The following is a 1,153,433-nucleotide window of genomic DNA, read 5'->3' on the forward strand; positions in this document are numbered from 1 at the left end:
TGTTGAATGAGGCTTGCTCCGGTGACCCAGGAGAAAACTCTACAAGGGACAGAAAAGTGAGCCACAATCCCGGTCAGGTGCCTGACACCACAGAGCCCCCAACTCCATGATTCTGTGACTATAAGTCACACAGACAATGTCCCAAGCTTTGGCATTCTGGCTAGACTTCACCCCCACAGTTACCCGACTATCGCCAGGTATGCTCCTCCCCACAGTTACCTGATAGCCCAGCCCACTATAAAAGGAGCTGCTTGGGCCCTCCTTGTTCTTTTCAAGCTTTCACCTTTCTTACTCTCCTCTTTAGACCTCCTTCTTTCTCTCCCCACCCCCACATAGCCACAGCCAGCCTCTCTCTCTCTCTCTCTCTCTCTCTCTCTCTCTCTCTCTCTCTCTCTCTCTCTCTCTCTCTCTCTTTCTCTCTCTCTCTCTAACTTCTCTCCTTCCCCCTGCCTTTCTACAATAAATCTCTAAAAACCATAGACTGACTCTGCTCATCAAGGCCTGCCATGCTTGAACGATGGGGATAGGCTTTCCCCTACAGAGCTGCGTCTGGAAGGCCTTCCTGTGCTCAAGCCACAGACCGGACCAAGGACTCCCGCTCTGATGGGAACCATCCAGCGCCCCTCTATCCCCCTGCCCATTCCTCCTTTTGGCCCCAGGGCTAACTGAGCCGCCCTGGGGTACTCATTCTGTTCTCCACCCTTCCGCAGTGTCCAGCAGTGTCTGGGATGCTCGCAGCTGAGAACCTGGTTCCTAGGACTGCCCCTTGTCCACCTCCACTGGCTGGGTCAGTAGCTTCCCACAGCCAGGCACCCGCCCGGGGCCGTGTGGAAAGCATGTGGCAGTCCTCCTGTGTCTGCCCGTCCAGAACACCAGAACTCTGGCAGGACGCATATTTTTTTCCCATTCCCTTTATTCCCCTGGAGCCCACTGCCCCGCAGTCATCCACCACTTCTGCCTCTCACATTTTTTTAGCCTTCTTTTTAAATAGCCTTAGGAGGATTTCATGGTGGCATCCCATTTAGTTCTACTCTGTGCTCCAATGTCATTTATATTCTTTACATAGTTCAATAGTGGGTCTGTGGGTTAATTACCACCTACTGCAAAAAGTTGTTTTTCCGATAAGAGTTGAACAATCCTCTAAGTCATTGGGAGTCATTTTATTGTTAAATTCCTTTAGCAGAATAATAAAAGGTATTTCTCAAACCCCATAACCTATTTAGTTTCAAATACTTGGTTACTTTTTCAGTATCAGGTATGGGTTGCATATTATGGAGTGTGCTTTAAGTCTAATTTTTTATTGGATATTTTGTTTATTTACATTTCAAATGTTATTTCCTTTCTCCGACCCCCCCTCCCGGAAACTCCCTATTCCATCCCCTCCCCCTGCTTCTATGAGGATGCTCTCCCATCCACCTACCCATTCCCACCTCACAGTCCTTGCATTCCCCTACACTGGGGCATCAAGCCTTCACAGGATCAAGGGCCTCTCCTCTATTTGGGACCCTGTGCTCTGTCCAATGGTTGGCAGGAAGCAGCGGTTGGTTATTTCCATAGCATTTGTGTCACAATTGCACCAATATATCATATAACTTGCAGTCATGTCTCTTTTGTAGGTCACAGAGTTTGTAGCTGGCTTATACTGACCCTTGCTTTCCTCTTCCTATAACAGACAGAATAACTTCTAGCCCCATCAAGCAATCAAGAAAACATTCCCCAAAGAATTCAACTCTTTGTTTTTTTTTTTTGTTTTGTTTTTTTTTTTTTTTTTTTTTTTTTTTTTTGCTGTTTATGGCTACAACCTGTATTTGTCAAAGAAAGATGTGACCCCTGTAGAAGTCCGGATTATTACACTCAATGTGGTTAGTTCCAGCCATGATGAACCAGTGGAAGCACATGTGAGAACATGTGTTTTCCCAAAGAGCCTGGTAATTTCCTTCTTAACAAGAAGTTAATCAGTTTTAAAATAATATTTTCTTCCATTTGCAAGGTAATTACTTCTTGATTCCCATAGTTACTTTCCTGGCTCTTTATAAAGAAATCATTAGAAGTATTCATGTTACAATAGCAATCTTCTTCCTCTTTAAAGTCTTGAGGTCTTTCTGTGTCATCATGGGCACATACTGTTGAAGCTATGACTTTGATTCAGCTAATTGCTTTTTTTTTTTTTTTTTGCACAGAGGTTTGATTGGTAGAATCTTGGAGGTACCGACTAATTTGGTCTGGCTGCTGTGTCTAAAAGCTGTTGAGCTTTTTGGAAGAAAGTGTGGCTCGCATTCATTTAGAAGCTTTCTGCCATCTCCTGTGTAGGCCAGTCTATTGATCTCATAAACCTTATAGATGTACTTCAAATTGTTTTACTTGTAGAAACCAATCTAAGAAGAGTTTAGCCCTTTAAAAAGCAGCTGCCGGGCATATAAAGGCTAGGAGTTCAATGCCTAAGAGTATTTGGGGCTAGCACAAAAAAATGAAGTTATTTTTCTTCAGATCAAAAAAGACTAAAGGGACAAAGACTCCAACACATTAATAAATGAGACATGACCCTTTCCACTGATCCCAGATATTAAAGTTGCCTTTCTAAAGTAAGAGTTTTATTTTTCAAGAGAGACAGGGTCATGTGAAAAAGGAAATGATCAGAAAATGAAAGGTGTTGTCACGTCACAATAGTTATAATTAATATATGCTGTCGGGAATGCTGTGAGAAATGTCAAAAAGATAAAAATAACACTTTAAATTAATATTATATTTTGTAACTTTTTATACTATATTTTATTTTCAAAAGAAAGAGAACACTTTGAAATAAATAGGTGTTTAATCTATAATTTTTAGCTTAGTCCAATTTAAATTGACTATTAGATGTAAAGATTTCAGAAAATAGATGGTTAATATAGTCTGATTTTGAACACATGAAAAAATAAGCTATTTATATCCAATAACTGGAAATATTATGTAAGAACATATTAAAATATACTTTAGTGTAAGAAATTAAAACATATACAAAATAGAATGATATAGCTACCCTTTGTTTCCATCACCTGGTTTTATTTATTTATTTGTAATATTTTACATTAGTCATTTATTATTATTATCATTCTCTCATTCTGAGTGTGTATCCATATGGGTGTGTATGTGTGTGAATGTAGCCAAGTTGTGGGTAACAGAATGGGGAATCATTCCCTATGGATGGAGTTACAGGCAGCTGTGAGCACCATAAGTGTGCTGGAAACTATACTATGGTCCTCTGCAAGAACATCAAGTGCTATTAACCACTGAATCTTCTACAATGGCCCATAATTATCTTCAACAGTTGAGTCTTTAGAGTCTTTCTTTAATGTCTTGCTTTGACAAAATAAACATTGACTTGAACGAAAGAGAAAAAAAAGACAAGAAGATTTTTCAGGAAAATCAAATTGGTAGATATTTTTTATAGAACTAGAAAACATATTGGTAACATGCTGCAGATTTATCAATATGTATAAAGATGTTCATGTTTAAGTGAAGAGCAACCATCAGGAAAGTGGCAACATTTCCCATAGTGTTCGAGTTTAATCTTTCTAATTTTTCATATTAAAGTGGTTTTGAATATCTCATACATGGAGTTATATCACTTGTACCATTCCACATCTGTATTTTATTTTTTAGTTATTTTATTTATTTACATTTCAAATGTGTCCCCCTTCCCGGTTTCCCTTCTGCAACCCCCATCCCATCCCCAACCTGTTTGTCTCTATGAGGGTGCTCCCCCAAGCCCCCATTCCTGCCTCACCACACTAGAGTCCCCTTATGCTGGGGTATCAAGCCTTCATAGGACCAAAGGCCTTCCCGCCCATTGATGCCAGATAAAGCACATATGCAGCTGGAGTCATAGGTCCCTCCATGTGCACTCCTTGTTTGGTGGTTTAGTCCCTGGGAGCTCTGGGGGTTCTGGTTGGTTGATATTGTTGTTCTTCCTATGGGGTTGCAATCCCCCTCAGCTCCTTCAGTCCTTCCCCTAACTCTTCCATTGAGGTCCCCGGGCTCAGTCTGATGATTGGCTCTCTGCATCAGTATTGGCCAAGTGCTGGCAGAAGCTCTCAAGGTACCAGGCTCCTGTCAACAAGCATCTCTTGACATCAACAATAGTGTCAGGGTGTTTGGTGTCTGCAGGTAGAATGGATCCCTAAGTGTGGTGGTCTCTGGATGGCCTTTCCATCAGTCTCTCCATTTTTTTTTTGTCTCTGCCTTTACTTTAAATAGGAATAATTATGGGTTAAAATTGTTAAATGAGTGGGTGTCCCCACTGTGGGCTGTGCCTATCAACTGGAGATAGTCTCTACAGGTTGTATCTCTCCTTTGCTGGGTATTTTGGCTAATGTCATCCCCCTTGGGTCCTGGAAACCTCTTGCTTCCCTTCTATCTGGACTTTCTAGTGGCTACACCCAGTTCTCCATCCCCCACTGCTATATATTTCTTTTCAATTTCCTGACCCCCTGTACTTCTTTGCTATCTCTTCCCATATCAACTTTGGTATTCTTAAACTCCTCTCAAGTTCATGACCTCCTTTTTAAGTTACCACTGTTCTATATATTCTGACATATAAATAAGTAACACTTATAGACGTGAGTCAGCTTATTGTTTGTGCTTAAGACTGACCACTTACATTTGGATAACCAATTCTGATTCTTCCTCTCTCAATAGCCATTGTGTACTTATAGTTCTACATCTATACATAGACCTAGAGAAATGTGCCACATTCATATTCACATATCAAATAGTGTCATCATTATGCACATTTTAAAGTAGCCATATTGTTGATATTTAATATATGCAACTTCCCAGTCATGTATGTCTACAAGAAACTATTTAGCAACAGTAATTATGGTTCTCTGGCTCTTGCGATCTTTATTTTTCCTCTTCTGTGATGTTTCCTCAGCTTTAGGTACAGGGGTTACATTATGCAAGTTTGAGTTGATACTGTAACCTTGGTTACTTATGCTCTTCATTATGACAGGTTGAGCATATTTAAAATACTTTCTATCTGTTACAAAAGAAGTTTCTTTGGTGAACCCTGAGAATAATACTTCTCTAAGAGTATAAGGACTAGTACTTACAAACAACAAGGAATTATCTTCATATAGGAAAATGGTAGTAGTAGATATTCCTTTGGAATCTATGATTCTCCCAGGCACAGTAATAGACTACATTATTTGGGAGTTTGTGTGATTGCCCTGAACTGGGATTTTTGTTAGTTAGTCTATGGCTCTTCAATGGGAAGTATTATTATCACCCCTTATCATATAACTTCATTAAAGTATGTTCATGTGCACACTTGCTAGCACACACACACACACCACAAACCCCCATATATATATATATATTTGTAAAATAAAGTTTCTCTATAACATCCTTATTTTTACTTATCTCTTCTTTCTTCCTCTCCCTTAATCAATTCACCTGAATTTAAAAAAAATTTTTTTACATTACATGAATGTTTACAACCACCATCTTTAGAATTTCATGCCGTTCATTCCCTAGAATCCCCTTTTCTTACAATGCAGTCAAACTAATTTATTCATCAAAAAGTATATAACATTGGAATTAAAGGCTAAACGCCATCATTAAATGCTCTGACTAATTTGCTACACCATGCAATCATTGTGTACTCCCAAGCTTCTGAATAGGTTGTCAGCTCCTATAAATTTGATTTGCTTAATACTGATTCTAGAGCATGGGTTCACAAATCAACAGCACCAAAATCAAGATGTCTTCATGAGCAGTGAATCTACCTTCAGCCCGTGACTGTGATGCTGAGGAGTTCAACATTCTGATGTTTACATTTTCATTTAGCCCTTGTAAAAATGCTAGGGACCTTGAAAGTATATCCTCTTACAGTGTGGCAGGATCCTGAAGTGTGTATTAATAGATGCTGTAGCTCAGGGTTAAGCTAAGAGGCCACATGATACACTCATCTCTGACAAATCAGAGATTGTGACACATACCAGACTTCATGTACTGACGTAAAAGCTCAACTGCATTGAACTACTGAACACTTAATGAATTTTGTGAAGCCATCCATAGGTGATCATCTAAACTACATGTAATTTGAAGGAACTGAAAGGTCTTCAACTCCACAGTGAATTAATATAATAAAGCAGAGCATTTGAGTCCATAAATGGGATAAGGTATCTGAATTCTAAACCAAGTACACAGATTACATATGAATGTAGAATGGTTTGGCCAATTGGAGAGTTGACAGGAAAAAGAAAGCTAGAGAAATCCAGAGGTCATGATTCTATTCTGCCTTTTATTCTCAGATCGCTGTAACAGGATAATGGCTTTGACATATTTTGCAACATCACATAACATTCAGTTTTCTCACTGTGATCCTAGCTTATTATTCAAATGTGAATGTTTCCAGGGTCCTGCCAGTCTATATTTTTCCCTTGAACCTTTTGCTATGGGGAGAGTAGGTGACTTTCTGATGTTGATAGCATAATGTCTTCCTGATGATTCCTTTATCATGCTTTTCATCTCTTTCCAGCCATAATACTTGTAATTAGTATCATATATTTTAGGCCACTTTTCAACTATCTAAAGGAAGCTCTTTTTTCTAGTCAGACTAGAACCATAGATTTTCACCCTTAATGAGGATCCATGATCCAGAGATGGATGGGTAATGCTGACCTCTAGAAATAAAATGGAAAGATGAGAGAGAGCACCATTTGATTATGGAGCTATCTGGAGAGGAATCTTGGTAGAATGGATGGAACACTGAGGAAGAAGTAATCTTTTGAGGAATGATAACATTTGAGCTACAAGGTGGTGGGTATTCACATTTTCCACCACATCTACCATGTTTTTGCTTCTTGGTTCTGAATAGGCATACTCAAGAAATGTTTAAGGGATGTAAGTTTCCTCCCACTGGCTCACAGGAAGGGTGTGGATCTAGCCTGTTCTTATAATGGAATGTATTCATCTCCCCCTCAATATCTAGCTCGAGACTCCAGGCTTACCATCATAGCAGCCTTACTAGTGAAACACCTAGGGTAGAGAAAAAAGTTGCGTGTCTATTATCAGCTTTCTTTTTTCATCAGGATAGTTTGCCTTCCACGGAAGGTAAAACCCACGCACAGATTCTGACCCACTTGCTATTCAAGGGACTGGGCTGTACCAAGATTTGATATAAGTTGGGTTTTGGTTCAGAGATGAGAATTGCTATGGTGACACAGAGATTTCAGAGTAATTAATGTAATAGCACTTTCTATATTTTTTTCCTGAAACACAGTTACATGTGATTTAAAGGTACATGTGATTAGAATTTCCTATTAATGAATAACAATTTATTTATAAACATTATTCTTTTTTTGTTATTGTTTGCTGTTCTGGTTCTGTTTGTTTTAAACCTATGGATTAGCACAATCTGGGCATCCATTCTATCACTAAAATTACTCCTCAGACCTCCTTTTACATTTTATTTTGAGATAGTCTTAACAGATGTGTAGGCTGGCCAGGAACTTGTGGTCTTCATAGGTCATCCTAATGAGCAGCTGGGATTACAAGCCAGCATTATGAGACCTGCAATGAAGCTATTTATCAACAGTGCTAACAGACTTAACTAGTCCTCATTCACAATTTAGATTTCCTAACCAGTATTTGCACAGAATTGTTAAGTAGATGCTCAACAGTTACTATAGAAGTTGCATTATACTTAATACAGTTTTTCTAGTATGAATTAATACTTTTTTGTGATGGATTTGTGTGTGCATGTTGCCATGAACCGATGATGCTACAGTAATACCCTCTAAATAGTTGAAAGATGTAAGGACCTGGATTTTCTACTCACAAGGAGTTCACTAGGCACACTGAAATGTGAAAGGAAAAGCCAAATAGTAAAAACCTACGTAAAGTTAAATGGCCTGAACTTAAATTTGTTTGAAGCTTCAGGAGAGAAGATATAAATTGCCAAGGAGGAACTTTAAAGATCAGACTGAGAAGCCCTCCATCTCTTTACAGCAGGCTTCATTTCATGCGTTTTTAGATTTAACCACAGTGTGTGTATTGAAGTGGCATCGTTGTTCCTAGGCTGTTTGTGCAATTCCACTCAGGCAAACTGGGTCAGGCAAGAAGACATGATTGAAATCACAAGTCTCTCTAGCCCTCTTTCAATTCTCACTCCACTCTATAGCCTTGTCTCTACCCTATCATTTAAGGCACAGACAGATACCACATTTTTGTGGCTCACATTTTTGTGCTTGGAAACTTGCTGCCTTTTCTAACCTCTGGTTTTCCTGTTGTCAGCCACAGTGAACAACAACAGTGGATATTTATTCAGACATTTGTCCCACTGCACATCCTACAATATTTTTTCTTTCTCCTATAACTTTCTTTATGTTGACAAAAAGTGGGTGGGTAAAATATATATGTTAGGGAAAAGAACCTCAATATCAAAATACTTACATTTTAAATAATTTTAAAGAGGTGTGTGTGTTTAGTATAGATTCATAAAGTGGATTGTGTCTAGAAAGTATAAAGTAGATTTCTCATAATTACAGTATGAGAATTTCCCACAGAATTTCAATATCAATATACATGCAGGAAAGGTTGAGATATTTTTATTTGAAGTTTATTAAAAATGTTAAATAATACAGACAGACGTGTTCCTGGAGACTAAGGTGACCTAGTACAACCTAAAATTTCATGTGTTCCAATAGCACCTTGGTGATGGTGTGAACAAATGAGACCTTTGCTAAAATGGTCAGGTCATTGTATGATCTGATTCCTTTGTGAGTAGTGGTGTGGCTTATAAAGGTCTTGATTGTGCCCCTTTCAGCTGTGGTTCACAAAGTACATCCACTTTCACTTTTTCATCCTCCTCTCCTTCATTTGAGACAAGGAATAAGTGCCATATCTTGTAAACTGCCCTTGGCATGCTGTGTAGTGAAGAGCCATCTTGAATTCTGCTCTTCCTATCTCCAAAGCTCTGGGAAAAAAGAGTGTACCATCAGGCTGGTGAGATGGCTCAGTGGGTAAGAGCACCCTACTGCTCTTCCGAAGGTCCGGAGTTCAAATCCCAGCAACCACATGGTGGCTCACAACCATCTGTAACAAGACCTGACACCCTCTTCTGGAGTGTTTGAAGACAGCTACAGTGTTACTTACATATAATAAATAAATAAATCTTAAAAAAAAAAAAAAGAGTGTACCATCACTCCTAGTTTATATGGTGTCAGGAATTGAACTCAAGTTTTTGTGCATGGTAGCCAAACAACCTAACAATTGAGTTGTTTCACTAACCCATGTTCCATTCCTTCTCCACTGGAGGACACATAAATGTGCTATCTATGAGGTTCTTTTCTTCAGGCACTGGATCTAGTAGTCACTCAGTCTAGATTTCTAGTCTTCAGAGCTATTAAAAAAAAAAGACCTGCCTATTTTTTTGTAAATCACCTGAAGCAAAGTACTGAGCTACAGCAACACTAAAAGACTCTGACAACTAATTTTGTTTGATTTAAGTTATTTTATATAAAGTCATTCCTACCAACTACACAGCACCTAATATTAGGAGGATGCATTGATTATTAGGTTAGTGGTTAAAATATCTGCAGGCTTGGGAAGTACACAGAACTCTGATTTTTTTTTTTCTCAACCTTATGCACACTGTAAGATATCAGTAAACTTTTAGAATACTTTGCCTTGTTTTTAAAAGAAACTATCCAGAAGTAGATGTTCTGATCCTCTGGCCCTTATAATATTTTCTCTCCTTCTTTCATGATGTTGCTGTTCCCTGAACCTTGAGTGTAGAAGTTGTGCTGTAAAGTCATTAATTGGGGGTAGGCACTGCATGGCCAGTTGATATCTGCATTTTGTCATGTGGCTTATTTTTAATGAATTTTGCTGCAAAAAAATCTTATTTGATGAAGGATGAGAGCTATACTTATCTGTTGACATGAGGATAAATATTTAGACTGCAGCTAGGAAAGAAAAGTGGTAGTAGTGTGTTCCATGATCTTGTTAACTAACTACAAGTAGTTGGCTAAATTTAGAGTGTTAGATGTGAATTCAAATAATTAGTACAATTTATTAAACATAAAAGAAGGTGCATCGTACAAAATTTAGTGGCACCTTACACAGTACTTATACTGCATTTCATAAACAAGTACCTGGTGACAAGTTTCATTCATCTGAAATTAGTTAAAGGGACAGATTAAAATGATTACCCATGAGATTAGATCCAAAGTGAAGAAGAGACAAGTTGTGAAAAACTACACTGACTTCAACTCCCCTTTCTTCTGTTTAACTTGGTTCTTGCTTTTTCCTTAGAAGGATTTGTGTAGATTTAAATGTAGTGAAGTAATGTTAGAAGAAAGGCAACATAGTATCTTATAGTCAAGCAAGAAGCTCTCATCACGAAATCACTCTGACGCATTGTAAATTGCCAGAAAACCATTATGCTTGGCCATTTATGATAATGGGACCTGAGCAGAAGAGGGAGGACTTTGGAAAACGTGTAGGAGGGTGGAACTTTGTGATTTTTAGAGAGTATCTGCTGAGATGACTTTGAGAAGGGACAGTGAAAAAGAATTTATGAAATTCCTGAATTTCTGATCACAGATTTCTACCTTGTAACACGAGAACAAATCTCTTGGGGTCACCCAAACCTTGAGCATCCCCAAGTAAGGAGTAATATTTGAAATTGAAAAGAAATACACTGCCAACAATCAGAAAACTCTAAATAATTATCAGGTACAATGAAAGCACATGATTGAACACAATGTACAGGACTCATATTTTCTCGTTTAATAACAATAAATAGTATCTCTCCACATCTCAGGACTTTTCGCTCATAGAGGGGGTTAAGTATTTTGAGCAGATAAATTCCATCAATTCCTTTATTTTCTCTTGTCTTTCCTTTGACAAATGACCTTTGGTTATTAAAGGTTGGGGATTTGACTGAAAAACTGGTTATACTTATTACTAGAGGTTAATAACATTTTAATAACCTAGATAACACAATTGGTTTTATGATGATGCAAAAATTACCTCTGATTATGCTTTTGTCTTATGTGCTTCTTATCTCTATGAGGAGATTGTGAAGAGGGAGGGTACAGTCATTAGGAGGGCTTGTTCCTACTCATTATCTTGTTTCCTAGATCATCTATATGTGTGGTATACACCCACCCAGCACACACACACACACACACACACACACACACACACACACATACATACAAATAAAAATAAATATTAGAAAATAATTTTATTAGAACTAAATAAGATAGTATCTTTGAAAGAGATCTGAGACAACTGAAAGTTTTCTCGTCTTCCTTTTTTCTTCTAGCAAAATATTATACCAGATTAACCTTAAGTTTTCACTGTGATGTCACTGTTTTGCAACACAAATATCTTGAGTGTCCAATACAGCCATCTTCAGATGATTTGAGTGTGGCTTCCCTTTACATTTAGGAAGAATCACATTGCCTTACTAACTTTGTCTATTCATGTTTTATTGACATTATTTCAGTTATATTGTAGCAGTCCTAGGTTCTTGGGACAAGTTTCCTATTATTCCCTGTACACCTTTCTCTGATTTTTCCACAGAGACGCTAACACCAAAAATGCTCAACTTAGAAGCACAAGCTTTATTTACATAACTTTTCTTGCCCACCCCACTGTGCACATCAGAATATCAGCATTGCTATGATATTTTTTTTCTTGGTCACAGTTCTACATTCAACTGGAGCATCAGTGTTCTATTACCTGCCTTTCTACATTCTCAGCTGTGCCCTATATTCATTTATCCTGTTATATATTTCATATACCTCATATTCAGTGATTCTTATATTTAATAAATATGTTGGGGTACCTCCTACTGCTATATAAAATACTACTGTGACCTTGGGGTAGTTTAAAATACTGTATTTCCCTCCTTAAATTTTTGAATGTTAGAAGTGTAAAGTGCATTTGAACAGGCTGACTTGTAAGTATTGGCAGACCATTTTGGTTCTGAAGTCTACAGTACAGTCTATTTCCTTACATTTTCTATTTCTCAGGTGTTCTGGGGGATGAATAAGAATGGCTCATAGAATTGACTGCTTAGAGAACAGCACAACCTGAAGGGACTTGGAGGTATGACTTTGTTGGGTAGGTATGGCTTTGTTGGAGGAAATGTGTCACTGGGGTGGGGTTTGCTTTTTTAAAAGCTCAAGCCAGGAGCTAGAGAAAGTATCCAAGGAGCTGAAGGGGTCTGCAACCCTATAGGTGGAACAACAATATGAACTAACCAGTACTCCCAGAGCTTGTGTCTCTAGCTGCATATGTAGCAGAAGATGGCCTAATCGGCCATCATTGGGAAGAGAGGCCCCTTGGTATTGCAAACTTTATATGTCCCAGTACAGGGGAATACCAGGGCCAAGAAGTGGGAGTGGGTGGGTAGGGGAGCAGGGGTGGGGAGTGGGAAAAGGTATAGGGGACTTTCCGGATAGCATTTGAAATGTAAATGAAGAAAATACCTAATAAAAAATGGAAAAAGGAAAAAAAAATAAATATCTGCTTTCCAGAATGAAATAATTAAAATATTTACCTTTTTTGGGGGGGAAAAAAACCACTCAAGTCAGGTCCAGTGTCTCTTTCTTCCTGCTGCCTGAAGACCCATTTATAGAACTCTCAAGCTGCTTATCCAATACCATGTCTGCCTGCCTGCCTGTCTCCTTGCTTCCTGCAATGCTTATAATTGCAGGAAAAACCTGCAAAACTGTAAACACTGCAGATTCAATCAACTGTTAACCCCATCGTAAACATATTTGAACATTTTGTTGTACTTTAGGAAGAGTAAAATGACATTAGGCAGACTTGGAATAGTCATACCCATTCCAATGATCCAATAGATCTGATTGCTTTTACAATGTTAGGTACACTGATTTAGTATAATTACTAGTTTGACTCAAATGATAAGATATGATACTGAATTATCATATTTATACAATCTTTATGTATATATTTGCTACGCTCTCTGGTCGAGTCAACTGGACAAGCTGAAAGGCTTAAAAGTCACTCATGAGGCAAAAGAGTTTCAAGGAAGCTCTCCTCCTGGAGTCTAGTGTTCTCTACCCATACATTAATTTTTCATTCCCGAGTTCCATTACCGCGCTAGTCTAAAGTATGGATCCACATGCTCTCTTTCAGTATTTTCCTATTATAAGTGCTCTGACATGGCTAAAGCCTTCTGCCAGTGTTCCAACAGTCCAAGGGCATCCTTGACCAATATCAAGGGTTTAGAATTCAGCAAGATTGTAAAAGCTAAGTCACTCCCTTAACACAGGAATTTACCATCACTTAAAAAGAAGGAAGTTTCAGACCAAAGGAGAAACCAGAATAGAAACTATAGTAGAGTTACACCCATACACGTATTTACAATGGCCTAAGGGAAAGGTGGACTATACAAGAGACTAAAATAGGAACTATGGCAAGGATGCGAAGCCCTTGACCCTGGCTTCTAAGATTAGTGAATTTTAGGTGGAGCCCTTGTTGATCCCAGCTGTTATCAATGTATTCTATCCTGGGTGGTTCCCGTTAGACCTTTTGTGTTTACATTCCTCTGTTTTATGTAAGATTCTGGTTACCTCAATTGTACCTTGCGAATATCTCACCCAACTTCCTTATTGTCCTCTGCATAAAAAGTCTGATACTCGAGTTGTAATATTACACTCAGATTCCACACAAACTCTCCTGTGTGTGTGTCTGTCTGTCATTCATCCACGCTTTGCCCACCCGCGTCGAAAGACCCCGTTCCACGCAGACACAGGGACCCAAAAGGACTGCGGCATATATTAGAATACCACTCAGCAAGTGTATAGAAACAGAACAACACAGTTATGTTGTGCTGACATCATTCTTTTGCGAGAAGACACAGGGCAATTAGCCACATAGTGATTTTTCTGGAACAGGGTGTTGGTAAATTAGTCTTAAGAGATGTACAAAAGTGAGTTTGCCAAGCAAAGAGAAGAAACGGGGAGCCTGTAGTAGATCCAGAACACAGGGACCAAGGTCAAAATTAATGGGAAGAACTTCAGAAGCACTACACTAGAGTAGAAGATAAGGCTCCACAGGAAGGGAGTGTCCATGCATGAGCTGCGTCACACAGAATTCAGAGAACAAGATAAAGTGGTTTCTGTTTGTTCGCTTGCTTGCTTTTTATTTCTTCTAACAGGCAAGTCAGATCACTTGATGTTTGAAACTTTGACGAAATAATGGTAAGTAATAGAAGAATGAAAGGGAGACCCAATGTGATCTAATTAGACAGGTTTTTATGAGCATGCTAGGAGAGTTTATTGCTAAAGTGAACAGTGAAATAATCACAGAAAGAGTAATCTGCTCCTTGCACTGGACTCATTCGCCTGTGGATTCTAACCTGGGTATAGTCACCCCACTGTAGGGTAACTTCATGGAAGGTTTCACTGAGAGGCTTCTACAGTATATTTTAGAAAAGCTTCTATGTGCTGCTAATATAATGTATACTCCTTGGCATATAGAATAGTCTATAGATATCCATTAAGTTTATTTGATGATTGATGCCACTAATTCTGATTTTTTTTTTTTTTGCTTATACTTTTTGTCCAGATTAAGATTACCTGTTTATTGGGAAAAATGGAGTATAGAAATCACCTACTATCAATGGACTGATGTTAATTTGTGTCTTCAATTCCAGTAATATACTTTTTATTAAATTGGGCACACCGGAGTTTGATCCATATTTGATTAGAATAGTCATGACTTCTTCCTTAACTGTTCCTTTGATTAGAATGAAGAGTCTTTTTAAATTTCTTCTGATTAGTTAGCTTTAGAAGATTGTGTAAGATAATAAAATAAAGAAACCCAGTCCCATTTGATTGGATATTGTGACAATCATTTCCCTATAAAGTGCTGCTTATTTTTCGATCTAAGATATATATTTTCTGTAAACAATAATAGATAGATTTTAGTTCTTAATCTATTCAACTAGTTTCTATCTTGAGGTTAGAAAACTGAAGGAATTAATATTTAAATATATTGAAAGGTGTGTATTGATTGCATCCATTGAATTACGTAAATTTCTGTGATTCTGTAATCAGAGCTCTCTTTTTCTATCTAGACTCATGTCTTCATTCATTCCTCCCTTCAGCCAGAAATACTACTTTTTGGATTTTCCTTAGTTTTGGTTCCTTAGCTACACTGTTTTTTTTTTGTTGTTGTTGTTTTTGTTTTTTCAGCTATTGATATCATGGAAAAGTTGTTTATCTCCTTCAAATGTTGCAGATAGTTTCATTGAGTACATTATCCTAGGTTGGCTATTGTGTTCTTTGGACCTTTGAATGCATTGCTCAGGGCTCTTCTGGCTTTCTAATTTCTATGAAGAAATCAGCTGTTATTTTGTTATTTTTTCCTTCATTTGTGACTTGTACTCTTTCTTTTTTCTCTTGCAGTTTCAGTATAGTCCTTTTTCTGTATACTTCATGTTCTGAGTATCATGTGCCAGGAGGAATTGATTTTCGCTTATATCTATGTGGTGTTCTGGGTGCTTCTTATAACTATATGTCTATGTTTTCCTTAGTTTGTGGAAGCTTCTATAATCATATTGAAGATGTGTTCTATGCCCTTGGTCTGGGATTATTCTCCTTTATTGTTACTATAATTCAAATGTTAATTCTTTTTCATGGTGCCCATATTTTCTGAATGTTCTTTTCCTATTATTATTTATTTTAATTAACGTTGCATATTCTTTGCTGCCAGATCTGGCATAGCTTTGGTAGGGACAGAATGACACTGTTCCTACCCCTGGGACAGGCTCAGCAGATGTGGGGCCCCCAATAGTGTTGATGGCTGCCATGTAAGTAAGATTTGTTTGTATAATAATGTATAGTTTTTTTTTTTTTTCCGAGACAGGGTTTCTCTGTATAACTCTAGCTATCCTGGAACTCACTTTGTAGACCAGGCTGGCCTCGAACTCAGAAATCCGCTTGCCTCTGCCTCCCGAGTGCTGGGACTAAAGGCGTGCGCCACCATGCCCGGCTATAGATTTTACATTTGTCCTTTAATGCTAATGTTAATGACTCCATGATAATCAGAGACTGCATGAGTCCCGAAGGTGAAGGTGTGGCTAATGTCTTGCAAAATGGTAAATCCTGGGAAGTTCAGGACAGCCATTAAGGCTGGGGAAGATAACTCTCAGAACACGGGCTCAAAAATAGTTAATTTCTCAACAACAAAAAAAAGATCCAATATGAATTATATGAGGGGCTTCATGAATCTAAAGGAACAAAGGCAGCTATACTATGAGCAAACTTATCAGAAAGACATTAAGGAAGGAGATAAAGAAATTTAGGGAGTGGTGGTCATAGGAGACCACTCCCAGCTAAGATTTTCCATTTGTGTGTTCAAGGTCAACCTAAGACTGACTCATTTAGGCTCTGGTGTCATAGAAATTGTAATTTAGGACCAGGTCCCACCCAGCTACTTTATTTTCTGTGCTTAACTGAAGCCAGCAGATCTCTTAATTCTTTTGCAATGTTAAGAGAAAATGTGTGCTTGTTGTCTCCTAAGAATTAAAGGGCTGGGATAATCAGGTACTGATTCATAAGATAATCAAAAGGAAACCTGAAGTAAAATACTGTGCTTATGATTTACAAGATATGAGCGATCCAGAGAAATTATTAGAATAGCAAGAACTGCTTGAAGAGCTGTCTGGAGCAGAACATCGTGAGAGAACTCTCTGGAGAGCTGTCTTGAGCAGAGCATGACTGCCAGCTTCACCTCACAGTTGGACTTTGAGTCATTGTGTTCACAGCTCCCTGACATCCCTTCATAAGAACCCCTGTCCAAGCTGAGGCTGGCCCCTGGCACTTCGTTTGTTATGTCTAGACTGTCTAATTTCAAGCCCTGCTTGTCTATCATTTGCTTGATTCATCTTTCAGTAATTTGCACTGAAAGAGTAGTAAACTCAGTGCTCCAAGGTATGCTAATCATAAAACAGATAGCAACATTCCTCCACCCACCCGCTTCCTGTGTTCAAAGAGTGTTAATTCAAAGAAAGTCACCCTGACCATTACCGGAACCTGCAATGCAAATGTGCTATTGTTAGGGGCTCTTAGAAACTGTCTTGAGAGTTAACAACAATTACTAGGTATTCCTTGTGACACCTGTGACTTTGTACTTCCTTGTGACTCTTAACTGGTATTTTTTTAACTGGTAATTTTTGGTATTTTCCAACAACGCCCTTCCCACCTCCTTGAGTTGTGGTTTTTTCCTTTAAATACCCCCTTACTCAGCTACTGGGGGCGCCACGGTCCTCTACCCCTGCGTGGTGTATGACCATGAGCCCGAGAGCGCTCTTGAATAAAAATCCTCTTGCAATTTGCAGCAAGACCGTTTCTTGTGCTTGATTTTGGGGTGTCGCCTCTCCTGAGTCAGAACATGGGGGAGTCCTCACGTTGTGGGTCTTTCAGTACTGTTGAGTTTTTCAATTACATTTTCAATTCAACATGAGACAAATATAATGTTTCAATCTTCTTATTAAATTCTGTTTCCAAATCCTGGATTGTCTTCATTAATTCTATCAGCCTTATAATTGTATTTTCTTGGGCATCTCTCAAGATATTCATTCTGTCTATGTTCTACATTTATTTCTCTTTAAGTTCACTAAAGCTGTTTATTTGTGTCTTCTTTAAACTTCTAGAAATTTTTGGTGAAGTTTATGACTTTTTAAAAAAGTTCTGCATCCTAGGGTTCATTGGAGAGCGTTTGTATGGTCTGATGGGTTTGGGGTGGGGAGTTACTGCTTTGATATTATTATGTGTACACATAATTTTATTCAATAATCATATACCACAGGTTGAGTACATGGACTGTACCAGTTAGTCCTCTATCTTTTAAGGACACAGCAAGTTGAAACTAAATACAAAATGCATAGGCAAGTTGATCCAAAAAGTCAGATTTTCCTTAGGCACAGTGAAGTTAGTAGACAGAAAGCTTGGCTGGTGTGCATGGTGCATTCCTGTCCTAGGACCCATCATGTAGATCTGAGGATTGGAAAGAAAGTGGAGGGGAGGTTCAGTTGGAATCACCTGGCTAGACTCTAGAGAAGAGTATATAAGATCTGGCTGTGAAGAGAGGCTTGATGTGGCCTGGGGGTTCTTTTCATCCATTAATATTCTTGTGATTACAGGGCTCTGCAACCTTGTGATCCAGAAAACAATCTTGAAATTGAGTGATAAGTAATATACTCATGGAAATAGAGGGCAAAATAGTGGTTATCAGAGCCAGGGAGAAATACATTAGGGTAGTGTGCAAAGGTGGTGTAAGGCTGAAAAGTTGCAAAGAAGGATAATGCTTTTGTCACAGCATCATAACTGTGGCAGGTAACAATTTAATTGTAAGTTTCAAAATGGCTAATAGAGGATTCTAATGTATAAATCCCTTTCTTAGTATAAAGGGATGATAAGTACTTGAATGTATTAATTACCCTTAAAATTAAATACTACATGAATGTATTGAAATGCCACAGTGTATAACTGGTATATATAAGTTTAATATAAAATCAAAATTTGTAAATATGAATACACTTCATCATTTGAAGCACCTTTCTCCTTTAATGGTTAATATTTTCAAATTGGCAGAATCAGGAATCATTTAGGAGACACACCTCAAGTTACACCGTGAAGAGACTAATTTGATTTCATTAGCAGCATTTATGAAAGATTACCAAGATTAGGTTAATTGTGATGTGTTGGGAGCCGCGCCCACATTCGCCGTTACAAGATGGCGCTGACAGCTGTGTTCTAAGTGGTAAACAAATAATCTGCGCATGTGCCGAGGGTGGTTCTTCACTCCATGTGCTCTGCCTTCCCCGTGACGTCAACTCGGCCGATGGGCTGCAGCCAATCAGGGAGTGACACGTCCTAGGCGAAGGAGAATTCTCTTTAATAGGGACGGGGTTTCGTTTTCTCTCTCTCTTGCTTCTCGCTCGCTCTTGCTTCTCGCTCTCTCTTGCTTCTTGCACTCTGGCTCCTGAAGATGTAAGCAATAAAGCTTTGCCGCAGAAGATTCTGGTTTGTTGCGTCTTTCCTGGCCGGTCGTGAGAACGCGTCTAATAACAATTGGTGCCGAAACCCGGGACGAGAAAAAACTCGGGACTGGCCCAAGGAAGATCCCTCATTCCAGAACCAGAACTGCGGGTCGCGGTAATAAAGGTTCCCGTAAAGCAGACTGTTAAGAAGGATTCAACTGTATGAATTCAGAACTTTTCAGCTGGGGAACGAGAGTACCAGTGAGTACAGCTTTACGAGGTAAGTCTGATCTTGAACTTTCTAAGGAAATTCAAGACAGTCTATCAGAAGTAAAGTGGAATATGTTTGGCCTTGAATTTTTTCTAATGTTAGAAGCCCTTTTGTTCCTTTTCACATGTTATCAAGTGGTTAAGGCAGGGCGGATTCTGGATGAAATTCAGGGCAAGCTATCAGAAGTAAAGTGGGGAGAGAGAGTAGGAGCAAAGAGAAAATATGGTACACAAAATAAGTATACAGGCCTTTCCAAGGGTCTTGAACCCGAGGAAAAGTTAAGGTTAGGTAGGAATACCTGGAGAGAGATTAGAAGAAAAAGAGGAAAAAGGGAAAAGAAGAAAGATCAATTAGCGGAGGTCTCTAGGAGATACTCGTCACTAGATGAGCTCAGGAAGCCAGCTCTTAGTAGTTCTGAAGCAGATGAAGAATTCTCCTCTGAGGAAACAGACTGGGAGGAAGAAGCAGCTCATTATGAGAAAAAAGGGTACCAGCCAGGTAAAGTGCTAGCTAATCAGTTAAGGAAGCCAAAAGCGGCTGGCGAAGGCCAGTTTGCTGATTGGCCTCAGGGCAGTCGGCTTCAAGGTCCGCCCTATGCGGAGTCCCCGCCCTGCGTAGTGCGTCAGCAATGCGCAGAGAGGCAATGCGCAGAGAGATGCGCAGAGAGGCAGTGCGCAGAGAGGCAGTGCGCAGACTCATTCATTCCCAGAGAGGAACAAAGGAAAATACAACAGGCATTTCCGGTCTTTGAAGGAGCCGAGGGTGGGCGTGTCCACGCTCCGGTAGAATACTTACAAATTAAAGAAATTGCCGAGTCGGTCCGTAAATACGGAACCAATGCTAATTTTACCTTGGTGCAGTTAGACAGGCTCGCCGGCATGGCACTAACTCCTGCCGACTGGCAAACGGTTGTAAAAGCCGCTCTCCCTAGTATGGGCAAATATATGGAATGGAGAGCTCTTTGGCATGAAACTGCACAAGCGCAGGCCCGAGCAAACGCAGCTGCTTTGACTCCAGAGCAGAGAGATTGGACTTTTGACTTGTTAACGGGTCAGGGAGCTTATTCTGCTGATCAGACAAACTACCATTGGGGAGCTTATGCCCAGATTTCTTCCACGGCTATTAGGGCCTGGAAGGCGCTCTCTCGAGCAGGTGAAACCACTGGTCAGTTAACAAAGATAATCCAGGGACCTCAGGAATCCTTCTCAGATTTTGTGGCCAGAATGACAGAGGCAGCAGAGCGTATTTTTGGAGAGTCAGAGCAAGCTGCGCCTCTGATAGAACAGCTAATCTATGAGCAAGCCACAAAGGAGTGCCGAGCAGCCATAGCCCCAAGAAAGAACAAAGGCTTACAAGACTGGCTCAGGGTCTGTCGAGAGCTTGGGGGACCTCTCACCAATGCAGGCTTAGCGGCCGCCATCCTTCAATCCCAAAACCGCTCCATGGGCAGAAATAATCAGAGGACATGTTTTAACTGCGGAAAGCCTGGGCATTTTAAGAAAGATTGCAGAGCTCCAGATAAACAGGGAGGGACTCTCACTCTTTGCTCTAAGTGTGGCAAGGGTTATCATAGAGCTGACCAGTGTCGCTCTGTGAGGGATATAAAGGGCAGAGTCCTTCCCCCACCTGATAGTCAATCAGCTTATGTGCCAAAAAACGGGTCATCGGGCCCTCGGTCCCAGGGCCCTCAAAGATATGGGAACCGGTTTGTCAGGACCCAGGAAGCAGTCAGAGAGGCGACCCAGGAAGACCCACAAGGGTGGACCTGCGTGCCGCCTCCGACTTCCTATTAATGCCTCAAATGAGTATTCAGCCGGTGCCGGTGGAGCCTATACCATCCTTGCCCCCGGGAACCATGGGCCTTATTCTCGGCCGGGGTTCACTCACCTTGCAGGGCTTAGTAGTCCACCCTGGAGTTATGGATTGTCAACATTCCCCTGAAATACAGGTCCTGTGCTCAAGCCCTAAAGGCGTTTTTTCTATTAGTAAAGGAGATAGGATAGCTCAGCTGCTGCTCCTCCCTGATAATACCAGGGAAAAATCTGCAGGACCTGAGATAAAGAAAATGGGCTCCTCAGGAAATGATTCTGCCTATTTGGTTGTATCTTTGAATGATAGACCTAAGCTCCGCCTTAAGATTAATGGAAAAGAGTTTGAAGGCATCCTTGATACCGGAGCAGATAAAAGTATAATTTCTACACATTGGTGGCCCAAAGCATGGCCCACCACAGAGTCATCTCATTCATTACAGGGCCTAGGATATCAATCATGTCCCACTATAAGCTCCATTGCCTTGACGTGGGAATCCTCTGAAGGGCAGCAAGGGAAATTCATACCTTATGTGCTCCCACTCCCGGTTAACCTCTGGGGAAGGGATATTATGCAGCATTTGGGCCTTATTTTGTCCAATGAAAACGCCCCATCGGGAGGGTATTCAACTAAAGCAAAAAATATCATGGCAAAGATGGGTTATAAAGAAGGAAAAGGGTTAGGACATCAAGAACAGGGAAGGATAGAGCCCATCTCACCTAATGGAAACCAAGACAGACAGGGTCTGGGTTTTCCTTAGCGGCCATTGGGGCAGCACGACCCATACCATGGAAAACAGGGGACCCAGTGTGGGTTCCTCAATGGCACCTATCCTCTGAAAAACTAGAAGCTGTGATTCAACTGGTAGAGGAACAATTAAAACTAGGCCATATTGAACCCTCTACCTCACCTTGGAATACTCCAATTTTTGTAATTAAGAAAAAGTCAGGAAAGTGGAGACTGCTCCATGACCTCAGAGCCATTAATGAGCAAATGAACTTATTTGGCCCAGTACAGAGAGGTCTCATGCTGGTTAATCAACTCATAGATCTTGTCCAGATACAACTAGATGTATTATGACAAATAACTCAGCAGGGATGTGAACAAAAGTTTCCGGGATTGTGTGTTATTTCCATTCAGTATGTTAAATTTACTAGGGCAGCTAAATTGTCAAAAAGTCTTTTTCAGTATATGTTACAGAATTGGATGGCTGAATTTGAACAGATCCTTCGGGAATTGAGACTTCAGGTCAACTCCACGCGCTTGGACCTGTCGCTGACCAAAGGATTACCCCATTGGATCTCCTCAGCATTTTCCTTCTTTAAAAAATTGGGTGGGATTAATATTATTTGGAGATACACTTTGCTGTGGATTAGTGTTGCTTCTTTGATTGGTCTGTAAGCTTAAGGCCCAAACTAGGAGAGACAAGGTGGTTATTGCCCAGGCGCTTGCAGGACTAGAACATGGAGCTCCCCCTGATATATGGTTATCTATGCTTAGGCAATAGGTCGCTGGCCACTCAGCTCTTACATCTCACGAGGCTAGACTCATTGCACGGGATAGAGTGAGTGTGCTTCAGCAGCCCGAGAGAGTTGCACGGCTAAGCACTGCAATGGAAAGGCTCTGCGGCATATATGAGCCTATTCTAGGGAGACATGTCATCTTTCATGAAGGTTCAGTGTCCTAGTTCCCTTCCCCCAGGCAAAACGACACGGGAGCAGGTCAGGGTTGCTCTGGGTAAAAGCCTGTGAGCCTAAGAGCTAATCCTGTACATGGCTCCTTTACCTACACACTGGGGATTTGACCTCTATCTCCACTCTCATTAATATGGGTGGCCTATTTGCTCTTATTAAAAGAAAAGGGGGAGATGTTGGGAGCCGCGCCCACATTCGCCGTTACAAGATGGCGCTGACAGCTGTGTTCTAAGTGGTAAACAAATAATCTGCGCATGTGCCGAGGGTGGTTCTTCACTCCATGTGCTCTGCCTTCCCCATGACGTCAACTCGGCCGATGGGCTGCAGCCAATCAGGGAGTGACACGTCCTAGGCGAAGGAGAATTCTCTTTAATAGGGACGGGGTTTCGTTTTCTCTCTCTCTTGCTTCTCGCTCGCTCTTGCTTCTCGCTCTCTCTTGCTTCTTGCACTCTGGCTCCTGAAGATGTAAGCAATAAAGCTTTGCCGCAGAAGATTCTGGTTTGTTGCGTCTTTCCTGGCCGGTCGTGAGAACGCGTCTAATAACAGTGATGTGAAGAGCCACCATTAAGGAGGGTGGCACCTCATGCTAAGCTTGGGGCCTGGGCTAGATTAGAAGATGAAGCAAGCTTTCCTGGCTCTCTGCAGGCATTTTATGACCAGCTACATCAGGCTCCTGACACTTGACTCTCTAACATGGATATGGTTGTAGTCTAAAACCATGAATGAAATAATCTTGGCTCACGTAATTTTTTGTAAGTAAGAAACAAAACGCAAGGAACATGAAAGACACGTGAATATAGTTCAATCATAAAATACAAGCAGTTCTCTCTACCAAAATCAAAAATCAAACAAAAAAAACCTACAGAATGTAAAAAAATCTAGAATAAAAATATGTGCAATACACATGACAAAAACCACTTACTTTATTTATTGACAGAGTGCCTCTAATTACTAAGAAGAGAAATATAAACAAATAGAAAATATATACAAAGTAAAGAAGTACAGCAAATATAAAAAAATAAATGCAAGGACTTATAACCACAAGAAAAGATGCAGGGCATCCATTTAAAATGCAAATTAATACAATAACTAAGTTCCATTTTTATTTTAAAGAAAAAGATAAAAATTGATTATCACATTATCAGCTTGAGAAAAGAGAAACAGGTTCTCTAAAATGTGGGAATGGAAATTGGAACAACGTTCTTGGAAGTTGACCAGAAAACAGTGTGATACCTGATTTCCCCCATTGATAAGTCAACCTGTAAGTGCACTGTCCTTCACTTGTAGAAACAAGATTAAATTCCATTTGTTGAAGTCCTTTTTTTTCTGCATTGATAATTACCATTTGGTTACAGTTTTATAACTCCTTATAGGGAAAAAGTCTATGAATATATTTTCTACTGGTTGAAAAACATCAGCTAGTTTATTACTTTAATGCTGTTGTCTTGGCTTACAATCTCCACACCTGAGCTCTCTCCTAGCCCTTGAACCAGTCTTGTTTGTTTTTTGTTGTTGTTATTGTTGTTGCTGTTGTTTGTTTATTTGTTTGTTTCAATAATCTTCCCCAAGTGTTCATCCCTTCATGATCTGATACCCTGCAATCCTGTTTGTTCTATAGGAAATTCTGAGTTGGTCATAATTTTTTTCTTAGTACCACGAGTGCATTTCTTCAATGTGTTCCCTCGAGATCTTACCTAGGGACCTAGTGATGTTGTTGCTCTACTTTTGTTGTCCTGACATCCTCATTGGATACTTTTTCCTCATAGTTGACCCTGAGCCCTGACAGTGGGTGCACCCTTTCTGTTCATAAACTGGCTTTCAGTTGAAAACATTTTCGCGTGATTTTTTCTTTTACTCTAGTTGCAATAGTTTATTAAAAATATAATACAAGTACAGAACAACTCTATGAAGTAAGTGTTTTGGTGCAACATAGCATGTTAAGAAGGAAATACTTTGAGGGTAGAGGAGACCCAGATTAACAAGGATTGTTTTACAGTACCTGCCTCATTTCAGTCATAACTCTTTTCCTTTTTGATGCACAGACACTTCTCTGGAGCTGATAAACCATCTTGGTTTTCTTTATAGTTTAGTGAGTAGTTTCTGCAAAGCAGATAATGCTGCGGCTTTGTTGTTGTTATTGTTATTGTTGCTGTTCTGTTTTGTATTTTGTTTAGTAACAGAATTATAAGGAAATTATAGCAAGATATTTTTACATTAAAAACACAAGAGTTGCCAATGCAAATATAACTATTATAAGTAACTTAACCGTTTGCTTTCTCTACTGTATTCTATGCAAACATGACTTCTTTATTGTATCCATAGTTCTTAACTTTAGGCTGAATCCAAATGGTCAACTTCTACAGTCACAAACTCTGTACATGTGACATTCTAATGCTCATTTGGTCTTTGCTCTCTGCTGGTCATTTTCTAGCCAGTGTCTCAGAAAATGCCCATGGAAATAACATTTATAAATTCCTTACTTTTGACAGGGGTCTCTTGAATGCTGTTGTATTTGCGATGTAAGTTTTTGGTTCAACCTAAAAACCCCCTTCTCATACCACATTTCCTCTTGGCATTTGCTATTTCAATTTCTCCCGGCTTAAAGCTTTACTTCTGAAGTCTGATGCTTCAATATCTAGTACTCTTGATGGAATAGTGTTTTTATTGATGGAGTTCTCTGCTTCCACTTAGGGTTTCTGTCTGAGGATTTAACCCCCATATATTTATTCTTTTTCTAGGTTTTTGTCACATGTTTCAATTCTGTTTCCTTTCTTCTCTTCTTCCTTTTCCTCCTTCCTTAATCCTCCATAACTTCCTTTCTCACTCCTTGCCTCACTTTCTTCTTTCCTTTCTATATTTTTGAACTTTTTCCTTTAAATCTTGTGTTTTGTTTATTCAGACAAACTCTACCACCATGAAAGGATTCTTTCCTTTAATTTAATCTGCATTGTATTTTTTTTTATTTTAGTTATGTTGAACAGCTCCTAAATATTCTGGTTTAAATTGAATTATATTCTTAGTAATTGTTAGTGTATTAAATTTCTATATATAAAAAACCACTGACTTTTGCAATGTGCTATTTGACATTTTGTAACCATTATCTGATATACAGAGATTTAAATTTTGACTTATTCTTCTTTACTGTTACAGATGAACATGTGTATTGTTTACTAATTTTTGACTCTACTTTAATAACAGGACGATATTTTTATGTATTTTAAAGTCTTTTATGGTAACGTTTCAAGTTTGGATTTTTCAATTCATCTAGGATTAAATTTTTTTATATGCAGTATGGCAGTGGTATTTTTCCACATATGGATAAATTTCTCTAAAGGGTTTCTTCATTGGCAGAACCTCTAGGACACACATAGAAAATTCTATCCTCCTCTGAGTTTGGCTTTGATGTCACTGCTAGACTCCATTTGTCACTCTCTCTTTGGACTATGCTGCTATATGAACAATGGCTGTAGAGGGTTTCCTGACATGGCAGATGAGATGCTGGTCATTGTTTTGTGGAGCTTGATGATCTTGGCTGTCCTTGAATTGTAACTATGTCATGTCTGTACAGGAGCAAGTTATTGCCATTGTCATTAGAATGGCATTAATTGCTGAGTATTCATTTTTCTCTTCTAAAACAGGGTGTTACTATGAAAATCAAAACCTCTTCTTGAGTGCTGGAATTACAGATGTGGGCAACTACACATTGGTTAAGGATCAATTTGAGAGTCAATTTAGTAACTATCTTTCTTACAAACTTGTTATAGAGATCCCCTACTAGAGAGGTCTCTCTCTCTCTCCCCCCACCCTCTTTCTCTCTCTTTGGTTCAGGTTTGAACTCAAGGCTTCCTTGCGTAGTATTTGCTCTATCACTTAACTACACTCTCAGCCTCTTCATTTTATATATTAAGCCATCCAATTTCCAGAATATGTTGAATTGGACTTTAGGAGGCTGAGGATCTCTGTGAGTTTCAGGCAAGCCAGGACAACAGATTAAGAAGCACAAAACATACACTGAATTAGTCGAAATCAACAGTTTAATTATTCCTGGTGATTAGTGTTAAAATTCATCCTATATTATCATCTATGATTTAATGCCAGCAGCATAGAAATCCCAAAGTAAAAATCCAATGAAGCATCCTAAGTCTCTTGTCATGGACAATTTTGATATAAAATAAGTTTGTAAATGAAAGTATGAATATGGTCATCTCTCTTGGCCTATGTGTGTAGACAGAAAGACAATTAGCTGGGGGCTACTCCCATGAGAACAGGTCCAATGTTTTGCTCAGTCATCCATCACTGATGAGTGCTCCGCATGTAGAACAGGACCTTGCAACAGTCTTCTAAGGAATGGGTTAGTGATAGGCATGTGATTAAAGAGACTCAGTCCTGAAAGTGAACAACTCAGTGTGATGCTCACAGCTTCCCTTGGAAGGGCGGTTTTTAATTGTATTTGAGTTCCTTTAGTTGTAGTCTTTGGGTCTAGTTAATATTGATATGTACATTTCTTATTTGCAAGGCATTATAATAACATTCATTGAAAATAGAAGAAGTGAGAGCATAAGCACATCAGAAAGTGTTGTGAGGGAGCTGAGCACGATTTCACTGTGAGTGTGACACAGAACTGGAAGCTACTCACTGATCAATTCACTGTGGGCCTTCATTTTTGCAGCAGCATTGCCTTGGCTGCTCCCCTCCAGGTCTTTGCTTTCAGCATGCTTCTCTTCTGCATAGTAGTTCTTTATTTTGGTTTGGTTTGGTTTGGTTTACTTGTGTGTGTGTGTGTGTGTGTGTGTGTGTGTGTGTGTGTGTGTGTATGGGTTTTTTTGTTTTGTTTTGTTTTGTTTTGTTTTGTTTTCTAATTGTGTATATAAAAGAAAGGTGACCTTTATCATGGTATTGGATTGTATTACTCTGAGATCTAAGTTCTAAATATCCTGAAAATTTGAAATGATCAAGTGTATTGTTTTGGCTATCAAGATCTGGTAGAATTTGATTAACAGCACAAATGTGAAAATTTTAAGGAGCATTATTAGTGAGTCTCTGTCTCAATTAAAGATGTTCTAAGTCTATTCCAATGGCACACCATTAGACATTATTAAATGGGCTCTTGAGAAAGTGGCAGTGGAAATGCTGGCCTGAGTATGCTATACCAAAGCATGTTAATGCACAACCATGGCATCCATACTGTTTAACACACTAGGGCTGTGAATGCATTTGAAGAACAGTGGGTAAAGTGGTAAAATGGTAAATGATTTAGTTGGGGTTTTTTGTTTGTTTGTTTGTTTTATTTTGTTTTGTCTTTTTTTTTTTTTGGTTTTGATTTCTGTGAGTGAGGATCTTTATTTTGAAGGAAGAATGATTCATGGAAGACTAGACATTCATTTTCTAATCTTTACAAATAAGTTTTTTTTTAATAGCCATCAGAATGAAAAAAAATCCTATATAAGTATAAGAACAAAATTCTAAAATATGGTCACTGGCTTAGAATTCCAGACTCATGGTGGGTGGCTAATGGCAAGAGTTCACAATTACAAGCTAGGACCAAAGCAGAGGAAAGGGGTCTGTCAGGAGTGAAGGTGAGGTGAAGTTTAACCTGGATGGATATACCATGTTCCTCAGTCTTAGAGTATGGGCCCAGATTTGGCCAAAATATTAGCCTGGGAAAAATTACCATCATACACCTTGATTGACAGACTTGTGCAGTACAATTTAATTAGTGATGTAGTTAAACCCAGAAGTACTATTCCACTATTTTGATACATACAAAGTAGAGAAAACAGACAATACTTTAATATACTAAATAGCAAAGAAAAATGATCTCAATACTTCTATATGCTTAAATTTATTCTAAGCTTGTTAATAATAGTATGGTAGTTGACCCCAAAACTGGACCTAGAATAGAGTACCATGCCCGTTGTCTAACATGTTAGGCATCATTTGCCGAAGAAATAGAGGAATATGGGCATTGCTTACTAAAGAAATGAGTGGCTTAGACCTGTCATTCTTGAGTGACATTCTCTGGCTTCTAACTTCTCTGAGAAAAGAGGAAGCCAATGTTTATTAACTCTAATTTTAAGATTAAGAGTCATAAAGAGTAAGTAGAGAAGTCATGGAAACAGAAGGTCTGTTTTTGAGGAGACATGTCATTTTGGAGAGGAAGGCTGCTCTTAAAATGAACTGCAGTGTTTTCAGGACAGATAGAAATGTTTTAGCCTGAAGATCATGAAGGCAGCTTTCCAGAACTAGGGCAGAAGGAAGTACTTAAAATAACACCATCTCTCTGGAATATGCTTCTTCTACATGAAAATTTATGCAATGTATTTAGGACTTTATGACACTCAGAGAAAAAAAAACATTTTGTTAAGTATAAGAAAATATAAAAATGTAGATAAAATGTAATCATATCCAATACATCAAATCCTATAATCATCACTTTTGTTTAGAAAGTAACACTCTTACATGTATATTACATATCCATAGCAACCTCCAGACAACGTCAGTGTTTTTCGATGACAATACGGAAATATTGAAAGTCAAGCCTCACCTTGGTGGAATTCTGTTCATTCTAGCTTGGGAATTTTACCCTTGTCTTTGTTTATATGGATGAAATACAAATGTCTCATGCATCTACAGTCTCAAGGTCCAATCTGAGTAGATAATAAAAAAATTACAAATATTTTTATCTTTATTTTTGCTTGTTTCTCCAAACATTTGGGGACATGTATCAAGGATTATGCTTTTAGGTGCTGGAGAGATGGCTCAGTGCTTAAGAGCACTATCTGCTCTTCCAGGGGACCTGGGTTCAAATCCCAGTACCCATATGGTAGCTCACAATTGTTTGTAACACTAGTTCCAGTGAATCTGACACCCTTACATAGATATACATGAAGGAAAATCACCCATGCACATAAAATTTTAAAAATATATGTTTAGTAGAAAGTTTATTATATCCTTCAAAAGTTTTAACCTATTCACTCTATGTAAGTCTTCTTTAGTCTTAATCTCAATAGATTTATGATTCATGTTTTCCTTTTCACAAACCACAACACATTATTTGGAAGCGTCACTCACTTAAAATTTAAAGACTTTTCTTCTTTTTTCTTATGTCCTGGTCTTTCTAGGATCTCTTTGTCTTTGCTTGTCTCTTTTCTTATCAGGCTAACTCCAAGAATTCAAACTCAACTATTCAATCTGTTTCTTTGAAATCACCAAGTACTAAGTAGATCATAAACATCCTGATTTAGAAGAAGTCAAAATGTTCCCTGCATCTGGGGATAACAGGATGATGTTGTTGAAAAAACAAAAAACAAAAACAAAAACAAAACATTCATTTTACAAAGTGTGTGTCAAACAGAGAGAAGATTTCCTGATCTTTAAAACAGTCAATACATCTTCGTAACCATGAAGGTATTTATTCACGATAACAAAGCCATTTTGAATGAGAGATGTGTGTGTCCAAACACAGGTGGAACAGACCCAACCTGATGAAAGTATGGCACATTCCCAGTGAGTTGCTGACCAATATGACTTTAGAGAAGGAATGATAAAAAACACTAATATTTTTTTTTAATTATACCACATGAGAACCATCAGAGCAAGAAATGCTATTTAGAGATGGTCTCTTTGTTTAAATTTCAGCTGCTGAGTTTTTGTACTTGGCAACTTACAAATTTCCTTAAGTCATCAATAGTTATTGATTTACATTAGAAAGCAAGAGCTTGGGCTTGCTGCTTTTCAGAGGATTAACTTCTGCCTAAGTTGTACATATTTAGAGGATATAAAGGTAGACATCTGAAAGGACCATCCTATGAATTCTATAACTTGTATACAGAGTATCATACCATACAGGATGTAATTGATGACTAGATAAAAATTAGATATGTGTCAATTGTGTGTTCATTTATAAAAATTGCCTCCTTCTAAAATAATTTTACCCAGTTGAAATTTTTTTTGGAGAAAAGGTATACTCTGTAGCACTAGCTGGCCATATAGACATAAGTTGGCCTTGAACTCGTAAAAATATGTCTTCCTTTGCATCTGAAGTACTGGAATGAAAGGTATATACCACCACCTTTGGTTCTGAAAAAAATTAAAGTCTCTCAGAATAGTAAAGTTATATTCTTTAGCACCATTAAAATCAGATGCCAAACTAATTACCATTTATTCCAAAAAATTACTTCGGTCTTTTCAGAGGAATATTGGGAGTTTTTTTTTTTTTTTTTTTTTTTTTATATAATACAAACTCAAATTAAACCCAGACCTTCCCAATAGATTTCCTTTATTGGCAATTAACACCTTATCCATTCTGTTTTATCTTTTAAGTGGCATTATCAGGAGTTATAAATTTTAAATCAAATGAAGATTTCTAAACATAATAACAAAAGGAGAAGGCACTTAAGCACCACAGGTGGATTTTCCAGTTTGTATTTTCTGTAGTGCTAAACAAATTGAATTGATTTCTGCCCTAAATAAAAATACAACTGAGTGCTAAAATAAGACCAATTCATAATTTATAGGATAATTTATAGGAATAAATCAAGGAAGCCCAATCTATCACATGAGTAGGGAGCTTAGAATTTTGATGAAAAGCTGAAGTTTGTGTTGTTGACATGTCAAGCAAAGGAGAAGCAGAAGGCTATTGGAGACATTTCATTACTATATTGACTAAAAGATGATGACAACTGCTCCAACAGTTAGCTTGGCAAGATAATTAAGTGAATGATAACAAATCTCAGCAGGAAGTGCCCATTAATTAGATTTGTTTTGGAGCAAGCATAACCAAATTATCAAATATTCACTCACATTAAAAAGTGATAGTCTATAACAACTAATCACTTGAAATAAAAGGACAGAAGTTTGAACCAATCACTAAGAAGTAAGCAAAATTACAAGACAACTGCCATAGTTATTGTGAACTTCCTAGGGATTCCATTCATTATTTGTTCTTGTGAAAATACTTAAAGGAGACGTGCCAAAGAAAAGATGCCATTGATCCCGAAACTCTGATGCCTGTAAAGCCAGCACCATCTGCCCAACTCTCTGTATCCTTTCTGGATGTTCATATGCATCCAGTACAACTGTACCAACAGACAAAATCACTGATGTTATAAGTATGGATATAAAAACTGAGTGCTGACATTCCACTTCTGTAACAGAATGACTGCTCTACACTGCATTTTGCCTACTTAGTATCATATGTAATTTTACATGGGATTTTTACATGGGAATTTAAAAAAAATGTATACATTGTATTCTTTTAATATGTGTCCAAAGGTGTGCATTAAAGTATGTTCTTAGATTGAAAATGAATGAAATAATTTCCTCTCTGAGCTCTCCAAATTGGGAACTTGTGATGTTCAAAAAATTATATTCAATATTTCATAAAAGTTAGTAATCAATTTTATTAAATATCTATAGTAAACTAAATTTGATCCACACTCAACATATCAATAACATTTAAAACCATTAAATCTGCCATTTGAACATCCCTAAGTTTATAGGAAAACATCAATAAGTCTTTGATAAATGTTGGCAAAATTATATAAAATCAAAGCAGCAAAAACTTATCTTGGCTTTTGATGTCATCATGGATTCTAAGAATCTCATCCTTGTTTGTTGCTATTTAATTTCAACCAAGACAATCTGAATTAATAAATAATGCTACAATATTTATTAAATTTAGTATTAGCTTTTCCCCAACAGGATATTATCTTCTAGATAAACACAATCCAAACATATTAGATAGAACCGAATCAAAATGCCAAATTTTTGCTTTCATTTAAAAATTATATTTCAGTTTGCAAACAGTTGTTAGTTCTGGTTGTACAAGACACAATTTTATGTTCAGGAAGCGAGTCTGGTAATGCAAACTAGACTAGCTACTCACAGTGACTCACAATACCTTTGCCACACCCCAAGAGGGCAGCCCTAAAAATCTGACTGTTTGTTTCCTTTCAGTAAACAATCAGGTTATGAATTATTTTCTTAAATATTTTTCTAAATTAATATGAAGCATGAATTGTGCTGTCAAAAAGTAGGTGTTAGTAAGATGTAGCAGGTTTTTATAGTAAGATAGAAACAGAGCAACCACTATAACCTAATAGAATGATTTTTCCAAGTAAAGTAATTGCTGTGTATGAAAGCACTCACTCACAGTACATTTTGCTGTCACCTTTATTTCTAGTTTTATTGTTTTCTTAATGTAGTAAAAGACAGTTTGGCATTAAACAGTCCTTCAGAGGCTACATAGTTCTTTTTGTTCACTGTCAGTGGCAACACATTCTCGTAAGTATGAGCTCGTCACTCATCAGTGGTGAGTAGACTACTCGGGATTTTGAAGACTTTGCTTATGAGAAAGAATTGTAGTTTTAAGTGGAACAGTACTTAAACGTATTGATGTTTAGTACTTTGGAAGCTATAATCAAATAAGTTTCTCACAGTAGATTTTTTTTAATGCTAGCTCAATATCTTTTTTAGCACTTTCCAATTCTCTTGAAGAATTTTTTTAAGTATATGATAGGCTAACCACTCCTATATTATAAGCAGATACCTTACTTCATGAGGTAATGTCCCTTCATTTCCACATTTCCAATAGACTTTTTCCCTGGTGAGCAACATCAGAACTTGTGTTTTTTTTTTTTTTTTTTAGTGAGAACAATGGTCACCATGTTTGTAAGATGTCTAGGGGAAGGAGTATTTAAAATTACCAAGGTAACATTTTCTATGAGTTCCAGGTTCTAAGGTAGTACTAAAGTTCCCAGAGTCTCCCTCCATGCAGAGTTCTGCAGTTGCCTATATGTCTTCCAAAATCGAACTGTTCTAAAAAAAAAAAAAAAAAAAAAAAAAAAAAGACTCCAACACAATCTTGTTTCTTTTGTTTTAGATTTCTTTCTTTTCTTTTCTTTTTGTAAAAACAAAATAAAAGACAAAACAGCAATAAACGTTTTAGCTCTTTAATGAGCAAAGATCATGTCTCTTAGCATTTGACTAATCGCCATTCTCCATATTATCTTTATTTCACCCAAGGACCACGGATGTGGTCGTGATACACAGCATCCTTCCCACCGAGTAGTATACAAGTGTTTGCTTTTGTATAATAAGCTTTCGATTCTTGAAAAAGGGTAGCTGGAAAGAAAGGTTTCTGTTACAGCAGTTAGTCAGAGAAAGTCCTTTGCATTATCTTACAAACTATCAAAATTGCTAGTCATCTGAAAAAAGGTAAAAAAAAATCACATAACTTTAGTCTAATAGAAATATAGTACAGATAAGAGAGAAACCATTGATCAGCATGTGCTCTTGAGGTCCATCTCATTGTTTTTTTTTTTAATATAAATGTACATCTGATTACATATACAAACATTTGGAAAGGTCTGTGATATACTGATATTACTGGTAAACAACAGGGGATTCAGAGATTCCTGTGGTCTTCGAGAATTCATTTGAAATTGCACATATGTGAAAGACAAACCCTCCAGCTGTTGACTCTCCTAGGTTCTGCACCTACATTGTTCCTCTACTGAGATCTCATGAGTAAATTCAAGAGACCCTCAGCGAGAAAGATGCAATGTGAAGAGGGACTATGCTTTCTATTGAATTCTTAGTAGTAAACATTTTGTCATGCAACATGAGTAAATCAATCGACTGAGAACTGTAATCAGAATGGTACTGTTGGGGCATCCTTACACCTTGCAAGACTGTTAACGAAAGGAGCAAACTTCAGAGTAACAAACCCACAGCAAATTATAGCTCTGCAGCTAACACATGTTCAATTAGAGTTGTATTTCTATAAATTACATATAAGGGAATGAAAAGAATATTAAACTTATAGAATTTTTTTTCTGGGATTCATATCAGTGAGTATTCACCACTATACCTCTAGTTTCTCCCAAGACTTTAATAACTATTCCCTCTATTATCAAAACTACTGCAAATTATTTTATAGTAATTACTTTTGCCCCTTATAATATCTTCTTTAGTTTCTGCCAATTGATGGAGGAAGCTCCTATTAAAAACTCCAATGGGATGAGAAGAATTTTAATTACGGCTTAACCAGCAGCACAGCCACCAAGCATATAAATTATCATGCACATCGTGCTAAAAATATCCAGTCTCCTTGATCCCCACGACTTAGTACTGACAGCACTTATGTGATAATGTTGTACCTGCCAGTCTTATGGCAACTTCTTTGTTTTACTGGCAATTTTCAGCATGAACTTCTGCTATGCCATTAACAGCATAGGTGTCCTGTGTACTTAAGCAAATATGGTCTACACAATTAAAGGGCTCCAAATGAAAACTGGCGAAATTATCTGACATTCCATTGGTGTGTCCCTTGTGCATATTCATAGTTGATTTTATTTTTGTTTTTGTTTTTGTTTTTTGTTTGTTTTTAAAGTATTCAGACACAGTACTTTCCTGTTTGGTGTTCCACATGCCTAACTCCGTTAAGTAACTTAAATCTTCAACAAATTAATTCTTGAAAGTGAATGAAAAAGTATCATTCAGAACAATTGCTTCACGCAATTGGAATTTGCTTTTTTTTTTAAAGTTGATTTGTGTGTATATCTATATACAATTCATTTTTCAAAACCCCCAAAGTTCTTGATATGTATATTCACATAATATTCCTCCTTATTTAAATAGTGAGAGTCTTCCGAGTTGAAAGCCAAGGAATCTTCCAATAATCTTTTACTGCACTCCATCAGAAAAAAAAATCAGTTTGTCTCTCTCATCTGGCTATACCCTGGTTGTTGAATGTGAATGGGGGTGTGGGTGGGGATGGGGCAGTGTATTATTCTGTCCTCCAGTAAATGTGTTGAATGTATGTAAGGGCTGAATCCCTGGTATAGTGTTGGGAATCATTGTGATGGTGTTAGGTGTCATTAGTGGAATATCATCAGGTGACCTCCTCATAGCTAGAGTATAATCTGGGGGACAGGCGGTCCGAAGAACCACCTCATGTGGATGGATGGACTCACACTCGTGATCCAAGTCAGTGTGCTTCATTTGGAGAGACATAATTTCCTCTTCTGGAGCATGGGTTAGGTCGTTGGTGGTCGTGCGCTGAGGGCTGCACCTCCGGTGGACATCATGTCTCCTCTTATCCTTCTTGTAGTACAGGGCTGCAAAAGCCAAGATGTTGAGAAACAGCAGAGAGGCCCCCACTGCGATAGTGACACTTAGCTCTGTGGAGTAGTCCCTCTGATCCACCGAGAAGGGGCTTGGTTGTTGCTTGGGATCATCCTGTTTGGCAGTGGGAAAGGCTGATGTGACTGGTGTGGAATTCTTCCTTGTAGGTCTGAGAGTGATGTCCGTGGATGGCACTTTAGTTGTTGTCGAGGTATACTGAGAAATGTCATTGAGATTATGCAGATGAGGTACCAGCTCCAGCCAGAGATTTACCTTATTGGCTCTGTAATGCTCTTTAACTCTCGGTTTTAATCCAATATGGAGATAAAGCTGGTCTTTCTGGGAATATCTGGTCCATGCTACTTCTTCAAAGCGGTTGGGTTTGGTATGGATGAATTTTGTGTCTTGAGGAACTGGTTGATTTGGGTCACTATGAAAAAGGGTGGGAAGACAAGCAAGAATCTGTGAGGAAACATATATTCTATTTATTCTTTTTCTTAGTCAAAATATTATGTGTAATGTCTAATTTGAGAGTTAAGGTGCCGGGCAGTGGTGGCATATGATTTTAATCCCAGCACTCGGGAGGCAGAGGCAGGCGGATTTCTGAGTTCAAGGCCAGCCTGGTCTACAGAGTGAGTTCCAGGACAGCCAGGGCTACACAGAGAAACTCTGTCTCTATAAAACAAAACAAAAACAAAACAAAACAAAACAAAACAAGAGTTAAGGTAAGAAAATATTGAATTAGGTTTTAACATTAACTTGCCTCTACTTAGAAATTTAAGTTAAAGGAAATCATGTCAGTGATAATATGAAGCTGGTTAGTTTCATATTCTGGATCCCTGTTCATTTAGAGAAGAACTAGCATTTACTCAAAATGCTTTTAATTTTTTGTTGTTGTTGTTGTTCAGAAAAAGGCTCAGCAGTGGATGTGTTTGCTGGCCAAGCCTGTCAGTATGAATTCAATCTCTAGAATCAATGTCAGAGTAGGAGGAAAGAATACACTCCACCAAAGTTGTCCTCAAACTTCTGCAAATACACACAGCGCATTTTTTCATAAACACATAAGCATGTGTGTGCACGTGCGCACGCACATACACACACCACATATACAGAACAACACATACATAAACACACTGATCATAGTAAAAAAAGTTATAAAAATTTAATATTCTCATAAGTTTCACTTTTCTCAGTAACAGTGCAACAAAATGGCATCAAAATGTTAATTGAGGACTTGGGACCAGCACCTGAAGAGATGTCCCTCAACACAGTGCTTACCTACCCTACATAGAAGTATCTGTGTGAAGCTTCTAGAATCTCAGATCCTTCTATGTACAGAAAGATCCATGGAATCCAAGATGAATGCTAAAACGCATACAGTATAAGGAACTGGAAAGTTCTAGGACACAATGTTTGTGATTGAAAACAGAGTTGTTATGGCCCATGCAGCTCAGAATCCAAAGTAAAATTGTCATGGAGCAGCACAATAGGAATACGAGTCAGTCTTAATAAACTTGAAAAAGGTAGAGCAGGTAACGTAACAACTGTTCCAAACAGTAAAAGACAGAATTTGTGTTTACTATGTGAGGTTAATATGCTACTGTGTTTTGATCTATTACTTTGGACTAGAATGACATAGTAATGGAGTATGTATTCAAGAATGTTCAAAGCACTGGTTCTATCCCCAATATCAGAGAACAAATAACAAACAAATAAACAAAAATACATTACACTATTTAAGAATATGTATATGTTATTCAAGAATACTTAAAGGGAGATTTGTTATTACAATTAGGGCAGAGTACTTTCCTGAGGTACTTACCCAGTTTTAGCAAAATTCGTCCAGTATGTCATTACTACTGCACTCAACATCACATCATTCTTGGAGAAATTGCAAGGAAATAACTCTGTAGGGCCAATCATGGGGATTCCCAACACATAGGGAACCTCATCCCCATGAGCTGCATCAGCCCAAGCTGGAACTTGATCTGTTTGGCAATGATGATAAAAGGCATAGAAGTATGTAGGTGAGCCAAAGTTCGAGTGAAGGTCTGCTGTGGCCACAGCAGGTGCTACCCATTGATGGTCCGTAAACAAAGCCAACAATGTCTTCCTTCTAGTTTCAGGATTATGGCGATCAGCCCAGTCAGTATACATGAATTTAATGGTTTCTCTCAAAACATCTTTGCCTTCAGGATATCCATATAAATTATCAACAAAATTAGAAACAGCAAAGTCGAAATCACTGGCTGATACACCATCATCACTATCTACTATATTTTCGACAAACTTCAACCCTTCCCCTTGGTTAACTCCCAACATTATATCATAGTTGAGGAACTCTCCTTGTTCCATCAGTATCTGAGGGTCATCTGGTATTACATCACCATCGATCACAGGTCCAAAGGCTATGTGGTATCGGGCTGGTTGAACATCTTGATCAACAAGTTCTTTGTAAGGCTTCTTCTGCAGGCATTCTACTAACTCTACTGTATCTGAAACATTGCAGCCAACTTTTGTGGCCAGAATTCTAGCGTATTTTGCAGGCTGGAAACTAACAGCCCAGCTGGAAAGGGCTGTTCCACTCTGAGCTATTGCTCGTTGAAAAAGTCCTATGGGAAAATCAATAGAGAGGTTCAGATGATTATTGAAGAGTATCGTGGTCCCAACTTAACATCTGATATTTTAGACATGTATATATAATCCAAAGTACAATTGAAAAAACAGATACATACTGTCTAAGAGAAGGGACATAAAGTCATCCCCAGGGTATAAAATACCAGAGAAGTTCGTCAAGCTCTTATAATGTAAGTGTAATTTGATTCGCAGTTCTAATTTTTTTGGTCTCAAAGATGCAGAAAGGAGAAGCGGTGAAGTTAGAAAGCATACATATTTAAAGGACTCAAATGTTTTATTTAATGAGTATTATACACGGTAATTAACATCATCAGGATGAAGTATATTCTCTCCTTTGCCCCTCAACTGACTCTATGTTGTCTATTTCTAATATTTCTTCAATTTGGCCAAATATCTCTCTTCAGTATAAATGATTGTGTAATGGTTGCTTTAACTTGATTTTATAAGAAAACATAGTTGTTTTGGCCTCATGCAGATACCAGGACTGGGAACTTGTCAATACCCTGGGGATGGCTTTGACATCACACAAAACAGAATATAACTTAAGACATACTGCTTTCATATTTCTATGGCAAATATTGTATGATGGATACTCATCTTTCTGAAGAAGACATAACTGAAGAAGTGTTTTCATTAAGTTAGAGGGAAAACATCATCAGGAAGACTGTGCAGGGAGTAATTAAACCATTACTACTGTTGAATGTGTCATGCTGTATCTTATCATAATGCATGACACATATCTGGGCCAGTGCCCTTGACTTGTCTCATTTAAGGGTTATAAATTACATCTCCATATATATGTTCAGTTTGATAACAGATGTATGCTTTTCAAATCTACAAATACATTGAATCACTAGAGTATTTTCTTATAATGGTCTTTTTAAAATATAGGTTATCAATTTTATTTAATAATTTATATGTATTATCCACTTCCAGATTTGGGTAAGTGCTCATTCATTTTAATAACATGTTCAATCATTTACATATTTTAAGGAGTTCAGAAGTCATATATGAATTGTTCCAGAGTTCTCTCCAAAAATGCATATGTATTTATATGTGTTAATAGTATGTTCTAGATAACTTTAGAAACACACAAAGGTCAAAAAATGCTGATATTTTGTATTGTTTCCTCAATAGACTTGGCTTTGATAGGACAAATTTTACCAAAGCTAACAGTAGACATTTTGACAATGTAACAGATGTAGGAACTGTCGATGTTAGAGCATAAGAATACTTTCCTAAAGAAAATATTTATTACTAAAATAAACCTGGTCATTTAAAAATAATTTCATTCCTATCTCAGGCACTGAATGACAGTAAGTATACCAAAAATAAAAAATAATAACACTTCATGTTAAATATCACCTGAAGCATGGTGACTGGAGATACTAGGAAGCCGTTCCTTTCCTCACTAGGGACGGGGGGGGGGGGGGTTGTTAAGTGTATGTGAGATGTTGGATGCTCTGTGAAGCTGCAAACCTGAGCAATGGAGTTCTTCATTGGGTTTCTAGTCTTTAAAATCCAGGTTTGTCTCAGGGGAGATGGAGAATTTTAGAAATTTTTCTGTGTTCTTCCAGACAACTCTTGAGAGAGGTTTCAAACTAGATCAAATTCAAGCCCACGTCTCTGGTCAGATACATATATGTTTCCTTAAAGTGTGTGATGGAGGATGGCACTCTCTACTGTTTGATGAACCATTTGCCACTGCTTACTGTCCTGTCAAGTGACGAACATGTGAAAAAACTGATTGTTTCTTTGATCTAGTGCTCTTACAATACAGGCTGATGCTGGCACGCTTGTCCAAATGACTCCAAGAGTTCTGTATAGGTTGCCAAAGCTAACTTAGCACTCATACTAAGATTGGGAGAATCTCATTAAATTAATTAAAAAACTTAATCATTTCAAAGTAAGCAGTTTTATTACAGACCTAAGTATCTACTTAATTTAAAATGTTTCATTTCTATCACGTTACTTCAAATCAGAATTTTCTACAGTTAAATGAGATGCTACGTAAGCCATGCCAATAAATTACATCTATATAAAAATATAATTTACTTACTAATGACTGAGTGTTCTCTTGGAATTCCAAACGTATCGTTGATAACTAAAAATGTATTAAGAGCACATAGTGTCTGCTATTGCAGAGGACAGAGCTCAGTTCCCAGCACCTTTTTTCAAATGACTTTCAAACACCTGTAGCTCTTTTTTCCAGAGATGATGATGACTCTAGCATCTACATAGTGTCATTTATATACACATGCCACCCCTTTACTCACATACATAGAGTTACGAACCACAAAAATAAATATTTTATTTCTGGAAGCTGAGATTCTCTAGGAATTCCACTTGACAGTGAATAACTTGTGTTACTCACACATACAATGACAATTAGGAGACAGAAAAATCACAGATTCTCTGTTGATGAATATTCTAATTTCTTCTTTGTTACATATAAGTAATAGAAAGTATTCACTCTGTGAAATTCTTCAGATAGCTCTCCAATTAATAATGGAATTGCAATCCTGTTCATAATGTAATTGTAATGAGTGACTGAATGTCTGATCACAATGATGACAAGCACTTTAGTCAAAGTACTTAAAGCCAGAAAATGGAAGTAAGAAAAATATTTTGTGTATCAAAGCAGGCTAGTGCTCTATACTGCCTTGCCAAGCCTTAGGAGAAACCAAACCAAACCAAAACAACAAACTTGAGCTGAAAAGAGAAAACCACAAAATCAAATGTCTTTTTCTTTGTAATCAAATGTTCTACTGGTGACCTCAATGCTTTGACAATTTTGGATCACGCATGCAAACTAATCAAAAGCTTCAAGTATCTATGTCCCTGTGTTTAAAAATATTTGATTTTGCCTACTGAATAAGCAGAAAGGACAGAGTGTTGAAAGTCTTTGATTTTTCCCTCAAATCAAGCCTTTGAAAACAGAAAATTACTACAACGCTCAGCTCATCATTCTGAAGTGGACTTGAAAATGCATCTTACCCAGCTCCATGGAAGACAGAGAGAAGAGTCTGACAGAAACTAAAACATGCACAGAAAGGCTAAAGAAACATCTCTAAACAGTTATCAAGCCCAACCTAACACTCAGTTGGAACAGAGAAGTATATACAGAGCATCACATAGTACTGATGGTGGTGGCATGCAGACACCAAAATTGTCAAAATTTGCAACCTGCATAATACCTTTGGTTGAATTGCTCCAACGGTTACCTTCAGAATAATGGGATAAAGTCAGCAGGTTGACACATGAACCCCCAGCGCCTGATCCAAACACAGTGATTCGCAAGGGGTCACCACCAAAGAACCCAATGTTCTCGCTGGTCCATCTTAGGGCCTGGATGAGGTCAAGGAGCCCGTAGTTTCCTTTGGCAGCCTGATCCCCTGTGCTCAAGAAGCCTGGAAGACAGAAGAAGAAAGATAACTTAGCATGATTACTGTAGTTAGTATGAGTTAATCATACATCAACTTTAAGGTTGTAAGAGGCTTGTCCTGACCATCATGACCACCAAGTGCTTTAGTGAAAGGTATTTCTATTTGGATGAAATCATTGATCTCAATAAGTATAGTGATTACTGAAACCTGAAAGAGAATGTTTATCTTTTCTAAATGCTTCCCAATTTATATAGAAAACAGATGAGCAAAGGGAAAGGTAATGGATGAAAGATCTCGGAACACCCATTTCCAGCGGCCACATTCCTTGATGGTAACAGGAAAGCACAGAGAGAAACTTATAAGAGTGTATATTTTGCCCCTTCTTAGAATTGGGAATGAAACACCCATGGAAGGAGTTACAGAGACAAAGTTTGGAGCTGAGATGAAAGTATGGACCATCTAGAGACTGCGATATTTGGGGATCCATCCCATAATCAGCTTCCAAACACTGACACCATTGCATACACTAGCAAGATTTTGCTGAAAGGACCCTGATATAGCTCTCTCTTGTGAGACTATGCCGGGGCCTAGCAAACACAGAAGTGGATGCTCACAGTCAGCTATTGGATGGATCACAGGGCCCCTAATGGAGGAGCTAGAGAAAGTATTCAAGGAGCTAAAGGGATCTGCAACCCTATAGGTGGAACAACAATATGAACTAATCAGTACCCCCCGGAGCTCGTGTCTCTAGTTGCATATGTATCCGAAGGTAGCCTAGTCGGCCATCAGTGGAAAGAGAGGCCCATTGGTCATGCAAACTTTATATGCCTCAGTACAGGGGAACGCCAGGGCCAAGAAGTGGGAGTGGGTGGGTGGGGGAGCGTGTGGGGGGACTTTTGGGATAGCATTGGAAATGTAAATGAAATAAATACCTAATAAAAAATAAAAATAAATTAAAAAAAGAGAAAAAAAGAGTGTATATTTTGTATACAATGATACATTAGTGTTCAAGTTGCTTGTGATCTAACCTGGTCAGGCTTCAGGTGAGAAGAGTTTTAGCAGTTTCATGAAATTCTAATGCAATTTCTAGCAGTCTGTCTACCTACACATGTTTAGCATGATGACCCACAGTTAAGGAATGATCATGATGGGGTGGTATCAAAACATGTTTTAGAAAACTTTGGCCAGTATATAAAAGCAAGGGCTTTGTCAGAGTTCAGACTCTGATCATTTCTGCAATGCTCACTGTTCTACAAATATCAGTGTATTTTGAAAATAAATACGACCAAGTTAGGGGAAAGGTCAAAAGGACCTTAACTGGCAGGATGCCAAAACTAAGTGTGGTGGACCCAGCTCTAATTGCAGAACTCTTAGTTTCAAGGCCAGTTTAATGTACAAAGGAAATTCCAGGACAACTGGTAGGAAATCCCATAGCAATAAGGTTTAAGTGGTTTTGTTTTTGTTGTTGTTGCTTTGGTTTTTTTTAATGTGTAATTTCTAGAAAGATTAAAAGGAAAAGTCAAGGAACTATTTTAGAACTGTAAAGACATAGGCCCCCATTTGGATAATATGGGAGGTTTTATAATTTGTTTTTTTATACACTGTAAGACAGAAAATGGAAATACTTCATAAAATACTGTATTTCTATAACCTGTTCATATACTTAAAATTTATCACTGAACCTGTAAACTATGGGACATATTTATGGTTTTGTTATATGTAAATTGATTAGTAATACTCAGAGACTCTCATCAAGTACATGGAAAAAAATTTTAAAATCCTGTTTTCTAAGTTAATGCAGGCCAAAAGACTCACTCCGATGAGTCAATATGTTAATCAAAAATTTGATTTGATTTTAAATGCACTTATATGTTCTATAAAAGCAGCTAGGAATTCAATTTTATTCATGAGAAACAAAGTATGAGATCAGTACGTACCAAGGAGTAAATAATTCTGTCATCAAAATTGAAATATGGATAAAAGACCTTTAAGAATTATATTGTATATAGGTGTTAATGCCAATACATAGATGACATAGGATGGATGTGGAAGTCAGGGCAACTTTTGGGGGGTTGGTTCTTCTTGCATTGTTGACAGAGTATGATCTGTGTATCTGGTGCTGTGCATCATATGCTCAAAAGTGTAGCCCATGTGATTGAAGCTGATGTTCCTGTTTCCACTGTCCAGCCCTCTGTTTGCCACTGTAGGAATCCTGGCATTGCAGATGCACTCCACAGCACTCCGCATTTTACAGGAATTGGTGGCATCACCCCCTTCCCCCCCCCCAAGCTTGCTCTGTTTATTAATGCAGTATTTAAACAGTTTTTAGATATAAAGTGTAATCTCAAGTTGGATGTAGTGTGTAGGAGGTTTCTGCTGATCAGCCTGCACTCAAAAACAAGGCAGGGTCATCAGTGTGAAACCAGGTCAGGCTATACAAAGAGCCACTGTAAAAACATGCAAGCTTTAATTCTCTCTTCCTCTCCCTCCCCCCTCCCCCTCCCCCTCCATCTTGTTTCAAACCTTGACTTTACTAAGACAATTCTTCCCAGATTTGCCCTAAGCCAACACAATTTATACAATTCTCCACTGAGATACCCTTCCCATGTGATTCTAGATTATGCGAAGTTGACAAAACTAACCATTGTACATGCATCCAAAGAAGATACAGTCATTGCAAATAAGCCTCTAATGTGTTATCATCATTAATCATCAAAGAAAGGAAAGCCTACAGTGAGATGTTACTTCATATATATGCTGACTCTGCTAAAAAGAAGAGAAAATATATTCTTTTGGCAAGTATGCCAATAATTTGAAGTCATTATATTGGTGAGAATAAAAAAATAGTTGGTCCATTATGGAAAAAAGTGTAGGTATGCCTAAAAATTTTATATAAAAAACACTGCATGATTTAATATTATCTCTTCTGGTCATATAATATAAAATAGAATACCAAATCAGGGAAAACTGTTACTTCCACAGAACTGTACACAATATTCAAGAGCTAATGTTTTCTGAATTACCAATAGATGCAGAAAATATGAACCATACAAATAAATATGGCAAAATTATTTGCCATTGTGCTTTCTTAAAGAGGAGAGTAATCTTGTCCTGCAACACTGATGGACTTCAAAAATATTATCTTTAATAGTAGGAACCAAAGAAAGTAGGAAGGTATTGACAAATGTCTAAGCGATGAGAACAGAGGAAATTTAGTATCTAGTAGATACAGAATTTCATGGGTATAAAATAAGATAAATTGGAAAAATTAAATCCCAGTCAACTTAATGCTAAGTGAACAAATATACCTTGAAGGGGTTATCATGATGGATTTTGATGTCTTTGAAACTTATAATAAAAATGACAGCTCTTTGTAGAGAAGTATACACCCAGAACATCATTTAACTACGATCAAGTATACCTAGCTTCCTTGCTGTTGCGTTCTCTTGGAAGTGATTTAATTTTTTTCTAAGAATATAACAAATGGCAGAGTAGCAGGACTATGATTTCTGAGTCTTTGTTCTTGGAAAACCATCTTGTGTGAAAATAGGGCACAAACATTAGTAAGCCTTGGATTTGCAATATAAACATCTTTTACAATTGAAGAAAAATGCATAGCTTTAATTTTAAATTACATAATATTCCATGCCCCAAAACCACAATAGCATCCGTGTGCAGGGTGGTAATCATTTGCAGAAAGCAGGCAACAGGTTGAAAGTAACCTTAAAACAATCCATAAATGTTGGAATCAACATGTGGATTTAAATTGATGGCATCTGCTAATGATTTGGAGCACTGTTCTGAGTCAATTGAGGTCAGTAAAATACTGTTTTCCCTTGTAAAGCTTTGGTAATAGTCTCTGTAAAAATATGTCCTTTATTCCTTCCACACGCTAAGGTTTCTAAGATGTTCAGTAAAAACAGAAAAATCCCCATCCCATTTTGAGTGGCAGGCACAGATTCAGAGAAATATTTAGGCATAAGGATCAGACATTCGCACAGGACACAGGCAACAGAAACAGATACATCAGACATACACAAGAGGAAGAATACAGACAGGCCAATAACTACAGACTCCAGGCACATGGAAGACAGAGTAGTTGAGTTCAGTCTTCATCAAACTAAAAGAGCTGAAGCTTCTGTCTTCATTCTGATATATTTTGTTACTTTTTAAATTTAATGTGTTTTAAGACATTGAAGCTTCCAGTTTGTACTACTATTATGTAGCAAACTGGAGCTGATATGATTGTAACTCCTCTTGACTTGCTGCTATATCAATAGATCAATATATCTTTCAGCCCTCATATGGGAAACTTCTATTTACAGTAGGTAGTGATAAATAAAAACAAATGACAATTCATCAAGATTTTGATGGGGTAAGAGACTCAGCCCTCAAAGGAACTATATATATATATATATATCACACACTACCTCTCAACGATTAGAGAAAACTGCAGAAGAGGAGAAAGAAAAGGGTATAAAGGTCAGAAGTGATAGATGACTACAAGAAAGTGTCTTCTGGATATAGCAAGAAGATGCATATATGGATTCACAGAGGTTGTAAGAGCAAGCACAAAACTGTGCAAGTCTAAATAAGAAGAAAGCTCAGCCTGCAGAGGAGAGTTGAACATGCAGACTTCAGTGCCACCTCTTGAGCTATGGGCAATTACTTGCTGCTGAGTGAGATCGAGGAAGTTTCCTCTTAGCAGTATACACCATGGTAAGGTGAGTACTCCCATTGAAGAACACATCTAAGAATATTTAACAGGATAAACTACTCATGATGGAGGATTTGGAGGACACAAAGTTGGGTGGATAGAGAAACTGAAAGATGGTTGGACCTGAAAGAGTTGGGGATTGGGGTCTAGTATAATCCAGTATGTTTGATACTCTAAAATAATCAAATAGACATGTTTTAAGTTAAATACTTTTCATGAAGAGAAGAGGAAAAAATTGATCCCAGATGTCCCAGAGTTTTTAAATGATTTCCTTGCTCCTTGACATTTTGAAAATGATTTCATGTAGTCCAGGCTTTTCTTGCATCCCTGGCCGTTGTCTTCTGCATCACACATTTATGCTTCTCCACTCAGTTTAAATGGTTTGTTGGTTAGTTGGCATGAGACTTCAACAGATTTCCCTTCTCCTAGTTCTTTCACATTCTGTGTGAAATTACATGTTATAATTGTTAAACTTGAACTGTTTGTTGTTCTGCATTAGTTTTATTGAACTTGTGTTTTTGAAGAAGATGTTTCTGAAAATAGCTGTTTCTTAGTTTAGAGTTTATCAGAAATGTCTTTGCAATGGGATTCAGATTATGATTTTTGTCAAAAGACCAGATAAATAATATGGTGTTATCTTAATAGTTCTTGATGTACTCATTGACTACTTGGTTATGATGGTAGCTTTCTGTTCCTCTACATCACCACTGTAATGTTTTCATACGTGGGAAATATGAATGAAATGTGGCAAGTCATACTATGCCTCGAACGTATATTCTTCATGCTGCATTCAGGAAAACTTCAGACATTTCACCTTCTTCTCAACATGTGTTAAATCTTGCTTTAAGGTTGATTTGTAATAGATTTTTATTATTTTTTTTATTTTCACCTCACCAACAGAGTGAGTTGACTGCTAAGTAATTGAGTATTAGAAAATTTAATCATATACGTTATAGGAGAGAATTAGTCATACACTTCTTTAATGCCTGGTGTACCTTTGAATTTAACTGGACTATTCTCTATTTATATTTAAAAGGATAACTGACACCCTCCCTATTATTACTCAGACACAATCAGATATAAATAAATATACAGCAGATAAACTGAAGTTTATATGTTTTATTTTCATCTAATACAGGTGTGGTATAATTATGATATATTTCTCCTTGGCTCATGCATTTGTCATTACTTTTTGCTTTTGGATTGTACTTGGTTTCCAGCTTTTTGACTCTATTTGGGATTGTTATAGAACCTCTAGGAAATGGAGCATCGCTGGAGTAAGTGGTCCATTAGGAACAGGCCTGAGGTTTATATCCTGGCTATATATACTTTCTGTCTGTTATCTGCTTCTTGACTACAGATGTGATATGACCAGCTACCTCAGGATCCTGTTGTCATGACTTTCCTGTTTTATAATCCTGCAAGTTGTGAGCCAAAATAAACTCTTCTCTATACTTCCTTCTTATGTAGGATAATTGTCCATTTTAATGGGTATATTAGACTCAAAGGTGAGAGCCAAGAATGGTGTGCGTATTCCACAACAAACATCACAAACCAATGTGTAAACAGGAAAGTGAATGCCAGATTATGAAAGCAATGCTATAATGCAAACAAAACCATCGAAATCCTCCACAATCAGGATCAGACGTGCTTATTTCACTTTCTTATTTTCCAAATTTTGAGTTATAAAGTTATTTTTGAAAAAACAAAAAGAACATCAAATAGTTCCAGTTAGTAGTTTCTAAAAGATGAGTGTGCAAGCCATGTAACAGGCCATATGTTCTGCATTCCAGTGCAGCCGCTGAGTGTAGACATAAAAGCACCCGAACAGGAACCTATACTGTCCTGAGGCAACTATTAATTATATATCCAGTGCCAGCAATACCAGCCATTAGCTTTGGGGAACCTTGCTTACCAATGCCAAAAAAATCTGTGATATCTCTGAATTCGTTATTAACAATAAATCAACCTTTAAATAAAAACTGGCCACATGTTTTTTGCTTTTGTATTGTAGTTAAGCTTAAGCAACACGGTGATGGTGGCCCTCGAGATGTGCTAGCGATGATTCCAGAAGCCCGTCATCTCTTCTGCTCTCAACAGGGAGAATCACCTGAGAGAAAGTCATCAATGTGTTTTCATATTAGGCTGAGATGAATTTCAAAAGTTCTAGTGGCCCTGTAATTCCGATAGTAGCTAATATGGATCTTCAGCTCAAAGGGCCACAGAATGTCATTCAGTAACAAAGGAACTATTGACACAAGTAGATAATCAGTTTAGAATATCTGAGTATCCCCCCCCCCCAGGATGCCTCACATTAAGCTCAGATTTATAATTGAAAATAAATCTTTCATGTGTGGGTGACAAACCTGAGGTCCTGTGCTGGGTGCAGTTTTCACTAAACATTATATTTTCCAGTTTGAAGTCACTGTCTTTTCAGCATATTTAACCTGCATGCCATCAGTGGATGTTTCTTGACAGTGATTAGCTATTCAAGAAAGATGAGAAACTAATCTCTCTATTAATATACATGAGGTGAGATGAGGAGGAATCTGAGTCTCAAAGGCACAGAGACTGATGTTGCAAGCCATGCAGCAAGGCACACTCCCCCAGATTCATTCACAGAATCAAACCCTAGAGAGGAAGTGTGACATTTGGCAAAGCTGCTACAAGAGACAGCGGCTGTGGGCTGAGATGACAATGTATCTCTCAGCATTTCAATGTACAGAGTTGGTGGGGTTTTTTTTCCCCAGAACAAAAAACACCCCATTCTGTTATTATGCCACTTAGCTAAGTTCATAAAGCACACATTTTATGTTTATTTTTTGTTTGTTATGAGGGCTGAAGATGAACAACAATGAAAAGAAAGTATTGATTTTTAACTTGCATTGTAACAAACAACTTCTCAGTCACTTTATGTCTCACAGAAACATAGTGTGCCAACCTTCTTTGAAATGTATGGAGAGCTGGGTAACAGCTGAAAGCCAATTAATATAATGAGGTTGATAGAATCTTCCTCTTTCTGTGCCTCTGTGTGTTTATCTGAGTATATGTGTATGTGGGCATGCATGTTGCATACACATGAAAGTGAAGGTTCTCACAGCTAAGTATGTATGTATGGAGGCCAAAGCAGGATATTTAGTCTTTCTCTATGGAATCCTGCCTTATTGCCTTGAGACAGGATTTTTCACTGAACTGGAGGTTCATTGATTCAGCTAGTCTGGCTAGACAAAGAGCTCTTGGGATCCTTCTGTCTCTCCCAATAAGCACTGTAATGTCATGCGTACAAAGCTGGGCTGGGCTTTTTACATAGGTACTGAGGATTTGAATCCAAGTCTTACTTACTGTGCCTTTTCCAAGATCCTAAACTGAGTCATATTTTCTTTCCATGGAGTCTGGTAAAGAGGCAAGATACAAAATCTAATTGAGAGCTGTCCCCGTGCCCTGGAAAGCTGTTTCCTTATTGTTTCTTCTTTTTTGGTGTTCTGAATCTCACTATACACTCAGGTTTTTTTTTTCTTGGAAGTTTATTGACCAATCAGTGGTGTGAGAAGTTCTAAAGGAATCTCAAGCATCTCTAGGAGTAGAGGGATTTCTTACCAAGTTCCAGGGTGACTGTGATCCATACAAGTCTTTAAAGCTACATGTCTTAATAATGAATATTGTGATGAACTCCTACAAAGTGTATTAGATCTGTCAGGACTTTTATTAATCAGTGTGACAATGTGACTTTAAAGGAACTGAAGGCTTAGGTTCAGAGAGGATCTATAAACTATCTATTTGAAAGGTTATAAATGGGAATTTTCTTATCCTATAGATGAGGTCTTAACAAGGGAGTGAACTAAGGATGTGGATGTCACTAGTCAGAACATTGATAGAGGACAAATGTGAAATAAGGTTGTGAGGATATGACAGGATCGTTGCACACAGGAACTCAGAGTGGCTGTGTTTCTATGCTCAGATCTGTACAAGAACAAGCCAGGCTAAATTCCACCAGGGATGGGGAAGGGACTTGTATGGTCCTATCCCTAGCCGAAGAACTACCAGCAATTAATGATAGCTAGGGAAGGGAGATTTTATTTTCTTTGGGAATCTGATTCCTGAAGAATCCAGGGCTCTGATGGATGGCACTATATATATACACATATACTCCTAACTAAGTCAGCTCAAAGAATTCTAAAAGAGGTATATGAAGCTGGAAGGAAAAATGGTGGGGAATACTGGAAGAGTTTTTTTGGGAAAGAGCAGGGCTAGATAAGATAAAAATAATGTATCATATGAAATTCTCAAGCAAGAAATTTATACATAATTTTTAAAAGAAATGTCACTCAGTTGTATATATGCAACCTCTTCCTTTTGCTTTCATGATGCGCTGTTTCTATGGTGTTTTTTGCTACAGTGGCAAGATGCTACACCTTCCCACTCAGCCTGTCTTTCAATCAACATTAACTTTTCTAGACAAGCAAAGATATTTTCCTGTGTAAAAAAAAATCACTAAAAATAAGAAACATACAAAGCTAATCTTATGTGCCTTTATTGACTTGAAGTGAAATATGTTGATTTTATCTACCAATTACCCTTCTAGTTTTCAAGAAAGAAAATATTTGAAAGTATGGACCAATAATATCCTACATTTAACTTTTAAGGTACTTTCTACATTGAAAAAACAATCCTTTATAAATTCATGCTTTATTATTCTTACTGCTTGAAAGATTTTTCCAGAACTGAAATATCTGTAGAGTTTAAGGCCGTTTCCCGTTTTCATTATTTCTAGAGAAGATAGAAAACATCTGGCAGGCTCTCCTGGCAGGATACTTAAGGCGTATTCTTTCTTACTCTCAGGCAAAATAATCTCATTCTTTTTTGTCTGCACTATGTGGAACTCTTTGAAACCCTTATATAAATGTATGAGTAAGTAACGGGAGTAGAATATTTGTTGATCAGAGCCAAATTACAGTAGGTTAATTTGCAATTTGTTTGAATAAGGTTAATTTAACAAAGGCAAGGGTATCCATTCTATAGAAAATGGATTGCTTCAAGGTTTTCCATGCCAAAAGAAATGTCATGGAGCCTGCTAAAAATTCTGACCAGGAAAAACAAACAAATAAACAAACCAACAAACAAATAACAACAGAGCTGGCTGAAGCACAACTGGCTACTGATGCCTGGTGGATCTATTGTGATTTATAAGCTTAAAACAGATGCTGTAACACAGACTGTACAGGGCATTGTGAAAGGAAGTATGCCTACTAGAGATGACTTCAAAAAAAATATTGTACTGTTTATGATGGGTTAGGGATATTTAACCAAGGAGTCTACACTAAGCCTTGGCCAAGGCTTAGATTTGTATGAATAGATTCACTTACGCCTATGTCTGTAGGTACTAAAAGAATGCCATCTACCTTTCCTTATGAAGGAAAAAATGATATCAATGCTGTTTTGGAGAATCTATACACATCTATTATTTCAATGAGCATGTTGTGAAGGAGTTTCACTTCTGAGTATCTTTGTGAATAGCCATTATAAATACTTTCCTTTTCTATTAGTTAGTTTTCTATTCAAATTAGAGTTTGGTTGAATTTTCTATGGCCAAAGTTGTATTCCAAAGCAGAGTAAAGTAGCCAACCCCAGGGGGAAAAAAAACTAATAATCAGAGCACACCTGGGGTTCTTTGCTAGGATGAGTTGGTACTGTAATGCTGTCAATGTTAACACAATCATCGTCAAAATAAAGACTTTTCTCTACTACAAAGAGTCTCGGTGTTTGATAACGTCAAAATCCTAGGCCAGAGCTCTCCAGAGTTCTTACCTGGACCATATTTTGTAACCTCCCCCCAGCCTGAAGCAGGCTGAGCCAGACCTTGACCTTGCTGCCACTGGGTGGAGCCTTCCTCCCTAGATCACTCTATTGTTCAGCCACAGCCTCTATTCCCCTTCAAGATACTGCTACCAGCTGGGAGGCCGCTGAGCTTTGGAGACTACACCCTATCCTGCACATCATCACCTGCAGCTGGTTCCAGGCTCCAAGGATGAATTGGCGGGAATGGGCCACCCCCCCCCCCCCACTTATAAGCGCATTTGACATTAAGCATTTTAGCTTTGATCAGGAAATTTGACTTAGCTCCACTTTTCTCTTGACCTCCTAGTTTCCCCTCTCTTTTCAGCCCCGGCTTGCCTCCCAGGTGTACCCCGTTTCTTGTGAGCCGAAGGCCGACTTCCAACAATTGTTCTTATATCATTAATGATCAGAAGTAAAAATCAACCAAACAAGAGAATTCTCCAGGTGCTCTGAGTCACAGCACTGAGTAAGCTACACTAATATCATCTCCTCCCCTGTCTTTTATCTGCTGCCTCTTTGATTTGGGCAGTGTGGGCTTGGCAACTTATTATTCTTGTTCTCTTCTTTTCTCCAGAACTCACTGTCTATTTCTAGGTATTATGCTGGAGTATATTTTCTTCTGTAATCTTAATTTGTTTACCAAGAAAACAATGAAACCTCTTAAATTTAATAAAGAGTTAAACAAGTTAATTTTCTGACACATTTTCCTAGGAAAATTTCACTAAGTGATCAGCTTCATTTGCACTTGGCCCATCAGAGTATTTTCCCTGGTAACACTGTAAAGAATTTAATTTGTGGAAAGTGTTATAATGTTCATGGGCTGACTGAATCACCAGTGAGGGTTTTCTTAGAACATTTCTTCAACTTAAGCAACCTATGAATATATTTTACTGCTCATTCATGAATAAACCCAGCTTACCTGTTTTTTGTTTTGTTTTGTTTGTTTTATTTTGTGATATTAATCTATTACACAGTAATTAAAATGCTGGTGGGCTGGGGAAGAGACTTAGTGAGTGAAGCACCTGCCATTAACTGTGAAGATCACAATTCTGATTGTCAGAATATGTAAAGCCAGTGCTGTATTCCATGTAACCCATATAAAGCACAGAACTGTAATCCTAGTGTCAGAAGCAAAGGGAGGCGGAGACAGGAGAAGTCCTGTAAGCTTGTGGGCCACATCACTGGTGTGTACAGGGTTGAACAAGACATATTGCTTCAAACAAGAGGAAGGTCAGTAAGACAAATGACATAGACATGTAACTCCCCCACACACATATGCATAATCACATAATACACATATATCACACATATACACTACACACATACATACACATACACTCATCACACACATCCATACAAAGTCATCACACCACACACATATACACGCATATATCCCACCACATACATAAATACTACACAATATACACTGTTACACAAAACACACACACATGCACACACACAAATGAATCCATAATTACAATGGTGAACAGCCAGAGGAAATTGAAACTAGAATCTATTGAGAAACTGATGCTATGCTAGGCACTGGCTAAGCGTTTAGTGCGTCATGTTTCATTCAGGCTAAATAACAGCCTTGATGAGCAGTAAGTATGTAGTGTCACCTAGGAAGTTAGTGACAAAGAGAAACTTAGGGCTTTGTCTTGACCAAAAAAAGAAGAAGAAAAAGATGTGACTTTACTAATGAAATGGCTTTATGCACAATATTTTTTAACAAAACACTGTATTACTGTAGCAACCTAGAGAATGTCTTTTTTTCCCTATGCATCTAAGTGTCTCTCTTCTGAGCACTTACAGTTTTTCTCTCTTAACAAATGCCCAGCTTGCATTCCGGATAATCTTCTCTTTTCTAGAGGTCACACACTGGAGCAAATGTGTGACCCAGCTGTGACAATGGAGCACAGCATCCTCCTCCTTACAACACAATGGAACAATCAGGGAAGAGAAAACTAAGCAGAGAAGGGAAGGGAAGGACATGTTCCCTGGTTTTAAACATTATTCTACTGAAAATTTGTCTTTCTTCAAAAGCAGTTCCAAACTAATGACCTGTGGTTTCTTCAGCTTTCCTTTAGGTAGAATAGGCCTCACTTTCCATACAGTAGATAAGTGGTTAAAGTACTCATTCAATTCTTCATTAATTTTAAAGGGACTATGATGTAGTTGATATGTGTTCTCATGTTAGAGAAGCCAACTGTCAATTAAAGCTCCTGGGGTAGCACTGTATAGTCTTATTTCAAAAAAGAGACACAATCCCTGAACATGCAACCTACAAAGAATAGGACTGGAACTTTGCTCTGAGTGTATCACTCTTCATATACTGTGTCTACGTTATATATTTGTGATGTTGTATGGGGTGAGGAGCACTGTCCCTTGATTACATTCAGAACACATCTATCCTACTTTTCATTTCAAATAAAATTGTATTGGAAACAAGAGCCAAGTGCTATCCAAGGCCCTGTGTTTAAAGGCATGGGAGAAAAATAACATGTTTAATTTTTTTCAAACTCCTGTTCTTAATGATGGTTTTTTAAATGTTTTACCATCCCTTGAAATCAGGACCCACCAAAAATAGTGGAAAAGAAAGGATACAGGAGACGTGGACTTGTTTAGAAAAGTTCTTTGGAAGAACTCACATCTGTGTTGTCTGGGAATTGGCAGTTCAGTTCACAGGTAAGCCACGGCAGCTCATCGATCCATTAGAAACAGCAGTGGTATGACCTAGCAAAGGGAGCCAGGCCTCAACCTCTGCTCAAGTCAGCAGGATGGACAAGGGCCAACAGAAATTCCAGGAGAAGTTCTCAGCCTCTCTCAAGGAAGTCAAGATCAGCTAAGACGAGAGAACCAGAAGCTTTGCACAGCTAGCTCTATAAGCAAGCCTAGCCCAACCTCCATAACTGTCCTATTTATACCATCCAAACATCACATGTCCTCCCCAGGTCTTGCCTGAGCTCATGCATCTGTCTCAGCTGACATCACTCTAAATCAGCCTCAGCTTAAGAGGCAAAAAGCTGAGGCCACCACCACAAGGTTTGTGGTGTGTTTCTCTCTATGGAGTCCTGACAAATGTGGCTCAACTACGAAATGTAAGGTGGGCCAATACACGTGTGTCATTAGCAAAGAATTCTTCATCACATGACCTTTTATGTTCTTTCATTAGCAGAACATCCTCTCACCTGTATCTGCTTCAGTGAAACGTTCCTTCATGAGTTGCCTTAGACTTTCATCTGCTTCCACTTCAAGAAAACACTGGTTCCTGTGTTTGCCCCAGCAAATCACCATCCAACCAACTTTCCAAAGAACTCTTAAGTTTCCACTTCAAATAGGGGCATTGGAGAAATTAAAAGACAATGTGGAAAATGCAGTTCTGTTTCAAGCTGACCACAGATGGACTGGTGATAGGCTATAAGGTGAGGGGAGGGCATACAATTTATAACAGGTGTTCTCCATAGCTATGAAATAAGACTAGGAATGTATTTCGTTTTAGATCTACCTCTAAAATAAAAATGGTTGTGGACTTAATTCCTAAATTCTCCTTAGGATACCTTTTACTTCTTAAGTAAACATTCTGAACATATGTAAGAGCATCACAAGTTTGTATACAGAAAACCAACAAAGTGGGTAGAAAGAAGCAGAAATTAAAAGGATAATAGTGTTGAATTATCATAAGTTTGTATATTATATTATATTGTATCTATTATATCATACCATATGATTCTGGCAACCCACACAGATTGGGCAGATAGGCTTTCAGTATTTCCTGTCACATGGTATATTCCTACTATACTTTGAAATGATAGTAAGTGCTCAAGAGATGTTTGGTGAATTGGCCATAATAGATGATTTTAGAATGTCTATAAACAGTTTTTCACTTACTCCCTGACTCTATTGCTTATGATACTATACAGTGACTGATAGAGAGGGAAAATAAATATACTTATATGGTATAGAAGCCTCTAGCATTAAATATCTGTGTATACAAATCTGTGGCAGCCAAAAATCACATGAATTAACCAGGGTTCATGTCTCATTATCCAAGGAGAAGCTTGTCTTTGTTGTCTACCCCCCACAGCTCCCTGTTTGGCTGATAATCTAGTTGACCTCCAATCGCAGATTCCGAGATAGATCCCAAGTCTAGCACTTACTGCACTGAAGTTGAGCTAATGGTGTGGTAACTTATTCAGTAGCTTATATATGTCAAATGAAAGTGTTAATCATGCCAATGCTGCTGACTTCTCAAGAGAAGACACAGGTTAAAAACATATATCATGGGATTGTTATTCAATAATATATTTTTGCTGTACATCACACTTGTGCAAAATTTCAAGCCAGTTTACAGACAAGGTTATTCAGTGTTCAGATGATGTAAGATGCTGAGGTAAAGTGAAACGTTAACTCGCACTGATGAACCTGAGGGTCTCTACTAGTTCACAGGCAAAGAGGTTTCCAGCTGAGAAGGCTGTGGGTTATTTCCAGACAGAGCTGTGATGAGAAGTGTTCTTGGTCTATCTAGCTCATCTCTGAGCCCAGTCTGCTAGATTAGTGACTGATGACTGCAGGGTGGCCTAGCTGACAGCTGACAGGCACTGAAGGACTATAGTTAACTCAGAGACAAGTTAAAAGATGGTGGAGTTCTGAGCAGGACTGATAGTATCATTTAGATGAAAAGTCAGAGGAAGAGATAGAGTGGGAACAAGCAAGGCCTGTCACCAGGTCCTCTGTTGGATCTGAGAGACTGAGTCTTATCTGAAAAAAGTGTGGGTGGTTTTTCTCTCTAGGATATTCAGAGATACCTCCTAGCAGATGGGCAGAGAAAACGTGTGCTCAATGGGAGCAAGCTCACTGAACATTATATCAAGAACTTTTTGAGTTTACTGGTGATATATATATATATATATATCACCAAGGCATAACACATACAGTTATTAATAAATAAGTGATGTGATTTTAACTGGAAATGGACACTTCAGTCTCTGAAGCTGGCCTCTAAGTAACACCTCCAAGCATAAAGCCATTCGAAGCCCTGTCTCGTTTTTCCCCCAATTTATGAATAATTCCCAGTAATTCCAAAAAAGGTAAAAATTCATCAGCCTTCAGATATGTAAATGTTTTGCTTATGCTCTTTCCTATGTTATTGATTCCTGAGGATTATTCTCTTTCATATGTCTATCCATGCTGGAAAATATGGAGGTGAAGATATATGGCCATATGCTTGTCAGTCATTTTCCTCAAGTAGGCTAGCTTGTCCCCTCTATTGTTTCTGGGCTGACCCTTAGTGTAGGCATCTGCTGCTTCTTTGTAGCTACTTTTAGTTCTGGTCTCTTACACACTAAAACAATATACAGTCTTTATAAAATATGTGCTAATTATACCTTCTGAGAATAGTAATGGCTCAATAAATGTTTTCTTACTTTGTGACAAATCATTTCCTTCACACCTTTTAATTACAGAAAAAAAGTTATCAAGAATATGTCTTAAGTCAGTGATCTATTAATATGTAGCTGATAATGTCTGTATGTCCTTTCAACAATTGTTTGAAGTGATTGGTGGTTTGCATAATATTGAGTTCACTCATGTCTTACTTTCTCTGGCCTGAACATGTCCAAGTAGTATGTAGCATATGAAGAGCAGCAGATCTGCAGAGAAATTCCTCTCAGAAATCGCAGGGGTGGTTGCTTTTTGAATTAAAAATCACAAAGGCTCTAAATGGCACTTTGGAAAAAAAAATGAGTGCCATTAATCTCCACGTCCCAAATGGAATCCGGGGAGATTAAGCCACTGCTGGCTACACATCTGTTACACCAAACAGCTGCATAAAATTGGTCTAGATTAACATGGAAATAGATTTTGTAGATGCTCGTTCAGCTCCAGAACATCCTTATGAAACACCTAGTCACACAGAGCCTCTCTAATTTTCTAGCAACAATTTAAATAAATACAAGATGTCAGACAATAGTCCCAGTTCAGGGAGAAAAGGGCTTCAATTTTACCCGAGTTAATTGAGGCTAGAAGCATTCCTGTGACATCCATGGTAATTTCACATTGGTGCACTTCAATTAAGGAATAATAAGAGTGCAAAGTAATTTATACTCATAGATTAGATGTCGTCTGTGAAAAATTACTGATTAACTCAAAGGCAGCCTCTGGAGTGCTCACCGAGCATTTTAATAGGGAATCCCTCTGTCACCTATCATCCTAATATCTGGTCAGAATCTAGCAACGATCTAAAATTACCTTGAAAAAAAACCCTCAACATTCTTATTTTACACATCCATTGCTTTTGTCTTTCAAAAATTGCTAAACTGCAATGTTTTGCAGCAATAATCAATTTTGGTCATCTGTTATTTTTAGTACTACTTTTATTATTGTGTATGGAATGTGTGTGTGTGTGTGTGTGTGTGTGTTTGTGCATGTCTATTTATGTGCATGGAATTTCCTGTCAGGAGACATGTGAGTGCCCAAGTGTGTTGAGGCCAGACATAGATATTGTTTTATCTCTATAGCTTTCCACATTGTTTTTAGAGACAGAGTCTCTCCTGAAACCTTAAGCTTGACAATTTGGCTACATTGCTTAGTCAGTAAGTGGGTTCACTGTCCAGGATCCTCCTGTACTTGCACTGGGATTATAAGCATTTCCCACAATACCTTGCCATTAGTTGGGTTCTGTGGAGTCAAGTCAAATCCTTATGCTTGCAAATTATAACCATCTCCCTTACCCCATCTTTAAAAATTAGTTTCCAATATTTTACTGACTAAACCATCTCCCTTATTGCAGTTTTAAAAATTCTTTACCAATATTTTTTCCTTTTCATTTCTATTCTTTCACTCAGCACTAAAATGTGTTTTCTTGATAGTGTAATAACTTATTTTGGATAATATTGTTATCCAAAAGTTCTGAATTTTATTTATAACCACAGTAAACATTTAACTTTTATCCATGAGAACAAATAGTTCTTTTAGTATATATAGATGAGATTTGTAATTACTGTTTTCTAAATTAAATAGTAATTCCTGGTAAATGATTAACATCATATGAAAACGCGGTGTGAGTAACCTTTCCCAGCTACACACTTGAGTACTCACTATGCATTCTTAAGTTATTACTGTCTTCAAGTATCTAAAACATTGCTAGGACACCTTAGGTTTAAAAAAAAAACTGAAATAGCTTTATTGAAGCTATTAGTCTTTGTCTTTTTGTTAGTTATTAGTTTCAGGAAAACAAAGTGGAGCATAAGGAATCCCATATTCTCTTATTGGAAGAAAACATGGCGTATTTCCAGTGAGTTTTCTCCCCTTGGAGACAGGAGAGCAAACTGTAATAAGTGAACTTGCTTCAGCCTCTTCCCCTGTCTGTACTGTAGCATCAGAGAGCTGGACCTAAAGAAGGTGTAAGATCTTAGTAAAACTATATGTCTTGCTTCTTACCAGTGCTATGGACTTTTGGCCAACTCTGTTACTTCTAGGGAACTCTGTTCTAGAAAAACAAGGCCTTTTGTAGATTGTATGTGTTGACTATGTGTTTCTAGCAGGTGCCATTTTATTTTTATGGGGCACTGTGAAAAGGGGATACCTGAGACATCTAAATTATTTTCTTTCTTCTTCACCAATACTACTTGGCATTAAATAATAAAGCATAGAGCTAGTCATCACATCATGCATTCTGAGACAGGCGCCATGAGGTAGGTACTTCATCTTGGTGACACAGTAATAGTGGATTTCCACAAAGTAAGAGGAAATCATGATGGTGAAAGGATCTTAGTGAGTACCTTGTTCAACTATAAATATGATCAACTTTCTTGGGTTTGGCTCTCAAAGGAAATATAAGGAAGGTATTAATAGAAGTTGAGTTAGAAAAAGAACCATAAAGGAAGACTTTAATTGTTTAACGAAAAAAAAAAAAAAAAAAAACAGAGGGTAGAATCCTAATAAGTTTAATGAGAGGTAAAAATCTCTAAACTTAAAGAGATTACAGTATGGTCGTTGGTCACTGTGAAACAGGCACAGTGTCAGATAACTCTCTTATACTGCTGACACCTTTAAATTCAATGCACCATTGTCACAGTAGCACAATCTCTACTTTACCCAATCACAACAAGCCTGAAAAGTCATGTTAAATAATTCCATGAGCAACAGATCTAGGAAGAAAGACATGTTTGTAAGGAAGAACTTAAACATGATCTCCTTCCCCATAGGAAGAAATGATCAAAACAATGAAAACTGATTTCTAAGTATATCTGTAAGTGAATACATTTTCATGTACTGGTAGCTTAGTCCTGTTTACATGCTCTATATTTATACAGACTGTGATGGAAAATGGTATTCAACTAAATCACTTCAACCTGTACCTGCTTTCTGCTTTCCCTGGAATGATCCAAAGAACACACACACACACACACACACACACACACACACACACACACATGCACACACACCAGTTTGAAATGGCAATGAAAATCAAAGTTTAATTGAAGTGATGACAGCAATCATAGCAAACTTGGATCACTTCACACAGTTGATTACAGGGATTCCATTTGCTGAACCAAATGAGTTCAAAGATTTACAAATATTGTTTCTTTCTGTCCTGCCTCTATGAGATCATTATATGATTATCCATTTGAAAATCATACAGCCTGAGTTTGAACATGGAAACTCTGACATTGATGTCTGTGCATAAATCACTGTGCTCTGTTGTCATGAGACATGAGATTAGGGGTTACTTCATAATGTAAAATGGCTACTGCCTACAGAAACACATCATGTGGGTAAAGATGTCCACATGGTGTGACTTCAGGTCTCTTTGAAAGATGTAGGATCAAAGGGCCATAGCTATGCTGATTCCGGTCTGTTTTATATACTAAGTACCAAGAAGACTTGAGAACAGAATTCAGTAAAGGAATAGAAACATTAAAGAGGAGTCAATGTGACATGGAGACTGGATTGAAAAGCAAACAACTCAACTAGAAAACTCAAAAGAAAATCGGTGCAAGGAGAATGAATCAAGCAGATGATAAAGCATCAAGACTCAAAGACAAAGTGGAAATCTATCCCCATAAGCAAGCCACGTGATAAATTTATAAACCCATAGGAAAGGGGCATACAGAGAATATAAAACAACAGGAAAAGACCAAACCTTCTAATTATAGGTGTAGATGAGGAAAAAGAATCCCACATACATGGTCAATGGCATAGGCCAGATTTTCAACAAGCTCAGAGAAGAAAACTCCCTCAAACATATGTAAGATATACATGTACATATACCACAAATACAAAGAACTTAAATAGATAAGACCAGGAAAAAATTTCCATGTCATAGAATAGTTAGAAAATTAAGTTGAAATAACAAAATTTATTGAAAGCTGAAAGGGAGAAAAGGCAAGTGACATGTAGAGTCACACTGGAATAATAGCTGGTTTTTCAAAGAAAACTTAGAAACCCTGAAGATCCTGGACCAATGTATTATTATTCCAAGTTATAAAAGACCATGATGGCAAGTCTAGACTAATATCCCCAGCAAAACTATCTGACTTAAATATGGGAGAAAGAAAAACTTTCCCTGACAAAAACAGCCTAAATCAATTATATCCAATAAACCAAACCAGCAAAGGCATACAGCAATGTCACTGCATACCGCAATGTCACTGGCTGAGGAGAGGAATGAGTATAGCAGAGAGACTATGACAATAAATAACATGCCATAATTATTAAAGTACATAATGCTACTGAGAGTACAAGCAGCATCGAAAATCAAAAAAATATGATGACCACAATTAATACACACATTTCAATAATGACTTTCAACAGCAATGGATTCATCTCTGTATCCAAAAGACACAGGCTGACTGAGTAGATCAGACAACAAAATCCATATATCTTTTGTCTTCAAAAAGCACATTTTAGCTTTAAAGATATAAGGATGGAGAAAATATTTCAATCAAATGGGACCAGAAAAAAGGTGACATAATTATCTTCATATCTGCACAAATTGACCTCAAACTAAAACTAGTTAGAAGAGATAAGGAGACATCTTTATCCCAATTGAGGAAATAGGTGACCAAGAGGATGTAACTCTCCTAATCATATACACACCAAATCTAAGGATCCAACTTCCTAAAAATTGTCGTACTGGATTTAAAGGTACAGATTCACATCAACATATTAATAGGAGCTAAATTTAATATTCTACTTTATTCAATAGATAAGCTATCTGAACAAAAATAAAGAAAATCTGAATTAATTAATGCCACACATCAAATGGAACTAATAGTTTCACAAGTAACTTAGAAATGATTTTTTTGTAGATAACTTTTAACTTCAGAACATAGGCAGTTCATGCTATCCACCTATGTCTATGACAAAATTTAGAAATTCCGGTCATATGTTCTCTGTGTCAGTTCGGTGTTGTATTGTTATTCAAACAAACTACCTTAGAGTAATAGTAACAAAGAATCCCTTATTTTACAAAAGTTGAGATTGAAAAAGGTCTATGAACAGTAGAAACAAAGTTTCTTACTTTACTAAAGCTTTTAAAACCTCAATATAGAAGGCAGAAAAAGTAGTGCATTTAATAGTGTATATTTTTACTATATTTTTAAAAAATTGATATTATAAACTACACAATTTCGCACATTATTTTGGAGCTAAAAGACTTAGAATACAGTAAATAAATTACATATTGCTTTATTCACACAGAACTTAAAGTAGGTTACTGAAAAGAACTATAGATATTTAAAGTTTAAAAACTTACATAAAGAAAGAACTATAAATTTATGTGTCCTAGCTGTAACGAAATGAGATAGAAATTAGCATGTAGTGCATACTAATTTTACATTGCTATTTGATGTGTAAATGGCTAGAATGGCAGTACCGGAGGCTACTCACCAGAGATGCCATATCTACTGTGTAAGTTTGATGACATCCTAAGTAATCCATCCCTGCTGCAATGCCCGTCAGCAAATCAATCCTTTGTCTTAAACAATGCTAAGTTCAATGTTTGTTTCCCACTCAAGAAATTAAAAATATGCAACTTCAAAATTATATCCTATAGACTTAGAATAGGAAAAGCAAGTCTTTCAAATTAATCCCCCAAAGAAGGAGCACTCTGGTTTGAGTCCCTCTTAAACCGAAGGAAACTTTGAGTGCACACCAGCACTGGTTATTCTTACAGTGTCTGGGGTTAGGATTCTGTGTTAAAAGTAAGGCTCAGAGCTGTGAAATCCAGGAATCACGAGCATAGAGATATGTGAGTTTGGAAGACAACTGCTGGGCAAAGATGAAAGGTCTATATGACTAGGAAAGATTTGGTGGGAGGAAAGGGCAAGAGACAAACCATGCAATTATATTTTAATTTAAAATGTCCTACCCTGTCACTTCTACCATTTCAATGCCCCAAGTCCTGACATACATATGCCTTGTACCATTTCCAATTAATGGCATCTTTTTCTTTAACTGTTACTATAAAATATGAATATAAATGCAAAAATGTAAAAACAAATCAGGAGTCTGTGTAATATAGTGTTTTTTTTTTCCCATTTACCCTTTTGGGTTTTTTTTTGTTTGTTTTTGTTTTTGTTTTGTTGTTGTTTGATATTTTCTTTATTCACATTTCAAATGTTATCTGGTTCCCACCCCCGGAATCCTCCCTATCTCATCCCCCTCCCTCTGCTTCCATGAGGGTTTCCCCGACCCACCCACCGACCCACTCCCTCCTCCCTGCCCTGGCATTCCCCTACAGTGGGGCATTGAGCCTTCCCAGGACCAAGGGCCTCTCCTTTTGTTGATGTCTGAAAAGGACATCCTCTGCTACATATGCAGTTGGAGCCATGGGACTCTCCATGTGTACTCTTTGGTTGATGGTTTACTTCTTGGGAGATCTGGGGGTGGGGAGTCCTGGCTGGTTTATATTGTCTTTCTTCCTACGGGTTGAAAACCCCTTCAGCTCCTTCAGTCCTTTTTCTAACTACTCCATTGGGGATCCCATGCTCAGTCCCATGGTTGGCTGCAAGCATCCACCTCTGTATTTGTCACGTTCTGGCAGAGGTTCTCGGGATACAGATATATCAGATTCCTGTCAGCAAGCACTTCTCCACACCCATAATAGTGTCTGCATTTAGTGACTGTATATGGGATAGATTCCTAGGTAGGGCAGTCTCTGGATGGCCTTTCCTTCAGTCTCTGATCCACACTTTGTCCCCATATTTTCTCCCATGAGTATTTTGTTCCCCCTTCTAAGAAGGACTGGAGCATCCACACTTTGGTCTTCCTTCCTCTTGAGCTTCATGTGGTCTGTGACTTGTATCCTGGGTATTCTGAGCTTTTGAGATAACATTCACTTATCTGTGAGTGCATATCATGTGTGTTCTTTTAGGATTGAGTTACCTCACTCAAGATGATATTTTCTAGTTATATCCATTTGCCTAAGAAAGAGTTAGACTCCAGAGAATCTAATAGCCCTATTAAAATGGGGTACAGAGCTAAACAAAGAATTTTTAACTGGGGAATATCAAATGGCTGAGAAGCACCTAAAAATGTTTAACATCCTTAGCCACCAGGGAAATGCAAATTAAAAACATCCCTGAGATTCCACCTCACACCAGTCAGAATGACTAAGATCAAAATCTCGGGTGTCAGCAGATGCTGGCAAGGATGTGTAGAAAGAGAAACACTCCTCAATTGCTGGTAAGATTCCAAGCTGGTACAACCACTCTGGAGATCAGTCTGGTAGTTCCTCAGAAAACTGGACATAGTATTACCTGACGACCCAGCAATACCACTCCTAGGCATATACCCAGAAGATTCTCCAACATGTAATAAGGACACATGTTCCACTATGTTCATAGCAGCCAATTTATAATAGCCAGAAGCTGGAAATGAATGTGGTTAAGTCTGCTTATATCATCAATTTAGCCATTACATCGAAGGTTACACAGAGAGGTATAAGACTATAGTCGGAGTTTTCACCAAACCAGCCATCTAACTGCATAGCATTATACAAACACAGAAAGCATCAGTTGAAGAGGGTTTTCCTACCAGAATGTCTTTGAAAGTTATAGAAAAGTGGACTGTGGCTGAGATGGCAGAGCATCAAGGGGCTCTCCTGAAATGTAAGCAATGGCAGAGTCAAATTGCTCTGACTGGTGATTTTGAACAGAAGTGGGCATTCTAGTGAAAAGAGTATCAGAAGACATCTTCTGGATATATGCCCAGAAGAGGTATTGCTGGATCCTCCAGTAGTACTATGTCCAATTTTCTAAGGAACCGCCAGACTTATTTCCAGAGTGGTTGTACAAGCCTGCAATCCCACCAACAATGGAGGAGTGTTCCTCTTTCTCCACATCCTCACCAGCATCTGCTGTCACATGCATTTTTGATCTTAGCCATTCTGACTGGTGTGAAGTGGAATCTCAGGGTTGTTTTGATTTGCATTTCCCTGATAATTAAGGATGTTGAACATTTCTTTCAGGTGCTTCTCTGCCATTTGGTATTCCTCAGGTGACAATTCTTTGTTCAATTCTGAGCCCCATTTTTTAATGGGGTTATTTGATTTTCTGGAGTCCACCCTCTTCATTTCTTTATATATATTGGATATTAGCCCCTATCTGATTTAGGATAGGTAAAGATCCTTTCCCAATCTGTTGGTGGTCTTTTTGTCTTATTGACAGTATCTTTTGCCTTGCAGAAACTTTGGAGATTTATGAGGTCCCATTTGTCAATTCTCGATCTTACAACACAAGCCATTGCTGTTCTATTCAGGAATTTTTCCCCTATGCCCATATCTTCGAGGCTTTTCCCCATTCTCTCCTCTATAAGTTTCAGTGTCTCTGGTTTTATGTGAAGTTCCTTGATCCACTTAGATTTGACCTTAGTACAAGGAGATAGGAATGGATCGATTCGTATTCTTCTACATGATAACAACCAGTTGTGCCAGCACCATTTGTTGAAAAGGCTGTCTTTCTTCCACTGGATGGTTTTAGCTCCCTTGTCGAAGATCAAGTGGCCATAGGTGTTTGGGTTCATTTCTGGGTCTTCAATTCTATTCCATTCGTCCACTTGTCTGTCACTATACCAGTACCATGCAGTTTTTATCACAATTGCTCTGTAGTAAAGCTTTAGGTCAGGTATGGTGATTCCAGCAGAGGTTATTTTATCCTTGAGAAGAGTTTTTGCTATCCTAGGTTTTTTGTTATTCCAGATGAATTTGCAGATTGCTCTTTCTAATTCGTTGAAGAATTAAGATGTACCAACTGGTATGAAGGACACATGCTCCACTATGTTCATAGCAGCCTTATTTATAATAGCCAGAAGCTGGAAAGAACCCAGATGCCTTTCAACAGAGGAATGGATACAGAAAATGTGGTACATTTACACAATGGAGTACTACTCAGCTATTAAAAAGAATGAATTTATGAAATTCCTAGGCAAATGGATGGACCTGGAGGGCATCATTCTGAGTGTGGTAACCCAATCACAAAGGAACTCACACAATATGTACTCACTGATAAGTGGCTATTAGACCAAAACTTAGGATACCCAAGATATAAGATACAATTTGCCAAATGCATGAAACTCTAGAAGAATGAAGACCAAAGTGTGGACACTGTGCCCCTTCTTAGAATTGGGAACAAAACACCCATGGAAGGAGTTACAGAGACAAAGTTTGGAGCTGTGACAAAAGGATGGACCATCTAGAGACTGCCATATCTAGGGATCCACCCCATAATCAGCTTCCAAACGCTGACACCATTGCATACACTAGCAAGATTTTGCTGAAAGGACCCAGATATAGCTGTCTCTTGTGAGACTATGCCGGGGCCTAGCAAACACATAAGTGGATGCTCACAGTCAGCTATTGGATGGATCACAGGGACCCCAATGGAGGAGCTAGAGAAAGTATCCAAGGAGCTAAAGAGATCTGCAACCCTGTAGGTGCAACAACATTATGAACTAACCAGTACCCTGGAGCTCTTGACTCTAGCTACATATGTATCAAAAGATGGCCTGGTCAGCCATCACTGGAAAGAGAGGCCCATTGGACACACAAACTTTATATGCCCCAGTACAGGGGAACGCCAGGGCCAAAAAAATGGGAATGGATTGGGAGGGAAGTGGGGGGAGGGTATGGGGGACTTTTGGGATAGCATTGGAAATGTAATTGAGGAAAATACGTAATAAATTAAAAAAAAAAAAGAGTATCAGAAGACAAGGTACAGCAAGAGAGATTCTCTCTTTGAACATAGAAAATGTCTAGCTGTTTGGATCAGTGAAAAGATTAATGATCATTATCCAATCACATGTCAATAATTTAGAGCATTCCACTGCTTCATAATAGCTTACTTCCTTATATTTCCATAGGCTTAAAAGGAATTTGTACTATTATAATAGCAATGTATGCTGCTATTAAAGAATTACAATAAAATATAACCATAGAGTTAAAATAATCACTACTTATAATGTCTACAGTTGATTACCTATTAAGTGCTATGTGAGTTTCTTACATGGTGTTCACAGGATGTAGAACAGTCGTTTGCCTTCTTTACATCCAATTTCTCCATGAACACTTTCCCACATTTTAAAAATCATTTTATCAAGCAGTATTGAAGAGCAGGTTCATATTTTGATTCATAAAAGTGTATAATTTTTTATTATTTCTCTGTGTTGAACATAAAATTAATAATATTTCACTAAAACAAACCTATTTCTACATGAATTATTTGTATATCTGAAGATTTTTAAATAATGAGACTACTCAATAAAATCATATGTGACTTTAAGGTAGATATATAGTACACATTTTCATCCACAAATATCTGTATTGCATTATATATAAATGAAATTTAATGTGGAATCTTTTCACTGTGTTGCTATGGGCACTGTGCATTGTACATTTTTAATTTCTGATAATTTTATAAAGGAAATTGATTATTCAGATTTCTATTACTCTGATTTCTTAGTAAAGCTGTATATTTTCTCATGTTGATTATGAATACATTTAGGCTTTCTTTATTAAAATTTCACCAAGAAAATCCAGATCCTCATTTATCTTTGCAAGTTGAGTGTTTTGCTTTTCTAATTTTATACTTGGACATCAAGTGCAGGATCCCCCAAGGCATGTCACAAGAAGTGACTGGCTAGCGTAGGGAGTGTCAGGTACATATTTGTAGAAGAGCCTCCCTTCACTGCCCCTTGTATGGACTATAAAGTCTCACTTCTCCATGTTTGCCATAAAATGTTTTTCCTCCAAAATAGTAGTGAAATGACAAAAATATTCATTGTGAAAGTTTAAAAGCTTTCCTGAGTATGGAACTAGCCAAATTGAACTAAGTATTTTGTGAGGTTTCTAATCACTGAAAGATTTCAGGATCAAGTGCATTCTGCTCAGACAGAAATGTATAGAATCTTTTTTGCTCAATGAAAATATCTTCCTCTACAAACAAAAGAAATCCTTTCAAAGGAGCATCACTGGGCACCAATGAATTGAGAATGTCTTGTATTTGCTTAATTTCTGTTTACTGCACATCTGCTTAATTTAATTAAATAATGTAATTATGTTTTATAATAACTAAAACTACTGATACTTGTCTTCCAGGTTGTACTGACTAGTTTGATGTGTCAACTTGACACAGGCTGGGGTTATCACAGAGAAAGGAGCTTCAGTTGAGGAAATGCCTCCATGAGATCCAGCTGTGGGGCATTTTCTCAATTAGTGATTAAGGGGGGAGGGCCCTTGTAGGTGGGACCATCTCTGGGCTGGTAGTCTTGGGTTCTATAAGAAAGCAGGCTGAGCAAGCCAGGGGAAGCAAGCCAGTAAGGAACGTCCCTCCATGGCTCTGTATCAGCTTCTGCTTCCTGACCTGCTTGAGTTCCAGTCCTGACTTCCTTGGTGATGAACAGCAGTATGGAAGTGTAAGCCGAATAAACCCTTTCCTCCTCAACTTACTTCTTTGTCATGATGTTTGTGCAGGAATAGAAACCCTGACTAAGACACAGGTGCTAACTCTTTTCTTTATTTATGTTTAGGATTCATTGACAGCAAACATGTTCCTAAACTATGGACATGAAGAGAGGCTTCAAGATCTCCAATCAAACCATTTTTAACATCTCAAATCTAAAACAACCATATTGTAAGAACTTATTAAGTTTAGGAATATATAATTTGAGATTGATATACATAGTATTGTTTGAAACTAGTTTGAGAAGAGAGAGGAAATTAGTCTGGATGCACCTTATGTGCTGAGCTAAATCTGAGGTAAATCTCAGTCTTAATTTCACAAGGAACCCAATATTTATTAAGTTAAAATAAAAACTCAACAAGTAGACTTTCAATTGAAATTGATTTCTATCTACATCAATCTGGTACTAAAACCAGAATTTTAGAATTGATTTAGAATTATTTTCCATATATTAGATTCTATTTTAAACAATCTAGGAAGGAATAGTATCTAACTTAATTTTAAGTCTGTGGTTAAAAGTATACTCACTACTGTTTATAACAAAGAAAGTAAAATATTGAGAGGCAACAACCTTGCTCAAAGTCAGACATATAGCTAAGAAATGGCAGATTTGGAAACCAAATCCAGGAAACCTGGGGCTCGTCCTTCTCTTAAATGACAGCACCACACTACCATTTAATGTGTATTAAACATGAGACAGACAGAATCATTGTTCAATTCCCTAGCAATAGAAATAGGTTACTATTTCTATAAGTTAACAGTCTCTAGTAAATTACCAACAAGTGATTTAAAATCTAAATATTTCAGTAATGTATTCATAAAATGAGTTTTTGTACACTTTTTAGTTTCCATAGAAAGCTGATGAATACCATGTCCTTGTCACTAAAGTTATATAGAAATGCTCATTTGGGGGCAGGATATACTCAAAGAACTCTGAAAATTAAGGGCATATTTCATGAGGTTTGAAATGAAAATATTTTTCATCTGCTATGAACAAAGGGAAAATGGAATTTTACTGGCAGGAATGTTTTAAGAAGAAGTTAAAATTGTACCCCAAACTGTCACTCAGTGATAAACCACGTCCATAACATTTTCTAAAAACTACATTATGCTCTTTTCTCCTTATATTCACAGTGCAGAAACACACAAGTGATTTGTTTTCTCAGTCCCGAACATCCCTTGGCTATCTTGGAAACCTGTGCCTTGAGGGATGAATTGATCTAAGCTAAGGAAAATACAATGACTGAAGTCAAAACTGAGCAAGAACTCTGTTATATGGAGCTGTTTTCTCTGGTTAGCAAAGCTGGTTCTCATGACATTGCAGGAAAACTCACTGGTTGATACTCTATACTTGTGGTCCCTTTCATGGCCACTCCATGGAAACAAGCATCAGATGACAAGGTTGTACATGTGTCACAGAAGTGTTCTTCCATCATCTCTTATCTTAATACATTTCTATGTAATCAACTGAGTTCTCATTGGAAGAACCCATTAAAGAACAATTTTGATACAAGGAAATAGAAAAGAGACATGGGACTCTTGAGCAAATAATTATTTCTCATCGTTAACCATACAAAATTTCCTAAATATGTGTAAAAATATATCTAGAATTACAAATATATAAGAAGTCATGTGTGGTATGTGTGTGTGTAAATCTGCAGTTATGAGTGTATGCTTAGCGTAAATGCAAAAATGAAGAAAGTTAACAGGTGCTAATGAAAGGAGAACTAGAATGGAAAGTAACAGAGGACAATTGCCATTAAGGTAGAAATGGGAAAAAGGAGGAGGGGGGCTTTAAGGAGGAGAGAGAGGTCAACATAGGAGAGAGAAGGAGGAGGAAACATATAACTAAGGATACTTTTAAAGCCTTAAGGGATCATACTGTTTTTTTATTATTTACCTAAAATTACATATAATGTGCAATATATATGCATATATAGTTTAAGCAAAGTTATTATTCATGTTGTATGGATAATACTCCCCCAAAAGTCATAGATCAGTGCTCCTCAACCTTCCTACTGCTTTGACCCTTTAACACCACCTCATGTTGTGGTGACAACCAACCATGAAATTATTTTAGCTCCTACTTCATAACTTTAGTTGTACTGTTATTAAATACACTGTAAATATCTGATAAATAGGATATCTGACATACAACCCTTATGAAAGGATCCCTCAGCCCCCAAAGGGGACATGACCCACGGGTTGAGAACCACTGCCATAGACTATCTAAAAACAACTCCATTGCTGGGCATGGGAAACATCCTTTGAAGTTCCTGGTGAGGGTAGTCCAACCTGATTCCACAAACAATGCAATCATCTATGGTTCTTTGTTTTTGGTGGCTGCACAGAGGTGAAAGTTAAGTTCTTATTGCTGAAGACACCATGTACTCTAGAGGCAGGACTCAGAAGATCTGAGTCACTTCTTCCTTGGGGATATCTTTCATACACTTGAAGGTGCTAAGCAAGTCACCAAGTGAGAAAAGCAACCAACAGTCCCATCCAGATATGACAGCTAAGAATGAAAATAATGGCGTGCTTTGCAAATTAACCTGAATGGTGCAAAGGTGGCATTCATATATTGGAGGTAACCAACTGCTTTTTAATTGACTTAGGCTTTCTCAACAGGAGAGAAATCATGAGTTGTACTAGAAGCCTAACTACCCAGTTATCCAAAGCCAATGATGCTATGGTTCTTAAAGGAGAGATTTTACATTTATATTTATATCCATACAATGGCCTAATTCTGTGTAGTTCAGGAAATTATTAATTTATTTCACTTGCTATCCTCTTTAGTAATTTCCTTTTGGGTTTTTTCACAATTTCTTTTTCATGTGATATGCAAGTGATAAAATAACTGAGTTAAGATTTCTTTATAAAACCATATAACTGAGGGTTTTTTTTAATAAGAACTGTATTCTCCTGTAAATACAATTGCCCTGATGAATTATGAAATAATGAAGAATGCAAAGAAAACAATTCTAGCAAGTGATGTAACCAGTATGTGATATAGCAAGCCTCAAGAAAACTTAAGGAATTAGAGAGACATTTGCTTGAACCTCTACTGTAAATCTAATGACTTCTCTGGACTTGCTTCACCTTTCATGCCTTGGGTTCTTTACCTGTAAAATGGAGTTCAACAGATTAGTTTACTACCCCTCATTTGGTAATATCTGCGATAATTCCACAGGAATTTGGATTAATATTATAGATTAGTTATACTTAAAACCACCTTAACTGTGCCCTTAACCAGCTGTGTAGGTTCAAAACAAAGCAAAAGCAACAGACAGGATTTGATTTCCCTCACATTATATTTGGGATTCTGAGGAGAATAAAATGTTGCTCTTTCCCATTGGTAAGCTTAAGGAAAGTTTATGCAATGGATCATTGTAAAGGATATCTTATAAGTCTTGTAACACTAGGCTTACAGTTCATTTTAACATTATAAGCACAAAATCTGAGAGTCTACTTGCTCTTACTTTTGTATACTAATAATAAATAACCAGGTTTTTAAACTCATCTGAAATAAGACACTCACTCCTTTGTAGCTGAGGCAAATGGTCCAATATCACCTGCAGAATGGAGTAATTCCCTGAACCGTCAATTTGTATAGGCTTACCAAAATTGGGCTTATCAAGAAAGGAAGATAATATCAACAGCGGAGCATTTTGGTGAGTTATTTTTTCCTTTTAGTATTGTTTTAAATTTAAGTGGATAGTTTATGGCTCTTTTCAAATAAGGAACAGATATATAGCACCTCTGTCTTACACGATGGTTAAAAAATACAGGTAACAATAAAATTCATTGTATCACAGCTCTTATAAAAGCTGAGCTTGAGAAAAAGGAGCCCAGCAACAACCTATACATTATCTTTTACAGCATCCCAGGCTTGTAGCAACATGGATATTCAGATACAAACCACCATTTAAGGTTGTCATATGGACTCTATTAATTAAAGCAGGACTAATAAATAAAAACCCTATAAAAAACCCCCAAACAATTCTGGAAAGGATGCCCTGGAATTAGTAGCTATGTAGCTTTACACACTAAGGTAGAGGAAGCACTTACATGTTTTGAAAGACAGAATGTCACATGCATCCTTAGACAACCAAGATGGTTGCTCATGGCTTATTTCATCTCCTTAAGTCATAGAATGTGCTTTTAATAACAAGCCATGAACTTCATTGAAAAGAATAACTGCTTTCTAGCTTCAGTGCCTTCTTTGCAAGAAAGTCAGCCCCAGACATCTGTCACTTAATCATTTCTTGAGTCGATTATTTTTAACCCAAAGCACCTTAGTGTCCATTAGTAAATGTGGACTTTTAAGCCACACAAAACATAACATTCAGTACAAAAAAGAAAACCCTGGAAGTATTCCATCTAAATGATTGCCAAAAAGCAATATTTTCTGCTCTTTTACTTGGTATCTTTTTGGTATTTCTGTTTGGCAACCTTTTTCTGGATATAACAATTTTTACACTGGGCAATGGTGGTACAAGCCTTTAATCCCAGCCCTTGGGAGGCAGAGGCAGGCAGATTTCCGAGTTCGAGGCCAGTCTGGTCTACAGAGTGAGTTCCAGGACAGCCAAGGCTACACAGAGAAACCCTGTCTCAAAAAAAAAAAAAAGTTTTATTGTTGTCACTCAACTTTAAAGATGCAAGCAAAAGAAAATCTCTGTCCACTCCCACACCAATGCTCAAGAACCCAAGGTTGCTTGTGTTGTTCATTGTAAACCCCAAGTTCTCTCTACCTTTCTCATGGACAGAAATGTTATGCTAGCATGATAATAAATGAGCAGTGGATACATTATCCACCTTAAAATATGCAGCCTGCATGCTGGCCAGACTACTGGCTGCTTATTGGATTATCTTGTCTCTTTACTTGCTTCTAAATCATAGGCTTTTAGGCCTGAGAATTCTTATATCAGACCCCTACCATGGTTTTCAAATCCTGGAAATCATCAAGAACTCATTTGTTAGATTTTTATTTTGTTTGTGTGTTGGCTTGTTTTCGTCTGTAGAAAGTGGATATTTTTCATTAAAATTTCACTCAAGATAAAACTTTCCACTTATGATTTTTTTCTTTAATATTGCACTAATGGTAAGCTCTTAAACTTCATGATGCAGCCTTTAACAACAAATGTCTATAGGTATCGATATACTTGAAATAGCTGTCTATTTTCTTTTCTAGAGAAGGTCAACGAGTAAGAGGAACAAGGGAAAGCCTATACTAACCCTAACTCTAACCCTATCCCTAACTCCATTCAAAAACATGAGTCATCCAGAAAGTTTAAAATTTCTGTTTGACATAAGTATTGACAAATTTCTTTTTTTTTCCCATTTTTTATTAGGTATTTAACTCATTTACATTTCCAATGCTATACCAAAAGTCCCCCATATCCACCCACCCCCACTCCCCTGCCCACCCACTCCCCCTTTTTGGCCCTGGAATTCCCCTGTACTGGGGCATATAAAGTTTGCAAGTCCAATGTGCCTCTCTTTCCAGTGATGGCCGACTAGGCCATCTTTTGATATATATGCAGCTAGAGTCAAGAGCTCCGGGGTACTGGTTAGCTCATAATGTTGTTCCACCTATAGGGTTGCAGATCCCTTTAGCTCCTTGGCTACTTTCTCTAGCTCCTCCATTGGGAGCCCTATGATCCATCCATTAGCTGACTGTGAGCATCCACTTCTGTGTTTGCTGGGCCCCGGCATAGTCTCACAAGAGACAGCTACATCTGCGTCCTTTCAATAAAATCTTGCTAGTGTATGCAATGGTGTCAGCGTTTGGATGCTGATTATGGGGTGGATCCCTGGCTATGGCAGTCTCTACATGGTCCATCCTTTCATCTCAGCTCCAAACTCCGTCTCTGTAACTCCTTCCATGGGTGTTTTGTACCCAAATCTAAGGAGGGGCATAGTGTCCACACTTCGGTCTTCATTCTCCTTGAGTTTCATGTGTTTAGCAAATTATATCTTATATCTTGGGTATCCTAGGTTTGGGGCTAATATCCACTTATCAGTGAATACATATTGTGTGAGTTTCTTTGTGAATGTGTTACCTCACTCAGGATGATGCCCTCCAGGTCCATCCATTTGGCTAGGAATTTCATAAATTCATTCTTTTTAATAGCTGAGTAGTACTCCATTGTGTAGATGTACCACATTTTCTGTATCCATTCCTCTGTTGAGGGGCATCTAGGTTCTTTCCAGCTTCTGGCTATTATAAATAAGGCTGCTATGAACATAGTGGAGCATGTGTCCTTCTTACCTGTTGGGGCATCTTCTGGATATATGCCCAGGAGAGGTATTGCTGGATCCTCCGGTAGTACTATGTCCAGTTTTCTGAGGAACCGCCAGACTGATTTCCAGAGTGGTTGTACAAGCCTGCACTCCCACCAACAATGGAGGAGTGTTCCTCTTTCTCCACATCCTCGCCAGCATCTGCTGTCACCTGAATTTTTGATCTTAGCCATTCTGACTGGTGTGAGGTGGAATCTCAGGGTTGTTTTGATTTGCATTTCCCTGATGATTAAGGATGTTGAACATTTTTTCAAGTGCTTCTCTGCCATTCGGTATTCCTCAGGTGAGAATTCTTTGTTCAGTTCTGAGCCCCATTTTTTAATGGGGTTATTTGATTTTCTGAAGTCCACCTTCTTGAGTTCTTTATATATGTTGGATATTAGTCCCCTATCTGATTTAGGATAGGTAAAGATCCTTTCCCAATCTGTTGGTGGTCTTTTTGTCTTATTGACGGTGTCTTTTGCCTTGCAGAAACTTTGGAGTTTCATTAGGTCCCATTTGTCAATTCTCGATCTTACAGCACAAGCCATTGCTGTTCTGTTCAGGAATTTTTCCCCTGTGCCCATATCTTCAAGGCTTTTCCCCACTTTCTCCTCTATAAGTTTCAGTGTCTCTGGTTTTATGTGAAGTTCCTTGATCCACTTAGATTTGACCTTAGTACAAGGAGATAAGTATGGATCGATTCGCATTCTTCTACACGATAACAACCAGTTGTGCCAGCACCAATTGTTGAAAATGCTGTCTTTCTTCCACTGGATGGTTTTAGCTCCCTTGTCGAAGATCAAGTGACCATAGGTGTGTGGGTTCATTTCTGGATCTTCAATTCTATTCCATTGGTCTACTTGTCTGTCTCTATACCAGTACCATGCAGTTTTTATCACAATTGCTCTGTAGTAAAGCTTTAGGTCTGGCATGGTGATTCCGCCAGAAGTTCTTTTATCCTTGAGAAGACTTTTTGCTATCCTAGGTTTTTTGTTATTCCAGACAAATTTGCAAATTGCTCCTTCCAATTCGTTGAAGAATTGAGTTGGAATTTTGATGGGGATTGCATTGAATCTGTAGATTGCTTTTGGCAAGATAGCCATTTTTACAATGTTGATCCTGCCAATCCATGAGCATGGGAGATCTTTCCATCTTCTGAGATCTTCTTTAATTTCTTTCTTCAGAGATTTGAAGTTTTTATCATACAGATCTTTCACCTCCTTAGTTAGAGTCACGCCAAGATATTTTATATTATTTGTGACTATTGAGAAGGGTGTTGTTTCCCTAATTTCTTTCTCAGCCTGTTTATTCTTTGTATAGAGAAAGGCCATTGACTTGTTTGAGTTTATTTTATATCCAGCTACTTCACTGAAGCTGTTTATCAGGTTTAGGAGTTCTCTGGTAGAATTTTTAGGGTCACTTATATATACTATCATATCATCTGCAAAAAGTGATATTTTGACTTGCTCTTTTCCAATTTGTATCCCCTTGATCTCCTTTTGTTGTCGAATTGCTCTGGCTAATACTTCAAGTACTATGTTGAAAAGGTAGGGAGAAAGTGGGCAGCCTTGTCTAGTCCCTGATTTTAGTGGGATTGCTTCCAGCTTCTCTCCATTTACTTTGATGTTGGCTACTGGTTTGCTGTAGATTGCTTTTATCATGTTTAGGTATGGGCCTTGAATTCCTGATCTTTCCAAAACTTTTATCATGAATGGGTGTTGGATCTTGTCAAATGCTTTTTCTGCATCTAACGAGATGATCATGTGGTTTTTGTCTTTGAGTTTGTTTATATAATGGATTACATTGATGGATTTTCGTATATTAAACCATCCCTGCATCCCTGGAATAAAACCTACTTGGTCAGGATGGATGATTGCTTTAATGTGTTCTTGGATTCGGTTAGCGAGAATTTTATTGAGGATTTTTGCATCGATATTCATAAGAGAAATTGGTCTGAAGTTCTCTATCTTTGTTGGATCTTTCTGTGGTTTAGGTATCAGAGTAATAGTGGCTTCATAAAATGAGTTGGGTAGAGTACCTTCTACTTCTATTTTGTGAAATAGTTTGTGCAGAATTGGAATTAGATCTTCTTTGAAGGTCTGATAGAACTCTGCACTAAACCCATCTGGTCCTGGGCTTTTTTTGATTGGGAGACTATTAATAACTGCTTCTATTTCTTTAGGTGATATGGGACTGTTTAGATGGTCAACTTGATCCTGATTCAACTTTGGTACCTGGTATCTGTCCAGAAATTTGTCCATTTCGTCCAGGTTTTCCAGTTTTGTTGAGTATAGCCTTTTGTAGAAGGATCTGATGGTGTTTTGGATTTCTTCAGGATCTGTTGTTATGTCTCCCTTTTCATTTCTGATTTTGTTAATTAGGATTTTGTCCCTGTGCCCTTTAGTGAGTCTAGCTAAGGGTTTATCTATCTTGTTGATTTTCTCAAAGAACCAACTCCTCGTTTGGTTAATTCTTTGAATAGTTCTTCTTGTTTCCACTTGGTTGATTTCACCCCTGAGTTTGATTATTTCCTGCCGTCTACTCCTCTTGGGTGAATTTGCTTCCTTTTTTTCTAGGGCTTTTAGATGTGTTGTCAAGCTGCTAGTATGTGCTGTCTCCCGTTTCTTCTTGGAGGCACTCAGCGCTATGAGTTTCCCTCTTAGAAATGCTTTCATTGTGTCCCATAGGTTTGGGTACGTTGTGGCTTCATTTTCATTAAACTCTAAAAAGTCTTTAATTTCTTTCTTTATTCCTTCCTTGACCAAGGTATCATTGAGAAGAGTGTTATTCAGTTTCCACGTGAATGTTGGCTTTCCATTATTTATGTTGTTATTGAAGATCAGTCTTAGGCCATGGTGGTCTGATAGGATACATGGGACAATTTCAATATTTTTGTATCTATTGAGGCCTGTTTTGTGACCAATTATATGGTCAATTTTGGAGAAGGTCCCGTGAGGTGCTGAGAAGAAGGTATATCCTTTTGTTTTAGGATAAAATGTTCTGTAGATATCTGTCAGGTCCATTTGTTTCATAACTTCTGTTAGTTTCACTGTGTCCCTGTTTAGTTTCTGTTTCCACGATCTGTCCTTTGAAGAAAGTGGTGTGTTGAAGTCTCCCACTATTATTGTGTGAGGTGCAATGTATGCTTTGAGCTTTACTAAAGTGTCTCTAATGAATGTGGCTGCCCTGGCATTTGGTGCGTAGACATTCAGAATTGAGAGTTCCTCTTGGAGGATTTTACCTTTGATGAGTATGAAGTGTCCCTCCTTGTCTTTTTTGATAACTTTGGGTTGGAAGTCGATTTTATCCGATATTAAAATGGCTACTCCAGCTTGTTTCTTCAGTCCATTTGCTTGGAAAATTGTTTTCCAGCCTTTCACTCTGAGGTAGTGTCTGTCTTTTTCCCTGAGATGGGTTTCCTGTAAGCAGCAGAATGTTGGGTCCTGTTTGTGCAGCCAGTCTGTTAGTCTATGTCTTTTTATTGGGGAATTGAGTCCATTGATATTAAGAGATATTAAGGAAAAGTAATTGTTGCTCCCTTTTATTTTTGTTGTTAGAGTTGGCATTCTGTTCTTGTGGCTGTCTTCTTTTTGGTTTGTTGAATGATTACTTTCTTGGTTGTTCTAGGGCGTGATTTCCGTCCTTGTATTGCTTCTTTTCTGTTATTATCCTTTGAAGGGCTGGATTCGTGGAAAGATATTGTGTGAACTTGGTTTTGTCGTGGAATACTTTGGTTTCTCCATCTATGGTAATTGAGAGTTTGGCCGGGTATAGTAGCCTGGGCTGGCATTTGTGTTCTCTTAGTGTCTGTATAACATCTGTCCAGGCTCTTCTGGCTTTCATAGTCTCTGGTGAAAAGTCTGGTGTAATTCTGATAGGCCTTCCTTTATATGTTACTTGACCTTTCTCCCTTACTGCTTTTAATATTCTATCTTTATTTAGTGCATTTGTTGTTCTGATTATTATGTGTCGGGAGGAATTTCTTTTCTGGTCCAGTCTATTTGGAGTTCTGTATGCTTCTTGTATGATCATGGGCATCTCTTTTTTTATGTTTGGGAAGTTTTCTTCTATTATTTTGTTGAAGATATTAGCTGGCCCTTTAAGTTGAAAATCTTCATTCTCATCAATTCCTATTATCCGTAGGTTTGGTCTTCTCATTGTGTCCTGGATTACCTGGATGTTTTGAGTTAGGATCCTTTTGCATTTTGTATTTTCTTTGACTGTTGTGTCGATGTTCTCTATGGAATCTTCTGCACCTGAGATTCTCTCTTCCATTTCTTGTATTCTGTTGCTGATGCTCGCATCTATGGTTCCAGATCTCTTTCCTAGGGTTTCTATCTCCAGCGTTGCCTCGCTTTGGGTTTTCTTTATTGTGTCTACTTCCCCTTTTAGTTCTAGTATGGTTTTGTTCATTTCCATCACCTGTTTGGCTGTGTTTTCCTGCTTTTCTTTAAGAGCCTGTAACTCTTTAGCAGTGCTCTCCTGTAAATCTTTAAGTGACTTATGAAAGTCCTTCTTGATGTCTTCTATCATCATCATGAGAAATGTTTTTAAATCTGGGTCTAGATTTTCGGTTGTGTTGGGGTGCCCAGGACTAGGTGGGGTGGGAGTGCTGCGTTCTGATGATGGTGAGTGGTCTTGATTTCTGTTAGTAGGATTCTTACGTTTGCCTTTCGCCATCTGGTAATCTCTGAATCTAGCTGTTTTAGTTGTCACTGTTAAGAGCTTGTTCTTCAGGTGACTCTGTTAGCCTCTATGAGCAGACCTGGAGGGTAGCACTCTCCTTAGTTTCAGTGGGCAGAGTATTCTCTGCAGGCAAGCTCTCTTCTTGCAAGGCAGGTACCCAGATATCTGGTGTTCGAACCAGACTCCTGGCAGAAGTTGTGTTCCACTCACTAGAGGTCTTAGGATCACGTGTGGAATCCTGTGTGGGCCCTTGCGGGTGTCAGGCGACTCAGCTGGCAAGGTAGCCGGGGCTCGAGTGGAGTGGAAGGGGTTTGTGCCCCAGATCAAGCCCGGGTAGCCTGCTTCCCTATGTACCGCAGTCTCAAGTTCCTCGCGATTGGATTGGGGTAGGCGCTGTGTTCCACTCACCAGAGGTCTTAGGGTCCCGTGGGGAGTCCCGTGTGGGCCCTTGCGGGTGTTGGGCAAGACTCTGCTGTCAAGGTAGCCCGGGGCTCGAGTCTCGAGTCTAGCGGAAGGGACTTGTGCCCCAGATCAGGCCCGGGTAGCCTGCTTCCCTATGTACCGCAGTCTCAAGTTCCGCGCGATTGGATTGGGGCAGGCACTGTGGTCCACTCACCAGAGGTCTTAGGGTCCCGTGGGGAGTCCCGTGTGGACCCTTGCGGGTGTTGGGCAAGACTCTGCTGGCAAGGTAGCCCGGGGCTCGAGTCTCGAGTCGAGCGGAAGGGGATTGACAAATTTCTTAATGTTGGCCCACAAGTTACCCTTGCATCAGTCCACGTTCTTCTCTTGTAATGAAATATGTTGGATTATATAACCATTGACATTGCTTATTAAAATACCTGGAGTGTCCAAAATTATCTTGTTGATGCTGCCGAGATGAAGAAGAAAGTCCTTACAGATAGTAAACGGCAGGGAAGCGAATACCAACTTCGCAAAGCAAGTTGTATTGTATACTAGAGTGTTTGCCTTTTCAGAATAATTTGTAATCTATCTATCAAGGCATCAACGTTTTTAAAATCTCCATCTTCTATATGGTCTGGTCATATTGGCTTAGGGTTCTACTTCTAAGATGGCAAGTAACTGTGGAGACATCTTATTTCACAACCATCTCTAAAATATTTAAAAATTTTGTATTATCTTTATTTATTTCAGTGTATAGTGTTTGACACTTGTATTAAAGCATGTATGAAGTTAAGAAAATAATTCTCAATGGTCAGTTTTCTCTTTCCATGCTGGTCCCTTGAAATGAATTAAGCTCTCTTGCAATTACCAGCAAATGTTGCCACCTGCTAAACCCACACTCCACCCCACTCTCACCACTAGAATTTATAATCCCCTGAACAGATCGGAGTGATAAATAAATATGATTAAAATATAAATGAGGACATATTGGAAATAAAGAATGCTTGAGACAAATTATTGACAAATAGAAGAATTAAGATTATTTTAATTATCAACTTATATACTTTGATGGACAACTGGAGTTAAAATTGGAAATTATCAGGAAATGAGATGCTTAAAACTTTGAGACTTTTCTCAAAGGAATATGAGAGATTATAGCCGAAATTAACGTTGAAGTTTTTGTACTAAAATTGTAACGAAGGAGCAATTTGGGAGTAATGGGTGTTTCAGGGGATATCAGTTACATCCGCTTTGGTACGTCTTGGAACACATGGCAATCTGAGATGCAAAAGTGACTTTCAGTCTGCAGCAGCAGCTAAAAATATTCAAGGACATTTATTTGTTAAAGATGTTTATATAACATTATACAGGCTGAACAAGTTGTACGTAGAAAATATATATGAAAAACGAGGCCATGACTCTGAAGTAGAACAGAGAAGGCTATATGAAGAGTTTGGAGGGAAGAAAAAAAGAGGGAGAAATATTGTAATTACAATCTCAAAACTTCAAAGATGTCTGTATAAGACATGCAAATCCAGTTGCCTGATAAGCATATTTCTGGGCCTAGGCTGTACATTTAGAAAATCAGAAAAGGAAGCTGTGCCAAATACATTTACTTGAGTGTGGATGGCCAGCAGCTGTTAGCTGAAGCAGGCGAGTAAGTTCAGGTAGGAGAAAGTAAGGAGGAAAGAAATTCCAGAGAATACAAATTGAGGCACCAGAGATAGCAAGCCAGGCTTCAAAAGCAAAGCAGCAGCTCAGAACAGCAAAATAATGAAGAAAATGTATTTTCAAGGAAATGCTTCAGGGTCTGACAATTCACTTCCATGCACTGGATGGTCAGATCATCCGAAGAAACAGGCCAGAGAAAGGCCTAGTAAGAAGAAGATGACACACTGATGCTTTTAATGGACTTAGTCAACACAGTGGGTTACAAATGCAGAGAAGGGAAGGATGGGTGACACTTGCTTCTGTGTACTGCTGCCCAGAATACAGAGAGTTGTTATAACAGTGCAAAGTGGTCCCCACACCTAACTTAGGGTCCCCCCTTTTTTTTAGCAAAAATTATGTACCCCAGGAGCAAATATTGGCTATGAAGAGGTATCTTAAAAATTTAGCAAATGCCATATATTTCAAAAATCTGCTGATTCTTCAGGCAGTTATTACATTTGCAAACAACATTTAAAATGTGCTGCTTGTGGAAGGCATTTGTCATGGATGGGGATCAAGTTTTAGTTTCCTAATTTTAAATTGTGTTGTAGACTTTATTTTACCTTATGTTTATTAGTCATTTTGCCTAGATGTATGTATGTATGTATGTATGTATTGCATGTGTGTGTATGTATGTATTGTATGTGTGCTTGGTAGCAGATCCCTTGGAACTAAAGCATGACTGAAGGCCACCTTGTGCGTCCGGTGAACCAGCTTCTCCACGAGAGCTGTAAACATTCTCACCCTCTGAGTTATCTCTACAGCCTCCAGTCTCTCAAACTTTGAATTGAGTTTTGTTTGTCTGTCTGTGTCAACTGTAACAAGATGAGTTTCACTTTAGAATTCTTTTGTTCGATTGCATGTTTTAGAAAACAAACTGCAGTGACTAATTATACAGTCTGTTTCTGATACAATTATGAAAGTGATTTGCTACATAAGTTAACATGTTAAAAAAATCAAGCTGAGTTTGTAATATGGATTCATAATCACTAATGAATACAATGAAAGACTCATAATTTAAATTGTTTTTATATTAAATTATCTCAAAACATTCAAAATTGGGACATAACTTAATTGAGTTTCTCACTGAAGCATATTATCTGATGCTTTCTCATTCATGTTTATAGAGAACCTCACAATGACAGATTATTTAGAAATATGATCTTTCTGAAAATAATTAATATAGAAAAAAGTTGAACTTCATTAAAGTTGGTGCTACACACACTGGTGGATTATTAAAGTGAGCAAACTTCAGATTCAGAGGGAATCAATTCATGATTCCTGAGACAAAGATGCCCGAGAGATGTGTGTAAGCTGAAGAACACCAAGGGTTACCACCAGAAGCCAGGAAAACCCAACATAGGTCAAGAAGATTGGTTCCATGTCTATCACAAGGATGTGACCCTACCAAAACCTGACTGTAGATGTCACCCTTCAGAATCTTGAAAATCACATGATTTTTTTTGTTTTAAGATCAATTTGTGGGAATTTGTTATCACTCCTGTCATACAAAATATGCACACTGTTTTCATAAAAAAGAACATGTGAATTTGCTATTATAAGGTTTAAGGTTTATTGCACCAGGAAGGTACCTGTCTCAAGGCCACTTAGAAGGATTCTGTTTTCATTGAAACTGGAACATAAGACTGACAGCAGTTTATACTCTTTGTCTAGACCCTGTATCCTGATGCCACCTGATGTTATGAGAATGATTCTATTGGAGAAATGGCCCTACTAACTTCTGCTATCAGTCAGTAGAGGCAGAAAAAGTGTGCATGGGTAGCTTCCTTGTCTAGAAAGCAGGGCAGTCACTTCTCCACCTTGCCTGGAAAAGGAAGCCTAAGTGCTAGCCACATCCTCTCATCATTCTAAAATGGCACTTACTTCAAAGCCACAAAAGCATCCTGGTGTCAAAGCCATAAAAACATTATACATCCCTTTCTGACATCTTTTCAAGGTGGGATGACAAAAAAAAATGGACTTCAGACATAAAAAAAAATGGAGTAATAAAGTTTAAGTAGTAGGTAATAATATTAATCTGCTGCGCTGTGGTACTGATTAAGAGATTGAACAACTCCCTGCAGTTCTAATTGGATTTCTCTGTGTTTTCTACAAACCCTGGGGGCCCAGTCCTGATAAATCCTTGTTTTTCTTGCCATTTGCTCTCTATGAATGACTCTCTGTAATGGACTTATCTGTAGAAACACACAAAAGCCTTGTGTTGCATAGAAGTGCTTCTGTGGTCCCCTTTGTAGCCTGTTGGTCTTTAGCTTTCAAAAGAAGTAGGTAGCAGTGTGTCACTGAGCTAATTTCTGTCTACATATTTCACAAACACAATAATAATATACAAGATCATAACACAGGCACTGGGAAAGCACTGCTCTCTGCAAAGTGGTACACTGGACAACTGCATCATGTTTTAACTAGGAAGATGGATCAATGCATCGTTATAGATGCTATCCGAGGTAATCAAATGTACAATGAAAGAATGCCACCGAATAGTTATATGCATCTCAGACAGACACGCTTGCAATCACACAGTCAGTTCACAACTTTTCAGAGATGTGTTTTTGATCACACTGTCAATTTACTACTTTTCAGAGAACACCGTCATGTCTGCTCTTTGTCATCACGGGTGCTTTTGTAAATGTATGGTGCACAGAAGGATCTAATCACTGGTTATGATTCCAGTTGCAGACAGGAAGAGAAGCAGCAAATCTGGTTTGTAGCTCAGAAGCACGGAAAAGTGGGTTTCACAGATGCAACTCACTGGAGACCTTGCTTCTGATTTAGATTCAGCAGTCTGCCTTGGCCCTTCTGTGCAGCTGTCTGGATGTATCAAAGACCTGGTAAAACTTGTATTTTCTCTTACTATGATTTCTACAGGATAGAGATTTTCACACCAAAATATGCTCACTCGATCCCAGGCAGAGACAAGTGACCAATGCTCTGTCTCAGCCTCTAAGAGTAAGGAATCTGTTCGGCTACTTCTGATGTGCTTTTCAAACTTGGGTGACACCATCATTCTATTTGCCAATGAAGTTATGCTACTTCAAGGTGTGCACCATTCTCAGTAAAGTTTTCTATTGACTTCATTCTTCTCCCATTCCCCTCACCCCTGCTTTCATCTATCTAATACCTGGTGCCTGCCTTCTATACTTATTGATATCTAGCAAAAAAAAAGGAACAAAGAAAGAAAGAAAGAAAGAAAGAAAGAGAGAGAGAGAGAGAGAGAAAGGAAGGAAGGAAGGAAGGAAGGAAGAAAGAAAGAAAGAAAGAAAGAAAGAAAGAGAAAAGAAACATTCATTGACCATACTCATTTTCTGTTTTTATTTTATTTCAGTTCCATGTCTCACTTAAACAAAATGTTCTATTCTCCTGCTCTGTGTCAGGTCTGATAGTGAATTCCAATAATTCACGTGAAAAACAACTTGATGTCTCATTTGTGCTCAAGATACAGCAATATGCATAGATGAGCTGAAGACATGGCTCTGCAGTTAACAGTGCTTACTACTCCTGTAGAGGACTCGAGTTCACTTCCTAGCACACACATTAGGATGATTACAACTGCCTGTAACTTTAGTTCCACAGAATCTAGTACCTCTATTGCCTACAATTGCCCAGACTCACACGCGCGCGCACACACACACACACACACACACACACACACACACACAAGGTATACAAAATAAATCTTAAAATATTAAATAAAAACTAAGGCATACACTATTCCTGTCTACAAAGACATGCTTTATGTTCAATGGTGGGTTCTATTCACTTATCCCTCACAGAAGTGGCTCTCCATATTTGGAAGGTTTCATGATCATGCAGGATTCTGTTGAAGTGTTAGGGTTCTGCACCCCATTCCAGACTTGTTGAACTTGCACCTTCAAGGTTAGGGTATATAAGCTTGCCTCAGCGAGCAACAACTGTGATTGGGTGGCAGTTGTTAGCAGGACATTACTGTGAAGAGCAGCATTGTATGGAGTGTTTTCTAATTATCATTTACAGGTGGTGATGGTAAGGATAGGGAAGACATGAAACTTTCCTTGCCATAGAGCAAAACAGGACAAACAGTGGAGACCCAAGTCTTTCAGTCTACAGGTTTCTCTTCTTGGTTAACGACCTTCAGACCTATCTCACAAATCCAATGTAGTGTTTCAGACCATCATATTAATTTAATCAATAGAAATGGTTGGTAATTTTGAACATATATGCCAGAATGTTTGAAAACCAAATTATATATATATATACATATGCATATAAATATATACATATAAATAACATCCAAATACATCTCAAGACCACATACATATATGTATATGGTCTTGAGATGTATTTGGATATTATTTTACTTATTTAAAGAAAGAATACAGTCACTAGCAAATAAGGGAGAGAATTATCTGGGCCAGAGTGAATCAGCAGCTGATCACAAACCAGGATTGTTCCATCAAAGTGAGTGCACTCTCCCAGTCTCAATAACACCCAGAGGCAACCCTCCCACACATCAGAGAACCCACGGAATATGGCCAGACAGTGCGTAATAAGACACTCTCAACTGGATAATAAAGCAGTGTGGGAAAATTGGATGATGTCAGAAATAAAAAAGGTAAATGCACATTGTAGTTAAGAAGGATGAAGCTTCTTATGAAAGATTGGTTGAATCTGGTAGCAGAAATTCAGGGATATGCCTCAGTGATGTTGTTCTCTTGTACCAGTTTGCAGATAGGTATCACTTTGTAGTACCACATTGGCTCTCATTGAATATTTTCCCAATGCTAATTATGCTTCATCAGAAAAGCCCTAGTATGGATCTTGCCATGGTAGTGAGAAGGTATCAAAGTAAAACAGGAGGTGTGACATCCACCTAGAACATAAAACAGATCTTAGTTTCTTTGCCATGCTGAGTCCTACAACCTGATGTCCACACAGGCCAAAATATGAGCCTGATGGCAGAAAGAGCCAAGCTGCAGTTACTGGGGCTGATACTTGTTCTCCTACCCACAGTTCTCATTCGCAAACATCCTTTTCTATTTCAGGAAGAGGCAGCTCTTTCTACCATTAGCGTAAATGTTACTGGGAGATGGAAAAAACCAACATGCACAATTTCAAAACCCTGTATTTCTCAGCACTTTGACAGAGAAATGGCTCACTGGATCTTTGCCACTAAACCTGTCAACCTGGGGTTTGATCAGCAGAACACAAATGTGATAAAAGGAGAGAATTAACTCACACAAGCTATTGTCTGACTTAAATACACATGTGCACACACTAAATCTATTAATAAATGTAAAATAAAAGAGTAAATGACGTGATCAATGTACAGAGTATGAACTGGCATATGCTGATGGAAAGGTTTATGACATATGACCTCATAGGTACTCTGTTAGAAACTTGCTAGGCCCAATTATTGATCATTTTCACTGAGTCTGTGAAAACTCCTTTTATTTTCATTGAAAATCCGTTTGCTGATGACATGATGTGTAGAGGGATGTGTTTGGGAGTCAATGGAAGTAATCTAGATTCTGGCCTTAGCTCTACAAAATACCCAAACACAAAACCTGGGAAGAACACAGTTTAACAGGAATTATTAAAAGACACAGTAGCGCAATTGAAAGTGAATTAGAAATCCAGTAAAATTGGATTTCGAATCTTTGTACTGCCAAAACCTTCCCCATTGGAGTTGTCAAGAATTTCCTCTGGGCTATAGTTTCCTCCTCTGAATATTATGATGATTTGACTATTTAAGAGGGAGTAAGCATAAAACCATTTGGCTCTGTGAGGTGAGCAGGCTTAGATAGGTTGAAGAAATGGAAAGAGGAAGGTTATGTGCAATGAAAAAAAGAGGAAAATTATCCCCCTCATCCCCGCCATAGAGCAAAGAAAAGTTGTGTGAACTGTTGCTTCCACTGTCCTCAAGCACACTGACTGGCCCCAGAACTGTGCTGTTAGATTTCTTTTGTTTTCTGTCATGCTTTAATGAGTTTGTGTTAGTGACTTTTTAAATGTGTCACTAAAGCTTGCGCCATCTATCACACTTACAAGGCATATGAAAGAGGTAATAATCACTCAAAACCTGTCTCACTGCCTGAAAATAATTTCTCACTACAAGATACTTTTCATCCTGGTAGATTAGGAAAGGGTGTCCCCAAAGTTTCAGATAAAGAGAAAAATACCACCTCTTAGCTCAGTAAGAGGTAGTTGATGCCATTTTATGTGGGTATTTCTGCCTTGAGGTTTATCCATAACTTTCTGGAAGGTCATATTCTTATTAGAGAGAAAGAAATTGAGAGAATTCTGAAATGCTCTCTGTTCAAACATTATCCCAAAAGGTTTTCAATTACTGTCCTGTACACACCATAGGCTCATATAAAAACAATTAAACGTAGCATAGATTGAGAAGCAATGTTCCCAAATCACCTGAATATAAATTAGAGGATAAGAGCTTTGACTTTATAAACTGGTAGAAAGTCAAGAGATAGTGACTATGAAATTATACATAATGATATGAGGTTCGATGGAAATACAACCAGCGAAAGAAATTTAGTCAATAACATGAGTGCAGGAATTCAGAAGTATTGACTTTAGTTTAAATCCTCTGTCAATTAATTCTGTGTCAGTTCTTAATTATTTAAATACTTAATATGAGTATCTGATTTTCTGTTACATTCTAGATTTTGTTCTGAGTAGCAATAATGGATTAAACCAATGTTACATTTTCCAAGTAAACTTTGGATACTTAGGAATGTAAGTTGATCTTGAAACTCTCAGTCCTCATCAAAGAAACATCTTTCTATGCTGGACATGGTGGTGCACGCCTTTAATCCTAGCACTTGGAGGCAGAGAGAGGCAACTTTCTGAGTTCGAGGCCAGCCTGGTCTACAGAGTGAGTTCCAGGACAGCCAGGGGAACACAGAGAAACCCTGTCTCAAAACATTTTTAAAAAAATGAAAGAAAGAAACATCTTTCTGCAGCAAACAAAGACTATTACAGAAAAGTACAACTAGCAACTAAGTGTGGGGTGCCCAGCCCCAGTTAGTCTATCTACAAAATACCCTCCTCATCCAAGGCTCCTGGAAAATCATAGAAAAGCAGGCTGAATCATTGTAAGATCCAGGACCCAGAATGCCTGCTATTGGAGAGATCATCTAGACAGGACAGGGAAATTCCACAAACAGAATCAACAATAACTATACAAGCCTGCAAAATGACATGATTGACATGTCAGTGAGGGTGGGAGACATTCCACAAGGTCTCTTCAACAGATGGCTACTGAGACAGGGTGAAGCAGTGCTTTTCCAGAGGTGAGTTCCTTGATAAGTTATCCAATCCTAAGAGGTGAGCTCTAAACAAATGGACTTATGAGCAATGCTGGTGGACTCAGTAGTAGATGTGTTTGTCTGAATATGTGTAACAGTGATACTAAAGAAAAGATCTGCTAAGGATTGGGGAACATGGGAGAAGCTGGGGGGCAGAAAATGATGGAAACAATATTGAGTATCATATATGAAATTCTTTAAAGAAGTGAAAACAACAAAAACAAAACAGAAGAAAAGAAAGAAAAACACCAAAAATTCCATGATGGTAGATGACTCCCTGCCATTATCCTAGATCACCTAGAAGAGTAATCACCAGGGCTCTGTCATTCAAGGGGTATGGTGGAGGAAGCATCATGATACATGTAGGCTTTAAGTCATGTTGCTGCTATTGAAGATGGAAGCAGGCATGTAAGTGAAGGACCACAGCTGCTCTTACAAGTAAGAATGCAAGCATGGGTGCTCCTCTCTACAGTCTCTTAGCACCTCTGCTGAATTCTTAAGTTCATTACAATGCAGTTATGAGAAAATGGTTTTGTATTAGTGTAATACACTGTATTTGCAGTAATCAATGGAAATCAATAAGCATCACTATCAGAAAAATCCTTCTGATCTGTGAAGAGGCTAAATTCTGTGACCTTTCGAGATCTTAGAAAATCTAATTGTGAAAAATATGTCAAGATTCTCCCTTTCTGTTCTCCCACACTGTTGTTAACACTAATTGTGTATTTTATTCTGATCTATGACACACTGAAGGTACACAGATCACCCCACCAGTACTTTCTACAAACCCACTATGTGCAAGCTTCCTCACCCTGACTCTGGTAGCATTGTTATTATAAAAAGTAGTACAGACAATTACTTGTATCCCATGTGTCTCTCTTACTGTGGGAAAAGAGAAATACACAGGAAATAGGTAAATAAATAAATAAATAAATAAATAAGATAAGATAAACTTAAATGATGATAGACTCAAAGGATTGTTTTTTTGTTTTTTTTGTTTTTTTTTTTTCTAGCAAAGAAGCATGCCAGGAACTAATAGAAGTGAGTTCCAGGACAAAACTGGAGGTGCATTGTTTGAGCTCAGGCGTAAGTGTATTTGGGGACAATAGAATGAAATGATCTGAGTGTAGAAAATTCCAGAAAAAGACACTAGAAAGTTTGCAAGAGAGAACTGCTATTGATCAATAGAGAAAGAGAAAGCCAGTATAGCCAAGTTATGGTGAACTGGATGAGATTAATGAACATTAGAGAAAAAATGAAGGAAAGAAGGAACCATAGGAGCAATTGATTATATACCAGTGTGGTAAATATCACTCTCTAGAGTAACAATATGTGTTATCAGTTATTTTCTCATTGCTATGATATAATAATATGACAAAAGCAATTTAATGGAGGAGGCTCTATACTGGCTTACAGTTCCAGAGGACTAATGCCATTCTGACATGGGAAACAAGGTAGAAGTTTGAAAGAGCAAGGTAGCAGGGGCAGGAAGCTGGCTGGTCTCAATGTAGCCACACTCAGAAAGCAGAGAATAGACAACAGAGAGACCAGGCTATGAAACCCCAAGGTCCATGCCCAGTGACACATGTTCTTCAGCCAGGCTCTACTTCCTAAAGGATCTGTGTTCTTCCCAAATACCAGTAGAATCTGGGGCCCAGGCATTAAAGCATGGGAGCTAAAGGAAGATATTTCACAATAAAAAAATTCACAGTTTATGTATGAATTAATATACTTCCTCTCTGACTTCACAACATTAATGAGTCTATCTGCATTAACTTTCTTGCTCATTTATGGTAAAGAAATCTTGAAAATGCAAGATGAGTGATTTTTTTTTTAAGCTGAAATTATCGAGACACAAGTTTTGTGATGCATAAAGCACAAAACTTTAATAAATAAATTTAATTTATCCAATGGTGTCAGCGTTTGGATGCTGATTATGGGGTGGATCCCTGGATATGGCAGTCTCTACCATTGCATACCCTAGCAAGATTTTATCGAAAGGATCCAGATGTAGCTATCTCTTGTGAGACTATGCTGGGGCCTAGCAAACACAGAAGTGGATGCTCACAGTCAGCTAATGGATGGATCACAGGGCTCCCAATGGAGGAGCTAGAGAAAGAACCCAAGGAGCTAAAGGGATCTGCAACCCTATAGGTGGAACAACATTATGAACTAACCAGTACCCCGGAGCTCTTGACTCTAGCTGCATATGTATCAAAAGATGGCCTAGTCGGCCATCACTGGAAAGAGAGGCCCATTGGACACGCAAACTTTGTATGCCCCAGTACAGGGGAACGCCAGGGCCAAAAAGGGGGAGTGGGTGGGTAGGGGAGTGGAGGTGGGTGGGTATGGGGGACTTTTGGTATAGCATTGGAAATGTAAATGAGCTAAATACCTAATAAAAAATGGAAAAAAAATAAAATAAAATAAAAAATAAATTTAATTTAATAATTTAATAAAACAATAATGAAAAACATGTGCGGTCAGAGGGGGAAGAGTAGGAAGATAAAATAGTCATCAGGAAAATAAGAAGTAGATTCATATTAGTACCTGCTTTTGTTGCACTCATTACTTTTGCCATATAAGAACACACAAACACACATGCACGCACAGGCACACATGAATGCTCAGTTTTAGTTCTGCTGTTGATTTCCTTTGGGATTTTGCTGATTAAATCAGGGATCTCTGTATTGTACTTACTGTCTGAGATCTTATGGCTGATAGATTATCATTCTTCATTTTACCTGCCATGACATTATCTTGCAGGAATGGTGCCCCTTTGAAGGCAGCGTATGAATAGACTGCCAGATTTATAAATGAAAGCTACTTAAGAACAGCTATTTGACAGTGATATGAGCAAGGGTTAAAGGACTTACAATGAAAACTTACACAGTATCTGATACCAGCCCTGGCTCTCTAAGGCAATGCTTGATCTGATTTATTTGAGTGTTTGAAATAGGCGTCATGTCAGCTAGAGCTACACGCTGAATCATTTACCCATGCCTATCTATGGATGCCAACTCTTTTATTCTTCTTGTCTAAATAGGCTCACCCTTTAGCTGTGATAGCAAGTCAGATCACCTTCCAACCTCTGCTCTTAGCTTCACCAATTTGCTGCACAACCGTGCAGAAAGAGTGCTATTTGACCTGATCTAATTCAACCATATCTCTTCTCCTTTCACAGACGCTATTTTGTTGGAAATGAGACTGCAAATTCATGCTGTTCCTTTTCTTTAGGTAGTCATTCCATCAACATAGATTTGAAATAACTAAAGCTTTCATGAACTGGATAGTAGGAGAGGAAATGATCCCCTTTGTATATCATTCATTCATGTCACCAAAGGTGTTCTTAGAGTCCTCTGTTCAGATACAATGATTTGCCATTTGCTAAAGCTTTGTTTTATAAGGTGTCAAGGGGGTTGAAAATATAGGCAGTTGTTCAAAGAGAGCAAAGAAAATATATGCAGTATTTGTATTATTTACCAATGGAAATTTGGCCAGCAGCTCTAGTTTGCATATATTTGAGTTAAGAAAAATCCATTTCTACATCTCTAACAAGAATATTAATTCAGTTTTACTGATGGCCTGAAATGTGAAAATTTCTATGCTTGCTGTCATGAGGGATTCCAAGAGTAGTAGAGAGTTTCATTAAGCTATATGACATACACAGAAATAAGAATGAAGACCTAGGAGACAGTATAAGCAAACATGTATTTGGACAATCACAAATTTAGGAGACAATAATGTTTTGGAATGGTTAATCATCATTGATAATCTGACTAGAGTAACCAATGAAGGAAACCTTTTGGCATGCCCATGAGGATGATTCTGGAGTGAGTGAGGAGTTTCCCATGTTGTCTGTGATGACACCACTCCACAGTCTGAGGGCCCAGATTGAATGACAGAAAAGTAATCAAGCAACTGTAAGAAGCCAACTCTAAGATGGCGTCGGTTTCCAGTGTGCCTTTGTGGATCTGGTGCCAACCCCTCCCGAGCGGGTGCATGTAAATTAGGTGCCGGCCGACTGACCAATCCCAGGAGCCCATGGAGCCTTCTCCTGTGCTGGGGTGCATATAAGCAGTCCTCCCTGGGTGCCCGGGGTCCCCGTAGCAGCATCAAGGAGTTCCTGCAATAAAGGCTGTTGAGAAGAATCCGGCCGTGTTGTGTCTTCCTTGCCGGCCGAGGTGGGCGCAACAAGCAACCATCTCTCTGCTTTCTGACTGTGGATTTAATGTGACCTTGTCACTTCATGCTTCTGTCACCATAGGTAGCTTTTCTCTAGCTGTTACACTTGCCCTAACATAGGAAACATCCAAACTATGAACAGAAATAAACCCTCACTCCCTAAAGTTGCTCTTATAGGTAGTGTGCCAAAGCACCAAGTAACCAACACAACTCATACATTGAAAATAAACAAGATAGAATAGGGAACAAAACACCCATGAAAGGAGTTACAGAGACAAAGTTTGGAGCTAAGATGAAATGATGGACTATCCAGAGACTGCCCCACCCGGGGATCCATCCCATTACCAGCAACCAAACCCAGACACTATTGCCTAACAAGATGCCATCAGCAAGGAGCTTGTCATACATGGCTTTTCCAAGAGTTGAAGAAAGGACTACAGACGTCCTCAGAAGTTCCATGTGTGGAACACTGATGTGTCTCAGAGGCTTGAAAGGAAGATCAGAAAGAGGGGATGGGGAGGCGCTCACTCCTCCTTTGCCTTGGAGCAACTTCTTAGTGGATTGCAGTTGTGCACATGCAAAGACTCTGAAGGAGAAAAGTGCCACCCAAGTCACATGGGTGATGTGACAGGATGTCTTTCAGTGGCAGTGGGAAGTGATGCACAGGCAGTATTTTCCAAGGGAGCCCAATGTTCCCTCTTTGATTTCACTCTCTGGAAGCTAAAAAGCCTTAATCTAGTATCTCATTTATCTCTTTCTATTGCAGATTCAAAGAAAATTTAAGTAGTAAAGTGGAAAAAAAATAAAACTCTCCACAGAACCCTCAATACACCTGTTTAAGAAAATTTCTGTGATTACTTTAACATCACACCTTTAATTTTCTTGAGTTGAAATCAAATCATAGATAAGGATTTTTTTTTTTTAATTTGAAAGGAGTGTCACTGTCACATCTGGAGGGCTTAACCAAACTCATTTAATTACTTTTTTGGATGCAAGAATTTTGAATACAAAAATCATCATGGCCTTTGCCATTGGGTACCACTACCAGTCACTGAGCAGGGAAGCTTTTCATATGCAGATATTTCAACTCTCAAAAGAATTTATTATTATTTAGATGGTTGTTTGTATTCTAATGAGAGAGAAAGGGTATGCATTTGGTTGGATAGGGAACTTGGGACAAGTCAGAGAAGGGAAAACCATAATCAAAATATGTACTACGAAAAACAAATAATATTAATTAAAAAGTCCCTAATAATAAGTCTTAAGGAATGTGTAGTCTAGGAAAACAAAACAATTAAAAATGAAAAACCATTTGTAAAGAAAAACAACAATGCGGGCAGTGGTGGCGCATGCCTTTAATCCCAGCACTTGGGAGACAGAGGCAGGTGGATTTCTGAGTTCGAGGCCAGTCTGGTCTACAAAGTGAATTCCAGGACAGCCAGGGCTATACAGAGAAACTCTGTCTCGAACCTCCACCCCCCCACCAAAAAAAAAGAAAAACAACAATAATGACAACAGCAACAAAACAAGATTGACTTGAGGATGTGTATTTTTTTTGTGTTTGTGTGTAAATAACTCTGTGTGTGTGTGTGTGTGTGTGTGTGTGTGTGTGTGTGTGTGTGTGTGTATGTGCATGTATGTGTGTGTGTGCACACGCTTGATCTTCTCTGTGTGTGTTCAGGTGATATATACATAGGTTTGTGAAATACATATATGCATGGAAGACAAAGAAAGATGGCTTAAGACAGAGAAAGATGGCTTCTTCTTCCCATTTCTGTCTGCCTTATTCTCTAAGGACAGTCTTTTGCAGGAACTAGAGCAAGGTTGGCTGCCAGCAACCACAAGCCATCATCCGGCTTCTGTCCCTAAAATTCAGGGGTATGCGGTGAACATGACTGTTTAGATGGGTAGATTTTTTTCTCAGGTCTTCAAACTTTTGAGGTAAACATTCTTCCCTACAAAGCAATTTCCATAGCATCTGGACACACTCTTGAAGGATCATTTCTCTAGAACATGTTGGAAAGGCGTATTTAAGTGAAGAAGCTAGGTATCCATGTTTTAGGATCAGAACCTAGGTGATACTGTATCTCTGATGTGATAATATGAAGATTCAGCCATCTACCTCAGTGACTTCTTTAGGGAAGCAAAAAACAAAACAAAACAAAACAAAAAATAAATAAAAAAAATAAAATAAAACAAAAACCAAAAAAAACACAGCAATTAGGAAGACAGCCTTACTTGAAGATTGTTTAGTTCATTGCTTTGCCATTGGAAAGATTCATTTATGCAAATTCATGAATTAATAAAATATAAAAATAACTACAAAAGAACCACAGATACACAGGTATTGTGACCATGAAAAGATAAATTCCCAAAGAGTTGAAAATGTTTCAAAGAGCCAGCATGAAATATTCAATTCAAGAATAAAATCACAGGTACTTAGATTTTTAAATGTTTAATGGAATTTAAATTTTCATTTTGAATTAAAATTACAAGATATATTGAGTTATGAAAGATGCACTGAGGTCCTAATAAGTAATGGGATTCTAAACATCTCTATTTCTTTTAAGGATTGTAATGTTTTAATATTTAGCTTTAACCTTGGGCTAATTGTATTCTGAGAAGCGAATATGACAGCATCGATGTTAAATCTTCAAGGGCTTTGTTTTGAATCTTTTAGTTTTCTTAAGAGGAAAATTCAGTGGGTTCATAAGGGTAAAATTACCACAATTATGTTTTATGTCACTTGAGTTATTTGTTGAGCATATAATTTGAGTATTTTGAATCATATCAAAATTGATTTTCAAAAAATACCACAATAGTTTGCTAACTGCTTTGTCTTAAGCACAATTGTGTAATTTCTGAATCTAGAGCCTTCATAATCCCACAATCACATGACTCTCTTTCTAGTTCCATTTCTGCCAATTCACTGCGGCTCTCATAGTTAAATCCTCCTCTAATAAACCCATGCAGACTAGGATCGGATATCTGAAAATAAGTAATCCTAAAGGATTTGCAGGTGGCATCTAATAAAAAGCCTGTTTGAAGTTTAGTTGCTGTGCATTTTAATGTTTTACCTGCCTAGAAACTCAAAAGGTGGAAAGTTGTGGCAGGGGATAGCCTAATCTTTCTAAGAGATAAAAGAGGAGCCATGGGAAAATGCAAGGGTTTTCATCCTTGAAGCTTTACTGGGGTGTTAGCCATGGAAACACCCAGCCTTCTGGAACTTACCACGCATACCTACAAATCTTGTTAATCAGATTACCATTTTGATTTTTCATGAGCTTACGCTATGAAAACTTGATTATTAAAAATATATAAATAAAATTAAAAAGGAAAGCTCTGTGACTAGTGAACAAATGGCAGCACGATCAGATGCACTCCAGAGCACAGGACCTAAGCAGCCATCAGCAGAGGCGTTTATCTTGTGCACTAATCCAGTGACTGCCCAGCTAGTCTGCTCGATCGAGACTTTTACATCAGTGGAACCACAATTAATCCGTGAGCTTGCTTAAGTAAATTTTTAGTCTATTTTAAATATGCAAAAAAAATCCTCTGGAAAGCAGCCTAGAGAGTTGTAGCATATTAGGATATATTCTAATTCATTGTTCATAAGGGTTACCAAAACTTGCTCTGCTTTTGAAATCATCACCTTAAGACTTGGCATGATTGTGAGTTACTTCTACTTTTAAAAATTCTCCACAACAATAAACTCTAATGTTCTTTTTAAGTGGAAATATTAAAGATCTACAGGAATAACCTGCATTTTACTAATCATCTCTCTCTAATTTGATTTTATTTGCCATAGGTAGTAGCCTACCTTTCATTAATATATAGCTATACACATTGTGTTTGAGACATTAATCCATTTGTAAAGCTATTAATATTAATACTTTGAGAAAAATGTTTTCAATTGTTTTAGAATACTGCCTTGAAAAGAAGTTCTATATTATCTGAATGAAATCACAATATGTGCTCAGAATATTTGTTTTGTGGGTCTCTATTGCTATGAAAATCTTTATTTTTTTTTCTCCCATAGAAATGATTAGGTGAAGTCTTTATTGACAAACTTACCATAGGTATATCATTCAAATCTAGAAACTCAATACACACTATCTTATGAAATAGCTGTGCATTCAAACAGATCCTGCTTCAAGATTGACAGTTCCTCTGCTCCTAGCCAATAGCCACTTGTAACAGTGTTCTGGTAGGTAATAAAGAAGAAGGATAGAACGATATTCATTGGTCTTTCTTCAATCATTTCATAACTGTGGAGTCTTGAGTACATTTTAGGTATCTTCCTTCAACTGCAAAAGCAGTATGGCTAAAAATGCAGCAGCAGTGCTTTGGGCAAGAGAAGAAAGTTCTGAGATAGAACACCCCAGGATGGCATGCTACCCCTTTCTCTTAGTGGAATACACCTGCCTAAAGATAGGAACAAATGTACAACCAACTAACCTGGAGGGGGAAATGCCTTTACTGCAAAGAAACAATGAATATACTTTTCAATTTTTGCCACCTTAAACCAAGCACTCCAAAACAACAACAACAAAAAAACAAAAACAAAAACAAAAACAAAAACAAAACAAAACAAAACAAAACAAAACAAAACAAAAAACAAAAAACACTTAAGTATCTGGCAGTAGAGTAGTTTCTCAGTCATAAATAGGATAACAATCTTTCAAGAGTGCAGGCAATGAAAATGTATTTTGTTTCTGTTATTACAAATCAGGGGACACATGTTATAGCATCTAGGAACTAAGATGATGAGGGGACATAGACCAAACTGTAAATATCATAGGAGATATCTTAGTTGAGTGATAAGTAAACAGTCACACAAAGCTTTCTCATCTCTCTCACAGGAATACCAGAATCTTATACTGCATCTCTGTTGCCATGGGAAATTGAACATCTAGAAAAATGCAAGCAGGATTTTGAGTCAAAGGCAAAAATGTAATAGTAGAAGATTCAGAGAACCCAGGTTGTTAATATACACATGCCATCACTACCAATAAAGAAAAACGGCAACTTAAAGAGAAAAGTCTAGGAGCTACTACATCTTCGACCTTTCAGGTAAAATGTTCAGAGCTTCACAACTGTTTTTTAGATATACCCCTTTTTAAATAAAAACACACCCTCATACTTAGGGATGAGGTAGGCAGGCTCTTCTCACCACCTGGTATAGGACTGGTAAACACAAAAGCCATTGTGCACCAAAACAGCTAATAACTGGATCACTTATACCCTGGGAACTTGCAAGATCATTAGCAGACTTTGCATTTAGAAATAGACATGGCTTTTAACAGAAAGGGAACAAGAGTGAAAGACCAGTTTTCCTGTACTTAGCCTAGTTGGTCAAGGGGTTTTTTGTTTTGTTGCTGGGCATTTTACCCTGAGTTCTTCAATAGAAAATATATCATAAAGGGCAGAAAAAGGCAGTAAAGTGATATAGAGATACTCATATCAAAGGTGAGAATAAAAAGGTTGAAAAATAGATAGGTGAGAAGAAAGGATGAAGTCATAGAAATGGAGCAGGAGGGTCTCTGATAGATTGAACTCAGCCTAGTCCACATAGTGAGTTCTAGGCTATCCAGGACTACATAGGGAGACTGTCTCAAAGTAAGAAAAAGAATAAAGCACAGATGGGGGAGGCAGAGGGAGACACAGAGAAATGAACGGTCAGGAATGAGAAGCAGAGAGAAAAATAAATGGAACTAAATTGAGGGAAAAGTAAACTGCTCATGGAAAAGAATTCTACTTTCAAATAAAATATCACCTACTGGCCAGGGCAAATTAGAAAAGCAGAGCCAGGGGAAAGTTAGAAGTGACTGCAGAGTTGCCCAGCCCCTGGGTTCACTACAAGGCTCCTCTAGAGAAGAATTACTTGATTCATGTCCTTGGTTGTATTGGGGAGCAAAAGGCAATCTTTTTGGTAAATGTGTAAACACAAATCTGCTTCAGTGTGACTCTCCTCTGTGTTGTGTTACCTCAGTAGAATGTGTCTGTGTAGAATGAACAAAGCCCTGGGTTCTATCTCCAGCCCAGGAGGAAGCAAAACAATGACAAAGCAACAGAGACACACCCTGACCATTGCCTTCCTTTTCCATTAAAACCCTAGACAAAACTTGAGGATTTCCTGTTCTCACCTCATTTATTTCTCCAGGATGAGCCTTTGTCCATTTAGATGTAACAATCCATTAGATCCCAGGCTGTAATGTGTAACCTTACTTTATTTAAAAGCAAAAGAAAACAGTAAGCCACCTGTCATGTCTGAAGGGGACAGATCAGATGCTGTAGTGTGAATGAACAACAGAAAGATAGAAGACCTGGAATCAGTCACAGAAGTGTCACTATTGGAAGGTAAGGGAAGACAAGAATAAACCAGACATGGGTTTCTTCCACCAGCATATACCGTCGGCTCAACTCAGTTCACTGCTTCTCTGGATCACAGGAGAAAGTTACCTGTGCCCAACAATTGATATGAGTGGAATATTTGCTCCTGTCAGCCAAAGGGAATCTATAGTAAAAGGATGACTAAGGTGTCTGTTTAGAGTCAAGGAAAATCAAGTTCCCTAGTTCCATAGCTGAGAAGGTGGGTGGAATGATGTTTTGATCTGAAGTGATGGGTGCCCTGATTAAAGCCTTATGGTTCATACTAGTTGAATCAGTCCTTTGTCCTCAACAATGTACTTTCAAATTCATGGATATACATCTTAGACCTTGGGTACCAATTATTAGCAGTCTCTACATTTTTTTTTGGTGAATAATAAGTACTTCAATATAGAAGCTGTGCATAAAATATTACTGTATTCTATGGATTCAGACACCCTCATGCCAGTAAGATCACAGTGTGTATTGGATATGTAAATAACAAGATAGTATGATGTGGCTGTTCTACATTGGTTTGTACACAACATAAACATTGGATATGTTTTGTGAGGATATTGACCTACTTGCGTTGAGAGGTTAGTATTAAAGCCTTAAACTTTGAGGAGTCAGCATGGGTCACTAGTGAGTACTGTTAACCACTCACTGACTATTAAGTGCTATGAGCTCTTGGGCACCCCCCAGTCCTTGCTCCGGCAACACCCATGCTTGTGTGTGCTTGTTTCGCAGCTGAGGAAAAAGAGACTGACCAAAGTGGAAAAAATGAATAAAAGCAGGAGCAGAGGGGTCAAGCTCAAACTTGTCATTAACTGTAAGCCTGTAGCTTCCTTGCTGTTCATAGCAAGATGCACAAAATGAGGCTCTGTGGGAAATTAGGCATGGATTCTCAACAGGTAGATGCCAGAAAATATCATTGGCAAGGAAAAATGACAGAGTATGGACTATGGGTAAATTCCTTCCTCGAATGGAGTTATTTCCCACTTGCAAAAGCTACTGTGTAAATCATAATACTTCTTTATGTTTTATATAATGATGTATATACATATATACCATATATAGATAAATATATGGATGAAATTAGGTGCTTGAGAAACTTCCAAATGATTCTTGCACATCAAGAGGCATTAATAAATGCCATTTAAACTTGAATTTATGTAGATGTAATATGGTAGAAGTTGTGATTTCTTAATAATAATAGCATATAATTCATTTAAAAGCCTGTGCTTGAGCAGTCTTCATCTCTAATTCTACCAACAAGACACACCCTATCTAATGGATGTGTTCACTTACTGATTAAGAAATATGCTCAGGGAAATTGTCATCTTAACAAGGATGCTTAAACCTTTTTATGTCTATGACATCTATTACACTACGTTCAGGATTTCTTTCTTAAGTTAGTCCATATCTCCTAGGATTAGAAAATACTGCTGTGTAGGAAAGTTAACACTGCTAACAAATCCATTCACAATCTTACCAACATTAGCAGCGCTAGTATCCATGATAGATTTTTGTGAGTCAAATGCTGTCATCGGTCCTTTCTGTTTTCTTGGCTTTACTCCTCACTAAACCTACAAAGCATGTACTAGGGTATTATAAACAGGGAAGACAGGTCTTACATCTCTTGTATTCTCTCAGTGTGCCAAGATTAAATTGACTCCTACAAAATTGCTACTTGAAGTGAGTATGAGAAAAATGCAGTTGGGACCTGGGTCAAATGCATCCGACATGTATTGCCACTGCTATTAACTGAGACTCCTGGGAAGAGAACTCTGAGCACATGGATACATAAAATTTGGTGAATGACAATTATTGTGAATATAAATGGTTAATAAGGCCTCTGGAGTCTCATCAACTGAAAGGAGAAATAAAAATTAAATCCAATTTTTGAAAATTTTCAAACTTGGACATTTAAATAATAATATTCCAGGTTCAGAATAGTTAGAAAATAAATATTTCAGCATTCTGCTAGGAGTGTAAAACTCATATATTTGTAAAGATAAAATGCATCTAGGGCTTTGCAAAATTTCACCTACCTTGCTTCAACAATCCCCTACTGAGTTATTTGTCTCAAGGAAATAAGCTGTGGAAAACATTTGTGTGTAACGATGCTCACTATATGTAATAATAATAATATGGAGCTACAGAGAGGAACTGAGCACACATCTCAGAAGAGTATCTGGGCTCAGATCCAAGCCTTTGCTCATTAGCTCCTTGGCTTTGGAAAAGTCCAACACGTTCCTTTTACCTTTCAGAAATGGGGTTTCAGGTACAGCACTCCATGGAGTATCCGGTACACAGTTTGTGCCCAACAATTATTACCTATATTATGTTATTCCCCAAATGCAGATATTCATGACTGGCCTAAATGTACAACAGTGTGAATGATCACATTCTACATGACCACCTATTTCATAGATCAAAGGCTAAGTACTAATTGTGTGTATAAATGATAATCAAATAAAAACAAATATACAGTACACACAAGGATTATCTCAAATTTCACAGCTGAGTGAGTAGTTACATGATTGAATATAACTGTGTATAGAAAAGAAAAAAATCAGTATATAAAGCTGGGCATTTAAAGGATTATGAATTTTTATATTTCTTTCAAAATTCCCACAATAAAAACTGTATAGAGTTTTCATAATTAGAAAACATTAAGATATTACTTTAAGCAGCTTTTGTCTTTTTCAAATATTTTTAAACTTTATTATAAAAATAACTTGTGATTAAATCAAAACATCACACACCAAATTTAACCAGACCCAAAGTTTATTTAATGCTGTGAACATCTACATAGCAGACTAGGCATTCAGAACAGAAGCTGTGCTGACTAGTTTAATGTCAATTTGACATAAGCCAGAATTGTCTGAATGGAGGGGACCTCAACTGAGAAAATACTTCCATAAAGTCTGACTGTAGGTAAAAATGAAGGCCCTGAGGGGGCAGGGAACCCCATAGGAGGACAAACAGGGTCGACAAACCTGGACTCCTGGGAGCTCTCAGAGACTCATTCACCACCAAAGAACATACACACAGGCTGGGAAGAGGTCTCAGGTACATATATAGCAGATGTGCAGCTCAGTCTCCACGTGGGTTCTACAACAACTGGAGTGAAGGCTCTCCCTAAAGCAATAGCCTGACTATAGTATCTGTTCCCCAACAGGGCTGCCTTGACTGGTGTCAGAGGGAGAGGATGGCCTAATCTGCTAATCTGGCAGAAACCTGATACACCAGGATAAGGGGGGTACTCAGGGGTGGGCCCACCTTCTCAGAGAAGAAGGAGAGGGAAAATGGGAGGAGGGAATCTGTGAGAGGTGACCAGGAGGAGGACAGCATTTGTAATGTAAATAAATAAATATAAATAGATAGGTACATAGGTGGGTAGGTAGATAGGTAGGTAGATAAATAGATGGATACATACATACATATATACGTTAATTCATACATACATTTATTCATACATACATACATACACAGATGCATAGTTAACACAGATACATAGATAAAGAAAAATGCCCTACAGACTTGCTTTTCCTACAGGGCTGTAGAAATGTCTCAGTGGTTTAAGACTAGTCTCACAACCAAAAATTGAGCAGCTTTTGTAATCACTGTTTTCATATGAATATACACATATTTATAATAATAGGAACTCTCTCTCTCATAGATACTTTGAGAGTTTTGACCATGTATTTCTTTATGCTTCTTAGTAGCAACCCCAGTTACATTTATGAAGAGGGTGTTAACCCCACTAGACAGAGAGTGGTGGCATTGGATTCCTGAACCCTCCTCTAGGTAAGGAAGGGTCTCTTTCCCTAGATTCCCCTTTTATTTATAGTTCAAATCTGTTTGCTTGTTTGCTTCTCTTGAGAAAAGAGTCTCATTGTATAGTCCTTGCTGTCCTGGGGTTAGTTATGCTAGATCAGGCTGGCCTCAAACCAACAGATCTGTCTGCCTCTGCCTCTCAAATGCTGGGATTAAAGGAGTGCACGACACATCCAGCTTTTACGTCCTGAACATAAATATAAATATTTGTAGTCATCATCCTAGCCTGGATCCTGGCCTGTGATCCTGACTTTACTGGGTGTTCTACTTCACTATACTGCTTGGCTGCTTTCAAACTTGGTTCTCTAAGCCGACTATATGATTCTGTGGCTTTCCAGGATTATTTCAATATATTTCCTTTTGTTTAGTGGAATCAGCTCTCTCCTAACTTATCAATAGTTACTCAACATGCATTACTCACTAGGAGGCAACTAACACATGGAATGCTAATGTTTATCCTTGTATTTTTCAACAATATGTTCTAGTAGTTTAAAATGAAGTAATCCATAGCTTATAGAGGTATAAAACCATAAATTAAAAAGGATATTTGTGATGTTTAAGCATCACTGTCAACCAGATTGGATTCAGAATCACATAGGATATTTGTGAAAAACACCTCTTGGTGTGTATTTGAGTACATTTCTAGAAAGGGTTAAATGAAGACCTTTTCTGAGAGCATCATGCTTGGGGGTGGGGAAACAGAGAATAAAAGGTAAGAATGACATTTGCCTCTCTGCCATGATGTAAGAAGCTATCCTCTGTTACATACTTCTGCTCACTACTGTGAAATTCCTTCTGCCCATAGACACAGAACCAAATAGCCATGGACTGAAGTCTGAAACTATGGATCCAAATTATTCTCTCTCCTCTTTTGTATATGGCATTTTGATTACAGAAACATGAAAGCAACTAATTCTAATGAGTTATCTTTGCTACCCATGCATCTTCAGTAGTAGGAAACAGTCAACCATGTTGCAAAATGACAGAATGAAATCTTCATTAAGGGGATTCCATGCCTACCTCTATCAATCAATATCTGGATAGTTTTGGAAAATTAGTACATGAACCACTGCAGTCATTCCTGTTCATAACACTGATATAAAGGCAGATAATCCCAACACATGTAGATCACATAGAATTGAACCCATACACATGAAGTTCTTGATCTGCTGCTCTATAGCATTTGTTATTAATGGACATTTGAAAATTGTACTAATTTATTTTTCATAGAGTCAAGTGGCCATGAGACTATAGGAAATCTAAAAATATTGTGAGGGTGATTTTCTGCTCTACAGTCACTGAGAATATTATTTTACAAGACTTGTTCTAAAAGAGCACTTCAAAATCTTAATCAGAGATTATTTTGTGATGACAGTTAAGATGATTAGTGACAGTAGACAGTTATAAGATTTTATGAGCGTATCCTTATTGTAATTGATGGTATTCCATTCCATGCACAGTGTATACAAAACGAATAAAGTGAAACCTGGGAACTTATTTGAAAGTGGATTACAAATTTAATTTACAGAAAAATAGAAATAGAATTCCAAATAAGTATAATTTCACATATTAAGAGTACTTGGAAATTTTGCCTATATTTTGGGAGCATTATGAAAATGATTTTTCATTAGAGGAACATTTATTTCACAGTAATAGTTACTAATTTATTAATTTCTATAAAGTTGGGTTCTGAGGGTAAAAGAAGACAAAGTTCTAGATTACAGAAAATTCAAGCACCATTTCCAGGTGCATGACCAGTTTTAATGAGCTAAACAATTTTCTTTAACTGAATGTATGAGGCCAAATGGAATGTTTTTAAAAGTCAAAGTTTTAAGTTTGGAGTCGCCAGTCTTTGTCTTATGGAACATAAAATCTGTCTAGAGAGCACCACAGGTCCACCTACAGAGTTAGTTCTGAGTCCATCTTGATGAAAACATCTTGACCTAGACTAGAATAGAGGAGATTGGTTAACCCTTTACAGCCAGAGACATGGTCAACCTGGAGTGAAGCCACTGAAATAGTGCATTTCCACTCCATTTTAGCATCTAATCAGTCTATGTTTGTAAAGCTAGACCTTGGTTCAATGAAGAATAATCAGATGCAAATTATTCCTTGAAGGTATATCATCAGTAGAGTTTAATCATCCACATGGAGTTTTAGAACAGAAAGACAGTGTGAAAGAAATTACTTAAAACTGGGACAATTCAGTAAAGAATACCTTAAAGTAAAAACAAAACAAAAATAATGTGTACTCAAGGACCTCTGGAGAAAAGACAGGTCTTTTTTAATAAGAGATAATTGGAAGCTACCACAGTCAGAATGATCCTGTTTAATGGTTCACTATCTATAAATTCTAAAAGGTTCCCAACACTTTTAAATATCAGTTTATCATGTTATTTGTTCCCTTATCCCAACTGTTATATGTCACATGCATGTTCATTTGTGAAAGCATCTGACATGGAATTTAAATCTCTGTCAAAACATGAACTCAAAAAAAAAAATGGACTCACTAAGTTGTCAACAGAAATCTCTTTTTCTATTTCATCACTAATACTTCTACTATTCTCCACATAACCTCAACACTATGGGGTTAAAATCAAAGATCTCATATGTATACATGTTTATAAAAAACTTGTAAATGAGCTAGCTTTGAGAAACATATACATAATCTTGGTATGTTTGAGTATGAGGCAGAAGTATTGGTAAATTCAAGTTGAGGCTGGACTACCCTGTGAGACATTGTCACAAAACCAACCAATAAACATATGCCAAAATTCATAATTGTAATGGAAAGAAAACACTGAACATGTATATTAATTATTTTGTTCTAGATTGATGTAAAATGTATATGGAAATATGACTTATTGTATTCCCATCTAGCCACCTATTCAACCTTCACACTTATGAGAGCTTCCTCTGGAGCTATAGGACAAAATAGACTCTTCCTTCCATAAATTGTTTTGGTCATGGTGTTTTGGTTCTAAGAGTAGTGTTGTTGTTGGAAGAAACTTGCCTATGTTGTTTTTATGGAGAAATATGGAAAACTATGAAAGTTCTGACAAGAAAAGTCACTGAAGTTGTAAGCAGAGCTTAACACTCTGTTCCAGTAGGAACCAAAAAAAAAAACAGTAGTACAGAGAGAGTGGAGCAGAATGTGAAGGACTGACTTATTTGGTTTCAGAAAGAATCAACTGGGCTCTAAACCATTTGTATGACACTGTAGCAGAGACTAGATGCCTACCATCCATGTCCTAAGGACTTACCTGAGATAAAATAAAAGGAATGGACTAAAGTCTTTTGTGGAGGAAATTTCAAAGTAGTATAAATTGAGTCTGTGGTATTATTATGATTTATGACTCTTAGACAGATCTACAAAATAACAAATTGAGCAAAAAGAAAAACAACATATACAGTTGGGAAGGAAAGGCAATAGGATGTTCACTGTTAGAAACCAGGCATGTACTGAAGGGGAGGCTGCAATTGTTACGATTAGAACCTAAAAAGCAAAGTGTATTCCACATTGTAAGGAAAAGGGCAAGACCTCACTTCTGGTATCAATTTCTGCCCTAAATTACTTCTCTGTTGCTGTAATAAAATACAGACTCTGACTACAAGCAATTTCTAGGGGAAACTATTTATTTCATCTTAGAATTTATTTCATCATCAAGGGAAGTCAAGGTACAAACTCAAGTCAATAGTTTGAACTATTAGCCATGGGAAAATGTTGCTTGCTGGTTTGTTCTCCTTAACAATGGATCATAACCTGTTTAAGTAATTCCCCCCTACTGCAGGGTGTGGTGGTGCACACCTTTAATCCCATCACTTGGGAGGCAGAGGCAGGCGGATATCTGAGTTTAAGACCAGCCTGGTCTACAGAGTGAGTTCCAGGACAGCCAGAGCTATACAGAAAAACCCTGTCTCAAAAAATGAAAAAAATTAAAAATTAAAAAAAAGAAATTTCCCCCACAAATTGCCCTTGGTGTTCTATCTCAAAAAACAAGGAAACAAAGAAGAATACCATGTATTCAAAACATCATATATCACACTTGATGCCAAACAGATATTCAACATTTTTTCAACTGTATTAATAGATATCTGTATTTGTATATTATGCATTTCACAACAAATTTAAACTGAGCAAATAGTCACTCAGTATCTCTCAAGTGTTATGCACTTTGAATTTAAAGCATACTGTGTGTGCCCTTGGTAGCATAATGAGAGAAATTGCCAATTAAAAGAATGTACTAGCAGCACATCACTACATTGACTTGGCTGAGACAGAAGAGGTAAAAATTCTCAACAAAAGCGCATAAAATAATTTTGTAACTAGGAGTTTTGTACTAACAAACCTCAGAAGAAAGGAATATAAAACATTCTGAGGGATAAAGAATAAAGCGATTTGGGAAGAGAAGGTTATTTGGGACAAATGATGGCCAGAGATAACTGAGACATAGAGGTCATATCATATGTTTCCAATTGACAAATAAGCAACGTTTATAGATTGGCCCACCATGGGTAGTATTTGAGTGCATGACTTTACCTCAGATCTGTGTAGACAAGACAAACCATGCACAAGGTAGATGGTAGTTAATCAGACAGGAACTCAACTGCTTATATTATTCATGTTTCTATGCAAGCCTTGTTCAGTGCTAAGCCCAGAGCAGACACTGAATAAATGGATATTGAATACATACATAATAAGTAAATGCATTTGCTCTTTTAACTTGTTGGAAGAAAAATGCACATATTACAATATTTGCACAGAATCTATGATTTCTACAGATCTATTTTCTCTTTAATTTTATTTTAGACAGAACACTAAAGGAATTAGTTGAATAAACAACGTTTGTTCGAAAGAGAGGATAAGAATCATGATTAGTAGATAAATTAATTTACCCTCAAATCACTTCCAAGTCAGTTTAAAGCCTAAGTATCCCATTTTTATTTTATTTAAATTTACATATGAGTGTGCATGTGAATATGTGCACACATATGTGTGTGAGTGCCCATAGAGGCCATAGAGACCAAAGAGGGTTTGGGATGTCCTGGAGCTGGAGTAGTGGGCACTGGTTACCTGGCCAACCTGCATGCTGAGAATTAAACGCCTTTCTACAAGCCCTTAGGTGGTTCCATTTTCTTTTTGTTTGTTCAAGGCTTCATATCTCCATTTCTCAAAAATATTCTATTACAAATGATCTCATGAACTTTTCACAAGTAATCAATAACTCTCCCATTTCTAATGCTATGCAAATTAAAATATGTATCTGCTCTGCACATTCTGCATCTTACAGTGTGAGTTCAGGAATCCATAAGTAATGACCTAGTGGCAGCCTCATCTTTATCAGTTTTGAGTGAGTCATACTGTGCTGACTACACTTATGTCAACTTGACACAAACTTAAGGTACATGAGAGGAGGAAGCCTCGATTAAGAAAATGCTACCAGCCTCAGGGAGGTGAGTAAGTGGGGTGGGTGGTTATATGGAAGAGCTTGGAGGGAGGAAAGGAAGTGGAGAAATTATGTTCTAATCCCCAAAATAAAAAAAAATAGAAAAAGAAAATAAGATGTTTCTATAAGGTAAGGATGTAGGTAAGCCTGTAGGGCATTTTCTTAATCAGTTCATTGATGGGGAAGTTACCAACACATTGTGGGTAGCAACATCTCTGGCTTGCTAGCCTTAAGTTCTGTAAGAAAGCAGAGGGAGCAAGCTATGAGAAGGCAAGCCTGTGAGCAGTACCCCTGTATGGCCTCTGCATCAGCTCCTATCTTCAGTTTTCGGCCCTGTTTGAATTTCTGTCCTGACTTCCTTCAATGATGAACAGGAATAAAGAAGTATAATCTGAATAAAACCTTTTTGCCACAATGTGCTTTTTGGTCATGCTTTTTCATTACAGCAATAGAAACCCTAGTTAAGACACATAATAGTATTTGTTCATTCAGTTTGCAGCCGTATACCAAACGGTATATATTAGAACTCCAACAAAACTCATTTGCAAGCTTACCAAGGGTTTTACTAGGAAAAAGGCTAGGAGAGTTGTAAGCACTTAGAATATTTTATGTAGAGGTGATCCTTTGAAATAAAACAACAACCATCAACTCTGAAAGCATACCTAAGCCCCAAAGTCTAGGATGAACTGAGTATTTTTAATGATCTAACCTTCTTTTTTGGTAGAATTGTAATTTTTCAGAGCAGACAACACCTGTCAAAACTTTCTTCATAGCTTCAACAACTTGGCCTGTTCAAACAAGTATGTGAACACGATCAAACAAAGTGTGATTTGTAGTTTCATTTTAGCAAGACACATACTTTTCACAGAATGACAGGTCATAGATTTGCAAGCCAGCCTCACTCTTTGATCTCTGTCAAGTGCAAAACTAGGGAGCAAAAATAGCTTTGCTCATTTGTCATTTGCTTATTAGTTGTATAATTTGACAAACAGCTTAAAGGGAAGCAGTTATACCAGTGCACTGCGTGCACATAAACAAATACGCACTGTATTTTAATTACTTTTCGCAAGCATAAGAGAACACTGTGGGCCAGGGTGATGGCTTAGTTAATAAAGTGCTTGCTAATAAAGTATGAAGAGCTGAGTTCAAGCCATTGAACCCATGTGAAAGAGGAAAGTGTGATATTCTCATCACTTGTAATGCCAGTGCTGAGAATTGGGAAAGAGATGGATAATTGGGACGCACTGCTGAGTCAGCTGAGACTACTTGGTGAGTTCTAAGTCCGTGGAAAACACTCACTAAAGAAATCATAGTGGATAGCTCCAGAGAAGATACATATGAGGTTGTCACTGGCCTCCGTGGGCACATGCACATACACAAATACAGATGCATATTCATATACAGAAAAAATAATGGTTATAATATTGATTACTGTTTCCTAGTAGCAAATGCCACTTTGAATGCATCTGTTATGGTGACCACAGAAGAAGTTTAATCATTTGAATAAGAAAATCTATTTAAAATTAACTTGTGGAGACCAGAAAGTAGATTTCTAAGGAAGTTTTGATTCATGAATAGGTCAAACCAATGTGGGAACCTTAGCTACCTTTCCTGATGCATGCCACTCATGCTGTGTGTGAAGGCTTATGGTAACCAAAACAAATATAATATATCCAGAGTGCATAAAAAGAGTTACCTATACATTTACATACATATTACTATTAATTGAAAGAAGAGGACATAGAATAACAGCCCAGATATTGGAGATCACTAGCCAAAAAAATTAATGTTTGCTCTTTGTAGAATACCTGTTTGCCAAGTCACCTTTTATTTTGTCTCCATGCAGTGTTCAATATGACATTTTCTAAACTAGGTGTATAAAACTGTTTGAACCAAGGAAGTAGATAGGAAACAGTAAAAAAAAAAAAAAAAAGAAAAAAGAAAAGAAAACAAGAGTAAAGAAGCTACAATGGAAAATTATTTAGGATATGTATCTATATATAATATGTAATATATAAAATTAAAATGTATAGACATGTGCAAAATAGCAATTATTTGTAAGTATACAGGAATATATATTTAAATGTATACATATACAAAAGTATATATTATTTGCTAAAATGATTTGTTTAATTTCGTATTGTCTTATTCTTTTCAGCATTCAGTGGACAAGGTAACTTGTATTTTATGCAGTTCTTGGTAGACTTTTCTTTTCTTTTTTAATTCTTTTTTATCACCCGCAAAAACCCCCTATCCATTCCCACTTACCCTGCTCACCAACCCACCCACTCCTGCTTCCTGGCCCTGGCATTCCCCTATACTGGGGCATAGAACCACAGGACTAAGGGCCTCTTCTCCCATTGATGACCAACTAGGCCATCCTCTGCTACATATGCAGCTGAAGCCATGAGTCCCACCATGTGTTTTCTTTGGTTGGTGGTTTAGTCCCAGGGAGCTCTGGAGGTACTGGCTAGTTCATATTGTTGTTCCTCCTATGGGGCTGCAAACGCCTTCAGCTCCTTGGGTACTTCAGTAGATGAAGTACAGGGTCCCCAAAGAAGGAGTGTCTTATTCTTTTTAATTTTAGGCACAGTCGTATTAAATTGCTCAGGCTGGCCTTGAAGCCCTCAGACTCCCAAGCAGCTGAAACCTTATGAATGCCAAACGAATAAAGGTTTGAAAAACAAAATTTTATCTTAATAACCCGATATACATCTGATTAAAGAATTTAGATATGGGGAGGTAGATTGATGTAAGAGCACTTGTCTAGATTGTAAGAGGTTCATCCTCAGCTCCCAGTACCACAAAACAACAGAGATAAAATGGGCAAGCCTCAACCTTAGAAAATCTTCTCTCCTGCCAGGTAAGTTTTAACTCTTATAAGTAACCACAATAAAGTTTACTGGTTTACCAAGTTGGAAAAAAAACAAAGCAAAGTCAGAACAAACAGTAGCCCACCACGTGTCCAATAGGTACATGAATAAACAGTCAACACTTCTAAGTATCATGGAATGTAAACCAAATCCATAGCGAGATAATAACCTCACTGCAATGACAGTGGTTGTGATCAAAAAGATGAAATGCTAGTGAAGACATGGAGACAAAGAACCCTATCCTCTGTTGTTAGGATTTTACATTAGCATAGCCATTATAGAAAATAGCATGGAGTGTAGAAAACAAACACACAAAAAACAACTAAAGCTAGCGTATGATCCAGCAATTCTGCTTTTGGATATGTAACCAGGAGAAATCACCTTAGTTTATTGAAGTGACATCTGCACCCTAAGTTTATTGCAGCATTATTCATAATAGCTAAAAAATGGAAATAACTGACCTGCTACCAGCTGATAAATGGACAAATAAAAAATGTGTATAATATTGTACTATGTAATACCGTTCATACATTAAAAAGGATGAAAAGCTGTTGTTTCTATGTAGTGAAGCTATTGTGCTAAGTTGAATTAGTGAGGCACATGCAAATTTTGTAGGACCTCTGTAGTGTGAATAATCTGAAGGCTTGATCTCAGAGATGTTAAAAGGATTGGAGAGGTGAGCAAAGGCTGTGGAGAAAGGGGAGGGAAAGATGGGGACTGTTGCATGATGGGTGTTTGCAGTTTTATAAGAGTAAGAGACTATTACACGTTGAAGTAGATTACAATTAAAGATGGAAACTTATCAAAGTTTTTGCCATGGAAAACTTATAAATGTGCAAATAAGCTAAATTATAAAAAAAGTTAAGCTTTGCCCTTATTTGAATCTTGAGGAACATATATGAGTTTCATAAAATGACCTGGTGTTTTCAAAATATGTGTAATTCTTAAGTGCCAGATGCAAATGTTTTATATTTTAATTGATTATTTGAGAATTTTTATACTAGGAACCTACCTTGCAACCCACCTCTATTAAAAAAAGATGTCCAATTTGTATTGCCCATATACTCACTAGCTCATGGTTAAGTTCCCAATGGCCAGCCTGTTAGAGGAAACTGAGTCCTTCCCCACCCACACTCCCACCAGAAGCCATCAATTTTGGAGAGCAGCACTGCAGTATCCATGTTTATTTGTTTGTTTGTTTTTTCCTCGACACAGGGTTTCTCTGTGTAGCCCTGGCTGTCCTGGATCTCACTTTGTAGTTCTCTTCGATGACTTTCTGTTGAGGCTGTTGCTTTTTGGGTTGGTGTGGTCAGGGTGAGGATAGAGATCACCACAGAAGTCTTCTTTGTTCCTCTTTCTCAACAGTGAGTCTACAGTCATCAATACCATGCCACAATCCAAGTTGACTTTAGTTTCATTTGAAGCAAGTTTTATAGGTATGCCTCAAAGGACAAACTTAGTTTTGTGAGTAGCTGGAAATCTGTATGTTTTTAGTCACTTCTCATAAAATAAAAATGAAGCATCGTTCACTATTTCTAATACTGAAAAATTTACAATGATATAGGTATTAATTGATGGGCAAATTCGTGCCCTTTATAAGTTATCTAAGACATAAATAGGTGGTATCGCTGCACTCAGTATATACCTTCCTTTTAAAAGTATGGGTGAAATGCTGTATTTTAAACCACAAGTACATATGAGTCTTATTCACTGCATTGCTTAAATACAACTCAATAAGATCAGAAGGATGCTTTCCAGGTTATCATATAACTTACACTATAAAACACATTGTAGCAGAGTGTGCAAATTCTGCACATTTTCCACCCTCCTGTCCCAAGAGGCATCATGTTCTCAACTACTGAATGCCCCTGATATTCCAGTCACCTCACTGTAAATTGGTTTCCCTCCCGGCCAAATAACTTGAAGACTTTTGGAAAACAATTGTAATATTAAAATTCAGGCAGGTGACCCAAAAAATGGCCCTAGTGGGCTGGCATGCAATTCCCCAGTTCATACTTTCCTTAGTCCCTCATTTGTTAAGTTTCACAACATCAATTTTTATACAGTTGCTGTTTTATCCTGGCCAAATGGTTCTTGAATTTTAATGAACTGTCTCCCTTTGACAAATGAGTTATTGTTTGATATATTACGTTAGGGACATGAAGAATAAACTACTTATGGATACTAGATATTTGGATAAAAGACATTTACATAATACTAGGCTATTAGTGTAATGAGATTTATTAGTTATAAAAATATAATGCACAGCAGATTTTGAAACATTCTGAAGAATGATGGGAATATACATAATTTAAGTCCTTGTATCTCAGATGAAATGGTATTTTCACATTAGATAACTCAACTGTTTTATCATGTTAAAGTGCTAGGGAAATTGTCATTGTTATGAAATGGTGATCTTTTTTGATTACCAATAGTCAACCAACTAATGTCATGCTGAAAGGCAACCGGTGTTCTTTAGCAATTGAAGATGTTGGGGATATGGAATTTATGACGCCCTCTGTTTTCACCCACCCCAACTTGGGAAATGTAGGGTTTTCCTCTTGAATGTGACAGGGTTGGATTAAGATTCTTTTTTGTTCGGTTCCTTCAATTCAGACTGGATATAAAAATAAGTTACCTGGGCAAAGTTAGAGTGAAGGAAAACATTTATCCCAACTCTTGCACTCTCCGAAGACTGAATCAAATGTTTAAATACCCACACTGTTGAAATATTATCATTGCATGCATAGCAATGAGTCACTCCACATCCTCAAGGGCCTTTCTAATCATTGTGAAAAGGGAACATAGTACTTGCTCTGACTTTAATGTTAATGACATGTATTTTATTTTATTCTAAATATAGCAAAAACTTACATACTCGAAATATAATAATCTCCTCCCACCAGAATATTTCATTACACTTTGTGTAATATAGTGATTAAAACTTCATACTTTCCTTTATGTATATTTGAACCCATTCCCTATCACATCACCTAGTACTGCTAAGAATCAAAGATTGCTTAAGGCTCAGTGTTCTCATTGGAGAATTGGAAAGCAGACCAGTATTTTCTCATGTTGTTTGGGAGATAAATGCTGCACTTTGGGAAATTTCAGCTCTGGAGTACAGGAAAACTTTCTACATAGTTTCAGTTGTTATTTTAGAGTGAGAAGGTAAAAAATGGACTGGGGGTGGTACAGCCAGATCTGGGTTCCAGTTATGGTCTTATTCTTTTCCTGAATTATGATTGATGACAGTTTGCTTTTCCTGCATAGCCTGGAATGGACAATAGGAACCAGAAATCAAGTAGCTGTGATGATTCCGTAAGTTCATGTGTGCATAATGATTACTGTCAGTGCTGGAACACTGCCAACAACCAATGATACATTTCCAATGCTGTGTTGACATTTCACTCTTATTAGTGATTATTTCATACCTACTTTTCCAAGCCTTCTGAGCAAACAGATTGTGGGTAGAAGCATGTCAAGGGGTGGGTGTGTTTGCCTTCTCTTGGGCTCCACAAGGAGGTATGAACGTTTTTACAGATTATAGCTCAACACACGCACACGCACACAGGCACATTCTGTTTTGGAATGAAGAAAGTCAAATAAGGTTCATGTTAACATCATCGAGCTCCCAGTACTATATTTTACTTTTCTCATTGTAGTGACCAAATGTTTGAACAAAGGCAATTTACGGGAGAAAGGGCTTATTATAGCTCACAGTCTGAAGGTAGGAATGTCACATTGGCAGGAGCATGAGGCAGCTCTTCACAATGAATCCACAGTGAGAAAGCAGAGAATGTTGAAGCAGAAATGGCTGTTCTTGCTTTGCTAGCCTTCTCCATTTTAGGCAGTCCAGGACCCTACTCCTGGAAATGGTGCCACCCAATATAAAGAGAAGTCAAGATGTTTCATCAGAGTCATTCACAGAGTCATGCCTCTAATTGAAATTATACCCTGCCCGTGGGACTGCAGGCTTATTTAAGTTGTTCAGAATCTTGTCAACTTGACAGTCCACACAATTCTCACCATACACAGTAAGCAAAATATAAATTCATGTCTATTCTAAACCACTGTGCTCTATGTAGCAATTGATGATTATGCATTTTTTTTTTGCTTTGCTTGTACTGACATGTATGTAGATCCCAGAATACACTGTCTCTCAGAGTACTTCGAATAAGGCTGTGCATGACAAATATTTTCAATAAATATCTTTCAGATGATGAAGTATAATTTAAATATCAACAGTCAAATAAACTTATTTTCTTATTGATCCTGGAGTTATCTGGGGAAAGGAGACTAAGATAAATATGGTCTCCAGACTAGGTATCTCTCAGGGGGAAACTAAACCCTAGACTCTCAGAAGTTGCAAGGGATGGTAAATAGAACCCAATCTTTGCAAACTATCAGAGATGATTAATTGCATATACTAGTCAGCATGGGATATCTGAAGCAGAGGCATTAGGCAAAACTCATTCAATTTGTTTTGATTAGTCTCTGGTGACATTTTTATACTTGCATACTGCTAACCACCTACCATAATGAAGTAAAGAAAACTCCATTCTACTGCTTTAAGAAAATGAAATATTAAATGAAAGGGATAAAAAAGCCCGAGGCTCAAACAGTTACAAGGAAAAGCACTGGAACGCTACAGAATGGGGGTGGGGGAGGTAAGGAACAGAGACAATGAAGCCATTATCTCACCCTAAGAAAAAGATATGTGAAATAAAGGTTTCTCATGCACAAGGTTTAAGTGTACACACAGTAGATGCTGTTGAATGTGTGTTTGTTGATAGTCACCCGGTCCTTTGTAAAATCTTTCCTTTGAGAATGTCATTTGTTCAAGGAAAACCAAAGTACATTTTCCTGATTGATTCTTTCATTTCTCTTATCATCATTTACTGGGTGCTTCTATTTCCTGATCTTGTGTTCAGAGGAACTGGTGGTATAGTGGAAACAAAAGTCCCTGTTCTTTCAGAGGGCATGGCCTACCTTGGGAAGAGTTAGATATAACTAAAGTAGTACACTATATGATACTCAGACAGATGCAGGATGACTAGAGAACATTAGCATTGGAAGCAGATTTGGGGTAATTCTAGGCAAGCACTAGTGAAGTGCCTTGAAAATGATGTCCATTATTCCATGCTATTTTCCTGTTAGTTTTTCAACACTTACCTTTCTGTCTTAGCTTCAGCTAAACTTGTGTTTCTGTTTCAGACATAATATGCACAGTTTGCTCTATTATTCCCCTGTTTACTTTGCCCTGTCTCCCCCAACATTTTCCCTCCAGTTTCATGTACATTTCAAAAAATTTATTTTTTCAAACCCATAGAATCCACTTACTGCTGCCACAGATCGGAGCATCTCACAGGACTCACCAGAGAAGCATCTTGTTGCAGCAGATGCTATTAACACAGAGATCACAAACTGCTCAATGTGCATAAAATAAGAAACTATGTAGGACTCAGGCCTAAATAGGTTATAGTACAGCCTTTCTTCCCAAGGACAGTGGACACTGCAAAAGAGGGGTAGTGAAGGCTCACAGCAAAATAATTTTCCAGATATGGCAAGGCAAATAACTCATAGGGACTGGGACTGTAAGCATGAGATCAAGTAAGACAACATCCTTAGAGGATGGGGGATATTAATGCCATGCCCAGCTCAGGAACTATTGAGAATTCATCACTAAGAGAGCAAGAGAGATCATCCATTTCACCAGAGATGGGACACCTCAGAAGCTTTCCGCTCTCCACAGATGGCCTTGTACATTATACTACAGTGACTTAATTTCAGCTCCTTAATATAAATCCTTATGAAATACTCAATGTTATCCACAAAATCTTTGGAGCTCTGCATTCTAAAAGGAATGTCTCCATCAAATTCTCCCCTCAGGACTCATAGGCCAATGGAGAAGAGGCATGGTCTATGGTCACCAAAATGGCCTCAGACAACAGTATAGCCAGGGTTGTGCTACCAACAAAGGTTATGACGGTATCATTGGCATGTGCTGCCACCACAGGCTATAATGGTGTATGTGGCATGTGATTTGGCAGAGAGCTGTGTTGATGTCCATGGTCCATGTTGCTATCAGAAGACAGATAGGTGGGTGTCCTGATGCTAAAGACAATGTGGATGTTCATGGTCCCTGTTATTACCAGAAGCCATGTAAAAGCCCAACATCTGTGCTCTGGATGACTGTCAAGAGCAAAAAATTTGCCTGTGTTGCAATATCAATGACTGATACACACTATTGATAAGGAGGAACATAGAATGCTTCTGTGACAGCCCATATCCTCACCATCCTAAAAAAGTAGCCTAAAAAAGAAGCCATCTATAAGAACTCTTAAAATTTGAGATAAGGATCAAAAAGGGTAGTTCTCCACAATTTATGGCTTCTGGTAGGGGTGTGGGTGAAAAAGGACTCAGTTTTCATTAGAGGGCTGACTACAGGGTGTTTGACCATGCTTCAAATGAAAATATTGACAACACAAATTGATTTTTTTCTTTTTCTGTTTTTTTTTCTTTCTTTTAGGGGGAGTAATAGAGAGGTCATAAGTGGGGTGAGCATGTGAGAGCTGAGAAAAGAGTATGGTGAGAAGAAATTTTCAATCAATCAATGTAACATTATGTTGGGGGGAGAAAAAGAAGAAGAAGAAGAAGAAGAAGAAGAAGAAGAAGAAGAAGAAGAAGAAGAAGAAGAAGAAGAAGAAGAAGAAGAAGAAGAAGCAGCAGCAGCAGCAGCTCAGTGCCCAATTGTGTCATCCAACCTAGTAGCCAATAGCCACATATCATCTTCTAAATTTGATCAACTAGATCAAATTAAAGTCTAGATCAAACATTAGCCGCACCTCAAGGTAGTGAAGCAGTCTTATATTTGACAATGCAGACATAATAGAGCCCTGGCATCATACAACATTCCCTTGCAGAATACAACTTTGGCATTCATGAAGAGTGAATGGCTAAAAACTGTTATGATGAACAGCATAACCATTAAGGTACATGGGTGATAGTCCATAGATGTATTGTGAAATGTGCAGTGAAGTTGATAATAGAGAAACTCTCATGTTTGGATCTCAACGGAGGGTACAGAGTGAGTTTAAATTGCTTAAAACAACATTTTGGGGATCAGGAGATAGCTGGATGGTTTTGAATGTTTTTTGCTCTTTAAAACTTGAGTTCAGTTACTAGCATCACTCTCATGTGACCTATAACTTCCTATACCACCAGTTCTAAGGAAACCAATGCCTTTTACTGTTCTGTTCAGACACCTGAATTCACATGAACATGCCCATACATATAAACATACATATTTTCAAACATACATGCACACAAACACACACAAACTCACACACACACACACACACACACACACACACATGCACATACACACATATATGTATATACATGCACACACACATATGCATATACATGCACACCTTGATACACAGGTATGTACACAAACAATCTTTAAAACTAAGCCAGCTCAGTTCATTCAAAGCTTTTGAATGCACACATGCTGCTGCAGGTTGCACATACTATAGTTGTGAAGGATTTCATTCAGCCCTTATTCTCATACAAGGGTTTGCCTCTGCCTCTGTTGCCTTCACTTTCTGAAGGGCCACATGCTTTTTGGAAAAGTTTCACACCAGATTTCATGGCACATCTATTTTAGGGTAGCTTTTGATTTCTCTCTTCTCAACCCTGGCACTGTGCCTAGCTCTAGGAATTTCCTACTTTAAATCCTTATAGCAACTTTCCCAGGAGTAATACACTACCATCTATAAATCTGTTCTGATACCAGTATTAGTCTTTTATTTTGACTACACAATAGGGTTCATGATGATGGGAAGGCCCTTTCTTTTTTTTTTTTTCTTTTATTTCTGTGTAAGGAGTATTCAACAAATAAGCAGGGCTTACTCATATCTGTTTAATATTACCTGTCATTTCATATGCAATCTTGCAATCACTCTGAAGTAGTGAAAACAATATGAAAAAGCCAAAGAACATAAAAAGCATTGTAATCTTGCAGGAATTTAATTCTATGTATTTAATTGCTATAGATGAATTATATGAAGTGATCTTAGGATTAATCCTATTTACTTTGACACTAGTATAACATGAATAAATTGCATCAATATTTCTATTTAAATTAATATTTAACTTCAGTCATTTTTACTTGGGGTGAGATACATTGAACAATTTTAATCATTTATTCTTTGCTAAATTATTTTTATATTAATTATGGGAAATTTCCATGTAGCAACAATTTAATTTAGTCACCAAAGGACAGGTAACCTTCTAAGAATTTCATCTGCTTGCTTATAATTTTACTCAATGCATTTGATTTCTCTGTTTCTTTTGGGTGATAGATTCCAAAATACTAACAATACTATTTTTGTTTACTACTATATTCATTTGCATGGTTTTTCCTTGGGTCATAAGGCATACTGTTCATATTCTAAATCATCTTTGATTTGCTTTCCTACACTCAGACTTGAGCCTCAAGTATAACTAAAAATTAATTCAGGCATTCCATCTAGAATCACAGTCATGCTATCTATAAGCAGGAGAAACATTTGCTGTTGTCAATATATATACTTTCATTTCTACATCTTAGACACACCTTCCAGGAACAAGGCAAGTTGTTAGGTGCTTGCCCAGGGTTATTCCTACACATTCCTGCCTTTTGTGCAATTTCAAATGAGCTGTAATTGCGTAGTTACTTCTAGCATGGTTTGAGTTTTAAACACTGTGTGTACACATGGCATTGCATCCTTAGAGAAACAGAACTTAGTAGGGAATGAGTGAATGCTTCCCTCCTGGTTCTATTTCTGTGAGCTCTTCTCTTCTCTCCTCTCCTCTGGTTTTACTGAACATCAAATTATCACGTTCTGGCCTTGTTGTCATGAGCTTTTTGTTTGTTTGCTTGCTTTGTTTGTTTATTACTTAACAAGCAAGGATACTTTATGGACAGCTAGGTAAGAAATTTTCCACATTCTAAGTTACAGAATGTTATTGAAGCATTGTCTACATTCCTTAGGGGTTAAGCTTGCTAAGGAAGACTCTTCCTTAGCAAGAGGCTTCAATGCATGTTGAGGAACTATGGAAATCAGTGGCAGATTTGGTGGTATCCATGAACTATGGCACTCAAAGGACACTGAAAACCTTTGCTTTGGTTTCATCCCAGGTAGGCCAGAAGGAGGAAGGGACACTTAAATATCTAGTGAATGATGTGTACATGTGACCTACAGGAAAATAAAAGAGATGTAGCTCAGGGAAGTGTCATAGCTCATGAAAAGCTGTTAGGCAGCCCATGATAAAGTGGTGTGCAAGACTTTCTGATGTGTTGGAGCTCAGAGAAAGTGAGGCTGGAGAGCCAGAAAGATACTTATGGCAGCAGTGTCGAACTTACAATGTAAAGAACACATGATGGCAAAAGTCGGTAAAGGTAATCCAGACTTAGTGGTCTATACCTGTAATATAGCACTTCAGAGGTTAAAACTAGTAGATTATAAGTTCAAGGCCAGTTTTGACTACGCAGTTGAGTTCAAGGTCACTCTATTCTACATGAGATCCTGTGTTAAATTCCATGACAACACCCTAAACCCACAAAAAGAATGGAAAAAGCACATTTTTTTCTTGGCCTAATTTTTCTAAACACACACTAAAGAATAAACGGCACAGAGGCGGGATCTAAGAGCAGGTTGAGACTGTCTGGTCATACCTGTCTAATAGGCATCCAGAAAGGCATTGGAGAGGAAATGGGAAGTGGGGTGAGTTTTAACTGTAATACAGCACAGACAAGCCTCTTATCCCACACTTCTCTCTGGACCCAGGGTCTTCTCATCCTACCCTCTACTACTTCTATGAAACCAGCCTGTCTTATAATCTTTTCTTCACTGTGAGACACACCATAAAGTTTATAGCATATTGTAATAAACATCTAAGTTTTAGCACAAAGCCATGGTACCTACATTATCTGAGACTATAGGAAATGAAGAATATCTGATCTCACTCTCAACTACTGATTCTGTTCATGTAATGTTCCCATGACTCATATACACCATGAACTTGAGGAAATGCTGAGCATCTTACGTTTAATCCCAGCCCTCAGAGGCAGGGGTAGGAGGATCTCTGTGAACTCAAGCCCAGGCTGATGCATAAAGAAGGTTCCAGGATAACCAGAACTACAAAGTAAGACCTTGTTTCATTAATAAATTAACAAATTAATTACTTAGAAAGAAAGACTTTTGTATCTTCTGGGTGTTTTGAGAGTCCCTGAGTGTGGTTTTCCTGACTACCCAGCAACCCATAACAAAGTTAAGAGCATGTAACCAGGCCGCAGGTACTTGATGGTTGATTTATTTTCCAAATAAATGATGTTACTTTAAGCAATTCAACCATTTCAATTTAATAGTCATTTATTGCAACTCGGAGACCAGTTAAGAGGTTATTGCAATATTGTCCAGGTGAAAAATGAAGTCCTTCCTATATTAAGGCAATGACAGTGCAGATTAAAAAGAGGCGGGAATAGAATTGAAGAAAAGATTTGAAGACAAGATTGCTGGCTCTGTGAGTTAAGGATATGAACGGTAAAGGGAGAGAGCATTAGTCCAGGATATACAACACACATACAGTCACCCATACCAACTGTATGGCCAGTGAAAGTTTGGCTGAAAATTCAAAATGTGTCCAGAGACATTCCTCCAAATGCTATTATTGTCTCTTCTCAGCCAGGACCTTCTACAAAGCAGACTCTCTTTCAGGTCTTTTGAGTTTTCTTGTCTTTGTCCCTGGGAGCCTAAAGGAAATAAACCATGGATAGTCTGCAATAAAGAGAGGCATGGGTAGTATGGCTCTGAAGAAGAGGATCTTAGCTCTATTGGAGATGGGTAGCCTTAGACAGTGCTTCAAGCCTTCAAGCCTTCAAGATTTAACAAGCCAGGCTTATTAGTATGGCAGTTTTGTGTATATGAATTAGTATGGGTAGTTTTGTGTTAACAAGGGCAGTCAGTATAGAAGTTGATCTCAGGCCACAATGAAGATTACAGTTAGAAACTCTGTGTGATGGTTAGAATTGCCACCTTAGCAGTATTTACCATCACCTAGGAAACAAGGCTCTGGGAATGCATGTGAGGGATTAGATTAGGCGAATTAAAGTGGGGAAAAGCTACTCTGAATATGGGTGGACTGCAGACTGTGGCCCTGAAATACATACAAAACTAAATGGTAGCAGAGCCTCCCATTCATATTATTCTGCTCCCTGACTTCAGATACAAAGTAGCCAGCAGCCTCATGCATCTACTCTCATGGTGCCCCCTTCAAGATGGACTATGAGTCCAAATAAAGATGTCTTTCCTATCACAAAGACTAAACACAGGACTGATGCAGACTAGGAGCATGAATACATGGAATTAATGAATTCCCTCTTGTTCCACAGGAGACATGGGAATTTTGTCATGCTAGAAATGTTTGAAATACTGTTTCAATCAAATAGGGATTGCTGGTCCATTTACACAGGAATTTCCATAAGAAACAGGATGAGTTGGCCACATAAGAACACATCAACTCAGTGTGTCTCTAAAACCACCCTGGTTACATAAGAATCTAATGAGGAGAGTAACTGATAGAAGCAAGATTTCTTGTATTATTTTTCTCACACTTACTAATTGATTTGGGTTTGGGAGTGAAGGAGAAAGCATGCCACAGCACACATGTGGAAGTCAGTGGACAACTTGTGGGAGCTGGTTTTTGCCTTCTACCCTGTGGTCCTGGGTGTCAGAGTCCAGAAATCAGCTTGGGCACAAATGTCATTATTTGCAAAGCCATGTAGCCAAGTTGGGAATTTTTACTTTTAAGAGTCGGTTGAAAATAAAAAAAAAGTTGTTCACTGGATCTGCTCCATATAAATGAGGCAATAGCAACTGGAAATGACCAGTAGGGAGAAATTGACAAGACAGTTGTCCATTCATTAGAGTCATCAGTAACCTGCAACATACTTCTGGAGTCCACATTGCCTTTTGATGCCATTATAAGATATTCCTCGGTGAAGAACTCAGAAAAGAAGTGCACATGTTTACATTTTCTTCATTAGTCAAATCCCTCAGCAAGATGCTTCTCACAGTAAATTGGACAACATACTATCTTCTATAGAACCGAGAAGGAAAGTGCTGAAGACACAGAGTTCCTTTACATCCCACAGCACAGCTTCCTTCTGAAAGGGAAGGGACTACTTCATGAAACATCACTGTCCTGGATGCTTTCACTCATCCCTGTAACATAGGCTAACAGACACTTTTAGTTTTTCACTGTGTTTAAGGTGTTTGTTATTGTTGTTGTTGTTGTTGTTGTTGCAGTTGTTGCTGTTGTTTTGGAGGGTTTTTGGGGTGTTGTTGGTTTTTGGTTTGTTTGTTTTGTTTTGGCATTTGTTTATTTATTTGTTTATTTATTTATTTATTTAATTTCTGTCCTTTGTAATGCTTCTGTGACTTCTCTGTCCTCTGACTAAACTAAAAAGAGCAGACAATTCTTTTTATATGGACATGGCAGCAGTAAACGTAAACACTTGACTGCTCCTTTATTAAAGAAAAGTAAATGGTCTCACTGCATCAATTTGGGATTATGCTGCTCTTATTCTGTCGCTGTTTCAGAAAGGCCGTTCATCTTAATCCACAGTACCACTGAGCAGAGACCAACCATTACTACTGGATGTGGTTCTATAGGAAGATGTCCCAGGCAAAAGGAATTCACCAGAATAGGACCTTGGGTAAACCTGTAATACCAGAGCCTAGGAAGAGACAGGCACAAACCTGGGGCCACACTGGATGCACTGGTGAGCTCAAAATTCAGTGAGAAACCCTGTCTCAATATCTAAGGTAGAGAGCAATTGAGGAAGTTATTAAGCATTGGCCTCTGGCTTCCAGATGCATGCAAAATGCACATCCCCCCTCTCTATTACACACACACACACACACACACACAGTAACTTCCTCATCCCTAAGCACAAATGCTCATCTGTCTCACAGAGTTTATTTCACTCTTGGTTTTGCCACAGCTTAAGCATTGTTGTTTTTATATAGGGAAAATATTAATTGTTAAATATTTATAAAACCAAGAATTCAAGTTTAGGTATATTTGTAACATCCTCAAATTTCTTTTGCAAATATCTCAAAAACAATATTAAAAGGTTACCAATTTCAGCATCAGAAACTAAAGAACTTTGCCTGGTGACCGACCTCAGCCACACCGTCCCCTGCCTGTGCACAGAGGTTTTACATTGGTCTGCTGCAATGCCACATGACAGCACATTTCTCCCACTGTGCCCACACCACTTTGTCCAAGTCAGTGAACTACAACTATCTTCTCATTGTTGGCTAATTCTTGTGTTCATAAATATTCTTAAAAGTACACATGGACCTTGGAATTCTGCTGTGCCTCCTACGTAAGGAATACAACAAGCTACCTTGCAATGTCGCCAAGAACACAATTTCATCATAACTCGGCTTTAACTTGCTAGTTCAAAATAGCAAACAACTCATTTTAAAGTGAAGGTGGTGTTTCTTATGTAATAATCTTGGCCCTACATTGATGGATATTTACGGAACCAAATGACAACATTTGGTTTATAACTATGATTATCACGATCCCTGCTGGCAATAACAACCTTCTGCCTTAAAAAATAATCTGAGAAATGAGGACATGTTAGTTACATTGAGTCAAATTCCATATCCTTGGCACCCTTCCCACGTCTACCACAGAATGCAGTCATGACCTTGGGAAAGCCACAGAGGTATGCTTTCTCTCATCACTTTAAAGATAATAACTTCTCCTTATTATCTCCTCCAGTGATAAGTGTGGAAATGAATAACCATGAAGAACTCATTGTACTTTCTGGAAGCCAGACACAGTCAGAATGCAGAGTGTTTATGAAATAAAGCACATTTTTAAGCTTGTACAAAGACAAAGTCCTCATAAAGTGTTTTGGATAAAGAAAACACAGAAAGCTCATAAATCATGTTTCAGTAATCATTTTTCTAAGGCCCTCCCGTGTCCTCCAGATCCTAAAGCTATTCGTCTGAATGAAAGGCCTGAGAAAATGTTATGTTCTTGAACTTAGCATTCTGCTGCGACTTCCCATGAAATACGTATCTTCTACTTTAAGCACTGGATTTACTGCTCCTAATGGGGGATTTGCATTTGTTCTAAGATTACAAATAACAATTATGCCAAAGCAATTACTCTTAACCTCCATTTGTAGCTCTCTTGCAGCAGGACATTTCATCTGTTCCATTTATTTTCATTCTCATTTGGCCTGGAGGTATTTCTAAATAAATCAATCACAGTAGATGTTGGAACGGCTCTATTGAATAACACCTAGGCTGACTAACAGACTGTGTGGAGAAGAGAGAACATTATATTTATAATGCAAAGGAAAAAGAAAGCATACGGTCTGGGGTCAGGTATCTGAGTAAATCAGGAGAAAAACACGTTTTTCTCTGAAATACCTAGGGGGTGGCCTCTGTCCTTCCACTCATTGTTACAGGTACAGAGATAGCATTTTAAACAGATAATACAAAAAAAGGCATTGTTTATTTTATAAAGGGCATATACTGCCCTTGAAAGAACCTAAGTCGAATTCTTGGTAAAATGCATTGTTTATCCTACAAAGGGCACATACTACCCTTGCAAAGAACCTAAGTTGAATTCTTGGTATTGCTATCCATGCCAGACACTTCACAACTTCAATTCCAGGAGGATCTTATACCTTCTTCTTCTTCTAGCCTCTATTGCCATTGTACTTATGTACACAGGGGTACATACATGCACACACACACACACACACACACACACACACACACACACAGGAGAGGGAGACAGAGACAGAGGGGGAAGAGGAGGGGGAGGGGGAGGAAGAAGACGAGAGAAGGGTAGAAAACATTAAACCACCAAACAGTTAGGGACCTGAGATGTCTCATATATTGGGAGAGCTTGGTGCTCTGTTCTTACAATGACTGCAGTTTGAATCTAGCACCCACATGGCAGCTCACATCTGCTGTAACATGGGTTTCAGAAGATCCAATGCTCTTTTCTGGCTTCCACTAGCACCAGGCATGCATACAGTCCACATGTGCACTTAGCCCAACACTTACAACACAGAGGCAGGCAGAGCTTTGTGAGTTCTAGGCCAGCCTAGTCTATAAAGTGGTTCCAGACCAGCCAGAGCAACATAGTTAAGCCTTGCCTCCCCAACAAATAACAACAATAAAGAAATACTTCTCCCACACTAAAAATCCCACCTTGCCTAAATCCATCAAACAAGTGAAGAACATCACTCATGGCTTGCCTATGGAATTGGGCACCATATCCTCATCCTAACATCCCATCATGAGCTGAATACATCTCTATAGAACTATAATCAAGGTTGTCCTCACATCCTGGCTAAAAACTAATTCTTCTTCAAGAACAAATGATATGGTTATTAATTATAGCTCTGCTCACAGTTCAGAATTCTGTCAGTGTCAAGACAATTCCATTTTTAAAGAAAATTCTAAAATAAAGACTAAAAGGAAATGGTCATATTTTGGTAAGTGAAATTTTCTTTTTTTAAAAATTTTTTAAATGTTTTGTTCATTTGTTTGTTTTTGTTTTTCAAGACAGGGCTTCTCTGTGTAGTTCTGGCTGTCCTGGAACTCACTCTGTAGACCAGGCTAGCCTCAAACTCAGAAATCCACCTACCTTTGCCTCCCAAGTGCTGGGATTAAAGGTGTGTACCACCATTGCCCAAAAATTTTCATTGAATATAAAATCTTACAATTTTCTGTGTATTGATACCTATTTACCAAGAAGCAGATTTTAGTTTGGCATCAAATTATTATCCTCTCACTATAAAACAGAATAGAATCAATTTTATATAGATTCTTAATATTGCATATTAAGATTTTTCCATGACAAAGATATTGACTTATAATTATCTATTCATATTTGTGAAATGATATATATTTAAACATGAACAGTAATGAAGCTTATGCACAAAGACCTTAAGCAGAAATCATTACTGATCAGAGCAATCACTACTCTGATAAGAATACTAATGCTCTTCAATAAATATAAAAATTGTACACTCTAATTTCTTACTTTCTGAAGTAGATCTCCTAGATTGGAAAAGTATATTTGAAATATAAAAAATTGGGAAAATAAAGCACAGGGAAAGAATATTTGCCCTAGATGGAACTGGAAACTTATTTCAAACCTTTCAGCATTATTTTATGGTTTACTTGTGTGTGTGTGTGTGTGTGCACATGAGCACACACATATCCATGTGGGCACACATGCCCCTCCATTCAAGTGTTCAGACCAGAGTTTGAATGGGGTGTTTTCTTTTGTTGCTAACCATGTTATATTTTTCTAACAGTATTTTATTGAAAGTGGATATCAGGAATACCTAGACTATATGTCCACTGAATTCTAGGGTCCTCCTGTCTGTGTCTCTTTTAATTGTGTATGGCCTCTTCTGTTTATCATTTGTTCATTTGTTTTGTCTTGTCTTGTTTTGATTGTGGGAGCCAGAGGTCTGAACTCTAGTGACTCATGTGAGTTTGCATTACAAGAACTTTCCAACCAAACTAACTTCTTCCTTTCTGCTGTCAATGATTATTTTAAATAGGAAATGATCTCATCTCAAAATTGTTTGACACAGAATTGCTCCTGTCTAAAGGAAATGCAGGGACAAAGAATGGAGCAGAGACTAAAGGGAAGACCATCTAGAGACTGCCCCATCTTGGGATCCATTCCTTGTGCAGGCACCAAACTGTTGATGCAGTGTTGTGCTTGCAAACAGGAGCCTAGCATGGCTGCCCTCTGCCAGCACCTGACTGAGAAAGATACAGATATATATATAGCCAACCATTAGGCTGAGCATGGGGACCCCCTATGGGAGAGTTTAGGGAAGGACTGAAGGAGCTGAAGGGGATTGCAACCCCATAGGGAGAAGAACAGTACCAGCTGACTAGCTCCTTTAGTGCTCCCACGGACTGAGCCACCAAGGAGCATAAATGGCTCGTCTGTGGCCCCCCTACACATGTAGCAGAGGACTGCCCTGTCTGTCCTCAGTGGGAAAGGATGTGCTTGGTCCTATGAAGGCTTTGTGCCTCAGAGAAGGGAGGTGCTAGAGGGGTGAGGAGGGAGTGGGTGAGTGGGTGGGAGAGCACCCTCTCAGAGGCAAAGGATAAGAGGATGGAGTGGGGGCTTGTGGAATGGGAATTAGGAAGGGGGACAACATTTGAAATGTTAAAAAAAAAAGAAAAACAAAACAAAACAAAACAAAAAACCAAAAAGAATGTACAAGCAGAAAACCATACCCTTAAACATTTATATGGCAAGCCCAGGCAGAAAGTAGTGACAGTATGTTTAATAATGATGTTTTATCTAATAACATATTGGTCAGATAATAATATAAAAAGAAAGAAAATGATCGGCTGAAGGAGACTGCGTACATGTCTAAAATTTCTGAAGTATTTACCAAGTTTTGAATACAGAAAATAAACAGAAATGTAATTTACATGTATCAGTATATTTCCATCTTATAAACGATAACTACATTTTGCAATAGATTAATGCATCATCAATGTTTAACTTACCATAGTATGAAATGCCTACTTTGAGCCTGACCAAACACATTGTTGTGTTCCATGCAAGCCCTACTCACATTAGAGCTCAGGCAGACCTATGGTCTGTCCTTCCTTTTAGAGCAAAGCATTCACATTCCTAGAATCTTTTTTTTTTCTGTTCATAAGTGATGTATAGTAACCATGTCTAAAATGCTTGAACATTAGTGTCTATACGGCTGCACGCACACACTTGAAAATGTGTGCTCTTAGTTTTTTAGGTCCAACGTGAACGATTTGACTGGACTGCTTTGTGGATAACAGTCGCTATCCAACAGTTGCTACTGATCCTTCAGGGTTCTTCACTGGAACACACAGTACATTTGTAAACTTTCTGGAAGAAGAGGACAGAGGGAGCATCTGTGGTCACCCCTTCCCAGAAGGAAACAAATGCCATGGAGAAGGGATGATCCCACCTGCATGAACACTGCTCTCTACAAACACAAATGCTGTCGTCCCTACACATCCTAGAGGAGTGGTTTTAATGTCACTGCCAAGTTATTTTATTATACCTATGTAAAAATAGAGTGAATCATTAGTAGCAGTACTGAGAAATCATTAGTAACATAAAGTTTAAACACTGAGGATATTTATTTAAAAATCCCAAATGTTGGTATAAGCCACAGGATTAGGGAGATTTTTATATGAACACTTTTTTTTCCTACAATTTGTATGACTGAATTTAATAAAGTTCCATCCCATGAGAATTTGGGCTAAAAAATGATATAATTATAGAGTCTAATATTTTAACTTGTCTTCCAAATAGTTTAGAAAAGCACCATATTAAAAATATTTGATTCTACTAACCAAACACATAGTTTGAAAATGAAATAATACATGAATATTAAGTACAAAATTCCTCTTTCCCAAGTGGCATAATCCTAGTGTGACAGGAGCTGACCACTCAGATGAAGTTCTATCTAAAGTCATCACAATGCTTTTAAATCAACCCTGTCATGATTACTGGATTCATTATTTCTATTGATATCATCCTGTGATTATTTTCCTCCTATGTGTGGGGCAAAAAAAATAGATTAAACCCCATGTCTAGCATTCTCTCCTCTAAGCACATGCTTTTCCCATTAACTCCCTGTGTATAATCATGGAGAGCTCAAACCATAGTGTTCTCTTATGGAAATCTTTGATTATGCTCTGAGTCTGATTGTTGTTGTTGTTTGTTGTTTGGGAAAATGTCCTATAGCTTTCACAAAAGAATTTTATTTTAATAATTTGCTACTGAAATTCTTTAAAACTTCCCAATTCCTCCACCACATGTCAGCTTTAAGGGTTAATAAGTATCATGAGATTCTAGAAATAGAAATTTATGGGTAAGTTTTAGTGCTATATCCATACCTCCAAATTACACAGTGGATAAAATGTCAGTAGAAAATTCCATGGAAGAGATATTTTTCAATGGACAAAACCTGTATTATTCAAAGTCTCAGAGCTCTAATTTAAAGTCTATATTAAGGATTATATCAGAACCCGTAACTTCACAGGTAAATAAATAAAGATTATATATCAACATATATTTTGGAAAACAGTAATAAAGTCATTGCATGGCCTGGGCTGATAAAACTGACAAGTCCAGGATATTCTTGCTCTCCTGAAATTCTAACTGAGATCAGAGACTGGACTGAGGAGAGGGTTCAAGGCTATTGGAGAAGTCATTTGAGGAAATAGAAATGGTCCTTTTTGGGTGTGATGGGATATTGCACATTTGGATCCCAAATTTGGTATGATTTATAGTGCTGGCATTTTGAGAGCTTGGAAACAAATGATTGTGAACTCATTTTACCCAAGGTTATTAGTAGTGTCAGAAGGGAATTAAAGGTTTTAACATTGAAATTTTCAGCCATGAGGACATTTAAGGCACACAATTAGTTATTAGACAATGTCAAGCAAATTAGTAGGCTCATGTTCAAGACAGTCTTTCTCTTGCCAGTGCCATAAAATGTGCCACTATTTATTTTAACAAGCAGAGCCTGTCATGGGAAATTGATGCATAGGATGCAAAACTGGGACAAGAGAAGTAACAGGCTCTCTCCTAAAACTCACTTTATTATTATACTATTTAATTTGAAGATAAACCAGATGGAATTCGGCAAATTAAAACACCCATTTCAATCTATCTAAGCCTATGCTTTACATACAATTCAATTAAACTGTTAGCTTTAGTGATGTAGACAGGTGAGAGCTTGAAAACCACCTGACTGATTTATCACTCTCTGAAATGTGATACTCCTGTACATTTTTAAGAATGTTTAAAGAAATGAGAACTGGACTTAGAGGTTCAGTCATTATTTTTATCTTACATATACTTTCATCAAATGTACTAAAATTCTACTGGACATCAGATTAAAGTGTAGCTGAAAAGACTCTTGTCTAGTTTCTCTTGATAGAGTTGCAAAGTTTCATGTCATGTATTACTTAGACGAATTTGAAAATGTTTATATTTTAGTTCAGTGATGATTCTGCTACCCAAACAGGATACATTGCAGGTGGTTAATTAAGCACTTGTGCTAGGAAAGCAAATGTCCACATTATAGACAAAAAAAAAACCATATACTACAATGTGAACATTTTCCTACACTTAAATTGCCCTGGATCACCTTTGTCAATGATAGGGCTGGAGGACCTGTGATACCCATAAGTGTGAATGATACTTTTTCAAAGAAAGAATTTCTATGAGCAAGAACATCCAGGTGCCCTGCCCTCATGTGTATGTAATTCAAGAAAGAATCAAAAGGTCTATGGAGTTTCCTTCCCACATATTCATTCTCAAATCATTCTTCCTTCTCACTTGGACTAAAACAATTTATGGCCAAGGCCTGTTAGGAGCACTTTCTCTCCTGTCAGTCTATGGACTAGTGTTGTAGTACACAAATCCACTCTGGAGTCAGGGCGACCTGTGATGGATCTCAGCAGTGAATCATCCCTGCACTTCCATGCCCTGGAAGGCACCATCCCAGAGACATAAAACAAAACACTGTGTGTGAATTGAATATTGCAGGAATAATTGCAGATAATCTCTGGATTATCTCTTAGAGATCTGATCAAGCAGTGTAGAGTGTAAAAATGGTAATGAACTCATTGGCCAAAAAGTAAAGGTATCACAGAAAGGGAATCGTGTAGTTAAGTTCTGAATCATTGATAAATACATTTTATGTCTTACAGATGCGATCTGAAGTTGCGGAGAGAGACCAGGTTTAGAAATGTCCATCTATGGTTGATGAAGTGTTTATAAGACTAGTTTTATTTCCTTAGTTAGTCACAGCAGGGTTCAAGCTGGTCACACACCGAGGTTGTACCTCTGAGACACGTGGTTAGAGACTGTGTAACATCCTAACCTTCATAAGGTTGATCCTCCCAGTTTTTTCTGGTAAATATCCTAGCTGAGTATGCATGGTACCCTTGTAGTTGGTAACAATCTTAATGCAGATGCTACATTAAGTAAGTAAGGACTTACTAAGAATCCCTACAGTTTACTGTCAACCTGCCTCTACTTATAGTGAAGACACATGGAACCTGTGAATGCATTGCTAACAAATGCTGCATAAAGTAAGCCTCTGCCCTGCACTTTAAATCTAGCCTGGTGACAGCAGATGTGCATCCATCTTTACCTTGAGGTTGAATGTCAATGAAATGTGATAATACACACACCCAGCCCTGGGTCAGACAGAAAACAATTGTAGAGCAATGCAATTGGCAGTCAGCTGAATAAAATGTAGCATTTTCATTTCCTTTGTCTTCATTTCATTTAATCAGATGACTCTTCATTGGATCAATAGTTATCATAGGTTCACAAGAGGTTAACTCATGGAAGGCTCACATAGTCACAAAGGTGGATGTGTCATGAAAATATTTAGAAATGTCTGATTTTCCAGTATGCACTCATGCTCAGAGTCTACAGATACTTTCTATTTGACAGCAATCCAATAACCTCTTCAGAAAATGCCAATGTTGAATTTAGAAGAGGGAATATAAAAACCTTGATTAAATTTAATCATACAATACAGAATTGGACATGATTTAGACTATAGCAGTTGGTATTCGAAAGCAGAACAAAGGATAATGGCTTTATTGATCATTTTCTTAATGAATGAAAAACTATGAAACAACTGTTGTTTGGATGAAACCAATTGTAATAGTGTCTGACTGGTGAGAATTTATATTGCTAAACTCACTGGATACCTACCTGTTTACTTTTAGATATACCACTTTGACAGATTTAGAAATGATACTGCCTGAGCAGCCTGCTATCCGAGTGGGACAGACGTCCCTCACCCCCAACCTTCATCAGACCTGTTAAGCCTGGGCCATACAGACAGGAGTATAGCATGGCTGTTCTCTGAGAGGCTCCATCTACTAGCTGAGTCATATAAATGCGAACACCAACCGACAAACAGTGTTGGGGTTTGGGGACTCTTATGAAAGAATAGAAGAAATGACTAGGGGCCCCTGACATGGGTAGGAACTCCATAGGAAGATCAACAAAATCAATTAACCTGGATACCTGTGGCCCTCAGAGACTGAATCACCAACCAAAGAATACACACAGGCTGAACCTATGCCTCCCTGCACATATATAGCAGATGTGCTGCTTGGTGTTCTTGTGGATCCCAAACAACTAAAGTGGGGGTTACCCCCAAAACTGTTACCTGTATGTGGAATATATTCTTATAGCTGAGATGTGTTGTCAGGCTTCAGTGAGAGAGGAAGCACCTAGCATCAAAGAGACTTGAAATGCTAGGGTTGGAGGATACCCAGGGGGCCTCCACCCTCTCAGAGAAGAAGGGGAGGGGGTGGGGGAAAGTACTGTGATAGGAGCTGACCTGGGCAGGGTGTGCGGACAGTGGGAGGGATATAAAGTGAATAAGTAAAAAAATAATATAATAAACAAACAAACAAATGATATTGTACTCTGGTGTAAGATTTATAAGGAATAAAGGATTCATTTTAGCCTAGTGAAGAAGAAAATAATCATAAGAGGAACTTGAATATTTGCATTTTTATTTGTGGGTGAGGAATAGCTATTATCCTACCTACACTGCTCGGAAACACAGGGATGGAGCATAAAGGGATATTATTCGGTGGGGTCAAACTATTGCTTGGTTAAGAATCTAAATTTTCCAAAATTACATTTACCTTTACTTACACATGCCCATATGAAAGGGCCAACTGTTAGTATTTGCTGAAATAAATGGAGGAGATTCCTGGTTTAAGAGATTTGGAGGAGGCAATGAAGCTCTTTGGACTCTAGGATTCCTGTTTTTGTGGAAGCAGACAGAATTCTGAGGCACATAAAGATAAAATTCATGGTTTAGGGTGAGTCACCTTTTTGTAGCAGCACATATAAAGCCACACATTCATTGACCACATAGCCGACACTTCATGCATAGAGTGTTGCCTTGGTTCCCTGCAGAAACTTTGTAGAGGCCTATACAGTCTTCATAAAACACTCTTCCTTTGGGAAATTCTGCAATTTGGGTGGAATCACTCCCTTTGAGTCTGGCTTTGAAGTGAATTGTTTCTGAAGACATCTTTCTACACTTATTAAGCTAAATATTAACAACACTGTTATCTGTTGCAGATTTGGACCTAATATCATAGTGCTTTATTTAGCAGAATAGAAAAGAGGGAAAACAATGGTTGCTGGAGACAGGTGTGATTTTATTTAGTAATGTAGCTACAGGCAACTTGCCTCTGCTCAGGTATGTAATTGCTTGCCCATGCTCATGCAATCAAACATAATTCAATGTAGTGGTACACTTCATTGGGCATTCACGTGCACACACATGGACACATACATACACAAACACACACAGAAAGACACACACACAAAGTGACAGACAGAGAGAGAAAAAGACAGAGACAAACATAGATACAGACACAAGGAGACAGAAAAGGCATAGGAAGAAGGGTTTCAGTGGGAGAGGATGGGTGATGAGAGATGAGAACCATGATAAGAGAGAAAATTACCAAAATTCACTATACTCATGTAAAGAAGTCCATAAAACAAACAAAAAAATACAAAATGTGAAGTTGTTTAAAATTTGCTCATATTTTCTTCATAAAACACGTGTGTTTGTGGCAGTAAAATATTCCAAAAACTAATACTGCATTTTTTTTGTTCTAAAAGACATCAATCTTAAATGCTGTCACACGATTTGATAATAACACTCTAGAGAACGCTGATGAGAATTTTCTCCTAAAGACTGATTAAAAGTGAGTGAAATACAACCTAAAACGTACCTCATGCAACACCTTCTATACTACAAAATATTTGTGTGAATATTCTCATTTGATGGACAGGCTCAGTAGAAGAAAGGGCATATATATTAATGCGGAGAACTACTTCATGTGCAGATGTTGAGCTAGGTAGGATGCTGTTGTGTCAGTTGCTGTCAGGAGAGAGTGAGCTCCATTGTGCTCTGCTTAGGGAATTAAACAATGGAAGAAACCACAGCAGCTGGCTGAAGCTAAGTACAGAAGTGAGGTGAGGCAGCTGGATCTCACTCAGGGTGGTGGCAGCAACGCCACGAACAGGTCCGATGGAAACAAACTCAAGGCGCAGGGAGATGCCTCCATTTTCAAACTGTCTGCTGCACTGGCATGAAGAGACAAATCTGATGTCCAGAACCAAACTAAAATAATTCCAGACACAGTAGCATATGCCTGGAGTCGCAGCACTAGAGAGGCATCATTGAGGCTGGCTAGCCAGCTCGGGTAGCCTAACTGGTGACCTGTGAGATCAGCAAGAGCGCTTGTCTCACAAAATAACACAAGAAAGTATGAGGAAGATGCCCAACATGACCCTCCACCCTTCATGTGCATTAGCACATGCACATATAGACAATGCCCACACATGTGCACATGTGCATACACTCAAGTATAAGTACAAAAGGAAAATTCAGATGTCTGCTTATGAGTCAGGTAGCCAGGACCATGTAAAGATGATGGTCACTTTTAAGATTATGATGTTACCATGACGACTGGTGGAAGATAACAGGAAGGAAAGATGATCACCAAGGAGAACTGTTTTGTGTGAATTAACAATACTTGTTCCATTCATCTGCTGCTGGGTGCTGATCTTAAAGGTGTATATTTCCTAGCACACTTAACCCTCGCAACCCCCTTTTGTAATAGATGTTCAAGTCAGAAGGTCTGGACCAAATTTGAATGCTAAGTTGTTCTGGAATGGGACATCTAGAGGACTAAATTAACCAAAGTCATGTCAACTTTGATGCTGCTACTATCTGTTCTATTGGTCTTGAGGAAGGAGATGGAGGTGAATATTGAGTAAGGAGGCAAAATGCTCGTCCACAGATTTCTGGGAGACTACATAACCCCAGAATATTTCTCAGTAAAATAAAGAGGAATACGAAGAATGAGACAGCAGCAATCCAGGAGAATCTGGAGCAAAGAAATTGACCAAATGAGAAAGGTGGCCCTTGGGGCGGTGGGCTATGCACAGATGGCCTGGTCCCAGGTCAAGCAAAGGTCTGGTGACCTGGTGGGTGGTGATTTCCACCTGCATAGGACAGAAGGTGCTTGGCCATGCCTCCTGGGCCACACCCACCCCTTGCAGCTTCAGCCTCCCACAGTCCTCCCTCCCCCAGAGATACGTGGTCATCAGTCACGTAGGAGTAGCACAAAGCCTTCCCACATGTAAATAAGATTTGACCAAAACTCTCAGATCAAACCAATGAGAAGCACCTGTTGCAAACCCTTACCCACCCCAAAACTGTATTTAAGAAACCTAAGAGCCATAACACTTGGGAAGAGGTTTGCTCTCCAGAAAATGCACCTGAAGCTCCACCACAGGCCACACTGGGTAGACGGCCTCTTATTAACCCAGCTGGACATGACTCAGTCCAGGGAGGCTTGGAGTTAGCCCAGTAACCTGGAAGGCATGGCAGAGATGGAGGTGGAGCCAACTGCAGCAGCAGAAGCAGTGGAGGTCACTTCCCCTTCCTGCCTGCACTCGCTTCCCTTCTCTGGAACTCTTGAACCAGGCTGGGCCAGAAATCTCCGTGGAAAGCCTGTGGTACAAAGGCCCACAGTCACTTTCAAGCTCTGATTTTTACATAAGAAACAGTCCAGTCAGGCTTGGCTTTGACATAGAAAATGATGTCACAACAACAGAGTGGTCACTTATGTCAAATAAACACATGGTTTGTCGTTACTGCGATTTGGTTGGTTGGTTTGGGTAGAATTTGAGAAAGAGGAGTCCTGATGTACTTCAGAGACAGGGATCTTCTAGACTGGAAGGTGGACAACTTTTTCACATACTGCTGAGGGGGAAAGGCAGAATACTAATGTGATATATTACCATTAGAAAAATCGCAAAGTTCTCTGCATAATTTATAACTTCTCTGTAAGTGTGAAAGTGTCTGAAACTACAAGTTACAAGAGACAAGTAAAGAGTTCTGTTTGAGAACAGCAGGCAAAAAAAAAAAAAAAAAAAAAAAAAAAAAAAGTGAATTTTGGGGTTTTGTGCCAGGCAAGGAGAAAATTATCCACACTAAAACTCAACAAGCATGCTGAATGTAGGTGAAATAGAAAAACCCCAGTCGAAATTGATTTCACATTGAGGACGACAAGAACTCAAGGAACAGTGCCCCTGTGGCTGTAATCTAAGAGAGTGTAACCAGTTTCCCTGGGGGCTGTCAAGGTGCTTGTTAAATACCACCAAAGGTTAGCAGTATAAGAGCAGTTAGAGAGCAGTGGTTATTGGATCATAGCTGGAAACCTCATTGGAATTTCACCGCATTGCATTGGGGGAGGGATGACACACTTTGATGACTCCTGTACAAATGAGCTGTGAGATCAGAGCCTCTGCTGAACTTGATGAACACATCAGCCCCATAGCCTGGGGCCCCCCTCTTGCTGCCTCTCTGCATATTTTTTCTACCTAGGTTCCTCTTCACAGATCTTTCTTTCCCTCCTCATCCCCTTAACAAAAGATTAAAAAAAATCCCTTTTTATTTCCTTTTCTGTCTCCCAAATATGTACTTTTCACATAGCTATTTATTCCTTGATTTTTATTAATCAGAAATGAAGTTGTTGCATTCAGTGACTGCACAGTCAACATCTTGATATTATACGTAGAGCTAGTGTGTGTGTGTGTGTGTGTGTGTGTGTGTGTGTGTGTTTCCCACTGAGTACACATGGAAGTCAAGGAAGAGTCTTCAGGGCATCCGCTCTTTCTACCTCATAAGCAGAGTATCTCTTGCTGTTTCTGTTGCTGGCCCTGCCCTTCCCAACCTGCAGAAGGAATGCTGGGACCACAGACGCATTTTACTGCATTTGGCTTTTGGATGTAGACTCTGGGTCACCAGGCTTATCGGGGTAGTGCTATTACCCACTGACCCATATATCAAGCTCTAGCGCTGAATGTCTAAAATGATCCCAGCAATTGAAAACTGACTGCAAATTTCAGTTTTCTGGTATTTGACCATTTTAGAGAACTGTTTGCAATTGACTGACAAATGGCAGTTTAAAACAGATCAAAATTTAATAGCAGGCACCTAGGTAAATAGATCATAGTAAAGTGAAGACTTTCATGAATATCTGTCTCCTGCCTGGCTTTCGGAGTGCCCTGAACTCAGACAAGTATGGACAAAGAACAAGTTCTTTCACTTAGACGGCAGTGTGCATTCTCCAGGGAGCAAGTGAGGAGATTTTACAGTAGGTGCTGTGCTATCCAGCAGGAAGATGAAGAGCAGATGGGCTGTTTCTGACTTGACCCAGTTGTTATTCAGGGAAAATCTTGTCTTTATTTTGCAGAGAGAAAATTTTTATATCTCTTCACATGCTCTCTGAAGACTTCAGACATATAATTTTAGACAAGAAACTAAAAATAAATGAGATTCCCTCCAATAGATATGAGGTGGCCTCTACTAACATAGAAAGTCTGGACAGTGCTGAACTCTGTGACTGTATGGTTTTGTGAGGTAACTGCTTCAGTATGTATATCTTGATCTGTCTGCCTTATCTATACCTACAGATCTTTGCCCTATAAAATAAATACACACACACACACACACACACACACACACACACACACACACAAATTGGCAGAGACAGAGAGAGACAGAAAGAGACAGAGACAGAGTCGGAGATAGAGACAGAGAAACAAAAGAAAATACAGAAAGCAGGAACACAGAGACACAAACATGTAATATAAAATATTTCAAAACAAAGTCTACTCTAAACTGTATTATTTTAGGTAATGTTTTAACATTTAAATGGGTACTTTCTTACTCAACATAGGAGAACGTCATCTGTGAAATTTTGTGGGTTCATATCTCAAAAATAAAAGCAGAAAAGATTATTTGTGGAGAGAAAGCATACTTACAAAGCAAGCACACAGCAAAGATAAGCTTGAGCCTCTGTCCGTCCTGATGCCACTTGGCCATCACACTTTGTCTGTAAAGATTACCCTCCCCACAGGGAACCCAGCAGAAGCCAGAGAGAGCATGGGACTATTGGGATGAACAATGTGCCTTCTACACCAAAGCAAAGAGCAGCTTTTGTAGGTATTATATTTGATTATTACTACAAAGACCAGTGAAGAACTGTGATGCAGCAAGGAGATGCTCTCAGAGGGGAAAAAAAAAATGAAGGAGGGGATCCAAGAAACTGTCTTGTAGATCTTGCTTGATGTTTCTTCTAGAATCTCATGTTAGTTAGGGTTCTATTGCTATGATAAAAACAAGATTTAACCACTTGGGGAGGGAAGTATTTATTTCACCTTATACTTGGAGGCAACAGCCCATTACTGCAGAAAATCAGAACAGGAACTCAAAGCAGGGAACTGAAAGTCTAAACCAAAGCAGAGGGCACCGAGGAGTGCTGCTTACTGGCTTGCTCCTCCTAACTTGCTCAGCTTGCTTTCCTCTACTATCCAGGACCACCATCCCAGGGATGGCACCATACTTAGTAGACTGGGCTCTACCAACACAATTTTAATTAAGAAAATGTCCCACAGGAACTCACAGAAGTCAGTCTAAAAGCAGCATTTTCCACTTGAGGTTTCCTCTCTCAAATGACTCTAGCTTGTGCCACATTAACAAAACCCTCACCAAGACACCTGGTTCAGCTTCCCTGTTCCCATTCTGTATCAGTTAACTTGCTTCTTCCTTATGCTTGGGAAGCGTTAGGGGGAAGTTATCATCAGGGCTAGGTATTTACAGGCAGTTAGGAGGATTCAGAATTCAAATAAAAGTTTCTTGAAGTATTCAGAATTAAGATATTTGTAACTATACTGCTGGAACCTCTCTAGCAACAAATATACATATATCTAATGAGCACGGGTATTAGTTATTTCATCTCATTTTAGCTTTTATGGGGTGAGAAAAAGGTTACAACAACAGCAACTGCCTGTGAGAAAGTTTCAAGCATGTTTAAACATGGAAATTCAAATATTTCTATTTATAATAGAGAAAATAGAATTAATACCAATTAAAAATATTATGTTAAGAGATATAAATTGAAATATATTAAGCTGAAGAATAAAACATATTATCATGATATATAGTCTTTTTCCTTAATGAATGTATTATGCATACTGTGAAAGGAAAAATGCTTTAAAGGTTTAATCACACTGTCATTTGTATCTTTTTTCTTGATTGGATAAACATGTTGTTAAGAAACATCTCTGGATATAAATTTTCCTAAAGTCTTATGTACAGCATTTTGGTCAAATCAGCTTTTCAGTAAAATACCCATGTTCTCTGCCACATATCATATATCCTCAGGTGAACCATTCACCAAGAGCTTGGGAAATAATTATGTTGATTTAATATGGAATAAATGTTCAGAATTCTTAGCTTGAAATGGTAGCACATGCTGCCCATTCCAGAACTTAGTGTATGGAGGCAGAAGAACCAGGACTTCAAGGTCAGATTTTACCACTTAGCTAGTTTGAAGCTACATGCTACGTGAAACCATGTCAATAGGAGAGAGAGAAAGAGAGAGACACAAAGAGAGAGAGACAGAGAGAGAGAAAGAAAGACAGAGAGAGACAGAGAGACAGAGAGACAGAGACAGACAGAGATGTCAGATGCATATAGACACAGAGAATACAGACATTTTTATTTATGTCAGAAATACATATATCTTAAATAAAACTGAATTTATGAGATATAAATCTCTATATGTTCTTTCAGTAAGATCTGTTGTATAATTAAGTTAGAGGCTAGAAAGACAGTTCAGGAGTAAAGAATACTTGCTTTTCTTTCAAGGGACCTGAATTCAGTTTCCAGCAACCATATCTGATAGCTCCTACGAGCTTTGTACCACCACTTTTCATGGCCAGTTAGTTAAGGCTGGGGTTTTTCTTTTCACACTCTGTATATTGTAATACTTAAAATATCAAAGGCATGCCTCAAGTTTAGTCTCCTCCCAATCCCTGTTACTACAGAAAGGTGCTGCTTTTAAAAGGCTGTAACTAAGTTACAAATTAAGATAAAGATACTTCTTAGGTGAGGCGAAGCATAGTTTCCCGGGGAAGGGGCTTGTAGAGGGATTTCTCTAAGGCCTGCTTTGATCTCAGAAAACATTGCAGACTTTCTTTACATTTAAAAAGGGAACACAAACTTCACCATCCTTATTTCTTTATTCATGTCAACACTCCTCTATTCACTTTCCATGCTCTTTCCTATTTTCATGGCAATTTATGCTGCATACAACTTATATAATATAAGGCAACTCTAGTTAGGGAGACAATTCTTTTGTATGAAAATGAGTGCTAAGCAGAAAAAAAAAAATCCATTGTGCCCTTAGTAGCTGTGTGAGTTGACATGTCATTGAACCTTCCAGAAAAAAAACCATGCCAGTATGATTTTCCCCATATCATCTAATGAAAAGTTCGAGAGCACATTTTAACTATGTATTGTTCACAAATGCTTCACCATCCCCTGACAAATGGTCTGTAGAAAATCTCTAAAACCTTCTCTCCCAGTACTACAGCTTAAAAGATTCATGCCATCAAATAGTGCACCTCAAAGGCTAATGTCTGCTCTCCAAATTTCAGATACTGTAGCCTAATAAAAATTTAAAAAGCGAGATCTCCTCCCCAGGGAGCAGCTGTCAAGACTTTCTTAAAAGAAAGAAACATAAACAGCCTCTACCTAGTCATCTCTGAGAACAGACAAAGCAAAGCGAAGGTTTAAGTATTTCTAAAAGAGAAAAAAAAATTCAAGTTGTGCTAGCTGAAGTTAAAATGATAGACTTTTAATCTCATAATACCTACGTATCCAAAATATTCCAAAGAACTACGGTGCATTTATGAAGGGAAAATTAAAATCTTTGGCATGCAATGTGTATATATAGTATGCATACGTATGTATGTATGTGCAATCATATAAGACAAGGCATGTGTGCACAAGCAGGTATAAGTACTCATAACCTCTTCTAGGCATGGGGCAGTTTCTCTTTAACCACTGTCTCCCTCACTGTTCTCTGAGGACTCTTGATTTATGATGTTCGTGGCTGCATTACATTAAGTCATGGCCGCCCTGGAGACAAAACATAGTTCATTTTAGCTCTACAGCATCGAGCATTCTCCTCGCCACACATTTCATCAACCATCTTTCATTTGTACTTTCTGGCCCAGCAAAATCCCTTTTAGTAATATCCCTTCAAAGGCCATGACCTGGGAAATCTTAGGAAGAAAAGACTGAGCTCCTTACCTTATGTCTGTCTGTGGACAAGGACTTTGTATTAAATTGCCAAGGTCACCACTTTCTTCCAAGGAAATGCAATCTCATTGTTGTCCATCACAGCTTCTTAAAGTGTAATTATACTATGACTTCATAATACAGGTTATTTTAAATCAATTTAGTATTGATTATTTTTTTATTAAAAAAATAAAAGAAAGCATCATCTCTCCAGTTTTGGAGAGCACTATCCTGTTCAGATGCCTTCTGCTGATGTGTGCTTAGAGAGAGGAAACACAGTCACTCACTCTGGTCTGGTCTTCCAGTAGTTGTTTCAGAGGTATATTCTGTTAGGATAACTCCGTAAAAACTGTTTTGTCCTTTCGCTGATCACATGTGAAATGAATCACAGGTGGTTTATTCTTGTGAATATTAAAACCATACAAATGAGAAAGCTGTCATTGCCATGAGTGGAATGGCCTCATCAGCCTTTATAAATCTGGGCCAATCTTTATTTTTTTTCCAAATTATTTTGATGATTTGACTGCATTTGAGCACAATAAGCTAGTAATACTATGCACATTTAAATGATTTTCAAAGTTAATATTTGAAAATTCAAATGTGATATATTATAAAACAATTTTAATTTAAAGTTTCAAGTTTCTGAAATTCAAGTTGTAACTTGCTTTTTAAAAAGAAATAGAAAACATACTAATATAGGCCTGGTAAAAAGGTCTCCTTGCTACACCCTCCATGCAAGTAGGAGTTGTGAGGACCTTGAATTTCCAGAACCACATAAATGTCAGGCAGGCATGGCGGGCACTGCACTTGGGGAGGCACCGACTGGAAATAGCTGGAGTGGTCTCATGAGTTACACTAGCCATGTTAGTAAACTTTGCGTCTAATTAACAAACTGTCTTGCTTTGTTTTCTTCTTACTACAATAAAGCAATTTAAGGAGGAATAATTTTATTTGCCTCATAATTTTAGGTTCTCTCCTGTCATGGTGGAGATCACAAAGTCTGGTGGCAGAAACTTAAAATAGCTGAAAGCAGAAAGAGAACCCATGCTATCCCAGGCTCACGTTCCTCCCCCCATCTTCTTCAATCCAACCTTGAACGGTGCTGCCCACATTCACTGTATGTCTTCCCACATCTTAACCCATCACATGTGTGCCTGCAGGACAATTGAAATTACCACTTAAGTGACTCAACACTGTATCAAATCCACAATCAAAACCAACAACTACAGACACCATGCTTCCATAAATTTCTTACAAAGTGATCAGGAGGATACCCTACGTTACCTTGTACCACCACAAATGGGTACACACACATACATGGACACCAAAAACACATACACATACAAAGTCATGTAACATGCTTTAGTCTGTTATCTTTATGACAGTTTTTAACTCAATTCAAAAAATGAAAAATTTACAAATGTTTCCTATTAAAACACTCTTAAAAAGTCAAAAGTAAATATGAATATTACCATTAGAGTTAATATGGAAAAGAGAAAAATGGTTCCTGAGACCTTAAGCAAGAGTTTACAATATTTCCAGTACTATCTACCCTCTATGTCATAAATTGATTTTATAAACTTAAAAGAAGTCATATTGCCTTGGACACAGACAATTTCACTCAAACACACTTTATTCTCATGAAGAATCTCAAGTTCATTAGGTATCATTCAGACTAAATTTATACATGATGTTGAATGCACAGATACAAACACACCCATATCATATTCTCTGCAAAGTTGTGTGAGAAGCTACACATAACAATTTTGAAATGAGAAATTATCTCGAAATTCTGTAAAGTTTTACTTAAGCAGTTTTACTTCTACTTCCTGCATTGATCAATTCAGAAATTCAGTGGATCACTTTTTCAGGTTGTCAGGACAGAGGTGTTTAAACAAGGTTCTGTTTCAGGCGTTCCTTCTCTAGCATTCATTTTCTTTCCTAACCACGTTATAAGACACTAAAAACTGTGAAATGAATGCTCATGATATGATTCTTCTCAACTAAGCTTTAGTTTATGTTTTATGGCTTTGAAATCGTCCTTCTGTCCACATGTACGTCTGAAGCTCTTTATGGAGGAGAGAACCTCTGACTTCTCTGAGAACTATGTATCCAGTCCCTACTACAGTTTGGTCTAAATCAACTGTGCAGCTCTCTGGGTCAGCTACCTTTGTAGTGCAAAGCCCACCAAGGACATCCATCAACATAACACAAAGAGGTACAAACATGTCTGCACTGCACAATGGATGTTACCTGAAGGCTCTATAAAGGATAACGAAGAAGCACTATTTTTAGAATTACGCAACTTAGCTAGTCTGTGCTTAGATCATACATAATTTATCTGGAAATCTAACTGTATTCGAACTTAGACATAGGGCAAATCAATAGTCCAGAGAAATGCAAACTGAGACTAGAGCAGAGAGGTTAAGAAAAGTTCTTATAATTGTGAGCATGGTCAGTAAGTTTGACACAAAAGTAGCCATGTCAAAACCCACAGAAGCAAGCAGGATGCAAGGAGGAAGAAGGGAAGTTTTTTTTAAATTGAAAAAACAGTCATATAATATGTTCTGAACATGGTTCCTCCTTCTCCAACTTCTCCCAAATCTTATTTACTACCCAACTCCAAAGTGTTCCCTTCTTTGTTTAGAAAAGAAACAACTTAAAAGAAATGTCTTCATCAAACCCATCCCACCAGGGCTCAGGGAGCCAAGCAGAAGAGGAGGTGGAAGGGGTGTAAGAGACAAAGGAGGGCTGGCAGCAAGGAAAGTATCTCCCAGACACAACAGCAGGATGCACCTATGAATACCCAGAAACACACATGGCCTCTGTGTGTTCCAGCCAGATAGGGCCCCTTCACAGAGAAGAGGGAGTGAACGTGAGCTTCCAGTCCTAATCAAGAAGCCATCTCCAATTGACACCACTTGCAAAGGAAAAATTAGGGTTTTCAACAGAGTCTCACCAGGTGTATTAACTATATTTAATTATAGGCTCCATGCCTAGCAGGAGGTGGCTAACACAAAATAAACTCAATGGTAATTTTCTAGAGGGTACAGTTTAAGAATAAAAGAAGAGTAAATCTCCTGATGGTTTTCAAGAGAACTATCTCATTAGTTATTTTTCTTATTGTAGTAGGAAAACAATTTTAAAATTTTTATCTGTTGTATATATGTGTAAGATATGCTTGGACGCACATGTTTGTATGTGTGCATTTGTGTGGACAGTCATGTGTGTAGATATGAATATGCTTCTGCCATGAAATATATATAAAAGTCCAAGGACAACACTGGCTGTCAGTGCTTACCTTTCCCCTGGCTTGAAACTAGGTCTCCTTGGCGTTTGTCCTTTGCATACTCCAGGCAAGCTAGCCTACAAACTTCAAGGGATAACCCTGCCTTCGTCCTCCTCCCATGTCACAGGAGAAGTGATAGATTGCAGATTCTTATGGTGCTGTGTTTGGCTTCTAATTGAGTTCTGAGCATCCAGACTCACACTTATATGACTAGGACTTTTAATCACTGAGATGTCTCCCCCAGGCTGGAATTGAAAGAGGTAAAAGCTTGTATAAATCAAAAATAAGTTAGAACTCAACTCCTTTCGCAGGAGTCGGGATTTCTTTTTAAAAATGTATTTCATATGTTATTATTACTGGGACAGCTCTGGGTGTGTCAGTCCTCTCCTTCAGCTTTGTGTAGACTCTGGAAATGAACACAGATTGTCAGGCTTCTTGTGCCGGGCCATATCACTGCAGCAGAACACAGAATTTCAAAGTGTTCATTTCTCTCATGTGACTGAGTGACGATGCTTCAGGGATTCTCTGTGAGAACTGCCATGTGTGTAGAAAGCAGAGAGACAGATACGTGAGCACTGGAGCTGCTTCTGGGTGGGTAAGAAGTAGCTAGGTTTCTAAGGCATTTTATGTGTACAACAGGACACCGTGCTACTGAGGCTGTTGTCCCCCATCCCAGTGGTGATATTTGAGACAAGTAGTCCATTGACATACTGATGAGCATTCCTGATCTCCTAATGATCTCAGCAGTTAAGTGCAGTGAGCTTTGGTTAGTACTTAGATGAGAGAGTACTGTATCCGTTACACAGCCATTGTATACAATGGCTAGTGTGCTAGATTAACTTTTGGCTTGAAAATTTATGTCAGCAAGAACTTAATCACTGATTAATCTGTACTTATGTCTCTATATGTACCAGCACTAGAACATATTCTTCCCTGTATTATATGCAAATATGTTTGTGTTTGTCCCCATGTATGCACAAGAATCCTCAGATCTGTGTGCCTTCACATGTTGAAACCATAGGTCAACGCTGAGTGTTTTTATCTATTACAAATTGCCTTAATTTTTGAGAGAAGCTCTTCTTCCTACTGAACCTGGAGCTCACCACGTTGGAAAGCTGGATGGCCAGCAAACCTCCAAGGTCCCCCTGTGTGCTGCTTCTCAGAGCTGATGTCACAGATGTGCATGCGCTGCCAAATCTTCCCTTTCATGTGAATGCTGAGAATCCAGATATGGGTCCCAATATCACATGGCAACTACTTTTCCAGTGGAGCCATACCTCCGACCTCTTGCCTCTTCTTTCTAAAGTGCACTTCTTGAATCACTGCTAGATCTTAGTCACATCCTTCCCATTAATACCCATCAGTGATTAAGGACCTTATTATTAATGTGGGGGTCATAGAGTGATGTTGTATGATTTACCCAGTACTGGTTCACTTAGCAACTCTGCCCCAGAAAGAGAACTGACCCTAAAATAGTGGTACTCAATGAAGGAAGTTTTATTTTGTAGGACACATTTGTCAATGTCCCAAGACATATTTGTTTATTGTATCTCAGATGTTGCGGAGGTCAGCAAAACTGTCAGATAACATCCAATCCACAAGACAGCTCTCAACAGCCCAGGAGAAACCACCGAATCGCCTAAGTGCTGAGATTGAGAGTCCATAGAAGACAGGTATTTGTTTCCAATCAACTTCACTGAAACTCATTAACCTCAATATAAAGCAGAGGTCAGGATTCATTTCACAAGTGTCACTGTGTAGTTATACTTAACAGAAAAACAGTGTTCACACTGAATTGTTGGTTTTGGATATTTTAAAGAAATCACTTTTTTTGATGATGTTTTCAAGTGAGTGTGTGGTCCATTTGATTAGGTTGGCTCTCTCTACAGAAATGACTACATATTGATTATTTTGACAATTTTTAAATATAGGGTATAAGAACACCAGGATGATGCTTATAAATGTTGTTCCTGAAATAGAAGATAAAGAAATAGAAACTATGCATTGACTGTCTGAAAAGTAATCTCTTTGGTGAAGAATCAGATCTTGAGAATGGTTACAGTAATAACGATGAATTAACGAACCATCTCTAAAAACATGCAATCTCTGTGTAATCGTCTTTCTGCCTGCATATGTGCAAAGGCTCTTAAATAAATGTAATATTATAATTTAATAGTCAACCTTAATAGTATCTCTATTTCTTATGACAATTTCTTTAGTTTCACTTTGCCTAATTAACCATTGTATGCTGTCTTAATTTTTATTTCTAAGTCACATCAAATTTTCTTAGAGATCGTTGACTTATTTTATTTGAAATTGTTTTTAGTTTGTTAAGATTTGTTCAGTGACTATATCATTTTTTACAGAGTACTGACAGGCTGAAAGATCATAAAATATAAACTTAACTGACCTTGCATGTGAAGATAACTTCAACTTGACATGAAAATCAATAAAAGCATGCTAAGCAATGCTAAACAAAGCAGAACAATTACAAAGTACAGGAACATAAAAGTAACCCAAGTATATCTGACTCCTCTTTGTGCAGCAGAGAATCATAAAGGGTCTAGGATAAAGTTGGCTACTGAGTTCTTAATGACTAGGAAAGTCAGAAGACAGAAATCCCAAAGGAGCAGAGTGAAGGAAGAGCAGAATTAACCAGCAGTAGCTAAATTCAGGTTGCACTCGGTGTTTGAGGTCAGCCATCACTGGCATCTTGTTTAACATTCCAGGCTAAGTCAGGAGCTGTGTGATTCAATTCTGATTAGTAAAATCCAGGAAATGTGGCGAGTGCTTTAATACCACTTAGAAAGGTTTGTCTCCTTCTTAAATGGAAAAATGATAAGCAAATGAGATCACACCTGATGAATGATATTATAGGAACTTTCTTGCTCTACTGCTAAGACTTTATTTCTCCATTGTATCCGTATACACACAAACAACCAGCAGAAAGGAAAAACATTTTACTGACAAGACAGTCACATGTAAATGGAGAATTAATATGCAACAAGTACAGAATCATGTTTAAGGAAGTAATTTTCTCACACAAGGTTCAAAATGCCAATATTCTATAGCTTGCCCTGTGTGTTTATATTAGCATGATGTGATTGTGCACGTTTGCAGCCATGTAGCATGAAAAATAATATTTTCTTTTGCCATTGCATCATCTACCCTTATACTGTGGAAAGACACATAGTAAGAGCTAGGTGAATATTTGCTAAAACTATGGAGGAATGAAATGACCCATTGTTATGAATGCTATACAGCTTTTGACCCCTTTCTCAACAATCCCTTAGCTTTATGGAAATTAAAGGTCTTTTTCTATTGTGTATGCACCAAACACATTTTGTGTATTTATGTGGAAATAAATTCAGCCATTGAAGTGCTAGTAAATTCAGTGATGATGCCTGGGTGGTAGTCATTTGTTAGGGAAAGTGAATTTAAAGGAACCTAGACAGGAGAGCTAGAAGGAGAGAACGCTATTAAGTACTGCAACGGTATGGTGCTGATTCATACATTGCCAAATGAGCAGATTCGACAATGTTGCAATTTATATTTATGTATGTGCCTGCAGTAATGGAGAAGGATCTACCATTTAGATCTGGGCTGTGGACTCCACCTCATCCATCTCTAAATTAGACTCCTGTAGGATTGCTCTGGACATCCTGTGCCTGCTACTCCACATAACCTAACATGCTGACACTGAAGAAAAACTAACACATCCAAAAATGACACATTTTCCTACCGCTTTTCTTTAAACAGTGCAAAACCTACAAAGAGGCAAACATCTATACTTCCAATCAAATGGGAGGATGGCTAATGCTTGTCGTTGGCGGAACTCAGAATTCCTTGTTCAGTATAGTGACTGGAAACCGTGTCATGTCACATTCTTCACTGAATGGCACACACATTCTTTTTTTGCACGCGCAGTCTTTAGTCAAAGCATGTTTTTTTGCTAACCGCACACCAGAATGCTGGTAATTGGGTCATGCAAATTTGTTCTGCAACTAAGAATAAGAGGAGGATTTAGAAGTTATTTTAGTGTAGCAGTACATTTATGTTTAAAGTACAATAATATACATGTCACTATCATGTATTATTCATATGCAGTGTTTGAAGTGGAGGCCTTTCCAAATATATTAAGAAACTCCGCTTCACAATAGCCCAATTACTTCTCACACCCTCCCTTTTCTGCTTTGAATAACTGTGAAGCCTTGGGTGGGTGATATCTCAGGTTCTCAACCAGCATCCCCTGGACCAGATCCAGCCAGTGATGCATTTTGTTTGGCCCACACAAAGTTTAATTTAAAAAAATGTATTTTTCAGAATTTGAAAATAGACAGCTAGTGCTAAAAAACAATCAAGATTTTCAGTCTTGGTTTTTTTGGGTTTTTTTTTTTTTTTTGTTTTTTTTTGTTTTTTGTTTTTTTCCTAGAAGAGTTAGCAACTATAGTGATAACTGGCTATAGCCAGACAGACCTGCAGGGGGCAAAGATGGTCCCTGATTACACCCAGTCCCCACCAAAACGACTCTGTTACAGAGGAATTCTAGGGACACCTAGGAATATTTACTGGTGCTACCCATGACATTCTGACACAAATCCCAGTTCAGCTTGATAACGTCGGTTTTAGCTGTAGTTGGCACAACTAAAGAGTAATGGCTGGATCAGGAGAAGATAGCTCTTAAAGATGAAAGGGAGGCTAATCTGAGCGGCTAGGTAGGTGCACTAGGTATCCTGTACATAGCCCACATTGATGCATAAGGTTCCAATCCAGTTTTAACTCACCACCCCATTTAAAGCAGAGTTTTCACAAACTGAAATGTTTTACTCTCATAGACTTGCTTTACAAAACATTTTAAAGGAAAAAATATGAAATCACTACATTAGGGATTATTTATAGTTGTAATTTGGGTTGAAATTCGCTATTCTATTTTATGTGCATGTGAATGAGTTTTACATAGTAAAAGTATTCGCTTATAACTATAAACTACTGGGTTTTTGCAGGTATTATAACACATACTATATTATATATATATACTAAATACCATACAAGAATCAATAATACTAATAAGCAGTTTACATGCAGTTATTAACGAGTATTAAAATTTTGCTGATTGGTTTGTTTAGTAGTCCCCTCTGCTTTAATGAATTAATGTTCAGTGAGCATACATTATGTTTTGTTTTCTTACACATGCACATAGTATGGTCAATATGTTCTGATCTGCCAGCATCAGGACTAGTATAACTTGAGATAATTATAAAGCAAAATAAAGGTTATTTGAATACAAGCAATATAGACAACTGATGCAAAAACATTGACAACTGCTGTTACGGTTTGTAAATTAACTAATATTCATGTTGCTGAGACAAAATGCCCGGCAAGAGCAGCTTCGGATCAGAAGGGTTTATTTGGGCTCACAGTCGAAGGTGCGGTCTCTCACTGTGGAGAAATGGCAGCAAGGAGAGGCGGCTGCTCACACTGAGTCCACAGTCATGAAGCCTTGGCGCTGGTTCTCAGCTTGCTTTCCCTTTTTTATCTAGACCAGGTTGCCAGCCTGTGAAATAGCACTGTCTGTGATCAACGGTAAGCCTTTCCACCTTCACTACCTTCATCTAGATAATCCCACTCACGCGAAGAGGTTTGTGTCACGTGTGATTCTAGATTCTGTCAATCTGGCAGTCGTATCAGCCACCGTAGTATTAAGCCTTAATGTCTGTCCGATGGTTACGTGTTGAAGGCTTGGCTTCCTGTGCTGTAGTGTTCATGCGTGGGACCCTTGGAGAAGACTGAATTGTGATGGCTCCTTTGCATACTCCTAAATGTAACTGGGGAGTGGTAGAAACTTTTTGAGGGGGGCCTTGCTGGAGGAAATAGAAGGTGCTTATCTTTAAAGCATATATTTTGTCCTCAGCCCCTTCCCTCGCCCCCCTTTGCTTCCTGGCTACCATGATAAGGGCAGGTTTTATTTGCCAGATGCCCTGAACCATGGATTCTGGGTTATGCACAGCCTAAATGCAATGCAATGAAACAACTGTAGACCGATATCTCTGATCCAGGTGCCAAAGTAAACCTTTCTTTCTCAACTTTATGTCCCTCATGGCTGAGTTCAACAACAAGGACATACCAGACAAGAGGATGAATCACATCTCCTTCAAAAGAGAGAAGAATTGCAACCAAAAGAGGCTGCACTTGAAAACAATATATATATATATATATATATATATATATTTTTTTTTTTTTTCTGAAAACTTTTCTATCAGACAGTGGGTAAAGCAATCAGTTTAAAAGAGCATGACGGATAAAAAGGAGATTACTTTCCATTCTGTTTTCTCAAACTCGGAAACCATGAAAATTCTGTAGTGTTGCTTTCCCAAGTCTATTTATAGAGATTAAATGTCATGATCATGCCAGGTTGCCTTTTAAAGGTTTACTTGATGATAATTGCATATCTGTTAGCTCTATAGTGTGATTTATTCTGAGAAAGTACATGTCAGAGTCATGATCCTTATCATTTCAGCATTGTGGGTTAAAAAAAGTGTGGGCAGGTGGTAGGTCAAAGGATAACAGAACGTAATCTACTAACAGTTCATTATATTCGGTTACATTCATACGTTAATGGTACATTTTGACTCTTCACCCTTCTAAAAGGATTCATTTAGTTTTTTTTCCTTTAATGCTGTATGTGTGTATTGTTTCGCTTTTGTCAACTTAATACAAATCTAAAAAAAACCCCAGCAAAATATCAATTGAGGAATCACCTCTATCACAATATCAGGAGACATATCAGTGCAGCCTTTTCTTGATTGCAAACCCACTTGTAAGAGCTGAGCTCACTGCAGGTGCCACCATCCTTAGGCAAGTGGGCCTAGTCTCTGCTTCACTTTCTGTTTCTTGCTCCTGCCTTGAGCTCTTGGGCTGGCTCCCCTTGATGACTGACTATAACCAGTAAATTCAAATGTGTATTATCCTCATCAAGTTTCTTTCAGTGAGAGTGGTTTATCATAGCAATAGAGACCAAACTAGAATAATATAGATATGGCTATGTGGAACATGTGCACACCAGTGCATGTACCTATGGATGCTAGTAGAGGAAACCAGATACATGTGGGATGCAAAGACAGGAAGTTATGATTCACCCAGACATGGTTGTTGGGGGCTGAACATGCTCTTCATCACTGGGCCATCTACATTTGTAGATGCATACATGTGTGAATATGTATATGTGTGTAAGCATAAATAGATGTAGTGTCTTTCTTCCTTTCTTTCTTCCTTTCTTCCCTGCTTGCTTGCTTGCTTTCTTTCTTTCTTTCTTTCTTTCTTTCTTTCTTTCTTTCTTTCTTCCTTTATTTCTTTCTTTTCTTCAAATTGTGTCAAGACAGGACTTTTCTATGTCCCCTAGCTGTCCTGGAACTTACTTTACAGACCAAGGTGTCTCTAATTCAGAGATCTACCTGCCTCTGCTTCATGAGCGATGAGATCCAAGGTATGCATCTCCATACTTGGCTCAAAGTGGTTTTCTTATTAAATTTGCTCAATGTTTAAGACAATTGTGTTATGTGTGTTATGTTGTTTCTTTTGTTACTCTTATAATATTTAATAAAATTCTGTGGATACTTTAAGAAGAATTGAATTTCAGATTTAACCATCCTTTTCATTTCATCATTTTTGTGAGGGCAAAAACATTTACTAAAAGGCATTGCAACTTTTCAAATCAAGAACAATGCCTCATCTTAGATGTCTAGGGCACTGTGGAGTCATCTCACAAAGGTCCTTTTACTGGAATACTGTCAAATCTGTTGGAAAATGGAGAAACCATGTCAGGGCTAAGACTGATGACTTACTTACAAAGTCCACATGCAGCGCCGGTTTCTATAATGTGTTTTGTACTGTTTTCTCTACTTTATCTTAAGCACCTTATTTCTTTCTATGGATACAAAGTATCCTAATGAGTCAGTTGTCGTTGCTTTAGTAGCCTTTGTCAGTAGTTACATTCAACCAGAACGAACTTTTTAATAAATTCTAAACTTAGGGGGAACAAACACATCAACGGCTGGAAGAACTGGTCATAGTTTCATAATATGCCTGTGATAAATAAGTATGATATTCTGAAGGACTTCATGCCTGTCCAATCTCAAGGTCATCTCAGAAAGCCAAGCCTCAGCAGATAAACCAGTTGTATTTTTGTGCAAACACACCTGGTGTTTCAGCTGGTGGGAACTTGGCTTGTGGACAGCCAAATTCCACTTCACACAGAAATATTATCTGAAGCACCAAAAGTAAACGAAGATTCATCAACACAGATGAACATCAGAAACAAAGGCCAACAAGCAGACTCTATAAGACCAGTTGAAGTAGTTGATAGTTGTATTGTTAAAACCAGTTAAAGTAGTGAAAAGCTATATGGTTAAAAACCATTTAATTCATGCAGTTTCTATGAAACATGGAAACTAAGTTGCATGTTTAGGAACAGATGCATGCTGGAAGATCACTGGGGAAACTAAGCAAATGATGAACACATAATTAAAAATTATGGCAGTGTCCAAAGAGGGTTAAGAGAGAAGGGCCCAGAGGACTCTATATGGTTTTGCTTCTTAAACTAGATTCATAGAATCTGTGTGTTTCAGTTGTGTGTATGTTTTATACACATGCTATAAACAAGATAAATGATAGTAGTAAGTCACACATTTTCGTGTGCTTCATGTTTAATTTATAAAACTAAAGCAAAGGGCTGGTCCTTGTGTTTTGGTCTTTGATTTCTTTTTGTGTAACTTTTGAACTAAAGTCCCATTATTCATTTTCTGCTGGCCATTTACTGCTCATCTTTCCCTGCTTCCCAACCAGTTTCATCAAGCTAGAATCTAATCCCCATTGGCCCGTACTCAGGACCAGAGTCTGCCTGCCTAGCAAACAATGGATCCTGAGTATATTTATTAGCTGGCTCAGTAAATCATATAAAATTTATCAACAAATTAGTATGAGGTGGTAGTATGATATAAACATATTTCTTTTAAGGGGTACAGCTTTGAGATATATTTTCTTGGGGTGATATTTTCAGAGAATTAATTGATTTTCTCATCAACCTTCTCTGTATGTGAACCATAGCTTCTCCTCATACAGCCAACCACTGACTTCTGAGGTTCCATTTCCTCACAGGAGGGAATTTGAGTTTTGAGAGTTACAGAGTCTTCTTCACATGACAGGATAAAACATTAGGAAGCACGCGCGTTCTCTCATCTACTGTTGTCACTGAATAGGAAAATTACTCATGCTTTCTGAAGGGTATAATCTTATCCCTGGAAACTGCCTGCAAAATAATTTGCTTGTATTAAAAGAATCACTTTTCCTTGTTAATTTCTTAATGAAAAACAGTGTAAAAACTATTACTTAAATGGCATGCAAAATCTGAGAGTACTTAATCTACAGGAAGGCTAGAAAAAAGAAATGAACTGAAACAACAATTATAAAACCAGCTAAGACACTATTAAACAACACTTCACAGCCATTTTTTGAAGTTTTGCTTTTACTCAAGTTTATCTCATTTTAATTACTTTAAGCAAAACAAATGATGAGGCTTGAGAGAAGAAATTAAAATAAGTTCTTAATATTACTCCCATATGTATATATGTATTTTACTTCCATATGTATATATGAGAGTAATATTAAGAATTTATTTTCATATATGTAATCACAAATCAATTAAAATTATTTAGCTTCTAAGTGAACAACTAGGGAGAAGAGAAAAAGTTAATTTGAAGGTTATTCCTTTCTTCGATTTATTTTTCAAATTTATTATTTTAATGAAATTGCTCATTTTAAGGGCCGGGGGTGGGGGTGGGGGGCCTGAACAACAGGTTATCAGCATTGATATCTGAGAAAAAGTGATAAGACTCTCAGTAATTTCCTGTCACAGGCAGCTGCAGAGCCACCCTGTGGGAAATGACCTTTTGCCAATAATGTAAATTTAATAACTTAATTTCTCTTTGTCTTATTTCTTCATCAATAAAATGGGTATAACAATTTATATTATATCTATAAGATGACATGAATTTTAGAAAGCAACAAAAATAATATCTATAAAATGCTTAGACATGAACCCAGGTTATAATATATTACCTAATACAATTTCCTTTTATTTGTCTAAAATATGAAGTTTTCTATAGTATTTATTTAAACTGTACTTGTGACAAATGATGACTGAGACAGGCAATGATAGGAGATGTTTGAACTCCCTGAGACACTACTGGGACACTGCATAAGCTCAGCATGGAATATACTGCTTAAGAGCACAATTTATTCACTAGTATGTACTATGTTGTCTATACACATACATGCTTCCTTCCACACAGCTGAGCAACCCCAGAATTCCTTACAACCCAGCACCTATCAAGCTGCATATACTCTCACTTCTGAACAACAACAACAACAACAACAACAAAAATGTTTTCCTTTCCCCACTAAAGTGAAATTTAAATAGTTGTATCCTCTAGTACATTGTTAGGGAAACCCACTATTTACCACCTTATACCTATGCATTATGGGAAGGGCTTTTGATGTAAGAAAAATAAATACGTGAACTAATATGTCAGTCAAAATAGAGAATTTAAGCTTTAGTAACCAAGTCCTCTTCCTTCTAAATCTCACGAGAAGAGTCCCTGAACCATGGGCAGGGACCTGTGGCCGGGCAGGGGACTGGGTGAGTACACTTTTCTTTGTGGTCCCTGGTCAATCTTGACAGTTGTCTCCTTCTATAATGTCCAACACTTCTTTGCTCTAAGTAAAGTTACCTTCCCACTTTTGTAAATCTGTTTAGGCTCTTATTTATTAGAGGTGAAACACCTGGGGAATGCCCGGCCTAGACCCTAATCACATGAACAAGACAATATTAGAAACATACACTAAAGCTTTTCTTTAAGCATTTAATATGTGTAGACAATTTAGAAATGCCCTTGACATATTAGCTCTAATGTGCATATAAAGGCATCTGTCAAAAAATCTTGTATTAATTAAGTACATCAATTAAAGTATGATAAAATTTCAGTTGTCAAAAATTACACAGGTCTTTAAACATGCTCAAAGTGCATAATGTATAGCAAGGTATCTTGTGGTTATCTCTAATTCTAATGGGAAACAAGTATTTATGAGAAGGAGAAGCAAGCCAGAGATGGGGAGACAGTTGTAGCAAATGCCTTATCTGAATGAGGACTCTTATCTCAAGTGAAAGCAGAACTCAAATTTCATCAATAAAACAAATTGTTTATGAGGAGGAAAAAGAGCTGATAAGCAGATATGAAAGGAAGACCTGTAGTGAGTTAGCATGCATGTGAAGAGTTAGGAAAATAAGGTTGGGACACCATTAGGATGTTCAAGGATCCATCACAGTAGCATCACTAAGTTATGCTCAGGATAGCAAAAACGTTTCAGCACTGGCAGGAAAGTCAAAGAGTCCAGCTGCTTTACAAGACATTTTGGCGGTTTATTACCAGACCAAAAGTGCTCTTGCAGCATGAGCTGCCAATCACATATCTGGTACATACCCGAGAAGATAGAGGCTTAGGTTAGTTCAATGCAGAAATTCTGCACACGTTTATTTACTTCACTTTATTCATAACTGGTGATACTTGGAGGCAATCAAGATGTCCTTCAGCCACTGAAAGGATGCTCCGGTACCTTCAGACAAGAGAGCCTTAGTTTGTTCTCAATAAAAAAGAACTATCAAACCATGAAAAGCAACGGAAGAAGGTTAAACGCTTTTTGCTAAGGGAAAGAATCTGCCCTGAAAATGCTACACTCAACGATTGCTGGAAAGTCGGACTAAAGACCAAAGCAAAACAGCCAGGGGAAAGCAGGGCTAAGTGGAAGGAGCAGACAAATGCAATGGATGCTTAGGGCACTGAAACTATCCTAGGTTGCACTGCCTTGGTAATTTGTATGAGTGTACATTTGCTGAAATCGATGGATTATGCACCAAAAGGAAACCCTAAGAATCCTTGGACTTCCGTGGAGAATGATGAGTCCGTGTCTGCCTCCTGGAAAAGTGAACCAATGGCAGGATGTAGGGCAAAGGCTGTAAGAAACTCACTTACTTTATGGTCCCTTTTATTAACAAAACTTCTCCAAAAACTTTGTTATTTCTTTTTCTTTTTTTCTTTTTTTTGAGACAGAGCCTCACTATGTGGCCCCAGCTGGCCCGGAACTGACTATATAGATGTGACTGGCCTCAAACTCACAGGGATCTCTTTGCTTCTTCCCACATGCTCTGAGTAAAGACCTGAGTCACTGTGTCTGTCTCATTATGGTATAAAGTTACTGGCAGTCAAGGACTGCTGAGAGTCAGGGACTAGTTTCTCCTGGGACAAACTCCCTGAAGTCAGCCCTAAACATATGTATATGTGAGCAATATCAAATAGACTTACAAGGGAGTAAGTGTATAATTAAATAATAAATATTTAATTTATTATTATAAACAATAAATAATCACACACACACCTGCACACACCAAAGATACACATACATTTAAAACATTTTCTAAAGTAAATGAAAATTCTTGGGAGCTTCAATTGTTTCTCAAAGTTTTGTGTACCATTAGGTAAATTTTACATTAGAAGACTTTGAAACTAAAAAAAAAATGAGACAGTAAATTGTAATTTGTCATTTACAATTTTTATCAATCTCATAAAATTGTGAGGGTGAAAGAAAATGTTTTATGGCCTATTATGGTTTTTTGCTGGTATATATCATTTTCTATTAGATAAAGCCATATATGAAACAACCCAAGAATTGCTATTCAAAGAGGTAGAAACTATGGCAGGGCCTGTCAAACTGTAGGCAATACACATAATTTGTGAAAAATAAATTAGTAAATATTTGAGAACAAAAATGAATTCATTTGGTAAATTGGCTGTTAGCCTGAACAACCTTTGCCAGAAATGAATTAAATGATAAAATGATGATTTTTGTCTCACAGTTTCAGGTGCTAAGTCCATGATCCCTTGACTTCAAAGTTTTGGAGACAATGGTAAAATAGAACCTTGTTTTAGTAAAACAAAACAAAATGAGCAAACAAACAAAACAATGAAAACCCAACTACTCGATGTATCTCACATTGGAAATAAGGAGTGGATGATCATAGGACCAGGAATAAGACATATCCTTGAAGACATGACCCCACTGATCCAGTCCTCCCTAATAGGCGTCACCTTGTAATGGCCCATTCAGTTCTGAATGTGTAACTGGCTGTATTTTTCAGTGAGTTTACCACCCTAGTTAGAAACTGATATTGAAACACCATTGACAGGGTTAGAGGAATAACAGAGCATAAGGGCTTTCATGTACTGTTCTTGCCAGGGTCTGGGGCACAACCACTGGTAACTCCAGTTCAGGCAGTAGGATGCCCTCTTGTGGCCTCAGTGGGTAGCTGCACTCATGTACATACATACTAGCACCTCTACACACCATTTAAGCAGAAGTGGATGCTCATAGTCATCTATAAGATGGAACACAGGGCCCCCAATAGAGAAGCTAGAGAAAGCACCCAAGGAGCTGAAGGGGTCTGCAACCCTATAGGTGGAACAACAATATGAACTAACCAGTACCCCGGAGCTCTTGACTCTAGCTGCATATGTATCAGAAGATGGCCTAGTCGGCCATCACTGGAAAGAGAGGCCCATTGGTCTTGCAAACTTTATATGTCCCAGTACAGGGGAATGCCAGGGCCAAGAAGCGGGAGTGGGTGGGTAGGGGAGCAGAGTGGAGGGAGGGTATAGGGAACTTTCAGGATAGCATTTGAAATTTGAAATGTATATAAAGAAAATATCTAATAAAAAATTGAAAAAAAATCTTGACACACCTGATGCTTTTTTAAAATTTTATTTTTTAGGTATTTTCTTCATTTAAATTTCCAATGCTATCCCTAAAGTTCCCCATACCCTCCCATCTGCCAGACCCCTTTAGCTCCTTGGGTACTTTCTCTAGCTCCTCCACTGGGGGCCCTGTGATCCATCCAATAGCTGACTGTGAGCATCCACTTCTGTGTTTGCTAGGCCCCAGCATAGCCTCAAAAGAGACAGCTAAATCAGGGTCCTTTCAGCAAAATCTTGCTAGTATATGCAATGGTGTCAGCGTTTGGAGGCTGATTATGGGGTGGATCCCTGGGTATGGCAGCCTTTAGATGGTCCATCCTTTCGTCTCACAATGGAGTACTACTCAGCTATTAAAAAGAATGAATTTATGAAATTCCTAGCCAAATGGATGGACCTGGGGGGCATCATCCTGAGTGAGGTAACCCAATTACAAAAGAACTCACATGATATGTACTCACTAATAAGTGGATATTAGCCCAGAAACTTAGAATACCCAAGATATAAGATACAATTTGCAAATCACATGGAACTCTAGAAGAACGAAGACCAAAGTGTGGACACTTTGCCCCTTCTTAGAATTGGGAACAAAACACCCATGGAAGGAGTTACAGAGACAAAGTTTGGACCTGATGCTTTTTTTAAATAACATTTCAACTTAAACTGAGAGTTTTATAAGAGTACTGCTTTTACATCATGTTCAACCGTCCCTCTGAGCTCTCCAACTACTTCCTGTTCAACCACCCCCACTCTAATACTCTTGCTTTCTCTCAAATCATGGCTCCTTCCCTAGTAATTATTCATTATTTATTTAATTGTACACTTTCTCCCTAATAAGTCCAATCACGTCTCCCTAGTGTTGCTGACTATGGAGCTCTGAGACTTGATATACCTACCACACTATTACCATTTTATAGCTTTTGAATGGCTAGTGGACAGTAAGCCCTGCAGTGAATCTCCTGCACTCTGCCACACAGTCTTCTCTCTTATCTGCTCTTATCATGTCATGAGTTAGTATATAATTAACCTTGGAATGGTTTGAATTATGTTGAAGAAAGTGCAGTAAGATGTCAATTACTGTAGTTTAAATGATATCTTTTTCATATAAAGTTCAACTTTTCTAATTTTAATAGTTATATTATCATCATTTTCAGTACAAGGAGGGCAGGGACTATATTTTATACATTCTCCTGACTCTTGAAAACTAAGAATTGCTGGACACTTAGAAGCCAGTTTTAGATGCTTGCAACTATATTCAATTGCCATGAGGGAACAGCTATTTTTGTTGAAGATAAAAATAATGCATGACCAGTTTGCAGCAATTTTCTTAGACCAAGACAATAAATGGTGAAGCAAAATATTAGAGCCCTGACTGTGAGGTCACTCTCTCAGAAGAGAATGAAGATCCATTCTGCTCTTTGAGAGAATGGGAGACAGTGATCAACAATCCCCAGTTATTTTCCTTTCCCAAACAGAGAAACTTTTCCCATCACTTAGAAGATAAACTAGACTCACATATCTCTGTGTGCATACACAAAACACACACACCCATCAACACACACAAATACACACAAAAGTCATACAAATGAGTGCGCACGCGCGCGCGCGCGCGCGCACACACACACACACACACACACACACACACACACATACACCTTAACTAAGACCAAAGCAGAAAACAATGCAAAGAATGAAGAGCACTGATGTGATAAATTGAGCAGTCTTTAAGCATTGGGACCAGTGGTCCAAGATCTTTAGTAGGATTTGAGACTAAAGGAGAATTCCCATGAAGACAGAGACGGAAATTCCTATACCACACAGTGCCTAAAACTTGACCGAGAGCTGAATTATAGACATTTATAGCAAAATTGAATGAATGAATGTATAGCTGTTTCTTTCCCTTTTGGGAGTGGTACCGCAGCCTCACAGTCCAACTGCAGATGTTAAATTTTGAAAATATTAAGATACATGAGTTTAGAATCAGTGTTTATGAGGAAAAACTGGAGAATGTTCTTAAGACTGACTCATTCCTACAGTTTCTGGATTGGATGTAATAAGCCCCACAAATATAGCATCTATGTGTCTTACTTTCTGCTCTGTATAGCAATGTGAAAATCCCTAATAGCTCAATGACATATATTTTTGAAGCATACAGACATCTGCGGTGTCCTCAGAGTGCAAACTGTTCAGTTACTAAGAATGGTTTCAGCCTTGTAGTTTTAAAATGATTTCCCAGTGAAGCAAAGGTCAAAGGCTTCCACATGTGTGCACCTCTTTAGACATAGCAGAATGGAAAGACAGCCAGGTTTCAGGAAGAAACGGAAGGGGTGGAGTTTTAAAATGTAAAGAATGGTTCTTTGCACATATCAGAACTTTCTGTGTTGCTGAGTTTTGACTTGTAATGATGCATTAATAATTCCCATTTCTGCATCTTCCCAGATCTAGGTCTGAATCTCAAAAATGGCTTTCCTATGAGCCACTCCACTAAAATAATTAGAAATTACTCGGTCAAAACAGTTCTAATTTCTAAAGTTTAAGCTCCATGCTTGGTGTTGCAGCTTGAATACAAGATCTTGCGAGCTGAGGATGAGATTTCCCAGCTGATGAGGCTACTCTAGGGGAAGGAGGAGGAGGAGGAAGAGGAGGAGGAGGAGGAGGAAGGAGGCTGCTAAGATCCCTGCCATAAAAAGGTTTCCTCATCCACAGTGATTGTTGTAAGCAGACCTAAATATTAATCACAGTGAGCACCACAATATTTAGCTCTGGACTCCGCACTGGTCATATTCAAACTTTGTGTCTGCTCTCACAGCTGAGAAGGCTGCTCATGGCAGCACATTTATCTAGGATGTGAAAGGCCTTGTTAGATCCTAACATTGAAACGAATGTGACTAGATTAGTATCTGCTCCACAAAGGTGCATATACTCATATCACACAAACTCATACACACAAACACACATAGACATTTACACACATTACACACTATACCACCCCACAATAACAACACATACCACCCCCCACACACACATAGACACTTATACACATTACACACTATACCACCCCACAATAACAACACATGCTACACCACACTTTACACACACATATCACATACTATATCATCCCATAATACCACTCCACCCCCCACACCATACACATATATACAATTCCATACACACAACACAACACAATTAATTTACCACACACTATATATCACGCACACATCAAACCCTACACCATAAACCACACAAATATACACTCACACTACACCACACACTAAACACATATCATATACCACACACATATACATGGTGTATCATTCACATACACAGACTTACACATCAAACATCACACCCCACACACATTAAACACACACACAAACCAAACTACACATACGTATCACAGACACCACACCACAAATGCACATCGACATACATAAAACATACTACACACACTAAATCATACACATCACATATATGCATCATACAACATACACACACACACACGCCATATACAAACAACACATACCACCATACCCACACCCACGCCCACACCCACATGATTCTTTAAAACATTCAGGCAGTTTTAGTTTCAGAGAAATAGTTGATGGAGCATGCATCTTTTCCTCTTCACTCTTGGATTTATTATGTGGAAGAAGACTCATATTCTCTACCTGCCATTAAGATCTACTAAGCTGAATTCTGTTATAGGATCCATTAGCTCATAATTTTATTTAAAAACAAGGAACAGTTTATTTAGTTTGCAGTAAATTCAGACATTTTCCTAATAAAATATTTTAAAATAAATATTCTTAGAAACACCATCTTTGCAAAGTCTCCTCGGGAATTTAGTTGGCTTAGGAAACCAAATGTCTGATTAAGATGTATTAGAAATCCTAAGAAACAATAATGCTAGGTGTGGGATGATCAAAATGATAGCTATTATAATAAAGGCATTAGGGAAATGGTTCTAATAATCTCAAATGTTTGGAAGAACATTAAATTGCCTTTTCTCTATCAGAAGTAGCTTCAATTATTTCTGCACAGGAAGCTGACTCCTTAGGAAGTGCTTCTCCCTCCATGGGAAGTACAGTGGGTGGGGCATGACCCTTGCTCTCATTGATGCCTTTGGACAAGTTGCTTTGCATGTGTGAAGATTGGAGGCCACATGGGTCTTCGAGTTGATTCAGCCGCTCCCTGTAGCTGCCCTGATCATGATGCATTTCACTGCTTTCCCATGAGTCAGTCTCCTCATCGTTTCTGGAGGATTGCCACAGTCAACACCATCCAGCCTAATGCCATTTATTTAGAGCTGCAGGGCTCTTTCGCAGTGATGTGGGCATCTTCAGATAAATCAAACCTCTTTTACTACTTTGCATACCTCCATCACTTATGTGCTGTCATATTGGATGTCCATTAGAGGGAAGGCTTCTCAGCCTTGAGATCGAATGAGGTCAGAGACTGGACAATATGTATTCATCAGACTTATGAGGGAACACAGGCACCCTCTTCAAGTTTTCAATTCCATTTAAACTGTGTACTTTGCCAGAACACATTTTATTTAATTAATTAATTTATTTATTTTTTAGCTAAACTACCCCATATGCATAAAAATACTGACCAGATCTCATGGATACAGCCATGTTGCTCTTCCATTTTCTTCCCATTTCACCTGAGGGTTTCGTTAAATACTGCTGAGTTCTGCAGCAGTAATTACTGATAGCCTGCTTCTCTGTTTACCAAACTGACTTCCACATTCACATTTTTCTAGAAGGATCCTTTCAATGCTCTTTTTGCTATGGTTACTTAGCCAAAGCCCCTGCTTCTGACCATGTGCCATCACTACCTTTTGGTCTTATAGTTACAATAATTCATAATTTATTCTCCTCAAGTATATTCAAGATAAAAACTGTGTAGGAGAAAGTCCCTGCCTAAGAACTTAGCAGCATATAATCTTATTAGCCAGATCTCCAAAGCTTGGTCTTGTAGTAGAGTTAATAACACAGTTAACCTTACTTCTTCAAGAGGTCCCTTCCAAAAGTGTCTCTGGAATTCTGATGTGAAAAACCACATCACTGGTTTCTGTCACAAGAGAAAATAAGTTTATCTCTCAATATCTGTGGAGAGTTTCGTAATAGACCTTTATGGATATAACATCTGCCAATAGCAAAGCCATTATGTGAAATATCATAATAGTTACATATAAACTATGCAAAGGGTTCTGCATACCTTTGAGTATTTCCATATTACCTATAATATAATATCTGGAGGAACAAAGTGAGTTCAGGACACACATGAGCAAACTTACTGAGACATTGTCTCAAATAAGTAAAGAGAGAAAGAAGGCTGGTGACTTGGCTCAGTGGAAGAGACCTCATTTAGACTCAGTTCTCAGTACCAACAAAAACAAACAGAACAAATGTAGAAGCAAAACAAAGAATAACAAAATAAAACAAAAAGCAATGGACTCTGGAAGGGAGGTTAAATGGTTGGAAAGCTAACATTCTAAAGGAATTTTTTTCAAGAGATTAACTGGAGGGGAGAAAGATTGATAGAGTCTGCAGATTAATAACCTGTGCAGATTTTAGCTGCCTACTGTCTATGGTTTTGCATCTCTCTCATTCACACATTTCCTACTGCTACTGGCCATAAGATTCCTTGGAAATAGTGAACACACAAGAATTCTGTGTCTTCATGGAAAGATCAAGGGAAAAGGCAAGCCTGATGCAAACAGGTCAAGATCAAAGATTACCAGGTAGGCACAAGCTGATGCTGTTAACCTATGGTTGCTTGAGAAGTGCGTGAGGTGACTGAAAATCTATGACACCCAGAAATTGCAGCACACTTAAGGACGCTTGATAATGGCATTCTCCCATAGCATCGGGGACAGGAGTCGAGTCTGGTAAATCCATGGCTAAAGAGTAGAGCAATCAGTTCATGTCCTTGGGTGACACCTTTTGCAAGTACTCCTGTGGCACTCCCACCCCAGAGGCTGACTGCACGTCTCTCCCAGTCTTAGCAGAACAGCCTTGTACCTGGGATGTATTCAATCACTCCTTGGATTGAATTTCCTTGTTGAGATCACATAAAATAATCTCATTACTAGATAAAGAAAGGAATCACTTTGCTGACACCCCAGGCAGTAGCTGAGTCTCCCCCTGAACATTGTTAAGCCCACTGTGACTGCTGGAGCACCTTGAACTCTGGGAAGTGCTTAGTAAATGTTTATTGATGATTAATCCAAAAGGTTCCTGAAGCTTTACAGGAGGTTATAAACAGACTGAAAAAAATCCATAAATCCCTCCAGACAAGGCCCGACTTACAAGAGTAGTTAAACTGTTTTGTCTGAAGCAGTTTTAAAAGAAAAGAGCCATGAAGAGGAAACTCTGGATACCCTGTCATTGTGATGGGAGTTGACCGATGCAGTCAGAATGCTGAGCAGGCTCGGAAAGAACCTGTCTGTTTGGGATTTACCTTCTCAGTTCTTTCTTTATCTCAGAAGCAATTTCAAGCAAGAAAACGGCTAGAAAAATAGTAAATACCAGAATACACAGTCATTCCTACTCAATTCAAGAAGAATTCGTGGTTCTCAGTTTGAGTTTCTAGTGCTGTGATGGAACACCAGGACCAACGCAACTGGAGGAGGAAAGGGTTTACCTGACTTCCACTTTTATATTGCTGTTCATCGTCAAAGAAGGTCAGGAAAGGACCTCAAGGAGCACAGGATCATGGAGACAGGAGCTGATGCAGAGGCCATGGAGGGATGCTGCTTGCTTGCTTGCTTGCTTGCTTGCTTGCTTCACATGACTCGGTCAGCCTGATTTCTTATAGAACCCAGAATCCCTTGCCCAGGGATGGCATCATCCACAAAGGACTGGCGTCTCCCCCATCAATCACTAATTAAGAAAATGCCCTCATCTGTAGCCTGACCTTATGGAAGGATTTTCTCACTTGAGGTTCCCTCCTCTCAAATGACTTTCTTTCACTTGTGTCAAACTAACATAAACCTATCAAGCACAGGTTCCCATTTTGAATGGGGTATTTGAAAAGAAATGATTTTTCCCTGTTAGCCTCGGTATTTAGGCAGTCATGGGGATGACAGTCTGTGAGCTCACTGATTCCTTATCTGATGTCAAATTGTCAGTGTGGAAACATACATACAAAGTTATATTTAGGAATATATATATATGGGATATATATGGGATATATATATATATATATATATATATATATATATATATGGGATACCTTGAAGATGGATTCAGAATTTCATTAATCCAGTTTCAGCTAGGTTCCAAGTAGAATACCCCAGCCAGAAAACTACATAGTTTCAATATAAACCCAGAACTTAGAGTATCTTCCATAAGATCAGGATACAAATCTTAAACATATATGTGTGTGTATTATTGTAATTATAATTGATGTAAAAAAAGAGGCCAGGCCACTACTGTGAAAAAACATAAGTGGATATATATGAGTTAGTTTAAAGGGAAGGGAGGAAAGACATGATATAATCATACTATAATCTCAAAAATAAAATAAAATAAATTAAAAAGAAGAAACTCAGTTGCTCCTGAAAACATGAAAAGGATTAACCCATCAGAGTGCATGGGGTTAACCCATCAGAGTACATGGGATTAACCCATCAGAGTACATGGGATTAACCCATCAGAGTACATGGGATTAACCCATCAGAGTACATGGGGTTAACCCATCAGAGTACATGGGGTTAACATGAGCATTAACTCCAGTGATTCTGAGTCATAACATCTTACAAGTGTCCCTTAAACCACATGTCAAGTAGAAAGACCAGGTGTTGCCTCTAAGATGGAAGGAATGGCTTCATTTCTCTAGTGCAACACATTTCCACACTTCTTCCCACAGTGGAGGCATGGAAGCTAAGGAAACAAACAGGAATTCCTTAGTCATTAAAGCACAGCTCATCTGAAAATAGGAACATGTGTCTGTGTCTTGGTTTCTCAAGTGGTTTTGTCAGCTTAAGCATCTGAAAACTTATTCTCCAGTTATATGATGTGAAATAGAAATAGATTTTTGGCTCATTTTCCTGAGTGTTAAAGGTACATAGGCTATTAGCTAAAGCATGTAGAGTTGCATAGAAAACTGAGGACCAACTCTCAATACATCTTCTAGACAGTCTTTGATATTTTACTGGATATTTTCCTGTGTCTACATAATTTAACATAAACATAACCATATTATAGCAGTGTTTCATGAACTGTCTTTATATGTTAGATGATTGCTAATGTCTCTAGGGGAAAAGGGCAGCCCTGTAATATTCTTCTGATGTCGGAGAGGAACAGGGGGTTGGATTCACCTTCAATATAGCTCATTTTAATTTTGCAAAATTTAAACTTTAGAGTACGTTCTCACTCATATTTTTCGTTTAACCTCTATCAAACAACCAGCAAGGCTGCTATACACTCATAACCATACACTCATTTATCCATTCTGCAGTACCATATATTACTTGGTCCACTTAGATTTCCCAGGTTCCTGGCTTCCAGGCCAGTAGAAATTGTTTCAGTGACTCAGAGAAACATTAGAATCATGCGAGGAAGCACACAAGGCAAGGATCCCATCCGAGAATGACACACATTGCTTTCTCCTGTTACATTATGTCTCTTCTCTGATGCTAATGGCACCAGGATTCTGCAGCCTGGCAATAGACTAACTTCTATGAAGGATAGTGGTCCTAAAATAGGTGAGAATCCAAGAAAGAACATTATCCTAACAGAAATTTACCTAAGGACATTACTTGAAACTTATGCTTACTAATGTGTTCAACAGATAGCAAAAACAGTGCACTTGATAAATTCACTTTGTTTACAGTCTGCATCTTATTTAATAATGCACACCAACAACTTCCTTTTTGTATGCCTTCACAAAGCTACTATTGTATACGATGGCATGGAAGTAACTCTATGTTCTGGGTTTAAATTGAAACTATGCAGTTTGCTGGCTAGGGTATCCTACTGGGAACCTATCTGAAGCTGGATTAATGAAATACTGAATCTGTCTTCAAGGTATCCCAAAGTTTGACTCAAACATCTTCTGTACCCATATTTGCCTTTGGTGACAGCGGTTAAACTGTCAGATTTCCCTAAAAGTTAAATGCAGATGGAGGTCAGGGCATGTTCAGCTCCTCTTGATACTACATGCAATGGAATAAATGAATGAGTGTGTGCATGTGTTTATGCATGGTGTGTGTGTTTGTGTGTGTGTGTGTGTGTGTGTGTGAGAGAGAGAGAGAGAGAGAGAGAGAGAGAGAGAGAGAGAGAATCTGTCTGTCTGTCTTTGTATCTGTGTGTGCATATTTGTGTTATATATTTGGTAAGCATTGAAACAGAATTAATATGAAGTAAACGTATTCCTTGATTCTAGTCAGTTAATTAAGTCAGGTACTTAGCATTCTGGTAACTGAAGTTCCAAAGCAAACAGTAGACAATGCAAGACACAGAACGTCCACACCTTCACAGTAGAGGATAGTAAAATCCCACTGTAAAACCAGATTAAATTGCAGTCAAAAAAGGCAAGACATCAGTGTTTGTATGACCCTTTTTTGCAGGTTTAGGTCACTCATCTCCCCAGTGGAACAGTAGTCTAAGCACACATTGTGTGTGTGTGTGTGTGTGTGTGTGTGTGTGTGTGTGTGTGTGTATACACATGTGTATATATATATATATATATATATATATATATATGTATGTATGTATGTATGTATTCAGACATACTCTAATAAAACCTGTCATCTAGGCAATGGAGATAAACATGGGCACACTGTGAGCTCCATTTTCTCTCCTGTTGTTCCCACCTGATTTCTTAGCCATGTTTGTTTTGATTTCCCAGGGCTGATGTATTTGGCAGGCAGATACTGTTTTCTAGTTCAGACAGAGGGAAAGACCCTCTGGATATGCTTTATGATATCTTTTCAGTGTACCTCAGACAGCACTGTAGAGAAAGAGCCCAGTTCTCAACAGTGTTCAGACAGGTGGCTCTTTTATGGAGGCCACTGAAATAGTTTGTCCCAAAATGGACAAGTTACAAGCAACATGCTGAGCAGGCAAAAGCACTGCACTGTGGGTTCTCTGAGGTCAGCTGTGTTGACTGAAAGTACAAAGAAGAGAGTCACATGCTTTGGAGCTGCTTTTTAAGCAGGGCAATGACTAATAGACATTCAATCAGAACTCTGGAGGAAGACTAGATGATCCGAGAGGCAGTTAGATGGGGTGAGAGCAGCCTTCCATAAGATTCTTTAAGGGCAAAGTGTGAGTATGAGCTAACTGTGTACTATAATCTACCTATCTTAGAATTTATTGTTGCTGGTGTCATTTTACCGGTTTTCATAAGAATCTGAAAATAAGGTTTATTATCATTTACAAATTCTTAGAAATTGAAATTTATTGCCTATTGGAAAGATGAACATAAAATGAATAGAAAGTGGCTGGTACCTAGGCCAGACTTTTTGCTGAAATGAATAAAATGCCAAATTAAAACTCTTAGTATTTTTAACAAAGTTTGTATTTTATTTCCTTATTAAACATTAGTAGGCTTGGTAGTAATGGTCTCTCAGCTAGTATTAATTAATTAATTCAAGAAATATAATGCAGAGAATTTTATAGAGGAGGTGAGAAGAAAATCTAGAAAAAAATAGCTATAGAAAGAAGGGGCTGTTCCTTAACAGGGGTTAAAATCTAGTTTATTAGAGCCTCCACCACCTCTACATCACCTATGATCACATAATCCACCCTTTTTTTCTTTCCTTAGTGATGTTTGTTTTGACAAGATCAAAGTTATGTAGCTCAAGCTGCCCTTGAACTCATGATCCCTAGTCCCTTGCCCCAGTCTTCCCACTGTCAAGTTTGCATGCTTAAGTCAACATGCCCAGCTCTTATTTCTTTTATTGACCTGTCACATACATACAAACAATTGTGTGTGAAAGTCCTGGAATACATGTCTAGTTTTCACATATTCTCTCAGGTTCTAGAGAGATATTTCAAACATAGTCAGTTTATCACAATAGAGTATGTGAAAGAGGAAATGGCAGCACAGAATTGTGGCTTGCTATCATAGTCAAATCTACTACAGATCTCACTGTGTGTCTTCTCTGGTGGTGTGGTCCTGACCCTGTCAAGTGGGATTTTCGCAGTCAAATATGGAGCATGTGACATATCAGAAAGGGAATGAGATTGTCATGTTTGGGAATGGTGAAACTATTGGTTTATCAAGAACACAGGAAAAGGGCAAGATAGCATCATTTCTAATCTCTGCCCTGACACATAAGGAAGTCCCAAGAGACCATGTCCAATAAAATTAGCTACTGTGGTAAAGACTTCCTGCAGAACAGAGGGATAGGGTCAAGTGCTTTCAAACTTATCATTGTCTTATAAAAAAGTAAAGCAAATATACACTTAGACTGTACAATTAGTAAGCTTTGAAAATGGCAGGACAGAAAATTTGAAAGTTTTTAAATGTCTGCATTATGTACTTTAACAAATTTTCACATACTTGGTATTGGCTAAACTACTTAGATAAGATAATTCACGAAAGAATTTTGACATACTCACTTTGATGAGTCATAATGATAAAAATATTATTAAGCTTAGCTTCTTTATAGGTACTATTTTTGCTTTTTGTGTCAAACATAACTGTTTGTTTGTTTATTTATTTTTTTCAAGACAGGGTTTCTCTGTATAGTCCTGGCTGTCCTGGAACTCACTCTGTAAACCAGGCTGGCCTCAAACTCAGAAATTCGCCTGCCTCTGCCTCCCAAGTGCTGGGATTAAAGGGGTGTGCCACCATGCCCGGCTCAAACATAACTTTTTATATCATCTTGTTCCCATAACATTTTTGGAAACCGTGTTAAGGAATACCTATTTAGCATTGTACTGGCTGGTTTTATGTGTCAACTTGACACAAGCTACAGTCATCAGAGAGAAAGGAGCCTTAATTGAGGAAGTGCCCATGAGATTCAGCTGTAAGGAATTTCTCAATAAGTTATTAATGGGGAAGGACCCAGCCTATTGTGGGTGGTACCATTTCTAGACTGGTGCTCATGGGTTTTATAAGAAAGAAGACTGACTGAGTAAGCTATGAGAAGCAAGCCGGTAAGCAGCACCCCTCCATGGCCTCTGCATCAGCTCCTACCTCCAGATCCCTGCCTGGTTTTTAGCTCCTGTCCTGTCTTCCATTGATGATGAACATCAAACTGTAAGTGTAAGCCAAATAAACTCTTTCCCCCTCCAATTTGTCTTTTGGTCTTGTTTTATCACAGCAATAGAAACCCTAACTAGGACAAGCATGTGTAGCACTTCCTCTCAATAGATGTGGCACACATGCAGTTTAAAGTAGGAGTCCCGAGGTTAGCATCCGGTGGGGGTGCACATGACATTTTGTAATTTTGGAAAGAAAACTTTGTAAGTCTTTAGAGACCAAGAAGTCTCCTCCTCATCAAGATCGAATTTATTTATTTTATTTTCATAAGCACTGTGTAAATACCATGGCTGGCGCTAGATTAAGAAGCATGTAAATGGCAGCCTAGAGAAATCCCAGCACTTCTCCTGAAGGGCTTCATGGTTTTCAGGGGTCTAGCTTTTCAGTGCGGCATTTGCACAGGGTTAGAGCCTCTAATTTTCTCATCACAGTCCCAAGGCAAAATTAAGACTATGTTGTATGCTGTAGGGCAAGTCCCAAACTACATTAGCAGTTGTGATAAGAACAATTAGCTCACGAAGAACATATTATCACTTATAGCATTTAAAGAATTAAGTCTAATAATACCTATTTAATATTATTTTCTGTATTGTGCTGGACAGAAAGGGATTCTTTTGTTAAAGAATATAATCCCCATCCACTAAGCACATGGTACATATGGTCATATTATTCTGCTTGACAATTAGGGACTTACTGATTTTTCATCTATCATTTGGAGAGTCTGTTTTCTTTCACAATATTCTGATGCCTATCCACAAGAAACTCAGAAATATAAGAGAGCAATGAGTTATATAAGAACAAAAAACTCTACTTCTGTGGCCTTGATCTTTGTAACATGCAAACAAATAAAAAACGAGAGAGAGAGAAAACAGAAGAATCTACGAGATCAATTCAGGGGAAGAAAAAGTCGTGAGGATATAAACAGCAAAGAAAAAATCCAGGGCTCTGTGCATAGCATGGTTCACGGGTGCAAACCCAGGATTGTCCCGCCCCCCTCATAAGGAGTGACTTTAACCCTTAGGCTCTCTTTAGTAACTGACCAATGGGCTTCCAGGATTTTCCCTATGACTATCTCCTATTTTATTCTAGGAGAACTGGGGTTACAGACACCTGCTTCAGTATCCATCTATCCACGGTTAGGTCATCAGGCTCTTATAGCAAGTCCCTTATCCAGGAAGCCTCCTTCTCACACCTTGGCTACATTACAATCAAAGTTTATGTTTCTCACTAGTTTTTTTCCTCAAGGATGCTCTGCAGCATTGAGTATAGCCAGATAGCAGTCTTTGCCCATTTCTAAAACCTCTTTCCTGGCCTCTTTACTGAGTAGGTCCTTCTACTGCTATATTGTCAGATCCTAATCAAACTTCAGTTGGATTTAAATTTCCTCTGAGAATTTGTGTTTGTACAGCTTGGCAGTTATTACAATTACACTTACTACTTAAAAGACATGTGTGTGCACAAGTACACACAGACACAGACACACAGAGAAAAAGATACAGAGAAAGACAGCGACAGAGGGGCAGAGGGACAGAGATTAATTTTTTTTCCTACTATTTATAAAGTATTTGATACTTGTAAAATATTATTTATAAAGTCTATTTATAAACAGGAAGCTGTTGGATATAGAGTCCTCTTATGACTAACCTTATTTAGCTCATAATGGTCCTGTCTCCAGGGACAGTAACTTAGAATTATAGTTTTAAATAGACACTCTTTACAAGTCCACAATGTTTGGTAATGGTGACATGATAGGACCTGAGCACGGGGTGAGGTGGTAGAGATTCTGAAGGACACAGGAGCTATTAGTAGAATGTTCTAGAAGATGAAGAGAACCATGGCTTCTTGCACTGAGACATAAGAAGTCAGTGCAGACTCCTGATTCTTCAACCAGTACTTTTCATAGGAAAGTTCTTGCAGCATATGTACACAGATTGCATCAGACAGGTCTTGTTCATATCTACCTGCACATGAGGCATGGAAGCAAAAGATTCAGTACAGCATTGTGAGCACATAGGTTAGAGCCATTCTAGGAGAAATCTACAGCTCAAAAAAAAATGCATGTTTAAGAATGCATAAAGAAGAAAAGGAGTATCTATGAATCCATGAAGTAAGAAAAAGATAAAACATGGAGAGAATGAGAAAGCTGTGGAGACATCTGCATTTAAACAGAGAATTTCCAAGGCAGGGCTATAGACATATAAAAGACAAAACGGAAAGAAAAATAAACAAAACAACCACAACAACAACATTTGGGGGAAAATCTTAGCTTCAATCAACTCTCAGGAAAAAAACTTTGACTCCTCCATAGACCTGATTATCAACTGCAATCCCCTAGTAACAGGACTTAATATTCTGCCTACTCAAGTGGCTATTTGCTTCTCTGTTTTAAACACTAGTTTTCATCTCCTCTCTCTTGGCTTTGGAGTTTACATCCCCAACCCTTCTAAGTTGAGTATATTCCAGACAGCCTCCTCTTAGGCAAATTTACATTAAACTAAGCAATGAACATTTCATTTGCCTTTTACCTAAAAGCACAGCTGGTGGCATTTGGTATTACCATTCTGGATGGTTCCGAATCACACCCAAATATCAGTGCATATTTCATATTTTTTCACCATCTGTGAGAACCTTCATGGGTTGGAAGTAAAGTATAGATGATTGACAGAGTGCTCACCTAAAATGTACTGGGGATCTGGCTTAGAGGGCACATTCTATTTAAAGAAATTAAGCAAGGATAAGATACACACACACACACACACACACACACACACACACAATCACACACTTTAGCACACTGGAACAAACTGTATTTGTACAGTTACTGTAAAATGTATTGAGTTACAACAGGCAAGGACAAAAAACCAAGCCTGTCTATTCTCTCTGATATTTACAAGCTATGAAAGTAACCAACTCCAGGAATAATTTTCCATGTTGGAGAACCCAGTGAAAATGATCTTTGCTTTGGAAGGTCCACCCCTAGTCCATGGCTTTGGGTTAAAGCACAATGTCATTGTCAGATCTGAAGGGCAAATTTGCCACATTATGGTCATGGGGATGGCACAAATTGCATTATGCCTCTCTCTCTCTCTGAAGAACCTATTATGAAATGAGAATTATTTTGAAAATGCCATCAGAAAGGTGGGGGAAAGGCTCCCCCCTCTGGGAAAAATATAATAAAGGACTAACGGATTCTGGGAGGTTTTCAGCTAGTCAAGGGTATAACCTGACTTTCAGTCAAAGAAAGAAAGGACACAGCAAGGTCCCCTTCTGTTTGCATGGCTCTTTTATTTTTATGCTGTGGTTAGAAAGTTTCTTGGAGAATATTCAATCTTTAAAATGGGTTACAACTTTAAGTGTGACAAAACTTTTCCCATAGGAAGGTTATCTCCTAAAAAGTAAAAAAATAATTACCTACAAATAGCATTAAACAAATTGCACAGTTCTTAGAGACACTGAGACTGGACAGAGTGAATGAGTTTCTCGGGAAACTTGTTTAATTGAATTTTGCTCTTTCCTATATTTCCTTAATTCTCCCATACATTTCAAGGCAGCATGCAGGCAGTCCCAGTTGAAAAATGGGACAGTTTCCCCCACACACATATGAAGTAGGGTAAAAGAATAGACGTAGGAGCGTGTGGGTGAAAATTTGAGGCAGAGATGTCTGCAGGTTGTAATCCAGGCAATGACAGGTGGGAAGAGTGAGCTCATTTTTATATGCTCATGTAGGATCAACCCTACAGAGTTAGAGGAATGAGGAACATATGTTCTATTATGTTCTAGTTTGTAAGTTTGTCCCTGTAAAATCCTTAATGTTACCCTAAATGATGGATTCTTTAATACATAAAAAGATAGCTCTCATTGTAAGATTATGGGGATTTGAGGATGAAAACAGTTGTTCGTGTTTGATGAACTGATGAAAACTCAGAGTTTAGGAACTGCATGTTTGCATATGTAGGGTGAACATTTTCATAGCTATACTAGATGGTTAGAAAGCAATATTTCTTTTCCTTTCCTTGTGCTGGTCTTCTACCTTAGAATTATTTTCTCTGGCCATTCGAAGCTCAAGCCCCAAATCAGTGACTGCATTAGCTAATTCCATACCCTTGCCAATTTGTCCAGAATACAAATGTGGAGCAGTGTAGCAGGGCTGCCCTGTGCTCTACACACAGCCCTCTCACGCAAAGCACAGGTCGCCCCATTGCTTGGCAATGTGTCTTCTCGGTGATCTCAAAATGAAACGGAGCTGCCAACAATGGCACTCTCAGGCAAATTCATTTCATTTAGGACTCGTGGACAGAGTGGGGGTCAAGTAGAGTTGAAAGTGTCAAGTGGCTCTCAGTCAGAACTCACAGCTTTTGTTCTTTCCAATGCTGTCACTAGTCACTGTGGCAATGCAGCAGAAATAATGAGCATGTGGGTATGGCCTGAACTCTTGATGTTTTACCAAATGTAGGTCACATGCAAGGCTGTTCAGTTGACTCTATAGGTATCATTCATGTTGGACTTGAAGTTCTCTGGCTCCAAGGTAATTCTCAGTGCATAAATTGGAGTGAATTGAAAGCTACAGAGCAGACTGTTAGTTTACTGAAAGCAGCAAAATAACAGTGCTTCTTATTATGTAGATTGGGATAAACTGAAAATCTCATGGAATTTTGGACGAAAAGTGCTAAGATTCAGGGATAGATTCCCACAAAGTTATAGATTGAAATGTCAGGGTCATGGTCAAATAGCTCTTATTTTGAATCTTAAATCTAATGGCTTTGTTTACAATATTTCAGTCTCCAAAGTTATCTATTCCAAATGTAAGATTCAAACTTTTGATGAGTTAAATTTTCTTATATAATCCAACCTCCACACTTCTTAAAGAGAGAAAAATATTTTACATAACAAGCACTACCATGTCATTTATTGCTTTAAATAATGTGTTTTCTACCGTTAGAAGATAAAGTGCAAACACTGTAGAAAGGTGAGCATGTCACAGAGAAGTCATTTTTAAAAAGTGAAGTGCAAATGTATCTTAGAATAATCAAGCATGTGGAGGCATTAAAGTGGCAGTTTGTTGAGCACTTGCTACGTGCAGTGTTCGCTGAGCACTTAATATGTTCTGTTTCTATCATTACAATCCTATTATCATCTCATAGAATCCATAAATAATCTCTTACTTAAGCACAATATTGTTGGCTCAGCTATTTCATTATAGTTGGGTGGAGTGGTCAGTATTATTTTAAGATTAATGGACACTAAAGTAAGCACTTCCATTAGTGGTTTTCAATCTATAAATAGTTACAGTTCAGGCATAAAACTACTACTGTTGTTATTGTCATCTTTGTTTGGTTTTTACCTTTATATTACATGTCAGTTTTCAAATAGTAAATAGTGATATTTCAGGCACAGAGCTACTATTTTTACAATCAAAATGTTTCGTCTCTATTCCCAACTTGATGGGACTAGGAATTACCATGCAGACAAATCTCTGCATATATTTGTAATAGATTATCTAGGTTACGTTAATTAAGGTGGGAAGACAGACTCCACCATGGGTGATCCTCTTCCAGGCTCCAATTCCAGACAGAAAGGAAAGAAGAAAGTGAGCTGTATAGCACTTCTCTGTGCTTCCTGAGTGAGGTCGAAATGAGACCACAGGCTTCACACTCCTACTACCATAATCTCTGCACCATGCAGGGCTGTACCCTCAAGCTGTTAGCCAGGAAAAACAAACAATGTTCCTTCCTGAGCCTGCTTTTATCACACCAATGAGAGACTACCTAACTAAGCTCCTGGGTTGCTTAAGACTAGTAGAAGGAAATGCTAGGGAAACTGAAGTTAATATACTTGTTTCCTTCAGAAACTCATACTTACCTCAGTGAACCAAGTAGCCAACAGGAAAATGATGCACATCTACACTATTTCACAAATTAATTGCTTTGGGTCAAATACCTCCTGATGTTCATTAGTATAGCATAGAGTACAGACTGGGATTTCTGATCTAGAAAATTCTAAAGAGAGTCCATGTCTAGTATTCCCATAATACTCACTGGCAAAAATATCCCATTAATATTACCCAGAATAAATGATAAGTAAATTATACCATAATTCTGCAGCCATTCTGGGAATAAACCCAGGATCCGAAGCGGCTTTACTCTTCTTAGTAGTAACAATCAAGAGATCACAGGACCATCACTGTAGCCCTTAAAATCAATAGATATATTACAGAACTTTCAAACATGTATATAAACTAAGACCATTAAGCTCATTTTATTTGGCTTGAGCACTTTTTTTTTTTTTAATGTAAGCGGGATTTGAAAATAAATCACAGTAAACCCAATACTCAGCGTAGTCTGAAGTAGGAAAATCATGAGGAAAACAGAGATGCTGCAAGGGAGACTGTCCATGACTTAATATTAAAGTAAAAAAAATAGCATGAAGAATATGTACTATCTTCAGATTCATTTATCATGAAAAGTTTACTCTTAGAAATGCATATAGAAAGTACAGTAGGCAAAGTTGCAGAGAATAGTATATGGTGGAATGCTTAGCACCAAACTACACACATATATAAAACCCTCCCCTCCCAAGGCTCAGGAATCCTTTCAGGAGTGGGAATAGAAAGGTGAATACAATGGAATGACACAGTAAACATGAGATGTAAGAGCCAGACACAGAAGATCACTATACAGAAATAGTGCTTTCCAGAAACAGAGAGCCAGTTACATTTACATATGACTCAAAGAAGTTGGGATAGCACATGTAAGTCCTATGCAAACTCAAGCCAGACAAAATCCTAGTATGGAGAATGGAGGTGGGCTTGAGACAGTGCTAAGAGGAAAGTACATAGCACTAAGTGCCCTGGTAAAGAAACTGGAAAGATCTTACACTAGCAAACAAACTCAAAGGAAAAAAAAATCGCATAATCATCTCCTTAGATGCAGAAAAAGCATTTGACAAAATACAACACCCCTTCGTGTTAAAAGTATTGGAGAGATTGGGAATTCAAGGCCCATACCTTAGCATAATAAAAGCAATTTACTGCAAACCAACAGCCAATATCAAATTAAATGGAGACATATTTGAAGCAATCCCATTGAAATCAGGGACAAGACAAAGATGCCCTCTCCTCCCATATCTATTCAACATAGTACTCAAAGCATTAGGTAGAACAATAAGACAACAAAAAGAGATCAAGGGGATACACATTGGTAAAGAAGAAATAAAGGTATCACTATTTGCAGATGATATGATAGTATACATAAGCTACCCCAAAAATTCTACCTGAGAACTTCTTCAACTGATAAACAACTTCAGCAAAGTGGCCAGATATAAAATGAACTCAAATAAATCACCTAAAGAAGTGTTCAAATTCCTTAGTGATCAGAGAAATCCAAATCAAAACGACCCTGAGATTCCATCCTACACCAATCAGAATGACTGAGATCAAACCTCAGGTGACAACACCTCAGTCCCACTTGGGAGAGAGAAGAGAGAGAGTGAGGGATCTGAGAGGGAAAGTGGATGGGTGGGAGTAGGAGGGAGAGGGGAACCTGATCTGGTATTGGGTGATGAAAAGAGACTGAAGCCCTGAGGGCCAGAGAAAGAATGGAAACAGGTGACCTCAGAAAATAGGAAGTAGGGGGGATCCTCCAGAATGCACCAGAGACCTGGGAGGTGAGAGACTTTCAGGAATCAAAGGGAGGGACCTTAGATGAAATGCCAGACGGTAGGGAGAGGGAACTTATATAACTCACCTCCAGCAGGAAGACAGGGCATCAAGTGCAGAATGGGGCTGCCATCCCACAGTCACTTCTCTGACCTGTAATTTTCCCTGTCTGAAAGAATTACAGTGATGGAGAGGAGCCTGAGGAAAGAAGGGTCAGTGACAGTTCTAAGGTGGGATCCAGCTCAAGGGGAGGCTCCAAGGCCTGACACTATTAGGGAGGCTATGGAATGCTTACAAAAATGGACCTATAATAACTGCTCTCTGAAAGACCCAACAAGCAACTGAAAGAGTCAGATGCAGATATTTGCACCCAACCAATGGACAGAAGCAGCTGATCCCTGTTGTTGAATTAGGGAAGGCTGAAAGAAGCTGAGGAGAAGGGTGATCCTGTAGGTAGACCAGCAGTCTCAATTAATCTGGACCCCAGAGATCTCTTAAACACTGGACCACCAAACAGGCAGCATACACCAGCTGATATGAGGCCCCCAACACACATACAGTAGAGGACTTCTGGGTCTGTGTTATTCAGAGATGATCCACCTAACCCTTAAGAGACCCAGGGAGTTTAGAGGTCAGGTGGGGTGGGGGGTTAGAGATGGAAACAGGAGAGTGGGGAGGAGGTATGGGATATGGAGCATTCAGAGGGTGGATGGGGAAAGATGAATGAAATATGGAGTGTAAAAATTAAATTAATTAAAAAAAACCCTATGCATTGTACATAATGCTATATCTTAATATAATTTATACAGCAGAAAAATTGTTCACAGCAGCAACACACAAATATATAATTAATACATTTGATGGCTACAGAGTTCAGTAGGCAATAATAATTTCTTCCAATTCACAAAACTTTTAGAAGTCATTACTGACAAAAACATTGCTATTTGCTACTTGGCTATTTTAATGAACCATAGATATGCTAGTGTGTATTAAAAACTAAAAGAAATCAACAAAACTATCCTTACATTTTTTTTTCTCTATGTCCTGTGTCCAGGCTCTGGGTGCAATAGCAGATACTGCATTTTAACAGCATTAAAATGGAGAATAACGAAAGAACATAGAACAATTTGCCACATCCTCAGGGGAATGTCAGACAGTTCTTACACAGGAATTTGTAATCTACATAATTCAGGAATGCCAAGAGAACATTCACACCACTGCTTTTAGTGGGAATAACAAAGCTATCAAGCCTTTACTTCAAATCCTACTTGTAAGGAACACGTTTGTTTCAGATGTCCCACAAATGCGAAGAATTCCCTAGGCCTTTTAGACTTCCAGGAAGACAAACAGTAGAAACCTCCTTCCTGTCCCTCAACTCAGTCCAGATATACATGCTGAGCAGCTAAGACACCCTGAAGAATGACTAGCCAAGGAATTAGTTTCTCTTCTGAAATGTTCTTTTCTCTACAAGTGAATAAATAGTTATTTAAAAAATTAAACCTGGGGTAATGGATATGTATATGGATATATAGGATTATAAAAGCATTACATGCATGAATGAAATTGTTAAATAATGAATTAAAAGTATTTTAAAAATTAAAACTTAGTAATGAAATATATTCTCTTCAAAAATATCTACATTAAGGCTAGAGGAGAGGTGGCTCAAAATTACAAGTGCCTAATGTTCTTCCAGAAGACTTAAATTCAAATCTTGGAGCCTATATTGGGAAACTTGCCACCTGTAATTCCATCTAAAGGGAGATTAGATGACTTTGACCTCTGTTCACACCTGTAGACTTGTGTACATAACCTCACTTTATAGACAAAAAACAGTTAAGTTTCATGTATCTATCTATCTATCTATCTATCTATCTATCCATCCATCCATCCATCCATCCATCCACCCACCCACCCACCCACCCACCCACCCACCCATTTATCTATCTATCTATCTATCTATCTATCTATCTATCTATCTATCTATCTATCTATCTATCTATCTATCTATGATCTATCTACCATCCATCTACCTGTCTATAATTTATCTCCCTATCTATTATCCACCGATACATCTATCTATATATCTAATTTAAAAATTTAACAGAGTTTGGAGATAACAGAGTTCTTAACTATAGCATAATTCAGTGTTTAAAAATTAGACAGTGGACTTTGGACCAGGAAGCTACAAGCAAATTGTGAATGTAAGCTATCTTCAGGATCTAGAAGCAAAGTAGGTGTGGCTGTCTGAACTAGCAAAAAGAGTAGACTACATCAAACAAGTGCTATAACACCAAGAAAGTTTTTAGGTTTGTAAGAAGAATTCAGAGGAAACGCTTATACTCATCCTCTTTTTAAATAACAAGAGTTCTAATAAATCACATATTTTGGTGTCAAACCCCAAACTGGTAAAATAAAGCTGGACATAAGTGAAGGCAAGGAGATGCTGCTCCAATCATAGAGAGCACACCTATCCTCTCCAGAGCTCTGCGGCTCAGTCCAAGACATGACTAAAACAAAACACATGGCACAAAGTGGAAATCACAGCACTCAGGAGGGGGAAGAACGAGGAGAAAGAATTCAAGATCACCATTGACCTCATAGGGATTTTCAGGCCATTCTAGGAAATTTGAAACCTCTCACAAACCAGTGAATTAATTAAATAACAGATAAAGAAAGATTAAAAATGAGCAAAAATTAATTTGTGACATGACCTTTATTAATAGAGAAAAATAGAAACTCACTATGAAGTCAATTTATTACCAGCGTATACGCTTTTATTCTCTTTGAAGACAGGTTAGCTAAGATCCTAAAGTAGAATATTGGAGTTGAATGTCTGTTCAAATTTTATATTAAATAAGGTGCAGAAATAATGTGCAATAAAAAGTAAAACAATCTATGAAATGAAAGCCATAGAACTTCAATGTAATCTTGGAGTAAATCATCAATTGACTCTTTTCATGGGTTTCATAACCTCCTACCTGCTGGTCCAAAGCAGGATACAATGTTGCTGTAGTTATAGGTGTTGGACTGCTCACCCCAAGACATCCACCATGTCCATTCCACAACAGCCTTAAGTAGCTATGTGCCCAATCATATGAAGCATTTGAGTAAACAGGATTAACTGTTGTTTGAAATTTTTACTCTTTCCTGTGAGTCAAATTTTAAAAAGGCATAGTGTGTTGAATATATGTGTGTGCATATACATATGAACACTGTCATACTTGTGTGTACAGACTGTGCACATGGAGAACATAGGTAAACAGTGAATGTTTTCCTCTAGCACTCTCCACCTTAGTTTTTGAGAAAGGGTCTGTCACTGAACCTGGAGTTCCCAGAGTGGTGACACTGGCTGGCCATCACATGAGTCCTGAAATTTTTTCCTCTTGCTCCCAAGCAGTAGAATTACAAGTGTGCACTGCCACATCCAGGTTTTTTACAGTGGTGCCATGTCACAAACTCACATTGTCGCTTATGCTTGCCTAACAAGAAATTTACACCCTCCCCACCCTACCCCCCAGCCACTAGGTTAGCTTTTTACCAAAGAGTGGCCAAAATCAAATAGCATTCAAATCTACAAATGACCATTAAAAGTTCAAAAGGAACAAAGTCCATGAAAATCTATTTAGTTGTGCTTATTCTATACATTGGTAGTCTATAAGAAGGACAAAGGACTATCTGCCAAACCCACTTTCAGCATTGTTATAAATATAAGATAAAATAATGTACGTGAAAAGGCTTTGAGACTTATACTAAATTGACATCTTATTGAATTATAAGATGTCAATGCCAGTATATACTGTCCCTTCGTGGAATAGAAATCATTTTATATACCTTATCTATTAATTCTTCTAAGAAGTGAAATAATAGGATAAATAGAAGTCATTTAGGGTTGAAATCAAATTTAACTGAAATATTGCTCATGCCCCTTCTATTTCACTTACAATCATCTAAGAATATTTGAATTCTCCATTTGCACTGAGTTAATACTAAAGTCCAAAGTCAGTGCAGAGTATAGTTCAGCAGGAGAACATGTATCTCGCTTGCACAAGGCTCTCTTTTGGACTCCAGCAAGAGAATTTCACAGCCCAAACTCACCAATTAAAAACAAAAAAGGGACTCTGTCATATGTGGACCTTTACAATACAACTAACCCATCCACGGGTAAAATTCCCCACCCCCACCTTTACAGGATATGTACAGACTACCTTGCTTATGTCACATAATGCCCTTGCTCTCTGGTACTCTCATGCAACCATCTCTCAATGAATGTAGAGCACCTGTTTGTTCCCCAGATGGAAGGCTCACTGGATAGAGTGATTGTCCCACAAACATGCTGACTGCAGTCTGTATCTCCAGAATGCAGGGAAATGCTGGAGAGTTATTTGCCTTAGAAAGCAGTGAGAGTACCCAGAGCAAGCTAGGTAGCTGGAGTAGACATACATATAAGCTCTGGGTTCAGCTGAGGGATTGTACCTCTATTAATATGATAGAAATTAATATGGGCAAACAAGGAAGACTCCCAACATCTGTCTCAGGACTCTACATACACACATATACATGTATATATGCACCCAGACACACACTCACATACACCCCACATGTGACAACACAAACACATATGCTCATGTACTAAAGACAAATGGGAAAAAGAGAAAATCATCACTATGAAATCAACAAAATTACAGTAATTACTACACATCTTTCAACAACATTGAATGTTAATGTCTCAAATTTTTATAAAAAAACCTCACTTATCACACATTAGATTTGAAAACACGTTCCATAGCCATGGTTATGTTGTCTACAAAAAATAGCTTTCAGTGAAAAGATGAAGGAGGGTATTTTAAGCCAATGGAACGAGGAAATAAGTGAGTTTCTATGTTCTGATACGTCAAATTTAATCTTAAATTGATCATACTGATCAAAACAACAATTCATTAAGAGAACATTATCATTTTAAACATATATGCATATGTATATATGTATATCTAATTTCATGACACAAGTCTTCTAATCATCGGAACTCTTTCTTTTTCTCTTTCTCTCTCTCTTTCTTCTTTCTTTCTTTCTTTCTTTCTTTCTTTCTTTCTTTCTTTCTTTCTTTCTTTCTATCTTTCTCTCTGTCTGTCTGTCTGTCTTTATTTCTCTTTATATTGTATAAAAGATGAATGTCCCAAGCTTCATTTCCCTCTATGAAGTCTCTAAGTGAATCCCACCATATCTTGTCATCTTCGCCCAGATCTAATATTTCTCTATGTATAATTATCTTGATGTAGATTTTAACATATTGTGTAAGTGCTTGTTCAGTAGACAAGGAAAACAATATCAAGAGGCAAAATTTGGAAGGGATCCTGCTGCTGTGGTTCATATGAGGTACCAGCCACATAAGTCACATAGTGCCTAAAAAACAATCTTATCTTCTTACTTAATTTTATAGCAATACTGACAAGTGAGGCTCATTCACTCTACTTCAGTCATGCAGTTATCTCATTCATTGCTCTCACTGGCAAAGCTCTGGGTGACTGAATCTCCATCCACGGTCACAGAACTATCTGTACAGAATTTGGCTAAGACTGCTGTGCTCACATTACTGTTTTGACTTTCAATATACAATTTTCAAGTGCCAAAAATAAAAGTTTAGTTATCTTTAGCAAAGATGAGCAACAATGACAGACCCATTGTGTCTACAACACGTGTCCATGAAGTTAACGTTCCTTTGTTAGCCAGTATGAGAAGCTACTCCGACTCAGACTTAGAGGCCAAGGTTTTAACACAGTCACTATTCTTCATTGGAAGTATAGCCTTAAGCCAATCACTCTGAGATTCAGTTTTTGATAGGAAAACTATGACGTGTACTGTTCTGTGGACCCGTTATGAGATGGAAAAGTTTGAAGAGTCAAAGATTCTTGAGTATAGGAGAGCCTAGTCTTTTGAGAAGAGACCTTGCTAGGAACAATCAAGCTTAGGTAGAAACAGACAGTAAGAAGGAAGATGTGTTACCTGTGCATAAATATCAGGAAGATAATTTTGAAAACCTCTTGTTAAGTTCAACTACATGCAAGTAGTATAGCTTTAATAAGGAATGGCTGATTATGGTGGTTTGAGTGAGAATAGACCTTATAGGCTTCTAGATTCAAATGCCTGGTTACCAGGGAATAGTAATATTTAAAAGGATTACAAAGTATGTCATTACTGTGGGCTTTGAGATTTTAAAGGTTCATGCCAAGCCCAGAGTCTCTCTCTTCCTCCTTTCTGCAGATCTGGATGTAGAACTCTTGACTTCTCCTCTAGCACCATGTCTACCTGTGTGATGGTATGCTTTCTATTATTATACTGACTCTGAAACTGTAAGCAAGCCCCAATGAAATATATTCTTATATAAGAGTTTCTGTGGTCATGTTGTCTTTTCAGAGCAATAAAACACTAGGACATAGATGTGACAATAATCTGTAGGTAAAATCCTGATGCTCTAAAGTTGTTATATAAGAGCTAAGAGGCCTAAAAGGAAAGAATATATTTTGTAGTTGTTGCTTTTGACAGACTACTTTTTGATTTGGTCTAGTTTAAACTTAAAGTCCCATTGAGTAAGAGATGTAAGGTAAACTGATAAATTATATATGTTATAATATTTAATGCACTCTGGGGAGTTTTAAAATTGTTTATATGTCATTTGAAAACTGGGAATTATAATGAGAGAAGAGATCATCTTTGCAACTTTAATCAACTTACTAGGAGCTTTAAGTTGATATCCATAGATTGATATTTTAATGAATAACATAAACTCCTCCCTTTAAATAGTACAACATATTTGTTCCTGAAAGTTGGGTTTCTAAGAACTTTGGAAGGTATACACTGCTAGCAAATATACCTTTGATGTTTAGAATTATGTCAAATCCTCACTGAAAATAATGAAATGAACACTAAAGTCCAGCATGCATAGCACACTTGTTTTGAGTATTTATTTTCTTCATCCTTTCTTCACGAATGCTTATTTATCATAAAATTTGAAATGACAACTTAGAAATATGACATGGCCATGTGAATATGGGGGTTTGTATATAGGTTTCTCTAACATTTTAGCACATGTATAACTGCTCCTGATTACCATAAAGTTTTGTGGTTTGAATCAATTAATAAAGAACAATTAGAGGCCAAATCCAAATAAATAAATTCATTTGCTCTCTCACTTCTACATACTAAGTGCCTGCTATGCCCTATCCACTGTTATTCATTAATCTTGGATTAATAAATAACAGCCATATCACAAAACTAAATCATATTTGCATTTTATTAAAACATATCCTTTAAAAGGTGATGGTATTGGCTCATAAATCAGGATTTCTAAATCAATTTGTTCTGTTCTACTGTTCAAATCCATTATTTCAAAGGAGACGTTAAAGTAATGAGTGACATTTTCAAATGACTTTTCAATACAACTGAAGATATAAAGTACATTCTGTGTCCAACCTTAGCAGTTAATCTGTGTCATGGATCTATTGAACGCTGAGGAGAATAGAGTGGTATTAGCAAATATCACCGAAATGGTGCTGACTCAAAATGAAGAGGCAAAAATTGAGTGATTTGATCACAGCAGTAACAATAATAATGGTGAATCTTATAATTATTTTAATGGTTATATTCATGATTCTCTAAATTCTGCCCTGTGAATTAGTTCTTATATTCACAATACTTTGAAACAGAATGAGGTTTTATTTTTATTATGTAGATATGGTGATAGGAAAACAGGACTGTATTTATTTCCTTCAATGTATATCTACCAGTGAATTTTTAATAATAATAAAAAAAAGAAACAGCAATCAGGCCTTCTATTCACATGTATCCAAAGACTTACTAATAACCTATATTTAACAGCTCATTTCTTACCACTACCCATACAATTACTATTCTGTATCTTTTGTGTTTGTTGATCCTTTGCTGGCGTGTGGGGGGTGGGGGGGGGAACTTGTGCACATTTATTAAAAGTAAATTTTATGACTTTAACTTAACAAAAATAGCACACCAAAAATTAGGCCTCTTATTTTTCTATTTATCACTTGCTCATTTAGAAAATTCATTGCTTCTATGCAGCTGAGCCTAACACACCTTTGTACTCATTTGTTGAGTTCACAATGGAGATAAAAGCCTGTGAAACAATCACTAACGTGAGAACAGAGAGAGATGAGAACACAAATAGATTCAGCAGCCAGTCGATCTTCATCAGCTGTAAGATATGGAGCTAGAGCTATTGTCTATCATCATGTATGTGACAGGACTTAAGGAAAAGGGCCTCTGTTTGCCTTGGGACTTTTGTAGCACAGAGCTTCCTGTAGTCCCCTCCCAGACAAACCAGTACCTTATCGCTGCATTACAGACTAGAAGTTGATGCTTTTCACTGGAACTGAATGGTGAGTGAGCAAAATGTAAAGTGTCATAGTCAAGGAAATTGCAGAATCTCAACTGTTGAAAACCATTTTAAAAAACAAATGTTAATTTGTTTATGGCTGTTCTCTGAGAACAGAGTTTAAGGTTGGGTGACAGATACCCAAGCATAGGTAAGAAGGACTGAGTGCACAGGGGACTGACAGTTGCTTCTGAAAGTGACATTTAAAAGTCACCAGTTACTGTACTCCAAAATACATAAAAGAATTCTTCGCAGGGCAAATTTCTTGTTCAGGATTTTAAATTTGTTGAAATGGCCTGCATTTTATCCTTAGTATTCCTGGATTAAAAGAAAATGTTCTAAGACTCTATGCTTATACTCAAGATGTATTGAAAACTTGAGGCATTTATCTAGATTCTTTAGGCAAGATCCATTATCTTAGGAAAATAACTCCTTGGGCAGGATCACACATTTTGACTCTCTACATCACTTTTATTCTTTACTCTTATTTTTACTTACTGCTCATGTTCTGGAATGTTTACTGGATAGTTATAATAGCTGGTCCTCTGCAGCTTAAGTTCTAAACACATAGAGCCACTAATGGTCAAGGATACCCAAGATATAAGATACAATTTCCTAAACACATGAAACTCAAGAAAAATGAAGACTGAAGTGTGGACACTATGCCCCTCCTTAGAAGTGGGAACAAAACACCCATGGAAGGAGTTACAGAGACAAAGTTTGGAGCTGAGATGAAAGGATGGACCATGTAGAGACTGCCATATCCAGGGATCCACCCCATAATCAGCATCCAAACGCTGACACCATTGCATACACTAGCAAGATTTTATTGAAAGGACCCAGATATAGCTGTCTCTTGTGAGACTATGCCGGGGCCTAGCAAACACAGAAGTGGATGCTCACAGTCAGCTAATGGATGGATCACAGGGCTCCCAATGGAGGAGCTAGAGAAAGTACCCAAGGAGCTAAAGGGATCTGCAACCCTATAGGTGGAACAACATTATGAACTAACCAGTACCCCAGAGCTCTTTACTCTAGCTGCTTATGTATCAAAAGATGGCCTAGTCGGCCATCACTGGAAAGAGAGGCCCATTGAACACGCAAACTTTATATGCCCCAGTACAGGGAAATGCCAGGGCCAAAAAGGGGGAGTGGGTGGATAGGGGAGTGGGGGTGGGTGGGTATGGGGGACTTTTGGTATAGCATTGGAAATGTAAATGAGCTAAATACCTAATAAAAATGGGAAAAAAAAAGAAAAAAAAAGAAATATATACTTTTTCTTAATGGTTTTTGTTGTTGTTTGTTTGATTTTCATTTTTGTTTTTCTGATTTTTATAGGGATTTATAGAAAGAGAAAAACAAGAAGTTGGGTGGGAAGGATCTGGGTAAAGTTGAGGGATGGAAAATAATATGATCAAAATATATTATACATTTTTAATTACAAGATTTATATACAGAACATGCATAGGTAGTTTCTATTTTGTTTCAGAAATAATATAGTATACTACGTATTTATACTGTGTTTATAGTATATTAACTTCTTGCTCAATCTAAAGATAACCTATAATATGGGAGAGATGCACATAGGTTTTGTAGAACAAAGGCACATATGGAGGAGGCCCAAGGAAGGCACCCTTGGGCTCCTGTAATAAATCCATATGGATAAAAAGAGATGTCTCCATATGCGGGGGCAGTCTTTGTGGTTAATATCATAGAGCAAATTGCTTAGGTAGTAGACATTAATTATTTATGATATATTTAAAATATTGCAGTTAGTTAATAAATAACACAATTATTTATTTTAATTGGCTCTAGGGTTTCTAGATACTAAATTCCAGCAACTATACTACTAATAACTAATCTTACCTGAAAGATATAGGTAAAAGTATGTAACTATCCATTTATAACAAATAGATTACAAATAAATTCCAGATATAGCAACAATGCAAGCAAGCAGAGAGAATCCTCTGATTAGTTCATGTGGAAGGTAGAGGAATGGAAAGGCGAGCCCAAATCTACAGGGAAATGTACTACAGCGCCCAGTAGAATCAGAGACTAAATAACTACAAATCAGGGAGATTTGTTCACTGAGAAGCCACAAAAGTGAGTATTTGTAGTTGCAAGCCATAAAAGGTCAAAAGAAGTACATGCTGCAAAGATACTCACTTCTAAACATGACAGACCAAGTTATGCCATGCTGAAAACCACACCGAGAAGGAAGGAAGCAAAGAAGTAAGGAGTGAAGTGAAGAAGGGAGGAAGGGTGGGAGGAGGAAAGGAAGGAAGGACAGACAGACAAACATAGAAATTCACATAGAAGTCAAAAAAGACAGCATTTTAGGCTTCTGTAGGGTTTGGTTTGGTTTGGTTTGGTTTGGTTTGGTTTAGTTTGGTTTGGTTTGGTTTGGTTTGGTTTTGTTTTGTTTTGTTTTTTAATATTTGTTATTCACAGGAGGCCCTGTTTAACTGACCAAGTCAGACACAGCTTTCGAATTTGTGTACAGGTTTGAAGTTTGCTTTAGATAGATATTCCACAGACACAATGCACAATGACTCCAAATTTACATTTCAAAGGATTTGTTTTTAGGGAGTAACATTAAAGGCAAGGCTGGGTGGGATCCTCAGATGTTTGAAATATCCACAAATCTATGCTCACCATAAAAATTCCAGTAATGTGCAGTCCATTACAGTCAATATTTTCCCTTCCCTGGATACAAATTCAATTGAGCCAAAATGTAGAAAACTGAAAGCTCATGTTTGGTATGTTAATTTCTTAATGGAGCCATAAGGTCAGATAGGAAGGAAAGATGCCATTATAGGGACAGAGATAGGATTTGTAGCTGAAATAAAATGTTTATAAACAGTATACAGATACATACAAAAGTACACAAGATTAAACAAGAGGGAGTTTCTGATAAATCAGACATAGAAAGCACAAACCCCCCTTCCCGCAAATTAAAACTGTCATCTGGTGGTGTATAATAGTGAATTTTCAAAGGTATTGCAGCTCAGTTCTGAAAGTAGAACATAAATAATGCCCAGCCAGCAGCATAAGTAATTAGTGAGAGAAAAACACATCTGGAAAACGAAGATGAGGGAGCTTACTATTTTTTAAAATTCCTCCAGAAAGAAATGTCATCACAAAATATGATAATGTCATTTTTAAAGTTATTAGAATGCGCTTATCTTTATAGATTACATAATTAATCCATTTTATTTCTTGCTTTGTAAATAAGCCAGATAATTCTACAGGCTAGATAAAAAGAAAAGGGAAAGCAATGAGAACAATTTACCACATTTATATGAAATATTCACCATGCAACGGTATGGGATTTAACATTGTTTGTGATTTTTTTTTACTTGAATTTGAAGGACATTTTGCCATAAATACTTCTAGTAAGTATGTTTACAAAAAAACAAACAAAGGTGCTCAGTATAAGAGGTGCTGCTTACATTGTGGTATGTGAGAAGTGCCAGCCTTGACATGTGGCAAGAATACCATTATTCCAGGGAAAGGCCTTATCACACCTAAGACACTGAATGCATTGAAAAACACCCCAGCGGAGGGCCAACTCTAGGGCTTCCCTGAGCCCTACTTCCCTTTGTCTCTTTTGACCCACCCATACTAGCTGATTTTTATCAAGAATCCTTATCTCCTTGTACAATGCTCAAGTCCAAGTGGATCACAGACCTCCATATAAAACCAGAGACACTGAAACTTAGAGAGGAGAAACTGGGGAAAATTGTCGAACATATGGGCACAGGGGAAAAATTCCTGAACAGAATACCAATGGCTTGTACTGTAAGATCAAGAATTGACCAATGGGACCTCATAAAATTGCAAGCTTCTGTAAGGCAAAGGACACTGACAGTAAGACAAAAAGGCGATCAACAGATTGGGAAAAGATCTTTACCAATCATAAATCTGATATAGAGGCAACATCGAATATACAAAGAACTCAAGAAGTTAGACTCTGGAGAAACAAGTAAACCTATTACAAAATGGGGTACAAAGCTAAACAAAGAATTCTCAACTGAGGAATACTGAATGGCTGAGAAGCACCTAAAAAAATGTTCAACGTCCTTATTCATCGGGGAAATGAAAATCAAAGCAACCCTGAGATTCCACCGCACCCCAGTCAGAATGGCTAAGAGCACAAACTCAGGTGACAGCAGATGCTTGCTAGGATATGGAGAAAGAGGAAAGCTCCTCCATTGCTGGTGGGATTGCAAGCTGGTACAACCACTCTGGAAATCATTTTGGCAGTTCCTCAAAAAACTGGACAGTACTATTGGAAGATCTAGCAATACCACTCCTGGGCATATACCCAGAAGATGCTCCAACATGTAATAAGGACACATGCTCCACTATGTTCATAGCAGCCATATTTGTAATAGTCAGAAGCTGGAAAGGACCCAGATGTCCTTCAACAGAGGAATGGATACAGAAAATGTGGTACATTTACACAATGGAATACTATGCAGCTATTAAAAACAATGAATTCATGAAATTCTTAGGCAAATGGATGGATCTGGAGGATGTCATCCTGAGTGAGGTAATCCAATCACAAAAGAACACACATGATATGCACTCACTGATAAGTGCATATTAGCCCAGAAACTGGAATATCCAAAATACAATTTGCAAAACACATGAAACTCAAGAAGAAGGAAGACCAAACTGGATACTTCCATCCTTCTTAGACGGGGGAACAAAATATGCATGGAAGAAGATACAGAGACAAGGTGTGGAACAGAGACTGAAGGAATGACCATCCATAGACTGCCACATCTGGGGATCCATTCCATATACAACCACCAAACCCAGACACTATTTTGGATGTCAACAAGAACTTGCTTGCAGGAGTCTGATATAGCTGTCTCCTGTGAGGCTCTGCCAGTGCCTGAAAAATACAGAAGTGGATGCTCACAGCCATTCATTGGATGGACCAGATTCCCTAATGAAGGAGCTAGAGAAAGGACCTAAGTTGCTGAAGGGATTAGCAGTCCCATCGGAGGAACAATAATATGAACTAACCAGTACCCCCCCAGAGCTCCCTGGGACTAAACCACCAACCAAAGAAAACACATGGTTGGACTCATGGCTCTAACTGCATATGTAGCAGAGGATGGCCTAGTCAGTCATCAATGGGAGGAGAGGCCCTTGGTCCTGTGAAGGTTCTATACCCCAGTATAGGGGAATGCCAGGGCCAGGAAGTGGAGTGCGTGGGTTGGTGAGCAGGGGGAAAGGAGAGAGCATAGGGAGTTTTCAGAGGGAAACCAGGAAAGGGGATAACATTTGAAATATAAATAACAAAAAAATCTAATAAAAAATGAAACAAAGAACTAAACACACACACACACACACACACACAGAGAGAGAATTCTGTCATCTCATTTATGCCATTTTAGTTAGAATTCCTTTTATCTTTGATAATTACTAAGCTTGCTCATTACTAAGAGAGACAACTTCATAGCACATTTCCTGAACTTTTGGTTCTTAAAAACAAAACAAAACAAAAAACCAAACCAAACAAACAGAAAAAAGCATAATTGTTTTTAACATGTGTGCCATGACACCTTCTGGAGTCAAATGACTTTTTCACAGGGTCATCTGTCACATATCCTTCATACCAGATATTTAAATTAGGATTTAAAACAGTAAAAACGTACAGTTATGAAGTAGCAATAAAAATAATTAGTCATTTAGGATCACCATAACATGAGGAACTGTACTAATGGGTCATAGTATTAGGATGTATTAGATGCACTCATTGCTGGCATCTGCATCACTATGCCTGTCTCAGGTTTCTGCCCTGCTTGAATTCCTGCCTTGGTTTCCCTAAACAGACTGTGACTTAGGATATTTAAGCTAAATAAGACCCCTCTTTCTAGGCCGTTTGAGAACCACACCTCTGTAGTAAACCGCAACCAATCAAAATGCAGTTATGGAATACAGTGCCATTGGATCACACTTACAAAGTACACTTGCACCTAAGGCACAGGGAACATTGCAGAAAGAGCAGAAAACTTCTCCAGTTCTGAGCCATAAAAACTGTCTTCTTCTGACTTTCCACATTGGAGGAGCTGGTTGTTAAGTTATCAGAGATGAACTGTATTACTCATGTACATATACATGTATACATATATGAATATATACAGATGTATGTGTGTACTTACATAAATGTATGTGTATATTTGTGTGTATATGTATATGCACATTTGTGTACATATATATATTATTTCTCTCTCTGTATGTGTGTGTGTGTATATATATATTATATCATCTTTCTGTATCATATATTGCAACTGCATATATAGCTATAATTACTAAAGAATGTTTCATTAAAATATGACATGTAGAAGTTTATTACTTTATTTCTTTTTCATAAAATGGAATAAAGAGACAATTTTCTGGTGGAGTGTTAGAACAGAAGGCTGGACAACATTGGTTTATTTATTTCTAGACACAGAGACAAAGAGCAGAGCAGATGGAAAAGCCCAGACAGAGCTTTTACAATGCTAGTGAGACTAAACTGACTTTCTGAGATGGTATAGTACACAAAGTACAATGTTAGTTTCATAGACACTCAAGCATATAGCAAATGGTTCCCTAACCTCAAAAATTAATAACACGGTTCATAAAGATCACACTAGCTCTGGATTTCAACAGAAGTTCAATTGTTTTCATCATTAGCCTAATTGAGATTTTGAATAAATAATTTATCTTTAATTTTTTTTGTTTTACATATCAGTAAAAGGAACTTTAGTGTTCCTACCACATGATGAAAAATGTGTTTGTATAAAGATATGTTCATGGGATTGGGTGAAAACACTGGTTCTCCATAAACAATGGTCACTGAATCACTTTCAGATTCTCAGGCATACCAGACAAAGGCAAATCCTACCACTTCCCTGAGTAATGCAGCCACGAGAGCCAAAATGAACTCAATGCTATTGGACGCTGTCACTATTTGCTCAATGGCTTCAAAACCAACACTGCATGTGCCAGCTATTTTTTGTGTTAACTTTACAGGAACACACACCAGTTATCTGAGATGAGAGAACATCAGTTGTGAAATAGCCTCCATAACACAGGGCCATAGGCAAGCTTCTATGGTATTTTCTTAATTTCTGAGTGAGGTGTGCCTGTGGAGAAGAGGTACCATTGTGGGTGGTATCACCTCTGGGTTTGTGGTACTGGACTCTGTAAGAAAGCAGACTGCACAGTCCATGTGGGACTAGCCAGTACTCAGCACTCATCCCTGGCATCTGCGTCACTATCGTCACTATGCTTGTCTCAAGTTCCTGCTCTGCTTGAATTCCTGCCTTGGTTTCCCTAAACGGACTGTAACTTAGGTATTTAAGTTAAATAAGACCCCTCTTTCTAGGTCATTTTGGTTATAATGTTTTATCACAGTAATAGTCACATGACTAAGATGCTGCTGCTAACATATTCTGCCATGGGTCCTTAAGCATTTTATTAGTATGTGGTAATAGTGAAGGTGATAAAAATATATTAGGTGAAAAATTTAAAAATGTGAACCCATTTAAAGAGTCGACAAGAGTTCTATATATCCAAGGAAAGAGTGAGCTTTCCATATAATGGTGATACTTATCTAGTTGAATATGATCTAACATTATCAAAATTATGTAGAAAACTTTTAATCCAGCTCTTAAAGCTAGAAAATTAGGCCAGCTCTGTCACTTCTGACACAGTGTACAGTCAGATCTTACCTCCCATCTCTTTTCTAGTCTGCCTCTGGCTCCCTTGTGCTTTGGCTCTTCCAAGGTAGGAGAAACACAATAAGTTTTTGTTTCTATTGTTGTGCAGTAGGCTTTGTCCTGAACTCAGTGACAACTAACATTTTTCCACTTTGCTGCCACATGAGAACACAATTCATAGTGCTTCTTCCTTTCTGTTCGTAAGAACGCCAGTCATAACTACCTGGCCAGGAGTCTGCATGGGCTTCTCACTAACTGAAGAATAGTTTCTTAACATTCAGCATGCCACATTACTCCCTATGGTCCTGCCAAAAAGGACTACTGACCCAACTCTAATGACTCACACACTTCAACGACCATGAGCATCTATCTATCTCTCTTTCACTTAAATAAAACTCCACTCATTTTCAAGGCTGCTCTCAAGTACCGAGTTCTTTTGCAAACCTCTTTATACCTGACTTACAGCAAAAGCAACCCTCATCCTCTGTGGCAAGAAGTCACTAACCAAAGGCTTATTATAATTCTCTTATTGTTTCAAAGATAATCCACTTTCACTTGTACCAACTTTGTCCTATATGTTAATTTTTGTGTAATATAATTAAAATATAATTATAATATATAATTATATATTATAGGGGTAAATATTTTCCAGGATGATGCTGGCCACTAGGCACATATGGAACTTTTGAGTATCAACAACTCATAGATCCATTTTGAGTAAGCAGATAGAAGAATTCACTTATCTGTATTGTGGTATAAGGATATTTCATAGCAATGTATTAGACAAATGTTTCTTCCAGGTAATTTGAGCAAGATAAATTTAGGAGAAATATTAGTACAACATTTATGAAGTTTTAAAATAGCACCCTAATAGTCCCTGAACTCAAAGACTCAAACCGTCCAACTCAGACCGAAGGACAAATAACAAAATAACTACAGAAGAAATGTGAAAATAACAAGGTCTTAAAGGAGAATGACTTTAAATATAAAAGAAGGAATTAGAAGCCAGCAGGAAAAGCCTAGTGAATGGGAAATTATATGAACTATGTAAGTGTAGAAAAGTAAGACGTCATCATTACTGTGTGTGATGGAACAATCTAAGTCTTTTAAGTTTCTTCCTTTACTCAAAGGCAAACTAATAAATACTATCAATGGCCCAGGAATAACATTCAGGATCCGTTGCATGAGCCATGTGCTGTTATTATTATTGACTAGTAGATACTATGGTGCGTGCTTTATACATGTAACAGAGAAAGAAACAGTTTAAAATATGTTCAAGAGTAAATAGTAAGGGTCCTGGAAACACAGCTCAGTGCTTCAGAATGCTTGTTGTCCAACTGTGATCCAATTAAGCCAGAGTTTGGATCCCCACAACCATGTAGCAAGCCAGGCATCTAGCTCATGCCTTGAGAAAGAAAGGAAGATCCCTCGGCTGCAGGCTTAGATTTTTTTCAGAACCTGCTTTAATAAGGATTACCAGACACTTCTACTCCACTTGTAACTCCCTGTCCAATGATATGGGATAAATGATGGTAAATAGGGTAAGGGGATGTGGAACTGTTTAAAAGTAGTCTTCGGGATGATTCCAATCACCAGCAAAACATCATGTGAGTCTGCATCACATGACACAGTCAGACGTTTCCATTTCACTGGTCCAGCTGCCTTCTAACTTAAATGGAACTATTCAGTTTATAAAGAATAGGCAGAGGGGTTAGTGGAGGAGAGCTGACTCTCATGGCCTCCAAATACCTGGATCTTTGTGCTTATGTGGATTACCCTCACACAGACACACACATAACTAAATAAGTCCTCAATAAAAAGTATTTTGGTGGAGAGACATATGGCATGACTCTTATAGGTATTAACCATGTTCTGTAGACTGCACTAAGCCAGTAGAACACTGCATCATGACCAAAGAGCTTTTACTCAAAGAAATAATTATGCTGCTTCATTAGAGTATGATGGTATGTTTAATACATTTAATAACGTCCCACTCAGCAGTAGAGTCCATTACCAATAAGGTACAATTCTCCCATAGATGTGTTTAAAATAAATCCTATCCCACATAGGAAAAGTTCAGATGGGAGACTTCCTGGCTTAGTCTTTTACACTAGAAAGAAGTTGACATTTGGAAAAGCAATACTGAGCCTTTATCTATAAAATTAACTGTCTAAAAATTAAAGACTTTTTTTTTTGAAATTCAAACAGCAATTATTACTCATTAGAATATTCCCTCTTCCCAGTCCAAATTTTTTGGGAGGAAATTGCTTTTTATCTCTAATCAGTTTTATGCTTAATCAAAAGCTTTCTTGAACCATTTCAATGACTATGACACACCAGAAACTTCTCTGTGAAAAAATGAAGCTGAAATGATCCTCAGGATGACTAATGTCTGATGCAAATAAACTCAAATGTCAAAACAATGCAGACGTTATAAGCCCAACTGTGAGCTGAGGAAGCGAGCAATTTACAGTGCTTCCCAGGCCTACATTTATTTTATAGCTGCCATATGAGATTTTATTTCTGGATGAAAGCTGCATTGATAAAGAGGTTTAATTGTCTGTCAGTACGCCTTATGGTGAAGTTGTTTCATTTACTCCAAGTCTGCATCTCATTACTGGCTCAATTCTTCAGGCTCCCCTCCATCGTAAGGCAGTGCTTAATTAGTGAAGCCAAGTGATGAAGGCACACCAGTCGTGGCTTTAGTTCCTCCTGCTTTCCTGATGAATCTAATAGACTATTGATTTCCCATCCTCAACCAGATCAGACAGCACTCAATCATGATATTAGTTGTCCATGAACTTCAATTCCCCACTTTCACGAGATGCCAGCACAATCACGGCCATCCAATCAAACCATCAACAGCGAGGTAGCTGTTGTAGATGTCTTCGAAAATGATGCCTAATGCTTTGGGGTATTTTTTTTTTCCTTCAAAAGAGATTCTATTCCTATCATCATTTTTCTTATTTAGCATATGAATAAAGCTTTCATTTCCTAACAACTATACTTGGAAAGAGTTGCTTGCATTTGAAAGGTTGATTGTGTTATCTGAAGACAAGCCATAATTTTACTCAAAACTAATTCTACCCTTTTTCCTCATCTGTAATATTTTGAAAATAATCCGACACTATAAACAGTTAGAACTTGTCAAAGCAAATAGATCCTTCTAATTTTAGCCAAAAGATCTTTATTAATTTCAACTGCGGTCTCAAGAGATGATTATTATATTAAAAAGTAAAGCAGAAAAATGAACAACTTACACCTTTCTGCTACGTACATGCCTGTGCAGATCCACACATACACATACACACGCACACACACACATAGAGACACAGATATACAGACACTCTCTCTCTCTCTCTCTCTCTCTCTCTCTCTCTCATAGCAAGAATTTGGGGCAATATGGAGACTCTAAGATGTTATTTCTTTTCACTGCATTTTAATTCATGAGGCTGTGCCTCAATAATGCTTTTATCATGAAAAAGAATGGCAGCCACATGTGTTTCTTTTCTCCAGAGAATGAGAAGATGAACTTTTACATATAATTTTAGAAAGTGAACATTCACTGTGCAACACAAATGCAATAGAAGGAATGTCTTCCCTTCTCATGGGCTTCTTCCTGCTGAATCCTTTTCCAGACACATTTTCTCTCTTGAGAGTTCCTGATCTTACCATAAGAAACCGTGGCAGTTTCTCCATCTCCCTGTGTTTCTTTATCAATCAGGACACTTATAGTAGATAAAATGCCTACATAAAATATTATCCTCCATTGAAGATACCTGATAGATTTTCATTCATTTCTCAGCCATTCATTCTAATCATGCATATGTTTGTTAATCATACATTATATAGGTCAATAATGTGAGAAATACCATACCAGGGACCAAGACAAAAAAAAAAAAAAAAAAAAAAAAAAAAAGGACAGACAGAGTCTTTGTATTTAAGAAGTGAGCTGAGCAATAAACAGAGTAGCCAATAAAGATAATTATAACACAGGCCATTAGTTAGGTAAAGTAACCACATGACTGAGGGATGATGAACTTAACCAGCTGCATGGCCATCAGTGCATCAGTGGGACATAATTCCAGCAATATGTGTTTTAACATAAGCAAACCAAAACCTAGCTTAATGTACATGGAGAAATATAACAAGGATAACCAGTCAGAAACAGCCAACCAACTTAAAGAAGGGCGATAAGACTTTGCATTAACCAATTACATTTTTGGTTTTGTTTTTGTTTTTTCAAGACAGGGTTTCTCTGTGTAGCCATGGCTGCCCTGGAACTCCCTCTGTAGACCAGGCTGGCCTCAAACTCAGAAATCTGCCTGCCTCTGTCTCCCAAGTGCTGGGATTAAAGGTGTGCGCCACCACCTGGCTCAATTAAATACTTTATTTCTCTTATTCCCTTGAATGTCATATCAGACTTTTTCTCTGGTGTGCTTCAGCTGGAACCTCAAATGTATGTGGCTTTTCACTGTCCAATACGTGTGGCACTTTAAATTTTTACTGTGTCTAAGACTATTAACTGAATCTACAAATGCACTAATTTCATATGTGATTGGATTAATGAATACAAACTAAAAAAGTTTGAAATCATAACACAGTCCTATAGCTGAATAAACTATAACCTATAGAATTCAGTAACATGGGTAGGTGAGATAGCTCAGGGTCAGGACTTGCATAGTAAAAAGAGAGAACCACTCCAGCAAGTTGTCTTCCAAGTTCTACTGACATACATACATAGTTTATCTCTAAAAAACTTAATAAAATGAAACAAAAATTATCCAACTTAAAGTTCACTGGTATCTATGCTTATGTCACAGACTTGTTAAAAAGTGGGAAACGGCTTCTAAAGAGACTGGCTGATTATCAAACAGGCATACCCCTGCTTTCTTCCTTGCTACCTAGAGGGATGCTACACAGAGCATTGAGAAATAGCGTATCCATGTGCTGTATTAGTCAAAAAAACTCAATGTGCTAGTTTGATAGAGAAAATTAATATCAACCAAATGGAATGCTTGGAAGTAGACAAGTTATAATTTTCCTTAGTATGTGAGAAAATATGTCATTTTGTCTAGAGTAAGGATTTCAGGTAGCAAATCATGACATTTTATGTGATTTCTAGGAATTAGGAAGAAAGAAATAAACTGTTATTTGGACCCAATCACAATATGTATAAAGATTTGGATCATTGGAGAAAAAAGTCCAAGGGGGGGGGAGGTGTGGGGAACAAATCCTATAGTTGAATACAGTGGAAACTAGGATTATAACGTTTGGGGGAAGTGGGATAAATTATAGCATTGATTAAGTAGAAAGAACCTGATCACACAGAGCCTTGTGGACCATGGTGAAGAGATTCAACCTTATTCAGATGATGTAAGGAAGAGAGTTATTATAGGACATTGAAAGATCCTGGCAGAATGTAAAAGGACACAGAAGCCCTGAAATTGGCAAGATAGACGTCAGTGTTAGCAGAACTAGCTTCACTGATTTAGAAAAATAGAGGTGCACAATGCTCTGGCCACTCCTTGAACCTGTGTGTCTGCCAATGTTCTGACCAGGTGTGTGCCCATTGCTGCACCTTCATTAGAATCTTTCCTTGTACCCCTCCCATATCCATTTCTTGAGAATAGACATTGTTTAGATCTGGAAATCCCCTACTCTCCCCCTTCTCCTTTCCCCCCTGAGGGCCTATAAAAACTGGGACCTCTTTCCCCTCGAGGTCAACTCCTCTACCCCTGCATGGGATATGAGTCGTCCCCAGAGCTCTGGCTTTCCCCAAATAAAGCCTCATGTGGTTTGCAACAAGCTCGGTCTGTCGTGAGTTCTTGGGTGTCCGCTATTGTCCTGAGGCCTGAGCGAGGGGCTCCTCTTGGAGTCTTTCAACATTAAATTTAGAAATATGAGATGAACCAACTCTTTACTGTTCAAAGATGCTAAAAGAAATGGGCCGGTTACAATGTGGACAACACAGGCAAGATTCCCTACCATCTCTAAGATTCCCTAGCCTCCCTAATGCACATTTACAACAGCATTGATTCCTTATTGTCTCTTAGACACAGAATATTCCTTACGCCTTGTCTTTCCACAAGTTGGAAGCTTCACTCCTGTGTGAAATCTTGCCCTGAGTTCACATCTCTCTATTATGTTGCAGATCAGACCTGTTCTTAATGTGTTTCTCTCTTTCCAACATCGGCTGCAAGATTAATTCTCCTGGTGCTCTTTCTTTTCAAACTATTTAATATTTTATATATATATATATATATATATATATATATATATATATATATATTCTTGTTTTTCTCTTTTTTATTATAGTCCTACATAAGAGTGATTAATAGCTAGCTGGCATAGTCATTGTGTTCAAAGGCTGTGATGAGAGCTCAGTCAATGAAATGCATATATTATTCCTCTAATTTTGGATTAGGTAGGTTCTGAAGTTCTGAGGTCAGAACACAGCCACATTATTTGCCAAAATATTACTAGAATAGTCTCTAGCTCTTTATTAATACTATTCTTTTCTGAACCTTCTTGAGTTTGCATTTCCTAGTCTGCATAGCTCTCAGCATTGCCTTCCAGGATCTCACTAGGATGGCCCATTAAGATCTGTTTATATGCTGGGTGTGGTGGCGAATGCCTTTAATCCCAGCACTCAGGAGGCAGAGGCAGGTGGATTTCTGAGTTCAAGGCCAGCGTGGTCTACAAAGTGAGTTCCAGGACAGCCAGGGCTACACAGAGAAACACTGTCTAGAAAAACCAGGGAAACAAACAAACAAACAAACAAACAAAACAAAACAAAACAAAAACAACCAAACAACAACAACAAAAAAGATCTGTTTACACATTCAAATGCTTTTCTTGACTAAGGTATTTGTGTATCACTTTGCCTTTACTTAACTTTTCTCTGCTTGGAACTTGCTCTGTACCAGGTTGACATTGAACTCGGGGATCTGCTTCCCTCTGTCTCCAACGATTAAAGGTGTGTACTACCATGCCCCGAGCTAAGCTTTTCAGGGCCACTATTCTTCAACAAAAGGCCTGTGTCTTCCAACCTCAAGATCTGGATGACAAGTGTGCCATCCATTTCTGGACTGTAGTTCATTCCAGATTAAAAATCCAAATGAAAACAGTTACCAGGTAATGTTGCCTATTATGATATAATTATTTCTTGTTCAATTGCAAATGCAAAAACAATAAGCTTAGCTAGGTAAGATCTTGCCCCAAAGTCACCACTCTCTTAATTGGTTTATCTCCTTGAACACAGTAGGGCCATTCTACTGCTCAGTGCCCTTTTATTATTTGAACTTTACATTTTGTGCTTTTCCTTTCAAAGCTTGCTTCTATTCATCAATTGGTTCCTCATATGAGTGAACTTTAGTAACCACACAACAGAATTTATACCATGCTGGTTTGAGACTGCCTTTATCAAAGCAATTAATCTTAATCTCTACTTTAGCCTCAGGACAATAGTGAAAAGCAGCCATATTCTTTACCAAAATATCATAAAAACAGTTTCTCAGCCACATATTAAAATTCTTCTTTAAATCCTCTAGACCCGGGTTTCTACAGTTCAGATTATCTTCAATAACAAAGTTTTCCATATTCCTACTAGGATAGCTCATTAAGCTACACTTGTAGCTTTCCACAGCTTTCCAAATCTGCATTCCTCTGAACAAAAGCATAGTCTGACCTGTCGTAGCAATACTCAACTCCTGGTAACAAATTCTGTCTTCGAGTTTTCCTTGCAGTGAAAAGACACCATGACCAAGGCACCTCTTATAAAGAACAACATTTAATTGGTGTTAGCTTACAGTTTCAGAGGTCCAGTCCATTATCATCATGGCAGGAAGCATCCAGGCAGGCATGGCACAGGAAAAGCTAAGAGTTCTACTTCTTGTTCCAAAGACAAACAGTAGGAGACTGGCTCCCATGTGGCTAGGAGGAGGGTCCCATAGCCCAGCACCGCAAGGACACAATTCTTCCAAAAGTGCCATACTTCCTACAAGTGCCAAGCATATTCAAACCACCACATTTACTTTAAAGATTGCTGTGATTAAAACATGATGACCAATTTAATGTGTAATACATATAGTTTATGGTTGCTATCTATGATGTTGGAGCAAAGGCAGAACAGCAAATGTCAGAGTAGTAGGTGAGAGATCATGTCTCCATACACAAGTATGAGGCCAAGAATGCATTGGGGATGACCGGACACTTGACACCTCCAAGTCAACCTTGATAGTACTCATCCTCCAAGAAGGCCGTACCTCTTAGATTCTTCCCAAATAATTCCACTATCAAGGAATTAGGTATCTACCACAATAATCTATCAAACTGACATTTGCCACAAGAAATCTGTACTTAGCAAAAAGATCAGAATTTCAGGCCTTCCATAAATCCTCAGAGCAAGAGAATTGACTTACTTCTGGTCACTATGCTTTGAGATCTGTGAATTTCAAAGAGATGGAAAAATAATGTTCTTCCCATGATAGCATGCTTTGTTCTAGCAATTTTTCAAACTGTTTTTTACCTCTGAAAATGTCTTTTATCTGTAAATGTCTGAATCTCTTTATCTTTCTCCTTTTCTTTTATTCTTCTCTCTCTGTCTCTCTGTGTCTATCTGTCTCTCTCTGTCTCTGTCTCTCTGTCTCTCTCTCTGTGTCTCTGTCTCTCTCCATCTTCCTTTAGATGGCTCTTGCTATATTTCTCAAGCCAAGAAGAACCCTAGGGACAGATAATACTCAAATCCTCTCACTTCAATTACCCACATATCCTATATATAACCCCTTCATTATTTATTTATTTATTTATTTATTTATTTATTTATTTATTTATTTATTTATTTATGGTACTGCTTTCCATGGCTAATCTGATGACACATATATACAATTTTAACACTTGATCTTAGCCAAAGGCCGAGAAGTGATACATACAATTTTAAAATAATTTCTGACATCTATTCTTGAGTTATAGTCACTGTCTGCAACTCCAAATTATGGAATTGTGATCTTTACTTGAAAATGCAGAATTCATAGCAGAATTTATAGTAACACACATTTCAAGGGAATCAGTGAAGAGGAATCTCTATAGAGACTTTGAAAGCAAAATGCCAACAGGAAGCTACCTTCCTCTCCTAACATATCTTACAGCTAAGCAGAGAAAACAAGCCTAAGTGATGGGATTCAGCATGTGATCTTCAGTATGTGAACATCTGTGTTCTAAGTTGCTCTCTGTTGCTTTGATATAATGATGGCCCAAATCTGCTTGGAAAGAAACAGTTAACTTTAGCTTATAGGCTAGTTATAGTTGATTTCTTGACAGTATTGGAACCGAGTCTTCCATAACTCCAGCTTGTATCCAACAAACATCACTTTTTGATTTATACATTTAGTTTTAAAATCTGTTTTGAGTTTTAATAGAAATGTCCAGTTTTAATAAAGTCATTTATCTTTGAAATGATTCATATCAGAATTTCACAGCAGGGAGACTGACTTACTGGATGCCTTCATTCAGGGGTACATTTTTTCATTTAATGAAATCTTATTTAAAAGTTAATAAAACTAACTTTCCCCCAAAATGCATAACAAGTTTCCAAAGAAATTTGTTTTCTACCACAATATGTATTTCTAAGATATTACCCATTGTTTGGCTTTCAGTTTAGTATACACACACTATAGCCTCAATTTTTTAAACTGGATGTATTGCCTCTTTACAGTTTTATATGTATGCTAGCTACTATGTTTATTAGATGGCACAGGAGTCTTTGTGGGAAGTGTTTGAAACTTAGACAAAACATCTTTCTAGATTTATACAAGGAAAACTTGAATTGAGGAGATTCTCAGGTGATTGGGTCATGAAATAGTCTGGTAAGCAGAGTTCACCTTAGGCAACTCCAAGGTTAGAGGTGTGGAACCCTAGATAAAATGAAAAAAAAAATCTGTGATTAACCTCAACTACTTCAAAATTTAATTAAAATCACTGATGGCTGCAATGCTTGATCAAATACAAATATAAGTATAAGTTTTGAATATACTTTCTACTAATAGAGTGGAAGATACCTGAGAACCATTGATAAAACCACTCTACCTTCTCCACAGCTTCAGTTACAACTGACTTTTACCACCAGTAGCTCCCGCCTAGACATCACTGTAGTGCCCCCTTAGTCCCACAATTAGGTTAATGTCATTGGACTCAATTGCACAATTTCCTATGTGCTTATATTTTTCTCAACATGCTCATTGTTCCAAACTATTTTAATTTTTATATATTTCAATTTTTTATTTGAGATTCTAATATGGTTACAATATTTCTTCTTTCATTTTCATCTCGTAAAAACCACCATAGACCTCTCCCCAACCTCTTTCAAATTTAGGACCTCATTTTCACTAATTGTTATTACATGCATTCCTAAATAGAACCTGCTTAATCCATATATTTTTTATTTATATATGTATGTTTTTAGGAATGGCTATTTGGCATTGGATAACAAATTCTTGTGTTATTCGCTAGGCTAGACCACCTCTTCCAACCTCAACTTTCCTAGAGTGATTATCTTTCTTTGTTTCCACATTGGCTTATCCATTGGTGTCAACCTAGTTAAGCTCATGTTCGGTAGTCATGTTAGTAAGACTTTATAGGTGTAGCTTCTGACATTAGCAGAAGACATAGTCTCACAGCGAACACCACCCCCCATTTTCTGGCTCTTATAATTTTCCTGTCCCTTCTCCTGCAATGTTCCCTGTGTCTTTTATGGCAGCAAATGATAAATTGTGTATATTTTATGCGTTGATGACATAATGTTCGCTTGTTTTGATGTGTTCATGATACAAAGTCTTTCTGCAAGTAATTTTTTTCAAATCATTTCAAATTTCAAGAGAAAAATTTAAATATCCTCATTTACATGAACCTTTGTAAGCCAAAGCTGTGTCATTCAAGGGCTCTCTGTGTCACTCTGGTTAGCAGATCCTTCCTGTGGAGAACTAGAGAAAGACAACATTCCAGACATATGTGATTTATGTATTTTCTCATGACTCAATTATTTTCTACACTTTCAAAAGTATTTGAAGAGTCAGATTTCCTGAATTTTTTAAGAAAATGTTTCTACTGGCGCTCCCTCTTTTTATTTTCATTAAGCACGTATTAGATTTCTCTGTCTCTCTCTCTCTGTCTCTCTCTGTCTCTGTCTCTTTCTCTCTGTCTCTCTGTCTGTCTGTCTGTCTGTCTGTCTGTCTGTCTCTGTCTCTCTGTCTGTCTCTCTCCACACACATACACACACACACACACACACACACACACACACACTAGATACATAGAACAGTCAAACTCTGATTGTGTACATAAGTACTAATTTTTGCTTTATTTTGGTCTGTATCTTTACAAAACTACAGAGACTATGCATTACAACATGTGAAATACAAATGAGGAGTTTAATAAGTACACAGGCACAAATGAAGGAAAAATATTTGGGAAGGCAAATCAAACTCTCAGTGGATACAGGCCTGATCTTGGCTAATCTTATTAAGAGCTTTACTGCAAGTCGCAGCAAATTAGCAACATTATGAAGGAGATTTGTATGCAAATTTCCCTTTTACTTTCTCTGGGAATGTGTTTGCCTTGGTCCAGCACTTATGGGGAAAGGCTTTGATTTTATCAGATGAATGCTAATGCCAGCTCACTGATAGAAACAGAAAGGATAGCCTGGGGGAATTGACTGAGGATTGCTTGAGGGAATAACAAATCCAGATTTAATGTTTAGAGCCCAGCAGGACTCACTGTAGGCAGTTACACTTGTGACTTACCAACACTAACCCCTGGCCAGGAATCCCCATCTCTTAGAAAGACTACTGTATTTGTGGTGATGAGATGTCCTCATCTCGTTTTAGAGTCTGCAACCATATCTTCTGATGTAGGATAGAAAAGCAGAGTAAATTATAGGGAGATGGGACCCTCCCCCGTGATTTTGGTTGAAGGAATTTGCCCCAAGCAATCAGAATTTCAACATTTGCTTAATTTCTATTTCCTTACTCAGCTGTAAATATGCAGTTTGATAGGAGTCTAGACAAAAATCTGCTTTACAGGGAAATGACATGTCCTAGCTTCTTTGTACTATTATAGTGGCATCGGGATTTGAAGCTCAAGAAGAAGGAAGAACAAAGTGTGGATGCTTCAGTCCTTAGAAGGGGAAACAAAATATTCATGGGAGGAAATGCAGAGACAAAGTGTGGAGCAGAGTTGAAGGAAAGGCTATCCAGAGACTGTCCCATCTGGGATTCCATCCCATATACAGTCACCAAACCCAGACACCATTGCAGATGTCAACAAGTGCTTGCAGTCAGGAGCCTGATAATAGCTGTCTCCTGAGATGCTCTACCAGAGCCTGACAAATACAGAGGCAGATGCTCACAGTCAACCATTGGACGGGCCACGGGATCCCCAATAAAGGAGTTAGAAAAAGGACTGGATAAGTTGAAGGGGTTTGCAACTCCATAGGAAGAACAACAATATTGACCAACCAGACCCCCTAGAGCTCCCAGGGACTAAACCATCAACCAAAGAATACACATGGAGGGCCCATGGCTCCAGCCATATATGTAGCAGAGGATGGCCTTATGGGGCATCAGTGGGAGGAGAAGCCCTTGGTCCTGTGAAGGTTTGATGCCCCTGTGAAGGGGAGTGCCAGGGCAGGGAAGTAGGAGTGGGAGGGTAAGTGGAGGAGCACCCTCATAGAAGCTGGGTGGGGGTGGGGGGAGGGGGATGGGATAGGGGTTTCTGGGAGGGGAAACTGGGAAAGGGAATAATGTTTGAAATGTACATAAATAAAATTTCCAATAAAAAAGAAAGTACTGATTAAATAAGCAATGAAATCATGAGTGTAAATTAACCATGCTTAATTTATTCTGAATTCCACATTTCTAGGGTTGCAATGGTACCTATATAACAATAAAGAATTTACTTCTAAATTAAAAAATAAAGACAGATATCCCATCCAAGGTAAGACTAGGGTGGCCTTTAACCCCATATATTGAGAAGAAGAAAAAGGAGATGAGGGACAGAGAGAGGGAGAGAGGGAGGGAGAGAGAGAGAGAGCTTTAGTCATCCTTGAACTTGAAACCTACCCAAATGGCTACTGTTAAGACCTTAAGTGTAATTCTCTCTTCTTGTAACACACTTGCCGATGTTCTCTGGCATAACCTCTCTTTTGCTTAGCACGTAAATTGAACCTCTGCTTTATACTAGCTCAGCCTGAATTTCTCTTCTGCATTGAAATGAAAGATCTAGGTTGTTTGTTTGTTTGTATGTTTTTTGTTTGTTTGTTTGTTTTTGAGACAGGGTTTCTCTGCATAGCGCTGACTGTCCTGGAACTCATTTTGTAGACCAGGCTAGCCTTGAACTCAGAAATCTGCCTGCCTCTGCCTCCCGAGTGCTGGGATTAAGGGTGTGCGCTACCATGCCCGGCTGAAAGATCTAGTTTGTTTTTTTCTTTTTCTTTTTCTTTTTTTTTTAATTAGGTATTTTCCTCGTTTACATTTTCAATGCTATCCCAAAGGTCCCCCATACCAACCCCCCCAATCCCCCTACCCACCCACTCCCCCTTTTTGGCCCTGGCGTTCCCCTGTACTGGGGCATATAAAGTTTGCAAGTCCAATGGGCCTCTCTTTGCAGTGATGGCCGACTAGGCCATCTTTTGATACATATGCAGCTAAAGACAAGAGTTCCCAGGTACTGGAAAGATCTAGTTTTAACTGAGTTGATTTCTCTGAAAGATTACAGGAAATCCTCAGGCTGTACACTACAGGGGGCAGTGTGGAGCTGTAGTTCTTTCTCTTACTGCCTCTGTGACACTCTTCATGTATGCCTAAAGGTATTCTTGCTCTGTATTTCAATGGGTTGGTTCAGTAGCTCTTCATAACTACTCTCCCTGAAAACCATAAAGAGATGTTTCCACTATCATGTTTCCATTTATAACTGGATACGCTGGCCCTAAATACTACATAGTCTTATTCAATATTCATATCAATTAAAATTATTTTGAATTAAACCATTGTGTACTTAAAAAGTTGAGTAACTACTAGAGTTATTTTTCTTTACACACACTTAATGGAAACAACTTGCATATATTAAACTAATGCATAAAAATCATCAGTTCTTTTGTATATCTAAATCCAACCAACTTGAAAAGCTCCCTTTTTAGGGACATGAATATTCCACTGACAATCCGTATAGATCAGAGATACATTGACTAAATGCCAAATTTTCAGTTTGCTATTTGATGTGTAGACGGTTCAGCTTTTCATATCCATTCATTAATTTTATCTGAAAGAATAAATATGAATGATATCTAAAGATGATTTGAGTTGTAAGCTGAGCTATACTTAAAATTTTGAATGACAGAAATGAAGTGATTAAGTATTTGAATTCCATTGACATGAATAAAAATTTCCCATCTGTGTATTAAGAAAACATTCATAAAATTGTATAATTATAGTCATTTATATGTAGCTAGCATCTCTCTACAGTGGCATTTATAACCATTGTCTCATTACTCCAAAAGTGTTCCATGTGTGGATAAATAGAATCCTTTCAACTATTCTGTTGTGCCAAAAGTCTGAAGTTACTGGTTTAAAACCACAGACACACACACACACACACACACACACACACACAAACATGATCTCCCTTTTCCCAATACACTTTGCTTATTTAATGAATCTTCATTTTTAGGTGTGAATTCAAGAAGAATATTGAATCAGTATCTTATATTTGAGGCCAATAGTGAAAATCTAAGAGTTTTTAGAACTACTGCCTCACTGTTTACAAATTCAATCACATTTAAAAATAAATTCTGGTAGATAGTTTTAATTAATAAAAATTTAAAAAATGAGACTATCTGTGGACAGTGTCTACTTTAATTGTGCCTCTTGAAAATTGTCACACCTAAATAAAGCATAAAAAACAGAAATTGAACAGAAACTTAGCCATTGTGACATTTATCTTAAGTTGCCATATTTAAAATATACTCAGTTTCAAGGCAACTTTCCACTTACTTTTGAATATATTGGCATTATTTTGGTGTCACTGAGGTTGGATTACCCTTGATAAAGCCAATGCTTGGAGAAATAAAGGTCATTAAAAATGTCCATGGGAAACCTCTGTTCCAAGCCAAGTTCTTGGACTTGATAATAAATGATAGATTCTGGCCCCATCCTGGGAGCTAGGCTTATCTTTTATGAAAAACAATGGACATATTTACTGCAAAAAATGAAAGAGACCTAGAATATAAACAACTCTTTTAAAATCAAAGCAAATTTGTTAATGATGTGTCATTGGTTTATCAAGTGATGTGAATGGGGTACATGAGCATGATGGTAGTAAGTTCCAAGGACTAATTCACCCTTCTCACCCACCTTACCTCCCTCTGTTCCTTTACTCCTTTCTCCTCTTCTCCTTTCCCATCCTTCTTTTCTCACTTTGTCCTCTTCTTTCAATCTTTGTTCCTTTCTTCCTTTGCTTTCCCTTTCCTTCCTTCCTTCCTTCCTTCCTTTCATTTTCAGTTTTACCTCAGTTCAGAGATTGAAACAAACACATGTTTGAGGCAAGTGCTCTACTATTATTGGGCTATATACATACTCCAAGAAGTAGCATTCTTAACAGTAGTTACTATGGGATTGTGGGATACCTCTTTTCCCTGCTCTCTTAATTTTTTTTAGTGTATAACTTAACTAAGACCAAGTATATAAAGAACTTCTGCCAATTTATTCCTTAAGGAGTGTTGTTTGTTAGCATAATCTGAATTTAACCATTCAAAAATTAATGTTTCTTTATTAAGGAAATAATGAGAGAGACCTTTGGGTTAAAAGGCAGTGTTAAATGCTGAGCAGACAATGACAGCATCCATGGTCTCGGCATTTAAGTTGTCTGTAGTTACTCAGGGACACATACAAACTCTTAGTCTGGTCCTTTAATGTCTGAAAGCATTTTTCTTAATTCTCATTTAAGTACTGACAACACAGAAAAAATAAAGGGAGCACTTCAAAGCTCCTGTCTGGAGACAATCGGAAATCAGAAGTTTGAGCATTCCAGGAGGAAAAGTGAGGAGAGAATGAAGCAATGAAAAGAAGAAAGAGAAAATATAGACTATTCCTGCCAGTTTGAGAAGAGATTTGATTATATTTTTTTATTGTTTCATAACTACCATATATAGGAGTTCATTATGAATACTGTACATTTTGAAACCTTTCATTTGTGATATTTGTTAAGGATGATGATTATTAGTAATTTTTAATTCATTTTAGGGTGCTAACTAAGGTAGCAGTTAGTTTTAGAGGCTTTCTTTTACTTGAAATTATTTTTTTATTTTCAAAATATCTACAAAACACTGGATCCAGACAGCAATGCTCGGGCTATGACTCAGAAGAGTGTAGTAAGTGCAGTGTCTGAGAAAACAAATGAGGGCCAGTCAAGCTATTCATGTCTCCATAAGGCTTCCGGGCCATGTGTCCGGAACATATGCATCCATGAGATAAATGATGTATCTACACTAGACCATGAGATAAGTGATGAATCCACACTAGACCATGTGCCTTGCTTACTTCATTTCCAAATACTATGAGGCTCCATTGTAATATATGAATCCTCCCAATCTCTCAGGAGAAGGCTGGAGAGGACTGGAGATTGCATTTAGTTACATAGAAGATTTTTTTTCTGGATTTTTGTGTGGACTTCTGAGATGAATGGGTAGGCAATTGGACATAGAAAGGATCTCTGTCAGTGGGTGAACATTGATAATGATCACTCTTGGGTTCAGAGTGTAGGCACATCTACAGATCTGAGAAGTCTGAATGTCCATGCAACCAGCATTGATAAGTACACTTTTATAGGTACAAGTTACTTTAATTTATCTAATTTATACCTAGTAGCTTAAGATAAAGAGTGTTCTGGTTTAGACTTGTGTGGCCATTTTATTTTAGATTACTTTGATCTTAACTTTATCTAAATCTAGAATTCTTGTGAAAATTCATATAAACTAGATGAAGACCTACCCCTGAAAAATGAAATCAAGCCATCATATCTATAGAAGCCACTTGATTTTCACTAACCATGCCATCCTAGAGAAATCTATACTAACAGTAAGTCACCATGATAGTCATACAAGTTTGATCTATCTGAACAAGTCATTTGATAAGTCTCAGAAAAGCTTATCTTTTTGACTCATTGCTTGCAAAATAAAGGAAGGCCTATAATTTTATATAGAGAAGTACTTCTGTACAAAATGACTTTCCTATGGTTATATATCACTTAACTGTATTTCAATCAGTTTTATATGATTACAGTGTGTAAATTACATTTGAAATTAAAGAAATTAGTCCATGTCTTATGGAAGACTTCTTTGGTGTCCCTGTGTGATATAGGTTAAAGGGGGATATCTTGGTCTATAAGGCACCCACTCCTTTCTGCATTAAGACTATCAAATCTATTCCCATACCAAATGTATATGTATATATTATGTGTGCACAATACATGTATATGTATACATATTATGATATTTTAATAATCAGGGTAATTTAACTTACATTATTTATTATAGTCATTAGTATGTGTAAAAATTATTCTGCTTTTTAAAAGAGTAGATTACCATCACTGTATACTCTTTAGTGAAGAGCAGTATATTTTAAAATATGTATATGAATACTTCCACATATATGTAAGTGCCACCAAAAGAATAGAGGAAAGTGACTCCCTCACCAGCTGTGCGAAATCTGATTTAGCATGCTTCATTCCCATTGCTAGTGACTTTCTGGAAAAGTAATCTACAAGATGTGTGAGGAGTGCCCTTAATTTGATTTTTATTGGCTACCTATCTGTGACTAAAATTAGATTGTTTATTCTTCTTGAACTAAATCCAACTGCAGGCCAATGTAATTTATTTTCACGAAGAACCTTTATAACTTATTTTTTGAAACTTCAACATATTCCAAATCTATTTGTTTGTTTTGTTGACTTCTTTATTTTGACTTTGTTAAGCAATCTTTAAAATGATTTTATGTCAACTTGATGACTGTGAAGAAATACCATGGAAAGATATGAAAGGGTTCATCTAATCCTAAATATCTCATTTTTCATCTACATATTTCCCCAAAGAAGGTGGCTAGAACACCCAATATAGTGTATGCAGGCTTGAGGAATTTGCTCTGGTTCTTCAGAAGTCAGGAAAGGAAGGCAGCATGTTGTATTGTCTGTGATTAGAGTAAACAGTGATGCTCCTTTTATTTTGACTAGGTCTGCTTCAAAAGTGAGGATCCAAAGCCTTCCAGTGAAAATATCAAGGAAATAATAAAAGGATACACACACTTGGTGACTGGCTCTTTCCCATGGTTTTCTTTCTCATGCTGAAATTTTGTGCTTAAAAAAATTAGTGATGCTGATCATTAAAACAATTTATTTTTCCTGGAAATGCAGAAAGAGAATATCTATGAAGGCTTACTAGAATATACCAAGGCACACCTGAAGAATACATATAGATACTAGTGTTTCTACTCTCAGGGGAGGCAGCAGAGAAGAGAAAGAACCTAGGATTTGTGGTTTTGTAATGATAATACTTGAATGATTTCTAAATTAGAGCTAAGATGTAGCATGAGTAGGTGGATATAATTTTTTAAGCAACACCATGAATGTGTCATCATTTTTCCCATTACAACTTGAGTTTCAATATACCCATATAAATACCAACTCATGTGGTAAGCCAAGACGTACTGGTCCTCAGCTGAAAGCATTTCAGTAGAAACTTGGAACATTAAATGAACCTCAACCTTAAAAGTTTCCAAGTTTATTAGAGGACACAAATATATAGATAAAAAATGAACAAAAACTCTGGTTCTATGGGGACCAGTGAAGAGTTAATATAGATTTTTCAGGCAACAGATATATGCATGTAAGGAAAGAATTTGTAGGATGTTTTTGGATGTGGAAATCTATTTGTATAAACATAGTGAGGTTGATGAAAAACCTCCATTTGCCACCCAAGACAAATTCTGGACTCAGAGGTAGATGAAGTCATCAGAACAGATGGGTAATATAGAATATGGAGCAGGTTTTGTAATGAGAACAGGGAACAGAGCTATTTAACAGAGAATTAGCTGATGACATGTGGAGCTTTGAAAACTGTAGAACAAGGAAGAATAACTATCACAATACAAAATTCTCTGAAATGGCTGGTCTTTGTTTTACTTCAGTGGAACAAAGGAATACCAAACAAAAGATCACTTGAGTTTTCAGAAGAGTCTTTAAAATGTATATACCTATACATACCACCTGTTGCTTCATTTATCTATCCAGGTTTTATTGATTACCATCTCTGTACTAGACACTCTGGAAGGAGATTAAAAGTGTAGACATAGCAGCCCAAGGTCTCATAGAGCTGGGTGTTCTGGAAGATTCAAGTAATTCATAACTAGATAAGCAAACAAGGGATTAAGATGTTGGATCAAAGTAAAGAAAGGGAAGGGTTGAGAGATGTAACTTGTACTTGGCAGGGACAGACTCCTGACAAAGGTGACACGTTACCTGAGTCTCAGATGATGAAATAGATTAGACACAAGAAGCTCACTTTAGGCAAAAAGATGAGCGGGCAGGAAGACAAGGGCACCCATAAGAACTTGTCGCCTTTAGGAATATAAGAATATGAAAATTTATAATACATCTCATGATGTGGTAAGCTGAGGTGAAAAGTAGTGAATAAAATCTTTATGTGTGACATAGTAAATATTAACTAAATTTACTTACTTGACTGGAAAGATTCTCTAAATGTCAGTTTCATATGAACTATCTGAAATAAATATATTAGAGGTATGAATAATTTAAATTGAAAGGCCAGATTAAGGCGAAGGACCATCGTGCCAACAAGCTCAGTCAGAGAATGGCTCAGCAAGCATTCCCTCCCACATGTCATTAACCTCTGGCTAGCATTATCTTTATTGATAGGTCTGGGCTATTATTAATCAGTTTACTTCACAGAGACAAACTTCTCTTCTAACTTGTTTTTTTAAAACACATCGAGATCTACCTGTTGTTTTGTTCTTCTTAGATAACATGCCAACTTTCATATCATAGCTTTTTAGTTGGGGCCTGTATTCTTTCTAAATCACGGTCTCTTCTAATAGGCTATGTTTGATCTTATTCTAAAAAGCATACTTCTGAAAGCATGTAGTGTTGTTGCTTATACTTATTTAGCCACACTAGATTCTCGAATTTGGTTAAATTTACTTCAGACACATATCTCACTCTATCCTTTCCCTTCTCTCCTACAACATTGTTTGCTGAAAGTCAGACACCATGTGGGCACAATGCCTTTCTAGATAATGAAAATAAATGGGGGACTATCTTCCTTTAGATCGCTGATGTGCCAGTCAAGGTTAAAGCTCTACTCTCAGAAGGAAGCTAAGCTTTTTCAAGAGCTTCTAGAGTGTGATTTATGCTGTGTGTTTGCTGGCTTTAGGTCGGGCCCTTGGGAGTGCCTAGGCCCAGAGAATAGCAATGAGCTCCTAGGCTGCCCCTCTCCACAGACCTGGTGGGAATCCAGTTCATCTTGATAATGGCTTAGAAAATACACAGGCTGAATGAACTAAAGACAGGTAGAAAGAGAAAACAGGGGACACATTTGAAGTTAAAGTCCATTGCCTGCATGAGAATTGGCAATCACCTACAACTTCTCAATGCCAATTAAGCTGTGCACTCATTTTGATTTTAGGAACACTGGGGAGGAATTAACTATATATCTTTACAAGGTTGCCTGTAGTGCCTTGCATGGAAATGCTCATGTGGCAACAGATGAGAGGCTGTAAAACCTTCCTTCCCTTCTGAAGTAAAGAAAAACTGAGGCAATATTGTGAAGATTACTATGTTTTGGGTGTCTTTAAAATGTGTTTTTAAAGACATTTTGAAGACAGGTATGACTTTGATGTTTTCCTCCTAAATTACAAGATGCAAACTGATAGTGCCACAATTCTGACTGGGCAGCGGATCTTGAAGTACTTAGGAAGAAGTACAGTACGAGCACATAGAGAGAAGAGAAGCTACTGGTAAACTCATGGCTCCCCGACTGCTTCTTATACATTTCATATGCACGAGTCGCTTGTTTAATAGAAACCCCCTCCATCCTGACTCTCTCTCTTTTCTTTTCTATTCTACTCTTTGTCATTTCATATGGTGAGAGAAAAACTAAGAGACAATTACCGAGCTACGGAAGAGTCTCAATAGAGTACTCTTTAGAGTAGAATCAAAGCATCAGTTCTTCTTTACCTGGGGGCTTGCCTCTTCTGGGGAGGCTTACACCAGCAGTGAGGTGATCTGCATGTACTTGGCAGAAAAGGCAAGGAACTATGCATTCTGTTTTGTTTTGTGTTGTGTTGTGTTGTGTTGTGTTGTGTTGTGTTTGTTTTTTCGAGAAAGGGTTTCTCTGTGTAGCCCTGGCTGTTCTGGAACTCACTTTGTAGACCAGGCTGGCCTCGAACTCAGAAATCTGCCTGCCTCTGCCTCCTGAGTGCTGGGATTAAAGACGAGCGCCACCACTTAATTACTGAGATGCACATGATCTTTAGAAAGATGCAGAAATCTATATTTCCCCGGGGGAGGGGGGAGATAAGGGGTTCAGCAAACAATGCTAAGGGCTAATTTTCCAGATCAAATACTGTAGTCCTGAAGTACCAACAACTCAACCAGAAGGCACAAGGAAATCCTCTACTCTATATTGATTCCATGGCTGTCAACAATATACAGTTTCATTTTTTTTTCTTTTTAAATGGTCATTGTTGGCTTTTTGTTTGTTTCTTTGTTTGTTTTCTCTTTTGTTTTAGGGGAAGTACTGAGAATTAGACCTAGGATCACCACATTTCTTCTGGTAAGTACTGTAAGATACAGCCTAGGTTCTTCTTAATGGCTTATTTTGAAAACCTGTAATTTGTTATCTCTAACACTCTGCTATGCATTTTATCTGATTTGAATCTGTTGACTCTGCACAAACATATAAAATCCATCTGAGACACTGGGCAACGGAATGCTATGGTTCTATTTCTTGATTTTGACAAAATTTTCAAGACTTCCTTTGAGTTGGTTCACTATCCAAACACTTTGAAACAAGATTTATACTTCATCATGACCTTTGACCAACTTCTAAAATGGAGGTGATAGTACCAACTTCATAGTGTTCTCAGAATTACATAAGCTAACTCACAGGTGATGAAAGCACAAAGTAAATCACCATTATTTTTTCATATTTCATCTTAAGAGATGTTCTACAATTATTTGACCATGCTGATCCAATAGTGATGTTTAAGGTAATATTGGTACAGAAGTATAAACCTCACTTAAATAGAAATATAAAGTTAGAGTAAGAAAAATAGGAGATACTACGGGGAGAGATGAAAAAGATTTGGTTAGCTTTTACACAGAGCTGGCCAATAGAGAAAGAACCTAAATCTCATTGTCCACTCTAATGAGAGACCGAGAATTTACCCTTTCCCAGGATTTTCAACGGTTACTTTTTCGGATTCAGTATTGATTAACTACATCAAATTTAAGTGTTATACAATTGATCACTTAGAAAGCTTCCATGATCGACAAGCTCAGGTGTACTTTCTAGTCACTGGAAGGATGTCACTCCATGTGAATAACAGGCTAATCTTCTGATACATGCATTTACCTTCAGAGTCACTTGAGAACAGTATCTACCTAAATTGAATCCCAGGTACCAGATATCATAAAAGTATGGGCAGCTTTGTTTCCTTCTTGGGGATCTCAGAAATTGAAACTAGGGTGGTACATCAGCTGAGATTCAGTGTATAGTGGTACAGCTTCACCAACCACAATACCATGCTGAATATCCACAAGAAAAGTAATAAGAACACAAGGAAGATCTAACAATGGTCCGTCCATTTATTTTGGATAAAAATGGTACACAGGTTGATATCTTCTAAAAGCTAAATAATAAATTCATACAACAGGTGAAATGTGAAGGCAAGCTCATTAAGTTGTTTGGAGTTTCCCATTTTAAACAACAGAAATGTATATTTTGAAAATCAGATAAAACTATAAGCCACTTAAAGGATCTTAAAAACAATCTTCAGTGGAGATGTTTTTCTATGACCATTAATGTACAAAGGAACCACACACTGATCAAAATGACCATTTTTGAAGATTGTAGTAGCAACACTCAACATTCAAGCCCAGCAATAAGTTCTCCGGATGGACTGGCAATCACTTACTATTTCATGTCACAAGTCTAACTCCATATTCAGTTCCTTCAGGCACAAGATCATCAGAATTCAAACACCAGCCCATCAGGTCAGCAGAACAGACAGGCAGAGAAACACACTACCTCCTGACTTCGGCAGTGTGCTTCTGTGTGTTAAAAGACAGGATCCTCCAGCTGTGTGTCAATGTCTCAATGCTACTTAGAGTTGTGGAACACCAGCAGGGGTGGGAGATACTGCTGAAGGCTAAACATTATCTGTCTAACTTGAGATTAAATAAAGATCTCCTGGATGCATCAAGATGAAGACTGAGTTTGCATTGCTATCCAACTCCCTAGTGATTCCTATGGCAACAGTTTAAGAACCAGGATTGGAGTAGGAAGCAGACACCCATGTTTCTTGGAAAACTCTTATAACACCCTAGGGAAAAACAACATGAATAACAACAAAATATTTGTTCTTTTATATTTCCCTATGTCTACAGTATGTTTCCTAAAATAAATACCTTTTAAATTTGGATCTTTCTCATCCTTAAGTTTTGCTGGTATGATCAATCATAGAGAAAATTTTCCAACTGTATTTCTTAATAAATAAGTGCTTTCTTTACAATTATTTTAATTAATTTAGGTTTTGAGAATGTCACAATGTATATGATCTGGTTACACTCATTCCTTTACCTTTTTTTTTTAATTTTAATCTTAAACCCAAGTCCAACTTTCTCTCCTCCTAATGGAAAGTCCCATCCTATTTTCATGTCTTTTATTTCAGTTTTGTCTTTGCTTCGTGAAACACTCGATTCAATCTGGGACATACTCCTGTACATGGATCTGCAGATATCTATCTACTGGAGCATGAATATCTTCCCAGTGGCTACTAAATGGCCATGAAAATGAAAGTGGGCACTAAAGATAATGCCTTCCTCTCCTGTCATTGGCTCCCCCTGAGATGGGCCACAGGGATAAGGAAGAGAGTGAGGAGGTAGACAAATAGGAGGACTGACTACTCAACGATGTCTTATGGGTATGACATGGTGACATGACAAAACACATTCAATCTCCTACATAGATTTTAAACAACTCTGACCTAACACTTTTTTCATTTTTTTATTAACTAGCATTCTTTTCTTGGAAGTATCATCATAGCATTTCTAGAGAAAGAAACAAAATGGACAATTCCTTCTTAATTTTTCTTTCATCCTTCCTTCCTTTTCTTTTCTTTCCCTCCCTCCCTCCCTCCCTCCCTCCTCCTCCTCCTCCTCCTTCCTCCCTCCTTTCCTTCCTTCCTTCCTTCCTTCCTTCCTTCCTTCCTTGCAGTTAAAATTTCAACACAGTGTGTCTTGATTCATAGAAATAGAATGTTTTCTAGTTTGCCTACATATAACCCAAGAGATTGCCTATATGATCATGTGCTCATATTTTTTTTTTAGAGTAGTGACTAACACTGAAGTAATGTCTGACATATGAGAAAAATTTCTCCATTCCTTGCCTAAAATTTGATGTTTTAAATTGAATCCTTGATTGTGAACAAATAATATCAGCTTTTTAAAAATAGAAAGCTCACCCTTTTATTGGGTGAACCTTTGGCTGGTAAATACATAGAGCATTAAAGAACACTGATACTCTATACACAGTGAATATAACATTCAACCTGGGGTGCTCACATATAATTTTTAATAAAGAGTCACTATTTACAGTTTCCAAGGCAAATATTGTAAGCTATCTGAATGCAAAATTATCTGAATTTGTTATAAAAATTCTGAACGTTTATTAGTGAATACCTATTTGAATTTAATTGAACAAAATGTATCTCATCTGACTCCATATGAATACTGCATACTCTTGTATCAATTATTGGTGATGATACTGTTCATAATGAGAAAAGGCTACTAAAAGAAGTTTGCATTCAAGTACACTAGCTACTTTATGATTTATCTTTATAAAATGGAGATCCATTTTGCTACAAAGTTTAAGAACACAACTGATTAAACAAAATGCTTACAGGTACTTGGGAATGTCTATGTGTGCATAAAATTGTGTGCTCTTTTAAACTTACAAATATCAGAGTGTAAAAATTTAAAATGCTCTTATCTGCAAATAACACCACAATTTTCTGAACTCTAAAATACACGTCTCAAATTAAAGAAGATGGTGTTTTTCTGATATTTGGTTCAGGTTCTAGCTGAGAGAAACAAAACAGTCATGAGCAACAGGCTCATGAAAGAACAACGCATAGTACTGGCGACATTTCTAGGGAAAATACTTTAAGCAAATGGCACACAGGAAAGGGCACATGTTTATTTATAGGGAAAATCTCTGCATCTTCTGATATGCACTGGAACAAGTGAACACTGATTATGTCCCCATCCTTGGAACTATATGCATTTAAATTAAAAATATAGAAAGTACAGTACACACAGAGGTGAGATCTATTGGCTATGTCAGGAATAGCAGCATTTTCATTTTTCCATTGTAATAGAAGTCATTGTGTGCACGCAGGATGGATTCGTGCTCTTTATTAATCTCAACAGTGAGAGCATTTGGGATTGTAAAGGCTATTGATTTTTATAAAGAGACCATAGTCCTTTTCTATCGTATCCTTAACTTCTATTTTAAAGTTGTCAAGAAATCAGACTTTTGGGCAAATAACACTTGCATTCAAAGCATCATTTAGAGTTTTTTGGAAGTATATGAATACCTGTTTGTAAGAAATTTTAAAGATTTTTTTGATTAATGTTTGCAATGCTTTTCTTTCCCCTTTATTGTGAAAATTTAATAAACAAATTCCCCTATAGTGCCAATAAATATTGCAATATAGGATCTGTAATGTGTCCTTCATCTAGATATCACGTCAAGGTCTTTCAGTCATCTGTCTTCTCTTCTTAATCTTTTATTTCCACTTGTCTTTGGATCATGCTACCTTCCCTTCTGGAGTGTCAGGACCTTCATGTCCCTGAAATGAATTGCCTACTCTTCTTCACATTAACCATTCATTTATGTTGTTATTGTCGATATAAAATGAATCTTGAAACATTTGGTTGCTTTCCTATTATTGTGTGGGTATTACTTAATATTATACCTTGACATTTGTGATGAATGCAATATATGTCGTTGCACAAAACCTATTAAGTATTTCTTCCTTTTATAATGGTATAAAAGTCTTTTCCCCAGCAGGAAAGTGTGCCATACAGCAGGATTACAAAAGAAAGGAGGAGAGTAAAAATTCTTCATAAATGAGTAGAGTCACTTCTTAATGCCCTTTCATATGGATGTAGGACTACATATATCATCCGTATTCCCAGTCATGCCTAAATATCAAAATTGACTTTACAGGCTCTGTTCTAATCTACTAGAAGGAAATGGACTCTTATATATCATTTAATAGTCTATTCAACTCTTTACTTTAAATATAGTAACACTTTCAGTATTTAGAGAAGTTTCAGAGTTCCTAGAGGAGAGACAGAAGTAAATTTTTGCATACAAATGACCACTAATTTACAGATGCCATTAAAACAGTTCAGTTTCCTTGTGAGTCTTTGTAGGCAAGTATGGTTTATATAGTTATTTATGCTAATTTAAAGTACTTTCCCAAGCATTATCATTATTGTGGTTCACCTTTGCACATTTTTTATTAGATATTTTCTTCATACATTCCAAATGCTATCCCAAAAGTCCCCTATAACCTCCCCCCGCCCTGCTCCCCTACCCACTCACTCCCACTTCTTGGCCCTTCCCCTGTACTGGGGCATATAAAATTTGTTAGACCAAGGGGTCTCTCTTCCCAATTATGGCAGACTAGGTCATCTTCTGCTACATATGCAGCTAAGAACATGAGCTCTGGGGGTACTGGTTAGGTCATATTGGATATCCTCCAGATACATCCATTTGCCTAAGAATTTCATAAACTCATTGTTTTAATAGCTGAGTAGTATTCCATTGTGTAAAAGTATCACATTTTCTGTATCCATTCCTCTTTTGAGGGGCATCTGGGTTATTTCCAGCTTCTGGCTATTATAAATAAGGCTGCTATGAACATAGTGGAGCATGTGTCCTTATTGCCAGTTGGAACATCTTCTGGGTATATGCCCAGGAAAGGTATTGCTGGATCTAGCGGTAGTACTATGTCCAATTTTCTGAGGAACCACCAGACTGATTTCCAGAGTGGTTGTACAAGCTTGCAATCCCACCAGCAATGGAGGTGTGTTCCTCTTTCTCCACATCCTCGCCAGCATCTGCTGTCACCTGAATTTTTGTTCTTAGTCATTCTGACTGGTGTGAGGTGGAATCTCAGGGTTGTTTGGATTTGCATTTCCCTGATGATTTTTTTTTTTACCAAGATCTATTAGGATCATTTACAGTCTCTAATGACTATTTTTTGCACATGTGACTTTTCTTCATGTTATAAATAATTAAGGTAAAAATTTAAAATCCGTTTATGATAACCAGATGATACAACACTGTCGCAGTTATAATGGAAAAGATCATTCTAATAATGCATTTCTTCCTACATGGTATGAGCTCAAATAACAGACAATAAAAACTTGGAAGGGATGAGCTTATCTTTCGTAGCTGAATTCAACCTGATAGTTCCCTCTTCCCTACCATTACATGGAGTCTTTCACTTTCAGTATAGTTTAGTAATAGTTGCAATAGTTGCAATTAGAATTTCACCCATAAAATTTACCTCTTCATCAATGTCGTGATTGTTTAGCTTGAGGTCTTTGTGGGTCTCCTAAGAGCAGCATTGGGGATATCTCTGACTCTTTTACAGGCTTCGGGAATCCCTTTCCTCACACTGGTTGCCTTGTTTAACCTTGACTAGTCTTACTGCATCTTTGTTAAATCACGTTGTTCTATCACTGCAGGGCCTGCTGGAGAAGGGGGATGTGGGGAGACTGGGGGAGGGGAGGGAGGGGAGGCTTCAGCTGGTATGTACTGCGGGGGGGGGGGGGAGAATAAAGAAAAATAAAACATAAATGAGCAACAATAAAAAATAGTTTAACTTCTGGAAGAAGACGCATCCTCTTTCTTCGTAAACAAGCCTCTCCCACTCTATAGTACTCTGGCATCTTAGACAAAATGTAGAGGATCTTCTCACTGTGTACCTAGGAGTCAGACACAGTGCAGGTAACATGTGAAAAGGGACTTCCCGAAAAGAATTTCACAGAGTGAGAACTGTAGTCATGCGTACTGAGTACCAGGGTGCAAGGTAATTCGAAGAAGGATGATGGCTAAGAGAGAAACCACTTAAAGGGAGGATGCTGGCTGAGAATCGATGAGAACTCTCATCTCCCCAGGTTGAATTTCAAAATAACATATTTATAAATAACTGCTAACAGATAATTCATGGAAAGCAATGCGATGCTTAGTAAATACAATTTTTCTTAATTTAAATAAGGAAATTTTTATTGCTTTGGTCTAAGAAACAAGTTCCTCTGGAAGCTCTTCAAATACACCACCAAGTGGAGAGTGTTCTTTTTTTTTTTAATGTATTTTCCTCAATGACATTTCCAATGCTATCCCAAAAGTCCCCCATACCCTCCCCCCTCCACTTCCCTACCCACCCATTCCCATTTTTTGGCCCTGGCGTTCCCCTGTACTGGGGCATATAAAGTTTACAAGTCCAATGGTCCTCTCTTTCCAGTGATGGCCGACTAGGCCATCTTTTGATACATATGCAGCTAGAATCAAGAGCTCCGGGGTACTGGTTAGTTCATAATGCTGTTGCACCCACAGGGTTGCAGATCTCTTTAGCTCCTTGGATACTTTCTCTAGCTCCGCCATTGGGGGCCCTGTGATCCATCCAATAGCTGACTGTGATCATCCACTTCTGTGTTTGCTAGGCCCCTGCCTAGTCTCATAAGAGACAGCTACATCTGGGTCCTTTCAGCAAAATCTTGCTAGTGTATGCAGTGGTGTCAGCGTTTGGAAGCTGATTATGGGGTGGATTCCTAGATAAGGCAGTCTCTAGATGGTCCATCCTTTTGTCTCAGCTCCAAACTTTGTCTCTGTAACTCCTTCCATGGGTGTTTTGTTCCCAATTCTAAGAAGGGGCACAGTATCCAAGTGCTCCTAAAGTCAGAGTGTTCCTAAGCAGCTGCTCCTCAAGGTGGCAACTCTTTCCCAGGCGTGCAGCTACTGCTAGAAGCAAAATGTAAACACTAATTTTTACATTTGTACTACCGATTTATTTGTGAAATTGACTCTCATTTTAAGCAAAATATATTTAATAATATCTTCATTTTTCTGTCGAGCACGGTTACTGTTTGTGGGCAAGCCTTAAAATTAAATGTGGAATCTTTACGGTTGACGACATTGTCTCAATTTTGATAGTAAAATGAAGCATGATTCGAAATTTCACTTTTAAGTATTTGTTGTTGTTGTTGTTATTGTTATTGCTTTTAGTTTTTGAAACAGGGTTTCTGTTGCTCTGGCTGTCCTGGAATAAAGATGTTCACCACCACTGCACAGCTTAAATTTTCTAACAAGACAATTCACAGTTTTCAAATATTTAGAATTAATCATGTCAAGTTATTAGGACTGAAGTTCACTGAAGTTTGTTGAAATAGTGTAAAACGTGAATCATGATTAAATTATAGGACAGTTGACTTTTACAACCTATAAAAACTGTAGTAAAGATTACAGGGAGTACTTGGGACATTAGTTTAGAAAAGCATATTCTCAAAATAAATTGAGCAAGTTGACATCTCTGTATCTTCAGGAGAAAATACTTTTCTTTATGCCAACTTTCTGATTATTGAAAATTGAGGGATATAACTATACTATCATCCTTAATTTTCATTGCTTTTTGCAATTTTGAAAAACAAAGTAAACAAAAAAGCATGCATGTTCAATCTATGTCAATCCCCCCCCCACTTGGAATTTGTCATATCTTCTCTGAGATTAAAAATGTGTATATAATAAGGGATTTTATATGAAAAATGTCGATTTAATTTCCATCTGCTAACTAATGAGTTTACTTTATTTCTCAAAAGCTACTGCTGAGCTAATTGACCATAACTGTATTTTAAGTGTCTGTACAATAACAGAAAAATGTATCAGAAACTCCAAAGGGAAGTTTCAAAAGAAAACCCAATGTAGAATTTTGCATTGGCACTCAATTATCTGAGATTGTTAAGGAAATCAGCGACTTCATGCAATTATATCTTCCCACCATCATCCCACACAAAAGTACTAAATTAAAAAAAAAAAACTAAAACTTGTGAAAAATGTTCTTACTTTCTGAAATAGAGAGTTCTAATTATAATAATGTTAATAATTCCACAAAGTCATCACCTTTTGTAACTACTGTGTTGAGAGCAATTAATCTCTCTGCAAAATGAATGGTCCTTGGGCTTTTCTTGTTTTCTCATAATACAGAGTTGGTCAGTGTCCCCACTACTTGGACTCCAACTTTTTGTCATTCCTCGAGTCAGAGACTGTTTCTAGTAGACACTGTTTCTTCAACTGTTTCCCATTGTTGTCCTTGATATGGAAGAGCCCTTTTAACAGGAGGTAGCTTTGGGGATACAAATAGGCTATCTGAGTGAGAATCTGAAACTACTTAAAAATTAATTACATGAACATCAACCCATGTCAATCCATAAACTTTCTGAGAGCTTCTTTGTAAGTATTCAAACTTAAAATCTACGTTCCTCACTGTGCACTAAACAGGCGAGTATTTGAAGTAAATGTTCTCAGCACGTGAAGTGTGACTGTGTACCATAAACTGAATTATATGCCTTATTGCTGGCTTCTGTTTTTATTTTGTTGTATTGTTTGGTGAGTTGTTCAGTTATTTATTTTTTATTGAGACATGTCCCCTCCTGTATCCCACTCAGAATGACACTGAAATAACTATTTTGAGTGGGCTTTCTTGCAAACCCTCTATTCCTATGGGATCACAGACATGTATACCACACTTGGCTAATCAGTTTCCACAAGCCACTTAGTATTTGGATATTCTCCATGAGTGCTAAGTTTTTTTGTGATATGTTTAATCATTATAACATATATTGCCTACATACAGGACACATTTTAATTGCATTACATAACTATCTGTTCTTCACTACAAATTAAGGCTACTGTTTCCAACTTTTGCATGAAGAATTTTACTTCAGAAAGTAGAGACAATTCAGTAACAGAAAGTGTCATTTACATTCAGTCTTATTACAAAATCTGTATTGGTTATTAATATGCTATATTATAAAACATCATATAAACATAAAAAGAACTAACAATAATTTAAATTATGATATACTACATATATATATGCATATCCTTTGTTGCCAGTGTTAATATACAAAATATATTTATTTTAGGTTTATGTTTAGTAAAGAATATTACAAATAGCAAATCCTACAAAAAGTGATCAGAAATTCTGAAACATATATATTATTAGTATTATATATGTGTTTTCTTTATTGTCATAGTTAGTGCTTTCAAACATTTTTATAGATTATGTACCCTCTGTGAAAACTTCATATGTGTATTTTTGTTTCTGTTACAATCTTACATTCTTTTATTTCCCTCCCATCCATGGTCTCCCCAAAGAATAGCCACTTTCTGGTTGTTTTTTTTCCATTCCTATTATTTTTAAGACTCACTGTTTTGTTATTTATTGTTGTAAATATTGTTTTTTGTTTTGTTTTAAGCTGCATTGTTTTATTTTATTTTTTTAAAGATGATTTTTATTAGGTATTTATTTCATTTACATTTCCAATGCTATCCCAAAAGTCCTCCACCAGCTCCCCCACCCATCCCCCTACCCACCCACTCCCACTTCTTGGCAATGGCATTCCCCTGTACTGAGGCAGATAAAGTTTGCACGACCAATGGGCCTCTCTTTCCACTGATGGTCTACTAGGCCATCTTCTGATACATATGCAGATAGAGTCACGAGCTCTGGGGGGTACTGAGTAGTTCATATAGTTGTTCCATCTATGGTGGAATCACCATGCCTGACCTAAAGCTGTACTACAGAGCAATTGTGATAAAAACTGCATGGTACTGGTATAGCGACAGACAAGTAGACCAATGGAATAGAATTGAAGACCCAGAAATGAACCCACACACCTATGGTCACTTGATCTTTGACAAGGGAGCTAAAACCATCCAGTGGAAAAAACACAGCATTTTCAACAAATGGTGCTGGCACAACTGGTGGTTATCATGTAGAAGAATGCGAATTGATCCATTTCTATCTCCTTGTACTAAGGTCTAATCTAAGTGGATTAAGGAACTCCACATAAAACCAGAGACACTGAAACTTATAGAGGAGAAAGCAGGGAAAAGCCTCGAAGATATGGGTACAGGAGAAAAATTCCTGAATAGAACAGCAATGGCTTGTGCTGTAAGATCAAGGATTGACAAATGGGACCTCATGAAACTGCAAAGCTTCTGCAAGGCAAAAGACACCATCAATAAGACAAAAAGGCCACCAACAGATTGAGAAAAGATATTTACCAATCCTAAATCAGATAGGGGACTAATATCCAATATATATAAAGAACTCAAGAAGGTGGACTCCAGAAAATCAAATAACCCCATTAAAAAATGGGGCTCAGAGCTAAACAAAGAATTCTCACCTGAGGAATACCGAATGGCTGAGAAGCACCTGAAAAAATGTTCAACATCCTTAATCATCACGGAAATGGAAATCAAAACAACCCTGAGATTCCATCTCACACTGTCAGAATGGCTAAGATCAAAAATTCAGGTGACAGCAGATGCTGGTAAGGATGTGGAGAAAGAGAAAGACTCCTCCATTGTTGGTGGGATTTCAAGCTTATGAAACCACACTGGAAATCAGTCTGGAGGTTCCTCAGAAAATTGGACATAGTACTATCAGAGGATACTGCAATACCTCTCCTGGGCATATATACAGAAGATGTTCCAACCAGTAAGAAGGACACATGCTCCACTATGTTCATAGCAGCCTTATTTATAATAGCCAGAAGCTGGAAAGAACCCAGATGCCCTTCAACAGAGGAATGGATACAGAAAATGTGGTACATTTACACAATAGAGTACTACTCAGCTATTAAAAAGAATGAATTTATGAAATTCCTAGGCAAATGGATGGACCAGGAGGACATCATCCTGAGTGAAGTAACCCAATCACAAAAGAACTCACACAATATGTACTCACTGATAAGTGGATATTAGCCCAGAAACTTAGAATAACAAGATATAAAATACAATTTGCTAAACACATGAAACTCAAGAAGATTGAAGACCAAAGTGTGGACACTTTGCGCTTTCTTAGAGTTGGGAACGAAACACCCATGGAAGGAGTTACTGAGACACAGTTTAGAGCTGAGACAAAAGGATGGACCATCTAGAGACTGCCATATCTGGGGATCGATCTCATAATCAGCCTCCAAACACTGACACCATTGCATACACTAACAAGACTTTGCTGAAAGGACCCAGATATAGCTGTCCCTTGTGAGACTATGCTGGGGCCTAGCAAACACAGAAGTGGATGCTCACAGTCAGCTATTGGATGCATCACAGGGCCCCCAATGGCGGAGCTAGAGAAAGTAACCAAGGAGCTAAAGGGATCTGCAACCCTATAGGTGGAACAAGCTGTGTTTGTTTTAAAGCAAAGCTGTGATCTTACTTGCTATATTTTATACTCACTTATGCTGTTCTCCATTTTATCTCCAATTCTTCCCCAATCTGAAACGCCCTGGTTTGACTCTTACTCTTCAGTGGATGGATAACACATTTCAAACAGCTTATACTTAAACTGCTTGCATTTGAACCAAAAGTGACAACAGTGAATGACAGTATAAACCATCATACCTGATATCTGTCATTGCTTTCTAAATTACTTCTTTAGTTTCTCTGAGACCAGGTCTCATCAGTACAAGTTTCCTGGAATCTGGAATTTAATGTGGTATCCAGGCTACTCTCCAACTAGTGCTAAAATTTCTTTGTTTCTCAGTGGTGGGATCCCAGTGTGTGCCAGAACACCTGGCTTTAATTATTGCTTGGTTTTGTCCTTGTGTGCATATGTGCCGGCATGCCATGGCAGGGATGTAAGGGTCGAACAATTTGTGAAAGTCTGTTTTCTTCTATGTTGGCTCAGTCAAACTTGGCCAAAAGTACCTTTTCTACTCTGTCATTTCCCTGCATGACTAACTCTTCTAAAATGAACTGTTCCCTAGTCCAATGATCTAAGTAAGATCATAGATGGTACACCAACATGCAGCCACGCACGGTGGTACATGTCTGCAATTCTAGCATGTGAGAGCCAGAGACAGCAATGCCCTAAATTCAAGGCTATCCTTACCTACATAGTGAGTTGGATGTCAGTCTGTACAGCATAGGACCCTTTTTCAACAAAAAGGAAACAAATCCAGTTTGTAAACATGCATTTCTAATGCAGATCCAAGATGATGGCTCAGCAGGTCAATGTACCTACCACCATGCCTAAAATAGGAGTTTTATTTCTGGATCCTACATAGTGGAAGGGGAGAAACAACTCCAGCAAACTGTCTTCTGACATCCATAAGAGAACTGTGTAATGAGAACACATATATCTATACGCAGTAAATAAATAAATAAATAAATAAATAAATAACTACATCAGAGAAAGAGAAGTCTTCTCCAAACTTTACATGGTAAGCAAGATTCCGAGAATGTACTTGGAATATAAACTTCCAGTAGAACTATGCATCTTGTTATGTCAGATGTGTGATACTTCAAATCGAAAGTGTTGTTTTTAATTAACCTCAGTCTTTTCACATACAGAAGCATGAGCAAAGATGTAGTTTTAACCACTAAATTTGTTCTTAAATTTTCAACTTTGAGTGCCACCTTGCCAGAAACATCGGTAATGTAAATATTCTTAAATTTGTTTAAAGATATTTTTGAATGTGTGCGCCACCACCTTCTTTGTTTGAAATGTTTTGTGATACAGAATGTGGATACGAAGAAATTGATCGTTCATGAGTGGAGTATCCTTATGTGTGGAATTTTGAGCTTTGTGTTGCTCACTGAGCAAAGCACTCAGGGAACTAGAATGACTAATGAGATGTGTTTAGGCAGCTCTCCATGTGATGACCCTCTCCCACTCACTGGATATTATTTTACAACATTGTTATATATAAAGCAATTAGAATAATTATCTGCCATGTGGATATTGATCGCCTCTTAAAAATCATCCAATTTCACCTATCCTCTAGTATACAGTAGGTTATTATAGAATGTGATTTTTAAATTATTTCAGAAATGTTTATTAATTTTTACTTTTTACATTTTTATTAAACTTATTTATTTTGTTCATATGCATGTGTGTCCGTGGCTGAGCCATGGTGTATATGGGGACATCAGAGAACAACCTGACATCATTGGCTCTCTTGTCCTCTATACCCACATGGGGATTGAACTCAGGTCATCAAGCTTGGAAGAAGGTGCCTTTATTGTCTGACTGTTCTCACCAGCCCATGAATCTTTGGTAGCATTGATATTTTTTTACCTCTGTGTCCAAAGGCTAGATACTATATAGAAATAAATGTTAATTGTTTGGTTTTGTTTCTGCAACCTTAAACTCCTATGGATCAACTGAATAAAAACTGTCATGTGTTCCTAGATGTTAATTGCACATGTAAGAGTTTTCCCCCTTCCTTCTGCTTTTGATCCCCTCTAGGCATCTATTTTTATGGTTTTAACTCTACATGGCTGTCTGTTCATTCTTAACAGTCAAACTGAGCAATGGAGATAAAGTTCCAATGTGTACCCCCCCCCATGGCCTGAAGGTTTTTATTTTTATTTTTGGCTTGTGTGCATCCTTTGCTATTACAGATAAAATTTTGCCTATCCTATTTTTTATAACCCTAGCGAGTAAAGTGCTTCCCTTCAGTAAGACAAGTTTAATTTAAAAATCAAGGAAGTGGAGCTATTTCACAGATTTCAATGTTTTAGTGGTGCATTAAATGCCTGTAAAATTAGTCCGGCTACCTAGGCTGACACATTTGGATCCTAATGGAGCCTCACGTTCTAAGTGGGATAATGCTCCATTTCCTCCTACAGTGATCATGTGTCTTCTCACTTTTAAAGTAGAAGTACCCATTTATATTTTCTAGAAAAAGAATTCTTCTAGAACAGAATATTGATGTACCTGCAAAATATATGTGTAAGAAACACAAAAGTTAGGTATGAGTAGCCACCAAAACAACTCCAAAAATCTCTATCCAGACTGAATCTGATCCCAGAGACTGCATTGTAGGAAGGAAGAACTTTCTACCATAAGTTGTCCTCTGGTGGCATGCATGTGAACTCCCACACAAACTCTTTGATCCACTCATGAGAAAGAGTCTCTCTCATGAGCTCATCTGCCCTGGCATGACCAGAGGTTACCCTTCAGCTTTTCCTGTCCACATTCTCTGACTTGTGTTTTTCCTGTGCCCTCTTCTGTGGTGGTCCTTGAATCTTAATGGTGGTCACTTAGATAGGCATGTCATTTTGGTTAGCTGCCTGAGCTCCAGTGAATAAGCTCCCATCCACATTTGTGCAATCAACTCTAATGAAACTCAGTGGGTTCCACCCAAAACTACATGAAAGTACACTGGGCCTTGTAGGAAACACATGTTTCAGAGGAGATAGAAGAGAAGAGAAGTAGAGGAGTTAAAATGACCCAAATTTATTGTATACATGTGTAAAACTGTCAAAAAATTAAAAATATAAAAAAATAGCCTATTACTCCCACCCAAGGAGACAAGTAAACTATTAGTAATAATTTCACAATATGTTGCATGTAAGTTATTTCTTAACTTGATTTACTGTTTGGATGTAGTATAGTGCCCTCTGAGACTTAATATGTACCATTATCATAACGAATTACAAGGATAGAATTAAGCTAAACATCAAGTTTAGAAATGGAACCTGAAAAGTGACAGAATCAGATAATGTCATCACAATGGAGACTCTATTATTGCATGCCTTATATTAGGAGAGATCAAGCGCGCTGTGCGCGTGCACACACACACAAACACACAAACACACACACACACACACACACACACACACACACACACACACACACACACACTCACCCCTGGGCTAGCCCAGTACTCTTCCTCTAGAAGTCAGCACAGATAAGACTTCTTAACCTTGGACCAGCACCACAAGGGAACATGAATTTCTTTTCTGAATATACAGTCTGACATTGCATTATAAGAAACGAAAAATAAATTTACACAGCTAGACATACAGGAACAAAAGAAATTTGATTTACATAAGGAGCACTGTCAGTATTTTCTAAGGGCCCTAAAAATCTCAACCATGTGAAGTCATTGTGAAAGGAAACAGATGGCACAGATAAAATATATCATCTTTTGCCTGTAGCCCAAGTGTATTCTCACCTAAGAAACTTTAAAACTATGTGTACACTTGTGTCTGTGTTTGTGCATGTGAGCCCATGTGCCCCTGACACAGTAAAATAAAAAGAGATTTCAAATATCTCCAGCTCTTTCAGGTAGATATGGTTATTTTAATTGAAGACATAGGGATGTCTTTATTTACATTGTTTAAAAAACATATAATTAAGGCTGGATTATAGTTTCAGAGGTTTATCCCATTATCATAATTATAGGAATCATGGCAGCATCCAAGTAGGCATGATGTTTGAGTAGATGAGGGTTGTATGTCTTGATGAGGAGACTTCCTCCACACATTGCAGAGCTTGTGTAGAGGACCTTGAAGCCCAATCACACAATGATACATTTCATCCAACAAGGCCACAGCTTCTCCAACAAGGTCACTCCTCCTAATAACACCACACCCTGGGCCAAGCATATTCAACCCCCCCCCCACACACACACACTGCTGCTACTTTATAGTCTCAGAAGGAAGTTCTTATTTTTTGTGCCTGAAATTTATATACATTGGACTATTCATGAAAATAGAGATAAGGTTGTCACAAAGCATTTGTTTAGAATGACAAAATAAAGCATGACAAATATTAAAATACCAGAGATTTAATTATCTGTCTTCTGAAGTCTCCTTAGTCATTTTTCCAGACATACTTAAAAGGCAATGAATGTGTCCATAGCTTCTATAATCCAAGAACACCATATATCATCCAGTAATTCAATAGCTTAAAGCACTCACAGGCATTAGGGGAAACAAAGATTTTTGATATTTCCTTTTAAGCATCATGTACATTGCCTTTGAGTTTTGATTACTCATATATACCTCAGTAACAATATTTTTTTTTCTGGTAATGAACGGTAGGACTGCCATTTTTAAAGCTACAACTACTACAAATAGATTTAGTGACACACATGTGAAATGGAGTATACACATGGAGATATTGTTATCCTAGAGAAAAGTCATTCTGAAATCTTGAGAAAAGTTTCATACAAAATATTAATGGAATTGGGTCATGAAATATGCTTTCATTTGCTATGAAGGGAATATAAGAAGCATTTCCATTTGTGACCAATGCTTGAGAGCACTGACTGCACAGCGGTTCATGATCGGGAACTTGAAGAGCAGGCGTCTTTAGAATCACGTGCTCCTGATGATGATAGTTGCTGCGTAAAAGACTGAACAGAGTGGTGCACAGAAGGTAACAGCTAATGCCGTTCTCCATATGTTTGCACAATAGCTAAGCCAGCAACAGAGATGATGTCTAATACTTAGAGATTAGCTGATGAATGCATTTTTTTAAATCTAGAATCATGATTTCTTAGATCATTTCTATCAAGAACCATGCTCATTTGGAAATGCATCACTTTTAAAATGGTAAAACATATTACTTTATAATCATTGGTATGATGTTAGACACTACATAGAAATAACTATGAAATATTATTTATAGACTAGCAATTCTAAACTGACTGAATTAAGTCACAAGGGCAGGCACATGTAAAATAACATACTCAAGCTTAATTTCATTCAAATTTGTAGAATCAAGTTACACCCACAATGATCCACCACAATGGAAGGCTGTATGGTTAATATGAAATTAGCTTCATCTGTGCATGAGTTGATACAAACCAATTTAATCAAGACAGTAATAGATTAAGTTCTACTGAAATTTATGTCTAGAGATTATTATTCACAAGAAACAATAGTCACTGTTTATCTTGGATTTTTTTTGTGTGTGTGGTTAAGTTAAATATGTGAAAGTGAATCTTATCACCTAGCAGGCTGTTATTGGGAACTGAAGAATGGGCCATAATATTATGTTGAAGTACCTGCCACATGTGACTCCATTAGGACCCTCGTTACAATGTGTAAGTTCCAGGGAAGTCGCCCTGACAGCTTGAGCAGTAGAAGCAAACTTTGATTCCTATGATAACATTTTAAATCTGGTCTGGAATTTAGTTTAGAGATCATTTAATCAATATTCTTTCAGATCCATGGCGGTGATTACCATTTAAACTCATTTACTATGTATTGATTCATTTTTACAATCAGCTGGTGTATGAGTTTTAGAGTTATTATGTCCAGATGTCGGAGAGATGTCTTAGTGGTTAAGAAGACAGTGTGTTGGGGCAGTGGTGGTGCACGCCTTTAATTCCAGCACTTGGGAGGCAGAGACAGGCGGATTTCTGAGTTCCAGACCAGCCTGGTCTAGAAAGTGAGTTCCAGGACAGCCATGGCTACACAGAGAAACCCTGTCTCGGAAAAAAAAAAAAAAAAAAAAGACAGTGTGGTTTTGTGGAAGACCCAAGTTTGGTATCCAGCATCTACACTGGGTGGGTTAAGAATGCCTATAATTCTAGCTCCAGGGAATTCAACACCATCTTCTTGCCCCCGAAGGCACCAGCACATGGGACTTATAAGTACTCACCTCAACACATACACAAATAAAAAAATGTTTAATCAAAAAAAATTATATCTTCATATTTATGATTAAAGCAACTTCTCTATAGATCCCTTAGAAAAATAAAGTTGTCAGGCTGCTATTGGCCTGATACCTGACCCCATACTACAGCCTGTGTGTATCCCTGGAGGTCTGAAGTAACCAACAACACAGGTGGGAATCTTGCCCAAATACCCATGCCAACTGGGACATCCAAGTCTGTTTGGACATACACAAAGCTTCCCCTCCCCTAGCTCCATTTTCCTTTTGGTCTGTATCCCCACCTGGGGCCAGTTCAGCAGACCAATAACCTCCCACAGCCTACAGCATGTCTGCCTCCTAGGAGGTCCATAGTAACTACGGGCATAGGAGGCCTGCTTTAACCAGACATAAGAGGCCTAACCTAACCTGAGATAGTACTACCTGCTTCCAAGGAGACCAGCTCTATCAAATGTCTCAGAACTCTACCTGCCTTCAAGGAGGCCAGCTCCAGTCCGAAACACCCAGGCCAGTTAACACCAGACATAAACAGATGACCAAAGGCAAACACAAGATTGTAAATGACAGAACCCAATGCAATTTGTAACCACCAGAACCCAATTCTCCTACCATTAGTAAGCCCTAGCTATCTGAACATGCCTCAAAAGCAAGATAATGACCGAAAATCCCAACTCATGAAGATGGTAGAGGCCAATAAGGAGGATATAAATCCCTTTAAAGAAATACAGGAAAACACAGGCAAAGGGTCCCAGCCCATGATAATACACCCAAAAAACCCCTCTCAATCACCACAGATGGAGAAACTAAGCTATTCCATGACAAATCCAAATTTAACAATATCTTTCTACTAATCTAGACTTACAGATGATACTGGAATGAAATATCCAAGCACAAGGATGGTAAGTACACCAAAGCAGGGGGGAAAAAAGAAATTAATTATCTTACTATAAACACCAGAACAGAGAATCACACACACATAATTTTACCTCCCCAAATAAATATAATAGGAAGTAACAATCATCTGTCTTTAATATCTCTCAATTCCCCAAATTAAAAAAAAAAAAACACAGACTAACAAACTCAATGCATGAACAAGATCCAGCATTTTGCTGCAAACAAGAAACACACATCAGTGACAAAGACAAGTACTACCTCAGATTAAAAGGCTGGAAAACAGTTCTCCAAGCAAATGGTCCCAAGAAACAAGCTGGAGGAGCCATTCTAATACCCATTAAAATAGACTTTCAGCCAAAAGTTATCAAACAAGATGGGTAAGGACAGTTCATATTCATCAAAGGAAAAATCCACCAAGAGGAATTCTCAATTCTGAAATCTATGCCTCAAATGCAAGGACACCCACATTTGGAAAAGGAACTTTACTAAATCTCTAAACACATATTGAATCTTTTACAATATGAGTGGGTGTCATGGTTATTTACTGCTGTGAATAGATACAATGACCACAGCAATTCTTGTAAGAACAACAATTAACTGAGGCAGGCTTACAGGTTCAGAGGTTCATTCTAGTATCATCAAGGCGGGAACATGGTCCATCCAGGATGTCATGGTGGAGGAGAAGCTGAGAGTTCTACATCTTCATCTGAAGGCTGTTAAGAGAATACTGGCTCCCAGGCAGCTAGCATGAGGGACTTAAAGCTCACATCCACAGTGACACACCAACTCCAACAAGGCCATACTTTGAACGAGGCTATACTTTCTAATATTGCCACTTCCTGGGCCAAACATATGCAAACCATCACATTCCGTTCTTACCAATGGACAGATCATTGATAGAGAAAATAATTGGAGATTCAGTGAATTCAACAGAATTTATGAACCAAATGGATTTACCATATATCCATAGAATATTTCACCCTAAAACAGAAGAATATACCTTCTTCTCAGCATCTCATGGAACTTTCTCCAAACTTAATCATATAAACAGACAGAAAACAAGCCTCAACAGATACAAAAGACTGAAATAATCCCATGCATTCTATTAGATTATAACAGACTAAGGCTAGACTTCAATTACAACAAAAACAACAAAAAGACCATATACTCATGGAAACCAAACAACTCTCTGCTCAATAATAAATTGATCAGGGAAGAAAGAAAGAAAGAAAGAAAGAAAGAAAGAAAGAAAGAAAGAAAGAAAGAAAGAAAGAAAGAAAGAAAGAAAGAAAGGAAGGAAGGAAGGAAGGAAGGGAAGGGAAGGGAAGGAAGGAAGGAAGAAAGAAAGAAAGAAGAAAGAAAGAAAGAAAGAAAGAAAGAAAGAAAGAAAGAAAGAAAGAAAGAAAAAAAGGAAAGAAGGAAGAAAGGAAGAAAGGAAGAAAGGAAGGAAGAAAGGAAGAAAGGAAGGAAGGAAGGAAGAAAAGAAGGAAGGAAGAAAAGAAGAAAGAAAGAAAGAAAGAAAGAAAGAAAGAAAGAAAGAAATCAAAGACTTTATAGAATTCAACAAAAATTAAGACACATCATACCCATACTTATGGGACACAATGAAAGTAATGTTAAAAGTAAAATTCATAACACCAAGTGCCTTCATAAAGAAGTTGGAGAGATCCCATACAAGCACTTAACAACATACATGAGAGCTCTAGAACAGAAAGAAGCAAACACACCCAAGAGGAGAAGAGGACAAGTCAAACTCAGGTCTAAAATCAACCAGTTAGAAACAAAGAGAAAATACAAAGAACCAAAAACAAAAAAACAAAAAAACAAAACAAAACAAAAAAAAACAAACCTAGAGCTGGTTTGAGGTGGGTTTAGCCTAATGCTTCTTGTGTTATTATGTTAATTTTGGTCCCCAAAACTGCTTACCAGAGTGTCTACATGTAAGACACCGAGGGGCGTTGCCCCAGTTGGTTCTTATTGGTAAATAAAGATTCCAGCAACCAATGTCCTGCAGGACAGATGTAGAACTTTTAGGATTTCTGGAAGGAAGGAGAAAGGGAGATCATGACTCTGAGGGAGAAGGATGAGATATAACAGCTGCAGGAAAGAAAGCAACCAGCCATGGAAGAATTTCAGAAAATGGCCCTATCGGCTGCTCCCCAATTGCAGACATGAAATTTTTATTTAGCAAGTTGACTCAGGAGAATTGGAGGGGAAATGTATGCTAGCAGCAGGAGGAGGATTAGAAATGCCCAGCAATTGAGCTAGTCAAGGAATATCAAAATTAGCTGGCATATGTGTGTCTTTCATTTGAGAACACAGAGAGCTCTTGGGCAAGTATTCAGTGCAACCCACTAGGAGCTCAGAGCAGGTTAACAGTGGTTCTTTTAGAAAAATCAACAAGATAAATAAACCCCTAGGGAAACTAACTAAAGGGCACAGAGATGGTATCCAAATTAACAAAATCAGAAAAGAAAAGGGAGACATAACAACAGAAACTGGGGAACTTTAATATATATATATATATCAGAACTTACTACAAAAGCCTATACTCTACAAAACTGGAAAATCTAGGTGAAATAGATGATTTTATAGACAAATACCATGTACCAAAGTTAAATCAAAATCAGGTAAACCATCTAAGCATTCCAATAACCCCTATGGAAATGGAAATAGTCATCAAAAACCTCCCAACTCCCCACCCCAAAGGCCCAGGACCAGATAGTTTTAGGGTAAAAATTGACCAGACCTTCAAGAGAGCTAATACCAATACTCCTCAAATTATTCCATTAAATAGAAACAGAAAGAACACTACCTAATTCATTCTATGAAGCCACAGTTACTCTGACTAAACAACACAAAGACCCAATGAAGAAAGAGAACTTCTGACCAATATTACTTATGAATATTGTTGCAAAAATACTCAGCATTCTCACAAACTGAATCCAAGAACACATCAAAACCATCATTCATCACAATCAAGTAGACTTCGTCTCAGAAGAGATGGTTTAATATATGAAAATTGATCAACATAATATACTATATAAACAAACTCAAGGTAAAAAGCTGCATGATCATCTCACTAGATGCTGAAAAAGCCTTAGACAAACACCACACCACTTCATGGTAAAAGTCGTGAAGAGATAAAAAATTCATGACACATACCTAAACACAATAAAAGCAATATATAACAAACCAAGAGCCAACCTCAAATTAAATGGAGAGAAATTAGATATAATCCCACTAAAATCCTGGACAAAATAAGGTTGCCCACTCTTTCCCTATTTATACAATATAGTGTACTTGAAGTTCTACCTAGACCACTTAGCCAACAAAAGGCGGTCAAGGGGATACAATTTGGAAAGGAAGAAGTCAAAGTATCACTATTTGAAAATGATATAATAATATACATAAGCAACCCCCCAAATTCCACCAGAGAACTCTTATAGCTGATAAACAGCTTCAGTTAAGTAACATGATATTAACTAAAAAAAAAAAAAAAAAAAAAGGTAGCATTTATTTATACAAATGATAAACAGGTTCAGAAAGAAATTAGGGAAACAACACCCTTTACAATAGCCACAAATATATAAAATATCTTGGTGTAACTCTTACCAAGCAAGTGAAAGACCTGTACAACAAATCCCTGAAAAAAGAAAATCGAAAAAAGCCGCAGAAGATGGAACAATCCACCATGCTCATGGATTGGTAGGATTAACATAGCAAAAATAGGCATCTTATCAAGAGCAATCTACAGATTCAATATAATCTCCATTAAAATGCCAACACAATTCTTCACAGACATAGAAAGAGCAATTCTCAACTTCATATGGAAAAACAAAAAGCTCAGAAGAGCCAAAACAATTCTCAACAATTAAAGAATCTTGAATAGCCAAGAAACAAAGAAACGTCCAAATTCCGTAGTCATCAGATAAATGCAAATCAAACGACCCTGAGATTCCATCTCACACCAACTAGAATAGTTAAGCTAAAAAGCTCAGGTACAGCATATGCTGGCAAGCGTGTGGAGAAAGAGACACACTCCTCCATTGTTGGCAAACTGGAAACCACTCTGGAAATCAATCTGGTGGTTCCTCAGAAAATTAGAAATCATTCTACCTGAAGAGCCATTCTTGGGCATATACCCAAAAGATGCCATCCCATACTACAAGAACACATCTTCACTGTTGTGGGAAATATTAAAAAAGGAACCCACAATCTCTTCGGCCCCGCAGGTCCATATTCGTGCTCTAGTACTGGTACTGGTGGGCTACAACACTATGTCCTGGTGGGGTCCAGCTCGGCGTGTTCTTACCTCTGAGGTACTCTCTCCCAGTTAGCGAGTTCATCTCGCTTTCACGCAACGACCCACATACCCCACGATCTGCCATCTCAACACCTAGTTACCCAGTAGAAACATGACTCTTAAAGCTTAATTATCCAATCAGATTTATATAACAATAAGATCACAATTTACAAGATGCCAATACAATAATTTCAGAGCCAATTAATAAAGATAAAGGTTTAACCCAATTATTCTAACTTTGTGAAAATTCCTAGCTACTTGTGGCTGTTTAAAACCATGTGGGATCAGGATCATCTTTCTGTTCATCTGTCCCCATGTTGGCTTCCCTCCATCTCTCTCTGGTTGCCTCTCTGTCTCTCCCTGTCCCTCAAACTCCTAGCTCTGCCTCCCTTTTCCTATCTGTTCACAGGCCTGTCACTGCCCCGAATGTGATTGGACAGAGAAAAACCTGGAACACTTCACCATGTTCATAGCAGCCTTATTTGTAATAGCCAGAAGCTGGAAACAACCCAGATGTCCCTCAACTAAAGAATGGATACATAAAAAGTTGTTAATTTATACAATAGAATACTATTAAGCTATTAAAAGAAAGACATCATGAATTTTGCAGGCAAACGGATGGGACTAGAAAATATCATCCTGATGCGGTATTTCAGACCCCAAAGGACATGCATAGTATATACTCACTGATAAGGATACAACGCACAGACCATAAGCAGTGTAACACACAGAGAGGCCCAAGTGAAGTTGCTTTAATCCCACTTAGAAAGAGGAAGGAGGCAATCAAGGGAGGCAGAGGTAGGGGGACCTGGCTGAGAAAGGGAAAAGGGGGAACAGGATCAGGTATGGGTAATGTGGGGAACAAGAGAGAAGTATTAAATATGCTCTTAAATGTTCCTGTTGATATTGTTTAGAATTGAAAGGGACTCACTCTGACAATTCTAAAGCTCTATTTTTAAAATATATCAAACATAGCATATATAGCAAATATAACAAATAATATTAAATACAATAATAAAATCTCCATCATTTGTGTATATACCCAAAAGTAGAATAAGATAATGTGACATATTGAAAGAACATACATCTATGTGCTCCTAATACAAAATGACTTTGTTTTCTATTTCCAGTCTCCTTCCATAAAGTTAAATTAAAATATTCTATGTACAGCCTTGACAATATATAACATTAAGAGAGCCATGAAATCTAAAAAAATAAATAAGTAAATAAACAACAGTTCATTGATTTACTACTCCCTTAAAAATATAATTAGATGGCTCCTAAGGAAGGATTCAGACAATAAAGCCATTTTCTACATTCAAGAAATTCTATTCAGGATGGAGAATATTCCACTGTTATTTTGATGTCAACAGTGTGGTTGTGCACACTGAGAGCATCAGTCAATTCCATGTCTTCAGGTAGAGTCATTCCCCCTGCAACCCCATCTAAACCCTGGTGATGTCTCACCCCATGGGTCCTGACTCACTCACATCCCCTGGGGTTGAAGCGATGTTCTTCCATCAACTCCGTGGTCTTGCTCTTCAGGGAGCTTCACATCCACCCTTTAACCTTTAATTTGTAAACAGCTAACATCTCTGTATTCTGTACCTACTTGTGTGATTGGTCTGATCCTACCCTGTACTGCAAAGCTGCAAATAGTTTGTACACCTGTGTGTGTGTGTGTGTGTGTGTGTGTGTGTGTGCATGTGTGTGTGCCCCAAAGGTCAGCATCAAGTGTCATTGAATATGATCTGTCTCCGTCCATTATTTTTGAAAACATGGACCTTCACTCGTTGTAACTTCTCTATTGAACAGACTGGGTGTGTCCAGAAGTTCCTAGGACCCACGTGTCTTCATTGCACACCCAGCTTTCCATGTTGATGCCTGGGATAGAATTCTGTATGAACTGCAGCACTTGTAGGAACCTCTCCAGGCCAGTCTGACTCATAGTGAGGTTGCTCAGTTTTCACCTGAACCCGCACCTGCTCCAGCCTTGATGAGACCTCCACTTCCTCAGATTTTTGACCATAAATAGTCATGTTCTAACTCCTGTGTCCACATTTTCCTGTCTTAAGTGTAATATCCTATTTCTCTTATTACACTCCCACTCCTGCTGAAGTTTCCCAGGTCCCTGTTGATCAGGTCCAAATTTCTTGGCATCACTTTGCAGCTACTAGAGAGCCAAATCTCCTCCTTTGTCTCTTCCTCAAGGACATAAAGTCTCTCTGAGAGTCCAGGAGACTTCCATCAATTTTAGGCAAACCAATGAATCCTCTGACTGTCAATTTTCTCTTTTCTAAGAAGGAAAAATGTTAAGCAACTAAACAAAATCAGGACTTATAAGAACAAATATATTTTTCTTTGTTTAGACTGGCTTTTAAAAGAGCCTCCACTGTCTTTGCTGTCCTCTTCCATTTAGCTGCTGTAATTATTATATTTCTCTTTAGTCACCCTGTACATCTCTACTCTTTTGCTTTGGATTTGTTTATAAGAGTGCCTTCCTCTTTTGCACAGGCTGCCTTGGAGCTCTCTGTGACTCCCAGCCTTGTTTTGGTAGTCAAGAAGACTTTCTAACTTCTTCATAAAAATATCCACCCACCCCATGTTACTCATATGAAGCCAGTCAGAGGATTTGTTCATTCATTTTTGTTCAGTGCTATCAGTAGAAGGGCAAAAATGTCCACGCTGGGCTAATAACAGTTCTTCCTTAGTAACTCACAGCAATCTTCCTGCCTTAGCTTCACACATATGGGGTTCATATACATAAAGTATAAAATGTTTCTCTCTCTCTCTCTCTCTCTCTCTCTCTGTGTGTGTGTGTGTGTGTGTGTGTGTGTGTGTGTGTATGTGTGTGTGTGTTGTGCCATACCTTATGACTTCATGCTGATCTTGTCCAGTTTATGACTCAACATCATACTAACAGCAATGACTGCTGGCTTATTAGTCATCTCACACCATCCGTGCCTTAGGTATTTATATGGGCTGAGTGAGTCATTTATTGCTAATCACACCTTTACAGAGTAAGTTCTGCCATTTCCACTTTATTGATCAGGATGCTGAGATGTTAAATCCTTCAATGTGTGTTACACAATTAGCATGTTTCAGAGCTGGAAATCAAATGTCGATGGTTCCAATCCCACTACACGGCCTTTCCAGAAATAACATCAAATTCAGGAATCAATTCTTTTCATGGTATGAGTCTCTCATACTGAGATGGGTTTCAAGCCCTATGTTGATATCTAGCCTAGAAGCTGCCCAGAGAGCTGAATGACCAATGGCATCTGCCTACTGCCATTGAGTGTTTGAATATTATAGTTTCATGTCCAAGTGCTCAAAGCTCTGCCTGTATTGTTTCTTTTCCTTCAACCTCATAGTGACCATTTCTGTTAAAAAACATAAAAAAAATACTGTTATAAAACAAGGCTTCTTTACAGAAGATTTTTTACACACACACACACACACACACACACAGAGAGAGAGAGAGAGAGAGAGAGAAAGAGAGAGAGAGAGAGAGAGAGAGAGAGAGAGAGAGATTCCAGTTCTCAAGTATTGTAATACTACAAGCTTGAAGCCTCATCAATCAAACTGTCTCCCAAACAACTCTTTTCTCCCCCTGCTAGATCATCTGTCTGGACACAGCATGCCCTTCTCACCAGTGTTTCTCATATGGCACGTGTTCTGTGTGCAGGGCTGTTTCAGATAACAGGGTAAGTTGCCCCAATAGTTGTCCATGTCATGCCCAAACTATGGAATCCAAGTCAGTTGAATCCTTACTATGCATTTAACTATTGCCATGGTTTTGGGTTTAGGTTCAGTATTTTCCTTTGTTATTGAGGGTGGAGTTATACACATGTGTAAGGCTACATGTGGCATGTGTACCTGTACATTGTACATGTGTGGTCATGCACATGCATGCCTGTAACACAGACTAATATCAAACATCTGTTTCTGTTTAGTTGTTGAGACAGGGTCTTTCTCTAAATCTAGAGCCCATTTATTTTTCTAGGCTACCTGTCCACTGAGCTGCAGGGATCTTCCTGTGTCTGTTCCCCATAGTGCCTTTGAAAGCCTGGGCTAAAGATACATGACCCGGATGGTGGTGCTTAAACTCAGATCCTCTCCTCATTCTTTTACAGCAGGCACTTCACCAACTGAACAATCGCCCTAATCTGATTCATTTTGCTCTACATAAGATAATGTGTACTGTTTGTCTCAAGCAGTGCCACGCTTCTTCCACACTAAAGACTCACAGTCATCTATAGGAGGGAACACAGGGCCCCCAATGGAGGAGCTAGTGAAAGTACCCAAGGAGCTGAAGGGGTCTGCAACCCTATAGGTGGAACAACAATATGAACTAACCAGTACCCCCAGAGCTCATGTCTCTAGCTGCATATGTAGCAGAAGATGGCCTAGGTGACCATCACTGGGAAGAGAGGCCCCTTGGTATTGCAAACTTTAGATGCCCCAGTACAGGGGAATGCCAGGGCCAAGAAGTGGGAGTGGGTGGGTAAGGGAGCAGGGCTGGGGGAGGGTATAGGGAACTTTCGAGATAGCATTTGAAATGTAAATAAAAGAAAATATCTTTAAAAAAAAAGAACCACACCCTGTGGTCTCCACGGAGGTTTAAGGACTCCTTGACATTAGGGGAGTGAGTGTACTGATCTGGAATGACTCATTTCTTTGAAACTCTGATGCCTGCCTTAATTCCACCCCCATAAATTAGCAGAGAATCACACCCACTATGTGCACAGTAACTTTTTTCTCAGTTATCCTCTCATCTAGGCATTAAATACATGCTTAGAACACCCCTCCCCATCACCCTACACAACTTAATGTGGAAGACATTTGCTATTCATATTTGCAGTTTAAAATGTTCACTAAAAAATTAAAAATCTACTTCATTATTTTAGATAAATACCATTGTAAATGTGTTACAGTGAGACAGAATGCAATTAAGATTTATTGATGTATAATTATGGCTCAGATCATTTCTATATAAAATTTAAATTATTCTCAGGTATATAGATAATTTTTAAATCCATAATATTTAAACACAAATTTTCAAACCTTGAATAGAAAGACAGCTTAAGATAAACATTTATGTGAAAAAAATTAATTTTTTTCTAATTCTGACATTTTCTTTCAGGTCCAAGTCAAATGAATATGTGGCTTAGAGCTTTCTCCTAGATGACTGTGTGCTGCTCACAGTGTCCGTACTTCATGTAGGACCCTGACCTTGATGACTCGCTCATCTTGAAGCTACATGGACCCTCCTGTGACCCAACAAAGCTTGTAGGTTTAAAAGATGGCCTAGTCGGCCATCACTGGAAAGAGAGGCCCATTGGACACGCAGACTTTGTGTGCCCCGGTACAGGGGAACGCCAGGGCCAAAGGGGGGGAGTGGGTGGGTAGGGGAGTGGGGGTGGGTGGGTAAGGGGGTCTTTTGGTATAGCATTGGAAATGTAAATGAGCTAAATACCTAATAAAAAATGGAAAAAAAAAACAATTAAAAAAAAAAAAAAAAAAAAAAGAAAGGCTTTCTCTCCTTCGCACTCTTGCTTGGAATGCCCATCAGGAGTTAATGCACAAAAGCCTGGTTAAAATGCAAATGAGTGTTCATTGCTAAAAGAAATGACTGACAGGGGAGGAAGAAACCCCCTCAAACCATTCCGGCATCCCAGTCAGCCTCGGGCCAGAATGCTGAGGGGGAAATCCCAAGCTTTTAAGTCAAAAACTTGGGTGTATTTTTTTTTTTTCCAGAACAAACACTTCTATGCCTTGTTCCCCCTGGATAATTCCCTGCTTAAGCACTTCTACTTTTATATCTAAATTTATATCCTTTTGAAGTTCTCCAAATTGTTTTCTTCAATAAAATGCACTTGATTACCCCATTTTCTAAAGGGTGTCTAAGTTTAGTGATCTGGAGGTCTCAGGCATCACATATAACAGATGACTTAAGCTAGAAAATGGAGCTGATCTGCACAGATTCCTAACAATCCTGCCAAGTGAAATTTCCTCTAGTAAAACACAGTGTGCCAGTCAAAGTAGAACAGACCTGGGAACAATTACTCGCACCAAGTCTGTTCAGAGCTGCCTACCTTAGCAGCAATTAAAACCTCATTCTAATGTTGTCCAGCCAATGGGAGGAAAGACACTGGCTTCTTGTGTGGACTTTCCAGCCACATTTCCAAAGAAATGATGTCATAAATCTCTTCTTTAATTTAAAACACAAGAAAATCAATTCTGGATATTGGATTTACAATTCTTGATCTACTGTTTCTAAATACAAAGAAAAAAAGTTGCCACATCTCACAATGCCTCTACCATCAGTGTCAGACACCTCTAAAGTAGATTGTGGTTTTAAATTCTCTTCACATTGTCTTTATTGTTTTATTTAAGGGGGAAGTGGGGAATTGGATAGGCAGATCTATCAAGCTGATTTCAGTTTCATACAAATGAGAAAAGGCAGGAGCTGCCATTTGTGACCATCTTAAACATAACCTTATTTTTGAATATATATATTGCTTATATTCCTCTGTGAACTTCCTTAACTATAGGAGTTATTTAAAGCAACTTCTCTGGGAAATAATTACAATGCATATTAAGCAAGGAACTGAGAAATACAAGACAGTAGAACGTAAGACACAGCTAATCAGAGATGCTCCCTGTGACTCCGGTTTCATCATGGAGAACTGCAGACTGAGGAAACCGCATTCTTTTAGGGAAACTGTTTAAAGAATCTCTTGCTGCCATGTGTCTCTTCTGTGGGACCCCAGCATAGACATTTAGTGGATTATTGGTTCTAACAGTCTGTGAATAGCTTATGATTTCCAACAAGATCCAGTCATTTATATGAAGTCCTATGGAACGCTTGCTTGCAGCAGAACTTTACATTACAGTGTAGAGAAGAGGTATATCATAGACATGTGATGTCAGCTCCAGCCTGTGTGGCATCAATAAGCCAATGCTTCATTTCATTTAGTGGAACTTCCCATTGATGCTCAAAGTTAGACATACATACATAATCACTGCTCCCAAGAACTCTGGAACCCAACACCAAGTTGTATTCAGATGGAATGAGTATATGAGTTGTACATAAAATGTATATCAGATGTAAAATAAAGTAAAGTAAAATAAAATAAAATAAAATAAAATTATAAAATAGAATAAATAAGACCACACAGCCAGCCTTGGAGTAGGATGACATTACTTATGAACATTTGAACGTACCTGAACAAATGTCAGATTCTCATGATGTAACTTCAGTTTTTACTTTGTTCCACAAGATTATTAATTCTTTTTGGATAAACTTCAACTTTTAAATTACTTAACCTTAATGAATTGTTCATTTGGTAAGCAAAGGAAAAAAAATGCAGAGAATCAATTGCTTCTGATCATTTTCGTTAGTAAAAATATAAATATTAAGTGTGGCAATCACTTCTCTAGTAGTGCAGTTGGCATTAAGTCTATGAAATCTGTCCCAGTGATCCTTTAATATGTAAAAAAAATAATAATTGGCATCTGAAAGTATAGGCTACTGGTAGAATACTTCTGTAGCATGTCTGAGGTCCTGGGTGCTATTCCTAACACCAGAATGAGAGAGTCTCTAAAAGAGTTGTTTTTGTTTTAATTTGAAAAGATGTCCCTATCACTTACCAGCTGCAGCACTTGGGAAAGCAGGTCCTGCACCTCACCTGGACAGCACAGTAGAATTTGCCCTGTTGGCAAAGGTGTGGATGAAGCTGCCAAGGACCTAAGAACAGGAGATCTGGCCTAGCTCCTTGCTGCCTGTGACATTGGGTGAGGTAGACATATAGCCAGGGAAGCTCTAGAGTGCTAGGGCTGATGGTGCAGATGCTGGAAAGCTGAAGGGCTGACCAACTTAGATACTGCCCAGGCTCAAATCCAGGTCTTAGAGTTGGCCCACCCCAAACGTAGCATGTGAAGGGCCAGCTCTGCAAATCTGAAGCTGCAGGACACCAATGGCACAGGGCAACAGTGGGATATCCAACAAGTCTCATGAGGACCCAGTATAGACAGTGTAGCCAGCGGCCTTGAGCCAGACCACGAACAAACAAGTCCTGTGGACAAAATGTATATAGTGTGTGACACACTCTGACATACTACAGCTTCCAAGACAAGATTTTTTTATGCTATGCTTTCTTTTGAGGTGAAGGTTACAAGAGCAGAGGGTGGATATGAAGGAGATGTGTGAGATTGGGGTGCACGGTGTGAAACTTAAGAAGAAACAATAAAATATTAGAAAATCTTGTATATAAAAACAACAGCATTGGGTATACCATGTAGCACATTTTCTAAAGTTTCTTTCCATTAGTTTTTGTGTCTAGTGTCATGAGGTTTTATCGTTTTGAACATATTCAGCTCCCACATTTTTCCCGTTTTTTTTCTCTGCCCTGTTGCCTACCCACTCTCTTTCTTTTCTTTCCTCAGAGCTGATTTAGTTCAATAATGATGCCCATTTGCTCTTGGGCATGGACCCTTGCAGAGGATTGTGGTCTATCTGGTAGCAGAGGCATCCTTAAAGATGAATGAGTCTCCCTCAACTGTCCATTCTTATCTATTGTCAGTAGCTTCTCGGCTAGGAAGGTGTTCTGTCCTCTTTCCTTTCCATGCTGGGGTTAAGAAGTATCTTGGTGTGAGACCAAGATTTCAGCGCTTTAAATAGTATTTATTCAAATGGGGATTTTGAGAAACAAAGTTTCAGTGCATTGTTTCACTCTATTTTTTGTAGTTTTATTTTTCCTCTGCTGAGGTGAATTAATTTGAACAACTTTTAATTCTTTGAATATGTTTATAGTAGCTGTCTCAATGTTCTCACATTGTAGAGTTTGAATAGGCAAAGGATGGCCTCTCAGGAAGATGTTTATTTTACTACAATGGAAATGCTTGTCAATACCATCACAACTGTTAGGTATACACGTATACACTATTTCTCTTGGTTGACATTTTGTAGCATACAAGAAATGTTCTAGGTGTCACACAATGAAAAAATGTCATTCTCCATCTCCATTTTTTTTACAATCTCCTGTTCATTGACATTTTGGGGCATGCAGGCACTGTCCCTTCTCAGGCATAACATATTTTATTTTATTTTTTTTCGTTTAAATTTGGAAATGATATGTTACTTGGAATGTGAATTATTTTGTTTGACATTTTTATTTAAAAATATACACTGATAGTAATTTCACATTTTATACGATCATTCATTTTGTGAAAGTGCTATTATGTCTACATTATTTTTAAGAATAATATAATAATGATGCTTCCAATCAGCCGACCATCTGTGGCCTCTTTGCAAAGATCTTGTAGAAGCAACATAACGATTTTTATTTCTTTCTATGTCTCTAGATCTTTCATCTTATCTTACTTTATTCTCTTTCCTGCTTTTCAATTTTTATTATTATACTTTATGATAGTCTGATTCATTTTGTCATCTTTACTGCCTTCTTTCATTTAGTATTGCAACCTATATTTACTTTTATTTCAGTTTATTTTTGTATGCATCTCTAATTGGTAAATTTATTTCTGTCATTTTCCAGTATTTATATCTGATTTTTATCAGAATATATCTGATTAGTTCTATATTTATATTATGTAATTTTGGATATCTTGTTGACTATTTTTTTTCTGGAAATTGTGAATGTAGAATTTGCATTTTTCATTTTCCTTAAGACACATTTTAGAGTGGTATCACATAGCACACTGACTATGAACAATGATAAAATGGCATTTATTTCTAAAAGTTTGGAATATGTTGCTTTCCACAAATAGTGATGAAGTTTTAATAAAATAAGTGCATCGACTCTGCTTTAAACCATTCATACTGGGCTGGAAATACAGAGCACGATTATGTTTACTATGTTTGATTTGTGTGTGTGTGTGCGTGTGTGTGCATGCACACGTGTGTGCACACACACATGTAGATGTAACTGTGGTCCCTGTAGGGGTCACAAAATTGGAGATAGATCCCCTGGAGATAGAGCTAAAATGTTGGTGAGCTGTCTGATATGGTAATATGGTAATTGGGAACAGAACTTGTATCCTCTAGAAGAGCAATGAGTGTTCGTAACTGCTGAGCCTTCACTCCAGCCTCCAGAGATGTAATTATTGACAAAATACTTGCCTCTAATACATGGGGCATTGGGTTCTATTCTAAATGTACATTCAAAAGAAAGCAAAAATACTAGAAAGCAAATGATATTTCAAAGACATATTTAAAATTTATGCTCTATAATATGAATTTCAATATGTATTTGTACTATACCTCATTTATCACATTATTTGGTTCTTCTCTATATAATTATTTTTTGTGAGGTTGATGTATTACAGCAATTCTCCTACTTGCCTGGTGTCTTAGCCACTTTTTCATTGCTGTGAAGAGACACCATGACCATGGCAACTCATGTGGAAGGCAACATTTATCTGTGGGCTTGTTACCAGTTTCAGAGGATTAGTTCTTCATCATCATGGCTGGGAGTGTGGCCGTACAAAGACAGACATGGCACTGGAGCAGTATCAGAGAGCCATACTTTCTAACCCACATTTGCCAGGGAGAGAGGCAGAGAAAAAAAAAACAATATATATATAAAACCCTAGCATTTGAAACCTCAAATTCTACCTCAGGGCCTCACCTCCTCTAACATGAACACACCTCCTAATCTTTCCAAATGGCTAACCAACTGGTGACTCAGATTGTAAGTATATTAGCCTATGGAGGCCATTTTTGTTTAAACCTCTGCACTCTACCATTGTAAGTCATTTCATTGAAATGGAAAAAAAGCTATACCTTTAAGAAGAGCTAGCTTGTCACAATTTGAAGAAATTTTGTGATAATCTAAACTTTCCATGTCTTTCTTAATTCATCCTGGGACATCTTGGAATCCACATTCTTGTATTACTTTGAAAACATCTTTTAGTTTTAAATCTTTTACAGGTGAATTTATTGTGGTGGATTGGCTAGAATGGCCTCAATAGACTCATGTGTTTGTATGCTTCACTCATGCAGAATGACACTATTAGGAGGTGTGACCTTGTTGAAGGAAATATGACACTGTGGGGGTGGGTATTGAAGTATTATATATGCTCAAGTTATACTCGGTGTTACACTTAATCTCCTACTGCCTGCAGATCAAGATGTAGAATTCTCAGGTCATTCTATATCACCATTCCTGCTGTGATGATAATGGACTAAATCTCTTTAAACTGTAAGCCTGTCCCAATGAAATGTTTTCCTTTATAAGAATTGCCATGATCATATAATCTCTTGACAGCAATAAAATCTTAAGTAAGACATTTATGTATGTCTGTGTTTATTTATTTTTATATTTGTTGAGTACATGTAGTCAGAAGAGGGAGTTAGGTCCCCTGGAACTGTAACTATAGACTGTAGTAAGCTGTCATGTGGGTGCTTGGGACACAGCTCAGGTCCTCGGTGAGAACAGCAAGTGCTCTTAACTACTGAGCCATCCCTCCATCTCTAAACTGGTAGTGGTTAATCCCCTTGCTTGCACTACCTGTCTTTGCCTTGTGACTTTTTTCATTGACCCAAGCTTGTTCAGGCCTCCTTTTCCTACTACTGTGAAGCCATTTCCTAGTTAGTAACAGAGACAGTTTCTCCATCGCAGGTTACTAAAAGCATCATGTAGAATTTTGTGGACTTCCTTGTTTGTCCCAGTTCTTATTTCTGTTGGTGCCTATGCCTGTCATCTGTGAAGATGTGTGTGCCTGTGTGCATGCAGTACGTGTACATGTTCATGTGCATGTGAAGGTGTTTGAGTATGTCTGCATATAAAGGCCAGATGACACTATCAGGTATCTTCCTCTATTGTTTAATATCTTATTATTTGAGAAATCATCTCTCCATGAACTAGGTACACACCTATTTTTATGTATGATGCTGAGAGCTCATGCCTGCTCTAGAAAATGCTCAAGAGGTTTCCCGTACCCAAAAATTCTAAGCACAGGAATTTTTCACAGTATGACATTTTGAGCACTGATACAATACCAGATGTGCGCATTGCACACAAACCTTGATATATACATAAAGTATTAAAATAATGCACAAATTAACCTTGTGTTTGTATTTTATGTGATAACCACAAAAGATTAAATTTTGTGTGAGAACTGTAATGTATTCCTCTGAATATGTATATATATATATATATATATATATATATATATATATATATATACATGTATTCAGCCAAAATCCTGATTTAATGTGACATTTTCTTTTACCTTTTTGATTTTTTTGTGAATTTCTTATCATATATCCCAATCCCACTCATCTGTTCCCTCCACAAAGAAAACAAAAAATACAAATGAACAAATAAATAATCTCACTGTGAAAGCTCTGATGTGCCATGATATGTCAAATAGTATACCCTTTACTTGTATACTCTTTACTATACAGCTTAACTTGTAAATGTTGATTGCTATGAGTCATTGGTCAGATTTGGCTTCCTAAATTATCAATACTGGATCCTCAATGGAACTCTTCTCAGATATCTTGCTGTTTCCCTGTGTCATGGAGATCCTGCAGCTCTGGATCCGTAGGACCAGCCCTGCAGGATATGCTCTGCAATTCATAGATTAGGTGCATGTTGGGTGTGCCAACTCAAAGCCTGAGTTGGGTGGAATCTGAGCTTGGGTAGAAACTGAGCCAGGCAGTTCACTAGATCTCCTGTACTTGAACCACCAGAGGGAGCTCTCCAGCACTGACCTCACTAGCTTACCCATGCAGCTGGCATGGGGCAGACCCAGCTTTCCAGCTCTCACACTCTTGGGGCTTCTCTCACATGTTCACATCACAAGAGCTCATTCTACCGTGCTGCCCCGGTGAAGTGTCGTGCCCACACTCCTGAGTTCTGTACTGATGATGGATGGAGCAGGCTTTGTTTAGCCATATGACATCAACATAGCCCCAGGCAGCAGCCCAGAGTGACCATATTACTGCTAGACAAGGTCCTTGACAAGAGTATGGCCAGGACCTCACTGCGACCTCAGGAGGCAGCACTTCTGACTCACATCAAGCTGCTTCTCACCTCCATCCACATCTCTTGGCCCTCTTCTCTTCATTGCACACACACCATTTTGTGTCTCTTTGTCTTCCTTCTCTCCACCACTTCATTGCTCATCTTAGTGGTACCCTAGCCTCTGGATGCTATGACATGCCTTAGTGACAGTCTATTCTTCTTTAGAACAAGTCTACTTCCTTTTTTAGCATCCAGGGAACATGTTATACTAGCCTAATGGAATAACTATGCTTTTAATTACTCTCAGGCAAATTTCAGAGACTTGACTTATGTCAACATGAGGTTTATAGCTAATTTACAGGATAGGCTACTGCACTCTGTATTCTAGTTTTTAACACATGACACAATGGCTGTTCTGGTGTTCCAATTACTAGGATCTCATTTTAAGATGCTATATCCAGGCAATATTCAGTGGTAATCCATCAACTTCTGAGATTTTATTTTTCTCTTGTAGAGCAATCATATCAGATTTTGCTTAGCTTAATGATTCTTTTTCGGTGAACTAGCTAGAAGATGCAAGCATTTTAAAGTTATTTCTATATCACACACTTTTAATTAATTTTGTCGGTAGCAATTTTAAGTATTTTAATTATCTAGACTTGTACCTATTGACCACTGAAGCGAATGCCAGACTTTTATAACCTTAATAGAATCAAAGCAACTACTTATGCAAAGTTTTTGTGTGGTAGTAATTTCATATTGCATGACAATTCTTCTCACACTGGCAACTGGGAAGGCAGAAATGCTTTATCCCTCTAGCTCTGTTCTTTTTTTGGCTAGACCATCCAGAGTGCATTTACCAATCTACTGGCTTTCCTCTGAGTGTAATGACTTTCCTTGTACTCTGTTAAAAATATATCCCCACAAATCAAGGAGGAGCAGATTCCAACTAAGTGGCTGAGAAGATTTACATTCTATTGCTAACCCAGTTATTAGTCTGCTGAAAACCCCATAGCATCCATATAATGAATCCCTCAACTTCCGCAGCCAGCACAATTTTTCTTCCCAATCTCATTGGCTCCCAGCTTTCTGCTTGACCTTTTACAATCTGCGTGCAGCAGAACTTCATTACAACCTTTTAATGATGCACAAATGGCACACAACACCAAGGTCACCGAAGACCCCGAGTGAAAGCTTTTCAAACACTACCCGACTAGATGAGACGGCGTTTACAAGGGACAATACTCTGATGGAGGAATCAGGCCTTAGGATTCCATACGTCTCCCAAGAGCTGATAACACAAAATATCGACAATGTGGTAAGCTGAATAACTACTTTCAGTGAGCCTTTTCTTAGAGGAAAAGAACCTGATTTCCCAGGCTATACATGTCTATGGGATTCTAAATGGCTCTTTCCATGTTCCGTCTCAGTGCTAGAAGGATAATAGTTTTTTTGAGTTCGACACAGACAGGTTTCATTATGTAACTCACAGTGCTGATGAAAACTCAAGAAGCCAACACTCATATATTTTTCTTTATCAGCTTGAGCCAGCAAAAGGCACCTCAGAGTCATTGTAACCCAAGTTACAATGTGAAAAGCACCAAATTACAGGCTGAGTCTCTCCATGATTGACTGACTGGACTTTGAAGAATCCAAAGGCATAGGAATTGGGAAAGTGAGTTTTAGGGCAGCTGGAGAGAAAGAAATAAGAAAGAAAGTAGGACTTGATTCTGATCAGCAATCTCCTTCACTAAAATGAGTATTTGCTTGGGAAAGGAAAGAGAAAAGATACACATTGGTTCCCTTTGCTCTAAATTCTATTCAAGGATAAAAAAGAGGACCAAAAGATCTTATTTTTTCTTTCTGCAGTATTAATCCCTTAAATGTTTCCTATTTTCTCTAATCTTGACACCGTTCTTCACATTAGCTTGAAAGGTTGAAGTCACGTAGCTTGAACTGTTGTACACATTAGCTCTAAGGAGGAACAAAATGACCATTGGAACATCCTTTGGTAATATTAACCAATCCAGTTCACTCATCTCCCCATCATCTCTAATCAGTCTATCGGTGTTTAAAATGTATGTTCACTACACAACTGCCTAAGCATGAGCTGAACAAGAATGGTGACAATAGATATGTTAAGATGAACAGTGGAAACCTCACAAGACCTCAACACTATACAAACAACTACAGAAATGCTGCGGGCAGGAGAAATCGTCTTCCCTGGGGAAGAGCACAATTGGCTTTCCAATACCAAATCATCATTCCTGAAACTATACATATACAAGCAATATGTACATACTGCACTCACACACACATATATCATTATGTACATACATATGTGTGTGTGTGTGTGTGTGTGTGTGTGTGTGTGTGTGTGTACATATATGAATGAAAAGAAAAGCCATGCAAAAGAGAGCAAAGAGAAGTATATAAGAGAATTTGGAGATTTGGAGGGAGTAAATGAGAGAAGCAAATGATATAATTATATTATAATCTTTAAAAAACATAAGATTTATTATCTCTATGCCATTTCTTATTGTAATATATGCACTATGTTGTGTCATATTAAAGCACAATGTTTTGAAATTGTATTGGATTTAAGTGTGTGTGTGTGTGTGTGTGTGTGTGTGTGTGTGTGATGCTTCAGGAGCCATCTATTCTGGTTTTTGTTTTGTTTGAGATAGTGTCTTTCCCTGGGATGTGGGGTTCTTAGTGTTAGCTAGTTGATTGGTCAATGAATCCAGAGGATCCTCCTGTTTCTGCCTTCTTAGTGCTGGAATCACAAGTTCATGCTACCTGGCATTCAGCTCTTAGTTACTGGAGACCAAGCTCATGTCCCCTCCCTTGTATGGGAAGCACTTTGTTGACTCAGCTATATCTCTAGTTCCATAGCTTTGGTTATTTATTTGCTTTGAAGTCTTGGAATTGAAGATTTATATAGAATACCGCCAATTCTATTACGACTGTCTTCAGCTAAATGGTTTCTGCTATGTCCTCCCTTCAACTCATTTTTGCCTCCACAAGGGAAAATACAGGAAATATGGCGCTTCAGAAATTGGCTCCACATCTAGGATACCCTTGGTCCCTAGCACACACAATAGAGTAAGGATGTTGGCCATGTTATCATTTTTCAATGATATCTTAAAACCTACCAGACATCAGAATTTAGTACAATTCCTTTCTTCCTATGGCTGTCAGTTCCTATCTGTTGGTAATTGCTCTTAATATGTGATAGAATTAGAAGAATTTGATATCATAGCCTCTTGCTCCAAGCTAAGCACTTCAAAGATCTCAGCCCAGTGTAATCGTGCTCATCAAATAGCATCTGAATTGGGTGAGACATTAAGAAGCACAGATGCCCCTTTTGCCAAAGAAATTCAACACAACACTGAGAAATTTCTATTGATTTGGAGAGTGTGTGGGTTTTTCCAAAGGCTTGGCAGGAAAGGCCACTTGGTTGGACTTATGATTTAGTAGAGTATACAACCGAGACCAGAGACGATGCACTTAATATCGTAGTCACAAATTTGATCAGTTAACGCCTTATTCCCTCAAGCCTTTCATTTATAGTGGCTTCACTCTTAAGCCATTCCATCCTGTTGGCATTAATGCATTGTTAAATGGAGTTCTGGTGACTATCTTTCCTGTGAAAAGTTGCCTTCGAGGCTATGGCAACCCTAGCTTTATTTCATGGTCTAAGCCAATTCCAGGGATGAAGTGATCTGTTTACTAGATTAACTAGCTGGGCTAGCTCAGGAAGAAATGCTTGATTGTACCATTTACTACGTCGGGCTCTCTGCCATCAGCCTCGGGGCCCTAGCAGTGGGACGGCTGGCAGCTTTGGTAGAGAGCACAGATGGAGAATAATTGAGGTGCCCAGTTAGTACCAGGCACGCTATGAAAGCTCAACAAAGTATTAAACACTAGCGGGATCGGTTTCTTTTCGGCCCCCATACAGCTGTTCGGCTCCCTCCGGAGCATAGTTGTAGGATGGATTACTGACACTCCATCCTCAAGCCTGCAGGGTTGAATTTAAAAGAACTGGTGTTTATTGTCAGAGTTCTCAGTATTTGCCCAAGGAGATACTGAACTTGGGACAATAGAAATTAAATATAGACAGAGATACTGACAAATTTACTGCCTTATATATTTATCTATAGAAATTTGCCTCCAAAGCCAACTAAACAGTACTGGGGTAGAGTACTCTAAAGGATATTTTGGGCGATTATATAATGAATGAATCTACATGAAGCTGCCCTTGCATATTAAGAAAAAGAATGCCACCTAATATTAATAATGATATTATCAAGATCATCATTTATTTAAATATATAATCAAAAGTTTATGATAACACCATCTAAGTGGTTTTTGATAGACACTGCAATCTAGCAAGTAGGAAACAAGATGAAAGGCGAGAATCCCTATATTTGTGTAACAATAGAGCATGCTCAATGTTTTCTTTCAAGCTCTCTGAAAGCTAAGTTCTCTGGCTGAAAGGGAAGTGTGTCCAATTCCTGCAGCTCCATCTTACTCATCTGAAGCAGGTACTCTCCAGGGTAAAAGCTTCACCTCGCCATAAAATCTCATTACCCGATGTGTCACAACAACGGAAAAACAAATGGAGTTAAACAAGTTAAGTTTTTGTCATTCCAAAAAGTCAAGTGTGAAAACAAGCACTGGCTCTTCAGCTAATTCCGCATGCACAGACTGCTCATGTATGAGCAACGCTATACGCGGCTCCACACTCATTCCCCTGACGGAGGAAGCTTAGAAAACAGCAGCGCACAGATTCGTACCTGTCTACTTAGCGCGTGCCATCTGTATTGTGACTGCATTTCCTGTCACTTCACAGCAAAGGCAAAATATCATCTGAGCTAAAACTCTCATGTCACTGGAAATCACAGCAAGTGCCCTGGAATAGTGCCAAGTCCACACCTTACGCACCTTCCAACTCCGTGTGTCTAGGAGGACTGTTCCTTGGCCTCTAAAACTACTTCTTTTTCACAGTGAAGAGTGCAGGATTCAGAAAATTCAATCATACATGTTTCAAGAGAAGCTAGCTTGTTGAACTTATTCTCACGAAACTCACTAGCTTTAAATCCCTGGACTACTACGTTTCCTTTTCTGAGGGAAAGGTCATCCCTTCTTGTGGAGTTTCAGGAGAGGCTGGAGGGTAGAGAGATAAAGGAGCATTGCTGAGTGAGTCAGATTAAGCAAAACTCAACCCTAGAGAATCATGAACCATGCAAGGGGAGCCATCAATAGCCACAAGAAACCTTATCCAGGCTCCTTTGCTTTTGGGCATTTGCGATAAAAAAAGAAAAAAAAATACCGGAGGAGGTTTCATTGGGGGGGGCACTCCTTGAAGGTTTGCATATACATGACAGTAGTCTTACCTTTCTGTCTGGCTACCAGAGCCTTGGAGCTGTACAGGGAGGGTGGCATTTCCCAGCTGATAGGCTCAGACTCACAAACAGTTCCTAGGTACTGCTTTCTTTTTCTGCTCAGTATGGCAGAAGCGTTCACACACATCTAATTACCCATAAGTTTTCTTCTCCTCTAACAAACACAGTATTCTGATGGATCCACAATTCTAAACTCTGTTGTGATAAAAATACTCGTGTTATGACTTACTTCTCTTCTCCCCTAATTAGAATTTAAGGCCAATTTAGAACCAATTAAGTTCTGGAGATTCCCCACACCTTGGTCTGCCATTAATAGGTCCTAAATTACAAGACTATCAGAAGTCTCAGAACATTCATTTACAGTCACAATACTTTCGGTATGAGTCGTCCTGAAATTACAGAAGGAAAACGAAATGATTGGATGTAATTAGGTAGGAGGAAAATAAGACCTAACTCAAAATGTCAATCAGCAAGTAATTAATCATAATGTAGGAAATGAAAATATATAGATATATACTGCTTAAAGTTATAATATGAAATTATAAAACTGTGTCCCTAAGGGAATTGAAGCAGCAAAGATGAATTAACATTCCTTTTAGTAATCTGATTGAGTTCCTGTTTACCCCAGCAAGTGACAAGGCTTCTCAATTTATTAAAATTGCCTGAAAAGAGGCTGGTTTTCTTAAGTTTGAAATACACTGCGTGAGCTATTTTCAAATGACATCTAGAAATTTAATGTTTTCTTTAAATAATTCATCGCAGAGAAAATAACAGAAATGGCCATTTATCTTTGAGGAGTACTATAAAAATCCCATTATATGTGTTGGGAGGAGAGATAACTCTATAGTTGTAATGTTGTATTAACCATGCCCCCAATGAGAGAATCAAAGTTCTACTATTGTGTAAGGACATTATGACCCTGAGCTAATACAAAATAATAAATGAGAATGCTTGCCAGAATGACTGGAGAACACAATAATTGTGATCTATAGAATTCCAGAAAGGGAAATATTATATTTTGTTTAAACAGAGACAATTGGCTATACCCTAATCCTAAGCATAATAAATAAAACAGTGTTTATCTTTATTGTGTACACGTACCTGACATTAAAATGTTGTTAATTTAAAGGCAGGAAAGATGGCTCAGTGGATTGCTTGTTGTGTGAGCATGGATACCTACCTGAGTTGCAGTCCTTGCTCTGCACACAGATAAAAGCCTTGTAGGGTCACATGTGCCTATAACTTCAATGCAGTTATATGAAGACAGACAGACCACTAACGGTCACTGGTCTGCCAGCCTAGATGAAATAATAAACATTAGGATCACTGGATCTCTATTGAGGGCAAAGGTTGGAAGCAGTGTAGGATGTGGCTGAGGTCTTCCTTTGAGCTTCAGATCTACAGTCATGTGCACAGATATTCAGATACAAGCTTGAACACACCCACATGGCCATACACACAGAAAATGATTAAATATTTTTAAAATAAATTAAGGAATTAGAAGTTAGTATGGCAGTAATGATTGACAACAATTCCTGAGTGCTTACACTCTGTTAGATATTGCTGAGTATGTATTAGATGTTAAGTCATTTAATTCTTACTCCAGGCCCTGTGATCGTTGCTATGGTTACTTGTTATTTTGTTCTCATCGCTATTTGAAGACGGCACTATTTCAAGAGCAGGCTTAAACTCAGTGCACTGTACTCAGTTATCATGTAGGACCTGTGGACTCAACACAGCAATGAATCTCTCCCCACACTCAATTCTCTAATGATTTCACACATCCTATACATTAAGTTCACAAGTTGCCCCCTCTAGACTTATCTCCAGCTTTATTGGCCACAGGCTCCATATGCTGTGCAATGCAAGCCACAGGTCCTTGATCTGACTCTAATCTAATGCTTTTCTGCTCCTTCTGTGTTCTCTGACCAGTTTCAATGGTACTTTCAGTGATACTCTGACCACTTCCCTTGACCAGAATGAATTCCTTCCTGTCCTGTAGACCTTCATTTACAAGGCCGTTGGTTCAGTTGATTGTATACTTAATTACTACCTAGATGTTAAATATCAACAAATACCACCAGGACATGAAAGGACAGGTGAGTTTTGCTTAAAAGTGATCCTTTTTATGAAAGTGGGCACACAGGCTCCTGTACGGGGGATGATTGTTGTAATGCATACTGATATGGCACCAGGTAATAAGAGAACCTCAATTGTGGTGTCAGAGGGTTTTCTAGAGGATGTGAAGCAAGTGGTTGACTCTCAACATCTAGACGGAACCGAGCAGGAGAAAAAGCCAGTATGGTAGAGAAGCCACAGATGGAATGGCAGAGCCTCTGCTTGGGTTGAAACTGAGCATTTTCGGACAGCATTGTTTGGAAGTGTGAACCTCTATCATGTAACCAAATTATCTTTAAGAGTAAGCTCACACACAAGAAAGGTTTAGAACCTTTTTTTGGCAATGTCACATAGCTGTTACATGGATCCATCAGTGATTTTCAAGGCCTTCGAATATGGTCTAGACCAGTTCTCACACTGTAAGGAGGCATGAGCAGCAGCACGTGAATGGATGTGTATCTCGTGGAGTCACAATGAAAAATGAAAGCAAAAGCAACTAGTCCCCAATAGCAGTTTAGGATAGCTGAGCCTTTGGTGGAGGAGTAGAGTTTGAAATTAGCACCATGTAGCCTACATGACAAATTTTCATAGAACTCACCTAAATCCTTTACTTAAAACTGCAAATTGTTGGGCTGCCACTGTTTTTATCTTATACAGCATTGTGCTTTCCACAACTGCCCAAGACTTCTCTACAAGATACTTTTGAGTCAAATTGTGCTACGTGTATTTTCTATCTCTATGGTTTGTATGGTATGTACATGTGCATGTGTGTACATGTGTATGCATGCATGCATGTTTGTGTGTGTGGTTTTGTGTGTATGTATATGTGCGTTTGTGTGTGTGTGTGTGTGTGTGTGTGTGTGTGTGTGTGTTTGTGTATGGGTGAATTGCTCCATAGCATGAGTTCAGTTTGACTTCACATAGCCACTGAGACTCTCTTGATGTATTAAAGCACACTTATTGTTTTGAAACACCAAGTGAGGGTTGCAATGCATAAGCTAATTTTCCATTTTTTTGACCATATCAGAGTTCCAAGCTAGGCATTAAGAAACAACTATGAGACACAAGCTCCGGGGGTACTGGGTAGTTCATATTGTTGTTCCTCTTATAGGGTTGCAGACCCCTTTAGCTCATTGGGTACTTTTTCTAGCTCCTTCATTGGAGGTCCTGTGTTCCATCCTATAGATGACTGTGAGCATCCAGTTTTGTATTTGCCAGGCACTGGCATAGCCTCTCAAGAGACAGCTATAACAGGGTCCTGTCAGCAAAATCTTGCCGGAATATGCAATAGTGTCTGGGTTTGGTGGTATCAATGGGAGGAGAGGCCCTTGGTCTTGCTAAGATCATATGCCCCAGTACAGGGGAATGCGAGGGCCAGGAAACTCGAGTGGGTGGGTAGCAGAGCAGGGTGGGGGGAGGGTATAGGGGACTTTCAGGATAGCATTGAAATGTAAATGAAGAAAATATCTAATAAAAAAGAAAAGAAAAAAAAAGAGAAGAGAAGAAAAGAAAAGAAAGGAAAGGAAAGGAAAGAAAAGAAAAGAAAAGAAAAGAAAAGAAAAGAAAAGAAAAGAAAAGAAAAGAAGAAGAAAAGAAAAAAGCAACAACTATGAGAAGAGAGAGAGTCTGCTTGTCTGGTTGCTCAGTACTCTGATTAGCTTACTTGATGACATCATAGCTATAACTCATACTTAAGCTCAATTTGAATGAATGCATTTTTTTTATAAAATCAAGAAATTTTTATTCATAAAAAATTTAGACAGCTGTAATTTTATAATCTTGTTCAGATTCTTATTAGATTTCAGAAAATCAGCAAAAATTAAGAAAGTTACCATGAGTTAGATTGTAATAATAGTACAAAGAGCATTTGTAAAAGAGCCAATCATATTTTCCTCTCTAGTAGCTAGACGTCCAATTATGAGCTGGAAAACTGAAATAAAGGAAGGAATGAGGATGAAATTGAAGACAAAAAGGTGAAAGGTTTGTTAATAGAGATAGGAGCTGCATAGGGGCTGCTTAGGGAGAAATAAGTAGTCAACAACAACAGAAAAGCAAGTGTCACACCTTTGTCACCAAGTGTAATCCTCTCTGTAGCTTTGGGATAATTCACATTCACAGTCTGGAGCATGTGTTTGCCTTTATCCATTTATGCCATTTTCATAACAGTCGAGATGAGTGAAGCCTAGCAGATTACTTCTGGTTTGTTGATGAATGTCAGGTGACTCATGAGGACTGAGGAGTGACCTCAAGTCTCAGGAACATAGTGAGGCTAAAACATGGCAGCTTGTTGTTTTTTTCTCTCAGCTTCTGGAGTTTCTTCTTCCAGGTGGCACTATCATCCTAGAATGATATCATTGCTCTGACAAAGAATGACTCCCTAAAACAGGAACGAAGATTCTCCATGTCCTATAAAAAGAGAAGCAAGTCGACGAATACGGCTGCATGTCCTAGCCCTCACTGGATAGCTAGAAATTACCTCGCTGTCAAACATTCTCTGCCACATCTACTTCACTAGAAGCATTTTGATAGAAAGAACACTGCTGCCATTTGCAAGAAGTGGTTGGCACTACTGATTAAGCCAAATTGAGCACCCTCTTACGAAGCTATTGACTGAGAATTTTGCTGTCAAATTTCCAGTACTGAAAATTCACACAGATCCCTCCCAGCCTTGACATCTCTGGGAAAAATGCTGACGTAGCAAATTTTGAGAGAAGTACCATGTGTCTCACTTTTGTCTTATTTAAGATCAATCAGATGATAAGGTAAATAAATGCCACAGTAAAATATTGTCCACAGGCTGCTATCACATAAATGTTGTTGGTTCCATTGATTTTATTGCCATAGTTAAATACATCTGTATATTACCCCCTTAGATGCCTTGAGATATATCCTACAGTAAGACATGGCTATTGACTGAAACATGTTCACGTTATAAAATGAGCAGATTACAGTCACCTTTGACTCATGTATTTTTAACTTTCAGTTATTTATTATCCCAAATTATATGTTTACAACATAGTTCTTGCTTAATTAAAATAATATCATGAATTGTCTCATCAGGTCTCAAATGGAGTCTTCAGATAAAAAGATTAACATTTTTGTTTTCTTGGAAAAGAATTCAAGTAGTACTGCATCCGAAACACAAAACCAAACTAAACAAAGACTAGAATGGCCTGAGCACGTCCAGTGTCAGCATCTCAGGGTGGTCCTCAAGCAACTGCCTCTACTAACCTCATGCCCTTGTGTTCTTCTCAAAGCAAGGGGACAACTCCATTTTCTGTTTACTGCTTGGTTCAGTTAGCAAACTAGTTCTTGAAAGAAGAAACCCCAGTGACAGAGAGCTGCAAGTAAACTAGGAAACCAACGTTTATTTGACTGAAGAGCTGCCTGGGAGTGTGTAAGCCAGAGTGAAGTTGAAACTGATTATGCTAGCAGAATAACTAAGTGCCCTGTGATGTTTTCCTGTCCCTGAAAGGCAGAGCATCAACTGCCAATAGCTGTTACTGTTACGAATACAGATCTGCTTCCCTTCTCACATTCTCTCATTGTGTCTGCATCAGACAAACAGAAATGAAGATGGAGTAAAAGAAAGAAGTTCTTTTGCCAGCCAGCTGTAGGCTTTGCATTTCTGGGCGGGTCAAGTTCAAGGTTTTAAAGGCTCAGAACTAATTCCACTATCTTTTGGAGGCTTCTCCACAAGTTAACCTTACCTGCTGCCAGGAAGCATCTCCTTTAATTAGTTTGATTTAATTAGTTTCCTCCACAGTCCTAAGTATCATAATCACCCTCTTTGTTAATTTGCTGGCACTTTCTGAGTTTGGGGGATGTGATGGGGTGGCCTGTGGCAAAGGGATATTATTTGAAATGTAAACAAATGAAATAATTAATAAAAAATAAGAAAAAATGTTCCCAGTAACATTCTTTAATCCTGGGAACGTTCTCCCCATCATGCACAGCTGAGTCCCATATAAGTAAGGTGGATACTACAAAAAAGACACAAAGCAAAGAGTAGATACTCAGCTAACCAACGTATAAATCTAAGACAGGAACTGCATCAGCAGTGAATCCAAGGAAGTGGCAATTCTCACTTGTAATCAAATTCTTCATCTAACCTGTCACTGGCTATGGAAATAGAACCTTTCTGAGGGACTCTTCACGCATCAGCCTTGTTTAGTGGCAGGTTACACCCTGGAATAGGAAAGAGCAAGTGGATGTCACTGAGTCTGTGTTTCTCCTGAGTCCCAGTGACTTTATCATACATGTTGAATGAAGTACTGGATGTATAACATCTGGAATGTTACTGCATAACGCAAATAGAAGCATAGCTGGGTGTGATGGTATATGTCTGTAGTCCCAGCATTCAAGATGCTGAGACAGGAAGATCATGGGTTTGAATTGGGATCAATATGGGTTATATAGTGAGATCAAATCTCAAAAAACAAAAACAAAAACAAAACAAGTGAAAATAAGATTAAATGAATGCAGAACTAGTGTGGTAGAATGACATTTGGGATATGTTAAACCACCTGCTTGATCTCACTCACGAAAGCAGGTGAAGGCATTCCACTGTGATGATTTGCTGCCTGTAGGATTCCAGTGAGCTGAGCACTGTTTCAATATCTCACCTGTCAGCTTCATTCTCTCTTACTTCTGTGTCTGGACTTATCTCACTCATCTGATAGGACAAACACCAGAGACACCATTATCCTTCATTAACTGTTCAAAATCCATTGTTCACCACTAGATTTCCATCCTATGATTCTAAGATCTCATTGAACATTAATGAATTTGCATTAACCTTAACTATATGGTTATCCCATAGGTAAAAATCTGATAGGATATCTGATAGGTCATTAAAGATATCCTAAGTAGAAAAGAGGCCACATTAATAGTCTGGCCAGGCTCTGATATTAAGAAAGGGAAGGCCTGAAAGACCAATCTAAGTAACTTCTAACTTGATCCTAGCTGGGTATAGTTCCCTGTGCTATAATCCCAGGTCTATGGAAGCTGAGGCAGAGAGAATGCCCCTAACATCGAGTTCAGGCTAGGATACATTGTGAGTTTGAAGCTACAGAGTGAGACTGTCTCAAGAATGTATAACTAACAAACAAAACCAACTCTTCTGTGCCCTAGGTCACAGCACCAGTTGTCAAATGGTGGCAGAGCCCATTCTATACTCAGTGATTTCATCATGCTTTATGAAAGACTTCTTCTAAGATAAATACCAGGTCAATCTAAGCCTTAACTCTGGACTCAAGGAAGCAGGAGGTATTTTCTGAAATCATGTCTCTCTGTTAGAATTCTTTCTTTGCATGGTTTACAATATGGATGCCAGCTAACAGCATGGTGGTAATCTGACAATGTCATTCTCATCATAGCCTATAACTGGCCCATTCTTCAGTTAGAGGGAGAGGGAAGGGCCAAGATGATTATATTCTAATCCTGATCAAAAGTCAGTTCTCGATAAGTGTAGTTCCTAGATAAAGTCACTAAATTTTAATGACATTAATTCTGCAATTATAGGGGCTGAATGGTGTATACATGTATCACAGGTGCTATTTCAATATAAAATATTATGTAACGCTTAAGCCTGGTACAACACACATTACTCAAACTCTCATTCTTTCTGTATGGAAAAATGCACAGCACTGCTGACCTAACATTTTGAAATATATAAGATTTTATCAATACCTACAGCCATCATGCTGTGAGTGTACTGCAAATCTTGTATTTCTATCCAAGCAAAACTTGATTTGCATTGTTCACCTTTGCCATGGTGTCCTCTCCAATGTTCTCCAGCTTCAGACTTGCTTTCAAAAATGATATGTTATTCTATAAAGCTGTATACATGTTGATTACTTGATTTAAAACTCAGATTGTACACCTACGTAATTAGCTGTTTTCATGCCTTTTTAAAAAAACCTAACAAATGACCTTAAATGTTAATTTAAAGCATTTTCTTATTACTCCTTGATATTGAATAGTGGAGTTAAAGTACATTTGCTCTTGAAAATTTTTACATACAGAAACCACATATTTATCATTCATTTAGCAGTCTTAACTCTGCAATAAATGCGTTCTTCTCTTTCATCTATTTCTCTTTGGCTCAGCATCCATTTGTCTGTGGCTTTCGGGGTCCACATGAAACACCCTATATGGATTGCTGAGCTTCTGTTCATCGAAATATCCTTGTTGGCTGAGCACATCCAACATTCCATATTTCTCTCTTATACATAATGAATGATTGTATTTGCATAGTCCATCTCCAAAGAATTAAAGCCCTTTAGATGACTTGAGGGAAATACTTGCAATCCATTCTGACAGCATGTCTGGGACAGATAGAAGGAAAGCACCATAAACCATTTTACTAAACAAGAAAGATGAGTCCAGGATAAGGAATCAGCCCAAGGGCTCACTGCCATTTCCTGTGAGTTATAAGCCAACATCTAGTGGTTGGCCAGGTCTTTGGCCTCTCCATCTTTGTTCCCTTCCACAGTGACTTCCCCACTCCCTGCCACCCACACTACTGATGTTCTCGCTAAAATAACTCCCACCTAACACCCTCTATGCTGCACTCCTCCATTTCTTGTCTTCTGTTAGTAGTCAGTGCATGGTGTATGAGGTGCTGTGCCAGCTTCCCAACATAATACACAGTAAATACATCCTTTCCCTGGACCATGCATTAAACAGTATAAACAGCCACTGACTACCTATTGTCTGCTCATCCCTCCAGTTCTTAGCTGTTCCTGAGGACTCAGGACCAAACTACTCTCATGTGCTTCATGGTCACTGGCTTCACCATGCTTGACCTCATTGTGACTTCATCCTAGGGGAATAATTTTAAGTTGTGTGCTTCTTCTCTTATATGTTAGCAGATAACCGTATTGAAAGCCATAGAATATTTTAGAGATTTTAATTTTCACCTGTAATAAGCCCACCAAATAATTTTAATATGCATTTAATATAAATTTATTTTTAATAACTAAAAATTTTAAAACTCTCCAATTCATTATAAAAAACTTCCTTTCTTTTCACTATGGGTCTCTGTAACATTTCTTGAATGAAATGATACAATACTATATATAATTAATAACATTCCTTGGCAGAAACTACCCACTAATATTTGACAAATGTACATTTCCTTTCATTGTCACCTGAATTCTTGACATTAAATAGAACAGTGTTGGGACATGTTGTTACAGTAGGGGCAGAACTATCTGGTAAAGTCTTTAGGAAACACAGATAAGATACCCTGCTTTCTCTCATTTTTATTAGTTCTTAGTACAGTGTATAAAACTCACTATGCTTTGATCATATTCATCTCCTCCCTCAACTCCCTCAAGAAGCTCCCACTTGCTACCCAACCAGCTCTGTGTTCTTTCTCTGTGTCTTTTAAAAACATCAATGTGATGTTAGATTCCCTTTCTGCATCAATCTTCCCTGAAGGCTGAGTCCTCTGGGGCATCACTAGCTGCCCTGAGACATCTGCTATCTCTGGGGGATCTCCACGATCTTGCCCCCTTTCCATGCACCTTTATCAGACATGTGGATCCGAAAGAATACAGGTTAAACTCCCTTCCTGCACCCATCCGTTTTGCCCACCAAGTCTCTGCGGCACCCCAAGTTACCCTGAATCTCAGCTATCCCTGTTGGGCCTCCATTACAGGTGCCCCTACCTTCATCAGACATGAGGCTCTGGAAGTATACAGGTTAGCATCCTTTCACACACCCATTTCCTGACTGCTGAGTTATCTGGGTCACTCCCAGCAGTCCTGAACAGCTGGACATCCTTTCTCCTGCTACCTCTCAGTCCAACTTAGTCAGACCTGCTGATTTGGAATTGTACAGCCCAAGGACACCCATCAAAGGCCTGCCATACCAGGGCCATCGTGGTTAGGCACCCTCCTAATACCTACTCCAACAGGAACATCCAGTGACTAAAGCCATCCCAATGGCTATAGGACCTTGGAAAAACACAAGCAACAAAAGCCAGGGCAACATGATACCTTCAGAGGACAGCTATCCTACTTCAGCAAGCCCTGGATAATTGAAAATGACCTTAAATCCATCTTTTAAGATGATAGAGGCCTTTAAAGAGAGAATGAATGAACACCTTTAAAAATGCAGAAAAATTCAATCAAATCAGGTAGAGGACTTTAAAGAGAAAACAAATAAATCTCTTAAAGAAATACAGGACAAACAACAGGTGAAGGAAGCAAATAAAACTATTCAAGACCTGAGAATGGAAATAGAAGCAATAAAGAAAACACAAACCGAGGGAATCCTGGAGATTAAAAACCTAGGAAAAGCAGCCTGGCAGTGGTGGCGCAAGCCTTTAATCCCAGCACTTAGGAGGCAGAGGCAGGCGGATTTCTGAGTTCAAGGCCAGCCTGGTCTACAGAGTGAGTTCCAGGACAGCCAGGGCTACACAGAGAAACCCTGTCTCAAAAAACAAAACAAAACAAAACAAAACAAAACAAAACAAAACAAACAAAACAAAGAGAACAGGAACAACAGACACAAGCATCACCAATGAAACACAGGAGATGGAAGAGAGAACCTCAGGTGTAAAAGATACAATAAATAGAAGAAATTGATTCATCACTCAAAGAAAATGTTAAATCTAAAAAAAAAAAAAAAAAAAACCCTTACACAAAACATCCAGGAAAAAAAAAATCCAGGTACCATAAAAAGACCTACACTAAGAATAGTAGGAATAGGAGAAGGTGAAGAGTTCCTGTTCCAGAGCCCAAAAAATATTTTCAACAAAATCATATAAATAAACATTCTCAATGTAGAGAAAGAGATGCTTATACATACATAAGATGCTTACAGAACACCAATTCTACTGGACCTGGAAACAAAATCTTCCCTCCACATAATAGTCAAAACACAAAATCTACAGAACAAAGAAAGAATATTAAATGTGGCAAGGGAAAAAGGCTGCTCAATGATACTCTAAAAGGTAGAAGGGCCTGGTCAGATATCTTGCAACTTCTGAAAAAACCACAGGAGCCAACGTAGACTACTATATCCAATAAAACTCTCAATCACCATAGATGGGGAAAATAAAATATTTCAAGAAAAGTGCAAACGTGTATTGAATGATATCTATTTACAAATTGAGCCTTTCAGAAAATACTATAAAGAAAGCTCCAAACCAGGGAGGATAGATACATCTAAGAAAACATAGGAAATAAGTAATTCCATACCAGCAAATACAAGGGAAGCGTGTGCCCGCACACACACACACACACACTCACACACACACACACACACACACACACACACACACACACACTAATGCTACCAACATCAAAATAACAGGAAATAATGATACCTGGTCATTAATATCTCTCAACATCAATGGACTCAATTTTCCAGTAAAAAGGCACAGACTAACTGAATGGATGCAAAACCAGGATCCATTGTTCTGTTACATACAAGAAACACATCTTAGCAATGTAGACATTAGCTCAGTGTAAAGAGTTGGAAAAAGTTTCCCAACTAAACAGACCCTAGAAGCAAGCTGGAGAAGCCATTCTAATATCTAATAAAATAGACTTTCAACCAAAATTAATCAAAGAGCCATTAATGGAAAAAAAAACACTCATTAATGAAAAAAAAATCTGAACATCTATGCCCCAAACACAAAGATACCCACTTTTTTTTTTTTTTTTTTTTTTAGACAGGGTTTCTCTGTGTAGCCCTGGCTGTCCTGGAACTCACTCTGTAGACCAGGCTGGCCTAGAACTCAGAAATCTGCCTGCCTCTGCCTCCCAAGTGCTGGGATTAAAGATGTGCGCTACCATGCCTGGCAGGATACCCATGTTTGTAAAAGAAACATTGCTCAAGCTGAAATCAAACATTGAACCACACACATTAAGTGGGAGACTTAACCATCCCACTCTTACCAGTTGGCAGGTCATCTAGACAAAAGGTAAACAGAGAAATAATGAATCTAACTGACATTAGGAATCAAATGGACCTAATAGACATCTACAAAACATTTCACCCAAACACAAAAGAAGAAAGTCTTCTTCTCAGCACCTCATGGATCCTTTTTCAAAATTTATCATACACTCAGGCATAAAGCAAGCCTGAGCAGATTCAAGAAAAAGTAAAAAAAGGTAAAAAGAAAAATTTAAATGAGAAATGTTCCTCATAGAAGTAATGCCTTATAACTTATCAAACCACCATGGATTAAAGCTGGACTTCAACAACAACAGAAACACCAGAAAACCTACACACTCATGGAAAGTATCTACCCAATAGTCTCTGAATAAGGGAAGAAGTACAGAAAAAATACTTTCTAGAATTCAATTAAAAATAAAGGCAGAACATACTCAAATTTATAATAAACAATGAAAGCAATGCTAAGAGGAAAGTTCATAACACTAAAGGCCTCCATAAAGAAATTAGAAATTTCTCATACCCAAATGTTAAGGGTCCCCCTGAACATTGTAAGGAAGAAAATCGAGCACATCAAAGAGGAGTAGAGGGCAAGAAATAATTAAAGTCAGAACTGAAATCAATCAATTAGAAACAAAGAAACAATGTAAAGAATCAACGAAACCAAGAAACGGTTCCTTGAGAAAATGAACAAGATAGGCAAAACCTTAGCCAAACTAACCAGGAGAGAGAGAGAGAGAGAGAGAGAGAGAGAGAGAGAGAGAGAGAGAGAGAGAAGCCAAACAAGCACAATCAGAAATGAAAGGGGAGACAAAACAACAGTGAATGAGAAAATTCAAAGAATCATCAGGTCTTACTTCAAAAGCCTGTATTCCACAAAATTGGAAAGTCTTGATCTTTGAGACAGATACCACTTACCAAAGTTAAATGAAGATTGGGTTAACCATTTAAATAGCCCTATAAGCCCTAAGGAAATCGAAACAGTCATTAAAAGTCCCTCAATCACACAAAAAAGCACAAGGCTAGATGGTTTTAGTGCAGAATTCTATCAGACCTTTGAAGAAGACCTAATACCAATACTCCTCCTCAAACTATTCCACAAAATGGATACAGAAGGAACACTGCCACAGTCACCATGATACCTAAACCACACATTCTCAAAAATGAAAGAGAATTTCAGCCTATTTCTTTTACAAACATTGATGCAAAAATACTGCATAAAATACTCACAAAGCAAATCCCGGAACACATCAAACACATCATCCAACATGATTAAGCAAGTTTCATCCCAGGGATGCAGAGATGGTTCAATATATAAAAATCTGTTAAGGTAATCCACCATATAAACAAATTAAAAGAAAAAAATCACATGATCATCTCACTAGATGCTGAAAAAGCCTTTGACAAAATCCAACACCCCTTCATGTTAAAAGTCTTGGAGAGATCGTGGATGCAAGATTCACAGCAGATGTGCAACTTGGTCTTCATCTGGGTCCTGATCAATGGGAGCAAGGACTATTCTGAAAGCTGCTGCTTGTCCAACCATTCCTCCAACTCTGCTCTGTTGCCTGGCCTTAATGGGAGAAGAAGCAACTAGCCCTGTAGAGCCTTTTCGTGCCAGGGTCGGGGGATACCAAAGGGGTGCCTCTACTCTCTCAGAGGAGAAAGGGAAGAGGATGGAGAAAGAGACAAAGAGACGGTAGGAGAGAGAGCCAGAAGGGGGAATAGCGGTTTGGATGTAAACTGAATTTAACAAAAAGATTATCTAGAATAAAACTTCAAAAAAAAAAAAAAAACAAAACAAAACAAAAGAAGAAAAAAACAAAACAAAACAATGCAGTTTGTGTTGCTCATAGGTGCCCGTGAATCCCACCCCTTGCTAAGAAAATATTGGCAAGCAAAAGCCACTGAGAGTCATTTGCACCCTCTGGGGAAGGACACATATCTAAGAACAAGAAAGCAGCCAAAATCCTTTTCTTTATACTATGGAAGCCCAAGTGTGTGTGTGTGTGTGTGTGTGTGTGTGTAGGATCCTGGGCTCATATGCAAGAGGTACCTAGCTAAGCACCCTGCACACATCACACTGAGGGGACTGTGCTCAGGAAACCAAGAGCCGTTCCGCACATTAAGCACAGCCCCCTCTCCTATACAACAATGCAGAGCTGCGGACAGTAAAACAAAGAAGTTTTTTTTTTTTTTTTTTTTTTTTTTTTTTAAATGTCGATTTGCTTGTATGGAGACAGCAGTGCCTGCTTTTAATAAAAGAGGGGAAATAAGTTGTTGCTCTCCTGCTTACTTTTCCATTATTATGTATAGAACAAGATCCTTGCATACAAAGTCCATTTGAGAAAGCGCTACTGTCACCTTTTTGTATATGGAAGCAATTTCAGGTTACTGCTAAATTACATTAAAGAAAATATAGTATGAAGCCGAAATTTTTCATATGCCTTCGCCTACTCTCAGGTGCAGTTCCCCTTACTGATATGGCTGCAGTAAATCTTACACACATCAAGATAGCACCTCTCTCTTCAGGTCATTGTGGAAAGGCTAAGAGTATAATGACCAAATATTTCCAAACAACAGTCATGTAGTTCTCGCCCTAGCAGAACTATAACATACAAAGCCTTCTCAGACTTCTTTAAACTGAGATAATCTGACTTGAAATCGCAGCTCGCCCTGAAATTATTCAGTGCTCTGAATGCCTGCCTTGTTCCCACTGATAAGGAAAGGGGAGTCTTAAAAGCCCAGCCTTCCACTCTTATTCCCAGTCACATTTGCAAGCAGATTTATTCAAATGTTGTCAGTCAATTGTAAAGGATAAAAGCATAAGTCACTAAAGACAGCAAGTTGCCACTTGAAAGAAGAGAAAGCTGAAATTCCAATGCTTTCAAGGTTGTTTGTAGGTCCCAATATTCCCATTCCGTACACGGTAAAAGCAATTTTAACTAAAACCTTTCGTCACATTGATTTTCATTGTAAGGGCAATAAAGTGCCCTGGTGGAGAGGGAGCAGTTTCCAGATTCAGACAGACCTAGGGTCAGGCTCTGTTTTAGTGACTCCTGAGCTGGGTAACCTTCACAGGCTTCCCTCATCACTTTCCTCATGCCACTGTGGACATCGTAAAAATACTCACCTAAGAGAATTGCTTTGGAAACAAATGAACGCATCTGTGCTAGGGCATTTAACACTGGAGCTTGGAACTTTGTAACTTACATACACAGAATTGTTATTCAACAGCAATAAATTACAAAATAACACAAAATGGGCTTCTTTGTCAAATGTGGATTTTATTTTTTGCCTCTTTAGATACAATACAATTAATGACTCTTTAATTTTTTCATTTCTTTCCCTTTATTTATGGGGTGATCTCCCACCGTGGAGCAGAGGCTCGCCTTCAAGTTTTATCCCCCGTCCCAGCCTTGATATGTGATGTTTTCTAGAAATTTTCTTACTATTTAGTCACCTGAATATTTTTATTTTTACTTTTGAGATTATAATAAAATTAAATTATTTCTCTCTTTGCTATCCAAAATTAGCCTATATACCCCGCATTGCTCTCCAAATTGATGGCTTCGTTTTTCACACGCATGCGCGCATGTGCGTGGCGTATGCGTGTCTGTGTGTGACGTGTGCTCTCTCACACACACACACACACACACACACACACACACTAAAGCATGCATACACACATACACAGGGACACACATACACACAAACACACACACACACACACACACTAAAGCATGCATACACACATACACACAAACACACACATGCACACACAGTCTTAGATTTTCAGGGATCATTGCTTAGCACTGAATTGGTGTACTCTTCCCAGGGGCAGACCACGGCTCCCAAGCCCTTCTTTCCCCAGCGACCATGCCCGGGCTGTGTAGGGTTGAGGCCTCCTGGAATTTCCTCACTTTGACCCTTGCATTGCTATATTTGTTCTGTTGAGTTTTAAGCACCACTGGAAATTCAAGACCATGGCACCACACCCAGCTTTTTTGCATAGGTGCTAGGGAATGAATTTCGATTAATGTGCTTTGGAAGTGAACATTTTAGTGTCTGAGCTAGTATCCTAGCCCCACCTTTGTTTTTAAATGCTAATGTATTTAAACCAATGGTTTCTCAATGTTCCTAATGCTGTGAGCCTTAATATAGTTCCTCGCGCTGTGTTAACTCCCAACAATAAAACCGTTTTGTAAATATCATAATGTAAATATCTGACATGCCACCCCCAAAGGGGTGAGGCTCACAGGTTGAGAACTGCTGATTTAAAAGATCTTTTCTTCAGTCCTTAAGAGAACTTGATTTGATCCACAGAACCCACTTGGAAGCTTAGAACTATCTGAACCTCTGGTCTCAGAGGATGCACTGCCCTCTTCTGGCCTACATGGGCACTGCATGTACATGAGGCCCAGAAGTGCAACGTGCACAAATGAAATAAAAACAAAGGTTAAAATTATTGTTTTAAAGTAAATTATAGTGAGAGGTGGGTCAATGCCTGGACTGTAAATAAATATAATAATAATAAACGTTACAAAACATGGACTGAAGGAACTAAACAAACAAAAAATGTAAATTATAATTTCCTTTCCTTTCCTTTACCTATAAATGAAATGAGGTATCCAAGACAAAGTTTTTCTTTACTGTCAGCTGTTTTATCCCTTGCTCCACCCAGAAAATTTCTCCCAGAATATTCTGGAACCACCCAGGTCTCTCACTCGATTTCTTAGAAGCAGACCTGTCTCCGTCCCTCAGCGCACACACAAAGGAACAAACCAGAAGTGGATTCCTGGCAGACACTAGCTTTCCTTAGCTCCTTCCTCCATCTCTGAGGAGAAATATGCAAAAAAGTGAAGATTAAAAAGGAAATTAGCATTCAAGGCGTAAAATTAGAGCCAATCTTGAGTGGTGGGTCACTATTGTCAAGCGCCATGACGAGTCACAGAATGACTGGACAAAGAAGAATGTCCGTGGATGGTGAGAACTTTCAATATTGATCTGAGAAGGAAACTTTATGAAAAGTCGCCAGGACATCAGAGAATTGGCCTCGTTTCTATTCTGGATTTATCAGTAGCTAAACCCGACAAGCTCTTCGGCTCTTGTGGAAGTTGAAGGACCTACTTGTTTTACTTCAGGTTTCTCCCATTTGCAGGCGGAAAATTGTTACCTTTCCACATTTCTTATCTCCCTAAATGCAGGCAGTCTCGGGCCTACAAAGGCACGCTGGACACAGATGATTGCAACAGGGAGCTGCCCCACCTTCTCCACAGGAGCCGGCCAGCACTGTACCCGGAAGCCACTCCATTTCTGCTTTCCATTTTCAGGTGTCCTCTGTGTGGAATGAGATCCGGTTGCTTTACAAACTCCCTAAGTCTTATCTTCCTTTCCTGATGCTTTTAAATGTCTCATCCTCTCAGTGGAGGGGAAACTACTGAAAAAGCTAAGAGAAAAGCTTTGAAGATACAAAAATCCAAGCAAGGAATGGCAGGCAGCCCTTTCCATTGATCCCTTTTACTTAATGGAAGAGACTTTATTATGGAGCTGAAAACAAAGTACCATGGACCTGGACGGATGCTTTCTCTGTAAATGACTCCTAAGGACATCTCTTATATTCTAATGCCTGAGGAGTCTCAGAATATGAGTATTTTATTTATTATGTATGTGTGTCTATGCATTTTTCCGCAGGTGTCATCATGTGCATATCTATGTGGATCAGTTCAACATCATCTCTATCCTATCACTCTCCACCTTATTCTTTGAAAAGGGTCTCTCACCGAAACTGGAGCTCATAGATTAGCTAGACTGTCTAACCAGCACTTTCCAGGGAACCTCTGATCTCTATTGCCACAGTATTTCCATAGCACAGTATCTACCTTACTAATGGATCTATCTCCCAAGCACTCCACGAAACTTCAACTGGATCAAGAGGTAGCTAATATTTTTATTCAGTAAACTTTTGATGTTCAAGTCTGTGGTAGGTCTTCAAGGGCTCCTCAGAGGGAAATGCCACAAGATCTTTTCCTCAAGAATTATGTATATGACACAATTCAGGAGCGAATCAAGACACAAAAGAACTATGCATTGCTGGATGCTTTGAGAAAAGAAGAATAAGAAGACAGGAAGACATTTCCTTGGGTCTTCAAACTTCCAATGATAGAGAACAGAGACTGTTTCATGGACTGTGTGTGGCTTCTTGGACATCCAGTTGGTAAGACATTTAGGGCTGCTATAGACCTATTACACATTTTTCCCAAAGATTTAACTTTCTGTTGCCACTGCTCACTATATTGGGAAAAGGAGTTTCCTTTTGTTAACAAATGACTAACTCAAGTTGTACTCATCATAGAAAAAGTTCCATGAGACCAGAAGATGCAGGAGCCCTCTGGATTCATGCCTTTCTTTTGAGTTAAAGATGTGGAGACGCTTGTCATTATATCTTTAGGATAAACTGCATGTAGAGCTTCTTTGTTTTCCTTTTTTGCACATGAATGTGTATGTTTTTGTATGTGTCTCACTATTTGCTGGGGTGAGAATGCATTCACATTTATAGGTATATCTCACGTGTGGAAGCCAGCATTTTACACTACGTGTTCTCAAAGCTTTTCCACCCCATCTGTTGAGGCAAGGACTCTCACATTAATCCAGACCTGATCAGTATAGCTAGTGTAGCAAGCCAGCTTGTTCCCGGGGTACAGTCTTTGCCTTCAGAACACACTAACATCACTATCAGGCTGCTACCCATCAGTTTCATGGTTTTGGGGCATTCAGACTCTGGTTCTCAGACATAAAATGCAAGCACATTACTGACAAGAATACAATATAGGCATCTATGTCCTAGTCACAAAACCAACAATATATGAATGTGATCCTTTGTTGATATGGTGAGTGAGCTATATGAATAGACTGAGTTGCACCAGTAGAGAGCTCTAACAGCTGGCTGACATACGGAGTTAAAAGATGCCTGCCCACTGGCTGCACGCAGAGCCGCAAGATCTGACAGGAAAGTGTTTTAGTTTTGAACCAACAGTAGGGTTTCTTGGCTTGATCACAGGTGCCAACTGAGATTTACAGATTTCAAAGCAAATCGGCTCTGTATTGTTAAGATTCACACTGGTGTCACATTCTTGCTCTTTTATTACCTTATTTTAGTTATTATTCTTCAGTCGGTTTCATGCCTCATAACATCTTTTGAGTAAAAAATGAAAGTTTTCCGTATTTGTAAATGTGTTTATGTCATAAAATTCACTCAATGTATTTTTATCGTCACTGGAGACATAAGTACCACACACTGGCTTTATTTACCCTTAGTGATGCTATTCAACACTCTTGTCCTGAGGCCATTAGACTACAGGACTCAGGGCAGCCATCTTCACTAGTCTGTCTCTCCAGACTGCCCATTGTGTTTTACTGAGGAAACTAGCATCCAACTTCAGTGTTGCAAACAACTGTGTTGATCTTCATTCTTGACTCTTTCCTCTCCTATGGCTACTGCATAGAAAGCCAAAGGAAGCAAGCCATGCAGATCTGTGTTGGAGATTAGCACAGCCTCCATTAATGTAGACATTGTGCAATCAAGTTTGTGCTTAGCTACAAACCTTTGCTAAGATCGAAGTCGCTTTGCTTTCTCCTCAATGTAACTGCTAGTGATAATTTATAAGCTGGCACTTTTCCAATGTTCATGATATGTGGTGTAAACAATGTTGCCAAGACTTTGAAACTTGCTCTGGGCTGGACAGGGGGTTCAGTGGTTAATAGTGCTTGCCGCTCTCATAGCAACCCACACGAAGAGGTTAAAAACTTGCTGTAATTTCAGCTCTAGGGTATTTCATGCCAATTTCTGGCCCCTCAGTGACTTGGAAATACATGTGTATTTTGTATGCATGCAGGTGTGTGCGTGTGCACACACACACACACACACACACACACTCCACAAAATTAAATAAAATAAATCTTTAAAAAAGAAATAGAGACTTGATCTGATGCACCATCATTAAGACGACTCCTAACAACTTTGTTGTTGTGCTCATAGATCAGCACATCTTTCAAGTATTATTGTTGGCAGTCAATACAGAAACATCTAACTGAGTCCATGTGCAGACAACTGTAGAGTGCCCAGCCCTAAGTCACACTCTCATATCTTACCACAAGGCTCAAGGATATGTTTAAAAGAGGCAACAGAGATTGTAAGCGCCAGAGAAGATGCACATCTGAACTCACAGTGAGTGTGACAGCACACAGTAGACTTGTGCAAGCAGAGACAGTCAAAAATCCTGACATTAGCAGTGGGATGTTGAATGCTTAATCCAACCACTGGCTGAGGAGATATTAGCAATCAATAGCTACTGGGAGAAAGGGAGGCACTTTTGTTTTAATTATGTGATAGACTGATCACAAACCAGAGCAAGACCTGATCCCAAGGTTAGTGGGGAACCAAACTCCAACCCTCTACAAGAGCAGCAAGAACTGTATTTCCCACTTTCTACTAAATAGCACGTTTCCAATTTTGTGAATGGATTACATCTAAGGTCCATAGTTCAGAGGTTCACCTAACCGTGAGTGAGGTCAGTAGCCTTAAATGCTCATGCTCAGAGCTGTGATAACAGATGTGTACTTGCTAGCATATGGCATCCTTAGGCTGTTTCATCAGTAATATCACCAGCCCCTTTCATTGTTAAATGGAATTGCAGATCATTGGCAACAAGACCCTGGATTCTAGCCAGCCTAGCAGCACAGAAGCCATGTTCCTGCCAACTCTACTCTGCAGGATGTGATGTTTGTGGTTGATAAATGGTAGCAGGAAACCAAGGCAGGAGTTACAATAAGAGGAGCAAACCTAAACTTGGCAAGCACATCAAATGTGCTAGGCATGTACCAAACCAAGCATCAGTTCATGTAGCCAGGTTATGAAACACTGGCAAACAATAAAAATTATCAAAAGCATTAAGTGATGAACCACATGCCACCATCATCATCCCTCCAAAGAACACAATTACAAGCCTCACATGACAAAAACCTGGTGTGCCGGGATCTTCTAACCATCTTCCTGGACCTCCTGCCTGCCTGGGCACAATCACAATGTAGGCTGTTTGGATAGGTCTCTATGACAATAACCAAGATAATGCAATATTAACCAGCACGATAGTGTATCAAGGAAGCTAATTTTACAGGTTTCAAATATAGATTTGCTTTATTATTTTAATTTTAGTATAATTTCTATAACAATGGCCAATGTATAATGCCAATATCATATATAATAATTGCCTTGTATTCAAATTTGGAATAAATGCTGCTCAAAAGTTGGTGTTTCATAAGCAATGTATAAGATAAGACAATTGAAAAAGTTTTAGGTGTTAGATACACAGCAGGTGCTTCATATAAAATATCCTTCTCAGCTCCTGACAATATTTGTTCTCAAGTTGTATTCTTCTGAAATTAAAATGGAACTCCATTTATTTTAGTTATAATAACACAGCAGATCTTTCCCTATCCTATAATTTACAACCCATTTTTTTATATTTAAATTGAATTTCATGCCCTTTAACAACTTACATAATCTATCATTTAACTGGTATATTAAGGCCATTTACAATGTGGTTACTTATATAACCAAACCAATAGCCATCTTTGTCTGCCTTTCCTTCTTCGTAATGCATTTTGGCATCTAAGTGTTAAATAAGTATTTTATGTGATTCTATTGTATCCTCTCTTGATCTATCAGTTATATATCCTCAAATTTATTGGTCACACTAAAATTAATAAAATGTATTTTGTTATTTTCCTATGCTTGGTTGTTTGACAGTTTTTTGAGAATTTCATACATGAGTACTAAATGCCCATCATCTCCTTTCAACATACACACACACTTTCCTCTTCCAGTCTCCATCTTTGTCCCTCTGTACACTCAGCAGAGTTCAGGTAGTATTGCACATATGCATATTTGTATTAGGGGTTGCCACCTGAGACTTGCATAAACTATCAGATATATAGTTAGTTAGTTAGTTAGTTAGTTAGTTAGTGTATAGTAGACTAATAACAGAGAATTGATTAGCCAATATTAAAGAATCTCAATATCCCAAGCACTCTTTCTCATTCTTTATGATCTTGCTTGTGATCACAGAACTTATCCATATGTTATAAAGGTATAATTGCCATTAGTGTTTTAAGCAGAAATCTTTTGAAAAATTAGGATTAGGAAACATAGTGGCTTCTCATTGTTTTCCTTGGCTTTCAATTATTTGCTTATTGTTTTGATTGGCAGAACTCTCTAATTATCAATTTCCAAAAGGCTGAAAAAGTTATTTCAATGTTTCTTAAAGAACACATATGTTATGTATAAATTCTGTCAGTTTAATCTTTCTGAGAATGTCCCTAATGATCTTTACCCTACAACAGAAAGTTAATTTTGCAGATATAAAAGTCTTGGTTGATGGCATGTTCTGCATTCCATTTTATTCTTTCAAATTTGAAGTCGTGTGAATAGGATAATTCTGTTTTCTCAGATAGTTTATTGGAGATATCTGTGAAACATACTAGATCCTTTATTTGTTATTCTTCAGCTTGTATCCAGAGGTTGCGTTCTTTCAATAATTCTTATAATTTGGGTGTGGTTTGGGGAACATCATATTTTCTTGTAGCTATGAATATACTATCAATCGATTTTCTGTTTTGTTTAGTTTTTAAAATTTCGTACTGAAATTTTGATTTCAGTTTTCTTCTTCTCTTTCTGTTGCAATTTCGACAGGAACATTCACCTCAGAAAGCCTGTGGAGCCTTACCTTTACAACAGTTACAGAGACTAAAAATTGATGAGAGGCTCCAAGGATTTTTGCCAACAATGGAACTCTATTATGCCTCTTGTTCTGCGATTGCTTAGATACTTTCAAAATATGGATATTCTTTCATTCTTTCTAGGGAGTCACAACTTGACTGACGGTATTGGGCACTATAAGCAAACTAATGTCAAGGGTATCTCTGGTCAACAAGGGAGCCATTCTTTAATCTTGATCATCAAGCAGCTTCATTCTGTTTTCAAGGAAGAAAAGTATCTAAGGAATTGAAACATGAGGAATCTAGTTTTTCATTTTGTTTTGTTTTGTTTTACCAAATTTCCCTTCTATAATCTCAAATTTCCCCTCATTTCCTGATACTTCAAAGTTAATAATTTACTAATTCCTCAGGGGATTCTGCACTGTAACTTGTGTCTATTCTTTTTTGTTGTTGTTGTTTGTCGTATGATTCAGGATCCTTGGTTACGCTTTCAGCTTCCATTATGTTATAGTTACTGTGTCTCTATCATTTGTCAATTATGAATTTTAATCCTTCTTTTAGAGGATGATGACAGATGATGAAGAGAAACAGATAAAGAAATGGAGAGGGAGAGAGAGAGAGAGAGAGAGAGAGAGAGAGAGAGAGAGAGAGAGAGAGAGATGAGAATATTCAATCTGATACCTTTACCAGAGGGTAATTCTTGAGATACCAATAAGCCACTGACTAATACAGAAAGTATAACAGAATCTCAGCTTGCAAAATTCCTATATACTTTCACATTAGACAAAATTACAGCACTGAAAATAGGAGGTGGACACAAAGCCCGCTGTCAAGCTTTGAGAATGATCACATATTTGGATGCTTGGTCCTCAGAAGGTGGACTCGTTCAGGAAGGATTATGAGGTGTGGGCATGCTGGAGGCAGTATGTCACTAGTATGACTTTTGAGGTTTCAAAAGTCCACATTAGTCCCACTTTTCTTTTTGTCTTCTACTTGCAAAAATTATGGTTTTGGTATTTTGTCAGAACAATTGAAAAGTACTCAGAATACCTGTAGTTAAGTAAAAAATCTGTTTGCAACTGATACCTGCTGAAAAAGAAAAAGAAAAAAAAACATTTCCTCTCATGGATGTCTCTGAGTTTATCTATCAAACTCCAGAGCAAGTCCCTAGCTCAGAAGTAGTTGACCAACACAAAATTAATTCCACTTTTTCTTTGCCTGTGCGCATTTTATCTGTTTTTCCCCCTTTGGTGGGGGTGTGTTCTTTTTGCTTTCTTTGTTTTATTTATGTATTTTTTTATTTACAAGGTTTTGTTTGGTTTAATTTTATCTATTTCATTTTATAGTTTTTTAGAGAGTGATAGAGAGACAGAGAAACATATTTAGAGAGAGACAGGGGTAAGAGAGAACGAGAGAGAGAGAGAGAGAGAGAGAGAGAGAGAGAGAGAGAGAGAGAACAGGCAAGTAGAATACTCTGGGAATATTTGGAGAAAGGGAAAGATATGATTAAAATATACTCAATGAAAGATACTTAAATTTAAAAAAAAATGTTTGAAGTCAGTCATGTTATACAAAAATTCAACCTGAACATCCTGCTCAAGGTCTTTTGGATGATGTACTAATTCTCATGCCCTCCTCATAGAATATATAAATATATGTAAAGATACTGGTTAAAAAGTTTGAATGAGATAATTCATGATTTAGCCAGTCCTATGAGAGTCCTGGTATGACTCTTCACTGATCAATGAGTGGGAGGCAAGCCAAGGCATGCATATGATCCTGAAACTTCAACATATAGTACAACATTCCAGTATTTTTATTTCCAGGATCTAAAGAGCTATGAAAAATTAAAGGTCCAATTTCATAGACGGGCTTACCTCAATATTAATTTAATTGCAGAAAAAAACTCAACCTGAAATTATGTTTCCATCCCTAGTGTGTATATGAATTTCTGGGGTAGAAATACTACTGCTTTTTTCTGCATTCATGCTGCTTACGTTTTTCAGATATATGTGTTAAATAACAGAAATTTCCCTAAACATTGAAAATTTGGAATTTTGCAATAAATTTGACCCCGAGAAAATTGTAGCCCTGTATACGTATTTATTGTCTCTCTGCTAAGCAGTATCTACTAAACTCTTTTTTTTTCTTGAGATAAAATTACTGGGAAGAGGTACAGAGCTCTAATTGAGAAATAGAATTAGTCATAGTAGAGTTAGTCATATAACTCTGCATATTCAAATCTACAGGAGTAAGTGTGAAGAAGATATCATGAGACTCTAGATGAAGCAGACATGTGAGAGTCCAAGAGAAGAAGGCATAGGGGCAGTTGGGGAAGCAAAAATTTGTACAGAGAAATTGCCAGGATGACAAAACAATCTAAATCAGGAATACAACTTATAATTATTTTTGTGAGTTGTACCATGTGAAAACTTAATACAGACCTAGTACTTTAAAAGCTTAAAGTGAATATATATTGGTGTTTTTCGAGACAGGCTTTCTCTGTATAGCCCTGGCTGTCCAGGAACTCACTTTGTAGACCAGGCTGGCCTTAAACTCAGAAATCCACCTGCCTCTGCCTCCCAAGTGCTGGGATTAAAGGCATGAGCCACCACTGCCCGACGTGAATATATTTTCTTTTCTTTCTTTTTTTTTTTTTCAGGCATTTTTTAAATTAGGTATTTTCTTCATTTACATTTCCAATTCTATACCAAAAGTTCCCCATACCCTGACCCCCACTCCCCTACCCACCCACTCCCACTTCTTGGCCCTGGCGTTCCCTTGTACTGAGGCAGATAAAGTTTGCAAGACCTATGGGCCTCTCTTTAAAATGATGGCCGACTAGGCCATCTTCTGATACATATGCAGCTAGAAACATGAGAATATACTTTCTAATCCTTCTTTTTCTTTTTAAAATCATCTTAAAATGGAAACTAATGAAACTTATTCAACCTTTATTGGACTTACAGCAATGGTCTTATTGAACACCTAGGGAAATCTATCTCTAACACTTCTGCCTAATACATATTTTTCAAATGAATCATAATCATAGACCATACCTGCAATCTGTAAATACTCACTATAAAAGGAAAAGGCATACGTTTTTGCAAAACAAAAGTTTGGGAACAGAAATCTTGTAGCTATGCTTCAAATTCTGTTGTTCTGTTAACCAGCCGTGTTATGGGGCAATTTGTCCTTCTTCTTTGAGCTCAAGTGCAAAGAGCTAAGCTAGACATCCTTAATGCCTCATATTGCAGAAGCATGATAAATACTCTCAGGCTCCCGTAAGCCAAACACAGTTCCCCTTTATTCTTTTTAGTTTTCAAAATTTGTTTATTCAGTGTGTGTGTGTGTGTGTGTGTGTGTGTGTGGTGGCATGTGTGTGTTTGTGTTTGTATATATGTAAATGCCTGTGTCCTTGTGTGTTAAGGCACCTATGGAAGTCAGAGAGTAATGTTGGAGAGTTGAGTTTTGCCTGTCACCCTATAGAAGTGGGGTCTTGCATTTTTGCTGCTGTCCTGAGTGATCCAGGGTTGTTTGCAGAGAATCTTCTGGTGGTTCTCCTTTGCCTCTCATCTCTCTGATAAATGATACATTTGTGCCTCTCAGTGCACCCACTGCTGCCTTTTACGTGGGTTCTGAGACTAAATGTGTATGCTCAGCTTTATAAGTTACATGATTTTACCCACCGAGCCTCTTTAGCCCTCCCGTCTGTTCCTGACTGACTCTTCCATCACCTTCACTCACCATATGTCCTGAGTTATACTTGTCAAACATGGAGCTCCATTGGCTGCTTATTTTTTCGTGATGACTGTGTATGTACTATAATTTTTATTCCAGCTGGAAATTTTATACTCACTATATATATAATTTAAGATTATTTATGTCTTTTTTCATATATATGAAAGAAATTTATATATAAACGTGTATATATTTTTAAATATTCCAATGTATAAAAATATTGTATATGTGTATTATACATACACACATCAGTTTTGATACAGAGTTTTTGACAAGATCCTTTTTACTTTTTCATCCACTTATCTATCTCAAACTATGTTTTAGTATCAAAGACATTCAGTGGAAAATAATGAGATGAGTCTTTGCCTTTTGGTATCAAACTAAGTAAAAATCATTGATTCAAAATGTGTCCTACCTACAAGATGTACAGGGACAAAGAGCAGATACTGAGAGAAAGGCCAGCTAAGGACTGCCCCAAATTGAGATCCACCCCATGGGCAAGAAACAATCCTTGACACTATTAATGATATTCCTTTATTCTTGTAGACAGGAACTCAGCATAACTCTCCTCTGAGAGGCTCCACCCAACAGCCAATGGAAAGAGATGCAGAGACTCACACCCAGACATTAGATGGAGCTGGAGGGGTCTTACAAAAGTTAGGAGAAAGCTTGAGGGGCTTGAAGAGGACAGGAACTCCACAGGAAGAGCAACAGAGTCAACTAACCTGGACCCTTGGAGGCTCCCAGAGACTAAATCACCAACCAGGGAGCAAGCACAGGCTAGACTGAGGCCCCCTGCACACATGTATCATTTGAACAGCTTGATTTTCTTGTGTGTCCCCCAACAACGGAGCAAGGGTTACCCCTAAGCCTGCCATCTGTCTGCCTATGTATCCAGTGTCTCTAAATTGATTACTCTCTCTTGTCTGATCTCAGCATATACCTAGTCCCACAGTGACTTCATGTTCTGGATGAGCAAGGTGAGACACAGAGAGGAGCTTCCCCTTAACAAAAGAGAAGAGGAAGGTAGAATGAGGGGACGTCCCATGTGAGGGAGTGCTGGAGGTAGAGGAAGGGCTGATATTTGGGTGTAATGTGAAAAAAATAAATTTAATTTAAAAAGAAAGAAATGCAAAGCCATGGGGGGAAATATATTGCTAATTTCAAGTTCTAATAAAATGTTCTGAAAGAATTGATTATACACATTTGTTTTAATTCTGGCTTATCAATAATATTCCTCAAAAATTTAAATGTTATCTCTTGTGGTTGTTTGTTGCTGTCATTTTGGTTGTCATTGGTTTGTTTTTACTTTTTCAGGTAGGATCCCATTGTGTGTCCTTTGCTGACCTGGAAATTTCTATGTAGTCTATGCTGGCTTTGAATTCACAGAGATCTTCCTATTTCAATCTCCAATTGCTAGGACTAAAAACATGAACCACAACACCCAACCCATGTTATTGTTTTTTATGTAAGAATTCACATAGCTATATTGTGCCATGTCACCCCTGTCGCGAGTTTGTGACTATGAATGCATTCCTAAGATGGGTATTGTGGTTCACAAGTGTCATTATTTACAAGAAGAAGGCTAAAGTAGGAGGACTGTTGCAAGTCTGAGGCTATCCTAAGCTACATAGTGAGATCTGGTGACCTGTGAACCGGGAAAGAGCAAGATCTTCTCTATAATTAATTAAGCATATCTTCATTGACAAACTTTTCTCCAGAGCAGCGAACCCAGACACATCCTTAACAATGAATGGCACATATGTACTCAGTTGTCCAGTGCAGACAATTCTTTCTAGTTCTTTAGTGCGGTTGATACAGGATGATCCCGTTGATACACTGTGATCCTGTTACTCTAAAATCTAAACATCACCTATGCTTGCATGCTTTAGCTTTCCATTCAGCCTTTTAATTTCACAGGTTTCTTTTTTTTTCTTTCTTTTTTGGAGTTCATGACATGAGTGCTACTGATAGCAAACTCTGGTCTGCTGGCATCTGCAAACTCCAAATGGCAGATAAATCTTCCATTCCACTTTCTTTTTCTTGTTATTTTTTTGTGGGAGTTTGTTCAATGTTATTTGTTACATATTTGTTAATTTTGATACACATATGTTGTATGATACTTTTCCATTCTCAGAGTTAGTAACTTCACTTGGGAAATTCAGGTTTCTTTTATAGTGCTTGTTGACTACATTCTTAAAGATGCATTTCTAACAAAGGGGGGGGGAAGGTAAGGGGAAGAAGAATTGGTATAAATATTTTGTAATCTCAAAAATAAAAGAAAAATTAAGAAAAAGAGGTCATGAATTTAAGAGGGAGAAGGAGGACAAGAAAGTCATTGGGAGTTGAGAGAGTACTGTGGCAATGGTGTCAATACATTACTCATGCATTACAGTCACACATGAAAAGACCACTTACACTGTTTTTCAGTTTTACTTTTAAATAATTCAGCATGGTTTTATACTTCATTAGAATGAAAAATATAATTACATGGAATGATCTGGGGAAAGCATTTCTAACTCCTAGTCCAGAGTAGCCACATACTAATAAGTATTATTATTGCTAGACTACTTAATTAGTGACAGAGCTTAAGAAAGAATAGTATGGGCTTGTGGAAAACGATAGATAAGAATTGAAGTTGAAAGATGGGGTTTTATTTGTTTAGCTCATACAATTAAGTGTTGATTAAACTGAATTTGTTTTTTGTTCTTTAAAAAATATTCTGAGTATGTAATGCCACAGGAAAGAAATTCCGTCAGTGCAGACCCAACCACCTACTGACAGATTGTTGACAGTGCCCTGATGATTTGATATAATTAATAAGTTGTACAAAGATCCAGAGTCATCAGCGTTTATGAAAGAGTGATCCTTTGTTTCACAGTAAGACTTTTCCTCAGCCTATGCAATGCTTCCAGATTTGACTCTACAATACTCAATAGCAATAAATCATGGCATATTAAACTTTTTATTTTAGTTTTCACAGAAATGTTCTTGGGAACGTTTGGGAAGAACAGTTCCTCTGGAGGATATGTATAAGTTTACTCTGAGTGGTTATAGACAGACTAGAAGCCTAAAATGTCCCAGGCTACTTTCTCATTCCCTGAAATAGAGTGGCTCTACTGAGCGCTCCTATACTTCTACAGTCTGTATTGCTCATGTCATTCCTTGGGCATAGTAAAATTTGCTGCATTCAATTCTTGATGATTTCTTGATAGTCATTATCTCCTACACATTTCTTATTGGCAGGAATCCTACAATTCTTGTTTTCTCTTCACCACCAAATCCCATAACATAAAACATTTTAGAGACTTATGCTTAAGCAGTGGCATATACCATGCAGTTTGCTGATGGACACCCCCGTGTTAAGTTCATAGGTGCTTTTTGAACTTCAGGAAGCCATGAGATACATGTTCTAGACATGGGTCTGTTGTTGGTTGGGATTCTTCCCATGCAATATTACTTTCTCTTCTCCAAACTATCACCCACCTGTTGCTACTTATACCCTGTGATGTTACAAGTGTGCTTCATTTCCTCGGCTTCGGCATATGATGGGGGATATGCAAGGAGTGGAGAGATGTGCTGAACAGTACCCTCCTGAAGTGATGCTGGCAGTCAGCTCTTCCCATTTTCCAGATCAGTCTGCCCTTCCCATAAAACCCACAGCTGCTGACTGCAGGTCCTGCCACTCCTGCCAGTTCTGCCTTTTCATCACACAGTCAGCATGACTTTTTTTGCTCAATCAAACTTACCCCAACTCAGATTGTTCCGTTGGAGTGGTCTAGCTGCTGCTGCTGCGATTTCCCAGCTATTAACACAGACATTACAGCTCTCTAACCACTCAAAGACTGCAGCAACACAGCCATCTTGGATGACAGCCACTTCAGGGAGATCTCGGACAGATGGCTGTTTGCAGAGGGCAGAGAAATTAACAGCAGTGCCTCTCCACCCAGTGATGATGTATTTCCACCTCAAAGGAAGGAACGGGCATTAATCCCTTTGAGAATTCATGATACTCATTTTATGTCATGCTATTCACATCTCATGGTTCATCCTTGCAAACAGCAAGAGGTGCCAGCAGATTTTGGAGCCCTGAGAAGAGGGTAATCTTATAAACATTTAAAAAAAAGAAAATCATTATCTAAGCTATGGGAAAAGTCTGAGTCTGCACAGAAATTATGTGAGAAAGCATCTTAATCCTGATGGACTCTTGGATTTTTTTTCCTTAGGCAAAATGGAGAGGATACATTTTACCTTGCAGGTTCATGGGAGAACTGAGGAGTGCTGTTTCTAGAGACATTGCATATTGCTGGTGCTCAAGGGATGTGATAGTTAACATTTGTTTCTAGATAATTTTGAACAAAATGTGAGAACTAATAATTTCTTAAAGCTTGCTAAAAGTATCTGCAATAACGTTTACACAGATGATTTGATCATGAAGGCCATGACTTAATGAATTGATTGACTGATCATATAATGGCATCCTTTAGGAAGTAGTTGAAGATGGAGATGGCGCCCACTTAAAGGAAGTGTGTCATTGGGACCATGTTCTCTGGGCTACATCTTGCTCAGACCCTATCTGTATTTTTCTCTCTTTGCTTCTTCACTCCCTTAAATCAGCTGCCATGCTCTTCCACTCCCTCCTGACAACAATTGACTGACACCTTGGAAACTGTGAGTCAAAGTAAATGCTTTCCTCTTTGATGTGGTTTAGGTCACAGCTACAAGCAAAATGATTAGCACAATGAGTAATCATGCACAGCAGACAACAGGCAGTGACAATAATAAGCTTCATCTCCTGCCTCCATGTTCTTGTCTTCTTTGTCCCTCAAAAAACCACTCTTTCACTAGTTTATAAACACTGACAATATTTTTAAACATTACTGAGATTTTTCTATTAAATAAAATCACATTTAAATATACTGACAATAAAAGCATACAAATACTAAGGTCCTTTTTTCGTTAACTGATTAAAAACTCCTACGATTATTGGTACTAACAGTACATCAAAATACTCTCACCGGCATGACGAGAACTTCCCCTAATGTACCTTTCCACATTCTTAATGATTTCAGAGGATAACAGCTAATGTGCAAATTCAGATGAGGATATGAAACTTTGTACTAAAGAAGTAAGAAATACTCTATATCAAATGAATATTCCTCCAGGAGATAAGATCTTGAACCATTATTTCCATAGTTGCTGGCTTGTTCTCCTTTGTTCCTTATCAACAGCAATACTCTGACTCCCAACCACAGGATAGACCCTTCATTGATTACATTTCTAGTTTCTCTAAGTCACTATTCTTACCTACAGGCTGGACCATTATTATGAAAGAAAAATCACTACCATTGGCTAAAGAGTAGACATAAATGCTGATATGAGCATTCTAAATTGTTTTTAAAAATCTCTGAATAGCATACTTTATTTGTAAAAATCTTAAGAATTTTATAATGTACACCCTCACGTGAGTTGGGACAACTCTCAGTGTTAGGTTAATCAGTTAGGTCTGATTCGTAACAGTAACTGAAAACTTTAAATTTTAATGATCATTAAAGGACATGCATGACTACCAATTTATTGTCAAGGAAGTTCAAAGGATGCCTTAATATTACGAAATTAACATACAAATTGTTTGTGTGCATATGCATGTTAAGATACCTTAAAATAATGTGTCTCATTAATAATTATCTCACTAATTTTTTAAAATGTGATTCCATCTTTATCAAATTAAGGTGTGTAAATTTATAGTTAATTTTTTTGCATGACTTACTACCAATTTTATATATCTTAAATCTGAGTTAATAAGGGATTATACATCAACTGATCTTAAAATGGTAAGTATATGAATATTTATATCTTTGGAAGAAAAAATGAAGTGATAGAAAAGGAAAATGAATACTAGGTGTGTTTTAATTAAGGAATTCCCAGGATATTATCTTATTCTGTCCAATATATGAAAATGTGTTAAAACTGCATACAACAATCTTATTATTCTAAATACTTCTTTTTCCTGAGGGATACTCATATATATATTTGCCTTGCAGTTTTGGTATTCTGAAGAATGTTTATGTTACAGCAACAACAAACATACACTGAATTTCAGCTGTGTTCCAGAGCAAACCACTCACACAAACTACATAAAGGAAAGGAGCTCCTTGCTTCCTGCTGAGAAGAGACCCAGGGGCTGTCTACATGCTGGCAGGAAGTGTTAAACATTAGAAAGAGATTTATTCTAAGTGGAAATTGGCTACACATACTTGAAGAAGCATAGAGAGATAATGGAGCATCCGAAATGTAGGAAGGTGGCACAGAAATTCACCATTACAGGCCATCTGCAGAACCCCAGGCACTTGCATCTGAAAGGGCACAATCCAGCCCCTCTCAGTCATGTATGACCTTCAACCTTGTCCCCATGCAGTGATCGCACTGCCTATTTATGTACATACACATGGGGTGGGCAATGTGAATGAAAACATCAACGATCTTCCATGGGAGACAGACAGTGTCCTTTCCAGAGACCTCCCAACTGAAAGCAAGAAAAAAACCATAACTACAATAGACCTGTGATGAACTTTAGAAAACACTTCTCTGTCTTGTCTTCTCTTTCATCTCTTCCTTTCCTATTCGAATCACTCTCTCCATATCTCTCCTTCTCCCTCCCACTCTCCCACCCTCATTTCCACCTCCACTTTTTATCATTTTCTCCATCTCCATATGCATCATCTCCATCTCTACCAATATCCATCTGCATCATCTCAGTCCCTATCTCTGGCCCCATCCTCACCCATCTCCATCTGCATCATGTCCATCTCCAACTCCATCCTTCTCCATATTCACCATGTCTATCCCTATCTCCTGAGTCTCCTTACTAAGTTCTCTTCTCAGAGATCTGCTCTATTAGCCACTTCCTGTGCCAGGACTGCATGCCAACCTGAAAGAAATGAGGAATTGCTTAGCTTCTCTGGTTTCCATTTACTTTTTCCAGGATTATTTTGTATGAGTACATTAAGTAAAAATATAGTTAGGATCCCAAAGCAGAGGTTTTGTTTTCTTGGGTTTTTTTTTCCCTTTGTGCATCCCCAAAAGAAATATTTCAAAATAAAAATAAACTGAAATAAAAACAGAGGTCGTCTATGAACATCACAGTTTCATTACAATAAAAGAGATGTTTTAAACCGGATAAAGGAAAATTTCATTAACACAAGAATGAAATTTCTTTGACTGTAATTTAGCCACATTTCTGAAAAATTGATTAAGCCTATTTATTTTTGTTTCACAGTCTATATTGATCATACAGCCCTTCCTCTTAACATCTAGCTGCCTTTGATGATAGATCTTGAATATCAACTTGTTAGCATTGTAGAACCAAAATTCAGGTGCATGTGAGAGGGCATTTCTGCATTAAATTAATTGAGATTGAAAGACACGTCTTGTTTGTGGGTATAACACCATTCCTTCGTCTGATGTCTTGGAGTGAATAAAAGAGAATATGAGCTGAGCATCAACATTCATCCCTCTCTGCCTCCTCTGACAATTCCTGGATGAAAAGTAGCCAGGTATCTCACACTCCTACCACTGTGACTTCTCACCATAATGGATGACACCCTTAAACTGTGAGAAGAAATAAACAATGGTTCCTCCTTACCTTAAGTCCCTATGGTCAGGTATGTTGTTGTGGTAAGAATACACATAATTAATGGTTTCTCTTATGAGGGGTACTAGCCTACCAGACAGCAAAAGACAGGTCTATCAAAGAGCAAAAGTCAGTAGGCAAAAGCAAGAGAGGAGTTATAAGCTTATAAAGGGGTGTACTCAGTATCACAAGAAGTCCATCAAAGAATGCTTTCTGGACTATCTATCTCCTCTCTGGATATGCAAATTTAACTTTTCTCCTTCATTTAAACCGACTCTATGATATAAAGCATAGATCCCACAACTAAAATCTTTGCTTTAGCTCAACCAGAGGACAGAAAATTATACTCAGATTTTAAATATTCATTTAAAAAGATACATATTAACTTCTGGGAATTGTTTCCTAATTGCATTTTGCCTATTCTTTTCACATATTCAAAAATACAATGAGCTCATCAAATTGAAAGCTTTTTTCAACCATTAGAGGGCATAATACAAACTGCATCAATGAAGCATATTCAGTCACTCAACAACAAGCCAAGCTTTCAAATTAGCATTTGCATTAGTAAATGACTTGGATATAATATAAAATTAATTCGTTACAAATTCATAATGGCTTTCTCAAAATGTTACTGTCATGTTTGTCTCTCTCTCTCTCTTTCTTTTTTTGAGAACATACTTAATTACATGATTTAAGGAGAATGGTACACCAAGACCTAGACATCAGTTCTTTTAAAATTAGGTAAAAATTACATTTGTAATGAGAAAGAAATGAACTTTAAAATAATACCAAAATCATGTATATAATTTTCAATTTCACAGAAAGCTGACACCAATTTCTATCAATCACTTGGTAACACTTTTGGCAGGAAAAACATTTGTCCTTCCAAGGCAATACAGTTTTGGCTCATTCAAAGCTTGCTATAAAAAACATTTGACCAAAAAAAGTCAGATATTATTCACTTCACTTTCTCAAGTGCCTACTACACATAGAATCAATAGTGAAGATAATTGCAAACTATAAAATTGCTAATTGAGACAAATTACTCATGATGACATGCCAATTAGGGTAAATAATAAGGTCACATAGATATGTGACCTAAAACATATTATTTAAGATATTTATTATTTTTAAAGAACATGTAAGAAAATATCTAATAAAAAATAAAATAAAATACAGTATGTTGCAGTTCAAAACTTCAGCAAGGGAAAGAACTGTATCTACAATTGCTATCAAGGCACGTTGTCAAAGTAGGTCATGCCACACTGCTGACCTCCTGATTATCAACTTGGGTTGCAGTGAGTTTCAAGTCACATCATTCAGTGGTTTCTAGAATGCTTGCCATTTTAGGACCACTACTCTAGCTATAATCATTTGCCCAAGCACCCGTCTATGCCCACAATTTAAACCAGAAATAAGGTTTGCCTGGTATTTTCTCATTATAAAAATCATGTCTTCCATTGTCATTATACAATAGCTGGTAATATGTAGTCTCTGTGAAAAACCCAAAGATGGAGAATAAAAACAAAATCACAGATAACCATGTCATCTACTGATACTAAGTGCTTCGAGTATTGCTGCTGCTTGACTATTTTGTCATGCATCTTAGTCATCGTACACACTGTAGCTCCTTCTTTGTCTTCCTCTCTGGCTGACTAGAACCTCTCTCAACAAGCCCTTGTCCTTCTTTCATGTCCTCTAGAGTGTAGTACACAGTTCTAATAAGACTTCCTCGCTTGAGCATGGGTGGGAGATTGTTTAGTACAGCAAGAGCAACGTAGTTAGGGTCACACCACTGAAGAAGTGGCACCACCTACCTCAATACTCTACTGCTAGCAACACTTGAATATAAGAAAGAGTTTTTACTTGCCACACAATACTGCATATAACATTTTATAATCTACTTATGTTACATACGTTGTGAACATATTTCACTATCTAAACTAATATATACTTTCTTATACTTTATAAGTTGGGGCTTTCAATGCATGATTAATTAGTGCTGGGGATTTTGGGGATGCTTGGAAAGGAATTTTCCCTATAAAATATTGTAATTATCCTATGAACATAGTCTTGTATACAATAAGGACCATTTCTCAATGTTTTTCACTTATGTTATGGACAACATATTAGGAGTTAAGGAGGAAGAACAAAAACATATAGTAAACTTTCTTAGTTTGATTCTGTTTATTAAGATGATATTAAGGTCAAAATAGGTATAGATCACACAACATAACTAATTAGCAGAAATATATTATGTTTTTTTCAAACACTATCTAGTCTGCAAATGAGATTGTAGTACCAACAGTATGTCTGAGCAAGTAAAGGTGCTTGCTGTCAAATCTAGGACCAGCACTTACACAGTAGAGGGAGAGAAAGAACTCCCCCAAGCTTCCCTTTCAACTCTATGCTCTTGATACAGAAAATATGCATGTATACACATACACACATGTGTACACACAAGTATAATTAAGTTATAATGTTAAAAGTAAAACAAAGCGAGGTTGCAGATGACAGTGAAAACATAAGGTCACAAATGAGCATCAGTGGGCTGCCTTACAGACTCTTAAATGAAGCCACTGCTGTCAAGGCCTCCAGAGGCAGCACTCATTATGCTTGAAGAATGCTTTCCTTGTGCACTGATGGATTATCACTCCTCAGAAGCCAGATACACCCTCCTCTAAGAAACACATTGTGTAAAAACCCAAGCTCTATCAAAGCCTGTCATTCTGCTAAAATATGAGTTCCTCTGAACTCAGTATAAAAAATAGGCAGACGGTTTGAGAAATAGTTTACTCTATAGGCCTTAGCAACTAAGAAACACAAGCTTGTACACACCTAAATTTCAATAAAAATACTCAAAGATAAGCCCAGATTTCTTTTGTTAAAATCATCAAAAATTTTGAAGAATGAATAGCTAATAGATAAGTCTCGAGCAGTTTACTACCATCACAAACTGATGATGTAAGTCCCAGTGTTCCATGGTACAGCAGGAGGGTTGAGACATTACTCGCATCTTTTGTAAGTGGCTGGAAGAAAAAAAGTTTGAACGCTCACAATGGGAAGAAATGATAAATGCTTCAAGAGAAGGAAATGTTAATTATCCCATTTTGATTATTGTCCATTGTGTACAGGTGTCTGATTATCACATACATCCATAAACACAACTGTGTGCTTATTATAAAGGAAAATAATGGAAAAAATGATCTGATCTTTTCATATGCTCCACAACATCATCCTTGAAAATACGAACAACTATGTTTGCAAAATCCTTTAACAATGAGCTTTGTAGAAGTTAATTGCCTATTGATTAGATTTTGTCTGATGTTTATAGAGTTTCTCTAGTGTTAACATAGGATTATATATTTTTGTCAAAAGCTAAATCTTTTCTATTAGCATATCCCTGCTTCTCACCCTTAAATCAACCATTCAGTTTTAGTATTCATTTACTCTACTTTCACTTTCCACTTTTATTTGTCCATCTTTCTGTCGGCAAGGGTCTTCAATAACACAGTAATAGCTATGTAGCAATCTCTGCTCCCTATGCCTATATTATTGGAAAGTGCTGTCATATCCGGTTTACACAGTGTTAGGAATCACCCTGAGACTGTATGTGCTAGGGAAACAGAAGTGCTTCCTTTACTTTTCTTCTTTTCTGTGTTTTTCCTTTCCAATCAAATCCAACAAGGAAAGAAAATGGCAGTAAGATGTGAAACCTTCTACTTATTTCTGTGAGAAACTCATTTTAGCTGCTATATGGCTTCAGCTATTTCCTCCTCTGTTGCCAAGGACTTTAATGAAGGTATTCTTTGTCGTTTTGAATACCGCAATTAATGGCTCAATTACAAGTCCCCATGGAGTGCTTTCCATTTCTTCTAGAAAGCTCCATATTTGCCATGCCCGATTCTGAGTGTTCCTTTGTAAGCTAAGAAATCCAATTCTCCATCATGGATGCTGACTGTAGCAGTGCTGATGTAGCTCACATTCGGTGTCTTATGGTCACTTGAATGGGACAGCTCTTTGGGGATTTAATTACTTTTACTGCAGAGATACTCAGGCAAGACTCCACAGGGAACTGCTCAGAAGACAGTCTAAATAATGGTTGCAGCACTACCATTGGCATTTACCCATAGGAACTGTCTGGCTTATGTTCATCCAGTTTCTAACACTTTATCAAAAGTTACAACCCAAAAGTTTCTTTCACCACCCCTCTGCCTCTCTCCTCTAGTAAATCAAAAACCCCAGGCTTCAAATGACTCTGAATTATCTTACAGAAAAAAAATGTTTAAACTCTGCTTAGAGCCTAATGGGACATAGTATAACAACCCAAGGGGATCTATTCTAATTCCTATGGTATTAGAGAAGCAACTGCTTCTAACAGGATTCGGTGCCATCTGCTGTTCTTTTCAGACTGTTTTTGTCTTACAGACACAGTTCTCTTTTCAAGATGCCACTAACAGACTTATTTTCACCCACCTTTCTTCTTCTTTCAAACATTTCTGTTCTGTTTTTTCTCTCTAATTCTTTGTTTCTTTCTTTGTTTTTGTTTCTTTTTTCTTTGTTCCTTTCCTTTCTTTTCCTTTCCTTTCCTTTCCTTTCCTTTCCTTTCCTTTCCTTTCCTTTCCTTTCCTTTCCTTTCCTTTCTTTCCTTTCCTCCTTCCTTCCTTCCTTTCTTTCTTTCTTTCTTTCTTTCTTTCTTTCTTTCTTTCTTTCTTTCTTTCTTTCTTTCTTTCTTTCTCTTTCTTTCTCTCTTTCTTTCTCTCTTTCTTTCTCTTTTCTTTTTTAAACACTCCCGGAATGACTTCAATGACTTCTCAGAGGTGTGTGCATTTGTGATACTTTACCTGATATTTACATAGGGGGAAATAAACAAAAGAAAATTATCAGAGAACTTTCAGACCTCTCTAATTTGTTGTTGCTGTTGCTGTTCTGGTGATCCTAAGAAAACCATCTAAGCCTTCTCTTACTCAGCTTTCTCACTTATAAGTGAAAGGAAAAACCAAGTCCTCTTAAAATCTACCGTTTCATTGTGTCTGTGATTAAATATTTAAGTCTTTTTATTCAAATTCTATAAACAAAACAACTTATATAAATTCATGTATTGAGCAAAGCCCTCTGCTTTATATATCTGGAGATGGGGATGTTGGAAAATAATTTTATTTGAATGTTATCTGTTTACTTTTCTGTCTTTGTCATAAAATACACCAACTAAAGTATTTTTAGTAAGGAAAGGTTTCTTTTTGTTCACAGTTCTGGGTACAGTCCATCATGGCAGAGGTCACAGTGGCAGCAATGTGAGGTCACATTATAGTGACCATCATGACATAGATAGAGACATGTTCTAGTATACAGCTTCTCTCCTTTCATTCAGTCTGAAACTCAAGACTATGGAATGGATTCATGAACAATTAAGATGTGCCATCCCACCTTAACCTAATCTAGATGACTGTCATAGGCGTTCCTATCTCTGATTCTCCCCCTCCCGCCCCAGGTAATTCTAGAACTTTTCAATTTGGTAATCAATATTAACCACCACAGGAAAGTTTCTTAGGATGAGGCTACAATGGCAGCAATAGTGTCTTTGTAGCAAGATATGACAGGAAACTGTTCTATCCTTCTAGGTAAACATTGTAAGCAGCATCCTTACTACAAGCCTGGAATGGGACCTTCACCAGAAACACAATTCTGTTATTCAAGCCATCCCAGAAGTGGCATTCTGCTTTGATGGTTTAAGCTACATGGTATATCATGTAACTTATCAGCACACTGGACAAAATTTAATGTGGGATTTATAAAATGGTAGTCACAATACTAAAGCAATGCCAAAGATATATTATCATAAACATTACAAAAATGAATATTTCAAAATTTATAAAGATAAAGCAAGAGTTGATATGACCTTGGGTATGTTCATTTGTGAAGGAGTGCATAGCTTTCTGTGCTTGAGGGGGGGTCCTATACAGACGTTTCCATTTATGAATAAATTTATAACTTTCTGTGCTGAAGGGCATTCTACTTGAGTGTGTGCATTTCGAAGATACAATCTGCAAAACACATGAAACTCAAGAAGAACGAAGGCCAAAGTGTGGACACTTTGCCCCTTCTTAGAATTGGGAACAAAACACCCATGGAAGGAGTTACAGAGACAAAGTTTGGAGTTGAGACGAAAGAATGGACCATCTAGAGACTGCCATATCTGGAGATCTATCCCATAATCAGCCTCCAAACGCTGACACCATTGCATACACTAACAAGATTTTGCTGAAAGGACCCTGATATAGCTGTCTCTTGGGAGGCTATGCCAGGGCCTGGCAAACACAGAAGTGGATGCTCACAGTCAGCTATTGGATGGATCGCAGGGCCCCCAATGGAGGAGCTAGAGAAAGTACACAAGGAGCTAAAGGGGTCTGCAACCCTATAGGTGGAACAACAATATGAACTAACCAGTACCCCGGAGTTCTTTTCTCTAGCTGCATATGTATCAAAAGATGGCCTAGTTGGCCATAATTGGAAAGAGAGGCTCATTGGCTTTGCAAACTTTATATGCCTCTCTGTACAGGGGAATGCCAGGGACAAGAAGTGGGAGTGGGTGTGTAGGGGAGTGGGGGACAATTGTAGGGGGTACTTTTGGGTAGCATTGTAAATGTAAATGAAGAAAATACCTAATTTTAAAAAAGACGAAGAAAAATGCATAGCTTTCTGTGTTGAGGAGTGTGGTATGTACTTGTGTCTATTTATGAATGAATACATAGCTGTCTGGCTGGAGGGGGGGGCTTTTTAATTCATGTGTTCATTTATGAATGAATGCATAGCTTTCTGTGCTGAGGGGATTTTCTGCATGGATATGTCCATTTATAAATGCATGGGTAGATTTCTATGATTTGGGGTGGGGCAGGTTCTAAGATGAATAGTTTCTTTTTTAGGTATGACATTATTTTCTGTTTGGTCTTGCATGTCCACTCTGATGAACTGAAGTGATCTGGCTTTCTCCACCTCTTCTTACAGAGTAATGCTCTGTTTTAAACCCATAGTTGGAATAAAAATGGGACCAACTGTTAAGCGCTTTATGGGGATGCTCACTAAATTTCCATAACAAGAACGAAAGCTAAGCCATTGCCTTCCTTTTACAGACAAGCAAAACGAAGACCAAAAAGATTCAATAACTTAATCTAGAATACAGTATTTCTAGCTAAGATTAAAATCGTACCTTGTTTGGGTATAAAGCCTCCACCTTTGGTTCTTAAGGCTTGAAAAGCAACTGAGATGGTCTCTTTCTCTGGAAAATAATAGTCTCATGAATGAAAAAAATAGAGACCATTGTACCTAAGTAAAACAATAATGCATATATTAATATATGGTCAGTGGAGGAATACAGTGAGGGCAGGTGATCATTTCTTCCAAAAGTTATTAATTCAAATGAAGTCTTGAAGTCTAGGTAGAGTGCCAATTTATGATAAAAGCGATAAAATGATAGGCAATTTTCAGATGTGGTTGAAGATCAAATAAAATCAGCAGAATAATCTGAAACAGAGTTGGGTGATAAATATAAAGATTAAGTGTTTCAAGTAGCCTACTATTACTATGAAATCACAAGAAAGAATCCTATTAGCACACAACAATATTGTTTACCTTTTTCTAAAATACTTGGAATATATCTGTCCATTTTTTTCTAAATTTCTTCAATTGGACTTATGCTGTTTCCAACTTTAAAAATGTCTGCTAATTGAGTCTTCATTTTTCAGGACTTGCAACATCATCTACCAGGTCTAATTGGCTTACATCTTTAGATGGTGCTTCATAGTACTCAGTGGGTTCTTTAGAAAATACCAGAGTTTTGTGGGTGTCCCATGCCTGGCCAGGGGCACAATACTCATGAACATATAAAAGAATTTGTTTTCCCCACTTTCTCCGGAAAATTCCTAAATAGAACAGCAATAGCCTGTCCTGTATATCAAGAATCAACAAATGGGACCTCATAAAATTGCAAAGCTTCTGTAGGGCAAAAGATTCTGTCAATAAGACAAAAGGGCCAACAAAAGATTGGGAAAGAATTTTTACCAATCCTAAATCTGATAGGGGACTAATATCCAATATATACAAAGAGCTGAAGAAGCTGAATTCCAGAAATTCAAATAAACCCATTTAAAAAATGGGCTACAGAACTAAACAAAGAATTCTCAACCAAGGAATACTGAAGGGCTGAGAAACACTTGAAAAAATGTTCAACATCCTTAATCATCAGGGAAATGCAAATCAAAACAACCCTGAGGTTCCACCTCACACCAGTCAGAATGGCTAGGATAAAAAATTCAGGTGACAGCAGATGCTGGCGAGGATGTGGAGAAAGAGGAACACTCCTCCATGGCTAGTGGGATTGCAGGCTTGTACAACCACTCTGGAAATCAGTCTGGTGGTTCCTCAGAAAACTGGACATAGTACTACTGGAGGATCCCACAATACCTCTCCTGGGCATATACCCAAAAGATGTTCCAACTGGTAATAAGGACACATGCTCTACTATGTTCATAGCAACCCTATTTATAATAGCCAGAAGCTGGAAAGGACCCAGATGTCCCTCAACAGAGGAATGGATACAGAAAATGTGGTACATTTACACAATGGAGTACTACTCATCTATTAAAAAGAATGAAATTATGAAATTCTTGGGCAAATGGATGTATCTGGAGGATATCATCCAGAGTGAGGTAACTCGATCACAAAAGAAGTAATTTGATATGCACTCACTGATAAGTGGATATTAGTCCAGAAACCTAGAATACTCAAGATACAACTTCCAAAACACAAGAAAATCAAGAAGGAAGACAAACTAGTGTATACTTCATTCCTCCCCAGAATAGGGAATAAAATATCCATGGAAGGAGTTTCAGAGACAAAGTTTAGAGCTAAGACAAAAGGATGGACCATCCAGATACTGCCCACCTGGGGGTCCATCCCATAATCAGCCACCAAACGCAGACAGACACTATTGTATACACCAGCAAGATTTCCCTGAAAGGACCCTGATATAGCTGTCTCCAGTGCCTGGCAAATATAGAAGTGGATGCTCACAGGCATCTATAGGATGGAACACAGGGCCCCCAATGTATGAGCTAGAGAAAGTACCCAAAAGCTGAAGGGGTCTACAACCCTATAGGTGGAACAACAATATGAACTAATCAATACCCCCCAGAACTAATTTCTCTAGCTGCATATGTAGCAGAAGATGGCCTAGTCTGCCATCATTAGGAAGAGAGGCCCCTTGGTCTAGCAAACTTTATATGCCCCAGTACAGGGGAAGCCAGGGCCAAAAAGTGGGAGTGAGTGGGTAGGGGAGCAGGGCAGTGGGGGGAGGGTAGAGGGGACTTTTGGGATAGCATTTGAAATGCAAATGAAGAAAATATCCAATAAAAAAAGAATATGTTTGACTTTAGTGAGAGCAGCAGAAGGAAAGAGGAAAAAAAAGATGAAGCTGTAAGAAAGCTATAATGGTGGGATAAATGGGTAGTGGGGAAGAAAGAAGGATAGATATTATCATATTTTGTTGTGCATATGCATGAAATTGTCAAAAATACAGAAAAGTATTCTGAAAACAATAAATCACCAGATTCAAGCTACCAATGCCAGAGACAGAGAGATGGTTCAGCAGTTAAGAGCACTGACTGCCCTTCAGGTGGATCTGGGTTCAATTCCCAGTATCCATATGACAGCTCACAACTTTCTGTGAGTCTATGATCTGACATCCTCACACAAACCTACACACAGGAAAAACACCAATGCACATAAAATAAATCACTTTAAAAAATACCAATAGAATGTTAAAGATTTGTCTGATATTCTCCCTGGCTTAAAAATATACTGAGGGACTATGCTTGGATTTTATTCATCAGCTTAAAATTTTAAGTTCTATTTAATCACAATGAACTTTAAAAATTGTTAGGTGACCTATCATTTATTTTGAAATAGATACCATTGTAAATTTTAGATGTTTTCGAAGATACCGTCTCACTCACTGGCTAATATAATTAATTGCCTATAAGTAACTAGAAAACACGTTAGCAGAGAATTTTATTTCATGGTTTCTGTTTTTAAATTTCTGCTAATTGCTTGGCTATCAGTCTTAATAGCAACTTTATTGTTCTGTTGAGAGCATGAACAGTTCTTTGCAAATGATACAGCATTGGCTTCATTCGAGTATTTTAGAATAAAATATTAGCAGGAAGCAGACTGACAGAATAAAATCTGCTCAAGAACACATAACATTCAAAGAGGGTATTATCTCATGAAAGAAAATATTCAGCTAGAACTGGACTTTCTCAAGAGGTAAGACATTGTGCGAAAGCTGAAGGAGCTATTGAAAGGCCTCAGATGTCATAGGCATCGCATTTTAAAGTTATTCTTACTTGTGAAATTCGTATCCACTAAGAATTTTTGCAGAAGCTGCTCTTTGTGTTTGGACTGACAGTTTCGATACTGGTTTTGCTCATCTGTCTGTCAATACTTGAGTAGCTTTTCCCCCTCTCCAGCTTATCCACTTTAGCTGCTCTAAGCTTTGTTCTCTTCTAGGAAACTTAACATCAGATCAAAAGTCCTCACAGGAAGGAATGGCTTGTGGATAACTCACATCCAAGTCTCAAATCTCTAGTATGTCCCTTTAAACTGATATCTACACTGTCAATTTTACTACAGAGAACTTTGTCTAGCATGGTAACAAGGCAGAGGGATCTTCTTGACTAGATCAATCAAAATTTGTAGTCCAGGATTGTCCAAATTTGTGACAGGAGAACCTATTACATCATCTACAAATGGGTTGATCCACATTCACAACTATTCTGGAATGCATGTAGCCTGTTGGCCACAGGTTAGACATGCCTGATACAGGTTATCTACCACTCAATTCAAGGCTAGGCTAGGACCAAAACTTGAACCCAACTTTGTTAATATAGAAATGGAGAGGATTAATTGGAAATATAAAAGATGTTTGCTTCAAAAAACTAAGGAATTGAGGTAAAGGTATTACAGGAATGTATAGAAGTCTTCCACTGAGAAGGTAAAAAAGAGGGTGTGTATGAGCAATATGTCTTCCTTACACATTGTTATTAAAGTACACATGATACTGGGCAGACTCTTTATGTGTTGCTGATGTTTCTGCCAGAAGCTGAGATTAAGGACACTTGTCTTTTGATAGGGAGGTGGTATTGCCTCTGAAGCTGAGGCCTAATAGGCAGGAAGTGGCTATAAAAGGTGAAGGCAGCTGCAGCTGCAGCTGCAGCTGGGTATCTGTGTCTTCTGTCCATCAGGGAATAAGAGTTTGTAAACACAATGCACTACTGCTATATGCTCAGCAGATGAAACACTCCACAGATGCACTCGTGCCTGTCCTTTGAGCTATCTGCATATTGCCCTCTTCACAGTTGAAAAATGAAAGTGTTTGGCAGGAATCTAGATGTCTTAGGAGCTGATAGCTTAAGATACAGAAAATTTGCACTCTCTATTTATCAGAGAGTGGACTTGTGTTTTCCTTTTCCCAGAAGGTGTGTACTGCAAACAGCACCTTGATTCAGGGTGGGAATTTGTATCCATTTACCCTTCCCTGTACTGGGATTTCGTCTGGTTCAAGCTTGTGAAGATCTTGTCTATGCTTCCACAGTCTCTATGAGCATGTGTGTGCATCAGGACTTTTGAGTTGAGAAGATGTTGTTACCTTGGAGTTGTACACCAAGGTTCTGGTTCTAACCATCTCTTGCTTCTTCTACACATATCCCTGAACCTCGAGGAGAATTATCTTTCATTAAAAAAAAATACTAACTTAGGGGATAGTGCTTCAAAGTCTCTGCCTCTGTTTCTGTCTCTGTCTCTCTCTGTGTGTCTCTCTCTCCCTTTCCCAGTGTGTGTGTGTGTGTGTGTGTGTGTGTGTCTGTCTGTCTGTCTGTTGTGTGCCTCCCTTTGTTATGATATTGAGTGGTATACTAATCTACAGGTATATAAATATGCCAATAAATGATGTTTTTCTGCTGTGTTCTTTTATCTGAATACTAGGTTTTCCCTAGGACCACGACCTGTCTGGTATGAAGTATCAGTGAGTACAAAATGTACACTCCAGATCAGGCCCTGACCAGGAATAGTTGGATGACACCAAATCACCTTCATGCTTTATATGTCCTTTTATTTTAGTTTCATAATTTTGTCTTGCAGGCTTTACTTTGTTTTGACTTTTGTTTTCTTACTTTTGCTTTTGAGGAAAGGACATGAAGCTGTGTGGGTTGAGAGGATATGGTAACATTTATAAGTCTTATTATCAAATAAGATACAGTATATCATAATATATATTATTTATATAATCTATCTATCTATCTATCTATCTATCTATCATCTATATTTCTAGAATAGACAAAGACAGAGAATTCTGCCAGATCACATGAGTAGACATACTTCTTGATAGAATTCGGACTCTTTTTTTTTTTTCTTTAAAATAAAGGGGGCGGGGAAGGTAGGAGGATCTTTAATACTTCACTTTATTCCTCCTGGACTTAAGTACAAACTGTCTGGAAATAACTCTTAAGTCATCTTTCCATGTTGTTGTTAAATTTACAAATATTCTATCTCTTGTCCTTTTTTGTGTGTGATGGCCAAAGGTGGTGGAAGAAATGAGAGCCACCCCCATCCACCCTAATTTAGCCAAAATATAAAGAAACCTATTTTCTTTTACCAAATTATGATTCCTAATTTCATAAGTATGCAAGAAAATTAGATGATGTTTATGAATATAAGCACTGGTAACCACCAGGTACCAAGAAACTGCACCGATATTTGTACTGCTATACGGCCTCACCTCAGAATACTCCTCTGTGTGGTTTGTCCTGTTGCATCAGAACAGAGGCTCCATGGAACTTCACAGGTTTACAAACATGTGCCCTAGTGAAAGGTCTGCATGCTCAAGATAAGCCAGCTTTATTTACATATAACCTCACCAAAAGTATGTTTTTCAGGATCATGGGAGATCTATCCCCTCTATGATTTTATGTTTGAGGGTTTTGCTTGTATGAACATGTACCACACGTATGCCTTTGACCACCGAAGACAGAAGATGATCAGGGAAGCGGTTATAACCACCTGTGAACTGCTGTGTAGGGGCTGGAAATTGAACGAAGGTCCCCCACAGAAAGAGCCCTTAACTACTAAACCCATCACCATATCCTACTCTCTCTGAATTTGGAGGGGAAATATTCATGTTACCACATAGCTATACCTCAGAAGTATTCCTCACAATAACCATAAGCAAATTCTACTTTAAAAAAAAAAAAACATGATTACCCAGTCTCTCTGGAGTATGGTAGAGTTAGGTAGCTTTTTAGAAGTTATCAGTCTAAAAGGTTATGGATGGACCCCTCCTTCAGAAAGAGATTCATGGAACAAAGGAGGTAGAAGTGTGATAATGACCCCCCCTTTGAGGATGCAAGTACAATGTAAATGAGGAGGAAAGCTTCATGAGTCCCTCCCCATACACTCTAAACAGCAGTGACTTGGTCAATAGAGTGGACAGATGAGAACTGAGGGAGGGCCACAGGGCTCTGGGCCCATCAAGCCAGGGCTCTTTCTGATATTTGTACTGGTTTCTTTTTTCCTTATTTTTTAATGTATTCTGTTAGATGAGTTTTACTCACAAGAAGAACTTGATTCCCTTTGTCCCTGATTAGAGATGGGATTTATTGAACTACCACGAAGATCGTAAGATAACTATTTAGGATGACTATTTAACTTTCTGATAATGAAGTTCTTGTCATTATCCTTCATTTAAGAATCAGCTCAACTAGGCCTGTTCATCAACATGACCAGGACAGTCGCATGCACATTGGGAAAGCTGTGTCCTATAGGGACTTCAGAAAATCTCTAAAGCCTTTATAAACAAATAGATAGCTAAGCACATACTTCCTTTTCTACTCCTACAGGAAAGTCCTATCCTGTACAAGAGTCTCCCTGGTCATTGTTCATTCTGATCCTGTAACAGTGTTTGAATTGCCACAGTTGTCCCTCTCGTCATTCACCGTAACGCTGTGAGAATGTTGTGTTCCTCAATAGCCTTTTTGGCCACTGCCCACTCACATGCCAATGCAGCAGTTTCCTCTGCAGGGATCTCAGTTCTTCCAGACCTCATCGTTGAGTGTACTGCATTTCACTCTGTAAGAAATTCTACCTTCCACACTACCCTGTATATGTCTCATGAGCATTCTGCAATGGAAATCACATGGAACAAAGAGCTGAGGGCAAATCCAGATGCCTGCTACTTTACTTTCATTTTCTAAACTTTGGCTATGTGTTGAAGTTGAATTCTTTCCTTCAAAGAGACAAGAACTGAGAATTTCAGCCCCGTTTCAAAGCTGTGTAAATATTTAATTTAGTAAGAGAGATAGACACATGTATACAGAAAGAATGAATCAATCTTAGACAGAGAATGTAAGAACTAAAGAACTGAACCCTATCCAGTGGGACAGGAATTTCTTTTCTATTCTATATACTATTATTTGGGCATTTGGACTGGTATTTGCTTGTGCTATGTCTAAGCACAGGTGGTGGGTAATACAAAGTGTAAGTACAGGGCTGTGTAAGCAAAGTTTCAAAGTAAGGAGTCACGGTTACATGGCCTATGGAAGATAAGAAAAGAAAGAACTTCCATGAGCCTTCTCATCTCACACTTGCCTGCCCCTTAGTCATCCCAGGTATTGAAGGGGCTCTCAAAAAGCACTGCAAATCAATACCCACTAAAATGTGGGATTTAAAAAATATATTAGGGGCTGGAGAGATGGTTCACTCTGTGAAATGATTGCCATGCAAGCATGAGGACCTGAATTAAGACTCTCACAAATGACATTAAAAAGTCCATTGCCACCGCATATACCTGAAATCCCAGGTGTGGGTGGTGAAAAATGGAAATAAGAGGCTTTGGGCTCACTGGCCAGATAGTTTAGTTAAATTGATATGCTTAAGGTCCAGTGACAGCCCTTGTCTGCAACAGAATAAAAATGTAGAGAGGAATAAAGACTGGAAGTGGGTTTGTAGCCCCCACATCCACGTATTCTCCTCTACACATACATGAACTTGTCCATATACCACATGTCCATATACCACATGTCCATATACCACATGTCCATATACCACATGTCAATGCAAAGAAGCATCTCTTAAATTTATAGTCAGCCCACAGATGTAGGGAACACCTAGTCCGCACCATAGAGGTGCATTTTGTTGTCTTTCATGAAATTAAAAACTGCTAGAAAGAGATTTTTTGTTGGTTTGATTTATTTCTCCCCGCCCCCAAATTTTGTTTGTTGATATAATATATGGATGAGCCAGTGTCTGCTGTGACCTGCATCTCAGTGAACATTCTTGAAGACTGAGATGAAACTTTACTGCCCAGTAGTTCTAAGAAAAATTAGTGAATAGCATCCATTGCATACATAAAGAGATGAGACTTTGAAAATGTAAAAGAGCTGCCCAGACCCACAGAATCAGCTCACAAATGATGAGTCTTTCAGAATACAACTCATTATTCCAGGTACATACATTTAAGCATTATATCAGTGTGCAACCCAAAGCATACAAGCACTACATTACTCAAAGCTGATCTTCAATCACAATCGGAATTTAGGTTATTTTGTTGTTTCTTATTCTGTTTTGTTTCCCAAAGCAAGTTTTAATTCTGTATTTATAGTTACAGTTCTGAATTAAAACCCTGACTATAATCATATTTTTTCTGGCTTTCTTTCAGTAACGTGGGACCATTTTACCTCCAGTCAGGCAAATTAAGCAATACAGCAAAGCAGGATGACCAGAAGGAGGGAAAAACAAGCAAACACTAAAGATAATTCATTACTCCAATAAATGTCAAGAAAGTGATTCTGTGGGACGTAAGTGAATATTGAAATGAATAGATGGGTGTCATTTAAAAAATATAAATATAAATGCTTTTGACTATAGAGTTAATAGAAGTGTGTTGTCACGGTGACTGGTAATTGATGGGAGTAGGTACCAGTACTTTGTCTGCCATGGAAGAAACAAAGCATCCAAGCAGACTTATTCACATGTAAATTGTATTTAATGGTTTCCTGTTAATGTGTTCTATTTCTAAAGATAGAGTCCAGCCAAATTATCAGAGAAGTGCTCTTAAGAAGTCCTATACTGCTATAAAATCAAGAACTAATTGAATCAAGCAAGAACTCCTTTTTTGACCTTGAAGGCTAAAACTTAGATTTTAGCTTTCCTTATCACCAAATAGAATAAAGACACAGTATTAATATTTAGCCTTTTTATATTTTATACAATAACCTCATGGCACAGAGTAAAATATTTCCATATAGAAAATAAAATAAATCATCAATATTCTCACCAACTTTTCTTCAGACAAAAGTGATTTTGATCAAATCCAATCTGAATTCAACAATTCAAGATTTTCACTTGCTATAAAACATTGAGAAAAGAGCAAACCATATGTTATGTCAAGTCTGTCATAACAAGGATGGTGAGTATATATTAGGCATGTGTGTATGTGTGTGTGTATATACACACATATATACATATATAACATATTTATATATTCCAATGAGAGAAGATGCAGCATGAGAAACAAGAAGAATTGTAAATTGATGGTAAAAGAGAATTATTCCAAAAATATGTCAATAAGTGCTAATTTAGCTGAAAGGAGTTTTGCATTTACATGTTATTATGTGGTAAACTCTAGCAGTCAAGACACAGTATTTTGGGTAAGTGGCATTGATATTAGTGATTAACATTTTGGAGGGACTATCCATCTGTGTAGCTAGAATGATCTTTAGGTGAACATAGCCTACATGCAATGGAAAAGTAGAAGGGACATTGAGCAGATCTACCCTCATTTCAAGAAAGCAAATGACTAATTTCATTCATGTCCCTTTAAACTTCCAAGTGAATCAGGCTAAAGCATAAAGAGATTTGTCTTCAGAGGAATTATGCTTTGAATAAAGCATTATTCTTAAGTCCTGTTTCCAAGCCATCCGCTGTGCTGTCATTCAACACTTCCCAGAATGCACAGAAAGTCTGACCTGAGTCAAAGGCCTGCAAGTCCCCCTTCTTGCCAAATGTGACTGATTCACTAACAGTGATGAGGATCTTTGTAGTCCCAACTTCCCTTGTTATCTCAGGCTTGCGTTCTTCTCCTCCCTAGGGCTGTGTCAGCCTTACTTTGGGGAACTATGGAAGCTTTTTAGCTACTCATGTGTACTGTTCACACAAGATGTGATCTTCCCAGTGAAAGCATCGCAAGTCCTCTTTCTGTCCCCACTGAAATCAATCAGTCCTACATTTCTTATTTCTATCACAGAACTCAGATTATGAATCTAATATTTTATATTTCACTTTTATTTAACCTTATACTTTGGATCATTGAGACCCTTATATTCTGGAGCTTAAGGGTGTTGGGAGGTTTTAACATTACCTACAAAGTTGTATACAAAATTCCCGAAAGCCCACACTGATGCTCCTGCCCCATAGATTTTTTCTCTCCTTTTTAATTAGATATTTTCTTCATTTACACTTCAAATGCTATCCCCAAAGTCCCTTATACACGCCCCTGGCCTGCTTCCCAACCCACCCACTCCTGCTTCCTGGCCCCAGCATTCCCCTATACTGGCGCATATGGTCTTCGCTGAGAGGCATCTGAAAAAATGTTCAACATCCTTAATCATCAGGGAAATGCAACTCGAAACAACCATGAGATTCTACCTTGCACCAGTCAGAATGGCTAAAATCAAAACTTCATGTGACAGCAGATGCTGGTGAGGATGCGGAGAAAGAGGAACACTCTCCATTGTTGGTGAGATTGCAAGCAAGTACAATCACTCTGGAAATCAGTCTCGTGGTTCCTCAGAAAATTGGGCATAGTACTACTGGAAGATCCAGCAATACCTCTCCTGGGCATATACTCAGAAGATGTTCCAACTGGTAAGAAGGACACATGCTCCACTATGTTCATAGCAGCCTTATTTATAATAGCCAGACGCTGGGAAAGAACCCAGATGCCCCTCAACAGAAGAATGGAAGCCCCATAGATTTAAGTCTCTATATGTCACAGTTATGTGGTTTCTCCAAGTCACATTTTTGCTACTGTAAAAATATACTATTTGCCTCCCAAAGGTTTAAAGAATAAAATAATGCATAGAAAAAATGTATTGCTGTTAGCCCTTTATTAAGAGATATTACATAAATGCTGTGATTCCATGATTAGCTCTTTATATGCTGAAATTTTATGTCCTGACATGATGGTGTCAAGAAGGAAGGTATTTGAGATGTGAGTAGAACACTTCATGATTAGCAGCCTTATTGGATCAGGAATCTGGGAGAGGGCTTGATTCCTGTCTCTGCTAAATGATGACACTCTGGTCCAGGAATCAGTCCTTTCACAGCTTTCAATCATCAGCAAAAATGTTTTGGTCTAAGAGCTCCAGAATCTAGAATTGTGAGAAGTAAAAGTTTATTTTTTAAATAATCCAGCATAGTGTTCCTTGTTATAGCAACCTGAGCTGACTTAGGCAATCATTCCTCTGTGTCACTCATAGTCAAACACAGAGGAGATGCTCAATCTTGTAAACTGAGTGACTAAATAAATTTAATGAAATTGGACCAACACAGAAGTAAGAGTGTAATGTGAGGATTTTCATTTCAAATAAAAAGGAGATAGTTCAGTAAGTAAAGTATTTGTTGTACGAACATGACAATCAGTGTTCAGTCTCTCTCATTCATATGGAAGCCTGTGGTGAATAATTGTAACCTCAGCTCTGAGAGACGAGGACAGGAGAATCTCAGGGCTCTGTGGCTGAACCAGTGAGCTTTAAGTTCTAAAAGAAAAGTAAAGAAAAGTGTGGGAACTAAAAGGGGTGTAAGGGAAGATGAGGGAGGGAGGATAGCCCATGTCCGACCAGAGTTCCTCCTATGATCTGGGCAGGCAGATGTGGGAGGGCTGCCAGACACTTTTCGCTCGGCCCCTGGTGGACACCTAAGCCACTGACCCCACTCAAAGAGGGGTGGACAAGGGGCAGCCCCAGACTGCCCCTTGGGAGAGAGGGTTGAGGGAGAGAGGTTCCCACCCAGGCTAGGGTAAGCGTAGGGGGTCTTGATGAACAAAGGCAGTCTATAGTTTTAGAGCTTTATTGTAGAAAGGCAGGGGGAAAGAGAGAAGGTAGAGAGAGAGAGAGAGAGAGAGAGAGAGAGAGAGAGAGAGAGAGAGAAGGAATGCTAGAGAGGAAGAGAGAGAGAGGAAGAGAGAGAGAGGAGAGGAGAAAAGAGAGAGGAGAGTAAGGGGAGTAAAAGATGTAAGAGCAAGAGAGTGAGGAGCAGCGGCCAAAAAGCCCCTCTTATGGTGTGCTGTTATGTTTACTGTTGCTAGGTAACTGGGGAGGAGTTTAGCCTGAAGGTCAGAAGCTTGGGACATTGTCTACATGACTAAAAGTCATGCTTCTCCTGTGGGGGCTGTGACAGTGGTAACTTCGACAGGAGCCTTGAGTTCAGAAGATATGAGGGAATTCCTTCCATCCCATGTAGTCGAATTATCACCACTGGGTTCCAGGGTTCCACACCTCAGCTGGAATGGAAACCAGACAGACTGTGCATAGCCCAGTGCCCCACAGTAAAGAAATATGATAGAATCTGACTGAGGAAGACACTCAATGTTGACCTCTGAGCTCTTCATGGATACACACATACACAAATGCACATGGGTGTACAATTATACACACACACACACACACACACACACAAGAGAGAGAGAGACAGAGAGAGAGAGAGAAAGAGAGAGAGAGAGAGAGAGAGAGAGAGAGAGAGAGAGAGAGAGAGAGAGAGAGAGAGATGCACATATGTGGGCCAGTGGACTATGAGAGGAAGCCTGGTAAGACTGAGCTAGGAATTGAAGCCCCGGAGGGACAATAGGAGCTTTGACTACTCTGGACTTCAGGCCCTTGTTATGAGCCATACCTTCCCATAGAGAGAATAGTGGCCATCAGTCACATAGGAGAAGCGCCCACAAGTCCTTTCTCATGTAGCAAAACTGTATATAAGATCCTATCCGGAAGCAATAAAAATGTGTGAGACGAACTCTGTTCTCTGAGAGCATCTGTCACAAGAGCTGTAACACTGTCTGGGAGGAGAATGCTCTCCTGAAGCTTTCACCACCAGAATATCAGAAGCTCCCCTGCACTGGCTAGCCAGCCCTCCCTGACCAGCTCAGCTGAGCTGTGCTAAGCCCAGACAGTGCATCCTCTCAGAACAACAGCTGGGCGGCAGCAGAGGCGACAGAGGCACTTCCTCAACCCTGCTCATGACCTTTTACCTTCCTTTGAACCCTCCCACTGGGCCAGGCCAGAGATATCTACACATATCCTCCAGTACACAGACCAACACGCACAGGCACACACACAGATGTACTCACAGGCACACCACAAAACAGACCAAGTTTAATAAAACCTGTTATTACATTCAAGGTTGAAATGACCATCAACATTATGAAACATTTGAAACATTTATTCTCTCTTTTCATAGGGGACTGTCTAGAAAACTGTTTCTTGGTTTTTGTTCTTCTCCTGTGTATCCTTGTAAGGCCATATGGCAAGACCTGTAGTTCAGAGTGAAGACCAGTATTTAAACACATGCCGGTCATGTTTTGCTCTAGAAGTGCACTTCTTGTAAAGACAAGCGGTCACAATGGCCTGAAGAGCTCAGCATGAAGTGCTCTGGAGCATGGTGGGCCCAAGGTAGTGAGGATGGGCAGGCAGGGAGAGGGTATGGAGAGAAAGGAGGGTGTGAGAGCACACAGAAGCTCAGGAGTCTTCTCCCCCTCTCTTAGGGGTCACTTGTTTTCTTCAGAGCAAGTAGTAAGTCCCCATTTGTGATAATGCCTAAGAGTGGGCAGAGCGCCATTATCACCTCTCTGACACGGGCTTTGAACTGTGCTGATATATGGCTAACCAAGAGTTTAGAAGTAGTGAAATATACCCTTTTGAGCAGAGTGATATATTTGCTTTTATATTTTGTTTTTGAGTCATGGCCTCACTCTGTAGCACAAATTAGCCTGAAATTCACTAATGAGCTGATATTGGCCTCAAACTCAGGACAACCACTATACCCCATAGTCCCAAGTGCTATGATTGCAGTTAGGAGCCACTAATCCAATTTCCAGAGAGAGAGCTCAGAGAGCTACTACAAGCCTCCATCATTTTGCTGTTCTTCCCCTGCACTGGCTAGCCAGCCCTCCCTGACCAGCTCAGCTGAGCTGTGCTAAGCCCAGACAGTGCATCCTCTCAGAACAACAGCTGGGCGGAAGCAGAGAATAATACAACCATATCTTGTAAGATATATTTCCTTCTATAAAATACAGATGTGTTTTTCCTCTGTGAAAATAAGTACTTCTTTGAGGGAAGAGTCAGGCAGTGTCCCTAAAATGTTCTTATGAGAAGACCTTCCGTGATGGAAGAGAATCACAATATCTGAGGTAAGAAAATGTCAGAATCTCACCTTTAATACAGTTGACTCGCATCCCCACAAGTGCATTATTTGAATTGAAGGGGCAGGTACATTATTACAAGTTCAAATTCTGCTTGTTCTACAGAGCAAGTTTCATGCCAACTAGGGCTGCATAGAGATACTCTGTTTAAAGAAACCCAAAATGAAGACACATGAAAGTGAAGGATATTAACTAAATGCACTGATTTTGATTAAAGCAAGGGACTCTAAGTGACAAAGAGTTACACAGCACCATAGCACACACAAGGTGACCTAAACAGAAAGTAACGCTTTTAAAAGTTCTAGAAGCCGTTTATTTCAAGATCAAGGCCCCGGAAGGCTTGTTTCCTTAAGGGGACTGGTTTTGGCTTGAGATTTTCATCTGCTTGCTGCATAAAGGTATCACCCAGATTTACATGCCTCACACATACAGAGATCTGTGTCTAGTGACCTGACCTCCTTTTCTCAAAGAATATATTCAGAATGAACTCAGACCCACGAAAGCAGCCTTATTTTAACTCAATTATTCCTTGAAAGGCCCTCACATTCTGTAGTGACCTTCTTGTGTGCTGGAGGTTAGACTTTTGCAGTGCCATCCATAATAAGGCAAATAGACGGAACCAAATAGTCACTTTTCACCTCTGAAAATCTGTGATTAGAAGAGGAACACGATTGTCAGTGTTTATGTGAGTGTAGGATTAGGAATGAAAACACTCCGATGTTGTAACAGCTACTAACTGAGGAGTGTCAGTGCAGATGGGAAGGTAGGATTAGAGGCAGGGGACAGTGTGATGGGTAAGGAAGGGCTCTTTTAGTGGGAAAGCATGAAGAACAATTACTTTCTACTAGATGGACATATCCAGATGGCCATAAAACCACAATCTTTCTGAAAGAAACAAACAAAACCAAAAAAAGAAGTTCAGAAAAATAGAAATAGAATTTTAAATGGAGCCAGAAAGTGAAGGGGGCAGGTTTACAATGAGCAACGAGTTTCTTATAACTTTTGATGGATCAGAGATGAGATTGGAAAGAGATGTGGCAAGTCAATGATTACTGTTACATTTACCACATCCTCAATGGGGAGGCAGGGGAAAACTTTGAACTAGCAGACCCAAGAGGCAGCATGGCTGCTTGTTGGCACAGCACAGCGAAGTATCTAAATGAAGCTTTAAATATATCACAAGACATAATAATGAAGTAATCTACAATGATTTTTTTGATAATCAATCAACTTAATAATTTAGTTTTAATGATGATGTGTGGGGTTAATTTTATCATAATTTCTAAGTTTCAAACATACTACAAATAAATGTTTTTTTTTTGAGACAATGTCTCAAACAACCTGTAGGTGAGTTCAAACTTGCTATGCAATTGAGCATGACTGAAATTCTGACTTTCTTCTGCAGTTTCTACTTCCTGAGTTCTGGGGTTACAGATATGTGCCAACACAGCTTTTTTATGCAGTGCTGGGGAATGAAGTAGAGGCTTTTGTATGCTGGGAAATCATTCTATCCCAAACAGGAGTACTTCTTCTTTTTTTTTTTTCCTATTGCAATATAATATAAGCATGAGGTTTGATATCATTCCTTCACCTAGGAATCAGTATATTTAACTGGCATTCTTTTGTATCTCTATAAAATGGTAGTTGTGAAATAAAAAATAAAAATGAAAAAAATCCATTAAGACTGAACAAGAATCCTACAAAAATGTGTGAATGAAGACAATGTATTTTGATGTGTGAGAAGTTTGGGACTAATTGGTCACAAGGAAATACCATTCAAAAAAGAGGATTCATCACACTGAAACACCCAGACAAAGTAAATACAATTTAATATTTAAGGGAACTTTAAGTATTAAATTTGACAAAAGTAGACTTGTTATATGAAATGCATTGAATAATTTATAGAAAGTCTGTAAATCCTGGGCCTACATCTATGTTCTATTTCTCCAGTATCATAATTTCCATAATTCCCTTAAGTTTAGACTTAGCAATCAGAATTATCTCATAAGTGAAAGAAGAAGTATTATACTTTCTTTCATACATTCAATAAAATAGTACATTTTTTTGTTATTTACTCGTGCTAGAAATAACACTGGAAATTATGATACTGGAGAGATAGAACATAGATGCAGGCCAAGGATTTATAGACTTTCTATGTACTAATATGTGAAAAGATAATGAGTAATATGATAATAATGGGCATACTTAACTAACTTTCCAATTAATGAGATCTTCAATGCATTCATACAAATTCCTGATATCCCAAATTTTCAATCAGGGATATAAAATTAAATAAAGGGAACTTTAAGTATTAAATTTGACAAAAGTAGACTTGTTATATGAAATGCATTGAATGATTTATAGGTGTCTATCACCTTTTCTAAAAGCAATAAAGAGATAATTTGTAAAACCAGAAGCTAATTAAATAAATTCAGAACAAAGCAATGCTAAAATTGAGATTTGACATCAATATTGTTTATAATATTGCTATTGTTTCTATAATAACTGTACCTGTTTGGACATCCTCTCCTCTCACCAGATGACATTTTACTCTAATTAAGCAACAAAAGTAAATGTATTGACTGAGTTGATTTCAGATGGAACATATCAGTGTAATTCTGCATGTTTTAAGATTTGATAATTTGTATTTTAAAGGTTAAGTAGAATTACTATTTTCCTGCTGTTTATTGAATTACAAGGTTCAGATTCAGAAAGTAGGAAAATGAGTAATGACCAAGTCGGTGTAAGTTTAAATAAGATGCTTCCAATCTCATACTCACATTAATCATATCAAGAGTATTTTGATTTTAGCAATAAAATCTCTTGATCTGAAGATTTGGGTAATCATTTAAATAAACAGAAAAAAACAAACAAAGAGTAAAAATGGCCCAAGGCCTGGTTGAAGCGCTAATAGGAGAATTGAAAGAATAAAGGTTTAAGTTTCTCTTGATAAATGCTACCTAACTAGTCTCAAAAAGCAACCAGTGCCGTTAATCTCAGGAAAAACCAATATAGAAGTATTTTTGATAGTTTGACTAAGTTATGTCTAAATAATCTCAGAATCAACATATCAACTCCTATGTTAATATGTATCTAGAGCATACAAATCAAAATACCAGTTCCAGATAATGAGAAAAGATCAATTCTCCAGGATCTGAAAATATTCTAACTACCATAGATGATATTTAAGGATGATACTACAAAGTAGATCCACACACAGCTGAGATAATTGCAAAATTTATGTGACTTATTTTACTTTGCCAAGAAAGGCTACTCCAGAATGAAGATTCTGACTCTGCAAAATATGACCATCAGCCCAGTGTGCTTATACTAGGCAAATCCCACTGAAGAGAGTGATTGGTCTCTGATCATATGCAATAAGTACTTCTGACGTTAGAATTTTTTATTGAAATTATTTTCTTGATATCTTCAATTGCAAGCTAACATCAGTTATGAGCATATAAACTTCAGAGAAGTATCTAATCATTTTTATTACAGATAAGATCGAAAAGCAGCCTCATTTGAGAGGGTATTTGTTCACCCATTTTTTAAAAAACAAAATATAATCTTAATATGTACAGGTTATAAATTAAAATCATTTTCCTTTTTTATTAGAAGGTATGTCTATAGTAAAAATGTTTAATATTTTACATTTAATCAGAATTTAAATTTGAAATAAAGGGTTTCACGAAACACTTGTTCACAAAAATCTGGACCCTGCAATTCAGAGAAGTGACTGTCAAATTCACACAGGAGCAGTGAATCAGTGAGACGAAATTGCTCATTTCTAAAAAGTTCTGAGGTGACAATCATGCTGTTTGGTCATAGACCACTCATTGAGTAGCCAAGGTGTGAACAAGTCTATTTAAACTGATACTGTTGATGACAAACTGAAGTTGATAACAAAGCAACTTCTCATAAATCAGTCAAGAGACATGTAAGAAGTTATTTTAAAACAGAAAAGAAACTTTGCCACATTTGTGGTCTTGCAGTTTCTTACTACTCTTGACACTTAAAAAAATAAAGTAATTTGGAATCTGTAGAAAAGGAGAGATTTACTCATTCCACTGCTCATGACAATGTGCCTGGATACCCTCTCTGGATGAGAGCTGACAAGGTTTCATCTCACTGATTCACTGCTCCTCAATCTCACCCTGTCTCAATTGTCTGTCTTCCTTTTGCTTTTATTCTATACTCATTTCTACAGGTCATTAAGGTCATAATGGTTAATGTCAACACTACTGGACTATGAATCATCCTGAATGCCTCTAAATACCTTTGAGGGCATCTCTAGATGGGTTTATCCAAAGATGCAAGATCTCTCTACATGTGTGTGGTGCCATTGCATGGGTTGCACACAATGGAAACTGAAGAAAGCAGGGCACCCGCATTCACTTACCACCACAGATTCCAGCTTCTCCTTCCTCCATTATTTCCCTTCAGGATAGACCATAGCATCTGAATTAGGAGCCACAACAAACCAGTCTTCCCTTAAGTTGTCTCATGTTAGGAATTTTGCCACAGCAATGAGGCGGAAAGTTAACCAATACAAGGGCTTTTATAGAACTCTCTAATTTCTTGTTAATTAAGATGCTAACCTATACAATAAGTTACACTTGACATGAACTGACTGTAAATAGAAAATGCTAAGAAAGGAATGACAGATTTCTTTCCTTTCCCAGTTCCTAACCAGTCTACTTGATTACATCTACTTCTTCCCTAAAATCCTTTCAGTGGGTGGTAAAAACAAAACAAAAAAAAACAAAACAAAAAAACACCAAAAAACAAAGAAACAATAACTTCTGTGTGAAAAGAACTTCACTGAAAATTCACTCTAAGCCTTACCAATTTGTTGCTTCCAGAGAATCAAATTTCAAAGGAAAATTTTGCATGCTGTCTCATGGATCAGTTATTTTATCCCTACCAGGGGTTCTCAAAATGTGGTAAAATTAGAATCACATAGAAAAATTTAAAAATTACTGATTTCTAAGAACGTTGAACACACATATCACTGAGTAATTAACGATCGGTTATCATTATATAAAAGTGACTCACTTATCATGAAACAATTTTGCACCTAAGATGGCTTCCATGCCCAAAATCAAGATTCTTATTCTGCGAGATATTGATTGAGAATTGACATTAAAAATAAAAACACAAGTCTGAATATATTTTCTTTGTAATAACTTATTTTGACTCAATATTATCCTACACTCACTTTTATAAGGTAATTGTATGTGTCACAGCATCTCTTCTACATAAATATTTCTGCATATGAGAAAACAACTCAATGGGTAAATTGCTTGCTATACAAGTCAGAGTTCGGATGCTCAGAACATGTAGTGCAAAAGCCTAACATATGATACAGTTATCTGTAATCCAGTTAGCTTACACTAGGAGATGGAAGGTGGAGACTGGGGAATTGCAGAAGCTGGGAAACAACAGCAAGTAAACCTGCCTGCCACAAGGAAAAGATGAAAATCAACAGGCAAGGTATTTCTCTGACCTCCACAAACGTGAAAGTGCCATGGCATGTGTGTTTCTATACTTACACACATGAATACACAGGTGTACATGCACAACTACATTACCCCATCACCTGAAATATCTCCACTGCAGCTTCATGGACAGTAATGCTGGATAGGGACTTTGTAGTAGAGATGAATACAATACTCTGGTATGTAAAGTCAACGGAACTGTATGTTTGGGTGGCTGATGCTTTAGCTGCAGTACAACACCCACAGAGTCTGGACTTCTAGCACGTCCAGGGTACCAAAGAGAACAAGGGAAAACTAATACGCAGTCACTCCCATACTCAGTGTATTGCTGCAATCTTGCCCATTTTTGAGCACAGCTGGCATGCCTACTCATGGACCATTCTGCCATAGGAGTCTGAAGGCAAGCTTTCCACTCCTCCTCTCCACTGCATGTGGAGATGCCTTGAAATCATTGAAGTCATGGCTCCTATTCTGCATACATCCTCAACTCAGTCCCTGCCTTTCCTTGGTCCTTGTGTCCTGTGTATGACATTTACACTAAGTAATTAAAGTATTTCCTTACTAAATTTTATGTTAGTTTCTTGAGTGAAATAGTAAGAGCTTTCTTTCTCCTTTTTTTGTGAGTGTGTAAGTGTGTGTGTGTGTGTGTGTGTGTGTGTGTGTGTGTGTGTGCATGTGACTATGTGTTCATGTAGAGGCCCAAGGTTAACATCCAGAATTCTCCTCTATCTTTCCTACTTCATTCTTTTGAGACTAAGTCTCTTGATCAAACCAAGTTGCATATACAGCTAATCTCCCTAGGCAGTTTGCTCCACAGTCCCCCTGTGTTAGCCTTAGGAAGCTGCATCCACAGTGAGGCCACATCCACCCAGAGTTGTGTGAGTTAAGAATGTGAACTCCTGTCCCCTGTTTGTCCAGCCAGTGCTTTAACCTCTGATTCACTTCCTCAGCCCCAGGGCTTTCTTAATTAACCTTGATCGAATAAATAGCATAGATTAATTGAAGCTCTCAATCTTTTGACTTCTTTCCAACATGTACCGTATTGAGGATGTGTAGAAATTCATTTTCTGGTTCCCTCTATTCACTTTTGACTTTTGTTTTAACAAGTGGAGGTAACTGCCTCCCAATGTCGTTTGTGACACTGCCTATACAGTTGAACTTGGTGATGTATGACAGTTACTTATTATTCCTTGGGAAAATAAATAGAACTGAATAGAGTCTCTGTTCTGAAAACCAAATTGATTTTGGGAAATCCACACTGCTATGGACTAGATGTTTGTGGTACAGAAATTTAAATAGTTAAAAAGTAACCAGGGAACATTTTTCTCTAAGATTATATTCTACCTTAAATAAAGGAGAATTGGAGGCTTGTGGCGCAAACATTAGAGATGAAAGGCGTTACAAAGTGTTTCCTAGAAAAAGCCAAGCCATGGGAAGATCACTGGCCACTTCCAAATTTTGAACTATAAAGGTCAGTATAAGGGGACAACATATGTAGAAAGAACACATACAATTCTATTTGGATTTTTCACCCTGATGAACTCCCAAAGATCTAACCACAGCCAAAGCAGGGGAAAAAATGTTGCAGTCTTCAAGTAACAACAGTAAGAGTTGAGAAATTCCCACATCGTTTAAAATGCATTTTCACTTCTCCTTTCGAAACTTTTTTTTTTTTTTTTTGTAATTTGAAATGCTTATTAACAAAGTGTGTTCATTCTTCAGCGTAGATTCCTTTCTGTGGAATCAGTTAGATGTCAATGGAAGCTACTTCTCTGAATAGTCTAGTGATCGCGCTGACTAATCAGCTTTCAGCAAAAATAAGGAGTAACTAGAAAGGACATTGATCTCCTTGTCTTTTAAATTGGCTCTGAAGGCAAAAGAAGAGGTAACTTTCCCACTGTTACAAGGAATTCAGAAGTGGAAGGAGAATGAAAATAACCTTCAACTCAAACTCACACAAAGGTTACATGCATTCTCTAATCACTTTTATTTTATTTTTCAAGTATGCCCTATAAAACGTCTACTCTGTGCCCTCTCTCTCTGTGCGTTTTTCCATTATTACAAGACAGACAGTTGCAATTACCTTTCTAGCTCTTTTTAGAATACTGACTCAGTGATTTCAAAGGTAGAATCATCTTGAACTCCTCTGATGTTATTTATGACAAAGTAATTCAAAAAATTTTGGTCCCAGCAGTTTAAAAACTGTTGGACAGATGTTAGAAGGGAAAAATCATTAATCTAAAAGCTTTCTTGAGAACTCCTTGAAACCCCTTTTGGTGAAGATTGTTCTCATGTTCCAGGATATCCACCAGTGAGTCCCACTGTTAGGCAAAGTCCCCTTTTCCAAGAGGAAACATGACCAGTAAATTTTAGCCAGAAGGAGCTTATTTATTCTGTGTGGTCATGAAGAGGCTATTTGAGAGGAGAAATTCAGAATTGCAAGATATTTGTGGAGGAGGTTCATGTTGCTAGGAAAGCCTGCTGTGAGCGTGGAGACAGTGGTTGAAACTTTGAGAATAGGGGCCATTTGTTGTAATAAAGACAACTAAGAACGTGGGCATTAAAGGCCAGCAGCTGAAGAAACATTTGGCACAGAACATTTACAAGTCTATGTAATGGGTAGTAATACATGCCAGGTCTCAGCACAGGCATGGAATGCGTGTAGACGTGATCTACATTCCTTTCGTCATCATTGAGAGTCCAGGAGCATTATAACATTGCAGAGGCTGACAAGTTTGAACGAACTGGGATCAGTATGACCATTGATCCTCACAGGAACTGCAACAGAGCAGGAAGGCAGGAACTCCTTGCCAAGAACAAACAGACTTTAAGTTTCATAATTACAAGTAAAAGAAAAAATGCATTTTCATTTCTTTTATTCTTTTTCCATATAAGCATAAATTTTTCTGCATTTTTCATGGAAATCCCCTGACTGTGACTTTTGAAATATTCATCTATAGTAGTATGAGGCAAAGTATATGTTATCATGCTTAATAATGCATACACATATGTGTATACATATTTACACACATATATATGTATATATATATACACACACATATGTGTGTGTGTGTGTGTGTGTGTGTGTGAGAACATACAATTACACCTGTGGGTGTATGTATTTATGTGTATAGGCACATTTGTATACCTACCTATGTAATTCCATGTTAAATTACTGAATAGTAAAAAAACAACTGAGTTACATTATTTTGGCCTCTGGACTAACTATATAGCCATCATATGTCTGCTGTCCTTCTTCTTTGAACATAAGCAAAATTAGTCAAAGGGTATTAACATATTGGGAACTTACAACCCCAATCTCCTGATTACAGTTTCAACGGCATTCTTAACATTTGACCTAACCATTGATGCTTTAATTATTTCATGCTCTGATCATCTCTGTTGCCTCTAGAGTAAGCAGAAAGAATTTTATGTCCAGAGTTAATCAGATATTCTGAACAAGGTCAGCTAGCACAAGACTAGTTCAGTGTATACATGCAACATCTTTTAAAAACCAGAAGTAGCAAAAAAGTAAAATAAATTGTTGACTTGCCTTGGCCACATACAAGTAAATGCTTGAAAAATTAATTGTCAGGATTATTAACATGCTCTTATGACATATTTAAATTATTTCTATAAAAATATTATATCTCTTGAATATGGAATTATAATTGTATATAGGTTGGCCATTATGAAAACATTAAACTATGTGTCTGTGACATCAAAAATAATGGAAATGCCTGTACGATCTACCTTTTCTATTTATTTTCACATTTTAACAAGAATCATGAGAATAATAAATGATAATGGGGATGCATTTATCCCCTGAAGACTGGAATGCCTCTTGTTCTAACTGTATCACACTACTATTAATTTTAATTGCATTTTTTGTAACCTACATAGATAAAATCAGGGTCCATTATAACAACAGTGGAAAGAACCCATACAATTTGTGTAAACAAAAATCTCTCTCAAGCTATTTTTCAACAGAGAAGTATAAATATTGCTGTATTACATGGCATAAATATCTATATTAAATATTTAGTTTCCTATATTGATAAAAACTATAGACTATGTGTATACATTTAATACTGTATCATTTTTCTGGGCCTGTAAAAAATGAAATACAATCAAAGTATAACATACCATACCATGAAAGAGTGTTAAAGCAACTCATTTACTGTTCAGCATAAAAAGTTACCATGCTTTGTATATTGGTACAAATTCAACATTGTGCTTAGAGGAGATAAGCCTATTTCACTGATAAAAATAATTCTTTCACGGGACATTTATGTTTGATTTTTATGGCAGTTAGACCATAAACATACAGTTTATTCTTGAGTCACATAAAAAGAAAAATAAAAGATCCAATGCATTTGTTAAATTGGAAATTTCCAAGGTAGAGTCCACAAGATTTTGTCACATACTCTCTCAACTACTGCCCTGAGGAGCCATGCTCAGTGGCTGCACCCTAAACAACAGGAAACAGCCTTTTTTTCCACTTGAGTCTTACTTTTTTTCAGTCATAGGCCAATTTATTGGATCATCACCAGATTAAAAAACAAAACAAAACATGTCAGAAGGTAGTTTATAAGATCAGAGTTCACATAAAATGATGGTCATAAGATTTTTGAACATTTTATATATAAATATGTGTATATGCCTGAGTAATAACAATACATTTATTTTACTATGATGTATGAGTGAACAGACCATGAATAAATGTGCGTGCCACTGTTCTGGTGAAACACTTACATTAACGACAGGAAATCAGCATATGGTAGAAGATAGTTCTCAAATGGTTCCTTTCACATAACTTCGGCCATGATCAACTGATCCTGGGATTTATCTAAAACAACTGACTGAATACATCTGTTGTTTAAGGTTTTCCAGGTACCTTTTCTGTGTCCTAAAGTCGAAGACCACTGTACTTGAGATTATCCCACACCCCAGGATGCTCACTAGGTTTATGAAAAAAAAAAAAAAAAGAAATATTCTTTGTCTGAGATTTTTACTTATTTTCTGTGCATGGATCTATACATGGGTCTGTACGGGGTGGGCACATAAGATCACCTAAAAGTGAGAATCAGAGGTAACTTGGAGATGTCAGCTCTCTCCTCCCATGACATGGCTCCCAGGAATTAAGCTAAAGTGATCAGACTTGGAAGCAGGTGTGTCTACCTGCTGAGCCTTCCCAGTGGGCATCCCTCCTTCTATTTTGAACATTTTTGTAGAACTGTGATTTCCCACATGGCTGCATTTGTCAGATGTGGCTATTTAAATTTAAATTAATTAGTTTAATGAAAGTATTCTCCATTTAAAATAACCACATACCAAGTATTTAAGAGACACGTGTGCCAAGTGTCATTATATTCAAGAGGAAAATATAGAACATTTCTTTTTTAAAGTGTTTTTATTAGATATTTTCTTCATTTACATTTCAAATGCTATCCCAAGAGTCCCCTATACCCTCCCCCTACCCTACTCCCCTACCCACTCACTCCCACTTCTTGACCCTGGCATTCCCTTGTACTGGGGCATATAAAGTTTGCAAGACCAAGGGGCCTCTCTTCCCAATGATGGCCTACTAGGCCATCTTCTGATACATATGCAGCTAGAGACACATGCTCTGGGGGGTACTGGTTAATTCATATTGTTGTTCTACCTATTGGGTTGTAGACCCCTTCAGCTCCTTGGGTACTTTCTCTAGCTCCTCCATTGGGGGCCCTGTGTTGCATCCTATAGATGACTGTGAGCATCCACTTCTCAGAAAGTGTCATTAGAAACCTCTGCTCTGGAGGTGACTGCAAAGCCAACCCAGTGGAAAGCAGGGCACTGGATAGCATGTAGTATATATATGTAATATATACAATAAGGAACTCTTGTTGAGTTGCATCAATTATTAAGAGATTAAACATTTCAAAAGATCAATACTTACCAAGGGAGATGGCTCTGATAATAATGTACTTGCTTGCAAGCACAAGCACTTGATTGTCAGCGTAAGAACCTATGCAACAAAGGCCAGGCAATATAACACAACTGCCCTGGAAATCCCAGTGCAAGTTGATAGAGACAGACAAATCCTTGGTGGTTTCTGGTCAGCCAGCCTAGCCTATTTGGCAAGCTTGCAGCCAGCGAGCGAGCATGCCTCAAAAACTAAGTTTTAAAATCGAAGGATGGGGAGATGCCACAGTAGGCAGTAACATTGTTTATACAGTATAAGAACCTGAGTTTATATCCTCGGGAATCACATAAAATGATGGGCCAAGGCAGCACTTGACTGCATTCTGGCACTCAGACAGATGCTTCCCTGGCTACAAGACTAAGGCAAAATATTGCCAAGTTCTAAGTTCAGTGTGATACTTTGTGTTAGGAAAGAACAAGGTGGATGATGCCTGAGATATGACATGTGAGATTTTCATCTGGCTTCTCCATGCACATGCATATGTATTTGCATGTACACAGATAAATACATAGGAATAAGAGAAGGTGGGATTCTGCAGAATCCCACAAGGATGAATCCTTGTTACCAAGTATGGGTCCCATTCAAGACCAAGGGTGACTTTACATAATAACAATATGGCAGGATCTTGGTTCTTACCAATGAACCACTCTTTGTTGTTCTTTTGTTTGTTTGTTTGTTTTGTTTTGTGTTTTGAGACAGGGTTTCTCTGTTTAGCCCTGGCTGTCCTGGCACTCACTTTGTAGACCAGGCTGGCCTTGAACTCAGAAATCTGCCTGCTTCTGTCTCCCGAGTGCAGGGATTAAAGGCATGCACCACCACCGCCTGGCCCAATGAACCACTCTTATGGGGAGTGCTGATAAAAGAGAAGTCTCTGTGTGTATAAAGGAACTCTTAGGTGAAAAATCTGCTTTAAAATGCTATTCATGGCTGGGTTTAGCACAAATCTATGAGTATAGATATGAGTATTCAGAACACAATTTGGTAAAATATTTCACAGAACACAAGTAATTCTTCCTTACGGTCGCTGAATTCTTCAGCAGTCCTTGACATAACCAGGAATGAGAAAGTCATCTCATTGGGCCATGTACACAGAAGGAAATGAATATAGGAGGGGGCTTTTTGTCTTCTAGTTGGAAAAGGAAGAAAATATGAGAGAGAGGCACTGGGCATGAAATCAACTAAAATCCATTATATAAACCTATGAAAAGTGCCAGTAAATTAATTTAAAAACCCAATTCAAATAAATATATGCTTAAAATATTTTTAAAAAGCAATTAGAATGCAGACTCAAAAGACCAAGTGTTCTATATTCTAATACCAACACCACTTTTAAAAGTAAAATTAATATATTTTATGAAGATAAAATATCTATGAATATTCATAACTACCAATGCACATTTCACCAAAACATCTGTGAGTTGTTTACGAATTCCGCCTCTAAACTATGACATTATCTCAAAAATGCACACATTGCTTGATCTGCTATTTACAAAGTGGAATGACAAATTGCCAATAGAGTAACTACATTTTAGGATACTAGCACTATCACACAATACTTAAAAGAGACTATGAGCTCATGAACATAAAACATTGAGGAAACAAAACCAAGTTAAAATTGAGGAAGTCATAAAAAATATGCCTACCTATTTCTAATAATCTTATACTGGCTACAGTGTGAGGATGTTTGGGTTCAATAAAATGTATTCTTTTTGTAATGATTCTGTTGATATTGTCTTGTTTTAACTGACACTACCCAAATAATATACAGTAATACAATAGTCAAGAAAGCTCCAGAAAGGTAAATAAAGAGTCTATGGAAAGTGTGGCTTGGCAGCTTTATCAATTGAATGTATCCTTCTGCTTTCTAAGAGTGCATCTGCATAAGCATCTTACAGGGCCCCCAATGGAGGAGCTAGAGAAAGTACCCAAGGAACTAAAGGGAACTGCAACCCTATAGGTGCAACAACAATATGAACTAACCAGTACCCTGGAGCTCTTGACTCTAGCTGCATATGTATCAAAAGATGGCCTAGTCAGCCATCACTGGAAAGAGAGGCCCTTTGGACTTGCAAACTTTATATGCCCCAGTACAGGGGAATGCGAGGGCCAAAAATTGGGAATGGGTGGGTAGGGGAGTGGGGTGGAGGGTATGGGGGACTTTTGGGATAGCATTGGAAATGTAAATGAGGAAAATACCTAATAAAAAATATTTTTTTTAAAAAAAAGGGTGCAGAATGTCTGCACTGTGGGTTACCTAATGAGAGGCTGTTGTGCCTCTGTTAACATTCACTTATCTTCCATCTTTATTCAGGGCAAATACCCATAGTGCCTTCTACTGACATACATTTATCCTGTTGTTTTATAGACCTAATTTGTCCACAGGTAAAATTGTAATCCAGATATATTCACAGGTAAATTAGTGGGCATGGGGTGTTATTCAAGGTGTGTTAGGGAATTGACTCTTATCAAGATTCTTTTCAAATGGTCCACTTCTTGTTCATATTCCTTTCCAATGGTGAGGGTACTATATGAAGATCTGGAGATACAAACCAAAACATTGAGGCAGAGGAAAGGGAAAAGGAGAAAAAAGAAATAGTATATGACATAGTTGAGGTCAATGTACTGGGTCTGGGGTTGCAAACTCTGGGGTCTCCTTTCAAATTTCCTTATCATTTGAGCCATTCTAAATGGAATATTTTGTTCAGCTTACCCAACCACATTGAATCACTAAAATGCATAAAACAGAAATGTGTAATGTCATTTTAATGTTGAAGAGACAAAGATAAGACTATATTTTGACTCAGTCTACAAGTATAATTAAAATGTGGTTGTTGAGACACCAAAGTATAAACCAAAAAGTCGAAAATTAAAACCTGAGTTTTCCATTCAAATGGTGTCTAGAAGTTGCCACTGGAGCAGCATATCTGAGGCTTTACGATCGTATTAAAATCACCTCAGAGGAAGAGACTTGGGTTGTCATGAGCAAAGGAAAGGTGATTGCTGCTGGGCAAGAAGAATCGATTTTATTCAGAGTATGTTTGACCATGTTCTAGTGGATGGCCCTCTGTGCATGCAGTCAATGGATTGTATAGAACGAAAGCAGAGGGTATGAGGTTAAGCAGAGTCGCTGCAGGATCCCCATAGGTTGGAGAGTGTTAAGAGACTGACTATGATCAAAATTTATAAGATGCATGCATGAAATTATCAAAGAATAGATTATAAAATGTAAATGAGTTGATAGATTACTGTGAGATGCTCCCTACCTCTCTATCCACCCAATATCTTGCTATTTTAATCTCTCTATCTCTTCAAAACACACACACACACAAACACACACACACACACACACACACACACACCCCTGAAATAAAAGCAAATCAAAAAACAACAAACAAACAAACAAAAAACAACCAGACAATAAGGAGGAAATAAATACAAAAGCAAATGAGCTCACAGAGAAACATGAGGTTTGTGCAGATTTAACTTGAAGATTCTTGAGAGGATTCACACATCTTTTACTACCTGAGGCAAGCTATCAATGCGTCCTGTTGTTTTTTGTTTGTTTGTGTGTTTGTTTATGCTGGCCAGCTAGTCCACAGCAAGGACCTGGTGCTGAAGTGTGGGTGAAACCCAGTGGCACGCCATTGGGAAAAGCTGCTTTTTTCATTTCCAAGTAGATAGATAGCAACTGCAAACAGCTGCTTGGAAGGGGTGCAGGGAACTTTTTGCCCACTTCTTGTCTGTGTGCATTATATTTTATGTACCTCAATCTCTCATACATTTAGAAATAATATAAGATATATACTCTGGTAACTACAGCTACATTAAAACAGTGGGTCCTTCATTAGTTATCTTTATCTTGCAACATACAAAATTGACTTTTCCACTATGTCCTTTATTGTCAAGTCACATGTCCAGAGTAGAAATTTAAATACTTTTTAAGATATAAAGCATGATTATGAAAATCCTTAGTTGTATTTGGCTATAAGGCCATAATCATAATTGACAATTTTCTTAGTTCGAAATGCAAGTTATAGTTAGAAAAAATGACTTCCTTTTTTGGAGAGAAAAAAATAAGCAGTGAGATTTAAGTCACTTTGTTAGTCCAACGGCATCACTGTAATAATAAGTAGCTATCAGGCAGCTCTGAATCTGCACACTGCCTTTTGCAGATCTTCCAGAGGTCAAGACACAGGTGCCTGTTAGACTGTGGAAATGAAGGATGGTATGATACATACCATAATATTCTACTAGGGCAAGCTGAGTTAACAGATACAGAAAAGAACTTTAAACTAAGGAATCAAAAATAAGACAAAAACGTTTGCCGTGGACCTTATTTTCACAGTTTTGGTTCAAGCTGTCATACTGGCAATGCCATGACTATCTTGTGCATTTGAGCTGGACTTTGTGCTAAGCAGAAACTGAATGTAGATGGTAAGGTCCTTTTCATGGCACTATATAAATGGTGATCTAATTTTCCCAATTGGGAACATTCACACTGTTGATTCCCTCAGCTTTGGAGTTCTTGATTCAATAATGGCATCAAAGCCAATTTAAGGTAACATCTGAACTAATTATTGACAAGAGCAATTCGACTCTCCTCTCTGTTGCGAGTGCCATTTTAAAGCTCTGACCTCTCCTCCTGAGGCTCAAGCAGTATAAATTACATTAGGCCTAGCCTCAAAGAACAGATGTAATGGTAAGAGTAATTTTGGGAAGATTCATTTCAATTTTCTATATTATCTGTTTTGAACATCCACTTTAAAAATCTACGCAAAATGTTGTTTGGCCAACCTTACAGGATCTTATAAAGTGTGCTTCAGAGTAATTTTCTTGCCTTTTATCTTTCCAAATATTTGTAATTTCTTCCAATCTTTGCTTATTACGGTTGAGGTAAAATATACTGGAGCAGTAAAAGAAGGGTCACCATAATGTTCTTCAAGGCTGTGCTGCAGGACTCGAGCTAAATCAGCTTTCAGCAGTCACAAGAACCAGAGGAAGACATCTGAGGGACACTGTACATTGACTGTCATACTCAGCAATGCTCAGACCTCTGCAAATCTGAAAGAAAAATTTGTCTGACAAATGGATAGGTGCCTATATAGCATTCAAAGACATCCTTCCACACTTAGACTTTAAAGAAGTTCACTGGAGCCATTTAAACCAAAGACCGGCAGTGCGCATGCGCCTCGTCCCGACGCGGTTTCTGGGCGCCAGGGTCTGCACCGAAACATGGCAGAGGTTGGGTCCAAGTCAGTGCTGTTCGTGTGTCTCGGTAACATTTGCTGGTCACCCATTGCAGAAGCAGTATTTAGAAAATTGGTAACTGATAAAAGGGTTTCAGGTAATTGGGCCATTGACAGCAGCGCCGTTTCCTGACCGGAACAAGGGCCGGCCCCCAGACCCAAGAGCTGTCAGCTGCCTAAGAAATCATGGCATAAGCACAGCCCATAAGGCAAGACAGATTACAAAAGAAGACTTTGCCACATTCGATTATATACTATGTATGGATGAAAGCAATCTGAGAGATCTCAATAGAAAAAGTAATCAAGTTAAAAACTGCAAAGCTACTTGGGAGCTATGATCCACAGAGGAAACTCATTATTGAAGATCCCTATTATGGCAATGACTCTGACTTCGAGGTGGTGTGCCAGCAAGCTGCTGCAAGGTCTTCCTGGAGAAGACTTACTAGCTGGCCCTAACCCCCACCATTGAGCAGCTCACTCATCAGTGCTGTGCCCAAGGGTGGTAGCAGTCCTTAGCCCCATACCCCACCTCTCTTTTCAGCTGACTTACTGTATATCTTTAAAATAATTGTAGGTGGGAATTAGGCATATGTTCAGAAGGATAAAAGCATTTGAGTCAGACAGTTTGAGGTGTGGCTAAGCATTCTTAGACTAACTAAACCTCTGACCTTGCGGTGATTACAAAACAGTGGAACAAGCAAATATGGAACAAAAAAACAAAAACAAAAACAAAAACCCAGTAAAGTAAGAGTGACCTAGAAGGTCCAGATCAGCCTCTGAGCTCGGCAAGCCTGGGTCGTCTGGTCTAAGTGGAGTGTGTGCATGACCCACACCCAGTGTGCTGTTTGCTTGCCGTGTACTCTCTACTCTAGGCTCTCGTTGTGACAATAGCTCCATTCACGGCAGCCTTCCAGTTAACACTGGCAGTTTAAGCTCAGACACACTGAGGGTGTTGAGGGATTTGAGAGAGGACACGCTGGATGTGCTGATGGGCCTGGGACTCCAGCAGGCCGTCCTGGGCTGGACAGTGACACCCTGTCTAAAAGGGGAACAAAAATAACAACGGATGGGAGCAGCAGATGGATAAAGTTACCATCTTCAGTCTTACTTGGTTTTTGTCTACTTTCCTGAGCTTTGTTCTTGTTTGAGCCACTTTGCTTTAAAAAAAAAGTAAGTGTGCTTAAATACTGGTATGTGTTTGTAAGTGTTCTCTCATCGGCAATTTACAAAGTTATAGGCAAGCATGAGTAATTTTTGTGTATTTTCAGAAAAGAGACCTCAAATTTATATGAATGTATGTCAGAAAGGAACATGAATTCAACTGGGAAGTTATCAAATACAACTGAGATACAAATCCAAAAAAAAAAAAAAAAAAAAAAAAAAAAACCAAAGACCACAGACTGAGAGCTCCAAAACTTATTGACTTGAATTTGTGAGAATAGGCCACACAACACAGTTCAGTGTATCTGAAAGACTGTTGTCTGTGAGAAGCTATGGTACCTGGCCTCTTATCAGCCACATCCATTCTCTATTTCCTCACATCACCTTACAGCTGAATCTTTGGTTTGACATCTAAACTTTGCCCTTTTTAGGACGGCACCAATGATACGATATTGGATTGGGGATCCACTCGAATCATACAAAATCACAGGTTAGGCCAATTAGTTCCCACTAATGTGGCCTCATTTCCAAAAAAGTTGCATTTGAAGTAACAGAAAGTATGGCTTATTAGCATGTGAATCTCAGGAAATAATGTTCTGCTTGCCTTAGAGCATCACAGTTTCTTTTTTAAATTCATGGCCTTGCCTAATGCCTGATTTTAGGGTCTTTATTAATTTTTTAGCGTAATTATTTGAGTACTTTTTATGTCGTTAAATAAAGGTAGAAAAGACAGTTTTTAATCTTTTCATTCTGCCTTTCTAATGCATATTATTTATAGACAAAAACAAAAGGCTCTTTGTTAAACTTCTGCCTGGTACAAGAATAAGTCCCTGACATCAGAAGTTTGCTCTTGAACCCCTACATCACTTCAGAGTGTCTAAGGCTAAAGATTTATCAAGGCACAGTAATTGCTTTAACAGCACGGAGTATGAGCTTAGCTAGGAGAGTTCTAAGCCTTGGTGGTGCTAATAGGGAGAGACATCAGTAAGGAAAATGTTAAGGATTAAACAGTCACTGACCTCTATTTCCTTAAATATTCCTCTGGGGATTGCAAGTTTCTAGAACGTATGCTGTAACTAGAAGATAGCTTTAGATTCATTTAGACCAGTGTTTCTCATGTTTAATATTGTCTTTATAGCTGTTTTCAGTTTGCGTTTTTAGCTGTGGTAGCTTGAATGAGAAATGACCTTGAGAGGCTCAGATTCAAATACTTGGTTCCCAGATGGCTGCAATTTTGGAGAAATTATGTCACTGGGGATTGGGTGTAAGAGTGTTCAGCCTTGGTTAGTTCCCAGCATGCTCACTCTTGCTCATGTTTATATTTGAAGATGTGCTCTCTCAGGTCCTGCTCTGGTGGCCTGATGCCATGCCTGGGTAAGACTAGGTATGGTACTGTCCTTCAACTACAAGAAAAAAATGAGGAAAAGCTAAGAATTCTTGTGAGAGATATTCTAAAGAGCTTATTATGAATAATAAAGAAAAAGTAGAAGTAGGTATTTTATTTTTCTAAATTTAAGAACATTTTATTGAAAATATGAAAAAAATGAAGCAATGCTTTAATGCACCATTGCACTTCATGCTGTGATACCATTATATGAAACTGAAATAAGTAAAAATATATAAAAAGACTATATGCTATCACTACATTATATCAGTTATCTCCATGAAGAGTTAATTTGATTTTTGAGTTTGTATAACAAAAATGTGCATCTTTTATTTTTGGTTGTGAGCCTAGCCAATGTTCACTATGTATAGATGCATGTCTATTAAATAGTTACATTATGAAAGTATATGTTAGCATGTGATAGAATATAACTATGCTACTTTGTTTCCATTAAAACTACAATTTGAGCAAACAAAATAAACATTGTATGTTATCATATTCAATATACAGTAGAAAATGTAGAACTTCACAGGCCTTTTGCTTGTCATTACTCCTGCCATTAGCTGCAGATGACTACCAATTCTCCTTTCATTTGTTTTGATGATCAATCCTTTTATAAGATGGATGCCTCAGTATGGGCTACATTACGTTGCCAAGCAACAAAGGAAAACGTGTTTGGCAACAAGGAATGTGGTGTATGACTCAAACTTTGGGTTCTGTTGGTTTTAAAGCAGGATACAATAAAAAATATAACTAGAAGAAAGAACTCTGATTATTGCTAAGGTACTTAAACGTTCCTGTATGTGTCAGCAATTCTCTCACTGAAACAGCAGCAATAGAAATGGAAAGTGGATTACTCCCGTCAGAACAACAAACAGCAGTCTGACTCAGAAATTGATTCAAGGGAGGTCCTGCTATGAATGTCAACTCCTTCCTAAGTTTGTTGAGAATGATTGGTAGTTCTCCACTTTACTGCATGAGCTGCCCTAGTACTGCCTTTGCAGCCTGTCATTTGTCTGCATGTTCTTAACTGCTATGGTAGAGTTAGAATAGGCTGGAATACTGGAACGCCATCCTTGTTCTTCCAAGGATAAAGCTTTCATTACATTATTTACTTATTTACTTATTGTGTGTGGAAGTTACAGGACAACTTTCAGGAGTAGGGTCTCTCTTTCAACCATAAGGATGAAATTCAGGATCAAATTCAGGTTGTAAATCTCTGCTGCAATGCCTTACACTCAGCCATTTCACTGGTCCACTATTAAAAGTAACATTTGCAGTTTCCATCAGAAAGTCATTATTTCTTTCTCCCTTAAATAAAAAAAAAACTAGCAACAATAGAATAATTGAATATTAAAAAGATACAATCAATTTACTACTTCTATTTTTAAACTGTTTATTTTATTTATATACATTTCAAATGTTGTTATCCTTCCTGGTCTCACCTATGCAAGCCCTCCATCCCATACCCCCTCATATTTGCCTCTCCCTCACCCAACCAGCCACTCCCATCTCACCTCTCTAGCATCCCCCTACACTGGGGCATCAAGCCTCCATAGGGTCAAGGGCTTCTCCTCCCACTGATGCCAGATAAGGCAGTCCCTGCTACATATGTAACTGGAGCCATTGACCCTCTTTGGCTGGTGGTTTAGTCCCCAGGAGCTCTGGGGAGTCTGGTTAGTTGATATTGTTGTTTTTCCTATGAGGTTTAGGGGGAGGAGAAAAAGGGGATGCAGGATCAGGTATGGAAAGAGACAGAAGTCCAGATGTTCAGGAAAGTGAGTAGAAATATGTAGCTGTAGGGACTGAGGAATAGGGGAACCACTCCAAAGTCCTATATGCCAGAGAAGCAAGAGGTTCCCAGGACCCAACAGGGACAGCAGCCGAAATACCCATCAGAGGGGAGACCACATCTAGTAGGTAGGCATGGCCACCAGTTGAGGATGTGGCCACCCACCCATTTCAAAAATTTTAGCCCAGAACTGTTCCTGTCTAAAGGAAAAGTAGGGACAAAGAAATGGAGAAGAGACTGAAATGATTCATAAGATAATGTCCCACCTTGATCCATCCCATCTGCAGACACCAAACCCTGACACTATTCCTGATGCCAAGAAATGCTTCCTGACAGGATCGTGGTATAGCTGTCCTCTGAGAGGTTCTCTCAGCACCTGAATAAGACAAATGCAGATACTCAGCCATCCACTGAACGAGATCCAGGACCCTAATGGAAGAGTTAGGAGGAGGATTGAAGGATCTGAAGGAGAATGCAACCTCATAGGAGTTTACTACTTTTATATCAATGTTATTTTTAAGTGTGTGTGTATGTGTGTGTGTGTGTTTCCATGTGTGTGTACATCAGTGCATGCACTATAAGATGCCTAGCATATCTGATTCCCTGCAGATGGAGTTGAAGGTAGTTGGGAGCTGCCTGACACAGGTGATGGTAACCAAACTTGGATTATCTTGCAAGAGCAATATGTGGTCTTAAACACAGAGATCTTTCTCTAGCCCCTATATTTCATTATTTCATATATTCCCTGCATATTTATCTTATCAACAGAATTATACTTTTTTTTTTCAACTTTAGAAACCAGTCCTCACCTCTGTCTTGGCATGTACACAAAGTCAAAGTTCATAAGCTCGGGTGATGAGACCAGAGCTGAGTGCAGGTCAAGAGGCTTCTAGACTTAGATATTTTACCTTACATTCAGGTTGCTATATGGAACAGCATTCAACAGCCTGGGATCTCAGGTTTCTGATTTGTATGTTAACATCCTCATGAGTTTGAGTTGAATATCAAAAGAGGTACTTTTTTCAAAATGTGAGAAAGGAGGTACCTAAAAGAGCATAGATACAGTAAAAAGTGGCAGCTATTAAAATCCCTTTATGCTAAGGATAAAGAAAGCAGCATGACAGTTGAGCACTGTTATGACATACCTACATGTACATGCAACATTCATTCGTCAAAGAGAAATGAATGCTTGTTACGTTGCTTTTCAAAATTGTGAAGTGCTATGCGAATGGATGATAGCACTGGAATATAATTATATGTAAGAAAATATGCTTGGCACTATGATGAGTAGAAATATAATGGGTTCTGCTATATAGATAAAAGTCACATTTGCACACACATATGAATATATTTAAGAGAATACTCCAAAACTATTAAAAGAGCAGCAAATCACAACATGTCCACAGAGATCCATGCAGGAAGCAGAGGCCATAATCACCAAATTCCAGTGGGAACCAGCTGAAACTCATGCATAAATTGAGATATTTGTATCAAGATAATATAGATGATGCAGTAGAAATTATGTGCAGTCAGTGACGTTTGTGAACAACAACCTTGATTTCTACCATTTTGAGCTAAAGCAAATTTATGTCTATTTGGTTAATATTCTTATTGAAGATTTTAGTATGCTATATTTTATTCCTACAGTGAAACTACCCATGTGCTAACAGCCCCAAAACTTCTTGAGCCTCTTAGATGATAAGTATTTATCTCTCATATAACTTAAAAAGTAAATTAATTTACCCTGACTTGGTTGGTTAGTTACATTAGCAAATAACTGGACTGTGTTAATCTTAGAGCTAATGTACTTTATGTTTAATCCTCACAAAATAATCACACAGTTGTTCTTTTCTCCAGATAATAAAATATAGAAGTTAAGATTATCAACAGAACAAATAGAGAACAGTGTTGGCTTTTGCATGTGTTCTGTGACCGAAGGGTCCAAAGTAAATCTTTCCTTTATATTTTACTCAATAAAACGTTTTACGAAGAACATTACACAATAAAACCTAAACTTTTTAATCAATTGAGAATATCTTGGCTAGAATACTATACCAATTAAATGATAATATGTTGATGCTCTACAAAAAGTGCTTAAGTTGGTAACATATAACTGATATCTTTGAAAATATAAATGAGCTAATCTAAGCATTCAACTATTGGGACATTATTGTTATTTACTGGAAATTACTCTATTCAAGAAAATTTAAATACTTGCCAATTTCTATACATTTACATATATCTTATATATGGAAAATATGCCCAGTGATGTAAAGATGAAATTATTCTGAAACACAGACATTATGACATTCAACAACTTTTATCAAAAGAATATGAAAATTTATATAAGTGTTTTTAGCTTTTGATCTAGAAATGACCATCATAGGTGTATATCTTAAGGGAAAAATTCTACATAGATAACTGTATTCCCAAAGATGTTCATTAACCACTGTTACCACTAAAATGAGAAAAGAAATGTAGAATTAAACTAAATGTCAAACAAAAGGTGAATGGCTGAGAAAGCTATCATTTATCCATTTAGTGATACTTTGTGAGAACACTAAAAGTGATAAAAAATGTATTGTAACATGGAATCCTTTTATGATATTATGAAATGAAATTATGCTGTGGATGGCCCTGGTGCTGCTTGCATTTTTATGTTAATTCTACTTTCCCAGGAGGGGTTGTCTGAAATGAGGAATGAGTCACATACTCAGGTGACTTCTTGTGAACATCCTTTAATGAATAAAGGAACCAATCACTGTGTGGGTAGGCAGGACTTCTAGGTTGGAGAAGGAAAGGGAGTAGGCAGGAGAGAGATAGGAGCTTTTGGACTCGGGGAAGGAGAGGACAAGATATAATTGCTACTGTCTCCCAATTTAGATGGCAAGTCTTGGTGGATTCACCACCAAAGGATTTAGATTTAATATGGCTTACAAGATTAGGGTTCTAGTTGATGTGCCCAGTGATTGAGTTACAATAGATTCGGAACTAACTTTGTATGGTGTCTTCCTTCCTGCAGCAGCTGAAATGGGTTCCAGAGAGAAAGGTATAGCATCAAAATGTGGGTTTGCTAGAAATCCAACACAAAAGGCCATAGAGGATTGAAGCATGGGGCTGGCATGGTAACGACCCACCAATGGGAACTTAGCAAACTGGGTGGAGGGATTTTGAAGCCATGAGTCAGAGAGTCTCCACTATCTGAAAACAGGCCATCCAAGGCCCACCAATGCCTGGCTGGCCAGCCCTCTGATGCCATACCAGCAATAGTGATTATTCTTTTTAATATTTCCTGCAACAAAACATTTTAAATACAAGTTTTATAGGTTAATTTTATAGGTTAATATTTCAAACCTATTCCTCTTTAGTTTGAATGTGTTCAAGATGTATAACTAGTTGGTATTAAATGTTGGTCTGAACAAGAGGCAACACTGTACTTTAAAATTTTACAACCTTTAGGTACCATGACACATAGCATAAGGTGGAATTATAGTAAACTTATGTTATTCGTCTGTTGAGAACCTGAAGACCTCTAGCTCAGGGGCTGATAGAGTAGTCAATAGCTAATCAAATGGAAAATGTGAGCCCACTCCTCTGAAAAAAATAAAGAAAAAAGAAAGGAAAAAAACCTTGCTCTCCAAAGCTGTTTTTGCTTATATTGCTTTCCTTAATGAACAAGCCCAATATGTAATCAGTTGTACACACTGTAACCAGAAATCTAGCTTCAATATTTGCTTACTACGAATTCACTGCAGATAAAGACAAGACAAATTTTAAGGAAGGTAGAGGGAAAGACACATTGTCTTTGATCACAACACAACTGTGACCTCATATGATGCAAATGCAAGTAGTATTTATTGTTAGTTGTTCCACTTCCCAGAACCAACAAATACTATTAATAGATTTTGTAGAGCAATAGTCATGACCTTTTCCATTTCACATTGTTACAAGTTTACCACTGTTGATATTTTCTTCCGTTGCCTTCATGAGTTTCCTCCTGTTTTTCTTTTCTGTCTGCTTCACCATGTCATTTACCAACTTGCATACTTCCTATCAAGCCACAAAATGTTGAACTAACCCTATGCTTGTTCCTCATTCTCTTTTGTTTCATTACCTGATACTTTCCCTCTAGGTGATCTCCTGCAGACTCATCTATTCAATTATGAAAGCATGACAGCAGATTCATAATCTGATTTCTTTAGGCTATGGCATTCTTCAGAGATCCAAATTTGCATAAACAGCTACCTACCTGCATATCCTCCTGAGGATCTCCAATTCTTCAGATTCAATGGGATCAAAATTGACTTGCAATCTCTCATTCTCCAGGAGTCTGGATGCAGTACATTGTTTCCTCTCTCAGGAGGCTCAGCCGGGACTACAAACCTGACAGTTGATCTCATTCATGACTTTGAAAAGTCATCTTCTTCTTTCCAAATGAAATGTAAAATTTTTACTTAACCTTTCAGTCAGTTCTCTTTGAATTAAGAAATCCCTTAATATGATCCAAGTTATCAGCTACTTGGTCAAACCAGAGAAGCTGCTTCATTCCTTTGCTGTGCTTACATTGTGACATGATTCAGATGTATTTCACTTGTATGTCCTTTCCATTATGAATTTCTTTCAAATTCACTTACTCCATCTGCTCTTAGGAAGATACAATACCCATCTTACACCCTCATTTGCTTAACCACTGCTCTGGTCTTGCATTATCTGGAAGAAATCTTACTCAGAGACTATTCTCCATGCTACTTTGCAAACTGAAGAATTCTAACCAAAGTTAACAGAGGGTAAATACTTTTCTACTGAAGCATTTGTCAGCATTGGCTACTTATTCTCTGTATGTGTGTGTGTGTGTGTGTGTGTGTGTGTGTGTGTGTGTGTGTGTGTGTATGTATATACATGAGGACACACACACTTTCATGTATATATTTTCTATTCCACTGGTCCAGAAACTTCCTAAAGGAAGTTATCTGATTACACGATGATATCTACAGAACTAGGTACATAGTAATCTTTCAAATATGTGTTATTTAAATGAAATAATAGTGAATGAATATATTTTATCTTACTTAAAAGTGCTTTCAACGCTGGATAAGACCATGGACACAAGCCAAGAAATTGGTACTCTATTAACTAAAATATGAAACTATTAAGAGGCTGAAAACTATCAATTAGGAAAGATGAAAAGGTTCTTATGTTTATCTGAGAAATGAATTTGTAACTATTGAATTCTGACATTACAAAACTCAGAGAGCATAAATAAATAGCTTATTGATGTATATCAAAATTTATTAAAATAAACCAATCTAAAAATCTGTAAAGAAAAGAAATAATGAAGAATATATTTGGAAATAATAAAATAAAGGCTAAACAATCAATAAAAGAGATAAATGAAATAAAAATTTGTTTCTTTGAAAAGATTAAACACATTGACAAAACCTCCATTAAATTAACCAAAAGTAACAGACGGTCCAAGTTTTTATAAGAAATGTAAAAAGAATATTACCACAGATACAGCTGAAATATAGAACATCATTAAGTAGTATTTTTAAAGTCTTACATTCAATAAAATGAAAAATCTACAATAAAAGAATAAATTTGGACAGAAGCAGCTGACCCCTGTTGTTGAATTAGGGAAGGCAGAAAGAAGCTGAAGAGAAGTGTGATTCTGTAGAAGGACCAACAGTCTTAATTAATCTGACCCCCCTCCCCCGATCTTTCAAGCACTGGACCACCAAACAGACACCAGCTGATATGAGGCCCCCAACACACATACAGAAGTCTTCCAGGTCTGTGTTCATTCAGAGATGATACACCTAATCCTCAAGAGACTGGAGGCCCCAGGAAGTTTAGACATCAGGAGCACTGGGAAATGGAGGCATCCATGTATGTGGAGAAGGGGTAGGGTAGGGAGAAGGTGTGGGATGTGGAGCAGTTGGAGGGTGAATGGGGAGGGGCAGGGAATGAAATATGGAGTATAAAAATGAATTGCAAATAAAATAAAATTAAAAAACAATAAATTTATAGATATGTACATACTAAAGTTAACCTCCAAAAGATAAACAATCTATAACCAGCAATGAGAAGTGAAAATGGTAAATAATGAGGTGTCTAAATAAAGTAATACCTAAGATTAGACATTTTTATTGCTGAAGTTTATTAGAGTTTTAAAGAAATACTATGAAAAAATTCTTCATACACTTGAAGGTAAGAAATACTTCCTAAATGTGAAGGAAGCCAGTGTCACCTTGATATGAAAAATAGATGAGGACAACCTGAAGGAAAAACTGTAAGCCAATATCCTTGGCTCACAATGATGGAAAAACATATTCAAAAATATTTGAAAGACAAATTCAAAACACATAAAAATATTCACATATTGTGATCATGTTGGCCTTGTCACATGGGTGCACGGAAAGCTTAAGATATGTAAATTAATAAATGTAATGCTAAACATAGATGGTATCAAAGACAAAACTTATATGACTGCTTCAAAGAACATATGGCATTAAAACCATCATTTTTCCATGTTTGCAAGTACTAAAGAATCAGAAGAACAAAATTTACATCCCAATGTAATAAAGGCTATGTATGTAAAAACCCGTAGAACAACTAATCTATAAAATCTGTACTTATTTTCTCTATAATCAGAACAACATTATCAACTCCAAACTGACTTTTGTGATACAAGATTTGAAATAATAAAAAGCAGTAGCAGCTAAGGAGGAAACCATCTGAGCCCTATTTGCATATATCATTCTCTGTTGAGAACATACAGACACACTACCAAAAGATTTTACAATAAATTAAATAAATTTAAAATAAATTATAAATATAGGAGGGTACAACATCAAAATAAAATCAGTAGAATTTAATAATGAGCCTGCCATAAAGGAAATAATGAGAACAATATAATTTGTAAATTATCTCAAAAAGAATGAAGATACCAAGGGCTAAAGCTGTCAAGAAGTGCCTCAGCCTCTAAAACCTACAAAATCTCAAAGTCAATGAAGTCAGCTCTACAAGATTTAAAGACTCCCTATCCATGGAACAGCATCATTAATATTTTATAAATGTACATACTATCAAGAAGAATCAAGTCCATATAACAATTCCAGTGTCCTTTTTCACTGAGCTTGACAACAAAATAACAGAATTCACAAAGAAACAAAATAATCCAGAGAAAAAGGCATAGTGTTGGAAGCATCTAAAATACTCGACTTCAAGAATGCTAAAGAGCCACAATAATAAACAGGTATGATATTGACACACAATCTGACAGGTAAATCAAGATAATAGAACACAGTACCCAGAAATAAATTCATGCAGTTATAGCCATCTGATTCCTTACCACATTATCAAAACACCCATTGGATAAATGAGGCTCTCTTTAAGAGATGGCGTTGGAATGTCTTGGTAGCCAGGTGTAGAAGACTGAAGTTAGAACTCTATATCTCACAGTACTTAAAGACCAATTCAAAATGAATCAAACACTTTAACATAAGACCTTAAAGTAAAAGTTCTACAGGAAAATGTAGGAAAGCACCTCAAGGTATGGCTATAGATAAGGATTTTCTGCATAGAATCCAAATATCTCATGAAGGATCAGTCAGGATTGATAAGTGGCATCACATAAAATGAAAAGGCTTCTACACTGCAAAAAAAAAAAAAAAAAAAAAAGAAAGAAAGAAAAGAAAAGAAAAAGAAAAACAACAATCACCCAAGTAAAGAGACAGCTAAATAAAAGCAAAGCTTTGTCTGCTAAGCATCCTGAAGGATGTTAGGAAGAAACAATGGCTCTGTCACCATGTGTGTCTCAACTGGAGCTGGAACTCTCTCTAAACCTGCAGACTGGCTGCAGGATCCCTTCCCCAACAGGACTGTCTTGTCTGGCCTCAGTGGAAAAGGATGCACCTAATGCTGCAGAGATTCAATGCACCAGGGTTGGGGTAGACTCAGGAAAAGGGGAAGCAGATGGTAGGAGGGTCTCTGTCAGAGGGGAGTAGAAGAGCTAGCTGCATTGGCCTGTAAATCAATCAATCAATCAATCAATCAATCAATCAAACAAACATTCAAATACCAGAGGAGTAAATAGTTCTATAAATATATGAACAAGTCAACTAAACACTTCAAAAGAAAAAAAATAAAACAAATGTTTAACAAATAGATACAAAAGGTCAAAAAATCTTTAGCCATTAGAAAAATATGAAGCAAAAAATTCATCGAGGTGAATGTAAATTTATCGAATCACTATAGAATTACAGAAGTCAAATTGAATAGGAATCTAATAATGATGATGATGATGATGATGATAATAGTGAGGAGGAGGAGACAAAGTCCTTTAAGCCAATAAGGCAAATAAATACATACACCATTTTTTTTTCTATCTGGGTTTAACATGCATTAGGATGGAGTGGAAAATCAACTATTTGTGTATTATAGTTGTATAAGGAAATATAACCTATTATTTTCAATGTTAGAATATTTACATTATCTCTATAACTTTTATTGCATCAATGTATTTCATCCAGTTAGGATTTTTGTTGTTGTTGTTAAGAATAACAACAACAACGACGACAACAACAAAATGAAGGAGAATTAGCTTGATTTATTACCATTAAACATATTCATAGACCAGTGCCTTTTTCAGCCATCATCATAGAAGCTTCCCCCTGCAGTAGATGGGGTAAAATATAGAGACACACAGTCAGACATTAGGCAGAGAGGAAGACCTTCATGTCTCCATCAGTTCTCTCCATTCAGAGCTCAGGGAACCTCACAGAAGAAGAGGCAAGGAGAGGGTAAGAGCAGGGGGTGATGAAGGACAGTAGGAAAAACAATACCCCCTAAATCACGTGAACCAAGCACATACAAACACAAAGAGACTGAAGCAGCATGCACTGGACCTACACAGGAGGCTATACCAGGTGATCAGCCTGTGAACTCTAGCTTTCAGTTTATTATTTGTTTCTATGACTCCTAAGTGTGGTAACAAGGGGGCCTCTGACTCTTGTGCCTTCTTCTGAGCTCTTTTCCTTCTGTTTGCTATGATAAACTTTAATGTGATCGTCTTGGTTTTTAATCTTATATTTTATTTTGTTAGTTTTTGTTGTTCTCTATTAGAAGTCTGTCCTTTTCTAATAAGAGGCCGGAAGGGATCAGATCTGGATAGGAGGGAAGGTGGGGAGAAACTGAGAGGAGCAGAGTAATGAGACACTGTCATCATGACATATTTTGTATGAGAGAAAACCTATTTTCAACAAAAGAAAGGGGAACCGCACTTCAAATAGTAAATGAATTGTGGGTTACTAATGTCCATTTTGAAACTTCCAATTCTCTCTAAGACACTGGGTTATGGATGAGTAAACAGATGAGGAAGGTAAGCAAACAGAACATGCCCACAGCTGCCTACATAGAGAACCAGTGAACCAAAGCACCTGCAGGAGGATGTCGGCAGCCCATAGACCAGAACCTGAAACTGCTATTATGACAAAGATGATTATTTACAGTGATTATTTAAGTGAGAGGGAAGGTGCCAAGAGTGGGAGGAGTTTGTAGAGAGAGCACGGAAGACTGGGTATGTGGTTCAGAGAAACAGTGATGTGCCACCCGAGCCTAGAGCTGTATCAAAGAAGAGCTCATGAGGAATGTGCAATTTTGGGGAGCCATTTTCCATGTGTGAAGCATCCATCACTCATCTGTTGACAGAGATAAAACTTACTCTTCCAATTTCAGAGACTGTTTTAGCATCAAATTCTTTAACTTTCCTTGAAAACCTCATTGGTGCTCTGTAACCATTATTATCCTTTGGTGTGCACACGACCAGCACACTCTCTGTCTCCTACTCCTGCTATGTTCTTTCTAGGCTGGTCTGTCTCTTTTATACACAGTCTTTTTCTCCAGCCACTTGCTCTTCACTGGCCAGCAAGGGACATGGCAGAAAACAATGGACAGAACATAGGGGAGAAGATTGGGACAAATGTCCAGTGAGAAGCCTCTTTTACCAAATGTCCAGGTGAACTTCACTCCCTAACTTCCTTAAAGCTCCATATGGGTGGAATATAAACTAGAATTTACTTAACCCTATGCGTCTAGGAAAAAGCAAAAAATCCATTTAAAGAGCAGAAGGCATAAAACACCCACTTTCAAGATGTGACTATTACCCACTTTGTGATGCTGTGATCATCTCAAATCTCAGTCCTGCAGATGAACCCATAGTCAAGCTGCTTTGCCTTCTAAAGAAGTGTACGGATGCATTAAATGTAATACTAAATGTTCTATGTGAAATTTGAGAGTAGGGTTATTGCCCCCTGGATCAAAAATCAAAAGTCAATGTTTGTAGCTATAATTCATGGTTTTACTTCCAGCTTAATTATCTGGAAATGAAAACAATGAGACAAAAGAATCAATCAAATACACACTTTCATTTGTGAAGACTAGGGCTGAGTACGGGAAATATGACAAAGCAGAACACTTCTAGCTTTCATCACACACAAGGGATTCTTCAAATTTATAAAACTTGGGAAGTAACAATTTCTCTGAATGCTCAAAAAGAACTCATTCCTTCCTTTAAATTTTGACCCTATTTTTAAATTATTTTCTTAATTTTTATATTAATATATTATATAATTTTGGCTTCCCTTTACTCTCAATTTCTAGTCTAAGTTAAGTAATTTAATTTTCCACTAGAGATCCATCTCAAAGGCTTACATTCTGTGATTCATTCAACAATATTTTATCAGTTAAAGTGAACATGTTTTAAAAAAAAATAACCAACAAGCCATGAAGATCCCTAAAATAAATATTTCTCAAGCAATGTCATAAAAACAGACTTGAAATCATCTTCTTTCCAAAATGCAATGATTATTCCATAATGCTAACATGGAGTTTAACAGAATGCAGTAAGTCCTTCATCAAATATCTTTCTTAAACTTTACAATTCTATCTTTCAGCCTCTCCTAATCCTAATCACACAATAAGACTTTTATTAGGTCTAATTGCTCTTTGATCAGACTTCTGATTATTTATCCTGCAGCTACATTGTAGATTTCAAGTTGTTCTTCACAGCTGTAATTACCATATGTTTTCATTAATCTAATTCTGTTAGCTGGCTGTTTACTGAGTCGTCTTAGTGTCTATCAATTATCCTGCTAGCCCATGCATCAAAGCAATTAGAATAGGGTTTAGTTCTCAAGGTGCAGTCATTAGGGTATTTTATTACACATTTACAGACGATTAGAGAGAGTAGCCAGAAAAGAACAAATAGAGAATTTTTTTCAGTAACACTAAGCAATGAACTGCTGGGAACTCATCTATGTGGTTAATACCATTATCAAAGTATCTGAGCCATAGAAAATATTATAAAGCTACTTGAAAGAATGAAGTTGTGTAGAATTAAGAAAATTCAACAAGGATCCGTGTAAATTGAATTTTCTTTTAGATGCACAGGAAACTAGATTTTTTTTAAAAAAAAGTGTAATGCAGAGAATGTCTTTTACCTGACAATTAGATTTGTTTGGGCTTTTGGGTAACATTTAAATTATTTTTTGAAATAAATAAGAATAAAACATATTCTTCCTCAAAAATTCGTTGACATATGTTTACTCAAAATTTATATAGACTCTGTCTCATCCTTTAGGCTTTTTTTGTGCAAGTTGTTCTTTTTCTTCACCTGTTTCTCTTTTCCATTTCTTCGATCAGTACTGAGCATGTAACTCATATTGTAACAAAGGAGGCAGAGTATATAGGACTCCTGAGTAGGGAGTCTCTTGTAAAGACCTAAACTAAGGAGTTTTTTTTCATTAACATTAATTATCATGAGGTCACAATGCACCACACATGAAAGTAATCAGAACTACTGGCTATTACACACTGTCTTAAAATGTTTTCCTTTTTCTCAATAGTTAATAACAGCCTGTGGGCAAGAGACGCATTGAGTCAGACAGACTTTCTAGTGACAGGATATGAACAGTATTATGTATCATCATTTAGCAGATGTAGAAACAGACAGAGAAAGGATAAATTATCAGCAAAAGACAATTAGCAATTGTGTTCTGTAATTTATAAACACACAGGTGTGCCTTTAAGCAACTCAGCTCTCATTCTGCCTCTGATTCCATGGCATGTGTAAGCAAGAGTCACCAGAAGGCTTTGTCCAAAGGCTGAGTTGATAGAGTCACTCTGAATTTCTAATTCAATGAGGTGAGTTGGGACATGAAGATACGTTTATCTAATGATTTGCCAGTGATGTTTACTGTGCCAGTGCCGGGTCCAGCTTTGAGAGCCATATCTCTTCTTTCGACTGTGCCGTCCCTGCCATTTCTTCCTCTACCCTAAATTTATTCCCACAGTTCCCTGCAACTCTCTTGAGAGAAGCTCATCCGTTTCCTTAGACACAGCTCTCAGCAAGCCAAAGTTCTCCCATGTTATCTTTGCTCTTCCACCTCTGTCTTTCAACCAAATTCTGTTATCGTTGTCATTCATTCTTAAACCTTCCTCTCTTCAGTTTGTCAGTCACATTCCAAGACTGCTTCTGAAAAGTTGTGTGTATATATATATATATCTCCCTTAGCATTTTATCAAAGGCATGGACACCCGTGTCCTATCACGTTCATATGGTGTGGAGTCCCTCTCCACCAGGACAGCCACTGTAGCCCCTGCTTCAGAACTGGGACTGTCACAGCTTTACATTCTGTCTTCTTTTCTCACTAGGACAGTGAAGACACACCTTGTTACTTGATTTGTCTTAACATGCTTTATTACTTATATTTTTGTTATATCCTTGAGTGACTCCCTCAAGGATATCTCAGACAATGGAGCATGCCCAATGAATTGTTCCTTTCCAACTGCTGTTTCCCCCAGAGCACTTTCCATCCTCTTGCTCTCTTGCATAATTTGAGCAAGAGTCAGAGTGACTCAATGACGGTCCAAATGGAGTCCAGAAATACTTCCCAAACATCTGAAGCCTGGACAATTCTGGGAAGGCACAGTCTTTCCAGGCTCAGAAAAAGGTGTGTATCTACTCTGAGGACTACCAGTGATTTCCTACTTGTTCAACCTTTTAGAGGCTTTACAGTCTCAACAACCCTGATTTCTCATAGGCAACCATAATTATGAATTACTGTCATTTTTGAACATACTTCTAGAGGGGTGCCCATGCTCTGACATATGTGCATTCACTGTGTGTGTGTGTGTGTGTGTGTGTGTGTGTGTGTGTGTGTGTGTGTGTGTGTAGGTCCGAAGACAACCTTATGAAATCCCTTTACTCCATTCAGGATTCAACTCAGACTGTCAGACTTACAATGTCACATGGCATATGTCTTCATTGGGTAATACATTTAACTAGCTTTATCTTTTTAATGTTATGACTATCCTTTCTAATGCTTTTCTCACTCAGTGGCTTCATTTTTTTAAAGGACTTTCCTCAAACATTAGAGTGTGCACCACATTTGTGACTTTTGATTTACTGTTGAATAGACCATTTCCCTCATTATTGTACATATTTGCTCATTCAAGAGAATAGGTTGTGTCTCACACCAACTGATCTGGATTTGCTTGCTTTCTGCTTGTCATGTCTAAAACACAGAACTCCCACACAAATCCTTCATCCTCTAACAACAGTCCATTTTCATGTACAGTTTATCCTACCACTTTCTATGATATCCAACCTTCAGTTCCCTTACTTAAGAAGTGGAAGTAGTTCTTCTTAGAGGGGGATCAAAATACCCATGGAAGGAGTTATCAGAGCAAAGAACGGAGAAGAGACTGAAGGCATGACCATTCAGAGACTGCCACACCTGGGGATCCATCCCATAAACAACCACCCAAACCAGACACTATTGCAGATGCCAACAAGAGCTTTCTGACAGGAGCCTGATATAGCTGTCTCCTGAGAGGCTGTGCCACTGCCTGCCTAATACAGAAGTGGATGCTCATAGTTATCCTTAGATAAAGTACTCCCAATGAAGGAGTTAGAGAAAGTACCCAAGGAGGTGAAGGGGTTTGAAGCCCATAGGGGGAACAACAATATGAACTAACCAGTAGCCCCAAATTTTCCTGGGATTAAACCACCACTCAAAGAAAACACATGGAGAGACTCATGTCTCTAGCTGCATATGTAGCTTAGGATAGCCTAGTCGACCATTAATGGGATGAGAGGCCCTTGGTCCTGGGAAGGTTCTATGCCACAGTATAGGGGAATACCTGGGCCAGGAAGCCAGAGTGGGTGTGTTGGGGAGCAAGGGGAGGCGGGAGAGGATAGGGGAGTTTTGGAAGGGAAACTAGGAAAGAGGATAACATTTGAAATGTTCATGGATACAGAAAATGTGGTACATTTACACAATGGAGTACTACTCAGCTATTAAAAGGAATGAATTTATGAAATTCCTAGGCAAATGGATGGACCTGGAGGGCATCATCCTGAGTGAGGTAACCCAATCACAAAGGAACTCGCACAATATGTACTCACTGATAAGTGGATATTAGCCCAGAAACTTAGGATACACAAGATATAAGATACAATTTGCTAAACGCATGAAACTCAAGAAGAACGAAGATCAAAGTGTGGACACTTTGCCCCTACCTAGAAATGGGAACAAAACACCCATGGAAGGAGCTACAGAGACAAAATTTGGAGCTGTGACAAAAGGATGGACCATCTAGTGATTGTCATATCCAGGGATCCATCCCATAATCAGCTTCCAAACGCTGACACCATTGCATACACTAGCAAGATTTTGCTGTAAGGACCCAGATATAGCTGTCTCTTGTGAGACTATGCTGGGGCCTAGTAAACACAGAAGTGGATGCTCACAGTCAGCTATTGGATGGGTCACACGGCCTCCAATGGAGGAGCTAGAGAAAGTACCCAAGGAGCTAAAGGGAACTGCAACCCTATATGTGGAACAACAATATGAACTAACCAGTACCCTGGAGCTCTTGTCTCTAGCTGTATATGTATCAGAAGATGGCCTAGTCAGCCATCACTGGAAAGAGAGTCCCTTTGGACTTGCAAACTTTGTATGCCCCAGTACAGGGGAACGCCAGGGCCAAAAAGGGGGAGTGGGTGGGTAGGGGATTGGGGGGGGGGTGGGTATGGGGGACTTTTGGGATAGCATTGGAAATGTAAACGAGGAAAATACCTAATAAAAAAAAGAAAGAAATGTTCATAAAGAAAATATATAATAAAAAAAAAAAGAAGTGGAAATAGAAGGCAGCAGTGACAAAAACAACATCCATTTATTGCTCAATAACGTACCAGACAAGTATTTTGTAGATAAAGACACTAAGGTTTAGAGGTTAAATAACTCAGCCAACACATAACTCTTAGTTGGCAAGCCTAGGATTGAAACGGAGTCTAGGCAGGTCTTCTTAGGCACTATGCTATATATACTGTGTACTCTAATAGCTCTGGGGCTTACCCTTGCTATAAATCCTAGAGTGTTAATTCACATCTTATCTGTTTGGATGGAATCCAGCTTCCTTCCCATTGATATCAAAACCCTTGATTATCCTGCTCCTGAATTCCTTCCCCCTTAATCTCCTCCTATTACTCATAAGCCATCTAGACACTGAGCACACTGAATTCCTGTCTTTGCTCTTACTGTCCTTAAAGTGCACCTTGTTAATCAGCCTGCCCTTCTCTTGATTAGCAATTAAGCAATCTTTGGGACCCAGGTGGCTATGTGGTCATCCTTTGTTGTCCCAAATACCATAGAGAATTTTTTCTCACATCCTTCCCTGAAAAGACCTCTTTCTCTAAACTCAGAGCACTTCACCTCATCCTCCACAAAGAAAATAGTTCTTTGTAGTTCTTTGTCAGCAATAAGACTGTGCAGATTATATCAGAGATGCTCTGTTAGCTACCATGCACTTATAGTGTGATTACATCAGGGCAATATCAATCTTGATTACTCTTATTATTTCTATTTCTATTATCCTTGAGTGACACCCATAAGGATTTCTGTGGGCTCCTTAGCTGGACACTTACAACAGCAGAACTCTCAGTGTGTGTCTTATGTCATTTCTCAAGGTAGTTCCCTATTTTTGTACTTATTTGCCCATTCAAGAAGATAAATTGGGTCTCTCACAAACTGACCTGAATCAACTTGATCTCTACTTCTAATACAAAGCATATCATGTCTAAAATTTAGAATATCCTCTATTCCCCAGTCAATTTTCCATACACAGTTTATCCTGTCATTACATGCAAGGTCAAAGGTAGAAGACTTGGTACACACTCTAATATTTGAGGAAAAGTCTAGTTTTAAAAAAAGAATGAAGCTCTTGAGTGAGAGAAGGGACCATAGAATGGCTATGAGAATGTGAAATCATAAAATTAAAAAGACAAGGTTAGTGAGATGCTTTAGCCAAGGAAGGTGTTTGACTCCTGACAATGTAAGTCGTATATAGAAGAAGTTAAAAATAGAAACTGTAACTGTCAGAAATATATTTACATACAGCTATTAAATATTGTAACATAAGAGGAAGCATACATTTTCCTTATACTGTGATGCATACGAAAATGAAGTAAAAATAAAACGTACAATAATACACATTAACACATTTAAATTAAAAATAATATGAAAATTTTCCTTCTAAAACTTTCCTATACACTTTTACTTAATCTAGCTGGTAATCGGTAATATATGAAATTACTTTAGCTGACTTTATACTATTAGAAAAGGTAAACTTATATTAAAATATATTCTGTAATGTGTCTCAATAATTTAGGGTTCAGTAAAGTATTCAGTAAATATTTTCTGCTTTAAAGGTATCTTTTTTATCTTTTGCAAATTTTAGGAGTATTTCCTAAGGGAAATATTTGTTTTAACCACTTTTCATAACTTCCAAATTAAGGCTGTAGAGCAAAACTGTTTGAAAGATAGATATAAAATTAAATAGAAGTATATATCTCAAGCAGTTATCAAGAGAAATTATGTTTAGTTATATCTAATTACCCATATGCTAATAAATACATAGCTTGTATAAAAAGTGGTGATAATTTAAAAGTTGTGTCACTGTTTAAAATATCCAGTCTGTATAAAAAAATGTATTCTATGTCAATAACTAAGCTATACCAGATATTTGGATTTGAACATTGTAGATACAGTATAAATTTCTCATTTAAAACCAAAACTAAAAAATTTTATGATATTTTCCAAAACTATAGAATTTGAATTCTCAAAATTTAAATATATACTTTGCATGAATTAAGGAAGAACAAAATTACAATTTTCAAGGAACAGAGCAATAGTTAAAACCCCTGCAAGTTACAGTGTCATATTTTAATTGTTTATTCCTTGAGACAGTTATGTTCACATCAAAGCTTATATGATCCTGAGGTCACTTGCTTAATAAGTGGAACATTACCTTGAATAATATGCACTCATCAAATTGGCTGGACCAGAAGGGTAGTGTCTCTCTCTCTCTCTCTCTCTCTCTCTCTCTCTCTCTCTCTCTCTCTCTCTCTCTCTCTCTCTTCCCCCAAACCTTTCCCATTTTTCAAAATAGAGTTTCTCTGTGTAGCCCTGGCTGTCCTGCAACATGCTTTGTAGACCAGGCTAGCCTTGAACTCAAGTATATGAGCTTGCCTCTGCCTCCTGGGGCTAGGACTAAAGGCATGTGCCACCACTCCAGACAGATATTGAGTTTCTAAAGAAGAATAGTGAGCATTTTATGAAGCAGCAATGAAGTGAATTTAGGTTTGCTAGACCTTGGCTTTTCGTCCTTGCTCCTGGGAGAAGTGTTCATGTTACTGACAAGTTCACAGAAGAAGACAGAGGTGATGGGAGGAAATGCATTTCAGAACAATTGAGGACTACAGAAGACCTTAAAAGCAAGGAGTACACATTTTAACTAACATGCTGAAGGACACAGAAATTCTTTAAACATTTCTGAGAAGTTGAATTACACAGTAACGCGAAACTGTAAAAGGAAGTTTGAACTACAGGGCAGCCCAGGGTACCACGGGAGTGAACAAAGCAACCTGTAAGAATGCCACAGACATTCTAACAAGAACTATTTTTAATGCAGACGTCATTTATGTTCAAATCAGTGCAATAAAGACCTTTGTGCACACAATTCAACAAGAAGAATTCTGTTACGCATCTCTGAGGCAAACGCATCTCTGAGGCACTTTGCCTCAGAGGATCCAAGGGTGTGCATTGCGCAGCCACAGAAAGGAGAGATGCACAAATTCTGATTACCTTGCAGCAGCAGGATTTGCTCATGCTATCAAGGTCCAGGAGGCAGAAGTTCTGCCACACTGCTCAAAGGCCTTAGAGTACTTCTTTTGCCTGCTGTGCTTACAATCACTCCATTTCAGCTGGTCTGTCAGCTACTTCCCACCCTGCTGTTATCCATCTTCCACACTGGTCCAGCCCAGTGACTTTGAATTTCAGTGAGCTTGACCCCCATGCTGATGTCCTAGAATCCTGATGTGGTTGACCTTGTCTTGCTCTGAGACTGTAAATATGACTTGTGGGCAAACTTGATGAAACAGGTCTAGACACTATGAAAGTGTCTTTTCTGTTGTTTGTTTTCCATTTCTTTTCTTCATTTTTTCTGTCTCCAACTGATTTCCTAAAATAATCTGAGCATCCCATCATTTTGTTCTAGAGTTTTCACTTAATAAACTTAAAAGCCTGGTTCATCTCTTACTGGCTCAAATACTTATCTTAAAAATAGACAAAATCGAACCAAGAGAGTAATGCCCTTTAAAATAGTTTTCTTGATGCCAACATTCATAGAATTTGTATTGTAGAATATACCCATTGATTTTTATTTGTTCTTTGTATGACTATTTAGTATAATGTTTCCTTTAGTAAAGTACAAATATCTCTTGTGCAGGAGATAGATGAATACCTCTGAGCATTTCCAGGAACTGTTTGGAACGTGAGAGAACAGAGCGGTCCTTTTAAACTATTCATATCGTCTATGCTCTTGTCAGGAATGGTCTTGATTATTGTGTGGAAGGACGACTACATAAACCATCATCAAACCATTTTGTTCTACCATAATTCCAGCTGCATCTTAGTTTCCTACATGGAAAAAGGGGTTTGTTAGTTTTCCATTAACTTTTGTACAGAATTCCAAAGATATATGACAACTCTTTGAATACAAGTATCAAAAATAGGAAATTATCATACAAAATAAAACTGCCCTGCATCTGCCTTACTGGGATTTTACGGTCCATTATGAAACTGAATCTCAAAGCTAAATGCATAGACCTTTCAGAGTTGTAATGAGTTAAGGTCACATGATTGAGGCTCCAGGTCACTCACAGGGAACCCGATATTGAGGGTGCTGTAGTTGCTTTGGCATTCCATCAGTCAGCCTTTGTGTCCTGTTAGATCGGAATGAGAAAAAGATCTTGGGCTTTCCCCTATTTCTTACTAGCTATGTGAGCCTATGTAAGTCTAACATCCTCCAGAAGATTGCCAGGCATTGCAAGTCCAAGTTGCAGAAGGTAGCACTATACGGTCCTTTCATTTCAAAATTTTACTAAAGTAACAATTTGCACCAGATAGTCTCTCCACATTTAGGAGACAGTAAACAGAAGTAGAAACTTCATGCTAATGTTTGGACTGTTATAAGCAGTTTCAAGTGGAAGCTTTGGAAAAAGCACCTGTCTGAAAAGATGAATTAAAAGAAGTAAACTTTCTGAAAAAAAATTGAGTAGTAAAAACCTTCCCTTTGGAAGGACCACACATTCTTGAAATGATCTCTTACAGCAAATGGCTCAGGTGGGGCTTCAGCAGTCCATAGGTTGCATAACCGACTCCTGACGGCATCTTCTGAAGCCCTGTTGTGATCATATCACCAGATTTCATGAGTCTAAGGAAAGACTACTGCTGTCCTCATTTCTATCTAAAAGTGTTTCTCTTAGTGGCCAGTGGTGTAAAAATTCATGGCTGGTCAAGGAACAGGGAGTAAGCAGTTGGTGCATGCTCAGCATCTAATGAGACACGAGGACCACTTCTCTAAGGCTCAGCAAATATGCAGAGTCAGTAGCAGATATAATGTAAGAGTCAAACAGTGGGGAAGAGGAGAGTAAGTTGACTTGTGTGTGGGATATGTCTATGCCCCTTACAGAGTCACAACACTTTTGCTGCTGCCTGTTTAGGTCCTGAATAAGAATGGCCCCTAAAGGATTCTGACACAGAAGAGCGAACAGCCCTATGAGCTCCAGGGACCTGATGGCAACTGAGGACTGCAAGAGGACAACTCCCTGTCTTTAGTGATCTCCAATGGACAGTCCCATACTTAGGGCTTTGATGATGGCTCTGGTCACCAAACTAAAGCAGTGCAAAAGGAGAAATAATGAAGCAGGATGGGGAGATGATGGGTGGAGGTAGGGGCTTGGAGAGGGCTTGGGAGAAAAACAAGGAGGAGCTAAGAGAAAGAGGGAGGAAAGGAGAGGGTGGTGGAGTGGGCGGGACTAGTATGTGTTGCATTTATGTGTAAAACTGTCAAAGACTACATTAATAATAAAGATGCATGCTATCTTTCTATTCCTACATCAACTCTTCCTAGACCTACTCTACTTCCTAGTCCACCTAGCTTCATGTTTTGATTTTGCTACTAGTACCCATCTGTGACACCCAAACATCATTACTGGATATTTGGCCTGGCAGGGACTGTCTTAGAAAAACAATCTCTCTCTCTCTCTCTCTCTCTCTCTCTCTCTCTCTCTCTCTCTCTCTCTCTCTCTCTCTCTTTCTCTCTCTCTCTCTCCCTCTCCCTCTCTCTCTCTCTCTCTCTCTCTCTCCATATATATTTTTTTCTAGAAATTCTTCAAACTACATTAATGACTGAGGTGGCAAGGTATATCCAATGGTGCAAGTATCATAAACATCATGAGAATAACCAGCCAACTTCTGATCAGATTTAAGTTCTATTCCTCAAGATAAAACTCTTATCTAGCACCACTATCTGTCTAAGAACCTTTGACTAAACAAGTCATAAGCCTTAAGGTACTATTAGTGTTTTACTAAGTGGACATAGTATTAAACATACTTCTACTGATTTATCATTGTACCCAAAGATTAATGCATCTCCTAGCATTCCTCAGAGGAGCTTCTATTTGCATGGTGATTAACACAGTGTCCCACAACAGGCCAACCTATAAAAAATAAGAGAAGGCAGAATAGAGCCTGTATACCACATTGCCTCTCTCCATGAGAATATAGTAGAAGAGACTAAAAGGATTTAAGAACCATAGACTATGGGTAACAATAAGAAAACAGTGTCTTCCAGTCACGACAGGGCAGCTACACCCATGAACCCAGAGAGGTGTGTCAGCATCCACAAGGCCTGTGAAAACCTTAGCCAGAAAAATACTGAGGGAGAGGTGTATACAAAGTCTGAACTCTAGCTGTAGAGCTACTGCTAAGTATTAGCTGCTAGGAGAGGGAGACTCACTTTTTTTTTTTTTCTACGACTTTAGTCCTTGGCAATCTCCTGTGGAAAGCCTTACATCCAATAATATTCGGGCAACACAGATTGGTATTAATAGAAAAAAATGAAAACCTGAAGTTAGGTAGATGAGGAAGGAGAGTCGATCAGGAATGAGTTTATATAAGTACACAAAGGTAGTAAACATTATTAAAACACGCATGAATTTTTTGAGGAAATTCATTTAATAAGGAAGAAAGCTACACTGGATTCTCTTGTCTTCTAGCTTCCCTAAGTTGCAGAGTTCTCTCTCCATAGACTATGTGTATGTGATTACAACTGCAATAATTCTTTACCTGTGGTCGGTCCTATCACGACTTACTCTCTGCACACCCTGGACTTCACAGTTCTCAGGCATTCCTTCATCTATCCATCCCCATCTACTCTTGAATACAGGAGAACACGGCTTCTCAAGCTTGGCATCAGGACCTGCTCACTAGAAATAGGCATGTTCATATCTATTGGCTGGCAAACCAATTAGAATCCCGCGTACCAGCATACTGCTTGACTCTCAGGTTCCAGTTTCTCCGAGCAAATCTCCTTTGGGATAGTTCTGGCAATAACACCCTCTTCCAGTTCCCCTACCAACTCTCATTATCATTGTTTCAAAATGTCAAGTGTTCCCTAAATTCTATCATTTCTACATTCATACACCTGGGTCAAAAGAAAACAGATTCTGAAAAATTGTTGCTCCTATTAAGCATAACTCCTATGATATAGAGCTGGTCATTTTATTTTCTTCCATGTTTTCATGTTTATTTCCACATTTTCCAAGGCACATGTAGACTATGACGTCAATGTAGAAATCCACCATATTCTTCCTAACATATTTCAAGATCTTTGACGCTCCTGCTCTCTAACTGCCAGTTTTACCCAATAGTTCAGCACTGTGGTGCCCAGGCTTTCCATAGTTAAACTCTTTTTAACTTCAGCTGCTTCAACTGTAGAATTGGAATGATAACTCTCTCACACAGTCATGGCAAGAGTGAGATTAGATAGTGCATTTAACAGGCCTAGAACACAGCAGGGGTATAATAAATGGTAGAATATTATTATTGTTGGAATTATTATTTTTATTACTGCTAAGATATGAGGTGCTATAAATTGCAACTGGACCATAACTACCACTAACTTTCTATGCTATGATAATAATAGCTGAGTATTGAACTTGATCTGATTTGCTAAATTAGCATTTTTAACTGCAACACAGCTGTAAAAGGAAAAGTTAATTCAACACAAGAGATCTAAGCCTAGCCTAGAATTGCACACAGACATGGTATACTGAACACCAACTTTAAAATGTTTAATTAGAATGCACCCTTAGGCTATTCCTATATCTTAAAAATGACTTTGTATTCACTGAATCAAATCCAGGAATATATCTGTTAGTTAATGGAACACAATCCTATATTCTAATAGGGTATTTCCTAGCTTAGTTCACAGTAAATTCAATATTCTTTCAGATCTTTAATCTTTTATATTAACTTCCATTTTAAATAATAAATGCCTATTTAGAAAATATTTGAGACACTGTACTTTGTTTTAAAATTCTTAACCAGATTCAAATAATAAAACATCCACATTGAAAGCTTAGGCTAAAATGTCAGCCCTTGGTAGTATTTTCACCAAGCACATATTCTGTGTGGCTAAGGCCAGCTTGAAAAGGATGTTTGACCTAAGACATGGTGCTATAAAAGAGAGGGTAAAGTTCTGTCTTCATGTGGTTCCCAATTTAAGATGGTGCAGAGTTATGAAGCATCTTGCCTGACCTCTCTCCACAATGACTTCTGAAATGCTTTTGAAGACAGAAAATAATAAAACTCTCACCAATACCCAGACTAAGGCTAATACACAAATTGCCTGACTATGGGAGGGAATTCTGCCAACTTTTGATGGAAGCAGATCAGGGAAAAAAAAAATATGCTCTGAACTTCACCTTGTTGTAAACCCTCTGCCTTGTGTTTGATTTTCAAAGTCCAAATTCATTTTTACAGCTCTCTTCTGAGTAAAACCTGTTCATGGAGTGAGAATAAAGAGTTGACTTCTAAAAACAGGCCTGAGTGATTTTCTGTCTCCTTTTTTTTTTGTACTGAGAGACAAACAGAAAGTTAAGGATCAGGAGGCAGAAAGGATGGCAGGAGGGGAATATGCAGGCCTGGCATGTGGTACTCTGGTGAGCCACATTAAGCACATAAGCAGCCATTAGGATCCTTAGTGACAGTGTGAGGCATAAATGGTTAATGAACCATTTCTGACTTAGCATAGTCTGTGTGATGATGTACTCCTAATTCATTGGCTTCAAGGGAGTAAAAGAGTCACTAGAAGCTTGCATCACCACCCCATCCATTCAACCTGGATCAACTTTCTACATCTCCAATAGGTACCATGACCAATTCTGATGGGCTTTACACCTTCTGCTTTGAGCATTTCAGTTTTTCTTTCTGCTTCTAGTAAACTATAGTTAATATATCTATATCTATCTATATGTTATTGGGTATAGCTATTGATAAAGGCACTATGTATTTTTAATGGCAATATTCAATAGTTTTGCATCTTTATTATCAATCATCTTCAGTAGTTTGCAAAAGCAAACTCTAAGAATATATATGAATATATTCCTAAAACATTTTACGTAATGTTTTCAAAGTCCTCATAAATCAACCCTGGGATGGATGATGAATTCAATTATATATTGTGGTTAGTAAAACTGGAAAAACTTTGGAAACCCAATGGTGCATGAGCATTCAATAAATGTTCTAAATAGTCATTATTTTTCACTTCTTCAATTATTTTTGTCACCATGTCCTCTATCCTTACTCAAAATCACTATGTCTAAAAGGAAAAAAAGCACCATGTGAGCCAGTAGATAGAGAATCTGTGACATAGACATGTGATATGATATACCTATCTATATGAACATATATTTTACATTCAACTATATAGGTGACAAAAGCAGAGCTTGCATAAGGAATGGCAAAGAATTATCAGGAAAGAAGTAGGTTAGCAGACTGGTTCACCCACATCAACCAAAATGCTATTTGTAAGATCAGACCTAAAGACTGTTGTAAGAAGATCAGAAATGAAAACTAAGTGAGAATGATGTCATCCAAATTCAGTGGAATAAGGGGGATCACAGTGGTGTGCACACACAACTGTAGAGACTAGGAGTGCTAATGTCTACTATAATTCCTCCTATTCGGGGGGCTGAAGCAGAATAACAGGTTGGAGGCTTAGCTGGAGTACTCTTTTAGACAATGGGTCCCTTTAATTTCTCCTGCCATAATATCTCCCTGCTTTCATGCATAAAGAAAATAGGTCCAAATTGAAAAGACAAAAGCAAGACAAGGTTTAGGCAATCAAGATATGTGTGTGTGTGTGTGTGTGTGTGTGTGTGTGTGTGTGTGTGTGTGTGTGTGTATGTAGCTGAGCCGGGGCAAGGAATGGGCATCTACCTCAGTGGTAGCCCACTTCACTGTCTGATGTGGAGCCCTGCATACAATTCTTAAGAATGCAGGAGAGAAAATCAGATCAAAAATTAAAACTGATCTCATATTTTGAAATTTGTTATTCTTAAGCACAAAAAGAAGAAATAAAGGAAAGAATCAAGGAACTCAAGAAAAGAAAGAAGACAACAAAACAGAACAAAGCAGAAGGACCACAGAAGTTGTCAATTAATTGATCAATCAGCCATAAACCAGGAGAGCACTGAAGGTGAGGTGACAGGACAGACAAACAAGCTTCATGCTTTTGTAACAGAAGGAGAAAAAAAAGGAAAGCACAAACAGAGCTTTATTCATGTATTGTGAGAAAAAAGATCCAACTGCTAAGAAAATATTTTTGATATAAAAATATGTGGAATAAAGCAAAACACTGAGTGTGACAATTTTCTGAAATTATGTGGCTGAAAAAAATTGGTGAGAATAGAATTAGGAAGACTTCAAATATCGATAACTACAGATGAAACTAGGAACTTAGGTAAAATGTTAAGATCAATGTGGCTTTAAAGTGGTTTCTTTGAAATTTTCAGTAATCAGTACTTCCTTGACATAAAAATTATACAGAGAAGTGAAGTAAGTGGAAGAGTTTTGGAACTATTACATGAATGCACTATAAATATGATGCCAATGCATTTCAGTGCAAGAAACATTTAAATAGTTATAAACTACCTAAACAAAGTGGCAACATTGTGTTCACTCTCAACTTGACCATATAAAGTTTATTTCAACAATTAAGGATGTTCTTTTGTTAAATTGCAATTTTTAATATGCATGTGCTTCTTCATATCATGACATAAAGAAAAAAATACTGTAAAGTAATATGAATATGTCCAAACATGTCCAATTGAGGAAATATAAAGCAAATATTTATTTCTTATTTCTGTTCTAACTTACCCTTTGAAAGCATGAGGCCCTGGTACACTTGTTTTGGCTTTTGCTTTTGTTTGTACTCTTGTTTGTTTTCCATTGAACAATGATGACTCAATTCCACAACACAGGCCCAGAGAAGGGAGGCAGAAGGACTGTGGGTTCATCCCCTCTTTTAAGGGCCTAGTTGGTGAAGGGGAAAGCCATAATACTGTATACTATTGCAGCAGAAAAGATCCATGCATATAATACATTTCAAAGATTGGTCTCCTGTCTAAAGACAATGGTCCAATTCTAAATAAAATAATTTTTATTCTCAGATAAATAACCAAGGCTCACAAATTAACAAACACAAAGTAATAACAAAATATAAACAGAAAGGGAACAATATATATTGACAAAAGTGATTTTAAGAAAAAATGTAATTATTTTACATGTTGGTATTTAATTCTAACATAGGAACACAGGCAGAACAGAAGAGCCTCTCAGAAATGCTCTTAGACTGTTGGTTTCTAAAATGTATTAAGCCCTCAAATTTATTTTTTGTGTAAAGATCTGGAGAGTTTGGGCATCTGTTTTGTAGACATATATTGATAAGATTTTCCATTTTGCATTTATGTAGAGAATGATAAATTAGTGTTGATTTGACCTAACCAACTCACCCAAACAAATAAATGTCACATTTGTTTTGCTCAGAAATATGTGGACTTTAAATGCTAAGAGATGTTAAATATGCCCCAAATAGTACATGGTTCTCATTAGATTGTGCCGCTTTCTCAACTGTTAGTTTCTCTGTAATTGTACAGTGTGTATGTTGTCATTGATAGCTTCTTACTACAATGCCTGAAGTTACCGTTTTATGGTGTGCACCATATTATTGACTCATTAAGAACATGCAGACTTGGAGGAAACTGTGTTCTCTCAAGCAAAGCAAAGCTACCATATGCTCCAATCAGTGCAAAAAAGTGATTTTCCAATCCCCATCTATGTCGTGTTGTCTATGTGGTATTTATTTTCTTTAGAATCATGAGCAGGAGGATTCATTTTAATGTTTTATGCCAATAGTTTGACCATGAATAAGATGACATTTGGCTCTATTAAGAAGGTTTAAAAAGACAACTTGTTGAATTGAATTTATATCTCCTGAAATATATACCATGACTTTAAGTGAGTCTCTAATGTTAGAAATATTCAAATGCATCATCAGGACTATATGTGACAGTGTCTCATGAAATAAAATTTAATTGTGTCTATGCAAAGAAGTTTTCAAGATAACAATAACTGTTGAAAGATACTCAAGGCAACTAGCTCATCAGTGGCTTATTAAGGAAGACATGGTAAAATGGTGGAAAAGAAATAGATGAAAATAATGATGAGAAAAGTTCCTATAACTTAAGACCTTGTGGACAGTGTAGAATATTAGAATTAGTTTGCATTCCATAGTTCTGGAAATCAAGCCCCGTTTTCTTTCCATAGTTGTGAAAATCAAACCCAGACAATAGCACTCTGAAATACTACATGGCTAACCCAAAGTGCTGTTATCTGCCTCCTTTAGTTAAACAATAGGTTTCTCTTGCTCCTTTTGGTGGAAAAAATGTAGTTTTGAAAAGTAGATTCTAGTTTTAATCTACTAACTCGTTTTGCCATGAAAGTTTTTGAATAATTTTCTATGTATATTTCTACTTAATTTCACGTCTTCTTAAATGAAGGGGTTGGGCAGACTATGGGTTGCACTAAAACTTTTCCTTCATCATATTTGAGTATTTTTTAATTTAATATTATCCAATATCTATGTAAGCTCTTTCAAAACTTATTTACTTAGTCTCGTGTTTAAACATGGATCTAGAAAAGCTGGGGACACAGAATGGGAATTAGATATGACTCTAGTTAAGATGCTCATATGCTACAGGATTTTTCAAAATTTACTGTGGTCTCACTGTGGAAGCCTGGGACCCAGGGTGAGAACTGAATCTGACTCAGGACTATTCTGCTCCCAACCTTGGTCAGAGAAGCTTATTCTTGCTGTGGACAGTAGTCGAGGCCAAAGACACATAACTAGACAAGGTACTCTGTAAAAACTGAATGCCTAGTTTCAAAGCATTCATCTTAATTAAACTCTCTACAAAATCTGGCATTGCTTAGGGAACAACACATGAAAGGAAATGGAAAGAATTTGAAGACTGGGAAATGGGAAACAGTATCGTGAAATAGTGCCTTCTGAACATGACATTGTTATAGCCTTTGTGAACTCACACTGGTGGTGGATACCAGCACAAGTCCTACTTAAGGTCAAGCTTGTTCAAATTCTATCATTGACAGGGAAGATGGTTTCCCTGTCAATGATAGAATCCTTTTAGTGAGGATCTATTGGTAGTTGATAGCTGTGGAGGGAAGAGAAAAAAGAAAGAATTCAAAAACGAAATAAAAATATGTGAAGCTGGGAGAAGACACATTAGAGCGATCCAGAGAGAGTGTGGAGAGGGGGATGAGTGTGGGTGGCCGTGATCTTGTCTCATTGTATATGTGCATACAATTTTCAAAGAAGTTTCAAAAGACCAAGTTGTGAATTGTTTATGAAAGATGGGGTTAAATAAAAATTCAAAACAAAACAAAAATGAATTCATTCTATTAGCAAAAAGAAAAAAAACCGACATGAATTCTTTTTTGCTAATAGATGGAATCAATTTATGATTCACATTTTCATATGACAGAGCATATTTATTATTCAGTGCTCTCAAGAGTGTCTAATTATATTCTGTATATAAATGATGTGTTCAGAATGAACTATTCAGACAAAAATAAATTGAATGATATGAGACATTTCCGAGGTATTTTGTTTTTAGAGCCGCTATAGAAGGGATAATTTAAAAACAATCCTAGAATAATTCCTAATGCATCTATATTTTAGTTGTATTACTCTATGTCACCTACTTTTCTCCAAAGCTTAAATGAGGCAATTATTCCCCATTTTTCCGTTCATGTCCCATACCCAAACCTATCTGTCAAGGTTGTGACTACACCTTGAAACCGTGTGATTTGGCAAGGAAGCTGGTTGGTTACATGAGGAGCTGAAATCAGATTTCTCCATAATAAAACATTCTCTGATAAGTTGTTTGTCATGGATTTGGTATATAAACACCAATTAGAAATGCTACAGATTTTACACAGTGCCATCATAATTTGCATTTTCTAGTAGAATGAGCACACTGCCTTTCCCCAGACATATTGGATTCACTTTGCAGTGAGCTTGGGTAAATTTGCTATGCTGCACACATATTCCTTAGTTATGTTTTCTTACAGGTTGGACACAGAACACTTTATGACAGTCTCAGTCAACTCGTGCCTGCAGGCCAATGTAAGGCCAGTGCTCACATTTGTATAGTCTGCAAGCTAAGGATGATTTCTTTTTTTTTTTTAATTTTATAATATATTTTTATTTTTTTATTTTTTTATTACATATTTTCCTCAATTACATTTCCAATGCTATCCCAAAAGTCCCCCATACCCTCCCCCCCACTTCCCTACCCACTCATTCCCATTTTTTTTTTTTTTTTTTTTTGGCCCTGGCGTTACCCTGTACTGGGGCATATACAGTTTGTATGTCCAATGGGCCTCTCTTTCCAGTGATGGCCCACTAGGCCATCTTTTGATACATATGCAGCTAGAGTCAAGAGCTCCGGGGTACTGGTTAGTTCATAATGTTGTTCCACCTATAGGGTTGCAGATCCCTTTAGCTCCTTCGGTACTTTCTCTAGCTCCTCCATTGGGAGCCCTGTGATCCATCCATTAGCTGACTGTGAGCATCCACTTCTGTGTTTGCTAGGGCACGGCATAGTCTCACAAGAGACAGCTACATCTGGGTCCTTTCAGCAAAATCTTGCTAGTGTATGCAATGGTGTCAGCGTTTGGATGCTGATTATGGGGTGGATCCCTGGATATGGCAGTCTCTACATGGTCCATCCTTTCGTCTCAGCTCCAAACTTTGTCTCTGTAACTCCTTCCATGGGTGTTTTGTTCCCACTTCTAAGGAGGGGCATAGTGTCCACACTTCAGTCTTCATTCTTCTTGAGTTTCATGTGTTTAGCAAATTGTATCTTATATCTTGGGAATCCTAGGTTTTAGGCTAATATCCACTTATCAGTGAGTACATATTGTGTGAGTTCCTTTGTGATTGTGTTACCTCACTCAGGATGATGCCCTCCAGGTCCATCCATTTGCCTAGGAATTTCATAAATTCATTCTTATTTTAAGTGATTAAACAGATCAAAAAGAAACCTATTTCATGAGTTGTGATAATTAAATGAAAACTGAGCTTTGATGATCACAATTAACCTTTTGTAGAACATTAACAGGTGAACCTAAACCCATGGCGACTTCTGCTCATGTGCTAGCATGGCAGAATTAAATAAAGTGTACAAGCAGTTCAAACATTCACTGTTTCTGGAAAAGCTTTCTGGTGCCTTTTCTATGATCCATAGATAAGCAAAGGGGATTTCACTGATCTTATATGTGATACGAAAAAGCTTCTAGAATCAATGAAAACTGTCATATTTGTAGGCGAGCCTACTAATCTTATATCTGAGCACACATACGTGACATTAAATTGGTAATCCAGGTGACATGACAAAATTGTATGAAGAAGCCTGGATTTGGTTTTGCTGTTTCCCCTTGTGTCTGAACTCCACCTTAATGGCCATGTGAATAATCGCACACACTACCTCGTCAGGCATCGTTTCTCTTACTGCCTCATAGTGGCCTCTTATACTGACAGAATGTGGAAGACAGAGCAAGATGATATACAAATCTGGAAGAGACATTTGGAATGGCTGTCATATGTAGGAAAATGCCAACTCCATTTCTACCAGGTTAAGTTAAGAAGTCAAAACTCAAATGTACCTTGCAAGGCAAATTTCTCATACTCTCTAACTAAAGTTTCTCTTGACAATGACTAAGCTTCTGTATATTTTAACAATAATAATGACAATAACATGTTACCTTTCTCGTAAGGCTCAGTGTAAAACAGTGTTAGTATTGGTGTAGATGATTAGTAAACAGTGCTTCGATGAACATGTTCTCTGCCAGAGGAGCTAATAAACAGGACCCATGACTGTTCCCAGATCAGACTTGATTCCTATTGCACAGCAGGAGGTTGATGAATAGACAAATCTCATCAATGCACATATACATTCCTTTCATTGTTTTTATCAAAAACTTGTAGAAATGTATAATTTTTGTATTTCACAGTATGTTTTGCAAATCATTTCTACTCATGCTATTTATGGTTATATTATGTTCCTCACGGCACCTCCTATTAGAAAGTGCCCCTTTTCTTTATAACGTGGCTTTAGGATGCCTTGGATAGTAATAGATGGAGTGAGCCTATATCATTATACAAATCCAAATGCTTCTGGTATAAAAATAAATTTAATAACAACTGGGAAATTCACACAAAATAAAAGGATATGAAATTCATGACTACTTTATTGCTAAACAGACTATGTCCCCTTCAGAAGGTCCACTATGTAACAAATAACTCTAATGTGTTAATTCTCTTATTACTTGAGAAAACAGCAGTGTATTCAAATACTTGTTTACTTACTCATTTATGTTTGAGACAGGCTCTTAGTATGTAGGCTTAGCTGGCTTGGCACTCATGGTATAGGCTAGGCTGTTCCTGAACTTGTATTGATTACCCCACCTCTGCTTCCTAAATTCTTGGATTACAGGTGTGTGCCACAACACTCATCTGCATTTTCTTCTTCTAAATTAGTGAATTTTGAATCATATATTTTTAAATAGTTAAAAGACAAAAGAATAAGATGAAAGTAGTTAATATGGTAGAACATTTGCCTAGCATGTCACAGGGCTTGATTCCCAGTGCAAAAAGAAGAGGAAAAGGAAAAACAGAAAAACAATAGATAATACTCTGAGGTTAAAGAAAAAGATGGACTCTTGGAAATGAACACCAATACAATTATACACATAGATGCGTGTTTCAAGGAAACACCACAAAACTATCACTTAATTCCAATCACTTACTTTGTAGATGAAATAACTACAGTGCAAACTATTGTAGTAACTGGGTTTCTTCAGTTTCAAGGGGTATGATATCAATTCATGTTATCATAAGTAAAAAAAAAAAGTTAACAAATAGGAAAAGGGGGAAATCTAGACAATGGCAAAATAAAGAACTTAATATTTCTTAGCATTTGAAAGCTATCACAAACTCACTCCTTTTTTCCATGTTTTATAATATTCTAAGATAGGATATTTCTTCTTGGGGCCATGCAGCTCCCAATACCTAACATTTCCCATCTTATTCACTCATGAAACTGCATTCCTTCATGGCATTAGCATGGAATCTGAAGCTCCACGGCCTGAATCCCGACTGTGTCCATGGCTAATGCTGTTGTCTAATGGGATGAGCTATTGGCAGGCATTGCTCTGTGCTCATATGTGCAGTCAGGAATGTAAACTGCCATGTCTGACACATGTAGAGTGCAGGAGTGAAGAAGACCCTGTTCTCAGTCCATCATAAAAATAGTATTATAACAAAAACATACTGCACCAGGTTCAAGGCTAAATGTCAACCTAATGTCTTGTTCCTCAAGAATTCTCCACTTTGATTTCTAAAGATCAGATCTCTCACAGCAATCTGATTTCACTATTCTCCTAAGTGTCTCATAGCAAGCACCAGGGGTTCACCTGTGTTGACTCCCCTACTTTGGGATTGTAAGTGTTTTTTATTGTGCCTGGCTTTTCACTGAGTCTAGGGATTGAACTCAGTGTGGTACACACTGTATAGACCAAGCCTTGTCCCTAGAACTAGCTGTATATTCATGTCAAAAAACATGTAATTTTTGTAAAGAAGACAAAAGAATGTTGGATAAAATTTGTAAAGAAACAAGTGTTGATGTATTTAGGAATGGTTCCATTTGTTCAGGAGAACCTAGAATTCATTCAAACTCTGTTCTACTAACTATTGATCAAAGCACTTGTTGAAATTAAAGAGAAATAATAACTCTGAATTTAGCCTATTTTTCCTGATATACTAAAGGGTGTTATCTCTATCTAAAGAGATCACGTGTCTCTAGCACAGATTTAAGTAAGGTACAAAGCCCTATAATTTTTCTGACTTCAAATGCTAACAGTCCCAAAACATCCCCTGAAGCAATTTCCAGATATAAACAGACATTTCTCCAGAAGCAGATGGATAGCTATGCATCAAATCAAAAGACAAAAATTCATGAGAAGCTATGAAAACAATTGATTTACAAATGCAGGGAAAATGGTTTCTGTTTCTGACACTTGTAACAAACCAATATGGTTAAACTCACTGTGACAGATACTTCCATAAATTAAAATTCACTTCATTTTCATGTTGGAATTACTACAACATCATGCTTCGTCTTTTGATACGATTTTATGCAGATAATTTCGGTTAATTTCAGACAGAATGCTTATACATTCCTGCATCTTTAAGCTTTTGTGTATGAACTGAAGATTAATTAAAATTCTATCATACCCAAAAACTGATGAAGTCTCAAGAGTACAACACAGGTGCCTCTTTTACCTCTAGGTATATAAATTGACATTTATAAAATTGGTTAATAGGAAAACATTTCTGAAAATATAAACAAACAGAAGCTGATAACCTGCAAATACCTCAGTTCACATGGGAAGTTTAATTTTTTTCAATCACATTAATCCTGTGCTTCTCTTTTTTCTGTCCTGCAGAATAAAAGGTTTTGTTCTTCTTAAATTCATTATTTCTGCATAGACAAAAAAAAAAAAAAGACTGATCGCTGTATCATGATTAGAAATAGGTTTTGCATGCACAAACCTATTTTCCTATTAATTTCCACTTACTGGCATAATTAAAAATGCTCTTTCAATAAACATTTATATCTGGTCTTGTTTGTAAGAGCAATCTGATACTCTGTCCTGTCATAGAGGCCTTTGTGTCTGCTGAGAAACTGCCAGGGGTTGCTTCTCCAAACACTTATTTAGATTTATTATTTTTATTTGATTTCTTGTTTATAAATAGCTACCTTTTACATAGATAACTTATATTTAAAATGGGGTGAATAAAAGTACTTATGTTATGAAGGCACCTTCTCAGTGTATAAAAACACAACTTAAAAATAAAGACTAAAGTTAGTACCTTCTAAAAAGTTTCCAAAAACATCTTTAAAATGTACTGTTTTAGGATCTCCATGAGAGCCCCCTGGGCCAACAAGTCAGAGAAATGCAACACAGTCCCTCTACTGAAAGCCTTGCATGGCTATAAGAAAAGCCAGTTGATACCCTGTATCCTCCATGAGGGGTCTTCACCAGGGGCATCCTTATAGATGCTAGGAAGTTTCCATTCCACTGGGCTCCCACACCATCCCTCCAAATGCCCCAGATCTCACTCTCCTTCAGCCCCTCCCCTCTCCTGATCACTCCTGCTCTTTTCCTTACCTGCCTCCAGTTCATCCACATAATCTATTCTATTTCTCCTTTCCAGGGGAACCATGTGTTCCCCCCAAGCCATCCACTTTAGCCCTACTTTTTACTTAACTCCTCTGGGTATATAGATTGTAGACTGTTTATCATTTATACCTTTTGGTATAAAATGGAGTAGGTACAGAGATCCACAGCAAGACTCTGTGCATGAGAGTCTAAAATGAAGGTCTCCATCAGGTATTTTCCCTGGGACCTCAGGGATGCCCCTAAGAAGAGAAGGATAGAGTGTAGATCTAGCGAGATGGGGAGGACCAGTAGGAGAATGTGACCCACTGAATCAACTAAGCAGGGCTTATATGGGCTCACAGCATGGGGCTGACACAGGGCTGCACCATTTCCTCATCCTACGTGTTATGGTCTTAGTTTGGTGGTTTTGTGGGTCTCTTAATAGTGGAGTGGGTGGTGTCTCTGATTCTTCTTCTTCCTCTTGGGCTCCTTTTCTGCTATTGCACTTGTTTTCAACCTGCTTAACACTATCAGCCATTAATGCAGTCCTCACATTGTAATGATGTCCAATCATAAAATGATTTTGTTGCTACTTCATAACTATAATTTTTGCTACTGTTATGAGCTGTAGTGTAAACATCTGATATTGCAGAATATCTGATATGTTGCCCACACTAGGGGTCATACAGACAGGTTGAGAGCCACTGTCCTATTGGCTTGCCTTATCCAGCCTCTAGATGAGGGCTCTTGCCTTGACCTATTGCATCTTGTTTCTTCCGGTTTTGTTGTTGTCCCTTAGAGGTCTGCTCTTTTATGAAAAGAAATGGAGAAGGAATAAATCTGTGGGAGAAGAGAGATGGGGGGAAGCTGGCAGGAGAAGAAGGCATTCATGTTTAACATAGGCACAGGTAGGAGCTACAGACTCAGAGCAGCAGATAGATAGTATAGAAATACTCATGCTTCTCTCTGAAGCTATCTGTTTAATTCTCTTTCTTCTGTTGCCATGGCCTTGATACCATTTCCTCTTTATAGGACACCTTCTTTCTGTATTATTCCCCATCACTTCCACTTTTACAGAGGTTCTGTCATTTATAATTTCCATTTCTGTATAGTTGCTTGCACATAATAGAATATCAGGCAACATATTTCTCAAAAATTGGCCTTTCTTTAGAGTTTCGGGTAAGCAGCATACCTGTTTTCTGGTCATTTCAAAGTGTGTGTGTTTAATTGGAAGACATTGCAGAATAACGTCTTGACAGAAGGCAGATTGGATGATTGTGCTTGTCTGTGATGTAACTATAAAAGCAGTAACTAATGCCTTGACCTTATGGTTTTTGTGTAGTTTCTTTGCTAGGTGACATATATTTCTTTCTCATCAATCCTCTCTTAATCTTTAGTTATACACTTTCCTTTTATAATTTAAAAACTATGCTTGAAAACTTTAAGTTCAAATCTCAGGATCAGCCAACTTGAATGATCAGATCAGGTGCTTGGAGAGAGGTTGCTTTGCCATTAGATGTCATCAAACAACTCTTGGTTGTCTCCTATGTCTCACAGAGACCTGTGTGTTGCTACTGTCTTTAAAAGACAGCCACACACTTCCAATCAAAGCCAAATACAGTATCATATGCAGGAAATAGAACAGAATTAACTATTTCCATTTTTAGTTGTTCCATTTTCTATAGCAATGAATATGAATGGGCAAAGTAAAGAAGGCATTGGTTCTTTGACTACCAGATGGGTTATTTTCTCTATTGGTTCAGAAGAATGCATATTTGTATTATTCTGTATCTTGTTTAATTAACATATTTTATTTATGTTCATACATAATAAGTAGTATGAAGATTGATTTTGATACAATATAATAATAGAATTTTGCCTTATATTAATACAAAAATATCTTAAATCTTCTCTTAAAAGATAAAATGGGTGTGTGTTAGATTTTTAAATGAATTGTGTTAATTTGAAGATATTTTGTTAAAGTTACTTTTGGTCCATAATGTCACCCACATGTGTAGAAGCATCTTCAGTTCACCTGATATAATTTTTGTCTCTGAGGCTTACTGCCTCCATCTGCTAATCTAGGCCTAGTCCTGGAAGCTTCTAGCCTCTTTATGATCTTATCTAGGCCTAAAATATTTTCAGTCTCTGAGACCTATTGTTGAATAAATTCATTCTTTCTAGTTCTTTCTGAAATCTGGCTAGCTGGTTCAACTCAGCTCTTCTGGCTTAAACTTCTCTCCAAGATGACTGATACAAACTGGATTCTCTCTCTCTCTCTCTCTCTCTCTCTCTCTCTCTCTCTCTCTCTCTCTCTCTCTCTCTCTCTGTCTCACTCTGTCTTTTTGTTTGATTTGACCTCATAGTAAAGTTAGAAACCTGTTCTGATCTTTTAGCTCCTTCTCATTCTGTGCACCATTATGTCTTCACCTGTGCCGAGTTTGTTTCTCTGCAACCTGTCTCTTTACAACTCTATTGGCAACACTGCCTCCCATGCCCCTCACCGCCACTCAAGTAGCTTCCCTTTTCTCTTGGGTGTTCTGCTCTATCAGTTTTCCCTCATTAATTTGACACCAGATCTTTCACTGAACCTATAGACAGGTTGGTGACCTCCAAGACCCAGGAAGCCTCCTTTCTGAACTCTTTCTCCACCCCAAGTACATGCAGCCTTACCAAGTCTTTTACATCGGCTTTGAAGATTTGAATGCTTATCTTAGTGTTTGCTCACTAAGTATTCTTATTGGCTGAATCATACACTCAGCCTTCTTACCATTATTTAATGCAGAAATATATGAACACTGTCAATCATTACCTGTATTAATTCTAACAACTTTCCAAACATGGACAACGTTTCTACTACTGACTATCCTGTAGCTTAGAAATTTCTAGCCCACACAACTTAGTTGAAACATGGTGGGAGACCAGGTCATCTGTCTCTAGAGAATTCCTCTTAAACACATGTTCAAGGTGCTAAGTCAGTTAAAAAGTTTCATTTTATAGGAAAGTGACAATTTAAGAATTTTATTCCACAAAAGTAAGGGTATGTATGTATATATATACACATACATAATCTATAAAGAAACTAACTAACTGTGTGTAGATACAAAAACATAAAGACGTGCACAACCTTATGCAAGCCTTGGACAAAACCTAAAGGAAAAGCAATAACATACTATGCATTAACAAGTGATTTCAGTTCACCAGGTAACCTTTTTTATTTTATTTATTTATTTATTTATTTATTTATTGGCTTTTCAAGACAGGATTTCTCTGTGGTGTAGCCATGGCTGTCCTAGAACTCACTCTGTAGATCAGGCTGGCCTCAAACTCAGAAATCTGTCTGCCTCTGCCTACCAAGTGCTAGGATTAAAGGAATGCACCACCACCGCCCAGCTACCAGGTAACTTTTTAATCATTTAATACGAGTTGAAGTATATGAATTAAATTATTAAGAACAGGAAATGTAAACATATCTTTTAAATAACAGAATTAAAAAAAGAAAAATATTAAATAGGATTTTCCCCGTTGTATCAAGGACAATCAGTGTACAGGTACGCATGGGTCCAAAAGCCAACCTCATCTCTAATGAAAGAGCAGCAGATAAGAATGCAGAAATATGAACTAAGCATCTGTGTGTGACACTAGGCAGAAACCATATTGTGTTTGACTCAAAGTGGTGGTGCTTAGGGTCACCCTGTCAGCTGGGAGATGCCTTCTTTAAGAAGCCCAGACTGCTTGCACAGGGTGACTGCAACCATCCTGGCCCCCTTTTCACAAATGCAACATAGAGGGTAGAGACTGACAGCTTGTTAAAAGCTAATTAGGATGAGTAGGACAGAGGCAAGCCTTGTGCAGGCAAGTAGGCACATTTTTGTCCTCAATTATGCTGAAGACTAAACTGCTTCTAAAAGCAAGTAGGAGAAAGAGTGCTTTTTATATACTGAACATCTCATGTTAATATTTGTTAAGAGTAGAAAATTTGCATTCAGAAAAAATAATGTATGTGTAAAATAAACAATGTTGCGCTGGCATTGAAAATATGTGCATATTTTTTACAGGGGAAAATGGCATTCCAGCTCATTAAATTATGTCAAGAATCATAGCTGAAACTCAACACAGACTGTCACCAAGCATCACACAAATAATATGGCATGGGTTGGCAGCTGAATACTACAGACTGTGCAAATAATGACAAGAAAAGCCTTTATTCCCGAACCACTTAGTGCAGATTCCAGCCAGCTCTGCACACTCTGGAGGCAAGAGCATTATGTACAGGGAAATTAGGTTTACACCCACATCAAGAAAATGCATTTGTTAGTAGAAGGTGTGGGAGGAAATGCCAGTCGCGGTACAGATGCAACCAAGGACACCAGGGAGCGCAGTTTCTGGTTCCTGTTCCCCACCTGTCCTCCAAAGGGAGCCCCAGACATGATGGAAAATACCTTCTTTTCTAAAAGTATTTCCAAAGGTTTGTGAAATCAAGCAGAAGAGGCATGGATTAGAGCCTTCTATCAGACTGTGTTATTGACTTTCAAATCAGGTCAAATGAGGCCCAGATTGGATGAAAGCAATCCAATCAAATTTCCATTTAATACCAGGTAAAGGGAGCTTAAGAACCTAAATTATTCAGAAAGTGGCCTCTGTCTCATTTCTCTACACCATCCAAGTTCGTCAGATATAAAGTTATCCAAAGTACTCCAGCTAGGGAGAACAAATAAAAATCTTTGATTAAAATAAAAACATTGCTTAAAGTTCGTCTCTTTATTATGAACCATTTATCCGCATAATCATTTCTGGACACTAACTCTACGTAACTCTTATGAATTGGCATAAACACATCTTCAAGGAGCTAATGGTTGAGCAAGGGCAAAAAGAAAGACATAAATATAAATCGTTCAAATACAGGTTTAAAATGAAGGGAGAAGATGTTACCCAATGTTAAATCGGTCACTAAAAACAGAGGAGGGTTCCACCTTTGCCAGCAGAATCTGATGCTGGAGACACTGACAGACTGAATCAGGAGTTCCCCTTTCCAGCTTAGCCTGCTACAGAGCCTCTATTCCGGATCATGGACGGACATGCTCAACTTCAGAGGCTGAGGAGTGTGAAGCCGATTCTCACAGCATCCCCACCATAGAGCCACGTTTCTATTCAGCAGCTGAGGTTACTACTGACTTCCTGGCAGCTGTATACAAACAGCTTCAGCCAGACGTCAAATGGCCATTCTCTGTGACATTGTGTTCCCCTCCATATGCTCATTCAGGATTCATTCGAAACTGAATCAATTTGGGAATATAATAAACTATGAAATGATATTTTAAATCTGCCCATTTCTAAAAAGGTAGTTTGATGTTTACCTCCTGGTTCCATTTTAACTCTCTGTGTATGGGGACAAAATTTCACTGGATATTGAAAATGAAGTTTCCAAACTACTAAACAATAAAATGTTTTTTTCTTTATTTTTCTTTGGTGCTTTCTCTAATGCTAGCTGGCACATGAGTGCATACGCCTGTCAAATATTCACTCATTATGTGCGTTCACTGTCACCTCACTTGGAAAACATAAGCAAACATATTTATTAGCAATGATGTGCGGAAGAGGCTGACTTGCCTCTGTTTTACCACTTAGTGAATAATTCTTTAGCAGCTGCAAAACATTAAATGTTAAGTAGAAATACAACTCCGCAGCTTTCAGTGGTGGTTCTTGAATAACAAAATGTCACAGCTTCACACTTGAGATGCGTTGTTGGGCTCCCGAAATGCTGCTCTCACGGTTATAAGCAAGAATTCCAGGAGCTGTGGAAACCAGCAGGAAGGAGCTCTGTCTATTTTTACAGTGGCATATGTCATCTTCCAAACCTAAGCACCTGAGTTCTTCTGATGCCTTCAGTCACAGGTTCATCGTCAAGTCTCAGGGACCCTGACATTGTGGGCAGAGTCACACAGTTACTGAAGTGGAGAAGAGCAAGCACAACAGGAAAAGGGAGAATACAAAACAAATGTGTGTGTGTGTGTGTGTGTGAGAGAGAGAGAGAGAGAGAGAGAGAGAGAGAGAGAGACAGAGACAGAGACAGAGAGAGACAGACAGAGAGAGACAGAGACAGAAAGAGAGAGAGAGAGAAAGAGAGAGAGAGAGAGAGAGAGAGAGAGAGAGAGAGAGAGAGAGAGAGAGAGCTCTGCGTCCTCAGTAAACTGGCTTAAGCACAGGCTTGTGCCAGTTCTAGATATTGAAAAACTGCTTCATTCAGAAAGCCAAGTCCTTTCCTGTAGAGCCCTTGTCACTACAAAGATTGTTTGGGGTGAGCAAGCTTTATAAATGTGCTCAACCTCCCTCATAAGACTCTAATAAGGAGGAACTCCACTAGGGAAAAAAGCAAGAGGACTTGATATGCTTTGTATTTCTTCTAGGACCACCATGACGCTACACTGTCATTTCAGAAAGACAATGAAAAAGAGTAACTACATTATCACTGAATTAGAATTGGAAAATTGAGTTAGGTGTAAATTAAGTCCAACTGCAAGAGGATATTTAAAGGGAAAAATGAAACACATGGAAAACAAGTTCGAGAATGTTCTCCAATGGGCAAAAAAACTTGAACTTCAATTCCTTCTTATGGAATGTGATGGTTTTTCCCTCCAAATCAAAACACCAACTAAGCCATAATACAATGGATAGTGTACATACATCACTTTGGTGCTGTTAAGTGGCCAAAATGGGAAGAGTCAAAAATACAAGTAATTCATTCAATACCAGTCCATTTTAATATCAATTTGCTTTATTTTGAAAGAAAATAAGACTATTAAAGACATATATGGGAATAACTTTTTTTTCAAATGTTTATTATTTATCACCTACTTACCTATCATTTTTCTATTCATCCACACATTCATCTCCAACTACTTATCTCAACAAATATTGAAATACTTTTGGGTTCCTGGTATATCTGAACACCCAGCATAATAATATGTTTTGATGTGCTTAATGTAGTGCACAGAAATGAAGTCATATGCAGTCAACCTCTTAAGCCATTTTTTTTTTTTTGGTTTGTTTTAGACTTCAAACCATTGGAGGGTCCAACAGGTTGATCTGAGCTGTCAGTCAAAACCATTTAGAGATTCCTAATTGTAATTAAGCATATCAACCCTAATGGCTGACTTCAATGAGACAAGGGGAGCCATCAATTTGATAAGACTCCGCTAAACAGGGTTTAAAATTAATTCATAATTTCTTTTATGTTTGTCATGTGTTCTGAAAATGAACTGCCATTCAATTTTTCATAAGCCAGGCCCAAGCAGAAGATTTAATTTCAGGCAGTGTTCTGGAAGGCCTGAATAGTTGAGGGAGTGCATTATGATTCCATACTGTGATCTTTGGATAATTGGAGCGGCAAGCACAGTGTCTGGCATGCAGACACTGACATCCGCTGCCAGTCAGCCACACACGCTTATAAAATTAGACAACTTCCACCTGTTTCTCCCTTATACTTAACTTCTGGGAGCTATCCCAAAGCTTATTTACTTCATTTAAAATGCTGAAGTTTTTAAATTCTTAAAAATGTTTCAGAATCGTGAAGTTTTAGAATGAGCGAGAATAAATGTAGATTATTAAGTAGTTCCTAGTCTCTGCCCACATAATAGGATTTAAGTTGGCATTTACCATCATCTCTAGCGAGATACAGTTGTCTGCCTTTGGTTCACCATCTTAATCTGCTCATGAGATTCATGTCACTACCAAATGACTCCTGGAGAGGTTATAATGTAACCTTATGAAATACAGAAATAATAAACAAATTATGGGCAGGGCCCAGAGTCTTTGAAGAGCTATCGTGCCCACCTGTTGAGGTCGTCTTCAATTGGTTAGGCTCCTTCTTCTTGGAGGAGAGACTGACAACTAACTTCATTCTGATGTTTAGTTTGCTCAGATTTGTAAAGAGAGGCATCACATATGCCCATTTATAGAAACACTGGCATATTTGAGGCAAATTTGAAGAAGAATCATTTCATGTTCCCTGACTGAATGAACTCTAGCTTCTCCAATTGAAAGCAGAAGTACTATGGCCTTTACGATAGGAAGCTTGGAGAAGCAAGTATCAGACTATGAGCAGCTTTAAAGACGGGTTTCAAATAAAGCACTTCTTTATATTCTGTTCCTACATAACTTTTTGATGCACTTTAACTTCTTATTAGCAAAACTGTTTTGTTTAACATGAAGTCATTACTTGTAAATTGAAGGTACTCTTAATTACTCTTGTAAAATCCTAAGCTCACTATCAGTCAGAGTTTTGTTTTGTTGTTTTAATGACAGAAATGGACTCTTAGTGGGGGTGCTACAAACAACAGAGATGAAAACAACAAATAGTAATATTCTAAATATAACTAGGAAAAGATATTTCATGACCATTCGGGTAAAAATGAATTTTCTATTAAAAGGTATTCCAATTGATTTTTACTTCTAATATCATTGCGCAAAATACAAGAAAGGCAAATATAAAACCCAATTTTGAAAACATTTTCCTGCCAGCTAGAACCCCCCATGTCTGTTCTGACAGTCTCAGCACACATGTATGATGGTCACAAAGGGAAACTTTCCATTTCCTCTCAGAAAGATCGTCCTGAGGCTTTTCATTGATTGCTTCCTGGGGCACGTATAATCTCCCTCCTGGTTCTCCTCTATCCAGGGAACTTGTTGTATGTAAACAACCACAGGTGATTAGCGATCAATGGATGATTTTAACCGGAGAGAGAAATGCAATGAGACAGAGCCCTGCATGGAGAGAGTGTTTAGATTTCATTCCCTAGAGATTTAAATAGACTCCTCTTTCCAATAGAAGGCTGAGCAACATGGAGAATCAATGTAACTCTGTGAGTCCATCACGTTTAAGCTTGGCTGCGCTGATCTGGTAGGTGAGCATTTCCACTTGAAATCTCTGTCTATGCTGCAGTCATTTTTATTCTGCTAGTGCATATTTTGTATTTTGCAGTATACTAATAACTAATTCCTACAAGCTCATATTGGGTAACTCTGATTCCTGAACTTAAACAAATTAGAAGAAATATAAAGAAACACTATAGACAAAGTTACTTAATTATCCAGATTAAGTATATGGTTGTCCTATGAAGAAATATCAGTATCAATGTTTAGTGAGCATCTTCTTAGAATCACAAACTTATAGACTATTTAGTAAGCTGCTACAGTCGTTTCCAATAAGATTATCATCCTAATTATCTGAACAACTTAGATACAAAACATTCTGGGGTTTTCCTTTAATTATTCTTAGATTTATGAGAGGTATATAACCTAGATTTTTAAAAGACTGCATCAATCTAAAAAGAAAAATATTATGTGTGTAACAATGTCACAAATAGTTCTACTTTTACAAACAGAACACATAAATCTAAGATATATGATAGATAGATAGATAGATAGATAGATAGATAGATAGATGAACAGATAGATGAAGGGATAGTAGGTAGATAGATATATGATAAAAATCATATGATACCTACATACTTATTCATCCATATGCTTCTAAACCCCTAAAATATCAATTTATATTGCTCCTTTCTAGGAGTCAGTCTTATAGTTCATCAAATAATGAGACATTATTTTTATTTCATGTTTAGGTGACACTTGTGCTAAATTTATGTTTAATATTTCATATTTATAGTATTGGGAGGAATTGTGCTGACCATGTAAGACTAAGAACTACTTATAGACTAGCAGAAAATAGCTGTGCTTTAGTTACGAGGTAGAATGTTTTCTTGGATTCCTCCTTTAATGTAGAAAGTATTAATTCCTGTCAAATAGTAGGTTAGGGTAACAAACATGTTTTCATCTGATCATCTGTTCCAAGCTGCCATTGTGTGCCTCAAACATTTTCCTATGAATCTCCTTGACATTGTTTTCAACATTGTACTAGCCAATTCTACTACAGTAGAAAAATATCCCCAAATTTACAGTTTAGGGCAAGTAGACATCTTCTGGTCATTATGTATGCCCACCATTGTGCTCCACAGCCCACCACAGAGCTCTATAGGCCACCACAGCACTCCACAGTCTACCAAAGCCAGCCATTGCTGTTTCACTCAACCTCTGAGGCTGATGCTCACAGGATGCTTGCACTCCACGGCTATACCTTGACTCTTAGGAACTGGATAGGGTTATGCTGACTCCTAAGTCAGTTCTTAGATTTTTCTGCTCTAAGGTGAAGTGTTTGCTCACCTTGAATCTGTTAAACAAGTCAAATGGCCACTTCTAACTTCAAGAGATGGAGTTTGATTCTACCAGAACTTGGAAAGCAGAGAACTAGACTTCTTTGAATAATACTGGGGACTACTTGACCATATGCAAGACAGATCCATCATGGTTGTTGACTTCTGTATTAGAAAGACTTTTTGGAGACAATCATCTTTGAAACATCTTTGTATCAAGTGTTTGGTGACTACAAGATGCTTCTATCTGAATGGATCAACCTCAAAATATTTGTTAAGTTTATAAAATGTTATTATGGTGAGGATGTATGTGTTTTTGTGTGTGTGTGCACATGCACATACACAGCAGCATGTATGTGTGGGTACCAGGACGATTATCAAAAGTCAGTTGTGTCTAGAGATGAAACGTATGTCATCAAGCATGCACGGCAACTGCTTTAACTGCTAAGCCATATAGACTGCCTTATTATCAGGACTGTCACTCACTTCCTATCAATCAATGAAGTATTATTTTAAACACTAGGAAGGGCTATATTATTGGAGTACATCTAAGAATATTACAAATTTTCAATACAAACAGTTCAGCTTCTCTTTTGTTGAAAATAGATTTTTTTCATGCAATGTTTCCTAATATAAATTCCTCCCAACTCAAAAATTTTAAATGTTAGCAGGACATCTAATACTAACCTTCTAAAATATATCCACTAACATATATCTTCTTTCATAACTGACCAGAACAACTACTTTTCTTTTTTTATTTATTTTTAAAATATTTAATTTTATGCTTGTTGAATTTTATATGGATACAAACTCAAGAGTTTAAAAGTGTATTATGTATATGCAGGAGCACAAAGAGGCCAAAAAAGTAATTGCACGTGGTTTTGAAAAGCCTGATGTAGATGCTGGGAATTAAACTTGGATCTTTTATAAGAGTTCTAAGTGTTCTTAACCACTAACCCATTTATCTCCAAGCTCTACTTCTTTCTTTTGCTTGATGTTTGTCTGCCTGCCTTAGCTCCTGCCTGCCTACCTACCTGCCTGTCTTCTTTTCTTCCTTGCTTCCTTGCTTTCTTCCTTCTTTCCTCGCCATCTCTCCCCATCTTTCTGTCCTTCTTTCCTTCCCTTCCTTCTGTCTTTTTTTCTATCCTCTCTCTCTCTTTTGATAGTAGATATTTGTCACACTCCCCAACCTTAGACTAACCCCATTTTGACAATATTGCAATATTTCACAAAGACCCAAACAAAGGCAGAAGGGATGATCTAATATCACTTGTCTGGTTATTAGTGGCTATTAGAGATTCATATCTAATAATTGCTTCCCAAGGAAAACAGGGTAGATAAGTCACATTTTATTTACTTTCTCCTACTTATTTTTCCTGTTTCTTTCTTTCCACTTTAATTAATTTTTTAAAAAATGTTAATAACTTAGGCATTTGTCTCACTGGCAAGAAGTTGCTTGTAATATAAAGGCTTGATCAAATTACACCTGCTATTCCTAGTATCATTTTCTTTCTTAGACACAAAGATAAATCATGACTCCTAAACATCACCATTATTGAAGTTAATAAAATGTATTGATTATATTCTCTGAGTCATATTATTTGTTTCACTTTTAAATATCAACAGCACACATTGATGTCTGAGGTATTTTAGAAACTCTATAATCCGTGGGGCAGTTTATAATTAAAAAGCAAACAGAACATGTATCCAAGATACAGCACCTAATCCAATTAAAGAAATGCATGCAGAGACAATGGAGCCGGCATTTCCTAAGTCTGGTCACACTTCTCACAATTAGTTTTGATATGTTGCTCACCAAATGGCCAGAAAGCTGCAGGATGCAACACAGGAAGCAGATGGGAATTAAAGAAAGTTATTGTCTAGTATTTGAAAATGTACATTGCATGTTGTTTCAGAATTTCATCAGTGTATTCCTATGTACATACATGCCCTTACATTCTCATGAGGATCTTTTATATGATTTAGCATGATTTGTTCCTGCAAAGAAGAAAATACTATTTCATCTTATGGTACATTTATAAACAATAGATATAAAATATCAATCTAAGATATAAAATTATTATGACAATTTAAAGCTCCTAGAGTCGGATAATGTACCCACTGTCTACTATTGCTGACAGACAAAGAGTGGTGTTTTCAGGATGAGACAGGAAGGAGGGCCTCCTGTGCAGGTGACAGTATTAGAACAGCATGCCTGAGCAAAGCAAGCCACATCTTCGGGAGAACAAAAAATAGTAGAATCAATATAGTAATTGTTGAAAGCTTACACAGTTATTCCATTTTTAAAGGTCTTTCCTTCAATCTTGTCTTAGGTTTTCAGCTGAGAGTTTCAATTTAGGAACTCGTGGAAATGTTGCAATAAAGTGCAAGAATCATGTCTGTGGGATCCTGTCTGCCATTGTAACCCTGTTCACACAGATGCTCCATAATGTTACTGCCCAGACACCACCCTCTCCACCCTTCTAATTCTAGGCTGCAGTAGAGAATTCTTATTGTATTAGTGAGGTTAAATGTTAAACTTAAGGTATAGCAAACAAACTGATGCAAACCAGAGAGCAAATTTGAAATAGGTGATACTTAGGAGGAATAGATGGTACAGCTGCCTATATGGCCATGCTTATAATAAGCAAGTGCCCTTAATTCGAAGTCAGATATAGAGATTGGATTTCTTAGCTGCAAATGCCATATAAATGTTTCAAACTAGGTAAAATAATTACTAAAACAGCAAATGATTTGTGGGATATTTTATGAGAAGTGTTCCATGGAATTATACGATGCATGTGATTTCAGCATTATAACACCCATGGGTGTACCCAGCACTGGAATATTATACAACAAGGTAAGAATACAATGCATTGGCTATTAGGAGGTGGAATAATATGTGCATGACTTGACTCATTGCCACATTCATACTTTACAACAAGCCCATATTGTATGCATAATCATTTCCATTCCATATATAAAACCAATACGACACAGGTATGTGAATAAAAGTTCATACTCTTTTGGGGAAAATATTTTTTCCTTTATAAAGTAAACTTTGAGAGTTTTCTTTCCAACAGTGGCTTATGACTAAAAACTACACTCAAGAAAATGACTCTTGTATTTATGTCTTTAGAAACCTTGACAGCTGAAGTCATCAGCCTTACTGGTAGCAGAGGATGCTGGGTCTTGGATAAGAGATGGAAAAAATAAATCAAAGGAAGTTCACATCTTGGAAAAAATAGACACAAAACTAAGTTTAAAGTCATTCTAAACTAAAATTATTGTCCAAGTCCTTTTCTTTCACCAAATCCTCCCATGTTACCCTCCTTGTTCTTTCAAATTTATGGCCTCATTTTTATTTGCTGTTGTTATACACACATTATTGTGTGTGTGTGTGTGTGTGTGTGTGTGTGTGTGTGTGTGTGTGTGTGTAACACAACCTGCTCCTTCTGCACAATGTTATTTCTATTATGCATTCAAGGCTGACTGTTTGGTATTAGATAAGCAAGAGGTGTTCTCTTCCCTGGGGAAGACGATGTCTCTCACTCTCATCATTCCTTAGTTGGCTGTAGTTCTATGTGTAGGGTTGAAGGAGACAGTGCTTCCCTCCATTATCCATTATTTAGGCAGTCATTCTGGTCAGATGATATGGGTTTACTCTAAGATTACTAGGCAACAAAGTCTCATAGCACTACACATGACCTCTGAATGTGACAATCTTTCTGTCCCCTTTTCCACAATGCTTCCTGAGTATCCAGTATGAGTGTAAGCTTTTTATCTTTCTCAAAGCCATGTTGTTGTATATTTTATATTGCTCAAAGGGAATGATACCTTTAGAGTCTTTAAATCTGTATGAGCATCTAATTTTCTCTGGCTATGACTCTGTATTATCTGATACAATTCTATTCATACTTCTGCCTTACAGACTTAAAATATTGATTATTTCATTAAAATTGATTGAATAGACTTAAAGATACATACAAGCTAAATGAAACAAACACTTAAATAAAGCAGTTAATTTTTCCAAATTCTGATTTCTGATTTTAATATTTTTTTCTGAATCATTTAAATAATAGATGCATGCTTCATTTGTGGTTCTGTTGCTGTGATGTATTCTGACACAAACAGCTTACAAGAGACAAGTTTCCTTTGTACATAAGTCCATCTTGGCAGGGAAATCAAGACGACTGAGCCTGAAGCAGTTGGTCACATTACACCCATAGTCAAGCACAGAGACTAATGAACACATGCTGGAACCTCTCAATTTTATACAGCCCCTTGGCAGTAATGGTTCCAATCACAGTTAACCAGGGTCTCCCCACATTAATTAATATAATCAAGATAATCCTCATATACCTTCCCTGAAGCTAACATTTATCCAGATGATCCTTCCCTGGTGTGCACAGAGGCCTGACTTCAAGATGATCTTAGATTCTTTCAAGTTAACAATTAGCACTAACCACTACAACATGTATGAACATGGCCATACAGGTACCCAGATGCTATGGGCATTTCATATTCTCATAACACATGGAATCAGCAACTAAGAACTTCAAGGCACCACAGTTGGCTAACTTAGTATGTAAACAATGTTATTGAATTTTCTGTTTCTATTGAGTTCAAGGAAACCAGCATCTATTGGCCTTATAAAACTACATTTTTATGTTGGACTATGTAAAAGAAAACTTGTAGATTAAGCTTTAACTATTGATTCTTGTTCTAAGATTTTACCTAAAAATTACAACTTTCATTTCCCAAATAATAGTTAAATCTATCTGGATTTTGAACTTCCTGATTTTGACAAGTTTCTGAAAGTCTACGAACCTCAGAAGATTCAACTACACACTAGTTTAAACAGCAAGATCATGGTAGCCTATGTTCACTGGAGAACTCATGTGGATTTGACAGTAAGAAATAAGGATCTGAGTTAAGGTAGTAGAAATAAAAAAGGAAAGATTGCAGGAATCTCAGGAGGAGAGAAATAAGCACAGAAATTCCAACCTATAGCTGGTCTAGAAGGCTTGGTTTCCTTGTGCACTTTGTGTGGGGCTTAGGAAAGATGTAGCCTTCTGAGTTATGAAGGGCATTCAGTATAATGCTATAATATCATTTCCAGGACATTTGCCTTGGGGAGTCTACACAGACATGCATAATATCTGTAGTCTTCAACAGGACACTAGATTATTTTTAAATCAACCATATCAGATTCTAATGTAGTCACCTGTGGGTATTAGGAACACAGCTTCATCCTACAATTGGTTTAGTCCTTAAGGAAGGAATCATTTTTTTTATTAAGACAAATCCTTGAAGAAGTTTTCTGTAGAAATACTTAGAAAATATTAATCAAATGAAAGTGATAAAGAATTAAAAAAACAAACAAACTAACTAACCTCAGTTCTGCAATGTACTATTTCAGTATCTAAAAGACAAAGAAAAGGACTGGGGAGACGATTCAGTAGAGTATGTGCCTTCTTCACAAGGATTAGGACTAAGTATAGGTCCCAAACACCCATGTAAAACTGGCTGTCGTGCTACCCATCTGTAATTCCAGCACGGGGGCAGGGAATGTGGCAGAGACAAGTGATTCCTGGAGCTCACTATCAGCCAGGGTCTCTAAACTGATGATTTCCAGGTTAAGTGAGAAACCATATTTCAAAATATAGGACAAAGAGAAGTCAAGGAAGATACCTAGCGTCACCTTTTTGCCTGGACATTCATACATGTGCACAGTCCAATAAACAAATACACAATATCCACAAGAACATGTACATCTTTCTCTGTGTGTCTCTCTCTGTCTCTCTCTCTCTGTCTCTCTGTCTCTGTCTCTTTCTCTGTCTATCTGTCTCTGTCTCTGTCAGTCTGTCTCTGTCTCTCTCTCTCTCTCTCTCTCTCTCTCTCTCACACACACACAAATCACAAAAATTTAAAGGGAAAATCTCGTTATGAGAAATAGATATATTATTCAAAATGATCTTAATGTTGAGAAAATAATAGAAAGGTGAGAAATCCATGAAAGGATAGTTACTAAAAATAACTCTTATTGCTGTTTAAAAAAATCTCCATTTTAGTTTTTTTATAATCTCAATAACACTTGTGACTGTCATGCAACCAAGACGTATATTTGCTTATAAGTGAAATGAAAATTTTAAACTGTTCATTTCTCTGTCTCTTCATAGAACATCAAAGAAAGAGTAATTTAGGTGTCAGGATATTGTTTGTTTGTTTTTTAATCTATGTGACACACAGTATAACCATTATAACTCTCATTTAAAATTTCTCAGAAAATACACACAATGTTTTTATGTTTGTTATGACAAAATGCTGGAAGAGGAGCAATTTACAGTAGTGCAAAAATGTTCTGGGGCTCATGTCAGAAGTACAAGCCACCATGGTGGGAGGGCATGGCAATCAGGATGTGTGGTTGCTAGTCTAATCACATCTGCAGTAGAGATACACACACACACACACACACACACAGAGAGAGAGAGAGAGAGAGAGAGAGAGAGAGAGACAGACAGACAGACAGACAGACAGACAGACAGACAGAGGCAGACAGAGAGACAGAGACAGAGAGACAGATACAGAGAGACAGAGACAGAGAGACAGAGACAGGCACAGGCACAGGCACAGGCACAGAGAGAGGATGCTGGTGCTGTGCTTGCTTTCTACCTATGATTCAGTCTGGGTCCCCAGGTGGGCATCATGCTGTTGATATTCAAAATGTGCCTCACTCCCTAGATATGTTATTTCGAAATATCCTCAATGAATTATCATGAATGACATCTCAGTGGTGATTCTAGTTCCAGTGTAGTTGACAAGGATCTTAGTTACTTTTCCTGTCATGGTGACAAAATATTCTGAGAGCAACATAAGTGAAAGAGTTCTCTCTGACTCATAGTCAACCTTCTATTTCTTCATCATGGAGAAGCCAAATGGCAGTATCTGGTGCATCTTCTTATACTACAGCTATGGTCAACAAGACGGGAACATGAACATAGGCAAATACTCAGCTGTTTTTCTCCATGTTATATAGCCTAGGATCCTGCCCACAGTTACAATGGGTTATCTCTTATCAATTAGCCTTTTCTAGACAGTCCCTTCCAGGCATGATTGGAGGCCAAGTAGTTCTCCACAGGGATGCCTGAGGCCCATTTCCTGGTGATTCTTGATATCGTCAATACATTGATAATTGAAACTGACCTTCACTATTAGTACCATGGGTAGTTTTAAAAATTGTTCATAGTTACATTGCTTGTACACAAGCTTTCCTCTTGCTGCTCTGATGAAGCCAGCATCGACTTTACAGAACTTCCTCAATACAGAGAATTATGGGATACAATATTCAGGACATTTCTATCCATTTCAGTATGTCAGATGTATTATGCAGATTTGTTTTAAAACCTCAATAAAATGTTGTTGTAGGAATCTATCAAACATAAAGTGAACGTCCCATTTAAGAGGCAGGTGAGATTACAAGTCAAGCATTGTGCTGGCAAGTTCATTGATGCTCCTCAGAATCAGGAAGACTACTCACTGTTCAATAGGACTCATCTCTAAATAGGGTAAGGTAAATAAACACTATAAGAAGGCTCCATTGATTTCCCTGATAGTTGCTATCATCTTCACATATATTTCTGAAAGAGAAAGCAGAAGAAGCCTGAGGGAATAGTAAGTGCCTCTAATATAGCTTCGTTTAGTGCTTCACATCCTTTCAAGCATTACTCCCTTACAGTCACCTATGACTCTGTTGTTCAGGAATTTTCCCTGTCCAGTTACATTAGGGCAGCAGGAGGCCCATGATTGGCCAGGGAAAGGGAGGCAGAGCTAAGAGTTGCAGTGACAGAAAGCATCTCAGGGAGAGGAAGGAGCAGGCCAACATGGAGGAGTCTGAACCTGATCCCATGTACCTTTAGATAGCCAGAGGTAGTTATGATATCACAAGGTTAGATTAACTGGGATAAAACTTTTATCATTATCAATTGATTCTGAAATTGTTGTATTGGAATCTTGTAAATTGAGAACGTATTGATACATACATAAATCTGATTGGTTAATTATAAGCTTCAAGAGCTTTGTTTCTACTAGGTTGATAGGTGGTATGACTGCTAACCATGGAGTGGACAGTCATTGCATTGGGCTGGCAGCAGCGATATGCCAAAGGACTTGCGATTTCTGGCCCAGAGCTGAGATCACCCACCTGGATCCATGTGGTCCTCTGGTTGCAGGCAGTAGCAAGGGAAGCCTGTCGGTCCCGCTTTTAATATTTCCCAAAACACTCTGTGGCAAGGTAAACAAATCCTTTGGTATCTTTGCATCACTCAAGACAAGACACCCTTTTGGTCTTTTATCTCTCTCTTACAGTATTCTCTAGAATCCCCTTGGATAATCAACGGACTTCCTCCACCTACTGGATTTCTAGTTTGATGGTAGGATGGGACCATTGTTAACAACAGCAATGGTATATGATTACTGGTGCATTTATTTACTTATAGATTTATTTATTCATTTTTCATCCCAATATCAGTTCCTCCTCTTCTCTCAGTGCCCCCTCACATAGATCCTCCCTGATTCCCCTCTCTGCCTTTCTCCTCTGGAGAAATTATAACCACCCCCTGGCACCTCAAGTCACTGCAGGACTTGATGCATCCTTTTCCACTGAGGCCAGACAATACAGCCCAGTTAGGGGAACAGATCTCTTTAATACAAGTATGATTTATCCAGATGGCTACCCTTTCCTCTGAGTTTTTTATTTGCTTTGTGTTCATCTCTGGCACCACAAACACCACCTTTACCATTCTGTCAGGTGCTACTGCTCAGGGGCTCACATTTCTTTCTCTAGGTCCTCCCTTATCTGTTCCTTCCTAATATTTCCCTGACCCCCTACAATCTTATCTGATACTGGTTTTTCTTAAGCCTTTCTTATTTAAGAGTCTTTAGGTTTCAATCCTGGGTCAAATGGTTGAAGTGGCTATTTAACATATTAAAGCAAATTAAACCTTTAGGTCCTCCCTGCAGCCCTCACCTCCTACCCACTACAGGGGTCCTCTGGATGACACATCCTGCACCCTACCCTAAGCTTCTCTAGCCTCATGGCTAGCCTTCCCTTCTCCCAGCTGTCTGTCCCTATATAATTCAACCATTTTGCTTACCTGGCCTTTTTGGTCTACTCTCTTTTGGATCTGCTGGCTGCTACACCCAGTTCACCTCTCTTCTCTCTACTTTCCTCTCCTCTCCTTCTTTCCCCATTTGACCCAGCTCAGGATCTTGTCTACACAGGACTCCCCATATGCCTCTGCCTCTAGGTATGCATTTCTATTTATCTACATGAAACTTTCTCCTACATCATACCTAAGAGCAGTTATGTTCTTCTATTTTAATTTCTTTTCTTTAATCAAGTATGTCCCATGATTTGGGAGAGTATTTTTAAACTTCCCACTGCCATTGACCATTTTTGGCAGGTTTTCTTTACATTTTTTCTTAAGTTTGTATTTCTTCCCAGTGGAATTCCTTCTTCATTTAAAGATTTTAAACCCTCTTAACTTTAGGTGGATATACCAAAAAAAGCTTTAGCATATGTTCCTACACTTTCATATGAGCAAGCGGGGATGCAGCAGCTCCCTGATCTGGAGAGTATCTGCCCTGATCTGGAGAGTATCTGCCCTGATCTGGAGAGTATCTGCCCTGATCTGGAGAGTATCTGCCCTGATCTGGAGAGTATCTGCCCTGATCTGGAGAGTATCTGCCCTGATCTGGAGAGTATCTGCCCTGATCTGGAGAGTATCTGCCCTGAGTCAGAGGTACCTGAGTCCTCATCTTCATGTTAGCCATACCTGGTGCTAGCATTTTGTCTAGGCTCTGACCTACAGTTGTCTGGCAATAGTCAGGTGTGCTTGACTCACTATAAAGGGACTGCTTGCCCCCTCTGCTCCCTCTTGCTTTTACCTTTTTGCTCTTGCTCTGTCCTTCCCCCCTTTCTCTCCATCCCCTTCCTTTCTCTACATGCTCCTGGCTGACCTCTATTTCTTCTCTTCTCTTCTCTTCTCTTCTCTTCTCTTCTCTTCTCTTCTCTTCTCTTCTCTTCTCTTCTCTTCTCTTCTCTTCTCTTCTCTCCTCTCCTCTCCTCTCCTCTCCTCTCCTCTCCTCTCCTCTCCTCTCCTCTCCTCTCTTCTCTCGCTCTCTCACTTTCTCTCTGTCTTTTTCTGTCTCTACTATCATCTCAAGACCCCTCCCCGTGCCCTAAATAAATTCTATACTGTACCATCATCATGAGGCTGGTCGCTCAGAGGGAAAGGATGCCTCAGGATGGGCCAGCTGAATAACCCCCTTCCCCATACCTGACTACACCTCCAACAAGACATATTTCTTCTTTCCTTATGTTTTTCTTTTTTAAACACAACATCAAGGCCTGCACACAGACAATCGGCTGGATAGTGTTAAAAAAATGCTATAATCTGTATACTCTTTCCTTGAAGAGTTTTAATGAAACTGTACCTACAGTCAAACTAACAGAAGCACGTGATGTCTGTAAACCCTTCCAGGCAGAGTCTCTTCTACGCCCCTAAGCACAGGTGTCTAGGAAATGTTCACAAACCCCTTCTTCTCTGCCTGCCTATACCATCTCAGTTCTGCTGAACAATGACCTCCCTTCATTCCTTCTCCAACATCTAATCTGTAGACACATCTTACAGCACGTGTGCTTATCTCATGAGTGTGTGTGTGTGTGGTTGTGTATGTGTGTGAATGTGTGTGCCCTATCTGTGTGAGTGTGGATCCATGTAGACAACTTTGCTTCCCACTTTGTTGGATACAATTCTTCCTGTTCACTGGTGCATACACTGAACCTGAGGATCAAGTTTTGTGAAGGTTCCCCCATCTCTACTTGCCATAGACCTTAGATGTGCTATAATCATGATGTTTGTAAGTGCTTTAGCTGGGTGTTAGGTAGTTACACTCAGTCCCTTCTTACTTGCGCAGTCAATACTTTATCCCTCTACTATCTCCCCACCCCATATCCCTTTTCATCAAACACAGATATATTTTGTAATGTAGGACTGGTCCATTTCCTGAGCACACAGTTTCACTGCCCTGTATTATTCTCAAATCTGTTATAACAATGTAAAATTTTCACACTTGTCTAGTTTAGTCATAAGAAAAATCATAAAAAATAATAACTTATTTTTTATAAATAAATATTTAAAATGGAGGTATAAAAAGGCATTTTTGAGGGGCTGGAGAGTAGCAGGATTTAGAGGTAGCTACAATCAAGATATGTTTACATATGAATTAGTCAAGAAAATAAATTAAAATATTTTAAAATACCCCAAATGCTAAGGTACTTTCAAGATGATAGAAATCAATTTATAATATCATCACTCTCATGTTTTTCAAGGCGGGAATGATACAAGCCCTTAAAACAACTGGATAAAAATATCTAAACAACTTAGTTAACCCTGACTATGTGTACCCATGGGTACACCCTTGTGTGATCATGTGCTCATAGTATCCCTAATATTGGTCACATGTGCCCATAGCTACACACTGACATAGACAAGAAAAGTAAGAAATCAGACAAAACCCAAAGAATAGAACCAGGGTTCCATGTGGCCTAGTTGAAATACCAGGGGCCATTTGACTTTTACTTTCTTGTCCTTGCTGCCATCCTGTCATTTTTTTTGTCATCCTAGATATCTGGCTCCATCCATTCTGCATCTTAAAATTCAGATAAGTTGGGTTCCCCCCACCAGACAACTTAGATGCTCCATACTTCTCTTCAAGCTCAGCTCGAGGACCCCTCCCAAACCCCTCCTCACTTGGATAATTACAATCATCTGACTAGGGGAGTCACACAATTTCTTCACACAGAAACCAACATTAGATGGCTAAAATACATGTTAAAATTTTGTCACATTTTCTCTTCCACAGTGTGTAGAGGATTCTTTGTTTATTCATGTAGGAGACAACTGTAAGCTTCTTCCATGATCTCTAACTCCCAAGGGTACCAGGCCTCCTATTATTTAAACCTATTTATACAAGTTTTGTTTTTGTTTTGGGTTTTTTTTGTTTTGTTTTGTTTTTGTTTTTTTGTTTTTGTTTGTTTGTTTGGGTTTTTTTTTTTTTTTTTTTTTTTTTTTTTTTTTTTTTTGCTTCTGCTTCCTCTACCTGAACTTATTGATATTCTATGAACATCCAGGGAGTATTCCTGTCATGGGACTTTTATAATTTCTATTCCTCTACCTGGATGAAAACTTATATATCCACAGAATTTGTTTCCTCACTGATTTTTTAAATTTTTTTATTAGATATTTTCTTTATTTACATTTCAAATGTTATCCTGAAAGTTTCCTATACCCTCTCCCTGCCCTACTCCCCTACCCACCCACTTCCACTTCTTGGCCTTGGCATTCCTCTGTACTAGGGCATATAAAGTTTGCAAGACCTAGGGGCCTCTCTTCCCAATGATGGCCGACTAGGCCATCTTCTGCTGCATATGCAGCTAGATACACAAGCTCTGGGGGTACTGGTTAGTTCATATTGCTGTTTCACCTATAGGGTTGCATACCCCTTCAGCTCCTTGGGTACCTTCTCTAGCTCCTCTACTGGGGGCCCTGTCTTCCATCCAATAGCTGAGTGTCCTCACTGATTTTAAGGTCCATCTTCAATGGTGCTTTCTTATTGAGATTTCCTTGGGCAATCTATCATGAAAATATTGAACTCATGCCCTCCCTCCATCCTGTGCCCTTGAATCTTCCATATTTCACACTTTTACTTCATTATTCTTCATGTATTATCCATTTCTTCCTGTAACCTACTTTAATTTCCGTGTAATTATGTTAGTTTTTTTGTTGACTTCACTTTATGGGTTTATGACTCCATGGAGGTGAGACATTTTGTTCTGTTTATCAATTTATCTTTAGGGCCTATAACTATGATTGTAGACCTGCTTCTCTATATTTGCATTGCATTCAGGAAATCACTTAAAAACAGAAACAAAAACAAAACAAAACAAAACAAAAATAAAACCCTCCTCTTTCTTTCTTTCTTTGATCATGTTAAGGAATTCATGTCTATTTGTATGTTCTCACACAGAATGTTTCAAGTGTTATCACTAATATTCATTGATTGAGAAGGTAACAAATGTAAAAATCTCAGTTGGAAGTAAGCAGTCACAGAGACATCAGGCTTTCTAAGCATATTGAAATTAGTACTAGAAACCTGTAACAGTAGATAATTTTGTGGTGTTTGTGATAGTCATTCTCAATTATCAGCTTGACCAGATTTAGTCACCTGAGAGGAAAGCATCTGGGCTTGCCTGTGGGGATTGCTTTCCTTAAGTTAGTTGAGGCAGCCATGATGGGTGGCATCATTGAATCGGATGGGATTCAAGACTGTGTGAAGTGAAGCAAGCAAGCCCTCAGCACTCTGACTGTGGATGAGGTGTGGTCAGTTGTCTCAAGCTTCTAAGGTTGTGACCTTCTTTCCAGGATGGATTCAGACCTCATACTGAGCACCAAAAGAAATGCAATCTCTCTTGAGCTGCTTTGGTTAGTGCGTTTTATCACAGCAGTTTAGGAAAAGAAACTATGACAGTCAGTCTTGTTCAGAAACTATTTCTAGCCACAGACATGAATTCCTTAGCATGCTTAAAAAAAGAAGGAAAGGGTGCTTTTTAATTCAGTGATTTCCTGAACGCTATGCAAATGTAGAAGTCATCTTGACTTCTCCAGTGGTCATCCCCAGGAAGCTATACTCCCTTACATCTTCTATGGGAATTTTCTCTGGGACAGTTATTTCCTGACTTATGATATTTTAAGACACTATTTACGCCTACCATATGAATATTGGACTTTGGAAAGACTGGAGTGATATGACAATTGGATTAACACTCCACTTGATTAATTCCTCGTTGGGGTATTGGAAGGCATTCTCTGGTCTAGTCCTTTTTCTTCTTTTTCTTCGATGACCTCATTCTTTCCTGCTTCCTTAGTGATGGGGAAATAGCTTCTCACCTCCTTGTATTGCATTACCTTAAGTACTTAAATTTTATTTTCAATGAAACCCTGCTTAATGAATATTTATGATCATGTCCCTGCAGTGTTCATTCAATGTGTAGCCGTCCCTTCACAGCAGGCTCCAGTGTTACATTTTGCTGTTTATTGCTAAAATGCTAGCCATACAAATCGATGTCACTTAGGAAATACAAAAATAACAGTCCCTACTAGAACATAGACATTTTGACCAGAGCTGCCACTGTGGATAGTGCTGGAAAATAATAAATAATAATAATAATTAGAATAATGGGCCCCACCTGGAGCAATATGAAATTTGCACATTTTGATCGATGGCATAGAAGTGTACCTCTCAGTGGGAAGAGGGCATCTAAACTAAAACAGTCATCATTCTCAAAGCATCAAGGGCAAATGTTTTGGGACGTAGTCTTTTCTTTTCACCAATGGTGCTACCTGCCACTTTAAGTATCTCTGGAGCAGGTCTAGGGAGAAGCACAATGGAGAAAGCTTACTGGATAGGCATATATTATGCTACAAAGATCTGTTTCTTTGTAAAAAAAAAAAAAGTAGACATTTTGAGTTGCTCTTTTTCTTCACTCTCTTTTCTTTATAAATGACAGTGATCATCTGTAAAATGTTCCACTCTAACTGTGGAATCAAAAGTCAGATCCCACTTATCCACTCAACACAAAGTAACTTCAATTAAACCCTTCAGTGGGTGGCCTGATTTATGATATTGTGTGGGCAATTCTGACAACCTGCCTTATTCTTTGAATCCCTTTAAGGTGAATATACAACTTAGCTGGTAATTTGCAGGAAAGAAAGAATATGCAAGAATGCAAAATAGATGACATCAGCCATATGGTGCCAAGGGTAAAGCTCTGCTGACAAGCAGGTAGTTGCTCATCTCGCAACTGCTCCTCTTTCTCTCTGTCATCTGATGCTCTCACGAGGCACTGAACTATGCCAGTCACACTTTGCTGATTCCCAAACAGAGAGCGCTTATGAAGATTTTGCACAGGAAACATATTGAATGAGAGATAGTTCTAGTTATCAGCTTGTTATAAGAATCCGGATACAATTTATAAACCCATATCTCCAGAAAATATAGCAGCTTTTAAGAATTGAACTGTATAAAAATAATTTTTTGAATTGGTCATTCCTTTTAAACATTCATTCTCTAAAAAGTTAACTATGGATCGTCTAATTTATAGGCACCTCTCAATTCTACTTCACAAACTGTAATTAAAAAAAAAAAAAAACAACTAAGAGAGCTGTTTCACTTTCCCTGTATAAAAAGATCTGTAACACTGAAAATCGACTCAGAGAAGGCCTTCTCCTCCCATGCTCACTTGGCTGGACCAAGATCCTTCAAACCCACCTGCCTGTGGGACAAATGTCAAGCTTTTTTCTTTCATTCTGGTCAGGCTAGTAATGATGCTGGAATGTCAAAAGGGAAGAAGAAGAGCCGGGGAACAAAGGTTCTGTTTTTCAGGTTTGCTAGGAATTGAGTGAGAAAGCATCCTTACGTTATTTGCAACATTAATCTACTGCTGGCAAAGCCGGAGATAACACAGAGCCACACTGAGGATGATCATGACAAGGTGTGAGCTGAAGCCAGCAGCATCCTTCTCAATGGGTTGTTAAAAAGCAGCTTTGACAGCCAGGCATCTTCCTTTTTCCTCACGTGATTAAAATTTCTCTTAAAGTCTTTCTAGGCGTTTTTTAAAATTAATAAATTACCTCATCTTTTAATATTTAGAAGTCTAGGATAGGGGCTTGGGAAATGCCTTAGCAGATAACAGCACTCGAAGCTCTTGCACAGGATCAGGGTTTGGTTCCTAGAACCTAAAGTTGCCTCAAAACTGCATGGGATTCTAGTTAAAGGGAATCAGTGCCCTTTTCTGGCCGCTGTGAGCACCTTTATATATGTTACACGCATATACACATAAAATTAAATAAATATGCATTGCTTAAGATCATATAGAGTTTACTAGCACAGTTGACAGTTCATACCAAATCAAACTTCCCCCCCTTCCTAACTCAGCCCTGGACTAGACCCAGAGATTTTGGATGGGGCTTCTTGCATCTCCCTGGGTCCTTCTTGTGGCTGTTCAATTGTTTTTATCCACAGAGCTTATGCTGCAGTTTTCCAAGTAGAGAGAAGTATAGAAGGGATAGAAAAATAGCAACATCATTTAAGAATTGGTCCATTTTAGGGCTAGGGGTGCGGTTGAGTAGTACAGTACTTGCCTAGTATGGTCAAGGTCCTGGGTTAAACTATAAACCATTTTTTTTTAAATGAATTGTCTTATTTTATTATTCCAGAGTCAGTATGATCACAGTTATCCTTTTTTGGGATGGCAACAAGGGCCATGTAAGCTGTGTAGAGCAGCTAGGAGAGTGTACATTATTGGTTGGTGCTGCGTTATTTTCAAGGTACTGGGAATGCTTTATTTGGAAGAAGAGGAAACCCAGGAGCTTAAATCTAAAATTTGACCAAGAGGATATGTGACCTCCTCAAAAAGGACCAAGGTGAGGTTGTGAGGCAACATGCCCAAGGGCAGGCCAGCCTGAGTACTCCTTACTCCTGCTGGTTTCACCATGAGATTTGGGGATTAAGATGAGATTTTAAGGGTTTGTACACTTCTCGACCAATCAGTTGTTCCAGGCAGGGTTTTTTCACAGTCATATTTGCCCAAAAGAATCAAATAAAAACTTAGAATTTCTGATATGGATATATTCCCCATGTTCCAAAGAATGCAGAAACAGTCAAGGATATCTATCTATCTATCTATCTATCTATCTATCTATCTGTCTGTCTGTCTGTCTGTCTGTCTGTCTGTCTGTCATCTATTTATCTATGGATGAGAGTTAGATAGAGATAGATGATATAGATATATCCATCCCAATGTGGGAATATAAAAGAGCATTACAAGATGTATGGTTGGTATGAGAAGTAAAAATTCTCTCATGATCAAGAAAACAACACTCAAGTTATAGATACTGAACTGCCATAAAGGTGACAGGGTGTAGAGCAATGTGGAGAACAACAGATGTGCACATGGAAAAGCAGGTGGGTTTGTCTACATCAGATTTCTTTCAGGATTAATGGGAACAATGAGTGGGGTCAGACTATTCAAATTCCAGTAAGCTATATTCATGTGAAATTCAATAGTCATTCAGAGTAGCAGGAGACACTTGCTCCTGTATTCAATAGCTGTTCCCAATTCAGAATGGGGCGATAATTTATAAATTATGTTTTTACTTTTGTGTTTAGAAAGAGCAGGTGACTAAACAAAACAGTATAATGTTGAGACCTAGAGTATAAGACAAATAGGAGCTGGTGCAGAAGGTAGTTTAACTTAACAATATCGTGCAGTGGCAGTTAATACAATTAGATTATGTGTCTCAGAAAGCATAGAGAAAGCCTTTATAATCACGAGTAGCAGGGGTAACCATATCGGTGCTACAGTTGGGTTTTTTCATAAGTAACATAAAAACTGAAAAAAAATCACCAGTTTTAATTAATATCATTTTATGTTTTACAGTTTTAAATATCTGGAATCACCTAGAAAGTTTTCAATTAAACTAGATGAAAATAAGATCTTTGGATTTTTCAGCAGACTCTGAGGTTAATGAAAATGACAGTAATAAAAATAAGTAACAGTTAAAAAAGTATTGAATAACACATAATTTCCAAGAAACCCGTGCATTCTAATAGAAGGGAGAGAAATCAGAACAAGGGAATGTGCAACATTTTATAAAAAGAAACTTTTAAATGCAGCATAGTGTGTCTTCTACTCTGTTGCTTCATAATTCAAGCTATACACATGAATTGTTTTAAAACTTCGCATTCCACCTATGGTATATTTTTAAGTAGTGTGAAAAGAGACACATCGTTAATTAATGTTGGTAGAACACATAAGATCATTTTATCAAGGAAAATAGCATTGTTCTCTCCAAGCCCACTGACATGTGGCCTCACCTACACTCTGGCAGAGAACTCTCCCTTCCTGAATTTTGTTCTACACCCCAAATCTCAGAAATGGCACACTCAGGAACTGTCCAAGACACAGTCGTCAAAAGATACCTAAGCAGGTAAAAGAAGCGCCGCCGCCTGGCAGAAACATTTGTCACTGCTCAATATAGACTCCACGTGGCTGTCTTTACAACTACTCCAAACGAGTGAATTCAAAGGCAACTCTAAGCTGCAGTGGTTGCTTATGGGGTAGCTGCTTTCTATGAAAGCAGGAGGACCCTATATTGGGACCCCAGTATCCATGCATTGAAATCAGGATGTTCACTGGGGCTTGCTTGCCAGCCATGCAGTCTAAAGAAGATGGCAAGCTCCAACCCCAGAGACAGAGACCATCTAAAAGTAAAGTAAGGTAGAGAGTGACTGGGAGAGAACTGACAGAGAGCTTTCACACTCATGAGCATGTCCACTGACACCCCCAAACAAACCAACAAATAAACAGAATAGAATATAGCAGCTCCAGTCACGAATTATCACTGTCACCCGATCCATTTTATGGGGCTGGTTTGCCAGACGTGAAATTATTACTATCTGAAAATATTGATGAGCTCTTTTTATATAAAAATATTTTAATGCAAACATTCATATCAAAATCCAACATCCTCAAAGAGCATCGATGACTTATGTTCGTTAACCATGTACAACTTCCTAAAATGTCACATTTTAATTAAGTACTTAGAATGGATTACACTATTAACATTTACAAAAAGGAATTTTCAAATATAGTAAACAGTGTCTTAACCAATATCCTTGTGTGCCTCTTCCACTTTCTCCCTCATCCAAAGACTAAAAATTTATTTCACTGCAGATTCCTGTGTATTTCTGTTCTAGTTAAAACAAAAAAATTAAGTGGCCAAAGGAAAGAAATTAAGTATCACAGACTTAATGTTTTTAAATCGATTCTGCATACTTATTCAATAAAATGTGTTTAATATGAACATGTATTATTTAATTACAGCAAAGTGATCAATCTTGGAGCAAGACAATTCCTCGGAAGCTTTCAGAGGTCAGTGGTTTTTAAACAATTTGCCCATGCAGATTCTGAAAGCGTATTTCTTTAAAGTATCTAGTTCTATATTCTTACTATGTGAAAGGTTATATCTGATATATTGATATTTGAAAAATTATTAATTACCACAAATACTTAGTCATAGTAAAGTAATTTTTAAAAACAATCTTGTGGTTTGAGTTAACAGATTCTAAAGATTTATATTAATTGAATATGCAGATACCCACAGAACAAAATAAATTATATCAATAGGCTTGTGTCACTAAAATATTTATACATTGAACTTTAATTTTTACTTCTTTCATGGTATTTTACACTAGGAAAACAAATATTTTTATTTAAAATATATTTACAAATTACCTCATAACTTTTGTCTATATATATGTATATATGAAATTAAGAGATTCCTAAGAATATGAAACTCTAAATGTTGCTATACATGCTTTATTAAGGTTTCAATCTAGTTTTTATAGATAAATTCTTCATCTAAAATTTAGTATATTTGATATTTCCTAAACATAAAAACAGAATTAAAAATAATGTATTGATGAGATACATATTTTTTTTTTGTCTTCAGTTTTTGTACTCATATGAACCTTTAATTTTGTAATAAAATACTCTTAAACAAGCTATATAGTTTCTATTTTTATACATATTAGGCTCCAGAAAATGAGTTCACATAACTACGGAAGAACATGCACTGTCACGTGGATATCACTTGATTCTTTGAGTTACATCCTCTTGTACCTAAGTCAGCAGAGAGACTGCTCATAAGTCACACATACCTGTCCCTCATGCCCCTCATCTGATACCTCAACTCATGTTGCCTTTAGATTTGAGGAAAACAAAGAACTAGACGTTAACTTCCTACTTATTAGTTGATTGCTTATTTTAGTTTACTTATTGGAATTATTTCCAAGAAGTCATGTGAACTGACAAATAGGTTTCTCAAATGCTTCTGAAAAAGGATGGCTGATCAATTTCTCACTGAGGAGTCTGGGCTATTCTGCTGAGGGCACCTGACCTAAGGGATGGTGTCATGTTGGCTGTTAAACCTAGTGTAGACTCCACAGGGGCTGAACCACATACTTTCTATTGTACAACCATAGCACTGAAGCCAGCACTACAAACTGAACCCTGTCAACAATGAAACCAGAAGACACTGCAAGGACTCATCATTGTTTGAAGCTTCTACCTTGGATTTATTTGCCAAGCCACCCATTAGCAGACCTGTTAGTTTGTTCTTGTAAATAGTAGATCTCACAATAGTAGGTCTCACAATTGTGATGTCTGGATCACCGGAATCTGATACAAATTAATAAGCCAGATTGACTACCAAGTTTATCTATTATCTAGAAATATGAACCAAAACACAATATAATTCATGCAGAATCATGAAGTTCTAAAAGTCATCAATGCAGAAGGGGAGCAATTAGGAAAAAAAGATGAGCAGCCAGTGGGGGAAGGAAGAGTAAGAGAGGAGAATGGGGAGGAGGGATAAGAAAGGAGAGTGGGAGAAGAGGAAAGGAGGAGTGTGGGAGGAAAGGTGACATGAGTTGTGTAGAACTTAAGCTTTGTGCCTTAAATCATTTGGAGGTTTCCCAAAAATTCTCTAATACATAATTCACTTCAGTTGTCTTTTGAGTAAATGTACATTTAGAAATTTATTTTTCTGTATTACATTCACAATGATTTTTTCTATTATCATTGTAATATAATTTGTCTCACTGTTACTTTTTATTTGAATGTCAATAGTTTATTAATGAAAACTGAATATATATATATATATATATATATATATATATATATATATATATATATATATATATATATTATAGATGTGGTTGCTGGTGGGAGTGGTCTCTCATACCTAGAGTTGGAAGACTGAGGCTGAAAGATTGAAGAAGCTATGTGGGCTACAAAGTGAGATATCATCTTAAGGAAATAAGTTATGATGATGATAATATATTTCAAAATGTAGTAGCCTAGATCAATGCATCTACTTTTTACAAAGATGATCTTTAAGAGTCAGTGGCTGGGAAGATCAATTAAAACCACCCAGATCCTCTGAAAGACACTACCCAATGGTCAGCCTTAATCAATACATGCAAGTAATATGCAGGCTGAACAGATTGGATTTATGTATGTAGGAACCTATATATGTGTATATAAATACACACACACACACACACACACACACACACACATATATATATATAATACACACATAGACATATATGTATATGTATACAACAACAGTTAATGTGTATATGCATGTATATATACATACATACACATAGCAACAGTTAAGAAAATGAACTTGAAGAAGGGTTTGGAGGAAAAAACAGGAGAAGAAAATGGCATAATTATAATCTTAACAAATAGAAAAGTAAAAATAAAGAAAATATTAAAGAAACTGTGTAAGACAGTCTGGCCCTGATATACCCAGTGGAATATTCAAAATGATCATTCTACATAGAAAATGAATGTCAGGTAATATATGCCTCTTGTGTGTAACTCTCTTGAGGGGCATCTGGGTTTGTTCAAGCTTCTGGCTATTATAAATAAGGCTGCTATGAACATAGTGGAGCATGTGTCCTTATTACAGGTTGGAACATCTTCTGGGTATATGCCCAGGAGTGGTATTACTGGATCTTCCAATAGTAATATGTCCCGTTTTCTGAGGAACCACCAAACTGATTTCCAGAGTGGTTGTACAAGCTTGCAGTCCCACCAGCAATGGAGGAGTGTTCCTCTTTCTCCACATCCTCTCCAGCATCTGCTGTCATCTGAATTTTTTATCTTAGCCATTCTGACTGGTGTGAGGTGGAATCTCAGGATTGTTTTGATTTGCATTTCCCTGATGATTAAGGATGTTGAACAGTTTTTTAGGTGCTTCTCAGCCATGCGGTATTCCTCAGTTGAGAATTCTTTATTTAGCTCTGTACCCAGTTTTTTTAGTAGGGTTATTTGTTTTTTTGAAGTCCAACTTCTTGAGTTCTTTATATATATTGACTATTAGCCCCATCTCACATATGTATATATGAATAATATATATTATATGATATACTATTGCATATATTATATAAAACAACAATATATATTATACCAACATAATTTTATATAAATATATTATATGTTATACCATTAAATATAATACAAAAGTATATATAATATTATAATATATATGTATATGTGTATTAATTTCCATCTGAAATCTAATACATTTCTGTGAATGTCATGTGAATTCAAAATGCTTTGGAGAATTTTTAGATTTAGTTCATTTAAATCCTCAAAATTTAAATATCTTACAAAGTAAGTTGGAAAACTAACTTAATGCAAATCAACAAATGATATTGAAACTTAAGTACATCTTCTGAATTCTAATTTACTTTTAAGTTGAAGTTTTTGAACTTAGAATTCAATGTTTGAAACTCCAAGCTTGTATAACTTTAAATATGTTCATATACATATCATATATCTGTAAGACATGGTAGCAAAGAACTCAAACTGTTTTATCATTTATTTATCTGTCTATCTATCATGTATGTATTTATATATGTGTATATCATATATGTATGTATATGTATGTATGTATGTATTTTTCTATGTAAATATACACATATATATTATATCCTTCTATATATGTGCATTATTTGATATGTAATACATTATACATAATTTATACTATATATAACAGAATATATCATATATTAACTAAGAGCTGGAGTACTATTTGCATGTGACTATCTAGTTATTTGTGGTAGTGTGGTCAGTGTTGGTATACAGGCCAGAGCACAACTTGCAGGAGTTCATTCTCATCTATTATGTATATCCCAGGACTCCAACTCAGAGTTTACCCACTGCCCATCCTGCCCACCCAGTTACTCTTTCTTAAAATGTGAATTATATTATTCTTTTTCAGAAATTCAATTTCATCCTCTTGGTAGAATTAATTTTTAAGCAATGGTTATGTCTTTCTCTTTCTGTAGTAACTGTTGTGCTAGAAATTAATTTGATTCTAGGAGTGTATATTAAAGTACCAAAGTCCCCAAGCATCCATACTGACACAGTATGAGGACTGTTTGGCTTCTACATTAGAGGGTCTGACACGACTGTGGGGAACCTGCCAATGCTGCCATCTCCTCTAGTCTGCTGACTTGTCTCGGGTGCTTCACCTTTGCTGCTGGCGCTCACCGAGGGCAGTGTTTCCCCAGGCCATGAGGCCAGCTGAGGTTATAGATAAAGGAGGATGCTCTTCTAAGTTCCAGCCTGGTCAAACCCAAGTGCTCTAATGAACGCGCACCCCCATCTCCTCGTTCTACACATTCTGGAACAATCTTCACTAGCATATGTGTTTCTATACTTACGGTAACTAAATTAACATTGAAAAGCCATTTCTTTGATATGCAGTAAGGATTAACTAGGCATCATATTGAATCCTTTCACCACATTCTTCCTGTAATTATAGCATTATCTCTAAGGAAGTTTTAAATATTATTATAAGGCTTCATTGCAGTTGTAAGCCATGTCCACATGTCTCCTTAAATAAGGCTTATTTATTTTTGTTCTTTAACGCCACACCAGCATTTAGGAGCTGAAGGCAGGAAGAGAAGAGGTTCTGGTTCATCTTTTTGCCTAGTATCATGCGACAAGTAGTCTTGTGACAAGTATCATGTGACAAGTAGTCTTTGGTACATATGATCCTGTCTCATATACCACAAGAATGCAATAACCTGTGTTTTAATATCGACCCTACACTGGAGACCACATTAACTGCATCAATAGTGGGTGACTAAAGGTAAGCAGATTCAAACACTTCAGAATCCTGTGACAGTAGTAAAAGCCAGCAGCTTTCACTGTGTGCTACACATTAACACTGCATCATTTATGTGATGCACTCCTCTGATATTACTCTCATCAGAAATCTAAATGAAAATGCAAGTTACTACTTAAGCTTAGAGATAAAAATGCTGAGAAAAGAAACACATACTTTAGATTGTTCCTATACAAGGAGCAAGATCTGTGTGGACCCTCTGCCAATGGCCACTATCCAGAGTCTGGTGCCTAGCTCTCACAGTACTGACTCCCTAGAAAGAGAGATTACAACACACAAGAAATCAGAGAAAGGCAGGAAAGTCTGGTATTTGTTTCAATTGTGAATATTAACCTGACAATAGATCTTCATAGCCCTGCAAACTACACAGCCTTAAAGGGAGCAGAATATAAGATGTGTGGTCTTGGCAGAAAGCAGTGGCTGTGGAAACTTCTATCGTGGAGTCACAGATAACAAGTAAGGCTGTCAAGCTGGTCCCTTTAAACTTGCAAGGTCTCTCTTATTCCCAGCAGGTTTACAATAGCTCACAGCACTTATTCACATGTTGAAATTAAGAAATCATGTGTTTTCTCTTGATTATAGTTAATATCAACAACCAGAAACAACTCCAGAGCTGCCTGATTAGTTAGAAGGAGGATACAATCTGTCTTCTTCCTTGAATGTTCTCAAAACAATGTTGAAAAGTTCGATTAGATGATTTTCAAGAGCAATGCTTTTCTTGGCTTCTGATATAGACTTCACTCCTCTGACCTGTCAAGTGTAAACAATGTTTTTATTGCAAATTTGTTTTACTCTGACATTCCTGTAGACAGTTACGTTGGAATATGAATGAATTGATGTGTCTTCCATATGCAAAGGTGCTAGTTACTCATGAAATGTAAGCCAGAAAATTTGAGTTTTTTCTGATAGAAAATCTATTTCCATTGATTTATTCACAGGCTGTTACAATATACCTCTTGAGATCAAAAGACAGCCTGAGGTTAAAAATGCAATCTGTTATCGTGCAATGGAATCCAATTAGTGTTATCCTGTGAAATTTGTATGCATGATCGTACTTTATTAATATGGTGCCCAAACCAGCTAATCTATTGGGTGACAGTCAAACCGAAAGGATGTGTATGTGTGTTTGTGTGTGTGTGTGTGTGTGTGTGTGTGTGAGAGAGAGAGAGAGAGAGAGAGAGAGAGAGAGAGAGAGAGAAAGAGAGAGAGAGAGACAGACAGACAGACAGACAGACAGAGACAGAGAGAGACAGAGACAGACAGAGACAGAGAGAGACAGAGAAAACTACCAAAGTTATTACCAATTACAGTAATAAGTTTTAGGCTACACAAGGACTGATGAGATGGCTCAGAATTCAGAGCACTGACTTCTCTTCCAGGAGAACAGGATTTACTTTCTATCATTCACTAGACTGCTAAAACCATCTGTAAGTCTAGTTTCAGGGAATGCAATGCTTTTTTTCTGCCTGTTGTGCTACAACATGCAAGTGGTGCAGACTTACATGCAGAGAAAACAACCACACACATAAAATAAAACAAACGTCAAGAAATTTAAAAGACAATGATTTTACGTCACTCACACTACATTCTGAAGCTGGCTCATCATATGATCAATAACCTCACACAAAGCATGGTAGCCATAGCTTCAAGACAAAACCAACATAATGGAAGCAGTTATCGACTTAGTGAACAGTGGTCGCTAGAAATGACCTAGCATTAGCGAGTGGAGCTGTGATGAGAGCATTCAAGTTATTACAGTCAACACAGCAGTTTATGAATACTATCTTCAGTAGTTTAGTGGGTGCTGACTCATGCTACTGGAGTCTCTCAATGTTTGTCTTTGCAGCCCTGTGCTGACCATTTTACATAGCACAACCCCCATTTCCTTAGACAAACACACTCAAACATGTTCCCTGCAAATTTTCTATTTTATACCTCGTGAAACAAGACAGTTTTTGTGGAATCTGAAGTCTGTTTCAGCATAGCCTAAATTCTTTCCGGAAGAGGCAAAGGGAATCCAGAGATTGTAGAGGAATGGAAGATTCCTTGGAATTCAAAAATTATTTCTGTAAGCATTCATGAAAGGGTTGATGTATATAGCTAAAACAGCCATCATAATTAAGCCACACATTTCAGATCAATGAGCTGTCCAAGAAAATTGTCTTTTGAGTTGCTCAGAGTGGCAGAACAAAAGCCTGTGGTACACAAGGTCCTAAATTCCATGTGATCTTTTAAGTTTTTAGGTGAAAACAGCAGCCACATTGGAGACTAGATACTATTTCTCTATTGTAACGTTGTATGTGAGTTTCTGACATAGTGTGCATTTCAGGCTGAAGGACAGGACCCTCATAATGAAAAAGACAGAATTTCTACTATGCTCTAAATGGTGCAACTTCAGTTTGGATTTTCAGTCCTTCTCTGTGTATGTATTTGCAGCAATGACAGAAATTTAACTGTCTCTCCAGTTAGAGAGAAATGTACATAAGAAGGAATGAAGTGTTTCCCTTTGGGTCTTGAGATCTCTGCCATACTGTGATCATTAAGTGAAATGTAGCTAGCCCTTGCCAACATAGATGTATAGTGGTTGTATCAAATTCTGTAGCTTTATTTTTAAAATTTGTAAGTTGCTTTAGCTTTTTCTGGCACAAAATTATGTATATACATATATAATATATGAAATATGTATAGTCATATTCTGAATCAGATATTTAAATGGTTGCATCACACTGAATTCTGTAAGTACATTTCATTTATAAGCATGAGTTTGCCAGCTCCTTTGTTTAGCTTTAATGTGTATATTATTCCAACGTAGGTTATAGATGTAGTTCTGAGAAGTGCCACACTGAGCACTCTGTTGGATGCATGGGTTCTATATGCCAGCATTCACCATACATGATTTATCAGGGTCCAATCTACATGCAGCACAGATTTTCTCGAGTCTCTTTTACAAATGTGGAAACAAGCAGTCCATAGATAGATAAATACTCCCCTAAAGGCACTCAGCAAGCCAATTGGCAGACTCAAGATGTGAAATTCATACATCTGACTCCCTAGCTCATTCTTTCCTGTACCACAGAACTGTATCTTTCTTGAATACTCTGTGAGATAAAATCCCAAGTGAGAACTGTTGAATCTCAGAGTATGAGTATCTCTGTGGCCCTTGTTACTTACCCATCAATGAAAACAACAGCAAAAAGGAAGCAACAACAAGAAATATAGGGAAAGCTATTATCTAACTTCCCTAAAGATATCTCCATCTTTATGATCCAAGGACGTATTGTCAGCTTCCGTCTGTTGTGTTTGTAAAAAATTATAGGCAAGACAATTTAGTGCAAGCTTAAGTTTCATCCAGTTAAATCTCTTGTGTTCTTAGGAAAAATGATAGAATAAAAAGCTGCACAAAATTTAGCAACTTGTAAATACATATGATGATGATAAAAGGTTTAAATATTTGTTCACTATCTCATCAGCAAGGATGGAATCCTTAGTAAATAGAGGAGCACATATTTAATCTGTGAATAAATAAAGGGCCTTTGTGTAACAAAAAATTGGAGGGATCTCTTTAGCCAGAATAAAAATAAACGTCAAGGAGACAAAGGGCTGCTTTCATAGCTTGAGATAGACTATTATTATTATGCCTTTTCAACAAGTATCAATGCGCCTTCTTCCTTTTCACGGGAAACAGTGCAACCTTTACTGAACTGACAGTCAGTTAGAGCCAGTCAACAGAAACTGCCTTGGGTCACATGACATGCATAGCCCTTGTTGCCATGGCAACTGCACTGTGATAAATTAGCCTGTCTACACTAAGCACTTGGTTTGCCTACATGCCCTATAAGGTGCCGTTTTGATAGTCTCCTTGACAGTTTTCAGCTAATCTCTCACTCAGCCTTTCATCAGCTTGCTAAAATTTACATATATTGAAGGGGAGAAAAAGAAAATTAATATTTTGATGCCTTAGATATGTATGTCAGTCTTTCTTGATGATTATCATATTTAAGGAGTAGTCTTACAATCTCATGAAGTTGGATCATTGTTTAGAGTACATTCTGTTTAAAAGTAATCTGATTCATTTCTCATTTTGGCTACTTATATAAAACCACTTAATAATTGAGACAAATTACTAGGTTTTGCAAAACTGGAGGAAAATGTTAACTATAAAAGCACTGGAGCTTGTAATAGCTTAAAAATTACTTTAAAAATACTATGTTTTATTGTGAGTTTCTTTATAAGTGAGATTATATCTGAAGATTGTTTCCTTTTAGAGGTATAGTTAATTTAAAATTCAGTTTTTCTAAGTAGTCATATATTCACATTTAATAAGACATATACACTGGCACATGGAATATAGTAAAACATTGTGGTTTCAGGCAATGTCCATAGAATGTTTATAGATAATTAATATTATCAATTTTATAAAGTACTGTCAAATTATAAAGATGTTTTCAAATTATTCTTTAAATTCTTAATGTCCCTCATTTGTTATCATACCCATTTTACAGATGAAGAATGTTATCTAAGATCAACAAAAAAAATTGTCAAATTGACAAAGGAACTAAAAATGATCCAAGTTAGAAACCTAATAGCTCACTATTGTAGGCAGTTCATTTATTGTTCATCATTGTAAAACTTATTTCCTTTCCCACAAATCAAGAACATAAATATCCACATAATATGTAGATTTCCTTGGATCATTATATATTACTTATCAAAATTGAGGAATTCTGTAATCTTAAGATGTTCAGTACAATATAGATGCTGAAGTTGTTGGTGATTTTGCATAAACAGAAAGAATCTTGAAAAGGCATGATTCTATGACTTGGGTCTTGAGTGTATCTTAGAAAGACAATGTGGTTGTGTTCAACCCCCAGTTTCAGTTTCTGGCACTATTGAGAGGGAAAGCTAGAAAGTGTAGGAGTTGGAGCATTGTGGAGGCACAAGTGGCACTGAAAACAACTCAAAATTGTGAGGATTCTAGTCCCTAATTCCAGATAAGGGCATATTGGCATTTGATAACGCTTTCATAAAAATATTCTCACTTGCCAGTGGAAAAAGTGACAGAGCCAATAGATTTTCTACTGAAATCTCTGGGTTCTTGACAAAAGCAAAAAACACACAAACAAACACACATAAACAAAAACATAAAACAAACATGAAACAAAAATACCCTTTCCTGTATAAGTTGACTTTTGTCAGAACTATGGAAAACAGACTTCTGCAGGTAATCAAACTATAAGTTACAGTATAGAACTATATAATTTGTTCTTCAATTTTAGCTTGTGTGGGATAAAAGGACATTCATTTTACTACAGAATAAAATGGCAGAAATATCAGAAGTTCACTTTTCAGACCTGTAATAATATGGCTACTAGAAAGGGCAGTGAAGATTGTTAACTAGTTACTATAATGGGCAGTGAAGATTATTAACTAGTTACTAGAATGGGCAGTGAAGACTGTTAACTAATTTACCCTTAGGGCAGAATGTATGTGTATTTCTTATCCATAGGTGTGACAGTTTTCTAGTACTTTTCTACTCAAGCATAGTTCATGACTATGCAACAAAACTAGCAGCACAAAGGGCATGGTGGAGTCCTAACCTATCTGTGATGAAACACAAACTGCATGTGAGCAAGATCCCAGTCCAGGTGACAAGTTGACCAGGTGATAAAGTGTGACAGCATTAGACTTCAGCCACTGTAACTTCTGTCAACTTCTAGAAGCAGAAAGAGAGCTACACAGTCCAGGATATATATATAGCCTGAGAAAAGCATGACACACTGTGTTCTACACAGCAGGTCCAGTTTCATGAAGAATATCCATAAAATGATGACGAGACATGCAGGATGAAGAGAGGAGTCTGGAAGGTCTACCTTGAGAATTCTATCTTTCAATATCAATATGGAAAAATCATACAAGGAAACAATGATGTTGATCAGTAACTATTAGTGGTCTCAAATAAACTGATTGCTTAATTATAAAGACCACACAAGACTTTGAGACAGGAAATTCTAGGACACCAAGGTCTTTAGTTGGCAACAGTTTCTCCCTCTCCCTCCCCCTCCCCCTCCCTCTCTCCTGAGTAAGGTCCTCAGCATGAGATACTTCTGCTTGAGACAGACCTCTGATTAGGGTCAGGACACAAAAGTCTCCATGTCCAATGTATCACTGAGGAGGGGAAGGCTCATAGCTTCTACTTTATTAGCCAAGTGCAGAGTTAAATTGAACTTTTCTCAGCTGTTCTTTTCTGAATGACAAATATCATTATCTTGGACATCTTTTTGTCTTAACTATGCTGCCTCTCCTCCCCATCCAAACCCTACTTGCTTTGACTCATTTACCAAGACTTCCTGACCTTGTCACTAGCTAAAATAGCAAAATATACCTGATAGTTATTTCACAAAGGTGGGTAATGCTAACCATGAGAGATGAGGAAGGAAGGCACATCTCTGACTCTTTTACTGGTGGAAGGAAGTGCTTTGTGAATGTGGAGGCAAACAATGACTCTTGAGGCTCTCTGAGTTTAGGTTACTTGTGGCTGGCCTGACTTACTATTACATTTTTCCTTTAGATAAATTAATAAACCCAAAAACAACCATTTAGTTTGCCAAAAATTCTCACTAAAATGGTTGTATAAACATTAAAAATTTGTTAGCAGAATTCAAAATGAAACAACATTTATTATTTTACAATCATACCATGTCAACAATCCAAATCATTTTCATTTCTCTCCTTTCCCTTCTGGTCACTTATAAGCAGTGCTTTTTTCACAAATATAATTTCTATGATGACATCAATACTAATGGCCCTTGGCTTTGCCAAGCCCATAAAGAGTCAATGATATCTCTAGTAATTGGCTTTTCCCTTGCTTAAGCATAAACAGGTGGTGTTATATTAGTGGGTGTAAAATGATGGGCAGAAATAATCACATTTCCTCTTATATATTCAAGCCATTTAAAATATAAAATGTAGTAAATTTCTCAGAGCTCTTCTTATATGCCTTTTTCCTATTCTTAATTTTTTTAAAAAAAATATGATTTCCTAAAAGTAAATTTAGGAGGTTTATAGAGGCAAACATTTTGTGTTGCTCTTTAAATCTATGATACAAATTATTTTCAAAGTACATTTCTTTTGCTCCATCACCAAGGGTCTGGGTGGATGGGGAGGTACATTGCAAATATATTTTGCATCCTGATACTCTAATGCACAGTTCTGATTGAGTGATCAATAAGTGAGCAAAGTAATCAAACCAGCTTTGGTAATAGAATTTAAATAGTTTTCCCATATTACTACATATATATGATTCCCTTTCATACAATGTTCTATATAACTTTCACTAAAATTCATCTCTCATTATTTTCTATAGAAGTCTTTCATTATCTTTGGTCTCTAGTAGGCCATCAGGTGAAAGCAAAAGTTAACACAAGGCTGACTTTCACAGTCTCTAGGACACTACCTAGTTTTGCTGTCACAGTGACCTCTCTAGGTGGATGAGGCAGAATATGAGTCAACTTGAAGATTAAAACTGAAGGAATGAGAAACCAGGTTTTTGTCCTTGACACTAAACTATAATCCCCTGAATGCTGTGGATACCAGGAATAAATTAAAGGAGTTGCCAATATTTTATGAGGTATATCAGAGCAGGGATAGAACAGCTTTCACAGCACTTTTGTCTCCATAACTAGGCCAGTGACCTTTACCCTAATACACCCTCTCAGAGAGGAGTGGACCACGTGCTTTCTGTGTCATTTCTTTCTAATGAAGCAGAACCTCGGGACTCTTGAGTTTTGCATCATTCCTGAATGCTGAGCTTGGCCAGAGGCAATAACATGGAGATATTTCATGGACCATTTCTACCTCTTCAGGTTTTAATGATGTCTATGCTCAGAAGACGGGCAAGACCTTCAACTCTTCCTAGGGGAGAAATGCCAGGAGCTGTAGGAGAAGATGGTTTACAATTTTCTTAGTATTTGAAGGTTTCAAAGACCTTTTCAAGCAGTTATTAATTAATCAAAGACATCCTTAGCAGGGTGGACATTCTTAATATTTAATAAAGAAGAACAAGAAAGAAATACTGTGTTGTATAAAAAGGAACATTTGAAATGGCCTTAAAAACGAATTACTGTTTGCCCCGTGGTAGAAATCACAAAACAGTTATAATTCGTCAAAATGTGTTCTTAAAAATTGTATGTTAGTTGGATGCATGGCAGCTGTGGAATGATTTGAATTTTAAGGAGCATAGATGATATCCCTTATTATCTCTATATCCAGTTATGAAGTATGTACACAGAAAGGATGGAAGCTTATCAACTATTAAATATCATAAACCACTTTATCAAATCCTTTTGGCATCTAAAGTAGCAGTGATGTACTTTCAATTTATTACTAAAGGATCTAACACCTGCTAATTGTCTCTAGGTTACTGACACTGAGAATGCTCTATTTTTTTCTACTATAATTTAAACACTTTGAGTTGACAGCTTCATCCTGATTGGACTGAAAGGCTAGGAGATGGTTTGGCAGGTCAAGGTGCTGACCAACAAATTAGAAGACCTGAGGTTCAATCTTGGCATAAAGGCATCCACACCCACCACATCCCTGCAAAACACACACACACACACACACACACACACACACACACACACTCATAAAAGAGAAATTAAATATTTTTTCAAGACTTTGGGAAAAAGCAACACCAATACCTTTACATAGATATTGTATTAGAGATCAAACTTTAGTAGAATATAAAACTTGGTGGGGCAACTGAATAGAGAAGAGAAGGGATACCTTAAAAGTTAGTTTAAAAGAACAACATGGTCTAGCACAAAGGGCACATAGACACTGAAGTAAGGCAGTGATGGATTCAAGTCGTGACTCTCTGCTAATGATCATGATGTCAAAGATATTACTTAACCTCTCTCCTTGTCAGTATCTTAGTCTGTTAAATGATTTGTACTAAGAAGCGAAGCACTAACTGTCATTTGCATTGGAAATAAAGGGACATGGCTGGTTAAGGTGACTCACCTCACTTACCTAGAAACCAACAATATTGGAATTGATGGCCCAGTGCTTGCTCTCATGCTATGAAGACGTTAATTCTATACTCTATTTATGGAGCAAAAGTTAATGTCCTGAGTAGACATCATGGAAAGAGTCCCCATGATCAACTGTAAAGACAACCAACCAGCTAATGAAGGTTATTATTTCACTGGGGATAAATGTCATCAAAATCCTACAGAGTCTATAAACTGGTGCTGCCATCAGTTCTGCTCCAAGGAAAGGTTACACCTGAGACACTGTTTGCCAGTTTCAGGCTCTACTATGGGCAAATAGAATAAAGTGCACATCTAGTTCACATCTTGTATTGTTCCCAGACATGTTTGTGTTATTTTGAAATACCTCACATGATGCATTTCTTACCATATCCATCAGCACTGACCAAGCGGGTAACACACCACGAGTATGCAAGTGGCTAATGCTAGGGTAGGGCCACAGGAGGATTTCATCATCTTCTGTTTTACAGATTCAGGCTAATGCCATAACAGGAGTGGGCAACATCAGGACCAAATGGCATTACTCTCTCAACTGCACCAGCACATTGTGCGTGGGTTCTCCTCAACACTGAACTTGAAGCAGGTGTTTCAAAATGAGGCAGGAAATGAATACAAAACTCTTCTTTTTTTCCCTCTACATTCTGACTAATTAGGCTGAAACTGCAAATTCAAATTGTTTGAATGAGAGATAAGAAGTAACTGAGGTGTCAGCATTGTCAGTCATCTCTGAAAAATTCATTGGAGTCAAAACTCTTTGTAACAGATTGAAACTGGCCTGAATCCTAATCCTTCCAGGAGGTTGCCACAGGCAGGGACCTGGCTTTGTAAGCACAGAGGAGACTGACTCCATTTGCATAGGCAAGTAGTCAGATCTTTCTTGTCAGAAGGATCTACAGTGACTCAAACTACATGAAACTCCAAAGTTCTGAGTGGGCCCTTCCTTCAGAAAGTCAACAAGACCAGCACTATCAGGGTCACCAGGGAAATGAGAAAGTTGGTCAGCATGATCCTGACCCTGTGAAGATCTGCACAGCATCTCCAGCTCCACATTCACTCCACAGTGAGAGTCATGGGGAGCATGCTCAGAGTTACCTTTAAGGGGCTCACTATGGTGCTGGGTTGTCAGGTATTTTCTGTCAAATTTCACCTCATGTTGGGTGACTATCAAGTAGAGCTATGAAGCAAATATATGTTTGTTGTAGATCAAGAAGTGGAGCATCCCAGAAGAAGAAATGAGAGTAGATAAAGAGTCCACAATCTTTTCAGCTGTCATGTCCAGGAAGAAAACATCAGTGGGAGTAGATGTCATTTATTTGTGCCTGTCTACATGAAATTAAATGGGAACAAATATTTCCACATTGAAAGAAAGTAGCAATAAGAGCTATCACACCATGAAGCCTGTGGTACAATGGGAAAGAGGAGGGAAAGGGTATCTAATATTGTTGGCAGAGAGAGTCTCTTCGTCTCTCTTTCTTTTCTCCATGTTGAAATAGCCATCCAATCACTATCAGTAGAGCAGAACCCAATGAAAAGAAAAAAGAGGCATGAAATGAGACATAAAAAACTGAGGGACATTTTTTTATGCCTCTCTCTAACTTTTATTTTTAAAAGGCCACGTAATGGTGAAATGACACATGGTGTATATAGATGTTCATAGGCCTTAGATTTTTGAAAAATAAAATTGACAGCCTGAAGTCAAATAAGTTGAATATATTACAAAGTTCTTAAAAGTTTAAATTGTACTGTTACATAGAATTCCCCCAAATTTCTCAGAAAAGTAAATCTCTACTTCTATACTTCAAAAATAATCTTTGTACCTACTTAGAAATAAAAAAAAAATTCTTAGTCTTCTGAGTTTGTGCTGTAGGAAAAAAAGGCTACAAGCAGTTTAAAGCCAACTTCTAGAGAGCAGGTAGGATCTGAAAGGATGTAAAGAAAGATCCCCTCACAAGCTCCCTGAAATATTTGACAGTATTTCAAGGAATTTGGTGGAGACTGACAGAGTCTCATTTGAGACTTTAAAATAGAAGACAAACTGTCCCAGCTTTCAGCAGTCGCTTCAGTTGTTCTAAGAGGCCCTCCATCACTCCTGGCCTGGAGGCATACCTCCCCACCTCCCTTCTACATCCCACATCCTAGATGACAGCACTGCCAGGAAGAAAGGCTCCCTCCCTTTTTAAGCTTCCTAATCAGGCAATGCCACTGACCCCTACAGCAAGCAAGCAGAAATCTACCAGCACATCTTCACTGGGTAAAGGATGCAAGACACTTCTGCCTATTGACCACTATGAATATGCACTGTGTATCAAATATTATAGAATATCAAAAGACAATGTCCAAATCTCTATAGTCCTAAAGTTCCTTCCCATGAGCACATGTGAAGCTTCTAGCTGTCTTTGCTGCTGTAAATTTGACTACTCTGCTGTTAAGTGCATTCAGTCAGTAGTCATGATCACCATTCACTGACCACACCCTTGCCTTCTGCTCAACCTAGCTTATGTTTTTGAGATCCTATCAGAATTATACCAAATTACTACAGATCTGAATTTTCTGACTGGTGTCTAGCTCTCCTGGAAGCCCAGTGGTAGTTTCCCTGACCCTACTATGAACTACTAGTAGAATAATAGCAGAACAACACCTTTCTTGGCTTGGTCACTTTGGGTCTTTAAGACATTTTTCTATACAAAATTTGTAGAGATCTTTGTAAGTATGGTGTACATAAAACAATCTACTGAACAGTAAAGACTAAGCAGGGTTATCAAAGACTGAGCCCAAAGCTCCCTACAGCTCCACCATAGCACTGATCATTCATGTCTGTTTCTGCTGCACCTCAATATCTTCTTTAAAGTACTAAGTCTCACTCCGTTTCTCTTCTCAACCATTGAACAGTCTGGCTTAGAGTCAGAAAACATGCCTTTGCTAAACTGATACTCTGATATCATCCTTTGACTTAATGATGTAGATTCCCAAAATGTATATAGTGTCACATAATTACATTTATGTCTTCTTTTGGCCCAGACACAATCCAAAATGCACTATCTCTGGCCTGTATTAAGGTTATGCCCGAGTAATATAAATGAGAAAGGTTAATTGTCTGTTGAAGGAACTTAAGGATCTAATATTAAAATATAATTGACAGAGGCTTGCCATCTTAAAAACTAGGTTAAGTTGTTCAAAATTCTTCTGTGGTAACAAACATAATCTTAAATTATGCCATCATGTGGAGAGCAAGTCTGTATTTAAGAACATTATGAGATGTCACTACAAAATTAGGTTGACCTGAAACTTTGACCTATCACATTTTTCTTTATCCTCAAATACATTCTCTCAAGAACAATCTTACAATCCCCAAGGCATCTGTTTCCACATCAACTCTGCAATGTTCCATAGAAGTGAAGACGCTGACTACCTATGCATGCATCGCTTCTTGTGAGAAAGAATCAAGTCAGCACAGGCTGAAGCAATGACAATGTGGACTTAGTCCTTCTTGGGTCTTATCCAAAAATATCAGGCCAATCCCAGGATTTAGAAAGGCGAGAAACTAACCAAGCTGAAAGAATTTAAGAGAATGGGATTAGGGAAAGCATGGAAATGAGAGTTTTTCTCGAAATAAAGTAAACGCTGTTTAATACCACCGAACCATTTTCGCCCAAGAAACATATTCTTCTTCCTTTGTGTGTAAGGAAGAATATTTTGTTGGCAGGCTGAGAACAAACTTATTATAATATATCACATATCAGGAGATCTGGTCATCAGTTTTATACCAGCTTGTCATTAAAATATTTTAAGTACAAAACATGAATTGTAGACAATCAAGACTTATCTAGAGTCCCGATATAAACTGTGTAATGTTCTGAGACAAATGGCTTCGATTCTGGCAACCGCAGTGTGTCCTTTCAATTCAGATGTCTTGAAGGGCAGTGCAGTGATTCTCAGAGCAAATCAATAGAATTCCACAGCATTTCAGCACCAATTTTCACACAAAAAGTTAAGCCCTCTGTGTAAATTCAGTTAATTTCCCAATAAAGTTTCTAAAATAAAATGATCAAATCAGAATATGTAGAACACTAGGAAAAGGGACATGAGTATTTCACAGTCCATTTGCACACAAGAGAATGGTTTGTGACTTATACAGAATTTGGAGATGAGGATAATATGTATCTAAGTTTTACATACAGAATACAAATACCGAACAAGCAAATTAAGAAATGCTTTTTTAGGAGACAATGAATAGTTAGGATTAAGTCCTAAATGAGACTACAAACAAGTTAAGCAAGATTCCATATTATTTGAATCTAATTCAAAATAGATACATGCCAAGATGTTGAAATAAAACATATTTTTAAAACCTCACAAAAATGTCCAGAGGGAAATATGTTCTTTCAAGCATTCTCTTTATATATATTTCTATACTTTTTAAGTTATGGATTTTAGAAAAATCTATGTGTTGACCACATAGAGCACATGTATATACTAGTAAGAGCACAGGCATGTGCTCTACTGGAGAGAGAGGAGAGAGAGAGAGAGAGAGAGAGAGAGAGAGAGAGAGAGAGAGAGAGATCAATTCTCATTGCATTAAATGAGTATTCTTTAAATTTGAGATTAAATTCTAATTCCTAAGAAAACTGTAGATTGGTGCTATTTCTTAAAAAAATTTCTCTACTGATCAGAGTTCAGAGTCAATATCTCACAATAAAACAAGGCTGTATTAGTTACTTGTTTGGTCCTTGAAAAAGACATTTCTTATTCACCAAGGTTTCACTGCAGCTAGCGGGGAAATGCTACCTACCTCTCTACTAGGTTCCTATATGGTTAAACTGCCAAGGGATTTACTGACAACTGTGCTGTTTCCAGATGTTCTAGGATTATCCTCCTGGTGAGAGTGGACACAGCCCACATAATAAATTGTTATTCACAGTTCCCATTCCAAGTTTTTCATCCTAGGAAATCCCCAAGTTAGGAAGTTGTACACATTATTCTTATTAAATTTTGTCTTTTTAGACCTAGGAAGTTAGACTCCCCTTCTCTCTCTGAGTCCTCATGATTAAGAATTCTGCATAGCATACTCATAGAACCTATGAAAAGACATGTAAAGAGCCACAGACAAACTTTGCATGCAGAGTTTGGAGAACCCTATCTAGGGGGAGGAAGGTTTGTAGGAGTCATCGAAGCCAAGGACACCTCAAGGAAACCCAACACCATCAATAAACTTTGACTCATAGGGACTTGCTGAGAATGAAAAGACCGCCAGGGAGCCTGCATGGGTCTAATATGGCCATATACATATTTGTATATGTATATGTATAATGTATATGTATGCATATATAGTTGTGTAGCTTGTTGTTTTCATGGCACACCTAAGGAGGGAATAGGAGCTATTTCTGACACTTTTTCCTGCTTTGGGGATCCTTGTCCTCCTACTAGGTTGCCTTGTTTAGCCATGACATGAGGGAAATTTCAATATTATTGCAACTTGATTTGCCATATTTGGTTGACATCCATGGGAAGCCTGCTTTTTTTCTGAAGGGAAACAGAGGAGCTGGGGAGGAGCAGGGGGTTGCAAGGGGAGGGAGGAGATTTGGGGAAAGATAGAGGAGGTGAGGAATGGAGAGAACGAGAGGAAACTGTGATCAGGATGTTGGAAAGAATAAATTAATAAAAAAGTAAATGTGAATACAAGAGAAACAGAGGTAGGATCACACCAAGTCGCATATAGTGATTCAAGGAAATAGGAAAGATTCATGGGAAAACATCATGAATTTTCATGATTAGTGTTTGGCTATATTTGTCAGATCTTCATCTGGGGATAATTATTTCCCCTTCTTGCTCATCTAGTATATCTCTATATAACTGGGGTTTGTGGTAAGTGTATTATCCCACCTCCGTCGTAATTCCATAGTATATCCAGAACTTTGGACAGGCCCTGCTCTGGTCATATAACCCTAGTCATCTGAGACATTTCATATTACAAGATGAATCATAGCACACAGGGTTGATAAAAGTTTGGTCTATTTAAAAGTATGCATTTGGCAAATTAATGTTTCTTAAGACTCAATGTAGAATAATGCACAGTACAATTGTGAGATCTCGTATTTTCCATGTCTCCAGTGTTAGTTTCTATCCTTTTTTGAATAGCTCCAAATATTTGCTCTTTTGTTCTTTGTGTGCTGGTGAAGTGCGGCACGAATAGCAGAATGTTCACCAGCTGCTTTGAGGATTTGACTGGAAATGAGGAAAAGGCAGTGGAGGATTGCAGCAGATACTCTGGTAGAAGCTTGGTTGAAGACCACTGTATTTAGTCATTCCCTGTTTAATTTTTCAACACTGACTCCTGTACACAGTTGATATCTTTGAGTAGTTCATCTTGAATTTGATCAAGTCAAAGATGTGGCGTTAAGTCATGAAGAACAAAAGCACCATGACTTTGTAGATGAATGACTAGGTCCTTAACGAAACAAACAGAAACTAAGTCAGGCTTAGGAGGCAGTGTCAATAGCAGGCAGTGTCCTCCCTAGGCAACTTCTCAGGTCTTCCCACAGCCTGAAAACTGCCACGGATAACCTGTGGAAGAGTTGGACAAGCTGTGGTCCCATTGAGTTTACTTATGAAAAGCTCAATTTGCCAAACTTCTAAAACATGCCAAACTACTCACCTGGGTTCATACAGCCATGTAAAATATTCCTAAAAAATTATCTAGGGACATATAAATCGGGTGCTAGGTATTATTATATATATAGGTATATATAATATATATATATATAATATATATATATAATATATATATATATATAATATATATATATGTATATGTATATTCTGTGGGGAATAATTTTCCACTTCGGTTTGGCATAGATAATCCAATTTAAATAGATAGCTCCAAAAAAAAATAATCAAAGCTTGAAAAAACTACTTAAAATCGAATTGCTTTTGATGCCAGGCAATGGTGGTGCACGCCTTTAATCCCAGCCTTGGGAGGCAGAGGCAGGCAGATTTCTGAGTTTGAGGCCAGCCTGTTGTACAGCGTGAGTTCCAGGACAGACAGGGCCACACAGAGAAACCCTGTCTCGAAACAACAAAAATAGAAAATAAATAAAATTGAATTGTTTTCAACCATAGTATTTCATAAGACAAAGATGTTTTAGGACTTATTTCCTTTCTTAATTATATTAATTTAGTGTGCTTATGTTAGTCATTCTCTCATCTTTGAAAATAACAGGTTGAAAAATATTAAATGTATATTTTTTAGTAATGATCAATAAAGAAACTGTTCAGATTCTATACTAAAGTTGCCAGAATTTCTATTATCTGAAAACTTGTATATATTATTTAAAGGTGTGCATCCCAAACTGCTAAAGATGTCTGTTCCATAATTAACAACCTGACTTCTAGTTTGAGAGAGGCAGGGCAAGAGCAGCTGAGGAAAGACAGAGGAATGAAACCACTGCTAAAGTTATTTTCATAAAATATTCATATATATATACATATACATATATGTATATATGTGTGTATATATGTGTATGTGTATGTGTATATGTATATATAAATATAACCTTATAATGATTTAATCTTCTTGGAAATAACACCTGATATGCCTTTGATTAAACCTGGCTTTTATTATGACTATTACTTTCAATGATCTATTTCAACTCTACCTGTGTGTGTGTCCCATAAGACAGTTTCCTTTTTCACTGAAAGTGCTATCTGCTTAAAGCCATTAGAGCAAGTTTGCTTTGGTGGAGTTTGCTTTACTCTTTGAGGCTGTTGATTCTGAATCAGAAGGTTCATTTATTATAATGAATGCTTGTGGTTAGTGCTTTGTCAAAGCAATACTCTACCCTACTACTAAGAAAGACCACATTTCACGGTGGCAGGTTTATTGCAGATTTGTTAGACACTAATTAACTATAAAACATACCCAAGTGTCTAAGGGGAACATTAGGAGTCAAAACAAGGTCCCTCCTATATTCACCAAAACTAGAACCAACTGCATTCTTCCAAGAGGAATATGTTCAAAACCAAGTATATTCTTTCAGGAAGAGTAAGTTTAGTCATTACTGGTATAATAATGACACAACATCCTTAAAGCAAGATGCAGACAAAAAGCTCTGCACTGGCTTTGCTGATTAGAGAGGCATACGTTCTCTCACTAGGACTCTTTGCAGTTAAGAATGTGATATCTCTATAGAAGAATAAAGGAGGAGGTATATGTTTGTATTTCTTGTAAGATGTATGAATTGGTTTCAGAATCCCACTGCCTTATACAAAAGAGAGAAATTGTTGATTTTTCTGTTGATACCTAGAAGACAAACTAACAATAAAAATTTCTTCTGGTTTAATTTCTTCAATATTTATATATTTCTGAAATAGAATAATCTAATCTAAATAATAAAAATATTACAAAACACTGAACTTTAATCCATATTTCAGAAAACCTATACATACATATTGTGAATTCAGCAAAATGTAGAATTGTTTCATGCTATGAAGATAACAGCTAGAAAAACATCCTTCCAAGTGTGTCTGTGAAAACAGATTCTTTCAGACACCATCTTTTACTAGCTATTTTAGTTTTCTACTCAATCATAGCAATTCAAATTACATTTTGAAATTCATTTTCTTTATGTGCGGCTTTTGATTTTTTTTCTGACCATTAACTTTTGCATTCCATCATGGGTTTTATAAATGCAAATCCAATTGATTGCAACAATTCATATGCCCTGAACAGGGTAAGAACTCCATTCTTTTCTATTAGCATTGATTTGTTAAAGGAGTGTTGTATGTTCATGGCCAGGCAAAAAACAATTCTGTGTGCTCACTTGCAGAACTATGACCCTCAAGTTCAGTTGACTTTAACGAACATGACTTCTATTTATGTTTCTTTTTCCTTCATTGCGTAGAAAAAAGAAAGCACTTTGTTTCCCGTTCAAAATACTACGTCAAAGGATCTTACCTAACCTGGATACAGTAAAACTGGCATGTAGATATCCAGTGAATAGGAGACACAAACTGATAAAATAAAATTTATTAGGATGAACTCTGCCAAAATGGCTTATTTATGGAAGCTCAACAACTCAGCCAATTGGCAGTAAGCTTATTTGTAGTTCAATTCCTGAAATTCTAGAATGCTAGAAACTTCTAAAAATCTCTTGAGAGTATGCGTGCAGGAGAACACCATATTTTCAAAAGTAGCAAAGGGCAATATGGAAGTAGTACTTATGAGGGAAGACACACAGTTCTCCTACCTCATATAAAGGAGGTGGTCATTTAGGAAGGCAGTGGGTGTTCATGATTTCATAGCAAAGGCATTTATTTAGGCAATGATATTGGCCAGAATTTCCCAGAAAGTAAAAAAAGAAAGTTAGAATTGATCTTGAAGAATTTGTAAATCATAGAGTAAAAAGCAAAACAAAGAAGAAAACAAAACCCAGTGAATTGGCCAAAACTGTGTAGAAATCTGAGTGTCACAATTCATGATGTTTAAGAGAGAAGTCAACAAATGTTAGAGGTAATTAATATAATCCTGGACAAAAGATAATTGCTTTTGAGAATGAAGATCTCTGGGAACCTTCAAAGTAGATCGAGTCAGAAATAAGAGTAACTTATGGTAAAGTGTTGATGGAATGCATTATTAATACACTTGAGAAAAGGTGTCACTTTGGAATTACTAATTGAAAGGCAACAAGTTCAATAACAGGAACTAGAAAGTTTAGCAAAGAAGGGAGGTTGTACTGAATGAAATATAGGCAACAACAATGACCTCTAGTTGAATGTGTGAGTTATGGGGTGAGGAAAAGGAAGGAGGAGGTGCTTCATAAGACAGATACTAAGAGCTGGAATTTTCAGGGCTCCATGACGTATCATTATGAAGCACAACAATGGCCATAGGGTAGGCATGAGGGCAGGAGAGAATGGAATAACGAATGAAATAAAATACCCTGAAGTCATGTCAGGGAACATATGAAAATACAGCATATTCCCAACTTTGCCTTAGATATTTATGTTTAATAATAGATGATGTTTACCTTAAAATAACAAATGACAAATTCTACTCTAAGTATGATAGAGGTTAATGTGAGATCTTACAGCATGATACCTCACAGTATAAGCAAACAAACTTTAAGTAAGTTGTTACACTGGTAATATTTCTGAGCCTTTAAGATATGCCAAAGCAAGATATTCAAGGACGTGATGTAGAAAAATCACTTCCAGAATCAGCATATCCCTGTCATGCATCAGGAACCTTCCTATTCCAGCCACTCAATAACAATTTGCATTTTATGTTAGACAAGGTGATCCCTCCTTAAATGGGCATGGCATTATCCTGTGCACTGTGAATATGTGAGCTTATGTGGCTAGAGAGAGTTTGTAAATGCAATATCCGGGCACAGCTCATGCAACCACTTGAGTTCTTAAAGGACTATGGTCAAAATGATGTGTGAGAAAAGAGCACAGAATCCATCTAGAGGAAACAATCTAGATGCTGGGAAGAGTCCTTAATCTAACACTGGGGAAACACTGATATGATCAACATTTCTCCAAAATGGTGAAACAGATTCCCTTCAGAATCTATAACTCAGTGCCACAGGCCAGCACAATGATGTCTCAGTCATAAGTTGGTAAGACCTGGGGTCAGAGTTTTCAGCACTTCATTCTGAGATAACAGATGTGTGCTATCTTAAGTTGTGAGATAGTGTTAAAATTCATGACAATAGAAAACTCATTCATTGTAAGATTCTGGAGCATCTACAGAAAGGTATATCTAAGAAATATAAAGGAGAGAAATGCCAGTTTTTTATCTATTTTGTTCTTATAGAGTTGAGTGTCTGAAGATCAAATATGGTTGGTGATTACTTAATGTGTCTCCTTTTTAATCTTGATTCATTGATTCTTCTGAGGCTGCCAGGTTTAGTTACCCAGTAGGATTAAGCTAGATGTGTAGTATCAATAAAGATGATCATGATTTTGAAAGTAGCAGCAATATTCAGGACTAAATACTTACCAAGTCCTTAGCAACTCTAACAAGGTATAAAAGAGAAAGCAACCAGGTTTCCCAAAGGACAAAAGGAAATAGGTGCAGAAATGTATTCTGGGATTTCAAATGGTGACAAAGAATTTAACATTTGGAAAGACTGATGGTGCATTTCAAAAAGATGTGAGGTCACAAAAGCATGAAGTTGTGAGAAGACTGGGATTGTCTCACATCCCCAAATGGCAGGTGATGTAGCAAGGGGTTCATGACATCAACGGGTAATAACTGGGTGGTCTACATCAAGCAAGAATGTCTGTGACATTAAAGAAGCACAGAGTTTGTAAACAATCTGCATGTTGCTGTAGAATTTTAAGCAGAGGGAAAAAAAACTCCATTTATGCTTCTTGAACATAATGAAGGACAAATGGAGGAAGGCTGAGCAGAGGTGAAGAAACAGGCTTCAAGCCCACACAGTAATAATTATGCAGAAATTAATTAAAGCCTTAGGCAACATGTTAGACATAAGGTAAAGATCGAAAGTAGTTAGAAAGAATGCATTGAATGGATGACCTTTTAGGTGAAGGATGGCAGAGGAAAAGGTCAGGGGTCATGACTAACAGTCTTGGTCATCTCCATCTTTACTTTGTGCTGAGCCTTAGTAGAGATGTAGAATTGAGGAAAGCAAAGTAACTACATTGGATTCTACCCTGTGACCACACAATAAAACCATGAGGAAAATGAGATTGCTTTAGTTATTACATTGGTGAAGTATGCTTCAACTGAAACTTCAAAAATCAAAGTAGTTTGTACCGCACTGAGTTAAACCCAAGCTTGAAATGACCATACAACTCACTTAACTCTAAAGATAGAGTTAAGTGATACTGTTCTGTCCATTGTTCTTCAAGCTTAAACTCAGGTTTCTGACTTGGTTGCTTGAGTAAGTAAGGCAACTCTAATTAGAGAATTCTAAAAAGAGAGATGAAACGCCAGAGGGTGAAGAGCTCTTTAATCTAGGCACCTATGGGGCATCTCAGCAGCCCAAAACTCTGGGTTTGGGGTCTGATTGTGAATGGTAGTAAATACTACCATTTTTGTTTATCACGCTGAGGCTAAAACTTTCTGTAACTAGGCAGCATACAAGAGAGAGGAAGCAGGCAAATCATGGCTATTATACCAATTAATTTCGGAGACTAAAGGGGTAAAAAATTCATCCCCCAATCTTCAAGATAATACACTATCGCAACCGACTGTAATTGTTGTTAAGAACAATCATCTTCCAGGGCACCCTCTACCCTAACTTTTGGGTTTCTGGTATATCTGTATGGTCCAGCCTTCTCCTTTGCTCTACCTATTACAGAGCATGTCCTCTTTTTTCTCATGCTTTCTGTATGAGCCATCACTGGAGTACACAGCTGTGCCGGAACTTTGTCTCTGTTTGTACATGGGAAATTAGATCTTTCAGTCTTTGGTTCATACCTGCCATTGACATCTGGTTTGATTTTCTCTGGTTCTGAGTGCAGGGTTGGTATTTACTGAACTAAGGAAAGTAACAAGCTCTGGAGACGCAGCTTTTCATGTGTAAACTAGAGTGACTGGTGCCTTACATTATTATTCCACCAGACCAAAGGGAATTGTAGATTTGGAATGTATAAAAGGGAATCTAAAATATTTTCTTCATGACAGCAAATCTAGAAAAGATATAGCACATCTGAGTAAGAATGTGCATAACCTGAAGCTTAAGATGTTTGGTTAGTTATCCTGAGTGGATACATGAAAATCTGCATTCAGTACCCAGCACTGTTGCCTTAATTCTAGCATTCGAGTAGTAGAGGCAAGAAGATTAGAAGCTCAGTGTAATCATCAACTACATAGTAAGTTTCAGGCTACTCTTGGCTACATGTGAAGCTGCAGAAAATAAAAACATCAGAAAACAGGGCAGCCAGGATGCTACAGGGAGCGACAGAGAGTTATAAAGGAATAGTTTTCAGAGAACTACCTTCTGTTCTAGCATCAGCCTGGGGTGCTTAGGGATCTCCAAGGGAACTCTTTAGCCAATAACTCAACCAAATGTAACTCAGTTTAATCACCAGAAGCCTGGCTGTCTAGAAAAGATGGCCAGTTCAGACCAGACTCTTTATCCCCAATTAGTAGATGTCCTCACCATGGTTGCCCACACAGATTCCAAGGGGTTTCTATTGCACTAGGTTTGCACATCCCAAATGTCCCTCAATTCCAGGTGTCTCGACTGATCCTCTCTCCCCAAGTCTATCCCCATTGCCCTTATTTCTATTTTCTACCACCCCCAGGTCATCTCCAGGATCTATTTCATATTTCCTTCCCAGGGAGATTCCTACTTCCTTGACTGCAAGATGTTCTGGGACATTAGCGAGACATAACTTATAGAAGAGGCCAAACCATTGTTTGGTTTAACTTATAGCCCATGGCATGAGAAGGGGTCCATGCCTTATACTGCAGGATGTATAAGAACAAGAGACTGGATAGCCTGGAGATCTATGGCAGAACCAAACACCACTGGCAAAAAATTAATCAAATTATTTCTAATCATATTCTGCTATACTAAGATCTGTGCCTTGTCTAGTCATCATCAGAGAGGCTTCCTATAATAGCTGGTACAGAGATTCACAGCCAGACATTATTCTGAGAGAGTCTAAATTGAAGATCTCCATCAGGTCCTTCAGAGTGGAGTTCAAGGAACTTGATGGAAGAGGGGATGGAAGACTGTAGGAGTCCAAGGGAATGAAGCACACCTTGAGAATATGGCCCACTGAGTTAACTAAGCAGGGCTCACTTAAGTTCATAGAGATGGAAACAGCAAGCCTGCAAGGGTCTGACCCAGGTATATATGTTATGGCTAATAGTTTGGTGGTTTTCTGGGACTCTTAAGAGAGGGAACAATTGTATCTCTGACTCTTTTTCCCACTCTTGAGACTCTTTTCTTCCTATCATGTCACTTTGTCCAGCCTCCATATGAGGGCTTTTGCCTTGTCTTCCTGTATCCTCTTTTGAACTGTTTTGTTCAAAAGTCTGGGGTGCCTGTTCTTTTCTGAGTGGAAATGGAAGGAGAGTGGATCTGGGGGAGAGGGAATATGGGAAGCTAAGAGTGAAGGGAAGGGAAACTGTGGTTGACATGTATTGTATGAGAGAAGAATGCATTTTCAATCAAGAAACTAAAAGAAAACGAAAAGAAACTAACACAGAAATACCAAAAGTAAAATAATAAAATACACTCAAATAGATACAACAAAGTTTCAAAGTTCTGACATTAAGCATACTTAGAGAAGTAAATGCTAGAAAGACAGGTGATGTCTTATCTGTGTGAAGTTTTCCCTCATAAACACAAGGTAGCCAAGAGTAAGAAAAAGCTAAGAAACTTGGGCCTTCACTTGGCTGCTAACACACCCTTCTGTAAATCACACCAGCAAAATGTGGGACACACTCCACATACACCATTCAGCTGCACACATTTGACTTTGAACCATGGGTCAGTTAAGGTAGCAGAGTAGAAAGTGCAGTTCTTCCAAGACTAGTTTTAGATACATTCTCAATAAATAAGGCAAACCTATGTTGCCAATTGAGCTTTTAGGGAGAAGCTCAGATTTACTACTCCATGCCTATGTAAAAGTCAGATGCACTATAGGAAGGGATAATCACAGCAGAAGAGAAAGTCTTATAGTTTGAGCTCTCAATTGAGATAAAGAACCAACTAAACCAAGCATCTTAGAACCTAAACACCTCTTTCTCTTGAACTCCATGGGGGGTAATTGGGAAAGAACCTGGCCCTTGAGTACCATCTCCGATGCCAGCCTTAATAGAGTATTTCAGATCTGGACTTTGACTTTGCTTTGAATGAAGTCACATTTATCTTTGCAAACTTGTTGTAAGCTTTTATATTTCAGCCCTTTGGATGAAAAGGACAAGAACCCAGCAATCTAACCCTGGGCCACCAGTAATGCAAAGATCATCTTCATCTACCGCATTATCAGTACAGTGATTCAGGTGAGGCCCCACTTTTAGAAGCATAATTACTGTGACCTTGTCTGCAGATGAGCTTTCTGTCGTTTAGGGCACTTTCTGGGCTAGTCATTCATCAAGTATTTATTCCTCACAGCAAGGTGTGAGGAATTGTGCTAGAAGCAATTTAGACTTTTCTGAATGATGGGCATTATTATGACTTGATGAGGACAGAGCTGCAGGGTGTATTTATGGGTGGTATAATTAGATTTCCTTTGAGTCACATGGTGAGCAAGACTCAGCCTTTCTAAATCTGAATAAACTTTGAGAAGACCAAGGAGGTTCCCATACAGCTGGTTATTCCGAGACTAGGGTTGGCAAATGACTCTGGACATGGCAGCAGTATTATGGTACAACCATGGTAAAAGGTTCATGGTTTTCTGTGGTAAGAAATGGATTTAAGAATTATAGAGAGAAAGACAAAGGTTAAAGTCAGCATATGGGGAGAGTAGTGTCCTGGAAACTGGCATAACATACGGGGAGAAGCAGAACTATTTTAGGATTATAATTCGACTAAATTAAATTCTCTAAAGAGATTTGAAAACCCTTGGCTTTATAAATATCAAAATGAAATTTTTGACTATGAAGATAACTTTAAATTTAACCCAAATACCACATCTCAAAGGATAGAGCCTCTGAAGAGATACTGTTACCAAAGCCACAATGCTTCCAACTGCGAACTTAAAGTAACTTTTGATTATTCAGGCAACTTCACAGAAGTAAGAATTCAAATAATGATAGGACGCAGTGCAGTTATATGTGATGCTACAATTGTCTTAGCAGTTGGTCCTGGATTCCTGCTATTCCTGCCAACCTTTAGAGAGTCTCTTTATAGAGTGTGGAGTATATAGCCTTGTATTTTCCTATTTCAGCAGAGGATTTATTCTGGACAGGGAATTGCCTTGGCTGGAAGAGGGGTGCATTCCTACAAAGAATAAAGACAGCAAGGTCAAGTTTCCTTGACTTCTACTATTCCATCCTCCAACCTATACTTCCTTTCGAGACAAATCCTCAGTGAAGAATCCATTGTTGAACTTCCTTCACGCTTTTTTCCCTCAAGATCACTTCACTGAACTCTAATTACAGGTTCAAACAACTCTTTCTTAATTTGTCATTGAAAATTGCCTCAGCACACAGATTCCAACAATATTTTAATAGGGTATTTTATTAGAGCAATGGATTCTATTTGCACCTGTGAGGGAGTGCTCAGGTTTTCCATTACAGGCCAGAGTTTGGATGGGTTTATAACGTGGAAGTAAACCTTTTCATCGGGTTGAAGTAGGGCAAAAAGGTTTTAGCTTTAAGAGTACTTTGTTATTTCATAATAATAAATCCATTTTCCCTCAAGATCAGAGTGCAATAACAATTTTCTTCCAATGCTATCTCCTTGTATTTCTCCAAGTTTATATAAATGACCACCTTTCACACATTTATATCTCAGAAAATCGTTTCCTTGGGGTCAGGGGAAAAGGTTCAAGAGTAAGGCAGTTGAACATTTTGTGCGTGATGCTAATGCAATATCTATAAAGGGCAGTGAGGCTCTACATGGGGAAGAATCTGTGTGGCCAAGGCATGGGCCCACTTTGAGCCAACAAGCCTTCTCACATACTCCATTGGCTACAAGGGGACTGGACAGGTAGGAGGAGTGATTCCTGCCAATCATCTCAAGAGAAACTGAAAACCAATGATGGGGAGGTCAGAGAAATGAACATCAGTACAAAGATCTGAACAGAAGAGCAATGGTCTCCTGAGAAATGGGGAAATGGGCACTTTAGGGAGGAAGTTCCCCACAAAGCTAATGCACTGGGTAGCTTGGATGCCTCCGGTTTCAGGTGCCTCTTCTATATCCCTCACATATACATGGGTAGCAGAAATGATATCTAACTCTACAGAAAAATCCTGCAATGCCTAAACAAACACATGAGTGCATGTGCACACATACACAGACACACACACACACACACACACACACACACACCCCTTCTTGTTTTTGGTGAAATCATTACCTATTTCTACAAGCTGTCATGTTTTTACCTATTAATTTGAAGAATTTAAATGTTTTCTCTTCTTTTTGAATCATTCATGATTAAAGTTGATGATGAGTTTTAAATTTGTCTGTCTGTCTGCCTGCTTGTCTACCTGTCTGTGTGCATGCAGGCACAAGCATCTCATGGCAATGGACACCTGACAGTAGGTTCTCTTGTTATCTCGTGGGACCTGGTGATGGATGTCAACCTCAGGTTTAGCAGCTAGCACTTTTACTTGCTGAGCTACCTCACAGGGCAGGTGATGGTGCTTTTGCAAGTAAGAGTGCATGCAACATATTTCCTTTGCAGGATGCGTGTTTTACTGAATTAAACAGCTTCTCACTCAGTACAAGTAGTCCTTACTGCTGCTGTAGCAGCCAAACAGCACTCTGTTGCTGCCAGGCCTTCTGTTTGCTGTGTTTCTTTATACATCCCGTGGACCACTGCCTTTCAAGTCTCCACCATTCTAGGTGCCTTCTTTAACATAAATTGGATCCCATTTTTAAAACATCACTTAACAACCAGAACAAAAGCTACTTTTACTTGTTGACAACCCAGAGAAATGAATTCTTGTCAAAGAAAACAGACTGCTTTAAAAACTACTTGTCATAACCAAATAGGTTGCAGAGCTTCAAAACGAAAGGTGTTAACCACTTGGGATGCCTTTCCGACCTCTAGTTTGCTCTCTTTGTCAAGGCCTCCAGTCCAGCATAGCAGTGGCAAGAAACTAACTTGGTGGCTACTGTTAAGCAGGACAGGTCAGATAGGCAAGATGCCTGCAAAAAACAGCTAATTCTATTTCCCTTCCTGCACTCTCTGACTCAGCAATGGTCTTGTCAGACTGCCGATAAGCAAGGCTCTGCCTGTGTATAAGAAGCTTGGGAAATTATGCTTATTATTGCTATGATCTCAAAAGGGAAAATTATTATTATTATTCCTTCCCATGGCCTACTTTCACACTGAACAATTATGACTTCAGATGAGAAATAACAGTTTCATGTCAAAATGCTCATACATTTATGGAAATACATAGCTGTCATTCAGCACAAAATTAGAAGCCTTCAATTTTCATCTCAAAATCATTCTTCATGCAAATACTGAATACAAACACCAAAATTGTATAGCTGGTTTGAAATGCAGCCTTCTATCCTGATAACAGAGAGTTTCCAGGCAGAGCAGTTAATTACCAGCTACAACATGACAACCCTGCCTTTGCACATGTCTTATAAACTGTGAACTGCCAATAGTTCATGTTCAAATGGCAAAGAGGTTAACAAAATGAAGACCTCCGAGTCTCAATTGTAATTGGGACATTTTGTCCCTGAAATACTCCTAAAACAATAATTTCTTCAGTAGTTAAAACAAAATCCATGTGAACACATAACTCAAGGGTGAATATTTTCCCTAGTGTATTTTTAAAATAAAAGGTTTTCAGTTAAAGGTATTTAGCACAGGAAAGCTTAGCAACGTGAGTTTGAGCCTTTGGACATACATAAAGGGAGGGAAGAGTCAACTCAAGCAGGTTACCGTATGACCTCCACACGTGTACTAAAGCCCATCCCCTTCTCCTGATGGACATAAATGCACACAAAATAATTATATGGAAATGTACTTTTAAAAAGTTTACAAGATTCATTTATTCATATTAATAACATATGATTTGAAATCAATTTTGGAATAACATATTTTTATTGTATAAATGCAATAATATAGGCCATCATTGAATCAAAAGATTAGCATATATTAAAATGAACACAAGATAAAACCATGATCACTGTTTTTAACTTACGGGGCTTTGGAAGCACACCAACATCTTATTGTGCTCTAGGTGATCTATGTTTGAATCACTTATGTTTAACTAGGAAATTCTGCTCTGCCCATAATTGAGAGGGAAAGGAGAGTACTTCAATTCACAGAGGAGTTCCTGTCTCCTTTCATGAGCAGGTACCATGCCCTTCTGTCATAGGCAACACGTCTTTCTTAATGATGTACCTTTATTATTTCAAGATTACATATAATTAGAAAATCAGCTAAAGGTGATTTAGAAAATTTCAACCAGTATAAACAGGTTACTAGGCAATGATTTCTATTTCAATTAATCTAGAAGTGGTCAGAATGTTTTTCTTTAATGCTGTGTCTTTGGTTAACTCTTTAGACAATGTCTTCCCAATAGAACAAGATTGGTTTTTTGTTTTGTTTGTTTGTTTCTTTTTTTTTTAAGCTGTTAAAATAACAGGAAAGTTTAGAGACATCCGTAGGAGCTGGTAATCTTTAGAAAGCAAAGATGTTTCACTAGTATATAAAAAGATCAATTGTATTTTGAAACTAACCGCAGAAAATTATTGTTGAAAGTACTGTATGTGGCAAAACAATTCCCTGATAAAAACATGGCAAATGGTCCAAGGTATTGAAGTGTTCTTTTAGAACTCTACGTATAGTTAGTGGAGGCTTCCTGTGAATCGGCTAAATACATCTTCAAAATGTAAATGAAACTCAAAATATAAATTAATATTTTTAAACTGCTAAAATTGTAAAATTTAAATTATATTTGATATCTAGGGAAAGAACTTACCAAATATTCTTTTTCCAAGGATTGTTTAAAATAGGGAGTTCATATTTTAGCCAGATTTCACCTTTTCACTTAAACATCTACTTATAATGGGTAAAAGAAGTCAAAGAAAAGAAACTAAGAAGACCAAGGAGGAGAACAGGGAGGAGGAGGAAGAGAAAGAGGAGGAGGAGGAGGAGGAAGAGGAAGAGAAGGAGGAGGAGAAGAAAAAGGAGAGAGAGAGAGAGAGAGAAGAAGGAAAGAAAGAAAGAAAGAAAGAAAGAAAGAAAGAAAGAAAGAAAGAAAGAAAGAAAGAAAGAAAGAAAGAAAGAAAGAAAGTTATTCTGAATTTTGAACAATTTGGACTTCTAGACCCAGTGTGATACAAGTCAGGAGCTACAACTTAAAAATGTATTTTAAGGAGATGACCTACTAAGCCTTCAGATGGAGAGTGCTAACTCTACTCTCAAATAGTGTCTCAGATTCCCAAAAGAAATAGAAACTAAAGATATCAGAGGTCAAGCAAGATACACACTATCTCAAAAGAAATGAATGTGGTACAAAGTGAATTAATTCCTTAATGACTGTGAGAAACAGAGTACCCAACTTTTACTTGCATACCACAAGATAAACATCTCAACTGATGGCAATGAAATATAGAGACATTGTGCTGCTGATGATGCAGTGTGAGATGCCGCCAATGAGAGGCATTTTTCAAAATCCATTTTTTAATTTGAACTCCATATGTAGTCTCATACAGTACACAACAAATCATTATGTAGAGTGATTGTGGATGCATGTGGTGAACTATTTTTATTGCCTTTTGTCGTCTCTGGTCATGCACATCTTATACCCCTATTGAGTCAGGAGACAGCTTCTTTAAAACCAAGAATTGCCTGAGCAAGGACAAGAGAATGATAGTTCTAAAAATGAAATATTCGTCAGGGACATTGATGTTTTCTACTAAAGCCTGGTTTACATTCATTACCAAAATGCATGTTCTAATTATTTTCCTCAAAGTACTCGAATTTATGTATGGCATAGATGCTCTTTATAACAAAAGAGCTATGGAAACCCGAACAAACTTACCCTTGTTAACTGAATAATCCACCTTTATAGGAGAAACAAACAAAATAAAACAAAACCAAAAACAGTTGCTAAACAAACTGACTAAAATATGTAATGCAGAGTATTTTATGTGTTGAAAAACTTTACTCTTTTTAATAATGCATTAACCTCTGCAGGATTTAGAAGTAGCACCCAAAGTAAACAAGAATAAAAACTAAAAAGAAATTATTGATCAACATTCAGAATGCAAACCATCTTTATTGTGCAAATATTAACTTTCATTTTAATTGTGCACATTCTCTTAAACAGTAATAGAGAGTATTTCTCATATTTTAAGTTGGGATTTTTCATTTATCAGTATATAGGTAATGACTTCCTGAGGTTCTTTGTGCATTGTGCTATTATGTAATTACATACGCATGAGATTCTGCATATAAGTAACATAATGATCTAAATATTTATCGAGGCAGTATAAATATGTCTGTTTTAGGGAGAGCTGATACAAATAATGTGTGATGTATTTTCTCATGTTTTGGACTTTTTATTAAAATGTAAAGGAAGTGCACCTGGCATAATTTCATCAAGGGCTTGCTTTCTAATGGGCATTTATAATTATTTTCAATTTTTTTCAATCAAAAGGCAGTTAATAATGAAAAGTTACCTTTACTTAGCTAGTATATATTTCAGGAGTAGACATAGGTTTTAACATCAATTCAATTACACTTTGTAACTGAAGAGAATTTGAATATTGTACTTTTTGTTAACAGAATTTTTCCCATTAATCTAACTTCATGTTATATCAGTTTCTGTCTGTATTTTTACTATTACTTTTCAGTATTTAAACATTCTTTAGGCTATAACATATCTTATTTTCCATTGCTTCATATGATGACAAATTCAATTTTCTACCTCTTGTTTTCTATTGAGCTTTGCTGTTTAGTACTGTAAAATATTCTTATGCTTAATTGATTAAATAGCAAAATTTAATGTTAACAACTAAATTTTGTTTCATTTAGATACTTATAAATTATCTACTTATTAAATACTATTCTCTTTGTGTGTAATTAATATTTTTGCTTTACCTTGTACTTACTGTATTATAAATCAATTTTATATAGCAATATTTATTTCTAGCCTATCTAGCTCACATTTGCTATTCTAAGTATTTTCATCTTACTGAATGTTTCCTGCCTTTCTGCGACACTTATGCCAGTAAACAATTCAAAGGCAATCCTTTCTGCTCCTCAGCCATCAATGTCACCAAGCACATGCATCCAAAGTTTGAGTTAAACAAAGTGCTCTGGATGAGCCACACAGACACAATGTGTGGGAAAACAACAGGACACAGCATGTGGTTTCTGTTCTAAACTGTGAATATCGCATTATAAAAACGCAAAAGGTGTCAGAAACAGGACTAGGGTTACAGCACAAGCTATCCTTACACACTTAGTGTTCATATTGGATTGATTTCCCCTGGAAGTAACATAGAGGTCTGGGGAAAGAGTGAGGCTCATTCAGCTGAGTTTTCCTTACTGTGGTTAGAGTGTTATTCACCATTATAAACATGTTGGCCAAGTAAACCAATGTGATAAAATTAATAGGAGGGTGCCTTAGGCATGGTTAAGTTACTGCTAAAAAAAAAAAAAAAAGTCTGTTTGTCCCTCTCTCTTCTCTCCATTGAGGCCACAACTATGTTCCTGCCAGAAGAAGGCATCCTTCTTTGAAGCCATTTTGGAATGGCCTCATTAGATTATGCATGTTTGATCTTTGAAGTTTCAGTTTCAGACTTCATTAGTCTTCTACTCTGTGGCATGTTCCTGGAGTTTTTTGTAGCCTATGTCAATGGTAGGTTATATTAATTGATCTGAATTTAACTCACTTAAAATGAAAAACATTATACTGACATAGACTGTAGGGAACCTCCATATGTGAACACAAAGGGAACTTCCACCTTCTATTGCAGGTTAATGTCACCTGCTCTCCAAGTCCATAGGTCATTATGAAGAATCAGAATCAACACTTTCAGTCACTCCCTGGCAACAGTGTATTATTAGACTACAGAAGAAATTATATTTATTCTTTTCTTGATGATCCCAAGAGCATATGTATAGCACATTGTGAACTACCCAAATTTTTATCTTGACTTATTAGAAGTAGCACCAATGAATAACTTTTTAGCACCAGGATAAGATTTTTTTTTAAAAAAAGCTGGTCCAAATATGGAAGTGAGAAGCAGGGAATATAGGGAAAAATTGCTAGTGATCCCTTCCATCTGAAATTTCTGTCTTACTATAAAATGTTTAAACATCCATGTGTAGTTTCAATCCCCCAGAGATTTCCTGTCAATTATCAGCACAGAACTCTCTCCAAAAAGCAATAGGAGTTAGTGAGGCATTGCCAGGCTGGGGCTAGGATTCTGAAGTGCCAGTGACACTGAGATGATTGCCTAGCTAATGATTCTACTGATTAAAAGAAAATGTTAATAAGAAATGTTAAGTTTTCTCCACCCTAAGTGCAAAGGGGAAACGGTACACTTTATTAGATGTTGTCATCTGAAGAAAAAGGCTCTCTTAAATATTTTTCCTCATTCTAAATCTTCAATGTGTTTGTGTCTCCATAACCTTTACTATAAGAAATTACTTTTTTCTAAGTGTAATAGATTTCTATTTTTCCTCTTTTTAGCCAAAATCAAGGAGAGAATTATTATGACAATATTATTATCTTTATTATAAATGTGAGCAATTGTAAGTCAATATACAAGGGATAAAAATTTAAGCTAGAATCAGGATGATAAAGTAGACATATATTTTAAAAATACATTCTGCACACTAACAATGTATACAATTTATGCTTATCAAAGAAAATCTAAGGAATTGAAATGATTATGCTTACACTTCAATTTTAAGACATTGAGGAGCCTGAGGGCCTGGCTCAGAGTTTGATCAGTTGCCTAACATTGGGAGCATATGGTCTCAAATTCACAAGACTGATTAAAAAATTACAAAATCAAGGTATAATCTATGGATTTTTTCAGTTATGTTCCCCTTAGTTACACATTCCTGATATTCAGTTTGTTAGCTATTTACATAAATTTATTATAATATTTTTAAAAAGACCTTCCTTAGAAGGAGAACAAAATACTCACAGGAGCAAATATGGAGATAACGTATAGAGCAGAGACTGTAGGAAAGGCCATCCAGAGACTGTACCACCTGGGGATTTATCCCATATACAGTTACCAAACCCAGACACTATTTCAGATGCCAAGAAGTGCTTGCTGAAAGGAGCCTGATATGGCTGTCTCCTGAGAGGCCATGCCAGAGCCTTACAAATACAGAGGCAGATGCTCACAGCCAATTGGTCTGAGCACAGGGTCTCCAGTAGAGGAGTTAGAGAAAGGTCTAAAGGAGTTGAAGGAGTTTGAAACCCTATAGGAAGAACAACAATATCAACCAACCAGACCCCCCAAAGCTCCCAGGGACTAAGCCATCAACCAAGGGGTACACATGGCTCCAGCTGCATATGTAGCAGAGGATGGCCTTGTCATGCATCAATGGAAGGAGAGGTCCTCGGTCCTATGAAGGCTCGATAGATACCCCAGTGTAGGGTAACTGAGGGAGGAGAGGTGGGAGTGGTTGGGTGGGTGGGGGAACAACCTCATAGAAGAAGGGGGAGGAAGAATGGGATAGGGAGTTTCCAGGAGTGGGGAAACTGAAAGAAGGGAAAGGGGATAACATTTGAAATGTAAATAAAGAAAATATCCTTGCCTCCCCCCAAAAAAGTAATATTTACATTAGAGTTACTGCTCAGCTGAGGCATGTGTGGGCATTCCTTTTGTCTTGGCCATCCTGATTGGTGTTTACAGGATTTTGTTTATTGACTTGCTTGTTTCTTGGCCCAGAACTGATCTTCCTATTTTGCATGTACTTAAAGTGGTATAAAGGTAGACTGGAAAAAAGGCTGGGGTCATGCTAATAAATAAATAAATAAATAAATAAATAAATAAATAAATAAAATTGTTGAGTTGTTAAATATACACTGATAAGTTTAAAAAAAATGAAAAAAATGATCCAGCTCAACAGGAGGCTCCAATGCCTGATACGATTACTGAAGCTATGGTGTGCTTACAGACTGGAGTCTAGCATGGCTGCCTTCCAAGAGGCCCCACAAGCAGCTGAGAGAGCCAGATGCGATACGTAAGTTGAGGACCCCAGTGGTTGAATTAGGGGAATGCTGGAAGAAGCTGAGGAGGGTGACCTTATAGGAAGACCAGCAGTCTCAACTAACCTGATCCCCGGAATCTCTGACACAGAGCCACCAACCAGGCAACATACAGTAGCTGGCACAAGGCCCCCTAACACATATACAGCAGAGGACTGCTTAGTCTGGCCTCAGTGAGAGAAGAAGAACCCAACCCTTGAGAGACTTAAGGCCCTAGGGAGGGTGGAGGTCTGGTGGTCTGGGGGTGGGGTAGGGACATCCTCTTGGAGACAGGGGAGGAGGAATGGGATGAGGAACTGTCAGAGAGCACACTGAGAGGGGGATAATGATGGGACTGTAATAAAAAGATTAAATAATAATAATAATGATAATAATAAGAAGAAGAAGAAAAAGAAGAAGAAGGAGGGGGAGGAGGAGGAGGAGGAGGAGGAAGAGGAGGAAGAGGAAGAGGAGGAAGAAGAAGAAGAAGAAGAAGAAGAAGAAGAAGAAGAAGAAGAAGAAGAAGAAGAAGAAGAAGAAGAAAGGAGAGTTAAAGAGTTGGTTCAACAGTTGCTTGCTTCTGTTGCAAAAGACCTGAATTCAGTGTCTAACACTCACAACAGGCAAATTAAAACGACATGTTACTCCAGTTCCTGGTACTAAGCAATCTCTCTCCTGGCCTTCATTAGTACCTGGTGCAGAGATTCACACAGAGATACTACATGTACATGAGATTAAAAACAAAACAATTTCTAAACTATGAGGAAAAATGCACATTCACATATAGGATATACCTAAAGCATAAAAAAATTTAAGTGAAAGCCAAAGTATTTATACGTCCTAATAATGTTTTATCTGTAAGTTAATAATCTGAGAAAAGTCATCAGAAGTCACTATATAAAAGTGAGCTTTTTGTCATAGTCATGTGGCTTCTAGGAGAACAATTGTCCATAAGATGCCAATTACAGATTCTGCAAACTACAGACTATGTGAAGACACTAGACAAAATCCCTAAGTATGACACTAGATTAAAAACTCCACATATGTAGAACACAGTGGAGAAACATGTGCTTTTGAAGATCATGAAAGAATCTTTGCTTTCTCAAAACATCATTGTGGTGGCCAGGATCTAGTCCAACACTGGTTAAATATTAATAAAACAAGACTGATATTAAACTAGTAGAAATTGATTTTAGAGTGAGCCAGAAGTTCACACTAACAGACCAAGAGTTTGAGCATCTTTGATAGCTCTACTCAATGATGTAAGGGAATCACATTCAACACTACGTTAAAGGTATACGTAAGATGAAGGATACAAACCCTCTCAACTAAGAATCCTTAGACAGAACATCTCAATACTTAAAGTTTCATTGCATAAGACTCACTGTAGACTACAGGTACAATGTACTTGGTGAACTTGGAGATAGCATATGGGAACTTATTTAATCTGAGAAAAATAAAACAAATACTGAAATACAGTTGTCTAAGTAGCTCAACACATTTCTGATGGGCTATCAATGGACATGAATTTATATGACAATGTTGTTAGGTAAGATGTACAAAAAGCTGCACGAATACTGACTTTGCAATTCCTTCCCCAAGAATTCAAACCGAGAAATAAAATGGTTGGAAGAAATGGATACTGTTTCACTCTCTGCTGTACTCATAAGCATGTAAAGTGTGGCACTGTGTCTGACATAATAACATGAATTTGAATATGTGCATATAATAAATATGAATGTAATAAACTTATAAATGATAGACTCTACATTTAGATGGGAGTTGACAGGAGGATACATAGACAAAAATTTTGGAAAAAAATTGTTCCAAGGAAAATTAAACCAAATGTACAAAACAACAACAACAACAAAAAACTTGGCTTCATGAAGTCCAGGAAATGTAGAACTAATTGTTGTTTCTAATAAAAGTGATAGAAGTGAGTTTTATGGTTAAAGCAAGACAATCATCATGATAGTCAAAGGAAAACCCTATTACAAACAATCTAACGTGTCTCACACTTTAACAGAATGCTTTGGGTCAAGTTTTTCGTTGGAGACTCAGCTCTATCCATGGTGGTATGTGACTGCAATCTTTGGCAGGAGCAAAAGAACTCAGGGGGAGTTGTAGCCATGGAGTGAGAGGGAGGGCAGTCTGGGCTGCATTTGACCTAGTCTTAAACAAACAAATAAAAAATTAAAAGCTAGAAAAAAAAAAGAGTCAAACCCCTGTGAACACCTGAGTAGTTTGACTAAACACAGAACACCTGCACAAGATCAAGCCTGACATAGGTTTTTCTCATAGTATTCATTTACAGAAAAGCCAAGCATCAGTCAGGGCAGGGCTCACAACATCTCATCCTAGCTGAGGACTTAATTGCCATTGATGACTGCTAGGGGAGGGAGACCATTTGTTAATTTTCTTCAGGGTTACAACTACTGCCAGAGTCCCAGTGGATGGCCATAGACACATGCATACACTGGCAGCAGTGAATGGATTCAGTGTTTAATAAAAGATTAGTGTTAGCAATTCTCACATTGTGAACATACAATAACTGTGAATGAATGCTTCAATTTGAAAACTGTAGATAAACCTGGAGAATGTTATCTCTAACTACTGAGTGGTTGCAAGTGTACTTTGGTAAGTTGTGAATAAAGTCAAAATAGCTTAACTGAAGTTCTCAAACCACATCACCAAATTCTTTATGACAATATGGTCCTCTCCAAAGAGAAAAGGTGAATTAAACACAATAAAATTTAATAATATGATAAACACCCAAAGTTCATAATGTTGGTAAGGTAACATGGTAAGGGGAAATGGGAGGAATTGAGAGGAGGGTGTAGCTTGTTGATTTAATCAAAGCACATTATTTGCATGTATGAAATTCTTAAACAAAACCTTTTTAAAGTTTTAATTTTTAATTAAAAAGGAGGCAAACATAAAGAGATAACTTCTAGTAAATAAAGATGAGCTCACTGATATAAGTAAAGGACCCAGAAGACAGGAGGAGTGATTCCCTGGATAACAACATCTTCAGTTTTTATTTCAAACTATCCACTGCCTTGATGTCGAATGATTTTTAGCAATCAAATTCTCAAAGGACAAACTTTTGATAAAATTCACGATAATAAAAAAATAGATATAGCCTGCTTCCAAGTGAATTCCCAAGGTGCTTAAATAAAATGTATTAATGGCATCAGTATGAAAACTCTATTTTCAGTAAGCCAGTAGGTGATCCTGAGATGTTTGAGTAGTGGCTAAGAACATATATTCTACAGCAAAGAGTGAGTCCCAGCCCATGGGGCTTAGGGAACTCTGTAGACGAAGAAGGGAAAGAGCATAAGGACCAGAGATGATGGAGCACACCAAAACAAAACAAAACAAAGCATTGCCCTCTAAGTCAACACGACTGAAGCTCATCAGCCACAGAGATCCACGCGGTGTGCGCGGGGCCTGCATTGGGTCTCGGTCAGGTCCTTGCTGTATGTATTATGGCTTTCAGTTTAGTGCTCTTACAGGATTCCTGACGATAAGAAGGAGTAGGTCTCTGAGTTGTCTGCAATCTCTTGGGACCTTTTCCATTTGTTTGACTTGTCCAACCCAGTGTGATGGTTCTGATTTCTCTTATTATATTTTATTTTCTATGCTTAGAAAACTATTTGCTTTCTAGTGAGAGACAGAAAGGGAGTGGATCCAGAATGGAAGGGAATGCGGAGAAACTGGGAGGACTAGAAGGAGTGGAAACCACATTCAGGATATATTATGTGAGAAAAATACCTACTTATTTTTAATTAATATCTATTTTTAATATAAGGAAAAATACGTATAGATTTAACATCATATATTAATGGTCCAGCACCACAACTAGCTGGCTGGGACCTCAGGACAAAGGCACTCATTCTCCTCCTAGGCTTTTGAATCTACAAAATGGCAATGCTATTTGGAAGTCCAAGACAAAAATTAAAAAGTATAAATTGGTAAAAATTTTATAATTAAATAAATACAAAACATTAAAAGAATACAAACCCAAAACCTCCCAGCACATGGTGCTATTTAAATGTCAGCCATTATCTTGCAGATATGTATATTTTTATCATTTGTATTCATTTCACATTTAATAGATGAGATATAAACTCTCCATCCAGTGTTCCTTTTTGTGAGCAGTTTCTAGAACCACTTATCAAACCTAAGATATTCAACAGTGCAGTGTTAGTAGGCACAGTAGAGAACTGAGTAAGGATTCTAGGAGCTAGTTTTTACTAAAGTAGGTTTCCTCTGGTCCAGTGCTTTGTCCTTGCACCATTTTGCCTTTAGTTTTCATTCTCTTTACCCTCCTCCAATTTCTGATACTTTTTCAGTTTCCTCTGCCTGCTATATCCTGGCCTGTTGAAAAAACAATGTCCATGTTTCATAGACTATCATGTGCTACAAGTCTGTTGTTGTTGTTGTTGTTGTTGTTGTTGTTGTGATGTGATTTCATTTGAGGTATCAGTCAGAAGGAAACCTGAGAAGTGATATTACCTCTCTATATAATACCAAAGAAGCTGCTGTGTTAATATATATTACTGGTCACATTAAATCATATCACTTGGTCAAAGCAGTGTTGACAGGATTAGACCCTTTCAGGTGATTTCCCTATGTGTAAATAAGAACTTAGGAAAGGAATTACTTTGAAATCATGTAAATGTTCTATTTACTGTTAAACTTTTCCTCACCTACTTCAGTGTGCTTCACTGATTAGAGCTGGGGGATTTACTATTTTGTATTAATGCAATAAACAATATACTGTCCGTGATATAACAGTAAAAATAAATACTGGACCCTTGTAACAATCACTGGAAATTAATATTCATATATATATATATATATATATATATATATATATATATATATCTTCCCTACTTGTGTCAAAATGTATTCATAGACATGTGTTTAGAGACATAATTAAATGTACTTTATGCTTATTTGTATATTCTACATTTACATTATATGGTTATTAAAAATGTAGCCATTAAAACTTTTGGTATGCCCCACTCCTTAAATAGCTTCCCTCTCCTAATAAAACATGAAGCTCGAGGCTTGTCTTCCACTCTTCTGACCCAGTCCTAGAAAAATAAAAGCAGTTTCCAAGATCTTGCTGTTTTGAAACTGTTTTAAATTTTTCTCACAGCAACGTAAATGAACAACGCCCCTTTAAAAACATCTCATCACTGAGAATTTCTCCTTCCTTAATGATTTGAATTACAAGGGGTTGATTTAATTTAGTGAAGGCAAGCAAACAAATCCCTGAACATTATTTTAATTAATTAGAATTAATGAATCCCTGCTAAATTTTTAAGATAAAATAAAACATAACAAAAATTTGAAACTATGATTATACCAATATTTAGTGGTTAAATTCATTCAGAGGTGAAAAAACACTTTTCTAAATCTAAATGAATTATAGCCTCTGCAAAATCATGGTCCAAATTACTACCACCTCAGTATTTATAGCCACTGCAAGAATTCTACACCCAACTTCTCCAGGAACTCCAAACAACTGTATAGTTCTTAGTATGTTCCTACACTCCAGAGGAAATCAAGTTGATATAACTTTTTTGGTTATCAGCATGGCTATCCTAAGAATTTTATCACCTTCATCAAGCACTATTTTCAGTTTTAAATATTTCCAAGGATTTTTCTTAAGAAGCTTTTAATGTATATGTTACACCTTTAAAACACTTCCTCAGCTGGAGCTGCAAGGACAACCTTGTAAGGCTTTCCCGAGTCTCTAACACAAAGATAGAAACATGTCACTAGATTAGATCGCATATTCATCTCAAGTACTAAACTCTCAGAACTTACATGAAGATGTCTCCCAGGGTCTTCATCCCCGGAATATGATAAAAAGAAACCATTTGAAAAAATTACTCTTTAAAATCATGATAGTGTTAGAAATGTTTTGACTAAGGGTTTAAAATTGGGATACATTCTCATTACAAAAAAAAAAAAATTAGGAGTTGTTTTTGTTTGAAAATTCTTTGAATAAATAGGATGACTTGGGAACATTAATTTTCAGTGGATAGTACAAGGCCCAGTGTTTATTTTTACTATTATACCACTGATATTGTATTAAGTTTTAGTGCTTGAATTTAATGACCTCTGCAAATCTGATGCTTGAAAAGTCTTTTTAGTAAGTAAAACAGAGCTGGGAGGATCACTCAGGATTTAAGCATGAGGACCTGAGTTTGAAAGGTATACATTATTCCATATTCAGTAGCCAGCTCTGTAATCCCAGTGTTTTTAAGATGAGACTGTAAGCAGAGAATCCTTGAAGGCCTTGGAAGCCAGCGTGCAGTATGCAGATGTACCTCTTCTTAAACAAGTTGGAAGGCAAGGACTGCCATTTGAAGTTGTCTGCTGGTCCCTGCATAGTCACGTACCATGTGTCCTTATTCACACATAGAAGGATGAGCGAGAATACACACACACACACACACACACTCACACACTCACACACATACTTACACATTCACACATGCACACACTTACACACCTCACAATTCACATACATACATTCTCTCTCTCACACACATTCACACACACTCTCACTCACATACACACACTTACACATACACACTCACACACATACTTACACATTCACACATGCACACACTTACACACCACACATTCACATGCATATGTTCTCTCTCACACCCACACTCACATATTCACACACACTCTCACCCACACACACACACATATACACACACACTCACACACTCACACACACACTCACACAATATGTTTCAAAAGAAAAAGAGCTATTTCCATTGTGTTCTTTTTATAAGTGAATAGAATATGACCGAAAGAAATTCACCAGGAAACATCAGTATCAAAGAATTAAGGGTCCAGACACAGGCCTTGCTTGATTATTGGAGTTGCCAGGGCAGGAAGAGCAAGCTGCCAAGTGTCATCATGTATAATGCTGGCAAAGGCCATGACTTCATCCATTTCTACACCCACCAAGGAAGAGACATCCTGTGATGGCAGCATTTGGCAGCCTTTTGTGCTGCTCTTTGCAGTGGCTGTGCACTGAATGGCAAGATCTGTCAGGACAGGAATGGAGAGTGTTGTCTGGGGGTGAGGGAGCAGAGGAAACAACTGAAGAAGCTGCCGACTAACTTTGCCGGTGCTCTACAGTTCTGACAGCCACCTTGCTTCTTAAAATTATAAGATTTCAAAAGTCACTATAACTAGTTATAGTTGCATACCCGCAGCACACATTCCTTGCATAATTGTTAGAAAACCAAACTTGTTCTAATGAACAGTGGGACTTCATTTTAGGCTTCTTGTTTTTAACCACTGGTTACGAACGCCTATGACCACTGTACCGGCTGGTTTTGTGTGTTAGCTTGGCACAAGCTTGAGTCATCAGAGAGGAAGGAACTTCAGTTGAGGAAATGTCACTATAAGAAAATGAAACCAGCTGTAAGAGGTATTTTCTATACTATGGAAAAAAATTCACTATTAACATTTTACTAGAAGAATAGGATTCTGAATTTTTGCACTTAAACTTGGATGAGGAAATCCTGTATGTTGTCTTGGGTAATTTTATGTCTGCTTGACACAAGCTAGGATCATCTGAAAGAAGGGAATCTCAATTGATGAAATATCTTCATAAGACATTTCCTTAATTAGTGTTTGTGGGAGAAGTCCAAGCCCATTGTGGGTGGTTCCATTCCTGGGCTGGTGATCCTGGGTTCTATAAGAAAGCAAGTTGAGCATGCCATGCAAACAAGCCAGTAAGCAGCATCCCTCTACAGCCTAGCATCAGCTCCTGCATCCAGGTTCCTGCCCTGTTTGAGTTCCTGTTCTGCCTTCCTCTATTAATGGACTATGATGTGAAAGTGTAAGCCAAATAAGGCCTCCCCAAGCTGTTTTTGGTCATTGTGTCTCATCACAGAAATAGTAATGCTAATTGTGACATCCATCTACATCAACTCTTAAGGGAATTTTGTATTTTCCTGTTTTCCTAGAGATGTCATTCTGAGAAGAGATGTAGAGAGTTCATCAGCCAGGCTAAGGGTGTCTATCCACACAATTCATTAAGAACACTGCTACTAGAGAAGGTCTGGCAGTGGTGACAAGCATGGGAAGAAAGTACTTTTGATTGTTTGGTGACAAGGTGCTCACTGTATAGGTATACCAGGGTCCAGTCTACTGGCTTATACAGCACAACAGACCGTCTTACAATTTTGGGCATTACAGAGTGAAACACACTGTCCCCAGGACTGGTCACATGTGAGCCTTGCCCCATAGTGTTTAACTGATATATTCGCCTGAAGACAGGCCATGACAAGGAAAACACAGGCCTTAGTAGATGACAAAACCCTTCTTACTGGAATAAGATACTATTCTGAAAGTTATTGCAAACTATATTAGTCATCACAGATTAAAACATTATACATGTTAATGATTTCAATAAAATTCTTGTATTTAAACCACAAAAATCATAGCATTTCTAATTATCCATGTTAGCATGTTAAGGTTAAATAACTTTAGTTAACTGGTTTTCAGTTGTGTTACTTTTCCTCTTCCACTACCTTGAATTCCACTTTAGAAAAGAATGTTCATTGTTTTAGAATGTTTACCACAGTACAGTCAAATCTATCCCTAAATTCTTAATCTTACTGCTTCGACTTCTGTAGATTTAGAATTATATGTGTGCAGCATCGGATCTAGTTAGTTGTTCTCTTTTTAGTTTTAAGCTATTTTATTTTCTTTCATTTTTGTTCTCTCTCTCTCTCTCTCTCTCTCTCTCTCTCTCTGTGTGTGTACATGTGTGTGTGTGAGTGTGAGTGTGTATGTGTGTGTATGTGTGTGTGTGTGTGTGTGTGTGAGTATGTGTGTGTGAGTGTGTGTGTGTGTGTGTGAGTGTGAGTGTGTATGTGTGTGTATGTGTGTGTGTGTGTGTGAGTATTGTGTGTGAGTGTGTGTGTGTGTGTGTGTACGTGTGTGCGTGTGAGTGTGAGTGTGTATGTGTGTGTATGTGTGTGTGTGTGTGTGTGTGTGAGTATGTGTGTGTGAATGTGTGTGTGTGTGTGTGAGTGTGAGTGTGTATGTGTGTGTATGTGTGTGTGTATGTGTGTGTGTGTGTGTGTATGTGTGTGTATGTCTGTGTGTGTGTGTGTGTGTGTGAGTGTGAGTGTGTATGTGTGTGTATGTGTGTGTATGTGTGTGTATGTGTGTGTATGTGTGTGTGTGTGTGTGTGTGTGTGAGTATGTGTGTGTGAGTGTGTGTGTGTGTGTGTGTGTGAGTGTGTGTGTGTGTGTGTGAGTGTGTATGTGTGTGTATGTGTGTGTGTGTGTGTGTGTGTGTGTGTGTGTGTGTGTGTGAGTATGTGTGTGTGAGTGTGTGTGTGTGTGTGTATAGGCACACATGTGCCATTGAGGACCTATGGATGTTTTGAGATGCTCTGAAGTGGATTTTCTCCTTCTCCCTTGTTGTATCAGGATTTCTCCTTGCTAGTCTTTGTCACTAGTCACTGTGATAGATAATCCAAGCTAATCATAGAGAAGCTACTTCGCCCTCACCCAGTCCCCACATCCCTTTAGGACCTTGGAATATACATATATGCTACTGCACTCACATTCAGCACTGTATGTGTGTTTTCGAGTTTGTACTAAGGTTGCTGGTCTTGCAAAGTAAGAAAATTTAACAATTTATTTATCTCTCTAGAACCCAAATTATTTTTATTTTATTTTAATACCATATTCAGAGCTTAAAAATGAATTATCTTAAAATGGCCTTGCATTTCTCATTATGTTATTCAGTTGTTTTATATGCTAACTTGTGTAGACTGAGATGTTATTGACACTTGACACTAAAGGCAATATGCTCACACCAGGTAATAAAGTTCAAAGAAAGATCTTTGGCTCCCTTTTACCCACTTTTTAAACATTCCTTCAATGTCTCCCATGTGATGGACAGACTGAAAAAAATCAAAGGTAGCCAAGACGAATGGGCTATGGACTGTGAGCATTAACCAGATTCAAATAAAATGGGGTGGGGGCTAAGGGAATTATTTCAAGAAATAAACTATAGAGACTTACTATGATTAAAAGATTTAAAATTCATTTCAAACTTTACATTTTGCTAAACCAAAAAGAAACTGACTTCAAATTGTTTGAGGCAAACTTCAAGACCTTAGTGGCTAAACACAAACTCTGAGGCTACTATAGCTCATGGTACACTGAAGAATCCCAGGAAATGAAGAGGTTGGCTAGCCACTGGGCACCACATGTGGAAGAGGCACGTGCAGACAGACATGTACCCTTTTCTCTCCTGCAGTTGCCTGGTACACCCCTTACCCACTTCTTAACTCCCAGATAAAGTTCTTTTCTTTCTTTTTTATCTCCCATGTGATATTTCTTCCCACCCTTATTTCAACTTTGCTATCTCTTTGTAATCTTTTTTTAATTTCCTTCCTAATTTTTATGGAGAATTTTAAGCGTAAAAACAACAGAAATGCAAATCTCCTTAAAACTAGAAAGATGTTGAAACCCTTTTAATGAATCCAGTGTGAAGCATTACCCTGACAACTGATGCGATGAAAAGGGTTGTCTATGAAGCCCTGTGTGATTCTACTCTTTTTCTGCTTCAGTTCAGAAAAGAATAGCCTGCGTCCTCTGTCTCAAAGTTCAACGGTTACCTGCACTGGAGGTAAACTAGAAGCCCCCTAATTCCCTACATATTCAACTTAGACTAAATAGATAACCAGTTAGCAAGGGTGGTATCAAATTATCCTCTGTCCTGGCCATTCAAAGACAAAAGACCAAAGAACAGGGTATGATATTTGTCACCCAGCTCATTCTGTGACAACTTCCTATCATCTTACTCACCCACCTGGACCATAGCTATCGACTATGGATCCTTCCACCATCATTTATTTGAGTTATAAATCAAAGGTGACGTTCAATAATTTATTTCTCATGATTCTTCTTTGTTTGAAAATGGAAGGAGTATGGATAATGCATATTTCATATTGTATTTGAATGTCACCCAAGTTTTCACATGCTAAACAACTTTCTAAATGGTCCTGAAGTATGAGGGCAATGGTCAGACAATTTCAATATTACCTCAAGCAACAGTGCAGCAACCATGGCCTTGGTCCCTCTGGACCTACAAGATGATGTAATAGAGGCTGTGCTGCAGAACCACAGTCTCCAACAAGGGGGAGCTTACATCCATAGTTCTAGATACCAATCTCTGTCTGTGTGTCACTCTTCACTTCTGGTTTGGGGGATCATATTTATTTTCAGTCACTAGGAGAACTATCCTGTCTTTGAAGAACTATCTTCAACTCAAATATTCTTTTCTCTCTCTCTCGTTTATTGATTACTTGGGAATCTCACATTATGCACCCCAATTGTACTTACCTCCCTTGCAGTCCTTGTGTCTGTCCTCCTCCCCCTTAAACTCCCTCAAAAGAAGAGAAATAAAGAAAATCCATTGTGTGTTACCTATATACTCACTGGAGCATAGTCAACCTTCCATTGGTCATCCCTACAAGGAAAGGCAAGTTTTTCTTCACCTGTCAGGAGAACCCAGAGACAGCAGGAAAGGGGCAGGGCCAGCTCAGCATGACCAAGGGATATCAACATGGCCCCAGTTGGTAGCCTGGACCATGGGCCCCAGCATGGCCGTTGGGGGACAACATGGCCCAAAGACACCAAGATAGCCCCTAGTTGTATCAGAAACCATCAGATTCACACGAATTTCAGGTTTCACTGTGGCCTGGGGCAGCAGCATGAACCATAGATATCAACATGGCCTCTGATGGCATCTTGCACTGCCATGGTCCTTGGGCAGGTCCAATCCAGAAAGTTAACCTTGGACTTCCATCATTGCCCAGAGTCAGGGTGATCCTGACTGGTGGTATATTGGGCAGTAGTAGGGGTTGGGCACAGAACAATTCTGTGTCTGCACAAGCTCCAGGTAGCTGCACACCAGCCTGTTGCTGCTATGCTCTGTTTTGCTATTTTCCCCTTCTATAGTGGTGCCTGCCACCTTCACTGCAGGTAGGTAGGATGGCCTCTGTAAGCCATTTTTGAAAAGAGACATTTTAGTTGGATTTCAATGAAAAGAACATGAGCTGAGCTGCTCTTGAGTGACAGGTAATTTGTAGAGTATGAGAGAGCCAAGATAGAAAGTTGAGTTCTTACATTCACATGTATTTCATCATTTTAAAATTTTAAAGTAGAAGCTAAATACACAAAATGAATCAAATTAAATCTAGAAACAAAATTCTGGCAAAATACAATCCTGCAATGGGCCCTTTAATTACTAATTTATTACAGATAAATTGCAATTGGCCCTTTAATTTCTAAGTCACTGTTCATTGGGATCAGAATCTGTGCTTAGACCAAAGACACATTCCCTTCTTTTGATAACCTGTCCCTCCCCACATATGGAGTTCTAATTTTCTTCCAGATTTTAGATTGACTGAGGAACATCATAAATAGTAAGAAATCAGCCATGTCTACAATAAAAGTATTTCTTTCAAATGAGTGAATAATTTATCCAAATTCACTGCTTCTGGTGGCTGGGATTCTTGATGCTGTCTGAAATTGTAATATGTCCTCTGCTAAGCATTTCATACCAATATAACAGAAAGACCAGCCAATGAGACAAGTAATGAGAAGCCTTGCTTGTGTTCTTACTTGTGATCTACTCATATATATCATGTATTTAAGTATGTCAATAAACATAACAATTCCAGCAAAAGTCAATAAGTACTGAAACATTCTCTTGGTCTTGTTCCTTCTATGTATCTCTTTTGAGGATTTCTTTACCCAAATCCAAGATCCTTCATTAAATATGTTGCATTAATAGCCAACTGCACATGTGACCTTTTATAAAATGTTTTCATCTATTTCCTGTTTAAAAATAGAAAAGATGACTGCTTATATGTTAATTCTAGGATTTCAAAAGAAAATTCATTCCAGGAAAATATGCATAACTCCATGTATTACAATTACACAACACTAAAGATCATTGTGTTCTTTGTACTTACTGATTTTGTAATATTTCACCTGCAGAGCTTATCATAACGGCATTGTTTATTTCTATGTTGAGTAAATACTTAAATTTTCTTTAAAAATTGGAAAGATTTACTTTTATTGTCTCTAAGTCTGATAGCAATCTCCATAGGGGAGAATGATCTGTCATCTAAACCACAAAGTTCAGACTTAACACCATTTGCCATTTATCTGCACTTTCAATTAATAATGGTAAATGATCTGCTGCTGTTGGATTAGCCTTCAACAACCTCTTTCTATGTTCTCCAAAAGTATGAAATATCACTTAGTAAAACTTTACTCAGAATATGGAAAGTGACATTTAAGATGAGAAGAGCTGGTGCTTTGTGCTCCTTGCGGATCTACTGATTTCTTGACATTCCATATAAGGATGCTTCCAAGCTGTGCTTTTCCTGAGTTTCTACCTGTTTTCTCTTCCTTGGCCCTCCCTCTTCCTGTTTGTCTCTCCTCCTTTCCATTCTGCTCAGCCTTCTTCTCTTTCTTTACCTCCACAGTCCAAGGACCTCAGAAAGAGAGAAGCAAGTAGAGGAGGAATAAATTGATAACAATAAAAAGAATAATAATTGAAAGTAGAATACCAATGTGGTTAATTTTTTTAATTGGGTATTTATTTCATTTACATTTTCAATGCTGTCCCCAAAGTCCCCCACACACTCCCCCCACCCACTCTCCCACCCACCCACTCCCACTTCTTGGCCCTGGCATTCCCCTGTACTGAGGCATATAAAGTTTGCATGAACAATGGGCCTCTCTTTACACTGATGGACGACTAGGCCATCTTCTGATTCGTATGCAGCTAGAGACACGAGCTCGGGGGAAGTGGGGTATTGGTTAGTTCATATTGTTGTTCCACCTATAGGATTGCAGATCCCTTTAGCTCCTTGGGTATTTTCTCTAACTCCTCCATTGGGGGCCCTGTGATCCATCCAATAGCTGACTGTGAGCATCCACTTCTGTGTTTGCTAGGCCCCGGCATAGCCTCACAAGAGACAGCTATATCTGGGTCCTTTCAGCAAAATCTTGCTAGTGTATGCAATGGTATCAGCGTTTGGAAGCTGATTATGGGATGGATCCCCGGATATGGCAGTCTCTAGATGGTCCATCCTTTTGTCTCAGCTCCAAACTTTGTCTCTGTAACTCCTTCCATGGGTGTTTTGTTCCCAATTCTAAGAAGGGGCAAAGTGTCCACACTTTGGTCTTCATTCTTCTTGAATTTCATGCATTTAGCAAATTTTATCTTATATCTTGGGTATTCTAAGTTTCTGGGCTAATATCCACTTATCAGTGAGTACATATTGTGTGAGTTCCTTTGTGATTGGGTTACCTCACTCAGGATGATGCCCTCCAGGTCCATCCATTTGCCTAGGAATTTCATAAATTCATTCTTTTTAATTGCTGAGTAGTACTCCATTGTGTAAATGTACCATATTTCCTGTATCCATTCCTCTTTTGAGGGGCATCTGGGTTCTTTCCAGCTTCTGGATATTATAAATAAGGCTTTTATGAACATAGGGGGGCATGTGTCCTTCTTACCCGTTGGAACATCTTCTGTATATATGCCCAGGAGAGATATAGCGGGATCCTCCAGTAGTAATATGTCCAATTTTCTGAGGAACCACCAGACTCATTTCCAGAGTGGTTGTACAAGCTTACAATCCCACCAACAATGGAAGAGCGTTCCTCTTTCTCCACATCCTGGCCAGCATGTGCTGTCACCTGAATTTTTGATCTTAGCCATTCTGACTGGTGTGAGGTGGAATCTCAGGGTTGTTTTGATTTGCATTTTCCTGATGATTAAGGATGTTGAACATTTTTTCAGGTGCTTCTCAGCCATTTGGTATTCCTCAGATGAGAATACTTTGTTTAGCTCTGAGCCCCATTTTTAATGGTGTTATTTGATTTTCTGGAGTCCACCTTCTTGAGTTCTTTATATATGTTGGATATTAGTCCCTTATCTGATTTAGGATAGGTAAAGATGCTTTCCCAACCTGTTGGTGGCCTTTTTGTCTTATTGACAGTGTCTTTTGCCTTGCAGAAGCTTTGCAATTTTATCAGGTCCCATTTGTGGATTCTCGATCTTACAGAACAAGCCATTGCTGTTCTATTCAGGAATGTTTCTCCAGTACGTATATCTTTGAGGCTTTTCCCTACTTTCTCCTCTATAAGTTTCAGTGTCTCTAGTTTTATGTGCAGTTCCTAATCCACTTAATTAGAATTGTCAATATGTCTCAGTGCTTAATGGCAAGGTTAAGCCTGAAACCTTAAACTTGATCCCTAGGACCTTCAAGATAACAGGAGACAAACTCCTACAAATTGTTTTTTGACCTCCACACGCATGCTCTAACACATATGAATATGTATGCACAAATAAAAAGTAAAGAGAATTTTAATTGGCTAGAGAAATTAATCCCAACGTACTGCTGATAACTTGCTAGCAGTGGAAAGACTTCATTCTGTAAATTATAACACAAACATAGAAGACTATATATTGTAATTTCAACTATCAATTGAAACTTTCAGCTATGGGGAGGATTCAAGATGGTGGTGGCCACTTGTACTCCTGGGAGTGCAGGGTAATCTGAGGAGTCAGAGACCACAAAGATGTGGAAGGGAAAGGCATCTACAGAGGATGAGTCTTTGGTATCCCTTGGACAACTAAAGAAGCAGGTCTTATGGGGAGTGATTTCAGGAAACTGAGCAAAAGAAAAAACGGTGAACAGGAGTGGAACAGAACTAGAGAAAGACCTGGAACAAGGCCCCAGTGATCAAAGAACTTGTTCTTGCAAAGTAGAGCTAGTTCTGGGAGGATAATGTATAGCATCTTAATGATCATGTAAGTCCTATCCCTGGACACACTGCCCAACTGTACAATTGCCCTGACTCTGAGCCACACCAAGGTATCTGAGATGAAGAATGTTTTGTTATTGTTGTATTTGTGTGTATGTGTGTGTGTGTGTGTGGTTTTTGTTTTGTTTTTATTTTGTTTTTGTCTTTCTTCTTCTTTCCTTCTTCCTCTTTCCTTCCTTTCTTCCTTCCTTCCTTCCTTCCTTCCTTCCTTCCTCCCTCCCTCCCTCCCTCCCTCTCCCTCTCTCCCTCTCCCTCTCTCTCTCTCTCTCTCTCTTTCTTTCTTTCTTTCTTTCTTTCTTTCTTTCTTTGGATTAAGCCTTCTCAAAAGTCTTCTGTTGTTCATAGTGCCACAGGAGGTCATGGTGATGTCCATGATCCCTGCTGCCAACAAATTCCATATTCATGTTTCCAATCCAATGCTGCAGCTACCAGAGCTGGCTGCTATTGGCAGGCAAGCTTCTCTTGCAGTGGTGCAGAGTACTCTACTCATGACTGAGAATGAGAGACATTGTATATTTCTGTGACAGTTCCCTCCTCCCAAGGAACAGTCCAGACAGGAAGCTGCTGTTGAACAGTTTCTCAACAATGGGAGAAAGTTGCTAAAGCTCTTCATAGTTGATGGCTTCTGGTGAGGGGGTGGGGAAGCACTCATTTTCTTTAAGGAGCTGTTCTCTGGGAGTATGACCATGTTCCAATGAAACTATGGGTGAGACAAATTGGACCTGGTGGGAGGTTTTGCTTTTTGACCTGGGTTGGGGGCAAGGAGGCTAGGAGATGCAGAAGTATTAGTTACTTTCCCTGTTTTTTTTCATACTCTTCCTTTAAATCCATGAGAAAAAGCATGCATTAATAAACTAATTTAATATTGCATATTCATGAAGTAATATAAACATGGCAATAAGACAGCAAAAATTATCCCAAAAATTTGGGATAAAATCATCACCATCATATAATTCCCACTTGCAAGAAAATGTATAAATCAGAATGTTTAATCAGAAAACATAAATGTATTAAAAAGCAGATTCCCATATAAGTATATGTTATAGATACTTTATCTGTGAAATCCCTTCTTCTCCAAAACCAACTATTCCATTATGTCCTATTGGTGTTCACTTTTGATATTGACTGAAACTTAGCTGAAAATATATAATCATCTATATAAAGTTCAGTTGTCAACAATTCAATTTCTGAAGTAGTTTTATTCATAACAGATTGCACTAAGATTACATAATAATTACATGGACAATTATTCATCAGGATGTCATTATATTTTTCAGCATTCACCTCCACATATTGAAAGAAAAGTATACCACCAAATAAATGATAGCAGAAACAGCTACTTGCTCTTTAAGTATTTACATTATTGTTTTCAGTACTTGTCTCCCAGAAACAGGAATTTTCAAGGTAATAGCTGCCTTTATCCTCTTTTGTGTGGTCCTCTAAAAAGGTATTCTCAAATCCAGCTACTCTCAAACTACAAAAGTTATGATGAATAGGCTTCAGGCACAGGAGGCATAAAAAAATGCAGATATGGGCATAAGAGTTTGGCTTGAGAAGACATTCAACTGTTCAGGTCTGTTGCTTTTGAATTAGATGCACGTAAAGTGAGTGTAGGCTACCCCCAAAAGTTTCAGACTCAAGGGTGGGGCTAACAGTAGAGACAGCTCTTGCATATTTTTAAAATGAAAATTACAAAGTAAGAGTCTTCTGTCTCTAAGCCTGATGTGTAGCCTACGTGACCTCCATAGAGTCATCAGTCTTTCCTGGCACACCTTATTCTTCAAATCCTTTTTGTGTATGTTACTCACTGAAAAGTATGCATAAGGTGTCATAGTTACATTCCAAGAAGTGGAAACCTGAATAGAGCATCACTAGGCCACAGGGATAGAAACCTAATGTCTCCTCTTTCAGTAGAGTGTCCTTGATCATGTGCCTCTGTGTTTTCCTTGTGTGAATTAGAAAGCATCTGAATGATTGTCATCGGCAGAGGGATAAATTGCACATGTGATACATGGGGATGCATTCCTGCTTTGCACGCAGCCCCCCAAAGCTTTGACTGGTGCCACTTATGTGCAAGACCTAAGCAAACTCCAAGAGCAGGCTGGGAGTGAGAAAATTGTTTCTAAAAACCTACCATTTAGTAATAGCTACATGATTACATAATGGAAGTCAATTTTAAAATAGAGAAAGATCAAATGTAAAGTTGGGTTCAAAATTAAGGAAACATTGAATCAAATGGGCTCAAAGACAAGAACACCAGGGATAAAAGTGAAGAGGCAAGCCAAGTAAGGTTAGTTCCTGCAATCCAAATTCTTGAAACCATTCTGAACTTTCACACAATACAGGGTGACATTCCTTCCTGATGAACATTGTACAAAATTCATAATCTAGTCCTAAAATTAGTATCTCTCACTCTATGATTCAGTTGAGTCTAGTCAGAAATAATTCTCACAACTTCCTCCGTTAGGCAGTGAGACTTCCACTGACCCCTCTGTGGCTCCCTGTCTCCAGAATAAAATTTCCCAGAATTTCATCTACAGATACTGCTGTTTCTCAGAAGCATTCTCTTGAGCTCTGTCAGGAGAACTACATGTGACTGTAGGGACGACTAAGAGACTGATATATCTCTATGCTGCACACAGGGCTCAGGGGTGTAACAAAATAAATCCATCTGAACCTTACATGGTGTGGTTACAAACTTTATGCTCAAACAATCTGATATTTAAGATAAATGAAAATTTAAGAGTGTTTGGGAAGCTGAATGTGAACATATTAGTCACTTAAAGCTGTTTTTATTAATTTACTGCAGTGTGCCAAGTACACTCAGGGCCCCAGAGTTAAATGAGTCCAATTATGGTCTCCCCCTCCTTTGATAACAGTCTTGATAAAAATTACTTTATGATAAATAAAGATTTTGTTTAAGGGTAAGAAATTTGTCATTCATGATTTAAACAGATGGAAAAAATAGATGATCAAATTCTAATTAAAATAATGACAGTAAATGATAATCTACTAAGCAAAGTGCCAATATCTACCATCTATTAACTGTCATATCCATGGGCCGGGATAATTCAGAGCTGTTACTTATATTTCACTTCTAAGTAGGGAAATAGGTTTATTTTTCTTGTCATATTATGCCTGTAAAACTAAGAGGCTTATTGTCATAATTCATCAATTATAGACTTAATTCTTACATTTAAAAATGTCACTTAATTATTATTGAATTGGCTATTTTATTTACAAAAATTAAAACATGCTAATATTTTCATTTTAATCATAAGCATTACACTAAAGTCTGGTTTAAATTTCCAATTGTCCTCTCACCAACATCATTCAATATTGGGCACTTCTGTATTAGAAGGCATGGTGGACCCTCCCTTCTGTATTCCCTTTATTGTATTTGCATGCACTTTTGTGTGGCAGTGTGCACGTATATGACACAGCACATTTGTGAAACTCAGAAGGAAAACTTTGAGGCATTATTTCTCTTTACATATGTTCCTGGGATCACACTCAGGTCACCAGGCTTTGGAAGAATAAGCTCCTACATGCAAGCTATCATGCTGGTGGCATGCAACGACTTTCCAAAGGTGAGCTTCCTGTGTTTGTAGGAAAAAAAAAAAAAAACAAAAAAAAAACAGCATCTTTCCTTTGGGGAAATGGAAAATGAAGGACTCCTGACTGCACACCAAGATCCTTCCTCCTTCAAATGTTCTGAATCCAACTCAGTGGTTCTGGATTCCAGACACCCTCACTATGTATAAAGCTAGTTCTACCAGCAGCATCACTGATTGGCACAGCCTGTCCGAAGAGGGGAGAAACAGTAATATCTGTAATCTTCTTTTAGCTTGAGTATGTACTCACTGATAAGTGGATAGTAGCCCAAAAGCTCAGAATACCCAGAATACAACTCACAGGCCATATGAAGCTTAACAAGGAGGAAGGCCAAAGTGTGGATGCTTCAATCCCACTTAGAAGGGGAACAAAATAATCATGAGATCCAGAGGGAGGAAGGAAGGAACCTACGTGGAAGAGGGGAGGAAGAGGGAAAAGGGGAGCAGGAGCAGGTATAGAAAGAGACAGGAGAGAAGTCCAGAGGACCAGGAGAATGTATAAAAATATGTAGCAGGTGTGGAGGGAGAGGGGAAACACTAGAAATTCCTAGATGTCAGGGATGCAAGAGGCTCCCAGGATCGAATAGGGATGACATTAGTCAAAATACCAAACAGCAGGGGAGATAGAACCTGCAGAGATCACCTCCAGTAGATAGATCTTTTTGGTCCCAAATCGAGGGATGGGGCCATCCACCCATCTTAAAATTTTTAACCCAGAATTATTCCTGTCTAAAGAAAATGCAGGTACAAAAATACGGTGCAGATTGAAGGAAAGGTCCTCCAGAGACCACCCCACCTTGGGATACATCCACAGACACTAAACCCCAACACTATTGCTGATGCAAGGAGGTGCTTGCAGACAGCTGGATGATATAGTTGTCCTCTGAGAGGCTAGGCCAGCACCTAACTAAGACAGATGCAGATACTCACAGACAACCATTGGATTGAGCCCAGGAACCCCAATGGAAGAGTTCAGGGAAGGACTGAAGGAGCTGAAGGGGATTGCATCCCCATAGGAAGAACAATATCAACTAACCAGACCACCCAGAGCTCTCAGAGACAAACATCTAACCAAAGAGTATCCATGAATAGGTCCATGGCTCACACTACATATGTAGCAGAGGAATGCATTATCTGGCATCAGTGAGAGGGGAGCCCTTTCTTCCTGTGGAGACTTGTTGCCCCAGTGAAGGAGGATGCTAGAACAGTGAGACAGGAATGGGTGTGTGGGTGGGTGGGGAAGCATCATCTTAGAGGCAAGGAGAGAGGGACATTTGAAATGCAAATATAAGGGGAAATGGAAAATTGTATTACACCATATGCATATTTTCTTTTTTATTACTCTGGCCATGATTTGAGAATCTTTTTGATTAAAGATAGTCAGGATGTGTTCATTGACACATTGGGTTGAATCATGGAAGTAAATGCCATCATACATCGTACACCTGTGCATGCTAAAGAATTTTGTTGTTGATGAACATACAGAAAACATTACCTTTTCTGATTACAGTTCTGAAACCCAAAACTAAGAACAGATTTCTGTGTTTGCTTTGCTGATATGAGCATTGATGGTGGAGAAAACTCGGGAATTTTATTTCTCATTTTGTAGAAATCCAGAGTAATTATAAAGCACAAAGAAAGGCAGGTACATGCTCTAGAAAAAACACATAAAATGATCACATGAGAGTGTTCTACAGTTGAGCCAAGAAAGCATCTGGAGTCAATTGTTTTTCTAGCCATTTATGTTTAAAAATGGCATTCTTGAGCAAATAAGGAACTAAGGAATGCCAAGAGAGGAGAGATACACTTCCCCAGAGGAGAACACAGCAATTGGCTCTCCAATACCAAATGACATCCCTAAAAACATGTATCCAAAGAATATTAATATAGACTGAGCATGCTGTAATTATAAATATGGTTGTATATATGTATATATTTATGAATTTATGTAATAACAACTAAAGATAAAAGAGGTCATAGATTTGAACAAAACCAAGAATGGTCATATGGAATGATTTGGAAGAAAAAAGGAAGGAGGAAAAAATGTAATTACATTGTAATCACAAAAAGTAAAATAAACTCATTGAAAAAATTGAAAATATAGAAAAAGTACAATCAAGTTTTATACATTTCTCCTATTCCTGTCTTTGACTGATTTTTAAATTCACTATTGAAATAATGTATTCTTACATGTTTACACAGGCTGTTTAGTAAAATAGGTTTCACTCATAAAGCAGGCACTATTTGCCGCCTATCACATTGACCAGTTGGTTTCCCACTACTAATTAATTTCACCAGTACTTACAGACTCTCTGAGTGGGGCTCACACGCACCTGGACTGCACATGAATTGGAGACGGGAGAAGGAGCCCTGCATGCAAACAGTGCACTCTCAAACATTGCAAGTTCAGGCTCAACTTTCTATTGACCTGAGCTCTCTGTACTTTTTTTCCTAGTAAAATATTGTAGAACCATAACAGTAGCAATAGAATCTTTGAAAACAATAAGAATGGGAAATTCCCAAAGAATTACTATTATCCTCTTTAAGGCTGTTTTTATGCACTGATTAATGCAACAGCATGTATGTATCCACTGGAGGGACTTCGGTGGGACTATAGTAGATATAGATGTATGATTTATTCATTTGCTTTCTTATAAATTTCACTGGTCTTTCCCTATCACTACATATAGATAGTGTGAATTGCTAGTCTGAACAGCTTATCTTTGCCTGAACTTTAAGCCATGATTATACTAAATATTTTCAACAATGTACAATGAGTATAAACATAAAACTCCAGAAACAACTCTCATATCCCATGGTTACAATGCCAAAATTTTTTATTTTCAATTGTCATTTGTAAATACATTCATTTTAGTTATTATTTGATAGATCATATTTCTGTAAATATATATTATAGTTACATATACATATATATGTTATATTAGTATATATTATATATATTATATAATATATATACACATATATATATTATATATATATATATAATTTACTACCAAAACAACAGTGAATAATGCAGAATATTTATATCTGAATAATGCAGAAACATATTTTTCTGACGCCATATCTAATTTGCTTTTTTGTTTTGTTTTACTGTTTTATTTTTAAATTTAGTGTGGTTGAAAAAAAACTTTTGTTTCTTATTTCATTAATTTTAATTGAATTTACTAAATTTGACCTTATAAGGATGAAAGATAAAAGAAAATTAAAAGCTCAACCTTCCTTTCTTTCAATTTCTTACACTTTCTTTACAGCCCAGTGTTGTTAACTGTGTAATTTTACAGACAGGTATTACACACTGAATCTTTGAAGTATATGAAATGCTCTCTGCCTTTTAAGACTGATTTTGCAGACTTAGAAAAGTATCAACCATGTGACTAAGAAGAAGCATAAGACAGTAAACATCTCACATGCCTTGCCTGCCAGTTTACATCCTCTACCTGAATATAGGCACCATAAAAGTCTGATTACCTCTAAAGGTCATTTGACCTGGCCACCATCATCAACTAATCTGAAGCCAAACCTGGGTATTCTCTGCCCACATTGTGTGCATGACTATCCCTGCAGCCTTGATCTCAACCCAAATGTGCCTGCTACACTGCATCACATGTGCCTAGCACCATAGCATAACAACCAATGAACCTGATGCTGCTTGGCTCACATTTGTGACAACCATGTGAATGACGCTCTGTTTAACTGAGGAGACAATGTTTTCTGGTGCTGTAAAACTTAATGAGGTATTTATTGAAATCAAACAGCTAAAGCTAGTCTCCATGATCATTCCTCAGCATGTAAATTTGAAATTGGTTTAGCTTTGGATTGTAGTTTATTAGAATTTTTAATGAAAAAATGATTTTTGACTTGCTGACTAGATTATCATAAAAACGTTCTTTAAATAAACTTTAACTGTAGATCAGGATGGAAATTTCAAAACTTTGGATATGGCCTTAAACACACTTGTATCATTTTATGTATTTATGCAAACTGATACTGTTAGCAGTGACAATTCTAAAATCATCACTATGTAAATTTTTCATCTTTAATAATGGAAAATTATATTAATGGTTTATATTGGTATAATTATATATGTCAAAGGACTATTTAAATGTATGTTCTCTATAAGTTGCTTATAGCAAATGCTTGACCAGTTTACATTTTTAAAATCTGTGTTCAACAGATTGTTTAATATTTGTGGGGCAAAAAGGGAGCTGTAAATGAAAGAAATTTCAGGAACATTGGTATAGACCACTGGTCTGGATTCTGCTGGAAGGGATCAATCAGTCTTAACCCAGAAGGATATTTCTAAAATGTCTCCTTTTGACAGATATATGCTAAAAACAAGTCATGTCTACAGGCAGTGTCCCTACCAATTTGTTAATTCAAAGGGGGCAGAGGCAGAAACTGTACATAGTCAATAAGGTCATGGTGAGTTGAAGTTACTGTAGTTTACTGCTTAAGGGATTATCATTGACATAGTAGGTGAACCTCTCAGGTCCTTTCTCCTCAAATTCTTCACAGGAGTCAATGTGGGCACTTGGCACCCCGGGGCGATGTTGTTGCTCTTTTAAGTACATTTTACCTGATCTCATCATACTGCACAGGTTTTCCACTGTAATGCTTTTATCCAGACCCTGATTTACTAACGTTAGAACTCACTTTGACCCTCAAGAATGATGTACGTAATCTTTGCTCAGTTATAACCATCCAAAAAAAGTAATCTGAATGAATATGTTGGTACTCTCTACTATAATTTTAAAATGTCAATATGTTTACGATTTGGTTTTGTTTTATATTTCAAGACAGGGACTCTTTGTATAGTCCTGGCTGTCCCTCAACTTACTCTGTAGACCTAGATGGCCTTCGATGCAGTAATCTGCCTGCTTCTGCCTCCAGAGTGCTTAACCCCAACTAAAGATATGCATTACCTAGCTTATAATTAGAATTTTTTTAAATATCCAAAGTTTTCACCAAACTTAAAAACATCAAAATATACTTTAAAAGTCAGCAATACATACATGCCTCTACATATATAGACCTAAAAAAAAAACAAATAAATTTTGACGATGAAATATGTGGCCTATATATAAACCATACTTTGGAACAATATAAGTTGTCAAACACTTGGTTGAAAAATGAGAAATGAGGTGACAGAATGGTTCAGTAAATAATGGGACTTGCTTGCCACTAGACTCCAGGGCCTGACTTTGATGAGCAGGACTCTCATGATGAAAGGAAAGACCTGACTCTTGAGATATCCTTGTCTTCCACACTGGTGCCACAGGATAAGTGCACATTTGTCCTTATGTACATGCTAATGTACACACACATACACATACACACATGCACGCATGCAAATCCCCATGTACCCATGACACACACATGATAAATAAAGTTATTTTAAAATAAAAAAAATTAAATAACAACTTAAGGGCTCTAGTACAAATTGTAAAATACAACACAGTGGATGAAAATAGTAATCAGAAAAACTTAAGATAAATATATCAATTAAAAATGGGGAACAAAAAATAAAATACACAGACTTAAAAAAAACATGGGAAGGAAATATGGCTGGAATAGCATTGAATTAAGTAAAGATTTGATAATCTGAGAAACTGAGCCAAAAGTTTAAGACTAGTCCCACTATTTCATGCCTAGTTGTATGTTGTATACATACTAAAGAAGACTTTCAGTATGAAGAGGCCAATAGCACCTGCTTCAACTCTCAATGTACATGTGAAAACTGAGGCCTTTCCAATGTTACAAGCAGCTGCTTTGTTTCACTGATTTTATATAAAAATCAGTAATTTAAAAGACTATTGTCAAAATGCCCCTTTAACGAACAGAGGTAGGAGAGGGAGCCCAGAAGACCCTGGGTGCTCCCTGTTCATGGAAACGTCAGGGCATTAAACGAATCAACACACTTTGGCGTGGTCACCATTGTATCTGTCCCAAAGGCCAAACTAAAACAAAGCACCAGAGTCCCACTTTAAAAAATAAGAGAATAAACATTTTTTAAATCATAAGTAGGTGTCAAGGTCAGACATAGTTTTTAGATTGTTAGTTATTAGGTCAATGCTTTAACCATGCCTCTAAATCGCTACTGGACTGCATAGAATTATTAAACCCCTTGATGGGGTTAATTTCTCATCTTTTCTTTTGTTTTTACTTCCTTTAAAGCATTTCAGGCTTTGGTGCTGTAAAAAATAATCCAGAGGAGTGAAATTTAATCATGCTAAAATAGTATTCCATATACATACGTTAGTGAGGAGTGGTGCAGCATTAATTCGTGTAATGACCTCCACTGATCTACAGCCATAGAAGCTTTGATTTTAGAGAAAAGTCATACAGACATTTCCAAACTAAGACATGATCCATGATTTCAATTAACCACTGACATTACTGGTGTCGTTTCCATGGTAGAGAAGACAAGAATAAATGACTTGAAGATCAATTTCTGAACAAAGTGTTTTTTGCAGGAGCGTGGGGGTAATGATAAATGCACAAGTACTTATATGAACCACACATGCAATTTAGTCCTAATAATGAATAAGGAGCTTGTATAAAACTCTCATCTGCCCACAGTACTTAAAGGTTTAAAAACTGATGTTCCAAATGAAATGATGACAAACAATATATGAGTTAGGAATTATCGGGGGACCATCTGCACAGAAGCCTTCTGGTATTAAAGTTGTGTGTTTACAGTGGGATAACCAAGGATGGAATCGTGACCCATTTTAATCAAGGGCTGATATGAGTAAGAGGGTTCAGAAATGGAGAACTTACCCAAATGGCAGTGCTTCCAGAAATAAATCAAATCCCAGCATTTTACCCAGACCCTGCAAAGTCTTGATTACTGCATTATAATTTTAAAACAGAAGGTAACTGCGTTTTTAGAACTTGGCAAAGGTGTCTGAAATTAAGCAGGGAATGAAAGACAAGTGTGCCCTTCTCTTTTGTGTGGCATGTACATGGAGAGAAAACACATAACTCAGTCAAAGGCAACGAAGTCTAAGCGAGTTCACTCCTCTTCATTCGTGCATCGTTTACAGCCTTGCAAATTACAGCACACTGAGAATTCAAAATAGGAAAGAAGAGACTGGAGACCTCTTTCAGGACTCTCTGTGCATGTGATGATGACAACGCTGAGGGAAGGAAGAATCAGGATAAATTCACATGTCAGGTAAAAACATACCCTGGGTAAAGAAGCATTCTAACATTGGCATATACTGAGATTTAAACAAAACTTCTTCACGGTCTTCTTTATTAGCTCTTGGTCACTGTTGATGAGTAGGTTCTTTTTAAAGAAATTTGTGCTTTGGTGAAAGAGTCAAGTTAATAGGAAATAAAAATATAATACTAATTTCATTAAGCTATTAATTATGGTCCAAAAATGGGCTTCATCAGCAACAATTCTTTATTTTATTACTTGTTTTTATGTGTGTGAAGCTGATGTCTGTAAATATGTCTGACTAACACATAGAATCAGTGCCTATGGAGGAAAGAAGAGGTCATTTTATTTCTTAGGAGTAGAGTTACAGATGGCTGTGAGCCATCACAAATAGGTAAATGGGAACTGAGACCAGATCCTTGGGAAGAACAGCCAGTGCTCCTAACCACTGAGCCATCTCTCCAGCTTCAACAGCCACCATTTAAAGCATTATTCTATGCTATTTTCTTGTCACATGATTGTAAAAGCACTTTGCATATATGAACACATACTCACAGACCAATTTCCAAAGCTTGTTTTAGCTGTTGTGTTTATTCTATGTCCAATGCATAGGATGGGGAGATGGCAGAAAAAAAACAAAACAAAACAAAACAAACAAACAAACAAACAAACAAACAAAAACCCCAGCAGTCAGATGAGCTGAAGGGATTGAAAGTTAATATGAGTTTTGAAAGAGAAAAACCAAAACAGTAGAGTTTTAGGATTGTATCAGGGTGGGCTTTAGGTTAAAAAGATTATACTAAGGAGAGGTATTTAGGGAATAGAGAAAATACCACAGTTTAGACTTTAGGATGTAGACACAGTGTGAGAGGCCCAGCAACTCAAGCATCAGAGGCTTGAAATCAGATGAAAAGGTCCTGGAGAGATGTCCTGGCAGTTGAGATGATTGTCTGCTCTTCCAACATTCCTGGATACAGTTGACAGCACACACAGGGCAGCTCAGAAAAATCTGAAACTCCAGTTCCAAAAGAGCTGCTGTTCTTTTCTTTTTTCAAATTTAGGTATTTTCGTTTTTTTTTTTTTTTTTTTTTTTTTTGTTTTTTTTTTTTTTTTTTTTACATTTCAAATATTATCCCCTTTTCTGGTTTCCCATCAAAAAACCCCCTATCTCCTCCCCCTTCCCCATTCTCTTCTATTCTTTTTAGATACCAGCCATACAGGAGTGAGTAGGTAAAAAGTTTTCACACATTAAATAAAAATTTAAAACTAAAAGAAAAGAAATAAGATAAACAGTAAATTTGTGTCCATATAACACGTTCTTTGCTTCTCTCATCTTAAGAACAAGTTCCTGGTTCCTCTTCAAGGACTTTATAATAATTTTTTTCATGGTTTTAAATGAAACTTGTTTTTCATTCTGAAGAGCATCACTTGAAGAATTCACGATCAGTTACGTTGATTTGTTAAAACCAACTTTATTTATTTCCAACTTGGACAAATATATTATACTCACAACAAACACTGCCCTGATGATTTCCCTGGACAGTTTCTCCTGGACACAAAGGAAATTTTTGATGACAGAACATAGGCTCCTGTGGCTCCACCTTGTACAGACTAACTTTGAGGTCTGTTAATCTGCAGTCAGATTTTACCTGACAGATGTCTACATGTCATTCTCCACTTGACCATTTGTTTTCAGCTTGAAATTTATAGAAAGAACTCAGACTTATTTAAAGGTCTACTATGCTGAGTTGAGAAAGAAATAATACTACCACAAACACAGGTTGTATAAAAGATTAAATGAGATAACTCCACCTAAGTCCACAGCACAGGATTAACATGCAGTTAAAAGTCTGGGGTTATTTCTCTAGTAATATTGTGCATAGGACTTCAATGACCTTACCATCTTCCAACATTAGTCCTTGAAGAGAAGTCTCTGCCACATTCAGAAAGTGGATTTTGAATTCTATCCATAGGAAAAACAGGATCAGTGTACATGACAAAGTGTCCCAATGGGGATGCAGCATAATCCTGATACACAGCACAGACACTTAGAATGCTGTTCTGCTGCCAGTGGCTTCAGAAATAGCTTCTTCATTTCTTTCTTAGGGCAAAAAATACGATCTGGTAAAGAAGATCCAGACACAGTGAAGATTCTGCAAAGCAATCTTATTTTATCATGTACAATCTGAGCAGGAAACCTGAAATAATGTGTATGAACCACAGTGTACAACCCAGCCAAGAGATGGTTTTAAATTACAAAAGGCATGGCATATCTCTAGTAAGTTAAAGTTGTGCTATTTCTCCTCAACTGGGATGGAGGGTTATACGTGAATACCTTGGAATCTCACTCAAAAAATCAGTTAAAAAACTGCTTGATATTCAAATCATGCACTTCGAGTAGCAGAAAGTGTGAAAGAGGGCTGGTCCATGACTCTTTGAAGAACAAAGAGTTCTTGGTTTGTAACTTTTATGATAGAATCCAAAATGTGGGTCCTGGAGGCTAGAAGAACATAGTGTGTTTCCATAGAGGCATCTGAGAGTCGAGTTTTATATTTGTGGGACTCGATGCAATGAAACATGTCTACTCAGAGCATCATCTGAAGAGATTAAAATTGAAACATTACTAGAGAGTTAATTTGCCAAAATAGCATCTAGTTACCATAAATATGAAATATTTGTTTGAGTGGTTTCAAATATCACCTTAATTTAGGTATACACATTTTGGTGATAGCATGTCCACACGCAGAGGAAACACACAAGCAGAGGAAAAACTCAGATAGCTATTATCACATAGAATCTTTTAAAAGATTCAATTTGAGTCAAAACATAATGAGGAAATAAGGATGAGGATTAAGATATAAGTTGTTAACATGACCACATTTATCAACATCAAAATTAACTCATGATGATCTCAAAAGAATTCATCTATATCCTGGTACACATCGGACTTTTTTTTAAAGAATCCAATGTTATCATGTGATATACCCACTATTCAGTCTTTCTAATAGTAGAAATATGTGAAACAGTGAAAGAATACATAGACTCTATGTGAATAGACTTTTACTTTTCAAACATTTTTTTAAATTCTAAACAAGGTGTTTATCACCTTTTGTTCTTTTATTTTATTAAGAAATGGCTGTGAGATGCTTAACTCTATGTTGAGAAAGTGAAGACACCACTACATTGATCTTGCTCAGTGTGTCCCTGTTTCAATGATGTAAGATCTTAGATTTTCAGTTGTGGTGGGAGCTTCTTTCAGATGGCTCTCTTCTTACTATTTTGTCAGTCCAGAATGCCACTTTTGTTTTGGCTGTTATTCTTTTATATATGAATGACTGTAAGCATTCATTAAAAATAATGCTTAAACACAAAATCTAAAGATTTCAGGTCCACATGTCAGCGAGAATATGTGATGCTTGCAGACCCTCACAGCTGAGTAAGGGGCAGAAAATAAGTTTCCTTGACACAGTCATAATCAGAATATCTGTATCTCACCCCTCCCTACAAGGTGCAGGGTCCCCTGAATAAGGCACTAAGAGGCAGATGTTGAGGGCAGACTAGTGAGAAACTGTGTCTTCACAACATAAGAGGAGTGTAGCACCCTTTAACACAATACCAGTTAAGTTTACCTGCCCAAGACTACAAGAAGAAAGATATAGCATGAAGAGTTGGTCCTTGCCAGCTTACACCTGGCTGAGAAGCTACCTATAACTGATGGCTTTTGGGAAAATGTAAGTTTCCTATAAATATGTGGCTACTTGTAGGTAGACCACACTGCAGTGGATGCCCTTTTACCCATGATTATATGGGCAGTACAGATTATAATTGATCGGTTACTAAAATAAGAGGGGTGTGTGCATGTGTGTGTGCATGTGTGTGTGAGTGTCCATGTGAGTGTGTGTGTGTGTGTGTGTGAGTGTGTGCGTGTGCATGTGTGCATGTGCGTGCATTTAGAAGGATAATGTGGATCTCAGACTACTTGGAGGGAACAATGGGAAGATACATAATATCAAAATACACTGTAAATATGTATGTATGTATATATGTATGTAAAATATTCTCAAATTATGAAATATTTTAAGTGATACTTTGGTTGTACTGAAAGAGGTGTTATACGCCATAGCCTGAGAAAGCTAAGAGCAGATCTGTATAGAATTAACACTTCTTTATAATTTTCATAGTAGTCTAAAAGGAAATTGCTTTCCCAGTAAAAGCCTAAAAGAATTAAAGCTTATAGCTGATATTCTGGAAGTTTACATTTTTATATACTCAGATAGTAGAGTGCTTATAAGGCATTTAATTTAGGTAGCACATATAATGATTACTTTAATTAAAATGAGTTCCTAAGTAGCTATAATTTTATAAAGTTATATTGAAGTACTTTGAAAGGAAAATAGGTATTTGAATTATAGACAAGATTTTTTCCATCAGTACACATTATTTTAAAAATGAACATAAAGTTCTATAGTAAAATTTTACAAAAATAAGCAAACTTCATTATCATGTTTATAAATTCTGTTGATGTTTTTACATTTCTTAAATGAGTCTATGTTTTATTACTAGCTTTCCCAGATGCTTTAAAGATATGATGACAATATCACTGAGGAGACCATATTAATTGAATATAAGACAGATAATGAGCCTCTTGTCACTCCTAAGGGCAGCCAGAGCCTTAGCTTTCCAGTCCCTGTTCTGTACTGTCAGGTGCTCTGAATGTCACTTCCTGTTCTTGCTTCAAAAAGGAAGATCTGGGTCACAGGGGTCATTGCCATGGCAGCCCTCATCCCATTGTGAGTAAGCCCTGGCCTGCATCTTGTAGGTACTGGAAGAAATTAGGACACATGATCAACAATTCATGTGGATTTCCCAGCTGATCTGATACTGGCCTAAAGCAGAACCCTCTTTTCCTAATTAGTAGCATCCTGGAGGCTGTGTTCTGTTTTGTTTTTGTTTTTGTTGTTATTTGTTTGTTTGTTTGTTTGTTTGTTTGTTTTAAATTCTTTTTAAAAAATAAATTCAATAGGAAAAGAAAGGAAGTAGGAATGGGGGAAAGGAAAGGAAAGAAAAAGAGAAAAGGAGAGGAGAAGATAGGAGAGGTAAGGGAAGAGGAGGGGAGGGGTGAGAATATGAGAGAGAGAGAGAGAGAGAGACAGAGAGAGAGAGACAGAGACACACAGAGAGAGAGAGAGAGAGAGACAGAGACAGAGACACAGAGAGAGAAACAAGTAATTTTGTGGTGTCACAGCCTTGAAATGTCAAGGCACAGGAGGTAAAGAGGAGGGAAACACAAGTTCAAGGTCATCCCTGGGTAAACAGTGAATTTGAGGCCAACTTGTCTTACTAAAGATCCTGTGTCACCACACACACACACACACACACACACACACACACACACACACACACACACACACACGCACACACGTTAGCTCAATAATTTTACTTAAAATCTCTAAAAATACTGGACAAGATGATGGACACCTATTCTTCCCACTTGTAGGCAGCTTATGTAGGAGGATACCAATATGCTGGTCAGCCTGAGCCCTGCCTCAAACAAGACCTCTTACAAATTAACCAAACAAACTCATCAACAGCGATACTTCCTAAAATTCTCACATCAAGTTCCTGTCATTAATAAATTTACTATCTCTGTTTCTGAACTTTAGCATTCTGAGAAGCACAAGCAAAATCTGAAGAAACCATGACGTTGACATACAGGAATAAAGGCACATATTGAATCAAAGTCCGAATACGTTCATATAAAAACCTATCTGTGTAATCATGTACAAGAAATTCTGTACTCATTTATTCAAACCATGTGTGAAATTCACCACTCATCTCAGCACAGTACAGAGAAGCTCCTTTCACACTGTTGCTGACATTTTGGAAACCTTATTAGCTGTATTTATTTTCATATTGTACCCAATGCTTGGCATTGATGCATACCATATCTCAGAAAAAAATAGACTGAACTTGGAAAAGAAAAGAATCCTCAAATACACGATTCCATACAGTGATCAACACTGCATGGATATAAGATCATACAATGCCTGGCTTTTCAGGGGTACTGGAGATGTTCTATAAGATTTTGAACAAAGGCTGGGTTGAAGCTGTGTGAAAAGGATTTCCTAACATGTGTGAGACATTGAGCCTTAAGTACCATAACCATAAAACCATAAAAATCAATAGTTAAATGAACAGAACTTTAAAAATTAAAAACGTCATGTTACTAAAATGTATTCTTGAAGAGTGGTAAAAACTACATATCTCTGTGTGTATAAGTACAGATGTTTATAGATGGATGTTAGGAATTATGCTGCTTCAGTAAGTTAGGGGTTGTGATTGCATCTCCTAGTAACATCTGAAGCTATGACCTGAAATTTTCACCAGCATGAACAACCAATGTGAGCTGAGCAAGGATGACACCAATAAACGTGTCAAATGGACAGAGAAAACATTACGAAGCATCTACTCCGCACAAAGAACTATAGATAATATAGGCAACTGAGTAGAGCTGGGAGCCAGGAGCAGCGGTCCTCCCCAGGAAGAGCACAGCAACTGGTGGTCTAGCATCAAACTGTCCACCCTGAAAGCACACATGCAAATAACATTAAATGGAACCAGATTATTCTTAGGATTGCATATATGTATGTACAACTACATATATGCATGAACAACTAATGGGAAAGGGAGACATGAGTTTGAAGGAGAGCATCACGGGATTATGGAAAACTTTAGAGGGAGGAACAGGAAGGGAGAAACATTGAAATTAAATTACAGTCTCAAAGATGCAAACCTGAGTTTTCTTTTGAAACCTTCAGAAGTACCAATAATAGAAACATTGCCTATGCATGAGGGAGAGATTTCTCTATATTTTATTCACAGTATGCTTCCTTTCTTCTTACAAGATCATCACCTTTCTCTGGATACCATCGTTTTGCACACTTTCACCCAGATTGCAAAGTCTGGGTTATGTTATGGCAAGAAGTGAATGCAATGGGTATGTGGTATCAGTGTAGGAGACATGAATATCAATGTTTATCTATTTAGTGCACTTCTCCGAAATGTGTGACCAATGCCACCTGGACATAGCAAATACTGAAGGTAGATTTCAAGAACACAAATAAAACCTCAAGAAAGCATCTCTATGTTCTATTAGCACCATTAAAGAAAAGAAGAGCTAACTTCAAAGCAAGGTAATATTAGCAATCAGAAAGTCCCAGATGCCAGGAAAGCAAGAGCATCCCAGGACCCCATGGAGATGACATTAGCTGTAATACCTCACAAAGGGGAGGGAGTTCCTGCCAAGAAAATATCCAGAGGTTAGGCATGGCCTACGGTTGAGATGGCCACCCTCCCATCTCCAAAATTTTAACCCAGAATTGCTCCTGTCTAAAGGAAATACAGGGACAAAGAGTGGAACAGAGATTGAAAGAAAGGCCATACACAGACTATTCCATTTGGGCACCCATTCCACATGCAGACACCAAACCCAGACACTATTGCTGATGCCAAGAAGTGCTTGTTTACAACAGCCTGGTATAGCTGTCTCCTGAGAGGCTCTGCCAGAGCCTAACCAATACAGGTGGAGATGCTCACAGCCAACCATTGGACCAAGCACAGGGACTCAAATGGAGGGGTTAAGGGAAGAACTAAAGGAGCTAAAGGGGCCTTATCTCATATCAGTGGTAAGGGAGGCCCTTTGTCCTACTAAGGCTTGATGTGGTGGTGAGGTAAGAGTGGGTAGGTGGGTGGGAGAGCACCCTCATAGAAGCAGGGTAAGGAGGATGAGATAGGGTGTCAGAGTTTGTGAATGTACTTTGGAAACTTGTTAGTTTTACAAAAACTGTAAGCTTATTATTAATAGGTGAATTATATGAGGCAGTTAATGAATAATATGCCAAAACAGTATAGAATATTGGGCTATTTAGGTATTAGAATGGTTTCTGTATGGAGCCATAACATGCACTGATTCTGAAAGTGATGATACTTTGAAGTCGGTATATTTTTATTCTTCTAAGCCCTTGGTTGGCAGCTCATATGTTTTATTCTACATATGACCACTTCTAATATCAATTTATATTCATAATTTTATCAGAGGGCTATTTTTCAAATTGTATAAGTTTAGGTCTTTGGAAACTGTCTTGTCCATTATGGTAACATGTGAATAGAGAAAATCTTATCAAAATTGCATGTTATTAAGTTGAAAACTATTTTTAGTGAGAATCTGAAAATGTAAGGAATAGAGCAGCAGTTTACCATTCTATTGGGTGATGTTAATGATTTTCACCCAAACACTGACATTGGTTAATAATGAGACTCTTCACACATTTGGTGAGATAGGTGAAAGAAGTTTGCTCCTCTCTCATTTAAGCCCTCAGTGAGCATCACTGAACACAACTTGAATTCTTAGCTTAGGTGTCTGCTATGCATCTTCAAGGTACCTCCATCTTTAGATGAAGTGAATAATGTTGTCCATTGAACACTCCTTACTCTGATTTTTACAAAGTTAACACTAGAGAGAGAAATAATAACATTTATAATACATTCAAATATCTACTTGTTTTGTAGATTGTGGTTTGAGGCAGATTCTCACAGCTCTGGAAGGACTCCAGGTATGCACTGAAACATGTATGAAGTGTGAAAACTCAGGAGTCATTGTTCTTTAAGATGATGCATTAATATTGTTAAAGTTCTCATCAGTAATATCTACTACACAAATAGATATCACTAGAATGATTTATATGAAGTTGAATTTGACTGAAGATTTTAAAATTTATTCCAATAACGAATTCTGAAAATAGCTAGGAAAAGCATAGTAACTACATGGGCAGTGTCATTGAGCCACTAGATATTAAACCGTATTGTAAAACCAAATTAACATATTCTAGAATGAGCAACATTGAAAGACACAGAGCAGAAATCAGAAAGGAGCATTGCATTTAATGAGTACCTCACAAGAATATTTAAATTCTTTAGGAAGTTTTTTGAGGGAATTTTTGTTTCAACAGAAGATGGGATGCTTGTCCATTCATTTGGAGGAAGTATCTCTGAGTGTCCCTTCTTATCACTTGTGTCTCTGACTCTATTCTTTTTCAATTACAGAAAGATAAGGCATCACTGATCTTCCTCAAGTTGCCTTGGCTTTCTGGGCTTTTTTGTATTTCCATATGCATTTTCTATGGAAAGAAAGTCGTGAGGATGTGTTGAATCTTTATTCACTTTGGGTGGGATGGCCATTTTCACAATATTATCGTACCACTTCATTATCATGGGAGGTCTTTATTTTTAGTGTCTCTCTAAACACATTTCCCAGAGATTTAAAGTTCTCATAGTACAGGTTTTGCACTTCTATGACATTTTTATTCCTTGATATCTTTTTACTTTCTTAAAGACTAGTGTGATAGAAGAATTTCTAGGATTCTTCCACAGTATGCTTGTTATTGGTATTTAGAAAGGTGACTGACTTTTCTCTATACATTGCTCATTGTGCCTCTTTGTTGAAAGTGATGATAATATTTAAAATTTTTGTTGTGATTTTTTTTGGAATCTCTTGTGTAATATGTAATATGAAGAAGGGTTGGCTTTTGCTTTTCTGATTTGTATCTACTGAATTTCCTTTTCGGAGTACTGTAGTTAGGGTGTCCTTCCGTCACTGTATTGAAAGATGGTGAGGTAATGGAGAGTCCTACCTCATTCTTGACTTTAATGTGACTGGTTAGAGCTTTCTATTTAGGATAATGTTGGCAATAGTGTTTGTCATATGTAGTATTAATCATATTGACATTTATTCCATCCTTTTCTATATTATGTAGGGTTATTTTCATGCAGACATGTTGAATTTTGTTATGAATTTGTTATGACAAATTTTTAAGATTTTTGTCAAAGATGTTTTTTGCATTTATTGTATTGATGTGAATTGTGTATTTCAGTCCATTCATGTGATTTTCTACTTTTATTTATTCATTCTCTATAATTTGTTTAATTTAGCATGAATTAGTGTTTAGCCTGAATTTATTTCTGTTGACCTGTGGAGGCTCAAAGAAGAATTTGACACCCTCCAATAGGAAGTACATATTCTACGGAGTACTATGTAGGTACTCGGGAATCAAATCCAAGCATGCTGGAAGAGCAGTCATTACCCTTGATCAACGGGATATCTCTCCAACCCCACAACTAATGACTTACTTATCTTTGAATTTTGTCAAATATTTTTATGTATTTATTGTATTGATGTGAATTTTGTATTTTAGATCATTTGTATACATATTTATACAAATAAAACCAATTGATATGGTAAATGATCTTTCTATACATGCCTATATTTGACTTTCAAGTATTTTATTGCATCTATGTTCATCTAGGATATTGGCCTACAGTTAATTATAATTAAACATTAACTATCCATACATCTTTATAGGCAAAGTCTACAGAGAAATTCCTACAAGTTTTGTATTAACATGTTTCTAACTACATGGTAAAGCAGATCTAATTATAGCCCAGAGGGGACATCACATATAATCTTACAAATGGATAGACCTTCTGCATTAGAGTCTCTCATAGTCACCCTGTAGAGTTATTTTATGACATAATGAATAAGTCATTACTAAAGAGAGATGCCTTAATTCTCAAAAATATGTACACATATATGTATAGAATACAGTTTCATAAAAATCATTCTTATTATGCATTAATGTAAGAATATCCATAAAATTACTTATAATTTTAAGTATAAAATTACTTACTTATAAAATAGCTGCTGATAGGAGGTGAGAATACTTTAGGACTTTTTGAAGCTTCGTTTTTCTGTAGTATTTAATTATTATTTCCATCATACTTTCATAAAAGCATTTATATGTGTAAGTAATGAGAGCAATTATATTAAGAGAAAACTTTTTTTTCAGACAAATACATTGTATTTTAGTGGCTGTCACTAGTACATTTAAACTCAAACACACTTGCTGAAAATTAATGACTCATACCTATGAACCTATTAAATGTTTGGTATTTTTACAAACACACTTGGAGAATTACAACAAAATAGAGGTCATGGTTTTACACATTAAGTGTGAATTCTAGACAGTTTAAATGATGTGCCAAGGTTCTTAGTTAAGGCTAGAGCAGGATATGGAATTTCTGAACTGATCTTTCACTTCATTACACTTTTCTAACCAGAGTTCTCACCACTGTCTCTTTGTCTTTAGACAGGGAAAAATAATTACCATTGGCTCAGGCGGTACTTACCATTGGCTCAAGCAGTAATTACGAATGACTTAAACAGTATTTTAGAACTGTTCAACCTAAATTAAAGAGACCTATTAATGCTAAAAATAGCATTTTTCATACCAACGATTTTAAAGAATAAGACTGAAGAACTCTGGGAATTAAGAGAATGATAGGGATGTCACTTTAGTATACTGTACAATTAACTGGGTTCCAGCGGCAGACATAAACACACACACACACACACACACACACACACACACACACACACACACACACAAAGTTAAGTTGAATTCTGAGTCAGGTATCAAGTAAAGAGGGACTCTCGGGCTTATGAGTTGCACAGACATAGTCAGACACTGCCATCTAATGCTTTGCCAACTTTGTAATCTTTAAGTTAGTTGTCATTTGCAGAGGCTTGGTTTCTCAGAATGTTGACTCCGAATTGATTTTATCAAACCTTTTGTTCTTTGATATCTTCATGTTTAGTAGAATCACATGCCCTAGTCAAAACCAAATGAATCCTACCAGGCATCGCACATTGAAGAAGAGCGATTCAGATAAAATAATGACTACCAACTTAACTGAAATGTTACAATATCTCCTGCAGAATATATGTTTATTCATTATACTCTAGTTCTCTCACATATAATGCAACAAAAGTTGAGATTTACTTATTGGAAATACATGAGATGTTTAACAACCTAAGGCATCAGGAAATATAAATTAAAGCTTCATTCCATCTCATCCTAGTGATAATGGTTATCATCAAGAAAATTAGAGACAAAGTGTGCAGCAGAGACTGAAGGAAAGGCATCCCAGAGACTGCCCCACTGCTCTACCAGTGCCTAACAAATACAAAAGTGGATGCTCTCAGCCAGCCATTGGACTGAGCACAGGATCTCCAATGGAGAAGTTAGAGAAAGGACCCAAGGAGATGAAGGGGTTTGCAGCCCCATAGGAGGAACAACAATATGAAGCAACCAGTACCCCCAGAGCTCCCTGGGACTAAACTACCAACCAAAGAGTACACATGGAGGGACTCATGGCTCCAGCTGCATATGTAGCAGAGGATGGCCTTGTGGGGCATCAGTGGAAGGAGAGGCCCTTGGTCCTGTGAAGGTTTCTATGTCCCAGAGTAGAGGAAAGCCAGGGCCAGGAAATGGAAGTGGGCGGGTTGGTGAGCAGGGGGAAGGGCTAGGGGATAGGAAGGGAAACCAGCAAAGGAGATGACATTTGAAATGTAAATAAAAGAAAATATCTAATAAAAATGTAATTTAAAAAAAAAGAGTGACTAGATGTCTCTAATATAGGTGACACAGAATAAAATGTGTTTTCATAAATCTGAAATTCAAAAAAATTAGCATTATAATACACAGGTGAGGTGGGAAAGAAAGATACTTTTACATTACTGATAAGCATGTAGTGTGGTGAGTTCACTAATCAGTTCAGAGGATCCTCAGATAACTTAAAGCAGAACTACCTTAGACCTCTGATATGCTTCTAGGTATATGCCTACAAGAGTCTATATCAGTATGTTACCGAGACACTTAATCATCTATATTTATGGCAGCAGTATTTATAATAACAAGAAAATAGAACTGAACTTTCCATCATCAAATGAATGTGTAAATATAATTAGGGATACATACACAGTGAGGTTTTATATTCATAATAATGAAACATGAAATAAATAAAGAACAGCATTCATAGAAAAATTGATAGAACCAAAAAAAAAATCCTAAGAAGCAAAATAAGGCAAATTTAAAGACAAATATAACATGGCTGTTCTCATCAATGCATCTGTATAAACAGGTATGTATCATATGAGGTCGAGTGGAAGGGTGGAAGGATCAAGAGACAGTAATAGGAAAAAGACAGATACCTCCTGTTTTCTATCTCCTATGAAACTTAAACTTAACTCTGCATCTATGCACATATATGATGTCCGTCTTTCTCCCTGCATGCCTATCTGTCCATTACTTAACCTATCATCTATCTCTCTATTAATTGACATGAAAGCAGATTGAAGACTATGTAGGACAAAACAGAGACCAGTGAAAGGGTTAAGGGAATATGAGAAGATTAGAAGTAAAGATAAGAAAGATACCACAATGTGTGCATTCTGAAATGCTACAATGCATGCAGATAAAAATTAATAACAAATAATGGACAACATCTTAATGAAATAAATGCTTGGGAGAAGAAACATTTCAAAATGTATTGTTTGAGACCTACTTTGAAGTACTTGATTCTGCATAATGGAACACCTTTGTCAAATTAAATTTCAAATATACCTTGTATGCTCAGCCTAAAAGTAGCTTTTTGTCATATTTCTAGTATATTTGATTTTAACTATAACAATCTCATGAAGTCAGGTATATAACTTTTCAACTGTAGTCTCATGTGAGTATTTAAAGTGTTTTGCATTCTGGGAACTGGAGATGATTATTCAGTTCCTAGTATCTACTCTGGTGATTCACAACCATTTCTCAGACTGGTTCTGGGGAACCTGTCACAATCCTCTTGACTTAGTAGGCAAATGCAAGGATCTGCAATACATACAGACAAGCACACACACACACACACACACACACACACACACACACACACACATAAATAATTTTTTAAAAAATATTTTGGATTCAAGATTATGTTGAGATTAGGTATTTTAAATTTAGTTTATTTAGACCAAGAAAATTTGATGATGATTTGGATATAATACCAATAATATATTTTCCATGTATAATACACTTTAGAAAGGCTATGGCAAAAGACACTGTCAATAAGACAGAAAGACCACCAACAGATTGGGAAAGGATCTTTACCTATCCTAAATCAGATAGGGGACTAATATCCAATATATATAAAGAAATCAAGAAGGTGGACTCCAGAAAATCAAATAACCCCATTAAAAAATGGGCCTCAGAGCTGAACAAAGAATTCTCACCTGAGGAATACTGAATGGCAGAGAAGCACCTGAAAAAATGTTCAACATCCTTAATCATCAGGGAAATGCAAATCAAAACAACCCTGAGATTCCACCTCACACCAGTCAGAATGGCTAAGATCAAAATTCAGGTGACAGTAGATGCTGGCCAGGATGTGGAGAAAGAGGAACGCTCCTCCATTGTTGGTGGGATTGCAAGCTTGTACAACCACTCTGGAAATCAGTCTGGTGGTTCCTCAGAAAATTGGACATAGTACTACTGGAGGATCCCGCAATACCTCTCCTGGGCATAGACCCAGAAGATGTTCCAACTTGTAATAAGGACACATGCTCCATTATGTTCATAGCAGCCTTATTTATAATAGCCAGAAGCTGGAAAGAACCCAGATGCCCCTTAAAAGAGGAATGGATACAGAAAATGTGGTACATTTACACAATGGAGTACTACTCAGCTATTAGAAAGAATGAATTTATGAAATTCCTAGGCAAATGGATGGACCTGGAGGACATCATCCTGAGTGAGGTAACCCAATCACAAAGGAACTCACACAATATGTACTCACTGATAAGTGGATATTAGCCCAGAAACTTAGGATACCCAAGATATAAGATACAATTTGCTAAATGCATGAAACTCAACAAGAACAAAGACCAAAGTGTGGACACTTTGCCCCTTCTTAGAATTGGGAACAAAACACCCATGGAAGGAGTTACAAAGTTTGGAGCTGTGACGAAAGGATGGACCATTTAGAGACTGCCATATCTGGGTATCCATTCCATAATCAGCTTCCAAACGCTGACACCATTGCATACACTATCAAGATTTTGCTGAAAGGACCCAGATATAGCTGTCTCTTGTGAGACTAAGCCAGCGCCTAGCAAACACGGAAGTGGATGCTCACAGTCAGCTATTGGATGGATCACAGGGCCCCTGAGGGAGGAGCTAGAGAAAGTATCCCAGGAGCTAGAGGGATCTGCAACCCTATAGGTGGAACAACATTATGAACTAACCAGTACCTCAGAGCATATGTACCAAAGATGGCCTAGTTGGCTATCACTGGAAAAAGAGGCCCATTGGACTTGCATACTTTATATGTCCCAGTACAGGGGAACGCCAGTGCCAAAAAGTGGGAGTGGGAGGGTAGGGGAGTTGGGGGGGGGAGGGTATTGGGGACTTTTGGGATAGCATTGGAAATGTAAATGAGGAAAATACCTAGTAAAAAATATTTAAAAAAATAAAGGCTATGGAGCCGGGCAGTGGTGGCACATGTCTTTAATCCCAGCACTTGGGAGGCAGAGGCAGGCGAATCTCTGATTTCAAGGCCAGCCTGGTTTTCAAAGTGAGTTCCAGGACGGCCAGGGTTATACAGAGAAACCCTGTCTAAAAAAAATAAAAAATAAAAAAAAAAATAAAAAAAAAAAAAAATAAAAAAAAAAAAAAAAGAAAGAAAGAAAGAAAGAAAGAAAGGCTATGTATCTTCAATTCATTCCTTATTGCTCTTATGTAACATGTGCAATGCCTAGAAAATTACTCTGCCATCCTTTATAAGTTTTGTTTTAAAATTAGAATATGTTATAGGTAATTAAAGTTAATTATTAATGTTGATAGATCCCATTTAATTTTATAACAGTGAAAAATAAAATAGTTCACATCTCATTAAAATCCAATAGAAGGTAAATCAGTTCATATAAAGATTAAATAAAAAATAGTTGAAAATAACAGAGCACTCAAATTGGCTTATGGTTGTTCCTACTTCAGAAACACAGAACAACACTAAAAAGGCCCAAGATACATTTAAAATGCTCACTTCCTTCTTTTAGAAGTTTGAAGATAAGGCACTAGGTTGGTATGTTTCAAAATGCTAGAAAAGAGTAGAATTTTTGACATTCACAACGAAATTATTGCATTTATAGTAGAAAGAAAAAGTAAGATAGTCTATATTATCAACTATCTTATGAGATAAATGGCATGAAAGTCTCGGGGCGTTAACACTAGCATGAAGCCCTACTGGAAGAGGGTGGAATACAGAAGGTTTAGATTTGAACTGGAACGAATCCATTCATATCCTCTATGGAAATACCTTCTTACTTGGCTTCTCCTGAGGCTCATTGTCCATAAGAGATTTCAAAACCTTCTTCATGGATTCAGCGCAGGCATTTGAGTTATTAATAGTTTATATTGATTTCATGCTTAGTGTGTGCCAAACACTCTTTTAGGATCCTTTCCCTTGTCTGTTAATTAAATTATCAAACTATATTAGCTACTGTAATTAAAACAATTTAACAGAAATAGAAATAGAGGTTAAGTAGCATTCACAGTTAGTAATTGGGAAATGTGTAGCCTGAACTCTGGTCATACCGCTTTGGAAGTCATTCATGGTCATTACCATAAGTTGTCTTGGAGAAAATGCCCAGAAGACAAACAACTCATCTGGGGGCAAACAGCTCTTAGATCGTTTCTGAGTTTGGGGGAGATTTACAAGCCCTATTTATTTATACATCTTACAGGTATGATTGTTTTGCTTGCCTGTATGTTATGCTCAACGTGTACATGCAGTGCCTGTAAGGACTAGACAGAGCATTGTGAGCTGCCCATGCAGGAGCTGACAACTGAACTTGTGTCCTCTGGAAGGGTAACATATGACAACCACCATTGAACCATTTCTCCAGATCCAAAACTGGAAAGTTTCTGCCAACAGCAAGCCTTAATTTATTCTTTTGAAAGATTTCAATCCATTGATTTGTTCTTGTATTCTCCCACTTTCCTTCAAATTATCAATGGATTTTTATTCAATTAAAAGATAATTAGTGCAGAGGATAAGATTTTCTGCTGTCTTCTCGTTAGTGTAAGAGAACTGAAATTACTGAAATTATGCTTAAGGGTAATGATTGCCAACGTTAAATTTATTATTATCTTTTTATAAGAGTCTCATAAAGCTAACTCTATAATTTAGAGTATTGATATGTTAGAATGAAAGCAGCTGAATTTCATCATCTAATAAATTTCACAGTACATATTTCTATTTATGGATGAGAACAGAAACTTTAAAGAAAACTTAGTAGAGTCCTGAAGCTTTCCTAAAGCTTCCTGATTCAATAAACGACATCTTTAAAGCTAAAAACTGTAATGTAGCACTGTCATAAATATTTATTTGGCGATTAGAGGACTGGAATTGATTAAAGTACTTGTTTTCTTCTTTTTAAAATTTGTATTTGAGAAATAATATTTTTTAAAAATCTTACCATCTTTAAGATGTGAGAAAAATTATCTGGGACATGTAAGTAATATATAAACAGCTGGCACACACACACACACACACACAAACACACACACACACACACACACACACACACACAAACACACACGCACACAAATTCATGCACACACATAGCCAGAGAGAAAGAGAGAGAGAGAGAGAGAATACAAAATAAAGCTATCACTTGTGAATGCAATCTCAATAACTTTTAAATAACCTTTTCATTGCACTACATTTTAAAAGCAAGAACATATTCAACTATTTTATTATACCAAGCAGTGGTCCTTTAAACACTTACTCAGATAAAAGTATACATGTAAATGATGCACCTTTATTCAACTTTTTTATTACAAAGCACCATGGGCAATTTAATTTTATCTTCTAGTGCATTTATAGATGCACTATAAACACTAGAAAATAAGGCAAGCATTGACCAGAAGGATTAAAAAATTCAATTATTAATACTTTAAGAAAATAAGTATTTACTAGAGTGACTTTTGGTTTAACTTAGACCCAAGGACAATATTTATCCACTATTTACTTAGTTCTTATAGGAAAATTTTTCATAAAGAAGGCAAAGTAATTCACTAATGAGAGTTCTATGACACATAGAAGACACAGGTATACACTAGTATAAAAACTGCAATCAACCCCCCACTCCACACACACACACACCAAATGATTTAGGTTTTATTTTTTATTAGATATTTTCTTCATATTGATTTCAAATTTCAAATGCTATCCCGAAAGGTGATGACAGGAGGCAAAGGCAAGGGAACCAAGCCTCATGCCTTTCTAACAGGCACTGGGAGTTGACAGCCTCTGAAGGAGGTAGAGATGGTTTTCTTCAGTGATATGGATAATGATCAGATGCCTGTGCTCTGGCACATGGTGCTCTATACCCATGAACACAGAAGGAGCACTGACTGGACACAGTACACTATAAAGAAGACAGGACATTGGGAAGGATGTGCAGTGTGGCTCAGGGGGAGCTGGATGAGGACAGCTGGGTGGCTATGCTCTAAATATTCTGTATCCATTCATGTACAGAATTACCAAAGAGCAATTAAAATGTTCTAAATGTGTGATGAACTTGAGCCTTATAACATTCTTCAGCTACATACAAAGAAGTCAGACCTTTCATCTATAAAGAAAAATGGAACAAGTGAAATACTTTCCCCCAATCTATTTTTCCCTCAAAATATCCACACTATTCTACCAGCAAACTTCACAACTAACGACAAGTCCATGCAAGCATTTTAACTTGCTCAGATTCCCAGGTTACATACAGAAATCCTGGTTCAGAGTTGGCCTGGAGTCACAGTGTAAGGAAGTGGAGATGGTGCAATCCTTGAAGCTTGCCCAGAGTTGGTCCTGTTGAAATGGCAAGCTACAGTCTCAAAGACAACCTATCTCCAAAATACATATATAAATAATTATGTAAATAAATAGATACATATGGAAAATTATTGGGGAATATAAATGACACCAACCTCTGACCTTTGTGACCAATGCACCACAGACACACACACACACACAAACACCCGCGCGCACACACACACAGGAGGAGTAGATTTCTTCTTCCTTCCTTCCTTCCTTCCTTCCTTCCTTCCTTCCTTCCTTCCTTCCTTCCTTCCTTCCTTCCTTCCTTCCTTCCCTCCCTCCCTCCCTCTTTCTCTCTCTTTCTTTCTTTCTTTCTTTCTTTCTTTCTTTCTTTCTTTCTTTCTTTCTTTCTTTCTTTCTTTCTTTCTTCTCCCTCCTTTCCTTTCCTTTCCTTTCCTTTCCTTTCCTTTCCTTTCCTTTCCTTTCCTTTCCTTTCCTTTCCTTTCCTTTCCTTTCCTTTCCTTTCCTTTCCTTTCCTTTCCTTTCCTTTCCTTTCCCTGCTCCCCTACCCACACACTCCCACTTCTTGGCCCTGGCATTCCCCTGTACTGGGGCATATAAAGTTTGCAAGACCAGGAGGTCTCTCTTCCCAATGATGGTTGACTGGTCCATCTTTTGCTACATATGCAGCTAGAGACACGAGCTCCAGGGGTACTGGTTAGTTCATATTGTTGTTCTACCTATAGGGTTTCAGACCCCTTTAGCTCCTTGGGTACTTTCTCTAGCTCCCCCTCTTTCTTTCTTCATTTTTTGAATGCCAAACCCAGGCCTTCATGCGTTCTATCCAAGCACTCTACCACAAAGCCATAACCTCACTACATAAAATCATAAAATATGGTTCTTTATAATATAATGTGGAATTGAGAGAAAGAAGACCTCTTCTTAATAAAAAAGCTCAATAATTTGAAGAATACTTAGATGAATATACAGACATGAGGAACTTAGCTCAGTAACAGAAACTCCTTTCATGGGAAGTGTCCCTCAAATCTCCATTGCTTGCTCATCATATTTTTATTCTCCTTCTCTAAGATTCCAAATACCAAGACATTTCACTCATTCATGCATTGCTTCAGTAATGTAAGCACAAGTATGATCTATCTATCTATGTATCTATCTATGTGTCTATCTATCTATCTATCTATCTATCTATCTATCTATCTATCTCTATCCCCCTCCCTCTCTTAAATAAATCAAGTTCATGGACATATTCTGAAACTGTATCAAAAATTATTACCCTTATTTTTTACAAAAATGAATTCTGCAGAAAAAAATAACTTTTCTAGACTTGATTATTTAATGAAATACTTCCATTAACCTATGAATTAGCTTCCTATATCCTAAAATCAAAATGAAAGTAGTTAAATTCTTTTTTTATCTGTAAAATATCCTATTATAAACTTTCAAAACTACATGCTTATTTAATGGATTTGAAACCGAGTACACTCTTCCTATCAGGAGCATACACTGGCTAGAACTCTGCTGTTTTGGCCTTGATGTGGTCTCTTTCCCTTCCCACTCACTTCACCCTGCACAGATGCTTGTCAGTGCGTTGAATAGAGACAAATTCCCTAGTTTGCATTGCCTACATTTCTAAGTTCACAGCAATCCAAATCAATTTATGCTGAAATGGGTAGAAAATTCTGTGTGGTGCATAGTGCTAATTAGTAGCTCACCAATGAAGATTCTAATTTACATGTTCTGTTAAAGCTCAAACCCAGAGAGTCTACACATTTCCTGTGTTTCTTTTGCTCAATTACTGAATATTAGTGAGTCTCATTAGAAGACAAAAGGCTGTTCAGAGTCCTTCAACGCCCTTATAATAGATGTTCTTTTAATGTTCAGAGTATCACATCAAAGCAAAAACTTGCTTATGTTTACTATCCTAGACAAGCTTTTTCATTTTCTATAATTACTACAGTAACTGCATTTAAACATAGATAAGCAAAATTATAAATTAATATGCATGTTACTCTGATTTCACTGTTTAATATATGTGATGAAATTTAGAAACATCCTTCTGACTTGGTGAATAATGTAACTATACAGTGAGCCAATGCGATGATGAATTAAGAATGAAAACTATATTCTTAATTTCCTCTCCATCATTTTTATGTTTAGTTTGGGAGAGAAGAAGAAAATTGTTTCTTCAACACACAATTTAAAAATTGTTCAGCCCATTGTGTAAATGCATAAGAGGGATTCATAACTTCCTAAAGAGATATTACCATCTATTTTGTAAATATATTTTAGATGATTTTCATAACACATTTTATATTGTTTTTCAGAAATGAATATTATGTTACCCTGTAGATCAATATGAAGATTTTAGATCAATTTAGCAAGTAATTATATATTCAAGTTCTGTTTTCCCATGTGTACACTATCATTTTCTTGATGGCCTTAGAAAAATAAAAAAAACAGAATTGTTCATTTTAACATGAAGTTATTTGAAATATGACTGTTCTAACTTTTGATTCTTCCAGTGAGATTGGGCTCCATTGTCTGAATGTTGGGAATTTATGACATATGGATAATGATGAGTTTCTGAAAACTTTTCTTTCTAGGAAAAAACTGATGGAAGTTGATTTCAAAAGGTCAGGAAGTTTTTAAATAAATTATAATGCTCCTTTAATGTGAAACAAACAGCAGTTTATGTATATGTTACCTATATAAGTTGTCAAATAAAATTTCATGGAATTGTAATTTATTTTTTCTATACATATTATTCAATCTATGTAAATACATTAACATTTAAATCTTTTTCTTTAAAAAGTAAATTGATATGCTTCCTAATTAGAATCACCACTTAACACTTCAGCCCAGATTTAAATCCTGACCATAGAAGCTTCTCTTGGGGTTAGAGAGATGGCTCTGTAGTTAAAAATGTATGCTACCATCCCCTGATGAGAAGTGTGATCCCCAGCTCACAAAAATTGTCCTCTGATCTCCATACATGTAGCATGCATTGTGTACACAGACACAAAATAAATAGAAATATGTGAAAATCATACAATAAAAGTCAAATTTAAAACTTCCTTGATAGTTTGTGAGCTGAGATATATTACTCTGTTATTAATGATTATTGGAAATGATTATTAATAATTTGATCATTAATCAAATTATTGGTGTTTCAAAACTGGTTCAGCGACCTGCAGCTGTATTGTCTCCTTGTGAAAAGCACATTCAAAACTGGTGATGTCACAAAACTCTGAGACCATCAGATGTCATCACGGTTGAGAATTACTCTCCTATAAGTGAGAGAGTTGTGGCCACTGAAAACATTCATGTTCCCATGGCAGTGAGGATGATCTACATAGATGTTACAGATTCATTCTAATTTAAGCTCACATTCATTTTTCCTAGAGATTATACATGCCTGGAAGTTTTGCCTCTGGCCTGCACTGAATAACTGGGCAGCCAATTTTGCAACATGATTTGGTACACAAAATGGGATTATTAATATTGACCTCATAAAAGTCATGTGGTTTTGTGAAGACTAGGTTAAACAACTCTGAAAATAGTTCATAAAGACCAATGGGATATGTAAGCATAGTAGTAGCCTTATGTTTTCCCTTCATCCTGTTCTTCTTTCTCTTCCTTCCTTCCTTCCTTCCTTCCTTCCTTCCTCCCTTCCTTCCTTCCTTCCTTCCTTCCTTCCTCCCTTCCTTCCTTCCTCCCTCCCTTCCCCCTCCCTCCCTCCCTCCCTCCCTCCCTCCCTCCCTCCTTCCTTCCTTCCTTCCTTCCTTCCTTTCTTCCTTCCTTCTTTCCTTCATTCCTTCCAGACTATCTAACTATATAGCCCAGAACAGTTTCAAGATTTCCTCAATATCCCAGGTACTGAATTTTTCATTTGTTAGCATTCAGAATTTCTGAAAATATTGGTTTTTCTCTGTGGGAAAATACAGCATTCTTAGTAGTTACTAATTTTAATTCAAAACTAAAACTGAATTGGCTTTTTATAATTCTTAGAGAAAACGTGGTTTGTGTGATTCTGTGTGTGTGTGTGTGTGTGTGTGTGTGTGTTTGTGAGAGAGAGAGAGACAGAGAGAGAGACAGAGACAGAGACAGAGACAGACAGAGACAGAAACAGAGACAAAGACAGAGAGAGAGACAAAGATAGAGAGACAGAGAGAGACGGGGGCAAAAAGACAATATAATGGTTTTGAATATATACATATACACACATATTACTGCTTTTCACTTGCAAGTATATTACTTTGGCTTAGATTATTCAAAATGAGGTATGTTTCATATAAGATGTTTCAAAGTAATTTTTGAAATTAAATTATTACACCAGGATAATATTTAATTTTTTATTTATTATTTTCTTATCATCTGCATGGCAATCCTAACCATAACTTCCCCTCCTTCCATTCCTTTAAGTTCTTATTTCTCCTCTCCTGAGAATCCACTCTTCAAAATACCCTCCCCACAACATCTCTACCCAGAAAAGAGCAGGCCTCCTAGGTAGATCAAGCAAGCATGCACAAGATACAATAAAACAAGGCACAAATCCTCACATCAAGGCTGGGCATAGCAAATAAATAGGAGTAAAAGAGTCCCCAAACCAGGCAAAAGAGTCAGAGACATGCCATTCCCACAGTTATAAGTCATCCACCAAAACATCAGGTCAACAATGATATATATGCAGAGGACATAGTGCAGACTCATATGGGATTTGAGATTGTTTCTCAGTCTGTTGAGTTCCCATGATTAGTTGAACTTCTGAGGGGTTCCCCTAGAAATTGAGCATTGTCATTTCATGGTCTGTAAAGAATTGTGTTGGAATTTTGTTAAGGTTTGCATTTAATCTGTAGATTTCTTTGGTAGTATAATGGCTATTACTGATTGTCAACGTGACTATATCTGGAATGAACTACAATCCATAATTGGATGGCACACTTGTGATCCAGATCTTGAGGCTTGAAGACACAAATTTCTGACCTGGATCTTGAAAGGAGATCTTCAGGCATATTGGCTATGAAAAGCTTAGGCCCAGGCAAGGTAGTACATGCCCTTAACCCCGGGTGACTGAGGAAAGAAGATCTGTGAGTTCAAGGTTAGCCTGGGACAAAGCAAATCCTAGATCCAGGCATGATGGTAGACACCTTTAATCTGGGCCATCCCTTCTGCTGGAGGCCTATATAAGGACATTGGAAGAAGGAAGATTCACTCTTCTTCAACTGCTTGCACTTTCATGCCAGGACCTCTATTGGAACCCACTTCTGTAGAAGACCTGCTTAAACAACTATGCTCATGGGACTGAGCAAATACTAGATTCTTGAATTTCTGAACCACAGCTATCCATTGTTGGGTTAGTTGGACTACATACTGTAAGTCATCACAATAAATTCCCTTAATATATAGAGACAATTCCATAAGTTCTGTGACTCTAGAGAACCCTGACTAATATAGGTAGGATAGCCATTTCCACTATGGTAATCCTATTGATTCATAATCATGGGAAATCTTTTCATGTTCTAATATCTTCTTCAATTATTTCTTCAGAGACACCAAGTTTTTGTCATACAAATCTTACACTTGTTTGGTCTGTGAGTATTTTGTTCAGTACTTTTGCATCCATGTTTATAATGTAAATTGGCCTATAATTTTCTTTCTTTGTTGAGTTTTTTAGTTGTTTGGGTATCAGAGAGACTATGGCATCATAATATGATTTGGCAGTTTTACTTCTGTTTCTATTTGTAGAGTAATTTGGGGTATTTTGGCATTAACTCTTCTTTGAAAGTCTACACCAGAAAACAATTTTAACAAATAAAAACGTATCCACTATACTCAATAATCTTTTAATGTTAACCTGCTCAGTCTCATAAATATTCCCCCTCCCACATCATGGAGTGTGATTAAATTTTTAAAACTCAAAAAAAATCAGTTTTTGCTTCTCTAAGAGTTGATCATTAACTATAATCCCTTTGTGAGTTCTCTAAATTTTTTGACAGTTTCTAGTACCTACATTTGGTACTAGAATCAAGGGGAGTGACATAGGTACAGTTGGTGACACAGTGTCAAGAAAGGACATTAGTCTCTCACCATTACCATTATTGAATTAGAGTACATAGAAGAATTTCTTGGATTTGTAAGACTAAAATTTCCCTAAATGATCTTTATTAAAATAAAGCGGAAAATTTGTCTGTTTCTTTACATAGTAAAAATAGGAAAGCTATTTCTTTCCCAAGTGAATGTTTAATGATATACTAATAAAAATATCTGTAACAGTTTACAACTAGGTGAGATTATTTTTAAAAGAGAAGAGCCCCTGCCCCCAAAAATAAACAATAGTAAGGTACAGAGAAATCGATACTCCACAAAAAAGACTGTATTATAAAATTAAGTTAAATAAGTTTGGAATGGGCATGTGACCCACATCTAACTGAAAGGATAGAGCACCCTGTGCACTTGAACATATTGTGTCTTTGAAATTACAGTATTTTCACTGTAGGAAACAAATGAGCTAATAAGTAAATGATAACCAACTCTCCTTTAAGAAACACTTGGCATTGAAATGAAGGTTGGTTCTGATTTCCCATATGCCACAGTTTCTCTTATTCCTAGTCACAAAATAAAATCCAGAACAATTATGTCTAGTTGCAAAAAAATTCAAAAAATTAAGACTCAGAAAAATTAATTACAAAGTAATTTGTAAAGCCATGTAATCTTGAACTGCTAAACCAAAATGTAGAAGTATTATTTTAAAAAACCACTGTAGTTTGAAATAAAATGTCTATCAGGTAAATTAAATTAATACAATGTAAAAATTGAAAGAAAATAATTCATGAATGTTTGTAGCATATATCATAGAGACAAATAACTTTTGAATATCATGTATTTTTATTTTTAATATTGATTAGATTCTCAAAAATAGACAAAAGGTATTATAAAGTAGGCCACAGATAAAAATCATGTTAAATTATATGCACAGCTATATTTTTATCCTTATAAATGGAAATAGCACTTCCTTTAGACAAACTATTGATGTGCATCTCAGTTAGAAATGTGCTCCAGGCAAGTTCATCATCTGCGAAATGTGGCTTCTTTCCTTTGTTTGTGTCTAACATCACATAATTCCACTGCTTTTGCTCACATGCTGGAGAGGTTGTTAAGTAACAATTGATAATTATCCAAGATTTCATTACCTGTTACTGCAGTGGAAATGATATTGGTCTATACATGCTAGACACAGTAGAAATACCTTTATTATGCTTCATTCGAGAAAAATCCACAGGATTTATTAGTTTTCAAAATTACTGTAAAGAAAGAAATAAGCAAAGCAACCGAGATTTTTTTCCTGGGGAGCCCTGGACCCCTTGTGGGAAAGAGGAACTCAGTAGCTCTCCTTTATTTTTGCTCATGTTTTATCAGTACATGAACTAGTATTAACATATGAACCATATTGAACATAATGATATATCACATCGGCTAAAATAACTTCTTATTTTTTAATAAATCAATAAAATGTAGTAACTAAGATAATAGCTTGACGGCTAGTGGCAGGATTTTATAGCTTGAAGAATCATAGCCTTTGAAGGGAGTGATTTATATGGGACAGTATGACTTTTAAATGGATGTAAACTCTGGCAAGTGTAAACTTGAATCCAGAAACTAAGTTTTACAGGATGAAAATGCAAGCGCATGCACAGCTAAAGAAAGGCCTAGTCTATTTGAAGAATAATGGTGTTACCAAGGATTTAAAATTGTGAGATTAGTTTTAAATAACATAAGATAGCTATAAAACTGAGAATACATGAGACTTTTATAAAAATCAAATAAATTAAATGTCCCACATCACAATATTTTTCTTTAATCGAACAAGTATACACCACTGAGTATGAGTTACCAATTTTATATTATATTATTTCAAATTGAATCAAGACACCTTTATCTTTCAGACACTGACAGTATCCAGTTTGAATGGCAGTGTTGGGTCTGAGCCTCCAGCTCAGTACCTCAGGGTCTGTGTGCCCAACTTTGCAGCTGCAGTGTTCATGTGGCACGGGAGGCAGGGTTACTGTCTGACTATGTCATCATGTCTTATAGTCTTGATTAAAACGCTTGTACTTTCATCCTGTATTTCTTCTTACTTTCTGCCCATTGTTATATTAATCAACATTTATATGCATTCAGTTTGTAATTAGTACTATTTGCATACAAGCTACAATTTATGCTAAATAAGACCAGAATGTTTTGATTTCTAGAAAATTATTTTATTTAAAAAAACTTCAAAAATCTCAAATAATTAAATAACATTAAAAATAGTGTGATGCATTTGTTAACTAGGCTTCAACAATATTTCCCACTTGTGTGGTGTCATCATATTTTAAAAAATAATGAAGCAACCATGTGTTTTAAGTAAATGCAGAGTGGCAATCTGTTTTGTTGAAAAGGACATAAAAATGGAGTCATATTTTCAAGAGCCCCATTTCGTAAATAACTTGCCTGCTGTGTGCTGCAGTGGATGCTGTAGGCTTATCAAGCCACTAAACTATTGTTTATTATAGATCCATTTTGTCATTTTGATGGAATGGATTCAGGAATGGCAATCTTCTGTCCTCTCTCTGCTTCGCTGGCTACATGACCTCCCTTGGCTAAGACGTTATCAAAATGTGAATGTCATTAATTTACAACAGCTCAGGAGCTGAGTAGGAATCCTATTATCTATGAATTAGAGAATTAGAAACCTACATGAATACAACTTGGGCTGTGTGAATAGATTACTGTGTAAGTATTTCTTTAACATATAGAAGTAAGTCCTACTAAACATAATAAATTCATGTAAAACATGGGTAAACTGATTAAAGTTAAACCTATGTTTTAATCACATTTTCTAGTGCCAGTAATTCTATCCCTGGCTGAAATTGAACAAATAGAAATTATAACAGTAATAAGCCACTCCGGAAAGCATTATGTGATCAATTAACTTCTTACCTTGAGAAAGAAAAAACACAACAGGTAAAAGTTTAAAATATTGTAGACATGACTATATATTCAAGGTCAAAATCCAGATAATGTGGATGAATGTTAAGGCTCTCTGAAACCTCACAGGCATTGTCTTAAATGACTACATTCCTATCAGCATTCTGGCCTGCCCAATATCTGCCCTGTCAAAGTGATTAGAACATACTAGAGCATACTTAGTGTCCAGCTCCGAACTCCTCCATACTCCTTCCACAAATCAGTTCAAACAACTTGTGAATCACCTGATAAGATAATCACAGTAACAAACTCCAATGTTAGTATCGATTTTCTGTCTTAATTAATTTTCTCATTTCTGTGACCACATACCTGAGATAAACAACTTAAAGGGTGCCAAAGGTACTTACACCCCATCGTGGTGAGGTAGCTATGGGGCAAGTAGCTCCAGTTGGCAGGGAAGGTAAGCAGCTTCCTGACGTCACAGCAGATAAGAAATCAGGAGCTTCTGTCAAAAGTCAGACATGGTATGAAATTCCAGAAATCAGCATTTCTGCTATGTTACTGTCTCCAGCGTGGCGGCTCTACTTTCAAATAGTTCCAGAATTTCCCATAAAAGGTCTACCATCTAGAAAACACATATTCAATCTCACGAGACTGTGAGGAACATTCCATCCAAGCCTCTACAGGTAGCTTCCACTGTTGTTACAAACTGTACATTAGGTTATAAAAAGAAATGTATTATACAAACTGACATAGAAACTCAAAGGAAGCCTGGCAGTGGTGGCACACACCTTTAAATACAAGCACTGGGTGGGCAGAGGTAGGCATATCTCTGAGTTCAAGGCCAGCTTGGTCTGCAGAGTAAGTTCCAAGACAGCCAGGGGTACACAGAAACCATGTCTCAAGAAACCAAAACAAGGAGTGGAAGGAGGAGGGGAGAAGAAGGAAGGAAGGAAGGAAGGAAGGAAGGAAGGAAGGAAGGAAGGAAGGAGAGAAAAAGTAGGAGGAGGAGAAGGAGAAGAAGAAGGAGGAGGAGGAGGAGGAGGAGGAGGAGGAGGAGGAGGAGCAGAAAGAAGAAGAAGGAGAAGGAAGAAGGAGAAGAAGAAGAAAAGAAAAAAGAAAAAGAAAAAGAAAGAGAAATGTGTGGTGTGAACAGTCAATTTACCAAAAGCTTCACTGCTCACTGTTGTATTGGCTAAGGAAATATAGAACAAGCTCCTTGTGGTGGGACACACATGGTAAAACAGCAGTTGCAGTACAGTGGTCAGGAAGAGGTAACCAAAAGAAAGAAACAGAGCAAGGGAGCAGGGGCAGACACTCCACAGGTGTTTAGCTTTCTGCTCTCAGCCTCCAACAATATCCTATTTAGTTATAAGTGAATCTACCGAACAGTCATGGCCATCGTACTCCAACCTCCCTTTAAATAGCTTGCTATGGACCATACCTTTAACACATAAGCCCTTTGGAGGAATACCACACCAACCAGAGACTTCCATGAGAACATATTCCATGAATAATTTTTATAACTACTGAAGGACACTAAATAACTTGGACAGCTCACAACAGTGCCCATTAATTGCTTTAAGAGAGATTGCTGAATTTGGAAATACACTTTCATTCTAGTATCTTAAAATTCTCATATGTATTTAAAAGTACCTGTAATTTTATCCGTATAATAAAGAACGTTGCAGGACTCACAATATGTAAAACAGCATGCAATTTCAGAATTAATGAAAGCGTAAATAAATGCCTACACCATGCGATAGTCAGAATGTACGTGGTTCCTACACTTTTAAATTATGTCATATGTATGTGTTATGTAAAGAATAGAATTCAAGCATAATATGATTAAAAACTCAAGATTAAATGTATACTTTAATTTTCTTTGTTTATGCAATGTAGATATTAATTTGTTTTAGTGTGTTTTGCCTTCTAATGTAACTGGGTTAATTGATGCCAGGATGGATGATAAAATATGTCTGAGTGTTTCTGTGACCTTGTCTCCGGAGGAGATCTGTAAGTGATCAGTAGAATGATGTTAAAGTTCTGCTCTCTGATTTTTGGACAACATTCTACAAAATTTTCTTCAGAAACATAAATATATTCTTAAAAATTATAATTACATAATTCCACCATTCCCCTTCTTTCTTCTAATCCTTCCCATGGTACTTGCTCCCTCTCAAATTCATGGCCTCTTTTATTTTTTCAGATAGTACCATTACAAACATTTACAAGCAAATACCTACAGAAATACAATATAAATAGATTGATTTTGTGGCTTCATTTATTAGTATGTATATTGTGCTGTCTCTGTCTATATAAGGCTACTTAATATAAGATTTTTGGGGAGTCGGGGGTTGAGACAGGGTTTCTCTGTGTAGACCTGTCTGTCCTGGAACTCACTCTGTAAGCCAGGCTGGCCTCGAACTCAGAAATATGCCTGCCTCTGCCTCCCAAGTGCTGGGATTAAATGAGTGCGGCACCACTGCTGGGCAGTATAAGGTATTTTCAAAACTGGGATAGAATAAATAGGCAAAACAGCAGCTCCAGCTAGGTGGTCCTTCGTTTGCGTCCTGAGCATCAGCTTTCTTGAGTCTTAGCTATGAGAGTCACACTGCACTATATCATCTGCTTCCATGGTAATTTATACCATACATGGTAGAAGGGAGATTTCTCAAATTTAATAAGCAGACTAAACATTTCCTATAATAGAATAGATCTCTCTGTCTCTGTCTCTGTCTCTGTCTCTCTCTGTCTCACACACACACACACACACACACGCACACACAGAGAGAGAGAGAGAGAAAGAGAGAGAGAGAGACTCAGAAAGAGAGAAAGGAAGAGAAGGAGGGAAAGAGAGAGGCAAATAGAGACAGAAACAGCACCATACATATATACTAACAAATGAAGTTACCAAATCAGTCTGCTTTAGGTTGTAGGCATGCACTATGTAGGTATGGTCTCTTTCTATGCCAGCCTACTTAACACAAAAAGGGGCTTCCTTAAATCTAAGGTTTGGAGGTTAAAAATCTATGAAGCTATCTCATTTGTGACAGAGAACACATTCCAGGAGTGCAGGCCAGAAGAAATGACTACCAGCTAGACAGGAAGCCAGAGGGCACTTCAGCACTCAATCTACAGGTCTTATGATATCACATGCTGCAAAGAACTAATTCAGAATTTAGTAAGGACTAAGGCAGCATTTCCAGCAGGCCCTGGGGAAACCCCACTGGATCACAACTCCTGGGATGCTACTACTCAGCACACAGTAACACTGCGTTTTCAGAACATGAAGGCATAGCAGGGAAAAGAGATACCATCTAGATATTAGCAACATTTTATTTAGCCTTAAATAACATTAATTTGGTAGAATTTTTTAATTAATATGTCTCGTGAGAGCTGCATTCAGAAAACTAGGATGTCTGTAACCTTTGCAATTGATCCTGTTTATTCCATCTGTTCTGTGACTCCAGACAAGCTCTGCCTGGCTCTACATTAAGACATATTTAAATACCAGAAATAAGCTTTAAGACTAGACTCCTTACTATTCTAAAAAAAAAAAAATGTGAGCACTCACTTGGGAAGCCTAAGAATTCTAGGGCAAGATATGAAAGATAAAAATGAATAGTGTGATAATTTTAAATTTCTGTTTCTGAGAACGAGTCCTCCAAGATCCTCTCCTCATTAGTGCAGAAGGGCATCCAGAGCTCCATATAAATAAGATCAGGTCAGACACAGACCAGCATCCAGCGAATTTGGCCAGGAACTCCTTGGGCTTTCTAGAACAGGGTATAAACATCAATTATTTTTCAATAATGCAAAACCTTATGTGTCAGACAAATAAACAGGAAGCTCCTACAAACCCACTTAGCTTATGTGTCCATTCTAAAATATGTGAATGAAATAAATATTCACTTTCTCACTATTTCCATAAAAAGAAGTGTTGGGGCTGGGTTGTTAAAAGGGAGGGTGAAGCTCTGCTCTTGTATGTCTATGGTCCTGGGTTAAATCCTAAAATTTCAAATGGTAATGAGGATTGGCAAGATGTATCCAAGGGTAAGGAAAAATGCTACAAAGCCTAACACTTGAATTTCTTCTCTGGAGACCACACTGCAGAACCAATTCCATTAAGTTGTCCTTTAGCACACACACACACACACACACACACACACACACACACACACGAAATAAGAATACACCTACAGAAATTGTATGATAGATAATAAACAGATAAAGTGAGATTATATTTGTTTACATACTTTAAAATAAAGACCTACAATGATAATAGCATTGTAAAATACTCCTAAACATAATAAATTTTGCCCGACAAGTTTTTTCAATTCCTTTCACTAGAGTCTCCTAGTTGAAGATATGTGAAAATATAACTTTATTTCTGTATGACATTAATGAAAACTGAGAAACATTTTTAAAGCTGGGATCTTAATCTCTGCACCATTTTATTTGTCCTGTGGATAACATACTTTTCTGTGTACCTTCTTATGCACACTTTTAAGATGCCGTAGGGATTATTTGGGCCCACTCCGCTTGTCAGATGGTCAGCTGTGGCTTTCATGCTCACCGAATTGATAGGTCACATAAATCCAAGCCTGTGGTCGGGAACATGAAATACGCAGACTGCAATTGTTACTCATAGCAATTGAGAAGGATTTCCTTGCACCATGGCATTAGAGTCATCAGTTCACGATTTGGAGCAATTAAACTGAAATCTTCCAATAAGGAATGACCACGCTTATATCAGTAATACTGGGGATGTGGTGCCCAGAGTGGCAAGAAAATCACAATATCTATCATTACATTTTATTAAAAATAAATTATATTTAAAAGTATATGTGGCACATTGAAACCTTGTCTGCATACGCAAACACAGAACATTACTTACTCTTCCCCATGTACCTTATCCACGATTTACAATGACTCTGAAGGCAGAGGGAACCTCTCAAAGTTGCCCATTAAGACCTGGCTCACTGTCTTTGTGGCAAGGCTTATTGCAGGGGATGTGAACATAGTTAAGTGGATTTACTGTCTATGTTTCCTAATTTATTAAAACTAGGACTCACAAAGGACAGGGAGCTTCAAAGGATTCCTGAAAATAAAGCACGGAATGAAGATTTCTTGACTACCAGAGTCACATAAAGATGGCAAAGCTGACAGTTTTTTTTTCTTTTCCTTTATGCTCTTGAGAATAAGCTTGTAGCCAACAATGTTACAAAGTATAAACCATGACAATTTAATCCTGTTTGACAAGCATTCAGCCCTCAGAATTATCATGAAGACCATTGTGCAGCTTTAAATATTCACTGATTAACAATGTGCTGCTCCTTAAGTGTGTTACTGCACCTTTGTGTTTTGTGAATCCCCCTTCCCAGCTACAACAGACATTACAACCAAGCATTAAATCTGATCCTGAGGCCCAGAAACCCATGGATGGATAAGTGGAATATGAATGTTTAAGAAACAGCAAGGGTTTTCTAACCCATATATTTGAAGACTTCTTTTAACTTTTGATATTAACATATAATTAATCACTTCTGTTTCCCCCTTCCAAGCTTTCCTGCACAATCCTTCTTACTCTCTTTCTAATTTCATGGTCTCGTTCATCATTAACTGTTACTACACACACACACACACACACACACACACACATATATATATATATAACCTGTTCAGTCTGGATACTATTACATGTATGTGTTTTTAGGGCTGATCATTTAGTATTAGATAAACAAAATAGTTAACCTCCCCTTTCTGGATTCTTTTCCATCACAACTGTGGGGAGCAACCTTTGGAGACAGTGTCTGGGAATGGGAAGAAGAAAGGAAAGGACTAGGTTTGACGTCAGCAGGACAGAGCTGATGGGAGAACATGCTAAGTATAGGTTGGAACTTTTCCTTTTTAAAAACCCTCCAGGCATGACAAAGTGTTTTCAGAATATAATTATTTTTTGTCATAATTGTTCTCTACCATTGAGATCCTCATGAGAAATTCTTTGGATACCCTGCTTAGCATATATTTGATTTCTCTGATGACTGGCTAGGTTTCAGTTTGGACTGTAAGGAGTAAGTGCAGGTGAGTAGAATGGCTCACTAGGTAAAGGTATTTAAGGTAATGCCACACCCACTCCAGTGAAGTCTGTGTGGCAAGTCCAAAAGCTTGGCCTCAGTCCTGAGGCAAAAAGTTTCATGGAAATTGATCTCCTGGAGCCTTGGCATCCCATAGCATGGATGTTCCAGATCTGTCCTTGCGATAGTCAGTGAAGGGTTTAAAGTGCTTTCCTTCAGTATTGTTTTATTATAACTGCCCCTAAAGAATGATTTGACAAATAGCTAAGTTAGATTAAACATTGTTTCCTGGCCTTCACCTGTGCCCTAGGAAGTCCTTGAGCCAACCCTGGGCTTGGAATTTTGTAAGAATTTTACTCATTCAGACAAAATGCCTCCAGTGTTGTTAGTTAAAAATCAGACATTGCAGTTTTCCAGATAAGAGCTAGAAAACTCAGGGCTAGTTCAAAATAGTAAACTTAGAATTCTCATTATAGACATGAATGACAACCTACATTATATAATAGTAGAAAGAAGGTGGGTTGTGGTTTAAGGAGGAACTAGAGTATTGTATTGTTCATGAAAAGGTTAGCAGAATGGAACTTCCCTGGGACATATTTACTAAGGGAGCCCTGGTAGTGGGTTTATCAATAGACTAGTATTGCAACTGGGCATATTAGCCCTTTCACCTGGCTCCTGTGAATAGCTGACTTTACATAGGGCTGATCTTATCTCAGTTGTAAACATTGCCTGGTTCCTGTCAGATTTTATGTATGCATTTTCTCTGTTTTGTGTAAAGAGCCATTATGCATCTTTAACATATACCTTGGCTGATATATCACATAACTTTCTTGTTTTTCTTCTGTATTATAAGTGTGATGCTTGGTTTGAGAAATTACACTCAGATTCAGCACTCTCTCTGGTGTTAGTGTCTGTTTGTCACTCTGCCAACTCCTTGCCCACCTGAGTACCAGGACCCTGATTCTCCCACAGGTTGAGGGACAAACTGAGTCCAGTCTGTGGCAAGGTAAACCTCAAGACCTTAGCCTTATGCCTGGGATCAGGTAAAGTAGCAATTCCTGACAATCGTCTGCCCTCTGGATGTCATATGTTCACACAGAGACATAAACACACACACACACACACACACACATACACACACACACACACACACACACATACACAGAGAGAGAGAGAGAGAGAGAGAGAGAGAGAGAGAGAGAGAGAAATAAATAAATAAATAATGAATGAATGTCTAAGCATTAAAGAAGAGAAAGACTTGCTGGTAGAATGCAAAGTGAAACTAATCAACTTTGGAAACGTTTTCAGAGCCTTTTCTCTCTTGCCCAGTGTCATTATTCACACTACCTTCCTCTTGTTGCTTGGACTTGCCGAAAACTATGACTAGTGGTTGCTATGAAAAAAGATGGTGACATTATGGAAAAGAAAGACTTATTTAATAAATTAATTTCCAAAATAAGAATATGGGTGAATTAGAGGGAAGTGTTACTGAGAAAATTTTTTTCTAATTTCATGTAATTTAGTACAAAATTTGAGCCTAGTCTGTGATCCTTCTAAATGTGTTCCTTCTGAAAAGGGTGCCATGATGAGCTGTGCACAGCCAACTAATTTAGTAAATATTAAGGATTAGTTTCTATACAACAAAAATCCAAACTATATTCTTAAAAGCAGAGTCTTTGAGCATAAGAGATATCATGGAACCATATTTCGTGGCAAAACTGTCAAATGAAACACATTTCTTTTGAAAAGAAACAACATGTCTTTCTGAAAGTTAGTTTTCATATGAAGTAAAAAAATGTAAAGAATTCTAGCATAACTAAATAATATAAAATTACTACAAAACTTTTTCCTGTCAGAAATAATTTCTGCTAATTATGATAATGTTACCACAAAGAATCCATTTAAGTGGCTTATGCTTATTTGAGTATGATGCATATTAACCAAGAATAATGAATTTTCTATATATGATGCCATTATCAGGCTCAAAAACAATAATCTAGAAGCTATGACACAAAAATTAATATGTCTTGGATGTGCTTCATCTTGGGGCTTTCCTCTGTGCTATAGAGAGGCAGAATTCACCTCAGGGACATTGCTTCATTTGGGCTTTAGTTTTGTTTTTTGTTTTGTTTTTGAAAATAAATCTATGGTTGTTATACCGCTTGCTGCTCAGAGAGACATGTGGGCAGGGGCACCTGCAGGAGAATCTGATCTGTGTAATCGGTAGCCTCACATCCCTATAGCAAAGTTCAAAATCTCTCACATCTGCTTCTCTCTGTGTCAGGAGCTGCATATCTGTAATTCAGTTTAAAACCAATGGGAAATCAAAAGGCAAAAAAGAACAGAAACACCATCCTCTGTTTGTGTTACACATGTCCTTAAAAACATAAATCTTACTCTGAAGTTGAAAAAAAGAATTAAACCCTGCAGCTTAGTATATCTCTAAAATTATTTTTGTGATATTTCACCTTTCTGACCTCAAGGATCAATATTTACCATGATCTTCAGGTTCCTTATTACCAGTGCTCCCATCACTATACATATGGAGCATGTATGTGAAGAAAACACACACACACACACACCTCATGGGGATGCAGAAATCACTAATGCTTTTTAATCACTTATATTGTTCATGCGTAAAACAGTTCTAGGATAGAGAACATTTGGATCTGGATATCCAGGTAGCTTTGTGGCTAATGGAACAAACTGTGGTTATGAGGAATATATGATGTGCTTTTTACATGTGGCTGCTTCTCTTTCCCACCAACCATTTCAGTGCAAGCCCTTGTTCTTTATGCCCTATGCACAAACCCGAGGGAAAGCACAGTGAATCCGATTACAGGTTTATTGAAGTCTCTTGGTAATACATGCAGAACACTCTTCCAGGTTTTGAGACTTTAGCAAACCTGATAAAATCTGGGGAATTATGTTTTAGTCTGAGTAGCATGATTTCTACCTCTGAAGCTATGAATACAACAATAACAGTATGAACAACAGATGACCTGAGCTATGGAAGCAGAAGCCAGCCGTCAAGAGACAACTTGATCAGAAGGGCCAATGGTAACTTGACCCCAGAAACAGAGAAGTTGAGAACACACAACAAGCAAGCATCTGCCTTAAGAAACAGCAGTCTTGAGTGAATGAAACTTCTTAAAATACCTTCAGAGGCTGTGATAAACCTTAAATGTTCTGGTTGACAATATGCTAAAAGGTTCCTCACCTGTCTGTGGCTGCTTTTCAGGAGGTGAGGCTTCATGGAAGGACATTAATATATGTCTAAGGACCCACATGGTGAAAGGAGAGAACAGATTCACCTCATACATCTTGTCCTCTCACCTGACCTGACAGGAACAGAGACATTCACACCTCTCCCCCCTCATACACACAAACAATACATATGGAAATATTCATAAATTTTAAAAATTAACCACATCTTCCTTAAACCTTGTTTTCATACACAGAAAAAAAACTTTAAAATGCTAGCATTATTGAAAGAGATTTTAAAACTTCCTTTTCTGTTGTAAATAGTTGCTTCTATGGTTATGGTGAGGGATGTGGCATTGAAGGTGATATCCATAATCCACCTGCTCCTTCTCTCTTTGATACTCAGGTTCTATGACACAAGCTTCTTTGCTTCTATTCTATTTTGTGTATGCTCATAAATGATGTTGGTTTGTCATTGGTGGGTTCAAGAAACCAAGAAGCATCACTGAAAGTGGCAAGATGATATGTCAATGTAAGCCTTTTTACTTTTTCAGTTGATTTGTCCAGGTGTTTTGTCATAGTAACAGAAAGATGACTGACATACAAGGCAACCTCTGCTAATAAGAATCCCTATATTTTTAATAGGCTTGACATTTTATGGAAAGCAGAGCCCTCTGCTTAGAGTACAGGGAACCCTGTGGAAAATGGGGAGGAAGAGACATACCTATGAGAGGTCAAGTAAACCAGGGCAAGGCAACTGAAGTGGCAATCACAGGTCCTTCTTGGTCTGTGGGAGTTCTTCTGCATATCTTTTGTTTTATTTTGTTTTGTTTTGTTTTGTTTTGTTTTGTTTTGTTTTGTTTTGAGACAGGGTTTCTCTCTATAGCCCTGGATTGTCCTGGAACTGACTTTGTAGACCAGGCTGGCCTCGAACTCAGAAATCTGCCTGCTTCTGCCTCCTGAGTGCTGGGATCTTATCTTTGTTGGCTTAGTGTTTTTGTAGGGCTCCTAACAATGGCAGTGGAGGGTCTCTGACTCCTTTTTCTGCTCTTGAGACCCTTTTCCTCTTGCTGAGTTGCCATGTCCAGCTTTGATATGAGCATTTGTCCTTGGTCTTACTAATTGTATTTTGTTATGCAGTATTTCCTGTTTATCACTTGGAGGCTTGTTTTTTTCTGAAGGAAAATGGGGGAGGAATGGATCTGGGGAAAAGAGAGAATAGGTAGGGTAGAGGGTTGAAAGGAATGGAGGAAGGGGAAGCCTCAGTCAGGATACATTGAAAAAAATTAAAAATTAAAAAATAAAATTAAAAAAAAGGAAAGAAAGTAGGGAAAACAAAACAAAAGAAAGCCATGGAATGGATGCCAGAAACTGTGTTAACCATTGAGAGGTTAAAAACTAGAAGAAACATTAAAACAAACAAACAAACAAACAAAAACATAACCCTGTTTTACTTTTCAGGTACTCTGCCTGGCTGTGATATGCAATAGAAATGCATGTGAGTTTGGAATCGGAGGATCTAGGGTCAGCTGGACAACACGAGTCTAGGAAGCACACTAGCAGGGCTCTGTCTTTTTAAAAAATGAACTGGGATGATTCTGAGTAAAAAAACAATGACAAGTGAGCCGTGCCCGAATGTTTGTGGGGTAGGTAGTGCAGGGGAAGACTTGGGCAGAAATGAAGAACAGCATGTGCCTGTAAATGAGATGCTGTGGAAGGGAGCGGGAAGGCTGCCAGGCACTCTGGTCAGAGTAGGCAGCGATGCAGAGGGCAGAAACACAATTTAAAAGCCTAACAAAGGCAGCATTGAGGAGCCAAGATCTGTGTGCTTGGAACAAGGGCAGGAGCAGTCTTGGATAAAGACTAATATCTTTTTATTAAGCAATAGTAGTTTCATTTATTATACTGCATTGCATAGGACAGACAAGGAAGCGAATTCGCCATCATCTTTATGAAATCTGACGATTCCTATCCTGTGCTGTAGGTTCAACATTCAGCCCACAGCTAATCACTCCACTGAGACTCCATCCCTCTGCATTTCATATTTCAGAAGGTAACGCTGCTCAATCAGCCTTGGGTACATTCTGCTGCTGTTGCTGGCAGCCTTTTGAATGTACTTTGTACTTTACCTACTTTTGGGGGGAAAATGCTTCCAACGCTTTAGCATTATTTAAAAATACTCGGGAATATTTGCCACTGTCTCTAAATCTTTACCCTTTTCAAGACATAAGAAAACCCCCAGCAACTCTTACTGCTAGAGTAACTTGCCCATACTGAATCTGTTTATCTCCATTTCAACTTCACAATTGGTTTCAGAAGTAAGTATATTTTGTAGCATTCCATTGTTTTGTTTTGTTTTGTTTTTTTAAGAAATACACTCTATAAAAATGACTGTCCCTGTTCCTTTCTTAGCAGGAACCAGATAAAGGATGGACTGATTTTCCATGTTGTTCACCAATTTTTAAAACTTATGTAGAGCACTTAGAGGTGTGTGGAGTTCCTGAGTGAGCGAATGGATGGATGAGCTAGGTGAGTGACTTCTGCCCTGCTGCTGAGTCTAAGATCTTGCTGGATAGTTCATTGTACAACCTGGGACTGACTGCTTTAATAAAAGCCATCAGTCTTAATAACTCATGAAACTCATAAACTACATACTTTACTTCCAGTCAGTATTTAACCAATTTTTGAGAATTAATAAAACATAATACATTGTTTTAAGAAAAATCAGAGCCATTCTGATGAAAAAGTTGCAAGATACGACTTAGAAGTCATCAATCTTTCATTTTACCAGGATCCTGAATAAAATTGATAATACCAAGTCCTGATGCCTTCAAAACTGTAATTATAATGATTCTACACAGTGTCATTTTATTTAATCTCATCATCGAAATGTTGACAAGTTTAATAACAAAAACAAAAAACAAAAACAAAACAAAACTCTGTTGCTGTATACAAGAGAGAGATTATAATCCCCAGAGGACACAGGGTTCAGCACAAATCAATGTGACTATGATTATAATCACTGTTGCTGTAGTTATTATCATAAGCTAGAAGTAAGCCTAAAATGACAAAACATGAAAATTCCACAGATGTCAGCCATGTTGAGTTGTAGAGATTCAATACACATCAACACAAAGAGAATGAGAGGATTCAGTTTTTGCAAGCCAGAGATGCATCCCTAGTGCCCCCTATCAGGGCCTTCTTCAGAGTCCGGTCTAGACATTCATCCTCAAGGCACTTGCCATTTCTCTAGACCCTATGGATAACTCAAAAATAACTGAATGAATTTGCTACCTAGTGAATATCATCTGCTGATATTTTTGTTATTTTAATCCCTCGCAGCCCCTAAAGCAAGAAATGTCAAGTTTACCCTCATGGAAATGTCGTGCAATACCCTCAATAATTAACAGAAACCTTTGCTGACCACTGTGCAGTTTACAGTGAGTAAATAAACAAAAACGACTGGAATTGGATCCAAACCATAAACAACCACCCAATACTGACACTATTGTGGATGCCAACAAGAGCTTACTGAAAGGACCCTGATATAGCTGACTCTTGTGAGGCTATGCCGGGGCCTAGCAAACACATAAGTGGATGCTCACAGTCAGCTATTTGATGGATCACAGGGCCCCCAATGGAGGAGCTAGAGAAAGTATCCAAGGAGCTAAAGGGGTTAGCAGCCCCATAGGAGGAACAACCAGTACCCCTAGAATATGAACTAACTAGTACCCCTAGAGTGCCCTAGGACTAAACTACCAATCAAAGAAAACACATGGTGGGACTCATGGCTCTAGCTGCATATGTAGCAGAAAATGGCCTAATTGCTCATCAGTGGGAGGAGAGGCCCTTGGTCCTCTGAAGGTTATATGCCCCAGTATAGGGGAATGCCAAGGCCAGGAAGTGGAAGTAGGTAGGTTGGTGAGCAGGGGGAGGAGTGAGAGGATAGGGGATTTAGGAAAGGGGATAACATTTGAAATGTAAATATAGAAATTATCTAATAAAAAACCTCAACACACACAAAAAGAATGTTCTTAGTATCTACATTAACTGACAGTATTATGTCACTTTTAAATAATAGTATATATGGGTAGCTGGCCATTTTTCCTAAGCTTCCTCAAATATATTAGAGTTTGTTTGCAGAATAAAAGTAACAAAAATGTAATTTCTTGTGCATATTATCAGTTACCTAGTATTTTGTTGTTGTTCTTATTTGTCTGTTTTAATGTTCCCCAAATAAACAATCTCCTCTAGGGTGTTCATCTGACTAATCAATCAAAAATTGATTACCACCTAACCTTTATTAAAACCTACTTGAAGAAACATATATATTATAAAAGAAATATATGGACCATCATAATTTTCTGTTGGTTTTAATTGCCTTTTTGGTTTCTGCTTTTATATGTAAAATTACCAAATTTCTTGGCTCACTGAATTTTGTTTGCACTCTGCTGAATGACACCATAGAAACCTGAACATTTATTGCTGTTTTTCATTTTATTGAAACTTGATGAAAGAACTATACATTGAAGATATTTGTACATTTTCTAGTAACATAATTTTCACTCAATTCTACTATGATTCTATGTTGCAAATAAACATAATGCAGCTCATATGATAAAGCATCTCTAGCATAAGGTGAGAAAAATCTTAGTGTTTTGTTTTGATTATTATGTATCATACCTTTTTATGAAAGCGGTGACTAAGATATCTAATGCCTTCGCATTTATAGTGCTTTTTGGCTAATAGGACATGCAGTTCCTTTCAAGTGTGTACACTTTCCAAACACAAGTTACAACTTACTTATGCTGTGTCTATTTGCCACAAACTACTTCAGTTTTTCAGGGTAAGAGCAGCATGGATAAATAATAAGTAAATAAAGAATGGTATTTTTAGTTAACGCAAGGTCTTGTACAAAAAGTATGAATCTATGAAGAAACTCTGAGCTGAAGAGCAGAGTAATTTCATTTTTGTGACCCAAGAACACACTTGCACATACAGTAGGAAATTAGAAGTGGATGAAATTGGGCATATAGTCGTACATTACTTTTACATATGTGAACATTTTTCTTACTATTGTTTTAGAGATTATTTGTAAATTGAGGCATATTGGTATGAATAATAAAAGGAAAGTAATTACACACAAAATAAAAACAAACACACAAAAATCAAACAAAGGAAGAATAAAATTGTGAAGTTTGAAAGTTGTGTGCTTTTCTTTCCTTTTCTTTTTTTTCTATTTTTGAGATTACAGAATACTTACAACATACACACCCAGCCCTGTCTCTTCCCTCTTTACCTCCAGAAACCCTCTTTGCTTTTGTTCAAACTATCAGCCTCTTTTTACACTAACAGTTGTAATACACAAATACATAAAAGTATTTTATAAATATACCACAGACTTCATGAGTCCCTTTGAACTGAATCTCCTAGAATTTAAATGCATATCCTACATGACTTGTCCTCATCAGCTCATCAGATACATTTTGTTTGAATTCTTTTAAAGTTCAAGTTTTTCTTTATGTTTATACTAGGCTTCTGACACAGAAATTAATTTAGACATAACAAAAGTATGTAAATTACTCTTCTCTACTGAATAACTCACCTTTCCATTAATCTAACTCTTTTTAATGACAACTCTGTGTCTACTTTTATGTCTTCATAAAAATGCATATTATTAAATTGAGTGGTCTCCGCGAAGATTGATCTCACTAAAGCAAAAGTTAGCTATGAGTCCTCACTTGTAGTTTTTTACCCTTACTATAGCATCAAGAATCTAGTTACACAAATCATCAAATCTTGTTAACCAAATTGAACAGAATAAAAGCATATAGTTTATTAATATTGGTTTGCAATAGGTTAAGAAAAAATGTTTTGAACCTTTTAACCTTTAGTCACCTTATAAACTAATTTTAGTTCTTTAGTATAAGTAGATAAAATAGTACTTCAATGTTTCCCCACAGACAGATTACATTAAATACATATTACAAAGTAGAGAGTTTAATTAGATCTTTTCCTCCAAATTTTTTGATTTTCAAAAAGGTTTAGGACTCATGAACCATGGAACCTTCATCCTTGAGAGCTAGCTTTTGTAGAGCTAGAAGCTCCATGCAAGCTACTGGACAAGAAAAGGAGTCATCAACCAATATGTCACCATCAAACTTACCAAATGCAAACTACAAGAATGATTGACTGAGAAAATATACTCATTGGCAATAGTGGCATGAATATCACCAAAGGAACCAACCACTTTGCCACTGAATTCAAATCCTGCTCCACAATATGAGCTCCACACCTGGCACCGTTATTTGTCCTATTACCTATATCTAGGTTGTCCATAAGCCATATCAGACAACATAGCAATATCAGGCTGCTAAATAGACACACTAACCATCTCAATAACTTATCACTAAACTGAAACTGAAAGATCAACAGATCTCTCAATGTTAGTCTAAGATATCCCTATGAGTGTTTGGTGGTACTAACAACTGGCCAGTGTTCAGTGAACAGAGTGCTCAATACTCAACATTAAAGGGAACATATATATTAAATAAAACCTCTCTAAATTTTGGATGTCATCACAAAAGAGTGAAGAACAAAGAATGTAAGTCAGCAGGCCGGTGAGTGACTAACTCTAAGGAATCATTATCTCCTAGAAATGGCAGCATAGCTACACATAGGACATTACAGAAGTCATGAGCAGAAATCCTTTACAAGCTTTTTAATTTAAATATTTACTTTATTTACATTTCAAATATTGTCCCCTTTCCTGGTTTCCCCTCCAAAAACCCCCTCCCTTCCCCCTCCCCTTGCTCACCACTCCTGCTCCCTGGCCCTGGCCTTCCCCTACACTGGGGCATAGAGCTTTCACAGGACCAAGGACCTCTCCTCCCATTGATGACCAACTAGGCCATCCTCTGTTACAAATGCAGCTGGAGCCATGAGTCCCTCCATGTGTACTCTTCCTTTACAAGTTTAACCATTCCAAATCCCAGCACAGGGAAGGAAGCTTATCACACTATCCCACCCCACAATATGGAGCTATTGACAAGTGTTAGCCTTAGTAAGACACAGTTTTCCCTAGTAGTGTAACCCTTGTTAGGTCAAGCACTCACCAGTGAAAAACCACACACCTAAGATCATTTATACAACAGATATTGATCTTGAAGCATTAAAAAAAAGTAAGAGAATGAGAAAAGATAGACAAAAATTATAAGGGTAGGGAACAGGGCTGAGTAGAGAAAATTAGAGGGCACATATTATGAAAAGTTCTTTGAATAAAAGTCTCAAAAATAAAAATAAACATCAAAAATTAAATGTATTATTGGCTAGAGTCAAGAATTTCACAATTCCCAGGTCTTTTCTAGTCAAAGTTAACAAATATTATATTTACCTACGTTAAACACATAGCATTAAATTTTTCATTTGTCTTTTTACACAGAAAGTAACAAATGTATTCAAAATTTAGAGTAGTTAAAACACATTGAAATATTAAATTCCCTTTTGTACTTTGTATTTTTATGAGATTTAAAAACATGTCTTTTGAATAGTTTCTATTTTCAAAAACATGAATTCATTACATTTTATAGAGTCAACAGTATATTTCCTCACAATTTAGAACTTTGCCCGTTAAAATACACATTTTCCCAGGTTTCAAACAAAATACTTTACGTAGATTATCTTCTCCTATAAGAAAATATAACCTAAACATTTCTCAAGCAGCCAAGTTTATATATATATATATATATATATATATATATACAAACTAATAATTATGATATTCTCATTTCTCAGATCTATGAAACAGTGTTTAAACACCAGATGCTGAATGAGGCAGAGACAAAGCTAGCTTCCATCAAAACTGGATGAGAACAGAACTATAAGCAGGATGAAGTTAAAGCCTGGATGTATAGAGTACTTTGCAGGGTCACTGGGGACTTTAAGGTGACACCAAGGCAGTGGATGGAGAAACAGAGACCTGCTTCCTCCATCTTGTGTACGTTTTCATCCTCCCTGGCAGTTATATCTCAGAGGGAAAGTTCATGAATGAGTTCTTGTGCTGTTCTGCTAAAGGATACCAAGTGAAGGTCTCAGTTCAGAATGTTATGCCGACCTCCTGAATATACTGACAAATTTCTCCATGCCATTCCTAACTGTATTGAACAAAATATTTCCCACACAACATGCTTTAAATCTATAATCTTGGTCAGCAGATAGTGGTATAAATTTTATTGCTAAAATATTTTTACTTCAGTACCAATCACTAAAACTCTAAAACAAATCAAGTATGGCAAAGTCAAAGAAGCAATTATTTCACCTTTTCCAAACAAACTGGTTGTCCTGCCAATCACCCCAGAGCAACGAGACTGTAATTAGCTAATTACTCACTGACTTCCCAAATTGATCCTCACAACAAAACACCAGAATCAAAACAGTGCAGAATCTTCCCTGATAGGAGACAAAATTTTATTTTATACCTAATATTCAGCATCTATCCCAAAGCCAACTTGACCAACATTCTTTTGGAACTCATGCCTAAGAATGCTTGGCTTGCCTTATCTTTAGATAAATATTCATCATGGAGACTTCCAATAGGTACAGTAGAGCCCTCACTGCCAGAGGTCAGCAGGATGAAGCTGATCTGTTTTAGTGTGACACTTTTGTGTAGTTGCTGTAACAAATGTGCTTATATCCCCCCCCCCTCTCTCTCTCTCTCAGATTATCTCATTTGAATACATTCACAACAATTTTGTTTTGAAAGAAACTGACCCAAATCCAACTATTCTAGAAATGATACTTTAAATATGCACTAGACCAGAGGTTCTCGACTTTTCAAAGGCTGCAATCCTTTATATAGTCTCTTATGTTGTGGTGACAGCCAACCATAAAACTACATTTGCTGCTACATCATAACTGTAATTTTCACACTGTAATGAATAATAATGTAAACACATATTTTCAATGGCCTTAGGGGATCCCTGTGAAGGGGTTATTCAACAGCCAAGGTCAGAGTCATAATTCCCAGGCAGAGAAGTGCTTCTTGAGACCATTTTACTAACAGATGTAGGTGCCTTCTCAAGAGTTTAATGAAAGTGAGGGTCTGAAATATGTTATATACATAAATATGCAATTAATAAATGATTTTTAAAAGGAAAAGTGTTTAATGAAAAGCAGTTTTTGGCTGACCATGATTCAAAGTAGCAAACTCAAGACTGAACCTCAGGACTAAGACAGAACAGAGCAAACTGAGATAGGTCTCTGTGGGAGTGCAGCTGGCTGTCAGATAGTCCATGTGGTTGAGTGAGTTCTTCATTTTTTTTACCTGCTTAATTTGTTGTGTTGAAACTTGACCGTATTGTGCTTTTAAAGGACAAGATGTGAGCATGCATATAGAATTTAAAACCAGGTCCACTGTGAAGTCCTTATTAGTTCTAAAGTCACCCATAAAGGGGGAAATAACATTTTAAAAAGTAAACAAAGAGGAATGGGTAAAGTTTCCATTAACTTAATCACAAAGCACATCATAGGAAATTATGCAGGGACCACAACTTTCTCTCAGAAAAGACAGCATATGGTGTGATTACAAACACCAGGTCCACACACAGCCTTTCTTTTAACTTTTCAGTGTACAAACATACCACTGCACAGTATTTTCAATTGGTGAAATCTGGAAGTAGATGGCAAGGATCACTATGAAGATGGCTGAATTATAGGAATACTATAGAATATAAATGCTATAAAATAGAAACATTGAAGTACTGAAAGCCTTCATATAAAAATGCCCTGTAAGGATAAAATAAGTGAGTTTGAAAATTAGGGGAAATTATGAACGCCTTTTCTTTATCTTCTAATTGGCAGTTTTCAGTGGTGAGAATTACATCCTAACTACATGAAATAATTCTACTTGAACAATGCATGACCAGGCGCACTGGTCAGCAAGATGCACCTGGACAGCAGGCTGCAGAAATATGGTCTACTTGTATTGATTAAGGATATCCATTACATTATCCACTCAACTCTATTACATCGTCAAAATATCTTCTGAATACTGAGAAAGTAACAAACTCTTACTCTCCCCATGACAAAAATTTATGTATGATGTTAAAAATGATATGAAATAGTATAAAATTCAAGATTAAATCAAGAGCATAACATCACTTAATCTAAAAAAAGATTTTGAGATTTGAAGTTATAATAAAAGTTTTAGAACAATTAAGATTAAAAAGTAAAATTTGTACGGAATATGTTGTATTTTAAACAAGTTACATTAAAATACTACAGATAATTTTGATTAAATACTATTTTCTATTTATCACTGAAAATATTCTGACCTCACATTGGTAGAACATCAGGTTATCTTATAAAACCTGACTAAAAACAGAAATTTTACTAAGAATAAAGTTTTCTCTACATTTCTCTTTAAAACTAAGGATCTCAATTTTAACTCGACCTTCCTTCTGAAAACACTGTGTATGACTGAGGTGAACTGTCACCTTAAAATATGGATATGTTCTTTTCTAAAATGAATCACTCAATAGCAATGTTCTCAGCGACATTATTCTTAATTATTTAAGGGGCCACAGGAAAAGATAAAAGAGAAGAAATGCATGAATGACAACAACAACAGTGACTTCCTCAAGTTAATCCATCCCGGGTTCTAGACAGAGGTTTAAACTTGCATCTAAGAGCACAGCACCACACAAGAGAAGAGCCGCAGTCAACATCTGTTCATGGACTTGGTTTCTGAAGGCCTTTGCCAGTAGCTGTCATACATCTGTACTGTCATCCACAAGGTACATCCCAAAAATCAAAACCATCAGTGATCAGTGCCTTCATTACCTTTCTGCTTCAAGATTAAAAATTTCCCAAGTTGCCATGACTCAGCAAGTGAACATTTAAAGAACTCATTGAAGCTTTCCAAAAGCCAGGTTCGGAAAAAGAACGTACCAGGATGCTTAGGAGAAAGCGAAGCCAAAGGAGCACATACTTTGCGATGAATGTGAAAGGAGTAGGAGATATCTTACCAAGTACCCCAAGCCGATAGTTGACTGTGATGACGATCACATTGCCATAGCTTGCCAAGACACTCCCATCATACAGATTTCCAGTACCTTCCATGTAAGAGCCGCCATGGATGTACACCATCACTGGTTTGGGACCCCCACTGTCCCGAATATCTGCAAAATAAATGGTTGGCAATTATAGTTATCCCCAACTACATGCATAATGAAACAGTGCATTTTTGCATTTTAAGAACAGGAGGGCATGATTTTAATATCTTTTAAATCGCTGTTTTTCTTAAAGTGTTTCTTAAGCAATTCCTAGTGGAATTATTTAAAAGGAAAGAACAACAGGCACCCATTGTTTTCTGTCTAAAGCTTAGTTTTCAAGAGATGGACATGCTATTCATGAACTATTAAGTAAGGATAATGATTCATTTCTATATGGAGTCATCTATCCCTCCTCTATTACTGTGGAGCTTTGTATCAAATACAACATGATTACATTAAGTCATTTGTGGTCCCATTTGTGAATATAATTATACCACTGTATTATTCATTTCAGTGTTTAATATTCCTGCTTAAGTACTGTCAGTATTTAGAAGTAGAAGTATGTGCACCTAAGCACTTGTGGTTGATACATGTATGAAATGTCGTGGAAATGATGCATCTAGAGAAGTCACAGCATTCACCCATCCAGCCCAAACTTGGTCTTTGGAAGAAAAAACAAAGTATATTTACACTACGTCCTATAGGTAATGGACTCCTCTCAGTCCTCCGTGCTATGGTTTTAATCATGTAGGTGTGCCATGATTAAGATAAGGTCAAGTATAGAATCACAAAATCTAGTGTCATCATTGTGATTGTCTCCCAGTCTCAGTTTCGGTATTTTGCTAAGATTCACTAACGGCGACTATGTGATTTTCAACAAGAATGTTGAAATAACAAAAACAAACAACATAAAGAAAAACAACCACCAAAGTGATTTTTTATCAGTTTTAAAACCATAATAATTTCTGCTGAAATGGCTAACCTGGATGTTGATTCAGTCACAAACCTTGACCATATCCTCATATGACTGTAAACAAAACAGTGCTGTTGGATATCAAGTTGTGTGCCTGTATGCTCATAAGTGTCTCTGTATCAAGCATATTACGTTTAATACTGGTTTGAAAGTGTTGTTTGACAATATAGTTTAATTTCTTTACTTTAGAATATTCTAGTCAAATCAAATTGTCCTACAATCTTTGATTCAGGACACTAGCTTCCACCGGAGGCTTAAGTTATAGATCACAGGGAGAATTGGGATGATTTAGAGACTGTTTCACCCTCCTCTTAGAAAGAAAACATCAATTTAAAAGCCCCATTTTATTTTACTGTGATAGAGTAACTTCTTTGAATGAAACTCACTTTTAGATAAAAAAGGACAGTTTCTCTTGTTCATTCAGACCTCCATGTTGAGAAAATGGCTCATGGCACAAGATAAAGACTCTGTCTGTCTGTCTGTCTGTCTTCCTTTCTTTTAAAGTAATCAATTTTCAGACAAGAGTTTATTTATTTATTTATTTTTAGTTTCTTTGACTTTATAATTGATTTTTAGTTTAGCATACAATTAATGGGCTTCGTTAAGATAACTTTATACACTAGCCATTAGGCTTCTTCTAGGTTGTCCCTGTACGAAAGATCAGTTTTAAATGACTCACTTCCTGTGTGTATATGTGCATTCTTGCCTCCCTCCTGTACATATGGACTTCACATGAATGTGCTAGATCAGAGTAAGAACATTTTTACATTGTGGTCATCTGCAAGGTGTAGTCATCACATTTATCTTATTCTGAAATTGACAAGCAAAGAAACTTAAAGGTACTATGGAGCAGGAGTTAAATACAGTTGTGAGTTGCCATGTGGGCACCATGAGTTGAGCCCAGTGCTCTAGAACAAGCAGTGCTCTTAACCACTGAGCCAACTCTCCAGCCCGTGTGTTCCCTCTTGCATGAAGATTCAGAGGTTTGCAGGGTTGTCAGATTTCAAAGGGAGAGTAATTCTTTTCCTGATTGTTAAACCACACACCTAAAATGCCTGCTTGTCACATAAAATTTTAGCTTCTTATTTTTCTTGTATGGCTGGCATTGAAGAAGCAATACTAAATTATTAAACTGAAATCATTAGCCCAACTGTTCGCAGCAGACACTGTACTCTGCTAATTGTATGCTTGGAGGTGGCACAGAGGGAGGCTGCTTCAGAATTCTCCTTTAATTAAAATTACATAGAATTACAAAGCACCAACTGTGAACAGTAATGAAGTCTTGGTAGAGCCATTCTGTTCACCTGGAAGACAATACAGGCACACATTGTGACTAGCCCTGCACCTTGCAGCAGACCCACCTGGGCAGTGTCACAAGTGCAAACATGTCAGCAGAAGCTAGGGCTTGTACCCAAGCAAGTCTCTTTCTTTTTCCTTGAAATGTATATCTGAAGAAATCACAGATATTAGGGGCAGTTCGAATTTCCAAATAAATTTTTCAAACTTTTCAGAGACTTTGGTCTTACCTAAGAATTATAATATTGAGCTGTTCTTTGCCATGAACGTTTTTTTTTTTTCCTTTTGAGTCATGCTGTAATTAAATAATATAATGTGTGTTGATTCCTAAAATTACTAAAATCAATTTAGTGTACGAAAACCTTTAGAATGTATTAGATTCTTCTATTATAACTAGAATTATTGGTTAGTGGTAAATATTTTATCTGAATGGTATATTTTTATTTGTTTCCACAATCCTTAAGTCTCTTCATTGTTAATAAAAACTAGTTAAAATTATAAGTATCCAATAATATTTGTTCATGTTCTTTAACAATCACATTTTGTCATTTTTTTCTATTTTATTATCAGCTCATGTATTAAATGTTCTTCAGCAGCTAATAATGAATATTTTAGAGTCACAATGTTTTTGAAACCTTCCTTGTTATTTAATTCCCTATATAATAGATAAAGTATATTAACTTTTTTTTTACATACAATTTTTGGCTTTATATAAATAGCTACTTCAGCCTTTATTAAAATGGGCAGTTCACAGGTTCTTAAAATACTAGCTTAGTTCCAGTAAAACTGTAAATTTTCACAAGCATATTCATAATTATGTCATTTTCTTTAAGTCTTGTTAAACACAGCAAGTTTGAGAGGAGAAGAATAATGAAGGACACCGTTGATTATTTTCTTCTAAAATGTTAATTAAAAACTCTAAGGATTTTTCAGACTAAATAAATAATAGATTTGGAATATGAGCTCTTACCCTTAGTAGGCATCCTATAACTAATATTTTAGACCAAGGTAGAAAGTGTCAATGAGCTAGACCATTTCATACGAAAGTTTGTGCATGACATCTAGGACCAAGCATCACAGCTCCTCTCAATGGTCCTTCTGAATAATTGCATGATTCCTTAAATATGTGCTTTGGTTTCTTTTTAAGAAGTCACAGGCTGGTTAATTGGCCATATTTTAGAAGTTTTGGAGATTTAATAGCTTTTAACATGTGAAGCATTGCCTTAATTAAATTTTTTGTCTGATATGTACAAAGAGAAGCTTGAAGACATGTCCATGCATTTTGCTCATGTTTCTGAGTGCCAATTGTCCTTCAGACCTGCTAGTGTGAAATAGAAGACTTGGCCTAATGTATTCTTGTTAGCATAGGCACAAAACAAACATGTAGTATGGTTACAAAAAAACTTGGAGGGAACTTGGGTCTGTATGGTGCTAATAAATTCCATCTAAATATTTAAATGCTAATATTGAGATTTTTTTGGCAAAATTAAATATATTTCTGTAATCTTCTAAATTTCTTGACTATATTGAGGGAAACCTGGAATACTATTTGAAAACATTTTAGGAGTTCAGATTAGCCTGTAAAACAGAGTTCTTTTGATTATTATAAATTGTAAGTTAAGAACGGTGTGACTTGTTTGGCCTGGAGATTGGTGCAGACAAGGAATTATAAGTAACCATCTCCACAGAGAAGTCTGTAATGCCGTAGTGAATAATGGACAAAGGATGCTGAATGTCAAAGGGAACACAGAACGCAGTGCCGGAGACACGGCTAGTGAATTAGGGCACAGGGAAGATGTGGAGAATTGCCAAATAACCTGACTTTCAGTGATGGAAAGAAGGACTGTAATTGCATCCTTTGCTCTGTGTCCAGTGATGCCAATTCAACATTTGCTACAAATTCAAACTAGATATTAGATCCTTTTGATTTGTATCACATCCACAAAATAGTTCCAAGAGCACTGAAGAGGGGACATTCAGAGTTTACTAATGTTTTCTTGATGAGATATCTGCATGTATCTTTCATGTTTCGGAAGTAATTGTGGAATGCAGCAGAGAGAAATAGGCTGCATTGAAACTGAGTGCTACAGCAGGAGACGGCCTTAGACATGTAAAAGCATGACTTGACTTGGTAGCTCTAGCAAAGTGGCTTCCTCTGTTGTAGTTGAGACCTTACATTTAAGCAGCTGTTTAGGATACACTTAATAATGAACTAAAAAGGTTAAAAGTGATTCAAAAATGCACTGTAAAATAGATGCAGGTGCTGCACAGATAAACTTTCAATACTCATAAGTACGTACTCCAAATATGTAAATATATGGGAGCTATAACACTCCATGGGAAAAAAATCATCTGATTAAATCAGCAACTAAAAAAAAAAATTTAAACTAGACTGATGATATTCTAGAATTATTACTATAGTATCCAATTTTGGACTTCACAACTATCCCTCAAAAGCAACCCTCTATACTAACAATGTGCAGTATATTGGCCTGTCAGAAAATTTTACATTTTATTGTAGCACAAACTGGGCACATCACCCATGTCCCAGATAGCCTAAAAGAATTCTTAATGTTTGACTCTAGTATAAGTTTATTCTTTAACTATTTAGCACTGGAAATTATGTGACTTAGCAGTGTCTTTTAATTATTTAATATTAATAGTAGTGATTAGCTTATGCATAATGATTATGTGTTTACTAGGATCCATGGTAAATGAATAAACAATCAAATAATCATAAATTACACTATAGTCACAGTTATTATTTTTTTCAAATTTTCATTAATTAATGCTTATTATTTTATTTCTACAACTCTCTTTGAAGTCAATTCTTTTTTTTTAAGTTATTTTTTTTTATTACGTATTTTCCTCAATTACATTTCCAATAGCCTCCAAACGATGACACCATGGCATACACTAGCAAGCCTTTGTTGCAAGGACCGTGATATAGCTGTCCCTTGTGAGACTAGGCCGGGGCCTAGCAAACACAGAAGTGGATGCTCACAGTCAACTATTGGATGGATCACAGGGCCCCCAATGGAGGAGCTAGAGAAAGTATCCAAGGAGTCACAATTATTTTTATTGACTTATTTATTCATGTGTGTTCGGTATATGTGTGCACTCACACAACTAGGGAATTTGAGGGAGTGAGACATCAGAGCTGGTATTACAGGTGTTGGTGAGGTGAGTACTGTGTTCTGAACTCTGGACCTCTTATAGAACAGTGTGTTGGTTTGAATAAGACTAAGCCCTTAGGACTATATATTTGCATGCTTCTTTCCTAGTTAATGAGCTTTCAGAGAAGAATTAGGGGGTGTGGCCTTGCTGTAGGAAGTGTGTAACTAGGGGTGGGCTTTAAAGTTCTAAAAACATAGGCTAGGCCCACTGTCTATCTCTCTGCCTGCTGCCTGGGGATCTGGATGGAGAACTCCAAAGACTTCTATAGTGCCCTGTCTGTCTTGTGCTGCCATGCTTCAAAACATGATGATAGTAGACTAAGCCTTTGAAACTGTAAGCAAACCTCCAATTAAATGTTTTCTTCTATAGATGTTACCTTGGTCATGGTGTCTTTTCTCAGCAATAGAGCACTAATATATACAATATGTATTCTTAGTTGCTGTGACATCTTTCCAGCCTATTAATAATTCTTAAGTGTTATAAAATGAAAAGTTGAAAATATAACACTTAAGTTTTCAGTATTTTGCCTCTACCATTTACGTTTCCATTGCAGAAGAGTTTGTTGAATTTGTATTAAAACATTAAAAAAATAAAAGGATGCAAATTGTGCATGAAAGTCATTTGGTCATAGATACTTTCAATGACTTGAGAGAATAACTCTGCTCATGTCGGGACAGATTACTTTATTTTGGAAAAATCAGTCCTACTTTCTTATAAATATCTTTCCGAGATTTATTTCTGAGAAATAAATATTTTTCTGAGGCTTGAGGAACAACAAAAAATTGTAGCTTATGTTAATCACCTCTGAAAAGTATATTTAGGATAACATTCAAATAATATATATATATATATTAACCATAAAATCCTGAATGAAAGGGAGATGGACTGAAGGAAGCAGTGCTTCTCCAGGAACTTAATTACATATCAGGTTGAAAGACAGGCTGAGAGAGCTAGTAAATACTTGGATTTTATAGTTAATCAGAAGTGTATGATATAAGATTATAGGATGGAGAAAACAATCCCATATCAATGAACTAGGGCATATTTTATTATACATGGATGTAATACTAAGGCAGTAACAAAATTTTATTTCATATTGTTAAATTATCTAAAAACTATACATATTTTAAAATGAAAATTGTGTCTGTAATCTTATTTGTTTAAATACCTATTACATTTACCAGAAAATGGTGTTTAAGATTTGTTTATTTTATTTCTTAACAATATGTGTCTGCATGTCTGTGTTTTTGTGTAAATGTGTGTCAGTTCAGGTACCAATGGTGTCCAGAAGAAAACATGGGGCACAGTGGACCTGAGTTATCTGGACATAGCTACTGGGACTGAGCTAGGGTCCTGTAAGAGGGCAGACAGTTGTCTTACCTCAGAACATGTCTAGCATCATAAACCAACAGATTACTAAGGGACCAGACCACTTATATGGATACACTATTTTTTATTAATTACCCTAATAGCTGGGGTGCCTTTGTTCTCTACGAACTATCATTTAACTGATGTGATACTTAAGCATATCAACACAAAGCAGGATTGAAAAGAAAATCTAAGTCGTATTGCTCAAGAAACACTTTGCATCAGCTTATTTCTCCTTTGATAGAGCATGGAGTATCTTTTGAAAAAGGAAGTAAAATGTAATAATGATACACAGTCAATTGGGCCGGAGTATTTACACAGATTAGAGCACATGCAATGGGTACAAGGACTACAAGGGGAAGGTTGTTAGTTCAAAGAATATGGACTGATTCATCAAAACATGGGATGAAACATATCAAAAGTCAGTTCAAGAAAACCAAAAGAGAAAAAAAAAAAGCCCCTCTTTTTAAAACATCTGAATGGTTGGCATCAAAATGTAAAATGTAACATTCACTTTAAAAATATTTTAAAATGCATATTTATGTGTAACAACAAGCAAGAAGACAAAACACATCCAAAACAGGAATTTAAAAAGAACTCTTCAAAAAAAGACAAGAAGTAAAAAAATCAGAAAGGGGTGGAAAAGTGATTGCGGCTCTGGTCATGCAAAGAGATTTGGTGGGAGAAAAAAATACCTTCATCTTCAGCACCGTCATTATCACCTAAATCATCTGTGTGTTTCTTTGTAAGGGGACCTAGGATTGAGAGTGGAGAAATGGAGGGAAAAAAAAAGACAATTCAAGAATAAACAAGACTGAGGGGGAAAAATAAACGTAAATACTAAAATTCCCAAGGATATTTCAAAAAAAATGTCAGGGAAGCGGTTTGTATCATGGTTGATTTTTTTTTTTCATTTTTAAGAAAAAAAATATTCCCTTCCCCAAAATCCAAAATAATCACATAGAGTTGGTTTCTGAACATTTTCAGTATTAAAAATACACCATGGTTTAGTCTTTTAATCAGAGGCCAAGGAATGTTTTGTTTTTTGTTTTTGTTTTTCTTTTTATTCTTTTCTTTCTTTTTTTGGTAAAAATACCCACTTCACATTAAAAAATGAACAATTTAATTAGTTAAATATACTTAATTTATTCAGCTCCTCTCTAAGTTTATGAAACTCATAAATACATAGCAGGTCAAACTATTCTTTAACTTGGACATGATAACAACCTTAAGAAAAAAAAAGTAGAAATGTTCTTTAAGTTGTTCTTTTTCTGCTTTTTACAAATTCTGTCTTTGTATGATCATTACCACTTTTATCTTACACATTTTTAATTTATACATTTAAAAAACCTGTGACTTTTTAAAATTACTTGTCATGGCACAAGTACTCCCCCGTGCGTTTTAATTTAAATGTTAGTTGTGGATTTAAGGCAATTGTCACATGCAGGAATGTATCAACAGATAATTTTTTCACTTGGCAGAGAAAAGGTACCATCAATAGAAGGCATGTTGAGCTATCAAAGTAGTTAAACAGTCAGGGCTAATACTTGAAAATCAACTTTATAAAACACTAGACTCATGCCATCGTGCAATTTCATGCTCACTGTATTTATTTATAATAGTATCATGTTTTAGAAGAAGAATTGCCTTAAAACATCATGGATGCTTAATATATGTTTTATTGTCTCTAATAGTGCTACTTTGCTTGCGTCAAAGAACATACTGAAGGGGAAGTTAAAGGCCACATGTAAGTAATTTTAAATGTCACAGAATTGACATACTCATCACACAAATGCAAGTCAAGCCCCACATTGCCTTACTGAAGTTCTATAAGCATTTCAATTGTATGACATTTCATAATCCTCATGCAAAAAGCAGTCACTACAAACACAGGACACTCTATTGAAAAGGACAGCCAATCACATAGCAATAACCAAAAAGAATTTTGTCATGCATAATGTAAGAGTCTTAGAAAGCACACTGTAAAGGAATGGACAGACACGTCTTGATTCCAACCATGTTAGGATTAACACAGCAAGCATTAACTGTAAGCACACATGACAGGGAAGGACTGGCAAACATTTGAGAAAGGTTTTACGCCTTTTCTTTTTTTTTTTTTTCCATTTTTTTATTAGGTATTTAACTCATTTACATTTCCAATGCTATACCAAAAGTCCCCCATATTCACCCACCCCCACTCCCCTGCCCACCCACTCCCCCTTTTTGGCCCTGGTGTTCCCCTGTACTGGGGCATATAGAGTTTGCAAGTCCAATGGGCCTCTCTTCCCAGTGATGGCCGACTAGGCCATCTTTTGATATATATGCAGCTAGAGTCAAGAGCTCCGGGGTACTGGTTAGTTCATAATGTTGTTCCACCTATAGGGTTGCAGATCCCTTTAGCTCCTTGGCTACTTTCTCTAGCTCCTCCATTGGAGCCCTATGAGCCATCCATTAGCTGACTGTGAGCATCCACTACTGTGTTTGCTAGGCCCCGGCATAGTCTCACAAGAGACAGCTACATCTGGGTCCTTTCAATAAAATCTTGCTAGTGTATTCAATGGTGTCAGCGTTTGGATGCTGATTATGGGTGGATCCCTGGATATGGCAGTCTCTACATGGTCCATCCTTTCATCTCAGCTCCAAACTTTGTCTCTGTAACTCCTTCCATGGGTGTTTTGTTCCCAAATCTAAGGAGGGGCATAGTGTCCACACTTCAGTCTTCATTCTTCTTGAGTTTCATGTGTTTAGCAAATTATATCTTATATCTTGGGTATCCTAGGTTTGGGGCTAATATCCACTTATCAGTGAATACATATTTTGTGAGTTCCTTTGTGAATGTGTTACCTCACTCAGGATGATGCCCTCCAGGTCCATCCATTTGGCTAGGAATTTCATAAATTCATTCTTTTTAATAGCTGAGTAGTACTCCATTGTGTAGTGTGTAGATGCGGTACATAGGGAAGCAGGCTACCCGGGCCTGATCTGGGGCACAAGTCCCTTCCGCTCGACTCGAGACTCGAGCCCCGGGCTACCTTGCCAGCAGAGTTTTACGCCTTTTCAACAAAACTTTTTCTATTTCTAATTTACAACTAAACCTATTGTAATATGGCTCAATGAATAGGAAACACCATACCAAAAACAAGTGGACAAAAATAATAAGGCAAAACATGTTTGCTTTTCTGGTCCAAAAACTACTGCTGCAAATATCAATCACTGGTAAAGGTCAAAACATTGAAAAGCTAAAAATTGGCGATATAAGGAAAGTACCTATTAGGTTTTGCAATTATGAGATCATGGTAACAAGGTCATTCAAAAATAAAGAAAAGAGACAGCAAAGCCAATTCAGTTATATGTTTTCATAAACACGCCTTAAAACATCATTCTGTTGATAAAAGCTAGATGAGTGGAATGGTTTATGTTAACTGTGTGCCAGTTGCAAGATCACAGACATCCATACTTAATAAGACCTCATTCAACTACAAGACGCACATAAGGTTATCTGATGGTTCCTAACTATGCTTACATATCTAATAAGAGTTCCTGAAAATATGAATATGTCTAACTTATAATTTTAAAATTAGAGAATTGGAATATTTGAAATATTTCTCATTTCAAAATATCCTCTAAAATACTACAATAATTTTATTACCTAAAGATCGAGATATTTTTCACATTCTTGTTTTCTAAGATCCTATAAAAGCGTGGCTTACTTATTAGTTAACAATCAATACAAGTTGAGAATTGTGCTATTAATTGATTGCAAATCTCTACTTGTTCATTTTCACTAAATGACTTGATTTTCTTAATTCTCAGGTTTTGGAGAAATCAGTAACATCAGCTCCTTATTTGCGGACTCATTAGTTTGATAACACTTTTAGGACATGTAAATCTTGTCACACTGAGGTTGTTCCTGCCCTCTTTCTCTAGTTCTGTGCTAAATCTCTTTTGGACATTTTGAATGGAAGCACATTGTGGTATGTAATGTCATTCCCATGGTCTGTATTGAAAGCAGTTCAGGTTCTCTTGCTACTGAGTTGATAATTTGATATGCTGCACATTCCTACAAAACTGTTTCCTCTTGAACATGTGAGACACAAGATTAAGAGTGTTGTTAAACAGGATCTCCAACACTGCACATGGTGCATAGTTTGCGTAGCTAAAGAGAGGTGACATGAAAAGTACCACAGAAGGAGAAGGAAGAGATGTCAGCCAAGAATGCTGAGCTGAACTTTTTGTGTAAGTTGCTGACTTTTCCGTTTCCTCCCTATAAAGTGTGTGCCTCTTAATAGAGGACACTGCTTACATACCTACCTACATATTGTAATCAATATGAAGTATTGTGAACAGATATAGATATTCAGTATCATAAATAAATGAAGGCATAAGAGGAAGATGAGCTCGAATTATATCAACTAAGTACTCATTTATTGATATATTAAATAATACAATTTTATTATAGTATTAAGTTGTTACTATAGTACAGTCTGTACATGTATTTTAGTCATCTGAGCATAATGGTGTTTTCTTATGCTCAATTTTTTTCATCTGATGTTCTTTTAAAGTTTTAGGAGGGTAACAAATAAGGACAAAAACTATCAGAATAAAGTAATTAGATTTTATTCAGATCTACGACTAAAGACACTGAGAACAACCTAAGAGGGATCAGAGTTGCCAAAGTAGAAATCAACATTGATTTCTTTGAGGTTTCAATAGAGTAAGCACAGCCTAGGATTCACTGAAGGAGATCTCCACATGACTTCCAGTATCCCTACACTACTACCCTCTAGTGACTCTGGCTCTTGTTTCCATATTCTAAAGTGTTAAAAGTGATATACTCAGTGATGTTTTGTGAACACAAAGATGCGATTATAAATGCCTACCTAGTATTTGTGCTCTTGTGACAAGCAGACTTTTCCTCTTCAGAGACCATGTATTACTCAAAGTCAAATATCCCGATTTTCCCAAGGGCAAAGCTTCTACCCTTTGGATATGATTCACTGTCAACATTCTAACCACAGCTTATGCTTCTTTTAAACAGCAAGTATGGCAACTTGAGTATCAGTGGTTTTAAATAGGTATCATAAAGCATCAACTATAAAGCCATGAGACCACTCCACTCTGTGTGTAGAAGTGATTTATCTTACCTTGAAACTCACGCATTCTCCTCTCCCAGAGGAATGCACACATAACTCTCATTAGAGTTAATAGGAAAGTGGACCTCATGTCATTTTGAAAGGGAGTAAGAGTAATTACTGTATTTTATATCTCTTATAGGCAATAAATAGATTCGGTGGGAAAGCAACAGTACTTAAGCAAGCTACAGTGAACACCCAACCATGAACTTCAAACTTATTTAATTTCAAGAGTTCTTTTTGTGATTTCCATAAATATAACTAAAGTCTTAGCCCTTACAAAGGGAGTGTAATATATTCTTACATTTTGGAATCTGACCGTGATGCCTTTTATTTTTTAAGGAGGAATAAAAATATCAGCATTTCTATATAGTTAACTGGAGAATAATTATGAGCTTTGAAATAATTACTATCCACCAATATTAATGCTGCTTTTTATCATTCTCTTTGATGAAGGGCTAATATACTTTAGTTCTCAAATACATTAGAACTGATTATAAATTCCCTCATTATAGTTTCAATTCAGCACAAATTAGCCAGACTTTATGTCACGTGTATTGACAAAGGCAAGTAGGCTGAGAGTATTATTAGCTCCTGACTTGGAAGGCTGGCCATGAGAAATGTGCCCCCACAGAGGGAAGGGACCCTGAAATTCTGAGAATTATTTAGAGTCCCATTCCCTGGTAGTCACAGGGTGATAAACAGAAGGCTAATGACCTTGCTGTTTTGCCTCACCCTCTTGACCTTGGAGCTTTTGATATAAACTGACTATAAAGAATGTTTGAGGTCATGCACACAGAATTGAAAGGTATTGCTACTGTTCTTCAGCCATGAGAAAAAAAGGTAATAAATAAAACCTCGATGAAGCTTGTGAAAACACTACATGTATTCCAGACAATGAACAATGCCAGAATTTAATCCATCCTGAGTAATGGTGGGAGTTATATTAGTCAACCTTTATACATTTATCAAACCGATGAACAGTAAAACAGTATGTTTAAGTATCATTCTAGGGAATACTACTGCAAGCCCTAATAATTGATATATCTATACTCATTAAATAAAAAGTTATCCTATGTCTCACGTAGTCTATTATTTACAAGCAGACATAAAGAAATTATGGTTAAAAAGTAGTTTTTTCCTGAAAAAATTTAAGGCCATCAAAAATTTTGGACAATTTCTTAAATATGAATTACACTGAAATATATACTATAAATCAGTGTAATGAGTTATTAAAAGCAACATTGAAATGATTTATAATCTCAGAAGAGTCCAAATGTGAGCAGATTTAGAGATGGGAACAGACATATGACTAATTTTTGGTGCCTTTAGGTAAACTGCCTGTTCAGGCTAGTAGCTCATATATGTATATTTGGAAAGCACCATACTCCACCTCCAAAAGGCAGTAGGCATGTTCTATGTTTATCTTTGTGTTGGAAGAAAACACCTACATTAACACAGAATATATTCCCCTCAACAGTTCTTCAGAGGTACAGAATAACTTACAATAGAGCAGTGAATATTTTGTTCCAAATCAGAAAAGGAAAAAAAAATTGACCTAGGATATTGACACATATTAATCTGTATTTATTAGAAAATCAACAATTTTTGTAAAAGTACCTGAATACAGTATTTTGAAAAGTTTCAAAAGAAGTTTCTATCTGGAATTAATAGATCAAGCAGACAAAATATACACATGCAAGCAAGCAAAGAGACTAAATGCCCTAACCCTTAACTGAGTACCACCAAGTTAGCATAATATTTTTCTTTAATATTGTATTTTCTTAGTTTTTAAGTGGAGTGTATTTGATTATTTTGATTACACAAAGAATATCAGAATAGTATTCCTTTTTCTTCTAGTTTGCTTCTTTGTCTTGTTTAAAATGCTAATACCTTGTGAAGTCCTAGTCACCCTTTCCCCGGTTTTCTAGATATCATCTACATGCATCAGATGTTTGTTAGGAACACAGGAAACACAAGATATGTCAGATGCATGAGATATCTCATTCATGATGCATTTAGGATGGTAGCAATCATTTGACTCTCTGACAAGGCTCCAGCATTCACTAGACCATCCATTCAACAAACATGTGTCATGCTATGTGCTCAGACATTACGGTGCACAAATGAGGCTCTATGGCTTCTCTCAAGAAAATATAATCTTGTAAGCAAAAGATCCATTAAATAAGTCATCAAACACATAATCAGAAAACATGTCAAACAATAATCTTAGCGTCATGAGAAGGTCTTTCTTCAGTGTGACCTGATAAGTCTGGAAGTTCTTCACTAAGTACATGTGAAGAGAAGAAGACACCGAGCTGGCAGACAGCTTGGGGATTGGTCAGGGGTTGGAAAGAAAATTTTACAGATAAAACTTAGCATGCAGAAAGACCCTAGAGTGACAGGAATCTCCTCAGCCCCCATGAGGTCGGAGTTGAGGGGGGTGTTGGGAGATGATGAGGGAGAACTCCATGAAGATCCACAAACCCAGCAGAACCTGAGCCTTAGTCTGAATTCTAAAAACAATGAGAACACATTTGCAGGCTTGAAACACATCCTGACAAACTCTGACCTACTTTAGTTTTATGCAGAAACATCAAAAAGAAACAAAATCATTTTAAGAGATGCAGCAGGAGATATTTTACAACGAGGTCTCCATTAAATTCTTTTGAGACAGAAATACCTTTCTTAGAATGAAACTGGATGACATTTCTGACTGTAAATGGTGGGAAAAAAATCACCAAAAACCAAATCACAGGTTCCAGCAATTCTAGGAGTTCCTAAGACTCAATAGATCTGGTTTATCCATGCATTTAAAGCTATTCCCTTTCCCTTCGAATTAACAACACAAGAGTTCAAATGTCCGAGATCTTACATCCTACGAAGGCAGACTATTCTAAGAGCTCCTTCGGCTGGGAAACCTTGGCCTCTCTGGCAGTACAGCACTGATACTTCTCATCTCTACGGTCAAAGCCAATTTGACCTCTCAACATAGCTCTCTTCTCAGAGCCTACTTATCATACAGAAGTATGCTCTGTTTGATATTATCAGACCATATCAAATTTCTAGGTGAAACCTAATTCCTGACACTCTCAGTCTTTAAACCTCTTCTGGGCCCACCATTGCTCTGTACCTACTTCTTGTTCTTGCCGACATCAAACTATAGACTGCCTCTTAATCTACCTTGTGTATCATCAGCTTTGAGAGTTGAAATAGTAATGATGAGAAACTCCAAACGAAAAAGAAAATAATTATTGTATATCAATACCAGCTAAACTGCACACCCAGTTCCTGCTAAGACTAAACTTGCAAGTACTTTTAACAAACAGAAATTTAAAAAAGCATTGTCTTTGATGAGAATCTTCTGTTTGATTTAAAATAGCTGTAGCATGACAGATGAATACTAAATATAGTATAACATCAGTTTTGATGCCTTAGAAATCCACAAGCAAAAACAAGGTATTTTATATTCTGAATGATAAAATTATTTAAATAATTTTAAATCCAGTGCAGATGAATAACCCTGAAAATGACAAATGACTGTCATTGTTTCTCTACCTGGCTTAACCTTTCAATAATTCTTTGTTGCTTTTGACCTAGGGTACACTGTCCAGCCTGGCTCATAGGATTCTCCTTACTAATTCCAGATTGGATCTTCCTCACATTGCTCTCCAAGATATATTTTTACTACTGTGAATATTGTCATTGTTGCTCAAAAGTCTCCGGATTCTCCCACCTTGTGTTTTATTCCAGATGCTTCAGTCTTTGAGTTTGAAATTATAATCAGCTCTCTTCAGAGAGAATGTGAGCTGTCTATAAAACTGGACACAGGGAACCTCCTCAGAAAAAAAACAAAGTGTGACTTTTTTTTTTTTTTTTTTTTTTTTACTTTGGTGGTGGAAAAAGAAAGAGGATTGCAGTTTCTTTTTTCCTTTTTTGCACCCAATTGCTATCTTGGGAATAAAAATGTGAGAGGCAATTCTGTACTATCTAGCAAGACTTATTTGAGGAAACATCTTCAATCTGTATAATTACTAAATTTCATCTGTATTAATGAGGTGAACATATTGAACCAGAACCATAAAAATCCTATTTTCTGGTATGGCTGATTATCTTAAGAGACACAAGAACGAAGGACAAGTTCTTAGACAGTAACTTTCTGAGGGGAGTGGGATACAACAGGAGTGTGCTAGACAGTGGCTACCTGAGTGTCTGCTCTCAACATGTGACAGCCTGCTCTTGGGTTATTACTCAAACAGGATAGTTTTGAGAAACCAATTCTTTGGGGGTCAGACTCCATCTTAGAGAACCTGACCTTATGTTGAATTCAGGTAAATTAATAGGCTGGTACCTAGAACAAGTTTCCAGTATACCCTGCTCCAAAACCCTGCATCTAACACCAGTTTCCAGTACACCCCGTCCCCAACAAAACCTGCACGTAGCACAAGTGTCCAGGTTATTCCCAAACAAATCTGCACCCCCTGCTTTCAAGCCTACACCTGATTCTTCACTTCCCAACAACCACAAATCAGGACGAAATCAAAAGATAAGCTTATGGTTTGCCTCCCAGTACTATCCAGGTATGTTAAAGGCCATAATGGCCCCCAAATCAGATGTGTATCAAGCTAGGTACTCCTTCCTGCCACTATAAATGCTTGCCTAAAACTATGCTCAGGGTTCCACCTAACTTCTGTGTCAAGGTTGGCAGGGAGTTCAAGCTCAAGCTTGAATAAAGAGACCCTAATACAATTACATCGGATCCTGCTAATTGGTGGTCTTTATGGGGTTCACAAATGTGTAAATAGCACCACAGTTTCACTGTCTTCATTCTGTGTTTTATTCTGTACAGTTTGATCCACTGGCCAAAAAGACTGGAACTGACTGGGGACATAATTCTGCATGCCTTTCTTTCTCATATGATTCAACAACCAGGAGGCACACAGTAATTAAAACTCCTGTAAACCCAGAGATCACAGATTCACAGATCTCAGAATGCTCAGATTCACAAGGTGGGAACAGTAGAAAGAAACCCTACAGAGAGGCTATTATATTGCCTTCCACTCATAGAAAGTTCCAATACAATAGTTCACTAACTTCACCTAGGACCCAAGAATATTTGACAATTATGGTAACTCCTTCCTCAGTCAAGTTGCAATAAAAGACAAGCAAAGGGAACAGTGTGAATGAATGGTGGATAACTGAAGTAACAAGGTACTCAGTGAACCATGCCACCAAATCCATCATAACTGCATTCAAGTATATAGTCTTCCAAAATCTTCAAGGCAATGCTTGATTCAAGTATGACTAAGGTTGATAATTAAAGTAAAAGGAAAATCTATCTAAGTAACTTTCAAAAATGGAAACAAATACAATTAAAATAAGACACTAAAATTTGAGATTCAAGAATTCAAAGCAAGTGAGTAGTACCAACTAAAACTAATAATTTTCTCAGTGATGCACATTATTTAATATGGTATTAAAGCTTAGAAAAATGAACAATTAGCTTCCTTAAGATGATAAGATTAGCAAGGTTAATAAGTAGCTGTAAGTGGCAATAACATAGTTGCACATTGTGTGGGGTGATATATTAGTACTAGCTATAATCATGAGAATCATCCTGAGGATTTGGACTCAGCTCATTTCATCGAACACACTAACATAATAAATGAATTAAAAAGTGAACATAGCATTGTATCACCATAGTGTTCTTATTTGTCTGCTAGAATTGATATTAAAATACTTTTGCTGAGAGCACCATTCACTTTGGTTACAGGAGACAAAGAAATCAGCATCAAACTAAAATGGAAGCTCTTTTCCTGCTAGCTGCCATTCATGATACCTGACGATGCTATGTTGGCTGCCTGGATTAAAAAAAAATAGCTATGGACTTTTGTGTAGTAGACTACATCTAGGCTGCTGGCAAGATATTCCTTCTAGAACCTTCCTAGCATTGCTACCTTTTAATACAGTTCCTCATTCTGTGGTAACTCTCAACAATAAAATTATTTTCATTGTTATCTCATAAGTATAATTTTGCTTTGGCTAGGAATTATACTATATGTATTTTTTTGGAGATGGATGTTTGCCAAAGAATCTGTGGCATACAGGTCAAAAAGCACTCTTCTAGGGCTATAGTGGCATAAACATTTGGGGAATAATCTTTTGGATGGATTTGATACCTGCCCCAGGGAAATGCCATTTTTCTAGTACAATAATGAAGTAGAAACCCTATATCTATAGAGGTCACAGGCAACCTACTATTATTCTTTAGCTTAATGAGCATGCTAAACTACTTTCTAAATGATTGTATAACCTGCAGACTAGTGTTGTTTTTAAGACAGAGATGTTCCTGTTTGTAGCTGGTGAAGGGTAATGAGGAGTTTTATATCTGATTCATGTGCTGAGAACAAATGATGGTTGTACGCTCAGCTGTAGTCATAATATGTGTACCAAAGTCACAGCCAGCCAGGGGAATACTATAGAAGGTTAAAAGCAGAGAAAAATATAAGACCTGGAGGATTGAGTGAAATGTTGTGAGAGTATCAGATAGCACTTGGTTTTAGCAATCATGAACAAAGAGCAGTTATGCCTGACTGGACAAGCCTTTCATAATGTTGGACCCTTCAAAGTTCCATCCTTGTCTGAGTGGCACCTGTGAAGACTCAGTCCTTTCTGAGGAAAGACTTGCCATTTCCACAGACTCAGCTGATTGGCAAAGCCTAATGGTTTCTTTTGGATCAAACTGCCATTGCTGATTCATAGGTAGAGTCTTTGCCAGTGGATAAATCCACTGCTGATTAACATGAGCTGAGCTCCTTCTATCCTGACAAGAAGATTGGAATCATTCCCCATGTGTTGAGGTTTTGTCTTTTACTGTCTATTGTAATTCTAGGTGCCAGTCCCCAAGACCTGCAGACTGCATTAAGCCCCTATGACTCTGCCCTCAAGTTTGGTAAGTAAAGATGCCAACAGCCAACAGCTGGGGAGAAGAGACATAGTGGGATTCAGGTTTTGTGGGCTTGGAGGGAGATGAGGACCACAAGAAGAGAGAGCATGGGAGAGGGAAGGAGAGTGGCCATGTGTCAAGAGTCAAGAGAGAACACTCCTCCGAGGGCTGCCCAAGAGGAGCTAAGGGCAGCCCAGATGAAACATAGTAAATAATAACTTGGGGTTATTGATAGGAAAATAGATTCTAACAGCATGGACTGTAGGCAGCTGCCTGGCTCTTGGGTATTTAAGGGTTACTGTAAATATAAATGCCGTGTGTGTATCTTTCATCTGGAAATTTAAATACCAAAAGCAGAGTTGAAAACCTGAGCTGGGATTTTTAAAATCTGCTATAATAACCAAGAGCTATTTCTAAGTAGGTTCACACTCCCCTTTGCCTTTCCACTACCCCTTGGTGGGTGGTGGGCTAATGGAAGTTTAAAGCATTGAAGAACCTGTCTTAACATAGGTTTTGAAAAATCTAAGCCTACAGGAACTACTGGAAACTAATAATTGCTGTGGCCATCTAGGGGAGGGATACATTCTCAATGAAATCATTTGCGAGTTGCCCAATCTCCATCTAGCAAATAGCCTCCCTCCCTCCCCATACTTCAGTAAGGAATCCTAATAAACGCAGTGTATTAAAAAAAAAAACCTGAAAATAGTATGGGTAGTATGGGAACTATTTATAAAAAGGTTCAAAAAGTGAAGCAGATGGATAAGAAAGGGTACCAAAGGTGCTATATATAAAATTTTAAAAATAGCAAAAAACAAAACAAACAAACAAAAAAACCCAAAAAACCTAAAGTAGTGTTTTCAAATAAATACCTATTAAGAAAACTAAGTTATATTAGTTAAATTTAAAACAATTGAAAGGAAAAGCTATTTTCTAGTTTCTTTATAAAAGGAACAATTTCAAATATATTCACTAGAGGGTTCTTGGTCATTTTACTATTCAAAATTTAGTTATTATGAATTTAAAATTTATCACCATAGGAGAAGATTAAAAATAACAATGGGTTTTTTTTTTAACAAAGTGTCAGGTGTGTTTTTGCATTAGATGAAATTTAAAAGCAAGATGGCATAGCTGTATTTTATTTCCACTGAAATAATACATATTAGAAATAGATGCCAGGTTTGGAATAACGTAGCAGTTCTGATGGTATAAGCAGTTAAAATGTAAAAATGAAAACATAGTGGAGGCCTATATATCTAATAAAATAAAAAAGAGATAGCTTTGCTAATTCTCTTCCTCAGTGAAAATATTTCTGTTCTAGCTATATTTGATCAATGCATGGCAGTTTTAAAGGGAATTCATCCTTAAAAATCTCTGCAGAAGTAATTGAATGAAGATGGTACTCTCCTTTGGGGTAGTCGGCTCACAAGCATCCTCTGAAGTGAAAACAGCCACTGAAAGCTAACCTTCCATCCTGTGTACAGTTTGTGTTTTGGAAACCCATGAGCAAAATTAAAGTATTTGATCTTCAAAATATAAACACACCATCTTAAAAGAGGCTTATCTCTCAAGTATTTAATGGCTGATGGATTACGAGAATCAATATAGGATAAGAGGCTCATGCTTTATCGATTTCTTCTTTTTCACACTTTCGTTCTTCCCTCGAAGCTACTAAAATGCTCCAAATCAAGCAGCTTTTGTAAGACAGTTCACAGTAACATTCATCAAAGATAACATATTTAATACTAATATTTGCCTGCTGACAGCCAAGACCACCTTTGAAGAAACATCTTTATCAATTGAATATTTTTTATTCATTTGTCTAGTGTATATATATATATATATATATATATATATATATATATATATATATATATACTCATATGTGAAAAGTATCTTTGAGGGTGTAAGGGTTTTTTCATATATAAAAAAAATCTGAGTTTTGAACTACTTCTCCTTTGTATAAAAATACATGTACTAATTATAGTGTTTTTGTTTTATGTGGAAAGCAATAAAGAGCTAAGTTAAAAGTTAAGACGTTAAATAGTCAATAAAATAGAGCCAAACATGTTTCTAACATTCACACATGAATCAATGTTTGTTAGCTTTAAGTCGACTTTAAAAAAAATAACAATGATGATCATCCTTTGGTGAGTTATTTAGATAAGCAACCCTCTCACAAGAGAGCAATCATGTAGTCTCCCAAATAAGAATTCCCCAATTCCCACCGCACAGGTACATAAACTTAAAAGAAAAAAAGTAAAAAACAAACAACAAAAAACCACTCAGTTTCTACCATATGCTAAAATAATATTATGATATTTGCATCTACTAGGCTATAATTTGTTCATAGAATATTACACATGAGGCTAGGTATTATTTTATGAATATAAACACTATGTTCATATATGTCTGAAAATACATGTTTATACATGAATACTGTGTGATTTCACTTCTCCCTTGAGAGCCAAACAAAGATAAATTTGCACAAGGAATGAATGATTTCACTAATAATTTGGTTGAAATTTGTTTCTGTAAACCAATTAGTTATGTAGACAAATTTTATAAGCAACGTAAATCAGTGGAAATTATCAACAAGAGTACAGAACTGAACCTAAGACAGATAAAACTATTTCAGCTTAAAATAAAAGGAAGGAAGTAAATTTATAAAAATTTTAAGGGAAATTTTTAATGTAGAAATAATCAAAGTTGGTTTACTTTCCCTAACCATGAATCTGTTTTATTTGAAGATACCCTGTGGAATTAATCACTGTACCAAATAAATAAAAATGAATTGAATTTTGTTATTCAGACAGTGGTTCCTCACTCCTAAGGAGACAGAAAAATTCCTGGAGATTTTTTTAAAGACATTCCTAACTCTCTTTTCCCAGAGATGGGTGGTACACAGCTTATATTTCAACAACACAATGACAAATGAGGTCTATGTACTACACTTAGATAAACTTGAGATGCAGATTCTTCTATTAATAAGATCTTGGCCTTTCCTACTTTAACTGTCACTGGAGACTGAGATGAAAATTTGCCTGTGTGTATGTAAAACTGATTCCATTGGACACTGCCCTTAGCATCTCTACCAGAAATGTGCCTGTAAACACACTGGACCCAATATCACCTTCTCTTTAAGAGGAAACTCCCAAAGAAAGGTTCATTTCTCAAGGCTTCTGATGACAAGAATTTAAATTATAACTAGATACACAGACATATATACAGATATACATACAGATACACACACCTATCACTTTCATGGTATGCAAATATATGTGTCACTAATATTGAATAGCTCTATTATTCTGGTTTTAGGTTTCAAAATCCATCCAAAGTTTGGAGTGCTGGTTAATAGCACTGGCTGTTATTGCAGAGGTCTTAAGTTCGATTTCCAGCACTCACATAATGGCTTATGATCATGTATAACTCCAATTCCAAGGTATACAGTGCTCTCTTTCTGGAGTCCTCATTAAATGGGCATGCATGTGTTATACTTACATTTAGAGGAAAAAATAGGCATATACATAAAATAAATAAACTTTAAAAATATCTATCAAGAAGTAAATTTACCCCCAAACATTTTTTCTCTGCATTATTTAAAATTATTTAATGCTGAAAATATTTTAGAATCACTAAGGTCTACCTAAAAGCAAGAATATTCACCTTCTGTAACTATTCACTTTCGAAAAAATAAAGGTTGGAATAACAATGATAATATATATATGAACAAATTAATCCAACTTGAAGCAATTTTGAGCTTTTATGGAAAATTAAGTAATAGAAACTAAAATGTGAAAAGCATTAAAAAGCATCCAAAAGAAATGAGAGAGATAGAGATGATTGATAGATAGATGATGATAGGTAGGTAGGCAGGTAGGCAGGTAGGCAGGTAGATAGATAGAGAGAGAGAGAGAGAGAGAGAGAGAGAGAGAGAGAGGAGAGATAGCTGATAGATGAGTACTTAGATTATAGATGATGATAGATAAATTGATGATGATGATGATGAAGTTAGATAGATAGATAGATAGATAGATAGATAGATAGGTAGACAGATAGACAGATGATAGATTATAGATAGATAGGTAGATGATAGATGAATAGATAGGCAGATAGATAGATAGATAGATAGATAGATAGATAGATAGATAGACAGACAGACAGATGATAGATTATAGATAGATAGGAAGATGATAGATGAATAGATAGGCAGATAGATAGATAGATAGATAGATAGATAGAGATAGATAGATAGATAGATAGATAGATAGATAGATAGATAGATAGATAGAGATAGGTTGCAATTGATTCCATAAATATTTAAGATAAAGGGAAGATGAAAACATAAGTATGGCCACCCTGATCCGTGGTTTAGGAACCTTGGAAATGGCCTCATACAAAAGTTTGAAACATAGTGACTTCTAAATTATCACTTACCCTGTCTTCATACTTTTCTCACCTACAACTCTCTCCTCATGTGCATATATGCTTGCCTACGTGTATGTGTGTGTGTGTGTGCCTGTGCGTGTGTGTGTGTGTGTGCATATGTGTATTTATCTCATTTACATACAAATCATAGAATGAATGTCCCAGTGTTCCCATCTCTGAGGTAGAAGGTAAGATGGACTGTCTCCTATTAACTACATCTTTTCAGTCTATAAGTACAAATACTTGCAGAAATAACCCTACCCTTTAATAATTCAAGGCAGAAATTTAGTGGTGGCATATATGACTAGATAGTCATAATTTTATGTATTCTAATGCATTGTGTCAAGACTCAGTTCTATACTTAGAATGCCTACTCTACATTTTAAAAGCCTTGTTTCCTCAAGTAAAACTGTCCTTATCATAGGATCTGAGTGAAAATACAAATCTCTAGTTCCTAGCCCAGTATGATACACAGTCAGTACTATGGATACACTGTGTACAAGTTGTGGTCAATAGTGTGGCTATGTAATCTGACCAGAGCACGTACCCATTAGCTAAAATTTTGTTAGACTTCAATTCCTCTAGTAACTGTGAATTATTTTAAAACTATTTTTATTTATTTTATGTGCACATATATCTTTCTTCATGATCTTATATGCATCTATGCATGCAGGAGCCAGCAGAGATAAGGAGGGAGTTCTAATCTCCTGGAATTGGAATTACAAGTATCTGTGTGCCAGATAAAGAAACTATCTAAAAAAAAAAAAAAAAAAAAAAAAAAACGCGTTCAAAAGAAATGAGAGATAGGTCCTGTGGGTGCAGGTTACTGAACCAGAGGCTCAGTAAAATCAGTAAGTTAATCATAATTAACTCTTAATTATGAAACCATCTCTATAACCCCAAAATAAGTATTTTTAAAGGAGTATTTTATTTAATGTTCGTACCTTTAAAAAAAATCAACTGGAAGAATATCACAGAATGAAGTTGAAGGAAATATTGCAGCAACAATATTACAGCAACATTTTGAATAGAAATACATTAGTTCATGTGTTCTCATGATTCCCATAAGCTAGGTTACTAATTTGACAACTCTAGCTAATGAGAAATCTTAGATCAATTAAAAATGACAGAGAATCTGGCTATGAAGAAAGAGTTGGAATCACATGAAGATGAAAGCTTGTAATGAATATCTCAAAATCTCATAAATGATATGTAAGTGTGTTATACTTCACTGACAACTTCACATGAGGACATTGAGGCCAGGTGATGGATTACTCTGAATACCCAAGTTACAGTCAGCAGTAGTAAATCTACATAAGTCCTCCATGTTCTGTTTAAAGCATAGCTTGTTTCTAAGGCACATGATGTCCAGATTGTAACTTAAATTAGTAACTAAAATTAGTTTAATGTGCAGCTCATTCACAAAATTTGAAAACCACAAACAATAAAATTCTCCCTACATTTGAAAATATACTACAATCTCATTCATCACAAGCTGCCTTGTTCCATGCTATTCTCAGTGCAAATTGAAGGAAAATTTTGTGTAGATGTAAACATGTATAGGTTATATGCATTTCATTTCTTTTTGCATTTTATATAAAGATACATTCTTCTACTCATTTTTTCAAAAACTTGGCTTTTCTTGGTATTATATCTGAAGTGGTTTTCTATATCATTATTGAAATAGCCATCCCTAATGCGTTGCTGCATGATGATCCTAGAGTACTTTTTAAAGAAATTAAATAATTGCAACATTTAGTTGAAAACTAGGATAAAGAAGCCTGTTAAAGATATCAGAGCATGGTGCTTAATAGTGACTTATGACCGCTGCAAATATGACAGGAACAAGAACCTCCTCTGAGACAAGCCCCCATATATGCCTGTGAGGGAGTTTCTAGGTTGGATTTAAGTCAGGTGAGACTCACTGTAAATGGGACAGTGGTATCTCGCGGGCTGGATCCTTCTGTGGTGCAAAAGGGAGAATGAGCTTAATACCACCATCCATCTTTCTATTTCCTCACCACAGACGCGACATGGCCAGGTACCTCAAGCTCCTGCTTTGAATACTCACTAAACCGTCTTCACCCTGTCAGACCGTACCGCTGAAATCTGGGGCAAGATCAGCATCTTTTTTTCCTAAAGTTGCTTCTGTCAGGAGTTTCATCCCAACACTGAGAAAGTACGAATACATGGGAAGCCGCCGAACTTTCTCCATACCAATTCTAAACCAGAGCAGGAACAACCAGGCAAGGAGAACCCCTCAAGTGTCTGAACACCAAATAAAAGATGCTTGCCTGCTTCAGCCAACTTTGTGCTCTCCCCGGGGCTCCCTGACATATGAAGTGAGCAGATAAAATGCTTTTAGTGTTTCTGTTATTCACTCTGAGGAACAAAACTCCATAAAATACAAATAATACTTATAAATAGGAGCTGTCATTGAGAAATTTAACTTTTTAAAGGTTAGTAGTGTTTCAACTTACATATACACACACAACTACATACACACACATTTTGTTTTGTTTTATGGTAACCAAGTAATATGACTAAACTGTAAGACAAAACAAACATCTCAAAGTCCTATACTTGTGCTAAAATTCAATTAGCAACAGCTTTTCCTACATTGCAGTTAATTTGCTCATCATGTTCCTCCCAGGAGTTAATGTTTTCATGCCCAGGAGCCTGTCAGGATTGTTTCCACAGCAAGTGGAAACATTTTTTTGTTCTCTTCTGCGTTTTCAGCTGTCTCTCTTTCCCAAATTGCCCCAGAGCAGCAAAATTAGATTTCCTGTCTGATTTGTCTGATTCCTCTGTAAGCTACAATACACATTAGATAAAGATAAATGAAAACAAGGGAATCCTTCCTGACAGTAAGATTGGTTTGGGGGACTCACAAGGCCATTTGTAATGAAAGTAACGAGAGAAGCAAAGACAGATAAATTCATCTACCACACTTTGCCTGTTTTCCCCCAGGATCTCAACCTCTCCTAAATTTCAGACCAACTGAAACTTAATGAAATAAAATCACCTTATGTTTCTTTCCCATGATTGAGTCATTGAATATTGTTTGGGTTTGAGCTCGTAGCTAATGATCCCACCAAATGCAGCTTGCTTAAGGGCACTTAGTACTTTTGAACACGTTGGACCATTGCTTCAGGAGGTGATCCAGGGACTCAGTACATCAGATGTGCAATGTATCCTTCATTTACATGTCTATCCTACAATCAGCACCCTCAGATCTTCAGAGTTGACTGCCCCTGTCTCATCTTGTCACTGTTGTTAGCAGTCTGCTGTTCCTAACCTGTTCTGCTCTTCTTCAGGGCACTCAGTGTACCCTGAGGTACAAAGTTCAACAACTACCTTTGATAACAAAGTGCCCTCAACTCCAAAAAGAATAAGCATGGTAATTAAATATTTTTCCAGGTGAGTTCCTACCACTAAACCAATAGCATGCTGTCCAGCAGCAAACATCAATTACGTAGATATGTATGCATCCTATGTTATATTATTTATCTTAAGGAAATAAGGCAAAGTAGGGAACAATACAATTTGTGTGTAGAAAAAAGTTAGTCATAGATTGTATTAGATAGATGTAAGCTTTTCCTAAAAGGATATCTCAGAGGTCATTTCCTGTAAAAACAAAACAAAACAAAACAAAACCAAAAACAAGTGCTGAATACAATATGAAGAAAAGGCTTGAGATTTATTGTTTGAATGCAGACTTAATAAAAATTATAATGTAGTGTGTGTGTGTGTGTGTGTGTGTGTGTGTGTGTGTTTGTGTGCATGTGCACATGTGTGTGGGCATGTGTGTGCACATGTGTGTGTGTAGTGGCATGTGCTTGTGCGTGTGTGTACGTGAGGCCAGAGCACAACCTTGGGCATCATTCACCTACTTGCTTTTCTGTTTAGGTCTGCTATCAGAACACCAGTTACAGTAGTTTGGCTGGCAATAAGCCCAGGAATCCTCCTGCCTCTGTCCTGCAGTGCTAAGACTACAAGTGTACATAAATCACTTCTAATATTTTTAATGTGAGTTCTAAGAATTGAACTCAGTTCCTTGGACTTGTGAAGCAAACATCTTGCTGAATGAGCAACTTTACCACAGTCTCCAAACCATGAGCCCATGTTGTTGAGAAGACTTAAAATATGTATTCTGAATATTTACATGCTGTTAAACACAGGGCAGAAAAACTAAATACTTAGGGAAACCTTTAAATGCCTGCTTCTTTTTGATCAATTCCTGCTCTTTGAAACTTTGACTCTACTGTGCTTAAATGTCTATTGATATTTATAGCAAATATTTAACTTCTTCAATTAAGTATCGTACTCGACTGAACCAAAACATTGTCGAGTTTGGCCTCATTAGTAAAATGACCCCTCATCTTCACCTTCTGATTGGGTTATAAAAACATATGTTCTTGTCTTAATTGTCAGGGTGTGTAACATTGAAGGTATACACAAAGTGTTGGTTTTCATGATATATCCTGTGAAACTTCAAATTCCTCAGCCACAGCATGATTTCAGATGTCTGATTTGATATTCACTGCTTGGATGTAACAGTTCAACTTCTGATTTATTTATAATCTCACTAAACATGGGCATATGCAGGCAAAACTCTCTTAATGGGTCATATGGAGTAAACATGTCTAAGTGATCATTGAATGGACAAACTGAGAACAGGATCCAGTGTAGGTTCATGCACTCTTTACCTGACATTTCTATGTGTGCCAAAGAGAGGCACTGCAGTATAAACTTAAATAAGGACTTTTCAAACATCTAATTATGTATTCCATGGACAGCTATCCAGTGGATGTATAGCATTTAATGCATGTCATTGCAAAAATCTGTGTATGTATTTCAATTCTATGACTCATAAACTTTATGAATATTGGATAATATTTCCCTTGGTGAAAAATAAATAGATGATAGATAGATAGATAGATAGATAGATAGATAGATAGATAGACCTGAAACAATAAACCTTATATAAGTTGTAAAATGCACATTCAATTTATGATCATTTGCAATGTAAACAAAAGTGCAGTAGATGTGAGAAAATCAACATAAACTTTCTCATCATTTTCTACACATTCTGGTACCTTTAAGGTATAGTATATCATGCATGGGTTCTACACAAAAGTTTGCCCTCAAAATCTTTTTTTGAAATATAATAAATTGATCCCCCCTCTCTCTATCTCTGTGTGTGTCTCTCTGTCTCTCTCTCTCTGTATATGTGTGTGTGTATGTTCATGTTCATGTGCACACATGTATGTTTGGTTATGTATATGTGGAGATGAGGAGTTCTTGTAAGGTGTCTTCTACATCTTCTTTCATATTTATTTTGAAAAAAAAAAAAAACTCTGATTGAACATGGAGCATCTTGGCTAACCTAGCTGGACAGTAGGTCCACAGCATCCTCTGTCTCCACTGCCAAGTGATGGAGTTGTACCCATGCTGGGGATTTGAACTCAGGTCTTCATAATTAAGTGGAAAGCACCTTTCTAATGAGCCATATCATCAGCACCAAAGTTCCTTATTAGTTCAAGCCATAGCTCTGGGCCCCTGGATGCTCTTTGCATTTGTTTTTCTTTTCTTTTCCTTTCCTTTCCTTTCCTTTCCTTTCCTTTCCTTTCCTTTCCTTTCCTTTCCTTTCCTTTCCTTTCCTTTCCTTTCCTTTCCTTTCCTTTCTTGATTTCTTTCTTGATTTCTTTCTTTCTTTCTTTCTTTCTTTCTTTCTTTCTTTCTTTCTTTCTTTCTTTTTTTTTTTTTGTCTATTTCTTCTAATAGCCTCAGGCATCCCATGGAGAAACATCATGGTAAATTCACCTAAGGTTACTCCTTGCTCCAATTTTGATAAACTGAAGTACTGAATAAACAGGTGTCAGGAGAATATAGGGAGAGTAACACCTGTCAAACCATCTGACTTGTATCAGAAGGATATCTCCTGTATAAAATCCGGACCCTGTGGATTCAACCAAATACCTGCTCATATAGAATAGTACTTATCATTTGGTAAGATGATAACAACGGTAAACTCTGATGCAGGCAAACATTTAACATATATTAAAATGAAACCAAAGAGCAACTGTGTTCAGCACACTATACTCACTAAGAAAAATCAAGTAATATTAACTAGAAGCATCATGGAAATGAAGGAGAGTGAATGTTGAACTAATATTTAACTAATCCTGAATGCAGACCTAAAAGTTGCCCAGCCTATCAAAACCCTGTTTCTACATTCAGTATATATTTCTATAGTCTTGAATATAGAACAAATAAATTGCAATGAACATTTATATGAGAAATACTTGTTTCTTAAAATATCAGATATGTTTAAAGAATACAGCATTAGAAGTTGTATCATCCTACTCATTTTAAGTATTTATTAAAACAGGGGCATAATATATGCTAATTAAATTGCATACATTTGTACCTACTTTTACTGCATTAGAAAATTTAACCACTATAAATTATGAGCTAAACTTAGAATACCAGTCTTTATCTTAATTAATTAACCATATTATTCTTCATAATGTAAACTCTTAAACTTAACTTTTTCTACATTTAAATAATATTAAGTGATTTAAGTTTTTTTCTTTTTTTGTGATTTAAGTTTCTTTTGGTAAAAATATCAGCTGTCATTTAAAATTGATTTTTGCCATTTGTTTTTTTATAGAATTAACCTTATTTTTTAATAATGGAACGGCTGGGGACAAAATTTACTTAGCAACTATTTATCTCTCTCAATATATGAATATATATGTAATATCTATACATAAATGTATACATGAGAACTATGGAGATTTAACTATCGCAAAATTAGCTAATAGAAGTTGTATCAATAGACTAGTGGCAATGATTCATTTTAAGGACATATGTTTTGCTATTCAGTATCATATGCTATATGCTTAGTGAAACAAAGGCAAATTGGATGATTTCCCTCTGCTCTTATCTCCTCCCAAGAACCACGTGCAACAAGAAGAAAACACTGGTGTATATAGGAGTTTTATGTCTATTCCCAACAAAATTGTTTAATGCAGTCTGGTAAATTGAAGTCTTTGCTTTTTTTTAATTATTTTTTCTTCATGTTTTCATCAGTTGTAATGATAGTAAAGAGGCTTAATTTATTTATAACTAAAAAAATAAATATTTGAGTTGTTCCTTGTTATTTTTCTTATATACACATGTATAGAATATATGCACTATGTAATATTTAATTCAGGACAACTGGCTATTAGTTTATTTCAACTCAAGCTACATTAATCTGAGCAGAAAAAAAATCTCAGTTGAGGAATTGCTCCGTTGGATTAGCCTATAGTTATGTATCTAGGGCATAATCTTGATTCATTTTTATTTCTAGATTCCATGTGAGTGAGATCATTTGGTATTGGCCTTTCTAGTCTTGACTTGTTTCAGCTAACATGGCAGTTCCAATTCTATTTTCTTCACAAATGACATGATTTCTTATTTCTATGGCAGCCTAATAACTAATCGTATACATTTATGATTCTAATTTGTCTTTTGGGCAGTCTATAGTTTTAATTCAAGTTAAAAGTTACCTGTGGTGGTTTGAATAAAAATGACCCTCATATGCCAATATGGAGTCATAGCATTTTTAGGAGGCATGTCCTTTTTGGAGGAAGTATACCACTAGGGAAGGTAGACTTTGAAGTTTAAAAGCTCAAGGCAGGCCTAGTGATATCTCGTCCTGCTGCCTGCAGATCCAGATGTAGAACTCTTTAGTAACTCCCCAGCACCATATTTGCCTGTGTGCCACCAGGGACTTAAACCTTTCAACTATAAGCCAGTCTTAATTAAATGCTCCCTTATAACCGTTAGGGTGGTCATGATGTCTCTTCACACCAATAAAAACCCTAAGATGGTATCTAAAACTAGAAAAATTACATTAAACCTACAAAACAAAATACTCTGTAAATGTTAGTATATAGTCATAGGAAATAAAGACAAAAAATGTGATTTGAAAGAAAAGAATACTAAAGAAGTGCAATATTATTTTCAAACACAATGTAACTCTAGCCCCCAAAATCAGAAATGTCATTTTAGAGTCAAAGCATGAATTTAATCATTTCCACTTAAACAAATGGTGTTAATTTTTCATAGAATTTCTTATGAATATATTGGAAAAGCCATGGTTCATATTTGATAACTACAGCAATGATTATCAGATGCAAATATGCTAGACATTTTGAAATGATACAGAAATTTGGGAATAATGTTTGAAAAATAATCACTGATGCAAGTCCTTCAGAAGCCCTCCTGTCCATGTCAGGGTATGGTATGCCACTCATTCATACTGATGAACTCACATAGGCCATGTGAGGCATGGACATTTACAGTATTGTTTTCTTATAATAAAAAATGTTTTGAGTTACAAAGATGGTTAAATGGGCAAACCACGCACATATGAAGTCCATAGTTCAAATCCCCCGAATCCACATAAAGATCAGCATGTTATCATACATCTGTAGTTCCATGTCAGTTATGTTAAGATGAGGGGTTAAAGCAGGAGACTCCCCAGATTCACCGAGCAGACAATGTGGTATACATACACAGTGATAAACAAAAGTAGAGTCGTTCTTAAACAACATAGAATGTTGCGACCAGCCCTACAGGCTGTTCTCTGATCTCTTCTCATGTACTATGCCAAGAATGTACACTCACACTCATGTACATGAATAAACACATACATACAGCAGATGTGTTAACGCATTACTAATTACACTCGAGAGTCAGCAGAAAAACAAAAACATGTAAATGCCCAATTCAACTTTGTCTCCATCCCTCTGTGAGACAGGAAGCAGTCATTGCTTTCACATCATAAATGAGGATGAGGAAATATGTGGAAAGAAGAAATAGTTTGCCAAAAACAGTAAGTGAAGAATAAGATATAATGTAATTATTGCTTTAAAGTTTTAAATTTTATTTATTCATATATGTATGTGTGTATGGGGGGTACATATGGGTACTTCCAGAGACCAGAGGAGGACATCAGATCCCTTAGAGCTTGAGTTAGGGGCAGTTTTGATGCACTAAGCCTAGGTGCTGGGTACCAAACTAAAGTTCTGTGCTGGAAAAGCATGCACTCGTAATAACTGAGTATCTCTCCGGCCCTGAAGTATTATAGATCTTGAGCTTTATTCACCATTGCAGCTTTACTAGTTATGTAGATAATTTATATGGAGTTCTTTTAGATTGAATTAATCAATATCCATCAGTGTACTCTGTGCTGCATGCTTATGTCTTGTGTGATAAGAAAATTACATTAATGAAGTCAAGGCTATATGTGTGATTCAAGTTTACTTCAATAGAAAAATGAACTATGAAGGATCTTCTGGTCCTATCCACATCCACCTAGCTAATTATTTTCATAATATCTATTTTCAATCAACCAGACAGGAACACGAGATCTCTCTCTTTTGATTCAGAAAAAATCTGTCTCACTGATAGAGAATTACTGCAACTTCATGCATTCTATTTTTATACATAAAATACACTGAGCCACTCAGGCCACTTCCTTGGGACTCTACTTTACATCAGCATGCAGGAAGCTATGAGGAGCTTCTTCTTAATCACAGGGATTTGTTCACTGTCTCGTGAAAGGCACTGAATGGGATTCTTGGGGCTGTTTCTGGGGCTGATCTCATGAAGCAAATGGACCTGTGTAACAAGTGGCCCGCGCAGCTACAGTTGGAAGCACCAATGCAAATGGATCATGTCTATGAACAGAAAGAGAAAAAAATCATTCCAACCCTCTACAAATAAGGTTACACATTATAAACAACAAAGGTATAATCTTGCAATCATAATTACAAAGACATGGTTTTTAAATATAAAATACACATTCAGATGTGCAGTTAATTTTCTCATTGTCTTTGATTTGAGGATTCCAGAAAAGCATCTGATAGAGATTACAAATAAGAAGAGACCAGAAAACATAAAAGTTTCTAGGCTAATAATTTCAGGAAGTAGAACTTGTTTTTAAAAATATGCCCAGATGGAACTGATAATCAAGGAAGACCTTGAGTGAAGAAAAACTCCCAGGACATTTCAGAAAGGTGAGAGGAAGATAATTTATAAAAAATGATACAGAGTGAATGAAAAAAGGGTAGAAAGTAAAATGGTGCAGAATGAAGCACCCAAGTAGGAAACCTGAACTGGATCTGTATAACCTGATGTTTCTCTATGTCTGTCTTAAAGGATTGGAATCATTTTTTCCTTTAACTTTCAACTAGAGTGGTCCTATCACGTGATTAGAGTCTCCTTTTCTAACTCCTTTACCTGGTGACTGTACATTGGTGAGATACTAGCATTTATTTAACCAATTGTTGTTTTTCTTTAATTTACATGCTGTGTTCACCTCATGCTTTATTATTAGTTTTAATAAATCTATGTCTCTCCTTACTTTTAATTACCTAGAAATTTTAGACTTTCAACAAGAGTAAGTTCTTGAGATTACACAATTGAGGTATTGCCAATGGAGAGGAAAGGGAGAGTGAGTCAGAACACTAGTGTATCAAGTGTTACTCAACAGAGCTAAACAGCCTTACTGTCAGGCACAGCTGGTACATTCTGAAGGATGAAGGTGGCATGAAAGAAGCTTGAAGTTGGAATTTCTGGTTTCTTTGGAGACCTGGATATGTTGTGTGATGTGTGATGTTTTTCTGGAAACTGTCTTATGAATGGGTATTTTGCTGAAGCAGACACATGTGAGGATGTTTTCTTGAGAACAGACAAGGGGTAGTTAATTATATGAATGGTTTTAAGGCTACATGATATAGATGGAATGTAAGCCTCAGTCATTGGAGTTATATTAACAGGGCTACGGGTCAACTTCTAATTAAACAAACTAAGTGGTTTCTCTCACCAGATATCTAGAAATTTTATGAAAAAATTACCAATCCAAGTCAGACACATCAAAGAACAGGGAAAAATGACAGGGACAATTGGGAATGAATTGAATAAAGAGTATTAACAAAAATACACAAGAGAACAAAATAAAAATGTAAAGAAAAACAAAAAAAAATTGACCTTGGAAGGAAGAAAGATTAGGCCAAACATGCATATTCTTTTTTTCTTTTTTTCTTTTTTTTTAATTTGAAGTGTTTTCTTTAATTGTTTATTCTGAAAATTCTTTGTTTCCATCTAAGTGTATGATTTCTTTTTTTTTCTTTTCCATTTTTTATTAGGTATTTAGCTCATTTACATTTCCAATGTTATATCAAAAGTCCCCCGTAGCCACCCACCCCCACTCCCCTACCCACCCACTCCCCCTTTTTGGCCCTGGAGTTCCCCTGTACTGGGGCATATAAAGTTTGCGTGTCCAATGGGCCTCTCTTTCCAGTGATGGCCAACTAGGCCATCTTTTGATACATATGCAGCTAGAGTCAAGAGCTCCGGCGTACTGGTTAGTTCATAATGTTGTTCCACCTATAGGGTTGCAGATCCCTTTAGCTCCTTGGGTACTTTCTCTAGCTCCTCCATTGGGAGGCCTGTGATCCATCCATTAGCTGACTGTGAGCATCCACTTCTGTGTTTGCTAGGCCCTGGCATAGTCTCACAAGAGACAGCTATATCAGGGTCCTTTCGATAAAATCTTGCTAGTGTATGCAATGGTGTCAGCGTTTGGATGCTGATTATGGGGTGGATCCCTGGATATGGCAGTCTCTACATGGTCCATCTCGGCAAACATGAATATTCTTAATGTAAAACTGAGTGCAGAGAATGCAAGCAGAACTATTTAAGAGAAGACTATCTCAGTAGTTACAGAGTTATCTACGTGTACTCATGGTCCGACCAGCAGCAGAAGCTATTATTATCTGGCCAAAGAAAAGTTTGCATTATACTTAAAAAACAAACAAAGAAAAAATACAACCTAAGGTGGCACACAATAGGAGGTTATATATTCTGTAAGTGTAGACCTTGTTCACTGTATCCATCTTTACTAATGGGTAGGCTTTGTTCAAGTCACGGATCTAGCTAATATCTCTCACTGACCTTCCAAAGAAGGAGAATGAGTATTAATGTTTGTCTATAATAACTTCTGTTTACAACCATCAAGTCATTATTTGATTTCAGTAAAATAAAAAATAAAACTACAGATGGTTTGCCAGGGTTCACATACTCTGTTGTTTTGATTGGGGAGGTCATTCTCTGCTTGTTTTCTGGGTGTAATCTTTCTATGCAAATCCATTTTAGCCATGAGACTGGGTTAGTGTGTTTGCTTACCTTCATGTACCATACAGACTTTATGAAATCCTCTCCCTCACGTATCTAACTCTGTGCCTGGTCATCAACCACCTTTGGTTTACTTCACAGCACTTATCAGCTTGCAAATTCCTTTTCTGTGGTTTTATGTGCAATTATCATTGCATTTTTAAATTCGTATTTACACATTTCCTCATTATAGTGTGATGGCAAAAACCTTTACATTTACTACTCTATCCCCGGTCTTGAAATAGTGTCTGCTACTAAATTTAATTATTAATTCTGTGTTTATGAATTACATGGTGAAATAACTTGAAATTTTTAACATACTTTATAATTAACAGCAACTAATTACAAACATATAGATTCAAATTTAGGATGAAGCAAGAAATTTTTAAAAAGAAGATATTAATATGAAAGTCTCTGATTTCAACGAGGCCAAGAACAAAACAATATGTCAGTTAGCTGTTACCCTCTGTAAAACTTGCAAAGATGCTGTTGTGATTTCAGCCCAATACTACACAGTCATAATGAACATGTGGAAGAGTTTATTTTGAGATGAATTTCTCTAGAGAAAGCTGTGTATTGAAGCATATCTGCCCAAGGGAAGGAGAAAATGACAAGTTCTCTTCATATCCATGTATTTGGGCTGCATGAAAAAGCTGACTAGGGGCTTGCTATGTGTGAGACTTGCTAAGAATTCTGGGCAGATGGAACAAGGCGATAAAAGAAAGGAGAGGCCATACAAGTAGCTGTACTGAAACTGGTAAAGGGGGAAGACAAATATATCCAGGGGTGAGACAAAAATTTTCTCTTCCAGAGCTTGACCCATATCTCAGGAAAAGTCTATTCAAATGGGGTTCTGACTGTAAATAGAGTTCTTTTCCATAAAACTGGCTGAGGTTCTTCAAATCAAAGGCTAGGATGATCAGAACCTGGGAGCTTAAGTAAAGTAAACCGCAATTGAAGGGGCTAGCCATCATGTAACAGAGCAGAGAATGTATTTCCTTGGTAGGTAAGAAGGATCAGCATCACCGAACAGTGTCCATGGGGAGAAAAGAGGTGGTTTTGGGTGCAGGATTCAGGGAGAAACAAGCTTTGAATGCAGAGAACCTTAAATGTGAACAACAATTGGTACTTTCATCATGAGAGTGGCCTGTGTATGTCTGTTAATGTTAAACTGTTGACATTGGTGTGACCTGCCAATGCAGTCGTTCAATGGACACAAAAGATTACACCAAATGGAAGTGTAGGTACAAAAAGGGTTTGACATCAGGGTGAAGAGGAAAGGTAGTTCCCTACAGAACAGGTAATTCCCATCGCTGATTCTATTCAAAATGAAGGAACTTTGTAACATACACACACATACAAGCACACACACACACACACACCCATCATAATCATCATCATCATCATCAAAAATAAAGGAAGAACTAAATGTACACATATTTAAAAAAAAGGATAGCCGGGTGTGGTGGCTCAGGCCTTTAATCCCAGCACTTGGGAGGCAGAGGCAGGCAGATTTCTGAGTTTGAGGCCAGCCTGGTCTACAAAATGAGTTCCAGGACAGTCAGGGATACACAGAGAAACACTGTCTCAAAAAAACAAAACAAAACAAAACAAAACAAAACAAACAAACAAAAAAAAAAAACAAAAAAAAAACCAAAAAAAAGGAAGAGACAACATTTTCAATATGTTAAGTAAATGTAAAAATTCACATGCAGTCCTTAAAAGAAGAGTGTCAAAGTGTAAGAATAACTTGAACAGTGTGTCTCATGTAGAGCAAATAAGTTCACACTTAAGAGAGAGCAATCCTTTGTTGCTTTTTGGGGAAAGACATACAAAAAGCAACCAAAAACAGCGAGATAAATGGGTCTACTAAGAAGTATGAATGTATTAGAAGTAGAACTATAAACTATAAAAATAATTTAAATATGTAAAAATATTTTATTTAATATAGATTTTAAAAGAACAGTGATTAACTTTGCTTAATTAATTTTTCATGTTTCATTTTAAATCTGAACACCTACTAAAATCTCACTATGAAATATAAAAAAAAAATCTGGACACTTGACTTTATTACATCCTTATAATGAAAAGCTCCCCTTCAAATAAAGACAATAATGTTCTATTTCCCAGTGTTTAAAGGTGAGAGTAGAGTCAGAGATTTGATTAACATCCACATCAAGGGAAATGGGAATGAGTCAATCACCTTTTAAATCTTTCACTTCTCCCTTTAAATAATTAAAAAGCACATTTATGTAACTAATAAAAACGTGTCATGGATTTTGTTCTCTTTATGATCAATAGTAATGATCAGTATATCCATCACAAAGGGTTATGGCATTTTTTCATTGAATTAAGTTAATCAGTCTGCAAGCTAATTACATTGTAGAAAATATAAAACACTTGGATCTAAGGGTGTATATTCATCTTTGATAATAAAATTATGTAGTGATTTATTTCCCCACACATCCCAGAAATATTTCATAATTCAACTCAACAATTCTGCCATTTAATATAATAACAAATAAAATAGGAGTATAACTATATCAATTAAGAAATATCATGTTAATACTGGTTATTTTTAAGACTAAAACGTTATGTATGGGGATGTGTATATCTCTATGTACATATGCATATATGAGTACAGAGACCTGCAGAGGCCAGAAAGGAGTCTGGATCTTCCTGGGACTCTCTGGAATTATGGGTGGTTTGAACTACCTGATACAGGTTCTTTAAATTGAATGTTGGTCTTCTACAAGAACATCAAGCACTCTTAACTACTGAGCCATCTCTCTACCCTCAATACCATGCTTTAATGACAGTGAGTTCTTTAAAGGTGACAAATTCCAGAATTCTTATGTAGGCTTTAAGGATTCCTATGGATGTGAGTACAGAAATGAAAAGAACAAAACAAAACAAGACAAACATTTTCATTATCAATGTTTACTGGCTCATTTAAAAATGTCTAAAACCCCATGAAACCTAGCGCAATTGGTAGTGTTCATTATTCTCTTAATGACTTTTTCATTGAAGGAGTATTCACTTAGCCCTGCCAGTTAAAATGAGTGAATTTATCATTGTTCTTTTTCTTCCTCTACACTTTTCTCAAATTATGCCATCCTTCAATGTTCTCAAATACGATAGGCATCACATCTGCAGCTCTGTTTTCTAGATTTGACTTCAAATGAGAGCATACTGTTGCAAAATTGGGGTGAGTCACTAAAATCATGGCCCTTACAATTGGTTTGATTTCTCAGAGTTCTTTAAAAGAAATAACCTACTAAGTTACATATGGGAATTATGTTCACATGCTCATGATTTCATTATGTTATGAGCAGAAAGACACGGAACCCATTGGAATCAGGGCAGGTAGAATAAAGTATTTGAATGCAGAAAGACTCTCCTCTGGGCTTGGCATGAAAGGCAGGTTTCTATGTGAGTTGGTAGGACAGGCTTCTTTGTAGAAATCTATTTGAGTTGCACCTTGAAGCCTCACAGGGATTTGAAATGAATAGCTGGTGAGAGAGCACTGCGGCTGGGGAGACATTGAACAAGCAACCACTACTAGGAAACTGAATGAACTCTGAGTTCAGCAGTGAAAGGCCATGTCCCTGACATTGGGGTTTTCATTCACAACATATATGTCGGAAGCTCAAGGGCTCCTCACTGCAAAATGATAAAGTGGCTGACTTTTCATTCTTCATCTTTTGACTATTTATTGTACATTAAATGAAACTAGCACATCTCATTGCTAATATGTATTTTATATATGCAAGTGTCATATTATCCAACACCGTTTTCTACCTAGACTGTGGAGTGCTTAAGAGGTAGCATGCCAACTTAACCCTGTGATAGCATGAGGCATTTGCCTTGTGTACTCAACTGTGGGACAGAACACAAGATATGCCTTTTGTCTAAAGGTGTCCTAGATCTCTTTCTTCTGTAATGTTTAGTCTTAATTGTCTACTTGACACAGCATAGCATGCTCCAACAAAGGTGTCTCAATGAGAGATTTTCTAGAGCAGGTTGTCCCTTGGGTGTGTCTGTGAGAAACTGTCTTGTTTATATTAACTGATTTGTAAAAACCCATCCACTATAGGGGACACCGTTACCTAGACAAGGGCTCCTGGACTGTGTAAGAGTGGAAAAGGGCAAATGAGCATCAGCTTGCATACGGAATTCATTTTTCTGCTCTTGATGGTGAGTGTATAAGAAATACCTACTTCAAGTTCGATATGTCTTGACTTCCCCACAATGATGGACAGCAACTTAGATATATGAGCTAAATAAACCTTTTCTCTCCTAAGCAGTTTTCTCATAGCAACAGGAAATGTGTGCCGCTTCTCTCTATTCAGGAATCCACTGTACTATAATGTTCCATTTTTCCAGTCCTCTAAAGGTAAGATCTAACTTCAAAAGCTGCTGTTTCTGAGTGGATGGCAAGGCACTTTCATTAATTGCCATCGTCTTGGAAATGTAGATTCCTTATGCATAAAAACAATATTAAAAACACGTCTTTGGGGGAAATTCTAATGTTTAGGTATTTTCAACAGCATAAGTTTAGGAAAGAAAATAAAAGAAGCTATCAGACTCTCAGATTGATAGGAACGTTATGTAAATCAGAATTAGTAAGACCCTCCTCTTTCATTTATACATTACCAAATGAGTGAAGAAAGGTGTTAAGTTGATGAATTTAAAGCCTATACTCTTATGTTTTCAATCAGTGTCTCTGTCTCTAGCTTGAGCTTCTATCTACTTTGGCCCTCTATTGTTTTTTGAATCATGTCCTGTGTCAACTGCCATAAATTCCTTAAACATTGACTAACCTCTCAAGAAGGTAAGCACATGAAGAGGCAAAATGATACATACATGTGTTTTACACACACACATGCAAGCATGCACATGCATGATTTTTCAGAAGAGTCATACTGAGAAGTACAAAAGATTTCCAAGCTGAGTTAAATGGTTACAAGGATTAGTGTGACTGCCAGAGATCACATGGCTCTTGTATTCGTCAGGAGACTGAGGTGTCAGAGAGGAGTTGTACTTCTGAACATCAAAGGAGAGTTACTGCACAGGTGTGAGGGAGCGGCAATATGCCTGTGGAGGCCATGAGGGAGAGGCAATATGCCTGTGGAGGCCATGGTATTAGTTTGGTCTTTCTTTGGAGGACACTGTGACTCATTGAAGAATTCCTGACATTTGTGCTTTATGGTAAGAACAAAATAATCTTATGATTTGTGAAAAAATCAGCCCAAGGGAATGAATACTCACTGCTAATGACCTTCAAACAGTGTCTCCTAACTAGATCTTCTGGGTCTTGATATTTTTCAAGGTACTGGAAACCCAACAAGATCAATGAACATGTCAGTTATGGTTTAGGTTCTGTTTTGATTTTGATGATAATTTAATACTAACAATAAACACATCAAGCTTATTTTCTGGTAATTGACTCCATGGTTGCATGGTTGTTTTTTGGGTTTTTTTGTTTTGTTTTGTTTTGTTTTGTTTTTTTGGTAAAATGCAAAGATAAAAATTAAATTAAAAATTCAAATTGAAAGATTATTGATTCAATTTTTCAGACACAGTCATTGTACCAATGAAAAGACAACCTTGAGACAATATTTTGCATATGCTGTATGTAAAGTAGAAGGTGGTAATCCCAGTACTTGAGTATTTTGTGAAGGATTGTGCTTAAGATGAAAATCTTATTAAAAGAGGAAAATCTACAGAGCATGTTAATATAATATTGATTTATTTAATGATCTCTTTATGCATAAATTGGTTTTGGCAGTTTTTGCCTTGGCTTCTATTGTACCATCTAAGAAACTGACAACTAATGAGTGAACATGTAATTCACTAGAAGAGAACTTCACAGAGAAAGTGTCTTTACTGACATAGTAGGAAATAGATCCTGTGTTTTCTAAATTTCAATTATATACTTTTATATTAGTATTAATTTATTAAATTTCAAATTTATTTGTGTAAGTCCAGTATTAGAAAGTCAAATTGTGTATTATATGTAATGATATGTAAAATATATAAATATGATAATATAATATAACTGTCAGGCTGGAGAGCTGACTTAGCCATTCAAATCCAGGTTCATAATCAAAAAAAGATATAATATTAATGTAACATTCAGATAAATTATCTCAGCATTGTCTGAGCATACCTAGTGAAAAAAATCAGGTAGAAAAAAATTATCGTGCAGTATCTAGAGATTGTTTCTAATTGATAACTGTATAATTTTGAAAGAAACAGAGAAACTAAATAATTATCTTTGTATGTATATAGGAAATTCTCAATAATTACTATCTAAATTACAACAAATAATATTCTATGATTAAAGCACTATGAAAATGAGTGCATTAAATCAAGAAATTGCATGAAAATTGAATTTTTAAAATGACTTGTATAGCATATTTTCCAAATTTTAAAGCTATTCCTTACTATTTTAATTATAAAATTAAAATATAATATACTTAGAATAAAAATTACAGTATGTTTTAGTGTGATTTCTACAAACTAAATTAGTTACCCTTGCTTTTTACAGGTCTACTTTTATGTTCTAAATAATAGGCTTCTCATGGGAAGATCAAAGCGGATAGATACATTTACAATACAGGTCTTGCATTTATGGCGCAGGGAGCATCATTGTTAGGTCTGGAGAAGAGTCTAAGTGAGAATGGCAGGAAGTTTGCTGTGAAACAGTTTCTCCTATAATGGCTGCATAAACGGGACCAGAACAATAGCAACAACAATGAGCGAATGAATTTGGAAGGTGGAAGTTTCCATGGGTGCCCACCACTAGACAAAATAACTACAGGCAACTAATGTCAAATGAGTCCCATTAGTGGCTTTCCAATGTAGACTGGCCATTCCCGAGTATACAACCACAACAGAAATGGACTTAGCAGGAGATCTTTATATGTTTATACACACATGCGCGCACATACACACACAAAATCAATTAACAGATTGTATTTATATTTGTGCATGCCATCAATCAATCAATCAAAGGAAAAGAAGTTGTCATTTTGGGAGTTCAGGGAGATGTAGAGGAGCTGGAGAGATGTAATCAGGTGCTGAGGAGAGGAAGGGAGTATAAAGTAACCCTGTTTCAATTAAAGCATTTATTTATCTAACCAATTAATGTTTAATGCTAAATAGGTTTTAATTGAAGCAGGAAAGTAACAATAAAACCTTAATTTTCACTGAAACATATTTCATAGAATATATATGTGTGTGTCTAAATATATTTTAAAAATGCACATAATCATAATAAATGAAAGAAGGATCCCGTCAGTTTGAAAGCAAAAAGGAGTGTTTAGAATGAAGCCAAGACATGGGGAGATGATATAACCACATTATAATCTCAAAAATAAAAGAAATAATCACAGACATACTTTTAAAAAGTAAGCAAAATGTACAATATAATTAATATGACAACAATTTAAAGTAATAATATATTTCTTATGGAAGAATCTGGAAGAGGCAGTGTGAGCAACGACCGGAGTAAAAATCTGAGTAAAAATTACTTTTTAATTTATCTGTAGTAAAAAATGGATATCGCTCTAAAATATAGTTTTATAACTTTCAAGATTCCATCAAAAAATTCCTACATAAGAAAAAAATCTAGGCAACTATCCATTTATGGTGTCTATCATTCACATATTTACCACACATACACACACAAAATCCCTCAGGTACTAACTCTATGTAAGCTGCATCTCATTCTTTTCCCATAACAGTACCAGCAAACATTGTCCTTCAGTATATGAAATCCCTCCAGACATAAAGCATCAGTTCAAGTAGGAAACCTACATTTGTGGAGCAGTGTTTGTTAGAACACAAATATTCATCACTGAGAAAGGTATGCCAGTCCCTTCTTTTGTTTTTCTGGGTTATTAATTTATTCCCACATTGTAATTGCACAGTAAACATTTAGCACTACTTAGAGTTGATGTTTTAAAACACCCACTAAAAATAAACTGTAATTACCATTTATTTTATTGTTACTAATCTAAAGCCTGGCATATAAATGAAGAAGATATTGTAATGGATACAGCAGAGACTATTGAAGAAAATAGCCACTGTATTATCTGGACACAATTTTTATCAAAAATAACTTTTTACACTAATTCATGAGTTAATAAATGATGATAGTCATTCTTCATCTTTTAATACAATTCTAGCCTACGTATAATGTGATAGAAGTCAGTTAGCATTACGTACATACACAAAACAAACTACACTTAGAAATTTTGATTTTGCTGAGGCTAGCTCTCTCAACATTACGAATCTTGAATATTTAACTTGTTATGGTAAGGATCACTAGAATCAGAGTTCATGATCATCTCTTCCAACTCCATGAATTAGCCTCTTTTGTTTGCATTCACAACAAATATGGAAAGAATAATATAATAGAGGTACTTTCTTGAATTATACATGGTGGGGAATGCAAGAAGCACTGCTCATTCCTTACACACAGTGTTTAATATTGCTTATTTATTACTGAGTATTACCACAAAAATGAGAAGTCTGGCAACACTGCTGTGTTACTACTGATAGAACGTGAAGGAAGAACAATTATACACAGCAGAGGAAAAGGTGAAATTTAATAGAAAGTTCATAAGTGCCTTGCTGTCTTCTCTGTATAGCAAGCTGACTGTTACTTAGAATCTGAAAGTATCTTCCTCATGTGGTGCTATCAAATAGTTGGTCATTCATGATGGAAACAAACAAGCAGAAGTTGTGATAAGCAGAAGATACCATAAAAGAGGTTCTTAAACCAAGTAAGGATGCCTGGGGATAAAATGATTGTTACTAACAGCTGATCAAATGCCACTGGTGCTGAAGGAGACTATATGCTCAAAGACACAGACAGGGCCATGGAAGGCATGACATGAAGAGATTTGTGAAGTTGTTTAAGTGGATGACTGTCTTTCCATGGTACCAATTGAACCTGTTAGGGGCTAAACAAAAGTTGTAGTAAAAAGGTGTCTTAGTTTCTTTTCTGTTGTTACGGTAACTTACCTGTCTGAGATAAACTTAAAGGAGACTGGGTATATTTGCTGTATCATTCTGGGTGAATATGGTCTCTTATGATGGGAAAGGCATGGCAGAAAAACCATTAAGCAGGTCAGCACACTGAAGAGAGAAATCAGGAATGGGGCCTGCTGCAAAAGCTCAAGGCCAAAAGGTAGTGACATACTTCTTTCAGCAAGGCTCCACCTCATATGCTTGCCAGCTGGTTTAAACATGTGAGTGTGTGGAGGGACATATGTCATGCAAACCACTCCGAAAGCATCCATCTACACAAAAAGAAGAGAAGGGATCCAAGACCATTTGGATCCTGCTATCACCATAGTAATTTTATTTAGTGTACTTTCATACAATTTCACCATCTCTTCATAAGATAATAAATTCTCTCACCTCATGGAGGAATCTTTTCAATGATATTCATACCAAGTCACTCACAAGGATTACCAAATGTGATTAAAAATATTGTGTGTAAAATATTTGAAGAAACCAGATTTATTGTAAGTCTTTTTAATTGTGAGAAAACAGTTTTAATAAGAGCTTGAAAATTCTCAGTTTCTGTGTTTAAATCCTGGGGGTCACAGGATAAATTGCATGTCTTTCATCTACAAGTTTTTTGGTAAGTGAAGCCTGGACATTCTGACCTATATACTTCTAATCTCATCAATGGACAAGGTACCTCAAGCTGGTGGTTACACCTCATCTAACCCAATGATGGTTGTATACATAAGACCAGAGGTAGACATGTTCATCTAGGTTAGGGTCACCATTTTGGCACTCATTCCTATAGTTGAAAAGATCATCTAAGGTTTCTCAGTAGCTACATCAAAGTATTGCATGTTAAAATATTAGAGAGATCAGTAATTCAAGGCTCATACTGAAACATAATAAAAGCAACTTACAGCAAACCAATAGCCAATATCAAATTAAATTGAGAAATACATGAAGCAATCCCACTAAAATTAGGGACAAGACAAGGATGTCCACTCTCCCCATATCTATTCAATATAGGAGTCAAAGTGCTAGCTAGAACAATAAGAGAACAAAAACAAATCAATGGGATACAAATTGGCAAAGAAGAAATAAAGGTATTTATTTGCACTATTTGCAGATAATATGATAGTATACATACCGACCCAAAAATTCTACCAGAGAACTTTTCCAACTGATAAACGACTTCAGCAAAGTGTCTGGATATAAAATTAACTCAAATAAATTAGTAGCCTTCCTTTATACAAATTATGCAGAGAAAGAAATTAGGGAAACAACTTCCTTTATACTAGCCATAAATAATATAAGAGATCTTGGGGTAACTCTAAACAAACAAGTGAAAGACCTGTATGACAATAACTTCAAGTCTTCCAAGAAAGAAAACAATGAAGATATCAGGAAATGGAGATATCTCCCATGCTCATGGATTGGCAGAATTAACATAGTAAGAATGGCCAACCTACCAAAGGCAATTTATAGATTCAATGTATTCAATACAAAATTCTTCAAAGACATGGAAAGAACAATTCTCAAAATTATCTGGGAAGGCAAAAAACTCAGAATAGCGAAAACAGTTCTTAACAATAAAAGAATGGCTGGGGGAATCACCATCCCTGACCTCAAGCTTTACAACAGAGCAATCGTGATAAAAACTGCATGGTATTGGTACAGAGACAGACACATTGATCATTGGAATTGAATTGAAGACCCCAAAATAAAACCACATATTTAGGGATACTTGGTCTTTGACAAAGATGCCAAAAATATACAATAGAAAAAAAAGAAAGCATCTTCAATAAAAGGTGCTCTCTATATGTACAAAAATGAAAATAGACCCACATTTGTAACCTTGCATAAAGCTCAAGTTCAAGTGCATCAAACACCTTAACATAAAACCAGATACCCTGAATCTAATAGAAGAGAAAGTGGGATAGAGCCTTGAACTCATTGCACAGGGGGAAATTTCATAAACAGAACTCCAATGGCTCACACTCTAGGAACAAGAATTGATAAATGGGACCTCATGAAACTGGGATGATTCTGTAAGGCAAAGGACATAGTGAATATGACAAATCAGCAGCCTACAGACTGGGAAAAATCTTCACAAACCCTATATCCAATAGAGGGATAATATCCAAAATATATAAAGAACTCAAGAAGCTAACCACCCAAAAGACAAGAAACACAATAAAAAAAAATAGGGTATAGAACAAAACCAAGAATTCACAACAGAGGAATTTCAAATGGCTGAGAAGCACCTAAAGAAATGTTCAAAGTCCTTAGTGATTAGGAAATACAAATCAAAAGGATCCTGAGGTTCCACCTCACACCTATCAGAATGGCTAAGATAGAAACCCCAAGTGACAACATATGTTGGCAAGGATGTGGAGAAGGAGGAACACTCCTCCATTTTTGGTGGGAATGCAAACTGGTACAATCACTCTGGAAATCAATCTGGAGATTCCTCAGAAAATTGGAAATAGATCTACCTGAAGACCCAGCAATACCACTCTTGCAAATATACCCAAAAGATGCCCTGCCATACCACAATAATACATGCTCCACTATGTTCATAGTGGCCTTGTTTGTGATAGCTAGAAGCTGGAAACAACCTAGATGTTCCATGACAGAAAAATGGATACAGAATATGTGGTTTATTTACACAATGTAATAGTACTCAGCTATTAAGAACGAGGACATCCTCAGTTTTGCAGGCAAATGGATGGAACTAAAAATATCATCCTGAGTGAGGTAACTCAGACCCAAAAGTACATGCATGGTATTTACTCACTAATAAGTGGATATTAGCCATTAAAAAAAGTGCAGAATACCCAAGGTACAATCCACAGAACTCAAAAAGGTCAACAAGCTGAAAGACCTAAGTGAGGACTTCTCAGTCCCACTTAGGAGGGAGAAGAAAGCAATCACAAGTGGGAAGGAGGAAGGGACCTGGGAAAGTAGACAAGAGGTGTGGGTAGGAGGAGAACATGATCTGGTATTGGGTGAGGGAAAAAGACTGAAGCCCTGGGGGTCAGCAGAAAGGAAACAGGCAACCTCAGTTGATAGGAGGCTAGGGGCACCCTCCAGAGTGCACCAAATATCTGGAAGGCAAGAGACTCTCAGGATTCAAAGGTAGGGACCTTAGAGGAAATGCCAGACAGTAGGGAGAGGGAACTTATAGAGCCCACCTCCAGCAGGAAGACAGGGCACCAAGTGAGGTAGGGGGTTGTCATCTCACAGTAAAAATTTTGACCTAAAATTGATCCTGTCTGAAAGAACTGGAATGGAAATGGAGAGAATCCCGAGGAAAAGAAGGTCCAGCAACAGGCCCAAAGTGGGATCCAGCTCAAGGGGAGGTTCCCAAGGCCTGGCACTATTACTATGGAGAGCTCACAAAAATGGATGTATCATGACTGCCCTCCGGAAGACCCAGCAAGCAGCTGAAAGAGTCAAATGCAGATATTTGCACCCAATGAATGGACAGAAGCTGCTGATCCCTGTTGTTGAATTAGAAAAAAAGCAGGAAGAAATTGAGGAGGACAGTGACCCTGTAAGAGGACCAGCAGTCTCAATTAACCTGGATCCCCAAGATCTTTCAAACAATGGACATTAAACTAAGCATCATATATTAGCTAAAATGAGGCCCCCCAAACACATACAGTAGAGGACTGCCGGGTCTGGGTTCAGTCAGAGAAGATGCACCTAACCTTCAAAGGACTAGAGGCCCTAGGAAGTTTAGAGGTCTGGTTGGGTGGGGGCTGGGTGGTGGGAATATCCTACTGGAGAGGAGATATAGGATGTGGAGCAGTCAGAGAGTGGACAGATGGGGGCAGGGAAATAAAATCTGGATTCAGGAAAAAAGAAAGAGAGGGGGGGGGAGGGAGGGAGGGAGGGAGGGAGGGAGGGAGGGAGGGAGGGAGGGAGGAAGGAAGGAAGGAAGGAAGGAAGGAAGGAAGGAAGGAAGGAAGGAAGGAAGGAAGGAAGGAAGGAAGAGCCAGGCGGTGGTAGAGCACACCTTTAATCCTAGCACTTGGGAGGCAGAGGCAGGCAGATTTTTGAGTTCAAGGCCAGCCTGGTCTACAGAGTGAGTTTCAGGATAGCCAAGGCTACACAGAGAAACCCTGTCTTGAACCCCCCCCCCCCTGAAAAAAAAGAAAGGAAAAGAAAGAAAGGAAGAAAGAAAGAGGAAGGAAGGAAGGAAGGAAGGAAGGAAGGAAGGAAGGAAGGAAGGAAGAAAGAAAGAAAGAAAGAAAGAAAGAAAGAAAGAAAGAAAGAAAGAAAGAAAGAAAGAAAGAAAGACTAAATGCCCTGTCCATCTCATATGTTCATCTTTTACATATTAAACTATGGTGCTGTAAGAAGCCCTTATTATTTTGCTCTTAAATTCTTCATATGTGAAAATATGAAAATTCTACCAACTCTTTCAAAGATTGATCATCTTAATAAAAATTTAATGGCAATGTGAGAATTTCATCATGCAACTTATTTATTAAACACAGTGAGGATTTTGTTATAATTATTTGGTCATAAGTGACTGCTATTGTATGAAGTAATGCATGAAAGCCTGAGATTGCTTTTTTTATATATATGATGTTTTATCTGGTTTAGCACTTTTTAAATTTTCTTTGATTCTGTTCTTCATGTGATAGTTCTTCCTGCTCTGTTTGTCTTCCTTTCGTCTTTCCTTCCTCAAATCACTTCATCACTCATATAATGAAGCACCAAACAAAAACCTGTCACTCTACTAACTCTGCTGCATATGCAAATTAGAGGAGGAAATTCAAAATTGCAAGAAAAGTTTGGATGTTTAGAAATAGTTCACAGCATAGTAAATAAAAATATTAATGCCTCATTAAACAAATTGTTTCTAACACAAAAGTTCAAGTCATGAATTATCATTGGGTTGTCAAAATTTTCAAAAAATTCTCACTCTCTTTTGACTATATTTCATAATTCTGTTGTATATTGTGTCCATAAAATATATCTGATAAGGAAATAGATTCCATAGGTGAATATATATAACGTCTCCTGTAAGCAGGAACAAAGAACAGAATGGGACCATCCTGTGTTGAGATAACAATTGTTCCAGTTAGGTTTCTATTGCTGTGTTGTCCGCATCATGACCAGAAAGCAACTTGGGGAGGAAAGATTTTATTTCTGCTTATAATTCCAAGGTCACACTCTATCACTGAGGGAAATCAGGGCAGGAACCTGGAGGCAGGACCTGAAGCAGGGACATGAAAGAATGTTCTTTACTGGCTTTCTCCTTATGGCTGGCTTAGCCTGCTCTGTTACATAATCAGTACTTTTTCAAATGTGTCACCACATACAGTGGGTTGTACCCTCCCACGTCACCATTAATAAGGTAAATGCTGAGCAGATTTGCCTATAGTCCATTAATAGGCATTTCCTCACTTAAGAGTTGGTCTTCACCAATAACTCTAACTTGTGTCAAATTGACAAACACAAGCCAGGACAAGAGCCATGAAACTGTCAGCTGTCACTCATTGCTGTCCTTCATAGTCTATAAGAAACAGGAACATTTTCTCAATTGGCGAGTGTTGTATGTGGAATGGGAAATATTTACCTATGTTCCCTTATTTTAAAAGCAAACCCTAGGTTATGGCGTTATTTGTGAATAGTGTGAAACATTTAGGAGGCAGAGCTCTGCTGGTATATATGGGTCACTAGGGAGTGAGACTGGAAGGTTGACAGCTCCTCACCGCTTTGAGCCTACTCTGCTCCCTGACCACTGCCTCCAGCTCCTGACGCTGTGCTTGTCTCAAGGATGGGTTGTTTCTCCTTCAACTGTAAGACCGATTAAGTCTGTCTGTCCTCCCCTCCTTCCCTCCCTCCATCCCTCCTTCTCTCCCTCTCTCCCTTCTTTATGTTCTTTGGCCGGATTCATTAATCAAAAGCCATAAGAATCATAACAATGAGTAAGTTTAACAGGAGAAATAGAATGAAATAAGCTACCAAGTTTTATTCACCACGTATAACCATTTAATGATCAGTAATTAAAGCAGGAGAATGGTTCTGTCTGCAGAAGCATAAAATCCATTCTCCCTGTTTCCTAAAGGCATATGTGAAATAGATAAAAGGGGATGACATTAGAGGTGATGCTTAAGTGCCAGGTAATTGACAGATGATACATTGATGATGAATCGATAATATTATGATACCTAGATCTCTCACATACATGGGGGGAGGAGAGGGGGAGGGGGAGGGAGAGGATAAATTTAATGAGACTTTTGTCTAGAACATCATTCAATAATTATTGAAATGGATATTCTATATGTTCAGAGTGTCTTCTTGATAAATGTGCCCTTTGCCCTGTTCATCCTCGTATGTTTCCTGACCAGTTTTAACCCTGTCACACAATTTATCTTCATATTGCAGAACTGGCATTAACGAATAAGCAGTCACTTTCAGTGTCTAAGTTACTCTCTTGGAGTGAGCTAAGCACTTAAAGAGATACATTAACTTCCAGGCCACTTGGGTACTATTCAGAGTAATGGTTTATAACAGTTAATAATGTATAACACAACAAGGGAATGCCTTAGGCAGGCTCATTGTGTAGTAAACATAATAAAACAGTTTCTTTTTAGTATCAATTGGAGGTACATCATTCCCCCACCACCACCATTAAGACCTGGTAAATGAAGAAAAATCCCACATCATTTCCATATTTTCCAAAGCTATTGCATATTTCATCTCATTGTGATTTTGAGTACTGAAGCACTAAGCCACACATTTCTTTTTATTTATTGTAATTTCTTAAAATAAAAACAATGGATTTGCTCTGTACCTTTAAAAAGGGGTCAGCTATTTGTAAACCACTGATAACAATGTGCCATTTATTTTGTTTAACAGCAGAGTTGTACTACATTATCAGAGAACACAAGTTTTCTGCAAGACGCTCACTAGAAACCAGGATTCTCAGAGACCCGACACTAACACTGCCCTTCTGTTGTTCTTCTACTCTTTCACAGTCATCTCTCTGCCTTTCCTCTCTAAGTTAAAAATCATCTAAAGCACCTGTACCTTTTTCCTGAAATGGAAATAAATAACCAGATTGAGCCATAGGAAGGTCTCAATATTACTGAATAGTACTAAACCTATTGCCAAGCTCTATGACTGTCACCCTCTGCTACCCAAGCTCTACGACTGTCACCCTCTGCTACCCAAGCTCTATGACTGTCACCCTCTGCTACCCAAGCTCTATGACTATTAGCCTGCTACCACTTCTAACTCTTAATTAGTTTTCTTTTTTTCCATGAACTAATAAATATTTGTCTCTGTTTGCTCATGGGTAGAGCTTGGGTGCTTAGCTGAGAACTCCGATGCTAGAGTGCAGATCGTTATCTATTTCAGTTGAAACTGTTAAATCAGAGCAGAAAATTTGGGGGAGTGAAAATCAGTCAAGGCAAACATACAGCAGCAGTCCAGAAATCTCTGCCTCACTTCAGAAAAATCTAGAGCCATCCAACTTGTATTCCTGCTGTAGGAAAGCAGGATCAGGTTTATTTCAATGTCAATGTTGATACGATGAACTCAGACTATTATTACGTCAGTAAAATGATTCAGCACGAGCACCCCAATAAACTAGCAAAATGTAAATGGTGGTTGTCTTCTATGGACCGTGCCAATGTACCTGGGTCTGAATCCCTGTCTTGTCTCCACCATAAGACTTTCCAGTGGCTCTTGGTAGTTGACACTGGCTCCCTCTGCCACAGACCTGGCGCGTTTTATGGAGCCAGTATGTCCTTTATGTTTCCAATCTTTGTCATCCTGGAAAACAGCTTCATTTTCTATTATTTGGAATACAAAATAAAGAGTCATTCCAGTGGTCTCTGAGCTTCTTTCCTAGAATAAGCAAATTAGTACCCAGCCTGTCTCTGTCATTTCATGCTAATTTGAGGAAACATTACAGCACAAAGGATAGAATGGAGTCAGCTCTCAGATTTTCTTAGTGGATGACACAAAAACAGCTGGAAATTAAGCAGGCTTTCTTCTTATTCTACCCAGTGCCAATGACAGGGGTTTCTGTATAGATTGTTACAGGCTCAAAGTAAGAACTCCATGATATTATATAACCCAGGGTAAACTTAGTAGTAGCTCTTTCTAATTAACTTACAAATCATGAACTGTGTGATTCCATCATTTTATTAATAGATATTTAAGTTCCTATGAGTGTCATCTGTGCTATAGTGTTATGCCAAAACATACACATAGAACACAGCAAATAGGAACAACATTCTAATAAACTGTCTTTTCTTTTTTGCCTAAAGGAAAAACAAGCAAACAAACACCCCACTGTGTCTTGACCAGAATCAACATCATTTTATATTTGTAAAGTTACATGAAACTGATAAAGTTTCTACAACTGGGGGCCCAGTAGTCACATAAAGATTCCTTAGTATATACATACACTGAGTAACTTTGTAAATTTACCAAATTGGTTAGGGAATTGTGGAGATTATAAAGATATGTTAGATATATTTTTTCTCCGTCAATAGTTAAACACTGAAACGTAGAAACTGTCTATCTATATATCTCTATCTCATCTATCTATCTATCTATCTATCTATCTATCTATCTATCTATCTAATTCAGGATAGGAGAGCATTATTTCAAGAATAAAACTAACAGGCCCAAATTGAGACTTATCACATAGGCAAGCACCAATCCCTGACACTATTAATAATATTCTGTTGTGTTTGCAGGTATAAACCTAGCATAACTGTCTTCTGAGAGACTCCACACAGCAGCCTATGGAAGGAGATGCAGAGACTCACAACCAAACATTAGATGGAGCCTGGGGAGTCTTGTGGAAGAGTTACTGGATGGATTGAGGGACCCAAAGAGGATAGAACCTCCACAGGAAGACCAACAGAGTCAAGTAATCTGGACATGATTAGGGCTTCCAGAGAATGAACCACTAAAGAGCAAGAACAGGGTGGATATATGTATCAGATGTAAAGCTTGGTCTTCATGTAGGGTTTGGAGTAAGGATTGTCCCTGATTCTGTTGACTGCCTGTGGACCTCATTCCCGTAACTGGGTTGCCTTGTTTGGCCTCAGTGGCAGAGGATGTACCTAGTTCTGCAGGGACTTGATGTTTCAGGGTGAAGTGATATCCAGGGAAGAAGGGGAGAATGTAGGGAGGAGTTGTTTGTGGGGGGACTTGGAGGAGAGGGGGTGCTGATATTGGTGTGTAAAGTGGATAAATAAGTAAATAATTTAATGGATAAAAGAAGAAAAGCCAAAATTTTAGGACCCTACAGCACAAAGAGATTGCACTTCCAGCCAGTAAGTAGTTTTTACATGAATGAAAAAATTTAAAACCAAGGGCAGAGAAGTGTATATTGCTCCATAGTTGATAATAATATATTATGGAATGTGATGGATCACTAAAGAGGTATCTTAAATTCATTTGTGAAGGCTAGTCTAATTTAGTAAATGGATGGCAAAACTGACTATGCACTCAAAGAAAATACATTGCATCTCTGTCTCACCCAATTTCAATTGATTAAGGATGTAATTATAAAACAATAAAACCTTAAAAGGCAATTTAGAGATTATATATATGACATAGATAATGAGAATGTGTCAAGAGCAACATAGGATTATAGAAGCTATGAAAAATTTTACTATATAAACATTTAAAATATGTAGAGAGAAAGCATATATTAAACAGTCAATAAATAAATAATAACTCAAGCAACTGATATTTGTAATATACTAAAAAGAAGTCTGATACCAAAATAGATGGCAGAAGGTCAAATGATAAGAACAGACAGTAGTGCAGGTCGAATAGCAATAGGTATATGAGAATACAATGAAAACCCCAAGGAGAAAGGAAAATAAAAGTAAAAATATTAATGAGATAAAACTTCTCCTGGAAAGCATTCAAGAGCACATGGTTCTTACAATTGCACCGTGAACAAGAAATGTCATAGATACACCATACTTATGATAAATGTATACAGAGAGGCATGTGTTTTTCAATAAAGGTCTATTAGGTAGCCTGCAAGTTATCTACACCAGGAAATATCAGTTCGTTTTACAAGGAGCTAAATCTCTATCAGGTGATGGGAAAGTATTTCTGGACAGCTGCGTAGATGACAGATTCCTTGTGTGTGTGTGGACTTGAGAATAGAACCCCTTCTTCAGACATGTGTAGCCAACCACCTACCACTGATTAGTATGCTATCTCAGCTTTGAAAAATTTTTTTCAAACTTGTGAAACTGTTTAAGATTACATGAATTTAAACAGGAAGGAAAAGTGCATGCTAGAAAAAATTGCTATCCTGGGTGTATAAGCAAACAAAGATAATAATAAATGTAAAAAATGCAAAAAGTTTCTAAAATGTGGGAGTTGAATATTATGTAAAGATCTGAATGCAAAACACATATTTCTTCCATAAATGCAGTGAAGCAAAGAGGCATCTCTATACCACGAGGGCTCCTGGACTGAGATACACAGAGAATATCTATAGATGTGTCACCCACTCCTTCCTTGCACACACTCAATGTTGTTGCCAGTTCAGTAGGCAGGGAAACCCAAATCCTTGTGTTAGAAAATTTTCATTGCTTCATTAATCTGGTTGCATTTAGTTGAGTACAGAAACTTTTTAGTCTCATACTCAATATAAATTAGAAATGGTCTTAAAGAATCATTAGAACGTACACAATTTAGGACCTTTTGGTTAGTACTGCTGTTTTTTTTTTTTAACTAAGTTTGGAATATTTTACAGAGAGTAGAGAAGGGAAGGGATATCTCTCAGTTACCTCCCTTATGCTATAAAGTACTATGGATGATATAGTCACAAGAAATCTGTAAAAAGAAACAAACTTGGCAGATGCCAATAGTGGTAATCTTTTAAATAAAATATTTTTATTTTTGACATAAAAGCTTTCAGAATAGTAATATTTGTTTTCCAAATAGATATGACTAAACACCATAAAACAATAAATTCTTATGAATACTCTATTAGTCATAGCTAAATAACATACTTTGGGACTTAAAATTATATATCTATGTCTCAAAGTTCAAGACTACAGAAAATATACATGAGGGTGCATGCTGACTCTGGCTGCTGTTGACGGACTGATTCCCTTACTTGCAGAGAGCCATTGTCTCAATAGGTCCCCATTTCCGTATTGGTAATTGCATGAGTATGCAGAGAGAAGGGGAGTCTCTATTTCCTAACTTTCATTCCATTATTATAAAGTGACCAATAGAAGCAGAGAAGGATTTCATGTGATACTCCCATGGTGGCGCACACCTTTATTCCCAGCACTCAGGAGGCAGAGGCAGGCGGATTTCTGAGTGTGAGGCCAGCCTGGTCTACAAACTGAGTTCCCAAGGCTATACAGAGATATAGCTGTCTCTTGTGAGACTATGCCGGGGCATAGCAAACAGAAGTGGATGTTCAGAGTCAGCTATTGGATGGATCACAGGGCCCCCAATGGAGGAGCTAGAGAAAGTATCCAAGGAGCTAAAAGGATCTGCAACCCTATAGGTGCAACAACATTATGAACTAACCAGTACCCCGGAGCTCTTGACTCTAGCTGCATATGTATCAAAAGATGGCCTAGTTGGCCATCACTGGAAAGAGAGGCCCATTGGACTTGCAAACTTTATATACCCCAGTACAGGGGAATGCCAGGGCCAAAAAGTGGGAGTGGGTGGGTAAGGGAATGGGGGGAGGATATAGGGGACTTTTGGGATAGAATTGGAAATGTAAATGAGGAAAATACCTAATAAAAATATTTTAAAAAAGGAAACAAAATCATTGACCACTTGCATAGCTTTCATTAGAATTCTTATTTTGCTATAACAATGTTTTTTCATATATTTCTATATTCTTAATGCTTTTTAATTTTTATTTCTTGATAATTGATAATTATCAGATTTTTGTCTGACATTATAATAATCCTTGAACATGTTATGTATGTCTTTATTAATTTTAATTAAATTACATTAATTCATCATTGAGTTTCAGTATGAATTTTTTTTCTAGATGTAGGCATGTAATTTTGTCATTACAAAAATTACACTCAACTTTTATTACACTCAACTCAGATTGGAAATGAACCTTTTCCCCAATAAGCATTGTCTTCTAATAATAACAAAGTTATTATACATTGATACATTACACATTTTATATACATTGCTCCTATTAAGTCATAATTTTAGGCCTTCTTGGCACACAAACACATGAATATGCATAACTGAGTTAATGATATTATTACTGATGACACATTGCACTCTAAACATAGTTTTAAACTTGTATATTGTTCTTTTTAAAGTAATTTTTTAGTTCCTAGTATTTTTTAGTTTCTCCACTAGGTTAATAATCTATGACTTGGCCTTTTCTTTAGTTTGGCAATGTATGTATTTGAAAAGAAAAAAAAAGGTCATGAGTTCATATTTGTTTATAAACAATGCAATTTTAAAAGTTTACACTTTGGTTTCTTTAATCATTTTAACATTTTCTATATCACTAAAATTCATTGTTGTAGAATGCTATCGCTTTTTCAATGTGCACAGTTATATTCTTTGTCAAACAACAGGTTGCTATGGGAACTTGGGTTTACATGTAGGGCCTCAATGCTATTGCACTGATAACTTAGTTTGAAGTCATGTCAGTACGATGCTGTCTTCATTACTATAACACAGTGGTACACTTGGAAATCTAGAAATGTGAGGCCTCCAAAAGGTTATTGTTTAGGATTGTTTATTGTACCCTGTGTTCTTTGTATTTCTATATGAAATGTAAGATTCCTTACCAGCTTGTGTGAAGAATTGTGTTGTGATTTTGATAGCGATTGCATTGAATATGTAGGTTGCTTTTGGTAGGGTGGCCATCTTCACAAGGTTAATCCTCTTAGTTGAAGAGTACACAAAGTCTTTCCATCTTCCGGTATCATCTTCAGTTTCTTTTCTCAGTGCTTAAGTTCTTCATTTATAAGTCCTTCACTTTCTTGATTCTATTTATTCCAAGATAATTAATCAATAACTTAATACGAATGGTGATATTAGTTTTCTTAATTTCTTTCCTGGTGTTTATATAAAGAACAACAAATTTTTGTCTGTAGAGTTTATATTCTGCTAATTTGCTGAATGTATTTGTCATCAGTGGGTGTTCTTTTGATGGGTTCCTTAAGGTCCTTTACATATATAATCATATCACTGGCAAATAAAGATGTTTGGGTTTCTTTATTTCCTACAATCTATCTCCTTTAGTTTTCTTACTTTTCTAGTGAGAAACTCAAGTATTATGTAGAACAAGAAAGAAGAGAGTAGTCATCTTTGTTTTGTTCCTGATTTTAGTGGAGGTATTTTTGGTTTTGCTCAATTTACAGTGATACTTGCTGTGGGATTTCTGTATATGACATTCATTATCTTGAAATGTGTCTCCTGTATCCCTAGTCTTTATTACTAATAATATGAATAGATGTTTGTCATTGCCTTTTCCTGCCTTTAATGAGATGATTATGTGGTTTCTCTCCTTTACTCTATTTGCATGGTAGATTATATTTATAGACCAATTTGTGCTGAACTATTCCTTCATTTTTGAGTTGAAGCTGAGTTGATCATGACAGATAATGCTTTTGATATGTCCTCTAATTTGCTTTGTTAGTATTTTATTGAGAAATTGGCTGTTGGTTCTTTAATTTTGACATTGGGGTAATACTGGTTTTGAAAAGTAAAGTTGGAAATGTTCTTCTCTTTTCTATTTTGTGGAATAGTTTGAGGAGTACTGGTGTTAGTTCTTATTGAAGATCAGGTAGAAACTTGTAATGAATCTATATGTACTGGGTTTTTATTTTATTTTATTTTTTAGTTGGGAGATTTTTAAATAACTGCTTTTATCATACTTGGTGTTATGAGTGCATTTAAAGTATTTACTTAGGCTTGACTTAACTTTCATAGGATAAACGTACACAGATACTACACCACACACCAACCCCCCCACAATGTATGTATATATATACATGTGTGTATATATACATATAATAAGCCTGCATATATATATCATAGTATGTGTCATATAAATATTATATATATATCTATAAATATATGTGTATATATATATATGTGTATATATATATGTGTATATATATATATATATATATATATATATATATATATGCACCATGGTACTGACATGACTTCAAACTAAGTGATCAGTGCAATAAAATGGAGACCCTATATGTAAATCAAGTTCCCATAGCAACCTGTTGTTTGACAAAAAACACAACAGTACACATTGGAGAAATGTTAGCATTCTATAACAATACATTTTAGTTATATAGAATTTAATTTTAATTTAAAATCTTATATAGATTTTAAAAATATGTTTTTAGATTTCATTGAATTTCCTCCGTGTCTGTTAAAAGTCTCATTTTCATTTGTATTTACATTAATTCGAATTGTCTCATTTATTTTTATCTGTTTGCCTAAATTATATCTTATTAATCTATTCAATATACCTACTTTTTGTTTCAGTGACTTAAATTTTTAGACAAGGTCTCTTTTTTATGCAACTTGGGCTGTATTGTAGACCAGGCTGCTCTTGAACTCACAGATATCTACAGTTCTCTGCCTCTAAAGTGCTAGGATTATAGACATTAGCAACCATGTCTGCCTGGCACTGATTGTTTATCTTTTCTAATTTTAGTAATGTTCTGGTCAAACCAGATAGTTACATTTAAGGAGAATGAAATTCAATCCTGCTCTCTTACATTGCACAAAACTAATTTTTCTGAATGTATCAATTTCTCAAACATAAGACTCTGATTGAGAAAATTTTAAGAAATATGCTTAAACTTGGTGGCACAGGAGAGCACTTTCTGAACAGTGTCAGAGTTTAGTCACTAGCAGTAAAAATTGACAAATAAGACCTCATAGAAGTGAAAAGTTTCTGTATAACAAAGACACCATCTCTTGAGTAAAGTCGCAGCCTACGTAATAGAGAAACTATTATCAGCTGTACATTTGATGGGTGATTAGTATCGAGAATACAATTTAAAAAAAAAACTAGAAACAGTACAATTAAAATTGGGGAATAGAATAAAGCAGCAGAAATTTCTCAAAGGCAAAATGCAAATGGCCAAGAAACACATTAAATGGTAAAAATGCTTTGACTTCAGGAAAATGCAAATAAGCCCAAATCTTGTTTGAGACTTAATATCTTTCAAAACAGAAGGTCTAAAGTAACAAAAACAAAAGATAGCATTCTTGTTGTTATAAGGGAAGAATGAAAGCACTAATTCACTGATGGTGGGAAATAAAACTAGTGCCATTAGGATAATCAATGCAAAGATTCCCCTAAAGCTGAAAATAAAAAAATTGATCTACTCTTCTCTCCAGCTATCCCAATCTCAAATATATAACTAAAGGGCTCCATATCCTATGATAGGAACACACGCTCACTCAAGTCCTTTGCTGCTTTATTCATGATAGCCAAAAATGGATCAGTATAGTTACTTGTCAACTTATGGATGAATATTGAAAATGTGATACACACACATTCACATGCATGCATGTGTACACACATACACACACACACACACACATATATATGGAGAGAGAGACAGAGACAGAGACAGAGAGACAGAGAGACAGAGAGACAGAGAGGAGAATGGAGTTATCCTGTAACAAAAGAACCATGCCCACATTAGATACCAAAGGCTAACTAAAAACCCAGTACTAGGAATGGCCTATTTCTCTGGAGTTGTTGGTCTGTGAAGTTCCATAGAACCTGAAGCTATGGAAGGTATTGCCATTGTTCTTAGATTTACAACAGAACTTAATATAGGACATTATTGATGAAGATACCACATATTTGACTCATAAAACATGATGCAATTAATCTTTAATCACTTCATTCATAGAATTGACAGTACAATGCAAGGTACTATAGGAGAAATCTAGTTATTGATCACGCCCTGCCATGAACATTGCAAGCTATAATAATTTCCAGCCTGGCAAGGCATGCACAGTGGTTGAATAGTGGCACAACTTCATGGAAGTAGCCAACCACTTCCTAAGCTGATTTAAGCTCGGCTCCAGAAGATGTAACCCATTCCTGGCAACATTATTGGGCTAAGAACCTGTGTCTTGACAAATCATAAGCCCTACTAGGCAACCTACTTCTATTATGTCACTAAATGGACATAGTATTAAACTGACTTATTATGACTCTATCACTATTCATGTCGATAATGGATTCCTCAACCCTCATCTGAGAAACTTCTACATGAAGACAATGGTGATTAAAACAGAGACTCACAGCTGGGCGTGGTGGTGCACACCTTTAATCCCTGCACTCAGGAGGCACAGGCAGGTAGATTTCTGAGTTTGAGGCCAGCCTGGTCTACAAACTGAGTTCCAGGACAGCCAGGGCTACACAGAGAAACCCTGTCTTGGAAAAAACAAAAAACAAACAAACAAACAAACAAACAAACAACAACAAAAAAAAACCAGAGACTCACAACTCCCAAGCCAAGAGGAATAAAAGCCTGCAAAATTCTCAGAGCTAAATGGAACCTAGGTATTAATAATCCCACACATACTCCCAGAGCTGTGGGATCACTGTGGAAGAGTTGGAAAATATAAGAGCCAAAAGTAGTGAATGGATAACTAACAGAAAATATTCTATCCATACCAAGGCAGCTGTACCTATCACCTCCCAGTATTTGTGACATATGTACAATCTTGTGCAAGTTCAGGTCAGACTAAATCCCAACATGAAAAGATGAGTTGGGTACAAAATTTTATACCTATCCATGGAGATGTTGGAGATTCTTAGCTTCTGGCAGAGTGAGAAGAAGGTTTTTGTTCATTTGTTTGTTTGTTTATTTGTTTTCTCAAGTAGTTTATCATTCTTCAGGGGTAAAGCACACATCAAATATTTGGCTAACATAAATTGTTCTTGAATAATTAAAATAATAGTACATGAAGTGTTGAATAGGGAAACAGCAGATAGATCTGGGCAGAGTTTAGGGAATGGAGCAAATGGGATTATGACATGATTGAAATTGTTAAACAACTAATAAAATGACTTAGAAAAAATTCAATTCTTTGGTTTTATACTATGAAGTTCTCTACATGCTTAATAGGTAATATTAGATATTATATGAAAACCTCAAAACACTAATATAACACTGTTAATACTTTCTTAAACAGTGTATTTCAAGGTATGCATTTAATGACTTGTTTAGAATATTAATGTAGCATTATCAAGCTATGTAACTACTTGTGTAGAATATTTTTTGAACAAAAGAAATTTAATTGCAAAAGCATCAAAATGTCATCCCTGGATTGCACTTCAAAGCTGTGTCCCTAGCACTTGGGAGACTAAGACTGGAATTTCAACTTAAGGCCTGGGACAGCCAGAGCAAGAAAATGAGTTCAGAGGTAGTTTAGTGTACAGACCATGCATGCCTCTGCCTTTGAAAATAAAATAAAATAAATAAATAAATAAATAAATAAATAACCTTCACATAGAAACACAGATAGCGATAATTCCTTAGTTTTTAATATAATAATCTTGCCAATTGAAGAATTGGACTGATTAAACAATATGCAACATCAGTTTTTAAGAAGGCAGCATTATCTAACCAGGTGTGGTGGCTCATGCCTTTAATCCCAGCACTTGGGAGGCAGAGGCAGGTGGATTTCTGAGTGTGAGGCCAGCCTGGTCTACAGAGTGAGTTCCAGGACAGCCAGGGCTACACAGAGAAGCCCTGTCTGTCTCCAGAAAAAAAAAATAGAAGGCGGCATTATAATGTAGGAATATGATAATAAAAATCTAACCAAGCAAGTGAAAGAACTGTACAACAGGAACTTCAAATCTCTGAAGAAAGAAATTGAAGAGAACCTCATAAGGTGGAAAGATCTTCCATGCTCATGGATCGTCAGGATTTATATAGTAAAAATGGCCATCTTGCCAAAAGCAATCTACAGATTCAATTCAATCCCCATCAAACTTTCAACTCAATTCCTCATAGAGGTAGAAAGAGCAATTCTCAAATTCATTTGGAATAACAAAAACCCAGAATAGGCAAAACTATTCTCAACAATAGAATAACTTCTAGGGTAATCACCATCCCTGACCTCAAGCTGTACTACAGAGCAATAGTGTTCAAAGCTGCATGGCATTGATACAGAGATAGGCAGGTATCAATGGATTATAATTGAAGACCCTGAAATGATCCCACACACCTATGGCCACTTGATCTTTGACAAAGAAGTTAAAAGCATCCAGTGGAAAAGAGACATCATTTTCAATGAATGGTGCTCGTTCAGCTGGTGGTCAACATGTGAAAGAATGAAAATTGATGCATTCTTATCTCCTTGTACAAAGCTCAAGTCCAAGTGGACCAAGAGCCTTCATATAAAACCAGATGCACTGAATCTAATAGAAGAGAAAGTGGAGAAAAGTCTCAAACACATGGGCATAGGAGAATATTTCCTGAACAGAACACCAATGGCTTAGGCTCTAAGATCAACAATCGACAAGTGGGACCTCATAAAATTGCAAAGCTTCTGAAAGGCTAAGGACACTGTCAATAAGACAAAACAGCAACCAACAGATTGGGAAAAAATCTTTACCAATCCTATATCTGATAGAGGGCTAAGATCCAATATATACAAAGAACTCAAGAAGTTAGACTCCTGAGTACCAAATAACCCTATTAAAAATGGTAAACAGAGCTAAACAGAATTTTTAACTGAAGAAACTCGAATGGCTGAGAAGCACTTAATCCCAGCACTTGGGAGGCAGAGGCACGCAGATATCTGAGTTTGAGGCCAGTCTGGTCTACAGAGTGAGTTCCAGGACAGCCAGAGCTATACAGAGAAATCCTGTCTTGAAAAACTGAAAGAAAGAAAGAAAGAAAGAAAGAAAGAAAGAAAGAAAGAAAGAAAGAAAGGAAGGAAGGAAGGAAGGAAGGAAGGAAGAAAGAAAGAAAGAAAGAAAGAAAGAAAGAAAGAAAGAAAGAAAGAAAGAAAGAAAGAAAGAAAGAGAGAGAAATGTTCAACATCTATAGTCATCAGGAAAACACAAATCAAAATAACCCTAAGATTCCACCTCACACCACTCAGAATGGCTAAGATAAAAAATTCAGGTGAGAGCAGATGTTGGAAAGGATGTGGAGAAAAAGGAACACTTTTACATTTCTGGTGGTATTGCAAGGTGGTACAACCACTCTGGAAATCAGTGGTTCCTCAGAAAACTGGGCATAATTTTACCTGAGGACCCAGCTATACCACTCCTTGACATATACCCAAAAGATGCTCCAACACGTGATAAGGACACATGTTCCACTATGTTCATAGCAGCCATATTTATGATAGCCTGAAGCTGGAAATAACCCAGATGTCCCTGAACAGAGGAATGGATACAGAAAATGTGGTACATTTACACAATGGAGTACTATTCAGCTATTAAAAACAATGACTTCATGAAATTTACAGGCAAATGGATAAAACTTGAAAATATCATCCTGAGTGAGGTAACTCAGTCACAAAAGAACACCCATGGTATATACTCACTGATTAGTGGATATTATCCCCAAAGTTTGGAATACCCAAGATTCAATTCACAGACCATATGAAGTCTAAAAAGACAGAAGAGCAAAATGTGGATGCTTCAGTGCTTCTTAGAAGGGAGAACAAAATACTCACAGGAGGAAATATGGAGGCAAAGTGTGTAGCAAAGACTGAAGGAAAAGCTATTCAGAAACCCACCTGGGGATCCATCACAAATACAAACACCAAACCCAGACACTATTGTGGATTCCAGGAATTGTTCACTTAAGGGAGCCTTATGTAGCTGTCTCCTGAGAAGCTCTGCCATAGCTTGACAAATACAGAGGTGAATGCTCACAGCCAAACAGTGGACTGAGCAGGTGGGGCGGGGGTGGGGTGGGGTCCTGATGGAGGAGTTGAAGAAGGGGCTGAAGGAGATAAGGGGAATTACACAGCCCAATGGAGGGAGCAACAGTGTCAACAGGCCAGACCCCCTGTTGCTCTGAGGGACTGAACCACCAACCAAAGAATACACACAAAGGGACCCATGACGCTTGCCACATATGTGGCAGAGGATGGCCTTGTTGGCCATCTGTAAGAGGAAAGGCCCTTGGGCCTGAGGGTGTTTGATGCCCCAGTATAGGGGAATGCCAGGGCAGGAAGAGAGGGAGTGGGTGGGTGGAGGAGCACCCTCATAGAGGCAAGAGGAGGGAAGATGTGATGGAGGTTTTCCAAAGGGGAGACCTGAAAAGAGGAAAACATTTGAAATGTAAAAGAAAAAAAAAATAGCCAATAAAAAAATAAATTCTACTAACCCACAAACTAAATTATGTAAATTAAAAAACAACAAAAGAAATCTATATGGAACACTGTTGATGTAGTTTTATTTGCTAAGTACCCCATGCATGTTTGCTGGATACAATCGACTGTGTTTCATTTCCAAGTGAGCACAGAGGAGATGTAGTATATGAATTCTTGCACTGCCTTGCACCTCTGCCCCTGTAAGTGGCTCTCCCAGCCTCAATTATCCCTTTGCATTTTCTCACTCAGACTAGCAGACCTGTTCAGTTAAGAGGGAACCTTGCCCTTCCCCGCTATGTCGGCTCCATTTATACTTTTCCCATTTGTCAATATGTCTGTACATACCTGGTACTGCATCCAAAACCAGCCGTGGTGTCTGTTTATTGTACTTGATAACTGTGATTGATTTCTTTAAAAATTATCTTAACACATCATCTACATAATCTGTCTGGAGAAATGGGAAATTCCTTTGAATTGTGCTTTGTGCCTCTATGTGAAAACAATAAACAGTGTTGTCTTAGTTGTGAATCTGCCAAAGGGTTCATGGCTTAGTGCCTTGTTTTATTTTTTTCTAAATTATTTGAGAAGAAAGATCATATTGTACTGCAATGAAGATTCCAGAGTAACTTACTTTCCCAGCCTTTGATTTGGTATTAAATGATGTACATATAGCAATAGTATTACATGAAAATGACACATATATTACAAATATGATTCATAGAGTATGACTTTGCTCTGCTTTTTATCAAATGGAATGAATTATACTATACACATCAACAAACCAGATCATGATATACTAGAGAGACATTTGATTTGCTGATTTTAAAAAGGTTTTCTAAAGCAAACACCATGCACCATCAGGAAACCTTTCCACAGCTGATGTCTCTAACTTTTCCCTTGAAAGGGTCCTCCAGCTGAGAAGTGTCATTCCTTTCACAGCTGAGTCTTTGTACAGAAAGAAGACTGCAAACCCTTATACTTATAATGGATCTCAGAGAATGGGGAGCAGTAATGGGAAGTGATAGATGCTCAAATTCATGTATAAACTTAGTGAAATGAATATGAGGACTTGAGCAATATTATAACTTATTCAAAATAATATAGAAATTTTGGCTTCCTCACAGTGACCATCACGCATGGTACAAAAGCAAAGAGTGAGGAGAAAGAATAATTTTAGTACAGGGCATGGAATTTTAAGAAATTTCAATATAATATGTCCTTAATCATGAGTAATATTGTTCAAGACTTGTTTGCTCACACTCATTGAACCTGTGCCATTATTATTATTCATTTCTTGCAAATACATTCATTTATTTATAAAATATTCATTGGGTGTTTTTATGGGTTAAGTACTAGACTAAGCACAAGACAAAGTTACATACGAATAAATCCTAAATATAATACTAAGGGGATAATCAAGGCAAAAATAAGGTAAGTGTATGGTATCATATCTTCGATGGTTACAATTCCATGTGGAAATAAGCAAGAGAGAAAGGAGGTTAGGAGCAGCGGTGGCTGGGGATAATGTTTTCACACAGCATACTCAGAAAGGTTTGCGTAAGATAGAGGTATTTTTTTTAAAAATGGAGGAAATTAAAAGAGTGAATCCTACAACTTGTAAGCAAAAATAGGAAGTATAAAAACATGACTATGCTGGAGTACTATGTGGGAACTTGGGAATAGCATAGTCAGAGAAGGCTGACTCACAAGGAATGGGCTCCACCAGACCCTGGAAGGATGCGTTAACAAGAGCTTTGGTCTCAGTTACTGCCTTTATCATTCATGTATTTATTTATGTATATCTGTGAGCTCAGGAATGCTTATGTGTTCACCATATGCTTGCAAGTTAGTGCAGAGACCAGAGGAAGCCATTTGATACCCTAGAACTGGAGTTAAAGTTACTTGTTAATAGTCATATAGGTACAGGAAATAGGAACCAGCTAGTCTGTTAGAACAGGAAATTTCTTAACTACTGAGCCATCTCTCCAGCCTTGGGCTTCCATATCAAAAATTTTACACTATTTTATGTGTGTAGGTTTTGTGCCTGAATATATGACTATTACATATGCCTGACACTTTGGAGACCAGAAGTGGACATCAGATCAGAATGGATATCAGAAATTACCTAAAGTTATAGGTTGTTATGAACCACTGTGTTGATGCTTTAGCATCAAAACCAGATCATCTGGAAGAAAGCGTTAGTGTTCTTCATAGCTGAGCCATCTGTTTACCTTTCAAAATTTGTTTTAATTAAGTTTAACTAGGTGCACTAGCTATCAATGCGTAACTATAAATTTTCACATGTATATATTGATATATTAACTGGCTTAACTGTCCTTTTCTCCTCTCATGTTGGTATTTCCTTTTTGTAAGACCTCTCCATTCTTCATTTTGAAGCTAGCATCTGCATAATTTCCTGAGTTTGAATTTGGGGTTACTTTTAACCAAAGAACAGAAGAACAAGAGGAATAAACACTTTAAATGTGTTAACTTGATAATAACTACTCAATATTCTGGTGGAAATCTAGAACATATAGGGAAGTAATCAAATCTGAAGAGAGCAAGAAATTTACATTTAACCATTAAAAGGACATGGATCCTACAGAAGACCAGGAGTCTAGGTAAAAGAAATAACACTTTAACATGTGAAATTTAAAGCTTGAAATTTATAATGGTCTTATATACAGTTTAGGTACATTTCTCATTGCAGTAACCAAATACCTGTCAAGAAGCAAGTTAGGGAAGAAAAGTATATTCTGACTTATAATTCAAGGATATCCCCATGTCATGGTAGGAAGTCATGTAGCATGTGAGGAAGCATGAAAGCAGCAGCAAGAAGCTGGCAGAGACTGCAATAGCAGATAGATCCCAACAATCTAGAAAGCAGACCGAATGGAGATGATACTGAAAGATGATGGGATGGGTGAGATTTCTTTCTTTCTGAAAAAGATTCCAGAGTTGGCAACTTGAGATGAAGGTGAGATAAGGTATCTCAATTAGAGCCATTGATGAGTTAGGATACTCACTTGAAATTTATTCAGCATGGACAACTCAGTATGGTTTGCTTTGGAGAAGGAGGAGCAAGGTAGACACCTAAAAGGTGAGATAAGGGATGAAAGAAGGGCCTGGCAGTGGTGGCACTTGCCAGTAATCCCAGCACTTGGGAGGCAGAGGCAGGAGGATTCCTGAGTTCGAAACCAGCCTGATTTACAGAGTGAGTTCCAGGACAGCCAGGGATACACAAGAAACCCTGTCCAGAAAGAGGGAGAGAGAGAGAGAGAGAGAGAGGGGGGGGAGGGGGGGGGGAGAGAGGAGAGAGAGAGGAGAAAGAGAGAGATGAGAGATGGGAGGGGGCAAAATATAGCAAAGACGCTGTCTAAAGCAGATAAGAAAATCAATGGCATGGATATAACAAAATATTAACTGGAACAATATTAACTGTATTGCAGGGTAGGATTGAAGAATATTAATTGTTGGGCCCTGAGGATAGGATGGAAAGGATTTTGGTGCTCAGACAAGAAGAGGGTTTAAAAACAAAATCTTGGATAGATTCCTAGTCATGAGAAATAAGGTTATCTATGTATAAATGAATGCTGCCTGGCATGGAGGTAAGGAAGAATGGAAGCAAACAGGCGAACAGACAACAGTGTCTGTGTTCCATATTAGAGGGATTCAAGTACAGAACAAGAATGCATCCTGATAAGAAGCCAGGAACCTCTTTCATACATCATCAATAATTTGAGTGGAGACATTTGATATTACTACAAGTCAGGAAATAGCTTACATTTGTGAATGAAAAATTTGAGCGTCAAAAATGTCTCAGCAATTAAGAGACTTACAGTAACGAGAACCAAATTCACAACCCAGCATCTGTATAGCAAACGCCATACTGCAGAAACACAAGGAGTTTCAGTCCTATGGGATTCAATGTCCTCTTCTGGTCTCTCCCAATACACAGGTGCTTAGACCTATACATGCATGTGTGCACATGCGCACACACAAACACACACACACACACACACACACACACACGAAAGAGAGAAACAGAGAGAGAGAGAGAGAGAGAGAGAGAGAGAGAAGGAAAGAGAGAGAGAGAAAGAGAGATAAAGAAAGAAACGTTAACAAAAGAAGACAGGGGCTCTGGTTATTGCTTCATTAGTAGACTGCTTATCTCAAATGCATGACTCCCTTGCTTCAGTCATTAGAAATCCATAAACTTCATATGGCAGCCAAAACTTAAAGCTCCAGAAGAGTACATACAGACACCTCGACAAAGAATCCCAAGTCATCCTTTGATACATCACCACTTTGAGACTAGTCTAGTTCACATGAAACAACATCCATGATCCATAAAGTCACTATTATCTTGAGACAATCACAATTCTGCATCTTCCCACTCTTTCATATCACTCAAGGCAAGATAGTGTTTTAATAAAATTGGCCTTCAAGTCATAACGAAATTCAAGGTATAACTCCATAAGTGAATGGCTGTATAAGCTATTTGTGTACTTGGGACAGTTCTTAAGCAAAGCTTTCAGTATATTACCTACAACAGTACTCAGTAACTGTTACTTTAGTTCATTCTTTGCTTGTTTTTTGTTTTTGTTTTGTTTTGTTTTGTTTTGTTTTTCAAGACAGGGTTTCTCTGTATAGCCCTGGCTATCCTGGAACTCACTCTGTAGACCAGGCTGGCCTCGAACTCAGAAATCCACCTGCCTCTGCCTCCCAAGTGCTGGGATTAAAGGCGTGCGCCACCACGCCTGGCTACTTCAGTTAATTCTTAAGTCCCTTTAAACTATAACATTTCATGACATGCATTGTCTTATCTATCTTAAAGATTTGGTAATCATTTCTTCCATATGAATAATAAAAGCAGACAGGTAGACAGGTTGTCCTGGCTGGAAAATTCCATTCTTTTGAATGTCTTGCTCTTGGCTTATCATAGCCTCACTCAGAGAAGTCTGAATTTAAGTTGAATTCTTGGATGCAGTAAACACACTTTTTAGCAGATATAATATTAATATTATTTTTATGCAAAGGTACAAAAAATTGTGTGTGTGTGTCAGTGTGTGTGTGTCTGTGTGTATGTCTGTGTGTGTGTGTGTGTGTGTGTGCGTGTGTCTGTGTGTGTGTGTCTGTGTGTGTGTGTGTGTGTGTGTGTGTGTGTCTGTGTGTTAGGTTAATTCAGTTCCTTAAGGTCCTCATGGCTATACATAAATTAGGAAATCAATAAAGATATCATTTGTTTTTATCATCATTTTGCAAATAAAATGGCAAATAAGCATGTCACTTGAAGGTGAGTCGTGAAGTTGTACTGTTGAGTGTTCAAAAGGCATGATACTCATACACAGATATAACTATTTTTATGCATTTCTCCTACTCAAGAGATCTTATTGTCATGAATTTAGAAATGAAACAGTATTATTCTATTTTGTGTCTAGAATTCAGTGTTTCAAGAAATGTACACATGCAAGACAGAATATCTGGGTTTCCATATGCCTCTGCAATGAGGTCTGGAACCATTCGACTTAATGTGCTTTTGCTACAACTGCTGTAGTTAGCTCTTTGAAAGCATTTCACTTTCTATAGACATGGGACGTCTGGTGAAATATCCCAGTGACCCCAAGGTTAAGATCATGTCTAAGGACTTTGTGGCTGCCCAGTTTTTCCCACCTATCATAACTCCATTGGAAGTTAAGCTGTTGGAAGATATATATTTGCATAAAGGGGTTATTCGCCACGCAATGAAGTAAATATAGGAAGTTGATTTATCTGCCCTTCTACAGCAATAAACCTCTTTTAAGCACTATTTCTGCAAAGTAAAACAGTAATTAGTGTCCAGTGACTCGCTTGAACACATAAAGTGCAATCCAAATTCTTAAGACATTAAAAATTGTTTTAATGTGTGTCTATTATTTGTATCAAACTCTGTGGCACTTCTTAGGAAATGGGAAATCCCATTCATCTTTAAATTAACATTCTATTAGGGTTTACTAAGTATGGAATTTAATATGTAAACCTCACTAGTAAAGAATGAGGCTTCTATCTTGGTTTAGAAAGCTCCACTATGCATAAATGACATAAGCTAGCTATACACTCTTACCACAGATGCCAAAAAATAGAGAAAGCAAGAGACTTTGTGCTAAGAGATAGAAAAAATTGTGTATTTCCCAATCAATTATAAGTATAAATTGAGGAAAATCAATTCACATTGTTTTAACAGTATCAAATTTACTTCAAAAATGTCCAAAGCTAAGAGCTACAAGGAATCTAGGGGAAGACTAAGTCTCCCTATTTAAAGAAAGTTGAAGGTAAAGAAAGACTGTGTTGGCATAGAGCAGATTAGGCCAAGGTAAATTACACATTCTTAAACTCTTCTGCAATGAAATGGCAGAAAGGAGTCAATTTAGGTCATTATATTATACATTTTGTATGATAGTTTTAGCTGGACATTGGAGATAAACTGCATCTCCAATATAGGATTAGGTTAGGAGCTGATTCTCTTCATCTAAAGAAGAATAAATAGAGAGGGACACAAATTTTACCAGAAATTCACACACATGCATACATACACACACACACACACACACACACACACACACACACACACACACACACTCAACACACTCTCATTTGAAGGTTTTGTTGTTATCTAGCTGTCCCGTTACAAAAGAAGTTAGTCCTGGGAGTACTTAGTAAAGGTAAAATAATTCTTTCTGCATCTGATTAAATACACAACAGCAAACAATCAAAAGTGTCTATAGTGATTAGGAACAATATTATTTAGAAATCAGACACCTGAACACACATGTAAATAGCATGTAATTGGGGGCAGGGGCAGTACTAGGTAGTAGTTTTAGCTAAAGAATCATCTATTAAATTTGCAATAAGGATTTCAAGGATTGTCTCATTTTGAAAGCTGAAATCTGTTTGGAAGTTCTTATCAATTAATGTAATAGTTGTATTTTGACTGACAACCAAATTTGTTACCTATATTGCTTAAAATTTGGAGCAAAGTATCAATTCCAAAGTTGGGCAAATTGCATATAAAGTGGAAAATATTCCAAATAGAAAATAAATATCTAGAAAGTATCATCCTGAAGTAACCCAGTCACAAAATAATACATATGGTATGCACTCACTGATAAGTGGATATTGGCCAAAAAGCTCAGAATACCCAAACTACAATTCACAGACCACATGAAGCTCCAGAAGAAGGAAGACCAAAATGTGGATGCTTCAGTCTTTCTTAGAAGAGGGAACATGGAGGCAAAGTGTGGAGCAGAGCCTGAACGAAAGGCCATCTAGAGACTGCCCCACCTGGAGATCCATCCCATATACAGACACCAAACCAGACACTATTGAGGATGCCAAGAAGTGCTTGATGCGAGGAGCCTGACATGGCTGTCTCCTGAGAGGCTCTGCCAGAGCCTGACAAATACAGAGTTGACATTCAACCATTGGATTGAGCATGGGGTCCCCAATGGAGAAGTTATAGAAAGGACTAAAAGAGCTGAGGGGTTTTGCAGCCCCATAGGAAGAACAGCAATATCAACTAACCAGACCTCCCCCCCCGTGCCCCCCCACAGAGTTCCCAGGGACTAAATCATTAACAAAGGGGAATGGGGAATGCCAGGGCAGGGAGATTGGGTGTTGGTGGATGGGTGGGGGAGCACCCTCCTAGAAGCTGGGGGGAGGGGGAAGTGATAGGAGATTTTTAAGGGAAAACTTGAAAGGGGATAATTTGAAATGTAAATAAATAAAATATCCAATAAGAAAGAAAATATATAACTAATTCAGTCAAATGATCTAATTTTACTGACAAGGCAAGAGCAACTGGCCCATGCAGAATCAAAATCACCTATTCAAGTGACCATTGACTAAACTATTTGATCATAAAGAAAAGTGACTCTAACTCTGAGAGGCTGCACATCATTTGACCATTTTACACTGTGACTTATGTTAGGTTTCAAAACTATAGGAGAATGGAACTTAGGTTAAAAAGAGGCAGAAAGTAAACCTTTTTCAGAAGTGGGTTATATTTTTATTCAATTATAGGATTCTGTACCTTACATTTGCACCTTCACTCTTAAGTCTTGGAATAACTAGAGCAAATTAGAGATAACAGTAAAATGCAGTTCAGTTAAGGATTTACAACACTCTTGGTTTACAGAAGAGAGAAATTCAACAGAAGAACACAGATGGAGAAGAACAGAAGAATGAAGTTAATAAAACATACTCAGGAGCATGGCCAAGAAGAGGCCACCACAGGCCCAATGAGGAATCAAAACAGGAAATAGAGCTCAAAGACCTGATGTATAAGCCAGAACCTTTCAGTATGTCCAAGAGTACATAGGCATTTGCTTGTATATAGTAGTATCGATCATGAGAAGATTCCCATACAGGCAAATAGGCATAAGCACACAGCAGTTGCACATATCTGCTATTATTATGCACACACACTCACTCATGCTATAAGCATTTCATCAGTTCTCATGTTTTACATCCATGGGTTCAATAGTGATATGAGTTCTCTATACCTTGAATCAAACAGTTGTAGGGGATTGTTCTGATGCTGTCTGCATTTATTTGAAAAAATGCTAATTTTTGTACCCCAAGAATTGGTTTCCTCAAGATGAGTAGATCTTCACATGTACTAGCTTTTGTTGTATAAACCTTGCCCCCACCCCAAGTTACTCCTGATTGCTTAATAAAGATCCCTATAGCCTGGCTGGACAGAAGACAGGGGAGAGGCTAAATTTCTAGGGCTTGGGGTCTCAGACAGAGACCATGAAGTAAATGCAGGAGGAAGAAGGAAACCACAGTGGGTTGGGTGGATCATGAATGCATGATCATGAGGGCTGGCTTGTTGGGTAGAAGCAGCCCAGAAAATTCATGGCCAGTGATATCTAGTAATTATTGACAGGGAGGAAGAAAAAAATAGCATAGTGGGTATTTATCTGCCCATTTCTAGTGTTTTAAGGCTTATTATAAATACAAATGGTTTGTGTCTTTTATCTAGGAATTATATGGTGTAGGAGGGGGAAATTCCCCAAAATAATAGTTACCACAACAGTAAATAGGATGCTTATTAGCCAAATCATCTTTTCTTCATTGCAACCAATATTCTTGAAGGACAAGCAACCATACTCCATATATTGCTTGATCTATGTGTGAAGTTTCAGTTATATTACTTGGACACATACCTTTTATATTTGCAGACAACTAGATGTCTACACAATAAATATTCAAAGTGGAAAGAAAAACAAACCCATGTTCAAGGAGTGTACACTTGAGAAGACGAATGCCTTTATAACTACACTGGTTGTTATATTAGTATTTATAGACAGGAGAAAACACATTACATTTATCCATTCACATTTCTCTACTTATCTGAGGAACAGGCAAATAACTGTGATCAGACGGAGATGGAAAAGCTCACCAGGTTCCTTTGCCTCACACCAATAGACAACTCTAGTCAAAGCCACACAGTTCTTTCAGCACCTTTTTCCTGGAAGCTGTCATGAAGCCTCATACATTGCTCTGTAATATATTTTCTCTTTGTAACTTTATCTGCCTTGTGCAGCCAAATGGAATAATCCCCACCAGGAGAAATCAGAAGAAAGTAACTTGAGTACATCCGAGGGTTAAACATTTTTCTCTTCTCTGCCCTTGAAATTTCCTACTAATTCCACCCTTGTAGATGATCTGAGTCTTTTTTGAACAGCAAAAGTAAAGCAATGAAGTTTTATTCACATCTTAACCATCAAAAAGTAATATGTACTTATGCTCTTAAATGTATGTTTTCAAAAGAAAGATGAGTTTGCTTTATAGTCTTCACATATCCCTGATGTTTGCACCTATCCTAAGAATAGTCGCAAAATGAACGGGAGTTAAGATTGTTTTGGAACAAAGAGTATATTATTTAGTTTTGTATATTCATTCTTAGTCAGCAGGTAAGAGGAAAAGGTATGTCATTGACTGAATGAGCATATAATGAAGATCCTTCTAACGATTTAAAAGAGATTGTGAAAACTTAAAAGATGTGTCCTTGTGTTTAGAAGAGAATGGCTTGCCAATGTATACTGCAAGGACAGAGTATTCTCACAGGGGCTCATTCATTTATCCAGACCAAATAATTTCTATGTTCACTAGGATTAAATTGCACTAGGCTCTATTTTTTTTATAGATAATCAATTAAGAGAGACAGCGATACAAAACAAAACCAAAACCAAAAACAAACAAAAAGACAAAACCAAAAACACAGTTCCCATTTCGTGGATGTTATTCATTAATCTTCTGGTGATAAAGAGTAAGACTAAGTAAATAATTTTGTAAGTACATGGATGCATCTCCATCTATAATGACTAAGTCAGGACATAAAAGAAGAGGAAATGACAAATTAGATTAGTCACAATTAGAAGAGTAAGGGACCAGCACACAGGAGACAGAGATGAGCAAGAATTTTGGGGCCTGGAACCCATAAGTGGAGGAGAGTGTATTACCATTAAGTCACAGATATTAGGGAACAAGGACCAACTCTATATGGGGGTGAAAAATACTATTTATAGTTTAAACTTATCTGAAGAGGGAAAACAGTTTTTCATGTGGGTTCCCATAGCTCAAGTTCAGTTTTTAATGAATAGGCATAAACCTTCTCTTGGTTAAAACTTACAAAATCAAGCTATCAGTCTTCAGAGAGAAATTCTTTTTAAACACCTTCATAATCCACTGTCTTATAGAGTCAACCATTCAGAAAGCATTCACCATCTAGCTAGTTCTGAGTAAACTCAGTGTCCTGAGCGCAAATCACAAATCTGCTCTTGGATAAGGGACTACATTTCAAGCCATTTTTAGTTTGCCCATCTGTGAAGTAAATGCATCTGATTTTAGTTTCATGGAAGTCTATTTGAACCAACAGTCCATGATTCTAATCAGTCTCTGTCAAAGATCAATAAATAAAGAGAAAACAGGCCCCTTTCTATCTGGACTAGCTGCTGTCTGGAACGAATGAGCTGAACCATCCTTAGTCAAGGCACACTGAACTGAGAAGCCTAGCCTAAGAATTCCCCTACACTACGGCCATGTGATTTGAGGCAAGACAGATCATCTAATCCAGAAGTGTTGATTTGATGTTCCCAGCTGTTCCCATCTGTATTCAAATAAGAATGGAAAGGAAAATATGTATTATCCCGGCTGCAGCTCAGGCACGATTTTTTTTGTCTGAACTTACATCTGTCTAAGATGAGAATGTGCATATATAAATCAGTCATCAAACCCGTGATAAAATAAAATAATTTATGCTTAATATTGAAAATGAGCCAATCAATTCCTTTAGCATATTGACAAATAGATAATCTAATTGGGCATAAATTAAGTATCTCTTACTTTTAATATTTGATGTTTGGCAGAGTATTGGAATGAGTACCTAGACATAAGAAATAGAAATGGGTGTCCCTTCAGCAGATGAGAAAGGCAATCTGCTTCTCACTTCCCATTTTTCTTTATCTAAGCTATAAGAAGTAAGGGACCCTGAAACAGAAAGCCTGGTAAAAGCTGACTTTTCAAGCCAGTACTCTGTGGACGTTGCACATTAGATGCTGATAACAGCCACTACACTTGGATACTTGTTTCCACATCCTGCCCATATGCAAGGCCCATATGCCCTAGTTAAGAACAAGCCATTAAGAAAATGTGCTTGCTGGGCCCCGGCATAGTCTCACAAGAGACAGCTACATCTGCGTCCTTTCAATAAAATCTTGCTAGTGTATGCAATGGTGTCAGCGTTTGGATGCTGATTATGGGGTGGATCCCTGGCTATGGCAGTCTCTACATGGTCCATCCTTTCATCTCAGCTCCAAACTCTGTCTCTGTAACTCCTTCCATGGGTGTTTTGTTCCCAAATCTAAGGAGGGGCATAGTGTCCACACTTCAGTCTTCATTCTCCTTGAGTTTCATGTGTTTAGCAAATTATATCTTATATCTTGGGTATCCTAGGTTTGGGGCTAATATCCACTTATCAGTGAATACATATTGTGTGAGTTTCTTTGTGAATGTGTTACCTCACTCAGGATGATGCCCTCCAGGTCCATCCATTTGGCTAGGAATTTCATAAATTCATTCTTTTTAATAGCTGAGTAGTACTCCATTGTGTAGATGTACCACATTTTCTGTATCCATTCCTCTGTTGAGGGGCATCTAGGTTCTTTCCAGCTTCTGGCTATTATAAATAAGGCTGCTATGAACATAGTGGAGCATGTGTCCTTCTTACCTGTTGGGGCATCTTCTGGATATATGCCCAGGAGAGGTATTGCTGGATCCTCCGGTAGTACTATGAGTGGATGCTCACAGTCAGCTAATGGATGGATCATAGGGCTCCCAATGGAGGAGCTAGAGAAAGTAGCCAAGGAGCTAAAGGGATCTGCAACCCTATAGGTGGAACAACATTATGAGCTAACCAGTACCCCGGAGCTCTTGACTCTAGCTGCATATATATCAAAAGATGGCCTAGTCGGCCATCACTGGAAAGAGAGGCCCATTGGACTTGCAAACTTTATATGCCCCAGTACAGGGGAATACCAGGGCCAAAAAGGGGGAGTGGGTGGGCAGGGGAGTGGGGGTGGGTGGATATGGGGGACTTTTGGTATAGCATTGGAAATGTAAATGAGTTAAATACCTAATAAAAAATGGAAAAAAAAAAAAAAAGAAAAGAAAAGAAAAGAAAATGTGCTAGTGATTCAACTGTAAATCCCAGCTTCAATTTAACACAAGGAAAGCCAGGTGGCCTGCTACCAATGCTGGGAACATCTGCAGCTGGCGACATGAACAAAGAGTGATTGATGTGAGTTTGCTGAAGGATAGAGAGATTTTTAATTGGTACATTAGTAGTGGACGGAGATAGATCAAGCCCATCGAAACAGAGCAAGGAAGAAGCCAAGAGATGAATCATGGTGACTTCAGCACACTCCCCATCCATTGTTTCTACAATGGATGGCATTTATAGAGAATAGTATATAAACGTGTTAAGTATATAATCAATGGAGGGCAAAATCCACACTGATTTCAGCTTTCCCATTGCTTTCTTCTTCTTCCAAGCAGAAGTCATTTGATTATGTTTCATCGAATTATGCTCTACATTAAGAAAACAATGCTAGGCTAACAATGTTGATCCCCATCAATTTTGACTCATTCCCTGAGAATATGACTTGGTAGTTATCATTTTCAAGAAGTCTTTTCAAAGCTTATTCAAAACATTGCTCAGCTTCTAATCCATGCTCTATCCTGTCTCTCCCTCATATCTGTGTAATTGTTTCCTCTTTTCAATCATCTCACCAATTTTGGTGCTTCCCTTGTGCAGATACAGCATCTACCTTTGATTGTTTCCATCTGGTCAATTGCCTAGGGATAGGAAAGTGTCTGCTTAAAAGGAAGAAAGAAGTGGGTAGAGGGGATGAATAAAGTAAGTGTTGTGTAGCAGTTTACAGTGAGATTACAACACTGCATCTTGGAAGGAAACATCTTAAAACCAGATGTTTACAAGAAATCAAAAGAATAAGGTGTTCCAAGGGTAGGTAAACATATTACAGTGGGGCTTCTTAAGAACAAAAGTAAACAACTCAAGTTAGCTTAAGAAAGTATCTGAAACTGACAAGATTCACTAGCCACTCCTACATCCTTCAAAGTCTATAAGCAGTAAAGATTGCTGACAGTGGTTCTCACACCAGTCAAACTGCTTGGAAGAAGCATAGACCAGCTTGAAGAAACAAATACCAGTTGAGCTGTCTGAGAAAGGCCCAGATCAACTGAATCACATGAGAAGAAACCTCTGCCACTCTGAGCTGCCTTCTGACAGCATTGTTCTCAAGTTCTCCACTTCTATGAATTGTCACTCTTCTGGGGTGGGCTTTGCTAAAGCTTGTGTATTTGAGTCATTTCTGCCTCTGAAGGAAACCCCCATACTCCTGCAAGTTAGCACGATAAAACTTATTGATCCACTAAGTTCAATTCTGGTGCCATCTATCCTTTAATCTTCTTTGGTTCTCTTACCAGAGACAAGTTACCATTTGTTTGCATCTCCCTAAAAAGAGTCTGTCACACAACAGGGAGGGAGGGAGGAAGAGAGAATAGGGGAGGACAAAGAAAGAATGAAAGAAAGACAAAAGAAAAGATGGGGTAAAAGTTGAAAAGAACAGCAGTTGGGAGGGGAGGATAAAGGAGATTGAAGCAAGGATGGGGAATGAAGGAGGAGAGAGGGAGATGAAGGGGAAGGGGGAGGAGGAGAAGAAAGAATGAGGAAGGAGAAGGGAGGAAAGAGGGGAAGGTAAGAAAAAAAATGTTTCCACACCTAATCACATACTTCTCGAGAAAGCCCACAGAAAGCATTGTTAAGGCCATTTTCTAGAATTCAAAGGAAAAAGCCATAATGAAGTTCCATAACTACCACAGGTGTGCACAGGTATAAACAATGATTAGTTTGGCTCTAAATCAAAGCATGCTTACATGCCTAACTCTCTCATGCCATTTCTCCACATCACAGAAGTTAGTCTGAGTTCTTAATTCATTCTTAAATAAAATCTGTTTCCGTAAAGGGACACCTGACAGGTGCCAATTCCCTTACCAAATTGTTTTAGTATGTGAAGTGTTAAAATTTTAATAAATGAAATCTAACTTTCTCTATTGGAATATTAAATGCTGTAACCAGCCATTTACATGAGAGTTCGCCATGAAGGAGAACAGAGCATCAACTTGTGGACCTCTTCCTCTGCTGATTCATCACATGGCATACTGAAAGGCCAACCTATTGCTCTTTCTATTATTCTACTTCTTTACGCCCAGCAGAAGAAAACAAAACAAAAATTGCCTTAGATATGGAAAACAAAACACTGGCAATACAAAATCCAAAGAACCAAGAAAAAAAAAACCTAGTAAATTAAAAAATCCCACAACAACAAACTTTATTTATCAAACTATGAAAGAAAAAAATGTGAACAAACACTATATTGACAGCATGAAGCACGCCCACAGAAGAATAGGAAAAACAAGTTGCAACTGCAAAAAGAAGGAAATCTGATATGGTAGAGTCAATGGTGTGTCTGTTCACTTAGCTGGGGAGCTCTCAGCCACTCCGACACTGTCCTTGCAGAGAACAGAATTTAAACGACAGTCTAGAACAAGCTTCTAAATAGGACATGACAGGTTAGGATGAGTATGATTTTAAATATTAATGCTACTATCAAATATTAATAATAAAACTGAATTAAATATAGAATATAGAGCTTAACTCTTTCCATATGGGTCCGAGCTTCTTGTGAGTCTTGAAATGTCAGCAGCATAAAGAACACTTGCATAGACACTTCCCAGTCGCTATCTGTCCACATGGCTGTGGTTAGAGCATATGGGGGATCCAGTTGCTCATTTTCTGGAATAGTGCAGCTGTGCAGTTACTGTTCTCACAAAGACCTTTCCAGGGAATCAACGATTGGCACAAATGCACTTAAATTAAAAATTTATATGGATAATTAATTCTATAGGCATAATAAACAAACTTTACCAAATTCACAGGGTGTATTTAATCAAATCAAAATGAAATCAATTCATTTCATGCTATTTTTATATCAGGGATGACCACTGGAAGTGTATTCCAACAAATTATATATATATATATATATATATATATATATATATATATATATGGAAAACATGAGTTACTTTCTTGACTACAATATTGTAACTTCTGCTGCCTTATAAAACAGCTAAGCACAAATCAAAATTACAGAAATAGATTCAAGAATTCTCAGAAGAATTTTTCATATTAATATCATATGTAAAATTTGAATTCTTAATTCTTAACTTTCATGAGCAGCCTAGAATGTGTTAAAAGGAAAAATATCTAAGGGTTGGGAACTTAGGATTTGCACCTTCATTATATCTATTTAAAGATATGTCTTCAACTCTGTGCCCCAGGGTAGATGAAGACCAGGACCAGGAAGCAGGAGTGGGTGGGTTGGTAAGCAGGGGGAGGGGGAGGGGAAAGAGGGTTTTCAGAGGGGAAACCAGGAAAGAGGATAACATTTGAAATGTAAGTAAAGAAAATATCTAATAAAAACTATATTATCATAAAAATGATATTTCCTCAGCTTTCTTACACTGTTTGTACACCTCTGAAATTAGGTATATGCCTTAAGATAACCATTCCAAAGTGTAAATAAGACATGCATACAGAATAAAGCATGAACCAGGTGCTTGAAAAGAATTTCTCTCAATGAAAAGAACAAGTGCTTTCAATGTGCTTATTACATTTAATCAAGTGGGATAAATAGATAAAATGCATATTTATAACCTAATAGAATGGGGTTAGACTTATGCATGAAAAAGAGCCTGAGTTCTTCTAGTCATTTTTGCTCTCCCTTCCCAGTGTCCTTGATGGTTGGATGAGTCTTTAGTTTCAAAATAAAACTGCCAGCAGAGCCTCATAAAAGGAAGACAGATATGCTGCACATTCCTAAGATTTAATATAGTTATCCTTGGAGAGAAGGAAGTAGAAAGGCTGTGGGAAATGGAGAGGGATGGATGAAACAAATCATATTCTGGAAAGGATGGAGAACCCAGCAGGATGAATTGCCATTGCTGTGAGTTAGCTGATATAAAAGCTGAACTATGTCTGGTCCTCTGGATTAGCTGTGCACCCAGAAGGAGTGGGAATGGCAAACCCTGGGCAGAGAAAAAAGATAAATGCATAGCTTCCATCAAGAGAGCATGCACTAGACTCAGTACTCTGATAAACCCCTTGTCTCAAACGATGATAGATACAGAGTGCAGTGCACTGATAATATAGAAGGTTAATGTGAAATATTTTTGCATATAGATCAATAATATCTTCTTGTAGAGGCTATGGGGTGGCTGATTGATATATTGACTCCAGAAATAGCTATTGATTGTGTGTCATGTGTCAGCCATTGTACAGGCTCCAGGACACTGCTGATGGTACTTACTATAAGTCAAGCATCAAGTTAATGTAGTTTTGTGGCATTGATTCTGAACATATTTAAGATGTAGTGCTAGGTACTGACACTTCCTTTAATTAGAATCTGGTTTATAAACTGCTGATTCAATCACACTGCTGTGTATTTAGTCATATTTGAGATTAATGGAGTATCTTTGTTGAGTCCTTATAAATCTGACAGGATGTTTTCTGGATGGCGACACGTGATTTGAAAGTTCAAAATTGGGTATTTGTAGGTATTAAAGTTTTTAAAGAATTGAGTTGGGTTCATTCTTGCTTTCTCATTCCATCTACTACAATTTGACTTTTCATTTATTTTAAGAAATAATTCTTAGCTTCTTTACTCTGAAGAAATTTAGGCTTTTCCATTTTCCCTTTACTTCTAAAGATCAGCCATTACCCAGGAATTGATCACGTACATGCATCTTGCTCTCCAAGCCCCACTGGAAGCCCCCATCTTCTTCAGTTTAGCTGTTGGGCTTGCCTCTGGAGACTTGGATGTCTATGTCCAGTTCCATATATCACTGTTTTTTCTCATTTATTTCTATCCTTGTTATTGTTTTCATTCTATGTCTATAATTCCTTTTATTTTTTCCCAAGTATTTATCAATGAGAAGTTGTGATAGGTACATGAAAGTACCTTTGAACAGATTATAAGTGTTACATTACCACATCCTGAATTAGCAGCAAAGATCTCCTGTGTACACCAGTGCCATGAATGTTTCCTGCTGAAAAGACACGTTTTTCTTTAACCCATTAGTTCATTTAAGAAAGTAATGCCTTATAATAATCTATTTTTCAAAAGAGCAAAGTCATAGCCCCTCAGCTCACCTAATGTGTGACTAAATTGTATATAATAGAAGACTATAAAAGCTGGATGCCAACTTCAGCATGTGTCCAGCACTTTCAGTTGCACGACTTCTGTCTCAACCTCCAGAAGCACGTATGCTCGTTTGACTTACCTGAGTCATGGTTTACATTTATAATTGTTTGGACTGATCTGGAATGATTAATTGGGCTTAGATATTAATATTCTTTCTTGGACTAGCAGTCCTGATCATTTTTATTCATATTCATTCTCCAGCTCCCTTCCCCTCTCTATGCAAACAGACAGAGAAACTTGGGAATAGTTTACAATTGCTTCATCCCTACTTACTTACTTTCAGCTCTCTGCTAGGGAACATGACATGGGTGCATCAGATTGTCAAGTTCTTGTCATTCAATTTAGCCAAAATGAAAGAACACCACACAGAGTTCTCGGATTTCCAAAGACACTGTCTAGCCCAACAAAGTTGAAATATGTCAACTCATTTTTGTTCTTCATACAGAGTTTATGTAATGAGGCTAGCTGATTGGACAAACAAGCTACTAGGAAGTAACACAATTTTTTTCCATAAAGCATAAAACTATTTTGACCAAACCTTCATATTCTGTCGTTTTTCCAAGTAGAATCATTTTTTTCCTGCTGCCCTGGCCATGGTGTGACATTTAATTATAGTTCTCTCAGAAACTTTCCCTGAGGTCTTTTACATCACAAGTACCCTTTCCAAGAGCACTCCAGTGGAGCTTTTCCTCATGACAGCAGCTCCCTATGGTCTAGCTTGCTATTAAGTCCTGAGTTAACAGAAGCAAGCATCTTTAGCTGAAAAGACAAACAGAGATCCATTCTGTTTTGTTGGAAAGGGTCTGCAAGTCCAGGTGTCACAACCCAGCCTTTTTTTAAGCAATCTTTCTTGGGGGCTAAAATCACTTTTGATACTAGCATTCACCATCTCATTGATCTGACAGCTAAAAGTAGCACATCTTCAATCAGAGCAAAGCAGAGCATCTGTAGGACCCGATGAAGCCGGACTAACCCTTTCACAGGGTCTTGCTTGTTCCTTATAGAACTTTGCAGTAGCATCGCTGAGATTTCTTCCATATGCTGTCTAGGCAAGCTAGCACAAAGACACTCCAGAGGCAAGGCCTATGCTAGGCCATGCTTGGTTCATGCTGCCCTGATCCCTGTCTCTTTCCACATTTGTTATAGAGTTTTTATGTTTCTGAATTTTCATCAATATTTTTCATTTCCAACACAGTCTGATAAGATCATGTCCAACCTCAAGGTCTACAAATACTTCTAGGATAGATTGATTTGTACATATTTCTACTTTCTTTCTCCATGAATAAAAGTATTTTTTTCCTCTTTGAAACTGCAACCGATTCCCTTACATGCCTTTTATAACAGGTATGTCAAGTTATCTTATTTTATAGTTTTTAGTCCCTTCATATTGAATTTTTGCTTCTTCTGTCATGAAAAATATCTTTCAAAACAGAAGTTGTAATAATGTCTGATTTTTGAGCAAGACCTAGAAAATGATATCCCTTTAAAGTTATATATTAATTATGTTGATAGATATAGAGAAATCTGTTTTATGCCTTGTTCTATATCTATGTCTTTTCTAAACTGAATTAGAATTAAAGATGACCTTCTGAATGGGGTAGTACAGATTACAATTATTTTCTTTAGGCTTTGATTTAGTGCTTGGAATAAACATGGTTTTCCTATTTTATGTTTTTAGCTCGGCCACTAACATCTACGTATGTAGGCAATACTAGACAGTTCTCATTCTTATCTGTGGAGGCTCCTCAGGAAGACGGGAGTCAATCTACCTTAAGATCCCTCTATACCATTCTTGGGCATATACCCAAAGGATGCTTAATGCTACCACAAAGACACTTGCTCATTCATGTTCATTGCTGCTTTATTCATAATAGTAAATGAAAGGAAACGGCTTAGATGTCACTCAGTAGCAAAATGGATCCAGAAAATATAGTGTATTTATACATTAGAGTTTTATGTGGTGGTTTAAAAAATAATGAAATAATGAAATTCACAAAATGGGAGTAGAAAAAAAAAATCCTAAGTCATGAATCCCAGACCCAGACAGACAAATTAATAAGTATTCGCTTATATGTAGTGTAGCCATTGAGTAAATGATAAACAAGTTACAATCCATAGAACCATGGAGGTTAAGTATAGAGTAGGGGGGCTGGAAGATATATCTCTCTAGGAAAGTAAAGTAAAATAGTTATGGATGTATGGGAGTGGGAAACAAGAGAATCAAGTAGAGAAAACAAAGGAGAGAGAGAAGAGGAAGGAAACACTGTGAGAAACAACTAAAAGTAAGGGCCATTTGAGGGGTAGTATTGAAAGCTAAAATAGTAGAAACTATTTTGGGAACAGATGGATAAATAATTATAGAATCCAATGTTTAAAGGCTAGTCAAAATGTTGCCATAAACCACAGGTCTAAAGAAAGATAGATGACTGGAACAAAATGGAAAAAGGAAGCAAATTCATGTGTATAAATGGTCACATTATAATGAAAGCTCAAAGATGTAATTAAGCAAAAGTAATCTTTTCAATAAATAGTATTGGCTCAACTATATAACTACTATAGATGAATAAAACTGGATCTTGTCTTCGTATAGGTATATTATTACCTAATGGACTCAGAAGATAGATTACTAGAAATAGAGTAAAGATATGCATGATTCCACTTACTTTGAATGTCCGGATCTGCTGTATTGAGTAGAGACAAAAATTAAATCACTGGTTTCCTAGAGTTTACACAGAGTATTTAGAAGAAATACATGAAATACATGGTGACTATCAGTTGCCACAGGATCTTTTGGGAGTAACAAATTTGTTCAAAAATTATAATCTGAGGGCCAATGAGATGGTTGAGTAGGTAAAGGTGACTAACACAAACCTGATCACCTTAGTTCTTTCCCGGAAATAGACTTGATGGCTTAAACTTGTGCAGGACCTGTGAACACATGCATGCACGCACACGCGTGCACACACACACACACATACACACACAGCACCTAACACAGACATAAACACATTCATACACACACATACACAGACACACATGCATATATACACCCATACACAAGCACTCACTCATACATACAAACATGGAAATATTTTTTAGTATTGTATTCTAACACAACTCTATAGTTGGCATATTGCATGCCAAGTAAATTTTATCTTAATAAAATTGTCTTTTTAAATGCAAAGTCCATAGTATAGTGCAGAAAGTATCGTCTTGTTTGAAATAAAACTCATCTGGTACAGTATTTCTCTAGGTAATGAAATATTTTTTCACTTTTATATAGTCTATTAATTCAAATCCATTCTGTTTAGTAACATCAAATAGCTGGAAGATTCTCTGTAATAATTAATACCTATTGTACAGTAAATGGAATGACATAATAAATAGGTCACCCAATTAATTGCCAGACTTTAACATTTCAGGTAAGTTTTAAAATTAACTATTACATCTTTCCTTTTCATTGTTAATAAGAGTGTTATACAATTATTTGCAGGTTTGATTTTTAATAATCTGAAATCTCAACAAATAAAAAGGATATACTCATAGAACATAAATGCGTTTTTATTTATTTTGTATTATATACTATAAATAGATTGCATTAAGGTCATAAACATTTTATATAGTATAATAACTTTAAACTATCTTTACATTCTGTGTAAATCCTTGAATCCCCAAGTACACATTCATTTCTGTAAATCTCCAAGTAAATACAGTGACTTTCATACTGTCTGTCTTTCTCAAAATAGAACATTGTGAAAAGCAACAATGGAAATATTCTTTTATTCAGAATTAAAAACAAAAGTTACAATGTTCAATCATGTCTTATAAATGATATCTACATTCCTTTCTTTCTTTTCTTTTCCTCTCCATTCTTTGACAAACACACCTGTCTGTAAATTATACCTCCTTGATTTTGTATCACTAGATCACACACACACACACACACACACACGATGGAGTGAAGAGTGAGAATGTGAAAGAAAGACAGAGGCAGAGAGATGAGATGGAGAGAGAGAGCGGGGGGAGGTGCAGAGAGAGAGGCAGAGAGAGAAGAGAGCATTAAAACCTTCCATATGCTGATCCAAGTTCAGTGATAATTCGAGGGACTGATAGGCAGAGGGCAGAGGACAGAGAACATTTTCTCCTCAAAGCACAGAAATCAATGAGCAATTTCAACACAATAGGAGAAGGAGGGAGAGAAAGGGAGGGCAGAAAGAATTTGTGGTAGGTAGAAAATGTCCTCACTTTCATATACTGCATTAAGTATCCCATAGAAAGCCTAAAAGGTATGAAGGTAAATCCATTTTGACTCTTTCTACACAATTCTGCTTTATTATATCTAACCTAGGGCATCGATTTCCTTCATTCTCTGCCTTTCTCCTAAGCATAAACTTTTCTGTGCCTTTATCTGCTTGGTGTCTGCCTCGGAAAGAAGTTTCTAAGAGCTACTATTCCAAAAACCAAACTCACCTGGAAGGAGAGTTTGTGGATAAAAAGTTTGAAAAATATATTTTTATAGCATGTTGATTATGACTCACAACACAGTATAGCAATTCAAAATGCCACCTGTAATTGGAAAAACAATATTTATGTAAAAAAGGTATTTTTAAAAGTCATGTGGCTGTCATCATTCCCCTGTCTTCCATGAGTCAACTTCAGCCCTGACAGTGACAGACCGAGCTGCATTGCCAATCTTTAATGTTATTTCAAGACCCTAGAGCCGAAAATTATTATACATCCTCCTGTGAAAAAAATGAATAACCAAAATAGCGAAAGCAAATTTCAGCCCCAAAGGGACTCTGCTCGTCCTAGAAACCTAATCTCTGTTCAGAAGTGTGACAGAAGTCCTGGCCTGGTGAGCAAGGGAAGATCCATCTGACAAGAAGCCTTCAATATAGCACATTAATAAAAACTTTACCGCATGCCATGCATTACATTTTAGTATTTCTCCCAAGCTAGCAAAACAGATCTTTCCCATTATATTTTGACGTAAGAAAGGACCACATGATTAGTATATTATGTCCCTGTGCTAGTTCAACTGGACACTCAATTGGTCAGCTTTCTGCTGGGAAATGAGAATCTGTCTGACATCTCAGAATCTGAACCTTAGGAAGAGTCCGCATGAAGGTAAGTTTCCAAAGAAGTCACTATTAGACTGTTATGACGGTAAGTACTGCCAATTTAACACATCTAGAATTATCTGAGAGCTGAGTCTTTGTGGTACCTGTGGGAGATTAGTCTGGACTGCACCGGTTGAGATGAGAAGGCCCATCAATTTATATAGCCCTGTTTCCTGCCTATGATCGTGGACTGGGTTAGTGGATAAAGGAAGCTGAGAAGTAAGAATTAGTCACTCTGCTTCTTGGTTGTGGATTTGGTGTGATCAGTTCCTTCACATTCCTGATCTCTTGATGCATCCGTCATGGTGGACCCTCCTCTGGAACTCTTTCAGTATTTTATCCAGAAAAGAAACCAAGAGTTAAAATGGTTAGGTTTAGGATTGGAGTTAGTTATTGTGTGGCTGTTGTTTTCAATAGTAGTAGGAGTCTGGAGGAACTGTCTTCTCTTCGCACATTCTCTCAAGACCAAGAACATGGCCATTTAGACATGCCAGCAAGTGCAGCAACTTTGGATAGACAAACCCATTCTTTTGTCTGAGCCCTAGTAAGTCTATAATGTAGAGCTTTAACTATAACTTAGAAATGCTGCAGTAAGCTGGATTATTATAAGGGAAAAGAGAATCTCCACAAACAGAGGTGTGATGTCATGCTAACCATACATACAAGCCATAGGATACAACTCCAGAGAGAGAACTGTTGTTTCAGAAAAATCTCCACTGACAAGACCAGTTGGACTGAGGAGTCTGAGTCAGAGCTCTTCAAAAGACCATTACAGTAACTGGTTGAAAGCATTAACTCTGGCAGAGGAATTCATGCTGAGGAAAAAGAAAAGAGACAAGATTTTTTGGGGGGCGGGAAATGTGATTTTCTCTGATTGTTTACTAAAATGAATTAACTATCTACCTAACTTGATTATCTGATGTAATTTACAGTGGATTTGAAAGAGTGTGCCTATTACTTTAGGAATATAAAGTAGTTATCATCCTAACTAAAGTCAGAAATAAAATTGTTTGAATAAATCATAGTTTAGGACCTCACAGTATCGTAATTCTAAAGCTATCAATATAGTAAAACCAAATGTTATTTACTGAAACCACCAATAAACAAATTCTCTAAAGAAATATAATCATTTGCTGCTTCTTGGTAACTTCTGTCAGAATTTCAGACACACACAGTATGTTTAGATTTAAATAATTTAAACATAGTAGCAAAATATATTTGATACGTTCATGGAAAGAAGTGATATTTAATGGCCAGGACATATAGCATTGTCTGCTGCTGAAAATAAACTCATCCACTTGAGTTATTATATCTAAACAGAAAATGCAAAATTTTCCATTGAATTTGGCCAAATGTGCATCATTTCTGTTGGAATTCAACACAGAAATAACATTGACCTTCAGAAGCTGCTGTATTTGGGGCACTTAAAAGAAACAACGCTCTATTAAGAAGCATGGACAAGAAATGATCCAGGCACAGCATAGTGAGCTGGGGGCCACAAATATGTATAGTGGATTCAAGATGACCTTAGGAATCTCCTTGAATCCTGCCCAGGTGAGCTTGTGGTTCAAACAACTCTTACTGCAGAACCTAATATAGAAATAACTTGTTCCCACTCCCACCTCCCAGGTGCTCAGTTTGGAAGGGAAATAAGTGGACCTTCTGCCCATCATCATATTGGCCAACAGCTGCTGCAGAGCAGCAAGCAATGTGAGAGAGAAGGCTCAGAGTTGAGCACAGGAAAAGAAATTGAGCTGCTGAGCTCAGTGAGCAATCCCAAAGTCCTTAATAATGTGTAATCCAAAACGTAATCAACTCTACAGGAGAAAAAAGTTAAAACATCATTTCTGAAGTGCTTGAAATTAAAAACAAAACAAAACAAAAAAATAAATAAAAACAAAAGAAACAAACCACCAAAAAAAACCTCCATTCTAAATGCACTTGAAACTCAAGCACCACCTGCTGGTCCAAACTGGATCTTCCCACTCACTACAGGATTCCAATTTTATTGGCATTCAAATCAGACTATTCATCCCTCATTCACTCATTTTTTTTAGGATTAAGGCAAGCGTGCAACTGACTTTTAAAAGCAGATAGCTTAGTTTTGCTAAACTATGTAGCTAGTTTTGTATCCCCAGCTCCATAATTAAACAAAAATGCACACTAGTAAAATAATAACAATATTTTATCATTGAAAAAATAAGGTATTAATGTGAGATACCCAATAACGCAGACATATACCTTTCTAACAGGTGTTTCTCCAGCACCAGGAATGCTCTCATTAATTACCATTGCAAGTGTTTTTGTTCATTTTATAATTCTTCAATGAGAATATTTAAAACTTGCAACATCTTAATAAAAAAAAAAAAAAGCTGTGAAATACTCTCACCACAGACTAAACAAACATCCACCAGCAAGAGACACTATTAGATGGTGTTTGTAAAAATGACTCACTGAGATTTAGCTAGTTAGCTTTCCGAGGACTGCAACAACCAATATTATATTCTTTGTGAATGTGCCTTAGAATTAGGTCACTGAATCAATTTTGCATTTGTTTTATAAACAAGGCACTTTCTGTCAGTTTCGTGGAAAACTACTGTAAAAATATAAATAACCATTTTCCATATTACTATCCAAATATGTAGCCAATTATTTCATTAATCAAAATGCTCACCCCACTCAGGGTCTATGTTAAATTTCTCCTATTTATCAAAGGCAACTGTGTGCTGCACTTACAGACATGGCCTCAAAGCTTAACTGGTACCAGCATCTTAGGGCTACAGTAACAGTGTATCCTAGGCAACCAAGTCATGGCTAAAGCACCGCAGTGTTTGTTTAAAACGTGATGTGCAAAGCAATCAGAAGAGCTTCAATTCTAGGGAAATTCTTTTTCAATGTAAGCCTGAAATTAGAGTGCTGCTATTCGCACCGTTATAATTAAGAATGCGTCACCATGTTCATTATTTTCAAGGGTTTGTAACTGAGCTGTAAAAAATTAGTCATAGTAATTAAAAGACAGAAAACATTGAGTTATGCTAAGATACATTACTGGGGCATTTAAAATCTCAGAAAAAAAGGAGTTTTAAGCAAGTTAAATGTTGTAATATATTTACTAGGCCAAAGCAATATCATAATATTACATTGATAAGTTGGAAACATAATTCTAACTGTTTTTATTCTTTTCTTGCAAAACTATAGTATCAGCTATTATAGAATCATGATTAATTTTCAATTACTTCATTTTGTCTGTACTTCAGTAACTTTAATCTCTTGATTAATCTGTTAGCAATGTGTTAATCTGAAAATTATGTACAGATACTGTTGCAGGCATGCTTTAGTGATGTAAGATTGGAGATCTGTGCTGTTTTGCGCTGCTCTTCTATATTTAAATATATATCCTATGTATAAATATATAAACACTAAATTGTAGACACAGGATCTTGATTTGGTACATTATTTACTTTTTATCTGCTACATTTCTTTCAGCACAAAAAATGGTAAGTTCCTTCACCCATTTTGCAAGATGGAAAAATAAAATAAAAATACAAAACCTTGCTCTTTGCATAGAAAAATAAGTACTGTTTGGGGCAGGAGAGGAAGTATGATGGACGTTCCCTGGAGTATCAGTGGCATCAACACGCAGAGTGGCACATCATAGCCTTGTCACAAATAAATATGCTTGTAGGTCCAGTAAGACCTGGGGGCCCAAGCCCATAGACCATACTACTTGCGCATGTCCAAAGAGAACCATCAGGCTGCACATTGACCAACTCATATCTGGAAACAGTGACAGTAAAATACAAAGTGATTCAGCATTGTTAACACTCTCTAAGTGTCACTGTAATGTTTTCAAATATGCAAACTTATTGGAAATTTCAATAATAAATAAAACATTTGAAGAAATTAATCTCCTTCTAAATCCAATAACAACCTAAACTATGCATAAAGCAATACCTATATCTTTTAGATAAAAGAATAAATTGTCATTGAGTTTGCAAATATTAGAATGGAAAATAAACATAGTCACAGGCTTTATGGAGATTACCTTATAAGAGAGATCGAAGAATAACACTAACCCCAAGGTAACTGGCAGTCATGGAATGCTCAGTAGACATTTAGCTTCTCTAATACCATTTCCTAGTTTACGTGTGTTTTCCTTCATAGTTAAAACCTCGTGAACTATTAAGTTTAATAATATATAGAATTATTAATCTTATTCTGATTTCCTTTTGATGTGTCAATCCTTTTAAAATATTGGGTTAAATTAATACTGTGTGATTGTGTATTTTATGTACATTTTAAAACACTGTTTCTAGTATTTTCTAAAATTTAGAATTAATATTATCTTTTACTCTTTAAAATTTATTTTACTTTTAATTCTATGTCTGTCTATTTGTCTGACACTCTGTCTGTGAAAGTTAGTACAGGAGCCATGGAGACCAGAAAAATTGGATTCCCCTAGAGTTAGAATCACAGGCATTTGTGGGTAGTAGACACAATGAACTACACGAGGGTCCTCTCCAAGAACACCAATTGCCCTTAACCACTGAGCCTTCTTTCCTGGCCTTCACTCTTTCTTATACTCAATGTGCTAAGCCTTAAAAACTGTGAGGCATGGTAGTTTAGATCAGAAATCATTGAAACTGTCTAGAAGTATTAGCCTATAAAGGTTATATTCACTCGTTTTCATCCTAGAATTTTCCACATGATAAAATTATCTCGATTCTGCTATGTGTGCTTAAGAATCTGCTGCTCTAACACGTGTTTAATTTGTTTTGGTCTCTTTCTCTCTTTCATTCTTTCTTTTGCTTTGTAGTTACAATCCTCTCTTATCATTATACACACACATATATATATACATACATATATATTATATATATATATATAAACATAAAATTCATTTGGAATTAATGTACATTTTTGTCACAGTTCAGAGACAGCACAGTAGGAAGCAGTTCTACTTTTCTGTCCAAAAAAAAGATTTTAAGTTTCAGTAATGAAATATGAAAAAAACAGATATAGAAATGCAAGGTGGCACTTGAAGAATTTATAGATTATAGAATATAGAATTTTATAGAATATAGAATAGAAAATTATATATAGAATATTGATAAGAAGTAAATATGTTCACTTTATTACACGTCATCTATGTATTGATTCAATAGCCTAGAATTTTGTACAATGTACTTTTGTGCATTCACCATTAGTGTACACAAAAATACCTAGCAAAAGTATGTCTAAGGTACTCTTTATTATTGGCAAAGTTCTTTATTAAAAATTATATATCTAGATAGATATAGATAGATATACACAGATAGATAGATAGATAGATAGATAGATAGATAGATAGATAGATAGATGCAACAACAATAAATTTAAAAAAAGCCATGTATTTGAAAAGGAGCAAGGGTGGGTATATCAGAGGGTTTGGAGGTAGGAAAGGGAATAGAAAAATGATGTAATTATATTATAATCCTAAAACTAAAATATTTTTAAGTGTTCATCCCTTTCCAGAATTCATCTTTCATAAACAGCAACAACTACAGAGTAACAGTTTGGATTCCACCAAAGGCATATTGTCAGTAAAGGATAATTTGAAATGCTTCAATACTTTGTTTGAGTTTTTTTTCACCAGAAATTGAAATGTAGAAGAATGTGTTTATATGAGACTACCTACGTGTCCTTGGGTAAAATAATTTGGGAGATTGTTAAATTTTTAATACATCAAACACAAGAGAATTAGGGAAGGCAAATATCAAATGAAGCTTTTGTTTCCATCTAAGGCTTGAGAGGATGAGATTCACAGGTTTGAGACCTCCAATCTATTACTCTTTCTGAATGCAACTGACTCTTGGAAAACTTCTGAAGCTTACAAAGCATGTTTTCTAGAGTACCTTATCATCTCATGGAATGACTGGGCCCAACACAGAAGACATCTATTAACATAACCATCCTATTCATGAATCCAATGATACTTCCCTCTACAACTCATTTGGAAATCTTTTGTAATCTGCAAACACTATAGCCCCTGCCACCACCACTGTTCACTGCTTTTCCAAGAACAAAACATGACAAAAATTCTTTCTTGAGAGCAACACAAAACAAACAACGTAACTCTGTTTCGTTTTTAAAGACATTTTCAACCAGGGTTCAGAGAAATAAAAGATTTTGTACATGGACTCTGATGGCTTCCTTGCATGCATGATGTAGAAGTTGATACCTATTATATGCACTGGGGGAAATCTATCGAGCATACTGCTGCTTTAATGGAGAAGAGGACAGGAAATGGACTGGATCACAGATCACAGAAAAATCTCAAAATTAGCCTTTGCCAAAATGAATTTCTATTGAAAGAAAATATTCATTTTCAGCTGCCTGGTGGGTGGTAAAAGGTAATCTGGGCTCTGTCAATATCAATTCTCAGAGATCAATTGGAGTGCTAGCAGGGCAGGAAACACTAGTGAAATTTAGACCACGTGGTAACAGGCAAAATTGGAGTGCTGTGTCCACAAAGACTTGTATTGGAAGATGTGTGTGATAAATGTTTCCCTACTTTTTAACAACTGCAAACTACATATTGGTCTTCAAAGAAAAAAAAAATTCTCCCCAGGGAAGTCAGTGTCACATATAACAGATTTCTAGGAATGGTCAATTAAGCTTGCACTTACCAATTGCCTGGTTTCATGCAATGGTTGTGGCAATCTGCTTCTCTGTGTGCAGGTAAGTCTGTCATGTCTGGTGCCTCCATACTCCTCTCTGCTCAAAGCATGGCTATGGGACTTCTGCTGGCAGAGAAGCCATCCATGTAAGATGAATTCTCATTTCTCTTCTCAGCTAATAGATACTACCTTGTGCTGAAAAGACATGTTCTTTCTTCCTGTCTCCCTTTTTTAAACCTTCCTTTGGAAAAAAATCCTGGTAAACTTTAGATAAATGGGATTTTTTTTCTTCAATTTTTTAAGTGAAAAATGGAATATGATTTCCTTCTAAGCAAGGAACATAACTTTTATTATTCCAACCCCCGCTTACTGGCTGTCATTAATTTTAAACTTTTGCTGCATTTTGCAGGTAATAAAAAGACAATAACACAGTCCTTTTGTACACACTGTGCCACTCTCATTTCTTGTTTTTTGTTTTTGTCTTTTGGTTTTTGTTTTTTAATCAAAGAGTTTACAATGGAAGGTAAACCTCTATGCTTTCTAAGATGAACAAAGCTACATACAAAGCAGATGCAGAAACATGCATTTTATTCTTTCACTAAGTACCCAAGAAACTCCTATAGACAATGTTGAGAAGGAGATAGATGGTCATACAACCAATCTGTTACTCTGCATCATCACAAACAGCCAGTGAGAACTCAGAGAATCCAAGTGTCAACAAAATGAGTGTGAGTAAGACACCTTACTGCTTCATGTCACCGAGTAGATCAGATTCAATTTCTAAGGTTTATTTCCATTATATTAAGGGCCCCATAAGAAGTGGGATGAGAAGAGACTGCCATCATGAATTTAAAATTGGGAGAATTGAGATCTATTGCCAACTAATTACTTGGTCCTATGAGAATAATGGAGACCTGCCTTCTCATTCTTCATCTGTGCTCTCATTTTCACAATAGTAAAGAGCAAAAATTCTAGCCATTCTAATCCATTAAAAGTTATATCTGAAGAAAAGTACTAAGATAAGAAATTATGAATTTGAGAGAATGTAGAATGGAAGAAGTTATTGTAGGCCAGAAGGCTGGAAATGACGTAAAGAGAACATTCTTGCATAAAAGTCAAAATAAAATATAAAATAAAAGGGGCAATATGGAAACAAAATATTTTTAAAAAGAAGAAATATTGGTGGATATCACAGAAGGTCACTCTGATATTCTATACTGTGTGGGATGCAATGACCTGATGTTAAATACGGACAGGATTTGCTTTTGACCAAGCACTTGGCCAAGATAATCCTGTTCCCTTGATACCGCTATGTCATGGGACTAAACTCAAATCTACTTTCCTACATTTTGTTTACTTAGCCCATTCTTCAGTTTGTTTTTCCTTTGGGTTTCTGTAAATTGAAATAATTAGCCTCATGGCTATACTAAGAGCAGCTTCGAACCCAGAGTAACTACTTAGTATAGACTATTATTAGTGTTCAGTTTGTTATAAATTATTTCATTTACTTTTTATTATACACTTTGTTGACAAAAATAAATTTGAAAGCAAACTGAAAAGAATTGTTGTTTGGAATTACAATTATATTGCTATTTAAAAGAAAGACTACAAATGAGTTTCTTTTAAGATATTGAAAAACACTCCCATTGGCCTCACTGTATTTTAGGATTCTAGACACAAAATACTACCTGCAGACTAGATCCATTTTACAAAATATTCAAAAGATTTTCACCAAAAATATCTTAATGGTCTGTGTGATGAAGCATGCCAACTGGGAAACATCTAGACACATTTGGGAAGATGGTCTCAATGAGGGATTGTCTAGATTGTGTTGCCATATGGTTGTCTATGGGGATTTTTCTAATGTGGAAAGACTGAGCCTGCAGTAGACAGCATTGTTCAGTAGCAACAGGGACTGAAGGATGTAGAAGTGAAGAATGCAAGCGGAACTCAAAGCAGAAAATAAGCATGCATGCATGCATTCACTGCCCTCTGCTCGGTATATATATATACCGAGAATCTGTTTACTTTAAATATATTTTCTCCTTTATAGAGTTATCGATGTGCTGATGAAAATTTAAAAGAAGAAAACTAAAATCAAAATATCATGTACATCTCTCTTACTTCTTATATAAGGCCTCCTGAACAAAGGATCCTATGATATACTGGAGAAAGGTTCCACTTCTCATATACAGGCTTTGATTAAAGTTTGACAAGTAATCTTTGGTTTTTTTGTAAGTTTCCATTGATTAATGTTTGTTTTAGCATCACATGATACATACATCTATATGAAATAACAGAAAAATAATTGACTTGGATCACTGATACATAGAAAATTAAACATCAAACACATTGTCATATATATTTTTAAAATAAGAATAAATGTTTAAAATTTGGACCTCCTACTTCAACACAAAGTAGGGTCATTACAGTAAGGACATTTAAGGTAAAATTCTTCATGGACTGATGTTCTGAGCTTCTATTCCCATCTACTTAGGAGGCTAAAACAGGAAAACTGTTCAAGGCCAGTGTAGGAAACTTTGTGAGACCCTGTTGTTTGGGTAAGTGTTAGGGTTAGGGTTGGGGTTGGGGTTGGGGTTGGGGTTGGGGTTGGGGTTGGGGTTAGGGTTAGGGTTAGGGTTAGGGTTCTCAGTGGTAAAATTCTGCATCACATTGTGTCAGAAACCTGTGTTTGATCCCTTGTACTCCTACCACCCTCAATGTTTAAATTAAACCTTTTTATAAAAGTTGAAAAAGTGATTAGGCTGAACAGGGAACAACCTACACTATTCACTAGCTTTTCCAGTCCAACTGTTCAAATCACTGTCATCATCCATCTTTTAATGAATTTATATCTATAGAATCATAAAAATGCATAATGAACACAACGGAACAGTCCTGAATTAGGCTTGGCTTTAAAGAAGGAAAGTGTTCAGCAGATCTGAAAGACATGAATGATGACTCTCCCAAGACATCTCCACGTCAGCCTCCTTCACCATGAAAGTAAGGGAAATGACATTGCAATAGTTGTTTCTCATTGCATGAGAGCCATTCACTGGTGTCCAGTGCTGTCTTATTTAATGGTCTCCTTTTTTAAATTTGTTATCAATTGCAGTCTTACCTACATATTGACATCTAATAATATCAAAATTTCAGGTATTTTGATGAAAATATTTGATATTTTAAAATGATTTTTTTAAACACGTCCACGTGATAGTACTTATTGTAGTAACAATCAAAGGAAGCCACACATCCAAGAGATGCTATAGGCAAGTGATGTACATATTGGCCTAACCAAAATATTACTTGACTGGATACAGCAGTGTATTACAGTTGAAGAGCACAATATGTCCTTGTATTTATTCATTTATTCTTATTTCTACCTTTTTTCTAAGCTGCATATACACCAGTAACATTGTCTTGAAAAATAAGATCCATATAAATTGTGAAATGGCTTTTTGGTTTATGGGGACATTTTCTTTTCTTTTTTTAAATATTATTGGTTATTTTATTTATTTACATTTTCTTTTCACTGTACTACTAGGCAATGGAAGGTAGAGTGAATTATTTATCCTGCAGGCTTTTACTTGTAAATATTAATTCATTGTTTAGGATATATATATATATATATATATATATATATATATATATATATATATATATATATTTCTAATTGTGAGTCATAGCCTAACAATTGAAAAAAGCATTTATCATCAATTATTCAGAGTAAGCTAGAGTCAGCTCCTTTCATTCCATATACCTTGCTTAAACTCTCATTTTAAGCGAATTGACACTCCTATTTTTAAATGATAATTGCCAAACCTCTATGTTTCCCATAAAAGGATTTAAACAACTTAATTTAAAAAAATAACTTTATCATTTTTACATACCTTTTCAATCATATTAAAGCCTGGGAAAAAGATCAGCGTAGTCATTTAGAACAGACTCCATCAACTTCTATTACCACTCATGCTCACTGTTATAATCCATCCACCTCAAGGATTGCTAACCATCGCACCCCTGTGTTGAGCTTACGTTACTTTTATGAAATGTTTCCTTGGTCATCTTTTTAAAATGCAGTTCAAGCCTGGGCTTCAGAGTAGATAAAAAGCCATTGGCTAAGGCTAGAGTTGATTTTTCAAAAGTAAGTGGCAATGGGTACTGGAAAGAAAATCAGATACTGCAAGTGAGTCCAGGTGCTGAGATCAAAGGTGCAGTCCCACTGATTAATGTGTCAAGATGAATGCTCTGAGGCAGACAATGCTCCACCCTACCCCCAACCATGCTTTCTGTGAATTTCAGTTGCTGTGTTATCTTCACAAAAATGTATAATAATTATTCACCCTACAATAGTAAGACATAAATGAGTATAAGAGAAAGGGAAACTGCCAATTAAAAGGCTAACTTATCAAAAACAAAATCTAATCTGTATTATATTTCACCCTGATTGCAGCTTTCTCTCTCAGACTTAAGGATACATTTGCCTCCCGGCAACACTGGAGCTCATTATAATCATCATTAAAATTACACTTTTCTCAAGCCAGCAGGAGCTGGGTGTCTTGCCCAAACTGTGCATTCAGCACTGGGAAAAAAAGAAGTACCAGGCCGTCCATCAACTGACCCCTTGGGATAAACCTGAATGGGCTCTGATGAGCTTCAAAGGGCGCAATCCAAAGGTCTTGATACAAGACCCTGCTGTCTCTTGCTGCCTGTATAAAAGTAGCTCTTAAGCTTCTCTAAAGAGCAGACTGGTGTTTAAATGCGTCACAGTTTTAGAGAACATGCATATGTGTGTAATATATATGATAGATATGCTCCAGCTTGAAATGGGGGACATGCTATATATAATATATATGTGTATATCATGCATAAGCCCTCAAATTCAAGTAAAATTTCTTATGTAACTCATCTTTCCAGAAAACCATGGTTTAATTAAAAAATTATAAATGTCCAAAACAATTAATTTTTTTAATCTCCTTTCTAAAAACACAAAAAATAACCAAACAAATAAATAAGCAAACAAACAAAAAACAACTTATCTCTGCTACTTCTTTTACACATTGCAGAGATAAGATCATGGTAGGCTTGATTGATTTTGTTGTGGGGAACTTCTCAATTGTATTTTTAATTGTTTTGTAAATAATTTGGATATGTAAATGTTTTTATTCCCTGGGCGTGTATAAAATCATCCAAAGGAATTGTTATGTAACCTTCTGCTATTGTGAATAGATGCTTTCTATTCAGCACAAGCTGAAATGCATTAATCACAATCTAAATAAAGAACCATCTTTTTTAAAGTTTAAACTTTTTCCTAGCATCACAACATAAAAACAGAATAAACAGAGGAATGGTTTGACCTCTCTTTTTCATTTCAATTATAAACCTCAGCAGTTTGTAGACAGGTTTATATAGATCCAGAAGTATTTTTATCTGCAAAGCCAGATTTACTTAAGTCGTTCAATTTATCTTAGCAAGGTAATGTGAGGAAGCATAATAAGAACTTGTACACACTGTTAAATACAGAGAAAATAATGAGGAAAGCATAGTCAAGTTTGCTTGTACTAAAAGGATTACAAAACCTTCCCCAAGATACACAAAAATAGCTATGGATCCCCCCCACCCCCTGCAACCTTTCTTTCTGTAATCATGGAAACTAAATACTCCCAAGCATTAAAGCTCTTTTGTAAGTGAGATAACTCACACAAATACAATTATTTCTTGCCTGTGTAGCAACGGAAACAGAAGGAGCACAATTATTTTGCTTATTATTCTTTTGGTATCAGAGTCAGACATGATAATAAATTTTAAGAGGAAATATCCCACACTATAAATATGGTACCCAGCATAAAAAGATGCTTACACATGGGCCATCCAGTATGAGCCTTTTATTTCTTATTGTACAAAACCAAATCACTGTTCCATGATTTGCAAACCAGAAATGGGTATGAAAAAATTCTAAGCAAATTCCTGCAATGTAGCATAAAGAAAGGAAGAAATTACAAGTGCTATGGGCCCCAACTGCATAGGACTATCTGCTTCTCTATACCCAGGCCCTCAGGCACCTTTGAAGAGCTACATCCAGATTTTTACTGGACTTCAGGAAGCCCTGCAAAATGTTTACCACCAATCAACCTTGTCCCCTTTGCCAGCTCTCCAGAAAGAAAAGGGAGCACAAACTTGGATCTCACCATGTTATTGTTCCGAGAATTCTCTGGTGCTCAGGATCTAAGCTCCTGTACTGTTCTTGGCTTACCTGGGAGTTCCCTCTGGCAGTTTTAAAGCACTATTCATAACAGAAATTAACTTGGAGTACTCAGTTATCTGGCTTTATAGACTACTTCTTTAACAAGCACTCAGTGAACATCCTATCACTGGGTAATGGAGAGGTTGCACAGTTGCTGTTAGAGATGCATACATGTATCACGTCTGAAACACTCTCAATTGAGCTTGCATTAGAACGTAAAGAATGTGAGGCTTCCAGTGGTTTCAATGAGCACTGCTATAACTAATCATTATAATCAATGTAAAGTTTTTATCTGAATCTAAGGACATTAAGGTGCTCAAAAGACATGACTTTCTAATATCGTAGATCCGAGTCTCAAGTCTATTTGTATTAATATTTGCATTCATTCTCTCATTTTCACAATTCATTCTCTCATTTTCACAATTCAGCATTGCCTTTATCTTTCTCCTTTATGAGTGTATCATTAAGCCTTCACTCATTTTTAAAGAAAAATATAAAGTATGTGAAGAATAAATTTTGAGAAATAGGTCATATATGGAATCAAGCATTGCTTCAGGAGTTCATGCTATCTGTGGGTGGATATGTAATACGCTTCATTAAAAATGAACTAAGTCATTTATTTAGGGGTAATGTGGAAACCTAGTGCAGAGGAAAATTCCTGAAATTTGTGAGTATGACTCTAGTGAGCACATCTAGTGATAGAGAATAGGGAGAATAGCCTGAACTAGCAATCTTCATTAATCTGACAAGGCTTCCCGTGGTGGGACTTGATCACAAAACCTTGGACCCCCCACCCTCCTTCCTGAAAGATATGCTGGAGCAATGGTGGCTGATAGGCTTCCTTCCACATCTGATGCAAATGCAGAGACCCACACTCAAACACTAAGTGGAGCTCAGGGACGTCTGAAGAAGAAGGGGTGAAGGATTGTAGATGATAGTGGCGTCAAGAAGACAGCCCACAGAATCAACTAAGCAGGAGTCCTAGGGCTCACAGAGACTGAAGCTGCAGTCACAGAGCCTTCATGGGTCTGTGCTAGATCCTCTGTTACAATCTGTGACTGTTTACCCTGGGGTGTTCGTGGCAGGAGAGGGGTTGTCTTTGACTCTATTTCCTGCTTTGGACCCTTTTCTTCCTACTGAGTTCCCTTGTCCAGCTTTGATATATGAGGGTTTGTGCCTGGTCTTACTGCAACTTATTATGCTGTACTGATATGACTGGAAAGCCTGTGTGATATCTTTGGTGAAGGCAAAGGAATGGACAGTGGACCTGAGGAAGAGGAGAGGGGGACAGGTTTGGGAGTAGAGGGGCAATTGGGAGAAATAGAGGTGGGGGGAGGCTGAGGACAGAATGAAATGAAAGAATAAATAAACAAACAAACAAACAAATAAATAGACTTTATACTTTAATTATGTATATAGCAGCTACTGCTAACAGTTAACATTTACTAAGTGTAGGTACAAGGTTGTATTCCCAAATACTTTGTACCTATTAGCCTACTTGATTCCCAGAACTTCTCAAAGTCAAGTAATTGTCCAAAGTCAATCGCATAGTAAGCCAGGTAGCTCTCCCTTCAGAGCTCAGGATTATTGATCTGTAAAAGTGGAAATTACTTATAGTTATTTTAAAATGGCAGTTATTAGTAGTCTAAGCACAAGATCTGAAACTTAAAGCTAACACTACATGTCTAGAGAGATGAATTTGTTGGGAAAACTGCCTATCACATAAGTGTGAGAACCTCAACTGAGATCCAGGGAAACCGTGTAAACACCTTTGATGGTAGCATGCATGTCTGTAATATCAGAGCTGTGGATGTGGAGTCAGGTCGCTTTCCTAGTGTTCATGGACCAGTCAGTAGAGTCTAGTTTATGAGTTCAGTGAGACATTTGTCTAGGAAAAAAAGACTTATTTTTAGTAGGTAGGAATTAAAAATAGTTCCAGTACTTTGCAAACAAACAAATACACAAACAAAAAAGAACTCTATGCATTTATTTTTATATGTTATTTTTGTGTTAGAGACTGTACACTCGAGGAGATCATGGTTTAACTTCTAAGATCTATTCTCCTCCTACGATTTGGTTCCAGGAATTGAATTCAAGGTTCTGGCTTTGGCAGTGAAGGCCTTTAATCACTGACCACATGAAATAAACTTAAAATACTATAATTTCTTAATTCTTTGAGAATTTCATGCATATTTTTTTCACATATTCATTCTCTTCAGTTCCTTCTCCCCATCACCATCCTCTTGTTCCTATCCCTTCCTAACCAACTTGAGAGTATGATTTTTCCCCCTTTTCCCCAATGGGTCCAGCTTGTATTGCACAGTTAGTCTTGGGCCTTGGGCATGCGCTGGAGTGTGTCTTGCCTACATGGTGGTTGGAGGACAATAGCATTATTTAAAACCATTTATCTGTGTTATGCTTCAGACTGAATGTCGAACACACACATACTCATTTTGTAAATTGTCTTTCTACCAAGAATCTTCACTTAAAGATCAATAGGGCAAATGTTTTACTAGATGACCTATTTTGCTATCCCCTCCACTCTAATCTGTTATAGTCTGAGTCCAACCCAGAAGTGATCAGACCTCACTCCTGACTTCATGCAAGCACAATGTCCTACTAGCATAGACGTTCCGCAAAGGGAAGACTCTCCAGCATTCATCTTTGTGGAGGTAGAGAATGCTACTGACAGAATCAGCACTGGGATTTACATGGTGTGGCACAGGCTTTCATCTCACTAGTGCTCTGAGATGAAGCAAAGGAGAAAATCACTGATGCAACACAATTATAAATCAGACTGCAACATCCTCAAATTCATAAATGGAAGTCTCTCATTAAGATGAGATATTTATCAAGGCAGTAGATCCTAACATATTTAACAGTTTGATAGCATATTTCATGATTTTAAATATTTGCCAGTGCCCCACAAACTGTTAGTACTCTTGGCCTCAATGTGAAACTGTAATGATCAAAATATAATTTCTTATATAATTGCTATTATAAATCCACTCTGACTATAAGGGGCTTTACCTGTCACTGTTAATTAAAGCTGTGTTTTGTCACCTGGGATGATCCATTGAGTATAGCAAAAGTCGTTAATTTTTGAACCAATAACAAATTACAAAATGTAATTGCAAGGGCTGTTTTATTTCCAAGGATAGGTGGTGAAATCGCCTTAATATTCAACAAAGGTGAGGTAATTTTTGAATGTTACCATATTCCTGTCTCACAGCCCATTGGGTTTAGTATTGGCAGCAAGCACACTGTAATTTTTCAGTTTCTTAATTAGATTTAGCCATTAATTTAACTATTCTATCATACAGGAACAGAGAGTGCCACCTTATTTGTTAGTTAATTTTTCTTTCTCCTTTTGCTAAATAATTTTTGATGGACACATATGGCTACACATTTGCTCCTGGAAGTTTGTTTTCTAGTTGCTTCTGACGCATGTGCATACACCTTGCTTTACCTTCTATTTGCACAAAAACTGAGCAATTTTTAGCTGTATTCATAATTTATATTAGTACAAAATGTATAAAGTAATTAAGAAGTATATTTCTTACTCTTTTTAGTGAATGCATTTTCTCATATGTTTTATTTATGTGTATAATGTATTTGCAAGTGCCCACAGAGGACAAAGTGGCTGAGGGACAGATCCCCTGGAGCTGAAGGTATACACATTTGTGTTTCAGAAATGCCAGTGGTACAATAGGACCATGGCGTGCTTCTGAATAGGTAGAAAGCTGTCTAACCACTGAGCACTCTTTCTTGATCCTATCTTTCTTACTCTTTCTTGCCAATCTGTGATGTCTTTCCTTTAGCAGGTGAACTAAACTGAGGCCTATCAATGATGATGAATATTCTCAGTCACACAATTATTATGTGGCAAATTCTTTGATTCTAAGCTCATGAATTTTCTAAAATATTTCTCAGTTGACTTTGTTGGTGGGTTATAGGAATATCAATTTGCAAACGCATACCACAGATTTAGTGTCTATCAAAAATTAATAAACGACAACAAGTCAGAAGATACCTGTGGATCATACATATGTTAGACACAGTTACCATAATTAAACAAATTCCTTTTGAATATTGAAACCAAAACCTGACCCCAAAGAGTCAGTGGATATATCATCATGAATACACACTACAGAAACTTTAAGCCAGACGTTCTCACAGGAAGGACTGCTAACAGTGAAGATTCGGGAAGGCTGAGGGAAACTGATACCTTCCTCTAACATAAATGAAGGTAAACAAATAGTTTTGGTTGTTGAAACCACATACCAAAGGCAAACTGAAGGGCCAGTGATATAGACTACAATAAAGGCCAAAGACATGAATTCACTGAGCCCACATGATGGACACTGAGCTCTAATTCCTCAAGGTGTCTTCTCACCTCAATACCCATGTTATGACCCACATGTGCCAGCACACAGTGGTTAATTAATTAATTAATTAATTAACTAACACGAAAAATTCAACATAGAATCTTGTGTGTATATATGAATGGGTTTATCAATATCTGTCTTAACTCAGCTACTACAAATATGTCAATAATTACAAATAAGACCTCTTGTCAACTTAAATCTGTCCCTGACTGACCTATATTTTCAATCTGTAATCTGAAGGTCGATGGTCATAGTTAACAGTTTGCTGATGACTGACAAATACAATGGCCACAGGTCAGATCACCCAGGAGCTATCAGAAAGAAGCAGACTAAAGACTAGGCAGGCAAATCAGAGTCCAACAACGTAAGTAAAATATAGCTAGGAAAACAGAAAATGCTAAATGTGGAACTAAAAACATCCTTATACTTGTAGGGGACAAGATAAGATAGAATTTCCTGCCCAAATACCTGGGAGCCACAGATCTATCTGAAAGAATCCACTCTACCAAGGAAATTAACAATATAAAGACACATGGAAAGGAATATGTGTTATCATTGTTCACATAATGGGGTAATTTCAAGAGTCCAAGTCTTAATGATATGAATTGTCTACATCACAGCAGACGTATTTCAGGTGTGCTACATACACACCTATTAACAAGTCCTCCTCATCCCGTTAAGTGAACAGAAAAATGATTGAGCAGTAAATGTAGCATATCTGCATAGAAGAGGCTAAAATACTTGCTTATAAAGTATACATTAGAGCAAACAAATCCTGAATGTTCTTTAGCACTTTTGGACAGTGTTTGTGGAGTCCAGACAGGTCTTGGCTATAAAATCTTCCTGTTGCAGCTTCCCAAGTGCTGAGACTAGAGCCATGAACATCCATAACTGGCTGGTATAATCTATTTAACAATAACATTGGCTGACAGCAAGAATTATGATAATCATTTTGTTTGTATATATTGTTTCATGATGTGAAGGTTAATTATAAGTTGTCATTTAATCATAACCTACTTGCTTAAGTCTCAATAATTTTAGGATGTATCATCTCAAATAATTGCAAATGCATTTATATTTTTTTCTCAGTTATAATTGATCTTCTAAAGACTACTGAGGTAGCCTTCATACAACGGATTCTATGAAGTCCATGTGCAACTTGGATGTAAAAGAAATGTTTTGTGGAAGAGGGCAAAAATGTTCCCAGTATCTCAATCAGCATGGAGAGGTTTGAAGAACCATGTCAATTTCATTTTAAAAAGTAGGACCAGTAGGCAAGGCTTTCTCTCTTTCTTCTTCGATTCATTTAAATTTTATATGTATGAACGTTCTCTCTGAAAGTATGTATGTTTATATGTACGTGTCCATTGCCCACGGAGGCCTGAAAATGTGGTTGAACATGTTAGAACTAAGCTACAAATGATTCTGAACCACCGTGTGGGTGTTGGAAAGTGAACCTGGGTCCTCCACAAAAGCAACAAGTGCTCTTAAGTGATGAGCCAACTATCTACCCCTAAGTAAGACTTTCCTAGTGAATATAATTATCCCTTCAGTTTTATGACAAAATTCCTATTATCTATCATAAAATTTTCAATCTGTTATCTTTTTCATAATTTATCTCTTCTCATAAAATGTTTTCTCAATTAATTTTGCAATAATATTTTAATAATATTTAAAAGTCCGTCATAAAATTTTAAAGTAGCAACAAGCTTTTGGATTATCTGGAAAGCACTGCCCCAAATGGGCTCTGCTCACTAAAGCAAAGATATTTTTCAATGTTCTTCTTGTCTAAAAGAAAGTATTTGATTGAAAAGACTGAAAATGAAAAGGAAACCCAGAAAATAAATGTCTTAGCAGGTTACATGCTTTGAAAACACATCACAATGGTCCATCTCTTCACATCAGAAGTGTTGCTCTCTCCAGCAATGCATTTTGCCACAGACCCTGTCACTTCTCGCCACATTTTTCAAACTCGGTTTCAAGCTTGCCACTACACGTAGGTCACATATTCATGCAGCTCCTCCTATTTCAGCTTAAAATACATTTTCAAAGAATCTTAACTAAAGGAAAAAAAAAACAAATTGTACATGCATATGTCTAAAGTGACCAGTGCTTTTCAGGTGGTTAGGGCTTGGTATCATAGAATAAGGGTTAACTCATGGGAGATTGAAAAGTAAAAATCCCAAGCTAGAGCAGGTAAGATGGCTACATGGGTAAAGTGCACACTTATCAAGCATAAGAACTTGAATTAAATTTCCAGCTCCAGAAAATAAAAGTCCTAGAGGAAGGGATATGGCTCTAGACCTAGGACTCCTCTGGCAGGAGATAAAAGATTTCCCATGATCCCAGAGTCCAGCTATCTAGGCCTAATCAACATTGCAAGCAGTTATGAACAACACAATAGGAACAACACTCAAAGTTACTGTCTGACCTCCACACGTGTGCTGTATGTGATGCATTGGCTCATAATCTCATATGAGTACACAGGGTGCTCTGGAGAAGAGGAAGAGGAGGAAGAAAAGATAAGAAAGAGATTGCACAGCATGATTTCTCACCTATGAAAATTGCCTAGATTGAATATACCCTGGTTGCTAATGACTATATAGCAACAGGAGAAACTGAAGAAGAGCTTCCTCATCTTTGGTCACTCAGTGATAGACATGAAAATACAGAGTAAAGGCAATGGGTTCAACTAACTGTTGTGGTGGTTGGAAAAGGCTTGGCCCATCAGAAGTGGCACTATTAGGAGCTGTGGCCTTGTTGGAATAGGCATGGCCTTGTTGGAGGAAGTATATTACTATATAAGCTGGCTTTGAGGACACTTGGTGCTCAATCTCCATCCATTGAGAAGAAAGCCTCCCCCTCCTTACCTTCAGAAGATAGTGTCCTACTGGTTGCCTTCGATTCAAATTCTAGAACCCATTCAGCATCTTGACTACCTGTGCACTGCTATGCTTCCTGCCACGATGATAATGAACTGAACCTCTGAAACTGTAAGCCAGCTCCAATTAAATATCTTTCTTTATAAGTGTTTCCTTGGTCATGGCATCTTTTCACATCAGTAGAAACCTTAAGACAAATATTCTTAACAAGAAGGGGCAGTGCCACAGTAGTGGGTACCAACCCATCAGAGGAGTTAACAAAAATGACTTCCATGCTGTCCAACTATTCTAAGATCAAAATGACATGATTTTTACCATCACTGAATGACTAACAGTGCTATGATTATGACAGCGCTATCCTGTCTCATGGCAGAGGTAAGTAAGCAAGAAGAATTATTAGTCACCAGACAATTCTACCATAACAGAGTTTTTCAATATATTACCCAAATCTTTAATGTTTTAGGCAACACTTCTGTCAGATCTCTCCAGTCAAGTCTGTGACTCATCATAAAAACTATCTCTTTCAGAAATAAAATGTTGATATTTTTGTTCTATTGCTATGAGACTTTCTCAAAATTGTTCTTATTTACTTCACTGAGCAGCAAGTAATTTACAGCTGACAATGAAAAACATAGACAATTCCATTTGAACAGATCCATACATACAAGACCATGGCTAGCAACCAGCACTAGTCATAACTTTTACATTGACTTTTGTGATGCCCAGGTACAAACTTCTGGTCAAACACTACCACTGACCTACCTCACTAGCTCCTGACCATATTTTAAAATAAGAAACTATAAAGTTGCTTTATACTTAGGGAAAATGTCAGATATCAAGGCATTGCCATCTGCCAGTCTTATATAGCATGCTCAAGACCCTAACTGGTCCTTATGTTTCTCAAAATAAGATCCTAAAAAATCACTCTGTGTATTTGCAAATAAGTGAAGCTCCCGTGTCTGGCACTGCGTGTAAATATTAAAGGAGGCGATAACACAATATGTGTGTGATTTAAGGGACAGTTCCACCCCAGTCTCTAATTGCTCTCAGGATCTGAATTGGCAAAACCATAAGACATCAACAAAAGACTTCATGTAGGTAGGCCTATAAAACCTAATTATTTCTCACAAAGCAGACCATTCCATTTAAAATAAAAGAAAGCCATGAGCAATAAAGACCATGCCATTAACAATTAGTCTTCTGCACACATGATTAGACTCAGAGAGATAAAGCAGCCTCGAAATTTAATGACGAATCCTGTATTTCTGGCAGGGTTCAATATTCTGTGCTAATTATCCTGAAAGACCTTGTGCTACTTAAAAGTACTTACACTGCAAAGTATAACAGGACCTCCATGGTTTCGTGGGTAGTACTTAACACTTAATTCTGAAATCAAAATATACTTGAATGTATGAATTCAAGAAGAATCTATAGGTTTTTGTTAGTTATCAAATCTGATTTTTAGGAGAAATTTTTAGCTCCTGCCAATCATAATACTTATTGACATTCTTAACTTTCAGCAAGGACAGTATTTAAAAATGAAAAACACCTTACTAAGGCAAACAGTCGTAATTTAAGGAGGAACTAACATATATCCAAAAGTTACGGAAAGAAAGAATTCTGATGTTACAAAAGAGAAGGGACATTTTTCTATATATTTTCCTAACATTTTTAGAAACAGTTTTTAAAACAATGATACAAAAGAGGGACAAATGAACATATTATAATTCAGACTAACAAACACTTGGACAGACTGTATGAAATTGAATAAACAGATCTCTGTGTAGCACAGACTTGCTTCCTCTCAAGGCTCTATATGAATCAGCGTATAGATGTCACTTTAGTTAATGTTAATGGAAGTCCTCTACATATGTCACAGATATACAAAGGACCAAACCTGTGTCATTGGTAGTGCCATATATATATATGAAATTCTCAAGTACCATAATGCCATAATGACTTTTTTTACATTAACAACTCCATATAGGTATCCTGTTTTTGCCTTTGAAAAGGGTGGGAAGGGAGATACTTACTTCATAAATGCCCACAGTCTTTGTTAAAGGCAACAGCATCGACTGGCACCCAAATGATGATGCTTCCAAGGAAAATCATTTTAATTTTATTTCTGACATGCAGAATGGAGAGAGAAGTAAGCACAGTCTAAAAACCACAGGGAAGCTGAAGAATCTTTTCTTTTTTTTCTTTTTTTTTTCTTTTAACTGCACAATACTTAGTGTCTCCATAGAAACTGATGGCATTGGGTGAAGTGTTATCAACAAACCAGAGCTTCTAAAATATACAGAAATGTTTCCCAAGACAGGAAAAGTCACACACACCCTCTGTAAAATGAAAAGGTGATGACTGAGCCATTGCGAAGTAAGAGCCACAGCTCAAAATTATATGATCTTTTAATAAAACTAAGTCCTTTTTAGTCATTATTCTATTCAAAGGTCATATGGGAAAAAATAACTCCAGGCATCTGGCAATAGATAGCTTTGAAGGATTATGCCATTTTGCAATTTATAATCAGGCTTATTTGTGTTTGTATTCCGAACAGGTTACCAAGGAGTCCAGCCTTCCTCGTGTGTTCACTGCTGATGGTCTGGTAATTAGCAGATCATGCAGACTCTTGATTGTAAGTGGCCCTCCCCTTGCCCTGTGCCTCCGGTCCCTTACTTGCTTTTACCCTACTCAGCAATCACGTGTTCTTCTTCAACTCTGACTTTTACAGTCAAGTGTTCTTACCAATATTCAGAAGTGGAATACTGGCAATTGAGGATGAATGATCTAAGAGTCTCTCGTAGCTCCAAACTTACCTTCCTTTTACCATAACTACCTGTGCCCTCTTTATTAAACTCATTATCTCTGAGTTCTCATTACCTAGAGGGAATATAGAACTTTAACATTAAAATACTCTCTAGCTCTTTCAGAAGAAATTGTGAAGAGGCTTAAGGCAGTGTCTAATTTAAGCCACAGGTTTCTGTTTGACTGATGAGAGAACTTCGGTTAAGAATTGCCTTTCCCTCTCCAATTAACAATTGCTACAATTGAGTGGATTCGGACATGTGTGATGTATTTCCATGTGGTTCAGAAATCTTGAAATCTAAAATCCATCTCATGGGAATAAATAGAACGGTCAAGATTACATTCTTTCAGAAGTCACCAGAGGAATCAATTGTTTGCTGTAAACAGATTGGAAAGGCTATATATTCTAGATTTAGCCCACTTATGACGTTTATATGTCTTTATTCTAGCTACCTTCTGGCAACTCCTCACATCCCTAGGTTTCTGGCACCACCTCTTTAGCTTCCATATCCATCAACACATAAATTTCCCCGATGGTGACCCTTTTTACCTCTATTTCTCAGGACCCTTGTGGTTATAGTGAGGTCATCAGTTTAATTCTCATACCAAGGAACATAACCTCAGTTGCTAGGTCCCTTTAACTGTGTAGGGATAGGGACCAGACATGCTTGTCTTGCCCATATTGTTGTGAACTTTCAACTCTGAGATTTCTGGTAGCATGCTAGGGAGGCACCTTAAGCTACAGCCTGAGACCTCCATGTACTTAGAATATAATATCTGTGTGGAATATATCAGGCTATATAATGAATATATGCCAGTAAACAGGAACTACTTCCAAACACAACTTAACACTTAGCACCCTTCTCTCTAGCTTCTAAATGAGTAGTTTGGGGTTTCATGTCTCAGTTTCACCTTTTATAAAAATTTATTTCATATTTATAGAGTGAACAGGATAGGAGTTAGACTGTTAGACAAAAAAAAATGCACATAGAGGTTTATTCCTAAAGAGAGTACATCTTTAAAATGTCCTTACTATGCAAAGTCTGAAAAAAATGACAGAATTCCTGCATTCAATAAAAGAAACTCATTATGGTATCATAAAGTACCAAGGCTATGATCCTTCTGAGCATCTTAATGATTGAGTTTGTTCAGCTCTTCCTGAAGACTATAAAGTATGAGTTGGTAACACAGGGTTCTGCAAGCATCTTTTCTCACCTTGAGAAAGTGGATGACCCAAGTATATATAAATAACAAAGGAGTCTTCTGGAAGGTGTAAATGTAATTAAACCAAACCAAACTGATATGGCTTTTTTGATTATTATCCAAATTATATTTTCCAAGAAATTGAATGTTATAAAATGTAAGGAAATATATCACCCCTGTAGTTATAATTAACATGAGAGCATTTACAGGAATTTCAGAAAATACACAATAAATATTAATTTTCTCGTTTTTCTCCTGGGAGTATGGGGTTTGTGCACTTGGACAATTTGATCCATTTCTCTGATTTACCAAATCGTCTATATTTACTCAGTTATTTCCCCAAAAAAGAATAAGTAACTACATGGGGTTCTATCTCTCTTTTGGCAAGAGCATTACTCTGTTCTGCTTGATGGTTGACAAGGTCTGCTTCTTCATAAATTCCTATGCGACTTGTCATTCACTATGTTACTACATGCAATCATTTTCTGTCACTAGCAAAATTATGTTTTCTGTTTCTCTTTCCATCTTCTTCACATCTAATAATAAAAGAAATTTCTTCCCCCATATCCACACTTCATCACTGGTACAGTAGAGCTCATTAATTGTGAGATAGTTCACTGTGCTTTTATTAGTCAATCCTCAAAGAAGTATCTATCGTTAATGTGTTTGTGTTTGCTTTTGCCTCAAAATTTAAGAACATAATGTATTCTACCATGTTATATGATCACTTTTCCACAGAGGACACCAAAACAGTAGTGTCACAGAGAGAGCACTTTATATACTATGTATATACTAAAATAGTATAGTGTATGGAGGAAGAATTCAGAAAGGCAAAGATTCAGTGGGAAAAAACGACTTGCTACATAAGTGTGTGGTTTCACAGTACCTTCTCCCTATATAAATGCCAAGTGTGTGCAACATTCTGCTTATAATGCCAACACTAATGTGGAAGAGTCAGAGGATCCCAAAGCTGGCACATACTATGCACACACGGCAGGGGTATTTAAACAAGACACTTAAAAAATATTCATTCTGTGGCTAAGTTTATGGACAGAGGAAGCTTTGTAATATTGTCAGCTTTAGGGAAACAATCTTCTGTGGATATCTGAGAAAGATTTAGGTTAGGCTAACCAAGGTAGAAAGATTCCCTTAAGTGTGGGGAATGATCTTAGAATGAATAAAATGAAATGAGATAACTGAGTACCAGCATTAATTATTGTCTACTTCCTGACAAGGATGCAGGATGACCAGCTCCTCAACCTTCTGGATTTTCCAACATGATGGACTATATGTCAAACTGTGAGCGAAGAGCAACCTTAGTTTCCTTAAGTGGCTGTTGCCAGTCATTTACCATAGCAACAAGAAAGGCTCCAAGCGCACTGGTGTTTATGTGCAGTACAAGAGCATCATGTTCATACAATCCCTGAGAACTCAGCAGAGCATTTCACTGCTGCCCTGGAAAGAAAGCAGACCATCTGGCTGCCCTCATGACACATTGGGATAAGAATATTAGGGTAGAAATTAAGGTCAGAACAAACCAAGAGAGAAAATTTGACAAGAGTAGACTAACATATTTAATGTCAAGAGGATTTTAGATTTGGCCTAAAGTTTATAGAGGTCCTCTTTAAACTATGTCAGTGACATTTAGCTTAGATTCCTTCATCCTATGTTCATGCTTTGTAAATGATCATGAAATTTGGGCTTGGAAATGAAAAACCCATAAGAAAGATGCAATATAGAAACAGTAAAATAGAAGCAAGATCTCTTAAAATTCCTTCATAATAGAAAATGACTGAAAGTATATTTCATATGTAGAAAACCAAAACCAACTTATAAAAATTAGTTTACATAATTGTGTCATTAAGATACAATATGCAGTATATAAATATAATTATGTACACATCATACATTTTAAAAATAAATTACACATTTGTTCATTTGAGCAAATATGTTTAGATTAATTGTTTTTAATTGTATGTGTGCATGTCTGTATGTGTGAGTGTAAGTGTGTGTGTGTGTGTGTGTGTGTGTGTGTGTGTGTGTGTCTGTGTATATGTGTCTCTCTGTGTGTGTATCTCTGTGTGTGTGTATCTACGGTTTTATATGGGTGTGTTTGAATCTATGTGTCTGTGTGTGAGTGTGAACATATGTGTATATGTGTGTATGTGAATGTGTGTAAGTATCTGTGAGTATATGTTTATGTGCATGTGTGTGTATGTGAGTCTGTATATGTTGTGTATGTATTGATATATGTGTATGAGTGAGTGTGCATGTGTTTGTGTGAGTGTATACTTGTAATTTTATGCGTGTCTGTGTGTGCATCTTTGTGTATGAGTGTATGTATGGGTCTGTGTATATATGTGTGTGAGTGTATATGTTTCAGAGTATATATGTGTGTGTGTGTGTATATAGAATGTGTGTGTGTGTGTGTGTGTGTGTGTGTGTGTGTGTGAACATACGAGTGCACATGCCCTCAGTAGCCAAAGAAATGGTGATAGACCCTCTAGAGCTGGAGTTATTGTCTTTTTGTTGTTGATCCATGGTCTCTACTCAAATGTGAAGATTCGGACCTAGGCCTTGCAAACTTTTAAGGAAAGTGACTATTGCTGAATAACCCTGCATGTAGGACACAAGACTGAAATGAATCTAGTCTCAAAGCCTCAATTCTCCTGTCTTCCTTTCCTAACATCACTGCTCTATGCAAGCTGCCAAGAAAGTGAGACAGATAGTTTCTATCCAGCAGTGATGCCTGTAAGCAACACACTGATCAGCATTCTGAGATATCCCTAAAGCTGAAATAGGGGCACTCATGTCTCAGCAGTAACCAAGAGCTGACTGGTTGGACTTAAGGCCCTCTTAATAGGAGAGAAACTATACTTGTTACAAGAAACTTAGCAACATTCCCAGAACTGGTGAGGTCAATGGATCTTAGAAAAGATCATATTAATGTCATTTTAAAGCCAACATAATTCTGAAATTTATCTTTATATATGCAGGAAAATGTTATTCTCACACTTCATCAAACAGAAAACCACAACTGAGCACAATTCAGAGATCAATGAATCATGAGAAACCTGCTTTTACCAGACATGTCTTCAACACAACTCTTGTACCTAAAACACAAGGAACATCATGGAAGAAAAGAAGACAAGAAAGACTGTAACTGCCATAGGGTTAAGAATTCTTCTTTGAGACCATGTCTCCTGTAAAGAGTTGCCAAAACGAAATCTGAACAATGAAAATATCAATAAACATGTTGATGTGAAAAAGGAAAAATCTTATGGTGTTCCACTCCTAGACAAAGAACTATAAGCAAAAAATAATTGCCAAAGAAGAAAACTTGGCCTTTTCAAAGTCAGAGTCCTCTAATGGGTTGTCTTGTACATATTGATCCGCTCTGAAATCATGCACATAAAATCAGGAAATGAACTAGACAGGTTGCATTGATATATTTATATATAGACACACATACAAATAAAATTTACATATACCAAAATCATTCATATATATTAATAATAATATATACTATACCACTAATATATATTTACATATAATATATAAATTTACATATTCTTTCAATGATCCTTGTCATACTTTGAAACATTAATATGCAGACTATTATCATTTTATTACAATTATAAATATATATACTTATAGAGTCATATATACATGAACCATATATACTTATATATTATATATAAATTATATAAGAATTTTTGCATATTTATATATGATAAGTATAAAAATTTTATTATATAGCATATATTTTAATCAAAGTAAAAAAGGCTATCAATCTAAGATGAGAATGAGGGGGGGCATGAGAAAAGAAAAAAAAAGAGTTATAGAATTATATCTTAATTAAAATATATTAAATAAAAACCATGTGGGGCTGGAGGAAATAGAAGTGCACTGGCTACTGTTCTAGAGATGCAAGGTTCAATTTCCAATACCAATATGGCCATCCATATCCATTTGTAACTGCAGTCTACAGGCATTTTGTGCACCTGGTTCACAGAAGCACAGTCAAAACACAAATCACATGAAATAAAAAGAAATGTTTTTAAAACTACAGGGAATTAGATTGTATAAGATTAAGTGAGGTCTCACAATATTGGAAAGAAAAGATAAAAGATTTTTCTTTATATGTACCATGGAGCCAATAATTTGTGTGTTTATGTAAAGAAGTGCATATGAAGCTAACATACAACATGAAGTATGAAGAGGGAAGGCTGATACAAGGGATGAGGGAGGACTACATACAGAAAATGGACATGAGTTATAAAGGGATAGGAATAGAGTTGATTTTGTAGTTGAAATTCTTCATGGATAGTTTTGTCCACTGTTTTGGTGGTAGATAAGTGTATAAAACTTACTTGCTACTGAAGGTGTAAAATTCAATGTGAAGCCTCTAATCTTCTTCTCTAAACACCTATTCTTTATTTATTTTATTATTATTATTACCTTTTAGCTTTTTTTTACAGTACAGTCATTAACCCCCTTCCATTTTGACCTCCAACAGTTCCTCATCCCATTCCTCCTCTCCAAAAGGATGCCCCTACCTCCCCACACCCCACACCCACCATGCCAGGCCTCTACATTGCCTGGGGGTCTCAAGTATCTCAAGGGTTAGTTGCATCTTCTCTCATCTTCTCTTACCTATTCTAACTATACAGAATTTATTGAATAATATAGATAGGTCTGGTTAATGTGCTGTTTTTACTTATTTGAAAATTTATTATTATTATTATTACTTTAAAATGATTATAAATAAAAGATATAAAATAGAAACATAAACTTGCTACAGATTAGAAACATTAGTACATTTTTTTTATTTTTCAAATAAATATAGTATTTTTAATATAAATCAGAGGAATTTTAGAGTTACGTTTAAATAAATCTTTAGTGGATAAGAAGATAAACCATTCATTTACTAAGATTAGTATATATTAAGTGGCAGAGGGAAATGTATAATCCTATAGAAAATGTTCATCATCTTCACATGACGAATCTATCAAAAGTTGTTATTCAAAGGTGGATAAGGTAGGTTTTGCCTTGAATTTCTTGGTCATGCACAATATAACAATGAAGACATTTTCCTGAGAGTTCTTTGGCAAAATTTAGAGGTACTGTCTAAAGATTTGTGATGTGAGAACTGGTTTTTCATTATTGAAAGCAAGCAGAGTACTTGTCTTTTGTTTTTAAGAACTTAAAACAGGTCTGGCATAATGAGACATGCTGTTAATCCCAACACTCAGGAGGCAAGTGCAAGAGAATCGCTCTGTGTTTAATGCCAACATGATCTACATGGAGAGCTCCATGCCAGTTAAGCCTACATCATGAAAACTTGTCTCAAACATAACTGAAAACAAAATTATCAAAAAAAGAATTTAAAATAAAATTTGTTTTCTGTTTACATAGTGTCCAATAATTCTCTAAATATAAAAACTAATTTCTTCTCAATGCACAGGGAAAAGAACACTAGTGCATTGAATACCAAGATATATCTCCTTATTTTTTAAACATATTAAGTTTAAGTGTGGACAAAATAATCAGAATTTCAGATATTCTTTCAGAAAGTCAAGAAACAAAACCTAGCAAAATGTTGCTCTTTATTGTCATATTTCTCCCATGTGTTCCACAAGGCATGATACAGAATGTATACATGCTAAGAACCTGATAGATGTGGACACTGGTAAATTCTGTTATTTCGAACCATTCTGATACAAGCAAGTGCGGCTTTGTGCATCAAAAGAATGCCTGCTCTCCCTGTCTTCGATGCTGCGGAAATCCATTAGGTGGTCACAGTTACTGAGTGGAGTCATCTGAAAGGTCTACTTCACATCAGTGAAGGAGCAGGAATTTGAAGGAAGGTCTGAACCAGCACTGGTCATGGCTGCACTTGAAAACAAAATAAACCTTGCATCTGACAATGTCGTTTTAAAATGTGATGCCTCTCTTTCTTGCAATTCCATTTCTTGGAGAAAATACCAACACTATTATCATCACCTGACATTTACTGAATGCCTCAGAGCTGTTTAATAACCTACAGAGTACCACAAATCAGCCATTTTGAGCAACAAAGCACTGACTCACCAGAGGATATATAATCCTAGTAAACTAAATTATGGAAACAGTTTTTAAGTGACTTTAAAAAGTATAAACCCATTTATCGATGTTTGTCTTATTTTAATAATTTCAAACTACTAGTAGCAATTCAGTTCACAAGGAAATACATTAATATGACACTAATAATTTGAAAATTAAATGTACTCTTTAAAGTTGAAAAATTGTATTGGCAAGCATAGAAAAAGGAGAGAGTGAGCATAAAAATATTACAGAATTTGAAGCTGTCTTCCTCTCATGATGCTCCTCTTTCTACAAACAATAGGAATTTTAAGTTACTGTCTGATTCTTATTAAAAACACTTTATAAAAGCAAACAAACAAAAAATCCCAAATAGCAGTTCACTTGCAGTCATTTCCATCCTTGTCATGAACTTTGATGGCAATGATGCTAATTTATGTTCCAGAATAAGGACCCAGCAAAGGAAGCACTGTCGTTCTATTTCTAGTCTATAGGTATAGGTACTGATCATTGGGGTGGGAAAATATACATATATTTTTAAGGACAGATATCCAAGAAGTAAGTAAACAATTGTTTAAAAAAAATGGAACCTTACTCAGCAATGCTCTAAACCCTGTGGAGGCAGTGGGCATGGGGGAATAAAGGGGGTGGGGGAGAACCCACATCCTTCCAGAGTTCCTGTGTTCTGGGCTGGCAGATGAGGAGGATAGCCGTGTGCTCTCCACTCAGTCCGGGTGGGTGTCTGGTGGTGGGAAGCCACGGACCCAGTCCACAGGGATGCGAAGGGGGTGGGGGGAGGTGAACAGGGGCAGTCCAAGGTCTCTGGGTCTCATGGAGGCCAGAGATAACAGGCTCTCAGTCTTGGGCATTCCAGACACCACTGGACACCACAGAAGAGCTGAGAACAAAGTGTGTGGGGGGGGGAGGAGGGGAGGGGGGAGGGAGGCGGGGGCAGCTTAGTCATCCCTGGGGCTGAAGAGAGGAGTGGGCAGGGGAAGAGGGGGCCCTGGGTAATCTTTGGTCCATTCCATGGCTGGAGTGCAGGAAGGCCTTCTGCTCTCTTCTTCTGTTAGGCATGGCTCTTTAGGGGAAAGAGTATTTCATCGTCCAAGCACCACAGGCCTTGATAGGCAGAATCAGTCTTTGGTTTTAGAGCTTTATTGTAGAAAGGCAGAGAGAAAGAAATGGTAGAAAAAGAGATGCTGGCCACGGCCACAGGGAGAGAGGGGACAAGGGAGGGGGAGAAGGAGAGCTAGAGATGAGAGTAAGAAAGATGAGAGCATAAGAGAGAGAGGAGGGGCCAAGCAGCCCCTTTTATAGTGGGCTGGGCTATCTAGTTGCATAGTAGCTATGGGAAGGAGCATACCTGGCTGTCCTCAGGTAACTGTGTGGGTGGGGTCTAGCTAGAATGCGAGGAGCTTGGGGCTTTGTCTGCATGGCTGATAGAGTTACGATGGAGTTGGGGCCTCTGTGGTGTCAGGCACCTGTCTCTGGGAATGTGGCTCACTGTTCCATCCCTTGTAGAGTTTTATACTGGGTCTTTGGAGCAAGCTTTGCTCAACCAAAACAGGCTGCCTTTCACAGTCCCACAAAACCCTTTGCTTCTAGGACAATGAATGTTTACTATGTTAACATGTGAATTTGAAGAGGTTAAAAATATGTAGATGAATACATGTGGATGAATATGTGATACCATAAATATTTAACATGTACAATCAAGTAAGTATGGCTTTGATTCATTTGTGTTTTAAGATGCCATGAAAATAAGCAGGACACTAATGGCAGCAGAATTACAGGAAAGCAGATTTCTCCTCATTAAAATCCTTGTCAGTTTATGAGTGTATCTGAAGTGCATTACTCTGGTCAGATGTTTAGTGCATAGTAGTATAAGAATACTTTATAAGTAAATATGTATGTTTAGAATGTAACTATGGAGATTTGCCTAGCTTACAAAAATTTCTACTTTCCACTCCATATAAGACAACATCTCCTTTTAAAAATAGTTTATTGTTTCTTTGAGAATTTCATGTGTTTTAATCATACTCATCCCTGTCTCCTAACTCTTCCCAAAATGATTCTAGCTTTTCTATCCACTCAGCATTATGTTTCTTTCTCTTTGTATATCAAGACCAATTTGTGCTGCCAAATATCATCGCATGTATGGCCTTCCAATCAAGCTTTGTCAGCTTATCAGAGCTACACATGTAGAGAAAACCTTCTTCCCTTTCCCAGTAACTAACAATTTCTCTTTGTGTTTCAGTTAGTGGTGAGACTTCCAATTAACATGCTGGGATTTTGTCTGGCTTGGATTTCCATAGGCCTTGTCTGGCTGTCATATGTAACATTTCACATGCATATTATGTGAGTTAATATGTACAACTTCCCTGGGCCCAGAGGGAGCTGTTTCCTGTAGTTATCCACATCTGGGTCTTACACTTTTCTTTCCTCAATAATCCCTGAAACTTGGAAAGAAAGGTGCTATCTGTATGTTCCCTTGAGGCATGGACATTCTGTGGTCTTTATTCTCAACACTTTAGCCTGTTATTTTTCTTTATGATAATCACCATCTACTGCAAATAGAAATTCTGTGATTAGAGTTGACAGATGTACTGAACTGTAGACTTAATGGTAAGTCGTTAGCAATCAGTTTAATACTATGAGCATTTATCAGAGTATAAATAGTAGGTTCTACCCTAGGGCCTCCAGCCATCTAGCCACGGGTTCTTGGTCTCATAACAGTTGTAAGGTATGGATTTTATCTTATGGAGCAGTTCTTAATTCCAATCAGAAAGTATGTTCCACTGTGGCATCAGTGGGCATGTCTAACTAGGGCAGCCATGAATAACACTTCACCAGCTCACGAAGTTCATAGCGGAGTATTAGTGGTGATCGCTTTGCTTCTCTAGTAGTGTGTATCGGACTTTCCAGCAGTGGGAAACTAGTAGAGATGAAGCTTCAAGGCGAGTGCCTGTTTGATTTTTTTCCATGTTCTATAGCTAAGGTGTGACATGTTTTCAGCAATGAGGTCTTACTACCAAGTTCAGGAGGACAACCAAGAACACTGGCAATAGCCTGTAAGATTTGGGCAGGGGTCTATGGGACCTCACTGGCCAATAATACATAGATGTACTAAACAAACAAATTTATGAGCTTTTTGTTGTGAATGTACTAGATTCGTTAATAATAGAGAGAAACAAAAGAAATAAGATATAGAAAGAAAAGAGCAGAGCAGTAAAGAGGAATGCTAAGCAGGGATTCTTGTCCCTCCCTCATGTCCAGGTTTCCTGCTTGCTTTTGTTTTACTTTTGATAGCTGCTGACCCTTTCCATGGACTGTGAGCATGTTTTTCAGGATAACTCGGTTCTTAGGTCACAGACAATGGTTTCAGAAGCGGACAGATCACCTAAAAATCTTCAACAGTGGAGAAACAGACGAAAAGATGAAATTGCACAGTTTCAACATAAGAAGTGGCGAGAATGGGGCTGAGTTCTACTTTCAGATGGGATTCATATAAAATTGGGAGAAATTCAGTAGATTACTAAAAGACAAAAGATCAAAAGACAACCAATGAAATATAAAACAATACCCACAACTCCACAAAACCTTTTGTCTTTGCATGTTAGTATAAATAACTTTGGGAAGTTCAAAAGTTGGAGTAAGAGGCCCAGATCTGCCAGTCACACTTTATCAGTGCTCTGGAATAATGAACAGCAGGTTACCAAGTGTGGGAATAAAAGATCCCAGCAGGTATGCTGTTCTTAAAGATGATTTTTATGTCAACTGGGAAACTAAACACCATTTTCTGCATGAACATGTATTTTTCTATTTATAAGATATTGATTAGTAAATCCTTTGAAGCTTGTGTACTGGATATATTGATAATATTGAGTTTTATGAAATATTTGAAATTATTAAATGACATCTTGAAAGTAATTTTGGGTCCCAAGGGTAGGTAATCCAAAATTTTCTATTATGAAATAGGGGCTCTTTTTTTTGTGCAATAAACTCTGTTGGGACATATAAAATATCTCATTTTAAAACCTAATTAAAATTTAACTTTATTACAAAGCCTAACATATATCATTAAAAAGTCAAAAGTGTCTGAGGATACATGAAGATAAATGTAGGAATTGTGAATGAAATGTGATGTGTCTGAGGTTTACAAATCTGTGTCCACTCTGCAGGGAAGAGATGCTGGTTGAATGAACTTACATTCTCCCCATTCAAAATTTGTTAATATTCATATTCGCTTCAGGGATGGCCCAATGCACCTGCATATGTGTGTCATGTCAAAATCACTGAGAGAAATGTATACATGTGGACTCAGGGATTGCACTGATATGCTGTGAGCCCCAGCTTTGCCTTCTAACCTTTAAGTTGACTGGTGCTGCAATCTGTATTTTCAATGGCACCTATGTTAAATGTGACATGTTTTCAGTCTGGCTATGAGAATCTGTGTACCAAAGCTTTTCCCCAGTACCCAACTGTCCACTTGGTAGATAGTTATAACTTTGTCCAATATCATTTATTCTGTACCACAAATCAATATTATAAAATGCATCCTATTGCTCCAACAAATTATTGATTTATTGCAAACCTCCAAGCTGCTTCTGTCATTATGCCTCCAAGGTATGGTCACATTATGTAAACCATACCACCTGCAAACTTTCAGTACCCATTTAATCCCAGGGATCTGTGATAATGTTCAATGTCACCCTGCCACGGACTAGAGTCACTTTGTAATAGAGTCTCAGTTGAGACATTATCTAGCACAGGTGGCTTGAGGGCATCTCAGTGGAGAATTATCTTAATTGTTAATTGTTACAGGAGTTATGTAGGTATAATGTTTTTGAGCATTGTGTAATGGTTATCCTTGTGTTATTAAAATTCTGGTTTCTCTGCTCTCATATCTTATTTCAATCCATTGAAATATAAGCATTATAATGCTTCCATCAAGAATCTTCTGTCTCAAGTTGGTTTAACAATTCTTACCATTAATTCTTTGCTATGTCCATAAATTCTGATCATCCAAAAGCTGGGCACATGAAAAAATAAGGTGGAACTTCCCCTAGCCGCAGGAAAGAGAGAGAAAGGAAGGCAATTTCAGATCTGCCGTGGGGGTGAAGAGGAAAGAGCTCTTGAGAGTTCATCAGAAGCCTGGAAAGCATTAATTGCAAATATCATTGGCATCCTGGCTCTAAGGTAGCCAGATTAGGTTAGGGGATTAAGATAAACTGCCCAGTACTAAAGTGATGCTTGAAATAAATCTTAGATTTTCTGTGTCATTAGTGAGTACTAAGTAGGATAAAGAAAGACAGCCACCATATTAATTTAATATATACATTGATATTAAAAATAACATTAACAAATTCTCAGGCTACCATGGCCAGTATCTTTTCATGGACTGAGTCCTTAACTATACAAAGATAAAGAAGGTTTGCTGAAAGCAGTCAAGCAGACACATGGTTACATCCATTTCTCTTTGCTCCTTACTATGAAGATTATATAATCAGCTGTCAGAAGTTTTGGCTGTTCCTGTGACTTCCTTCCACTAACAGAAGGTATCCAGGAATTGATACCCAAACAAAGCTCTCCCTCCCCTTAGTGGCTATTGGTCAGGAAGTTTTTATATCCACAGAAAGAAAACTATAAAAGGGGCTCATATATTTTCAGACACTTCAGCACTCTATATTAGATAGTGTTTGATTCACTACCTCCTCTCTTTTTATCTTTTGCTTCTATGCCCACAATGGATCATGGATTTAAACATAAAGAAGAAGAAAAATAATTGACAGCTCTTCAATCAAATTCAGAGAACAGAAAAAAAAAGCCCAAGTTTCAGTAGAAGTCCAACAAGTATTTGATTATATCAGGTATCTAGTAGCACTGTCCAAGTCACTGTCCACACTCCTTGAGTTTGGCTTCTCTTCTGCTTCTCAAGCTTTGTTTCTTCCTATTTCTTTCCCGGATTTGATTTCCAGCTCTCTTGTTTTGCAATACATTATACATCAAACATTCTCCTTAAAAACACCTTCTCTAGAGTAGAACATGTTTGCACACACATTTAATCCTAGCACTCAGAAGGTAGAAGCAAATGGATTTCCATGAGTTCTAGACCAGCCAGGGCTATGTATGAGACTGCTTAAAAATACCATCCTAGGAGAATCCATAAGTACCTCAGGGGACCAAAGCTAAAAGAAAACCAAACCAAAGCCAAAAAAGTGATCTTATTTAAATTTAATAAATCATCTGCTATCATTTGTTCCCAATACATCACTTGGCTTTTGGTTTTTTTTTTGTTTTGTTTTGTTTTGTTCTCAATTTTCTATCCCAAATATTACTTGGGCTTCTTTTCTTTAGACAATATAAAAGGAAAATATCTATGAATGTGATACTAATTTTATGAGATACACATTAAAATAAATTATATTTCTAAAAAACAGTCATAATTTTAGGCTGTTGTAGTGTCCAGTAAGGAATTCTCTAAATGGGTCAAGCTAATTTTTAGAACATATCAATTTTTAAGTAACTTATTGTTTCTAGCTTGGAGAAATTGGTAATGAGCTTGCTCTCACAACATCCATTATTATTAACTTTTTTTTTATTCAATCTACATGTCTATGCTACTACCAATCGAAGAAGCAAAAGGGACCTTCATTTTTCAGGGTTGGTAGGTAAAATTTACTTCAGTTCTTCGTTCAATTTGATGCTTAAAATATTTCCACATTCCAGAAATATATTAAAGACTGACTTCACAGATGGTATTTCAGTCATCCAAAATACTACCTCCAGTATCACAGGCTCCCGGCAATCCATCTCAGTCTGCTCTGGGATATCAAAATGACATAGTTTGTCATTTTTCCACAAAATTACCATATAAGATTACTCAGTCAGATTTGCATAATTAATTCTTATTCCAGCCCTCAGTGTACACTTGAAGAAATCATGTATCAAATCTCTCTAGGACTCATATATCAACCATGGAAAATGGCAAGGAGCTTTGATTTGAATGGTTTCAGCACTCGAGAGGATGTGCTGTTAGGTACCTGCTTCTGACACAATGTAGTACTTCCTCATTTCCATCAGGTTCTCCAAGCCATTTAACCCTGTACATAGAAATCATTTCCAGAAATGCATTCTGAGGATTAGAGTTAATACAGCTAAAGTCTTCTAAGTATCCTGCAAAAAAAGTTAGCTTTTAAGTATAAGGTATTATCATTTTAGTTGATATTAAATTCAAGGAGCTCATCTTTGCCTTCAGGGCTCTGTAGTTTCCTGTGCATTTCCAAATCTCAGCTATCAAACACATTTCTAAAATGCTCAATATAAATGTTAAAGTAGTATGGTTCCAAGGGTGTTCAACACCCACTGCAGACACTTGATAAATCCAATCATTCCTCTGAGTTGCAGAGAAATGTAGTTGAAAAGGCACATTTTGCATTTATATAGAATTTGTACTTTCAAAGACATAACTGATCACTTGCTTTATTCATAGTAATTATATGGAAGTTGGGGGGCCGTGGAGATAATTATCAGTTAATTTCCCTGCTGCAAATAGAGATCATTGATTTTTTTAATTGTGTAGAATTGGACTTTGCCATAAACAGAGGCGTGGTAACTACCAAATAAATATTTGCAGCTTATTCCTTTAATAGAAAGAAAGAGCAAGTTCATCAGCTAGTTGCAGAATCATTTCCTTCTTTAAATACTAATGAGCTTAACAAAACATTGATTCTAAATGAGAATTTTCTATCTCTAATCACTAAATATAACATGAATCAAAATGATAGCATGTTTTGATATAAGTAGTAAGACATTCAATTCTGCTTTCAAATTATTACATAAAAATATCTAATTATATAAAAACATCTAATATAAATCCATAATATCTAATATGTTATATGTACCTAACTACAATTATTTTTAATTCCATTCAAGAAAGTTTTGTTGCATTTGACAAGTTTGGTTTTCACATAATGAAATTTCATCTATAAATCAGGATATATATTATATTTTAATCACCACCCATAAATCAGTAATGTTCCTAGGCCAATTACAGTGGCTATCATCCAGAAATGGGTGAAGCAAAAGCTGGCAAACATAGATAAATAGGAACTATTATTTACAGTAGATTGGAATGTAAATTGGTGCAGTTACTATATGTAAGTCTACACAAATTTATACCAGAAAACACTAGAAAATATAGCTCTCATACAAGGAGATGTAATACTATGGGGCACATACCTTAAGTACTCTCTAGCCTACTACAGAGATACTTACCCATCTATGTTTATTGTTGTTATATTTAAAACAGTAATAAAATGGAATTGGTCTAGATATACAACAGTAAGTTAAGAAACAATGAAAATAGTGTAGTATCTAGACACAATGGGTTTTATTGTCAGAAAAATCTATGAAATTTGCAGGGAAATAGATGAAACTGGAAATTACATTTAAGTGGAAACTCTTAAAATCATTACTAGTGAATTCCATTTAGCTACAGGAAGCATTCTTTGTGGTTCCCTGCTGCTCATTTATAGTGCAGACCAGTTATACTCAGAACAAGTGTGCGCATAGAGCAGATCTATGTGAGGCAACATCATGGAGGTTGTTGTGCTAAAAGCCACAATTGTTGATTTCATAGATGACTTCAACAAGAGCCAGATGGAATATACAAAAACAAAACACACAAACTGCTTACAAAGACTGTTTCTCACATGGTTATCAACAAGGGACTCTAGACCATATTTTTTAAAACATCTTTAAGGAGCTGGTTAGCAATTAAAGGAGAATTAAAAGAGGCACACGTTTTGTAGCAAACAATAAAAGCTAAGGGTGTGGGAGAGACTGAAAGAGGGAAAAAGCACAGGCATTGATTAGATGTATCAGAAAAGCTTCAGTGATGGGGAGACATAAATTCAAGCTTCAAGAAATGGGCTAAAGAGCGATTGGGAGAAAAGGCAAAGAAGCTTCCAGATGGGAGAACAGCATGAGCAGAAGAAAAGAGTAGGAGTCTAGTCCCCAAATGTTATTTCAAGTTCCCCTTCTTACAAGCCAACAATGGCTCCCAATTATCCCTGCATATAATTAAGATTCCTAATCACAGGCTTCAAACCTTCCACTCCTCCATCCCTAGACACCCATCTAATACTTGAATCAGGCGTTTCAGCCTGATACACACTCCACAGACTTTTCATCAGCATTACACAATGTCCACAGCTTCCATAGCTTCTCCTAAGAAATGTTCCCCAAGGCACCACACCATGTTCAGCCTTTATTTCAGAAGATGGCTTAAACTGATCATTTCTTTCATAGGCTTCCTCCACTAACCTATCTCTGCTCTGAGCCCCATAGACAAACTTCAATTAGTCACATTTTTGTTTCCTGTGGTCTTAGAACTCAAATCTACACTTAAATTGTACTCAATACTGCTCTCAAGAAAGGCACAAACTATACCCTTCATTAACTAGATTAGATGAGGAGGCCCTTGAACCTTGAGCACAATCAAGGATGCTTGGCTCTCCTTATACACTTCATGTATGTATTCACCAATTGTTTGTTGGTAACACTGATCAAATATTTTAATTTTTTAGCCTACAGAATCTTTGCACTTCAGAGAATAAGCAAACAGTGATTCAGATAGTGTGTGAATACTCAGTGTAATATTATTCCAAAGGCTGACACTATTTGGAACTAAGCTACAATCCAATCAGACTTATGAGTGTCTACTTATGGAAAATTTCAGCAATGACTAGTGGTAAGAGGAGACAGGTTTGCAGAAGTACAAGGGATGAAGTATAATTCATGAATGTGGTCCAGATTGGTCCAGCTTTGTTATACTGGAGACCTAATAGGTATGACATGGATATTGCATGGAGAAAGTTTGTAGCTCATGGATAGATTATTTGGCCAGCTTACATAGGACTCTGGATTTAATCCTTAGACCACACTAAGCTAAAAACTAAAATGCTGCATAGTATTGAACACAAGTCTCTCTGACATCCATGCATCATAGAAAAGTTGTTTCACCCATGTTCAATGCCATCTGTAACACTCATAAGAATTCAGGAGTCAGGCCTGAGTTTCTGACTACTAGTAACTGAAAGATTAATCATTCTAAGAATCTGTTTCTCCCTCCAGACACAAACTGAAGATGGGATATATATACATATATATAAACTTTTACATTTAGTGTATTTTTTCATAACATTCCACTTTGTTTTGTTTGCATTCATGGTCATCCATCCTCTACAAGTAGAAAAGAGGTTCCACAGGATAGGAGAGCCTTCCTACCTTTGTTGCTATGGTTTCCCAAATACCTAGGTTACTGAGGATTTTTTTTTAATTATAAAATTGCTTCTCCTAATGTTTTTAAAAGTTGTTTTGGTCTACCAAATCTTCTTGATTGTTAAGGGGAGCCAGGAAGAATGGAAAAGTTAGAGTAACTTTTTCCTTTTAGATAGAAAATTCGTATAAGAAAATTGTAGTAAGATTCTTCATTTGATTCTGAAAATGTGTTTTTGCCTTACATGTGAGCACTGTAATCTAGGCCATCATCTTAATAAATACTAAGAATCCCCTTTTTACGTTCTCTTGGATAATGATAGCCAGACTTGGCAGTGCAAGAAGTTGAAACAGTGCAGTTAAATTCCACTCATTTCTTTCTGGGCTCAGTAACTACAGGGAAATGAGGAGATTGAAAAACCATCTAGTAACAAAAAATCCTGATGCTTTCCTCGAGCCTTTCCAAGATATAAAAACAGGTATCGGGGAAGCTGGAGGTTGAGGCTAAGGCAGCTTACCCTGAGCCAAACTACCATATAAACTACATTTATATAAACACAGCTCAATCTCATTCCTGTTTAAGCACAAAGAGAGGGATACTCTTGGGTTCTCACTCATGTTAGAAGAGGATCCTGCACGGTCAAGGTGTTGAATTGAGAATGTGCACACCTGTCTGACTTCAGTCTGCATGAGTAATGGAGATTTCATGGAAGGAGTTACAAGTAACTCAGAGTAGAAAGTAGAATCTGACTTTCATGAAACCCGAGCCTCCCAAGGTAGCCAGTCGGAGCTTCTCACTCCCATCCCTGTCCAAATTTCTAGGTACAGAGACCAAAAGGACAGCAGGACAATAAAGCAGAGAAAGTCAGTTTTCATTATAATGTAATGGAAAGCCATTCTCAAATATTTCCTGAAAAAACCTTCAAGACAGACAAGGACCTGGGAAAATAAGACACTAGGAAAATGAAACCGCCCAGGAGATGTTGAGGAATTCCCCTGAATGATGACTATAAGAGATATTTACTTTGATCATTTCACTAATTGTTGGATTCTTCAGTTTTCTATAAAGCCAGTTAGAGTTTGACCATGCAGTTTGCCTACCATATCTTTAATCACATAATGTCTGTCATATACTTAGTGTTCAATAAACATATTCTAATTTGATGACTGAAATAATTAAGGGCTGTCTCAGCAATTATGGTTCTTTAATTGCAATTTGGTGACTTGATTAAAAAGAAAACATGAATGACCTTTTAGTCTCCACTGCCCAACCACACAGAAGAAAGAAGAAAATATAATCTTGAGAAAGCAGCATAGTTCTGTAAGTTCACACTAAAAACTGAATTTATTCTTTACTTTGTATAAGTTTACTCTCATTTAAAAAAAAACTCTCTAGACAGAAAGCAAAATAAAGTGATTTTAGTCCTCCCAGAAGCCATTGACACATTCCAGTGTCACTATTTAAAGGAATAGCACAGTGACAATCATATTTAGTTAGTAGTTTACAAAAATATTAACATACACCAGCTATGTTGTTTCATTCATTGATTATAAAACACTCTGAGCAAGAGCATCTTAAGGAGAAAGCAGTTTACTTCATTTTATGTTTCCAAGGTGCATTCATCCTTGAGGGAAGTCAGGGCAGCGGTACAAGGCAGAACTAGAAGGTAGGACCATGCAATCTTAGCTCTCATGAAGTAACTTACTCTGGCAAGGAATTCAGCAGGAACCTAGAAAAAGACCATATCCTGGCTCCTCATTGACTTTCACAAAAGTTCATACATAACTAGCTTTCTATTACAAACCAGAAAAACCTAGCTAGGCATGCTAATTCCCACAATGGATTGGGCTCTCGAGTCTTGATTAATATCAATTAATACTCAAGAAAATCCCTCAAGGCTTGTCCACCAAAATCCTATTTAGGCAATTACTTAATTGAGGCTCTGCTGTTAGATTACTATGCCAAGTTGACAATTAAAACTAACTAGGAAAACCATGTCACTGTCACAGGAATTACAAGCAGGAAGAATGCATAATAACGTTTAATATGTCAAAGATGGTCTTTGAAAATGCAAGGCATGTAGCCAGAAGCATTTCCATGGTTCATTTTTATTGTGAACTTGTCAGAATCACACTTTGAGAGTCTCAGTGAGGAATTGTGTGTATCTTCTTGGCCTGTGGGCATGTCTGTGCAGAATTATCTTAATGATTATATCACTTGGTATAGAAAGACCTAGTAGACTTTGGGCAGCACAATTCTTGGGTTCAGACACTGGACTGTCAAGGATAGAAGGAAAGAGCTTAAAAGAGCTTAGTGAGCATTCATTTATTCTGTCTCTGTTCTTGATTGTAGATGTCACACTCTGTCAAGCTTCTGTCATTGTGACTTCCCTGCTGTTGTGGAATGTAGTCAACAACTGTGAACTGAAGTAAACCTATTGTCACCTAAACTTTTGTCAGGTTGTTTTATCAAAGTAACAGAAAGGAAACTAGGAAAATCAACTCCTTCAAATTTAAAATAATCTAGTTCTATGGTTAATCAAATACACGTTTTTCAGAGTGTCTATTATATCAGACATACTACATGTTAGAACATATTGGTATTCTAACAACTTTCTGATATGATTTTAGACTGTGTTATGAATTTGTATATATTAAAGTTTAATAATAATTTAAGAACCTGGTATACTAGAACAGTTAAAATAATTAAGATCAGACATTGTCATTTCTTCCTTCCTTCCTTCTTTCTTGTTTCTTTCTTTCCCGATTTCTTTATTTATTCTTTCTTTCCTTCTCTCTTTCTTCCTTTAGATTTCATTGTTTTTACATTATAATTTTGAAAGAATTGATTGCGCACAATTATGAATTCAAGGGAAAATCTTGTAGTACGAAAAATTATCCTACGATGCTAAAGAGGCTGCCTCCTGTGTATGAGTGCTTCTTCTGCAACAAGAATCCTGTCTCCATTAAAATCTAATCATAGCCACATGTACCCAGCTATAACCCCATCCTTGATGGACAGAGACAGGGAAAGTCCAGGAAGTTAAAGATCAAACAAGTTGTGCTTTCAATTTAATGAAAGATGCTATTTGAAAATAATTGATAAATGGTGATAGAAGATAACACTTATGCCCTGCTCTGATATCTACATGTGTGCACATGAGTAAGCACAAACACAAACAATACACATGCGCGCACGCACACACACACACACAGAGAGAGAGAGAGAGAGTTGTGTAGGTGCATCATACATATGTACACACACAAGGTGAGGCAAAAAGAATTATTTTTCTAGATTTCATAATTTTTCAAGCCATTATACGTTAAGTGATGGGGGAAACTACATAAAATTATTTAAGATAATGGCCTAATATTTTCGCATTATTTTAATGTAAGTATGAGTTATTTCAATACAATTGTACAACTTCATTCAGTCGATTGCCACACGTCAGGTGATTAATCACAGACATTCTGATATTTGAGAGCCTAGCTCTTCTATTTCTTGCATTTCAAGTATTCTGCCTCTGTAAATCTGTGAGGAAGCATATGCACAAGACTAAGCTATTTCATCCATCTCCTAGAGAAGCCAAAGCCATGCATTTACATAACAAAGTCAATTACTTTTCATTCAAAATCGCATATGTGGGTGGAGGAGCTTTACTAAGTTCATTTTCTTCAGAAGTAAACTGCAGTGTCTTAGTGAAAGGATTTACAGGGAGTATTATGTGGAGGACATGGTCTGAAGCAACAAGGAAGGTCCTGCAATCCAAAGCTAGGTTCAGAATCCGAGGCAGACCTGGATCTTTTTGGCTCTGTCTGAAGAAGCTTGCAGGCACGCAGTCTATTCTATTGTCCCTGCTTCCTGGTTTGAACATGCTCACAACATGCACAGTTCAAATTTTACATTGGTTTCCCAGTGCCACCTTACAGTATACAGGGCAGAAATGATTTCTTTCCTATATGTAAACAGGGGAGCCTGGGATAAGTAAAGATCTTCCTATCATTGCATTTTGGAAATAATTACAATTCAGAAAAACTAGTATCGTAGAAAAAGCAAAGAACCCACTCTGAGAAACTCAGTAGAAGGTACAGTTTAAGGGAATTGCAAAGAAATGACTATTTTCTACATTTCTATCCATTAGAATGTCTCAGAATTTATGATTTTGATATCTTCACTCTGATTTTAAGAGAAGTGCAATACAATGAAATTAAAGTTCCATTTGAAGTGAGAAATGAAAAGGAGAGAAAGTTAAAGAGACTTTTGCCCATTAAATTCGTGAGCAGTGCTTCTCAACTGTGGATCATAACTCCCTTTGGGGGTCACATATCACATATTCTGCATATCAGACATTTACATTATGACTCCCAAGAGGAACAAAATTATACTTATAAAGTAGTAAAAAAACTGTTTTATGGTTGAGGGTCACCACAACACGAGGAACTGGATTAAAGGGTCACAGCAATGGAAAGGATAAGATCCCTCACTGCTCTAGAGGTTATTTATCTTAGGCTGTGGGTGTGTATGTGTGTGTCTGTGTGTGTGTCTGTGTCTGTGTGTCTGTGTGTGTGTGTGTGTATCTGTGTGTGTGTGTGTATCTGTGTGTGTGTATGAGTGTGTGTGTGTATCTGTGTGTCTGTGTGTGTGTGTTTGTGTGTGTCTGTGTGTGTGTCTGTGTGTCTGTGTGTGTCTCTGTGTGTGTGTGTCTGTGTCTGTGTGTGTGTCTGTGTGTCTGTATGTGTGTGTGTGTGTGTGTCTGTGTGTGTGTCTGTGTGTGTGTGTGTCTGTGTGTGTGTGTCTGTGTGTCTCTGTGTGTGTGTATGTGTGTGTCTGTGTGTGTGTGTCTGTGTGTGTGTTCATTTGTTTTTGTTGCCAAATGATTTGTCTTTGCTTCCTCACAGAGTTCACCATTTAGTGAACTCTAAACCAATTCAAGGAGGAATGAACCCTTTCATGCTTCTACAGTTACCTCAACAGTCTCCTGAATTACGTTATGAAATTCAATGTGTAGTCTGACAAAAGGAACAAATTGCTGCCTTAGGATTTAGTTCAGTGTATTTGCTCATAACATTGTTTTGCATTTTGCAATAACCTGATAGTTGTGGGTCCAAACCAGAAGTGAGAATGCTCAAAGCTGTGAGAGACTACCCCTAGTTAAATCCCTATGGATGTACCTCATTAGTTCTGGGTTCAGCTCTCTCAACCAAGCATGAGAAGTTTTTTATTAATTTGTTTGTTTATTTATTGAGGTTTGTATATATATTCATGGAAGACAGATAAACCCCCACCTCTGTGTTTCTCTCTCTCTCTCTCTCTCTCTCTCTCTCTCTCTCTCTCTCTCTCTTTCTCTCTGTGTGTGTATGTGTGTGTGTGTGTGTGTGTGTGTGTGTGCACACCAGAAGACAATCTCAGATGCTGTTCCAAAGCAGCCATGCACCTCATTTAAAAATATTTTTAAAATTATGTATTTGTGTTTAATCTTGTGTGAGACCAAGTGTGTGCAGGAACCCAGGAATAAGAAGAGGAAATGGGATCACCTGGAGATAGAGTTATAAACTGAGTTTTCAGCTGCTCTGGAAACCAAATCTAGGATCTAGACAATAGCTGTGAGTGCTCCAAATTGCTGAGTCACCTCTCCACCCCACACCACTTCCTTGTTTCTATGAGGCAGGGTCTCTTACTGTACAAGATGCTACTAGGTCCTCAGGTCAGCAAGCCCCAATGATTCTTCCGTCTCTGCCTCTCTGTTGTGGGTTTCTAAGTGTGTGTCACCCTGGTGAGCTATTTTATACTCAACTCCTCACGCCTGCAAGGCAAGCTTATCACAGACTGAGCTATTTCTGCAGCAGTTTTAATTCTATTGTAATCATATCAGTATTTGAGATGGTAGAACAAACAGTAAATGCTCTACATGCATACATTAACCATTCCATCTGGTTTACTTTTATGATACACTACATCCAGAAAGCCACTACCCTGGCCAGTCACTCAAGACACTCGATCTGAATAATTTTAGAGCTGATTAATCATTTTTCCCGGATTTGTGGCACTACCTGAAACAGTTGTATTCTAAGCCTACCAACTACCAACAACTCATCCCCTTGAATCATTCTCTCAAGGCCACTTATGGTTGCTGGACCACAATTTTCACTTTTCCGGAGGCTTCATGACTCTGTGAGCATCCTTGTTCTGTGCTACAGTTGAAGGACAATAGTGATTGAGTGTTAAGGCCTCAGAAACTACTCAGCAGTATTGTTTGTGTGAGAATCTTGGGAGCATTTTTATAACAGTGATCTGGACACTTAAAGTTATTGATGTACTTATAACATGCTTAACATTTAATTTTCATAAGATATTAGTAATCTCAATTCGCACTGCTCATAAACCATGGCAATATGCCTTAGCCATACATTAAAAATTATTCAAATCTGTTCTCCCCATGTCCTCTGGGTTTTAAATGATTTTGCCTCATAACTTGTAATTACTAATAAACTTCATTTGTATCCATTGTTATACAGGGAGCAACTTACTGAAATTTATTTTCAACTGAACCCGCCACTTGGTTTTTGTGCCTCTCCTGAAAGTCACCCAAGCCATACATTAGTCAATGAGTTCCCCTGACTAAAGAGGAAGGCGGGAGGTGAGCTAATAATGAGGGCTAGCATCATGGTCACAATCATCTGGTACCATACTGGGAATACAGGATTGAAATGGTTTAATTAATTAAATTATACCAGTATGGAATGAGCCATTACTTAAAACATAAAAGAACTGAGTTAAAAACAATAACTTCCAAGCTATTCTACGTAGGTCAAGGTTTAGTTACATGTGAAAACTTCTGGAATTGTATTCATTGGTACACTGTATAAGTGTTGAAAGCACTTATGATTTTTAACTGCTTTGGTCAAGTAAAAAAAAAAAAAAAAACCAAAAAAAAAAATCCCCAAAACAAACAAAACAAATAAAACCAACTAAGTGAAGATACCTGTCTAATTAATTAAGATAATGTCAACTTTTACAATTTTTAAGCCTAAAATATTTCATGCAATTTCTCAAGATTCAATTTTAAAACAAGCAGGAAAAGCAGAGAGTAAATCATGTTAGTCAGCAACAGTTAGAATAGGATCTTACTTGAATGTCATCTGAACTTAAGATCTAGCTAGACCACTCCAGCATATCTACAAGTGAATTCTTAAACATCATAAAAATGTCATTCTTTGTCCTGGGTCTTCAAAGCACAGAGGTGTGGCAAGATAATGGCCTGTAAGTAAACTGGAGCAGTAAACATCTTTGTATCTATTAACCACATGTAATTCAGATTGACACTATTATAGAGATAAAAAAAAAAAAACACCCCATGTAAGTTCTGACTTTCAAAATCATCTTTGTCAATTGCACTCTATTTACATCCCAAGTTCAAAGTGAAAAAGTACTGTATGGATACAACAGACTTCTCAAAACATATTTTATTCCTGGAGAATTGTATGGAAACAAAGCATTAAAACATAAACCATCTTAATTGTACTAGAAAATATGCTATTCAAGACAGTACTACTACATCTGCCAGAGCCTACAATTCTTATGAAGGGTTACTAATTGGTCCAAATTATTTCCCATTTAGCAAGCTTGAATTTCAATACAGTGACTAGAGTAAGGTGTAACTGTTATACATATAACTAAATGATCATATCTTATATTTGTATACTGTGATAAAATAAATATAAGCCATTTTCTTGGAATCAGTTGAATCTTGAATTAGGTAACTACCCTCGCCCTCAGTGTCTTTAATCCAGGATGATGATGTGAAAAGTTGAAATATCAGGTGCATTTGGAAATATACAAAGCACAGAGTACAATAACTGAGATAGCGTCCCATCCTCACAGATTATCTTATACCTCTACATGAATGCCTTTCTCTGATTTGTACCCGCCAGGTGAGAAAAATTACATATGTGAGCAGGGGCTTGTGTTGTATGTGGGGGGTGCTACGGCTAGATAACAGCAGATGATTTGCCAATTTTAGGGATTAACTTGAAATTAATAAAATCAGTTTTTGATTACCATTAAAATAAAGCACAAGAAAAAGAAGATAGGTTATTCATTGCTGAGTCTGATATAAGATCTGGTCCTTGGTATACTTTCCACATCTCAGAACAGTTGCTCTTCCGTCAGTTGGGTATTCCTCAATTTGGAAGAAATTCAACACCCTCAATTGTAGGGGGTTTAGTGAGATCTAAGGAAATTGAGACTAGTTATCAGCTAAATAACAGCAGCAGCAGGGATCGTGATGTTTTCAACACACAGTACAGGAAGCAACATTATTGTGGAATAGGGAAACATAGGGAAAGGAGGACTTGAGTGTGGGATGTATTTCCTTCCAGGGAGTTCACAGGAGGATAAAAACTGATAGAAAAGCAAAGCAAAGCAAAGCAAAGCAAACCTCTGTATTTTAAAAGGAACAATATTTTGCTTATATGTCATGTATAAATACAAACCAGCTGCATATTAATACTATATGGGAATAAGCAACATGATATCTATTTCTGAAAAAAAAAATAGGCACAAAAGGCATGCCATGAGCAGAAAGCACTAAAATGAAAAAAGTAAAATGCAGCTTTAATCAGTATCACCTTTTGCAAGAGAAGTAGCATCATCTAAGATGAAAATTTAATAAAAATGTCTACATATTCTTTCATCCTGGAGTTCACTTCTTAACTTGTTTTGGTGGCTTTCTTCAACTAAGGTATTACTTAAGCTAATTTAACCTTTGGACTCTAAATATTTCACCTTCTATTATGCAATCCGTTGATATTTTAGGAACAAACTAAAACGTTTAGGTTCCTAGAGAATAAACCTATACCTTATAAATTCATGAGTGTTATTACTACAGTTGGGCAGATATAAACCTATTGGGGAATTATCTTAGTAAGAAATGTCAACTGGGTATTTTGGCTCATATCTGTAATTCTAGTCATTAAGAGGCTAAGGCAAGAGGATTGCCATGAGAGTCGAGGCCAGTTTGTGGCACATTTTGAGATGCAGACACAAAGAAAAAGTTACAAGGATATTTAAAATAAAAATAGTGATCATTTATCTTCATCATGGTAGGCCCTGGGGAAAGTAGTGCGTTAATACTCTTCTAATTCTTCCAAACTGCCATAAGTTAGGCATAGTAATATTTTCTTTATTTTGAAACTGAGAAAACAATCCAATAGGAGTTTAAATAAAATGCCACAGTGAATACCAGTAAATAGCATGTCCAGGTATAAACAAGAGGAAGCAGATGTCCAAACAGCTTTCTACTAAAATATATTAGGTACCATCAACTCTCTGCAATTTACGTGATTTTTCAGATCTAGAACCTTTTTACAAATATAATATTCAAGTGTTTTACAAACAAGGAAGCTGACTGAGGTTGTCAAATGAATTTCCAAAGCATCAAATTGAGAGCAATTACCAACATTTACCGAGTATTTATTAGCACCACGCTGAGCACGTCCCATGCATTTGAATTTGAGAATACAAATGTGACTAAGGCACTGTCTTTCAAATTCTCTTCAAATTCTTGATGTAGAAATCCAATGCAGGGAGCTAGACAACTTAACTAGTCATTTACCTAGATAGCTAGGAGCTACTGGCATCACAGTCTAAAAACAAAGGACTTAATAAGAGCACTAACAGGCTCCTTTCTCAGCCACTTTTCCAGAAAAAAAACAGGACAAGAAAGAAAACAAAGGCTTAGTTCTGGGAGGCAGAAAAGATACAGGAGCAAAACTCAAGCACACCAGCCAGGAAGGTTCGAGAAGCCAAGAACATATTCGTCATCCAGGACTCCTGAGGCCCAACTGTCACAAAAACACCTACTTACAATTACTGATAACAGCTTGAACCACAGAAATATATTATTTAGAGTGACAGCCGAGAAGCATTGGCTCCAATTCATCCTGTCCTTTAGAAAAGTGAGAAAGCTAAGACTCAATTATTATCCATCAAAACATCGATCTTCTTGTGTTACCTCCCCCTCATATCCACATGCTGACCATAAGCTTTCTTATTGCCTCTGGTTCTATTTTCTTGTTAAAAAAAATCATGTTCAGAACACAAAGCATCATCTAGCTCATGTCGCAAGAAAGAAAATACTGTTTCATTTGAAGAAACCCAACAAACACAAAAATTAATGATACATATTGTCTGTTCACATTGGTAGTCTAACAATCTTAAGTAAAGTTGGACACTAAAATTCCTACTGGTAAATTGGTAAGCTATGTATTCTTGAAATGGACAACGTTAATATAAAGCCTTGGGTATCAAGGTTTTGCTGTTGTTGTTGAATATAGCAAGGGGCAGAAGTAAAGCCCAATTCTGTTTATCATATAATAAATTGTAATTCCAAATGACCAGATTGCTAAAGTCAGAATGTGTGCATTTGTTTCCATTCTTTGTACAGAATGCTATTTGACACAATTTCTATACAAAGATCAAATGAATGTAGATATATTATTGGGTCAAATGATGTCCTGGACAAAGAATAAAAGCAGTGCATTATTCAGTCCTCGAAGCTACTGTATTTGCTCTGCTTGTCCTCTGTGACAGTGGTCTCACTGAATTGTCAGCAAATGTCCTTTCCTTCCACTACTTGCCATTAACTCATTTGAAATGTAAACGGGATTGTCATTCCTGTGTTGAAATTCTGCTCTTACACAAACACTGAGATGGCTGTGCTTGACACCTGGAGAATTAGAAATGGAAGTAAACTGCTTTTTAATAATTTAAAAAATTGTCACCTGTGTAACATTGTCATACAACCAATGGCTGACTGAATTTAAAACTGACCCAATAAGTTGCATGTCTACTTTTAATATCTGCTGCAACTTCACTACCCTTCTCTCTTGCTTTGTTCCCTTTCTCCTCCCATCCACTGTCCTCACCCTTTCTCTGAGCACTGCTTCGGAAGGCTGAGTCCTCGTGTGTGAGAAGGTTACAGATATGGAGCTCCATGCCCTATTGACTTTGGGAATTTTGGAATAGAATTGATTTTTTAACACCAAAGGCATATTTCTGGTAATCCTCCAAAATTATATCTCCCTTTTAAAATTAGTAGTTCAGTTGTATTCTGTTTCTGTGACACCACGTTCTGATGGAAAAACTTGCAGGTAGAACAGGGCTTTATTTCAGCTTACAGCTAGTGATCATGTATCCATCTGACCTGAAATGAGATACAAAGCAATCTACTGTCCCAGCACCATCTTAGCAACATCTAGAGACATTTCATGTCCCTAATTTAGTTATTTCAATAACTGTTATAAGTGGAATCACAGAGTGTAATCTTTGATGCATAGTTTTAACTTGGTGCAATTCATTTGAATTTTTCCAAGTTGTTGCTTGCATCAATAATTCATTCCTTTTTATCGCGAAGTAGTATGCTGTGATGCCATCTTCACAACTTCAAGGAACAGCTGGCTTTTACATTAGACAAGCTTCTATTCTACCCTAAGTAATGTGAGCTTGGGAAAAGTATTTAATCTTCTTTTCTCATGAAATGGTTTTTGGAAAGATTAAGTTTGATATTTGTAAAATACATAGTACAGGTTAAGGTGTCTACAGAGGTTAATATATGATTTTAAGCAACCATAAATGGATTGTTAAAACTCCTAGCTGAAAGGACATTCTTTTACTTGTGAAGGCTTTCCTCAATCTTCTGTGGCACTACTCATGGAAATTCTGCTGTGTAAGGACTGACTCATGCTTCCTGCTTCTTGTAATAAACTGCAGTGTTTATACAGACTACTTGAAGTTCCTAGATGTTTTACAATGATCAGTCATACAAATTAACTTGGTAGAACAAATGAAAGACACAAACCACAAAATGCATTTAAATTCTGACATTTTGAAAATCTGCTTTGAATAAAAAGGAAAAGAAAATTGTTTTCCTAATCCATATAGGATATTAATTAGTTTCCAAAAAATCTAAACACAAGATTCTTACCTACTTATTATCCTATCTATTTATTCTCTCTGCCTTTATAGTAAAGACGGAATTTCATATCTTATATTTGTCTATGCACATGTGCATGTTCATATAACAGAAGTTATTTGCACTTATATGAAGAGGCCAATGAACAAATCTGAGCACCACCCTCAGGAAGGCTGTTCATCTCCTTTGAAACATTTTTCATTTTAGTCTAAAGACCAATCGTGCAGTTAGCCTGGCTGGCCACTGGTGCCCATGGGCATTCCTATGTTCACCAACAGGTTAGGATTACAGCACTTTGTAATGTGTTCTATCTTGCCCTCATTTATAAATGGGGTCTGCAGAAGGAATGGAATCCTTACCTTTCCAAGACAAGTCTGTATCAATTAATCTATTTCCCCAGCTCCATAACCTGATATTATTAAAGATTAAGAAGCACCATTCAGTGATAGTATTTTGAAAAACAAAGGTATAACGCATACCCACAAACATACACCACACACACACACACACACAGATTTGAAAGTATAAAAATATCAGTAAAATTCCTAGTCAGCATAGAAATAATGATTTTACAATGTGAATTTATATACTTGAAAAAAACAAAATTTACTTAGCCTAAATAAACTGACTATAGAAAACATTAGTCTTCCATGCCAAGAAAAGTAGATCTCAAGAAACTAGCCCTCAAGCTACAGATTCCCCAGGCCAGAAAGTCTACCCTAGATTGGGTCATTTCTTCTCGGTTTATGAGCCTATATTCTAACATTCATGGACTTAAAATGTTCTTATGTCACTTAGAAAAATTAGCTTCTGGGAAGATCTTCCCACAAGAAATATTAAAAGTGATTATAATGATAAGTAGGTTTCAGTCTCTTTAACACTATTAACCTAATTATCTCCTCAGAGATGGCTTCCTATCCAGAATTGAAGAGTAATATGTTCATTATTTAAATGATGGTCCCTATTTCTTTTAAAAATTTTCCTACCTCTTTGAATCAAAAGTTCAAAACATGTACAATGTTTTTCTCTGTCTCCCAGTGTCTTAGTCAAGGTTTCTATTCTTGCACAAACATCATGACCAAGAAGCAAGTTGGGGAGGAAAGGGCTTATTTGGCTTACACTTCCACACTGCTGTTCATCACCAAGGAAGTCAGGACTAGAACTCAAGCAGGTCAGAAAGCAGGAGCTGATGCAGAGGCCATGGAGGGATGTTCTTTACTGGCTTGCCTCCCCTGGCTTGCTTCACCTGGCTTGCTCAGCGTGCTCTCTTATAGAACCCAAGACTACCAGCCCAGAGATGGTCCCACCCACAAGGGGCCTTTCCCCCTTGATCACTAATTGAGAAAATGCCTTACAGCTGGATCTCATGAAGGCATTTCCTCAGTTGAAGGTCCTTTCTCTGTGATAACTCCAGCTGTGTCAAGTTGACACAAAACTAGCCAGTACACCCAGTATGAAGCATAGCAATTCAGGACATGCATCTGCTAACTACAGATGCTGCCTCAAGTATTGGCTTCTTTGACTTCATTCTTGAAGATATGAGTTAAACTTCAAAGCCTCAGATCCTCCATTTATGCTGCTAATAAAGGATCTAGAAAGCTTGATGCTTAGGATTAAGCCAGGATTTAATCATTGTTGGTCAATGGCTAACAATGTTCTATTGCACAGCCAAATACCAGGAAAGTCCCTTTGCTCTTGACAGTTCTTATGCTTAGTTGTCTTTCACAGACATATATGGAAAGAAGTAGATAATTTTGCTAAATTTCCACCAAGAACAAAGCATATGGACCTCAGGACACTAATGATGATTAAAGCAAATGAGTAGTTAAAAAAAAAAAGGAGTCAACGATGTAAACAAAGTGCTCTTCAATGTACTTTCATAGACAGCCCATCGCTATGTTTACCTGCTTCTCTGACACTATTGAGAAACTTAGGCTCTTCCATGTTCCAGCTTATTTGTGTGTACAACAAAATATTCCCACTGAGCTCATCAGTTATTTTAGGAACTCAATGCAATAATATAGGTAAGATAGTGGCACCAGGCTTCATCCTTCCATTCATTCCTTCAAGATTTGTATTTTATTATCATTGAAAAACTCATGGTCAGCTGTAGGAACTCTATTTTTTTTTTAATCAGAGCAGGTCAATTCTCAAATAATAAAGCATTATATATCTTAAAGCCTTCTTTCTTAAGTAAATTCAATGTTCTGATACCACTTTTTACTTCAGCAAATGGGAAGTCACTGCATCTTTGAATGAGAGAATGTTTCTCACTATTTATGAGGAATTTCAGCTGGGATCAACCAAAACTAGTATGTAGTTGTTGGTACAGTGACAAAAAAAGTTTCCATAGTATGTTTATATTTTACTGTTTTCCCACCAATAAATTTCATCCAAATATCATTTTGATTATCCATAGATATGTATAGGTTTTGTAAATTATCTACTATGGAAAAGAGAGTTCATAGTGATAAAATACACTTTGCAATATGATCATGTAACTCATTGAAGTTCTCCATTTAACACTTAAAAGCATACAAACTTCATCATGGTCTAATTATCATATCTTTAATGTTTTTAAAAATACATATCAGACACGCCTAAACCTATGGAGCATTGGGCTATAAACAGACAGTCTAGTCTCCAGTCAAGTTGAAAGGTGAATTTCAGGATCCGGTAGTGATAATGCACCTACATGGGATGGAAGGAGTTCTCTCATGTCTCCTGGACTCAAGGCTTCTGTCAAAGTTACCGCCTTCACAGCTCCAACTGGAGAAGCATGGCTTTTAGTCACTTAGACAATGTCCCAAGCTTCTGACCTTCAGGCTAAACTCCTCCCCAGTTACCTAGCAATAGTAAAGATAACAGCACACCAAAGAGGGGCTGCTTGGTGAAACCTCACTCTCTTACTCCCCTTACACTCTTCTCTCCTCTCTCCTCTCCTTTTACTCTCTTCCTCTCTCTCCCTCTTACTTTCTAGCCTTTCTTCTCTCTCTCTCTCTCTCTCTCTCTCTCTCTCTCTCTCTCTCTCTCTCTCTCTCTCTCTCCTTTCCCCCTTTTCTCCTCTTGGCTATGGTCTCTCTCTCTCTCTCTCTCTCTCTCTCTCTCTATCTATCTATCTCTCTCTCTCCCTCCACCTTTTCTCTTTCCCCCTGTCTTTCTACAATAAACCTCTAAAACCATAGACTGCCTCTGTTCATCAAGGCCTGCTGTGCTTACTCTCACCTGCATGGGAACCTCTCACCCTATGCCCTCTCTACCATAACACCCGGGCTATAGGGTGTTGCTCCAGGCCCCCATTCGGGGGCTGTCCCTTGTCCACTCCTCCCCCCACGCTGAGTAGGGTCAGTGGCTTAGATGCCAACTTGGGCTGTGTGGAAAGCGTCTAGCTCTCCTCCCATGTCTACCTGCCCAGAGCATAGGAGGAACTCTGGTGGGATGTGGGCTATTCTCCCTTCACTCCTCTTCCCCTACACCCCTTTAGTTCCCACAGAAACCCTCTATTCTAAGAGAGTAATTGCTTGTTGATGAAAAAGGTTTAAGCTAGTATAAATCTACAGTGGTATTTTTCTAAGAGTTATCCTATTAAAACAGTGACCTGGCTAAGGTACTATTATTATTGATGTATTATTTCATCAATACGAAGTAATAGAAAAGCTGAAATAAGGATATTTCAATGCATTCTTCAACCTCAGGACCCAACTATGAAATTAAATATACAGGACAATGAGGTAAATAATTACGTTTGATTGACACGTAAGCCATAGAGAAGTATTTAACGGGGTAAAAAGACAAGAAGGAAGTCTATGCTTTCTTAAGTATGTCAGGATTCCCCCAAGTAATTTTTGTCTCTTTAACTATGTCAATGCCCCCAAGTTACCAATAAGACATAGAGGATCACAGATATTTAAAAGCATATCGAAAGCTTTTTTTTTTCCAGAGCTGAGGACTGAACCCAGGGCCTTGAGCTTGCTAAGCAAGCACTCTACAACTGAGCTAAATCCCCAACCCCATATCAAAAGCTTTTACGAATCACGAAGAATATTTATCTTCAATTATCCAAGAATTTCAGTGTGATTCAATATCAGAATAGACATAAATACTGGCATGTGGCAGATTCTAGAACATTAAGAATGATATTCATCTGCCATGGTAGTCACAATCTACTATCTCATGGATGGACTTAGAGGGCATTTAGAAAAATCCTCACACTCTTTTTGTAAGGAAAGTTCCACAGAAATGAAAAACAATATTCTGCTAAACCCTTAAAAATAAAGAAAGAATTCCTATCTTATTAGAACTGTGATAAACTCAAAGTCCTTAATTAACCTTAAGAATATTATCTAGGAGCTGGACAAATAGTCAGATTAAGTCTTTCTGCCAAGCTTAAGGACCTGAGTTCAGCACTGAAGCATCCACATAAGAAGCTGAACATGGCAGCAGGAGCCCATATTCTTAGCACTGGACAGGCAGAGTCAGGAGGATCTCTGGCTCACCAGTCAGTAGGTGAGTTTCAGGTGCCATGAGAAACCCTGTCTCAGAAAACAAGTAAATAGCAACAGAGGATGACATCTAAAGTTGACCTCTAGCCTCCAACAGACATTCGTACACAATTTGGTGCATGCACATGCAGGTATGTGCACACACACACACACACACACGTGGACACACACCTGCAAGGAAGCATTGGAAACTTGAACAACAAAAAGAAAAGAGACATTCTTGCTTCTGCTACAGATGGAAGGAGCCAGGCAGTTATTTCATGTCTCTGTCCTTTCTGGGGTCATTTCCAAAGTAAATGCAAAATAATCAAAGAATACCTTTGCTACTTCACAACAATTCATTACAGAAATAGTAATGGACATACCTGCAATAAGGAGAGAACTGCATAAAATGTATATGCTGATCTTCAACCCAGTCAGTGAATGTCAACACAAATTATCTCATTAAACATAAAATGCGGAAATACACCAGGAATCTACATATTGTTGTCTAATAACTGCTGCATTCTTAGGTATTATTTTAAGACAACGTGCATGCTTTCTTAACACCATAATTTTTCTTTGTACTTCTTTACTTACAATACAAGAATTTCTTAAATTCGGCCTTTAATTTATGGTTAGAACTTCTGACATTTTAAATATCAAAATTATTGAATAACATCGTTGCTTTATGCCAGAAGCTGAAAGCTGATGGGCTTCTTTCTCTATGACACCCTCAACAGTCCCACACTCCAGCAGTTACTAATTTTCCGACCCAGTACTTGAAGATGACATTTTGATAAATTTGTGAAAGGGTTTCTGGACTATTTATTAGTTTAATATATGAAAAGGAACACCTTAAGTAATGACATTTTGTTCCTAAAATATCTTCATACATTTTGTCTACTTTTAAAAATAGAGGTACTTAACAGAAATTGTGCAAAATCACCAATAATTCATAATTAGCCAATGGCTCAACTCTATGTCTAATTCCTTAGCAATTAAAAATATTTCCTTTTCAGTGTGAATTCTAAATTGCTTTTCCAGCAAGGCATATGCTTCAGTGCATTTGAATATATATTACCTGGTGCATTACAATCCCTCTCTAAATGAATGAGGCATATGCATCATACTTTCATCGTTACTCAAAGTTTAAACATGCCTAAAGAAGATTAATATCCACTCCAAACAACAAGCCATGGGCCACTGGCTGGAATAAAAATGGAATTAATGCAGTAGTATTCATGTGAGTCTGGGCTGTGATATCAGTCACTATATCATGGCACCACACTCATGTTCTGCTATTTCTATGTATTCAAAATTATGGTAAGTTTCTAAGGTGTATAGAAACTGAGTTCTAAGACTCTGAGTTTCCAGTTCTCATAAATAGGGTGACCTTTTACATACATATTCGTTTGTTACAGGAAAAAAGTTGAACTTAAGTCAGTTTTGAAAAAGATCCATAGTTATACCACCATAACAAAGCCGATAGTTACTTTCAGTATATTAACTTTTATGTCTAGATCTTCTGGCATACTCTTAATATTGTTTTAATCATGTCATAAGCAAGACTTTGTATTTTGATGTTAAGCTTTGTTTCACTAAATAGATTTAAGCTGTATTTTCCCAAAGTGCACAAAGCAGGGAATAGACATCTGGTAAAGCAACTCACACTTGCTCAATATTTGCATGGGAGAATGTCTGATTTATCAGGACCAAAAAGCAAAGACAGCTAGTCTTAATATGATATTTATTCCTAGAAATTAATTAAGAATTACTACAGTGCTGGGGAGTATTACATAGGACCAGCAAACACTGGGATCAGAAAAAAAAAAAAAAAAACAATGGTTAAAGGCTGACTTGTGTCTTCTAAATCCATATGGCAAAGTCCAAGCAACCCCAAAAATGAATTTATTTGGAAACAAGATTGTAGAAAATGTAATTGGTTAATTTAGGATTTATTGGAGTAGGAGTAGGGTAAGTTCCTAACCTTATAGACTATGAATCCTAATCAAAAGGAAGCATACCTCTGTGTGTGTGTGTCTCACCTCTCCTCTCCTCTCCTCTCCTCTCCTCTCCTCTCCTCTCCTCTCCTCTCCTCTCCTCTCCTCTCCTCTCCTCTCCTCTCCTTTCTCTTTATTTCCATCCCTCCTACCTCCCTTACACACACACACACACACACACACAGAGAGAGAGAGAGAGACACAGAGGGAGACATAATCTATAAGGGGCTACATAAAGGTGGAAGTTATGCTGTTCAAAGTCAAGGATATATCAGAAGCTGGAAAAATGTCTTGAATTAACCCACTCCTGCAATGCTCAGAGAGAGTGCAACCCTGGATAACTTATATAAGATTTATAGACCACCAGAATTGTGAACAATAAATCTGCATTGTTTTGGAAAACTTGTTTGTGGTGCTTTGTTACCACAGTCCCGCAAATCAAGTGCCAACAGTTGATAAGACGATGGTGCCGGCTGGTGAGATGGCTCAGTGGGTAAGAGCACCCGACTGCTCTTCTGAAGGTCCAGAGTTCAAATCCCAGCAACCACATGGTGGCTCACAATCATCCGTAACAAGATCTGACTCCCTCTTCTGGTGTGTCTGAAGACAGCTACAGTGTACTTACATATAATAATAATAATATATAATATAATAATAATAAATAAATAAATAAATAATAATAATAAATAAATAAATAAATCTAGCTGCATATATATCAAAAGATGGCCTAGTCGGCCATCACTGGAAAGAGAGGCCCATTGGACTTGCAAACTTTATATGCCCCAGTACAGGGGAACACCAGGGCCAAAAAGGGGGAGTGGGTGGGCAGGGGAGTGGGGGTGGGTGGATATGGGGGACTTTTGGTATAGCATTGGAAATGTAAATGAGTTAAATACCTAATAAAAAATGGAAAAAAAAAAAAAAGACGATGGTGCCATTACATATCCCAGAAGCTAAACTCCTTCCAGGAAGCCTAGCCATCCTTTTATTCTCTTCTGCCTTATCATTCCAATTGCCAGCATTTTGTTATTCCTTAAACTAAGTATGTAGCTTTTTTACTCTCATGCTTAAAAACCCTGCAATGATTTTTCAGAAACTCTGGGAAGTGAATTAGCCTTGTAACAGCAAAATACTTATTTTTCCATCTCTTAAAAGAGTTTTGAGTTCTAGTATGTAGTCTCAACAACATTGGCTTCTTAAATAAAACCTGAACAAGAACATCAACAATAAATAGAAAGGCAGAAACTCCATTAAAATTCAAAAGTAAATATATAAAAAGATTAGTCTTATATGCTAATATAGCAATTGTTTCTTCAATGAATATGATAACCTGCTATGGGCAACGTACACCATAGCCACATCTATTACATCCTCATGTAATTCTTAATACTGCACTCTCTCTTAAAGATCAAATGAAAAGGAGACAATGAGGTTATAAGTAATTTATGGGAGCAACCCTGAAGGGTGGCAGAACCAGGACTTCACAGGAGGCTGTTTTACTTGGGAATACACCTAACTGTCAGCCAAAACTGACATATCTGCAAATGCTTCCAAGCATGTGGATTTTCTTCTCTATCACAACCATAGGATGGCCTAGTCATTCATCAATGGGAGGAGAAGCCCTTGGTCCTGTGAAGGTTCTATGCCCTAGTATAGGGGAATGCCAGGGCCAGGAAGTGGAAGTGTGTGGGTTGGTGAGCAGGGGGAGAGAGGAGGGGATAGGGGATCTTCGGAGGGGAAACTAGAAAAGGAATTAACATTTGAAATGTAAATAAGGAAAATATCAAATAAAAAAGTAAAAAATACTTATCACATATATATCATAATATATAGAATATCATATATCACATGCCATATATCATATATATGTATGTATGTATGTATGTATGTGTGTATATATTTTTTTATACATGGTGACATTTGATTAAGGTTTGCAGTATTAGCAGAGTAACATATTACAGTGTGATCTTGTAACTAGAGTAATACTAACTTACCATCAGAAAAGAAGTGGTGGAGATTGCTGCAGGAATCTGTACTACTTATATCATGCATCTATAAACATGAACTTAGCTTTAAAATTGAAGAGTAAATGCTTGCTAGTTTACTAATTTGCCTGTAGAAATATATCTTATGAGAAGAGAAAGGCAAGTCTATAAGTGCTTATCAGTACATTTCTTAGTCAACGTTTTTAAAACTGAACTGGAAATAAGCAAAATTTCCAACAAATAAATCGTTTTTCATCTTCATAAAAATGCCCACTTCTGAAGCTAATTCCAGCCATTTAGACTTATTGACATTTGTGAATGTCTGCAGTCTGTCTTTGTGTTGAAAAGGAAGAATAAAATGCAGTCTACTTATTATTGTACATGTATGCATTTTTCACTTTGCATATTTTAAATGACAAAATCCCCAGTTTCTGAATATGTTAAAATGAATTGATCTTCACCACTATATAGGAAAAGAATGCTTTTTATGTGAGTCAGTATGTAAGCATTCTCCTTGTTGGTCTGTATTTTCAATAGTTCTGGTAGTTTAGTTAAGATGATGATCTTTTTAAAAGTTGGGTACCATAATGCTAAACTGTTATAAAACAAGCTTCTCACCTATATTGTCATTTAATTAGCATTCACTCAAATTAATTTTTTAAAAAAATTGTCACTGTGGCAGTGTTCACCCTTAGGACAGGAACAAATGTATGACACATACCAAAAAAAAACTGAGTTTTCATATTGAAAGACTCAAAGCATCATCAAGAGAACCCCTGTTCAGTTGATCTATCTGTCAATAACATATCTATGCAGAAGAACATATCCATAGTTCTGATTAGCACAGAAGTGCAGCATTCCCAATGATATGATTGGTCCTAAAAAATAATAAATGTTCCATACTTGCATGGACCAAGCACAGAGATTCCAACTGTCTGCTTAGTTAGCCTTTCTGTCCTAATAAAACAAATGCAAACTGTGACATACACATGGGACACAGAGTGTGACTTCATTCTTCAGTAAAAACAATACAGTGAATATCAATTGCATCTTTTAAAGGAAAAAAGAGGTATTTTTAAAGGAGATCTTTAGAACTGGAGTAACCCATCTCACAATCTCATTGTCAGAGATGGAAGCAGGACATGCCATTATAATAAACTTAGCTTTAGTTTGTGTGTATAAAAAAGAACACACGCATAAACATATGTTTACATGTATTTTGACAAGGCCGAGAGAGAACTCATCAGGGTTTCATGTTTGCACAGGTGTGTATGTGTACATTTCTGAATGCATATACATCTTTAACACTGTATCACTCACCAGAGTCTCTAGTATATGAAGATGCAGGAAAGCTTGCTATTCAGGAGTTCAAAGAGGCAAGCATATTACAGTGCAACTGCCAGCATTTCATGTTAATACCAGGATGGTGAGAAACTGATAACATGATTTCAAAGGTCTGAATAATTATGCCAATTGTCATATTACATAAACAATTTGTCAAATGGTTTTTCTTCCTGCTGGTTTCTCTTTCTTTGCTCTTCACACCCCCACATGGGCAAAATAGAAGTACTTTCATTGAGATACATGCATTCTTAATTTCTGAAGTTGCCATAGATAGATAACTCTTCTGAAGCATTCAACCAAAGGTTATTTTTTGGTACTGCCATTCAAGTAGACAGAAGTCAGAGACTGTTTACACATACTGCTATCTTCAATGTCAATGATGTAAAACTTGTCACTTCCGCATCAATATAACTATACATGTAAGGAATTTCAATCTTGAGAAGATCTAAATGCTGTGGCAGGTAAACTATTTTACCACTGTTGTTTGACAAATAAAGCTAGACACATTTCTTCTATGATTAGTATTGGAATCATTTTAAACAAATATTTATAATAAGCATCAACCATATGTCAATCAATATAAACAGAGAAGCAAAGAACTTGTCACCCTGGTACTGCTCATGTAGCAGTAGAGATTAAATGTGATCTGATAAGTGTTTAAAGAGAAACTTACAGGGCTGGCAGGTTGGCTCAGTGGCTTAAAGGCACTTGATGCCAAGCCTGAGAACCAGAGTTCAAGCCCTGGAACCTACATGGAAGATGAGAAGCAAATCCAACAAATTGTCCTCGGTCCTCCATATGTGTATTGTAGCATATTTGCACATGTACACACACATACAATGAATGAATCAATGAATAGATGGATAGATAGATGCATGAATGAATGAATGTCTTAAAACATTAGAGAAGAGAGAAAATAACTGAATAATTTTTGCCATGTGATATAATGAAAAGATAATTTATTTTACAGCCTTTCCAATTAGAATTTCACTCAGAATTCTTATATATATGAATCAGTGTCCTGAACCACAAATACACACTATTGAGTTCTACTTACTGCTGGGTGGTACTGCAGATTTATTTCTGAACATGTGTGGAAGAATCACAAGAATACTTTACATGTCATGGTCCTTGGAACCCAGAAACTATTTCCTCGGGACACGTCTTTTTTCCTTCTGAAACACTGATACAACCCAGTCTTAGCTCAGCCTCATTATGTAGTCAAGGAAAGTCTTGATCTTCTACCCTAGAAGCTTAAGTACTGAGATTACAGGTGTTTACCACTATTCTTTGCTTCATGTCCATTTCTTTTTTTTTTAATAAAGAAAAAAAATTAATTGGGACTATCTTACCGTTTCAGAGGTTTAGTTCATATCAACATAGTCAGAAACATGATAGCATGCAGGTAGACATGGTGCTGGAGCAGCCAAGAGTTCCACATGTTAATCTGAAGGCAGCTAGGAGGAGACCGGATTCCATTTAAGACCTCAAATCCCTGCCTTCACAGTGACTTACTTCCTGTTACAAGGCTATACCTCATCCAATAAGGCCATGCCTCCTAAGAGTGACACTCCCTATGGCCAATTATTCAAACACATGAATCTATGGGGGCCATGCCTATTATAACCACCACAGTTATATTTTTTAATTAGGTATTTTCTTCATTTATATTTCCCTATCCCAAAAGTTCCCCATAACCCCCCCCCCACCTCCCCTACCCACCCACTCCCACTTCTTGGCACTGACGTTCCCCTGTACTGGGGCATATAAAGTTTGCAAGACCAATAGGTTTCTCTTTCCAATGATGGCCGACTGGGCCATCTTCTGATACATATGCAGCTAGAGACATGAACTCTGGGGGGGGGGGGGGTACTGGTTAGTTCATATGTCCATTTCTTTTTAACACTTCCAATTTTGTCCTTGGTTCTTGGCTATAAAGTCATCTGTGTGTAATTCTTACTAAAGAATTTTCATATACAAGGGTTTTTATATTTCTAAAAAACAGACCCTAGTTTCATTTTGTTGTGCATTTCCAGAGGCTTCATTTCAGTAGAATACAAAGTGACTGAATGGATTCTGCTTTGCATGAACGTGGGCTTTCAGGGAACCACGTATGTTTTTCAAAAGTTCATTTTAGGTATAACTGCTAGAATAGTCCTTAAAATGTATGGATAAAGATTTTAAAGTAGTATCTCGCTCTTAAAAGGGGGTGTGAGTTTTTTGTTATTCAGAAAAAATACCATTCTTTTAGTTAAGATATGTACATAATCCAGTGGGGACCCAGTCCAATTGTTTCGTTTGTGGAGGAGTACATTTTTTAACAATTCATATTATTTTGGCACGGAGATAAATTACAGTCCTGAAAGGCCCAGAACAAATATAATCCCAGTATGCCTCACTTGAACACTCCTCCATCTTCCCAATGGTTTACTGAAGGGAAAAACACCCAAAAATACTTCTTTAACTCTTTCAAACAATTCACTCCCTTTCATCAGACTAGATTCCTTTGGGAAAAGTCTGTCCATGGTGGAAAAAAATAATAGGCCAATGATTGCAAACTAGTTATTTACCTGGAGATTACCTTTCAGGGCTCCCTGAATTCACCACTGTATATGTAGTCATTTTCTGTAGTCATTGACACTATGATTCATGCGAGTGCAGCAAAGATGGATGGCTTAGCATCACAGTATGTTGGAAACTGTTCCCAATTCCGCTATCAATATAGTTCTAGTCTTCTTTCATCCAACAGAATCCACAAGTTTCTGTAGCTTTCTGATTCATTTGTGGGTGGTTTTAATATCTTCTCTTGTTCAGCACAGCTCTTACACTCCCTTCCCAATGCTATTTATTATTTTGGCACCAATTTCTTTATATGAAAGTACATTCTTTTTTTATAACATATGAAATTGGTTTTTTCCATACATTTTTAAAAATAAAAAAAGTTCTTTAGAAGTTGTTTGCCCTACTTTTTTCATTTCAAGAGAACTCTATCTCAATATTTTTCTCTGTTTTAAAAAATTAAATTAGTTCAACCACTTTGGGTTAAAAAAAAAAACTGATCTGTGTAATTTTTAGTAAGTTAGTTAACAAACTCATACTTTCATCACAATCATCATTGATAGATCCTAGGTATAAATGCTTAGTGTTCACAAAAGATATCATTAAATATCTTCTAATGAGAAAATTAGGAAGTAAAGAAGATAAATACATGTCTAAGTTTCTACAACTCTCAAGTGATAAAATGAGAATACAAACCCATTACCAACTAATAGAGGTCATGCTCTTAATATTTAGTTCCTTGATCTTTTGAAACTATTCCATGGATATTGAAAGTAACTATGTACAAATATTACTTGATTCATAAAGCATTAAATATGATGATATAGTTTACATAGTCTTTACCTTAAATCAGTTCTGCTGTCAACAGGACACAGTCTAGAATCATCTGAAGAGTCTCAATTGGGAAATTTCTCAGACTTGATTGGCCTGTGGCATTATTTTGGAGGAATTATCTTGATTGTTAATTGATGTGAGAGAACCCAGCCCATTTTGGGCATGCCATCTATGGTAGTCCTGGTTGATCTAACAGAGGTGACAGCATAAATCACAATTAAGTCTGTATATTTCAGTATTCGATGCCTCAAACTCCTACCTTGGATTCTTAACTTCTATCAAAAATTGATTATGACCTACAAGTATATGCTGAAATGAGCCCCCTTTCTCTTGATTCTTTTGGTCATGAGGTTTATCAAACCAACAGAAAGCAAACTAAGACATTACCCCACATTTGGCACAAAATAAGCAAACTTGTTCTCTTCTTCTTGCTCCCTCTCTCTCCCTTCCTTCATTTTCTCCCTCCTCAGCTCTTATTGACACATAGAACAAAGTAGCTTATTGTTGAGAGTTCAGCTCTTTACATTGCAGTGTGTTAGCATTTCTTCTCCATATCTTCTGTTAGATATCAAAAGCCTTCCCCTATTTGTGATAGTCAAATACATTTCTGCATATTGGCAAATAGCTGAAATTGAGTTAAAGGATATTAGTTAAATCATAATCATCTTGTAATGGATAAGATAATTTCAATTCTCTGTGGAAAATCAAATATATTATATTATATGAAATCAATTAAGATAGAATGGAACATAGGAATAGATACTTCCAATCAGTAAATTCTGAATCAACCCTGACCTGCACAGTATACCCCAAGAGTGTTATGATATTTTACAAGTTAAGCACAGTTAGATGAGAAGACTTTAGCGTTTCATGGCTGAAGGACTCCTTAAGTTAATATCTTCTTTTATGAAACTAAGGCTGGAATTTTTTTAAAATCATACAATAAAAGAACTGTACCTGGAATCATACTTCCTTAGTCTCAGTCCATTCTGTTTTATGCAGTGAGTTTAAATTTTTATAACTATCCCCACAAGGATGAAATCAACAGTTAATGTTTTTCTTCCTCAGATACCATATTGTCCTTTGTCATGAGTTGTGTGTGAGTTTAAAGTCTTTAGTCATCAGCACAAATGGGAATGAAATCTTGTTATCTTTGAGTGGAAAATCAACATGATTAAAAATATTGCAATGAAAGTAAAATAATTAAAGAATTTACTAGGCGAAAGTACTCTTGTCATATGAGTTCTGCAGGCCAGCACCTCAGCAATCAACCCAGTGCAACTTAATTAATAAAAAGTAACTGCGATCTCATTAGCCAGAATCCTCAGTGCTACTTCTGGTACTGTTGCTTGTTCTGATATGCTCTAATAGCACATGCATGACATAAATAGAGTACTGTTTATGTTAAGTGTATTGGTAAACCTCTCTTTTAATCAATGGAATGGCATTCTAATGACTTTCACTAAGTAGCCAAAAATGTTGGATGATGCTATTTCCTTAATGACTCTAGACAATTTATAGTCACCAGTTGCCACTGAATTTAGAGATGCTTAAGACAAAGAACAGCCATTTCTTTAAAAGCACACTGAAAAATACTCAGAATTGAGGAAATGTAGTTTTAACAACATCAATGCCAACCATTTTATAAAAGAAATTTGTTTGTTCTATTAATGAAACCTGACTCCCTATTCTGCCACACATATTCACTAAGCATTCTGGGGTCTCCAAAGCATACACTTACTTTTAATTTTAAAAGCAAAGGCTGTCAACTTGGAAATTGAAGTAAAATGGTGTGTTGGGTGTCATGGTTGTCAACTTCATTTGATCCTGATCTGCTAAGAGACACAACTGTGGGCAGCTCTGCACTGTTATTTCTTAGGATGATTAATTAAGGTGGAAGAGACACTTTCCCAGAGTGGGCAATAGGCAACCTTATGACTACAGTCCCACATACTAGGAGGGCAAGTTTTCAGCCTTCCTCACTTTGCTTCCTGCTGGTGTGCATTCATTCTGATGCTGTATGTCTTCCATCCATCCTCCTTGACAATGGAACTCAGCTTTTCTTTTGTGTATGAGAGCCCTGACTCTAAGCATCATACTGAGACAACAGAGGCATCCTGCCTAGTAAACCAGCTACTAGGTTCTCAGCCCCTCCAGCAAGTAGACAACCTTGGTTTAACTACCCAGCCTAATCTTGTAAGACAGTTAAATCTCCTTTGTTAATTTATATTCAGCTGGTTTTATTTCTCTAGAAAACTCTATGGTAGACAGATATAGAGTTAAATCCAGTGATCTATGAAATAACTGAAATACTTGTTTCCTCTGACCTCAGTTTCTCCAACTAAGAAGACACATAATATCACTTGGGTGTCCTCTTAAAGAAAGATTAGAGTAAGTAAGCCTTTAGACAACTTAAAAATATATAGCATTCAAGAATCCTCAATTTAGACTGGAGAGATGGCTCAGTGGTTAAGGGCACTGACTGCTCTTCCAGAGGTCCTGAGTTCATTTCCGAGAAACAACATGGTGGCTCACAACCATCTGCAATGGGAGCTGATGCCCTCTTCTGGTGTGTCTGAAGACAGCTACAGTGTACTGATAAATAAAATAAATAAATCTTTTAAAAAATATATCCTCAAGTCACTTCCCCTATATGAATGCCAGACTAATGGTATTATTTGTTTCAATTCATTCACAAAATTGAGTTTCCCTGATTATATTTATCTAAATATTCCTTTAATAAACTCACATGCCATGCTACTGTAGTGAAAAACATGAGAATTGTCAAATGCACTGTTGTGATGTGTTTCGCTGGGTGACTCACTCATACCTTCCTATCATTTCCACACGATCTTTTCCTTCTTCATAAAAAATAAAAAACAAACAAACAAACAAAAACCCTTTTGCTTTACAGGTGAGGAGACTGGGGCAGTTCATTACCTTCCAGTTACCCAAAGGTTAAGTGATTGATTCCGCAATCAAAGAGAACTTCTTTCCAAAATATCAGAGTATCTCCAAGTTTAATGTGAGGAATTGAGGTTGGAGACACTCAGGGAAAATCTGAAAGCCTGTTTTCTCATCAGAGACTATCAGTTGGGGAGTTCATGTATTTTGCTTCACATTCCTCATTTTACATTAGATGAGAGATTCAAACATTTTCACAGTGTCTTGTGGATGAAGTAATACATGAAAGCAGACTTTGCCCTATGTAATTGTTTGGTTTTTACCTTTAGGTTATAAAGTTGGATTAGTATAATAAAATATGTTTCAAGAGCACTAAAAATGCCAGTCTCACATTAATTGACAATAATTCTTTTGATCTTTAATCATCCAGGAAATTTAACAGTTTTAATAACATTTTACAGGTTATAATGCTGTAAAGGTGTTCAGAAAGTTATAAAACAATATTGGAAAGTTGAAGAACAGAAAGTTGCCTATTCTTCAGATAGACTAAGTGCCCTCCAGAATATTTTTGGGGTGGGTTTTGAGTCTCAGGGAGAAAATAAAGGAAGGATAGTTTCGGTGTGGTATTCTGGTTTTCTTTGATTACCAGTTTTCCATTCCCAATAGAGATGATAGTTAAAACAAATGTGACATGACGTCAGGCAAAGTTAATGATTCACAGCATGGTGGGAGCATCTCTTCATCTTTTCTAGAATATGGGAAGATGAAGGTATCTGTAGCTGGGGACTGATAGTGAGGCACAATATACCTGCATCCTCTGTCTCTGTCAGGGAAGTTTCTCTAGAGCAGTGAAATTAATTCTCATTTTGCTACGGTTGTAGCACAAGTTCTCTGTTCTCAGAAGAGAATACCTGTACAAACCAGAGGAACACAGGATGCAGAGACACCTCTTCATCTACCAAGTTTTGTTATCAACTACGTAAATTCAGAACAAAACATGTATGAGTTTTAGGCATCAATCTTTTGCAAGATGGATGTAAATGTAACTCAAAATAAGAAAATCCAGCAAGAATGCAAATAATAAGCAGAGCTGTGATTGTTTTCAACTACACACAAAGAAGCCCAGATAATCAGAAGCTAATAAAAGGCTCGTGATATCTAAAGCCAGTCATTCTCTAACTTTGTGATTCAGGGTTCACGGCATTGCAATGTTGCTTTCCTGTAATAAACCTGATGTGCTATCTGGCAAAGGAGACCCTGTGGCCCAAGACTATTTTTTAAACTGCTGCCTTGGAACTTTCTAAGTGCTAAATGATTCTGGACATACTTACTTGCTTTTTAAATGTTTCCCACATGGTCAATATTTCTGGCATAGCCTATATACACTATCAGGTAGACTGTTAGTTCATACAGTGATTGTCAAGTTCCTGGGTACACATCTCCAATGGAGAAGAAGGATGACAATAACTGCCAGCTTGCTTTCTCAGAAGCATCAAATAAAGCTATGTAACAGATTCTTCATTATGATAGCTTTCATATATTATTGGATAGTTTTACCAATGTTGTAAAGATGAACTTTACAGTTATATATATATATATATATATATATATATATATATATATATATATATATCCCATATTGATGCAGGAATATATGTATAGAATAGAATATACATTAACAAGTATAAAACTCATATTTTTGGCATGACAGATCACTTAGGGATTCTACTAGAGACTTCTGTGTGTAGTATGAAAGCACAACCATGTATGTTTACCCTCCAGAGATTGCTAAAGACAGGCAGAATTAATGCAGGGTGATGCTTAGTTTTTTCCTGTCTGCATACCAGTGGTGCCATGCTATCATCAACATACCAGCTCTACAAGAGTCTGTATAAATAAGAGTGGTCACACAATCATTAGCAAAAACAAGGAGCTCTTTACTATCTCCAATTTAATGTCAGAGTATTCATCAGGTTTCAATGTGATTCGTAATAGAAGTTTCCTACTACATAATAAATCCAAGCTGTAGTTTTTAGATATCATTGTCCTGAATTCGATTTTGGGCTAAGACTGCTTTTCTGATTCTCAAGGAAACTGTCTGAATTTGAAATGGATTCCTCTCCTATAAAACAATTAATGGCATTATAAGCAGTCATCAATAAAAGAGCAATTTCGGCTCTTACAGCTTAATTATATGCTTGTTAGTAACAGACCCACAGAAAAGGAGAAGCATTCATGACTTGTGCCTGCAAAGGCTTAAAGCAATTCTTATTGTGAATGGTTAAATTATAAGGCATGTTGGATTTATGATTTTCAGGTAAATGGCCACAACATTTACTGATAATTTATCCTGTTCTTGCAGTGTGCCTGTCTTTAATGCACAAGGCAGGCCATTTTCCTTCCCTTCTCTATATGTATTGGCAAGAATGCTGAATCCTATTTTTTTAAAGCTACTTTAGCTAAAGGCTTTGATGAGTTGCTTTAAACTTAAAGTTTTACGTTTATTATCCTCATGACATAACCAGGGGTAGATCCATTGTCACATTTGCTGACTCTGTGTGAGTAAATACTAAAGTCACATAAATCACTGGACAGATCTTTCCACAAAAGTTCTCCATTACACATGACTCTCGCTCCTGGGAGCTTCATTTGTCTCATATGGTTGAGAAAAACAAAACAAAACAAAAAAAGTGTAGCTATGGAGATATTGGGGGTGCTATTTGGATATATTGGGATGATCCTTATTTTGGAAGCTTATGTCAAAATATATGCATTGTATTATAAAACACTTTACAATGAGAGTGCGAATTGAGTATTCAAATGTTTGAAAGGGAACCATTTTATATTATAAAATAATAACTTTGGATTAGAATGTCATAGTTATTATCCAGCATCCTTAAAGTGACAGCAAAGAGATTTTAAATGAGGCAAAACTCTCAGAATAACAAAAGGAGGAGAAGAAAGTCATGCCTCTGCTTTAGAAGTTAGAATGCAGACAGGCAAGAGCAAGGTGCTAAAAAAGTCAGATCCAGGGCTGGCAGGAGAAGGAGCCAGAAACAGTTCAGAATCTACGTAACTGTGAAGTCACAGGCACAGGAAGCACATGTGGCTGGGAGGATGATGGGTGGAGGACTGAAGGAAGCTCAATGCTTGAAGGTCTGGTTAAGCAAAAGGACCTGGAGATTCCATTAGCCCCGAATGTAAAGTTCTCAACTTAGACACCCAGAAAGCATAACTCAGGAGTTGTGTAGTATGAACACCCCATGCTCCTATGCTGAGCAGTATTTGTATTAGAACTAGATTATGATCACATATGATTTGATAATTACAAAATCTGTTTTGTATTTTTAAAAGCATGTCTAGGTATTTTGAAGAATGTAATATCACAATCCTTTCTAGTGAATAAAACAGTTTTTAAGGAAGGGAGACTGACAACATAATGTGTGTATCATATTTAAGAACCACCTAACCATGAGTTTTATTTTAACAAGCAAACGTATTTTAGAATATTCACTTTACTGAAATTGTGAATTTAAAATTGTGAAAACTTAAATGATGGGGCTTAAAGTCATTGAGCTCAAATTTCTTGCAGGTTGGACTCTAACATGAGACAGAGTTTTAGCCCCGGGTTCACAGTGTGATTAAATAGCCTGGAACATAGCAAAGAGACTGCTCTTTGATCCTTACATATAATGTTCTATAGCATTCATAATAATTCTCCAAGGATCTGCACTTAAAAAAATTCTATCCCAAATATTCTTGGGAAAAGGAAGATAAAATGCTAAAACTTGCTGTAACATTCAGGTGAATCTAAGGGACTAGTGAGGGAAGGATCCTGAAAAATACATCCTTAAAAGATAGTTTAACCACACCTATTTAAAGACAAATGATGTTTCCCCAATAGGGTCTATGATTTCTTTGGTTCTCAACCCAGTTTACAATTTTGGAAGTGAATTCCCTGGTTTTCAATAGGGAAGCAATTGGTTACCCCCTATAACGTTTTTGTCAAGGTTGCACTGGCCTGTACATCTTACCTAGAAAGTCATTATTGTATTTTATAAGGTTCATGGCTCCTCTCAACCTTGGTCTGCCTTATTATTACATTAGGTGGTAGTTAATACAGACTCGGTAATGGTCAAAATCCATAGACTATGTGACAGTGGAGAGCTCACTGTTAAATGAGGTGTCAATACCTTGCCTCTGCAGCTCAGACAACATCAACAATGAGGGAAAATGTAAATAGTGTGTGGCAGAGGTGTGCTACTAAAAGCCATCTTCTGGGCTTGACACAGCCACTGCACTCATGAACTCATGGAAGCTATGATCACTTAGGAAGGATTGGGTCTCTCAAGAAAGGGGAAGGGGATCTTGAAGCCCCACCCTTCACTGAGGCCCTATTGATAGTGAACTTCAGAGTGGAGGGAATACACATTCTTTAGTGGTGCAGTCACTGAGAAGTTACCCAACATTTGTTAGGAAACAACCCTCCCTCCTAAGCTCCTGTAAATATCACTAAATTAAACTCAGAGAAACATAGGCAAAACAGTCAGAAAAGCAGAGGGGACCCTCTTTGGAAGCAGAAAAGTTTCAATTGAAGGACAGGGAAATGAGAGAAGGATTTGGGGTTGTGTGTAAAGAACTCAGATTCATTTTATGGGGCAAGGCAAGAGGCATGTATGAATAACAAAATCATTCAGTATTCTAGTTGTCTAGTCTAATAGTCCAGAGCAGAACATGACTTGAACTAGCTTGGCCACATCCGCTGACACTCACCAGAAACAGAGAGACAAAATAGCCTAAAACAAAACAAAAACAAAACAAAAAAACAAAACAAACAAACGAACAAAAAAACACAAAACACAAAAAACGAGACATACGTTATTTTCTGAGCGACCTTAGCGAGATTGCACTTTCTCTTTATCAACTGTCGTCTGGAAGACGAGGAACATCATTGTGTCTTCCACAAAAGCTCCACAAGAGGACATTGTTCTTGAGTGGCACAACATCATAAACTAAATGTTTTCATAACACATGACAATGAAAAGAAAAATGTTATCAATATCAATTAAGTTTGGTTAATTCCTTTAATGTGCGCATACATTGACTTTAGTCACCAGGAATTTCAAAACTAAACTTTTTTTTTATACCAAGTTGTAGACAAATGTGTTTCCACCATGAAGTTCACTGACTACTCAGTCATATGCATGTGGATTTGAGCTATTTTATTTTAATTATCTTATTCTGCACGAATGTTCGGAAGCTATCTTAACATTATTTGAGAAACAGGCAGGGTATAAATTATAAATGTGTACCCTCTGAGAAATAGGAAGTAAACAATTTGATGCAAGAAAAGGAATTTAGCTTGAAGAAGGGAGCCAAAGGGTTGGCAGTGTTAGTTTTTATAAAAAAAAAAAAAGCATAATTCTTACAGGCACAGTTGGTAAGTACACCTGTCATATCTGCTTCCAAAAATATAGCTCAGAATGATAACATACTGAGAGAAAAACAAATCTCAGGAATGTGAAATTCATTTGTTATAAGCAGTTTTGCTTACACTTTCTCAAAAGACCCATCTGTACTCAAGTGTGTACATAACAGAATGGCTTGCTGCAGTACAGGAGGGTTCAGATATTTTTAGAATTTAGAACTTTCTACAGACCCAAACCCTTTTCAGAAGTACCTTCTATACTTGCCACCGAAATCCTATTGGCAGGGACCAGAAGCCACTCTGAGAGCATGCTGTTTGTGTAATAAGACATGCCTCACTGATACAGGTCATGGACTGGAACTCCCAAACAATAATATATACCCCTTCCAATTTAATTTTATTTAATTTGAAAAATTTTGTATAAAAAAGGCAGTGCCTTTCTGTATGCTTGGAGAATATTAGAGCATTTAATATTCTCAATGCCCTATAATATGAACAGATTTCCAACAAATGGAAGAGCCAGCATCTGTAGCTATAAAGTTGGACTATACAATTTGTCATCAGTGTAACTCTACAGACACCACAGTTTAAGTATGGAAAAGTTGGGCCTACAGCACAAGCATGAGGACCGTGTTTGGATTCCCAGGATCCACGTGAAACACATTTGCAACCAGCTCCTTCAGGGACAGGTAAACACGAGAAGATCGTGCAGCTTGCCACCCATGTGGCCTTGTCATGCTGTGAGTACCAGGTTCAGTGAGACACTATCCCAAAAGATAAGGGAGCCATGGAAGCTAATGCCAACATGAATTTCTCTTCTCCACATGCATGGAGTATATACTACAGTGTGTGAACATGTACGTGCACACACACACCTAAATAAATAAATAAATAAATAAATAAACAAACAAACAGATAGATAAATACAGGAAAAAGTCAACACATTCTCAGATAACAATGAACAATACCATCCATTCATTTCTTGTCTTCTGTACAAATCAGTCTATCTATCTATCTATCTATCTATCTATCTATCTATCTATCTATCTATCTATCTATCTTTATGTCTACATTAGCTATTTAAAATGCCTAATGAGTCTTCTAGCACCATTTATATATCTAAACATGCTTCTTTTCTGTAACAACAAAAGATAAAATGCTTCAAGGTATACAGTTTTTTTATGCTGAGATATCTCATCGATTTGATAATAGGTTTGGAGAGAGGAAGGAATGCAATTGAAAAATATTAAATGCCAAGAGGGATACAACAGACATAAAAATGGAGTAAAAATTTAGCCCTTCATACTTGAAGCTTTTTTATACTATTGTGTAACAATAAGAAACAGATGTATAGGATTTTTATTTCAAGAAAATAGAAAGGGATGGTGATTTAGCTCAGTGGTGCTTGCCTAGCAAACACAAGGCCCTGGGTTCAGACCTCAGCTCTGGGGAAAAAAAAAAGACAAAATAATAAAGAAAATAGAATAAAGGTAATACATTTTCTTAAGGCATGGCTCAGGACATTGCCAGTAACATAATATGTGTATATTAAGATTTTAGATGATACTAAAATCATCATTCTGTTGAAATTGGAAAGGCAGAAAGATAGAAAGTTCACAATGGCATATTCATGCATTCTAAGAAGTTAAATTAACCATACGCTTGAACTTGTTCTTCACTAAGTTATGATACATCAAAGCATCAATGACCATTAATATTGCAAGCTTTTTCATGAGTCTCTACCTGACCTTAGAGTGTTGTAGGGATGATTCAGCAGTTCAATTTATCAGGATTGGGTACCATGCTTGGGCCTGGGGAAGCTACTTCTAAGTGTCTAAGCTCAATGGAGCATCACTAGTTGGTAATGGCTGATAACCAAACCATCATCACTAAGCAGAAAGTTCTTGGTCTCAGCCCACAGGGCTCATTCTTGAGCTGGCTGTGCTTCTGTGTGGAGGTTATCTGAATCTCAAGAGCTTTCAAAAGTTCTGGAACCTACTTGTGAGGCTTCAGAAATCGGCATTTTCTTCTTTTGTGAGTAGTAGCATCATTTACTGGGAAAGCTGTTTTTCTCCAAAATAGATTTTTGAAATCTTTGTAAAGCATCAGGAGTCTAGAACCTGTCCTGGATGCTTTGTCACACAATGTCATCACTCCTATGTCCCAAGAGACATGTAAATCACCACTTTCAGTACAGATCAAGGGAAAGAAAGCTAGATGCTATCTCTCAAAGAAGGGGGTAACAAAGAATTTGCAGCTATCTCTTAGTGACTATGAAAATATGTAAACTGTCATGGTGTTTATAAAAATGCCACTTTCACTTTCTTCAGCTAAATAAGGTTGATGCTAAAGTTATAAATGATAACTAAAATGATCACTAGAAAGTAATAACAATGGAGATACCCACCATTACACATAGAAAAACATTCTAGGCAAATAGAGCCATGACCCTTTTCTACAGAACAGCATCGAGGAACAGAAACAACCCCAAGAATATATGGAAATATAGTTGCCTGGCAAAAGCACTGTCATGAAAAAGTGCACATGGGCTACTTCCATAAATAACATGTCTCAGAACAATAAATTATTTGTAATATATATATATATATATATGTTTAAGATAAAACGATAGGCTGTGTAAACAGTGGAAGGACTCCTTTATAAGTAGGGATATTTTTCTTAATCTCAACTAAATATCTAGAAAAATAAAACATTAATAAGTTCAACTTCAACAAAATATCTCCAATGTTCTAAAATAAAACACAGGCAAAGCAGAATGCAAGTACAAATGAAGAGCTAACACAACACTTGTAATCTATGTCAAAAAATATCAGCCTCTCTGGGATAGAAATATGTCTTTAAAAATCCAACAGAGATAAAGATGAATCATCAGAGAAACTGTATCAATGGTCAAACATATCATCAAACACTTAACTTCAATAAAACAGTGATTTCAATTTAACCTCCCATGTGCCAAATCTACCAAAAGTTGTCAAATTTTATTCATTCTGACATTGTTTTCAAATGCAAAATAATGGCAAGCACTCATCAGAAAATATCTGTCATAGGTAATTGAACTGGAAAAAATAATTATTGAAAAGAAATAATTCAAGCAAGACGGTGGTGGCACATGACTTTAATCTCGGCACTCCAGAAGCAGAGGCAGACAAATCTCTGAGGTTGAGGTCAGCCAGGTCTGCAGAAAATGTTCAGCCAGGGCTACACATAGAAACCCAGATAGATAGATAGATAGATAGATAGATAGATAGATAGATAGATAGACAGACAGATAGAATGATAGACAGATGATAGATAATACTTAGCTGAGGAGATGGCTCAGTAACTAAAGAACTTGCTTGCTGCACAGGCAAGGAAACCTGAGTTTGAGTCCTCTGCACTTACATGAAACGCCTGCCTGGTGTGCTAGTGTTTTTGGTAATCATCTGCTCAGAAGATGGAGCCTGGGGACCCTTAGGACAAAATGGCTAATAAGACTACCTGAATCAGCATGCTCTAGTTTCAGCAAAGAAATTTTCTCCAGTATATACACTGATAAGAGGTCCATGAAGACACTAGATATCAACCTCAGAACTCTACACTCATGGACAAACGCATGTTTGTACACTACACATGTGAATACACATATACACTTGTACACACAGAGAATTGTATGCAGCTATCTTTATATACAGAATACACCTTCTCCCATCCTGAATGTTCTTTAAATTCCATCCTAGAATTTGTTGCCTATATGTGTTTATAAAAACTCCCAAGGTAATAAACAGGGGGAATTTCTTTAAAAGTGTTCTCTTTCACTAACTTACCATAGCAGTTAGCATCCTGAAATCTATTTTTCACATGCTGGGTCTGACTTGTTTAGTCTAATTTTGTTCTTTGGATCTTTTAGGCCATTGATGTAATCAGTCACTGTTATTCTATTTGGCCAGGGGGGAAAAATGAACTTACAAATTAAAAATAGTATGTCAACAAAACTCAAGTAGAAGATATAACTAAGAAATTGCCAACGTATTCAAGATAAGATTCATGAAAGGTTGTGGCAAATACTTTTGGCTTTGTAGGCTGTAAATCTCTCCTGCAACACCTGACTTCGTCATGGTATCTGGGAGAGACCAACAGACACCCAAAACCAATTGAGTGTGTTATGAGACAAAATATACACTACTAAGGAACACTTTAGGCATAACCTATAAGGCCATTTACCTTCCTGATCCTGATGGAGCCATGTCTAACAAGGACCAAATCCAGCATCAATATCTTGTATACAAAATCTCAAATCCTCATCCTTAGTTTATGTTTGAGAAAGAAAAACACAGAATGAGCCAGAAGCTACACCAGATGTACTCAAAGATAAATGGAAGCAGAAGAACACACAGGAGTTGAATGGACAAACTCCCAGTAGCCATTTTTAGGAATTCTATTTAAAAAAATGGAGTAATAATATTAATTTATCAAAACAATGTTGAATGACATAAAAAAGAAGCTCAGGAAAATAATATTCCATTTTCTATGTAATTATGTATTCACACCAGGATTACTAAGCATGTTGAAAAGAAGTATTCAACCATCCTAAAATATCTACACCCACACTCATATATCACTTGTTTTATTGGTGATGAGAAACAGAAAAACAATATTGTTTTGGTTATGAGATGTGATGAATGTGAATCTAAGCAAGGATTCAGCTATATATTATGAGGATGCTATTAACATAGTAAATATGTCAGTATCAGGAAGCATTACCTAGTCCACTTGCTAGGACACATGAGCAATGCCTCACAGAAATGCTTTCAGTGTGTTCAACCTAATCAAACAATGAGAAAACGCAATTCAAAATTTGGGTGTTTTGTGCCATACTGAGTGTGAACCACTGAATATACAGTATCATGAAAAACATAATAAAAATAAAAATAAAAAGTTAAAATAAGAATCAGTTACATTTAATCATATTAAATACATTGTCCATTGACTATAATTGGTTTCTGGAAAGCATACTGAAACACTAAATTAAAAAGAAATTATTGAGACCAAGTGATTTATGTTTATGTAGATTATATTAGATTTTTTATTGAATTCACATATTTTCTTAAATATAATAAATTTATGATATAACTTATTATTCCTAACTGGAGTGAACTGTAGTCTATTATTGCTTTACCTGTCCTCATTTCTACAATGTAGATTTAAAATAGTTCAAAGTTATAAATAGATAAATATTCATAGATTATGAAATTTCTTTCAAATTGATTATTATTCTTCACAAAAGTAGTAAAAACAATCTTAATGATTATATGGAAGCACAAAAATAAAACCCACTGTGCATGGGTAGCCACTCAGTTCTAAAGGCAAAACCAATGCTGGAACTATCACCAAACCTGACTTCAACTTACCATACACAGCCATAGCAACAAAACCATCATGATACTAGCACAAAAACGGACATGACAATCAATGAAACCTAACAGAGAATTCATTCTAAACTCACACAGCTACAGCCACCTAATTTAACAAAGATGCCAAAATTACACACTGGAGGGAAAATAGCCTCCTTAGTAAAGGTGCTGAGAAACTGGTTAGCCACATATAGAAGAATGAAATTAGACCCTGACCCCTGACACTGCCCCAAAATCATCTACAAACAGATCAAAGACTTTACTGTAAGATGTGAGCATCTAAAAATGTTTAAGGAAAATACTTGAAGGTATAAGCACAGGCAAGAACTTTCTGAATAGGACTCCAGTTGAGCAAGAAATAATACCAACAATTCATAACTACACTTTATGGAATTGAAAAGGTTCTGTTCAACAAAGAAATCAGTTCAATCCTGTGATGACCAACTGACATCCCTAAAAAATAGTATAAAACTATTGCAAGCTGCCATCTGACAGAGTAGTATTTTGTACATTATAAAAATCTCAGAAACCAAACAAAAAGAAAACAACCCAATCAACAAACAAGCTAATAGAAGTAAACAATAGTGCTCAATGTGCAGTAAGTACAAGCAGCAACGAACACTGAACAAAGACAAAACTTCAACCGCCATCAGAGAAACTCAAATTCAAGTTACATGGATGACTTTTAAAATCCCCTGTCAGGATGGCAGTCATTACAAATTGCTCTCTTACTCTCACCATCCCTTAGTTGCCTGTAGCTCTTTGTCTGGGGTTGGGGCCCCACAAGATTTCCCCTTTCACATCACGAAGTTTATTGGTGTCATAATCATTATCCAATACCAAGGTGTCAGCCCTGAGATCATAAACATACAAGTAGCTTTGACAGACTGAGTAAGTTGTATTTGTAAAGCAAGTGAGAGATAGAAAGACAGAGACAGAGACAGAGATGGAGAGAGAGACTGAGAGAGACAGAGAGATAAAGACAAAGAAAGACAAAGACCTAGAGAGAGAAAGAGAGAGATGGAGAGAGAGGGAGAAAGAGAGAGAGACAGAGAGAGACAGAGACAGAGATATGGAGAGAATGATACAGAGAGAAAAATTTAATAATAGAAGCCATGACAATTTGAGAGAAAGTAACACAAAAGGTGAAGGGTCTAAAGGAAGCGAAATGCTATAATTGTATTTTAATTTCAGAAAATTTTAATATAAGAGATAACAAGTAATACAAATGCTGGCAAAGATAGAGCAAAATGAACCCCTTATTCACTACTTGTGAGACTATAAACTAATCAAGCCACTACAGAACTCAGTATTGAGGTTGCTAAATAGAAATAGATTCATCACTCAAACAAGAATAACACTTTTGAGAGTTTACCTAAAGGAATTTAGGTCAATTTATGACAGAGATATTTGCATGTTAAATAATACTATTCCCAATTGCTAAATTATAAAACTAAACTTGAACTGCAACATCAGATGAATAGATAAGGAAAAGTAGTTTATATATATAAAGTATAAGGGTTTTTTTTTTCAACCATACAAAAGAATGAAGTCATGTTATCTGCAGGAAAGTATATTAAGTGGGAAATAATCAGAGAAAACATATGAAGTCAGACTTGAGAAAAATAATGTCATAAGGTTTTTTCTTATTTGTGTTCCTTAGATTTTATTCATGTACATGAAATTTTATATGTGTCCATGATATTAAGTATCCTTGCCTAGGAACAAGGATAAATGGTGATATGAGAGTATGAGAATTAATATGTTCAACAAATGATAAATACAATCTGAAAAATTTCTTAGATAGAAATTTCACATTTTATATATATAAACAAGAAAATATTAGCAAGTGTAGAGCTTTCTTCAAAAATATAAAGCATCTGCTTGGTGTGGTGGTATATGACTTTCTTAAACTAGGAATAAATGTGTGTGTGTGTGTGTGTGTATAAGTATAAGCTTATATATGTATACTTTTTTAGTTTAAAATATTGAAAGCTGAATTTATGGATAAGTGTAAACCTTCCATATAAAATATAAGCTGTCTCCCTAAATAAATGAACAGATGAAAACAGGCTTCCATCAGTGGGCTGTAAGCTCTTATCTTCTCAAATATAATCCCATTAAATAAATTGACTAAAAGACAATTTCTGGATAATTTGTAAATCATTTTTATGTGTATATTATGTGGTATACAGAACACCATTTTGTGTTCTTTGGAAACAAACGATAAAGCATTAACATTTAGATGATTATAGAATTTGTAGTGTGTTTTCACGCATGAATGAGGATATTAGCACAACTAAAGGCCAAATATAGGATGAATGAAGAGAAACAGAAAGAGAGGAAGAAGACCAGAGGGTAAGAAAAACAGACAGGAGAGGGGAGACTGAAAGAAATGAGAAGGAGGACAAATAGAGAAGAATGGAAGAAACAGTATGAGCAAGAGAAAGGAAAAGGCAATGGACACATTGATGGTAGACATCACACCCTGTGCACAGCTACCCAAGACAAGCTCTTTCCATAACCAACCTGTTTATCCAGAGCCTGGCCTTTGAACTTTGGATTAATTTAGCTCCATGCCAGGCATCAACCTGTTCCTTCTCTCAAATCATCCAGTGGCTCAAGATACCCACACTGTGAGGAGAAAAAAAATTGCCCAAAGCAAAGTGAAACAAAAAGTCTTCAAAAGTAGGACTGAGTGATTTCTTGTGTTGGCCAACTAGATCTGCATTGATATTCTTCATAACTGATCTAGTAAAACTGGTTTTCCAAAGTTAGATCCAGTTTTCCCTAACTGAATAGCATGACAATCCTCCAAAGCTAGCCATGTCTGGAGGGCCCACACAGTCATTCCACATGCCCGAAGGCTAGTCTTCCTACCCTGCTATCCATTAACAAAACCAAGATCTATTCCTTTAATCCAATTCTTCAATCTAAATTTCATTTTTTTTTTGCAAATTTCATATCATATAATATATTTAATCCCATTTTTTCCAACTCTTTCTAGACCCACCTCCAAAGACCCATTCTAGCAGTATATATTGTTTTCTATTTAATAGCCTATCAATTCCATTGTGCACTTTGCATCAACTTTTGGTTACAGGGACTGTCAAATAGAGAGTGGTAAGTCTACCAGGAGACACACACTTAGAGATAACTGATTCCCCTCCCCTGAATGCTGTCAGCTGTTCATAGCTACTAAGTTGGGGGTAGAGGCTCATGAATCCCTTCCCACTGCTTCTTAGAATGTCCCTGACTGATGGTTGCTTCCATTCATATTTAGAGCAAAAAATTAATCATGGCAAAATACAATTCTAAGGGAGTAATTATCAGACATCAGAGGGAGAAGGTCAGCACTATTCTTCTCAACCCTCAATTATCCTTTCTATATTCTCATTTGGCACCACTCCCATCCTTGCCCTAAATAATAGCAACACTCCTTGAAATTTTTCCATTATTATTTTATATGTTCATAAGCATCCCACTTTTATTCAACAAAATTAAATTCTAAAATTAGTATTTAACATGAACAATATATACTTGGCAACATAAATGTATATGGTAGAATGTAAATGTTTTATTACAGTAAACATGGAGATTAGACTATTTCTCTTGGTTTTCATTTGTTGAGTTTATAGTATTATTATCAGTATACTTGGAGAGTGTATGTAACAATCCTTTCAGCGAGGCAGCAATTCCCTGTGCTACAGACTCTCATCTTGACCTTGGAACAATTAACACTTACAATGAGCACATGAAAATTCAACATGAAAATGTGGCCTCCTCTGAAGTTATTCTGAATATTTCTCATGAGGATCTTACAGGAACAGAATATCATACATCTCTGAGATGTGAAAACCATGTTTCAATGAAGTATATTTCCCTCTTGAGGATTGGCGTTCTGATAAAAATAATCCATGATATGAAAAGAATCTTAAAGTTAACTTTTTTGAACTTCTTATCAAATTAACCATGAATTCTTTTGCAGAGATTATTATCTTCATTTCACAAAAGAGAAATATAAATCTCAGAGCAATTAGGAAGCCTTATGTACTGTGTGGGTGATAGAAAGGACCTGTTGAAATATAAAAGATAATAAAGACCTATTATCTTCACTTATATTTTAAAATCTACCAGGTGTATTTCTTTTAAATAATTCTTATGCACTTCCAACTTCATTTCTGTATTGTGCAATGTGTTTGTGTAATAAAACCTTTCCAATTTAAGGTTAAAACCAACATCTCTTGACTGAAGTTAAGTGAACCATCGACTCGTTTTACACCTACTTCATTTCACAGCTACAATTATATTTTCTCAGCCTAGAAAATCAAAACAGAGCTATGGGCAAGCTTTGTCACCTCTCTGACTGTAAAAGTAATAATCTAAAAAACACAGTCTCTTATCTATTCACTGATTAAAATAAACAGTATTTGTCAAAAAGAAGTGGCAGAAGGCCAAAGTTTTATATTGGGTGAAAAAAGAATCGTGTCACAAGTTTTCAACCCAATGGGATGTTTAGAAGGCAGATGTTGCTTCTGTCATATGGACCTCACTTGCAGTGAGTGACTTAACACAAAGCCTCACATCTTTCTTCCCCAAATGTTACAAGGTAAAGAACTAAATACCTCTGGCAATTTTTATCTAGGTCTGAAAGTTCAAATTTGTAACAAATACATAGAGAATCACAAATATCCCCTTACATTTATTTCATAGGTGTTTTCTGTTGTGTTTGATGAATCAGGAAATAAAGGAAACCATCATTATAGTTCTTCAGAGTAGTCAGGATGGCATATGGAGTGTCTCCACTGTCATCTCAACCAGAACTCAGTTTTATGCTTTAAGATATCAGACAAATTTTTATATATTGCAGAACAACTAAGGCTATATGAATCATATCTTGGCTATTTTCATGCCTTAGAACATATTCCCTTATATGATGACTTTCTGATTCCTTTTGTCTTCCAATAGTAACTTTACAGAACTGTCAAAGCTTACCCATAGAGGAATGGTAGCAACAATAATGCAAAGTGTGGGCTATTCGATTTGAACATTATTTAAATAAAGTCACGGAGCTTTGGACCCACCATCTTCTTTGTAGGTGAAAATAGCAGGACAGTTAAAATAGAAAGTGTGTCTGGATGGCCTTTAGTCAGTCTCTGCTCCACACTTTGTCTCCGTATTTCCTTCTATGAGTATCGTGTTCCCCCTTCTGAGAAGGACTGAAGCATCTAGAGACTGCCCCACCTGGGGATCCAACCCATATACAGTCACCAAACATAGGCACTATTGCAGATGCCAAGAAGTGCTTGCTGACAGGAGCCTAATATAGCTGTCTGCTGAGAAGCTCTGCCTGAGCCTGACAAATACAGAGGCAGATGTTCACAGCCAATCATTAGACTGAGCACAGAATTCCCAATGGAGGAGTTAGAGAAAGGACTGAAGGAGCTGAAGGGGTTTGCAACCCCACAGGAAGAACAACAATATCAACCAGCCAGAGCTCCCAGGGACTAAACCACCAACCAAAGAATACACATGGAGGGACCCATGGCTCCAGCTGCATATGTAGCAGAGGATGTCCTTGTCTGGCATCAGTATGAGGAAAAGCTCTTGGTCCTGTGAAGGCTCTATGTCCCAATGTAGGGGAATGCTAGGGCGGGAAGGTAGAAGTAGGTGGGTGGATGCCAGAACACCCTCATAGAACAGGAAAAGGGCAGATGGGATGGGGGTTTCCAGAGGGGAAACCGGGAAAGGGGATGACAGTTGAAATGTAAATAAATAAAATACCCAATATAAATAAATAAATAAATAAATAAATAAATTCAAAAAATACATATACATACACACACACACACACATCTGATCCTTTGTAAGCAGCAAATAGATGTTTTCTACTGTAGTTGTCTTATTTCCTTCATAACTGTCTGTGCAGTAAGGTCATGAATTATGTTTACTGTATTTGTAAACCACAAAAATCAAGCTAATGTATAATGTAAGCCTATAGTAGTGAATTTTTGTGCAAAATAAAACCGTTCACATAAAAAAAAGAATAAACTGTGGCTGACATTATTCTCAGTACTTTATATTGTATGTCCATTCAAAGATGAAAAACCCACTGGCTAGGTAAAGGTGCCTGATCACTCTGCTAGTAAGAATTCTCAAAGCAGTCTTAATTCTTTCCCTTGACTTTCAAATTTGTAATCAAAAGGGTCCTTATACAGCTAGGGTTTTTCTTTCTTTCTTCTTTTTTTTTTTAATGAGAATAAAGAATGTCATAGATCACCCCATGACTTGCCGTTCACCTAGGACAACACTTTTTTAGTGACTTTTTTTTTCTCGATTTTTATTAGATATTTTCTTCATTTACATTTCAAATGTTATCCCAAAAGTCTCCTATACCTTCCCCCCTGCCCTGCTCCCCTACCCACCCATTCCCACTTCTTGGCCCTGGCACTCCCCTGTACTGGGGCATATAAAGTTTGCAAGACCAAGGGGCCTCTCTTCCTAGTGATGGCCAACTAGGCCATCTTCTGCTACATATGCAACTAGAGACATGAGCTCTGGGATAATCAGCCACCACATGCAGACACTATGGCATATGCCAGCATGATTTTGCTGAAAGGACCCTGATATAGCTGTCTCTTGTGAGGCTAGGCCAGGGCCAGGCAAATACAGAAGTGGATGCTCACAGTGATCTTTTGGATGGAACACAGGGCCCCAATGGAGGAGCTAGAGAAAGTACCCAAGGAGCTGAAGGGGTCTGCAGTCCTATAGGTGGAACAACAATATGATCTAGTGACTTTTCTTAAAGGCCATTAAACAAATAGAAAGAGACAAAACATCTGAATGTATTTCTGTTTTCACTGTGAACATCCAAGTCACCAAAAAAAGACTGGATTGGTGCAGGGTTTTGACAGCTCTCAGAAGACACAGGGTTTCACTCTTTACACTGCTTGATCTCTTCTAATTTTTGCAGTGAATCTAAGACTTTGATACTATCTGTTACATTTTATGTTCCGTTTCCCAATTATATGAGTTCTAGAAAAATGTAGATGACATTGTAGCATTGATACACAACTCTACTTTCCATGTTTAACAATGGGTCAAGTTGGTATTAAGTAAGACTTAACAATCAACCATTTTTTCATCTAGCAATATGCTGATGTTCTAATCCATGAACCTAATCCTCTTGATATGGCAATTTTGAGTTATAGAACAACACACAGCTGTGTCAATCTGAAGGTCAAAAAGTATGATATAGTATAGAGTAAGGGAGGGCATGATATGCTCTGGTTAATAGAACAGAACAGAAATAAAAAAATTAAAAGCTAAATGGGGGTGAAAGAAATGTCCCCAACAAGCACTGGGGACATAGCTTGCTTCAGGACCTCATTTCCTAAGCCTGTGCAATAGTCATGACTTCCTTGAATGAACAGAACCATTTACCACTTTGTTGGATGCACAGTTAAAAAGTAGTTTGCAGAGTGTACAATTTCCCTGTTCCATTCCTTTCTCTTTGGCACTAGTAGAAATTCTCACAGGAAATGAGCAAAGGGCAGAGTTCTGGGCAGGAACGAAGTAGAGGAATCACAGATGTAAGTGACATTATAGAATTTCCTCCTTGATCCACACTACATCTTATTAAATAACAAACCAAGGCTAAACTCTGTAAAAACAGTTCTGCTTCCTTTTCTTCCTATCTTTCACTTTTTCCTAAAGGGAAAGAAGTCAGAGTAAACAGTTAAATCTTTTTAAAGCTGTAAACAAAATTCCTGTCACTTTTATCGGCATGGTGAATCTCTGCACCTTGCCCTGCCATTCTGCACTGTAGGAATGCAAGCCAAGACCCTGCCAAGAGTGAAGGAACATAGGTTTCCTCCATATCTTCTTTTTTAACTGACTCCTCTTTAAAAAGAGTCAGCGGAAATGTGTGTTTCATTTTTACTGAACATAGACTTGCACTTTTAAAAAATACTTTTTAAATTAAGTCATCATAGACATATTCTCTAGTCAGTATGAAGAAAGAAAGATTTTCATTCATGTATACTCTGACATTTAATTAATAGTAATCAAAGTAAAGTATTATATCAGAGATAAATCCATTCTATTCACCAAAGGAAAAATTAAAGTTTTTGTTCCTTGAGTGACTTTTGATCCATTTATTTTTTTAGAGAGTGTCATTGGGAAACAGCCTTCTTCAAAAACATTGCATGTACTCCCATTACATATACATGATAGATATGTGTGATGGTTTTCCTATTTGTACAAAGAGAAAGGATGAGTTTTTATTCAAAACACAATCAAAGAATAATGGTTATTTAAGAATTCCTGGCCCACTTGCCTCTTCGGCCATTATAGTTCATTTCATATTTATTTGAGAACCAATGAGAATCAAGACAGCAAATGGGAGCTTCTTTGTCCTTATCTGCAGAAGCAGGTTAATTCCAGAGATAGCTTCATAGAATGAATTACTTAATAGCTCTGAGCCACATGAATAAAATAAAGCAGAACTCTTAACATCTTTCTTGCACAGCACTAGAGGGAGTGAATAGAATTTGAATAAGTGAAGTAGAAACATACAATAACCTGTACACATTTTTGTTGTTTTCATGTCCTCACATAACTAGTAGTGTCTTTAGGCAAAATAAATGTTCCTAGGCCTAGAAAAATAAGATAGAATTTTATTAACTCTTTTGCATTTAAGGTTGTTGTATTTTTGAAATCCAAACATTAACTTATTCTCATTACAAAGATAAATCCTTATGTTATATAGGTAACAAAATGTGCTGATGCCATCTATAAGTCTTCCGAGAAGTGCTAATTGCTACCCCTAATACTCTTCTTCTACTATGTGTTCCTCTCTCCCACCCTGGTCTAGCTCTCTCCATTTTATATCTACACCATCATAGGAATAAAATATCTTATTGCTCTTTTCAAGTGAATATTTCATATATGCTACTAAAAGAGCTACACTGAAGCTTAATGCTCATACTAATAGCATCAACTGAATCATGAATACACTCATAAAGAAACAATTAGAAATTCCTTTCCAAGATGAGAATGGTCAGCTGAATGATAGTCCTGTTTTTTTTTTTTTTTTCATTCTGAGAAAATTTATTGGAAATAGTGGCATTTACATTTTTTATTAGGTATTTTCCTCGTTTACATTTTCAATGCTATCCCAAAGGACCCCCAAACCCACCCGCCCAATCCCCTACCCACCCACTGCCCCTGTTTGGCCCTGGTGTTCCCCTGTACTGGGGCATATAAAGTTTGCAAGTCCAATGGGCCTCTCTTTGCAGTGATGACCGACTACGCCATCTTTTGATACATATGCAGCTAAAGACAAGAGCTCCCGGGTACTGGTTAGTTCATATTGTTGTTCCACCTGTAGGGTTGCAGTTCCCTTTAGCTCCTTGGGTAATTTCTCTAGCTCCTCCATAAGGGGCCGTGTGACCCATCCAATAGCTGACTGTGATTATCCACTTCTGTGTTTGCTAGGCCCCGGCATAGTCTCACAAGAGAGAGCTATATCTGGGTCCTTTCAGCAAAATCTTGCTAGTGTATGCAATGGTGTCAGCATTTGGAAGCTGATTATGGGATGGATCCCTGCATATGGCAATCACTAGATGGTCCATCCTTTCGTCACAGCTCCAAATTTTGTCTCTGTATCTCCTTCTATGGGTGTTTTGTTCCCATTTCTAAGAAAGGGTAGAGTGTCCACACTTTGGTCTTCGTTCTTCTTGAATTTCATGCGTTTGGCAAGTTGTATCTTATATCTTGGGTATCCTAAGTTTCTGGGCTAATATCCACTTATCAGTGAGTACATATTGTGCGAGTTCCTTTGTGATTGGGTTACTTCACTCAGGATGATACCCTCCAGGTCCATCCATTTGGCTAGGAATTTCATAAATTCATTTTTTTTAATAGCTGAGTAGTATTCCATTGTGTAAATGTACCACATTTTCTGTATCCATTCCTCTGTTGAGGGGCATCTGGGTTCTTTCCAGCTTCTGGCTATTATAAATAAGGCTGCTATGAACATAGTGGAGCATGTGTTCTTCTTACCGGTTGGGACATCTTCTGGATATATGCCCAGGAGAGGTATTGCGGGATCCTCCGGTAGTACTATGTCCAATTTTCTGAGGAACCGCCAGACGGATTTCCAGAGTGGTTGTACAAGCCTGCAATCCCACCAACAATGGAGGAGTGTTCCTCTTTCTCCACATCCTCGCCAGCATCTGCTGTCACCTGAATTTTTGATCTTAGCCATTCTGACTGGAGTGAAGTAGAATCTCAGTGTTGTTTTGATTTGCATTTCCCTGATGATTAAGGATGTTGAACATTTTTTCAGGTGCTTCTCTGCCATTCGGTATTCCTCAGGTGAGAATTCTTTGTTCAGCTCTGAGCCCCATTTTTTAATGGGGTTATTTGATTTTCTGGAGTCCACCTTCTTGAGTTCTTTATATATATTGGATATTAGTCCCCTATCCGATTTGGGATAGGTAAAGATCCTTTCCCAATCTGTTGGTGGCCTTTTTGTCTTATTGAAGGTGTCTTTTGCTTTGCAGAAGCTTTGAAATTTTATGAGGTCCCATTTATCGATTCTTGATCTTACAGCACAAGCCATTGCTGTTCTATTCAGGAATTTTTCCCCTGTACCCATATCTTCAAGGCTTTTCCCTACTTTCTCCTTTATAAGTTTCAGTGTCTCTGGTTTTATGTGGAGTTCCTTAATCCACTTAGATTTGACCTTAGTACAAGGAGATAGAAATGGATCAATTCACATTCTTCTACATGATAACTGCCAGTTGTGCCAGCACCATTTGTTGAAAATGCTGTCTTTTTTCCACTGGATGGTTTTAGCTCCCTTGTCAAAGATCAAGTGACCATAGGTGTGTGGATTCATCTCTGGGTCTTCAATTCTGTTCCATTGGTCTACTTGTCTGTCACTATACCAGTACCATGCAGTTTTGATCACAATTGCTCTGTAGTACAGTTTTAGGTCCGGCATGGTGATTCCACCAGAGGTTCCTTTATCCTTGAGAAGAGTTTTTGCTATCCTCGGTTTTTTTGTTATTCCAGATGAATCTGCCAATTGCCCTTTCTAATTCGTTGAAGAATTGAGTGGAATTTTGATGGGGATTGCATTGAATCTGTAGATTGCTTTTGGCAAGATGGCCATTTTTACAATGTTGATCCTGCCAATCCATGAGCATGGGAGATCTTTCCATCTTCTGAGATCTTCTTTAATTTCTTTCTTTAGAGACTTGAAGTTCTTATCATACAGATCTTTCACTTCCTTAGTTAGAGTCACGCCAAGGTATTTTATATTATTTGTGACTATTGAGAAGGGTGTTGTTTCCCTAATTTCTTTCTCAGCCTGTTTATTCTTTGTATAGAGAAAGGCCATTGACTTGTTTGAGTTTATTTTATATCCAGCTACTTCACCGAAGCTGTTTATCAGGCTTAGGAGTTCTCTGATGGAATTTTTAGGGTCACTTATATATACTATCATATCATCTGCAAAAAGTGATATTTTGACTTCTTCCTTTCCAATTTGTATCCCCTTGATCTCCTTTTGTTGTCTAATTGCTCTGGCTAGGACTTCAAGTGCAATGTTGAATAGGTATAGTCCTGTTTTCTTAACACATGCATTTAATAGGTCAGGTTCCTAAGGTGTCAGTGAGTTATGTGTGAAAAGCTCACTATTCACTGTTAAGTGAAAGAAAACAAATTTCCCAGGTCTTATCTACTATGCCACTTCATTTTTAAAAATTGTGAAGTACACAATTATGTATTTAAGTGAAACTTTTCTGAAATATATATAGTGGCAGTGCTTGGATTATAGTGATATGTGTACACATGTATATGTAATTATGAATGTAGTTATAGTGATTATGATTTGCGATGGGACTGAGGAAACATTTTATCTCTTTTATGAAGATACAATGGGCGTGTTTTAGGGTTTTTTATTTTGAATACATGTTTCATGTGTGCTTTCAATCAGTTTGCGGTTTTGAAATCACCAGAGACTTTTCAGTTTTTTATCTTCTTATGAACAAAGAACACGCATTTCTTTAGTATTATGGAAACTTTAACAGTTGTGTTGTTAATTAAGAATTGGATTTAGGCAAGGTTGCCTTTCTTGGCTTGAGTAGATTGTTTTTATTCTAATAGAAAATACTTACCCAGGTTGTCAATTATCATATCATCTCAGAATTCTATTAAAATGGATAACAAAACAATGACCCGTGGTCTTGTGAATATAAGCTTATGTAAGTGGATTACTCATAAGAGGTTTAACAAGCTATGGGGATCAGCAGAGGAAATCCAATCCAGTTCATTCTCATTGCCCAGAAATACTGTTCTGCTACATGAGAATTAGAAGCTAAGAAACATCAGGATGTTCAGACTGGTGTTACAAGTCCAACCTTCCTGATTGTCTTCACTAGGCATCAGTGGGAGTGGACACACTTAGTCCTGCTGTGACTTGATTTCCTAAAGCAGGCTAGTACCCAAGAGGCACTTCCCCCTCTCTGAGGAGAAGGGGAGAAGGTAATGGGGGGAAGATCTTTAAGGGTGGAACTAGGATGAGATGGGCCAGAGCTGCAATCAGGATGCAAGCTGAATAAATAACACAAGAAAGAAGGAAAGAGAGAAAGAAAGAAAGAGAGAGACAGAGAGAGACAGAGAGAGAGAGGGCGGGAGGGAGGGAGGGAGGGAGGGAGAGAGGGAGAGGGGGAGGGAGGAAGGAAGGAAAGGAAGGAGAGAGTGAGAAGAAAGAATTGTCATCTCACAGACACCATTTCTCCAAATACCTCTTTATACAAGTGGAAAACACCCTCCTTGACCAGGGAGGCATCTGTGTGGCCATTTTTTAACACCGTGGTAAGAAGTCTGAATAAATACCTCTCAGGGTGTCTGTGTACCTGAGCCCAGCTATCAACTTCCTCTTTGTAAGAATCCTTCTTTTTCCTTTCAGACAAAGACACTCAGCTTGGTAGTGAATGGCACTGGAAACACAGCTAGATGTGCCCAAGAGCATGCAGTGGCACACACTGCCCACTTGTTGGCCCATTTCTAAAAGATAGTTGAAATATTAAGAGGGATAGTGAGTCAAAGCCAGAGAGTCTCTAGGAGCCAAATATGGAGGAGCTTCTGTGAAGAGCAAGTGGATGCTGCCACAGCAGGATGCATAATGACAATGCTGCAAGATAGCCAAGAACCAGACTCTTGACGTCAACTCTGGAACATCATTAGGAAGACAAAAGAGGGTCCAACAATAGTCAGCTAATGCGAGTTCTTGGCTTATAACCATGCAAATCCTAACCATCTTAAATAAAGCAAAAGCTGAAAACCCTCATATGCTTTATACAGCTCCGTCATCTGCTCTTTCTCAATTTATCAGATTCCCGCCCTCCCTACCTCAATATCTCTTCTACACAAAGAATTTCTAATGGTTTCTAAAGTGAAAACTGTTGTGAGAGCAAGTTACAAATATCTGTCCACTGAAATAGCTTTCTTGATGAGATTGTCCTACTCTCAGAAAACTCTACATGGATCTCATCCACCTCTTCTTTAGAAATTTTTACAAAAAATTGTACTTACAGGATGGCCTTCCCTAAAAACTTGTCTGTTTCTAGTGAATTCGTAATGGTGAAGACCAGCAATTTCTCTTATGAAAGAAAGAGTATACACTCAAGCCTTATGGTACTCAAGCCTCTTTAAAGTCTGAGCATCTCACTGTAAACAACTGTCTCATGATTGATTAATTGATCGATTGATCGAATCCTCTAGACTTCCCCTCAACATAAAGGCAAGGCCTGCAGAACTAATATCAACTCAAATCCATTCCATTGTGCTGGACTTAGCTCATTCTTACTCTTTGAGCGTGTATATATTGACACTGGATTCCCTGCAGATAAAATAAATCTGCAGTGATTTTGGGCATCTTCTGCATAAAATTGGATGTACCATTTTTATCATAAGAAATTCTTCATAGTTTTCCTGAAAGTTTCATAACTACTTTCCCCATATTCTGGGATGAAGATTAAAACATAACTGGCTGCACAGCCATCTCGAAGAACCATCAGAAAGACTGTGATGCTCACAGCATCCTTCAGGCCATTTCTATGGGTTCTGCCTGTGGTTTTCTTTTTCCCATCTCCTGTAGGAAGGCACTTCATTCCCTACAATCTGGAACTCTCAAGATAGACTCTGCAGATGTATTGGAAAACAGACTTCCATGTTGTCAGCAAATCACAAAGATTGAAGGCTGTCTCCCAACTCTGCGAGATTTGATGTTACAGCAGCATTTCCGTTATAAACACTGCTTTCCAAGAGGTTATTACCCAGCTGTAAAATGTCTGATTCAGGATCAAATTTGGAAGTGTTAGAAAGAAGTAAAACACAAAACTCCTTTATGAATGAAGCAAAGTACACTGAAAATCACAAATCATATGGAATAATTTTTGAACTTTTTATGTCACAATTTTAGTTTTTATAAATAATACAAGAAAATTAGTCTCAAGAATTTATGGGATTGAAACTCATTTACACCTATGATGAATCTATTTTAGAAAATAACTTCAAGGTAACAACAATATGATTCCAGAATAAATTATATAGCATTCAAATAAATTTTGTTCTTATAACTGTGATTATAGATTATTATAAATATCTAAATTTACCAAGTTGTTGAAGAATGTTTCACTTTAAAAATAACGCTGGGGAGAAAACCTGCATGCACAAACTACAACGATGGAAATGTGAAATGATTATCTGAGTACTCTTCCTCCCTTTCTTCCCTCCCTCCTTCCTTCCTTCCTGCTTGCCTGCCTGCCTGCCTTAGTCCCTTCCTTCCTCCCTCCTTCCCTAGCTCCCTCCCTCCCTTCCTTGTTCAACCCTCTTTCCTCCCTCTCTTTCTTCCTTCCTTCCCTCTGTCCTTCCTTCATTACTTTCTTCCTTCTTTTCTTCCTTGTTTCCTTGCCTCCTATCTTTCTTCCTTCCCTACTTGATTTCATCCTTACTTCCTCCCTCTCTCCCTTCCTTCTTTCCTCCTTTCTTTTCTCCTTCCTTCTTCCCTTTCTTTCTTCTCTCATTCCCTCTTTTTCTCACACAAGTAAATACATTTACTCACATTTCTTGCCTTTCTTTCGCCTCTAATAATACATACATTTATACTAATACACACTGATGTATTTATTTCAGGTAACAATGCATTTTTGTTGTTAAGGAATAAACAGAAAGTTAAAACTCAGGGAAAGAATGAGGGAAATTTTGAGGTACTAGTGTTCTCTAACACTTAAGTAAAGACTGGAAAATTGACTCTACACTTAGAAAGGAAGGGTAAAGAGAGATGTGAACGCTATCCCTGAAGACAAAGCCTTCATGTGTCTCACACTATGAAAACCCTATTTTGCTTGCTTAGCAAAACACTCCATACTTGAGGGTCATTAACAGGTAATGGATAATGGAAGTGACCTAAATAAAAAAAGTTTAAAGTACCAACCTTCAGATTACAACCATATCTCTGTCATTTGATTCTAAAACTAGCTGTATAGCATCTCACAACAACAAAAAAGAAATCACCAAGAAAGCTGGAGAGACAGACAGCCCTTGCTGCTCTTCTGAAGGATCCAAGTGTAGTTCCTCATACCCACACTGGGTGGCTCACAACCACCTACAGCTGGAACCCCTATGCCCTCATCTAGCCTCTTCAGGCACTTGTCTTCCTTTCTGTCTTTGTTCTGGAGAAGACCACATACTTTAGAGTTCCCACTAGGGATCTCTGAACACCCCCATCTACCCCAGCTTCCATCATGCATTTCTAGGACCCCAATACCTTATGCTCACAATTCTGAATTTTCAGTTCTCCAAGAGGACTATTCCAATCCCAGGAACTAATACATGTATATAACACTACTTGGGGTAGAAAATCAAAGATGTTTCTCACTTAAGAGAAAATTTAAGTGTGGTAAATAAAACCAATAGAACTCTACATTGAAGAAGCATGTTAAGGACGTAACTATTAGCTAACACTAGAACCTAAAAAGAAATACCATGGCAGAAGTGATACAGCAGACTAACATGGACATTTAGAAATATGGTAGCATTAAAAAAGAATGATGTTACAAACAAGTTTTAAAGAGGTAGGGTTAATCTAATTGTAAAAGGCCAGTAAGATTTGCCTGGAAGAACAATATCAGGCCACATGATTTCCAAGGCTCTGCAGAGCACTACCATGCTCTCGTCTGTTAAGAAAGCATTTAAATTCCTGTATTGTTTGTCATTCCTGAGCTATGTTCTTACTATTTTGATATATCCTTTTGTTTCTGTGTTCATTATGATCCTATAGCAGACTTACTGCAAAAGTAAAGAAAATCAGATAAGAGTGAGACTGTTTTAGTCAGGTGGTTTAGGCAATCACATTTATTATTTAATTCAATAAATGCCCAGATGCTGGGGAGGGAAGTGGTTTAGCCCACAAAATTCTTGCCTTGTTATGCTGACTTCTACTCCCGAGTTACACATTAAAACAAAGTCATAGTGATATGCACCTGCTATCCAACTGCTGGGGAAGCTGAGAGAGAGAATCCATAGGGCTCATTATCAAATCAGCTTAGCTTTCTTGGTGAGTTCAAGGCTAGTTAGAGACTCCTGACTGCCTCACAAAAAAATAGATAATAGAGATCAATATATGGATAGACTGATAGATAGATAGATAGATAGATAGATAGATAGATAGATAGATAGATAAAAGTAGATGGCATCTGAAGGACAATAATTCTGTGCCCCCTCTCACACACACCCACACACATACAAGCAGTTATAAATACCACCTCTCACACACACCCACACACATACAAGCAGTTATAAACACCTACATCTGTGAATCTTCATTCAAAATGGATTAATTTTTTTTCTTTCCATTTTTTATTAGGTATTTAGCTCATTTACATTTCCAATGCTATACCAAAAGTCCCCCATACCCACCCACCCCCACTCCCCTACCCGCCCACTCCCCCTTTTTGGCCCTGGCGTTCCCCTGTTCTGGAGCATATAAAGTTTGTGTGTCCAATGGGCCTCTCTTTCCAGTGATGGCCGACTAGGCCATCTTTTGATACATATGCAGCTAGAGTCAAGAGCTCCGGGGTACTGGTTAGTTCATAATGTTGATCCACCTATAGGGTTGCAGATCCCTTTAGCTCCTTGGGTACTTTCTCTAGCTCCTCGATTGGGAGCCCTGTGATCCATCCATTAGCTGACTGTGGGCATCCACTTCTGTGTTTGCTATGCCCCGGCATAGTCTCACAAGAGACAGCTACATCTGGGTCCTTTCGATAAAATCTTGCTAGTGTATGCAATGGTGTCAGCGTTTGGATGCTGATTATGGGGTGGATCCCTGGATAAGGCAGTCTCTACATGGTCCATCCTTTCATCTCAGCTCCAAACTTTGTCTCTGTAACTCCTTCCAAGGGTGTTTTGTTCCCACTTCTAAGGAGGGGCATAGTGTCCATACTTCAGTCTTCATTTTTCTTGAGTTTCATGTGTTTAGGAAATTGTATCTTATATCTTGGGTATCCTAGGTTTTGGGCTAATATCCACTTATCAATGAGTACATATTGTGTGAGTTCCTTTGTGAATGTGTTACCTCACTCAGGATGATGCCCTCCAGGTCCATCCATTTGGCTAGGAATTTCATAAATTCATTCTTTTTAATAGCTGAGTAGTACTCCATTGTGTAGATGTACCACATTTTCTGTATCCATTCATCTGTTGAGGGGCATCTGGGTTCTTTCCAGCTTCTGGCTATTATAAATAAGGCTGCTATGAACATAGTGGAGCATGTGTCCTTCTTACCAGTTGGGGCATCTTCTGGATATATGCCCAGGAGAGGTATTGCTGGATCTTCCGGTAGTACTATGTCCAATTTTCTGAGGAACCGCCAGACGGATTTCCAGAGTGGTTGTACAAGCCTGCAATCCCACCAACAATGGAGGAGTGTTCCTCTTTCTCCACATCCTCGCCAGCATCTGCTGTCACCTGAATTTTTGATCTTAGACATTCTGACTGGTGTGAGGTGGAATCTCAGGGTTGTTTTGATTTGCATTTCCCTGATGATTAAGGATATTGAACATTTTTTCAGGTGCTTCTCTGCCATTCCTTATTCCTCAGGTGAGAATTCTTTGTTCAGTTCTGAGCCCCATTTTTTAATGGGGTTGTTTGATTTTCTGAAGTCCACCTTCTTGAGTTCTTTATATATGTTGGATATTAGTCCCCTATCTGATTTAGGATAGGTAAAGATCCTTTCCCAATCTGTTGGTGGTCTCTTTGTCTTATTGACGGTGTCTTTTGCCTTGCAGAAACTTTGGAGTTTCATTAGGTCCCATTTGTCAATTCTCGATCTTACAGCACAAGCCATTGCTGTTCTGTTCAGGAATTTTTCCCCTGTGCCCATATCTTCAAGGCTTTTCCCCACTTTCTCCTCTATAAGTTTCAGTGTCTCTGGTTTTATGTGAAGTTCTTTGATCCATTTAGATTTGACCTTAGTACAAGGAGATAAGTATGGATCGATTCGCATTCTTCTACATGATAACAACCAGTTGTGCCAGCACCATTTGTTGAAAATAACCTAGGATAGCAAAAACTCTTCTCAAGGATAAAAGAACCTCTGGTGGAATCACCATGCCTGATCTAAAGCTTTACTGCAGAGCAATTGTGGTAAAAACTGCATGGTACTGGTATAGAGACAGACAAGTAGACCAATGGAATAGAATTGAAGACCCAGAAATGAACCCACACACCTATGGTCACTTGATCTTCGACAAGGGAGCTAAAACCATCCAGTGGAACAAAATGGATTAATTAATTAATTAACTATAAGTTCACTATATATGATGTCTTGGAATCCTTTTCTTGGTTGTTGATGTAGAAAGATTATCTTTCTAAGTAGCTTATCTTTGCACTTACATTAGACAGCTTTGCCTTTGTTCCCCCTCCCCAGCGCGTCATGTAAGTACCCAGGAAATACACTTTCTTCTAGAGATAAGCAGGTTTGCTTTGATTATAAATTAGAAAATAATTTATAACTCTTGGCTATTGTGGTCTTCACATGTTTCAAGTGACCTGAATTTTAGTATGCAAAGTTTAAAGTTTCCTATGAATGTTCAAAAAGTTATTTCATTTTGAATGTATTTTCATTAAAATGCTATGTCCCATACTGACTGGAATGAGCATTGAGTTCTTCAGTGTTTCAGCACAACCAAATCTCCTTTTCTTAAAGCAATAAAAAAGCAATATTAAAGAAGCTATCAAGAAGCTGGATATAAGGTGCATAATTATGAAAATAGGATTCAAAGGAAATTTTTAACAGAGAGTTTGATATATGATTTCCTTTAAGCCTCCTTTCTAGAGGTTGCAAAATAACAAATAGCTATTCATGATTTGCTAGTTATTTTATAACATTTTATTAAAGATATTTTCTTAAAAACTAAATAATTATTTTCCATTTAATAATTACTAAAGTCTCCAAATACATCATTTTAACTTCAAAACTGTTAATTTAAAGATAACTGCTGTAGATGGTTTTGCCATTCTTAAAAGTCTAAATTACAGGAATTAAATGGCCTAATTAGTGTCAGATTAATTTCAGTTTGGGAACAAGGGGCATTAACAAGAAAATGAGATCCTCTTGTCTGTAAGTCTTTGACAATAAAGAAATCAACAGTATATTCTATAACTTGGGGGTTTCCTGTCATATTGTGGTTAAAGTCAGGTATGCTGTTTCCTCATTGTAAGTAAACTGAAAAGTATTACAATTAATTAATCTCTTAAAATTATGTGTACATTTTATGGGCATCTGTAAAGCATAGAAAGTTCATTGGTCTCATTGAGATAAGCAATTAAAATACTATATTCAGCTTCTTTGCATAAAATTTAAAAGTGACGACAGACCACAAAAGTTTACTTTATAAAAGAGCTAAAAATCTACCTTGAAGCATCTCTAATATCTTCTCAGTTTTGCAGTAGCTAGCAGCTTTGTATTACACACACGCGCACACACAAACACACATAATTACTAGTGTGTAGCATCCTCTAACTCACATTCCTATGCAAATTTACAAGAAAATCTTCATATTTATTCGGTTACAAGGCCAATGGCATGGCCTTGCATACTTCAAATATTTAATGGTCATGGTTAAATGGTATAAGTTGGAGTCATTTTACATGCATTAGAAGCAGGAAAATGTCAGTAACAAAGAATAAAACAAGGCTCTTTTGGCCACTCTTCCTCTCCCAGCTAAGTGATCTCACCCTAAGGTTAATGGCAAATGACATTTTCATGCCTTCATATAGGAACAGAAAACAACCTCTACCAAGGAAAGCACAATAAAGTCATGCTTGAAGTGAGGAGGAATTCAAACCCTTTCCTGCGACATCAGGTCTTCCTGTAGCTTGTTCACCAAGCCAGGCCCCACTCTCTACAGACACCATGGACTTTCTGGAGCCTAATTGCCAGCAATGAGAGAAAAGCAGAGCTATCCTCCCAGAAAGAGAAGCCACTAGATAAGAGGCAAATGCAGGCGAAGCACAGTGGGATCAGGCAAAACAGACACCCAGTGAGGCACCGTGGAAGACCACAGACATCTTCAAATGGTGCTTGGGTATTCAAGGAATGGATTCCTTTTCAGAACAGCAATAAGTTAAAAGTAAAATTTTCTTCTACATGCAATATACAGTCAGGTGCTAGAATAATATACAGCATGAGTGCTCAGAAGTGTGGTATGGAAAATAAATAGTAGCTACCCCCCTGAAGATTAGAAAAAGCTAAAGATGCTAATTAACAAGTCAAAAGTTAAAGAATGATAGCCTCAAATGTAATACAGATCATTGCAAGGTCTCAAAGAGACATGCATAAAAAAAATCCAAAGACAACAACAACAACAACAACAAAACAAAGTAAACAAACAAAAAACCATAACACCTGGGTGAAAGTAAAAGAATTTGGCCTCTAAGGATTATAAGATTGAAAATTGCAATTTAAATGTTGCTATATAATATGTTCAATTTAAAAAGCATGGCAGAGTCTTCAAAAAATTAAAAATAGAAGGACCATATGATCCAGCAATTCCATATGTACGTGCATATACTGAGTAAACGGAGCCACTATTGCACAGAGATAGCTGCACAGTCCTCTTCATCTCCTACCCACCCACAGCCAAGATAGGGACCAACCTCATTTCCCAGGGATGGATGACTAGATAAAGCAAAGAAAGAGTAAGAGGAAGGGAGGAAGAGAGGATAGAGACAGACAATGACAACGGAAAGAAGGAAGGAGAGAAGGAGAGGAGGAAAAGGAAGAAAAAAAGAGACAGAGACAGAGACAGACAGAGAGAGACAGAGAGAGACACAGAGACACAGAGAGAGTGAGAGGGAGGAAGAGAAAGAGAATTTGAAATTATAAAGCTTTTGTAAGAAGTAGGAATCCCTGTCGCCCTGTCAACTATAGCAACTTGGATGAATACAGATGATGTGTACTTTGTAAGAAAAGCCAAACCCAGAAAGATAAATATTCTGAGACTTCACTTATATGGCAGGGTTTTAGATGTCAGTCTTCCAGAAGCAGCAAGAGGAATGTGGTTGCTAAGGAATGGGGGATGGAGAAAATTACTCTAAAATGACTGAAGCGTATACATTTTCAGTGATCTTAAATGAACAGATTTCCAATTGCTAATGACTAGCCACATGGCTTCAGTTAATACTGCACTGTGCAGTTGAATTCTGGGGAGACGATAGTGCTGAGATCATTTTTACCTCTCTCATACGTATCCAAACTAAAGGAGGTGGTGATATTAATCTGTTTTACAGTGGTGGTCACTCTGAAATGTATAAAGATATCAGAACATCACCCCATGAAGCCAGGTAGGGTGGCTCATGCCTCTAATCCCAGTATTCAAGAGGATGGAGCAGATTTCTTTCCTGTTGCAAGCCAAGCCAGGCTAAATAGTGAGTTTCAAGATGTCCTAAACTAAGACCCTCCCCCCTCCCCCAACACACACACACACATATCTCTGAAAGCATGGTGCTTATGTTAAGCATAATGATTGATTGTTCATTTGTTAACCCAATCACTGAAGTTCAAAAAGAAAAGGGGAAAAAAAGAAAAGAAAAGAAAAGAGAAGAGAAGAGAAGAGAAGAGAAGAGAAGAGAAGAGAAGAAAAGAAAAGAAAAGAAAAGAAAAGAAAAGAAAAGAAAATTGACCATAGCAGATCAGAATAAAGCAAAAAAAAAAAAAAAAAAAAAAAAAAAAAGCAAGGACAAGGACATATGCTTTCTCATGAGCAGCCTTATGAAGACATCTGTTTCCTGGTCAGTGAGTTTGGAAAGATCCCAAGAGAAACACACCTTTCTCTCTGTTTGAAGTGTGTTGACAATAGTTTTCAGAAAAAAAGACTTGGATACGAATCATCCAGAAAGCTCCAGGAAATCACTCATTATAATGATCATATAAAATGATCAATTTAAAATCTCACCAAATAAAAGCTGTGGCAAGTCTGTAAGAATTGAAAACATCTCAGGGCTGAAGAAATGGATCTGTATGTAAAAGCACTTGTCTCATATGAATTCTCACTTTAGTTGGGATACTCATAAAGTCAGACATAACAGTATCTATAACCCCAAGGCTCCAGACAGAGTGGAGGCAGAGACAGGAAAATCCCAGGAAAATAAGGGCTTCTAAGCCTGCTTCAAGTAGTGGCAAAGTAAAGAACCTATTTCACTGAAACTGGAAGGTGTATGCCAACACCTGGGCTTGTCCTCTAATCTCTGTACACTCTGTATAACACTCATTATAATCCTTCATGCACACTCACAAAAGTATTTTCAAGTGGTGAAATTATTTTCAAGGATAACTAGCATTGAAATACATCATTTTGTGGCCCCCTCTAATACAAATATGTGGAAGAAATAAATCATAGTAGCCTATACAACAAATGATTAAAAGCAGAATAAACCATTTATAAATACTTAATAGGATATATATATATATATATATATATATATATATATATCTGTTTTTTTGTTTCTAGGTCTACAAATATTAGTTTTTGGCTGTGTTTTCTAAATTATAGCAATTTGTTTTGGGGACATATTTTAATTTTCATCCTAGCATATATCAATAAAATTAATTGATGGTAGCTTAGCGAGAAAATGCCAGTTAAGTGACAGGTTACTGTATTAGTACTAGCTGACACAAGGCAATTCTTGGACTACAAAATGTTATTGGCCATCACTGATCTGCAAGTTATGAACAGAGATGGTACTGCATAGCTGAGTGCATCGTGAGTTTGTAATAGAAATACAGTTACTAAAGCCATTTCTCGGGTAGGAAGAAATATCAATCATACTAAATTTCAAAGATATTTCTATTACCTTCGTGTTAAAGTAAATACAAGGCCTAAGAGTAAGTTTATTTCAATTTGGTCCTGAACTCCACAAGTCAGAAATAAATAAATAAATAAATAAATAAATAAATAAATAAATAAATAAATGATTTCCATTGCTAGACTCCCAGGAACTGACTTGATTACTCTAAGCATCTAGGCAGATTCTGGTATGTTGTTCCAACCGAATGACTAGTCTTCAGCCATTAGGCAGATTCTGGTATGCTGTTCCAACCGAATGACTAGTCTTCAGCCATTCCACTGCTTGATTGGTCACTTTACCCTGCTTTTTCGGTAACTCTCAAATGAGCTAGTCCAACCATAGCTCATAACACACGTTTGCAAACAGTTCAATGACTTGAAATTTGAAACACACATACTTTGCTGTCCTCATGTGTGTGTGTGTGTGTGTGTGTGTGTGTGTGTGTGAGAGAGAGAGAGAGAGAGAGAGAGAGAGAGAGAGAGAGAGGATGAGATAGCATCTTCCTCAGTGCGCAAAACTGAATGCGACTACCTATGTACAGTGTACTTTCCCCAAACTCATGGCACCCAGGGATTTGCTCTGACAGTGCAGTTGAATAAACAAACTTTGATTTTTTAAAAAACGATAATAGTAAATGTGGGTAGACAGAGGAACATAAATATATGCATATCAGAATACAACACACATCTGCTGGACTCTAGAAAGCCTGTGTAAAAAACTTCCCAAAGTCACAGCAAATCATTCCTTTCCCCTATATCTCCACTCCAGTTCCTCAGCTCCCATTTCCTGCAAAATGCAAGAGCAGCGCAGGAAACAGACAACAGGATATGGGATACTCTGCTTTCTTCCTGCCTCCTGCAGACTACTGCTTAAGCATGGTAGAGTACACCCAGAAACTGTGGCTTAGCTCTTCACAGATCCTGGGGAAGGGTCAGCAGGCAGAGGCAAGAGTGGGGCACAGGCTCCCTCCTACACCTCTCTGACCTAGCAGGGGAAGGTTCGGTAGAATGCATGGCAGTTGTGTGATGTTCAAGCTAACGTGCCCTTCTCAAAAGTTGTTTATAGACTGTCTGAAGCCCGCAGAACCAATATAGATGTAAAGAGAATGAATAAAATATAAGAGTGGGTTATAAACCACATCATCCTCCTATTTAAAAAGAAGCAATAAGGAGGCAGAAAGACGACTATGAGCTATAAATTAGTCTAGCAAATACTAACATTGATTCCTAATGCACTCTACATTTTATTAGGATAAAGCCCATTAATTAAAAGAGCTTCTGCCATCCTCACCACATGCTGTAGCTGTCGTGCATTCGTGGTTTTAAAACCCTTCACAGTATGGCTAACTAGTTTAATTTTTTCTCTGCCAGATCAGACAAAGAAATCCCAATATTATGCCATGTCTAATTTATTTAACTGAGTATTCAAAGTCTAGCTAGTATAAATTTTAAAAGGTTTCCATAGTACATCATAGAATGTAGAAGCTAGCATCTGCAAAAGTTTTACTATTTTTGAAAGGCAGGAAACAGGAAGAGAAGCATGACAAGAAAACATTGAAGATGGCCGTTAAACTGTAGAAACCAATGAAACAGACTCATGCTACATTAAATCTATGCATGAACTACAGACTTTAAAAACCATCCCTCTTTTGAATTCTTGGCAGCTCAGTGAACCTGGTGAAAAACAAACAAACAAACAAACAAACAAACAAACAATGAGACAGACGCTGACCTCGCTAGTCACTGCAATTCCTTTATTCCTCTTAGAACATGAAATGGTGAGATCTGGAAAGTGCCCTGGAATTCACATGCCCTGAGCTATCCTTTGGCACAAATGACAATCAAGATCCAGAGAGGTAAAATGACTGAATCAAAGTCACTCAGCAACTCCCAACAGAGCCAGGTAAGAGAGCCTGAGAGCCACAGGTCTTCCTGTAGATAGTCTATCCATCCACAGGAGCCATAGCACCTTTCCCTCAAATGGACAATGTTTACATCAAACCTCAGGTTCCCCAGGTGGACCAATCATTTCCTAAAGTTAATAATGCTTTTATTGTCAGCCCTTTGGTGCTTTTTGGATGATCAATGGAACAAAAAAATGTACCAGACCAGCACATCCTAGGGCATAGGGCATAGACTGAGAGGAAGAAACACCACGTGATCTTCTGCAGGAGTGAGGTAGACCAACAGCAAGCTGTGTATTAGTGCTTTCCAAAACAATTGAGGCCTCCTTCTTCATTCAGCTGAGGTTCCCTGGGACTCACACTCCCTGGGGTAGGAAATGCATTTAGAAGCTCTATTAACTCTTTCAGCATAATTAGTGCACTGAAGAAGTCAATTGTTCAACGATCTGGAAGGCAGTGTGCAGCTTCCCTAAGGCCTGCATCTGTTATAGGGCAGGAAATATGGTAACTTGTCGTGTTTACTAATTGGGTCAGTTAGTAACTTTCTTTTTTCTCTTTTTTTTTTCAGAAGTAAAGCAATAAATAATTATCCTAGTTGAATCATATTATGCAAATTGAAGGCATCTTTTCACCGTTGATACTTCCAGGATATTTCTCAATAAATCTGCAGTCCCCAAATGCTGTAACCCTCCCGTGACACTACACTGTGCTAAATCAACCAATTATATTAACAGTCTTATGCCATCAACATGGTCACCTAACACATGTAAACTTAAATTCATCTCCCTACAATTTTTGAAGTGATTTCAGCTCTTTGCTTTTCCCTTTATTGACTGAGAAATCTTCGTCTACTTCCAAAATGCCAGCAGCAAAGTGAGCAACCTATTGTTCTAGCTTTCTCAGCTGTTTCCACTAGCACTTTCAACAGCACACTGTTCCATTTACCGTGTTCCCTACTTGCCATTTTTCTTCCACAAATATACAGATTTTATGATTTCAAGGAGTTTTCCAAGTCCCACTTGTACTTTTCCAGCAAGAGGTATACTGTGATTGCTTTCAAACTCTTGGAGTCCATTCTACTTCCGCACAAATAAACACCACTGATGAAAATCGTTAAGTAACTGGAAAAACAGGCAGAGTTGTACAATTGGCTTTGCACATGTTCTTCAATCGTGGCTTGTCGCTGAGAATTATGCTCACAGAGCTCAAGGCAGAGGGTGGCCTTTGTAGGAAGCAGTATTATGCAGCCTGTTCATTTATCCTCAGGAAATCTAGAGATTCGCAGCTCCGCAAGGACAGGAAAAGAGAAAGACTACTACAGAAGCTGCATCGTTTATTCTTTTTTTTTTTTTTTTTTTTCCATTTTTTATTAGGTATTTAGCTCATTTACATTTCCAATGCTATACCAAAAGTCCCCCTTACCCACCCACCCCCACTCCCCTACCCACCCACTCCCCCCCTTTGGCCCTGGCGTTCCCCTGTACCGGGGCACACAAAGTCTGCGTGTCCAATGGGCCTCTCTTTCCAGTGATGGCCGACTAGGCCATCTTTTGATACATATGCAGCTAGAGTCAAGAGCTCAGGGGTACTGGTTAGTTCATAATGTTGTTCCACCTATAGGGTTGAAGATCCCTTTAGCTCCTTGGGTACTTTCTCTAGCTCCTCCATTGGGAGCCCTGTGATCCATCCATTAGCTGACTGTGAGCATCCACTTCTGTGTTTGCTAGGCCCCGGCATAGTCTCACAAGAGACAGCTACATCTGGGTCCTTTCAGTAAAATCTTGCTAGTGTATGCAATGGTGTCAGCATTTGGAAGCTGATTATGGGGTGGATCCCTGGATATGGCAGTCTCTACATGGTCCATCCTTTCATCTCAGCTCCATACTTTGTTTCTGTAACTCCTTCCATGGGTGTTTTGTTCCCACTTCTAAGGAGGGGCATAGTGTCCACACTTCAGTCTTCATTTTTCTTGAGTTTCATGTGTTTAGGAAATTGTATCTTATATCGTGGGTATCCTAGGTTTTGGGCTAGTATCCACTTATCAGTGAGTACATATTGTGTGAGTTCCTTTGTGATTGTGTTACCTCACTCAGGATGATGCTCTCCAGGTCCATCCATTTGGCTAGGAATTTCATAAATTCATTCTTTTTAATAGCTGAGTAGTACTCCATTGTGTAGATGTACCACATTTTCTGTATCCATTCCTCTGTTGAGGGGCATCTGGGTTCTTTCCAGTTTCTGGCTATTATAAATAAGGCTGCTATGAACATAGTGGAGCATGTGTCCTTCTTACCAGTTGGGGCTTCTTCTGGATATATGCCCAGGAGAGGTATTGCTGGATCCTCCGGTAGTACTATGTCCAATTTTCTGAGGAACCGCCAGACTGATTTCCAGAGTGGTTGTACAAGCCTGCAATCCCACCAACAATGGAGGAGTGTTCCTCTTTCTCCACATCCTCGCCAGCATCTGCTGTCACCTGAATTTTTGATCTTAGCCATTCTCACTGGTGTGAGGTGGAATCTCAGGGTTGTTTTGATTTGCATTTCCCTGATGATTAAGGATGTTGAACATTTTTTCAGGTGCTTCTCTGCCATTCGGTATTCCTCAGGTGAGAATTCTTTGTTCAGTTCTGAGCCCCATTTTTTAAGGGGGTTATTTGATTTTCTGAGGTCCACCTTCTTGAGTTCTTTATATATGTTGGATATTAGTCCCCTATCTGATTTAGGATAGGTAAAGATCCTTTCCCAGTCTGTTGGTGGTCTTTTTGTCTTATAGACAGTGTCTTTTGCCTTGCAGAAACTTTGGAGTTTCATTAGGTCCCATTTGTCAATTCTCGATCTTACAGCACAAGCCATTGCTGTTCTGTTCAGGAATTTTTCCCCTGTGCCCATATCTTCAAGGCTTTTCCCCACTTTCTCCTCTATAAGTTTCAGTGTCTCTGGTTTTATGTGAAGTTCCTTGATCCACTTAGATTTGACCTTAGTACAAGGAGATAAGTATGGATCGATTCGCATTCTTCTACATGATAACAACCAGTTGTGCCAGCACCAATTGTTGAAAATGCTGTCTTTCTTCCACTGGATGGTTTTGGCTCCCTTGTCGAAGATCAAGTGACCATAGGTGTGTGGGTTCATTTCTGGGTCTTCAATTCTATTCCATTGGTCCACTTGTCTGTCTCTATACCAGTACCATGCAGTTTTTATCACAATTGCTCTGTAGTAAAGCTTTAGGTCAGGCATGGTGATTCCACCAGAGGTTCTTTTATCCTTGAGAAGAGTTTTTGCTATCCTCGGTTTTTTGTTATTCCAGATGAATTTGCAAATTGCTCCTTCTAATTCGTTGAAGAATTGAGTTGGAATTTTAATGGGGATTGCATTGAATCTGTAGATTGCTTTTGGCAAGATAGCCATTTTTACAATGTTGGTCCTGCCAATCCATGAGCATGGGAGATCTTTCCATCTTCTGAGATCTTCTTTAATTTCTTTCTTCAGGGACTTGAAGTTTTTATCATACAGATCTTTCACTTCCTTCGTTAGAGTCACGCCGAGATATTTTATATTATTTGTGGCTATTGAGAAGGGTGTTGTTTCCCTAATTTCTTTCTCAGCCTGTTTATTCTTTGTGTAGAGAAAGGCCATTGACTTGTTTGAGTTAATTTTATATCCAGCTACTTCACCGAAGCTGTTTATCAGGTTTAGGAGTTCTCTGTTGGAATTTTTAGGGTCACTTATATATACTATCATATCATCTGCAAAAAGTGATATTTTGACTTCCTCTTTTCCAATTTGTATCCCCTTGATCTCCTTTTGTTGTGGAATTGCTCTGGCTAATACTTCAAGTACTATGTTGAAAAGGTAGGGAGAAAGTGGGCAGCCTTGTCTAGTCCCTGATTTTAGTGGGATTGCTTCCAGCTTCTCTCCATTTACTTTGATGTTGGCTACTGGTTTGCTGTAGATTGCTTTTATCATGTTTAGGTATTGGCCTTGAATTCCTGATCTTTCCAGAACTTTTATCATGAATGGGTGTTGGATCTTGTCAAATGCTTTTTCTGCATCTAACGAGATGATCATGTGGTTTTTGTCTTTGAGTTTGTTTATATAATGGATTACATTGATGGATTTTCGTATATTAAACCATCCCTGCATCCCTGGAATAAAACCTACTTGGTCAGGATGGATGATTGCTTTAATGTGTTCTTGGATTCGGTTAGCGAGAATTTTATTAAGAATTTTTGCATCGATGTTCATAAGAGAAATTGGTCTGAAGTTCTCTATCTTTGTTGGATCTTTCTGTGGTTTAGGTATCAGAGTAATAGTGGCTTCATAAAATGAGTTGGGTAGAATACCTTCTACTTCTATCTTGTGAAAAAGTTTGTGCAGAACTGGAGTTAGATCTTCTTTGAAGGTCTGATAGAACTCTGCACTAAACCCGTCTGGTCCTGGGCTTTTTTTGGCTGGGAGACTATTAATAACTGCTTCTATTTCTTTAGGGGATATGGGACTGTTTAGAAGGTCAACTTGATCCTGATTCAACTTTGGTACCTGGTATCTGTCCAGAAATTTGTCCATTTCGTCCAGGTTTTCCAGTTTTGTTGAGTATAGCCTTTTGTAGAAGGATCTGATGGTGTTTTGGATTTCTTCAGGATCTGTTGTTATGTCTCCCTTTTCATTTCTGATTTTGTTAATTAGGATTTTGTCCCTGTGCCCTTTAGTGAGTCTAGCTAAGGGTTTATCTATCTTGTTGATTTTCTCAAAGAACCAACTCCTCGTTTGGTTGATTCTTTGAATAGTTCTTCTTGTTTCCACTTGGTTGATTTCACCCCTGAGTTTGATTATTTCCTGCCGTCTACTCCTCTTGGGTGAATTTGCTTCCTTTTTTTCTAGAGCTTTTAGATGTGTTGTCAAGCTGCTAGTATGTGCTCTCTCCCGTTTTTTCTTGAAGGCACTCATAGCTATGAGTTTCCCTCTTAGAAATGCTTTCATTGTGTCCCAAAGGTTTGGGTACGTTGTGGCTTCATTTTCATTAAACTCTAAAAAGTCTTTAATTTCTTTCTTTATTCCTTCCTTGACCAAGGTATCATTGAGAAGAGTGTTGTTCAGTTTCCATGTGAATGTTGGCTTTCTGTTATTTATTTTGTTATTGAAGATCAGCCTTAGTGCATGGTGATCTGATAGGATACATGGGACAATTTCAATATTTTTGAATCTGTTGAGGCCTGATTTGTGACCTATTATGTGGTCAATTTTGGAGAAGGTACCATGAGGTGCTGAGAAGAAGGTATATCCTTTTGTTTTAGGATAAAATGTTCTGTAGATATCTGTCAGATCCATTTGTTTCATCACTTCTGTTAGTTTCAGTGTGTCCCTGTTTAGTTTCTGTTTCCATGATCTGTCCATTGGTGAAAGTGGTGTGTTGAAGTCTCCCACTATTATTGTGTGAGGCGCAATGTGTGCTTTGAGCTTTACTAAAGTTTCTTTAGTGAATGTGGCTGCTCTTGTATTTGGAGCATAGATATTCAGAATTGAGAGTTCCTCTTGGAGGATTTTACCTTTGATGAGAATGAAGTGTCCCTCCTTGTCTTTTTTGATGACTTTGGGTTGGAAGTCAATCTTATCAGATATTAGGATGGCCACTCCTGCTTGTTTCTTCATACCATTTGCTTGGAAAATTGTTTTCCAGCCTTTCATTCTGAGGTAGTGTCTATCTTTTTCTCTGAGATGAGTTTCCTGTAAGCAGCAAAATGTTGGGTCTTGTTTGTGTAGCCAGTTTGTTAGTCTATGTCTTTTTATTGGCGAGTTGAGACCATTGATGTTAAGAGATATTAAGGAAAAGTAATTGTTGCTTCCTGTTATTTTAGTTGTTAAAGGTGGCATTCTGTTCTTGTGGCTGTCTTCTTTTAGGTTTGTTGAGGGATTACCTTCTTGTTTTTTCTAGGGCGTTGTTCCCGTTCTTGTATTGGTTTTTTTCTGTTATTATCCTTTGAAGGGCTGGATTCGTGGAGAGATAATGCGTGAATTTGGTTTTGTCGTGGAATACTTTGGTTTCTCCCTCTATGATAATTGAGAGTTTGGCTGGGTATAGTAGCCTGGGCTGCAGTTTGTGTTCTCTTAGTGTCTGTATAACATCTGTCCAGGCTCTTCTGGCTTTCATAGTCTCTGGTGAAAAATCTGGTGTAATTCTGATAGGCTTGCCTTTATATGTTACTTGACCTTTTTCCCTTACTGCTTTTAGTATTCTATCTTTATTTAGTGCATTTAATGTTCTGATTATTATGTGTCGGGAGGAATTTCTTTTCTGGTCCAGTCTATTTGGAGTTCTGTAGGCTTCTTGTATGTTCATATGCATCTCATTCTTTAGATTTGGGAAGTTTTCTTCAATAATTTTGTTGAAGATGTTTGCTGGACCTTTGAGTTGAAAATCTTCATTCTCATCCACTCCTATTATCCGTACGTTTGGTCTTCTTATTGTGTCCTGGATTTCCTGGATATTTTGAGTTAGGATCTTTTTGCATTTTCCATTTTCTTTGATTGTTGTGCCGATGTTCTCTATGGAATCTTCTGCACCTGAGATTCTCTCTTCCATCTCTTGTATTCTGTTGCTGATGCTCAAATCTATGGTTCCAGATTTCTTTCCTAGGGTTTCTATCTCTAGTGTTGCCTCGCTTTGAGTTTTCTTTATTGTGTCTACTTCCCTTTTTAGGTCTAGTATGGTTTTGTTCATTTCCATCACCTGTTTGTATGTTTTTTCCTCTTTTTCTGTAAGGACTTCTACCTGTTTGATTGTGTTTTCCTGTTTTTCTTTAAGGACTTGTAACTCTTTAGCAGTGTTCTCCTGTATTTCTTTAAGTGATTTATTAAAGTCCTTCTTGATGTCCTCTACCATCATCATGAGATATGCTTTTAAATCTAGGTCTAGGTTCTCAGGTGTGTTGGGGTTCCCTGGACTGGGCGAAGTGGGTGTGCTGGGTTCTGGTGATGGTGAGTGGTCTTGGTTCCTGTTAGTAAGATTCCTCCGTTTACCTTTCGCCATCTGGTAATCTCTGGAGTTAGTAGTTATAGTTGACTCTGTTTAGAGATTGTTCTTCTGGTGATTCTGTTACCGTCTATCAGCAGACCTGGGAGACAGATTCTCTCCTCTGAGTTTCAGTGCTCAGAGCACTCTCTGCTGGCAAGCTCTCTTACAGGGAAGGTGCGCAGATATCTTGTATTTGGACCTCCTCCTGGCCGAAGAAGAAGGCCCAAAACAGGACCTTTCTCAGACAGTGTGTTGCTTTGGCAGTTCCCAGGTGGTACAGACTCTCACCTAAGCAGACTAAATTCCTAAGTTCCTTGGAGTCCCGGGACCAAGATGGCGACCGCTGCTGCTGTGGCTTAGGCCGCCTCCCCAGCCGGGTGGGCACCTGTCCTCCGGTCCGGAAGGTGGCCGGCTGTCCCCGGCCCACACAGGGTGCTGCCTCAGCCCCTCTGTGCTTCTGCCTGTTCCAGAGGCTGTCAGGTTCTCTGGCGCACCCTCTCACCTGTTCAGACTAATTTCCTAAGTTCGGCGGGTCCCGGACCAAGATGGCGACCGCTGCTGCTGTGGCTTAGGCCGCCTCCCCAGCCGGGCGGGCACCTGTCCTCCGGTCCGGAAGGTGGCCGGCTGTCCCCGGCCCACACAGGGTGCTGCCTCAGTGCCTCTGTGCTTCCGCCTGTTCCAGAAGCTGTCAGGTTCTCTGGCGCACCCTCTCACCTGTTCAGACTAATTTCCTAAGTTCGGCGGGTCCCGGACCAAGATGGCGACCGCTGCTGCTGTGGCTTAGGCCGCCTCCCCAGCCGGGCGGGCACCTGTCCTCCGGTCCGGAAGGTGGCCGGCTGTCCCCGGCCCACACAGGGTGCTGCCTCAGCCCCTCTGTGCTTCTGCCTGTTCCAGAGGCTGTCAGGTTCTCTGGCGCACCCTCTCACCTGTTCAGACTAATTTCCTAAGTTCGGCGGGTCTCGGACCAAGATGGCGACCGCTGCTGCTGTGTCGCATCGTTTATTCTTAACCTTCCTTGGTAAAAACAAACATGGAATCTCCCACAGCCTCTTTTGCGTTGTGTAGATTAATATTTTATTCAAAAACACAATACAAAAATAAGTACCTTTCCTTATACCGTCACATTAGACTGGCAAATTCATTTACACAATCAATTTTGCTAAAAGTTTTATAAACTCACCAGCCCCTGGCCTAGACTGGGAAAGTGAACCAACCTGAAGCGTCCCTTTCCTCCCAGCCATTTAGACTCCAACCTGTCAGCGATGTGGCCAGCGCTCCTTGCTCACCAACTGCTCCCCAGATCCTTGCCTTCTGGAAAATACCTCTCACCTGTCATAGTTTCGTTTTCATTCTCTGTAATTTTACACAGAAACCACGGGATCACCATGTCCTACCCAGTCTCCTTTCCTGTAGTCCACACTCCACCCTTCTCATTTCTTGCCATCTTCTGCTGACAGACAGCCCTTGCATATCTTCTTTCACAAGACCCATCAGTTCATCCTTAACTGCACTGACAGCTCATCTTCAAATTCAACACATTTGCTGTTTGAGCACAACCTCTATTTCACCACCACTCTATGTTTCCCATTATCTTTTGAACTTCAGAGCCTATATTCACGGGACTGATGTCCTTCATCATCTCTTGTCTTAAAGTCTACCTTCCTTCAAAGTTTATCCAAGTATTATTCCTTTGAGAAAAGTCTATGTCTACCCCTAAGCTATTCAGCTCTGAAATCGTTAGGAAGCTATGTAATGACTGTCTCTCATCAGTGACCTCCCTAACTGTACAATGGAGATATTTGATGATTTTATGCTGACTTTATAGCAGATTCTAAAGGGCTGCCGGCAGCCTTTGCCTGTGCTTCAATCCCACTCTTCTGGTCAAGCAGCATCTATGGCTTAGCTCCAGCAAGCAGCCTGCAAGCACAGTCAGTGTTTCCAAAAGGTGCATGCTAAATTCAACCAGTGTATTTTACTATGAGTTGCTTGTCTTCTGAAAAATTTATTTTTGTCTACTCATTAATGCAAATCTGAATAAATTAAACACCTACCAATTCCTTTTAATAATTTGTATTTCAATATTTGGTCTTAGTTTCTTTCAAATTCACCATTGTGACTTGTTGACTATGTACACTTTTTTCCTCCTTTTCAAACTTGTCCAAGCAAGAATATGTTACAACCTTGGCTTCCTCTGACTTATCAGCCTCCTCCATTTTGTTTCTCTGTGATACAAGTCCCGCTTGGACTCCATTATTTTACTGTTGCTAGAGGAAATACCCTAAGCTACACAGTCATTCCTGCAAAGCCTAGACTGAAATCATTCAGTGACTTTCTATCACATGAATATCACAGAAAGGTTAGATGTTGACTAGACTTGCAAGGACCCACCTTACCCCTTCACTGGTCACATGCTCTTCTCAGTGGAACAGAGGGCTCCCCTTTACCCCTAGCTACTGGTCTCTCAGAAGACGAACCTCTTCTTCTTCTTCCTTCATAGCCCATTTCCAGCATGATTACTGGGACAAAGTATATTCTCATCAGCTCCTGTCCCAGGCACAGCTGCCACTCTATCCCTGGGGCAGCATACAAGCACATATAAACTTTACTTACTTCCCCTCTCAGCACTGTAACATTTATTACACTTAGTGGCTACAGGCAGTCAGTGAAGCTAAACTTCCTGGCTTTGAGCCCTGGCTACTTTGTTTTCCAGCTGTTGAGTTATCTGTGCTTTGCATCTCTCCACCATAAGGAGCAGTGAGAACCCTAACTATCTCAAAGAATCCTTGGGAGAATGATACAAGCTGCTATACAGCCTGTAAAACAATGCCTAAATTATTATCTTTTTTTAAACTTGATTAATTCTCACATAAGGGCAGATGCCTCCTCTTGCTATGTGTATCCAGTACTTAGGAACAGACACTCAATAGCTGTTCAAAATAAATGAGGAATAGAATAAGATTAAAATGAGAGCAAACCTTTTACTTTCCCCAAGTTTTGTAGCATCAGTAGTGTTTCCCTCTGCTGAATGCCTGCAAATGCTGATATACTCCTTCTAGCTAAGGGAACAGGCACAGTGCTGTGCTTGTAAGACAATAACATTAAAACTTTTAGCCACAGCAGCATAATCGCTTGTGTTTCTAGTCCTGTGGTTCCCTTCTCATCTAACAAGAACAATGAATGAAACGCCAGCAGTCAAAACTGGAAAGGTAACCCACTGCATAACTGCTAGGGTCAATGCAAAATAAAAACAAGGAATCCCTTGTTAAAGCTAATAGGAATTTCAAGACGATGACGACTGTGGACTCTTAAGATACTATTCTGCACTTAGGAGCTACATTGATTTCACAGATTCTTGGTCCGTGAAGCTAACCATATGGGAAATGTAACACCTTGTTCTCTGAGAGTTTTGCAATGTATTTCCAGACACACCTGTAGGCCATTCCATGGTGAAGTTTGTTTTGACTCCATAGTGAGACCCCTGAGGTCAACAAAGTCTGTACTGTGCCCCACAAGCCACAAGTGTCCAGGATTCCTTTTTAAACGTTAAACCCACTGGCGTATCCACTTTTCTCAGGGACCTAAGCTGATTACTATTTAGCAAATCCTGAATCACCCATGATCCCCAATCTCTGCCTAAAGTAGCCTGCCTACAATAGAGTCTCGCTGTCTATGTGCTCCTATTGATTAAGTGAAACCTGCTTGTGAGAAAACTTGTTACTAATTATCTAAGAGGAAAAAAACCAAATAACACACTCTGGAGACATCTACAAAGGAATGATGAGTAGATCAACAGAAGGCTGAGTGCAAATGACCGGCATCCACCAGCATCCACCACAGGCCTTCACATGAGCTAGAACATGCTGTGTCCAAAGTCCCTTCTCAGATACCAAGATGGTTTTGCAAAAAAAAAAAAAAAAAAAGGCACTTTCCACCAAGCCCGAGACCAGAATCTAGTCCTGATAACACTTGTACTGGAAGGACATAACTAAGTCCCATCTATGGTCCTCTGATATCTACAAGCTGGCCATAGCACCTACACACACATATTCACACATGCACATGCAAACACACAGGCACACACTCATGCACATGCATGTGTACATACATAAACCCACCTACACACACACTCACATAGACACACACAAATTTATGCATGTGAGTGGGTACACAGACAAACCCTCACACACACACACACACACTTATGAACATGCACATGCTGTGAACTATTAAGTGGCTATTCTGCATTTAGGAACCACATTGATTATACAGATACTTGGCCCATGAAGCTGGCCTTATGAGGAATGTAACACCTTGTTCTCTAACAACTCTGCAATGTATTTTCAGACACACCTGTAGGCCATTACATGATATATATATATACACACATATATATATATATATATATATGCATCAAGAAACTATATATATATAGTCTCTTGATGTATTGAGCTGAACTCTTTGATCATCTGGAAGCATACTCCGCCCCCTGCCTGGGTGGCACTCTACACTAAAATGGTCTGGTAAAATGGCAGCCAGATCTGTCATAGTATTAGATAGCAGGAAAAAGAGAAAGGAAAAAATAATACTTAAGAGTAAGGGTCTACTGGTCAGGTAATGAACACTGGAACTCGGTGAGAGGAATGAAAATTAAAATAGCAGGTCAGAAAAGAAAGTGAAATGTCTAGCCCAGTACAGGAAGATCAGTATGGCTGCACCGATTAAACAAATGTATTGTTGGCATCCTGTATTAAAATATAAATTCAGAACAGTAGCAATAGACTGACTCTCACATACAAGGCAGAGAGCCAAGAGCCTCTGCTGTTGGCAGCCACTAGGCCCCAAGGGCCTCCAGAGAGGAGGCCAGGTTCTATCTGTCAGACACTGAGCCACTGAACACTGTTATTTCTTAGTTAAGGACCCTGGAGTTGGCTTTGAAATCTCCTTCATTTGGGAAGCACTGTACCATAAACAAACATTGATTGCAAAGAAGAAAGCACCAAGATTCACTGTTATCTAGAGAGGGATAATGGTGTGTGTGTGTGTGTGTGTGTGTGTGTGTGTGTGTGTGTGTGTGTGTGTGTGTATGGCTCAAACAAATGCAGATGCTGGAAAAGTCTAACAAACTACATTGTTTTCAGTGAACACTTGATAAATCCCTCCTTAGTGCTGGGAGTATGAGAGTGAGTGGGAGAAATGGTCCTCTGAGGCAAACAGTATAAACAGAGTAAAATGTCACAAAGGTGATAAGCAAGAGATGAAAAAGAAGTGTGAACCAAGAGAACAAGGTTTTGTTCAAATAGTGATCAGCAAAAGCTGCTTTGACAAGGCATAAAAGTTTGACAGACTGCGGAAGGCACCAAAAGAGGTAAAAATCATGGGCTTTGGTGCAAAGGATGTGCAAATGCCCTCAGGTAGAAACTGGTTTGGCTTTATCAGAAGACAAGCAAGGTAAAAACATATATAGAAGGGAAAATCCATGGCATGAGACTGCAAAGATACACAGCAATCAGTCTACCACATCGTAGAGACCTGGCACCAGGTGGCTCTGATATTAGTTTTTTCTTTTCATCCCACTCACTACCTGCTCCCGGTCACCCACTTCCCCACCCCACCTCCCAGCAATTCTTCCCCCATCCCCCTCTTCTACTCTGGATGGATTGGAGCCCCTGGATTTCCCCCACCCTGGCACTTCAAGTCTCTGCAAAGCTAGGTGCTTTCTCTCCCACTGACAAGGCAGGCCACCTAGAATAACATATCCCACATACAGGCAACAGCTTTTGGGATAGCCCTTGCTCCGCTGGCTCAGGACCTTTATGAAGACCAAGCACACATCTGCTACATATGTGTGGGGAAGACTAGGCCTAGCCCCTGTATGCTCTTTGGTTGGTGGTTCAGTCTCTGAGAGCCTCAAGGGTCTAGGTTAATTGACACTGTTGGTCTTTCTGTGGAATTACTATCCCTTTCAGGGTCTGTATCCTGGTGTCTCTGATATTTTAAAAGCATCAAGGAATCCTCAAAGGAATTAAGGCAAAAAATTACGATAGATTTCATAGTTTAAATTAATCTCTCTCTGGATTCTCTGTGGAGGAGTCTGCATGTACTGCTATTGTTTTTAAATTAGCAAGGAAATAGAGTAAGGCTATGTGTCTGTCAACAATTGAGCAGATAATGAAAGCTTGGTATGTATATACAATGGGATTATTCCGATATAATAAATACAATTTTCAAGAAGTGGATGGAACTGGAAAATATTATATTAAATAAGGTCGCCCAGAATCTGAAGGACAAGCCTATCATCCTTTTTATGTGGGGGTCTTAGATTCTAATTCATATACATAGATGCATTTAGTTGGGAAGGAATGTATGTAAAGACCAGGAAAGGAGGAAATGGCCCATGAGAGGAGGAATAAAGAGGCTTAAATGGTCAAGGGTGCAAGCATACTAGAGCCATGTGACATGAGAGGGGAAGAGAAACCCTGGAGATGGAAGTGTTTCCATGGAGATGTGAAGCAGAGATGAGGAGAAAGTCAAGCGAAACTGAGTTTACAAAGGTGCTATGAGGAAATCTGCTAATTAAAAATTTAATTTTAAGATATCTATTCATACTTGAGGAAAGAGAAATAGTTTAAAATAGATAAAAGTATAATGTGGGCATGTGATGGGCTTTAAGAGAAGTAATGATGGAGGTTTTAGTTAAGGTGAAGGAATAGAGAAGAAAGGACAGATGATAGCATGTGTGAGAGTCATCAGATATCCGGAGGGTTAGAGCATGCACACACAGTTTGCGTCCGCACCCAGAGAGGCCCCTCATGAACTGAGGTTTGATCACTGCAGCCTTAAAGTGTACAAACAGCTCTTTTGTTTTTTGGTTTGGTTTGGGTTTTTGTTTGTTTGTTCTGTTTTGTTTTTCTTCGAAGACTGTCTCCACGGATACCTACTAGCCTTTTCACACACATAAAGGACCAAGTTGTCAGTCCTGTGGCATTTTTGTCCTGGGTGATTTTGTGTTGAAATACTCAGTGGTAATGTCTTACAAATGTGAGGGCCTGAGTTGGATCCCCAGAACCCAACCTATGGGGTAAGTTCAAGGTCAAGAGACAGCCTAAATATAAATGAATGGTATCTAATAAAGGGTATCTGAGATTTACCTCTGGCCTCATCACACACATAAGCACACAGACATACGTGCCCATCGATGTATACACACACACACACACTCACTCACACACACACACACACACACACACACACACACACACACACACACACACACACACGTGTCCATTGATGTACACACACACACACACACACACACACATTACTTTCTTCATGAGCCTATGATGGTCTCTTACCTCCCTCCCCAGCCCTCTTACCTCATTTGCTCTCTTTGTGCTTCTTTCCTGAGATAGAGAACCCTCTTGTGGGTAGCTGTTGAAAGCCCTTTTAACTAGTGTCTTTGGGGTCTACCCAAAGCCTCCCCATATGTGAAAAGGAACTGGAGAGCAACAGCTGTTCCTTGATGTCTGGAAGCCACAGGCTACAGTCAGAAAAGCAGCAGCTGTAGCATCAGTAGCCAAAGCGCTCAGAGCTTTACAGAAAGGGCCACAGGTATGGGAGAGGCTGTTCTAAAAATGGATGGATTTAAAGTTTTAAACCTCTGCCTTCTGGCAGAGGAAGTAAGGCAGGCTCAGGAAGGCAGGCTTGATATAATTACAGTTTTGTTTCCGCCTGATGTGTTTTAGTCTGGTGTGCATATTTTGTGTTCTGTCCACATTTAAAGATTTAATTAAATGTTTTGTTATAGGGAACACAGCGCCGAATATCAGCATCATTACTTTTTATTTTTTCATTCTTCAGAAAAGCTGCTTCCCCTCATTTGGTTATTTTAATACATATCAGAATAACTATACTTGAAAATACTGACATGAGAATCAACACATTCTCTAAGGTCCTTGCAATGCATGCTGCAAGAGGACAAAAATACTCCCTGTCCCCTTGGCAATAAACCAAAGTTCTCTAATGACTTTCAAAATCTCCAGTGAAGAGCAATCCATAACTTCAGCACTTTGGTCAGTGGGGCACCTTAGCCAGTAGAGGATCTGGCTAAGAGAGAGGATGGGGAGAAGGAAGTTAGAGAATTCAAGATCACCATATATTGTTTGATGACTGTCAAAATCTCCAATACATCTTACTACAGATACTTGCTCATCCATGTTCATCTATTTGGTCTATTCAGAGTAGCCAGAATTGAAAACAGTAAAGATGCCCATCAACTGATGAATGGTTGATGAAACCATAATACACACAATGGGATATTATTCAGCAGTTAAGAAAAGTGAAATTCTCTGGTAAATGGACACAGCTCTGTGCAATCATCCTCAGAGAGGTAACTCAGACCAGAAAATATAAATAGTGCTGGTTTTCTTTTATTTGTGGATTATAATTTTACACTTCCGATATGTGTATCTCAATCCAAATAACTGCAGAGGTCAGGTAGTTAGCAAGGAGACCGAGAGGAAAAGGGGAATCTTTCAAAGAAGATGAGCTAGAATATAGTGCTAAAAAGAAATAAAGGAGAAACTAAAGATCAGAGAATTAAATAGAGAAGGGGATGGGAGAGAAGTATAAAGGAGAGAAGATGAGGAGGGACAGTGAACACTAAATGCCTTCTGAAAAACCATGTGGGAACATCTCACTGTAACAGCTTCTTAAAATATATACGTATATGGAAAGCATATAAACTGAATCACCATAGGATGGGTGAGGAACTGCCCTAACTGGAAGTCTTATGCAAGCAGGAATAAGCTACCTCTTGGTGAGTCATTGGCCAACCAGGTCCCATAGAACCGTCCCACACACCAACCGCAGGCTATATTGCCAAGGCTATCAGTTACCGTCCACAACTTGATGATAAGGACCTATGGCTGAAGACTCTACTATATCAAAGGAGATAGAGAAACTGAGCCAGTGCCCACCTACAAGTTTAGCCCTACTGACGTAGTCTCCATAGCCCTGGAAGATGCTCTGATCTTTACTACATGAAAGAGAGAAGAAATTATCAATGTCATCCAGCTACACACCCTGTTACCTATAACAACAACATGCCCACAGATGTATTGGTAGAGAAGTAGCACAAATGTTATGGAGGTAACTGACAACTCTCTTATTGGGTTGAGGGATGAGATGGAACCCAGAGGTGGGCAAGAACCTGAGAATAGATAAAGCATAAACCTAGGGGAAAGCCTGCCACTATTACTCTGGTAAAGGAAAATGTCAATGATTCCTGGTGGCATGTCACTCTACCGGTAAATCACTGCATCCTCATCAGAAAAGCTTCTTCCACAGAAACCCACAAATTAACAGAGTGAGAAACTTGGGAGCACTCAGTCCTACTCGGGGTGTCTTTATCAAATCCCTCTACCCAAGTTTTATGGATCTATGCAGAAAAGGCTGTAGAATGAGTGTAAGAGATGGAAGTGATAGGTGGCTCAAAGAAAACAACAGCATCCAGACGCAAGAACACAGCAAGACAGTGACTGACTGCACAAGACCTGCCCAAGTTCCAACCACATGAAACACTGGCACTGAGAAGGGGAAGTGGACACAACATCATCTCGCTTGCCAAGATGTTATTTGCAATATACCTACTGAAAAGGGAAATCCAGTGTTTTCCAATGGAGAGAGTCTGGGCAGAGTTGGAGGAAGGGAAAAAATATGATCAAAATAAATTGTAGGAAAAAATTAAATTCAAAAGTAAAATAAAAAATCTCCAATGAATGATAACCTAAGTCCACAGTAAATTGTCTATAATGTCTCTTTTTTCTTTTCCTCTCAAAATGTTGTTTACTAAAGTGAAGGATGGCCAGAAATCTCTGCAAAATAAAAGCAAGATAAAAATCTCATCCCTGTATTTTCAGATGTAGTTAAATAGTATTATACTAAAAAAATCAGAATCCAAATTTAGTTATTTTAGTTTTCATTGAACAAAGTCAATTTCCTAAATAAATGACTTACAAACTTTTTAAGTCACAAAATCTACTTTGATGTCCTATGAAAACAGAAGAAAAGATAATGTGCCATTTTAGAAAAGCATCTATTCAACACTAAGGCATGTTTGCTGAAATCCTGACACTTTCAGAGTATGGTTGAATGTGAATGTGTTTGATGGTGGCAACTTGGGATATACCAAGAAAGGAGTTGACTGTCACAGGGCTGAAGAGGAACGGATCAGAAGTCTCAGGTTCTATAGAGTTTGTTAATTAAGGTGTCAACCAATGCATCTTCTCAAGGGAAGATTAGATCTGTGCCTGAGATCTGTAAACCTGACCTTCACCTTGGAGAGGCATGGAGGTACTGAGAGGAATTTAGCTCTAAGAGAGTTTATAACTTGCTTTTGGTGTGGCTCTTTGCTGACATTCCCCACAAAGTTACTCTGCCAGAGCACTGTAAAAGAGTATCCCTAAAGACTTGAGAAAGTAGCATGGGGACTCTTCCATAAGAGAAGGAAGGAGAACCTGTCTTCAGCATTGTCCCGAGTAGGACACCTGACAATTCCCTTTTGACACATCTATTAGGAGAGCTCTGTAAGGCTGCTACTTCATTACCAGGTTGGAGTGCAGCCAATTATGGTCACTGTTGGTTAATCTGAATTTATCTTAGGAAAGCTACAATGATTGTTGCAGTGATATATCTGCTGCTATTTCTCTATACTGTTGTTTCAATCTGATTTTTGTGACATTCTACATGCTTTAATGAAGATGATTGCCTGCCTTTAGTTAGTTTTCTAGTTTTCTCCAGCACTATCAGTACTTGACCTGCTAGGTGAGTAACATTAGAGTAATCAAAGAACTAACTCTTAAAAATTACTTTAAAAGAACTTTTTTCAATTTTTCAACTGTGATGAATGAAGCAGAATTCAAAATTAATATCATTACATTTTTACATTGTAGAAATTAAATTTTGTTAAAAATATGTTAGCACATAAGCAACTATCTGAGTAAAATATTGACAATTCAAGAAATAAAATGGAAACCAGAAACACTTTGACACACAAAATCAAATACTTAATTATTTAAAAGCATAGGGAGTACTGCATGGTACCATGATTAAAAAAAAAAAAAGATAGCTTAAAACAAATTTTAAAACCTTAAGTTTTAATTTCCACAAGAACTTCTTTCCTATGCCCACAGTCATGTGACTTTACAGAAGTCATTTAATATGAATCACATTTTTCTTCACCTATATAGTACTCATAGTGATTGTACAATTTTAAATCAATCCAGTGGTGGGGGCATAGGAGAAGTTGGAATGTGAAGAAATAGGACTGGATATGATGTAAATATTTTACTTATGTATGAAATATGCCAAAATATTAAAAACCAGAATTTAGGTCATCTAGAAACTCAGACCACAACTTTTGTGTGCTGGATTGTCAAAATGAGCAGATTAAATTCTTAACATAGGTACTTCCAAAAATAATCTCTCTGAAAACAAGGTAATGACAGATGTGATTTGTCAAGATGAGTTCATGAGCTTAATATCCAGTCCAGTGTGACCAATGCTACTATTGAGAAAGAACAATTTCAGCATAAGAGATGGATCTTCAGCAGTTAAGAGCACTTGCTGAGCTTGAAGAGAAGCCAGGATCAGTTCTCAGCACACAGTCATCTATAATTTTAGTTCCAGGAATCTCGTGCCCTCTTCTGGCCACTTTAGGCACCAGGGACAAATATGGCACACATATCAACATGAAAGCAAATACTCATGTAACACAAACAGATATTAATAAAAAGAATGTGAACATAGACATAGTTACAAAGATAACACTGTGAAGAGATAAGGAGGGAAGGGAATATACATTTCAAAGACATATCTCAAAAGATCTTAGAAGATACTCACTCTTCTGGCATACTAATTTCATCCAAAACTATGAGACAAAAACAAACAAATAAACAAACAAAAAACAAAAACAAAAACTTTTTTTTCAAGCCATGCAGGTTATGGCCCTCAATTAGTTCAAGGAGACAAAGAAATGCAGTGGTGGGTTATACAAGTGTAATAGAAGTGTAAATAAGATGAAACCATCTCAGATTCGGATGGACCTTAAACCTACTGCTGGGAAACTTCATATAAAGATCACATGAAAAGAGCAGAAGGTCTTAAGGCAGCAGAATAGAGACTGAACTGATGCCTCCGCATGGGACAGGATACTGAAGACAACTGTTGGCCTCCAGAATTGCAAAGAAGCAGGAATCTGCCTTTATGGCATCTGCTGGAAGCAACTTTGCTGACTTCTTCCTTGATCTTAGGTCTGCCATCTTCAGATCAGTGATCTCAGTTTTTGCAGCAGATATAAGCAGATATAAGTTCAGGGAGAGCTACATAAAGAAGTGTGTGCACTGGTGCAGGGTCATGTGAAAATAATTGCTGCACAGAGATACCATCATGCATGACCTAAAAGAGATGGTCTCAAAGAAGTTGAAAATACAATAATGTTTCCCATTATTGGGAGAAAGTAGCGAGAGAGAAATCATGAGAGACTGACAAAGGGAACCAAGTTACAGGTAAAGACAGACAAGAAGCACTGTGTGTTGCCCAATATGGTGACTCCTGGCAATGATTACATCCTATCTATTTTAAAAAGATAGAGGAAAAGCATAGGAGTGTTTACAACATAAGTGATTAATATTTGATTATACATACATACACACACCATACATATATATGCATGCCTTTCTTTGAATATACATGTCATAACAAAGTGAATCTTCTCCTTAATATCTACAACTTTTATGTTTTATGTATCAATTAAAAATAAATTAACCAAAGAGTTACCAAGATGGCTTAGTTGGTAATATACCTGGCATTTTAGTATGAATACATTTGCTTGATTCCCAGAAACCATGCAAAATAGGCATGCCTGATAGCACTCACAATACCACTGCTGGGGACATGAATACAGGAGTATTCATGTAGCTCATTAGATAATCAGCATAGTGTAAATGCTGGCCAATGAGAGATGCTGTCTCAAAACATATGATGGGAGGATGAAAAACAGCACTGAACGTCACTGATGACCTCAACCTACATGCATACCTAGACACACACACACATGGGCACATATGGACATGCACACATGTGTTCATATAGACCTTAAAGTAAAATTTAAATTTAAATTAAATGATTTTAAAACTCTGTTTTAAAAACTCAGCTTTTGTGATCACATGGCTGCTACCGGCTTCAGTAGCTCACTGGAGCCTCTCAAAACTTTGTCACAGTCAATTACTCTCTGAGACGTGCTAATGGAACTCTATTCATCGCTGATGAATTTTTAGCTATTGCAGTGTTCTGAAGGACGAACAATTGTTATTTTCAATTGTGTGTCAACTGTGAACCCAATAGATAGCTTCAACCTTATGGACAAGGAAAGGAAAGGAAAGGAAAGGAAAGGAAAGGAAAGGAAAGGAAAGGAAAGGAAAGGAAAGGAAAGGAAAGGAAAGGAAAGGAAAGGAAAGGAAAGGAAAGGAAAGGGAAAAGAAAGGAATGAAGCCAGGTGTGGCAGCGCACGCCTTTAATCCCTGCACTCAAGAGGCAGAGGCAGGTGGATTTCTGAGTTCGAGGCCAGCCTGGTCTACAGAGTGAGTTCCAGGACAGCCAGGGCTACACAGAGAAACCCTGTCCCCAAAAACAGAAAACAAACAAACAAACAAACAAACAAAAAACCCAAAAAAAAAAAAAAACAAAACAAAAAAAACAAAAACAAAAAAACCCCAAAAACCAAAAAACAAAAAACAAAAAAAAAGGAAAGGCATGAGTGTGAGAAAGGTATCTATATGGATGAGAGTAGAATGACAGGGGTAGGGGGAATTAAAAGAGGGTCAGAGTGGGCACACACATAAAATGAACTGTAAACATGCATAAAATTGTCAAAAAACCAAATTCAACACCTAGAATTAAAAAGAAGGTAAGATAAAAGGAAGGGGGGGGGAGAGGGGAAGAATGGTTGATTTTCATTAAATCTCTAACAGTGAATGGATCAGAGGTTGTAATTAATTATTTTCACACAGGGTAGTTTTATAGTAGCAAACTGGCCACCAATATTATTTTCTATTTGATGCATAATTCCTAAAGCAAACGACTATTGCTGCTGTCATCAGCCTGTTTCTGTTGCTCTGAGTCCCTTCATTTTGAAGCTATCACCTCAAAGGAAACTTGGCTAGTTGGCTATGAAAACATGATGAACCTCTGGCCAAGATTTCGGGCTCTTCTGTTCTCCATTGGGATAAAAAAATGTCACAGCATTGTGGTAATATTGAATGTATAAATAAGGCTAAAAGTCAACACTGTAGGACCATCTTGCCTATGTTAATTCCCTCTGCTTTTCCTATGCCATCATGCATCAAATAGAATAGAGAAACCCCAGAAGAGCATCAATCCCACCACCACTGTTACCCATGCACTCACATCATGTCTCTCCCCTTTACCATGTTATCTTAAGTGAAAATAGACATTCTTTTAGTGCAACCTTTCCAATGACGATGCTAAATGCCCCTTTTCACAGATTCATTGATAGTACTCCAGAAAGTCTACAATATTCCCTGTACATTTACATTATTTGTTTATCTACTATATCCAAGTAATTCTTTGTTTCATCAATCTTCACCTAGTTACATAACCGACTCTGCTTTCACAACTCCTTAAAACAACCATGTATGCTCCAGCCCTCATGACCGCCTCCCACTCTCATAGTTTGGTACTCACTGTAAGATAGCACCACTCCACTCTGTGGAGCTGAGGTGGACATGTGTGTATTGTCTTACATTTTTTAGCTTAGCCAGCAACAACAACAGAATCTTGATTTGCTTCTTCCTATGTTCTGTCGCTTCAATGCTTCCCCTATGTCATGTGTTAAAGGCTTCTTTCTCATCAGCCTTTGGTACTGTTGGTAAACACTAAACACTTCAGGAGGTGCGGTGTGGTGGAAAGAAGGGCCTAGTCATGAAAGAAACACACGCATTGTTTCCCAAACACCTGCCCTGTGCAGGTTTTCTCTATAAAACTCCTCAATAATGTACCACTTCACCACAGACCAAAGGCAATGAGGCCAAGCAATGATGGATCAAAACCAGGAGCCAAAATAAAACTTTCCCTTAAAGTGAATATGTGATAATGTGTTACAGGAATGCAACGTTGATTAACACAACTCTCAGACAACAAGTATTTTTGACTGTCTCCTTTAAGTTGGAATGCTTCTGTAAATCAGACACTGGAGTCGTTGTCTCTCTACATTTATTGGCTTCCTTTACCATGTTTAATATAGGAATTCTAAAAATCTCAGCATATACCACATTTATAGCCATGGTCCATGCTGTTGGCTCAGAACACTGGTTCCTTAATGTTTATCTGTGGATGAGTAATGACAACTCTAATTTATGATGGGCAAAACCAAACAGCATCTTCCTACTATGCTAAGGTCCAGACAATTCTATATTTCCCCCTTTCCATCTTAGTTGATGGAATTTAGAATATTCTACTGTGTAAGGTCAGGATTTGGTCACAAAATATAAGAAATTTACCAATAAATATGATCTTCAGCACATAAAGAAACTACAATTTCCATTGTTGCCCTCCTGTTCTGAGTAGGTAGCTTTCAGTTCTTGGTACACAGTAGTTTCTTTTGTCCTCTCTACATCTGTATACTCTCTTACCATCCTCTCTCAATGTGTCAACTATTCTGTCTTTTACAATTAAGTCCAACCTGCTTGAACCTCAATGCTTTTCTCCATTAATTCTCCCTCATATGAGCACTCTGAACTCTTCAGGAAATGCACAAGACAGATCCCTGGCTTTAGGTTAAACAAAAACAATCTTGAGGATCCTTTGACAAAGTTGTCTTCATCCTACACATCCACAGGGCTTCTCCCCTTAACTCCTATTAAATTAAATTAAAATTTTCCATTACCTGAGTCTAAGGAAGAAATTGTTTTCCTGTGGACTAATGATATCACTGAACTTAGAACAATAATTCCTACACAGTTTGCAATCAATACACATTTGTTAAATGAATGAAGGATTTAGAAATATGGATCCAGAAGGCATATGATTCTGGAATATAACTCTTGCTAAAATCCTAAAATGTGAAAGGTGATAGCAGTTGATTCAGCCCTTATGTTAAACAATCAATCAAATAAAACTTAAATTTGCTAGAAATTTCCTTGGTTGCCTTATATATGATCTCAAGTAAACACTGCAAACATAGAAGTCAGATATTTTTGAAAACAGGAACATGCTTAAGCCGTAAGGAATGACAACAGAGTCATCTATAAGGATATCCATGTAATGAAAAGGAGGAGAAATGAAGTGAATACACAAAATATCACAACCAGAAAAATAAATCTGTATTCATCTCCAGAGAGCTATGGAAATAACACTCAAGTTCCAGAAGAATGCAGGACTCCTTAGCCACAGAATCAGAAGGCAATCAACTTGTTTGCAGATTCTAATCTTCTGTTCCTTCTTTATGTATTTACTGCCTGATATTTGATCACCTCATTGCTAGCAAGTCTCACAAGACAGAAACCTAGAAACACAGGGAAACTGAAATGAGTTAAAACTACCTCTGCGTAGCTTCCTAGAAGAATGTGCTGGGTGTTGGCCTTGGCAGAAAAAAAAAAATCCTGCACAGGATTGAATAAGATTGAATAATATTAAACTCTGTGAGAGAGCAAACAAAACTCAAAAGTATTAAATAGATGAAAGAGTATTACTGGATAAGAGGGAGATTGATGGGAACGGGAGAGAACTGGGAAAGGGAAATGAGAGAGACCAGAGTATGTAGCAGTACAAGTGTGAAGAGGATAAAAGACCAAAGTTAACAAAAACTCTAGGAAAAATACAGCAACAATAAAGGCAACAAAAAATTTATTAGAATGGACAGTGGACATGCTTTTGTAAATGAGTTGTTTCTACTAGCTTGATCAAATTCCAGTTCTATAAGGTCTGAAATTGTGAAAAATATTGTGAGTAGAGAGAATTTAATTTTTTGATATGTTTGCATATGCAAGAAAGAAAAACATAAAAGAGATGGAGGGGAAGGGAAGGGAACGGAGATGAAAGCGGATGATCAGCTCTGGAGATCAAGACTGACTAAATTCATTGGCTAATGAGGTCAGGAGATGGCTCTGTCTCGCCAGGAAGGATTACAGACACATGTCACCATCCTGGCTTGTCACCATCCTGTGCTTTGAGTCTGAATCCAGACCCTTGTGCTTGCATCACTTTACTGACTAAGCCGTGTTTCCCGCATGGGGTGATTTAATATAACCTATTTAATAAATGCTATGGGCAAGAACTATGGTATAATTTTCTCATAACGTTGTTGTAATGATTAAATGGCTAAACTGTGAAAACACCTGATCCACTCCACATGCAAAACTCCATCTTCTATGTCACTAGTGTGTTCAAGTGTTCTGCATTAGCATCTAATTTTAATAACTCATTTTCTTTTCATTTTTTTAAAATTGACAGAACTCTGAAGGCAATGTCTAGAATGTCTAGAAAGCAATTAACATATAGTTAAAATTATCCTGGGACATATAGAAAGATACATTAAAATGTGTAACAGAGACTTGTTTTAAAACAAAGGCAGCCCTTTGATGCTATTCTTTAAATGTGTTTTCTAACTTCAAATGCAGAGGAGAGTGTTGCAAAAGGTATTTTAAAAATATAACATGACATCTCCTGGAGGGAGAAATTTTTCTTCCTTTTGTACAGATCAAAGAAAAGAAAATGCGTTGTTCTTTGCAAAGTCATTTGGATGTAAGCTCTCTGAGAAGAGAATGCTTTGTCTGCCTCATTTATTACTAACTCACTTGATTACTACATCTTTATAATTGTCAATTAAAAAATAGTTCTGAGTGAATAAAATATGCCCAGATGATAGTGGGATTGGCACAGTATCCAGGCCTATGTGCCTCTGCAAGTGACGCTATACATTTAAAAGAAAAGAGGTAAATACTGGCAAGACAAAAACTAGCAATTGGACCAAGTATAACACAACTGTTACTCAGTTTCTGAGCCATTGTTGAAGATCCTCTACAGCACTGCTCAAAAAACTCATAGTCTATATGTAGGATATATTGAATGCATTCATAAATAGTTAAGAAATTACCAATGATTTCTTAAAACAGAATGATATTTTCTTCTCTTTCTCCCTTATCATTTTTTTCTGTAGTTTCTTGGTGCAGGGTACATATAACACAAGCTAGCCTCCAGTTTATTGTATAGCCACAGATGTATTTGAAACCTATATCCTCCTGCTCTGCCTCTATCTCCCAAGTGCCAGGATGCCAGGTGTGCACTTGTCAACCCGTGCACTTTTATAAGTTTCTTAAATTGACTAAAATAAACCTTTTATTGTAAAAACTAAATACAAAACTAAAAGTTTAGGAAAACTCATTGCTTCATTAAGAGTCAAATATAAATGTTTAGTTTGTATTTTTATAACATCCTAGTTGTATAGAATATTACACTTAAATTATTAGTTATTCAGACTTAGGGTAATAAATCATCAACTAAAAAGGAGCAGGTCTTCTTTAATTATAAGATATGTTCAGTTCTTAAACAAAAGGATTGCTAAATAGTGCCTAATTAGCACTGCGTAATAGCAGCACACAGGCAGTGGGCATCTGTAGACATTGTCCCAATCTAATTATAAATTAGCTCAAAGGTTGCCAAAGTAAACAGGCCAGCCTACACAACTCTTTGCCAACTCTCGTATAGGCATGTAGAACCAGCAAACCAAAGAACAGAGAAAAAGAATTTACTACTAAGTCTATTTTTCTCTATGAAGTCCTATGAGAAGAAAGGGCATTTTCTTGCTTACTATCTCACCTTTTGGAGCCCTGATCTTTCTTTTCTTAATCACACTTATTTTTATGCATTATGCTCTATTTATGCATTCTTCAACAGTATCTTCATTTATGACTTTGTGAATCAACAGCTTTGTGATAGGAGGCGAAAGTCACTTAGCTAATTACATGTGCTTGATAAGCCGCATAATAATAACCTCTGCGGCATTGTACATTAGTTGAAGGCGTGTAAACCACTGCTGTTATTCTCATTTGAAAATTAAAAGAAGAACTTTGGTGATTTAAAAGCACTCTGCTTCCTCCACATATCTTCTTAAGCATACTATGCATTTGACCCAAACTATGCCCTTAAGTTTTGTTTTGTTTTGTTTTGTTTTAAGCCAAACTCTATGTCACCCAAGCAACTTAAAGAAAATACTTCTGATGGAAGGTTGATAATTTTGTAACCTAAGTATCTTCCCTACAATACAATCTCATAAATCAGAACCATTTAGTCACTCCCTTCCCCACAAAGATGCCATAATGAAGTCTGACCCATGCATAGAGAGATGGGATATACAACACTGGAATACTAATATGACTTTTGTAGGAAGATTGAAATTTCTATCAAGTTATGAATAAGGTCAAAATAACACTTAGAAGATTTACTGCTGGAGAAAATCACACACTCCTATGAGTGATTTCCTGACTGTTATATAAAAACAGAGTGTGGACATGCTGCATTTCAATGCGAGCCTGCAGCTGTCAGTGTCTACATTTGCTCAATCTGGCTAGAGGATGATTTGAAGGTTGATTTAATTGTAGCCTCTGAATCATGTTCTTCCCCATGTTTTAAATTGTTTAACATAAATATATAAATGTTAAAGACGTTTGGAGACTGTAAATATTTCACATAAAGAACAAAATATCTCATTTTCTTCTAGAAGAGTAACTAAAAATAAAAACGACTCTTGGGGGGGAAATATCACCATGACCTAGTAATAGTAAATGCCCTGTAGCTGTAGCTGGTTCACCCTTACGCTCGGGAAGTCCACAAGGTATACAGGAGGAGCTCAGAATACGCCAACAGAAAACAAAGGTTTTGACTGAACTGACTATTTTGAAGAAGGTCGCACACCTCTACATGTTCAGGAAGAGTACAGAAACCAAGTCTGACCACCTATATATAAAGGCAGTCCTGTTTGGGTTCCTTAGGCAGCATAAGAGTGAGGTATCTTTTCCTTTATGGGCAAAGTCTTGGCAAAAGCCACATTCATGGGGCCACTGCCCATACGAGAACACAGGTTCCAGCAAGGAGCTTCCCCAGCAATATCTGCTCAGCTTGGGCTGGCTCCTCTGGCCCACCATTCACCTAACACTCACTCCCCAGCATCAGCAAGGCATCCTTTGGGAGAGTATCGCTCTTCCTCTGTAAACTTATACATGGTTTTCATTTTCACTTTCATACATACCTCCTTTTCTACATATTTTCTTGCCGGGTTTTCTGGCACATTCCTTGGATATTCTTTTTACTGAAAAATGAATAGAAGACTAGAAAATAACATGGCGCTCTATCACAGACCGCCGGAACATGCAACACCACTATCTAACTTAGTACACTCCTGCTTTTACTGAGTGCCAAAGAGCCCCAATTCGTTGAGCCTGCACATGCAATGAGGGAACGTTGATGCATCTTCTCAGGAGTCATTTGGTAGGAAATGGAAATTAGGAGCCCATTTCTACCTAAATATACGTGCTGTGGAAGAAAGAAAATGAGTAGGCACAGTGAAAAAATAAGAACAGATACACTGACACACAAAAACAAAAAGAAGCAGCATGCAAGCATGTAAAATATGTCTACATGCCAACAGGAAAAGCCATGCATACTACCAGTACATGTGAATTAATATTGTTAGAACTTAGAATAGAAAATAAATACACATCTCCCTGTGTTCCTGCAATGAACTCACCATCTTCAGTTGGGACATAGATGTTTAAGTATAGACAGTCTTCACTCTGGTCTTGGACGTATGATGAAACCACATCCAAGTTATTAGTGAACCACACAGGAAGCATAACTTCAGGCAATCTGCCATCAATGATATTCTGGGGACATACAGGAGCAAACTGAGTGGCGTTCCGGATGTCAGACCAGGGAGATGGTGGTTCTGGAGGCTGGAAACGATGTTCTCCTGTTGGTGGAGCGGCATATGGAACCCCAAGAAACTGAATGACAGGACCCAAAATTTCATTATTGAGTTCTTTCTTAATTCCCCTAATCTTGCCAAAGTTAGTAGTAACCAATGGGTCTACATCATCCAACTTTTGAGAGAGTACGTGAAAAGTCTGTAGCAAACATCCCAACAAGCAGAGAGTCAATGGGGCACCGGATCCCCTGTGGACCACACATGCCATCATAGCTCTCCAAACATAATTTGGCCACATGCATCTGGGAAGTGCCATGGTCCCACATTAGTTGTCTATTTGTCTGGTACAGCAAGGCAAGTATATTTGTATCCACTGGAGAAAGATGGAATGGTGGTAGAATGCAGCTCCAGTTTCTCAAATATGAGCTTGTGAAGGAATGCTCAAAGCACTCTTCATGCAGTAAGTAGCTCCCATTGATTTCACACAGACAGATGCCGCATCTTCAATCATCACTATTCATCAGGACATCTCCTATTGACCATTCTGTTTCCCATAGTAGCAATGTGGTAAGAGTGGCCATTGATGTAGATTTCTCTTGTATAAATCAAATCCAGGTAGCAGTGGGTCTATATCCTAGAGAGAACAAAATTAAAATAGATCATTAGTAAGAACAAGTTAACAGACATAAGTGATAACCAGATGTTTTTACAAAGAATAGAAACACATTAAGAGTGGCGAGAGTCAGGTAAATTGAACACCACCAAGAGAAAGTCATGGCTTGAAGAAAAACTACAGGTAGAATAGTAATTTTAAGTTACTGAGCAACTCCCCGGCTGACCCTGCATATACTAATGTAGAAACAGGCTTTGTCAAATACACAAGTTTTGAAGCATTGTATGCTACAGTGTCTTTTCAAGACTGAAGGTTATATGTGAACATTTTTTCTTTATTGATAATTTAATAATTTCAAGAAACTAGAAAATCGGTCAACAAACCTACTCAGAATCAGGATCCCATAGGCAGACCCCACAGAATCCTATGTTGAAAATTGTCAGTATATGAATAGAAGATCAAGTTGGTAGAATGCTTGCATGTATTGAAAAATAAATAAAAGTAAGAACTCATAACCATATTTATAAATAATACAGAACAAGTGTATTTATATCCTGCCTCCATGTGAGTTCAGGTTCCTTGACATTTCTCAAATTTTACAGGATATATCATTTACAGAAAGTTACTTTAAACTTAATGTCAAGAATTTAGCACGGAAAGTGCCATGAAACACCACGTGTAGAAGAGAAAGAAATTGCCACCTTTTTTATAGGCCAAAGATATTTTCCCATCTAACCATAAGATTCAGCTCACGATGAATTTTACAATGTGTAAATAAATTTTTGAGTCGAAGTCAATATGTTTTAAATTACAAATTTTGTTCTCTCTGTCTGTGGGAGATCAAAGGAAGAATACAAAAGAAGCAGGGTGATTTAAAAGAACAATCACATCTAATTGTGACATCTTGCATATTAACACTCATCAAACATCCCATGCTGTTTATTCAGTGCAATTGAAAATGCATCCAAACAAGCTGCAAGGCTCAGTGCAATGCAATGCAATCCGATCCGCAGGCTCATCTTGCACCCACTGTCAGAGCACACAGCTCAGCAAACTTGTGTTTTCTTGCTCAAGCCTCCTTTTAAAGTGCTTACTTTGGAAATAAGAGTGTTGATTTGTATTAGAGATGCTTCTGTCCTGTCATAGTAGAGGAATATCCCGAGGAAGGGCTGCTCTGGCAGGGATACTGCCCGACTTTGTGTTCTGTTAAAGGAGACTGTGGATCTATTTAGGGCAGTAGGAGATTTGTTTGTGAGACCGATGCTTCTTCACTTCTCAACAATCCACCACGGAGAAAAGAAGAAGATAAATGTCTTTCTTCAAGGGTATTCCATTCTGTGCTAATTCCCTCACTTTAACTGTGAAAGCACATTAAGAAACAAAACGTAAGCTTAGACCCTTCCTCCACATGCCCCAGACTCCTGCATTGACAGAAGATTCAGCAACAGAAGCTCGTGTCTGTAAAGAATGTATTATGGCACTGTGTGCACTGACTCATGTCTGTAAAGACTGTATTTTGCCCATATTTGCTTTGAATCATGGGGGTCGGGGGGAGCACAGTGGGTCTGAGTCTGGGTTTGCCTTTTGGGGGTTAAAAGTTACTATTCTGACACATAAAGGAGAAACCCCGCGGGAGGCCTGGAATGGCTTAGTTAACTATTTTCCTCAGCATCATTTTCAATTACAGCGATTTCCAGACATTCTCCTCAGTCAGATTGGTATCTCATTAATAGTCTAAGATAGTTGTTTGGTTATTAACAAAATAACGCTCCCCTTTGCACTTACAAGCTTTTACCTTCCTTAATTGTGTTAAGATAAAACTGACTCCTGGTTTTCAGTGATATGCTGCTTTCATAGAATATTGGAAGAATCAGAAATCTGCATAGCATAGAGAATTTTCTAATTTTCCTCAGTTTTGTTCTGGTAATTCCCAAAAAATCCCATGTTGCATGTGTGCAATTATAAAGAAATATAGTATTGATCTAAAGTTATTTTCTAGACATAAGTATTCTAATAATCTTTTAGGTCAGGTAATGTTAAAAAAAAAAAACAAACAAACCTGGTGTGTCTTAGTGATATCTTTGAAAGTAATATGCTTTTAAAATGTGCACAATTTGAACTATTTTCCATTATTAATGTTTCTTAAGTAGATGTCAAGCTCAAAGGCTTAATACATTTACATTTTATTCAGTACAATCCTAAACACAAGGGCTCAACTCACAGGCAATCGAGGTTCCAAAGGTTGAATAGGTTGGCCAGCATCTCTGCTTATCAATAGAAGAGCCAGAGTTCATGGTCATCTCACCTCCTGACCATTTCTTCTGTACTATTTTCAATGTATAATTATTTATGGAAACTCATTGTGAAACTATAGAGTTGGCACAGTAGGTAAAGTGTATGCCATGCAAATATTAGGACCTAAGTTTAGAGACCCAGTACTCTCACCACTTTTAGAGTGGGGTGAGCTATAACTCTAAGGGTGGAAAAGCAGAGACCAAAGAGTTCCTGCGGCTCATTGGCTAGCTGGCTATACTAACAGATTGATCTTAGCTTCAGTGAGAGATTCAGTCTCAAAAATAAAGCAGAGGAAAATGGAGGAAGATAACCAGCCTCCAGTCTCCATATACGCATGCATATACATATGCACATACACAACAACACACATGTGCGCATGCAAATAAAATTCTACACAATCCCATAGTATTTGAACTTGAATTAAACGATTTTGGTATTGTATAGCCTTTTAAAATACGGGGTCAAGTGAATACTCTAACAACTTTACAGAAACAAATTTTATTTGGTTTAACTTATTCTTATTGGAAATCCAGTTTGTTTTGTGTAGCCTTCTTTATTTAATCAATTTTACTTTACATTAAATACAGTGATAGCCTTGATTATACAAAATTGTGGTGATCATTTTATGAAAATATCTCTTATATGCAGAGAGACTGGAACTTTTTATGTACCTCACAACCAAGCTGCTGATGCACCTTGAGGTCAGTTTGCCTGATATCCTGCAGAGAATTCAGCCTGTTTGTTTAACCTGCCTTTAAGAGAACAATGGAACAACTTTTATTCTCTAAGCTAATGGGCACCTTTAATCTTGAGTTATGCATTCTTTTGTGCTCTTGATTCAAGGAGCAATGTATGTGCGTGTCTGGTGTCTGAGTGTGTGTGTGCATGTGTGTGCGCGTGTTACAGTGATTCTTTTTTTTTTTTTTTTTTTTTCTGAGACAGAGTTTCTCTGTATAGTCCTGGCTGTTCTGGAACTTACTCTGTAGACCAGGCTGGCCTGGAACTCAGAAATCCACCTGCCTCTGCCTCCCAAGGGCTAGGATTAAAGGTGTGCACCACCACTGCCCGGTGTTACAGTGATTCTTTGGTGAGAATAATAAATAGGTTGTTAAAAGTCTTATGCAACAAATATTTGCCACAGAAGATGGAAACTGACTTCAATATTGTTTCCTGATTGGTCAATTTGCTGTAACTCCCTGTAAACTGTTAAGATCTCCTATAAAGTATCCCTTATTCATTTCCCTGTGTGATTATTTTCTGTGCTGTTCATAATTCCAAAGCAAAGCTCTTTATTAGGGACAAGACAACCTCAGGTAATAGAAACATGTCAGATACACAATACAAATAGGCTATAGACAAGCCAGACACCACAAACAACAGACAAATAGAAGACCTAAAGGAAAAGGTGGAGAACTTAAACTTGTATTTGCTTTTCATGGACTTAATCCACAGAGAAGTCTTAAATTTTCTTTCCTAAATGCAACACCAACACAATGTGGTGCCTCTGAGGTTGTCTTCAATATGTTTACTGACACACACACAATCGTGTTGAAATAAAAATGTGTGTGTATGATGACATGATTTCATATTGTGGCAATCTATGCAAAGTGTCCCCATAGGCTCTGTAATCAGACACTTGGTTAGGATACTTGCTGTGTCAGGGATGATATGGAGATGTGGCCTTCTTAGAGTAAGTGTGTAGCTGAGGGTGAGCTGTGGGGGTTTATAGCCTCACACAACTTCTCGTTCAAGCTCTCTGTTTTAGAAGATGCAATATCTCAGCTTGTTGCGTGGTCTGCTTGCTGCTGTGTCTCTCCTGCCATAATGGATTCACCTCTAAATCTGTAAGTCTTAAATAAACTTTTTTGTTACTTGCTTCTGATCATAACATTTTATCACAGCAACAAAAAGTAACTAATGTGCTTATCATCAACAATAAGAAACCATTCAAATTAATGAAAGACCAAATGTCAACAAAAGGATATCAATGAATAACAAAGTAGTCAGAAATTGAAATTCTATATAACCATGAAAATAAAAGATCTAAAGTATCAGTGTAGACAGTTATTACAGTTTTTTAAATTAAATTTCAAATGAATAGGAAAAGTAAACAGTTATGCAAAAGAGTTAAAATTAAAAGCAACACTATTATTAACAAATGTCTAAACACATGGTAACAGATGCATTGTCAACACTAAATAATAGGGAGAATGAATGGAATTGATTTTAGTAATTAATTAATTGAAACCTAAAATGGATAGCCCATGGTGAGACTTCAAAAGGCCAATAATTAATACAGTACATTTGACAAATTCTAAGTATCTAATAGTGTTGGCTAATGCTCCTATGTATGGAAAGTTCATGATGAATTCTCTGTATTTTCTTATATGTTTATTTTCAGCACTTTTGAATAAATTGAATGAGATAATTGAATAAAAATATCTATGAGTCTATGACCAACATATAATATATATATATATATATACACATGTGAAAATGTCCTGATGTAGCAAATTATCCAATACAGCAAATGTATGCCATGAGCATTTAAAAACAAAATGGTTCTTAGATTAGACAAGTCCCAAATTACCAGGAGATTAGTCTATCAGTCCAAGAGAGACTATGTTTCTGCAATTCACTGCTAGGTAGTCCTTGGTCATAATGTTTTCTATTATTTCTTCCCCTAAACTGAAGAATGGATGGTCTCAATAAGACAATGTAACAATAATAAATAGTATACAAGAAAGCATCCTAAATAGCAATACATGTCACCTTCATTTGTTCACTAAAAGAGCTGGTTTCTCTACTGCATTGTTTCTTGATAGCCCAGGTTAAAAAACAAACTAAATTTATGTAAGACAGTAGAGAATAACAATATCCATATAATATTTCATCCACTCAATAAATATTTATTAAGAACTTACAATATACAAGCTGTTGTGCTCAATATTACAGAAAATTTAAGAAATATCTGATTGTTTCTCAGCAGACCATGATATTATCATGAATTAGGTCCCATTTAAGAAAAGTTCTGATGCAGGTTCTTATGGGATAGATGGGCAGAGAGATGGCTCACTGGGGGAAGGGTCTTGCTACTGATCTTGATCACCTAATCCCAGGGACATTAGAAGACTTGAACTGACTTCCATAAGTTGTTCTGTAACATCCACATGCACATAATAAATAAGTAATAATATGTAAGTGACATGATATGGTATCAGTGGATATATGACAGATGGGGAAAGCAATCCAGCATGCACAGACCTTATATGGTCTCCTGTCTGTTTGAATAGCAGAATATATTTATAATCTACCGTGCCTTTCTAAAGTCTTCTTTTATTTGTTTAAGTATGCAACCAAAGTTTCCTCTACTGATATTTCAATCCAAGTAATAATTTAATTAATTTAACACTAAATATTTCAGTCAATGATCAAATCTACCTACATGGCAGGCAGATATCTGTGTGACCAGCTCACTGAGACTGAAACACAGCATCAGTAGACTTTGGCTTCATGTTTTCCAATGGTGGTGGCCAAAACCCAAGGATACCGGACATGAGCCTATGGTGGAGGAACACTGAAGCCCTAGCATAAGCATCTGCATAATACATTTCCTCTTCTTTCTTTGTGTTCTGTGCTCTTTGCCTGTAGTAGAGGTATTCAGTGAGCACAGCCAAGTCCTTTTCTCACCAAATATTTAAAGAAACTAGAGGGCAACTATTCCCCATAGTAAAGAAAAAAAGCAGCATCAATGCCATGGTCTAAAAGTTGTTTGACATGAATAGAAGAGACAGGTCTGCCTCTAGTTAGTGGCCTGTGAAACCTCATGATCTCAAGACACTGAGACGGAGCCATCAAGCATGAGTATAAGATGACCCAGGGTGGAGAACATGTTCCAGGGAAATTAATAATAATTCTTCGTGGATGCCGTGGGGCTCATGATCCTTGAGCACAGCTCGGATTCTCAGGAAGGTGAACTTGGAACGCTGAGAGCTCACTCTTACACCCAAAACTGCACATAGGAACTAGTAGAAGGAGGGATTGATTGGTGTTCCCTTACTTCCTACTGGGGCTATTCTCATGGAATGCCCCAATAAACTTAATGCACATCATCTTCTCTCTCAAAGTTTCGATTGTCCCCACACACAGAAAACCTGACATGGGGAAAAAGGGTGAAATATCCTTCCTGTGAGGACATGACACTTTCATGTGTCCAGAACTCAGAGGATGAACATTTAGCTGTGGTTGGCAAGGCAAGCTGAAGCTAACTCATGTAAGCCCTTCACTTAGACACTAAACTGTTTAAATTTTATTTAGATTTCATCAACAAGTGATGGAACCCATTATATTATAATTCCTGCCAGGGGAGGTATATTATCAACGTTACAGAAATGTAAACTAGCAGGCTTGTGAAGCAGGGATGGCCAAAGAAAGTCATCCAGGTCCCACATCAAGACAATTATACATGAAAAGGAAAGGGAATGTTTTTGTTATAGAAAACTAGAAGAAAATTAAAGTAAGCTTCACCACTATATATTTGACTTAAGGCCAGTATCTCCATAAGGTCACTGAAGCATACACCACTGAGTTGTCCTTTGCAAGGTACAGGTGTTAGTAATATTCCACTATAGTCACTTTGTGACTATTGTTCATTGTCAGTGTAGGCTAATGCATCAAGATCTCAAGAAATACCAAGCCAGACATAATAACAAATGAGAAAATGTTAAAGATATCAGTTACATAACTTCATAAGGGATTTATATCCATTCCATCCATCCCATTAGCTGTGCTGTATTCCCTAAGAAGCCATGAATATTAAATATTAAATAATAATAAAAACTGCTGCCATCATAGATATGTAAGCATTTTAAAACATACTGGGTTTGTCTTCCTTCTGTGGGTAATTCTAGTTGTGTGTGTTCTCAGACTGGTGATATACACACTTATGGGGAGGCAAATGTATATATTTTATATGTTTGAGGGTTTGCTTTCCCTAGATATAAATTGAATCAGCACAAAGTTGCGACAACCACAACCTTGAGTAGATAGATTGGAAGAAAAAAGGAACAAGTTTTTTCCTTTCATACTGAGTGTGAACTCTCAGCAGAAGGCCATTCAGAATTGAGTAAACTGATGCTGAGCCTGAATATAGTGGTAGATCACCAAACAACTTCTGAACCTCCTTCAATGCATATATGTATCCACACCAGTTAGTCCTCATACCAGACACATAAGTTAAGTATCCTTATTTGAAATGACAAAAAAAAAAAAAAAAAACACCAACAACAAAAACAACAACAAAAACCCGAAGCTTTAATTAGCTAGATATCATGTTGAAGGCCAAAATGCAAGGAAATCCAGATTGAAGGCACAAGCACAGGACTGCCCAACCCCAACATATGTCTAAATGGGTTTGATACAGAGCACTCAGCTGTGCACCCCAGTGAGACCAATTCAGTGCAGCCATATGCTCACTGCGGCTCAGCATTTGAGTGTGGAGCACATGAGACACCAACAGGAAGGAGACAGAAAAAGCTGGGGACCGGCATGCTGGGGTTAATTAATAGGCATAATCTTGAGCAGCTCCAAACAGTGTGTTATTGGAACCTTATCCAGAAGCAATTTATAGCCAGTGGCAAAAGTAGATGATGAAGTAAGGCCTGTAGCCTCGGGAGCTGAGCTGAGGATGCTAGAGTTATAAGGAGCGACGATGACAAGGAAGGGTAATTCTAGTGTGGATATTACCTGTATCTGATGGTGGAAGGAAACAATACCACAGGCCTTTAAGGGGAAAAATAAGGAGTGTATAAGAACCCAAAGTTTAAAGAAGGAATTTTCTGAGATGTGACTATCAAACCTTAAGACACTCATTGCATACAAGTCTGAGGATTGCTAAGCCAATGCTGTGGCCATTCAAATGTCAGATGGGGAGGGTGTTACACTCCTCTAAGCACAGCTTTGGGGGAAGGAAGTAGGGGCTTCAGGAACTCAAAGTCACTCTTGAGTACATAGTGAGTCTTAGGATAGCCTGTTCTACTTTAGATCTTGAAGGTGGGCGTGGCAGTGATGTGATCGCAAGTGTGTTTTCCATTGACTACCTAAAGTATGAATCTTAATTTATTATCTCATTTAATTCACCTGTGCACTGTGAGGTAGCGATCATTTCTATACCTTTGTAATACATTGTTAAATACAAGTCAGAAGCAAAGCCTCTGGAACCCTTGCCAAGGAGACAAGAGCGAACCTGAAGCCTCAGAAGGAGACATGGTGGAAAGGTTAATGGACTCACTCGCTCTCTCCTAGTTTCACTCAGTGCTTCCTTCCAGGGGGAGGAGCAGGCTGGCAGACTTCACTAATGGTGTTGGGTGGTCTTCCTTCTCCTTTCTCTGCAGAGAAGCACAAAGGGTTCTCTTTGTTCATTTTCTCTTGGGCTATCTCTACTATCTGCCTTTCCAGTGATATAAAAAAAAATGAAGAAAATCAGATGTTGGGAAAGACGAAGAAAAAGTTGACGATATCCTGAAAACCAACCAACAAGGTATCTTAAGGTCTGACAACTAATTCTACCTAACTACACACTTAAGTTTATACCATGTAGGAAGACTTCTCTCAGAGACCAACGAGAGGAAGGCAGTTTAGAGCAGGAGGAATGGGAAGGGACTTTGGGTCATGTCTATCTTCCCTGGAGACTCTTCTCCCTGGCAATGTTTGCCTGGAGGAGCCCTAGCTAAAAGTCCCCAAGGCCTGCTGGCAGGTCAGTTCTTTCTTCCTTGATTTTTCTAGTCATAAAAAGAACTCTTTCTCTCCAGCTGTCCAAGTATTTATCATCCTCCTGGAGCTGATCCTATTGTACCTGTTCTCTCTCTCTCTCTCTCTCTCTCTCTCTCTCTCTCTCTCACACACACACACACACACACACACACACACACACACACACACACACAATCTAAGAACAGTCTCCTCAGTTTGTCTTCAGCATTACATTCAGTGAACACCAAGTACAGAGGCAAAGGAATTCAGGAATGCTGTGCTCATAGAGGCTGGAGTATAATAGGAAATAGAATGAGAATTCTGGAGTTTTGGTTTCTTTAAAAAAAAAAAAAAAACCACAGAAATGTTATAACAATATGTTTTCCTTTTAATCCCAGGTGTGAGGATACGACGGAGCTGCTTGGATTTGCCTCATGCTCTACCAGAGGTATAGCTTTGCCAGCTGCAGATAGTTTCTACAACTGTGTGATGTATGAAATTGTGGGAAATTTTTAGAAGGAATATAAATGCCTAAGCCTCATAGGTGGGTTGTTTTTGGTCATTCAAGATGGTTGGCTGTGATTGGCTAGCGGTCATGCTCAAAAAAGAAAAACTAGGTTCAAGGGTCTCCCTCCCTCCCTCCCTCCCTCCCTCCCTCCCTCCCTCCATCCCTCCCTTTCTTCCTCCCTCCCTCTTTCACTCTACCTTTCTTCTATTTTTCTTTCTCTCTTTTCTGGTGATAGGGGTGAGACAGGGAGAAGGGGATAAAGTTTAGGAAAACAAGAACCTACAAAGTACCAAAGACCAGCTACAGGAAAAGGTAAACCATGTGTGCATCTGTTACTCAGATTACTCTTTAGTCATCAGTGATCACTAGATATTTGAGAGTCTGGAGAGGGATGCAGGACGTGAACTTTGAAGGATGACTAGGAAGTGGCAGTTTAAGGTTAAGGGGTAGACTGTGTATGAGAGAAGCAACTGGACCTGCAAATGCCATGGAGACTGAGGCTTCCCAAAGCAACCAGCAGAATAATAAAATGTGTGTTTCAGGCTGCAAAAGAGAAGGGTTAAGAACTTAAGAATTTGTAGGCAACTATAGGTGTTAAAGTAATATATATATTATATATATAAAGAAACATAATTTAAAATAGGTCATGAATTTGAAAGACTAATTAGGGGTGTGTGGGAGGATATGGTGGGAGGAAAAGGAAGGGGTAAATAGTGTAATTATATAGTGATCTCAAAACAAACAATTAAAAAATTTTGTGTTGAGTAAAATAAAAATGGTCAAATCATTAAAAACAGCATGGTGATAAATCTAGCCTTAGTCGTTGAGAATAGAAGTTATGCCTTTTGCATTTTCAGATTTTAATAACCAGACATGATTGTATAGGACTTCACAAAGTCCCTCCTGAGTGAAGCACCCTGACTTCTATCATGTTCCATTCTCAAACACCATCCTTCTTTTTGTGTGTGGGTTTGGAATACCCCATTTTTCTAAAGTCTTTAGCTTATAGAGCTTCAAGCAAGAGGTGGTAAAATAGACAGAACTATGTTAAAGTTCAGTGAACGTGCCTTTTTATTCAACAGAGGTGCATATAGACTGCCATGGAAATGATGAGTTACTATTCAGTAAGATGAGGATTTGAGGAAGCCATGGAAGATTTTCTGACAACCGGAAGGGAAGGAGATAGAAGTAGCATCTTCTTATAGTTTTTTTTTTTCTTTATTATATAGCTGGACACTTCTAGGAAAAAAAAAATGCCTTTCACCTGTTTGCTGAAGTTGGAGTGCATCTTAGTCCTCCAGTCATGCTTTTCTATGGGGATGGAGAAAAGCACTTATCATTAAGTGTGCAAAGGGAAGTTTTCCTTTCTATTTATTTTGAGTGTACTATGATGTAGCATCTCAAAATATTCATTTTAAAATCTAGAATCTATTTAGGGATGCTGTCTTCAAAATGAACAGGAAGGTGAGTGAGGTGAAGGAGCAGGCAGAGATGAGACCGAGGGTTCTTAAAAAGTCAGGGGCAACAGATTTGATGCATATGTAAAATACTGCAGGACATGGTTTTCAAACCAATGGGTGACCCTGTGATCTCCCTGAAGAAAATGAATAACCACTCAGGAGCTCAGAGGAGACAGCCAGGTAGAGCTGATTGCTTCCCTTGATATTAAATTGATGCTCTTGTCTGAGCGGGCCAACCATAGGTCACAAGTCATAGCTTGTAGAAGCAACTTAATTATGCTTTCCAGTATCTTATAGAGAAACGGGCACAGCCAAAGTACTGTGGCATTTCCCATCCTCTATAGAAGCTTATTTTTGTTTCAAGTGAGTAGAGTGCCTGGGAAAAATGGGAAATCGCCCTTCCTGGTGCCTTGTTTAATTAACATTCCTTTAAAGAACCCCTCACTGCTAGAGAAGGACCACCACTTTGGCTGAGGAGATGTAAGGCTAAGTTGCTGGAGTGGCTCTGTGCCAGCGATGTCAATCTTGACCTCTCTGGAATGATTAGTACAGAGAATGTACTTAAGCATCTGTGCCCCTACCGGCCCCATCTTCTGCTGGAATTGGCAAACACTTAGTGACTATTGTTTACGGAGCAACCATCTGTGGAGTGCCAGTGAGACTCCTGACTACTTTTATACAAGGCACCAAACACCAACAATGGCTGCCTGTACCTCCCGACCTTATGCAGAATTTGAACTGTGACTCAGATGATAAAACTATTACATGAGCAATCTTCGTGTGCAGACATGTTTTCTTCTGTATTACAATGTCTTCTGATCATCTTACAAACACGAGATTTTAAAAAGCACTCTGTTCATGGACCATTTGTGTAGCACATTGAAAAAAATCAGATACCAGTAATAATTTAATATACACATTGACATAATGAATTATCATGTACTTTCAATAAATTATAAGAATGGAAATAATTCTATGGTTTTAGTAATTCTTAATTAATCCCTAAAAATAAACCAAACTTAATGTGAGTATCACTAAAACTTTTAGGATTTTCAAGTTATTATTTTGGAGGATATACTACATTACTTTAAAATTTCTGTAACATCAAATAACAACTGATTTCATGGTTTAAACAAAACAAAACAAAACAAAAACAAAGACAAAAGTAAAAAGACCGAGTATCAGCTAAGTAGGGCACACCCATCCATGCTGAAATATTGGCTATACTGATCAGTCCAAGCGGAGGAAAGCAATTGTCTCCAGTGCTGTGCCCACCAATGAACCCACCCAGCTCCAAGGGATGCTTCTAATCCAATGGTGAAACAGATGGCCCTGTTAAAACTAAATGGGTCATAAAACAAAAACAAAAGCCATGAGCCTGGGAAAGCAGTTGGTAAGCATGGGGCTTATTGATAGAGATGAAGAGGAGATGAGAAGGTGGGAGGGCAGAGAGGACTTCAAATACGTTATGATCATGTATGAAGTTGTCAAAACAGCAGAATTAGTGTGTTTTAAAGGACTCCCTTTTAATTACTCTTAATTAGAAATAGCTTACCACCAAAAGTATTAACTAAACCAATGTCATTGACAAACTCCCTGGCCTGTTCAAAAATGAAACTTAGGAAAAAAAATATGTTTTATAACCCACCAAAAAAACAACTCTAACATAGAATGGGACAGCTAGTGAGTGAAATGACTCATCAATGGAAATATAGTGAAGCTAGAATTATGTTAATTATCTATTGGACTATATCCAGTCCTTTTAGTAGGCCTGTCAAGGTGGTCTTCTTGGCCTCTAACAGAGGAAAGAGATGACAAACAGCTTATAAAATAAACTAGTAAATAAAATCACAATATGTCATATGTATATATGCATGAAATTATTTTAAACACTAAATATTTTATTTTATAAATAACCTATAGTTAGTTGACAGCTCTACGTGCTGGGGAAAAGCCCAAACCTTTGCCATTGTGAAGGTTGTGGACACTGATATTATGGGGTCACTTGAATATGTAAAGGGGTTTCATCCAGGGATGTTATTATTAAAGACTAGAGCTCTAAATTGTAGAGAGCTTTGGCATCCTCAGAACATATGCATTAGGACACTTGGCACAATTGAAGAAGTCAAGAAACTGGTGATGTTTTTACCCATAAGAAAAGGATAGATAACATTGTCACTTGTGTGTAAAGTTTTGGACAGCTACGTAATACAGATTTAAATCAAAAATGACAGATCCACTGACTCAAAACATAATTGCTGCTGAAGTGAACCTGTATGCCTTTCAGGTTAACTATTGAGTGGCTTAAGCATTGCTTTCAGGTGCAGAGAGCGTGACAAGCTGTTGGTCAATGTTATAAGCAGGAAGCAGTATTTATTGCTCAGGGTTCTCTGGGGATGATTTGTTTTCCAAAGGGGAATTTTTAGGCTACTGATGACTACAACTTGACTTGTATTAAGTAGATATTCCCTAAATGAATTGCAAGCATAGTGAATGTTCTATAAGTTAGAATAAAATAATTAACCATGATTTTGTCAAAGAAAATTTAATTTACCTTTAAGTTGTGAATGAACAGTGGAAAGAAAGGAAGAAAGAAAGAAAGGAAGGAAGGAAAGAAGGAAGGAAGGAAGGAAGGAAGGAAGGAGAAGAAAGGAGGGAGGGAGAAAGAAAGGAAGGAAGGAAGGAAGGAAGGAAGGAAGGAAGGAAGGAAGGGAGGGAGGGAGGGAGGGACGGAGGGAGGGAGGGAGGGAGGGAGGGAGGGAGGGAGGGAGGGAGGGAGAAAAGAAAGAGAAAGAAAGAAACAAAGAAACAAAGAAAGAGAGAAAGAGAGAAAGAAAGAGGAAAATAAAATATAACTGCTCCCAGGTATGGGGGAAGAGATTTATTCTACAATATGTAGGAGAACATAGAGGCAGGACCTCTAGGAGAGTCGAGAGTTGACAGGACCAGCTGGAGCTGGACTATGTCAGGAAAGGGAGAATGAGGGGTGAGGCAGTCAGGATGCCCAAAGATACAAAAAAGCAGGGGCACGCAAAATAGTTGAATTATATATTGGGAAGAACAGCCAGCCCATTTCCCTGGCCTGGGGAGTTCAGGGTAGGGGTAAGGCATACCAGCCAGGAGACCCCTGTACCAAGTAGGGATTGTAGGGAAAACCTGGTGGCCAGGTCCACTTTGATAGGTTAAACAGACACCTCAGCCATTTGTCCAAGGTTAGAACCTAACAATTTATATGCTGAATAGTTTTTCCTGAAAGTCTAAAAATACATTAAGTATATAAAAAAACAAAAATGTATTGTTAATGTTACATACAATTGATGATACACATTAATATGAAAGAGGAATCATTGTAGCATTAAAGTGTTTTCAAAAGTAGCTAATGAGAAACACTCATGTCTTTGCTTTTAGACTGTATATGTTCTTCAGCTAAGAGAAAATATAAGAAAACTACATTTAGAGACATACTTGATTAATATTCTATATATGCCACAACTTTTGGTTCCTGGCCGTACATCTACTATCACCACCAAATAAATATAGATAAATAAAAAAATAATATATAGGTATAGATAAAATATAAATAAACTAAAAATGATGAGCCTATTTGTTTTCTAAACCATGCGATAAATAAATGAATTATGTAAACAAATTGATAGATGTGCAGTTTGTTGTGCACACTACCCATAGCACCACCAAAAGGAAGGCAGGAATCTGAATCTAGTGGTTGTCATCTGCATCATTAGAGAAGTGTAGTCCAGATAAAAAAACAAGAACAGAAACAAAACAAACAGCATCCCATTGCCTTTCAGAAAGGAATTAGTAACAAAACAAAACAAACAAAGAATATAAAAGCACTAAGAAAAACACTGAGTCTATTTATGTGGGCCAACTCTTCAGCATGGGGCCTGCCCTGGGGTGTGCTTGATTTGGGAGGTGTATGGAAAGAGGATTAAGTATGGTCAAAATATATAATAGAAAAAATTAAAGCTCATAAACTTTTTAAAAGCCATATAGGAGGATGAGGAGGACGAGGAGGGGGAGGACAAGGAGGATGAAGAGGAGGAGAAGAGGGGGAGGGGGAGGAGGGGGAGGAGAGGGGAGGGGTAGGATGAGGGGGAGGAGAAGGAGGGGGAGGGGGAAGAGGAGGGGGAAGGGAGAAGGAGGATTAGTATTAATTACTAGCTAATGTTGCCATACAAACCAAGAAAAAGTAAAATCAATTTTTTAAAAAACAATATATATTTCACAAGTTGCATAAAAGCTTCAGAATTCCAAGCTAACTCCTACCATGACAACTGCATTTCGGTAGTCCAGTCTCAGCCTGAAACTTTATTTGCTGTGATGTATCACTGTGATTGTTTATTTTACATCTCTAACACTAACTTAACTTGTATTTGTTCCCAAATGAATTTCCTGCTTAACTTGTTTCTCATAATTAAACTTTCTTTATCAGGTCCTAGAATGTGTGTTATTAGAACTCATTGTACACATTCACACTTGACTGCCATGTTTGGCTGCACGTCCATACACTGAAGTGCTTCATGGCTATACATAGGGAGAAAATTAAATAATAAATACGGAGAGTTGAACGTTTTATGAGTGTCAGAATGAGAGAGTGCCTGCAAGGCCCGTAAGGTTTCACACAAAAGAGGCATTACAGCTGAATCTCACATGCTGACACATCCCTCAACTATAAACTCTGCAGTAATGGCAGCAGTAAAGTGTCCTTCCATTGAGTAGAATTTCTCTCTTACATGCAATGGGAATAGGCACAGAAGAGATTATATTGACTGCTATAAAAAGAATTCAAATAAAACTCCCCAAAGTTTAATGTCTAATAATTTCAAATGCCTGGAGTGATTTATTGGTTTCCTCTGACTTCAGTTAAGCTTACACTTGGCAGTTTTCACCCCAACAGATATGCTACCAAAAGGGAACATAAGTTTAGATTTTCTTTACCTTTCTTTCTTTTGCAACACACTTTCATCTCCGCTAGACTAAGTACACTTAAAACAATGTCATGCTATTCAAGAAACCTTCCTGGAAACAGCTGGGAATCTCTGGGCCGTAAGGACTGGCTACTTCCAAGATATTACAAGTTATCTTTTAATAACAATAAATAATAAAAAGAATGTTCTACCTTTGTTGAGGGTATTCATTAATTCCACCTTTATTTTTCTGGACCTTGCACATTTTGAAGATTAAACATTGAAACTTCAAATTCATGTAGCAGTAGGCTTTTTATTGCAGGTCCCAATACAGCAAAGGAGAGAGGTTTTGTACAACAGATAATGTATGTTGAATTTCAATCATGCAGAAAAGTAAACTCTCCCTTTTAGTGTACTTCCACTTAATGCAGGTCGAATTTCATCTTTTAAAAAAAATGGGGGTTCACACTGAATGTGGTTAATCATATCAAAACCATGAGAGCCACAGCCACTATATTAGTAATGTCTGGAATTTAGGCCAGTTAGACCATATAGAAGATAGCAATACCCAGGGGAATGCAGTATCAATATCGCACACCAGTAGCTTTGGGGAATCCAATACCTATGTCTTTCACTTACATTAAGAGTGGAACTTGCCATTTTTCACCTTAATTGTGAACTTTTAACCTCCTTTTCCAAATTACACATTTGTGAAACTCTAACATAAAATAAAAGAAGCCAATCGAGGACACCGTGTGCCTTTGAGAAATCATTACCATATGTGTGGTGGAGAAAATAGAACAAAATGTACTGAACTTATCAAGTGCACCCTGTAGTGACTTGCCAGACCTATAAGTGGTCCTCTGTTTGTCAACCTGTGCTGAGCTTGTATCCATTAGCTGGGTGTGACTATAAATTTGGAAGTGTTCTCTATGAGCTACGTCCTTTGCTATTGGCTGTCAGCATGGACTTACCTCACACAAGGCTTATCAGAACTTTGTGTAGAGATTTACTATAGACACGTCATCAGCCCTCCAAGTAGATTATACAAAGAGAAGGTCAAAGCTGCCCCTTTTCTTTTTCACCATCCAAAAAGAACATAATGAAGCCTTGGAAAATATCAGCTACTCTTGACAGAAAAGTATTTCCAAGCTACTGCAGAGGTATGTCAACTCACTCACCTTTGTCATCAGTCTGAGACTCTCAGTCACCACAAGCACCATTGCTTTAATGATTTTGGGATATGCAAGTTAATCTTTAAAAGGACCCCCATCTTATATTTTGGATTTCTAATCGCCTTTATGTCAATAATTGTATTCTCAATCGCCTAAAGAGAGAAATATAACCCACCTATCACTCGACATGCTTTATTGATTTTGTATTATCAGTAAATATTATTTGTATGATCATTTGGATGTTTGCTATTCCTAGACTCTGTGGCTAGGAGCAGTGGCTGGAATGTACCACACACAGAACGTCCATTCTTTGCCTTCCAAAGCACACAAACCACGTGACAGAGAAGCATGGAAAAGAGGCAGGGCCAGCTTCACAAATATCTGGGGGAAACGAATGAGCTTGTAGAAATTCTTCCTTGGAATCTATCACTCTACAAAGGGTTAACCCAAGCCCACAGAAACAAGAAGCAGACAAGTTCCCACTTTAAAAATTCCTGGGACACAAAAGTTTTCAACTTGGCAATTGCATCTTTAAAATACAAATTTCATATACTAGCTGCAGAATTCAGTTTTTAAAACACATGGGCAAATCCGGGGGGGGGGGGGGCGGAGTTTGGTAAGGTTCCTCTCATGATAGCCAGAGTGCTATCTGAAGTATTTGAAGTTTGTCCAAGAAAGGATGGGAGGGGAGGAGCTCAGAGGACATTGAAGAGTTGTCTCTGGTGAGTCCAGACTTGCAGGAGAGTCTTTAATGTTAAAAGTAAAGGTGTCTGCACACATTTCACAAGGTATCCACACAAATCCTGGGGAAATGTCTAATGCTTCCTTTAGGAGACTAAAATAATACCAGATGCCACATTTTACATCACGACAATTGCCTTTCTTCATTTTATTCCAGTGCATTTGAGCAGTTGCTATTTTATAAGCGAATGCTCAGCCTTAAACAGAAAGGGCCAACTTAAAGAGCCTGAAATGTCAAGGGATGTGAGGGAGCTTCCTGAATCTAAGCATCTATAGACACTTCCATACAATTCTTAAATACTTATATATTATTATGTAAATATAATTGTGCTGGAGCTATGTGGATTTCAAACTTCAATGAGAAGAATGTCCTTTTCAGATTCCAAAACAACTTTTACTTCCCTAAGTCAATTAATATTCACGCATTTGAAAGATTAATTTTAATTACCGCTGGTACAATCGATTTCCTTCTGTGAGCACAGAGGAGTTTTTTTGTTTTTTTTTTTTTCCTCAGAGCTACAAAATTTCTTTAACTGAAAGAAAAAAAAATATTTTAACCTAAATTCAGTTGCAAGAAAATCGCTAGAAACGCAAGCACTCACAGCTCCCTGGGAAAGAGAAACTAGGAGTCAGGAGCAGAGGGAAGCAAGCTAAAATCCTAAAGGTGGCTCGATGCCCGATGCCCGGTGCACTCAGCCTGGGCCCTGGGCGGAAATACTGCAAAGAAGCTCATCTAACTCAAGAAAGTTAAGACTGACTGTATTATGCAAAGTCCTAAAAGGCAGTCACAAGATAACCTGAGTGGCAGAATCCTACTTCTTTCTCCAGGACCAGATGCAGCGACTGTAACCCTTTAGTGCCCGACCGAAAGAAGGAGGTGGTGGGGAAAGGCAGAAAGAAACAGAGGGTGGGAACATCGGAGCTTATGAAAAAGGCCATCCTCTTGCTGACTGCATCCCCAGCATTCCCCCAAGAAGCTTAGACAGCCTGGGAAACTGGGCCGAGGCAGCATAATGAAGACCGGAGCTCTCCCCCAACCCCCCAAGCAGGATTTTCTAAAGCACTGGCTGCCTCCTCTCCTTAAAGTATCTCTAAGAGAAAAATCTCCTGGTCCAAGAGGGATCTCCTTACTGAGAGATTTTTTTTTCCCCCCAAGGCAAAGTTGAGAGGCAGAAGGCTGCTTGGCTTCCCCACTGACGCCACAAAACCCAGGTTTTGAAGCTCGGTGCGAGCGGAGAGGTCGCGATGCCTGGGAGATGCGCGAGGTGGGCTTCCAGCCTGCTCGCCCCATTTCTCCGGCGCCGCGTCTGCAACCCCTTCCGCACAGTGATACCCAAACCCGCAGCCCTCTCCCGAGGAAAGAGGCACAAACTTACCCTCAGGAAGACACGTCCACCGAGGGAGCCCCCTCATCTTCCCCCAGTCCTCTTTCCATTATTCAAGGAGACAGTTTTACCAACACTTCCCGTCAAATTCAAGCCGAAACGGTCAAAGTATTTACCAGTTTGCAGATGCTTTCTTTTCAACCTCTGGAACTGGGTAATTCTTGTTTCAGAATTCAAGATGCTTCCTTTATTTATTTATTTTTTTTTTCTTTAAGCAGCCGCAACCCCAGATCCACCTCCCCCTCCCTCGTTATTCACCCACGGACACTTCCTAAACGTGTGGATTGATGCTTTTTTTCTCTCCAGATGCTGCCAGGATCCAGAATCCTGGAGAACCAAAGCCGCATCCGTGTAATTCCTACCATCAGGCAAGAAATACAAACGATCAAACAACGTTACTTCTTTGAGCTGCGATCAGATAATCCTACTAATCCAATAGATTTATCTCGATTGGAAATTGACCTCAAAGATGAATCCCCAGTGCTCGCGTCCAGTAGAACGATTCCGTAGCCCTATCCGGGTTACCGAAGGGCTGTGGTTTCTTTCTTTCCTTTCCTTTTCTTCTTTCCTTCCTGCCTTTTTTAATTTTTTAAAAATCTTTTTGGATTCTGGGTGCACTGCTCGCAAAAGAAAAAAAAGAAAGAAAGAAAAGAAAAAAATGCCGAGGACCCTGGTTTTCCCCTAATACAGGTTTCTACTCCAAATCGGTGCAGAATGAAAAATGATACAAAGGTACCCCTAGTGGCTCGCGGCGATATTGCAGGGAATTCACTTTTTTCCTCCATCCCCTCTTCACCTTTTCCACCCCCTTCTTGGTCCCCTGGCATCTAGGAATAACTTGCTGTTATAGTAACCAGGGTGCTGAACTCCAATCACTACGAGTAAAATGAAGCTGTCTACTAAACAGGTAGGATGGGTTTTGCCTTTTACTGGAAAACTGAAGGTCTTTTCGACATTTAAAGTTTTTCCCCAATAACATTTAGTAGCTAATATGTCAACTTAGGGAAGCACTATGATTTCAAGGAAATATATTTGTTTCCTAAACACCCATAGTTAGCAGTTAGCATGCACATGCGCTCACACACACACACACACACACACACACACACACAATTCTGTTCTTTTGAAATGTATTGTTTCAGAAAACCATTTAACCTTTTGTTTCCTTTGAATAAATATAATAAAGGATTATCTAGATAATATTTTATCATTTGGAATTTTAAAATATCTTCAATTAAATCTACTTTTTATCTGTGTGTATATGCATGCAGAAAGTTGCATGTGCAAGCACATATGCCAGGACCTATGTATGGAAGTCAGAGTATAACTTTCAGGAGTCTCTTCAGCTCCCTCTATTTAATGGACCCTGGGGACCTAAATCACACCTTCAGTTTGATGTCAAGCATTTTTACCCACTGAGCTATCTTGCCAGCTCTCATTTTGGAATGAGATTTATTTGGAATATATGTGTATGTTTATCATTTTACTCATAGATGTTCATGCACCTATGCACATGCTCCCTGTGTGTGCAGATGCCTAAGGAGGGCAGAAGTCATGCCCTAGAGCAAGAGAGATAGGCCTTTGAAAGCCATCCAGCAAGCATACTAAAATTTGGGTTATCTATAAAAGCAGTAAGCACCCTCATTGTGAAGCCATTTCTCCAACCCATTATCTTGGATTTTTTTATGTCTGCTCAGAAAAGCAGGCACAACGTCTGAGTGCAGAGAAAGGGCAACACCTGACCATCATGACCCAGGTTTCCTGGATGCTTTCTTGAAACCTTTAGAGTTCAGCGGCCTCTGCATCAGCACCAGGAGTTCTGAGAGATTCCAAAGAAAGGAATCAATGCTGTGAATTTCAGGCCTCTTTGGCAAAGCAGTATTCCGCATAGTCTCACAAACAGTGTCTATCAATAAGCCAGCAATCTTTTTAAAATGAAGATTCTAGGTCTTTAGGACTGAGATTCTCCAATTTTAACAAGCCCTCTGAGAACACTTTGATTATCAAGGGCCTGGTAAAATACAGAAGTTGGATTCTCTTTCATGCTGATGGGTTCTGTAGCTGCAAAAACTAGAAAATTTTTCTTAACTGACTAAATAATTAAGCCTTTAAGTGTGTGAACTGTTAAAGAGTCAGGAGACATTTCTTCTACCACTAGTTTTGCTGTTAATTGGCTATGTGACTTTGAGCAGTAACTTTGCCTATGGTTAATTTATCTATTAAAATTCAAAATAAATCAACAAATGCATATGTTCCTAGATGGAAGATTCAATATCATAAATTAATCTATAATACAAATAAAATTATTATTAAATATCACTACACTTTATTCACAGAACTTGAAAAGTTGGGTCTGAAATATGTATGCAAAAGCAAATGATAAAAAAAAAACTGCTTAAAAGAGTAAAAATTAAAACCAGAGGAGCAAAATTCATGGAGTTCCTATTTGAACTATTAAGTAAGTTTTAATCCAGAATGGCTGCAGTTAAGGTTTAGTCATAGAAACTAGTTCAAAAGAATAGATAAGAAATCCCAGAAATCTTTGCATACATTTATGAAAACTGGATAAATACCAGGTGCTATTAGAAAATAATAAAAGCATATGAATTATTCAGACACAGCCTCATACATATGAAAAAAATAGATTTCTAACTTCTTATCTTACCTGAATTTCTATTTAAGATAGCATAAAGGACAAAAAAATGAACCAGAAGGTAGTTATATATTTCTCATCAGCGTATTTTAAACAATAAAGTAAAACATACCAGGTAGACAAAAATTCTCTTGACCAAGAAGTCACACGGGCCAATAAGCATTTGAGACCTCTGGCCTTCAGAGAAATTTACAGCATGATGCTAAGATCACACTTCATAGTCATGAAATTGACTAAAATCACAAATCTAGTGGTGCCTGCATGATGAAGATGTGAAGAAGCTGTGGGAAATAGAATGGGTGAAGGTTCAGAGGGTTTAGAATATACCTTAAAAATTCGCTGGATAAACTCACAGCCTACAAAATTATCTTCCCATTCTTAGACATAGTCATTGCAGGATGGCTTAAAAAAACCTAAAGTCTAACTACTTCTGAGTTGATAGAATATTAACATGCTATAATAGAAATATAACAGAGATAAATGAAAGTCTCTTAGGTACTTGCCATGGATAAATCTCAAAAATATTACATAGACAATAATATTGACTATTGCCTAAGATGTCTGATGGATAGTAATTACTAAATCTATATATTAAATATAATGATACTAGAGTGATGAGTTATTGGTTAGCATCATTTGCTGTTCCTTCAGTGAAATTGGGTTCAATTCTCAGAACTCACATGACAGCTCACACACATCAGTCATTTCAGAGATCTGGTGCCTTCTTTTTGGACTCCATTGGCAATAGTCACCCATATAGAGTACATACATACATGCAGATAAACACTCAAACTCATACACATAAGAAATAAATATAAGTGAATCTTGAAAGTATGTGAAAATGGTATGTCTACTAATTTGGGGAACAGAAGTATGTAGCCCCAGTTTATTACTTGAGTAATAGAATAAGCAAAATTCAGTGCCAAGATTTCCTCTGGGAAGGATTGAGTTAATGAATTTTCACCAGCATCCTGAATATCATCACCTGAATCCATAGTACTTTATTTCCCATGCTGTATCTTGAACTACTCTTTCATATAAACTAATTCTATACCTGAAATATTTCATTAATATAAAATACTTCGACTAGATGCTTTCTGTGAACCCTTATAGAATTATATATTTTTTAATTATAAGTTAAAGCTTTCAGAGGGAAATAGCTTAATGACTTTTGAGTTCAAGTTAAGAGAAACATTTTTATTTAGTGAAAAAAAATACGGGCATAAAACATAAGTCAATGCAGATATTTTAAACATGTAAAAACTCAGATTTTTTTTAATGAAAAATAAATTCTTTCATACAATTCTTCTAAATACATCCTAACCACATTTTCCCCTCCCTCCACTCCTCTGAGACATCCCCGACCTGTCCTCTACCCCAGGTCCACTCCCGCTACACTGCTTCCTCTTCAGAAAAGAGAAGAAACAACAAGCGTAGGATATAGAAAGACAAGATGAAAGTCCTTATATATCCAGGCTCCACAAGGCATCCAAATATGAGGCAAAAGAATCAGAGATACGCCCGCGCCCGTTGTTCAAACTCCCACAAAGCCACCATGCTAACAGCTTTAATACTTACAAATACCCAGCAGGTCCGTGCTTACTGCTTGAGTCTGTGAGCTCCTATGAGAACTGCTTAGCTGTTTCAGTGGGTCATGTTCTCCTTAGGTCTTCCATCCCTCTGATTCCTATAACCTCTCCTCTCCCACTTCCAGGGCTCCCTGATCTCCAAGGAGAGGGATATGATAGATACCTTCAATTTAGACCTACCTACCCCTTTCCCCCCACCCCCCGAAAATGTCTGGCTGTGGTTCTTTCTCCTCGGCTCTAATCTACTGACAGAGGAACCAGAGGAAGTCTATTTGATAATGACTAGACGAGATACTAATCTGTGAATGTAGAAAAGTATCATTAGGAATCATTTTATTTATTTATTTATTTTAATTAATTTATTTTATTTGGTCAGTTCTGTTTGGTTCTATCCTAGGTCTCTGGACTATCCAATCTCCAGTTTCTGACCATCCCCCAGGCAGAACTGAGCATGGATTCCTTCTGCTGGTGTGAGCCTCAAGTTAAAACATTGGTTGACTCCTCCCACAAGTTCTGTGCCACCATTGTCCCAGCACATCATGCAGGCAGGACAGATTGTAGGATGGTGGCTGGGTTGGTGTTCAGGTTTCTCTTTCTGTAGCTCGCAGAGTACCTTGTGCCAGAGATTAGAATGCATGAATAAAAGTCTGATGAAGGCACCAGCTCAATCTCTCTGTGCTCAATGAGCTGTATGGATGCTGTTATTGACAATGGGGCCCTGCCATCCGTTTTCAGAGAACGACCTTCTGTCCTAGCATCAGCCTGGGTTGTTTAGACGTCTCCATAGAACTTCCTCAAGGAACAACTCAACAGAATGTAACCCAGTCCCACCACTGGAAGCCTTGCTGGCTACAAAAATATGGCCAGTTAAGACTCCTTATCTTTTGTTACTAGGAGTACTGAAAAGAATCACTTTATAGATTTATAGATTCAAAAAAAAAATCCACTGCACTGTTTCCACATTGTGCCCCCACCACCCACCCAAATGGCCCTGTCTCTTCCTGGACTCTCTCTCCCCATCGTCTACACACTGATCCCTTCTGCTCCCACCCCTACCAACTCCTAGTCCACGTGACGAATCTATTCTATTTCCCCTTCCTAGGGAAATCCATACACCCTCTGAGCTCTCATTTTCTCCTAACCTCTCTGAGTCTATGGATTGTAGCTTGATTATCATTAACTTAACTTATTAAAATATCCACTTATAAAGGAATATACACCATATTTGTATTTCTGGGTCTGGGCTACCTCACTCCGGATGACTTTCTAGTTGTATGCATTTACCTGCAAACTTCATGATGTCATATTTTTTAAACAACAAAGTAATACTTCACTGTGAGAATGTGCTACATTTTCCGAATCCATTAATCAGGTGAGGGAAATCGTGTCTGGTATCAGTTTCTAGCTATTATGAGTAAAGCCATAATGAGCATTGTTGAGTAAATGTCCTTGCAGTAATTTGGAGCGTCCTATGGTTACATGCCCAAGAGTAGTAGTATAGCAGGGTCTTAACATAGACTGATTCCAAGTTTTCTGATGGACCCCAATATTGATTTTTATAGTGGATGTACAAGTTTGCACTCACACCAGCAATGAAGGATTTCCCTTGCTTCACTTCCTCACCAGCATGAGCTGTCATTTATATCATTGACCTTAGCCATTCTGACAGGTGTAAGATCAAATCTCAAAGTAGTTTTTATTTGCATTTTCCTCATAGCTAGGGATGTTGAACATTTCTTTAAGTGTTTTTGGCCATTTGCTATATCTCTGATGAGAATTTTGTGTTTAGATCTGTACCCAATTTTAAAATTTAGATTATTTCTTTTTATTATTATTGCATTTCTTGAGATATTTATGTTAGATGTCTATCAGATGTGGATTGATGAAAATCGTTTCCCATTCTGTAGGCTGCCTCTTTGTCCTATTGACAGTGTTCTTGCCTTACAGAAGATTTTCAGTTTCATGATGTCCCATTTATTAATCGTTGATCTTAGTGTCTGTATCATAGTTGCTCTGTTCAGAAACTTGTCTTTTGTGCCACTGTGTTCAAGGAAGTCCCTCACTTTCGCTTCTATCAGGTTCAGTGTATATAGTTTTATGTTCAGGTCTTTGCTCCAAAGTACTTGAGTGTTGTACAGGGTATAAATATGGATTTATTTTGTTCTTCTCTGAGGGATGCAGTTTGATGCACCGTTTGTTTAAAATGCTTTCTTTCTTCCAGTGCATATTTCTGCCTTTTTACATCAAAACTCAGGCATTCATAGGAGTGTGAATCTATGCCTGGGTCTCCAGGTCAACTCCACTGTCCAAGCTGTCTGTTTTTCTGCTACTACCATACAGTTTTTGTTACTGTGGCTCTAGAGTATAGCTGGAAATCAGGGATGATGATAATTCCAACAAAGAACTCAGAATTTTATAAATTCTCTCTATGGAGAAATTTTTCCAGTCACAGAGTTTTACATTTCTAGGAAGTAGAAATCGATTCCGAGTGATTTGTTTCTACAGTGAATAATAGAATTTTTAGATATCAAGCAAAATTCACCATCAAAATCAGGTAAAAACGTGGTTAAAATGGAGAAGCAGATTAACACATAATGAGAACATTCTATCATTTTTCTTTGATTGCATAAACACTATTAAGGCCTCTAGAATGGTGGGAGGGATGATCAATGAGTCATGCTGTGTCTCACCACTTAAGGAGAAACTACCAAAGCCAGAGAAGCCACAAGCAAAACTACAAAAGCCAGAGAAACCACAAGCAAAACTACAACACAAAATTTGCTACCAGAACATTTCAAATCTATATGTGAATTCAAACAGAATATTTCTCCATATGACAAAAAAGAAATGAAAATTTCATTTCAAAGTCACTTGGCATTATATGCACCCACCCAAAGAGAAGACACTAAATATTAGGCAGCATTTATAAAGCTAGTTTTTCAGGTATGACAAGCAGTGTGTGATGCATACCCTCTACTTGGGCTGGGCTGGAGAAAGATGTTTTAGTTAATTGGGAAGCAATCAACTTCCACCATTCAGACTTTCTTGGAAATAACTAAAGCATTTTTGGGATGATTAAACAGTGAATGAGGTGACAATTTAATAGTAACAGAACAGGCAGGGACGAGAAAGGACATGCAATGTTTATAAAATCTGAAGAGGCTGACATATTATTTGAGCAACAGCTTATCAAAACCTTCTTGCATTTTGGAAGTAACCCTAATAACATCCCAAGAGCAGTCACTATGAAAAGGCTGACACCACAAATCCTAAGTAGGACTTGACCACTGAATTCTTGGATGTCAATAGATAGTTGAACTATTTTTAGCAACATTATGTTATCCATGCCAAACAAGTGTTAGATATTGGTACTGAACTGAAGGCTTAGTCTGTGACAGAAAATGAGAGACAGGAAAAGTGAGAGGATGTTGCAGAGCACAGAAAAGAAGGCCAACAAAGGAAAGTGCACATGACTGCAGGTCTCTAAGAAGCAGACAGAATTGCACGTGATTTAGTATCCATTATGAAACAAATGTTTAGTGAATGAGTGAGTTCATAGATCAAACAAGGATGCCAATTGCTATATAAAAATAATTAATATCTGCATTAGATGGATTGCTAATCTTTTCAGAAAGGGAAAGTAATAAAGGAGAAGAGCAAAGAATAAGGATGGTTTCCAGTGGGGAAGACAAGCCAAGATGAGCCAACCTGAGTGCTGTGGCCACCCAAACTGTACTATACCACTATAATGTCAGCCATGGGAAAGCCTGGGATAAGATGACCCATTCAACTTTCATTTCTGCACCTAACAAAAAAGTCATTGTCAATCTATTAGTGCCAAATGGTTCGTGTGAGGAAATGAATAGCAAGGTGTTACTGAAAAAGAGATGGCATCATTCTACTGTTGTTTTTAATATGAAGGAGCTATGCTGAAAAGAATCAAAATGGGTGTTTTTGCAAATTAGTATAAATGTCATTTATTTTTGAAAAATTCCATACAATATAATTTAACCCTATCCTTCCCCCCCCTCCAAGTCCTGAGAGATCCTTAATAACTTTTGATCAGGTCAGATGGCTTAAGCTCTAACTACTACCAAAAGTTTTTAGGATTGTGTTCTCACTGTAAGAAAGGAAAATAGCATCTACATGGAAAAACCAGTTTCTGAAGTCACCTAGAGGAGAAACATTCCACTGCCTCTCTTTAAAATTCCTCTATTGTCTACTACTACTACTATGTATTTGAGACTTGAATCTAAAGGAGTGGTGTTCTGGAATTATAAGAGGTATAAAATAAAAATCAGTGCAACATTGCAACTGCAGCAGACATGGTTGCTTACAACCCAGCTCCTTCTGCTGGTAGCTGTGCTCAGCACATGATCCTGCTTAATTAGAAAAGACTACTTTAAACACTTGACTGATGTGGAATATTTAAGGTAAGCTCTAAGAGAACACACCTGCTTAGATGCTAAATATACCAGATGCATCTTTAAGGTTCACCATTGAAGACAGCTAATGCAAACCAAGGCATCATGATGAAATCTAGATATTTTAGGATAAGATCACTACATCAAGGATGTTTAAGAGGGCAAGGTGTGTGTGTACGTGTGTGTGTGTGTGTGTGTGTGTGTGTGTGTGTGTGTGTGTGTGTGTTAGTGTTTTTGTTATTGTTATTGTTGTTGTTACTGCTGTTTTCTGAGGCAGTGTCTCATCCTGTAGCCTGGATGCTTGATGCAAATGCAGAGAAGTGATCCAGTATGAACTTTCCTGTCCTGGATGAAAAATATTTTTAAAGTACTCTGAAGTTGGGAAAAGCTGGAAATCTATCTGGATCTTTCTAAACAAGTTTAATAATCTTTTTGACTAATTTGAAAATGCTACAAATATTGGTGCCATTGTGATACTAATTAAAGGTCTATTATGTTGACCTTTGAAAGATTTATAATTTAAATATTTATAATTTAAATATTTATAATTTATACTAGTATTATGTGATAAACCTTACCTTCAGACATATAGAGATATTCATCTTTAAAGATTTTAGCTGATAATAACTAAAATTAATGTTATATCTTTGTGGGGAAATTCATTGTTTTTAATGTTTGTTTTTATATACTATTCATGAAATAGAATATTTACACTGAATCTTAGATCATGACCTGTAATTATATGTGCATACAAGTGTGTGTCTGTTCACATGTAGAAAAACATGCATGAGGATCTAAGAGTATAGTCCCAGGATTCAATCTTCAGTAATGCCATCTACCTTATTTTGAGACAGGGTCTATCACTGACCTTGAATTCTCCAAGTAGAGTTTGCTAGATAATGACCCCCAGGTTGCAAGCATGCTCTCTCTCTCCCTTTCGCCCTCCCCCCTCTCCCCCTCTCCCCCTCTCCTCCTCTTCCTCTCTGTCTCTCTCTGCATTCTGAGTAAATAAAAATACCTTACCCACTGAGCCATCTCTTCTGCCTAATTGTGATATACTTCTTCATACCATGAAAGAACTAAATCATTGTTTCAAAATCTAGAATAAGTTAAATTATAGAAAACCATCTTAAGTATAATCTTTGAATAACATCCAACCAAATATCACCCATTAGGGTGTTCATAAAATATTAATAAATTTATATTTCCAATATTAGCAAAAATCTTTAAATTTTGACCTATGAGCAAGTCCTGTGAGAATTAATTTCTGTATTAAGCTGGTAATAAACATCAAGGTCCATCTAAGATGAATACTTTCTCTCACAGACAAGGAATGCGTAGTCTTCCTCTTCTGCATAGAATTCTATGTTAATTAAAAACAACACTAAAAAGATCCCCATTCTTATTCGATGTGCGATTTAATAAGCATCATCTACCTGTCTTGAAATATTTAGTTCTGCAATTTCCAAATATATGTAACAGAAGTCTATAAAGGGCAGCTAATGAGCAGATTTCCACTTCTGAATTCTGTTATCTTTGAATCTCTGCCTCTCTTCAAATATACAATTACTAGTTAAGTAATAATTACTTAATTATTTGCAACAGATTACAGAATATCAGACATGTTTCCAAGAAATAGATTTTTAAAAACCTTTTCAATTTGAGCTTAATGTCAGCCTTTTGCCTATATATGAATAAAATGGTATCTAACACCTGGGAAATAAATAAAATAATGTCATGAAATAGAATTGCAAAACCATATGACATTCAATGCAGACAAAGCTCAGCCTCTGAACTGTCCACGCTAAAGTTTTTGCTCTTTAGATGAAATAGTCTGAGTGTTGTTGATCGTTTTTCTGCAAACATTTCCAAAGCCTCCTATAGGGCCCCTCAAGCTAAGAAACTGTGTTTTTATATTGAAGCTGTCGTCTGAGCTCCATATTTCTGAATTGTGCTTAAAGGAATGGACAAAGCAAAGAAGAAAACAGTACATTTTTAAAGTATTTGCTTATGTGTATTATGCAAAAAAGTCATTTCAACAGAGTTCGAGGATTTCTTATAAATTAGCAATGTTGACAGAATACTAAAATAGATAATTACTTGTTACTAAGAAGTTTCTTTGCTATGTGATGGTGTGAAAGAACCACTCCTGGCTTGTTGCTCTTTCACACTCTACTTCTTTATCACTCCTACGTCTAGAGACCACAAGAAGACAGCTCAGAGTAGCAACTCATCCACCCAAAGCCCACACAAGTCATTAAACACTCACAGTATGTTTCAATGGCAGCTCAATGATGAGGAGCTCTGGGGTGCTTCTGTATACTCCACAGATTTCCATTTACCACACAGGGAAAGGTAAGGACAGAAATGGATGAACAAAGGTCAGCATAAAGTCGGTGGCATCAATAAATGAGTTTTTGTGCCACGCTGCTTGAGACTTTTGTCTTTTTCGTTGTCTCTTGCTAGTAATGAGCTAGTTTAATTGTTATTAACGTATTTGACATAACTAAACTTTAAATCATGAACAACAAACAAATATAAACATGAGTAACATGAAAGCACCCATGCACCACAGGGAGTGTCTAGATTTGAATCTCTTGGTGAATGTCACTCTGCACAGCAAAGAATTTTGTGGATCTGATTTAATGAGGGGTCTTAAGACTAGAAGAAGCAACTCAATTTTCTGACTGAGTCCAGTGTAATCACAGATGTGTATTAGAGGAACATAGACAGATCAGAGCTAGGATGAATAATGGAATCAACAGAAAGACAGAAACTTCCATATGCCTCCTGTTCCTCGAGGTGATCCAGAAAGAGGGCACAGTCAATGCAGAGAGGCACTTTCTGACAATCTGAAGATTCTTTGAAAGGAACATACCTTGAGCAGCCTGTTACAGGCTTCTGTTTCCCAAACTGTAAGAGAATAGATCTGCCTTGTTTAAGTCATTACATTTGTAGCCATTTTGTTTTCCACCAAGAACAAGAAACTAATGTACTTAATTGAAATATTTAAATTATTGGGGAAATACAGGGCTGGAAAATTGCAAGGTGCTTAAAAATACTGATTTTTTTTTTTTTTTTTTTTTTTTAGAGGACCTGGGCACCATTCTCAGAAACTTCTTGGAGACACACAATCATCTGTCTGTAACTCCAGTTTCAAGAGATCTGATACCTTCCACTGGCACCAGCCACACTAGTACTACAAAGACATACATTCAGTCAAAATACCCATAAACCAACATGATGTGGATGGCCCTGATGTTAATTCTGCTTTCCCAGGATGGGTTGTCTGCGGAAGGAATGAGTAACTTACTCAGGTGCCTTCTTGTGAACCTTCCCCTAATGAATAAAGGAACCAATCACTGGGCGAGTAGGCGGGACTTCCAGGTTGGAGAAGGGAAGAGAGTAGGCAAGAGAGAGATAGGAGCTTTTGGACCAGGAGAAGGAGAGGCCAAGTTGTAGCTGCTAGTATCTCCTGGTTTCCTCCAGAGGATTTAGAATTAATATGGCTTACAAGATTAGGATGCTAGTTGTTGCTCCCAGCGATTGAATTACAATTGATTCTGAACTAAGTTTGTGTGGAGTTTTCCTTCACACTGTAGCTAGACTGGGTTCAAGAGAGAAAGTTATGGCGGCCAAGTGTGAGTTTGCCAGAGTGCACCACAAAAGGCCATGAGAGTTTTGAAGCATGAGGCTGGCATGGTAGCAAGCTGGGTGGAGAAATTTTGGAGCTCTGAGTCAGAGAGTCTCCACGAGATAAGAACATGCTGACCATTGTCTGCCAGTGCCTGGCGGGCCAGCCCACTGCCGCCATGCCGCAATAACGTGGATTCCTTTTTAATATTTCCAGCAACAAAAACATACTTTGTTCTTGGTATAATCAATACTTCCCACAAAAGTATCATGTGTGCCTCAGACTTAACTGTAATTTTTCCAGAACAATAGATGTGTGTGTGTGTGTGTGTGTGTGTATGATAATAAAAACAAAAAGTCAAATAAATTGTAATGATATATTTCATTTTCCCAAATATATCTATTTTTAACTTGTTATCAGAGTCAAACAATATTAATATTTTGAAACATTTGCCATAATATCTTCAATATATAATACATAAAATTCTATGATATCTTAATTGGGACTAATTCCATTTTAAGAAGTAAAATAGTCACATAGAGCAAGGACTTACTGGATAGTGTAGCTTGAATGGTAAGAAACAAGTTAAACGATTTTATACATTATTGCACAGGTATTGGAATACAGAGTAAAAACAATAAAGGGCATCTAGAGAAATCAGAATAACTGCACTGGCAATTCTCTGATAACTTGGTCTTTGAAATTATGTTCTTAAAGAAATAGCCAGAGAAGTAAAATACAAAGCACATAAGATAACCATTACTTAGAGACACTGAATTGGCTGATGTTTGTAAAAGATGCTGATGAAAATAAGATTTTCGCTGATATTTTCTGAACAAAAAAGATAGTCAAGTAGCCAAGGATAGAGTAAAAATAACATTGCCTGGGGCCAACTAGAGAATATGAACAAATGACCAAGAGAAAAGGAAAACTATTAAACTCTACTGTGCAGTTTCTCCAAGAGAAGAGTGATGTTGGAGCCAGAAATGAACAGGGCTGCAAGAAAATGATGATAAAGCCGGAAGGGGATTTAAATTAGTTTCGAGATTCCAGGTCTAAGTCTGTTAACCTAATTTAGTCCACTAAAAAGACTTGGAGATGGGTTCTGGGAACTAATATCAATTATCTGTAAGGTACTGTGGGAAAAAGTCCTGGATATTCATGCTGGCTCTGGCTTTCACACAGGATTCTAGAGTCTGAAGTTTACTCATCTTGACATTAACCGAGCTTCTGGAACTGCTTCTCACAGGTGTTCAGAGTAAATAGCAAGTCCGGAAAAACACTGTGCGGAATCTGGGAGTGGGAGATCAAAGACTGCATCTGCATCCTTTCCCACACTGTACAAACCCTTTGTAAAAAGCCGCTTGCTCACTCGCTCGCTCCCACTTTTCCTGTGCAGAGAGCTGATGCGGATAGATGGCTGCACAGCACACCCAGGCCTTGTGTTGTGAACACAAGTCTCCTGTTGGGGCCAGTGAACGCCCTTTGCATCCTCTCCTATTTCCATTTTTGAGGGACTAAAGTTTCTGAAGGAATTTAGTTTAAGAGTGAGTACTTCAATTAAGCTAAAGAGCTAATAACATAAACAAGAGACACTGGCAAGAACTGTCCTAGATTCCAGAATTCATGCAAGATTGTTTGAACCACCGTCTGTTTTAGAAAATGTTATTTTCTGTGACCCTTCTCATTTGACTCAGAGTACAGCTTCTCTCAAGTTCCCTCAAGAGCTAGTTTATCCCTGTTCTCAACGGCAGTCGAACGATCAGCATCTCCTAACACTTAGCTTAATCTGCGATACAAATTGGCTTAATTAAGCAACCACATTTTGTTATAAAAATATTTCTTATGATAATCTTTAATCAAATTACAAGAATCTTGCATTATGGAGTACATCTAATAAAAGCTTCAAATTAACGAAATTTAAAATAATTAAACCTCAATCTTAATTTCAGCTAATACATTTCAAATGAGTTTTTATGTTATCATATTGAAATTGTTTTGTCTTCTTTGACTCCTAATACTGGCACATTAGAATACGTCTGTCCCTTCTCTTTACCAATACATCAAAAAATAAAGCAGGAAGCAAATGAAATGGACACGAGCGATACTAAAAACAACATAGAAACTAATGAGTTTCAAGGATAATCTGTCCCGCTTTTGTCCTTAATCCTTGTCCTTCTGTCCTCCTATGCTTCACTGTTTCTATCTATATTTGATATTATTATACTATATGTTATTATGCACCAAGTAGGCTAAATTTAATGATCTGAGACCACATTATCTATTGAAAAGCCTCACATATTTACATAAACATTTGCCCTGTCAACTGTCCTGAAAAGACAGAAACACTAATGAAAACAAAAATAACGTCAATTCTTTTGTTAAGTGCACACCTTATACTAACATATTTAACTTATCGGTGTTACTATTCATGCATATTTGCATATTTAAGTTATAACATGTAAAAATCAAGCATGAAAAGTATATAATTTTTCCAACTTGTTAAGTCAGAAGACTGAACCTGACTGATAATATTCCTTGACTTGATGCCATTAAGTGCAGATCAATCTGAGTGAATTTAGTCCCAGCCACCTGCACCACGAATGATGGAGAAGCTGTATCTATGATTATGGGTGCTAGTGGAATGGCTGCAAGGTCAGGAGTTGAGAAAATCAAAATGGACAGTTCTAGTGACTGCAAAACAAAGATCACCACCTACTGGTGCCAATGCCTTTTTGAAAAATATAAAGAACATCAGGGCATTGGTTAGCTCTAACCATCCCACATCTCGTAGGGCCTGTGTAATTTTCTCTACAAACAAAAGAAAGTGGGAGGTCCTTTTGTAGAGACAAACAGCTATTCTGCCCATTGACGAATCTGCCTGCACAAGAGGAGCACAAATAGTGAGCAGGTCTCTTAGAAGTGGCAAAATTCTCTTGAGATGAATTAGCCTATAAATGAATCCACCAAGACTACTGAGGGAAGACACTTAGTTTCCAATAGCAGAGGTTTTCATTTCATTACCTGGGAATGAGGCTGGAAATCATACAGAGGACCAACATACAGAGGGTAGATGGGTAGGTACATCCTGGGTATGTGTTTTGTAGAACAAGGCAACAAAGGAGGCTCACTAAGGTAAGGGAAGCAATCACACAAGCTCTGACAACATGATTCTGTACACAGAATTGACAGTGACTAGGAATTGTGAGCACAGACTTGTGCTGGTGCCTGTCTATGTGTCATTCCAGCCTGCTTTCTGGGCTTGCCACTTTCCACATATGAGTCTCTCCAATCTAGCTCCTTCACTGATAGCAAAATGACTTTTAATAATAAAAATCTGGTTAAATCTTGTTTTTGTTTATTTCTGGAAATGGTGATCCAACTAAAATCAGAATTTCTGCAGTTAGGACCAGGTTACCAGTATGCTCCAAAGATACCCAAATAATTCTTATCTATATCTGAATAAAGAACACAATCATGGAAGATGTAATATGGACTCTGTTAGATGGTAAAAGTGGTTCTTGAAAATGGGTATGGCATCAGAGAGAAAATAAATAGATTTTTATCTCATTGACTCAGGTGACAATCAGATTATGTCTTCTGAGTGTTCATATCTCAGAGAAAGAGCACATTCTCTTTTTGTCCAGTATGGAAATGATTATGATATCCAAGGACTGTTCTTTTTTTCTTTCATTTCCATTTCCCACCTTATCTTAACTTAAAAATATCTCTTAAGTGATTACATGTCATTGAGAATAATCTGCATTAGCAAGAGAAAGAGTATTTTCATAAACCTTCTATTAAAATACCACCATGGTGGTATGGGCCTATAATATCAGCTATTCAAGAAGCCAATCCAGAAAGATTTCACATTCAGTGCCAGACTATGCAACTTAGTAAGATCATACCTCAAATTCAAAAGTAAAGGACCAGCAGGAAATACAGTTCTGTGTACACATTTAGCATGTGTGAGGCCCTGGATTCAATCCACGTGCCACAAAATGAAAAGAATAAAATAACAGTACTAACAATGCAACTGGTCTTCTAGACAAGTTCTCTAGTGTTTCATTGAACAGTGGCAGTCTATCGAATCCAACACCTTTCTCCAGACCAGTTAAAAATTCAAGGGAAATGCTTGTGTTCAGGCTGCCACCAGATCTAGAAAATGACCAATAATGCTCAATTTTAAATATGCCAGACCAATTTTGACAAACCTGGAGAAAAGTGTCCATTATAGAGACTTTTGTTTCATTTGGGAATTGGGAAATTTGAGTTAAGAAGTAGGTTAGGCTCTCTGGCTTGCCCCTCCCTCTCCCCCTCCCCCTCCTCCTCTCCTCCCTCCCCCTCCACTCTCTCCTCCTTCTCCCTCCCCCTCCCTCTACCTCTCTTGACCTTGTCTGCTCTCTTGCCTTCACCCTCTCTGAACCCCTCTCTCCATGTGTTCTTGGCCAGCATTGTCACTTCTTTCTCTCCTCTCTTTCTGCCTTTGTATCTTCCTTATAAACAACAATTAACTTATAAAATCTTTTATAAAGCTCACAGGGAACTTCATCATATTTAATTTTACTTCACTGCTTTTTTAACATTTAATTTTATACATTGTTTAATTATTTTAGTTCAGTTTAAGAAAAACAAATTTTTAAGGCGAGAAGGGCAAAAAAACCATTTGTCTCCTTTTATAACTGTAAAACTGACTAATGGGGAAATACACCTTGTAATAACATGAGGATCTGTGACCTATAGAAATCAGACCTCAGATACTCTGACCACTCTCTGTTAGAGCAATTTGTTTTCTTTAAATTGGTATGAGATACATGGAAGCCCTAGGTAACTTAATTTTGTAACTTTTAAAATATTATGATGGTTAAGTTTTTTTTTTAAGCAACCCCATGAAACTGTAGCAGACAATTTGGATAATTGAAGAACTACTTACTAAATATGGAGAAATCAGGGCACAAGAATTTTGTCTACATAGCTTCTCTGTCCCCAACAGTTGCATCGTAGCACTCTCTGGACTATTGTTTAAGAACCACGCACTCTTTGAACAAAGAAATAAATCAATGATTTGATCCATCTTAAGCAGTCATAAGCTCTCAGATTTTACCATCCTTTTTTTCTCCATACTTAATCTACTCTTTCTACCTATCGTGTTACCTAGATCTTGTGGCTGCCATAGCCTCAGGTCTTACCCTTTCAGAGGTCACTATTTCCCCTTCCCAGGTCCGTTTCCTGCTTCCAGAGCTTCCCTACCCACAAGAATCTGTATGGAACCCTGGATCTTTTCGATGCCCTTTCCTAAGGATTTACCCTTTGCACAGTTGTCAATCTGTCGAGTAAGCTTCCTTCTTGGGTATTTTCCTTCCCAGCTACCCAGCTTTCAGTTGCCTGCAGTTTTACCAAATCATACCTTACTATGTGATGACTCCTGTGGTACCATATACTGTCCTCCTACACTCACTAGTGTTCCTTGGTCAGACCAGGTGAGGGATGAGTTAATTAGCCTTTATGCTATAGTTTGTCACACAGAGGTACTACTAGAGGCCCTTTAAGGGGAAAGCTTCACATATGTTTTCTACCTTTTTGAACATGCTTATTAGTCTCAGTGAATACTGAAGGAATGCAAGAATGACTGAATAAATGCTACTTACAAGTGTTGTTTTATTGTGTAAATATAGCACAAAGTAGTATACCTGCAGGGAAATGGGTGTCCGCTGGACCTCCTGCATCTATTAACATGATGTCTGCCACACTCGGAAGCACCTAATGCTTGGTTCTAAAGACATTTGTTGTCAAGAGGACAATGTCATTCAATGTATCAACATTAATCTGCCATTTATAACACAATTTATTTTCACAAGTTTCAACAGAAAACAAGAATTAGTGAACAATTTGGGAAAAAAACTCACAATAACGTCTTTAAAAGAGTAGATAAATAAAGAGGAAAATTTTTACCCTGCTTTGGAGACAAAAATGTAAAGAAAAAGGATGAAATCAAAATTTACTTTATTGTATTTAAGGTGACTAAGAAACTACTATTTTAAAAAGTAAACAGAGGTTTTCTCAAAAACAGATTTGTAGAAGAATGGAGTTCATTATAGAATTTGAATACTGAAACAAAAATGATTCATAGAAACCTGAGTAACCAAGTCCACACAGCCCATGAACACCAATTACTCCATAAAATGAAGAACTAGCAAATAATAAATTAGAGAGACATGTATATGAAGTAATAGTTCTAGGCTTTTCCTTAGCTTCTTCTGTTGTTTTTAAGAAGAACAATGTAATACTTTATGTTATTACATATATGTTTATATATAAATAGTATAATGAACCCTGTGGTAGGTTATCAAATCCCTAGAGGTCTGCTGTAAACACGTGTAGATATGAGCAACATTAAATAGACTCATTAGTTTATACCTATGGACATACATATACACCTACACATGCACATACACATACATATAAATATCCATTATATAATTAAAGAAGTAAAAATAAGTACATAGGTGATAAATATGCTAACCAACTTGAGTTTCTCATTCTATAATGTATACTTATTTGAAAGTTCCCTATAAATGTATACAATTCTATATGAATTAAAAACAATGTAATAAGACAAGTGTTGAGATCATCCATGTACTATCTCATTTATCCGTAGAGATTTGATGCTCAAGAACAGATTTGATGCTCAAGAACAGATTCTGCTCTTAACACCGAGTCCCCTCTTCTCCTAGATATTACTTTGCTGAGCCCCACTCAACAACTTACTATTTCTCTACAATTTTTTCCAAGGAGATATTTAAAGAGGGAAATCCATATATATATATATATAATAAGATATACCTTTTAGTAATTTATAGTGGTAAACTTGAGAATAATGAAAATATTCAGTTGACATAAGACTATTTTAATGAAAAGTGTACAAGCTTAAGATTTGAAAACTAAGACAACTTTCTATATTCTCTACCCATATCTAAAGTTTTCTAAATTAGTTACTTTTATCCATTTCTGATTAATTACAAAATAGATGCCTCTAAAAATAAAGGTTCCTGAGCTCTTGAATCTACCGTCCTCAGTTCATCTTACAGAAGGTGATCATCTTCAATTTTTCCATAGACATATAAACAATTTTCTGAATTTGTTTATGGTATTATTCAGATCTTAAACTTCTGAAGTTAAAGCATAAAGGAAAATCGATGTTGTAAGATGAGTAGGTGTTCCTCATTTTAATTAAGAAATTTAACAGGATAAGCAAGCTTTCCTAGGGGAATGGAAATGGGTTCATTTCCAACCCTTTGTTCTGTATTATTGTCATTCCATGATATCATGTTATATGAGAAGCATCCATTACAAATTAAACTAATAAAGGATAAATTTATTTTGTATGTCTTCAAAATACAATAAAATTTTAATTCTTTGCATTTAATTTCTTCCTCCCATTATTCCTCAACAAAAATTGAAAACACTTTATGTATATGTCAATCTAGTCTGTGCTAGCAGTAAAGAGATATTGAAGTACATTGCATATGTCATAGGATGTGTAAAGGATTTGCAGCCTAGGAGGGACAATACACACAAAAGTCTAAATTGATGTGATAGCTTCTACGACAAAAATGTTGATGTCTTGCGGACAGGGATGCCATACTAACTCACATAATTAAACAGTCTGTCCAATGCTGTTGAACTTAAGGTTCATAAAGTTCAAAAACAATGAGGAACAATTAAAGATTAAGAGATAAGTTAGACTCAGCAACTTGGTCTTCATCCCAAAGACTTTCTCCATCAACACAAAGATGCGTGAAATCTGTGGATCATTTAACCCATTTACTCAAATGATGGTTGATGGATACCTTCAAGCTCTATTCAGAGTTATTTGAAATTCTAAAGAAGTAGTATGAAATAGCCATCTGATATCAGACTACGAATTAATAACAGGCTTCCATCATCCCATTATAGCTTACTCATTAAAGGACAATTTTTTAAATATATAATCCCTCCAATTCTATTATAGTTCTCTAATAATTTCTGTTTGCTATAGAGTTTGAATAGCAGGGAGATACTGAGGGATTAAATCTGTATTCACAATTAGTGGGGAAATTGGTTTAATTCACTGAATTCTTATATGCTTATAACAGCTTTAATTAGTATTATTTTCTCTCATTCAAAGGGAATGCTCCTCAATGCCTACATCTATGGTCTTAGCAGAATCCTCATTGTAGCATCTGCTTCATCACCATTCCAATTAATTCTGCTCAATTTGAAACTGTCAGGACTGTCAGAACACGTCAAGCACCTCGGTGGTAGTATAAATTAGTTCATTTTTCAATGGGAATGCCTCTACCCAGGAGTTTGAAGACCAAGGTCTGAATTTACTCTGTGATAAAGGCATCTTACTTTTTTTTTTTTTTTTTTTTTTAGCAAAATACTAAACTCGTGTTCCTTGGTAAACTGCCTGTACATCAATTTTATCTTTAAATCTTTGCCATAAGTTCATCATAATTATGCAAAGCAAGCATTTAGAAGCCACACTTTTTTGTTTGTTTGTTTTGTAGTGTTGTTGCTAAGAGTGGGTCTCAGAGACTTGGACATGGAAGGCAAGTGCTGCTTGGTAGCTCCTTGAATGTCCTGCAGCCCTTTCTCATTTTTCATAAAAGATAACAAATGAAACTGTAGCAGTTGCATCCTTTGGCCGGATTATGTCATTATATCTATGTCATTTTGCTGCTTGGCTCCATTGCCCCTGTACTTCTGTTCTGTATATGCCCTCCCTTCTCTGGTTCCCAAGTGCACCATTGCCAAATATTTGTTTTCGCCTCCACATTAATTTCCTCGCCATTTGCTTTGTTTGGTCAACTTGCTGGATCTGGAACTCACCGTGGCTGATTCTCAGAAGGTCAGAGGATTCAGGAAAAGATGTGCTGGCTCCCAGCCCATCAGGGCCCCGTTATCCAGCTGTCTTCTGTGACTTTACCCTGAACCCATTGTCTCTCATTTTCCCCCAACCAATTATACTTTTTTTGTGGCAGGATGTTAACCTCTAACCCCAATTCTTTCTGCTAAACCCTTGGCCTAACTTCTAGACTGAGTAAAAAGGAACATTTGCTTATTAGTATTTTCTTAGTGTCTAATAAATTGAAATAGGAAAGTTTATTTATATAGCCCTGGTTATGTAAAGTTGCTATGTAGAAATATCTGACCTAGACATTACAGAGATTCTCCTGCCTTTACTTTCAGACTGCTGGGATCAGGTGTGTTTCCTGCCTGTCAATGAATGACTAGGATAGTCACTTGAGTGAAGGACATATTTTTCTGTGAGTATGAGCTATGAGCTCCCCACTCTCATCATGGACTATCAACAATCAGCAGAGAAAGAAGAAAATAAAAATAAAAAAACCTGTTCAACCTTAGTTATATTTCTTTAAACTGTAGTAGCAACTTTTAAATCTATGTCACTTATAAAAATGTTTCCATCCATATTTATATCTAAAAGATGTCTAACATCACATATAAATCCTGGTTCCCATGGTCCACCAGGTTATCAGAGGGATGGAGGTTGAACAGTCTTGGCAGACAGTCACCTCCTTGTGAGTTCAGAAGAATTGAGAAAGGAGAAGCTGCATGACACAATCAGAATATATGCTAACATTTTCTCACTCAATGACATTCAGACCTTAAGATGACCATGGGAGGAGAGTGATGCTTCATGATTAAGAGAACAGGAAATATGGAGAAACACTGATTTCATTTTTTAATAATTAGTAATTAATTCTTACATATTTAAATAGTCTGACATATTTAAATTTTCTGATATATATTTAATTATATTTAAATAATATTCTGATATATTTACATTTTCTAAACAGAGAAGCGTGGTTGTAGCAAATGCCTTTCTACCGCAACAATGCATATGATTGGAAATCATCATTCTTTGCCACTGATCCTGTACGCCATGTCTCCTCTAATTATGCTTGCGAACAAAAGAGAGACAAAGACAGAGAGAAGTGGAGTTCAATGAGCTGGAAAGGGAAATGGTGCTTCTAAGTAAAAATCACAGTAAGGACAGCAGCCCTGTGGCAGGTACTACCTGGGATGGTACAGCATTCACAGATCAAGAGAGGAGGGTAGGCATGAGAGAGCAGGATAGCACCATGCACAAAATATCTTTGTTTGCCATTGTAAGGACCTCAACTATTACCATGGGGAACTCTTTGCAGGGTTTTAAGCATATAGAAGAATAGAAGAATAAATTTTATTTTGTTGAAACTTGGCTTAAGGACCAATATCTAAAACATATAGAGATTTTTTTAAAAAAATTGAATATCACAAAAAACCAATGACTCAATTAAAATTGTGATACAGATCTAAGTAGAACTCTCAATAAAGAAATCTCAAATGATTGAGCAACACTTAAAGAAATGTCAACATCCTAGTCACTGGGGAAATAAACCTACTTTGAGAGATTTAGCTTCTACCTGTCAGGAAGGGCAATATCAATAAAACAAATGACAACTCATTCTGGTGAGGATATGTAAAAGGGAAACGCTCACTCACTGCTGATGGTGTCAGGCTTATATTTCCACTATGGAAATAAATGTACCAGTTCCTCCAGAAGATGGGAATTAATTTACCTCAAGACCTGGCTCTACTACTCCTGGGCATATTCCCCAATCCTACCACAACTATTCTTAACCATGTTCATTGTTGCTCTATTCAAAGAGCCAGAAATTGGAAACAACTTAGATGCCCCTTAACAGAAGAATGCATAAAGAAAATGTGTATTTAAACAATGGAATATTAAAAAAAATAACATCATAAAATTTGCAGGTAAATGGAAGTAACTAGAAACAAAAACAAACAAAAAGAAATCATCCTGACTAAGGTATCCTAGATGGAGAAAAACAAACAAAATATGTCTCTTGTATGTGATTATTAGCTTTTAAGTCAATGATAACCAGGCTATAATACATAGAACCACAAAGATTAGGTATAGAGTAATGAGTTGGGTGGCTGTGAGGGAAGGGGGTAGGTAGAGCTCTCTGGGAAAGAGAAATAGAATGCATAATTTGGATGGATGGTTGGAGGAGATAGCTAAAACTTAAGGGCCTTTTGAGGTGTAGTATAAAAATCTAATATAGTAGAATTTTCATAAAATATTTGCATATATAAATATTTAAATGAAACAATCAAATAATGGGGAGACAGATTTACAACTGGACATCTCTTGTTACCAAATGAAACTTTCAATATCAGAATTAGGTTACGTCTAATCGAGTTGTTGGCCTACAGGGACCCTCACACAACTCAGACTTTTGACAAGGACCAATGTGCAAATGTAAGACAGGATTGAAGGAGTTTTTTTCCCTAAGATGAGGGTGCTAAAAAAGAAACGACTGACTTCAAATCCATTGATCCTATAAAAGATCATTCTCATATATGCTAAGATGCTGATAAAAAGTCAAGAGAAAACAGATAAAATTAGATCAATCAATTGTAGATCTACAGAACTGCTGGAATTGTTCAGTGAGATAACATTTTCACTTCCGATCTGTGCATCAACCAATCCTTCATCTACTTCTCTTTGTAGTGGATACATTTAATTTTTTCTTTGGGTTTTAGGCAGATTTATTGCTATTTAATCCTCTCAACTTTTCTAACATATATGTGTCAATTCCAAGTTTCTCCTGGATGATTTGTCAGGAGGATTAGATAGCTGAGAAAATGATCATTGATCTTTATCAACCAGAAAGTTTATTCACATAAAAAACTAGGTTAATCAGTAAATGATGATCCTGATGGTATATCAAACATATACCACCTGTTAAGGAGATCCTACAACAGTGAACTTTATAAACTCTGTGAATAACAAGGTACTGTGTAGAAAAAGTAATTGTTGCCTTTCAAGGTTGAATTAATCCCACATCCAGCATTCTCCATGGCACACAAGCACACTCAAGTCCTACCTCTACACATTATTTGTGACTGAGTCAGCTGTACCTGCCTTTCCTTACTTAAACATCCCTATCAATAGTTCTCCTTTCCTACTAAGGATTATGCTACAACTTGGAATACATTTAGAGGGTAATAAAGGGGAAAAATCCAGAAACCCACTTATTGTGTTGTGTCATGCTCTAATTTCTCCAGCACTTTGTCATACACTTAAAAGAAAATAAAATCATACCATTTTAACATTCTTTCTTTAATTCTCCATAACTTTGGTAGATAATATTCTGTTCAGTAATATGGATGCTTTATTCTACCAAATAGTAAATACTTTATATATAGAGAGAATATCCTTGGAAATTCTTATATTCTTTACAGCATCATATTTAATGCTGTTTCTATTGGCTATTGTAAAATTTAAAACTCCTCTTGATTAGAAGAGTAACAAACATATATTTCTTTGGAAAAGTCTTACTTTCCAGAAAAAGGTATTCACCTAGCATTTATATTTATTAATATACAATAGTTTGTACTAGAAGGAAACACTTGTCTTGTGCTATTTGAGTATTGTGATCTATATTGAGAACAGGCTAGACTTATTTTTGATATAAGATTTAAAAAGAAAGGAAAATCAAACTGGCAAATATATTCTTCATCATCCTTTGAAGAGGACATTGCTTTAAGACACTATAAAGTAGTATTCTTTATTTTACTTCAATCTCAAAAAAGGATTTCTTAGAAGTGACTATAAATACATTTAAGATTCTATAAATGCAATATAGTTATTCTTGAGCCATTTCACTACTTGCAATTTCTGTCCACTTTTACACACTGAGTGCATTCAAGTCACTAAAGCTTGCTGCAAATTTTACAAGTCTCTGCAATTTTAATTTAATCCAAACGTAAAACGCCTACAGAAAACTGCCACTAACCTAAATTTAATGAGCATTTAAAGGTACAATAGTTTTTAATGAAACCAACTTTTTGTTAATTACTTTGAATCTACATGAGTAGTTAATCGATTAAGCCTCTATAGTTTCATTTGTGTTCTTCAGCGATTTATCCCTGGACCCCTTCTCTCCTCCTCCTTTTTCCTTCTCCCTCTTCACTTTCCCATTTCTCTCCCAGACTTCTTTTAAACTTATTGCTAATTTTTCTTATTTTGAGTCTGCATTTCTATCCTTAGAAATGTAATAATACTCAGATTTACCTGGATGGCCCCAAGGAAACAGTATCTTCTGTATGCAACAGAGATGATGAACTCACAGAGACTGTGACCCAATGCAAAAGACGGGCTTAATACAGGCAGGGTCCCAGCACTGTGAAGGGAAAGTAGGCACAAAGTTCCACTCAGAACCAAGAACTTGAAACGTATATCTGCTGGAGGAGGGAAGATGAGTGGCTTGTGACACTGACTATAGCATCCACACTCTAGGGCAGGACTTATACTTGATTACTTGTTGGAGTGATTACTTGTTGGAGTGAATGTCCAATACAAAAAGAAAAAACAAAACAAAACAAAACAAACAAACAAAAAAAACTCCATGCTCTTTGCCTACTTTGTTTGTTTGTTTTTTGTTGTTGTTGTTTTAGTTTTGGTTCGATTTGGTTTTGAGAGAGAAAAAGAAAAGATTTGGAGGGTAAGGAGAGGGGAATGTCTGGGAAAAATTGAAGGTAGGAGAGAATATGATCAAAATATGTTGTCTTACAAATTTTAAAAACTAAAACTTAAAAAATAAATAGCCTAGATAAAATGATGTGATCACTGAAATTAAATAGGAATCAATGTTGTTTTCATTAGTAACTCTTGTGTTCATGAAATCATATGGGCTGTCATAGTATTCAGTGCAGTTAATGAAGCAAAGTAGTGAGTAAACAGCCTCAATGAGACAAACTATAGGAAAATGCCAGCTCTTAGCTGATCCCGGCGTATAGTCTTGTATAATATGAGTTCAGTGTTTATTCTGGGTGTGGATACAGAAAAAGACACTGATCAAGCACAGGTAGTTCTTGGGTGGGTCTGAAAAAGAGCCACATATTAACAGAGAAGATATGGTCAACACTTCCTGGTTTTATTTTCCTTCCTTTACTTTATTGTTTTTTCTTTTCTTTTCAAAAGGCAGCAAAGGAAAATAAGCTAGGATTTGAGATTAATAACAAGGTGCTTGCATGGTATAGTAAAATCATTTCAGATATGTGAGAATGCAAAAAATGTGATCATATTCAAAGAAAATGCATCCAATTGAATGCATTTTCCACAAGTGATCCAAGTTATTCTCACCAACAGCAGCTGTTGTAACCCTATAAAAATATAAGGAGAAATGGATAAAAGATTGTAGAGATGAAGCATGCTGAAATAGAAATAGAAACAACAACAAAACGAAAGACATTTAAAACTTTGTTCACTAGTTGCACTATAAGGAATACCCTGCAAAGGAGTCAGTAATTTGGAGAGAGATTAACAGATATTGTCTGGAATGAAGCAATGTATATGATTGTGACTGATAGATGATATATAAGTAGGAAGTTAGGTAGGTAGATGGATGGAGGGATGGATGAATGGATGGATGGGTGAACAGACAGATTAGAGACAGACAGACAGACAGACAGACAGACAGACAGACAGAAAAATGGTAAATAAGTTGTATATAGAGAGATAATAATAGAGACACAGATAGCTTTATGATCCTTAGGTGATAGATACATATCATATGTAATATAAATATAAATAGATAATGGATGTTTGATAGTGAATAGTAGATAGGTGTTATGTGATAGATAGCAGAGATGACTAGACAGATGTTAGATCAATAAATTAGGATATGATAGACAAATGATAGGAGAGATATAGATAGGTAATATATAGCTGATATATAGGTATAAATAAATGATATGCAGATATATAGATATTTTATTGATACATGATAGCTAAATAAGTGGGAGGAGAGCGGGAAAAGCCTGCCCTGCGGGATGATGGCATGGAAGCACCTTGAGGCAAAAGGAGAGGCTACACAGAGGGGAGTCTAGAAACAAGTGAGGAAATGAACAAATCTTTTCTAACTTAATGAAATGTATTCACTTGAAGAAGGCCGACAATGCCCAAAGCACATCATTATTAAGTGTAGAATAGTTGAAGTGGTGAAAAGCAATGATAAGTGAAGGAAAAGTGGCGATTCCATTAGAAAAATAACAAAGGAATCCCAGGTACCACTCTAACAGAAGTAATGCAGCCAAATGACAGTCAAGCTGTAGCTCTTGGTGTTAGTAAGGGATAATGCAACACCTGTTAGCCTGGAACATCATAATCTCGGCCAAACTATTTTAACTTTTGAAAAACTAAGTCATGTTGATATGAGTGTCAAAGTAATTTGATAGTGGTAAGCATAAGCCACTGAGTGACAAAATCCTTGACACAGTTCTGGTGACAGAAATTGAGAGCGACAGTATCTGAATGAGCTAAACCACCATTGACTAAAGATATCACAGCAACGTCTCAAGTGGTTTGTTGCATAAATGGGAGATATGGTACAACATTAAAATAAGGTGGTCTGGAATTATATATGACATGAAGAAGTATTGATCGACAATAGAATAAGATGGTTTAGGAACTCGTATTGTAGTTTCTTCAGCAAGACCTAAGCACATAGATAAGTACCTCTGAGAGGCCGACCAAGGATAAAAAGTGGGAACCTAAGCTATGTGACACTCCTTTGAAGGCTGCAGAGGAAAGATAAGCAGAAGAGTAAAATTCACACAGGGTAAACAGGAAACATATCCAACACAATCTTATAAATATTCCTATTAAATGTAAGTGGACTAAATAATTCAAAGACTAGATTACAAAATGATCTAAAAAATTAGGTGAAGCATGTGATGTGTGCCACAGATCTCTTCAATAGAAATATATACATGTAAAAAAAAAAGATGGAAGCACATAAGCAATGAAACGGTGACCAAAGGGGGTTGGTGTAGGTCTGATAATACCTGAAGGATAGAATTCAGGACAAAAGGTTAAAATTAAAAATAACACTTCATAAAAATAGAATAAGATACAAGCGCAAATGGTTTACCTAATAAAATGAACATCATCTCTGGCATTCAGTCATGGATGCAGAATTTACAGCATTCTCAATAATTGATAGAATAAGGACAAACCAAACAAACACAATGTCTAACAAAAATTAAACAGACCTGTTAAATGCATGGATATTTAAAAATACTCTAGTAAAACTATAGGTATAGGAAATTATTACCATTTTCCAATATAAAAATAATTTCTAGTTGCATTCTAAGCATTGGTCCTTACATCTAGAAATAAGTATAGCTCTCAACCCTCATCAAAGAAGCTTCATACAGAAAAAGGCAATGACAGAGACTCACAACTCATCAAAATGCAGAGACCAAGTGGCTGTGGAGTTCCCAGCCCAAATTAGTACATCTACAATACAGCCCTTCTTCTAAGGCTCAGAGAACATCATAATGGAGAGGGAAAGACATTAATAGCTAAAGAACAAGAGTGCCAACTGAGAGACTGTCCTTGAACCATGACAAGAAATTTACATCTAGGAAACCTTGAAAATATGGCTGCCTAAACAAAACCTGCTCATTGACCAAAGCAGTTGGCATGCCAACATGGAGGTTGTAGTTTTACAAGGCTCCACCCCAGATGAAGTACTGGTGGACAATCAATGGCTCCTGAGAGAAAGGGGCACTGTTCTCTAAGCATGAGCCCTCTGTTAGGATATCCAATCCCAAGTGCTCAACCTTAAACACATGCCCATATGAGCAAGATGAAATATGCTCAAATTGGTTCTCTCTCTCTCTCTCTCTCACTCTCTCTCTCCCTCTCTCTCCCTCTCCCTCCATGTGTGTGTGTGTGTGTGTGTGTGTGTGTGTGTGTGTGTGTGTGTGTGTAAAATAATACCATATATAATAGTAAGTCATAAACTTAAAACCAAGTGGAGGGACACAAGGGAAGTTGCAGGAGAAGAGGGAGTGGTGGAAATAATATAAATGTAGTTAGTACTCATCAATATAGTACTTATTAATGAAATCCTCAAAATAATAAAAAATTAAATAAAATTAAAACCATAGGTACAGATGGAATATTACCAAGAAGCAAAACAAGTTTCAAAATACTAAAGTCATAAAAAAAAACTTTTTTGATTAAAAAGAACTAAGAAGTCAAAATCAAAAGTATCACTTAAACTCCACATATTAGAAATTTAAACTATTCTCCAAAAGCTTGCTGTTCAAATAAGAAATCATGGCATAATATCAGAAGTAGTTTTAATGAAGTAGTAATGAAAGAGTAAAATATGAAAATGTATTAGATTCTTTTAAAACTGGACTTCAACAGAAACTCCTAGCTGTTGATCAATGACTTAGCAAAACAAGAGGAAATCGAGAGAAACACACCACATTCAAAGAAAGAGAGCAAAAAATCCAGAGAAGCACACAACCCTTGTGCTCTTTGTAAGGAACACAAGGGAAGAGGAGGCAAGACAACAGGCAAGAAGGAGTTAGCAATTCCGGGAGTAGAGCAGAAAGGAACGATAAACTGCCAGGCAGTAAAGGAAAGACACGATCGTTAAAAATAAATGTAAACAGATAGAGAGAAAAAATTGTTTGCCAAATAAGTAAAGTAATAATTATTCTGCAGACGGAAACACCACAGCTTATTGCAGCTAACAAATATATCCATCTGCACACGGGAAATATCTAATTAATAAAGATTATCTGATTAAATATATGGAGCTTAAGTTTTAGAAATAATTTTATTATAAACAGTTGGATAATGGAATTATAGAAGTAGCTCAATTGATAGAGAAGAATAGTTTCAGAGACATATGTATTTTGGATTTTAAAAATATATCTCAGCAAAGAAATGATAGCAAGTGATTCAATTAGTTTAAAATCATATTTAAATACATATATGCATATACACACACATGTATGTATATAAAATTATTTGAAGAGATAATTAATTGAAGAAGACATATTTAATTAGTACACGAAATATATGTTCAATGTTTCCAATTACTAATTACACTTACACTGGGATCCCACTCTTTACGCTATATGGGACCTAAAACCAAAAGAACAAAAAAATACCAAATATCGACCAGAATATATAGTAATGGCCCCTCTTAAGCTTTGCTTCGGGATATATTGTTTGATTACCTAAAAGCAAAAGCAGTTTTAAAAGCTTTTATATAATTACAGATACCCCAAGAAGGGGAGAATTACAATCCTTGGCACTGAAAAAGACAAATTAAAATTTCACTTAAGCTTTATTCCTAGAAATCAAAAAAAAAAAAAAAAACTAAAAAGTTAACTGTCCACCACTAAGGAAACTTATGCATTGTGAAATACTTATTAAATACTTATGAAATGCTTATCAATGGAAAGGAATCACCTGTCAATAAACACAACTGGGTAAACCTTTCAGACACAAAAAACCAAGTGCAATTCAATAGTAGGAAGTTCAAGAAAAAGCAAGACTCAGTTAAGTGCAAAATAAATCAGAATGGATTCCTGGGTTGCATAGGTAACAGAGATCCACTGATTCTGGACGGTGTAACCAGAACTCTGTGCAGATGGATACTGGAAATTCCCCAACCTAGAAATGATGGAAGTGGGGGATAGTGCACCACATGGCGTTCCCATGTGCTGGACCCTACAATAGTCATTGTGATTTAATATGAAAACACAGTATCCCTATGCATACCAAGAAATCTAGCAACATTGTATGCACCTACAACCCCATTGCCTCAAAGCAGAGATAGGAGGGTCTGGAAATTCAATGTCTCTCTTAAGTAGAAGAATCACCCTGAGCTACAGGAAACTGTCTCCAAAAGAACAATACACACTCATTCTCATGTGCACACATACACACAAACGCACACACATGCACACACACACACATGCCCCAGAAACAGGAAAAGACACTCATGAGAAGATTGTATCTACTCCTTGAATTGCTCTTCATTTTCATCATATGGACCAAAGAGTAGCTCATTAAACTGTTTAGAGTCATTATCTGACTGAGGCTTCAGCATAGTTATTGACAACAAGTTGATAATATTTTATTTCAAAATAAAGTTATCTGCCATTGCTCTTAGGACAGCCATTAAATCAATCACTATTACAAAGATAATACAAAGTGAGTTTTAAAAATTCTAACAAAGGTTGGCTCTGGGATCATCTCAATCTACTCACCCTGAATGTGCTCAGCACCTTTCTTTCTTATGCTGTAGGAACCTCATTCCAAGGGCAATACAGTCTCTTTGTCATTTCTGAGGAAAAAAATAAATGATAAAAAAAAAATCAGTGCCAGCAGAGGGCTCAACGACTGTATTCTTAAATCCAAAGGAAAGAACTCAGAACACCTCCTTGCACTGGTTTGGTTAAACATATAATTTGTCTCTTAAATCCACACAGGATATGGAGATCATTACTCTTAGTGGTTAACCACAAGCTCTGCATATGCCCATCAGACAATTCTGTATCCCTTGGAAAAGAGACCCAACTAGTCACAGGAATTTGTTACTCAAAGTGGTTACCATTCAAGGGCCTTTCTCTAAGCAATGACAGTTCAAACATCATCTTTTTAAAAAAGCTTCCAAAATGGCCCCGAGAGATAAGTGGGTAGCCTGGTTTGTGGAAGAGAAAGAATTGGGTAAAGTTTATGAGGAAATGCTGAACACTTATATATGCTCAAGTGGCTGTCCATAACAATTTTCTTTCCTTATAAATTTCATGTGTCACACTGATTCTGGTCCTACACAAAGCCAACTTACTTTCTCATTAAGTGGACAACCCTTTAAGTATTTTAACTTATCTTTGTCATTGCTTGAAATCTATGTAAACAATCTAAATTTCTTTTCACATATATCTTCACTCTTTCTTCTTCTCTAGAGTTATCTCAGTGGAGAAGCTAAGTGTTGTGGTCCTGTTCCTTTTGAATTTCTATGTGCAAAGAAAATTAGCCAAGCATTGAAAACCTGGAGACCTATGGATTCCCTAAAGCAGAAACAAATCTTTGATCTAATCTAAGGCTTTCTAAACTTGATGTGCACTGGATTGCCTGGAAAAGTTTGTAAAAGGCAGCACCTGGCTCATTAGTTCTGTAGCAGTGACTGAAAGTCTGCATTTGTGACTCTCCTTGTGACTGGCCCCAGGGTCACATTTCCACGAATACACTGCCAGTGGATTTACTAACACATAACACTTAAGTTACAAACACAGTAATATTTCTAGACACCATTGTTTATATAAAAACCTATAAATAAGGTAAAACATTCATGTGCAAGTATGAAAAATGACGCTATTAATGTCCTTTGTAGAAAATCTTAGAGATGTTTGCAGAAGCTCATTACTAATAGGCATTATCAAACACATAGGTGCTTCATGCTAGAAAAATTACTCTCCTCAGTTATTTTGATTTATTTAGAAACCGATCATTTTTCAAAACCTCTGCTATAATTAAAGCTACCATAACTTCTTTTGACCTCTTACCTATTAATTAGAAATTGGATTTCCATAAGCTGACTTTCTCTCCTCCCTAGTGGCAAGCTTTCACTATTCCCATCAAAAAGACCTTTGCATATTTCTATGCTGGTGAAAATGAATCCCTTCTCAGGGGATTGAGCACACACTGCAGAAAGGGTTTCCTGTTCAGTTTCTGACATCTACAGTGAGTCCATTTTAACACACAAGAAGCAGTTTTCTCTTCACCGAGGAAAGGGCCTACCATTATTTAACAGTTGTCATCTCGTTGCTACCTCCCGAGAGTATTCTCCATCTGTGGACATATACCATGCATTGTATTTAATTCTCTACTGCTTACTAATAGATACCTTGGAAGAGTTATTTAAGAACAGCAATGAAATGAGAATAAACAATAATGTTATATGCAAATTCTGCTATTGTTCACATAGAATTATAAAAAATTGGAGTATAGTTACTGTCATGATATAGGTGTCAATGGAAGTTCATGAATGTTCTGCAGTTAGGGGCTATGTTTAAGGCTATGTGGAGGTCTGTAGACTTTAGTATCAAGATCATAGTTGTAAACATGCCTGTCTTTAAGAATAGTTTCACAGAGTAAATTTGCAATTACTGGATTCTAGAAAAATAAAATGTAGTAATAGGTTAAAGAACAGAGACATGGGATGTGTCTATAACCCCAATATATAGTATGATAGCTGCAGCAAACAATTTGTACTTTTTAAGAATATTGTATTTTACATTGACTGTATATTACGGAAAGTTTGGGTGTTTCTATTGCACAATCAAAAAAATTGAAGTCAATTAAAGAAAGAAGATTTCCTGTCAAGATACAAAGGGTTCTTCTTTAAATTGTATTTAATATATTTTTTAAAGGCTTTTATCACCCTATATCCAGAATAAATGTAAGACACAGAAGGACCTTTTTTGTAATGTGGTGCATACCCAACCCTTTTCAGATCAGAGAGGCCATTGAAAGAAATTTCTCTCAAGTGCAATATTTTTAAAAACACAAAGCAATCATAACAGATTTCAAGATATTTAAGGCTCACATATTAACCAGATGGCAAAGAGCTTAGGAACACGAATCCACAATCCAGACCCCAGCAACGCAGAAAGTCTCTGAATCTAATGTAAGCTAGTGGTATTGGGGCCCAACTTGGGTGATTATTTTCCCAACTTTTTGTCTCTCCTTGTTTTTATTTGAGGAAGAGGAAGCTTTTCCTTAAACTCTGAAAATTACATAATTTATCAACATCACCCCTTTGATCTCAGCAGAAAAACTCTCCCTTCTCATTTTTACATTTTTTTTCCTGCATCAGCTCTGACTTAAAACCTGAGAATGTTTAATTGAGGGTCAGATAGCAAGGAGTAAGGAAAGGAGGAAGAAACTTTGCAGACAAGATGGTAACAAGAACCAGGGAGAAATCTGATTAGAGTTATAAAATATTTAAGACGAGGAAACACAAAATGCCTTTCACATAAGAAGAAAGTATGGAATGACAATTTAAATGAAAATGATCCATTCTGTGACACACCAACAAGTGAGTAAACACTGTGTCAGAAGCTGTCAGTGTCCAAGATGCTCTGGGGTAATATTCAAACTTATTTACTCTTGAAGTCACTCGTCTATAGTAATGTCAGTAGTGCTGACTCCACTAAGTAGATGGTCAATGATCTCCAGCAGACATGGCATTTCCCAGCATTCCTTCTCACCTTTTCAGCTCTTAGGTTCCTGTGACCTCTATTTCTAGATGTTCTCGAACCTTCTTGAGGGTGGAGTAGAAGTCCCATTTGGGGCAAAGCGCCTGAGTCACTTATTCTAAGCACTTTACCACATGGGTCACTGCACTTAAGCACTGCAAAATGATAAAATAAAAAAAAAATAAAATAAAATAAAATAATTTTTTTTCTGATCCAGGTTGAGAGTTGAAGGGATACATAGGGCATGGATATGACTATAAAGCACTTTTTCATGTGTTAGATTTTCTGAGAATGAAGAAAAATATTTTTAAAATTCACTGCAGGTTACAAATGTGGTTCATAAGCCATACTAACCTTAGTAAGTGATGAGGTTCCAGTAATTTTAAATCATATGCTTAACACCAAAAGGACACATGATGGCTCCTGGCAAGTTTTGTGGTACTTGGATATATTAGAGGGAGTGTGATATAAACATCTAACATGTCTTAAAAATTAAATCTTTAATTTCTCTCTGCAAAAAGCAATGGAAAGTTTAATAAGATTGGAGGACTCTTCCTTGATGCCATGCATGTCTGCTGGAACACACTAAAGCACACCTTCTCATGGTCTATAGCTGATTTTTGTTCCAAATAGCTGCATTGATTTAAAACAATTTCCCCATTTTACCTATCAACGTACAGTTTGCTTCCCCAGTTCACGTGGAAAAATTCAACAAGATTACTAAAGAAAAATTACAACAAACCTCAGTACTGGCAACTGAGAGAAGTTCAGTTGAGACAATAAAAGTCTTATCTGTCCTGAACGAGCAACGGGATTAGTGGCACCTCTCCATCCTTCTCAGCCTAACTCGGGTGATGTAGACCTTCACGATCTCCCATCACTTTCTGCGTTTTGAAAACTACCATCTACCAGAGAACTTTGGAATCATCATTGAAATGGAAGATACAGGTTATGTCACCAGTCATGTCCCAGTGGGAAAGGCGAGCTTTTAGGAGAGACTCAGTGACTCCCATCTATAAAAGCTTGAGTAAGTCTGATGACTTGCAGGCAGGGGAAATCCACAATCCTGCACAGGGGGCGGATTGCCCTCCAAGTCCTAAGCATTTGTGTCATCAGACAACTAACTCCAGTGTAGAAATACAGGTGATTCCTTCCACTAGTAGTTTATGTGTGTAAAGAATTGGCTAAAACCGTTAGGCCACAGACTTTACATGATTTAGCCTCCCTTTTATAAATAAGTTAATCTAATAAAAGAGGGGAAGTATTATTTTCACTGAAAGAAGAGATGAATTTTAGCATAAAATGAGAGGTTACTTTATTTTATTGGCATAGCAGTATTGGCCAATAAACAGGAAAAACTTCTGTACACCAGCAGTGGATGCATGCTAAACTCTATTTACAAGGTGAAATATGTATACAGTCATTTTGATAATCAACATTTGAACTGTTTTCTTCTGTTTTTTTTTTCCTGAAGAATATTTATAAGTCTTAAGTGTGTTGTGGTAATAATGCCCAGCAAACAGTCTTCCATTTACTTGGACATTAGATAAAAATGAGTGAAGGGGAAATTTCAAAACTCATTTTTAAAACATAGCTTATCTGGATTTGCCCTCTAGTTCCACGAAAGGGGAAGAGTTACAGATGATTTCAGTCCATAATGATAGCAAATATATTTGCAGTTTCACTCATAAAATGTGCTGCCTTTCATGTCCAAGAAAGTCAGAGTTAGTGGTTTAAAAATGTGCCCAGTGCAAAAGCATGGCTTTAGATTAAGTCTTTGTAAGACCAGAAAGGTAGCGGGAAGGACAAGAGGTAGGTATGTATGTTATACTTGTCAGTGAGTCACGAAAATCAGTGTCTTTCAAATTGTATGTCCAGTTCTCTGCATGTGGATGGGTTGTGAACAGTTATTTTTTTAACATAGCATAATGAAAGAGGAGCATTCAATATACTAAAGGGCACTATACACGGTCAAACTAGCCTTGAATAACATCTCTGTTGCATATCATATGCTAAAACACACATGCACACGTGTGCAAACCCCTAAATGCACACGCACGCACACACACACACACACACACACACACACACATACACCTCTGCATGCCTGTATATCTAAGATCATGATATAAAATTCATGTGTTTCTTCCATGAGCCTTGGTTCAAAAGTACAAAACCTGTTTCACTAATATCACTAACAAATTCTAGTCTTTGTCTTCAAACTAAAAGAAGATACCATGTGTTCTCTTGGAACAACATTATGAACTAACCAGTACCCCGGAGCTCTTGACTCTAGCTGCATATGTATCAAAAGATGGCCTAGTCGGTCATCACTGGAAAGAGAGGCCCATTGGACATGCAAACTTTATATGCCCCAGTACAGGGGAACGCCAGGGCCAAAAAGGGGGAGTGGGTGGGTAGGGGAGTGGGGGTGGGTGGGTATGGGGGACTTTTGGTATAGCATTGGAAATGTAAATGAGCTAAATACCTAATAAAAAATGGGAAAAAAAAGAAGTTTGTCTTAAAACTCATCAATTCCCTTTCTTCTTATTGGTGGATTGTATCATTCCTATGAACACCAGAGAATGTCTCATTAAACAGCTATGCCTAGAAAGAAAAGTTTAGGAGCTAGCTTTGTGTAGCATGCCTAGTTAGTTCCCAAGCAGCTTCCAGTTAACTCTAGCTTTCTCATATTTTCTCTTTCACTTAGTATGTGTACATGTGTGTGTGGGTTTGTACAAATTGTAGGCACACATATATAGTTGCAGAAGTGTAAGCACATGTCTCTGGATGACTATGGCTTGGCATCCAGTCTTCAAGAACTCTTGAACTCATCCTTTGAGACAGGAGCTAGAGCTGAAGATGGGCCTCACTGATAAGTTCCAAGGCTCACACAATCATGTCCCATCCCCCACTGTGAAGTCATAGATGTGCATGGGTGCTGGGAATCCAACCTCAGGTCCTCGTGCCCTCAAGCATGCTCTTCAGCAGTGGAGGCACTCTCTTTTCCTTTACTTTTATTATATTACACCATGCAACTCTTCAAAAGGTTAGCTAATTGGTAAAAGGAATTGCAGAGTTTTATTACTCCTGTTTCTTTCTAGTTTATATAGTCAGATGTTTTCAACAGGTCAGTTTTACAAAGCAGGGGAGATTTACAATATCTACTTAAAAGTCAGTAAATTAAGGGACCAGAGAGATAACTCTACATTTCAGACTGAGCCCAGGGACCCCAATGGAAGAGCTAGGAGAAGGACTGAAGGAACTGAAGGAGATTGCAACCCCATAGGAAGAACAATATCAACACCACCTGACCACCCAGAGCTCCTAGAGACTAAACTACCAACAAAAAAGTACACATGAAGGGACCCACGACTCCAGATATATATGTAGCAGAGGATGGCCTTATCTGACATCAATGGGATGGGATTGGTTCTTAGTCCTATGGAGGTTTGATGCCCCAGCATAGGCAGATGCTAGAGCGGTGAGGCAGGAGTGGGTGAGTGGGTGAAGGGGCACCTTCATAGAGGAGGAAGGAGACGGGGGATGGGATTGGGGGTTTGTGGAGGAGTAACTAGGAAGGAAGCTATCGCTTGAAATTTAAACACATAAAACTATTAATTTCAAAAAGAAAGAAAGTAAATATCTTATTTGCAGAGAAACTGATTTTGGACCCAGCTTTATGTTGTTCATTTCATAACTGCCTATAAACACCAGCTTATGCCTCTAGCTTTTATACACAGCTGCACTCAAATGCACAAACACATGCAATTTTAGAAATAATAATAATAATAATAACAATATACCTGAAAATCAGTAAGCACACTTGTCCAGGCTAGTAAGCAGTAGCTGTATATTAAGTATGGAGACGAAAAGAGTTTGATTTTGATGCACTTAGATTTGAGGAAAGAAAGAAGATAGGAGGTCAGTGAGTTTTATGAGTCCTTCAATGTTGGAAAAAACGGAATATTAACAAAGAAAGTGAAAATCTTACTGTGGAAGAAAATGATTGGAAAGAGGGAAGGGGGCAGATAGACATTCCTGGGGAATAATGTTCAGAGGGAAATGTTCAGGGTTTGTTTAAGAGAGAAATCAGATGGAGCCAGACTTTCATTTTGGCCTGTGTGATAGGACTCAAGCTCCTTCCTGTTAGTCTGGAGCTGTAGTGAGACCACCGTCACTTCATATAGACCCCGAGAGAGCACTAGCAACTTGCAATTGCTTATCGTCTCAGAAATTGTCAAACACAAATCTACTGTCTGTAAGTACTTTATCCTCATCCCAAAGTCATAAAGAATACAATTCTCTAAAAGCTGACACATTCGCACTGCCTGCCAGGCAGAGTACTTATCTTTATTGGGAAGCTGAGGAAAAAATAGTGTGCAAACCCAACAAGGAAGCATCCGTGTGCTTCTCTGGAGATCAGGAGATCAGGGAGTATGGATCTTAATCTAAGATGGGACAAATGGATAATTCTTAGGCAATTGTGGATCAGAAGTTGTAACAGATTTTCCAACCAGGGAGACCTTTTGGGGAAACCCTGACTCAGAAGTGAGTTCATCTATCAAAGGTGGACTGACCCGCAAACATTCTTCCAGAGACAATCCAAAAACTATTTCTATTTTAAAAGACTGGTACCTGTGCAACTAATTAGGGTGAAGTACCTCTTTCACAGTTCAAGCCATAATTCTGTTGAGTAAATAAAAACTGCACAATAATGTGTATCAGAAAGAGGGGGGACCCAAATGGCATGTAAAGGTGGGCTGTGCTATAAAAGCATAGCATCTATGGTTGATTCAGGCTAAGATTCTCCAGGGTGAGATTAAGAGGAAATAAGAATTAGACCCAAAAGTATTTATATAATGGAAGCCATTCTGGGCTGATGTCTAGTAAATAAGTGTCTCACAGTAGTGAAGTTTCTCTAAATGTGTCTTAAAAATTCAGGGAAATTTTCTAAAGAGATAGTTTCCTCTAGTATATAAAGAGTTTACAGTAATATTTGTCTTTATTTTATACTTTAAGTTCTACACTTACTATACTGAGTAGGGCAGGGGTGGGCGTGTGTGGAATGAGGAAACCTGTGGAAGTCAGTTCCCGTTAACTCTGTGGATCCCAGAGATAGAGCTCAGATCATTAGGCTCGCAGGCGAAGCCCCTTTACCCATTGTGCCAACTCACTTCCTCTACTTTATACTTTTTAATTTGGTACTGTTTGCTCTCTTTGCATGTATTCTATTTTCTCGTTTCAAATAGCATTTACAAGGAAAAGGCACTGCTCATTAATTACAGACGTAAGATCTTTGTTGTTTTATTCTTCATTCAAGCTATAGAATATCTGTAGACACTCATCAACTTTAAGTGCAGAAGTAAAAGTTTGTATAAAGAAATGAGATTGGCCATTCTTTTAACACTTAGTTGTAACATGAAAAATGATGTACAGATTTAATGACACAATTCAACTGCTATAGCTTATCATACATTCAGCAGAGAGAAGAGATACAGCCGATCCTATAACCACTCCTTGAAGAAATTATGGATCTTAGAGATTTCATGGGACACAGTTTATCTGATTTTTCTTTTACTGTAATTCAGGCCATAAAATCTCAACTTTTATTCAAAATTAATCTATTACTCGATCTATCTTGGTTTATAGCTACCTCAGAAAAGGCTGGAGATAAAGTCAGTGCCCTCACGGTTTCTTCCTAAACCATCATCTCTCTTCAGAGCTTCATGGATGACATTACATTCTGAGCCTTCCACCTCCAGCACCCCTCTTTTCAGGTCTGGGTGCCTTCCCCCTCGTCCCCATCTTCTTCTTTTTGTTCCTTGACCATCTCCCTTTGATCCTACAGTTCCTTACTGAATGATGTCATAAGCTTTGCGCTTCTTTCCCTGCTTACATGCAGACAAGTTTCAAATCTATATATCAAGGACAAATATTTTTAAATACATTTCTCTTACAGCCTGCTGAATAGTTCTATTTAAATGATCCTTAGGTAAGTTTTTTTTTTTTCCAAATGGAACATTTTCCTCCTTGTAATCCCCCTTTTATCCAGTGACACAGAGACATACAACTTCATTTAGAATTGCTTCCTGTGTAACTTTCATTACCCATTATTTCAAATCAGTTACCAGATCACACCACATTTTTTGTCTCCATTGCCAATTTCTAATATCTCACAGAGATCAACGCATTCTTCTTAATAATCTTGCCTCAGTAGACTTACTATAAAGCAGTTTCCACACAGCAACCAGAGTTATTTCCCCATCCCACCCCCTCTTCTCTCTCTCGCGCACACACACACACACACACACACACACACACACACACACACACACTCATAACACACAGTGAAATATAATCATGGTGATCTCCCAATTGCATGAGGAAGATCATATGCCCCAGTACAGGGGAATGCCAGGGCCAAGAAGAGAGAGTTGGTGGCTTGGGAAGCAGGGCTGGGGGAGGTTATAGGGGACTTTCGGGACAGCATTTGAAATGTAAATGAAGAAAATATCTAATAAAAATGAAATAAAAATGAAGGAAATCGGTTAATTATAAGTTGGTATATTATTATCTCTTACTAACTTATTCTACATTAAATTATTCTATTATCTCACATTTTAAAATTTACAATTCAGACTGTCATTCTTACTCAATTATGCCATGTTTCTGTCTATATTTCAGAGTGTTTTATGGCTTTTCTAGATAAACATATTTTGTTCACTTAAATGCCTGGATTATATAGTTCCCTCCTCTGCTCTTCTCTCCATCCTCCTCTGCTCTTCTTCTCCCTCCTCCTCCTCTCCCACCTCCTCCTCTTCTGTTTTGCTCCTTTTACTCTAGCTGTGTGCTACATCCCGGAGTGAAACACCCAGCCCAGCATAGCCTCTGTCTCCTTCATATCTCAGTTAAGAGAATACATTTTGACCTTCACCCACTTATTAGCTGTTGATTTACCACCACCCATATATGTTCACATGGAAACTACACTTAATTCTGCCTACCTCAGCTTACACTTAATTGTGTCTAATCTTCCATGAAATTGTTTATACTCTCTAATGAGATTATCATAAATTTAGAGTTCTATCAATATTTCAATTTCATATATAAATGAGACTAATCAAGTGTTATGCTCAAAAATCATTGACGATTCTGTTCAAAAACTTAACAACCAATACCTGACTGTATCCAAGCTCTTCTGGTCATGACTGAGAAGGTGACATAAGGCTAGCAACCTTGCTTATTTTGCTAAGTCTTTCCACTCGGGAGACATAGCACAGTCATTGCAGATTTTTTGGACAGTTACTCCAAGGTTGTTTCACCCAATAGACATGCTCATCAGACACACCAGGAGTTTGTATGCAACTCCAAAAAGGCAGAACAGTGCTGGGATGAGTCATTATCTTGAAAATGCTAGAAGTTCTTAGTAGGTTGTGCCAGGGAAGCCCAGCTTCCAAATGACAGATTTCATTAGCAGCACATCCGTTGTGCTATCTTTGTGGAAAATTATTGAGTGCTGTGCTATTAGACAAAAGTAGAAAATCAGAACATATGTCACAAAATTAGCTGGGAGATATAAATGTGAGTTTTTTTTTCTAGGATAAGAGTTTGGGTTCAAAGATATATTTTTTGACATTTTAATAAGCAAGAAGAGTCTAGTACGTGATGTTGTCATGGGGCAGATTCAGATAGGCAATGTGTTCATCCAGGCAAAGAAGCAAAGGAGATAAAATCCTAGCAGTGAGCAGTGAGCATTACTCAGTGAAGCCTGCTATGCAACTTTGTGTGAACCACCAGATGAAGTCATGTCATGTCATCTGAATATGAATGGTAGAAAATTTAGGGGAAATATTCAGAATACATAAGTTACCTACTTGGATGAAAGTATACATTTTATTGTTACTAAAAATGTAACGGTTAGATGAAATGGGGACAGATCTGAATAGAACAATAATAAACACATAAAGTAACATTATATTTAAAAAAAATAGAAGATAATTGTTTATGAATAGTATAGGTTAGGGAATGAGTAGAAAAGAGGAGACTAAATGCAAGTCTCTCAAGAGAAAGCCTTATCCAGCAACACTCAACACTTGTACCATGATAAACAAGCCAAGCAAAATGGTTTCCTTCTCAAACGCCAAAGGACAGCTCACCCAAGGCATTTGTGGTCCTTGATAACAGATTTATTGTCATAATAAGAAAATGAATGTTAATTCTGTCCAGAATGATAGAACTTCCAGGGATTTTTTATTCTTGTCATTTTCTCTTTTTAAGATTTTGTTTTTCTAATTAATTCACAAATAAAAACATCACATAGACAGTTTAAGAAAGTCATTCAAACATCCCCCCCTCTCTCTCTCTCTGTGTGTGTGTGTGTGTGTGTGTGTGTGTATGTGTGTGTGTGTGTGTGTGTGTGTGTGTATGTGTGTGTGCAGACAGTCAAAATGTAAAACCTAAGTGGAACTCTGTAGTTTCAGAATGATGGTGCTAAGTCTACTGATGATCACTGAGGTATATAGTTTGAGCCAGTGAATTCCCTCATTTCTAATTATAAAAGTAATTAATAATTAACATTCTATGAGAACTATGCATGGGAGATGGAGGAAAACATAAGCAAGTGGAAGAATTAAAAATAAATTCCAATGCATATTATGAGAAAATTAAAATTAATAATTTATTAATAATTATTAATTTCTGCCTGCATAAAACAAGAGCATTTAATGTTAAGGAACAATAAATAGTCACTAAGATAAAAATAAAATTTAAGAAAATGTCCCCCAAAAGGCACAAATATACTAAAAAGATAAACTAAATGAGAAAAATATTTAATGCACTGGTTCAGCATGAAGATCCAATACCCAATTAACCACAAACAAAGAATGAGAGAAAAAGTGGGGAAAATATAGTGGAATTAGGCAAGTGATATTATTAACATGTATGAGTGCAGGAGAGGGAAATCAGTAGTAAATAGCAGCTGGGGTTTGTCTCCAAGCATACACATGGCTGTCCACAACCTTCTGTATCTCCAGTACCAGGGCAAGGGAAGTCCTCTGCTTATCTCCATGGGCACATATTCAGTGCACATATAGACAAGCAGGCACACACTCACATAAACAAACAAATATGCACATATGTATGCATATGTATATATGCATACACATATATGTGTAAAGGAAAGAGCCAATACAAATGAACAGTTACATGAAAGAGAATATTGTTTCTTTGCTTCCGTATTTCTTATTTTGAAAGAACAGATAAACCATTCAGCAAAATAATGAAAAAAATACTCCATGGTGAGTTACACCCTTCAGAAAATTAACAACTTCAGATATAAGGATAAGATCACAAAATTTTAAAGGAATATAAACAGGTTAACAATGAAGCAACTATAATCACATTTACTTCCAGTACACAGCACACATGAAAATAGTGCAAATCCCTTCCCAGTAATGGACTATATTGCAGAAAACCTTTCTATATAAAATGAAGCAGCCAGTCGAGTGTAGGGGCAGAAAAAAAGTTAAGGTTAGAAGATAAATCTTTGAAACCAAACAGAGCTGCATGCTTCTTCTGTTTTTTCTGCCCACTTAAATGTAATTAAACCACCAATCTCAGGCCCTCAGTAGGCATCCCGACCCCATCAAAGATTGTTGGCTAAGTCTTCCCTTCAAATGTCATTAAGCACAGACTGTATAGATTAGCTATTATCCTGCAAAAATAAGATGCATATTAACCCAAGATCCCCTTGCCCTCACTTGCTATATTCAAACTTTTATGCATTTAGATTTATATTTATCTAGGCAACGTCTTTTCCAAACAAAGTAAACAATGATTATTACAATGATGATGGAACTAGAGGTTGTTAGAACCTTCAATCAAACATAAGGATAATATTTCATCCCTTATAAATCTAATATCTCCTGTGCTTCTATAAGGAAAAAACACTTCAATGTCAATTTAGAAAGAACAGTGTGCTTTATCCCTCCACCAAATACCTTTCCCACAGACTCAATTTTGTTTGCCTCCTAAAGCAGTCTTGGGCATATTATGTCCCCAGTGCTTTACTGTATGTAGTCTTCCCTCCAGAGTCCCTCACTTCCTGCTCTCCATGGCTTACCACTGTGCTCATAGACTCATAATTCTTAGCCTTTTTTTGTTGTTTGTTTGTTTTTTTTGTTTTTTTCAAGACAGGGTTTCTCTGTATAGCTCTGGCTGTCCTGGAACACACTCTGTAGACCAGGCTAGCCTCAAATTCAGAAAACCACCTGCCTCTGCATCCCAAGTGCTGGAATTAAAGGCATGCGCCACCATGCCTGGCAGAACAAACCATTTAAAAACATGAATTCATCTTCAATTAGTTTCCTTTAAAAATAAGATAGTGGGAAAGAGGATTCAGTGCATGAAAGAAGGGAAAAGATGATGGTAGGAATTCACTAATTTTTTTAATATCACACAAGGGAATATGTACTGGCTGGTTTTGTGTGTCAATTTGACACAAGCTGGAGTTATCACAGAGAAAGGAGCTACAGTTGAGGAAATGCCTCCATGAGATCCAGCTGTAAGGCATTTTCTCAATTAGTGATCAAGGGGGAAGGGCCCCTTTTGGGTGTGACCATCCCTGGGCTGGTAGTCTTGGTTCTATAAGAGATCAGGCTGAGCAAGCCGGGGGAAGCAAGCCAGTAAAGAACATCCCTCCATGGCTTGTGCATCAGCTCCTGCTTCCTGACCTGCTTGAGTTCCAGTCCTGACTTCCTTCACTGGATGAACAGCGATGTGAAAATGTAAGCTGAATAAACCCTTTCCTCCACAACAGCTTCTTGGTCATGATATTTAGTCCAGGAATAGAAACCCTGACTAAGACAGGAATCAATGTGTAGTTTCAAACAACAGAATTATCAATACATTTTAAAATATGTACCAAAAGGGCTAGAACTAGAAAAAAAATTCCTTAGGAAATTCTCAAGGTTGGTATTGTTTAGTATAACTATCAATCCTCAGTCTTGTTCATCAGATATTCCCAGCTCTCTGACCCCTGGGATAGAGGCAAGAATGCCCTTTGTAGCCCTCTTTGAACTTGCTTTTATCTGTGTAACTAGTCACTGTCAAGAACATAGGATGGGAAGTGGCTTGTGTTATATCCATGTGAGCCTTTTTAAAAATTTGTGCTTTCTCTTTTTACAGCCACACACAAGGCACAGTATCTCATGGAGCAATTCATAATTAGGAGACAGAATACTCGCCATCTTTCCTCTGGCTTACTTCCCACAAGTCCCCAAAAGGTGCTAGTTTTGAGAAGGGCAGATCATAGGAAAAGGATAGCCAACTCAGGCTATTGAGCAAGCTTCTTTGCCATTGAGCAATGTGGTCTGGTAGATGGAGTGGTATTTGAAGCAGCAGTGGTAGAACAGTGTCCTGTTGTGAGATTTCAGTTGACCTTGTTCTGTGTTACAGTGCAGCTCCTTGGGATTTGGGGTCAAAGCCCTGCAACTCTCCAAAGAAAACCACTATCTCTTTGAAAAATCAATATTAACCTTTTCTTGGGCCCACAAAATATGATGCAAAGCAAGCTCCCTATTGGCTCTTATTTTTAAAGAACAAATCACGGAAATCAGTCCATCATTCTTCAGTGTTGTTATACCAGAGTAAAGCATCTGACAGTTGTAATAAGAATTACTATACTTCGCTAGTTGATACATTGTACTTGTTCCCAAATCTGCAATAGGGGGTCATGAATTTTTACATTAATTTTTTTACATTATTGATTGTGTGTTGTAGGCATGCCTTGACACATGTAGAGGTCATGCCTTCACTGTATGCTTTAAAGGGATAACACTCAGGCTTGAGAAAAAGCCTCTTTATCCATTCAACCCTCTCAGAAATCCAAATTTATATTTTAAAAGCAATCATACTCTGATGTTGGTGGTTCTCAGATGTATGCAAATCTGTTATTTTTCACAGAATAAAGGAAAGGAGTATGGAAGCTGGGTTGAGATAAAATAAAATCACAATTAAAACAGAATTAAACCTTGATTATTGAAGATTGCTAACCAACCATCTAAGAACTCATCTTTCCTTAAGCTCCTCTTTGAAAGTCACATCTGGTCACCTCTCAGAAATCAGCAGAGAGATGAATAGGCAGATGCATATCCTTCCAGATCCTAGTAGGCCAGGGGGGAACAGAGAGAAACCACTTCCCTATGTTAAATAGTTTCCTAAGGTCTCCCTTATGCAGAAGTTTACCTTATGTTTTCAAACAAAGGAAGGACTTCTCCTGATACTGCTTGGCCACAAGGCTTTGCTGCATTAAAGTTCTGAGACCAGGGCTAAGCTTTCAATTGGCATCTAACTCTGCCAACCCACGCAGTCATTTTCAGACCAAATAAGATAATCTGATAATAGCACATACATTCTCAATTCTGTCAAATCATGCTTGTGATTGTTTATATTATGTGTTCTATTCTAGAATATAGCACTCCATAACCACCGGACTATCTGGTTTTTATTTATTTTGACAACAGAAAACCAAAGGTATACCACAGTTACTGGATAAGCAATACTGAAATGTAAGCATGTCTCAAAACCATATGCAACTATATTGAGAGTCATTTCTCTCATACTCACCAAAAATAAGTGAGTCAATCGCTGGCTAACTTTTCACTGTTTTGACCATCTCATCCAAATTTGGGTGTCTGGTAAGGTTAGAAAACTAGCAACAAGTTGGCTTAGTTGGGTTTTAGTTCTTCTTTAACTTGCAGGTTGCTGACATTCAAATTAGGCCTAACCAGCGAATGTTGAAATGTACTGGGAAAGAAGATGGATGTTTGACTGAGAGTCAGGATACACACTGCCTACGTGATTTCTATTGTGCTGCTGATTTACAACCAAAAAAACTTACTATGTATTCTTAGTATAGTAGTAATTTGATGGATGATGCTATTCACTACTGTAAGAAGCATCCAGGTGTGTTAACAAATTTTCCTCATGTAGGTAGTATTCTCTACTAAAGGAATACTATGTTTCAGAACAATTTGTATGTCTACTGTACTATAGTGTGAAGATATTGCCATCAAATCTGAGGTCCTCTTCACTGCCTAAGAATATTTGAACTTTGTCGTTGTAAATAGCCATATTCTTTTTTTTTTTTACCTTCCCAAACTCTTTTTTTCCTTTTTTTATTAGATATTTTCTTTATTTACATTTCAAATGTTATCCCCTTTTCTACTTTTTCCTCTGAAAATCCCCTATCCCTTCCTCCCCCCCCTCCACCTGCTCCCCAACCTATCCACTCCCATTCCTGATCCCTGCATCCCCCTGTACTGGGGCATAGAACCTTCACAGGACCAAGGGCCTCTCCTCCCATTGATAACCGACTAGGCCATCCTCTGCTACATATATAGCTAGAGCCACAAGTTCTACCATGTGTTTTCTTTGATTGTTGGTATAGTTTCAAGGAGCTCTGGGGTTACTGCTTAGTTCATATTGATGTTCCTCCTATGGGGCTTCAGTCCCCTTCAGCTAGCTGGGTATTTCTCTGACTCCTTCATTGGGGATCTTGTGCTCCATCCAATGGATGACTGTGAGCATCTACTTCTGTATTTGCCAGGCACTGGCAGACCCTCACAGGAGACAGCTATTATGTTCTCAGTTTTGTTTGTTTGTATAATTGTTTTGACTGTGATTTTTCCCTTATGGCAATTTTGCACATTTTTACAAAGCCACCTCAAAGCATAGTTTAACTGTAAAGTATAATAATATAAATAACTAGAAAATATAATGTGAAAATCATCTATACAATATAGATAAGTCAGATCTTTAAAAAAAAAAAGCTCGTTTGTGGTATAATCAGTTAGAGGTTACCTCAAACCACATCCAACAGCCCATGACAGCCTGCCCCACAGCTGGGGAGAGATAAGTCACTCTGTACTTTAGTTCTTTTGTGAATAACAAGAGTTATTAATGAATAAAAACATTTTTTCTTAATATCATTTGAACTTATTCACATTTTAATTAAATTCTTGACTCTAGACATCATGATGAGTGTCCCAAATAAAGAGTTGTGGATTAGATTAACAGGGTGTGACAGTAGATATAGACAGAGATTCAGAACGCAACTCTTAAAAACAGGCCAGTTTATACTTTGAGTCATGGGTCTGCAGCCTTCTATTCATAAGTCTGTGGACACTTAAGGACTTAACTTCATATCTTCATCCATAAATAAGAAAACACTGGACTTGCATTTTGTGTCTTTCAGAGATTTTAGTTGATAAAAATAGATTAGCTAGTTTTAGCATGGATCTTGTTTTCCATCCATTTTATTTGATTCTATGAATGGTTTTTGTTGTTCTAAACCCCTAAAATTTTGAAAGTCATAGTCATGTTCATATAACCATAGTTTAATGGAACATAGAAATATATCATAATGAAAGTGTTACTGGAAAATGTTAGGAAAAGAGAGAAACAGATGGAGAGATGAACAATTTCAATATTGAGCACAGGAATAGGCAATGGAATCAATTCTAACTATGAAGATTAAGAACTCAAAGTCACATGGAGATTGAGTGAAGAGGATATACATGTTCAAAGTCAAACAAAGAGATAACAGCAAATAACTAATAAAAAAGCACTTTAACAAAGGAAAGAATAATGCTATCAGGACAGAAAGCTACATGACAGCTCTTTCATGGTAGCCAGGTTTGATGTGCAAACAATATGTATGAGATGTCAGTTAGACATGTGGCAATCTTACATGATAAGAATTACCCCACTTCTCAGGGCATAAGACAAGGTTAGTATGTTTAATAATCTCTTTAAAGTCATTAAAAAAACCCACTAGCATGGAAATGCTTTTTTCCTGACAGAATCCATCCTCTAGAGCCTACAGTACCTGACTACAATTGGTGCAATCACATTTGACTTAATAATTGCCCCTTAAGGAATCTTGCATGATGATATGGTCAAAAACACGGGTTCAGCACTGTCACCATGAATTTCTAATTTCATGACCATCCTCTGAGATAGTCATAGGTGAATTTGAGCAAATATAATAACAGGCTTCACTTTGCAGAAGCAGGTGACCTTAACACCAGCGGTATCTCAGGAACAAGGTAGTTGCCACGACACTCATAAGCACTGTGTTCTTCTGGTGATTACAGCTCCTAACAGTGCTAATTGCTATGCTAGTCTCTGCTAGATTAGAACCGCACCTCTGTAGTCAACAGAATAATACAAGAAAGAAGAGAAATAAATTATCTGTAGGTAGAGAGGATGACTCACAACTCTCAAATGTTTGCTTTCCTGTGGTGTAGAATACACATCCAAATGAACTGTAACAGTTATGTGTGGCTTGCTTAAACATAACTACAATTTAAACAAATAGAAAAATAATCCAAAGTAGTTATTCAGATAAAATCATATTATAAAATAATTCTTGTATTATATTATAAAATTATTGTATTGTGAAAATACTATACAAGTAGCATTTCTAGGGAGTGAACTATATATAAACAGGCAATAGAGGTCATTTGTATTAAAGGGAACAATTGGGAACTTTTTTTTCCTAGAAAATTTTCTAAGAGTCACCAGTGGCATTTGCAGTATCCTTCTGCTTTCCTGTATTCCTCTCATTTGTTTCTAGATTGCTACTCCTTGATACTGTTGCTATGCTGACCATGTGATTTATTCTGGCCAGTAATCCAGGAATGGAAATGTGAAATGAGATTTCCCCACACTTCAGTATCTTATAGTTAAGGCAAAATTGCCCAAATGCCTATTTCCAGGTAGACTCTAAAATGGTGTCGGCTTCATCGACTGAATTTTTTGGAGTAAAGGGATAGGGGCAAAATATTCAACACTCATCAGTATGAAACAGAAGGAAAACATAATCTTCCGTGGCTATCAATCTCTAGGATTGCAGCTATGACCATAGCATAATTTAGACAAACCATCATGGTCCATTAAAATTTTATGAAATTCCTAGGCAAATGGATGGACCTGGAGGGCATCATCCTGAATGAGGTAACCCAATCACAAAAGAACTCACACAATATGTACTCACTGATAAGTGGATATTAGCCCAGAAACTTAGAATACCCAAGATATAAGTTACAATTTGCTAAACATATAAAACTCAAGAAGAACGAAGACCAAAGTGCAGACACTTTGCCCCTTCTTAGAATTGGGAACAAAACACCCATGGAAGGAGTTACAGAGACAAAGTTTGGAGCTGAGACAAAAGGATGGACCATCTAGAGACTGCCATATCCAGGGATCCATCCCATAATCAGCCTCCAAACACTGACACCATTGCATACACTAGCAAGATTTTGCTGAAAGGACCCAGATATAGCTGTCTCTTGTAAGACTATGCCGGGGCCTAGCAAACACAGAAGTGGATGCCCACAGTCAGCTATTGGAAGGATCACAGGGCCCCCAATGGAGGAGCTAGAGAAAGTAACTAAGGAGCTAAAGGGATCTGCAACCCTATAGGTGGAACAACAATATGAACTACCCAGTACCCCTGGAGCTCATGTCTCTAGCTGCATATGTATCAGAAGATGGCCTAGTCGGCCATCAGTGGAAAGAGAGGCCCATTGGTCATGCAAACTTTTATCTGCCTCAGTACAGTGGAATGCCAGAGCCAAGAAGTGGGAGTGGGTGGGTGGGGGAGTGGGTAGGGGAGCAGGTGGGGGACTTTTGGGATAGCATTGGAAATGTAAATGAAATAAATACCTAATAAAAAATAAAATAAAAAAATAGTGTATGTCATATGTCATATGTACACATGTCATCTAAAATTGTATAACAACCATATTTCCAAACAGAAAAGGGAGGCCTATGGAAATATCTCAGTGAATAAAACACTTGTCAAGAAAGCATGAAGAACAGGGATTTTGTTCCATAGATCCACTTAAAGGCTGGACAAATATGTTAGTTACCTTTAATTCCTGAGCTCTGAAGGTCTGACAACCTGACTCATAAGAGTAGCCAAATTGGTGAGCTTTATCTAGGTTTGGTGAGAGTAAGACACCCTGCTTCAATTAATAAAGTGGAAACCATCAAAAAAGACACAGAAAGTCAACTTCGGACCTACAAATGCAGGCCCACACACTGTGCATATGCAATACCACATACACATGCAAACATCATACATGAGTTTATTTCCCCCCACACACACATACAAGAACAAGCACGTAGAAATAAAATGTTTCAAGTACTTAATAGTGATAGCTGGTTAATAATTTCTCTGTCAGATTATATATGAAATTTATTTTGATGAATAGACAATTCATATTATTCATTCAATCATTTTACTTAGAAATGCATGTATATTCAGTAAGAAAAGTGTCTGAGAATGAAGAAAACATTAGTAAATTCTGGCTTGATTCCATATGTAAATGGATTATGATAGCAATTATATCCTCTGAGCACTGAGAAAACATGAAACAAAAATAGCACGGAACATTATACATACAAATGTAGTTATACTTAATTTTAATTTTCCCCTCTCTAGAAACAGGCATGCATAAGACTGAGCTATATGGTGAAATATCCAAAGCTTAGATTCAAGAAACCAAACTGTAAAGAGTTCTCTTTGTTTATTTTAATTTAAAAGATATCTAAAAATCTAGTAATGTGTGACTACTCTTCTAGACTAGGATCTTCTAGCTAGTTAAAATGTAGCAGAAATGAAGACAGGGTTTTAATATTTCTGCAGTCATCCAGAGTGAAGATAAGATCAGAATAAAGAGCTTTGGGATTTAGTGAGAATGATTAGTAGTGACATTTGAAAATGGCGCTTTGGTGAGTTCACGAATTAAGGGACCAAATTAAAGGAAATTCAAAGCAAATCTAGTGAAGAGAAAATTGGACCAATGAGATAAGTGGAAGGGCATGGGGAAAGACAAGAAAAAAGGATTTCTGCAGGACAGAACTCCCGTTCAGTGGAGGGGTTAGGAGAATCAACAGAGGAAACATGCATTTGTGGATCTGTATTAAAGCCATTGAAGAAAAGGAGCTTTCACAAGGAGTAGGAAGGCAGACAGAGGCTGAGGACTTAGGGATCCAATGCCACGTCTGCATGCTTAAGGGAGGAACTCTGAATATCCAGCTGTGGCGAGGCTCTCAATCAAAGGTAAAAAATCTTTGAGCAGCTGAAAATTAGACACTTAAATAATTGGTTACTTTGACTTTCATTGAGGGAAAGAATGGAGTTCGTGAGTAGCTGGAATTTAGATGGAGTAAAGACAGAGAGAAGTTGCCTGATTATTTTTATAGAAATGGAAAATGAATACATTTTATAGGAAAATGCATCAAAATAAAGTCTGGAGTATAAATTAGAAACTGTCTTTATAAAAGAGGAAAACATATTATCAACAAGAAACACAGATCTTTGAAAATATTTATAATCTAAGTAAATGATAGAGTAAAAGTGAAATAAATATAAAGATAAGTCTAACGGTAATGTTGGATATATTTTCTGACTTAAACAAAACAAAGAAAAACAAAAAACAAAAACAAAAACGACAACAGAATATCCAAGGTTTGGCGTAGGATCAACATAGATTTATTTGAGGTGAACAGTTGGGTCAGTAATTGGACCAGTTGACTAATGCCTTGAGTAACCACTTAGTAATGTTTTTTTTCTGGTGACAGATGGACAGTGCTAGAGGTTCTCAATAGAAGGTTTTAATACAGATGATGTAAATTTATAAAGATTATATAAATTTATGAAGATGATGTAAATTTATAAAGATGATGTAAATTTATAAAGATGATGTAAATATGCATGGATAAATAGCTAAGTGACTAAACTTAGTTTTCCCCATGAAATTACCCTCACAAATAACTTCTGTGTGAGAGCTCAAGACCTACTGGTTTTTTTTCCATAAATGACTGTCTTCTTTTCTATTCATTCTCTGACTCACTTCTTTTAATATGCAGGATGATAGCACATTCAAATTAGCAGTGTGTCCGATCTTTTCCCTCTCTGAACGTGTAATACAAAACTGAGAGTGCTGGTACTCTCCTGGAATCCCATCTATTCACTGACCAAAGCAAGAGCAGTGTAAGTTCGACAGCCTCAATAACAAACTGTGACCATTTGCCATAACAGGAAGTAAAAAGTAAGCTGAGGGGTAGAGTTGAGTGGCAGCATGCTGGCCTAGCTCTCAGAAGATTCCATATCAAACCCAGTTCTCCAAAATAAATGAATAAACTAATATCCCATGTGGATGGATCAGAATGAGGGAGAGCCCCCAGGCATGGTGATGCAGAAAGGGCTTTGAAATCAAAGACACCTAGACTTTCATTAGTCTAACTCCAGGCTGTTTAACACCCATAATGCTTTGCTAATTTACAAAATAATCATGACACTCCCAGTGCCTCTGAGCCACAGTGAGAATCACAGATAAAAGACTATGAAGCACACAGTACATTTTGACACAGACGCAGACACTGTGAATTCCATTAAGATCTAGATCCAAATTCAGCTCTAATTGAGAAGCTTTGTGACTCAGTACTGAAGCCACAGTGGGTTCATCAACATACAGCTAAGGTGTGCTGTCGCACAGTGCACACAGCAGTTAAAAGACTGGTAAGCAGTAAGTGCTGTGAAGGGATTGCCTTTGCTTCTACCAATAGTACCTAAGTTTGAATCAATCTAGGAAGTTCTGGAAACTTTAGCGTTAAAGCCTGAAGGGTCAGAAAGCAGAGGCTTGATTCCTCAGAGACCCAGAATAGACCAAGTCACTGCTGGTTAAAAAATAAATAAATAAATATATATATATATATATATATATATATATATATATAACTTTTTGAGTTCTTTGTATATGCTGGATATTAGCCCTCTATCATATGTATGATTAGTAAAGAGCTGTTAGTTGCTGTTTTGTCTTATTGACAGTGTCCTTTGCCTTATAGAAGCTTTGCGATTTTATGAGTTCCCATTGGTCCATTCTTTATCTTACAGCACAAGCCATTGGTGTTCTGTTCAAGAAAATTTCCTCTGTGCCCATATGTTTGAGGCTCTTCCCCACTTTCTCCTCTATAAGTTTCAGTGTATCTGGTTTTACGTGGAGGTCCTTGATCCACCTCGATTTGAGCTTTGTACAAAGAGATAAGAATGGGTCTATTTGCATTCTTCTACATGCTGACTGCCAGTTGAACGAGCACCATTTGTTAAAAATGCTGTCTTTTTTCCACTGTATGGTTTTAGCTCCTCTGTCAAAGATCAAGTGACCATGGGTATGTGGGTTCATTTCAGGGTCTTTAATTCTATTCCATTGATCTTCCTGCCTGTCTCTACACCAATGCCATGCAGTTTTTATCACTATTGCTCTGTAATACAGCTTGAGGTCAGGGATGGTGATTCTCCTAGAAGTTCTTTTATTGTTCTGAATAGTTTTCACTATCGTTGGGTTTTGTTATTCCAAATGAATTTGCAAATTACTCTTTCTAACTCTTTGAAGAATTGAATTGGAATTTTGATGGGAACTGCATTGAATCTGTAGATTGTTTTTTGGCAAGATGGCCATTTTTTTACTATATCTATCCTACCAATCCATGGACATGGGAGATCTTTCTATCATCTGAGATCTTTTTTGGTTTCTTTCTTCAGAGACTTGAAGTTTTGTCATATAGATCTTTCATTTGCTTGGTTAGAGTCACACCAAGGTATATAATATTATTTGGGGATATTGTGAAGGGTGTCATTTCCTTAATTTCTTTCTCAGCCTGTTTATCCTTTGAGTAGAGGAAGGCTACTGATTTGTTTGAGTTAATTTTATATTTAGTCACTTTGCTGTTGTTTATCAGCTTTAGGAGTTCTCTGGTGGAATTTTTGGGGTCACTTAAGTATATAATCATATCATCTGCAAACAGTGATATTTTGACTTCTTCCTTTCCAATTTGTATCCCTTTGACTTCCTTTTGTTTTCTAATTGCCCTAGCTAGAACTTCAAATACTATGTTTAAAAGGTAGGGAGAGAGTGGGCAGTCTTGTCTAGTCCCTGATTTTAGTGGGATTGCTTCAAGTTTCTCTCCATTCAGTTCGATGTTGACTACTGGTTTTCTGTATACTGCTTTTTACTATGTTTAGGTATGGGCCTTGAATTCCTGGTTTTTCCAAGACTTTTAACATGAAGGGATGCTGTATTTTCTCAAATGCTTTTTCATCATCTAATGAAATGACCATGTGTTTTTTTTCTTTGAGTTTGTTTATATAGTTGATTATGTTGATGGATTTCCATTTATTGAACCATCCTTGAATCCTTGGGATGAAGCCTACTTGATCATGTTGATTGATCATTTTGATGTATCCCTGCATTTAGTTGACAAGAATTCTACTGAGTATTTTTGCATCAATGTTCATAAGGGAGATTGGTCTGAAGTTATCTTTCTTTGTTGGGTCTTTGTGTAGTTTTGGTATAAGTGTAATTGTGACTTCATAGAATGAATTGGGTAGTGTTCCTTCTGTTTCTATTTTATGGAACAATTTGAAGAGTATTGGTATTAGGTCTTCTTTAAAGGTCTGATAGAATTCTCTACTAAACCCATCTGGTTCTGGGATCCTGTAAAATACCTATCTTTCCCAGTTTGTATTTATGAAACAATATATAAGTAGAAAAAGATGGGTCACAAGAATTAGTTCCATTAAAGAAAAACAGTATGATCATATACGTAAGGAAGGAAAAATCCATTGCCCTTCTCAGAATAAGTGCAACTCTCATCTAACACTGACCACAGCTAATTCCATCTGAAAGAAGTTCAATGACATTCATATATCAACACAGACTTCTCATAAGTTGATAACAGATGAATTTTTTTTAAAATACAGACTAGGAAGAGAAAGATAAACTGCTAAGTAATGGAAGCAGTTCCATACCACAATTACACTGACAGAGATTTTTAAAAATTATAAAACTCAAAGAATTAAGAATTTAAATAGTTTGAGTAAATGGTATTTTCTTCTTGATTGGATTCAGGATATGGGGAAAGTGAAGGGTTGAGAATCACTACCAATGTCTCTGTTAGATCAGTGTGCTGTGTAACTGTCTCTGTCAGAGTAACATGGCATAGGAAAGTCTTGATAGAGAACCATGGCATGGCGTTATCTCTGTTGGAGCAATGAGGCATGTTAAGGTTTTGTTATAGCAGTTGTTACCACTGTGCCATACACTGAGACAGAAGCACAGAAGAACTAATCTTTGGATTCATCTTTCTATGTGTTGAGCCTGGTTGTCTCAAAGCAACCCCTGTATAACTGTCCAAGAAGTGCTCAGAGAAGCTGCTGTACAGTTCATAAAAGAAGATCTATGCAGAAGGTATAGAATTTTAAAAGTTAAAATTCAAACCATGGAAGATGGCATGATTGCTCTAGGAAGTTACACAGAGAAGAAGAAATTGAATGAAATGTCATGAAAGCATCTGTGATTTATGAAGAGAGAGAGGAGAAAATGTCAGAAACAGAAAAACAAAGAAAAATGTGTAGGTATCTTGATGTATTTGAAGGTCATATAAGATAAACACTAAAAATTAGTCCTCTTTATTATTACCAAGCAACTTTATCAAAAAATCCGTATGAATAGTATTGATATGTATATGGTTAGGAAGTAAGATTAATGGCAATCAGAAAAGAAGGAATGAGAGAAATCTTTTCAGAATGAGGGAGAAATAGATGCCAACAGTCATGAATAAACTTCTTTTACCCCAAGTAAAGGAGCTATAATTCTTTTTAATTTCTACCTTCTCTTCTCATTGCATTACCTAAGGACCAACATAACCTCATAGTGGATTAGTTAAGTCATTCAAACAACCAGCAACAAACCGGTACATATAGACCCCTCTTACATTAACATACTACATTCTATAAAGTATTAATAGAAATAGCTAAAAGATATTACTAGTGCACAAGAAAGCCACTGTTAGGGATAATTAGTTCAATACATTTACTGATTGCCAATGGCAGAATTGCTACTGAAAGGTATCTGAATGAAGTGAAGAAAAACTAAGTAAAAAGATAGTATGTATGTCCTTAGAAACATCTTAAATACGTAGGAAAGTCCTATGAGATCACTGATTTTGTATGCTCCATCATGGCAAAACCATTATAACTTAGTTTTCAGATCAGTTCTTTATAAATTTAAAACTGTTGAACAAAATTCAAAGCCAATTATGACAATACATCACTATAGTCACCTAAAAGTTAATAAATAGACCAAAAACATACACTGAAAAACAGAAAGCATCTTCAACAAATACTTCTAGGAAAACTGGATGCTCACTCATAGAAGAATGAAATTAGACTTGTGTCTTTCACCCTGTGAAAACAAAAAACAAAACAAAGCAATAACCAGGCAGCATACAGTAACTGATTCAAGGCTTCTGACACATACACAGCAGAGCATTGTCTGATCTGGCCCCAGTGAGAGAAGATACACCCAAGTCTGGAGAGACTTAAGGCTCCAGGGAGTGGGGAGACATGCTGGGGTCTGGGGGTGGGGAAGCGTGCCAGGGAGGGCACATCTCTTTGGACACAAAGATGGAGGAGGAGGGATGGGATGAGAAACTGTTGGAGGGCATAAGAGGAGACAAATAACAACTGGACTGTAAAAGTGATTAAAGATAATAATAATAATAATAATAATAATAATAATAATAATAATAATAATTCCAACTGGACCAAAGGCCTAAATGTGACCTCTGAAACTGTAAGGAAAATATAGTACCGTTAAAGACTTAGATATAGGGAAGAGCATTTTGGATAGGATTCCTTTTGCCAATGAAATGAGGAAGGAATTGACACGGGGAACCACAAAATTAAAAAGCTTCTGCACAACTAAAGAGACAATCAGCTCAGGGAAGAAACCCAGGGAATGCAGAAGAATCCTTGTGAGGTATACAGACAACAGAGAATAAACATCGGGATTATATCAGAAATGTACAAATACTAGAGTTGAGAATAGATATGACCCATCCAAGAATTAGTTTAAGAACTGAACAGAAAAAAAGTAAAAGAGGACATGAGGGTGGGGTAATAAAAAAAGGAAATAGGATAGAGGTTATTTAAAGAAGGAAATGGGAAAATGGGGGCCTACACTTACAGAGAGAGATAAACACAGGAAATGGGGGAAGGAAAGTTAAAAAAAATGGTGAGAATATCTGAAAACGCTGAAGGAATCATCTTATTTATTTACTGAACTGCTACATTACTAATTAGCATAACCCAAAGCTACATTATAATCATGTATACTTATATTCACAGATAAGTGCAGTTCTCACTCTTGTCAAAGAAACTTTTCTTTGTAACACACAGAGAGACCACTGTAGAAGTCTACAACTGGCTAAAATACATAGAACAAGAGATCACGTAGGGTCCAATGCCACATGATACATTGACAGCACAATTTCTGCACATAAATGTAAGGGATCATTGCTAGAGCTGTGGTAAAAAGATTGTAGGGGCCTGAGAAGTAAGAAGTTTTCTGTGTGGTTATATCTACAAATATCAGAGAAGCTATGCCCGTGGATCTCATCAGTGCTGCTGTCTAAACAAGACTAGAACAAGGAAATCAATAAACCTGCTAACATTGGAAGGGGAAAATGTCATGGATGTCAACCCTACATAAAGAATTGCAGACAACTAAGAAATACTGAGAGATTAAAAAAAATCTTCCCTGGGGAAGACCCCTAAAATTAGTTATCCAAGACTAAGCATCACTATACAGACTGAATATATATTTAGGCTTCTCTCTCTCTCTCTCTCTCTCTCTCTCTCTCTCTCTCTGTGTGTGTGTGTGTGTCTGTGTGTGTGTGTGTGTGTGTGTGTGTGTGTGTGTGTGTGTGTGTGTGTGGAAAGACATACAGACAAACAAGAAAGAGTCAAAGACAGAGACAGGTGGAGAGATACACATAAAGAATATATATATAAAACAACAATTAAAGAAAAGAGATCATGTATTTGAGAGACACCATGAGGATTACACAGGATGGTTTGGAAGACAGAAAAAAAAGGATGAAATGATTTCATTATAATTTTAGAAAATAAGAAAGCACTATAGTAAAGAAAACAAAATAGTAAATTCCTAACAGAAGTGAATCTCTTCTGCTTAGGTTGACATCTGAGAGAAAGAGCCACCAACACTCTAACGCATGATAAAATATTCAAAAATTTCTGCTAACATCATGACCAAGTTAAGGGAATTTCTTTCACACATTTTGAATACTGTGCTGCTCAACCTTGCTAATACAACAATGCAAGAAAAATCCACAAGTAAGCAAAATAGATATATTTCATTGTTTACAGATATTTTTAAATGTAGAAACTCTGAAAAGAGCAACAATACTCACAGAAGCCTATTCTGTATCATGCAGTAATTAATATATGAAAGAAAGTTAGTATAAGAGAGTCAATCTTGTTTTCATTTGACTCCATTTTTTGCTATTTATCAAATAATTAATTTTGATGGTAATTCCCATATGTGTATATAGTATATTCTGACTATTCTCTTCTTCAGCCTTCTCTTATTCCTCTCCCATACCTATCAAACCACCTCATTCCTACCAGTCCCTGTCCAAGATTCACACCTTTTGGATGGTTTTAATACATTTAGCTTAGCCAGGTCTGTATTTATGACCACACTGGAACTATAAATTACAATTTCAGTGCAGAAAAAAATACCCTTCATAACCAACTTAATATTAAATAGAATAACAAAAATTGAGTACTGACATCACTGTACATAACATTTACTATGAAGCTACGGGGGAAAGGAGGGTATGGTGCTGGTGCAATATAGACAAATGTGCATTCCTATGACATAGCAGAGAGTCTGGGAATCATTCCCCATAGACATGCTTAGCTGATGCTTTGAATGAGCAGTAAAGGCAGTAAGGTGTAAACATTCCTAGCAACCAATGGTTCTGGAAACATTGGACATCTACATTCAAAACACAAAAGATAAATCTTGACAAAGAGCATGTACTCTTCACAAAAACTATACACGTTGAACCATAGTTTTAAGTGTAAAATGGAAAACAATAAAACTCATAAAAGACAACGCTGGAGAGAATTCAGACATTTCTGGTATAGGAATGTATTGCCAAAGATCTGACCCATGCAAGGGAGGACAGTTAATGGTACCTTTATTAAAATTAACTTACACTAAGAAAGGCAATATCAAGAGTAAAGGATACGAGGCACAGCATGGAGAATGTAGTTTGGAAAAGACAGTTTGGAAAGTATTGTAATAAAAATATAAAAAGGACTTCCAATTTAATAACTATAAAAGGGTCAAGCCAATTAAAATTTAAGCCAATAATAAGAAATAATGAGAGTGGGAGAAGTTGTCTCCCCCAGGGACAAGCACACTAACTGGTTATGTAATGGTCAGCCATGAAAAAGTAACATTATATGAACACAGCTGGCTCTATTTAGGAATACTTCTGTGTGTTTGCATTACATACATTCACCTAACCGTGGTCAATAACAAAAGAAGACAGGAATTTGAAAGAGAGCAAGGAGGAGCATATGGGAATGGTTGGAGGGAAGAAAGAGAAGAAAAAAAATGTTTTGATTATATTTTAAACTCAAAAATTAATGAGCTACATGTACAAAGAGAACTTACCCCAAGAGATTTGTGGATAAGTGATACATACAAGGAAACTTGTCTAGCAGCCACATCATATGTCAGTTAGAAAAGCTGCTACTCTACACCTATGAGGATAGCTTAGGCTCAAAACCCCCAATGTAAATGAAGATGCGCATGTGGGACAAAAGAATTCATATTCACTGCTAATCAAACTGCAAAAGGTACTCCTGGGAAAACAGTATTACAGTTTGTCACAAAATAAAACACATTCTAATGTTGGGATGTCCATATAATATCAACCATCTTGGTAAACACACAAAGGGACAAAGTTTGTATTTGCATAAAGGTAAATGTATATATATATCAATTATATTCATTATTCATAACAGCCAAATATTGGAAGCAGCTAAGGCATTTGTAAGTAGATAAATAAGCAAATCAACACAGGCATATCTAACTATGGAGTATTTATTTAGCAAATAAGAATATCTGAGCTATCAAGGGATAAAAAGATAATGAAGAAACTAGAACACATATTCCTTTTTTGTTTTGTTTTTTATATTTTACTCTTTTTTATTAGATATTTTCTTTATTTACATTTCAAATGCTATTCCAAAAGTTCCCTATACCCTCCCCTGCCCTGCTCCCCTACCCACCCACTCCCACTTCTTGGCCCTGGCATTCACCTGTACTGGGGCATATAAAGTTTGCAAGACCTAGGGGCCTCTCTTCCCAATGATGGCCTAATAGGTCATCTTCTACTACATATGCAGCCAGAGGCACGAGCTCTGGGTGTACTGGTTAGTTCATATTGTTTTGAACACATATTTCTAAGTGAAAGACTCTCATAATGAATTGGTTCCACATGCTTCAATAGTAAGAATATAACATGCTTGCAAAGCAAAGCTATGGAAATAGTGGAGAGATCAGTGGTTGCTGATGCTTGGTTGGGAAATGTTCAATGGGCTGATGGTCTAAAGAAGCTTGAGACACTGGCTCTTTTGTCTGACATTATAAGGCTGGAGATAGAGAAGTACATAGCAGTTCATGCCCATAGAATGCATACTATCATGGACAATGATAATGGATTTTCCGAATGGTGATGTGCAGCCACAAGATCATCACTTGGAACAAATGCAATTCTGTAATTCAGAATGCCTACAGAGAAGTGGGGTGATTGTGGGGCTGGGATATATAGGAAGAAAGGACCTCCTGCATTTGAACCACTTTACAAGATAATCTGAAATTAGAATAACTTTACAAAGTAAATTTAATTTAATAGTAAAAAACTCAGGCAAAGTTGATTCTATACTTTTCTTTTCCCTTTTTTCTTTTATTTAGTGTGGGGAGGGAGGAGTACACATGCATGGGCACACAAACTCCTGCATACATGTACATTTGTGTTCCCCAGCAAGTGGTCAGAGGACAACTTCAGAAACCAGCTTGTTTCCTCTGCCTTGAGATGCGGGGACTTAGATCAGGCTGCAGAACTTATTTTATAAGTCTTTTACCCCCTGAGCCATGTTATGGCCCCAAGTTTCTTTCACTTTCTTTCTTAATTTTTAACTTTCTTTACTCCAGTGCTATAGCTGTTTCTACAGGGTGTTTTTCAGGTGTTTCTCCATGCTAGGTAGACAATGTACACCCTGGCTACATGACTAGCCGTTTGGCACATTATTCATTAGAAACAATCATTTTAAGAGATATCCTGAGAGTTCTCAAGATACTATGGTAAGCTCTGAAGGCAAATATTTCCACAAATCTCTTATAAACTAAGACAATAAACATAAAAATGCTGATACTAACTTACCTGAAGAATGTTAAACTTCTCTCTCTTTTTTTTTTTTTGAGAAAATGTAAAAGAGTACATTTCTCCATGCTGGAATTGACTTCTGGATGTAAAATAATTTACTCTGGGTAAAAGGAAAGTTCAGTGCTGCAAATGCGTGGTAATCCATCACATACCAAGAGGAAACAATGAAAATATTATACCCAATCCTGGGCTCTTTCCACATTAATTTCAAGACAGGACCCACAGCACACAATGCTACACATGATTTGTGAATGGAAAACTCCCCGTGCTCTCTCTACGGCCTTCTCATCTCCTGCCAGCCCAGTGAACAAGATGAGTTTCTTTTTATAACGACAGGGCATGGAGATAATTTATCAACTGGAGAGCACAAACAATCCTTTATTCAGCAGAATGACAAAAGGTTATTTAGCTTCTGGCATCTACTATCGCTCTTGCAAGATCCAGGCCCAAGAGCCAATATGATAATTAATAAATTTCCAACATCTGGGCAATAAAACAATATTTTATGAATGTTAAACAATGCCAGTGGCAAATGAAAACCTCCCCTTCTCATATTTATCTATCTGAGTCCTTCATTGCATAGACAAATTCCACCATGTTCTGGCTATAAAAATGGGGATAGCAATGACATCCCAGGAAGATATCACACAACTGTGGAAATCCATATTGCTAAGTGTCATTTAATCATATGGACAGTGATGACATTACCCACCAAAGCTAATGGAGACTAACTGTTGCCAAGAATGGAATATTAATCTAAATGGCAGGTGTGTGACATCAATCATTCTAGTGAATAAGGGAGATAACTCTAAAAAAAAGAACAGAAGTCTCAGTTTCTCCCATTGTCTACCATTTTAAATTTTCATAAGAAAAATAAAGTAGAATTTGTACAAATGATGTGGTTTGAGGATTGAGATAAGTGATAACATATATTATCACACTAAGATATTATCATACATATATAATACATATATATTCCACATATGTGTGTTTGTGTGTATACACATACTATATATACATATATATGTATATATATATGCCAAATTTATAGGTTTATATTTTGAATTCTTGTGTATCTCATATGAACTCATAGAAATAATTTGAGTGTAACAATATTTGGAGGTTATTCCTCTTTGCACAGTGATTATAAGACTGTAGAGTCCTCACTAGTGGGATAATGCTTTTGCAAAAGAAATCTCAGAAAAAGTATTTGTCACTAACCTTGTCTGAGATAACAGTGAGATAGAATCTAAGGAGGAATAGAAAGTGGGTTCCTATTAAACACCACATATACTAACAGTTTCACTATCAGAGCCTCTTCTTTGAGAAACATTTCCTCTATGTGAATCTTCCATCATTCGTAAGCCACAAGTTATAAGAGATTTTAATAACAGCATGAAATAAAATGGGACATGGAAAGACTTAAAGTATCAAATTTTAGAATCAAATTCAGCACTTATGTATTTGAAGCTTAAGTTGCAGTTCCTAATACATAATAGTCTATGAATATGCCTCTGGTTATGTGAGTTGGACCATACATACTCCTGGAATTGTTAAGAAGAAATAAATGTAGCCTGTGGTATTAAGAATATTTTATGAGACAGTGTAACCAGCATACACCATAAATCCTGCTTAGCATACACTGCAATTTATGAAGTAATCAATAGATGCAAATTGAAAACAACATATCTTGAAGTAAAAAGTGGTTGTATTTAATTGAATTAAAATAGATTAGCAAGAGAAAATGTGCTCACATGTGTGACATTGTTCTTTGCTGTTTAATTAATGTGTCTGGTGGAAAGCAACGTCTCTTCGCCTATTTTACCTGGCATCCACCATTAAGTATTTATAAACACAAATATATTTTTGTATACAATCTTTCTGAAATTATCAAATTTAAAGTCCCATTATGACAAATTTGTATCTTTAGCAGCGGTTGGGGAAGACATCAGATAATTCAACCAAGTGGTATTTCCCACTATGATGCCTGATTCATGAACACACTGAGAGATAAATTAGTTTTATGTGAGAAAATAAGAGAAACTTTCTTTTCCGTCCTGATATACAATTTGTAAATCATTTAACCTTCATTCATTAATAAGATGCTATATATATTTAGTTATAGTCTCTTGATTATATGACACTGTCAATAAAATATACTTAAATGAGTCTATGAACTGTACCCTATCCTATGAAAGCTCTTGGTTATGTGATAAAAATCCATAGACCACAGGAAGAATAATCATTTATTCATTTGATTTTCATTCAATATATTCAGATGAAATCATTTGAAACTAACAATATTTAGTCATCCCTCTCCCTACAAGAACACCAGCCTCTGGATTAGTCTAATATTTACCAAATACGCTCTATGATCAATTATCATTCTAGTTGCTAATAAAGACAGAAATAAGACTATGACCTAAGGTATACAAATGTTCCTAAGATGTGTGCTCTAACAAGATTCTAAACTCCCTGGTATTGAAGAAAAGATAAAATGCTGGAAGATGATTTAATTCCTATACTGCTCTGATGCTTTCTCTTCTAAATTGAACCATAGGTGTTAACATTATGTACTTTTTTTTTTTTTGAGACAGGGTTTCTCTGTGTAGCCCTGTCTGTCCTGGAACTCACTCTGTAGACCAGGCTGACCTCGAACTCAGATATCTGCCTGCCTCTACATCCCAAGTGCTAGGATTAAAGGCATGCACCACCACTGCCCGGATATATATATATATATATATATATATATATATATATATATATATGTACTAAAAGTTAATATTTTACTTAGATCATTATTTTCTGAGGTATAAATCAGGAAGAATTTACTCAGGTTGTATACTCACAAAACGACACCAGCTTTAGTATCCAAGCTAATGGACAAGCGAGTGCTATAGACTGACATTGTGACAAGTGAGTAAATCAAAATCTTTTCTCAGGTTGGTTTCTAAACTTGCCCTTGATCAAGTCTCCATATTAGATATTTGCCAAAAGTATTCGCTATAAACATATAATCATTAAGTCATTCATTGTCTGCTGCACTTGTCTCCAAAAACAAACAAAAGCTTTCAGAATTTTAGTAAGTCAGTTTTATCCAAAATGGCAGACATTGTATCAAGAACAGGCAATTATCAGTCAGTTATAACTCTAGAGGTCTCATCAGTGTGTAGAAATTTGAAACAAAATTTCTGTTAACAAGCTAGGTTGTTAACAGAATTATACACATTCTCTGGACTGAAAGCTATATTTATTTTAAGAGATTAATTCTAACTCATAAATGTCAAAGAATTATAAAAGAGATCTTCTACTTATAGCAACTCCTTCGCAGAAATGACTGTGTAATGGTCTCCAAAGTAGACAAATGTGATCTGAATGTTCCATGTATACCTTTCATCTATCATTACCTTTACATTGGGGTTTTATATCTATCATACTTGAGCCCAAAATGTCAGCCAACAGTAGCAGCCTATATTATTCACAGGTTGTTACCTGAATGCCAGGTCTTGCAATGACAATCTAACCACTGTCCTAAAGATCTGCTCAAGAAGTAGAAACAGGATTTATGTCACATGTTTATCACTGTCTTCTACACTGATGCTGTAGCTCAGTTTTGCCTGATGCATGTGCTTTGGGGTCCATGCCTCTTTCTTCTTAGGAAAGATTCTACTAGGCTTCTCATGTCCTTCATTGCTGCTTTGCCATAGAATTTAATTTTTTTTTTTATATTTGTCAAAGAATAAGTGTTTTTGAGTGAGCAACATTACTAAACATAAAGAAAGAAATCTTTCAGATAAAAGTACAAAAACAAAAAGCCCCATAACCTCTTTTATAGGAGGTTCACAGCTAAGTCCTAAGAACACTATGACAATAAAGAAAAGGTCTACTCCCCACACAGCTAACTTCGAAACTATTGAAGTCTACTGATGTTCCCACCCTGGATGTCAGGAGCTTACCTTGATAAATTGCTCCCTGTAAGAAGAACTAACACATTTATCCTAAGATAGAAAACGGTGCAAATTCCCTTTACTTATCTGCTTTGATATCATGAGTCATACATTGGGACACTGAAATTAAATATCTCCCATCATTATAAGCAAATTCATCCTCCTAAAATTAGCATGATGGGAAACATATCACTGTGATATGATTGAGAATTCTAGAGAAAAGTATACTCTACAATACTATTTAAAAATTCACAATATATATTAGAAAAACTCATATTGTTGGATGTGATTTCTTATGCTCTCATATGTTACTGAGAGTTTTAGTATAGTTCTTATCTATCTGTGATTTTTACACGTGTATCTAGATTTATTGTTAGACAAAAAATGTGCAAATATGTAACTAGAGCAATATAACTTATGTTAGATACAAAATTTGAAATAAAAACTTGACCAAAGTAGAAAAGATCAAATCCATAACAAAAATATAGACTGTATGGAGCAGCATCAAATGGAATGAAAATGTATCTTAATATCTCTCCTCAAAGTATCTAAATGTCAAAAATACTACAATTTATTTTATTCAAGCATATATTTCTTTATGTCATATTGAAAAATTTGCAAGGGAATTGTTCTACCAGTCAGAGGTGAATCGGTTATACTAAGATGTCTGGATAGTAGCTTGTTTAGTAGTAGAGGAGTAAATTTTATGAGAAAATAGTTGCTGAATTTCTTGTCCATACTCTTTGTTATTAATACTATCGAAGAAATTTTGGAACATATTCTAGAAATGTCATTTTTCTGGTGTATTTATGATGACTGATAAAGCTGGAAGGTCATCAACTTCCAAAGAGCATCCATGTGTTTGTGAACAGAGAAGACCCTTGATGGGAGTCAGCTGGGTGGGCACCAGAAGTAGGCGGAGTGATGAAGATGATGAGACAGAGCCACAGATGAGGATGAGCAGACAGTGCCAGGACAGAGCCATGCATGAGGGTGAGCACACAGTCCTGTGACAGGCAGAGCCACGCATGAGGATGGGCAGAACTTCCCAGGACAGACATAGCCATGAGAAGCTTCACTCATCACTTCATCCTTCACCACTGGATACCATCCTGATTCCTTCAAATTCATCTTATCCCTGTCAGTTTGCAAAATAGTATTACATGCTACTGGAGAACATATGCCTATAGAAACAAATGGAAGCCCTGGTGAGTTCTGTCTTAATAAAAATGGTAAGAATATAAAATATGGAATTCAAGCAACAGCAAATTTCTTTAGTTATCAGGGGACAGGGACACAGAGGCAAACCCCAAGCACAGATCTCCAAAGTGAAAACAGAGCTACAGACAGTTCCAGGAAAAGTGAGCATGTGTCTCCACTCAAAGCCACTGTATCTGCTTTTTCTCATTACACAGTTAGGTTTTCTCTTATGTATAGCCTGGAAAGCTTTGGTAAGTCTGAAAAATTATATCGGAAAGTAACCCTGGATTGCATTACCAACTTATAGTAGTTTCTGACATCTAAAATAATAAGAAGATAGACAAAGTCCCTAAACAAAATCACTCAAGACAGAAAAAAATCATAATTAGTACCATATCATTATTCATGATATGAGATGATTATGAAAGGAATATAATTCATTGATCATACAAGAAGTGCCAACCATAAAACTAAATACTTCCACCAAAAGTACAAGAAGAGGGAAAAAGGCCAAAGCAAAATAGAACTAAGGTTACAAATACTCTTTCAGTAGTGATGTGTGAGCCACTAAAAGTAGACAAAAGAGCACTAAAGTAGTTCTTCCGTATTGGAAAAAACACTAGCATTCCAGTTGTCCTGAAGACAGAATTTTACAACACACTAATTCTATCACTGCAGTTTATTAGTTACTGATATGTACCTCTCAATGTATATCTGCTTTTTCATTTAATCAATGAGGCAGCATGAAGTACCATTGACGCCCTCTTTTAGACCTGAGTAAACTGACCTATGGTGGAATAAATTACCTGCATTTTCAAATGGTGTGTTGAACAAAAGAGCAAGAAATCAAGTCTGGATACTCTGCTTCGATACCATTGTCTTCTTCAACCCATTTACTATCCTTTATTCAGAATGAATTCATTGTAGACCATAGACAGGAATACATAAGCAGAACATTTTTAGAAAGGCAAGGAAATATACACTGCTTTTAGAAATAATTACAGTAAGACAAAATGAAAGTATATGACAAATAATGATGACTACCTTTCAAAGAGTCGCCAGTTAGAACCACCAGCAGACACCACGTTACCCTGTTAGAACAGCTATGGTTTGAAAATTCCCAAAATAAGAAATGCTGCCAAGGATCCAGAGAAATGGGAATTCTTGAGCACTGTTAGTGAAAGTGAAAATTATTAAGTCATTAAAAAGAACAGTAAGAAGATTCATCAAAAGCCACATGGTACTGATAGCTCTGTATTTCCAAAGGAAATAAAATTATCACATAAAAAAACAACTTTACTTTCTCATAGCATGAGTCACTGTAGCCAAGCTAGAGAATTGACATACTCATTCAGTGATGGATGAAGGCCTTAAAGAAGAGGTGGGGAGCAACAGAGTCAACAGGCCAGACCCCCTGAAGTTCTCGGGGACTGTACCACCAACCAAAGAGTACACATGGAGGGACCCACGGATCCGGCCGCATTTGTGACAGACAATGACCTTGTTGGACATCAGTGGGAGAAGAGGCCTTTGGATCTGAGGGTTTTTGATGTCCCAGAGTAGGGGAATGCCAGGGTGGGAAGATGGGAGTGGGTAGGTGGGTGGGTGAGCACTGTCATAGAGACAGGGGGAGGGGAGATGGGATAAGGGGTTTCTGAAGGGAAGCCCTAGAAAGGGAAAAACAGTTGAAATGTAAATAAATAAAATACCCAATAAAAACGGGAAAAGAAAGAAAAAAAAAAGAAAAGGTGCTATGTACTCAAAACGGAATACTATATACATGTAGAAAAGACTAATATCCTGAGATTTAACACAGAGTGGGATTAGAAAGATGAACTCACTTTACCTAAACAAAATAAAGTAGAAATATGAAGGAAAATCTAATGCTTTCCTTCATATATGGCAACTAGGAATGTGCTCACAAAACAGAGAAGATATGAACACTTATCACCAAAGACTAGAGAGAAGGAAGAGAAGGAGAGATGGTGGGAATTGGGGATAAGTATATAAAAAAAGCATGAGGAATTATTATAAGTGATATGCACATAGTATATAAATGTACTAAAGCATCATATTGTTTTCAATTGTTTTTTAAACATTACTGTTAATTGAAAAGGTAAAAAATAAATATATTAATAATTAACTAAAGATCACTAAACTATTGAATACTTGCCTACATGTTTATAGCTAAATATTATGTTGGAAATATGAATATAGGCCATAGGCTTTTCTATATAGTATTTATAGGATTTCAATTGTCAGTTACTGAGGACTATTTGCAGCCATAAGAAGTGAAAACTCCTTCTATAAACAACAACTAAGGTCTGCTAAGAGAATATTACATGCATGCTTGCATTTATTTCTTATCTGGATGAATTCAGTTGTCCCTTGCCAACCACACAGAGATGCTCACACAACTCCTTGTCTCTCCGTATGCTAAGAATGATAAGAATGCTTTATCTGAAAACCCCTCCCATTGGGAAGCATAGATTCATGTGGTCCAGAATCGACTATGCCTGAGGTTAACTTTTTTCTCCTCATTAGAAGGTACGTGTTTATTCTCTATAGTAAATATTTTAAAACAATGCAAAAGAATTAGTTCTCTTCAAAACAATATGAAGATGCCCAGTGTTACTTCAGCACTTCAGTTTCAGCTTCATAAAAGAAGAATCTAATTCAGGAGAGCACAAGGTCAGAGGAAATACTTCACTGAGAGCACAAGAACTCCTGAGAACCAAAAGTTTGAGTTTGGTTATCAGACCATTTTTGTTAAGACCCTTATTTTGAAACTATAATCTTCCTTTTCTAGTTAGAGTTTCTATTGCTATGATGAAACACCATGACCAAGACCAACTTGGGAAAGAAAGATTTAATTCTGTTCCTACATTCATATCACTTCTTTTTTTTTTAAAGTGTTCTTTTTTTTTTAAATTAGGTATTTTCCTCGTTTACATTTTCAATGCTATCCCAAAGGTCCCCCATACCCACCCCCCCAATCCCCTACCCACCCACTCCCCCTTTTTGGCCCCGGCGTTCCCCTGTACTGGGGCATATAAAGTTTGCAAGTCCAATGGGCCTCTCTTTGCAGTGATGGCCGACTAGGCCATCTTTTGATGCATATGCAGCTAAAGACAAGAGCTCCCGGGTACTGGTTAGTTCATATTGTTGTTCCACCTATAGGGTTGCAGTTCCCTTTAGCTCCTTGGGTAATTTCTCTAGCTCCTCCATTGGGGGCCGTGTGACCCATCCAATAGCTGACTGTGATCATCCACTTCTGTGTTTGCTAGGCCCTGGCATAGTCTCACAAGAGAGCTATATCTGGGTCCTTTCAGCGAAATCTTGCTATTGTATGCAATGGTGTCAGCATTTGGAAGCTGATTATGGGATGGATTCCTGCATATGGCAATCACTAGATGGTCCATCCTTTTGTCACAGCTCCAAATTTTGTCTCTGTAACTTCTTCCATGGGTGTTTTGTTCCCATTTCTAAGAAAAGGTAAAGTGTCCACACTTTGGTCTTCGTTCTTCTTGAATTTTCATATCACTTCTTAATCCATCACTGAAGAGAGCAAGGACAGGAACTCAAACAGGGCAGGAGCCTGGAAGCAGGACCTATTGCAGAGGCCATGGAGGGACAGGGACGCTGCTTAATGGCTTTCTCCTAGAACACAGAGCCACCATCCCTAGTCTAGCACTACTGTGCATAGGCTGGGTCTTCTCCCATTAATCACTAATTAAGAAAATGACCTACAGGTTGCCAAGAGCCTGAACTTATGGAGGCATTTTCTTAATTAAAGATTGCTACTCTCAGATGACTTTACTTTGTGCCAAATTAGCATAAAACTATATACAGTATACTTCTTTTAAAAAATTTCCAGAGTACCAAACACAGTGCCTTAGTAGTTGACAAAACTAAGGAAATTTTTGTTTTTTTCTTTTATATCATTTTGTGATATAAACTAATTATCAACCTGGTCAAGAAGAGTTTTAATTCACTCAAAATGAACAAAATAATCTAAAATTCCAAAGAAACCAAACCACCTACTTGTCAATATTTTAAGACAACTGAATCTGTCATGAGGCTCTTCATGTGCCTGTTAGCAAAATAGTAAGATAATATCTTATGGAGTGAAATACCTATTGGACAGGTGACCTGTACCTATTGTAGAGGTGACCTGAAACCAACATTGTACAATATCAGCACTGTAAATGTATGTGAGATGCTCATGATTTCTATAAACAAAGACACACCCAAAGTAAGGAGAGAATAGCATGTTCCCGAAATCCATATTTTAGAGAAATACTACGTTCAAGCAAAACCTGAAAAATATTTTCCATGAAGTCTTTGAAAGGCCAGGGCCTGGCAAACACATAAGTGGATGCTCACAGTCAGCTATTGGATAGATCACAGGGCCCCCAATGGAGGAGCTAGAGAAAGTATCCAAGGAGCTAAAGAAATCTGCAGCCCTGTAGGTACAACAACATTATGAACTAACCAGTACCCCGGAGCTCTTGACTCTAGCTGCATATGTATCAAAAGATGGCCTAGTCGGCCATCAATAGAAAGAGAGGCCCATTGGACACGCAAACTTTATATGCCCCAGTACAGGGGAACGCCAGGGCCAAAAAGTGGGAATAGGTGGGTAGGGGAGTGGGGGGGGGGTAGGGTATGGGGGACTTTTGGGATAGCATTGGAAATGTAATTGGGGAAAATACGTAATAAAAAAATATTTTAAAAAAAGAAGCTGAACAATATAAGGACAAAAAAATTAACACGAGTTAAAAGTTTAATAGTTCATTCAAATTCACTTTGTTAAAATATTAAATATGTAGAATCTGACAATGAATTTTTCTCTAGGTTTACAATGGCAACCGTTGACTTAATATGCTGACATACGAGAGTTCTCATCTACAGTAAGCATATTTTCAAACGAGAGAAATATCCATGTGCAATGGCTGGAGAGACGTTTTAGCAGTGTAGAGAATGTTCTCATCTTGCAGAGGACCAAATGGGTTCTTCTTGGTATGCATGGGAGGGTGGGGATGCTATTGGTCAAGGTTATCTAAGGTAACCTCTAGGGCACATGCAGTCCTGTTTAAATACCCACAGGCACACACACACACACACACACACACACACACACACACACACACACACACACATTAAAATAAATCTTTAAAAATGAAAAAAAATCTCAAAACTCGAGATAGCAAACCTTATTTTGTAATAAAGGTATTGCTAACAAACTGATGATCAGGATTCAAAGTCAAATGTGAGTATTATACAAGCACAGGATATTTAGTATATTCACTAGTTTGTTGTTGTTAAGATACCTACTGTATGCTGATTGTTATAGAAATGCCATAAATAAGTTAAAATTGAAAATACCTCTTGCTGCATCAATCACTTAATGCACATACTTAAACTGTTTCTTGTTTAAACTATTTACATGAGTATGGTGATGTGCAACAGAAATACAGTTCCTTGAGAAGCATGCTATAACAGAAAAGAAAGATTCCAAATTTTCATTGAAATTATTTCATGCTTGTCTAAATTTCAACAATAGAGAAGAGATGACCAACAAGACTTTATAAGAGGATTTTGAATGATTAAGAAAGGAATGTGAGGAAGTAAAATCTCCATTGAGCTTTGAATAATATGCTGTTTCTTCTTAAGTGAAGTGGGAGGAGACAGGACAAAACAGATATAAACAACATCAAGAGAGGGGTTGAGAACATACAAGATCCTAAGAAATTCCAGAAAGAATCTGGGTGAGTATACACTAGAGATGGAAAGGTTACAGAGATTAGATTCTATACAGTATCCATGGTGACAACAAGCTCTTCATCAGTAGCATAAGAGACACCCCAACACAAGGCAAGGTTTTAAGTACTATACTGCAGAATAGAACTGTAATAAACAATGTTCACACTGTCTGCAATAGGAGGGCTATTGTTGGTTCAAGGAGCTCCCTTAGGATCTAGATATGCACTAACCAAAGAAAGATGTCAAAGCAACTTCAACTCGGATTATGAGACTAGAAAGTAGGCAGAAGAAACTTTCAGGAGGATTCATAAATAAAAAGGATGACAAGAGTTAGATAATGAATTTGTTTCTGTTTTATAACAGCAGTAGTTGAAGAGATCTGTCATTTACTGAGACACAGAAAAGAGAAGGTTCTGACACAGTAGTGTCAGTGGGTGAGTCAAAGGCTTAATAAGCTGGATCCTCATCAAGGGGAAACATCAAGCAGGCCCTAGGATTTCTATAGCTGTTGTTCAGAATGGTGACCCTTGACTCTCAACACTACAGAAGTTAGACTTGAGGAACTCTAACCTGGAAGACGTTCTTTAATATTAAAGAGACTTGGTGAAAGAAAGGTGAGAGAAAGAAAAGCAGGCAATAACGATGAAATGGTTCCAAGAGTTACAACAAAGAGGACTGTGTGTGACATCAAGTCCTGGGGCAAAGGACCTGGATGCAGAGCTCCTGTGTAGCCCTGCAGGATAGGCTGGAGAATGAACAGAGAGGGAAGATGTGCGTGCAAATTGTGTCTACAAAGACAGGTCTCTGTAAACAGTGCATGACACCTGGTCAGTGAGATGCTGAGAGTTTCAAGCACACTCAAACCACAGAGCAGCTACATCACAGAAAATCATATGGCCACTCTAGTTTTGCTCTTTTAAGGTGGCTTTTTTTTAAACTAGCAGTTGATGAAAAAGTAACTCAAGTAGAGATGATGCAAGAGAAATAAAAATGTTAGTCATTTCTGGGGATACCCAACCTCACCTATGAACTATATCAGCTTAAAGGTTTTAGAAGGTGTTCCATATATTTCCTCAGGGATTAAGCAAATGCTTAATGCATGTTGTATATCATGGACAGTGTGTTAGTCACACTCAGTAACTAGACGCAGCATTCCTCACCATCTCCAGGAAATACATTCCAGAGATGGGAGAAGATGTGGCCAGGGAAAACATAAAAACAAGCCAATTGCAGAGATCATTGATGCTTGCCTAGATCTACTGAAGGAAGGAAGTGGTGGCAACTGAATTGATGGTTTCTTATCATCAAGATTAATTGGCAGTTTGTGACACATGTGCCCTTACAGACCTCCTAATTACCACAACTCTGATGTTGCCATTGTTCTGCTTTGCAGCCAATAATTCCTGTGTGTTACTTCTTCTCTTCTGAACACAAAAGAAAGGAAGTGCTGTGAATGGAGGATAATGAGAAGAAAAGCACCTCGGCCAGGGTTCCCATCTAGACACTCTCCCAGAGTTCCTCATAAAAGATGCGAATACCAACAAGTATCAGATTTACAGTGCTAAGTCCCATAGCACCTGGGGAACAGTATTAAGTCATTCAGGATAATTAGAAACTGGTAAACTAACAAATTAATAAGTTATCCCCAGGTGGTCTCAAAAAGATAATATGGTTTCTGCAGAGTGACAAGAGCTCCCAGGGAAACCTGGAGGCGCTAGGGATGTTAGGTACCACAATGCCTTAGTGGTCTGAACCCATCAACAATCTTAAAATACAGGAAAACAAATGGTTTAATTCCCAAAGTAAAATATTTTACAAAAAACCCCACATATTTATAGAAATCGTTCTCGTGGACAACTTCATTTTTATAAATTATCAGATGACAAGAATAAGCCTCTGCACATTATCTCATGCTGTTTGGTGCTTGGCTGGAAGCCCAGAAGAGGGTCATGCCTTTATAATGATGAAAACGCAACTATAAAACATCCAAGGCTTTCGAAAGTGCTGCTAAGCACCCGGAAAATGAGGTTCCTGCACTGTGCTGTACACAGTAGGCACTCAGCAAACATTTGCTAATGAATTTATTTGCTGCTGTGTTGCTTAATTTTTATGCATTTACTCAATAGACCTTAACAATGACCCTAAGTATTCAAGTCACTGGACGTGAGGTTCAACACTTGTATGACACCACAGATTAGTCCTTTGATGCCTTTTCAGTTTCTGATTTGTAAAATAAGATTATGTGTGTGTGTGTGTGTGTGTGTGTGTGTGTGTGTGTGTGTATACATATGTATACACACACATATATATGTATATACACATATATACCATATACATATATAAATATAAAATAAGTATATATGATAATATATAAATTCAAACATACATCAGTACATATACACATCATGTTAAGGATGAGGAATAAATGAGATATTGGTGTGCCTCCATTAATTTCATAATATTTAATGATTATATATGTATGTGTATATATACATATATATATATAATATGTAATGGTTTTATGTGTGTGTGTGTGTGTGTGTGTGTGTGTGTGTGTGTGTGCGTGTGTATGGTTTTTTTTCAATATAGGGTTTCTCTGTGTAGCCCATGCTGTCTTGGAACTCACTCTGTAGACCAGGCTGACCTCAAGCTCAAGGATCTGTCTGCCTCTGCCTCCCGAGTGCTGGGATTAAATCATGTGCCATGACCACCTGGCTGTATATTTTTTCCAGAGAAAATGAGAGCTTTTATTACATAACAACTACATCTTCATTCAAAAACATATTAGGAAAATTATTTTTTAATTAATATAATCTGAGTCATGTCTTACTGCATCTTATAAGAAGATAACATTTCACTTAAAACCCAGAATATTTTGTCCCTGTGTATTTTTATATGTAATCATAAATTGTATTATAATTCGTATGTAATTAAGTTTAAGTTTTTTGTCATAATAAGCAAAAACTCAAACATCATTTGGTACCAAAGATTTGGAAGTATATTTAAGCTTCTATGACAACCCTGACCATACTTCTAAATATTTAAACATGGAAACCTCCACCCCCATTGTGAAGGTGTTGAGAACAGAAGGCTGCAAGGCCCAGATTATATCTTGCCAACATATGCTTTTATATACATCCAGTGTGAATCAGCAAAACATGACTGACACCAGACATGGGGGCGTATGAGTCAGCACATTATGGCTTATACCAGATGTCCAGGGAACCCCAAAGTAAATAGTCAAGTAATCTGTTATACAATTATTCTGGGTAGAGTACCACTTTTGTGCGATTCTGCATACTTATGGCCTTGAGGTCAAGGACTTTAGCCTGAGTCTGAGTTGGAGTTTTGTCAACCTGACTAATGTTGTTTGTCTACAGGCCTGTGTGCCAGCTTGTACTTGGGTGACTTCCTACAACTGTCTGCCTACTGATCTGTGTGTTGGTGAATAATTTATATTTTATCAGCTGGTGGGTCCTTATAGTTTCTAAGTCCCTAGACTTCCACTACCCTCCTTCTTTCCTGGCATAGGGATATGGACCTCACAGAAGGCCAGATGGGAAATGAGTATTGATAAAGGATAAGGTATGCGTTCTAATCAGACAACGCCATTTGCCATTTCTTTTTCCTAGTTTTCTGTATGAAGTACTTATATGTCAAAACAAACCAATTCTAAACTTGACGAAGAAAAGACAGTTTACATGAAGATGAATTGCACTTAATTGGGAAGTTTGAACACTATCTATAATCACACACATGCAAAGTTGAAACATTGTATCTGCATAAAGGAACCGTTAGCTAAAACTAAGTACACTAATTATGACAAAATAACTATGGCCAGAGCTCCACAGAGGTCCACATTGCATAAACCTAATGCCAACTTAATTGTGTCATTTAAGCGTTCACACATGAATGAAGGTATCACATTTCATTAAAATTATTCCTTTAAACTGGAACATGAATTTATATACTTTAAAGAGTTGGGAAAATAAGCTTCTCTCACCTTAAATATCTAGAAAAATTGCCAGGAACTAGAATTTAATATTTATAGACAAAAATCATAATAAGACCTGAATATTAAAAAATTAAATATCTACTCTTCATAATAGAACTTAATTGATATTAAAAGGAACAACTTCCCACATGAAAAGTCTACACATGCAAAAATATTTGTGGGTTAATTCATTACAGTGTATCCTATTATAAGGAATTGTAAATGTCTAGTAAACTCAAATCGAGATCATCACCTGCATTATTAAATCAATCATGATGAAGAGGTCATCGTGTGGAGGTCTGCTCCACATGAACTTAAGAGCTGTTCAGACTAGTACATCCTGCTTTACATTTACAGATCGTTGGGGGTCAAGATAAGATGCGTTCCTAGACAGGTTTCTCAGCTATACCTTGTTAGTTGATTGTTCACCTGACATGTAATGAGTTCAGCACAAATAAACTTTTAAAACATAAATATCCTATCTGTATTTATTATTCCCCAGATTTTATTCATTGAAAAAAATATAAACACAGAATTACCTGATCCGTAATATATTTCCCCATTCCTCAGAAACAGTTCAAACTATTCAAACCACTAACAAGAATGGTGAAATAGGTGGTAATTAATAATGACAGACACAGTTGCTAAAAAAAGAATTTGAAAACATAAAAATTACAAAAAAACAGTAATACCAAATTTAGAAAAAAACCATCATGTCTATATTACTGTCAATACATAAAACAAAATATAAAAAATTATAGTAAAATTAATAATAGAAAGAGTTATTGAAATTGTAGAATCTTTAGGTAAGAAAGCAGAATATTTTTTTCTATAGTAGATATTCTTTGTTTAGCTATTTGCCTATTTTTTCCAATTGATATAATACTTCACATTATAGGTTTTTTCATAGTCTTTGAAACTCCTGTTCAATTTTTAAAATATTTATAATGCTTTAATATACGCATATTCACCTCTTAGTAAAAGATTTTTTTTCTAATACAATATATTCTGAGTATAGCTTCAAGTCCCTCTATGACTCCCAGTCCCTCTCTATCTCTCATCCATAAGGTTCAATTCCTTTTCTGTTTCTCATTCAAATACACAAGGTTTCCAAGAGAAAACAAACAAACAAAACAAAATAGAATGTAACAAGACAAAACAAAAACCACCACATAAGGGTTGGACAAGGCAAACTAACAGAAAAGAGAGACCCGAGGGAATTCACAGGAGTCCTGCTTGTTCACACATTCAGGAGTACCCTAAAAATGCTAACTGGAAGCTATACTAGACACGTGGGGCAGACCTGTGCACACCCAGTGCTTGAAACTTCCATCTCTGTGAGCTCATATGACCTTCTCTCAGTTGACCCAGAGTGTCCTGTTTTCCTGGCATCCTCCACCTGCTCTGGCTCTTACTCTCTCTGCCTTTTCTTCCTCTGGGGTCCCTGAGCCCTGAGTGGAGGGATTTGATAGAGATCTCCTGTTTAGAGCTGGGTGCTCCTAGGTTTGGCTCTCTGTGGCTGTGTCTGTATTTGCTTTCTTATGCTGCAGGAAGAAGCTCTTACGATGTTTATTTGTCTTTTTAATAATATTTGCTAGTTCATTGTTAAGTAATTCTTGGTGATCACTGTGGAAGTCGGAGAGACAAGCTTCCAGCAGTTATGCTACTAATCATTTCGAAGTTTGAGACATCTTGTGAGAAAGAATCAAACAAATGGAGGCAAATAGGAACAAACGCAATCATGAAACTCCTATAAATCTTCACAGAGATTTTCTTCCTGTCTCCCATGTACAAGGCTATGGTAGAGAAGTATAAACCAGAAAACCTGGCTCATACCACTTATTCAGGATACTCCCTGAAAGTGAGAAGCAGAGGCAGTTGACTTACTGATACCATTTCATAAACCAAACGTTCTGAGGGGAAAATAAGAATACAGGTCAGGGCAGTGCTTAGTCACAAGTAGACAAACCCACAAGGTGTAATTAGGGTTGCACCTCTGTGAAAATAAAATCATTCAAGCAGATGAACCTACTTTATTTGACAAAGGGTTTAGGGAAACTTGCAGCCATCACCCTGTAAACAGGAATGAAAATGAACCTGACCTTGAAAGGAAACAAGTTGTTAGGTCACCTAACAGTGTGCCTATCTTCTAAACATCAATGAAGTTTATATTTCATATCCAAATATATCCAAGAGATATGGACATATATTTACTGTATTATTTCATATGCAGGTGTTTTTCTAGATGCCATAAGCTAAAATTATGTAGGTCTTAATCACTTGAAAGCAAACATTAAAAATAGGTTAGGTAAGGTACACCACTTACATGAGTTTTCAATGTAAACACTTGCCATTTATGAGTGAAATGTAGTAAAATATTAACTATTTTTAAAAAAACTTTTCCTTTTTTAATATTTATTAATTTATTTTATGTATATGAGTACACTGTAGCTGTCTCCAGACACACCAGAAGAGGGCATCAGATCTCATTACAGATGGTTGTGAGCCACCATGTGGTTGCTAGGACTTGAACTCAGGACCTCTGGAAGAGTAGTTGGTGCTCTTAACCCTGAGCCATTTCTCCAGCCCCAAAATATTAACTTTTAAATTGCCAACTGTTGTCATAAGTTGGCAACCAAGAATTTTTCAAATGAGAAGACTGATTTAGCGATACTTTTCTTGACTTCCAAATCAGCAATGGCTGTTCCATAATGTAAACATTTGTTATTTTGTTCATTCTGTGAATACATGCTAGGAAACTCATATGCATCTATAAATTTTGCCCTGAGAACACAGAAAAAGTATATGGCAGCTGGAGAGTTGACCTGTATGTATGTACCCATGCTTAAAGGAAGACCTAAGTAGGCTTTCTGCAGAAATGAGAACAAAACCCCTTATGTAGAGAAATGAATTGATAGTCACATAAAACCACATGTGTCTCTTTTCTATTTTTCTATTTTACTTATTCAATTTATATCTTGTTCATTGCCTGTCCCTCCCTGGTCGGTTCCTCCCACAATCCTTCTCCCATCTTCCTCTCCCCTTCTTCTCTGAGTGGGTTGGCCCCCAGGGGTAGCCTGGCACTTCAAGTCTAAGAGGCTAGACTCTCCCACTGAGGCCAAACAAGGCATGCCAGCTAGAAGATCATATCCCACATACAGGCAACAGCTTTTGGGATAGCCTCTGTTCCAATTGTTCAGGACCAACATGAAGACTAAGCTGTACATCTCCTACATATATGTGTTTCTAATGGGGAAATACTTAGTGAGCAAGTTTTCACCTATGCCACACATCCAGACTATTCTAGAAGTTTGGTACCCAAAATGTCGATGTTGAAGATGCAAAACCCGCACTGCTGCAGAAGGAGGCATGGGTGCAGAAGCCTGAATCATTCACTCTCTCGGGCTGGTTTTTGGCGAACATTCCAAGTATCCACAGGAAAGTTAGCAAAGACCCTTGAAATATTCACAACCCCTTTGGGGGAATGCATATAAGATATTTACATTATGATTCAGAACAGTATTAACATTACAGTCATGGAGTAGCAACAAAATAATTTTGTGGTTGTGGATCATCACAACATGAGGAATTGTATTAAAGGGTCACAACATTTGGAAGGTTGAGAACCACTGCTATAGAAGAACAATAGCAAACTGTTTACGACTATACCACTTACCATATCAAGAACACTATTGCAGAAAGATGCATTAAGCAAAAGCTGTAAGTAGGTAAAAAATCAAAAAGATATAAAGGTGAATCTAGAACTATGTTATGGATATAAGGCTTTAGCTTTTAATTTAATTTAAAAATTTAAAAGATAATGAGTAAAAAGAACTAAGTAAAATCAATAATATAAATCAGGAAATGTTAAAATGGTTATGCCTTTGTTAACAGAATAGTCAATGATATACAATTATAATATTAAGCAAATCACTATACATTAATTTTATTTAATAATTATAGAATGGTAAAAACTAAAACATTGAAAACAGAATATTTCAAGATACCTAGTACTACAAATTATCAATGCAAAACATAAATCCCAAGAAACATGGACAAGGAAATAACAGCATAGCGTCATGGGGGAAAATGCTGAATTATAAGTTGTTGTCCACGCACAGTTTAATGTGATTATCATTCATATGCACAACAGGATATTGGGGAATACATCAATTATACAGAAAGAACCCTGCAGAGAGTTTTGGTTCAGTTTGGTCAATGCAGTTTTGGTTTTCGTCAGGACTGGCTGGCCTTTCAAGGTCCTGTATCCTTACGCTTACCATCTCAGCGGGCCTGAGAGGCAGGGTTTAAGGTGTTCAGTACGAGCATTGCTTCTGCTCTGGAGCTGAGGGGTGTGGGCATGTTGATGACTGTGGGGTGACAGTGCATGCTGAGGCAGGCAGGAATCCTAGGGAGCTGTGCTCAAGTAGAGCATGGCGGTGGTTCTCTAGTATATTCCTTCGGGAAGTCTAGGTTTGCTATTACTCTAGCTGGGAATCTAAGTTCTGTGCCTTAGAGACAATTTGCACTTTCCAGAATTGTGCCTAGGACAATCATAAGATGTTTTCCCCTACCAAACAGCTATGCAAACAAAAACCAGTTCAAAAGTCACAACCATGCACTGGGTTGAGTAACAGTCAAGACAGCAGACATGTCTTCAAACGGTTTTCTATAGCTAAATCTTCGTAAATTGTCCTGTTTATCCTCTATGCAGTGCTCTGTGTTTGAAGCTTGCTGGTAGTGTTGCTTTGAGTTACAGTATAGCCTGCGTTTATCCTCTGTGCCAACTCTTGGCTAAAGAGCCAGCTTATTGTTAGCCTGAAGCTGGGAAGGATGAGGATGAAGTGGCGTGGCATTTCTGTTTTAAATAAACGTTTAAACTCTCTCTCTCAAAAAAAAAAAAAAAAAGAAATTTCAGGAATAATCTTATGGTGATCAGAAAATATGGAACTAAGAAAGTTTAAAAACTGGGAACTGCCTAATGGAATGCTACAGGCAGAGAAGAACACCTGTATTTGCAGACAGATTAGTAGAATGTGAGATTGGATTTTCAACATGCAGCTTAGCTGAGCAGACAGCTAGTATGACCAGGGTGAGCATGGCTCCAGTTTATTCCCTAGTACAAATGCTACTTTTACCTCTATATTATAACAATAATAATGAGGTTTTGTAATCTGAAGAAAGTTTTAACAGTATATTTATTATGGTACCATATAGCTGTTACTATATACTTGCGGAGGTCAGAAAGCAGCTATGAGGGTTAACTCTTTCTTTCCACCATGTGAGTTTTGAGAATAAATAACAGACCAACAAGTTTATCAGTGAGTGTCTCTACATGCTGAGCCATATCAACAACCCGGAGAATTGTTTAAATAACAAACTCTGAAAAGACCCTAAGTACAATATCAAATGTATATCTTGCATGGACAGTTGGGGCAACAAAGGTGATAGCATTTCAGAACTAATTGTCACACAGTTCCAAGTTTTGTGGAAGATAAAGATATATGTATTCAAAACACTTAGTAACCTGTACTCCGTGTATACAAAGAAAACCATAGCTAGGCATGCACAAAGTTACAGTTGTAAATTCAAATAGAGGAAAAGAATGCATTGATTGAGGAATAAAACAGTCCAAGTGACTACTGGGTGCTTCAGAAAGTGGGGATCAGATATGTGTGGTCTTCATTAAAACCACAATCAAAATCAGGGTCAGGGAACTCAGCTCCATCAGATATTGAAAAATAAAAAAGTAGAGGACTAGGGAGCTGAGCGATTGTGTCTCCTAGTAATGCCAGAAGTTTCACCCTTGAAGTTTCACCAACATGACTGCCTATAAATGAGCTAAAGAAAGACAATAACAATAGACAAGTCAAAGTAGATAGGATAAAGCCTGTGGTCTCCACCCTACAGAAAAAGCTACAGGCAACTCAGAAATACTGAGAGTGAAGTTCTTCTCCAGAGAAGAACACACCAATTAGCTATGCAATACCATATGGCCTGCCTTGACAACCTGGGCAGACAGTTGAAGGGAGGAAAGAGAAAGTGGTATAATCATATTATAATCTCAAATAAATAAAACAAAAATATTTTAAAATGTGTGAGTGCCATAAAGCAATGGGAACAAACTATAGTTCTGAAAAAGTAAGACAGTGTTAGCCCAGAATCCTATATTAAATGAATTTTCTTTTAAGAAGGTATTAATGAAACAATATCATTAGCTAATCTACAGTTTTACTTTTTAAAAAACTAAATAAAAGTTTTTCAAACTATAGTGATTTTCACCAAATAAAAATATGAAAACCAATTGATTGGAACTAAAATTGGGTTGGAACTAAAAATGTGTAGGTGACTTAAATGAAAGGCATTGTTTATACATTGTGGCTTCTCTAAAATGCAAATGATTTAAACAGAAATACATAATTGTATTGGAAGGTTTGTAGCATATGCAGATATAACACAGAGATGTTTATTATGGTTGAAGTTAAGTATTGATAAAGATGGAAAATGGATCTAAATAGACTCAAATATCTATAATGTTTTTATAATGATACACAAGTTGGAGCTCATCACAGTTTCCCTTTATCTGATCAAGAAGAGATCATGAGGGACTACGTGATATTAATGATCATGAGAGAAAAAGTATCGTTCTCTTCATTGGTGTGGCCAATTAATAGTTTCTCAAGATTCAATAAATAACCCCCAATCTATACAGCAACCATAATTAAGCATATATAGGTTTCATGCAAACACAAGAAATGTAGAAGTAGGGTGGGCATGGAGCTTGTTGGCAAGAAAGGTCTCAGTAGAAGAGAGGGGAATGAGAGAGGGGGTTGGGGTGAAATGATCAAATTCATTACATTCACTTATAAAATTGACAAGGAACAAAAAGTTAATAAAGCCAAAGCCCTCGAATCTAAGTGTCTACCGTAAGAAAATGGAATGGAAAGGGTTGAATCACAAGTATGAAAAAATAATAATAAATCACAAAAGTAAGAGCAAAAATTATTGAAAATAGAAGCATATATAAAAAGTTAATCGGGAGAAAAAAGTATATCTTTTAAAAAGTATATCAATAAAATTACTAAGAACTCAATCATTTGGGAATATGTAGTGTATTTACAAATAAGGTGTATCAGGAAGAAACACATGTCATCACTAAGGTGCCAACTGCACAGAATGGAGAATAAGAGACCAATACACCATACGACAGTACGGGTGCCAAGACAGAAAACACCATCCCCGGTAAAGACACATTCAAGCAAAGGACCCTTTAAAATAGGTGCTTTAAATTAGAATTAATAGAAAATATTCTAAATAAAAGAGTTCAAAACTATATGATTTTATGCAAGAATTCCCTTTGTTACAGATAATAAAAAGGAAGGCATTCCAACGACAAAAACAACTTCTAATTGTAGAAAAGAAAGAATCTTTACCATTTGTGGGATAAAATTTACTGTGCCACAAAAAGCCAAAATAAAACTTCACTATAATACAAATCTCAGGTTAATATCCTTTACTAATATTGGTAAAAAATCCTTAGAAAATATTACCTAATTGAAATCACCAATATCCAAAGCAAGGAAAGCTCACACAGGGAATGCAAGAATGGCTTAATAGTTGAAGTTAATCAGTGGATAATTTATCATATTAACAATGATGACTAGAAGGGGAAACCAGTATTCAACATATTATTTTCACAAAATATAAAATGGTTATAAAAAGAAAGCCTATGAAATAAAACAATAGAAAAAGTAATTTATACTACTATGCTCTTAACTCTGTCAAGCCAACAAGATAAACAAGTGTTAGTCAATACCTTGCTTTGTAAAAAGACAATAAACCCATAAGTTAGTAAGTCTCTTATATTGAAAAAATGAGCAAGGTATAATATGCTTGTGATTCTAACTACTTGGGGGGCTGGTAGCCAACTTGACACCATCCAGTGAATACAGTGGAACTGAATCTGAAAAATCAAAGAAAATATGTAGCTTATAATCTACTTAACTGTACAAATAAATAATGAATATTTTCCCCAGGTCCTAGAAAGAAACAAGCATATTTGTTTTGATCCTATGTTATTTTATGCAGGAATTCACAGTTAATGTGATAAAGTAAAAAAAAAAAATATAATCACATGGAGAGAAAAGGATGACAAAGGGTTGAGTTATTCATGATCATGCAAATCATCTAGATTAAGAAGCAGAAAAGGAATCTATGCAAAAGACAATGTCAATATCTCAAGACCCCGCCCCCCAAAAAAGTGCATTGTTGGTAGTAAATACAAATTAACTCTTCATGAACTCATGACAAACTCAGCAATACAATAAAAAAAAAAAATCCATAATGACAGCTTCACTTTGAGGAGTATAAAAAGGTAAACTTAATGGGAGACTTAAAAAAAATCTGTAAAAGCAACATTGAAATCTACAGAGTCACAGAAATAGACTCAAAAGGTCAAAGTATATACGGCAGGACACCTTGTCTATGAACTGGAAGACATTGGCTTTCTCAAATCAATCCTTAATGTAGGTACAACTGCAATAAAGACTCTGCATCTTTTCCTATAGAAATCGAGAAGGAGACTGTGAAATCTATTATCTATATACAAAGGGCATTAAACAGTTGGAACAGTTTGAAAAAAACCACTGAATGGCTTGTAGAGCTGATTTTAAGTCTTAGTGCAAAGACAATCATCAAAAGGTTATCCAACCAGCACAAATTCAAACATACAGATCAATGGAATGCAAAGGAGACTTTAGTGATAGATTGACACCTTTTCAGGGAATTGATTTTTAACAAAAGTGACAAGATAATTTGATAGGGAAACAGATGGCCACTGCAAGAAATGACATTAGAATAACTGTATATTCAAGGAGAAAATGCTGTCTGTGAGCTGTACCTCAGGAAATGCAGAAAAAAGTATACATGGCTCTAAGGTCAATGCATAAGATAAAACATGAACCCTACAAAATAAAACAAGATAAACCCTCGACTTTGCATAAAGTAAATCTTTCTAACATTGAACATCAAAAGGACAAAACTACCAAAAATATTGATAAATTTTACCTACTGAAAACCAAAATTCTATCTATCATGCACCAATGATCAAATGAAACTCTGGATTGAATCTCCAGAACAATAATGAACAAATAAATAAGTAAAAATATGGTTCTCAAAATCTGCTCTTTGAAATATACTTTTGGGTTAATAAGATATCTCAGAGCAAAGTGCTTACCTTGAAGGCTTGAAGACCTGAGTTCTAGTCTCAGAACTCTGCTTTGTTTTTATAATCTTAGTTATTTGGTTAAAACTATAATCCAGGAGACAGGCAGATAGGCAGTTCCCTGAGACCTACTTGGTGAGCCCCAATCCAGGGAGGGACTGTCTCAGAAACAAGGTAAAGTGTACTAGAAGAGTGAGTGATACCTTAATGTGCACAGGCTAGACACACATATTTAGGAATGTGTGTGTGTGTGTGTGTGTGTGTGTGTGTGTGTGTGTGTGTGTGTGTTGCATGTGTAACATATAACATGTGGCATGCACATACACATACACAAATAATTACAAAAGATAGGCCAAGAAGCATGAAGATGACATCAAGGAGGGAGGGATATACTGAGAGTTTAGAAAGAGAGGGAAGAAGTTTTTAAATTTAAAAGAAATACAATGAATGAAGATGCTACAGAAGATACCAAACTCAATGATTCCAATGGCATGAAAGTTCATAGATCCTAGGAAATTGAGGCAGAAAACCTAGCCATGATGTGATTTTCTCTGTATTAGTCACAAGACTAATTGGGAGACTAATTTGATATGTAGATGATCTCGGATGTTTATAAATTTCTCATTTTGTTGTTTGCGATATATGAGCTAATAAATTCAATGATTTAGGAAAATGTCCGAAACATTCTTGTAAAACAGAAGAAGGCTTTCCTGGTGTGGATAAGTATGTCCCAAATCCTACAGCTCATATAAAACAGTGGTGAAATAGCAAGTGAATGACTCCTCCCTAAAATCAATAGAAAATTATTGGTACATAACTATTTCAGGTTTCCTGGAGGCCTCTGCATTGCAGTAAGATGAAACAGAATATGGATAGACAAAGAAATAATAAAGATAGGCATATAATAAATGATAGAAAACAGATAAAAGGTAATAGCTAAATATATGCAATAGGTATTTAATAGGTTACATAGATATAAACAGATCAACAGATAGATAATAACGTTTGCAAGATTGAATAATTGATAAACATACAGATGATAGACATAGAGATGAGGATAAAGGAAAACATTGAACGTCTGCACAACTGAAAGATAAACAAAAAGCTTCCTAGGCTGATCTTAAAAAGCAACCTCAAAGGGAAAAATAATTGTCATACCTCCTTAAGTAAAATTTCTTACTTACTAAAGAAAACCATCACTGAAATGAATAGGAAGTTAGTGAGCTGCAGAGCTCAGAGTGTGAGAAACACTGCAGTTGTTGAAACTGGGAAGAGAGACACAGGAGCTTATTACAGATTTCTTCCAGCATTCCCTAATATGTAGAAATTATCATAAAATGATTAAAAGTACAAATATAATCTCCAAAGAAATGGCCTGGGTGTTTTTAATGAATCACTTATACTTCATGTGTTGAATATTTCTTATTTCTATTGATCCAGCTGATTGACTGTATATATTCTTCCACATCCCTGATGTCATTTTGATCTGAATTTTCCACTTTATGATAATATTTAGGCGCTCTGTGCCTCAATTTCATCTTAGTATTTTGTATTATATGATTAATATATCTTTATACTATGTGAGTAATAAAGTTACATGTTTTGTTGTTAACATAAAAGAGCTTATGCAATTTAAATGCTTGGAAATTTGCCTAGCTCATGGTAAACATTTTTAAAAAAAGCTTTAGCAACATTAAAAAAAAACCTCCACTATTACAATATTATTGCATATGTACACTAGCTCACACATATCACTCAGTCTAAATATATTTTCAACAGGCCAACATGAACAGTAGTTTGGGGATAGCTAATCTCAATTTCATTAGCTCTTGCAACTGATGAATGCAAAGTGCACTTTGTCATACAGTTTTTGTCTATTAGACACTGAAATGAAGCTGTTTTATATTCTTTGTACCAGAGAACATGTGCAAATGAATCTCTTCACCACTTAGGCCAAATATGGAACACATCCAGAAGGCAAAGACTGGTTCGTATCTCATAAACATGCCTGGACTGAATTCTCAGGCAAGTGACTGAGCAGCTGTGTGACCTGAGGCTGATATTCAATGTTGCTGAACTTCAGTTTCTTCATTTGGAAAATGAGGTTATAGCAACCCATGGGTGTGTATTTAGGAATAAAAGAAATTTACTATGTTTAAAACTTCAGTACTAAGTACAGCATGTAATATAAACTCTATAAGTAAAGTCCTATTTTTTTTTTACAGCTCAAGAAATATTTACTGTTCTAAAAGATGTCTCAAAAACTGCAGAATCAGCTTCAGGATAGGTTCTAGAAAAAGCTTTGTTCTAGGGGAACATCTAGTTAGATTCTTGTATGCCATGTCAGGCATGATACACACAACAAATACATTTTAAAAAATTGAAACAAGGCTTCATATATTCCAGGCAAGATGTGAATTCACTGTATGGCCAAGGATGGCCTTGAAAATCCCACATCCCTGCTTTCTTCTTTGGAGTGCTGAGGTGACAGTTCTGCATTCCCACACCTAGTTTCATATTTCAATTTTAAGCCTTAATCAAAGACTCTGGAATTATCAAGAAAAGATTAAAAGTAAAATATAATCACCAAAGAAATAATATAGGTATTTTCGATGAATCATTTGAGCTATTTGTGTTAAATATTTCTTACTTCTATTTTTCCAAAGAACTGGTTGCCTACATTCTTCCATATCATATCCTAGATAATATGATTTATAACATGTACTAATAAGTCAGAAAGCACTGTTTAATGAGTGGCTTACGTTCTTCCTTTTGTGTCACCCAATGCCTACTTCTCTCTTTCCCTCTTTATTCAGTGTACTTGCCTTTGCAGGCTACCTGATTTGGTGCTTTTATTTCAAATGTTTTCCTGCCAGCTATATTTCTTTTTATGTAATCATGTTGCCTTATTATAGCCAAATCTCTTTCTAATTTATTTAATTTTAGTACAGACATGAACAATGCATATGCATGCTTATTTTACAGTGCCTTAAAAATATCCAAATATGTCGGAAATCCTAAGGTAGCAAATGCTTCCATTTAAAACTTTCATCTTTATCTGCTTTCCAATTTTGCTTGATTGACCCATAAGAACTACATGTCTATCCACAATGCTGTGCATGGAACAATTACCATGCCTAGCACTCGAATCATAAGTGAATTATGCACCATATCTAAGCAGGTTAACATTAAATGCTTAGGCTCATTAAATGATTATGTGTGACAGCTCCCCCTTACACAGAGGTGTTGTTAGCAGATGCAGAGACCCATTCCTAACAGTTATAGAAGTTAACATTGCTTGACAGCCACCATATGACAGGCAGAGCATGAAACACTTCTCATGCATTTTGTCCTTAAATACTTCTATCAGATTCATGATGTGAATATTATCATCTCTACCACTTTATGAGGCTTTGGAAATTTTCATAAAGACAGAGATGTGAGCTAAAGCCTTTGCTTCTACGCTGACCCTTGTCATACCTCTCAGTGAAGAGAAACATCAGAGACTAACTGATTACTGAACAGGGCTACGGTGGCAAATAACTAAAGCAAATTCACTTGAGTAGAATAATCAGGGTCTGGTTACTGGTACTGCATACAACAATTTACCACGCATTTACTTTATATCTGGATTCTACAAGTGTTTCTACGGAGAGGACTCAACTGTGAGATATTCTAGAGTTACTGATATGAAAGTCAGAACTCAATAATGGGAGCAGACAAAACTGAAGAAAATGTCAATGCCTTGTGAGCACTATGAGCAGAAACAAAGGCCAGAAAGGGGGAAAAAAAGACTTAAGATGCAGGCAGAAAAGGAAGCCCGAGAAAGGATTAAGAGGGTTACAAAGCAAACCAGATACTTTAAAAAGTTCTGATGATGAAGTTGACATATTACTGAAATGAAATGTCTAAAGATTTAGCAAGAATACAAAAGTATGGAGAGAAAAACAAGGATAATTATTTGCATGTTCCAGAGGAGGAGCTCAAAAGAAAGGTAAAGAAATCACATATATTGTTCTGAGAGACAACATGGTTGTCCTGCTGAAAGGTCACACTCAACTCATCAGAAATATTTTCAGATATATAGAAGCAATAGTGTATCACATGTGCTTTCACAGAAAAAAAAAAGAATGACAATTGCATTCAATGAATAGAGAATTAAAGATGAAGTTTGAGAAAATCAGAAATCATGAACAGTGAAGAAATAGAAAATTATGTTGTACATAGGTGAAACGTCTTTGATGTGTAAAACACACACACACACACACACACACACACACACACACACACACACACACACACAAAGAATCCACTAACGTTTAGTTAGAACTGAGTTGAAACAAAAATCCTAAAACAAAACAGTTGTATATAAAATACTGACAAGCATAAAAATCTAACTCAAACCAGGTCCTTTGACTCACGTTGTCAGACCAGAAGATGTGACTATTGTTTAGTGTTGGTATTTTTTTAGCAAGAATAAAATTGTATTACTTATTCCAATATTAAAACATACACAAGATCTATAATGTACAAAGCAAAACAAAAAAATGCCATCAGTCAAGTAGAAAATTAAATATCAACATGAAGAAGTAAACCAAAAAGCAATATCTGTAAAACACATTTTAAGTTTACAAAAAGGTTCAAATGGGATCAGAAGCCACAAGAAATAAATGCTAAAATCACAAATTCAAAGACAGAAAGAAAATATTTAAAAGGGCAGATGTATGATGTTTGAGACAGAACTAGAATTTAATGGCAATCCTCTAGGAAAATAGGAACAAAAAAGAGAACTGGAACTGTGGCTCCAGCTCTGGAAGCTTCCGATGCAGCATTTCATGGCACAGGCAAGTACCGGAAGAGGTGAGCGAGAGTCAAAGGCATCAGCATTTGTCTGGCATCAGCGATATACTGTGCCTCACTCCCAGCACCAAGTAAAAACCATAGAAATCTTGGAATTAAATTAAGAAATTTCATTGGGTAATAAAACCTATACTTTACTAGGTAGATTTTATAATTTGCTTGTATTTTCCTAAGACTCTTGGTGTAAAAGAACTTAGTTCATAAGGAAAAAAAAAAAAAAAACCACACAAGAAGGAAGATGGAGTTTGAAAAATTTAACCCAGGATTCTCAGCATTCGAAACATTAAGCATGTAACAGAAAGATCAGGATCTGAACGACTTGGAGAAGGTAAACAATAGATAATTGTTAGATACAAAATTCCATATAGGGCAATTGGTGGATTAATTTTATTTCAAATACATGTAGATCCATGATCTAAATAAACAAAGAACACGTTGGGAACTACTAAAGATTTTGCATTAATTTCACCTTTCAAAAATAAATCTAAATAATAAGGTTATTCACAAAGGTGAAAATTTATATGTATAGCCTCAAATTATTCTTAAGTTAGATAAACTGTAAAAGAATTTAATAAAATTATGAAACGGTAGTGAGGAAAAAAAGGCGTGTCTTGTGGGCTACATCTAGAGCAACACTGAGAGGAGTGTTCATAAATTTAAATGTGTTTACCAGAAAATAAGACAGATTACAGTATAGAGATAATCATTACAATATCAAGGAAAGAAACACACACACACACACACACACACACACACACACACACACACACACAGAGAGAGAGAGAGAGAGAGAGAGAGAGAGAGAGAGAAAGAGAGAGAGAGAGAATAGTTTTAGCATATGGCTATATTCAATCACTCCTGGGACTACAAAGGTAGCCAATTCAACATGTCTCAGCATAGTTGCAAATTTGGTGACTATTTCTAATAGTTAAGATATAGAACCAACCTACATATTCAAGAACATAAGAGTAGATAGAAAAAATGTGATATATATGCACAATGGGATTGTGTTTTAGCAATAAAGAAAAATGAAGTTATTCCATTTGCAGAAAAATAGATGCAATTAGAGATAATGATATCAAGCGTATTTAGCCAGTCTCAGCAAGGCAAGTGCCATATGTCCTCATATTTGTGGTTTCTAGACTTTATACAAATACATAAAATTATGTATGGGCACATGACATAAAAGTCAAGTGGAAGGTTTTAGGAGAACGAGAGAAGCCAATAGAATAGAAGCCGAGTGGAATGGGAACAGAGCAGGTAGAAAGGCATGGGAGATATGCCCAACATGCTCTTGTATGAACATGTTAAAGTCAAGGGAAAAATAAAACTGGTTAAAATGATGAGTTCTATTTCTAACATGAAATTTTTCTAAAGCAATACTAACTTTAAATTGCTCATAGGAAGGAACATTTCTTTGAATATACATAAATGAAATAAATATTTCATTTCAATATACAGAATAAGTAAGTCAACATTTGACCACTTGAAAAGAAAGTGAGAAACACTAAAACTCGGCAACTGAAGAGACGTGCTTTATTCAGGAATAGGAGGCTGCAGGCCATAAGTGTGGGTGGGAAAATTGTGAAGAACAATTAGAAATACGCTCTTGCTTCGCTCCCACCTCTGCCTGCAGCTGAATGATGCTCTTCTCTGGAGCTGCATCGGCTCGTAGCTCCACTTCAGCTGTCTGCAGAAATAAATCAGTGTCGGACAGAGCCCTATCCATGTAGAGACACAAGAGAACAGAGAAGAAAACAAGCTTTAGAAATTCTTTTCTCCAGTTCTCTTTTTCCTCCAAACCCTTAAACTGATAATTACAAGCTAATGGACAGAGTGTCTCTGTGTGCTGTGAACTCTACTGCTTTCTAAGTTTAACCTGAGTGTACTTCACTTCTGAACAATTCTAACGTTTTGTAATGTACTAGGTGGCTTTATTTCTTCTTGAAATTACATTTGTTTTTATTTCTTTTATTTTTTAGGTCATAATATGATCGCGGCATTCTCTCCTTCCTTTCCCTCTCTTCTTGCTCTCCCACCTCTCCTTGCTCTAAATCCATGGCCTCCTTTTTCTTTAGTTGTTCTTGCAATCATGAACATTTTCTCTTGGAATTCAAATACAAACAAAACAGAAAGTATACACACACTTTAAAGTGCAAGAAGTGAAAAATATACCCAACAGGTAACAGAGTATAAAGATCTTGGAGAAATTACTAGTGTCACCGAAAGACTAGACAATACACAATAAAACAAGAACTTTCACAGTCTACCTGTGTGTTCTGCATATGTGGGAAGCAATGGAATGGACCTGCCTGTGAACAAGGATGCACTTACATCATTGCATCACAAAAAGCAAGTACATCTTTGATTTCTAATGGGCAAAAAAACCACAGCCACTGAATTGAAGAGTTGTGTGTAAAATTCAAACCTTAGTAGGTTTTACCAAAACTACTTGTTTGGTCTTGGGGAGATATTTGGGATATTTACTCTTTATTGTTCCTGTTGTTGTTGTTGTTGTTGTTGTACAAAACATTAAGACAGTCAATCCATAAAGGAAATAGTGAAAATTAAGAATCTTAAAATGCTTAACACATTACATATGTTTTAATACATTACTATAAATATAGCCAGTATTCATTTCCTTTCATGCATGTATTATGCATAAATCAAATCCAACTGCCCACATTCATTCGTACATCTCCCTGCTGGCAGTTCCCTTCCATTTGCGTGGTAGTTCTTCTTCTGCTCATTTTTGTTTGAGATTACACATAGAGAGAACATGCAACGCATATCTTGATAGCATGATTTCCTTCAGCTCCAACCATCTTTCTGAAAATGATAGAATTCCTTCTTTTTGACTGCATAATGCTCAACTCTTACTGCTGCATGTGTTAGAGTGACAATTGTTAGCTATCTGCTCAGACCTGTCACACCCAGGCTGATTCTCCCTAACAGCCCCAGTGAGGAAACATGGGCATGCGCGCGTATCTCCTGGATGCTGTACCACCTTCTGTGGTTACACACGCAGGAGTAAGAGAAGACTCTATAATAAACAGGTCTATGTTCGATTTTGTGAAGAAGCTTAGCCCATTTTTCCATATGGAAAAATGTACTCCCTGCCAATGTCTGAAAGTGAATCCGTTCTGGCTCTGGTCTTGATGCTTACCCTCACTCTTCACTTTTCCTCGATCGCTCTAACTGGGGTTCCAGGGAATTCCACTGTGGTTCTAATGTCAACTTCCCCAATTGCTTTGAGAAGTCTCCATTCAGATCATTTGCCCATTTATATTTGGATTAAATGTGGTTTTGTTGTTTCTTTTTTATCACACATCTACGGTTTTAGTTCTTCACATATTCCTGATTCTAACACTTCATCAGATAAATAGCTGGCACGTGGCTCCCAATGAAGCATGGTAGCTCTTTGTTCTGTCGATTGTTTCCTTCGTGACACTTTTTATATAATCCACAAGCAAAACTACAAAATCCTCCCAGAGTGAATGAACATGTTTAAGGCATATTACCCTTAAAAGTTAATCAAAATATTTATAGATAGGCCCTTCTACAAATCAATAAGAAAGGTATCCTAAATGGAGCATGGAAAGAAAACAAAAGACACAATTAAATTGAGATGCTCAACTCCAGTAGGATCATAAATGGTACAAACTGGGCTTGCAAGACAGTTCTGGGGGTAGAGGAGCCTTCTGCCATGCCCAGCAAGCTGAGTTCAGTTCCTGAGACCCGCAGTGGAAGAAGAAAACCAACTCTTACAAGTTGTCTTTTGACTTCCACATATATGCTATGACTCACACACATAACTTACTCACCAACACATTACAATTAAAATTGTAATTTTAAAAAAGATTCAGTGATAGAAAGTTGAAATTGGGGGAAGTGGAGAGAAAGAATTGAAGTGAATTATTTATTCTAATGTTAACTAGTCCCTGACAAACACTAGCAAGGAAAACTGAAGACAGACATCATCTCTTACTCCAGTCCATTTGTATCGCTTAAATGGAGTTAATAGGTTTTTAGAGGTTTCAGAAATAAATATGGGGGCCGGGGTTGCAGCTAGGTTTGCAGAGTGCTTCTTTATCAGGGACTGAGCACCCTAAGTTCCATCACTAGCATGGCATAAGCCTAGCATGGTGATGCAAGCCTTCAAACACAGGCCTCAGGAGGGAAGAGAACAGGAAGTTCGAGGTTATCCTTGGCTACATGGTAAGTACAAAGCCAGGCTGGGCTTCAGAAGGCTCTGTCTCAAAAGATTAAGTAATTGCTTTTTAAATATATTAAATATACATTCTCACATTTTAAAAGTAAAAGTAAATGAAAACTTTTAGTTATCATAATCTTTTGTCTTCAAATGTTTCATATTTTCTCATGTAGTAATGATTTCTCATTTACAAGTTGGGTGAATTTGTATGTTTCTAGTTCCTTTTGCTTGGGTAGATGAAAGAGGAATATCACTAAAGCCCAGGAATTCAGTCTGCATGGGTAGTGTAGAGAGATAAGAGTAAACATTTTAAGCTTTTAAAGAAATGAAATGTAGTCATTTAAATATAAGTGTATTTTGTTTTAAAAGTAAGTTACTATCACTTCATGTAAAATTATGGGACTTTTAATATTACTTGTAAATTTTTGTGTTAATCATAATATTCTACACAGTTTGTGACAATAGTGTTGAACAGTTTTGACTTTCTTGAAAGTTCTTTTAAGGTCAGAAAAGGGTGGCAAGCTAATTTCCCATTTCTGATGGGAAAGATGCATTTACCTTTATGCACTGATATGGAAGAAAGAATCTCTTTAAAGCTTTTTGCTATAACATTCTTACTAATTCTTTAATAATTTCTTACATATATACAGTATATTTTAACCATAGTCACCTCTCCTACCCAAACTTCTTAAAATTACATTTTGGAAGTATAGACAATGACTTTTCCAAGACATCAGGGAAATAATATCAGAAGGATGTATGCTCATTACCACCTTGATTTTCAGGAATGCCTATGTCATAGTGAAGAGTCCCTAACCCATGATCTTGACACAAATGCTGCAAGGCGGGACTTTCAAAGATGCACAGACTAAAGCAAGAAATAACTTGCTTCACTAAAAGCCAGGACACAGCTGATGTATTCAGGTGTCAATTCCGAAGCTTAAGCCTTCATTCACAAAAAGGATACCAAATCAAACTTTTCAAAAGCTTCCTCACTCATAATTCCTAGTAGCCTCAGATTACATCCACACACCAGTGATTAGAAATTATTGGACATTGCCTGTGGTTTTATAAACTAATCAAATTAATGATCTTATTGGGCTTCATGTTCTTCTTAACCTAACTCTGACTAGATTGCCTGTGTGGAGTTCAGATTCTGCACCTCAGTTCACCCAGCATATCCACGCAGCTGAAATTATATTCCTTCACCGATGCATCTAAAATAGCCTACAAGAGATATAGTCAGGAAGCAATATATCACATTCAAAATACCAGAGGAAGGATTCAGCCAAACTTAAAAGAAATTGCCATGTGATATTTGAGATACTTGAGAAACGTTCTTATAATTCACTTCAACTGGTACTATTTGTGAGTGTATTAGGGGCATAGAAATGTGGAGAGCTGGCATGGGAACACAAGTTAGAAGACATAGAACAGTGTGGAAATAGAATGTTTCTTGTTGTTTTTAAGCCTCATAATTCCAAGCATATTTTAAAGAGAAGTGTGAGAGTCTTCCTCAAATATGAAAGAAGGAGAAATTCAGAGGTATTGGGTTGAATCATTGATAAACCAGGAAGGCTCTGGAATCTACAGTGACAGCTGCAACTAAACACTAAGAAACATGTTTCCATACTTATAATTTAAAGAATAGCACACAAATGACCATTTTATCTGATTATACCAGTGAAATGTAATCAAATACCCCAAACTGGGAGATCGATGGCAATAGAGAGAAAAGTGGAAGGTATTTGAGGAGCAAATGTCTTACCAGGAAATTAATAAAAAGGAGATAAATAATAAAGAACTCCAGCAGTTCACAAAGGAAAAAAACTGACAAAGTGTTTCTTCTTGATAAGATCAAGTATTAAAACCACACAGCCATGAAATGTAACTTTTCACTTATCTAAGTGTCAAGACTGCTCAAATTAAAATGTTCATGCTAATTAATGTGTGATGAGATGGGTATTTTTACACTCTGTAGCGAACATAGACTGGTACGATAATATTCCTGGAAAGCAATTTGGAAGTATCCTTTAGAGAATCATAAAAACCCTTCACATGTTTTAAGTGAACAATTCAACATCTAAGTGTGCAGTTAATTTTTTCAAGGTTTGTAACAATGATCAACATATTACTATTTACATTAAAAATTACTGGGAGTCACAGAGTACCCTAGGACAACTTACTTTATTCAGATAAATTAATTTGAATATATTATACCAAAAATCAAATTTATTTGAGACTATGTAGAGCAACATAGTCTTAATTTAGTGTTAGATGGGAGAAGAAAAATATTAAAAAGTATGGAAATTTTAATTTAAATTTTATAAAATAAAAACTTAATATAGTGTCATAATAAAGATGGAAGAAAGTAGAGCCAAAATATGATCATTTTTTATCAATTCTAAAGTGTATTTTACGTGCAATATTTAGTATCTTTACAATCTTTTCCAAGACATGAATATTCAGAAAAGAAAGGCATGCTGTTGTGAAGTCGTAGGTCCACTTCTATGAACCTTTCTTAAGTTATTATATGGTATTACTAAATCCTACGAACTGTGGAAACTTAAAGTCCTGTGTAATAGCCACACAGCACACGTGCTATAGAGTAATTAGTCATAGTAAACCAGCACACGTGCTATAGAGTAATTAGTCATAGAAGCATACCATCATTGTGTGCATAAATTCTGGAATCATGACAAGTTGGTTTAAATGACAGGTTTCCATGCTTTAATTTATTTACATGTGTCTGTGTGTGTTAATTGTGTGAGTGTGTGTGTGTGTGTGTGTGTGAATGTGTGTGAACATGTGCATGTGTGTGAGGGTGTATGTGAATCTGTGTAAGTGTGTGGATGTGTGTGTGTGAATGTGTGTGTGTGAATGTGTGTGAACATGTGTGTGAGTGTGTATGTGAATCTGTGTAGGTGTGTGGATGTGTGTGTATGAGTGTGTGTGTGTGTGTGTGTATGTGTGTGTGTGAATGTGCACACAGGTGTAATGTCTGAATGTGTTCGTACAAACACATCCTTAACATGGAAAATTCAAAGAAGCTACATGTCCTACTGTATTACCTTCTTCCTGATTCTCTGGAGACTGGGTCTCTTAGAGAACTCTATCTAGGATAGTAGCCAGCAATTTTTCCACAGTCCTATAGTTATAGACACACAAGGTCATGCTTGAACTTTTAAATGGGTGCTCAGAATCTGAATGGGGTTCACCAGGCTTGTGCAGCAAGCTTTCTCTTTCGCTGACATCTCCCCAGTCCCTGCATTAATATTGTCATCCAAAATGCAAAAATACTGCAAGCACAATCATAAGAGTGCCCATCCATTTTTAAAGTATTTAGGGAATTAATATATGTGAAATATTCAGATTACAAATTTGTTACAATTTAAGGACAGGACAAGGGGAGGGAAATGGGAGGAAGAACTCTGTGAAGGGAGGACTAGGAGGGAGCAGGGAACAGTATTCAAAATGAATAAATAAACGAATGAAAAAAGAAAAAGACAAAAGAGATTTTTAAAAAACTTGCGTATTTTGCTCAGCAAACACTAATGATTTAATGGTAAATGATCCTATTTTACTTCTCTTAGGATAAACAAATCAAATAAGCAGTCATTGTGGATTTGTTTTAGGGAATGTGAAAGGATTGGAGTTGCTAAACTCAAGTCATATTTATTCCAGGAACATAGATACAAAGATAACTGATTAACTAGTTGAGAGGAATAATTAAAAAGCAAGAAATTTCACCTAACCTAATTATCTAGCCATTCCCCACTGATAAATTACAAATTTTACAACTTTTACTGCCCATTAAATCAGACTAAATCCTGTTGCTCTCCTTCAGTGTGGGCAATGATATAATAAGACAGAGAAAGCAGCTGCAGCTGTAAACATATAAAGTATCAATACAGACCCCATGATTGACAGCTTGGCCTCATGTCTCTCTTTCTGTTTGTTATTGGCTTAATCTAAATACGTAAGTATGCTGAATACCACTAACACGTCATGCTCTTTGCTAACGTGCTTGGTCCTAGGAAAGGAAATTTGGTTTATTGGGATTCTCTATTCAGCAAAAGGCATCAATTTAAAGTGGAAAAAAAAATTCCTCATATGCTTTCTGTAAAGCAAATCATGTCTTTACCTCCTACTGCATTTTGAAGTCATTTTTCTGATTCTGAGTCTCAAAATCATGTCATGGCATCATACTCACATGCATAACCTGCTGCAACCTTCAGGCTTATCCCAGGCCGTCTAAACCAATTCTGCACCATTCAACTATAATAAATGTTCTAAGTTTTACACAGTTATTTGTGTTCCTGGGTTTACTTCTTCTCCAGCATTCTTCAGTGATAGCTGAGGATCTTCAGTCTGAAGTCCCTACTTAAGTACCGATCTCTTTCATGTCAACAATTTAGAGTTCTATTTCATTCATGGAACTGGTATTCATCACATACCAAAACATAAAAATAACAAAGGTAAATATGAAGACGCTCATGCTTTGTTCTTTTAGACATAGATTATACCACTAATGCTTCTTTCACTATCCCAGATCTTCTGTCCAGTTCCCCAGCCCCATGGCCTGTGGATCTTACAGATTGTTGTTATGGGTCTCCATTCTCCTCCTGCCTGTGATGCTGCCACAGACAGACAGACAGACAGACAGACACACACACACACACACACACACAGCTGGAGAACGCTGTGAAGAGGACTTCTTTGGACTGGTACTGGAAGAGAAGAAGGGAATCTGGCCCTCTTACTGTAATTCGATCTCACATCTGTAGAGTTGTGCAGAGTCATATGGGCCCTCTACTTTGCAACTGAAGTTTCTACCATCTTTTGAGTCTAGTTCTAAAGATCTTGGCTCCATGCTTGAGCCATTCAATTATCAAAGTTAAAAAGGGAAACATTTTTCTTTTTCCTGCTTCTTGGATTTGGGTTCTAGAATCTACACTATATGTGAGCCTCATTATTCCCTCCACCCTACACAGCCCGAACTGTTTTACATTCTTCCTACCTTCCTCCTCCTCCTCCTCCTCTTCCTCCTCCTCCCCCCCCCCTTCCTCCTTCACTATTGCTCAAGGCTAGACAGACAGCCCCTGAATTCTGGATCTTACTTATTCCACCTCCATAGCAGTCAAATCATCCCATTCATTTGGACCTTCTTATCTGTCTCCAAATAAAGTTTTTCTGTGAAGTAGTTTACTGCTGCATGCAAGCACAGACATTTTGATTTGTCAGAAACAGAAACATCTAGCTTGTCCCCATCCTGTTCTAATCTTTTTCTCTATCTGCTCCTTTTACAAGAGTGTTAAAAGGAGAGTTTGAACTCATTTCTCCAGTTCCTCAGCTGGCTTCAGTTATAATTTTTCCATTGAAATGTCTCCTGCAGTAGTCAAACTGATAATTCAGCCTTTTCAAATGTAACATTGGCTTTCCATCTTTGCTTTACTTGGGCAATTTGGAGTTCCTCAAAACCTACTCATTCATTGGCCTCCACCTTCTACTTTCTTTGAGTTTGCCTCTTGCCCTAGTTCCTTCAGAGCCTGGCAAAAGCTTGCTCATATGCCTGTCTCTTTAATGTTATCAATACTTGGGGCTTCGTTACTAACCTATCTCACTTTTTATGTCTTTAGCTACCACCTAGAAGAAAATAAAACATGCTACATTGCTGTGTTTACATTAATCATGCTGACTCTTATTGCTTGTAAAAATGATGTCTACAACTTAATCTAGATTTCTTTCCTTAGATATATGTATAATATCAGCTGGTTGGTAAGTCTAACACCACTAAGATATTGTAGAGTATTCATAGTGAACAAAAGATAGCAGGAACTGGTCATTCTCTCCCACATTCTGCTCTTCCTTTTTTCCTTCCTTACCTCATACAATGTCATCACTGTCTTTTGAAAGGTTCCCATAACTCATAGACTTTTCAGTCCATCTCCAGGTCCTAGTTATGACTGAGGGTGTACCACCTACACTCAAATAAGTGTTTGGGGTTTTCTGATATATCAAAATGTATACATCTCCATCTTAGGTAAAGACTCATTCACCCACACTCCATGGCAATGGCAGAATGAGACTTCAGAGTGGTATCTTGTCACTTCACTGTAGCAGTAGGTAGAGTTTATATCCCATTCTCTGGGCACCTAGAGATTTTACACTTCTAGACCTTCTTTGCCCTGTAGTCTCCTCTGTATTGCCAAGCAAACCACTCATACCCAGTCCTCAAATTGCTCCAGATTCTTTTATGCCTCCATGCTTCTGGCCTTCCCGTTTGTTCTTTCTAGAAACCAGACTCTTAATGTTCAGCAGACTCACATACCATAAACATAATTTTCAAGTACTGTTTTCAAATGAATTTTGAGTAGACTTCTAAGTAGGCACATAGTTATCTGGCCTAATTGTTTATTTTCTAAAAGCTATTGACATGAAACCTACTCAAATCTACCTTTTGGGTAAATGTTAGTAACAAGAGAATGGTTTTTATATAACAGGTTACAATTTTCTTGACTGTTGCTGCTACCTTCCTAGAAGCTTTCTCTATCTCTAGCAGTAGAGCCATCTCCAGAACACAGAATTCCTGATCAGTCTGTGCTTTGCCAGTCACATAGACCTGACACCTTGCTTCTGAGCTGAATTATGTCTTCTGGCCACCCGGGTGTTAGTTGTCTTCTTGGCATTCTCCCTTGCTAACTCTGTAGCTTATCTCAGTATACTCTCAAGTAATCAATATTTATAAGACACTGGAGGCAGAGAACTACAGTCATAAAATACCATAATATCATGTCAACTCTACAAATTCCTTAGCGAAGAAAACGGTTCCCATCCTTCCTTTTACACCATTAGCATGACTAAACACATCTCTCCAAGTGTAGTGCCTGTCTCACTAATAACTATACCCAATTAACGGAGTTCCAGCAGCATGTAGAAACTGATTCTGATGAAAGCATTAAAGCATTTACATCTATTGAAAAACATCCTATAAATCTTGTTAAGAATACAATGCTTAATGAAATGATAAAGCACGCAGTTGGGAGTTGAGAGTAGTAATTGCTATGTGCTATGAAAATCTATCATTCAATAACTAATGTCACAAATAATTATTGAGCTCCTATCATGTATCAGTTATCATTAAGATCTGGGGACTCAAAGAGGGACAAGATGAAGTACTTGCTACTATGAAGGTTTATTTTAATAAGTAGTCAGACATGTAAGCAAAAATTAGCATATTATATAAGATATGTTACTTTTAGCAAGCTAATTTTAACTCCTACATTTAGTTGCTTATTTAGAAATAAAAGTAATAATGAGTAACACTACACTTTGTCATAAAATATAAGTGAGCTAATCAGTTGGATGCTGAATAATTATACAACAATACACATACAATATATGTATACACAGTGTACATATATAGATAGAAATGGACATCAGAGTAATCTTGCAAAAAGAAAGTGGCCCTTGGGTTTTTTAATTTTTTGTCACAAATAATTCTAAATATTTATTTAAATGCTACATTTTTCAGTGAGATGGATACTTGTGTGTGTGTGTGTGTGTGTGTGTGTGTGTGTGTGTATATATATATATATATATATATATATATATATATATATATATATATATATAACTTTAAGAATATGAACTGACTGGCTGTTTGTTTGGGCTGTTGCCAAACTGCATGAAATAACTGGCAATTTCCAATGTGCAAATTACAGTGTTATTTGTGGATTTAATTTTATTGTTTTCAAATATATTGAAGCAAAGTTGTGTGTGTTTTTTTTTGTTGTTGTTGTTGTGTGTTTCTTATACAGACATACAGAAACACACACAACTTAGCTTCTATATGTAATTTTTATAACCATACCTCAGACAAGTTAAGACTGCTAAATAGGAACAGGCCATATTTTTAAAAATAACAACTAATGGAAAAGGATAAGAAAAATTACACATAGTACTATAAAGCTCACCTGAGACCTGAGCTGGACCATCAGCATATTTCATGTCCAGTTGGCCCTGTGTCCCAAGCTAACAATGACACTTTCAACTGCTACTAGAAGACACTTCATAAGAGAAAGGCAACCCTGTGCCAAATTACTGCAGAGAGAGACATTCTTAACTTTCTGAGGTGGGAAATCTGCTGCCTCATTAAAGGGAGTGCTGTGGTATTAGCCTTCTGGCATCTCAGCAGCTGGAGAGCACACAGCAAGCTGGTCCTCCTGACCAGAGAAAGAGGCTGGGAAGCTGACTTTAGGATATTTCTTTTAAGAATATTTTCTTAGAAAATGAATACTAGAGGGATTGCAGGGGTGGATCCACATGGGAAGGGAGGTGGGGATAAATGGGGAGGAGTAAAAGGAGGGAAAATCGCAATCAGGATATATGAAAAAAGAAACGGTTTTCAATAGAAGGAAACAATAAGAATAGAGAAAGGATTGTTTCCTAGTGCCCCCCGAACATCTTCTTATTACTCAGTACTTCTATCCATAAACTGACAACAGGAGTTGAGGACAACCAAAGGTACACTGCGACCTATATGGAAGAGAGCCTGACTTATTGTCTGGAAGGCCCGGCACTGAAGGCTCACACACTACAGTGCAATATTCAGACATTTTTCTCTGCTGTTTAAAGTTCATACTTGGAGATTAAAGTAGAACTCTTGCTTTCAACGCAGACATTTATCTGCAAGTTGGCTGTTGAGTACTCATTTTACACTACAGGAACTCCATCCCCACATTTAACCCAATGCCCAAGGATCTAGCCAGAAAGAAAATTGTCTATTCTGTAAAGTGCTGCCTTGATGTTTTGGAGGAGGACAGTGGTATTTCAGATATAAAACTCACGATGATTTTCAAGACTCTATTATTCATAGTAACTTTCATGACATTTGCATTTTGTTGATTATCTTTACATGAAGGTTTTTTAAAAGCCAAACAAGCTTAGCGAGCAGCTCCACTGTTAGTTTATGAACACTAGCCCATCCAATAACTCTTCCATCACTTTCCCTTTTCAATATTTGTATCTATACCACAGATCTGGGCTGCTTACGACCTTTATCAAAAAGGCCTTTTTTTAAATTTTTAAATTTATTTTTATAGTGGGAAGCAATCAGTTGGAGAGATTCATAACTCGTTAGTCTGGTGGGAACAAGGTATGGATATGCAGTCCTAAAGGAAACCATCTATCTTGATCACACCACCACCAAGGCTCAAGGAAAGAGGAGGTGGAAAGGATATAGGGGCCAGAGGATTGGGAAGAAAATTATAAAACCTTGTTTTCTGGGCATGACATGATTATCACCATCATGAACAGCAACTCACAGCAACAATGATTGCCTGCAAAAAATCTACATAAAACCAAGCCAGCAAAATTCTAGCACACATGACTTCCAGATCCCACTCTTTACTGAAGTGCTAATGGCAGTAGATAGAAACAAAATATAAAGGAATTGTGCATTTTTACAGACATTATCACTGGTACACACATAAAAGAGAGGAAAATGGGAGGGTGGCATGTTGAAGGAATGTAGTGGAAGTTAAAGGGAAATGAGGTGCTGATGTGATCATACATCACTGTATACAGATAAGCAAGAAAACTTCAAGAATCAGGGAAAAGTTTTAAAGAAGTTTGATGTTTTCATTACATGGAAATTTTTCTTATACTTGAAAATAGGTTTTATACACGATAGACAGATTTAGTCTATCTTTTGAGAATTGAGTGCTAGTCTCTCAGATATTGTATTTCTTGTGAAATTTAGAAAGCAACACTCTTTAATTATTCATGATGTACAATCCATCAAACCAAGAGACTCCTAAAACTGCAAATGAAAACAACACTCTTATCTCACTTGCATCAAACACTGATAATTGGAAAAAAATGACTTACATGGTAGACACAACAATGCTTTCAAGGTTATGATTGAAGTAAGGTAGAGGTGATAAGAAAAAGAGATGCTAGGTCCACAGTAATTAAAATCTCCAAGTGCTAATGTCCTCATGACATCTTATGTGTCACAGCTCCAGGATGAAAATATTCTGTTGTTAGCAAAAGTAAAAGAGCAAAGTATAATTTCAGTCAAATATATTAAAGTAAGTATAGTCTAAATAACTCCAAGGAGGATTGTGTTATCAATTAATGACTGCTACTCAAGCCATAATACTGGATAGAGACAGAATTCCTCAAAGTTACATAATGTGAGCTTCTTAATGTATGTCCTAACTGCATATTTTGCTGTTGAAATATGTGCTCTTCTGAAGGGATGTGGCTTCTTATATGGCTCAAATGTGTTCACGTAAGGGAAGATGTAAGGAAATCAAACAAATCATTCCTGAAGATCATATCAATAAGGGGAACTAGAGAAGACGGGAAACTTTCTAAGTAAAGCAAACATCAAGAAAGAAAGAAGATGAAGGGGAGAAGGGAAAATACTCTCATGGGCACAGTAAGAAGCTGAGCATTTTCAAACTTCTTTTAGCTGAGTGTAACCAGCGTTCTCCCTCTGTGTTTGAAGATTGAAATGGCTGTGTCCTTCATATGGCATATAATTACTCTCTCTTCAAGAAAAGACAGCACGTCCCCAAAACTCTTTAATTCTACAATGTCCCTATGATCCCTCTAAGTGGATTTTTCCCATTGAGTTATGTATTAATCCCACCACTTCTACTTAAGAATCTCATTTGAATTTTTGGAATTTATTCCTCTTTCTCGGAATGTCAATACTGCTAAATTTTTGCAAACTTGCCTACTACAGCAACGTTTCGGTTCCTGATTGGTGAATAGTCATTTACTGTTTGGCTAGAAATTTCTCCAGCTCACAAGACTACCTATTACCACGTGTGTAAGCTAGAAGCACTATGTATGTTTCCTCATGGTACTGAGAAAAAAAGATCAAAAAAATTCCACGGGAGTTGTAAGGCCCACACAGAAGCGGAACACAAGCATTCTGCCTTTGTTTCAGTTGTGATTTGATTTTGAGGAAGACTTTCCCTCTATAGCCCCGGCTGTGCTGAAGCTCACATGTACTAAAGCTGGAAAGAATCGCAAGAAAACCTACTGTCTAAGCCTCCTAAATGCTGGAATTACAGGTGTGAGTCACAGTGTCCCACTAACAGTCAGCTCTTATGCTGTCTTGTATGTTGAAATTGGACACTCAGTATCTCAGGTGGTAATCATATTTGGATATAAGCTTAGGTGGTTTGAATAGGTATGGTCCCCATAGACACATGCATTTGAATGCTTGACCCATAGGGAGGGACACTACAAGGAGGCCTACCCTTGTTGAAGTAGGTGTGCCTCTGTTGGTGGAACTGTGTCACTGTGGGAGTGGGCTTTGAGGTCCCCTATGTTCAAGATACTCCCAGTGTAACATATAGTCTCCTTTTGCTGCATGTGGATATACAAGATATAGAGCTCTCGGCTCCCCCAACACCATGTCTTCCTTAATGCTGCCAGGCTTCCCACCACGACAATAATTGACTAAACATCTGAAACTGTAAGCCAGGGCCAAATTAAATGTTTTCCTTTATAACAGTTGCTAACGGTCATGTCGTTTCTTCACAAGGGTAAAACTCAAACTATGATAAAGCTATTTAGTGGTATAATTTGATAGCATGAGATTATATGAGCACAGAACAGGCCTCTAATCCAACCCAAGGTCTCTTTAGAAGCAAGAATGAACATGAAGGCAGAGATGAGGTTAACATATTTAAGATTACAGGCACCGTGAGCTGGTGAAACAAGTAGCAGATTCCTCCTCCCAATTCTCTGAAGAAGTTGCCAAGGTGGCACCATTATCTCAGACTTTTAGCTCCACCATCAATTCCTCTGTTTTAAACTCCCCATCCATGGAAATCTTATTATAACAGCACCATGAAACTCATACACCTAAGATTAAATTCTAAAGACCATAATTATCTGATTCTGAGCTATTATTGTGATGAATGTGAAAATTTAAACTAATTAGTGTTTATGTCTCTTTAAAAGTCTGCCTGGTTCAAAATACAACAGACAATTCCTAGAAAGTTCCTTCATTTGAGTTTATCTAATCCAGTAGTGCTATGTTGAAGTGTTCTGTCTTAGTTCAATCGATTTCTGGAAAAAAACAAAAAAAAACAAAAAACCACAGGCTTTTATTTTTTTGTATTGTATATTTTAAGAGGTCAACTTATTCTTTCAATTCATCTTTCTACTAGGGAAAAGGGAAGATTTATTTGGTTGTTACAGAGTGTATAAGAAATTGTGAGCAAAGAATTTCTCAGTGCCAATTTCATCTTCAATTTTATCAGTTGGAGATGTGTTCTGTAAACCACTCTGGGGGAAAAAAGGGTGTTTCCTATGCAATTACCAGCATCTCTCCTGATGATTGACTGGAGAGGTGAAGATTAATGAGCAAGGGTTTTCATCATTAAGGACCTATAACTTAGGCTGCAAAGGTGGACAACTTATGAAAGCAATTGCTTCTCAGGCATGAGGATCTAAGTTCAAAGATCCAGGCACTCATATAAGTGCCCAGGTGTGCCTTCATCTGAGCCTGCATCCCAGTACAGAGAGGCAGATACAGTATGGTTGCCGCAGGGACTGCAGAGATATGTATAAAGCCCCATATACACTTGACAATAATTATAATGATATAGAACTGACTATAGCAAAAACCATAGTTAACATTTTATCTTGTGCTTGCTATCTCCCACAGATCTTAGGCACTTTGGCTAACACATTTAATTCTATGGCAGTTACTAGCAAGCAGTTACTATTAACAAGTTTTATTGAGCAAACACAACTGAAAATATACTGCTCAAAATCACCTGGCTGACCAGGAACGGGTGCAGGATTAGACCAAAATGGTGTTCTCACAAGGTCACTGTACTGTGTCTGCCGCCTGTGATGAGACCAAGAAAGAAGGGTTAAAAGTGTGCATTTAAGAGGCACCACAGTGGATCAAGGGATAAAGACTTTGATAACAAGCTTGATGAGTTGAATCACAAGGATCAACATGATGGGAGGGGAGACCCAACTAAGGACTGTGAAAGTACCATATGAAAGCCTGTTTCTCTAAAAGATTCTTTAAATATATGCACATATAAAAGGGAGTTAAATGTAGTTACTCTATAAGGAAGGGGGCCATGCCTCCCTCAGACAGCAGAGGCTGCCAAATAAACAGCTCAGTGCCAGAGGTATGGATTACCTTTTTTTGAGTTGTTGATCAGTGAAATCCCACATCCCACTTTCAAACACTGTAGGCTATTAGCATTGTTCTTGGTTACCTTCCAGAGCATAATGGTAAGACACTATTCCTGAAGACATCACAAAACATGCTCATAGGACATGAAGAAATCAAGTTGGTAACTACCTGGGAGCTTTATCAATATTGGAATTTATTTTGCATGCTAAAAGAGGGAACAAAATTTTTCAAATGTCTTACCCAGTTGTGACCCCTGCATGCTACAATAATGAAACCTTATAAGATATGCTCACTGATGTCCCACAAGGCCATCCTCTACTAAATATGCAGATGGAGCCATGGGTTCATCCATGTGTACACTTTGGTTGGTGGTTTAGTCCCTGGGAGTTCGGGGGGGTGGGGGTATTGGTTGGTTCATATTGTTGTTCCTCCTATGGGGATGCAAGCTCCTTCAGCTCGTTCGGTCCTTTCTCTAGCTCCCCCATTGGGGACCTGTGCTCAGTCCAATGGTTCGCTGTGAGCATCCTGAGAAGGCTCAATGCCCCAGTATAGGGAAATTCCAGGACAGGGAAGCTGGAGTGGGTGGGTTGGTTAGCAGGGGGAGGGAAGATGTGATAGGGGGCTTTCGGGGGGTGGGGGGGGGAATCAGGAAAGGGCATAACATTTGAAATGTAAATAAAGAAAATATCTGATAAAAAATAAGATTTGCCCACTAGTGCAATAGTAGAATGAATATTAATGAGAATAACCAACCACTTCTGCTTGGATATAAAATATACTCTATAATGCATAACTCATTCTTGGTATGAATAAGTACACCAAGAACCTCTGATTGGCCAAGTCATAGGTCAGAGGGAAGGACCTATAATTCTGCTAAATGGACATGGTAATATACTGTGCCCTTATGGATTTTACTACAGAGAGTGGTAAGTGCCTCTGCCCTGATCAGAGAAGTTTCTTTGTACTGTCAGTGACCATTGTTCAGATGCACTACTGACCAATGTACAGAGAGAGAATAAGAGGTTTTATGTAGTACATCTATACCACACCCCTTTCTGCAAGGCTCAAATCGTTATGAAGGAGATCATGCTAGTAAAAATGAGGCACACAAGCACTTTGAAATAACATAGTTATTAATAGATCCATATAGTGACTGTTGTATTAGTCAGGGTTCTCTACAGGAGCAGAACTTTATAAATAGACAGACAGACAGACAGACAGACAGGTATAAAATATATTTAAATGATTTATATGTTTATGTGTGTTTGTGTGTGTGTGGTGTGTGTTTGTGTGTGTGTGTGTTTGTGTGTAATGTGTACGTGTGTGTGTGTGTGTGAGAGAGAGAGAGGGGGGGAGAGGGGGAGAGAGAGAGAGAGAGAGAGAGAGAGAGAGAGAGAGAGAGAGAGAGAGAGATTTCTTAGACTACATTGCAATGGATTACAGGCTGTGGTCCAGATAGCCCAACAATTGCTATCTACCAATGGAAGGACCAAGAATTCAGTAGTTGTTCAGTCTGTCTCAGTTGGTCTTCAGTATACACAAGAATTTGAAGGAGTAGGCTTTAATGCAAGTGAAAGATCTAGCAAGCAAAGAGAACAAGCCTCCTTCTACTTTGTCTTCTATATAGCCTGCCAGAAGAAGCTGTGGCCCAGATTGTTGGTGGATCTTCCTGTTGCGGATAGCCCTGGGGCTAATTATATTTGATGTTAATTCCCTTCTCCTGTGAGTGGCTGTGAAGGAGGAGCGAGTCAGCACTCAGTGATTTCCCGTAAACCTGCTTCCCACCTTAATTTGTAAAATAAAGGAGAGCTGATGATTGGGCAGATAAAAGGGAAGGTAGAGCAGAAGGTGGGAGAGAGAAGGGGAAAATGGAAGGAGAGGATGCAGAGGAGGAGGAAGAAGAAAAAGAAAAGCGGAGCAGAAGCACATGGCCTGGAGAAACCGCAAGTTCTAAGGGGTCTCATGGATGGAGAAGATGGTAGAGTAGCAGTAGATCTGCGCAGTCTAGACAAACAGCAGGTAATCATATTAACTGTGTTGTGTTTTCATTGCTGGGGCATATCTGGGTTGGAGAGATTTACCGTAACATTTTCCCACTTCAAAAGTTATGTATTAAATTTATATCTTCCTAAGTCAAAAGATCCAGATTAAAACTGGGTCTTCCTGTATTAAATGATTTAACCAGGAAAAGAAATCATTCACGGGTGTGCACAGTCATTTGGGTTTTATTTAATTCCAGATGTAGTCAAGTTGAAAACTAAGAATAGGCATTAGAGCCAGCTTCCCCTTAAAAAGGGGGACAACTTGGGGGAAAGGGGAACCTGATCTGGTATTGGGTGAGGGAAAAGGACTGAAGCCCTGAGAGCCAGCAGAAAGAATGGAAACAGGCAACATCAGGAAATAGAAGGTTGGGGGGATCCTCCAGAATGTACCAGAGACCTGGGAGGTAAGAGACGCTCAGGACTCAAAGGGAGGAATCTTAGATGTAATTCCCAACAGTAGGGAAAGGGAACTTATAGAGCTCACCTCCAGCAGGAAGACAGGGCATCAAGTGAGGGATGGGGTGGCCATGCCACAGTCACATCTCTGGCCCATAATTGTTCCTGTCTGAAAGAATTACAGGGTTAGAAATGGAGAGGAGCCTGAGGAAAAGAAAGGTCCAGCAACAGACCCAAAGTGTCAGGTTCCCAAGGCCTGACACTATTACTGAGGCTATGGAACACTCACAAAAATGGATCATGAATGCCCTCTGAAAGACCCAACAAGCAGCTGAAAGAATCAGATGCAGATATTTGCTCCCAACCAATGGACAGAAGCAGCTGACACCTGTTGTTGAATTAGGGAAGGCTGAAAGAAGCTGAGGAGAAGGACGATCCTGTAGGAGGACCAGCAGTCTCAATTAATCTGGACCCCTGAGATCTCTCAAACACTGGACTACCAAACAGACAGCATACACCAGCTGATAGGAGGCCCCCAACACACATACAGTAGAGGACTTCCAGGTCTGTGTTCTTTCCGAGATGATGCAACTAACCCTCAAGAGACTGGAGGCCCCAGGGAATTTAGAGGTCAGGTGGGGTGGGGGTGGGGGTGGGGGCATCCACGTGGAGACAGGGTGGGGTGGAAAGGAGGTATAGGATGTGGAACAGTTGGAGGGTGGATGGGGGTCAGGGAATGGAATGTTGAGTGTAAAAAAATAAATTAAAAATAAAAAAAAATAAAAAAAAAATAAAGGAGCTGAGGCTTACTTGAGAAAAGGAAGAACATGATATGTACTTGACATGTAGCTAATTCTCTAGTATTCATGAAGTCATGGTTATTGGACAAGAATCTACAGCTACTACCTTACTAATCTAGCAGAATTCCTAACAGCCAACTATAAACATTTGTCCTTATATACCCAGATAAGTGTAGTCCTCCCTCTATCATCATCAAGAAAGCTTCTCTTTGCAATAAGCATAGACAACTGCACAAAATCACAACCAATCCAAATGCACTGTTGTGAAGGCTAGTCTCAATGGACACATCTGCAAAATCCTCCTGGACTTAAGGCTTAAGGGCCATTGCAGAAGAAGTAGGAAGAAAGATTGTCAAAGCAAGAAGATTAAAGAGTTTGACTTGTGATGGTGTTTCCAGGTACAACAGAAGCTATGGCCATAAGTCTCACCCATATGACTCTCTAAACATGAGCTGAACAAGTACAGCACTAATGGACAGGCTAAAGTAGATTGGGAAAAGCCCAGAAAGCTTAAACACTACACAAAGAACTACAGGGAACTGAGGAAAGCTGGGAGCAAGAAGAGATGGCATTTTAAGTGTTAACTTCTGTAAGCTTTGTTGGCCTTTTTATTTGTTCTGAACAGTTGTTCTAACCTAATCAGAGGTCGTTAAAATGAGGTCAAACGAGATGATAAAGTTAACAATTCATAGGAGGGCACTCTGTCTAGACAAGGTAGACCCAGAAGGAATGAACACTTGGTTTTGAATCCTAGTCACAGGCCAGTCTCTCAACTCCACAAAAGAAACTGTGTTTTCCAACTGTTCACTGGATTTCTATTACATTGGAGTGGATCACACTCAGAGCATTTCATTTCCAGCTTGTTCAGTCATCCTATGAATTGAATTAAGTAAACTCAATTCATTAGAACTGTACTCTACTTTTTTAAAATGAAATTGGCAAAATCTTGATATCCTAAATAAGGAATTTTTGTCTATATTTATTTCAAAGATGCTGACAAAAGAACATAAAATATGAGACAATATTGACTATGAATATGTATTACAGCGCTGCTGAGGGAAGGATTATTCCACACAGGAGGACAATGCATGCTTGGTATTTTGGGCCTCAGAGAATCAGCCACATTAATTTATAAATATACATCATTCATTGAGATTGATTTAATGGCTTCAGCCACACAGAAAAAAGCAGAGGCTCAGAAAGTGTGTAATTGTATATATAACTAATGCTTTTGGCATTCCTAAGCTTAAACATCTAAAAGATGTTTTGTGTTTTGGGTCTTTTTTTTAGACCACAAACAGTTAATGTTCTATTTTAGGTCAACTATTTCAGAAGATTCCAAGAGATTCAATAATTATGCTAAGTTATAGAAAGATGACATGTTGTAAGAACATATAACCACATTAGTAAGCTACAGAAAAAATTCAAAAGCCAAAATTATACCAAAAAGTCATTTGTTTGTGCTATTTTCCCAATGACATAGCTGACATTTGTTGGACTACTAAAGGCCAGATGCTACCTCAGTTACTCAAAGGCAAGGATGAATAAAACCCAGCCTCTCATCTCAAGGCACTTTTAAACTAGCACCTAGTTAATTATAAAATCAGGAAGCAGTGTGGTAGTTTCCCAAGCAATAGAAGATGACACAATCAATACGAAAAAGACCATTGCAATCTGAACAGTGAACTTGCAACCTTTGTATCAAAATGAACCCAGATTGTCCTCGGTCTGCTCATGCTGACCTCAGTCAAATACCAAAGCCAGGGGCTCAAGCTCCAGCATCAACCGAAGAAGTTACTAAGGTGGCACACATCTCTTCTCCAGAACATCAGAAACACAGGCAGCAAGCAAGAAAGGTGAAGGTCACTGTCAGTTCCATAGCAAGTTGCAGGTCAACTGGTGATATATAAGACCTTGTCTCAAAATTAATAGTAATAATAATAATGATGATGATGATAATGATAATAATAATAGAAGCTATGCCCATAATGAATTCCTAAGCACATATTGAGGAAAGCCCATGAGGCCCCACCTTACACAAAGATTTACAAGCAAGTAAGAAATATTAAGAGTGGAAGAAATATTCTGCCCCTGGGAAAACCATATCAATCTTTGTCCAATATCAAATGATCATCCCTGAAAATATATACATGTAAGTAATAACTAATGTAAAAAGAGGCCATAAATATGAAATATGGGAAGGTTTAGATGGAGGAAAGAAAAGGGAGAAAGGAAGTAATTATAATATCAGAAAAATAAAATGATTTTAAAATATTATTCATGGTTTGCCAGCGATGGCAGAGATTGTCCATGGTCTCTACTAAACAGAAGTGAGCTCTGAATAAATAATAGTGTAATGAGAAATCATGGGACCAAGGGGCAGAAAGATTGAATATCTGGGTCCGAGGAGAAAAATCAGTGGATTAAGCATGTGTCAGTCAAGCATGAAGTTCAGAGTTGAGACCCGCAGCATTTATCTACATTTTCAGGCTTGTTGGGTGGTTGCCTGCAATCCCAGCATTCAAGAGGCAGAGCTCTGGGATTCCCCAAACAAGCTGTCTAGTGAAGGTAGCCCCAATCTGTAGTCTCTGTGTTTAGCAAGACACCCTATCTCAGTAAGTGGTAGTTGGTTTAAGACAACCAATGTCAGCTGCAGGACTTCGCATGGGACAGATATATGCATACACACACACACACACACACACACACACACACAGGTACATGCACACACACCAAAACAGGAAGAAGAGCAACAATAGCAGCAGGTTCGGTCTCTTGAAGCACACACTAAGCAGAATCCTTGTTTACATGGAAATGTGTAAGAAGTAAACTTTCATATATCAAGCCATGATTGTGACCTGCATAGAGATATTTGCCAAGTCCTTACTCCAGGACTCAAGAGTATTCTAAATGATTTGGGGCCCTCATCTCCTTTATCTCACTGATGTATGGTAATGGCTGAATCATTATGACGTGAAGAGCACTGTTTGAAAACCACAGGGAAGGCAGCAGTGTCGGGTGATGCCCAAACAGGACAGGCATTCTATAACTTGCCAGTAGACATATGCACTCTCAAAATATATCTGAAATCTAGGTTTGAACAACATGCATGAACCTTTCATTCATGGTGTTAATTGTTTGCAAAGCTAGCTGATGTGGTGCTTCATTCGAGTTCCAGGCTTTCCCAGTGAGAACTGCCTTGAAGTACACAGAAACACATGAAGCTGTTCTCTGCAGCACACAACAGTTATAAAGAGAAAACTGAACCTAATTCATTAATCATGTCCAGATTTTTTCAACAACTCTATTATATACATTTGCTCAACTAGTATGCAGCCATTAAAATTAGGTTATGTTAGTATATTTAAGGGTATGGGGGAATGCTAAGGTTAGTCACATGGAACATGATAAAAATATTTCAAGTTTTGAAATAAACAGACAGAAAATGGACAAAGAAGAGAGACAGAAGGGAGGAACCAGAAATGAGGAGAAAATAAAAGAGAAGGGAGAAGAGGAGGGAGGAGGGAAAGAGGGAGGGAGAGAAGGGAGGAGAGAGGAAGGAAGAAAGAGAAAAGCAGCCAGTGTAATAATAACTCTGTATCTCTAGATGACTGAGGTTAGAATGGATATTTTAACTTTTCTTTATATGTGTCCATTTTCAAAATGTTTAATGATAGTAACACATGCTTTTAAAAGTCAATATATATGCTATAAGAATAAAGAAGGCAATAAATATTCTAATTCAGTTTTGAAAGTTTATCATATAAAAACTTGTTGAGTTTTTGTAAATGCCAGTGCTTAAATCTGTAAGCTTTGTTTATTAGAAAAAATAGTTGCATGAAATGGCTTATCCTGTGGCATTACTTAGATAAGTGGGGTGTTGTTACTGACTTTCCAAGAGTTGTCTACAATCTGTGGGTTTATTTTTTAATTGTTTATAGTTTCTCAAATCTAAATTTGATATTATTTTTCATTTGCCATAATCTAAGTATGAAGTACAGTGATTAATTTGATAGGTTATGCCTAACCAAAGCCATTAAAACAATAAATACTTTAGTCATGAAAAATGAAAAATATTCTCCCATTTTCTAGGTTAAGAAAAGAGAAGGCAGAGGTATGTTACTAAAATGGAGCTATGAAGGCACCACTGGTCTGTGGTTTGGTTTACCCTACCCTGAAGGGCCTGCTTCTCCACATCTATCCCAGCTTTGCATCAGAAGTTATCTATATTACATCCCTTTCAAAAGAATGTCTCAAACCTGAGATCAGCCAGGTCCTTTTCTATTCATTAGTTTTCTTGTTGCTATGGCAAAATGTCTGACAAGGACAGTTTAAGCAAGGGTTTAGTGCAGCTCCCAGTCTTGAAGGCAGAGTCCACCACCTTCTCAGTGGTAAAGATATATCCTCAGAGAGTGGAGCAACTGTTTACCTGCCTCCCAATCAGAAAGCAGAGAGAGATGAATGGCTCCCATTGTTCTTTTTCTGTTTTTATGCAGTATCAGACTCCAGTCCAGGGCATGGTACCACTGACATTCTGGATGGGTCTTACCTCTTCAGTTTTATTCTCTGGGAACATCCCAACAGATTCTAAAACTAGTCAAGCTACAACACTTCACAAATAGCTGTATATATATATATATTTTTTTTTTCTGATAGTACTGCACCAGTCCATGATCAGAAATCGATCAAATAACGTTTTTTTTTAAATAGCAGATTATACAGGGTAGTGATCTATAGTTGAATGATTAATCAGCATATTACAAGCTCTTAAAGCAGTGCCTGTATACATTGCTTCTCCACAAATTTGTAGACATGCTTTAATAAATAGTCTAGAGACAAAACTGTTCTCAAGCTTCCTGGGCATTATCAAACCTTCCCTTTTCTGTCTTCTCTGCATGGTTTAACCTTTCTTCCTCAAAATATCCATTCCCTCACTGCATGTGCTATCAGACCCGGAATTCTCAAGTCATTCTTGTCCTCGTCTCTCATTCTAATCACAGGATTCACATGAACTTTAGCAGTCACATCTTGGGGCTTATTTCTTTGTGGTTTTCTTCTGAAAATGTATAGCTTCATCATTCATATCTAACCTAAAATATTCACTTCTATTAATCCAGGCTTGTTCTTCCCCTATGCTCAGAGATTCCTAACTGCCTACTTGACATTTACATTTTTTTAAAAAATGAAGCCTTTAGATCAAATTTAGCTAATATTTATGATCTCGGTTACAAATTCCCTTCCTCTGCGAGCTCCTGTGCTCTTGTATACTGGATGGGAGATTCTCCAAGCCAGCTGCCTGGCTGATCATCTACTGCATCTGTCCTAGCTCAAGATTTACAGGGTGCTACTGGATGAGTCAGTTGTCCTGCAAAGCTCCTTGCTCTGTGTTCTAAGGACCAAGTGAAATGAATTATTCATTTCAGGTTTTTCCCCCTCAGCTTTTGTCTTCAGCTTTGGCTCTGTCTACAAAAGCCAGCAACCTCTGTAACTCCTCATGGGTCACTAGTTGCAAAACCCAGCACCCTGCAAGCATGACAGCAGGCTAGTCAAGTGAACAAAGCTTAATTATGCACTGATAACTTTGAAAATCCTCACTCTCTGTTAAGAAATGACTAAGCACATTATCGGGAATGGAATAATGAACCATTTCCACACCAAGATAAGCATCTCCAGGTGGATTAGCAAAGAATTAGGTTTAGAAGGCTTATTTTAAGTGCAGTTGAATTAATTGTGTTTATTCCTTGAAATCTATTGATTTTTCAATCCAATATTATTCCTCTGTCTACAGTAGGTGATCCAGAAAGGAAAATGATTTGGGGACAAAAAGAAATATAGATACATTGTCCTAAATAGGCCGTCTTAAAACTAATCATCACCTTGAAAGCTTCTAGAACTACAGTTCACTGTGTCTGTTCAAAGACCACCTTATTAATTAACTCTTTGCTTGGATTATTGCTATAAATGTTATGAGGTGGTTCAATGAAAAATTTGAATTTATGGAAGCTGATTGTAAATGTTAGGAAATACCACAGATTTGGCATTAAGTAGTAGATGCCTCAATCACGCCACTGCTGGGAAGGCTTAAGAGATTCCTATATATCTTCATTAGTATCAGATCCCTTCTCTGTAAATTTGAGAGTGAGAAAGCTAATTTGTGGTTTACCAAACAAAATAGAGATAATGTATATAGCATGCTTATCTACTGTATGCCTTTAGCAAATGGAATATATTGTGATTATTTATTAAATTAAACAATGAGGCGAGAGATAGAAAGGAACAACATGCCTGTAGATGGCATTGCTTACTTCATTAGATCTTAAATGTTTTTCTCTGCTTATATTTCAGAAATTATTGAGGACTCTAGATTTTTCCTACATTTGAATAAAGCTATGCACACTTAACCATAATAAAAATGAACTTTTGAATTAATGCTATTCTATATTAATTCATCTTTCTATAATAATGAAAAGCCTGGGCATAATAATTTAAATGTTTATGTAGAACAATTATATTTTAAAGAACAAATGATTTGAGATGTGTTATTTTATACTTTTACAAGTATCCTTATGCCAAAATCAATATGAGACAGTTCAATTGTCATATTCTGCTTCTCTCTTCAATCCATTAACATATATTCTTCAGCTCAAAGTATTAGAAGAAAATATATCCACACTGAGATATACCGCTGAGAGAACATTATTAGGAGCCCTAAGTGATCTTCAAATCACACTTTGAAACCTCTTGCTTTAAATTAGCAAAGAAACCTTCTTGGAATAAGTCAGTTGTATGTAGATTAATAAAGATAGTGATGATATAACAAATATTACTTATCAGATAAGCTTCAACCAAATCTTCTAAGTACTAGTAACTTAATCTGTAGTTTAGGTTAAAATGTCAAATTTTACATACCAAATGCAAAATATGAGAACATGACAAAAAAAAAAAATAACAGATTTGTCTGTACAAAGGAGAGTTGAAATCAGAGTGAACCATAGATGTCCAAGTGGGGGATAGACATGGGTTGCAAAATATTCTGAAAAAAATTCTGGATAAGTATGTTTCAATTTGTGTTCTTTATTAATTTGTATTTGACATGGTTAGAATGAATAATGTTCTACTGATAGTTGTAAAAAGCTGATCCTTTTTAGTGAACGTAGAGATTTATTGCAGATAGTTAGAGCTACAGGTGCCCGAGTTTGTCAGCAGGGTTAGTTGCAGAGAGAGGATCTAACATATGGAAGAAGCCAGTTGGCAGAGAATAACTGGAAACCTTCCCCACCTGAGAGCCATGTAAAAAACAGGATGCACAAGAAAAGCCTAGTGATTTCAGGTGGGGGTGGAAGTGAAGATGGGTAGTGGATGGTAGTGGATACTACACAAATAATCTATAAAAATCACAACTCCCATGGCACAAGGCGTTTGAACTTTGGAGCTGGCCCAACCTTCTGAATCACTTCTGTTTTGGGAAATGCCATAGCCTTGTCCTTTTAAATTTAGATTTTAAACAGATTTTTATATACAAGTAAGTAATGTATTTATCTAGTGTCAGTCTTCCCTTCCAAATTCTATATCCTTTCCCAATTTCATGATCTTGTCTTTTATTAGTCCTTTTACATATATGTGTGGGTTTCCACATAATACATAGATATTGCATGTATGTACATATACTAATACAATATACATATTGTACATGTATATTCATTATATTTTATATGTATTGCATTTTTCTTTATAGCTGAGCAGATTCCATTGTGTACATATACCAAGTTTTCATTATCTATTTGTCATTTGAAGGACATTCCTGGCTACTGTGCATAGAGCAGCAATAACCACGGGTGAGCAAATATTTCTATAGTAGGAGATATAGTGCTTTGGCCATATGTCAAGAAGTGGCCTAGCTAGACGCTTCTTTATAGCAAAAGATACAATAAGTCCAATGAACAGGAAGCCCACATGGAAAGAAGCAATCTTTTCCAGATGTATACTTGATAGAGGATTAATATCCAGAATATATAGTATCAGAAACCAACTCTTTGTTCTCTGACATAAAAAAAAAAAAAAAAACAGAAATTGCCATGGTGTGCTTTGTGTCTTTAGGCGTTTTTAACATGAGGTCACCAGTCACTATCCTACTACTCTCTTTTTTTTTTTTCTATATCTTTTTTTTTAACAGCAATCATTAACACATAGTTTTGAATAACTCATTTCTCTACAGAAAAATAAAGACGTATTCTTTAAAGATGAAGACAAGACAGACAGCCTTCCTGTCATATGTGACATATGGCATAATCCAACATGACCAGGCTAAAAAGAATCCTCACTGAAGATTTGAAGGGATAAAAAACAGATGGCTGGGAGAAAGTTAGAAGAAAAAGACTTTGAGTGGAATAGTTTGGAACAAGATGAATAAGGTAAAATCTCAGAAGAAAATAAATCTACTTCCTTGAATTGTGTTGGTAATGTTGTTACCAATTTCTAGTACCATAAATCTAAGGAACACAAATTGGCAGCAATCATTTGAACCACTAAGAGAGTGAGTTAGCGATGTTCAGGGTGAGTGTCATGTTGGTGGCAAATTATGTGAATTGGAGACACATAGCCAATGAGGTGACAGAGGCAGAGAAGAGGATATCTTTGATGAAGTGAAGAACTTAAGAAAGTGAAAAAGAAGACCTTCAGTCCTAAAAGTTAAATTTTAATAAATATTCAAAACATATTAGCAACACTAATAAAGACATCAAAGACGAGAGGAAATGGTCAAAGCTAATAAGGAAAATTTTTTGTGAAGAGCAGTTTTGAGAGTGAACACAGTTAAGTCATTAAGAAAGGTAAAAAGATAAAAGAATTATTGGCACCTTGCTTGTTTCTAATGGTAACACAAATGTTTATTGAACATCTAATATGTGTATGGCCCTCTGTTCAGGACTCCAAAGTAATCCACCTGGAGATAATGTACACCTATTATTGAGCCAACAATTTGCTAATGGTTTGGAATGAGATAAGTAGAAATGAAAGAAAGTTAAGTAATTCAACTACTGGATCAAATTATAAAAATTATTTTGATATTCTGTTTAATTTCTCTTATAAATCACTTTCTGTCAATCTACCAAAATATTGGTTTGCAATTTTGCAAGCCAGTTAAAATATATTTAAATTATGAAATTTGAATTTAAAAATATTTTACTTTAATAAATTTTTAAAAATCTATTTTTAAATATAGAAAAATACTCCTTCATTCACAGTATAGAAGGCAAAACTTCATCACCTTAATTTAGTTTATTTCTCAAAGGTGTATCATGAAATAAGTTCTATTCTTGTGCCCACTATTTACAGATGAAGAATTGATCTACTTGGAGAAGACACAGTGAAGAAATGATAAGAAATCTAAAAGACATGAATTAGGACAACTTGGAAAACACATGACGAGGGAGCAAGAACAGGGCAACAGATTGTGATTCTTCACATTTTCAGTGATGGAGGAAAAAAGGCAAGGAACCAGGCACAGAGCCTTCCAAGTATGCTTGGTGTATGCTTGGATATTTGCACCATCAAAAAGGTTAGATGATAGTACCCACTGGCTGAGTTATTATTCAAGTCCTTTTAGTATGTTGAAGACATACAACATGTATTAGAGAAAAGAGAGTACTGAGTCAGATGATGTTTAAATTTGATGGAATTAATTAAGTTAGTAACTTAAGCTACATTTCTACAATGTGTGTAGGCCATACAAAATTCATAATGATGACTGATTGACAAACATACTCCAGAAATGAAAATACAAAGAAGAGGAACTGAGAGCTAGTGCGTCAAGTGACTTTCTTTCCCCAAGAACTGATAACCAAAGGCTAGCTAGGGTAGAAATGTCCCCTAGTGCTCACCCAAAGCATTCACAGAATGTGACACTATCACTATAACTCAGAGTTAAGGGTTCCAGCCATGCATACAAAGGTTGGTCTGTTGGACTGGTGTTGCTGAATCAGAAGACAGTCATATCCCACTGACATATACTGCACTTCCTAGTGCTCGGGAATGTCTATGGCAACTGGTATTTGTTTCTCACTAAGGCTTGTGTGAAGCATTGTGTGATGTCTGCAAAGTAGCCTAAGTCCCCATCAAACTAATACTTGAATTACTGTTGAAGCATAGACATCACTGTGGCTTGGGCCAGGGTTAAAGTGAATTACCTAGAGAGTTCTCACGAGTATGTCACAGTATTGCACTGGGATTCATGCATATGTTCAACATACTCTCTCTGAAAACTTCTTGTATTCACCTAAATATCATGTGTGGCAAATAGATTATAAGAAAGTTAAAACTTCATCCTTTTTGAGGCCCCACTTTTATTTGTGCAGAAGAAATAGAAATTTGGGAATGTAGAGAGCATAGCTAACTTCTAAATGAAAACAATTGCAAGGATTCCAAGTGACCAAAGACTCGGCCTACTGATAGATTCTACTCTTTTACCACAGGAGAGAGAATGAGGAGGTGGGAAGGTGGGAAGGGAAGAGGGAGAGGGGTGACGGATAGACACAAGAAGGGGGAGGGAGGGAGAGTGGGAAGGAAGGAGGGAGGAGAGATGGGGAGGAGAATAAGGGAAAAGGAGAAAAAGGGGAGAAAGATGAAGGGGCATGGAAAAAATAAAACATACACTCAATTCTAGATATCTCAGTAGTATTTGTATCAGAAAATAAAACATTGTTATAGTTCCATTGCAAGAGGGTCAGTAATAATGGGAGGAAAGGATGCTGGCATTGAAAAAGAAAAAAAAAATAATTTTCAATATTCCAGAGTTTCTTTTAAGGGATCTTTTAAATCAGTTTTTTTTTGTGTGTGTGTGTGTGTGTGTGTGTGTGTGTGTGTGTGTGTGTGTGTGTGTGTATCTGTGTGTGTGTCTGTGTGTCTGTGTGCCTGTATCTATGTGTCTATATGTCTGTGTATATGTCTGTGTACATCAGTCTGTATGAGTCTGTGTGTCTGCCATGTGGAAGTCAGATGACAACTTGAGGGACTTGGTTCACAACCTTCCATCATATTGGCTTTTGGGGATCCAACTTAGGTCATCTTGATAATAAGGACCTTTTATTCTTGAGTCATCTCATCAGCCTGACCATTCCAGAGCTTTTAAAGAAGTAATTTTATGTCTGATCTTCTTGGAATGATGTGAGTTCTCTTAAGGCCCACAGTTTTCTGGATGCCTTGCTGACTGTACTAGTTATAAACTTCTTTAACAATATTTATTTACTTAATATAACATTTCTTTTTCTTCACATACCTTCCTCTATTTGAGGAGTATTATTACCAGCAACCAATGGTACCCACAATACACTGTTATGGTTTCAACAGGTAGTTGTATCTCATGGAAATTCTTAAGTGGTTTATAAAAATGTATATCACAATATAATCAACTCTCATTATCACAGGGCTTAGCCTACATTAATAGATCTCTGAACATATGTTAATTAATAAACTGATTTAAAATGTCATTGTTAAGACTTGTATTTAAGAATTCTAACAGCAAAACAATTCTACATTGCCAACTTCATCTACATAAGATGTAAAAGTAAATGTTTCTCATAATATTTTTATTTTAAATAAGAGCTCAAAATATCCTAGTAACCCTGGATAACTTTAAAAACCAGTCTCTGATTCTAATTTCTGTTTCAAAATAAATATATGTATCCAGCACATTAAAAAGTATTATTACAGTATTGAATAGTATAGGATTACTCTCTCACAAAATCTATTCAAAGTGCTTTCTTTAAATGATTCTTATATAACCTATCATCATAATAAAAATTTATCATTTACATTTACCAATGACACAAATTGTTGTACTTTGCTTCCATAAGTGCAACCAGATGTTCATTTCCTGAAGGTTGTATCAGATATGATAAAGCAATGTGAACATGACCATCTTCCTTAATTTCCAATTTCAACAAGAAATTAAAATGTCTCATTGACTAGAATTCAACCATTTGCCAATCTCTCTGCTTACCAAAACAAACTCAGAAACTAGAAAATTAACAGGGATGATTAATCTAACAGATATTCCAGTGTGTGTGTTTGTGTGTGTGTGTGTGTGTGAGAGAGAGAGAGAGAGAGAGAGAAAGAGAGAGAGAGAGAGAGAGAGAGAGAGAGAGAGATTATTTCAGAGCCTGGGAGGACTTTAAGATTTAATTCTTAGCTAAGAAGAAACGTCAATGTGGCTAAGAACAGCAAAATACAAGAGCCATACTCTAAAAATGAACTCATCGACTGGTAAATGTTAGCCATCGGGCTGGGAGCTGAGCTGAGCAGCAGAGGTATAAGAGTAAACAAAGCATTTGCTAAAGAAAGCATGAACAGCACGTTCTAGAGGATGAACTACCCTCTAGAACAAACTACACTCTTCTTGATGGCAGAGTGGATACCTAGCCATTGAAGTTAATAATGATAGAACCTTGTGCTAGCCTCCCTTGCAGATAGGCAATCGGTTTGTCATGCATGGAAATAATGGCATTGTTTACATATGGACAATCAACTTAAGTAACATTTGTGGATACCTTCCTTAAAGGCATTTCTTCATTTAAAAAAAAATTGACATATTATACATGACCATTTGATTCTTAGAACTGTTGAAGCTATTTGTCAGCTATGAAAAAAAAGTCAACAGTTTCACAGAACACCACCACCGTTAAGTACCTGATTTAAACCCCCACAACAGTTCTGGTATGCAATTTTTGTTTGTTTGTCTATATGTGAATGTGTGTGCAATTTGTACTACTATTATTATTATCACTATTTATCATTATTTATTAGTATTAATTTTTGAACAAAGTCTTTCAATGGCTTGGAACTTCCAAAGTAGGCTAGCCTGGGTGACCAGCAAACCTGACTGCCTATCCAGAGTTAGGTTTACAAACATAGGCCAACATGCTGTGCTTTTATAAGATGGTCCTGTGGGTCAAACTCATGATTTGAGGCTGATACTACAAATGTTTTATATGCTGAGTTATCTCCCTATCCCTATGCAGCCTTCTTACAAGAAAAAAAAAATCAACCCTTGCTTCAACTTACTTTATCTGGGTACTTAGTTACTTAAGCACCAAACAAAAACAACAACAAAATACTTCAAGTAAATGTATTCATAAATACATAGAACCAATACATTAATAAGTACATGCACAACAACAACAAAAAAACCTTCCAATCAGAGTGTGGTGGTTTGAATAATAAAAGTATTTTATTGGCTCAGATTTTGAACATTTGGTGGAACCTTGCTGGACGAAGTATGTCTCTGGGGGGCAGCTTTTCAGAATTCATAGCCTCACTGCAACTTCAGCACAATTTCCACTTTGCTCTCTGTCTTAGGTTTGTGGTTGAAAATGTGATTTCTCTGCTTCCTGCTTCTGCCATGACTTCCCACCATGACCAACTCATCTCTCCAGGACTGACACTAAGCTACAATGAACTCTTCCTTCTATAAATCACTTTGGTCATGGTGTTTCATCCCAAGAACAAGAAACAAATTAATAAGCAGAGCAGGGAGATAATGAAGGGTTGAGAAAGTTGCTAAATTTGGAGTTTGGATGGACACTTTAGATATTTTTGGTTTGTTGTTGACTTTTTAAAGATTTATTTGTGTTTGTGTGGTGGTGATGTGCATGTACCTGTTTGTATGTCTGTGTGTCTGTCTCCATGTGTGTGTTTACATAAGAATCAGCTACTTGCAGAATTAGAGGCATCAGATTCTTCTGAAGTTAGAGTGACAGACAGCTGTCAGACACTTAAAATTATCTCTGGTACCTGAACTTGAGTCCTCTGCAACAGCAGGGTCCATTTTTAACCACTAATCTAGCTTGCCTGTCCCTTGCTAGAGCTTTTAAAACAGAAATTAAAAACACATTAAGGTGATGATTAGAAAGAACTAACACTGAGAAGCATACAGATTATACACGATAGATGGTGACTATACAGTCAGGATTCCTAAGATCATATACCCATCCACACAGAGGATGTGCTTCTATACATGATAGATGGTGACTATACAGGCAGGATTCCTAAGATCATATACCCACCCACACAGAGGATATGCTTCTATACATGATAGATGGTGACTATATAGGCAGGATTCCTAAGATCATATACCCATCCACAGAGAGGATGTGCTCCTTCCTTAAAGCACACTTGACACTCATGGTGAGAAATCTTCTAGATTCCCTTCTGTCTTACTCCCTGATGCTTTCTCACATTTGGTGTACTTCGCAACCTTCTGGAAGACTTGGAATTCGGGACAGTGTCAAGGGTCATTCCTTAACCCATCCCATTATTCTATTATTTAAAGTATGGAAAGTAGCTGCCCAGATGTGGACTTTAGACTTTGATTCATAGCTGAACTCTAACTCTCTCCAGACTTGAGTTGAAACACCTCACAGCCATCTCTGGACTGACACTTCTTTTCTACCTAGACCCCTTATCACCCTTCTCCACCCACACAGATGCAAGTTTCTTGGTTTGGGTGAATGTGAAAGGTGAAAGAAAGTAAAGTTTTAAACCAAAAACTAGAATTATCCTTGTTCTACTACTACTCCACAAATCCACCACAGCACGCAATCAGTAGGTCTCAAGGACCATGGTAACCCCTGTGCATCTGCTCTCTCTTAAGTAGACCCTTCAATTTCCTTATTCATTGTTTTCAAACCATGCTCATCTTTTTCATGTTTTGTGAACATATATTTTAATAAGTTCTAATCCTTAGAGCATCAGTTCTCAAACCATAGATCATGAACCCTCTGGGGTCAAACAACCCTTTACTGTGGGTCAAATATCAGACATCCTGAATACCATATATTTAAATTATTATTCATTTGTTATTATGCATAACAAAATTACAGTAGTTATAAAATATAAATGAAATAATATTATGGTATTTGGTCACCACAACATGAGGAGCTGTATTACATGGTCAGAGCATTAGGAAGTTTGAGAAGCACTGACCTAGAGTTATAGCTACAAAATAGTCCTACTGTGCATCACCTTTGCTTCAGTCATTGATCCATATTGTGTTCTCTTCCTAGCATAATGCCTCCAATCTCAGAATACCTTGACGTTTTAGCTTACATATAAGCTCAGAAAGTGTTGATGATGACCACAAGGATGAGGGCTGACTTGGGAGGGTACCAGAGAAAGAGAGAAACAGATTGAGATTTTAGTGAGACCATATTACAAAGACACATGGCAGAAAGAACAAGCTAGACACAGTAAAAACAGAACAAAGCAGAAAAGAAGAGGCCAGAAGACTAGAATAGAACATATTGCCAAGGTTAATATGAGGCCAAGCAGAGAAGGCAGAAGCCTGAGTGAACCATATTTAATCAGTGGGCTTGGAGAAAAGTTTGAAACATAACAACTGAGTTGAACACCAGGAAAAGTTCAAAAAGAGCTAGAAAGGGTTGAGACTCTGAGTTATCAATAACATCTGGTGAATAAAAGTTAACTTTTATAATCCAGTCTGAACAACTTTGGCTATTGCTTTTAGAATTTGAAGCATAGATAGACACATAGGTAGGTAGATAGAGATAGACAGAGAGAGATGGAAATATAGACACAGATGTACAACTTCTTAAAAGATATTTGAAACCTGGTCATTAAAATTTAATAAGTAGAAGGTATCCATTAAGATGGTTCTATGGCTAAAGGCATGTGCTTCCAAGCCCGAGTCTGATTATTGGGTTGAAGAACAGGACCAACTCCTGCAAATTTTTCTCTGACTTCCATGTATACACTGTGGCACACACATATATATAAAATATACAAAACTAAGTTAAAGATTAGATGTTATCTTAGAAATAGATTGTTCAGCTATAATTAGAATTAAAGTCACTTGTGGCAGGAATTATGATGGTTCTTCACCCAATAATTTAAAAATACATTTTCTTGAGCATTGTATTTCTTAAGTACATGATCAGGACACCAAAGAAAACACTTTACATAATAGTGGAGAGCTACAGAATATGATTTATATGAAACATAGCATAAATTATCAATTATAAAGTAATATAATTTCATAATGTAAATAAATCAACTATGCAAAAGCTACCTTGTCAAAATAGGAAGAAGGATCTAGAGTAAGGGCAGAATAAATGTATGCCAGAGTGCCATCAAATTACCTCGCTGGCTCATTTATTTTAAGCAGAAGTCTGAATTTTATCTTCCGTTTTATGGATATTAGTGCGGGTCCACACTGATGAGCTGTTGGCTCTTCTGCTGTTATGCAGACAGGTAGCTATACACCTATACAAACTACTTATCTAAGCACACAATATAATAGCAAATATAGAATCTATTACATGACCTTAAAAAATCAGACATTGGTCTATCAAAAAGGTATTCAGGAGAAAATTTTATAAATAAGGTTTTTAAATTTCTATTATTAACATTATATTCTAGCAATATTACAAAGATACTTTGGGAAGATTCTTGTTTAGTGTCTGTGGTATTTTTTAAGCTAATTTTGGCAGATCTTTCCAACTTAAAATTACATACAGATACCACCAAACAATGAACAGGAATTATGAGGAAGTGTTAATGCAATCACAAATAGCTTATCATTCACCAAAGTATGTCAAGTGGCCAGCGAAGTAAGTTACAGAATTATATGCTGTCAACGAATAAGTATGAGCAAAAGAAATAACCTATTTCAAAATTCCATTACCTCAGAAGAATTTACCTTTAGTTTTACAACACAACAGGTGGATACTTCATTCCTCCTTAGAATAGGGAACAAAATACCCATGAAAGGAGTTACAGAGACAAAGTTTGGAGCTAAGATGAAAGGATGGACTATCCAGAGACTACCCCACCTGAGGATCCATCCCATAATCAGCCACCAAACCCAGACACTATTGCATATGCCTCCAAGATTTTGATGAAGGGACCCTGGTATAGCTGTCTTGTATGAGGCTATGCCAGTGCCTGGCAAATACAGAAGTGGACGCTCACAGTCATCTATAAGATGGAACACAGGGCAACCAATGGAGAAGCTAGAGAAAGAACCCAAGGAGCTGAAGGGGTCTGCAACCCTATAGGTGGAACAACAATATGAACTAACCAGTACCCCCAGAGCTCATGTCTCTAGCTGCATATGTAGCAGAAGATGACCTAGTCGGCCATCAGTGGGAAGAGAGGCCCCTTGGTAATGCAAACTTTATATGCCCCAGCACAGGGGAATACCAGGTCCAAGAAGTGGGAGTGGGTGGGTAGGGGAACAGGGCAGGGGGAGGGTACAGGGAACTTTCAGGATAGCATTTGAAATGTATATAAAGAAAATATCTAATAAAAAATTTTTTAAAAAGGAAAGAAATTTTAGTATGAAATGTTGACAAGTCTGCTTGCATAGCAGTTTTTCTAAGATAGTACAGTAAAATTATTTCCAGAAATTTATTCTAACCTAGTAGTAATCTATTTAGCTCTTTTAGCTTCTATGGTAACAAAATTTATAAATTCCCAAGAAATAAAATAATTGTTATAATTTACAAATTAATATCGAAAGTCCAAAGGTAAAGGTAAGAGGTCTACTATGAGCACTCAAAGTAAGTAATGATGCTTGTGATGGTTTGAATATGCTTTGTCCAGGGTGTGGCAATATTAGGAGGTGTGGCCTTGTTAGAGTGAGTCTTGTCACTGTGAGTGGGTGGCAGGGCTTTGATACTCCTTAAGCTGCTTGAAGACAGTCTTCTCTTAGAAGCCTTCAGATCAAGATGTAGAACTCTCAGCTCCATGCCTGCCTAGACACTGCCATGTTCCTGCCTTGATGATAATGGACTGAATCTTAAAACTATAAGCCAGTCTCAATTAAAAAGAAAGAAAGAAAGAAAGAAAGAAAGAAAGAAAGAAGGAAGGAAGGAAGGAAGGAAGGAAGGAAGGAAGGAAGGAAGGAACAAAAGAAAGAAAGAAAGAAAGAAAGAAAGAAAGAAAGAAAGAAAGAAGGAAGGAAGGAAGGAAGGAAAGAAAGAAGAAAGGAAGAAAGAAAGAGAGAGAGAGAAAGAAAGAAAGAAAGAAAGAAAGAAAGAAAGAAAGAAAGAAAGAGAGAAAGAGAGAGAGAAAGAGAAAGAAAATAAAAGAAAAAAGGACTTTATAAGAATTGCCTTGGTCATGGTGTCTCTTCACAGCAATGGAAAACCTAAGACAGCTTTCGATTGGCAATCTATAAAAACTGTAGAACAAATGTTACTTTTAGTGTAAAAATTCTCAGTATTTACTTCTTTCTCACTCATTGCTAAGTAATTTGAAATTGAGGAAACAGGTTTTTGAAAGGCAATTTAGAGGCAATGGAAACAATAATGGTAAATTTGTACAAAATAATATTGGTGGTACTCATAAATAAGAGTCAAAAAGAGCTTTAATTTATTTTTGTTAACATATCAAACAAATTTGACAACAATTTAAATCTTATATTTTATTTTAAAACATTCAACCCAGATGGCAAGAGAATTCAGCAAGTAAAGGTGTCTGCTGACAAAGCAGACAACCTAAATTCAACTTCAGTGGGACTACATAGTGAGGAGAGAGAACCAATTCAAGTAATTTACCCTCTGATGTATATGTCATACACACATAGTACCCCCACATAAAATATATAAATAGATATAATGCAATAAAATATATTGTGAAGTGCTTCTTCTAGAAAGTTTAGTCATGCAAATTTTTATTAAAGATTTTATATATATACATGTATATATGTATGTGTATGTATATACATACATGCGATATAAAATAAGAATTGGGGAAAAGAAGCTTTGAATTTGAAGGGATATATGTGAACATTTAGAAAAAGAAAAAGGAAGAAAGAAATGTTTTAATTACAATCTCAAAAAATGTAAAAGGAATATGAACTGTCTTCAAGTTGTCTTGGCTTGAAGTAAACCATTTTTAATGATGATAAATTTAGTCAATAGTGGCATTGTCCAAGACACAGTTACCCAAACATGTGTATACACATACACACACACAAATATGTGTATATATGTGTGTATGTATATATATATATATATATATATACCTAAAAGATATTTTAACTAAGCTATATGATTATCTATTATCTATCAGGCAAACAATGCAAACTTCAAAACTTTATTGCCTCTCTTAACAGTTGGAGTTATTAGTATTATGAAATTCATGAATTTTAGATATTTGTTTCCCATAAGACTCTCACAACATCCTGAAAAACTTTGATTAATAACATTAATCAGATAAATTTTAAAATAATTTGTCTTAGTATGGTCTTGAAAATAATGTTTGTGGTTGCAGTACATCTCATGCTAAAACTTAATTCCTGAAAATTACAAGGAAATTGAAATGAAATCTAAGCCTTGAAACATAGATGCCCTGAGAACATTGGTACTATTAGTATGAAATTACAAATATGAGTCAGCCACAGTCTCATTTCTGAAAGAACAAAAAACAAAACAAAAAAACAAAACCCTGTGTGTGTGTTGCATGTTATTTGTGCTTGATCACAAGATGAATATGACCTACCTACTGTATTAAATAGTCTAAACCAAGTCAATGCTTTAAAGAAAGAATTGTTGGTTATTTTATTTATTTACATTTTTAATCCCCCTTCCAGGTTTCCCCTCCACAAACCCCCTATCCCCTCCCCTTCTGCCCTGCCTCTATGAGGGTGCTCTCCCCCATTCCCCCACTCCTGCCTCACTGGCCTAGCATTCACCTACTTTGGGCCATCAAGCCTTCACAGGACCAAGGGCATCTCCTCCCAAGAACTGGCAACAGAAATAACACTTGAAAGGTAAATAAATAAAATAGCCAATAAAAAAATTTTATAAGGAAGAATTGATGAGTATGTTCACAAGTCACTACTCGGCACCTTTTCACAGCAATTATAAATGCAGTGCTCTCCATACATCTGAAATCTCTTGTTTGTAGCATTAAAATTGTCAATAATTAGTAACTTTAAAGTCAAAAATAATATGAATGGTACAGTCAACGTAAATCATTACATGGGGAAGCTGAATAAGAAAATTGGCTTCTTAAATGTTGTCTGTAATTTTTCTTCAACCTACAGGGACACTTTCATCTCTAAAATTTAAAGCAATTCTACATATTTTTGCATAATTTGAGTGCAAATGCTTTGGTTTTAACATTAAAGAGCCTAATACACATTTCTACTTTCTATTTTAAAAGTTTATTATTTATTACAGAATATTAAAATTAGATTACTGAAGGATGATTCTAGAATTTGTTATAGGCTAGTGGGTTGTATGTATACTTCATACACATTATATTGCAGGTGAGTAGATAGTGTTTTTAAGAGAAGAGCAAACCTGGGCTCTTCCATACATGTGGAACAAGTGTGTGCTCTGTGTGGCCGCCATCCAACCACATGCAGTTCCCTAACAGCAGCATAAAGTACTCTCTCTTTCGCAAAGCAATGACTCTGTACAGTTTCGTATCTACTTCAGACCTCATTTACATTTATCCCATGAATTATATTTCACGAGTTCATGTGACAATTGCTAGTTTCCTTCCCTCCTTCCTTCCCATCTGAACCCACATAACAAATTTTAATATAATCTTAATACCCAACAATGAACTTTGGCATGTTGGGAAGTTAATTCATCAGGCTTTGAGCAAATGCTTTTTAAACAGGGGTCAAGAGAGAAATAAAAATATGCCACATATTCAGTGGAAGAAAGACTTCTCATTGTGTGCGTGGAGTTGGCTGCCTAGAGATTAAGCAGATTTTCACAGAGACAATTATTTACAAATACATCATGAATGTTCACTATTCTTATGCAAAATCTTAATATCCAAGAAGAGAACTTGACATGTGCCATTTTCCAATTACCACTGAGTAGAGACCTTAGAAGACTGACTCTCTCTTTTTGAAAAATGGGCTTTTCTTTTCCTGTAGAGACTTGATGCCCCAGGGAGGAGGGGAATCCTCTCAGAGGCAAAGGGGAAGGGGGACAGGGAGGGTGACAACACTTGGAAAGTAAATAAATAAAATAATAAATTTTAAAAAGAAAAAAAAAGAAGTGAGCTTTTAACAGTGTAACTTGCAAAGGTTCCAGATACTCAGTATATCCACAGAAGAAAGAATTCTAAAACTTTCACATAGATACTGTAATTTTGAGTTGTTTCTAGTGTATCCCACAGCTCCTATCCCGACACAGGAGAAAGAAAAAGAATGCTCTACACCCCAAAAGGCACTAATCCCTTTGTGATTCCTCTCTACTGAGAAATTTGAACACTTTCAAAGTGCCTTCCAAAGTTCCATCTTAAAAATACTAGTCATTTTTAATTCTTTACATTTTTATCTACACTTCGTCTGTGACTTTAATATTGCAACTCCAAGTTTAAAAATAAGGCTGCCAAGACAAGTGAGTGCTTTTCAAAGTGACTCACAATCCCGGAAGGGCATTAAGAGCATGGCACTTGTTAAAATAAGAGCACATTACATGGTGCTTAGGGAAGGATGTGTATGGATCCCTGATACAGAACAAGCACTGTAGCCCAGAAACTGGGGGAGAACTCAGAAGGAAGTCTCTGCTGATTCATTCATTCCTTCATTTCTGACCCCCTCTTTTTTTTCCCTTGTATATTTTTAGTGGGAAAGAGTAAAAGGACCGAATTATTCATTACCTTATTTAAACAGTATTCCACTCTTACCCAGGAAATTGACTTCATTCTATAGGAACATTAGTGCACAAAATATTTATGTATTCATGATATGAGGTCTTCTCCATTGTCAAATGAAAAGGGCTTTGATTTGAAAATACAGTGCAGAGGAAAAAAGGAAGCACCATTAAGATGAAATTTATTTTAAAATAACCATATGATCAAAGGCTTATTTTTATTTCCTCAAGATAAATATATATTCATACACACCTGCTCTAAACCCAAAACAAATGAATCCCTTGGGACACATTTTCCTTTATATTAAATCCACAATGTTAAAAACAAAGCCAAAATACTAAACTTCACAATCACTGGGGATTCAGGTATTTGGAAACTCAGTTTAAAGGGTAAGGTAAAGACTCAAACAGACTGTTAAATTTATACTTGATAAAAAAGCAGTGTTGGTGACAGTGAGATTATGATGCAAGTTTAAAAAGGCAGCTGAAGGCAGAGAAGGCAACTGCAGGAGGGCAAAGGTCACAAGCTGCCACCCAGCAACACAGGACCGCTAAGTTTTAGGAGATAGGGGTAAATAAGGTAAATAAGGTCACAGGTCACAGCAGAGGACAGCAGACAAGGAGTGTAGTGGAACAGGCATGGGAGATAGCAGCAATCATAGTTTCTGCAGTATTCACACATATTGGTCATCTGGACATAAGATTAAAAGGAAATCAAATAATAAGAAAATAAATCTGCGACGCTAAATTAAGACTTAAGATGAGGTATGGAGAACAGCCCAAGCCTAATGACTAAGTACAGTCCTGGGAGTGGTCTCTTGTACCAGGAGTCAACTGCAGGAGAAACAAGGCAGGGCTCATTGAAGTATGGTGGTCAATGTGTGCTCACCACCTTCAACTGTCTTCTACTAGAACACCTGAGAGGGGCCAGCCTTCCTGTGGCTCACGTCAGTAGGCTGCTCACTGTAGATGTAGGTGAATGAATCAGTTTATTCCACTGTAGGTTTGAACAGTTTCCTAGGCAAGTGTGCCAGGAACAGAGTGGCTGGCTGTGGTGATGGTGAGGGCAGAGGCAGGTTAGTATAGGGAACTCATAGTTCTTCTGTCAGTGTAGATACTTTCTTTTTTTTTTTATTAGGTATTTTCCTCGTTTACATTTTCAATGCTATCCCAAAGGTCCCTCATACCCACCCCCCCAATCCCCTACCCACCCACTCCCCCTTTTTGGCCCTGGCGTTCCCCTGTACTGGGGCATATAAAGTTTGCAAGTCCAATGGGCCTCTCTTTGCAGTGATGGACGAAGAGGCCATCTTTTGATACATATGCAGCTAAAGACAAGAGCTCCCGGGTACTGGTTAGTTCATATTGTTGTTCCACCTATAGGGTTGCAGTTCCCTTTAGCTCCTTGGGTAATTTCTCTAGCTCCTCCATTAGGGGCCGTGTGACCCATCCAATAGCTGACTGTGATCATCCACTTCTGTGTTTGCTAGGCCCCGGCATAGTCTCACAAGAGAGAGCTATATCTGGGTCCTTTCAGCGAAATCTTGCTAGTGTATGCAATGGTGTCAGCGTTTGGAAGCTGATTATGGGATGGATCCCTGCATATAGAAATCACTAGATGGTCCATCCTTTCTTCACAGCTCCAAATTTTGTCACTGTAACTCCTTCTATGGGTGTTTTGTTCCCATTTCTAAGAAAGGGTAAAGTGTCCACACTTTGGTCTTCGTTCTTCTTGAATTTCATGCGTTTGGCAAGTTGTATCTTATATCTTGGGTATCCTAAGTTTCTGGGCTAATATCCACTTATCAGTGAGTACATATTGTGCGAGTTCCTTTGTGATTGGGTTACTTCACTCAGGATGATACCCTCCAGGTCCATCCATTTGGCTAGGAATTTCATAAATTCATTTTTTTAATAGCTGAGTAGTATTCCATTGTGTAAATGTACCACATTTTCTGTATCCATTCCTCTGTTGAGGGGCATCTGGGTTCTTTCCAGCTTCTGGCTACTATAAATAAGGCTGCTATGAACATAGTGGAGCATGTGTTCTTCTTATCGGTTGGGACATCTTCTGGATATATGCCCAGGAGAGGTATTGCTGGATCCTCTGGTAGTACTATGTGCAATTTTCTGAGGAACCGCCAGACTGTTTCCAGAGTGGTTGTATAAGCTTGCAATCCCACCAACAATGGAGGAGTGTTCCCCTTTCTCCACATCCTCGCCAGCATCTGCTGTCACCTGAGTTTTTGATCTTTGCCATTCTAAATGGTGTGAGGTGGAATCTCAGGGTTGTTTTGATTTGCATTTCCCTGATGATTAAGGATATTGAACATTTTTTCAGGTGCTTCTCTGCCATTCGGTATTCCTCAGGTGAGAATTCTTTGTTCAGCTCTGAGCCCCATTTTTTAATGGGGTTATTTGATTTTCTGGAGTCCACCTTCTTGAGTTCTTTATATATATTGGATATTAGTCCCCTATCCAACTTAGGATAGGTAAAGATCCTTTCCCAATCTGTTGGTGGCCTTTTTGTCTTATTGACAGTGTCTTTTGCTTTACAGAAGCTTTGGAATTTTATGAGGTCCCATTTATCGATTCTTGATCTTACAGCACAAGCCATTGCTGTTCTATTCAGGGATTTTTCCCCTGTACCCATATCTTCGAGGCTTTTCCCTACTTTCTCCTCTATAAGTTTCAGTGTCTCTGGTTTTATGTGGAGTTCCTTAATCCACTTAGATTTGACCTTAGTACAAGGAGATAGAAATGGATCAATTCGCATTCTTCTACATGATAACCGCCAGTTGTGCCAGCACCATTTGTTGAAAATGCTGTCTTTTTTCCACAATGGAGACCTTAGGTTCTTGATGTTATTTTAATGTAAAAAAATAGAATTTGAGCAATCAAATGTTTTCTTCTTATTGCTATTATATGTCTCTGTCAGTTCTTCAGAAAATAGAGTCCAACTTAAGCCTTAATAATGACTTAGACCGCCCGGCCTGGGAGGGCTTTGCCTGAGCATAGGCTTGCAGACATCTTGATTCCGGGACTCCATCGAGAGTATTCTGCACAGGTGAGAGTGTGCACTACAGAAGCTAACAGCTTCTGTGACAGGCCAAAGCAACACAGCTTCTGGGACAGGTCCTGTTTTGTGCCTTCATCTTAGGCCAGGAGGGAGGTTCGAACGCCAGATATCTGTGCACCTTCCCTGTAAAAGGAGAGCTAGCCTGCAGAGAGTGCTCTAACCACTGAAATGCAGAGGAGAGAGCTAGTCTCACAGGTCTGCTGATAGAAGCTAACAGAATCATGAAGGAACAATCTCTAACCAGAGACAACTAAATCAATTAACTCCAGAGATTACCAGATGGCGAAAGGTAAATGTAAGAATCTTACTAACAGAAACCAAGACCATTCACCATCATCAGAACCCAGCACTCCCACCTCACCCAGTCTAGGGCACCTCAACACACCCGAAAAGCTAGACCCAGATTTAAAAGCATATCTCATGATGATGGTAGAGGACATCAAGAAGGACTTTAATAACTCACTCAAAGAAATACAGGAGAACACTGCTAAACAGGTAGAAGAACTTAAAGAGGAAGCACAAAAATCCCTTAATGAATTGCAGGAAAACACCACCAAACAGGTGGTAGAATTGAATAAAACCATCCAAGACTTAAAAAGGGAAGTAGACACAAAAGAAAACAAAAAGTGAGGCAACACAGGAGGTAGAAACCCTAAGAAAGAAATCTGGAACCATAGATGCATGCATCAGCAACAGAATACAAGAGATGGAAGAGAGAATCTCAGGTGCAGAAGATTCCATAGAGAACATCAGCACAACAATCAAAGAAAATGGAAAACGCAAAAAGATCCTAACTCAAAACATCCAGGAAATCCAGGACACAATGAGAATACCAAACCGATGGATAATAGGACTTGATGAGAATGAAGATTTTCAACGCAAAGGGCCAGCAAATATCTTCAACAAAATTATAGAAGAAAATTTCCCAAATATAATGAAAGACATGCCCATGAACATACAAGAAGCCTACAGAACTCAAAATAGACTGGACCAGAAAAGAAATTCCTCCCGACACATAATAATCAGAACAACAAATGCACTAAATAAGGATAAAATATTAAAAGCAGTAAGGGAAAAAGGTCAAGTAACATATAAAGGCAAGCCTATCAGAATTACACCAGACTTTTCACCAGAGACTATGAAAGCCAGAAGAGCCTGGACAGATGTTATACAGACACTAAGAGAACACAAATGCCAACCCAGGCTACTATACCCAGCCAAACTTTCAATTACCTTAGATGGAGAAACAAAAGTATTCCACGACAGAACTAAATACACACATTACTTTCCAGGAATCCCTCCCTTCAAAGGATAATAAGAGAAAAAAAAAATACAAGGACGGAAACCACGTCCTAGAAAAAGCAAGAAGGTAATCCCTCAACAAACCTAAAAGAAGACAGCCACAAAAACAGAATGCCAACTTTAACAACAAAAAAATAGGAAGCAACAATTACTTTTCCTTAATATCTCTTAATATCAATGGACTCACCTCCCCATAAAAAGACATATACTAACAGACTGGCTACACAAACAGTTCGCAACATTTTGCTGCTTACAGGAAACCCATCTCAGGGAAAAAGACAGACACTACCTCAGAAAAAAGGCTGGAAAAAAATTTCCAAGCAAATGGTCTGAAGAAACAAGCTGGAGTAGCCATTCTAATATCTAATAAAATCGACTTCCAACCCAAAGTCATCAAAAAAGACAAGGAGGGGCACTTCATACTCATCAAAGGTAAAATCTTCCAAGAGGAACTCTCAATTCTGAATATCTATGCTCCAAATACAAAGGCAGCCACATTCATTAAAGAAACTTTAGTAAAGCTCAAAGCACACATTGCACCTCACACAATAATAGTGGGAGACTTCAACACACCACTTTCACCAATGGACAGATCATGGAAACAGAAACTAAACAGGGACACAGTGAAACTAACAGAAGTGATGAAACAAATGGATCTAACAGATATGTACAGAACATTTTATCCTAAAACAAAAGGATATACCTTCTTCTCAGCACCTCATGGTACCTTCACCAAAACTGACTACATAATTGGTCACAAAACAAGCCTCAACAGATACAAAAATTTTGAAATTGTCCCATGCATCCTACCAGATCACAATGGACTAAGGCTGATCTTCAATAACACAATAAATGATAGAAAGCCAACATTCACATGGAAACTGAACAACACTCTTCTCAATGATACTTTGTTCAAGGAAGGAATAAAGAAAGAAATTAAGGCCTTTTTGGAGTTTAATGAAAATGAAGCCACAACATACCCAAACTTATGGGACACAATGAAAGCATTTCTAAGAGGAAAACTCATAGCTCTGAGTGCCTCCAAAAAGAAACTAGAGAGAGCACACAATAGCAGCTTGACAACACACCTAAAAGCTCTAGAACAAAAGGAAGCAAATTCACCCAAGAGAAGTAGACAGCAGGAAATAATCAAACTCAGGGGTGAATATAAACAAGTGGAAACAAGAAGAACTATTCAAAGTATCAACCAATCAAGGAGCTGGTTCTTTGAGAAAATCAACAAGATAGATAAACCCTTAGCCAGACTCACTAGAGGGCACAGGGAAAGCATCCTAATTAACAAAATCAGAAATGAAAATGGAGACATAACAACAGATCCTGAAGAAATCCAAAGCACCATCAGATCCTTCTACAAAAGGCTATAATCAACAAAATTGGAGAACCTGGATGAAATGGACAAATTTCTAGACAGATACCAGGGACAAAAATTAAATCAAGATCAGGTAAATGATCTAAACAGTCCTATATCCCCTTAAGAAATAGAAGCAGTCATTAATAGTCTCCCAACAAAAAAAGCGCAAGGACCAGGTGGATTTAGTGCAGAGTTCTATCAGACCCTCAAAGAAGATCTAATCCCAATTCTTCCCAAACTATTCCACAAAATAGAAACAGAAGGTAATGTACCCAACTCATCCTATGGAGCCACAATTACTCTGATACCTAAACCACAAAAAAAAAAAAAAAAAAAAAAAAAAAAAAAAAAAAAAACAAAGATAGAGAACTTCAGACCAATTTCCCTTATGAATATCGATGCAAAAATCCTCAATAAAGTTCTTGCTAACCGAATCCAAGAACACATCAAAACAATCATCCATCCTGATCAAGTAGGTTTCATCCCAGGGATGCAAGGATAGTTCAATATATGGAAATCCATCAAAGTAATCCAGTATATAAACAAACTCAAAGACAAAAACCACATGATCATCTCCTTAGATGTGGAGAAAGCATTTGACAAAATCCAACACCCATTCATGATAAAAGTCTTAGAAAGATCAGGAATTCAAGGCCCATACCTAAACATGATAAAAGCAATCTATAGCAAACCAGTAGCCAACATCAAAGTAAATGGTGAGAAGCTGGAAGCAATCCCACTAAAACCAGGGACTAGACAAGGCTGCCCACTTTCTATATACCTATTCAGCATTGTACTTGAAGTCCTAGCCAGAGCAATTCCACAACAAAAGGACATCAAGGGGATACAAATTGGAAAGGAAGTAGTCAAAATATCACTTTTTGCAGATGATATGATAGTATATATAAGTGACCCTAAAAATTCCACCAGGGAACTCCTAATCCTGATAAACAGCTTCAATGAACTAAAATTAACTCAAACAAGTCAATGGCCTTTCTGTACACAAAGAATAAACAGGCTGAGAAAAAAATTAGGAAAACAACAGCCTTCTCAATAGTCACAAATAATATAAAATACCTTGGCATGACTCTAACTAAGGAAGTGAAAGATCTGTATGATAAGAACTTCAAGTCTCTGAAGAGAGAAATTAAAGAAGATCTCAGAAGATGGAAAGATCTCCCATGCTCATGGATTTGCAGGATCAATATAGTAAAAATGGCTATCTCGCCAAAAGCAATCTACAGATTCAATGCAATCCCCATCAAAATTTCAACTCAATTCTTCAGTGAATTAGAAAGAGCAATCTGCAAATTCATCTGGAATAACAAAAAACCTAGGATAGCAAAAACTCTTCTCAAGGATAACAGAACCTCTGGTGGAATAACCATGCTCAACCTAAAGCTGTACTACAGAGCAATTGTGATAAAAACTGCATGGTACTGGCATAGGTACAGACAAGTAGACCAATGGAATAGAATTGAAGACCCAGAAATGAACCCACACACCTATGGTCACTTGATCTTTGACAAGGGAGCAAAAACCATCCAGTGGGGGAAAAAAGAAAAGAAAAAATGGTGCTGGCACAACTGGTGGTTATCATGTACAATTATGCGAATTGATCCATTCCTATCTCCTTGTACTAAGGTCAAATCTAAGTGGATTAAGGAACTCCACATAAAACCAGAGATACTGAAACTTATAGAGGAGAAAGTATGAAAAACCCTTGAAGATATGGGTACAGGGGAAAAATTCCTGAATAGAACAGCAATGGCTTGTGCTGTAAGATCGAGAATCGACAAATGGGACCACATAAAATTACAAAGCTTCTGCAAGGCAAAAGACACTGTCAATAAGACAAAAAGGCCACCAACAGATTGGGAAAGGATCTTTACCTATCCTAAATCAGATAGGGGACTAATATACAACATATATAAAGAACTCAAGAAGGTGGACTCCAGAAAATCAAATAAACCCATTAAAAATTGGGGCTCAGAGCTAAACAAAGAATTCTCACCTGATAAATACTGAATGGCTGAGAAGCACCTGAAAAAATGTTCAACATCCTTAATCATCAGGGAAATGCAAATCAAAACAACCGTGGGATTCCACCTCACACCATTTAGAATGGCTAAGATCAAAAATTCAGGTGACAGCAGATGCTGGCGAGGTTGTGGAGAAAGAGGAACACTCCTCCATTGTTGGTGGGATTGTAAGCTTGTACAACCACTCTGGAAGTCAGTCTGCTGGTTCCTCAAAAAATTGGTCATAGTACTACCGGAGAACCCCGAAATACCTCTCCTGGGCATATATCCAGAAGATGCCCCAACCAGTAAGAAGGACACATGCTCCACTATGTTCATAGCAGCCTTATTTATAATAGCCAGAAGCTGGAAAGAACCCAGATGCCCCTCAACAGAGGAATGGATACAGAAAATGTGATACATTTACACAATGGATTACTACTCAGTTATTAAAAAGAATGAATGTATGAAATTCCTAGGCAAATGGATGGACCTGGAGGGCATCATCTTCAGTGAAGTAACCCAATCACAAAAGAACTTGTAAATATGTACTTACTGATAAGTGGATATTAGCCCAGAAAATTAGAATACCCAAGATATAAGATACAATTTGCTAAACGCATGAAACTCAAGAAGAATGAAGACCAAAGTGTGGACACTTTGCCCCTCTTTAGAATTGGGAACAAAACACCCATGGAAGGAGTTACAGAGACAAAGTTTGTAGCTGAGACGAAAGGTTGGAGCATCTAGAGACTGCCATATCCTTGGATCCATTCCATAATCAGCTTCCAAAAGCTGACAGCATTGCATGTACTAGCAAGATTTTGCTGAAAGGACCCAGATATGGCTATCTTCTGTGAGACTATGCTGGGGCCTGGCAAACACACAAGTGGATGCTCACAATCAGCTATCAAATGGATCACAGTGTCCCCAATGGAGGAGCTAGAGAAAGTACATGGAGCTGAAAGGATCTGCAATCCTATAGGTGGAACAACAATATAACCTAACCAATACACCACCCCCACCCTGGAGCTTGTGTCTCTAGGTGCGTATGAATCAGAAGATGGCTTAGTTGGCCATCAGTGGAAAGAGAGGCCCAATGGTTGTCCAAACTTTATATGCCTCAGTACCAGGGAACTCCAGGGCCAAGAAGTGGGAGTGTGTGGGTAAGGGAGTGGGTGTGGGAGGATGTCTGGGACTTTTGGGATAGCATTGGAAATGTAAATGAAATAAATACCCAATTAAAAAAAAATAATGACTTAGAGTTCTGGGTAGGGAAAAGCAAAATAAAACTGGTCCTAAGTAAGAGAGGAAAGGATGAAGGAAGGTCTTCCTGCCCTGGGGACAAGAGAGAAAGTGTTAGAAGGCACAGGAAGAGGGGTAACATAGCCAAAGGGGCATCACTGGACCATTTAGGGCTGTAGTCATGGAAGAGCTCAGCTGAAATCACAGTCCAGACCAAGAAAGAATGGTAGAAAAGCCACATAAACTCTATCTCCTATGCTCTTCTATCATGTATTTTCATTGATTAGTCAGCTTTATAGAAAATTCAAGGGGATGCAGCTAACACATGCCCATCTTCCAGGTCACAGAAGATAAAAAAAAAATGGAAAACAAGAATGGAGACAAGAATCAGCTGACCTTGTAGACACATAGGTAAATTGTGTCCAGAAAGATGTTTCTCTGGCCACAAGTATAACACTATTCCCATCTAAAATATACACAGAACTCAACAGTGCTGTGCTTTCTTTCCCAAAGCCAAACAAAACGAGTGTCATTAAATAAGCAAACAGGGAGCAAACGCTGTATAGCTTCCTTCTGCTTGCTTCAAAATAGTCTGAAATTTTAATGTTGAAAATGGAAAGTTTATTCTATATACAGCACCTGTTCACATTCAGGACTTACCTTGTCTAGAAGAAAGCTTCATAAACAATAAAAAATGGATAAGTAACTGCAAAATAGAGGGTCTTTGCAATTCATTTTGGATCATGTGCTATGGTGTTATTTCATGGGAAAAACCTTCAGAGGACAGAAAGAGTTACACTAGGTTCCCTGTTTCTAAATATGTTTTCTTGGTTATCATATTCAAATGGCGACCATGAAAAGAAGATGTTCTGCCTTTAATCTTAAGCCATAATCATATCTTTCTTTTGTCTCAGCAAGTGCTAGTTCACTTGGGATTCCATAAGTTGATTTTAACTTAGATGTTCACACATGCTCTGCTAAGACAGATTGTGTGTTGCTTTTATTGTTACTTTCACAGCTGAGTTAGCTTGCTTCTGGGTGGACTTAAAAGGAGAGATCCTGTTTGGTGTGGGTGGTTCTATTTGACCCCAAAGCCATTATTACCTTCCTGTAATAACCATCTCTCATTAAAAATGCTGTTGTTCTTTCTTCTTGATTAACTACATTGTATAGACTTTTACTACATTTTTCTCTGAAAATGACTTTCTTTTATTGAGTTGATGATAAAATATCACAAAATAACGCTTCAGTGAACACAAGAGGTTTCCAGACTTATCTGTACTATTAAGAGAGGATCAAATTTTATAACATAAAAACATCATATATTTAAAGTGAAAATCACAGTCTGAAAGCATAGGGGAATTTTCAAAAGCGAAACAGGTTGCTGTTGCAGGTGATGGGGCTGAGAAGAGTGTCAGGGATACCATAAGTGCAGCTGAAGAGTCATGCAGTCGGGGAAACCACACTCTGTACTTCATGGAGAAATGAATTAAAGTTCTTCAACCAAACAAAATCAATGGAACAGAAGAGGCAAGCCCTGACTGGGGTGGACAGTCAGAAAACAGAACTGCTATTTTCCATGGGAGTCTTTGTTATCATTCCCCTAACACTTCAGTGGTTGAAAGGAAATCAAACTGTGAGGACTTACTGCCACTCCAGTGAGCCCTGGGGGACTTGGCACAAATTTGGAACCTGAGTGGCCTCGAGCCTCACAGCACTGGTCGTCAGAAGTGACAGAAATCAAAGGGACCAACGGGGGGAAGTAGAACATTAGTTACATGGAACTGAACACCAACAAATTTTCAACTGTGGGGTGAACGTCAAGCCACCTTTTCAGTTTTGCATTAGACCAAATGACGAAGTAATTTCTTCCAAGTGTGTGCCATACTTAGGATTTTTTTTTCAACAACTACAAGTATTTTGTAGCTATTCAGACAATTCTGAACCTGGACAATTCTTCTTACCTGGAAGAAAAGTTCTTAAACATTTACAATTGGATAAGTGGGTTCAAAATAGAGTGGTGTTGCAAGTCCTTTTAGACAATTTTATATGGTATCATTTTACTAAAAATCCTCTAAAAAGAATAAGGACATTCAAGGACTTCAGCTCCTGGTCCCTGAGTACTTGTGAAAATGGTAGCCTATTTTGAAAGTAGATTGTATGCAGGAGAGTTGTCTCCAACTGCACAATGTCCTTTCTGCTCTGAACTCTAGTATTTCCATGAAAAAAACAATTCATTGCACACTGACTGAATACTAGTAGAAACTTTTAAGTACACATTGTCTTTCGCTACATCAGCATTTTTTATTTGAGGTCCATGAATTGCAGTCACCCAAAGTATTTGATCAAAATGCACATGTCTAGCTTACACAGCTTGACAAATGCTCCAATAGTTGTTCTTGCTTCAAAAACATTGCTGTGACATGCTGTGGTATTCTCTAGAAAAAGACTATATTCCTAGGATGTCTGATGTGGATATCTAGGGTAGACTTTAAAAACAAAATGAAGCTCTGGGGAGACTACTTTGAATGATTCAACTAGATCAAAAAAAAAAAATAACACATCGACTCATATGAATCAGCCATAATAAATAATTTTAAATTAATAATTCACTACAATCTCCAACCTCCACTTTCTACTTAAGGATTTTTTCACTAAAAATAAGCACTGAAATTGTTAAAATTGTGTATACTCTCTGTAGGATAAAATTCTAAATCTAAAGATATATCATCTTTTTAAGGTTCTAATCTTTTAAATGACATTAGTCTTTAAATTTTCACAATTCATTAATTAGGAACAAATACTAATAGTTTAGTAACTTATTTAAACATCTCTTCCTACAAATACAAAATCTGCAAAATAAGCTATAAGGAATTTTTATCAACTTAATAAAACCTTTATTATGTGTCAAACTATACATAAACTAAAGTATGTAAAAGCTAATTCAATAGACATAAGAGAACAAAGTCATGAGTATGTGATCATAGTTACACTTCCTAAGTCAAACATAATTTAAGTTATAGTCAGTTGTTCAAGGGCCACTATCTGCATTCAATATACAAATAAAAACTTTCCTTGTATCAACAGTGAAGAGAAAATAGAATAAAATTTTAAAAATATGCACAGTGCCAAAAACAAATTTAAATAGCTACAAGTCTCAAAGTACTCCAAAGAAAAGTACAAATTTGACTGAAGGTCACAAAAGACCAGGAACTGTTCCTGTCTTCCTTCACTCTTCCTGAAAGAGGAAGTAAAAAAGACCAGTAAGACTGAGTTTAGTGTCCATAGTCATGGAGAGACTCTGAGTGTATGGGGACCACAGCAAGAAGGAGCTGAAGCTACTGAAGAAAGGTTCTCACAGGAAGGCATCCTTGTGGGGACTCAGGGAACTGAAGTTGAAATGGTATCCACACAGGGCAAGTACAGACATGGGGCAAAGATGAATGCTCCTCCAAGAGGAAAGCCCCTGGAGCCTGGAACCCAGGCAGGAAGAGCAGAATATCTAAAAGCACTGAAGGTCAGTTCCCCAGAGCAGCAAACTAAACAGAGAAGTCTGAAAAACAAAGAAAGCTGTGCTTTGCTCACAAGGGAGAAACTTTTAGATCTGAAGAGAGAAGCGCCTAGAATGAATTGTGTGCTACATAGTTTAAATTCGAGGTGTCACTATATGCTCTAGGTTTTAACGGGAAAACAGAGACGCAGGGGTGTTTGAATATACACTCTCCCAGTCTCCCCCACTAAAATAGACTAGAAAAAGAGATTCCCCAATTGTAGTAAAAACCACTGAGTCCATGATCTTGACTTGCTCTCATCACTAACCTGTAAAAGCAAAAAACTACTATTAGAAATAACATGGAGAAAATATGGGTGATGATCTTAGGAGTGGATGATCTTTTAGACACAATAATAGAAGCAAAATCTATGGAAGACATCATTGATGAGATGGATTTTAAAATCCCACCATAGAAGCAGGAGGCAAGCATGAAGTCCACCCTTAGATGAGGGGCTGCTGACAACTGAGGGAGGAGAACACAGTTTTAAAAGCGTACAGTTCCTGGAAGATTGAGAAGGCACCAGTGAAAGGATATGTAACAAGAGTACATGGCCAGCACAAAAATATTTCATTGGAAGGAAGGAAGGAAGGAAGGAAGGAAGGAAGGAAGGAAGGAAGGAAGGAAGGAAGGAAGGAAGGAAGGGAGGGAGGGAGGGAGGGAGGGAGGGAGGGAAGAAGGAAGGAAAGAAGGAAGGAAGGAAGGAAAGAAAATTTGGGAAGTTGGGAGTGTAGGGAAAGAGTATGAATTGGGAAGAGTTAGGAGAGGAATGGTAAAAATGATCAAATACATGGTATAAAATTCTCAAAGAATTACAAAAATATTTTTCATTAAAATAAGTCATAAATAGGAAAAAAACCTTTTGTCCTAAAATGGTACTGTCAGAAAAATGAAAATATATGGACTGGGAGAAAAAATTATGACACATGTCTGACCAAGACCTCTTATCCAAAATACATAAAAATAACTCAATAATTAGAAAACTAAAGTCCTAATCTAAATATGAGCAGAGGATTTATATATATGCAAGTATATAGGAAATATTCTATAAATAAGATACCACTAAGAAAATTCACTTCAAGTTAATAATACTTCAATTGGCCCATTAGAATATCCAAACCAGAATAGTAACAACACCAAATGTTGGAGAGGAGGTGGAACAGAAGGAAGTTTCAATCATTACAAGCTGGCACAGCCTCCTTGAAAGATGGTTTAGAAGGGAAGTTATCAAAAGAGTAGCCATATTCTTACTACAGGGCAGAGCAGTCACAGTCCTTGGGGTCATACAAAGGACCTGAAAATGCAGTGTGACATAGAAACCTGCTCATAGCTGATTACAGTGGCTTCATTCATAACCATTTCAGTTTGGAATCATCTGAAGTCTCTCAGTATTCAAGTGGATAACTATACCATGTTGACTATTACTCAATAACGAACATAAATGAACTATGAAGCAAGAGACAGACATGACTATATATATATATATATTTCCAATGAATATTTTAATGAAAAATACAAATATATTACAAAGTGAAGAAATTATATCTGAAATGACTACATTCTTTGTGAATCCAAATTTATGATAGTTTACAGCAGGTAAAACCATAGAGATGGACAGAAGTCAAAGAGTAGGAGGAATGAAAAAGTGAACCACAAAGAATCTGAGGTGCGGGGACAATATTATGAATGATACTGTAAGTGTTGACACATAAAAGTGTCATTCATTCTAGCATTGAAATCAATGACCCAAAGGTTAGCCATGGCCTGTGGGTGATAATGGGAGAATACATTAATCCTTTGAAACTAAAGTGTCACTGTACTGCAGGGTGCTGTAAAAGAGGAGGTTGCATACATGGATGGGCAGGGCATATATCAAAAATCTTTACCACCTGCTCAATTTTGCATTGACTACTGAATGGCTCTAAACATTAAATTGTATTTATATATTGAAAATGAAAAATATAGTTACTGTTTTAATAAGATTTCCACTATTCCTTACAAATAAAATAAATATCTATATACTAAAGTTGATAATAAAACTTATAACTAAACCCTGATCATGGACTTCATATTTGAAGCTAACTACTCTTTGTTTTTGGCAGAACTTCATTTTAATTTTGATGATTGTTTCATTAACCAGGGTGTGTGTGATGTTTCATCTTGAACTTCTCCAGAACATGCACCTTGTATGAGATGCTTTGATGGGAGGCTGTGCTGAACTTGTTACATCTGTTGGATGTCTCTTGATGAAGTTGCTATCCCCCAGTCTTCTTTCCTGTAAAGATCTTCTTTCTCCTGGTAATGAATTGTGTTACACTGTTTTGGAGCACATATGCAGAGATCATACCACCTCATGTTTAATTTATTGGCCATTTTTCTCATTATATATTCATTATATTCTATTTGATGGCATGAAGTTTGTTGCACACAGTCATTTTACTTTTCTGTGTTCCAGTTCGACCTTATTTGGCTGACAAGAATAGCATGTGTGGCCTTTGAACATGGCTGTGACATACTGGAGCATCCCCTTGCTTTATGGCACAGTAGGTTGTTCAGGTTCATCTTGTGATTTCCTTATTTTAACTCTTGAACCCTTATTTTAGCCATTTCTTCAAAAGGTCTTGTAATTTACATTTTTGACATATTATTTTGTGATCTCTTGGAAACCTTTTCTCAAGAAAAAATACACATATTGGCCATTGTTATCAGGAAAATAAGTCTAAAGTATATTTTAAAAATCAAGCAATAAGGCTTTAAGCTAGATCACACAAATAATACTTTCTAATACTTAAAAAGATAGTTGTATTGTATACATAGTATGTGAAATGCATACTTTACACACACACATATACATACATGCATATATGTATATATATTATATATTATATATAATTCTATAGGGAGTTAGACAAAAGAGTATGTGGGTTATGTGGATACTCAGAGGTATTTGTGAATGATGATAATAATTATTATTACTTTTTTCTACCTATCTGCTCAGATGTACATTTTTAGGCTATTAGTAAATGTATGCATATTTATATAATGACAACAAAATTACAAAATTTTTAATAAATTTAGTCTGAAAAGGATAAAGAGAAAGAAAATTTTCGTTTACCTTCAAAACAGTAATAGAACTCACTCGAGTATTCAGCAATGTGTTTTAAAGTCACAGAGTCTTTGCACTTGAACTACACCAATAACCATCTGTATTTTCAGAGTACGAGCATGATTTTCTCTCATCCCTTTCCCTGCCTATTATTTTCATCCAGTCTAGATGTTTACGTGTTTTAGAAAGATGTCCAGGTAAGCAATAATAACACTGTTTTGCATGTAGTCTTTACATGGCTTTTAGTAATCAAAGCCTCAGCATTTGAAATGGTCGAATTTAGCGTTGGCATCAAAGGCAACGCTTCTGAATTAACCAAAAGAAGGAATTGCTTAAATTATTTTTTAAAAAAAGACAAGAATGTAAAAGAAGTAAGCGTTAAGGAAAAATATAGATAATTAAATTCATAAAGAGTCAGCCACTCCTGTCTTTTCAATGTGCTGTCATAGATTCATTTCACATATTCAATATTAGAGAGCATAGTATCATTTGTGTGATCTAATTTAAGACCTTTTACTTTCATTCCTTCAATGCCATAATCTGAAGTTTGGGTTCTCACCTAAGAACACTAGAAGAAAACTAATGTAAAGAGGGTCCATGTATTCTACAGACACTGTCTTACCATGTAATCTCGTCCTGGGAGGGTGCATTTATTCCCAGGTGAGGAGAGAAGGGTAGCGGTGCATAGGTGAGTCCACAAAGTTTGTGGCTTTCTAAATCTGGGAGATGAAATGAGCGCCCATCCATGTCTTTACCCTCACAGAGACTTAACTCACTCCCCTGGCTTTGATATGCGTTTGTGCCACCCTCCCCCATGTACATATTCAAATTTGGACTTCTTTGGATTCTCAATTCCTTTGTCCAGTTGCTTAACACATATCTCTAACTACATTCCTAAAAGATCTGCACAAAGCTGCCACATCCGAAACTGAACTTCCAATATCCACCTAAGACTTGGTAAGTCCTCATCTTTCTCCTCAGATTTGATAAGAGCTTCATCCTTTCATTTTCTTAGGCAAAAGCCTCAGCACTACCCTGGAATCAGATATTCGTTCAGAATCCTTGTTCAACCCATCAGCAAATCCAACAGGCTCTGTTCTCAGCCTATTTCCAGGATCCGGTCACATGTTATTGTCTCTGCACCAGCATTCCAATAAGAGAAGATGGTCTTTCCCTTTGGTAGCCACAGCATGATTGTAATTGGCCTACTTGCCCAAAATCTTGTTTCCCTACATTTCATTACCAACACAACAGCCAGAATGATTTTTTTTTCTTAAAGACTTTGGTTTATCTAAATATAAATATGAGCTAAATGAAACCCTTGGCCTATGAATGGGCATTGCCTTCATTTGCCATTAGTGATGCGGGTATTCCCAACCACACTAGGCCCTTGTTCAGTGAGGGCTTTAGCACCAGCTGTTCCCTTCACATGATGAGTTCTTCCCTGACACAGGAGACTTAGTCTTTGACATTGACAGGGGCCCTCTCCAGTTCTTCCAGAGGCTGCATTGAAACTGTCTTCTCCTCCCAACACTTTCCATGTCTCCTTGCTTTATTATTTTCTCTTTTATTATAATTTCAAAAATATTTTTCAATTAGATTTGTTCTTTGACAATTCCATACATATCTATATGCATTCGGATCATACTCAATTCTTCCACTCTCTTTTATAACCCTCTCCTCATCTGTATATAATGAATACATATGTATGATGTGTGTATAGTGTATATATGCATTTTGTGTACAGTGTATGCATATGTAGTATGCTTGTAGTGTGTATATATATTAGATGTGTATGATGTTTGTATATGCAGTATGTGTATACAGTGTGTTTGTGCCCTATGAGTGGATGTAAACAGTGCACGTGTAGAGGTCACAGGACAAGCTTAAGTGTCAATCCTTGCCTTCTACCTTGCTTGAGAAGGGGCTTCAGGTCACGTACCTATGTGTGTCCTAGATTAGCTACACTGCAAACTCTCCAGGATTCTCCTGTTTCTGTCTCCAATTTCATCATAGGACCACAGGGCTTACAGATGTGCATTATCAAATTTAGCCTTATATGCATTCTGGGTATCCAAACTCAGGTTCCTATATTTGCACAGCAACTGATTTCCATACTGGGCAACCCAGTACTTATAATATTTAAAGACACTGCACAAATCATTTATTTGCTTGTTCACAATCCATCTTTTCTAAAGTAGAATGCAAATGTTGGGAGCAAAGGAATTTGCATATTCCACTCATCATTGTGACTAAAGCCTAGTACTCAGTCTAACAGAATAAATACTTCTAATGAAATTAACAAATTAATCTCACTTTAAAATATATATGATCTCTCTCAGGCACCATAACCCCTATGCCTCTGCTTTTGCAATGGACAAATTCTCCCTTCATTCACATACCTCTAGATTTATGGTTACAAATTCTAAAATTTTGTGTCTATTGACCTCTACATCAGTCTTTATAAGAACATGTTTATGACTCAAACAGCCTGAGCCATAACAAAAATACATTTGCTCCTTACTATATGTTTAAAGACACATTTTTATATGTGTATCTACATGGACATGCTAGATACATGAGTGCAGATGTGACCAGGAACCAGATGAAGTCACCAGATCCTATGGGGTGTAGTTAAAGGCAATTGTGATCCACCAAATGTGGGTGCCAGGAATCAAACCTGGATCCCTGAAAAAACTATTTTCTTTTGCTGTTTATTGTGATAAAGAGTATGACTTAAAAGAATTTGGGGAAGACAGGTTTATTTCAGCTTAGATTAGAGCTCTAACTCAGAATTCTTTTTGCCTCTCAGGTGTCCTGACTTCTATGCCACCCTTTCCTATAGGCCATGGGATTTTTAATTGATAGGTAATGTTTCCATACAATACAGAAGATATTCCCTCTACATTTGCTATTGCAGAGAAATTAACGTTGTGAGATCTGGTGACAAAGTGTAAGCTGCAAGAATGAAAGATTGAAAGCCGGGGAGTGGTGGCGCATGCCTTTAATCCCAGCACTTGGGAGGCAGAGACAGGTGGATTTCTGAGTTTGAGGCCAGCCTGGTTTACAGAGTGAGTTCCAGGACAGCCAGGGCTACACAGAGATACCCTGTCTCAAAAAAAAAACAAAAAACAAAAACAAAAACAAAAAAACAAACAAGCAAACAAAAGAATGAAAGATTGAGCCACTTCAAAATGTTCACATATTAGGACTGCTAGGACGTTAACACCGATTTTGTGAGAAAGCAAGTCAGTCTCTAAGAAAAAGTTGAAAGAAAAACAACAAAAATATATTTTCTCAAGTTCACTCCATCTCAATGAATTGAAAACCTACTAATGTAAGTGCCAGAAGCAAAAACTAATGTCCAAATTAGCTCATATATTATCTAAGACAATGAAATGTCTCAAACCAACTGCATTCAAGCTCATTTCTACCTGATTCTAAAATGCATTCACACAACACAGAAAGCACCTCTTCCTAGCTGCTCTAGGCCAACTGGACAGTTTTCAGAGCTGGGTCATTAGGTTGGTTTATTTGTTTCTTTGTTTGTTTGTTTTGTTTGAATATCTTACTTGAGCAAGAGCAAGAAGACATCCAAGTAGGGCCCAGCTTTTGATTCACTTGATACTGGAAACACCTGTGTAAATGCCACAAATCCTCTGTCTCATAAATTTCAGAGGATGCTGGAGATGGGTTGCAATAGCTTAGAGTACTATTAGAAGGGGAAACCTTGTTATAGGGCAAGGCAGGAAATGTGCTGGGAGCAGTAAAGCACCCAGTGTTAGGGAAGACTTAGAGAGAGAGAGAGAGGGAGAGAGGGAGGGAGGGAGAGAGAGAGAGAGAGAGAGAGAGAGAGAGAGAGAGAGAGAGAGAGAGAGAGAGAAAGAGAGAGGATGCTTGCAGCATCAGACAGATGACTGGTGCGATGGGAACAGGAGGAGGGCAAGCAGTAGTACCTCCTTCTTTTGTCAATAGATCTCAAAACTTTATTTTTTGTACAACAGCAGACTCTTTGTTGATATGTTTTTGTGAATTCCAGGAACTGAACCTGTTGTATCCCAAGCTTCAGAGCTATTTAAGTACCTGTGTTATGTCACTGAACTTCAAAGAAGCAAAGGGTAAGGCAGGCTATTGTTATTGCTCCAGATCTTCAGGAAGGAGTGGCAGAAGCAAGAGCTCGGGAGGACCAATAAAGGTTAAGGCAGTAACTATTGTATCCATTATGATTTGAAGAATTTGTTTGCAAGAATGTCACTATGTAAAAAGTTATAAGTAAAACCTGAACAACGGGTAGTAGATATTAGGTATTCAAAATACAAATAATATAGTACCTGTTCTTGATAAACATTATCTCTGTTAGTGATAAAAATAAAAGAAGAAATGAGATTAATATAAAATATCTTAGTAAAGAAGAAACAATAACAGGAGAGAGAAGAAAAGGAAAAATTCAAACACGCAATTAAGCAACAAACAAACAAAAAAACCATTGTTGCCATCCTTTATCACCATTTGTGATTTATGGATGCTATTGTTCTGATGTTAAACATGGTGGAGGAAAAGGAATGGGCAAAAGTGTGATCAGGATTCCCTAACTGTATTCAGGCAAACCTGTTGATATCCTCCTGGCAATTATGTGACATTAGAACGATGATTATGAAAGGCTGTAGACATTCATAAAACTAAATGAAAGGATGATAGATAGATAGATAGATAGATAGATAGATAGATAGATAGATAGATAGATGTTTGATAGATGATATATAGATAGATGATAGATATATAGATAGATACATAGATGATAGATAGATAGATAGATAGATAGATAGATAGATAGATAGATAGATAGATAGATGTTTGATAGATGATATATAGATAGATGATAAATATATAATAGATACATAGATGATAGATAGATAGATAGATAGATAGATAGATAGATAGATGATAAACAGACAAACAGACAAACAGACACACAGATAGATTATAGATAGATGATGAATAGATAATAGATTGATGACAGATGGCACATGACAGATGATTTTACTGTTATAACAGTAAAAATTTATTTATCCTAATACATATGCAAATTATGTCATTACCTTTTCTCAACTGAAAAACCGAATAAACATTGGTAAACCACACAGACTTCAGTCCTTTGAAATTTCAAAGACCATACTCGGTTGAACTGGCATGGTATGCAGAAACATGTGCTTGGCTTTGAGGTACCTGTGTGCACGGTTCATGGGTTTTAAGTAAAGCCACTGGTGTTAACTCAATAATCACACATGGCAACAGTTCCTGATTATTTTATCTCCACACTCCCATTTCATGTTGGGCTCTGCACCTAGCTCAGTGAACACATTTTACTTCATTGCCTGAGATGCCCAAGGTAAAATTGTCTGTACTTCCCCTTTTAAGTAAGGAAATTGAGGCCTCTAGAGGCAAATAAATGTCATAGAAGATGGCGAAGTCACACACTGGCCACACAGTCCATGTGGCTCCTCCACTTTCTGGCTGTTATTCTGCTATACTCAGCAGTGTCCTGTATTCTTACAGGGTGTGTGTGTGTGTGTGTGTGTGTGTGTGTATGTGTGTTTAGCCATGGATTAAATCCCCACCAACACAAGAACCAGGCTTGTTGGAGCATGCCTATAATCAAAGTAGCACTTTGGAGGTGGAGAAGGAGGATCAAAATTTTAGAGTCATCTGCTACATAGCAAGCTGAAGGTAATTCTGGGTACATGAGATTATAAATATGTATATATACCATGAAATGAAATATATGTTCAGACTTTGATTTGTTCCTTTCAACTACCTTATAAAACTTGAAAATGTATTGCTTTTTCCTATTCTTTTCCTTTTGAGACAGGGTTTCTCTGTGTAGCCCTGCCTGTCCTGGAATTCACTCTGTAGACCAGACCTCGAACTCAGAAATCTACCTGCCTCTGTGTCTCAAGTGCTGGGATTACAGATGTGCACCACCACGGCCTTGTTTTTTTTATAGGTAAAATGTATTGAGACTCTGGCCATTTAAGTGTCTCCAATAGTCACTGACACATGGTGAAGATGAAATTTATCTTTATCAACTCATAGCAAAGTGATCAGCCTCAAGTCCAGCACGCTATCCCTTACCTCGTGCTTTCCCTTCCCAATTTCTCTCAAAAACATCAATACTTGCCTTCATACTGCTAAACTCCTTGTTAAGGAATTAAAAATTGATGACGAGAGGAACACAATGCCTGTCAGTTACCTTAGATAATCCTTCCCTCTTTCCCCTGACAGCTCATTAGATTTAAATTATTTGAAAAGGGAGACTTTTGCTGAAAGCATTGCTTTAAGGCCCAGAATTAAGCCACATACCAGGGGTTACTGTAATTATTTGGGGGAATGTTAAATCCAAGCATTTGAAATCACCCTTTAGCTATGCATAGTTTGCAAAACCAACGTGGTTTTTAGTTCTTCATGTATTCTTTGTTTGACATGCATAAAAAGAAAAGCCAAGATTTCTGCTTTCCTCCAGTGTCCTCTTTGTTCTCACCCTGGTTTTGTTGGGAATTCTGGTTTGGAAGTATTGGAGTCAGGTTTCCATTAGTCTTGCAGGACAGAGCTATTCGGATGAGGACATCTCAGAACCTCCAACTACTCTGTGTGATGTAACGTTCATCTACATAATTACAGTAACTCAGCGGCATATGCTTTCAGCAAAACCCTCTTTTGTCAAGGGCAAAATAGGGAAATTTATACTTCCCTGCTAGATGGGAGCTGCTGTTTGGATCTAATGAGATGGCAGGGGGTAACTGATGCTTCTCAAGTCAGATCCTCATTCTTGCTATCATTTGTCTCTTTGGATAGGATGCCCCGTGGAGCCTTCTAACTCACTCTCTTCAGTTCCGAGGTTACTGTTCCTCAAATCTGACTTCAAGGTGAGATTTTTCTTCCAAATTAAATCAGTGTGCAGTTCATTTTATTTACAAGACATTTAGTGCTAAATATGAGGGGGAAACAAAGAGAGAAGATCAATATAACCAGGAGTTACAAAGCATTCAGAGGAGTTCTGGACTTTTGCTGTATTTGTTTGTTTATTTGCTATCAAAGGTAAAAAAGTAAGTGGTAACATGAAGCCTCCATGTACCCTCAGCTAAACAAATGCAGAGAGAATACCGAAGGTTTATAAAGAAAGTCACTGACCCCTGCAGTTCTTTGGTGTTGTTGGTCCCTGGGGATGGTCCCCTTTCTAGGACAGCTCAAATATTGCTGTCTAGTCACATCAGCACAGTGGCCTGGGTTCTCTGCTGCCACTTTTCAGATTTTAGAAGAAATGCAAATATGTAATATGTGCTTTCTCCCCCACAGTACCCCTTTCACATGAGCAACCAAGAGGTTGTAGACAGGGCTGCAAAGCAAGTTAAGGGTGGCCATTGTATGTCTCATCCATACAATCTTCCTCTCCAACTTCCCACTCTGTGTTTGTCTCCTGATCATCTCAAAAAGAAAGGAGGGCAGGGTTACCCCATTCAGAATGATTGCTTCTAGCTCCTTTTATCTTCCTCATTTTCTAAAAGTTGATTAAAATCCCATTGTGTAGATATATTATCGGCTTATCCATAGATGGTCTGGGCTGTTTTCATGTCCTGGCTCCTGTGACTAAAACACCAATGAACATAGATGATCCCGTATCTATGTACTAGGCTGCAGAAACTTTTGGGTATACTCCTTAGAGTGGCAAATCTATTTCTAGCTTTTTGATGAAACTCTACACTGATTTCCACAGTGGCTACACCAGTCTGTACTCACATGGAGGTGAATGTGTTACTCTTTCCTAACAGAACACCAGCATCGGTCAGTATTTGCTTGGGGATCTAGACATTCCGACTAGGGTAGAATGAAATCTCAAAGTTGTCTTAATTTACATTTCCCTGATTGCTAAGAATGTTGAATATCTACAAAAATATTTCTCAATGATTTGCATTTCAACTTCTGAGACATCTGATTAGTTCCATGCCCCATTTTTAAGAAAGCTATTTGTTTGTTGACTTTTAGAGTTTTTGTTTAGATTTGCTTTTGGGTTTTTTGTTTTGTTTTGTTTTTTGTTTGTTTGTTTTTTGGTATGTGTGTGGGGGTGTAGCTCATGAATTTTTTTTCCTATTCTGCACACTGCCTTTTCATTTGAATTATAGTGTTCTTTGCTGTGTGAATGAATTTTGCTTGTGAGGTCCTATATGTCAGATGATGACTTTAATGCCTGCACTGTGAGGCTCCTGTTCTGAAAGTCCTTTCCTGTGCCTCTAAGTTCAATCATATTCCTTACATTCTCGTCTATCAGATTCTAAATGAGGGAACCCACAACTAGAAATGCAAATGTTGCATTTTTGCTTATATGAGGACGTAAGCATAGAGTCTTTAGATGTGTTTTTTATGTATAGCACCCCCCCCCCAATCAAGAAAATTATAAGAGGCTACACTTGCCCTTCTTTCAAGGAAGGAAAGAAAGTTTGCAAAGATATAAGGTGAGGGAAGAGAAATAATGGTACTAGATGTGTTAAACAGGAAATGGGGTGGGAGAAAAGAGTAAGGGTAGAAATACAAGGAGTAAAAAAAATATAGGCCTTTTGGAAAAGTCACATTAAAAAACTACTACTGCAATAGCTTCTTAAAACATAAGCATATACAGTTATAAAAAGAATTTAATGTAGCTACCATAAGACAGGGCAACAATGGCCATGCTACACAGCATGGACGAGCAAAAAGCCCAATGACAAGTCTGAGCTATATTGTTTTGGGGTTCATGAGCAGTGGGATTCCCATAGACCCTTAAATATTACAGGTTTGTTTTGTTTGTTGTTTCTTTTTTTGTTGTTCTTGGTTATCTTCCAGAACTTCAACAACCTGTATTTGACTCGTAGAACACGGAGATTAAGCTGGTACTGACTGGAAAGTTCCAGCCTGACTGGTTAGTTTTCATAGAGCTGGAAAGTGCTCCGAGAAACCTAACCATCAGTCTCACTCAGCTACAACACTCACCTGCCTGGTAATGAATGCACACAGGTGCAGTAGTGGCAAGGAGACCGTGGGAGTAAGTAACCAACCACTTTGATTGTATTTAAGGCTCAGTACACTAGATAAAATCCATACCTAGAACTGATATTAGGGACAAAAGTGTGTGTTAAGATGGGCCATAGGCCCTAAGAGACAACATACTAAATTTACTTTCTTAAAGGAGAGCAATTTGCAAACTAACTTGGAATTTTTAAAAAAAAAAACAAGATAGTGAAAACTATTCAAAATAATAAAAGAACTTCTTGGGGAATCACCATCCCTGACTTCAAGCTATATAACAGAGCAATCATGATAAAAACTGCATTTATTGATACAGAGACAGTCCAGTAAATCAATGGAATAGAATTGAAGACCCAGAAATGAACCCACACACCTATGGTCACTTGATCTTTGACTAAGGAGCTAAAACCATCCAATGGAAAAAAGACAGAATTTTCAACAAATGGTGCTGGTTTGCAGGTGGTTAGCATAGAGAAGAATACAAATTGATCCATTCTTATCTCCTTGTACAAAGCACAAGTCCAAATGGATCAAGGACCTCCACATAAAACCAGATACACTGAAACTAGTAGAAGAGAAGGTGGGGAAGAGCCTCTAACACATGGGCACAGGGGAAAACTTCATGAACAGAACACAAATGACTTATGTTCTAAGGTTAAGAATGGACAAATGAAACCTCATGAAATTGTAAAGCTTCTGTAAGTCAAAGGACATTGTCAATAGAACAAAATGGCTACCAATAGGTTGGGAAAACATCTTTACCAATCCTACATCAGATAAAGGGCTAATATCCAATACATACAAAGAACTCAAGAAGTTACACTCCAGAGAGCCAATAACCCTATTTAAAAAGGGGGTACAAAACTAAACAAAGAATTCTCAACTGAGGAATATCCAATGTCTGAGACACACCTAAAGAAACATTCAACATCCTTAGTCGTCAGGGAAATGCAAATCAAAACAACCTTGCGATTCCACCTCACACCAGTCAGAATGGCTAAGATCAAAATCTCAGGTAACAGCAGAAGTGGTCAAGGATGTAGAGAATGAAGAACAGCCTTCCATTCTGGTGGGATTGCAAGCTGGTACAACCACTCTGGAAATCAGTCTGGTGAATCCTCAGAAAATTGGACATAGTATTACCTGCGGAGCCAGCTATACCACTCCTGGGCATATACCCAAAAGACTCTCCAACATAAAACAAGGGCACATGCTCCACTATGTTCATAGCAGCCTTATTTATAATAGGTAGAAGCTGGGAAGAACCCAGATGTCCCTCAACAGAGTACTGGATACAGAAAATGTAGTACATTTACACAATAGAGTAGTACCATGTTTCAATTATTAAAAACAATGACTTCATGAAATTCTTAGGCAAATGGATAGAACTAGAAAATATCCTCCTGAATGAGATAACCCAGTAACAAAAGAATACATTGTATGCACTCACTGATAAGTGGATATTAGTCCAAAAGCTCAGAATACCCAACATATAATTCACAGACCACATGAAGATCAAGAAGAAGGAAGACCAAAGTGTGGATGCTTCAGTCCTTCTTAGAAGGGGGAACAAAATACTCCCACGAGGAAATATAGAGACAAAGTGTGGAGCAGTGACTGAAAGAAAGGCCATCCAGAGACTGACCTACCTGAGGATCCATCCCATATACAGACACCAAACCCAGATACTATTGCAGATGCCAAGAAGTGCTTGCTCACAGGAGCCTAATATAGCTGTCTCCTGAGAAGCTCTGCCTGAGCCTGACAAATACAAAGACAGATGCTAGCAGCCAACTATTGGACTGAGAAACAAGATCCCCAATGGAGGAGTTAGCAAAAGGACGGAAGGAGCTGAAGGGGTTTGCAACCCCAAACCAACCAGACCCTCCCCCTCAGAGCTCCCAGAGACTATACCACCAATCAAGGAGTACTCATGGAACAGCCCATGACTTCAGCCTCATATCTAGCCTTATTGGACATCTATGAGAGGAGAGGCCTTTGGTCCTGTGAAAGCTTGATGCCCCATTATAGGGGAATGCTAGGGCAGAGAGGTGGGGGTGGGTGGGTGGGTGGGGTAGCACCCTCATAGAAGCATGGCAAGGGGGTATGGGGAAGGGAGTTTCTAGAGGGGAAACCAGGAAAGTAAATAACATTTGAAATGTAAATAAATAAAGTATCCACTAAAAAAGGGTATAGTATTAAACTGACTCCTAATGACTTCAGATATCTATAAATTAGTGCTTCTCTCAAATATTACTTGAGATGAGTCTTTCTTCAGCAGACGATGATTAACACAGAGACCTACAATTAATCAAGGTACAAAGAATAAGAGACTGGGGAGTACTTAACCCTAACTTGGACATTTCTAACAACTTTCTTGAACTAAAATTGCAGTGTTCATTTCAGAAGAGGGCAAAATATTGTCACACCAGAGACTGTAGATGGTTACAATAAAACGCTGTTTCTAGATGCAACATTTTCACATATGAACTCAGAACAGTTGTCACAGCATGTACAAAACTTGTTTAAACTCCAGCCACATTAAATTTCAGCATGAGATAAGTCATGACCCCGTATCCATTGCTAAAACACTATTGGTAGCTGATAGCTGCCAGAGGAGGAGGGTCAGCTTTCATTAAGTATGTGGTCCCCCATAGTAAACACACTCCAATGAATGCCCAAACATCCATAAATTTATATCCACTAATAATTAGCCTAGATGAGCCATTTACAAAATAAGGACCTCAAGCTGGGTGGGATTGAAATAGGAGGTGGACCTGGGAAGAGTTGTGGGAGGGGTAGATAGATCAAAATACAGAGTATGAAAGCTCAAATAACGAAAAAGAACTATGTATTCGAAATAAATTAAATAAGATGTACCTTTAAAGACTCCAAAAACACACAAACAAACAAACAACAAAAGAAACAAACAAACAAAAACAAAAACAACAACAAAAACCAGAACCAGAGAGTATGGAGATAGCACCATTCAAAGATGCCTTTTTTCGTATCAATTCACTTCCCAGGGAAAGGGGGCTTTGGAAATTGTCTGTTTATGAAGAAGGAAGCTTATACAATTTCTCTGTGGTCAAGACTCCCTACTTAATCTCCTCCCTCCAGTCAAAACCTTTTAAGACATCTGGGGCCCAATGTTTTCAGAGGTTGTGATAAATGCCCCCCTAGGTTCCTAAAAGGTAGAAAATTCCTCTGGGTCTATTCCTTAGTTATTTCCCCTTGTGCAGAATAAGTCTTATTTTTACAGTTGGGATAAAATTGACAATGGATGGATCAATGAATGGAAATAGATGGATGAATGGATGTAAGGGTAGAGATGGAGAGGGGCAGATGAATATACATATAACCTACAACAAAACATCAGTGGCCTGAGATTTCTTACAGCTTTAACATCTCAAAGACAGCGAGGCATTGGAACAAAGCTACTTTTTAATCTCCAGTTAGTTTTCCATCTACTTCCTCAAGCATAGATTATATGTGAGCATTGGGTGAGGGGTACATTTGCAGGAAGATAATGACTCTTGTAAGAGATTGAAAAGCAAGTCATGTTTGATCATTCCTTCTTCACCACAAGCCACAAATAGCCCCATACTTGCCTGAAGACCATAGCACGTAAAGAGACATATAAATGTGCTCTGTGTTATGCAGTGCAAGCATCACACAAACAAGTCAACACGTGACATGTGAAGAGACAGCAGAAACCTTGTGCCCTGGGATTGTATGTTCAGTTGGTGTTGTTATAAGTGGGGAAACGGGGAGTATTAGGAATGTGTATTTTGCTCAGAGAAAACCTATGATAATTCTGTTTACTTTATGTCTTTGTATTCTGGATGTGAAATGGTGAGAAAAGCTAAGGACTTCTATCCTGAGAAAGACATTTGGAGTCACCAGAGTGGTCCTTCTGTTTTGCTCTGTAAACCTTTCATTGTTACTGTTCTAGTAAAGATGTGTGTCTTCTTCTTTTGTTTGCTTGTTTGTTTTTGAGACAGTCTCTGTATGTAGCCCAGGGTGTCCCCTAACTTGCAAACCTTCAGACAAAGCTTCCCAATTGCTGAAATTAATCATAATGCCCGGATAATTTTTCTATTTTATCTCCCATGCTCCATGAACTGATTTTTAATTCCCTAGTGTAGAATTTGAAGCCAACTTAATCTGTTCTCTTTACAGAGCTTTTGGTTGTTTTAGTGTATAATAATTTCAGCAATGTAAACATGTGTACATATATGTATGGGTGGCAAATGCATTCTTGTGTGTTTATATGGATATATATTTGTAGGACACTCAAGTACTGACATGCACAGCTAAAGAGTTTTACTCTTCATCTTTATTTTTGGTCTCACCATTTACATTACAAAAACATCAAAATTGGCACAGGTTTCAAAAACACAAAGTTTCTGAAAGTGTTCTGCAAAGAGATGATACCTCTTGCTCCAACTACAATCTTATATTTTGTACTATCACTTACATTCTGGATTACAGCCAGGCACTTACCATTCACAAATATTACAACTGAGCAATGTGGAGTGGTAGCCATTGGTCCAGAAGTTAAAATTGTAGCAATTAGATTTTACATATCTATTTGTACTCCCTTCTTTCTCAGAAACAACAATCATTTTGGCATTTTGATCCTTTCTGTCAACTTTGCAGAGGCCTGAGACAAAGATATGTAAGTGGCTCCCTCTGGTGCTGCCTCTACAATTAGTATATTTATCCACAACCATCAAAACCAGAGAATCAGGGAAGAGAAAGGAGATTCTCTCTAAGCCTCTATCACTAGGAACATCTATGGAGATACAGCTCTACATGGAATAAAAGGAGGGTTAACATCTATTCAATTTTTTTTTAACTTGGGGGACAGATGAGGTTTCCTCTGAGCTGTTTTTTAGTTCATGTAAACCAAATTACTTCTAAGTTTTGAAAGCAGTTATTGTTACTAAACCCTGCAAGCTCCACCTCCTTGTTACAGTAATCACTAATGCCCCACAAAAGTACTTAACTTATTCTAATAGACCTCAATGCAGCCATCAGTCACTAGCCCAGTTGACCTGTGGACTATGTAGCAACAGTTCAGCGCAAATGTGGGGCTCATAAAACATCTGTTCCACAAAACAGAAGGCTCTGGAGTGGGCTCTACAAATGTCAGTGGTGGAAGGTTCTGACCATGTCTCCTCCCATGACTGGAATAAACAGCTCTCTCTTGCGACTACTCCTGCTAGGTAAACCCTACTTATAGCAGCCAGTGCTTGAAGCTTAAGGAGCATAAAGGAATAATCAGATGCCTTGGTCACTTGTCACAACCTCATGCCACACTAATGAGTCTAAAGCAGCCTTCGGTCTCTCCAGTGCTGATCTCCTTTTCGTTCCAACCAAGAGACAGCTCATCTTCCCTAGCTACCTCTCTAAAGCACAGCACTGCCTCTGCACCAGCCAGAATGTTAATGCATTATCACTCAGTACACTGAGAAAACAAGTGACCATATGTGGCCTTTGCCAGTGGAGCTGTAACTGTGAAGAACAATGGCTGTGAGTCAACAGCAGAATTAAACTACTCCCTCTTGTGAAGCTCTTCTGAATATTTTAAGTGTTGCCTTGAAAGTGTGGGATTATGTGCAAGCATAAACATTAGCTTAATGCAATTTTTTTTTGGTACAGAGAATGCCAGTTTGAAAACCAAAACTGAAATGCAAAAAAAAAAAAAAAAAAAAAAAAAAGACAGAAAAAGCTTAATTTTTCCAATGCATGATTAAACATTGAAGGGACATGCTTTATTTATAATAAAAGTTGATTTATAATTAAGAGATTCATGCATGTATAGAAAATGACGTGGCTTAATTTAAAGATCTTTACGAAGACGCCTATTAAACACTAACTCCCTAGCAAGTCTATGACTCAAATATTTTCACATTTTAATGCTCACAGAGTCTATTTTTTTTAAAGCTGTCAATTTCACCATTTCTAAATGCTTCATCTCTGTTTCTAGGCATAAGTGAAATAACAACAGCCATATCTTTCCATGCCTTAGGCAAGACAGGGTAGGGAAAGCACTAGATTTCTGAGAGTTCTGGAAAAATGGAAGAGAACAAGAGAAAGAGGAGGAGAAAATGGGGAGGAAGAAGAGAAAGAGAAGGAGGAGGCAGCGGAAGTGGAGGAGGAGAAAGAGGAAGAGGAGGAAGAGGAAGTGAAGCAGCAGCAGTAATTTCAGACAACATTGCACTCTGCTCTTCTTTTTGTTTTCTCCACTCCACTTTGTCCATCATATCTGACCTGGTACCTAGAGAGCAGATAATGAACTTACAACAAGAGACTCTTGAACCCAGGAGTTCAAGACCAGCCTGAGCAACAACATAATGTCAATTGATACGTGAGCAGAATATGATCCGGTTACACACGAAGAGGGCAATCATGCCAATGCGAACACTTGTGAATAAATTTTACATGCTAAGAAAGGTGCTACAACTCACAATTTCCTTTAGTTCCGCAGCAGCCCTGTGGGGTTGGTTACCGATTCTATTTCACAGGTAGAAAACATAGAGCCAAGAAAGTTGAGTACTACATAGACGCCTGCATTTTATTCCCCACCGGACAGCAATGCCGCCTACAGAGTTACACAGAGCAGCAGAGCGAAATTGTTTTCTCTCAGCCTTGCTCATTTTTTCAGTCTTATTCCTCATGCCCTGATTCCTCCACCGCCAGTCCTCCCCTGGGATTCTGCTTTGGACCCTGTCTAGGTTTGTAAAGTGATTCTTCTGGAAAGCACGGAACTTGGACTCGGGCTTGACATCCCTGCAAACGGCCTCTGTTGAAACTCACCTTCCCAACCAAGCATCTACCTATTCCATGCTTCTTAACTTATCGAGAGCCTGAGGAAGGGAATGTTGGTGCAAACTTTCTGCTGCTGCACTGTCTGCTGTTGAGGCTTGTGCTGAGGCTTTCCCAATAGTCCAAGGATACAAATAAGTATTTTGAATTAGGGTTCTTGTTCTAGGCAGAGAATAATGCCACATGTCAGAGGTCCTTCACCAGCTACAGGGATTGAGAAGTAAGGAAACAAGAGTAAGAAATAATGCCCATGACAAAATGCACAAAGCATAAACCAAAAGATAAATAAGGCTTTATTTCTCCCCATATGACCTGCACATTTCCAACCATCCTGCTCCTTCCTCGTCTATGAGAATAGGAATAATTTCCCTAAGTGCTTGTCACCCTTTTCACATGTGAGTGGTCACCTGGAACTTTCAATTAAATCAGATAAATAGCTGGATGGATTTACATTTATGAAGACACAGGCGTGTTGCTGCTTAGAAGCTTTGGAGCAGCAGGGGGAAGAAGAGATGTGTTGCTATCTTAAAGGCTCCCCCTCTCCCTACACCTCCCCTACATTTCCAGTGATTGCGCTGCTTACTCTCAGGAGCACCACCTCACTCTCTTCCCTTTCTCTGATGTGGATGACAGACCACGCCCACCAGTCACACTGCTCTAAGATATCTGCCCCACAGGTTCTTTGAGAAGACAAGAGAAGGCAAGAACATTGAAAATGAATATCTGAACTATTTAAGTATCACTGACTGGTAGTATTATAACAAATTACGTTCATGACAAATTATGTCCATGCTCACAGTCTTCTGACCGATTCCCTTCCTGGTCCCCAGGTACAGGTTATTCTGACTACCTGTCCCCAGAATGAGCCACTGTCTTCACAGAGTGGATTAATACAGAATCAAGAGGGATATGCTGATTTCATGTGCAATTTAGTAGGAACAGAAGTATGCCTGTCACTTGACATTGTGTTTCACAGATCTTTGCAAGGATTACATTTTCTAAAGAAATGGCAAATACCATCATTGGGCACTAAAAGGCAAATTTTCACCCAACAAAGCCTCTCTTTTTTTTTTAAGCAAATAGAACATAGAACATTTTGTTTATAAGCATCTTGCCATCAGAAGATAGGAGAGGATGAACTGAAGGATTCGGTTTGGCAGAGTACTGGAGGCAGGATTTCTCTCACGATTGCTAAGGGCAGAATAAGCGGCAGGAAAACCCAGGCAAAACTGCAGTGTGAGGAATTGTGTGTAAACTAGTTTGCTTTCTGTTGCTGTGAGAAAACACTGTCAAACACTGGCTTATAGAAGACAGGGTTTATTTAGCTTACAGGTTTGCTGTGCATCATCAAGGGAAGCCAAGATGGGAACTCAAGGCAAGGACCTGGAAGCAAGAAATGAAGCAGAGCCTGTGAAGGAAGGTGACTTTCTGTCTTGCTCCCCAAGATCATAATTGGCTACCTTTCTTAGATTATCCCAGTCCACCTGCCTCGGAATAGTACCACCATGGGTTGGGCTCTTCCACAGACATAGACACAGATTACAGATGCAGACAATACCTCATTTGAGATCCCTTCTTCCCAGTATGGGATTCCAAGTAGACTCTGAAGTCTACTGACACCTCCCGCCCTCTCCATCCCCATTTACTATTTCTATATATCCAATCTCCTTTAAGTAACATTTTTCCTAGACCTTCCTAAAAGCATAACTCCTAACTGCCCTCTTTTTCAGTTCTGAAAAGTATGCCAACACAACTAATTGTATGCATTATAGCAATTAAAAATGTAAAATATTTGGTGCTGGTGTCTCTTGCCTGCAAAATTGGTGTGAGAAATAATTATATACAGATCAATATCATTAAGTTCAACTCCACTGCTATACAAATTAACCAAATTATTGTTCTCTGGGCTAAAAGTTTGCAGCATATAAACTAAGAAAGTTTGCTTTAAAAATTGACACTTTTGGGCCACCTCTTATAACCAGGCAGAAACCCCACTGGAGTGATAGGGACACCAACCCACCCACAAAGTTTTTTGAGCCAAAATTCATTCTGTCTACAACAAATGCAGAGGCAGAGAATGGAGCAGAGACTAAGGGGATGGCCAACCAATAACTTGTCTAATTTGAGACCCATATCATGGGCGAACATCAATCCCTGATACTATTAATGATACTCTGCTATGCTTGCAGACAGGAGCCTAGCATAACTGTCCTCTGAGAGGATTCATCCATCAGCCAACTGAAACAGGGAGAGACCTACAGCCTCGCATTGCATGGAGCTTGAGGATTCTTATGGAAAAGCTGGGGGAAGAATTGAGGACCTCAAAGGGAATAGGACTCCACAGAAAGACCAACATCAACTAATCTAGACCCTTGGGGACTCTCAGAGACTGAACCGCCAACCAAAGAGCATATCCAGGCTGGACGTAGCCCTTCCTGCTGCCACACATATGTGGCAGAAGTGCAGCTAGGTTTTCATGTGGGTCCCCAAAGAACTGGAGCGGGAATATCCCTAAAGCTGTTGACTATTTGTGGAATAAGTTCCCTGACTGAGCTGCCTTGGGGGAAAGGAAGAGAAGGGGAGGGAAGATGAGGGGGAGGGACCATGTGAAGACAGGACCTGAAGGGTGCAGCAATTGGATTGTAAAGTGAATACATTTTTTAAAAAATAAACTCTTTTAGCCTTTTAGCTAAAAAAAAAAAAAAAAAAAAGCTGTTGGAAATTTACGATTTCAGAAAATAATTATTTATTATTATAATGATTTACAGAGTCCCTGAAGCCAAAATTGTGATTTGTGTTCTCAGTTATTAAAAAAAAAAGTGATTTGCTTTTTGAATTCAATCTTAAGACTGTGTTCAGTGTCTGAGATTATAAACTATTAAATAAAACTCTCCATCTTTAAACCGATTATCTTCAATAACCTCCATATGAAGAAATGGCCAAAGTAGAGCTTTAAGAGTGTTATAATTAATAATTCAGTGAAATCTTATTTTCAGCAATATTAAATCTATTCCTTATGCTCCCTAGGATTTTGATTGTACTAAAGGGTGCTATAGGAATACCTGGTCCAGGAAAAAAGGAAAAAGAATCTTCTTTATGCTCTGTAAATGAACTCACTCTCTCCACAAGACAAATGACAGGTCAGTACTCCCTCTGTTGTGACTGGGGCACTGGGAGAAGGAGAGTGGCTCCCGCCTAGAGAGCTTGTGATTCATCAGAAAGCAAGTGCTCAGCTTCTGGACCTCTTAAGAGCAGTGGCAATTTTCAAATATAATACAGAGAAGAAACATGGTTGTCTGTGGGATTGCACAGTAAGAACTGTCAAGATATGTCCGCAAATAGGAGCCTCTGACTGACGGAGCCAATGCCTCCTCTCCTTTCTACTCACATTTTAAAAAGCGTTGCAATGTGGTTGAGTAATGATAAAATTTTAAAAAGGGAAATTTCATTTTTTTACCTGCCAATTTTCTTCTGCTCCCTTTTACTGATTACTCCCTTTAAGGCAGAACATTTATATATAGTGATAGTTAATTTCTTTGTAACTTTTCTTTGTTCTTGATGGAAAATGAATTTTCTTCTCGCCTCTGCCCACCTTTGCATCCTAGATTTGGCTTTAAATTATTCACTGATCTTTCTAATTTGGTACGTCTGAAGAGAGATATATCTACATTCTAACTCTGCTTTATGGAACCTTCTGTGTTAGCTTAGAGTTGTTTTAAAAAAAACAAAGCAATACTGGGGCTGTAGATCAGTGGCAGAGCATCTGCCTAGCAGACACAAGGACATGGGTTCAATCCCCAGTAAAGAAAAGGGGGAGAAATAAAATGATATATGTATGTGTAGACCTAAAAAGGCTTGTCAATTTTAAAGGTATTATAAATAATAAACACTAAAGTTACACAGTACATATTATATATCTTAGCTGTACCAGTTTAAAGCAACATCTATCTACTATTATATGTATATAAGATACAAGTTTTAAATATAATACATTTTGTTATAAATAGGCTTTGTTTATTTCACTGTTCCAAAGAAATGACTTTTAGAGCCATAAAAAGTATTTATTTTTATAATTACATTTTTATATGCTTGGTTTTAAGAAACAAGGTTATTTACGGTTGGTGTTTTATGAATATTAGGTTAACCCTTCCTCTTCCTTCTCTCACCACCTCCCCTCCCACATCACCACATACACCTTTGAGTCCCCAATGTTCCCTCTTTTCCACAGACCACATGCACTCTATGATCCACCCCACTTCTGTAAGTTTCCCTCTCATGGTCCCCTTCTGTATTCTTGGGAGTGGCACTCACTTCCATACAAATACACGTAAAAAAATATAGGAACTAAGATCCATCCATAGGCATTTCAATCACTGCCAGCAAGGCTCAGGTATACCGAGAGCATATCATATAGCTATTATTGGACTCTGATTTCCACATATGGCTCGCCTGCTTCTGGGTCTAGTTTCTTACTTACTTTTCTTTTTGCTCACTAGAGAAAAACTTGCTCCATTTTCAGTATGTCGCAATGAGGAGTGAGTATGGTAAGAGATGCATTGCATTCTAATCGTCCTTCCTATGAGATTGCTTATAATCCCTTAACTAAATGTTTGGAGATTAATAGAAAAACGTGTAATTATCAGAATTGCGTTGTCATGTCTTAGAAATGAAGCTATATGAAGCAGTAAAGTTTCTCTTCTTCATTGGCTGCTAGTCTTTTTTATACCCTTCAGTGTGTTTGAAGCCAGGATGCACCATTTAGTTATTTATGTCCAGAGTAAGTTATGTAATAGCAGAGTGGTTCTAGCTGCCCTGAAGTATATATGTGAAAACTGTGGACAACCCTTCTCACATGGCCAGATCACCACCAATCCCAACATTTTAGGTCAATTCAGCCACGATATGAATCCTAGTTGCATTCTGAAAATCACCTACAATCCTACTTTAATAAGATCAACAAATCATCAGCTTCAGCTCTTTTAGAATGTATCGAGTGATCAGAATGAAATCCTGGGACAATCAGGTAGCCTTCTTTAAGAAATGGTAGATTGCAAACACAGACCCTATTGGATGGATAAATATATAAATGATGTCTAAGTCAAAATGACTTCAATGAGTGAGCTTCCAAATAGAATCAACCCTTCTGAATCCATAGTCTAATAGGTGTTTTAAATAGTAGTTTGCCTTTCACATATACAAGATTTATATACAAATATATTTAAATATATTTGTATATTTAAACTCATGTGTAGATAAGAGTTTAAATTTCTCTTTAGAGAAATGAAACTTTACAATTTTAGAGAAATACAATATTAAAATTTTAAGTGGGAGAAAAGCATTATAGAATTATTAAGTTAGGTAATTTCTCCTTTCTATGGTATTAAAAAAAAACATATCCTATAATGGACTCTTTAGTTTTAGTGAAATTTGCTCTATTAAATAGCATTAAATATTGTATGACCTAGGAGAAACTGCAGAAACTGGCCATACCTTAGGCTCATGCAATTAATCATAATTATCTTACCATGAGTTTGTTGGTCGGAGAGCAATTACACAGGTTGAGATGACAAAAGGCCAGGTAGATGCTTGGAAATCATACTCCAGTCCTCTGACATGCAGTATACAAGAGTGTCCACTAACATGTGGCTCTGTTTAAAACTCTATTTCACAATGCTGCTACTTTCAAACACACTTTCCATTAAAGCAAAGGGGGGAAGCATCTGTTCCCAATCCTAAACACAGATGGAGTGACTAATTATCATCTTACATTTGATTCATAACCAGTTCCCTTGGAGGCAGGGGGCTCAGTTCAGAGGTGACGGCTCTGGTGGAAACTGCTCTAGGCATGGAGCCCAGAAATAGAACATTTGCACCAGAGTTATGGCATGCTCTGAAAAATGTTGTAACACACTGAAGGTAAACTGAGGAGACAGCCAACATCCATAACAAAATCCACTTTAGAAGTGAGAGTAATACGAACTCCAACCTTCTCACCATTCATGGTTCTTGCACATTGTAGATTTGGTGAAAATTACTGGATAGCAATGAGGCTACTGATGTTCCCAATCTAGAAAACAAACTGTTAAAGTGTGTGTGTGTGTGTGTGTGTGTGTGTGTGTGTGTGTGTGTGTGTGATATAGAGCAAGGTATAAACTCAGTTTATTTGTACTTCCACGTATTCCATCTTAGTTTCCTATCTGTCTACAAATATAACATATATTCCTCTTAAAATAACTCAAATGCCATTGGAAACTCTCTCCTTCTCTTACCTCTCATATTCTAAACTTAGCAGCTATTGCACATAACTTTAAATAATTTCCAAACACATATACATCCAGGGGAAAAAATTAATGAGTGATACTTGGTAATACTCACATCTATATACGTATATTTACTACATTATTTCTCCTTTCCCTAAACAATTGAAAACAGACTACAAAAATTTCTCCAAACATTAAAGTCTTGACGCTAAGTTAAAGCTCAAAATTTTAGTTTTAATAATAAAACAGAGTGAAGTGGGTTGACTGGGAACACCGATTCCAGTGAAGCACAGACTTTCTCTGAGTTTTCTTGAAATGAGGTTAGAAGGAAAGAACAACATTTTTTTCATGTTTTTAAAGGGAAAGATGATGTTTGAGAGAAGCCCATGGGTATATGGTCTAAAAGTAGATCTTCCCATTTCATAGTTATGGAATATGAAATATTGGAATATGTGGAAGTACAAATAAATAAACTGAGTTTATACCTTGCTCTATATCACACACACACACACACACACATGCACACACACTTTAACAGTTTTTTTTCTAGATTGGGAACATCAGTATGAAGAGTGCAAGGCATTTCCTTTAAAGGTAAAACCTCTGTAACTCACCCTTGCTCCAGCAAACAATGCACTCATGCTTGTATATAAGACCGTAGTAGAACTCACTCACACGGTATAAAAAAAGGCATGAAAATGAGAGGCTAATGAGTGTGGGAAAGAGACACAAGAGGATAACAGAGTGTGTATGAGCACAATACATTGTAATCTCCATGAAATTATCTAGACATCATGTGCACAATCTCCATGAAATTATCCAGACATTCTGTGCTTTGGGAAAATTATTTCCTAAATTTTTCAAAAGTCTGTGGATATATAAAAATTTCCCTAAACTAGTTTTGAATATGTGTAAGTTTGAAATGATTAAGCCCAAAGATGTTCTACATAAACTTAAAAAAAAAACCCTAGATTTTTCATTTGGAGAGAACCGAAATAAATCCCATTCTTTAAAAGAGCAACTGGCCAAAGAATCAGTCATTTCTCAAACTATTTCTAAATCGGGTTGGTAAGGAACACAGGTGAGGGCATGTGACCTATTTGGCAAGGAAGACATGCTTTGATTTAATGACCTGATGTAGCTATCCCAGAGAAGTAAAATGTCCAGTTTACATGTGCAATGTACTGTAACTGAGTGTTCACCATTCTCCCATCCAAAACACATTTTTCAATTTTCCAAGATGTATTTAAAAACAAACAAACATGAAAACCTGTGCGACATCACAAGAAAATGGCATGCACTCTATTTCAGGAGCTTGAACTCTGACATGAACTTACCATAGTGCAATAGATCCAAAGATGGTTGGATTACATTTTGTGTATGTGCTGTTAATGTAAGCATTTGGATTCATGAGCGCCTAGAGAAGGTGATCAAGAGAGCTGCAGGAAGCCCTCCTTGCTAGCCTGTTTGCCAGCTCCTAGCCTCTCCTCTCAGTTAACATTGCTCTGATTTAAAGGTGATTACCTCACTGCTGCAGAAAAAGCCAACCCTCCTGTAACCCCAAGTGGGCATGACTGAGTCTTTATGAGAATGCAAAGTCCTACCTTGCATAAATTATAAGGTAGGAGTGGGGGCTTCTTTAGTTTTTCTGCATTGGCTGTAAGGGAACTTTTCTTCCTAGCATTAGGAAGCTTCACAAGAGAATGCCTGTTCCCTCCTGTTGATGTGTGGTTGTGTCAAGAGGGTTGACTGCTTCTGCAATAGCTACACTGGTCCCAGGATATGCAGTCAACTGACATGATTAAACTCCTATCATTAAATTGCTAAGTCAGCCAACCCTCACTCAGCTCACCTCCAGAATCATCGACTGACCCAGTGACAGTCTTATTTGTAAAGGCATTCACTGGGCCCTTCCTGCGATTTTATTTCTTTGTTTTCTTGAGCACTTGTAGCTGAACTTAAAGACTCACCACGCTATGTGTACAAAGTGCTCTACCATTGAACTACATCCCTAGTTCTTCACTTGGTTACTTTGGAACTCACAACTTCAGGCTACCTAAGAATCACCATACTTTACATCTCTACATTGAACAAAGCTTAACACAAATTAGCTTCTAATAAACTTATAGAGAAAAATTTAAATGAATAGAGAAAATATTGGACAAGTGGTTTGGCCATCCATAGCAATCCTGATATGTCTTTGTGCAGCAGGTTTATTACTTCTAAGTTAGCCTTTATTGCCATAATTAGATAAACAATTAAGAAGCATAGCTGTTACGTTTCGTTTCTGTTCATGCTAACATGTCTGTCCAGAGATCTATTAATTTTCTCAGTATCATCACCAACATGTGATAATTTGTAAAATGTAAGCACTGGAAAGCAATACTAAACCCAAGATGTACATTTTTATTTCCTTTATCCTTCTTAACATAATTGACCACATCCTCATTTGTAAATGCAATGTCTGAGGAGGAAAGGTAAGAAAATAAAGCTGCTCTGTCCTGTCCCCTTATTGCCTAACAATTGTCATGGTTAATTCATCAACATTTATCACGTGAAAACCATATGCCCTTGACTTTTCCACCTGTCTGAACTATTTAGATGACTTATATGTATTTATTTATTCTATAATTGCAGCAAGCATTACTAGGTTTCAATCTCATGTCCATTCCCCCCTCAAAGATTCTAATATTGTTCAGGATATCAAAAGTAACCAAACTATTTTTATACCAACATCAGATATCAAGGAGTTGCCACCAGACAAGAGTCTGATGTATATGAAAATGCAAGTTCATGGGGAAAAAAAATCACATTGCACATACGGCCCAAAAAGCAGGTGTGTGTGGTCCCATCCATCTCCGTGCTTCTCCTCCCCATCTTCCTTCTTTATTCCAGGCTCATAAAGGCTCATTTGTTACTTCAGAACAGGCCCTCACTAGCACCGACACACAAAGTGAAAGAGCGAGGAGGAAACAGATTCTCCCTTCCCACTCCAGAGCAATACTCCCAACTATGGTCACTTTTTTCACACAGGGATTCTTGGCAATGTCTGGAGGTACTTCTTGGGTACAGGACAGGTGCGTAGAGTAAAGGTCATGCATACTGCTAAACATTCACAATGTACAGAATCTTTCCCACAGAAAAGAAAAATAATTAACCAGCCCCAAATAACGGACAGCAATGTCAAGTTGGGGAGTTCTGATTTAAAGCGCTCCCTTTTCTTTGCCACCCTCACATTTTGGTGGACCAGAGATCATAAGCGAGATGGTAGGCCTGGAGTCAATCTTCTGATCATGACAACAAAGTACAAAGGTGATAGGAGAATCTTGTTTGCTTCAATGTTTTGTCAGTTGTCTGTCTTCTTGTTATATGACATTAAATAAACCTTACTTTCCTAATCCACTGCTAGACTAGTAATTACTTCATGGTGAAATCTAGTTATGAAGAATATGTGTTATCCATGTGTGGTCTACTTCATGTTCTGACATGGAGATAAGAATTCTAAATGCAATGATAAATCAGGTATGGATTCTGATCTGACCACCAGCAATTCACCATCCAATAAAAACACCAAATAATGGAATGTGAAAATAAGTGCTTGTGGAATCAGCAGCCTATCAGAGGGGGTAAAGGAAGAAAAAGGGTGAAAAGAAAGACAGCCATAGGAAGCTAAAATTCTGGGCAGTGGGTGTGAAGGGAGTTGGATCTACTAAGATATGTTAACACAAGCACATAATAAGAGTCATGGAACAGGACCAAAAGGTAAATTTTGGAGTAGCAGCAGACAAAGGAAGTTTCTATGGAAAGTTTGTGAAGTGTTGATTCTCATAAAATTTGGATGTTGGCAGGTAGGGCTACCCCAACCATTGGGCAATGTTGATATCCTCAAGACTGGTCTTAAGTCTTAGAAAGTGCAAGTCTTGTGACTCTCCTTATAAGTGATTGAAACATAACTAAGAGATTATAATTTAATAGACTGAAAATGGTCATCAAATGTCACATAAGGAAGACAGACCATGGCAAAATACATTAGATTCTATTGTCAATCTGCTGAAATTTCTGGTCTTACTGTTAATTCCAGCTGTGCTTTGCTTTATAAAAACTACCTTCACATAGGTAATTTATGAAGTAACTCTTCAGTAGGGGCAGGATCTTCTAGAGACATCCATGACTAAGCTTTTCTAAAAATGTTAAAAATTGATTTAACACTTGGAAACTCAGAGAAAGGTATACCAATTACATGAGATAGATAGATAGATAGATAGATAGATAGATAGATAGATTAAAAACCATCGACCCATAAAATGTCAATAACATCAAAGATAAAAATTTAAATAGCAAATCTTAAAATTTGTACCTGTGTTCTATAGTTTTAGCTACTTAATAATCCTAAGGTTTAATTTTATTTTTGAAAAGCTAAAGTAATAAGTTAAGGCAAGTTGACATAAGAGCAGGACTTATCCCAGAATAACTGCTTGAAAATGCTAAATGTGAAGTCAAATCTGAGAAACTAGGGTTGGAAGAGATGGCACTGTGTCTTTCAGGGGAGTCATCTGACTGACCCTGCCCAGAGTCAACTAGACTTCTAGGCAACCCTTCCCCCACCAGAAACAAGCAGAGAAGATCCTGGGCCTACCTTCCTGTGTAGCCCTGTTCCAATTGCAAACAATCCAAGCATTTTTATATGGCAATATGTTATCACTAAATAAAAATGGAAATTTTCACAAAATAAAACCACAGGAAAAAAAATTAAATTTGACAGACAGCAATTCTGAGGGTGGAGGTGAGGGGGAAGTCCCCAAAGAGGCTCTTCTTACTTCAAACCCTAGGATCTCTAGTGTTACTTCCTTCTGAAATATCCCCGTTCCTCCTTTAGCTAGAAGGATTGTAAAGACTACATGTAGAAGAGCAGGCTTACAGAAAACAGTTACTCCTTTTAATCACTCCGTGCCATCAGAAGGCCTGAGCAATGATTAACTTCCACATTCTCTGTGAATCACTCCATCACTAGGCAGTGCAAGGAGACTGAGATCCATTCTCTGCCAAGGGCACAGTAAACTTAATGGGGTTTTGCATTTTGCATTAGATATTCTAAATACACACATGGTCTTCGCTGCTCAACTCATTTCCAAAGAAAACTGGCACTCTCTTTAGGTTGTAATAGCTGACTACGCTCAGAAATTTTATAGATTTTGTACTCAAGCACACACACACACATACATACATACACACCTCCTCTAAATGCCATTTAAAAAATTATGATCATATTAATAGTCCAAGTATAATTAATTTTGAGAAATGTATCAAGACACTGTAATGTCAAATATAGCATGAAACTTCCAGTTACTTAAGCAAAATAGGCTACAGTAGTTTTAGTATAAAAAGAGGGAAATTGGGATGTCAACACTCTATTAAAACACACAGTGAAAGAGAGAGGGTTAACTATCTAAATTCACATTTCCCCAGCCCTATGTCTACCACTAAGGCCCTAGAAATGGAAGGAAAAAGAGAGAGAGAGAGAGAGAGAGAGAGAGAGAGAGAGAGAGAGAGAGAGAGAGAGAGAGAGAGAGAGAGAGAGAGAGAGAGAGAGAAAGAGAAAACAGTGGTACAGGCCAGAGCTCATTAGAATAATCACAAATGAATCAAATATGGGACATATTTCCCTCATTCCAATAACAGCCTAACTGCTTCCTCCGGAATAAATTATTCCTCGTTCAAAAACCTCATCCTAAATAATTTAAAATTTACTGCAGGTTGCTTTAATATTATGTCTACTCACAAGGCATTGTGCTGAGGCTGGCAGGAGTCAGTGGCGAACCGTTTAAACCTTGGGGTGGACTACCCTCTCTTCCCAGGAGAGTTTATTGCCCAACAATGCATAATCTATTAGTCGCTCCTCGCGGGGGATCCAGAAAGTGACATCTTGACTTGAACCAGCACGCAGATCGGAAAGCCACTTCAAAGGAAACCTTGTAGAGAAGAAGAGCAACTTTCTAATTCCTGTCAAACTAAGAGGCGGAACCAAGCCCAGAAGTAGCCTCAAGGCCTGGAGAGAGCAGAGCAGAGAGCCGACTCCACACTCCAGCCAAGGCTCAAGAAAGGCTTTGCTTCTGGAGGCGGCATTGTTCCTCCATCCGCTCAGCCTCCGCGTCTCCCCTCCGCGGACTCTCAGAATCACTGCCTTTCTCGGGTACCTCTCCGCCGACCTCCGGGATCTGGGTGCCTGGGTCCCAAGGCGCACCCAAGCAGGCTCACTGCAGAGGCTGGGGCGCCGCTCGGAAGACTAGGAGCCTCCGCACGAGTCCGCCCCGACCAGGGCAGCGCGCAGCGCACACTCAGTGTCTCACTCCTCTCGGCTTCCCTGGCTCCCACGGACTCGGTTGGCCTCTCACCACCCACTCGGGTTCGCCTTTCCTGCCTTGGCTTCCCACACCAGCTCCGCACCGCCGCCACAGCCGCGTCCCGACGCTCCGAACCCTAGCAGGCCGGGATGAAGGGATGCCAGGGTCAGGGATGCACCCGAAGGAGAAGAGAGGCTAAGGCGAGCCGGGGCAGGTGGGGAGTCGCGGGCTGCGGGAGAGGGCGTGTGCGAGCGAGCCCCCCGAGAAAGATGCATGTACTCGGCCACCCCGCTGGAAGAAGGACCGAGGGGGCAGGATGCAACGTGGAGAACGCCCACCGCGAGGGTGCGCAAAACCGGCGATTTGCAAAGTGCCAGGGCCAGACAGGCAGAGGGGGAGGAAGGAGGCTGGCTGAAGACCAGGAACAGAGAGAAGAGCCCACTTCTCCATCAAAAGGTCTGTTCGGTTAACGCATCCCCAGAGCAGGAGTTAATCGAGGACTGGATGCAGTGTAAAAGGTGGGTTTTAAAAAACTCGCTGGCCGCGTAGGTCTTCTTATGCTAGACTTAGCTCCCTCTCTCTCAACTCTGGGGATTTGCCCTCCCTGTGACACAACTGGAATTTACAGGAGCTGAAGCCCACTGTCCTCCTTGCTGTTTATCTGCATTTTGGAGATTCTATGAAACCTAGTATTGAAGAAACCACCCAGCTCATTAAAGTTCATTAATTTTTATTGTTTTTATTTTCATCAGAAGATAGTAGTGGAGACTTAACACCAAGATGTGTTTAAAACATTGATCTGATCGACATAGCATTTTGTTGTAGTTGTTGTTGTTGTTGTTTTTGTTACTGTTGTTGTATAAAGGACAAAATGTATTTTAAACCGCTAAAAGACAGAGGCAGGTACTGGGAAACTCAATCAAGTGGGGGAATACAAGACACATTTAAACTGTAATGGACTATCACATCTTTAACACAGTCACCCTCCCCAGCACCCGATCCCTCCTCCTGGGCCCCGGGGATTTTGGAAAAGGGTGGAGCAAGGTAGAGAACAGGGATGGGGTAGGGTTGGTGGAAAAGGTGAGGGCAGGTAGAAGCCAGCAGGAAGTTATCAGCAGTCCCTAGGACTGAGGTAAATGCCATGCCTAGTAGACTCAAGAGGCCCCCTTACCTTCTCTCTAAGCCCCCGTTGTACCTGCTCTGCAACCAGAAATACTTCTTGGTGCCTAGCGTTCAGCCTAAGGATGGCAGAACGTTAAACAGTTCTTCACTCTCCCTCCCCTTGTTCCAAACCAGGATCAAAAGAATGTGAATAATGGTCTCTGTGCTCATCAGCTCTGGAACATTTCGCTGTGTTGAGGAGAAGAAGATGAAAACCAAGCTTTGAGACGCACGTAAATGTATCATAAGCTACCCGACCGATATATAAACATATATAGGTTCTTTGCATGTAAATCCAAAAGAAGAGCACCCCAGAAGCCTCTGGAGGAGGGAGGGGGCTGGAGCAGCAAAACTTGGCAGAGCAAATGTATCCAAGGATTTCGTGCCAGAATTCCTGAGAAGCTTTGGAGGAAGAGGAAGAAAAAGAAAAATATGAAATTATCCCTAAACACACACTTGAAACTGGAGACGCCTAAAGGAGAGTAGAAACGGAGAAGATGAGGTTTTTCTGGGAACCACGGATCCGTCAGCCAAATGAGCAATCGCCACAGAAAATCCTAGGCGGAGCGGTAGCTCCAGATGGGTCCCCTGCTCGCGTCCCCGCCGCTGCCGCTGCTACCTGTAGACAGGCACACACACACACACACACACGCACACTCACGCGCGCACACACACATCAGCCTCTGCTGCGCGCGCTCTCTCCCTCTCTTGGCCATACGCTGGGAGCTGGAGTCTCAACACAACTAGATCTACCCTCCTGCCGGGCGGTCCTGCTCACCAGCTCCGGCTCACTACTCCTGACAGCCTTGTAGCACAGCATCACTTCCCCCAGGTCGGGGGGGGGGGGGGGAGCCTCCACAGCAGCCGCCTAGGTGCTGGTGGCGGCCCCCTCCCTTTACTAAGTTCCGCCTTCTCTGGTCCCTCCAACCCGCGGTAGCCCGAACACCCCGCAGCGCCCACGGCGCCAGCAACGTCCGAGGTTGCAGGAAGGGTGAAGGGCCCTGGGCGTCACTCGTGACGTCTTCTAAGCCTCTTGGAGCGGCAACTAAATGCGGGTTGGCAAGGTGGAGGTGGCGGTGGCGGTGGCGGTGGCGGGCCACCTGCAAGAAGCCTCCTGCAAGCTGAGTTTCTTGGTCCTTGGTGCCTTGGTGCTGTGTTTCAGGGGCCTGGGATTGGTGAGAGGGGAGACTGGACCTGGGGGAAACAGCATACCACTGAGTATCGCAGGATCTCACCCAGACCAGCAAACTCCCCTCAAATTCCCTTTAAGTAGGAGCAGGCTGGTCCCTGAACTGGTAGGAGCATTATAAATGTCTAGTACTATTAGTCTCTCCTCTCCAGCTGTGCCCACATTCTTAACTGCTGGAGAGTCAACGTTTAAAAATCCACCACAGTAATCATTATTGGCTTTTGTGACTTGTGAAGGGTGTGATGCCTAGCAGTGCACTCTTGCACCCAGTCACAACCTACTAGCCTCTGTGATCTCTTTGAAAGAGAAGAGAGAAGCTGAGACCCACTGAAATAATTGATGACCACCTGTAACAATCTTAACCAAAAGGAGAATGAGGAGTTGCTCTGAGAAACCAGAGACACACAAGCTACAGCTCTCTTTTCTATCTTGGGGTTCGTCTCATTCGTCTTAGTCTAAGTCTCTAAAATTCAGAGGAATGGGTTACCCCAAATAGCAACCCAATGAAGGCGATTGTCCTAACAGATTTAAGGTAATTGTTGCTATTTGTTAATTAATACTAACCAATAGGAACTGTGAGATTCTGTCACAGTCATGCTGGTTTTCAGAACAACCTTGATCATGACATATTTTCCCCACTTGGAAGGATCCTGAAGGCACTTTTCCATAGTTTTGCGACTTAGTACATCTTTTTTGTTTATTTGGTTTTGTTTTGGTTTTGGTTGTTTTCCTTTCAAGGAAGTAACCTATAGGTATGCCTAGGACAATAAGGCTTCACTCTGAATCAAGCCTGGGACACTTGGCTACTGCTCTTCCTTCTCTAGTCTTGCTAATTCAACTTGAAACCTTCAAAATTTCTATGCAGCTTTCCAGAAAGTTGAAAACAAGTAAGTGTTCTCATATCAGCAACACTATTTCATCGAATCTTTAACTTCCAGGAGATAGCACACTTAAAATATTATAATATGTAGGGCATATGGTACATACCTTTAATTTAATTGAATCAGTTCAGTCCTAGCATTCAAGAGGCAGAGGCAAGAGGACCTCTGAGTTCAAGGCCAGCCTGGCTAAAACTAATGAGGAAGAAGCCATTTTAAAAGAAACAAACAAAGGTAGCATCATGAGAGAGGCTATCATAGTAATTACAACATTAAGCTTTTAAACAAGAAGCAAAGACAATTCAGTAAAGATGCCACTTGTAACTTCCATAAGCTTCTGTGTAATCTGCTGTCTCCTCATCCCGTGGCCACCCTTTGCAGCTGTCCTGCTAAGCTCTAAACGTAGTAATTGAACATTGCTTATTTCCAATATTCTATATCAATAAGATGACATTACTTTTAGATAAGTCCTATTGTAGCTTTACATTATTCTTTGTGAGAACGAAATCTATACACTGAACATTATAATCTCATTTTCATGAGTTACTTAAAAGAAAAGCTCAAGAAGGTTAACAAAACAGACGTGCCAGACAGGCAACATTTGTCACCGTCTGTGTGTGCCATGAACCTGTGATGGATAAGGCTGTCTAGTTGGAGCTATAATCATTTTAGAGACAGGCTTCTGGGCACCCTGGTCAAGGACTATACTTGTTAGTTTTTTTCTTTTATTTTTACTGTGACTTTATCTGTCTATCTCTCTCTCCCTCCTCCTCCTTCCCCTGTGTGTGTTGGAGGGGTGTGTGTGTGAAAGAATGGGGTGTGGGAGGGTCCCTGGGGACATCAGAAGAAAGCATTGGATATCCTGGAGCTGGAATTACAAGTAGTTGTGAACTTTCTAAACGGAGGTTCTCTGGATGAAAAGCTAGTGCTTGTCTGAGAACTTGTCTTGGCTAGGGGTGGTAGAAGTCACTACTCCCTAGCTGGGGATTCTGGAAATAACTAAGCAAGTTCTGCATGCCTTCCCCTCTTTGCTTCCTAACTGGAGATGCACTAGGCCTAGTTCCCCCAAACTGCTGCCTTTGTGACTTTCTACCTCTGTGGACTGTATTCAGGGACTGTAAGCAAAAGTAAACCTCTTCTCGCTTATGCTACTTCTGCGACAGTATTTTGTCACAGCAACAAGAAATTAAGACACATTCATAAGAGCCGAACTTCTATTGATCAGTTTTTTTCCACATCCCCCACTATAGCTCTCAAGGAAATAAGCCCACCCATGTCATTTGGTGCCGAAGCCACTAACCTCACATTCCACTTCTGCAAAACTGGAATACTACTAGCACCTGCCTGGTGGTATTGCTGTGTTTATCATAACAATGCACATAAACTTGGAACACTAAGGATATGTGTTTTCAGGGGTTCTAATTTAGCATCGTTATGATGTCTTTTCTCTTTTGACTAAAATACCAATACACAGAAGGGCATTTGTTTTTCGTGTTGAAAATCAGTCATACTACTTGAGTGCAGTATGACTTCATGGACAAGTCAATAGTGATTTGAGCATGATTTCCTAGGCTATGCCTTCCTTTATTCTCTTCTCCTTTTCTTTTCTTTTCTTTTCTTTTCTTTCCCTTTCTTTTCTTCTTTTCTTTTCTTTTCTTTTTTTTCCTTCCTTTCTTTCTTTTTTATTTTGTGATAAGGCATTAAGTATCACACACTGGCCACCAACTCACTATGTAACCAAGAATGGTCTGGAATTTCTCACCCTTTATTCTCTGACTCCCCAGACATTACAGGTATGTGTCACCACAGTCATTACTGTTCTTTTACCGCTTAAGTTTAGCACGGAGAGACATATTGGACACAATTATAATCTAGAAAGTACTGATCATTAAAGGTCATGTGGCCTTCTGGGTTGTGAAGTTAATGGTGCTCAAATACAAAGTCTGTCATTAAGTCAGAGGCTGTCTGCAAGTCTCAGTAAAGTAAAAACCACACAAATTCTCTGTAAAATTTGCACAAACACATCTGCTCACTTGCAGATTTGGGAGGAAGTCTTGGAATAAAATAAATAAAAACACTGGTATTTTTTTTTTAATCATTGGCTCCAAAAGGCCTAGGTTTGAAAACTATGTATTTATTTATTTATTTACTAACTTATTTATTTATTTATGATAGAGTGAAGGCAGATGTCTCTAAAGAAGTATACATTCATCTTTATAAGTGTGTTTATGTTCATGTGTGTGTGTGTTCATATTGTCAGATAGCTGTGATAATAACATCTTTCCCAGAAATGAATGGTTAAAATATGGGGAAAAGAAAGGCTTGAGTGTATATTTGAGACACCTCAATGTGCTAGTGTGTGTTCTAGGTGTGTTTTCAATCTAGAATGTCACTAAGTGGGAAGATTTCAACCCCTCCCCAGTAATTACATATACAAAGAAAATTAAATAACATGTTCTCCTCAAGTGAAGAAAAAGCAATGGGTATTACTCATTCTTTGGAAAAGTCTTGAAGACTCACAGCAGGAAATTAATATTTTTCCCCTTCCCAAAGAGCTTAAGAAGAAAGAGTGTTAATAAAGTGTTACCCTGAGATGAAATTTTATTGCAGTGTTCATCATAAATTACATGCATTTTACTTAAAATGGGTTAAATATAAATAATATGCCAAGAAGGAGCTTATAGGGCAATGACAGCTCATATTTCTACTTTGAAGAAGTAAAAGACAAAGGTGATTAATCTGTTAAATTGTGACATTATAAAGGGAACCACCTGACCAGCTTCCTGGCAGCATCCTGTTAGGTGGGCAAAGGGTATAGATATTAGAAATGCTAGTAAGTCAGAGGGAAACGTCTAGAATTACTAGCCCAGTAGTGTAGAGTATCCATTTGGCCACAGTCCAGGTGGTTGGCACACAAACATTATTCTTCTGCCCGTATCATCTCTATATACAGCATATCTAAATCCATCCACCCTGTATCTGGCCCTAACCAAGTCAAATCCTCCTACAACTTACATTTCCTGGGATCCAAAACCCAATGTGTTTTCAGCCCAGCACATCTTTATTTAGCTTTCTTTCCACTGTAGATCTCCCAGTTTCTACTATTGCTAAGTTCATCGGTCTCCTAGGAAAATCCTAATGATTTCTTGGATTATCCCAGCTACTCTGCTTACCTACCGGTGTTGCCTACGACAATACAACAGCAAACATATCCCTCAGGCACAGATGATTTGTGTTTTCTCTTCGTGGCATTAATCTGCATATCCTGTGATGTACTTCCAGTCAATCTTGTGCATGATCATTAAATCTGTGATGATTTTCTAGTGGTGTTGCTTTAACTGGGGTCTTATGCATACCAATTGAACATTCTGCCACTTGGCATGCCTCCAGCCCAACTTCTAAGGTCTCTGTTTATCTAAATTTATTTTTAATATACCAAATATTCTCTGGCCATACACTTTATACTTCCCAATCTACTTCTATGCAGGCCTGTATTCTCCTCATGACAGATATAAGACACCCCCCTCACTCCTGTGAGTCTCTTTTCAGTTATCACATTTAAAGCAAGACATTGTTGACTTCATTATCACAAATGGGCTCTTCTCATTTTGTCTCTGATACTTTGTGTTTTGACTTAGACATACTTACCACAACCTGATTTTGTTTGTCTCTTTCTGTCATCAGAAGTCAAATTCAGTTAAGTCATAAGATTACTCTTAGGCTGATATGTTAGCTTCTAGGTGCTAACAACTAGACTGCTTTACAGTGATGTTCTGTAAAATGTAATTGAGGGGAAAAGGGAGGGAGGGAGGGAAGGAGGGAGGGAAGAAGAGAGGGAGGGAGAGGAACACAAATAAATGAGATGAATATCAATTTTAGGGACATGGTATTACAGACTGTCTCTATCTTAGGTAACAGTAGAACATAAAAACATACAAATCTGTTCAGATATTCTTTAAGCATCTTTTCTTTAATGCATATCTCACTTTAAATGCATTAAAACTATAATTACAGGACGTGTGCCTCACTTTTCTGAGATAATGTTTAGAATGAGCATATATTAGCTCTAAATGTACTTAGAAAAAATGAGATGATATTCTCAAAGATACTTTGCCACTTAAAAAACCAATGATACTTTATTATACAAGACTTAAATTCCACATTTTCTTCCCATTTTTCAGAGTTTTGCTATTTTAAATCATGCACTTAAGTGATGTTCTTTTCGTTCCATTCTAAAATTCTCTCCTTGGTAATTATATAAAATGTGAGGCTTATGGAAGCATTTATCAAACCCAAAATTGTGTTTATAATTACATATGTATGTATGTATGTATATGTGTGTATACATATACATATAGAGAGAGAGGGGAGAGAGAAAGAATTGCTGTGTATGAATGTGTGTGGTGGGACACTGGTAAATAATTAGATCCTATTTGATCATGTCACTCACATCTAAGTCCTAGAAGCATTATATTCATTACACCATATCAGTTGCATCTAAATTCTACATACAGGATCCAGTAGGTTTCTGGTAATCTAGTTAAGTGAGTTCTTAATCACCAACCTTTTGAGTTCCTCTGTAGTTAGTATTGTACCTACTGTAATATTAAAAGACATGCCCACTCCCCACTTAAAGGCTGGCAGACTTTGAAGGAGGATCATATCTAGAGTACATGATGCACAGTGCAAATATGTTTCTTAGAACATTCTAAGGAAAAGAGTGAAACACATGAAGACATTGCCTCACCAAAGAGTCAGATGTATTCTTAGTGACGAGTAGTTTATCTGAATCATGAGGAGGTGTGGAAAGAAATGTCAAAAATAAACATGTATGTAAAAAGAAAAAGGTAATGAGGAGACTTGCCTATCAAACAATGACATTTGGACCTGATCCTTCAGAAACTCAAGTTGTATAGTCACAATTGTATAGTGAATGCTAGCAATAAGAGAGGAAAACATCAAATCAAGGAAGTTAAATATGAAGTTATTGCAAAAATAAACAAAAGAATTATGAAGAAGTGTGAATTCTGTAGTGATGATAGCCATAATATAAATTAATGCCTTTCTCAAAATGTCCAGTAAGTTTATTTCCCTTTCACAATAAAATGCAGACTGCTTGAACAGCACCCATCTCTCTCTAGTGTAACTGACAATCTCAAACCTCAACCACAGTGAAGTCAAGGAAGCACACCCAAAGGCAAGTCATCTTCTCAGGTGATTGACCTGGGAGGTTCAAGGTTCCTAGTGCTGCGACTGTATTCAGAGTAATAACTAAACTCATCTCTGTGTTCCTTAGCTTGCCTCACCTGGATTTCCTGAAAAGGTCCCGCCTATGTGGATTAAGGCAAACCCAGAGCACCCTTGAGCACATATTCCCAGAGAAGACCACCTTAATACCTATAGAAAAAAGTTCTAAATGATCTTGCTTTCCTTACACATTCTTTTCTGAATGTGTAAGAATGGAAGTAATTTCATTTGTCAAGGCCAGGTCACATAATATATTTTAATACTCACAAATTTCTCATGTAGTGAAGGCCAACATAGGAAATTCCTATATGTGTCAGTGTAGTCACTAAAAGAAGAGAGACAAAATGATTTTCTAGGCTCCGTGAGAGTTATGTGGTGGCAACTCCCAATTTTCTTGCAGTCCATTTGATCTGAGGGAAAAAGATATTTAGGGATGCTGAAGATACACAAATTGTGGTGTCCTACCTTCAAATCTTTGTTCACTTGATTTGCACTTTGTTGCTAATATTATCTGGTGAAAAAGAACTCTATAAATAAACGTTTTGCCCATATCAGGTACCCAGTGAGTGTTCATTAAGGAGAATTCCTAAGCGGTTCAATAGATATCCAGGAGAGTCAAGGTTGAGTCATATTATTAAAGAGGCTTGAATTGGAAGGTTGAAAAAATACAATAACCCAATGCAACTCATTGAGTCATTTCTCCGAAGTGCAGTCATGAAAGTGCAAGGAAGATTAATTCGGAAAACAAAGAAGCAGCAGGAGTTGGGGGTGAAAGAGAGCAAGAGAAAGCAGAGGGGCTGAATCTGACCAAGTACATTACACACATGCATGAAAATGTAAGGGTGAACCATTATTTTGTACAATTAATATACGCTAATAAAATATTAAAGCAAGAGAATGTGGTCACATATAACCAAGACTTGATGAACACACAGTGAAAAGAATGCAAAGATGAGAATGGGAGGAAAGGAAGACAACAGTTCTTTAAAGGCTGTCTTCAGCTTGTTGAAAAGGAAGTGGTTGGAGCCTGGTGCCCACTGGCTTTAGAAGCACAGGTTAACGAATGACATAGCAGGTAAGCTGGATTCAAAGACTATATGAAACTTACCTATACACATATATCATTTGGTTCAACAAAAACACAGGCTGGGCTTTTAACTAAGATGGCAGCACCTTCAAAGTAGTGTTTTTAATGAGGAACTGAATTGTGCATGTTGAAGGAAGTATGGAGTGGGAGATATTCAAATCAGTGAGAGAGAAGCTAGGAAACCTAAAATGTTCGTCCAGAAGGGGTGAAGACAATGAGACTTATAAAATGAGTGGAATTTAACCTCAATTCTCTTAGGAAAAAATTACAGAGACTTAGAAACCAAAGGGCAATAAGATATGGTAGGAAACTGCTTTCCGTTACATGACAGGCTTAAATTTACAAGGGTGAAGGCTTAGTTCAGGGTGGATTTCCCTGTTTTTAATGAGTAACTGTATTTTAAGTATGCTCAATTATAATTTATGGAATACATTAAAGTAACAAACTACTTCCTCATACAATATCAAGTGCCTATTTCTTAATAATCTACTTCAGTTGAAAGTATAAAAGTGTTCTTCCAGTCATTTATATATAAATAGAGGTGTTAAGTGTCCCTTACAGTATTAAGAAATCAATATAAATATTTAATGCAAAGGAAACAAGAGATGATTCAAACATCTTGGGATTGAAGTTGGAGATAATTGCTCTCTATCTCTTGTTTCTTTCTAGTTTTCTCTGTTTCAGAGAAATGAGGATTCTATTTGATAGCTGAAGTAATAATTACAGTTGTTAAATGCCCAAGCCAAGTTACCGGTTCTTGCTTATCCCGCGCTGTCACACTGTGTCGGAATAGCTTGATGTTTGGGATATCATTATAAAAAGGCCCTCACTTCACCTCAACCCCGTGCTCTCATGAACAAAATCTCCAAGGAAGAGCCCTTAGATCATTAGACCAAGTTAGATCACTGACATTTTTGTTCACCGTGAGACTTTAAATATTTACTTTTGTGGTACAGAAATACCACAGGAAATGAGTATGGGCCGAAACACTTGCTCCATGGAGACGGAAAGTGATCTGATAGTGGCTCTGATAAGTAATGCACAGATAGAGCTGCTTCACGGGGGAGGGAGGGGGCCCGCATGTCATTGTCAGAGATAACTAAGAAATCCTGCAATGCATTGAAAAATTCAAATATGGTCCCGGAGAGAAGACTCAGCAGGCAATAGTACTGCCTGTTCTTTCAGAGGACCAGGGTTTTATTCCCAGCACCCAGATGGTGGCTGACAGATGTCTGTAAGTCCAGTTCCTGGTGATCCAATGCCCACTTCTGATCTCTGAAGATGCCAGGCACAGATGTGGTACACAGATAAATGTTCAGGAAAAACAGCATACACAAAAAACCAGACATATGTGCAGAAAACTACCATACACAAAATTAAGATGAAATTCAAAAATGGTCCTATCTATCTGGATATGTTCCCAATTAGATGCTGCATACAAGGATACAGGGGTGTAGGTCAGACAAAAGAATGCCACTGCCTTTATTAAAGCAGACACTCATTTCTCCTGAACTTCATGCCAGACTGAAACATCCTTTTACCCCACTAACCCCGTCTTCTTATCTTAGCTATGCCTCTGTCTTTCCTCCTGGAGCATTCTGTTTCTGGAAATGTCTTCTATCCTTTCCTCTATGAGCTGCATCCATTTTTTGGTAAGATTGGAGCAGTGTTCTGACTTCGGATCTTTTCTGGTCGTTTTACCATTATCTTGCTACAGGCAAGAGTATTTGAGTCAGGATAATCTTATGTGTGAATTTCTCATCTAGCACATTTCAAAATTGTTTGTTGTTTCATGTTTATTTCTCTAGCCCACATGGCACATGGGTTTGCAGAGGTAAATGTTTTAGAGTATGTTTTAAATGAATGAGCAGAAAGTGAATAAATGAAAACTGAATATGTTTTAAATGAATCAGTTACAAAGACATGAGCCATGCTCATGTGTGCACATACTATGCACTTCATGCTGAATGGATGAAGTGATTGATCAATGCTGAAAAGAGCAATTATATATGCACTTGCATATATGCCTGAGTACAGTTATTATATCAGTTATTAAATCTGCAGCAAAATATACCTTGATTGATAAGCACTGTAACAGATAAACTACATTGTCAACTTGCTGGGATTGAGCCATCATGATAACAACCTTCTGAGAATGTCTGTGAGGAAGCTTCTAGATTACATCAGTGGGGGTAGACAAACCCTCTTGCAACAGCACTGTCCATGGACGGGGTCCCTGGCCTGAACTCAAAGGAGAAAGCAAGCCGAGTACCCAAGCACCCGCAGTCATCTCTCTTCCTGACTGTGATTCAATGGGACCAGCTCCACAGGCACCAGCAGTCATGACTGCCACTCCAGGATGGACTGTACCCCTGTGCGAGGCATTAAAATAAAGCTTCCCTTCATTAACTTGCTCTCATTCTATATTGTTTCTGAAGCAGAAAGGAAAACAACTAAGAAGGCACATTTAAAATTCTTTAAATTCTCTCTTGCTTGCTCTCTCTCTCTCTCTCTCTCTCTCTCTCTCTCTCTCTCTCTCTCTCTGTGTGTGTGTGTGTGTGTGTGTGTGTGTGTAGTTTTTCATCATATCATAACTTCGGATGTACAAGACTAGTGATAAAGACCCTAGTGTAAATTGATGGTGACCATGAGAGTTGGTGAGTGCGTGCCAAATGATGTGAAAGTGGAGGTTCCTTTAGCCTAACTATAATCTTTTCCCCAGAAATAAAAACTAAATGCAAAGATAAATATCTATTCCATTTATTTTCCCATTTATTATTTATCCAAACACACATAGCAATAAAAATGCCAATAATAAATAATAGTCATTAAGAGCTTTCTGAGTATTAAGAAATCTTATTTATTAAACTTCCAATGATGAAATAGGTACAGTAGAGGTACTGTGTACTATCGTCACTTACAGATAACGAAACTAAGTTTTTTGCGGGTTACATTAATGCTGAATAATATTAAAAAATATAAGGAATCACAGGCTAACACATAGACATTATTCTGAATGTGTGTGTGCTATATAGTTACATATAATACACCACTCATAAATTTTATTAAAACTATACTTATTAATAACTATTCGTTTTGAGTAGTGATCTATATTGTATCCCTAAATGAAAGTGTGAAAACATAGTTGGTCTGGATGTCAGGCACAGTGGCAACACATTTTCTGCATACCAGCTATGATAGGTGAAAACATTTTCTTTTTAAGTGAGATGAAGCACCCCAAGGGTTATTATTAATTATATGTGTCAATTCAGCTGAGTGAGAAAGCGTTCTGATATTTGATTGAACATCATTAAGGACTTGTCTGTAAAGGCGTTAAAGTTTGAGGTCAATATTTGAATCTGTAGACTAAGTATAGAAAGTTGACACACAGCCCCTCCACCTACACAGTGTGGGAAAGCATCATCTGGTCCAGGTTTTTGGTGATATTAACTTAACAAACATGTGGAGCACCAGGACTTGAGAAAGAGAACAGTAATATTCAGAATCAAAGATATGAGAAGAATACATGTCTCTTGCCTGCAGGCCTCCAAGGGACGTCAGTGGGGAAAGTGATCATCAGGGTTGGAGAATGAGGCTCTTCTCTTACCACTGATACAGGCCTGAAAGGATGCCCATCATTCATCATTAAATCACAGAGCTCCATCTAGACCCTCAGTCTTATGGGGTGAAAAGCATTATCTACCAGAAGGGCACCTTTCTCCTTCCCACAGTGCAGCTGAAAATGAACCTGTGACAAGGGTGAAATAGAGACACTCCTTCTCTACACTCAAGAAATTCCCAGGTCTAAGTCTAAAGGACCCTTACTCTTCTCTTTGTTATCATATTCTATGCCCCCCTTTTTAATTAAGACTTCTTCGTGCATAAAGTGACTTCTTCCATTAAATTTGGTAATTTAAATCTGATATCAAAGAAAAATATTAGTATTTTCACATGACATTGATTTTATACTTCCAAAAATTCTCTTCCTTTTTGCCCAATTTTCACTGATGTTCTTTTTAAATTATTACTAATTTTATTGTCAATGACTTAATGTCCACATAATGTCGACCACCATACTTATCTAAGTACGTACGCACTTTCATGAGTATGAAAACAAAATATTCTAAATGATTTAAAATGTGTGCATCAGAATGTTTAAAAATAGAAGTAACTGAGCTATCACAGCTTTGACCATTCTCCAAAGATACCACTTTATCATTGGTATGATGACAGACCTACTCACCCCAGATTTCACTCTGGGCATCCCTCCAACATAATGGCCATCTCCCACTCGTGTTTTACCCCATGAGAAATAAATGAAAGCATCTGGGGCCTTCTCTTCTTGAACTGATACTTTGATGTCATTACTAAACGGGTTACAACATGTGAACTGATAGATTATTTAACAGCTATGTGAAACACAAGGTAAGAATTCAGTGTTGAGACATACTGCAAAGATCTGTAAATGAAGGCTATTTTTGCTCAATTTTGTCCAGTGTTAAGCAACTAAGATTACATGCTAGAACTTAAACACTCAGAGCTAAAGAAAGCTGCTTTGAAAGCCGGGCGTGGTGGCGCACGCCTTTAATCCCAGCACTCGGGAGGCAGAGGCAGGTGGATTTCTGTGTTCGAGGCCAGCCTGGTCTACAAAGTGAGTTCCAGGACAGCCAGGGCTATACAGAGAAACCCTGTCTTGGAAAAAACAACAACAACAACAAGAAAGAAAGAAAGAAAGAAAGAAAGAAAGAAAGAAAGAAAGAAAGAAAGAAAGAAAGAAAGAAAGAAAGAAAGAAAGAAAGGAAGGAAGGAAGAAAGAAAGAATGCTGCTTTGAAGAAACATCCAAATAAATACAAGCCAACCAGCAGCATAATTCACAAATATGCTGTGTAAGACAGCAACCTCAAAGACTCAGTGTAACAGTTCCCACATCTTTGCCTCTGTGTTACCAGATAAGAAAGCTAGTCTCTAACCATACACAATGTTTTAATGCATTTATTTGGCCAGCTTCTTTCTGTTTCTAAGATTACTATTTCTGTCATTCTATGTTCTATAAGATACTAGACTTTGATAATGCTTACCACAGATGATCTAAGTATTTCCCATTCCATGTCTCCTCCAATTTTTATATCAACCAAAACAAAGTTAGGACTCAGCTTCCCTGAATGTCTTTCCACTCCAGTCATGGGTATGCTAATGTTTGCTGCTAATGTTCTTTATTATGCAGCATAGGGCCAAACTATCTGAGCTCCCATTGCAGCTACCAGCAAAACCCACCTTGTTACTTGAATGCAAAATCTTTTCCCATTTCCTCAATGCCTCCCCCCTGAGACCCTGTCTCCATGAGCCTTTGGGTCACTTCCCTCTGTTTGAACAATCTGATAAGATGCCCCTTTCTTTGTATTACAACCCATAGGAGAAAAATTCTCATTTTGGTGGATAAACCATCAAAATTCTTAATAGTACTTACCATAATTTAAAATACTAGGATGATGATATTTTCTTAAATTACTGACAACTTTATAGTGTTTTATAGCATGTTTAATCCAAAGATACCCATTTCTACTTTTTCTCCTCAAATAATGAAACATCTATAACCAGCATTGAATAATGGCTCAGTGCCTGCACAAACCATAGCACATGCAGTAAGGAAGGAGCTGTGTAAAGGGACTCATCTGTAGAGAAGCATATGGGCTAGAGAGACGGTTCAGAGAGAAATGGCAACTGCCACCTGTTGGGAGCCGCCCCCACATTCGCCGTTACAAGATGGCGCTGACATCCTGTGTTCTAAGTGGTAAACAAATAATCTGCGCATGTGCCAAGGGTATCTTATGACTACTTGTGCTCTGCCTTCCCCGTGACGTCAACTCGGCCGATGGGCTGCAGCCAATCAAGGAGTGACACGTCCGAGGCGAAGGAGAATGCTCCTTAAGAGGGACGGGGTTTTCGTTTTCTCTCTCTCTTGCTTCGCTCTCTGGCTTCTCTCTCTTGCTTCGCTCTCTGGCTTCTCTCTCTTGCTTCTCTCTCTTGCTTCTCTCTCTTGCTTCTTGCTCTCTTTTCCTGAAGATGTAAGAATAAAGCTTTGCCGCAGAAGATTCTGGTCTGTGGTGTTCTTCCTGGCCGGTCGTGAGAACGCGTCGAATAACAATTGGTGCCGAATTCCGGGACGAGAAAAAACTCCGGACTGGCGCAGGAGGGATACTTCATTTCAGAACCAGAACTGCGGATCACGTTTATAAAGGTTCCCGTAACACAGACTGTTGAGAAGGATTCAACTGCCGAATTCAGAACTCATCAGCTGGGGAACGACGGTGATAAAGGTTCCCGTAAAGCAGACTGTTAAGAAGGATTCAACTGTATGAATTCAGAACTTTTCAGCTGGGGAACGAGAGTACCAGTGAGTATGTTTGGCCTTGAATTTTTTCTGGTGTTAGGAGCCCTTTTGTTCTTTTTCACATGCTATCAAGTGATTAAGATAGGGCTGAAAATTCTAGAGGAAATTCAGGACAATCTATCAGAAGTAAAGCGGGGAGAGAGAGTAGGAACAAAGAGGAAGTATGGTACACAAAATAAGTATACAGGCCTTTCCAAGGGTCTTGAACCCGAGGAAAAGTTAAGGTTAGGTAGGAATACCTGGAGAGAGATTAGAAGAAAAAGAGGAAAAAGGGAGAAGAAAAAAGATCGATTAGCGGAGGTCTCTAGGAGATACTCGTCACTAGATGAGCTCAGGAAGCCAGCTCTTAGTAGCTCTGAAGCAAGTGAAGAATCCTCCTCTGAGGAAACAGACTGGGAGGAAGAAGCAGCCCATTACCAGCCAGCTAATTGGTCAAGAAAAAAGCCAAAAGCGGCTGGCGAAAGTCAGCGTACTGTTCAACCTCCCGGCAGTCGGTTTCAAGGTCCGCCCTATGCGGAGCCCCCGCCCTGCGTAGTGCGTCAGCAGTGCGCAGAGGGGCAATGCGCAGAGAGGTGCGCAGAGAGGCAGTGCGCAGAGAGGTGCGCAGAGAGGCAGTGCGCAGAGAGGCAGTGCGCAGACTCATTCATTCCCCGAGAGGAACAAAAGAAAATACAACAGGCATTTCCAGTCTTTGAAGGAGCCGAGGGTGGGCGTGTCCACGCTCCGGTAGAATACGTACAGATTAAGGAAATTGCCGAGTCGGTTCGTAAATACGGAACCAATGCTAATTTTACCTTGGCGCAGTTAGACAGGCTCGCTGGTATGGCACTAACGCCTGCTGATTGGCAGACGGTTGTAAAAGCCGCTCTACCTAGTATGGGCAAATATATGGAATGGAAAGCGCTTTGGCACGAAGCTGCACAGGCGCAGGCCCGAGCAAACGCAGCTGCTTTGACTCCAGAGCAGAGAGATTGGACTTTTGACTTGTTAACGGGTCAGGGAGCTTATTCTGCTGATCAGACAAACTACCATTGGGGAGCTTATGCCCAGATTTCTTCCACGGCTATTAGGGCCTGGAAGGCGCTCTCTCGAGCAGGTGAAACCACTGGTCAGTTAACAAAGATAATCCAGGGACCTCAGGAATCTTTCTCAGATTTTGTGGCCAGAATGACAGAGGCAGCAGAGCGTATTTTTGGAGAGTCAGAGCAAGCTGCGCCTCTCATAGAACAGCTAATCTACGAGCAAGCCACAAAGGAGTGCCGAGCGGCCATAGCCCCAAGAAAGAACAAAGGCTTACAAGACTGGCTCAGGGTCTGTAGAGAGCTTGGGGGACCTCTCAGCAATGCAGGTTTAGCGGCTGCCATCCTTCAATCTCAGAACCGCTCCATGAGCAGAAATAATCAGAGGACATGTTTTAATTGCGGAAAGCCTGGGCATTTTAAGAAAGATTGCAGAGCTCCAGATAAACAGGGAGGGACTCTCACTCTTTGCTCTAAGTGTGGCAAGGGTTATCATAGAGCTGACCAGTGTCGCTCTGTGAGGGATATAAAGGGCAGAATTCTTCCCCCACCTGATAGTCAATCAACTGATGTGCCAAAAAACGGGTCATCGGGCCCTCGGTCCCAGGGCCCTCAAAGATATGGGAACCGGTTTGTCAGGACCCAGGAAGCAGCCAGAGAGGCGACCCAGGAAGACCCACAAGGGTGGACCTGCGTGCCGCCTCCGACTTCCTATTAATGCCTCAAATGAGTATTCAGCCGGTGCCGGTGGAGCCTATACCATCCTTGCCCCCGGGAACCATGGGCCTTATTCTCGGCCGAGGTTCACTCACCTTGCAGGGCTTAGTAGTCCACCCTGGAATTATGGATTGTCAACATTCCCCTGAAATACAGGTCCTGTGCTCAAGCCCTAAAGGCGTTTTTTCTATTAGTAAAGGAGATAGGATAGCTCAGCTGCTGCTCCTCCCTGATAATACCAGGGAGAAATCTGCAGGACCTGAGATAAAGAAAATGGGCTCCTCAGGAAATGATTCTGCCTATTTGGTTGTATCTTTAAATGATAGACCTAAGCTCCGCCTTAAGATTAATGGAAAAGAGTTTGAAGGCATCCTTGATACCGGAGCAGATAAAAGTATAATTTCTACACATTGGTGGCCCAAAGCATGGCCCACCACAGAGTCATCTCATTCATTACAGGGCCTAGGATATCAATCATGTCCCACTATAAGCTCCGTTGCCTTGACGTGGGAATCCTCTGAAGGGCAGCAAGGGAAATTCATACCTTATGTGCTCCCACTCCCGGTTAACCTCTGGGGAAGGGATATTATGCAGCATTTGGGCCTTATTTTGTCCAATGAAAACACCCCATCAGGAGGGTATTCAGCTAAAGCAAAAAATATCATGGCAAAGATGGGTTATAAAGAAGGAAAAGGGTTAGGACATCAAGAACAGGGAAGGATAGAGCCCATCTCACCTAATGGAAACCAAGACAGACAGGGTCTGGGTTTTCCTTAGCGGCCATTGGGGCAGCACGACCCATACCATGGAAAACAGGGGACCCAGTGTGGGTTCCTCAATGGCACCTATCCTCTGAAAAACTAGAAGCTGTGATTCAACTGGTAGAGGAACAATTAAAATTAGGCCATATTGAACCCTCTACCTCACCTTGGAATACTCCAATTTTTGTAATTAAGAAAAAGTCAGGAAAGTGGAGACTGCTCCATGACCTCAGAGCCATTAATGAGCAAATGAACTTATTTGGCCCAGTACAGAGGGGTCTCCCTGTACTTTCCGCCTTACCACGTGGCTGGAATTTAATCATTATAGATATTAAAGATTGTTTCTTTTCTATACCTTTGTGTCCAAGGGATAGGCCCAGATTTGCCTTTACCATCCCCTCTATTAATCACATGGAACCTGATAAGAGGTATCAATGGAAGGTCTTACCACAGGGAATGTCCAATAGTCCTACTATGTGTCAACTTTATGTACAAGAAGCTCTTTTGCCAGTGAGGAAACAATTCCCCTCTTTAATTTTGCTCCTTTACATGGATGACATCCTCCTGTGCCATAAAGACCTTACCATGCTACAAAAGGCATATCCTTTTCTACTTAAAACTTTAAGTCAGTGGGGTCTACAGATAGCCACAGAAAAGGTCCAAATTTCTGATACAGGACAATTCTTGGGCTCTGTGGTGTCCCCAGATAAGATTGTGCCCCAAAAGGTAGAGATAAGAAGAGATCACCTCCATACCTTAAATGATTTTCAAAAGCTGTTGGGAGATATTAATTGGCTCAGACCTTTTTTAAAGATTCCTTCCGCTGAGTTAAGGCCTTTGTTTAGTATTTTAGAAGGAGATCCTCATATCTCCTCCCCTAGGACTCTTACTCTAGCTGCTAACCAGGCCTTACAAAAGGTAGAAAAGGCCTTACAGAATGCACAATTACAACGTATTGAGGATTCGCAGCCTTTCAGTTTGTGTGTCTTTAAGACAGCACAATTGCCAACTGCAGTTTTGTGGCAGAATGGGCCATTGTTGTGGATCCATCCAAACGTATCCCCAGCTAAAATAATAGATTGGTATCCTGATGCAATTGCACAGCTTGCCCTTAAAGGCCTAAAAGCAGCAATCACCCACTTTGGGCAAAGTCCATATCTTTTAATTGTACCTTATACCGCTGCACAGGTTCAAACCTTGGCAGCCGCATCTAATGATTGGGCAGTTTTAGTTACCTCCTTTTCAGGAAAAATAGATAACCATTATCCAAAACATCCAATCTTACAGTTTGCCCAAAATCAATCTGTTGTGTTTCCACAAATAACAGTAAGAAACCCACTTAAAAATGGGATTGTGGTATATACTGATGGATCAAAAACTGGCATAGGTGCCTATGTGGCTAATGGTAAAGTGGTATCCAAACAATATAATGAAAATTCACCTCAAGTGGTAGAATGTTTAGTGGTCTTAGAAGTTTTAAAAACCTTTTTAGAACCCCTTAATATTGTGTCAGATTCCTGTTATGTGGTAAATGCAGTAAATCTTTTAGAAGTGGCTGGAGTGATTAAGCCTTCCAGTAGAGTTGCCAATATTTTTCAGCAGATACAATTAGTTTTGTTATCTAGAAGATCTCCTGTTTATATTACTCATGTTAGAGCCCATTCAGGCCTACCTGGCCCCATGGCTCTGGGAAATGATTTGGCAGATAAGGCCACTAAAGTGGTGGCTGCTGCCCTATCATCCCCGGTAGAGGCTGCAAGAAATTTTCATAATAATTTTCATGTGACGGCTGAAACATTACGCAGTCGTTTCTCCTTGACAAGAAAAGAAGCCCGTGACATTGTTACTCAATGTCAAAGCTGCTGTGAGTTCTTGCCAGTTCCTCATGTGGGAATTAACCCACGCGGTATTCGACCTCTACAGGTCTGGCAAATGGATGTTACACATGTTTCTTCCTTTGGAAAACTTCAATATCTCCATGTGTCTATTGACACATGTTCTGGCATCATGTTTGCTTCTCCGTTAACTGGAGAAAAAGCCTCACATGTGATTCAACATTGTCTTGAGGCATGGAGTGCTTGGGGGAAACCCAGACTCCTTAAGACTGATAATGGACCAGCTTACACGTCTCAAAAATTTCAACAGTTCTGCCGTCAGATGGACGTAACCCACCTGACTGGACTTCCATACAACCCTCAAGGACAGGGTATTGTTGAGCGTGCGCATCGCACCCTCAAAGCCTATCTTATAAAACAGAAGAGGGGAACTTTTGAGGAGACTGTACCCCGAGCACCAAGAGTGTCGGTGTCTTTGGCACTCTTTACACTCAATTTTTTAAATATTGATGCTCATGGCCATACTGCGGCTGAACGTCATTGTTCAGAGCCAGATAGGCCCAATGAGATGGTTAAATGGAAAAATGTCCTTGATAATAAATGGTATGGCCCGGATCCTATCTTGATAAGATCCAGGGGAGCTATCTGTGTTTTCCCACAGAATGAAGACAACCCATTTTGGGTACCAGAAAGACTCACCCGAAAAATCCAGACTGACCAAGGGAATACTAATGTCCCTCGTCTTGGTGATGTCCAGGGCGTCAATAATAAAGAGAGAGCAGCGTTGGGGGATAATGTCGACATTTCCACTCCCAATGACGGTGATGTATAATGCTCAAGTATTCTCCTGCTTTTTTACCACTAACTGGGAACTGGGTTTGGCCTTAATTCAGACAGCCTTGGCTCTGTCTGGACAGGTCCAGACGACTGACACCATTAACACTTTGTCAGCCTCAGTGACTACAGTCATAGATGAACAGGCCTCAGCTAATGTCAAGATACAGAGAGGTCTCATGCTGGTTAATCAACTCATAGATCTTGTCCAGATACAACTAGATGTATTATGACAAATAACTCAGCTGGGATGTGAACAAAAGTTTCCGGGATTGTGTGTTATTTCCATTCAGTATGTTAAATTTACTAGGACAGCTAATTTGTCAAAAAGTCTTTTTCAGTATATGTTACAGAATTGGATGGCTGAATTTGAACAGACCCTTCGAGGCTTGCCATCATTCAGGTCAACTCCACGCGCTTGGACCTGTCCCTGACCAAAGGATTACCCAATTGGATCTCCTCAGCATTTTCTTTCTTTAAAAAATGGGTGGGATTAATATTATTTGGAGATACACTTTGCTGTGGATTAGTGTTGCTTCTTTGATTGGTCTGTAAGCTTAAGGCCTAAACTAGGAGAGACAAGGTGGTTATTGCCCAGGCGCTTGCAGGACTAGAACATGGAGCTTCCCCTGATATATCTATGCTTAGGCAATAGGTCGCTGGCCACTCAGCTCTTATATCTCACGAGGCTAGTCTCATTGCACGAGATAGAGTGAGTGTGCTTCAGCAGCCCGAGAGAGTTGCAAGGCTAAGCACTGCAATGGAAAGGCTCTGCGGCATATATGAGCCTATTCTAGGGAGACATGTCATCTTTCATGAAGGTTCAGTGTCCTAGTTCCCTTCCCCCAGGCAAAACGACACGGGAGCAGGTCAGGGTTGCTCTGGGTAAAAGCCTGTAAGCCTAAGAGCTAATCCTGTACATGGCTCCTTTACCTACACACTGGGGATTTGACCTCTATCTCCACTCTCATTAATATGGGTGGCCTATTTGCTCTTATTAAAAGAAAAAGGGGGAGATGTTGGGAGCCGCCCCCACATTCGCCGTTACAAGATGGCGCTGACATCCTGTGTTCTAAGTGGTAAACAAATAATCTGCGCATGTGCCAAGGGTATCTTATGACTACTTGTGCTCTGCCTTCCCCGTGACGTCAACTCGGCCGATGGGCTGCAGCCAATCAAGGAGTGACACGTCCGAGGCGAAGGAGAATGCTCCTTAAGAGGGACGGGGTTTTTGTTTTCTCTCTCTCTTGCTTCGCTCTCTGGCTTCTCTCTCTTGCTTCGCTCTCTGGCTTCTCTCTCTTGCTTCTCTCTCTTGCTTCTCTCTCTTGCTTCTTGCTCTCTTTTCCTGAAGATGTAAGAATAAAGCTTTGCCGCAGAAGATTCTGGTCTGTGGTGTTCTTCCTGGCCGGTCGTGAGAACGCGTCGAATAACAGCCACCAAGCCTGAAAACCTGAACTTGATCCCCATAACCCACATAGCAGAAAGAGAAAAGCCTTGGGTTGTCCTCCAACCTCTAGGAATACACTCTAGCTAACCACCTATTAGTTGAACTTTTTGAAAGAAAGATATGAAAAAACAAAGGGTTATTTTAGAATAACAGAATGTGTGGTTTATTAAAATCACATGACCTGTTCAGAATTCTCAATCTAGGAATGTATATATGAAAATAAGCAAGAAATTTGGGGGAGGTGAACCAATTAGAACAAAGTCTAGTGACACAATGCCAAAATAAAGCTATTGACTTTGTATCCTACTGTAAGACATAATAAAACCCTAAGCCTGCCTGATGTGTGGCAACCCCTGTAATTCCCTCAAAGAGGCTGTAGTTGGCAGATCTCTGTGATCTAAGGCCAGCCTATGCTACAGAGTGAGTTCTGGAATAGTGTGATATGACTCAGCTGACTGAGTGCTTGCTTCCTATGCACAGAGGCCTGGAGCCATCCTCAGCTGGTCAGGAAACGGTGTGTAGTAGAACATGCCTCTAATCCCAGCCCTGGAGAACATATCAGGAGGGCCAGAAGTTCAAGTTCACGCTTGGGTGCACGGTGTGCTCTAGCTCAACCAGAGTTTCATTAGACTCTCTCTCAAAAATAACAATAACCCTTTTGTGTGTACATTCCTCTGCTCCTCTGGGAAGTCTTCACCAAGAAGCTGAGAGAAGCAGTGTCTCCGGTCCTTTGGATTCTCATCCTCTCGGCATCATCTAGTGCTGCCATCTGCTGACCCTTCCACATTTCACATGGCTTCTACTGAAAAGCTGAGATCCACTTATTCTTTTAGTTGTTTATTTATTTCTAAATCTGAGAAATTCATCCATGATGACTACACTGTATTCACATCAGGAAAGAGATTTCTCAGAGTTCCTGGGTCGAGCTCCTGTAGGTTCATTGTCCCTTGGGGACTTATCAGAGGCATTTCTGCTATGTGCGGCCAAGACAGGTCCATACTCTGGGATTTTAGGATCTCCCTCCTTTTAAAAGCCCTAAAACATGCCAGGCTCAGCCACTTACTTACTGGCTGTGAGCGACCTTTCTGCTCTGCATTTGCTTTAGTCGGTGACTTCTGACTCTTTGTACGCCTCAGTAACTCTTGCTCACTGGAAGAAGGCAGCTTGTTAAACTTTCTGGCTGTAAGAGAGCAGTTTGGTCCATTTCTAACCAGTGAAAGTTTAATGGAGCTTCTAAGCTAAGTCCTGTCTCACAAAGGCTCAAAGTACTCTGTGTGCACATAGACACACACACACACACACACACACACACACACACACACACACACGCACACACCACTCCAAGTTATATGACTGTAACATCCCTGTTTCTAACCTTAATCGGAGCTTTGCTGTTTCCACAAGCTTTTGGTACAATACAGGTCAAAAGGACTTATGCAAAGAAAAGACAAATACTGTGTATTAGAATCCTGAGTTCTAGAGACTTTAGGAAAGTAAAGCTATGCTTTCTATGTTGTTTAAATACCCAAAGAATGTTTTCCAAAACTCATATGGTGTGAACAACATTTTCTCATAGAAATTTTTTACCTTCTCAGTGAGTCCATGATAGACCTTTAAATTTTCTCCTAGAAAACAAATATTATAAAGTCAATCTTGACAAAATGATGATCTTGGTTTCAGTGAAGTTTGAAACTCACTGTGCATAGAAAGGCTGCAGTCGAAACTGCCTTGACTGGCCCTCAGCATTACCTGTAGAGCTTTGGAGAAAGAAACACATGTACTCCACCCTATCATTCACTGATTCAAACTCTCCTAAACTAAAACTTTCAAATGATTCTTCAAAAAAGGGATATCTGTATCAGCAATATAAATATTATCTTGATTATTAATAATATCTAGTATGAACTTAATATTTGCCGAGCAAATTCCAGGGTAGTATGCTATTGTATACTTCCAGTGACTCCATGAGATTGATCTGATTGTTAGCCAGTTGTGGTTGATTTTAGTTTTCAGCTAGCTTAGAGAATGTAAGGAAGCTGGTGAAGGCTGGATTAGAACCAGCTCTATCAGCTGAGCTGCCACTTCACATTTCTTCTGTGTCGTACCAGGAAAGGGCCTCCTTGTCAACATCTTTTTACAGATACTGTTTTAAATGTGCATACAGATTTTCTTCTTATCTTTATTTGGCATGTGTTTCAAGACGACAACAATAACATATTGCTCTTTTTTTTTTCTAGGGCATTTTTGCACAGAGTATTTGATAATGGTGTAAACATGCTATTATGTGATGGCTAAACTTGACACCAGAGACATGGTCCCCACTTGTATGAAGTCCTTTGATGATTGATTTTTCTTGACCAGTGTGTGAGTTACAGTTTTTCTCGTTGCCCCTCTTAGCATAGTTTGGTAAATTATATCTTACCAAGTATGCCATGCTGTTCTGACAGTATTGCCAGGCCTCATTCAGTATCTACATATAAGCCTTGAGTTATCAGGGTAGGATTTAAGCAGAAGTCAGCTTTGTCAGATACTTACAACAATGGGCGAGGACAATAGGAGTCAAGAATTTATACAAGGTTGCAGTATAAGGATTAAGCACAGGGCTCAATGCCAGTAATGAGAGGTCATGAAGAGTCAAATGGAAGATAACAAATTAGAGCAAGCCTGCAGCCCTTCCCAGCTAACCAAGCAATAGCCTTAAGCTGTAGTTACAGATCATGTGATCCCCCCTGCATTGGGTCAACGACAATTCTTGGTTTTGCTGTTGGTCTCTGATCACTTTAACACTGGGAACCTTTTTTTAAAAACCCTACATTCATCTACATTATTTGAGATCCTTCCTTTACAGACATTCTTCAATAGCTGGCCTTATTATAGTATCTTTCATTAAGATCCACATCCACCCTTCTTCCTTTTCTTTCATCCCCCCAACAGATGTAGGGAAATAAAAGGCCCTGGCTTTCTGCTCCCTCTTTCTGGTTCTCTTCATTTTTGTTCTTGGTTTACTGTTACTGAATGTGTGCTACCTTTCCTCATGCAGGCACAAAAATCTCATTTTATTTAGAGTTTACTCGCTCTACCTGTGAAAGAACCAGCTACTTAAATATAGGGCCTTTAACCCTCTTCCTGGCCACGTTGCTTTGCTCATTATATCAAGGGGCTACAGGAAACAAGCTTGTGTGGTAAGAGGGAGGTAGCGAAGATCAGGCTGTGTGTGTTTACTTTCTTAGTTGTCTTCAGATCTGGATGGAAGCCTGTGTTTTGGGGATGTCTGGTCTCTAGACAGCCAAGCTTTATTGCCATAAGCAAATTGTACACAGAGATTAACGCTAATAGCTACAACGGGAAATAACATTGCCTCTGCAATTAAGACAAAAGTTATATAAACAAAGAAGTGGAAGGCTTCTTCTTGGAATCAGCATTATTTTCAGAGGTGTATGGCACTGCCATTACTAGGACAAGTGCTGAGATGAAAAATTACTCAGGTTACTTTTGTCTGCACGTTCTATTTGCCATCATATGGGGGTATTTTATTTTGAGGATGGTAGGGATGAGATACACACTAACCTACAGCAGTCTTTTGTTTTGTTTCCACTTAATTTCCATTTAATTCACACCTTTATATTTCTGCTGTTTTCCCCAAGGCCAAGCTACACAGGTAGAAACAAGGCCTATAGGAGTAAGGTCTGTTGCTAAACATTTACTCTGCTTAAGTGTCTCCCTAAGACAGCAGCTGGTGTTTCTGTCAGTGATAATAACATCTATAAAAGCACCAGTGTTTTCCTTTATCAGCTTCCTCTAAAATTTCTTTAAGCACACACCAAAGAAGTTACATGTGTCAGCTGCCGAATCAGCTAACACAAATTCTGGCTTCTTAAATTTCTGGCCACTATACTAACAGCAGAAGCCTCCCTTTGCTCCCACTGAGTCGGAATAATATTGCCTGTGTCTGAGCAAACACAGAACCACAATGAGTTCTATGTGTGGCTGTGAAATGATTGTTGACCCTGACATAGAAAAATGACAGGAAAAGGGAATGCGGCCCTCTTTGATTTGTTCATGTGTGCCCAGAATTTAGTCATTTTTGCTGACTGAAGCTTGATCATCGGACCGGCTGCTGCAATTAAGAATGGTCAGTTTCTAGACTTCCTTGTTCGGCAGATACTCTCTAGGCTGAGCACTGAACCATGTCATTCAATCCCACAGTGCTACCTGCCTGCTCACTCACTTCCAACTGATTCTCTCCTAATCCTCACACATGCATATAGCATTGCATTTCTTCGCTTAGATGCCTTCCTCATTAGAGTCTAAGCTCCTTGGAGCAGGAGCTGAACTTACATGTGGTAGTGTCATTGATAAGGTTGGGACCACTAAGCATGTGCTGGAATAACACTTGAATGTTTTATTGGAACACAAGCCCCTTGCAGGAAAGCTTGATAGCAGTATATTGGTAGTGATAGTTCATAGGGCAATGCCTACTTCACACTATGCTACTTGAACATGATTAGATGAATCTTGAGGTTGTTGTGCTGAGTCTAGACAGAGATTCAAGAATTTCGGATTTATGGTATTCAGAGAATGAAGAGCTCATTAGCACAATAGACCACAAACACTCCATGAAACTGTTTTATCTTAATTTGTAAAGTAGGAACAGATGTCTATCATTTCATTTTCATAATTAGAAAGACATAAATAAAACTTCTTACAGACATTTTTGAAAAAAATTTCATTATTTTATTTGTTTCTATAATAACAAAAATGGTTTTTCTATGTCACTGATTTTCTACTTTAATGAAAATAAAGATTAATGAAAGGGCATTTTACAAGATTTACCTGAAGCAAATGTTGTAAGATTAAGAATGGAAACAAACTATGTGTTTATGTTTTGTTCAGAAGAAGGCCTCTCATCAAGTCAGGAGAGAATTTATATCTTTTTAAAAAAATTTTTATTAGGTATTTTCCTCATTTACATTTCAAATGCTATCCCAAAAGTCCTCCATACCCTCCCTTCCACTCCCCTACCCACCCACTCCCACTTCTTGGCCCTGGCGTTCCCCTGTACTAAGGCATATGAAGTTTGCACGACCAATGGGGTTCTCTTTCCATTGATGGCCAACTAGGCCATCTTCTGATCCAAATGCAGCTAGAGACACGAGCTTGGAGGGTGGGTTTGGTTTGTCCATATTTTTGTTCCACCTATAGGATTGCAGATCCCTTTAGCTCCTTGAATACTTTCTCTAGCTCCTCCATTGGGGGCAATGTGATCCATCCAATAGCTGACTGTGAGCATCCACTTCTATGTTTGCTAGGCCCCAGCATAGTCTCACAAAAGACAGCTATATCAGGGTCCTTTCAGCAAAATCTTGCTAGAGTATGCAATGGTGTCTGCGTTTGGAAGCTGATTATGGGATGGATTCCCAGATATGGCAGTCTCTAGATGGTCCATCCTTTTGTCTCAGCTCCAAACTTTGTCTCTGTAACTCCTTCCATGGGTGTTTTGTTCCCAATTCTAAGAAGGGGCAAAGTGTCCACACTTTGGTCTTCATTCTTCTTGAGTTTCATGTTCTTTGTATCTTGTATCTTGGGTATTTTAAGTTTCTGGGCTAAATATGCACTTATCAGTGAGTACATATTGTGTGAGTTCTTTTGTGATTCGGTTACCTCACTCAGGATGATGCCCTCCAGGTCCATCCATTTGCCTAGGATTTCATAAATTCATTCTTTTTAATGTCTTAGTAGTACTACATTTGTAAATGTACCACATTTTCTGTATCCATTCCTCTGTTGAGGGGAATCTGGATTCTTTCCAGCTTCTGGCTATTATAAATAAGGCTGATATGAACATAGTGGAGCATGTGTCCTTCTTACCAGTTGGAACATCTTCTGGATATATGCCCAGGAGAGGTATTGAAGGATCCTCCGGTAGTACTATGTCCAATTTTCTGAGGAACCGCCAGACTGATTTCCAGAGTTGTTGTACAACCTTGCAATCCCACCAGCAATGGAGGAGTGTTCCTCTTTCTCCACATCCTCACCAGCATCTGCTGTTACCTGAATTTTTGATCTTAGCCATCCTTACTGGTGTGAGATGGAATCTCAGGGCTGTTTTGATTTGCATTTCCCTGATGATTAAGGATGCTGAACATTTTTTCAGGTGCTTCTCAGCCATTCGGTATTCCTCAGGTGAGAATTCTTTGTTTAGCTCTGAGACACATTTTTTAATGGGGTTATTTGATTTTCTGGAGCCCACCTTCTTGAGTTCTTTATATATATTGGATATTAATCCCCTATCTGATTTAGGGTAGGAAAAGATCCTTTCCTAATCTGTTGGTGGCCTTTTTGTCTTATTGAGGGTGTCTTTTGCCTTGCAGAAGCTTTGCAATTTTATGAGGTCCCATTTGTCGATTCTTAATCTTACAGCACAAGCCATTGCTGTTCTATTCAGAAATTTTTCCCCTGTACCCATATCTTCGAGGGTTTTCCCTACTTTCTCCTCTATAAGTTTCAGTGTCTCTGGTTTTAGTGGAGTTCCTTGATCCACTTAGATTTGACCTTAGTACAAGGAGATAGGAATGGATCAATTCGAATTCTTCTGCATGATACTCACCAGTTGTACCAGCACCATTTGTTGAAAATGCTGTCTTTTTTCCACTGGATGGTTTTTGCTCCCTTGTTAAAGATCAAGTGACCATAGGTGTGTGGGTTCATTTCTGGGTCTTCAATTCTATTCCATTGGTCTACTTGTCTGTCGCTATACCAGTACCATGCAGTTTTTATCACAATCGCTCTGTAGTAAATCTTTAGGTCAGGCATGGTGATTCCACCAGAGGTTCTGTTATCATTGAGAAGAGTTTTTGCTATCCTAGATTTTTTTGTTATTCCAGATGAATTTTCAGATTGCCCTTTCTAATTCATTGAAGAATTGAGTTGGAATTTTGATGGGGATTGCATTGAATCTGTAGGTTGCTTTTGGCAAGATAGCCATTTTTACTATATTGATCCTACAAATCCATGAGCATGGGATCTTTCCATCTTCTGAGATCTTCTTTAATTTCTCTCTACTTCATTGAAGCTGTTTATCAGACTTAGGAGTTCTTGGGTGGAATTCTTAGGGTCACTTATATATACTATCATATCATCTGCAAAAAGTGATATTTTGACTTCTTCCTTTCCAATTTGTATCCCCTTGATCTCCTTTTGTTGTCGAATTGCTCTGGCTAGGACTTCAAGTACAATGTTGAATAGGTAGGGAGAAAGTGGGCAGCCTTGTCTAGTCCCCGATTTTAGTGGGATTGCTTCCAGCTTCTCACCATTTACTATGATGTTGGCTACTGGTTTTCAAAGAGAATTTATATCTTTACTTGCATGCTGTTCCTCACCACATTTATTAGGATCCTGGTAACTTCTACCTTCAAAAGCTTCCAGTTCAAGTTCTTCCTCCTATTGCAGAATTCGGGAGCATTTTCCAGCAAGTGGAGCCCTATTAATCTTCTTTTACACACCATCTGGTCAAGAACTGAAGCCACCTATGGTCAAGAGCTGAGTAGATCCAAAAATATCAGAGAGGCAGTATCCATCCAAGGGTCTGGGCAGACAGGAACAAATGACTGTTCAGGTATCATGTTTAAAACAGGCAAAGTTTCTACTCAAGTCTCTTCTTAGTCCATTTTGTACTTCTATACCAGAATACCTAAGACTAACTAATTGGAAAGAACTGGCCTTTGGTTCAACGTTTTGAGCCTGAGAAATCCAAGAGTGTCTGCTGAGGTTTGCGATGCTATATTCTCACAAGGAAACCAAAGAACTGCAAAAGAGAAAGAATGGGAGATAACTAAACCCCATTTTTAGCAAAGCCATGCTTGCAATAATGAATCCACCCTTGTGATGACTACACACTAATATATCCTTGAGACAGATCTTGTGACCTAACCAGCTCCTGTCTCTCTGCTCTGTTGCACTGAAATTCAAGTTTTCACTACATAAACTCTGATGAGCTAGTAGAAAGCTTTGCCTCGGTTGTGAAAGCAAGAACAGATACCTTGATCCAGATGTTATGTGTTTTTCATTTCACCTCATCCCTGGAATTGTTAAAGCACATGTAATACAGATATAAGATGATGAAATGAGACACAGGACCTCAGTGACTCTGAAGTGGTTGTCACTGGTGAATACAAAGAGCTCTAAGGTCAAATTTCAGTCTCAGATGAAGATGTAGAAATAGGTTTTGAGGTCTTGGACCTGCCTAGAAGAAACGCAAATCCAAAAGTGGTTACACTGATGTCTGGCCTAAATCCCAAGGCTACAAGTGACTACATGCAAAGAAGATGCATGAGATGTCTGAAAAATGTCTGAGAAGCTGCTCAGGACGCATGCATGAGAAGAGTAAAGGGAACAGCAAGCTTTGCAATGCATTCAAGTTTATAACTCTAAAACAACATCATACAAATATTTCTGAGATAAATCGAAATCACTGGTTATTGGCAAGCATATTTCATAATATAAAATATGGTCTAACCACCAAACAAATATATGATGCCCACCACTTAACTGTTGTTTGACAATCTTGTTTTGTAGTCTCCAGCAACACATTTACATTCTAATTTTTCTGCTCTGACACAGACCAAAGATGAATTTATAAACAGGGAAATATTGCATGTTCAAATTCCACAAGTCAAAAAATCTCAGGCTAAAGAACTCAGAAGCTCTATGAGTCTATTTTTAAACAGACATGTGTAAATGTTTGTATACAGCTTATTGACATATGAGTCTGGGCTTATTTGCTGTTAGCTGTTAACTGCTAATTGTAAGCACAGTAAACTTTATTGTTTCTGCCTGTATTAAATTCAGTGATTAAAAGTGTATCTTCCAATCTATGTCACCACTGTCCCAAGCTCAGAGGACTTTCTGCAAAAGGATGTAGAAAATTTGTCAAAGCCATAGGTTAGAGACGAAAGCGGTGAAATGGTGTCCTCTGGATGTCACACAGTCATTGAGCTCAGAACCTCATCGAAGCTGTGGTTACCTACACATGTCTATAGGATTATCATTTCAGTTTGCATGGGGGAGAAGCTCATGACATCTCACCCCTCAGTGACAGACTTTGGGCAATTGATAGGTTCTGCTCTGGGAAGGGCTGTCAGTTTCCCCAGTGGTGTGGCCACTGAAAAGTTCTCCGTGTTCCAGTAAATAACCATCCACTCACGCCCGTGACAGGAACCTTAACTAAACTCGGTGAGACAGAAAACTAGACTACACAGTAAGACGGAGGCTTGGAGGAAGTTGAAGGGCTTTGGTGAAAAGGAAAATGAGAGAGAGTAATGGGGAGTTGAAAATAACCAAAATTCAGTATGCTCATGTATGAAATTGCAAAAAATTAAAAAGTCCTAAAGTCCATCTAAAATTCAATCAATCATTGTATTCCACTACCGTGCCTACATTCACCAGTGCCTTACAGTGCATATGGAGTTATGTAAGCAGTACACTGCTTTCGTTGTTATTTTGTTTTGTTTTAATCTATGAAACATTGATAATCTTGTTCAAGTTACCACATCGTCTTTAGAAGTATTGAATATAGAATCAAATATAAAGTTTTGGGCAAGATTTAATATAAAATTCAAAGAAAGATAATATTAATATTATTAATTATGTCACTGACATGAGACCATGTTACTAACAACTGTTGACTGAATTCTGGGAATAAATGGCCAAATAAGGACATCCTTGATACACGTACAAAGAGATCCCTGGTTACAAACTCAATCTTTCATAACTGAGTGTTGCCAACATTTTGTGCCTTATCAGTGATGTGTGTGATACTAAAGATACTGAGAACATGATAGGCACATAGCCCATGCAGGCTATGTCCCTCAGCAGTTCCAATCTGGCCCAAAGACCTAGGGGTTTCCTGAAGGGCCTTTGGTGCTCAGTCAACAATGGAAGCCTCCATTGAAATGCTGGATCTGATATCAGTGAATGAATCCATTATCAACAATGGGGTAAATACAGAAGGTCAAGCTAACAACCTAAAAATACTCTTCTGCCATGTTACATTCTACTGAGCTGCTTTTAGAAGGTGTTGCCTGGCTTACATGTGAGGTGGGTCTTCCCACATTAATTAAGGCAATCATTCCAATGCTTCTTTCTATTGAGTCTCTTGCTCAGATGACTATAATTGGTGGCAAATTGACATTAAAATTAACCATCATATAAACCTAGCTCCTGAATACTGCATTGATATCTTTTTCTTCTTGACTATGAACTAAACCAGTAACTGATCCTGTTTTTCTGTAAATTTCTATTAAGAAAAAACTATGAGAAGAACTGACAATAGCCTGAGGTTATACCATTAAAAATCATTTATTTTGAGTGATACATGAAAATTTAGACAAACATTGAACACAGAGATTCTAACATTTTTATATTTGCGAATTATATGCGATAAGATAATAGGCAACCAGTATTTTAACTATATACACAATAACCAACAAATCAGCATTGTTCGCATTGAAGTCTATTTCCTTTCTGTTTGACAATATTCCCTCCACAAAGCTTTTACAGTTCCGACTTCCCTGTGTTGATGTCTATGGATTGAGGGCTTATCAGAAGAAAAATAAAATCGAAACTCAAGCACATTGACTTTCTATAATCAGCCAGTAAACAAAAGCATGCACTTTTCAGTAATCGCACTATAAAACCTTTGAGTTATTGTTTTCCACTGACATCACTCATGTAAGTAAATTTATAACCATCGTAAAGAAAATTAACAAAAAGTACCTTCATAATTTATGGTCTAATAGCTATTAAAATATGTCATAAAGGGGTTATGTACATGAGAATGTTGATACATGATTCTTCAAAAAGCATCGAGGCCAATACATTTTCAGAATGGAGCTATCAATTACCAATAAGGATATATTTCCTTTCATCACTCTACCTGCAAATAGATGGTTTAGACAACTGCTAAACATGAGGAAATTTGCCAAATAGGAAAAAAAAAACTGGGAAGTGGCAACCTTTGCATAAATGTCTTTATTTGACTTTAGACTGGGAAAGTAGCTGTAGTTGCTAAGGGAAAAATACATGAGACAGCACGTGGCTGGCTGTGTAACAAACCTCAACAATGCCAGCTATTCAAATAACAACTTTGAAAACATTAAAAAGCGACAAAAATGTTTTCCTCCTTTGAAAACCACCTAGACTACACTTTCCTCCTAACAGTGGTAGATGTGCTGCCAGCAGGAATGGAAGCTCTGCCTTCTCCTCTGCAGATGGGCTCTCAATTGATGTATCAAATATTTTGGGATACAAAGGAGAAGAGACTCAAAATTACCAGGGTGCTTTCTCTCCGAGTTACGGTTTCCTTCTACTTTGTTTTGTAGTCTGCCAAGCTTATCATACTCTTGGCAGATCCAAGGCAACCTTTCTTGAAATTGTCTCATGAACATGATTAATATTTCTAGAAGCCTCTGTTACCTGGCAATATAGATCAAGTGATTTTATTATTGCTCTTAAAAAATGAGAGGGACTGACATTTGGAGTGTGTGTGTGTGTGTGTGTGTGTATAAACAGGCAAAAACTTTTTCCCTATAATAAAAAAAGTAAAGATATTTAGAAAGTGTTGGAGGAGAATCCTGCGTTGTTGGAAGAGGCCAAGTTTTATAATCCACACATTGTCAGTGTTTCATTTGTTTGGCCCAGAGTCTTGAATGCATTTCTTTTTTGAAGAGACTTTATTTTCATTTTTAAGTATGTGCATACGTTCAAGAAGGGGCTCGTGCATATGAATGCCATGCCCAGAGAGTCAAGAAGAGGGCATCGGGTCACCCTGGAGCTGGAGCCACAATCAGTCTGCAGTGGCGTGCAGAGGAGAGAGAACTCAGTTGTCCACAAGAGCTGCATCTGCTCTTATCCACTGAACCGTCTCTCCGGATACTCAAATGCATTTCTGGAAAGGGGCAGGCATTACTTTGTGTCACTGATGACAATGCATGTTCTATATCGGTATGGCATTGCTTCTTTCTTTCCACATCTTCAACCTTGTCCTTAACATTTTCTCTCTGTAACACACCCCCAACTCCTTCACTATGTGATATACAAAAACAGTGATAAGCTAGAGTTTGCCTGTTAGTGTCGCTTGCTATTGTTGAATCAGTTCCACCAAAATATTTAAGCATTGCTATGCTGTCACCAAACTTTAGGTCTGCTTGGAACAGATGAATGGAAAGTCAATACACTAGTATATCGTATGTAGTATAGCTAAAAGAAAGGCAATTTACAATACAATTATTAATAGAGAGATATCAACCAACTTCATATTGGCATACAGGAGGATGACAGTTGAACTATTTCTAGGAAGATACCTGTGAAAAAGGCCAGGAAACACAGAGAATGTGTTTTTTAAATGTACATGCAACAGAAAAGATTGGTATAACTGCAGAGTCATGATCTTTCTGCATGACTTGAGCACTTAAAAGTGTGGACAGAGCAAAAGAAGACAGTATTAGAGTCATAATGAGCAAGGCTCTACAAGTTCCATGAAGAAGTTGGGCCTCAAACTTACAAGCCAGGAGAAGGCCTTCAGGTGAGCAAGTGTAAGTTGTTAAAAGACCTCTTTGCAACGTTGCATCAAGGAGACTGAATTAGGATAATTCAATATGTGAGGAAAGTCACTATGGAGGCACCAGAGGTAGTGATATATGGAAAAGAACTAAGTTTAAACAGCTAAATTCAAAAGAACGGAGGGTGAATTTCCATTTCTGAAAATCACTGGCTCCATGGATATCTACGAAGCTGAATTAGTCATATCTTGACTCATATCTACCCATAGGATCTTTCAGATGCTTGAAATATGAGAAGTACTTTAACAACACTTCTCTTAAATACAATTTTCATTATTGTTATTAGTTAACATTCCAGAGTGCAATAAGTTCAACAAAACCGTAGGCTTAAATATTGCTTACGGAGGCAAATAGAGATTTGCAAATTATCATTTTTCTTGCCCCCTTGATTGTGAGTCACAGAATCTCCTCTAGAATTTCATCCTGGTAATTCTAGACTCTTTTTCTGGGATAATACTTGGGGCTTCTGTGTCTTCCTGAGATTTGCTTCAAACGTGAAGACGTGGCAAATAAATTAGTAACTTTAAATACACTCCAGAATTTATAGAAAGATACTTTTCTTTGGTTGGCTTAGTAAGATACCTTTGATAGTACTAACTGAAGGTCTCAAGGGCACTCGAGAGGCTTCAGGGCTAAGGATGAAGCTTCTTTGTCTGGAATAAGATTAAAAATGGTTTTATCTGAGGGGTTAAAAGTGAGGAAATATGGGCAAATTATGAAAAGAGCTTAGGACAGATACAGGAAGTATCTACTGCATGGAGGAAGGGCAGGAAGAGCCCACAGACATATGGGGAAATGTTGTGTACTTTCTACTGTGGGCTAGTCAGAATCACAAGCATTTCCTTTTCCTGGTTCACAGGTTCCAGGGATGTCAGGAAGTTACGCCAGACATGCTACATAAGAATCAAGTCAATGGCCTTTCTGTACACAAAGGATAAACAGGCTGAGAAAGAAATTAGGGAAACAACACCCTTCTCAATAGTCACAAATAATATAAAATATCTCGGCATGACTCTAACTAAGGAAGTGAAAGATCTATATGATAAGAACTTCAAGTCTCTAAAGAAAGAAATTAAAGAAGATCTCAGAAGATGGAAAGATCTCCCATGCTCATGGATTGGCAGGATCAACATTGTAAAAATGGCTATCTTGCCAAAAGCAATCTACAGATTCAATGCAATCCCCATCAAAATTCCAACTCAATTCTTCAACGAATTAGAAAGGGCAATCGGCAGATTCATCTGGAATAACAAAAAACCTAGGATAGCAAAAACTCTTCTCAAGGATAAAAGAACCTCTGGTGGAATCACCATGCCAGACCTAAAACTGTACTACAGAGCAATTGTGATCAAAACTGCATGGTACTGGTATAGTGACAGACAAGTAGACCGATGGAACACAATTGAAGACCCAGAGATGAACCCACACACTTATGGTCACTTGATCTTTGACAAGGGAGCTAAAACCATCCAGTGGAAAAAAGACAGCATTTTCAACAAATGGTGCTGGCACAACTGGCAGTTATCATGTAGAAGAATGCGAATTGATCCATTTCTATCTCCTTGTACTAAGGTTAAATCTAAGTGAATTAAGGAACTCCACATAAAACCAGAGACACTGAAACTTATAGAGGAGAAAGTAGGGAAAAGCCTCGAAGATATGGGTACAGGGGAAAAATTCCTGAATAGAACAGCAATGGCTTGTGCTGTAAGATCTAGAATCGATAAATGGGACCTCATGAAACTGCAAAGCTTCTGCAAAGCAAAAGACACCGTCAATAAGACAAAAAGGCCACCAACAGATTGGGAAAGGATATTTACCTATCCCAAATCAGATAGGGGACTAATATCCAATATATATAAAGAACTCAAAGAGGTGGACTCCAGAAAATCAAATAACCCCATTAAAAAATGGGGCTCAGAGCTGAACAAAGAATTCTCACCTGAGGAATACCGAATGGCTGAGAAGCACCTGAAAAAATGTTCAACATCCTTAATCATCAGGGAAATGCAAATCAAAACAACCCTGAGATTCCACTTCACTCCAGTCAGAATGGCTAAGATCAAAAACTCAGGTGACAGCTGATGCTGGCGAAGATGTGGAGAAAGGGGAACACTTCTCCATTGTTGGTGGGATTGCAAGCTTGTACAACCACTCTGGAAATCAGTCTGGCGGTTCCTCAGAAAATTGGACATAGTACTACCGGAGGATCCAGCAATACCACTCCTGGGCATATATCCAGAAGATGTCCCAACCGGTAAGAAGGACACATGCTCCACTATGTTCGTAGCAGCCTTATTTATAATAGCCAGAAGCTGGAAAGAACCCAGATGCCCCTCAACAGAGGAATGGATACAGAAAATGTGGTACATTTACACAATGGAATACTACTCAGCTATTAAAAAAATGAATTCATGAAATTCCTAGGCAAATGGATGGACCTGGAGGGCATCATCCTGAGTGAGGTAACCCAATCACAAAGGAACTCACACAATATGTACTCACTGATAAGTGGATATTAGCCCAGAAACTTAGGATACCCAAGATATAAGATACAACTTGCCAAACACATGAAATTCAAGAAGGAAGACCAAAGTGTGGACACTTTACCCCTTCCTAGAAATGGGAACAAAACACCCATGGAAGGAGTTACAGAGACAAAATTTGGAGCTGTGACAAAAGGATGGACCATCTAGTGATTGCCATATGCAGGGATCCATCCCATAATCAGCTTCCAAACGCTGACACCATTGCACACACTAGCAAAATTTTGCTGAAAGGACCCAGATATAGCTCTCTCTTGTGAGACTATGCCAGGGCCTAGCAAACACAGAAGTGGATGATCACAGTCAGCTATTGGATGGATCACAAGGCCCCCAATGCAGGAACTAGAGATATTACCCAAGGAGCTAAAGGGAACTGCAACCGTATAGGTGGAACAACAATATGAACTAACCAGTACCCCGGAGCTCTTGTCTCTAGCTGCATATGCCATCAAAAGATGGCCTAGTCGGCCATCACTGCAAAGAGAGGCCCATTGGACTTGCCAACTTTAGATGCCCCAGTACAGAGGAATTCCAGGGCCAAAAAGGGGGAGTGGGTGGGTAGCGGATTGGGGGGGGTAGATATGGTGGACCTTTGGGATAGAATTGAAAATGTAAATGAAGAAAATACATAATAAAAAAAATTAAAAAAAAAACAGAGAAAACAGAAAAGAAAAAAAAAGAATACATAAAGGTCCTGCAAATATTTTCTCTTCATTCTAAGAAGGACTGAAGCACCCACACTTTGGTTTTCCTTCTACTTGAGCTTCATGTGGTCTCTGAATTGTATCTTGAGTATTTAGAGCTTTTGAACTAATATTCACTTATCAGTGAGTGCATACCATATATTTTATTTTGTGATTGGGTTACCTCAGTCAGGATGATATTCTCTAGTTCTATTCATTTGCCTAACAGTTTCACAAATTCATTGTTTTTAATAACTAAGTAGTACTCCATTGTGTAAATGTAACACATTTTCTATATCCATCCTTCTGTTGAAGGACATCTGGGTTCTTTCCAGCTTCTGGCTATTATAAGTTAGGGTGCTGTCTTTTTCCCTGGAAAGAGAGGCCCATTGGACACACAAACTTTATATGCCCCAGTACAGGGGAATGTCAGGGCCAAAAAATGGGAATGGGTGGGTAGGGAAGTAGGGGGGAGGGTATGGGGGACTTTTGGGATAGCATTCTAAATGTAATTGAGGAAAATACGTAATAATAAAAAATATTTAAAAAATAAATTAGGGTGCTATGAACAAAGCATGTGTCCTTATTACATGTGGGAGCATCTTCTTGGTATATGCCCAGGAGTTATATAGCTGGGTCTTCAGGTAGTACAATGTCCAGTTCTTGGAGGAACCACCAAACTGATTTACAGAGTGGTTGTACCAGCTTGCAATCCCACCAGCAATGGAAGAGTGTTCCTCTTTTTCCACATCCTCACCTGCATCTGCTGTCACCTGAGTTTTTTATTTTAGCCATTCTAACTTGTGTGAGGTGGAATATCAAGGCTGTTTTGATTTGCATTTCCCTGATGACTATGGTTGTTGAATATTTCTTTAGGTGCTTCTCGGCCATTCAATATTCCTCAGTTGGGAATCCTTTGTTTAGCTCTGTGCCCCATTTTTAATAGATTTATTTGATTCTTTGGAGTCTAACTTCTTGAGTTCTTTGTATATATTGGATATTAGCCCTCTATCGGATGTAGGACTGGTAAAGAGCAAAAAAGTGTAGAGCAGAGACTGAAAGGAAGGCCATCCAGAGACAGTCCCACCTGGGGATTCATCCCATATACAATTACAAAACCCAGACACTATTGTAAATGCCTAAAAGTTGATGCTGACAGGAGCTTTATATTACTGTCTCCTAAGAGACCCTGCCAGAGCCTTACAAATACAGAGGAGAATGTCTGTAGCCAACCATTGAACTAAGTGTGGGGTCCCTAATAGAGGAGTTAGATAAAGGACTGAAGGAGTTGAAGGAGTTTGCAACCCCATCAAAAGAACAATATCAACCAACCAGACCCACCAGACTCCCAGGGCCTAAGCCATCAACCAAGGCGTACACATGGCTCCAGATGTAGATGTAGCAGGTGATGGCCTTGTCAGGATCAATGGTAGGAAAGGTCCTTGTTCCTATGCAGGCTCGATAGATGACCCAGTGTAGGGAAATTGAGGGCTTGAAGGTGGGAGTGGATGAGTGGCTGGAGGAACACCCTCATAGAAGTGGAGGAAAGGAGGATGGGATAGGGAGTTTCTGGGGGCAGGGAGACTTGGAAAGGGGATATAACATTTGAAATGTAAATAAAGAAAATATCCAATAAAAAAGAAGAATACATAAAGGGTGGCAGATGATATTTGTTGTAGAAATTATTTAGGAGTCTGATTGTGCTAAAAAGGAGCTTTAGAAGCCAGAGACACGATGGTGATAATCATGAGTCTCTGAAGTATCCGAATGGATGGGTTTTCACTTGTGTAGACTGGAGAGACTGGGTCTCTTAAAGAAATAGGGCTGGGGTGATGGCTGAGACCACAAGTGTTTGTCATGCAACTGTGAGGGCCTGAGTTTAGATTCTCAGCACTCATGTGATAAACTTGACATGACATCACAATCTTAGTGATGAGGAGGTAGTCAGATCCCTGGGGCTTTCCAATCAGCCTACTGAGCTAAGTCTGTAAACCTCAGGTTCAGTTTTGAGACACTGTCTCAAAACATAAGCTGGAAGGTGATTAAGGAAGATACTCAATCGAAATATCTGGCCCCACAAATGACAAACGAAATCAAATATGCATATACACCTACAGACATGTATGCATGCATGCATGAATGTGTGCATGCTCATACATACATACATACATACATACATACATACATACACACAAACACACACACACAGAGATAGAGAGACAGAGACAGAGAGAGAAACAGAGAGAGAGAGAGAGAGAGAGAGAGAGAGAGAGAGAAGAATGCCTCTTAGCTCACATGGATCATCATGCACTATCAACAGGCCTTATTTTGGTAAACCAAGTATGTAAGGTAATGAGCTCTGAAATCTCTTGTTGAAGTTATTTAGTGATAACTGGTTAAAACAACTGAAATATGTGATTGTCTATCTTCAAGCTTTGCATATTATTCATAATGCATGATGTTACATTTCCAGACTAACTAGTAATTTCTTGTCAGCCAGTTCTTTTTTTCATGAAAATTATATTTCATCTCTTTTTGAAACAAAAATGCAAAAGTCAGGAAATATATACCATCTTGTCCATATGACTGCCTCAAAATTATAAGTATAAAGCAGTATTGATATGGCTTCTTGGAAGAACATATATTAGTTTATCTACTATATTGATGAAGCAGTGAAACACATAAAATATTAAAAGCTGATGTAACATACTGTTATAAAAAGCAGTAAGTTTCAAATCCCTTTCTTGCACACTAGACCAACAGGCTATCTTTCAGCATAAAGATGAGAACACTGGAATAAAACCCATACCACTGATGGTGTGTTTAGCACTAAGCAGCTCTGAGAACTTTAAACATCTCTAAATCTTTGTTTTCTTAATGGTAAAATGATGAGTTAAATGCAATTATCTTTAAATACCTTCATCTATAATGTAGGGGTTATGTATTTTTATTTATTATTTGATAATTTTATACATGAACACAATGTATTTGGATTATCAACCCCCCACATCCCTACTAACTACTCCCAGATCCTCACCCTACACCACCTTCTATCATTCCAAATTTATTCCAAATTCTTGTCATCTCCTTCCTCCTCCTCCTCCTCCTCCTCCTCCTCCTTCTCCTCCTCTTCCTCCTCCTCTGTTAGTGCCCCAAACACATGTAGGAGTAGGGCACCATCTACTGGAGCATGGATAATCTATCGTGATCCACACAGCTAAAGACAACAGACTGTCTTTTCCCTAGTGATGAACATTTTGAGGTTTTTTATGAGCTACAGTCTAATGGTCAGAAATGTATTGTGTACTTGCTCTGTCTTCTTTACAACAGTCAGATTTCTATCAGTATCACACATTTATAGAGATGTGGACGGTATTACTTATTAACTCATGTAATTCATTGATTATCAGTGTTTACTGATCTAGGTGCATTCCACGAAGCTTCTACTTTGGTATAATATTTTCAACATATCCTCAAGATAGACTTTCTAAACACTGTTTCTAAACATTTCTAATGCTAGGAGTCCTTAGTACAATTCCTCATGTTGTGGTGATTCCCAACCACAAAATTATTTTTGTTGCAACTTCATAGCAGTAATTTCAATACAAATATGTAAATATCTGATATGCAGACGGTCTTGGGCAACCCCTGTGAATAGGTCATTCAACTGCCAAGGTTTGAGAATCACTGCTCCAGCCCATCTCACAAGATACAGAATCTGTTGGTACTATTATGTGACCTCTATGTGCCTGTTTGTTGGCATGGAGATCTATAACAATCTGAGTTATTTGTTTTGACATTATCTGCAGACAATGATAAAGGGAAGCTACTATAAACACAATTAAAGTGCTTTCTCCTTTTCCCTCATCACATATTATACAAAGTGTCTCTTTCTTCTTTTGTACTGAAACTTATCTTCTACCCCATCAGTCAAACCGGTACTTGATGCCTACACACATACCACAAATTCCTCCTAGTAGATAAATAAAAAAGTATTTTGAAACAATAAACAGAAAATATGATTGCCTGATATTCATATGATAGGATGTGGTTTCATTCTCTCTCTACATAACAAGGGCTGTCAGAGCTGGAGTCATACTTTCTTATTGTCCTTTTTTAATGCAATTCATTGTAAGAAAACAGGTATCAGCCCTACACTGAAAAATACAAAAGAGTCCTTGAGACATAGACATTCTCCTTAAGGAAGATCTGAGTCGCACACACTATTACTCTGCATACATGGTACATTTTGAAATGTCAAGCTATCTTTTTTAAAATTGTTTTTTAGATCTTGTGCATAAAAATATATCAGCGGCTGTAACTAAATAAATATTTAGAGCTCAATGCTCTCTTTTATCCTCCATCTCTGACAGAGAAAGGCTGGAGTAGATGTATCATTGGAAAGAAGAGGCATGCCAAGGGAAAGAAGCAATCATTGCTGAGGAAGAAAGTGCACAGCTGCCAAAAGGAACAGGACGATTACCCCTCACACTAACCTTTCAGTTCTTTAGTGAATAATTTCCTCTTCAGTTTTTTCCCTCCTCCCCCCCTCCTCCTCCTCTTCCTCCTCCTCCTCCTCCTCCTCCTCCTCCTCCTCCTCCTCCTCCTCTTCCTCCTCCTCCTCTTCCTCCTCCTCTTCTGCCTCCTCATTTTCTTTTTCCTGGATTCCAACAGTGAAAAACTTGGGGTCATTATTACTGCGGTGTCACTCCACAAATCAATTGATGCCTATTGGTCAGTAAAGGACATGGAGATAAACTGCTCAGGAGACAGTTTCAGGCAACAGCATCTGATTTATCGCACATGAGCAACCACTTATATATAGACTATGGTTAACACATTGCCTTGTACTGAATAGCAAGCACTCATGCCACCAGGGTCTCCATGCAGAAGAAACACAATAAGAGACATGAACAATTCAGATTTGTCTGCAAGGCAGCTACTGGCTACTCACCAGGCTACTTCAACATTCAGTGTTCTAACTGCGGAAGCATGGTGTTCCAAACTTATTTAGAAGTGCAGTGTGTTAGCTAGCCAATAGGTCATGTTTACACCAACATTCTCTTACTCACAAGAGCAAATTTGCAAAATGGTTGATTTTGTCAGTCATTAATATCTTATAAAAGGAAAGGAGGTCAGATCATTCCGATTACTTGTGAGAATAGTTCTTGTAAGTAGTGAAGATAGGAAGCAGATTGGTTATTTTCTGTTTAGTTTATTAACTTCTTTAAATCTTTGGTCTGCCCTTTGTTGCACTATATCCCAGAAAATTGACTATCTTTGTTGGTATTAATCAGTTCCCTTGTCCAATAACTTTGTTTTAAATTCATACAAAAAGAAGAAATTGTAATTTTTTGGTTAAGATGATGATATATCATGTGCTTAATTCATCTTGAACAAAATACAATGCATTAGAAAATTATATACCATGGGTTTCAGCATAAGAACAGTGATATTTGTGTGAAAACTAACAAAACCCTTAACCCTCCAAGCTACTTTGTTACTGCTTTAGTAATCTCTGAGCCACAGAGCAGGGTCTGGGATCTGCTGAGGTGATGACCGTGGGAGGAATTTGTAAGAAAATGGCCTTGGGTGTGGAGTGGGTGTTAGCTTACAGAAAAGAGCAGTCACCAGGGCTAAGGGACATGACTACCAGACTGACATCCCACACAGAGTGGTGCCTCATCACTCATGAATCATTTAATAAAGTATTCACAGTGCTATGTTTTTCAAGAGTTAAATAAAACAAATATTAAATAAACGGTCTTTTGGTCTCATCAACAATGTTTAAAAGCAAAGACAGAATTATATCCTACTCATTTATCTTCCTTTCCATAGAGCCTAAAAGTAAGAACTTGGGAATATGTAAATACAAACTTGTATATATGTAAATAAAACTTGTATATGTAAATACAAGAATATTGACCCCAGCAGAGTGACTCATGCCTGTTGTGACAAAATCTGGGAGGCTCAGGTAGGAGGTTTGTAAAATCAAAAGGAACCTTGATAGGAAAGGGAAATCCTGACTTAGACAGAACAAAACAAAACACACAACAATAAAGTAATGGAGGATTACCCAGGATGCAGCAAAGTATTCTTCACACTAGTCAGGCATTCAAAAGAGGAAAACCACATGAGAAAGGAAGAATAATTAATAATAGAAACGGCCTTTATTTTAAAAAGCATGATGCTGTAGTTTAGGTACAAAAACTAAAATAAAACCTATTACGATTAAAGTTTATATTTTTCAGAATCTTGAAAACTTTTCAGAAAGTTGAACAGATTGCAGCAGATAAGGAATATATACTCATACATGTGCACACACACACATATATACACACACATTCATATCCCTTTAAACCTTGTTAAGGGTTTGGTTTCAGGCTCCAGGACAAGGGTCTGAAACACATATTTTACATATCAAAGCAGACCTGGCTTCCAGGTTCTCCCAGCCTCCCTCTGTCCTTACATGGAATACCCTGCCTGCAACCCTAAACTTTCCAGCCCAGGGGCTTCACCGCCCTTCCCCACAGAGGTTCTTCCCTATATAATCCAGAACTTAAGATCTTGCTCTCTCTCTACTTCTCCCTCTTCTCTACCTCTCTCTATGTGTGCACTTTTTTTCTTCCCTTTTTATCTCCCTTCCCATGATAACTACCCTGGCCCCTGTTGGGGATTGGTTCTAACACTCTGAATTAATCCAGTCCCCCAAATCAGAAATCTGTGCATCCACAAACTGAAGGTTCCAGTGTCAACTACCTGTGTCTCTTGATGAATCGTTAGATAGGAAACGGAGTAAAATGTAAAGTTTATGTAAGGTCTAAGGATATGAAAGTTTCTAAGTGCTTGAGAGTCTGGGAAGGTGTTATAAGGTTGGTAAATGTTAGGTAAATGCTAGGAAAGTAAGTTAAGGTACATGGGAGAAAGGAAAATGCTCACATTTCTTCTTCTCAATATGCTAAGGCTATAAACTAAAACAGATTCTTGTAAGTTTCAGGGAATTCACTCAAATCCACCTCCCACAGAAAAAAATAGACTCCAGAGAAGTTCTGTCAATCAACAGCCTTTCCCCACCTTGCCTGCCTATTCTTGAGGGTGGAATCTATTCCTCATTCCCTAGTCTTGGGACCCCCATCCCTCCAGCAACTACCAAGACCATGGGCCTGAAAGTTTCACCTATATACCTAAGAAAAATGTTTGTCTCCTAAAATCCTTAACTTTATCTTCTTCTGCCTCTCTCTCTCTCTCTCTCTCTCTCTCTCTCTCTGTCTGTCTGTCTGTCTGTCTGTCTGTGTGTATGCCAAGTCCAGATATTTCCTTAGAAGCTGCACACGGGACAGTTCCAAAGCAGTTAAGCCGTTACCATAGGTGCTCTGGTCTAGCCTCACAGACTGCTTCAACTGGGCCTTCACATTTCCACCTCCAGATGCTCCCACAACATGGACAGCAGAGAAACAAGCAGCTCTTCCCAGACTTGATCAACATTCCAGTTTTGCCCAGCCCCCATAACAATGCCCCCAATGCCGGCAGGATGTACAGACAAATTATTACATTGTCCCTTTCAACACAGAAGATTTCTTTGAAGAATAATATAAATGTTAACAATATAGACCAGCTGTATCTTATCCTTCCATGTTATAAATTCAAATGACACACCACTGCTTTAGAGAGATGCTCCAAGGCATTTTCTACCTGTGACTCTTTTACATCTGAGAAAATTCTAAGTGGCCCCAATTATATAACTGGGCAAGGAAAACATACCCGACAATAGACCAATGAATAAATAATAAAGAAATAAAAGAATTTATATTAAAATAATGCTTTGTTATGTGGGTGCGTAGAGATTTACCATGTATTAAGGATAACAGCAAGTTCATACTAATGAGATGATGTGCTGACTTTTACTTAAACAATTAAGTCTTTTAAAAATCATATCATGTTTTAAATCTCCATATATTGTCTACCTTGTGTTTTGAGCAAATTTCACCATCTTTGTTCTTCCACACTCTATTTTATGACCCCTGCACTTCCCACTTCCAGCTTTGTTCTACACAGTTTTATTTCTATTACCATTTAATATATAGAAGCATGATATTTATAAACTCTAGGAACAACTAAGAGAAAAGATACCAATTTGTAATTCTTTTGGGGACTGCCTTTTATGTTCAGTACAGGGAGTCAGGAGCATAGGAAAAGGTCTCTTTCTCTGATCTTTGGATGTATTATTGTTTTAAAAGATAACATACTTCCCCTTTCTTGCCAGTTCCTCAATACACTAAGTCACTGTGCTTTTATTTATGCCAGGATGAATATGTTAATGTATTCATTTGCATCATTTATGACATTCTTTCCAGAATGAGCAAAACATCTTTATGTTAGATTAAACACAGGTTACACTGCTCAATTGTAATCTTCAAGCACCTAGTTGTGCTGCATTGTAGCTGTACTGCTGGCCCTGACCTCTGGTATGCAAAGAATGAAAGAAAAGTTGTACAGATGCTGAGGAGTTTCAAAATGTGTTTGACTCAACTGACAAATATTTTAATAGTTCATTTAAAAGGAATGATTTTTCTTCATTAAAATGTGTTCGTTGCTGTGATGTGTTTTCTCCCTTTGTCACTGAAGCTTCACTTTGCCTCTCGTGACATCAGTGTAAGGATTTGACCTGAGTCAACAAAACATAGTTATAACATGTTTATGTGCATGCATTTTGAGCTGCTGTAACTATTTAGATTCTTATTTTATACCTTAAAAAAAAACCCTTTGATCCCAATATTTATCTTTTCATGTGTTTGAAAAGATACTTCCTGGTATGAAGGTAATAAGAGATATCAGCCTTCATGCTGTCATATTCTCCTCTCTCTTCTCCTTTCTCTCTCTTAGTATGTGTGCATATAAGAAGATACACACACACACACACACACACACACACACACACACACACGCATATGGCCTATGGGAGGCCACAATGCACTCAATACCCCATTAATGAATCTACAGCTGAGAGCAGAAGTACTATAATAGGCACTATTTGAAAAAAATATGCACAGCTGAGATGCAAGGCTCATTTGAAATACAGAGGCAAAATGGAGGCCATTGGTATCAGCACTACTGCAGAAACTACTGTGGTTCCCAGAATCTTGAGGACTGAGGCTTCAAATGCCCATTTGTACCTGAGAATTCCAATGGAAGGGGCATAATCCCACATCCCTCATCTACCTGAGAAGTGGCTGCTGTTGGGCTTCTTCAATAAAGAAGCTACTAAATTTTAAATATAAGCTTGTCCCAAGAATTCTTACTCAGCCAACTGAACCATGGCTTTACTTTGTAAACCACCTATGTCTCAAAAACTAGAGTCATTCCTATAGCAAGTTATTATACTCCAATCTGTGGCATCAAGTCATCACAGGGCACATGTAATCTGTCATAGTTCAACCATATCAATAGCAAGACCCTGCACAGATACAGGATGCCCAGATACCTTTCACCTTGTATACATTTGTGTGTTTGTTCTCTCAACCCTGCCTGCCTTTGATTAGCCAGTGCTTGCGTATTGTTAAGAGTTTGATGGCAGACATGCCTGTGCTTCTGGCACAAATGCAATCACTTACTAGATCCCAAAGCGTAGTTCCTCTACGGATGCCCATTTGTCAGCCTCTGCTCTGTGACCAACAGCAGCAGCCTCAAAATGTAGCTCGGTTCCTAAAGGAATTCCCTCAGCACAACTATTGGAGGAGAGAAAGAACCAGCAGCAAAATCACAAGAGCCACCTCTACCAAAGACTTTAGGAAACCGGTAATGGTCACAAGGTAGATTAACAAAGTATCCCGTCTATCTGTAACATTAATGTTTGCTGCCGGAACTATACAATCACTATAAACAACATCTGTGTTAACTCCAGAACTCCTGTACCCTCATTGACGCTAGAAAATTCCCTCATATTGCTCACATGGAAAGGTGTTTCTACTGAGAATATAACCCATAGAGTCTGAAAGAAGTGGCGTTTATACAAAATGTGTAAGTATTGATGTAAGGCAGTGAGAAACACAAAAGCCAAGGGGTACATACACCACCCAAAGAATAAGATAGTACTTTTTATTCAACCTTAAAAACATGGAAACATAAAAACTTCCTAACAAAGAACACAAAATACTGTCCTAAGGGAAATTCACAAACTTGGAGAAAACACAACACATTCCCAAGGTATTTGCAGTCATATATATGGATTATAGCTTGTCAGAGATCTATTGTATTTCAGATAAAAATTGGCCACATATACAAAGGAGATCCTGTAAGAGTATCACAGGGAGTGTTGTGAATTGGAAGGAGCGCTGACAGCCACTGCCCACCCTCTGAGAGGATGGCTTTATCCTTTGCACATGAGGTTACCTCCATCTCTGGACCCCTGCCCTTGCCCTGCCTCTGCAGGAGGTTTCGACAGGAAACTTGCAGGATGTCTTTAACACAGAGTAGTGGATTTTGATGAGACATGGAACAAGCTCCTAACTACAATCAGAGATATTGTTATGTTGGGATATGTGGAGAGAGCGAAATGGAACAACTGCTTCTCATATCTATGATGTATGTGTGGCTTATGGGGAACCACTTAGAGAAAAATGTTATGTAGAAAAAAATTTGTTTTGAAAAATCACATTCAGAAGGTACAAGAGAGTTTTGGATTCTGAAGAACAAGTGCTTGTTATGTACCATAGGTATTGGGAAGAACACAGCAAGGGCAATGGCTATATGGACTGTTTATATAGGTATCTCAATGCCTAGTTTGTTTTAAAAGAATTAATTGATAGAAGCTGATAGATATGGCTGTGGTGGAATAGATATAAATGAACCCGATATGAAAACAGGAGAGCTAGCATTGGTAATGTGGAGAAATGTAATTGTTGAATCTCTTCAAAGCATCCTTATCCTTATCTTGGCTGCAACAAGAAATTAAAAATGATCATGTGGAAAAGACGCAAACCAAAAAATAATCTGTGAAGTTGTTAACTCCTTTGTTCATGTTGAACAGTATAAGAAAAAAACTCCCTTAAACTTTTCCCAGGTAATCTTTGTGTCTCCCTTTCTGACTAAAACAGGATAATATTACAAGCAAGAAGCTTCAAATGTATTACAAGAGTCAAACTACCCACGGTATATGGTAAAAGGTTTTAGGTAGATTAAAAGATGAAGAAATAAGACATTGAAAATATTTGCATCCACATTCATATACTAAATGTGCCATGAGTGTCAGCAATGGGTGGTAGCAGACCACTGACAGTTCTCAGACTCAGAGGTCCATAACGTCATCTAGCTAGAGAAGAGTAGCATGCCAAATGCATATGCATTACTCCATGCTGTATCAACTGGTTTACCTCCTATGACTCGGAAGCCACAGAATCACATCCACAATGAGGGCCTTAGAGCCACCAGTAGCCATACTCAGGAACATATGCCAACACAATTATTTGTGGAATTATCAGTTTTGGCAGTACATGGTAAATTTCTTCAAGTTACCAACACTGTCCTGAATGGTGATCAGTGTTTTCTGAGTGCTTTTGATAAGGCTCTTACATCTGTTGTAAATTACCGAGAACTCAAGTCTGTTTGCACAACATCTGAATTGCTTGCTAAGTACAGTGACAACATGCTAAAGAAGTCGGCAAAGGGGAGAACAAACTCAGCAGCTTCATCACTGTTCTCTGATACACCAATGACAAAGATGCTTTGTAAAGAAGCCATGGTCAATAAATTAAAGCAAGCCTGTGGTTATGGATCTATCAGCAAGCTCCATCAGATGTGCACAGGCATGCGAGTCAGTGCTGATCTCAACAATAAGTTCAACAGTTTCATCAGAAACCAAGACACAGTGTTAGATTTGGGGATTCATTTCTAAATGTATGTCCCTCTGGCTGGTGCATGGCCTCTCACTCAGTCTCCTTCATCCATATTTGCGATGCCCCAAGAGTTAGTAAAGGGTGTACAGATGTTTGATTTGTTTTTCAGCCAGCATTTCAGTGGAAGGAAACTGACATTACTACATTATCTCCAGGCAGGTGAAGTTAAAATGAAGCATTTGGGGAAACTGTATGTAGCTATGGTTATGACCTTCCAAATGGCAGTTCTTCTTGCCTTCAGCAACTGTAAACCTGTCAGCTATAAAGAACTTTGGGACAGCACCCAGATGAATGGAAACGCTGACCAAAAGAACCAAATCATTACTTGATGTGAAAAATGATTAACCATGATTCAGAAAAGGAAAATACTGATGCAGAGCCTTCATTACCGTTAAATGTAAACTTCAGCAGTAAGAGAACAAAATTTAAAATTACTACATCAGTGCAGAAGGATACACCACAAGAACTGGAACAGACTAGACGGGCTGTAGGTGAAGAGCAGAAAATATATCTTCAAGCTACTATTCTTTGCATTGTGAAAGCATGCAAAGTGCTTCCTTGCAATTCCCTCATTCAAGAGGTAATCAGCCAGGATAGAGCCAGGTTCAGTCCCAGTAACAGCATGATGAAGAAGTGCATAAAATTCTGAGACACGGTACATTAAGCACAGCCAAGCATCAACAGATGAACATAGGACCTTGAATATGGCTAACATCACTTGAGCCCCTCTGGTGTGGTTGTGATGTCATTGCCATTCCCATTTGGTGAGCTCCTGTGGGAAAAAGTGAGCCTGTGCCTCTACACTTCGGTAGACTGGCAACCCTTGTTTGTCTACTGTTTACCACATCACCAGTGCTATGTCATGAGCGTCAGAGAAAATCCCTATGGATATTTCAAGCTCAGGCCATTATGATGTTTCTTAAAACTGTATTTAAAAATTAAGAGAAGTATTGCTGAAATGTGGAACTTGTTTTGTACCATGATTTCTCCCCAGCACATTTACAGTTTGTATGTTTGTGTGTGTGTGTGTGTGTGTGTGTGTGTGTGTGTGTGTTGTATCTTTTTTCTTGGTTCCTCCTCTGGAAACCCTCCATACCATCCACCCTTACCCTGCTTCTATGAGAGTGCTAACCCACCCACCCATCCACTCCTGCCTCACCACCCAAGCATTCCTCTACACTGGGCCATCATGCCTTCATAGGACCAAGGGCCTCCCTTCCCATTGATGACAGATAAGGCCCCTTCAGCTCCTTCAGTCTTTCCCCTAACTCCTCCATTAGGGTCGATGTACTCAGCCTGATAGTTGGCTGCAAGCATCCCCATCTGTATTGGTCAGGATCTGGCAGAGCCTCTCAGGAGACAGCTGTATCAGGTTCCTATAAGCAAGCACTTCTTGGCATCAGAAATAGTGCCTGGATTTGGTGTCTGCATGTGGGATGGATCCTCAGGTGGGGCACTCTCTGTATGGCCTTTCCTTTAGTCCCTGCTCCACTCTTTGTCCCTATATTTCCTTTAAACAAGAGCAATTCTGGGTTAAAATTTTGGATATGGGTGGTTGGCCCCATCCCTCAACCAGGGGGCAATGCCTAACCTCTAGATATGGTCTCCACAGGTTCTCCTTCCCCTTTGTAGGGTATTTCAGCTAATGTCATTCCTATGGGGTCCTGGGAGGCTTTTGATTTGCTGGCATCTGGGACTTTCTGGGTGATACCCCCAGTTACTCAAGCCCTATTGCTGCATACTTCTGTTCAATTTCCTGACTCTCTGTACAACTCCTCCATCTCCTCCCATATCTTATTCTTCCCCTCTTTCCCCACTTCTCTTCCTCCCAAGCTTCTCCCACCTCTACTTTCCCTGATAAAATAATCAGGAACAAAATAGTTCCCACTCCTAAGTAGGACTGAAGCATCCACGCTTTGGCCTTCCTTCCTCTTGAGCTTCATGTAGTCCATAAGTTGTATCGTGGGTATTCCACTCTCTTTGCCTAATATCCACTTATCAGTGAGTGCATAGGGAAATGCCCTCATTCTTGCTGATGCTTTGTAGTGTTTTCATTGTTTCTATTTGGTTGATTTCATCCCTGAGTTTGATTATTTCCTGCCATCTACCCCTCTTGGGTGTATTTGCTTCTTTTTATTCTAGAACTTTCAGGTGTGCTGTTAAGCTGCTAATGTATGATCTCTCCAGTTTCCTGATTGCTCTGGGAGGATCTCTCTTGGGTCAGGAATTTGTGCAGAAGTGGTGTCTCACCTGTGCTCTCAGGTGGGTCAGCATTCTTGGGAGAACAGTTCACTCCCTGGTTATGGAGAGCTGTGGCATAGGGTCAGCTCCAGGTACAAATGGAAACCAGAAGGATAGACTGATGGAGCATTGTCAGAAATGATTGCTCAAAACCAGGTAGGAGACAGAGGTCAATGTAGACATCTTGCCTAAGGATAGACCCTCTCACTTGATCCCAGGGTAATGCCACAATGTTAGTCAACTTTGGAACTCCATGTCTTCAGAAGGAAACACAGCACATTGGAGACTCTAGAGTGTTAGTGCTCCTCCATAAAAAGTCTGGATTAGAAAGTCTTTACCCAGCAGGCATTGTGGGTTCCCCAAACAGAGCTTCAAGGATCTAGCCCCTCCAACCAGCTGTCTTCCCAGATTATTATACTCTCGTGTGTTTTGTATCTTAAAGGACATAGAATAAAACTAAAATATTGTAATGTGATAGATAACCTAATAATTATTTCTACATGAAAATAAAATACATGATGTTGCTGCCTGTCAAATGAAACAAACAGCTCCTCATAGAAACAAAAGCTCTTCTCTCATAGTTTAAGAACTAGAAGAAACAGGAAAAGAAACCTAAGAAAATGTACAGTGAATGGTTTGGTTGAAATTTGTGGATACTATTAAACTTCCTCAAAAGTGTGAAACTATCACCTGTAACACAGAAAGGTTTTCAACACCACACTGGAAGGTTCATAATGCATTATCTGCTTAAGAGGAACCTCACATTGAGCAATGTGATACAAACCAAGCATTATACTGTAGACATATTTAGTAAAGTCACAAAAAGCACAGGTCTAGAATAGAGAAGTGCAACTACTAGATTTCAGCATCACTAAATCAATATTTACACTTCAGACAAACTTCAGAGAACTATGGCATTGACCCAGGTCTGGTTGACTTAAGAGGCATGTGACATAGGTATTTTAGGTCAGAATCCATAGCCCTTGGATCACAATGTGCCTTCCAGTTTCCTCAGGCAGCGAAGCATTCAGGCCACTTTGTGTTTCTCTTATGCTCCCCTGGTAATCAAGGAAACATAGAAGCTTAATAGGACAATTGGTTTTAGACTTTAATCTCATGTAACCTGTAAAGTTTGCAAATATCATTGTATCGTGCCAACTACAACTGTATTGATCCTGACAATTGCTATTATATTCTATTTCTGATAAAGGTATAAAAAATGTCTGATTGTTCTTAGTAAAATTGCCACAGCTTAAGTTTTGCTGTGGACCCTCCCACCTGTCTGGGTTCATATCTGGCAACCATATTAGGTGAGTTTGGTCTCTGGCAAGTAAGGGCAGACACAGCAAATGGCCTAAATTCTCAAAACAACAAAAGATGTCTGAAGTGGATTCAGGAACATGAAAGTGAATCTTAGAGCAAACTACCAGGAGCCTAAGGACTCATTTCAAAACAGTAAAGAATGGCATCTATCAGGAAGGCTTTACCATACTGAGTGTAACTGTGCTTCCTCAGAGCCTCTACTTCATAAAACATTGACTAAGAACATTTCCAGAAAGACATAGAAAAGAAAAACAATAAACAGATAATGCTAACACAATTAAGTAATAGATTAGATTAATTAATAGAATATTACAATCAATAAGATAGCAAAAAATAAATCTGGACAAGTATATCAACTATCTTGATTACACAGCATATAAATATAGCAAAGTAAACATTCTTTTCAAATGGAGACAGATAATTTAGCAAGATTAAGATACACCATATTTGCTACAGAAAAATTGTTGACATCCAGAGACTTCTCTAACAAAGATCAAAATAGCTTGCCAAGAGTATTTCATTCTTGCTTGCCTGCTTTTATCTCATTCTCCGATGAATTTCCTGTGGAGTTTTCCAGAGTTGCTATACTACATGATACTGTTACAAATTAAAGTATACATGAGAATCTGTATCTTGTTTTTGTTGAGGTCAGGAACTAGAGATGTTTTCAAAAATTTGATCACAACATTTTTTACTGTTATTTTTTTTTTTTTTTAGAAAAACTATAATTAGTCTCAATGAGCCCCTATGAGTCCAGGTTTGTGGATTCTGTGGCTTGGACCATTAAACTGTACTTACCCTGAGAACAACGGATATATACTGATCATTTTTAAAGATTTATTTTTATTTTAACTATATGTATGTGCATGTTTGCATGTCAGTATGTGTACAGGAGTGTAAGTACCTGCCACACCCACTCCAGTAGTTACTGTGTGACAAGCCCAAAAGCTTGGACACAGTCCAGAGGCGAAAAGTTCATGGAAACATCATATCCTGGAACCCTGGCATCCTATAAAATGAATGCTCCAAATCTGTCCTTGCTTTAGTCAGAGAACGGATCTGGGTGCTTTTCTTCAATATTGTTTTATTATAAGTGCCTCTAAGGATTGATTTTGACATATAGCTATGTTAGATTATCCTCCATCTGTGTTACAATATCCTAGGAAATTGTTGAGCCAACCTTGGGCTTTGATCTTTGTAAGAATGTTACTCATTCAGATGAAAATGCCTCCAGTGTTGATAGACAGTGAAAGAAATCAGGTATTACAATTTACTAGAATAGAGTTAGTAATCTCAGGGCTAGTCTACATAGTATACTTAGAAAAATGGATAGCTGATTCACTCCCATACACAGTAATTTACAATGGCCTAGGGGGAAGGTGGACTATATAATAGACTAGAATTGGAACTATGGCAAGGGTATGAAGCCCTTGCCCCTGGCTTCAAAGAATAAGTTGACCTTAGGTGGGGCTGTTTTTGATCCCAGTTGTTAACATTGATTTTTATCCTAGTTGGTTCCTGTTAGCTTTTATGTATGCATTCCTCTGTTTTGTTGTAAAAGTCATTTTGCATAGGGTAACTTCATTGTACCTTGGATGACCTTAATGCATCACTTAAATTCTTTGCTTTCTTCTGTAATATATAAGTCTGATGCTCACTTTGAGAAATTACATTCCCATACAGCATTCTCTCTGTGTCCGTGTTTGTTTGTCATCAGCCGACTCCTTGCCTACCTGATACTGAGACCCTGATTCCCCACGGGTGGAGGGACCAACTGAGTCCAGTCCATGGCAAGTGCCTATGGAGACCAACAGAGAAAGTCACTTCCTCAGTAGCTGGCATTATACGAAGCTGCCAATGTACATGTGTGCAGAGAGCTAAGTAGCTCTCCATAAGAACAGAAAGTTCTTTCAAATGCTGAGCCATCTCTCTAGCCCTCTTGTTTATCACTTTTTTTTCTTTGATATGCTACATTGCTGGGACTAGCACACAAAGCTTTGTACATGGTAAGCACTAACTCTACTATTAATGTATCCCTCAACACCAATCATCTTATCTTCTATAAGATTGAACTCCTATTTAACAAACAAGTTACATTCATGAGATGATTCACAACTGTTGCTTAATAAAAATGTCAGTGTATTGGTGCTGACTATTCAACACTACAAACACTATGTTAATTGTATAACTAGTTACATTTGTATTATTTGGTGGAACTAGTTCAGTATTTAATACAGACTATCCTTACTGTTTATACAACAATATAATTTTAATTATCTTTGGATTTAACACTCTTACAAAATGCCAACATATTTAGTATTGCCTAGATATTAATATTTTGTTATATGGCTACATCAGAATCTGTTCTGATCACAAATAGAAAGGACTGGGTAGGAGGAACCACAATATTTTCTGATAGGTTAATTTTGCATTATGCTTTTTACACCTACACATGTGCCTTTAATTGGAAGAGCTATAAATGCTGGAAACTGGAAACATATTAACAACAGGACTTTTACAAAGCTCTTGATTAGCTCCAGATAAAGACATTTTCAAAACCATGATAAAGATATTTGAGAAGGATATCTTATAAATTTGACAGGGTAAACATGGGTAAGAATTCAACTGGAGAATGGTAGAAAAAAAGGTGCCTAGTACTGATTATTATATAAGAAGTTATTTGCTAAGAATAAAGAAATGCACAGACTAAGTTATTTTAAGATGCACTAATGTATAGATGCAAAGATCATGGAACTATGTTGCTAAGTGTCCTCTATAGGGATAGCTAAATTGCAAGTGGACTTCTCTTGGATCTGGGTAGATTAAGGGCACTAAACTTTGGCATGTCTCTGGTTTTGAACTTCTAAGTAAAAGGATCTACCAGAGCCTGACAAATACAGAGGCAGATGCTTGCAGCCAAACCATTGGACTGAGCACAGGGTCTCTGATGTAGGAGTTGGAGAAGAGACTGGAGGAGCTGATGGGTTTTGCAGCCCTGTGCAGGGAGCTACAGTGTCAACTGGCCAAAGCCCTCCCCCCCCCTCCCGCCCCCGGAGCTCCTGAGGACTGGACCACCAACCGAAAAATACACATGGAGGCACATATGTGGCAGAGGATGGCTTTGGTGAACAGCAGTGGAAGAAGTGGCCCTTGGGCCTAAGGGGAATTCAATGCCCCAGTGTAGGGGAATGCCAGAGCCAGAAGCTGGGTGTGGGTGGATGGGTGTGAGAGCACCCTCATAGAGAAGGGGGTGGGGGATGAGATGGGAAGTTTTGTAGGGGAGATCTGGAAAGGGGATAACATTTGAAATATAAATGAAGAAAATATCCAATAAAAGTAAAAAAAGAAAAAAAAAAACAGTTTTATTGATAGCCTGAAAAGTTTAGATAAACTCGATGTACTACCCAGAGACCACAGGAGGCTGTAGTTAATGTTGAACTTACACATGAAGCCAGTGTAAAAGGTTCACTGTTTCCTATAATAAATAAAGAGAGATTCTTAGTTCATAGATTATAACATTCTCAAAATACAACTAACACCCTTTTCCATCTTTCTTTCTAAACAGTTTTCAAATTTGAGATCATGACTTAAGCATGCTAGCTTTGCTGAGGCTTGCAATCGATTTGCTACTTTGACTATATTATTTTCTTTTATGAAACCAAATATATTGTGTTAACTTAGGTCAAATATCAGTTGATATTTGTCTCAAACATTCAATTAAGTAAATTTTAGAAATAGCCTGACATTATGTGGGTGCAAGGAGTGTGTGTGTGTGTGTGTGTGTGTATGTGTGTGTGTGTGTGTGTGTGTGTGTGTGTTTAGTGTGTTAGAAAAAAATTAGATTGTAAAACCATAGTAAGAAGTAAAATAGAAGTACTTGAAGTAAAGTAAAAGAGAAGTACTTTATTTAAATTTAGTACTCTTTTAATAATGTATATAATGCTAATTTTAGTACGTAGTTTGGAAAGTTGAAGCTAACTAAGAATTGAGTCAGTCTTTTATTCCAGTACGAGATTTTTAGTATTTGATGAATACATGCCAGACACTGGTAAACAAAGACTCTCCGTACAAACATTCTAGTTTTCTCGTAGGTTGGTATATGAGATTCTTTCTGAAAAAAAAAATTGTAGACAGAAGCTATTTTCATGTAGAAGAAATTAGGCCCAATTATATTAATTTGTTTCTACCATAAGAAGAAACATTTTTATTAGCAACAAGGAGGCATGGTGAAGACAAAATTTCAACTTTAGTTAGAATTCTAAAACAAGAACTTAGATAAAAAGAGATGATTTGAATAATTGTTGGCTGGGTATAGATACATTATAAATGAGTGAAGTAGTTAAATCAAATAGACACAAGTCTATTACAAATATAAACAATATTGTTGGACAGTGCTGATTCCATTTTAAGCATATAGTGTTAAACACAGTTAAGAAGACAGCAGACTTGCCCATGGTTTAGACTGAAATCACAGAATGCAAAATCACAACTTTGACAAGTCCACTTTTACTTCTTCATACTCATTAGGTTAATGAACACATGGTGTTTCAAAGAAATTGGGGGAGAGGGGCATTAATTTCCAAAGATGTATATTTTTCCTTCTGTTTTTAATTTAACACAGATATGTATATGTATGTGTTTATGTATGTATATTTATATACACATACATATAAGCATACACACATATAGTCTTACTCCTATTCTATTGCTGTGAAGCGATGCCATGACCAACGTAACTCTATTATTAAAAGAAGGCATTTAATTGGGGCTTGCTTATAGTGTCAGAGACTTAGTCCATTGTCCTGGTGGAGAGCATGGTAGCACACAGACAGACATGGTACTGGGGAAGTAGATGAGATTTCTACTTCTAGATTCACAGGCAGCAGGAGAAGAGAAGGCTACTTGTCCTGGCTTGGGCTTCTGAAAACTTTAAAGCCTGCCTCCAGTGACACATTTCCTCTAATAAACCCACGCCTTCTAATCCTTTCAAATAGCACTACTCCCTGGTGACCAAAGATTCTAATTTATGAGCTTATGTGGGTAGACATTCTCATTCAACAAGATTCAGGCTTCACCTCCACAGCTTCATGTAATGGCCTCTCTGGGCCTCCATCCAGGGATACTCCTGATATATGTCTGGCCTCAGCAGCTATCCTTAGCTATGGAGAGAAGTTCTATAACACCTTTCTTGTATCCTTGAGTGCAAAGCCAGAACCACATGGCCAAAGCTGCCAAGTTCTTCTGCTTGCTGGGGTTGGAACATGGCCCCTTGTTGGCATACATTTCATCAGCTTTCTGTTTTCTACAGATTCCTCTACTGCTTAAGCTTCTTTTCAATTCCCTTTCACAAGTTGCAAGTTTACCTGGATGGGGCCTTGACCTGAGGTTACAATTTTCTTTATCCCATTTAGAATTAGCCTTTTCTTTAAAATCTTTATCTCCTTAAGTACTGAACTTAGCTCCATTACAATTCCTGGTGCTCCTTTTATCCTCAAATATTTTAATTTGCTCAGCTTGCTTCTTTTCGTTATAGATATGCTTAAAAGTAGCCAGCATTAAGTAACCATACAACAGTAACAAACCTGGGTTGTCTTGGAATCTTCTCTGTCAACTTCATTAATCCAAAACTAATCTATTTTGTCTCTAAAAGAATTTTTTGGACAAGAGAAGAAAGCAAAATATTTCCAAAATACCCTAAGAGCAGTTTCTAGGTCACTTAATACTCTTCTACTCTAAAACATTGAGCCAAACTATTATAATCGACATTGTTCTCAGCACCATTGTCTTAATGCTCCTACTATTATGGCCCATCCATCCCCACTAAAAGTGTTGAACTGCTTTTCTTTTTTTTTTTTTTTTTCCATTTTTTCTTAGGTATTTAACTCATTTACATTTCCAATGCTATACCAAAAGTCCCCCATATCCACCCACCCCCACTCCCCTGCCCACCCACTCCCCCTTTTTGGCCCTGGTATTCCCCTGTACTGGGGCATATAAAGTTTGCAAGTCCAATGGGCCTCTCTTTCCAGTGATGGCCGACTAGGCCATCTTTTGATATATATGCAGCTAGAGTCAAGAGCTCCGGGGTACTGGTTAGCTCATAATGTTGTTCCACCTATAGGGTTGCAGATCCCTTTAGCTCCTTGGCTACTTTCTCTAGCTCCTCCATTGGGAGCCCTATGATCCATCCATTAGCTGACTGTGAGCATCCACTTCTGTGTTTGCTGGGCCCCGTCATAGTCTCACAAGAGACAGCTACATCTGCGTCCTTTCAATAAAATCTTGCTAGTGTATGCAATGGTGTCAGCGTTTGGATGCTGATTATGGGGTGGATCCCTGGCTATGGCAGTCTCTACATGGTCCATCCTTTCATCTCAGCTCCAAACTCCGTCTCTGTAACTCCTTCCATGGGTGTTTTGTTCCCAAATCTAAGGAGGGGCATAGTGTCCACACTTCAGTCTTCATTCTCCTTGAGTTTCATGTGTTTAGCAAATTATATCTTATATCTTGGGTATCCTAGGTTTGGGGCTAATATCCACTTATCAGTGAATACATATTGTGTGAGTTTCTTTGTGAATGTGTTACCTCACTCAGGATGATGCCCTCCAGGTCCATCCATTTGGCTAGGAATTTCATAAATTCATTCTTTTTAATAGCTGAGTAGTACTCCATTGTGTAGATGTACCACATTTTCTGTATCCATTCCTCTGTTGAGGGGCATCTAGGTTCTTTCCAGCTTCTGGCTATTACAAATAAGGCTGCTATGAACATAGTGGAGCATGTGTCCTTCTTACCTGTTGGGGCATCTTCTGGATATATGCCCAGGAGAGGTATTGCTGGATCCTCCGGTAGTACTATGTCCAGTTTTCTGAGGAACCGCCAGACTGATTTCCAGAGTGGTTGTACAAGCCTGCACTCCCACCAACAATGGAGGAGTGTTCCTCTTTCTCCACATCCTCGCCAGCATCTGCTGTCACCTGAATTTTTGATCTTAGCCATTCTTACTGGTGTGAGGTGGAATCTCAGGGTTGTTTTGATTTGCATTTCCCTGATGATTAAGGATGTTGAACATTTTTTCAAGTGCTTCTCTGCCATTCGGTATTCCTCAGGTGAGAATTCTTTGTTCAGTTCTGAGCCCCATTTTTTAATGGGGTTATTTGATTTTCTGAAGTCCACCTTCTTGAGTTCTTTATATATGTTGGATATTAGTCCCCTATCTGATTTAGGATAGGTAAAGATCCTTTCCCAATCTGTTGGTGGTCTTTTTGTCTTATTGACAGTGTCTTTTGCCTTGCAGAAACTTTGGAGTTTCATTAGGTCCCATTTGTCGATTCTCGATCTTACAGCACAAGCCATTGCTGTTCTGTTCAGGAATTTTTCCCCTGTGCCCATATCTTCAAGGCTTTTCCCCACTTTCTCCTCTATAAGTTTCAGTGTCTCTGGTTTTATGTGAAGTTCCTTGATCCACTTAGATTTGACCTTAGTACAAGGAGATAAGTATGGATCGATTCGCATTCTTCTACACGATAACAACCAGTTGTGCCAGCACCAATTGTTGAAAATGCTGTCTTTCTTCCACTGGATGGTTTTAGCTCCCTTGTCGAAGATCAAGTGACCATAGGTGTGTGGGTTCATTTCTGGATCTTCAATTCTATTCCATTGGTCTACTTGTCTGTCTCTATACCAGTACCATGCAGTTTTTATTACAATTGCTCTGTAGTAAAGCTTTAGGTCTGGCATGGTGATTCCGCCAGAAGTTCTTTTATCCTTGAGAAGACTTTTTGCTATCCTAGGTTTTTTGTTATTCCAGACAAATTTGCAAATTGCTCCTTCCAATTCGTTGAAGAATTGAGTTGGAATTTTGATGGGGATTGCATTGAATCTGTAGATTGCTTTTGGCAAGATAGCCATTTTTACAATGTTGATCCTGCCAATCCATGAGCATGGGAGATCTTTCCATCTTCTGAGATCTTCTTTAATTTCTTTCTTCAGAGATTTGAAGTTTTTATCATACAGATCTTTCACCTCCTTAGTTAGAGTCACGCCAAGATATTTTATATTATTTGTGACTATTGAGAAGGGTGTTGTTTCCCTAATTTCTTTCTCAGCCTGTTTATTCTTTGTATAGAGAAAGGCCATTGACTTGTTTGAGTTTATTTTATATCCAGCTACTTCACCGAAGCTGTTTATCAGGTTTAGGAGTTCTCTGGTAGAATTTTTAGGGTCACTTATATATACTATCATATCATCTGCAAAAAGTGATATTTTGACTTCCTCTTTTCCAATTTGTATCCCCTTGATCTCCTTTTGTTGTCGAATTGCTCTGGCTAATACTTCAAGTACTATGTTGAAAAGGTAGGGAGAAAGTGGGCAGCCTTGTCTAGTCCCTGATTTTAGTGGGATTGCTTCCAGCTTCTCTCCATTTACTTTGATGTTGGCTACTGGTTTGCTGTAGATTGCTTTTATCATGTTTAGGTATGGGCCTTGAATTCCTGATCTTTCCAAAACTTTTATCATGAATGGGTGTTGGATCTTGTCAAATGCTTTTTCTGCATCTAACGAGATGATCATGTGGTTTTTGTCTTTGAGTTTGTTTATATAATGGATTACATTGATGGATTTTCGTATATTAAACCATCCCTGCATCCCTGGAATAAAACCTACTTGGTCAGGATGGATGATTGCTTTAATGTGTTCTTGGATTCGGTTAGCGAGAATTTTATTGAGGATTTTTGCATCGATATTCATAAGAGAAATTGGTCTGAAGTTCTCTATCTTTGTTGGATCTTTCTGTGGTTTAGGTATCAGAGTAATAGTGGCTTCATAAAATGAGTTGGGTAGAGTACCTTCTACTTCTATTTTGTGAAATAGTTTGTGCAGAATTGGAATTAGATCTTCTTTGAAGGTCTGATAGAACTCTGCACTAAACCCATCTGGTCCTGGGCTTTTTTTGGTTGGGAGACTATTAATAACTGCTTCTATTTCTTTAGGTGATATGGGACTGTTTAGATGGTCAACTTGATCCTGATTCAACTTTGGTACCTGGTATCTGTCCAGAAATTTGTCCATTTCGTCCAGGTTTTCCAGTTTTGTTGAGTATAGCCTTTTGTAGAAGGATCTGATGGTGTTTTGGATTTCTTCAGGATCTGTTGTTATGTCTCCCTTTTCATTTCTGATTTTGTTAATTAGGATTTTGTCCCTGTGCCCTTTAGTGAGTCTAGCTAAGGGTTTATCTATCTTGTTGATTTTCTCAAAGAACCAACTCCTCGTTTGGTTAATTCTTTGAATAGTTCTTCTTGTTTCCACTTGGTTGATTTCACCCCTGAGTTTGATTATTTCCTGCCGTCTACTCCTCTTGGGTGAATTTGCTTCCTTTTTTTCTAGGGCTTTTAGATGTGTTGTCAAGCTGCTAGTATGTGCTGTCTCCCGTTTCTTCTTGGAGGCACTCAGCGCTATGAGTTTCCCTCTTAGAAATGCTTTCATTGTGTCCCAAAGGTTTGGGTACGTTGTGGCTTCATTTTCATTAAACTCTAAAAAGTCTTTAATTTCTTTCTTTATTCCTTCCTTGACCAAGGTATCATTGAGAAGAGTGTTATTCAGTTTCCACGTGAATGTTGGCTTTCCATTATTTATGTTGTTATTGAAGATCAGTCTTAGGCCATGGTGGTCTGATAGGATACATGGGACAATTTCAATATTTTTGTATCTATTGAGGCCTGTTTTGTGACCAATTATATGGTCAATTTTGGAGAAGGTCCCGTGAGGTGCTGAGAAGAAGGTATATCCTTTTGTTTTAGGATAAAATGTTCTGTAGATATCTGTCAGGTCCATTTGTTTCATAACTTCTGTTAGTTTCACTGTGTCCCTGTTTAGTTTCTGTTTCCATGATCTGTCCTTTGAAGAAAGTGGTGTGTTGAAGTCTCCCACTATTATTGTGTGAGGTGCAATGTATGCTTTGAGCTTTACTAAAGTGTCTCTAATGAATGTGGCTGCCCTGGCATTTGGTGCGTAGATATTCAGAATTGAGAGTTCCTCTTGGAGGATTTTACCTTTGATGAGTATGAAGTGTCCCTCCTTGTCTTTTTTGATAACTTTGGGTTGGAAGTCGATTTTATCCGATATTAAAATGGCTACTCCAGCTTGTTTCTTCAGTCCATTTGCTTGGAAAATTGTTTTCCAGCCTTTCACTCTGAGGTAGTGTCTGTCTTTTTCCCTGAGATGGGTTTCCTGTAAGCAGCAGAATGTTGGGTCCTGTTTGTGTAGCCAGTCTGTTAGTCTATGTCTTTTTATTGGGGAATTGAGTCCATTGATATTAAGAGATATTAAGGAAAAGTAATTGTTGCTCCCTTTTATTTTTGTTGTTAGAGTTGGCATTCTGTTCTTGTGGCTGTCTTCTTTTTGGTTTGTTGAATGATTACTTTCTTGGTTGTTCTAGGGCGTGATTTCCGTCCTTGTATTGCTTCTTTTCTGTTATTATCCTTTGAAGGGCTGGATTCGTGGAAAGATATTGTGTGAACTTGGTTTTGTCGTGGAATACTTTGGTTTCTCCATCTATGGTAATTGAGAGTTTGGCCGGGTATAGTAGCCTGGGCTGGCATTTGTGTTCTCTTAGTGTCTGTATAACATCTGTCCAGGCTCTTCTGGCTTTCATAGTCTCTGGTGAAAAGTCTGGTGTAATTCTGATAGGCCTTCCTTTATATGTTACTTGACCTTTCTCCCTTACTGCTTTTAATATTCTATCTTTATTTAGTGCATTTGTTGTTCTGATTATTATGTGTCGGGAGGAATTTCTTTTCTGGTCCAGTCTATTTGGAGTTCTGTATGCTTCTTGTATGATCATGGGCATCTCTTTTTTTATGTTTGGGAAGTTTTCTTCTATTATTTTGTTGAAGATATTAGCTGGCCCTTTAAGTTGAAAATCTTCATTCTCATCAATTCCTATTATCCGTAGGTTTGGTCTTCTCATTGTGTCCTGGATTACCTGGATGTTTTGAGTTAGGATCCTTTTGCATTTTGTATTTTCTTTGACTGTTGTGTCGATGTTCTCTATGGAATCTTCTGCACCTGAGATTCTCTCTTCCATTTCTTGTATTCTGTTGCTGATGCTCGCATCTATGGTTCCAGATCTCTTTCCTAGGGTTTCTATCTCCAGCGTTGCCTCGCTTTGGGTTTTCTTTATTGTGTCTACTTCCCCTTTTAGTTCTAGTATGGTTTTGTTCATTTCCATCACCTGTTTGGCTGTGTTTTCCTGCTTTTCTTTAAGAGCCTGTAACTCTTTAGCAGTGCTCTCCTGTAAATCTTTAAGTGACTTATGAAAGTCCTTCTTGATGTCCTCTATCATCATCATGAGAAATGTTTTTAAATCTGGGTCTAGATTTTCGGTTGTGTTGGGGTGCCCAGGACTAGGTGGGGTGGGAGTGCTGCGTTCTGATGATGGTGAGTGGTCTTGATTTCTGTTAGTAGGATTCTTACGTTTGCCTTTCGCCATCTGGTAATCTCTGAAGCTAGCTGTTTTAGTTGTCACTGTTAAGAGCTTGTTCTTCAGGTGACTCTGTTAGCCTCTATGAGCAGACCTGGAGGGTAGCACTCTCCTTAGTTTCAGTGGGCAGAGTATTCTCTGCAGGCAAGCTCTCTTCTTGCAAGGCAGGTACCCAGATATCTGGTGTTCGAACCAGACTCCTGGCAGAAGTTTTGTTCCACTCACTAGAGGTCTTAGGATCACGTGTGGAATCCTGTGTGGGCCCTTGCGGGTGTCAGGCGACTCAGCTGGCAAGGTAGCCGGGGCTCGAGTGGAGTGGAAGGGGTTTGTGCCCCAGATCAAGCCCGGGTAGCCTGCTTCCCTATGTACCGCAGTCTCAAGTTCCGCGCGATTGGATTGGGGCAGGCACTGTGTTCCACTCACCAGAGGTCTTAGGGTCCCGTGGGGAGTCCCGTGTGGACCCTTGCGGGTGTTGGGCATGACTCTGCTGGCAAGGTAGCCCGGGGCTCGAGTCTCGAGTAGAGCGGAAGGGACTTGTGCCCCAGATCAGGCCCGGGTAGCCTGCTTCCCTATGTACCGCAGTCTCGAGTTCCGCGCGATTGGATTGGGGCAGGCACTGTGATCCACTCACCAGAGGTCTTAGGGTCCCGTGGGGAGTCCCGTGTGGACCCTTGCGGGTGTTGGGCAAGACTCTGCTGGCAAGGTAGCCCGGGGCTCGAGTCTCGAGTGTGAACTTCTTTTCTAATTCAAAGTCCATATCCTTCCAAGATCAGCATGGCCAGGCTACTCATAGCAATGCCCTGCTCAGTAGTACCTATTTCTGTCTTAGTTGGGGTTCTGTTACTATGAAGACACATCACCAAGGCAACCCGTATAATGGAAAGCATTTAACTGGGCTTGCTTACTCTTTCAGAGGCATAGTTCATGGTCATGGCAGGAAGCATATGGTACAGATGCACACATCATGCTGGAGAAGTTGCTAAGAGTTCCACATCTGGATTCAAATGCAGCAGGAAATGACAGAGTGCCTTGCCTGACTTGTGCTTCTGAAAACCTCAAAGCCCACCTCCAGTGACAAGCATCCTCCAACAAGGCCACACTTACCAATCCTTTCAAGTAGTGTCACCCAGCATTCAAATTCATGAGCCTATATGTGTATACTGATTTGAACAAGAATGGTGTGTGTGTGTGTGTGTGTGTGTGTGTGTGTGTGTGTGTGTATGTATGTACATATTCCAAAAAGTTCTGAGCATTTAAAAAGGTTTAATTTTACTTTTAATTATGTGTATACTTGAGTGTATTTGTGCAGATTACCTGAGTTACAAGCTGTCATTGGCTGCCCAATGTTGGTGCTAAAACTCTAACTCTGATCAACTTCAAAAGGAAAATGGGCTCTTAAATGTTTATCCATCTCTCCAGCCTGAGTTTCAACCATTTTATAGGAATGCAAACTTGTCTAAAGTTTCCTTGATTTAAAGTTACATAGGTAATAATCTCAAAATTTTAACAAGATTCTGAGACTCCTGAGGGAGTTTTCAGGTAGGCACATGAGGAAAATCTTCTCCTTATGAAGGGGAAAGTATGTTCTGCAGGGACTTTGAAACTTTTTGTGAAAAGTGCCTCTTTCTTGAATCTCAAATTACTAAGACCATGAATAGTGAATTAAACCAACAGTGATTTGTGTGTGTCTGCTCAGAAAATTGATGAGAGCTACTGTGAGTGTTACAAGTTTCCTACTGTAATCAATGGGTGTGGGGGTCCTCATGCTCTCTATATGATAAACAAAGAATCTTATTAGTCACACTCACAAATTTGACAGGGAGCATTTCTTGAAGAAAAGTGTCTTATTAGCACAGATATTTCTTATTGCTCCAGCCATCATGCAAGCTTAAAAAACTCAAACAGTATGCCATGTTCTATTCAACCTACTCCAGTAGTTTTAAAACTTCATTTTTTTTCCTTTAAGAATTCTACTACATAAAACAGAATAAAATGACGTTCATGCTGAGGAATAAGAAGAGTGCCTTAGGCCACTTCCATTCATCTTCCCTCTATTTCTTGTGCCATGATTGCCGAAATTCTAAAACACTTGAAATTTTCATGAATCACCCCAAGACAAAGTAGCAAGTTTAAGCAGATCCTAAGCACACTCATGATTTCTCGTGTTTTAGGAAGATATAGTTGTACCTACCACACTTCATAACGTCAGCTTTTGAGAAGTGATGACATTGTGGATACATCATATTAAGCATCACTTTTACATGGGTTATCTTGGTATTTTTTCTATTTAATCTTTTTTTGAGGATTATAATTTTGTATTGGAAATTCAGCATAGAATAACTCAAACACCATTTGCACCACATATTCCAATGCATTATTGTTCTGTGAGTACCTTAAACGGTTATCTCTGAATGTCCCATCTTTCTGCCTGTGTCAAAGACATAGAGCTTGATAGAAATTAATACCACTGAAATTTGCCTTGTCATAAGCTTCTACACTCAGTGCCAGGAAGAATATACCCATTACTTATGATTCCTGGCTCATAGAGTTAATATATAGCCTAGAAAATCACAAATTGAACTATAAACAACAACTGATACTCTAAGAATCCTTTATTGATGCTATCAGGGTTTATTATAAATACTTTATGTGGATTATCTCATTTTATTAGCATATATTTGTTATACAAAGTAATGAGATTCATTGTGGCATTTCCATTTTGGAGATAATGAACTTTTCTTACGTGTGTTACCTCCTCTGTTAGCATCCTCTCTCCCTTCTCTGCTACTCTTCCATATCACTAACACTTTTATTTCCATATAGTTTCCCCCTAAATCAAACATACAAGAAGACCTGTGGTATTTGTCTTTGAGATTTGGCATATTTCACTAGATGTAGTGATCTCTGTCGGTTTCTTCTCAAGTGACAAACTTTATATTCTTTTTAACCAAAAATAAATTCATTACCTACGCGTACCACATTTTATTTCCCATTCCTCCATTGATGGTCACATAGGCTGATTACAAATCTTTCCTGTTTTGGACAGTTCAGCATTAAGAAATGCAAACATCTATATGAGAAGGTGACACTGATTTTTTTTTTTTTTGAGCATGCACTCAGAAGTTGTAGGTGGGATTGTAGAGCTCTGTTTTTCTTCTCTTCTCTTCTCTTCTCTTCTCTTCTCTTCTCTTCTCTTCTCTTCTCTTCTCTTCTCTTCTCTTCTTTGCTTTCTTTTTGAGGAAACTCTATCCTGTTTTCAGTGGCCATGCTAATTTACATTCTCACCAACATATAGGATACCTTTACTCTCACCAGCACACTGGTGTTGATTGTTTTCTAGATAGCCTATTGCACTGATATTGAATCTTGATGTAGTTTTGATTTACATCTCAACAATACCTGAGACTATTAAATACTGTTCCGGGGACTCATTGGCCATTTGTATATCTTCATTGAAAGCTCTCTGCATGCTTCACTTGTCCATCTCTTAAGTGTGGTTTTGTTCTTTGGTTGCTTAGGTTTTGGGGTATTCATGTGTTCAGGATCTCCATCCCTGTCAGATGGAGAGTTGGCACAGCTCAGCTGCCCTTCTGTAGGAGTCTACTTGAGCTGCACTGTTAGTTGATTTCTTTACTGTGAGGAAGACGTTTACTTTATGCAACTTCAATTTTGAAAAATTTTTTTTTATTTCTTGAGGTACTAGAATCCTAGTAAAAGTTGTTACCAATGTCTATGTCTTGAAATATTGAAGTTTCTTACACTGAATAGGATTATTTCCATTACTTTCTTACACCTGTCAAGAGATATTATTTAATTCTTCTTCATGTGTCTACCCAGTTTTCCCAGCACGATCATTGGAAGAGGCTGTTCTCTTTAATAATGTGTGTTTTGGTATCGTGTCAAAACCGAGGAATATGTAGGTGTATACACTTACCTCTAGGTTCAATACTCTGTTCCCATTGTCTGTGTCTGACTTTTGCCCCTGTCGTGGTCCTGCACCCAGTTTGACATTTTGATGCAGATGCTTCCAGAATTGATTTTTGGTTTGCTCAGGATTATTTTATCTCTTTAGTGATTTTTATCTTTCCAGAGAATTTTAGGATTGCTTTTTCTACTTATGAGAGTAATGCCATTGATGTTTTGATGGAGATTACACTGAATATGCAGATCTCTTGTTTAAAAAGGAAATGCAGAGTCTCTAAAATCTTTGGTTCAGCTCATGAGCAGGTTTGAAAACCTACTATAAATGGTATTGTTTTCCACATTTTTGTAGTTTTATTATAATAACTCTTTTTTATATCTCTTAGTAGATGTATAGTTAGTATTTTTACTCCTAAATTGAATCATAAATTGAAGTTCAAGGGAAAGAAGAGAAAACCAAGTTGTTCATGTTATCCTGCTAAAATAATTAGTGGCACCTAAAGTTCTTTGTATGTGAGCAGATAGCCTCATACCACATTGTTCATTTTATTTAACATGTTTCCATGGTAACAGATATGCTGGTAAATGATGTTAATTATACACAGAGAGAAGTGCCATGGAAATTACAGTTGTTCAAAGAGGAATCACTGTAGCTCCCATCCCTTTTTCCCCCCTTTCCCTCTCTCTCTCTGTCTTATTCTAACTTTGTCCCTTCTGTGGTCCTTTTATGTCTTCTCTTTCCCTTTAGAGTTATGACTCTAGATTGGATACAGAAAATGTGGTTCATTTATATAGTGGAATACAATTCAGCTATTTAAAATGAGGGCATAATGAGGTTTGCAGGCAAATGAATGAAGCTAGAAAATGTCATCCTGAGTGAGGTAACTTAGACCCCAAAGGACATGAATGGTATGCATTCACTAATAATATCTAGGATATAATCCACAAAACTCAAGAAGGTTAACAAGCAGAAGGGAGGCAGAGGGAGGGAGAGACCTGAGTGAGAGGACTGGGAGGGGAAATGGCACATTATCAGGTACAGTGGGGGTGGGGGTGGGGTGCAGGAGAGAAACCTGAAAGGCCAGGAGAATGAGTGGAAATATGCAACCCCAGGGGTAGGGGATAGGGGAAGCCTCTAGAAAGTTCAGAGACCTAGGAGGTGAGAGACTCTCAGACTCAAAGGAGGAACCTTAAATGAAATGCCCAACAGTGGGGAGGGGGAACTCATAAAGTCCACCTGCAGTCCAGTCCAGACAGTACGTCAAGTGGAGGGATGGGGTTGCCATCCCACAGTCAAAACCTCTGACTCAGAGTTCTTCCTGTCTAAAAGAACTGCAGGGACAAATATGGAGACGAGATTGAGATACATCTCAAGTGGAGGCTCCAAGGCCTGACACTATTACTGATATTATGTGTTTACAGACAGGAGCCTAGCATTGTTGTGTGTAATAATTAAAAACAAATCCACACTATTGCCAGCTGCTCTCTGGCTGCGGTGGTCTCTCCTCCCCCGTGGCTATCTCCATGTGGAGGTCTGCTCAACTTCTGGAGGTTCGCTTGCTGCAGAACCCACTCACATTCTCATTCATCTGCTCATGTGACTAGCTATCACAAATCCCCGCACCCCAGTAAAATCAAAACTCTAGAGGTTTGTAATTTATCAGGCTGATTTATAACAGTAAATTCTCAACCCACGAAACACCTACATAACATACTCAGAGCCAATTGATATTGATACAAGCTGCCCACCTAGATCAGAAAAATTGCCCTATATTATTCTATTGCTCTTTTATGATATTCATAGCTGCCTGTGGCTATTTCAAGCCATGTGGATTCAGTTTGTCCTCTTCCTCCATCTTCTCTTCTCCCTCCTACTCTCTGTCCCCTGTCCTCTTTCTCTGAAACTCTTAGCCCTGCCTTCCTTTTTTATTGTCCAATCACAGACTCTAGCCTTGTATTTCTTTCACCTGCCCTCATCTGCATATAGACAGAAATTCACATTGCATGGCTGTCCTCTGAGAGGCCCAACAAGTAGATGACTGAGATAGATACAGATACTTACACCCAACCAATGGACTGAAGTCAGGGACCCCTGAGGTTAAATTAGGGAAAGGCTGGAAGAAGCTAAGGAGGAGGGTGACCCCATAGAAAGACCAGCAGTCTCAACTAACCTGGACCCTCGATATTTCAAAGACACTGAGCTACCAACCAGGCAGCATATACTAGATGGTCCGAGGGGCCAGAATACCTATGCAACAGAGTACTGCCTGGTTTGGCCTCAGTGGGAGAAGAGACACCTAACCCTCGAGAGACTTGAGGCCTGGGGGGTGGGAGGGGGATGGGATAAGAAACTGTGGGAGGGCAGACATTCCTGTTTCATCCACCTTTTGCGTTTTTGTTTTTTAAATCTTTATTTTTTTATTTTTTATTTTTTACAGTCCAGGTTTTATCCAACTCCCGATTACCATTTTTTAAACTATTCTTATTTTAATATGAAGGTTCCTTGTGAATTTTGTTAGATGTAACTAATTTTATACATTAATTTCCTGTTTCAGCCACCACTCTTTAAACTTTTCTTCCTTTAATATGAGAGCTCCATGTGAATTTTGTTAGATATAACTAATTTTATACATTAAAAATATGGAAGGCTTTAATTTTACTTAATAGAGAAAATGAGCAGCTTATCAAATTGCTTCCCAGCATTAACTAATGAATAAAAATATATAACTACATCATGTCAGATGACAAAAGAGTCTGATTCTAGCAACAGGAATTATAGCCAATAAAAATGCACTTAACAAAACTACGGCACTGGGCTGTGAGGTTATGAGATCCTGTACAGTGGAGATCATCATTAATTTAAGCGAGATGATAGGTTTTAAATGACCGCTGATGGCAGACGCTAGTGAGAGGGAGAAAAAGGAAAAAGCCAAGAGCGCTGGAATCCATGCTTCATGGAGGACACTGGGAAAACAATTCTATTTTAAATACTGAAGATGCAGCAACCAATTAGATAGATCTCAGAATATAAGCCTTATGTAGAGACATTGGGGAGGATCAAATGTGAATATAAATCCTTAATTAGAGCAGTGCAAAAATATAGCTTGATTTTGTAAGACAAACTGTCTAATTAATAAATGAACTAAAACATATAAAGAGCCTAAGATAGAATATGGCTACACTAAAACCCAGCTCAAATAAATGCATCAATTCCACTTTTAGAATCTTTTGTCAATATGGGTACTACTGTAGTGGATTTCAGTGGCTAAGAAAGCCAGATACTCTCCCCAAGAACTGGAGTTCAGTTCTCAGCACCTAAGTAAGACAGCTCATATCCTATCCACTTCTGGTCCAAGGGATTTGACCCACTCTTCTGATCTCTTTGGGCTCCTACACACATATGAATACACACACACACACACACACACACACACACACACCGCATGCGCACACACACACACACACACACACACACACAGACCGCATGCGCACACACACACACACACACACACACAGAGGACACAAAAATATATGAATATATACATACCACATACATACACATGACACACATACGCACATAGCCACATACTCCTCCTCACATACAACACACACATACCACCACCCATACACACAAACACACACTGAAAGTTAAAAAAATAAACAAGTAAAAGTTTTAAAATAACAAATAAAAGAAGTAAACAAAAAAGGAGCTAGTGTCCAACAAGTAAGAGATAGGGCTTAGCAAGAATTTGAAGCTATGTTGGCTCAAGCCCCACCTTTTTTTGGTAGCTGTGTGATTTGATTTAAACTGTACACAATCTACCAAAATAACATATGTGAACCTATTATTATATTCTAATAATTAATAATAAATTTAGTTGGTTGTAGTTCTATATACTTATAATGCTAGTATGTTCAATATACAGGCAAAAAAGATCAGGAGTTCAAGGCTATCCTTTGCAATACAAGGAATTTGGGATAGCCTTGACTACATTAGATCCTAATCTCAAAAAAGCAGAAGCAAGCAAACAAAACAGCTCTACATTTAAGTTAATTAATAAAAAAAACCATTGTAGTAAAAATGTTCCCTTAATAAAAATTGAGTTGCAAAGGAGAATGGGAGGGAGAATAGGGGAAGGATTGTAGAAGGGGTGGACCAGGAGGGGAGCAGTGAGCATGATGTAAAGTGAATAAATAAATAAATAATAACTATAACAACAAAAAAAAAAAAATAAAAATAAAAATTGAGTTGATGTTTTTTTCTGAGTAAAACTATTTTCTTTTTCAATAACTAAAAATGAACAATATTTAATTAACATATGCTTAGGAAAGGTGAAGCCAGTAGGAAAAGAATGAAAAACATATACAAATTTCTGACCATTAGGATGCATGAAGCTCAGTGATTTAATCTGTTACATTTCATGCATTTACATCAAGGAACTGTATCTTGACGTTTTAATCACATGAAAATGATTGCTAAATTTTTGTCATAGAATGCCCGGTCTGAGTGATTTTTGTATGTCAGTTTACTTTCTGCAAAAGGGCAAATTACCAAAGGCTTTGCTACCTCTCCTGTTAATGTGGCACTACCCATTCATTTCAATTTGCAATATGTCATTTACTATCAATTTTATTCATTCAATTTGTTTGCTACTGGAAGTCACCCAAAACATCAAATAAATTATTAGTGCTCTTATAGTTTTTGTCCTCAAACATTTAGATACATAAAGCAAAGAAAAGATGAAAACAATGGCTATATTTTGTTAAGTATTTTGGTAAGCAATGAATTAGAATCACTGAAATCTATCATTATATAAAACAAAAGCTCCAAATGGATGCTGTACTTACTAAAAGAGATGATCTAGTGATCTGACGTGTATGCTGTGTAAATATGACAATTAACAATGCACAGTGAGAGTGTGAGTATGGTTTATAAAAGCTCCATTCAGAAATACAAATTAAATCTTCACAAAAAAATAAATTGCTTCCCAAGCTTTTCATTGGAAGAAACATGATTTCATTCTTTTTGAAAATTATTTTATTTACTTGCATAGCAAATGTTGCCCCCTTGTCCCCACTCACAGAGTTCTTCCCCTATTCATCCTCCCCTTCGTCTCTGAGATTGTGCCCCCACCCGGGGTATCGCCCCACCCTGGGCCATCACATCTCTGCATGATTACTCACATCCTCTCACACTGATGACAGACAAGGAAGCCCTCTGCTATATATGTGCCAGTGGCCTCAGACTAGTGCGTAAACTCTTTTGTTGGTGGCTCAGTGTCTGGGAGTTCCCAGGGGTCCAGGTTAGTTGGTATTGTTGGTCTTCTGATGGGGTTACCATCTCCTTCAGTTCCTTCAATCCTTCTCCTAACTCTTCTCTAAGGGGACGCCAACCTCGGGGCAATGGAAGTATCTGCATCTGTCTCAGTCAACTGCTAGTAGAGCCTCTCAAAGGACTGCCATGCTAGGCTTCTGTCTGCAAGCAAAACAGCATCATTAATAGTGTCAGAGATTGGTACCGGGGAATGGTAAGCATTCCAAGCTGAGCCAGTCGCTGGTGAGCCATTCGTTCAGGCGTTGCTCCTTTTTTGTCTCTGCATCTTTTATGCAGGAGCATTTTGGGTCAAAAGTTCGGTAGGTGAGTTGATATCCCTCTACCTCTACTGGGGTCCTGTTTTAGCACTAGAGGTGGTCTTTACAGGTTCCATATCCCCACTGCAGGGCATTTTTAGCTAAGGTCCCCCACACTGAGTCCTGAAAGCCTCCCCTATCTTGCTTCTCTGGGACTTCATAGAAGTTTTCCCCCAACAGACTCTCCCCTGAAGCTGCATATGTCCATTCATTCCACTGCCCCTCTGTGCCTCTCTCCTGTCTGCCTCCACAACTAATCCTGTCCCCCTTTTCCCCTCACCCTCCCCTCTCCTACCCAGATCCCTCCCTCCCTCTGTCTCCTAAGATTATTTGGTTCCCCTTCAAAGTGGGATTTAAGCACCTTCACATGGGATTTTCATATTGTTTAACTTCTTAGGATATGTGGGGTATATCATGGGTATTCTGTTCTCTTTGGCTAATATCCACTTATCAGATTGTCCATACCATGAATGTCCTTTAGGTCTGAGTTACCACTTTCAAGATGATGTTTTCTAGTTCCAAGGATAGTGAAGATCGTTTCCCAATCTGTAGGCTGATGCTTTGTCCTATTGACAATGTCCTTTGCCTTACAGACACTTTTCAGTTTCAAGAAGTACCATTTAGCACTTCTTGATCTTAGAGCCTGAGACATTGGTATTCTATTCAATAATTTTTCTCCTGTTCCAATGTGTTCAATACTACTTCCCACTTATTCTTCTATTAGATTCAGTGTATCTGGTTTTATGTTGAGATCCTTGATCCAATTTGACATGAGTTTTGTGGAGGATGATTAATATGGATCAATTTGAATTCTTCTACATCCAGGCAGCCAGTAGGACCAGATGCTTTCTTTTTCCACTGTGCGGTTTTGACTTATTTGTCAGAAAACACGTGTCCGTTGGTATGAGTATATATGAGTTTATTTCTAGGTCTTTGATTCTATTCCATTGATCAGTCTGTTCCTATACAATAAATACTATGTACTTTTTATCACTATTGCACTGTAGTAGAGTCCGGGATGGTGATTCCTTGAGTTTTTTTTGTGCAGAATAGTTTTGGCTATCTTGGGTTTTTTGTTTTTCCATATGAATTTGAGAATTGCTCTTTACATGTCGGTAAAAACTGTGTTGGAATTTTGATGGGAATTGTATTGAATCTGTAGATTGCTTTTGGTAAGATGACTAATTTCACTATGTTAGTCTTATTTATTCATGAGCATAGAGGATCTTTTCATCTTCTCAGGACTTCTATTTCTTTCTTTAGGGACTTGAAGTTCTTGTCATACATATATTTTACTCACTTAGTTATAGTTACACCAAGATAGTTTTTATATTATTCATGACTATTGTGAAAGGTTTTGTTTCCCTTATTTCATTCTCAGCTTGTGTATTATTTGTATAAATGAAGGCTACTTACTTCTTTGAGCCAATTTTATATCCAGTGACTTTGCTGAAGTTGTTTATCAGCTGTAGGAGTTCTCTGGTATAATTTTTAGGGTCAGTTATAGATAACTATTATATCATTTGAAAATAGGAATACTTTGACTTCTTTCTTTCTAATTATATCCCTTTTATATCCTTTAGTTGTCTTATTGCTCTAGTTAAAACTTCAAGTATTATGTTAAATAGATACCATGAGTGGGAAGCCTTGTCTGGTGTCTGACTTTAGTGTAATTGTTTCAAGTTTCTCTCCATTTAATTTGATATTGGCTATTTGTTTGCTGAATGTTGCCTTTATTGTGTTTAGGTATATGCCTTGAATTCCTGATCACTCTAAGACTTTTAACCTGAAGGGGTGTTGGATTTTGTCAAAGGCATCTAATGAGATGATCACGTAATTTTTTTCTTTAGTTTTTTTATACAGTGAATTTTGTTGATGGATCTTTTAAAATATTGATTCATCCCTGTCCCTGGGATTACATCTACTTGATCACAGTGAATGATGGTTTGGGAGTGTTCTTCTATTCTGTGTGTGAGAATCTTATTTTTTTATGGCTATGTTCATAAACAAAATTGGTCTGAAGTTCTCGATCTTTGTGGGGTCTTTATGTGATTTAGGTATCAGGTTAACTGTGGCTTCATAGAATGATTTAGGTAGTGTTTCTTCTCTTTCCTTGTTGTGGAATAGTTTGAGGAGTATTGACATTAGCTTTTCTTTGAACATGTGGTAGAATTGTACACTAAAACCAGCTTGCCCCAGGCTTCTTTCAGTTGAGGGCTTTTAATGACAACTTCTATTTTTTTATGGGGTTTGGAACTGTGTATATAGTTTACTTGATTTACTTTACATGGTATCGGTCTAGACATCTATTTCATCTAGATTTTCATGTTCTGTTGAGTTTATACTTTTAAAGTAGCAACAGATGATTTTTTTTTTATTTACCTCAGTGTCTGTTATAGCTCCCTTTTCATTTCTGACTTTCTTAATTTGGATACTGTCTCTGAGTCTTTTAGGTAGTTTGGCTGAGGGATTGTCTATCTTATTGATTTTCTCAAAGAAACAACTCTTGGTTTTTTAATTCTTTGAATTTGACTATCTTCTGCAGTTTACACTTCTTGAATGTGTTTGCTTCTTTTTATTTTATAGATTCCCTGTGTGTTGTTAAGTTGCTAATATAGGATCTGTCCAATTTCTTTATGAAGGCACTTAATGCTATGAACTTCCCCCTGTACACTGTTTTCATTGTGTCCCATAAGTTTGGGTACATTGTGCCTTCATTCTCATTCTAGAAAGTCTTTAATTTTTCCCTATATTTCTTTTTTTTTAATTTCTTTCCTGAACAACTTTTCATTAAATAGAGAGTTGTTCAGTTTCCATGAGAATTGGACCTTCTGATATTTCTGATGTTGTTGAAATTCAACCTTGGTCCATGGTGATCTTATAGAATGCACAGGGTTATTTCAATATTCTTGTTTCTATTCTGGTTTCCTTTGTGTCCGATTGTATGGTCAATTTGGGGGAATGTTCCATAAGGTGAAGAAAAGAAGGTATATCCTCTTGTTTTGGTGTGAAGTGTTCTATAAATATCCATTAAATCCATTTGGTTCATAACTTCTGTTATTTTCATTTTGTCTCTGTTTAGTTTTTGTTTCAATGACCTGTATATAGGTAAGTATAAGATGTTCAAGTCTCTCAACATTATTGTGTAGGGTTCAATTTGTTTTCTGAGCTTTTATTAAGTTTCTTTTATGTATATGAGTTCCCTTACATTTGAGGTATAGATGTTCAGAACTACCACTTCCTCTTGGTGGATTTTTCTCTGGATGAGTATGAAGTATACTTCCCCAACACTTTTGATTACTTATGGTAGAAAGCCTATTTTATTGGATATTAGAATAGTGACTATAGATTGTTTCTAGGGACCATTTGATTAGAAAACTTTTTTTCCAAAACTTTCCTCTGAGGTAGTGTCTATCTTTGTTGCTGAGATGCGTTTCTTGTATGCAACAGAATGCTGGATCCTGTTTGCATATCTACTCTGCTAGACTGGATCTTTTTTATTGGGTAATTGAATCCATTGATATTGAGAGCTATTACTAACTAGTAATTGTTCATTCCTGTTATTTTGTTGATGGAGATGCCATTATGTGTATTTGATTTTTTCTTTTTTTTGTCTTCTTGGGTATTCCTAGTGTTGGAGATTTCCTTCTAGTTTCCTCTAGAGGGCTGGATTAGTAGAAAGATATTGTTTAAATATGGTATTGTCATGGGATATCTTGGTTTCTCAATCCATGATGATTGAGAGTTTTGCTGGGTATAGTAGTCTTGGGTTAACCTTTGTGGTCTCTTAGGTCTACAAGAGATCTGTCCAGGATCTTCTGGATTTTACACTCTCTGTTGAGAAATCTGGTGTAATTATGATAGGTCTGCCTTTATATGCTCCATGACCTATCTCTATTACAACTTTTAATTTCCTTATTTGTCCTGTGTATTTAATATTTTGATTATTATGTGGTAGGAGGATTTTCTTTTGTGGTCCAATCTATTTGGTGTACTGTGGGATTCTTGTACATTTATGGCCATCTCTTTCTTTAGGTTAGGGAAGTTTTCTTCTATGATTTTGTTGAAGATGTTTTCTAGCCCTTTAGACTGTGAATCTTCACCCTCTTCCTTCCTACTCTTCTTAGATTTGTTCTTTTTCATTTTGTCCTAAATTTCCTGGATGTTTGTGTGAGAAAGTTTTTACACTTGGCATTTTGTTTGACGGATGCATCAATCTCTTCTATGGTATCTTCTATGCCTGAGATTCTCTTTCATCTCTTGTATTCTGTTGGTGAATCTTGTGTCTATAGTTCCTGTTCTCTTTCCTATTCTTTCCTAGGGTTGCTTCCATTTGTAATTTCTTTATTTTTCCTATTTCCATTTTTAGGTCTTGAACTATTTTGCTCATTTCATTGTTTAACAAGTTTGACTGCATTTTCTTGTATTTAAGGGATTTGTTTACTCTTTAAGGACCTCTACCTATTTGTCTGTGTTTGCCTATATTTCTTTGAGAGAGTTATTTATATCTTCCTTAAAGACTTCTATAATCTTCATGAGATGGTATTTAAAGTCAGCATCTTGATCTTTGGGTGTGTTTGGTTATCTAGGACTTGCTATAGTAAGAGAGGTAGGTTCTGATGGTGCCATATTGCATTGTCTTTTGTGATTATGTTCTTGTGCTTACTTTTCAACATTTGCTTGTCTCTAGTATTAACTGGACTATGTATCTCAGATTAGAGCTGATCTCCAAGAAAGCATGTGGAGCCATGTTTCTAGGCTTAAAGAAATCCTCCTGGGAGAGAGGCAGGCAATGCTGTGTCCCTGGTTAGAGCAGGATTTCTATGCCCCTGGTTAGAGAAGGCCTCCTATGACCCTGATTAGAGCACTCTTCCTGGGAGATAAGACATGCGGGGTTATGGGTTAGGAAAGCAGGCATACCAATCTGCCATAGGTGCAGGTTGAGGTATGAACTGGAAGGGCAATGGAAATGGGTTCAATCTTGTTAACTGGTGATTAGAAATATATACTTTTGGAAATTGTCATTTACAGTAAATACAAGTAATATAAAATAAACTTGTGTTATATATTTCCTTACAACAAAACATTCACATTTGGGGTATATGGTCTTACATATATGTAATAAGGATACTTTGGAATACTATTTTAATGACACTTGATAGTATTTAATTTATTTTAATTATGTGAAAAGTAAATCATAGTTTTGAGCAGGCCTGACATACTAAAATAGATGTGTCTTTTTATTCCTTTTTTGAGACTATAATACAATTATAACATTTCTTCTACCGTTTCCTTTCTCTAAACTCTCCCATATACTCCTCTGCTCTCTTTCAAATCTATGGACTCTTTTTAATTAATTGTTGCTATATGCATGTATGTATCCACGTTTTACAGCAAAAGACTTTTCCTTCCTAGTTTACTGAATATTGGTTTATCTCTGAGTTTCTAATCTCTAAATATTACTGCAATTATTTTTAATAACATTTCCAACATCTCTTGTATATAGGATAATTTAATTTCAGCTACAAATTCAGTGTACAATCTAATATTTCCACTAGTGCATGTACCTTCAAGGTAAATGAAATAAAACTCTTCAGAGACATTATCCCCAGAAGATTATTACAACATTATTCACAAAGTCCAAGACATGTAAATAACCTTAGTGTCTATGAAGCAATAAATTAATAAAGAAAAAATGGTACCGATTAACAGTAGAATACTGCTAAATTATGAAAGAGAGAATCTTGTTGTGTATAACAACCTGAATAGAACTGAAGATCATTTCATGAGGTGATATAAAGTAGGAAAATGAAGATCAGCATAGTAAGTAGAAGAAAAGACAAGGAATACTGATCAAATTCTGACATGCTCTCTGCAGGGTAGTGATTATAAATGACAATACATACTAGAATTTGAAAAAAGAGAAGAAGAAGGATTTTGAAAGAATTTACCATAAAATGATCAATAGTTGAGGAAATAGTCATATTTTACCCATTATAAAATGTCACAATATATACATGTTTTAAAATATTGTATTTTACAACATTAACATATACAAGTCAAATGGTTTCATGTAGAAGCTATAACTCAATTTAAGAATAACAGTAAGTTAAGGTTTTAGAGATATGAATGATAACATGAAAAAGGATGAGAGAATAGAAAGCCTAGCACCACGTTCTGTGATCTCAATACTTTTTAAACTACTGTGGATTATTACAACAGTTTATTAGTTTTTAATGTAATGAATAACAAGAACATGCAATAACTAAAAATTACTGCTTAAAATCTATTGCAGTATTAACAAGTACATGGCACAGATGTTCAAAATTGGTAATAATAGTTTTAGCATTGCTCTAATAATTTGATCTGTTAAATACATATGAAGAACTATGAAATAGTTCTAAAAATATACTATGAGGAACTCAGCATATGTAGACTAGTGTTATACTGAGTATGCTTTATTTAATCAAATGAAAATAACAAAGAACCTTGATCCCCATCTATTTCCAAAGTAAAATCAATACCACCTTTATACATTTTCTATAATCCCTACAAATAATAACTACAAATAATCTACAAATAACAGCAGATTGATCAATAACTTAAACAGATTTTTTTAAATCAAAATCAAAATATATCCTTAGATTCTGTGAATGGTCGATTTTTGGTTCATGTATAAGCATGGTGGCATCAAGGTTACAACATGTTGAATACTTATCCTTAAAACTGTTGCATCTTCAACAAAATCCTCTGACTTTGGGACTAAAAATTTGTAACAATAGTTTGTTCTGTTAAATATATATGAAGAACTCAGCATATATAACTCAGTGTTGTCCTGAATACACTTTATTTAATCAAATGGAGAGCACCACGAGCCTATGGCTCAGCAGTTGAGATTAGTAAGTATTATCCCAAAAGATATAAGTTCAATTCTAGTACCCACATGGCAGTTCCCACACATTGGTAACTCAATTTCCAGTGCATCTGCTGCTATCTTCTAACCTCATACATCAGGCATGCAAACACTCAGATACATCAGATCATTTTATTAAACCCTTCTACTATTTCAATTATAAGCTTATTATCTTATTAGCAGTCAAAAGAAACTCTGAAGAACCATCAGAAAGAATTGTTCAAAGTATTACTTGTGAATGGGCTAAAAATTAGGCAAAGTATAAATGACTTTTAAAAATTAAATACTAAAAAATATACATGAGGCCTAGACAGAAAAACTTAAAGGATATTCCTAACCAAATGTAGTTAAATTGACATAAAACTTAGTAATGTGTTCAATATGCTCACAATTTTAGAGAGAAAATAGTATTTAAAGTTCATTCTGACATTCAAAATAAATGTTTCTTCTAAGATCGATTATTTATGATTTAATCACTGCCTTTATTGTAACTTATAGAGATTTCTTATCTGTGAGGCACAGATGAAAATATTATCCCTTTATAAAGAGTTATGAGGATTAAATGACTAGAACACTAGAACAAAGCTCTGTCCTTTCACTGTTGCCCCAAAGCAAGCCATTCTTTCTCTCCTCAAACCATTAAAAAAAAAAAAGTCTGCCACTTCTTTTGTCTGTCACCAGCCATAACTATGGCTAGAGACATTATATAAGTCATGGCATGTCATTCTTTTGTTTAAATATTCCGTGCTTCCTTCTTACTGGTTCAGTGAAAACAAGTCCATGTCATTATTCAAAGTGGCCATACTGGAGCCCTCTCTACTGCAATCTTGCATCATCCTTCTCTGCCCACAGAAATGGTGTTTCAACCCTGCTTTTTAATTTGTTCTCTCTGTACAGAAAGCTCTTTTCTAGATACATTCATGGCTTTCACTCTGTTCATGGAACTGACTACTTTGAAAGCTACTTCAATATAAACCAATATCCAGGGTTCTAATCGATCTCCAGCCTTTCTTGGTTTCCCAAATGGCTCTATTTTTCCAAATCACTTATTATTATTATTATTATTATTATTATTATTATTATTAATCTTCCTTATGTTAGATATCTCCTGGTTGAACCTTCAGAGACAACTCTTTTCCTATCTTTCTTTTTATCTGAAAGGATTTTGTGTGTTCACTACACAAAGGGGTTAAGAGTATTTATTCTCTAGCATCCAGTTAGGTTTGATAAATAGGTTACCGGCAGTGTAAATAAGGCAAAGAGAAGAATGCATTAGTAGTACTTATTCCCTAGGATCATCACAGGCTAGCTGACATGCTATTTTGCAAGGCTCCTTTCATTTACTGAGGGTCACATTTTAGGGGTGATGTCATCTCCATCACTCAATGTTCCAAGAACTTCTGTATTGACATTACCTGGGAGCTGATCAGATGAGCAGGCTCAGGCCCTAGTTCACCTTAGGGATTCAAATTCTATACTTTTACAGATAAATGAAGTTTATTTGGTTTGCAAGTGTATAAAGTACTAGAATTTCTATCTCTCTGTTACTCAATAATTATTCCCTCTTTATGTGCTAAGCTGAAATAATATTTGATGAAACCTACTTTGTTGCAATATCTTTTGTGCCTATTATAAAATTTGCCAATACCTTTATTAATTGTTCTTAATGATGCTTGATGTTTTGGGAAATGACAAAAGTCACACAATGATTAGGTTTGGGGAAAAATAGGCATTTATTGTGTACATTGAAGTTATATAACCTGTAAGAGTCCATATGTCTTTTTAACACGTGAGTCTCTGGAATGGAATGAATTTTGTCAGGCCTGTTAGCAAAAGCTTATACATCCTGAGCTGTCTTAACCACTCCAGCCTCCACATTTGTAAAACAGAAATGTTTATTGTTACATCCTCAACACAGTCTCTATATCTAAGTCTCAGGGAAAAGTGGGTTGAGTACCAGGACATCTGCTGTGAGGTAGTGTCTTCCAGTGACTGGGAAGCTGTATGCAAGCACCCTCAACAACATGGTTGCCTGGACAAGATCAGCATAATTACAGGACCAGTTGATATGCAGAGAAAACCCCACAGAGTCCCACCTGCTAGATGAAGAGCCATAAGTGGTGAATACCTCATGAGAGAGGGAGAATCATTCTCTTCCAGGGATGACATCCCACCTATGTTTTCAATTCCTAAGTGGTCAGCCTTGGAGATACATTCAGTAGAGTGAGTGCGTATGTGTGTGTATATGTGTGTGTGTGTGTATGTGTGTGTGTGTATACAAATAATGAAATAATAATTGAAAATTACAAGAGTTTGGGGAAAGGGGCACAAGAGGAATTGGAGTGGGCATAGATGAAAATGATATTGATGTGCTCATATATAATATTCTCAAAAATATTAAACAAGAAAAATAGACTATAAAATGAAGTTTTATAAAGTTTTTTAACATTAGACACAGTCTATCTTATACTACTAAAGTAGTTCTATCAGACTTAATTTTTAAAAGGAAACCTCAGGTGAGAAATCTTTGTTCAGTTCTGAGCCCCATTTTTTAATGGGGTTATTTGATTTTATGGAGTCTACTTTCTTGAGTTCTTTATATATATTGGATATTAGTCCCCTGTCCGATTTGGGATAGGTAAAGATCCTTTCCCAATCTGTTGGTGGTCTTTTTGTCTTATTGACAGTGTCTTTTGCCTTGCAGAAGCTTTGCAATTTTATGAGGTCCCATTTATCAATTCTCGATCTTACAGCACAAGCCATTGCTGTTCTATTCAGGAATTTTCCCCCTGTACCCATATCTTCGAGGCTTTTCCCTACTTTCTCCTCTATAAGTTTCAGTGTCTCTGGTTTTATGTGGAGTTCCTTAATCCACTTAGATTTGACCTTAGTACAAGGAGATAGTAATGGATCAATTCGAAATCTTCTACATGATAACAGCCAGTTGTGCCAGCACCATTTGTTGAAAATGCTGTCTTTTTTCCACTGAATGGTTTTTGCTCCCTTGTCAAAGATCAAGTGAGCATAGGTGTGTGGGTTCATCTCTGGGTCTTCAATTCTGTTCCATTGGTCTACTTGTCTGTCGCTATACCAGTACCATGCAGTTTTTATCACAATTGCTCTGTAGTACAGCTTTAGGTTGGGCATGATGATTCCACCAGAGGTTCTTTTATCCTTGAGAAGAATTTAGGAACTCTCACAATATGTACTCACTGATAAGTGGATATTAGTCCAGAAACTTAGGATACTTAAGATATAAGATACAATTGCTAAACACATTAAACTCAAGAGAACGAAGACCAAAGTGTGGACACTTTGCCCCTTCTTAGAATAGGAAAAAAAACACCCATGGAAGGAGTTACAGAGACAAAATTTGGAAGTGTGATGAAAGGATGGACCATCTAGTGATTGCCATATCCAGAGATCCATCCCATGATCAGCTTCCAAACGCTGACACCATTGCATACACTAGCAAGATTTTGCTGAAAGGACCCAGATATAGCTGTCTCTTGTGAGACTATGCCAGGGCCTAGCAAACACAGAAGTGGATGCTCACAGTCAGCTATTGAATGGACCACAGGGCCCCCAATGGAGGAACTAGAGAAAGCACCCAAGGAACTAAAGGGAACTGCAACCCTATAGGTGGAACAACAATATGAACTAAGCAGTACCCTGGAGCTCTTGTCTCTAGCTGCATATGTGTCAAAAGATGGCCTAGTCGGCCATCACTGCAAGAGACGCCCATTGGACTTGCAAACTTTATATGCCCCAGTACAGGGGAACGCCAGGGCCAAAAAGGGGGAGTGGGTGGGTAGGGGAGTGGGGGTGGGTGGGTATGGGAGACTTTTGGTATAGCATTGGAAATGTAAATGAGCTAAATACCTAATAAAAAATGGAAAAAAAGGAAACCAGCCATATCTGTTTACTATTTTTCCCTTTGACTGATTCTATGAGTACCTATTTTTTCATTAATAGGAACCATATATGCTAAGCAAGCATTTCATGATAGAGCTATATGACTGAGCTACTAATAGGGTTTTGTTTTGCTTTGCTTTTTGCTTTTGTGAAAAACTTTTTTTTCTTTCATAGAACATAATTTAATCAACTTTTCCCTTATCAAAGTGCTCCAAGATCTTTCACCACCACCAACCAAGTCTATATTCTTCTCCCTCCCTCTCCCTTTCCTTTTCACTCTCCCTCTCCCTTCCCCCCCTTTCCCTCTCTGTTTGAAAAAATATAGGAAACACTCAATCCCCCAACAAATACATAAAAATGAAAACCTAGATGAACAAACAAAAGACTAATAAGAAAAAAATGTCCAAACAAAGCAAAATAAGAGAAAAGTCTACATGAATACTGTTGAGTGTTTTTCATGTTGGCCAAGTTCTCCTGGGATGGGAACTGCCCTGAAATGTGGTTAATATACCCAGTGAAACTTCCACTGAAGATAACTGATTTTTCTTTTGCAGATTTTCTTATTAAGGATTGGAGTTCACATACTCACACCCACCCACACACACATATTCACTATTGAAACCTTAGCACAGACTTAAACCTATGAAGGCACTGTGCCTGCTGTCATAGTCTCTGTGATTTCAAGTTCGTATGTGCATCAATCCTGTTGTATCTAGAAATCCTATTTTCTTGGAATCAACTCTCCCCTCTGGCTCTCACAACCTTTCTTCCTCTGCTTAGTTCCCTACCTTGAGGAAAGAATCAGTGAAAACATCCAATTCAGAATTTATGCTCCAAAGTTTCTAATTCTCTGTACATTGTTAATTCCTTCAAACTAAAATTCACAGAGACATTTCTTTCTTATGACAGGGAAGAAGAGCAGATACCTTGGTACCACCTGGTAACAGAAACTCCTTGCAATATAATGAAGGCCACAAAAAGATTCATCTGCTGAATCTGTCCCTTTAGAAAAGTCTGCCATTGATGGAAAAACAGCCTTTGGGGGGGGGGGGCACTGAACTTCCAGGGACACAACATCTATCCAAAACTAAGGCAGAACAAGAACAATGGAGAAAATCCAACACTCTCAAGCCATTGTAGAACAACTGACAATAGTCCACTCAAGGATTGTAAGAGTGGAGACATGTGAGGGTTAGATGCGAAGGAGAGGATCCAGCCTGAGGTAGAGTCTCACATTGAGAAAAACTCTATGACAAAGCAGGAGCACACTGCACACAAGAGAATTCTAGACCCCAGACAGTAGTACAGTGAGAGCTAACAGAGAAAATGCAAATTCAAAGCTGGTCAAGTCAGAAGGGGCTCAAGAAACTTAAAAGGGAAGGAGAGAGGAAGGGACAGAAGAGAATGGGGAAAGAGGAAAGGAGGGAAGAAGAGAGTTATTTTCTATTCCTACTGTATGATTTTTGTTTTGAATAATTATCTAGAGAGTTCTCATGCCTCAGCCTCACAAGTACTGAGCTTACAGGTATGAACTACCCTTCCTGACTACTACTTATTAAACACACATAGGAAAACACATACACACACCACACTACATTAGAGTACTACTACACTATTATATACTATTATACACTATAACACTATAATTTGTGATATTTTAAATTAATTTATTCTCTTGTATATTATATCACAATCATAATTTACCCTCCCTCCTCCTATCCCAGTACCTCCTCCTTTCCATTTACAAGGGGGAAGGACTCAAAGGGATTCAAGCCAAACATAGCATATGACATTGTAAGAAGACTAGGCACCCCCTCCTATTAAGGCTGGACTAGGCAGACCAGTAGGGGGAAAGGGTCCCAAACCTAGGCAAAAGAGTCAGAGACAACCCCTACACGTCTGTTAGGAGTCCCACAAGAAGACCTAGTTATACAACTGCAGCACATCTGCTTAGGCCACACCCATGCCGGCTCCTTGATTGCTGGTTCAGTCTCTGTGAGTTCCTGTGGACCCAGGTTAGTTGATACTGTGGTTTTCCTTGTGGGGTCCTTGACCCCTCTGGCTCCTACAGTCCTTCCTTCTCATCTTCAGCAGAATTCTCTGTTCTCTGTTCATAAATTTCTGGATATCGCCTCTCTGATGACCATTATTCTAGGCTTCTGAATACAACTGCAGAAGAATATCACTAGGAATAATTTCACTGAATGTTTCCAGTCATGTTTGGTTCTATCATAGATCTCTGGGTTGTCCAGCCTCTGGTCCCCAAACCTCCAAGGAGGTTCTCTCTCCAGGCTCTCTCTTTCAGCATGGATTTCAAGCTCAACAAGTCATTAGTGGGCCATTCTCACAATATCAGTGCTATATTTATCCCAATACAACTTGCAGGCAGAACAAATAATAGATAGAATGTTTTGTGGCTGCACTTGAGTCCCAAATACTCCCCTGGAAGTCTAGCCTGATTACAGAAGATGGTCTTTTCAGGCTCTTTGTCTTTCATTGCTAGTAGTTTTACCTAGTGTCATCTTAGATTCCTGAGTATTTCCATTGCACTAGGTTTCTAACTTGTCACAGAGATTGCCCCCCCCCCCCCACACACACACATATACAAGTTCTGGTTGCCTCTTTTTAAAAAATTTTTATTAGATATTTTCTTCATTTATATTTCAAATGCTATCCTGAAAGTCCCTTATACCCTCCCCTGCCCTGCTCCCCTACCCACCCACCCACTCCTACTTCTTGGCCCTGGCTTTCCCCTGTACTGGGGTATATAAAGTTTGCAAGACCAAGGGGCCTCTCTTCCCAGTGATGGCCACCTAGGCCGTATTCTGCTACATATGCAGCTAGAGACATGAGCTCTGGAGGTACTGGTTAGTTCATATTGTTGTTCTACCTATAGGGTTGCAGACCCCTTCAGCTCCTTGGGTACTTTCTCTAGCTCCTCCATTGGGGGCCCTGTGTTCCATCCAATAGATGACTGTGAGAATTTACTTCTGTCTGTATTTGCCAGGCACTGACATAGCCTCACATGAGACAGCTATATCAGGGTCCTTTCAGCAAAATCTTGCTGACATATGCAATAGTGTCTGCATTTGGGACACTATTTAGTGTTTGGTATCTGGAGGATATTATCCTGAGTGAGGTAACCCAATCACAAAAGAAGTCACTTGATATGCACTCACTGATAAGTGGATATTAACCCAGAAACTTCGAATATCCAAGATACAATTTGCAAAACACAAGAAAATCAAGAAGAAGGAAGACCAACGTGTGGATACTTCATTCCTCCTTAGAATAGGGAACAAAATACCCATGGAAGGAGTTACAGAGACAAAGTTTGGAGCTAAGATGAAAGGATGGGCCATCCAGAGACTACCCCACCCGGGGATCCATCCCATAATCAGCCACCGGTTGCCTTCTTTCTCTCCATCCCAACATACTTGATCTACATTGTTATCCAGACTCACCCCCCATCTACCTGTCATATCTATTCTATTTACATTTCCCAGTGGAATCTATGAGTCCTCCTGGTTTCTTTGCCTCTCTGGGTCTCTGGATTACAGCATGGTTACTCTTTACATGACAAGTAATATCTACTTATAAGTGAATACATACCATGTTTGTCTTTCTGGGTCTGCATTACCTCACTCAACATGATTTCTTTCTACTTCCATTCATTTGCCTGCATTTCCATGATTTTTTTTAAACAACTGAGTAAATGTACCACATTTTCTTTATTATCAGGATGGGGGACATCTAGGATGTTTCTAATTTCTGATGATTACTAATAAAGCTCCTATGAACATAGTTGAGCAAGTGAACTTGTAGTAGAATGAAATGTACATTTGGGTGTGTGCCCAGGAGTGGTATAGCTAGGTCTTGAAGTAGGTCAATTCCAAGGTTTCTGAAAAAACCACAATATTTATTTCCAAAGTGGCTATACAAGTTTACACTCCCATTTTTAATGGAGATGTGTTCCCCTTGTTCCACATCCTTGCCAGAATGATCTGCCACTTTTTTTTTTTATCTTAGCCATTCTGACAGGTATAAGATAGAATTTCAGAGTCATTTGATTTGCATTTCCCTGATGCTTAAGAATGTTGAACATTTCTTTAAATATTTCCCAGCCATTTGAGATTCCTTTGTTGAGAATTCTCTCATTAGCTCTGTACCCCAATTATAAACTGGATAATTTTCTATCTACCCCCTAGAAAGCCCATGATAATAACAGATACAGCCTGCTTGCCTCCCAGGGAGTCCACAGTAACCAGAGGCACAGGAGGACACCCTAACCAGAGACAGCACTGCCTGCTTCTCAGATGACCAGGTCACAGACCTGTCCCCAAGGAGGCTGGCTCTAGTCAGAGATAACCAGACCAGTTAACACCAGATATAACTAGATAACAAACACAAGCACAAGATCATACATGACAGAACCCAATGCAATTTGGCACCACCAGAACCCAGTTATCCCTCAACAGCAAGCCCTCAATATCCTAACATCTGAAAACCAAGTTAATGACCTAAAATCCCATCTCATGAAAATTATAGAGACCTTTAAGGAAGATATAAATAACTCCCTCAAAGAAATACAGGAAAATAAATTCAAGCGGGTGAAAGAAAAAAAAAAAGGTCCAAGAACTAAAAATGGAAATACAAATACAAACAATAAAACACAAACACTGCAGGTAGGTGACTTAGGAAAGAGCTAAAGATACAAGCATCACCAACAGAATATAAGAGATAGAAGAGAGAATTTCAGGCATAGAAGATGCCATAGAAGAGTGAGACATTGCTTAAAGAAAATGCCAAGTGTAAAAAGTCCCTAACCCAAAACATCCAGGAAATTTGGGACACAATGAAAAAGACCAAACCTAAGAAGAAGAAGAAGAATAGAAGAGTGTGTAGAGTCCCAGTCCCAAGGGCCAGAAAACATCTTCAACAACATCATAGAAGAAAACTTCCCTAAACTAAAGAAAGAGATGGCCATAAATGTACAAGAAACCTACAGAATAGCAAATAGATTGGAATACAAAAGAAAATCCTTTCTCCATTATGTATAATGATCAAAACACTAAATGCACAGAACAAAGAAAGAATATTAAAAGCTGTAAGGGAAAAGGTCCAAGTAAAATATAAAGGTAAATCTGTCAGAATTGGAGAGATGAACCCAAGAGAACACAAATGCTCAGGATACTATACTCAGCAAAACTCTCAATCACCATAGATGGAGGACACAAGATATCCTATGACAAAACCAAATTTAAACAATATGATCCTATGAATCCAGTCCTACAGAGGATTCTAGAAGAAAAACTTCAACAGAAGGAGGGTAACTGCACCCAAGAAAACACAAGAAATTAAGCATTTCACAACAAACCCAAAAGAAGAGGATCACATACATAATACAACCTCCAGCAACAAAAATTACAGGAAGTAACAATCATTTGTATTTAATATCTCTCAACATCAATGGACTCAATTCCTCAATAAAAAGACACTGGCTAAGTAAAGATACTTAAACAGAATCCAGCATTTTGCTGCATAAAAGAACCACACCTCAGTGACAAAGGGCAGGGAAAAGAATTTCCAAGCAAATGGTTTCAAGAAACAAGCTGTAGTTGCTATTCTAATATCCAATAAGAGTTGAGGATGGACACTTCATACTTATCAAAGGAAAAATATCTACCAAGAGGAAGTCTCAATTCTGAACATCTATAAATTAAATGTATGGGAAGCGAAATTTGGGGGAAAAAAACTGTACTAAAGCTTAAACACACATTGACCCTCACACATTAATAGTGAGAAACTTCAACAATCCACTGTCACCAATGGACAGGTCATTGAAACAGAAACTAAACAGAGATACAATGAAACTGACAGAAGTTATGAACTAAATATATTTAACAGATAGATATGTACAGAATATTGCACCCCCAAACAAGAGACTATAACTTCTCATTGCCTCATGGAGCCTTCTCCAAAACTGACCAAATAATCTGACACAAAACAAGCCTCAACAGACACAAGAAGATTGAAATAATCCCATGCATTCTATCAGATCAATGCAGATTAAGGCTAGACTTCAGTAACAAAGAAAACAAACAAACAAACAAAAACAACCAGAAAGTGCACATACTCATAGAAACTGAAAAACTCTGTGCTCAATGATAACTTGGTCGGGCAACTTTATAGAATTTAATGAAAATGAAGACACAACATACCCAAACTAACAGGACACAATGAAAGTAGTGTTAACAGAAAAATGTATAGTACTAAGTGCCTTCATAAAGGAATGGGAGAGATCCTACACAAACAACTTAGGAGCCTACAGGAAAGCTCTAAAACAAAAAGAAACAAACACACCCAAGAGGAGTACACAGCAGGAAATGTTCAAACATGGGGCTGAAATCAACCAGTTAGAACCAAAGAGAACTATACAAAGAATCAATCAAACAAGAGCTGGTTCTTTGAGAAAATCAAGGAGAGAAAGAAACCCTTGGCCAAACTAACTAAAGGGCACAGAGGCAGTATCCAAATTAACAAAATTAGAAGTGAAAAGGGAGAGAACAACAGAAACTGAAGATATTTTTCAAAAAAATCAGAACCTACTACAAAGGTCTTTATTCAACAAAACTGGAAGCTCTAGTTGAAATGGCTGATTTTCTAGACAGATACCATGCACCAAAGTTAAATTTATTCAGGCAAACTATCTAAACAGTCCCATAATTCCTAAGGAAATAGAAATAGTCATTAAAAACCTCTTAACCAAAGTGTGGACACTTTGCCCCTTCCTAGAAATGGGAACAAAACACCCATGGAAGGAGTTACAGAGACAAAATTTGGAGCTGTGATGAAAGGATGGACCATCTAGTGATTGCCATATCCAGGGATCCATCCCATAATCAGCTTCCAAACGCTGACACCATTGCATACACTAGCAATATTTTGCTGTAAGGACCCAGATATAGCTGTCTCTTGTGAGACTATGCCAGGGCCTAGCAAACACAGAAGTGGATGCTCACAGTCAGCTATTGGATGGGTCACACAGCCCCCAATGGAGGAGCTAGAGAAAGTACCCAAGGAGCTAAAGGGAACTGCAACCCTATATGTGGAACAACAATATGAACTAACCAGTACCCTGGAGCTCTTGTCTCTAGCTGCATATGTATCAAAAGATGGCCTAGTCAGCCATCACTGGAAAGAGAGGCCCTTTGGACTTGCAAACTTTATATGCCCCAGTACAGGGGAACGCCAGGGCCAAAAAGGGGGAATGGGTGGGTAGGGGATTGGGGGGGTGGGTATGGGGGACTTTTGGGATAGCATTGGAAATGTAAACGAGGAAAATACCTAATAATAATAATAATAATAATAATAATAATAATAATAAGCTCTTAACCACAAAGCCCATGGCCAGATGGTTTTAATGCAGAATTCTACCAGACTTTCAAAGAAGAGCTAATACCAATACTCCGTAAACTATTCCACAAAGTAGAAGCAGAAAGAATAATTCATTCTTTGAAGCCACAGTTACTGTTACCTAAACCACAGAAAAAAAGAAAACATCAGGCCAATTTCATTTATGAATATCGATGCAATTATACTCAATAAAATTCTTGGAAACCAAATCTAAGAACATATCAAAACCATCATTCACCACATTCAAGTGGGCTTTGGGCCAGGAATGCAGAGATAGTTCAATATATGAAAATCCATCAACATAATATAGCATATAGACAAACTCAAGGAAAAAGTCACATGATCATCTCATTTGATGCTGAAAAGGCCTTTTGCAAAATACAATATACCTTCATGTTAAAAGTCTTGGAGAGATCAGGAATTCACAGTATGTATCTAAACATAATAAAATCAATATATAGCAAACCAACAGCCAACATCAAATTAAATAGAGAGAAACTAGAAACAATCTCACTAAAATCAGGGAGCAGACAAGGTTGCCCACTCTTTCCCTATCTATTCAATGTAGTACTTGGAGTTCTAGCTAGAGCAATTAGAAAACAAAAGAAGATCAAGTGGATACAAATTGGAAAGGAAGAAGTCAAAGTATCACTATTTGCAGGTACTATACATAAGCATAAGATAGTATACATAAGCAACCCCAAAAAGTTCACAATAGAATTCCTACAGCTGATAAACAACTTCAGCAAAGTGGCTGGATGTAAAATTATCTCAAACAAATTAGTAGCCTTAGCCAGGTGTGGTGGCGCATGCCTTTAATCTCAGCCCTCAGGAGGCGGAGGCAGGCGGATTTCTGAGTTCGAGGCCAGCCTGGTCTACAGAGTGAGTTCCAGGACAGCCAGGGCTACACAGAGAAACCCTGTCTTGAAAAACAAAGCAAGCAAACAAACAAACAAAACAAAAAACAAAAAAATTAGTAGCCTTCCTTTATTCAAATGATAAGCAGTCTGAGAAAGAAATTAGGCAAACAGCACACCTCATGATAGCCACAAATAGCATAAAATATCTTGGTGTAACTCTAACAAAGCAAGTGAAAGATCTATATGACGAGAACTTCAAGTCATTGAAGAAATAATTTGAAGAAGACCTCAGAATATGGAGAGATCGTCCATGCTCATGAATTGCTAGGACTGATATAAGGAAAATGACCATCTTACCAAAAGCAATTTACAGATTCAATGCAATCTCCATCAAATTTCCAACACAATTCTCCACAGACATGGAAAAAGTAATTCTCAATTTCATATGGAAAAACAACAAATCCAGGATAAACAAAAAATCATAACAATAAAAGATCTTCTGGGGGAATCACCATTCCTGACCTGAAGCTTTACTACAAAACAATAGTGATAAAGACTGCATAGTATAGGTACAGATCAATGGGATAGAATCCGAAACCCAAAAAATAACCCACATACTTATGGACACTTGATCCACAAAGAAGGCAAAACCATACAGTGGGGAAAAATAAATGGTCCTGGTTTAGCTGGCTGTCTGTATGTAGAAAAATAAAAATAGATCCATATTTATCACCTTTCACAAAGCACAAGTCCAAGTGAATCAAGGACCTCAAAATAAAACCAGATACACTGAATCTAATAGAAGAGAAAGTAGGAAAGAACCTCAAAATCATTGGCACAGGGGGAAATTTCCTGAACAGAATACCAACAGCACAGGCTCTAAGAACAATTGATAAATGGGACATCTTGAAACTGGAAAGGTTCTCTAAAAAAAGAGACACACTCAATAGGACAAATCAGCAACCCACAGACTGGGAAAAATTTCTTCACTATGCAAATATCCAATAGAGGGCTGATATCCAAAATATATAAAGGTCTCAAAAAGTTAACCTCCAGAAAAAAAAAAACAATTAAAAAGTGGGGTACAAGGTAAACAGAGAATTCACAACAGAGGAATCTTAAATGGCTGAGAAGCACTTAAAGAAATGTTCAAAGTCCTTAGTTATCAGGGAAATACAAATCAAAATGACCTTGAGTTTCCACCTTATACCAATCAGAATGGCTAAGATCAAAAACTCAAGTGACAACATATGTTGGAGAAGATGTGGAAAAGTGGAACATTCCTCCATTATTGGTAGGATTGCAAACTTGTGTAACCACTTTGGAAATCAGTCTGGAGGTATCTAGAAAATTAGAAATAGTTCTACCTAAATAGCCAGCTTTACTACTCTTGGGCATATACCCAAAAGATGCTCCAGTGTATAACAATAAAATGTGGTCCACTATGTTCATAGCAGCCTTATTTGTAATAGCCAGAAGCTGGAAAGAACCCAGATGTCCCTCAACTGAAGAATGGATATAGAAAATGTGATATGGAGTACTATTCCGCTACTGAAAATGAGTACATCATGAAGTTTGCATGCAAATGGATCTAGAAAATATCATCCTGAGTGAGGTAACCCAAAGGATATGCATGGTATGTACTCACTGATAAGTGGGTACTAGCCAAAAAGTACTGAATACCTAGGATACAACCCACAGACCATAATGAGTGTAACAAGCAGAAAGACCCAAGATAATATGCTTCAACCCTACTTAGAAGGGGAAAATATAATCATGGGAGGCAGAGGGAGAGAGTGATCTGGATGGGAGAGGAGGGGGTGAGGGAAGACAGGGAACAGGGTCAGGTATGGGGGCATATTGGAGAGAAGCCCAAAGGACCAGGAGAATGAATGAAAATATGCAGCCTCAGAGTCTGGAAGGTAGGTGTACCCTCTAGAAAGTACCAGAGACCTGGGAAGTGAGAAACTCCCACAAGTGGTGACCTTAGCCAAAATGCCCAACAATGAGAAGAGGGAATCGAAGAGTCCACCTTCCATAGATAGACAAGGTCTCAAGTGAATGAGGTTACTAACTCAAAGTGAAAATTTCTGACCCAGAATTATTCCTGTCTTAAAGGACTGCCTGGACAAAAATGGAGAAGAAACTGAAGACAAGAGCCTAGCATGGCTTTCTTCTGAGAGGCTCTACCAACAGCTGACTGAGACAGATGCAGATACTTACACCCAACCATTGGACTAAAGTCAGGGACCCCTATGGTTGAATTAGGGGAAAGATTGAAGAAGCTGAAAGGGAGGATGACCTCATGGGAAGATCAGAAGTCTCAACTAGCCTGTATCACAAGGAGCTCCCAGAGACTGAGCCACCAACCAGACAGCTTACCAAGACTCGTCTGAGGCCCCTGGCACATATATAGCAGAGGACTGCACAGTCTTACCTCAGTGAGAAAAGATGTATCTAATCTTTGAGAAGCTTGAAGCCGCAGAGAAAGGAGAGGTATGTTGGGGTAGCACCCTCTCAGGGGCACGGTGGAGGAGGAGTAGGATGAGCAGTGGGGAAGGGGTTAGGGGATTGGAGAGAATGGCTGGAGTATAAATAAATTAAAAAATTAAAAGAAAAAAACAAGACCTGGGTGGCTTCTTTGGTAATTTATACAGAATACTTAAGGAAGGGGCTAATTTTTCTAATAACCTCTTCCAGAATATCAAACAAGAAAGACTCCTATTCTCTCTGTGTTTAACCAGAGTCACCGGAGGAAGATAAAGCCACAATAAGAATACCCCAGACACACCTAAAGCATCAAGCTGTAAGGTCATGTGTAAAAGGTCACACAACAGGACCAATGGAAAGGACAAGATGCGCAACATCAGCACTGCCCACCAACATGTACTAGAAGTCTGAACTAGAGCAATTAGGCAAGAAATACAAACTGAAACAAAATGTGAAGAACTAAACATGGTCTTTATGAAGACCTGATATACTAAATGTCTAAAATGCTACGAGTTCCACAAAAAAGTTTAATGAATTTGGCAAAGCACAAGATAACAAAAAATCAGAAAAGCTTGTTGTATTTTATACACTAACAATAAGTATTTTATACCGTAATTGCCTGAAAAGTTTTAGAAAATGTCATGTACAGTAGTACTAGAAGTGATATAATCAACCAGGAGTGGTGGTAGCTACATGCAATCTCAGACTTGAACATTAGAGAAAACAGATGGATCTCAAGTTCAAAGTCATCTTTGGCTACATAGCAAGGTCAAGGCTAATGTGCGCTGTATGAAACCCTGTTTCAGAAAGCAAAATTACAATAATTAATGATTAATTATTAATATTAACATGTGAATATTAACAAATGTTAATAATTGTGGTGATTAAATAATTAATAAACTACCTATTAGTCAAGAGCAAAGAAGACAGATTTGTCCATTTGTGGCAAGTATATAAGGAACATGCTGCAAGAGATGAAAATAGTGCACATCCATGAAGACACACTCTGCCTGTAAGGCAGCTGGGGCCAGTGTGGTGGCTCCTGGGTAAAGGCATCTGCTGCTAAGCCTGGTCACCTGACTTTCATCTCTCGACACCCATATTAGAGAGGTAGCACTGACTCCTGCACGTTTTCCTTTCGCATTACAGAAATAAATGAATGTGATAAATTTTTAATATAAGATGAAAGAGTATTATGTATAAATACTACCCAACTTGATCTCTATGCTTAAGTCCCTATCAAATCACTATCAAAGTATCAAAAAAAAGGTTTGTTTTGTTTTGTTTTGTTTTTCAGAATCACGAGAGCCTGTCTGTCTTAAAGTTGACACAGAATTTCAAAAGTCTGAAACAATGTTTAGAATAAAGAACAAAGCTGGAGAAGGTAGAATTCCTAACATCAAGACTCACTGCAGTGTTACAGAACCACGACAACAGAACCTGTGAATAAACTAAACAATGTTAAGAATGAAGAGCAGCTCTGGAGAGGAATGAGTTCCTAACGTCAAGACTTTCTAAAGTGTTGTGTAATCAGACCAGCAAGGAACTGCTCAGCAATAAACAAAGAGAAAACTTGCATACATGCTAAACTTATTTTTGAAAAGGATACCAATACCCTTTAGTGATAAAATATGACCCAATATTATTTAGTGAAAGAATATAATCCATAAATAGTAGTGGATAAACTGAACAGCTTTGGACCCAAAGAGAAACGGAATCCTCATCTAGCACCATTGACAAAAAGCAACTGAAAACTGACTTATGATGATATATAAGGCCTAGAACCATGACTTTCTTGGAAGAAAATGGGGGAAAAAAATCTTGGTGCCATTGCATTTGCAGCAATTATCTCTGAGGCTTGATATCAGGGTCAGAGAGAATAGAGGAAAAATAGCTGAACTTCATGGAAAATTTTATTTTATTTTTGCCCTGAAATTACTAACAACAGAATAAGTAGGTAGCTTTCAGAATTAAAGATAATATTTGAAAAATGGAAATCTAGCTCAATATGATGATGATGATTATATAAAAATATTACATATTATTAATATATATATATATGTATATATATGTACAAACTCTTACCATTCAATGACTGATGCTAAAATGAACAATGAACTTGGACATTGATTTTCAAAGTGATACTGAAAGACAAAAAGCACATAAAAGATGCTGATATCAGTATTTATTGGGGGAAATGCAAGTCAAAAGTACAATGAAAAAACACCTTACACTTCAAAAGATGACTACTATAAAAAATAAGACAAAATAAAAACAGGCAATAAAAGTGCAGGAAAAACCACGGAAACAACTGGAACCCCATGCACAGTTGCGAGGTGTGTGAAGATGATAGCATTGCCATGGAAACAGCACAGCTTTTCATCAGAAAGTTGGGGAAAGCATTACTATACCATTGGCTGCTCCATTTATCAGTAGAATGCAAATGAACTGGAAACCCAGACTGAGATATTTATAGACCTATGTCCAGAGCTGCATATTTATCACACTAGCAAAGTTCATGCAATCCAAGCATACAGAAATTGTTTTAAGGACACACACAAAAAAATGTCTTCCTAGGTATGAATTAGACAAGGATGGCCTCCATCATGTCTCATATACAGCTTCATTGAGGTTACAGGAGCCATGTATTTCAGGCAAACATTTCATGATGGAGCTGGACTTCTGGCCCTACTGATTGCTTGTTTGTTTATTTGTTTATGAGAAAAAGCTTCTTAATACTACCTAATTTAATCATTCCTTCCCCCTTTCCCAATTGCTTCTACATCCCCTTCTTCCTCCTCTTCCTCTCCTCAAACAAACAAACAAACAAACAAACACACAAACAAAAACCAGGACAGGGAATTGTTTTGTATTGACTAACTAATCCTGGAATAAGGGTTACCCTAAATCTATGTAGTCCCGTGATTTGAACCAGATAGAGCACATTCAGGATATCTGGGATATTTAGAGACAGAAATCAAAGAGATCCCACATCTAATGATGGTTGTATATTGTAAACATATATTTACATAATGGTAGGAATAGTTTGGAAACATTAGAAAAGTAAAATATGAAGCTGTCATTTCTGAGACTCAAGCCATGAGCTCAAAAGAGAAATACAAAATGCTGGGTACAGTACATACCCACTTGAGCTCAGATATCATACTATCATGAATGCTAGGCTGTGCAATTAACCCTGGGAAAAGAAAATTATCTGTCACCTGGAGACTCTGAATTGTTCAACAGTAACTGTCTTGTAAAAGACAAATGAATTTCTGAATATTTCTCTCTTAGTATTGGTTGAGGTTTTCTCTCTCTCTCTCTCTCTCTCTCTCTCTCTCTCTCTCTCTCTCTCTTTGTGTGTGTGTGTTTCTTTTTCTCATACACACACAGAGATACATACACACAGAGATATACACACATTTGATGAATCCATCTAAGAGAAAGGGATTGTTTAAAACACTTAAAATGGCAATGTGTAAAAAGGTAAAGCTGAGAAACTGTGAGACCAGATTTTACCATATGTGGTGTGTATGTGTATGTATATACATATGTACACATGCATGCATGTATGTATAATCCACTCTTGTCTCTTTGGCTGATGATGCTCCCCCACAGAGTCATAGACTATATTATAAAAGCTCCAATACCAATAAAAAAAATCTCATTTTGAATTTTCAGGGTTGTCCAAGAGTCCAAACCAATGCAGGTTACTGGAATTCCACTTTGTCTCCCAGAGGTTAAGATAAGTCTGTATTGCTAAAAGAAACATGCACTTAAGACACATAAATTGGAGAATTCAACCTGGATTTGACCTGAATGTCTACTCCCTGGGGACTAGCTTTTATAGTACTAGAATACACTATGAAAAGCTCCAAGAGAAAAAGCACCCAATATTCCTGTCCAGATGTGATGCTTATGAAACACAATAATGACCAGAATCGCAAAATATTCCCTGGGGTGAAATAGTGGCATGTTTACCTTCATAGTACCTAATGGTCATTTAATTGGATTTAATAAAAGGGGGAGAAATGTTTGCTACCATAAATTAGCCAACTGCTTAGGGTTAGTAAAGTCATGGATCTTAGAAAAGAATCTACTACTGCTGCTTTATTAACAATGATAATTTCTTAATTAATTCTAAGAAATAACCTTATACTCTTAGATAAGTGTAATTCTTACCCATCATCAAAGAGCCTTCTCTACGCATCAGACAGATACCATTGCAGGAATCTATAACTAGTCAAAATTCAGAGAACTTATTTGGGCTGACCAGCCCCAGAAGATAAAGCTACAAAACAACTGTACACATGAGGCTCAGGAAACATCTTGGAAGAGGAAGAAGAAGAAGAAAGATTGTAAGAGCCAGAGCACCAAGAAGTCTCTATAAGACATTGTCCCCTAGAAATGACAAGGGACCTACATCTGTGATACCTCAACAATAAGGCTTTCTAAACAACACATGAACAATGACAACTAAATAAGCATGCTAATGTGGAAAGGGGAAGTCTCATGATGAGACTACCCCTATACAAAGAACAACACACAACTAATGACTACTGGGAGAGAGAAAATTGGTCTTTACCAGGGATGAATCACCTGATCCATATCAATTTGTCAGCCCTGAAAGTGTGTGTGTCTGTGTGTGTGTGTGTGTGTGTGTGTGTGTGTGTGTGTGTGTGTGTGTGTGTTTTCTACATTTTGCTTCACTGCTGAGGTGTCAGAATGCCACTCGGGGAAATGAAATGCAGGGGTGCTTGGCTACATTCCATTGTCCTTGTTGGTGTGCTGGACTCCTCTAACACTGACACAGCTCAAGGGAGATGAAACACAGCTTAAGATAGGTGCCCTAGCCCAACATAGGTGCCCCAGCCCATATTTCTCTGAGAGAGAAACAAGCAGACACTGGGGCAAAACCAAGCTGAAGGCCTGAGGTGAGCCCGAGGCAGGGTGAATCTGATTTAGCTCAGGGTGAGTGCCTGGAGTGCAGAGGGCCCTTCTGCAATATGAGGAAGGCTTCCTCTCAGCATGGCAGTCCTTGAAGAAGAAGACAGTACTTGCTTTGTCCAATCTGTTTATTTATCTTCTTGGAAATGGATGCATACTACAAAATAAGGGTGAACCAGACATTTGCAAAAAGGAATGTCCAGGAAGAGAAGCTTATTGGATAAACCCTTGGAGCCCATCTCATTATCACGGAGAACTCTAGGTTCTATGTTACATGACTGGATGTCATGATCCTCTTAGTTGAGTGCCATAGTCATGTGCTACAGGACAAGCATCTTGTTGGGAATAGATTCAAATGCCTTCCCTTCTCAATTATGAGAATTACCAAGGTCTCAAGTGCCCTACATGTGTGTGTAAAACACTAATAATAGAAGAAAAGTGGCTGGCCATGTATATTTGAAAAGGATTGATCAGGGATACATGGAGGGGGCTTTGGAGAGAAGGAAGAAGGAACTGATTGATGAGATGAAAGAGAAGGGGAAATGGTATAAACATATTTTAAATAACAATTTTAAATGCTTTAAAGATAACAATTTTGGGGAGAAAATAGGGAAGAGTTAATTCTCCTTTACATACTGAGACTTCCTGAAACACCCAATGTCTTCAACCACAAGAGGGAAAGATATTTAATATATTGAGTTTGATAACACTATATTAAAATCCAATACAAAGAGCACAGGATAGAAATAGTTTATTCATATAATTTATGTGGCTATTAATTGGAAAACTTTCACTGATAAGGAAAGTTATCAACAAAATCTAAACCCCCTCAGTATACTTTCATATGTTGTAAAAAAAAAAAAAAGTTATATAGTCTAAAATTACCAGAAAAATAAGCACAATTCTTTAGATGATCTATCAAATACAACCTTGGGAAATAAGACATACTTTTATTCTGCTCCTTATCTGTGCATTGCACATATATTTCTTTAACACTTGTGTGCTCAGATGTTAGTGAGGGTTGTCAATTACCAGTCTCTGAAATACATAAACCTTTGATACTTTTGAATTGGCACAACATTTAGGTCCAGATAAAGTTTGGAATTTCATATACTGAGATCAAGTAATCAACTCCACATCTACTGTCTACTTGGTCCTTCCTTTAAGGAGATGCCTTAGTTGTTTTAAAGACAAGTAAATGCTAATTCACATTTACTTTCTGTGAGGCATAGTTTCTTGTCTTAGGAAATCTGACATTTGACTGATAGCTCTGTAAACCAAGCCCTTCCTCCTGACTCTCCATGTTCTCCACTCCATAGCGGGCAGATGACAAATGACTCCTACCCCAGGTTGATCACAGATAGCAAAATATCTGAGACATCTCAGCCCAGTTGTCCAAAGAAATGTCTGCACTAAGTTACGATTCTGTGTTACAAACTGGTCTGTTATCAAAAGGTTGAAACAAGAAATGGCCATTTAAAAAATGTTACCGTATTTTCTGTAAAATGTGAGTTGAAGACATCATCTATCACTTTTATTCAACATCTACACAATAAATTCTCCCTAGAACAGCGACAGGATCACATTCATCTTACTAGATAAACTTTTATATTTCTTATAATCCCACAAAGTGGGGGAGCGTGGCAGTTAATATGATGACTTTGAGCCCCAAATACATTAGGGCTGGAAGCCTAACCCTAGAGTTCTGAAAATAAAATGTATTTTAACATTTTTAAGTTTTGCTTTGGTCCTTTGTGAAAAGAAAAAATAAGTTACTTTAGTTATTGTTGTTACTGTCTGTGTTTTCCTTTTGAATAATTCAGTAGTATAAAACAAGTAATGAACCTTACCATGTCATGTATACAGCAAACATTTATTATTGCCTTTTTCTAGATTCACTTTTTTTTTTTTTTTTTTTTTTTTGCTGTAATAAAATCAACTGTCAAAAAGCAACCCTGGAAACCTACTATTGTAGAGCTTCCTAAAATACACATTAAAGTAATTTAAAAGAAGTCACCACATAATGGAAAAGACAATGTCCCAAGGACCCATGTCAACAAGTAAACTCTCCATATCCAGGAATGGGCTTCATGCTGCTGAGTATTCTTAGGCCAAAGGAGTTGCATAAAGTCCCGGGCAATGTCACAGCACTGCCACGAGGATTGTTTAACTCCCAGAAACTCATGGTAAGGCCGTACTGCTGAGGACACCACTCATTTATACCATTGAACATGGAGAAACCCAGCTGGCTCCCAGTTAACAGTTTCCCCACTACTGACTAGTATATATGGTACTGGAAGGTACTTTGTGTGATATGAGAGGAGGAAAGTCATCATTGATATCACTCAGCTATAGACTCTGCAATCTACAGCAGCCAACCTGCCTGCAAGATACACCAGTGCAGTGTGGGGCAGTGGGCTCTGCACACACAGCCTGGTCTCCAGGGGACCAAAGGTCTGGAACCCATGGGACTCGCTGGGTGGTGATTTCCACCTACATGGGACAAAAGGTGTTGGATCTCTTTTGGGCTGGATGTCCTGCCCAATGCCAAAGTTCTTGGGCCTTTCCTCAAACGAAGGATTGACCACTTTTTTTTGGCCTCTTGTTTCTTGACTTTGGCAGGGGCCAAAGCCCACAGTGCAGTAGTAGCACAGATTTTATAAGAGTAACCTACCACTTTTTTGCAAGTTTTGATTGGATTCAATGCCCAGTTCATGAAATAGAACTTATATCTGACACCGATAAAAGGAATGTGAAACTATAGAGGTCTCAGGCCACAGAGGAAAACATAATACTATTATTCTTCTAAAGGAACAAAGCAACAAAATAATTCCTAAAGACCCAGTGCTGTACACACAGGTTAGTCTGCCACTCAACCCTCCCCATAGACACTTCTTCTTGCAGTAGATGACAACGCACATCTACAGCTGGACAGTGTGCAGAGAATGAAAGGCTTTGGAGCACTCAGCACTAAATGGAATGTCCTTATCAAATCACTCCCCTCAGGATTCACAAATCTCACTATAAAGAAAGTTAGAAAGATTTTAAGATCCAAAGATGGTGAGTGTTTCCAAAGACACAACAGGGCTGATGGATACATGAACTGAGAGACTGTGATAGTATGCAGAAGATAGGGCTGATGTACATGTGAACTCAGAGACTGTAACAGAGTGCAGAAGACCTGTGCAAGGTCAAAGAAGACAAAAATCACAGCACTGAGAAAGGGCAGTGAGCACAAAGCCCCACCCATGCCAAAAAAGCTGTTGTAACTGATCCCTGCTAGGGAAGGCAATTATTTTTCCAATATAGTGTTACTGAACAAATCATCCATATGCCAGGGTAGGTCCTGAGAACTCTGTGGGCTTGGTTTTGTTATTTTACTTGTTTGTGAGCGGTGGTATTTTTCTTATTTTGTTTTATTTAGAGTTTCATTCTTTGTTTTTCCATTTTTGTTATTTCAGAGAGAAAATGAAGGTGGGTGGAAAAGAGGTAGAGAGGATCTGGGAAGAGTGAGGGTTGGGAACATATGTGATTAAATATGTTATATGAAAAAGAAATTTGAAGGAAAGGTGAAAAAGCATTGTATAGCTATATCTGGCAGTTATGAACATGAGAATAAATACTTTAAAAAGACTATTTGTCAAACATTCTGTACTTTACATTTCTATTTGTAGTTGAAAAATAAGATGTTAAATAATGAAGTAGAACTCTAAGAACAAGAATATAAAAGGAGAAAGGTTGTAATACAGCTCACAATTCCAGGTTACATGTTTATCACTGCAGGGAATCATAGAGGCAAGAACTTGAGAGAGCTGGTCACACTGTATCCAACCCAAGGACCAAAGAATGTGTGCAGTTCCATCTGCTTGCTTGTGCTCATCTCAATTTCTCTGTCTCCCTAAGTTCAGGACGCCCTCTCTACAGTAGAATGGGTCTTCCCACATCCACGAATTAAGACAATTCCCCACAGACATGTACACAGACAAACCAGACATAGACCAGTTCAATGAGATTCTTCCCAAGGGAGTCTACACTGTGTCAAGCTGACAAGGACTGCTAACCATCACATCTTTTCAGTGCACTGTGATAAACACTCAAGCTTTACTCTTCCTCTGATCTTCACACACAGCGTTTCCACTGCAACTGTAATCTTGCACAGAATTTCTGGTACAATAATTTCTATGCTTTCTTCTAAATATTTTACATTATTTATTTAAAAAGGCTTTCCTGAATGGACTCAACACTTAAGATTAGTTAATTTTTATAGTTATGGTCAAATAATATCTGAGGAACAGAAAAAAAACTCTCAAAGAAATTCTACTTTGTATTTAAAATGAAAGCAAAAAGGGTACCACAGGTAAAGCAACAGTTCTCGCATCCGAAAGCCTCCTGCTGACACTTTCGGAAACCAGTGTTTTGGAAACCTCTAACTTCCTTCAAACGCCTGTCCTTGCACCAACAGGTAAGTTGTAGCCCTTGTCTCTCATGAAAGAAGCTTCATTTTGCCACATATCGAGACCATTATAGAAAATCATAAATTTCAAAATGCAGAGATCAACTGACCATGGGGTGCCCTTCCCAGTTAAAAAAAACAAATTACAACACAACTCTACACTCAAGTCTCAGAAAGCATTATGAAGCAGAGTATAGAAAGACCGAGTGCACCAGAGACCATCACAGCTGCTCTGAGACATTCTCTAAAGACACAAACACACAAAACAGACATGAATGGAGACTGTGGATATTGGAGGAGTGGGAGAGCAAAACAGGTAATGTGTATATGATAAAGATATGATTATGAAATGCTCTGAGTTAATTTAAAATATTATGTATACATGTAATCAAAATAGAAAATTAGATTCCTTCATAAACCTGTCTGTCTGTGTGCATGTGTGTGTGTGTGTGTGTGTGTGTGTCTGTCTGTCTGTCTGTCTGTCTGTGGGTGTGAGAGACAGAGCACTCATGTGTATGTGGGAGAGGTACACATACTGGGAGCAGAGGACGACATTGGATCTGTCTCTATCACCTTCTTCCTTATTCTCTTGACACATGATCTCTCATTGAAAATAAAATGTTTAGCTAGAAGATATGGAACATAAAACTGTCACCTCCTGTAACCTGGTAAGACTTCCGATTGAGGGATGCGGATAGGAACCCAGCCACAAAACCTGCATCCCACAGTTTTTCCTGCCTATAAGAGGTGCAGGAATAAAGAGGGAGCAGAACGTGAGCTAACCAATGTCTGGCCCAACTTGAGTCTCATGAGTCAGAAAACACCCCTGACACTATTAATCGTATTGTGATGTGCTTACTGACAGAGTCTAGCTTAACAGTCATCTGAGAGGCTTCATCCAGCAGCTGATGGAAACAGATGCAGACACACAGCCAAACATTAGGCAGAGCTCGAGGAATCACTTAGAAGAGGGGGGGGAAGGATTGAAAGAAGCAGAGGTCATGGACACCACAAGAAAACCTACAGAAACAACTAACCTGGACCTATAAGAACTCACAGAGGCTGAAACACCAACCAGAGAGTCACAGAGGTAATAGAGATGTAGCTTAGTCCTCATGTAGGGCTTTTAACAGCAGACAGAGTCAAAGACTGTCTCTGACTCTGGGACCTGCCTTTGGATCCTATTCCTCTAACTGAGCTTCCTTATCAGGCACAATAGAAGATGTGCCCAGTTCTACTACAGCTTGGCATGCCAAGGCAGGTTGGTATCTACAGGAGGTCTCCCCTTCTCTGAGGAGAAAGGGAATGGGACACGGGGTGAAATGGGGGGATAGAGAAGGACTGGGTGAGGGGAGGGAGGAGAACAGCGATCAGCATTAAAATAAATAAAATAATGAATGACAATAAAAGAAAATGAAACTCATCACTTCATCTCTAGGCTAATGGGCCAGAGAGCTACTAGGACCTGGCTGCCCCACCCCATGCCGCTGGGTTACAGGCATGTAATGCTGCACCATGCTGGATTTTATACATGGTTTCCAAGGATCTGAACACTGCTACTCATCCTTGCATAGTGTACTGGCTAGTTTTGTGTCAACTTGACACAGGCTGGAGTTATTACAGAGAAAGGAGCTTCAGTTGAGGGTATGCCTCCATGAGATCCAACTCTAAGGCATTTTCTCAATTAGTGATCAAGGGGGAAGGGCCCCTTGTGGGTGGGACCATCCCTGGGCTGGTAGTCTTGGGTTCTATAAGAGAGCAGTCTGAGCAAGCCAGGGGAGGCAAGCCAGTAAAGAACATCCCTCCATGGCCTCTGCATTGGATCCTGCTTTCTGACCTGCTTGAGTTCCAGTCCTGACTTCCATGGTGATAAACAGCAGTATGGAAGTGTAAGCTGAATAAACCCTTTCCTCCCCAACTTGCTTCTTGGTCATGATGTTTGTGCAGGAATAGAAACCCTGACTAAGACACATAGCAAGGGTTCCTACACATTGAGCCATCTCAAAGCTCACAGCCCTTTATCCCTTGTGTACATGTGCCTTTATGTGGGCATCACTTTTTATTCCCACAAAAAAAAATATAGGCTAGACTGTGTCTTAGTTGAGTACTTAAAAACCCCAAGAGAAAAAGAATTTTTCATAAAAGAACAATAAAGAACAGATCAATGCCACACAGGTTAAAAGTCTACAATTGTGCAGGCACAGTGCCTAAAAGCAAATATTAAAAGAAAAGGAGACTTACAATAAATGAGCAAATCATAGACTTGTAACATATTCCGCAAACACTTAAAAAATATATAAATAAGGGATTGTGTCAGCCCATATGAACACAGCAGTCTCCAGTGTGAAAGGCTTCAAAAGAGAGAAGAATTCACAAAAGAACTGAAACAAATCGGCAAAAACCACATCACTTCAATTACAATAAAAGATGCAAACCAACCAGACACAGCCTTCAGCTCCTACACTGGGAGTGTGGTGTGTGCACCTGCTCTGTGTACTGAAATAGACATTCTCACATGTTGTTGCTTCATATTTGAAAAGAAGTTCCTTCTATGGAAGGCATAGAGGTGCTAAGGAATGAAACTTAAAAAGCCTTCTAATTTTACCATGTTGCTCTTAATTTAATTTCAATCTGATAATTTAACACTTAAAATTCCATCCTAGGAATTTGGTTAGATTATTATGGAAAGGATGTTAATACAATATTGCCAGGTGCATTGAAAACTAGTTGGTAATCACATTATTTATCAATAAATAGAAAGTGGCAAAAACCAGCACTGTGTCACTCAACTTGAATATTCATCAACTAGATAATACTATTTACTCTCTAGAAATTAGATGTTTTATTGAATAGTAGGAAATATTTGTAATAGATTAAACTTAAGGAAATATTAAAACTATTTTATGATTTTTTTTAAATTTAAATAATTTGTATATGTATGTAAATATGCATTACATTTTAAATTAAATTTTATCTATTAGTTAAATTCTTATAGGTATTATTATGTATCAATATTTATAACATTAATATTATATATCAAGAGTTCTTAAAGCATATAGAATTTCCTATTCAAATTTTTAATTTTTAAAGATTTTTATTTATTTTATGTGTATGTGGAAGTGCACATGTGCATATACAAGTCAGAGGATAATTCACAGAAGTCTAGTCTCTTCTTCCACCATACAAAGTCCAGGAATTGCTATTAGGTCTTCAGGCTTGGTGGCAAGTGCCTTTACCCCCTGAGCAATCTCACTAGCCCAAAATTTATACAGATGTACAGTGTTTAAAATATGTAAAATAACACAGTTTACAGCAGGCATATAAATTAATGTGTAATGTATATGACAGAAGGCTTCTGATTCAATTTCATTATGACTAAGCTAAGACTGTATTTCAGTTGTTAAAGCATTTGGCTGGCAGGTATAAGGCCCTGAGTTAAACTCCCAACACTACCGAAATAAGTGATAAAAAAAAAAAAAAAAGCAAATGTAATCAAGACTTTTTAGTGATCACTATGTTAACTCAAATACCAATTTGTAGAAAAGCAGTCTGACACTTCTTGCCTATTCAGCAAATCCATACCTGCTGCTGGCCTCCTCTTTAACCCTCTCTAATAAACCTGGCTAAGTACGAGGGTGATTAGGACAGAAGGCTTATACCAACTCAGGAGATATCAAAATAACACAACATACACAGGGGCTACACATCTGCAGCCTGGTGTGGAGGTAGCCAGCATTAGGTTTTTTTGGCTAGCATTTTAAAATATGGTACATGTTGGGGATATAATTCAGTGATAGGGTGCTGGCTTTCCTGGCATGACTAAGGCTTTAAGTTTGCTCCCCAGCACAGGTAATAATAATAATAATAATAATAATAATAATAATACAAGATAACAATAACAATACTTGAAAAATAATGAAGCCCAATAGCTAAAGTATCTTCTAGAACCTTCACATAGAAGCCTGCTGTCACCCAGGAGCTGACTAGACATTGCTCTATCCATAGCTTTGCTACACTATAACTATTGCTAAGTAGACTCAAGCCAATGCCTTCCAAAACCCCCACAATGTAGTATTGCGCACATTGTTCAACAGTGATTTGCTTTACTCTATTTCATGTCAAGAGGCTGTTTTCAATCATACATCTCCAGAAATGACATTGCTTTGAATATTTTGTTGGTATCAATGGTCATTAATTCTGGCCTCTTTTCTGGCCTTGCATTTATATCCTGCAGGCTCACAATCGTAGTCCAAAGGCTCTAAGTGGAAAATTACAGAAACAAAAAAATGCATAAGTTCTAAACTGTGCTCTATTCTTATTAACGTGATAGAATATTTTGTTGTCTACCTGCATCTACTCGGGGTAAATTATTCCTGTGTTGTACGTACACATCCAGTGTGCACCTATCCATTTATTAGTCATTGGCTAGACCCCTTGGTCATCAGCCTGGCTGACAGGGACTTCAGTACTTGAGTTCTGTAACACACTCATTCAATAGCCTGGAGCTCCAATAAATAAATAAATAAATAAATAAATAAATAAATAAATAAATAAATAAATAAAACCTGCATTGATCATCATGCCTAGTTCTATCACAAAGGTACTCTAGCATCCACTACACAAGTGTTTGTGCATTTCCACATTTTCACAAAAACTCACAATATAAGAAGATGTTGTAAGGGAATAAAGAGGCCACATTCATATAAGGTCAATAGAGTATACTGTTATATTTCTTCTAGTAGTGGGACTTACATAACCTACCACTGCATCTACTTTATCAATGAAACTTCACCATGTATACCTACTGAATAGGGTTATGTACAATCAATGATTTCAAGCATTCAGTGTGGATTTGTGTGAACACTCCTTGGTGGGTCAGAGGAACTACCACAGAGTTGGTCCATAGTATATTTGCTCCATCATGCACTTCAATATTGTTGCTGCCTTTTTTTAGCTAAGGTCTTAGTATGGAGCAGAATTCATTACGTAGACATGGCTAGTTTCAAGCTCACTGAGATTCCCCTGCCTCTGCCTAAGTCCTAGAGTGAAAAGACATGCACCACCACGCCTAGACGATTCTCTCATGACTATAGAGAACCAGATTTGGAATTTAAGAACTCTGTTGATCTCTGTCTCTCAAATGATGTAGGGACCCATGCCTATAATGTTACTAGTAACAAGGTATAAATATCCCACAGGGCATTTGTTGTCATTTGTTCAAGACTTGCCCAGGTGTTTTTGTGCTTCTTTGGGTTTTGTTGTTGTTGTTGTTGTTGTTTGTTTGTTTCGTTCCTTTCCCCTTTTCCTTCCTTTGACATTTATTGTGATGCAGATAAACTGCAATAAACACTCAGAGTTGTGTTTTGTTTTCCTGTAAAAAGGATTTTTTTGTCTGCCTCTGTGTTTGAAATAAGTTGTCTTTCAGTAAAATTACAGGTGTTTTCTTCCACCGCTACCCATTAAGGACACCATCCCTTTGCTGCTAGATTTGCATAACATCCAATAGTCCTCTCTGCTGCACTTACATCTTTCTTCCAAAGAATGCAAAGCAGCCTGTTTTCATCTGACTGCCCTCGGGTAATTTTTCTTCTTTTTGCAAGTAGTCGTCAGTTCGCTTTGATGTTCTGTTGTGATTTGGAATTGTTGAGTAGAGATTTATGGATGTATTTTCTTTTCATGCTTTTTTTCAGATCTAGTCTACTCCAATCCTTTGACCTTCCTCCCACTCTCTCTTGTGCTTGAAGATTCCAGTTACATGTGTTAATACCACCTTGAAAATTCTCTTCCAGATTGATTTGTTTTTACTTTCTTCCTCAATTTGCTTTGATTGTATCGCATCTTTGGGGTCACAGAAATATTCTATTAGTGTCTGATATGCTCCTCATTTCTTCTAATGAAACATAACTTTACTATGATGATTCTTCTTACCCATGATCACCACACACACACACACACACACACACACACAGGCTCACACACCATACTCCTTGGTTTTACTAGTCAGCTTTTTCAGGTTACAGAATTTAGATTGATCTAGTCTTTCATTCTGTCACTGTGATAAAAATGCCCTAACTAAAAACAACTGAGGAGAAACAAAGTGCTTATTGGACAAACGCTTCTTAGTCCTACTCAGTCAATGATGGAAGTTAGGCAGGAACTCTAGGCAGGCTCTTGAAACAACCCAATGAAGAAGTACTACTTGCAACCTTGCTTCCTCTCTCTCTCTCTCTCTCTCTCTCTCTCTCTCTCTCTCTCTCTCTCCTCTCTTTCTCTCTGAATATCTTTTGTACAGTCCAGGACTAACTCACTGACAATGGTGACACCTACAGTGAACTTGACACTCCCATATCAATTGAGACAATCAGAAAAACAACTCACAGACATATTCCCAAGCCAAGGTGATAAAAGAAACTCTCTTCGATTGATTCTAGGCTTTGCAATGATGAGAGCTTATGTTAATTAGGACAGATATTATACATATTTAAATACAAGAGTGTTTTTCAACCTGTGGATTGGGATCCCTATGGAAGTTGAACCAATGTTTCACTGGGGTTATCTAAGACTATCTCTATATCAGTTATTTCTTTTTTTTTTCCATTTTTTATTAGGTATTTAACTCATTTACATTTCCAATGCTATACCAAAAGTCCCCCATATCCACCCACCCCAACTCCCCTGCCCACCCACTCCCCCTTTTTGGCCCTGGTATTCCCCTGTACTGGGGCATATAAAGTTTGCAAGTCCAATGGGCCTCTCTTTCCAGTGATGGCCGACTAGGCCATCTTTTGATATATATGCAGCTAGAGTCAAGAGCTCCGGGGTACTGGTTAGCTCATAATGTTGTTCCACCTATAGGGTTGCAGATCCCTTTAGCTCCTTGGCTACTTTCTCTAGCTCCTCCATTGGGAGCCCTATGATCCATCCATTAGCTGACTGTGAGCATCCACTTCTGTGTTTGCTGGGCCCCGGCATAGTCTCACAAGAGACAGCTACATCTGCGTCCTTTCAATAAAATCTTGCTAGTGTATGCAATGGTGTCAGCGTTTGGATGCTGATTATGGGGTGGATCCCTGGCTATGGCAGTCTCTACATGGTCCATCCTTTCATCTCAGCTCCAAACTCCGTCTCTGTAACTCCTTCCATGGGTGTTTTGTTCCCAAATCTAAGGAGGGGCATAGTGTCCACACTTCAGTCTTCATTCTCCTTGAGTTTCATGTGTTTAGCAAATTATATCTTATATCTTGGGTATCCTAGGTTTGGGGCTAATATCCACTTATCAGTGAATACATATTGTGTGAGTTTCTTTGTGAATGTGTTACCTCACTCAGGATGATGCCCTCCAGGTCCATCCATTTGGCTAGGAATTTCATAAATTCATTCTTTTTAATAGCTGAGTAGTACTCCATTGTGTAGATGTACCACATTTTCTGTATCCATTCCTCTGTTGAGGGGCATCTAGGTTCTTTCCAGCTTCTGGCTATTATAAATAAGGCTGCTATGAACATAGTGGAGCATGTGTCCTTCTTACCTGTTGGGGCAATTTCTGGATATATGCCCAGGAGAGGTATTGCTGGATCCTCCGGTAGTACTATGTCCAGTTTTCTGAGGAACCGCCAGACTGATTTCCAGAGTGGTTGTACAAGCCTGCACTCCCACCAACAATGGAGGAGTGTTCCTCTTTCTCCACATCCTCGCCAGCATCTGCTGTCACCTGAATTTTTGATCTTAGCCATTCTGACTGGTGTGAGGTGGAATCTCAGGGTTGTTTTGATTTGCATTTCCCTGATGATTAAGGATGTTGAACATTTTTTCAAGTGCTTCTCTGCCATTCGGTATTCCTCAGGTGAGAATTCTTTGTTCAGTTCTGAGCCCCATTTTTTAATGGGGTTATTTGATTTTCTGAAGTCCACCTTCTTGAGTTCTTTATATATGTTGGATATTAGTCCCCTATCTGATTTAGGATAGGTAAAGATCCTTTCCCAATCTGTTGGTGGTCTTTTTGTCTTATTGACGGTGTCTTTTGCCTTGCAGAAACTTTGGAGTTTCATTAGGTCCCATTTGTCGATTCTCGATCTTACAGCACAAGCCATTGCTGTTCTGTTCAGGAATTTTTCCCCTGTGCCCATATCTTCAAGGCTTTTCCCCACTTTCTCCTCTATAAGTTTCAGTGTCTCTGGTTTTATGTGAAGTTCCTTGATCCACTTAGATTTGACCTTAGTACAAGGAGATAAGTATGGATCGATTCGCATTCTTCTACACGATAACAACCAGTTGTGCCAGCACCAATTGTTGAAAATGCTGTCTTTCTTCCACTGGATGGTTTTAGCTCCCTTGTCGAAGATCAAGTGACCATAGGTGTGTGGGTTCATTTCTGGATCTTCAATTCTATTCCATTGGTCTACTTGTCTGTCTCTATACCAGTACCATGCAGTTTTTATCACAATTGCTCTGTAGTAAAGCTTTAGGTCTGGCATGGTGATTCCGCCAGAAGTTCTTTTATCCTTGAGAAGACTTTTTGCTATCCTAGGTTTTTTGTTATTCCAGACAAATTTGCAAATTGCTCCTTCCAATTCGTTGAAGAATTGAGTTGGAATTTTGATGGGGATTGCATTGAATCTGTAGATTGCTTTTGGCAAGATAGCCATTTTTACAATGTTGATCCTGCCAATCCATGAGCATGGGAGATCTTTCCATCTTCTGAGATCTTCTTTAATTTCTTTCTTCAGAGATTTGAAGTTTTTATCATACAGATCTTTCACCTCCTTAGTTAGAGTCACGCCAAGATATTTTATATTATTTGTGACTATTGAGAAGGGTGTTGTTTCCCTAATTTCTTTCTCAGCCTGTTTATTCTTTGTATAGAGAAAGGCCATTGACTTGTTTGAGTTTATTTTATATCCAGCTACTTCACCGAAGCTGTTTATCAGGTTTAGGAGTTCTCTGGTAGAATTTTTAGGGTCACTTATATATACTATCATATCATCTGCAAAAAGTGATATTTTGACTTCCTCTTTTCCAATTTGTATCCCCTTGATCTCCTTTTGTTGTCGAATTGCTCTGGCTAATACTTCAAGTACTATGTTGAAAAGGTAGGGAGAAAGTGGGCAGCCTTGTCTAGTCCCTGATTTTAGTGGGATTGCTTCCAGCTTCTCTCCATTTACTTTGATGTTGGCTACTGGTTTGCTGTAGATTGCTTTTATCATGTTTAGGTATGGGCCTTGAATTCCTGATCTTTCCAAAACTTTTATCATGAATGGGTGTTGGATCTTGTCAAATGCTTTTTCTGCATCTAACGAGATGATCATGTGGTTTTTGTCTTTGAGTTTGTTTATATAATGGATTACATTGATGGATTTTCGTATATTAAACCATCCCTGCATCCCTGGAATAAAACCTACTTGGTCAGGATGGATGATTGCTTTAATGTGTTCTTGGATTCGGTTAGCGAGAATTTTATTGAGGATTTTTGCATCGATATTCATAAGAGAAATTGGTCTGAAGTTCTCTATCTTTGTTGGATCTTTCTGTGGTTTAGGTATCAGAGTAATAGTGGCTTCATAAAATGAGTTGGGGTAGAGTACCTTCTACTTCTATTTTGTGAAATAGTTTGTGCAGAATTGGAATTAGATCTTCTTTGAAGGTCTGATAGAACTCTGCACTAAACCCATCTGGTCCTGGGCTTTTTTTGGTTGGGAGACTATTAATAACTGCTTCTATTTCTTTAGGTGATATGGGACTGTTTAGATGGTCAACTTGATCCTGATTCAACTTTGGTACCTGGTATCTGTCCAGAAATTTGTCCATTTCGTCCAGGTTTTCCAGTTTTGTTGAGTATAGCCTTTTGTAGAAGGATCTGATGGTGTTTTGGATTTCTTCAGGATCTGTTGTTATGTCTCCCTTTTCATTTCTGATTTTGTTAATTAGGATTTTGTCCCTGTGCCCTTTAGTGAGTCTAGCTAAGGGTTTATCTATCTTGTTGATTTTCTCAAAGAACCAACTCCTCGTTTGGTTAATTCTTTGAATAGTTCTTCTTGTTTCCACTTGGTTGATTTCACCCCTGAGTTTGATTATTTCCTGCCGTCTACTCCTCTTGGGTGAATTTGCTTCCTTTTTTTCTAGGGCTTTTAGATGTGTTGTCAAGCTGCTAGTATGTGCTGTCTCCCGTTTCTTCTTGGAGGCACTCAGAGCTATGAGTTTCCCTCTTAGAAATGCTTTCATTGTGTCCCATAGGTTTGGGTACGTTGTGGCTTCATTTTCATTAAACTCTAAAAAGTCTTTAATTTCTTTCTTTATTCCTTCCTTGACCAAGGTATCATTGAGAAGAGTGTTATTCAGTTTCCACGTGAATGTTGGCTTTCCATTATTTATGTTGTTATTGAAGATCAGTCTTAGGCCATGGTGGTCTGATAGGATACATGGGACAATTTCAATATTTTTGTATCTATTGAGGCCTGTTTTGTGACCAATTATATGGTCAATTTTGGAGAAGGTCCCGTGAGGTGCTGAGAAGAAGGTATATCCTTTTGTTTTAAGATAAAATGTTCTGTAGATATCTGTCAGGTCCATTTGTTTCATAACTTCTGTTAGTTTCACTGTGTCCCTGTTTAGTTTCTGTTTCCATGATCTGTCCTTTGAAGAAAGTGGTGTGTTGAAGTCTCCCACTATTATTGTGTGAGGTGCAATGTATGCTTTGAGCTTTACTAAAGTGTCTCTAATGAATGTGGCTGCCCTTGCATTTGGTGCGTAGATATTCAGAATTGAGAGTTCCTCTTGGAGGATTTTACCTTTGATGAGTATGAAGTGTCCCTCCTTGTCTTTTTTGATAACTTTGGGTTGGAAGTCGATTTTATCCGATATTAAAATGGCTACTCCAGCTTGTTTCTTCAGTCCATTTGCTTGGAAAATTGTTTTCCAGCCTTTCACTCTGAGGTAGTGTCTGTCTTTTTCCCTGAGATGGGTTTCCTGTAAGCAGCAGAATGTTGGGTCCTGTTTGTGTAGCCAGTCTGTTAGTCTATGTCTTTTTATTGGGGAATTGAGTCCATTGATATTAAGAGATATTAAGGAAAAGTAATTGTTGCTCCCTTTTATTTTTGTTGTTAGAGTTGGCATTCTGTTCTTGTGGCTGTCTTCTTTTTGGTTTGTTGAATGATTACTTTCTTGGTTGTTCTAGGGCGTGATTTCCGTCCTTGTATTGCTTCTTTTCTGTTATTATCCTTTGAAGGGCTGGATTCGTGGAAAGATATTGTGTGAACTTGGTTTTGTCGTGGAATACTTTGGTTTCTCCATCTATGGTAATTGAGAGTTTGGCCGGGTATAGTAGCCTGGGCTGGCATTTGTGTTCTCTTAGTGTCTGTATAACATCTGTCCAGGCTCTTCTGGCTTTCATAGTCTCTGGTGAAAAGTCTGGTGTAATTCTGATAGGCCTTCCTTTATATGTTACTTGACCTTTCTCCCTTACTGCTTTTAATATTCTATCTTTATTTAGTGCATTTGTTGTTCTGATTATTATGTGTCGGGAGGAATTTCTTTTCTGGTCCAGTCTATTTGGAGTTCTGTATGCTTCTTGTATGATCATGGGCATCTCTTTTTTTATGTTTGGGAAGTTTTCTTCTATTATTTTGTTGAAGATATTAGCTGACCCTTTAAGTTGAAAATCTTCATTCTCATCAATTCCTATTATCCGTAGGTTTGGTCTTCTCATTGTGTCCTGGATTACCTGGATGTTTTGAGTTAGGATCCTTTTGCATTTTGTATTTTCTTTGACTGTTGTGTCGATGTTCTCTATGGAATCTTCTGCACCTGAGATTCTCTCTTCCATTTCTTGTATTCTGTTGCTGATGCTCGCATCTATGGTTCCAGATCTCTTTCCTAGGGTTTCTATCTCCAGCGTTGCCTCGCTTTGGGTTTTCTTTATTGTGTCTACTTCCCCTTTTAGTTCTAGTATGGTTTTGTTCATTTCCATCACCTGTTTGGCTGTGTTTTCCTGCTTTTCTTTAAGAGCCTGTAACTCTTTAGCAGTGCTCTCCTGTAAATCTTTAAGTGACTTATGAAAGTCCTTCTTGATGTCCTCTATCATCATCATGAGAAATGTTTTTAAATCTGGGTCTAGATTTTCGGTTGTGTTGGGGTGCCCAGGACTAGGTGGGGTGGGAGTGCTGCGTTCTGATGATGGTGAGTGGTCTTGATTTCTGTTAGTAGGATTCTTACGTTTGCCTTTCGCCATCTGGTAATCTCTGAAGCTAGCTGTTTTAGTTGTCACTGTTAAGAGCTTGTTCTTCAGGTGACTCTGTTAGCCTCTATGAGCAGACCTGGAGGGTAGCACTCTCCTTAGTTTCAGTGGGCAGAGTATTCTCTGCAGGCAAGCTCTCTTCTTGCAAGGCAGGTACCCAGATATCTGGTGTTCGAACCAGACTCCTGGCAGAAGTTGTGTTCCACTCACTAGAGGTCTTAGGATCACGTGTGGAATCCTGTGTGGGCCCTTGCGGGTGTCAGGCGACTCAGCTGGCAAGGTAGCCGGGGCTCGAGTGGAGTGGAAGGGGTTTGTGCCCCAGATCAAGCCCGGGTAGCCTGCTTCCCTATGTACCGCAGTCTCAAGTTCCACGCGATTGGATTGGGGTAGGCGCTGTGTTCCACTCACCAGAGGTCTTAGGGTTCCGTGGGGAGTCCCGTGTGGGCCCTTGCGGGTGTTGGGCAAGACTCTGCTGTCAAGGTAGCCCGGGGCTCGAGTCTGGAGTCGAGCGGAAGGGACTTGTGCCCCAGATCAGGCCCGGGTAGCCTGCTTCCCTATGTACCGCAGTCTCAAGTTCCACGCGATTGGATTGGGGCAGGCACTGTGATCCACTCACCAGAGGTCTTAGGGTCCCGTGGGGAGTCCCGTGTGGACCCTTGCGGGTGTTGGGCAAGACTCTGCTGGCAAGGTAGCCCGGGGCTCGAGTCTCGAGTCGAGCGGAAGGGACTTGTGCCCCAGATCAGGCCCGGGTAGCCTGCTTCCCTATGTACCGCAGTCTCGAGTTCCGCGCGATTGGATTGGGGCAGGCACTGTGATCCACTCACCAGAGGTCTTAGGGTCCCGTGGGGAGTCCCGTGTGGACCCTTGCGGGTGTTGGGCAAGACTCTGCTGGCAAGGTAGCCCGGGGCTCGAGTCACGAGTCGAGCGGAAGGGGCAGTTATTTCTGTTATAACTCGTAACAGTAGCAAAGTTGTAGTTATGAAGCAGCACCAAAAATAATTTTATGGTTGTGGTGGGGTCACCAAAACACAAGGAACCATATGGATGGGTTGTAGTATAGGAAGTTCGAGAGCCACCATGTGCTAACTTGAATGCATCCTTTAAGGGAAACTATAATACAGTGTTTTAAAGATGTATTTCTTATTATCCATTGCTAGCAAAAGGAAATTGAATTGATTCTTTTCATTGACCTCTGCCTTCTGAGACTAGGAATTCACTTGGAGCTAGAATGAGGATTTTGTTGTTTGTATATTTAAGCACAAAATCTATGTGGGAATATGGGCATTGTGTCCCTTTTTCCTAGGCAATCTGCTGCTTATTTCATTTTCTTCTTTCTTCTACTAATAGAACCTCTTTGAGGCCAAATTGTAGTGGTGAGAACAGTTCATGTCTTTATAATCTTCTATAGGGGTCAGTTCTAAGGGGTTTCAAGAGGAAGACCAGATGCCTCGTTTATAATTGTGCTGTGAGCCGTGATCCTGGCACCTATGATGCTTGTGCAGCAGCATCTTTTGATCCCTGATTTTCTAAGCATGTGACTAGGAGGAGACCTTGGATCTCACTTCACGCATACACAGTATCGGTCCTTACTGACGGATGCTCTAAGTTCTTTTTCAGTTAAAAACCAAGGCAAGCGAGAAAAGTTTCCTTGTCTTTTCACATTGTTAGTGGGTTAAGTTTTACCACTCTGCACTTCTAATGAGGGTGAAACAATCAGCTATTTCACTGTTCACCGAATGAGGTTCAAACTACTACAGTACTAAAGATCAAATCCTTGCTTCCTATTATGACACAGTTAACACTATGCAAACTTACCGCTTTAGGGTGAAAAATGCTCCCAGGAATTTTGCAATCCAAGATCAACTTGATCTTATGGATTTCAGCTATGTAAATTAAGGAAGTTTTATGAAATTTCACATACACATATACACACACAGGGGCATATACACACATATACATGGATACATACACACACACACACACACACACACACACACACCACACACACACCACAGACACAAATCTTAGAAAAGGAAAAGGTACCCCCTGGAAAAGGGTTAAGAGACATCCTGTTGGTAGTACTATTCCTATATCAGTCAGGAGCCAAGCAGTTGGCAATCCCTTGTTCATCCCAGCTTGATGCCTGGCTTGGTGGCCAAAGCTGTTTTATGCCTAGGACACATAAAACTCAAAATAAATCAAATCAAATCCTGGTATTGAGAGAAGAGGAAGACAGAGACCTGCAGACCGCCTTGTCACCCACAGACCAGCCCTCCAGCACTTGTCACAGGTAGACCACAGATACTGCTTGCTAGAGAATGTCACCCAGCAGCCTACCAGCATGGTCAGACTGCAGCAGGAACCACCACAATGTACTAGTGTGTGGTAGACAGATGGAAGAGAAAGAGAAGTGGAGCAGCTTGAACATAATGAAGAGAAATGGGATGGGAGACTGGAGGGTGGGAAGGAATAGCTTGTTGTGAATGTCCAGCCTTGACACCTGGGTCCATAGTGAAGTCCCAGACCAAGCTGCAGCTGAAGGCCATTTCTGTGTCTGTCCATATTCAGCAGTAGACATCACTTTCTATGTCTATGGTTCATATTATAACTAGAAACCATGTGGATGACCAGGGGCTATTTGGAACAGGCCCCACCCCTCATTGGTTGTGACTGGCCATATCTCTCACCATCTATAGCAGTCTAGAGAGCATGCCTTGCATCTCACCTGTAAAGTACAGAAGAGATGATCCTGGTGGTAAGGGCCCAGGTGAGCCAAGCCCAAGGATGAGAGCATGGGAGAGCTGCCATGAGGTGGCTTGGGGGCAGGGGGGTCATGCCATTCCCCCTCCTCACCCATTAACACCTGTAGCAGTTGAGAGAGCTGGCCCCATGTGATGAGGCTCACTGGCTGTAGCAGTTGGTAGAGAGGACCCTGCACCATGATTGGGCATCACAGTGGCGCTGGCCCTGATGGTGAAGGCACAGGTAAGCTACCCAGAGGGTATGAGAGAGGAAGAGCTGTCCCAGACCAGACCTGTGCAGTCAGCAGCACTTGGGAGAGTAAGCCTGGCATATTGTCTGGGCAAGCTCTGAGTATGTGCAGGTGACCTAGCTCTAGGACATGAAATCAGGGTAGCTAACCTGCCTCTTTTTGATGGTGTCACTGAGTGGCCAAGCTGGAGCAGTGCTGGAAAGCTTGCTGTGATGGTGAAGATAAGGGAGAGCTGTGCCCCAGGCTGACCAGCTCAGCCACCACTCAGACCCAGACCCAAGGTTCTGAGTTGGCTCACCCCGAAATCTTTATCTGTGAATGGTTGTGACCAGTGGAGTGTCCAGTCCTGCTAGTCCAAAACTATAGGATCTCCATGACACAGGGCAACAATGGGACAACTGGGAGCAGTCCCAGTGAGGATCCAATATTGATGGTGTCACAGAAGCCAGAGACCTCAAACCAGACCAATGACTCATAGCAAGGAACATTTGCAAGTGAAGATGTGTGGATAGACAGATCACTGTGGGACATGGTAGAACTTTCACCATGAGATGTTTTTTATTTTTATTTTTTTGTTTAATTTGTTTGTTTGTTTTGTGTTTTGTGGTGGGGAGGTTGCAAAGGTGACATGGGCAGATGTGAGGAGACTAAAATGGGAGATGAATGGGACTGGGGTGCATGACATGAAACTGACAATCAACAAAAGTTAAAAAAAAAATCAAAGAAAAAAGAAATATACATCATAAACAAAAGAATATAGTCCACATCACTTTTGTAATCATCATAGGGACATAAATTAGATTTATTGCTTATGTTTATGGATACATGAAGCACTATTGCATTATCACTGTGGGTGTTAGGTTTTTTTTTTTTTTTAATCTTCTTATAAAAAAATAGTTCGTGGAAATTTGCAAAAATATACAGGCAAAGCTAGATTCCTGAAGCCAGGCCAGGATAAAATGACAAATTGAGATCATTACTGGCCAAAATTGAGCTAATAATGGTTACCGTGGGGATATGGTAGCTTTTGTTTTTGCTAGTTATTAACACACACAAAGCAAGCAAACAAACAAAATGGCCAATTAAAACATGGTGAAGACTCTGCTATGGGTAACAACTGACTGAATCAGAAATACAGTGCATTAACTAATTACCATGCAGGTAGGCACCAGGCCAGAGGTAAAAGTGGTGACTTCAGACACACGGTCAGCCTCACAGGGGTCCATTTGTCATCAGGAATGAATGTGGCATTCTTGAGATTTGTAGGAGGTCAAGTTACATGTCAACTCTACAGCTTGACCTCACAATCAATTGATAACGTTATTGGAAAAGGGAGAAATGTATTATTACACACCATGGCACTTGAGAAACATTTAATTTAATAACATACTGAAAATGCTGTGAGCCAACTGAAGGAAAGAATAAAAAGGACAAGAAACAAAGTTGAGTTTTTATTGAAACATCATTTAATATTTATATTTTATTAAAACCAATCACATTAAAACAAAGTCTTCAAGTCAGGAAATACTATTTCACTTTTTATATTTTCAGTCACCGATTTTATATATATATATATATTTTTTATATGTATATATATTTTATATATATATATTCATGAAGATGTGTGGATAGACAGATACACTGTAGGACATGGTAGAACTATCACCATGAGATGTTCTTTATCTTTTGTTTAATTTGTTTGTTTTGTGAAATATAGGTAGATAGATAAATAGATAGATAGATAGATAGATAGATAGATAGATAGATAGATAGATAGAGATATAGAGATAGAGATAGAGATAGAGATAGATATAGAGATAGAGATAGAGATAGAGATAGAGATAGAGATAGAGATAGAGATAGAGATAGATAGATATAGATGATATAGATATAGATATAGATATAGATATAGATATAGATATAGATATAGATATAGATATAGATATAGATATAGATATAGATATAGATATAGATATAGATATAGATATAGATATAGATATAGATATAGATATAGATTGATCTAGAGTCTCTCTATGTAGCCGTGGCTGTCTTGGAACTCTCTATGTAGACTAGGCTATTTTCAAACCCATAGAGATCCACCTCCCTCTGCTTCCATCAGGGAATAAAGACATGTGCCATTATGCCCTGCACTGATCAATGTTTTAATAAGGAATAAATTTCTGTGGTTCAGAATCAAACTATAGAGACAGAAATGGAGAGACATCAGGTCCTCCAATAGGACAGTCTAAGAAGAAAAGAAATACCATTTACCCAGTTCTTTAAAAGAAAAAAAAAACAAAGAAACATACAAAAGATTTTAATGTCAGTGTTTCATGATATGCCCACCTTTATAAGGAGATGAAACTGTGTCAGCGCCTCTTAGCTGACAATGAGCTAAAAAGAAGAGAGGCATTGTGTGAAGTAACTGAACCATGCAGGCTAGTGGAGAAAGATTAAGTCACCCTAGCTAGCACAGCACTCTGTCTCCATGTCTGTCCATCATGACATGAGGGTTTCTTTCTTTCAGGACAAAAGAGAAGCCAGCTAGAGTAGGCTTTCCACAACTGATTAAAAGCAATCCTGAGAGTATTTGGAGTTAGATATTCAACCACTCTTCAGTGACACACATAGCCAGGCAGATCACACAAATCAGATCAAATAAATAAACCAACAAAAAACTAAATGAGAATATGATTATTTCTTTAAATTGACATTTTTGTGTCTAAATGTCTTATTTTTAAACCAGAAATTCTTGGTGACTACTACTAGTAGATGTTTACAAATATTTTAAGAAATTCTTGAAGAAAAGCAATTGGGATTTTTGGTGAGATAGGAACAATTTACCTGGTTGTTTAGAAAACATGTTGAGGAAGATAAAGTCTTTTCAAGAATGCAAATATCCAAAATACAAAATTAATAATATTGGCATATCACTTCATTGTGGGCTGTCATCAGATGTGATGGCTGGGAATGCTTTGTATTTAGAATTAAATTATACTATGAATCAGACATTCAGCTTATAGCTACATAAGAATATCTTGAGAAATAATAACAAAATAAAATTACGTTTACAAGGTAGGTATAACTATATTAATTATTCACTAAAGGGAATTAGAAGTTTTGATCCATAAACTACTAAAAAGTGCACATACAAAATTGGGCTCAATTAGTCCAAAAAAGAAAATTAAACTTGGATGAAGTTAAATGGGGAGGTGAGGGTACAGAGGCTGGATCTGGGGGAGCTGGAGGGAAATGGGAAATGTGACCAAGTTCATTGTCTGAAAGTCTCAAAAATAGAATTATTATTTTTAAAAATGAAACATGCACAGACATTTAAAGGGGATAAATTAGCTTATTTGTTATGGAAAGACACCTGGACTTGTGGGTTCTATGCCCAAAACTTCTCTCATTCAAGGAACAACTTTCCCATAAGTTAGGCTGTACAAACTAATGTCTGCCTGGACATCACATCTGCTAGGAGTCCTAAGTCACAACACTGTTTGCAGCAAGGTAAACACTTTGCCTTGTAAACACTCAAGTCTCTTATGCTTATGGCTCCATATAAGGCCAGAGAGAGATCACAGAACAATAAAATAACCGGGCTTCTGAGATCTTAGAGATGACAGCTCCAACAGCCTGTCTTTAAGTGTTAGCTTTCCACAGGCTGTGCTCCATGCACTTCAGTGTGTTAAGTCACATACACATGACAGGACAATAAACTGGATGTTATCACTTCCAGTGTCTAGAAATGGAAACTGAGGCACAAAATATTTTAGAGGTTTTCAGTTCTTTTTATTATTATATTTTTGTTACTTAAAGGTTTTAAATTTAAATATATTTTTATCATAGTCTTCCTTCCTCTAAGTCCTTCAAAGTCCTCTCCTCCTTCCTACTTCCCTCCAACTTTAAATTCTTTCTCAAAAAAGACAACAAACAAAAACAACAACAAAAACCCACAATAACAACCACAAAACCAAAGACACAATGTAACAACAAAACCCCTCAAACCTAAAAACGAAATACAAACATACCACCCCTGAAAGTTATTTCTTCAGTTATACCTTGTATCTTGATAAATGAACCCATGTTCTCAAAGATAAAGAGTCCCACTTGGGCATGGCAGATCACACTGGTAATCCAGGTATCTGGGAGCTGCAGTAGGAAGGCTACAGGAAGTCTGGGGAGAACCTGAGATGCACAGTGAGTTCTGGGCCAGCTTGACCTACAGTGTGAAACCCTAGCTCAAAAAGTCCAAATCAGTGGGTTCCTGGAGGCACAAACTATCTAAATGCCTTCCTCAAGGTCACAGTTCATGATTGTTAAGTTATGGCTTGAAACTAATTCCAACTTGAAACTAATTCCAAAGTCTGTATTCTTAAAAGGGTCAAGGTTATTGCCGAACAATTCAAGGTTGAGAAATTTAACTGGAGTTAAATGTTTGGCTGGGATCTGGATCTAATACAAACTGATGACCCTTGGAAGGAATTTGCCATTTATATTCCTAGGTTTTTTTTATTACTGTATGACCACACTTAATAAAACTTAAGCTTGGTTGTCCTTCTTGATTAGTATAAGCAATTATATACTTTCCTTTAACTCAAGAAACACCTACGAAAGTCTATTAACTCGGTATAGAATAATGGCACTCATTTTTGTGGAAAGATAAAGGCTTGAGAATGCCAGTGTTAATCCTCAATGAATACTTAAAACTTAAAACTATTTTCACTTAATACAAAATGATTTTATTAGAAATAATTGAAGTAATTACTCTCAAATTGATCTATGCTTCCCACTGCTCCAGATTTCTAACTCGTTTTCTCTTAAGCTTTTAATGTCTCAAATGTAAAGTGCTTTGAGATTTTGTAAAAGATGCTTTTAAAAAAAAAACACACTGTCAAAGTGTTGCCAGCTACTGTAAAACTGAGTTCTATCAGCCATTGTGCATATCAAAATGCTAAAATGATTCATCTTAGAATTTCTATGTTCCTTACAGGACCTATACCACAGACAGAGTGGTTTTAAACAGAGAACAAGAGAATGCGACTCTTTCAAGAAAATGACCTTGGGTGAATGAATGAATTGTATTTTCTACATACTTACATCAAAAGAAACTAAACTTTTTCCCCTTTCTTCACCCTCCCTCCCTCCCTCCCTCCCTCTCTCCCTTCCTCCCTCCCTCTTTCCTTCTCTCTTATCCCTCCTCTCTCTCTTTTTCTTTTTCTCTTTCTCTTTCTCTCTCTCTCTCTCTCTCTTTCTCTTTCTCTTTCTCTTTCTCTTTCTCTTTCTCTTTCTCTTTCTCTTTCTCTTTCTCTTTCTCTTTCTCTTTCTCTTTCTCTTTCTCCCCCCCCCCTAGTGGATAAAGCACTTTACTGGACAAGTGTGAGCACTTATGTTTGAATCTCCAGAACCCCCATAAAGCTGAGAGCACTGTTGCATGTCTGTAGTCTGAGTGTCTTACAGAGACAGGAGATCAAAATAGAAGCATCTCTGGAGCCTTGCTGATAGGTGAAGCTGTCTTGTGTGTGCAGTGCCAAGCAAGACAGAGAAACTATATAACAAACAAGAAACAAGATGGAAACCAAGAACCAATACCCCAGGCTACCCCGTGGCCTCCACATTCCCACTGTACCATGGTGTACATGTATCTGTGAGATTCCCCTCACCCCACACATTATATACACACTCACATGTATGCATACATACTACACACACACATACACACACACACACACACAGACACACACACACACACACGCATGCACTTGCGTGCACACATTCACCAAAAGAAGTGTGAGCTTGGTAGCTTCACACATGCTGCTTTGAGGACTAAGTGATATTCTTTTCACTGTTCTGTCTAGAACTCATAAAGCAGGAACTCCAAATCAGTTTTAGAAGTTAAACAAATGGAAGGCTATTTCTTAATGTGATTATTATTTTTTCAAATGTTTCTTCTAAGTGCTTAGTAGAATTTAACTTCCCTTTAACTGTTTTTTAAAGATAATCTTACAGTATTTGAGAAACATTAAAATAATTACAAGTCATGAGAACTGTAAAAGTCAGTCCCCTGGCTCCCTTCATTAGTCATTTCTTTCATTCTTCCTTATTGTGGAGATTTTACCTGGACACTTAACTCTGTCTCCCTCTCCCCCTCCCCCTCTCCCATGTTAATACTGAAGACTGAGAAAGGGGACAAGTAGATGAAGCACAAGAAACATTATGAAGAGATCATGGGAGAGTTTTGGGAACATGCCTTAAGAAACATTGCAACTATACCATTTCCTTGACCTTTCTTCCCACTCTTACCCGCTGCATAGAACAAATACAGATGATCTTTAAAATGAGGCAAAAGTCATGTTTGCAAGCTCATTTCGTGTTTCTCACTCTATAGAATTCACTGCTTGCTGATTAATAGATGCTCCTGATTTGGAAACATCTTTCAGTCTCTAGAGGAATCTTCAGGCCACAAATGTGGACTAGCAGGATGTAGTCTGCAAAGTCCCATTGCATTTAAAAGTCTGAGAGTGTGAACTCCACAAAACTAGGATCAGAATGGAATATAGATAGGGAGGAAGGGCCAAAGCCATGAGAGGAAGGGATGAAGGCCAGTAGTCAAGGTGACCCTACCAGGGCAGGAGCAAATGACTCATGGCCTGACCCAGGGAATCCTTTAGCTAATAGAATGTCAGCCTTTACTCTTCTGTCCTTCCCTGGCCATCTGGTCTACCCAGGGAACTGCTGTTACATTTCCCCTCTAGACAGAAGCTTGTAAGTGCTTACCTGTCCCATAAGCCACTTTTATCAGTTGGAATTCATCCACTCAAGACAGAGAAGCCACAGCTATATGAACAGGGGAACATTTAACACAGGCATTATTAACTCTGCCATGAGACTAATAGTAAAATCATTGTTAAGAAGTAAATACAATTCAAAAGTAGTAGATCAGAGATTTGGGATACAGAGCTCATTTGGTAAAGTGAGTTCAGTCCCCAGAATTCACTTTTAAAAAGCCAGGCATGATGTGCCATGTGAACCTTGTCAGCAATAGAGATGGAGATGAGCCAGCAGCTTAGCCTACTTGATGAATATGAAGACTACCTCAAAACAGTAGAGAAAAATGTCATTGACTCCTAAGAAACTGTACCTATGATTATCCTCTGGCTTCCAAGTATGTGCACACATACACACACACACACACACACACACACACACACACACACACACACACACACCACTAGCAGATAAGAAACAGCCACTGCCCTCAGGGCTAAGACAAAATATTCAAAGAAGTCTATCCCACAAGGCTGAGATCTTGAATTTATCAGTTAGGTGTAAATGTAATTCTTTGGGAGGAAGCTTCTTATGTCTGTTTTGCTCCCAAAGAAAGACTAAGAGAACTGGTATTTGTATTAACAAGCTGCTGGCACTAAACTGGGAGGGTTTGAGCTATTCTAACCTGACCAGGCTGCTACTCCCCAACCCTGTGGAGCTTTACCTGTAGCTGAGTCTTGCTTTGATTCACTCCAGTCCGTGTGTGTCTTTGTGGCTGCTTTATTATCTAGAACTCATGGTGAATCCTCCTTGTCTCTCAATGTAGTCTCCTCCTCCTCCTCCTCCTCCTCCTCTACCTCATCCTCCTCCTCCTCTTCCTTCTTCCTCCTCCTCCTCCTCCTCCTCCTTCTTCTTCTTCTTCTTCTTCTCTCTCTCCCTCCCTCCCTCCCTCCCTCCCTCCCTCCCTCTCTCTCTCTCTCTCTCTCTCTCTCTCTCTCTCTCTCTCTCTCTCTCTCTCTCTCTCTCTCCTTGGATACCCCAGACTGAGATTGGAAGTCCTGCCCTATTCTCTTCTATCCAGATAATTGGCCAATAAGCTCTTTATTAGCCAATCAGAGATGATAGAAAACAATTTTTACATAATATTGAGACCAGATATGCTTCACCATGCCATCATCTGGACTGCATCCAGATGTCTGGGCATAGAAATCAGCGTCTGAATACATAGTGCACAAAACTATCTCCCAACAATTAGGAAATGGCCAAGGACCACAACAGCTGAATAATTTCTACTGTGCCTGTCCAGTGTAATTTGGTAGAAAATTTTCATCTAGAACTTGCCAAAAATGCATCCTCCAGTTGTTTTTGGAGATGTATCTCACTAGAGGCTTTTCAGCTACAAAATGCACCTGACATTTGTGAGATAGGGCTTTTCTGTTGGACACTGAACACTGCTAATTGCTAAGCAATTTGAGAGCCTGACACTGGAGAATCAGTGCTACAGAGTTGGAGCAGTTTGCTAAAACCATCTGAGAGGACAATGTGCCACAAGAGGCACCTGGGTCCTGGAACTCTGTAAGAGGTAGTCCCAAAGGAACTGTGACAGTTACAAGATCCTGGTAATACAGAAGAGCATACACGCTCTGGAAGCTCCAAGTGAACATCCCCCAGATCAGGGGTGCTGGGCTCAGGGTGGGTATGCTTCACGTGAGATTTGGGAGCACAGATCAGGGGTGCTGGGCTCAGGGTGGGTATGCTTCACGTGATATTTGGGAGCACAGTTCTTCATTTCTTCTGGCAGTGATCTCTAGTGCTGTCTACCAACAAAACTTCAATGCCATCTACAAATTATATATGATGGGACAGGAAATTCTTTACCCAGCCATTGGGTTATCTGGCTATTTTTTAAGGTGTTTTCCATCTCGGCAACTAACGTGGGCAGGAGAAAGGACACGAAGGAGGCAGCTTAGTAGAGCTGGCCCCAAGAGGTTGAGGGAGCTCAGGCAGAGCTCTTGCAAAGGACTTAGTGGGTTACTAAAATTACACATAACACTTAGGTGGCACTGAACATAATTTGCCCATATCCACTGTTTGATATGTATCTGTTTTCTCCAGATTCATCATTAGTGATGACCAAGAACTATGAAACGGTGCTTTTTGTGACACGTATCAGTCTTTGCTTATAAATTAAGACTATGTGTATGTAAAATGTAAAGATCAACATGGAGACCACAAATGTCAAGAGAAACCACACTTTCATATCACTTTCGTTCCAGAAAGAGGCAAACTTAACTTGCATATCAAAAGCACAGCTGAAATGAAGTTACTTTATAGCTATATGCTATAAGGAATAAATTCATATTTATCTTTTATGTCTTCCATAACCCTAGGAATTTAAAGGGAAAATCATTTAAAATCATTGTAGGGCGACAAAATTACACAAGAGAGATATGAAGCTCAATAATTTTATTTTAGCATTAAATTCTTTCTTTATAGTATTTTGAACACTTTTTGTGTGCTCAAAGAACCATATCAAACAAATATAAAAACCTTTATTCATAATACTTAATGCATTTAATGATAATATAAAATTAATTCAGCCTCAACTATCAGAATAAAATAAAAATAATCCAAAATAAAACTGGTACATGGAAGAGACACAATTCCTGTTGCCTTGATAAGTAAGTGGACCTAGGATACCAGATAGAGTTTTCAGTTTAAGGCAATGTAAAATTATCCAGATGGCCTTCCTAGAGCGAAGTGATCTCCACGGTTTGAATTTATTCACGTACTGAAATACTGAGGACAGTCCAGATGAGGACTAGTAAAGGACAGATTTCTCATCAGCCACCTGACTAACTGTTCCACAATAACTCTGGCTTTCACTCTGCACTGAGCTCTGATAAGTGAATGGTTCCAGATATGATGCCAGCTGACTAAGGCATGAGAACATACCCTCTGTTGAGCACTCTGAGCCTCGATGTATAAACAAACCCCAGCTAGATGAGTGCAGATTAAGAGATATGCCAGCCAATCACCATCACATTCTAAGTCCTGGTCAACAGGATGCTCATGAGCAAGTAATCTGACCACTCCTATGTAATGGTATAGTAAAAAGTCATCTACAGCTCTAAAGAAATATGGTCCCTTGGTTTTATGCAGTTAAGACCTCAGAAACTCAATGTTTTGAAACAGAGAATCTGCTGTGAGATTTTTCTATTTGGACACACTGATTCATTTTCTGGGGTAATAGTCCCAATTTCTCCTTGTCATCCTTAATTTTGCTTTCTCTCAAAGGTGTTTCAGTTGAGTCAATAAATTATAAATTTAGAGAACATTACAGAAATTCCAGTCAAGTAAATGATATTGAGAACAATATTATTGTTTGTTGTAGGTAAACAACCAGTGTCCCACTTACCATAAAGTACAAAAACCATACTGGATGAGTTACTATATTAACATCATCAAAACATGCTCCATTTTTCATTATACATATGTATATGTTGAACTTACTCTGTTTGATGTGAAGGTGGTTGAATGAGGTAGTTAAGAAAACAATTCTGAAACATCATTGTGGTCAGCTTGGACATGGTCACTGTGACCTTACATGCTTCTAATTTGCTCTCATGAAATCAGGGGGGTATATGTATATATGCATATGCATACATCAAATACCTGAGAGAGATATTTACCACATGCTATTGCACATGTATGAGAGATTATTAATACACGGTAAATATTAAATGTCTTATATTTGTTTTTTTTTTCATTGTAGTGACCAAATAAATAATAACCAAATAAATAGCCAATAAGAAAGGAAGGATTTATCTCAACTTGTTGTCTGACAATAGGGGAAGAATAGAGTTGCTTTTCACATGGCTTGCTAGCATCTGGCTGGACCAGGAAGTGAAGAGCTTGGGCTGGAACCAAGGCCAGCTATAAGCCTCTACCCCAACCCCATAGTCCTAAAACACCAACTATTCATGTCCAATAGGTTATACAGCCTTAAAAATCCTTAAAAATAATGGCCAGCTGAGGACTGGTGTACGGGCACACGAGTCTGTGGGGGACACTTTCCATCCAAACTACAAGACATCTTTATGGCTCTACTTTTTCTGTAACATCATAAAAAGAAGCATTCATGAACAGATCTTGCAACTGTGTATCAGATATCATATCACCTAGACCTACTCTCTCTTAGAGTTACAAAAGGATCAACCCTCACAGTTGTCACTGAGTGAAGTGTCAGGGTCTGACACTATTTAAATATCCATTCCAAATATCAAGGGTTGGTTACTTTTCCAAATGGAATGAAAGTGTTAGACTTGTGTTATCTCAACAAAGCAATATTTCATTTACTCAACTCTGATGACTGTTATCATTAATTTCAATGAAATGATTAGAGTTGTGTACATTAAAATCAAAAGGTTGTGTTATGATGATATTAACTCTTTGGAGCTTTTTTTTTTTTTTCAAATTAAGTGGTTTTTGAATTGCCAAAAACACTTAATTAGAACTTGAATAATTCCTACATTTTAGGTGAATATGTCCATTAGAAGGATGTCCCTAAAACCTACAGTAATGAGGTACCTCAGAGGTTCTTGCTGCTTCTATAATATCCAGGGACACAAACAGAAACTTTACTGTTGTTGTTGATGCCCTTTACTACTTAGATGTGACTTTAAGGAGTAATAGGACTAAATTATATGTCATAGAAAATTCCTCTTACATTCTGGCTGTTGTTTAGAAATTTTAATTTCATCTCCCTAAATACATTTCCTTTCTCTAGTGTTTCCTTAATAGGTGCTGCATATGAATTGTCAGCTGCCTTTGAATTTTTTTGCAGAGAGCAAGACCATGTGACTTAAATTATGTTTTTTTTTAATATTCTTTGTATTTCTAAACCAATATTAACACTTTCCTGGGTATGCTCAGATGATACAAGTACCTGGAAAGTTCAGACCTCTTGAGGGATGAATCAACCAGCATGCCCCTTTAATTGGATTGTCCATTAATTTTAAACCTAATAATTTTGCTTTTATTACAATGAAAGACAAGAATTTAACCAACATTTTACAATGATGGTTATCTCACTGGAGAGAAGAAGAGCACAGGGTGCACATCCAGAGGGTTGAATTCAGTTCCCAGCACCCACATCAGGCAGCTTACCACCACCTGTAACTCCAGATCAGACACCTTCTTCTGGAATCTCTGCATATCAGTGCACACATGTGCGCACGCGCACGAACACACACACACACACACACACACACACACACATGCACATATGTACAGACACAACTAGTTAAGATCAAATCTTAAAGATGATAGTACAGAACTTGAGAAGTCCTAGATGTCTTCCATCATGACATGTTTTAGGATTATTTTCTGTATGAGTTTCCAACTAAAGCAACAAAGTAAAAGAAATGATGGCTCTACAAAACGTCTCAGAGACTCACAGACGAGGAGATGTCCCCTCAAACCTCAAGGAGCTGCAATTCCTGCATTTTCAAATATGCAGTGAGCAAAGTAAAACTGAAAACTATTTGTCCTTTCAAAAGGAAACACAAATACCCTTGATAAACAATCCATTAAATATCTAATTCCAAATATCTCAGCATCAATAATTTTTATAGCATCATTTTTTCCAATGCAAAATAAGTATAAATATCCGAAGATAACAGGTGGGAAACTTACCTAAGTGAAATTATCATTGCTTCTGATTTGCGATTTATTTACAACCAGCTCAGAGATTTCTATCTAGAGCAAGATAAAGTGAAGCAAGCAAATGGAAAGTTTAAATTTAAAATGAACATGCGGTGGAACGTCTAGAAGAATGAGGCTTGCTTTTCAATGCGCAGCTCACGTAGGAGGGTGAAAGGAAGTGTGTGCCTTTTTTGCAAGGGAAAGCAGGATGCAGGAAAGGAAAGATATGCTTTCTGGATGATAGTGTCCTATACATGCCAGGAGTTCATAACAGCTTCTCTTCTCAGGCTTTCCCCACCCAAAACTCCTTGGCTCTGTTTTCAAACCAACCACGTTCAGTGTTTAGCAACCGGCTGCTCTTGTCTCCCAGATGAAGGTGGATTTAATCTCTGACCTGCAGACTCCCAAGCCAGCCCAGCTCGTCAATTTTCACTCCATATTCCTCTCTGACAGCCCATTTTAGATTCCAAAGAGGTGGGGATTGTGACCCTTCTTATCTATTAATGCCAGACGGGGGACACAGTTGCTGCATGCCATTTAAAAATACCCACAAAGGATATCATTCAATGAGAATTTATTTCCAATACAACTTCTGCTATATGTCTGTGTTACAGTGCAGAAAATCAATTTTTAATAATTTGATTGCTTTGTGAAGACTTCTTAAGAGCTGTTCTAAGATGGTTCAAATTTACTGAACCCTAAGGGCCATCCCTGTACAATTCAGGAGGGGAACACAAAGTCCCATTCCCACAGATAGGAATACAAAATATGACAGGACCAGAATGTTAAGTCTCTCATACTAAGAACTCATCCTTTTCCACGTTTCATAATCATCCCAACACCATTTGACACTAGTGTAGACTACATTACAGGATCTGTGAATGGAATCACCCTTGATTCCACTAGATCACTGTGTGGAAATGGAAACAATTTTAATATCACCATGTCGAATTTAAGTCACAAACATTTAGTGATATTTAGAAATATCTAAGAAAGACTGGATTTTAGCCTTTCTGAAACTCACCCTGATCATGTGATACTCAGAATTTACCACTCTATAGTGTTCTTCACCAAAGGTGGCCTCCTATGTTGGGAGGAATAAATTTAATCATGTCTACTAACATGGCATATGGGCTTTTTATAAAATTTGGTCTTGTGTGTCCCAACTGGCCTCCAACTTGCTATGTAGTTAAGGATAACCTCAAACTCCTGATCCTCCTGTCTTTAGTTACCAAGTTGTAAGACAAAGGATGTGCACAGTGTACCTAGTTTTATGAAGTAGTAGGACTTGAGTCCAGGTGCATAGTAAGCAAGATCCTACTGGCTGAGATGTATGAGTAGCCTAATAGGTACATAACTCGATGTGCCCTCATGCTCACACTCATGATTGCAATTCTACACATTTTAAATCATGAAACTGATAACAGTTGGCTCCTTCTCTAGCTAAAAGAACTAATATAAACTGGCTGTCATTAATATTCCAGACTGGAATCATCTCCTTTACTCTTTTTTTTATTAGATTATTTTATTTATTTACATTCCAAATGTTGCCCCCTGTCCCATCTGTTCCCTGCTCCCAGAGTTCTTCACACCCTCCCTACGTTCCTTTGCCTCTGAGAGGGTACTCCACCCCTCCCATCCACCTACCCTCATCCCTCCCACCTTACCCCCACACACACCCCTTTCCTGGAGCATCAAGTCTCTACAGGATTAGGTGCATCATCTTCTACTGAGGTCAGGCAGTCCTCTGCTATATAGGTGCCTAGGGCCACGGAGCAGCCTACCAGCTCATATATGCTCTGTGGTTGGTGGATTAGTCTCTAGGAGCTCTGAGGGGTCTGGGTTAGTTGATAGTCTTGGTCTTCCTATGGGGTTGCCATCCCCTTCAGCCCCATCAATCCTTCCCCTAACTCTTCCTTAGAGGTCCAGACTTCTCGAACTAAGAGTTCCAATCAAACAGTTCATTGAGTTCATTAATGAAACAATAGGATTCTCTCATTGTTCTTGACTGCTTGCCAAAACAACAAAGACCCAAAGGCACTTAACCTGAAGCCCACTCCCTGAAAGCTAATTTTTATAATGTGGAAAGAAGCTATGCAAGGTGCCAAGGTAGGGAAAGTTGTCAATATCCAGTCCTACCCAACCTCAATGACTGAAAACCAAATCAAGGATGGAACCTGCAAGATGTCCTTAGTGTTTTAACAGTGGCACTTGCTTCTTGTGTAGTAAAGAACAACTGCCTAATTGGGCATAAAGTCTTAACAGTAGAACAGAATTCACACAAGGTCCTATAAACCTAGCCAAGAATCCACAGCTAGAAAGTAAATGGGCCATACAGGAGAAGCTATGACCACCACATTGCCAAAGTAATATAGTTTCTGACTGTTCTGTATTTATCCTTATAACCAAAAGATAAAGTGCAGCACCACATCTTACCAAATAAACCTTTTTTGAAGAAGATGGAGACTAGAGAGATCCACAACTGGTCAAAATGCAAACAAGTGGCAGTGGGATGCCCAGCCCCAAATGGGATATCTATAATATTGTACCTGTACCTGTGACTCAGGGAGCATCATGGAAGAGGAAGTACCAAGGTTTAAGAGTCTGAGGACCAGTACAGCCCCTTCTGGACAGCGAGGAATCCTGCATCCATGAACTCCCAAAATAAGTTCCTTACACAAAACCTGTGAAGCCCACAGGAGCATGGGAGGGAGGTCTTCATGAGGCCCTACTCTAGGTGAAGAGCTATAGATAATGAATGACTGTGATGAAGGGGAACCCAGGTTTGGTTGTATTGTGTTTCTTTTGCTTTGCTTTGTTGTTGTTGTTTGGTTTTTTGTTTGTTTATCTTTTGTTTTGATTTTAGAGATGAGATCCTAATCCTAAATTGTCATCCATAAATATATGCAAATAAGAATATTATTAGACTTATTAGATATGAGTACTCGCAAACACGCACTCACAACGGTTAGTCTTAGTTATCAATTTGACTAACCTGAGAAGACAAAAGGAATTGCCCCTATCAGATCAGCCTGTGAGCCAGTCAGTAGGGCATATTCTTGGTTGCTAATTGATGTAGGAGGTTTCAGCCTGCTGTGGGTGGTACCATTCCTAGGCAAGAAGACCTGGACTATAAAATAAAGGTATATGAGCCAGGGAGTAACAATAAAGCAGCTTCCCTCTACGATTTCTGCTTCAGGTTTTTATCTTCTTGTGATGGACTGAAACCTACAATCTGAAATACACCCTTCCCTTCCCAGATTTCATTTTGTTATCTAAATGCTTGCACAGCAATGGAATCCAAACTCATGCATGCGTGTGTTTGTGGGCGTGTACTTGCATGCATGTGTGTGTTTGTGGGCGTGTACTTGCATGCATGTGTGTGTAAAGGAGGTTAGGGATTCAAGGCGGCTGGTTAGGGAGTCACAAGAGGAATTAAAGAGGGTAGGAGGGAACGGAAGTCACGCCAGCCCAAAAGACTCACATATAAAATTTTCAAGTTAATAAAAACAAAAGAAATCAACATAAAAGATTGCAAGAAAGCATTTATGTCGAATATCTGTAGCAACCTATTAATGAAATATAAAACATTAAGACTACTTTCTCCAATGATATAAAACATTGGCAAATTAGATGCCAGAAAATGCTAACATAAATTGACTAAGACTGTTAAAACTATGGCTGAAAGAAGTAGAATTTAAGAGAGAGTGTTCAAAGACAACAATATACAACATGCAATTCTTTATTTCATTCTGTTTCTTATTTAAAGGCCCCCAAAAAGAATATCCCTAAAGAGATCCTTTTCATTAATTTCTTCTATATTGTAAGTATTAAGCGAGGCTTAAGGATTTACCACACGTAGTCTGTAATTTGTCTTCTGCAGGCAGCGTGTAAGATTGCCAAGGAAAGGCTCAGCCCCATGCACAGCAATGCTTGGGAATGTAACTAAAATGGAAGGGTCATTCATCCACCGTGTCTTTGCTGGATCCTGAATAACTGAACTGAATCCCCCACATGCTTTCCCACATAGCATCTAATGTCTCACACCTACAATTCATCTTTTATATTTAAATTCACAATTCTCCTGTTTCTATTTTAAATTCTGTTCCATTTATTTTGCTGAAGGATTCTAGTCTCCTTGAGTAATTTAAAATCTTAATCTGAAATACTGAATTTAGTCTTCCCAGTGTGCTGAAAATTTAGAGAGCAAGCCTTCTGTTCCTTCATCTAAGTGCTGCTAACAACAGAGTCTGCACCAAGCCAAGGTGGAATTCGATAATGCTCCATGAACACCTTAACAAGGGCAAAGCCTTGCCCTATGGAGGAGATGACAGCGTAGTGAATTATTCAAGTCATTCTTAGAGCAAATGTGGCTATGCAGCACAATGTCCTAATTATAATAAAGATAAAAACCTACAAAAAAATATTATTTCAGACCAAAGTAAAGGTAGGAGATTTGAATAAAGGGACTTCGTAAAATTCGTCCAGGGCAGATATGAGTCTTTTTATATTAATCATATCTGATTTTTGAATATTCTCCACATGACTTAAATCATAATTAGCACTAAGTAGTAAGAGAGGATCACCAACTAGGAGGTCATGGAACGAAGCCAGAGCGCTGACATTGGAGTTGACTGATGTTACTTGTTTCAACAAACTGTTCTAACTTTATTATGTGTAGACAATGAAAAGGTCGGCAGAACCTACCCAAAGAGACAAAGTAAAGCCAATATCCAACAGAAGCATTTTAAACGCTCAGCACCTTGAGAGATGGTGCTTTTGGAAAACAACAACGCTGTGGATCATTTGTATGTTCTGTTCCCTCAAGAGTATCCACATTTAGGTGTAGTCAGGTGAAATCTTAATTAGTCAGATAAGGCTAGAGCCTGTGGTTGGGCAGCGGAAAATAAGGAGGAGCTGAAAGTTTTAGAGAGGGGACAGAGAGATAAGAGAGATGGAGATGAAGACCAGGGAGAACAAGAAGGTACCTGAAGGACAGGATGATGAGTCAGAACCACGTGCGTGGTCCTAGGATCCATAAGTAACTGGGGATTTCACAGATAGACGATTGGGTAATATAGGGCACATCTGTCCAATCTAGGTGTGCAGCTTTTATCGAGTTTTGAGGTTTTGTGTGGGCATTTGGGGGATTAAAGATCTGTTATAAATCTGGCTGGTAAATTATAAGACTGTAGAGTTTTCATTTTGTGGGGCTAACAGGATTAGAGTCAATGGCCAGTTTCGGCAGGCCAGCCACAGGGGGCGGCATGGCTTGGGAAGTGTGAGCAGTTTGGCAGCAGCTAACCCTGCTAAACCACTGGAACCAGGGCGGACCGCTGCTTGGGGATCCCTATGGGGTGGGGAGACCACCGTGGACGATGCCTCGCTAGCCATAGCGTAGATTGTTTGGGTTTTTTTTTTTTTTTTTAATAACTACAAGCTACACAACACTACAACCACAAGCAGGGAGAAAACAGAATCTCAACCTGTCTGTATAAGTGCCTAACTCCTGCAACGTGGGCCAAGTCATAACTTCAATATATAAGGAAAAATGAAATTCACCCAGTTAGCCCCGATATCACAGAGTCACTGCTTCAGCTCAATTCATCAAGAAACAGAAAGAGAGGATGAACTCAAGGGTCCACATTTTATTAATATTTGAAATAGTGAGCATTACTGAAAGTGTAAGAATAAATGGTCCAGCATGGAAACTGCGTGCGTGAGTGCGTGCACGCATGCTCAGTGTCACACTCAGGATCTACACTTATCTGCCTCAGCACAGATGCCCGTATCACTTATGTTCCAGTTATGGAAGTCCATGAAAAATTAAGAGAAAAACATCACTCTAAATTAGCATGGCAAATTCAACCATAAAAACGTTCTAGTAGACTCTTGTAGCTGTGGGAGGAACGAATGTTAAGCTATGCAGAAGCAATGGCACTTCTAAAGCATGGTGCTGTGCAGGCGGAGGGGAAGATATTAGACGGAAATTAGAGTCGGAAAAGACCTAGATTAGACCCCCGCACCCTTCAGTATCTATTCCCTGCAGCTTGGACAGTCATTTAACCCCTCAGTCAGTTTCCTCACACTTGAAATGAGAACAGCTTCATAAAGCTCAAAGCTCCTGTGAAGGGCTGAGACTGAGGCAACACAAGGACCAAAAGCAACAGAGGAGCTTCCTCCTGCATCCCTGCCTGCATCTCTACCTGCATCCCTACCTGCAACCCCTCCTGCATCCCTGCCTGCATCTCTACCTGCATCCCTGCCTGCATCTCTACCTGCATCTCTACCTGCATCCCTGCCTGCATCTCTACCTGCATCCCTGCCTGTATCCCCTCCTGTATTCCTACCTGCATCCCCTCCTGCATCCCTGACTGAATTCCCTCCTGCATCCCTGCCTGCATTCACCACATCACCACTTTCCATTCATTTGGATGAGAAACAGTGGCAAAGCAAGAAAATAAGAATAATTTTTTTTAGATTCATGCAATATAGATTACATTATTTAATTATTCTTTACTTTGGTCTGATTTCATCATTTTCAAAGAATTTGGCGTCAGATGATTGGAAAGTTGCCTAATATTGTCTTAAGGTGTAAGATCAGAAAAGTTAGTATGGAAACAGACCTAGGCTGTTGATTAAGGATCAGAAAGGGATGCAGAAACATTGAATTTCAACCCTTCTGAGGCTAACTATATGTAATATAAACTCGTAAACACATCTTCTTCACAACAGTTCTCAGATTTTATTAGAAGGTTTGGAAGATTTGGGCTTTCTAAGATTCAGCATTGGTGATTTGGGGAGCTGGTTTGGTCATGCCTGTTTATTACATCGGAAGCTGACATATGGACCTGTGTTAACAGTCTTTAATCCTTTTCCCTATAGCTTCGCAAGATATAACCTCATCAGGAGAAAGAGCTTCAGACTTATAGATGTTCTATTGTGCTGAAGTTCCTGAATAAACACCAGGAAAAAACATTGTTTAGAGACATCATTAAAATTCATACATTTAAATGTTAATGTCTTAAGCCTACCTCATGCCAGAGGGAAAGGCTGCATTTGCTATTTGTTTCCAATATGTAAATTTCAAATTTACATAATTATATCCTAATATTTTGCTTATAAAAAAGTTGAATTAGTGTAAGAACATTATTTTCTGCTCCCATCGCATATTAATAAGCAGTTTAACACCCGCCCACTCAAGTAATTTCTGGACATAGAGCCATCACATTGCTTCCTATCGGGGACTTCAGCCTTCATTCTCAGGTGATGTGCTATGCGGGGAGAGTCAGTATGGCAGCATCTATCTCTCCACAATGCATGGATCCTCACAGGTGGAATCCCATTCAAATTTTAATACTACTCGCTTAAATTGTTTTCCTTTAAATAGAATTCTACTTTACATAATTAACTTTGATTTTGTATATTTGAATGCTACTTGATATATTTGGCTTGATAGCTACCGAATGTGTGAATGAGTTACTCAGCATTTGGAAAGAATATTGTGTTACCTAATCTGTAGCTACCACATTAAAAATGAAAGCAAGGTTTGTATGGAACTTTTCTATATATGATTATCTTTTGAAGATAAAAATTTCTAACCTTGTTCAAACATATTTTGATTTTATAGAGTTAAATATTTTTACTAAATCAAATATCCTCCTGTTTATCTCTGAGTGGACAATCCCCCAATGATGCCTAGAATCCCTTTTGCTCATACACTACTTGATGTTGGTTTTCCAGTGTTGTTTATCTCTGAAATGTGCAGTGATTGGCATAATGGATTAGTGTCTCAAGGTAATGAATGTGCCAAGTGTACCAAGTGTTCTTTCCAGCTCCTCAAAGCCAGGCCTCCAGTGAGTAGTGTTTGTCTTAAAGCAGTCTTCAGAAACTTAGCATCAGCTGGCTACAAGGGCTCCCTGGATCTTCTCCTTCTCTTTCTGTTCATCGTCTGTCTTATGGATGAAGCATTTTGACTGTGGCAAAGCCTTTTCCTAGTGCTTCCTCCTCCCACACACCATTGTGTCCTGCACACAATCTGGAAGAAAGACCATCTCTACCTCCCTGGCTATGCTTCATATTAGCCGACATTTTTGTGATACAAACATACTGGGTGTCCCATTCCTTTTTCTTTATATATTTCCTCTTCTGCAACACACTCTTTGTGGCAGGGATAATTTTTTCAGCCTCCTTCTTTTCTGTGTAGGTTCCTACTATCTGCATGTGAAAGGACAGAACATGAAGGAGATGAGGGTGCAGTTTCTACTTCAAGTTTATGCACATGGAGGTGTGTGGGATTGAAAAGAGAAGAAATTAGAGAATCAATTGCAAAAAAAGCTACAGTAGCTCATCAAATGAGTATATTTCCCCAAACAACCAACAAGGATTAACAGCAAGAGCTAACAATTTCCTCTAAAAAATACAGTACTCTAATATCAGGTTGTACTGGTTTCCAAATTTTACATTTTCACATAACTTGCTATTTGAAAATTAAGTCTCTGTGCCCACTGTATAATGGGCACTTAGATGGAAAACCTTAAGTCTAGTAATCATAGAGCAGAGGGAATTTAGGAGAGTTAGTGCAGGTAAGGACTACAGAAGGGGACAAAAGTCTTTCAAGGGCTCCTAACATCAGCTCTGCAGGCAGCTCCCATCATCTGGATCAGTTCATAGCTAGAAATAAGATGAACAATGCAAACTGATTTCCTGTGTTCAAGAATGCATGCACACATTCAAGCAAAATACATATGTAGAAATGCCAATTACTTCAACAGCAAATTAATTTAGGGAGGATTCAGAATGCTTAACAACTTAAGAAAAGTATGTTTTCCCCTATTCTTCCCGTGAGTAGTTTATATATATAGTGAAGTTGTTGCTGAGATACCCTGGCTTCCTGGAGACTTATAAAAGAAGAGGAAAATTGTGTGAGCGTTATTTGGAATTGCATGCATGCTGTCTTGAGTTGTGTGCCCCCAACATTTGGACTAATGTTCTTAAAATTCAACCATGCTTATTACCCTAGCCACAATTATATACAAATAAAAATTGTAATAAATGTACCTAATCTGATAGTATTACTAAGTTATAAACATGTACCTTTCCCCCAAAATATACAGAAAAAAGGTATGTGATTATTAAAGTATGAATAATAAAATATTCATATGTATAATAGGTGCATATTTGTTTACCTAGAACATGCTCTTTGGTGTATAATACAAAATTTATACTTTTGCTATACAATATGAAACAATTCTCCTTAATCTTGAGATGGCTACAGGCACACTTAGATACATGTGCCAAAAAAAAAAAAAAAAAAAAAAAAAAAAAGTGAAATGAAGAATACTCCCTCTGCATGGAGTTCTTGTTTCCCCATTCATTTTCTCCTTAAAGATGGAGTTAGTCATCTCTCCTTCCTCTGTGGCACACTCTCTCCTACTTGGCCTCTGTCACCCCGTCTTTTCTCAGACCTTCTGTTTCTTTTCACTTCAGGTGGTTCTTTCAATACTCTCTACCAAGCCTGGTCAACATCTGCTCTGATATGCCCAGTTCATCTCCAAAGCAACCCTCCCACCCTTGTGCACAGCCTACAACAAAAACCAAACACCACCACGTCCAATTCACGTTGCCCATAAACTCACTGGAGCATAGAGTGGCCAGTTCTTTAAAGATAACTTAGTCTTTCCCCACCCCCACCCAGATCCCAGAAGCCATGAACTGTGAAGAGCTACGCTTCAGCATCATCATCACAGATATTTTAAGGACTGTCTTCAATAGCTTCCTGTATGGACTGTTTCTCCCCATCCCCTTATCCCGCACCCCTGTGCTTTTTTTTTTTTTTTTTAATTGAGGTGGGCTAGAGGTGTCACAGAAGTCTTCCTCTTTTGTTTGTTTGGTTTGCTTTTTGTTCTTGGGGTGTGGGGGTTGGTCTGGTTTCTGTTGTTTTGTTTTTTGCGTTCTTAATTATGTCTGTAGCCATCGGCTGCACTGCAAAAGAAGCTTCCTTGGCCGTGGCAGCCGGCACCAGCACAGATCGTGGGTTTCTGGCAGCGGCAAGGATTGCTGATTTCTACAACAGAGGGTGGACTTCAGCATGGATTCCTGTGACAGCACAGATCTACATCTACATGCCCTCGGGAGTCAGCTCAGACCTTGAACAACAGATAATATGGTTTCCACCACAGATCAGCAACATGAACATAGCTTCTGGCCTTAGGAGGAAGAACAGACCGCAGAAATCTTTCCAGGAGACTTGATTTAGAAAATAAGCCTTTCTACATCTTTCTACATCTCGAATGTCTTGCTGTTGCTTAGACTCGCGGTGATGGTGTGGTAAGGCAGCAAGGCGGTCTTGTGCTCTCCTCCCTTCAGCAGTGGAGCATCCGGAGTCCAGAAGTGGCACTGACTTGTGGTGAGGGGTGAGGGGTAAGAGGTGAGGGGTGAGGCTACATGGTGGTGACCCAAGTACAGGAGGTCCTCCTTTTCAAGGATGTGATCCTTTGTCCGCTGCAGCCTCACTCCCACACTTTGGCTGCTATGTCAATACTTCTGCTGCTCCTCTTCCCTGTACATGGTACATATTGCTCTGTTCACCATCCTCCCATAAGACCTGCCTTTTTTTTTTTTCACTTGTTCCAGAGATACATTTTGCACTCAAAGGCTCACGCTCCTCTGCTGTGTTTCCCCACAATGCCTCCATGTGTCTCACAGAATCCTTGGAGCAGTTCCTGGGCCCCCCATGGAGGCTGGCAACCCCTATCATTTTAATTTAATAAAATAAGCGTAAGAAAGTGAAACTTAATAGATTCCTTTCTCATCCTCTCATAATAGTGTCTCATTCTTCCACTATTTTCTATCCGTGTAGCCGACATTGGGTGGGGTACAGAGGGAGTCTTCTCTCCTGAAAACTCTCCCCCTCTTCTTCCTGAGTTCTCTGGCACCCCAATGATGATTTTTGTACCACTAACATGAGTTACCAGGATTCTAAAATGCAAATATTGCTGTGTTTCATCCACTGGAAGACATCCTCTGGCTTTGCAAGAGGAAAATAACCTCTCATACAAGGTGGAAGGGGAGAAGTGATTACGATGTTAGCAATCCTGTGAGCACCTAATTCTATAGTAGAATTGATACAAAATCAGAAAGAGAACATTATATCTCCTATTCTTCCCCTCATCAGCCAAGCCCCAAGCTAGAATAGCTCTAGGCAGTGAACAGCTGACAATCTCCCTTCTTTCTTCAGGGGATGGAAGGCTTGTCTTTCCACACCCAGCCATAGTTATTTAAGTTACTTGAAACTTGTTACTTGTTTTGAAGGGATGAGGAGGAGCTTCACCACAGCCTAGTTTGGATGTCAAAGGGAATCTAGCTAAATCCACAAACTATGCCCTGCTCTGCCCTCAGGAGTTTCTCTTCTCTCTGAAGGGAGTCCCTTCTTGAACTTGAATGTGAGTGGCTGCAGTGGTAAGAAGGGGCATGAAGCAGCCAGCACTAAGGCAGTAGGTTATAGGTTACATTTACTACTTGTTTCTGAAAAGCTTCTCTGCCAGAGACTGCGGCCTGACAACTTGGCTACAGTGTATGTCTCTTCTGGCTCCTCCTGTGTGCCTCTCCCCATCCTGCCTGTCCAGGAACTATAAGGCAGCTAATGGGATACATTATTCTTTCAAAAACAAAACAAAAAACTTACAGGAATGCTGGGCTCAAAATAATTTTCCTTTCCAAGTACATTTAAATTTTATACAAGATTAATTGACTTTCTGCTGTGGAACATGGTAACTCCAATACCTTATGGTTTCATTTGGTTTTTGCCTAGTAGCTTTTTATATTTTAATTGTAGAACTAATTTCATCTTGTCTAGGTTTGTAGGTTTATGATCTTTAAAACACACACACATTATTTGTTATATAACATCAAGTTTATGAAACAAGTCCATCCACACACACTAGACATCTGTCACCACAGCAATGCCACTATTTTACACTGTAACTATATACATGTATTTTTCTAGAAATGCACTAGAAGGGTTATAGGTGTAAGCCACTCCACCTCTAAATTTTCCATTATTAATTTCTAAAAGCAGCACGTTCACTTATATAAGCCTATTGCAATTTTTAAAATCAAGAAATTAACATTATTATGTAGCTGGTCCTTCATTCAGATTTATTGTCCTATCAGTGATATCCCTTCCGTGTGCTGGCCCTTTTATTCTGCCTCAACATCTGGTAGATCAGGAACCTTGTTTCCCATGACCATCATTGATTTGGCTGACTGCTATCTATCGTTTTATCCTTGTACAAACGAGTTCTGTATCCAAGGAAGTGCACAGGCTTTTCCCAAGATTAGCCTTCTTCCCTGTATTCTTCTAACTCAGGATTGAGTGCATGTCCTGACTTCTCTCATCTGTATAAAGAGTTTTTTGGCTCCATGTTTCACAAACAGCTTCTGGTAGAGTGGAACTATTACATCTTCCCTTCATCCACGTGTTTTAATTCCACCTGAATATCTCTATTCTCTAGGAAGGGAGTTCCTCAATCCATCCATAGTTCCCTCATGTATACAAAGGATATATATATATATATATATATATATATATATATATATATATATATAATAGTGTATAAAAGACAGTTAAGGATTTTCTATTTTTACTTGGACTTCATCCTCAAAGTTTATGATAAATACACTAAACCAGGACTTATGTACATTCAGACAATACAGAGGCTTACAGTGTGCACTATTCCTCCCACCGGATCTGTGACTGTTATTTTTAACCTATCTTATTTTAACTTATACATAGTTCTGTGAGAGTATACAAACATGTGTCCATGTGTCCACAAAGGTCAGAGGGAGTGTCAGATCTTCTGAGAAGAGCTAAAGGGAACTGTGACCTACCTGAATGGATATGAGAACTGGGTATAAAACTGAGTCCTTAGAAAGGCAGCAAGTGCTCTTAACCCCAGAGCCCTTCTCTCTGAGCCAAGCTGGTGCCTTCATTTTCATAAGAAGTATTGAGCCTTGGAGATTGTCTCAGGGTAAAAATTCTTCCTGCACAAGCTTGAGGAGCAGAGTTTGCATCTCCATCATCCATGTAAATCCAGTCAGGTATGACCATTGTGACTCATCTGCGATCCCAACACACAGAAGGTAGAGACAAGGGGTTTCCCATAGCAAGTACTCTAACTGAATTAGTCAAATCGACAAACTCTGGGTGCACGTTAGAGATTCTGCCTTAAAGTATAAAGTAGAGACTAAGCAAGGGATACAGCCATCTTCAGTCTATGGCCTCTCAATGCACATGCATGAACACACACACACACACACAGGCACACATATGTTCTCCAACCCATCCTCTAAATCTCTGAATTCTACCTCTTCCTTACAAACTGCTCTTCTTCAATAAGTAGAACACAAGTGTGTGAATATCTAAATAATTGTGTCTTCCCATCATGGGAAAATCCATAACAGTATTTTGTTAGTCTAACCTGTATTGTTCATAGCCTTACTAAGTTCCACTTCCATTCCAGAGTGTTTTTTTTTTTCCCATAAGTGCAAGTTTTCCAAGCCATTGCACTAGTGTGTGCACTTTTTACTAGGCCTCTACCCTTGATTGCCCTTGTCATTGCAATGCCTCTCACCTTTCCCTAGTGTGAGCGGTTGAGGAAGAGGGGACATCTGTGGTGGGATTTCAGCCCTCCACCTGAACCACATTACTCATTTACAAGCTTCTCTCTCTGATGCTGATTCACCTGCTGCGCCATGAGTATCCAATCAGTGCCTGCACAGTGGTTACTTGTTTTTAAAGTGTAAGAACATGGCAAAGAAGGGCTCTGTGAAATTAGCAACTAAATCAGAATCTTTCTCCGAGGTGTATTTTGTTAGGTGACTTGGAATCAAGAGCATAGGACAAACTTCCCTTTGCTATTTCTTTATTCCTGGAATTGTCTCATCTGCAATATTACTCTTTCCCCATTTGGACCCTACTAAGTCATCGCTCAGAGTAGTGTATGCGAAGTCGCACGCACTCGTACAGCTCACCGAATTACCCAGAATCCTTTTACTCGGCAATCTCAGGCACATCCTTTCATCCTCCTTAGAAAGACCTCTTAGCATACACAGTACCACCACTACCTACCAAAACAAGACAGAATACCTTCCAGATCTGAAGAGCATGGAAAAACAGCCAACTCTTTATATATATATATATATATATATATATTTTTTTAAGAACTAAGTGCTTTCTGAGAAGGTTAAAATAATAACAAGTTATTCTGCTAGCCTCTACCCCACAGCTCACCTTTGTGAAACTCGTCACCACAGAGCGTTCCATCGCAGGGAAGCAAAACTACTTGTTCTTTTTTCTGTTTAGTTTTGTGACCAAGAAAAGCAAATGGCCTTAAGATGTCCCTGATGGACATACAGGCAGTGTGAGCCTGAATCTTGCCTCTCATTTGGACCACACACAGAGCCTCTGTTGACTAGAAAACTGGGTTTCTTTCATCTTGGGGACTCACAAGATTCCATCCTTAGGATAAACGCTTTCTGAGGGATTTTTAATTTTACTTTTTATTCAGCTCTGAAATCCTGTTATCCTTTCATTCTGGAGGCCTTTAACGATAGTACATTCTTAAATGCATTCAAATCTTTCAGCTAAAGAATCCTGTTAAAATTAGAGGTCTGAATAAGCATGAGGCTGCTAGAAGAAAGATGGATGCCAGGCACATAAAGATAACTGTTTTCTACACTTAAACATTTTAAGGGGTTGATAAATCCAGCTCTTGTCTACGACGATGGTTATGAGGAAGCAAAGCAGCAAACACGATAAACTTACTGGACCATGGTCATTAAGCACAAATGGACGGACTGATTTAACAAATTATTTTACAGTTCAGAAATCATTCTTGAGTTACTTACAATGAAAGTATCCAATGTGTGAAAAGAAAGGACTAAAACTTGGAATAGGATGGAATAAAATGTAAAATGGATTGCGGTTGCTAGTAAGCAAAACGGTGGTCTGGCAAAGATACCCGCATTGCAGCCCCAGAACCAATGAAATATTGCCCTCTGTGACAGGCTGAGTTTCAAAATGTCCCCTGAGGTCCTTGAGATGAGGAGATCATTTTGAATATCTTGACATGATCTAATCAACTACAATAAGGAAGCAAAGGACCAACAGAGAAGAGGCAATGTGTTGGATACAGCCACAAGTAGAAGAATAGCATTGGCTGCTGGAGCTGGAGCAGGCAAAGAGTAATTCTCTGCTAGACTTTTAGAAAGAATCGGTCCTGCTAACACCTAATGTGACTCTATTTGTTGGGACTGATTTTTTTTTTAAAAAAACTTCTGATCTCAAGGAAATAAACTCTGTTTAAGCTACTAATTTTCTGAGAACTTACAACACACCTTCAAAGCACTAGTGGATGATCTGATAAGATTTACATCACACAAAAGGCCTATCTACAACTTGGGAACAAGTTAATTATACTGGATAATAAATTTAAAAGTGGGGTGCTTCCTTTGTTGTTCTCTAAAAACACAAGATAAAACTATTTCTCATTATTATACTGAGGGTTTTGGTGTATCCAGACTTCAGTGCACCGTCTTATGACTATTCAAAGTTCCATGCACAGATACACATGGGTGTAAAATTCTCCACAGCCCTCTGAAACACAAATTAATTTTTCTTTTTTAATAACACCACAGATGTAATTACATCTCATTGGCTTTATAAAATAAAGCCCCATGATTGTACAAGCAGGGCTGTTATTTAAAATGTTAGTCTCTGTGATCAAGAAAAGCTACCAATTCCCAGAGAGTGTTCATACCTGAAAATTAACCCAATTTGTTTAGCAAGTCTATGTTATGCAAATTACAAATCTGATCACAAAATTAGAAAGTACTTTCTGAAAAGATTAAAGAAATCTTACAATGGTCAGTTCTTCCATGTCTCTCATTGCAAAAGCAGGCATTTAATGGTTTCCTTAAGTGACTGGATACTCAACAAATGCCTCAAGATAGGACATATTAGAAATCTTTGTCTGGTGGGGGATAATGTCTATTATCACAGTATTTTCTTTTTTCTCTAATCACTACAGACTTTGTACAGTTTGTTGGGTAGATGTCATGATCAAGTGTTTGGATTCTGGAGTCAGACCATTTAAACTGAATCCTGTTTTGTCACTTGTGAGTGAAAGGTAATCACTTTACCGCACTTCATCTAGAAAATGAAGAGAGTGATGAAACAACTCATTTATATGATTGTTCTGAGAGATAAATAAGTTAAAACTGTAAAGTATTTATGGACAGAATGAAGTTTTACACTAGTAATTACAGTAGCTCAATAGCTACTGCTATTAAAATCAGGAATTGTAGAGTAACAGCCATCTCAGGCACAGCTACCATTTTATAGTCATCAAACATTAATTAAGAAGTATTGTATTCTAAGCAACACTTATAAAACCAATATATTTCTTCTATGGTTCATAGCTTGCTGAAGCCCAGTAAGTCCAGATGAATTGTGTGCATAGCAAATGCATGAAACATTACAATCCAACAAAGTTTACCAGCAAGAAGTGAGGAGCAGAACTTTCCAAAAGAAAAATAACATACCATTTTCAACCAAAAGAAGGAAAGTTCATCCCATCCCTGATGAGAAGTTCATAAACCATAGAGTCACAAAATGCTTCTTAGAAGATGCAGAGGGAAGTTCTAAAATGGAAATAGAGTGAACAACGTGGTGTTCTATTAGATAAAACCAATCTGGATGAAGAGCAAAAGCTAACATTATAAAACCTCATACTAAGATCATGCTCAGTGGAGGATGAACTAATGATTGAGTAGTGTGCCTTTCAATCAATGTAAAAGGGAGAAAAGGAAGAAGTTAAGTGAACAGTCCACTCTCAGGTCCCAGCGCCTTCAGAGGATGGACACAGCCTGTTCAAGTACAACCAAGATAAGTTTGTTTACTGCATTTCCAGTTAGATTTCAGGCATCAATCATTTTGTTGTGAAGTCTAAGAGCCATCCTTATGTATCCCATAATCTTCTCTGTGAAGCTGCTCATCATTAAAAATAGAGCTGTCCCATTTTCAACAAATGGTGCTGGCTCAACTGGTGGTTAGTATGTAGAAGAATTTGAAATGATCCATCCTTATCTCCTTGTACAAAGTTCAAGTCGAAGTGGATCAAGGAACTCCACATAAAACCAGAGACTTTGAAACTTATAGAGGAGGAAGTGGGGAAGAGCCTCGAAGATATGGGCACAGGGGAAAATTTCCTGAACAGAACACCAATGGCTTGTGCTGTAAGATAAAGAATTAACAAATGGGACCTCATAAAATTGCAAAGCTTCTGTAAGGCAAAGGACACTTTTGTCAATAAGACAAAAAGGCAACCAACAGATTTGGGAAAAGATCTTTACCAATCTAAAATCTGATAGAGGGCTAATATCCAATATATACAAAGAACTCAAGAACTTAAACTGTAGAAAACCAAATAACCGTATTAAAAAAAATGGGGTACAGAGCTAAACAAAAAATTCTCAACTGAGGAATACTGAATGGCTGAGAAGCACCCAAGAAGAATGTTCAGCATTCTTAGTCATCATGGAAATGCAAATCAAAACAACCCTAAGATTTCCACCTCACACCAGTCAAAATGGCTAAGATCAAAAATTCAGGTAACAACAGATGCTGGCAGGGATGTGGAGAAAGAGGAACTCTCCTCCATTGCTGGGGGGATTGAAAACTGGTACAACCACTCTGGAAATCAGTCTGGTGGTTCCTCAGAAAATTGGACATAGTACTACCAGAAGATCCAGCAATACCACTCATGGACATATACCCAGAAGATGCTCCAACTTGTAATAAGGACACAAGCTCTACTATGATCATAGCAGCCTTATTTATAATAGCCAGAAGGTAGGAAGAACCCAGATGTCCCTCAACAGAGGAATGGATACAGAAAATGCGGTACATTTACACAATGGAGTACTACTCAGCTTTTAAAAACAATGAGTTTATGAAATTCTTAGACAAATGGATGGATCTGGAGAATATCATCCTGAGTGAGGTAACCCAATCACAAAAGAACACACATGATATGCACTCACTGATAAGTGGATATTAGCCTATAATCTCAGAATACCCAAGATACAATTTGCAAAACACATGAAACTCAAGAAGAAGGAAGAGCAAAGTGTGAATTCTTCAATCCTTCTTAGAACAAAATACCCAGGGAAGAAGTTACAGAGACAAAGTGTGGAGCAGAGACTGAAGGAAAGGCCATCCAGAGACTGCTCTACCTGGGGATCCATCCCATAAACAACCACCAAACCTGGGTTTGTTGTGGATGCCAACAAGAGCTTGCTGACAGGAGCCTGATAAGGCTGAGCCCTGAGAGGCTCTGCCAGTGCCTGACAAATACAGAAGCAGAGGCTCACAGTCATCCATTAGACGGAGCACAGGGTCCCCAATGATGGAGCTAGAGAAAGGGCCCAAAGAGCTGAAGGGGTCCCATAGGAGGAACAACAATATGAACTAACCAGTACCCCCAGAGCTCCCTGGGACTAAACCAATGATCAAAGAAAACACATGGTGGGACTCATGGCTCCAGCTGCATATGTAGCAGAGGATGGCCTAGTAGGTCATCAGCAGGAGGAGAGGCCCCTGGTCCTGTGAAGGTTCTTTGCTTCAGTATAGGGGAATCCAGGGCCAGGATGCAGTAGTGGATGGGTTGGTGAGCAGGGGGGTGGGGGGCAGGGAGATAGGGAGTTTTCAGAGGGGAAACTAGGAAAGGGAATAACATTTGAAATGTAATAAAAGAAAATATCTAATAAAAATTGTTTTGTTTTGTTTTGTTTTTTAAAAAAAAGATAGAGCTGTCCATGGATCTGCAGGCTCTGCAAAGTTCTGGCTGTGTTTGCATAGCACATACTGCTCTTGAGAATCCTCATACCTGGTATTCTTTCTACAGACCTATAGGCATTGCTTTCTGAGTTCTTTTTACTCTGCAGACAGGGTAAAACCAAAAGAAAAAAAAACCTCAAAAGAATGCCATGGTAGACTTCTGTCGCCTAATATAATTTCATTTCTTATTAGTGACATAACTTCTTACTTAGTCTGACAAGTAAGTAACTAACTAAAGAATGCCATCCCATCTTCTCTAGAGGCAGGTGTCAGCAAGTAATGTTTTAATGAGTATAATACGAAGTGTCTTTTTCCACCTTTGGGGGATGTCTTTAAAATAGAATTGTTGGTCAAATGAGATGGTAAAGGGCCTAGAATGCCCAAATATGATCTGAGTTCAATCCCAGAATGTCCATGTAAAAAGACAGATGTGGTAGAGTATATCTCAAACAGAGGGTGAGAAAGAAGAGCCCTCCTGCCTAGATAAGCTGAGTAAGAAGTAACAACAGAGAGATGTTGCCTCGAAAACATGGAAGGGTGAAGTGACTCCCAAAAGCTATCTCCTCGCCTACACACACACACACACACTACAGAACACACACACACACATAACACACACATACACACATATATAACCCATATCCCACATCATACACAAACATACAACACACACACACACATCACACACCACACATACCACAAACACACACAGACACACACACTACATACACCACATATCACACATAGCACACACCATACATACATAAACACACACCATACATACACAACACATATACCACACACCCACAATGTACATACCACACATACCCAACAAAACACACAAACACACACATACACCATAACATACACACACATGCCACATACATACCACACACATAATACACATATACACCACATATACCACACATACACCCAACACACAGCACACACACACACACACACACACACACACCACACATCACACATCACACATACCCAACACAACATACACACAACACCTATATACTGCACACCACACATACCACGCACATACCAAAAACACACCACACACAGACACAGACCCACATACACACACCACAAATACACACCACACACCACATACACAGACACACACACATTATACACACCACACACCACACACACATTATACACACCACACAGTACATGCCACACATGACACACCACACATACAATGCACGTGTACACACACACACACACACACACACACACACACACACAGTTAAAATGATATATAGTTATTGTCTTTCTGCTTGTCTTTTTCCAGCCTTGCAGTGTGTAAAAATGGAGTTGGTGAGTCACATCCAATCATGCAGACAATGATGTTGCAGCAGGGAATGAAGGAAGAATAAAGAGAACCTTGAACTCCTACATGATCCATCTATAGAGAGCCAGGTCTCCCACATCACTTCCCTTCCCTTACTCAAGGGAATGCACTTCCATCTTGCTTGTAGGTCTTTTCTGGATGCTTGGTTTGTTCAATAATTCTATGTCAGTAGCTAGAAGTAGGCTGATAAGATATCTTACAAAGGGCACAGACTAAATGATTTTGTAGTGGTTACCAAGAAAGTAGACATCATAGGCTGTGAAGTCAGTAATATATATCAGGCTATGGCAAAGCATGTTGTCAAATGTTTGTTTTTAATAACTCAGGAGACACCCATGTGACAATGAAGCCTGCATCTATATAAAAATTAGTGTAGAAGTAATAAAATTGATTAATATATAGTTTGAATACAGAATTATATTATGTAAGAGTTGAACTCAATAAATAATTTGCTGGTTGACAAGCAGAGGTAGGAAGGGTGAGATCCGTGCCTAGGCAAGGTCCTCTATGCTGTTTGCTGTCTCATTGAGAGTCCTATAGCTAGCTGCCAACTGATTTCGAATCCAAAACAGCAGGAAACAACGCATTTTAGCCAGGTTTTAGTGGCTTGGTTACAGAAAAATCAGATTGTCTTCTTACTCGAAAATTTTAGATTCACTTTATTTTTCTCCCACACAATTTTGTGAAAATTAGGTTGATCTAACTTTGTAAAGACTGATTAATAAATGAATTTTAAAAATTTGTGTAGATTATACAGGCTTTGAGTACTCATCAGAGATGTATCAGAAGCCAAGTTTAAATACTTTCAAAGAAACCCCGTTCAGTTAAAGCAAATAGAGATTTTGCTGATGTTTTAAAATCATTATTCCTAAAACAAATTCCCACTCCCTAAAATAATGTCATGAAGAAATTTATATTCCAAATCATAGAACAGTGAAAAGTAGCACATCAGGTCCTTAAATGATGTGTCAACAAGATGGCCACCACCCTTCAGACCAGTGCAAAACTCACTGAAGTGCACTGAGACATTCTACTCTTTTCTATGAATTTCAACAGGTGCAGATTGGAAATGGGGAAGGCCTGCTACAATACAGTGGTAAACTCACCACCTGAACTCTTCTCTGAAGGGCTGTCAAGGGTCAAATCCTATCATCCCAGATATATTCAGAATACTTTGTTTTATCTATTTCACCTTGGATGATGTTAGTAATTTTTTTTCATTTTCAAGAACTGAGCCATTTAATCTAAAGAGTCAAATCTGTATGCATAAAGTTAAAATAGCCCCTCAATATCTTTTATATATTAGAGGCAGTGTTATTTTTATTTCTCATTCTGGTATTAATGACAGTTGAATCATGAGCGGGAGAAGAAGGTGGAGAGGGTAGAAAGCCACCATAGGTTAGGTAAGTCATAACATAATGGCCATGTGAGTTGGCTAATTGAAGTTCAGAGCAACACAGATGAAACATGACAAATTACATAATGGGAATATTGGCTGGGAAGTAGACATAATAGCACAGAAGATAGACATCTGCCCAGCTCTTAAGCTGATTAAGTTTTATTGCAAATATAAAGATTATATATGTCATTTATTCAGGAACTAAATGGTTAAAGGAAGGATAGAAACCCCAGATTGAGATTAAAGAAATTTAACACCTTCCCAACTCTTCCCAGATGCCATGCCTTCCCTACCCACTCAATGTTTTTGATCTCTCTCTCTCTCTCTCTCTCTCTCTCTCTGTGTGTGTGTGTGTGTGTGTGTGTGTGTGTGTATGCACACATACATGTCTTTAAACTTCAAGACCAATTTGTGCTGCCCAAATATTATTGGCTGTGTGGTCTTTTGTTGGAGCAAGATCAACCTACCGGGGACTACATGTTTAAAGAAAATCCTGTTTTCTAACAGCTAGCCATTTCTAGTAATGCTAACCCTAGGGGTGCAGCCGTGTAGTCAACTTCCCTCTCTGTGATGGGATTGTGTGACTCAGGCTTGCACAGGTCTTGCATGCTCTGTTGCAACTGCTGTGACTTCATACATTCAGCTGCCCTGCTGGGTCCAGAAAACAGTTTTTCCTTGTCGTCACCTACTGCCTATTAACTATTTGTCCCATCTTCCATAATGATCCTCCAGCCTTGGGTCTTGGGGGTGGGTACAAACATACATTCTCTTTAAAGGTGATCATTCTGCAGACTCTTATTCTTGGATTTTAAATGACTTCCCCTACATTATTAATTCAAACTTGATTCCATGTCTGTCTTAGTTATTGCCCCATGCTAGCTCTGGATTTTCTCACTGACCTTCTTCCATTTGTCCTTTGTGGTTTCTTGGTGTGCGAATGCACACTGGTGTCCTCAACTCTTATTACCAACATTCTGTGCATTAAGTTTCCCTCTAAGCACTATTTTAGCTACATTAAAGAGGTTTTTTTTAATATTGTAATTTCACTTTTACTTCATTCAAAAGATTTTCTCATTTCTCTTGAGACTTCTTTGACTATGGGCTAATTAGAAATTTTGCTCATTTATTGGCCTAACCTTAAATTCACTGGCTTCGCTGACAGCCCACTCTGTATTAAACTTTTCATTTCTATTACTGTATCTTTACATCTAAGCTATTCATTGAAATTTTCTTTATACTTGCTCTACTTTGTTGACATTTTCTTCCTGTTATATTTTGTTGGCATTTTCTTTCTTTGCCCTTATGTCAAGTGTGTTCACAATTGCTAGGTGCAACATTTTGATACTCAGTATTGCAACACCCTTGCTAGATCATCTCCACATTTGGCATTCATTGCTGTTTGTTGTTTGTTAGTGATAAATACTCCCACTTCTTTAAATTCTGAGTAATTTTGGTTTTTATCATAGACACTTTTACTATTTTATGTGATACTTTGTGTCTTATCTTGCTAAATACTGAAAATTATCTTTGAATTTAGTATGCAGTTAACTAGGGTATACTCAACTCCTTCAAGTGTGGACTTCAGTCACTATCAGTTCAACCTAAAGCCATTGTGGTACTATTAACTATTACCAGTTGTCTGTCTGGGACCAGAGATGCTGCTCTGGCCAGCAGTTCAGTTTTCAGCATCTTTGACAAGCTTATTAAGGTTAGTTTCACACACACACACACACACACACACACACACACACACACACACACACACATATATGTGTGTGTGTGTGTGTGTGTATTAGTCAAGGTCTCTATTCCTGCACAAACATCATGACCAAGAAGCAAGTTGGGGAGGAAAGGATTTATTCGGCTTACACTTCCATGCTGCTGTTCATCACCAAAGGAAGTCAGGACTGGAAGCAGGTCAGGAAGCAGGAGCTGATATAGAGACCATGGAGGGATGTTCCTTACTAGCTTGCCTCCCCTGGCTTGCTCAGCCTGCTCTCTTATAGAACCCAAGACTGCCAGTCCAGAGATGGTCCCACCCACAAGGGGCCTTTCCCCCTTGATCACTAATTGAGAAAATGCCTTACAGCTGGATCTCATGGAGGCATTTCCTCAACTGAAGCTCCTTTCTCTGTGGTAACTCCAGCTGTGTCAAGTTGACACAAAACTAGCCAGATATATATATATATATATGTATGTATGTATGTATGTATGTATATATATATATATATATATATATATATATATATATATATATATATCATAAGAAGATCAAGAATGGTTGAGCAAATTTATGTAGTTGCCCCTCACTCTGATCTCTAGTGTTTCTCAGAATTTATACCTCCTCTTTGTTAAGTCTTTCTGGTCTACCACACGTACCTACTATTGTTCCTAAATCTGATGGCAAGTGCTAACAGGTGATAGAGACAAGGAAATCTGAGATGTTGCCGCTACCTCTTTGTACTCACAGACTAGTCAATCCTAGGAAAGGTTTCATTTTCAACTATTGAACCCCCAAGCTTTATTGTCAGTATAAGATTGTAGAGCATTTATGTTTTTCATCTTGCTCACTCTTTTTTGTGTAGTAAACACATGGTGCTTTAACAATCATATGTAACGAAATTAGAATACTAGACAGGGAACCTTTCTATACAGAGCACACAATAAATGGAGAAAAAATACATAAATACAGTGGAAGTCCACGTTAGAAAGCACAGAGCCAAAATGCTGGCATTTATAAAAGCAAAGCAAATGGAGGGAAATCAAGGCAAGTTTCACAGCAAACAGGGAATGTGAGCGACACACTGAGAAGTTAAGAAATGAAAAGGATACTTTACACCGAGAAGAGCTAGAACCAGGGTGAAGGGGTGTGAAAAGCTGCAGCTTCCAATAGGAACAAGTCCTCAGGAAATTAATATGTTTTCAGTATATGAACACATGAAATCATGTGTTATCCTTTGTGGGTTAAATCTTCACATATTTAGAAGACCTAAAACTTTGAAGTAAGATAGCTGTCCCTACCTATATCTGGTTATAAAATTCTCTATTTGCTGTCTATACTGTCCTTTTCTGCAGTATAGTCTTCTCACATTGTCCCTCCAAAAATCTATCTTGTGTTTCACTTCTTATCCCACCTTGGAGCTAAGGAACTTCTAATAATTATAAATAAAAAAGGCAACAGGCTATATGCTGAGATGCTGGGGGGGGGGGCAGTTCGAGACAGGGTTTCTCTGTTTAGTCCTGGCTGTCCTGGAACTCACTTTGTAGACCAGGCTGGCCTTGAACTCAGAAATCCGCCTGCCTCTGCTGCTGCCAGGAATATTTACATTTCAGTAAATTTTTCTGGCACTCAAATTGTCAGGACTCAAAGGAGTACATCTCGTTAGCAGATAATTCAGAAGATGAAATATTTGGAGATCTAGGCTAGCTGTAGAAGCACCCTTCCATTCATATGGAAAGAAAACAAAAGAGACACATTAGAGACACACTAAGATACTTACAAGTTACCTACACTGTTTCTTCTGACTCAGAGATAGTTTAGAAAGCTAAGTAAGGTGCATGCTACTAACAAAGCTGACCTGACCCCAACACTCTGACCCCCATACATGGATTACATAATGTACATATTCACACACATACCTCCACGCACACTCTTCACACACATGCTCTCACACACACATGCTCACACACACATGTTCACACACATGCTTACACATACACATACACTCATGCACTAAAAATATAAATGTAATGAAGAAAATATTTATTTATAGCTCCCTAAGAATTATTACATAAGCAATATTTCTCTTCTTAGAAGTAGGGGAAATGGTGAAACAATTTCTACATCATTTTATTACTTCATTAACTATAAATGCAACATATGACTTATAAACTAAAGGTGAACATTATGAAAAATAAAATATAAATGAATGTATCTAAGTGTTTTTATGTACTTTGTCATAATAATAGTAACACAATAAACTAATTTTATGTGTCTATATTATTTAATTTAATTTATACCAGTTGGAAAAATAAATTTAATTAGGTACATTTATTTAAATAATCACAGTACCTTGTAAAACTAAGGAGACATTTTTATACATACATTCATACAATCCTACATACATACATACACGTATATATCACAATGCAATGTGTTTATCTAAATCTCATTTTCATATACTTTATAATCCAGCATTATAGATGGATACATATGCATATGCAGAGAATATATGTTATTCACTATAAATGTGTTTATTCTACATCATAGTGTTATCATTAAAAGTAAGAATTTCTCATCATTTCAGTTTTTAATGCCAATAAAGGAATAAAACCTCACCAAGACAAAGCAAGTGGAGAAAACTCTACCTTTGGGCTTTATTGGATCAAAGCCATGTCAGAAACTCACTTACAAACACTGCAAACACTCCTCATGGATCATCCACATGAACATATTTTGATGTGTTTTCCATCTTTATCATGACAAATTAAATCTCTAATGAGGCAAAGCTGCTGCCCACACTGGACTGGGCATCACTGGACTGTGAGCATCTGACACCACCAGTGGCTGACATGGTAACCCAGTAAAAAAGAATTAGCTAGTCTTTTGACACTTATTGAAAAATAAGAGAAAATAATGAAAGAAATGGAGCTTAAAAGAGCTTCTCTCAGTGGCCCTCCTTCCTTTCATTGCCCTGACAAATAGGATATCATTGGGACACTTTCATCGTGTCACTCACCTAGATGAAATCTTTTCGGTTAGCAACACCCACTTTACTGATCATCCACTGTAATTCAAGCATCCCCTTGCAAACGACCATTCAGTTCCAAGTACTCATGGAAAATTCTTAATATTAAAGAAGTTCCAGAAATAGAATTTTGTAGCTTTTGTAATGTGGTCTTAGAAGTGCCTCCGTGTTTATCATGCATCTTGGAGCTGCCCAACACCATCTGTGGCCATATCTATTCAACTCACATGTCCCTGACTTCACTGTTCTTTAGGAAATAGAATTCTAACAATCACATTCCACATACTTGGATATGAAACACACACAGTGAAGCTAGGAAATATAGTGCACTCTTCAGAACTTATTCATATCTGATTTAGGAGATACAGAATAACCAGAAGGCCTGAAATCCATAGTCTTAGACACACTCTAAAGGATAATTATACTGAGGAGGGGTATTTTAAAGCCTCAGTGGACATGGTTTAAATTTACCATGTTCTAGAATATATTTTGAATTTGAAGTCTCAGAAGAATCTGTTTTATTTCGAGGATATATATATATATATATATATATATAGAGAGAGAGAGAGAGAGAGAGAGAGGGAGGGAGAGAATGGCCTTCACAGAGTAAGAAACACTACATAGTTCACATTTTATTGTTCCCTCTTCTATATACTTACATAATGGAGGAAAGAAAGTAAAATCAAAAGAAATTTTGAAATACACAAAATCCCTGGGTTTATTTGATTTTCAGAAATTTGTTTCTGTAGCTGCCAGGCTCCTCTGCTTGGATTACAACCCCAAACCATCACACTTCATGATAACTTACTACATGTGACCACTGTATTCCGGGGCTGATTCTGAGGTGGGAAATTTTGAAGAATGCTGGAGTGTGCACACACACATTGGTATAAAAGAATTGTAATTAAACTTCAGCCGTCCTCTCCTACAGAGAACACTGAATTAGAGTTAAAATTGGTTTCTATTGTGTTTAATCTATCAGAGGCACAGGGGAAGATCATTAAGACAGCAGAGAAAAGTGAAATCTGTATGTAAATGTTCTATTTATTATAAAGTGTGGGTGAACTCAGTGCTGGCTTGACAGTGGTGCAGAGGCCATCATCCTGTAGGGCCACAAATATGATCTACAGTGATGCTCACGCCATAACCCAGACCAGAGAGGTGGCTTACTTAAGACAGTCCCCCAGGGTCCGAAGTTCTCCCTGCAGAAGGTCCTGCAGAAAACCAAGAAGCTAAGAGTCCTGTCACTTTGAACTTAAGCCTTGTCTTTCTTTCTCCATTTTCACCACTTGGGAGTCCCAACAGGCCATTGGTGCCTCCTTCCCCACAGTTTCTGAGTGCATCCCTTCCTGTGTTTTCTGAAGCAGAGCCATTTCTGTGAGAAGAGACGGGAAAGCTGCCCCCTCTGTGCTGCCCTGGGGAAGGAAGTCTGCTGTGACTCGGATCTCTCTTGTCAGCAGCAGATCAGGAGTGATTTTCTCTCCTCCAGATCTGCATGGAATTTTCCCTTTCCTCTCTCCACAGGGAACTTTCAAACTGTGCTTGGTAGCTTCTATTCTCCGAGGACTACAATGTCTATTTTATCATGCTAAATTCTTTATACATCAATTATACTAACTAGCCTAAGGCACAAGAAAGAATCAATATAGTCCCTAGAATCAATAATAACATAGCATGCTTTATTTTCATACACACACACACACACACACTTACACTGCCTGCACTATAGACCTAATTAAAGTATCTTATTTCCTACTACCTAAAGTATCACTACATTTACTCTCACATAGAAATTAACTTTTGTTCTTTGAGTCAAAAGTTAATTTTAACATATTTTTTAAAAGTACTAGGCAAAATGATCATGAATAAGACATTCTTTGTCCCCCAAAGGGATACACTGTAATGAAGAAACATGACTTAGAAAATTATAACTGGCCAGCACCGACCCACAAGACCCGCCATGGCATCTTAAGACCTCTGGTGAGTGAAACACAACTTCTGCTCCAATCCGATCGCGCCGGACCTGAGACTGCATTAATTAGAGAAGCAGAAAACCTGGCCTGATCAGGGGCCCAAGTCCCTTCCAGTCCACGCCAGCACAGGGATACCTTGGGCATGGAGTCTGCAGACACCCATAAGGTAACACAGGACCCTGCACGGTATCTTAAGACCTCTGTGAGTAGATCACAAATTCTGCCAGGAGGCAGGTTCGAACACCAGATATCTGGGCACCTTCCCTGCTAGAGGAGGGCCTACCTGCAGAGAGTACTCTGAACACTGAAACTCAGAAGAGATCTAGTCTCCCAGGTCTGCTGATAGAGGCTAACATAAACACCCGAGGAACAAAATCTAACCAGAGACAACTAAAACAACTAACTCCAGAGATTACCAGATGGTGAAAGGCAAACGTAAGGATCTTACTAGCAGAAACCAAGACCACTCACCATCATCAGAATGCAGCACTCCCACCCCACCCAGTCCTGGGCACCCCAACACACCTGAAAAACTAGACCCGGATTTAAAAGCATATCTCATGAAGACGGTAGAAGACATCAAGAAGGACTTTAATAACTCACTTAAAGAAATACAGGAGAACACTGCTAAACAGGTAGAAGACCTTAAAGAGGAAGCACAAAATCCCTTAAAGTATTTCAAGAACACACAACCAAACAGGTGATGGAATTGAATAAAACCATATAAGACCTAAAAAGGGAAGTAGACACTATAAAAAAAACCCAAAGCGAGGCAACGCTGGAGATAGAAAACCTAGGAAAGAAATCTGGAATTATAGATGCAAGGATCAGCAACAGAATACAAGAGATGGAAGAGAGAATCTCAGATGCAGAAGATTCCATAGAGAACATCGGCAGAACAATCAAAGAAAATACAAAATGCAAAAAGATAGTAACTCAAAACATCCAGGAAAACCAGGACACAATGAGAAGACCAAACCTATGGACAATAGGAGTAGATGAGAATGAAGATTTTCAACTTAAAGGGCCAGCAAATTTCTTCAAGAAAATTATAGAAGAAAACTTCCCAAACCTAAAGAAAGAGATGGCCATGAACATACAAGAAGCCTACAGAACTCCAAATAGACTGGACCAGACAAGAAATTCCTACCGACACATAATAATCACAACAACAAATGCAATAAATAAAGATAAGAGTATTAAAAGCAGTAAGGGAAAAAGGTCAAGTAACATATAAAGGCAGGCCTATCAGAATTACACCAGACTTTTCACCAGAGACTATGAAAGCCAGAAGATCCTGGACAGATGTTATACAGACCCTAAGAGAAAACAAATGCCAGGCCAGGCTACTATACCCAACCAAACTCTCAATTACCATAGATGGAGAAACCAAAGTTTTCCACGAAAAAACCAAATTCACACGTTATCTTTCCACGAATCGAGCCCTTTAAAGGATAATAACAGAAAAGAAGCAATACAAGGACGGAAATCACGCCCTAGAACAAACAAGAAAGTAATCCCTCAACAAACCAAAAAGAAGACAGCCACAAGAAGAGAATGCCAACTCTAACAACAAAAATAAAAGGAAGCAACAATTACTTTTCCTTAATATCTCTCAATATCAATGGACTCAATTCCCCAATAAAAAGATATAGACAAACAGACTGGCTACACAAACAGGACCCAACATTCTGCTGCTTACAGGAAACCCATCTCAGGGAAAAAGACAGACACTACCTCAGAGTGAAAGGCTGGAAAACAATTTTCCAAGCAAATGGTCTGAAGAAACAAGCTGGAGTAGCCATTCTAATATCGGATAAAATCGAATTCCAACCCAAAGTTATCAAAAAAGACAAAGAAGGACACTTCATACTCATCAAAGGTAAAATCCTCCAAAAGGAACTCTCAATTCTGAATATCTATGCTCCAAATGCAAGGGCAGCCACATTCATTAAAGACACTTTAGTAAAGCTCAAAGCACACATTGCACCACCTTACACAATAATAGTGGGAGACCTCAACACACCACTTTCATCAATGGACAGATCGTGGAAACAGAAACTAAACAGGGACACAGTGAAACTAACAGAAGTTATGAAATAAATGGACCTGACAGATGTCTACAGAACATTTTATCCTAAAACAAAAGGATATACCTTCTTCTCAGCACCTCACGGGACCTTCTCCAAAATTGACCATATAATTGGTCACAAAACAAGCCTCAACAGATACAAAAATATTGAAATTGTCCCATGTATCCTATCAGACCACCATGGCCTAAGACTGATCTTCAATAACAACAAAAATAATGGAAAGCCAACATTCACGTGGAAACTGAACAACACTCTTCTCAATGATGCCTTGGTCAAGGAAGGAATAAAGAAAGAAATTAAAGACTTTTTAGAGTTTAATGAAAATGAAGCCACAACATTCCCAAACTTATGGGACACAATGAAAGCATTCCTAAGAGGAAAACTCATAGCTCTGAGTGCCTCCAAAAAGAAACGGGAGAGAACACATACTAGCAGCTTGACAACACATCTAAAAGCTGCAGAAAAAAAGGAAGCAAATTCCCCCAAGAGGAGTAGATGGCAGGAAACAATCAAACTCAAGGGTGAAATCAACCAAGTGGAAACAAGAAGAACTATTCAAAGAATTAACCAAACGAGGAGTTGGTTCTTTGAGAAAATCAACAAGATAGATAAACCCTTAGCTAGACTCACTAGAGGGCACAGGGAGAAAATCCTAATTAACAAAATCAGAAATGAAAAGAGAGACATAACAACAGATCCTGAAGAAATCCAAAACACCATCAGATCCTTCTACAAAAGGCTATACTCAACAAAACTGGAAAACCTGGACGAAATGGACAAATTTCTGGACAGATAACAGGTACCAAAGTTGAATCAGGATCAAGTTGACCATCTAAACAGTCCCATATCACCTAAAGAAATAGAAGCAGTTATTAATAGTCTCCCAGCCAAAAAAAAGCCCAGGACCAGACGGGTTTAGTGCAGAGTTCTATCAGACCTTCAAAGAAGATCTAATTCCAGTTCTGCACAAACTATTTCACAAAATAGAAGTAGAAGGTACTCTACCCAACTCCACTATTACTCTGATACCTAAACCACAGAAAGACCCAACAAAGATAGAGAACTTCAGACCAATTTCTCTGATGAATATCGATGCAAAAATCCTCAATAAAATTCTCGCTAACCGAATCCAAGAACACATTAAAGCAATCATCCATCCTGACCAAGTAGGTTTTATTCCAGGGATGCAGGGATGGTTTAATATACGAAAATCCATCAATGTAATCCATTATATAAACAAACTCAAAGACAAAAACCACGTGATCATCTCGTTAGATGCAGAAAAAGCATTTGACAAGATCCAACACCCATTCATGATAAAAGTTCTGGAAAGATCAGGAATTCAAGGCCCATACCTAAACATGATAAAAGCAATCTACAGCAAACCAGTAGCCAACATCAAAGTAAATGGAGAGAAGCTGGAAGCAATTCCACTAAAATCAGGGACTAGACAAGGCTGTCCACTCTCTTCCTACCTTTTCAACATAGTACTTGAAGTATTAGCCAGAGCAATTCAACAACAAAAGGAGATCAAGGGGATACAAATTGGAAAAGAGGAAGTCAATATATCACTTTTTGCAGATGATATGATAGTATATATAAGTGACCCTAAAAATTCCACCAGAGAACTCCTAAACCTGATAAACAGCTTTGGTGAAGTAGCTGGATATAAAATAAAATCAAACAAGTCAATGGCCTTTCTCTACACAAAGAATAAAGAGGCTGAGAAAGAAATTAGGGAAACAACACCCTTCTCAATAGTCACAAATAATATAAAATATCTCGGCGTGACTCTAACTAAGGAAGTGAAAGATCTGTATGATAAAAACTTCAAGTCTCTGAAGAAAGAAATTAAAGAAGATCTCAGAAGATGGAAAGATCTCCCATGCTCATGGATTGGCAGGATCAACATTGTAAAAATGGCTATCTTGCCAAAAGCAGTCTACAGATTCAATGCAATCCCCATCAAAATTCCAACTCAATTCTTCAAGAATTAGAAAGAAGTATGTGAAAATTCATCTGGAATAACAAAAAACCTAGGGTAGCAAAAAACTCTTCTCAAGGATAAAAGAACCTCTGGTGGAATCACCATGCCTGACCTAAAGCTTTACTACAGAGCAATTGTGATAAAAACAGCATGGTACTGGTATAATGACAGAAAAGTAAACCAATGGAATAGAATTGAAGACCCAGAAATGAACCCACACACCTATGGTCAATTGATCTTTGACAAGGGAGCTAAAACCATCCAGTGGAAAAAAGGCAGCATTTTCAACAAATGGTGCTGGCACAACTGGTGGTTATCATGTAGAAGTATGTGTATTGTTCCATTCCTATCTCCTTGCACTAAAGTCAAATCTAAGTGGATCAAGGAGCTCCACATAAAACCAGAGACACTGAAATTTTTAGAGGAGAAAGTGGGGAAAATCCTTGAAGATATTGGCACAGCGGAAAAATTCCTGAATAGAAGAGCAATGGCTTGTGCTGTAAGATCGAGAATTGACAAATGGGACCTCATGAAACTGCAAAGCTTCTGTAAGGCAAAGGACACTGTCAATAAGACAAAAAGGCAACCAACAGTACTACCGGAGGATCCAGCAATACCTCTCCTGGGCATATATCCAGAAGATGCCCCAACTGGTAAGAAGGACACATGCTCCACTATGTTCATAGCAGCCTTATTTATAATAGCCAGAAGCTGGAAAGAACCCAGATGTCCCTCAACAGAGGAATGGATACAAAAATTGTGGTACATTTACACAATGGAGTACTACTCAGCTATTAAAAAGAATGAATTTATGAAATTCCTAGGCAAATGGATGGACCTGGAGGGCATTATCCTGAGTGAGGCAACCCAATCACAAAAGAACTCAAATGATAAGTACTCACTGATAAGTGGATATTAGCCCAGAAACTTAGAATACCCAAGATATAATTTACAATTTGCAAAACACATGAAACTCAAGAAGAACTAAGACCAAAGTGTGGACACTTTGCCCCTTCTTAGAATTGGGAACAAAACACCCATGGAAGGAGTTACAGAGACAAAGTTTGGAGCTAAGACAAAAGGATGGACCATCTAGAGACTGCCATTTCCAGGGATCCATCCCATAATCAGCCTCCTAACGCTGACACCTTTGCATACACTAGCAAGATTGTGTGGATAGGACCCTGATATAGCTGTCTCTAGTAAGACTATGCTGGGGCCTAGCAAACACATAAGTGGATGCTCACAGTCAGCTATTGGATGGATCACAGGTCCCCCAATGGAGAAGCTAGAGAAAATACCCAAGGAGCTAAAGGGATCTGCAACCCTATAGGTGGAACAACATTATGAACTAACAAGTACCCTGGAGCTCTTGACTCTAGCTGCATATGTATCAAAAGATGGCCTAGTCGGCCATCCCTTGAAAGAGAGGCCCATTGGATTTGCAACTTTATATACCCCAGTACAGGGGAACACCAGGGCCTAAAAGTGGGAGTAGGTAGGTAGGGTGTGGGGGGGGAGGGTATTGGGGACTTTTGGGATAGCATTGGAAATGTAAATGAGGAAAATACCTAATTTTAAAAAAAAAGAAAATTATAACTGTAATACAAGCTAACGAAAAGATGTAGCAGAAGACAATGGCAACAAGTTAGAGGTTTGCTTCACCTGCTCTGGCCATGGGTGGTGGTGGGGTGATAGGGAAGGAGAAAATATCATGATTGAGTTTGGAAAGACAAATGGGAAACTTGTTTTTTCACTAATTTATTTATTTATTCACTTTATATTCCTACTGCAGCCCCCTCCCTCCATACTTGCAGTTCCACTCTCACAAGGCCCTCTCCCCACTACCCCTTCCCCTTCTTTTCAGAGAAGGGAACCCCCCACCACCACCAATGAGTAACAACCTAATCTGGACCATCAAATCACACTAGCAGAGTTAAACTTATGGTCTCCCTCTGAGACCCAACAAGGCAGTAAAACCAGGGCAAAGGAATCCAAAGACAGGTATCAGAGTCAGAGACACACCACACTTTACCAAGGAGTAATGCAAAAGTTGGGAGATCTCAGGCTCTTTACCCAGAAAAATTATGCAATACTCAGTCCCGGTGTATTATGTCCAAATCTATCACAGTCATTTTAATTGGCACTTTCTCTGCTTCCTCAGTTGCTATTACAGTAATCAAAAAGCATAATGAATGAAACTGAAATAACTGACTGTCAAGCCAGCTAAAGGGAGAAGAGTCGAAAAGGAAGGAATACGGAAGCTAACCCCTTGTTAAGTTTCTGTCGAGGGTATCATAAAACTGTGAATAAATATAACATTTCCGATTTCAAGGACTCCAAAACCAATGCTTAAGAAAAACATATCACTGCTTTCCAAATGTGAATTCCGAGAGTCAAACATTTTCCCCACAGCAAAACAGCTGGTGAGGAGAAAAATCTCGGCTTCAGTGCTAACTCTGAGTCCAAATTCTCACATTGTGAGAGTCTCAGGAAGATGGTTTACAAGCAGTTCATCTTCAGCATATACCCACATCTGAGCTGCCCGGACTCTCCCCACAGATACCAGCACTTAAAGTGAGGCTGGTTGCCAAATGGTTAAGGAAACAGGGACAAAGGCCTCCAAACCACTCATGCTCAGCTCTCTTTACAGGGCTTACTCTTCTCCTGATATCAAACTAAGAAGATAAGAATAAAGGAAAAAGTCAAATTGTGAGACCGATTAAAATAATCCAGTGTGAGATATGGACTGCTGTCTTCAGAATAGCCACAATTACCATCCTAATCAGTGCAGCTAAGGTGACTACCAGAGAACCTCACAAGATGGAGCCTGTTGACACGCCCTCGGATTCACTGAGCAACATCATATGAAATTCCTATTTGTCCCTTTACACATCCCTGCCTTTTGTATGATGTTCTATCTCAGTTACATATGTTTTGGGGAGGTGTTGGAGTGTACAGGAGCTAAAAGGGGACTCATATGGATAATTTTCCAGATGGGTATAATGAATTAGACAATAAAGAGGTAAAAGTCAGCCAACTTGATGATATGATGATAAAATATTCCAACTAAAAGCACCAAAGTAAATAGAACAGTTGCTTGTCATGGTGTCAAATATCCTAGTGCCCCAGAGAGTAAAGACTTCAAGACCAAAAAATACCCCAAAGTATCATGCCTTAAGTATTACTATATTTGATGGAAAGATGGAAGTAAAATAGAAAACGACATCAGAGACAACTGACTTTTAATTCGGAGGATTCACCTTATAGGTGAGGGTGTGAAATGCCATATGTATTAAAACAGATAAAACAAAGTCATTTCCTTACTTGTGCCATAGCTTTGCCATAGACTTGAATTTACAGATGAAAACACCTGAGGGAATCTGTGTTATGACACTTAGATGTCACCTGACATTGACCAACATAGTCTTAACCACATTCTATAAAACCAAAGTCTATAGAACCAAGATCAAGAGATAGCTCTAAGATGCAAATGCTCTTTTTATTATTTTAAGATATATTTTGTAGGTGTCTATGGAATATATTTTGTCAGATTCACAATTATTTCCATGGTGATGTATCCTCGGGTCAGCTAGTAAAATAACTTAAACACATACTGCAACTTAATCAAAGAAGTATAGAATACATAATAGATAGTTGATACTACATATAACAAGAATATTCTGGAAAGTACAGTTTGTTTGTTTGTTTGTTTGTTTAAGAAAGCTAAAGAAGGCATTTTTTGTTCCTCACAGGGAAATAGAAAACGTTCCTTCTGACTCCATCATCACTTCTCTGCAGCCACAACACAGAATCGTTCAGCTTCTAGCTGATGCAAAACTATGGAAGTGGGAATTGAGGGAGAGTCGGAAGGTTTAATTACTAAGAACTGAGGTCCCTCTGGATTTGTGGAAACACTTCAGTAGTCATTTGACAGACATCCTTCTGTTTTGTTGGCTGAAACACAGATCAAGCGGTAACAAAAGAAGACACAAACTTTGGAGTGCAGTGTGTTCCTGGGTGATAAACAAAAAAATTCTGGGTGGGGAAATGTGTGGTGGATATGATTATCGGCATGCATAAATTCCTCAAGAATAAATCATTATTACAAAAACAAATTCTAACAGCACTCTTCATTAATAACTGTACATTAATTATACAAAGCACAGGTTTTATGCTGACACCTCCACTCACACACATTGTGTTCTTAAGTAGCAGTCATCCCTGTGTTGCCCACATTCCATCCCCCTCGCCCCGCTGCTCCTTTCATCTTACACATTCAGTAGTCTTTCCTTTATATTCATGTCCTACTTTCCTGATGAGCTTCAGCATATGAAAGGAGTCATGAAAGACTTGGCTGCAACATCAAGGAAGATTGGCTTCTTCAACTTACAGTGATCTGCAGTTGCTTGCACTCTCACAGCAATAACACGCTTGCTGTGTTCTTTATGGACGGATAACAATCCATTATACATATCTCCACAGTACCTTTCCACACCCACAGAGGCTCATAGTCTCGTCACATAGCTTAGTTGTTGTAAACAATGTTGCACACCACATGGATGTTCAAGTATCTTTGGGATATATTCTCAGAGGTGAAAAAGTGTATTTGATTCTGTCTCCTACTTACTCAGTGGTCTACTAAAAAAAGAATAACTTAGTGGTTTTACCGATATAAATTTCTCATATAAATGCAAAAGGGGTGTTTCCTTTGTTTTATCTGATAAAGTCAATTTCCTACGTGTGTGTGAGTATGGGTGTGAAAGAGAGAATGTGTGTGCATGTGTGGTGGTATGATGTGGTATCATATGTATATATGTGGTACTGTGAGAACACATGTCCAAATGCACATGTGTTCGGGCCAGAGGAGGATGTTGGTTATCCTGCTTCACCACTTCTACCTCATTTTATTATACCTGACTCTCACCATGTGCAAAGTTTGCTGTTTTGGGAAGGTCTTGGGATCTCTATGTCTCTCTCCTAGTGCTGCTGTTACAGGCACAAGTAACCAATCCCATATTTTGTGTGTGGTAGGAGTTCAAGGACGTTTATGTGGATTTCTGTCTGTAGGTAGGTGAGGTCACGTGAAATATAAGGCTAGAATCTGTGATCGGGCAATGGAAAAAGAATGCGAGGCTGAGAGTTTTAGAGAATGGACAGAGAGACTGAAAGAAAGACTGGGCATTTGGGGGGTTGAGGATTTATTGTTATAAATCAGCTGATAAATTACAAGCCTCTGGGGTTTTCCTTATATGGGCTAGGGGTTTAGAGCCAGTGGTAGCCAGTCTCAGCAGGCTAGCTGCAGGGGCCAGATGGCATGGGAAATGCAGTTCAGTGGTAGGCTAACCACTAGAACCTGTGAAGACCACGGTTTGCAGCTCCCAATGGGAGTGGAGGGAAGACCGCATTGCCTGAGCATAGCAGGCTTTAGTGTGGATTGTTTTTTAATAATTACACGCTATACCTTTACCCATTGATCTATCTCCATAGCACCTAATAAAGTAAGTTGTACTTGTACCTTACAATGAAGAGATGTTGCAATGTAAATGTGGTTTGTTATCTCCAGAGTTCTGCTGGGCTAAAAGATTTGCCTAGAAGGGTGGTGCTATTGGGGGCTGGTGAACATTCCCGAGATGAGATCATGAGTCAACTTGTGCTCAATTGCTAGGTGGTTCTTACAGGACCATCTCGACATCACATGAGATGTTAGCCTGGCTCCACCCATCCTTTGATTCTGCTTCTGTCCATCATTTGGCCATTAGCTCTGAGACCACACTGAGCTAGTAATGTGAGGACCATGCTGAGCAAACAGAGCCATGTTAGTTTACAAAGGAGCTGCTTTGTTTCGCTGCAGTAATGCAAAGCCGGCTGCTTTAGGGAATGAATAAAATTTCCTGCTATGAGCCGCTTAGAGTTTTTTTCCTTCTCTTATAGATCCAATTGTTGTCTTACATTGATGCAGCAATCTTGTATGTCAGATTACATGTGCTGACAGAAAATATAGCTTTGATTATTAATAGTTCAATTATTAATGACTGCGATTCTTGAAACAAATTATAAACTATTTAAATACATTTGCATATTAATGTTCATCAGTGCCTTCTCCTGGGAGAAAACTGATAAGACAATGTAGACCTACAAACAAATGTGCAAAAGCTAAGATCTAGGGGGCACCAACAGCGTGCTTATTGGTGCACACATGGCTCGAATGTTTTTGTGAGTAAGGTCTTCCTGTCCAGGCTGAGCTCAAGTAATCCTTTGGCCTTGATTCCTCTCCTAGATGAGACATGTTCAGTACTGGCTCAACCAACAATAGGGATGCTGTAGGCAGAAAGTATTAAAAACAAGTAATCAAATAATCTGACCTTCGTAGAAATGCTTACCTCTTGTCCTCCTGGGCATGGAGCAGACACTGTGGGGTAGAATCTAAGGGAAAAAAAATCATCGGCTTATTCTTCTCAGTGATGGGATAAGGAGAAGGAAGTGAGAAAAGGCATGAGTAGTTTCCAGCTCCTTGGCCTAACAGTTGCCTCCTGAACACCTCTGTGAGGTAATGTCAGAAGCAAAGGGAGAAGCTGCTTCTGACAGCCTCCGAACAGTGGACACTCAGGTGATTTACAAAGTATATTGGAGGCCAGGAAATATAAAAAGCAGAAACATTTCCAGTGTTCCCATTAATATGGGAGGGTGTAAGGATAAAAATTAACACCTACAGTTTCATTGTATCCATTATGAGAGCTAACCTAAGGCGTCAGGAGAATTTACTAAAGTCACAGTTTTGGTAGTGTCTTAGTCAGGGTTTCTATTCCTGACTAACATCATGACCAAGAAGCAAGTTGGGGAGGAAAGGGTTTATTCAGCTTACAATTCCATACTGCTGTTCATCACCAAGGAAGTCAGGACTGGAACTCAAGCAGGTCAGGAAGCAGGAGCTGATGTAGAGGCCATGGAGGGATGTTCTTTACTGGCTTGCTTCCCCTGGCTTGCTCAGCCTGCTCTCTTATTGAACCAAGACTACCAGCCCAGAGATGGTCCCACCCACAAGGGGCTTTTCCCCCTTGATCACTAATTGAGAAAATGCCTTACAGCTGGATCTTATGGAGGCATTTCCTCAACTGAAGCTCCTTTCTCTGTGATAACTCCAGCTGTGTCAAGTTGACACAAAACTAGCCAGTACAGGTAGATACCGGGTATTTCAAGCTTTAGTAGTCGTATGCGTGCTGTCCCTTTTACTTACCTCTGATCCTTTAGCAACTGAGAAATTTGAGACAAAATACAGATTACTGAGTGTGAAGGTATCCCAATAACGTTTTATTTAAGAAACACACAGTAGGACTAGTTTGGGGGCTGTACTTTGACTCGTGCACTATGGGTAACACCTTGGACTTGCTTTACTTATCAGCTGTAATCGGAGTACGTTTGCTCAACCCTTCAAATTCCTCATACGTAAAGTAACTGAAAGTATATATTATAATAGCATAAGCACATGCAGATACATTTCACACAATGATATCATATTCTTTTTGCATGGTAAGTATGATAACTACTGCCAGCACAAAAAAAAATCTCAATATCATAACAAATTGTAAATTTATTTTTCAATCATAGCATATTTAAAATTGATATTGTTGGTATTTGGCTTTTGGAAGCATCATACATACAGATTGTGGTACAAGGATCCACAACCCCATGCTTTGAGGTTACTTTTCAGATACACCTATGTCATCCAGTCAGAAATGCTGTAAGAAGAGGCAGCTGAGGATCACCTCCTATACCATGAACACGTAGATAGTTCTAGAGAGCATGCACAGGTTTCACACCTCTCCAGGACTATTTGAGTCCAGTAGAGAAGATGATGGAATTTGTAGTCACGAGAGAGACAGCCATTGTTCTGCAATAATTCACACAGTAGACATTGCTTAAAATTTCTCACATCAGGAGGAAATAACTGCCACAAGGCGAGTTTCCTGTGGCCAAGGCTCTTCTTGGCACTGAAATGTAGTGGAGGATGGCCTTGGCTTGTGACTCTCTTGCCTCCACTTATTTATGTAACTCTTTAAAAAAAAGATTTATTTATTTTATGTATGTGAGCACATTGTCACTCTCTTCAGGCACACCAGAATAGGATGACAGATATCATTACAGATGATAATGGTTGCTGGGGATGGAACTCAGGAACTCTGGAAAGGCAGCCAGTGCTCTTGACAGCTGAGCTAACCCCACCTCCACTTATTTGCAATTATACATTTTAAATAAAAATGCAACTACATCTCTTTCCCCATTCCCTGCCCTCCCTTCAGCAATTCCTTATTCCCCTCTCTGCAGTTCCTCCCCTGTCTCACCCTCAGCGTCAAACTGACAGCATCTTCTTCCCTGATTCTCACCAGTATAGATATATGTACTTGTGTGTGTTTGTGCTGTGTGTGTGTGTGTGTGTGTGTGTGTGTGTAACCACTCTGTATTTGATGACCAGTTAGGGGATTTATACCTGGAATAGGCTTACTCTCCCTCTCTCAGGAGCCACAAGTTGCCTGTAGTTGCTTGTTTAGGAGTGTGACCCCAGGAGATTTTATCCCTTCTGCATTAGCATCTCTATTGATGTTTCCATTATTCAAATGTTTTTATGTTTCCATTTCTATGAGAGACTGTTACACAGCAATTCTCTTAGAACTGTATCACCACCACCTCCTCCACTGCTGCCTTCTGTGATGTTCCCTGAGCCATAGATGCAGAAGCTGTGGTGTAGACATATCCGTTGACTGCCTCTACTTCTTGTGTGCAGGGATCATAGGCCTCATTTATGTAGTACTGCAGATCATGGTTAGGGTTTTGTGAATGCTAGACAAGTGCTTCACCATCTGTGCTTCATCCACAGCTCTAGCCCCAGCTTTTGTACATCTCTGTGTCTTAGAAAAGTAATTAGTATATGTATTTGTAGAAGCTATAAGGTATTAGATCTGCCTGCCATGGAATTTGCTGAGAGTAAAGGCACACATTTAGTTTATTGGGGAAGCGAAAAATCCATAAGGTATCCCCACCAATGACATAGGTCTCCACAAACAGTGAGGTTCCGAGTAAAGATCTAAAACCATGGATTCAAATCTTATTCTATTTGAATGTATAATATAATGAGTTGGAATTTCTATAAGAATCTTGCATTCACATCTATAAATATATACTAATAGTTTCCAAGTTCCAAGTGAGTGAAGAAGAATTTCATTGTATAGATTGGCCAAGGAAAAGAATCCTGGACATAAATATGTATGGTTATACTTTGTTCTCATGAATTCCCCTCCCGTATCCAGATGCAGTCTAGCTAGTCACCCTACTCCACGTTTCTGTCAGATGTATTCCATTACCCTCCTTTCCACCTGCCTTAAGAACGTGTCTCTAGCTGTATATGTAGCAGAAGATGGCCTAGTCGGCCATCATTGGGAGGAGAGGCCCTTAGTCTTGCAAAAATTATATGCCCCAGTAGAGGGGAATGCCAGGGCCAGGAAGCAGGAGTGGGTGGGTTGGGGAGCAGGGCAGGGGGAGGGTATAGGGGGACTTTTGGGATAGCATTTGAAAAGTAAATGAAGAAAATATCTAATATAAAATTGTGGGAAAAAATGTTTGGAGCACAGGGTCCATAATGAAGGAGCTAGAGAAAGTACCCAAGGAGCTGAAGGGGTTTGCAGCCCCCTAGGAGGAACAACAATATGAACTAACCAGTACCCCAGAGCTCCCTGGGACTAAACCACCAATCAAAGAAAACACACGGTGGGACTCATGGCTCTAACTGCATAAGTAGCAGAGGATAGCCTAGTTGGTCCTGTGAATGTTCTATGTCCCAGTATAGGGGATTGCCAGGGCCAGAAAGTGGGAGTGGGTGGGTTGGTGAGCAGGGGGAGGAAGAAGGGTATAGGGGATTTTCAGAGGGGGAACTTGGAGAGGGGATAACATTTGAAATGTAAATAAAGAAAATATCTAATAAAAAAAATAAAGTTAAAAAAAAGTGTTCCATCCCCTCTTGAGATTCCCTTTTCATGAGCCTTCCACCCCCAAAATAAAAATAAACAAAATAAACACACACACACACACACACACACACACACACACACACACACACACTTATAATAAAAAACCAGATTTCTGCATAGTAAAGCAGATTTCAAATACTGGAAGCAGCTGAAGCATTTCTTTGGGATTCGTAATTTTAAGGAGGTCATTAGAAGAAGATTTGGACAAGACTGCTACCTGGGTAGCAATGCTGCAAACACTATGCACCCTTGATGCTTCTTCCGCCCCAAAGCTCAGTTGCTGCAATTAGTTTTAAGCACATTACAAGCCAAGGGAAGATGTATGTTCAGTCATTTACTCATTGTGAATACTGAGCACACTACACACGCCTTTCTAAACAAAGTAATTACTTCAAAGCGAGATTATCATCAAGGAAGTCCACCAAACAAATAAAACAACTCTTTCAAGAGAATTCACTTACTGAGTATATATGTACTGAATGCTTTATCCTACGAAGAGCAATATTGGGGCAGGATAAGCAATGTGATTGAAAGCAATAATAAGAAGCCTTGCCTTCATAGAGTGTAGAGTCTGTGTAAATGTAAAGAAAGCAAGTAAGGAGGCAAAGAATATCTAGGAAATACTAAACATAGGAGTGTAATCTAGAGAGGGTAGACAAGGATAAACTGAGAGACTCTGGGTCTTAGACCTAAGAAAGAAAATGGGGCAAGTCAAATGAAGTCACAGGAGGAGAATTTCAGAACACAAAAGAAGAAAAAGATGTATCAGCGGTAAGATGGTAAAGACCTGCCAAGCACACAAGGCAGAAAGGTGGAGCACAGGTAAAGACCTGGCATGCACACAAGGCAGGAAGGAGCCACTGTGGAAATACAATTTGCACTTGAAGGTCTAATTTTGAGGCTATTTATATGTATATGAACTCCTAACTTCCTTATATCTTTATCTATATAGCACCTTGGGATTGTCTACACTTACAAGTTAAAACAATACCCAACATGCTGAATGTTCCATTAGAGTGACATTTCCCAACACTGGCGATGTGGAATTTCACTAGTAGGAAGAAATGGTTTTAGATAACTCTGAATATGGCATTTGAAAACAGTGTATAGAAAAGGCCACGTTAACTCAGAGAAAGAAGATTATTTCCTTAGCATTCAAACCTCACAAGGCTGAAGTTTCATATTATGGCTGAAAAGATTTAACATCCTTTAAATGTGAGCAACTCTAATTTTTATAAAGTCAGATCACAAGGTCTAACAATTCATCAATCAGTAAAACCTCCCCATAGATTGAGATTGAAGAAAAGTCAGTACTGTCCATTAAGCATATTATTGAAATATAAAAATATAGGATTTATTTTAAGAAAAAATATAGCAGATTTTAGATTTTTTTTTGAACAACAACAAATAGAATCTGGTAAATGCTGCTTCGAAGTCCATGTGGTATGAAAAGGAAGGGATAATTCAAAACCTAAGGAAAGGTGGAATTCTCTGAACCAGTAGGAATGAGTCACCAGCCCTGACATCCCAGAGGGGCATGAAGTTGCTAACGAGCCTACAGAGCAGCATTCATTGGCTTCATTCTTGAAGCCACCCAATCCAACATCCAGCCCTGTCCCTCACGGCAAAGTGTTGTTATCATAATGAAACATATGGCAGTCTTTCTCTTTTGCTATGACCTCTGTGGAAAGAACAGCGAATAACCATGAAACATGTACGAAGGATGTGAAAGTGGACAACTGTGTTCCAAGCCTTTATAATCAAGGGAGAATCAAGTAACTTTAAAGTAAATCTCAATCTTCAAAACTACCATTGGATCATCCCACGAAGGCTGTCTTTATAATATAATAATAATAATAATAATATAATATAATATAATATAATAATAATAGTGATATCAGCCACTTGATTGATTTGAAAATAAAAAAATAATGTACTTCCTCAAAATGATTTTTAAAATTCCAGAATATCATACATAGGAAACATTTGGTTAGGTCTGCTCAGGGAGATTTTGCTCAACATTAAGCAGTTATTAAAGAACAAAATTCCATTGCATATCAAATGAACATGGTAAAGTTTGCATGAAATAAAATGAATGGTTAGTTGACTTTCCAGTTGCCTTAGTTTGACATTCATTTTTCTATAGATACAACAAGACCACACCCAAGCAGTCTCTCAAGCTATGCTACTTGATTGACCAAGCCTTCATTGAACCTTTTTTAATCAAATGCTTATTAAATAGTAATCTAATCCATCATAGTGCCTCAGGCTGGAGATAAAATGAAAATAAAACATGGTCAGCACCCCCAGGGAGTTTAGGACACGGTGTTGGTAAGCAGACCCATCCAGTGCTGTTAAGCTGCAGTAACTATCTAGTGACCTGCTTCTCTTAGGAGCAGGTTCATCTGTGATTTTTGCAGAGATGACTATAGATGACCTTGAAAAGAAATAATGCGTCTAATTGACCTGGAAGCTGCCGTTTGCTGACCATGCAGCTTAATCCACTTTCAAGTCAATGCTTCATTGATGCCTCTTTGGTAGACCCTGTAATGACAGCCATTTACTTCCCATGCCTATTTCCACTGGAGAAACCATGTTCGTTCACCTCCTATATGTTCCCTACTTAGACAATAGATGTGCCCACTGTACATGCATAGAACTTACTGAACGTTTCAGAGATGAACATCTCGAGAATGACCTAAAGCAGTAAGCAGTGGCCTGTGACCTTCACTTTGCCCATGTCATTAAGTACAATATGCTCAAAGCCAGTGACCCACTGCAAAGGCAACATTGCCCACATGGCCACTTCCAGCATCACGATACAGATCTCTCCTGAAGCCCCCTGGCAGGCTTAATCTGCTAACTCTGAAAGTTCTAGAACAGAAAGAGTCAATATTTAGTCAATGCCTGCTGTATGCCAGTGTTGTTAGTTACACAGTAACAAAGTGAGTTGAAGGAAATGTTCAAATGCCCTTCCTCTTGTCACTTGAAACTAATAATCTAGAAAAGAGCAAAGTCTGTTTGTAATGGGCTCATCCAGAAAAATTCCTTAGCGAAAGATTAAATTTATAACAACTGAATAAAAATAACTCCTCAAAACCACATAGTGTAGAGAAATAGAGAAGACAGCCCATCATTTCAGAAAGAAAAATACCACCTATCAGTCAAAGGTTCATTACTCCTGTCTACTTAATAGGCAGTATAAAGTATAACTAAAGTTGTCTGGAAAGCAATAAATTAATGTTGAAATAATTTAGTGTTGTCTTCGATACTCTTTTCTCACTTACTAGGTTATAAGGCCCTGAAAGAAAGGTCCATGTCTCCACTGTACCTATATATTGTTCTTGATTTACTGACCTTCCTTTTTCTTTGAAATTTACTGGCTACAACTCATTCCTGAAGACATAAATTTTCAAATAGTCACAACTTTTTAAAAGCGCCGTTTGAAGCACTCATGCTGTGACTATCAAATCTAGTCACTCGATAAATATTAGGCCTTTTCTTTCCCTCCTGTCAAGTGTTATAAAATAATTCATGCTCAATGGAAATTTACTGCAGAAATATTTTTTAAATGATGGCAGACTTGGTGGGTTAAGGGATATAGTAGACTAAGTTCCCCTGAAATAATTTTATATTAGTTACTTTTCTCAAAAATATAGTAAAAAGCAACTTAAATACAAAGAGCTGGTTTTGACACACCATTACATGAAACAGTCCCCCATGACAAGGAAGTTAAGAAACAGGGACATGAGGCAGCTGGACACACTGCATCTGCAGTCACGAATCAGAGATGGGAAATCAGGTTCTCAGCTATCTTTTGTGTTCAATCGTAAGCCCTAGCTCATGGGAGGATGCTGTAGGTCTCTCTGCTTCAATGAACACTCACAGACATGCCCAAAGGTGCAAGTGACCATGAACATCAAACAAACATGCTGTATAGCATTTAATCCAATACCCACATTGTCAATAGAATTTGGACAAGCAAATCCAAAGAAGATATCCAAAGTCTACCTTATCTCCCAGCCCCAAATCAGACCAAACATAACAAGGTAACCATACCCCTCCCAAAAAAACCCTACACACAATAACCCTGATGATTTAAGGAGTAGGTTAAATAAAGTAGAAGCCCTGTTCAGAGAGTTCAGCAGGTATAGTGGCATCACAGAGACACCAGGTGTGACTCAAAATGTGTACAGACTGGCTTATCAGAATAGATATTCCCAAATCCATGAACTATGTTCAGAAAAGTGATCAAAACCCAACAAATCGCTAAAACATGTCTCTGTAGTATCATGGCAACAGGTTCCTGTTGATAGAAATCAGGTCTTGTAGGAAAACCTTCAAGAAAACTCTTTCTGAAAAGATGAACCTGACGACAAGCTTCAGGTGAGTGTCACAGAACTCTCAGCAAATTAAAGGCTGCTTCAAGTGTACATAACTCATGATGTAGCAAAGAACTGCCAGGAAGAATTCACAATGCTCACACATAGAGCCTCAGATAATGGAGTTCTCATCTTCGGAATATACAACTGCTGTGTTTAAATGCTTAGGGAATTAAACACAATGTAGAAAACACTGCAAAAGAGGCACGATGCCACTGCAATTGCATGACAGATTTAAGGAACCAGCAACAAAATGGGAATTTCTGAAATAAAAAAGCATTACTATTGAAGGTAGAAGAGTCAACTCAGTGGGCCAAGGCACTTGCTGCCAAGTCTGAAAATTTGAATTCTATCTCCCAAACCCACATGGTGGAGAGAGCTGACTCCTCAGGCTGGCCTTTGTGCTACAGACTTGCACGGTGCTATAAATGACAAGGCAACAGTGAATAAATGCATGGCAAAGTGATTAAGATTACCCAATTATCCAATGAAATAAATATTATGGTAAAATAATAGGACTAGTGCATTACAACTATATTAGTCAATAAACTAATGAAACAAAGGAATGAAAAGATATGCAGAGTGTGAGTCAATAGAAGATGAAACTAAAGATGCTAACCTAAGCGAGATGAACTGCAGAGGCAGGTAAGAACAGAAGTAAGAGTTGGAGAAAGCAAAGTAAGAAATTGCAATGTACATTTAAATGACAATAAAGAGATAATAAATTTAATAGAAGTGATAATAGATGTAAAAATGAATTCAAAAACTGTTAAGAAATTGAGTGTTTTAAAAAGCTCCATTAACATATAAATATAAACCTCGAGCTATAGGGATGTCTCAGCAAGTGAGAATGTTTGCTATATACACAAGAGAGCCTGTGTTTGATTCCAATCATCCACATAAAATGCCAGACATGTTCCTAACTCCAGCTTTGGGGAGGAGAGGTGGCAGATATAGGGATCTTGATGGCCTGCTTTGCCAGCAAATGAGAGACCATGTCTCAAGGAAAAAGGAAGAGATCAAACAAAGAAAATTCCCACTGTCTTCCTCTGGTCTTAGTATGGGCCCGCATACTTATTTCTACCCTCATATTCACATAAATGCGCCACACAGGCATAAATACAGCACCACACACACACACACACACACACACACACACACACACTTAACTTTCGAATACAAAAGAAAAAAAAACATCCTAGTGGTTACAATTAAAGTAAAGATCACCTATAAATGAACAACAGAGCTAAAGTAGACTCCTTTGGGGGGAAAAAATAGGCAAGTAAAACAAAGAATTGAATGCAACAAAGTCCTGACTGAAATAGGGACCGGCCTAAAATCTTATATGTAATGACATATCTAAAGAATAGACTTCATAAAGAAGAAAGAAAACTTAAGGACTGTAATGACTGAAAGTTAAATGATTAGAAATGCTAGCAGTGTCTATGCAAATGAGGCCTTGTCTTGATGGAAAAGCAGTTGAGTTGGTCTCCTTTTGGCTTCACTCTACTGTTCTGTGTACTACTTTGCTTTGCATTGGCTGATTGAGGATCATAGGACAATCCTGAACTACATCATGATAAGAGCAGTGTGTGATACAGGAAAGAAATGGCAAGGAACAGGTCTGAGTGCCTTTATGTGAGTATGAAGTTTCAAACACGAGGGTTTTAAAATATTAAAATTACTAAAATAAAAACAACAACAACAACAACAACAACAACAACAACAAAACAGAGCAGTGAAATTCCCAAACCTGCACAGTCAGGAAAATGAAATATAAAGGAAATAAATTTGAAGATCTAAAGGCAAAGTATCAGGGGCCTAGAGAGATGGATCAGCAGTTAAGAATACGCATTGTGCTACCAGAAGACCTTTGTACAGTTCACAGCACCCACATGGCAGCTTACACTCATGTGTAGCCCCAGTCCTTCTGGGATCTGATGCTGTTCTGTCATCACCAAATGCCATGCCTGTATGTAGTCCATGTACACACATGCAGACAAAACACTCATACACATAAGATAAAAATAAATCTTTTTTTTAAAAGGTAAAAAATATAAATCAGAAAATGTAAGACAGTTGGAAAGCCCAGAGCCTATCAGGTTTGACAGCACATACAGAAACTTGCAAGAAGGAGTTTTAGAAATAAAATGATTGCAAGATATATATGTAAAACCTAATGGCACATAAACTATGATTATAATGTTGAAAATTATATACAAGGAAATTACTAGTTAATGGTAAGGTACTGTGGCTTTACAGGTATCAGACAAAGCTAACAGGGCCAAAAGCCTTTGTCATGAATAAAGAGGTTTACTCTGTAATTTTGAAAGGAACATTTTATAGGGACTCTAACAATTTTAAAATACATATGCACTAAGTCTTTCTCCAAACAGTTAATGAAAAATATGACAGACATTTACAGAAGAGAAATTCACAATCACATGTAGAAATTAATATAGTTCTTTGGGTGTCTGAGAGATCTAGAAAAAGAAAGAAGTGTGTATGTCTGTGTGTTTGTGTGTATGTGTGTGTGTGGTGTGTGTATGTGTGTGTCTCTGTGTGTGTTTATATGTTTATGTATGTCTGTATTTGTGTGTTTATCTACACATGTGTGTTTCCTGTGTAGACAAACATCTGTGTATCTGTGTATGCATGCATGTGCATGTGCCTATTTGTCTGGGTGTCTCTTTGCCTGTGTGTTCACATGTGGATAGATAGATAGATAGATAGATAGATAAAAGAAAGGATGGAAGATAATAAGGGGGAGAGAGAAAATTAAAGATTCAAACAATAAAATAATTAACAAATTATTATATTCTCTACTTGAGTTTCCATAACAAAATTCCACATATGAAGAGTCCATTTCTCAAGGTATCATGAGCTGTAGGGTTCAAAGTTGAGATTCCAGCAAGGTAAGCATCATTATAAAGTCTGATCTTGGCTTCTGTGCTATCACCATCTACCTGCACAAACACAATATCTGGACACGGTAGAAGAAAAATAAAATGACTTCTTTTCTTCTTACACAGCCAGTTGCTGAATTGGTTTCAGACCTCATTTAACCTGAATTCTCTTCTAAAGACCCTATGTATCTCTAATATATAAACTTCTGAAGGAGGAAGGGATAGTCAGAATAGAGTGCAGATGGCAATACTTCTTAGACCCGTTGATATCTAAAATTAAAGAGCACATATTGTCTGCAGGGATGTGGGGAAGGTGTTGACATTGTTCAATACATTAGGCCACACAAGTGACCCCTAACGAACATGTGGCAGTCATTCCAATTTAATTTCTGAGGCACCAAGGAACAAAGCCAGGGCTTTGTGCATATTAGCCATATTCTGCAACTGAATTACACTCCCAGTTTCCCCACCAATTATAGATTTTCTAAGATATAGTTGTTGTTTTTAAATTACTCATGAGTTAAAAGGAAGTTAGAAACATTTGGGCTTGACAGAGAATGAAAGCATAGGTATTCTGAATGTGTGTAATAGGCTTAGCTCCCATGTCCCTAAACATCCACTAACAGGAAAAGAGCCAAATACATCTACAAAGTCCTGTCTTGAGAACCAGAGAAAATAACAACAATCTGGGATGGGGAGATGCTATGTGGCAAAGTGCTTGCTGAGCAAGCATGAGGACTCAGTTCAGATCTCAGAGCCCATGTAAAGTCATACACCATTGCATATGTGTGCAATTCCTGTAATCCTGTAGTGAAATGGAAGGAAAATGGAGGCAAAATAATTCCTGGGAGTCTACAGGCAAGCTACACTGCCAAAGGCAGAGAGACAAACAAGTTACCCTATGTACTGCCTGGTTTTGTGGGTAAACTGGACACAAGCCGGAGTAATCACAGAGAAAGGAGCCTCTCTTGAGGAAATACCTCCATGAGATTCTGCTTGTAAGGCATTTTCTCAATTAGTGATCAATTGGGGAGGGCTCCGCCCATTGTGGGTGGAGGCATCCCTGGGCTGGTAGTCTTGGGTTCTATAAGAAAGCAAGCTGAGCAAACCAGGAGAAGCAAACCTGTAAGCAGCATTCCTCCATGACCTCTGTATATACTCCTGCCTCCAAGTTCCTACCCTGTGTGAGTGCTTGCCCTGACTTCCTTTGGTAATGAACAGCAGTGTGGAAGTGTACACTGAATAAAATTCCTCTCCAACTTGCTTCTTGGTTATGATGTTTTGTACAGGAATAGAAACCCTGACTAAGACACCCTATCTGAAACAAGATGGAATGCATGGACCTCTTGTGTGTGCCGGACTGGCCAGCAGTAATGATGCTGCAACAGGATCCTTCTGCACACATTTATTGGGAGAGCTTGATTGCAGAGGCGAAGAGACCCCGAGCCCAGAACTGGTGCTGCTTATATAGGCCTAGGAGAGGCGTGTCTCACATCTGATTGGTTAACTTGTCTCTCATCTGATTGGTTAACTTGTCTCTCATCTGATTGGTTAACTTGTCTTTCATCTGATTGGTTAACTTTGGTTAATTCTCAAAACCTCATCTTGGCAAAAGAACCTTTACTGCCTATGTATGTGTGGTGGCCAGCAGTAGCCAACTGCCACTCTGCAACTGCCACTCTGTAACTGCCACTCTGTAACTGCCACTCTGCAACGGCTTCCCACATGGACCAATACCTGAGGTTGTCCTCTGACACTACACATGTACATGTGGCCACACTCACCTACAAAAACATGTGTGTATACCATGCACACACAAGAAAAGTAAGGACCTCAATAATAATAATCCTAATAGACCAGTAGCCTGGATAGTAGGTGTGTTTATCCTTTAATAATTCATTTCCATGAAGCTTTATTTTATTTATTTATTTATTTATTTATTTATTTATTTATTTATTTATTTATTTTTGAGACAGGGTTTCTTTGTATAGCCCTGGCTTTCCTGGAACTCACTTTGTAGACCAGGCTGGCCTCGAACTCAGAAATCTGTCTGCCTCTGCCTCCCAAGTACTGGGATTAAAGGCGTGTACCACCACCACCCAGCTGAAGCTTTATTTTTAAATCGAACAAACATGATAAATAGAAGGCATTAAGGAAGCAAAGGGTTTTAAATAATAAGAAGAATTAAATGTACAAAGAAGGGAAAACGCACACATTAAGCAACTTGAGGAGAGGCAACTGGTGAACTGAGTAGAGGAGAAGCTGATTTGGGCTGGTGTCTTGTATACCACAGAGTAGGCAGTATCAGCAGAGCTCAGCCACACTGATGTACCCTTCACTTCCTTTGCTCTCTGTATCATTGCTGTTACATTTGATGAAGTAAAATTTGAACAAATTTGGTTTGTTTATTTGTATGTGGAGAAAGCATGCATTCCATGGTGCTCATGTAGAAGTCGTAAGACAGCTTTACAGAGCTGACTCTCTTCCTGGACCTTTATGGGGGTTCAGTGATGGAACTCAGACCATCAGACTTGCATAGAGCGTGCCTTTACTGTGAGGGAACCCGACATGTGGGCCTGGTGTCCAGATGTAGGGAAGGAGGACTTTAGTTCAGACAATAACACTAGCCCATGCTGTCTTGAGACGTGTCCAATGTTATTGTTCCCCAACTCAACACCTAGAAGCAACAGTCAAACACTGATGACAGCTGCTCTTTGCGGGAGCCCAGCAGCAGAAAGAAGAGGCCAAACGGTGACTAGAAAGACACCCACTTTGAGCAGGCTGTCAAGCTCCTCCAGTCAAAGGGAAACCTCTCACTGCTCTCGGGCCTCTTGAGATCTTCTTGTCAGGTAAACAGGAATATTTACAAGGCCAAGCTCTTCTAAAAAATGCATCATTTGAAAATGAGAGGTATAAGTCAGGCATTATCTTGGGAAGCTAGAAAAATCAAAATAAAATATAAGAATATTGAAGCAAAAAAAGTGAGGCAAGAAAGCACATTCAAAGAAGTGAAAAATACCATCAATCAATAAAAAAAAATTCTGTCTTTGAAAGAGAACTAAAAGACACTAAGTTCTGTCAGAATTCATCAAAAGAAATATACTGAATATCAATAAAATTGGGGGTTGAAGAGGAGGAATAAGGTAGAATAACAGAAGAGACAGTATAGTAAAATAAAGCTATAAATAAATTTGATGTGATGAAAAACTCAGAAACAGAGATTATTTTCTAGAAAGCGATAACTTACTAACAGTAACTTAAGCTGAAAGAGAAAAGTCCTAAACAATCCATGATCATTAAATAAATATATTAAGTAAATAATTATTTACCTTTCAGCCTATACAAGCATGAAGAAAAATAGCAAGGTAACAGAGCTGAGTAGTTCTATATGAAACAGATAACACATTTTAAACAAAGAAGAAAGATGAGCAAAAGAATGTAGCTCAAGCATGCGGGCCTGGATGTGGGTCCAACGGCCATGGAGAAGGTCAGGAGTGGGCGAGTGCCTGTGGCTCCAAGCCCAGTACTCTACAGGGCAGAGAGCCAAGGGCTACAGTAGCTTGCAAGTTGCTCCCAGGCTTAGGGAGAGACCCTGTGTCAAGAAGATAAGACAATGACAGATGCACCTGACATCCCCCTCTGGCCTTGTATTTACATTCTTCTGATCCACAGGTCACACATATGCCTCATTCTCTCTGTCTCCCTCTGTCTCTCTATGTTTCTCTCTGTCTCTCTGTTTCTCTGTCTCTCTGTGTGTGTCTCTCTGTCTCTGTCTCTCTGTCTCTCTGTCTCTCTCTCTCTCACACACACATTCACTGTTTGAGTCCATATCAGAAAACAATTATAAATTAATTTCACTTCAGTATGCAGTGAAGGAAGATTAGAGAGGCCTAATTTAAATTCAGAATGCATAGAAAAATAACTGAAACCTAGTGACTTTCAATTCAGTTTAATGTTGAACCAGTAAACAACAAAACAGAAAAGAAAAACATACAAACTAAAATCATAACGTGAAAGGGGAGCATGGTTTCCCTGCCTCTGCTAACTTCCTCAGAGAGTTGTTCCTTAAATAATGCTCTCAGTATAGAGCAGTTGTCACCCCATCACTCATAGGTGCTTCAGTCTAACTTGCTTCCATTTATGAATTCAGAAATGACACAGACCATTTCAGTATTCAAGAGTTAACATATTACAATTTGCAGCAACTCCTTTTTACACTACAGTGACATTTAGTGCCATTGCTGTATTGTTTTAAATTTGGAACCTCACAGTATTCTTGCACATAACCTATTATGAATATATGCTGCATATGTGTTTGTGTGTGTGTCTTCACATTGAAATCGGTCAATGTCCTAGTTGAATAGAAAGTCATGACCACATCGGGCATACTCTAAATGGATTGATGTGGTACACTATTAAAAGCCCTGACAATGTAAAGCATAACATTAATAGACTAAAGGAGAAGAAGCAGCTTTGGTACATACCGGAAAGGTCAGCCTCAATTTAAGACCCAAGGAGAAAAGAGTGAATAAATACACTGTGTAGATTAATCAAAACCACATTTCCAGCTCCTTTCCCAAAGCTGGGGAGAATGTTACCCCGAGGAGCTGGACTCTCAACAGCCACCTTGGGAAAAGAAGGAAAATGTCTGTACCTAGATTTGCTTTACAAGTTGAACTCTAAGACCCTCTTCACACCTTTGTCACCTGCAATACATTCACAAGAGATGCAAATTATCAAACACGCCCAATGATGGTTACCATAATTAGTTTTGATTTCCCTTTTATTATTATTATTTTATTATTATTAGGTATTTATTTCATTTACATTTCCAATGCTATCCCAAAAGTCCCCCACATCCTCCCACACCCACTCCCCCACCCACCCATTCCCACCTCTTGGCCCTGGCGTTCCCCTGTACTGAGGCATATAAGGTCTGCATGACCAATGGGCCTCTCTTTCCACTGATGGCCGACCAGGCCATCTTCTGATACATATGCAGCTAGAGACACGAGCTCTTGGGGGGGGGGGGGTACTGGTTAGTTCATATTGTTGTTCCACCTATAGGGTTGCAGACCCCCCAGCTCCCTGGGTACTTCCTCCAGCTCCTCCATTGGGGGCCCTGTGATCCATCAAATAGCTGACTATGAGCATCCACTTCTGTGTTTGCTAGGCCCGGGCATAGTCTCACAAGAGACAGCTATATCAGGGTCCTTTCAGCAAAATCTTGCTAGTGTATGCAATAAAGTCAGCGTTTGGAGGCTGATTATGGGATGGATCCCCGGGTATGGCAGTCTCTAGATGGTCCATCCTTTCATCTCAGCTCCAAACTCTGTCTGTGTAGCTCCTTCATCAACATTACCTTTAAAAATTAAAGTTACAGTTAGGTTTTCTGTTGCTACTGTTTCTATTTATCTTCATGTGAGTGATCTTATCAGTCTAATTTGATGAGAAGAAAAGCCTATCAGATTTCAAGTTGATAAGCAGAGCCCAGCTTATCACAGGACTGTAACATTCATAAAATGCTGAGGAAATATAAATAGAAACTTACTATAATTTAGGAACAGAGCTTAGCAAGACTATTGATAGATGAAGACAAAATACAACACCAAATGTAATTGTATAAAAATAGCAGTAAAGACCCAAGGAGGTGGCTCACTGCTTAAGAGGACATAATGTTCTACTAGAAAATTCCTTTACTTTTCAGCATCTATGTATGAAAGTTCACTAACAGATGTAATTCCAGAACTTCCACTGGGTCCTACACACAGATAACACATATATATATGTACTATAAAACTAATAAAATACATATAAAATTAAGTGAAGTATTGTTAAGAGTCCTGCTCCAATTTCATTACAACAACAACTGGACTATTCTTTTTACAGGAAACAATAAGAAAATTGGAGAAAATCCATAACATATCCTCTAGATTCTATGAAGAGCAACTCAACACTCCAGAAATAAGAATGACAGACCTAACTGTACAAGTACCATAACTGTGTAACAGAAAGTCTGGAATATCTCAAAATGGGGAGGATCTTGAGCAAAGCACAGTGGCTCAATGGCTAAAGAGTAGCATGTTTAATTAATGTAGTCTAAGAAACTTGCAATTTGAATAGGTAAATTGTAGAGATAAAGAACTATGTATAAAAGCATACCTCTAGAACCTGCACATAAGACCCATGAGTTGGCAGCTAAATGTTAAACTGCATATGCATATAAAACTACATAAGACTATAAGGTAATTGGGGGGTTGATAAACTGTATAATTCAAATAGCTTAGCTGAGTAAGGTAGTCATTTCAACTGTGACCAACAGAAATGTACAATGTTTAAGGACCACAAGAATAGTCGGTGGGAACCCTAAAGAGCCACACCTAGGCAGTGGAAGTAAATTGGTTTTGGAGAAAAATTAATCAGTACTGCCCTTTCAAAGTTTTAAAATTACCTTAGAAAGGTAAAACATATTCCAGACAATCAAACAATCTTCCAGGGGAAAAGAAACATTGGTACCCTTAATGGAAGCTTTCAAATCTCCAATTACAAAGCAAAATGATAATGTTGAGCAGCCAATTAAAAACTAACAAGGAAGCCCAGGACATTAGTCATTGTGACCAAGCAGCAAAACAGCCAGTCTCATACAACCTCAGTAAACTGTGGTCAGAAAGTAACTTCATGGACTTGATCATGAACAGCTGTCACGTCCAACAACTCACATGCAGCCCAGGGTGGAACAGATTGCTTCCTTTGAGCTCCTGAAAATGAAAAGGATATGCACTCTCACTACCCTACTGAACACTAAATGGAAAGCCATGAGTTTCAGGGAAGTCTTTATTTACAGATGGCATGCTCATGTATAGAAAGTTCTAATGGATCTTCTTTAAAACTACTCAAAATTATGTGAGTTTAAATAAAGATGTAGGATTGAAGTCAGCATATGTGAGCTAGAGAGAAGTTTCAATGGATAAGGCATTTGTCCTACAAACCCGGGGATAAGAGAACAGATTCCCAGAATCCATATAAGAGCCAGTTACGCAAGGAAGTCTGCTGTAATACACGACTTGGGAGGTTGAGACTTCTGGATGAAGCTGACTACACTAGAAAAATCAGAAAAGCTTTGGATTCAAGTGAGGAACCTGTCTCAATAATAACATGAAGAAAAGTGGCTGAAGATACCTAATTTCAACTTTTGGCCTCCACATGAATGTACACACATGCATGCACACGGTGGGGCAGTGTACCATGACAGGTAGCCTGGTCCTCAGTTGAAACCCCAGTGACCCTGAAGGGACAGTAAGAACTTTGCCTGCTTCCAGGCACCAGGCCCTTGTCATGTAGCCACAGCTACCCACCGATTTCTGGCCATCAGTCCCATAAGGGCAATGACCCAAGCCCTTCCACATGTAGATGAGGCATCCCCAACATCTCAGACCAAGATAATAGGGAAAGAGATATAGCCTGTGGTCATATAGGCTCAAGACAGAGATCTCCATGCTAATGAGGTACCTAGAGGCCCAGAGGGCATTGCCAATAAGATTCCCTTTCCAGACATTCCTCCCTGCAAAAGGCATTTAATCTCAGGTACACCCTGAGAAGGGAGTTATGGTTTTACACATCCGTGTGGAAGCATCCATTTTCTGCCATAACAATAAAGGATTAGGAACCACAGACAGTCTCTTTTCATCGAGATCCACCATGGGGAGCCATGGAGAAGGCCTTTGCCTACAAAACTGCTATCTAATCTCCCTTAGAAGACCTCTCTGTACAACCACCCATAACAAATACCAAACCACCCATCAAGCCAAGGATTATCACCATGGGACTAGCCAAAGCTCCTCTACCCCTACCTCTACCTTACCCCTCCCAGCCATGGACTAGACCCAGCCCATGGGCCCCAACTCTATTGTCAGCTCTTCAGAAACTCCCAGTGGTACCTGGATGTCCAAGAGCCTGAGAACCCCATGTCCTAACCATGTCGAAGGCCCAGGGACCCCGGAACCAGCTTTGACTTCTCCACAATCTCAGACTGCCTTGGGGTTTTCCTACAGCCCTCACTTGCCCCAGAGGTGGCATAGGGTATGTGCAGTCAAGCTCCTCACATTTGGCCTCCCCAAGTGGCCATGGCCTGTGGTGGAGCAGACACAGGGCACATAACCCTACAATTGGCATCCAATGTGGGCTCAAATCCACAACTCAGAGATTAAGAATCTCATGCTCTACTGACTGAGTTAACATCCACCTATAAATTTGCAAACATGCATATATACATGCACATTCTACACAAAAAAGCCAACCTACATATATCAATTATGCTAAAAACTAATAAAATGGAACTTGAAATTTGAAAACATTTATATTGTAATTTTGTTTCTGTTGTTCTGACATAATAATCTAACCAAGAGCATCTTAGGGAAGGAATGGTTTGGTTTATTGGACTTAGAATTCCAGACTACAGCCCATCACTTTAAGGAAGTGGAGGCAAGAATTTAAAGTGCCACATCCACAAACAAGAGCAGAGAGAATAAATGGATATGTCCTGGTTGGCTTACATGTGTGCTCTTAGCTAGCCTTTTCAGCTGGCTAGGGAACTGTACCATTGGTGGGTCTTTCTACATCAATTAACACAATCTAAACAGTGCCCCACATCTGATTAATTTTTTATTATGAACTCCTTCCTTGGTTTTGTCACATTGACAGTTAAAATCAGTCAGTCTTGAGACTGGAGTATTGGAACAATGAATAAAGCAGTTGTTCTCTTACACAGCCATGACGATTAATTCTCAGACATGAAGTCTATAGCTTCCATTTCAGAGGCTCTAAAACCCTCCTCGAGCTTCCAGGGCATTGCCTGCTCATGGCACACATACAAACATGAAGGCAAAATCACATTAAACATAAAATAAAAGTAAAATTAATATTTAAATATTAGCCAGCACAAACAATTTATAATGTCATGCAACTCTATAAAATATTTAAGATTATAGTTATGTGCAAGAAGTAGATCAGAAATTAAAGAACATTACTAGAGAGATGGAGCTTATTCTATAAACATGGAGTCTCTGTTATGTTAACACAGTGATTTACATATATGTATATTTATGTATATATGTATGTACATACACATACATATATACACATATATACATTTATACACACACACACACACACACACACACACACACATATATATATATATATATATATATATATATATATATAAAATTTAGGACAAAAAATGCTTTCTTCCTAGATAACATATGTCTGATGATCTTCAACTATATCAAAGAGCTAAGTACAACAATCACTTAGATCAGAAAAATAACATATATGTATATATGAATTTATATATATAAATATATATATGGAAAGATTTGGGGGTGCACTGTGATTTAGACTGAAAGAAGTCAGATTGTTGATCAGCTATGGCCAGAAGGGTGGTTATATATATATATATATATATATATATATATATAGAGAGAGAGAGAGAGAGGCATGTATGACTAAGGACAAAAAGATGTTTTGGTGGTCTTCAACTAAAGTCAAAGAGCCAAGCACAGCCATGAATTCAGGATCCAACAGTAAAACTCCACAGGCCACTCTGATGGATTTGTTTATAGTCACCTGAGAAATTGCAGGAGAGAAAAGTTCTAATGCAACAAGGCCCTACTTACAATTAATATATTAATGCAGTAAAAAATCAATTAACCAACTGTTAGGGGTTATTCTGGGTCTACCTACAAAGCTATGAGTCAAGACGGCTCCAGTCAACTAAAATGAGTCTAAAGACCTCAGTAGCAAATTTTACACAACTTCTTGTAGGTTACAGTGCTGCCAAACACTTTTTTCTAGAAGATATTATGGAATAAAATATTTATGGCTGTGATGAACGTAAAGATATCTTACAAGCTATAGTGCTGAAGCAAGTAAAGATTCAGCTCAAATATGCAAAACAGGAGTTGAAAGTAAAATATTGATTAAGGTTCATTAAAGTTAAAAAGCAACTATGCTTCTCAAGGTGCTAAGAAGAATAAGTAAATAAAAGTAAGCCACAGTCTTTGAAAAAACATTTGTAATGCACATATCTAAAACAGTTTTATCAAGAACTCCAAGAAAAGGATAATCTATTTTTTAACAGGAATAGGTTTACTCATACTTTACAAAACAACACACAGAGGGGCACTGGATATACAAGATGTTCAACATGATCATATATATATATATGGAGATTAAAGCCAAAATTTCACATGAGTAGACACAGGGAAATAGCTATGTTTCAGCAGACAAGTCCATTGTGGCTGACGACACAGAATGTCTAAAATCACCATGTTTTCTAGTGGAAATCCTAAGTGCTGTGTCCACTTGGGAAACTGGTTTGTTGGTTTCTTAAAATATAGACTAATCAGCATGTCCTCTAGTTATTGTACTACAGGGTAGTGTTCACCCAAGAAAATGCAAACATCTAACACAGTGCCTTACAGAAAGAGAGTGAGATGGAGAGACAGGGAGAGAAGAGAGAGAAAGGGAGACAGAAGATAGTGTAAAAAGAGAGAGGAAGCAGAAGCGGAAGGGGAGGAGGAGAGGAAATAGAGGGAAAGGACTGCAGGAGAAAGAGGAAGGAAATAGAAGAAGAGGATGTGGAAGAGGAGGAAGCACAGAGGAAAGATCTGGGGGTGCACTGTGATTTAGACTGGAAGAAGTCAGATTGTTGATCAGCTATGGCCAGAAGGGTGGTTGATGGACTACAAACAACACACAGATATTTTGAAATACTATAAATATTTTTATGTTAACTGTGCTAGTGATATGAATGAAATATTTTTCAAAACTCATCAGATTAAGTGGATACAATAGGCTTAATTTATACTGCATTAAGAAATGTATCATTAAAATTGACTGAAGAAAGGAAAATAACCCTCAGTGCTGGATATAAAATAACCCAGAGCGTAGTGCTAGGGCGCTTGACTGACATGCTGTAGCCTTACATTCAGTCCATAGTATCAGAGAACAAAGAACTTATGATGGCTACACACAAGTATCTAGAAATAATCTGAGCACCAAAAAGGCTTCAGGTAAATTTGTTGTCCATATGGAGAAGAAAGATGTCCTTATCTGACATCATATACATAATGGATTCCTCTTGTGTTATAGACCAAAATGCAACGTATTTAAAACCTTCAGGAGATTATCCTAATAATTCTTGAACTGTAAAATTTTTACACTAGAAACAAAACTCACAAATTATAATGAAAATGAACAGATGCATATTAAATAAAAAATCATTCAGCAGGGCATGGCAACAGGATATTCCCAGCACTGGGAGGGCTGAGGAATAATCATGAGTGTTTCTCTCTGTGTGTCTCTCTGTCTCTTCCTCTGCCTGTCTAAATATCCTTCTCCCCTCTCTCACTCCCCTCCAATCCCCTCCTCTCTTCTTCTTCTTCTTCTTCTTCTTCTTCTTCTTCTTCTTCTTCTTCTTCTTCTTCTTCTTCTTCTTCTTCTTCTTCTTCTTCTTCTTCTTCTTCTTCTCTCCTCTCTCTCTCTCTCTCTCTCTCTCTCTCTCTCTCTCTCTCTCTCTCTCTCTCTCTCCCTCTTCTCTCTCCTCTCTCTCTTTTTTTTCTCTCTCTCTCTTTCATGTGATTGCTGAGTCTCCCCTCCTATTGCTGTATCTTCATGTGGCCCTTTGAATTTGAAGCATAGTTAGACCTGGTCCATTCCATCTCACACTAGCCTAATGGTTTGCAGCAATGTGCAGAGTTTCTCAGGATGTATGTAGGGTGCAGGTTATCTAAGATTGTATGTAGAGTGTAAAGAAAGCAGCAGAAGTCTCTCCTAAGTTAGCTCAGTTTGTTGACGGTAAAATCTTGAGACATAGGCTTTGTCTCTGTGCATTCTTTTTGGGAAGGCAAGAGACATAGGCTGACCCAAGGTATACATAGATACATACATAGATAGAAACATAAGTAGTCATGGGTCAGTCATAGACCCTAATAAACTATCCCAGTGAAAAGAAGATATTTATTCTTAAAATGGCCCCACATTTTACTGCACAGAATCCATCAAAAATGCCTGCTCCATATCAGCAAAGAAACAAAAACTTATGGTGATACAGTTTACAGAGAAAATTTACATGTGCAATAGTTAGGCGAATCTAATGAAAACTCAGTTAACGTGATTGTGCCCTCTAGCTTGGCTAAGCCTATTTGCCATTGCTAGAGATGGCAGAACACAATGAATTCTTGCAAGCTGCTGGTAAAAGTGTAGATTAGCATCAGAAGGTTTGGAGTTCAATTTTTCAATATTTTGTAAGTGAAAAAGAGACATAGCTTACAAAAAGCAATTTCCACAGCATATTATATGACCTTTAAAAGTCTTGCTCAATGCACAAAGAAATAAGCACAAAAATGCTTGCAATAACTTTGTTTGAAATAACAAAAACATCAAAAGTAAAACAATATACATCTATCAATATGAGAATGAAGTGTAGTGAAGTTGTGTCATGAAATGCTATGCGGCAATGAAAAATGAATGACCTGTAGCCTCATGTAGGGGGGATATATATATTTAAAAAAGTTATTAGTGGAAGCACTAACCTGCCAAGGTATATAGGTGTGTATATAGGATATGATACTAAAATAGGCAAAGAGTATCTCTCTGTTACATGTTATTTAGGAATAAACATACATGTGGTAAAATAATAAAAATAGAAATTTAAATAGCAAATTCATTATAGCATTTATCTGGAAATGGAAATTAGTACAATAATCATGAAGCTATATCTAAATCAGCCTCATGCTTTGGTTGTCAGGCTGCATAGTAGACACAAGGAAGAACAGTGTTCATTTTATAGTTTCATTAAGTACAAGGTATGACAAAATATAAGTAAATTAACCAATAAACAAAATACCATAAAGCTATCCAGCCATACCAGGGAAGAATTCATTAAACAATGGTCACTTTGAAGAGTGTGGGGAGAAGGAGCTGAGAAGAATCAACAAAACAGTTTCCCGCCTCGTGTGGTGGCGCACGCCTTTAAACCCAGCACTCGGGAGGCAGAGGCAGGCAGACTTCTGAGTTCAAGGCCAGCCTGGTCTACAAAGTGAGTTTCAGGACAGCCAGGGTTATACAGAGAAACGCTGTCTCAAAAAAACAAAAAAACAAAAAACAAAAAAAACCAACAACAGCAAAACAATTTCCAGAAGCAAGGACAGGAAACTGAGAGCCATTCCTCAGGAGCCTGTGCCTTCCTACTCTTCCCAGCAAACCAGCCAGCTAATCTGTCCTGAGGAAGAAAAACCAGCAGCTCACCAAGGGGGAAGACTCAAGCTGTCTCTCCAGATGTGACTGAATCAGTACAAAGTTGGACCTGGTTTTTTTTGTTTTTGTTTTTGTTTTTTTTTGGGGGGGGGGGGTCCTGACTTGCAAGTGTGTCTCCAAACTGGTGTTCGCTCAACAAAATTCTGCTCATCTAAACGTGTGTGTGCTAAGCTATGTGTGTTCTGAACCCACGTCCTCTGAAACAAAAATTGAATTAAGACTTTATTAGAGTCTGGGCAAAAGTGGCTAAAGCAACGTCTCAGGAGGAAACTGAGACTACCTTCCCACCAACATGTTGAAACTTGCTGTCTCCTACCCCCTCTTCCTGCTCCCACCACCTCTCTGCTGTATAACCAAACACTCCTCTGACAGTCACAGCAGTTGCATGCCTACTTTCTAGACCACTGTGTTTAAAATACACTTTAGATGAAGTTTGTGAAATATACCAGTGAACCAAGCTCATTTCAATACATATCTTAGCAACAGAACCACCACTTCATTCAACCTGTTTTAAGATTTCATCTGGGATGATATTTGAGATCACTTTCATAATATACCCGAATTCTTGTTATGGTATCAAGAGACATGTGCAAGAACTTTCCATCTCAAAACATGGAATAAGGGGCCCATTGAATTATGGATTGCACAAAGAGAAGTGACAGATGGTATTATACAGCATGCTGAAAAGCTGGTATTTATACAATAAGCATTAAGTGCATTGCTTGAGATAAATGAGGTTATTTGCAGGTATGACGCACCTAACCCTGGAATAATGGTCTATTTTCGGTTTCAGTGCCTCATACTGCTTATTTTAGAGGTTTCATCTGTCAGAATGAAACTGATGTGGTACGGGAATTCAAGAGATATCAAAAAGAGTTCTGAGTATGTAGGGCTGTGGTAATGCAGAGAATGGGGAACCGAAACAGATTTCCAGGGTGGTGGAAGGAGATCAGGTAAAGCACTGAAAGGCCAAGAGCCCCGAAGAACATGGACTTAATGTTGGATGTGTCTGTGGTGCCTAAAGCCATCCAGAGACATGAGCTCACCCAGTACTGAGTGGCAATTGAGAATTTCTGTTATCCGTGTACTCAGTATGGTTCCCTTTAACAGATATCAAAATAAACCTTTTGAATATGGAAATGATTTATTCACACACATTTCAAAAATCACTTTTCCTTTGGCTTTTCTGTTTGGAAAAACATAGCTCTAAAGAGCCTAAGGGAATTGGAAGAAATCTTTCCATGAAAATATACATTTCTCTTTACAGTCGTGGATGTGCAGATGGACACATGGAGGCCAGAGGACAGCTGCCTCTGGTAGCTTCTCCCTTTCTAGTATGTAGGTTCCAGGCACTGATCTCACAACCTCAGGCAGGCCAGGAACTGCTTTTATCTACTGAGTTACCTTAGCAGCCATATTGTAATATTTTTTTTTTTTTTGTCCAACTCATTTCTCACCCTTTTTCAAATTTTCACTTCATAAAGGAATTTGCTTATTTAACTTTAGTTTATCTTATATATGTGCTTCTTTGGCTACATGAATGTTTGCACATCATACGCATGCCTGATACCTGAGGTGGTCAGGAGAGGTCTCTAGTCCTCTAGAACTAAATCACAAATGGTTGTGATCCACTATGTGGGTGTGGGGAATCAAGCCCAGGTCATCTTTGATAGCAACAAATGCTCTTAATTTCTGATTCATCTCTCCAGCCCAAGAAACTGAGTTTTAATTCAACATTTAGCAGTGGACCTGATTGCTAGCACCTATTAACAACCAATTTCCTTTGTGTTTTATTAAAACCACCAAACATTTTATTGAATCTTCATTGTTTATTCACATTGGCACAAAAAGTGATATATCATAAAGAAATAACAAATGTTTAGGATCTCTGGATATTAGGAACAGTTTTGTTTTATTTTGTTTTGTTTTGTTTTTTTTCCAGCATAAGATTCACTTTAGAAACTGGTCTGGTGCCTGGCCCCAAGCCTTTGGCAAGGGTGTCTTTGATTCTGGTTCGAAGGTAAAGTACTGTCCACCTGCATCCCTGGGATGTGTCAGTAGAATCAACAACCCATAAGTCAGAGACTGTTTGCTTACTTGCATCCAAATCAAACCGTGTGCATTTTTTCTATTTTTGTGTATGTGTGTGTGTATACATGTTTGCATAACTAGAGTACATGTGAGGGGTACATGTGTACATGTGGGCATACATGTGGGGAGCCTAGGCAGATGCCTATAAACATAGCCAATTTTTCTGTTTGTTAATGTGACTCACTGAGGCTGGATCTCTTGCGCAAACCCAGAGCTACTGGTATGGCTGGCCTCACTAGAGAGCTTGCTCTGGGGATATCTTTTCTCTGTCTTCTGAAGCTGGTTTTACAAGTGGGCCTGGCAGCTGTAATGTAGGTTCTAGGGACCTTAAACTCTGGTTCTCATTTTCACGTTGGAAGAGCTTTAATCACTCATCAACCTCCCTCATTTCAGAATTTTATTTTTTTATTATTGTTCCTTAAGTAGGATCATATAATATCCATGTAATACTGATATGATATTGGGCGTCAAAGGTCATCTGGGGATGATATTCCATGTGGGAAATTGTGTGCAGGTAGGATGCAAACACCTGCTGTTTTATAGAAAACCTGGTTTCCAGGACAGTCATTGAAGTCATACTTCATGGACAGCAAGAGACAGCTGCATAGAGCAGGTATCAGCAATGTGGTGCACATATGTAAACTACCCTTTCACAACGAAAAGTAAGGCACTCAGTAATGATGCCACTATTCATTAGTAATAGTGGTTTGCATTTGTGGGAGGTGTTGGAACCACAGAATCACAAATGCCACAATTTCCTCTTAATGTTTGTTGAAGATTTATGAATTAGGCTTTTGGGATAATGACAAGGGATACTTTCAGAGGAAAGGAAATGCATAAATATTAACTCACAGACTGTCAAAGAGCAGTAAAAAAGTTCACGTTTTCTCCCTATTTATCTAACTTAATGTAACACTCATTCTAGAGACAAGGAACCGCAAGCCAGAGCAGAAAAGACACTAGAAGTCAACAACACACAATGGAATGTGTTGGCATTTAATTCAAAACTAACTAGGTGAGTGCTGGTTAGTTTCCTTCATTTTCACATGTGTGTATTCTTCCAAATGATATCTCAGATGACCAACTGACAATCACATCTGGTTAAGGGCCCAGCTTAATACTATATACTCCATTTTGCTTTCAGACTCCATTTTATGATTATCTTGCCCTCTGAATGAACTCAGCAACTGGGAAAAAAACCCCAAGTTGTTCCAGGAGTCATGTTACCTTGGAAACAATCACAATTTCCCCAAGTACATAGCCACTCCACTCCTAGCAACAACCAATCAGTTCTTGAGGGGAAAGTACCTAATGTCTAAAGTAGATTGATTAAGCTAGCAACATTGTTAATACCAAACTGGAATTATTACAGCCAATAAAAGTGTGTCAAGGAAATACCAACCAATCATTTAACTGCCAAGATGGAAAGTCCCTTACCCTGCTTCAACAACCATGATAAACAGGCAAGGCTTGTACCAGCTCAGGGCGTTATACACTATCCACTGTGTTGGAGAGGTTAGTGGGTCTCAGCTTGAGCTTGAATAAGGACTCTTTGCTTTTGCATATGAGTTGGACTCCTGATGGTCTCTGGTGATCTCACAATCTAGGCACAACACTAGAATTCAGGAAGCATTCTCATAACTACAAAGTGGGGAGAGTTACTTTCTAGAACTAATATTTGCTTTTTTTCTTCTCAGAATGAAAGGAAAGTATTAATGTTATTGAGCAGAAAATGGTATCACTTCACTTCTTGTGTATTTAAAAACACTTCATGTTCTGTTGTAGAAAGAAAGTAAAAGTCCATGGTAGAAGTTAGCTCTTCACTGGCTATAGAGGTAAATTTGGATCAGAAGCCTTAGAGAACTCTTGACATGAGGCCAATTATACATAAGTTAAGTTATGATCAGAAAGCAGTTGACAATTATGTAGGAAGGCAAAAATGATTCCAAAGGGCTTTCCTTAATAAACTGAGGCAGAGTCAAGTGACCAGGGAAATGACAAGCATCAAGTCCTCACAGTTTTAGTGGCTATAAACCAGGTGGGTAGTGCCTTCAGGTGTTACTAATTCTGATTAGGTCATTTTTTTAATTGGCTGTTTCCACTGTGATTACTCTTTAAAAATCAGAATGCCAATTATACAAGATTCCTTTCTCTGCATTCATGATTCTTTACATTAATTTCCTGGAGCAGTCTCCATTCCACTGAGAGCATGACTGAAGTGAAGATTTCCTGACCTCTGCCAAATTTGCTGAGTCAGTAATGCTGGGACCAGAGCTCTGGAGTGCATGTTAGCAGGCTCTGATACCTTGACAAATACAAAGTTTGAGAGAAACTGGTCTGTGTCAGAGAAGGGCAGAGTTATGTTTGACTTTCTTTTCTTCATAACAAAGAAATCTTGAGCTTTGTAGTACTGCATGCATTCAGGGTGCACATGATAGGCCTATGCACATAGTATTCACATGATGGGCCTATGATGGGTAGATGGTAGAGTATGTGTGTGTGCGTCTACATGCTCCAGAGTAGGGATTCAGATACACATGTATGCTAGTGCCTGTGGAACCCAGAGGGTAGGCCTCTTCCTCCTTCAATCTCTGCCCTACTTTTTGAAACAGAGCTTCTCACTGAACATCGAACTCTCCATACAGTAAGTTGGCTGGTGAGGGAGCCCCTGGAATCCTTCTGCCTCTGCCTTTCCATTGTTGGCTTTGCAGGTACAAATAATTATGTCTGGCTTTTATGTTGGTTCTGGGATCGAATCTAGGTCCTCATGTTGTGGGGCAAGCCCTTTACCAAATGAGCTATCTCCCTGAAATCATTTCATTGATTTATTTGTGTTTAATATATGACAATTTTTCTTCTCCTTTGATCTGTTGATAACATGAGCCACTGTGATTAATATTGTTTATAATCCCCAATATATATTCACATTCATATCTTTTTTTCTCACACTCTGGGGAATCTATAAAGTGGTGTACATTTTATACAAAGTAAAATGGCTGGTGGAGGAGGACATAACTTTTAAGATGGGGTTGGACATAGGATTAAAGGAGGAAACAAATAATTAAGGTGTTGGGACTTTCAGATTCATCCTGACCTGGAGAGAGAGAAGGCTGGAGTTTGATATAGCCTTAGATATGTATGTCATCACCATTTCATGAAAATTTCCCAGAGACTTTTCAGAAAGTCATACAATGAGGAGGCTGTCACCTGGCATACACAGAGAGACCTCTCCCTCCATCCACCATGCCACCATGTGTATCTCTCCAAGCCTGTTATTCATTGCACCATTCATTGTAGTCTACATTAACAAATCACAAATCACACAGAAAGTGTTTCCTCAGTCCCCATGAGGGATTGTGGGAACCTTGATGTATGGCTGGTCAATAAGAGACACAAGTTATACCCTGGGCTTCTAAAGTGGAAGTAGGTTTAGGAGATTAAGCCTTTTACCTGGTGTCGGATATTAACCCCCAGAGACATGTATCAGAGTTTCCTTGGACTCTTAGATGCCCAGTTAGGGGCTGCTTAGAGAAATGTGGCTTATGTGGAAAAAGGCTACAGAAATACTGTGTGTTAATAGAGTACATGTGTGAATTAGATCATTTTTTCTTATTCCTCAGAACTTTATTGTTCTTTCTTATTAAATGATCCTTTGCTACTGCTACAGCTCTCATGTGATGAAAATTTGAGCCCTAAATTCATATTCCAGTGGCATCTGGAGGGAGACTTTGGGAGGTAAGCAGGATTATAAATAGGTCTTGAGGATTGTCATTCTTAGTGGCATGAAAGGAGAGAAGAACCTTGGACTAGCAAGCACACTTACCCTGTCTTTCTGTGAGCTACCTTCTGAAAAGCAACCCCTCCTACAGATACCAGGGCCTTCAAACCCATGGAGCTACATAAACCTCTGTTTTATAAACTATCTGGTTTGTAGTGTTTTGGTATAGCAACTGAAAATGAACTAAGACTGAAGACTGAGGCTGAGAGCAGAGCCCTTTGAATGGAAAAGAGCAGACATGTGTAGTTACGGAGCCAGGTAGATGACACAACAGTTTTGAAGTGAGTAGGAAAGGCTTTGTTTCCATGAGCTAAAGGAGTTTTAAGGACAATCCTGGTGAGAGCTCAAGAAATAAACAAAGGCTCCAGAGTCCGAAAGTTCTTTGAGATTTAGTGATAGAAACATGAGTCACAAAATTTATTCCGATGACTTCTCCAGTGAAGACAGGAATAATCTTGCTGGAAGCTGGAAGAGAAAATGGGGTCTTTTTGTTCATGCTCAATCACCCTGTGGAAAGCTGGGCTTAAGCTGATGAATAAGGACCCAGGTGAGGAAAAATTATCTAAGCATCAAAAGCCTCAAGGATCTGTGCCATTGCATTCTTCAGTAGCATAAGAAATGAAAGCATTCATTTTAAGGCAGAATTTATAAGGAAAACGGAAGCAGAAGGAAGGTACAATTACAGAAAATTCATAGCCTAGCCATGGAAAGAGGGGAGAAAGAATAATAGTGGCAACCAGGCAACTGTTGCCTGGAGAGATCTTTTAGATCAATGGCCACCAGAGAATTATGTGGAGCAACAAGACAGGACCTGTAATGGCATCTCCTAGAGTTTACTGCTGCCTTTCTCACCAAAGGCACAGGGCCTTACAGGGGCAGAGCAGGTGGGGTGACAGGCCCAGAGGCACCCCTATGGGCTCACTTTTAGGTCTCTGCCAGGCCCCTGCTCCTTGCATCACAGCTCCATGACTGCTCAAACAGATGTATAAAAAGCCTTAATTGAAGCACAAGCCATTGTTCAAAATGGAAAAGAAATGGTGTTTATCTATATTGCCCAGGCTAGCCCTAACTCCTTGAGTATTCTTCCTGGCTCAGCATTTTATGTAGCTAGAACTATAGGCATATGCAAAGATACACAATTTATTGTCTTTTTCTCTTGTCGACTGAAAAAAGATCTCTATAGTAAGTAGATTTGTTTTTTAATGTAATTTGTAATCTTTATAGAAAGGAATTTTCTAGACCTTAAAGAAGATGACAGTTATATGCAATCTTTTTGAGATTGTATAACTTTGGAAAAGGCCCTTGAACCTCTATGCTTTGCATTAACTCAAACTAAATGTTTGGACCTTTTGCAAGAAAGATAAGCAATTATCCAGGCCTGCTTCTTGTGGAGAGAACACTATGGTACCTAATACATTGATAATGTTTGCAGAAAATTTACTCAGATAACGATGCTATTGATGATTGGTTCATTTATATTTATCAGGAGTATAAATTAATACAAATGATACAAAAATAATATCAAGATAATTACTAATATATCAGGTATAAGTGTCTCTTAAAATCCTACATCTCAATGTCAACATGTTAATAACATGTTGTAATGTTAATAACAATGTCAGACTCATCATATTAAAAAAAGAAATGAGTTAGGGACAGAGACTAGACAGAAATTGGACAAATAGGTAGGGTATTACTCAGTGATTTAGTATGCACTCTGAATGTTCAAGTCCCTGGACTTTATCCCATCTCTACAAAAACAAATAAAAACATTTAGTCTCATATAGTCTGGAGAGGCTAAGTTAGCACTGTAAGTTCAAACCCAGTCTATACCACATAGTAAATTCATGACCATGTTGGGCTACATGTAAAGAATTGATATTCTCTCTCAAACAAATGAATGAACAAGAATTTGGCAGATCAACATAAACTTGGAAGCTAATTTAAGAATCAGTCAGGTTGTGGCAAAGTCTCATTGTTACCCCTATTTTTTTTTATAGTAATTAGAACTATCCTTACTACAAGTGGCCATCCAGACTCTCTTGCAGCTAGTTCTGCATTAAATGGAAGACAGGAGTAGTGAGAATGAAATGTAAGTTCTCTATCATGACACGAAAAGTATATTGTTTGTCTAGTAATTCTCTTTCACCTGACTATAAACTAGGATGTGGGCATGTGTTTGGACATGTGGTGATTTAAACCAAAGAAAAGGCGACCTTATAGTGTGAGCAAAACAAACTTGAAAATATGAACAACTTATGGATTAGATCTCTACTTTTCCTATGAACCTTTACCAAATTAGACATTTATAAAAGATAAAACAAATTATACACAACAAAAAATCTTTTTATATCCAACTGTTTTGTATTGTTGAGCTAGCATGTCTATATCTCTAATGACTATATATTAGAGACATGGTCTCAGGAATATCATTATTCAAAAGTTGTAGGATATTGAACAATTAGGAGTCTGTAAGAAGTCCCTAAGACCACTGGAGCCAAATTCTTGGAGATACTTCAGATGTTTCATTGATCTCTGGTTAATTCTCTCTCTCTCTCTCTCTCCCTCTCTCTCTCTCTCTGTCTATATATATATATATATAGATAGATAGATAGATAGATATAGATATAGATATAGATATAGATATAGATATAGATATCATCCTATCTAACTCTGGAAACTATTCCTAGCACACATGCTCTAACTATTGGTATTGGGAACCTACCACCTACAGTTCCAGACTAAAGCAGGACTTCTTTCCTTCCCCTAGAAGTCCTAGAAAATTGAGGCCAAAAGTCTCTCTGTGTTATGATAATGATCTTCACCAGTTACTTACATGTTGTCAGAAATGTGGACTAAAAGGACGTTCCATTCACTGTGCTTGTCTGGTTGATTCCAGAGATACTAGAAAGCAGAAGCAGAAGAAAGTCTGAAAATATGGAAAAGCATGGAATCGGTTATCAAGGTAATCAGTAACAGATATTGTGTGTTAAGGAACCTAGGTAGACAGAGAGTTGGAAAATATAAGCAGAGAAAAACATTATTACAACACAAAACAATAGCACTCACTGATAGTATTAGAGTGCAAGAGATTCACTTAAGTCAATACCTAATCACAAGGTATGTTGAATTTGCCTAATTTGAAAGCAGATGAGGTACTAAATGCCTTTAATTTCATTATGTCTTAAATGTTCATACTGAATTGGTTTCCATTTCTGCTGTTGTTTTAATTTATACAAATAATAGCAACAAGAGCAATCTTATGTAATTTTCTTATGAATTTAGTAAATGTTGAAGTTTCCTTGAAATTTTATGTAAGTAGCTCTTTCCTGCTTCAGACAGTAGAAGGACATCGTAAAGATGCCCAGGAAAGCTACACATAGCAAACAATATGAGTAGGAAAAAAATAATTGTCTTTGGCCTTTACGTTTTGTCCTCAAGGGCTGGGTTGTACAGAAGCTAGTAGAGTATTGCTTAAAAAGCTCAAAGCCCAGGATTCTATCCCTAACACTGTATAAAACCAGGCGAAGTGACACAAATCTGCAGTCTAAGCATGTGGGAAATAGAGGCAAAAGGATCAGAAGTTCAAGGACTTTAGCTACTTAAAAAGTCAGAAGTCAATAGGATCAGAGGTGAGGTGGATACAATATCTATCCCAACACTGGGAATAACTGGGACCAGCAGGATCAAGGGATGCAGGAACCTCATCTGACCCACGGCCACAGTTCTTTCTGGTCTGGGTCAGTAGCCTGAGCAGACCTTGGAAGAGAAATGCATCCAGTTCCAAAACACCCAGAAGAAACTCTACTCTCAGACACTATAACACTCCCAGGATCACAGGATCACAAATTACCAGGAGCTTGATCATACAAGGATCTCAGGGACCCAAAGGGAGCTTGACTTCCAGGAGCTGTGACAAACACAGGATCCAAGAATCACAGGATCCAAGAATCACAGGATCACAGGATCCAAGAATCACAGGATCACAGAAACAGCTGGACTCTGAGGAGTTCTGACATAACCAAGATCACAGGAAGGACAGGCTCCAATCAGATATATTGAGGGCAGGTAGCAGTAGAGATAACCAGATGGCAGGAGGCAAGCATAAGAACATAAGCAACAGAAACCAAGGTTACTTGGCATCATCAGAACACAATTCTCCCACCATAGCAAGGATACACTATCACATTGGAAAAACAATATTTAAATCTAAAATAACTTCTCATGATTATGATAGAGGACATTAAGAAGGACATAAATGAAGGAGCTAGAGAAAGTACCCAAGGAGCTAAAGGGGTTTGTAGCCCCATGGAAGGGACAAGAATAGGAACTAACTAGTACCCCCAGAGCTCCCAGGAACTAAACAACCAAAAAGTGAACACACACAGTGTGACACATGGCTCCAGATGCACATGTAGCAGAGGATGGCCTAGTCAGTCATCAATGGGAGGAAAGGCCCTTGGGCCTGTGAAGGCTCTATGCCACATTGTAGAGGAATGCAAGGGTGAGGAAACAGGAGTGGGTGGGTTGGTGAGCAGGGGGAGGAAGAAAGGGATAGGGGGTTTTTGGAGGGGATACCAGGAAAGGGGATAACATTTGAAATTTAAATAAAGAAAATATCTAATTAAAAAAAAAACAGGACATAAATAACTCCCTTAAAGAAATACAGGAGAACACAAGTAAAGAAGTAGAAGCCCTTATACAGTAAATACAAGAATCCCCTAAAGAATTACAGGAAAACACAATAAACAGGCTAAGCTAAGGAATTGAACAAAACCATTCAGGACCTAAAAATGGAAAGAGAAACAAAAAAGAAATCACAAACGAAGACAACCCTGGAGTTAGGAAATGTAGGAAAGAGATCAGGAGTCATAGATGTAAGCATGACCAACAGGATACAAGATATAAAAGATAGAATCTCAGGTGCAGAAGATAACATAGAAAACATTGACACAACAATCAAAGAAAATGCAAACTGCAAAAAGATCCTAAACCAAAACATCCAGGAAGTCCAGGACACAATGAGAAGACCTAAGGATAATAGGTATAGGTGAGAAGGAAGATTTCCAACTTAAAGGGCTAGTAAATATCTTCAACAAAATTATAGAAGAAAACTTCCCTAACCTAAAGAAAGAAATGCCCATGAACATATAAGAAGCCTAGAGAACTCCAAATAGTTTGGACCATAAAACAAATTCCTTCCATGACAAAATAATCAAAACAACAAATGCACTAAACAAAGAAAAAATATTAAAAGAAGTAAGGGGAAAAGGTCAAGTAACATATGAAATCAGACCTATTAGAATTATACCAGATTTCTCACCAGAGACTATGAAAACCAGAAGATCCTGGACAGATGTCTTACAGACCATAGGAGAGCACATATACCAGCCTAGGCCACTATACCCAGCAAAACTCTCAATTACCATAGATGGAGAAACCAAAGTATTCCATACCAAAATTTACACAATATCTTTCCACGAAAACAGCCATTCAAAGATAATAAAGGGAAAACTCCAACACAAGGAGAGAAACTATGCCCTAGAAAAAGCAAGAAGGTAATCTTTCAACAAAGCCAAAAGACAATAGCCATATGAACATAATCCCACCTCTAACAACAGAAATAATAGGAAGCAACAATTACTTTTCTGCAATAGCTCTAAATATCAGTGGACTCAATTCCCCAATAAAAAGACATAGACTAATAGACTGGCTATGTAAACAGACCCAACATTTTGGTGCATACAGGAAACCCACCTCAGTGACAAAAACAGACGCTACCTCAGAATAAAAGGCTGTAAAACTATTCTCCAAGCAAATGATACCAAGAAACCAGTTGGAACAGCCATTCTAATATCAAATAAATCGAGTTTCACCTAAGTTATCAAAAAAGACAGGGAGAGACAATTCATATCAAAGGTAAAATCTACCAAGATGAACTCTCAATTCTGACCGTCTATGCTCCAAATGCAAGGGCATCCACATTCATAAAAGAAACTTTTTTTTCCATTTTTTATTAGGTATTTTCCTCATTTACATTTCCAATGCTATCCCAAAAGTCCCCCATACCCATCCGCCCACTCCCCTACCCACCCACTCCCCCTTTGTGGCCCTGGTGTTCCCCTGTACTGGGGCATATAAAGTTTACAAGTCCAATGGGCCTCTCTTTCCAGTGATGGCCTACTAGGCCATCTTTTGATATATATGCAGCTAGAGACAAGAGCTCGGGGTACTGGTTAGTTCATATTGTTGTTCCACCTATAGGGTTGCAGTTCCCTTTAGTTCCTTGGGTGCTTTCTCTAGCTCCTCCATTGGGGGCCCTGTGATCCATTCAATAGCTGACTGTGAGCATCCACTTCTGTGTTTGCTAGGCCCCGGCATATTCTCACAAGAGACAGCTATATCTGGGTCCTTTCAGCAAAATCTTGCTAGTGTATGCAATGGTGTCAGCGTTTGGAAGCTGATCATGGGATGGATCCCTGGATATCGCAATCACTAGATGGTCCATTCTTTTGTCACAGCTCCTAATTTTGTCTATCTAACTCCTTCCATGGGTGTTTTGTTTCCAATTCTAAGAAGGGGCAAAGTGTCCACACTTGGGTCTTAGTTCTTCTTGAGTTTCATGCGATTAGCAAATTGTATCTTATATCTTGGGTATCCTAAGTTTTGGGCTAATATACTCTTATCAGTGAGTACATATTGTGTGAGTTCCTTTGTGATTGGGTTACCTCACTCAGGATGATGCCCTCCAGGTCCAGCCATTTGCCTAGGAATTTCACAAATTCATTCTTTTTAATAGCTGAGTAGTACTCCATTGTGTAAATGTACCACATTTTCTGTATCCATTCCTCTGTTGAGGGGCATCTGGGTTCTTTCCAGCTTCTGGCTATTATAAATAAGGTTGCTATAAACATAGTGGAGCATGTATCCTTCTTACTGTTTGGGACATCTTCTGGATATATGCCCAGGAGAGGTGTTGCTGGATCCTCCGATAGTACTATGTCCAATTTTCTGAGGAACCGCCAGACTGATTTCCAGAGTGGTTGTACAAGCCTGCAATCCCACCAACAATGGAGGAGTGTTTCTCTTTCTCCACATCCTTGCCAGCATCTGCTGTCACCTGAGTTTTTGATCTTAGCCATTCTGACTGGTGTGAGGTGGAATCTCAGGGTTGTTTTGATTTGCATTTCCCTGATGATTAAGGATGTTGAACATTTTTTCAGGTGCTTCTCTGTCATTCGGTATTCCTCAGGTGAGAAATCTTTGTTCAGTTCTGAGCCCCATTTTTTAATGGGGTTATTTGATTTTATGGAGTCCACCTTCTTGAGTTCTTTATATATATTGGATATTAGTCCCCTATCCAAAATCACACATAGCACCACACACAGCAATAGTGACTTCAACACGACACTCTCATCAATGGATAGATCAGGAAAAAAGAAGCTAAACAGAGACACAGTGAAATTAACAAATGGATTTAACAGATATAGAACATTTTATCCTACAAAAAAAGACTATACCTTCTTCTCAGTACCTCATGGTACCTTCTCCAAAACTGACCATATAATCAGTCACAAAACAGGCCTCAGTAGATAAACAAAGACTGAAATAATCCCATGCATCCTATCAGATCAGGACAGACTAAGGCTAATCTTCAATAACAACATAAATGATAAAAAGCCAACATACACATGGAAGCTGAAGAGCATTGTATTTAATGATAATTTGTTCAAAGAATAAATAAAGAAATTAAAGACTTTTTAGAGTTTAATGAAAATGAAGCCACAATCCAAATTTATGGGACACAATGAAAGCAGTCCTAAGAAGAAAACTCATAGCTCTGAGTGCCTCCACAAAAAAACTGGGGAGAGCATACACTAGCAGCCAGACCGCACATCTGACAGACAGCTCTAGAACAAAATGAAGCAAATTTACCTAAGAAGAGTAGACAGCAGGAAATAATCGGCCTCAGGGATGAAATCACCCAAGTGGAAACTAAAAGAAGTATAGAAAGAATCAACCAAACCAGGAGCTGGTTCTTTGAGAAAATCAACAAGATAGATAAACCCTTAGCCAGACTAACTCGAGGGCACAGAGACGGTATCAAATTAACAAAATCAAAAATGAAAAGGGAGACATAACAACAGTGTCTTGAAGAAATCCAAAAAAATCATCAGATCCTACTACAAAAGCCTATAGTCTATAAAACTGGAAAAACTGGATGAAGTGGACAATTTTCTAGACAGATAGCAGGTACCAAAGTTAATCAGGATCAGATTAACAATTTAAACAGTCCCATATCCCCTAAAGAAATAGAAAAAGTCATTAATAGTCTTCAACAAAAATAAGCCCAGGACCAGATGTGTTTAGGGCAGAGTTCTATCAGACCTTCAAAGAAGACCTAATTCCAGTTCTCCTCAAATTATTTCACAAAATAGAAACAGAAGGTACTCTACCAAATTCATCCTATGAAGCCACAGTTACTCTGATACCTAAACCACATAAAGACCCAACAAAGAAAGAGAACTTCAGACCAATTTCCCTTAAGAATATGGATACAAAAATATTCAATAAAATTCTGTCAAACTGAATCTAAGAACACATCAAAACAATCATCCATCATGATCAAGTAGGCTTCATCCCAGGGATGCGGGGATGGTTCAATATATGGAAATCCATCAATGTAATCCATTATGTAAACAAACTCAAAGACAAAAACCACATGGTCATCTCATTAGATTTTGAAAAAGCATTTGATAAAATTCAGCACCCATTCATGATAAAAGTTTTGGAAAGTCAGGAATTCAAGGCCCACACGTACACATAGTAAAAGCAATATATAGAAAACCAGTAGCCAACATCAAACTAAATGGAGAGAAACTTGAAGCAATCCCACTAAAATCAGGGACTAGACAAGTCCCTTCCCACTCTCTACCTACCTATTCAACATAGTATTTGAAGTCCTAGCCAGAGCAATTAGACAACAAATGGAGATCAAAGGGATACAAATTGGAAGGGAAGAAGTGAAAATATCACTATTTGAAGATGATATGATAGTATACATAAGTGACCCCAAGAATTCTACCAGAGAACTCCTAAAGCTGATAAAGATCTTCCTCGAAGTAGCTGAATATAAAATTAACTCAAACCAATCAGTGGCCTTTCTCTACACAAAGGATAAACAGGCTGAGAAAGAATAGGGAAACAACACCCTTCACAATAGTCACAAATAATATAAAATATCTTGGTGTGACTCTAACAAAGGAAGTGAAAGAACTGTATGACAAGAACTTCAAGTCTCTGCAGAAAGAATTTAAAGATCTCAGAAGATGGAAAGATCTCCCATGCTCATTGATTGGAAGGATTAATATAGGAAAAATGTCTATCTTGCCGAAAGCAATCTACAGATTCAATGCAATCCCCATCAAAAATCCAACTCAACTCTTCACAGAGTTAGAAAGGGCAATTTGCAAATTCATTTGGAATAACAAAAACTTGGGATAGCAAAAACTATTCTCAACAATAAAAGAACCTCTGGTAGAATCACCATGCCTGACCTGGAGCAATTGTATTAAAAATTGTATGGTACTGGTACAGGTAGATCAATGGAATAGAACTGAAGACCCAGAAATGAACCCACACACCTATGGTCACTTGATCTTTGAGAAAGGAGCTAAAACAATCCAGTGGAAAGAAGACAGCATTTTCAACAAATGGTGCTGGCTCAACTGGCAGTTAGCATGTACTAAAAACAAAACAAACAAAGAAACAAAAGACTTTATCTATTTATGTTCATTAAAAACACTAGTAGTGATATATTATTTTAAAATATACAGTTAATATATTTGGAATTATTTAAAAATTTATATTGAGAAAAACATATGTGCTTTCAGAATTGCTGTAGCCAAGTTTCTACACAAGACTGATTAATTGATTGTTTTATACCATACAACTTTTTTTTCCAATTGCATACAACTTTTATAATACTCATTTTTATTGTCATAATATTTTACAAATTTTAAAGAATATGATAAAAAAATGAAAGCTATGGCAGGTATGGAAGGGAGGTCTCTGGAAGGAGTTGGTGTACAAAAGGGAAAGAAGAATGTGATGTTAAGTCTATATACACAAAATATGTTTTTAAATGTTAACAAATTCAGATAAATTAAAGTTATGTATCTCTTCTCCTCATAATGGAATAAAACTTAAATCCAAAAAATCTCAAAATAGAAAAAAAATGTGAAATCACGGATAGTTCATATGAACTGTAATAGATCAGAAAACTAAGAAGCTTAATGTCTTGACACACTCTACAACCTGTGATCAAAGCACAGTAGCTTTCCCCATTATGTTTCTGTTATGATACAAGTTAAATTACACTGATCTGGATTACAAAATAAATAGAGTTTGGAAGAAGGGAAATAATTGTGTTTTGACAAATTTTACTTTATCACATTAGCTATACAGGAAAATGAAAAATTGAACTTTCAATATATGAATTCAGGGTACAAAAAAACAGAAGAAGAAGAATTCAAATTGATCTACTCATATCTCCTTGTACAAAATTCAAGTCTAAGTGGATCAAGGACCTGTACAAAATACAAGAGACACTGAAACTTATAGAGGAGAAAGTAGGGAAGAGCCTGGAACATATGGGCACAGGGGAAAATTCCTGATCAGAACACAAATGGCTTATGCTGTAAGATCTAGAATTGAGTGACATAACCCAATCACAAAAGAACACATATGATATGCACTTACTGATAAGTGGATATTAGCCCAGAACATTGAAAAAGTTGGGAACTGAGACAGAAGGAAGGACCATCCCGAGATTGTCCCACATGGAGATCCATCCCATAAACAATCACCAAACCCTGACACTATTGCATAGGCCAACAAGATTTTGCTGACAGGACCCTGATATAGCTGTCTCCTGTGAGGCTATGCCAGCAACTATAGAAGTGGATGCTCAGAGTCATCTATTGGATGGAACATAGGGTGCCCAATGAAGGAGCTAGAGAAAGTACCCAAGGAGCTGAAGGGGTCTGCAACCCTATAGGAGGAACAACAATATGAACTAACCAGTACCCCAGAGCTTCTGTCTCTAGTTGCACATGTAGCAGAGGATGGCCTATTTGGCCATCAATGGGAGGAAAGGCCCTTGGTCTTGCAAAGATTATATGCCCCAGGATAGGGAAATGCTGGAGCCAGGAAGCAGGAATGGGTGGGTTGGAGAACAGAAGGAGGGGGAGGGTATAGGGGATTTTTGGAGCGGAAACTAGGAAAGGGGATAGCATTTGAAATGTAAATGAAGAAAATATCTAATCAAAAAAAAAAAAACGGATGAACAAGGAACATAAAAAACCAAAACAAAACGATTTCCATGAATAAAAGGGGAAGTTTTCTAAGTTACTAAATAAGGTTGCAGCCAAGACAACTCTGTCTATTACCAGATCAATGGACTCTTGATAATCTTATCCAGTACAATTTTTGATGTTTATGGTAGATATGTAACTATTCTGTATCCCCTCACTTTTCATTTATGAAAAATATTCTTTATCATTATAAATTAATGGTTAAGCTTTAGTATATTGTTCTGGAAGCTGTGTTGAGTCTCATATGGAACTGAATAGTATGAACATTATATCCTCTAGATTTCTGCGCCTATGTGTAAATAAAATCTTAAATTACAGTCCAAAAAATAAAGTCAAGAATTGACAAATGGGACCTCATAAAATTGCAAAGGTTTCTGTAAGTCAAAGGACACTGTCAATAAGACAAAAAGGCCACCAACAGACTGGGAAAGGATCTTTACCAATCATAAATCCGATAGGGAACTAATATCCAATATATATAAAGAACTCAAGAAGCTGGACTCCAGAAAACCAAATAACCCTATTAAAAATGGGATACAGAGCTGAATGAAGAAATCTCAAATGAGGAATACCGAATGGCTGAGAAGCACCTAAAATTTTTTTCAACATCCTTAGTCATCAGGGAAATGAAAATCAAAACAAGAATGGCTAAGATCAAAAACTCAGGTGACAGCAGATGCTGGTGAGGATGTGGACAAAGAGGAACACTCCTCCATTGCTGGTGGGATTACAAGATGGTACAACCATCCTAGAAATCAGTTTGATGGTTCCTCAGAAAATTGGACATAGTACTACCTGAGGACCCAGCAATACCACTCATGGGCGTATACCCAGAAGATGCTCCAACATGTAATAAGGACACATGCTCCACTATGTTCATAGCAGCCTTATTTATAATAGCCAGAAGATGGAAAGAACCCAGATGTCCCTCAATAGAAGAATGGATGCAGAAAATGTAGTACATTTACACAATGGAGTACTAATCAGCTATTGAAAAAATGAATTTATGAAATTCTTAGGCAAATGGATGGATCTGGAGGATATCATCCTAAGTGAGGTAACTCAATCACAAAATAACACACATGATATGCACACACTGATAAGTGGATATTAGCCCACAATCTCAGAATACCCAAGATACAATTTGCAAAACACATGAAACTCATAAAGAAGTAAGAGCAACGTGTGAATACTTCAGTCCTTCTTAGAACAAAATACCCAGGGAAGAAGTTACAGAGACAAAGTGTGAAGCAGAGACTGAAGGAAAGGCCATCTGGAGACTGCTCCACCTGGGGATACATCCCATATACAACCACCAAACCCAGACGCTGTTTTGGATGCCAATAAGAGCTTGTTGACAGGAGCCTGATATAGCTGTCTCCTGAGAGGCTTTGCCAGTGCCTGGCAAATACAGAAGTGGATACTCATAGCCATCCATTGGACATAGCCCAGGTTTCCCAGTGAAAGAGAGAAAGGACCTAAAGAGCTGAAGGGGTTGGCAGCCCCATAGGAGGAACAACAATATGAACCAACCAGTACCCACAGAGCTCCTTGGACTAAACCACCAAACAAAGAAAACAGATTTGGGGGCAGGAAGGATTCATGGCTCTAGCTGCATATGTAGCAGAGGTTGGCCAGGTTGGTCATCAATGTGAGGAGAGGCCCTTGGTCTTGTGAAGGCTCTATGTCCCAGCATAGGAGAATGCCAGGGCCAGGAAGTAGGAGTGGGTTGGTTGGTGAGCAGGGAGAGGCAAAGGGCATAGGTGCTTTTCAGAGGTGAAACCAGGAAAGGAGATAACATTTGAAATGTAAATAAAGAAAATATCTAATGAAAAAAAAGAAGAGAGAACCTCAGATACAAAAGATTCCATACAAAACATTGTCACAACAGTCAAATCAAAGGCAAAAAGCAAAAAGCTCCTAATCCAAAACATCCAGGAAATCCAGGACACAATGAGAAAACCAAACCTAAGGATAATGGAGATAGAAGAGAGTGAAGATTCCCAACTTAAAGGGCCAGTAAATATCTTCAACAAAGTTATAAAAAAACAAAAAAACCTTTCCTAACTTAAGAAGGAGATACCCATGAACACACAAGAAAACTACAAAAGTGCAAATAGACTGGGCCAGAAAATAAATTTCCCCTGTCACATAATAATCAAAACACCAAATGGACTAAAGAAAAAAAAAAGAATATTAAAAGCAGTAAGATCACGTAACATATAAAACCAGACCTATCAGAATTACACCAGACTTCTGTCCAGAGACAATGAAAGCTAGAAGATTCTGGGCAGATGTCACACAGCCCCTAAGAAAACACAAATGCCAGCACAGGCTGCTCAATCCAGCAAAACTCTCAATTACCATAGACAGAGAAAATAAGATATTCCATGAAAAAATGAAATTTACACAATATCATTCCACAAATCCTGCCCTACAAAAGATAATAGATGGAAAACACCAAAACAGGGGAGGAAACTATACCCTAGAAAAAGCAAGAAAGTAATCTTTCAACAACCCCAAAAGAAGATAGCCTCATGAACATAATCCCATCTTTAACAACAAAAATAACAGGAAGCAACAATCACTTTTTAAAAATATCTCTTAACATCAATGGACTCAATTCCCCAATAAAAAGACATAGACTAACAGGCTGGACACATAAACAGGACCCAACATTTTGCTACATACAGGAAACACACCTCAGTGACAAAGACAGATACTACCTCAGAATAAAATGTTGGAAAACAATTTTCCAACCAAATGGTCCCAAGAAACAAGCTGGAGCAGCCATTCTAATATCGAATAAAATCAACTTTCAATCAGAAGTTATCAAAAAAGATAAGGAAGGACACTTCATACTAGTCAAAGGAAAAAAAATCTACCAAGATGAACTCTCAATTCTGAACATGTATGCTCCAAATGCAAGGGTACCCACATTCATAAAAGAAACTTTACTAAAGCTCAAAGAACACATTGCATCCCACACAATAATACAGGGATATTTCAACACCCCACTCTCAGCAATGGACAGATCATGGAAACAGAAACTAAGCAGAGACACAGTTTAGCTAACAGAAATTATGAACCAAATGGATCTAGCAGATATTTATAGAACATTCCATTCTATAGCAAAAGGATATAACTTCTTCGCAGCACCTCATGGTACCTTCTTAAAAATTGACCATATAATTGGTCACAGAACAGGCCTCAACAGATACAAGAAGATTGAAATAATCCCATGCATCCTATTAGATCACCATGGATTAAGGCTGGTCCTCAATACTAACAACAACAACAAAAAACCTGGAAAGCCCACATACACATGGAAGCTAAACAATGGTTTACTCAATGATAACTTGGTCAAGGAAGAAATAAAAAAAGAAATTAAAGAATTTTTATAATTTAATAAAAATGGAGACAAATCATACCAAAATTTCTGAGATATAATGAAAGCAGTGGTGAGAGGAAAAGTCATAGCTCTAAGTGACTCCAAAAGAAACTAGAGGGAACATACATTAGCAGCTTGACAGCACACGTGAAAGCTCTAGAAGCAAATACACTCAAGAGGAAATAATCAAACTCAGGGCTGAAATCAACCAAATAGAAACTAAAAGAACTATACAAAGAATCAAAAAAACAAAAAAAAAAAAAAACAAACAAAAAAAAAACCAAAAAAACAAAACAAACATGAGTCAGACGCAGATACTTACACCAACCAACCAATTGACAGAAGCTGGGAACCCCTGAGGTTGAATTAGGGAAAAGCTGGAAGAAGCTGAGGGGGGGGGGGGGAATCCCAAAGGAAGACCAGCAGTCTCAACTAACATGAACCCATGAAATCTCTCAGACACTGAGCCACCAACCAGGCACAATACACTAGTTTGTCTGAAGCCCCACTGACACACATACAGCAGAGGACTGCTTGGTCTGGCCTCAGTGAGAGAAGATGCACCTAACTCTGTAGAGACTTGAGGCCCCAGAGAGTGAGGAGGTTTGGTGGGATGGGAGTGGGGTGTGAGGGCCATCCTCCTGAAGAGAGGAGAGGAGACATGGGATGAGGAAAAGTCAGAGGGCAGACTAGGAGGGGATGATGACTGGACTGTAAAAAAAAAGACTAAATAATATAATAATCAATAATAATAATAATAATAATAATAATAATAATAATAATAATAGCCAGGGGTCTACCTAAGAGAGCCTGAAACCAACCCAACTTTAGAAACTTTCTTATTGTTGTTTACAAGTATATAACTGATATTGGCTAGCAGCTGGGTTCTTTGTCATTGAATTAAAAATTAAGAGACTGGATGTCGAGGTGGGAAGATCTGAGAACAGATGGAGGAGGAGAAGCCATGATTAAAATATATTGGGCGAAAAAAATCTATTTTCAATAAAAAGTAAACCTTTAAATAAGACTGGAAAAGTACATACCACAAAATACAGGTGAATATGGCAAGCATTATAGACTCCCTGCAGTCTGAGCCACTGATTTTAAGGGGGTGGAGAGTTATCTGGGATTAGAATTCCTATACTTCCCTCTTTCTCTAGTCCTCTAACGGTGTTTGTGTGCCCTTTAATAACAGGGATTGTGTCTCTGTCTCTGTACTTTTTGGCTGGAATCAATGTGAACGCTGAAACCTCCTTTGCTCTTTGTAACAGACAGACACCCACCACGTGTGAACAGAAATGGAGACTTACTGATGCAAACAAACAAACAAGATCCGTCTTATTTCTGGAGACCAAAATCTATAATCAAACAACACTTCAGACTACTGTTACTACAGTGCTCCTTCACCCATGGCATCATAAGGAAATTTAAAATAGTAAAGCTAATACATGCATTTAGGAAATTCAAATTTCCTAATTCAAACCATGAGAAACATTCTCTCTATGAGATCATTTCAACTATCAGTTTGAGCTAGCACATGTGTATATTTCCAACAATCTGGAGGCAAAGGCATAAAGATGATAAATTAGAGGCCAGATTAAGTTAAGCAGTGACTTTTGATGTTAGTCTGGTCTGCATAGCAAAGCCTTGTGGTTTGTTTGTTTGTTTGTTTGTTTGTTCGTTTGTTTGTTTGTTTGAACTTGAGGGGTATATTTTAAGAGAAAATTGAATGTGCTTGCTTGCTTGCTTTACTCTTAATGTGTAACTTATAACATGAATTAAGAACCCCTTATGACTTAGCAAATGAGTAGGGAAGAACAAAGAATACCAAGTGTTTGATAAAGCCTCAAGGAATCATGTTATTTTATATTGACCTAAACTTACATACAATATACATATCTGTAAAACAAAGTTATGTCACTTAGGCTGGCAATGCTCCACACAAATAGAATAACAAAAACACTACTAACAAGCACAAAGACTTTTGAGTGCCAGTGATTCCCTGACAATATAAGGCCATTGCTTGGCCTTGATTTCCTCCCAACCCCAGAAGTTGCAGGTGAATCCTTATTGCTAACAACACCTCATACTTAGGACACAGAACTCAGGTGGCTCAATGGGGATCTAACCTGAAAGCCTACTTACTGTGGTCTAGCTTCCACACTAGCAGAAAGTACTGTGAAAGTCAACAAGGAAGGGAAGCTATTGATAGTCTTAGCTTTCTGGCACATATATGAAGCACAACAAAATCTAGAATGACAAGATATCTGTAAGAATGCACTAAGGGGCATTCATATATTGGTGGTAATTGGTGATAACTGACATCTAATTGGAGTGAAGGCCCACTCAACATGAAGAAAATTTTGTCTGGTACTATAAAACAGGCCAACTACCAAGGGCTACTGAGGCTATTTAGCAAGCATAATTCTAAATCTTAGCCTTGTACTCACACAGAAATGTAACTATCAAAAAACTTTGCCTTTACAACAAATGGAGTCCAATATAGAAATCTACAACTGGACACAATCCAGAGACCAACAGGTCATGGGGACCCCAGTGCTCTATTCACCTATTGCATAGGGAACATTGCACAAGTGTGGGGAGAAAGACTGTAAGATTCAGGATATCAGAAAGGGCACGGCAAGGTTATCTTTACTAAACAGA

General features: G+C 37.8%; 1 protein-coding gene, 1 long non-coding RNA gene, 1 other non-coding gene and 2 pseudogenes across 19 annotated transcripts; 4 read left to right on the forward strand and 1 right to left on the reverse strand.

Moving 5' to 3' along the window:
* Nucleotides 1-23,694: 23,694 nt before the first annotated feature.
* Nlgn1 (neuroligin 1) lies at nucleotides 23,695-934,753 on the reverse strand. 17 transcript variants are annotated; one of them, XM_006535421.4, is made up of 9 exons: nucleotides 932,891-934,753; nucleotides 786,622-786,698; nucleotides 735,129-735,939; nucleotides 734,631-734,690; nucleotides 522,065-522,124; nucleotides 514,529-514,681; nucleotides 41,779-41,964; nucleotides 37,740-38,529; nucleotides 23,695-36,347 (listed from the first exon to the last, which is right to left on the reverse strand). In XM_006535421.4, the coding sequence occupies exons 3-9, from the start codon at nucleotides 735,619-735,621 to the stop codon at nucleotides 35,525-35,527; spliced, it is 2,565 nt and encodes an 854-aa protein (XP_006535484.1). In that variant the 5' UTR covers nucleotides 735,622-735,939; nucleotides 786,622-786,698; nucleotides 932,891-934,753; the 3' UTR covers nucleotides 23,695-35,524. The 17 variants fall into 17 exon arrangements, with proteins under 17 accessions (XP_006535484.1, XP_030108326.1, XP_006535481.1 ...); XM_030252466.1 differs by having other exon boundaries at nucleotides 41,752-41,964; nucleotides 932,891-932,963; XM_006535418.4 differs by lacking the exon at nucleotides 786,622-786,698 and having other exon boundaries at nucleotides 41,752-41,964.
* Nucleotides 333,113-334,500, forward strand: Gm6197 (predicted gene 6197; annotated as a pseudogene).
* On the forward strand, nucleotides 933,840-938,757 carry A830092H15Rik. Its single transcript, XR_389623.4, has 2 exons — nucleotides 933,840-933,970; nucleotides 934,749-938,757. It is a non-coding gene; the product is annotated as an RIKEN cDNA A830092H15 gene (long non-coding RNA).
* On the forward strand, nucleotides 982,323-984,448 carry Gm4855 (predicted gene 4855; annotated as a pseudogene).
* LOC115489830 lies at nucleotides 1,053,616-1,053,759 on the forward strand. Its single transcript, XR_003954782.1, has one exon. It is a non-coding gene; the product is annotated as a small nucleolar RNA SNORA48 (small nucleolar RNA).
* The last annotated feature ends 99,674 nt before the right edge of the window (nucleotides 1,053,760-1,153,433 follow it).

This window comes from Mus musculus, chromosome 3 (genome assembly GCF_000001635.26).
Source record: "Mus musculus strain C57BL/6J chromosome 3, GRCm38.p6 C57BL/6J".
In the NCBI taxonomy this organism is placed as follows: Eukaryota; Metazoa; Chordata; class Mammalia; order Rodentia; family Muridae; genus Mus; species Mus musculus.

Coding starts and splice junctions, on each gene's coding strand:
- Nlgn1 (XM_006535418.4), bottom strand. CDS start 735,621: ATGGCACTTCCCAGATGCATGTGGCCAAATTATGTTTGGAGAGCTATG. Junction 734,691..735,128: donor CTATGTCCCAACTGAAGATG/GTGAGTTCATTG, acceptor TTCATTTTTCAG/TAAAAAGAATATCCAAGGAA. Junction 36,348..37,739: donor ACGAATTTTGCTAAAACTGG/GTAAGTACCTCA, acceptor CCTTTTTCATAG/TGACCCAAATCAACCAGTTC.